At 46.2% G+C, this 1,117,349-nt stretch overlaps 5 protein-coding genes and 1 pseudogene across 11 annotated transcripts; 3 read left to right on the plus strand and 3 right to left on the minus strand.

Moving 5' to 3' along the window:
- Positions 1-115,494: 115,494 nt before the first annotated feature.
- Positions 115,495-280,301, plus strand: LOC142245932 (sterol 4-C-methyltransferase strm-1-like). The gene is made up of 7 exons (XM_075318940.1): positions 115,495-115,839; positions 153,788-153,932; positions 206,944-207,107; positions 207,206-207,419; positions 273,643-273,743; positions 277,146-277,283; positions 279,963-280,301. Exons 2-7 carry the CDS (start codon positions 153,822-153,824, stop codon positions 280,048-280,050), a joined length of 816 nt encoding a protein of 271 aa, XP_075175055.1. The 5' UTR covers positions 115,495-115,839; positions 153,788-153,821; the 3' UTR covers positions 280,051-280,301.
- Positions 280,302-334,815: 54,514 nt separating this feature from the next.
- On the plus strand, positions 334,816-637,083 carry UBE2F (ubiquitin conjugating enzyme E2 F (putative)). 2 transcript variants are annotated; one of them, XM_075317487.1, is made up of 10 exons: positions 334,816-335,010; positions 345,608-345,741; positions 385,580-385,609; positions 387,289-387,354; positions 479,576-479,643; positions 537,838-537,908; positions 544,641-544,698; positions 591,276-591,308; positions 599,955-600,017; positions 635,825-637,083. In XM_075317487.1, exons 2-10 carry the CDS (start codon positions 345,624-345,626, stop codon positions 635,873-635,875), a joined length of 558 nt encoding a protein of 185 aa, XP_075173602.1. In that variant the 5' UTR covers positions 334,816-335,010; positions 345,608-345,623; the 3' UTR covers positions 635,876-637,083. The 2 variants fall into 2 exon arrangements, with proteins under 2 accessions (XP_075173602.1, XP_075173603.1); XM_075317488.1 differs by having other exon boundaries at positions 334,816-334,998.
- Positions 478,998-943,671, minus strand: RAMP1 (receptor activity modifying protein 1). Of its 6 annotated transcripts, XM_075317494.1 has the most exons (7): positions 941,613-943,671; positions 818,068-818,206; positions 625,420-625,478; positions 620,335-620,441; positions 525,585-525,763; positions 518,100-518,239; positions 478,998-479,764 (listed from the first exon to the last, which is right to left on the minus strand). In XM_075317494.1, exons 1-4 carry the CDS (start codon positions 941,662-941,664, stop codon positions 620,389-620,391), a joined length of 303 nt encoding a protein of 100 aa, XP_075173609.1. In that variant the 5' UTR covers positions 941,665-943,671; the 3' UTR covers positions 478,998-479,764; positions 518,100-518,239; positions 525,585-525,763; positions 620,335-620,388. The 6 variants fall into 6 exon arrangements, with proteins under 6 accessions (XP_075173609.1, XP_075173610.1, XP_075173607.1 ...); XM_075317495.1 differs by lacking the exon at positions 525,585-525,763; XM_075317492.1 differs by lacking the exons at positions 525,585-525,763; positions 620,335-620,441; positions 625,420-625,478.
- On the plus strand, positions 850,314-852,451 carry LOC142245744 (uncharacterized; annotated as a pseudogene).
- A 38,384-nt stretch (positions 943,672-982,055) lies between the features above and the next one.
- On the minus strand, positions 982,056-990,291 carry LOC142245933 (uncharacterized). The gene is made up of 4 exons (XM_075318941.1): positions 989,155-990,291; positions 986,770-986,900; positions 986,537-986,675; positions 982,056-984,400 (listed from the first exon to the last, which is right to left on the minus strand). The coding sequence occupies exons 1-3, from the start codon at positions 990,274-990,276 to the stop codon at positions 986,549-986,551; spliced, it is 1,380 nt and encodes a 459-aa protein (XP_075175056.1). The 5' UTR covers positions 990,277-990,291; the 3' UTR covers positions 982,056-984,400; positions 986,537-986,548.
- Positions 990,292-1,005,689: 15,398 nt separating this feature from the next.
- LOC142246629 (uncharacterized) lies at positions 1,005,690-1,101,942 on the minus strand. Its single transcript, XM_075319697.1, has 9 exons — positions 1,101,858-1,101,942; positions 1,077,303-1,078,393; positions 1,064,277-1,064,326; positions 1,031,783-1,032,059; positions 1,025,008-1,025,033; positions 1,021,070-1,021,163; positions 1,020,949-1,020,997; positions 1,007,573-1,007,655; positions 1,005,690-1,005,767 (listed from the first exon to the last, which is right to left on the minus strand). The coding sequence occupies exons 2-9, from the start codon at positions 1,078,341-1,078,343 to the stop codon at positions 1,005,690-1,005,692; spliced, it is 1,698 nt and encodes a 565-aa protein (XP_075175812.1). The 5' UTR covers positions 1,078,344-1,078,393; positions 1,101,858-1,101,942.
- Between the last annotated feature and the right edge of the window lie 15,407 nt (positions 1,101,943-1,117,349).

Genomic DNA, 1,117,349 nt, shown 5'->3' on the forward strand with positions numbered 1-1,117,349 from the left:
TGCCAGGGCGTCACATAGGAAAAGGGGGTGCATGGAGGGGGATCTCTATGGGGCAGGGGCAGCAGCATAGGGAGCGCTTTGTATAGGAAAGGGGGTGCATGGAGGGGGATCTCTATGGGGCAGGGACAGCAGCATAGGGAGCGCTTTGTATAGGAAAGGGGGTGCATGGAGGGGGATCTCTATGGGGCAAAGGGCAGCAGCATAGGGAACGCTTTGTATCGGAAAGGGGGTGCATGAAGGGGGATCTCTATGGGGCAGGGGCAGCAGCAGCATAGGGAGCGCTCTATATAGGAAAGGGGGTGCATGGAGGGGGATCTCTATGGGGCAGGGGGCAGCAGCAAAGGGAGCGCTCTATATAGGAAAAGGGGGTGCATGAAGGGGGATCTCTATGAGGCAGGGGCAGCAGCATAGGGAGCGCTTTGTATAGGAAAGGGGGTGCATGGAGGGAGATCTCTATGGGGCAGGGGAAGCAGCATAGGGAGCGCTTTGTATAGGAAAGGGGGTGCATGGAGGGGGATCTCTATGGGGCAAGGGGCAGCAGCATAGGGAACGCTTTGTATCGGAAAGGGGGTGCATGAAGGGGGATCTCTATGGGGCAGGGGCAGCAGCAGCAGCATAGGGAGCGCTTTATATAGGAAAGGGGGTGCATGGAAGGAGATCTCTATAGGGCAGTGGGCAGCAGCAAAGGGAGCGCTCTATATAGGAAAAGGGGGTGCATGGAGGGGGATCTCTATGGGGCAGGGGCAGCACCATTGGGAGTGTGTCGCCCTGGGCAAGCCAGGGGACACAGGTCACAACACCACCACACCCCACACTCCAGGTAGGCACATCAATGCTAACCAGAAATCCTTGTTGCCTTCCTCCAGGAGTCTGATGATGCACACCAGGGGGTGGGCCAGGCGGTTGGCTCCGCCCACCGAGGAGCTCACAACTCTGGAGGCGGGAAAAACCAGGCAGTCAGGTCAGGGACGAGCTTGAGTAAGGAAGTCCAGTGAGGGACATGAAGGAGTAAACAACAGAGTCGAGCCCAGGCAGGACAAGAGTGAGGAGATAGCTCAGGGAGGAGCAGGAGTGAGGAGCTAAGAGAGAGAGAGTAAACAAGAAGTGAAAGTAAGAAAGTGGTAAAAGAAGGAAAGCCTGAAGGGTCCAGTTTGGTGAAGGGCCAGATCAGCAAGGTCAGCGACGGCGGTGACTGTCTGGAGGGGGACCGTTTGGAAGTTCCTGGAAGGACCCCGTTGGCTGTGTGCCCGGTGGTCTGGAGCAGTGTTCCGAAGGACAGTCAGCACCAGGGCAGGGGCCTCTCGGACCCCGGCAAGGCTAGGAGTCGCCAAATTTGCCGAATCCATCAGTGAAGGGGACGTAGATCCCCCAACAACCAAGTCCCGATTGAAGGCAACAGCCCAACCTGAAGCAGAGAGACACCGCCACGGCACCAGTTTCTCAGGGCCAGCGCCTGCGGGCAAAGTGTAGAGCTCCTCCGGCCCAGATTGCAGTCAGGGAGCGGGTAACCGGAGGGAATCCACCGCTACCACAAGTCAAACATAGGTGCAAGGAAGAGGGACATCACCGTCACCTACCGGGAGTGCAGGTGCAGCCGTCTGTGGGGCCGTCCTACCAGCCGTTTGGTTTACCGTACAAACTGTGTCTGTGTCTCAGGCTGAGTGAGTACCACAGTGCCGCAAGGCACAGCGCTGCCCCCGCGTCCCTGCGCCCATCAGGCCCCGCACCTACTTCCCCATCACCGGGCCCCGGGATCACCAACCCCTACCCACGGAGGGGCAACACAACACCTGGCTGCTCCGCATCACCATCCCCGGGAGCCTCGTATAGAGCAGCGGTGGTGAAATCACCACAACCGTGGGTGGCGTCACGAACTATAACAATCCCCACATCCAACCACAAAACCCCCTTTCACTCACGGGCGAGGAGTGTCGCTCGAGAAACCCCGGGATCCGGCCCACAGCTCGAGCCACCACTGAGCAGCTGCCGGACCCGAGCAGAAGGGGTGAGCGCGGTGTGCTGACACCCTCCTCCCCGCCCGCGACAGGAGCGCTCCATATAGGAAAAGGGGGTGCATGGAGCGGGATCTCTATGGGGCAGGGGCAGCAGCATAAGGAGCGCTCTATATAGGAAAAGGGGGTGCATGGAAGGGGATCTCTATGGGACAGGGGCGGCAGCATAGGGAGCGCTTTGTATAGGAATTTGGGTACATGGAGGGGGATCTCTATGGGACAGGGGCAACAGTATAGGGAGCGCACTATATAGGAAAATGTGGTGCATGGAGGGGGATCTCTATGGGGCAGGGACAGCAGCATAAGGAGCGCTCTGTATGGAAAAAGGGGGTGCATGGAGTGTGATCTGTGTGGGCCAGGGGGCAGAAGCATAGGGAGCGTTCTGTATGGCAAAATGGGGTAGGATCCGTGTGGGCCCACAGCAAGGGGTGTTAACTCTATGGGGCAGGGGGCAGCAACATAAGGAGCGTTCTGTATGATAAAGGGGGTGCATGGAGTTTGCTCTGTGTGGGCTCACAGCATGGTGTGTGATCTGTATGGGGCAGGGGGAAGCCTGCGGGGTGGAATCACTGTGAAAAAGGGGGCAATGTGTGGTGAGCTCAGTATGGAGAAAGGGCAACATGGCTCAGTATGTAAAAGTGTAATGTGTGGGAGACAGTTCTAATTGGGGGCAGCATGTGGTGCAGACAGTTTGGAGAGCATAGTTCATAAGTGAGGAGGGTTTAGTGGTTGTAACTCATGAGGGGTATATAAAGGGGGCAGTGTGGAAGCCATGTACCATAATATAGATAGTCTGGGAGTCATTTTTTTTGTGCAGGGATTAAAGTGAGGGACAGTTATTTATTTTGGGGGCTTATTTAGGGAATAGCATGGGTGATTATTTTTATAATGACATGTTATTTTTAAGGGCACTGTGTCGTGATGTGCTGCAGAAGAGCAGAGAAGATGGAGGTCTACAGAGACGAGCTGTGGAAGGGAAGTCATCATGGCACCAGGACCTGTGAGGTACCGAGGTCTGAGGCTGGATAAAGGCATGTTTTAAGCGATTGCTGATCTATATCCAGCAGATCGTCAGTGGTTTAATAGCTGCTCAGCCTGTGACCGCACTTTCATTTGCACAGTACGATCTTCAACATGATCGTCCTGAGCACATAGAATAGCATTGTTCTTGGCAGCGTGTGTTCCCAGGACAATGTGCGGCCAAGAAAGATATTTTAAGGTGTCTGTCACCCCCCAAATGCCAATTAAACGTACAAAGATTTTTTTAGGGAACATAGCCCATATAAAAACCATGCCCGGTAGATACAGGTTAACCTAATAATGAAAAATCTTCAATTTTTTTTTTTGCAGTGAGGGGGCATTGTGCACTTTTGGTGTGGCCTATGCTATCAACAAAAGTGAATCTTTTATCAAATGTTAAGTTGAGCTGTATACACCTGGTATGATTTCTGTATGAGCTGTATACACCTGGCATGATTTCTGTATGAGTTGTATACACCTGGTATGATTTCTGTATGAGCTGTATACACCTGGTATGATTTATGTATGAGCTGTATACACCTGGTGTGATTTCTGTATGAGCTGTAAACACCTGGTGTGATTTCTGTATGAGCTGTATACACCTGGTGTGATTTCTGTATGAGCTGTATACACCTGGTATGATTTATGTATGAGCTGTATACACCTGGTATGACTTCTGTATGAGCTGTATACACCTGGTATGACTTCTGTATGAGCTGTACACACCTGGTATGATTTCTTTATGAGCTGTATACACCTGGTGTGATTTCTGTATGAGCTGTATACACCTGGTATGATTTCTGTATGGGCTGTATACACCTGGTGTGATTTCTGTATGAGCTGTATACACCTGGTGTGATTTCTGTATGGACTGTACACATCTGGTGGGATTTCTTTATGCGCTGTATACACCTGGTGTGATTTCTGTATGGGCTGTATACACCTGGTGTGATTTCCGTTTGAGCTGTATACACTGGTATGATTTCTGTATGAGCTGTATACACTGGTATGATTTCTGTATGAGCTGTATACACCTGGTATGATTTTTGTATGGCCTAAAAAACACGTCCTTGAAAACCACGCATGTATAAAACGGGCCATTTTTTGGGTCCGTTTTCCGTTTTTTAGGTCCATTTTTATGGTATGTGTGGCCTGCGTGTGTATCCCGTATGCTAGCCGTATGTGCGTGTGGAATGTCCGTGTGTGCGTGAGTGAAATAACTGACGTGTGTGTTGTCCGTGTGAAATGTACATGTGTGATGCAAAATGTCCTTACTACATGTCGGAAGACAGAGTAGCGGGATGAGAATGAACTCGGGTGAACTTCACCCGACTTCATTGTCATGCCGCGGCTCTCTGTGTGCCGGGTACTGATTAGCGGTCACCTGTGAAGGATTCACCGGTGACCGCTAATCCCCCGAGTGACTGAAGTGTCCCCCCCTCTCTCATACTCACCGATCACCGGCGCTCCACGGCGTTCACACTGCCGCTCCTGTCACCTCCACACAGCAACTGAGGTGAGTAGCGCGATCAGCTGAGCTGTCACTGAGGTTACCCGCGGCCACCGCTGAATCCAGCGGTGGCCGCGAGTTACCTGCCTGACAGCAGCTGATCGCGATACTCACCTCATTTGCTGCGTGGAGCTGACAGGAGCGGCGGTGTCTTCTGCTGCTCCTGTCACCTGCATGCAGTAGAGCTGGATGCGACGCTGGAGGTCCGTGGATTACGCCGGACATGGAGGGCTTTGTCGGGGTTAATAAATTGGTGATGAGGGACTTTGTTAGTGTTTTTTACTTCTAATAAATTATTTTTTCGGGTGTGTGTGTGTTTTTTAACTGTCACTTACAGATTAATCATGGAAGGTATCTCGGGGAGACGCCTAACATGATTAATCTAGGACTTATTGGCAGCTATGGGCTGCCAATAACTCCTTATTACACCGATTTGCCAACGCACCAGGGCAAATCGGGAAGAGCCGGGTACAGTCCCAGAACTGTCGCATCTAATGTATGCGGCAATTCTGGGCGGCTGCTGACTGATATTGTTAGGCTGGGGGCTCCCCATAACGTGGAGCTCCCCATCCTGAGGATACCAGCCTTCAGCCGTATGGCTTTATCTGGCTGGTATTAAAATGGGGGGGGACCGCACGCCGGTTTTTTTAAATTATTTATTTATTTATTTCTATACTCCATAGTGACAGCCCACCGGCTGCTGTAATTGGGTGCAGGGACACAGCGGTCACTCAGCGTGGTGGGCGTGTGTGACTGCAACCAATCACAGGCGCCGGTGGGCGGGTAAAGCAGGGAATACGAGATTGATTAATGGGCGGCCGGCTTTTTCAAAATAGTAAAAGCCGCCAGAGTTTTTATAACAGCCGTGCAGCGCCACGCCGGAGATCGGGGAACGGTAAGTATGAGAGAGGGGGGGAACTGACCGACAGACAGCGAGAGGGACAGATAAGACAGAGAGACCGACCGACAGACATAGAGACCGACCGACGGACTGAGGGAGAGAACGAAACAGAAAAAGAAAAAAGACCGACATTACATGAAAAAAGCACAAAACGTACAGGGAGCAAACAGAGATGCGTCCGTGTCACTCGGACGTGCGCACAGACCCATTGACTTTCATTGGGTCCGTGCTGCGTGTTGCGTGCAGAAAATGGACATGCTTCCGTGCAAAACGCACACAGGTACGGATCACGGACACGGACAAACGGACATGCATCAAAAACGCACGTGGAGCTTTTATCATACAATAACATTGGTGCACGTTTGGCCGTGTCTCCGGTATACACGGAAACGGAACAAACACACACGTGTTTCACGGATGTGTGTTTCAGGCCTATGAGCTATATACACCTGGTATGATTTCTGTAAACAAAAAATACATGGCTAAATAATCAATACTCTGGGGGAAACACTCCAAGGGTTCCCACAGGGGGGGGGCAACTTCAAACCGAAACATGTTAAACAAGGAGGACAAGGAAGGAAAAAGGCACTGAGATTATGCAAAAAATAATTGTTTATTGAAAAATATTAATCATCATAAATATTTATTCTTGAGTAGAAAAGCAGTCACAAGGTTTTTTGCAAGAAAAATAATAAAAAACGAGGCCACAGGGGTGTGGATGGAGGACAAATTTGGATACTATGAGGAACACAATTGTAATAAAACCAAACCACCAACCCTGTAAAACCTGCCGCAAGAGAAAGTCAATAAACTAGTCGTGGATCAAAGAGGTGAAATTACCAACATAATATAATATAAAGGGCCCCCTAAGAAAGTATTATAGTATGGAGCTAAATGACTACAAGGTGGTCATAGGTAACAAGGGAAGGGGCCAAAGGTAAATGTGTTTGCAGTTCACCACTGATCACAGAGCGGACCCTAGGGCTATAGGATGTATAAATAGCCGTGTTTCACAGAGGTAAGGCAGCGAAAAAAACCAGTATCCTGACCAAACCACATAAAGTGTATATAATCAGCACTATTAAAATGTGTGCAGTCGTGGGTCACAGAGGTAAGGCTACAATATGACCAAACCACATGAAGTATATAAAAACAACAACAACACTTAGTGCAATGTATGTAGTCGTGGATCAAAAGGGCAAGGTCAGGAATCACTGGCTAAGCAGCCTACCAAAAAGTCACAAAATAACCCTCCGGTGTTAAAGGGGAAATAACCGTAAGTCACAGAGGTAAGGCTGTTACAGGAAAGGAAGGCTAAAGAGAGGTGGAAGGATGGTATGGCAAGCAGAAACACCGGTGTCGACCACAGCAGCAAAAAGGGGAGTAAACAATGAGTACAGCCCAGATGCATAAGCCTGTATAAGCAGGGAATGCCAAAGGGTAGACAAAAAAGTAAATAATGCTGCTATGGTGGGCAGCGGTGCAACCGCAAACCGTACCATCCAGAGAGGTAAAAGCAAGGACAAGCAAGGAAGTAGTAAGGCAGAAAGTGAGTGAGAAACCGTGTCAGAAAGAAGGATGTAGAAGGTGCCTAAGGCATCACTGACACGGAAGTTTAAAGGACCGGAGGGTTACCTGGTAAGTGGCAGGGCGGGGAGGTGGAGAGGAAACTTCAACGTCCGTTTCGCTTAGGCGCCGAGTCACCGTTTCTCAAGGGGAAGGAATCCATCGAGACAAGGTCGCTCCCCTAGATCCCGGTCCACCTCGCTCATTTCTGATTCTTCGGCTGAAGACTTGCCACCAGGTCCATCCGAGAGGACACGTTTTATGTCTCATGTTAGCAGTATAACAACTCGTAGTAAATTTAAAGAACCTCATGTACCCCAAAAATCGGTGCCTGAGGCTAACACGTTTAAACATAAATTACAGGTAATTAACCTATCTACACGTGTCTTCTCGGATTCAGAACTGGATGTGTTGTCTAAAGGTCTTAACTTTTGCCCTATGAATTCTTTCAATTTATTCACAGCCCTGAAGGATACGAATCTATTTGCTAGAAAAATTCTACTGCAGAGGTTATATTCCCGCAAGCAAGTAGTGAGCGACTTGGACCCGGTCGAGAGGAGCGCCCTGCAGGACCTCCAGGATCTCCTGGAGGAACAAAATCCCACTACTGGTAGGTCCCCTGACTTCCTGAAACCCAGGTCTACGAGGTTCCCCCCCTTGTCGCTCTGCCCGGCAATCGACATCTTCACTAGGCTCGTAGCCGATGATTTTAAACAGCTCTCAGTGAAGCGTAGTCATGACAATCTTACCCACCGCCAGAGACTGGCAATTAAACGGCTGCAGCTTTGTGATGATGTCGTTGTCAAGGCAGCAGACAAGGGGGGCAATATCGTGATCTGGCCTGTGGACAAATACGAAAGAGAGGCCCATAGGCAACTTCGTGATAAGTCCACCTATTTACGCCTTACCTGTAGACCACTGACCTCCTTCTCCCGTGAACTTAGGAAAATTCTACTAGGAGCTCATGAGTGGGGAATTATTGACGAGAAGATGTTCGAGGGCCTGCTCACTGGCTGTCCTCGTGTTCCCACTTTTTATTTACTTCCCAAAATCCACAAAGATGCCCTCAACCCCCCGGGGCGTCCCATAGTGTCCGGCATAGGAGGGTTGTGCGAACCCATTTGTAAATTTATTGATTTTTACCTTAAGCCTTTAGTAGAATGCCTCCCCTCCTATGTCAAGGACACTACGGACGTCCTGCGGCGTCTTGATGGCATCTTTGTGGATGATGACATGCTTTTGGTTTGTGCCGACGTGGAATCTCTTTACACCTGCATCGGACATGAAGACGTTCTGGAGGCGGTCCGCTTCTACCTCACAACCTCCGGCCTGGATGGCAATCTGGTGGAATTTTTACTCGAGCTGCTCAGTTTTGTCCTGACCCATAATTTTTTTGTTTTTAAAGATCTTTTTTATCTACAGCAGCGCGGCACTGCGATGGGCGCGGCCTGTGCGCCGGCCTACGCCAAACTCTTCCTGGGTCACTGGGAGAGGTTGGTGTTTGGCGACGGTTTTCCACAGGCCAGCGCCCATGTGCAGTGCTGGCTGCATTATATAGATGACATTTTTATTTTGGGGCAGGGCTCTTCTGAGCAGCTCGAGGCTTTCATGTGTGGCCTAAACCGGAATTCCTTAAACATCAAATTGACTTATAGATACAGTCGGTCCAATTTGGACTTTTTGGACATTGGAATTTCAGTGGATGGGCAGGGGGGCATTCAGACGGACGTTTTCCGTAAGGACACGTCCGTCAATGCCCTCCTCCTTGCATCCTCTGGCCACACCTCTTCCACCATACGTGCCATCCCGACCGGACAGTTCCTGAGGATGAAGCGGATTTGCTCCACTAATTCCAACTTTGAATCCCAGTCGTCCGATCTCCGATGCAGGTTTAAGGAGAGGGGGTATAGCAATAGGTGTATAAAGAAGGGCTATCTCCGTGCAAAAAATACCCCCAGGGATCAGCTACTTCATTACCAACCACGTCGGCCAACCACAGACCATCAAATTAGATTCATCGGTACTTTTAATTTTCAGTGGGACGCGATGAGGGATATCCTGGGCAGACATTGGCCGGTCCTTTTCACGGACCCGGTTTTGGCCGATCTTCTACCCAGGAGGCCCCTCATGACGGCCAGGCGGGCAAGGAACCTTGGAGATCTTCTTGTCAATAGCCATTACATCCCTCCCCGCTCTAATCCTTTCGGCTCAGGTGCCCCTCTCCGGGGCTGTTTTCCATGCGGTCACTGTGTAGCATGTCCTAACATTTTGAGAACTGCATCTTTTACTTGTTCTAAGGGGAAAAGAACGTTCTCCATTGACCAGCGCATTACCTGGGCTTCTACGCATGTGGTGTATTACGCTACCTGTCCATGCTCCCTGATTTATGTTGGTCTGACCTCGCGTGAATTGCGGGTTAGAGTCAGGGAGCACGTCAGGGATATCAATGCTGCTGGTTCCGTGGAGGACGTTTCTTTGCTTAAGACACTCCCCCGCCATTTTCGCAGACACCATGCATGTGATGCTAGGCTCCTAAAGGTTCGAGGTATTGACGTGGTCCACGGGGGTGTCCGGGGGGGCAATCTGCGTAAGACTCTCGCACAACAGGAGTCTAAGTGGATTGTCTCCCTGAACACCCTGGTCCCCCATGGCTTCAATGAGACGGTCAGCTATTCCCCCTTTTTATAGTTTCCCTCAAAACTCCCTTTTTTACCCTTATCCACCTCATTGCGTCCGAACTGTACTCCTGGCCTCTTGGGGCCTTCCTATCAATACTTTATGTGAGATTATCATGTATTGATATAATTCTTTATTTTTTGCCTATTATTGTGCCCCTGTCTATAATGATGCACCACCTACATGAACGCAATTGTTGTTGTTTTTATGCTGTTTTTAATCTTGTCTCATGTTAATTTTTCTCCCTTTTTTGTATATGATTCCCATATAGGCACTTCCACTTTTATTTATTTGTGACCATCACATTTCTCACGATTCTTCCATCACTACTCCCTCCCCATCGGTGGACTCTTTCAAAGCCTGCAAAGATTGGATCTACACTTGGTCGCTGTTGTTATTTTGTTATTGCATGATGTACCCTGTTTTGTTGTGCTTGCGCCTTCACGTCCTTGGTATTCATATACTGCTTATTACATTATTTATACCGCGCGGCTGCGCGCATCTGCCGGCAGGCTGATCACTGGAGGGCGTTTGCATAACGCTGCCCACTCTGGGCGCATGCGCGGGAGTTGTGGAGACGTCCGCTCTCTCGCGCATGCGCCCTGCGATGCAGTGGTCTTCTGTTTTGCTTCGTCCTCTGGCCTCCGCCCCCGGCGCATGCGCACTAGCAGCCCTGGTATTACCATGATTCAGTACACCTGCGCTGACTCCTTATATGTTGTCAGCGCTTCCAAACAGATTACCTTCTTGAAAAAGCGCCTAAGCGAAACGGACATTGAAGTTTCCTCTCCACCTCCCCGCCCTGCCACTTACCAGGTAACCCTCCGGTCCTTTAAACTTCCGTGTCAGTGATGCCTTAAGCACCTTCTACATCCTTCTTTCTGACACGGTTTCTCACTTTCTGCCTTACTACTTCCTTGCTTGTCCTTGCTTTTACCTCTCTGGATGGTCCGGTTTGCGGTTGCACCGCTGCCCACCATAGCAGCATTATTTACTTTTTTGTCTACCCTTTGGCATTCCCTGCTTATACAGGCTTATGCATCTGGGCTGTACTCATTGTTTACTCCCCTTTTTGCTGCTGTGGTCGACACCGGTGTTTCTGCTTGCCATACCATCCTTCCACCTCTCTTTAGCCTTCCTTTCCTGTAACAGCCTTACCTCTGTGACTTACGGTTATTTCCCCTTTAACACCGGAGGGTTATTTTGTGACTTTTTGGTAGGCTGCTTAGCCAGTGATTCCTGACCTTGCCCTCTTGATCCACGACTACATACATTGCACTAAGTGTTGTTGTTGTTTTTATATACTTCATGTGGTTTGGTCATATTGTAGCCTTACCTCTGTGACCCACGACTACACACATTTTAATAGTGTTGATTATATACACTTTTTATGTGGTTTGGTCAGGATACTGGTTTTTTTCGCAGCCTTACCTCTGTGACCCACGGCTATTTATACATCCTATAGCCCTAGGGTCCGCTCTGTGATCAGTGGTGAACTGCAAACATATTTGCCTTTGGCCCCTTCCCTTGTTACCTATGACCACCTTGTAGTCATTTAGCTGCATACTATAGTACTTTCTTAGGGGGCCCTTTATAATATATTATGTTGGTAATTTCACCTCTTTGATCCACGACTAGTTTATTGACTTTCTCTTGCGGCAGGTTTTACAGGGTTGGTGGTTTGGTTTTATTACAATTGTGTTCCTCATAGTATCCAAATTTGTCCTCCATCCACACCCCTGTGGCCTCGTTTTTTATTATTTTTCTTGCAAAAAACCTTGTGACTGTTTTTCTACTCAAGAATAAATATTTATGATGATTAATATTTTTCAATAAACAATTATTTTTTGCATAATCTCAGTGCCTTTTTCCTTCCTTGTCCTCCTTGTTTAACACCTGGTATGATTTCTGTATGAGCTGTATACACCTGGTGTGATTTCTGTATGAGCTGTATACACCTGGTGTGATTTCTGCATGGGCTGTATACACCTGGTGTGATTTCTGTATGAGCTGTATACACCTGGTATGATTTCTGTATGAGTTGTATACACCTGGTGTGATTTCTGCATGGGCTGTATACACCTGGTGTGATTTCTGTATGAGCTGTATACACCTGGTGTGATTTCTGTATGGGCTCTATACACCTGGTGTGATTTTTCTATGGGCGACGTTCCCTATTATGAACATTTGTGCAGGGTGATCGGCATTTTGTGGGTGACAGATTTCCTTTTAATCGTAAAAATGTCACTATACAAACAAATATTTTGCTCCTGCATCAGGTGATTGACAGCTTGTTGAGGTAGACCGATAATGTGCAGCAGTGTAAACGCACCTTAAAGTGAGACTTAGGCTATGTCCGCACGTTGCTTTTTACCTGCTTTTTACCTGCTTTTTTGCTGCTTTTTCAACTGCAGCGTTTAATGCCAAAATGGTTGTGTTCTGCTTTTCAAGCAAAGTCTATGGGAATTTGGGTTTCTTGTTCACACTATGTTGTTCAAAATGCTGCCTTTTTGTGGCAGAACTTTGGTCAAAAACTCAGCTTTGCACTGCAAAACCCAAATGGCAAAAACAATTGACATGTCAATTGTTTTTGCCATTTGGGTTTTGCACTGCAAAGCTGAGTTTTTGACCAAAGTTCTGCCACAAAAAGGCTGCAGTTTGAACTGCATAGTGCGGACAAGAAACCCAAATTCCCATAGACTTTGCTTGAAAAGCAGAACACAACCATTTTGGCATTAAACGCTGCAGTTGAAAAAGCAGCAAAAAAGCAGGTAAAAAGCAGGTAAAAAGCAACGTGCGGACATAGCCTTAATGTTTTAGAAATTATTTTATATGTTTTAGGGTAATTAATTTTGAGCAGATCTGAGGGGAATTCTGTCTCAAGTCCCCCACAATTGCTCCAAAGACCTATTAGAAAAGTGCAGGAGAGCAGACAGAGCAGCGTGGATTCAGTAGAAAGTCAGAGTCCTGTCTCCTGAGCCGTGCACTTCACCTATGGGGCTCTCAGGACCCATTACTGCACCAGTCTAAGAATTAATGGACCTTTTTGATGACGCTTCTTTTGAGAATCATAGAGTATGGTGCATGCTGGGTTACTTGAAAGAAGCATTATCATGGGGCAGAGGCTGCAGTCACTGCCGCAGCCTCTGCCCCTCCCTGAAATGAAGCTTCATCAAGGGGCAGGATAGGAAATTAATAATGCAAGTATATTAATAAAAAATACATTTTGCCACTAAATAGGGATTTAGAATTAAAAATTACTTTGCCTTCTGACCAAACCTTTAAGTTAGGGGGACTTTGCACACTGCGACATCGCTAGCGATCTCGTTAGGGATGTGAAATGCTAGATCGCAAGTGCGATCTTTCGAGATCGCGCATAGGTCATTTTACACATGTGCGACCTCTAAAGATCGCACTTGCGATCTAGCATTTCACATCGCTAACGAGATCGCTAGCAATGTTGCAGCGTGCAAAGTACCCCTTACTCTTTAAATGTTTACTAGTGCGGCTACTATCAACTAATCAGTACTGTGGTACCTGTATGGTCCATAGTTTGATGATAGTTGTTAAAAACAATTTCAATCATCTCCTTACCATTGTTAAGGTATACAAGTTTATATGATAGGGGATAACCTGACATTGAAAGTGATTGCTGCATAACGTTGCTGATGTGTCATGTATTGACAGTTGTTCTCAGGCTGTCATTCTGTGTTGACAATTGTTCTAGTGATGAAGTCATGTTCTGACAGTGGTTCTGGGGCTGTATTTCTGTACTGATGGTTGTTCTTGTGATGTAGTTATGTACTGATGATAGACTTGCTACTGTACTTGCGTACTGATGGTGGTTGTGGTGAATTATCAATGTAAATGTTGTAATCTTTAATTTATTAGACATGTTACTTGAAGATTATATGTTCATTTTGCTGAGCTGATAATACAGCCATCTTAGTTAGGCCACATTTCTCAGGTTTACAAGTGTTTAACTAATGCCTCCATACATATAGACAGCTGTCGGATCATTCGGCCAGCAGCTATCTTGCCAGACTCTCCCTTACGCTGTGGTCATATCGGCATATGGCATCCTATGCGAAAGTATCAGATGTGATCTGCTAATGTCACTCGGCTCATGATCTGCTGCAGTCTTGCGATCGGATCACAGCTCCGGAGGAGAGGGAGAGAATGATCTTTCCATATCCTACATTGTCAGCTGATGCGTATATCGCACTGCACTCGGGTGTCTGATGTTTCACTCGCACTTAAAGACTTGTATGGGTGCGAGTGATCCGAGACTCACAGACAATCACAGCATGCTGTGTTTTTTTTCCTCAGTCCGAGTATAGCTGAGGAAAATGTCGCAGATGTGAGCTGCAGCATTGTCTTACATCGGGCCGAGTGCAATACAAGATTTTCTCCCATTGCACTTGTGCGAGTCATACGCCAGTGTTTCATAGTTTCATAGTTTTTAAGGTTAAAGGGAGACTCTAAGTCCATCTAGTTCAACCCGTAGCCTAACATGTTGATCCAGAGGAAGGCAAAAAAAAACCCAATGTGTCAAATAAGCTCCAATGGGGAAAAAAATTCCTTCCTGACTCCACATACGGCAATCAGACTAGTTCCCTGGATCAACACCCTGTCATAAAATCTAATATACATAACTGGTAATATTATATTTTTCAAGAAAGGCATCCAGGCTCTGCTTAAATGTTAGTAGTGAATCACTCATTACAACATCATGCTGCAGAGAGTTCCATAGTCTCACTGCTCGTACAGTAAAGAATCCTTGTCTGTGATTATGATTAAACCTTTTTTCCTCAAGACATAGCGGATGCTCCCGTGTTCCAGTCGCAGGCCTAGGTGTAAAGAGATCTTTGGAAAGGTCTCTGTACTGTCCCCTCATATGTTTATACATTGTGATTAGATCCCCCCTAAGCCTTTGTTTTTCCAAACTAAATAACCCCAAGTTTAATAACCTGTCTTGGTGTTGTAGCCCACCCATTCCTCTAATAATCTTGGTCGCTCTTCTATCTACCTGTAAGATTATGCTATTTATAACCTTCTATACTTTTGCTATCAAGAAAAGCATCCATTCCTCTCTTAAATTCATTCAGTGAGTTGGCCATCACCACTTCCTCAGGAAGAGAGTTCCAGAGCCTCATGCTCTTACCGTGAAGAACCCTCTTCTATGCTGATGTAGGAATTTTCTTTCCTCCAATCGAAGAGAATGCCCCATTGTTCTTGTCATAGTCCTTGGTACAAACAGATCATGGGAGAGATCTCTATATGGCCCTCTGATATATTTGTACATGTTTATTAGGTCTCCCCTAAGTCTTCTCTTTTCTAGAGTAAATAGACCTAATTTTGATAACCTTTCCGTGTATTGTAATGCACCCACTCCATTTATTATTTTAGTAGCCCGCCTCTGAACCCTTTCAAGTTTAGTTATGTCTTTCTTGAGCACCGGCGCCCAAAATTGCACACAATACTCCAAGTGTGGTCTGACGAGTGATTTGTACAGAGGGAGAATGATGTTTTCATCTCGTGCCCCCAGACCTCTTCTACTGCATCCCATCACCCTATTTGCTTTGGTGGCTGCTGCCTGACACTGGGCACTCCAATTTAGCTTCTTATTGACTAAGATGCCTAAGTCTTTTTCCATGTCTTATTTCCCCAGCAGTTTCCCATTTAGTAAGTAATCGTAGCATCTGTTTCTCCTTCCCATGTGCATAACCTTACACTTATCTGTGTTAAACCTCATTTGCCATTTTTCAGCCCAATTCTCCAAATTACTCAAATCCATCTGTAGTTGCAAACTGTCCTCCTTTGTGTTAACTACCTTACATAGTTTTGTATCATCTGCAAATACTGATATTTTACTCTGTAAACCATCCACCAGATCATTAATAAATATATTAAATAGTAGAGGGCCCAATACAGACCCCTGTGACACCCCACTAGTAACCCTGGCCCAATCTGAGTTTGCACCATTAATAACCACTCTTTGTTTTCTACCACTAAGCCAGCTACCTACCCATCTACACACATTTTCCCCGAGCCCAAGCTTTCTCATTTTACTTAGCAGTCTTTTATGTGGGATAGTGTCAAATGCTTTACCGAAGTCGAGATAAATGACATCCAATGATTCTCCTCGGTCCATGTGAGAGCTTATATCCTCATAGAAGCTGATCAGGTTAGATTGACAGGAGCGATCCTTCATAAATCCATGTTGATATGGAGTTAAACAATTATTAACATTGAGACATTCCATAATAGTATCCCTTAAAAACCCTTCAAACATTTTACGCACAACAGATGTTAAGCTTACCGGCCTATAGTTTCCAGGTTCCCTTTTACACCCTTTTTTGAATATTGGTACCACATTTGCTAGCCGCCAATCCAGTGGAACAGACCCAGTTTCTATAGAGTCTTTAAATATAAGGAATAGAGGCCTGTCTATCACATTACTTAACTCCCTTAATACCCGAGGGTGAATGCCATCAGGGCCTGGTGATTTGTCAATTTTAATGTTACTAAGTCGGTTCTGCACTTCTTCCTGGGTTAGGCAGGTCATACTTAATGGAGCGTTTACATTATCACTCTGCATTTCCCGTGGCATATGCTTTTCCTGTGTGAACACAGTTGAGAAAAAAGTATTTAAAACATTTGCTTTTCCCACATCGCTTTCTATGATTTTACCCTCATTGTTCTTTAAAGGGCCAACACCATCAATTTTAATCTTTTTTCTGTTTATATAATTAAAGAATAGTTTGGGATTTGTTTTGCTTTCCTTAGCAATGAGTCTCTCAGTTTCTACTTTTGCTAAATGTATTTGTTTTTTACACATTTTATTTTTTTCTCTATATATTTTTAATGCTTCTTCGCTGCCTTCTTGTTTTAGCTTTTTAAATGCCTTTTTCTTATTATTCATTGCCCCTTTTACATCCTTATTTAGCCACATTGGTTTTCTCCTGTTCCTAGCCCTTTTATTTCCGTATGGTATGGCTAGCTCGCAGGGGGTGTTTAATACCGATATAAAAATTTCCCACTTATTTTCTGTGCTTCCATTTTTGAGCACATTGTCCCAATCAATTTGGCGAAGGTCTTCTCTAAGCTGATCAAACTTTGCTTTCCTGAAATTCTGCGTTTTTGTAACCCCCCTCCAAGGCACCTTACTGAAGGACAAGTGGAATTGTATTATATTGTGGTCACTATTCCCTAGGTGCCCATCCACTTGTACGTCTGTTATTCTATCTGGCCTGTTGCTTAAAATTAAGTCGAGAAGGGCTGCCCCTCTAGTTGGGCCCGGCACAAGTTGGGACAGATAATTATCCTTAGTTACTGACAGAAACCGGTTTCCTTTCTGAGATACGCAGGTTTCAGTTTCCCAGTCTATATCAGGGTAGTTGAAGTCCCCCATAATAATCACCTCATTGTGATTTGCTGCTTTGTCTATTTGTTTCAATAATACATTTTCAGTGGTTTCTGTTATATTTGGTGGCTTATAACAAACCCCTATGAGGATTTTATTAGTTTTCCCTTTTTGTATCTCTACCCATAGAGACTCCACCTCTTCATTTCCCTCTTGAATATCTTCTCTTAGTCTGGGCTTTAAACTGGACTTTATATATAGACAGACTCCACCCCATTTCCTTTTTTTACGATCCCTCCTAAACAATTCATATCCTTGCAGGTTAGCCGCCCAGTCATAACTGTCACCTAACCATGTCTCAGTTATTCCTACTATGTCGTATTTCTCCTCATACATTACCAGCTCCAGTTCCTACATCTTATTGGTCAGGCTTCTTGCATTGGTCTGCATGCAGGAAAGAAGTTTTGCTCCCCTTTTCTCAGCTTCCTTCTTAGTACCCTGTCTTGGGTCCTCTTTACGGCATCTAGTATCCTTGATTAGTTTGTCCTTCTGCTGCATGTTCTTGTTTGCTGTTTTTTCTCCCATCCCCTCTTCTTCTAGTTTAAAGCCCTCCTGATGAGTGTGGCAAGCCTTCTGGCGAACGTGTGTTTCCCAGGTTTTGTGAGGTGTATCCCGTCTCTTGCAAGAAGTCCATCGTAGAGATAATTCACTCCATGGTCCAAGAATCCAAATCCTTGCTGCCTGCACCATCGTCGTAGCCAGTTGTTCAAATCTAGTATCCTAGAACGTACCCTTTTACAGGATTGCTCACTTTCCTAAGCACTCCTGTGTTCTCTATAACAAAGCTGCTGCCAGACATCTCTGGAGGCGTATCATTTAGAGAATATAAGGATCCTCAGCCCTAAATATGACATATCGGATCCTTATCTCCCCAGACATCATCAGTCAGAGGCAGCCATACACATTAGACTATGGGCCGAATCTGTTGATATTGGCGGATTCTGACACCTTTAGGGGCACTTTGCACACTGCGACATCGCAGGCCGATGCTGCGATGCCGAGTGCGATAGTGCCCACCCCCGTCGCAGCAGCGATATGTGGTGATAGCTGGCGTAGCGAAAGTTATCGCTACGCCAGCTTCACACACACACTCACCTGCCGTGCGACGTCCCTGTGGCCGGCGACCCACCTCCTTGTTAAGGGGGCGGGTCGTGCGGCGTCACTGCGACGTCACACGGCAGGCGGCCAATCAGAGCGGAGGGGCGGAGATGAGCAGGATGTAAACATCCTGCCCACCTCCTTCCTTCCGCATATCCTACGGAAGCCGCAGTGAGGCCGGTAGGAGACGTTCCTCGCTCCTGCGACTTCACACACAGCGATGTGTGCAGCCGCAGGAGCGAGGAACAACATCGGACCGTCGCGTCAGCGTAATCATGGATTACGCCGACGCTGCACCGATGATACGATTACGACGCTTTTGCGCTCGTTAATCGTATCATCCAGCCTTTACACACTGCGATGTCGCATGCGATGCCGGAAGTGCGTCATTTTCAATTTGACCCCACCGACATCGCACCTGCGATGTCGCAGTGTGCAAAGTGCCCCTTAGTCTGTGTATGGGAGGACTTGCCTACTATTTAAAGGGTAAGGGCACACAATGTCTTCTAGACGTCGTCAATTGCTATGGGTTATTCAGGCAAAGACGCTTCAGGACACACTGGTGTCTTTTGTCCTAAAGCTACTTTTTTACTTCTTTTTTGGCATCTTTTGGGGACCGTTTTTTAATTAAATTGTATTAAATAAACCAGTAAGCATCTTATGCTATGTGCCCACATTGCGTTGTGTCCCTGCAGAAATTTTTGCGGCGATTTGAACAGCACATGTGCGCTTCAAATCGCTGCAGAAACACTGCATAATGAATGCAGTGAAAAAGCCGATTTCATGCGCTCTGGATGCAGCCCCCACCATAGACAGAGTGGGAGATGCATCCAAAGTGCACGGAATAAGTGACATGTTGCTTTTTAGAACGCAGCAATTTGGCAGCATGCAAATAGCTGCGTTCTAAAACACAACATGCGCATGGATTATGCACCATCTTCATAGATTATGCTGGGGATGCAGGATGCATGCAGTTACGCTGCAGTGCAAAACGCAGCATAACTGCACACAAATACGCAACGTGGGCACAGAGCCTTACAAGCGGAAGTCGCCTGAGGAATGGTCGGGTCACTAATTCAACCGCTTCACATTTTTGGAAACCTGAAGCAGAAGCAGTTAAAAGAATCTCAAAAGACCGAACACATGATCAGCACATCATGTCTACACTGCAGGGCATATAGCCAGGCTTTTTAGAGCTTATTTACCGCTTTTTCAGGCGCATATGGAGCAAATCCACCCGAAATAGATGTAGTGTGCACATACCCTTAAGGGTACTTTACACGCTGCGATCTCGCTAGCAAGATCCCAAGCGAGTGTACCTGCCCCCGTCGGTTGTGCGACATGGGCAAATCGCTGCCCGTGGCGCACAACCTCGTTAGTCCCCGTCACACAGACTTACCTGTCCTGCGACGTCGCTCTGGCCGGCGAACTGTCTCCTTTCTAAGGGGGCGGTTCGTGCGGCGTCACAGCGATGTCACACGGCAGGCGTCCAATAGGAGTGGAGGGGCGGAGATGAGCGGGACGTAACATCCCGCCCACCTCCTTCCTTACACATTGCCGGTGGAGGCAGGTAAGGAGATGTTTGTTACTCCTGCGGTGTCACACGCAGAGATGTGTGCTGCTACGGGAATGACAAACAACATCGTAGCTGTCACAGCAGCGATATTAAGGAAATGAGCGACGTGTCAACGAGCAACGATTTTTCACGTTTTTGTGCTCGTTGATCGTCGCTCATTGGAACTATGGGGGCCTCTATGTTGGAGAAACAAGACAGAGACTGAGAGAAAGGATGAGATCTCACCGCCACACAATTACAGACAAAAAAATCCATTTACCTGTGGCCAAACTTTTATGTGCTTCAGGACACAACATAAACCATATGAAAGTTGTCATATTAAAAGGCAACTTCAGATCACAGAGCCATCGCAAGGTCTGGGAATACAAATTCATCAAAATGTTTAAATTCATCAAAATGTTTAACTCTGTGGACACAGGACTCAGCCGGTCAGAAGGATTTATGGCCCATTACAAAATCTGAGGAGTCTATTCCAGAGACTCACCAGACCTCTGATCTTACATGAATATTGGGACAATAAAACTCTCGCACCACTAATCAAAGCTAATTAAGGATTCACTTTCTAAGCTCAGTGTTTGTTTATTTAAATGTCTTTTATTATGCCATCCCTCTGCTCTGTTTGTGCATATATTTGTGTTTCTTCAGATAATTTGTCATACCATGCCTGATGAAGGGACCTGAGATGTCTCGAAAGCTTGCTTTGTAACATCACTTTATTTTATTTTAGGTAGCCATTAAAAGGTATCACAAGATTATAATTTTGTTGCTCTCACTGAGAACATTCAATAATTCAAAGAGCTGGACACACTGTTTGATTCCGACCCGCAGGCAGGCCAGACGGCAGGAAGGAGCAGCTGCATCTGTCTAAGTGCTGGCGATGTCACCAGTAAACTGTAATGAGCTAAGGGGGCCGATAGGGGGCAATCCTACGCATTTTGGTAGCATACAAGCTGCCTTCGTCAGGGAAAAGACCTGCCTATCGGTTGTAAATATCCTATGAAGCTATTGTTTAATTCTGATTTGGGAGTTCATTTGATGTAGTACATGTTTTAAACCACTAGATGTCTCCATGTTAGTATTTTAAATGTTTTATAACTTATAATGCCCCATATATCACCTATTGATAAAAAAGAGAAAAAAATAGAAGAGAAAGAAGAAGAAATAGAAGAACATTTGTCGGAAGAGTATAATAAAGTTTTAGATATGCCAAGAGAAGATCTTACAAGGGTCAAAAAGAAGAGTATGAATTCGACTGATTTAAATAAACAAATAAGACAGTTGCCAATCACAACTACTTTTCATGACAATAATAGAGTTTTTAAAAACATTGTTCAAAAATATTGGCATTTTTTATTTCAGGATAAGTACTGGGACCTTTACTTCCGGCAAAACCACGATTTATTTTTAGAAGGGCAAAAACTTTGGGTAATTTAATCGCGCCCACAATTCAGCAGCCTGTAGCAGTATCGAAAAATGGTATAATCAATACTATATTTGGACCAGAGAAATTATCAAATGGTTTCAAATCATGTGGTATGAAACGCCCGCGCCGGGGCTTGCAGGGCTCGCACGGTCACCGGGCCGGTGGTATTCGGGGTCAGGCTGTGAGTGGCCCGACCCGGCTTCCGACAGTCAGTCCGCTGTTACAAGGGGGATGGAAGGAGGGTAACGGGGTTCCTGGAGAGCTTGCCATCGTTCTCCCCCAGGAAATGGGACGGGGACGGGGGATGCTTGCAGCGCAACCCGTGGTTTGCGGCCAGGTGTTCAGCCGCCGCTGCGCAGTCTCTCTCCGGGGCAGGTATTACGGGCAGCCGGATGGAATCACTCCCCACGGGTGGAGCGGGGGAGCCCCGGGAGGTTAATGAGACCCAGGGCAACAGTCCTCAGGGACACCGGGGACACAGGGCGGCGGCATTACTCACAGCAGTCACGGAGTGAGGTTCCAGTTGTTCTTTATTAAATGTCCGTTCCACATCGCACCCGGGTGCTGGTCCTCGCTGCCTGTAGCCCTTGGTCGGTCCCGGGAAGGTAGGAGGAAGGGTATCTGGTGAGGTGATCTGGGGGTCTCTCCCTTCCATGTGCGTTAGTGCCGTCCCCATGGCATAGAGCATCTTGGGAACTCGCCGCCTCTCTGTCTCTCTTGCCCGGTAGTGGGCACACACCAACCACCACTGAGTACAACTTTCTCCAGGGATCCCCAGTCCTCAGCTCCATTCCCTTCCTCTAGATGTTATCAGCCCTGGTCTCGTGGCATCTCCACAACAGGAGCTCTCCTGTGTAAGTCTGCACTCCCCTGCAGCCTCTGACGTTCTGACAAACTTTCTGTGTGTTCTGCACTAAACTCACTCCTATTCAGGCCCCCCTCCCCTTGGTTGTCATGGGACCTGCCTGTGTCCAGCCACCTGCTCATTAAGAAGACAGGATGAGTCATGGACTCAAAACTTCATGCTGCAAAAGCTATTAACTCCTTCCTGCCAGTGTGATGTGAGTGTGTGTGTGGACTCCACTCCTTCTACCCGGGAAAAATGGGGTAACATTTAATACCCTGTAACGACCCAGTTGCAGGGGCGTTACACTCCTCCAGACCAAAAGCGCAACACTCCGGGTTTGCGACAACAAACACTGCCGCAACAAAAAGAAAAAAAACTTTTCATAGATAAACAAATTAACACGTCCCTTCTACCGGGACCCACTAAAGGATAGGAAGAGGCAGGAGGAAAAAGTAGAAGGAAGAGAAGAAAATCATGGAAACAGAAACATTTGCATATAAAAAAAAACATTTAAACTTTCGGGAACAGGCCTCCTTACGACGCTCCAGGGCCCTCCAGGTACCCAGGTTTAGAAAAAAAGCTCAGTAGTCCAAATCTCGGTACGGGCTGCGGTGCCGGGCTCACCCCTCCGGCCACCACTCACCAAAGCCCGCACCCGGGCAGTCCATTTCAGTCCCCCATTTTCTCCTGGTCCTGGGGAGGCAGGGTTCCTGGCTCCTAGCAAATGTAAAACAAAGGGGCGGGCACGGATTTTTGCGCCCCGCTGCAGCCCCACCCACAAAGGGCGGGCAAGTCCAGTCCTTGTTGGTACGCATGGTGCCCATCCCATTCTCAATGGACGCCATTGTACAGTCCAAGTCCATTTGTCGCATACCTGCAGCCGCGGGCACCAAAATACATGTTAGACAATCCAATTTTGCAGATGGTTTACACAAGGCACGCGTCACCCGGCGTTACCGGGTCTTGCCCGGACCCTGCTCGCAGCGCCAAGTTACATAGTTACATAGTTACTAAGGTTGAAAAAAGACCTAGGTCCATCTAGTTCAACCTTCCTCCACCAGTTCTACATTTGGTCACTAAGTCATTTATAACCAACAATGTTGTGTGTACTGAGGAAATCATCCAGCCCTTTTTTGAAAGCTGTTATAGTATCTGCCATTACTACCTCTTGTGGTAGTGTATTCCACAGTCTGACTGCTCTAACTGTAAAGAACCCTTTCCTATTTAGCTGCCGGAATCGCTTTTCTTCCAATCGCAGTGAGTGCCCCCTGGTCTTTAGTATTGTCTTTGGAAGAAATAAGTCATGTGCCAGTCCTTTATATTGACCACACATATATTTATACATATAAATGAGATCTCCTCTGAGACATCTTTTTTCTAAGCTAAACATATCTAACTTTTTCAACCTGTCATCATATGGGAGGCCTTCCATTCCTTGTAATAGTCTAGTTGCCCGCCTTTGAACTGACTCTAACTTCTGAATGTCCTTTTTAAAATGTGGAGTCCAAAACTGGACCCCATATTCCAGATGTGGCCTTACAAGTGATTTATAGAGGGGTAATAATACGCTGGGATCACGGGATCTAATCTCTCTTTTTATACACCCTAGAATCTTGTTTGCTTTTGCAGCTGCTGCTTGACATTGAGTGCTGCTGCTCAGCTTATTTGTAATGAGAATACCCAAGTCCTTCTCCTGTTCTGTAGTCCCGAGTTTACTTCCATTTAATGTATACGCAGTTAAAGGATTACTCCGTCCTAGGTGCATTACTTTACATTTATCAACATTAAATCTCATTTGCCAAGTATCTGCCCATTCTGACATCTTATCTAGATCTTTTTGTAATATTATACTATCAAGGTCAGTTTTTAACATCCTACATAGTTTGGTGTCATCAGCAAAGACTGACACTTTACTATCAATGCCATCCACAAGGTCATTAATAAAGAGATTAAAAAGAATTGGTCCTAGCACAGATACCTGCGGCACCCCACTGCTGACTATGGCCCATTTAGAGAATGTTCCATTTATGACTACTCTTTGTTTCCTATCTTTTAGCCAATTCCTTACCCAGTTGCATATAGTTTCCCCCAGTCCTTGCTTCTGGAGCTTTAGTATAAGGCTATTATGTGGTACAGTATCAAATGCCTTTGCAAAGTCCAAATAAATCACATCAGCTGCATTACCAATATCCAGGTTTGCACTTACCCCCTCATAGAACCCCAACAGGTTGGTTAGACACGACTTATCTTTCATGAATCCATGCTGTCTGTCAGTTATTATATTATTTTCTGCAACATATTTTTGCATGTCATCCCTTAAAATGCCCTCAAAAACTTTGCATACTACTGATGTCAGGCTTACTGGACGGTAGTTGCCTGGATCTACCCTCTTACCTTTCTTAAATATCGGTACCACATCAGCAATCCTCCAATCCTGAGGCACCAACCCTGTTACAAGCGAGTCTAAAAAGATGAGATATAGCGGTATGTCAATTACGGAGCTCAATTCCCTCAATATTCGTGGATGAATGCCATCTGGCCCTGGGGATTTGTCAATGTTTAATTTACTCAGACGTAGGCGTACTTCTTCTTGTGTTAAATTAATTATATCGGGTGGTGAACTTTGATTTTTCACTTGTTGAATGATGCCTGATACAGTCAGTTCCTTGGTGAACACAGATGAGAAATGCCTATTTAATATCTCAGTCTTTTGTTTGTCCTCTATAACTAACTTTTTATTATATTTTAAGGGGCCAATACTATCCTTTGTTTTCCTTTTGGCATTAATGTATTTATAAAAGATTTTGGGATTTATTTTAATGTCATTGGCGATTTTTGTTTCAGTAGCTAGTTTTGCTTATTTGATTTCTTTTTTGCATTTCCTATTGATATCTTTATACTCCGGCAATGCTATTTCTGTATTCTCAGCTTTCAAGATTTTAAACGCCCTTTGTTTTTGTTTTATTATACTTTGTACAGTCTTATTTATCCATAGTGGTTTCTTTTTATTCCGGGACGTTTTATTACCAGAGGGTATAAGTTTTTTACAGGACTCTAGCAATATATCCTTAAACTTTCCCCATTTATGTTCAGTATCCCCAGTTACCATGACTTTGTCCCAATCTACACATTTAAGCTCTTCCCTTAATTTGTTGAAATCAGCTTTCCTAAAATTCCAGGTTTTAGCATTTCCCCTTTGAAATGTTCTATTGAATAATACGTTGAAGCTTACCATATTATGATCGCTGGTGCCCAAGTGCTCCCGGACCTGTAGATCTGAAATTGTATCCGGTCTATTTGACAGGACCAAATCTAGCAAATTATCTCCCCTCGTCGGTTCATATACCATCTGAGAGAGGAAATGGTCTTGAATGGTAGATAAGAATTTACAGCTTTTAGCACAACCAGAAGATTCTATGTCCCACTGAATGTCTGGATAGTTGAAATCCCCCATAATAAGAACCCGATTATTATTATTAGCTGCCTTTTCAATTTGTTCCAGCATTTCACCCTCTATTTGTTCAAGTATGTTAGGAGGCTTATAGCAAACTCCAATTAGCATTTTTCCATTATTATCCTCCCCATGTACATTTACCCATACTGACTCTACATTGTTGCTGTTCCCCCCAATGTCATCATTCAACACAGGTTTTAGGTTAGATTTGATAAATATACACACCCCACCACCTTTTTTGTCTTTCCTGTCCCTCCTAAATGTACTATAACCCTGTATGTTTGTCACCCAGTCATGGCTTTCATCCAGCCAGATTTCCGTAATGCCCACCACATCATAATCCATGGTTGACATAAGAGTCTCCAATTCATTCATTTTGTTTGCAAGACTTCTTGCATTTGCCAGTAGACATTTAATCCTATTAACACCTTTATTACTCCTAGCCTCCCTACGTTCCTTGCATGTCCCATCCCCCCCTAATCCTTCATTGACCCCTACCATCTCACTGTCTCTATCTGCTCTATCTATCCCCTTTTTTGCTCCACTACCCTCCCTCCCCCCAGATCCTAGTTTAAAAGCTCCTCCATCCTTCTGACCATTTTCTCCCCCAGCACAGCTGCACCTTCCCCATTGAGGTGCAGCCCGTCCCTACCGTAGAGCCTGTAGCCGACTGAGAAGTCAGCCCAGTTCTCCATGAACCCGAACCCTTCCTTCCTGCACCAATTTCTAAGCCACGTGTTTATCTCCCTAAGCTCCCGCTGTCTTTCTAGTGACGCTCATGGCACCGATAGTATTTCTGAAAACACCACCTTGGAGGTCCTGGACTTCAGCTTCTCTCCTAGTTCCCTGTAATCATTTTTAAGGACCTTCCACCTGCCTCTAACTTTGTCATTAGTACCAATGTGCACCATGACCGCTGGGTTTTCCCCAGCCCCACCCAGCAATCTGTCTATCCGATCCACAAGTTGAAACGCCCACGCCCTTGCAGGGCTCGCACGGTCACCGGGCCGGTGGTATTCGGGGTCAGGCTGTGAGTGGCCCGACCCGGCTTCCGTGACCCCCGGCGGGTTTCAATAAAAGGAAAGTCCGACAGTCAGTCCAGTGTTACAAGGGGGATGGAAGGAGGGTAACGGGGTTCCTGGAGAGCTTGCCATCACTCTCCCCCAGGAAGCGGTACGGGACGGGGGATGCTTGCAGCGCCACTCGTGGTTTGCGGCCAGGTATTCAGCCGCTGCTGCGCAGTCTCTCTCCGGGGCAGGTGTTACGGGCAGCCGGATGGAATCGCTTCCCACGGGTGGAGCGGGGGAGCCCCGGGGGGTTAATGAGACCCAGGGCAACAGTCCTCAGGGACACCGGGGACACAGGGCGGCGGCATTACTCACAGCAGTCACGGAGTGCGGTTCCAGTTGTTCTTTATTAAAAGTCCGTTCCACATCGCACCCGGGTGCTGGTCCTCGCTGCCTGTAGCTTTTGGTCGGTCCCGGGCAGGTAGGAGGAAGGGCATCCGGTGAGGTGATCTTGGGGTCTCTCCCTTCCGTGTGCGTTAGTGCCGTCCTCGTGGCATAGAGCATCTTGGGAACTTGCCGCCTCTCTGTCTCTCTCTTCCCCGGTAGCGGGCACACACCAACCACCACCGGGTACAACTTTCTCCAGGGATCCCCAGTCCTCAGCTCCATTCCCTTCCTATAGATGTTATCAGCCCTGGTCTCGTGGCATTTCCTCAACAGGAGCTCTCCTGTGTAAGTCTGCACTCCCCTGCAGCCTCTGACGTTCTGACAAACTTTCTGTGTGTTCTGCACTAAACTCACTCCTATTCAGGCCCCCCTCCCCTTGGTTGTCATGGGGACCTGCCTGTGTCCAGCCACCTGCTCATTAAGAAGACAGGATGAGTCATAGGCTCAAAACTACATGCTGCAAAAGCTATTAACTCCTTCCTGCCAGTGTGATGTGCGTGTGTGTGTGGACTTCACTCCTCCTGCCCGGGAAAAATGGGGTAACATTTAATACCCTGTAAGGACCCAGTTGCAGGGGCGTTACATATATGCTGCCTAATATTAAACGTTTCTGTATTATTAGAGTTGTTAAAGGTAGTAATGAAATGTCGTGATATTCCTGTTTTAATACAATTGTAACATGTACCATGTGACGCTCTGGACTAGCCAGGTAGTCACATATATAACAACACACACCCCCCACCCTAGACAGTTACAACAGTCAACCAAAAACCCTTGTTGCCTCCCTCCAGGGTCTGATGTCCACACCAGGTGGGGCGGAGCAGGCGGTTGGCCCCACCCACCGAGGAGTTCACAGGCCTGGAGGCGGGAAAAGCAGTGGATAGAGTTTGGAGGTGAAAGTGAGAGGACACGAACTGCAAGTGTCTGGGTTGGAGCCCAGGCACTGACAGCAAGGTTGGCAGATGGTGGTGGCCATCTGCAGGAGTTAGTGGAACTCTGCAGAGCTGTAGGACCGGGGTCGGGCGTTGGCCCGCTGGTACCGAACCGGGGAGCGGAGTGAAGCTAAGCACACAGGCAGGGACATCGGACCCCGACCAGGCTTGGAGCCGCCGACAAAAGTCAAATCCGAGGGGTGCCTCCTGCGCTTGCGCGCTAGTGCGTTCCACGGACGGCGCTGCGTGTCACCTACAGGATTTCCTGTGCACATGATTTAGCTTTAAATGGCGGCCGCCATACACTCGCCGGTACCTCCGGTAACCACGCAGCTTTCTTCCCCACGGAATCACCACTGCATTTGCGTACTCAGGTAATGGACAGGGGGTCTATCCCTCTTTTCTTTCTTGGAATGATCACTGTGATATGGTTATTTACTATGTTAATCCTACAGATCCTCACAGGGGGGCTGTAGATACGGGGCCTACAGGAACACTGACAGTGTAATTCCCATTGAACCACCACTGCATTTGGCATACTCAGGTAACTAATAAGGACTTATTAATATTCCTTTTAGAAAAGCTAATGACATTTGAATAATTCTATAAAACTTATAGATTCCCAAAGGGAGGCGATAGACACTGGGCCTTCATTCCCCAAGGAGTCTCTAACAGTATACTGTATACTATGGACTAAATTTATAGGACTACAAGCTATATTTATCTGGACACATATAGTGGTGAGTGATGAAAATCCCATCCTTTGTACATGTTTCATCTTTTCCATGTTTCTCAGTTTGTCTTTTATCCTTCATATGTGAAGGAACTTGGTCCCATAGTACAGCAGCGACATGAGCATGAGCCCCTTTGAGATGTTTAATGACGATAATTAAGGTAACACTACATTACTGTTTGTGCTCAATATGGTAACTGAATCTGTAGTGAGCCCCGGCCCCCTCCCCCGTCCCCTCCCCCCCTTTCCCAAACTCCCCCTCCTTCACTGGTTGGAGGTTGTAATCTAATTCTTACCGTTCTTCCTGTATCTCAAGCCATTTAGCGGACCATATACCACAGCTTGCTAATGAACATTGGGTCTTCAAGTGATATATCATATAGACAGTAGCAAAGGTAAATTTTACAACAAATTCTTTGTAACTTACATAGTCTTTACGTTTCCTTACGGTCCCCTTCATACACCTATACATGAAGTACATATAATATTCTCAAGATGAGTCTGTTTTCTACTTCAGGTTGATCACTAATGTACCATTGGTCAGCATATGTGAACCTAATTTCACCAATCTAACTTCATATACGTTTCTTGTGGTACGTATTTTTTCATTATAATGTCTTTGTACATATGTATTATGTATACTAGGGTCTCTTAATCGAGTAATCTCCAATTGAGGATTCACACAGGTGTACATCACGGTTTTTTGTTTATTGTACAAAGTGTTCAATGTAAAAAACAATGGCCATATTTTTGTTTTATGCGCTATGTGTAAAATTGATTGTACATGTTTATGAGATTTGATATTGTATTTTTCTTTTTCTCTTGTTTTTTCAGTACATTTATTTGATAAAGGCCAAAATTGTATGGCCGAAACGTCATAAATAATAGCACAGACCTTTGCATGAATAAAAATTGGCATTAATAAGCATCAATATTCTCGTTTTTTCAATTCTTTGAGTGCCCGAGCTGACTCTTTGCACTATTGACTTTTTTCTCGGTGGCACCTAACTTATATTTGTGAGCCAGATTCTATTCTATATATCGGACCCCGACCAGGCTTGGAGCCGCCGACAAAAGTCAAATCCGAGTGTGACAGGAACCCCAGGGGTTTCCCAACAACCAAGACCCGACAGAAGGCAACAGTCCACACCGAGAGGATATACAGCCACCGCCACAGGCTAGAGATCCAAGGGCCAGCGCCTGCGGGCAAAACGGGCTCCTACGGCACCTATACGCCGGGGAGCGGATTACCGGTGGGCAACCACAGGAGTCAGAACATTCTAACAGGTGCAGGGAAAGACAGCCACCATCAGCCATCCGGGGACCCGTCCATCTGGCTGTTTTGGTTTACCAGAGACTCTGTCATTGATTGTCTGAGTGAGTACACCAGTGCCATCCGGCACCGCGCTGCGCTGTCCCTGCAACCCTGCACCCCAGCCATCCAGCCTCCCCGTTACACCACCGGGCCCCGGGATCACCAACCCCCTACCCACGGAGGGGACAACATCCTCACTGCTCCTTACCATCTCTCCCGGGATCCCCGTCACCAGCAGCGGTGGTGCCATCATAACCACGTCCCGTGGGTGGCGTCACGAACCATCTCCCCAAACCAACCATCCCCTTTCACTCACGGGTGAGGAGCGCTGCTCAAGTTCCCAGGTCCAGCCCACCGCTCGAGCCACCGAGCAGCAGCAGCAAAAGCCCCGTACCCGAGCGTGGCGAGCGCGTCCCCTCCACCCGCGACATATACAGTGTAGTACTAAAGGGGTTATTTATTTCATCAGATGCCCCTGTAATAAAATGTATATTGGTCGAACAAAAAGACCTCTTAAAGTTCCCATCAAAGAACATATGGTCAATATTACCAAAGGATATGTAGGACATCCATTATCCTGACACTATTGTGAAAAACATAATAAATCAATAACAAATACCATTTTTTGTGGCATTGAAAAAGTCAATGTCATGACCCCGGCTGGTCTTAATACAGATTTTGACATTTTTGGGTTTTGAGTGACACAAACCACTTTATATCTGACTTTTTAATATTTTGATAGTAACCTTTTTTGACAAATACTGATGTTTTTAATTAAGGCTATGTGCGCACGTTGCGTAATTGCATGCAGTTACGCTGCGATCTGCACCGCAGCGTAACTGCATGAGTCCTGTGTCCCCCAGCACAATCTATGGAGATTGTGCAGGAGCCGTGCGCACGTGGCGTATTAGAGCGCAGCGCTTCGGCTGCTGCCAGAAGCGCGCGTTCTAAGAAATGACATGTGTGAGGTATCAACCGGCTGTATTACAAAAGGCCGGTATGTTTTGCAGAAGCGTGGGTGCTCTGCAATGTGAAACTGGCTGGGACCTGTGGTTCCACAGGATTGCATTCATGCAGAGCCATGGAAGGGTGTGTGATGCTGATTACACACTCCTTACCACCTGTGGGTGTGGCTCCAGGGGTTAAAGCAATCCTGTCTCTGAACCTGGGTGAGGAGTGTGTCTAGGGCAGTCTAGGGAGAGACTGCCTCTAGACTTCCAGTGTGTGTGCTGGAGATGGAGAGAGCAGAAGCAGGGTGTTTTGCACTCCTCCGGAGACCTTCTTCTGAAGGAAGGGGCTTTTAGGTCCATGTGTAAAGCCATGTGGCTGGAGCCAGGGGGAACCTGGAAAGGACACTAGCCACCTTAAGAGGAAGGTAACTGGGATTGGACCTGGGGTCTGGATACTGACAAGGGTCAGTGACACATGGGTGGCAGTCCAAAAGTGTGTGGACTTTATATTATGTGTTGGTCTTTGAGGAGAAAGCCAACGAACGGCATCTTTATGTTATGTGACCTGATATGGTTTATGGACCTGTTAATAAACCAGATGGTCTGTTAAAGAGACCAATTACTCTGGCGTGCTTTAATCCCGCTACCTGATGTGTGGCCCACATACACTTGGGGACCACATTGTCACACATGTCACTTCTTTCGTGCGCTCTGCATGAAGTCCCTGCTCTGTCTATGGGAGGGGCTGCAGTCAGAGCGCATGAAATCGGCTTTTGTTTCTGCAGCGATTTGAAGCGCACGTGTGCTGTTCAAATCGCTGCAGAAATTTCTGCAGTGACAGTACGCAACGTGCGCACATAGCCTTACATTAATAAATTCACAAAGGGAATTTTTAAAATATTTTTAAATATTTTTTCATTAATAAAAACTGATATATTTTATAAACCAAGTAGGATTTATAATTATCTTCTATTTCTTCTTCTTTCTCTTCTATTTTTTTCTCTTTTTTTATCAATAGGTGATATATAGGGCATTATAAGTGATGAAACATTTAAAATACTAACATGGAGACATCTAGTGGTTTAAAACATGTACTACATCAAATGAACTCCCAAATCAGAATTAAACAATAGCTTCATAGGAGATTTACAACCGATAGGCAGGTCTTTTCCCTGACGAAGGCAGCTTGTATGCTACCGAAACGCGTAGGATTGCCCCTTATCGGCCCCCTTAGCTCATTACAGTTTGCTGGTGCCCGCACTTAGACAGACGCAGCTGCTCATTCCTGCCGTACGGCCTGGGGTGGGTCGGAATCACATAGCGTGTCCAGCTCTTTGCTTTGTAACATCACTTTTTTTCATTTTAGTTAGCCATTAAAAGGTATCACAAGACTATTTTTGTTCCTCTCACTGAGAACATTCAATAATAATTCAGCTCTTTGAACTCACAGCTGAGAACAGCGTGCAGTCACAGTAAGCTGCACTTCTAGCAGCTCAAACCTGAACTACTCTGGGAGCCTGGTACATACTGTATAAACCAGAGGATAAGGAGTTAAATATACTCTATCATCAAACAGTGAGTTAATTTGCTAAAATATATAGTTGTGATAATATTGTAAACAACAAGGGACTATTTTATATATACACTGTGTATATATATATATATATATATATATATAATTAGACTATTATTATAAGCTGATAGCCTGTGAGCACTAATTATATATGCTAGTAATAGTGAAACTTGAAAAAATATAACATTCCCTCCATTTCAGCACATTAGGGGGTTTTCATCCATTTACAACAAGCACCAATCCATTAGTCATCGCTTAATTCTCATTTTAACTGAGACAGGTATTGGATGTCTGCTAATGTCTGTTAGTGCCATTGTCAATATGTCTCATTAATATCACCGTATTTATTTAGTTAGTGTTTTATTCCATTAATAGGACTCATATGCACCTAAAGCCATCAAAAGCTAAATATTAACACTTTAAATGTCGTTCAGTGTCTCGATCACATTATAACAGGTAAATAAAGTGTGTAATGTGTAAATGAATGTTTAGCGCAGTAGTGCATATTATATACTATATACTTGAACCTTTTGGAGATATTCACACGGTATCCCCTGCCTACTAGCAGCTTCATTCTTATACTACATTAAATTACACTAGAAAAACTTTGATAATCGTGCATTGATAGGTTTTTTGATATGAGCGCCAGTGATTATTCTATTTTGAGACTTATTAAATGTAATTAAGAAGACACAATTACCTAAAGAAAGCGCTTACTCATGTGATGTCACAGTATCACATGAATAAAGTTTCTTTGCAAGCTTTGGTTACTAGATTCTGCAATCTACAGGTAAACTTTTTGTCATTCCTGATATGTCAGATTTGAAATTCTAACATCGCCACTTCAGAGGCCCATGGTTCAGCTAGATTAGTAATCCTGCATTGCATTGATGAAGGGCAAACACCCGAAACATGGGTTTGCAAATGATCTTTCTGGTTTGTCTTCTTATCTATCATTAGACATGTGGTATGGAGAATTGAATGGCTTATAAGTTTCCTTATGCCATCTTGGAACTCTGCACAAGTTCAGGCTCCCCATTCAGAGGTCTGTCACCTAGTCTAATCAGACCTCCTGCTTTGCACTGATTAGGGCAAACAACTAAAAACACATATAGAAATGGAGTGACTGGGTTAGCTTCTTATCTTAACTCATGGCAGGGCTCTTTTAAAGGGTTGATATTGACTTTTAGGGGTACTTTGCACGTTGCGACATCGCTACTGTGATATCGTCGGGGTCAAATCGAAAGTGACACACATCCGGCGCCGGTAACGACATCACAACGTGTAAAGCCTAGATGCGCCGATAAACAATCGCAAACAAGTCAAAAATCGGTGATCTGTGTAGCGTCGGTCATTTCCATAATGTCGCACCAATAGGAGATACAATGTTGTTCCTCGTTCCTGCGGCAGCACACATTGCTGTGCGTGAAGCCGCAGGAGCGAGGAACATCTCCTTACCTGCCTCCACCGGCTATGCGGAAGGGAGAAGGTGGGCGGGATGTTTACGTCCCGCTCATATCCGCCCCTCCACTTCTATTGGTCGCCTGCCGTGTGACGTCACTGTGACGCCGCACGACCCGCCCCCTTAGAAAGGAGGCGGGTCTTCGGCCAGAGCGACGTTGCAGGGCAGGTAAGTGCGTGTGAAGCTGCCGTAGCGATAATGTTCGCTACGGCAGCTATCACAATATATCGCATGTGCGACTGCGGCAGGTACTATCGCGCTAAGCATCGCTATCATCGGCTAGCGATGTCGCAGCGTGCAAAGTACCCCTTAGATTTACTACATCCAATAGGAAGTACCAGAGTTCCTGTCCTCTCCTCTCTGAAGAAGCTATTTGCAAATTTGACTCTCGAAGTGATTCTGAGATTGTTTTTATTGTCTTGAAATATGGTGCAATAGAGTATTTGTAAATTTCAGTTGAAATGTTTAGCATTCATTTGCATAAAAAAATTATATTCTACAGATTTGTAATTTTCAAATTTCAATGTATTTGCCCTTCAAACAGCAATACCAAGTAAAACATAAATGACTACTTTTTTAACATCATGTTGATATCCTTTTTTTGTGCAAATATGCAACAATTACTTCTTTGATATGTGCCTGACACTCTCTAATTCAACCACATATGCCCACATCTGTAAAACCCTACAGCAGTGGCCAAGAGCTAAAATGACTAATAAGATGGCCGGTCCATATAAATGAGATCAAGGTAATATCGACAGGATAATTTAATGTGAATGTGTCAACAAGTTTTTACCACCTAATCTAAAAGGAGTATGATGTAGAGACAATACATGTGAGTTTCAAACGTTACTAATTGCATGACATAAGGTATTTAAAGTGCACTCTATTGACTTCAACCATATGTAAGAGGGTGCTAGGTCCATGTGCCTCAGCCCTGGAGACATTGGTTGCAGTTAAGTATGCAAGATGTGAATATATTAATGTTGGGTAGTAAGATTGCAAATGATGATAATGCATATAATATGTTTAAGTGTATATTACAAGTGTGGCCATCTAGGGGTATCCCTGGTATCCTACTAGGCAAGGAACTGGTAATGCTCTGTTGGTTCTGCCCACGTGAGGAGGAGCTCAGCAGATAAAACAGGCTGATTAATCTTAGTTCAGGAAAAGTATAAAAGGAAAGGTAAAGCAAGCTGCATCTGTGGGAGGTGTAGCGAGGAGTGGACCAGCATCTGTAATTCGGCCAGACCCTCCAGGTCACCTCAGGACTTAGAGCACTTGGGAAGGACTCTGATCAAGGATGGTTAATGTGTCACAGTCACCCTTTGGTTGTCCAAGGTCCAAACTCTGTAGAAGTTCCCAGGTTGTGACTGACCCCTAAGGTACCAGTCTTAGTAAGAGTTTAACATAGACTCAGGAGAACGGGTCAACACAGGAACAGCAGTAAAGGAACTTTGTCCAACGGTGGCCTTAACTGTTCTTCGGACTGAATGCCTGTGGGTGAGATGAGGTCAGAGCAATGCGAGACTCTTTGAAGTTATTGCATGCAACCGTGAAGTTAAAGAGAGAGAAAGTTTGACAGTAGCAACAGTGGTAACTTTGTAGGGTTGTGTGTCTCAAAACCTGTAGAAAAAATGTATTACTGCTGCTGCAGAATCCACGTGCACTAAGGCAGACGTAATAACCGGAACAGAAATAAAGTTGTGGACCAAGTGTGTGCTGTTGTGAATAAATGAAGGTCCAAAGAGCTGAGAAGTTTAACAAAGGTGGTTTTAATTCTCTATGTGTTTCAAAGTGTATCCTCACTTGTTCCTGAGGAAATCTACATATACAAATACGTATTTGTGGATTTCCTGATTAAGAAGTGAGGAGACGCAGTGGCCAAGGGACTGCACACACACAGGACATCAGTGTACCAGCACAGTGACGTCATTGCAGTGTCGGGACTCTGATGTTTTATGTGTGCAATGACAACGCTATGATCTGCCCACAATGGAGCAATCATTACCCTGGAACCAGGATTAGGTGAGTATAGGGTGTTTATCATTGTTTATTTTATTTTATTGCAGAACAGGAAACATATACACTAGGATGGGGACACTTATACCAGGATGGTGTCAGGGCCGGGAGGACTGGTGGGCCCAGGAGGTGGATCCACTGGACCTTGCACCCCACCAGAGGGCAGGGCACACGGAAGCCGGAGCACTGACGTGGCAGGGACAAGTATAAGCAGGTTACCAGAGTCACAGAGTTCTTTAGGACAATAATGTAAACAGGCACAGGTACCAGAGTTCAAGGACAAGAAGTCAGTAGGACACGGTACCAGGGGACCTGAACACCTAGCTCATAAGACTAGCTACAAGACACGTTGATCAGGCCCCGCCCACATGGAAAGGCCAGTCTTATATACCCAGCACAGCCTCATGTCATTTCCTGCTGCAGGTGTGCTGGGCCTATAAGACTAGGAGAGTGGGCGCGGCCTGGTCCTATACAGAACCATGTGGCTAGGACTCAGAGTCAGACTCATAAGACCAGGAGCAGGACACAGGAGAGCACGAGCGGGAGCGGCAGCCATGACCGGTGGACACGTGGAGTGGATCAGTGGGTAAGGAGTGGTGCTGGGACACGGGGAGCGTGACAGTACCCCCCCTCTAAGCCCCCCCCCTCCGAGCACAGAACCCCAGGGGCACCCCGGATCGAGTCACCGGACCAGGATCCAACACAAAGGCGGGGAAGGACCGCTGATCCCGTACCGCCTTCCTGGCCGCACGACGCCTAGCCGATCTACCAGCAGTGGCAACGGGGGCAACGGGAAGCGGGGGGAGACAGTCAGAAGCAGGACTGGAGTCCTGGACGACCGGATCGGGCGCCTCGGACCGGATACAGGACAATGGCTCTTCCTCGGTAGCCGGTGGCATCACAATCTCAGTTGTCAGGGATGGTGGAACGTTGCTGGAGTGCGTCGTCTCCTCTGGTTCCGGTGGCACCACAGGTACAAGTGACAGGAGTTGTGGTACGGCACTGGACTGCGTCGTCACCTCTTCCTCTTCCTGCGGCATAACAGGTTCAGGTGACAGGGGCCGAGGAACGGGCTGTAGGCAGTGGTAATGACACAAGGGCCCCCAGCGAGTAATAGCGCCAGAGCGCCAACTAATGGCAGGGTCATGGAGTTGAAGCCAGGGCAGACCCAGCAGGAGCTCAGGAGCCATTCTTGGGATGACATAGAAGGCAATGGTCTCAGTATGCAAAGTGCCAACCTGGAGTCTCACGGGTTCAGTGGTATACCGGACAGGTTCGTATAGTGGTTTACCATCCACGGAGGCGAACCAGAGGGGCTTGGCAAGCGGGATCACAGGTACCTGGTATCGGTTCACTGCAGACTGGTGTATGAAATTACCCGCTGCCCCAGAATCAATGTGGGCCTCTGCTGTGAACCTGATCTTCTCCGTCGTCACCTGGACAGTCTGCGTAACTGGAACGGAGGGGATTCCGGTGCCAAGGGTGGCGGTTCCCACCTCCCCTTGGACCTGGGGTCTACCAGGTTTCTCCGGGCAAGAACGTAGCATATGTGACCCGTCTCCGCAATAGAAGCACAGGCCCCGGGCGAGCCGTTCTGCACGGCGTTGCTTGGCCTGGGTCAGACGGTCCACCTGCATGGGTTCTGGCGATAAGTCACGGAAAGGCAGGGACGAGGGAACGGTAGGTCTCTGCGGGGGCAAGGCATGGCAAGGTGGTCGCTTCTCCCGGACTCTCTCTTTGGTACGCTCCTGAAAGCGAAGATCAATCCGGGTGGCCAGGGAAATCAAAGCGTCCAGTGTGTGAGGGACATCACGGCCGGCTAGTTCGTCTTTAATACGACCAGAGAGACCCTCCCAAAAGGCCGCTGTCAAGGCCTCATTGTTCCAGCCCAGCTCCGAAGCGAGCGTGCGGAACTGGATGGCGTATTGGCCGACTGTTTGGGTCCCTTGGCGTAGCCGGAGGAGCGTAGAGGTCACTGCGGTAGTTCGTCCGGGTTCGTCGAAGGTGCCTCTGAAGGCTCGCAGGAACTCCTGGATGTCGGTGATCATTGGATCCTCGTTTTCCCACAGGGGGTTAATCCAGGCCAGGGCTTCGCCTTCCAGGTGTGATATCAGGAACGCCACCTTGGCCTGGTCTGAGGCAAACAAGTGTGGGAGCAACTGGAAGTGCAGAGAGCACTGGTTCAGGAAACCGCGGCAGGACTTGGGATCCCCTGCATAGCGAGACGGAGCAGCGAGGCGAAGTTGCGAGGCCGTGGAAGAAACTGGTTCGGACCTGGAGACTGGTTGCTGTGTGGACGAGACGGCAGTCTGCAGCGTATACAACCGGTGGTCCACGGACGTCATGAATTTCAGCATCCGGTTCAGGGTTTCACGCTGTTGTGCCAGCTCCTGGCGCAGCTCAGCCAGCTCCGATGTTTGTGCTCCGGCGGGATCCATGGCCTGATCAATCTGTCAGGGCCGGGAGGACTGGTGGGCCCAGGAGGTGGATCCACTGGACCTTGCACCCCACCAGAGGGCAGGGCACACGGAAGCCGGAGCACTGACGTGGCAGGGACAAGTATAAGCAGGTTACCAGAGTCACAGAGTTCTTTAGGACAATAATGTAAACAGGCACAGGTACCAGAGTTCAAGGACAAGAAGTCAGTAGGACACGGTACCAGGGGACCTGAACACCTAGCTCATAAGACTAGCTACAAGACACGTTGATCAGGCCCCGCCCACATGGAAAGGCCAGTCTTATATACCCAGCACAGCCTCATGTCATTTCCTGCTGCAGGTGTGCTGGGCCTATAAGACTAGGAGAGTGGGCGCGGCCTGGTCCTATACAGAACCATGTGGCTAGGACTCAGAGTCAGACTCATAAGACCAGGAGCAGGACACAGGAGAGCACGAGCGGGAGCGGCAGCCATGACCGGTGGACACGTGGAGTGGATCAGTGGGTAAGGAGTGGTGCTGGGACACGGGGAGCGTGACAGATGGGCCTAGAATAGGGGAGATATACGACAGGAAGGGGCCCAGGATGGGGGACATGTATACCAGTAAGTGGCCCATGATGGAAGACATATATACCAGGAAGGGGGACATATAAACCAGAATGTACCTAGAATTGTTGACATATAGACCAGGAAGTGGCCCAGAATAGAAGACATACATACCAGTAAGGGGTCCATGATGGGGAACATATATACCAGGAAGGGGCTCAGAATGGGTGATATATATATACACCAGGAAGGGGCTCAGGATGGGGGACATATATACCAAGAAGGGGCCCAGGCTGGGGGACATATATGCCAGGAAAGAGCCCAGGATGGGGGACATATATACCAGGATGGGGGACATATATATATATAAGGATGGAATATAGATATACCAGGATGGAGAATGCATATGCAGGATGGGGCCAGGATGGGAGACCTATACAGTGCCTACAAGTAGTATTCAACCCCCTGCAGATTTAGCAGGTTTACACATTCGGAATTAACTTGGCATTGTGACATTTGGACTGTAGATCAGCCTGGAAGTGTGAAATCCACTGCAGCAAAAAAGAATGTTATTTCTTTTTTTTTTTTTTTTTTTTTTTTAAAATTGTGAAAAGTTTATTCAGAGGGTCATTTATTATTCAACCCCTCAAACCACCAGAATTCTGTTTGGTTCCCCTAAAGTATTAAGAAGTATTTCAGGCACAAAGAACAATGAGCTTCACATGTTTGGATTAATTAGCTCTTTTTCCAGCCTTTTCTGACTAATTAAGACCCTCCCCAAACTTGTGAACAGCACTCATACTTGGTCAACATGGGAAAGACAAAGAAGCATTCCAAGGCCATCAGAGACAAGATCGTGGAGGGTCACAAGGCTGGCAAGGGGTACAAATCCCTTTCCAAGGAGTTGGGCCTACCCGTCTCCACTGTTGGGAGCATCATCCGGAAGTGGAAGGCTTATCGAACTACTGTTAGCCTTCCACAGCCTGGACAGCCTTTGAAAGTTTCCACCCGTGCCGAGGCCAGGCTTTTCCGAAGAGTCAAGGCTAACCCAAGGACAACAAGGAAGGAGCTCCGGGAAGATCTCATGGCAGTGGGGACATTGGTTTCAGTCAATACCATAAGTAACGTACTCCACCGCAATGGTCTCCGTTCCAGACGAGCCCGTAAGGTACCTTTACTTTCAAAGCGTCATGTCAAGGCTCGTCTACAGTTTGCTCATGATCACTTGGAGGACTCTGAGACAGACTGGTTCAAGGTTCTCTGGTCTGATGAGACCAAGATCGAGATCTTTGGTGCCAACCACACACGTGACGTTTGGAGACTGGATGGCACTGCATACGACCCCAAGAATACCATCCCTACAGTCAAGCATGGTGGTGGCAGCATCATGCTGTGGGGCTGTTTCTCAGCCAAGGGGCCTGGCCATCTGGTCCACATCCATGGGAAGATGGATAGCACGGCCTACCTGGAGATTTTGGCCAAGAACCTCCGCTCCTCCATCAAGGATCTTAAGATGGGTCGTCATTTCATCTTCCAACAAGACAACGACCCAAAGCACACAGCCAAGAAAACCAAGGCCTGGTTCAAGAGGGAAAAAATCAAGGTGTTGCAGTGGCCTAGTCAGTCTCCTGACCTTAACCCAATTGAAAACTTGTGGAAGGAGCTCAAGATTAAAGTCCACATGAGACACCCAAAGAACCTAGATAACTTGGAGAAGATCTGCATGGAGGAGTGGGCCAAGATAACTCCAGAGACCTGTGCCGGCCTGATCAGGTCTTCTAAAAGATGATTATTAGCTGTAATTGCAAACAAGGGTTATTCCACAAAATATTAAACCTAGGGGTTGAATAATAATTGACCCACACTTTTATGTTGAAAATTTATTAAAATTTAACTGAGCAACATAACTTGTTGGTTTGTAAGATTTATGCATCTGTTAATAAATCCTGCTCTTGTTTGAAGTTTGCAGGCTCTAACTTATTTGCATCTTATCAAACCTGCTAAATCTGCAGGGGGTTGAATACTACTTGTAGGCACTGAATATCAGGACAGAGGACAAATATACAAGGATGGAAACATACATACCAGTATGGAGACAGATATAGCAAGATGGGAGACATATGTACCAGGATGAGGACAGAAGATACCAGGATGGGAGACATATAAACTAATATAACAGGATGGGGACATATATATCAGAGAGGGGCCCAGGATAAGGGCTTTTACTCCATTATGAGTTTGGAGTCATACATCTGACCAACATGCAGGGTGGTTGGGGCCAGATCAAAATCTTGCATCAGACTCTAGCTACGTCACTGGTGAGCGGGCCCTTATACTGTGGGGGCTAATACGGGGGTCATTATACAGCATGGGAGCTAATGTGAGGGGCTGGCATGAAATGTGGGGACTAATTTAGGGATCATTATACAGCTTGGGGCTACTTTAGGGTATTTCATACAGTGTGTGGGCTACTATGAAGGTCATAATACAATAAGGGGCCTACTGAGGGGACCATTAAACAGTGTGTCGGCTACTGATGTGACCATTTTACAGTGTGTGGACTATTGTTTTGGGGGAGTTATGGGCCCATCATACTGTGTATAGGGGAGGTGTAGGGGCTGTACCTGGGGGTACTCAGCAGACATTATTTAATTTTAAGTGGACGTTTAAGAACCATTATTATTATTATTATTATTATTATTATTATTATAGGGGCACTCAGGGTAATGTGACCGTCAAAGGTGCACATGTGGCATTATTACTTTCTAGGAGCAAAATGTGGACATTTTTCTAGGGCACTTGCACAGGGCATTAATATTTTCTATGGGGCAAGTTTACCATCTAGAGGGCACAAAGGACGAATTATCACCATTTAAGGGTCACAGTGGTGGCTGTTGTGGCCACCGAGGGGGGTCGACTGTCTGGGGGGTGGACCCACTGGACCGTGCACCGTGCTGCCCTGAGAAAGTGACCAGCAGTGAACCCCTATACAGAGACTGTGCGACGCTTCCAACAGAAGGCCTTAATGCACGGCAGCCAGGGACTGGAAGAGGTAGTTTCTAAGGATGGGTAAGGTCACAATGTCCAGTACAGGAGTGCCCAGATATGACGGCACAGAGGTGAAGGCTCCAAAAAGATGGTATTGTGGTGTAAGTTCAGACGTGGCAGCCCTCTGGTGATGGTTCAAAGTAGACGGCACTTGTGGCAATGGCTCCGACATAGCGGCACTCTGGTGGTGGTTCAGACGTGTCGGCACACGGATGGAGTGCAGGCTCTAGGACGAGACATTGGTTAGGAACACGGACAGGTACTAGAGCAAGGCAGGACTAGACACAGAGATGTACAGGGACCTGAGAATTAGCAACACACTATTAGTACTGTTGCTCAGGTGCCTCCTGTCTGGGGATGCAGGCTTAAATACCTTTAGGGTAATGAGTAACCTCAGGAACAGCTTCCAGGTAATGAGGTACTGGCCCTTTAAGAAAGTTTTATGTGCTTTATGGTTTCAAACTCCCCCTATCCCTGATCTCTGGATCCCCTTATGATTCACACACAGATGAAACGTGTAAGGCCAGAAAAACGCTACATGCAGCGTTCCATCCGCCCGACGCAGCATCAAAATAATGACGCAGCGTCGTTCAGCGGATGCAACGCAGATGTCGCGGGCGGGGAGGAGGATGGCAACGCTGCGCTCTCCCACTGCTCGGGTCCGGCCGCCGCTGCTCTGCGGCTGCTGCTGCTGCTCGGTGGCTCGAGCGATGGGCCGGATCCCGGGGACTCGAGCGGCGCTCCTCCGCCCGTGAGTGAAAAGGGGTGGTTGTTTTGGTGGTGGGGGATTTGGTGATTGTCCGTGATGCCACCCACGGTTGTGGTGATTTTAGTGACACCACCGCTGCTCTGAACGAGGATCCCGGGAGCGGTGACTCGAGCAGCTAAGTTGTTAGTCCTCCCCTCCGTGGGTAGGGGGTTGATGGTCCCAGGGCCCGGTGATGGGGCAGGACAGGATGGCAGGCGGGTTATGGGGCCTGGTGAGGTTCAGGGACACGGGGGCAGCGCTGTGCCGTACGGCACTGTGGTACTCACTCAGCCTGAGACGTTGACACAGTTCACGGTAAAACACACGGCTGGAAAGACGGTTCCCACGGACGGCTGCTGTTGCTTTTCCCCGGTAGTTAACGGTGACTGTCTCTTTCCCTGCACCTAGTACTTCTGTTGGTATCGATGGGTTCCCACCGGTAACCCGCTCCCCGGCTTGGATATGGGCCGGAGGAGCCCCTCTTTGCCCGCAGGCACTGGCCCTGAGAAACTGGTGCCTTGGCGGTGGCGGTGTCTCTCTCATATGGTTGGACTTTTGCCTTCAATCGGGACTTAGTTATTTGGAAACCCGGAGGTTCCCTTCACTGACGGATTTGGCAAATTACGGCGACTCCAAGCCTTGCCGGGATCCGAAAGGCCCCTGCCAATGGTGCTGGCCTCACTTTGTGTACCGCTCCGGTACCGCCGGGCCACCACCCGTCCACGGTTCTTTCGGCAACTCCGATCATCCACTCCTGCAGATGGTCACCGCCGTCTGCTAACCTTGCTGTCACTGTCCGGGGCACACACCCGGACGCTCTCAGTCTGTTTTGCCTGCTCTACTGCCACTTCACTTCACTCCTTCCACTTTCACTGCCCTAGCTGGACTGCTTACTTTTCCCGCCTCCAGGACTGTGTACTCCTCGGTGGGCGGGACCAACCGCCTGGCCCACCCCCTGGTGTGAACATCAGCCCCTGGAGGAAGGCAACAAGGATTTCTGGTTTAGCTTTGGTGTACCTAACCGGGGTGTAGGGTGTGGTGGTGTAGTTACCTGTGACCCCTGGCTTGCCCAGGGCGTCACACAGACACTTGCGTACAGTGCGTCGTCCATATAAGTCTATGGAGAATAGCGCAGTGCGTTAACGGACTGCGCTATTCTCCATAGTGACGGAATGCGCTGAACGCAAGTGTGAAAGTAGCCTTAAGAAGGAGGGATGTGAGTGGTGGCAGACAGCCTGGTAGTTTGGGGTATTGTGAGGCAGTTTGTATTTGCCCCCCCCCCTGCTACTTACCTCGCTAGTGAACCAGTCAGGACAATGAATGGTGATGGTAAGACAGTTCCAATTTTTCTAAATCACTTTGTACATGTATGCTGATTGCACCTTGCTGCCTTGTTAACCTCTTCATTACAGCAACGAGTGCGTCTGGTGGTATATGTGTCTATTTTTGTGATAGGTAATACATTGCACACGTCATTTCACCACTGTGCCTGTTTTCACAGGCATTTATATTTTTTCGTCAATTGGGTCTCTTGATTTTACCCGTTTAAGGAAAGGTTAAGTTTTAATCTATTTTCTGCCTTTGCTGAATTATTTACTTTGTCTTTGGTAGACCCCATTCACACTACTGAACTGTTTTTTGCTCACCACATCGCTCTTCCCAGTCTGCTAAATTCTTCACTCCATCCCTATCACTAACTACAACCAGGAAATCCTACCTCCTTTATCCCCTAGACCAGGGTATGGGATCCTTTTTACTACCGGGGGCCATTTGGAATTTTCTCCCAACCTTCGGGGGCCGCACAAAATTATCAGCTTGAAAACTACCCTGCTATATTTGGTCAAACAAATAATTAGCTCACCCCTATTGTAGTGGCTATAGCTGCTGCTCTTTGGTGCGGCTGTGATGTTCCATAATATTGATCATGTTGGTTCTCACAACTGCTTTTCCAGGTTTGTCTCAGTTTGGAGTTGTTGGGGCATACACATCATAGGAGAGGCTGGGCCATACACATCACAGGAAAAGCTGGATCATACACATTGCATCACAGTAGAGGCAGGGGCATACACATCACTGGAAAGTCTTGGGCATACATAACACAGTTGAGACTGGGGCATACACATCATAGGAGAGGCTGGGGCATACACATCACAGGAGAGGCTGCAGCATAAACATCACCAGGAGAGGCAGGGGCATACACATCACTGAAAAGGCTGGTGCATACAAATCACAGGAGAGGCTGGGACATACACATCACAGGAGAGGCTGGGGCATACACATCACAGGAGAGGCTGGGGCATAACCATCACAGGAGAGGCTGGGGCATAACCATCACAGGAGAGGCTGGGGCATAAGCATCACAGGAGAGGCTGGGGCATAACTATTACAGGAGAGGCTGGGGCATAGCCATCACAGGAGAGGCTGGGGCATAACCATCACAGGAGAGGCTGAGGCATAACCATCACAGGAGAGGCTGGGGCATATACATCACACCAGATGCTGGGGGCATATACATGACACCAGATGCTGGGGGCATATACATCACACCGGATGCTAGGACATACACATCACAGGAGAGGTTGGGGCATACACCTCACAGGAGAGGCTGGGGCATACACATCACAGGAAAGGCTGGGGCATACACCTCACAGGAGATGCTGGGGTATGTACATCACAGGAGAGGCTGAGGCATGCACAACACAGGAGAGGCTTGGGCATATACATCACACCAGATGCTGGGGGCATATACATCACACTGGAAGCCAGGGCATATACATCACAGGAGAGGCAGGGGTATACAAATCATAGGAGAGGGTGGGGCATACACATCACAGGAGAAGCTGGGGCATACACATTACAGGAGAGGCAGGGACATACACATCACTGGAAACATTGGGCATACACATCACAGGAGAGGCTGGGGCATACACATCACAGGACAGGCTGAGGCATAAACATCACAGGAGAGTCTGGGGCATATACATCACTGGAGAGGCTGTGGTATACAGATCACAGAAGAGGTTGTGGCATACACATCTCTGGACAGGCTGGGGCATACACATCATTGGAGATGCTGTGCCATACACATCACTGGAGAGGCCGGGGCATACACATCACAGGAGAGGCTGGGGGCATACACATCACAAGGAGGCTGGGGTATACATATTACAGGGGAGGCTGGGGCATGTACATCACAGGAGAGGCTGGGGCATGTACATCACAGGAGAGACTGAGGCCTGCATAACAAAGGAGAGGCTGGGGCATATACATCACACCAGACGCTGGTGCATATACAGTACCTTGCGAAAGTATTCGGCCCCCTTGAATTTTTCAACCTTTTCCCATATTTCAGGCTTCAAACATAAACATAAAAATTTTAATATTATGGTGAAGAATCAACAACAAGTGGGACACAATTGTGAGGTTGAATGAAATGTATTGCTTATTTTAAACTTTTGTAAAAAAGAATAAACTGAAAAGTGGGGCGTGCAATATTATTCGCCCCTTTACTTTCTGTGCAGCAAACTCACTCCAGAAGTTCATTGAGGATCTCTTAATGATCCAATGTTGTCCTAAATGACTGATGATAAATATAAGCCACCTGTGTGTAATTAAGTCTCCGTATAAATGCACCTGCTCTGTGATAGTCTCAGTGTTCTGTTTAAAGCACAGAGAGTATCATTAAGACCAAGGAACACAACAGGCTGGTCCGTGATACTGTTGTGGGAAAGTTTAAAGCCGGATTTGGTTACAAAAAGATTTCCACAACTTTAAACATCCCAAGAAGCACTGTGCAGGCGATTATATTGAAATGGAAGGAGTATCATTCCACTGCAAATCTACCAAGACCCGGCCGTTCATGCAAACTTTCATCTCAAACAAGGAGAAGACTGATCAGAGATGCAGCCAAGAAGGCCCATGAGCACTCTTTATGAACTGCAGAGATCTACAGCTGAGGTGGGAGAGTCTGTCCATAGGATAACAATCAGTCGTACACTGCACAAATCTGACCTTTATGGAAGAGTGGCAAGAAGAAAGCCATTTCTCAAAGATATCCATAAAAAGTGTCATTTAAAGTTTGCCACAAGCCACCTGGGAGACACACCAAACATGTGGAAGAAGGTGCTCTGGTCAGATGAAACAAAAATCAAAATTTTTGGGCACAATGCCAAACAATATGTTTGGCATAAAAGCAACACAGCTCATCACCCTGAACACACCATCCCCACTGTCAAACGTGGTGGCAGCATCATGGTTTGGGCCTGCTTTTCTTTAGCAGGGTCAGGGAAGATGGTTAAAATCGATAGGAAGCTGGATGGAGCCAAATGCAGGACCATTCTTGAAGAAAACCTGTTGGAGTCTGCAAAAGACCTGAGACTGGGACGGAGATTTGTCTTCCAACAAGACAATGATCCCAAACATAAAGCAAAATCTACAATGGTATGGCTCACACATAAATGTATCCAGGTGTTTGACTGGCCAAGTTACAGTCCAGACCTGAACCCAATCGAGACAGAGATTTGTCTTTCAACAAGACAATGATCCAAAACATAAAGCAAAATCTACAATGGAATGGTTCACAAATAAACATATCCAGGTGTTAGAATGGCCAAATCAAAGTCCAGACCTGAATCCAATCAAGAATCTGTGGAAAGAGCTGAAAATTGCTGTTCACAAACGCCCTCCATCCAACCTCACTCAGCTCGAGCTGTTTGCAAAGGAAAAATGGGCAAGAATTTCAGTCTCTCAATGTGCAAAACTGATAGAGACATACCCCAAGCGACTTGCAGCTGTAATCGCAGCAAAAGGTGGCGCTACAAAGTATTAACTTAAAAGGGCCAAATAATATTGCACACCCTAATTTTCAGTTTATTCTTTTTAACAAAAGTTTAAAATTAGCAATAAATGTCGTTCAGCTTCACAATTGTGTCCCACTTGTTGATTCTTCACCATAAAATTTAAATTTTTTTATCTTTATGTTGGAAGCCTGAAATGTGAGAAAAGGTTGAAAAATTCAAAGGGGCTGAATACTTTTGCAAGGCACTGTACATCACAGGAGGGGCATATACATCACAGGAGGGGCTGGAGCACTGACATCACTAGGGGGGCACGGACAGCACTGATGGAGGCACAGATAGAACTGGTGGCAGCACGGACAGCACTGGTGGCAGCACGGAGAGCACTAGGTGGTGACACAGACAACACTAGGTGGTGGCAGGAACAGCACTAAGTGGATGCACAGACAGCACTAAGTGGCAGCACGGACAGCACTAGGCGGCAACACTAGGGGGCACAGACAGGACTTGGGGAGCATAGACATCACCAAGAAGGCACAGACTGCACTGAGGGGGGCACAGACAACAGTGGCGAGTACGGAGCACTGGAGAGTACACAGTACTGGGGGTAGCACACAGTACTGCGGGAAACAGAGCACTGGGAAGCACGAATAGCATAAGGGGGACATGGACAGGACTAGGGGACATGGACAGCACTGACAGTGGCACGAACAGCACTGGTGGTGGCATGGACAGTATTAGGTGGTGCGGACAGCACTGGGGGAGCATAAAATCACCAGGGGTGCACAGACAGCACTAGGGGGCACAGACAGCAGTGGGGGTTACACAGCACTGAGAGGGTACACAGCACTTGAGGGCACACAGCACTGAGGGGCACACAGCACTGGGGGTACACATAGAACTAGGGGGTACAGCGCACTGGGTTGCGGACTCACAGTATGGGAGGTGAGGGGGGGGGAGTCACACACCACAGGTCCGGGAGGCATATACAGCAGGGAGGACGGTAGAACTGCTGTTCCTTTTCTTTGACAGCAGTGCAGCGCTGAACGCATCCGGCGGTGCTTACCTTGCCCACATGGTAAGCCCTGAGCACGCTAGCACAAGCGACCATAAGTTTGTACGCAGGGTGCGTGCTCATCCTCGCATCAAGCAGTGGGATTTAAGGGGCCGGTAGCCGATAAAACGCAGCTGCTGCCTGAGCACTGCGGTTCTGGGAATGTGCAGGGGCCGTAGAAAAAGTCATTGCGAGCCACAAACGGTCCACGGGCCAGAGGTTCCCTATCTCTGCCCTAGACTGTGGGTCGGGGTTTTCTCACTAACCCTTTCAGTCCTTCCACTGTACTCTCTATCTGACACTCCCTCCTAATGTGGCGCCCCTGAGGCCTCAGTCGCCACAGGGTACTGCATCTGATTTAGGGTGCTGTACTGATCCAGGTAAGAGGGGGTTAACCGCTGGTGTCTGGAGCTTTACACAACATCCTGTGTTCATATCAAGTTACACAATCAGGAAACCAGGTGCTTTCACACTGAAACTAGGGCAGAAGTGGTTACCAGGGCAGTGGGGAATTCCTGGTCAGGGTGAGTCACCAGAGGGTGGGGGCACTAGGAGTGAGGAGAAGGAGCAGACAGAAAAACAAAACAGATTAGTCTGGGACACAGAAGGAGACAGGTCGCTAAGGGGCGCGCCGGATGGCTCCCCTCAGAGGGGCTGACTGGAATGAGTGCTTGAGAGCTATTCCAGGGGAAAGGAAAGAGAGTGTACCGGGACACCATGGACTCGTAGAAGTGGGCAGACTGAAGGGAAACTGGGACCACCAGGTGAGCCTGTGAGACTGAGGAGGACACGGCAGCCGAGGGGAAGCTGAACCGCTCCCTTGGGGCCGGCGCAGTCAGGTTGCAGTTTAAAAAATAAAAGTTTTGCAATTCAGTCTGGAAAAAAAGTGTCTGCATGAGATTTTTGAAATCTCATAGCTTTTGCTGGTACTGCAAAAAGCAGCTTTTAATTTGCATAAAAAATGTAATTGTGTGAAAATAGCCTTAAAGGTACCCAACCACCAGGATTTTTGTACATAACCAAAAGCCAGTGAGTGATGGTGTGATATTGTGGGTTGTATATCATTTTGTGTAGGTTCGTATTTTAGGAGCCTTTCACCATTCATTCTGTGTATTCCTTGTCTTGTTGGCAGGTTGATTAGCTCAGCTCAGTTACCATTTGCTTGCCTTGTGTGTACATTGTTCTGTTTGCAGGATAATCACCCCCTGCTGAGCTTTTGTCCCTAAAGCTGGGTTTACGCACTGCAACATCGCAAAGGACATCGCTCTAACGTCACCGGTTTTGTGACGTAACAGCGACCTCCCTAAGTCTCTGCTAAGTTGCTGGTGAGCTGTCAAACAGGCAAACCTGGCCAACAACTCAACAGCGATCCGGACCTGCAGAGCGACCTAGCTGGTTGTTGGGGACGTTGATAAGCAGCCTTTTGAAAGGGAAGTTGCTAACAAAGTCTCTGCAAAGTCTTCACACACTGAAACTTCATGCTGCACAGCGGGAAACAAAGGACCTAGGAATGGTCCTGAACGATTTGTAACGATTACAACTTCACAGCAGGGGCCGGGTCGCTGATAAGTTTCACACACTGCAACATCGCAAATCGCAAACAACATCGCTATTGCGTCACAAAACCGGTGACGTTACAGCGATGTCGTTTGAGATGTTGCAGTGTGTAAACCCAGCTTAAGTCTGGGGGAGGGGGCCTGGAATCCACCCAACCTCTCTGTTTACCTGGAGGATTATTCAGTCTGGCTGAGAAGGAGAAGAGAGAAGGAACAAGATTAATCCTCTGGGGGAAAACCTGTGGCTACAGGCAGCACCCCAGAGAGCAGTTGAGAATCCCTGATCCTGGAAAAGGACTGCTGGAGGATTTTGACTAATCCCCAGGACATTTATCCTATTACTGGATGATTTTACCCTCCGTGTGGTGGATTATTTTATGGACCTTTTGGATTGCATGGAATAAAGGATCTTTGGATTGTTCACCCATCTCTCGTTCTGTTGATTTTGTGATATTGGAGAAGGACCCCGTGACACAGTGCTATGCTGGCACTATCAGGCTGATTCTTTACATACCTTTAGTGGTCAGCTCGGATATTTAGGTTTTGAAATCCAAGAAAGTAAAGTATATAAAATTGGCAGCTGACCTCACAGCCCGCACATGCTGCGATGGATGCAGCGGGACACAGAACAAGTAATCGGCCGACACTGGAGTCAGCTGATCTGATTACTTGTTCTGCAGGCTGTGTGGTCAGGAGTAGGGATGAGTGAGCAGTAAAATACACGGGTGCTCAATGGGCGAAGCCCATGTCTTACTTTTTTTTTTAAATTCATTAAAAAATAAAAAAAAAAAAAACCCAAACGCATAACCCTAACCCTAGGGTTAGGGGTAAAAAAAAAAAATTTGTGGGCTCCCGCTGCATTTTCTATTGCTAAGGGTAACCCAAACAGCTACTGGCTGCTAACCCCCACTGCTTGGTGTTACTGTGACGCCCTGGGCAAGCCAGGGGTCACAGGTCATGACACCACCACACACCCCACATTCCCTGCAGGCACACCAAGGTCAGAACACAAATCCTTGTTGCGTTCCTCCAGGGGCTGATGTCCACACCAGGGGGTGGAGCCAGGCTGTTGGTCTCCACCCACCGAGGAGTTCACAGTGCTGGAGGCGGGAAAACCAGGCAGTAAGCTAGGGAAGTGAAGGAGTAAAGAGTTGCAGTTGAGTTGAGTTTGAGTTGAGTTGGAGAGTAACGGTATACAAAGAGAGGCCAGCACTACCACAAGAGGTAGTAATGGCAGATACTATAACAGCTTTTAAAAAAGGGCTGGATGATTTCCTCAGTACACACAACATTGTTGGTTATAAATGACTTTGTGACCAAATGTAGAACTGGTGGAGGAAGGTTGAACTAGATGGAACTAGGTCTTTTTTCAACCTAAGTAACTATGTAACTATGTAACCATTGGCAGGGGCCTTTCGGATCCCGGCAAGGCTAGGAGTCGCCGTAATTTGCCAAATCCATCAGTGAAGGGGACCTCCGGGTCTCCCAGCAGCAAAGTCCCGATTGAAGGCAACAGTCCGACCGTGAAGGGGAGACACCGCCACCGCCAAGGCACCAGTTTCCCAGGGCCAGCGCCTGAGGGCAAGAGAGGGGCTCCTCCGGCTCATATACAAGCTGGGGAGCGGGTTACCGGTGGGAATCCATCGCTACCATCAACCGTTTCTAGGTGCAGGGAAGAGACAGTCACCGCTAACTTGCAGGGAACATCTACACCGCAGCCGTCCGAGGGACGCGTCCAACCAGCCGTTTGTTTACCGTGAACTGTGTCATCATCCTTGGGCTGAGTGAGTACCTTCGTGCCGTGCGGCACAGCGCTGCCCCTGCGTCCCTGCACCTCCACAGGCCCCATAACCCGCCTGTCCACCACCCTAACCCCCGTCATCGGGCCCTGGGACCACCAAACCCCTACCTACGGAGGGGCAAACCAACATCTAGCTGCTCCATACCACCACTCCCGGGATCCCCAGACAGAGCAGCGGTGGTGTCCACACAATCACCACAACCGTGGGTGGCGTCACGGACATTAATCAAATCCCTCCACCAACAAATCACCCCTTTCACTCACGGGAAAGGAGCGCCGCTCGAGTCCCCGGGATCCGGCCTATCACTTGAGCCACTGAGCAGCAGTAGCCGCAGAGCAGCGGCGGCCGGACCCGAGCAGTGGGAGAGCGCAACTTTGACACTCTCCTCCCCGCCCGCGACAACTTGGCGTCACGAACAGGATTTTACCGCTCTGCCGTCTGGTAGAGGTGCGCCTTGTTACCGCCGGAGGTGTCCAGCCAGAAAATTTCAGAAGCCGCCATCTTTGACGCGAAAAGTCCCCGCTCGAGCGTCTTCTCGAGTAGTGGAGGCGCGAAGGCCAAAACCCCGCCCCGATAGAGGAGGAGCCGGAAAAAGGCTAAGGGGGATGCGGATGGAAGAATGGCGGCGTCCTCGAATTGGAGCGCGGGAATACCCGCCACCGGAGCATCCAAGCTCTGGGAAAGACGAGGAGGAGTAGCTTTTGAGGACTGCGGCCCGGGTGAGCTCCCCGCTGGGACCGCTGAGTGGTTGGAGCGGGAGTTGGGTCGGTTCTGCTTGAAGGTGAGGGCGCAGAGCTTGCAGCAGTTGATGGATTGGAAAGCGGAGATGCGCAGAATGGTTGCCGTAGTGGGGGCCCGTGAGCAAGGGGCCACTGCAGCCGTGCCGCGTCACGATCAGTCCACCCAAACCCCAGAACCGGCCCTGATTGAGTGGGAGACGGACATCAGCACCGCGGCCGGGGGTCCGGAGAGGATGCCGTTGATGGAGGAAGAGGTCCCAAGTGTGATGCCTCCGCCGCCGTTCTTAACGGCTGTCAGGGGTACGGGGTTGAACTGTCAATGGAGGGAAAACCCCATGTACCGCTCGGTCCCTGAGTGGGACGACCCCCTGCGGTGGTAACGCCTCGAGGTCAGCGGAGGCCCGCTGCAGTTGTTCCCGTTGGGACCACCAGTGTGAAAAAGTTTAAAAGTTTTGCAAGTTTTGAAAAATGAAAATGTGTGATAACCGAAAAGTCACCTGATTGTCTACTGCTGTGATTTGGAAAACTGGCCGTTGCCGGCACCGTTGTCCCCGTGGGGACCGTTTGAAAAAGTTGTTTTGCATAGGAACTCCAATGGACAAGCCCGTGAACTTGCAGGGCAACCACAAACGTTAGTGGCTTTTAAATAATGTGTTTTTGTTGCAACTGCCACCGTACCGCCTCCGGAGAGGCAGGTTGGAGGGAGGGCCCGCAGTGGAGCAGGCTGGGGCCCAGCCACCACCGGAAGCGGTGGCTACCCTCTGGAGGGGAAGGACAGATCCCGCTCGGGTAACTTGGTTCAGGACTGGGGTCAAGGGGTGCTGCCTGTTTCTTAGGGGCAGCATCAGGGCCAGGTTACTTGGGTGGGAGAGAGCAGCAGCAGCAACCGTTAAAATGTTACCGTAACGTTTAAGAAAAGTGCCTCCCGTTGTGGGATGATGTTATTCTATTTGTATATGTTTTATCTTTTCAGAAAAAAAAAAAAAAAAGGGAAAATAAAACCGGTGTTGGATGGGCAGCCCGAGGACGGTCTGCGTTTTGCTAAGGGGGAATGTGACGCCCTGGGCAAGCCAGGGGTCACAGGTCATGACACCACCACACACCCCACATTCCCTGCAGGCACACCAAGGTCAGAACACAAATCCTTGTTGCCTTCCTCCAGGGGCTGATGTCCACACCAGGGGGTGGAGCCAGGCGGTTGGTCTCCACCCACCGAGGAGTTCACAGTGCTGGAGGCGGGAAAACCAGGCAGTAAGCTAGGGAAGTGAAGGAGTAAAGAGTTGCAGTTGAGCTGAGTTTGAGTTGAGTTGGAGAGTAGAAGGAAGTGGTAGAGGAGCAAGTGACAGGAGTGGAAGTGAAGGGAAGTGACAGCAACAGAGCCTGAAGTTGGTCCGGGTGTGTGCCCCGGACTGAGACAGCAAGGTTGGCAGACGGCGGTGACCGTCTGCAGGAGTGGCTGATCGGAGGTTGCCGAAAGGACCGTGGACGGGTGGTGGCCCGGTGGTACCGGAGCGGTATACAAAGAGAGGCCAGCACCATTGGCAGGGGCCTTTCGGATCCCGGCAAGGCTAGGAGTCGCCGTAATTTGCCAAATCCGTCAGTGAAGGGGACCTCCGGGTCTCCCAGCAGCAAAGTCCCGATTGAAGGCAACAGTCCGACCGTGAAGGGGAGACACCGCCACCGCCAAGGCACCAGTTTCCCAGGGCCAGCGCCTGCGGGCAAGAGAGGGGCTCCTCCGGCTCATATCCAAGCTGGGGAGCGGGTTACCGGTGGGAATCCATCGCTACCATCAACCGTTTCTAGGTGCAGGGAAGAGACAGTCACCGCTAACTTGCAGGGAACATCTACACCGCAGCCGTCCGAGGGACCTGTCCAACCAGCCGTTTGTTTACCGTGAACTGTGTCACCATCCTTGGGCTGAGTGAGTACCTCCGTGCCGTGCGGCACAGCGCTGCCCCTGCGTCCCTGCACCTCCACAGGCCCTATAACCCGCCTGTCCACCACCCTAACCCCCGTCATCGGGCCCCGGGACCACCAAACCCCTACCCACGGAGGGGCAAACCAACATCTAGCTGCTCCATAACACCACTACCAGGATCCCCAGACAGAGCAGCGGTGGTGTCCACACAATCACCACAACCGTGGGTGGCGTCACGGACATTAATCAAATCCCCCCCACCAACAAATCACCCCTTTCACTCACGGGCGAGGAGCGCCGCTCGAGTCCCCGGGATCCGGCCTATCGCTCGAGCCACCGAGCAGCAGTAGCCGCAGAGCAGCGGCGGCCGGACCCGAGCAGTGGGAGAGCGCAGCGTTGACACCATCCTCCCCGCTCGCAACATTACCTTCACTAGCAATGGAAAATCCAGGGAAGACCTTTTTCTTTTAAGTTTTTTGCCCAAAAACTAAAAAAATTACATGGGCTTCGCTATATTTTTGTATGCTAGCCAGGTACCGCAGGTAGGTACGGGCTGACCTCAACCCCCAGCTGCCTATTTCTACCCGGATGGGAACCAAAAATATAGGGAAGCACTTTTTTAATTAATGCCAGCTTTGTTAAGAAGCCCGAGATTCTTAATGTCAGGCCAAGTTTGACCTGGCCATTAAGAATCTCCAATAAAGGTCCAAAAAAAAGACATCACTAAAGGAAAAAATACTTTATTAGAAATAAATACACAGACACACTTAACTCACATACACTCAAATACACAGACAAATACACAGACACACGAACTCTATCTTTATTACTCCCTCTCACCCCTCCACAATCTTCTGTCTGAGAGAGAGAGAGAGAGAGAGAGAGAGAGATTTCTGTACTGACCATGCCAGACTGCTTTCTGGGCATGCTCAGTACAGAAAACAGGATCCTGTCTATCAGGATCCGGTGACGCCCGATACAGCATGATCCTGCGCCCATTGAACTACATTGCAGATACCGCCGCAATGCATCGGATCCAGTGAGATGTAGTATTTTGCCCAAGGACAAAAATGCTGCAAGTAGCGTTTTTGAAAAAAGGTAAAATACCGCAAAGCACCGGATCCAGTGTGTGCTGCACACAACCGCATGTGACTGCATACTGCTGTGATTCCATTGCAAATGCATTGAAATGACAATGCATTTGTAAAGGATCTGGCTTTGCGGCAAAAAATCCATTTGTGCCGCAGTTAAAAAATGCTGATGAGAAGGTAGCCTTATCTGGCTTATTTTGCTTTTTTTGTCTACTATTCTGTATCTTCCTAGAAGCTGTGAATCCCAAGTGCTCTAATTATCAGTCCCTTAGATAACTACCGTATATGCTTGTACTCACTCCACAGGCATCAACAGATAGCTTTAAACTCAGCCAGATACGATGAATTGTAGGAAGACCAGGAGAAACGCTGTCGTCTTCTTCTAGAATCTTGTATTAAGTACAAATAAAGGCAGGTGAAAAGGAATAATCTGTACAGGGTGTACACATGTGTCTTCAGCAATGGTTCGTCTAGACTAAACTGTACCTGCCCTGCTGTCAGGCCCTCTCTCTGCCTTGATTTTGCTGCTTCCTATGACATCACATCGACAGGGGCAGGACCTTGTTAACGGGCAACACAGCCGACGTCATGTTGCCGCCCTGCTGGGCGGGTACAGTGCTTGAAGTCCCCGCCCCCCTTCCCACACCCTCCCACATATCTCATAGTGCAATGATCCCAAAGACTTTGCCAGTAGGCCACCTGTGGCCCATGATGCTTCTTGCGGCGTGCAGGCCCGCAGACCCCTTGCTGGGGTCGCGTAGTCAGTGCTTTAGATATCACATTATTAGTTAAAGAAAAACCCTGTACTTACACCAAGAAAAATAAATAGCAGCAGTAAAAATTCAATATTCAAATGTGAACATGAGTGTAGGGATTAAGGACCGATAAGACTATTCGGGACCAAACGTAGAACCAAAAGAAAAAAAACTAACAAGAAAGTCAAGGAACAATAATATCTTTATTGAACATTTAAAATAATTTTAAAAGGTTGACAAACCAGTTGGCTGGAATAAATGGGGCGTCAACAAAATAAGCAAATGAACAAAGTGCCTGCTTATTGCACAAAATACAGGTGCGGTTTGCTTGTATAATATACATAATTTACATAATTGCTCAGTGCAAAACTTTAGCAAACTGTACCTGACAAGGCAGGAGCTGACATATGAGAATGTGGTAAATAACAATAACCTAAATAAAGTGTCTCGTGCCAGTGGGTAATGTTGTCAATTGTGATCAACATACAGGATAAAATTGCTACCATGATACGTAGTAATAAAAACATAAACCACAAGGAGATGGTAAGAGGCACGGGTAAACTGTGCACCAACATACAGTGTGTCCACCCATATCCAGTCCACTGCCATTAACTTGAGAACGGCGGCAGCTATAGGCATAGAAGCAGTGTCTAGGTATAGTAAAGTAGCCATGCGCTACGCAATGAAACCACCTATAGCGCCACCACGACACAGATTGAATCCATGCATATAGTGGTCACAAAGGACCCACTCCACTCCAAACATAAATTTAGCCCACTCATATAATGGACCTTGGAGTGGTCATGGAAAATGAGATCCAAACCTACCACTTATAGTTCAGTAAACCACCCTCATCCAACCGGGGGGTCCTACTGTAAAAAAAGGAAAGGTCTCACCACATCCAGGCGGGCTTCATTAGCATAGTAAACCTGCATCAAATATGCTCATTACTTCGGTTTACTCCAATAGAAAGCAACCTACGTCCGACGCGTTTCATTGAATCTTCAGGGAAGTTTATTAATCAGAGTTTTCCATATTCATACAGGCAATTAGTCCCAGTGGACATTCATTGCCGGACAAATAAATCCTTTGGATCTTGCTCCTAGATCACACTGACCGCCCATTACCGGACGCAGACATGCACGTCCTCCATATGAAATTTCTGTTTAAATGTGCCGCGCGGCACATTTAGGACCCCCAGGTTGGGGGGATCGACCTTTGAATGGCTTGAGTCAGATACTGTATGTTTTTGCATAGACCATACATGACGGTATTGACTCGTATGAAGCTGGGATCGTACTCCATATGTGTGTTGTTTTTTCTTTTAACATAAATCACGATTATCAGTGACCCTGTTCACTTTTTACTATGGTCACATGTTATGTTTTATATTAGTGTCTCCTAGGAGATTTTTGTACTTTCAACCTTGTTGCTATATTTATTAGAACTTTATGTCCGACTTTAACAATGGATGGCTAAAAGATGGACCCTAATGGATGACACATTTTGCCACATCCGGTAACGGATCCATCACCATTAAAGTCAATGGGGAGTGTACAGATCCGGTTTTGCATTTTCCGAGCTGATCCCAAAATGGATTGCATTACATGACATGGGAACATAGCCTAATACAGATACTGAGAATTACACCTAGTATACAGGATAGCAGAAGTGGTACTGTGTAGTTTATGTGTGTGTGTGTGTGTGTGTGTGTGTGTATATACTGTATATTGTGTGTGTGTGTGTATATATATATATATATATATATATATATATATATACAGTACAGACCAAAATGTTTGAAAACTCCTTCTCATTCAAAGACTTTTCTTTATTTTCATGACTCTAAAAATTGTAGATTCACATTGAAGACATCAAAACTATGAATTAACACATGTGGAATGAAATACTTAACAAAGTGTGAAACAACTGACAATATGTCTTATATTCTAGGTTCTTCAAAGTAGCCACCTTTTGCTTTGATTACTGCTTTGCACACTCTTGGCATTCTCTTGATGAGCTTCAAGAAGCAGTCACCGGAAATGGTCTTCCAACAGTCTTGAAGGAGTTCCCAGAGATGTTTAGCACTTGTTCGCCCTTTTGCCTTAACTCTGCGGTCCAACTCACCCCAAACCATCTCGATTGGGTTCAGGTCTGGTGACTGTGGAGGCTAGGTCATCTGGTTTAGCAACCCATCACTCTCCTTCTTAGTCAGATAGCCCTTACACAGCCTGGAGGTGTGTTTGGGGTTATTGTCCTGTTGAAAAATAAATGATGGTCCAACTAAACGCAAACCGGATGGAGTAGCATGCTGCTGCAAGATGCTGTGGTAGCCATGCTGGTTTAGTATGCCTTCAATTTTGAATAAATCCTCAACAGTGTCACCAGCAAAGCACCCCCACACCATCACACCACCTCCTCCATGCTTCACGGTGGGACCAGGCATGTAGAGTCCATCCGATCACCTTTTCTACAAAGACACGGTGGTTGGATCCAAAGATCTCAAATTTGGACTGGACTTCCACTGGTCTAATGTCCATTCCTTGTGTTCTTTAGCCCAAACAAGTCTCTTCTGCTTGTTGCCTGTCCTTAGCAGTGGTTTCCTAGCAGCTATTTTTACCATGAAGGCCTGTGCACAAAATCTCCTATTAATAGTTGTTCTAGAGATGAGAAGGTGTGTCCAAACTTTTGGTATCAAGTTTCACAATCCAATATGCTTCCCTCATGTACAGCTTTTCTGCCAACATTCACCTCTGATGGGAGCATTAACCTTTTCCATTCCAAAGAACTGCAATGTGTCCAACCGCAAACAACTATGATATTGTTCAATGAAGTGCCCACTCACTCCAGAATAATTGCTATTTTTGATGCTTAAGTTATAGATATGCTCAGCTATCCTCTTTTTAATCTTCCTCTTGGTACAGCCCATTATGTATTTGACTAAGCAGGTGCTGCATTAAATGCAATACACAACATGAGTACTGTGACAGTTCATAAAACAATTAATATTAAGTCAGCCATCAATCTTAATTGTCTTCATTGCATATTGCACACATTGCACTTCTTCCCAAAACACCTATGAAATCGTTTCATAGACAACCAGGTTGTATTGTTAAGAACAAGGAGAACAAAGCAGAGTGTATTGCAAAATTAACAATTTATTGAAACAGGACTGGCACAGGAGAGGATAAGCGGCAACATCAAAGACATGTGTGTGACAGAATTGTATGAACGATGTTACAACATACAATGTAGTATCAATGGGCCACCATAGGATAATAAATATTAAACGGACATGAGTAACTGTTGGAATGGCAACATAAATTATATATATGTGAGAGATACACACCTACAATTACAGCCAGATGCAATAAAAAACGGAGGAAAAAATGTCATAAGCACAGGTTACGTGCCCCCCATTTAATCATGTATCGGGAATGACCAAGGCCATTAACATGATACCCATGATAAGTTACCATATAGCATTTGCAAAGGATGAAACACATGTGCTCATGGAAGAATCATAAATAAGTGATGTAATAGTACAATTGCGTATAAGTAAGGCCAGAGTCATAGGTTATAAATGCAATGAAACAACACAGCGTCAGCATCACATATATTCCATGATAGTACAGGCAAAATGCTATTATAGGCATAAAATTTACATTTGCATAGCAAAAACAGGTGGCAATCACATTGAGCCTAAATCAGGCATATAATGAAAAAACAATGGGCGCAAACCCAGAATGGAAGCATACCCATAAGGCACACACAGCCAGTGAGTGGCAGCAGAGAGGTCCCCCTGGAGACCCCGACGTATACGTTTCACAATCCTATGAGTGTGATCATTTCATCAGGGGGACCTCAGTGATGCTGACGCTGTGTTGTTTCATTGCATTTATAACCTATGACTCTGGCCTTACTTATACGCAATTGTACTATTACATCACTTATTTATGATTCTTCCATGAGCACATGTGTTTCATCCTTTGCAAATGCTATATGGTAACTTATCATGGGTATCATGTTAATGGCCTTGGTCATTCCCGATGCATGATTAAATGGGGGGCACGTAACCTGTGCTTATGACATTTTTTCCTCCGTTTTTTATTGCATCTGGCTGTAATTGTAGGTGTGTATCTCTCACATATATATAATTTATGTTGCCATTCCAACAGTTACTCATGTCCGTTTAATATTTATTATCCTATGGTGGCCCATTGATACTACATTGTATGTTGTAACATCGTTCATACAATTCTGTCACACACATGTCTTTGATGTTGCCGCTTATCCTCTCCTGTGCCAGTCCTGTTTCAATAAATTGTTAATTTTGCAATACACTCTGCTTTGTTCTCCTTGTTCTTATATGTCTAGAGTGTGCCATGTAGGAAGGTGTATCATGCTGCCCCTTTCCTATCTATATTGTGTGGCCTTTTGCCTTCTAACAGGTTGTATTGTTGTCACTTTCAGATTTGACAGATCTTCCTCTTTTTGCCACATCTCACACCATCATTCAAAATGTTCCACATTCCGTCATCCTGAAATAACACAGGAATATATTTTTGAATGATTTTCTTTAGCACAGTGAATTGAAGACTGAAGGGGGTACTAAATGTGGACATAGATTTATTACCTCAATTATGTTTTTTTCCCACAAAACTTTTGGAAACCCTTTGGAACAGAGATTGTCTATCAATAAGTACTGTTTTCCTCAAACCATCCAGAATCAATCTATCAACATAACCCCTTTCCTTGAGTCTTTTCTGTATATTTCTACATTCCTGACCAAACGTCTGTTCACTGGAACCTATATGTCTGGCACGCCTAATTCCCCATAGAGGATGGAGGACACCGTGTGTGCGGGATGACAACTATTAGCCCTAAAGCGGGCTTTACATGCAACGACATCGCTAACGAGATGTCGTTGGGGTCACGGAATTCGCGAAGCACATCCGGCCTCGATAGCGACGTCGTTGCATGTGAAACGTACAAATGACTATTAAACGATACTCACGAAATTACTCACCTTATCGTTGATCGTTGACCGGTCGTTCTAATCCCGATTATCGCTGCTGTTGCAGGACGCAGGTTGTTCGTCGTTCCTGCGGCAGCACACATCGCTATGTGTGACACCGCAGGAACGAAGAACATCACCTTACCTGCGGCCGTCGGCAATGAGGAAGGAAGGAGGTGGGTGGGATGTTCGGCCCGCTCATCTCCGCCCCTCCTTTTCTATTGGGCAGCCGCTTAGTGACGTCGCTGTGACACCGAACGAACCGCCCCCTTAAAAAGGAGGCGGTTCGCCGGCCACAGCGACGTAGCTAGGCAGGTAAGTCCATGTGACGGGTGTAAGAGACATAGACATAGAATGACAGACAGACCGACAATATTAAATCAGCCTAGAAAAAGTGGGATTTTTTAGTTTGAATTCATGATTTAAATAAAATATTTGTATGGTCTTCTTAAAAAAAATTTAGAATGAAATTAAAGAAAAAAAATATGATTTATTATTAAAATAAAGTTAAAATATAATGTTTATATGTTATAAACTTGTGTTTTGTTATAAATGTTTAACTATGTAAACGTGAAAAAAATATTATTTTTGATCAAAATTTTTTAAGTCATCATTATGTTTACCAAATTTTAAGCAATATAGTGGAATGGTTCGGCATTATGGATGCTGCAACAAATTATTGTTTTTTTTATATGAAAAACTATGTTTCAACACTAGCATTTTTAAAATTTAAATTAACAAGGACTGACACATTACCAAGCATGAACCTCTTTATTTTTTATTTAAAAAAAAAAGAAAAAAAAAAAAACATCGTTTAGAAATTAAGTATAATAATTTTTATTTAAACAAATTAAAATATTGATTATATATGCAACACAAGATTTATTGCTATAAAGTATATTATAATTAATAATTCAGGAAAACTCTAAAAAAAAATGATGTATATGCCGTTATGTACATTTAGTTATCATGACATGTTATTTCAAAATCCTTGTCATATACATATATATTAAATTCAATATGAACGTAAACACGATTATATAAACCAGCACATTACATAAAATGTCTTGAAAATATTAATAATATTAGGATCTATGTTTTGTCTATGTTTCAAGTCTAAAATAAAAACTACAAATATATTTGAATAGTTTATAGACAAGTGAAGATAAGCAGCAGCATGTGTTACACAAAAATTTGGAATATTTTAGAAATAAAAAAAGTATTTTTATCATACATTAATAATTTGATTATTAAACTTCAAATATATATATATATACACAAAATTTCTTTTTTTTTATAATTGTTATCACAATTGTTCCAAAAAAATAAAAAAAAATAAAATTTAAAGGCAAAAAAAATCAAAGAAATAAACTAAAAAATATAAGGAAAAAAAAAAACTAATCAAAAAAATCATCATTACTGTTTCCAGATTCTTGCATCACACTAATATTAACCTCAGCAGAATGACTTCTTTGAGCCACACTGGTGGTTGTTTGTGTTTGACTCATATATTGTATACTGTATTGTAGATTTGGAATAGTGTATTGTGAAGGTATATGTTGCCCATGTATTTGTGGTTGGGTGGTTGTTTGGCCTAGGAAAATTGATTGTGGTAAATTAGAAAATGGAATGAAACTTGATGTAGATGGTAGAGTTGATGAGTTCATGTAAGATTGTGCTTGTGGATTATGTTGGGAAATTCAATTTTGTTGAAAATTACCAAGTGATTGTTGCGAAATTTGGCTTTCAAGGTTTGTTGTTTGACTCCCCCTACTGCCATAGGTGTTGGTAGATTTAAATTTAATTGATTTGGATTTACCACTGTTCTAAGGTTCGGGATGTTAATTTGTGGTGTATTTGAGGATGTTGTGGTTAAGTTTGGATTTTGTGTTGATTGTGAAGTTGCCACAGTATCCAATGATGTATGAAAGCTTGTTCTCCATTGTTCTATAGCTAAAAGGACATGATTAGGAAAAGGTGTAGTCTGACATGCAGCTATTAGTGTTATAAGTGCTGCTCTGACCCTCTCCTGATGTTCTAATGGGACCTTGGACAGACTTGGGGGTACCTTCACACTTTAGCGATGCAGCAGCGATCCGACCAGCGATCTGACCTGGTCAGGATCGCTGCTGCATCGCTACATGGTCGCTGGTGAGCTGTCAAACAGGCAGATCTCACCAGCGACCAGTGACCAGCCCCCAGCCAGCAGCAACGTGCAAGTGACGCTGCGCTTGCACGGAGCCGGCGTCTGGAAGCTGCGGACACTGGTAACTAAGGTAAACATCGGGTATGGTTACCCAATGTTTACCTTAGTTACCAGCTCACACCGCTTAACTTAGCGTGTGCAGGGAGCAGGAGCCGGCACTGGCAGCGTGAGAGCTGCGGAGGCTGGTAACGAAGGTAAATATCGGGTAACCACCTTGGTTACCCGATGTTTACCTTGGTTACAGCTTACCGCAGGCTGTCAGACGCCGGCTCCTGCTCCCTTCACATTCAGGATTGTTGCTATCTCGCTGTCACACACAGCGATGTGTGCTTATCAGCGGGAAAGCAACAATAAAAAAACGAACCAGGGCTGTGTGTAACGAGCAGCGATCTCACAGCAGGGGCCAGATCGCTGCTCAGTGTCACACACAGCGAGATCGCTAATGAGGTCACAAAAAACGTGACTCAGCAGCGATCTCAGTAGCGATCTCGCTGTGTGTGAAGTACCCCTTGGGTACAATGACCGACAAAACCTTTCTCCATCACTTTCTGGAATAAGGTTATTCATGATATTCATGATTCGTGTATCAATCAATTCTGGTAAAGACCTTATGTCTTCCCCCCGTCGTTGTCTATGACCCCTTATTGATGTGGAAGTGTAACGTGGCACAGTGGTTGTTATGGTTGATGGTGTGGCATTTGATTGTGTGGTTATAGTAGTTGTTGCAGGTGGTTGTATTGTGGTATCTCCACCTGTTTCACTGGAAATATGTTCACTTTGCTGACTTTCTTGAGGTGGTCCTTCATGTATGGTTGGTGGTGGTGGGTCCACCTCTGAGGCAGATGTTGCTGAGGCTGATTGTCACACAGATGTTTGATCTTCATAGTCATCTAAATTATCTTCTGTTCTGAAATGATAAAAGTAATATTTAAAAAAAAACAAAACTATTTATTTTTTAAAGTTTGTTTTACTAAATAGGTGACATTACATTTTTTACGACAAAAATCAAAAAATTAAACTTTTGTATGGAAAATAAAAAACATAGAAATTTACTGGGTAATCTCCATGATAGGACGTAAGAAATTTAAGTTATCAAAGTAGACATAGCGTCTTTTGCGGGTCGACATAGATGAGGATGGTAGGGGGTTAAATTCTCTCCTATATTCATCTCTGGCAGATCTCTAACGACGTCGTACTGTTTCAACTGTGGAATATATTAATTTTAAATTATCCTTGTCTATAATACTTTATATTAATGGTTATATTTTGTTAAAAACACAGGTCAATTTTTTTTTTTTTTATTTTATTAAAATAATCTTTTATTAACAATTATGTTAGTTGTTTTATTATTCAGTTAATTATATTTTTTAATTAAAAAAAAAAAATAATATGTTTTCGGAAAATTTTAAAATTTAAAATAAAATCTTTTTTAAAAAATAATATTAAAAAGTAAAATTTAAAACATACGTAATGTGTTTAAAAATAAAATAATTAAACGCAATAGCGTCATGCATATATCACACATGCTAACCGATGATTTCTCACATGAAAAATTATTCATGAGTCCAAATACACAAGCGATCTTGAGTATAAAAATTGACGCAAATGCTAATCCAATGTTGCATTATGGAAAACATGCATTAACAAATCAAATAATACAATTATCAAATTTCAATTACGATTAGATTAGTTATATATAAATTATTATTTTTAACAAACTTAAAAGTTATAATATAACAACAATTTGACTTCACATTTAAAAAAAAAAAAAAAAAATTTACCAAATCTAGCTCGCCTCCCTGGTGAACATCGTTCCCATCCATTGCCCGGATACAGATCTTGAGCCACATTCTCCCATGCCCTCTCCACTGTAGCCCGATCCCTGTATCCATCGATCCTTGTATCCCACAATTCTGGATGTTGACCGACTGCTATAATGATGCGCTCGGTATCGACTCTTGGAGCCATATTTCCAAAGATTTTAAGGGAAAAAACTTGATTAAATCATCAGTATGTGGCAGGCAAACTTCTCCAAGTGTGTTGAGCCAGCAAATTGGCCTAGACACCTGCACGAGAATTTATACCATACAGCTGATGCTATTAATGCTATTAATTCACCTTAATGTCCATATAAGTTGTTTTAACGGACACGGACCACACGGACACGCATCCGTGTTTCTAAACGTGTGGGCACATATCCATTGATTACTCACAGCAAGTTGGGCTGCAGTGTGTACATCGCCCTGGCCAAAAACTGATGCTCTAGCAGGATACAGCTAAACCCCCACTAAGTGAAGGCATCACAGGTGCAGGAGAAGCAGATCACACACACACCTTCATGGAATGGAGGGGAGGTGACTGCTAGATGATAAAACTGCACACAAGTGGCTTGCATAGAGCGCTGTTCACATGCAGATGACACAGTCACAAACCCGCAGCCTATTAGGTAACGCCCTTCTATTAGATCAGGCGGGCTGCCAAGCCGTACTCCACTGTATATCATGCACGGACAGACACTCTACAGTGCAAGGCCCAACAGAAAGGGGCCTGGCTGTATCCTGTACAAACAAAAAAATATGAGGTTTTTGTTGGTATTTATGGCCATAAAACGTAAGCCTACACCCTCGTCAAGGGACCTCATGTCTGTAGGTCCCTACACTAAATATAAAAAAAGCAACAATAAGAGGATAATGTCCTCCAAAAATCAAGTATTACTCACAGCAAGTTGGGCTGCAGTGTGTACATCGCCCTGGCCAAAAACTGATGCTCTAGCAGGATACAGCTAAACCCCCACTAAGTGAAGGCATCACAGGTGCAGGAGAAGCAGATCACACACACACCTTCATGGAATGGAGGGGAGGTGACTGCTAGATGATAAAACTGCACACAAGTGGCTTGCATAGAGCGCTGTTCACATGCAGATGACACAGTCACAAACCCGCAGCCTATTAGGTAACGCCCTTCTATTAGATCAGGCGGGCTGCCAAGCCGTACTCCACTGTATATCATGCACGGACAGACACTCTACAGTGCAAGGCCCAACAGAAAGGGGCCTGGCTGTATCCTGTACAAACAAAAAAATATGAGGTTTTTGTTGGTATTTATGGCCATAAAACGTAAGCCTACACCCTCGTCAAGGGACCTCATGTCTGTAGGTCCCTACACTAAATATAAAAAAAGCAACAATAAGAGGATAATGTCCTCCAAAAATCAAGTATTACTCACAGCAAGTTGGGCTGCAGTGTGTACATCGCCCTGGCCAAAAACTGATGCTCTAGCAGGATACAGCTAAACCCCCACTAAGTGAAGGCATCACAGGTGCAGGAGAAGCAGATCACACACACACCTTCATGGAATGGAGGGGAGGTGACTGCTAGATGATAAAACTGCACACAAGTGGCTTGCATAGAGCGCTGTTCACATGCAGATGACACAGTCACAAACCCGCAGCCTATTAGGTAACGCCCTTCTATTAGATCAGGCGGGCTGCCAAGCCGTACTCCACTGTATATCATGCACGGACAGACACTCTACAGTGCAAGGCCCAACAGAAAGGGGCCTGGCTGTATCCTGTACAAACAAAAAAATATGAGGTTTTTGTTGGTATTTATGGCCATAAAACGTAAGCCTACACCCTCGTCAAGGGACCTCATGTCTGTAGGTCCCTACACTAAATATAAAAAAAGCAACAATAAGAGGATAATGTCCTCCAAAAATCAAGTATTACTCACAGCAAGTTGGGCTGCAGTGTGTACATCGCCCTGGCCAAAAACTGATGCTCTAGCAGGATACAGCTAAACCCCCACTAAGTGAAGGCATCACAGGTGCAGGAGAAGCAGATCACACACACACCTTCATGGAATGGAGGGGAGGTGACTGCTAGATGATAAAACTGCACACAAGTGGCTTGCATAGAGCGCTGTTCACATGCAGATGACACAGTCACAAACCCGCAGCCTATTAGGTAACGCCCTTCTATTAGATCAGGCGGGCTGCCAAGCCGTACTCCACTGTATATCATGCACGGACAGACACTCTACAGTGCAAGGCCCAACAGAAAGGGGCCTGGCTGTATCCTGTACAAACAAAAAAATATGAGGTTTTTGTTGGTATTTATGGCCATAAAACGTAAGCCTACACCCTCGTCAAGGGACCTCATGTCTGTAGGTCCCTACACTAAATATAAAAAAAGCAACAATAAGAGGATAATGTCCTCCAAAAATCAAGTATTACTCACAGCAAGTTGGGCTGCAGTGTGTACATCGCCCTGGCCAAAAACTGATGCTCTAGCAGGATACAGCTAAACCCCCACTAAGTGAAGGCATCACAGGTGCAGGAGAAGCAGATCACACACACACCTTCATGGAATGGAGGGGAGGTGACTGCTAGATGATAAAACTGCACACAAGTGGCTTGCATAGAGCGCTGTTCACATGCAGATGACACAGTCACAAACCCGCAGCCTATTAGGTAACGCCCTTCTATTAGATCAGGCGGGCTGCCAAGCCGTACTCCACTGTATATCATGCACGGACAGACACTCTACAGTGCAAGGCCCAACAGAAAGGGGCCTGGCTGTATCCTGTACAAACAAAAAAATATGAGGTTTTTGTTGGTATTTATGGCCATAAAACGTAAGCCTACACCCTCGTCAAGGGACCTCATGTCTGTAGGTCCCTACACTAAATATAAAAAAAGCAACAATAAGAGGATAATGTCCTCCAAAAATCAAGTATTACTCACAGCAAGTTGGGCTGCAGTGTGTACATCGCCCTGGCCAAAAACTGATGCTCTAGCAGGATACAGCTAAACCCCCACTAAGTGAAGGCATCACAGGTGCAGGAGAAGCAGATCACACACACACCTTCATGGAATGGAGGGGAGGTGACTGCTAGATGATAAAACTGCACACAAGTGGCTTGCATAGAGCGCTGTTCACATGCAGATGACACAGTCACAAACCCGCAGCCTATTAGGTAACGCCCTTCTATTAGATCAGGCGGGCTGCCAAGCCGTACTCCACTGTATATCATGCACGGACAGACACTCTACAGTGCAAGGCCCAACAGAAAGGGGCCTGGCTGTATCCTGTACAAACAAAAAAATATGAGGTTTTTGTTGGTATTTATGGCCATAAAACGTAAGCCTACACCCTCGTCAAGGGACCTCATGTCTGTAGGTCCCTACACTAAATATAAAAAAAGCAACAATAAGAGGATAATGTCCTCCAAAAATCAAGTATTACTCACAGCAAGTTGGGCTGCAGTGTGTACATCGCCCTGGCCAAAAACTGATGCTCTAGCAGGATACAGCTAAACCCCCACTAAGTGAAGGCATCACAGGTGCAGGAGAAGCAGATCACACACACACCTTCATGGAATGGAGGGGAGGTGACTGCTAGATGATAAAACTGCACACAAGTGGCTTGCATAGAGCGCTGTTCACATGCAGATGACACAGTCACAAACCCGCAGCCTATTAGGTAACGCCCTTCTATTAGATCAGGCGGGCTGCCAAGCCGTACTCCACTGTATATCATGCACGGACAGACACTCTACAGTGCAAGGCCCAACAGAAAGGGGCCTGGCTGTATCCTGTACAAACAAAAAAATATGAGGTTTTTGTTGGTATTTATGGCCATAAAACGTAAGCCTACACCCTCGTCAAGGGACCTCATGTCTGTAGGTCCCTACACTAAATATAAAAAAAGCAACAATAAGAGGATAATGTCCTCCAAAAATCAAGTATTACTCACAGCAAGTTGGGCTGCAGTGTGTACATCGCCCTGGCCAAAAACTGATGCTCTAGCAGGATACAGCTAAACCCCCACTAAGTGAAGGCATCACAGGTGCAGGAGAAGCAGATCACACACACACCTTCATGGAATGGAGGGGAGGTGACTGCTAGATGATAAAACTGCACACAAGTGGCTTGCATAGAGCGCTGTTCACATGCAGATGACACAGTCACAAACCCGCAGCCTATTAGGTAACGCCCTTCTATTAGATCAGGCGGGCTGCCAAGCCGTACTCCACTGTATATCATGCACGGACAGACACTCTACAGTGCAAGGCCCAACAGAAAGGGGCCTGGCTGTATCCTGTACAAACAAAAAAATATGAGGTTTTTGTTGGTATTTATGGCCATAAAACGTAAGCCTACACCCTCGTCAAGGGACCTCATGTCTGTAGGTCCCTACACTAAATATAAAAAAAGCAACAATAAGAGGATAATGTCCTCCAAAAATCAAGTATTACTCACAGCAAGTTGGGCTGCAGTGTGTACATCGCCCTGGCCAAAAACTGATGCTCTAGCAGGATACAGCTAAACCCCCACTAAGTGAAGGCATCACAGGTGCAGGAGAAGCAGATCACACACACACCTTCATGGAATGGAGGGGAGGTGACTGCTAGATGATAAAACTGCACACAAGTGGCTTGCATAGAGCGCTGTTCACATGCAGATGACACAGTCACAAACCCGCAGCCTATTAGGTAACGCCCTTCTATTAGATCAGGCGGGCTGCCAAGCCGTACTCCACTGTATATCATGCACGGACAGACACTCTACAGTGCAAGGCCCAACAGAAAGGGGCCTGGCTGTATCCTGTACAAACAAAAAAATATAAGGTTTTTGTTGGTATTTATGGCCATAAAACGTAAGCCTACACCCTCGTCAAGGGACCTCATGTCTGTAGGTCCCTACACTAAATATAAAAAAGCATTGCTTTTTTTATATTTAGTGTAGGGACCTACAGACATGAGGTCCCTTGACGAGGGTGTAGGCTTACGTTTTATGGCCATAAATACCAACAAAAACCTCATATTTTTTTGTTTGTACAGGATACAGCCAGGCCCCTTTCTGTTGGGCCTTGCACTGTAGAGTGTCTGTCCGTGCATGATATACAGTGGAGTACGGCTTGGCAGCCCGCCTGATCTAATAGAAGGGCGTTACCTAATAGGCTGCGGGTTTGTGACTGTGTCATCTGCATGTGAACAGCGCTCTATGCAAGCCACTTGTGTGCAGTTTTATCATCTAGCAGTCACCTCCCCTCCATTCCATGAAGGTGTGTGTGTGATCTGCTTCTCCTGCACCTGTGATGCCTTCACTTAGTGGGGGTTTAGCTGTATCCTGCTAGAGCATCAGTTTTTGGCCAGGGCGATGTACACACTGCAGCCCAACTTGCTGTGAGTAATACTTGATTTTTGGAGGACATTATCCTCTTATTGTTGCTTTTTTTATATTTAGTGTAGGGACCTACAGACATGAGGTCCCTTGACGAGGGTGTAGGCTTACGTTTTATGGCCATAAATACCAACAAAAACCTCATATTTTTTTGTTTGTACAGGATACAGCCAGGCCCCTTTCTGTTGGGCCTTGCACTGTAGAGTGTCTGTCCGTGCATGATATACAGTGGAGTACGGCTTGGCAGCCCGCCTGATCTAATAGAAGGGCGTTACCTAATAGGCTGCGGGTTTGTGACTGTGTCATCTGCATGTGAACAGCGCTCTATGCAAGCCACTTGTGTGCAGTTTTATCATCTAGCAGTCACCTCCCCTCCATTCCATGAAGGTGTGTGTGTGATCTGCTTCTCCTGCACCTGTGATGCCTTCACTTAGTGGGGGTTTAGCTGTATCCTGCTAGAGCATCAGTTTTTGGCCAGGGCGATGTACACACTGCAGCCCAACTTGCTGTGAGTAATACTTGATTTTTGGAGGACATTATCCTCTTATTGTTGCTTTTTTTATATTTAGTGTAGGGACCTACAGACATGAGGTCCCTTGACGAGGGTGTAGGCTTACGTTTTATGGCCATAAATACCAACAAAAACCTCATATTTTTTTGTTTGTACAGGATACAGCCAGGCCCCTTTCTGTTGGGCCTTGCACTGTAGAGTGTCTGTCCGTGCATGATATACAGTGGAGTACGGCTTGGCAGCCCGCCTGATCTAATAGAAGGGCGTTACCTAATAGGCTGCGGGTTTGTGACTGTGTCATCTGCATGTGAACAGCGCTCTATGCAAGCCACTTGTGTGCAGTTTTATCATCTAGCAGTCACCTCCCCTCCATTCCATGAAGGTGTGTGTGTGATCTGCTTCTCCTGCACCTGTGATGCCTTCACTTAGTGGGGGTTTAGCTGTATCCTGCTAGAGCATCAGTTTTTGGCCAGGGCGATGTACACACTGCAGCCCAACTTGCTGTGAGTAATACTTGATTTTTGGAGGACATTATCCTCTTATTGTTGCTTTTTTTATATTTAGTGTAGGGACCTACAGACATGAGGTCCCTTGACGAGGGTGTAGGCTTACGTTTTATGGCCATAAATACCAACAAAAACCTCATATTTTTTTGTTTGTACAGGATACAGCCAGGCCCCTTTCTGTTGGGCCTTGCACTGTAGAGTGTCTGTCCGTGCATGATATACAGTGGAGTACGGCTTGGCAGCCCGCCTGATCTAATAGAAGGGCGTTACCTAATAGGCTGCGGGTTTGTGACTGTGTCATCTGCATGTGAACAGCGCTCTATGCAAGCCACTTGTGTGCAGTTTTATCATCTAGCAGTCACCTCCCCTCCATTCCATGAAGGTGTGTGTGTGATCTGCTTCTCCTGCACCTGTGATGCCTTCACTTAGTGGGGGTTTAGCTGTATCCTGCTAGAGCATCAGTTTTTGGCCAGGGCGATGTACACACTGCAGCCCAACTTGCTGTGAGTAATACTTGATTTTTGGAGGACATTATCCTCTTATTGTTGCTTTTTTTATATTTAGTGTAGGGACCTACAGACATGAGGTCCCTTGACGAGGGTGTAGGCTTACGTTTTATGGCCATAAATACCAACAAAAACCTCATATTTTTTTGTTTGTACAGGATACAGCCAGGCCCCTTTCTGTTGGGCCTTGCACTGTAGAGTGTCTGTCCGTGCATGATATACAGTGGAGTACGGCTTGGCAGCCCGCCTGATCTAATAGAAGGGCGTTACCTAATAGGCTGCGGGTTTGTGACTGTGTCATCTGCATGTGAACAGCGCTCTATGCAAGCCACTTGTGTGCAGTTTTATCATCTAGCAGTCACCTCCCCTCCATTCCATGAAGGTGTGTGTGTGATCTGCTTCTCCTGCACCTGTGATGCCTTCACTTAGTGGGGGTTTAGCTGTATCCTGCTAGAGCATCAGTTTTTGGCCAGGGCGATGTACACACTGCAGCCCAACTTGCTGTGAGTAATACTTGATTTTTGGAGGACATTATCCTCTTATTGTTGCTTTTTTTATATTTAGTGTAGGGACCTACAGACATGAGGTCCCTTGACGAGGGTGTAGGCTTACGTTTTATGGCCATAAATACCAACAAAAACCTCATATTTTTTTGTTTGTACAGGATACAGCCAGGCCCCTTTCTGTTGGGCCTTGCACTGTAGAGTGTCTGTCCGTGCATGATATACAGTGGAGTACGGCTTGGCAGCCCGCCTGATCTAATAGAAGGGCGTTACCTAATAGGCTGCGGGTTTGTGACTGTGTCATCTGCATGTGAACAGCGCTCTATGCAAGCCACTTGTGTGCAGTTTTATCATCTAGCAGTCACCTCCCCTCCATTCCATGAAGGTGTGTGTGTGATCTGCTTCTCCTGCACCTGTGATGCCTTCACTTAGTGGGGGTTTAGCTGTATCCTGCTAGAGCATCAGTTTTTGGCCAGGGCGATGTACACACTGCAGCCCAACTTGCTGTGAGTAATACTTGATTTTTGGAGGACATTATCCTCTTATTGTTGCTTTTTTTATATTTAGTGTAGGGACCTACAGACATGAGGTCCCTTGACGAGGGTGTAGGCTTACGTTTTATGGCCATAAATACCAACAAAAACCTCATATTTTTTTGTTTGTACAGGATACAGCCAGGCCCCTTTCTGTTGGGCCTTGCACTGTAGAGTGTCTGTCCGTGCATGATATACAGTGGAGTACGGCTTGGCAGCCCGCCTGATCTAATAGAAGGGCGTTACCTAATAGGCTGCGGGTTTGTGACTGTGTCATCTGCATGTGAACAGCGCTCTATGCAAGCCACTTGTGTGCAGTTTTATCATCTAGCAGTCACCTCCCCTCCATTCCATGAAGGTGTGTGTGTGATCTGCTTCTCCTGCACCTGTGATGCCTTCACTTAGTGGGGGTTTAGCTGTATCCTGCTAGAGCATCAGTTTTTGGCCAGGGCGATGTACACACTGCAGCCCAACTTGCTGTGAGTAATACTTGATTTTTGGAGGACATTATCCTCTTATTGTTGCTTTTTTTATATTTAGTGTAGGGACCTACAGACATGAGGTCCCTTGACGAGGGTGTAGGCTTACGTTTTATGGCCATAAATACCAACAAAAACCTCATATTTTTTTGTTTGTACAGGATACAGCCAGGCCCCTTTCTGTTGGGCCTTGCACTGTAGAGTGTCTGTCCGTGCATGATATACAGTGGAGTACGGCTTGGCAGCCCGCCTGATCTAATAGAAGGGCGTTACCTAATAGGCTGCGGGTTTGTGACTGTGTCATCTGCATGTGAACAGCGCTCTATGCAAGCCACTTGTGTGCAGTTTTATCATCTAGCAGTCACCTCCCCTCCATTCCATGAAGGTGTGTGTGTGATCTGCTTCTCCTGCACCTGTGATGCCTTCACTTAGTGGGGGTTTAGCTGTATCCTGCTAGAGCATCAGTTTTTGGCCAGGGCGATGTACACACTGCAGCCCAACTTGCTGTGAGTAATACTTGATTTTTGGAGGACATTATCCTCTTATTGTTGCTTTTTTTATATTTAGTGTAGGGACCTACAGACATGAGGTCCCTTGACGAGGGTGTAGGCTTACGTTTTATGGCCATAAATACCAACAAAAACCTCATATTTTTTTGTTTGTACAGGATACAGCCAGGCCCCTTTCTGTTGGGCCTTGCACTGTAGAGTGTCTGTCCGTGCATGATATACAGTGGAGTACGGCTTGGCAGCCCGCCTGATCTAATAGAAGGGCGTTACCTAATAGGCTGCGGGTTTGTGACTGTGTCATCTGCATGTGAACAGCGCTCTATGCAAGCCACTTGTGTGCAGTTTTATCATCTAGCAGTCACCTCCCCTCCATTCCATGAAGGTGTGTGTGTGATCTGCTTCTCCTGCACCTGTGATGCCTTCACTTAGTGGGGGTTTAGCTGTATCCTGCTAGAGCATCAGTTTTTGGCCAGGGCGATGTACACACTGCAGCCCAACTTGCTGTGAGTAATACTTGATTTTTGGAGGACATTATCCTCTTATTGTTGCTTTTTTTATATTTAGTGTAGGGACCTACAGACATGAGGTCCCTTGACGAGGGTGTAGGCTTACGTTTTATGGCCATAAATACCAACAAAAACCTCATATTTTTTTGTTTGTACAGGATACAGCCAGGCCCCTTTCTGTTGGGCCTTGCACTGTAGAGTGTCTGTCCGTGCATGATATACAGTGGAGTACGGCTTGGCAGCCCGCCTGATCTAATAGAAGGGCGTTACCTAATAGGCTGCGGGTTTGTGACTGTGTCATCTGCATGTGAACAGCGCTCTATGCAAGCCACTTGTGTGCAGTTTTATCATCTAGCAGTCACCTCCCCTCCATTCCATGAAGGTGTGTGTGTGATCTGCTTCTCCTGCACCTGTGATGCCTTCACTTAGTGGGGGTTTAGCTGTATCCTGCTAGAGCATCAGTTTTTGGCCAGGGCGATGTACACACTGCAGCCCAACTTGCTGTGAGTAATACTTGATTTTTGGAGGACATTATCCTCTTATTGTTGCTTTTTTTATATTTAGTGTAGGGACCTACAGACATGAGGTCCCTTGACGAGGGTGTAGGCTTACGTTTTATGGCCATAAATACCAACAAAAACCTCATATTTTTTTGTTTGTACAGGATACAGCCAGGCCCCTTTCTGTTGGGCCTTGCACTGTAGAGTGTCTGTCCGTGCATGATATACAGTGGAGTACGGCTTGGCAGCCCGCCTGATCTAATAGAAGGGCGTTACCTAATAGGCTGCGGGTTTGTGACTGTGTCATCTGCATGTGAACAGCGCTCTATGCAAGCCACTTGTGTGCAGTTTTATCATCTAGCAGTCACCTCCCCTCCATTCCATGAAGGTGTGTGTGTGATCTGCTTCTCCTGCACCTGTGATGCCTTCACTTAGTGGGGGTTTAGCTGTATCCTGCTAGAGCATCAGTTTTTGGCCAGGGCGATGTACACACTGCAGCCCAACTTGCTGTGAGTAATACTTGATTTTTGGAGGACATTATCCTCTTATTGTTGCTTTTTTTATATTTAGTGTAGGGACCTACAGACATGAGGTCCCTTGACGAGGGTGTAGGCTTACGTTTTATGGCCATAAATACCAACAAAAACCTCATATTTTTTTGTTTGTACAGGATACAGCCAGGCCCCTTTCTGTTGGGCCTTGCACTGTAGAGTGTCTGTCCGTGCATGATATACAGTGGAGTACGGCTTGGCAGCCCGCCTGATCTAATAGAAGGGCGTTACCTAATAGGCTGCGGGTTTGTGACTGTGTCATCTGCATGTGAACAGCGCTCTATGCAAGCCACTTGTGTGCAGTTTTATCATCTAGCAGTCACCTCCCCTCCATTCCATGAAGGTGTGTGTGTGATCTGCTTCTCCTGCACCTGTGATGCCTTCACTTAGTGGGGGTTTAGCTGTATCCTGCTAGAGCATCAGTTTTTGGCCAGGGCGATGTACACACTGCAGCCCAACTTGCTGTGAGTAATACTTGATTTTTGGAGGACATTATCCTCTTATTGTTGCTTTTTTTATATTTAGTGTAGGGACCTACAGACATGAGGTCCCTTGACGAGGGTGTAGGCTTACGTTTTATGGCCATAAATACCAACAAAAACCTCATATTTTTTTGTTTGTACAGGATACAGCCAGGCCCCTTTCTGTTGGGCCTTGCACTGTAGAGTGTCTGTCCGTGCATGATATACAGTGGAGTACGGCTTGGCAGCCCGCCTGATCTAATAGAAGGGCGTTACCTAATAGGCTGCGGGTTTGTGACTGTGTCATCTGCATGTGAACAGCGCTCTATGCAAGCCACTTGTGTGCAGTTTTATCATCTAGCAGTCACCTCCCCTCCATTCCATGAAGGTGTGTGTGTGATCTGCTTCTCCTGCACCTGTGATGCCTTCACTTAGTGGGGGTTTAGCTGTATCCTGCTAGAGCATCAGTTTTTGGCCAGGGCGATGTACACACTGCAGCCCAACTTGCTGTGAGTAATACTTGATTTTTGGAGGACATTATCCTCTTATTGTTGCTTTTTTTATATTTAGTGTAGGGACCTACAGACATGAGGTCCCTTGACGAGGGTGTAGGCTTACGTTTTATGGCCATAAATACCAACAAAAACCTCATATTTTTTTGTTTGTACAGGATACAGCCAGGCCCCTTTCTGTTGGGCCTTGCACTGTAGAGTGTCTGTCCGTGCATGATATACAGTGGAGTACGGCTTGGCAGCCCGCCTGATCTAATAGAAGGGCGTTACCTAATAGGCTGCGGGTTTGTGACTGTGTCATCTGCATGTGAACAGCGCTCTATGCAAGCCACTTGTGTGCAGTTTTATCATCTAGCAGTCACCTCCCCTCCATTCCATGAAGGTGTGTGTGTGATCTGCTTCTCCTGCACCTGTGATGCCTTCACTTAGTGGGGGTTTAGCTGTATCCTGCTAGAGCATCAGTTTTTGGCCAGGGCGATGTACACACTGCAGCCCAACTTGCTGTGAGTAATACTTGATTTTTGGAGGACATTATCCTCTTATTGTTGCTTTTTTTATATTTAGTGTAGGGACCTACAGACATGAGGTCCCTTGACGAGGGTGTAGGCTTACGTTTTATGGCCATAAATACCAACAAAAACCTCATATTTTTTTGTTTGTACAGGATACAGCCAGGCCCCTTTCTGTTGGGCCTTGCACTGTAGAGTGTCTGTCCGTGCATGATATACAGTGGAGTACGGCTTGGCAGCCCGCCTGATCTAATAGAAGGGCGTTACCTAATAGGCTGCGGGTTTGTGACTGTGTCATCTGCATGTGAACAGCGCTCTATGCAAGCCACTTGTGTGCAGTTTTATCATCTAGCAGTCACCTCCCCTCCATTCCATGAAGGTGTGTGTGTGATCTGCTTCTCCTGCACCTGTGATGCCTTCACTTAGTGGGGGTTTAGCTGTATCCTGCTAGAGCATCAGTTTTTGGCCAGGGCGATGTACACACTGCAGCCCAACTTGCTGTGAGTAATACTTGATTTTTGGAGGACATTATCCTCTTATTGTTGCTTTTTTTATATTTAGTGTAGGGACCTACAGACATGAGGTCCCTTGACGAGGGTGTAGGCTTACGTTTTATGGCCATAAATACCAACAAAAACCTCATATTTTTTTGTTTGTACAGGATACAGCCAGGCCCCTTTCTGTTGGGCCTTGCACTGTAGAGTGTCTGTCCGTGCATGATATACAGTGGAGTACGGCTTGGCAGCCCGCCTGATCTAATAGAAGGGCGTTACCTAATAGGCTGCGGGTTTGTGACTGTGTCATCTGCATGTGAACAGCGCTCTATGCAAGCCACTTGTGTGCAGTTTTATCATCTAGCAGTCACCTCCCCTCCATTCCATGAAGGTGTGTGTGTGATCTGCTTCTCCTGCACCTGTGATGCCTTCACTTAGTGGGGGTTTAGCTGTATCCTGCTAGAGCATCAGTTTTTGGCCAGGGCGATGTACACACTGCAGCCCAACTTGCTGTGAGTAATACTTGATTTTTGGAGGACATTATCCTCTTATTGTTGCTTTTTTCACATATCCATTGATTAACATTAGGTCCGTCTGTGCGTGATCCGTGCAGAAAACGGACATGCTTCCGTGCAAAACGGACACAGGTACGGATCACGGACACGGACAAACGGACATGCATCAAAAACGCACGTGGAGCTTTTATCATAACATTACATTGGTGCACGTTTGGCCGTGTCTCCGGTATGCACGGAAACGGACCAAACACGCACGTGTTTCACGGATGTGTGTTTCAGGCCTTAGGCAGACAGAGTTTTTCTATGGCTATTTCTTTTAAGCCAGTCACATCTCCTTTGTAAACATGCAAAAAATGTTGGTAAACTCCAGAGAGGCTGAATGTAGTTTTAGTTTTAGGGTATGTCCGCATGCTGCGTTCTTGATTTGACAGAAAAAATGCACCCTCTGGCAGACTTGACAACTGTAAACATTGCGTTTGACAAAAAAATGTGGTAAAAACGCATGCACATTGCATTTGATGCAATTTTGTCAGTGCGTTTTTTAAAGGAGAAATAAAAGATAGAAGAAATAGATAAAAATAATAGATAGAAGGAACATATAGAATATATAGAAAGAACATAAAGAATAGATAATAATAAAGAACATATAGAATAGATAGAAATAAATAACAGAATAGCTTGATAGAGGGATAGCTAGCTTGGCCAGCTGTTTTTTTTTAATTTTTTTTTTGTAAAAAATGACGTGGGGTCCCCCTTATTTTTCTTATCCAGCACAGGAACAGCAGCTGCAGGGTACAACCCTCAGCTGTCTGCTGTACTTTGTCTGGTCATGAAAAATAGAGGGGATTCCAAAACTTTTTTTTTATTTGATTTGTTTTTAAAGAAAAAAATGACATGGGGTCCCCCCATTTTTTTTTAAAACAAGCCAAGGTGCAGCAGACAACTCAGGGCTAATATTATTAGGGTGGGAAAGCCCATTGTTATTTGGCCCTTTCCAGCCTAACAATAGCAGCCCACAGCTGCCCCAGAAGTGGAGCACCCATAATATGCACCAATTCTGCTGCTGGACCCGGCTCTTCTTATTGCCCTGGTGCTGTGGCAATCATTGTAATAAAGAGTTAATGGCAGCCCACAGCAGCCACTAAGTCCTAAAGTCCTAAATTACTGGTGGCAGCCATCTATAAGACCCCACCCCCATCACTACTCTGTAAGTGAAAGTAAATAAACACATACACTACCAAAATCCTTTATTTGGAATAAAATACAAAAAACACCCCGTTTCACCACTTTATTAATCCCTAAACACCACTGCAGGTCCGAAGTAATCCACACAAGGTCCCACGGTGATTCAACTCTGCTACATATCTGTCCTGTCACCGCGAGCAACATAGAGCATGACTGCCCACTGACAGCAGACAGAGACAGAGCCGCGCGATGAGAATGAACTCAGGTGAACCTCTGATGTCAGTGCCACGACACAGGTAGTAGTGTAGGGCCCGCAGCTGTGATGTCAGAATTTTACCGAAGTTCATTTTCAGTGCCCAGCTCTGTCTCTGGCCTAACTTGCAGTCATAGGTGAAGGACTCTAGCTGTGACCGGAAATCACCTGAGTGACAGCACCGCTGATCACGCTGCTCACTTTAGTCACTCGGGTGATTTACTGTCACAGGTGGAGGGTTCCAGCTGTGGCCACGGGTAACCTGAGTGCATCACCGCTGATAGCGTGACTCACTTCAGTTGCTGCGTGGAGCTCACAGTGAGCAGTCTTGTTCTATGGTAAGTGTCAGATGTAGTAGTGCTGAAACCTCGAACCTAGAGGTGGGACCTCGTATGGATTACGTCAGACCTGGAGGTGTGTGTGGGGATTAATAAAGTGGTGAAAATGAGTTTTTTGGGGGGGAGAGATTATCTTTTATTTAAAAAAAAAAGGATTTTTTGGTGTTCGTGTTTATTTACTTTCACTTACAGATTAGGTATGAGGGGGAGTCTCATAGATGCATGACATCACTAAACTAGGACTTAGTGGCTGCTGTGGGCTGCCATTAACTTCTTATTACCCCAATTGCCACTGCACCAGGGCAATCGAGATGAGCCGGGTAAAGTCCTGGGACTGTCTGTCACATCTAATGGATGCAGCAATTTCGGGCAGCTGCTGGCTGATATGTTTACGCTGGGGGGCTACCAATAACGTGGGTCTCCCCAGTCTAAGAATACCAGTCCCCAGCTGTGAGGCTTTGTCTTGGCTGGGTATCAAAATTGGGCGGATCGCATGTGTGACACCCTGGCAAAACCAGGTAGTCACAAATAGGCCCCTGCATAACACCTTCCCTCACTAGGAAACACAGCCAACCAGTAAACCCTAGTCACCCCCTTAGGAAAAGATAGACACAACAGGGGGCGTGACCAGGTGGTTGGGACATGCCCACCCAGGGGTCCAAATCTTTTGGGGGCAGGAAAGTAAGTCAGATCAGTCTTGAAGTTCAAGGACAGAGGAGTGTGGAGTGGAAGTCAGGCCTGTGTGTCAGGCCTGAAGTTGACTGACAGGTACCAGGGTAGGAGCCCTGTGCCTTGGCTAGGAGGCAGACGGTGGTCTCTGTCAGCAGGAGACGGGAAGACGGCTCGGTGGAATCGAGGTGGACCGGGCCAGGGTTGTAGCCCGCCGGTACCGACACGGGGAACCGACCCGGAAACCGTAGCACAAAGGGGGGTACTCGGACCCTGAAGCCAGGAGCCAGAAACAAGTGGAACTGGTTAATTAACCGATTGAGGCCAGGACTAGAGGTCCTGTCCCATCAAAAGTCCCTCATAGAAGACAACAGCCCACCGATTAGGGATAAGAGGTCACCGCCAGGGCCCATAGATCCCATGGGCCAGCGTCTGCGGGCACGGCTCCTTAGGCCACATCCAGCCAGGAGCGGACTCCTACGTTTCAAACTGGGAAGTCTGTTCTACTTAAACAGTGCAGGAAAAGGATAGAGACCACTAGCCAAGTGGGGGATCCCGAACGCAACTGGCCGCGGCACTGGCCACCACCACCTTGGTTTACCAGAGACTTGTGTGTTTTACTAACAGTGAGTACACCAGCATCCTCTGCGGTCGTCATTCTCCCTGCACCAGAGCCATCGGGTCCCGGGGCCACCATCCCTAACCATGGAGGGGTTAACAACTTGCTGCACAACATCTCCCCCAGGTGCCCCGTGACAGCAGCAGTGGTGTCCCACCTCATCACACACCCCGGGGGTGGCGTCACGGACCTATTATGGCTTAGCCCGTACATCTACGTCCCCCATTTTATTCGGCGTGTCCACAAGACCCCCGGGTCCGGAGACCCTCGAGCCACCACCCTTGAAGGTTCGGATCCGAGCAGCGGCGGATGTTGGCATGGGGGCGGCATACATGCTGTTTTTTACATATTTTTTTTTCTGTACTGTAAGATATAGACCCGCCCACTGGTGGCTGTGATTGGTTGCAGTCTGACTGATGTCACTCAGCGTGGGGGCGTGTCTAAATGCAAGCAATCATAGGCACTGGTGGGTGGGGGAAGCAGTGAATATGAGATGAGCCTAATGAGCAAGTGAAGTGAATATGAGATGAGCCTAATGAACGGCTGGCACTTTCAGAAGCAGGAGACACACCGCGGGAGTAGTGTGACCTTCGCACCGCACTGGTGATCGGTGAGTATAAAGCGGAGAGAAACCGAGAGCGAATGAGAGAGAGAGAGAGAGAGAGAATGGAGAATAGTTGGTGACCTGTGTTTTTGTTGACAAAAATGCATCCAAAATGCAACCAAAGTGCAGCTAAACATTTTGGTTGTGTTTTGATACACCTCATTCATTTGGAAAATGGTGCAATAACCAAGACAAGCTATGGAAATAGTACAAGCTGCTGGTGAACAGCAGCAGAAGCAGTCCCAGCGCCATGCATATCACAAAAAAAGTGGCTTTCTCGAGGACAAGAATAAGAATACACTTGTCTTGGTCATTGCGCAGGTTATTGTTTGTTTTATTGTTTTTTTTCTAGTTCCTTTGGCTCTATCTTCAGTTAGAAGCATGTGTGCCTAGTGCTATTCTGTCTTACACACTACGCATTTGTCATCTATGGTTTGAACCTTATTATCGCCCGGTTTAGGTTTTATTTCAGCCTTCACTGCTAATTGGAGTGTATGGCGCGGTTTACCTGAACCAGCGTAGCGATTTCTTGGGTTTGGTGTGCTCTCATATTACATTTACTGTCACTTTTCTGCATTGTAGGTTTTTTCTATTTAATATTATGTATCATGCTGGAAATTTATTCATTTTTCCAGCTGTTATTCTGGTGATGTCATTGTTGCATTTTTATAGAGTGTTCAGATCATTAGCAGTCTATACATGTGTTTTGTAAAGGTTTTTAAATTGTCTAGTACAGTTTTTGTATTTTTTGACTGTTGCATATAACAAATTTTATTACACTACTTATATAGTGAGCCAAGGTTTTTGGCACTACCTTTTCCTGCCAGCCTCATGTTTATTGTGCTGAGGTGATCCCTGGGGTGAAATGGGTGCCCTCCATCATTTTATAGTGTGGGAAGTATATATGGACACAATATGGGGGGAGGGGGGGAGAGGAGGAAGGTATATGTGGCCACCGTATGCAGAAAGAGGATGAGAAAGGAGAATGTATATATGGCCCCACAGTATGGCAAGAGAGGATGGGAAGGGGAATGTATATATGGCAACACAGTATGGGGATAGGTGAGGATGGGGAAGGGAGATGTATATATTTTAGCACAATGTGAGGAGAGTGAGTGGGAAAGGGGATATATTTAGGCAAAGTATGGGAAGCAAGAAGGAATGTATACAGACAGCATGGGGAGAGAGGGTGAAGGGGGAATATATACAGACATAGTATGAGAAGCGGGGTGGGGAGTGCATACAAATATAGTAAGGGGAATAAATGGGGGAAAGAAATTTTGGGGACACAATATGGGGAATTTCAGGACTGTATGTGAGCGAGGGAGTAATTTTGAGAACACAGTATGGGGAGCAAGCGGGCAGAATAAGTGCAGACACAGTATGGGAAATGAGGGGGAATGAGGGGGAATGTAGTGAGGAGACAGTATGGGATGAAAAAAATGTGAGGGGCACAAAATAGAGACCGGGTAGTGGGGAGGTTTGGAGAGGGGGCAGCATGATGGTGGAGTTATTGTGAGGCCATAGTGAGAAGGGGTGTGTAATGAGGGGGCACAGTATAAAGACTGGCCAGTATAGTGGGGACAGAGTGTAGAGGACAGTGTTAAGAGGGGTCTCAGTATAGAAAGGAGAGGGCAGTGTGGAGGGCATGCACTATTAGAGGCACAGTGTGTGCGCCTTATATTTTGTGCAGAGAACAGAGTGAGGGATAATTATTTTCTCAGGCACACAGCAAAGAGCAGATATTTTTATATAGGAATACTACAATAAGTCTGCTATTTTTAAGGGGATCGTGTCGAGATGTGCTGCACAAAAGTGGAGACGATGGAAGTCTGCAGAGATGAGCTGTGAATGTGAAAAGTTATCATGGCGTCTGTATAAGATAAAGAAAAGAAAAAGAATGACTCGGATCAGAGACAATGTCATCTATAAGGTACCTTTATGTAAATGATTTATGATGTTGACTATTTCTCATCAGTACTGCGGTTCCTGTTTAGTCCGCAGTCTAATAACTGAAAACAACTCCCAGTATTTCCTTAACATTGTTAAGCATGTACTGAAGGTTGTAGGTTCATGCAATACAAATGTATATGGGACTGACCTGACACTACAATTGATGTACCATATACTGATGGTATTTCTGGTGATGTATTTCTGTATTGATAAGGGTTTTAATGCTCTGTATCTGTACTAATAGGGTTATATGGATGTATTTCTGTACTGCTGGTGGTTCTGGTGATGAATTTCTCTATTGCTGGTGGTTATGGTGAGGAATTTCTGTACTGCTGGTTGTTTTGATAATTAATTTCTGTACTGCCGGTGGTTTTGATAATGAATTTCTTTACTGCTGGTGGCACTGGTGGGGAATTTCTGGTGGTTCTGGTCGGGAATTTCTGTACTGCTGATGGTTTTGTTAAGGAATTTCTGTACTGCTGAGGGATCTGATGATGAATTTATTTTCTGCTGGTGGTTGTGCTGCTTTGTTTCTGTACTGCTGGGGTTCTAGTTATGTATTTCTGTACCTCTGATGGTTCTGCTGATTGTATATTTGTGCTGTTATTAGTTTTGATCTTGTACACAAGTAAGAATTCATAACTTGTAAGATTGTGTTTTCCGTTTCTAGATTAAAGAGGTTGTTTATTACTTTAACATTGATGACCTATCCTAAGGATATCTTTAGGATATCCTTAGGATAGGTCATCAATGTCTGATCGGACGGGGTCTGGCCTTCCAGCCAATCAGCTGTTCCAGTAACTGGCAGCATCAGCAGGTGGCCGGAGATGCTCAAATCCGGATCGGCTCCATTTTCTGATTGTGACCATGGCTGGGTACTATTCAGATCAATAAGTGTTACATCACTGCCGGAGTCTGCTCCAGCGACTTCTGCTCCAATCGCCAGGCGACGCCGTGTTCCTGCCATGGATGGTGCTGGTGATGGGAGAGGAGTCGATGCCAGCGGTGGGCGCAAGCTCCGATCATCCACTGGGCTGGGTTAGCTTGGGATCTGCAGTACCGCTGTCTGACTGTGGGTGGCATGTGTCTTCCAGCTGAAGTTGCCAGCGTTCAGCTACAGCCAATGGGAAGACACCACACCCTTCTTATTCCCCCTCCTGTCACATGACCACTGCCAGAGATAGTTCTGATTTTCCTGGCTCCTGTTACGTCCTATTTTGTTGGTGATTCCTGTGTGTTGACTTCTGCGTGTTTTCTGACTACCCTCCTGCCTACTGTTTCTGTACCTCGCTGCCCGATCCGGATTTGACCTCTGCTACGTTTGCTGACTACGTCATTGCCTGCCGATTCTGTCCCTGTTCCGCAATTCCTGGTTTGACCCTGCCTGATTACTACTCTCATCGGACTGCAGCCTTCCAGAGGTAGTGATCTCCAGTTCCCTGTGTAATTTCAAATCTCTGTAGAGGGGTTAAAGGATTTCAGGGTTCTGGGGGTCCTGCTTGGTGAGCGGCTTCCCTCTAGCCTCCCCATTACAGCCCATCTGAGTCTGTGGATCCAGGCAGGCGTTACATTATCTCTGGCCCATCTAACAAGGAGAGAAGAAAAAAAATGGATTCTCTCCATGCTGTGCTAAATCAGGTGCACACCCTTTCTGGCCTTGTACATGGACTTACACAGCAAGTGCAGGATATCAGGTCTGCTCAGGTTCAAGCACCTACCTCATCGTGTCCAGAGTCCTGTCGACTGCAAGGGTGCAGATCACGTTGTGGAGCCAAACATGGAGTGCCTGGATCAGAGAGGCAATCGTTTCCAAGGCAGCAGCACCACCTGACTGGGCCCCAGGATACCTGCTCAGGTGCCCAGGTACTTCCTGCAGACCCTATGAGGTTAATGATACCTGTCTCATTATCTCACCAGGGAAAATCTGTATGGCTGCAGGCCTTTGTTGATTGTGGATCTGCTGCTAATTTTATAGATACTATTGTAGCAAAAGAGCTGGGTTTGACTTTGCTAAGGTTGAATGCACCTATTAGAATATCTGCTATCGATAGTACACCTCTCACGCAGGGTGTGGTTACTTTTGTAACTCCAGAGATCTGCTTGTTGGTGCTCTGCATGTAGAGTCTGTGTCATTTTTTGTTCTTGAGAATCTGATGTCAGCAGTGGTATTGGGCATGCCATGGCTGTGCAACACAACCCAGTCATAGACTGGCACCAGGGTGAGATTGTGCGCTGGAGCCCTGAGTGTCAGGAGACGTGTAGGTCGTTATCTGTTAACCTGACTAGAGCTGAACCTATCTTCATACCTTATGCATTCAGGGATTTTGCTGATGTCTTTTCTGTATCTGAATCTGAAAAATTACCTCTGCACAGAGATTATGACTGCCCCATTGATTTGGTCGCCAATTCCCGACTCCCCAAGGGTAAAATGTATAATCTTTCTGGTCCGGAGCGTCAGGCCATGAAAGATTATATAGCAGACAGTCTGCAGAGAGGGTTTATCAGACCATCCAGGTCACCAGTCGGCGCTGGATTCTCTTTCGTTGATAAGAAAGATGGTGGCCTCAGACCTTGTATTGACTACCGTGAACTTAATGCTTTTACTGTAAAGAATCAGTACTCTCTGCCACTCATCCCCGATCTGTTTAACCAGCTCATAGGAGCCCGGTGGTTCACCTAGCTGGATCTCAGGGGAGCATATAACCTAATCCGCATCAGAGAAGGAGAGGAGTGGAAAACAGCGTTTAATACTCCAGAGGGACACTATGAGTACCTAGTAATGCCTTTTGGATTAAGTAATGCGCCGGCTGTTTTTCAGAACTTTGTTAATGAAATTTTCAGAGATATTTGTGGTCAATATGTGGTGGTCTATCTGGATGACATCCTGATTTATTCTCCTGATGCTACGTCACATGTCCAACATGTCCGCACTGTACTCCAGAGACTCAAGGAGAACTCCCTATTTGCTAAATATGACAAATGTGTTTTTTTTGAGGCAGAGGTTAATTTCCTGGGTTATATATTGTCTGCAGAAGGCTTCTGCATGGATCCCTCTAAGCTTCAACCGATTAAGGAGTGGGTACAACCCAAGTTTCTGAAAGCCTTGCAACGTTTCCTTGGGTTTGCTAATTATTACCGCAAATTTATTAGAGATTTTTCCAAAATTGACAAACCCCTCACAGATTTTACTAAAAAGGGGGCCGATGTGGTAAATTCGAAGCCAGAGGCGATCCATGCCTTCTCAAAATTAAAAGAATGTTTCTCCTCAGACCCAATTCTGGTTCAGCCTGACCTTATGCGTCCGTTTATTGTGGAAGTCGATGCATCCGAGGTTGGAGTGGGAGCGGTGCTATCACAAGGTACTCCGTCTCTAACTCAGCTTCGTCCTTGTGCATTCTTTTCCTGCAAGTTTTTTCCCACAGAGAGAAATTATGACATTGGTAATCGTCAGCTGTTGGCAATTAAATGGGCCTTCGAGGAATGGCGCCACTTCCTCGAAGGCGCCAAACATAAAGTCACAGTCATCACAGACCATAAGAACCTCACTTATCTGGAATCGGCTAAAGCTGGGTTCACACTAAGCGACAGCGACAACGACGTCGCTGTTACGTCACCATTTTCGGTGACGTAACAGCGACTTTGTAAGTCGCTGTTATGATCGCTGCTTAGCTGTCAAACACAGCAGAAGCAGCGATCATAACGTCGCTGTGCTACATGTGCAGAGAGCAGGGAGCCGCGCTTAGCGCTGGCTCCTTGCTCTCCTAGGTACAGTACACATTGGGTTAATTAACCCGATGTGTGCTGCAGCTACATGTCACAGTGCAGAGAGCAGGGAGCCGCGCTCACTGCTTAGCGCTGGCTCCTTGCTCTCTTTGCTACAGTATACATCGGGTTAATTAACCCGATGTGTGCTGCAGCTACATGTCACAGTGCAGAGAGCAGGGAGCCGCGCGCACTGCTTAGCGCTGGCTCCTTGCTCTCCTTGCTACAGTATACATCGGGTTAATTAACCCGATGTGTGCTGCAGCTACATGTCACAGTGCAGAGAGCAGGGAGCCGCGCACACTGCTTAGCGCTGGCTCCTTGCTCTCCTAGCTACAGTACACATAGGGTTAATTACCCGATGTGTACTGCAGCTACATGTGCACAGAGCAGGAGCCGGCACTGGCAGCAAGAGCGGAGGCTGGTAACGAAGGTAAATATCGGGTAACCAGGGAAAGGTCTTCCCTTGGTTACCCGATGTTTACGCTGGTTACAGCTTACCGCAGCTGCCAGTGCCGGCTCCTGCTCGCTTCATTTCGTCGCTCTCTCGCTGTCACACACAACGATGTGTGTGTCACAGCGGGAGAGTGACGACCAAAAAATGAAGCTGGACATTCAGCAATGACCGGCGACCTCACAGCAGGGGCCAGGTCGTTGCTGGATGTCACACACAGCGACAGCGACGGGACGTCGCTGCAACGTCACAGAGAATGGTGACGTAGCAGCGACGTCGTTGTCCTGTGTGTGACACCAGCTTAAGAGACTCAATCCTAGGCAAGCTAGGTGGGCATTGTTCTTCTCCAGATTTGATTTTGTGGTAACATTCTGGCCCGGTACCAAGAACACAAAAGCTGATGCACTTTCCCGTAGCTTCTGTCCCTCTCAGTCTGAAAAGTCTGAACCAGTGCATATTTTAGCTAAAGGCATTATTATGTCATCTGTTTCCTTACATTTGATAGAAGAGGTCCATAATCCCCAAGACCAAGCTCCTGAAACCACTCCTGTCCATAAACTGTTTGTCGCCCCCTCACTTCGCCTACGGGTACTCCAGGAATCCCACAATTCTGTGCTGGCAGGTCACCCTGGTATCGGCAACACCCTTCGATTAGTAACCAGGAATTTTTGGTGGCCAACCGTAGCGAAAGATTGTAAGGAATATGTACTGGCTTGTGAAACTTGTGCGCGAGCCAAGGCACCCCGTACCCGCCCTGCCGGATTTCTCTAGTCCCTACCTACTCCAGTAAGCCCTTGGACACATCTCTCCATAGACTTCATCACTGACCTTCCACCCTCAGAAGGGAAGACCTGTATCTGGGTAGTAGTGGATAGATTCAGCAAACAGTGTCATTGTTTTCCTCTGTCTGGATTACCCAATTCTGAAACTCTTAGCAAGTTGTTTATTAGGCATATTGTGCGGGTACACAGGGTTCCGGAAAATATTGTTTCTGACCGAGGAACACAGTTCGTCTCGAAATTCTGGAGGGCATTTTGTAAAAAGATCAATATAGAGCTATCTTTTTCATCTGCCTACCACCCAGAGACCAATGGTCAGACCGAACGTACCAATCAAACCCTTGAACAATATCTCCGGTGTTATGTGTCTGACCGTCAGTCTGACTGGGTGGAATATCTGCCGCTAGCTGAGTTCGCTATCAATAATCAATATCAGGAATCCATCAAGACTATCCCCTTTTTCTGCAATTTAGGGTTGCATCCACGTTTTGGTTCTTTTTCTTCCGCTGTGGTGGATACTCTAAGGCTGAATCAACTGTGGACAAATTGAAGGCTATCTGGTCTGAGGTGAAAGAGAACCTGAAGAAGGCAAAGGTTGGTCAAGCCTCCTGCTAATAAGAGACGTTCCAAGGGCCCTAGTCTTGGAGTTGGGGACAAGGTCTGGTTATCCACATGGAATATTAAACTCAAGGTCCCTTCTGCTAAGCTGGGTCCGAGATTTATTGGACCTTACGAAATAATCGAGGTAATTAATCCCACAGCTTTCCGCCTGCAACTACCCCCATCCTTTAAGATATTGAATGTGTTCCACAAGTCCCTCCTCAAGTTATATCGTGTCCTCATTCACCCAGTCAGTGACCCTCCTCCTCCTGTTTTGGTTGAAGGTAACTAACAGGAGTATGAGGTACAGAGATTACTTGATTCCCGTATTGTCAGAGGGGCGGTACAGTATTTGGTGCATTGGAGGGGTTACGGCCCTGAGGAGAGGTCATGGGTTCCTGCGAGCGATATTCATGCTAAGGGTCTGGTCCGGCGGTTTCACCTCCAATTTTCTGGGAAGCCGGGTTTTGAGGGTCCGGAGGCCCCTCGTGGAGGGGGGGTACTGTTATATCACCGCCGGAGTCTGCTCCAGCGACTTATGCTCCGATCACCAGGCGACGCCGTGTTCCTGCCGTGGATGGTGCTGGTGATTGGAGAGGAGTCTATGCCAGCGGTGGGCGCAGGCTCCGATCATCCACTGGGCTGGGTTAGCTTGGGATCTGCAGTACCGCTGTCTGACTGTGGGTGGCATGTGTCTTCCAGCTGAAGTTGCCAGCGTTCAGCTACAGCCAATGGGAAGACACCACACCCTTCTTATTCCCCCTCCTGTCACATGACCACTTCCAGAGATAGTTCTGATATTCCTGGCTCCTGTTACGTCCTATTCTGTTGATGATTCCTGTGTGTTGACTTCTGCGTGTTTTCTGACTACCATCCTGCCTACTGTTTCTGTACCTCGCTGCCCGATCCGGATTTGACCTCTGCTACGTTTGCGGACTACGTCATTGCCTGCCGATTCTGTCCCTGTTCCGCAATTTCTGGTTTGACCCTGCCTGACTACTACTCTCATCGGACTGCAGCCTTCCACAGGTAGTGATCACCAGGGCCCTATGTAATTCCAAATCTCTGTAGAGGAGTTAAAGGGTTTCAGGGTTCTGGGGGTCCTGCTTGGTGAGTGGCTTCCCTCTAGCCTCCCTATTACAGCCCATCTGAGTCTGTGGATCCAGGCAGGCGTTACAATAAGACAGATATGTAGTACCTGTCATACTTGAGCTCACATGATCGTCCACTCTTGCCTCCGGCATGGGAGAATCCTAAGTGTGCAGAGCATGCGTTGTGGGAATTGAGAAGTCTGCAGTCACCTAGAGTGACTGCAGACTTTCACTGTAAACCTCGACAACCCCTTTAATCATAAAATTAAGCCCTGTAGCCCAATCCTAACAGCATGTAATGTACTCACTATAAGGATTCACCTCTTCATTCTGGCTCTAGCAGTCATCACATGGCCGCTCCACTCACATGCAATTTTCATATTTAGCCATGTGACATTTCGCTTCTCTTTCTACTTCTCTGTTTTTTATTGAACATTGAGAGAATTAGGAAGAGCAGCTCGTCTGTACATGACTAAGCGTGCAAATCATGAGCGGTCGCATGACGACTAACCAAACCGTGGGGGGGTGGCGCCAAACAGAATTCTTGCCCCAGGTGCCATAAAGCCTAGATACACCCCTGCTGTGACCTGTTTCTCAGGAGGTGTCTGCCAACCTGTTCACAAGCAGCAGGCAACGGCCGCACACTATGTGAAAGGTGGGGGAGATTGTAATTTTGTATAAGGTCAGGACGAGGGTGTCTTCTATCAGAGTTCTGGGGCATCTGATCTATGTAGTTTCAACCCTCCATTCCCAATCCACACACTGTGTATGTATAAATTGGGAATGGAGGACTGAAACTCCATGGGTGAAACTCCCCAGCAGTTTTCCACCATATTCTGTGTAGCACTTTCTATATAAAAAAAACTTGTGAAAATTGGCAATAGTCTTGTTTACAGATTAAAATGGAACTGTTTAATACTATACCTTAGTATTTTTTGTTTTTAAACTGAAGGGTATATTTATTAGACTAGTGGATGTTTTTTAGGTTATAGTTTCGGCAACTATTTTTCAGACATTATCTGTTTCATGTGTATGATGATGGACCCGTCTCATGACCTGTCACATGACCCGTCACATTGTGTAGGGATAGGTGGGGGCACACAGATCCTGAACAGCCCGGGGCCCTGGTTAGCCTTAATCTGACCATGGCTGGAATACAAGACTGTGTTGGATACTAGTCTGGGTTGGGAACTTTAACAGAAAAGCATTGATCAGTAAGTTCTAAATTTTTAAACTGGGAAGTAGTGACTAGTGAGGGACTTGAGAACATTTAGCAAAATTTGATGTTCCTTTAATACATATGCCTACGTTTTTTCCTTGCACTGCCCTGGACTAAAGGCCCCGTCACACTAAGCAACATCGCTAGCAACATCGCTGCTAACTAACAACTTTTGTGACGTTGCTAGCGATGTTGCTGTGTGTGACATCCAGCAACAACCTGGCCCCTGCTGTGAGGTCGTTGGTTGTTGCTGAATATCCTGGGCCATTTTTTAGTTGTTGCTCTCCCGCTGTGAAGCACAGATCGCTGTGTGTGACAGCGAGACAGCAACAACTAAATGTGCAGGCAGCAGGAGCCGGCTTCTGCGGAGGCTGGTAACCAATGTAAACATCGGGTAACCAAGAAGCCCTGTCCTTGGTTACCCGATATTTACCTTTGCTACCAGCCTCCTCCACTCTCACTGTCAGTGCCGGCTCCTGCTCTGTGCACATGTAGCTGCAGCACACATCGGGTTAATTAACCCGATGTGTGCTGTAACTAGGAGAGCAGGGAGCCTGCGCTCAGTGTGCGCTGCTCCCTGCTCTCTGCACGTGTAGCTCCGTGCGGTGGTAACCAAGGTAAATATCGGGTTGGTTACCCGATATTTACCTTAGTTACCAAGCGCAGCATCTTCCACGCGGCGCTGGGGGCTTGTCACTGGTTGCTGGTGAGCTCACCAGCAACTTGTGTAGCGACGCTCCAGCGATCCCTGCCAGGTCAGGTTGCTGGTGGGATCGCTGGAGCGTCGCAGTGTGACATCTCACCAGCAACCTCCTAGCAACTTACCAGCGATCCCTATCGTTGTTGGGATCGCTGGTAAGTTGCTTAGTGTGACTGGACCTTTAGCTTCCTGAAATCGACATATATGCAGTGAGCTGAAGTGTTTTTTCTGTGTTTTTTTTTCTGCTTGGACGCACAAAAGGAGGACTGATATATATATATATATATATATATATATATATATATACATATACATATACATATATATACTGTATGTATATAAAGGTGATAGCGCAACTACTGTTTATACGTTATGTAGATGATACTGTGACTACTGTATATACAGTAGTGTGAAAAAGTATTTGTCCCCTTCCTGATTCTTTTGCATGTTTGTCACACTTAAATGTTTCAAATAACCAAACAAGTTTAAATACTAGATAAAGATAAATAAGTAACACAAAATGCAGGTCTTTGTTATCAAGGGAAAATGAAGGTAATTGCTATTAAGGCAAAAAGAAATCCAAACCTACAAGTGTAATCAGGAAGGGGGCACTTTTTTCACATCACTTTGCATTCTCTAGGTGATACTGTGAATGTTGTATATACATTATGTAGGTGATACTGCGGCTGCTGGCAGAAAAGAAAATCCAGCTCACCGTGACTTGTATTTACAAGGCAGAAATCTGTGACTGTGCTCGGATGAAATTTCCGGTCAGCATGTAGCCCACATAGCATAGACATCTGGCAGCACATTCAAACGGATATACAGTGAAGATCAAAATTAGAGACAATACACAATTTCCAAAAAGTTAAGGTCATTGTGTAGTCCTAAGTGATTATATCCTAACATGAGTAATCTAGCAGTATTTAAGCTTATTTCATAAATTGATTTTTTTCAAAAGCATATAATAAAAATTTAAATGAGAAAAATGAAAAAGAACACTGATTTAAATTAGAGAACACTTTCAGATACCTGCAAGATATTGGAATTAATCTGGCACCTGGTGCTAATTTCCTTTATTATCTGAAAAACCCTGTGTAACTGGCAGCCTAACTTTCCAGTTTGCACTTGTGAAGCCCCGCAAACGCTGTGTCGGTGCATTACCTTCAGGGACTCCACGTAGCTGGATCTGGTCACAGGTAGGAGATCTTCTTCTTGTCGTGACGCCACTCTCAGTATTGCGGTCAGTGGGGACCGCCACTGCAGGTTGAGGGACGCCTGGGGCTGATGGTGAGTGCAGTTAGTTGGAATAGCCTCCTGAGAGTGAGGCAAGCCCCAGGGCCCTGTGTAGGTACGTAGAACCACAAGGCGCAGAATAACTCCACACAGGCAGAATGTCTTTCAGGGTTTTTACTCACTTCAGGTGGCAGGGTGAGTAACCCGGGCGTAGCTGGGATGAACCAGGCGGGAACCAGGTGTCCTTCAGGCTGACTTGTGAGGGTGACTACTAACTCGCCTTCCTTAGCCCTTGGTGGTTTGGGGTGACCCCGACTTTGAGTCCCTATGGGGGTCACCCAGGGAAGTTGCTGAAGCCTCTCTCCCCTTCGTTTGCCGTGTGCTTGTTGCCTGGGCCAGATCACTCCAGCTTCTTGCCTCCTGTGAGCTATGGGCCCTAACTGTGGCTACGTGGCTGCGGCTTTTTGTGGTGTTGTGGCGTGGGCTTTGAGAGCCCCACACCGGCAGGTTTAGCAAAAGAAAGCTGGATCTATCTCCGCTTCGGGATCTGCCGCCCGTTTGGGCCTGGTTCTCCCTAGCAGTCTCCTTACTTCCCACTCTGTGCTCTCTCTTTAGCTGGAGATGGGTTTCGGGTAGCACTCCTAGGTGACCGTTCTCCCCCGTCGGTAGCCACTGCGCGGACGCTGTCAGACTACAGCAGCCCAGGGGAAGGGGTCAGCTCTCCTCGGAGCTCCCTGGACTCTGCTCTGAACCGGCTCACATCTGGGACCTTCACTGCTGCTCCTGTCAGAGCTTCACTTTCCTGCTCCTCACTCCTCCACACTCTGCTGCAGACTCTAGACTGTTTACTCCTCCTTCTCTTTTCCCTTTTTGTGCCTGCCTACGCCACCTAGCAACCAGACTCTCTTACCACACCCCTTGAGAGGAGATGGAGGCTTTTGGCCCCCTCCACTATTCCAGTAAAGGTGAAGGCTTTTCCCCCTCCTGGGATCCCCAGGGGTCCTCTCATGGGTACATGTGTGAGACCTGATCACTATGCGCCTGTGTTCCACACCCCGGTCAGCCTTCTGGATTACCTGTATTGTACTGTCCCCAGCATGGGTGCAGTACTCAGTGGTGCCTGACCAGGTCAGGGGCGCCACATTCCCCCTTAGTTATCACCAGCACGTCCTCGGGCTGCAAGACAACATTTTAAAATGCATAAAACATTAAAACATGTAAAACATTTTTAAAAGCACCAGGTACCATACATCACCACCCTCCACCCACAAGTCCGTTAACCCACCCAAAACCCTCTCACGTTGGCCGCGGCTTCAGCCACTTCTGGCAGGATGTAGAGGCGGCTTACATGGGCTGGTGGTTTCAGGGTATACCTGGCCTGGTGGATCCGCGCCTTCAGCCTCTTCTGGCAGGATGCAGAGGCGGCCTCCACAGTTGGTGCTGACCAGGTACCCTCTTTGTGGTGGAGAGCCAGGCCCCATAAACAGGCATGCTCTCTGGTCGCAGGTGAGCCAAGGCCCTATATACGGACGGGCTCCTCCTGGTTGCAGACGAGCCAAGCCCCTAAACAGGCTGACTCTGGTGGCGGTGGTGCCCTCTGGTGTAACTATTTACACTGCGAGAGTTTGTGGCTATAGCCAGTTCATAGCCTTAAGGTTTATTTCTCACACAAGTTTATGTGGGCACATTCTTGAACTTTAAAACGTTGCAAAACAAACTTTCCAAACTGGTCAAAACTTGCTGTACTTTACTTAAACTTAGGCAGATTCCTCTTCACCAGGGCTTGGGCCTGTAGGGCTGCGGCAGCTGTTGCTTTCTTGACCTTTTTCCTCATCTGTAGTTGTCTCTTCAGTAGGTTCTTTGTCTTTTCTTTCCTTATGGCTGTCTTTCCTTTCTTCTCTGGGACATGGCACTACATCTAGCGCATACCAGCCTCTTTCGCCTCGATGCATAGTAAACTGTACGGAGTCTCCTGTACGCAGGTTCCTTCCAGGATGTCCTCTGGGCAGATTAGCTCTGACGTCTCTCCGATTGACAAAAATACCTTCTTTTATACCAGGTGCTACGATGAACCCATATCCTGACTTCAGGCTGAAGTCCTCCACTACTCCTCTGCAAAGGGGTCCTCTGGCCTGGGCTTTGGCTCTTCTCAGGAACCTTTTTTCTTGTAGGTCTCTGGCCGTGATGTCATCTCTCTGCTCTGGGGATGGCGGTGCAGGGGAAAACTGGGTTCTGCGGCGCTGTGTCTTGCGGGCTGGATTCTGCGAAGTGCAGCTTACAAGCTCCCAGGTGGGGCGGTTGGGCTGGTCTTCCTCCGCAGGAGGTGTCAGGTCTTCCTCGTCCCAGCGGGAATATGGCAGCATCTCCGGCTCTGGGACTAGCACTGCTGCTGGCTCCGGGGGCAACTCCTCAACTTCTTGCCCTCCTCTCCCCCTTAGTTCTTCTTGGCACTCCTTTGGTGGCAGTGCTGGGGACGGGCTTTCTTCAACAGGCCCAGGCGGGGGACTCTTTGGCGTGGTTACTGCAGGGGTTGCTGGAATCCTCTTGGGGGTATGCGGAGGGAGCATGTACCGGTCCACCAACCATTGTGGAAACTTGGCCTCCATGTCAGCCTTTAGCTGCCAGTATGCGGGGTCCTCCCCCAGCGTGGGCTTTCCAGCAGGGACCTCTTTGGACTGGGGAGCGGTGTCTGCTCTGGCCTTGCAGGCCGGGGTAAATGGTGATGCAATCTCTTGGCGGGCCGCGCCTGGCATGGTGGCGGCCTGGTCTTGGCGGGCCGCGCCCTGTATGGCGGCGGCCTGGTCTTGGCGGGCCGCGCCCTGTTTGGCGGCGGCCTGGTCTTGGCGGGCCGCGCCCTGTTTGGCGGCGGCCTGGATCGGCGTCGCTGTCGCGATGGAATCGGTGCAGGCTGGGCTGGGCGTCGCTGCAGGGACCGGGTCTTGGTGGGCCGAGCAGGGCATCGCTGCGGCGGCCGAGGCTTGGCGGGCCGAGCAGGGCATCGCTGCGGCGGCCGGGGCTTGGCGGGCCGAGCAGGGCATCGCTGCGGCGGCCGGGGCTTGGCGGGCCGAGCAGGGCATCGCTGCGGCGGCCGGGTCTTGGCGGGCCTCACCTGGCGTGGCTGCGGCCTGGCTCAGCGTCGCCGCGCCGGGCGCCTCTTCAGGGACCGCGGGCGTGGCAGCAGGGGTCGGGGCATCCGGGCCGGCAGGGGTAATACTGGACTCACCCATCGGTGGCAGCATCGGGGTCTGAGTCGTCGCCGTCCGGTCTGGCACTCGTCGTGCGGTTCCCCTCTCATAGGCCTGAACCGCGGCAGCCATCTCCAGAAGTTCCATGCGTTCTTCTCGGATCTGCTCCACGACCCGGGTCTCCAGTCGGTCGCAGAACTGGGCCAGCTCCCGATACCACCAGGCAGCGGAGCCCGGTTCTGGGTTTCTGCGGTCAGACGCCATTTCTTCTGCGCCCTCTTCTGCACGACTCTCCAGCTGTGGACTCGCCGTTGCCTCTAATAGCAAGCTGTTCAGTTTCCGCTCTGCCTCTTTCAGCAGCTCCTTTCCCAGCAGCAGGCTTCTGGCTCCCTTTCTGTCCCGACGTCTCTGGACGCTTCCGCTCTCTTCACAAGCGAGGTCCGAACTCTGCAGGGGATCTCTGGGTAGCCACACCTCTTCGTGGGCGGTAACTTCTTCCAGCGCGGGCTGCTGTTGTTTTTCAGCGCGCTTTTCATGGTGGCAATATGGCGGCGCTTCCAATTTTTCAAGCGGACCGCCCAGGCACATGGTCACCTGTCTAAACAGGTCTAGTCCTTATCCTGTTCGTGACGCCAGATTTGAAGCCCCGCAAACGCTGTGTCGGTGCATTACCTTCAGGGACTCCACGTAGCTGGATCTGGTCACAGGTAGGAGATCTTCTTCTTGTCGTGACGCCACTCTCAGTATTGCGGTCAGTGGGGGACCGCCACTGCAGGTTGAGGGACGCCTGGGGCTGATGGTGAGTGCAGTTAGTTGGAATAGCCTCCTGAGAGTGAGGCAAGCCCCAGGGCCCTGTGTAGGTACGTAGAACCACAAGGCGCAGAATAACTCCACACAGGCAGAATGTCTTTCAGGGTTTTTACTCACTTCAGGTGGCAGGGTGAGTAACCCGGGCGTAGCTGGGATGAACCAGGCGGGAACCAGGTGTCCTTCAGGCTGACTTGTGAGGGTGACTACTAACTCGCCTTCCTTAGCCCTTGGTGGTTTGGGGTGACCCCGACTTTGAGTCCCTATGGGGGTCACCCAGGGAAGTTGCTGAAGCCTCTCTCCCCTTCGTTTGCCGTGTGCTTGTTGCCTGGGCCAGATCACTCCAGCTTCTTGCCTCCTGTGAGCTATGGGCCCTAACTGTGGCTACGTGGCTGCGGCTTTTTGTGGTGTTGTGGCGTGGGCTTTGAGAGCCCCACACCGGCAGGTTTAGCAAAAGAAAGCTGGATCTATCTCCGCTTCGGGATCTGCCGCCCGTTTGGGCCTGGTTCTCCCTAGCAGTCTCCTTACTTCCCACTCTGTGCTCTCTCTTTAGCTGGAGATGGGTTTCGGGTAGCACTCCTAGGTGACCGTTCTCCCCCGTCGGTAGCCACTGCGCGGACGCTGTCAGACTACAGCAGCCCAGGGGAAGGGGTCAGCTCTCCTCGGAGCTCCCTGGACTCTGCTCTGAACCGGCTCACATCTGGGACCTTCACTGCTGCTCCTGTCAGAGCTTCACTTTCCTGCTCCTCACTCCTCCACACTCTGCTGCAGACTCTAGACTGTTTACTCCTCCTTCTCTTTTCCCTTTTTGTGCCTGCCTACGCCACCTAGCAACCAGACTCTCTTACCACACCCCTTGAGAGGAGATGGAGGCTTTTGGCCCCCTCCACTATTCCAGTGAAGGTGAAGGCTTTTCCCCCTCCTGGGATCCCCAGGGGTCCTCTCATGGGTACATGTGTGAGACCTGATCACTATGCGCCTGTGTTCCACACCCCGGTCAGCCTTCTGGATTACCTGTATTGTACTGTCCCCAGCATGGGTGCAGTACTCAGTGGTGCCTGACCAGGTCAGGGGCGCCACACACTGACTTTGCAAAAATGGTGTGCCATTCCTAAGTGACTGAAACCCTCTGGCAGCAGGTTGTCCAGATGAAGACCAAAGAGGTGATCCTATCAGCCATAACAAGAGAAGTTGGTCGTTCATAGTCTGTGATTTCTAGAATATTGTATCTTTACAACATCAAACTCTTTCAAGTCCCCAAGAAGACTGGCTGCCCTCACAAGAGAGGACAGGAAAATGAGGAGAATCTCCATGGGCAATTGTTTCAACACTGCAGCTGGAGTTGCTCGGCAGTTCAGCACTGAACAGGGTAAGGATCTGTCTCATCATACAGTGTCGCCATGTTTAAGAGTAGTGATGAGCGAGTACTAAAAAGCTCGGGTGCTCGAAGCTCGGGCCGAGCCTCCCAAGATACTCGTGTACTCGGCCCGAGCAACGAGCCCAATGTTATCCTATGGGAGACCCGAGTATTTTTGTGAAATGACCTCCCGGCAGCATGGAGAAACCCTAAAAATGTCACAAAAGTCTCAGAAGAGTGCTCAAATGACATGGCAACAGCATGGGGAAGACCCCTTGAAGCATTTATCACTCAAAAGTCACAGCTGTGAACAATTTTGTCCGCGTTTTACGCCATTTTTACGGACTCACCAGAAAACCTTCCAAAATGACCCCAAAATGATTTTTCATGGCGGAAATGTTAAGGGCACATACCCAATAGTGAGATAGATCTGGTGTATGTTACTTTTTGAGATCAATACATGAAAGATTTTACGTGAAAACATTGTGTGGCACTCCGATGTCCCTGAGAAGAGACGTACATGAAGGCCTCTTGAGTCTAATGTGCCCATTTTGAGGAAGTGAGTCTTTGTAGTATTTTCCTTTGCCAGGGCAGTCCTAAATTGTGAGGTTCACCAATGCCCCTGCATACAGACGTGCATGAGGGCCTCAAAACATTAAGTGTCCATTGTCAGGAAGTGGGTGTATTATAGTATAGCCCTTAGGCAGGGCAGCCAAAAATTGGGAGGCTCCACATTGTCCCTGGGTAGAGACGTGCATGATGGCCTTTAAACCTGAAGTGCCCATTGTAAGGAAGTGGGTGTATTTCAGTATAGCCCTTAGGCAGGGCAGCCAAAAATTGGGAGGCTCCACATTGTCCCTGGGTAGAGACGTGCATGAGGGCCTCAAAACATTAAGTGTCCATTTTAAGGAAGTGGGTGTATTTCAGTATAGCCCTTAGGCAGGGCAGCCAAAAATTGGGAGGCTCCACATTGTCCCTGGATAGAGACGTGCATGATGGCCTTTAAACCTGAAGTGCCCATTGTAAGGAAGTGGGTCTATTTCAGTATAGCCCTTTGCCAGGGCAGCCAAAAATTGGGAGGCTCCACATTGTCCCTGGGTAGAGACGTGCATGAGGGCCTCAAAACATTAAGTGTCCATTTTAAGGAAGTGGGTGTATTTCAGTATAGCCCTTAGGCAGGGCAGCCAAAAATTGGGAGGCTCCACATTGTCCCTGGATAGAGACGTGCATGATGGCCTTTAAACCTGAAGTGCCCATTGTAAGGAAGTGGGTCTATTTCAGTATAGCCCTTTGCCAGGGCAGCCAAAAATTGGGAGGCTCCACATTGTCCCTGGGTAGAGACGTGCATGAGGGCCTCAAAACATTAAGTGTCCATTTTAAGGAAGTGGGTGTATTTCAGTATAGCCCTTAGGCAGGGCAGCCAAAAATTGGGAGGCTACACGTTGTCCCTGGGTAGAGACGTGCATGAGGGCCTCAAAACATTAAGTGTCCATTTTAAGGAAGTGGGTGTATTTCAGTATAGCCCTTAGGCAGGGCAGCCAAAAATTGGGAGGCTCCACATTGTCCCTGGGTAGAGACGTGCATGATGGCCTTTAAACCTGAAGTGCCCATTGTAAGGAAGTGGGTCTATTTCAGTATAGCCCTTTGCCAGGGCAGCCAAAAATTGGGAGGCTCCACATTGTCCCTGGGTAGAGACGTGCATGAGGGCCTCAAAACATTAAGTGTCCATTGTCAGGAAGTGGGTGTATTATAGTATAGCCCTTAGGCAGGGCAGCCAAAAATTGGGAGGCTCCACATTGTCCCTGGGTAGAGACGTGCATGAGGGCCTCAAAACATTAAGTGTCCATTTTAAGGAAGTGGGTGTATTTCAGTATAGCCCTTAGGCAGGGCAGCCAAAAATTGGGAGGCTACACGTTGTCCCTGGGTAGAGACGTGCATGAGGGCCTCAAAACATTGTTCCCATTGCAAAGGAGCGGGTCTCCTGTCGTTGTAATGTCCATTCTGCAAAGAATGGGCGAAAAAATTTACCACTGGGGGTATACCTGAAACAAAGACCTAACTATTGTAACGGTCATCATGATGGCGCATGAGGAGAAGGAGGAGCAGTCCAGCGATTATCCAAAGTCGAGAAGTGTACCCATGGGTGAGTGGAGGTACATGGCAAACTTTAAATTCCGCTCTCATTTGCTGGTGGTGTGGTGAAGTCTGGCCCAATCCAACCCTTGTTCATCTTTATCAGAGTCAGCCTGTCAGCATTTTCAGTTGACAGGCGGGTGCGTTTATCTGTAATGATTCCACCTGCGGCACTAAAAACACGCTCTGACAAAACGCTAGCAGCAGGGCAGGCCAGGACTTCCAAGGCGTAGAGAGCCAATTCATGCCACGTGTCCAGCTTGGATACCCAATAATTGTAAGGCACAGAGGAATGTCGGAGTACAGTTGTTCGATCTGCAAGGTACTCCTTCAGCATCTGGGCAAACTTAGGATTTCTTGTGGCACTACCCCGCACCTCAGGGGCTGTGGTACGTGAGGGGCTGAGAAAACTGTCCCACATCTTAAAGACTGTTCCCCTACCTCTGGCGGATTGGACTTGTGCCTCTCTCGGCTGTACGCCTCGGTTGTCCACTGATTCCTGACCTATGCCGCTAGCGTTTTGTGAGGGGAATGCTTTGCCTACTTCCGTGAGTATGGCCTTCCGAAACTGCTGCATTTTGGTTGACCTCTCATCCACGGGAATAAGAGACAAAAAGTTCTCCTTGTAGCGTGGGTCTAACAGTGTTACCAACCAGTAATGATTGTCGGCCAAGATGTTCTTAACGCGAGGGTCACGAGACAGGCAGCTTACCATAAAGTCAGCCATGTGCGCCAGACTCTTAACAGCCAGGACTTCAGTAGCCTGACCAACAAGATGACTGAACATGCTGTCCTCCTCCTCCTCCTCCTCCTCCTCCTCCTCATCTACCCTGTCCTCTGGCCAGCCACGCTGAATCGAGGATATGACTGGTGTGCATGTCATATCCTCAATTTGGCCGGAGAGTTGCTCCATGTCTTCATCCTCCTCCTCGTCATAGTCCTCCACTGCACGTTGTGATGAGACGAGGCTGGGCTGTGTGTTATCACCCACACCCACTACTGTTTCTTGCTGCAACTCATCGCGCTCCGCCTGCAATGCATCATGTTTGTTTTTCAAAAGGGACCGTTTTAGAAGGCAGAGTAGCGGTATGGTGACGCTAATAATGGCGTCATCACCACTCACCATCTTGGTGGAGTCCTCAAAGTTTTGGAGGATGGTACATAGGTCTGACATCCATCTCCACTCCTCAGGTGTTATGTGTGGAGTTTGACCCATTTCCCGACGGCTTAGGTGATGCAGGTACTCAACAACTGCCCTCTTCTGCTCACATATCCTGACCAACATGTGCAGAGTTGAATTCCAACGCGTGGGGACATCACACACCAGTCTGTGAGCCGGAAGATGCAAACGGCGCTGAAAGCCGGCAAGGCCGGCTGAAGCAGTAGGTGACTTTCGAAAATGTGCAGACAGGCGGCGAACTTTTACCAGCAGATCAGACAGCTCTGGGTATGACTTTATAAACCGCTGAACCACGAGGTTGAGCACATGGGCCACGCATGGAACATGTGTCAGCTGGCCTCGCCTCAAAGCCGCCACCAGGTTCCGGCCATTGTCACAAACGACCTTTCCTGGCTTTAGGTTCAGAGGTGTGAGCCAGTGATCTGCCTGCTGTTTCAGAGCTGTCCACAGCTCTTCTGCATTGTGGGGTTTGTCACCTATGCAGATTAGCTTCAGCACAGCCTGTTGCCGCTTCGCCGAGGCAGTGCTGCAGTGCTTCCAGCTTGTGACTGGTGTGGAGGGCACAGTGGATGAGGATGCGCAGGAGGAGGAGGAGGCTGAAGAGCATGACATTCCGGAGCTGTAGAGTGTGGGTGAAACACTGACTGAGGTAGGGCCTGCAAACCTTGGTGTGGGAAGGACGTGTTCCGTCCCTCGCTCAGACTGGGTCCCAGCTTCCACAATATTAACCCAGTGTGCCGTCAACGAGATGTAGCGGCCTTGCCCACAAGCACTTGTCCACGTGTCTGTGGTTAGGTGGACTTTGGGTGAAACAGCGTTGTTCATGGCACGTGTGATGTTTTGTGACACGTGGTTATGCAACGCGGGGACGGCACACCGGGAGAAATAGTGGCGGCTGGGGACCGAGTAACGTGGGACAGCTGCCGCCATCAGGTCACGGAATGCTTCTGTCTCCACCAGCCTAAAAGGCAACATTTCCAGCGCAAGCAGTCGCGAAATGTTAGCATTTAGAACTGTGGCATGTGGGGTGTTGGCAGTGTATTTGCGCCTGCGTTCAAAGGTTTGCTGAATGGATAACTGAACGCTGCGCTGGGACAAGGACGTGCTTGATGATGGTGTTCTTTCTGCGTAGGCAACTGCAGGTGCAGGAGTGGAGGAGGCTTGTTCGCAGGCAGCATGGACAGAGGATTGGCTCGCATGCACAACCAGCGAAGACGTAGCAGTGACATCAGCAAGCACTGCTCCTCGACTCTGTTGTACTTCCCACAAAGTCGGGTGCTTGGCTGACATGTGCCTGATCATGCTGGTGGTGGTCAGGCTGCTAGTTTTGGTACCCCTGCTGATGCTGGCACGGCAGGTGTTGCAAATGGCCTTTTTTGAATCATCTGGATCCAACTTAAAAAACTGCCAGACTCGTGAAGACCTAACATTTGTACAGGCACCTTGTGTCGTCGTGTTGTTACGGGGAACGGTTGCCTGACTTCTGCCTGGGACCACCACCCTGCTTCTTACTGCCTGTTGTGATGCTACGCCTCCCTCCCCCTGTGCACTGCTGTCCTCGCTCTGCATATCCTCCTGCCAGGTTGGGTCAGTTACTGGATCATCCACCACGTCGTCTTCCTCTTCCGCACCCTGCTCCTCCTCCTGACTTGCTGACAATTGTGTCTCATCATCGTCCACCACTTGTTGAGACACGTTGCCAACTTCGTGAGAACGTGGCTGCTCAAATATTTGGCTATCTGTACAGACGATCTCCTCATGACCCACTTCAATATGAGCTGGCGAGAGGCCAGAATGTGTGAATGGAAACGTGAACAGCTCTTCCGAGTGTCCAAGTGTGGGATCATTAATGTCCGAGGAGGACGTGTACTCAGCCTGGTGGTAGGAAGGAGGATCAGGTTCAGAAATGTGCGGTGCAGTATCACGGCTACTGACACTTGACCGTGTGGAAGACAGAGTGTTTGTGGTGGTGCCAATCTGACTGGAAGCATTATCCGCTATCCAACTAACAACCTGTTGACACTGGTCTTGGTTCAAGAGCGGTGTACTGCTGCGGTCCCCAAGAATTTGGGACAGGACGTGCGAGCGACTAGATGTGGCCCTTTGTTGTGGCGAAATTAGAGCTTGCCCACGACCTCGGCCTCTGCCTGCACCACCATCACGTCCACTTCCTTGTTCCTTGCCAATGCCCTTGCGCATTTTGCAATGCTGTGCACTGCTGACGTGTATATTCACTACTTGTGCGTTATATCAAAGTTTCTGGAAATTGCACACCAGTGCACCTGTACGCTGCCACCAACAGGCACACACGTGCGGTTTTAAAAACCAAGCACGGACGCAATAATAACCTAACACAGGTTTTAGGAGCAAAAATTAAGAACTCTGACACTATCAGCCACTGCTGACTGACGTGTATTATACACTACACTTGTGCGTTATATAATAGTTTGGTAAACGCACACCAGTGCACCTGTACGCTGCCACCAACAGGCACACACGTGCGGTTTTAAAAACCAAGCACGGACGCAATAATAACCTAACACAGGTTTTAGGAGCAAAAATTAAGAACTCTGACACTATCAGCCACTGCTGACTGACGTGTATTATACACTACACTTGTGCGTTATATAATAGTTTGGTAAACGCACACCAGTGCACCTGTACGCTGCCACCAACAGGCACACACGTGCGGTTTTAAAAACCAAGCACGGACGCAATAATAACCTAACACAGGTTTTAGGAGCAAAAATTAAGAACTCTGACACTATCAGCCACTGCTGACTGACGTGTATTATACACTACACTTGTGCGTTATATAATAGTTTGGTAAACGCACACCAGTGCACCTGTACGCTGCCACCAACAGGCACACACGTGCGGTTTTAAAAACCAAGCACGGACGCAATAATAACCTAACACAGGTTTTAGGAGCAAAAATTAAGAACTCTGACACTATCAGCCACTGCTGACTGACGTGTATTATACACTACACTTGTGCGTTATATAATAGTTTGGTAAACGCACACCAGTGCACCTGTACGCTGCCACCAACAGGCACACACGTGCGGTTTTAAAAACCAAGCACGGACGCAATAATAACCTAACACAGGTTTTAGGAGCAAAAATTAAGAACTCTGACACTATCAGCCACTGCTGACTGACGTGTATTATACACTACACTTGTGCGTTATATAATAGTTTGGTAAACGCACACCAGTGCACCTGTACGCTGCCACCAACAGGCACACACGTGCGGTTTTAAAAACCAAGCACGGACGCAATAATAACCTAACACAGGTTTTAGGAGCAAAAATTAAGAACTCTGACACTATCAGCCACTGCTGACTGACGTGTATTATACACTACACTTGTGCGTTATATAATAGTTTGGTAAACGCACACCAGTGCACCTGTACGCTGCCACCAACAGGCACACACGTGCGGTTTTAAAAACCAAGCACGGACGCAATAATAACCTAACACAGGTTTTAGGAGCAAAAATTAAGAACTCTGACACTATCAGCCACTGCTGACTGACGTGTATTATACACTACACTTGTGCGTTATATAATAGTTTGGTAAACGCACACCAGTGCACCTGTACGCTGCCACCAACAGGCACACACGTGCGGTTTTAAAAACCAAGCACGGACGCAATAATAACCTAACACAGGTTTTAGGAGCAAAAATTAAGAACTCTGACACTATCAGCCACTGCTGACTGACGTGTATTATACACTACACTTGTGCGTTATATAATAGTTTGGTAAACGCACACCAGTGCACCTGTACGCTGCCACCAACAGGCACACACGTGCGGTTTTAAAAACCAAGCACGGACGCAATAATAACCTAACACAGGTTTTAGGAGCAAAAATTAAGAACTCTGACACTATCAGCCACTGCTGACTGACGTGTATTATACACTACACTTGTGCGTTATATAATAGTTTGGTAAACGCACACCAGTGCACCTGTACGCTGCCACCAACAGGCACACACGTGCGGTTTTAAAAACCAAGCACGGACGCAATAATAACCTACTAACAGGTTTTTTTGGGGAGCGACAATTACAGTACAGACAAGTCAGACACTATCTGGACTGTTTTACACTGTGTACACCAGCCCCAGATATGAAGGCTGGTATACGGTCACCACTACCCTGCCTGCCTGCCTGCCTGTATACTGCTACAATAGTCCTGACAAGGACTCTTTTGGTCACTAGCCTGTATTCAGACCTGGCTATACCCTGCCTGTATATAGCAACAATAGTCCTGAGAAGGACTCTGCTACTGTACTCCGACCTGGCTATACCCTGCCTGCCTGTATACAACTAGAATAGTCCTGAGAAGGACTTTTGGTCACACTGTTTGCAGCCCTGCAACTGAAAAAGCTATAAAGGGCCGCAAAGCTTTCCCTGAATCAGCGACACTCTCCCTACACTCACTGTCAGAATAGCTGTGAGCAGAGCACAGCGCGCCGGCCGATATAAAGGCTCGGTGACGCTGTGCAGGCCGGCCAATCACTGCAATTCCACAACTAACAGGGCTGTGGCATTGCAGTGGTCTGCCAGCCAATCCCTGCATGAGGGCTGGCTCTCAAAAGAGCGCCAACATGCAGAAATGAAGACCACGAGTAAAGCACGAGTATCGCGAGATTACTCGGTCCCCGCCGAGCAGCCCGAGTACAGTGATACTCGTGCGAGTACCGAGTAGTGACAAGCATGCTCGCTCATCACTATTTAAGAGCAATTGGACTGAAAGCCGACTCTGCAGTGACCAAACCTCTCATAAGCAGAAAGAATCAAAAGGCTAGACTAACCTTTAGTGAGGAGCATGTTGTGTGGACAGAGGAGAAGTGGTTTACAGTTCATTTTAGTGATGAAAGCAAGTTTATTTGGGTTGTGTCTCTCATACAGCTACATGGTGAATACAAGTGTGTATCAGAAACTTCTGCAACAACACGTGGTTCATTACTTACATTCATCACTCAATCAGCCAGAAATTTTCATGCAGGACAATGCGCCCTATCACACAGCCAAACGGGTAAAGCAGTTCCTTGAAACAGAAAATATTGAAATAATAAAATGGCCAGATCAGAGTCCTGATTTAAAACCAAATAGAAAACCTCTGGAAAATTCTTGCTGACAAACGTTATGGCCACGAAACCCACAACAGTCAAAGAACTGTGGGAAAGACTGGAAGAAGAGTGGACCAAAGTCACATGTGAGCAGTGTGAGAGAATAGTGATGTCCTGTGGCCGCAGATGTGCTTAAGTAATTCAAAGCAAAGTCCTGTACACGCCCTACTGATGGTGACTGTTGTTACCTTCATAAAATGTACTTATAATCTTTTTCTGTGCTACAGTCATTATTGTTCTCTAATTATGATCATCACGGTTTGGGCAAAATAAAGATTTTATGTTGATAAACTTTGGATCTTGGATCTTTTGTAAAACATTATTCTAGTGACATGGTGTACCTGTCGCGGGCGGGGAGGAGGGTGTCAACGCTGCGCTCTCCCACTGCTCGGGTCCGGCCGCCGCTGCTCCGCGGCTACTGCTGCTGCTCGGTGGCTCGAGCGATGGGCCGGATCCCGGGGACTCGAGCGGCGCTCCTCGCCCGTGAGTGAAAGGGGTTGATTTGTTGGTGGGGGATTTGATTATTGTCCGTGACGCCACCCACGGTTGTGGCGATTGTGTAGACACCACCGCTGCTCTGTATGGGGATCCCGGGAGTGATGACAGGGAGCAGCAAAGTTGTTGGTTTTCCCCTCCGTGGGCAGGGGGTGGTCATCCCAGGGCCCAGTGATGAGTTGGGGGATGAAGGATGGCGGGGCCGGTGCAGGGCTTGGTGGGGTGCAGGGACGTGGGGGGGGGCAGTGCTGTGCCTCACGGCACTGTGGTACTCACTCAGCCTGAGACGGGGACACAGTTCTCGGTAAAACACACGGCTGGAAAGACGGTTCCCACGGACGGCTGCTGTTGCTTTTCCCCAGTAGTTGACGGTGACGGTCCCTTTTCCTGCACCTAAGTCTATGTTGGTAGCGATGGGTTCCCACCGGTAACCCGCTCCCCGGCTTGGATATGGGCCGGAGGAGCCCCTCTTTGCCCGCAGGCGCTGGCCCTGAGAAACTGGTGCCTTGGCGGTGGCGGTGTCTCTCTCTAACGGTTGGACTGTTGCCTTCAATCGGGACTTGGTTGTTGGGAGACCCAGAGGTCCCCTTCACTGATGGATTTGGCAAATTCACAGCGACTCCTAGCCTTGCCGGGATCCGAAAGGCCCCTGCCAATGGTGCTGGCTTCTCTTCGTATACCGCTCCGGTACCGCCGGGCCACCACCCGTCCACGGTCCTTTCGGCAACCTCCAAGCAGCCTCTCCTGCAGACGGTCACCGCCGTCTGCTGACCCTGCTGTCTCAGTCCGGGGAACACACCCGGACCAACTTCAGGCTTTCTCAACTGTCACTTTCTCTTCCACCTTTACTCCTTTCTCTTGCTCCTCTACCACTTCACTCTTAACTCTCACTCTTCCTAAACTCTTCTGCTGGTTTTCCCGCCTCCAGGGCTGTGAACTCCTCGGTGGGTGGAGCCAACCGCCTGGCCCACCCCCTGGTACCCTGGTATGGACATCAGCCCCTGGAGGAAGGCAACAAGGATTTTTGTGTAGCTTTGGTGTACCTATCCAGGGTGTAGCGTGTGGTGGTGTCATGACCTGTGACCCCTGGCTTGCCCAGGGCGTCACATTCCCCCTTAGCAAAATGCAGACCGTCCGCGGGCTGCCCGTCCAACACCGGTTTTATTTTTCTGGAAAAGATAAAAAAAAACAACACAGTACAAGTAGAAAAACATCATCCCACAACGGGAGGCACTTTGCTTAAACGTTACGGTAACATTTTAACGGTTGCTGCTGCCGCTCTCTCCCACCCAAGTAACCTGGCCCTGATGCTGCCTCTAAGAAACAGGCAGCACCCCTTGACCCCAGTCCTGAACCAAATTACCCGAGCGGGATCTGTCCTTCCCCTCCAGAGGGTAGCCACCGGTTCTGGTGGTGGCTGGGCCCCAGCCTGCTCCACTGCGGGCCCTCCCTCCAACCTGCCTCTCCGGAGGCGGTACGGTGGCGTTGCAACAAAAACATTATTTACAAGCCACTAACGTTTGTGGTTGCCCTGCAAGTTCACCGGCTTGTCCATAGGAGTTCCTATGCAAAACAACTTTTCAAGTGGTCCCCACGGGGACAACGGTGCCGGCAACGGCCGGTTGCAAATCAAGCAGATAATCAGGTTACTGTTCGATAATCACTCATTTTCATTTTTCATCTTTTGCAAACTTTACAAACTTTTTCAAACTGGTGGTCCCAACGGGGACTTTGACAACGGTGCTCCGCTGCCATCACTCAGAGTCCTCGACATCGCCTAAGGGAGGGGGTGCAGCGCTCACACAGACCTCCTGGCTGCCCCTCAATTTTGCATCTAGGGCGAACCACCCCCTCTCTCCACAGTGCCGGGTGTACTGGACCAAGTCGCCCGGCATCAGGTTCAGACCGGGGTGCTCCTCTGGCAGATGAGCATTAACATCCCGCCGGGCTATAAACACTTCGGCCTCCAGGCCCGGTTCATATATGAATCCATAGCCCCGGCGGACATCAAACCACCTCACCTGCCCTTCATACAACGGGCCCCGGACCCGGAAAGTTGCCTGACGGAGATTCTCTTTTTCCCGGATTGCACGGGCCACCAACTCCGCCTTCTTTCTTTCCCTCTCCTCGATCTCCAGGCCCAACGGTACCGGCTCCCTGTCCCAGTACGGCGCTGCTGCGAGCTCCGGCGCACGGGTCGGTCCCCGCGGGACATTTTGGACGCTGCCCACTGTTAGGGATCTGGGCGGCAGGTCCCGCGGCTTCTTGGCCTTGGACGCCGCCTTGCAGCGGCAACCCGGCGCAACCTCAGCCGAGGTGTGGGGGATGGGCACAGGGGCTTTCCTCTGTTGGGCTTTCGGCACGGAACGAGCTATCGGCTCCGGCTCGGGGGATTTCTCGGGGGACGCCTCCGGTTCGGGCTTCGGGACTTTCCACGGCAGCACCTCCGGTTGGCGACAGGCTCCGGCTACAGGTCGGCCCGCCGGGGCGGGCATGCTGGGTATCGCTACCGGTTGTGGTGGCAGCGGGCCTAGTGGCGGGGTCAAAGCTTCCGGGACGGGTGGTGAGGGAGGCAGCAGGGTGAGAGGGTTTAGACCGGGTCCCGCAGCCGCGATGACCGGCCCGTCAAGGGCATCGGGGCGTGGGTCACTCACCCTCCCTTCCGCAGCTTCCTCCTCACGTCTCCGCACGGTTGCTATCACGTCCACCATGTCGGTCTCCCACTCCTCCATGAGGAGCTGCATCTTGACCTGCAGCCTCTGGTGGAGCTGCGCGGTCCGGATCTCCACCCACGCCGCGGTCCCTGGCGCGGGGGCTACGGTGCTTCTGGACGGCATCCACATGTTGCTGGCGGTCTCTCCCAGGAACTAGATGGGCGCAGGGTCCTGGTGTCCCTGCTTTTATAGCCACGCTCACATGCGGCCAGCCGCCACTCCGTCTCCCTTAGCCTCTTTCCGGCTCCTCCTCTATCAGGGCGGGGTTTTGGCCTTCGCGCTTCCACTACTCGAGAAGACGCTCGAGCAGGGACTTTTCGCGCCAAAGATGGCGGCTTCTGAAATTTTCTGGCCGGACACCTCCGGCTGTAACAAGGCGCACCTCTACCAGACGGCAGAGCGGTAAGATCCTGTTCGTGACGCCAAGTTGTCGCGGGCGGGGAGGAGAGTGTCAACGCTGCGCTCTCCCACTGCTCGGGTCCGACCGCCGCTGCTCCGCGGCTACTGCTGCTGCTCGGTGGCTCGAGCGATGGGCCGGATCCCGGGGACTCGAGCGGCGCTCCTCGCCCGTGAGTGAAAGGGGTTGATTTGTTGGTGGGGGATTTGATTAATGTCCGTGACGCCACCCACGGTTGTGGTGATTGTGTGGACACCACCGCTGCTCTGTATGGGGATCCCGGGAGCGATGACAGGGAGCTGCAAAGTTGTTGGTTTTCCCCTCCGTGGGCAGGGGGTGGTCATCCCGGGGCCCAGTGATGAGTTGGGGGATGAGGGATGGCGGGGCCAGTGCAGGGCTTGGTGGGGTGCAGGGACGCGGGGGGGAAGGCAGCGCTGTGCCTCACGGCACTGTGGTACTCACTCAGCCTGAGACGGGGACACAGTTCTCGGTAAAACACACGGCTGGAAAGACGGTTCCCACGGATGGCTGCTGTTGCTTTTCCCCAGTAGTTGACGGTGACGGTCCCTTTTCCTGCACCTAAGTCTATGTTGGTAGCGATGGGTTCCCACCGGTAACCCGCTCCCCGGCTTGGATATGGGCCGGAGGAGCCCCTCTTTGCCTGCAGGCGCTGGCCCTGAGAAACTGGTGACTTGGCGGTGGCGGTGTCTCTCTCTAACGGTTGGACTGTTGCCTTCAATCGGGACTTGGTTGTTGGGAGACCCAGAGGTCCCCTTCACTGATGGATTTGGCAAATTCACGGTGACTCCTAGCCTTGCCGGGATCCGAAAGGCCCCTGCCAATGGTGCTGGCTTCTCTTCGTATACCGCTCCGGTACCGCCGGGCCACCACCCGTCCACGGTCCTTTCGGCAACCTCCAAGCAGCCTCTCCTGCAGACAGTCACCGCCGTCTGCTGACCTTGCTGTCTCAGTCCGGGGAACACACCCGGACCAACTTCAGGCTTTCTCAACTGTCACTTTCTCTTCCACCTTTACTCCTTTCTCTTGCTCCTCTACCACTTCACTCTTAACTCTCACTCTTCCTAAACTCTTCTGCTGGTTTTCCCGCCTCCAGGGCTGTGAACTCCTCGGTGGGCGGAGCCAACCGCCTGGCCCACCCCCTGGTGTGGACATCAGCCCCTGGAGGAAGGCAACAAGGATTTTTGTGTAGCTTTGGTGTACCTATCCGGGGTGTAGGGTGTGGTGGTGTCATGACCTGTGACCCCTGGCTTGCCCAGGGCGTCACATACCCCTTACAAAAAAAACCTTCAAATGTCCATCAATGTAGATTACATTATTTCTGAAAAAAAGCAAGTGATCATACATTGTTCTCTAACTTTGATCTCCAGTCTATATATGTGTGTGAGTATATAAATATTTGTAAAAACAAATTGCTAATATATATATATATATATATATATATACACATATATATATATATATATATATATATACATACATATATATATATATTTATATATATATATATATATATATATTAGATAGATAGATAGATATAATAAATGCCAGTCACTATCTTAAAGAGCCATATGTACTATCTATATATATAATTGCCTTATTCTGTCTGTCTGTCTGTCTGTCTGTCTGTCATGCTCCGAAATTGTGTCCTTACAGTGACACAAAGCTGATTGGCCGCTGGGCTCGCCATGGCCCCGCCCCCCCACACGGATTGGCCTCTCGCCCCGGCTCTCTGCAGGCCCCGCCCCCTCACGCAATCCACGCTCGCTCTGGCCCAACTGACACGGAGCCCCGATTCCCAGGTGAGTACACACACACATCAGATCACACTCACTCTCACACTCACTCTCACACACACCTCACACATCACAACATGCTGGGATATCGCTTGCTTCTACACCGGCTCCGTCAGGATCCCGGCAGCGCCACACATAACCTTGCGATGCTGGGATCTTCACGGAGGCCGTGAAAGCTGGTAACCATTATACACATCGGGTAACTAAGGTCCCTTAGTTACCCGATGTGTATCATAGTTACCAGTGTACACCGGCTCACACTCACTCTCACACACACCTCACACACACATCACATCGCATCCACACATCAAGGTCCTGCAGCTGCGGAAAATACAGACACATAACAGCACACACACACACACACATACACACACAAATCAGATCACTAAACCCTCACACATCACATCGCATCCACATACTCACAACATCCTGGGATATCGCTTGCTTCTCGGCCTCGATACTGTGCTGTTGTGATCTTCCAGGACCTGCGGGAGGATCACATGGCCAGAAGCATGTGATATCCCCGGATGTTGTGAGTATAAGCGCGTATGTGCGATATCGTCAGTGTCTGTGTGTGTGAGTGTATGCGATCGGGTGTGTGTGAGTGGATGCGATCGGGTGTGTGTGAGTGGATGCGATCGGGTGTGTGTGAGTGGATGCGATCGGGTGTGTGTGAGTGGATGCGATCGGGTGTGTGTGAGTGGATGCGATCGGGTGTGTGTGAGTGGATGCGATCGGGTGTGTGAGTGTCGGCAGAGGAGCACGGCGTGCTGGAGGAGGCTGGGAGCAGAGAGGCTGATCATGGGGAAGGCTGGGAGGAGAGAGGCTGATGCTGGGGGAGGCTGGGAGGGGGAGGCTGGGACGAGGGAGGCTGATGCTGGTGGAGGCTGATGCTGGGGGAGGCTGATGCTGGGGGAGGCTGGAAGGAGAGAGGCTAATGCTGGTGGAGGCTGATGCTTGGGGAGGCTGATGCTGGGGGAGACTGGGAGGGGAAGGCTGATGCTGAGGGAGGCTGGGAGGAAGGAGGCTGGGAGGAGAGAGGCTGATCCTGGGGAAGGCTGGGAACGGGAGGCTGATGCTGGGGAAGGCTGATGCTGAGGGAGGCTGGGAGGGGAAAGCTGATGCTGGGGAAGGCTGGGAGGACGGAGGCTGGGAGGAGAGAGGCTGATCCTGGGGAAGGCTGGGAGAGGGAGGCTGATGCTGGAGGAGGCTGGAAGGAGAGAGGCTAATGCTGGTGGAGGCTGATGCTTGGGGAGGCTGATGCTGGGGGAGACTGGGAGGGGAAGGCTGATGCTGAGGGAGGCTGGGAGGAAGGAGGCTGCGAGGAGAGAGGCTGATCCTGGGGAAGGCTGGGAACGGGAGGCTGATGCTGAGGGAGGCTGATGCTGAGGGAGGCTGGGAGGGGAAAGCTGATGCTGGGGAAGGCTGGGAGGAAGGAGGCTGGGAGGAGAGAGGCTGATCCTGGGGAAGGCTGGGAACGGGAGGCTGATGCTGGGGAAGGCTGATGCTGAGGGAGGCTGGGAGGGGAAAGCTGATGCTGGGGAAGGCTGGGAGGACGGAGGCTGGGAGGAGAGAGGCTGATCCTGGGGAAGGCTGGGAGAGGGAGGCTGATGCTGGAGGAGGCTGGAAGGAGAGAGGCTGATGCTGGCGGAGGCTGATGCTGGGGAGGCTGGGAGAGGGAGGCTGATGCTGAAGGAGGCTGGGAGGAGGGAGGCTGGGAGAGGTAGGCTGAGAGAAGAGAGGCTGATGCACACACACACACACACACGCGCGCGCGCACTGCACAACACACCACACACACACACACACACTGGGAACCACAAACAACTGCCCTAAACAGACACCCACACACACAGACAACGCTGCACACACACAACACCCAACACACAAACACCGCGGCACACAGAAATATACGCACATACCGCACAACACACACACACAAACCGCGCAACACACACACAACGCTACAGACACACAGCGCTCCACAAACAACGCAACACACGCAACACACATACAACACCGCTCTCACCCCCCGTCACACCCAGACAACACCCAGAACATGTACAGCGCCTACACAAACACTTGGTAACTACAGACAACAACATCTCTCTCTATATATATATATATAACAAAAATCATACATGAACTACACAATACGTAAATTCTAGAATACCCGATGCGTAGAATCGGGCCACCTTCTAGTATAAAATAATTGTCCCGATCCTACACACAACACGTCCTGAACATGCAGTTTCTGGTACCTGGGTGTGGCTGAGTTGTCAGTCTGGTTATGTCATACTTCTTCTCCGTGCTGCTTCTGGGAAGGGTTGGATCATCCAGGTGGTTCTACTTCCAGGGAGTTACTATGCTTTTTAACTAATCAGCTTCCTGCAGTTTGCTACCAGTCATACACTTTGTCTCTGCTGTGTGAATCATATGCCTGTGCTCATCCTGATCACTCTTTCTGATCTGGACTGACCTTTGTTTACCTTTGCCTTTTCCTGGTACCTGATAAGCCTTCTCCTGTATTTTTGATCCCTGGAATGTGACCTGTTTTCAGCCTCTGTTTATTTCTTGATCCTGTACGTGCTCTCCTGGAATACCTGACCTTGGATCACGTTTGACCACATCTCTGCCTTCTCCATTGGTACCGCGACCTCTCCTGGAACTGAAACCGGATTGCCTGACCACTCTGTCATCTCTATCCCAGTAAGCAGTGACATACTTCCATTCTGTGTCAAAACCCTGCTACAGGAGTGACTAGCGTCACAATAATATGCTTTTATAACCATAGTTTTATATATGTATACACTGGCTTAATAAAACTATACAATAGAATAGTATTAGTGATAGAATCGGGTCTTAACCACAAATATATATAGGATGGAAGATATATATCATATGTAAGTACTATAATTCCAGCCTGTTATTGCACATGAAAAATAAAAGTGACATATAGGACAATTGTTGCCCAAAAAGGAAATATCAGTGCACAGAAATACAAACAATATATGTCTAAGTGACAATGTGTGTCTAATAAGGAAGACAATAAATATCTATGTAAGATGTTAAATGTGCAAAGATGGCTGATAGTCACAATATATACCGTAATAGTAACAGGGAAAGAAGAGCGAGTGGAAAAAAATATAGCATTACCTCCTGCAGGGTGTGGAGCCAAGCCACGAGATGGACAAGAGCATCCCAGCACCAGTGAGGAAAGCTTCTTCAGGGAAAATTATTGATTGCTGTCAGTGAGAGAAACAAAAATATACATATTCTTAAAGTTGTGATACCTTTTAATGGCTAACTAAAATGAAATAAAATGGTTTTACAAGGCAAGCTTTCGAGACTCCTTAGGTCTCTTCATCAGGCATGGTATGACAAAATATCTGAAGAAACACAAATATATACACAAACAGAGCAGAGGGATGACATAATAAAAGGACATCTAAATAAATAAATACTGAGCTTAGAAAGTGAATCCTTAATTAGCTTTGATTACTGGTGTGAAAGCTTTATTGTCCCAATATCCATGTAGGATTAGAGGCCTTGTCCCCTCAGTCTCTGGAGCAGATCCCTCAGATTCTGTAGTGTGTCATAAATCCTCCTGACAGGCTGAGCCCTGTGTGCACAGAGTTAAACACTGTAATGAAGTTGTGTTCCCAGACCCTTCGATGGTTCTGTGATCTGAAGTTGCCTTTTAATATGACAACTTTCATGTGGTTTGTGTTCTGTCCTGAAGCACAGAAATGTTTGGCCACAGGTAAATAGTTTTTTTTGTCTGTAATTGTATGGTGGTTAGATCTCATTTTTGCTCCCAGTCTCTGTCCTATTTTTCCAACATAGAGACCCCCAATAGGACATATCGTGCACAGGATTAAGTACACCACTGTTATGATTCTTGGACCGAGGAGGATCAAAAAATGCGGAATCCCAAAAAGGTAACAGAGTGGCTGGAAACTTAACGGACTGCAGACCTGATCCTGACACACAACTAACAGTAGCCATGGGGCGTGCCTACGATGACCTGGACGCCTCGACAAAGCCAGAGAACTAAATAATCTCACAGATAGAAATATAATAAAGCTAATCTGCCTCTGAGTAGTCCCCAAAGATAGATAGATAGCCCCCCACATGTAAAGGCTACGGTGATATAGAAAAATACAATACAAAGCCAGAAAAGATAGTTTCAGCAAAGGTGAGGCCCAAACTATCTTTTTAGGAAAGGATAGGAAAGAGCAACTATCTGCAGCCATAAAAACCCTAATATATACCAGAACTACTGGTATGGAAAAAATCCTGAGGTCACACAACCTCTCCCCCACTGTACCAGTACTCAGATGTTACTGGGATCCAAAAACACTAATACAGATGTGGGACTGGATTAGTACCAAGCATGACAAACACAAACCTTGTAGAATCATGGAGCTAAGTATACAGACACTTCCAGCAGGGAATGATCACATTCCACCACAAGCTCCACACAGACAAAATAGGAATCATGCATTAGTATCAAAACAGAAAAAGCAACAAGAAAGTGGAAAACAAACAGCAGAGGTACAAAGATCACTTATCTGAGAGTAGTTCTGGAAGTGAGCAGAGCTGGTTACAGAATGTCCTTAACGCATAGGAGCAATTGACCACTGGCAAGTAACAAGAGAAAGCTGCTAAGTTAAACAGCCCAATCTGACCCTGATTGCCAGTCCTCTGCAGGTGTGTCGCTTTCATTCCACAGATCAACTGCCCCGCCAGCACTGACCACAAGAGGGAGCCCCAAACTAGAAAACGTATTCACAACACACCACATTGGAGAAGGAACATGTGAATGTCCCAGGAATCTTATGGTCTTTCTATGTGTTAGGGATCTAAATCCAGTCTTTGGTCTCTACATGAATGCAGGTTTTGCAGCTCTTTATATTGCAAGGATAAGATCCTCTTGGTGTGTCTGAGGGCATTGAGCTTCGGATCATGATGCTTCTTAAATTAGGAGGCTGCCTGTAGCAGAGCAATGCAGGATCTTTGAATATTGTTTTTAACCGGTTATCCTTGTGTAGCAAGTGGTGAAGTTTCTTGGCCGTTCTTCTCAGTACCTCAAGCTGTGGGTTGTAGGTCACTACCAGAGGTACTCAACTATTTTCCTCTTTTTGTTTGTATTGAACCAGTTCACTTCTAGGGGTCCTTGTGGCTTTAATGATCTGATCATCAATAGAGGTGGGGTGGTAGCCTTGGTTTAAAAATGTCTTTTTAAGGTGGGTTAAGTGTTCATCTCTGTCTGCTGGGCTGGAACAGATACGGTTATATCTGAGGGCCTGGCTGTAGACAATGGACTCTTTAATGTGTTTGGGGTGGAAGCTATCCCATCTGAGGTATGTGGGATGGTCAATAGGTTTCCGATACACTGATGTCTGGATTGATCCATTTTGAATTTTTATGGTTGTATCCAGGAAGTTGATTTCTGATTTTGAGGTGTCCAATGTTAAGTTTACAGTAGGATGAAATGCGTTGAATTTTTCATGGAATTTTAGAAGCTCTTGTTCAGACTCAAGATTATTAAGATATCATCAATGTAATGGAAATATGCCAATGGTTGAGGGAGCAGGATGTTAAAAAGTCATTTTCCAGTTTAGCCATTAAAAGATTGGCATACTGTGGTGCCATTTTGCTTCCCATAGCAGTTCCTGTGCATTGTAGATATACAGTAGCTCCTCGCCAAAAGAGAAAAAGTTGTGTGTGACGTTGAATCTGGTGAGTCTTAATAGACTCAGAAGGGATCCCATTAGCTTAAAGAAACATTTGGCAGGTGGTTAGTCCATCTTCCTGTGGGATGTTAGAATATAAGGATATCACATCCATGGCGGCTAAGATGGTACACTCGGGTAGGGGACCTATTTTAGATATCTTTTTTAAAAGGTCAGTGGTGTCCTATATATAGCTGGCTGTTTTCCTTACCAGTGGCTTAAGGACATTTTCTACCCACCCAGAGATTCTTTCAGTGTGTTTCCATCCCTGAGATGATTGGCCTCCCTGGGTTACCTGGCTTATGAATCTAGGAAAGCATATAGAAAATTCCCATCCTTGGCTTCTCAGGTATTCGGTCCAGAAGGTTTGTGGAATCTGTACCCAGACATCTGATGACTCTTGTCAACTCCCTCACATATATTTGGGGTTGGGTCATCATCCAGTCTGGTGCAGTACTGTATATCCGTCAGTCGTCTCTTAATACGGCCGTGCATAGTTGAGTCTCTGTCCCTTGTGTGCTGCAGTGAGTAGTGTCCGGGTAACCCGCCTAACCTAATAGTAAGGGCGTGATAATAGGTTGCTGGCTGGATACCATGCGCATACGAGTGTGAACTATGCGCGCCACTAGTGTGCAATTTACCTTGCACCTGTGAAGTGTCCATCATGTTGAGAGGTTTGTCTGCATCCTGTTGGTGCATTAGATGTGTTGGCCTGGGCTAACTGGACTGGTTGCCCTCTTTTTTGCTGTGAGTATATTACATTTTTGGAGGAGTTTTTATCTCCTCTTTCTGTTGCTATTTTTTGATAAATATTAGTGTAGGGATCCACAAGCATGAGGATCCATGATGAGGATTGTGGGCTTATGTACATTGGCCAATTTACTAACTAATACCTCATATATATTTGAAATATATTTTTTGCACCTTTTTTTAACACGGGGTGCAGCCGGGCCTCTTAATACGGCCGTGCATAGTGGAGTCTCTGTCCCTTGTGTGCTGCAGTGAGTAGTGTCCGGGTAACCCGCCTAACCTAATAGTAAGGGCGTGATAATAGGTTGCTGGCTGGATACCATGCGCATACGAGTGTGAACAGTGCCCTATGCGCGCCACTAGTGTGCAATTTACCTTGCACCTGTGAAGTGTCCATCATGTTGAGAGGTTTGTCTGCATCCTGTTGGTGCATTAGATGTGTTGGCCTGGGCTAACTGGACTGGTTGCCCTCTTTTTTGCTGAGAGTATATTACATTTTTGGAGGAGTTTTTATCTCCTCTTTCTGTTGCTATTTTTTGATAAATTTTAGTGTAGGGACCCACAAGCATGAGGATCCGTGATGAGGATTGTGGGCTTATGTACATTGGCCAATTTACTAACTAATATCTCATATATATTTGAAATATATTTTTTGCACCTTTTTTTAACACGGGGTGCAGCCGGGCCTCTTAATACGGCCGTGCATAGTGGAGTCTCTGTCCCTTGTGTGCTGCAGTGAGTAGTGTCTGGGTAACCCGCCTAACCTAATAGTAAGGGCGTGATAATAGGTTGCTGGCTGGATACCATGCGCATACGAGTGTGAACAGTGCCCTATGCGCGCCACTAGTGTGCAATTTACCTTGCACCTGTGAAGTGTCCATCATGTTGAGAGGTTTGTCTGCATCCTGTTGGTGCATTAGATGTGTTGGCCTGGGCTAACTGGACTGGTTGCCCTTTTTTTTGCCTCTGAGTAGTCCCCAAAGATAGATAGATAGCCCCCCACATGTAAAGGCTACGGTGATATAGAAAAATACAATACAAAGCCAGAAAAGATAGTTTCAGCAAAGGTGAGGCCCAAACTATCTTTTTAGGAAAGGATAGGAAAGAGCAACTATCTGCAGCCATAAAAACCCTAATATATACCAGAACTACTGGTATGGAAAAAATCCTGAGGTCACACAACCTCTCCCCCACTGTACCAGTACTCAGATGTTACTGGGATCCAAAAACACTATATAGCAGGATGGGGCATATGCCAGGATGGGTTATATAGAAGGATGGGGCCACATGCCTGGATGGGGTATATAGCAGGATGCGGCCATATGCCAGTATATAGCAGGATGCGGCCATATGCCAGGATGACGGTATATAGCAAGATGTGGGCTATACCAGGAAGAGGGACATATACTGAATATACAAGGCAGGAGGATCATTACCAGGATAGGGTACCTTAGTAGAGAATTTTGGGACATTACCCCCATACCAGTGTCAGCAGCAGATCCTCGCCCCATAACAGTGTGTCATGACCACATTTTTTGCTTAAAATTTTATTTTCCTCCTCTAAAACCAGGGTGCGTCTTATGGTCCAGTGCGTCTTATAGTCCGAAAAATACGGTAATAGTAACAGGGAAAGAAGAGCGAGTGGAAAAAAATATAGCATTACCTCCTGCAGGGTGTGGAGCCAAGCCACGAGATGGACAAGAGCATCGCAGCACCAGTGAGGAAAGCTTCTACAGGGAAAATTATTGATTGCTGTCAGTGAGAGAAACAAAAATATACATATTCTTAAAGTTGTGATACCTTTTAATGGCTAACTAAAATGAAATAAAATGGTGTTACAAGGCAAGCTTTCGAGACTCCTTAGGTCTCTTCATCAGGCATGGTATGACAAAATATCTGAAGAAACACAAATATATACACAAACAGAGCAGAGGGATGACATAATAAAAGGACATCTAAATAAATAAATACTGAGCTTAGAAAGTGAATCCTTAATTAGCTTTGATTACTGGTGTGAAAGCTTTATTGTCCCAATATCCATGTAGGATTAGAGGCCTTGTCCCCTCAGTCTCTGGAGCAGATCCCTCAGATTCTGTAGTGTGTCATAAATCCTCCTGACAGGCTGAGCCCTGTGTGCACAGAGTTAAACACTGTAATGAAGTTGTGTTCCCAGACCCTTCGATGGTTCTGTGATCTGAAGTTGCCTTTTAATATGACAACTTTCATGTGGTTTGTGTTCTGTCCTGAAGCACAGAAATGTTTGGCCACAGGTAAATAGTTTTTTTTGTCTGTAATTGTATGGTGGTTAGATCTCATTTTTGCTCCCAGTCTCTGTCCTATTTTTCCAACATAGAGACCCCCAATAGGACATATCGTGCACAGGATTAAGTACACCACTGTTATGATTCTTGGACCGAGGAGGATCAAAAAATGCGGAATCCCAAAAAGGTAACAGAGTGGCTGGAAACTTAACGGACTGCAGACCTGATCCTGACACACAACTAACAGTAGCCATGGGGCGTGCCTACGATGACCTGGACGCCTCGACAAAGCCAGAGAACTAAATAATCTCACAGATAGAAATATAAGAAAGCTAATCTGCCTCTGAGTAGTCCCCAAAGATAGATAGATAGCCCCCCACATGTAAAGGCTACGGTGATATAGAAAAATACAATACAAAGCCAGAAAAGATAGTTTCAGCAAAGGTGAGGCCCAAACTATCTTTTTAGGAAAGGATAGGAAAGAGCAACTATCTGCAGCCATAAAAACCCTAATATATACCAGAACTACTGGTATGGAAAAAATCCTGAGGTCACACAACCTCTCCCCCACTGTACCAGTACTCAGATGTTACTGGGATCCAAAAACACTAATACAGATGTGGGACTGGATTAGTACCAAGCATGACAAACACAAACCTTGTAGAATCATGGAGCTAAGTATAGAGACACTTCCAGCAGGGAATGATCACATTCCACCACAAGCTCCACACAGACAAAATAGGAATCATGCATTAGTATCAAAACAGAAAAAGCAACAAGAAAGTGGAAAACAAACAGCAGAGGTACAAAGATCACTTATCTGAGAGTAGTTCTGGAAGTGAGCAGAGCTGGTTACAGAATGTCCTTAACGCATAGGAGCAATTGACCACTGGCAAGTAACAAGAGAAAGCTGCTAAGTTAAACAGCCCAATCTGACCCTGATTGCCAGTCCTCTGCAGGTGTGTCGCTTTCATTCCACAGATCAACTGCCCCGCCAGCACTGACCACAAGAGGAAGCCCCAAACTAGAAAACGTATTCACAACACACCACATTGGAGAAGGAACATGTGAATGTCCCAGGAATCTTATGGTCTTTCTATGTGTTAGGGATCTAAATCCAGTCTTTGGTCTCTACATGAATGCAGGTTTTGCAGCTCTTTATATTGCAAGGATAAGATCCTCTTGGTGTGTCTGAGGGCATTGAGCTTCGGATCATGATGCTTCTTAAATTAGGAGGCTGCCTGTAGCAGAGCAATGCAGGATCTTTGAATATTGTTTTTAACCGGTTATCCTTGTGTAGCAAGTGGTGAAGTTTCTTGGCCGTTCTTCTCAGTACCTCAAGCTGTGGGTTGTAGGTCACTACCAGAGGTACTCAACTATTTTCCTCTTTTTGTTTGTATTGAACCAGTTCACTTCTAGGGGTCCTTGTGGCTTTAATGATCTGATCATCAATAGAGGTGGGGTGGTAGCCTTGGTTTAAAAATGTCTTTTTAAGGTGGGTTAAGTGTTCATCTCTGTCTGCTGGGCTGGAACAGATACGGTTATATCTGAGGGCCTGGCTGTAGACAATGGACTCTTTAATGTGTTTGGGGTGGAAGCTATCCCATCTGAGGTATGTGGGATGGTCAATAGGTTTCCGATACACTGATGTCTGGATTGATCCATTTTGAATTTTTATGGTTGTATCCAGGAAGTTGATTTCTGATTTTGAGGTGTCCAATGTTAAGTTTACGGTAGGATGAAATGCGTTGAATTTTTCATGGAATTTTAGAAGCTCTTGTTCAGACTCAAGATTATTAAGATATCATCAATGTAATGGAAATATGCCAATGGTTGAGGGAGCAGGATGTTAAAAAGTCATTTTCCAGTTTAGCCATTAAAAGATTGGCATACTGTGGTGCCATTTTGCTTCCCATAGCAGTTCCTGTGCATTGTAGATATACAGTAGCTCCTCGCCAAAAGAGAAAAAGTTGTGTGTGACGTTGAATCTGGTGAGTCTTAATAGACTCAGAAGGGATCCCATTAGCTTAAAGAAACATTTGGCAGGCGGTTAGTCCATCTTCCTGTGGGATGTTAGAATATAAGGATACCACATCCATGGCGGCTAAGATGGTACACTCGGGTAGGGGACCTATTTTAGATATCTTTTTTAAAAGGTCAGTGGTGTCCTATATATAGCTGGCTGTTTTCCTTACCAGTGGCTTAAGGACATTTTCTACCCACCCAGAGATTCTTTCAGTGTGTTTCCATCCCTGAGATGATTGGCCTCCCTGGGTTACCTGACTTATGAATCTAGGGAAGCATATAGAAAATTCCCATCCTTGGCTTCTCAGGTATTCGGTCCAGAAGGTTTGTGGAATCTGTACCCAGACATCTGATGACTCTTGTCAACTCCCTCACATATATTTGGGGTTGGGTCATCATCCAGTCTGGTGCAGTACTGTATATCCGTCAGTTGTCTGTTTGCTTCTTTAATGTAATCTGTTGTATTCAAGAGATCTATGGTACCCCTTTATCTACTGGCTTAATAGTGATTTCCTTTTTTTTTTCCTGTTTTTCTTCAGGCTGTGAATTGCCCTTCTCTCCTGCAGACGGATATTAGATGTTTCCTTTGCTTTTTTGTCCAATATCGTGGACTGTACTGAATATCTAAATGAGTCAATATACTGGTCCAAAATGGTGTTGCGGCCAGGAGGAGGTTTTCTTGTTCTCTATTTTGATTTGTGTGTGGCTGTTTGGAAGCCTCAAGTCTTCTTTAGCATCAAAGAACTCCTTCAGTCTCATTGTTCCATGTCTCTACAAAGCTATGTTTTGTCTAGAGGTTTTGTAGGATAAAATGTGAGACCTCTGGAAAGCACACTGAGTACTAGATTAGTGGATTTGTAGGATGACAAATTAATAACACAGCTGACTGTACCTGTGTTCCTCTGGCAGTTTTTCTCTATGTTGTTGTGTTTAGGAGGAATTTGGCTGGTGCTTGAGAAAAATCCTGATTTCAGCCGAAGTTTGTGGAGTTTATTTTTCTTCAAAACTTTTACAAAACCTCTAGACAAAACAGAGCTTTTTGCTTTAATACAAACAAAAAGAAGAAAATAGTCGAGTACCTCTGGTGGTGACCTACAACCCACAGCTTGAGGTACTGAAAAGAACGGCCAAGAAACGTCACCAAATTCTACACAAGGATTACTGGTTAAAAACAATATTCAAAGATATTCAAAGATCCTCCATTGCTGTGCTACAGGCAAGCTCCTAATTTAAGAAGCATCATGATCTGAAGCTCAATGCTCTCAGACACACCAAGAGGAACTTATCCTTGCAATATACAGAGCTGCAAAACCTGCACTCATGTAGAGACCAAAGACTGGATACAGATCCCTAACACACAGCAGGACAATAAGATTCCTGGGACATTCACATGTTCCTCCTCCAATGTGGTGTACTTAATCCTGTTCACTATATGTCCTATTGGGGGTCTCCATGTTGGGTTAACAGGACAGAGACTGAGAGCAAGAATGAGATCTCACCGCCACACAATTATAGACACACAAAAAAAAACATTTACCTGTGGCCAAATATTTCTGTGCTTCCGGAGTCAACATAAACCACATGAAAGTTGTCATATTAAAGGGAACTTCAGATCACAGAACCATCAAAGGGTCTGGGAACACAAATTCATTACAATGTTTAATTCTGTGCACACAAGACTCAGCCTGTCAAGAGGATTTATGACACACTACAGAATCTGAGGGATCTGCTCCAGAGAGGGCACAAGGCCTCTGATCCTACATGGATATTGGGACAATAAAGCTTTCACACCACTAATCAAAGCTAATTAAGGATTCACTTTCTAAGCTCAGTATTTATTTATTTAGATGTCCTTTCATTATGCCAGCCCTCTGCTCTGTTTGTGTATATATTTGTGTTTCTTCAGATATTTTGTCATACCATGCCTGATGAAGAGACCTAAGGAGTCTCGAAAGCTTGCCTTGTAACTAGAGTTAAGTGATGTTCAATGTTCGAGGTTCTCCAATTTCACATTCGAGTGATTTTTGGGGGTGCTTGAGATCGAACTCGAACGCAAGCTTTTTGCTAAAAGCTCGATAGCTCGAGTGACGTTCGATAACGGTTCGATCAGCAAAAAGCCTAGCTAGTTACTAGCTGGCTTTTCACTGTAATAGTGTGAGTCACTGTGATTCACACTATTATCAAATTTCAGCGTATAGTGTGTGGGGGGACGCGGATGTGGTGCTGAAAGAATGCCGATCGCCATTTTTTTTTTCCTAATTGCGCATGCAGTGGGGCGGGCCAGGATGTCAGCCAATCACAGACACACACACAGCTAAGGGGATTTTTGCCAGACAAGCAAGGGCATATGTAATAGGCTGTGAATGTCACATGTCCTTGCCTTATAAAGTACGGCCATTTTACCTGTCGCCGCCATTATCTGTCTTCTGCGTGTGGGTGACAGTCACCGCTCACGCTGCTGCCACCGATCCTGCTGTGTGCGCTATAGACATAGTGCAAGCTACACAGCGCTGTAGGGATTAGGGACTGCTTGTTATTTCAGCCCTTTTCAGGGCTGATTTCCAGGTGTTCATAGCCATAGCTGCTAGGCAGGTCCGTGCAAACGCTGTGTACAGCTTTAGATAACAGCGTCTGTGTACCTCAGCTCAGGGAATTCCTTGCTGCATTTCATGATTAGGAGGGATAGAAAGTTAGTGTTCCTTTCCTGCCCTGGTACCCACAGAACCCGGGCACTGTACCCACCTGCACAGTTTTGCCACGCTATTTTATTTGCCCAAAGAGCTGACACTTTTTCTGCCATCCTAAAAATGTCTGGAGCACTAAGTTAGTGTTCCTTTCCTGTCCACTGACTCACAGAACCCGGGCACTGTAGCCACCTGCACACTTTTGCCACGCTATTTTATTTGCCCAAAGAGCTGACACTTTTTCTGCCATCCTAAAAGTGTCTGGAATACTAAGTTAGTGTTCCTTTCCTGTCCACTGACTCACAGAACCCGGGCACTGTACCCACCTGCACACTTTTGCCACTCTATTTTATTTGCAAACTGTGCTGCCACTGTTAGGGGCATACAAAAATTGTCTGTGATAGTCAGTGTTGGCTCTTCAGCTGTCTATAAAGCTAGACCACCTCTGCATTGTACACACCTGTCCATTTTTGATACGCAATTCTAATTGCAAACTGTGCTGCCACTGTTAGGGGCATACTAAAATTATCTGTGATAGTCAGTGTTAGTTCTTCAGCTGTCTATAAAGCTAGACCACCTCTGCATTGTACACACCTGTTGATTTTTGATACGCAATTCTAATTGCAAACTGTGCTGTCACTGTTAGGGGCATACTAAAAATGTCTGGGATAGTCAGTGTTGGTTGTTCAGCTGTCAATAAAGCTAGACCACCTGTGCAATCTACACCACCTCTCAATTTTTGCATCCACATTTTAAGTGGCCAATCTTGTCGCTAACAAAATGAGTGGCAAAATGACAGATGCTGGTGGAAAGGGGAACAGGCGTGTTGGAAAAGGAAAAAGGTTTGTGTCCGTGGGGAAGGTGGCAAAGCTACATTAACATCTGCTGAAGGTAGGCCATCTTCAAGCAAAAGTAAGATGTCCACTACTTTCCGTGGACAATCCGATGTTCTCCCTTTTTTACGGACCCGAACAACTGTAACAAAGGTAGATGATGCACAAAAAAAGAACACGCTTGAATGGATCTCAAGTGCTCCAACAAGTGCGCTCTCCTCCATCTCAACTTCAACATCCAAAAAACAACAGTCCTCTGAGTTGTCATCCCAATCACACTTGCTTTCTCCCAGCTCTCAAGTCTCCACCTGCCCTGCACAGTATAATGTAACAGAGATGGCTTAGTCTGCAGAGCTGTTCAGTCACACTATAGCCTGTGAATCAGAGGTCTGCTCCCAAGCTACAGTGAGTACAGACCAGGAAATGATCTGCAGTGATGCCCAGAAGCTTTGTGACTCAGATTCTGGCCCTGATGACCAAGTTTCTAAGCATAATGTACACCCTCATTCCCAAACTGTAACACCTGTTGGTGGAGACAATGAGGAACATACTGATGACAATGAGACGCAGATACCTGATTGGGATAACAACTTAACTATTCAGGCAGGGCAGGACGAGGTTAGGTCTGAGGGCGAGGGGAGTGCAAACACAACGATTGATGATAAAGTTCTAGATCCCACTTACTGTCAACCCACCGTCAGGCACTCGAGGAGGTCACCAGAGGCGGTGGAGGAGGATGCAACTGATGACGAAGTTACCTTGCAACTTCCTGGACAGAGTCGGAGTACTGGAAGCACGTCTACAACTGCATCCTCAGCCACAACTCTGCCTCTGAGCACAAGTCGGGGTGGCTCTGCAGGTTGCATGGCCTCTAAGCCTTGCCTAGCCTGGTCCTTTATTTGACCTTGCAAAGGATCTCCCAAATCATGTGATCTGTAACATTTGTCGGCAATATTTAAGTAGAGGCCAAAAACTCACCAGTTTGACAACTTCTTCCATGAATCATCACATGAATAACAAGCATAAGTCCCAGTGGTAAGCTCACCGTGCTGCAATGCAGCCTAGTGGAGCGGGCCAAACACCGTCTGCCCCTTCAAGTTCCTCCGCGCGCTCTTCATCTTCTATGACTGTGGGGACAGCTGTCACAACTGGTTTTACACGCAGACCTTCCACCACTGTAACCGCAACAGGCAGTTTGCTTGGTAGGTCGTCAGTTGGTTTGGAAGGGGAAACAAGTGCTGGTTTACAGCTCTCTCAGACATTGAGAGCACCAACTTTGGATGAATGCAACATCATGTCTCCGCCTGCACTTTCCTCACAGACCTGCATTTTTCCAGGGACACCCCACTCACCACCGTCTCCACACAGCAGCCACATCTCTGTCCCTCAGATGTGGACAAATAAAAGGCCATTTCCTCCGAGCCATGACAAAGCTAAGAGGTTGACTTTATCCCTCTGTATGTCTGGTGGCTGGTCACCACCATGCTATGCACGCCTGATCTTGGTTTGCAATATATTCCTCCTGTTGGTAGCTGTTCACATTCAGTTGCCTCACCCTTTTCACAGGCATTGCTAATTAAGCACCATACTTGGATCTGGTCCGCCTTTATCAATGGTTGCTGTCTGGCACTGGGAGGGTCAGTTCTGAGATAGTCTTGGTATGTGTAGAGCTTGATCTACATGCTGGGATCTGGGCTGGCCTCTATCCCCAATTGCCTCTTTTGCAACATAGAAGCGGTTATATACAGGTTACAGGTATGTGCGCTCCATTATGGTTCTGCTTTTAACTTTATCTAGGAGGCCGCATGGCACAAGAAATACATAATATAGAGTAGGACCCCCCTATTGAGATTTGCCGTGACGTTGGCAGGGGTGGCTCAAAGAACTGATCAATTATTTGCTAAAAATCTCAATTATATTATAGTACAGTTGGAATAAATCTGTGAATTTGCACTTTTTATATGATGCATACCATTTTCAGATCGTGCTGGCTCCCCTCTCTAACTTAACTATTCAGTCAGGGCAGGACGAGGTTAGGTCTGAGGGCGAGGGGAGTGCAAACACAACGCTTGATGATAAAGTTCTAGATCCCACTTACTGTCAACCCACAGTCAGGCACTCGAGGAGGTCACCAGAGGCGGTGGAGGAGGATGCAACTGACGACGAAGTTACCTTGCGCCTTCCTGGACAGAGTCTGAGTACTGGAAGCACGTCTACAACTGAATCCTCAGCCACAACTCTGCCTCTGAGCACAAGTCGGGGTGGGTCTGCAGGTCACATGGCCTCTAAGCCTTGCCTAGCCTGGTCCTTTTTTGACCTTGCAAAGGATCTCCCAAATCATGTGATCTGTAAAATTTGTCGGCAATCTATAAGTAGAGGCCAAAAACTCACCAGTTTGACAACTTCTACCATGAATCGTCACATGAATAACAAGCATAAGTCCCAGTGGTAAGCTCACCGTGCTGCAATGCAGCCTAGTGGAGCGGGCCAAACACCGTCTGCCCCTTCAAGTTCCTCCGCACGCTCTTCATCTTCTATGACTGTGGGGACAGCTGTCACAACTGGTTTTACACGCAGACCTTCCACCACTTTAACCGCAACAGGCAGTTTGCTTGGTAGGTCGGCAGTTGGTTTGGAAGGGGAAGCAAGTGCTGGTGTACAGCTCTCTCAGACATCGAGAGCACTAACTTTGGATGAATGCAACATCATGTCTCCGCCTGCACTTTTCTCACAGACCTGCATTTTTCCAGGGACACCCCACTCACCACCGTCTCCACACAGCAGCCAGATCTCTGTCCCTCAGATGTGGACAATTAAAAGGCCATTTCCTCCGAGCCATGACAAAACTAAGAGGTTGACTTTATCCCTCTGTAAGCTCTTGGCTACCAAAATGCTGCCTTTCCGCCTGGTGGACACAGAGGATTTTTGAGACCTTATGTCCATCGCAGTGCCCCAGTACCAGATGCCCACTCGCCACTACTTCTCCAAGAAAGGTGTGCCTGTGCTACACCAGCATGTCGCACACAACATCACCGCTTCCTTGAGAAACTCTGTGTGTGACCGGGTGCATTTCACCACTGATACTTGGACCAGTAAGCATGGACAGGGGCGTTACCTGTCGCTGACTGGGCACTGGGTAACTATGGTGATAGATGGAGAAGGGTCTGCTGAACAAGTCTTGCCATCCCCAAGACTTGTGCGTCATTCCTCTGTATGTCGAAGTTCCTCCACTGCTTCTGCCTCCTCAACCTCGTCTGGGTCCTGCACCTCCACCCCAAGCCTGCCTGGTCAGGCCACCTGGTTGTAACTGCGCACAAGGAATCCCACACACCTCCTTACTATGCTGGCAGCAGAGCGCAACGGCATCAGGCGGTCTTTACCTTGAAATGTCTTGGAAATAAGAGTCACACAGCAGATGAGTTGTGGTCAGCTCTGCGGTTCGAGTTTCGTATATGGTTGTCTCCACTCAACCTGCAGCCAGGGAAGGCCGTGTGCGACAATGCTGCAAACCTGGGTGCGGCCCTTCGCCGGGGCAAGGTGACACACGTGCCTTGTATGGCTCACGTGTTGAACCTTGTTGTCCGGCAATTTTTAACCCACTATCCCGGCCTAGATGGCCTTCTGCACAGGGTACGGTCACTCTCTGCTCACTTCCGCCGTTCAACCGCCGCAGCTGACCAAATTGCAGCACTCCAGAAGTCTTTCGGCCTGCCGGTTCATCGCCTAAAAATGCGATGTATCGACACGCTGGAATTCGACTCTCCACATGTTACAGCAACTGTGGCAGCACCGCCGAGCCCTGGTGCAATACGTTATGACGTATAGCCTGGGCCAACGAGATGCAGAGGTGGGGCATATAACGCTGCTGGAGTGGTCTCAGATCAAGGACCTATGCAGCCTTCTGCACAGTTTCGACATGGCGACGAATATGTTAAGCGCTAACAATGCCATTATCAGCATCACAATTCCAGTCATTTACATGCTGGAGCACACGCTAAACACTATTCGGAGTCAGGGGGTGGGACAAGAGGAAGGGGAGGAAGTACAGGAGGATTCATATGCGCAAGGGATACCAACATCTACAAGGTCCAGACGTTCATCATCACCAAGGCGGCAGGCATGGGACGGTGGGGGAGAGGGATTAACAAGGACGCATGGTAGCAGCCAAAATGTTGAGGAAGGTGCAGGAGACCATGAAGAAATGGAGGACAAACTCTCGATGGACATGGAAGACTCAGCAGATGAGGGAGATCTTGGTCAAATTTCGGTTGAACGAGGTTGGGGAGAGATGTCAGAGGAAGAAAGCACGGTTAACACCTCTACGCCACAAACACAGCGAGGACTTGGTCCGCATGGATGTGCAAGACACATGAGCGCCTTCTTGCTGCACTACCTACAACATGACCCTCAGATTGTCAAAATTAGAAGTGATGATGACTACTGGGTTGCCACACTATTAGAGTCCCCGGTACAAGTCCACATTTGGTGAAATAATTCCATCCATAGAAAGGGACGCACGTATGCAGGAGTTTTAGCAGAAGCTGTTACTCAATCTTAGCTCGGCTTTTCCACCAAAGACCAGTGGTGCACGGAGTGAATCTCCCAGTTGTAACTTGCCAAGCATGGGACTGTCTCGTCATTATCAGTCAAACCGTACCAGCAACACCGTATCTGGTGCTGGTAGCAGCAATTTTATGGAATCATTTCATAATTTTTTTAGACCATCCAATGCAAGGCCACAAGAGACAAGAAGTCTGACACATAGTCAACAGCTGGAGAGGATGATACAGGAGTATCTCCAAATGAACATCGATGCCATGACTTTGCAACTGGAGCCTTGCTCCTTTTGGGCTTCAAATCTTGAAAAATGGCCTTAGCTTGCCACTTACACCTTGGAGATCTTGTCGTGTCCCGCAGCCAGCGTTGTCTCTGAACGTGTCTTCAGTGCTGCTGGGTGTGTGCTGACAGATAAGCGCACGCGTCTGTCCAGTGACAATGTGGACAGACTAACGTTCATCAAGATGAACAAGTCATGGATCCGCAAGGACTTTACTACCCCTGTGTCATCCTGGGGAGAGTAAAGGCTGGCGTTTTTTTGACAGTGCTTGATGCAAATCAACCTGTCTAAATTGCAACTGGGGCACAAGTGATGCCACTGAAGTGGTGTCTGTGGGGCCTAATTTTTGTGAAAAAGGGAGACTCCGCTTGGAGTCCCCTTGCTGTGTTTTTAAAAACGATCCAATATGAACAAATCATGGATCAGCAAAGACTTTGCTACCTACCCCGGTGTTATCCTGGGGACAGTTAAGGCTGGCGTATTTTTGAATGTGCTTGATGCAAATGTACCTTTGAAGTGTACAACTGGGGCACAAGTGCTGCCACTGAAGTGGTGTCTGTGGGGCCCAATTTTTGGAAAAAAAGGGAGACTCCGCTTGGACTCCCCTTGCTGTGTTTTTAAAAATGAGCCAAGATGAACAAGTCATGGTTCCGGTACCCCGGTGTCATCCTGGGGACAGTTAAGGCTGGCGTATTTTTGAATGTGCTTGATGCAAATGTACCTGTGAAGTGTACAACTGGGGCACAAGTGCTGCCACTGAAGTGGTGTCTGTGATGCCCAATTTTTGGAAAAAAGGGAGACTCCGCTTGGAGTCCCCTTGCTGTGTTTTACATGATTTTAGAAGGGCATGCCATTCCTATATCTGTGTCTCCTCCTCTTTTTCCTCGTCCAGCTGTTTTGTTTTCGCATGAGTATTTGTCCTTGTCACTTTCCTATGTGTTTGTGTTGTCTTGTGAGTTGCTTGTCACCTTTTGGACACCTTTGAAGGTGTTTTCTTTGTGTTTTTATGTGTTTGTGATTGCCTCCCATTGTTTTCTATGGGGTTCGAGAGGTTCGTCGAACGGCTCGCTGAACCGAACTCGAACGCGGGCTTCGTTCGACGAACCGAACCGAACTCGAGCCTCTAGGGGTTGGCTCATCTCTACTTGTAACACCATTTTATTTTATTTTACTTAGCCATTAAAAGGTATCACAACTACAAGTGTGGCGCCCTGGACAAGCCAGGGGCCACAGAGAACAACACCAACACACCCCACACTCCCAGCAGGCACACCGAAGTCAGACACAAAACCCTTGTTGCCTTCCTCCAGGGGCTGATGTTCACACCAGGGGGTGGGCCAGGCGGTTGGCCCCGCCCACCGAGGAGTTCACAGTCCTGGAGGCGGGAAAGACAGATCAGATTAGTTGGAGAGGTGAAAGTGGAAGGAAGCGAAGTAGCAGTCGAGCAATCTGAAGTTGGTCCGGGTGTGTGGCCCGGACAGATCAGCAAGGTTGGCAGACGGTGGTGACCGTCTGCAGGAGTGGCCGATTGGAGTCTACCGTAAGGACCGTGGACGGGCGGTGGCCCGGCGGTACCGGACCGGTACGCGAAGAGAAGCCAGCACCATCTGGCAGGGGCTTACGGACCCCGGCAAGGCTAGGAGTCGCCGTGAATTTGCCGAATTCGTTGGTGAAGGGAACCTCCTGGGTTTCCCAACGACTAAGTCCCGACAGAAGGCAACAGTCCAACCAAGAGAGGGAGACACCGTCACCGCCAAGGAAACTGTTTCTCAGGGCCAGAGCCTGCGAGCAAAAGGGGCTCCTTCGGCCCACATCCAAGCAGGGGAGCGGGTTACCGGTGGGAACCCATTGGAACCATCTACCGTACATAGGTGCAGGGAAAGGCAGTCATCACCAACCTGCCGGGAGAAACACCGCAGCCGCCTGTGGGAACCGTCCATCCAGCCGCTTGTTTTACCGAGAACTGTGTCCTCATCATTGGCTGAGTGAGTACCACCGTGCCGTGCGGCACAGCGCTGCCCCCGCGACCCTGCACCTCACCAGGCCCTGTAACCCGCCTGCCATCCATCCCTACCCCATCACCGGGCCCCAGGACCACCAACCCCCTACCCACGGAGGGGAGAACTAACAACAAAGCTGCTCCCTGTCACCGCTCCCGGGATCCCCGTCCGGAGCAGCGGTGGTGTCACTAATATCGCCACAGCCGTGGGTGGCGTCACGGACAATAATCAAAACCCCCACAATCAAAATCCCCTTTTCACTCACGGGCGAGGAACGCCGCTCGAGTCCCTGGGATCCGGCCCACCGCTCGAGCCACCACCGAGCAGCAGCCGCAGCAGCGGCCGGACCCGAGCAGTGGGAGAGCGCAGCGTCCCCTCCTCCGCCCGCGACAACTTGGCGTCATGAACAGGATCCTACCGTTCTACTGATTGGTGGAAGTGCGCCTTGTGTGACCGCCGGAGGTGTCCGGCCGGAAAATTTGAAAAGCTGCCATCTTGGGCGCGAAGAGTTCCCGCTCGAGCGTCTCCTCGAGTAGTGAAGGCGCAAAGGCCTAAATCCCGCCCCTATAGAGGAGCAGCCGGAAAGAGACTAAGGGGGACGAAATGGCGGCGGGTCGCATGTGAGTGTGGCTATAAAAGCAGGGACGTCAGGACTCTGCAGCGATACTGGGTCCCTGGAAAGCTGTGTGGCCAAGATGCATAGTCCAACTCCCAACGACGAAGCGCAAGTGCCCAGCTCGGCGACGTGGCTGAGAGACCGAACCGCCCCGCTGAGTAACCGTCTGCAGGCCCACATGCAGCTCCTCCTGGAGGAGTGGGAGACCGACATGGCGGACGTGGTGGCTACTATGCGGAAACGTGAGGTGGAGGAGGATTTGAAGGAATGGGTAAGAGACCCACACCCCTGTATTCCCGAGGGATCGGCCACTGCGCCTGAGGGGCCCGGCCTGCACCCGCTCACCCTGCCTTCTCCCCCGCTGCCCGTGTAAGTTACTGCCGCTCCGCCACTAGGCCCGCTACCCGTCCAACCGGTAGCGATACCCTGCCAATCCGCCCCGGCGGACCGACTGGCTGCAGACGCGCGGGGCCGGCCTGAAGCACCCCTGTGGGAACCGCCAAGATCGCGGCCCCTTAGTGAAGACGTATCAGAGGACCCGGCCAGGATGGCACCAGGCGCTGTGCCCGAGTCCAGAACCGTGGAGTGGATGAAGGCCAGAATAATTGAGTTCAACCAACGCCAGCAGAACCAGATATGCCTTATGATGGAGCAGTGGACCAATGAGGTGGAGATGCTGATTGCGACTGCCCCGATGTACGGGATGGGAACAGATGTGACGGAGCCGACTGGTGACCCACGTCCCTATGTCCTACCAGGACCGGCCACTGCGGCTGAGGGGCCCGGCCTAGTCTTGACCCACGCATCGCCCTCACCGTTACTTATGGGGCGCCTCAGCGTGAACCCGCCTGACCTGCTGCCCCGTGCTACTGCAGTAGGATCTGATGCGCTGGATACTGGGAGCCAGGAGGCTGCAGCAGCTGGCGGCAACCCGCCTGACGCAGAGACAAGTGATAGTGACTCCAGTGACTCCAGCTCCGGTTCTGAGCCCACCCCTGAAAGTGAGGAGGCAAGTGAGTGTCTCCGCTACGTGGGGAACCGGTAGTTTATTACACTGCGCGTAATGGTGGGAACGGATACCGGGCACCCCTGTCACAGCAGGCATGTCACTGCATGTTTGATATGCTGGTGGCGGAGGATGGGGCCGCCTCATCAGAAGAGTCGGAGTAAGGGCAGCGGAATGCCGTTGTCACCGTCCCCATTGGGACCACCAACATTGTGTGTTTAAAGTTTGAAAAGTTTGAAAATGAATGATAAGTGAATGATACCGTGAAAAAGTCACCTGATTTGCAATGTGATTTGGAACCGGTCGTTGCCGGCAACTGGTCCCCGTTGGGACCCCCTTCACCATTTTGCATAAGGAACTCCTTATGAACATGCCCGAGAACTAGCAGGGCAACCACAAACTTGTGGCCTGTAAATAAATATTTTGTGGCTTTCACCGTTACCGCCTCCGGAGAGGCAGATTGGAGGAAGGGCCCGCAGTGGAGCAGACTGGGGCCCAGCCACCACCGGAACCGGTAGCAATCCTCTGGGGGTTTCAGGGGTTCCCCATGGACGTGGGTCCCCTGAAAAGGACAGAACCCGCTCGGGCAACTTGTGCAGGACTGGGGTCAAGGGGTGCTGCCTGTTTGCTTAGGGGCAGCATCAGGGCCAGGTTGCTTGGGTGGGTGAGAGCGGAAGCCGTAACCGTTTAGTACCGTTAGTAACGTTAAAGTAAGAGTACCTCCCGATGTGGGAAGAAGTTATTATAATTGTATGTGTGTTACCGTTTTTCTATCTTTTTTCAGTTGGTGAAAATAAAACCGGTGATGGACGGGCAGCCTGCGGACGGTCTGCATTTAAATAAGGGGTAATGTGGCGCCCTGGACAAGCGAGGGGCCACAGAGAACAACACCAACACACCCCACACTCCCAGCAGGCACACCGAAGTCAGACACAAAACCCTTGTTGCCTTCCTCCAGGGGCTGATGTTCACACCAGGGGGTGGGCCAGGCGGTTGGCCCCGCCCACCGAGCAGTTCACAGTCCTGGAGGCGGGAAAGACAGATCAGATTAGTTGGTGAGGTGAAAGTGGAAGGAAGCGAAGTAGCAGTCGAGCAATCTGAAGTTGGTCCGGGTGTGTGGCCCGGACAGATCAGCAAGGTTGGCAGACGGTGGTGACCGTCTGCCGGAGTGGCCAATTGGAGTCTACCGTAAGGACCGTGGACGGGCGGTGGCCCGGCAGTACCGGACCGGTACGCGAAGAGAAGCCAGCACCATCTGGCAGGGGCTTACGGACCCCGGCAAGGCTAGGAGTCGCCGTGAATTTGCCGAATTCGTTAGTGAAGGGAACCTCCTGGGTTTCCCAACGACTAAGTCCCGACAGAAGGCAACAGTCCAACCAAGAGAGGGAGACACCGCCACCGCCAAGGCAACCGTTTCTCAGGGCCAGAGCCTGCGGGCAAAAGGGGCTCCTCCGGCCCACATCCAAGCCGGGGAGCGGGGGACCGGTGGGAACCCATTGGAACCATCTACCGTACATAGGTGCAGGGAAAGGCAGTCATCACCAACCTGCCGGGAGAAACAACACCGCAGCCGCCTGTGGGAACCGTCCATCCAGCTGCTTGTTTTACCGAGAACTGTGTCCTCATCATTGGCTGAGTGAGTACCACCGTGCCGTGCGGCACAGCGCTGCCCCCGCGACCCTGCACCTCACCAGGCCCTGTAACCCGCCTGCCATCCATCTCTACCCCATCACCGGGTCCCGGGACCACCAACCCCCTACCCACGGAGGGGAGAACTAACAACAAAGCTGCTCCCTGTCACCGCTCCCGGGATCCCCGTCCGGAGCAGCGGTGGTGTCACCAATATCACCACAGCCGTGGGTGGCGTCACGGACAATAATCAAAACCCCCACAATCAAAATCCCCTTTTCACTCACGGGCGAGGAACGCCGCTTGAGTCCCCGGGATCCGGCCCACCGCTCGAGCCACCACCGAGCAGCAGCCGCAGCAGCGGCCGGACCCGAGCAGTGGGAGAGCGCAGCGTCCCCTCCTCTGCCCGCGACACAAGAATATATGTTTTTGTTTCTCTCACTGAGAGCAATCAATCATTTTTCAACTGACTTACATGGTAGTAAAACCTTGTTTCTTTTAACTTCTATAGGGAAGCATACTTGTTGACTCAGGGAATTCACTGACTCCCAAGTGGAGTCTAAAGGCCCCGTCACACTAAGCAACATCGCTAGCAACATCGCTGCTAACGAACAACTTTTGTGACGTTGCTAGCGATGTTGCTGTGTGTGACATCCAGCAACAACCCGGCCCCTGCTGTGAGGTCGCTGGTTGTTGCTGAATGTCCTGGGCCATTTTTTAGTTGTTGCTGTCCCGCTGTGAAGCACAGATCGCTGTGTGTGACAGCGAGACAGCAACAACTAAATGTGCAGGCAACAGGAGCCGGCTTCTGCGGAGGCTGGTAACCACAGTAAACATCGGGTAACCAAGAAGCCCTGTCCTTGGTTACCCGATATTTACCTTTGTTACCAGCCTCCGCCGCTCTCACTGTCAGTGCCGGCTCCTGCTCTGTGCACATGTAGCTGCAGGACACATCGGGTTAATTAACCCGATGTGTGCTGTAACTAGGAGAGCAGGGAGCCAGCGCTCAGTGTGCGCTGCTCCCTGCTCCCTGCACGTGTAGCTCCGTGCGCTGGTAACCAAGGTAAATATCGGGTTGGTTACCCAATATTTACCTTAGTTACCAAGCGCAGCATCTTCCACGTGGCGCTGGGGGCTGGTCACTGGTTGCTGGTGAGCTCACCAGCAACTCGTGTAGCCACGCTCCAGCGATCCCTGCCAGGTCAGGTTGCTGGTGGGATCGCTGGAGCGTCGCAGTGTGACATCTCACCAGCAACCTCCTAGCAACTTACCAGCGATCCCTATCGTTGTTGGGATCGCTGGTAAGTTGCTTAGTGTGACTGGACCTTAACCCAGTAAATGGTTGTAACTGATTATATTGTCGGTATTTAAATGGAGCTGTCTTTATTCTAGTTAGGGTTCGCTCACGCTAGTGATGATCTCATCTGAGAGAATCGGATGCATTTTGCAAATGACACTTGGCTCAATCTGTGCTCCGAGTTTCATTCATTGTGATCGACTTCTTGCGCACATCGTACCTGAGTACAGCGATGCTCGCACAAGGTCATACGTAAAGTGCCTAAACCTCAGGTTTGCTTATCTCTAGTTATAACTAGAGATGATGAGCGGACCCATGGAAGTTTGGGTTCTGCTGGTCCAAATAGAAAAAAACAAAAAGACCAGCTCACCTGTACCCAGTGCACGGATAATCACCTCCAGGAATCCAAAATGTAGAGAAAAAAGTAGTAGGTCCAGCACATATAAAAAAAACTCGTCTTTTATTCTAAGATCATAAAAATGTTTGCTCTCATACGGAGATACACTTGTAAAAACAGGTCAGGATACTCCAGATTAACATGTTTTGAGGATAACCGCTTAGTCATAACCTGACTGAGTCATCACCTAAGGCCCGTTTCACACGTCAGTGAAAAACACAGATGTTCTTCACTGACGTGTAAAACACGCACATGTCCCTCCGTGTGTCGTGATTCACGGCACACGTGGGTTGTCTAAGTGCAATTCGGGCTCCGTTCTCCGTGGTCCATGATTGCACATAGAGATTAACTCACCTGTGTCCGCTCCCGCTCTCCTTGGTGCTGAACGCTCCCGCGGTGCAGCATCCGGCCGCCGCTGACCTCCGCAGCAGCTGCTTCCGGGTCGGCTGTGTCGTGCATTCATGAATATGCACGACAGTAATGAGCCGGCTCAGAAGCAGCAGGCATAACAGGCTGCAGAGAGCGCCGCTGGAGGCGGGTGAGTAAAAATTATTTTTATTTTATATGCACGTTTTTTTCTGACACGTGTTTCACGGATCACACCACTGCGTGGTCCGTGGGACAACAGTGATGCCAAAAAAAATGGACATGTCTCCGTGCGGCAATCACGGACACGCGGGTACGCCGCACGGAGACAAGGTCAGTGAAAAATCATTGATGTGTGAGCAGACCCATTGATTATAATGGGTCTGCGTATGTCAGTGATTCTGGTACGTAGAAAAAAAAGCACAAACGTACCAGAATCACTGACGTGTGAAAGGGGCCTAAATCAAATATATAAAGGGACTTGGTTGAGAGAAAAAAACCCCCGCAAACATGGGTAGAGAAAAATCCAACTCCTCCATGTTCAGATGGTTTCATAGCAGCATTAACCCTTACATGAGAAAAGAATTTTCTTTTTCTTTAACACAAAATATTAAACACACATTTTTTATTTATTTTTTTAAATAGTAAAAACACTAATACAATTATACAAGAGAATTTAATAATGCAGTATCAAGTCCGTTCTTTTGTTTAATCCTTTGGGATTTGATTTAGGTGATGATTCAGTCAGGGTATGACTAAGGTTATCCTCAAAATGCATTAATCTGGACTATCCTGACCTGTTTTTACAAGTGTATCTCTCTATGTGAGCCTACTTTTCTATGATGTTGGAATAAAAGACGAGGTTTTTTTTATAGGTTCTGCTGCTCCAGCTGAACTACTTTTTTAAAGTTCACTTTTGGACTCGGACTTGGCCGGAACTTCATATGAAGTCAATGATTGGCAGTTCGGGTCACATGCTGCGTTTAGGGGGTTAAACAGCCAGGGACAGAGTAGGCACCGACCCTGGCTGTGAGAGCCAGGGCTCGGCTGTCAGTGAAGCTGAGTCCTCGGTAATTGCTAAGACATTCTTCATAGGTCAGGAAGCACCCAAAAAAATAGGACATACCGATACATCCAAGGTTGTAAAGGGCTTAAAGGTTTTTATGCATTTAAAGATGTGCACAGATAGATGGATAGATAGAAACTAGATATATAGATAATAGTTTGTAGAGCTTTCTATTTAACCAAATAAATAATTTAATGTATAAAACAGTGCGGGGTCTACCTTATTTTTGATACCCAGCAAACAGCTGTCACCTGATATTTTTATCCCACAGCGATCCCAGAATTGGACCTTCACGAGATCCTGAGGTATTATCCAAAAAGACATCTGGCATCAAGCCCTCGTGTTAGTAATGGAGAGGTGTCTATCAGACACTGCCATTACTAGACCAGTAATCCAAAAAAAAATGAAAAAAAAAAAAAAAAAGACAGCCACACAGAAAAAAATGTTTATTGAAATAAATACTCCACAACACGTTCCTTCCACTTATTTACCACTTTATTAAGATAATATATTTAAAAAAAAACGGAAAAATAAACAAGCAGGTCAAGCGATTCCGTCATAGTCCACAAATGGAAATTTGCAAAAAGAACTAAACATAAAAACAGAGAAACAAACAAAACAATTTCCTCGTTCACCACTTGACCACTGAGGAAGGATTCTCCGGTCGTGATGGTTAGTATACCCACTTAACCTAATAAATAACACACCGACTGCATGTGACTTGGTTAAACAAATTGGCCACAGCAGCCTTTATTACCTATTATTAACATACTAACACAAGGGGGCGCCGTCCAACGGGCGACCCCAAACAAATAATAGGTAACACATAAATAATAACTGTACATGTAACCCCATGTAGGCCCGGTCCAGAAACCACTTCCTCCACCAATATCCCTGGCCGCAACACTCCGACCCAGAGATGAGGTATTAATCACCCCGTGGATTAATACCCCCCAAACCTTGCAGAACCCCGTGCCTGCAATTTACCGGAACCCGGAGACACCATACCAAGACAGTGCCTCTCAGTCCAGCCACCAATCCCTTACAACCGCCTCTGGACCAGACCTACCCCCGCCACAGGACAGGACACGTGACACCTTACGTGGCCTGGACCCGCCACACACCCAAGGCTTGCTCCACCATCACGCAAACCCAAGGCCCATAGATCAGAACCAATCTCAGTAAGGTGAACCCCATCACCCCTTCGAAACTGCCACTTTGGCGACTCCAGATCCGCACGTCACACTACAATACCGCCGTTTCTCCGCACGAAACGCGCAACCACCCTGTTCACATGAGCCCGGGCGCGATTCAGCTTCTCAACTGACCGTGCCCCCCTCCACACCAATGTGGCCACAATCCGACCATACCACTATCAAACCCGGATACCTGGTCCATAAACGCAATAGATCCATCTTGATGTCCCAGATCAAATCACGTGATGCCCGCACTCCCAAGTCATTTCCCCCCCCACGTGCAAAAACCAACACGTTCGGAGGTCTATCCACCCTGCAATAGTATTCAAACTCCGTCACGACCCTGCTCCATTCCATGCCCCGCACACCGAACCACTTGACCAACGCAAGCGATCTGTCCACCCAACTGCCGACCATTCAGGCGAGCATCGGCCCGACGGGCCCCCCAGAACACGAAGGAGAGCCCCAGAATCCATATCAGGCAGATTCCTACAACCACAGAAACTTTACCAAACAAACCCCACCAACACCAATTTTTTAGCATGAAACCCCGACAAAGCCACAACCAACTACTCCATAAAGCCCTCACTGGGACAACAACTGTGGGCGCACATAACCCCGAAAAACGATAAGACTCCCACCAACCGATTCGTCCCACCATGTCATCACCCAGGCCACAACGCGAAGCCTCCGCAGCCGCCCCGATCCTGAAGGAATGAGGCCCGTAATCTCCCGAGCATTCCCCCGCACAGCGCAAACAACTCCTCAGTACGGCCACAAACTGGTAACGAGACAAACCAAGACCCATCCACGTGCCATAACAGCAGGCCCGGAGGACCGCCCCCAAGCCGCAAAACTTCCTCACCAACTGCACCGGGCACAACGCATCCATCACAACCAACCTGCCTCGACCCATCAGGTCTGTTTTTTGGACCGCCTAAGCTGACACTCTACTCTCCGTCCCACCAATGCCACAACCTCGGACATCAGACCACCCCCCCTGAACCTGGAAGGGCTCACCAACGCCCCAAAAAGGCTAACACAAAAGCCGTTTCAAAAGCACCCTCTCATAAACTGAGACACAAATTTCCCGCAAACCGTCCACCAATTGCCGTAACAAAACCAAAGAAATGGGCCACCTAGTGTCCCGCTCCTTCGCCCCTTTTTCGAAAACCCTTCAAGGCCTGCCGCACCCAAAATTCCGCGGCACGCCCCACTCACCCCTGACCTTCAACCAAAAAGGCCACAGCCGCCACCCTAAGTATCATTGCTGATGCTGACTTCCCAGCCCTGAAATCCTTGCTCACTAGTGCCAGTAGCACCAACAAGTAATTTGCTCGCCCGTCACCAAACATAACTCCCAGCATCTCCTGCCACTCACCGAATTCCTAATGAAACCCGCAATCAATGCCTCACCAGGCTCCACAAGTCCTCTGGACACACTGCTCCGATCTCGTCTGCCCCCCGGCATGAACTCCCACAACCTGTGGACTGAAAATGAGATAAAGCGTCCGCCACCCCGTTATCAACCCCCACCACGTGTTTCGCAACCACATGAACGTTCCACAGTAAACACTTGAGCACCAAATGCCGCAGATAAGCCACTACCGGTCCGGACTCTGCTGACAAGCTGTTTATCGCATGCACCACCGCCTGATTATCGCAGTGATCGCACACTTTACATCCCGAAAATTGCGACCCCCCACAATTCCACCGTCACCACGATCGGAAATAACCACAGCAAGGCCAGATTCCTTACCAGACCAACCTGCCGCCATTCCTCAGGCCACCTCCCAACGTACCAATGTCCCTGAAAAAGTGGTGACGAAACCTGCCGACCCGGCCGCGTCCCTGTACAGTTCTAGCACACCATTGGGCACCACCTTCTTCAACCACAAGGCTCGGCCGTTAAAACATTGCAAGAAAAACATCCCAAACCAGAAAATCCTCCTTGATCTCCCGCGTGACCCGCACAAAATGCGCCGGGGACCGTACGCCTACCCTATCTGCCGCCAAAATTTTGGCGAACACCCGCCCCATTGGCATAATCCTGCACGCAAAGTTCAAACTTCCCGAGCAAAGACTGCACCACCTTCAGCCGCCCTTTCCGTGCTGCCAGCATTGCTGCTACCACTCACCACAAGGCCACCATCTTCCCCTCCGGCAGCCTGCATTCCATAGCCAAAGAGTCAATCTCAGTCCCCAAAGAAAACAGAAAATACCGCATAACCGTCGCCGGCCCCTCCGATTTATCCTGTGCTAAAGGGATCCCAAAGCTATCCGCCACTCTCTGTAAGGCGAACAACGAGCCAGCACAAACCATGGATCCCGCTGGACCGACACCAAGAAAATCATCTAGATAGAGAATAATGGAGGACAAACCAGACACGTCCCGCACCACCCACTCAGCAAAGGAACTAAACGCCTCAAAATACAAACCAGAAATTGAAACAGCCCATAGGAAAACAATGATCAACATAAACTCATCACCCCACCAGCAACCCAGAAGGTGCTGGTTCTCCGGATGCACCGGCAGCAAACGAAACGCCGATTCTACATCCACCTTTGCCATCAATGCACCGCATCCCGCCGCCCGCACCAAGTCCAGCGCTTTGTCAAACGAGACGTAGTACACTGCCGACAATTCTAGCGCGATGCCATCATTCACTGACGACCCCCCCTGGAAATGAAAGATGCTGGATGAGCCGAAATTTATCCGGCTCCTTCTTTGGCACCACCCCCAACCGGGACACCACCAGATTACTGCACGGCGGGCTCTCAAATGGACCCCCCCATCCTGCCCAACTCAACCTCTGTCCCCAACTTCCCACCCACAACCATAGGGTGGTCCCTTGCCAACCGTAAAGTACGACAAACCGGAGGCCATGCCTCAACCGCCGACGGAATCTGAAAACCGTATAAAAAACCAAACCGCAAAATTGACGCCGCTGCCCCGCCCGGATACCTATTTAAAAGATGGCGCCATCGCCCCTATTTTCACTGGCGTCCTCCCTTTTACCAAAAACCCGTCCCCCCTCAGCCGGAGCACTCATGCTCGAACCTGCATGCTGCCCCAAATTTGCACCGGCCGTCGCCAACTTGCCAGCACAATCCCTTTTTCTGGGTACCCGAGGGCCTGGCTCCCGTTCCCCCCGGCGCCGCCATGAAAGGGGGGGGGGTTGGCTCGGGGCCGCCATTCAACGCATCCATAAGGAAATGTCCTCACGGTCCCACCGCATGCCGGGCCGCAACGCCTTCCGCCGCCTAAACTGCTCATCATACCGCAGCCATGGCAAGCCCCTGTCCGTGCGATACGCCTCCCCCATTGCATCCCGATAATCAAACAGAGCCGAGCAGTGCTCTGGCTCCTTTTCCCCTATGACACTTGCCAAATTGCAAACGCCTGCAGCCAATTGGAAAAAAGGGGGCGAGGAATGAGCATATAACGGCGTTTTTCTTCCTCTTCCCCTTCCTTCTTGGGAGTCGTTCGGCTTCACCTTGTCCAGATTAAATTTTTTTTTTTTTTTTTTACAGGGGTAGCAGGGAAAATATCTTCACATACTCCCCCTTCCCAATCTTGTCCCTCACCTCCCTCTTGAGGTGAGCCCCTAACGGTCCCTCAAAGCACACGTAAACTTAGCCCTATCCGCCAAACGCACCACCTCATCCCCATTTTCCTTTTCTACCGCTGTTTAACCCACGGGCTCCACTACTCCACCAACCGCACCCGTCCCTACCGGCGCCGCCTCGCTGCTGACCGACGCTGCGCCATCCACCGTCGACCCGTCCAGGCCACTGCTGCCGCCGGCGCGCGCGTTAAACCCTGCAACAAACCCAGCAACTGACTAAGCAATGCTGACCCCCCTTGGCGCTGCCGTGCCCGCAGCCACCTCCCCAAAACTAGCACCCCGCGCCGCAAGCAATGCCGAATCCACGGCTAGCTCACCCGACCGTGGCGCAGAAATGGAAATTGGAACCGCGACGTCCTCCGCCATCTGCTCGTCAGATTCGTCCCCCCGACCTGAGGGCTCCCTCCTCTTCCTCGCTGTAGTCGTCCTCCACCATTCCAGCTCCAGGGGACGCAGCCAATGCATCCCCTCCACCACGGCCGCCCTCCTGGGCCACCGCGTGGGCACTGGCGGTGGGCATCCGTCTCTTCCTGTGCGGCGACAGCCCGCGAGACCGTCCTGTCCCCCGGGCCACCGCTGACCGAATTCTCTTCCTGGAGGAGCCTCTCCCTGAGCTCAGGGGGCTCCCCACCGTCGCCTCCAGCCCTCCAGGGGCCCCAACCGTGGCATCCCGCTGGGTCCTCCCCGGGAGGGGGAGACCGCTGCTGCCGGGCACAGTACTGCTGACCTGAGGGACCTGGCGGGAACCGCAGGGCTCCTGCCGTCCCCCCTGCTCCCCGCAGCCTCACGGGTATCCGGGTGCCGCCTGCACACACCGGTCCCCCCGCTGGCTGCCTGCGCCCAGCCCCCCCCGCCACCCACGGGGGGTACTGCTGGCCTCATTCAAACTGCAGGGCCCGCTCCCAGATAGAAGCTGCCGCAGGGCCGTGTCACACCGCCGGGTGCCCGTCACCAGGAGCAGGCCCCCAGGCTGGGCGCGCCCCCTCTCAAGCCTCCGATCTCCGCTGGGCACGCCCCCCGGTCCCGGGCTGCCGCTGGCCTGGTAAATTGAGCCCGAGGCCTGGGACCGGAAGTAGGCCCCAGGCCGGGCCCGCCTCCGTCCAGGCCGCCGCTGGCCTCAGATCGTCGCCGGGCTCGCTCCCGGCCGGGAGACGCCGCTGGGCTCCTCACTCCAGCCCGAGGCCCGACATCCAAAGAAGGCCCCAGGCTGGCCACACCCCCTTCGCGGCCGCCGCGGCCTCGCCAGAGATTCCTCCCTGCGGCCGGGGCAGACGCTGGAAGCAGCCGCTGCCCGCCCCGCCACGGAGGGTCCCGAGGGGGGCTCTCACTGGGCCTCCTTGCCCCCCCTGCGCCCGGGGAATACCTGATGGGGGGTGGGCCTGGAACGCCGCCCGCGGCCGAGGGGGGGACAAGGGGCAGGTGCCGACGGGGAAACCCAGGCAGCCCTGAAGTGGGACTGCACTGCCTGGGCCCCGTGCACCGCCATCGTTGATCGGATCAGTCCGTCCAGTGCCTGGAGGTCCGCCATGCCGGTGGTCAGGTCGGAATCCTTTACTGTCCGGAGTCACAAGGAAGGTAAGACCCCTCCCCTATAGTTTATATACTAGCCCCCTCCCCACCCTACAGTGACCCTATTCCACCAATCCCCTATAAGGGCCCATAATGCCCTTTAATTCACTTTATTAACCCCTCACTCCCTCCCTTCCCTCTGGTCATGTCGCCCCTCCCCCCTATGGGGTCCATGGCTTTCTTTATTCCTAAAAAAATAAAAGTCCCCAACAGGTCTGTTTTAGTCCAGAACAAATCCGACAAATAGGTCTATCAAGCATCATTCTGTTACTCCAAAGACTTTGCCAACAGCCACTTTCTGGTCCCACTCCATGCCTATAAAACAGTAATGTTACCGCTCATCAGAGTCACACAGTCACGCACAGCAATGCATGACACGTATGATCTGAAGAGCGGTAATGTTACTGATGTCACCTGTCACGGGGTCCTTCTCCCATATCACACAATCAACAGAGCGAGAGATGGCGGTACAATCCAAAGAGCATTTATTTCAAGCAAATCAAAACGGTTCATAACATAATCCACAAAACAGAGGGAAAAATTAGTCCAAAAATATGAATATAATCCAATAAGCGTTAAATGTCTAGGTCTCTCTCTGAGAAGTCTCAGCTTCTACCAGAGGATCAGCTTCTACCAGAGGGGCATATATGGTGCAGAGGTCAGCGGTACACTCTGGTGGAGGTGCTGGTAACTCTTCCTCAGGCGGGATGGAATGCTCAAAATGTACTGGACGAGATGGAGGTGCATGGGGCTCCCTCCGAGTCCTTGTGGGACAACCGCATTGCAGGTGCCCAGGTTGTCCGCACCCATAACATCTCCTCTCTGTGATCCCCCCAGGGCGTGGTCGGAACTGTTGGGGCCCAGAATTGTGAGCCATGGTTGTCATCGGCCTGTGGCTGGTTGGAGGGGCAGATATAACTGCAGAGGGCCAGGGAGCAGGAACAGGCTGTGGCTTATTGTACAGAAGCCCCCTCCATTGCGGTCGGATAGTAAGGGCCTCATCAGCCAGGGCTGCAGCTCCATCCAAGGTGCACGGCGTGCGCTCTCTGATCCATTCCCGTATTTCTGAGGGACACTTGTACAGAAATTGTTCTATAAGAAACACCTGTATAACGTCTTCCACAGTGAAGGCGTCTTCCACTTCCAGCCTTCTCTGACATGCCTGGGACATCTTATGAGCATAGATCCTAAACGATCCCCCCGTGGTGCATGGGAGGTCTCGGAACTGTGCCCTATGTGAGTCTGGGGTGATGGCATGGTAATCCAAGATAGTCCGCTTTACAATGTTGTAATCCCGCTTCTGCTGTGAGTCAATGGTGCGATAAGCCTCTGCCAGGCTTCCATTCAGGAGTCCCACTAACAAACGCATCCAGCCAGAGTGGGGAACCTCCATCATGATACACTGTTGCTCAAACGCCTTCAAGAACCCATCCACATCTCCGGAAGCCTCTTCAAATGGCTTGAAGTCCGCCCGGGTGATCCGCACAGGCTCCCGGATCGCTGGGTTTACACTCCAACTCACATTACTCCCTCTGTCGGATTCCATTGCTTCTTGTCTCCTTTGTGCTTGGCGAGCAGCCTGATCCTTATATTCCTGTGATACACCGGGGCCAAGAGCTGCCATCTCTTCTTCGAACCACACCACCCACTGGCTTTTTGGGGCAGGGATCCCCGTCCCCAGTGTTTGTCCGTCAGACATCTGGGAGGAGGTGGATTGGCTCTCACCCACAAGTAGATCAATTAAGGTTTCTTTACTCAGTCCCTGGTAGCTCAGGCCCAGATCATTGGCTCTCTCCTTTAGACTGGAAGCAGTCCAGTTTCTTTACTCACTCTGTTGGTGGATCTCCATTAGGCTGTGCTTTGTTGATCCCACTGCTGCCTCCAGTTGTCACAGGGTCCTTCTCCCATATCACACAATCAACAGAGCGAGAGATGGCGGTACAATCCAAAGCGCATTTATTCCAAGCAAATCAAAACGGTTCATAACATAATCCACAAAACAGAGGGAAAAATTAGTCCAAAAATATGAATATAATCCAATAAGCGATAAATGTCCAGGTCTCTCTCTGAGAAGTCTCAGCTTCTACCAGAGGATCAATCTTCCTGCTTCATTCTTGAACTTCTCCAACAGACTGGCAAATCTCTCAGGTAAGCAGAGTGTCCACAGTAGGTGGACTCTAGGCCCACCTCCCCCCACACCCAGGAACGGAAGTGCCTCAAGAGGCTATAACCTTGCACTATAGGGGGTGATTGCTTACAAACAATAGAAATGTACACAGAAGGAACACAGAATGGACAATGAACCATGCCCAAACATTAAGGGGTGCTTCACACACAGAGAGCTCGCTGCCGAGATCGCTGCTGAGTCACGCTTTTTGTGACGCAGCAGTGACCTCATTAGCGATCTCGCTGTGTGTGACACTGAGCAGCGATCTGGCCCCTGCTGCGAGATCGCTGCTCGTTACACACAGCCCTGGTTCGTTTTCTTCAAAGGCGCTCTCCCACTGTGACACACAGATCGCTGTGTGTGACAGCGAGAGAGCGACAAATGAAGCGAGCAGGGAGCAGGAGCCGGCGTCTGGCAGCTGCGGTAAGCTGTAACCAAGATAAACATCGGGTAACCAAGGTGGTTACCTGATATTTACCTTAGTTACCAGCCTCCGCCGCTCTCACGCTGCCTGTGCTGCCGGCTCCGGCTCTCTGCACATGTAGCTGCTGTACACATCAGGTTAATTAACCCGATGTATACTGTAGCTAGGAGAGCAAGGAGCCAGCGCTAAGCAGTGTGCGCGGCTCCCTGCTCTCTGCACATGTAGCTGCATTACACATCGAGTTAATTAACCCGATGTGTACTGTAGCTAGGAGAGCAAGGAGCCAGCGCTCAGTGTGCGCGGCTCCCTGCTCCCTGCACACACAGCTAAGCGGTGTGCGCTGGTAACTAATGTAAACATCGGGTAACCATACCCGATGTTTACCTTAGTTACCAGTGTCCGCAGCTTCCAGACGCCGGCTCCGTGCAAGCGCAGCGTCGCTTGCACGTCGCTGCTGGCTGGGGGCTGGTCACTGGTCGCTGGTGAGATCTGCCTGTTTGACAGCTCACCAGCGACCATGTGGCGATGCAGCAGCGATCCTGGCCAGGTCAGATCGCTGGTCGGATCGCTGCTGCATCGCTAAAGTGTGAAGGTACCCTAACCCACACAAAATTGTATACAATCCACAATATTCCACAATCACATCACCCTTAGTGATGGGAGGACTTGCAGATAACTGGGATCGGCGGGTCTAACTGGATTGAAAAAAAAAACAGCTCTGACCTAGAATTGATCCCAGATATCTGTCTGGACGGCTGTCCCCATATAAGGGTATGGGGGCCAGATTCCATTGCTTGAAAATGGTGGTAGAAGGGATAGGTGAATTTGAGCAAGCACACTACACTTACTGAGTCTGAGTCGTGGCTGTAACTGCTCCCATGGCCGCTCATTCTACATTCGGTGCAGCTCATTATTGCTCATCAATATTCACTGCTTCCCCCCCAATGGCAGTTCCCACATCTCTTATTGGTTGCTGTCAGACATGCCCCCAGCCTGAGTGACAGAGTGTCGGACTGCAACCAATCACAGACCCCATCTGCGGGTCCCTATTGTGGTGTAAAACTAAATTTAACAAAAATTGTCATAGTTTCCCTTCATATTATGATACCCAGAACAGATAAAGCCTGTGCTCTTATCTTGGCTGTGTATCAAAATAAGAGGAACTGCATGCTGCTTTTTTTACATTAAAATGTTTAAATACTGTAAATATATATTTTTTTTAAATGCCCTACGGTTACCTCCAATTTTGATACCCAGCGATGATAAAGCCGACAGCTGGGGCTGGTGTTCTCAGGCTGGGGAGACCCATGCTTTTTGTGCCCCCCCAGCCTAAAAATAGTAGCCTGCAGCCATCCAGGATCATTGCAACAATTAGATGTGACAGTCCCAGAACTTTACCTGGCTCTTCCCGAAAGAAATAAACACAAACACCAAAAAATCCTGTATTTGAAATAATATACAAAAAAAACCCACCCTCTTTCATCAATTAATTAACCCCCAAAACACCCAGGTCCAACATAATGCACATGAGGTCCCCTGACGTGTCCAGGTGTGCTACAGCTAAAGTGACAGGGGGTGGCCACAGAACATTACCGCCCGCTGTGAGCTTCAGGCAGAGACTGAGCCGGGTGATGAGCGGTGACATCACTCAGGTTATTTGCGGTTGCAGCTGGAGATTCCCACAGTCCTCCATCTGTGATCGCAGGTAACCTGACCTCAGGTGAACTCAGTAAACTCAGTGATCTCACGTCTGAGTTCACAGACCTGCATCTCCTGGAAGAAAATTACTTTTTTTTTTCCAAAAGATAAAGATTTGGTGATGAAATTTTTACACCATATTCTTACACCCAATCTACACCTCTTGACAAAAGAAAAAAAAATAATCGCACCACATACAGTAGTGACGTGTTTTTTTTTGCCAGGAGCTGGTGCAGCTATATGCTGTAAAAATGTCAGCACCAAATCTGCATCTCTTGGCAAAAAACGTGGTTTTCTGCCAGGAGATGCAGGTCTGTGAACTCAGTGAGTTTACTGAGGTCAGGTTACCTGCGGTTACAGGTGGGGTACCGTGGGAACCTCCAGCTGTGACTGCAAATAACCTGAGTAAGTATCTGCCTGAATCTCACAGCGTGTTGTCAGGTTCTATGGCCGCCCTTTGTAACTTCGAATGTAGCAGAGCTGAAATCGTTATGGGACCTCATGTGGATTACCTCGGATCTGGGTGTTTTGGGAGTTAATAAAGGGGTGAAAGAGTGTGGTTTTTGTATTTAATTTCAAATAAATTATTTTTTTGATTTGTTTTTATTTTTTTTTCTCTTACAGTTTCTTTTCACTTAGTTATGGGGGGTCTCATAGATGCCTCTTATTACTAATCTAGGGCTATGTGGCAGTTGTGGCACTTACAGACACGCCGGAGACTCAGAAGTATAAGGCCAGAATCACACTTGTTAGTGCCTCGCGTGTAACTCACGCGAGTCTCTCATGGTAGAACTCGGCTTGGCCGCAGACTCCCCTGACAGGAGCGGGTCGGTTGCATGTATCTCTATGCAGCTCAGACGCTCCTGTATGCATAGTGTGCGGCCATGGCGAGTTCTACCATGAGAGACTCGCGCGAGTTACACGCGAGGCACTAGCAAGTGTGATTCTGGCCTAACTCACTTGCTTGATTCTTATTGTCTTTATTTTTCCTTTATTTTTTTTTCTTTCCCAAGTTGCTGGATCTGGAGCATTACCTGGAGTTCCCTGAGAATTCCGGTCCAAGGCCTGGCACTTGGGTACTTTTGAAACCGCACGGATCTGGACTTTTACAGACCAGGTCCACCCATCACTAGTCACCGCTCTACAGAGTTGCCGGACCTCAAAGTAAATAAATAAAGTGGTGATTGAGTGGAGGGAAAGTGTCAGGGAGTATTTATGTTATGATCCAGGCCAGCTTTTCCCTGCTGTGGTTTCACTCAGCTCTCGCCTGGTTATGTCAGAGGTTAACTTCCTCTGCCTCTTTCTGGATCCCAGGACACTATATCTTGCAGCTGCACCTATGGTTCAGCGCCAGTGATATTTCTGCCTTGCAGCGTGTGTACTGGCTCTGGTGAGTGTTCCCGATCTGTCCTGCCTCCCTGCTACTGTGTCCTGACTTGTACCCTCCCCTGTTCATATGCTCGTCCTGGTCCCTGACTACCCGTGCCTGTCTGCTGTTTTCCCCTGTCCTAAAATGTTTGTTCTCATCATTTCTCTGTATTTGGACTTCCCGGCTGCTAAAACTGTATCATCGCTCCTGATTCCGGCATTCGTCTCTCGCTTTTGGTTTGTACGCTTTTCTTCAGCTCCTGACTCTTTGCTAGCTTCTGACCACGATTTGTCTCTCCCTGGGCTTCTGTCTTAGACCTGATGCTGCTGACTCGAATTACTGACTACTCGGCTGACCCCTAGTGGTTGCTTGCTAAACTGCACTCTGAAGCTACATTACCTGTGGCTTCAGTAACTTCAGTAGTGCAGCCTGACAATTTATTTCAATAAAGTACTTTTTGTGTCTGTCTGATTACTGGGTTAGTATTGAGTGTCTGATATTCATCTATCCATTAATAACTCCAGGGACTTGATGCCAGCTGTGTTTTTGAAAACTAAATAGCTGACATCAACCCCTTATATTACCCCAATTGCCAAAGCACCAGGGTATTGGGAATAGCCAAGGCGAAGCACCAGACTGGGAGCATCTTGTGATACTACACTTCTGGGGAGGATGCAGGCCTGTATTTTTAGGCTGGGAAGGACCAATAACCATGGACCTTCCCTGCCTGATAATATCAGCCTCCAGCTGTCTGCTTTACCTTTGCTGGTTTTCATTTAATTATTTATTTGGTTAATAGCTGTACTATCTATGTATCTCACATCATTAACACCTAAAAATCATTAATTTTTTGAATGCATTTAATTCTTGTACATATCACATGGATAGCACAAGGATGTCATCAATGTGCTGTACGTGTTTTTCACAGAGCCATAGACTTCTATTGCCACTTTTCATTCACGCTGATGGTAAAAAATGGACATGTCTCCTTGTGGATCACGGTCTGTTTGAAAACACGGACATATGAAGATCATAATAGGTTATAAAAATATTAACATTTGAAGGAGAGAGATTTAAAAATGTTTCTATTCAATTAACAGATTTTTACATCACCCAAAGCAAGCAGAGATCATCATGGCAATCCGCTTGTTCAAGAAAACGGCATTTTCATTTACATATCAAAAGTATATGATTCAAGTCTCTGATGAAATCACCAATATGGTTTTATCCTATGTGAAAATGAGAGTAAGTATAACCAGAGGGTATGCTATTGAATTAACTACTCTAGTCCTAGTTATATGTAAACCTTTCAGTTCATCTCACGTCTTATTTACTATAGAATTGTATTCCCCAAAAAGTAACAATTCTAGGGAACCTTTTCTTCAAAGTTTGCATGGTCCCATTCCCTTCCCACATAGAATTATCACTATATTCACTAGTTAATTCTACCATGTCTCTTGTAAGTAGGATATGCCTCTGTAAGTTTACGTTGTCACTGAGTTTTTTATGTTGCAACATTTCCCCCCTATTACCCTATTTCCCATAAAATAAGACCTACCCCGAAAATAAGTGTCGCGGGCGGGGAGGAGGTTGTCAGCACTGCGCTCACCCCTCTGCTCGGGTCCGGCGGCTGCTGCTCAGTGGTGGCTCGAGCGGTGGGCCGGATCCCGGGGGTTCTCGAGCGGCGCTCCTCGCCCGTGAGTGAAAGGGGGATTGGGTTTTGGGATATAGTCTATTGTCCGTGACGCCACCCACGGTGGTGGTGATTTGTTAGCACCACCGCTGCTCGGTGTGGGGATCCCGGGAGTGATGGTGTGAAGCAGCAAGTTGTTGTGTTGCCCCTCCGTGGGTAGGGGTTGGTGATCCCGGGGCCCAGTGATGAGGTGGGAGATGCAGGGCTTGGTGGACGCAGGGACGTGGGGGCAGCACTGTGCCTTGCGGCACTGTGGTACTCACTCAGCCTGAGACGTTGACACAGTTCTCAGTAAAACACATGGCTGGAAAGACGGTTCCCACGGACGGCTGCACTTGCTTTCCCCAGTAGGTGACGGTGATGTCCCTTTTCCTGCACCTAATGTTGTTGATGGTCTCGATGGGTTCCCACCAGTAACCCGCTCCCCGGCTTCAAGCTGGACCGGAGGAGCTCTACTCTTTGCCCGCAGGCGCTGGCCCTTAGAAACTGGTGCCCTGGCGGTGGCGGTGTCTCTACTGTAATGGTTGGGCTGTTGCCTTCAATCGGGACTTGGTTGTTGGGGGATCGACGTCCCCTTCACTGACGGATTTGGCAAATTATGGCAACTCCTAGCCTTGCCGGGGTCCGAGAGGCCCCTGCCCCGGTGCTGACTGTCCTTTGTACACTGCTCCAGACCGCCGGGCCACCACCCGTCCGCGGTCCTTCCAGGAACTTCCAAACGGTCACCCCTCCGGACAATCACCGCCGTTGCTGACCTTGCTGACTCTGTCCTGCACACAGCTAGACCAACTTCAGGCTTTCCTACTCTCACTTTTACTCCTTTTCTCCAGTTTTCTCCTTTGCTCCTCTACCACTTCACTTCCTTCTACTTCCACTTCCTTAGCTCATCTTAGCTGTTTACTCCTTCACTTCCCTAGCTTAACTCCACTCTAGCCCTCAGCTAGACTTCAACTGCCTGGTTCTTCCCGCCTCCAGAGCTGTGAACTCCTCGGTGGGTGGAGCCAACTGCCTTGCCCACCCCCTGGTGTGAACATCAGCCCCTGGAGGAAGGCAACAAGGATTTTTGGGTTAGCTGGTGTGCCTAGCTGGGGTGTAGGGTGTGGTGGTGTGATGACCTGTGACCCCTGGCTTGCCCAGGGCGTCACATAAGCCTTAGTAGGATTTTGAGGCATTTTTTACTATGCTTAAAATATAAGCCCTACTCCAAAAATAAACTATAGTTGTGGTTCCATAAGGAAGTGTCCAAGCAGCTAAAAGAGTTAAAAAATACAGCAGGACTCATCATCAAAGAAAGTAGACACCCCCAAAAGAAAGCAGACACCCCAAAAGAAAGCAGACACCCACAAAAGAAAGCAAACACCCCCAAAAGAAAGCAGACACCTCACTTAAAAAAAAATAAATAAATTGCACTCACCAGATCCCAAACAGTTACAGTTGGCAAGTGACAATGGTGGATGGGCTCTCACACAGAAATCTGTGTCGCTGTCATGTACCTTGCCTGCTTCCTAAGGGGGCGGGTCATGCGGCGTCACAGCGACGTCACACGGCAGGCGGCCAATAGAAGCAGAGGGGCGGAGATGAGCGAGACGTAAACATCCCGCCCACCTCCGTCCTTCCGCGTAGCCGGCGTGAGCCGCGGGACGCAGGTAAGGAGATATTCCTCGCTCCTGCGGCTTCTCACACAGCGATGTGTGCTGCCGCAGGAACGAGGAACAACATCGTACCTGTCGCTGCCGCGACATTATGGAAATGACCGACACTACACTGATGATACGATTACGACGCTTTTGTGCTCATTAATCGTATCAAAAACGATTTACACACTCCGATGTCGACAGCGACGCCGGATGTGCGTCACTTTCGATTTGACCCCACCGACATCGCAGCTGCGATGTCGTAGTGTGCAAAGTACCCCAAAGACGCTGTGTTTACAATGATGCATTGTGGGCACTCAGCCTTAGGCTCCATTCACATTGCGTTTTGTCTTACGTTCACAGGTCCCGTCAGAGCATCCGTCCGAACCGCCCCTCCCCCACCCCGCAAAGCGTGTTTCGGACGCATGCGCCGGCAGGGCCATTCACTGTAATGGAGCACACTACGTTAGCGTATGCTCTGTTTTGTGCCATTTTTGCACATATACGTTTTCTGCAAACAGACACCCGTCCAACGTAGTCCAAGAATCCACAAATGGCAACCAGAAATACCTAAAAAGAGAATGAAAACAAGAGACTGTCCCTCGATCACCAATTTATTTGAAAGGAAAGTTCCCAGGTCATACGTAGTACAGCACTTCCCATGATACTTCTTGATTATGTAGGTCAAAGGCTATGGAGCCTCAGAACAAGGCTCCATAGACTAAGCAGCAGCAATTCCTGGCCCACTCTGCGCTCCGCGAGACTCGGTGACTGTGACCATTCATCACTCTGATACTTAGCGACTGTGATGAGTGATGATGTCAAAAATGCCATTGCTCATCATGCTGATGAGCGGTAATGTTCCTGATGTCACCAGTCATCACAGCCCCTGGATCTTTCAGAGTGCAGCACGAGCCTGGAATTCCTGCTGCTCAGTTGTCTAAGGAGACTCCAGGTTTTTGCCATACTGCTTGATGTGCTGCCTCCATTCATTATTTTTTAACTCTGTAGGCATATTTCCACTCATTCCCTGAGACAAATCTATTTGAGATTATAGGCCGCTCTTAGATCAAGTTTGGTAATAATCTTGACAGAATGAATTCCTTCCAACAACTCAGGAATTCAGTGGAGTGAGTAGCGATTTTTAATGGTAATCTTATTTATTTCTCTGTAGTCAAACATGGCCGCAGGGTTGAGTCTTTCGTTTCTACAAAGAACAAGGATAAACCAGCTTGGCATGAAGAGGGTCGAATGAGACCCATCTGTAATGGTTCTGATCCGCAGTGCTCTGCTCTCCAGCAGAGCCGATGCTCTGTTTTGTAATGTGCTCTGTTGGGCGGGTTGTTTCCCGAGCCTCAGGTCCTGTGCTGGTTCTGGGAGGTGCCTGTTCACAGGTGCCTCATTCCGGGTGATTGCTCTGCTTCATTAGGGACCAACCTTATGCTGGAACGCCGCCAGTCAGTGCTCTGGCTCCCGTAAGTGCTTTGTTTTGATCTTGTCTTCCTACCCCGGACCTTTGTTATCCTTCTCCGCCCGTGCCCCTGACATTACCCCTCTGGCTTCTGACCTCCGGCTCATACCCAGACCTCAGCTCCACTTTTTTCCTGTGTTCCATACGTGACTCCTGGCTCCTGACCTCCTTCTTGTTGGACTTCCCCGCCACTAGTTGCATCTAGTGACACCTTGTGGTTGAACATCACACCATCTCTAAATTTTTATCCAGAGATTTTTAATTTTTGCTTCAGAAAGATTGTAAATTTGTCCAAATGGTATGGTTGGTCCAGAAAATTATTCAATAGGAAAGTCATAAGGCAATGAGGAGGTAGTTGATCAGCCCTTTTCTTACTGCAGCATCACTAAACTGCTGCTATTGAGGTGGTAGTTTAACAAAGCTCAGAAATCTCAGACATCTGGATTTGTATGAGAACCAATCGAGTTGTATGGCAATTTTCCTTACAGTACTTAGAGGGAAAGGTAATGTGGTCCTTGATACACAGTTATTAGAAGGGTTATAAATTGAAAACCAAGGAATTTCTAAACTAACTGAGATACTGACTGAGCCTGAGGAAGAGACCTGAGTAGTCTCAAAAGCTTGCTATTATTACTATCTTTTCAGTTAGCCATTAAAAGGTATCAACCACTGAGGACTCTCAGTTCTTTTAAACAATTTTTCTAAACTAACTGGAAACTTTGGAGAAGAAATAATATAAAAACTAAGTTTTATGATGATCAGGTTCAATACAGATTTCAAGTTCCATTGTCTCATGAGTAACAGGTCCAGAAGATGAAGGTGATCCATTCACAGTTTCCATATCAATTGGCATTGATTTAGTACTTCTTGCAATGTTGTTATAATGTGTGAATTGTAAAGGGTATTTTACACGCTGCGATATCGGTACCGATATCGCTAGCGAGTGTACCCGCCCCCATCGGTTGTGCGTCACGGGCAAACCGCAGCCCGTGGTGCACAACTTCGCTAACACCCATCACACGGACTTACCTTCCCTGCAACGTCGCTCTGGCCGGTGATCCGCCTCCTTTCTAAGGGGGCAGTTCGTGCGGCGTCACAGCAACGTCACACGGCAGCCATCCAATAGCAGAGGAGGAGCGGAGATTAGCGTCCGGAACATGCCGCTCACCTCCTTCCTTCCTCATTACCGGTGGACGCAGGTAAGGAGATGTTCTTCGTTCCTGCGGTGTCACACATAGCGATGTGTGCTGCCGCAGGAACGACGAACAACATCGTACCTGCAGCAGCAACTATATTTGGAAAAGGAGTGACATGTCAACGAGCGACGATTTTCATGTTTTTGCGCTCATTGATCGTCGCTCCTTGGTGTCACACGCTGCGATGTCGCTAACGGCGCCGGATGTGCGTCACTAACGACGTGACCCCGACGATATATCGTTAGTGATGATGCAGCGTGTAAAGCACCCTTTAGTTTGATGAAATGCCTTCTTGCTCCAGAGTCTAAAGCTGGGGTCACACTAAACGACAGCGACAACTACGTCGCTGTTACGTCACCATTTTCTGTGACGTAGCAGCGACCTTCTAAGTCGCTGTTATGATCGCTGCTTAGCTGTCAAACACAGCAGCCGAAGCAGCGATCATAACGACACGCGTCGCTGTGCTGCAACATGTGCAGAGAGCAGGGAGCCGCGCACACTGAGCGCTGGCTCCTTGCTCTCCTAGCTACAGTACACATCGGGTTAATTACACGATGTGTACTGCAGCTACATGTGCAGAGAGCAGGGAGCCACGCACACTGCTTAGCGCTGGCTCCTTGCTCTCCTAGCTACAGTACACATCGGGTTAATTACACGATGTGTACTGCAGCTACATGTTGTGAGATAGCGGGGCCATTGATATGTCACGGACGGTACGTATCTCCCAGAATGCGCACAGAAACATATTAGAGCCCTACATAGTGGTCAGTCCGGAAACCTCCAGGCCGGGTTATGCAGGTGGCTCATGTCCACAGTTCTCATTTAAAAGCTCTTTGTAAAGGCCTGGGTGGGGCAGAGCGTGTTGTGTAAGCTGCAGAGCAGGAAACTGAAGAGAGTTCAGGCCTGTGTGGAACTATAACACAGGTCTGTGGACCCCCGGGAATAGCAAAACGGAATATAGTAAGACCGTCTCCTATGGAAAGACCGTGACTGTATGGTGATGGGAGTAACACCGGTGGGGCCCTGGGGGGAACCTGTAGTGCCACCCATCCTGGGAACAGAAGGGAGTGTACACTTAGGCGACACCCTCACTAAACTGCAGCGTCGGGAGGTTCGGAAGTTGGTACAGCAGAACTCGGATGTGTTTTCCGAGATACCCGGCCGTACTTCGGTTATCCAACATGACATTGTCACCGAGCCTCGGGTAAAGGTGCGTATGAAACCGTACCGGGTGCCCGAGGCCCGGAGACAAGCCATTGCAGCAGAGGTGAAACAGATGCTTACCTTAGGGGTGATCGAGGAATCAAAGAGTGACTGGGCTAGTCCCATTGTGCTGATTCCAAAACCCGACGGGTCGCTACGTTTCTGCAATGACTTCCGGAGATTGAATGAGGTTTCCAAGTTCGACCTTTACCCTATGCCCCGGGTGGACGAACTTATTGAACGGTTGGGAAAGGCTCAATATTTCACGACGCTTGACCTTACCAAAGGCTATTGGCAGGTGCCGCTGACAGAGTCAGCCAAGGAAAAAACGGCCTTTATTACACCAGAGGGGCTCTATCACTATGTTGTCTTGCCTTTTGGTTTACATGGAGCCCCGGCTACTTTCCTAAAACTGATGGACATAGTGTTGGAACCCCATCAGAAGTACGCATCCGCCTATCTAGACGACATCATCATCTTCAGTTCCGATTGGCAGACCCACTTGTCCCAGGTCCAGGCCGTCGTTAACTCCCTGCGGGCGGCAGGGTTGACCGCAAACCCAAAGAAATGTGCAATCGATCAGGAGGAAGCCCGCTATTTGGGGTACGTGATTGGCCGCGGGGTGATCAAACCTCAAGTAAATAAAATAGAGGCCATCCAAAAGTGGCCCAGACCAGTGTCCACTAAACAGGTGAGAGCGTTCCTCGGCATTGTCGGGTATTACCGGCGGTTTATACCGGACTTTGCCAAGAGAACAGCAGCTTTGACCGATCTGCTGAAGGGGAAAAAGGCGGCTATGGTACGCTGGACCCCTCAGGCTGAGGAAGCGTTTCAGTCCATGAAGACTGCCTTGTGTGGTCAACCGGTCCTCATTAGCCCCGATTTCGATAACACCTTCCTGGTACAAACAGATGCCTCCGAGGTGGGTCTGGGTGCCGTACTCTCGCAAGAGGTGAACGGAACTGAGCATCCGGTTACCTATTTGAGCCGGAAACTTACCACGGCAGAAAAGAATTATAGCGTAGTGGAGAAGGAGTGCTTGGCTATTAAATGTGCCTTGGAGTCCCTGCGCTATTATTTGCTCGGGCGACAGTTTCGGTTGGTAACGGACCACGCGCCCCTCGTCTGGATGAGAAATGCGAAGGAACGGAATGCCCGGGTCACCCGCTGGTTCCTGTCCCTTCAGAATTTCAGTTTTACAGTAGAACATCGGGCCAGTTCATCCCAGGGCAATGCCGATGCCCTGTCTCGGGCGGCCTGTTTGGGTGCGTCCGTTCATCCCCTCGGGTTTGAACGGAGGGGGGGCTTTGTGAGATAGCGGGGCCATTGATATGTGACGGACGGTACGTATCTCCCAGAATGCGCACAGAAACATATTAGAGCCCTACATAGTGGTCAGTCCGGAAACCTCCAGGCCGGGTTATGCAGGTGGCTCATGTCCACAGTTCTCATTTAAAAGCTCTTTGTAAAGGCCTGGGTGGGGCAGAGCGTGTTGTGTAAGCTGCAGAGCAGGAAACTGAAGAGAGTTCAGGCCTGTGTGGAACTATAACACAGGTCTGTGGACCCCCGGGAATAGCAAAACGGAATATAGTAAGACCGTCTCCTACGGCAAGCCGTGCCTGTGTGACGGGGAACCGTATGGACTGTGAGTAACCCGGCTGTGTTCCGGATGACTTTTCCTGTACAGCAAGGACAATAAAACTGTTTGGATCAGACTGTTTTGGGTCACTGCCTCATTGTCGTCCTGGGGGACCCCCACCCCGCTACAATGTGCAGAGAGCAGGAGACGGCGCTGGCAGCGTGAGAGCGACGGAGGCTGGTAACGAAGGTAAATATCGGGACGTCGCTGCAACTTCACAGAAAATGGTGACGTAGCAGTGACGTCGTTGTCGTTGTCGCTGTGTGTGACACCACCTTAACATGGCAGAGCATTGTATTTTATAGCTCTCAATTATGACCTGTATGGGAATGATAAAATGAGACAATGGTGAATATATTTTCTCTATCTTGCATTACAGTTGACACAGTGAAAATAATAGAATCAGACTGTTCAGAAAGAGCTAGATTTCTTGCAATCTTAGCACTTGTGAGGACTATAGTAATTTTATTTGGACAGTTAATATCAAAATCTCCAGGGCCCCCACAATAGAGGCAAAGATTCTCTGTATGTCACCTCAACATCTCCACTGCCGAAAGAGGTTTTTGTATGACATCCACTTGCATAGGGTGAGGCATAATTTCCATTTTTTTGTTGGGAGTTCAATGCTGATTAACCAAAGGAGTAGGTAGGGTTGCTTCCAAATACTCAGTCTTTCCTTTCTTCATTCAGTGAGTCTCTGATCAATTTTTATGCACAGTTATTATTATTATTAATAATAATAATTATTTCTTTATTTATACAGCACCATGGATCCTAATGTGCTGCACATAAGAAGGGGTTACATACAAAATAAAGATATAAATTGCAGTAAACAAACTAACAATGATAGACTGGTACAGAGGGGAGAGGGCCCTGCCGTCGAGGCCTTATATTCTATAGGATGATGGGGAGGGAGACAGTAGGTTGGGAGGTTTGGGCAGCTGTGGTGGTGATGATGACAACAGGGGCATTGCAGGCTGTAGTTTTCTAGTTCTAGAGTTGGGTTTTCAAGTTCTATCTAAAGCTTCCGAATGTGGTAGAAAATAATCAGGTGGTTTGTTGCACAATATTCCAGAAGATGAGGGGATGCTTGGGAGACATTTTGGAGATGATTGGGTGAGGAACTGTAGCGGGGCGGTAGCTGTAGATGAGTGTTATGTGTGCCGCCCTGGCAAAACCAGGGTGTCACAGAGGTCTGCATCCATCTTTTTGGTGCAGATCTCACTCTCCCTTGGGGAGTTTCCCACACCAATACACACGAGCCAATCAGGCCCCACTCGCCCCCTCCTCAGGAAAACGGGAGGGGGAGAGAGGAGCTTGGAGAGAGCAGAGTTTAGTTTTTCAGTCAGTCTGCAGGAGGAGAGAAGTCTGGAAACAGCTTCGGTGGGAGCTAGGAGAAGTGGTAGTGAGGGCCTCAGGAATAGGCCAGCCGCTTGTGGGACCCGAAGTGGACCGGGAGAGGATAGTGCCCCCCCCGGTGCCGACTGTCGGGACCCAGTCCGGACCTGTGTACGGAGCAGACACAGACACAGACACCAGGCAGGAGAAAAACACCCGAATTACACACACGGGTGTGGGGCCCGTCCTCACAGCAGCCGTGGGCACCAGTTACCAGCAACTTGGTTAATTCTTGGACTCATGTCAGATATTGCCTTATACTGTGAGTACCCCTGCACCACCCGGTCCAAGCTGTGGACTGCACCCATTACTCCCCAATCCATCACACCGGGGTCCCGGGACATCAACACCCTACCCGTGGAGGGAAAATCACCACCTTGCTGCCAATTACCATCCCCGGGAGCGGCGGTGCTCCATTACCTCACCGCACACCACAGGTGGCGTCACGGAACATAGACTACCAAATCTCCCCTGTATATAATCACCCTTTTGTTGTGGTGCCTGGGATCACAGACCGGGTCACGCCACCGTACACCCACAAAAGTGACCCCTTGGCCCGGATCCGAGTACCCCCTATCCCTGGGCGACACAAATTGGCGTCACGAACAGGATTGAACCCATCCACTTGCCGGTGGAAGTGCGCCTTGTCCCATCCGTCAGCGGTGTCCCGCTGAGGAAAAGTCCCGAAGTCCGCCATTTTAGCCGCCATTTTAGGCGCCAAAAACAACAGCTTGGTGCCTTCTTCCCCGAGCGGTGGGCGCGAAAAAGAGGCTCCGCCCCTGAGAATGCGGGCGGAAGTGAAGCTTCGGAGGATCGGAAGCGAAAGAGAGACTTTAAAAGTTGCTAGAAGGACTGCTCCCGAGTACCAAGGGGGAGCAGCAGGAAGGGACTGCAGTTCATGTAACCAGGACTGTAAAGGCAGGGGCGCCAGGACTTTGCCTAATTCCATTCCTGGACAAGCCAGACCGCAGCCCCGATGACGTCATCCCTGGCCCCGGCAGTCCGCCCGGCCGCAACAGCAACAGAGATGATGTCGGCTCCGGCAGTCCGCCCGGCCGCAGCAGAGGTGACACCCGACTGGAGGTTTGCCCCAGATATGGCGCCAGCCGCTCCCATGTACCCCGTCCCGGCTGTGGAGCAGCCAGAGTGCACCTGCAGAGAGGAGATGCAGGCCACTGAGCGATGGGGCCCTCGGCAGTTAGCAAGTCCGGTTGTAGCCGGCACCGAGGGCATCCGAGTTGGCCTGGCTCCTGAGCAGGAGGCGGAGCACTGAACCCATGCCCCATACTGGGAGCGGCGGCAGCAGCAGCGGTATCGGAACATGGACAGCTACCCGCAAGTTGACAGTTAAAAGTTGAACGTTTTAAAAGTTTTAAAAGACCCGCTCCTGCAGTAAACCTCCTGCCTTTGTTGAACATCCCAGTCCCCCGGGAGACGCCATCCAGCACACGGGTGGAAGGAGGAGGACCCTGCCCGACTTGTTGAATGCCGCTGCGGTTGGAGTCTCAGTGGGCACAATCAGGGGTCGGAGCCCCCAGTGGAGGACGGCAGGGAGTTAAAGGAATGAGGGACAGTTCCCATTTACAGAGCCCGGTTAATCGTACCCGCACTGCAGGCAGTGGAAGACGGGGTCTTTATAGACAGTGTCACCATGAGTGAATGTGGCATTGGGGACCCGTGCTGCCCTGTGGTGGACTGTGGGAAAGTTACCGAGGAAGCTGCGTCGGCAGCAGAGTTAACACTTTACAGTTTGAGCAAACGTACCTCCTGATGTGGGAAGATGCATGTTTGTAATGTTTAACTTTTCTTTTTTCCGTTTAATAAATGCAGGTAGCTGAACAGCCCGTGGACAGTCTGTGTTTTACCAAGGGGGAGTGTGCCGCCCTGGCAAAATCAGGGTGTCACAGAGGTCTGCATCCATCTTTTTGGTGCAGATCTCACTCTCCCTTGGGGAGTTTCCCACACCAATACACACCAGCCAATCAGGCCCCACTCGCCCCCTACTCAGGAAAATGGGAAGGGGAGAGAGGAGCTTGGAGAGAGCAGAGTTTAGTTTTTCAGTCACCAAAAGAGTTAAGACCTAGCGTCACCTAGGGTAGGTGCTCTGGAGTAATAAAGGCAATACTGAGAAAGGAGAACTCCGGCACACTTATAACTTTCCCAAGGAAAAAAGGTTCACACTGGTTCATGTATTTCTTAATCTGTTTTTCTTTATTGAAGAAGGTGAAATGGTGCTTTACAAAGATAGAAAGTCCGCCAGGACGTTTCGGCCCTAGGCCTTCATCAGGTCGGACGATCTGACTGGAATATTTTTACATGTGAAGAAAATAACAAAAAGCAGATATCAACAAGTATATATACAATAGTGGTACAAACAAATTACAACAAACTTGTACATGTTTGAGGAGATACAACATAGAGAGCAAGTTCACACTCATGTCATACGATATTGTGGAATAATATAACAATATGATAGAACTATAGTAACGAAGTGCTGTCACTTTAACGAAGGGGAAATAGCCATTAATGATGGTGTGATATATGAAAAAGAGGATAAGTGGCTCACCCATATCAAGCAGAGATCCAAAATTAGAAGAAAATGTAAGTAGCCGTTTAGTATATGTATATATACGTATATATATACACACACCTCTATACAAGGTCCAGCATGTAATCAGGCCCTATGAAAAGAAGGAAGAATAAGTCAGAGAAGACCATATAGTAAAGAGATGAGGTAGAGTGAATGTAAGCGCATACCTGTGGAGAAACAGGGACATTGAAGTAGTACCAAGGAGGGACTATGTGGACTAGGTGGACTAATCTAGTTAGCCTAAATGAAAATAAGAACATCCATGTCAAACGGATAGTTGATCTTTGAAAAAAGAAGAATGTACAAGCAGGAAGAGAATGATAAATACCTAGATAGGTGGAGATCGACTTAAGCGGGCTTTACACGCTGCGACATCGCTAATGCGGAGTCGTTGGGGTCACGGATTTTGTGACGCACATCCGGCCGCATTAGCGATGCCGTTGCGTGTGACACCGATAAGTGATTTTGCATCGTTGCAAAACAGTGCAAAATCGCTAATCGGCGACACGGGGGTCCATTCCCAATTATCGTTACTTCAGCAGTAACGAGGTTGTTCGTCGTTCCTGCGGCAGCACACATCGCTGCGTGTGACGCCGCAGGAGCGAGGAAGCTCTCCCTACCTGCCTCCCGGCCGCTATGCGGAAGGAAGGAGGTGGGCGGGATGTTATGTCCCGCTCATCTCCGCCCCTCCGCTGCGATTGGGCGGCGGTTCAGTGACGTTTCAGTGACGTCGCTGTGACGCCGCACGGACCGCCCCCTTAGAAAGGAGGCGGTTCGCCGGTCACAGCGACGTCGCCGGACAGGTAAGTATGTGTGACGGCTCTGGGCGATGTTGTGCGGCACGGGCAGCGATATGCCCGTGTCGCGCAACAGATGGGGGCGGATACCCACACTAGCGATATCGGGACCGATATCGCAGTGTGTAAAGTAGCCTTTATTCTTATCGGACTGGATCCGTATAGTACCGAATTGGTTAATAAGTGAAATCAACACATTAAATAGCACTGCTGTTACTGGTACTAGAATATGTCTGTGAACAATAAGGGACCAATGTTATGTCATGTTTATTGACACCAGAGAAAAAAGATAATGTGAAAGGTATATTACCAATGGAGTAGTTTCTATTCCACACACACTCCTTTTAAATAGGGAGCATGTGTATGCTGATAGCGGTAATAAATCTAAAGGAGTACATAACATGTAAGTGCCATGGTTAACTGAATAAATCAATAGAATAGTGAAATAAGTGCATATTACCGGTAACTGCAGGGGGCTAGAACAGGTCCTGCTAAAAGTTAATGTGTCTGGCAAATTGAGGAAATTCCAGTAGAATTGGCTGACAACAGAAAGCAAGAGAGAAGGGGAAACCAAAGGATTAATAGCAGAATAAAATGTCATGTGGAGAGGTATACTAGAATAAAACATAATGATGGTGTATTACCCATAGGGGGGCTTCTAGTCCAAATAGACACTAGGTAAAGCGCAAGCTTATACTGGTAACAATAATATGTCTGTGAAAGAAATGGTAATATTATGCGTGTGCTAAATTAAGTTCAGTTGACCAATGGAGTCAGAGAGGATAGAGGCACAGTGTGTTACCAATTGGGGCAGGAGGCTGGATGAGGTCCTGTTGTAGGCTAATGTGTCCAAGAATTGGAGAGACTCCAGTGTGGGCTGGCTGGTAACAAAGAAAAAAAGTGGGAGAAAAGGGAAGTCACTGAAAGAACAAAAGAGATTAATCACAGATAGGAAGAGGATGCCAAGCTGCTGGGCGAGTCACTTACCCTCCATGTGCGGTAGTGGCTGTGCGCGCTGCGCGTCCTATGTGAGATAAAGCTGTAGACGCCGGTATAAATGGACCCGGAGACAAAGTGTCATATCCGGTGTGTGAAAACATGGAAGTGGTGTGAGCCGGCGTGAGACGCACGCCGCGCATGCGCACATCATTATAAGTTTCTCTGGGCAGTGAATCACATGAGAGATGTGTCATATCCGGTAGTTGGAACGCGGAAATGGGGACAGTCAGAGTGAGACGCACATTGCGCATGGGCAGTATAGCTCTGGTGCAGGGAAAACTTGTGGGTTCCAATGATTGGTGAATCTGGTGCCATTAGACTCGTTAGCAGGCTATACGTGCAGTGCATCACTGGTGGGTGATTCTAGATGGTGCCCAGGGACGAGATAACTAGTTCTGTAAGAAGAAACAGAGAATTAGGGAAATATATGCATGTATACTATAATATATTATGGCACAATAATGGATTATGTTTATTCACACAAAACCTGTGAGGGAAAAGATGTGACATAAAGCATGCATAAAAACTGTACATTTACATAATATCATGTATAATAAAATATAAGGATAACAGGCTGTTATACGCCTTTAGACGCCTTATGTAAGCAGAGAGATACCATGGGTACTACATGTGACATCAGATAGCCAGAAGAATATAGTAGAATGGAACCTATCTCATACTTCCGGTTGAGCCCATGGGGTTCCATGGTACCTAGTGTGTGAATCCACCTAGCTTCAACTTCAAGGAGGCGCTTGACCCTATCACCCCCTCTGCGATTGATACTGACCTGGTCAATAACCTGAAATCGTAGTTGAGACACGTTATGTCCGGCTGTGAGGAAGTGATGTGGGATAGGTAATAGTGTGCGTCCGCACCGAATATCAGATTTCTGTTTGTTGATGCGGTGTCGGACATGCTGGGTAGTCTCCCCAACATATCCGAGACCGCACGGACATTTAATGTAGTAAATGACATATGTACTGTCGCAGGTGAAAAATCCTTTGATCTGAAATACTTTCCCAGTCCTAGAATGTGTAAATGTGTTGCCCTTATTGACATTAGAGCACTGGGCACAATTTAAACAAGGAAATGTTCCAAATTGGGGATTATTGATGAACCGTTGTCTGGGGGTGATTGTAGAGGGACCTATATCTGCCCGAATAAGTTTATTTTTTAAGTTAGGTGATCTTTTATAGCAGACTAATGGTGGACTCTGGAACTCCTTGATTTGAGGATATGCGAGTCCCAAAAGGGGCCAATGTCGTAGGATGATGTTCTTGAGTAGGGACGAAAAAGGATGATATGTATTGATAAAAATGTATTCTTTCATGTGAATCCCGTAGTTTCTCAGATTTGGTTGTGATCCTTGTGGCTATCTCATGTGGGTAGCCTCTTTGTGTGAATTTATTGCTCATCTCCTGATGTCTGTGGATTTTGGTTTCACTATCACTGACAAGTCTGTTGACACGAGTGTGTTGGGAGATGGGCAGGGACTGTTTCGTATGTCTAGGATGATTACTTGGAAAATGTAATAAGCTATTTCTATCTGTAGGTTTGGTATAGATGTCGGTGGTGAGTACACCTACGTTATCTTTGATAACAAGACAGTCCAGGAAATTAATCTGTTCCAAGTTGTGGTGTAGAGAGAATGAGAGACCGGGTAGTAAGGTATTGATGTTGTTGTGAAAACTAAGGAGAGAGTCCAGGTCACCATTCCAGATCATAAACACATCGTCGATGTATCGACGCCACAAAAGAGCATGTTGAATAATCAGGGGGTGACAATGTATGAATTTGTCCTCAAAGTGTGTCATGAATATGTTAGCGTAGGGGGGCGCGACGTTAGACCCCATCGCGGTCCCCCTACGCTGAACATAAAATTGGTCCTGGAAAAGAAAAAAATTCTGCTCCAGAATGATTTCAAGCATATCGGTGCAAAATGATCTGTGGTCAGCAGGAAATGTAGTATATTGCTCTAGGAACCAGTTGACTGCCTGCAACCCTTCTTTATGATTTATACTTGTATATAAACTGTTGACATCCAGTGTGACTAAAAGGGACGATGGTGGGACATGATGTAAATCGGTTAGTATTTCCAAGAAATGTGAGGTGTCTTTAATGTATGATGGGGTCAGAGGAATGAAAGGTGAAAGAATTTTTTCTATGGTCTTTGCTACCAGAGAGAGAACGGAGTCGGTTGAGGCAACAATTGGTCTCCCAGGTGGACGGGTAAGGTGCTTATGGATTTTGGGAAGGGTATAGAAAACGGGAGTGACAGGATGCGGATTGTGAAGGAAATCCCTAAGTTTTTGATCAATGATACCAATATCGAAGTATCGTTTAGATACCGATTTAATAAGAGAAGAGATGCGGGAAGTAGGATCGGTGGAAATAGGTTCATAGGTCGTGGTGTCAGAGAGTTGACCAAGGATCTCAGTGATATAGTAGGAACGGTCGAGAACTACCGTAGCTCCGCCTTTATCGCCTGGTTTGATGATGATAGATGAGTTGTTTTTAACCCCTTCACCCCCGGCCACTAAAACACCCTAATGACCGGGCCATTTTTTGCAATTCTGACCAGTGTCACTTTGACAGGTTATAACTCTGGAACGCTTCAACGGATCCTGGCGATTCTGAGATTGTTTTTTCGTGACATATTGTACTTCATGTCAGTGGTAAATTTAGGCCGATATTTTTTGCGTTTATTTGTGAAAATTTAGGAAATTGTCCGAAAATTTGGAAAATTTTGCAATTTTCAAATTTTGAAAATTTATGGCCATAAATCTGAGAGCTATGTCACACAAAATAGTTACTAAATAACATTTCCCACTTGTCAACTTTACACCAGCGCAATTTTCGAAAGAAATTTTTTTTTCGTTAGGAAGTTAGAAGGGGTCAAAGTTCATCAGCAATTTCTAATTTTTCCAACAAAATTTACAAAATATTTTTTTTAGGGACCACATCACATTTGAAGTGCCTTTGAGAGGCCGAGGTGACAGAAAATACCCAAAAGTGACCCCATTCTAAAAACTGCACCCCTCATACTGCTCAAAACCACATCCAAGAAGTTTATTAACCCTTTAGGTGCATCACAGGAACCAAAGCAATGTGGAAGGAAAAAATGAAAATTTTACTTTTTAACACAAAAATGTTACTTTAGCCATAAAATTTTCATTTTTACAAGGGAGAAAAGAGAAAGTGCACCCTACAATTTATTATGCATTTTCTCCTGAGTACGCTGATACCCCATATGGGGTAAAAATCAATTGTTTGGGTGTACGGCAGAGGTCGAAAGGCAAGGAGCGCCATTTGAATTTTTGAACACAAAATTAGCTGCACTCATTAGCGGACGCCATGTCGGGTTTGAAGACCCCCTGAGGTGCCTAAACAATGGAGCTCCCCCACAAGTGACCCCATTTTGGAAACTAGAGCCCTCAAATATTTTTTCTAGATGTTTGATGAGCACTTTGAACACCTGGGGGCTTCACAGAAGTTTATAACGTTGAGCCGTGAAAAGAAAAAAAAATTTTTTTACCACAAAACTGTTGCTTCAACTAGGTAGCTTTTTTTTTCACAAGGGTATCGGGAAAAAATGCAACATGAAATGTATTGTCCATTTTCTCCTGAGTACGCAGATACCTCATATGTGGTGGAAATCAAATGTTTGGACACACGGCAGTGCTCGGAAGGCAAGGAGCGCCATTTGAATTTTTGAACGCAAAATTAGCTGCACTAATTAGCGGACGCCATGTCGGGTTTGAAGACCCCCTGAGGTGCCTAAACAATGGAGCTCCCCCACAAGTGACCCCATTTTGGAAACTAGAGCCCTCAAATATTTTTTCTAGATGTTTGATGAGCACTTTGAACACCTGGGGGCTTCACAGAAGTTTATAACGTTGAGCCGTGAAAAGAAAAAAAAATTTTTTTACCACAAAACTGTTGCTTCAACTAGGTAGCTTTTTTTTCACAAGGGTATCGGGAAAAAATGCAACATAAAATGTATTGTCCATTTTCTCCTGAGTACGCAGATACCTCATATGTGGTGGAAAGTAATTGTTGGGCGCATGGCGGGGCTCAGAAGAGAAGGGCACCATTTGACAGCAAAATTGATTGGAATCATTAGCGGACGCCATGTCACGTTTTTAGACCCCCCCCCATGGTGCCTAAACAGTGGAGCTCCCCCACAAATTACCCCATTTTGGAACTAGACCCCTCAAGGAATTTATCTAGATGTTTAGTGATCCCCTTGTACCCCCAGGGGCTCCACTGAAAGTTGATAACGTTGAACCGTGAAAATTATTTATTTTTTTTAAAAAAAAATTTTTAAATTTTTGCAGCAACAAGGTAGTTTTTTTTTTTCTCTTTTTACAACGGTATCAGGAAAAAATGCACCATAAAACGTATGGTGCAATTTTTCCCGAGTACGCAGATACCTCACATGTGGTGGAAATCAATTGTTTGGGCGCATGGCGGGGCTCAGAAGACAAGGAACGCCATTTGACTTTCAAACGCACAGACGCAGTGCACTGATCGGCCGCTGCAGGAGGCACGGTCGGATGAGATACAAAAAGCGCTGGGGATACGAAAAAAAAAAAAAAAGTCACGCCAAAAATTGAGCAGGGATGTTGATCCGCGCTCAGCACGCACGGACAGATGCGATACTTTTTTTTCCGTATCCCCGACGCTTTTTGTATTGCATCAGTCCGTGCGTCCCGCCGAGCGCTGATCAGGGATGCACATAACGATCGGCATCCCTGCTCAATTTTTGGCGTGACTTTTTTTTCCGTATCCCCGATGCTTTTTGTCACGCCAAAAATTGAGCAGGGATGCCGATCCGTTATGTGCATCCCTGATCAGCGCTCGGCGGGACGCACGGACAGATGCAATACAAAAAGCGTCGGGAATACGGGAAAAAAGTCCCTCCGAAAACTGACCACGGATGCAGATACGTTATCTGCATCCCTGATCAGCGCTCGGCAGGACGCACGGACGCATGAGGTGTAAGAATTGACAGGGGATAGAGGAAAAAAAGAAAAAAAAAAAAGTTATACTCACATTACCCAGAGGATTTGCAGGAGGAACAGCTTTGCAGCAGCCAGCAGGCAGGAAGTTGGACAGCTCAGCAGAAGACCCAGGAAGAAGGACCCAGCGATGGAGGCAGATGTGATCGGCCGGTGTAGACAGGTAAGAGGACGTCGGGGGGACAGCAGAGGGGGAGGGGGAGAGCAGAGGGGGAGAGGGACAGCAGAGGGGGACAGCAGAGGGGGAGGGGGAGAGCAGAGGAGGGGGATACCGGAGGAGCTGCAGAATAGAGATCACGGGGGAGGCCGGCAGACTGGGATGTCTGGGGGCAGACCGGGATGTCAGGGGGCAGATCGGGAATGCTGGGGGCAGATCGGGAATGCTGGGGGCAGATCGGGAATGCTGGGGGCAGATCGGGAATGCTGGGGGCAGATCGGGAATGCTGGGGGCAGATCGGGATGTCTGGGGGCAGACCGGGATGTCTGGGGGGGCAGATCGGGATGTCGGAGGACAGATCGGGATGTGGGGGGGCAGATCGGGATGGCGGGGGGGCAGATCGCAGGGGGGCACGGGCAGGGGCCATTACGGGAGCGCGCAGGAGCAAATCACAAGAGCGCGCAGGGGCTGCAAGAGAGCAGGGGAGGAGGGATACCGGAGGAGCTGCAGAATAGAGATGGCGGGGGGCAGATCGGGATGTCGGGGGGGCAGATCGGGATGTCAGGGGGGCAGATCGGGATGTCAGGGGGGCAAATCGGGATGTCGGGGGGGGGGCAGATCGCAGGGGGGCACGCGCAGGGGCTGCAAGGTGAGCACAATACTCACCGCCCCTGCTCCTGCGACGTGACGTGACAGCAGCGGCAGCAGCAGCAGTGGCGTGGTACCACTAGTACCAGCCAGTGCTGCACGCTGCAGACATGTTGGGGGAGGGTCCCCAGACCAGCACAGGCCTGGGGAGGGCGGCCACAGGCAGATCAGACCGCCCCACTGCACACTGATTGGAGCGATTGCGCGTCATTGCACGATCGCTCCAATCAGTGCTGCAGGGGGGGGGGCCACGGTGTCTGCTTGCTTCCAGCCAATGATCGGAGCTGCTGCAGCTCCGGTCCTAGCTGGATTTTACAAGATCACGCTATTTTTGGCATTTTTTTTTGCCGAAAACATCGTGATCAATGTGATTGGCGGTTCCGATTTGAACAGCCAATCACATCGATCGCCTATGGGGGGTGGCAATGCCACCCCCCCTGGGGTCAAGCAAAGGTCCCCTGCTGTAAGAAACAGCAGGGGACATCATTTGAAAGCCGTTGCTATGGCCACGGCAATCAAATGAAGTTTAGGCCGTAAAATTACGTCCCTGGTCGTTAAGTCACGTTAAAATAGGACGTAATTTTACGGCCCGCGGTCGTGAAGGGGTTAAGAGTATTGAGGGCCCTGGACTCCTCTACTGTGAGATTATTTTTAAGATGAAATTCACCTGTGTTAATCTTTCTATTGAGTGTGTTGACATCATTGGAGACAAGTGAGACAAACGTCTCAACGGGATGGTAGGATCTGGGAGGCATATACGAGCTAGCAGACTGTAAATTAAGTCCCTTTAAAGAAAAGGATAAATCATTAATACAGGACATCGTATTAGGAACATCAACATCACCTTTTTTATCAAAATGAGCCTTCAAGCGTATAGATCTAAACAGACGGTTGAGTTCTTGTTCAACCTGAAAGGTGTCATAAGGGGGGGTAGGACTGAATGTCAGACCTTTCTGCAAAACTAAGTGTTCGGCGGGGGACAAGGTGTAGGATGAAATGTTGTAAACCAGGTCGGAGTTACCTGAGACCTTGTCCACACCGGATCTTCCCGTCAATAACGAGTGGTGTCTGCGCCCCCTCCTCGTCTTCTTCCTGGTTGACGTCGTGGTCCTAAAAAATGGGATTGTTGTCGTGGAGGTCGAAAGTCGTTGTCTGAACTGCCTGATGACATGTATCCTGTGTATCTTGAAGGGTGCCTTTCGTGTAGTCTTCCTGATCCCTCAGAAATTTTTGCCGTTTTCTGTTTTCCAATGTTCTCCTGAACTCGTTAATAAACTCTTGAGTTTTATTTCTTAGTTGATCAAATTCCGTAGTGGAGAGAACTTGTTTGAGTTGGGTTTCAGTAGTTTTGAGATTAGTGGATATCTGTTCAATTTCTTTGTGAAGATGATGAATGGTCAGGGTAATAATGTCCATAGAGCATTTGTTGATTATGGCTTCAAATTTGTCACAATATTCATTATTATCTGAGAATAGAGTGGGTCTTAATGAAACACGTAGGCCTCGTGGTATCCGTTTCGTGCGATGATATTCTGCTAGTGTTCCTAGATGAAGGTCAAGGGCGGTGTGTCTTTGTAATTCTTTTTCATAATCCCTTCTGCGTATCTCGTCTGTGGGTACACTAAGAAAGGTGCTAGATGTTGTGACCTTGGAGACTATGCTGTTGGTCTCCTCATCATTATATGAGAAAACCGAAAAGCTTGATTGTGACATATAGAAATTTGGGTTTGTCGTAACAGGGAAGCAAGGGAGCTTAGGTCAAAAAATCAGTCCACAAAAAGAGTTAAGACCTAGCGTCACCTAGGGTAGGTGCTCTGGAGTAATAAAGGCAATACTGAGAAAGGAGAACTCCGGCACACTTATAACTTTCCCAAGGAAAAAAGGTTCACACTGGTTCATGTATTTCTTAATCTGTTTTTCTTTATTGAAGAAGGTGAAATGGTGCTTTACAAAGATAGAAAGTCCGCCAGGACGTTTCGGCCCTAGGCCTTCATCAGGTCGGACGATCTGACTGGAATATTTTTACATGTGAAGAAAATAACAAAAAGCAGATATCAACAAGTATATATACAATAGTGGTAAAAACAAATTACAACAAACTTGTACATGTTTGAGGAGATACAACATAGAAAGCAAGTTCACACTCATGTCATACGATATTGTGGAATAATATAACAATATGATAGAACTATAGTAACGAAGTGCTGTCACTTTAACGAAGGGGAAATAGCCATTAATGATGGTGAGATATATGAAAAAGAGGATAAGTGGCTCACCCATATCAAGCAGAGATCCAAAATTAGAAGAAAATGTAAGTAGCCGTTTAGTATATGTATATATACGTATATATATACACACACCTCTGGTTTGTCCTTGTTCTTTACTTGTTTTTAATTAGCGATGTACCACTAACTGAACAAAATACGCCTAAAATATACCTTTTATTAAATACTATTAAAAGAACGTGATTGTGTATGATAAAATACAAACGTTAGCAAATGCCATCGTATGGGAGGACGGGAGAATCCTTCATAGACACACTTCAGTTGTTCTCCCTTAATTTAGTCCCATACACAAAACTACTTTTTGGATATACCACCCGTGTGCACTGCACATCATCTCATTGCAGGGAAACTGATAGATCAGGATATGTCAACAACCCCTTATATCAGAGTTTAACCCTTACTCGGTATATCCGCAACCCATCAAAACAGTGACTCATAAATTAAACAGCAATAATACCTTGCTATCTCCCACCCACCGTCAGAGATGCCTAGATATAGTGAAAAATGGAACAATCTCACCACGGTATAGGTGTTGTTGTCTTGGAATCAAAACATTCTCCTACTCTGGTCACTGTTTGATCGTCAGATCAGTGGGACATTCCTGGTTCCCCCGATTTTTTCAGGTACTTCATAGGATCCAGTTATCTATCACCACTGATTACATAAAGCGCTCCACTCTCAACGCGTTTCCCTTCTCATCAGGAGAGCGGCGTATATGGATCCAAACAGTGTCCTCACATCAATGGACACATGCTATCAAAAAAGAAAATCAATTTTTCAACCACTCTGAACAGTGGGCCAGCGGTGTTCATGTCCCACTATAGCCTACTTACTGCGGTTCTGGCCTCCCACGTGTCACGACAAACACAGCCAAACCCGGTATGCTGAATAGTGGGTATTTAAAGCCGCCGCCGCGGCGTGTGACGTCACATCCGTCCATCGGTCACCTGACCGGAAGTTGCGTGCGTCACCCGGTGACGCGTGCGCGTCACCATACAGCATGGTGGAACGCATCCCATTGCGCCTGCGCGGTCGCAGTGAGAGCGTTCGTGCCTTACAAACCTCAAATTTATTAACCCCATATTTCTCAACTGGGTAAATGGTGCAAGGAATACGGGATGAACTCCCCAAAATACCATGCAGTATTAGGAAACCCGTTGCAGTGTGATAATTATCACATAGCAGACAGGTAGGTCCAGAAAAAGTACAGCAAACCAGCATTTACCTATGCGGCACGGAAAAGCTCAATTTCTGTAATAAAAACGGACACAAGAGAAAAAATCCCCCAAAAGGAGTCAATTGTACAAAAATGTGCTAAAACCCATAGGAGCAGGAACTGCTCAACCTACATTAGATATAGTGACAGTTTTTTCAATTTAATATTGGGGACAGAACCGGGTCATATTTATCTCCAAATGGATATGTCATAGGCACAGCCGGGCCCGTTACGGTATACAGAATATGGAAACGCAGGAACCCACCACCATACTAACTTCTAGTCTACGGCACTACATAGGGACTGATTCCTACCTATCATGTGGGGGTCGGCACCCTAAAGAAACGGTGAGTGGTGCCCCCACTCGGCCGACGACTGACCCTCCTACTCACTAGGCCTAGACACTACACAAAGGGTGCAAAGGACAGAGTTTCATTCAGACCCCTTGGTTTCGTGGTGCCCAGCCAATAGATCCATTTGGTTTCTTGCTTCAAAATGCTTTTATCCCAGTCCCCCCCCCTTATTGGTAATGGTATCAAATCAATTCCCTGGAAGGAGATGAACTTGGGGTCACCCTTGTGTTCATCATTTATGTGCCGTGCCAATGAGGTGTCATTTTTTAATCTGATGTCCCGGAGGTGTTCTCCTATTCTTCTTCTCAGTTCCCTCTTAGTTTTTCCTACATATTCCTTACTACACCTACAAGTAGCCTTGTAAATGACTCCTCTGGATTTACAATTGATAAAGGTCTTAATTTCGTATTGTTTGTTCGTGACATTCGAGAAAAAATGCTTCCCCGTTTTTATAAAGTTACAGGCTATGCAGTTCCCACATCTAAAGCAGCCCTTCACCTCATTTGAGAGCCAAGTTTTTTTATGACTGTTGTTTATATCGGAGGTAGAAAAATGGCTATGTACCAATCTTTCCTTTAACGAGCGTGCTTTTTTATAGGTAACCGCTGGATACTCTGTTATCAATGGAGCAATATCCTCATCCATTTTTAAGATGGACCAATGTTTTCTGAGTATATTATGTATCTCCTCTGCACCATTGTTGTAAGTTGTGATGAACCTAATGGTTTCCTCTTTTTCATCCCTTTTTGATGGAGTATTCAGGATTTTGGTTCTATCCTTGCACCTTACTTCTGAAAATGCCTGATTTATAACTTTACTGGGGTATCCTCTGTCTGTTAGACGTTCATTTAGGTCTTTTGCCTGTTTCAGAAATAGCCCCTCCTCTGAGCAGTTCCTCTTCAATCTTAGGAACTGCCCTTTCGGGATGCCCTTTTTAAGGTTTGTGGGATGCCCACTCTCCCACCTCAACAGAGAGTTTGTTGCGGTGGGTTTGCGGTATGTGCTCGTGACAATCTCCCCACCTTCGTTTTTCTCTATCAGCACATCCAGAAACGGCAGTTTTTTGTTATTCACCTCATAAGTAAACCTAAGACCCACGGTGTTATCATTCAGTGTCGATACCATCTCTGAAAGTTCAGTCTCTGTACCTCTCCACAACATGAAAACATCGTCGATAAATCGACACCACAAAAGGATTTTTTCTCTATCCATCACAGCATCCTCTCCGAACACCACAGTCTCCTCCCACCAACCCAGGGTTAAATTTGCATATGATGGGGCACTAGGACTCCCCATCGCAGTCCCCCTGAGCTGGTGGTAGAAGGATCCCCCAAACAGGAATGTGTTACACTTCAGGCCAAAATCCAGTAGTTCCAAAATGAACTGGTTGTGGCATTCAAACTGCCTACCCCTTTTTTTAAGAAAGTAGTCAATTGCCCTTAGACCTACACTATGTTCAATTGAGGAGTATAGGGATTCAACATCTATACTAACTAGCAAGGTGTCATCATCAATCGTCACGTCTTCCAGTTTTCTTAGGAGATCAGTGGTGTCCCTTAGGTATGAGTCCAGGGCCAACACAAAGGGTCTCAAAATTTTGTCAATGTACAGTCCTGTATTCTGAGTCAGACTGCCTATCCCCGACACAATAGGTCTCCCCTTCAGAGGTACAAGACCTTTGTGGATCTTGGGGAGGCAATAAAATGTGGGGATAATTGGATAGGATGGAAACATGAAGTCAAATTCGGTTTTATCAATCAGATTATAGGTTATGGCTCTAGATAGAATGTCTTTCAACCTTGCAAGGTATTCACCTGTGGGATTTTCCCTAACTATCTCATAACCATCTTTATCACCTAAAATCTTGAGGCACATTTCTTTATACTGGCTGACATCCATTAAAACAATGTTGCCCCCTTTATCTGATTGTTTAACCACGATCTCATTATTCCTTTCTAGACCTAACAGACAATCCATCTCAACCTTCGTCAAATTAAATCTCTTCCTATGTGTGATTTTCAATGATTCCAGATCCCTGGTCACCAAATTACAAAAAACGTCAATAGATGTTGTTTCATTCAAGATGGGTGGCATTTTAGTGCTCTTTAATTTAAGGTCCGTAAAGGGACCTTTTCCCTCAACATTTGGATTGGGGTCTTCTAGACTGAATAATAACCTCACATCATCTAATATCTCTAGGGGGATACCCTGTTCTTTACAGATTTTCTTGTTTTCATTACAAAAGAATTTTTTCCACCTCAACTTTCTCACAAAGAGATTCAAATCCTTTATGGCCTCAAAAAGATTGAAATCTGAGGTTGGCACGAAAGATAGCCCTTTACTCAGCACTGTCATCTCGGGGGCTGACAATACTTTTTTAGATAAGTTTATGATCTGAGCGGCTCCATCTGGGGGAAACCCCCTCCCCCCTGGTTCTTTTTGCTCCGTAAAAAATGTCCTTGCTCTAAAAAATGGCCGGGGTTGTACGCACCCCTATTTTGGTGCCTGCCTCTCCCTTTAAATTTATTTTTTCGATTTCTACCAACTCCCTCAGTATCTGAGAAGTCTGTGTCTGTTGAGGTACCTTCGGTCTCACTAGGTTTATTAAATCTCTGTGTCGGAAAGCTATAGGCCTTGTTTTCTCTGAAATCCTGAACGTCTCTTACATAAAATTTATGTTTTTTTTCCTTTAAATGGTATTGATGTTTTTCAATGACGTTTTGTAATGTAATTTCCTTTGTAGCAAAGTCTGAATCCCCAGTGAATTTTCTCGTAATCTCTGTTTGCTCTTTCAACAGGGCATCTAGATTACTCAAATTCTTTTTTTCTTCCTCCAACAGTAAGGTCATTAATTTAAGTGAGCACTCCGTCACCTCTCTTTGCCAACTGGTGATCAATTCGGAGTTTTTATACCTAAAATTGGGAGTCAATGATATTCTTAAATTTCTAGGGACAATTTTATCCTTCAGATAGCATTCCAAAGATTGGATCTCCCACCAGGAGGTTACTCTATTTTTATATATTTTAGTCAGTTCTCTGAAGGCCCCATTAATTGAGGGTGTGTATTTCTTTTGTACAAAGCTTCCCTCCGAGAAGACTTCCCTTGCCTCCGAAACCCAAACACTTGTGTCAATTCCGGTTGCCAAGAAGCCAGCCATACCCCAGAAAATCAAATTAATATAGCACACTGGACGTGGTATTAAGGAAATAGTGATTAATTAGCGATGTACCACTAACTGAACAAAATACGCCTAAAATATACCTTTTATTAAATACTATTAAAAGAACGTGATTGTGTATGATAAAATACAAACGTTAGCAAATGCCATCGTATGGGAGGACGGGAGAATCCTTCATAGACACACTTCAGTTGTTCTCCCTTAATTTAGTCCCATACACAAAACTACTTTTTGGATATACCACCCGTGTGCACTGCACATCATCTCATTGCAGGGAAACTGATAGATCAGGATATGTCAACAACCCCTTATATCAGAGTTTAACCCTTACTCGGTATATCCGCAACCCATCAAAACAGTGACTCATAAATTAAACAGCAATAATACCTTGCTATCTCCCACCCACCGTCAGAGATGCCTAGATATAGTGAAAAATGGAACAATCTCACCACGGTATAGGTGTTGTTGTCTTGGAATCAAAACATTCTCCTACTCTGGTCACTGTTTGATCGTCAGATCAGTGGGACATTCCTGGTTCCCCCGATTTTTTCAGGTACTTCATAGGATCCAGTTATCTATCACCACTGATTACATAAAGCGCTCCACTCTCAACGCGTTTCCCTTCTCATCAGGAGAGCGGCGTATATGGATCCAAACAGTGTCCTCACATCAATGGACACATGCTATCAAAAAAGAAAATCAATTTTTCAACCACTCTGAACAGTGGGCCAGCGGTGTTCATGTCCCACTATAGCCTACTTACTGCGGTTCTGGCCTCCCACGTGTCACGACAAACACAGCCAAACCCGGTATGCTGAATAGTGGGTATTTAAAGCCGCCGCCGCGGCGTGTGACGTCACATCCGTCCATCGGTCACCTGACCGGAAGTTGCGTGCGTCACCCGGTGACGCGTGCGCGTCACCATACAGCATGGTGGAACGCATCCCATTGCGCCTGCGCGGTCGCAGTGAGAGCGTTCGTGCCTTACAAACCTCAAATTTATTAACCCCATATTTCTCAACTGGGTAAATGGTGCAAGGAATACGGGATGAACTCCCCAAAATACCATGCAGTATTAGGAAACCCGTTGCAGTGTGATAATTATCACATAGCAGACAGGTAGGTCCAGAAAAAGTACAGCAAACCAGCATTTACCTATGCGGCACGGAAAAGCTCAATTTCTGTAATAAAAACGGACACAAGAGAAAAAATCCCCCAAAAGGAGTCAATTGTACAAAAATGTGCTAAAACCCATAGGAGCAGGAACTGCTCAACCTACATTAGATATAGTGACAGTTTTTTCAATTTAATATTGGGGACAGAACCGGGTCATATTTATCTCCAAATGGATATGTCATAGGCACAGCCGGGCCCGTTACGGTATACAGAATATGGAAACGCAGGAACCCACCACCATACTAACTTCTAGTCTACGGCACTACATAGGGACTGATTCCTACCTATCATGTGGGGGTCGGCACCCTAAAGAAACGGTGAGTGGTGCCCCCACTCGGCCGACGACTGACCCTCCTACTCACTAGGCCTAGACACTACACAAAGGGTGCAAAGGACAGAGTTTCATTCAGACCCCTTGGTTTCGTGGTGCCCAGCCAATAGATCCATTTGGTTTCTTGCTTCAAAATGCTTTTATCCCAGTCCCCCCCCCTTATTGGTAATGGTATCAAATCAATTCCCTGGAAGGAGATGAACTTGGGGTCACCCTTGTGTTCATCATTTATGTGCCGTGCCAATGAGGTGTCATTTTTTAATCTGATGTCCCGGAGGTGTTCTCCTATTCTTCTTCTCAGTTCCCTCTTAGTTTTTCCTACATATTCCTTACTACACCTACAAGTAGCCTTGTAAATGACTCCTCTGGATTTACAATTGATAAAGGTCTTAATTTCGTATTGTTTGTTCGTGACATTCGAGAAAAAATGCTTCCCCGTTTTTATAAAGTTACAGGCTATGCAGTTCCCACATCTAAAGCAGCCCTTCACCTCATTTGAGAGCCAAGTTTTTTTATGACTGTTGTTTATATCGGAGGTAGAAAAATGGCTATGTACCAATCTTTCCTTTAACGAGCGTGCTTTTTTATAGGTAACCGCTGGATACTCTGTTATCAATGGAGCAATATCCTCATCCATTTTTAAGATGGACCAATGTTTTCTGAGTATATTATGTATCTCCTCTGCACCATTGTTGTAAGTTGTGATGAACCTAATGGTTTCCTCTTTTTCATCCCTTTTTGATGGAGTATTCAGGATTTTGGTTCTATCCTTGCACCTTACTTCTGAAAATGCCTGATTTATAACTTTACTGGGGTATCCTCTGTCTGTTAGACGTTCATTTAGGTCTTTTGCCTGTTTCAGAAATAGCCCCTCCTCTGAGCAGTTCCTCTTCAATCTTAGGAACTGCCCTTTCGGGATGCCCTTTTTAAGGTTTGTGGGATGCCCACTCTCCCACCTCAACAGAGAGTTTGTTGCGGTGGGTTTGCGGTATGTGCTCGTGACAATCTCCCCACCTTCGTTTTTCTCTATCAGCACATCCAGAAACGGCAGTTTTTTGTTATTCACCTCATAAGTAAACCTAAGACCCACGGTGTTATCATTCAGTGTCGATACCATCTCTGAAAGTTCAGTCTCTGTACCTCTCCACAACATGAAAACGTCGTCGATAAATCGACACCACAAAAGGATTTTTTCTCTATCCATCACAGCATCCTCTCCGAACACCACAGTCTCCTCCCACCAACCCAGGGTTAAATTTGCATATGATGGGGCACTAGGACTCCCCATCGCAGTCCCCCTGAGCTGGTGGTAGAAGGATCCCCCAAACAGGAATGTGTTACACTTCAGGCCAAAATCCAGTAGTTCCAAAATGAACTGGTTGTGGCATTCAAACTGCCTACCCCTTTTTTTAAGAAAGTAGTCAATTGCCCTTAGACCTACACTATGTTCAATTGAGGAGTATAGGGATTCAACATCTATACTAACTAGCAAGGTGTCATCATCAATCGTCACGTCTTCCAGTTTTCTTAGGAGATCAGTGGTGTCCCTTAGGTATGAGTCCAGGGCCAACACAAAGGGTCTCAAAATTTTGTCAATGTACAGTCCTGTATTCTGAGTCAGACTGCCTATCCCCGACACAATAGGTCTCCCCTTCAGAGGTACAAGACCTTTGTGGATCTTGGGGAGGCAATAAAATGTGGGGATAATTGGATAGGATGGAAACATGAAGTCAAATTCGGTTTTATCAATCAGATTATAGGTTATGGCTCTAGATAGAATGTCTTTCAACCTTGCAAGGTATTCACCTGTGGGATTTTCCCTAACTATCTCATAACCATCTTTATCACCTAAAATCTTGAGGCACATTTCTTTATACTGGCTGACATCCATTAAAACAATGTTGCCCCCTTTATCTGATTGTTTAACCACGATCTCATTATTCCTTTCTAGACCTAACAGACAATCCATCTCAACCTTCGTCAAATTAAATCTCTTCCTATGTGTGATTTTCAATGATTCCAGATCCCTGGTCACCAAATTACAAAAAACGTCAATAGATGTTGTTTCATTCAAGATGGGTGGCATTTTAGTGCTCTTTAATTTAAGGTCCGTAAAGGGACCTTTTCCCTCAACATTTGGATTGGGGTCTTCTAGACTGAATAATAACCTCACATCATCTAATATCTCTAGGGGGATACCCTGTTCTTTACAGATTTTCTTGTTTTCATTACAAAAGAATTTTTTCCACCTCAACTTTCTCACAAAGAGATTCAAATCCTTTATGGCCTCAAAAAGATTGAAATCTGAGGTTGGCACAAAAGATAGCCCTTTACTCAGCACTGTCATCTCGGGGGCTGACAATACTTTTTTAGATAAGTTTATGATCTGAGCGGCTCCATCTGGGGGAAACCCCCTCCCCCCTGGTTCTTTTTGCTCCGTAAAAAATGTCCTTGCTCTAAAAAATGGCCGGGGTTGTACGCACCCCTATTTTGGTGCCTGCCTCTCCCTTTAAATTTATTTTTTCGATTTCTACCAACTCCCTCAGTATCTGAGAAGTCTGTGTCTGTTGAGGTACCTTCGGTCTCACTAGGTTTATTAAATCTCTGTGTCGGAAAGCTATAGGCCTTGTTTTCTCTGAAATCCTGAACGTCTCTTACATAAAATTTATGTTTTTTTTCCTTTAAATGGTATTGATGTTTTTCAATGACGTTTTGTAATGTAATTTCCTTTGTAGCAAAGTCTGAATCCCCAGTGAATTTTCTCGTAATCTCTGTTTGCTCTTTCAACAGGGCATCTAGATTACTCAAATTCTTTTTTTCTTCCTCCAACAGTAAGGTCATTAATTTAAGTGAGCACTCCGTCACCTCTCTTTGCCAACTGGTGATCAATTCGGAGTTTTTATACCTAAAATTGGGAGTCAATGATATTCTTAAATTTCTAGGGACAATTTTATCCTTCAGATAGCATTCCAAAGATTGGATCTCCCACCAGGAGGTTACTCTATTTTTATATATTTTAGTCAGTTCTCTGAAGGCCCCATTAATTGAGGGTGTGTATTTCTTTTGTACAAAGCTTCCCTCCGAGAAGACTTCCCTTGCCTCCGAAACCCAAACACTTGTGTCAATTCCGGTTGCCAAGAAGCCAGCCATACCCCAGAAAATCAAATTAATATAGCACACTGGACGTGGTATTAAGGAAATAGTGATTAATTAGCGATGTACCACTAACTGAACAAAATACGCCTAAAATATACCTTTTATTAAATACTATTAAAAGAACGTGATTGTGTATGATAAAATACAAACGTTAGCAAATGCCATCGTATGGGAGGATGGGAGAATCCTTCATAGACACACTTCAGTTGTTCTCCCTTAATTTAGTCCCATACACAAAACTACTTTTTGGATATACCACCCGTGTGCACTGCACATCATCTCATTGCAGGGAAACTGATAGATCAGGATATGTCAACAACCCCTTATATCAGAGTTTAACCCTTACTCGGTATATCCGCAACCCATCAAAACAGTGACTCATAAATTAAACAGCAATAATACCTTGCTATCTCCCACCCACCGTCAGAGATGCCTAGATATAGTGAAAAATGGAACAATCTCACCACGGTATAGGTGTTGTTGTCTTGGAATCAAAACATTCTCCTACTCTGGTCACTGTTTGATCGTCAGATCAGTGGGACATTCCTGGTTCCCCCGATTTTTTCAGGTACTTCATAGGATCCAGTTATCTATCACCACTGATTACATAAAGCGCTCCACTCTCAACGCGTTTCCCTTCTCATCAGGAGAGCGGCGTATATGGATCCAAACAGTGTCCTCACATCAATGGACACATGCTATCAAAAAAGAAAATAAATCAATTTTTCAACCACTCTGAACAATGGGCCAGCGGTGTTCATGTCCCACTATAGCCTACTTACTGCGGTTCTGGCCTCCCACGTGTCACGACAAACACAGCCAAACCCGGTATGCTGAATAGTGGGTATTTAAAGCCGCCGCCGCGGCGTGTGACGTCACATCCGTCCATCGGTCACCTGACCGGAAGTTGCGTGCGTCACCCGGTGACGCGTGCGCGTCACCATACAGCATGGTGGAACGCATCCCATTGCGCCTGCGCGGTCGCAGTGAGAGCGTTCGTGCCTTACAAACCTCAAATTTATTAACCCCATATTTCTCAACTGGGTAAATGGTGCAAGGAATACGGGATGAACTCCCCAAAATACCATGCAGTATTAGGAAACCCGTTGCAGTGTGATAATTATCACATAGCAGACAGGTAGGTCCAGAAAAAGTACAGCAAACCAGCATTTACCTATGCGGCACGGAAAAGCTCAATTTCTGTAATAAAAACGGACACAAGAGAAAAAATCCCCCAAAAGGAGTCAATTGTACTGTGGGGGATTTTTTCTCTTGTGTCCGTTTTTATTACAGAAATTGAGCTTTTCCGTGCCGCATAGGTAAATGCTGGTTTGCTGTACTTTTTCTGGACCTACCTGTCTGCTATGTGATAATTATCACACTGCAACGGGTTTCCTAATACTGCATGGTATTTTGGGGAGTTCATCCCGTATTCCTTGCACCATTTACCCAGTTGAGAAATATGGGGTTAATAAATTTGAGGTTTGTAAGGCACGAACGCTCTCACTGCGACCGCGCAGGCGCAATGGGATGCGTTCCACCATGCTGTATGGTGACGCGCACGCGTCACCGGGTGACGCACGCAACTTCCGGTCAGGTGACCGATGGACGGATGTGACGTCACACGCCGCGGCGGCGGCTTTAAATACCCACTATTCAGCATACCGGGTTTGGCTGTGTTTGTCGTGACACGTGGGAGGCCAGAACCGCAGTAAGTAGGCTATAGTGGGACATGAACACCGCTGGCCCATTGTTCAGAGTGGTTGAAAAATTGATTTATTTTCTTTTTTGATAGCATGTGTCCATTGATGTGAGGACACTGTTTGGATCCATATACGCCGCTCTCCTGATGAGAAGGGAAACGCGTTGAGAGTGGAGCGCTTTATGTAATCAGTGGTGATAGATAACTGGATCCTATGAAGTACCTGAAAAAATCGGGGGAACCAGGAATGTCCCACTGATCTGACGATCAAACAGTGACCAGAGTAGGAGAATGTTTTGATTCCAAGACAACAACACCTATACCGTGGTGAGATTGTTCCATTTTTCACTATATCTAGGCATCTCTGACGGTGGGTGGGAGATAGCAAGGTATTATTGCTGTTTAATTTATGAGTCACTGTTTTGATGGGTTGCGGATATACCGAGTAAGGGTTAAACTCTGATATAAGGGGTTGTTGACATATCCTGATCTATCAGTTTCCCTGCAATGAGATGATGTGCAGTGCACACGGGTGGTATATCCAAAAAGTAGTTTTGTGTATGGGACTAAATTAAGGGAGAACAACTGAAGTGTGTCTATGAAGGATTCTCCCGTCCTCCCATACGATGGCATTTGCTAACGTTTGTATTTTATCATACACAATCACGTTCTTTTAATAGTATTTAATAAAAGGTATATTTTAGGCGTATTTTGTTCAGTTAGTGGTACATCGCTAATTAATCACTATTTCCTTAATACCACGTCCAGTGTGCTATATTAATTTGATTTTCTGGGGTATGGCTGGCTTCTTGGCAACCGGAATTGACACAAGTGTTTGGGTTTCGGAGGCAAGGGAAGTCTTCTCGGAGGGAAGCTTTGTACAAAAGAAATACACACCCTCAATTAATGGGGCCTTCAGAGAACTGACTAAAATATATAAAAATAGAGTAACCTCCTGGTGGGAGATCCAATCTTTGGAATGCTATCTGAAGGATAAAATTGTCCCTAGAAATTTAAGAATATCATTGACTCCCAATTTTAGGTATAAAAACTCCGAATTGATCACCAGTTGGCAAAGAGAGGTGACGGAGTGCTCACTTAAATTAATGACCTTACTGTTGGAGGAAGAAAAAAAGAATTTGAGTAATCTAGATGCCCTGTTGAAAGAGCAAACAGAGATTACGAGAAAATTCACTGGGGATTCAGACTTTGCTACAAAGGAAATTACATTACAAAACGTCATTGAAAAACATCAATACCATTTAAAGGAAAAAAAACATAAATTTTATGTAAGAGACGTTCAGGATTTCAGAGAAAACAAGGCCTATAGCTTTCCGACACAGAGATTTAATAAACCTAGTGAGACCGAAGGTACCTCAACAGACACAGACTTCTCAGATACTGAGGGAGTTGGTAGAAATCGAAAAAATAAATTTAAAGGGAGAGGCAGGCACCAAAATAGGGGTGCGTACAACCCCGGCCATTTTTTAGAGCAAGGACATTTTTTACGGAGCAAAAAGAACCAGGGGGGAGGGGGTTTCCCCCAGATGGAGCCGCTCAGATCATAAACTTATCTAAAAAAGTATTGTCAGCCCCCGAGATGACAGTGCTGAGTAAAGGGCTATCTTTCGTGCCAACCTCAGATTTCAATCTTTTTGAGGCCATAAAGGATTTGAATCTCTTTGTGAGAAAGTTGAGGTGGAAAAAATTCTTTTGTAATGAAAACAAGAAAATCTGTAAAGAACAGGGTATCCCCCTAGAGATATTAGATGATGTGAGGTTATTATTCAGTCTAGAAGACCCCAATCCAAATGTTGAGGGAAAAGGTCCCTTTACGGACCTTAAATTAAAGAGCACTAAAATGCCACCCATCTTGAATGAAACAACATCTATTGACGTTTTTTGTAATTTGGTGACCAGGGATCTGGAATCATTGAAAATCACACATAGGAAGAGATTTAATTTGACGAAGGTTGAGATGGATTGTCTGTTAGGTCTAGAAAGGAATAATGAGATCGTGGTTAAACAATCAGATAAAGGGGGCAACATTGTTTTAATGGATGTCAGCCAGTATAAAGAAATGTGCCTCAAGATTTTAGGTGATAAAGATGGTTATGAGATAGTTAGGGAAAATCCCACAGGTGAATACCTTGCAAGGTTGAAAGACATTCTATCTAGAGCCATAACCTATAATCTGATTGATAAAACCGAATTTGACTTCATGTTTCCATCCTATCCAATTATCCCCACATTTTATTGCCTCCCCAAGATCCACAAAGGTCTTGTACCTCTGAAGGGGAGACCTATTGTGTCGGGGATAGGCAGTCTGACTCAGAATACAGGACTGTACATTGACAAAATTTTGAGACCCTTTGTGTTGGCCCTGGACTCATACCTAAGGGACACCACTGATCTCCTAAGAAAACTGGAAGACGTGACGATTGATGATGACACCTTGCTAGTTAGTATAGATGTTGAATCCCTATACTCCTCAATTGAACATAGTGTAGGTCTAAGGGCAATTGACTACTTTCTTAAAAAAAGGGGTAGGCAGTTTGAATGCCACAACCAGTTCATTTTGGAACTACTGGATTTTGGCCTGAAGTGTAACACATTCCTGTTTGGGGGATCCTTCTACCACCAGCTCAGGGGGACTGCGATGGGGAGTCCTAGTGCCCCATCATATGCAAATTTAACCCTGGGTTGGTGGGAGGAGACTGTGGTGTTCGGAGAGGATGCTGTGATGGATAGAGAAAAAATCCTTTTGTGGTGTCGATTTATCGACGACGTTTTCATGTTGTGGAGAGGTACAGAGACTGAACTTTCAGAGATGGTATCGACACTGAATGATAACACCGTGGGTCTTAGGTTTACTTATGAGGTGAATAACAAAAAACTGCCGTTTCTGGATGTGCTGATAGAGAAAAACGAAGGTGGGGAGATTGTCACGAGCACATACCGCAAACCCACCGCAACAAACTCTCTGTTGAGGTGGGAGAGTGGGCATCCCACAAACCTTAAAAAGGGCATCCCGAAAGGGCAGTTCCTAAGATTGAAGAGGAACTGCTCAGAGGAGGGGCTATTTCTGAAACAGGCAAAAGACCTAAATGAACGTCTAACAGACAGAGGATACCCCAGTAAAGTTATAAATCAGGCATTTTCAGAAGTAAGGTGCAAGGATAGAACCAAAATCCTGAATACTCCATCAAAAAGGGATGAAAAAGAGGAAACCATTAGGTTCATCACAACTTACAACAATGGTGCAGAGGAGATACATAATATACTCATAAAACATTGGTCCATCTTAAAAATGGATGAGGATATTGCTCCATTGATAACAGAGTATCCAGCGGTTACCTATAAAAAAGCACGCTCGTTAAAGGAAAGATTGGTACATAGCCATTTTTCTACCTCCGATATAAACAACAGTCATAAAAAAACTTGGCTCTCAAATGAGGTGAAGGGCTGCTTTAGATGTGGGAACTGCATAGCCTGTAACTTTATAAAAACGGGGAAGCATTTTTTCTCGAATGTCACGAACAAACAATACGAAATTAAGACCTTTATCAATTGTAAATCCAGAGGAGTCATTTACAAGGCTACTTGTAGGTGTAGTAAGGAATATGTAGGAAAAACTAAGAGGGAACTGAGAAGAAGAATAGGAGAACACCTCCGGGACATCAGATTAAAAAATGACACCTCATTGGCACGGCACATAAATGATGAACACAAGGGTGACCCCAAGTTCATCTCCTTCCAGGGAATTGATTTGATACCATTACCAATAAGGGGGGGGGACTGGGATAAAAGCATTTTGAAGCAAGAAACCAAATGGATCTATTGGATGGGCACCACGAAACCAAGGGGTCTGAATGAAACTCTGTCCTTTGCACCCTTTGTGTAGTGTCTAGGCCTAGTGAGTAGGAGGGTCAGTCGTCGGCCGAGTGGGGGCACCACTCACCGTTTCTTTAGGGTGCCGACCCCCACATGATAGGTAGGAATCAGTCCCTATGTAGTGCCGTAGACTAGAAGTTAGTATGGTGGTGGGTTCCTGCGTTTCCATATTCTGTATACCGTAACGGGCCCGGCTGTGCCTATGACATATCCATTTGGAGATAAATATGACCCGGTTCTGTCCCCAATATTAAATTGAAAAAACTGTCACTATATCTAATGTAGGTTGAGCAGTTCCTGCTCCTATGGGTTTTAGCACATTTTTGTACAATTGACTCCTTTTGGGGGATTTTTTCTCTTGTGTCCGTTTTTATTACAGAAATTGAGCTTTTCCGTGCCGCATAGGTAAATGCTGGTTTGCTGTACTTTTTCTGGACCTACCTGTCTGCTATGTGATAATTATCACACTGCAACGGGTTTCCTAATACTGCATGGTATTTTGGGGAGTTCATCCCGTATTCCTTGCACCATTTACCCAGTTGAGAAATATGGGGTTAATAAATTTGAGGTTTGTAAGGCACGAACGCTCTCACTGCGACCGCGCAGGCGCAATGGGATGCGTTCCACCATGCTGTATGGTGACGCGCACGCGTCACCGGGTGACGCACGCAACTTCCGGTCAGGTGACCGATGGACGGATGTGACGTCACACGCCGCGGCGGCTTTAAATACCCACTATTCAGCATACCGGGTTTGGCTGTGTTTGTCGTGACACGTGGGAGGCCAGAACCGCAGTAAGTAGGCTATAGTGGGACATGAACACCGCTGGCCCATTGTTCAGAGTGGTTGAAAAATTGATTTATTTTCTTTTTTGATAGCATGTGTCCATTGATGTGAGGACACTGTTTGGATCCATATACGCCGCTCTCCTGATGAGAAGGGAAACGCGTTGAGAGTGGAGCGCTTTATGTAATCAGTGGTGATAGATAACTGGATCCTATGAAGTACCTGAAAAAATCGGGGGAACCAGGAATGTCCCACTGATCTGACGATCAAACAGTGACCAGAGTAGGAGAATGTTTTGATTCCAAGACAACAACACCTATACCGTGGTGAGATTGTTCCATTTTTCACTATATCTAGGCATCTCTGACGGTGGGTGGGAGATAGCAAGGTATTATTGCTGTTTAATTTATGAGTCACTGTTTTGATGGGTTGCGGATATACCGAGTAAGGGTTAAACTCTGATATAAGGGGTTGTTGACATATCCTGATCTATCAGTTTCCCTGCAATGAGATGATGTGCAGTGCACACGGGTGGTATATCCAAAAAGTAGTTTTGTGTATGGGACTAAATTAAGGGAGAACAACTGAAGTGTGTCTATGAAGGATTCTCCCGTCCTCCCATACGATGGCATTTGCTAACGTTTGTATTTTATCATACACAATCACGTTCTTTTAATAGTATTTAATAAAAGGTATATTTTAGGCGTATTTTGTTCAGTTAGTGGTACATCGCTAATTAATCACTATTTCCTTAATACCACGTCCAGTGTGCTATATTAACTTGTTCTTTACTTCTGTGAATTTGTGTCCCAGAGTCTATACCCCTTACGGAGTTAGATATATTTAGTGTGGACTTCACTTACTTAGCTTTCCTTTGGACAACCATTTGCTGCCGCCATCTAGTGGAATTGACTATGCACTGCACTTTAATATGTCATTGTGGATTGTTGATTGTGTTTTTTTACTTTTTGTAACCACATGGACCAAGGTGTATCTTGTGTCTATTTCTCCTTTTTAATTGATTTTAACTATTGAATTTAATAAAGATATACTATTTATTATATTTATATGTGGAGTTTTTCCTTGTAGGCTTTAGTGTTATTATTTAACTCCCTTACTGATTTTTCTGATCGGTTTATTTAATTGGTGAATGGACACTAAAGCGGATCTGCGATCAACAATGTTCTTTGACCTTCTGATCCAAGATCGCCGCAAAACCATATCAGGCCAAGCCACACTTGCGTTGGCAAGGTCAGTGTCTTTTGTTGCATTCTGGCATGCTATATAAATGGTCCTGACTGGGTGTGTGGGCTTCTGCTACGGAGGCAACACACTTATGCAACCCAATGCTGATGGCTTCATCTAGCTAGGACCAGATGTTATTCGAGTCAATGATACAGTGAAAAAGAAAGGTGGTTAATCTGAACGAGTAACAGAACCTTAATATATAAAAGCTCATTTTAAAGGGACCAGGAATAAAAATTAATAAAAAAAATCTAAAGTAACAAATGCAATAAACTTTGAAATTTGATCTCACACGGACTATATGGAGAAGTGTATCTGTGCTAAATTGGTGGGCCACACAGGTGATCTATATTTTTCCTTCACTCTATGAGGGCACCACAAGAGAGAGGGATCTGCCCTTCAAGGACAGGAAACCTACAGGTTAAAAAAAGGCAGTACCTCTCCCCGCATCAGTTGGTTTCCTATCCTTGAATGGGAAACCTCAGGATAGCAGTGGCCCTGCAGGGCCATGAAGGAAGAAATATTCTTACCCAGCCCCAGTGGTCGGATCTGGCAGCGGCACGGGTCCTGCCTCGGCTGGCATGGGTCCCCTGGAAGTGCCACAGCGGGTCCTCAAGGGCTTTGACTGTGAGCGGGCATGTGCGGTAGCCCCTCTTTTAGGCAGCAGCATCAGGCAGTGCCATCATAGATGTGGCATCACATGTTCCGATTTGCGCATGTGCGGGAGCATCCAGGCAGCGCAATCTTGTATGTGGCGCTGCTCACCTCCGCTCTGCGCAGGCGCGCTGAGATGGTGCAGTGGCAGCCAGTGACATTATGGACCCGGAAGTGGGTCCAGGAGGCACTAGAGGGGGCTGTTGAGCTCCCTGTCCTTTTAAAAAAAGGCGGGGAGACCGCAGGTCGGCAGCTTTTGCTCTAGTCTAACCTCTCGTGCAGGATGGACCAGGAAAAACAGCAGCAGCAACGGCAGCCCTCATCCCCTTCTGCTGGCAAGAAGACCATCTCCCAGCAGAAATGCCACAAGTCTCTGCCACAGCCTCAGCATCATCGGGACAGCAGCGGCACTGGATCCAATGGAAGACTCTTTAATAAGAGTGGTACCCGGTCCAGTCAACAAAGCCAGGAGCGTGACAAACTCGACAGCAGAGGAGCTTCTAGGGGGTAATTGTCGGATGGCAGTGTTCTTCCCCCTGACCAGATACCGCCTCTTTACATCGTAATGGTGACTGATCTTCGGGAAAGTACATGTTGTAAAGAGGTTTTTTTGTGTCCCCCCTCCTTCCCTGTTTGTTGTTAGGTGGAGAAGCCGAGAAAATGTTCCTCAAACTAAGAATAGGGAATATGCCCTTTGCAAGCAGAGGCTGGCCCAGAGATTCACTTCGGATCTCAGATCTATGATTAGGTCAGAGGTCAGAAGCTTCCTTCAATCTCTGTCTTAGGGACAGCCTTTCTATAAAAAAGCGCAGGCGCTCTTACACTACCTCAGCAGAATCCAGTAGAATAGAAGGGGAATGTGGTTCTTCTGTTTCTGAGTCTCCCTCCACTTCTGATAGTGATGTCGGAGAGCACCAATGCTTTCCTGTGGAGAACACAAACAGGCTGATTAAAGCAGTTAGGGCCACGATGGACATGATGGAAGAGAAGCCACAATGTTCTGTTCAAGATTCGATGTTTAAAGGACTGGAACAGAAGAAACAGCAAGCTTTTCAGGTAGTCGACAAAGTGAAATCCCTAATTTCCAGAGAGTGGAAGAGGCCCGACAAGAGTCCATGACTGGAGCCTTTAAGCAGAAATACCCCTTTGAAGAGGCTGCATGCTCCGTCTAGGATGGAGCTCCTAAATTGGACGTGGCAGTGCCAAGGTATCCAAAAAATTCTCAATCCCATTCGAAGACATGGGGTCCTTGTAGTAGGCAAGTCGCCCGGTCATTGTTTCCACATCCCTCAAGAAGTCTGCTCCACGTTGGAAGGTCTGGGCTGGATTTTGAACTGGGATAAATTTAGATTGGATTCAGACAGTGCAGACTATCTTAGGACGTACACTGGACTCCATAGTGCAAGATTGTTGCCTTCCGTCCACCAAAGTGGAAAAAACATGCAGTCTAGTGCAGCGGGCAGTAGCATCCCCAAAGAGGTCTCTCAGAGACGCTATGTCTCGCCTGGGCTTCTTAACACCCACTATCCCAGCAGTCCTCTGGGCCCAGGGGCATACCAGAGCTCTCCAGTGGGACATTTTGGGGAATAAAGCGGTTCTGGGAGACTGGTTAGACAAAAGAATAACACTGCAACCAGATTCCATCAGGTCCCTACAGTGGTGGTTGAACAAGAAGAACCTGACAAGAGGTGTACACTGGTCTGTTCGGGTATCCAGAGTGGTTACCACCAATGCAAATATCACAGGTTGAGGGGCTCACCTTCAAGACCATCTAATTCAGGGGGGTTGATCCACACAAGAGGCAGTCTCTTCCTTGAATGTCAAGGAGCTCTTGGCCGTGGAATGTGCAATACTAAATATCTTGCCCTTATTGTTGGGTCATCATACGAAAGTATTGTTGGACAATTAGGTGACTGTAGCATATCTGAATCATCAGGGGGGTACGAAGTCCAGGTCACCCGTGACAATAGCAGACAGAATCCTCCAGTTGGCTGAGACACATTTAGTGTCACTATAAGTACATATAAGAGGAAAAGACAATTGCACGGCAGATTTCCTGAGCTACACCCAGCTACGACAGAGCGAGTGGGCCCTAAAGCAGTCCATTTTCAAGCAAATAGGAGAGAAGTGGGGTACTCCTCTTATAGACCTGTTTGCCACCAGATAGAACAGGAATGTCTGGCAATCTTGCTCCCTAAACCCCAGGGAGCAACTGTTCAGTGTAGATGCCCTGTTGACAAAGTGGGACTTCGACCTAGCCTGCACTTTTCCCCAGTTAGGATTAATTCCAACAGTCCTGAAGAAGATCAGGGATGACAGAGAGAGGGTGATTCTGATAGCTCCCTTCTGGCCAAAGAGGCCGTGGTTTCATTGACTAAATCAAATGTCAGTCACCAGTCCATGGGTACTTCCGGAACTACCGGACCTCCTCTCTCAGGACAGACAGATTACACCTGACAGCCTGGAATTTGAGAGGGCACTACTGAGTAGCAGCGTTTTTTCCCCCAAATTTAATTTCCACCTTATTGCAGAGTAGAAAGCCAGTGACCACGAAAATTTATTGTAGGACCTGGAAACAATGTATGATCTACAGGTGCCAGTCTCACAGAGGAGATACCAATAACTTAAATTCTGGAAATTCTGCAAAGAGGTTTAGACCAGGGCCTGTCGGTCCGTACGCTTAAGGTTCAGATTTCAGCATTGGCGGCCCTGTATTATTATCTGGCCTGGGACCGATGGGTTGCCAGATTTATTAGAACAAGTTCTCAGCTAAAACCTAAACGTATGGTAGCCCTCCCCCCTGGGATCTTAAAGTTGTCTTAGCAGCCCTGACAGGTTCCCTGTTCGAGCCTTTAGATTCAATTTCAGATAAATGCCAATCTCTAAAGACGGTCCACCTGACAGCCCTAACATCGGCACGCAGGGCTAGTGACATATAGGCCCTGTCAATTGACCCTCACTTCACTCAGTTTTTTGAAGACAGGATAGTATTAAGACCTGACCCAGCGTATCTCCCTAAAGTGGTGTCTAAATTTCATACATCTCAGGAGATTGTGCTTCCATCATTCTGTGATAAGCCAAATAATGATGAGGAGGAGAAGTGGCATTGTCTAGATGTTCTACGGTGTTTGATGCAATACCTATCAGTCACTAGTGCTTGGAGGAAGGATAAGTCTTTATTCGTCTCTTTTCAGGATAGTAAGAAGGCGGTTAGGATCACAAAATCCACTCTAGCGAGGAGGATTAGGGAAGCCATAGCCTTGGCTTATTCAGCTAGTGGTAAGGAAGTACTGGCAGGCCTGAAGGCTCACTCCTCAAGGGCGGCGGCATCTTCATGGGCAGAATGAGCTGACGTCTCCATTGAACAGATCTGCAAGGCGGCTACGTGGTCTTCGCCCTCGACCTTCTACAGACATTATAGGTTGGACCTATCCTTTTCTGACCTCACCTTTGGGAGAAGGGTTCTGCAGGCTGTAGTCCCTTTCTAGATTTTTTCTTTTTCACTGTAGTTCTTTCATGATGTCGTCATAAGGTGAAGGAAAAATACATAATTACTTTCTGGTAATGTGTTTTTTCTGAACCCATGACGGCACCCGTATATTGCCTTCCTGCACTGGGGTGTTTTCTTTTTCATCATTCAATTTTCACCCTTGTTTTTTTTTTCCGCAAAGATATGTTGTGGTCGTTGCCATATGTTGTATTAACCTTTTTATATTGGAGGTCCTTTCATTCTCTGTAACCAACTGATGCAGGGAGAGGTACAGCCATTTTTTATCCTGTTGGTTTCCTGTCCTTGAAGGGTGGTTCCCACTTTCTCATGGTGCCATCATGGGTTCCGAAAAAACACATTACTGGTAAGTAATTACGCATTTTCTAATAAAAAAAACACTATGCATCCAGTGTAAGTAATAAAGGATTAATTCATTTCTTACTTTAGTGTAGAAATTTTTTTATAAAATCATGTTATTCAGTAGACAAATTGCAGAGACAAGTGATTAATATGGGCAAGAAATGTTGGTGCATCAGTATCAAAGCTTTTTCAATAATGAAGAACTTGAGGGATTTCCCAGAGCTGAAAGAGAGTTCTGAGCACGAGATCAAAAAATCCTTACTTGTTCTGCAAGGGTGATGACTTGAGCGTGAGTGCCAAAAGACACCTGAGTTCACTGTCGGACAGAGAGTGTGGGAAAAAAATAAAACTAGCGATCAATACCTGTATTAATAAAAAAAGAGGAAAAAACATAACGCATAATTAAACATCATGAATTGTTGAAGGATAGTGGTAATTGAATTAAACAGAAAAGTAAAACTTTTGCTACGTGAGGTATTTCAAACTGCAATGAGAGTAAAGGCCGCTTTACACGCTGCAATATCTTGACCGATATCGCTAGCGTGCGCACCCGCCCCCATCGTTTGTGCGTCACGGGCAAATCGCTGCCCGTGGCGCACAAAATCACACGGACCCGTCACACGTGCTTACCTGCCTAGCGATGTCACTGTGACCGGCAAACCGCTTCCTTTCTAAGGGGGTCGGTTCGTTCGGCGTCATAGCGACGTCACTAAGCGGCCACCCAATAGAAGTGGAGGGGCGGAGATGAGCGGGACGTAACATCCCGCCCACCTCCTTCCTTCCTCATTGCCGGCGGCCGCAGGTAAGGTGAGGTTCCTCGTTCCTGCGGTGTCACACATAGCGATGTGTGCTGCCACAGGAGCGACGAACTACATCGTAGCTGCAGCAGCAACGATAATTGAGATTAGGGGGCCATGTCACCGATTAGCGATTTTTAACGTTTTTGCGACGATTCAAAATCGCTCATAGGTGTCACACGCAACGACATCACTAACGCGGCCGGATGTGCGTCACAAATTCCGTGACCCCAACGATATCGCTTTAGCGATGTCGTAGCGTGTAAAGCAGCCTTAAGGTTGCAAAAAAAGTGCCAAGTTTGTTATAGAAGGGGGATAAGAAAGGACACCACTTGGCAATGTGACACCTGCATAAAAAAACCTGGCCTATGCATAAGGCCTGTTTCACACGTAAGTGATTCTGGTAGGTATGTGCTTTTTTTAATACGTACCAGAATCACGGACATATGCAGGCCCATTATAATCAATGGGTCTGCTAACACATCAGTGATTTTTCACTGACCGTGTCTCCGTGCAGCATACACGCATGCCTGTGATTGCCGCACAGAGACAAGTCCATTTCACTCTGGCATCAGTGATGTCCCACAGACCACACTATGGTATGATCCGCGAAACGGGTGCCAGAAAAAAAAACGGACATTTAAAATAATAAACATTTTCAACTCACCTTTCCAGCAACGCTCTCTGCAGCACCCGCTCTTTGCAGCTTCCTGCCCGGCTCATGAATATTCATGAATACAGTCAGAGGCAACCTGAAAGTAGCTGCAGAGAGCGGTGGCCGGACGCTACAGCGCAGGAGAGCAAGAACGGGGCAGGTAAGCATACGTCCATGTGCAATCACGGATAATGTATCACGTATCACAGATTGCACATACATGGACAACCCACGTGTGCCGTGAATCACGGAACGTGGAGGGACATGTGCGTGTTTTACACGTCAGTGAAGAATGTCTGTGTTTTTCAGTCACGTGTGAAACAGGTCTTAGACTGTTACAAAGTCTACCACTCATCCATGGATTATTACATTTATTTCTGCTTAAAGGCTGCTTTACACGCAGCGACATCGCTAGCAATGTCGCTAGCGATCATACCCGCCCCCATCGTTTGTACGTCACGAGCAAATCGCTGCCCGTGGAGTACAATATCGCTATTAGGAGTCACACTCACCTACCTTCCTAACGATGTCGCTGTGGCCAGCGAACAATCTCTTCTTAAGGGGAAGGTTCATACGGCGTCACAGCGACCTCACACAGCGGGCGACCAATAGAAGCTGAGGGGCGGAGAGCAGCCGCATGAACGTCACGCCCACCTCGTTGCCGGAGGACGCAGGAAGGCTGTTGTTCGTCGTTCCCGGGGTGTCACACGTAACAATGTGTGCTGCCTCAGTTACGACGAACAACCTGCGTCCACAGCGAGCAACGACATTTTGAAACTGAACGACGTGTCAACGATCAATGATTAGGTGAGTATTTTGGATCGTTAGCGGTGGCTCATAGGTGTTATACGCAACGACGTCGCTAATGACGCCAGATGAGCTTCACGAATTCCGTGACCCTGATGACATGTCGTTAGATATGTCGTTGCATGTAAAGCAGCCTTAACTCTAATTTACTGTACAACCTGATGTACTCTATACCAGTGTTCTCTAAATCCAGTCCTCAAGGCCCACCAACAGAGCATGTTTTCAGAATTTCCTTAGCAATGTACAGGTGTTGGAATAATCTCCTGTGCAGGTTATTAAATTATCACCTGTTGACGTAATTCCTTCAATTAACAGTTTCCAGGATTCATTCTACGGCGCCAGTGAGAATTAAAGAAATACATTGTCATGTTATTTCCAAAGCTCTCCAAGTGATTTTAATAAGAATAATCTCTTTTATTGCCTTCAGAAATATAGGCATACTATGCATAAATGTAGGTGTTAATTACATGATAGCAAATAGTAGAATACATAAATGCATAGTAAATGCAGACACTTCCAGAATCCAACCAGCTTAGCCAACCCCCCAAGCAGTTCTTTGTCTAAAAAGTGGACTCACCCCCTATAAACTTAATTTTATTTTTTTTGCATGCCTGAAGATTTTAACTCCTTTCTTACTTTAACACGTTTATGATATACTAAGGAAATCAGAAATCTTGCACTGTTGTTGGGCCTTAAAACACTGGAGTCGGGTAACCCTGCTCTATAAGGCTGGTTTCACATCAGCGTTTTTCTGCCGCACTGCCGAATCCGGTATAAGTGCAGTACAGTACCATACAGTTCATAGACAGCGCGGCACGCTCCGGTCAAATGCTGTCACATGCTCCGGTCACATGACCGCATGTGACTGGAGCTTGCCAGTGAACTGTATTGAACTGTACTGCACTTATGCCGGATCCGGCAGTGCGGCAGAAAAACGCTGATGTGAAACCAGCGTAAAACTCACATGTGCCAACCTGATGTACTCTATAAAACTCACATATGCCAACAAATTATAATATTCACATACCAGGGAAACAGCAGATCAATTCCCATAAGGGGTCTGTTACGAAGGGGACGATTGAATATAAAATAATATGAAGCCAATCGTCGCCCGAAGTCCGCTGGGCAGATGACAAGACGCTACGGGACTGGAGGACGGATACAGCAACTAAAGGAAACCTGAATGTGAACGAAGGGGATGTTTAGGGGCACACCCCAACGTATAGCGTGTCCCCATTAGCTTCACAGGTACATAGGTATTGGTCACGTGTGAAGGGACACGTCAGACCGAGAGGTAACCCAGTTAGCATCACTGGGAAACTAGGGAGGAAGACACAGAACTGGTCACGTGCGTAGAAGGCACGACAGACAGGTAGGATAGCCCGGTTAGCGTCACGGGTAACAGGAAGACAGTAAGACAGAAGCTGGCCTTAACCGTGCTGCGTTACCAGTGTATTGTGGCATCCAGCTCCGACGCCCTAGCCCTGCCCGTCACTGTCCAATAAACACACACACTTACAAAGGTCTGCCACTGGCACTTGGCTTGCAGACTACCGGTCACGTGCGTAGGGGGCATGTCAGACCATGTGAGCCACCCAGCTAGCTTTACCGGATGCCCGAGGACTGATAGGAGAAAGACTGAACCTCACCGTGCCAAGATACAGGTGTACCGAGATACGAATATCTGGTACCGGCGCCTAGCCCTGATTAACTCTGTCCTAGCCACATACACGCACCTGCCACAAACACTGCAGGAAAGATGGCACTGGAACCCAAGCATACATGCAGCACAGTCTGCTCACTGAGCTGCAGCCATAGATAATGATGCTTGCGCGCCGATGGGCGTGGCTACGAGCCTTTTATTGTTTCCACCCTGCCTCAGGCCACATGACATGAGGTAATAACGCTAGTTGCGGCCATCCCGCGGCCTCGACGTCATCACTGACGTCATGTCGACCAATCAGCGGCCGCCACGTCACCGCTGACGTGATAGCGGTAATCCCGCACTTAGTTCCTGGAAAGGCTGCAGGAATGCGCTCATGCGTGGTAGTGCTAAATGAGCACTTAGGCTCAGGATGGTACAAGTCTCTAGCCACCTGATGCTTGTCAGCCCGACACCTCAAGCGACGGACAGGTGGCGCTGCGGAGTTGAACGATCCCCATGTGGGAGTTAATGACGGGACTGGACCGGTTCGGGGCTCTAAAGGACCCCGAACCATAACATTGCCCCCCCAGCCCCTCCCACTCCGGTGCTCAAAAGCTGCCACAGGTCAGGCGGAACTGCCGAAGCCGACACCCAGGACTGGTGCTCCAGGCCGAAGCCATTCCAGTCCCCCATATATCGCCTCCTCTTTCAAACCTGTTTTGATATGACCACTGCGCAAGCGGACTGCTCCCTACCGGGGAAGTCGGGACAGGTCGGATGGTCCCTGGAGAACTTGGTGCGATGGACTGGCATGGGAACTGAGATATGGGGGTGCAGAAGTGAGGATGATGTCTCTGTTGGCTGTTTGGAGACCCCCTCAGCAGGAGGAGGGATATTGGTGCGGAAGCTTGGGCACCTTCACTGGGTCAGCAGACAACACCCCTCTAATAGTCTTAGGCAGGTCTTTTGACATGTGGTACCCCAACTCAGGATCTTTCCTGTGCCCCAGTCAAACTGTGGGGAATGCTACTTCAGCCATGGGAGCCCCAGCAAGATCTCATCCATCCCATCGTTCATCACCAGAAAAGAGGTGCTCTCCCGGTACCCCGAAGGCATTGTGAAAACTAACGGGACAGCCTGGTAGATGACACCCTCGGGAAGGACGGACCCATCGGCTACCTGGATGGAAATAAGCTTGGGCAGTATGGTCATGGGAATCTCGTGCAGATGGGCAAACTCGGAAGAAACAAAATTCCCATCTGCACCGGAGTCTACACATGCTGTAACGGGAACAGTGATGTTATCGAATGCCAGAGTGCCTTTATAGGACAATTTAGGGGTCGAGGCAGGCACGTCCATGGTCTCCCTTTTGACAGACGCAAGATACAGCTGCCTCTCACCCTTTTTAGGGCACTGGTTGGCATAGTGACCTGTCTGTTTTCAGGCAAAGCAAACAGGTTTAGCCACTGACATTTTGGACCTAGTACTTGTCCGCCCTATCTCCATGGGCTCAGGCTCGCGTTCAGGGTACGTGGCTGAAGCCTCAGGTTTGGGGAAAGAGGGGGCCAACCGTACACAAGAACAACTCTGTGCACGCTCAAACTGGTGCTCAGAGTGGCGCATGTCGATTCTCGTGGCAAGTGATATCAAGGTCTCCAGGACAGATGGTATCTCCCTGGTAGCCAAAGCGTTTTTCACATGCCCCGACAACCCTTCCAAAATACTGGTAACAGGACCTTCTCTGGCCACTTCAACTCAGCGGCCAGGGTGTGGAACTCAATGGTATAAGTCGTTACCGGTAATGTACCCTGAACCAGGTCCAGGAGACGTAAGGCAGAGTCATGGACAACCTGGTGACCCAAGAACACAGACCTTAACGCCTCCAAGAAATCAGTGGCCCAGTCAGTCACTGGATCCTCTCGCTCCCAGAGTGGAGTGGCCCATTTCAGTGCTCAATCAGCAAGGAGCGATATCACAAATCCCACCTTGGCTCTTTCTGTTGGGTACTGTGAAGACAGAAGCGCCATGTGTATCAAACACTGATTTATGAAACCACAACATGCCTTGCTGTCCCCCATGAATTTATTGGGGACAGTCGTGGCATGGGCTTTACAGTAGATGAGGCCAGTGACGTAGTATGGCTTATAGCCTGGGATGTAGTATGTTTAATCAGAGCTGCGACATCCACAACTGGAGAAGACTGTTCAACAGTCCTGAGACATGTCTCCAGTTGTGGGATGTATCGCTGTAGTTGCTGAACGTCCGCCATGTACGGAGGACTGTAGGCGTGAGTGTAATGTTACAGAGCGGACGATTGGATATGAAATAATATGAAGTCCACCGGGCAGATGACAAGGCCGCTACTGGACTAGAGGATGGAAACAGCAACTAAAGGAAACCCAAATGTGAACGAAGGAGATGTTTAAGGACACACTCCAACATATAGCGTGTCCCTGTTAGCTTCACAGATACACAGGTATTTGTCACGTGTGAAGGGACACGTCAGACTAAGAGGTAACCCAGTTAGCATCACTGTGAAAGCGGGGAGGAAGACGCAGAACCTGCATCATGTGCGTAGAGGGCATGACAGATGGGTAGGATAGCCCGGTTAGCGTCACGGGTAACAGGAAGACAGGAGCTGGCCCTAACTGCGCCGCATTACCAATGTATTGTGGCGTCCGGCACCGACGCCTTAGCCTTGCCTGTCACTGTCCAATAAACACACACACATACAAAGGTCTGCCACTGACACTGCAGACTACTGGTCATGTGCCTAGGGGGCATGTCAGACCATGTGGGCCACCCAGCTAGCGTTACCAGATGCCCAAGGGCCGATTTGACAGAGACTGAACCTCACCATGCCAAAACACAGGTGTACCGAGATACGAATACCTAGTACCGGCGCCTTGCCCTGATTAACTCTGTTCTATCCATATACACGCACCTGCCACAAACACTGAAGGAAAGATGGCGCTGGAACCCAAGCATACATGCAGCACAGTCTGCTCACTGAGCTGCAGCCATAGACAATGATGCTCGCTTGCTGATGGGCATGGCTACTAGCCTTTTATAGTCTCCTCCATGATTCAGGCCACATGGCATGAGGTAATGGTGTCAGTTGCAGCCATCCCGCGGACGTCGCGTCACGCACATGGGCGATAGCGGTAATCCCGCACTTAGTGCCTGGAAAGGCTGCAGGAACCCACGCATGCGTGGTAGTGCTAAATGAGGATTGGTCAAGATTCTAGCCACCTGATGCCTGTCAGTCCGACACCTTGAGCGACGGACAGGTGGCGCTGCGGAGTTGACCGATCCCCATGTGAGAGTCAATGATGGGACTGGACCGGTTTAGGACTCCGAAGGACCCCAAACCATAACAGGGTCTCTGGAGTTTGTACTGTTTTGGCACCTCAAGGACTATGCAAATGCAACAGGGCGCTTGCGAACAATTCCATCATTCTGCACTCTAAAATATCACTCCTTCCTTTCAGAGCTCGCCACTGTGACCAAACAGTGGTTTTCTACCACATATGGGGAAGCGGTGTACTCGGGAGAAATTGCACAAATTTTGGGTTCAATTTCTCCTGCTACTCTTGAGAACATGAAAAACATTGGGGCTAAAGCAACATTTTTGTGGAAAAAATGTTTGTTTGTTTTTTTCTTTATAAGGTTCAAAGTTGTAAATTTGTGTGAAGCACCTGCGGGTTCAAAGTGCTCAGCAAACAGCTAGATCAATTCAGTGTGCAGTGTAGTTTCTAAAATGGGGTCACTTGTAAGGGGTTCCCACTATTTAGGCACATCAGGGGCTCTGCAAACACGACATGAGGTCTACAAACCAGTCCATCAAATTTTGCGTTTATACTATGCCTCTGATTTGATCTGGCAACCTCTGTGCTCTGTTTCAATTTCCTCTCCACAGACCCACAATCATGTTTGATCAATGACCAAGTTCTGATCATCTTTTTTTGTGTTCATTGCGTTTCTGCTAGCAGATGATTCCATGCTGTAATTCAGCCTGCCCTATCACCCAGTGAGTGTATCTATGTAAGCTTCTCCAGGCTTGCATTTCCTGCTTGAGTTATTTCTGAAGTGGACCTTGCTCGGAATTACAGCATTTTTGCCAAGTGCTTTTCTTGGTCAATTGCTTCTGGTTTACCTTATTTTTTTACTCCGAACCTTCTCCTGGATTCTTAAGGCGGTACATGATACTCTTGAGGGTTTCTTAGAAAGCAAGGCCCAAGTGGTCAATTAATCATCCAGTTAGGGTTGTTACAGTCTGCGCCAGGGTCTTTAGGGACTACACAGCTGGAACATTTACTCTGTACAAGATCTGGGTGGGTCAGGTGTAGTAGTTTTGAATGAAACCTTCTTTTACTTTATTTCCCTCTTGTGCATTACTGTTCGCATAACTGTTTCAAAATGCCACTCCATCCTGTTGGAGATCTGCAGTGTGTCCAAACAGTAGCTTTGTACCACATATCAGTGTACTCAGGAAAAATTGCACAACAACTTTTGGGGTCAATTTTCTCCTGCTACTCTTGTGAAATAAAAAATGGGGTTAAAATAACATTTTTATGGCAATTTTGTTTTGTTTTAATTTTCACAGCTAACGTTGTAAAATTCTGTGAAGCACCTGAGGATTCAAGGTGGTCACCACACATCTAAATAAATTCATTGAAGGGTCTAGTTTCCAAAATGCGGTCACTTGTGGGGGGTTTCTACTGTTTATGCACATCAGGGGCTTTCGAAATGCGACGTGGCATCCGCTATCTATGCCAGCTAATTTTGCACTTCAAAAGTCAAGTGGCATTCCTTCCCTTCCGAGCCCTGCCGTGCACCTAAACAGTAGTTTTTCACCACATATGGAGTATTGGCAGACTCAGGAGAAATGTATGGTTCATTTTCTCCTGTTACCCTTATGAAAATGAAACGTTTGGGGCAAAAGCAACATTTTTGTTGGAAAAAGTAAAATTTTCATTTTTTCCATCCACATGTGCTTTAATTTCTGTGAGGCACCTAAAGAGTTAATGGGCTTCTTTTAATGTTATTTTGAGCATTATGAGGAGTGCATTTTTAAAATGGTATAACTTGTAGGTGCTTTCTGTCATTTAGGCCTCTCAGCCATTTCAAATGTGATGTGATCCCTACAAATAAAAATTGGTTTTGTCAATTTTGTTGGAAAATGAGAAATTGCTGGTGATAATCTTTAAACGCAGAAAAAAGAGGATGTCCAGCTCTTCAGGCAAAGAATCACGTCTTTATTTCATCATGCAGACACAGAGAATGACATGACCAGCACTACGCGTTTCAGGTGAAAACACTCACCCTTAATCATGATCAAATGATCATGATCATAATCTTTAAACCCTTCTAACTTCCTAATAACAAAAAAAAGTTGTTTTCAAAAATTATACTGATGTAAAGTAGTCATGTTATTAACTATTTTGTGTGACATAACTCACTGGTTTAAGAGCTTAAAATGTAAAAGTTTTGAAAATTGCAAAATTTTTGCCAAAAGTCCGATATTTTCATAAATAAACATAAAAATTTAAACTTTTATTTACCACCAACATAAAGTACACAGTGTGACAAAAAAGCAGTCTCAGAATTACTGGGATCCATTGAAGCTGTTTAGAATTAATACCACAGAAAACAATACTTGTCAGAATTGTAAAATTAAGCCTTGTCAGAAAGGCTGCAGGCTGCTATTTTTAGGCTGATGGGTGCCCAATAAGCACAGGTCTCCCAAACCTAAGAATACCAGCCCCCAGTTGTCGGGCTTTGTCATGGCTGGGTATCAAAATTTGCTGGGACTTCACGCCGATTTTATTTAGCTGGTGACCGGCGTCCGGCCTGGAACCTTTTTTTTTTTTTTTAAATCCGATTAGGTCATTCGTTCCCATGTCTGCCCATCACTATTACAGATTCTTATGCATAGCCAAGCAATTCTATAGTATTGTGCTCCAATATATTTAAGTGACTGTATCTACCTTCAGCATCTGTAATAATAATAATAATAATAATAAATGTACATGGGAACAATTCTAACTTTATTAAATGTACTCTATTCTTTATAAAGGCAAATGGACGGACCCTTGAAAAGGCGGTGGATGTTGGCTGCGGGACTGGACGTTACACTTTACCTCTAGCTCCTCACTTCAAGAAGGTCCTAGGACTAGACATCAGTGACTCCCAAATAAGTGTGGCTAAACAAATGTCTATTGCAAAAAATGTGTCATACATGTGAGTACTGAACTGGATTTCCTAATTTTGCTGGTATAATGATTACAATGATTACATGGCATAAATGTCACTGGCAATCATTTACTTTCTGTTTATAGGGTTGCAGAAGCTGAGAATTTACCCTTGAAGGATGCTTCTGTGGACCTGGTACATGCTGGTGTAGCCACTCATTGGTTCACAATAGACAAGTTTCTCAAAGAGGCAGTTCGAGTACTGAAGATGGGAGGATGCTTTGCTACCCACGCTTTTGAGCTATCCAGTGAGATTGAATACAAAAATTTGTCAGATGACCTAAATGAAGTAATGTCGAAGGTAATTTACTGATTACATACAATGTAGGAAGTGTAGCGCCCCCTGGGACCTTTAACACCAGTGACAGCAACACCAACACACACCATAATCCTAGTTACCACGCCACACCAGGGGTAATAGGTTAGTCAGAGACAAGGGGATGGCAACCTAGACGAGAAGGACTAGACCACCTGGTGGGAGGGGACACTGAGTAATAGTGAAAGAGTAAAGATGTGCCTAAAGCTGGGTCGTGTAACAGTGACCCAGGTGCACAGGACAGTGGTCGCCAGGGCAGGTACACCCGAGTACCTCTGGGACAAGAGCACACAAGGGGCACAGGACCCTAGGTCAGGTGACAGTTTCAGACGGCCTGGCAAATACCTGCACAGTGAGGTGTTACGAGGGGGACCCGGGGAAGCGTGCCAAGATGGGAAATGGACTGCTTCCGCCGGTCAAGGTCCACTGTGCGGTGTAAGGGACCGCCGCTATGGTGGGTGAAGAGTGAGCGGGTTGCTGCTAGCGATCGTCTGGAATGTCACAGACGATCTATGTACACCGATCTGCCCTAACCCGTGAGGGTTGTATGGCACAGATCTCACGGCTCGGTGTACCTGTTGCACGGGGAAGCACAGAGGTGCCCACGCACGTGTGCCAGTGGAAGTCACGAGAATATGGCACGAGGGTAGCACAGAGGTGCCCACGCACGTGTGCTTTCAATAACCAGGTGAGTCCAATGGAGACTTGAGGAGCTCACCTGGGACAGGAACACGGCCTGTTGACGGGGGTACTGCCGGAGCAGCAAGGCAGGAACACGGCCTGCAAACGAGGTACTGCCGGAGCAGCAAGGGCCAAGCCCACAAGAGACAGTAATGCCTGAGCAGTGGCGTGGCAGCACGCTGCCAGACATCCAAACATAGAAGGACGGTCGCGCGCCGCCATGATGGCAGGGGGAGCTTTTAAGGAGGTGCAGCTCCACCCGAGGGCGGGCGCGAGGCGGAGATGACGGACTTGACCCAATCAGGGTCCACGACGTCCCAGCCTGGCCAGTCAGGATTCACCACGTCACCAGCCTTGTCATCAAGCAGTGTGACGTCAGTGAGCGAATCAGGACCCACCACGCATTGCACATGCTCACCCTCCTGCCTCTGGGAAATAGAGGCGGGATCCTCGGTCTCACAATGTGGAGAGATAACGGGAATCTCACTGCTTCCCTGAGCAGTAAACCTCTGCACATTGCGCAGCCTCGCAGACCTTCGGGGCCGCTGAGCAGGAGAGTCTGCAGCAGGCCAGGAATGGGAGACCGCTTCACTCCTTGTAACAGGAGAACCACTAGGTGTCCACTTCTGCTGCCTCTCTGAGAAGGTATCTCCTGCACACTGCGCAGTCTGGCAGACCTTCGGCGCTGCTGAGCAGGAATGCTCGTGGCAGGCAAGGAATGGGAGACTGCCTCAGTCCTTGCCTCAGGAGAGCCACGAGATGTAACATTACCCCCCCCCCCCGTCTAGGCCCCCCCCCCTGTCCGTGCTCGAAGGCCGCTATCAAACCCGGGGCGCGGATATGATCCTCCAACTCCCAGGATCTATGCTCCGGACCACGGCCGGCCCACTCCACGAGGTAGTACCTCTTGCCCTGTATGACTTTTGTCTCCACAAGTTTTGCCACCTCAGGGTCGTCGGACGGGGAGTCGGTTTGAGCCGGCAGGGACCCCGAGAATTTATTAAGTCGTACGGGTTTCAGGAGGGACACGTGAAAGGTGTTGGCTATAGCCCAGCGTGGAGGGAGCTGGAGTCGATATGCCACTGGGTTTACCTGCTGTAGTACTTTAAACGGACCCAGATACCTAGGGGCGAATTTGGCTGCCTGTACCCGTAGGTTAACATTCTTAGAGGACAGCCATACTAGGTCACCAGGGGCGAAGGATGGTGCAGGGCGGCGGCGAACATCAGCCGTTGTCACCATCCGGTCTTTAGCCCTTTTAAGAGCCTCTTGGGTGTCATCCCAGATCTCCCGGGCCTTGGTCGCCCAATCCTCCACTCTAGTATCGGGTGACGTAATGGGCATCGGAACCGGGATTCTGGGATGTTGTCCGTTATTGAGTAGGAACGGAGTCTGACCAGAGGATTCATGGACCGAATTGTTAATGGCAAATTCGGCCCAAGGAAGGAGATTAGCCCAGTTGTCATGGTGCGCGGATATAAAATGGCGGAGGTAAGTTACCAAGGTCTGATTAGTCCTCTCCACTAGTCCATTGGTCTCGGGATGGTATGCGGAGGAGATGTTCAGCTCTATCTGCAGGAGCTTACAGAGCTCTCTCCAGAAGCAAGACGCGAACTGGGGACCCCGGTCGCTCACCACCTTGTCAGGCATGCCATGCAACCTAAATACATGCCGAATGAACAAGGTGGCGAGAGCACGTGACGTCGGGAGTCGTGGGAGAGGCACCAAGTGGACCATTTTAGAGAAGTGGTCCGTGATGACCCATACGACCCTGTGCCCTGCTGACTTGGGCAGATCTCCCAGGAAGTCCATCCCTACCACTTCCCAGGGACGATCCGGCACTGGCAGTGGGTGAAGAAGACCTGCCGGTCTCTGCCGGGACGGCTTATTCCGAGCACACGACATACAGGCTCCCACATATTCCTGTATGTCCTGGGGTAGTCTCGGCCACCAATAATGCCTGGTCACCAGGTCTCTGGTCCTTTTGACCCCGAAGTGACCCCCGACCTTGGAGGCATGGGCCCACGATAGCACCTCGTTCCGTAGTTCAGGGGGAACGAGGGTTTTGCCAGGTGGCACCTGGTCCAAAGAAGTGGGAGTGACCATCCTCAAGCTGTCCGGGGGTAGTATAAGACGAGGCTCCTCCTCGTCCTCCTCCAACACAACCATACAACGTGACAAGGCATCGGCCCGTACGTTCTTCTCACCGGCCAGGTGGCGGATAATAAAGCGGAACCGGGAGAAGAATAAAGACCAACGGGCCTGCCTTGGGTTCAGGCGTTGTGCTGTCTGGAGGTATGTGAGGTTTTTGTGGTCAGAAAAAACCTCAAATGGATGCTTCGCACCCTCCAGGAGATGCCGCCATTCCTGGAATGCTAGTTTCATCGCCAGTAACTCCCTATCCCCTATGGAGTAGTTCCTCTCGGCCGGAGAAAAGGTCTTGGAGAAAAAGAAACACGGATGTTTCCTTCCTCGTTCGTTTTTCTGGTACAGGACTGCACCTGCACCGACCGAAGAGGCGTCTACCCCCAGTAGGAAGGGTTTGGAGATGTCTGGACGATGAAGGATGGGAGCTCTGGAGAAGTGAGTTTTGAGAGTGTGAAATGCCTCTACCGTTTCCCGTGTCCATGCTTTGGGATTAGCGCCCTTGCGGGTAAGGGCAATGATGGGTGCTGCCACCGTCGAGAAGTTGGGAATGAACTGGCGATAATAATTGATAAACCCCAAGAATCGCTGGATCGCCTTCAGCGAGCGGGGCTCAGGCCAGTTCATCACTGTCTCCAACTTCCCCGGATCCATTGCTAACCCCTGACTGGACACTATGTACCCCAGGAACGGCAAGGATTCCTGTTCAAAAACGCACTTTTCCAGCTTAGCATATAACGAATGGGTGCGGAGCCTCTTCAGTACTCGGATGACATCCCTCCGATGGGTGGTAAGATCGGGGGAGAAGATAAGAATGTCATCCAGGTATGCAACCACGTAAAGATACAAATCCCGGAAAATGTAATTCACAAAGTCTTGAAATATGGCGGGGGCATTGCAGAGTCCGAAGGGCATTACTAGATACTCGTAGTGACCGTCCCTGGTGTTAAAGGCGGTCTTCCACTCATCGCCCTTTCGGACTCGCACTAGATTATACGCCCCGCGTAGATCCAGCTTTGTGAAGACCTTTGCCCCGCGGAATCGATCAAATAGCTCAGTAATGAGGGGCAAAGGGTATTTGTTCTTGATTGTGATTGCATTTAATCCCCTGTAATCGATACAGGGGCACAGATCCCCTTCCTTCTTCTGCACAAAAAAGAACCCTGCACCAGCCGGTGAAATAGACTTGCGAATGAACCCCTTCGCCAGGCTGTCCTGAATATATTTGGACATAGCCTCCGTCTCTGGAGCAGAGAGTGGATACACTCTGCCCCTAGGGGGCTCGGAGCCTGGCTTCAGGTCTATTCGGCAATCATATGGCCGGTGGGGAGGAAGAGTATCTGCGGCCCTTTTGGAAAAGACATCCCTGTAGGCCTCATAAGGTGTTGGTAAACCCGGCCCCTCAGTATTCCCTGAGGACCCAACCGACCTAATGGTAGCGGGTGGTTCGGTAGTCACGAGGTGCTCTCTACAGGATCCTGCCCAGGATGAGATCTCCCCTGTTGCCCAGTTGAGTATAGGAGCATGCTGTCTCAACCAGGGAAGGCCCAGTAGGATCTCATCTGTCCCCCCTGGAAGCACCAGGAAGGACACCTGCTGATGGTGTCCCGGTGGTACATCCATCCTGAGAGGGATGGTGATCTGGGTGATAGGATCGAGTAGTATGGACCCGTCGACTACCCGGACCCTGAGTGGCTTGGGCAACAGAACCAGGGGAACTGAGTATCGGGTTGCCAGGGAGGTAGAGATGAAATTGCCTTCAGCGCCTGAGTCCAAGCAAGCCAGGGCAGAGAAGAGAGTAGTGCCGAACTGCAACTGGGCGCTGATAGTCAACCTAGAGGGAGAAGTAGCGTCTAGAGTCCCCCCTCTGATAGAAACTAGATGCTGTCTTTTCCCGACGGTTTGGGACATAGGGTAGCTATGTGTCCCCTCTGCCCACAGGAAAAGCAGATGACACAAGACCGAGAACCTGGGGCAGAGGAGACCACCTTGGACACCTCCATTGACTCCACGGAGTCGCCTACAGGACTGGCTGGGGGACCTGTCTGATGGAAGACGGGAGTCAGACGCTTTTTAGGCCGAGAAGACGTGGGTGCTGAAGAGACCTCGAGCCTTCGCTCCGCCTGGCGGATGTCTATGCGAGAGGCAACCTGAATCAAGGACTCTAAAGTGGCAGGCACCTCACGTGTGGCCAGTGCGTCTTTGACAAACCCTGCCAGGCCCTCCTAAAACACAGGGACAAGGACCTTATCCGGCCAGTCCAGCTCTGCGGCCAGTGTCCTAAAGTGTACAGCAAAGTCCCCGACTGAAGCAGACCCTTGCCGAAGTCGTAGGAGGCGCAGCGCGGAATCGTGGGTGACTTGAGGCCCGAGGAACACCATTCTCATGGCCCCAAGATAAGCTGCTAAGTTATTCACCACACGATCTCCGCGCTCCCACAACGGCGTGGACCACTTCAGCGCTCTCCCTGTGAGCAGGGACTGGACGAAGGCTACCTTCGCCTTCTCGGTAGCGTAAAGAGTCGCGGACAGCTCTAAGTAGGTGGTAACCTGGTTTATGAAACCACGGCACTCAGAGCTGTTGCCGCTAAAGCGCTCTGGAAGCGCAAGGCGAGGAGACCTTCCGCCCAATAGCACAGCCTGGGTAGCCGCCTGGGTGGCGACTGTCGTCAGAGTAGTCTTATCGGAGGAAGACTGCTCCACTGCTGCCAATCGTGACTCCAACTGCTGCACATAACGCAGCAACTGCTGCTGCTCTTCAGCCATAGCCAGACCTTTGGCGCGACCGTAATGTTACGAGGGGGACCCGGGGAAGCGTGCCAAGATGGGAAATGGACTGCTTCCGCCGGTCAAGGTCCACTGTGCGGTGTAAGGGACCGCCGCTATGGTGGGTGAAGAGTGAGCGGGTTGCTGCTAGCGATCATCTGGAATGTCACAGACGATCTATGTACACCGATCTGCCCTAACCCGTGAGGGTTGTATGGCACAGATCTCACGGCTTGGTGTACCTGTTGCACGGGGAAGCACAGAGGTGCCCACGCACGTGTGCCAGTGGAAGTCACGAGAATATGGCACGAGGGTAGCACAGAGGTGCCCACGCACGTGTGCTTTCAATAACCAGGTGAGTCCAATGGAGACTTGAGGAGCTCACCTGGGACAGGAACACGGCCTGTTGACGGGGGTACTGCCGGAGCAGCAAGGCAGGAACACGGCCTGCAAACGAGGTACTGCCGGAGCAGCAAGGGCCAAGCCCACAAGAGACAGTAATGCCTGAGCAGTGGCGTGGCAGCACGCTGCCAGACATCCAAACATAGAAGGACGGTCGTGCGCCGCCATGATGGCAGGGGGAGCTTTTAAGGAGGTGCAGCTCCAGCCGAGGGCGGGCGCGAGGCGGAGATGACGGACTTGACCCAATCAGGGTCCACGACGTCCCAGCCTGGCCAGTCAGGATTCACCACGTCACCAGCCTTGTCATCAAGCAGTGTGACGTCAGTGAGCGAATCAGGACCCACCACGCATTGCACATGCTCACCCTCCTGCCTCTGGGAAATAGAGGCGGGATCCTCGGTCTCACAATGTGGAGAGATAACGGGAATCTCACTGCTTCCCTGAGCAGTAAACCTCTGCACATTGCGCAGCCTCGCAGACCTTCGGGGCCGCTGAGCAGGAGAGTCTGTGGCAGGCCAGGAATGGGAGACCGCTTCACTCCTTGTAACAGGAGAACCACTAGGTGTCACCCTTCTGCTGCCTCTCTGAGAAGGTATCTCCTGCACACTGCGCAGTCTGGCAGACCTTCGGTGCTGCTGAGCAGGAATGCTCGTGGCAGGCAAGGAATGGGAGACTGCCTCAGTCCTTGCCTCAGGAGAGCCACGAGATGTAACAGTGAGGGGACCTTCACGGACCGCACTGACCTACAGATCCGGGGGAATCCGCAGTAAATCAAGGATCAGGGTTCAGGACACAGACCAGCCCTACAGGGTCCACACTGCCTGCTGTACGCATGAGGAGACTGCCACCACTAAAAAGGGACAGTCGGGCCCCAAACCGCTTCATAGTACGGGGACCCAACAACACTGAAAGTGTCAGGGACAGAGCAACCGAGTCATCAATTGGCACTGGAAATACAGGGACCTGAACCAGCCGTCCAAAAGGTCAAGAGTGAGCAGAGACTGTTAATTACAACCCACGTTGTGGTCTTCCTTATTACTCCATCATAAATCTCCCAAGCTCAGCCCTACCTGCGGAGGGCCTTCCACCACAGCTGCCATTACCACCAGCCCTGTGGGATAATCATCTCTGCAGCGGCGGTTCCACCATACTAACCGGAACCTGCAGGTGGCGTCACACAAATGACTTTAACCTCCCCTGTAAATACTCCCCTTTTAAAAAGCATCCAGGGCACGAAACCAGGCAACGCCCACCAAAGTGACATTCCCTAATTGCAAACTGCCCGGAACCGTGTACCCCATAACCCTGGGCGACACAGAAGCATTTATACTGTATTGGACAAAATAATATCATTTTTGTTGTTCTCATTAACTGCTGCTTGTCATATTTTAGTATTGTCCAATTATTTCTCTAATGAACTATCCATTGATCTCTGATGACATATGCTTTTACACAGGGGTGGAACGATCGTGGTTGCAGGGATCGCGAATGCAGCCTGGCCAGTGGTTGCAGGGGGCTCATTGGCCCTAGCCCCTGCTTCAGCTGGATGTGCATCAATTGAAATGCATCGCAATGCAGAGACATGTCGGGTCCCTACACTGTGATACATGCTGCCAGCCAACAGAAGCTGGCAGCTATCTTCGGTTTCCCCGTGACGTGAGGCGGCACATGTGTGATGCCCCTGACCTATTCAGGGTGTCACAGGGTACTGCACTCCTTTCTCTTCTGGTACAGGACTCAACCCCCTATGGTTCTGGGATCCTAACCTTTGGTATTGCTCCATCAGCATCCAAATCCTAGCCACACCTTACACCACACCCTGTCAGGCACACCAGTGGGCGGTCTAGCTGGAAAAGGGCCACACGCCTAGGGGTCAGGCAGACTGGTGGGAGGGACATAGTCAGTTGAGTAGTAGCCCTCAAGGAGTGAGGAGCTGAGGGAGTTTGAGCTCTCTGTGTGACCTTGGCTAGGTTGCAGATGGTGGTCTGGGACCGGAGGAGTCGGAGACCCGGTCGCAGGGTATTGGAGAAGGGTGCCCAGACTTAGTTTGGTAGAACGGCCGGCACCGGAAAATCTAATAACCGAACCGGGACCGAGCACGGCGAGAATACTGGACCCTAGATCATGGAGTGGCTTCACGCAACCTGATAATTCACCTGTGGAGGATAGTCTCTTTATGAACTTTCCCCAAGACCTCAGAGATCGAAGGCATCAACATAACGAGGGGGATAGGGCTTTCCAGCTTATGCGGCCTACTGAAATCCTAAGTGTCAGCCATTGAGAGCACAGCTCCCCTATTTAAATATAGGGAGTGGGACCCCGAAAGCTTCAGGCCAAGGAGTCACTCAGAACTTCTAAAATACAGTGCATGGAGGCAGGCTCCGGACCACTAAGCAATACCAACGGATCCCAGATGTGCTCCCTTCAAGCGTCAGCGGTATCCAGAGACTTGGTTTACTCCTGTGTCAGAGTGTGCTTTATGGTCGCATCAACACCAACACGGCTTGAGTGAGTACGCTGCTCTCCCCTGTGTCCAGCCAGCCCGTATAGACTGCACCACGCTATAATAATAATAATAAGTTTTATTTCTATAGCGCCAACATATTCCGTAGCGCTTTACAATTAAGAGGGGACATGTACAGACAATCGCTCCCTACACCTCCACCATCCAGAGTCCTGGGGCCTCCCCTACCCGTGGAGGGAATGTCATCTGGCTGCCCCACTCCATCTCCCCCAGGTGCTCCCATCGGCAGTACTCCCCTTACCGCAAAATACGGGTGGCATCACGAACATTAATCCCCCTGTAAATACCCCCATTACACTTGAATAGCTGCGAGTTCCCGGGTCCGGAGACCCTCGAGCCATGGCAACCCCAGATCCGAGCAGTTAGACTGCTGTAGAGGCGGCACACATGCCATAGCATAAACGCCGATAAAAGCTGATGGCCACTGTGGGCCAACTATAGAGGAGGACACCAAGCAGCTTGGAAGCTGGGACAGTGGTGGTGAGTACAGTATATACCAGAAAGGGGACAGTGTATTCCAGGAGGGGCCCAGGAGAGGAACATATACACCAGGACAGGGACAGTATATACCAGGATGGAGGATGGGGAACATATATACCAGGATGGGGGCATACCAGAGTGGGTGACATATATACCAGGATGTGGAACATACGGTATATACCAGAATTGGGGAACATATATACTAGGATGGGTGACATATTTACCAGGAAGCAGCCCAGGATGGGGTACAGTAAAACAGGATGGTGGACATTACTACATAATGGGGGGAGAGTAACTCGTATGTCTTTATAATATTTAGAACACTAAATGTATATATACATGCATCTGAAATGGTGTAGAAGGGAAAAGTCTGGCACTGCAGCCTGAATTGCCATACAGTGGAGCCGTACTCACGATTCCGGAGCATTCAGTTGTTTCTGGACTGCATGTGTTCCTGGGCTAATGATGCCAGACCGAGTGGTGCTCAGCAGCAGACGTAAACAAGATTCCGGTAATCCAAGCAAATAATGCGTCAGCTCACAAGGTGGGTGGCCAAACAACTTTATTCTGCTATCACAGACAAGCGCAGGAACAGTGGGGAGAGTGAGGAATGCAGGGACGGGGAACATATATACTAGGATGGGTGACATATTTACCAGGAAGGAGCCCAGGATGGGGTACAGTAAAACAGGATGGTGGACATTACTACATAATGGGGGGAGAGTAACTCGTATGTCTTTATAAAATTTAGAACACTAAATGTATATATACATGCATCTGACTAACATGCGATGATTGGGGGGGGCAAGGTCCAAATTTTGCACCGGGGCCCATCAAACGCTAGGTACACCACTGTCTTTGCACTAACATTAGTTTGCATATATTTGAATATATTGAGGCTCACCAGAAGAAATTATTCTGGGCCCATTCTCTATATACTGAATATTTAAAGCAGGACCACATTTAAATGCAATTTTTTCCTTATAGTAGCACAGGCTTAACCTTTTGTTTAGAAGAAATTTGTGGATTACCTTATCAGAAATAGACTTTAACCTACTGCTAGGGCTAAGCGGATCCGGCTACTCACTCTGAGATGTAGCAGAGCTGGATCTGTCGTCATGGGACCTCGTGTGCATTATGCCAGAGCTGGAGGGCTGTGTTGGGGGTTAATAAAGTGGTGAAGGAGGGTGTGTTTTGTACTTTATTTCAAAGTAGCTGTACTACCCGGCTTTGCCCGGGTTAATAACTGCTGCTAACAAAATAGAATGTATTGACAAAAATGTATTCTGCACACAAAAACCACAAAACAAATAGAAATGTAATTATTAAAAACTAAGCTAATAGCAGCATTTTCACAACATATATTTCAACACCACAGATATTGCACACAGATTTAACTAAATTGGCCAAGTAATGTGCTCCATCTGCCTCTTTCCAGGTCTGCCTCTTTCCAGGCCTGTCCCTGTCTGTCTCTATCTCTGTTTCTTTCCCCGTCTGTCTCCCAGTCTCTTTGTCTGTGTCTTTTCCTGTCTGTCTCTTTCCTTGTCTGTCTCTATTTCTCTGTCTCCTTCCCCGTCTGTCTCTATCAAGGTCTGTGTCTTTCCCCATCTATCTTTGTCTGTCTCTCTGGCTGTCTCCTCCTTCCCTGTCTGCCTGTCTCTGTCCCTATCTGCGTCTCTGACTGTCTCTGTCTTTTTCTCCGTCTGTCTCAATCTCTTTCCCTGTCTGTCTGTCTGTCTATCTCTGTCACTTTCCCTGTCTCTTTCCCTGTCTGTCTCTTTCCCTGTGTCTGTCTCTTTGTCTGTCTCTTACCCTGTCTCTCTCTTTCCCTCTCTTTCCCTGTCTGTTTCCCTGTGTCTGTCTCTGTCTCTCTGTCTGTGTCTGTCTCTTAACCTGTCTCTCTCTTTCCCTGTGAGGCTGTCTCTTTGTCTGTGTCTGTCTCTTTCCCTGGCTGCATTGTGACACGCCAACATTCCATATAAGGGCGTGGCTGTGCATTCTTCTGAAGTTCTGGCAGAACTGTGGCTCCCAGCTCCATTCGCTTTAACAGAGGCAGGTTTTTTGGCGAATAACTGTACAGAGCGGGGTTAAAATTTCCCCTCAAAACATAGCCTATGACGCTCTTGTGGTCCAGAAGTGTGAGTGTGCAAAATTTTGTGGCTGTAGCTGCGACGGTGCGGATGCCAATCCCGGACACACACACATACATACACACATTCAGCTTTATATATTAGACTAGCTGTACTACCCGGCTTCGCCCGGGTTAATAACTGCTGTTAACAAAATAGAATGTATTAACAAAAATGTATTCTGCACTAGAGTTGAGCGCGGTTCGTGGTTCATGGTTCTCCAGTTCACGGTTCGAGTGATTTTGGGGGCTGTTCTAGATCGAACTAGAACTCGAACTTTTTGCTAAAGCTCGATAGTTCTAGTTACGTTCGAGAACGGTTCTAGCAGCAAAAAGCCAAGTTAATTACTAGCTGGCTTTCCGCTGTAATACTAAAAGTCACTCTGTGACTCACACTATTGTGAAATTTCAGCGTATAGTCTGCGGGAACAGCGCGTTCAGATCACTGCGGCTGGGATAATGGCGATCGCCATTTTTTTTTTTCTGTTCTTCCTTCCCTCCCTAAGCGCGCGTGTAGTGGGGCGGGCCAGCATGTCAGCCAATCCCAGACACACACACAGCTAAGTGGACTTTTAGCCAGAGAAGCAACGGCATGTGTGATAGGATGTCCATGTCACATGTCCCTGCATTATAAATACGGGCATCTGCACGTCTGGATGCCATTATCTGCCATCTGCGTCTGGGTGTCAGTCACCGCAGGTGCAGCTCCTGTCTCCGATACTGCTGTGTACGCTCTACACACAGCGCTATACAGAATAGGGATAAAAGTTTCTTTCAGCCCTTCTAAGGGCTAATTACAGCAGGCTCAGAGCCAAAAGGTGACAGTCAGGTCCGTGGAAAGAGGTTTTAACAGCTACAGATAAGAGCGTCTGTGTAGCTAAGGTCAGGGAGTTCCTTGCTGCATTTCACCATTAGGAGGGATAGAAAGTGAGGCTTCCTTTCCTCTACACTGACCCACAACCCGGCCACTGTACCATCCTGCCCTTTGCACACTCAAGCTCATTGTTACAAAGCCATTATAATACCAAACACTGAGGAAACTTAGTGGCATCCTAAAAGTGGCGGTTGGACTTCATTAGTGTCACACTGGTGCAAAGATATTTGCAGCACCTCTGCATTGCACACTCAAGCTCATTATTACAAAGCCATTATAATCCCAAAAACTGAGGAAACTTAGTGGCATCCTAAAAGTGGCGGTTGGACTTCATTAGTGCCCCACTAGTGCAAAGATATTTGCAGCACCTCTGCATTGCACACTCAAACTCATTTTTACTAAGCTATTATACCTGCAAACTGTTCTGCCATTTTAAAGGGCCATAGTTTCATTGTCCGGGATAGTTATTGTTGTTTATTCTGCTGTCAATAAAAGGTAGACCACCGCTGCAATCTACACCACCTCTCAATTTTTACTACCACATTTTAAGTGGACATTCTTGTTGCTAGCAAAATGAGTGGCAAAATGACAGATGCTGGTGGAAAGGGGAACAGGCGTGTTGGAAAAGGAAAAAAAGTTTGTGTCCATGGGGAAGGTGGCAAAGCTCCATTAACATCTGCTGAAGATAGGCCATCTACCATCAAAAGTAAGATGTCTACTACTTTCCGTGGACAATCGGATGTGCTCCCTTTTTTACAAACACGAAGAACTGGAACAAAGGTAGATGTTGCCCAAAAAAAGAAAATGCTTGAATGGATCTCAAGTGGTCCAACAAGTGCCCTCTCCTCCACCTCAACTACCTCATCAAAAAAACACCAGTCCTCTCAGTTGTCATCCCAATCACACTTGCTTTCTCCCAGCTCTCAAGTCTCCATCCGCCCTGCACAGTGTGGTGGAACAGAGATGGTCTGCAGAGCTGTTCAGTCACACTATAGCCTGGGAATCAGAGGTCTGCTCCCAAGCTACAGTGAGTACAGACCAGGAAATGGTCTGCAGTGATGCCCAGAACCTTTGTGACTCAGATTCAGGCCGTGATGACCAAGTTTCTGAGCATAATGATTACCCTTATTCACAAACTGAAACACCTGTTGTAATAGACAATGAGGAACATACTGATGATGATGAGATGCAGATACCAGATTGGGATGACAACTTAAATATTCGTTGAGGGCAGGAAGAGGCTCGGTCTGAGGGGGAGGAGAGTGCAAACACAACGCTTGATGAGGAACTTCTAGATCCCACCTACTGTCAACCCACAGTCAGGCACTCGAGGAGGTCAACAGAGGCGGTGGAGGAGGATGCTACTGACGACGAAGTTACCTTGCGCCTTCCTGGACAGGGGAGGAGTACTGGTAGCACGTCTACAACTGCATCCTCAGCCACCACTCAGCCTCTGAGCACTAGTCGGGGTGGCTCAGCAGGTCGCATGCCCTCTAAGCCTTGCCTAGCCTGGTCCTTTTTTAACATAGCAAAAGATCTCCCAAATCATGTGATATGTAAAATTTGTCATGATTCTGTTAGTAGATGGCAAAACCTCAGCAGTTTGACAACTTCTTCCATGAATCGTCACATGAATAAATATCATATGTCCCAGTGGGAAGCTCACCGTGCTGCAATGCGGCCTAGCGGAGCGGACCATCCACCGCCTGCCCCTTCCAGTGCATCCGCGCGCTCTTCATCTTCTAGGACTGTGGGGACAGCTGTCACACCTGGTTTTCCACGCACACCTTCCACCACTGTAACCGCAACAGGCAGTTTGCTTGGTAGGTCGTCATTTGGTTTGGAAGGGGAAACAAGTGCGTGTGTACAGCTCTCTCAGACATCGATAGCACCAACGTTGGATGAAGGCAACATCATGTCTACTCCTGCACTTTCCTCACAAACCTGCATTTTTCCAGGGACACCCTACTCACCACCATCTACACACAGCAGCCAGATCTCTGTCACTCAGATGTGGACAAATAAAAGGTCATTTCCTGCGATTCATGACAAAGCTAAGAGGTTGACTTTATCAACCGTGTAAGCTCTTGGCTACTGAAATGCTGCCTTTCCGCCTGGTGGACACACAGGATTTTAGAGACCTTATGTCTGTCGCTGTGCCCCAGTACCAGATGCCCAGTCGCCACTACTTCTCTAAGAAATGTGTGCCTGCGCTACACCAGCATATCGCACACAACATCACCGCTTCCTTGAGAAACTTTGTGTGTCAACGGGTGCATTTCATCACCGATACTTGGACCAGTAAGCATGGACAGGCACATTACATGTCGCTGACTGGGCACTGGGTAACTATGGTGATAGATGGTGAAGGGTCTGCTGCACAAGTCTTGCCGTCCCCACGACTTGTGTGTCAATTCCCTGTCTGTCCAAGTTCCTCCACTGCTTCTGCCTCCTCCACCTCGTCTGGGTCCTCCACCTCCGCCCCAAGCCTGCCTGGTCAGGCCACCAGCGTTGTAACTGCGCAGAAGGAATCACACACCCCTCATTACTATGCTGGCAGCAGAGCGCAACGGCATCAGGCGGTCTTTGTCTTGAAATGTCTTGGAACTAAGAGTCACACAGCGGCTGAGTTGTGGGCAGCTCTGGAGACTGAGTTTGGTAAATGGTTGTCTCCACTCAACCTGCAGCCTGGTAAGGCCGTGTGCGACAATGCTGCAAACCTGGGTGCGGCCCTTCGCCTGGGCAAGGTGACACACGTGCCTTGCATGACTCACGTGTTGAACCTTGTTGTCCAGCAATTTTTAACACACTATCCCGGCCTAGATGGCCTTCTGAACAGGGCATGAAAATTGTCTGCTCACTTCCACCGTTGAACCGCCGCAGCTGAGCGACTTGCATCGCTCCAGAAGTCTTTCGGCCTGCCGGTTCATCGCCTGAAATGCGATGTGCCGACACGCTGGAATTCGACTCTCCACATGTTACAGCGACTGTGGCAGCACCACCGAGCCCTGGTGCAATACGTCATGACGTATAGCCTGGGCCAACGAGATGCAGAGGTGGGGCAGATCACCCTGATGGAGTGGTCTCAGACCAAGGACCTATGCACCCTTCTGCACAGTTTCGACATGGCGACGAATATGTTTAGCGCTGACAATGCCATTATCAGCATGACAATTCCAGTCATTTACATGCTGGAGCACACGCTAAACACTATTCGGACTCAGGGGGTGGGACAACAGAAAGGGGAGGAACTACAGGAGTATTCATATGCGCAAGAGACAACAACATCACCAAGGTCCAGACGTTCATCATCACCAAGGCGGCAGGTATGGGACCATGGGGGACAGGGATCAACAAGGGTGCATGGTAGCAGGCGAAATGTTGAGGAAGGTGCAGGAGAACATGAAGAAACGGAGGACGAACTGTCCATGGACATGGAAGACCCAGCGGATGAGGGAGACCTTGGTCAAATTTCAGTTGAAAGAGGTTGGGGGGAGATGTCAGAGGAAGAAAGAACGGTTAACATCTCTATGCCACAAACACAGCGTGGACTTGGTCCGCATGGCTGCGCCAGACACATGAGCGCCTTCTTGCTGCACTACCTCCAACATGACCCTCGTATTGTCAAAATTAGAAGTGATGATGAGTACTGGCTTGTCACACTATTAGCTCCCCGGTACAAGTGCAAATTTTGTGACATAATTCCAGCCATAGAAAGAGACGCACGTATGCAGGAGTATCAGCAGAAGCTGTTACTCGATCTTAACTCGGCTTTTCCACAAAACACCCGTGGTGCACGGAGTGAATCTCCCAGTTGTAACTCGACAAACATGGGATGGTCTCGTCATCTTCAACAGTCTAACCGTACCAGCAGCACCGTATCTGGTGCTGGTAACAGCAATTTTATTGAATCTTTTCATAATTTTTTTAGACCCTCCTTTGCAAGGCCACCAGAGACAACAAGTCTGACACATAGTCAACAGCTGGAGAGGATGATACAGGAGTATCTCCAAATGAACATCGATGCCATGACTTTGCAAATGGAGCCTTGCTCATTTTGGACTTCAAATCTTGAAAAATGGCCAGAGCTCTCCACTTACACCTTGGAGATCTTGTCGTGTCCAGCTGCCAGCGTTGTCTCTGAACGTGTCTTCAGTGCTGCTGGGTGTGTGCTGACAGATAAGCGCACGCGTCTGTCCAGTGACAATGTGGACAGACTAACGTTCATCAAAACGAACAAGTCATGGATCCACAGGAATTTACTACCCCTGTGTCATCCTGGGGAGAGTAAATGCTTGTGTATTTTGAATGTGCTTGATGCAAATCTACCTGTGAACTGTACAACTGGGGCACAAGTGCTGCCACTGAAGGGGTGGGTATCTGTGTGGCCCAATTTTTGGAAAAAAAAGGGTGACTCCGCTTGGAGTAACCCTTGCTTACAGTGTTTCTAAAAATGATCCAAGATGAACAGATCTGGGATCAGGAAAAACTTAGCTACCTACCCCGGTGTCATCTTGGGGACGGATAAGTATGGCGTATTTTTGAATGTGCTTGATGCAAACCTACCTGTCCAGTTTGCAACTGGGGCACAAGTGCTGCTACTGAAGTGGTGTCTGTGAGGCCCAATTTTTGGATAAAAGGGAGACTCTGCTTTGAGTCCCCTTGTGGTGTTATACATGATTTTAGAAGGGCATGCCATGCCTATATCTGTGTCTCGTCCTCTTTTTCCTCGTAACGCTGTTTTGTTTTCGCATGAGAATTTGTTCTTGTTACTTTCCCATGTGTTTGTGTTGTGTTGTGAGTTGTTTGTCACCTTTTGGACATCTTTGAGGGTGTTTTCTAGGTGTTTTTATGTGTTTGTGATTGCCTCCCATTGTTTCCTATGTGGTTCGAGCGGTTCGCCGAACCGAACTCGAACGAGACCTCCGTTCGGCGAACCGAACTCGAGCCGAACCACGACCGGTTCGCTCATCTCTATTCTGCACACAAAAACCACAAAACAAATAGAAAATGTAATTATTAAATTGTTGCTTATATTAACCAATCAGAGCTCAGATTAATTAACTGTAGCAAAATAGAAGCTAAGCTGTGATTGGTTGCTATTGGCAGCCTGATAAATCTCCAGGCAACAGCAAGCCCTCCCCCTTGACAGTATATATTAGCTCACACATACACATATAGACAGGTCATGTGACTGACAGCTGACGTATTTCCTATGTGGTACATTTGTTGTTCTTGTAGTTTGGCTGCTTATTAATCAGAGTTTTATTTTTGAAGGATAATACCAGACTTGTGTGTGTTTTAGGGCGATTATGTGGCGAGGTTGGTGTATGTGTGGTGAGATGTGTGCTGAGGGTGGTATATGTGTTCAAGCACGTGGTAGTGTGTGGCACATTTTGTGTGTCTGTTCATATCCCCGAGTGTGGTGAGTATCCCATGTCAGGGCCCCACCTTAGCAACTGTACGGTATATACTCTTTGGCGCCATCACCTCATTTTTTAAGTCCCCCTTGTTCACATCTGGCAGCTGTCAATTTGCCCCCAACACTTTTCGTTTCACTTGTTCCCCATTACGTAGATAGGGGCAAAATTGATTGGTAAATTGGAACGCGCGGGGTTAAAATTTCGCCTCACAACATAGCACCCAGCGCTGCCCGGGATAGTAACTCTCTCTCTGTTTCTCTCCGATTCTATGTCTGTCTCCCCCTCTGTGTATATCTCTCTCTTTCTCTGTCTGTCTCAATCTCTTTCCCTGTCTGTCTATCTGTCACTTTCCCTGTCTGTCACTTTACCTGTCTGTCACTTTCCCTGTCTTTCCCTGTCAGTCTGTTTCTTTGTCTGTGTCTGTCTCTTTGTGTCTGTCTCTTACCCTGTCTGTGTCTGTCTCTTACCCTGTCTGTGTCTGTCTCTTTCCCTGTCTGTGTCTGTCTCTTTCCCTGTCTGTGTCTGTCTCTTTCCCTGTCTGTGTCTGTCTCTTTCCCTGGCTGCATTGTGACACGCCAACATTCCATATAAGGGCGTGCCTGCGCATTCTTCTGAAATTCTGGCTGCACTGTGGCTCCCAGCTCCATTCGCTTTAATGGAGGCAGGTTTTTTTGGTGAATAACTAAAGAGCAGGGTTAAAATTTCCCTTCAAAACATAGGCTATGACGCTCTCGGGGTCCAGAAGTGTGAGTGTGCAAAATTTTGTGGCTGTAGCTGCGACGGTGCAGATGCCAATCCCGGACATACACATACACACACACACACACACACACACACACACACACACACACATACTGTAACACCTGCCTGGATAAACAGACTCAGGTAGGATGTAATGGACAGACTAAAGGGAAGCCCCTCACCAAGCAGGACCACAGAACCCTGAAACCCTTTAACCCCTATACAGGGATTTGGAATTACACAAGGCACTGGAGATCTCTACCCGTGGAAGGCTGCAGTCCGATGAGAGTAGTCGTCAGGCAGGGTCAAACCAGGAACAGCAGAGCAGGGACAGAATCGGCAGGCAAAGGTGTAAACAGAAAACGTAGCAGTGGTCAGATCCGGGTCGGGCAGCGAGGTACAAAACAGCAGGCAGAAGGGTAGTCAACAACAAGCAAGTCAGCGCACAGGAAACACAAAACAAATAGCACATGAGGCTTGACCAACCTTTGCCTTCTTCAGGTTCTCTTTCACCTCAGACCAGATAGCCTTCAATTTGTCCACAGTTGATTCAGCCTCAGGAGTATCCACCACAGCGGAAGAAAAAGAACCAAAACGGGGATGCAACCATAAATTGCAGAAAAAGGGTGTAGTCTTGATGGATTCCTGATACTGATTATTGATTGCGAACTCAGCTAGCGGCATATATTCCACCCAGTCAGACTGACGGTCAGACACATAACACCGGAGATATTGTTCAAGGGTTTGATTGGAACGTTCGGTCTGACCATTGGTCTCTGGGTGGTAGGCAGAAGAAAAAGATAGCTCTATATTGATCTTCTTACAAAATGTCCTCCAGAATTTCGAGACGAACTGTGTTCCTCGGTCAGAAACAATATTTTCCGGGACCCCGTGTAACCGCACAATATGCCTAATAAACAACTTGCTAAGAGTTTCAGAATTGGGTAATCCGGACAGAGGAACAAAATGACACTGTTTGCTGAATCTATCCACTACTACCTAGGTACAGGTCTTCCCTTCTGAGGGTGGAAGGTCAGTGATGAAGTCGATGGAGAGATGTGTCCAAGGGCTTACTGGGGTAGGTAGGGACAGGAGAAATCCGGCAGGGCGGGTACGAGGTGTCTTGGCTCGAGCAAAAGTTTCACAAGCCAGTATATATTCCTTACAATCTTTCGCTACGGTTGGCCACCAAAAATGCCTGGTTACTAATCGGAGGGTATTGCCGATACCAGGGTGACCTGCCAGCACAGACTTGTGGGATTCCTGAAGTACCCGTAGGCGAAGTGAGGGGGCGACAAACAGTTTATAGACAGGAGTGGTTTCTGGAGCTTGGGTATTATGGACCTATTCTATCAAATCTAAGGAAACAGATGACATAATAATGTCTTTATCTAAAATATGCTCTGGTTCAGAGTTTTCAGACTGAGAGGGACAGAAGCTACGGGAAGTGCATCAGCTGTGGTGTTCCTGGTACTAGGCCAGAATGTTACTACAAAATCAAATCTGGAGAAGAACAATGCCCACCTAGCTTGCCTAGGATTGAGTCTCTTAGCAGATTCCACATAAGTGAGGTGCTTATGGTCTGTGATGACTGTGACCTTATGTTTGGCGCCTTCGAGGAAGTGGCGCCATTTCTCGAAGGCCCATTTAATTGCCAACAGCTCACGATTACCAATGTCATAATTTCTCTCTGTGGGAGAAAATTTGCGGGAAAAGAAGGCACAAGGACGAAGCTGAGTGAGAGACGGAGTACCTTGTGATAGCACCGCTCCCACTCCACCCTCGGATGCATCGACTTCCACAATAAACGGACGCATAAGGTCAGGCTGAACCAGAATCGGGTCTGAGGAGAAACATTCTTTTAATTTTGAGAAGGCATGGATCGCCTCTGGCTTCCAGTTAATCACATCAGCCCCCTTTTTAGTCAAATCAGTGAGGGGTTTGGCAATTTTGGAAAAATCTCTAATAAACTTGAGGTAATAATTAGCAAACCCAAGGAAACGCTGCAAGGCTTTCAGAGACTTGGGTTGTACCCACTCCTTAATTGGTTGAAGCTTAGAGGGATCCATGCGGAAGCCTTCTGCGGACAATATATAACCCAGGAAATTAACCTCTGCCTCAAAAAAAAAACAAAACACATTTCTCATATTTAGCAAATAGGGAGTTCTCTCTGAGTCTCTGGAGTACAGTGCGGACATGTTGGACATGTGATGTAGCATCAGGAGAATAAATCAGGATATCATCCAGATAGACCCCCACATATTGACCACAAATATCTCTGAAAATGTCATTTACAAAGTTCTGAAACACCACCGGCGCATTACTCAATCCAAAAGGCATTACCAGATACTCATAGTGTCCCTCTGGAGTATTAAATGCCATTTTCCACTCATCCTAACTTTGATGCGGATTAGGTTATATGCTCCCCTGAGATCCAGCTTGGTGAACCACCGGGCTCCTATGAGCTGGTTAAACAGATCGGGGATGAGTGGCAGAGGGTACCGATTCTTTACAGTAATAGCATTCAGTTCACGGTAGTCAATACAAGGTCTGAGGCCACCATCTTTCTTATCAACGAAAAAGAATCCAGCGCCGACTGGTGACCTGGATGGTCTGATGAACCCTCTCTGCAGACTGTCTGCTATATAATATTTCATGGACTGACGCTCCGGACCGGAAAGATTATATATTTCACCCTTGGGGAGTCGGGAATTGGGGCAGTCATAATCTCTGTGCGGAGGAAATTTTTCAGATTCCGAGATTCCGATACAGAAAACACGTCAGCAAAATCCCTGAATGCATGAGGTAAAAAGATAGGTTCAGCTCTGGTCAGGTTAACAGATAACGACATACACGTCTCCTGACACTCAGGGCTCCATCGCACAATCTCACCCTAAGGCCAGTCTATGACGGGGTTATGTTTACGTAGCCATGGCATGCCCAAAACCACCGCTGACATCAGATTCTCAAGAACAAAAAATGACACGGATTCTACATGCAGAGCCCCAACAATCATGGAGATCTCTGGAGTTACAAAAGTAACCACACCCTGTGTGAAAGGAGTACTGTCAATAGCAGAGATTCTAATAGGCGCATTTAACAAAGCAAACTAACTTAGCAAAGTCAAACCCAGCTCTTTTGTTACAATAGTGTCTATAAAATTAGCTGCAGATCCACAATCAACAAAGGCCTGCAGCCGCACAGATTTTCCCTGGTGAAACAATGAGACAGGTATCATTAACCTCATAGGGTTTGCGGGAAGTGCCTGGGCACCTGAGCGGGTATCCTGGGGCCCGCTCAGGTGCGGTTGCTGCCTTGGAAACAATTGCCTCAGAGATCCAGGCCCTCCACGATCGGCTCCACAACGTGATCTGTTCCCTTGCAGTCGACGGGACTCTGGACATGCGGAGGTCGGTGCTGTAGGGGCTTGAACCTGAGCAGACCTAAGATCCTGCACTTGCTGTGTAAGTCCATGTACCAGGCCAGAAAGGGTGTGCACCTGATTCAGCACAGCATGGAGAGAATCCATATTTTTTTTTTGTTTAGTGGGCCAGAGATAATGTAATGCCTGCCTGGATAAACAGACTCAGGTAGGATGTAATGGACAGACTAAAGGGAAGCCCCTCACCAAGCAGGACCCCAGAAACCTGAAACCCCTTAACCCCTATACAGGGATTTGGAATTACACAAGGCACTGGATATCTCTACCCGTGGAAGGCTGCAGTCCGATGAGAGTAGTTGTCAGGCAGGATCAAACCAGGAACAGCAGAGCAGGGACAGAATCGGCAGGCAAAGGCGTAAACAGAAAACATAGCAGTGGTCAGATCCGGGTCGGGCAGCGAGGTACAAAACAGCAGGCAGAAGGGTAGTCAACAACAAGCAAGTCAGCGCACAGGAAACACAAAACAAACAGCACATGAGCCAGAATCAGAACTATCTCTTGCAGAGTCCAGCAGACAGGAGGGGGAATAAGAAGGGTGTGGTGTCTTCCCATTAGCTGTAGCTGAATGATGGTACTTCAGCTGGGTGACACCCGCCACCTACAGTCAGCCAGTGGTACTGCAGATCCCAAGATAACCCAGCCCAGTGGATGATCGGAGCCTGCGCCCACCGGATCGTCACAGGGTACTGCACAACCTATCCTTTCGTTCAGTATTCCACCTCCCTCTTGGTTCTGGGTCCCTAGCTAATAGTGTTGCCTCCAACAGCAAATCAAATCCTAGATACACACTGCACCACACCCACCAGGCACACCAGTGGACGGCTTGAGTGGAATAGAGTCGCCCACCTGGGGGGGGCAGGAAAGGGAGGTCAGGAGTGTAGTCAGAGAGTGTAAAAGCGTAGAAGAGAGAGGAGGTTGGGAGTGGTGGCTCGCGAGTAGAGCTGTCTAGGTTGCAGACGGTGGTCTGGGCCTAGAGGAGTCAGACCCCCAGTCGCAGGGGACAGTGGCAGGCCTGGACCTGTCGAGGAGGACAGCCGGCAGCCTAGCAGTGTCACCGGTCCAGGACCGAAGGCACGACGGGGTACATGGACCCTAGGTTGGGGAGTAGCTTCAGGCAACCCGATAATTTACCTGGGGAGAACGGAGCCTTCAAGATCCGTTCCCAACCGCTCCAGAATCGGGGCATTAGTGCAACGAGGGGATAGGACTTTCCAATCCAAAACGGTCCAGAAAATCCCAAGCATGAGCCCTGAGAGCAAGCTCCCACACTTAGCCACAGTGGGGAGCGGGGCCCAGCAAGTTTGACACTACCGGACCACAAGTGAAGTTAAACTTAGTGCCATGAGGCAGGTCATGGATCACCAGGCAACACTATAGGGGACGGGACCCAGACGAGCTCCCCTCAGTAGCAGCGGTGTCCAGAGGCTTGGTTTACCCGATTGTCAGTGTCTGCTTATGAACTGAGTGAGTACGAGAGTGACCCCTGCACCCCACGGCATCCCCCTTCACCGACTCCTGGGGCATCCCCCCTACCCATAGAGAGCTACAACACCTGACTGCCCCCTTCATCACCCCGGGTACTCCCCAACGGCAACGGCGGTATTCCCCCAAGTTACCATACACCACGGGTGGCATCACGAACTCTAAATTCCCCTGTAAATACCCCCTTCAATTGAGTTGCCGCACGACCACCGGGTCCGGAGACCCTCGAGCCACAAAGAACCCAGATCCGAGCAGCTCGGCTGCTTACACGGGGGCGGCACACCTCCCCTCCTTAAACGTTTTTAATCTCCAAATTCCGGTCCCCATTGACTTATCTGGGCACTGGATTCCGGAGCGGATCGGACTATTTGTAAAATCTGGCTGTGATCCGCCAGTCCCGGATTTTGGCTGATCCGCTCAGCCCTACCTACTGCCAACATTGCACTTCTACATGTTTGCATTTGTAATATATTCTTTCCCTTCTTTCAAAAGCAATATATTTTTTTTCAGCCACTGTGTTTTGGGTTGAACCTGTGATTGTCTAATCTCGCAAAACTACAGCACTGCTGTATATAGAAAAAAAAATCAAGCTGCATCAAAACATTGGGACATGAAAAAGTCCAGTAAAAAGTATACTAAAACGTCCAAATTTTTATTAACTCAATCATTTAAAATCACAATAGAGTGCATCACACATGCTGCTAGACATTGCAAGTGACTCTCCACTGAATATACTGTGAAGCCCCTCCAGTGTTGTGTCGGTGCATTACCTTCAGGGACTCCACATGGACGGAACAGTCTGGTCACAGGTAGGAAACCTTCTTTTAGGATTGTCGTGACGCCACTCTCAGAATTGCGGTCAGTGGAGACCGCCACTGCAGATTAAGGGAGGCCTGGGGCTGATGGTGGGTGCAGTCAGTTGTAATAGCCTCCTGAGAGTGAGGCAAGCCCCAGGGCCCTGTGTAGGTGTGTGGAACCACAAGGCACAGAATAACTCAACACAAGCAGAATGTCTTTCAGGGGTTTTACTCACTGTTGATGGCAGGGTGAGTAACCCGGGCGTAGCTGGGATAAACCAGGCTGGAACCAGGTGTCCTTCAGGCTGACTGATGAGGGTGGCTACCGACTCGCCTTCCTTAGCCCTTTACGTTTTGGGGTAACCCCGACTTTTAGTCCCTATGGGGGTCACCCAGGGAAGTTGCTGGTGCCTCTCTCCCCTTCGTTTTGGCCCGTTTGCTTGTAGCCTGGACCAGGACACTCCGGCAGCTTGCCTCCTGTGAACTATGGGCCCTAACTGCGGCTACGTGGCTGCGGACTCTGTAGTGTGGTCTTGGGGGTGTGAAGTGCCCCCTCAAGCAGGTTTGGCAAAGGAAAGGTGAATCTATCCCTGCACTGGGACCTGCTACCCGTTTGGGCCTGGTAACTCCCTGGCAGTCTCCTTACTTCCCACTCCGTTGCTCTCTCTTTAGCTGTGTGTGGATTTCGGGTAGCACTACTAGGTGACCGTTCTCCCCCGTCGGTAGTCACTGCGCGGACGCTGTTAGACTGCCACAGCTCCAGGGTCTGCTTCTGCTCTTCCTGAGCTGCGCACTAAACCGGCTCACTCGTGGGACCTGCACTGCTGCTCCTGTCTGAGCTCCACTTCCATGCTCCTCACTCCTCCACACTCTGCTTCAGACTGCTTACTCCTCCTTCTCTTTTCCCCTTGTGCCTGCCTACGTCACCTAGCAACCAGGCTCTCTACCACACCCCTTGAGTGGAGATGGAGGCTTCGCCCCCTCCACTCCTCAAGTGGAGGTGAAGGCTTTGCCCCCTCCTGGGATCCCCAGGGGTCCCCTCAAAGGTACATGTGTGAGACCTGATCACTATGCGCCTGTGTAGTCACACCTCGGTCAGCCTTCTGGATTACCTGTAGTGTACTGTCCCCAGCATGGGTGCAGTACTCAGTGGTGCCTGACCAGGTCAGGGGCGCCACAATACCCAGCTAACATGTACACAGAATATTATGGTCTAAGGTAAATAGGAATCATACTCAGTAAATTGTATATGTAACTGATGCCAAATGGGTAAAGCCTAGACAGTATCGTCAGGTCCCTGCCGCCCCAACTCGCATTTTGTCCTATCTGCATCTCCAGGGACTGCACCATACTGTCAGCCACAAGTAATTGTATTTACACAGTGTTTTACTTGGTTCTATTTTGGGTATTAATCATTGTTTGCCTATTTTTGTTTTTACCCACTTGTTATCAGTTAAGTATACAATATACCAAGTATAATTTCTATTTACCATGGACTATAATATTCTGTGTACATATTAGCTGGTACAGTTAGGTCCAGAAATATTTGGACAGTGACACAAGTTTTGTTATTTTAGCTGTTTACAAAAACATGTTCAGAAATACAATTATATATATAATATGGGCTGAAAGTGCACACTCCCAGCTGCAATATGAGAGTTTTCACATCCAAATCGGAGAAAGGGTTTAGAAATCATAGCTCTGTAATGCATAGCCTCCTCTTTCTCAAGGGACCAAAAGTAATTGGACAAGGGACTCTAAGGGCTGCAATTAACTCTGAAGGCGTCTCCCTCGTTAACCTGTAATCAATGAAGTAGTTAAAAGGTCTGGGGTTGATTACAGGTGTGTGGTTTTGCATTTGGAAGCTGTTGCTGTGACCAGACAACATGCGGTCTAAGGAACTCTCAATTGAGGTGAAGCAGAACATCCTGAGGCTGAAAAAAAAGAAAAAATCCATCAGAGAGATAGCAGACATGCTTGGAGTAGCAAAATCAACAGTCGGGTACATTCTGAGAAAAAAGGAATTGACTGGTGAGCTTGGGAACTCAAAAAGGCCTGGGCATCCACGGATGACAACAGTGGTGGATGATCGCCGCATACATTCTTTGGTGAAGAAGAACCCGTTCACAACATCAACTGAAGTCCAGAACACTCTCAGTGAAGTAGGTGTATCTGTCTCTAAGTCAACAGTAAAGAGAAGACTCCATGAAAGTAAATACAAAGGGTTCACATCTAGATGCAAACCATTCATCAATTCCAAAAATAGCCAGGCCAGAGCTAAATTTGCTGAAAAACACCTCATGAAGCCAGCTCAGTTCTGGAAAAGTATTCTATGGACAGATGAAACAAAGATCAACCTGTACCAGAATGATGGGAAGAAAAAAGTTTGGAGAAGAAAGGGAACGGCACATGATCCAAGGCACACCACATCCTCTGTAAAACATGGTGGAGGCAACGTGATGGCATGGGCATGCATGGCTTTCAATGGCACTGGGTCACTTGTGTTTATTGATGACATAACAGCAGACAAGAGTAGCCGGATGAATTCTGAAGTGTACCGGGATATACTTTCAGCCCAGATTCAGCCAAATGCCGCAAAGTTGATCGGACGGCGCTTCATAGTACAGATGGACAATGACCCCAAGCATACAGCCAAAGCTACCCAGGAGTTCATGAGTGCAAAAAAGTGGAACATTCTGCAATGGCCAAGTCAATCACCAGATCTTAACCCAATTGAGCATGCATTTCACTTGCTCAAATCCAGACTTAAGACGGAAAGACCCACAAACAAGCAAGACCTGAAGGCTGCGGCTGTAAAGGCCTGGCAAAGCATTAAGAAGGAGGAAACCCAGCGTTTGGTGATGTCCATGGGTTCCAGACTTAAGGCAGTGATTGCCTAAAAAGGATTTGCAACAAAATATTGAAAATAAAAATATTTCATTTGGGTTTGGTTTATTTGTCCAATTACTTTTGACCTCCTAAAATGTGGAGTGTTTGTAAAGAAATGTGTACAATTCCTACAATTTCTATCAGATATTTTTGTTCAAACCTTCAAATTAAACGTTACAATTTGCACTTGAATTCTGTTGTAGAGGTTTCATTTCAAATCCAATGTGATGGCATGCAGAGCCCAACTCGCGAAAATTGTGTCACTGTCCAAATATTTCTGGACCTAACTGTATATTCTGTGGAGTCACCTGCAATGTCTAGCAGCACTTGTGATGCATTCTATAGTGATTTTAATGGGAATCTGTCAGCAGGTTTTTGATACCTCATCTTACAGCAGCATAATGTAGGCAAAGAGGCACTGAATCCAACAATGCATCACTGAGATTACTGTGTGCAGCCATTCTGACACAAAGAAAGATTTTAGATTTTGCATGTAGCAGAGTTGAGAAAGCTGAATTCTTTGTTTTAACTCTTGCAGCATGTTTTTTTTGGACTACATTGCAGAAACCTGCTGGCAGAGTCCCTTTTAATTCATTGTTTCAATAAACATTTGAGAGTTTGAATATACTATTTTGTGGACTTTTTCATATGCCCCAATATTTTGATATAGCTTGATGTTTTTTTGAGTAATGCTCATCCATTATCGTGTAATTAATTGAAGGAATCTTTTTCATAGGAGTACCATTATGACAGGCACTGGGGTCTTCCGTAGACCCCTGGCTTTCATTGCAACTCATCAATGCCCTATGATCGTGTTGTTGGGGTGTTGATGGGTGGTCAGAACAGCACACTTTCCCTGAGCCGCAAGCTGTAAATACCGCTGTTGACAGCAGAATTGAATGGGTTAGTAGTCGTAGGCAGCACTATGCTACGCTTGCGGCTGTTAAAGAAAAATGATGATGAAATAACAAAGCCATCAAATGCTGGGAAAGATACAGGCTCAGCTCGTGAGCCAATATCAAAGAACAGGACCCAATATGACATAGCAGTTGGTGTTGAGAAGCGGTTAAATGTTTATTCTAAATTTTTCTTGTTATATAAATCATTTTTTTAAGAAACCACCACTGCTATCTAGCTTGTAAGCATTGCTCTGATACTGGCCAGGATCAAGCGGTAACTGATCCCAAGGTATTGTTACCCATGTATAAATCATTTGTAAGGCCACATCTAGAATATGGGATCCAGTTTTAGGCTACAGACTTTAAAAAGGACATTCAGAGGTTAGAGTCAGTTCAAAGGAGGGCAACTAGATTATTACAAAGAAAGATGAGAGTTTGAAAAAAGTTGGATTTATTTAGCTTGGAATAAAGACGTCTCAGAGAAGATCTCATTTACATGTACAGTACAGACTAAAAGTTTGGACACACCTTCTCAATCAAAGAGTTTTCTTTATCTTCATGACTCTGAAAATTGTAGTGTTGTAGCTGTTCTGTTTTGTCACAAGTCAGCTTATGGGATCACCAGTGAGGTCCTCTGAATTAGGCCTCTTCAGACCTAATAAAGATCGAGCGCTCGGAGAAAAAGATCTGCATCCATGTGGGCATGATCAATTTTCTGTTTATTTAACCAAAGTACACTTTATTTATACCATTTACAGATCAATGTGATATTGCAAATGAAGCTTCTAGCTGGACTTTACAAGTTGCTCATATGACCTTTAAGTTTTAGCAAAACAAAAATGTAGAGTCATGCATATGAGATAAGAAGATAAGAAGAACATTTAGAGACAATAATAATCCTTGATCTTGTCTCTTATTCCGAAGGCTCTATAATGACTATGAACTACCACCAGATATACTTACTAATGAAATAAAATATCTTTAATAAAGAAATAGAGAAACCATTTAACCCTTCTATATCAATTTCCCCCTTTTGTAAATGGTATAACCTTCACTACAGGGTCAGTAGGCGTCCAAACAGGAGCTGCTGGCTCATGGGCCTAGTACCCATGAGGGGTCTTCCTACCACTTCACCCATCCACCCTCAGTGTGGACACCTACTCCCCGTCAGTAGAGGCCATTTGGGGTCCGTAGTAAACTACAGAGGGTTCAATACTGAAACTCTTAGAACATACATTATTCAATAGTTTAGCTAACGCATATATCAATGCTTTTACAGCTATATAAAGCAATAGACAGAATAACAATATTTGCATACAGGATTGTATAATGCCAGAAACCCAACCTGCCAGGCCCTTAAACCAATTGGCTGGATTCATAAAAGAAAATGTATTTCCCCACCAGGAGTCTTCGCTGGAGTCATCCATATATATACATACACATGTATATACATATAATACGAGAATAGACAAAAACTGGTGACTATGTGTAATACTTATTATATGTTCTGAGGATTTCGATAGCGTAGGGCAATGATCAGCAGAGACGAGTTTTTGATACAAGATGTTTTATAATCTGTAACCACGGTAGATAACAACGGAACAAACACAGCAATACAAATACACACAATACCTTCCCGAAACGGAGCGGAGGGAATTCCCGGGGCCACGCACCGGACTCCCCCAGGGAGACCACCAGAGCGAACCCCTATACAGGGACTGTCCGGCAATCACCCCGGAAGGCCTAAATGCGCAGCAGCCGGGACACAAGGGGCAAGCGGTAAAAGTCCAGGAGTGTCCGTACGGGATGATTGTCCAGAGTGGTTACGAACCAGAGAGAACCGGGCAGAGTGCTGACCGAAGATGGCAGACGGAATCCGGGCACAGCTTGAGAAACCGGGTAAGGTCCAGAGTCGGTCGGTCGGTAGTCTTTAGGAGGATCCAAAAGCAATCAGGATTAGCAGCAGCAAAGCAGGAGCACACAGCAAGCAGTATACTCAGGCACTGGACTGGGCTGAGAGGCGGCCTTTTAAGCAGCTGGACAGGAAGTAGGGCAACAGAACCTTAAAACTCCATGTTAACTGAGGGCAAGCTCATTCAAAAGACAACTGGAAAACCTGGAAACCTGACACTATGTATATGTATGTAGATACACACATAGACACAAACACACGGAAAAAAAAATCATTGTCCTTTCCACAGATAGCAACATCATTATATTGAAGACTGAACCATAATCCATCGTAGGTAATGGGGCCTGAATGAGGGATCTTAGTCTTTAGTTTGGTAACTACACCCTCAATGTCCGGATTGTATTCCATCCACCACGACTGTCCCCTAGGCTGTGTGATATTTAGCTGGAACCAGGGATTAGTGACCTTTCCAGCTATAGTCAAGGTGGCAAATACATCTTTTCACCAGAATATCGATAAAGTCCAGGTTTCATTGTACATACAGTCTGATATCAACACCTCCTGTGGTTCCAGAGGTAAGGCTAAATAAGGCATAGTCTTTGAAGAAAATAAATCTGTGTGTGCAGATCCAACAGTCTTTTGGCTTTTCTCCTTCCATGTCCTCAGTAAGAAAAATATGGTGGCGAATGAGTTTATTATCCCAGTCCGTATTTAAAAGTTCGATCAGTGTCTTTGTTTGGCGCAGCAACCCTGCTACACCTAGCAGGATAATTAGCAAAACTGTCATTCTGCCGGTGGAGTGACCTTTTTACAGTGACTGGCGTGGATCCAGGTGGGCTTTCCCTCAAGTTTCACTGAGGTGGATGTGGTCAGCTGGACTTGGAATGGGCCATCAGAGCGTGGATCTAGGCCCTTCTCACGTGTCTGCGCACGACCACCCAATCACTTGGATTCAGTTGATGCACATCTGCACTTGCATTGGGATCTGGAATGGATGAAAAGACATGTTTATGCACCACATTAAGTCTTTCCTGTAAGGCCTGGACGTAGGCTGTCATAGTGCCGTGTTGCATCTGTAACACTTATGGAAAGTAGAGACCTGTTTTTGGGGCACTACCAAAAAGGACTTCAAAAGGAGACAAGCCTGTCTTTCTATTTGGAGTGTGTCTGACTGAAAAGAGTGCCAGGGATACGCACTCTACCCAATTCTTTCCTGTCTCTGCCATGGCCTTTTGAATTTTTAGTTTAAGTGTCCCGTTTAATCTCTCTACTTTTCCACTGCTCTGTGGATAAGAGGTATGGAATGCCTGCTCTATTCCCAGAGCCTGCATAATGTCCCTCATTATTTCTCCAGTGAAGTGTGTACCCCTGTCACTTTCTATGGCTTCTGGGATGCCATACCGACAGACTAGTTCCTTCATCAGTTTTTCTGCAGTTGTTTTAGCATTTGCACATTTTACTGGATAGGCCTCAACCCATCCTGAGAAGAGATCTACACATACCAGGACGTATTCATACACTCCTACCTTGGGTAGTTGTATGTAGTCTATTTGCAGTCTTTGACACGGTAGAGCGGTCTGGGTGTTGCTTTCTTAGGGACTTTTACTGTTTTACCTGGGTTGTGTTGTGCGCAGATAATGCAGGATTGTACGTATTTGGAGGCTACGTAACTGAAGCCAGGAGCGATCCAGAAGGCATTCACCTGGTTACACATGTGACTTTTTGAGGCGTGAGTGGGGCCATGTGTTGCTTGTGCCATCATAGGGAACAGGGACCTTGGTAAACACAACCTATCCTTACTTTCCCATACTCCATTCGAGTTCAGCCCAGCTCCCATTTTCCCCAGTGTTCCTTCTCTGTTTGGGCAGCCTGATGCTGGAGGGATTTCAGGACATCCAGACTTACTGTGGCAGGGACTTGCTGGCTCCCTGCCACTATCCTCTGATCCCTAGGCCTCTTTGCCGCTGCTTTTGCAGCTGCCTCCGCCCTTCTATTGCCCGCTACCTCCAGTGAGTCACCTTTTGTGTGTGCTTTCACCTTAATGATGCCAACCTGGACTGGTAACATTAGTGCCTCCATTAACCGTTTTACCAATTCTGCATTTTTAATAGGCTTACCAGCTGACGTAAGAAAAGCTCTATTTCTCCAGATAGGGCCAAAATCATGACAGATCCCAAATCCATAATTTGAGTCTGAATAAACATTAATTTTCCTACCTGATCCCGCTCTACACGTCTCAATGAGCGCTGTTAGCTCCGCCTCCTGCGCGGACATGTGCGGCGGGAGTGGTTCAGCTCGGATTACCTCATGTGAGGATACTACTGCATATCCAGTGTAGAATCTCCCATCCAGGTGGTATCTGGAGCCATCTACAAAAAAACTCAAAATCTGCATTAGTAATAGGTGTATCATAGACATGTGGAAAACCTGCTGTCTCCTGACTCATCAGCTCTATGCAGCCATGCTCGTGTGTCATGTCAAAGTATTCATCCTTACTTGCTACCATTGTCACCAATTCCCCCTTTTCTGAATCTACTGGCAAAAGGGTGGCTGGATTCAGAACATTGCACTCAGGAATCAGAAGGGCACATTCAAGTCTGAGCTGTCTGGCCATAGACAGGTGTTTCGGTTGGACTTGCACAAGTATAGCATGAATGTCATGCGGGGAGTAAATTGTTAAGGGAAATGTCAGTGATCTCACAAGCTTTCCCTAGCAGTACTGCAGCAGCCGCTACAGCACGGACACACGTGGGTGACCCTCTGACAACTGGGTCCAATCGCGCTGAGTAGTAAGCTATTGGTCTTTGTGTGTCACCATGTTGCTGTGTGAGGACGGCTGTCGCATGCCCTCCCTGTTCTGTGCAAAACAAGGAAAAGGGTTGATCGTAATTTGGAATACCCAGGGCCAGGGCAGATACAATGAGTAGTTTAAGGGAATGAAAGGAATCAATAGCTTCCTGAGTGAGGTCAAAGGGGTCAGATGACAGACAATCATAGAGGGGTTGCATCATTTGCGAGGCAGACCTTATCCAAGGCCTGCAGTATGACACTAAGCCCAAAAAGGTGCGCAGTTGCCGGTGGGACCTGGGTAGGGAGAGATTTTGGACTGCTTGTTTTCTCTCCTCAGTCAGGTGTCTCGTACCTTCAGAGATACAGTGACCCAAAAAGGTTACCTTTTGCTTACAGTACTGTAATTTTTCACGTGAAACTTTGCAACCATTCTCTGCCAGAAAACACAGCAAAGAAATTGTGGCTTCCTTGCAGGACGTCTGGTCTGGACAGCAGAGCAAAAGGTTATCCACGTACTGCAATAGCGTAACCTGTGGATGAGGCGGTTGCCACTGCTCCAGAATTCCTGCCATAGCTGTAGAATAAATGGTAGGTGAATTTATTCCTCCTTGCGGGAGGACTGTCCACATGTTCTGTTTCCCCTCATGTGTGAAGGCAAAAAGATACTGACAGTCAGGGGGTAGAGGCACAGAGAAAAATGCATTTGCCCAGTCAATTACTGTAAAACATTTGGAGGTCCCTGGGATTTGTGACAGTAAGGTATGTGGGTTTGGAACAATAGATGTTCCACTCTCAGTGACAGCATTGACAGCTCTCACATCATGCACCATTCTGTACGTGTCAGGGGAACCTTTGGGCCCTTTTTTTTCTTGATTGGATACAAGGGAGTGTTACAGGGGGAGGACCTTTGTACTAGAGCCCCTGCTTGCACATATTCTCTGGTCAGGGCCATTGATTTGGCTGGGCTTAAGGGATACTGTTTTATCAAGGGAATTTCAAACACCAATCCCTCCAGTCCCTTCATGGTCACCAGTTTCCTAGGCCAGAGGCAAAGGAGGAGGGAAGGAAGGAGGAGAGTCAGTCTGCTCCCTCTCCTAATTGGGGTTTTTGCACTGTCTGGCGTAATGTCCATTCTGTCCACAATTCCAGCACTGTACGGTCGCTCGGTCACCTGGTGCCCTCCCTTTCTGCTTCCACTGTCTTCCTTGTGCTCTAGCATACATAACTGGTCGCTTGCATTTTGTCAGTTCAACCCCCTTAGCTACTTGCAGAAGGTCTGTTGTGTCCATGTTTCTCCACTCAGGTCTGGCTGTCTGTACTGCTTTTCGTAAAAACTTATTCATACCGTTAACGAATATACTCATCAGTATTTTGTCATTAAGGGAGGTTCTGACTTTGTACCCCACGTCTGCCCACTTCAGCTGTAACCTCCAAAAGTACGTCTCTATACTCTCCCCTTCCTGCTGTATTACGTCAGTCAGGGAAAGAGGGAAAGGTTGGTCTTCAGGGTCAGATAACTGTTTTCTTTCCTCACCATCAGAGTAATGTCCAGCTTCCTCCCCAAAACTCAATTCCTTCACTACCTCTGTCTCAGTGTCAGCGTCCTCTGTCATCACATGTGATCTGGTTCGAACAGGATTTAGTGCAATCTGCTTAGGGCGAGTAACATTACACGTAGCACAAGTACTTTTTTTCTGACTACAATGTTTACAAGTCCATTCATCTGGTCTGGGTTTCTGATCATGTGAAGGGGGGGCGGTAGCAGTCACAGTTTTTGCACTTGGTGCATTAAAACATTTATAATACACTTTACATAACAATAATATAATAATACATCCCACTGTTATTTCTTTACATCCACAATGCTGCACCTCTTCCTTGAATCTGTGCCATTTCTCAACATCCAAACACCCACACTCTGGCATGTCTACCTTTCTGAGTATCGGTCTGACATTTTTCACTGCTTCTTTGCCTTCTCTTTCTTGCACTATCTGTTTGGCTGTTTTGGATCCGGCTGGAGCCCCACGCTGCACACTGAACAAGTTGCCCATGGCTTCAACTTATTCCCACACAGCCCACCTTTCTGCAAATGCCCTCTCAGTGTCCCTGAACCTTGTTAACAGGCCACACGTCTCCTGGCAAGTCAGAATGGGCTCTCAAGTGGTAGCAGGAAGGCTCAATCAGCATTCACTCTCACCTGCTACACTTGTAGGGCGTATTGGGAAGGGTTAAAAAACACCTCTCACCCAATAGACCAGATGACTAAAGCAGGAAGGACCAGGTGTGATAGTCCTCTCACCTGCTAGACCACCTCCATGTAAGTGGGAAGGCCACCATGCTCTCTAACCCACTTAGACCTGATGTGCAGCTGGGTACTTCATGCAGGTCCTTTACAAAGTATTCCAGCAACGAATGTAAACTAGAGTTAAACCAATACACCAATACAATCCTCAGAGCTGACTTTCTCACAGAGGGCAGAAAATCGCGCAGCTGTTCACTTGACCCATCCCAACAGAATGTCAGCGCACAGTTTGTTTAGCAAGAGTCTTATCTCGTCCAGATTCAGCTTTCCAAAACACAATCCTAATACCCACTGGTATAATACACAATCCTAGCAGAAAATTGAGACTACTTATATACCTTCACAGCACTAATATTCTACTTTGCTATAAAACCTTCATCCCCATTTTGAGGGGAAGAAACACACAATATCTCACTATAAGGACAGATCCCAGGACCACTTGTCTTACTCATTCATTGATTCCAGAAACATATGCAACAATACACCTTCCAAGGGTTAACCTCACATGCAAATAAAATTATCTAAACCGCTCTTGATACTGATGGGAAAAAAAAAATACATATGTCAGGTATCCACTCAAATACTCTATATGGCTATGCCCTGTGACATTTCACAACTGGAACATCTTTTCACAGTCCACAGTATGACCTATAACCATTAGACTTATACATACATATTATTTCACCAAGTTTCTTATCTCAATTTCTCATCACTTTGTAATTCAGAGGCTTCTCATCAATATACAACAACCTATTGCCTGCCTACTTTATCTAGGCATTAATATGAAACCACTTATGAACACAAATCCCTAGACCAGTGTATTGCCCATCAAAGATGCAAAGATGGCCAAAGCAAAACACAAAACACAGCAACACAGCAAATGCAATTATACAGAGACTGTCCCAAATTCCATGCTATGCAATCTATGCAATCAGTTAATAGACGGACAACAGATTATCTTATTACTCTATATTTCAACTCTCATTCAGACATGCATGAAAAAACAATACTCACTGGTGATGCCAGAGTTCTTGAACCGTGTGTACAGCCTTACCCAGAATATTCGGGAAATCAGAGAGAGTGAAATAAAGTGTAAGAATAAAGCTTCTCACCTTGCTGCAGCTGAAATTTCACTGTCTCAAGAGTCACCAAAACTTCTTCCGAATAGGCTGGTTGGCCACGGCTCCACGTTGGGCACCAAAAACTGTTGTAGCTGTTCTGTTTTGTCACAAGTCAGCTTATGGGATCACCAGTCAGGTCCTCTGAATTAGGCCTCTTCAGACCTAATAAAGATCGAGCGCTCGGAGAAAAAGATCTGCATCCATGTGGGCATGATCAATTTTCTGTTTATTTAACCAAAGTACACTTTATTTATACCATTTACAGATCAATGTGATATTGCAAATGAAGCTTCTAGCTGGACTTTACAAGTTGCTCATATGACCTTTAAGTTTTAGCAAAACAAAAATGTAGAGTCATGCATATGAGATAAGAAGATAAGAAGAACATTTAGAGACAATAATAATCCTTGATCTTGTCTCTTATTCCGAAGGCTCTATAATGACTATGAACTACCACCAGATATACTTACTAATGAAATAAAATATCTTTAATAAAGAAATAGAGAAACCATTTAACCCTTCTATATCAGTAGATTCACATTGAAGGCATCAAAACTATGAATTAACACATGTGGAATGAAATAATAAACAAAAAAGTGTGAAACAACTGAAAATATGTCTTATATTCTAGGTTCTTCAAAGTAGCCACCTTTTGCTTTGATTACAGCTTTGCACACTCTTGGCATTTTCTTGATGAGCTTCAAGAGGTAGTCACCGGAAATGGTTTTCACTTCACAGGTGTGCCCTGTCAGGTTTAATAAGTGGGATTGTTTGCCTTATAAATGAGGTTGGGACCATCAGTTGTGTTGTGCAGAATTCTGGTGGATACACAGCTGATAGTCCTACTGAATAGACTGTTATAATTTGTATTATGGCAAGAAAAAAGCAGCTAAGTAAAGAAAAACGAGTGGCCATCATTACTTTAAGAAATGAAGGTCAGTCAGTCCGAAAAATTGGGAAAACTTTGAAAGTGTCCCCAAGTGCAGTGACAAAAACCATCAAACACTTCAAAAAAACTGGCTCACATGAGGACCGCCCCAGGAAAGGAAGACCAAGAGTCACCTCTGCTGCGGAAGATAAGTTTATCCGAGTCTCCAGCCTCAGAAATCGCAGGTTAACAACAGCTCAATTTAGAGACCAGGTCAATGCCACATAGAGTTCTAGCAGCAGACACATCTCTAGAACAACTGTTAAGAGGAGACTTTGTGCAGCAGGCCTTCATGGTAAAATAGCTGCTAGGAAACCCCTGTTAAGGACAGGCAACAAGCAGAAGAGACTTGTTTGGGCTAAAGAACACAAGGAATGGAAATAAGACCATCTGTTTTTTGGTCTGATGAGTCCAAATTTGAGGTCTTTGGATCCAACCACCATGTCTTTGTGCGACGCAGAAAAGGTGAACGGATGGACTCTACATGCCTGGTTCCCACTGGGAAGCATGGAGGAGGAGGTGTGATGGTGTTGGGGTGCTTTGCTGGTGATACTGTAGGGGATTTATTCAAAATTGAAGGCATGCTGAACCAGCATGGCTACCACAGCATGTTGCAGCGGCATGCTATTCCATCCGGTTTGCGATTAGTTGGACCATCATTTATTTTTCAACAGGACAATAGCCCCAAACACACCTCGAGGCTGTGTAAGGGCTATTTGACTAAGAAGGAGAGTGATGGGGTGCTACGCCAAATGATCTGGCCTCCAGTCACCAGACCTGAACCCAATCGAGATGGTTTGGGGTGAGCTGGACCGTAGAGTGAAGGCAAAAGGGCCAACTAGTGCTAAGCATCTCTGGGAACTCCTTCAAGACTGTTGGAAGACCATTTCCGGTGACTACCTCTTGAAGCTCATCAAGAGAATGCCAAGAGTGTGCAAAGAAGTAATCAAAGCAAAAGGTGGCTACTTTGAAGAACCTAGATTATAAGACATATTTTCAGTTGTTTCACACTTTAAGTATTTCATTCCACATGTGTTAATTCATAGTTTTGATGCCTTCAATGTGAATCTACAATTTTCATAGTCCAGAAATTAATGAAAACTCTTTGAATGAAAAGGTATGTCCAAACTTTTGGTCTTTACTGTATAAATACATGTGTGGTCAATACAAAGGACTGGCACATAACTTATTCCTTCCAAAAACAATACTAAAGACTAGGGGGCACTTGTGGCGCCCCAGCGGCCTTAGGCACCATAGGGTACTGCGCCTCACCCGAGGTGCAGTATTCATCGTGAATATGGAGGAGGTCATCGCCATCAACAACCACAAGTACATTCAACCAACACAAAACACGGGGTTTCTGTCACTGAGACCGGGCTAGGGTAGGTGCTGGAGTGGCCATCATGAGGAATGTGACCTCATGCCCACTAGTTCAGGGACCCGGGGGGCAGGGCACCCACAGGAGAAGTGAGAAGCCACCTGACATACTACAGGCAGTTAGCACCAGACGGAGTCCGAGTCAGGTCAGACTCTGGAACAGACAAGCAAGCAAAGACACAGAAAGTTCGGGACTCGTGTTCTGGAGCCGGACGTTCGACCCAGGTTGTTAGGAAAAGAAGGGGGATCCCAGGATTCGCGGGGAGTACAGAAGGCACCCGTGACCCGTTCCACGGTTCAGGAACTGGGGTGGAGGGAAACCATCGAAAGGTCACGCACAGAAGCAACCACCAGCCACAATCTCCGAAGTATCCGGATCAGCTGAGGCCCATCACAGCATAGTCCGGTGCTCCAACGGCAGTGTGTGACCAGTGAGTAAAAACCTTGAACTGTTCCTCCTGTGTCGTCCCGTTACTGCCGGTACCCTCCCCATCGTGGCACCGCGCCATCAGCACCTGAAAGACTACTACTTCCACCATCCTCCCTGGGGCCATAGCTCTTCCTGCGGAGAGCAGAGCCATCCATGCTGTGTTGTCATCCACCCAAAGCAGGGAAACCCCGCAGCGGTGGCCAATACTGGCCGCACACCACAGGTGGCGTCACGAATAACTACCCCCATCATCCCCATCCCCAGCCTTTTATTGACACCCGGGGTCACGGAGCCGGGCAAGGCCACCGCGGCATCACAGGAGAAGCACCGCGGCCCGATGACGAGTAACCCCCGACCCCGTGGGCATGTCCTACTCACTGCAAGGGGAAGATCGGCGATTCCGGCAGCTAAATAGGAAAGGGTTCTTTACAATTAAAGTAGTCAGATTATGGAAACAGGGACAGGGATCCGTAACCAAGGAGGATGCAGGTACCATGCAGAAAGGCAAATTGCATAGCACCCTGTGACGGCCTGATAGGCCAGGGCGTCACATGAGCACCACCGGTATGCGTAACCAAATAGTAGCCAAGCACCCCAGTAGGTGCGCAGAACACCAGGGTACCAAATTTGTGGCCACGCTTGGGGTCATATATGTCCTGTGACTGATGATGGAGGGAGGAAGGAGGACCAGGTTGAGGACTGGATGGGCAAGCCTTCTGTATATCCACAGTAGACTGTGTGGTCGTGGAAGATTTGTTGCTGCTTGGCAAATGCAAAGAGGCCTTATCTGCCATCCAAGACGGAATCTGCTCTCGCTCTTCTGGCTTCCACACATGTTTACGTTCATGAAGACTCTGTCCTCGTCGGGTAAATTACCGGGCTGCATGAAGCTACTTACCGGCCTAGGGTCCGCGTACCCCGTCGTGCACTGGCCCATGCCTAGTGATAGCACAAGGCCGCCGAACTTCCCTCCGTGGCAGTACCGTGCCCCTTACCACTATCCCCCTGTGACCCAGGTTCCAGCTCCTTCCAGGCCAGACCAACTTCTGCTACCTGGGACGGGTACAGGAGCCCAACTCCGCAGTGTGACCTCTCACTGTCACTGCTCAACTCTCGACTCCCTGAACTGAACTGACACTTCTGTCCCTCCTTTACCAACTCTCCAAGTGGGTGGCACTATTCCCCTCAGGCTGCCCAATGGGGTGTCTGGTGGGTGTGGTGCAGAGTGTTCCCAGGATTTGTATGAGCCTGATCTTAGCAACACCAAGGGACAGGGATCTGTAACCAAGGAGGATGCAGGTACCATGCAGAAAGGCAAATTGCATAGCACCCTGTGACGGCCTGATAGGCCAGGGCGTCACATGAGCACCACCGGTATGCGTAACCAAATAGTAGCCAAGCACCCCAGTAGGTGCGCAGAACACCAGGGTACCAAACTTGTGTCTGCAGGTCAAACCACTGCCATGTCATCTGTGCTACGTCCGTCACAATCTGCTGTCCAGAAAGCAGGCTCTAATACATCCTGCCCACAAGGTGCGATTGCACAGACACAGCAAATATCAATCACATCCACTTCCTTGTCCCAGCAAAGGGTCCAGTTGTCCATGCCTGAGATCTTGGAAAGGAAGTGTAAATACCCAGCCACACACCCACAAGCACAAAACCTAAACTTACACATTGCCAAATTGCTAGCCATGGAGATGTTGCCGTTTAGGCTTGTGGGAACACAGTATTTTCATGTTCTCTTGCCTGTGCCTGCCCCACGATAGTGTTCCCAGCTGCCACTATTTTGCCCGTTGTGCCATCCCCGTGTTACACAAGCATGTGTTAAATGATCTCAAAAATGCTCTGACTAACGCCGTAACCAGGACACATGCCATGCATGGCTCATGTGCTGAACCTAGTTGTTCAGAAATATCTGAAAACATATCCTGACTTGCCGTACCTACATGAGAATGTGCGCCATATTACTGCCCATTTCCGCCATTTCTCTACCGCTTTGGCTGGTCTTACAGCACTGCAAAAGCGCTTGAATTTGCCAAGTCACTGACTCATGTGCATCCTGCCCACACGGTGGAACTCTACATATCATATATTGGTGAGAATTAGTGAGCAGCAGAGGACAGTAGCTGAATACTAGCTTCAACATGCCCATCAGGCTGAGAGTCAGCCACCACACATAACAATTGTCCAGTGGGTGTGGATTGCTGACATTTGTGAGGTTCTTGAGAACTTTGAGTACTGCACCAAGCTTGTGAGCGGTGATCAGGCTATTATCAGCTTAACCATCCTGCTACTGTGTCTGCTGAATCAATCACTGCATAATCTCAAAGAGGAAGCTTTGAGCGGCCAGCATGTGGCTATGGAGCCAGATTTCCCAATGGGTGGTGATACTACCCAGGGCAGCTAATATTCTGAGGCAACATCGGGTGATGATGAGGAGGGAGAGGTCTTGTTTTTCTGTGCTGAGGGGACTCCCAGTGCTACACAGGGGACACTCAACTCCAGCTTCATGTCTGTCCAGCATGGATGGTCTGGAGAGAAGGAGGTGGAGGAGACGAGTCAGCGTGAGGAGAGGATGGGTATTGTTCCTCCTGGTGGGGACACAGAACCTTTGTCTGTTTGCAGCTGGACTATTGTGCTGCCCCCGCGACAGCCGATGGGCTGCTCGGATCCGGATCCACAGTGGCTCGAGGGGTCTCCGGACCCGAGGCGGGGTTACGTGACCGCTCGAAATGAAAAGGGGGAATATATTTACAAGGGGTGAAAAATAAATAAAGTTCGTGACGCCACCCACGGGTCGTGGTAATGTGGGATACCACCGCTGCTGTATTTGGGGGAGCGCCCGGGAGCAATGGGATGGCAGCATGTGATGTTAACCCTCCATGGGTGTCAAGCTGCCACCAGGAGGAGCCAGAGCTCTGCAGCAGAAGACACTACACAGAGCAACAAGAACCAGGAAGTAAATACACAGCATTCTCATACACTGTCTCACAGCACAGCTGAGAAGCAGAACTGCAGGGCATACGAGGAATAGTCAGGCAGGCTGGGTCAAACACCGTACGGGCAGAAGCAGGACCGGAGGAACGAGCAGAAGCAGAGTCAAAGTCAGGCCAAGGTCAGTACCGGAGGAAGCAACCGAGTGATGAAATAGGAGGGGGGACAGAGGACAGGAGGGATGACCAGGGGACAGAACACAGACAAGGCCACGGGGGCACAGGAACAGACAGATCAGGATATCACTCACAGGACCAGCAATTACAGGCAAAGCAGTGCTAAGCTTATAGCCGGCGCTGGTTCACTGGAAATGTCAGCTTTTAAGACATCCAGGGACCGGAAGTGAGGCCCGAGAGAAGGCTCTGCCCCCTAGCTATGTGGACGGGGAGGAGAACCATGACAGTGGGCAGGGGGAAGGTGTCCCGGGGCTCGGTGGTGGAAGGATGGGGACCCGTCGGGAGGAAAGGGGCACAACGTACTCACACAGTCCAGGAATTCTGACACTGACAGTGGGTACACCAAAGTCCTGAATGCCCTGTAGATGTTGTTGGAGCACGCTGGGTCCGTGCCCTTTTGGCGTTGCTGGTTGGTCTGAAGCCTTGTCCCTTGGCACTGTGTTTACTCTTTGTGGATCCCTTTTGCCTGAAAGTACTCTGGTCCCGCTCACCCGTGTGGCTAACGGAGTGAGCTTGCTCTCAGGGTTCACGCTTGGGATTTTCTGGACGGCTTTGGGAAGTCCTATCCCCCTCGTTGCACTAGTACCCCGATTTTGGAGCGGGTGGAGAACGGCTCGTGAAGACTCCGTCCTCATTGGGTAAATTACTGGGCTGCGTGAAGCTACTTCCCATCCTAGGGTCCGCGTACCCCATCATGCCCTGGCCCCTGCCCGGTTGTAGCACAAGGCTGCCGAACTGCCCTTCGTGGCAGTACCGTGCCCCTTGCCACTACCCCCTGCAACCGGGGTTCGAGCTCCTTTCAGGCCAGGCCAACGTTTGGCACCTGGGAGGGGTACAGGAGCCCAGCTCCGCAGTGTGACCTTTCACTGTCACTGCTGAGCTCAAACTCTCTCTACACACTACTGACACTTCTGGCCCTCCTTCTACCATCCCTCCATCTGGGCGGCCCTATTCCCCTCAGGCTGCCCAATGGGTGTCTGGTGGGTGTGGTGCAGAGTGTTCCTCAGGATTTGTGTATACCTGTTCTTAGCAACACCAAAGGGACAGGACTCGCAACCAAGGAGGGGCCCATAAGGGCAGATTGCACAGTACCCTTGTGACAACCTGATGTGACGCCCTGGCCTATTAACATGGCACAGTTCATGTGTGTCTGTGGCAAGACCCTCGCGTGATACACATTTTATCTAACAACCTGTACTGGTTGGCCACATTTCTGGACCCACGATACAAGGAGAAACTTATCTCCTTTTGGAGTCCCCAAAAGGTTTCACAATGGAATCCTTCAAGAGGGGCGTTGTAGATCAGTTGCTGAAAACATCACCCTCAGACAATGCTGGTGGCAGAGTTCCCAAAACTTTTCAACACCAAGGATTATTGGGGAGAGACACGAACATCAGGTTGAACAGAGGTGGAGGGAAAATGTGTGCAAACTGGGCCATTTTCAATAAACCAGCAGATAAGCAAGGACTATCTGTGCCTGTAACAATACCAAGGAGGGAGAAGTTGCACAACATTGTCAAGGGGTACTTAAGTGACTATACCTGCATCCTTTCTGACCCTTCAGTTCCCTTTAATTATTGGGTGTCGAAGCTGAACACTTGGCCCAACATCATCTTATACGCCTTGGAGGTGCTGGCCTGCCTGGCTGGTAGTGTCATGTCAGAGCGTGTTTTCAGTTCTGCTGGGGCAATCATCACTGATAGGCACTCATCCCTCGTCACAAAAAATGCAGACAGATTAAAGGCCGCTTTACATGCTAAAGTGATGTCGTTGGGGTCACGGAATTTGTGATTCACATCCGGCCGCGTTAGCGATGTTGCTGAATGTGACACCTATCAGCGATTTTGAATCGTCGCAAAAACGTTAAAATCGCTAATCGGTGACATGGCCCCCTAATCTCGATTATCGTTGCTGCTGCAGCTACGATGTAGTTCGACGCTCCTGCGGCAGTGTACCGCCCTGAGAGGGGCCCGGTCGCTTCCTCCGCTTGCTCGGGCCGAGCCGCTCGAGGTGCGGGCTCGGGTTGTCGGTGGCACGAGCGCTTCCGGACCGGGGCCACGTTGCTCTGTTAGAGGGGAGAGGTAGCGGGGTGGTTGGGGTAGTTTGGGACGAGGCGCGCAGCCAGGGAGGGCCGCGTCGCTGTCCTACGGGTCGTGACGCCACCCACGGGTCGTGGTGACGGGATACACCACCCCTGCAGCTGGGGTGAAGGCGGGCTCGTCCGGGATCGGTGTTGCGGCCACAGCCTAGCTGTTAGCCCCTCCGTGGGTAGGGGCGGTGTGTCACAGGGCCCGGTTGGTGGGGACTGGAGCGCTGATGTTGTTGTCGGGGTGCAGGGTGCCGCGCCGCGGTGCAGTGTCATGCCCGGATGGCACCGGTGTACTTACGATTGATTCACACTCAGAGTCACTGGTAAACCAAAGTTCGGATGCGGTCAGTTCCCATGGCCAGCTGTTGATGTCCCCTGTGGGGTTGATGGTGGCCCCTTTTCCCGTGCACCTCTGGATGTTGTGTTTCGGCTCCCCTGCCTGAGCAGTGGTAGCCCGCTCCCCGGCGTTGAGCTGCCGGAGGAGCCCTCGGTTGCCCGCAGGTGCTGGCCCGTCAGGTGTTTGGCCCTTGGCGGTGGCGCTCACCCGGTCTCGGTGGGCTTTTGCCTTCTTTCGGGACTTTGGGTGTGGATGAACCCGTGAGGTCCAGCCAGCAATCAGTCAATTTGCCTATACTCAGTGGCTTCTAAGCTAGGACGGGGTCTGAGTACCCGATTTCTGGTGCTCCGGTACACGGTTGACTCCCCGGTTCGGGACCGGTGGGCTCCAACCCAGGCCCGGTCCGTACGGTTCCGCCGGTTACTGTACCGGTACTCCTGCAGATGGCCACCACCGTCTGCCGCCTGATGTTTCCAAAGGGGCCCAGGCTCCTACCCGGGTCCTTGACAGCTGCTCCACTACCACTCACTGTCAACTCAAAAACTACTCTGTTTGAACTTCCTACCCCAGGACAGTAGTCTCCTCGATGGGCGTGCCTTTCCACCTGACTCCGCCCACCTGGTGTGCTCTACTAGCCCTGAGGGAGGCATCAGGTCTTCCTTTCGGGTGACATGTGTGTGACCTCACAGGAAATGGGGGTGTGTTTGTATGTGGTTGATGTAATTACCTGTGACCCCTGGGGTCCAGGGCGTCACATACCCCCTTGGTTTAATGCGGACCGTCCACGGGCTGCCCGACCAACTCCAGTTTATTTTAATTTTTCAACTGTAAAAACGGGAAAAATGGGAAAACACTTACAATTATAATAACATTTATGCAAACTATGGTTACTGAAGGTCTTCCCATAACAGGAGGCATTTTACTTTAATGTTTCAAACTTTATTAAACGGAACGGGTCATGTCCTTCTGCCTTTCCCACCCAAACAACCTAGCCTTGATGCTGCCCCTAAGAAATGGGCAGCACCCCTTTTCCCCAGTCCGGAAACAGGAACACGGCAGATCACCCAGGCGGGAACGGGTACAGTGCAGCGCACCCGGCAGTTGTCAACGGGCTCCCCGGAGGATGGTCACCGGTCCCGGTGGTGACCGGACCCCAGCCTGCTCTGCTGCGGGTCCTACCTCCAATCTGCCTCTCTGGAGGCTAACGGAACGGGAAGGCATGTAAAAGGGGGCAGGTAAGGCAATATTTACAAGCCCAAAAGTTCTTGGGTGGCCGGCAAGTCCATGGCCTTGTCCATGAGCAGTCATTCACGCAACAGGGTGTAAAACGAGGTTTCAAAAACACAAGTCCCAACGGGGATGGGCGCTTCAGTAGCCAACAGGCTACCAGCAATCCTCTTCTTGGTAACTGAAACGGGACTTTACTGCCGGTGCAGCCTCCTCCTGCAGCTTTCCCACAGTCCACCGCCGGGCAGCACGAGGCCCCAATGCCACCCTCAGTCAGGGGTAACACCGTCCCACGAGACTCCATTTTCAGCCGCCGGCGGTGCGGGTACGACTGCTCCTCCAACCGGATTCTTCAACTTTGGGGGTTAACTGGGGCGGGAATCAGCAAAGTCCCAACGGGGACAACAACTTTACTTTTCCTCATCTTTAAACAGCAATCCCGCGGCACAGCTGCCGTTGCTGCCGCTCCCGGTGTGGAGCACCTTCTGCTTGCTCCGGTTCAGGCGGTGAGGGGGATGGGCCCAGCCAGAGTCCCTCCGTGCCGGCTACGACCGGTACCTTCGATAATGAGGGACCCCGCTGTGACGTGGCCTGCTCTGCCTCCTGGCAGCTGCATCCCCGCCATTCCTCAGCCTAGGCCCGGTGTCTGGGAGCGGTCGACGGGACTTGCGGTGCTGGCCTCTGGTCGAGGATCGCCTCCGCTGCGGCTGGGCGGACTGCTGGGGCCGTCATCATCTCCGTTGCAGCCGGGATGGAAGCCGGGACGGGTGCCAGGGCGGTGACAAAGGTAAGGCCCGGGGGTCGCAGGTCTGGGTCCTCTCCCACAGACGCTGCGGGCTCCGCTACCGGTGGCAGGGGTAACGGGTCGGTCGGGGCGCTGGCCGTAGGCAGGGGCAGTGAGGGAGGTGGCATGGTGGACAGCAGCAGGCCGGGCCCCTCAGCCGTATCGACCGATCCCTCAGGGACATAGGGGCGTGGGTCGCTTACCCGCTCCTCTGAGACCACCTCCACTTCGGATGCCCGCACGATTGCGACTAGGCCCGTCTTCTCCGACGTCCACTCTGCCATCATGGAGTGGACCTTGGCCTGGAGTTCCTGGCACATCTTGCTGCTGGATCCAGGAACTTGTTTCGGCAGAGTCCTGGCGTCCCTGCACGCTGCAGCGCTAGTTACATGCCGCCATTCTCGCCGCTTCCCCCCTCAGTTTTCTCTTCGCACTCCTCCTTTGGGGGCGGGGCTTCACTTTCGCGCCTTCACTGCTTGGGGAAGACGACTCGAGCGGGAAACTTTCGCGCCAAGATGGTGGGACTTCAACTTTTTCGGCTGGACGCCGCTGACGGGAATTTCTAAGGCACACTTTCCACAGGTAAGTGGACTGTCCGAATCCTGTTCGTGATGCTAGATGAGCCGATGTGTACCGCCCTGAGAGGGGCCCGGCCGCTTCCTCCGCTTGCTCGGGCCGAGCCGCTCGAGGTCCGGGCTCGGGTTGTCGGTGGCACGAGCGCCTCCGGACCGGGGACCACGTCGCTCTGTTAAAGGGGAGAGGTAGCGGGGTGGTGGTGTGGGACAAGGCGCGCAGCCGGGGAGGGCCGCGTCGACGTCCTACGGGTCGTGACGCCACCGACGGTTCATGGTGACGGGATGCACCACCGCTGCGGCTGGGGTGAAGGCGGGCTCGTCCAGGATCGGTGTTGCGGCCGCAGCCTAGATGTTAGCCCCTCCGTGGGTAGGGGCGGTGTGTCCCAGGGCCCTGGTTGGTGGGGACTGGAGTGCTGATGTTGTTGTCGGGGGGCAGGGTGCTGCGCCGCTGTGTAGTGTCATGTCCGGATGGCACTGGTGTACTCACGATTGATTCACACTCAGAGTCACTGGTAAACCAAAATTCGGATGTGGTCGGTTCCCACGGCCGGCTGCTGATATCCCCTGTGGGGTTGATGGTGGCCCCTTTTCCCGTGCACCTCTGGATGTTGTGTTTCGGCTCCCCTGCCTGAGCATTGGTAGCCTGCTCCCCGGCGTTGAGCTGCCGGAGGAGCCGGAGGTTGCCAGCAGGCGTTGGCCCGTCGGGTGTTTGGCCGTTGGCGGTGGCGCTCACCCGGTCTCAGTGGGCTTTTGCCTTCTTTCAGGACTTTGGGTGTGGATGAACCCGTGAGGTCCAGCCAGCAATCAGTCAATTTGCCTATACTCAGTGGCTTCTAAGCTAGGACGGGGTCTGAGTACCCGATTTCTGGTGCTCCGGTACACGATTGACTCCCCGGTTCGGGACCGGCGGGCTCCAACCCAGGCCCGGTCCGTACGATTCCGCCGGTTACTGTACCGGTACTCCTGCAGACGGCCACCACCGTCTGCCTGCCTGACTTTTCCAAAGGGGCCCAGACTTCTACCCGGGTCCCTGACAGCTGCTCCACTACCCCTCACTGTCAACTCCAAAACTACTCTGTTTGAACTTCCTGCCCCAGGACAGTAGTCTCCTCGGTGGGCATGCCTTTCCGCCTGACTCCGCCCACCTGGTGTGCTCTACTGGCCCTGAGGGAGGCATCAGGTCTCCCTTTCGGGTGACATGTGTGTGATCTCACAGGGGATGGGGGTGTGTGTGTATGTGGTTGATGTAATTACCTGTGACCCCTGGGGTCCAGAGCGTCACAGCAGCACACATCGCTATGTGTAACACTGCAGGAACGAGGAACCTCACCTTAACTGCGGCCACCCGCAATAAGGAAGGAAGGAGGTGGGCGGGATGTTACGTCCCGCTCATCTCCGCCCCTCCGCTTCTATTGGGCGGCCGCTTAGTGACATCGCTATGATGCCGAACGAACCGCCCCCTTAGAAAGGAGGCGGTTCGCGGGTCACAGCGATGTCGCTAGGCAGGTAAGTAGTGTGACGGGTCCGCGCGATTTTGTGCGCCACGGGCAGCGATTTGCACGTAACGCACAAACGTTGGGGGCGGGTGTGCACGCTAGCGATATCGGTCACGATATCGCAGCATGTAAAGCGGCCTATACTCTGATTAAATTCAACAAGGACTAGATTTCTCCACAGTTTCTAATCCCTCCAGATCAGAGCAAGCCAAAGTAAATTCCCACAAAATGACGATTTTAACTACTGCTGTCAGGCTGGGGCCACACGGGGCACTAGTGCGATCCCCTTGCATGACAGTCGACTCACGCTGGCAGTACAGCAGAGCCGAGTGTCATGCGAGTGTCCCTGCGACTGAGGTCCATTCGTGCGAGCAGACCTCAGCTGCAGGGGGGCGGACAGGCACTGAGGAGGGGCAGGCCGACACTGCAGAGGGGCGGGCTGGCACGGAGGAGGGGAGGGAGGGATTTATCTCTCTCTCTCCTCTGTAGCCGGCTATTGCCAATCTTGCACTGCACTCACGGTACGCCGGTGTACCGCGAGTGCAGTGCGATTTTTCTCTCACCCCATTGACTTGAATGGGTGCGAGAGAAACAGGACTCACATTACAATCGCAGCATGCTGCGATTGTTTTCTCGGTCCGATTAGGGCTGAGAAAATAATCGCTCATGTGCGCTAACACACAGGCTAATATTATGGTGCAAAAAAGTGTACAGGATTTTATTTAAAGACAGCAAGTGAACATCCATTAAAATCAAGTAAAAAATATATAAAAAGTATACAGGACCAAGCTCCAAAATTTATGCATCAATATCAGGGTTAACAGTACATTTCGAATAGCCTCTTATATCAGTATTTCAATACCTGAAGAGGGACATATATATTACAAGTAATTCCCTCTGGGATTATACCCATGGGAGATATAGCACTTTCAGGGTTAACAATACAGAACAATAACCTTTTTATCAATGCATCATTACATGACAACAGTGGTAGCAGCATATGGGTGGCAGCTTGGTGACAGGACCTCCAGTAGTGACGCACGTTTCGATTATGTTGTTTTCTTCATCAGGGCAGAGGTATGTCAGAATACCTCTGCCCTGATGAAGAAAACAACATAATCGAAATGTACGTCGCTTCTGGAGGTCCTGTCACCAAGCTGCCACCCATATGCTGCTACCACTGGTAGATATGTGATCACTATTCACATTAATTGTAGTGTGAATAGACTTTGGATGGGTTACACTTTCTATGGGCATAGTCCCAGGGGGAATACTTGTAATAAAACATGCCCCCTTGTTGTCATGTAATGATGCATTGATAAAAAGGTTATTGTTCTGTATTGTTAACCCTGAAAGTGCTATATCTCCCACTGGTATAATCCCAGAGGGAATTACTTGTAATATATATGTCCCTCTTCAGGTATTGAAATACTGATATGCTATTCGAAATGTACTGTTAACCCTGATATTGATGCATAAATTTTGGAGCTTGGTCCTGTATACTTTTTATATATTTTTTACTTGATTTTAATGGATGTTCACTTGCTGTCTTTAAATAAAATCCTGTACACTTTTTTGCACCATAAAAATTCATTTGTCCTCTTGTTTGTAATATAATGTGGAGTAGGTGCCTATTGTGGGGATCCATGAGATTCATTAACCACAAAAAATTGAGTTTGGGGGTACGGAGCTATTTGCTAATACATGCTAATATTAGTCTGAGTGGAATGCAATTTTTTATCGCACTCCACTCGCCACGTTTTTCTCGCCATTTGGCTTAGGCCTTAACCTCCTCCCCTTCCCATATAAAGCAGTTTCCTTCCTGCATAAACCATGACTCAGCCCACAGGGCTAATTTTTGTAAACACTATGCACATTGTGCAGTGGACAAACCAGGAGAGGATGTGTACCGCTCTGCGGGCTCGGCTGCGACCGCAGAGCCGCTCGGATCCGTGCTCGTACTGCGGGTGATGGCTCGAGCCTCTCACGGACCCGGGGGTCACGTCGATCTGTAAGGGAGTTGGCGCTACTCGCGGGGACTTGGGTGAGGAGTTCCATGGCCGGCGCCGCGGTGGTTTGGTTTGGATTGTAAGTTCGTGACGCCACCCACGGGTTGTGGTGAATAGATGGACACCACCGCTGCCGTTAACTAGGCCTCCCGGGGACGGTGTTGCGCAGCTTGGTGTTGACCCCTCCGTTGGTAGGGGAGCGATGGTCCCGGGGGCCCGAGGGAGGTGCTGAGGCGGGGGAGCGGGTTGGACGCTGGTGCGATGCAACGCGGTGCGCGGCCCAAAAGCACAGGTGTACTCACGCTGACAGAATAAACTCGAGTCTCTGGTAAACCAAACGGAGTGATGAACGGGGCCCACAGCCGGCTGCAGCTTCTCCCGGTATAGGTTGGTGGTTTCCGCCTTTCTCCTGCACCTCTGTGTGTAAATGTTTGACTCCTATGCCTAGACACCGGTAGTCCGCTCCCCGACTTGTATATGCTGTGGGAGCCCGTTTGCCCGCAGACGCTGGCCCTTTGGGTCTCTATGCCTTGGCGGTGGCTTTACCCTGTATGGTTGGGCTATTGTCTTCTAACGGGGCTTGTGTGGGATAGGTCCTTAAGTCCAGTCCGTAATCAGTTGATTTGACTTGGCCCTGTCGGTTCAGGGCTTTGTCTGGGTCTGAGTACCCCTCCTGGTGCTCCAGTTTCCAATCGGTTCGGTACCAGCGGGCCACCGCCCGATCCCGGTCCCTACGATTCCACCGGCTGTAATCCCAGCTCCTGCAGGCGGCCACCACCGTCTGCCTCCTTGCCAATAGTTACTGGGCTCCGACCCAGCCACCTAGTAGTCTCTTGGCAGGCCTGGACACAGGACTGCCCGTGAACTTGACTGCTCTCCACCTCCTCTAGACTACTCTGCACTTGTACTTGACTCTTTGTGTGTTTTCCCGCCTCCAGGCCTGTGAACTCCTCGGTGGGCGGAGCCAACCGCCTGGCTTCGCCCCCCCTGGTGTGGACATCAAACCTGGAGGGTGGGGACAAGGTTTTTAGTTTGACTGATGTTACCTAATCGGGAGGGGGGTGTGGTGTTGTGTGTGACTACCTGGGATGACCTGACTAGTCCAGGGCGTCACATTCCCCCTTGGTTTAATGCAGACCGTTCGCGGGCTGCCCGTCCATCACTGGTTTATTTTTACTTTCTGAAAAATAGAAAACGGGAACATAATACAATTATACTATCATTTGTACAAACTTTCAACATTTTTAGCTTTTTGGATCTCCCTTACGGGAGGCACATACTTAAACGTTACGAACGTCAAACACTTTTATTAACATGGGAACCGGGTCCTCAGTCACCCACCCAAACAACCTAGCCTTGATGCTGCCCCTAAGAAGTGGGCAGCACCCCGTTTCCCCAGTCCAGGAACAGGCCCAGGTATGTTTTAACGGGACGGGTGCTGGTTTCACAGTCCTTTCAGAGGCCCCGAGTCCAGGGGACCCCTGACTCGGAGGATGGCCACCGGTTGTAGTGGTGGCGGGCCTCGGCCATCTTTTTCCCGCAGGCCCATCCTCCAGTCTGCCTCTCCGGAGGCGATGAAACCAGACGGCCGATTAAGGGTGGTATTATTTACAAGCCCAATAGTTTTTGGGTGGCCTTCCACTTCTCAGCCTTGTCTTTTGTAAAAACGGGGGCAACAAAAGTCCGAACGGGGATGGGCAGTAAGGGTCCCAACGGGGACTGTGTCACATGGGCAGCCGGATTCCGCTGCCTTACTTTAGATCATCCTCTTCATACTCTTCCTCCACCGTGACTTCAGAGCTGTACGGTGGGGGAGGGGACTGGGAGCGCATCGGACTCTCATGGCGCGCTCTTCTCTGAATACTGAGGGCAAACCAGCCCCTCTGCCCACAATGGCGGGTGTAGCTAACCAGTTCTCCGGGAATCAGGTCACGGCCCGGGTGACCCATAGGCAGGTGTGGGTACACATTCCGACGGGATACGAATACCTCAGCCTCCAGTCCGGGCTCGTAGACAAATCCTCATCCACGGTCGGGGTCAAATCGCCGGACTTGGCCTTCGTACCTCGGGCCCCGCACCCGGTAAGTGGCACTCCGCAAGTTCTCCTTTTCTCTGATGGTATGGGCCAGCACCTCCGCCTTCTTCTTTTCCCGGGCTGCTATCTCCCGGCCCAGCTAGCTAGGCTGCTGCTCTCAGTACGGAGCGTCTGTCTGCTCCCTCTGCGTGTGGGTTGGGCCCAGCCGGTGCTCCCCAGTGCTGGCTACGACCAGCACTCTCAGTTTAGGGGAGCCCCGCTGTGTCGCGGCCTGCGGCGCTGCCATGCAGCAACAACCCTGCGCCGCCTCCGCCGAGGCCTGGGGTTTGGGAGCGGCCAGCTTCACTTGCTGGACGGGCCTTCAAGTGACATCCACCTCCTTCTTGGCCAGGCGGACTGCCGGGGCCAGGACCTTCCAGGGTGCGGCCACTTTCGGGGCTGGTAGGTCCTCTTTAGTAACGGGCACCTTCCATGGTAATGGGATCTTTGTGCGCCGGGCATGCGGCTGTCCGCGGGCTGCCTCCACAGGTGGGTCTTCACAGGCGGACGGGACAGATTCCACCGCCGGTGTTGAGGGCGGCGGACCAAGCATGAAAGCTGCACCGACCGGTACGGGTGGTGGAGGGGGCGACAGGGGAAGTGAGGGCAGACCGGGTCCCTCAGCCGCAGCGGCCGGTCCCTCAGGGACATAGGGGCGTGGGTCACTCACTCGCTCCTCCAACTTCGTCTCCATCTCACGTGCCCGTACGGCCGAGGCTATCTCCCCCATCTCGGCCGCCCATCGCTCCATGAGGTACCTCACCTGCGCTTGCAATCGGCAACTCATCAGGGTCGTCCATGCTTCCACCCACGCCGCCGATCCGGGCGCGGGCTCCGGGAACTCGGGTTCTCCTGACGGGGTGGACATGGTGCTGTTGAGGAGTCCAGGAACCAAACGAGTAGCAGAGTCCTGGCGTCCCTGCCTTTTATCTCCTCAGTCACATGAGGCCAGATCTTCACCCGCCTCCCCTTGGTATTTTCCGAGCACTTCACTTGCTTTTTGCTCCGCTCTCGGGGGGCGGGGATTCAGTTTCGCTCCCTTTTTGTTCAGGGAAGACGGCTCGGGCGGGAACTTTTCGCGCCCAAGATGGCGGATTCTCCAACTTTTCAGCGGGACGCCGCTGGTGACAATCTCAAGGCGCACTTCCACAGGTAAGTGGACAATTCCATCCTGTTCGCAGACGCCAGAAGAGTCGATGTGTACCGCCCCGCGGGCTCGGCTGCGACCGCCGAGCTGCTCAGATCCGTGCTCGTACTGCGGGTGGTGGCTCGAGCCTCTCACGGACCCGGGGGTCACGTCGCTCTGCAAGGGAGTTGGCGCTACATGCGGGGACTTGGGTGAGGAGTTCCACGGCCGGGGCCACGGTGGTTTGGTTTGGATTGTAAGTTCGTGACGCCACCCACGGGTTGTGGTGAATAGATGGACACCACCGCTGCCGTTAACTAGGCCTCCCAGGGACGGTGTTGCGCAGCTTGGTGTTGACCCCTCCGTGGGTAGGGGAGCGATGGTCCCGGGGGCCCGAGGGAGGTGCTGAGGCGGGGGAGCGGGTTGGACGCTGGTGCGGTGCAACACGGTGTGCGGCCCGAAGGCACAGGTGTACTCACTCTGACACAATAAACTCAAGTCTCTGGTAAACCAAACGGAGTGATGAACGGGGCCCGCAGCCGGCTGCAACTTCTCCCAGTATAGGTTGGTGGTTTTCGCCTTTCTCCTGCACCTCTGTGTGTAAATGTTTGACTCCTATGCCTAGACACCGGTAGTCCGCTCCCCGACTTGTATATGCCGTAGGAGCCCGTTTGCCCGAAGACGCTGCCCTTTGGGTCTCTATGCCTTGGCGGTGGCTTTACCCTGTATGCTTGGGCTGTTGTCTTCTAATGGGGCTTGTGTGGGATAGGTCCTTAAGTCCAGTCCGCAATCAGTTGATTTGACTCGGCCCTGTTGGTTCGGGGCTTTCTCTGGGTCTGAGTACCCCTCCTGGTGCTCCAGTTTCCAATCGGTTCCCCGGTTCGGTACCGGCGGGCCACCACCCGACCCCGGTCCCTACGGTTCCACCGGCTGTAATCCCAACTTCTGTAGGCGGCCACCACCGTCTGCCTCCTTGCCAATAGTGACTGGGCTCCGGCCCAGCCACCTGGTAGTCTCTTGGCAGGCCTGGACACAGGACTGCCCGGGACTGCTCTCCACCTCCTCTACACTACTCTGCACTTGTACTTCACTTTTTGTGTGTTTTCCCGCCTCCAGGCCTGTGAACTCCTCGGTTGGCGGAGCAAACCGCCTGGCTCCACCCCCCCTGGTGTGGACATCAAACCTGGAGAGTGGTGACAAGGTTTTTAGTTTGACTGATGTCACCTAATCGGGAAGGAGGGGTGGTGTTGTGTGTGACTACCTGGGACGACCTGACTAGTCCAGGGCGTCACATACTCCTACTCTAGTCTAACTACTGTTTGTCATTGGAGGCCCTTGTGATGGTGACTCCTTGTGTCAAAAGTGACTCAGGCCACAGGGCTGATTCTTGTAAACAATGCACATTGTGCACTGGACAAACCAAGACAGTAGTCTTATCAAACTAATATTTGTCATTTGAGAACCTTGTCATGGGTTGTCCCACATTGTGACTGAGATAGGGGATACATATTTCATAGCAATTTACAATTACTGTTGATGAACAACTGATGGTCCTCTAAAAACTTGAATTGAGGGCCACAACTACTACACTAGTCCTACGTAGATAATGTTTGTCATGGGAGGCTCTTGTCATGGTGTCTTCCTGCATCTATGACACAGCTCCCAGGAGTAATTTTTAGAAATCTGATACACATTCTGCACTGGACCAAGTACTAGAGTATCAACTCAACAAGTCTTCTCTTCTGGGGAATATTGCCAATAAATATCTCTGAGCCATTTGGAGGAGCTTCTCCAACCCATCCTGGAGGGGGGGCACCATATATCCTTTGTCCATTTTTTTGATATATTTGAGCTCATCAAATCCAATTGACTAGTGCAGCTTTATTTTTTCTGTTGGCAGAGTTCAGCCCAACATGAGGTTCGCAGGCTGCAGTCACTGCTTCCTTCTTGTACTCCATCTCGCTTGCACTTCTTCTCTGTAGTCCCTGCCCTTAAATGAGTTAAATCAGCATGTGAGGTCCCAATGATATGAACAAGCGAGGGCACTCTCAAAATTTATAGAGGAGGGCCCTTCCAAACGTATGTTACTGGTCCACCTCAGGAGGACCCTCACCAAAGCAAGGTTTCCTTACACCTTCAGGCAGGGCCGGCCCCAGGTTTTTTGTGAACCCCGGGCAAAAGAGTCTCAGTGGGCCCCATCCACACGCAGACATGCACATACAGATACATACACATACAGGCTTATGTATATACACATATTTAAAGAGAAATTCAGAAAAACACACATAAACAGACATAAATATATACACATTCATATAGACTGACATACATAGATACACATCATACATGCACACATAAACACATTAGAGGTATTATTAATATAAAGAAGCTGGCAGTAGCCTCACTCCCCCGCTTGTCTCCCGTACAGCTACTCCAGGGCATGTGGCTGTGCTGCACCGATTGGTGGCCGTCACTAACAGACATGGCCGCACACAGACACTGCTGTATATACATCACAGGGGAGGCTGGGGACATAAACATTACTGAGAGGCATACACATTACTGAGGAGATGGGCATACAGCAATGGGGGGACATACTGCTCCAGAAGAGGGAAGATACAGCTCTGGGGGGTATACAGCACTGGGGTGGAAGGGACATAGAGCTATGGGAGGTATACAGCACTGGGGTGGACAGGACATACAACTCTGAGGGGTATAGAAGTATGCAGCCCCCACATTCCTCCATATAACATAATGCATCCATATTGCTCCACATAATTTAATGCAGCGCCATAATACTCCATATAATGCACCCGCATATTCCTCCATAGTGTTATGCAGCCTGCATAGTCCTCCATGCAGAATTATGCACCAAACATTCATCCATTTAAAATAATGCACAAAATATTTATCCATATAATATAATGCACCAAATATTCATCCATATAATATAATGGATCCCAGATTGCTCCACATAATATAATGCAGCCCCCATGTAGCAGCACCATGCAGCAGCCCCCACGTAGCAGTCCCCATGTAGCAGCACCATGCAGCAGCCCCCATGTAACACCACCAAGCAGCAGCCCCCATGTAGCAGCACCATGCAGCAGCCCCCATGTAGCAGCCCCCATGTAGCAGCACCATGCAGCAGCCCCCATGTAGCAGCCCCCATGTAGCAGCACCATGTAACAGCCCCCATATTGCAGCCCCCATGTAGAAGCCCCCATGTAGCAGCCCACATGTAGCAGCCCACATGCAGCAGCCCCCATGTAGCAGCACCATGCAGCCCCCATGTAGAAGCACTATGCAGCCCCCCATGTAGAAGCACTATGCAGCCCCCCATGTAGAAGCACTATGCAGCCTATATGTAGAAGCACTATGCAGGCCCCCATGTAGAAGCACTATGCAGCCTATATGTAGAAGCACTATGCAGCCCTATGTAGCAGCACTATGCAGTACCATGCAGCAGCCCCCATGTAGCAGTGCCAAGCAGCAGCCCCCATGTAGCAGTGTCAAGCAGCAGCCCCCATGTAGCAGTGCCAAGCAGCAGCCCCCATGTAGCAGTGCCAAGCAGCAGCCCCCATGTAGCAGTGCCAAGCAGCAGCCCCCATGTAGCAGCACCTTGCAGCAGCCCCTATGTAGCAGTGCCAAGCAGCAGCCCCCATGTAGCAGTGCCAAGCAGCAGCCCCCATGTAGCAGCACTATGCAGCAGCCCCCATGTAGCAGTGCCAAGCAGCAGCCCCCATGTAGCAGTGCCAAGCAGCATCCCCCATGTAGCAGCACCATACAGCAGCCCCCATGTAGCAGTGCCAAGCAGCAGCCCCCATGTAGCAGCATCCATGTAGTAGCCCCCATGTAGCAGCACCATGCAGCAGCCCCCATGCAGCAGCCCCCATGCAGCAGCACCATGTAGTAGCTCCCATGTAGCAGCCTCAATGCAGCAGCTGCAGCCCCCATGCAGCAGTCCCAATGCAGCAGCCCCCATGTAGCAGCCCCATGTAGCAGCACCATGCAGCAGCCCCCATGTAGCAGCACCATGCAGCAGCCCCCATATAGCAGCCCCCATGTAGCAGCCCCTCATGCAGCTGCCCCTCATGCAGCAGCCCCCACAAGCACCCATGTAGCAAGTGTGGCGCCCCTGACCTGGTCAGGCACCACTGAGTACTGCACCCATGCTGGGGACAGTACAATACAGGTAATCCAGAAGGCTGACTGGGGTGTGGAACACAGGCGCATAGTGATCAGGTCTCACACATGTACCCATGAGAGGACCCCTGGGGATCCCAGGAGGGGGCAAGCCTTCACCTTCACTGGAATAGTGGAGGGGGTAGAGTCTCCATCTCCTCTCAAGGGGTGTGGTAAGAGAATCTGGTTGCTAGGTGGCGTAGGCAAGAACAGGAGAGGAGGAGCAGTGAGTCAGTTAGAGCAGAACTCCATAGGGCTCAGTGAGGAGCAGACCTGTGGGGCTGTTGCTGTCTAACAGCGCCCGCGCAGTGGCTACAGACGGGGGAGAACGGTCAACTAGGAGTGCTACCTGAAAGCCAGCTTCAGCTAGGGAGTGCACGGAGTGGGAAGTAAGGAGACTGCTAGAGAGCACCAGGCCCAACCGGGCGGCAGATCCCGAAGCGAGGATAGATTCACCTTTCCCTTCTAAACCTGCCGGTGTGGGGCTCTTAAAGCCCACACCACAACACTACAAAAGCCGCAGCCACGTAACCGCAGTTAGGGCCCATAGGTCATAGGAGGCAAGAGGCTGGAGTGGCCTGGTCCGGGGAACAAGCATACGGCGAACGAAGGGGAGAGAGGCTGCAGCATCTTCCCTGGGTGGCCCCCATAGGGACTCAAAGTCGGGGTCACCCCAAACCACCAAGGGCTAAGGAAGGCGAGTCAGTAGTCACCCTCATAAAGTCAGCCTGAAGGATACCTGGTTCCCATCTGGTTCATCTCAGCTACGCCCGGGTTACTCACCCTGCCACCTGAAGTGAGTAAAAACCCTGAAAGACATCCTGCCTGTGTGGTCATTCTGCGACTTGTGGTACTACAAACCTACACAGGGCCCTGGGGCTTGCCTCACTCTCAGGAGGCTACTACATCTAACTGCACACACCATCAGCCCCAGGCGACCCTCAACCTGAGGTGGCGGTCCCTACTGGCCGCAATACTGAGAGTGGCGTCACGATCAAAACAGAAGATTTCCTACCAGTGACGGAGATCCAGCAACGTGGAGTCCCTGAAGGTAACGCACCGATACCGACACAACACCTGTGGGGCTTCACATCTGGCGTCACGAACAGGATAAGGACTAGACCTGTTCAGACAGGTGACCATGTGCCTGGGCGGTCCGCTTGAAAAATTGGAAGCGCCGCCATATTGCCACCATGAAAAGCGCGCTGAAAAACAACAGCAGCCCGCGCTGGAAGAAGTTACCGCCCACGAAGAGGTGTGGCTACCCAGAGATCCCCTGCAGAGTTCTGACCTTGCCGGCTGTGAAAGCGGAAGCGTCCAGAGACGGCGGAGCAGAAGAGAAGCCAGTAGCGTGCTAGAGGAAATGGAGTCCAGACGTGGATACCCAGAGCCAGGCTCTGCTGCCTGGTGGTGCCGGGAACTTGCCATCTTCTGCGACCGGCTGGAGGCCGGGATTGTGCGACAGCTTAGGGAAGAACGCACGGAGCTCCTGGAGATGGCTGCGGCGGTGCGGACCTACGAGGAGGGAGCCGCGCGACGCATGTCAGACCGAGCGGCGACGGCGCAGACCCCGATGCTGCCACAGATGGGTGAGTCGAGTGATGCCCCGGCCAGCGCAAGTGCCCCGACCCCTGCTGCCACGCCCGCGGTCCCGGAAGAGGCGCCCGGCGCGGCGCCACCGAACCAGGCCGCAGCCACGCTAGGTGCGGCCCGCCAAGCCCAGGCCGCTGCAGCGATGCCTCGCCTGTCCCGCCGGGCTCCGACCACCACGGCAGTGCTCATCCGTGCTGCAGGTGTGACGCTGACCCAGGCTGCCACCCTGCTGAACCCGGTCCGCCAAGACCCCAACGCAGCAGCGACGCTCGTCCGCGCCGCAAGTGATATGCTGAACCAGGCCGCAGCCCCGCCGGGTGCGGCCCGCCAAGCTCCGATCACTGCAGCGACGCCCGACTCAGCCTGCACGGACCCCATCGAGGCTGCGACGCCAAGTGAGACCGCGGCTGCAGTGTCCAGTCCGGCCCGCCAGGAACCGGCCGCGACAGAAACGCCAATCCAGGCCGCCGCCATACAGGGCGCGGCCCGCCAAGACCAGGCCGCCGCCATGCCAGGCGCGGCCCGCCAAGACCAGGCCGCCGCCATGCCAGGCGCGGCCCGCCAAGAAGAGAAGACTACCTCATCATTTTCCCCGGCCTGCAAGGCCAGAGCAGACACCGCTCCCCAGTCCAGAGAGGTCCCTGCCAGGAAGACCCTGATAGGAGAGGACCCCGAATACTGGAAGCTGAAGGCTGATCTGGAGGCCCAGTTTCCACAAGAGATGGTGGATCGGTATTTGCTCCCTCCGTATACCCCCAAGGAGATTCCGGCAACCCCTGCAGCTGCGTCAGAGAGTCCACCGCCCAGACCAGCTGAAGAGAGCCCATCCCCAGCACTGCCACCAAAGGAGTGCAGCGAAGAACTAAGGGGGAGAGGAGGCCAGGAAGCTGAGGAGCTGACTCCGGAGCCAACCGCAGCAGACCCCTACCCAGAGCCGGAGATGCTGCCCTATTCCCGCTGGGAGGAGGAAGACTTGACACCGTCAGCAGATGAAGATCAACCTAAAGACCTCACCTGGAAGCCTGCAAGCATGAATCCAGCCCGCAAGACAAGGCGCAGCAGAGCAAAGTATCCTCCAACACCACAGTCTCCAGAGCAGAGGGAAGTCACGGTCAGAGACCTGGAGGAGAAAAGGTGCCTAAGAAGGTCCCAAGCCCAGGCTAGAGGACCCCTTTACAGAGGAATAGTAGAAGACTTCAACCTGAAAAGCGGATACGGCTTCATTGTAGTAAAAGGAATAAAAGAGGGCATATTTGTAAATCGAAGAGATGTTCAAGCCCACCTGCCCAGAGGACATTCAGGCAGAAATTTGAAGGTTGGGGACTTAGTACAGTTCACCTTACATCAAGGAGAAAGGGGCTACTATGCCTTAGACGTAGCACCATGTCCAAGACAAGAAAGACAAGAAAGACAAGAAAGACAAGAAAGACAAGAAAGAAAAGACAGAGATAAAGAAACAGATACAGAAAAAGAAACAGACGAAGACCAAGAAAGGAAAGATAAAGATCCTACAGATGCAACAACCACAGACAAAGATCCTACAGATGAGACAACCACGGACGACGACGGAGAGCAAGAAAGTCACAGGTGCCAGTGCCCAACGTGCCCACGCCCTAGTGAACAAGAGGAGTAAAGTAAAGGAAAGTAAGAAGTTACTGTTTGACCAGTTTTGACAAGTTTTGTTTGCAACGTTTAAGAAATGCGCCCACAAAAACTATTGTGAGAAATAAACTTTAAGGCTATGAACTTGCTATAGCCACAAACTCTCGCAGTGTAAATAGTTACACCAGTGGCACCACCACCAGGGCCAGCCTGTTTAGGGGCTTGGCTCGTCTGCAACCAGGGGGGCCCGTCCGTAGAAAAGGGCCTTGGCTCACCTGCGACCAGAGAGCACGCCTGTTTATGGGGCCTTGGCTCACCACCACAAAGAGGGTACCTGGTCAGCACCAACTGTGGAGGCCGCCTCTGAATCCTGCCAGAAGAGGCTGACGGCGCGGATCCACCAGGCCAGGTATACCCTGAAACCACCAGCCCATGAAAGCCGCCTCTACATCCTGCCAGAAGTGGCTGAAGTCGCGGCCAACGGGAGAGGAAGATTGGAGGAAAGGTCTGGGGAAGTAGATGGCCCAGATCTGGTTACCAAAAGGACCGGTGACCTGCCTCCTGAGAGGGTTTTGGGTGGGTTAACGGACTTGTGGGTGGAGGGAGGTGATGTCTGATACCTGGTGGTTTTAAAAATGTTTTACATGTTTTAATGTTTTATGCATTTTAAAATGTTGTCTTGCAGCCCGAGGACGTGCTGGTGATAACTAAGGGGGAATGTGGCGCCCCTGACCTGGTCAGGCACCACTGAGTACTGCACCCATGCTGGGGACAGTACAATACAGGTAATCCAGAAGGCTGACTGGGGTGTGGAACACAGGCGCATAGTGATCAGGTCTCACACATGTACCCATGAGAGGACCCCTGGGGATCCCAGGAGGGGGCAAGCCTTCACCTTCACTGGAATAGTGGAGGGGGTAGAGTCTCCATCTCCTCTCAAGGGGTGTGGTAAGAGAATCTGGTTGCTAGGTGGCGTAGGCAAGAACAGGAGAGGAGGAGCAGTGAGTCAGTTAGAGCAGAACTCCATAGGGCTCAGTGAGGAGCAGACCTGTGGGGCTGTTGCTGTCTAACAGCGCCCGCGCAGTGGCTACAGACGGGGGAGAACGGTCAACTAGGAGTGCTACCTGAAAGCCAGCTTCAGCTAGGGAGTGCACGGAGTGGGAAGTAAGGAGACTGCTAGAGAGCACCAGGCCCAACCGGGCGGCAGATCCCGAAGCGAGGATAGATTCACCTTTCCCTGCTAAACCTGCCGGTGTGGGGCTCTTAAAGCCCACACCACAACACTACAAAAGCCGCAGCCACGTAACCGCAGTTAGGGCCCATAGGTCATAGGAGGCAAGAGGCTGGAGTGGCCTGGTCCGGGGAACAAGCATACGGCGAACGAAGGGGAGAGAGGCTGCAGCATCTTCCCTGGGTGGCCCCCATAGGGACTCAAAGTCGGGGTCACCCCAAACCACCAAGGGCTAAGGAAGGCGAGTCAGTAGTCACCCTCATAAAGTCAGCCTGAAGGATACCTGGTTCCCATCTGGTTCATCTCAGCTACGCCCGGGTTACTCACCCTGCCACCTGAAGTGAGTAAAAACCCTGAAAGACATCCTGCCTGTGTGGTCATTCTGCGACTTGTGGTACTACAAACCTACACAGGGCCCTGGGGCTTGCCTCACTCTCAGGAGGCTACTACATCTAACTGCACACACCATCAGCCCCAGGCGACCCTCAACCTGCAGTGGCGGTCCCTACTGGCCGCAATACTGAGAGTGGCGTCACGATCAAAACAGAAGATTTCCTACCAGTGACGGAGATCCAGCAACGTGGAGTCCCTGAAGGTAACGCACCGATACCGACACAACACCTGTGGGGCTTCACACAAGCACCATGCAGCAGCCCTCTTGTAGCAGCCCCCATGTAGCAGCACTATGCAGCCCCCTGTTACGTCCGGGTGATGGAAGCACTGGACCGTACACTGATTTCCCCTGAGAAGGCAGCCAAGCTGGTCACCCCGCCAGAGGGTCCTGATGCACGGCAGCCGGAGCACTATAGGTAGCTGGACAGTCCGTAGAGAAGCAGGAAAGGTGGATGATGCTGAACCCACGGAGTTCTGGACGGTAGTCCGGGTGACGAGGCTCAGGGTCCAAGGCCGGGATATAGAATCAGGCGGGATCCGGAACCTGCTGAGCGATGGAACGGGTCACCGAACGGAGCCAGAGACTGGAGACTGGCGGAGCTGCAGAGGTGGAGGGACATCCGCCGAAGTCACCGTCAGGGTCCACGGATGGACTTGGTTCGGAGCGACTGGCGTGGCAGGATAGGCTCTACGAGACAGGACAGGGTTAATACAAGGCAAAGCACAGGGCAAAGCAATACGGGGACCTGAACACTAGCTTGCTAAACACGTAGAACAGGCCCCGCCCACCAGGAAAGAGAAACCTTATATACCCTGTACCTGTCTATGCAATATCCTGTTTCTGGGTGCTGGCCCTTTAAGAAAGGGTCAATGACCACGCGCGCGCCCTAATGCGCATGCGCGAGGCCCATGTGCCAGAAGCCAGTCCAGGAAGCGGTGAGGAGGAAACAGGAGCGCCCGGCTGGGAGTCCCATGTCGCAGAGGAGCGCCGGGAGCGGGGAGCTGGACGCATGGAGGCCGCAGGCGGGGAAGAGGAGACCGGAACCGGAGTGGTAAGCAGGGGACGCCGCCGGGGAGCGGGGAGCGGGCCACGGGAACCGGAGGACGGGATCAGGGGACCGGGAAGCGTGACACCCCCATGTAGCAGCACTATGCAGCCCCCCATGTAGCAGCACCATGCACCCCCATGTAGCAGCACCATGCAGCCCCCCATGTAGAAGCACTACACAGCCCCCCATGTAGAAGCACTATGCAGCCCCCATGTAGAAGCACTATGCAGCCCCCCATGAGAAGCACTATGCAGCCCCATGTAGCAGTAGCAGCACTATGCCACCTTATGTAGCAGCACTATGCCGCACCATGTAGCAGCACTATGCCGCACCATGTAGCAGCACTATGCAGCTCCATGTAGCGGCACTATGCAGCTCCATGTAGCAGCACTATGCAGTCCCATTTAGCAGCACTATGCCATCCCATGTAGCAGCATTATGTAGCCCCATAGTCGTCTGGCCACCGTGATCAATACATACTCACTTCCTCCTCGTTCCCCCGCTGCTCCGCTTTCCTCAGCGCGTCCACTGTTCTGCTGCTCTGACAGCTCAGGACACAGGCACACACAGTAATGATGTCATTGTGCTCCTTTGTATGAGGAGAATGAAAACAGAGAGTGCGCGCCGCTCCCTCTATCATCATTGCTTTCAATTATATCGGCCGATACAATTTAAAGTGCGATCCTCAGCGGGGGGTGGGGGCCTGCAGGAGGTGAGGGAGGCCGGTGCAGCGCTGGCATTGGGCCTCTCCTCTCTGACTCATGGGCTCCAAAGCAGCTGCGTGGCCTGCCGCCATTGCTGGTACGCCATTCCGTCGTCTGCGAGTGGGCCCTCTCGGTGGTCCAGGGTCCCGGCACCTGCCCAGGTGTGCCGGGTGTTGAAGCCGGCCGTGCCTTCAGGCCCTCTGCAAATATGAATTTAGGGCCTCAGGCTATGTGCGCAAATCTGCGTTCTGTCGTAACAAATATTCTGCAGCGTTTTGCCACTGCATGTGTGTTTCAAAACGCAGCCGAAACATTGCGTTTTGGAATGCAGAATGGATGCAGAATTCATGCGTTCTTGATGCTTTCTCTTCCATAGACAGAGTGGAAAGAGCATCCAAAACGCACAAAAGAAGTGACATGTTGCTTTTTAGAATGAAGTGTTGTGGTCAAAAATTTGACATGCGTTTACGCTGCGTTTTAAAACGTAACATGCGCATGGAATTTACTAAATTCTCATAGACTTTGCTGGGGACACAGAATGCATGCATTTACGCTGCAGTTTAAAACGCTGTGTAAACGCATGCAAAACGCACACGTGCGTACACAGAATCAGAATGACATGGAGGAGGAGGAGGGTAAAGCCCAACACTACAATGGACACATTGTAAACTGTTATGGAATATGTATTCCATTATCTGAGTCTCAATGAGGGAGGGACCCCCCAAATGTATAAGTAACAGCAGTCCCTCCAAAACATATGTTACGAGATCATTAGAGGCCCCTCAGGTCAAAGATCAACATACCAACGGGCAAATTCTAGCTGACTTGTTGCTGGGGAATAGCTAACTAGTAATTATTGACATAGGGACATACAAAATGTATGTCAAGGCGCTCCCAATTGTAAAAGTAAAAAACAAAAAAAAAAAAGTCATAACACTACATGTGAACAAACGCTAAAAGGGATATTTTTTTTCTCCAGTTTATTTAGCCTTATATACAACTGATTATGCAGGAAAAATGTTTCTTAACCTTTTTGGTCTGTAAAATGCAATTTAGGTTAGGTTTGGTAGGTGTTCTTGTGCATCTGTAAAGTGGTGGAATACTGTGACATCCTTACGCCCAGAAACCATGTGAGTCGGCAATGCATGCAGGCATATGCTCCAGGCTCTCCCCATTCAGTTTCATCACTTTCCCATCCATTTCAGCCTTTTCCTCAGGCTCCCAGACCTCTTTGTAGGGTCTAACAGAAAATTACTCACATTTCCCATTGACTTGCATTGTACTCGCTATTCGGAAGGAATATGCGAGTATTACAAAGTACTAGTTAAGAGTATAGCGATTACGAATATTACGGTACTCGCTCATCTCTACTTACAAGCTCAATAGAAAAGAGCTTGTTAGCAATGCACATCTTCTGTCGAGCAGGTGGTTAATATCAGAGGCAATAAGCTGTAAAGAAAATTGTTAATTATCTCAAGAATAGCTACAAAATTTAACAAGCAGGAAAACTGCAAAAGTACTTTTACTTAGAAGCACTATCCATTTACAAAGATGTGAATAACCAAAATCGGCTCCTAAAAATGGTTGTTGGCCAGTAGAAGCGGAGGGGCGGAGATGAGCGGGACGTAACATCCCGCCCACCTTCTTCCTTCCGCATTGCCGGTGGACGCAGGTAAGGAGATGTGTGGTGCCGCAGGAGCGACAAACAACATCGTACCTGCAGCTGGAGCGACATTATGAAAATGAACGACGTGACACAGATCAGCGATTTTTGACTGTTTTGCACTCGTTCATCGTTGCACCTAGGATTTTCACATTGCGATGTCGCTACCGGCGCCGGATGTGCGTCACAACAACCGTGACCCCGACGATATTTCGGTAGCGATTTCGCAATGTGTAAAGTACCCCTTATTATTTGGGGGTTCATCACTGGATCGAAGCTTTGGTCCACTAAATGATAATGGACAATTGTAACATTGTTGCAAATGTCAATTTCTTTTTTTTCTTATGTTTTCTGAAAATTTGGCAGGTATGGGATACGTTGATTCAGCAAGTTGATATACCAGCAGATAAAGCATTTTCTCGGTACCAAAATGTATTTGAGGCCATTCCGCTAAAAGACAAGGAACAGTAAGTATTTATTTAATTGTTACTATTCCATTCATTCACCAAGGTTTTATAACTCCTAATTTAATTTATTTTAACTTGCTTAATAAAGTGCAAGCGCCACTCTTGACCATGTATCTAACAAGTTAATACAATAATGGATGTACCAATAAGTCCATTTATAAACAGGTTACGTAGATGCAACAGCGCAGAGAAGGATGACTCAGTGGTAACAACAGATATTTTACACAAACCTATAGGTAGTGCCTTGAGTATTGAGATCAGGGAATGGCACAGGTGGTGGTAATAAAACAGATGATATTACAATAAGAAATTCAGCGATGCATACAGTCATAAAGAAAAAAGGTTAACATTAATAGGGGTGCCCAAACTTTTTCATATAACAATTTGGGTTTTTGCAACAGCTATTTCAGTTTCATATATCTAATAAATGATGGACTCCGTAATATTTCTGGATTGAACTGAGGTTTATTGTACTAACAGAAAATGTGCAATCCGCATTTAAACAAAATTTGACAGGTGCAAAAGTATGGGCACTCTTATCAATTTCTTGATTTGAACACTCCTAACTACTTTTTACTGACTTACTGAAGCATTAAATTGGTTTTGTAACCTCATTGAGCTTTGAACTTCATAGGCAGGTGTATCCAATCATGAGAAAAGGTATTTAAGGTGGCCACTTGCAAGTTGTTCTCCTATTTGAATCTCCGATGAAGAGTGGCATCATGGGCTCCTCAAAACAACTCTCAAATGATCTGAAAACAAAGATTATTCAACATAGTTGTTCAGGGGAAGGATACAAAAAGTTGTCTCAGGGATTTAAACTGTCAGTTTCCACTGTGAGGAACATAGTAAGGAAATGGAAGAACACAGGTACAGTTCTTGTTAAGCCCAGAAGTGGCAGGCCAAGAAAAATATCAGAAAGGCAGAGAAGAATGGTGAGAACAGTCAAGGACAATCCACAGACCACCTCCAAAGACCTGCAGCATTATCTTGCTGCAGATGGTGTCAATGTGCATCGGTCAACAATACAGCGCACGTTGCACAGGGAGAAGCTGTATGGGAGAGTGATGCAAAAGAAGCCGTTTCTGCAAGCACGCCACAAACAGAGTCGCCTGAGGTATGCAAAAGCACATTTGGACAAGCCAGTTACATTTTGGAAGAAGGTCCTGTGGACTGATGAAACAAAGATTGAGTTGTTTGGTCATACAAAAAGGCGTTATGCATGGAGGCAAAAAAACACGACATTCCAAGAAAGGCACTTGCTTCCCACAGTAATATTTGGTGGAGGTTCCATCATGCTTTGGGGCTGTGTGGCCAATGCCGGCACCGGGAATCTTGTTAAAGTTGAGGGTCGCATTGATTCAACTCAGTATCAGCAGATTCTTGACAATAATGTGCAAGAATCAGTGACGAAGTTGAAGTTACGCAGGGGATGGATATTTCAGCAAGACAATGATCCAAAACACCGCTCCAAATCTACTCAGGCATTCATGCAGAGGAACATTTTCAATATTCTGGAATGGCCATCCCACTCCCCAGACCTGAATATCATTGAAAATCTGTGGGATGATTTGAAGCGTGCGGTCCATGCTCGGCGACAATCAAACTTAACTGAACTGGAATTGTTTTGTAAACAGGAATGGTCAAATATACCTTCATCCAGGATCCAGGAACTCATTAAAAGCTACAGGAAGCGATTAGAGGCTGTAATTTTTGCAAAATGTGGATCTACAAAATATTAATGTTACTTTTATGTTGAGGTGCCCATACTTTTGCACCGGTCAAATTTTGTTTAAATGCGGATTGCACATTTTCTGTTAGTACAATAAACCTCATTTCAATCCAGAAATATTACTCAGTCCATCAGTTATTAGCTATATGAAACTGAAATAGCTGTTGCAAAAACCCAAATTGTTATAAAGAAAAATGGTTAACATTAATAGGGGTGCCCAAACTTTTTCATATGACTGTATATACAGGTTATAAACACAATATTGTTTTTACGCTATTACTTCTACCACTAAATAACAGGCACAGTCAACGTTATCTTAATCCTTTCTCTCTACCAGGAAAGCGTCAGCATCACTCTTCTTTCCGTTGATGTCATCAACTATCTAAGTAACATGGAAAAGCCCACAGGCCCCAGTGGGAGTCAGTGACACTACCCACTAGGTGGCAAGCACAATTTTTTTTACTCTTAACACTCTGTATACAGACTGCTTCTGTTCCCTGAAACGTAACCCTCAGTCCCCACCTAGTCTTGTTCATCTGTGCAGGAAGCAACAGGTCAGCTCACTCATGTCTTCTCCGGAATCTAGTATCACAAGAGTCTTCTCCTAGCAGTGATGGCTATAGGCCCACTTTGCTGTCCACATGACCTTCATGTTACAGGTTCTGGCACCGACAACCCCCCTTAAGCCTTTTATAATTAGTAACTGCACCACGACTGTCACCTGACCTTTCACCTTTTCCAATCTCTTCCTCTCCGGAACATACACTGAGCTTTCCAGTTCCCATTGACAAATCACTCTCCTTATACTTTTTGGCCAGCAGATGGCGGTGACTTGTAGAACTCTGTTGTGCACAAACTTCATTCTCTTAAGGCCCCGTTACATGCAACGACGTATCTAACGATATATCGCCGGGGTCACGATTCCGTGACGCATATCCGGCACCGTTAGTGACGTTGTTGCGTGTGATACCAACGAGCGGCCGTTAACGATGGAAAATGCTCACCAAATCGTCCATCGACACGTTATTCATTTTTAAAAAATCATTGATTGTTGTGGACGCAGGTTGTTTGTCGTTCCCGGGGCAACACATCGCTATGTGTGACACCTCGGGAACGATGAATTGCAGCTTACATGCGGCCGCCGGCAATGACGAAGGAAGGAGGTGGGCGGGATGTTACGGCCGCTCATCTCCGCCCCTCCGCTTCTATTGGGCGGCCGCTTAGTGACGCCGCTGTGACGCCGCACGAACCTCCCCCTTAAAAAGGAGGCGGTTCGCTGGCCACAGCGACGTCGCTAGGCAGGTAAGTTCATGTGACTCCTCCTAACGATATTGTGCGCCACGGGCAGCGATTTGCCCGTGACGCACAAACGACGGGGGCGGGTACGCTCGCTAGCGATATCGCTGCATGTAAAGCCCCTTTTAAACATTGTCAGCAATGGGTTATTAACAATTAGAGCAGAATTTGCCAGGATCAGCACTAAGTATAAACTCTGTTCTCCGCTTCCCACTTCATTCATTAAATGCTACATAACTGGACAAACTGGACACCGAATGCAAAAACACATTGTGTTCTTACTATTGTTCTTTTACCATGTTGATAAAAATATTTAAATTTGTGTACTTTCCGAAACAAAATGTACATAACAATCACCTATTCTTCTCTTCCAGTATCACAGATATACCGAGCAAAATTCAGCTGTCTGTTCCAGAAATGGTTGGATTCATTCAGTCAATTGTTATGTTTCAGCAATTGAAAGAAAAAGATGTGACCAGAGCAGAGCGACTTCTAACACATACTGAAAAAAGGTGCAAAATACAATGAATACAATGTATTCACCATACTAAAAGAGGGTAAAATAGTGGACTCTCACAAATGTTCCCGATGGCACAAGTTTCAGGGACTTGCGACTATAAGCTGCGGCCACCACCAGTGGGCTCTTATATACCCTATTCTAACATGCTGTATATAAGAGTCCAGGCCGCTGTGTAGATCATAAAAATCCCTTTGTAATACTCACCTGAGGGGCGGGGAGGTGCAGATTGGTCGGATGGGTGTCTCCGTTCTCCGGTGCAGGTGCCTCCTCTTTCGGCCATCTTTTTCCTCCTTTTTCTGAAGCCTGGGTACATGATGCATGCTACGTCATCTACACTAGCCGGCATTGAGGTCCCGTGCATGCGCACTACAATACTTTGATCTGCCCTGCTCAGATTAAAATACAGAGGTCAAGGAAGAAAACACTTATCCTGAATTTTGTCATGGATTAGACTTAGGGGTACTTTGCACGTTGCGACATCGCAAGACGGTGCTGCGATGTCGAGTGCGATAGTCCCCGCCCCCGTCGCAGCAGCGATATCTTGTGATTGCTGGCGTAGAGAACATTATCGCTACGCCAGCTTCACATGCACTCACCTGCCCTGCGACGTCCCTCTGGCCGGCGATCCGCCTCCTTCCTAAGGGGGCGGGTCGTGCGGCGTCACAGCGACGTCACACGGCAGGCGGCCAATAGCAGCGGAGGGGCGGAGATGTAAACATCCCGCCCACCTCCTTCCTTCCGCATTGCAGCCGGGACCCAGGTAGGAGATGTTCCTCGCTCCTGCGGCTTCACACACAGCGATGTGTGCGGCCGCAGGAACGAGAAACAACATCGTACCTGTCGCTGCACAGGCATTTTGGAAATGTCGGACCCTACACCAATGATACGATAACAACACTTTTGCACTCATTAATTGTATCAAAAAGGATTTGCACACTACGATATCGACTGCGACGCCGGATGTGCGTCACTTTCGATTTGACCCCACCGACATCGCACCTGCGATGTCGTAGTGTGCAAAGCCCGCCTTAGAGAGGTGTACAGATACAAAAAAAATATATATTTAAAGGGACTGACCTAAGGTCAGACATCAATGTGAGATCAATAGGGGATGGGATGGGGGTGTGGGATTCCAACACATTGCCTGTCCCCAACTGATCAGCTGATATCTGCCAAGGAAGAGGTCTATGTAATGTATGGGGTTAATGGGGTTAGTGGGGCACTACAGCTCTTAACATTGTTCAGTAGTAATGATGGGCAGACCCGAAATGTAAAAGTCCGGATACACGTTGTATCAAACGTACCCGAGTGCCGGACCCAGGATTTTGGGTATTGATCTGGATCCGGCAATTGGGAAATAAAAAAAAAAAAAGGAAAAATAAAGAAAATAAGAATTAAGCAAGCACTTCATACTTACTGAGGCTCCAGCGTGGCTGTAACTGCTCCCGAGGCCGCTTATTCACTTCCGAGGCCGCTCATTTACCTTCATTGAATATACGCTGCTTTCCCTGCCCACCGGCGTACGTGATTGGTTGTAGTCAGACGCACCCCCAGCCTGTGTGACAGCGTATGACTGCAACCAATCACACGCGCTGTCTGTGGGTCTATTGTATAGTAAAAATAAATAAAACATTTGTTTATTTATATATTTTTTAAAAAATAGTCGTATGTGTTTCCTCTTATTTTGATACACAGCCACGATAAGCGCATGACTGGGGCTGCAGCCTGTAGCCATATACTTTATTTGTGCTGGGTATCATAATATGGAGGGCCCTTATGCCATAAAAAGCTGTAGTGCTCAAATTTAGCTTGGGGGGAACCAGTTTTTCTGCAGGCAGAAAAAATACTACAAAGACACCACGTCTGAACATAGCATAAGGCCCTGTGCACACGCTGCGGTTTTTGCAGTGGTTTTGCTGCATGTTTTGCTGAAGAAAATGTTTATAACCTTGCTGCAGTCCTTCCCCAGTAAAACCTATGGTAAAAAAAAAAAATGCTGTGCACACACTGCGTTTATTTTCACCAACAAGTTTTACTGCATGTTTTCTGCAGCAAAAAGAATTGCATGTCATTTCTTTTCCGCAGGTACCTGCAGTTTTTGCCATGCGGTTTGCCACTTTTTTTTACCGCGGGTGCGGTAATCTTTTAGAGCCTGCAGAATTTTCTTTAGAAAATTCCATTTTCTAGTGCGCACAGAGCCTTAGGCTATGTGTCCACGCTGCGGAAAATGCGCGGATTTTGCCGCGGATTTCCCGAAAATCCGCAGCTCAGGCACTTCCCAGCCATTTCTATGGCATTTTGGAAATGCTGTGCCCATGCTGCGGATTTTTCTGCAGCGGATTTCGTGCGGATTTTGATCCGGAAAAATCTGCAACATGTCAATTATTGTTGCGGATTTTCATCCGGATTTTGGCTTTAAAATTGGGAAAAAAAAAAAACTGCACCAAAATCCGCATCAAATCCGCGGCAATTCTGCGGTAAATCCGCGGCAAATCCGCACCTTTGAAAAGGTGCGGATTTTGCGGGAAAGCCGCGGATTTTGATGCAGAAAAATCCGCAGCTACATTCTCCCGTGGACACATAGCCTTAAAGTGTAAAGTTGTGAAGCACATAAATCTAGTAAAGATTTTTGCATAACTCTGATATTTCTGAATTTACCTTTTTATTACAGGTTCCGAGAGATATTAGGAGAAGAGGCTGATTCTGCCCGAATGAACGTGCACATGAAACATTTCTGTGTCCTTGCCTGCAAGCATTAATGTGGAGACCTGTTAAATCCAAATATTTTGAATATATATATATATATATATATGTTAATCTTCTTAAACTGCTTACCAATGTAATGTCATAGTCGTGCATACATAAAGTATTTTTGCAACTCTTGAATACCAAAATCTTCTCGCCACATCATCTTACCATGGAACTTTTTTTTGTACATTAGGATTCTGGTAAATTTTTATGTTGATATGTTTAGAATTTATCAAAATTAAAAAAATACACATTCTGTACATTTCAAACTCAGTATTTTTACCCTCGCAACAGTGATAGGTAAGCAAAAAAAATTACCGTAATGCTTTTTTATTTTATTTTTTGAAATGTCAAAGAAACAGTCAAAAATTTGTTTTAAATTATTATAATAGTTAGATTAACCACTTAATAAACAAAACATATACATTAGGGAAAAAAAGTATTTAGCCAGCCACCAATTGTGCAATTCTCCCACTTATAAAGATGAGATTTACCTGTAATTGACATCATAGGGGACCACAACTATGCGAGACAAAATGAGAACACAAATCCAGAAAATCACCTTGTCTGATTTGATAAGATTTTTTTTTTTTTTTTTTTTTTTTTTAAATTCTGGTGGAAATAAGTATATAGTCATCTAAAAACATGCAAGATTTCTGGCTCTCACAGACCTGTAGCTTTTTCTTTAAGAGGCTCCTCTGTCCACCACTCATTACCTGTAGTAATGGCACCTGTTCCAACTTGTTATCAGTATAAAAGACACCTGTCCACAACCTCAAACAGTCACACTCCAAACTCCACTATGGTGAAGACCAAAGAGCTGTTAAAAGACAATAGAACCATAATTATAGCCCTGCACCAGGCTGGGAAGACTGAAATTGCAATAGGCAAGCAGTTTGGTGTGATGAAATCAACTGTGGGAGCAATAATAAGAAAATTGAAGACATACAAGACCACTGATAATCTCCCTCGATCTGGGGCTCTATGCAAGATCTCACCCCGAGGGGGCCAAAATGAGCACAAGAATGGTGAGCAAAAATCCCAGAACCACATGGGGGGGACCTAGTGAATGACCTGCATAGAGCTGGGACCACCATAACAAAGGCTATGATCAGTAACACACTATGCCACCAGGGACTCAGATCCTGTAGTGCTAGACGTGTTCCCCTGCTTAAACCAGTACATGTCCGGGCCCATATGAAGTTTGCAAGAGAGCATTTGGATTATGCAGAAGAGTATTGGGAGAATGTCATATGGTCTGATGAAACCAAAGTAGAACTGTTTGGTAGAAACACAACTTGTCGTATTTGGAGAAGACAGAATGCTGAGTTGCATCCAAAGAACACCATACCTACTATGAAGCATGGTGACAACATCATGCTTTGGGGCTGTTTTTCTCCAAAGGGACCAGGACAACTGATCCGTGTACATCAAAGAATGAATGGGGCCATGTATTGTGAGATTTTGAGTGCAAACCACCTTTCATCAGCAAGGGCATTGAAGATGAAACATGCCTGGGTTTTTCAGCATGATAATGATAACAAGCACACCACCAGGGCAACAAAGGAGTGGCTTCGTAAGAAGTATATGAAGGTCCTGGAGTGGCCTAGCCAGTCTCCAGATCTCAACCCCATAGAAAACCTTTGGTGGGAGTTGAAAGTCCGTGTTGCCCAGCAACAGGCCCAAAACACCACTGCTCTAGAGGAGATCTGTATGGAGGAATGGGCCAACATACCACCAACAGTGTGTGCCAACCTTGGGAAGACTTATAGAAAAACGTTTGACCTCTGTCATTGTCAACAAAGGATATATAACAAAATGTTGAGATGAACTTTTTTTATTGACCAAATACTTATTTTCCATCAATATTTTGAAAAAAAATCTTGCCAAATCAGACAAGGTGATTTTCTGGGTTTGTTGTCTTATTTTGTCTCTTATAGTTGTGGCCTACCTATGATGTCAATTACAGGCCGACCTCATCTTTTAAAGTGGGAAAACTTGCACAATTGGTGGCTGACAATACTTTTCTTCCCCACTGTATACAAAATAGATTCAAATTTCATCAGACAAATACGGATACAAAATAAGAAAATAATTAGAAAAAGAAAAAAACACGTAAATGAGTACTATGAAAGTCAATAAGTAAAGGATGAATCATGTTTGTAATTTATACCATTTGACAATTCAGAATTGTACTTCCAGTACTGTAAATCGCATATCAACATAAACTGCATATACTGCTCCTATACTATAGATTTTTCTACCTTTTATTTACAAAATGCTGGAAGATAAAATAGCTCCCAAAATTTGCCACTATCTTAAATGTGAATACATTTGTATGTTTACTAGTGATGAGCAAGTGTGCTCGATTCTTGATTGAGCATTGGGGTACTCTGATACATTTGCTACTAGATCAAGCATCACGGGTGGTCAAGCGTCATGCTCGAGTCCCAACCCCGCATGTTTTGCAGCTTTTAGAGAGCCAATACACAAGCGGCGATTGCCTGCTGTACACTGTAATAACGTAGCCATGATGCCTACTGGCATGATGTTTACTGTGATTGGCCGGCCGCATCGCATCATCGGGTCTTATATAGGAGCCGGTGAAACGATGTTCAGCACACTCCCTTTTAAAGTAGTTCAGGGAGAGCTTAGATAAGAGCAGGCATATAGGCTGAGTGGGGAATTGGTATTGCAGTAATTGTATACCTCTGTTTCACCATTAAAACAAATGTCCTTTTCAGGACTACATACTGTTCTTTCTTTAGTAAAACTGCTGTAACCTGCATTCATTGTTGGGATAGCTGGTGGAGAAGGGATGGTTTTAGATTAGAGGCATATAGGCAGGGTTTATTGCCTTACAGTCATTTTCTACTTAAACTGCTGCTGCAACCTAAAAACAAAAGTCCTTTTCAGGACTACATACTGTCCTTTCTTTAGTAAAACTGCTGTTACCAGCATTCAGTGAAGGGATAGCTGGTGGAGGATGGATAGTTTTGGATTACAGAAATATAGGCAGGGTTTATTAGTAATAATAATATTTATATAGTGCCAACATATTCCACAGCACTTTAGAATTCAAAGGAGACATGTACAGGCACTTAGAAACATTACAGAGTAACAGAATTCAATAGACACCAAGAGAAGTGAGGAAACAGGGGAGGCACAATCGGTAAATAATAAAAAGTGCATTTATTGTATGGTTCAGCCATCAATATAATAAATAGGGGATTAAAATAATGACGTATGAACGGTCACCAGCCAGTAAGTGTACAGGTACTGAGTGCTATTAAGTGCATGGAGGGTGTGTAAACTGATAATAAAAAGGATTAAATTTGGAATAAAAGTTTATAAGGGGAAAACAGAAATAGTAGGATAATTGAGGTGAGAAGATAAGCCAGTCTAAAGAAATGCATTTTTAGGGCATGGTTAAAACTCCAGGTATTGTGAATTGTGCTAGATAGTGTGATCAAGGAAATTGGCACAACTAGTGAGAAGTCTTGAAGATGAGACTGGGAGGTTGGGTTTATAGAGGATGTCAGTTTTGGGTCATTAGCAGAAGGGAGGGCAAGGGTAGGGCGAGAGGCAGAGATGAGGCATAAGATGTAGGGCGGTGCAGAACTGTGGAGGGCTGTGTAGGTGAGAATGATGCATTTAGGCTGCTTGCACATCAGCATTTTTTTGCCTGACGACATAAAAATGCAAAGCACATTTGACCGACTCCTGTGGATTGTATGTGCAACCAGAATTGTTATTTACCAGATCCTTCTACTTGTGATGGATGCAGTGGGACACAGAATTTATCAGCCAACACTGGAGTCAGCTGATTGGGAGTCTGCTGACTCCTGATCTCATAGCCCGCACACGCTGCGATGGATGCAGATTAACAGCAGTTACTGGCTGCTGCCGATCACATGTGACCATGTGTCGGCTGTGTGGTCAGGAGTTCAGATCAGCTGACTCCAGTGTCAGCCGATTACTTGTTCTGTGTCCCACTGCATTCATCGCAGCGTGTGCGGGCTGTGAGGTCAGCTGAGTTCGGCCGGCACTAGAGTCGGGTGATCTGAACTCAGCTGACCTCACAGCCCGCACGTGCTACGATGAATTCAGGTGACACAGAACACTGGAGTCAGCTTATTTGAATTCAGCTGAACTCAGCCAACAGAACAAGTAATCAGATCAGCTGACTCCAGTGTCGGCCGATTACTTGTTCTGTGTCCCACTGCATCCATCACAGCGTGTGCATGCTGTGAGGTCAGCTGAGTTCATATCAGCCGACTCCAGTGTCGGCTGAACTCAGCTCACCTCACAGCCCCCACATGCTGCGATTGATGCAGGGGGACACAGAACAAGTAATCAGCCGATACTGGAGTCAGCTGATCTGATTACGTGTTCTGCTGGCTGTGTGGTCAGGAAAATGCTCGATGGGCGAAGCCCATGTCTATTTTTTTTAATTCATTTAAAAAATAAATAAAAAAAAAAACAAAAACCCCAAACACATAACCCAAAAACAAAAAAAAAATTACGCGGGCTTCGCCCTATTTATATATGCCAGCCAGGTACAGCAGGCAGGTACGGGCTGCCCCCAACCCTCAGCTGCCTATTTGTACCTGGCTGGGAACCAAAAATATAGGGGAGCCCTTTTTTTATTTTATTTATTATTTAATTATTATTTATTATTTTTTATGAATTTCCAGCCAAGTACAACTAGGTAGCTGGGGATTGGAATCCGCAGTACAGGGTAGCTCAAGCTTTCTGCCCCCCCCGCTGCGAATTGCAGTACGCAGCCGCCCCATAAAAATGGCGCTTTCATAATAGCGCCATCTTCTGGCTCTATCCAACTCTTCCAGCTTCCCTGGTGCCGGGTGGCATGCTGGGTAATAAGGGGTTAATACCAGCTTTGTTGTACCAGCTGATATAAAGCCTGAGATTCTTAATGTCAGGCCAAGTTTGAGCCAGTCGATAAGAATCTCCAATAAAGGGTTAAAAAAAAGACACCACACAGAGAAAAAAATACTTTATTAGAAATAAATACACAGACACACTTAGAAAATCCATCTTTATTACTCCCTCTCCCCCCTCCACGATCCTGGTCTTCTTTCTTCTGTCTTCTTTCTTCAACTGATGCAGCGCCACTAGAAAACAGAGAGGAGAAACAATTTTCGGGGCATGCTCAGTACTGAAAACAGGATCCTGCCTACCAGAATGCGGTGACTTCCGGTAGAGCAGGATCCGGCTCATTGAAAGGCATTGCAGGTATCGCCGCAATATGAAGAATCCGATGAGATGCAGTATTTTGTCGGAGGTCAAAAACGCTACAACTTTTATTAATTCCTCTAAAAATAGGGAAGGATCACCTTGCCTATGCATAAAAATAGATTAAATGCAGGGAATAAACCACCTGCTGGAACTCTCCCAACTTCAAGGGGAAACCAGCAGACCCTGTGGGGTAGCAAATACACCTTAAATACAATTGGTGTTATAGCAACAAAAATTAATCAACCGGATGTGTAGTTTGTGTAACCCAGCTGCTTATTCACAATCCATTGATATTAGCAGCGTCATCCATCAGATTATTATCCAAAAATAGCAAGAAGTCCTAATTAGACCCCAGCTACCAGAGTGATCAGTGATTGTTTCACAACCGGTTGATGCTGGAAAACAATAACCAGGGATACAAACACCATAGGTTAACCTGATACTCTCTATCAGGGAACAATCTCACCCAAATCCTGGTATCTTGTTTCCCAGAGTGTCAGTGTGTCATCATATTCGGCGTAATCCAAAAAAGACCTTCATCAAAACGGTCTAGGACCCCTTATGAAAAGACCCACTTCTCCTCTCCCAGACTCTCCTCCTCCCGACGCGTTTCCTGTGTGTCATTCATCAGGGGATCTTAAAGGAGTAGACCTATACTGGGTTATCAGGCGGTCACGGCGTTAGTCCTGTATGCTGTGCGGTCACTCTGGGAAACAAGATACCAGGATTTGGGTGAGATTGTTCCCTGATAGAGAGTATCAGGTTAACCTATGGTGTTTGTATCTGTCACGCTCCCCGGGTCCTCCGCTCCGCTCCCCGGCTCACCTGCCACGCTCCCCGCTCTCCAGCCTCCATTGCCCGCGCTTCCCAGGCCTCCTGGTCCCCGCTCCCGGCGCCCGTCGGCTTCCCAGCCCCTGCCCGGCTCTGCTGCGTCCTCCTCTCAGCTTCCTGCCTTGGCTTCTGGCACCCGGGCCGCGCGCATGCGCATTAGGGCGCGCGCGCGGTCACTGACCCTTTCTTAAAGGGCCAGTGTCCACTAACAGGAAATGATGCACTAAGGTACAGGGTATAAAGGGGTTTAATGTCCAAGGGGGCGGGGCCTGTTCTTCGTGTTTCCCAAGCTAGGAGTCAGGTCTCCTTGTGTTTCTGTGAGATACTTACCTCTCTCTCTTCTAGAGCCGATCCTGCATTGCCATCCGGTCCTGCTGTATCTCGAACCCCGAACGCTGCCTATCTGCCATCCTGACAGTCCATACCATCTCTGTTCCCTGCGGTGACCCGTCATCTCGCTCCAACGGTTCCGGACCCCGCCTGACATCATCCCGGCTTCCGAACCTGAGCTCCGTCACCCGGACCACCATCAGTGACCCCGTGGTCCCAGGGACTTCTCCATTGTGCTCTAGTGCACGGACTGTCTTGCTACCTAAAGTGCTCCGGCTACCGGACTCCTTTCCCTCATCGGGGAGTTCGGCCCAGTGGATCCACCTCCCGGGTCTGCCCATCCATCTGGCCCTAACAGTAAGAACAGGCCATGGATCCCGCCGAAGCACTAGCGGCCTTGCATGAGGAACTCCAACGCCAGCGTGAAGTCCAGACCCGCATGTTGAACTTTATGATTTCCGTGGACGCCCGCTTGAACACGCTACAAGCCTCGGTCACATCTTCAGCGCCCCGGGTCTCCACTAGTCAATCCACGGCTCCCGCTCCCGTGGCAGCCTCCTCGGATGCTTCCAGACTTCGTTTGGCCTCACCACCCCGGTACGCCGGAGATCCTAAGACCTGCAGGGGGTTTATAAACCAATGCTCCCTCCATTTCACGCAGCTGCCGCATTTGTTTGCCTCCGACCAAGCCAAGGTCGCCTTCATAATGTCTCATCTAGAGGGCGAGGCACTGGCGTGGATGAACCCCTTGTGGGAGAAGGAGGACCCTATGACCAAGAACCTCCAGGAGTTCCTGCAGGCCTTTCGCGGCACCTTTGACGAGCCTGGACGCGCCTCCGCGTCTGCTTCTTCTCTTCTCCGGTTACGTCAGGGAACTCGGACGGTGGGTCAATACGCCATCCGTTTCCGCACCTTGGCTTCGGAACTCGGTTGGAATAACGAGGCCCTAACCGCCGCCTTCTGGGAAGGACTCTCGGGTCGAATCAAAGATGAGCTGGCTGGTCGTGACGTACCGTCCACCCTGGACGCCCTGATTACCCTAGCGACTCGAGTGGACATTCGCTTTCAGGAGCGGTCCAAAGAGGTGTCCCGTGAGAGACGTCCAGTACGGCATTCCTCTCCTCCACAGAAGCCCGCCGTACTCCAGTCAACGGCCTCTGGTGTCTCCGTCCATGAGCCCATGCAGATTGACCGTGTGCGACAGTCTGAACAACGTCGAGCAGAGCGGCTCGCCAAGGGCCTCTGCTTCTACTGCGGAGAAGGCACACACCTGCTACGCTCCTGTCCAGAGAGGCCGGGAAACTCCAAAGCCTAGGGTTGGTAGGAGAGGCCACCTTAGGTGCTGGGACTCTCTCAGACCCGGTTACATGGACTGTGCAAGTGACAACGGGAGAGACGCGGTTCACGGCTGAGGCGTACCTCGATTCTGGGGCAGCAGGCAATTTCATCCAGCAGGCCACGGTGGACAAGTACCAGGTGCCTGTTACTCCACTCGACAAACCCCTCGTGATTGCCTCTGTGGATGGGAGACCCCTCTCAGACACCATCTCCTGGATCACCAAGCCGCTTGAACTGCGTATCGGTGCTCTGCACACCGAGAACATCGCTCTCTACGTCCTCCCACACATGTCACATCAAATCCTGCTGGGCCTTCCTTGGTTGCGGACACACGAACCCTCAGTCAGCTGGGGCACTGGTGATATCACTCGATGGGGGTCTTCTTGTCATGAGAACTGTTTGAAGACCATACAACCCATCCGGCGACCTCCGGTTCCAGAGTCCCTACCGGGACTGCCCTCAGCCTATTGGTCCTTCGCGGACGTCTTTGATAAGAAGGAGTCAGAGGTACTTCCGCCACATTGTCCTTACGATTGTGCCATTGACCTGCTCCCGGGAACTACACCACCTCGAGGACGGATATATCCACTGTCTCCAGCCGAAACAAGGGCCATGTCTACGTACATCACAGAGAGCCTGGCTAGGGGATTCATTCAGAGATCCTCCTCTCCTGCTGGAGCAGGCTTCTTCTTCGTAAAGAAGAAAGAGGGCGACCTACGCCCATGCATAGACTACCGGGGATTGAACCAAATCACCGTAAAAAACAAGTACCCCCTGCCGCTCATCCCCGAATTGTTTGATCGGCTCAGAGGAGCTCGTGTGTTCACCAAGTTGGATCTTCGGGGTGCCTACAACCTGGTCCGTATCCGCTCGGGGGACGAATGGAAGACCGTGTTCAACACTCGCGATGGGCACTATGAATATTGCGTGATGCCCTTCGGCCTGTGTAACGAACCAGCAGTCTTCCAAGAATTAGTGAACGACGTGTTCCGGGACCTTCTCTACGTCTGTGTGGTGGTATATCTGGATGACATCCTTGTCTTCTCTCCGGACCTCCAGACCCACCGAGAGAACGTGCAACTGGTTCTACAAAGACTGCGAGAGAATCGTCTGTACGCCAAGTACGAGAAGTGTGTCTTCGAACAGTCTTCTCTCCCCTTCCTGGGTTACCTCATCACCGATACCAGACTGCAGATGGATCCAAAGAAGGTCTCTTCTATTCTCAACTGGCCTCCTCCTTCTGGACTGAAGGCAATCCAACGCTTTTTGGGATTCGCCAACTATTACCGCCAGTTCATTCCTCACTTCTCTGCTCTGACTGCTCCTCTCTCCGCCTTGACCAAGAAGGGGGCTAATCCAAAGGACTGGTCACCTGCGGCCGACGCCGCGTTTGGCTCTCTAAAGCGAGCCTTTGCCTCCTCTCCCGTACTCCACCGTCCAGAGTTAAACCGCCAGTTCACCTTGGAGGTGGATGCCTCCTCCTCGGGAGCCGGAGCAGTGCTCATGCAGAAGTCCTCCTCCGGGAAGATGGTGACTTGTGGTTTCTTCTCCAAGAGCTTCTCCGCGCCTGAACGCAATTACACCATCGGTGACCGAGAGCTATTGGCAGTCAAACTGGCTCTGGAGGAATGGCGCTATCTACTGGAAGGAGCAGTGTACCCCGTCATTATTTACACGGACCACAAAAACCTGGAATACCTGCGGTCTGCTCAGCGACTGAACCCACGGCAAGCCAGGTGGTCCTTGTTCTTTGCCAGGTTCGACTTCCAGCTCCATTTCCGACCTGCGGACAAGAATGTACGCGCTGATGCCTTGTCTAGGTCTTTCATGCCCATGGAGCAAGAGGAGGAGACATCCCAACCCATCATCTGTCCTAGTAAGATTATTCCGGTGGCTCCTGTCACCCTGGCCCAGATACCGCCCGGGAAGACCTATGTCTCTGAGACGGACAGGCAAAAAGTGTTACACTGGGGCCATGCCTCGAAAACAGCCGGTCATGCGGGTCAGAAGAGAACATGGAGTGCGATTGTACGTCATTACTGGTGGCCATCCCTTCGCACGGACGTCGCCTCTTTTGTCTCTGCCTGCTCCTCTTGTGCCAGGAACAAGACGCCCAAACACCTGCCATATGGCCGTCTTCTGCCTCTGCCTATACCCTCAGTTCCCTGGCAACACATTGCGATGGACTTTATTACGGACTTGCCATTGTCCTCCGGACACACAGTCATATGGGTCGTGGTGGATCGGTTCTCTAAAATGGCCCATTTCGTCCCTATGGCTGGACTGCCCTCTGCCCAGGAACTCGCGGACGCCTATATACATCACATCTTCCGCTTGCATGGCTTTCCATCACATATTGTGTCCGACAGAGGAACTCAGTTCACCTCCCGCTTCTGGAGGGCTCTCTGTAAACATCTGGGAGTAACTCTGGACTTTTCTTCTGCCTACCATCCTCAGTCGAACGGCCAAGTGGAACGGGTCAATCAGATATTGACCTCCTTCTTACGTCACTACGTCAACGCCCATCATGACGATTGGTCCACGCTTCTTCCTTGGGCTGAATTCTCCCATAATCACCACGTCAGTGAGTCCTCCTCCAGTTCTCCCTTCCATGTCGTCTACGGACTTCAGCCGTCTGTTCCATTGCCTGTATCCTCTTCCTCGGATATCCCTGCTGCTGATGCAGTACTCCGTGACTTTACAACCATTTGGGACTCAGTTAAGGCGTCCCTTGCACGTGCATCTCTGCGGATGAAGAGACACGCGGACAAGAGACGTCTGGATCCTCCATGTTTCTCTCCAGGAGATCTCGTCTGGCTTGCTTCTAAGTACGTCCGATTGAAGTTACCATCCTACAAGCTGGGACCTCGCTACATCGGACCGTTTAAAGTCCTCGGCAAGATCAATGAGGTCTCCTACAAACTGCAGCTCCCGGCCACGATGAGGATACCCAACTCCTTCCACGTCTCTCTGCTCAAGCCGGTTGTCCTTGGTCCCTTCTCCGCTGCTGCCAGTCCGGCTCCTCCTCCTATTGCTGAAGACGACATCTATGCGGTAAGGGATATCGTGGCCATGAAGACCGTACGAGGTCGACAGTTCTTTCTGGTGGACTGGGCAGGGTATGGTCCTGAGGATAGGTCCTGGGAGCCCAGGGAGAATGTGGGCACGCCTCTGATCCGTGACTTCCTGTCCCTGTTGCGGGGAGGGGGGCGTGGGGGGGGTACTGTCACGCTCCCCGGGTCCTCCGCTCCCCGGCTCACCTGCCACGCTCCCCGCTCTCCAGCCTCCATTGCCCGCGCTTCCCAGGCCTCCTGGTCCCCGCTCCCGGCGCCCGTCGGCTTCCCAGCCCCTGCCCGGCTCTGCTGCGTCCTCCTCTCAGCTTCCTGCCTTGGCTTCTGGCACCCGGGCCGCGCGCATGCGCATTAGGGCGCGCGCGCGGTCACTGACCCTTTCTTAAAGGGCCAGTGTCCACTAACAGGAAATGATGCACTAAGGTACAGGGTATAAAGGGGTTTAATGTCCAAGGGGGCGGGGCCTGTTCTTCGTGTTTCCCAAGCTAGGAGTCAGGTCTCCTTGTGTTTCTGTGAGATACTTACCTCTCTCTCTTCTAGAGCCGATCCTACATTGCCATCCGGTCCTGCTGTATCTCGAACCCCGAACGCTGCCTATCTGCCATCCTGACAGTCCATACCATCTCTGTTCCCTGCGGTGACCCGTCATCTCGCTCCAACGGTTCCGGACCCCGCCTGACATCATCCCGGCTTCCGAACCTGAGCTCCGTCACCCGGACCACCATCAGTGACCCCGTGGTCCCAGGGACTTCTCCATTGTGCTCTAGTGCACGGACTGTCTTGCTACCTAAAGTGCTCCGGCTACCGGACTCCTTTCCCTCATCGGGGAGTTCGGCCCAGTGGATCCACCTCCCGGGTCTGCCCATCCATCTGGCCCTAACAGTATCCCTGGTTATTGTTTTCCAGCATCAACCGGTTGTGAAACAATCACTGATCACACTGGTAGCTGGGGTCTAATTAGGACTTCTTGCTATTTTTGGATAATAATCTGATGGATGACGCTGCTAATATCAACGGAGTGTGAATAAGCAGCTGGGTTACACAAACTACACATCCGGTTGATTAATTTTTGTTGCTATAACACCAATTGTATTTAAGGTGTATTTGCTACCCCACAGGGTCTGCTGGTTTCCCCTTGAAGTTGGGAGAGTTCCAGCAGGTGGTTTATTCCCTGCATTTAATCTATTTTTATGCATAGGCAAGGTGATCCTTCCCTATTTTTAGAGGAATTAATAAAAGTTATATTTTAGGTATTATTGCAGTATTTAAGGATTGTCATATTGATATACCATACCAGTGGCTGTATTATACAAAAACGCTACAAGTAACATTTTTGAAAAAAGATAAAATACTGCATCTCACCGGATCCAGTGTGTGCCGCACGCAACCGCAACTGACCGCATCTTGCCGCAACTTTATTGCAAATGCATTGAAATGACAACGCATTTGTAAAGGATCCAGTCATATGCGTTTTGCGTTTTTTTGTCGACTGGCAAAAAACGTTGATGTGAAAGCAGCCTTATATTGTATTCTGTAGCGGCTACACAAGTAGTGCAGTAACTGGCACAGAGTAGAGGCATCGTTTAGGATGGATTGGTGAGGGAAGAGTTTAGAAAAGAGAGACTGATTAGTAGAGAGTTGCAATAGTCCAGACAAGAACGAATAAAAGTGACAGTACGGGGTTTATTGCCTTACAGTCCTATACTTATACTGCTGCCTTTTCCAGGCTATATATTTTATTTTGCCTATTTAATATCGGAAGGTTTGGAGACATATATTGTATCTACCTAATTTAAAATGTGCAAGGCGTGTGGTACGGGATGGGGAAATGGACCTGCTGATGCAAGCAGTTGCCAAGGGTGTGGGCTAGGTGAAACTGTGCCTACTGTGGGAGCACAACCAACATGCTCATTAGCGAGACTTCTATTCCTATCCCACTTTGTAGGGTTGCACAGGACATTTCTCTTGAAGCCAAAACAGTGTGAACAGGTGGTTGGATGGATGGCAGATAATGCTTCCAGTATGGTTACCAACACCACCCTGTCTTCTACATGGTTCAGACTCACTATTCAAAAGCCTTGGCCACATAATCTTCACTCTGATCCTCCCACCATAATGACTTCTAGGAGACAAGTTATCCCACACTTAGACAATCTGAGGAGCCTTTCCATTTCCATTTGTTGATTCTGGCCACTTGCCCTGCACTTTTAAAGAGGCACATGAAGAGATCCTGCGTGGTGATGCTCAAATATTTGAGCAGCCATGGTCAGAAGAAGACGATGGTGGGGAAAAGCAATTAGTATCTCAAGAGGTGGCTGATAATGACACAGTTGCCAACAAATGATGTTGTTAAGGCCAGAGTGCGGAAATGGTGGATGAAGTTGTGGATGATGAAGTAACTGACCCAACCTAGGAAGGTGCCATGCGGAGCGAGGACAGCAGTGCAGAGGGGGAAGGATCCACAACACCGCAACAGGCAGGAAGAGGCTGTTGGGTGGCCAAGGGCGAAGGCTGTATACTGTACCCCATAGCATCCACGTGCGGCAAGTTCCTAGGCTAAGGGGTACTTTGCACGCTGCGACATCGCAGGCCGATGCTGCGATGCCGAGCGCGATAGTCCCCGCCCCCGTCGCCGCTGCGATATCCTTGTGATAGCTGCCGTAGCGAACATTATCGCTACGGCAGCTTCACATACACGCACCTGCCCTGCGACCGTCGCTCTGGCCGGCAACCCGCCTCTTTGTTAAGGGGTCGGGTCGTGCGGCGTCACTGCGGCGTCACACAACAGGCGGCCAATCGGAGCGGAGGGGCGGAGATGAGTGGGATGTAAACATCCCACCCACCTCCTTCCTTCCGCATATCCTACGGAAGCCGCAGTGACACCGGTAGGAGATGTTCCTCGCGCCTGCGGCTTCACACACAGCGATGTGTGCTGCCGCAGGAGCGAGGAACAACATCGGACCGTCGCGTCAGCGTAATTATGGATTACGCCGACGCTGCACCGATGATACGATTACGATGCTTTTGCGCTCGTTAATCGTATCATCGAGCCTTTACACACTACGATGTCGCATGCGATGCCGGAAGTGCGTCATTTTCAATTTGACCCCACCGACATCGCACCTGCGATATCGTAGTGTGCAAAGCCCGCCTAAGAGTTAGATGTTCCCCAATCTGGTGCTTTTTTCAAAAAATGGTCGCTAGCAATCTATGTTGTACCAAAATCATCAGGGGCCTGACCACTATCTGATCACTTTATGATACATAAAGAAGAATCATAACTAGTGGTGAGCAAGCATGACTATACTCGGGTGCTCTGTACTCGTTAAGAGCAATTGAATGCTCGGACGGCCGCGATTCACGAACCTGACTAAAATGAAAGGCAAAGGGGGACGCGAGCATTTTTATGAAAAATCCAACTGCGCTTAACGACTACCGAGCACATAAGCATGATAGTGCTCGCTCATCACTAATCATAACTAATACATGCTCCCTCACTGAGCCAATGCCCAACATGTAAAATGTTGAAGTAGATTTTAAAATGAGATTATTGTAAAATTATTTGCCATAATTGTCAATGAAAACCTTGAGATCTGTTATAAAAAAATATTGAAGCAATAAACATCTAGTCATGTACCCAAATACCACTATAGCTGCATCTGTAATTCATAGGTAATATTAACTGCAGGTGACCACAATCCGGATGTTATAGTAGAAATATGAGTGCGAATGGGATTTATAATTTGCTCGCCCTTCTAATAATGTTCAATATAACACATAGACACTGCTATTGATTCTGTTACCAGCAGATGGCGATATTGTGTAACATGACACTTGTTTGACAGCTCGCCTCAACCAGCCGGTCACTGCGTCACAGTCACTTTAGCATCTAAGGGGTAAGGTTTCGCCTTGTGAAAGGTGACATGCTAGGTCTGGCATGCCAGTATGAGGAGATGCAAACGTCTGCAATGCTCCTCTGCAAAATTAAATATGCAAAGTGTCTCTTCACAGAGAAAGAAGAGTTGAACTCTGGAGCCACATATTGGAAGTAGCAATCTTAAACTTTGCACTGATGAGGGGCAATACTCCGAAACATCGTGGCGGGCAAATTGGCTTTTTTTTCCTAAGGGGTACTTTGCACACTACGACATCGCAAGCCGATGCTGCGATGCCGAGCGCAATAGTCCTCGCCCCCGTCGCAGCTGCAATATCTTGTGATAGCTGCCGTAGTGAACATTATCGCTACGGCAGCTTCACATGCACTCACCTGCCGTGCAACGTCACTCTGGCTGGCGAACCGCCTCCTTATTAAGGATCCCGCCCACCTCCTTCCTTCCGCATAGCCGACGGGAGCCGCGTTGACGCAGGTAGGAGATGTTCCTCGCTCCTGCGACTTCACACACAGCGATGTGTGCTGCCGCAGGAGCGAGGAACAACATCGGACCGTCGCGTCAGCGTAATTATGGAATTCGCCGACGCTACACCGATGATACGATTACTACTCTTTTGCGCTTGTAAATACACTACGATGTCGAGAGCAACGCAGGAAGTGCGTCACTTTCGACATGACCCCACTGACATCGCACCTGTCATGTCGTAGTGTGCAAAGTACCCCTAAGTCTTATGACAAGGCTTGGTAAAGGGTTGATATTGACTATTAGGATTACTACTTGCAAAAGGTGACACAACAGTTCAAGTCCTCTTCCTCTCTGAAGAAACATTTTGCATACTTAGTCACCTTTGCAGTTATATGTACGGGAGTGTGGCATTGTGGGAAAGATCCTTCCAATCTCATGGATTGGGACTGTTTTATAGAAGAATCCCAGATCCTAGTGAGCGGAGGAGGCAGATTACATGTACAAATCTATTTCTAGTTAACATATGAAGCCAGTACTGTTGATACTGTTAAAATTAAATAAACTTGATAGCCCCATCTAAGTGTAATTCATTTTTGGCAGAAAATAGAAAAAGTAGTTCAGCTCACCCTTCCTAAAGTCCAGATCAGGATTGGTGTTGGTGTGTGAGGTCAGACACCAATGATGGAAGAGAGGACCACGGTCATAATCTCTGTTTTTGCGCATCCCAAAGGTTTTGGGTGTGATTGAGGTCAGAGCTCTGTGCACCCGGTCATGCTCTTCCACACCAAACTCCCCCAACGATGTGTTTATGGACCTTGCTTTGTGCACTGAGGCACAGTCACGGGAAACAGAAAAAATCCTTCCCCAAACTGATCCCATAATGTTGGAAACTATTCAAAGAAAAGGACATAAATTCAAAAGAAGTAAAAGCAACTTACCAAAAACAGCCTTTAGCCAACAGGTCAAACAGCAAAAAGCACTCGCAGGAAGCAACCGTTCCCCTATGATAAAGGTGGGAGCAACATATGTACAGACTACCGATGAGGCAGCCACTCTCAACCATATCATGGAGGGGGTGGTTGCTGGTATTAAACATGCACATGTGGCGCCCTGGACAAGCCAGGTCGTCACAGAACAACACCAACACACCACACACCCCGGTTAGGCACTCCAAAGCCAAACACAAAATCCTTGTTGCCTTCCTCCAGGGGCTGATGTCCACACCAGGGGGGTGGGCCAGGCGGTTGGTCCCGCCCACCGAGGAGTTCACAGTCCTGGAGGCGGGAAAAGGAAGGGGATTGGAGTTTGAAGTGAAAGTGAGAGGAGTGAAGTGGTGGAGGAGCAGACAGAAAGCGGTCCGGGTGTGGCCCGGACGGTACAGCAAGGTTGGCAGACAGTGGTGACCGTCTGCAGGAGAGGCCGATTCGAGTGAGCCGTAAGGACCGTGGACGGGCGGTGGCCCGGAGGTACCGGACCGGTGAACAAAGAGAAGCCAGCACCATCCGGCAGGGCTTACGGACCCCGACAAGGCTAGGAGTCGCCGTTGAATTTGTCAAATCTGTTAGCGAAGGGAACCTCCGGGGTTTCCCAGCAGTCAAGTCCCGATAGATGGCGACAGCTCAAACCGTGAAGGGAAACACAGTCACCGCCAAGGCTAAAGTTCCCAGGGCCAGAGCCTGCGGGCAAAAGGGGCTCCTTCAGCACCCATCCAAGCTGGGGAGCTGGTTACCGGTGGGAACCCATTGGAACCGTACACACTACACAGGTGCAGGGAAAGGCAGTCACCATCAACCTACCGGGAGCAGAAACCACCGCAGCCGTCAGTGGGTCCCGTCCATCCAGCCGTGTGTTTTACCAAGGACTGTGTCTTCGTGATTGGCTGAGTGAGTACTACCGTGACGTACGGCACAGCACTGCCCCTGCGACCCTGCACCTCACCAGGCCCCGTAACCCGCCTGTCATCCATTCCATCCCCTCACCGGGCCCCGGGACAACCAACCCCCTACCCACGGAAGGGAGAACCAACATCCAAGCTGCTCCCTGTCATCAATCCCGGGATCCCCGTCTAGAGCAGCGGTGGTGTCACCAATCTCACCACAACCGTGGGTGGCGTCACGGACAATATCCCTAAACCCAAACCATCTCCCCTTTCACTCACGGGCGAGGAACGCCGCTCGAGTCCCCGGGATCCGGCCCATCGCTCCAGCCACCGAGCAGCAGCAGCAGCCGGACCCGAGCAGTGGGTGAGCGCAGCGTCCCCTCCTCCGCCCGTGACAAATTGGCGTCACGAACAGGATCTTACCACTCTGCCGTCTGGTGGAGGTGCGCCTTGTGACCGCCGGAGGTGTCCGGCCGAAAATTTGGAGAAGCCGCCATCTTGGGCGCGAAAAATTCCCGCTCGAGCGTCTCCTCAAGCAGTGGAGGCGCGAAGGCCTAAACCCCGCCCCTGTAGAGGAGGAGCCGAAAAGAGACTAAGGGGGACGGATGGCGTCTGACCGCATGTAGCTCGCGGCTATAAAAGCAGGGACGCCAGGACCCCGCGGCCATCTTGTTGTTCCTGGAAGAGGCCGCCGCCACGATGTATCAGCCGTCCCGCAGCACCGTAGCCCCCGCGCCCGGGACCGCGGCGTGGGTGGAGGTCCGGACCGCTCAGTTACAACTACGGCTGCAGATCCGGATGCAGCTCCTCTTGGAGGAGTGGGAGGCCGACATGGCGGAGGTGGTGGAAGCCGTACGGAGACGCGAGGAGGAGGGAGTTCTGGACCGGCGGGTAAGTGACCCATGCCCCTGTACCCCTAGCGGGTCGGTCATCGCGGCCGAGGGGCCCGGTCTACGCCCGCTCGCCCTGCTACCTCCCCCGCTACCCGTGTTGGCTGCCACTGCCCCGTCACTAGGCCTGCTACCATCACCACCGGTAGCGGTACCCTGCCAATCCACCCCGGCGGACCGGTCTGCAGCAGAAGCCCGTGACCATACGAAACTGCTGCCGTGGAAGAAGCCGAAGCCCGAGCCCGTCGGCGAAGTTGTACCGGAGGTGCCGGTGGCCATGCCTGACCCCGTATCGGCTCCGGCAGCCCGTCTCATGCAGGAGGAGACGGGGGCTCAGCGGGAGACGACCCCTATGCCCATCCCCCAAGCCTCGGCTGAAGCCGCGCCGGGTTGTCACTGCCGAGCAGCACCCCAGGCCATGACACCGCGGGACCTTCCCCCCAGTATGCCAGTCCTGGGCAGTGTGAAGGAGGTTTCGCGGGGCCCGACCCGTGCGCCGGGGCCTGTAGCAGCCCCCTACTGGGACAGAGGACAGACCCCGCTGGGCCAGGAGATCGCAGAGAGAGAGCGAAAGAAGGCGGAGCTGGTGGCCCGCACGATCCGAGAGAAGGAGAACCTTCGCCAGGCCACCTTCCGTGTCCAGGGCCCGTTCTATGAGGGGCAGGTGAGGAGGTTTGACATCCGTCGGGGCTATGTATTTATCTACGAACCGGGCCTGGAGGCCGAGATCTTTATCGCCTGACGAGACGTCCACGCCCATCTTCCGGAGGACCATCGGGGCCGCAACCTAATGCCGGGGGACCTGGTCCGATACACCAGGCACTGCGGGGAGCGGGGTTGGTTCGCCCTGGATGCAAGGCTGAGAGGCAGTCAGGAGGCCCAAGCCTTGACCCAACCCCCTCCTCAGGCCGACACCGTAGATGAGCAGTGAAGTCGGCGGTCCTCCGCCTAAACGTTGTCCCCGTTGGGACCACCAGCAATGTTGTTTACAGTTTCCAATGATAAGTAAGAATGATTAACGAAGAAGTTCACCTGATTTGCAACTTGATTGAACCGGCCGTTGTCGGCAACTGGTCCCCGTTGGGACCCCTTGAAACCGATGCGTAGAAACTGTTACGGACAAGCCCGAGAACTAGCAGGGCAACCATGAACTTGTGGTATGTAAAAAAAAAATGTTGGCTTGAGACCGTGACTGCCTCCGGAGAGGCAGATTTGGGAGGATGGGCCTGGAGGAAAGGGATGGCCCAGGCCCGCCACTACCGGAACCGGTGGCGATCCTCCGGGGGGTTCAGGGGTCCCCATGGACGTGTGTCCCCTGAAAGGGACAGAACCCGCTCGGGCAACTTGGTGCTGGACTGGGGTCAAGGGGTGCTGCCTATTTGCTTAGTGGCAGCATCAGGGCCAGGTTGCTTGGGTGGGAGAGAGCGGAAGCTGTACCGTTTTATTAAAATGTTGGTAACGTTTAAGAAATGTACCTCCCCTTATGGGAAGATTGAAGATGCATGTTTTACCGTTTTATCTTTTTGCAGTTAACCAAAAATAAAACCGGTGATGGACGGGCAGCCCGCGGACGGTCTGCATTTTACTAAGGGGGAATGTGGCGCCCTGGACAAGCCAGGTCGTCACAGAACAACACCAACACACCCCACACCCCGGTTAGGCACACCAAAGCCAAACACAAAATCCTTGTTGCCTTTCTGCAGGGGCTGATGTCCACACCAGGGGGGTGGGCCAGGCGGTTGGTCCCGCCCACCGAGGAGTTCACAGTCCTGGAGGCGGGAAAAGGAAGGGGATTGGAGTTTGAAGTGAAAGTGAGAGGAGTGAAGTGGTGGAGGAGCAGACAGAAAGCGGTCCGGGTGTGTGGCCCGGACGGTACAGCAAGGTTGGCAGACAGTGGTGACCGTCTGCAGGAGAGGCCGATTCGAGTGAGCCGTAAGGACCGTGGACGGGCGGTGGCCCGGCGGTACCGGACCGGTGAACAAAGAGAAGCCAGCACCATCCGGCAGGGCTTACGGACCCCGATAAGGCTAGGAGTCGCCGTTGAATTTGTCAAATCTGTTAGCGAAGGGAACCTCCGGGGTTTCCCAGCAGTCAAGTCCCGATAGATGGCGACAGCTCAAACCGTGAAGGGAAACACAGTCACCGCCAAGGCTAAAGTTCCCAGGGCCAGAGCCTGCGGGCAAAAGGGGCTCCTTCAGCACCCATCCAAGCTGGGGAGCTGGTTACCGGTGGGAACCCATTGGAACCGTACACACTACACAGGTGCAGGGAAAGGCAGTCACCATCAACCTACCGGGAGCAGAAACCACCGCAGCCGTCAGTGGGTCCCGTCCATCCAGCCGTGTGTTTTACCAAGGACTGTGTCTTCGTGATTGGCTGAGTGAGTACTACCGTGACGTACGGCACAGCACTGCCCCTGCACCTCACCAGGCCCCGTAACCCGCCTGTCATCCATTCCATCCCCTCACCGGGCCCCGGGACAACCAACCCCCTACCCACGGAAGGGAGAACCAACATCCAAGCTGCTCCCTGTTATCACTCCCTAGATCCCCGTCTAGAGCAGCGGTGGTGTCACCAATCTCACCACAACCGTGGGTGGCGTCACGGACAATATCCCTAAACCCAAACCATCCCCCCTTTCACTCACGGGCGAGGAACGCCGCTCGAGTCCCCGGGATCCGGCCCATCGCTCCAGCCACCGAGCAGCAGCAGCCGGACCCGAGCAGTGGGTGAGCGCAGCGTCCCCTCCTCCGCCCGTGACAAATTGGCGTCACGAACAGGATCTTACCACTCTGCCGTCTGGTGGAGGTGCGCCTTGTGACCGCCGGAGGTGTCCGGCCGAAAATTTGGAGAAGCCGCCATCTTGGGCGCGAAAAATTCCCGCTCGAGCGTCTCCTCAAGCAGTGGAGGCGCGAAGGCCTAAACCCCGCCCCTGTAGAGGAGGAGCCGAAAAGAGACTAAGGGGGACGGATGGCGTCTGACCGCATGTAGCTCGCGGCTATAAAAGCAGGGACGCCAGGACCCCGCGGCCATCTTGTTGTTCCTGGAAGAGGCCGCCGCCACGATGTATCAGCCGTCCCGCAGCACCGTAGCCCCCGCGCCCGGGACCGCGGCGTGGGTGGAGGTCCGGACCGCTCAGTTACAACTACGGCTGCAGATCCGGATGCAGCTCCTCTTGGAGGAGTGGGAGGCCGACATGGCGGAGGTGGTGGAAGCCGTACGGAGACGCGAGGAGGAGGGAGTTCTGGACCGGCGGGTAAGTGACCCATGCCCCTGTACCCCTAGCGGGTCGGTCATCGCGGCCGAGGGGCCCGGTCTACGCCCGCTCGCCCTGCTACCTCCCCCGCTACCCGTGTTGGCTGCCACTGCCCCGTCACTAGGCCTGCTACCATCACCACCGGTAGCGGTACCCTGCCAATCCACCCCGGCGGACCGGTCTGCAGCAGAAGCCCGTGACCATACGAAACTGCTGCCGTGGAAGAAGCCGAAGCCCGAGCCCGTCGGCGAAGTTGTACCGGAGGTGCCGGTGGCCATGCCTGACCCCGTATCGGCTCCGGCAGCCCGTCTCATGCAGGAGGAGACGGGGGCTCAGCGGGAGACGACCCCTATGCCCATCCCCCAAGCCTCGGCTGAAGCCGCGCCGGGTTGTCACTGCCGAGCAGCACCCCAGGCCATGACACCGCGGGACCTTCCCCCCAGAATGCCAGTCCTGGGCAGTGTGAAGGAGGTTTCGCGGGGCCCGACCCGTGCGCCGGGGCCTGTAGCAGCCCCCTACTGGGACAGAGGACAGACCCCGCTGGGCCAGGAGATCGCAGAGAGAGAGCGAAAGAAGGCGGAGCTGGTGGCCCGCACGATCCGAGAGAAGGAGAACCTTCGCCAGGCCACCTTCCGTGTCCAGGGCCCGTTCTATGAGGGGCAGGTGAGGAGGTTTGACATCCGTCGGGGCTATGGATTTATCTACGAACCGGGCCTGGAGGCCGAGATCTTTATCGCCTGACGAGACGTCCACGCCCATCTTCCGGAGGACCATCGGGGCCGCAACCTAATGCCGGGGGACCTGGTCCGATACACCAGGCACTGCGGGGAGCGGGGTTGGTTCGCCCTGGATGCAAGGCTGAGAGGCAGTCAGGAGGCCCAAGCCTTGACCCAACCCCCTCCTCAGGCCGACACCGTAGATGAGCAGTGAAGTCGGCGGTCCTCCGCCTAAACGTTGTCCCCGTTGGGACCACCAGCAATGTTGTTTACAGTTTCCAATGATAAGTAAGAATGATTAACGAAGAAGTTCACCTGATTTGCAACTTGATTGAACCGGCCGTTGTCGGCAACTGGTCCCCGTTGGGACCCCTTGAAACCGATGCGTAGAAACTGTTACGGACAAGCCCGAGAACTAGCAGGGCAACCATGAACTTGTGGTATGTAAAAAAAAAATGTTGGCTTGAGACCGTGACTGCCTCCGGAGAGGCAGATTTGGGAGGATGGGCCTGGAGGAAAGGGATGGCCCAGGCCCGCCACTACCGGAACCGGTGGCGATCCTCCGGGGGGTTCAGGGGTCCCCATGGACGTGTGTCCCCTGAAAGGGACAGAACCCGCTCGGGCAACTTGGTGCTGGACTGGGGTCAAGGGGTGCTGCCTATTTGCTTAGTGGCAGCATCAGGGCCAGGTTGCTTGGGTGGGAGAGAGCGGAAGCTGTACCGTTTTATTAAAATGTTGGTAACGTTTAAGAAATGTACCTCCCCTTATGGGAAGATTGAAGATGCATGTTTTACCGTTTTATCTTTTTGCAGTTAACCAAAAATAAAACCGGTGATGGACGGGCAGCCCGCGGACGGTCTGCATTTTACTAAGGGGGAATGTGGCGCCCTGGACAAGCCAGGTCGTCACAGAACAACACCAACACACCCCACACCCCGGTTAGGCACACCAAAGCCAAACACAAAATCCTTGTTGCCTTTCTCCAGGGGCTGATGTCCACACCAGGGGGGTGGGCCAGGCGGTTGGTCCCGCCCACCGAAGAGTTCACAGTCCTGGAGGCGGGAAAAGGAAGGGGATTGGAGTTTGAAGTGAAAGTGAGAGGAGTGAAGTGGTGGAGGAGCAGACAGAAAGCGGTCCGGGTGTGTGGCCCGGACGGTACAGCAAGGTTGGCAGACAGTGGTGACCGTCTGCAGGAGAGGCCGATTCGAGTGAGCCGTAAGGACCGTGGATGGGCGGTGGCCCGGCGGTACCGGACCAGTGAACAAAGAGAAGCCAGCACCATCCGGCAGGGCTTACGGACCCCGACAAGGCTAGGAGTCGCCGTTGAAATTGTCAAATCCGTTAGCGAAGGGAACCTCCTGGGTTTCCCAGCAGTCAAGTCCCGATTGAAGGCGACAGCTCAAACCGTGCAGGGAAACACAGTCACCGCCAAAGCTAAAGTTCCCAGGGCCAGAGCCTGCGGTCAAAAGGGGCTCCTTCAGCACCCATCCAAGCTGGGGAGCGGGTTACCGGTGGGAACCCATTGGAACCGTACACACTACACAGGTGCAGGGGAAGGCAGTCACCATCAACCTACCAGGAGCAGAAACCACCGCAGCCATCAGTAGGCCCCGTCCATCCAGCCGTGTGTTTTACCAAGGACTGTGTCTTCGTGATTGGCTGAGTGAGTACTACCGTGCCGTACGGCACAGCGCTGCCCCCGCGACCCTGCACCTCACCAGGCCCCGTAACCCGCCTGTCACCCATTCCATCCCCTCACCGGGCCCCGGGACAACCAACCCCCTACCCACGGAGGGGAGAACCAACATCCAAGCTGCTCCCTGTCATCGCTCCCGGGATCCCCATCTAGAGCAACGGTGGTGTCACCAATCTCACCACAACCGTGGGTGGCGTCACGGACAATATCCCTAAACCCAAACCATCCCCCCTTTCACTCACAGACGAGGAACGCCGCTCTAGTCCCCGGGATCCGGCCCATCGCTCGAGCCACCGAGCAGCAGCAGCAGCCGGACCCGAGCAGTGGGTGAGCGCAGCGTCCCCTCCTCCGCCCGCGACACACACAGGTGGGGTTTGCATAGGGCGCCAGTCACACACGTATGTACGATGCACAGTGTCTGGCTTGCAGCCTATTGATGACGCCCATACTATTAGATCAGGCGGGCTGCCCAGCACTATATAAGTGCCTTGATACACAGGACAGAGACCCCAAAAGGCCCGGCTGCATCCTGCAGAAACTTGTGCCATAAAAATTATATAAAATTATATTAATAAAGTGAGTTATTGGTCCATATTATGCCCAAAATACGTAAGCTCGCATCAAGAGTCCCCATGTTTGCAAGTCCCTACACTACATTCAAATTATACAAATTATACACAGAAAAGGACATAAATTCAAAAGAAGTAAAAAAAAAAACAACAGAAACTCACCAAAAACAGTCATTAGCCAAATGTTGGAAACTACCATTATCCAAAATGTAAAGTATGTTAGAGCATTAAGGGAACATGACAGCTATCGCTGGCTACAACAAACCACCTGGGCTTGAGGAAGCAAGATCCCTTTAAGGTTTCCCTTCACTGGAATTAAAGGGCCTGGGCCGACCCTTGAAAAGAGAAACTGAAAAACAAGCCCACATCATTATCCATCCTTCACCAAACTTTACAGTTGGCAGAACGTGGTCAGGCTGTAACGTCCTCCTGGCATTTTCCAAACCTCGACTTATCCATCAGATGCCAGATAGGTGCTATTTATCACTCCACAGAACACATAGTCACTGATCCAGAGTCCTATAACCATCGAAACCTGATATTACAGCTGATATTAAGAGATTCAGGAGGAAAAACAAGAGAAGGAAGGAAGCTACAAAATGACAGGGGTAAACTGCACAACCGCACCAAGCAGAGAGCACAACTTTCACCATAAAGTCTGGGACACCACACCTCACAGACCAGCATAGAATAAACTATAGCTGGCATGGGTGGAAGGTTTCAACCAACATAAATAATAGGAGGGGAGCAGATATGATAGCCCCCCCAACATGTGACCAAAGACGCAAGCAGACCAGCAAAGATTAACTCTTGCTAGCCTGCATATAGTAATATAGTAACATAGTTTCTAAGGCTGAAGGAAGAACTTATCTCCATCTAGTTCAGCCTATTTTTAGTGCAGCTGTTCTGCAGTGTTAAACCAGGGGAAGGCAAAAACCCACAGAGTAGGAGCCAATTGTCTGCATAGGGAAAAAATTCCTTCCCAACTCCTAAGCTGGGTCAACTATCTACCTGTAATATTATGCTATTCATAACCTTGTATACGGTTGCTATCAAGAAAAGCATCTGTCGCGGGCGGAGGAGGGGACGCCGCGCTCTCCCTCTGCTCGGGTCCGGCTGCCGCGGCTGCTGCGGCCTGCTGCTGCTCGGTGGCTCGAGCGATGGGCCGGATCCCGGGGACTCGAGCGGCGCTCCTCGCCCGTGAGTGAAAGGGGATTGGGTTTTGGGATAGTTTATTGTCCGTGACGCCACCCACGGCTGTGGTGATTGAGTGGACACCACCGCTGCTCTGTTTGGGGAGCCCGGGAGTGCTGGTACGGAGCAGCCAGTTGTTGATTTGCCCCTCCGTGGGTAGGGGTCTTGGTGCTCCCGGGGCCCAGTGATGGGGTTGGTATGGTGGACAGGCGGGTATGGGGCCTGTGGAGGTGCAGGGGCGCAGGGGCAGCACTGTGCCGCACGGCACGGAGGTACTCACTCAGCCAGTAAACACGACACAGTTCTCGGTAAACAAACGGCTGGTTGGACGGGTCCCTCGGACGGTTACGGTGCTGCGGTTCCCTGCAGTTAGCGGTGACGGTCTCTTCCCTGCACCTATGTAAAGTCTCTTGGTAGCGATGGGTCCCCACCGGTTACCAACTCCTCGGCTTCAATCTGGGCCGAAGGAGCCCTACTTTGCCCGCAGGCGCTGGCCCTGGGAAACTGGTGCCCTTGCGGTGGCGGTGTCTCCCCTTCACGGTCGGGCTGTTGCCTTCAATCGGGACTTGGTTGTTAGGAGACAGAGGTCCTCTTCACTGACGGATTTGGCAAATTATGGCGACTCCTAGCCTTGCCGGGATCCGAAAGGCCCCTGCCTTGGTGCTGACTGTTCTTCGTATACTGCTCCGGTACCGCCGGGTCACCACCCGTCCGTGGTCCTTCCAGCAACCTCCAAACAGTCCCCCTGCAGACTATCACCGCCGTCTGCTGACCTTGCTGTCTCAGTCCGGGGCACACACCCGGACCAACTTCAGGCTTTACAACTGTCACTTTTCTGTCACTCTAACTCTCCACTTCACCTCCTTCTACTTCCTCCTCCTAAACTCATCTGCCTGGTTCTCCCGCCTCCAGGGCTGTGAACTCCTCGGTGGGCGGAGACAACCGCCTGGCCCACCCCCTGGTGTGGACATCAGCCCCTGGAGGAAGGCAACAAGGATTTTAGGTTAGCTTGGTGTACCTGCAGGGAATGTGCGGTGCATGTGATGTTGTGACCTGTGACCCCTGGCTTGCCCAGGGCGTCACACATCCATTCCTCTCTTAAATTCATTCAGTGAGTTGGCCATCACCACTTCCTCAGGAAGAGAGTTGCAGAGCCTCACTGCTCTTACCGTGAAGAACCCTCTTCTATGCTGGTGCAGACATTTTCTTTACTCCAATCGAAGAGAATGCCACCTTTTTCTTGTCACAGTCTTTGGAACAAACAGATCATGGGAGAGATCTCTATATGGCCCTCTGATATACTTTTACATATTTTTAGGTCTCCCCCAAGTCTTCTCTTTTCTAGAGTAAATAGACCTAATTTTGATAACCTTTCCGTGTATTGTAATGCACCCACTCCATTTATTATTTTAGTAGCCCGCCTCTGAACCCTTTCAAGTTCAGCAATGTCTTTCTTGAGCACCGGCGCCCAAAATTGCACACAATACTCCAAGTGTGGTCTGACGAGTGATTTGTACAGAGGGACAATTATGTTTTGATCTCGTGCCCCAAGACCTCTTCTTATGCATCCCATCACCCTATTTGCTTTGTTGGCAGCTGCCTGACACTGGGCACTCCAATTTAGCTTCCTATTGACTAAAGGCTGCTTTACACCTTACAATTTCGCATACGCTATTGTATGCGATGTGACCCGCCCCCATCGTATGTGCGGCACGTTCAATTTCTTGACTGTGTCGCACAAACAATTAATTGCCGTCACACGTACTTACCTCCCATACGACCTCGATGTGGGCGGCGAACATCCACTTCCTGGAGTGGGAGGGACATCCGGCGTCACCGCGACGTCACGCGGCAGTCGGCCAATAGAAGTGGAGGGGCGGAGATGAGCGGGACGTAAACATCCCGCCCACCTTCTTCCTTCTGCATTGCCGGCGGGACGCAGGTAAGCTGTGTTCATCGTTCCCGGGGTGTCACACACTGCGATGTGTGCTACCTCGGGAACATTGAACAACCCGACGTTCAATTTTTAGTAATTGAACGACGTGCATGCAATCAACGTTTTAACGTTCAATCGCAATCGCACGGAAGTTTCACACGCTACAATGTAACTAACGATGCCGGATGTGCGTCACTTATGACGTGACCCCGCCGACACATTGTTAGATAAATTGTAGCGTGTAAAGCCCGCTTTAGATGCCTAAATCTTTTTCCATGTCTGATTTCCCCAGCAGTTTCCCATTTAGTAAGTAATCATAGCATCTGTTTCTCCTTCCCATGTGCATAACCTTACACTTATCTGTGTTAAACCTCAGCTGCCATTTTTCAGCCCAATTCTCCAATTTACTCAAATCCATCTGTAGTTGCAAACTGTCCTCCTTTGTGTTAACTACCTTACATAGTTTTGTATCATCTGCAAATACTGATATTTTACTCTGTAAGCCATCCACCAGATCATTAATAAATATATTAAATAGTAGGGGGCTCAATACAGACCCCTGTGGCACCCCATTAGTAACCCTGGCCCAATCTGAGTGTGCACCATTAATAACCACTCTTTGTTTTCTATCACTAAGCCAGCTACCTACCCATCTACACACATTTTCCCCGAGCCCAAGCGTTCTCACTTTACTTATCAATCTTTTATGTGGGACAGTGTCAAATGCTTTACCGAAGTCGAGATAAATGACATCCAATGATTATCCTCAGTCGATGTGAGAGCTTATATCCTCGTAGAAGCTGATCAGGTTAGTTTGACAGGAGCGATCCTTCATAAAGCCATGCTGATATGGAGTTACACATTTATTAACATTGAGATATTCGATAATATCCCTTAAAAACCCTTCAAACATTTTACCCACAACAGATGTTAAGCTTACCGGCCTATAGTTTCCAGGTTCCCTTTTAGACCCCTTGTTGAATATTGGTTCCACATTTGCTTGCCGCCAATTCAGAGGAACAGACCCGGTTTCTATAGAATCTTTAAATATAAACACTCGACGCCTGAGTCTGCATGTGTTGAACCCAGACACCAAAGAAACCATCAGGCAGAGTGTCAGAATCTGCAATCTGAACAGCGCCAAATGCCACCATGACAGTTGGCAAAGTTTGTGCAAAACTCTATGTGACACACTTCCACCACAATGCTTGACTGTAGGCAGGACACACTTTTCTTTGTACTTCTCACCTGGCTACCGCGACACACACTTAATACCATGAAAACCAAATAAGTTTATCTTGGTCTCATCAGACTACAGGACATTGTTCCACTAATCTATGTCCTTAGTCTATATGTCTTCAGCTAGCTGTTTGCAGGATTTTTTGTGCATCATCTTTAGAAGAGGTTTCTTTCTAGTATGACAGCTATGCAGACCAATTTGATGCCATGTTCCACATATGGTCTGAGCACAGACTGGTTGACCCCCGACCCCTTTATCCTTTGTAGCAATGTTGGCAGCACTCAAACATCTATCTTGAAAAGACAACCTCTGGATATGACTCTGAGCACGTGCACTCAACTTCTTTGGTCGCCTGTTCTGAGTGGAACCTGTTTTGTTATGCCACCGTGCTGCAGCTCATTTTCAGGGTTCTTATTCCGTAGGCCATCTTTATGTAGAACAGCAATTCTTTTTTCAGATCCACAGATAATTTTTTGCTATGAGAACCATGATGAACTTCCAGTGATCAGTATGAGAGAGTGTGTGAGCGATAACACCAAATTTACCCCACCTGCTCTCCATTCACACCTGAGATCTTGTAACACTAATAAGTCACATGACACCAGGGAGGGAAAAGGGCTAATTGGGTACAATGGCTGTGTAGAGTTATTTAGATGGTGCACCTAATTTACACTGTTATACAAGCTGTACACTGACTACTTTCCATTGTATCAAAGTATCATCTGTTCAGTGTTGTCATATGAAAAGATATAATAAAACAATTACAAAAAATGTGAAGGGTGTACTCTCTTTTGTGATATCCAACATCAGTGGAAATGCCTCATGACAAGAAAATGAGGCTCAGTAGTGTGTGTGGCCTCCACGTGCCTGTATGACCTCTCTACAATGCGTGTGCATGCTCCTAATGAGGTGGCGGGTGTTTTCCTGAGGGATTTTCTCCCAGATCTGGACTAAAGCATCAATAAACTTCTGGACAGTCTGTGGTGCAACGTGGCATTGGTGGATGGAATGAGATATGATGTCCCAGATGTACTTGATTGGATTCAGGTCTGAGGAATGAGCAGACCAGTCCATAGCATCAATGCCTTCATCATGCAGGAACGGCTGACACACTTGAGCCACATGAGGCCTAGCATTGTCATGCATCAGAAGGAACCCAAAGTCCACTGCACATGCATATGGGTTCACAATGGGTCTGAGGATCTCATTCCGGTACCTAATGGCAGTTAGGGTACCTCTGGCTAACACATGGAGGGCTATGCCCTCCAAAGAAGTTCCTCCCCACACCATTACTAAAGATACCGTCACACTAAGCAACATCGCTAGCAACATCGCTGCTGATGCACAACTTGCTAGCGATGTTGCTTAGTGTGACATCCAGCAACAACTTGGCCCCTGCTGTGAGGTCGCTGGTTGTTGCTGAATGTCCTGGGCCATTTTTTAGTTGTTGCTCTCCCGCTGTGAAGCACACATCGCTGTGTGTGATAGCGACAGAGCAACAACTAAATGTGCAGGCAGCAGGAGCCGGCTTCTGCGGACGCTGGTAACCACGGTAAACAGCGGGTAACCAAGGAGCCCTTACCTTGGTTACCCGATATTTACCTTCGTTACCAGCCTCCGCCGCTCTCAGCTGTCAGTGCCGGCTCCTGCTCTGTGCACATGTAGCTGCAGTACACATCGGGTAATTAACCCCATGTGTACTGTAGCTAGGAGAGCAGGGAGCCAGTGCTAAGCGGTGTGCACGGCTCCCTGCTCTCTGCACATGTAGCTGCAGTACACATTGGGTAATTAAGCCCATGTGTACTGTAGCTAGGAGAGCAGGGAGCCAGCGCTAAGCGGTGTGCGCTGGTAACCAAGGTAAATATCGGGTTGGTTACCCGATATTTACCTTAGTTACCAAGCGCAGCATGCTTCCACGATGCTCCAGCAATCCCTGCCAGGTCAGGTTGCTGGTGGGATCGCTGGAGCGTCGCTAAGTGTGACATCTCACCAGCGACCTCCTAGCAACTTACCAGCGATCCCTATCAGGTTGTATCGTTGTTGGGATCGCTGGTAAGTTGTTTAGTGTGACTGGGCCTTAACCCACTGCCAAACTGGTCATGCTGGAGGATGTTGCAGCAAAAGGTCTCTAGACTCTGTGATGTCTGTCACATGTGCACAGTGTGATCCTGCTCTCATCCGTGAAGAGCACAGGGAGCCAATCTCAAATCTGCCATTCTTGGTGTTCTCTGGCAAATGCCAATTGCCCTGCATGATGTTGGGCTCTAAGCATAACTCCCACTTGTGGATGTTGGGGCCTCTTACCACCCACATGGAGTCTGTTTCTGACAGTTTGAGCAAACACATGGATATTAGTGGCAAGCTGGAGGTCATTTTGCTGGATTCTGGTACTGCTCCTCCTTGAACAAAGGAGGATGTAGCGGTCTTGCTGCTGCGTTGTTGTCCTCCTATGGCTTCCTCCATGTCTCCTGGTATCTGCTCCATGCTCTGGACACAGCTAACATTCTTGCCACAGCTCACATTGTGCCATCCTGGATGAGCTGCACAACCTGAGCCACTTCTGTGGGTTGTAGACACCGCCTCATGCTACCTCTAGGGGCGAGAGCAATGAAAATGCAAAAGTGACCGAAACAACAGCCAAAAATGATGAGAACAAAGAAATGGTCTGTGGTCACCAACTGCAAAGCCGCTCCTTTACAGTTTTTCAGGGGGTGTCTTGCGAATTGTGCATCAGTTCTATCTGTTTGTTCCATTTGCACAACAACAGGAACATTTAATTCACAATCAGTGAGACTTCATAACTGGATTCAATACACACTACAGTTCAAAAGTTTAGGGTCACTTAGATATTTCCTTATTTTTGAAAGAAAAGCATAGTTTTTTTCAATGAAGTTAACATTAAATTAAACAGAAATACACTCTATACATTGTTAATGTGGTAAATGACTATTCTAGCTGCAAACGTGTGGTTTTGAATGCAATATCTACATAGGTGTATAGAGGCCCATTTCCAACAACCACCACTCCAATGTTATAATGGTAGATTGTGTATGCTGTGTTAGAAGGCTAATGGATGTTTAGAAATCCCATGAAAACCCTTGTGCAAGTATGTTAGCACAGCTGAAAATAGTTTTGCTGATTAGACAAGCTATAAAACTGATCTTCCTTTTAGTTAAGGGTGCTTTACACACTGCGACATCACTAGCGATGTCGAGCGCGATAGCACCTGCCCCCGTCGTTCATGCGACATTTCGTGCTCGCTGCCGTAGCGAACATTATCGCTACGGCAGCGTCACACGCACATACCTTGTCAACGACGTCGATGTGACCGCCGAACAATCCCTCCCTCAAGGGGAGGTGCGTTCACCATCATAGCGACGTCACTGCGGCGTCACTAAGCGGCTGGCCAATAGAAGCGGAGGGGCGGAGATGAGCGGGACGTAACATCCCGCCCACCTCCTTCCTTCTTCATTGCAGGTGGACGCAGGTAAGGAGATGTTCGTCGTTCCTGCGGTGTCACACATAGCGATGTGTAATGCCGCAGGAACGACGAACAACATCGTACCTGTGGCAGCAGCGATATTAAGGAAAGGAGCGACGTGTCAACGATCACTGTTTTTGTACGATTTTGCGATCGTTGATCGTCGCTCCTTGGTGTCACACGCTGCGATGTCGCAATCGGGGCCGGATGTGCGTCACTAACGACGTGACCCTGACGATATATCGGTAGCGATGTCGCAGCATGTAAAGCAGCCTTTAGTTGAGAATCAGGAGCATTCAATTTGTTGGTTCCATTAAACTCTCAAAATGGCCAGAAAAAGAGAACTTTCATGTGAAACTCAACAGTCTATTCTTGTTCTTAGCAATGATGGATATCCCATGCAAGAAATTGCAAAGAAACTGAAGATTTCCTACAACGGTGTGTACTACTCCCTTCAGAGGAGAGCACAAACAGGCTCTAACCAGAGTAGAAAGAAGTGGGAGGCTCCGCTGCACAACTGAGCAACAAGACAAGTACATTAGAGTCTCTAGTTTGAGAAATCGATGCCTCACAGGTCCTCAACTAGCAGCTTCATTAACTAGTACCCGCAAAACGCCAGTGTCAACATTTACAGTGCAGATGCGACTCCGGGATGCCGGCCTTCAGGGCAGAGTGGCAAACAAAAAGCCATATCTGTTACTGGCTAATAAAAGGAAAAGATTAAAATGGGCAAAAAAACACAGACATTGGACAAAGTAAGGCTATGTGCACACACTGGGGTTTTTTGACGCTGCGTTTGTGCGTTTTTTAGCGCTAAAAACGCACAGAAATGCAGCGTCTTTAAAAAACGCACAAAAAAACGCATGCGTTTTTACTGTTTTGGTGCGTTTTTTTCTGCGTTTTTTTATCAGTGAACATTGCCATTAAAGATTGTGGGAAAAAAAAAAAAAAGGTCTGATGTCATTTCCTTCTTCCATATGTTCTTCATTCTCCACTAGTGCATGCAGGGGAGCAGACAGCTGCAGAACTACAAGGCTCAGCATGCACCATCCAGGACTGTATGCTGGAGGGAGAGTCAGGGGGAGCAGACCTACAAGGCTCAGCATACTCCATCCACTAGTGCATGCAGGCGAGCAGACAGCAGCTGCAGAACTACAAGGCTCAGCATACTCCATACAATAGTGTATGCAGGAGAGCGGAGAGCAGCTGCCGAACGACAAGGCTCAGCATCCTCCTTCAAGGACTGTATGCAGGATTTCTTTGCGCCCGCCCCCCCCTCCCTCCCTCCCAAACAAAAAAAAATGACGTGGGCTTCGCCATATTTTTGTATGCTAGCCGAGTACAGCAGGCAGGTATGGGCTGCCCCCAACCCCCAGCTGCCTATTTGTACCCGGCTGGGAACCAAAAATATAGGGAAGCCCTTTTTTTTTTTTTTTTTTTTTTTTTTTTTTAATTATTTCATGAATTTCATGAAATAATTAAAAAAAAAATGACGTGGGCTTCGCCTAATTTTTGTGTCCAGCCAGGTACAACTAGGCAGCTGGGGATTGGAATCCGGATTGCAGGGTGCCCAAGCTTTCTGGGCACCCCAGCTGCGAATTGCAGTCCGTAGCCACCCCAGAAAATGGCGCTTTCATAGAAGCGCCATCTTCTGGCGCTGTATCCAACTCTTCCAGCTGCCCTGATGCCGGGTAGCTCGCTGGTTAATAATGGGGTTAGGGCTAGCTGTGTATTATCAGCTGACCCTAAGCCCGAAATTCATGGTGTCACGCCAATATTAGACATGGCCACCATGAATTTATAGTACAGATAAATAAAAACAACACACAGAAAAATATTTTTATTAGAAATAAAACACAACACAATTAGTGACTTCATCTTTATTGAAATAAAGAACCCCCCTCCGCAGTAATCCTGGGTCAAGGGTCCTGCGCCGTCCAATCTGGATCCAATATCATCTGATCGGTTTGCTGGAAGGCAAAGCGATCAGATGATGTGTCAGGTTCAAGGCCTGAATCACATGAGACAGCAGCTGATTGTATAAACGGCTTTTATACAATCAGCTGATGCATCAGTGCAAAAAAAAAAAAAAAACTACTTCTGTGCAGCGACGGACTGGCTACCGGAGGAATCTCCAGTAATGCCAGGCCTGGATTCAGGTACCTGCACTGCACTCCGGAGTTCTCACCTGAGCTCCAGACTGCAGCCTGGACTTTACAGCGAGCGCCGAGTGACTGATTACCCGGCACTTGCGATTCAGTTCATGACAGCTGCAGACATCCCGGGCTGATCTCTGGTGCTCTCACCTGAACTCCGGAGATCACCCCGGCCTGTCTGCAGCTGTCATGAACTGACTGTAAATGCAGGGGAATCAGTCACTCGGCGGTAAAATCCGGCATCACCGTGAGACTTACGATCAGCTGATGCGTCAGGTGACCGCATCAGGTGATCACCGCCAGGTCCTCACGGCCAGGTCATGCAGCTATCGGTCGTACCTGGGAGCCGGCACACAGCCGGAGCGGGGGTGGCAGGACCGGGAGAGGAGCTGGGAGCGGACATGGCATCGGGAGTCTGCAGACAGGTGAGTATGACATTTTTCTACTGTTCACTTTTGATTTAGCAGCCGCTTCCTCCTCCTGCACGGGAACCGGACATGGCACCGGGCGGGAAATGAAAGCAGCGGTGGCGGTATCGGGAGGATTCACGCTTCTGTGTTTACTGACAGAAGGAATCCTCTTCCTGTACATGTCACTTTATTACACACCCCTTGCGTTTACAGCTGCGTTTTTAGTAATAAAAATGCACTAAAACGCAGCTATATTTGCAATTTGCTGTTTTCATTGCGTTTTTGAACATCTCATTGAACTCAATGGGTGGAAAACGCAGTGAAAAACGCAAAAATAATTGACATGCTGCGTTTTTGTGGGCACCACAAAAACGCAGCTAAAAAAACCGCTGTGTGCAGACAGCAAAAATGAAAACTGATAGACTTTGCTGAGGAAGACTTTGCTGGGGAACACTTTGCTCAGTTTTCTGAGCAAAAACGCACCCGAAAAACGCGCAAAAACGCAGCAAAAAATGCACTGTGCGAACTTACCCTTAGATTAGAAAAAAGTGTTATGGACAAACAAATCGAAGTTTGAGGTGTTTGGCTCACACAGAACATTTGTGAGACGCAGAACAACGGAAAAGATGCTGGAAGAGTGCCTGACGCCATCTGTCAAGCATGGTGGAGGTAATGTGATGGTCTGGGATTGCTTTGGTGCTGGTAAAGTGGGAGATTTGTACAAGGTAAAAGGGATTTTGAATAAGGAAGGCTATCACTCCATTTTGCAACGCCATGCCATACCCTGTGGACAGCGCTTGATTGGAGCCAATTTCATCCTACAACAGGACAATGACCAAAGCACACCTCCAAATTATGCATGAACTATTTAGGGAAGAAGCAGGAGGCTGGTATTCTATCTGTAATGGAGTGGCCAGATCTCAACCCTATTGAGTTGTTGTGGGAGCAGCTTGACCATATGGTGTGCACAAAGTGCCCATCAAGCCAATCCAACTTGTGGGAGGGGGGAAGCATGGGGGGAAATATCTCCAGATTACCACAGCAAATTAACAGCTAGAATGCCAAAGGTCAGCAACGCTGGAATTGCTGCAAAGGAGCATTCTGTGCCGAAAGCAAAGTGTGAAGAGAAAATTATTATATCAAGTAAAAATCATTATTTCTAACCTCGTCACTGTCTGGACGATATTTTCTATTCATTATGCAACTCATCTATATATATAATTGCCTTATTCTGTCTGTCTGTCTGTCATGCTCCAAAATTGTGTCACGGTAACATTGTGTCACCGTGACATGTCCTTACGGTGACACAAAGCTGATTGGCCGCTGGGTTCGCCATGGCCCCGCCCCCCCCACACGGATTGGCCTCTCGCCCCGGCTGCGCCCCCACATGGATTGGCCAGCCGCTCGCCCAGGCTCTGCCCCCCCCCACAGATTGGCCTCTCGCCCCGGCACCCTGCAGGCATTGGCAACTCGCCCACGCCACGCCCCGCCCCCCTCACGCAATAGACGTTAGCTCTCGCCCCCCTCCCCCGCATTGCCCGAACTGACACGGTCACGGAGCCACGAATCCCAGGTGAGTACTGTACTCCCCCCCCCCCCTTTCCCCCCTCACCAACGGGAGCCCACATCAGCGTACGCCGCCGCCGTATGCTGGTGTTGGCTCCCGTGCGAGCGGGGGACGTGTTGCGCTGGTAACCATGCTTGCATAGTTACCAGTAAATCAAGGTCCTGCAGCGGCGGGACTTCCACACGCACAAACATAACAGCACACACACACGCATACACACACACATCAGATCGCACTCACTCTCACAAACACCTCACACACACCTCACACACACATCGCATCCACACACTCACAGCATCCGGCGATATCGCTTGCTTCTCGGCCTCGATACTGTGCTGTGAGCTTCCAGGACCTGCCGGAGGATCACATGGCCAGAAGCATGTGGTATCTCCGGATGTTGTGACTGTGAGCGCGTATGTGCGATATCGTCAGTGTCTGTGTGTGTGAGTGTATGCGATCGGTTGTGTGTGAGTGTATGCGATCGGTCGGGTGTGTGTGAGTGTATGCGATCGGTCGGGTGTGTGTGAGTGTATGCGATCGGGTGTGTGTGAGTGGATGCGATCGGGTGTGTGTGAGTGGATGCGATCGGGTGTGTGTGAGTGGATGCGATCGGGTGTGTGAGTGTCGGCAGAGGAGCACGGCGTGCTGGAGGAGGCTGGGAGCAGAGAGGCTGATCATGGGGAAGGCTGGGAGAGGGAGGCTGATGCTGGGGGAGACTGTGAGGGGAAGGCTGATGCTGGGGGAGGCTGGGAGGAAGGAGGCTGGGAGGAGAGAGGCTGATCCTGGGGAAGGCTGGGAAGGGGAGGCTGATGCTGAGGGAGGCTGGAAGGAGAGAGGCTGATGCTGGGGGAGGCTGGAAGGAGAGAGGCTGAGGCTGGGAGGAGAGAGGCTGATGCTGGGGAAGGCTGATGCTGAGGGAGGCTGGGAGGGGAAAGCTGATGCTGGGGAAGGCTGGGAGGACGGAGGCTGGGAGGAGAGAGGCTGATCCTGGGGAAGGCTGGGAGAGGGAGGCTGATGCTGGAGGAGGCTGGAAGGAGAGAGGCTGATGCTGGCGGAGGCTGATGCTGGGGGAGGCTGGAAGGAGAGAGTCTGATGCTGGTGGAGGCTGATGCTTGGGGAGGCTGGGAGAGGGAGGCTGATGCTGAGGGAGGCTGGGAGGAGGGAGGCTGGGAGAGGTAGGCTGAGAGAAGAGAGGCTGATGCTGGGGGAGGCTGATGCTTGGGGAGGCTGGGAGAGGGAGGCTGATGCTGGGGAAGGCTGGGAGGAGAGAGGCTGATGCTGGGGACAGAGAGGAGAGGCTGATGCTGGGAGGAGAGAGGCTGATGCTAGGATGAGAGAGGCTGATGCTGGGAGGAGAGAGGCTGATGCTGGGAGGAGAGAGGCTGATGCTGGGGGCAGAGAAGCTGATGCTGGGGGCAGAGAGGCTGATGCTGGTGCAGCATGGGGGATGGAGCACGATGGGGGGGTGCGCAGCATCGGGGATGGAGCATGATGGGGGGGTGCGCAGCATCGGGGATGGAGCACGATGGGGAGTTCACAGCATGGGGGATGGAGCACGTTTGGGAGTGCGCAGCATGGCGGGTGGAGCACGTTTGGGAGTGCGCAGCATGGGAGATGGAGCACGATGGGGGGTGCGCAGCATAGGGGATGGAGCACGATGGGGAGTGCGCTCCATGGGGGATGGAGCACGATGGGGAGTGCGGAGTATGGCGGATGGAGCACGTTTGGGAGTGCGCAGCATGGCGGATGGAGCACGTTTGGGAGTGCGCAGCATGGCGGATGGAGCACGTTTGGGAGTGCGCAGCATGGGAGATGGAGCACGATGGGGGGTGCGCAGCATAGGGGATGGAGCACGATGGGGAGTGCGCTGCATGGGGGATGGAGCACGATGGGGAGTGCGCTGCATGGGGGATGGAGCACGTTTGGGAGTGCGCACCTCCCCCCAAAACACACACACACACACACACACGCGCGCGCACTGCACAACACACAACACACCACACACCACACACACACACACACACACTGGGAACCACAAACAACTGCCCTACACAGACACCCACACACACAGACAACGCTGCGCACACACAGCACCCAACACTCAAACACCGCGGCACACACAAATATACGCACATACCGCACAACACACACATTGCACAAAACATACCTCTCCCCAAAACACACCACACACACACAAACCGCGCAACACACACACACAACGCTACAGACACACAGCGCTCCACAAACAACGCAACACACGCAACACACATACAACACCGCTCTCACCCCCCGTCACACCCAGACAACACCCAGAACATGTACAGCCCCTACACAAACACTTGGTAACTACACACAACAACATCTATATATATATATATATATAACAAAAATCATACATGAACTACACAATACGTAAATTCTAGAATACCCGATGCGTAGAATCGGGCCACCTTCTAGTGTGATAAATAAAAGTATGATTTTTCATGGAAAAGACAAAATTGTCTGGGTGACCCCAAACTTTTGAACTGGAGTGTATCCATACATACAGCACACTGTGCAGGGCTGGCTATATACATATATACAGCACACTGTGCAGGGCTGGCTATATACATACATACAGCACACTGTGCAGGGCTGGCTATATACATACATACAGCACACTGTGCAGGGCTGGCAATATACAGTTGGGTCCAGAAATATTTGGACAGTGACACAATTTTCGCGAGTTGGGCTCTGCATGCCACCACATTGCATTTAAAATGAAACCTCTACAACAGAATTCAAGTGCAGATTGTAACGTTTAATTTGAAGGTTTGAACAAAAATATTTGATAGAAATTGTAGGAATTGTACACATTTCTTTACAAACACTCCACATTTTAGGAGGTCAAAAGTAATTGGACAAATAAACCAAACCCAAACAAAATATTTTTATTTTCAATATTTTGTTGCGAATCCTTTGGAGGCAATCACTGCCTTAAGTCTGGAACCCATGGACATCACCAAACGCTGGGTTTCCTCCTTCTTAATGTTTTGCCAGGCGTTTACAGCCGCAGCCTTCAGGTCTTGCTTGTTTGTGGGTCTTTCCGTCTTAAGTCTGGATTTGAGCAAGTGAAATGCATGCTCAATTGGGTTAAGATCTGGTGATTGACTTGGCCATTGCAGAATGTTCCACTTTTTTGCACTCATGAACTCCTGGGTAGCTTTGGCTGTATGCTTGGGGTCATTGTCCATCTGTACTATGAAGCGCCGTCCGATCAACTTTGCGGCATTTGGTTGAATCTGGGCTGAAAGTATATCCCGGTACACTTCAGAATTCATCCGGCTACTCTTGTCTGCTGTTATGTCATCAATAAACACAAGTGACCCAGTGCCATTGAAAGCCATGCATGCCCATGCCATCACGTTGCCTCCACCGTGTTTTACAGAGGATGTGATGTGCCGTTCCCTTTCTTCTCCAAACTTTTTTCTTCCCATCATTCTGGTACAGGTTGATCTTTGTCTCATCTGTCCATAGAATACTTTTCCAGAACTGAGCTGGCTTCATGAGGTGTTTTTCAGCAAATGTAACTCTGGCCTGTCTATTTTTGGAATTGATGAATGGTTTGCATCTAGATGTGAACCCTTTGTATTTACTTTCATGGAGTCTTCTCTTTACTGTTGACTTAGAGACAGATACACCTACTTCACTGAGAGTGTTCTGGACTTCAGTTGATGTTGTGAACGGGTTCTTCTTCACCAAAGAAAGTATGCGGCGATCATCCACCACTGTTGTCATCCGTGGACGCCCAGGCCTTTTTGAGTTCCCAAGCTCACCAGTCAATTCCTTTTTTCTCAGAATGTACCCGACTGTTGATTTTGCTACTCCAAGCATGTCTGCTATCTCTCTGATGGATTTTTTCTTTTTTTTCAGCCTCAGGATGTTCTGCTTCACCTCAATTGAGAGTTCCTTAGACCGCATGTTGTCTGGTCACAGCAACAGCTTCCAAATGCAAAACCACACACCTGTAATCAACCCCAGACCTTTTAACTACTTCATTGATTACAGGTTAACGAGGGAGACGCCTTCAGAGTTAATTGTAGCCCTTAGAGTCCCTTGTACAATTACTTTTGGTCCCTTGAAAAAGAGGAGGCTATGCATTACAGAGCTATGATTCCTAAACCCTTTCTCCGATTTGGATGTGAAAACTCTCATATTGCAGCTGGGAGTGTGCACTTTCAGCCCATATTAGATATATAATTGTATTTCTGAACATGTTTTTGTAAACAGCTAAAATAACAAAACTTGTGTCACTGTCCAAATATTTCTGGACCTAACTGTACATACAGCACACTGTGCAGGGCTGGCTATATACATACATACATACATACATACAGCACACTGTGCAGGGCTGGCTATATACATACATACATACATACATACAGCACACTGTGCAGGGCTGGCTATATACATACACACAGCACACTGTGCAGGGCTGGCTATATACATACATACAGCACACTGTGCAGGGCTGGCTATATACATACATACAGCACACTGTGCAGGGCTGGCTATATACATACATACATACAACACACTGTGCAGGGCTGGCTATATACATACATACAGCACACTGTGCAGGGCTGGCTATATACATACAGCACACAGTGCAGGGCTGGCTATATACATACATACATACATACATACAGCACACTGTGCAAGGCTGGCTATATATATACATACAGCACACTGTGCAGGGCTGGCTATATACATACATACAGCACACTGTGCAAGGCTGGCTATATACATACATAGAGCACACTGTGCAGGGCTGGCTATATACATACATACAGCACACTGTGCAGGGCTGGCTATATACATACATACAGCACACTGTGCAGGGCTGGCTATATACATACATACAGCACACTGTGCAGGTCTGGCTATATACATACATACATACATACAGCACACTGTGCAGGTCTGGCTATATACATACATACATACATACAGCACACTGTGCAGGGCTGGCTATATACATACATACAACACACTGTGCAGGGCTGGCTATATACATACATACAGCACACTGTGCAGGTCTGGCTATATACATACATACAGCACACTGTGCAGGTCTGGCTATATACATACATACAGCACACTGTGCAGGGCTGGCTATATACATACATACAGCACACTGTGCAGGGCTGGCTATATACATACATACAGCACACTGTGCAGGGCTGGCTATATACATACATACAGCACACTGTGCAGGGCTGGCTATATACATACATACAGCACACTGTGCAGGGCTGGCTATATACATACATACAGCACACTGTGCAGGGCTGGCTATATACATACATACAGCACACTGTGCAGGGCTGGCTATATACATACATACAGCACACTGTGCAGGGCTGGCAATATACATACATACAGCACACTGTGCAGGGCTGGCTATATACATACATACAGCACACTGTGCAGGGCTGGCTATATACATACATACAGCACACTGTGCAGGGCTGGCTATATACATACATACAGCACACTGTGCAGGGCTGGCTATATACATACATACAGCACACTGTGCAGGGCTGGCTATATACATACATACAGCACACTGTGCAGGGCTGGCTATATACATACATACAGCACACTGTGCAGGGCTGGCTATATACATACATACAGCACACTGTGCAGGGCTGGCTATATACATACATACAGCACACTGTGCAGGGCTGGCTATATACATACATACAGCACACTGTGCAGGGCTGGCTATATACATACACACAGCACACTGTGCAGGGCTGGCTATATACATACATACAGCACACTGTGCAGGGCTGGCTATATACATACATACAGCACACTGTGCAGGGCTGGCTATATACATACAGCACACTGTGCAGGGCTGGCTATATACATACATACAGCACACTGTGCAGGGCTGGCTATATACATACATACAGCACACTGTGCAGGGCTGGCTATATACATACAGCACACTGTGCAGGGCTGGCTATATACATACATACAGCACACTGTGCAGGGCTGGCTATATACATACATACAGTACACTGTGCAGGGCTGGCTATATACATACATATAGCACACTGTGCAGGGCTGGCTATATACATACATACAGCACACTGTGCAGGGCTGGCTATATACATACATACAGCACATTGTGCAGGGCTGGCTATATACATACACACAGCACACTGTGCAGGGCTGGCTATATACATACAGCACACTGTGCAGGGCTGGCTATATACATACACACAGCACACTGTGCAGGGCTGGCTATATACATACATACAGCACACTGTGCAGGGCTGGCTATATACATACATACAGCACATTGTGCAGGGCTGGCTATATACATACACACAGCACACTGTGCAGGGCTGGCTATATACATACATACAGCACACTGTGCAGGTCTGGCTATATACATACATACAGCAAACTGTGCAGGGCTGGCTATATACATACATACATACAGCACACTGTGCAGGGCTGGCTATATACATACATACAGCACATTGTGCAGGGCTGGCTATATACATACAGCACACTGTGCAGGGCTGGCTATATACATACATACAGCACACTGTGCAGGGCTGGCTATATACATACATACAGCACACTGTGCAGGGCTGGCTATATACATACATACAGCACACTGTGCAGGGCTGGCTATATACATACATACAGCACACTGTGCAGGGCTGGCTATATACATACACACAGCACACTGTGCAGGGCTGGCTATATACATACACACAGCACACTGTGCAGGGCTGGCTATATACATATACATACATACAGCACACTGTGCAGGGCTGGCTATATACATACAGCACACTGTGCAGGGCTGGCTATATACATACATACAGCACACTGTGCAGGGCTGGCTATATACATACAGCACACTGTGCAGGGCTGGCTATATACATACATACAGCACACTGTGCAGGGCTGGCTATATACATACATACAGCACACTGTGCAGGGCTGGCTATATACATACATACAGCACACTGTGCAGGGCTGGCTATATACATACATACAGCACACTGTGCAGGGCTGGCTATATACATACAGCACACTGTGCAGGGCTGGCTATATATATACATACATACATACATACATACAGCACACTGTGCAGGGCTGGCTATATACATACAGCACACTGTGCAGGGCTGGTTATATACATACATACAGCACACTGTGCAGGGCTGGCTATATACATACAGCACACTGTGCAGGGCTGGCTATATACATACATACAGCACACTGTGCAGGGCTGGCTATATACATACATACAGCACACTGTGCAGGGCTGGCTATATACATACATACAGCACACTGTGCAGGGCTGGCTATATACATACACACAGCACACTGTGCAGGGCTGGCTATATACATACATACAGCACACTGTGCAGGTCTGGCTATATACATACATACAGCACATTGTGCAGGGCTGGCTATATACATACAGCACACTGTGCAGGGCTGGCTATATACATACATACAGCACACTGTGCAGGGCTGGCTATATACATACATACAGCACACTGTGCAGGGCTGGCTATATACATACAGCACACTGTGCAGGGCTGGCTATATACATACATACATACATACAGCACACTGTGCAGGGCTGGCTATATACATACATACAGCACACTGTGCAGGGCTGGCTATATACATACATACAGCACACTGTGCAGGGCTGGCTATATACATACAGCACACTGTGCAGGGCTGGCTATATACATACATACAGCACACTGTGCAGGGCTGGCTATATACATACATACATACATACAGCACACTGTGCAGAGCTGGCTATATAGTATTCGGGGTCCGCACCTATCAGGGACTTCCTAGCAGGGACTTCCTTAGACTGGGGAGCGGTGTCCGCTCTGGCCTTACAGGCCGGGGTAAACAATGGTACGTCTGTCTTTTCTTGGCGGGCCGCGCCCTGCATGGCGGCGGCCTGGTCTTGGCGGGCCGCGCCTGGCATGGCGGCGGCCTGGTCTTGGCGGGCCGCGCCTGGCATGGCGGCGGCCTGGTCTTGGCGGGCCGCGCCTGACATGGCGGCGGCCTGGTCTTGGCGGGCCGGGCCTAGCATGGCGGCGGCCTGGGTCAGCGTCACACCTGCGGCGTGGATAAGGGTCGCGGCGGCAGCCGGATCTTTGCGGGCCGGACTGGGCGTTGCTGCAGGGACCGGGTCTCGGTGGGCCGAGCAGGGCATCGCTGCGGCGGCCTGGGCTTGGCGGGCTGCACCTGGCGTGGCTGCGGCCTGCTTCAGCGTCGCCGCGCCGGACGCCTCTTCAGGGACCGCGGGCATGGCAGCAGGGGTCGGGGCACTCGCGCTGGCAGGGGCAACACTGGACTCACCCATCGTTGGCAGCATCGGGGTCTGAGTCGTCACCGCCCGGTCTGGCACTCGGCGCGCGGCTCTCCCCTCATAGGCCTGAACCGCCGCGGTCATTTCCAGAAACTCCGCACGTCCCTCTCTGATCTGCCTTCCGACCCTGGCCTCCAGTTGATCGCAGAACTCGGCAAGCTCCCGACACCACCAGGCAGCGGAGCCTGGCTCTGGGTCTCTGTGTTCAGACGCCATTTTCTCTAGCAGCAGACTTCTGGCTCCCTTTCTGTCCCGACGTCTCTGAACGCTTCCGCTCTCTTCACTTGCGAGGTCAGAACTCTGCAGGGGATCTCTGGGTAGCCACACCTCTTCGTGGGCGGTAACTTCTCCCAGCGCGGGCTGCTGTTGTTTTTCAGCGCGCTTTTCATGGTGGCAATATGGCGGCGCTTCCAATTTTTCAAGCGGACCGCCCAGGCACATGGTCACCTGTCTGAACAGGTCTAGTCCTTATCCTGTTCGTGACGCCAGATGTGAAGCCCCACAGGTGTTGTGTCGGTGCATTACCTTCAGGGACTCCACTCGGCTGGATCTTGTCACAGGTAGGAAATCTTCTATTTGTCGTGACGCCACTCTCAGAATTGCGGTCAGTGGGGACCGCCACTGCAGATTAAGGGACGCCTGGGGCTGATGGTGGGTGCAGTCAGTTGGAATAGCCTCCTGAGAGTGAGGCAAGCCCCAGGGCCCTGTGTAGGTGTGTAGAACCACAAGGCGCAGAATAACTCCACACAAGCAGGATGTCTTTCAGGGGTTTTACTCACAGAAGGTGGCAGAGTGAGTAACCCGGGCGTAGCTGGGATGAACCAGGCTTGAACCAGGTGTCCTTCGGGCTGACTGATGAGGGTGACTACCGACTCGCCTTCCTTAGCCCTTTGCGTTTTGGGGTAACCCCGACTTTTAGTCCCTATGGGGGTCACCCAGGGAAGTTGCTGAAGCCTCTCTCCCCTTCGTTTTGTCCGTTTGCTTGTAGCCTGGACCAGGACACTCCGGCTGCTTGCCTCCTGTGAACTATGGGCCCTAACTGTGGCGACGTGGCTGCGGACTTTGTAGTGTGATCTTGGGGGTGTGAAGTGCCCCCTCAAGCAGGTTTGGCAAGGAAAGGTGGATCTATCCCTGCACTGGGACCTACTACCCGTTTGGGCCTGGTAACTCCCTAGCAGTCTCCTTACTTCCCACTCCGTTGCTCTCTCTTTAGCTGAAGATGGATTTCGGGTAGCACTACTAGGTGACCGTTCTCCCCCGTCGGTAGCCACTGCGCGGACGCTGTCAGACTGCAACAGCCCCAGGGGTCTGCTCCTGACATCTGCTCTCCCTGGACTGCACACTGAGCCGGCTCACTGCTCCTCCTCTCCTGTTCTTGCCTACGCCACCTAGCAACCAGGCTCTCCACCACACCCCTTGAGTGGAGATGGAGGCGTTTTACCCCCTCCACTATTCCAGTGGAGGTGAAGGCTTTGCCCCCTCCTGGGATCCCCAGGGGTCCTCTCAAAGGTACATGTGTGAGACCTGATCACTATGCGCCTGTGTAGTCACACCTCGGTCAGCCTTCTGGATTACCTGTGTTGTACTGTCCCCAGCATGGGTGCAGTACTCAGTGGTGCCTGACCAGGTCAGGGGCGCCACATATACATACATACAGCACACTGTGCAGGGCTGGCTATATACATACATACAGCACACTGTGCAGGTCTGGCTATATACATACATACATACATACAGCACACTGTGCAGGGCTGGCTATATACATACATACATACATACAACACACTGTGCAGGGCTGGCTATATACATACATACAGCACACTGTGCAGGGCTGGCTATATACATACATACAGCACACTGTGCAGGTCTGGCTATATACATACATACATACATACAGCACACTGTGCAGGGCTGGCTATATACATACATACATACAACACACTGTGCAGGGCTGGCTATATACATACATACAGCACACTGTGCAGGGCTGGCTATATACATACATACAGCACACTGTGCAGGGCTGGCTATATACATACATACAGCACACTGTGCAGGGCTGGCTATATACATACATACAGCACACTGTGCAGGGCTGGCTATATACATACATACATACAACACACTGTGCAGGGCTGGCTATATACATACACACAGCACACTGTGCAGGGCTGGCTATATACATACATACAGCACACTGTGCAGGGCTGGCTATATACATACATACAGCACACTGTGCAGGTCTGGCTATATACATACATACAGCACACTGTGCAGGGCTGGCTATATAGATACATACATACAACACACTGTGCAGGGCTGGCTATATACATACATACAGCACACTGTGCAGGGCTGGCTATATACATACAGCACACAGTGCAGGGCTGGCTATATACATACATACAGCACACTGTGCAGGGCTGGCTATATACATATACATACATACAGCACACTGTGCAGGGCTGGCTATATACATACAGCACACTGTGCAGGGCTGGCTATATACATACATACAGCACACTGTGCAGGGCTGGCTATATACATACATACAGCACACTGTGCAGGGCTGGCTATATACATACAGCACACTGTGCAGGGATGGCTATATACATACATACATACATACATACATACAGCACAATGTGCAGGGCTGGCTATATGCATACATACAGCACACTGTGCAGGGCTGGCTATATACATACATACATACAGCACACTGTGCAGGGCTGGCTATATACATACAGCACACTGTGCAGGGCTGGCTATATACATACATACAGCACACTGTGCAGGGCTGGCTATATACATACATACATACATACATACATACAGCACAATGTGCAGGGCTGGCTATATGCATACATACAGCACACTGTGCAGGGCTGGCTATATACATACATACATACAGCACACTGTGCAGGGCTGGCTATATACATACATACAGCACACTGTGCAGGGCTGGCTATATACATACATACAGCACACTGTGCAGGACTGGCTATATACATACATACAGCACACTGTGCAGGTCTGGCTATATACATACATACAGCACACTGTGCAGGGCTGGCTATATACATACAGCACACTGTGCAGGGCTGGCTATATACATACAGCACACTGTGCAGGGCTGGCTATATACATACAGCACACTGTGCAGGGCTGGCTATATACATACAGCACACTGTGCAGGGCTGGCTATATACATACAGCACACTGTGCAGGGCTGGCTATATACATACATACAGCACACTGTGCAAGGCTGGCTATATACATACATACAGCACACTGTGCAGGGCTGGCTATATACATACATACAGCACACTGTGCAGGGCTGGCTATATACATACATACAGCACACTGTGCAGGTCTGGCTATATACATACATACAGCACACTGTGCAGGGCTGGCTATATACATACATACAGCACACTGTGCAAGGCTGGCTATATACATACATACAGCACACTGTGCAGGGCTGGCTATATACATACATACAGCACACTGTGCAGGGCTGGCTATATACATACATACAGCACACTGTGCAGGTCTGGCTATATACATACATATAGCACACTGTGCAAGGCTGGCTATATACATACATACAGCACACTGTGCAGGGCTGGCTATATACATACATACAGCACACTGTGCAGGGCTGGCTATATACATACATATAGCACACTGTGCAAGGCTGGCTATATACATACATACAGCACACTGTGCAGGGCTGGCTATATACATACATACAGCACACTGTGCAGGTCTGGCTATATACATACATACAGCACACTGTGCAGGGCTGGCTATATACATACAGCACACTGTGCAGGGCTGGCTATATACATACAGCACACTGTGCAGGGCTGGCTATATACATACATACAGCACACTGTGCAGGGCTGGCTATATACATACATACAGCACACTGTGCAGGGCTGGCTATATATATACATACATACATACAGCACACTGTGCAGGGCTGGCTATATACATACATACAGCACACTGTGCAGGGCTGGCTATATACATACATACAGCACACTGTGCAGGGCTGGCTATATACATACATACAGCACACTGTGCAGGGCTGGCTATATACATACATACAGCACACTGTGCAGGGCTGGCTATATACATACATACAGCACACTGTGCAGGGCTGGCTATATACATACATACAGCACACTGTGCAGGGCTGGCTATATACATACATACAGCACACTGTGCAGGGCTGGCTATATACATACATACAGCACACTGTGCAGGGCTGGCTATATACATACAGCACACTGTGCAGGGCTGGCTATATACATACATACAGCACACTGTGCAGGGCTGGCTATATGCATACATACAGCACACTGTGCAGGGCTGGCTATATACATACATACATACAACACACTGTGCAGGGCTGGCTATATACATACATACATACAGCACACTGTGCAGGGCTGGCTATATACATACATACATACATACATACATACAGCACACTGTGCAGGGCTGGCTATATATATACATACTGCACACTGTGCAGGGCTGGCTATATACATACATACAGCACACTGTGCAGGGCTGGCTATATACATACATACAGCACACTGTGCAGGGCTGGCTATATACATACATACAGCACACTGTGCAGGGCTGGCTATATACATACATACAGCACACTGTGCAGGGCTGGTTATATACATACATACATACAGCACACTGTGCAGGTCTGGCTATATACATACATACAGCACACTATGCAGGGCTGGCTATATACATACATACATACATACAGCACACTGTGTAGGGCTGGCTATATACATACATACATACATACAGCACACTGTGCAGGGCTGGCTATATACATACATACAGCACACTGTGCAGGGCTGGCTATATACATACATACAGCACACTGTGCAGGTCTGGCTATATACATACATACATACATACAGCACACTGTGCAGGGCTGGCTATATACATACATACATACATACAGCACACTGTGCAGGGCTGGCTATATACATACATACATACATACAGCACACTGTGCAGGGCTGGCTATATACATACATACAGCACACTGTGCAGGGCTGGCTATATACATACATACAGCACACTGTGCAGGGCTGGCTATATACATACATACAGCACACTGTGCAGGGCTGGCTATATACATACATACAGCACACTGTGCAGGGCTGGCTATATACATACATACAGCACACTGTGCAGGGCTGGCTATATACATACATACAGCACACTGTGCAGGGCTGGCTATATACATACATACAGCACACTGTGCAGGGCTGGCTATATACATACATACAGCACACTGTGCAGGGCTGGCTATATACATACATACAGCACACTGTGCAGGGCTGGCTATACATACATAGATAGATACAGCACACTGTGCAGGGCTGGCTATATACATACATACAGCACACTGCAGGGCTGGCTATATACATACATACAGCAAACTGTGCAGGGCTGGCTATATACATACATACAGCACACTGTGCAGGGCTGGCTATATACATACATACAGCACACTGTGCAGGGCTGGCTATATACATACATACAGCACACTGTGCAGGGCTGGCTATATACATACATACAGCACACTGTGCAGGGCTGGCTATACATACATAGATAGATAGATACAGCACACTGTGCAGGGCTGGCTATATACATACATACAGCACACTGTGCAGGGCTGGCTATATACATACATACAGCACACTGTGCAGGGCTGGCTATATACATACATACAGCACACTGTGCAGGGCTGGCTATATACATACATACAGCACACTGTGCAGGGCTGGCTATATACATACATACAGCACACTGTGCAGGGCTGGCTATATACATACATACAGCACACTGTGCAGGGCTGGCTATATACATACATACAGCACACTGTGCAGGGCTGGCTATATACATACATACAGCACACTGTGCAGGGCTGGCTATATACATACACACAGCACACTGTGCAGGGCTGGCTATATACATACATACATACATACATACATACATACATACAGCACACTGTGCAGGGCTGGCTATATACATACATACAGCACACTGTGCAGGGCTGGCTATATACATACATACAGCACACTGTGCAGGGCTGGCTATATACATACATACAGCACACTGTGCAGGGCTGGCTATATACATACATACAGCACACTGTGCAGGGCTGGCTATATACATACATACAGCACACTGTGCAGGGCTGGCTATATACATACATACAGCACACTGTGCAGGGCTGGCTATATACATACATACAGCACACTGTGCAGGGCTGGCTATATACATACATACAGCACACTGTGCAGGGCTGGCTATATACATACATACAGCACACTGTGCAGGGCTGGCTATATACATACATACAGCACACTGTGCAGGGCTGGCTATATACATACACACAGCACACTGTGCAGGGCTGGCTATATACATACATACAGCACACTGTGCAGGGCTGGCTATATACATACACACAGCACACTGTGCAGGGCTGGCTATATACATACATACAGCACACTGTGCAGGGCTGGCTATATACATACATACAGCACACTGTGCAGGGCTGGCTATATACATACATACAGCACACTGTGCAGGGCTGGCTATATACATACATACAGCACACTGTGCAGGGCTGGCTATATACATACATACAGCACACTGTGCAGGGCTGGCTATATACATACATACAGCACACTGTGCAGGGCTGGCTATATACATACACACAGCACACTGTGCAGGGCTGGCTATATACATACACACAGCACACTGTGCAGGGCTGGCTATATACATACATACAGCACACTGTGCAGGGCTGGCTATATACATACATACAGCACACTGTGCAGGGCTGGCTATATACATACATACAGCACACTGTGCAGGGCTGGCTATATACATACACACAGCACACTGTGCAGGGCTGGCTATATACATACACACAGCACACTGTGCAGGGCTGGCTATATACATACATACAGCACACTGTGCAGGGCTGGCTATATACATACATACAGCACACTGTGCAGGGCTGGCTATATACATACATACAGCACACTGTGCAGGACTGGCTATATACATACATACAGCACACTGTGCAGGGCTGGCTATATACATACATACAGCACACTGTGCAGGGCTGGCTATATACATACAGCACACTGTGCAGGGCTGGCTATATACATACATACAGCACACTGTGCAGGGCTGGCTATATACATACATACAGCACACTGTGCAGGGCTGGCTATATACATACACACAGCACACTGTGCAGGGCTGGCTATATACATACATACAGCACACTGTGCAGGGCTGGCTATATACATACATACAGCACACTGTGCAGGGCTGGCTATATACATACACACAGCACACTGTGCAGGGCTGGCTATATACATACATACATACATACATACAGCACACTGTGCAGGGCTGGCTATATACATACATACAGCACACTGTGCAGGGCTGGCTATATACATACATACAGCACACTGTGCAGGGCTGGCTATATACATACATACAGCACACTGTGCAGGGCTGGCTATATACATACATACAGCACACTGTGCAGGGCTGGCTATATACATACATACAGCACACTGTGCAGGGCTGGCTATATACATACACACAGCACACTGTGCAGGGCTGGCTATATACATACACACAGCACACTGTGCAGGGCTGGCTATATACATACATACAGCACACTGTGCAGGGCTGGCTATATACATACATACAGCACACTGTGCAGGGCTGGCTATATACATACATACAGCACACTGTGCAGGACTGGCTATATACATACATACAGCACACTGTGCAGGGCTGGCTATATACATACATACAGCACACTGTGCAGGGCTGGCTATATACATACAGCACACTGTGCAGGGCTGGCTATATACATACATACAGCACACTGTGCAGGGCTGGCTATATACATACATACAGCACACTGTGCAGGGCTGGCTATATACATACACACAGCACACTGTGCAGGGCTGGCTATATACATACATACAGCACACTGTGCAGGGCTGGCTATATACATACATACAGCACACTGTGCAGGGCTGGCTATATACATACACACAGCACACTGTGCAGGGCTGGCTATATACATACATACATACATACATACATACATACAGCACACTGTGCAGGGCTGGCTATATACATACATACAGCACACTGTGCAGGGCTGGCTATATACATACATACAGCACACTGTGCAGGGCTGGCTATATACATACATACAGCACACTGTGCAGGGCTGGCTATATACATACATACAGCACACTGTGCAGGGCTGGCTATATACATACACACAGCACACTGTGCAGGGCTGGCTATATACATACACACAGCACACTGTGCAGGGCTGGCTATATACATACACACAGCACACTGTGCAGGGCTGGCTATATACATACATACAGCACACTGTGCAGGGCTGGCTATATACATACATACAGCACACTGTGCAGGGCTGGCTATATACATACATACAGCACACTGTGCAGGGCTGGCTATATACATACACACAGCACACTGTGCAGGGCTGGCTATATACATACACACAGCACACTGTGCAGGGCTGGCTATATACATACATACAGCACACTGTGCAGGGCTGGCTATATACATACATACAGCACACTGTGCAGGGCTGGCTATATACATACATACAGCACACTGTGCAGGGACTGGCTATATACATACATACAGCACACTGTGCAGGGCTGGCTATATACATACATACAGCACACTGTGCAGGCTGGCTATATACATACAGCACACTGTGCAGGGCTGCTATATACATACATACAGCACACTGTGCATGGCTGGCTATATACATACATACATACAACACACTGTGCAGGGCTGGCTATATACATACATACAGCACACTGTGCAGGGCTGGCTATATACATACATACAGCACACTGTGCAGGGCTGGCTATATACATACATACAGCACACTGTGCAGGGCTGGCTATATACATACATACATACAGCACACTGTGCAGGGCTGGCTATATACATACATACAGCACACTGTGCAGGACTGGCTATATACATACATACAGCACACTGTGCAGGGCTGGCTATATACATACATACAGCACACTGTGCAGGGCTGGCTATATACATACATACAGCACACTGTGCAGGGCTGGCTATATATATACATACTGCACACTGTGCAGGGCTGGCTATATACATACATACAGCACACTGTGCAGGGCTGGCTATATACATACATACAGCACACTGTGCAGGGCTGGCTATATACATACATACAGCACACTGTGCAGGGATGGCTATATACATACATACAGCACACTGTGCAGGTCTGGCTATATACATACATACAGCACACTGTGCAGGGCTGGCTATATACATACATACAGCACACTGTGCAGGGCTGGCTATATACATACATACAGCACACTGTGCAGGGCTGGCTATATACATACATACAGCACACTGTGCAGGGCTGGCTATATACATACATACAGCACACTGTGCAGGGATGGCTATATACATACATACAGCACACTGTGCAGGGCTGGCTATATACATACATACAGCACACTGTGCAGGGCTGGCTATATACATACATACAGCACACTGTGCAGGGCTGGCTATATACATACATACAGCACACTGTGCAGGGCTGGCTATATACATACATACAGCACACTGTGCAGGGCTGGCTATACATACATAGATAGATAGATACAGCACACTGTGCAGGGCTGGCTATATACATACATACAGCACACTGTGCAGGGCTGGCTATATACATACATACAGCACACTGTGCAGGGCTGGCTATATACATACATACAGCACACTGTGCAGGGCTGGCTATATACATACATACAGCACACTGTGCAGGGCTGGCTATATACATACATACAGCACACTGTGCAGGGCTGGCTATATACATACATAGATAGATAGATACAGCACACTGTGCAGGGCTGGCTATATACATACATACAGCACACTGTGCAGGGCAGACACATCTATCACTCGCTCGTACACTTTCTTTATGATAAATGGAGAGCACGTGACTCCCCTGCGGCCCTTGCCGGCTTTCGGAGTCCTCCCACACATGTGACTGGTCACATGGCCGTGACGTCACCAAAGGTCCTTTTGCTTCTTAGGATTTAGCTTTTACCGAAAGAAGATGGCGTCGTTGGTGCAGAAGTGAGGCGCGGGCCGGCTTCACACAGACTCAGTGCAGCCGCTGGTGAAGCGGAACGTGACGGAGCCGGCAGCTGATCCCCGGAGCAGAGGCTGAGGGCAGGTGACAGTGCCGGTACATACTGAGTGCTCAGCCTCCTGTGGATGTGAAGCTGTCATGTCTGCTATATTAGGGCTGGTGCCCCCTGTACTGCCCCGTGCTTGGTGCAGTGATACATGGTGGTCGCTCCTCTGTGTTGGCAGCCACAGGGGGCGCTGTGCTGTCTGCTGTAAGCTGTCAGTGATGAGGCGGCAGTGGCCGGGACAGATTGTCCCGTGTGCCGGGGCCAGTGTACCTCACAGTCACCATGTCTCAGCTGGGTTGTATGCCAACCTGTACATACAGACTCTGGTCACATGGTGTCTCATTATCGCCACCAGGATCATAGGTTGTCGCAAGTAATTAGGATTTTTGGCCACAGGTCTGGCCAACTGTAGGGGCGGCTGTGGGCTGCGTCCCCCCCTTGACTAGGGGCGGCTGTGGGCTGCGTCCCCCCCCTTGACTAGGGGCGGCTGTGGGCTGCGTCCCCCCCCTTGACTAGGGGCGGCTGTGGGCTGCGTCCCCCCCCTTGACTAGGGGCGGCTGTGGGCTGCGTCCCCCCCCTTGACTAGGGGCGGCTGTGGGCTGCGTCCCCCCCCTTGACTAGGGGCGGCTGTGGGCTGCGTCCCCCCCCTTGACTAGGGGCGGCTGTGGGCTGCGTCCCCCCCTTGACTAGGGGCGGCTGTGGGCTGCGTCCCCCCCCTTGACTAGGGGCGGCTGTGGGCTGCGTCCCCCCTTGACTAGGGGCGGCTGTGGGCTGCGTCCCCCCCCTTGACTAGGGGCGGCTGTGGGCTGCGTCCCCCCCCTTGACTAGGGGCGGCTGTGGGCTGCGTCCCCCCCTTGACTAGGGGCGGCTGTGGGCTGCGTCCCCCCCCTTGACTAGGGGCGGCTGTGGGCTGCGTCCCCCCCTTGACTAGGGGCGGCTGTGGGCTGCGTCCCCCCCCTTGACTAGGGGCGGCTGTGGGCTGCGTCCCCCCCTTGACTAGGGGCGGCTGTGGGCTGCGTCCCCCCCCTTGACTAGGGGCGGCTGTGGGCTGCGTCCCCCCCCTTGACTAGGGGCGGCTGTGGGCTGCGTCCCCCCCCTTGACTAGGGGCGGCTGTGGGCTGCGTCCCCCCTTGACTAGGGGCGGCTGTGGGCTGCGTCCCCCCCCTTGACTAGGGGCGGCTGTGGGCTGCGTCCCCCCCCTTGACTAGGGGCGGCTGTGGGCTGCGTCCCCCCCTTGACTAGGGGCGGCTGTGGGCTGCGTCCCCCCCCTTGACTAGGGGCGGCTGTGGGCTGCGTCCCCCCCCTTGACTAGGGGCGGCTGTGGGCTGCGTCCCCCCCTTGACTAGGGGCGGCTGTGGGCTGCGTCCCCCCCTTGACTAGGGGAGGCTGTGGGCTGCGTCCCCCCCTTGACTAGGGGAGGCTGTGGGCTGCGTCCCCCCCTTGACTAGGGGCGGCTGTGGGCTGCGTCCCCCCCCCCCCTTGACTAGGGGCGGCTGTGGGCTGCGTCCCCCCCCCCCCTTGACTAGGGGCGGCTGTGGGCTGCGTCCCCCCCCCCCTTGACTAGGGGCGGCTGTGGGCTGCGTCCCCCCCTTTGACTAGGGGCGGCTGTGGGCTGCGTCCCCCCCCCCCCCCCCCGCCTTGACTAGGGGCGGCCGTGGGCTGCGGGCGCCTTTTCCAGAAAATGCTTGGTCAACCAAAAGCTATTCCTAAAAAAAGAAAACAAAATACACCTGCGCTATTGGCTCCCCTGAACATGTGAGTGATCTCATTTTGGACGGTGGAATAGGCCGCTTGTCTGCCTTGGGATTTTAGCACAATGGATCCTTAGTTCCCGACCACCCAACACATGTTCCATCGGAAGGAGAGTTGCGGGGACAGATACGTGGCCAGTAGCAGGCTTCCAGGAAGAAAGTCGTGGGCATAAACTTTATACAAGTTTCTCAAGACCTTACACGAGGCCTGGCTTCTTATTACAAACTACCCTGTAATGTGGTTGTTTCTGACGGTGATACTGCTGGGAAGATTCCCTGTGAGGGAACTGTGAGTAGAGCTGAGTGATGCTTTCACCTCCCCCCCCCCCCCCCCCAACAGAGTTCGGTGTTCGTATGCAGATCACTTGCGTGAGCGTCGCTGTGCTCGGGTGCACTCTGTGCTCGGGTGCACTCTGTGCTCGGGTGCACTCTGTGCTCGGCTCAGTGTGAGCCGCTTGCACTGTTTGAACTGCTCGTATTGGGGTAACGGCAGTGTGATCGGCGTTGGGAGGTGTTGATGGCGTTCAGGTGAAGTCTACATCCCGAACAGAACTTTACCTAAATTCCATCTGAACCTGCCAAACCAAACTTCCATGGGTTCGCTCATGTCTAGCTGTGGGCCTAGTATACATCCATCCTCTACCTCTGATCACAGAGTATCACGAGAATTATTGCTATTTTTCGCACTGACATTTTTGTGCTGATCGGGAATGGTTGTTGTACAATACAGCCCCATGCAACGTGTCTTCAATTATTTAAAGGGCTATTCTCATGTTATTAAAATGTTTTAGACAGCATAAAATAACTAAGATTGCAATTCTTTCTTCCTATTGCCATTCTCTTGTGAGCATTTTGGAAACCAGCTGTAGACTGGCATAGCTGTAGCTGGTTTCTAAGATGATGGGCTATTAGAGCATGGCCAACAATGCAGAATGGTTACATTCCAGGAGGGTAATGTCCTCCTAAGGTCCCAGCCACTTCTTTCCTTCCCTTGATGTCTACACTACAGATTGAGGTTCACCATGCCCCCCCCCAGGTCCTTACAGGCTGATGTTACAAATCTTGCAAAATCACCCGCTAGCATCATCGGCTGCATTCAGAGCTGTTCTAATCAGGGCTCTCACTGTCTGGAGCAGTGTGCTTGTACAAATGCACTATATGTGTGGAAATATAGTGATAGCAGTGTAGACTGCAGGACAAACCACTGACAGCTGAATGTGAATGCAGAACGTCTGCTAAGCTTTATAGTTCTACGAATACTACAGCTCTGCTCGTCACCAGAACTGGCAATCAAGGAGAGCCTGACTAGCCAGAAATCAGGTGGTAATGAGACTGCAGAACTACGAAATGCTCAGGAGACAACTTCACAATGTTCCTTTTTTTTTTAAACATATTTTATTTGATGTCAGCAAGCACATATCATCAACAAGAGAACATGTTGTTACATTCCATAAAATGTCTCCGGATCGTGCAATGCTTCTGTTACATCATTTTCTTTTTCATTGTCACAACAATTTCATCTCCATAGAATTATGTTAACAATAATTTACTCTAACTTAACAACCTAACCTATTTGTTCCCTTCAGTTGGTCCTTTGGATGCTCCCTATCTTTAGTGTCCCTGCAGTGTCTTCCACACAATACCAAGCCGTGTGTTCAAGTGCTTTAATTAACTGGGTGATTTCCGTCTGTGTGAAGCTTTGCTCAATAAATGTTCTCCACTTTTTGAAGAATCTTTTAGTGGACTTCTCCTTATGTTTCTCCGAATCCAGTTTGTCGTACATCATTATTGTTTTTAGGGTATCAACTATTTCTGTATTTCTCGGTGTCTGTCTTATCAGCCAATTCCTAAGTAGGCATTTCTTGACTACCAGCAATACTACGTGTATTACACCTGGAATGTGAGCACTTGCTCTGTCAGTTTCCGTAGGGGCTTCTATACAGTGAAACAAACAGGCCTGAGGGGTGACGGGTATAACTACTTTCCAAATCCTCAATATGTACGCCACCGCTTCCTCCCATACCCCCCTCACCTGTGGGCATTCCCATATGCAGTGAAACAGTTTTGCTTTATGGAGTCCACATTTAGGGCAATGGTCCAAGAAATGCACTGGTGAGCTGCTATGTGGTATATTAAAGGCGTATGTTGCGTTGTGTACTAGCTTAAATTGCATCTCCCTCCATTGTTCGTTTATCATTACTTTCTTAACAGATTCCAACCCCCTTAGAATTTCATCATAGATGTCCGGATCGCCCAGAGCCGTCTCCCAGGTTTTAAATATTTGCTCTTTCCAGGGGCCCTGTACTTGATCTCTCAATCGTTGGTATATGATCGAAAGGGATTCATGTCCCGCTCCCTGACCAATCAATACATCAAAACTCCCCTTCTTCTCAGCCTTCCCGACCTCTTTTACCACTGATGTGTAATGTGTTGTTATTTGTAAATATTGTAGGTAATGGAGATTTTCCATGTTAAATTTTCCCGATACCTCCGCCCAGCTCAGGACTCTCCCCTCCTCTGTTTTCAGTAAATCACCCAACCTCCGTACCCCCCTCTGCTTCCATCCTTGAAATAATTTTCGAGACCCTTGAGTAAAATTTGGATCCTCCCACAACGGGGTAAATTTTGAAAGACAATAAGGGAGTCTATACAGTTTTCTCAGTGCTCCCCAGGCCCCCACCGTGTCCTTTATGAAACAGCTCTGTTTCACGTACGTTGGTATTTTATCTAGCTTCATATGTAATACCGCTACAGTTAAAAGGGCTTGTTAGCGCCCTCTCCAGCTGAACGTTAGAAAAGAAGCTTGTCCCATTGATCCAGTCTTTTATATGTCTGGCAAGCGCCGCTAAGTTGTACAATCTAATCATGGGCATTTGTACCCCTCCGTCTTTTTCCTGTAGACACAGCTTTGAGTAGGCTACTCTTGGTCTCTTTCCCTGCCATAAAAATTTTACAAACGCTTTTTGCAACTTGTTGATATCGGTGTGTTTCAGCAGTAAGGGAATAGTTTGTAGAGGATAGAGCAAGCGGGAGAAACTGATCATCTTTATCAGATGTGCTCTGCCAAACAGGGACAGGGAAAGATCTTTCCACCTGTCTAGCTCTTTAGTTATTTTTTCAATTAGGTGTGGATAGTTAAGTCTATATAATGACATTGAGTCTCTGCCTATTATAATTCCTAAATAAGTGATGTAGTGGGGGGCTATGGCTACTTCTATTCCCTCACATTGCTTGTTTCCCAGGGGTGTCAAATATAGAATCTGACTTTTACTGATATTTATCCTGTAGCCTGAAAAGGAGCCAAAGTCCGCCAGTTTGTCTATTACCTTCTTCAGATGGTTGTCTGGGTCTGACATAAATAAAAGCATATCGTCTGCAAAGCAGGTTAGTTTTATCTCACTATTCCCCACCTTGATTCCTGAGAAATCTTCTGATTTTATTAAGTATTGGGCTAGTGGTTCAAGGGCCAAGTGAAACCGAAGAGGGGACAGGGGGCGCCCCTGCCTAGTCCCCTTCTGTAGCTGAAAAGATTTTGACAGAAAGCCCATTGTGGAAATTCTAGCTTCAGGCGTAGCGTAAAGTGCCTCCATATAGTTCCAAAAAGTACCCATTATGCCAAATTTATCTAATACTAGCCTTAACCAATGCCAATTTACATTGTCAAAGGCCTTTTCCGCGTCTAAGGCCAATAACGCAGGGTTCCCCTTTATCAGGCCCGGTCTTTTTGTTCCATCTAGTACCGCCAACACTGTGCGAATGTTGAATACTGCTGACCTATTTTTAATGAATCCCACTTGATGTGGTCCTACTATCGATGGGAGGACCAATGCTAGCCGGTCTGCCAGGATTTTAGAGATTATTTTAATGTCTTGATTTATCAGCGATATGCGCCTGTATGATGAAGGGTCCGAGGGGTCTTTTCCTTGTTTGTGTATTACCTTTATATACGCCATATGGCCAGACTGTAGTAGAATTTTATTTTGGAGAGTGTAATTGAAAACTTTTACTAAAGTGGGCATAACATCTTCCTGTAGTATTTTATAAAATTCCCCCGTCATTCCATCGGGGCCTGGGGCCTTGTTATTTTTAAGGTTTTTCACAACTATTCTCACTTCCTCCTCGTTTATTGGGGCATTTAACATTTCCCTGTCCGATTCCGTAATTGTGGGTAATGACAGATTGTTTAGGAACATGCCTCCTTCTGTGTCATTTGCTGGCCCTTGTTCATATAGTTTTTTTGTAGAATTCTCCAAATATGTCATTGACTTTCTTTGGGTCATTGTGACTAGCCCCAGATGGGTCCCTCAAATGAGTTATGGATGTTAACCCCTTAACGACCCATGACGTACTGAATACGTCATGGATCGTGTGCCGGTAAGCCCCGCCCCCTGCCGCCGGTCGGCGGCGGCGAGACGCGCACATATCAGCTGTTATCAACAGCTGATATGTGTGCCTGCTAGCCGCGGGTGGAATCGCTTCCACCTGCGGCCTTTAACCCCTTACATTTCACTGCCAAAGTCTTGGCAGCGATATGTATATGGGCGCCGCCATGACAGTGACTTACCCCGCCCCCGCCGGAAGTCACGTGACATGATCACGTGACTTTCGGCGGTTGCCATGGTAGCACAGGGTCATGTGATGACGCCTGTGGCTAACATGAGTCACTTCCTCTCAATGCCGGAATACAGCCGGCATTGAAAGTGAAGCAGCAAATCTGCAGTTCTCAGCTCTGTAGCTGAGATCTGCAGATAGTGCAGAGCGATCGGATTGCTGATCGCAATAGCCCCCTAGGGGGACTAGTAAAATAAAAAAAAAAGTAAAAAAAAAAGTTTTAAAAAATTAAAAAAAAATAAAAAAACCTAAAAGTTCAAATCACCCCCCTTTCACCCCATTGAAAATTAAAGGGTTAAAAAAATAAAAAATACACACATATTTGGTATCGCCACGTTCAGAAATGCCTGATCTATCAAAATATAAAATCAATGAATCTGATCAGTAAACGGCGTAGCGGCAAAAAAATTCCAAACGCCAAAATTACGTTTTTTGGTCGCCGCAAAATGCAATAACAGGCGATCAAAACGTAGCATCTGTGCAAAAATGGTACCGTTAAGAACGTCAGGTCGAGACGCAAAAAATAAGCCATCACTGAGCCTCAGATCCTGAAAAATGAGAACGCTACGGGTTTTGGAAAATGGCGCAAAACGTGCGCCACGTTTTTCGGACAAGCTTGTGAATTTTTTTTAACCCCTTAGATACAAGTAAACCTACACATGTTTGGTGTCTATAAACTCGCACCGACCTGAGGCATCACATCCACACATCAGTTATACCATATAGTGAACACGGTGAATAAAATATCCCAAAAACTATTGTACAATCCCACTTTTTTTGCAATTTTTCCACACTTGGAATTTTTTTGCTGTTCTCCAGTACACTATATGGTAAACCTTATGGTTTCATTTAAAAGTACAACGCGTCCCGCAAAAAACAAGCCCTCATATGGCAAGATTGATGGAAAAATAAAAAAGTTACGCCTCTCGGAAGAAGGGGAGCAAAAAACAAAAACGCAAAAACGGAAAGTGCCCGGGGGCTGAAGGGGTTAAAGGAGTTATTCCCTTTGCCATTCGTGCCAGAAGCGAGCCTGCCTTGTTCCCGAATCTAAAATAATGTGATGCAATTCTCTGGCCCCTCATCCTCTCTGCCCTGTCCACCCACAAGTCAAATTCTGCTTTCTCTTTCATCCACTTGTTCCTAACAATGTTCCTTTAAGGCTCGGTTCATATCTCCATTGGCACATTGTTTGTCTGTTCCTCTATGGGGGTCCATTACATGATTTTTTTTTTTTTTTTATAATGGAAGAAAAATTTCTGCCTGCCAAACTTCACTTTTTTTTTTTTGTTCTAAAATCTGATTTAGAACGATACCCAGAATAATAATCATCATAATAGTCATCAATATGGGTTCCATTTACATCATTACGTAATGCCACACACACAAATTGGGTTTGTTCCTATAAACAGAAAGCAGAAAAGCATATGACTGACCACTGCTTCATTCACAGGGTCAAATTAGTCTTGGCCAATAACAAAATTCAAATGCAATCTCCCCACTTTCTGAGTGCCAACTTGTGAATGCTCCCAGCACACAGTGGTTTTCCTGTATGTTTTGTTTTTTTTTAGTTTCCCTTTTGAAATGTACAGATCAATAAAACTAGGGCATGCTGTGATGAGTGGGCACTACCATGCTCGGGTGCTCAGTACTCGTAACTAGTGATGACGCTCGGAACTTGTAACTAGTGATGAGCGAGCACTACCATGCGCAGGTGCTCGGTACCCGTACCTAGTCATGAGCAAGCACTACCATGCTCGGGTGCTCAGTACTCGTACCTAGTGATGAGCGGGCACTACCATGCTCGGGTGCTCAGTACTGGTAACTAGTGATGAGCGGGCACTACCATGCTCCTATGCCCAGATCTCATAACAAGCAGTTGGATGTTCAGATGGACACGACTCGAGCACCCAAGTATAATGGAAGTCAATGGGGGGACTCAAGCATTTTTCCAGGAAATCTGGAAAAATGCTCAAGTCCCCCATTGACGTCCATTATACTTGGGTGCTCGAGTCGTGTCCATCTGAACATCCAACTGCTTGTTATGAGATCTGGGCATAGGAGCATGGTAGTGCCCGCTCATCACTAGTTACCAGTACTGAGCACCCGAGCATGGTAGTGCCCGCTCATCACTAGTTATTACGTATGTCCTACAGGATTGGTGGATTTTAGATAGTTTCCTGTGATGCACTCATTGCCGTGTTTTCTTGGCAACAGGTCTTTTGTTTGTGTATTACATTTGCAAACTTGTTTTATTCTTTTTTTTTTTTTTTTTGGACAACTTATCCATAATTCACATGCAGCCAAAAGTTTTACAGGCTGATTAGAAAGCAGTAATTAATCATTGATTGTTACTGATCCACGTCTGCAGCCCATAATTCTGCAGTGACCACAGCAGCTGCAGTCACTGAGGACAGCAAAATGATAAATAGTCACAAGTCCATACAAAAGAGGAGAAAAATCTCAAACATTGTAAATTAATGTCTTATTTTTGTGGCGTGTCGGGGATTGTCTGGACGGCTGACAGCCATGTCTCATATCCGGTAGTTGTTTCAAGGTCTTTAGCACTTCTGATGTTCTCGGTGTATATCGGTGACCTCAAGTTGCGGCCTCTGTTAGCAGCCTGGCAGAACATTCATTACAGAGCAGCGGCGTGACCATGCTGCTGGTCCAAGCTGCCTCTCCTAGACTCTATCAGCACAGGATGACTGTTCAAACCAAGCACAGGCGGTTGGGCATCATGGCGCAGCTAAATGTTCACCAGCACCTTCACTTGTGCTTGTTTTCCCTCCATCTTCACTCTCTCTTCTTCAGTGATTCACAGCTCTGGCTTCATAGCCCCAGAAAAGGATGGAAAACAAGCAGGTGGGAAGGTGCACGTTAGCCCCGTCATGATGCACCGAGTGCGTGTGCTTGGTTTGAACAGTCATCATTTGCTGGCAGGAAGCCGAAAAGAAGTGACAAACCTGTTAATACCTTAAAGGGAATCTGTCAGGCGATTTCATACTGACATTTCAGAGAAGACAGAGTATTTAGCTGGGAATTGTAAGAAGAGTCACGGCAGCGTCTCATGAGGTTTCTCCCTATTTGTGCATTATTACTCTTTAGGCTGGGGCTATACTGTGACGTGTTACACAACAGCAATTCTCAGATACGTTGTGCAACCCAAAAAAACATTTGTGCTGCTTGTTGTTACCTTACTATTTTAGAGCTGTGATTTTACAAGTTGCAAGTCACTCGCAGCCAGAGACAGAAAATCCAATTTAAAGAGATAGGAGGATTCTGTGTTGCAGGCATGGGAGATGACAGATCACAATATAATGTGAAAATCATCAGATGTGATTTCACAATTCCATCGGACTCGCTGCCTTGTGCGCACGTTGCGTTTTTTGGTGCAGTTTTGGTACAGTTTGTTACCCAAACCTGCATGTCTATCTTTATACAAGCACAGTCAATGAGAATCCTGAAATGCTGTGCGCACGTTGCTTCTTTTTGGTTTTTTTTATTTCAGTTTTGGGTGCAGAAAAAAGCAGCATGACAGTTGTTGGTGCGTTCGATTTTTTTTTTTTTTTTTTTTTTTCTCTTTATTTTTATTTTTTTTCACCCTTTAAGCCAATGATTTCACAAAACAAAAATACATGACACAAACAATGCCCCGAAAACTCATTCAATTTTTGGTGCGTTTTTCTGCCATACGGTGCAGTTTTTTCTGCAGAACATCTCTGCAGCAAAAAAACCCAACGTGCGCACATGTTCACACAGGGCGTTTTATTAGGTTTTTTTTTTTTTCTGCAGCAAAACCTTATCTTTTGCCAGGAAATAACTTGAGCTTTTGCCGCGGTTTTGCACTTCCTTATTGATTTGTATAAGTGAAAAGCTGCGGCAAAATGGCGGTGAAAAGAATTTGCATGCTCATTCTTTCAAAAACGGAGCAAAAACCAAGGTGAAAACAGTCAGAGGAAAAAACGCAGGTGTTTGTGTGTACACATGTGCATGAGATTTCTGGAATCTGATAGGTTTTGCTGGGATTGTGAAGTCAGAGTTTAATTAGCATGGAGTTGCAAAAAAACAGGGCAAAAACCAGGCTAAAAAAAATGCAGCAATAACATCCTGTGTGAACATAGCCTGAGATTTGCAGCTTTCACTGTGTAGGTTAAAAATCACGATACTTTTCCACCATTAGTTGTACAGGATTATTAGGCTGAAGGTATATTTAAGAATTGTAAGCAGATTATGTGAAAGATTTTTTTTTCGAAGATGAAAGTAACGTGATTCTCTTACGTTGTAGGTGAAAATAAAGCGGGATGTTGACGCTGGCAAGCAAGCTAAAGCGGGACGATGGCATGAAAGGGAGCAGGGCATCCAGCACAGCCTCTGACTCCACGCGCAGGGTATCCGTCCGAGACAGATTACTGGTTAAAGGTAATGCCTTCTTTTTAATTAAAATAAATAAATAAATAAAAATATATTGCTATTTAAAAAAAAAAAAAATGTAAAAAAAATCCTTCCTCAGTTGTAAGGCTAGTTTCACACTTGCGTTGTTTTCCTTCAGTTGCAATCCGCCGTTTTGGAAAACAGCAGAATCCATAACGGATTCCGCTGCTTCCCATAGACTTGTATGGACGACGGATTGCGACTGATGGACCTGCGTTGCTTCCGCTGGCCGACGCTGCGTTGCTTTCGCCGGGTGGAAGCATGAACGGGTCAGAGCTTGAACCCAAGTTTTTAAAAATAGTTCAAATTGCAAAGTGCTGGTAAAAATAAGAATGATTTTAATTCTGTAGCGTACAAATGGTTGCCTAAGCTACCGACCACTCCGTGGTTTCAGAATGGTCGGTTACCTAGGTAACGAGTGCACTTGTAGGCTCTGTACTTTAGATCCTATTTATGTCCCTCTCGAGCAGATCCAGCGCGTCTGTAAACGTTATACTGAACAAAAATATAAATGCATCACTTGAGTTTTTGATCCCATTTTTCATAAGATTACCTCAAAGATCTAAGACTTTTTCTATGTCCACAAAAGGCCTTTGTCTTTCAAATATTGTTCACAATTTTGTCTAAGTGCTCATTCACATGACCGTTCCATCTGTCCTGGTCAGTTTCTATTTTTTTGCAGACCTACTGACAGGACCATCTTTTCAGTGTCTTTTGTGTAGGATCGGATGGCACATAGAAGCCCTTCCGTGTGCATCCGATTTTACAAAAAACACATTGGATGCCGAATGTCCGCTCCGTTATTATGGAACATGGCCTATTCTGTTCCGTAATAACGGACCGTGACTCAATACAAGTCAATGGGCCCGCAAAATCCCCGGAAGCCACACAATAGAACATCCGTGGGACTTCTGTCGGGTGCCCCTGCACTCTGTGTCCAGCCCCGCGACTGCTCGCGCTGCAGTGCGTCAGCATCTGCCCACAGGGTCAGCATATGCCCGCACTGCAGTGCGAGCAGCCACGGGAAAGATGAGCGTTGCCATCAGGAGGGTAGGTGAGATCATTACATGCTGTGACAATATCCTGCACTCCTGACGTCAGCACTTGTCACTGACTTCTATGCCCACCGCTTTCTCACATCACCTCTCGCGGGTGGCCCGAGACTGTCATTAGCGGTGACGTCACGGGCCACTCGCAAGAAGTGATCTGAGAACGTAGCGGGCATAGAAGTCAGTGACCAGCGCTGACGTCAGGAGTGCAGCGGCTTACATCACCGCAGGTAATGTAATGTAACTAGCTATCCTCCTGAAGTCAGTGCTGGTCATGCCCTGCAGTGACCTGGGCTGACCTCATGTTAGCTCAGGTCACTGCATTGCTCTCCCAGCCAATCGGGAACATTCTGTTCTTCGTTGACTGGAACAGTGAGTATGGATCGTCGTGGGACCCCCTTATTGGATTACACCAGACCCGGATTTGATTGTTCTTTCCAATCCATTGGTGAAAGACGGAATGTGTTGGGGAGTGTTTTTTCAAATAATTTTTTGTTTATTTTTTATTACTGACTGGGTTTGTGATATCAGGTATCTGATAGACGCCTGACATCACTAACCCCAGGGCTTGATGTCAGGTGATATTACACAGCTGGTATCAACCCCATATATTACCTCGTTTGTCACCGCACCAGGGCAACGGGATGAGTTGGGGCGAAGCGCCAGGATTGGCACATCTATGCACCACTTCTGGGGCGGCTGCGGCCTGCTATTTTTAGGCTGAGGAGTGTCCAATAACTGTGGACCTCCCTAGTCTGAGAATACCAGACCACAGCTGTCCGCTTTACCTTGGCTGGTGATGCAATTTGGGGGGGACCCCATGTTTTTTGTTTTCAATTATTTATTTAATTTAAAATAACAGCATGAGATGCCCTCTGTTTTGGATTACCAGCCAAGATGAAGCTGCCAGCTGTGGTTTGCAGCTGTCTGCTTTTACCCTAGCTGGTTACAAAAGATAGGGGGGACCCCACGTCGTTTTTTTTAATTATTTTTTGGCTAAATACAAGGCTAAGCACCCTTTAGTGCCACATGAAAGGCACTAAAGGGTGCAAGATTACAAAATGCTGGGTAGTGGGACATTATATATGTCTTTCTCATCTATTTATCCCTCTAGGTATGCCTCTCTCTATTTATCCCTCTATCGCTTTCTCTCTATCTATCCATCGATCTATCTCTATATCTATCAATGTATTCATCTTTCTAGCTGCTTCTATTTTTTGCGGTCCGCAAAAAAACGGAAGACACACAGATGACACACGGACAGTATACGGAACGGATGTCACACGGATGCATCTGTGAATAAACCTGACTGTTTTTTGCTGACCGCAAAAATGGAATGGTCATGTGAATGTAGCCTAAGGCCTGTTTCACACACCAGTGAAAAACACATTTTTCTCTTACGTGTTAAAAATGTATGTCACTCCATGTGCTGTGATTCATGGCACGCGTATGTTCTCCATGTGTTATCCATGATCAGTGATAGCACATGTAGATCAGGCAATTATACTCACCTGTCCTCGCTCCTGCTGTCCATGGTGTAGATCTGTTCCACGATGCTGTCTCCGGCCGCCTCTGTTTGACCTCTGCAGCTACTTGCGGGTCGGCTGTGCAGTACATAACTGCATATGCATGAGAATTATTTTCCGTCCAGGAAGCAGGAGAGAGCAGCGGCTGAAGACAGCATCGCTGGAGACGGGTGAGTTTAAAAAGCTTTTTATTTTCAATGTATGTATTTCATGGGTCACACCACTGTGTGGTCAGTGGGACATCAGTGATGCGAGAAAGAAAACGGACATGTCTCCGTGCGGAAATCACGGATACGCGTGTACGCTGCACGGAGACACGGTCAGTGAAAAATCACTGATGTGTGTGCAGACCCATTGTTTTTAATGGGTTTGCGTATGTCTGTAATTCTGGTACGTATAAAAACTGTCACATTCGTACCAGAATCACTGACGTGTGAAAGAGGCCTAAGGCTGGAGTCACATTTGCCATTGATCCTTGTGTAACTTATGCGAGGCTCGCAGTGCATCACCCGACACGACAGTTGCTTTCTGAACAGGAGCGGGTCAGCTTCATGTATTTCTATGCAGCTCAGACGTTCCTGTCCAGAGAATAGCAGGCCGTGGTGAGTGATGCAATGTGAAACTCACGTGAGTCAATCCCAAGTATGACTCCAGCCTAAATCTGTATTAGGCTAGTTTCACACATCTGGCTTTTCGCTGGTTTGGCGGATGCGGTGCACGCCAGTACGGTATGATACAGTACAGTGGCAGCGCCACATCCTCCGGATCACATGCTCCGGTCACATGACAGCATGTGACCGGCACTTGTTGCGCGCTGCCATTGTACTCTATCATACTGTACTTGTGTGCGCCACATCCGCCAAACCGGCGAAAAGCCAGATGTGTGAAACTGTCCTTACTGAGCACTTCTCCTTTGCCAAGATAATTTATCCTCCTCATAGGTGCGGCACATCAGTGTGCTGATTAGACAGCATGATTATTGCACATGTGTGCCTTAGGCTGGCCACAATAAAAGGACACTTCAAAAGTGTGCTGTTTATCACACAGCACAATGTCACAAGTTTTATTGGAGCGTGACTGCAGGAATGTCCACCAGAGCTGTTACCCATGAATTGAATGTTCATTGCTCTACCATTAGCACACCTGTACAATCATCATGCTGTGTATTCCACATCTTGATGTGTCACACCTGTGAGGTGGATGAATCTCAGCAAAGGAGAAATGCTCACTAAGGCTATGTGTCCACGCTGCGGAAAAGGTGCGGATTTGCCGGGAAAGTCGCGGATTTTCATGCAGAAAAATCCGCAGCAACATTCTACCGTGGACACATAGCCTAAGGCCCCTTTAAAAAGTCAGTGATTCTGGTACGTTTGTGCTTTGTTTTTCTACGTACCAGAATCACTGACATACGCAGACCCATTATAATGAATGGGTCTTCTCACACGTCAGTGATTTTTCACTGCACGTGTCTCCGTGCAGCGTACCCGCGTGTCTGTGATTGTCGCACGGAGACATGTCCATTTTTTTCTGGCATCACTGATGTCCCATGAACCACGCAGTGGTGTGATCCGTGAACCACGTGCCAGAAAAAAACGTGCATATAAAATAAAAATCATTTTTACTCAGCCGGCTCCAGTGGCGCTGTGTGCTGCCTGCTGCTTCTGAGCCGGCTCATTACTGTCGCGCATATTCATGATGCACGACACAGCCGACCCGGAAGCAGCTGCTGCGGGCGTCAGCGCCGGCCGGATGCTGCACCGCGGGAGCGTTCAGCACCATGGAGAGCGGGTGCGGGCACAGGTGAGTTAATCTCTATGTGCAATCACGGGCCACGGAGAACGGAGCCCGGATTGCACTTCGACATCCCATGTGTGCTGTGAATCACGGAACACGGAGGGACATGTGCGTGTTTTACACGTCAGTGAAGAACGTCTGTGTTTTTCACTGACGTGTGAAACGGGCCTTAACAGATTAAGGCAAATTCAGTGTTCAGCTCTTAAAAATAGGCGTAAAACCAAAAGTGTTGCATTTCTGTTTTTGTTCAGTGTATTTCCACTATTTATTTACAGACTAGTCAGAATCATTGTAAGAAGCATTTTGAAACCTGTCAGCCAGTACAGCGTGTTCCCCTCTGTGACTTTTGTCTTTGACATTTTTGATATCCCTCCTTGTGTATGCTAGCAGCCGGAGAAGGCTTTTTTCGGACCAGTGGTGCAGCCATACTGCTGCTCCGCACTGAAGATACAACATGAGAGAACAGTCTTTAAATCTGATGGGTTATTGGCAACTACTCCACCTTTTTTCTTTTTCCACCAATTTTAATAAATTGTAGTAAACCACTGTTTTTCTCCATACCCCTACATACAATAAGGCTTTTCTCCAACTGCATTAGGTACTTTTACCATATGCATATCGGGAGGATATATCCAACATTTGAGGGTTCTCATTCCCCCTTCAGAGGCCTTAGATATAACTTTTTTGCCTTTGTTGGTCCGGCATAAAAAATGACTGTGTGGCTAAGGCTTTAGGCCCTGTGCGCACGCTGCGGATTTACCGTGGATTTGCCTCAGAATTGCTGCAGAAAATGTGTCTAACATTGCTGCAGTCATTCCCCAGCAAATCCTATGGGTTTGAAAAAAAGAAATGGTGTGCGCACACTGCGTTATTATTTATACTCGCGGAGTTTCCGCTGAAGAATTAATGAGCATGTCACTTCTTTTCCGCAGGTACCTGCGGTTTTTGCCATAGATAATGGTAAAAAACCACGGGGACCAATTTGCTGAAAATCCGCGGCAAAAACGCGGATGCGGGATTCTTTTCGAGGGTACAGTTTTTTCTTAAGAAAAAGGCACCGTCTAGTGCACACATAGCCTCAAGAGGTTTTCAGAAGATGGTCAAATATTCCTATCCCTCCAAAAGTGGCCTCAACAGACCCCTGTCTACATGGAGAAGAGGGTGACCGGCTTCATTTTTTTTTCTATGGCATACAGTGTTTCGCTTCTTCAGCAGTCCTATAAATAATGAATGGAGCAGTTTTACACCGGCTCGACCTCCGCTCCATGTAGCTATGGCTCAGCATATCCCCCTCTTCTTAGGATCACTACAGCTTCTGGCACTTAAGCCCCCAGCAATCAGAAAGGTATCCTACAGTATATCTTACAGGTAATTTCCTTTTTAATGTAATTTTTTTTTTTTTATTTATTTAAACCTTAAATAAGACACTTGCACTTTTATAGTTTATGGTCAATGTTGTATGAATCTCCTCGACAAATTATAGAGCGATCCTCTGTCATTCACCCCCTCTGTGATTCCCAACTGGCAGGCAACCGTCCTTGTATCTGTAAACTATTACTGAGGAGAAGTATTTGATGAGAAATGATTAGATGGGCACTAGAAGAGCTACTGTCACAGTTGTCACGTTTGACACAGTCCTGTAGTTTACGGCTGTAGAAGGTCGCAGTGTTTGGCTACACAAGCTGATCTCTGACGTTTCCTTATTCTCTGCTTCGGGTTTATCCCTTTCTCTTTAGGACCCTGCGGGTTTCCTCATTTTTCCAGTTGTTAGTCTTTAGCACTTACTCTTGTGTCTTTAAATACCCTCATTCCCCCTTACTCTGTGATGATGATAGGTCTAATACCCTTAACAAGTCGGCTTGTATTCATCCGGGGAAACTTTGTTGTTGCAGTTACTGTCCCTTAGTCATCTGTAAAAAAAATTATTTGTTTTATTTTCCCAGGTGTGTATATTCCTGTGTCTTCTTTAGCACTTATTGGGGTTGACTAAGCGCTCATCCCATCCATTTTCTACCTATGGCCTATTTTGGCTCGGCACATAGGTGGGGAACCAATCTAGGTTGGTGAGGGAAGCCAGGGGCTAGCAGTAGGTTTGGTTAGGAGTCATAATCTTCCCCATTCCCTAGACACAGGGTTTCCTGTCCCGTGTGACCGCTATCCACCAATATCTAACATATGGGGTCTTTCTTATTTAAAAAGTAAGTGGTAAGTGCTGCCTCAAGCAGTTCTGCATTTGATGTGTGAGGCCATATGGCACCACAAACAAAATATAATATTTAGTGTAGGACTGCCCCATGGGATTTGCCGTGACGTTGGCGGGGTGGCTCAAAATATTGCAATGTTTTGCCAAAAATCTCTAATTTATCAACAAATACAGTATAGAAATCGTGCTGGCTCCTTCTCTTTGTGTCTTTATTTACCTTCTTTTTGAAGTAACTACCGTATTTTTCGGATTTTAAGACGCACCGGATCATAAGATACACCCTGGTTTTAGAGGAGGAAAATAGGAAAATAAAATTTTAAGTAAAAAATGTGATCATGACACACTGATATGGGGCGAAGATCTGCTACCTACACTGTTATGGGGGTAATGTCCCCAAATTCTCTGCTAAGGTACCCCATCCTGGTAATGATCCTCCTGCCTTGTATATGAACCCCATCTTGGTATGCCCTTATCCTGCTATATACCTGCATCCTGCTACAGTGCCTACAAGTAGTATTCAATCCCCTGCACATTTAGCAGGTTTGATAAGATGCAAATAAGTTAGAGCCTGCAAACTTCAAACAAGAGCAGGATTTAGTAACAGATGCATAAATCTTACAAACCAACAAGTTATGTTGCTCAGTTAACTTTTAATAAATTTTCAACATAAAAGTGTGGGTCAATTATTATTCAACCCCTAGGTTTAATATTTTGTGGAATAACCCCTGTTTGCAATTACAGCTAATAATCGTCTTTTATAAGACCTGATCAGGCCGGCACAGGTCTCTGGAGTTATCTTGGCCCACTCCTCCATGCAGATCTTCTCCAAGTTATCTAGGTTCTTTGGGTGTCTCATTTGGACTTAAATCTTGAGCTCCTTCCACAAGATTTCAATTGGGTTAAGGTCAGGAGACTGACTAGGCCACTGCAACACCTTGATTTTTTCCCTCTTGAACCAGGCCTTGGTTTTCTTGGCTGTGTGCTTTGGGTCGTTGTCTTGTTGGAAGATGAAATGACGACCCATCTTAAGATCCTTGATGGAGGAGCGGAGGTTCTTGGCCAAAATCTCCAGGTAGGCCGTGCTATCCATCTTCCCATGGATGCGGACCAGATGGCCAGGCCCCTTGGCTGAGAAACAGCTCCACAGCATGATGCTGCCACCACCATGCTTGACTGTAGGGATGGTATTCTTGGGGTCGTATGCAGTGCCATCCAGTCTCCAAACGTCACGTGTGTGGTTGGCACCAAAGATCTCGATCTTGGTCTCATCAGACCAGAGAACCTTGAACCAGTCTGTCTCAGAGTCCTCCAATTGATCATGAGAAAACTGTAGACGAGCCTTGACATGACGCTTTGAAAGTAAAGGTACCTTACGGGCTTGTCTGGAACGGAGACCATTGCGGTGGAGTACGTTACTTATGGTATTGACTGAAACCAATGTCCCCACTGCCATGAGATCTTCCCGGAGCTCCTTCCTTGTTGTCCTTGGGTTAGCCTTGACTCTTCGGACAAGCCTGGCCTCGGCACGGGTGGAAACTTTCAAAGGCTGTCCAGGCCGCGGAAGGCTAACAGTAGTTCCATAAGCCTTCCACTTCCGGATGATGCTCCCAACAATGGAGACAGGTAGGCCCAACTCCTTGGAAAGGGTTTTGTACCCCTTGCCAGCCTTGTGACCCTCCACGATCTTGTCTCTGATGGCCTTGGAATGCTCCTTTGTCTTTCCCATGTTGATCAAGTATGAGGCTGGAAAAAGAGATGATTAATCCAAACATGTGAAGCTCATTGTTCTTTGTGCCTGAAATACTTCTTAAGGCTCTGTGCGCACTAGACTGTTTTACCCGCGGATTTACCCGCGGATTTGCCGCGGAAATTTCTTGAGAAATGTCTGCAATCTTTGTGCAGACATTTCCCAGCAAATTCTATGAGAAAAAAAATTAGCTGTGCGCACTGTGCGGATTTTTCTCAAGAAATTTCCTTGAGAAGAATTTCTCGAGAAAATTTCTTGAGAAAATGAGCATGTCCATTATTTTCCGACGCTACCTTGACTCCATTCACTGTAATGTAATCGCGAAATTCCGGGGGTATACCGCATGTAGCAAATGATGTGCGGTATACCCCCGGTATAGCCGCGATTTACCTGCGGTAATGGTCATCGCTGCCTGCGGTTTTGCAGGAAGCGATGTCATTATGCCAGGAAGAGGAAGCGGAGCAGAGTAAACACACACGTCACATTCCCTGGACGCCGCACAGAAGCGCTTCCGTGTGACCTCCAGGTGCCCGTGCCGTTTGTGTCCCGCTCCAGCCTCGCGGCTGCCTCTACTGCAGGGTGTCAGTGTCTGCCCGCAGTGTCAGCAGCCTGTCACGCGGCAGCGCAGGCAGACACTGACACCCTGCAGTGCTGGGAGCCGCGGGGATGACGTTCGCTGCTGTCAGGAGGTGAGATCATTACCTGCTGTGACGATCTCCTGCCTCCTGACGTCACCGCGGTCACTGCTGTCTATGCCCGTCTCGCGAGCGGCCCGAGACTGTCACTAGCGGTGACGTCACGGGCTCTCGCGATACTTCTGACAACGCGGCGGGCATAGAAGTCAGTGACAGCGCTGACGTCAGCAGTACAGGAGATGATCACAGCAGGTAATGATCTCATCTATCCTCCTGGCAGCAGCGCTCGGCATCCCATGCAGTGACCTGGGCTATTGATGTTAGCTCAGGTCACTGCATTGCTCTCCCAGCCAATGTGGAACATTCTGTTCTTCATTGACTGGGACAGCGACTATGGTATGGATCGCCGTGCCCCTCCCCCCCCCCCCCCCTTATTGGATTACGCCGGACGTGTAATTGATCGTTCTTTTCAATAAATTGGTTAAAGAGGGAATGTATTGGGGAGTGTTTTTTCAAATAAAACTTTTTTTGTTGTCTATTTTTTATTTCTTACTGACTGGGTTGGTGATGTCGGGTATCTGATAGACGCCTGACCTCACCAACCCCAGGGCTTGATGCCAGGTGACATTACACATCTGGCATCAACCCCATATATTACCTCGTTTGCCAACGCACCAGGGCAACGGGATGAGTTGGGGCGAAGCGCTAGGATTGGCTCGTCTAATGGATGCGCCACTTCTGGGGCGGCTGCGGCCTGCTATTTTTAGGCTGGGGAGTGTCCAATAACAGTGGACCTTCCTAGTCTGAGAATACCAGACCACAGCTGTCCGCTTTACCTTGGCTGGTGATCCAATTTGGGGGGGACCCCACGTTTTTTGTTTTAAAATATTTAATGTAAAATAACAGCGTGGGGTGCCCTCTATTTTGGATTACCAGCCAAGGTGAAGCTGCCAGCTGTGGTTTGCAGGCTGCAGCCGTCTGCTTTACCCTAGCTGGCTACAAAAGATGGGGGGACCTCACGCCAGTTTTTTTTTTTTTTAATTATTTATTTATTTTATGGCTAAATACAAGGCTAAGCACCCTTTAGTGCCACATGAAAGTCACTAAAGGGTGCCAGCTTAGAATATGCAGGGGGGTGGGACATTATATAGGTCTTTCCCATCTATCTATCTATCTATCTATCTATCTATCTATCTATTCATCTATCCATCTTTCACTATATCCATTATCTGTCTATCGATTATCTATATTATTTATTGCAAAACCGCAGAGACCAACCTGCGGTAAATCCGCGGCAAATCCACATGCGTTTTTCCCACGGATTTTTCCGCAGGTGCGGAAATCTTCAACTCCCAGAAGTTTCTCAAGAAATTTTCTTGAGAAAATTCACATTTCTAGTGCGCACAGAGCCTAATACTTTAGGGGAACCAAACAGAATTCTGGTGGTTTGAGGGGTTGAATAATAAATGACCCTCTGAATAAACTTTTCACAATTTAAAAAAAAAATAATAAAAAAAGAAATAACATTCTTTTTTGCTGCAGTGCATTTCACACTTCCAGGCTGACCTACAGTCCAAATGTCACAATGCCTAGTTAATTCCGAATGTGTAAACCTGCTAAATCTGCAGGGGGTTGAATACTACTTGTAGGCACTGTATATACCGGCATCCTGCTATATACCCCCATCCTGTTATATGCCCCCTTCCATTCTGCTATATGCCCCCATCCATCCTGCTATATGCCCCCATCCATCCTGCTATATGCCCCCATCCATCCTGCTATATGCCCCCATCCATCCTGCTATATGCCCCCATCCATCCTGCTATATGCCCCCATCCATCCTGCTATATGCCCCCATCCATCCTGCTATGTGCCCCCATCCATCCTGCTATATGGCCCCATCCTGCTATATGGCATGTATCCTGTATCACACAAAAAATAAACGTTTATACTCGCCTTTCCTTGCTCCATGCAGCATCGCTCCTCCCCCTATCTGTGGCGGCAGCAGCACTGCTGACCTGTGTGGAGCCGTCACTGTTCCCTGCAGCATCGCTCGTCCTGCTGTCTGCTGGTCAGCTGACCTGCGTGACTAGCGGCGCGCACAGCGATGACGTCATCGCTGTGCTCACTGCTCGCTACACAGATCAGCTGGCCGGCAGACAGGAGGAGATTGCGGTGCTGCAGGGGAACAGTGACGGGTGAGTGTACTGATTCACTGCCCCCGGTGCTGACCTGTGTGGAGCCGTTCCCCTGCAGCATCGCGATATCCTCCTGTCTGCCGGCTGATGTGTGTGTGGAGAGCGCGCACAGGGATGACGTCATCTCTGTGCTCACCACTCGCTACACAGATCAGCCGTCAGAAAGGAGGAGATCGTGGTGCTGCAGGGATCAGTGGCCGGTGAGTATACCGTATTTATTCACTGCCCCCCGCGCATGATCACTCCAGGCTGTAGTTGCCAGGGGTGATCACGGCCGGCTGTTTAATATGCGTGCACCCCTGTCCATCATCCCGCCCACCTGTCAGCGCTGGCTTCAGCGCTGAGAGATGATGGGCGGGATGATGGGCGTGCATATGTAATGAGCGGGCCCCTGTGGTCACGGCAGGCGCTGCCGCAGCCTGCCGCAGCCTGATTGTGCCGCCGATGGCCCGCTCCACTGCTGCACCCTCATTCCCGGACGCAGCCCTATATTTAGACCATAAGACGCACCCCCCACTTTCCCTCAACATTTGGGGGGAAAAAGTGCGTCTTATGGTCCGAAAAATACGGTACTCATTTCTTTATCCAAAAGTAGTTAATAGACAGTTGTCTGTGTATTGTGCCCTTTCTCCTGTGCTGGCGCTGCAGGGTATAACGTCACATTATGGTGGTCCTGGTGGCAGGTCACTTGTGATCTGTCTCTTGTAGACGTTCATTGCTGTAGCGGGTCATGATTTTTTTTTTTCCTCGTCTTCGCTTATAATTGTGTGCTCTTAGCTTGTGTTACATTTCTTCTAGGAGCCCGTTTTCTCTGAAACCTCTAAATGGGTTGTTAGTCTTCACACTACACGTTTTCAGCTTTTGCTTGTGTGCACAAAGTTGAATTATTAAAGTTAAAAGGTGGCCATCTAGAGTTTCCTCCTGTGAGCGGGCTGACCTTGTTCAGGAGTATCCACTTTACATCTCTGCAATAAATAATATACACAACTCTGCCGAGCGCCGAGTCTTACAATGCGCCCGCTCAGCCCCCCGCGTTCACCTCCTTTAATATTGCATGCTTAAATTGTTCCATGCCCCGTCCACATTTTTTCCGTATTTACCTTGAATTTATAGTGTATATTAAAAAGCATAAGTGAGTCCAGGAGATGCGATACATCGGAGCCCCCGTGCATTGCTCTAGGGTTTAATATTCTGCTGGAACAGAAACAAATCTGCCTTGACTGGTGAAAACTCATAAAATGTTAAAGTCAGAAAATGTATTTCTCCTGATATGTGCACTTATTAAATGCTTACCTAAAGGGGATACTCCTAAGTCCTGAAGAAAAACATAACCCTAGGATTGGCGTCACTTTATGATCCATGCCGTCAGTTTGGGATCCCACTGAGCGTAAGAAAAGGAGGCCAGAAAGATAATCTGTACGGCCGGGACCCCTTCACTGAGCTGAGGTGTTCCCAGTCCTTCCTAATTATCACATCTGATATCCGCTCCATTTAGGGGTACTTCTCACATAGCGAGATCGCTGCTGATTCACAGTTTTTGTGACGTAGCAGTGACCTCATCAGCGATCTCGCTGTGTGTGACACTAAGCAGCGACCTGGCCCCTGCTGTGAAATCGCTGATCGTTACACACTGTTCTGGTTCATTTTTTGCTTGTTGCTCTCCCGCTGTGAAGCACACATCGCTGTGTTTGACAGCGAGAGAGCAATGATCTGAATATGCAGGGAGCAGGGAGGCAGCGTCTGGAAGCTGCGGACGCTGGTAACCAAGGTACACATCGGGTAACTAAGCAAAGCATTTTGCTTGGTTACCCGATATTTACCTTGGTTACTAGCGTACGCTGCTCTCAGGCTGCCAGTGCCGGCTCCCTGTACACGTACCCAGAGTACACATCGGGTAACTAAGCGAAGCGCTTTGCTTAGTAACCCGATGTGTACCCTGGCTACAAGTGCTGGGAGCCAGCACTAAGCGGTGTGCGCTGGTAACCAGGGTAAATATCTTGTAACCAAGCAAAGCATTTTGCTTAGTTACCCGATATTTACCTTGGTTACCAAATGCAGCATCGTTTCCACGAGTCGCTGCTGGCTGGGGGCTGGTTGCTGGTGAGATCTGCCTGATTGACAGCTCACCAGCGACCATGTAGCAACGCACCAGCGATCCTGTCCAGGTCACATCGTGGTCGAAATCGCTGGTACATCGTTTAGTGAGACGGTACCCTTAGTGAAAACTTGTTGCTACTTCTGATTTCCTTCTTTGAGCTACTGCCACTTTAAATCCTTCTTGCCACCATCTTCTTTTTTTTTTTTTATTATTATTATAAATATGTAGCTTCTAAGAGCCATAACCTTTATTTGATTTATTTTTCTGTTCTGGAGTTTTCTTTTTATTTTTTATTTTTTTTTTTTTTTTAATTTTAATTATTTATTTTATTTCTTTGCCAAATTTGGTGTAGTTTCAATTCTCAAATAATGTCTTTATTTTTTTGTCAATATAGCCGTATGAGGGATTTTTGTGGGACGAGTTCTATGCTTGAATTAAACCATTAATTTTACCATATAGTGTACTGGAAAATTAAAAAAAAATCCAAGTGCAGAGAAATTGCAAAAATAAGTTTCACAATTTAATTTTTTTATTTATTTATTTATTTATTTACCACTTTCAATATATAGTAAAACTGTCCTGGCATTATGATTCTACGGGTCAGTACAAGTTCATAGATACCAAACATGTATACTCTTTGGTTTATTTAATTGATAAAAATATAAAATCGGACATTTGTCGCCAAAAAATATTGCGCTTTTGTTTCCATTTTCCAAAAATCGTAACATTCTCAGTCTTCAGGATCTGGGACTCGGTGACCGCTTATTTTTGTGTCCTGATCTCTCATTTTTAATTATACTATATTTGAATAGATGCAATGTTTTGATCGACTCTTATTGCATTTTATTGCCCTAAAAAGGTAAATCTGGTATTTTTTTTTTATTTTTTGTTAAACCGTTTACTGATCGGATTAATTTATTTTATATTTTGATATATCGGATATATCTGAACGTTGCAATACCAAATGTGTGTTTTGGGTCTTTTTTGTTCTTTTTTTTTTTTTTTTCTTTTTTTTTAATTTAATTTTCAATGGGGCAAAAGGGGAGTTATTTGAATTTTTATGTTTGTTTTCAGTATTCTTGTTTTGTTTTATTATATTTTTAAAGATCTTTTTATTTTTGTATTATTTTTACTAGTCCCCTTAGGGGACTTGAAGCTGAAATACTCCCATCACTTGTGCTGTACAGAGCAGGGCATCAGCACCGCTCTATGCAGCACAAATACTGCCTTCCTATGAATTTTGGCATTCATTGGAACTATGTTATGATAGTGAAGCCCCATGACCATGTCACGGGTCCACCTATAAAAGTGGGGAATGACGCGGTCCCTGCTAGTGCACATTGTATCCTGCTGTCCTAGATTAACAGCGGGATTTAGGGTCTGTGCTCACTGGGAAATGTATGGGGTTTATTAAAGAAAATTCCGCACCCTTTTGCAGAATTCAGCACCTGCAGCAAAAAATGCACCCAAATTTGCATGTGTTTTTGCCTCTTTTTGGTGTGGATTTTCCGCGGTTTTTTTTTTTTTTTTAACGGGTTGTTCCTTGCGGTTTTTAGCCATTCTCTATGGCAAAAACGCAGGTACTTGCAGAAAAGAAGTGACGTGCTACTTCTTTTTGCTGCAGAAATTCTGCAGCAAAACCTGTAGGGGAAAAAAAACGCAGTGTGTGCATAGCATTTTGGATTTTCCATAGATTTTGCTAGTGAAGGACTGCAGAAGGGTTATGAATAAAAACCGCACCTCTGCTGCAAAACCGCGGCAGAAAACACAGTTTGCGCACAGGGCCCTAACTAGTTAACCGCAGCAGCAGACGAATCTCCGATCTGCCCGCTGCTATTAGAGGCACATGTCGGCTGATCAGATTAGCTGACTTGTGCAGGGAAAGGTACGAGCCCGCAACACAAGCCTTGGTCGGCCCAAGGTTCCAAAGGGGTTAAAATACCATATCATGTTTTTGTTTTTGTTTTTTTGTTTTTTTTTTTTAGTTGAGACAACATGAGAATTTTACCTTTTTTATTGACTTTCTTTAGATGTTAAATATTGCACATTTTTGCTCTTTTTGTTACAAAATACGTGAAATAAAGGCAATTTGAGATGTTTCCTTTTTTCATTTATTTTTCAACAAATGATCACTTTTTATATTGCTCTGCGGGATATTGTCACTGGATCACTCCCCGCTCCATACACCCAGCATATTCTGTGCATATATTGTGGGATACATGAGAGAACAGGTGATAACGGACCTCGTGTATAAAAGCGCTGACATGCCATAAAAAAGCAGATTCCTACATTTTCCATGCTGCATTGCAAAAAGCAGACATGTAATATTTTATTCTTCGGCCTTTATTCTTCATCTCTATTAGATCTTGTATACAGTCAGGACGCTGCGTACTGAAATGTCAGTGGCGAGGCGTGCCAAGGGCTTGGGGTTGTTTGGAGAGAATGTTCCTTTTTGGAATCTGAAGGCTCCTTAGTAATCAGCAACAAATAATGCAAAGGATCACAATGTAACCAGAGCTGTCATTTTTATACACTAGTCCTTGAGCTGTCTCTTCCCCTCCTGCTCGTTTTAGGCACTGCATTACATTATAGTGTCGCCCCCTTGCTGGTTTCCAATTTATCACACTAAATTGCTTCCATCTGAGCTGTGAAGGATGACCCCCAGCTTTTCCATATTTTAGAATTGTATATCTTCCTAGTTATACCTCCCAGCCTGTGATGATTGCTGCTGCTTATGCTCTATAAATCAAAATATGTGCAATAATACTCATTTGAAGGGATATTGTATACCCTTGCTAAATTTGGCCCAGTGGTGTGCTGAATAAGAGAGTATGTACTCCCCTAGACTGCTGTGTATGACCAGGACAAGATTCATAAGAGTCCGGCGCTGTACATCTGTTCTTGTCTTCCGAGCTTTTGACCGTTGCTGACAATCACTGGCTTCAGCGCTGATGTGGTTGCCACCAGTGCCTTACTGCCGCGGCCACATAGAGTAAAAACACTACAGGGACCCAGGCAGCGCTGTAAGGCTGTGTCCACGGGACTATGTACCCGCAGGATTTTGTCGTGGAAAACCTGCGGATTTATCTGGATTTTGTAGATAAATCCGCAGGTTTTAGCACGTACAGACACTCCCCATGTTATCCTATGGGACTTGGGGAGTGTCTGTGTCCACGTTGCTGAATGTGCGGCTGCGGAATATGCTGCGGATGTCCCGCAGGCACACATAACTACATGTCAATTATTCCTGCGGAATTACCTGCGGAAATCCCGGCACTCCACTATGGAGATAGAGGGTGGGACTTCCGCAGGTAAGCCTCACGAATGTCTACAGGTTTACCGCAGCTATTTCGCTGGAATCCCGCATCTATGTATAGCTGCGGATTCCGGGGAGCTGCTGCGGGAAACCTGCGGACGTACCTGCGGATATATCCATGGCTGCATAGTTCTGTGGGCACATAGCCTAAGAGGAGACAAAGAAATTGGGAAGTATAGCATTTTTTTTTCTTCAGCTTTCTGGCCATTTAAATCAAATAAAAGCAAATACATAGGGGTGAACAAAGACTGGTCTTCTTTAGGTAAACATCTTGTCCTGGCTTAAAGGAAACCTGGCACTATATCCATACTGTCCGAATTGTGGGAGCATGAATCCGTACCTGGCTGTGCGATGGCAACCAGGTTTGAAAAGCCTGGCACCGAGAGACCTGAATGAACCGGTACAATCCCCGGACCACTTCTTCCTGCCCTGGTCGTGTGCGTGCGTGCGTGCGTGTGTGCGTGTGTGCGTGTGCGTGCGCATTGGTAGAAACCTGGTAATCTTTTGGAACAGAGCTGGACTAGTCTGGTCTTTCCCTATAATCTCCATTCAGCTTTTCACCTGTTCTCTGTGAAGTAATGCATGTAACAGGCTGCAGTTCCTCAGCCATGTTCTGATTCCATGTTGCTCTTATTCTGTACAGGTTGTGGTGGTGGCGGCAGTTGTCGTGGTTGTTGTGGCGGTTGTTTGTTTTTTTTTAAGGCCTATTCTCAAGTTTGCAAGCCATGTCCTAACCATGGGATAGGAGATAATATCCAGATCACTGCTGGTCTGACCACTGATGCTAACAACAGTCACTAATGAGCCCCGGCTGAATGGAGTGGCGCTCGATCATGTGAACTGCGACTCCGTTCATTCTAATGCAAGTGCCGAAGATCAGCCAAGTGCAGCATTCAACTGAGAAACTATAAGGCTCTGTGCGCACTAGAAAAGTGATTTTTCTCAAGAAAATTTCTTGAAAAACTTCTGGAAGTTGAAGATTTCCGCACCTGCGGAAAAATCCGCGGGAAAAACGCATGCGGATTTACCGCGGATTTACCGCAGGTTGGTCCCTGCGGTTTTGCAATAAATATAGATAATCGATAGCCAGATTATGGATAGAGTGAACGATGGATAGATGAATAGATAGATAGGCCTGTTTCACACGTCAGTGATTCTGGTACGTTTGTGCTTTTTTTTAAACGTACCAGAATCACTGACATACGCAGACCCATTATAATGAATGGGTCTGCTCACACATCAGTGATTTTTCACTGCACGTGTCTCCGTGCAGCGTACCCGCGTGTGCGTGATTGCTGCACAGAGACATGTCCATTTTTTTTTGGCATCACTGATGTCCCACGGACCACGCAGTGGTGTGGTCTGTGAAACACGTGCCAGAAAAAAACGTGCTTTTAAAATAAAAAACATTTTTACTCACCCGGCTTCAGCCGCGCTCTCTGCAGTCCGTGCAGTTTGCTGCTTCTGAGCCGGCTCATTACTGTCGAGCATATTCATGATGCACGACACAGCCGACCCGGAAGCAGCTGCTGCTGGGGTCACCGCCGGCCGGATGCTGCACCGCTGGAGCGATCAGCACCATGGAGAGCGGGATCGCACACAGGTGAGTTGATTTCTAAGTGCAATCACGGGCCACGGAGAACGGAGCCCGGATTGCACTTAGACAACCCACGTGTGCCGTGAATCACGGCACACGGAGGGACATGTGCGTGTTTTACACGCCAGTGAAAAACGTCAGTGTATTTCACTGACGTGTGAAACGGGCCATAGATGGATGAGAAAGACCTATATAATGTCCCACCTCCCTGCATTTTCTAAGCTGGCACCCTTTAGTGACTTTCATGTGGCACTAAAGGGTGCTTAGCCTTGTATTTAGCCATAAATAAATAATTAAAAAAAAAAACGACGTGAGATCCCCCCATCTTTTGTAGCCAGCTAGGGTAAAGCAGACGGCTGCAGCCTGCAAACCACAGCTGGCAGCTTCACCTTAGCTGGTAATGCAAAATAGAGGGCACCCCACACTGTTATTTTACATTAAATAAATAATTTAAAACAAAAAACATGGGGTCCCCCCCAAATTGGATCACCAGCCAAGGTAAAGCGGACAGCTGGGGTCTGATATTCTTAGACTAGGGAGGTCCACTGTTATTGGACACTCCCCAGCCTAAAAATAGCAGGCCGCAGCCGCCCCAGAAGTGGCGCATCCATTAGACGTGCCAATCCTGGCGCTTCGCCCCAGCTCATCCCGCGCCCTGGTGCGTTGGCAAACGAGGTAATATATGGGGTTGATGCCAGATGTGTAATGTCACCTGGCATCAAGCCCTGGGGTTGGTGAGGTCAGGCGTCTATCAGATACCCGACATCACCAACCCAGTCAGTAAGAAATAAAAAATAGACAACAAAAAAAGTTTTATTTGAAAAAACACTCCCCAAAACATTCCCTCTTTAACCAATTTATTGAAAAGAGCACAATCAATTCCACATGCGGCGTAATCCAATAAGGGGGGGGGGGGGCACGGTGATCCATACTATAGTCGCTGTCCCAGTCAATGAAGAACAGAATGTTCCCCATTGGCTGGGAGAGCAATGCAGTGACCTGAGCTAACATCAATAGGTCAGCCCAGGTCACTGCAGGGGATGACGAGTGCTGCCATCAGGAGCATAGGTGAGATCATTACCTTCTGTGATCATCTCCTGTACTGCTGACGTCAGCGTTTTCACTGCCTTCTATGCCCGCCGCGTTGTAAGAAGTATCGCGAGAGCCCGTGACGTCACCTCTAGTGACAGTCTCGGGCCGCTCGCGAGACGGGCATAGACAGCAGTGACAGCGCTGACGTCAGGAGGCAGGAGATCGTCACAGCAGGTAATGCCGCGGGGCCGGAGCAGGACACAGACTGCACGGACACCTGGAGGTCGCACGGAAGTGCTTCTGTGCGACGTCCAGGGAGTGTGACGTCTGTGTTTACTCTGCTCCGCTTCCTCTTCTGTCATAATGACATCACTTCCTGCAAAACCGCAGGCTGCGATGAGCATTACCGCAGGTAAATCGCGGCTATACCGATGGTATACCGCACATCATTTGCTACCTGCGGTATACCCCCGGAATTTCGCGATTACATTACAGTGAATGGAGTGAAATTCCGGGGGTATACCGCAGGTACCTGCGGAAAATAATGGACATGCTCATTTTCTCAAGAAAGTTTCTCGAGAAAATTTTCTCAAGGAAATTTCTTGAGAAAAATCCGCACAGTGCGCACAGCTATTTTTTTTTCTCATAAGATTTGCTGGGAAATGTCTGCACAAAGATTGCAGACATTTCTCAAGAAATTTCCGCAGCAAATCCGCGGGCAAAACGGCCTAGTGCGCACAGAGCCTTAGACAGAACAGCACAAATGGGGTCTTATCCAAGGGACTGATGTTGGTGTATGCAGAGTGTGTGCTCACCTTGCTGAGTTGTGTAGCACACACCTAGATCAGAGCCTGCCGTATGACCCTCCAGCCCTAAGGCTATGTGCGCACTAGAAATGTGAAGTTTCTCAAGAAAATTTCTTGAGAAACTTCTGCCAGTGAAAGATTTCCGGACCTGCGGAAAAAATCCGCACCAAATCCGCATGCGGTTTTGCAGCGGATTTACCGCGGATTTACCGCAGGTTTGTCCCTGCAATAAATAATAAAGATAATCGATAGACAGATAATGGATAGAGGGAAAGATGGATAGATGAATAGATAGATAGATAGAGGGATAGATAGATAGATGAATAGATGAATAGATAGATAGAGGGATAGATAGATGAATAGATGAATAGATAGATAGATAGATAGATAGAGGGATAGATAGATAGATAGATGAATAGATAGATAGAGGGATAGATAGATAGAGGGATAGATAGATAGAGGGATAGATAGATAGATAGATGAATAGATAGATAGAGGGATAGATAGATAGAGGGATAGATAGATAGAGGGATAGATAGAGGGATAGATAGAGGGATAGATAGAGGGATAGATAGAGGGATAGATAGAGGGATAGATAGAGGGATAGATAGAGGGATAGATAGAGGGATAGATAGAGGGATAGATAGAGGGATAGATAGAGGGATAGATAGAGGGATAGATAGAGGGATAGATAGAGGGATAGATAGAGGGATAGATAGAGGGATAGATAGAGGGATAGATAGAGGGATAGATAGAGGGATAGATAGAGGGATAGATAGAGGGATAGATAGAGGGATAGATAGAGGGATAGATAGAGGGATAGATAGAGGGATAGATAGAGGGATAGATAGAGGGATAGATAGAGGGATAGATAGAGGGATAGATAGAGGGATAGATAGAGGGATGGATGGAGGGATAGATGGAGGGATGGATGGATGGATGGATGGATGGATGGATGGATGGATGGATGGATGGATGGAGGGATGGAGGGATGGAGGGATGGAGGGATGGAGGGATGGAGGGATGGAGGGATGGAGGGATGGAGGGATGGAGGGATGGAGGGATGGAGGGATGGAGGGATGGAGGGATGGAGGGATGGAGGGATGGAGGGATGGAGGGATGGAGGGATGGAGGGATGGAGGGATGGAGGGATGGAGGGATGGAGGGATGGAGGGATGGAGGGATGGAGGGATGGAGGGATGGAGGGATGGAGGGATGGAGGGATGGAGGGATGGAGGGATGGAGGGATGGAGGGATGGAGGGATGGAGGGATGGAGGGATGGAGGGATGGAGGGATGGAGGGATGGAGGGATGGAGGGATAGAGGGATAGAGGGATAGAGGGATGAGAAAAACCTATATAATGTTCCACCTCCCTGCATTTTCTAAGCTGGCACCCTTTAGTGACTTTCATGTGGCACTAAAGGGTGCTTAGCCTTGTATTTAGCCATAAAATAAATAAATAATTAAAAAAAAACGACGTGAGGTCCCCCCATTTTTTGTAGCCAGCTAGGGTAAAGCAGACGGCTGCAGCCTGCAGACCACCGCTGGCAGCTTCACCTTGGCTGATAATCCAAAAGAGTGGGCACCCCACGCTGTTATTTTAAATTATATAAATAATTTAAAACAAAAAACGTGCGGTCCCCCCCATATTGGATCACCAGCCAAGGTAAAGCGGACAGCTGGGGTCTGATATTCTCAGACTAGGGAGGTCCACTGTTATTGTACACTCCCCAGCCTAAAAATAGCAGGCCGCAGCCGCCCCAGAAGTGGCGCATCCATTAGACGTGCCAATCCTGGCGCTTTGCCCCAGCTCATCCCGCGCCCTGGTGCGTTGGCAAACGGGGTAATATATGGGGTTGATGCCAGATGTGTAATGTCACCTGGCATCAAGCCCTGGGGTTGGTGAGGTCAGGCGTCTATCAGATACCCGACATCACCAACCCAGTCAGTAATAATAAAACTTTTTTTGTTGTCTATTTTTTTATTTGAAAAAACACTCCCCACATAGCCTCTTTAACCAATTTATTGAAAAGAACAATCAATCCACGTCCGGCGTAATCCAATAAGGGGGGGGGGCACGGTGATCCATACCATAGTCGCTGTCCCAGTCAATGAAGAACAGAATGTTCCCCATTGGCTGGGAGAGCTGTGCAGTGACCTGAGCTAACATCAATAGGTCAGCTCAGGTCACTGCAGGGGATGACGAGCGCTGCCATCAGGAGCATAGATGAGATCATTACCTTCTGTGATCATCTCCTGTACTGCTGATGTCAGCGCTGTCACTGACTTCTATGCCCGCCGCGTTGTCAGAAGTATCGCGAGAGCCCGTGACGTCACCGCTAGTGACAGTCTCGGGCCGCTCGCGAGACGGGCATAGACAGCAGTGACAGCGCTGACGTCAGGAGGCAGGAGATCGTCACAGCAGGTAATGATCTCACCTCCTGACAGCAGCAATCGTCATCCCCGCGGCTGCCAGCACTGCAGGATGTCAGTGTCTGCCTGCGCTGCCGCGTGACAAGCTGCTGACACTGCGGGCAGACACTGACACCCTGCAGTGCAGGCAGCCGCGAGGCCGGAGCAGGACACAGACTGCACGGGACAGACCTGGAGGTCGCACGGAAGCGCTTCTGTGCGGCGTCCAGGGAGTGTGACGTCTGTGTTCTCTGCTTCGCTTCCTCTTCCTGGCATAATGACATCGCTTCCTGCAAAACCGCAGGCAGCGATGAGCATTCCCGCAGGTAAATCGCGGCTATTCCGGTGGTATACCGCACATCATTGCTACCTGCGGAATACCCCCGGAATACCCCCGGTACCTGCGGAAATTAATGGACATGCACATTTTCTCAAGAAAGTTTCTCGAGAAAATTTTCTCAAGAAATTTTCTTGAGAAAAATCCGCACAGTGCGCACAGCTATTTTTTTTTCTCATTGAATTTCATGGGAAATGTCTGCACAAAGATTGCAGACATTTCTCAAGAAATTTCCGGGGCAAATCCGCGGGTAAATCCGCAGGTAAAAAGCTCTAGTGCGCACATAGCCTAAGGCTTGACCCGTTGTAGGAGATCCAGGACAACAGCGTGGTGATGACGGTGCTGCTGTGTAGTAACAGAGACCAATGCACTTTGTCCAGTTGAAGGGCGGTTTATTTCTCAACATGTTTCAAAGTGGTCACGTCTTCTGCAGAACCACCAACCAGGAACAGCATTCACCAATCTCCGGTTTTACCATTAAAAATGAAAGCCCACGATCGACCTCTGCTCTATTCACACAGGGATTTTCAGAGCCCCAGTTCTCTGGATTGGGGGTGGCCCCAGAGATTTGGAAGTTATCCCATACTTTGCATAGAGGATAACTTCAAACCTGAGCATACCCCTTTACCTGCTGCATGATTGTGTCACTGCAGTGACTCCATAATTACATCCAAGACATGGGCTGCTCAACATGGTTACACTCTGCCCGTATGAATGGGGCCTTAACGTGGACGTCTTAGGGTATGTACACACATCAGGTTTTTGCTGTGCGGCACAATCCGGCTCTTTTCTGAAAAACCGGATGCGGCAACAGCTGTCACTGCATTTGTTTTTTTTTCCTGATAGACTTTCATTAGTGCCGGATTGTGCTGCATGGCCGTGCCTTCTCTCCGGTTCTTGCTGGATTCGGAGTAATTGTCTGATCCGGCGGCCGGAAAAAACGCAGACCTAGACGTTTTTTGTATCATGAGAAAAATGGCATCCCGCCGGATGCGGCGCAATGTATAATGGCTGTCTATGGACGCCGGATCCAGCACGATGCGGCGTAATGTATAATGGCTGTCTATGGACGCCGGATCCAGCTCGATGCGGCGTAATGTATAATGGCTGTCTATGGACGCCGGATCCAGCGCGATGCGGCGTAATGTATAATGGCTGTCTATGGACGCCGGATCCAGCACGATGCGGCGTAATGTATAATGGCTGTCTATGGACGCCGGATCCAGCTCGATGCGGCGTAATGTATAATGGCTGTCTATGGACGCCGGATCCAGCGCGATGCGGCGTAATGTATAATGGCTGTCTATGGACGCCGGATCCAGCGCGATGCGGCGTAATGTATAATGGCTGTCTATGGACGCCGGATCCAGCACGATGCGGCGTAATGTATAATGGCTGTCTATGGACACCGGATCCAGCACGATGCGGCGTAATGTATAATGGCTGTCTATGGACGCCGGATCCAGCACGATGCGGCGTAATGTATAATGGCTGTCTATGGACGCCGGATCCAGCTCGATGCGGCGTAATGTATAATGGCTGTCTATGGACGCCGGATCCAGCACGATGCGGCGTAATGTATAATGGCTGTCTATGGACGCCGGATCCAGCTCGATGCGGCGTAATGTATAATGGCTGTCTATGGACGCCGGATCCAGCGCGATGCGGCGTAATGTATAATGGCTGTCTATGGACGCCGGATCCAGCACGATGCGGCGTAATGTATAATGGCTGTCTATGGACGCCGGATCCAGCTCGATGCGGCGTAATGTATAATGGCTGTCTATGGACGCCGGATCCAGCGCGATGCGGCGTAATGTATAATGGCTGTCTATGGACGCCGGATCCAGCGCGATGCGGCGTAATGTATAATGGCTGTCTATGGACGCCGGATCCAGCACGATGCGGCGTAATGTATAATGGCTGTCTATGGACACCGGATCCAGCACGATGCGGCGTAATGTATAATGGCTGTCTATGGACGCCGGATCCAGCGCGATGCGGCGTAATGTATAATGGCTGTCTATGGACGCCGGATCCAGCGCGATGCGGCGTAATGTATAATGGCTGTCTATGGACGCCGGATCCAGCGCGATGCGGCGCAATGTATAATGGCTGTCTATGGACGCCGGATCCAGCACGATGCGGCGCAATGTATAATGGCTGTCTATGGACGCCGGATCCAGCACGATGCGGCGTAATGTATAATGGCTGTCTATGGACGCCGGATCCAGCACGATGCGGCGTAATGTATAATGGCTGTCTATGGACGCCGGATCCAGCACGATGCGGCGCAATGTATAATGGCTGTCTATGGACGCCGGATCCAGCACGATGCGGCGCAATGTATAATGGCTGTCTATGGACACCGGATCCAGCACGATGCGGCGTAATGTATAATGGCTGTCTATGGACGCCGGATCCAGCACGATGCGGCGTAATGTATAATGGCTGTCTATGGACGCCGGATCCAGCACGATGCGGCGCAATGTATAATGGCTGTCTATGGACGCCGGATCCAGCACGATGCGGCGCAATGTATAATGGCTGTCTATGGACACCGGATCCAGCACGATGCGGCGTAATGTATAATGGCTGTCTATGGACGCCGGATCCAGCACGATGCGGCGTAATGTATAATGGCTGTCTATGGACGCCGGATCCAGCACGATGCGGCGCAATGTATAATGGCTGTCTATGGACGCCGGATCCAGCACGATGCGGCGCAATGTATAATGGCTGTCTATGGACGCCGGATCCAGCACGATGCGGCGTAATGTATAATGGCTGTCTATGGACACCGGATCCAGCACGATGCGGCGTAATGTATAATGGCTGTCTATGGACGCCGGATCCGTCAAAAACCGGATTACATAAACAGATCCATTTTTTTAAAGTGAGCATGCTCAAACTGGCACAACACAGCTATATAAAGCTATGTAGCTCCTCCATTGTAGAAAAAAAAAAAAGCTGAAAAATAGAAATATTAATCTTGTTCCAAAACCTTTGTATTTGGTGTCATTTTAGGGTAATTTGACATGATTGGGTTATTTCTCAAAGGAAAGCACTTATGGTAATTTGGGGGTCTTTGTTTAAAAAAACATGGTGTATACAAATGGGGAAAATCTATTTTTTTTTTTTTTAATTAAGGTTTTATTAAACCTTACATATGTGTTATATGTAATAAAAGGGAGGATTGAGGGATTTAACCCCTTCATGACCAGACAATTTTTTTTCGCTTTCCGTTTTTTTTTTCTCGCCATTCTTCTGAGAGGTAACTTTTTTTATTTTTCAGTCAATATGGTCATGTGAGGGCTCATCTTTTTTGCAGAACGAGCTGTACGTTTAAATGAAACCATAAGTTTTAACATATAGTGTACTGGAAAACGGTAAAAAAAAATCCAAATGCAGAAAAATTGCAAAAAAAGTGCGATAGCACTATTGTTTTTGAGATATTTTATTCACTGCGTTCACTATATGGTAAAACTGATGAGTGGGTGTGATGCCTCAGGTCAGTGCGAGTTCGTAGACACCAAACATGTATAGGTTTAGGGTTAAAAATAAAATCACCAAAAAAACGGATCCGGCAAAAAACTGACAGAAAACCTGATAAGCTGGATGAAAAAAACGGATGCTCCTGATCCGTTTTTTTTTTTGCCGGATCCAGTATGATGGATCCGGAAAAAACACGGTCCGGCGCATCCGTTTTTTTCACAAATTTTACGGGACACAAATGCCGGATTCTGCCTGACGGAAAAAAACTGATGTGTGAACTTAGCCTGTTTGCCAAATGTATATTGTTTGTGCATGTAAAGGTTTCTGTCATTCTGAGATCTGAAACACTTTTTAACCTTAGAGGATTTGTGAATTCTGTACTTTCCCATGAAACGGTGTGTGGTTTCAGTCCAGTACACGAGGGAGTCTGGATCTATTACTGCACACATGTATGTGACGCGTGTTATACAGAGAATGCGGGAAACCGTGACCTCACTGATTCACACAGTAAACGGCCACCTCTTTTCTTGTCTACCATGTATTTTCTGCCTGTTTTTGTTTGTGTTTTTTTCCCTTTTGGTCTTTTGCTTCCCCATATGTATATCTGAACACCTCATATCTAGCAATGTTGAGGACAGATCTTGAAACCATGAAAAATAGTTTCATAAACAAAATAAATAAGCATTGTTTGCTGAGTCCATATAAATTCTTAAAGGGGTTGTTCATTTTCAAAAATACTTTGATGTGTTTTGTAATATGATTATAAAGGACTCGCTGGTTCATGTAAATCTTCAAAGGTGCCACAGTCTTCATTTTTCCGTCTAGTTTGTGTCGTCTGTTCCAGATTTGCTGCCGATCTGCTCACCTAGGACGTGTTGTGTTTTTTTGTTTTTTTTTTGTATTGTCAGCAGATGACCAGTCATGAGGGTGCATTGGTCTGGTTAACTGACCTTTTTTTTGATGACTAAAGCTCTGTGCCCACGTGTGCATATTTTCATGCAGTTACGCTGCGTCCTGCGTCCCCAGCACAGTCTATGAAGATTGTGCCTAATCCATGCCCACGTGCCGTTTTAGAGCTCAGCGATTTGCATGCTGCCAAATCGCTGCGTTCTAAAAAGCAACATGTCACTTCTTCCGTGCGCTTTGCATGCGGTCTCCATTCTGTCTATAGGGAGAGGCAGCATCCAGAGCGCACGAATTATGCAGTCACCAAAGTTTCAGTACGGAGCTTTTCAGCTGCGCTCTCAGAAGCCGACATGCAGTGACGTTACGCTGCCGTGCAGAGCGCACACACGTGGGCACATAGCCTAAGCCAGTCTTCTCTGTCAATGCTTGGGCCATAAGGACAGTAGGCTTCACTTTCTGCAGACTGCCTATCACTTGTGTGACTGCCCTTTTCATTTAAAGAGGTTGTCCACTACTTTTACATTGATGGCATATCCTAAGAGGTACTTTGCACGTTGCGACATCGCTAGCCGATTGTATCGATGCCGAGCGCAAAAGTCCCCGCCCCCGTCGCAGATGCGAAATCTTGTGATAGCTGCTGTAGTGAACATTATCGCTACGGCAGCTTCACACGCACTTACCTGCCCTGCGACGTCGCTCTGGCCGGCGACCCGCCTCCTTCCTAAGGGGGCGGGTCATGCGGCGTCACAGCAACGTCACACGGCAGGCGGCCAATAGAAGCGGAGGGGCGGAGATGAGCGGGACGTAAATATCCCGCCCACCTCTTTCCTTCCTCATTGCAGGTGGGACGCAGGTAAGGAGATGTTCCTCGCTCCTGCGGCTTCATACACAGCGATGTGTGCTGCCACAGGAACAAGGAACAACATTGTACCTGTCGTTGCAGCTAAATTATGGAAATGACCGACACTACACAGATCACCAATTTTCGACGCTTTTCCGATCGTTTATCGGTGCTTCTAGGCTTTACACGTTGTAACGTCGTTACCGGTGCCGGATGTGCGTCACGTTCGATTTGACCCCGACGAGATCGCAGTAGCGATGTCGCAACGTGCAAAGTACCCCTTAGGATAGGTCATCAATGTGTGATCTGCCGGGGTCTGACACCACGTACCCCTACCGATCAGATGTTCTCGGTCCCAGAGGCAGCAGCAGACAGCCGGAAATACTCAGGTTCAGAGCTTCTCAGTCTTCTGATATTGCTCGAATGGGAGGCGGATGTGCGGTATCAGGCTGCAGCCGCTATCAGAAGACGGAGCAGCTCCAGAACTGAGCATTTCCTGCTCCGCCGCCAGGACCAACAACAGCTGATCAGCGGTGGTCCTTGGTGTCGAACCTGGCGGATCATACATTGATGACCTATCCGAAATATAGACCACAAACACCAAGAGGGAGGCTAGGCACCACCGAAATAATTAACTAGAGCCATGTGCCATGGACCAAACAATGGGACCAAAACAGCAAAAAAAAGTACATATAAGGCACCAGGCTTTGGAATAAAAGATAATGACTAGGGCGGACCTTGATTTGTGCAAAGAAATGTACAATATTTATTTAAACATGGTGGCCATAGACACATACATATTTAAAATCCAACATGAACAAAATACACTCTCAACTTCATGGATCATATCAAGAATAACACATAGGATATCATTAGGAAATAATCACACATACAATGTATTTCATGAATCCTTGCTGGGAACGCAATATAAATCTGTGTTGCTATCCCCTGTGTGCTATATATGGTACTTGCAGAGCTCTGTAATGATGGCTGGTCAAAAGCCACAATAGGCTTTCAATAGCAAAAAAAAAATCGTTCTTATAGGAATGCTGCAGGAAAGCTAAGTGTAGCCTAAAGGGTGCTTTACACGCTGCGACATCGCTAGATCGCACATGTGACCGGCGCTATAAAATCGACCTATGTGCGATCTTGGCAGATCGCATCTGCGATCTGGCATGTCACATCGCTAACAAGATCGCTAGCGATGTCGCAGCGTGTAAAGCACCCCTAAGATAAAAATAAGCTCCAGGGGTGGAAGCCTCAAAATAGTTACCAGAGCAGCATGCAGGACCAGGTGTAAAAGTGTAGCAACCCGACGCGTTGCGCCAGTCAAGCTGGCTTCATCAGGAGAATACCACCTAATGTACTGTGGGGGTCTATAAATACATTCCCAACAAAATATAGAGGGGGGATAATTATGTAAAATGAGAACAGGTGTCTTACCAGAGAGGTGATGGCAGGCTCTGTTACCATATGAGTCTCCAATCCACGTGTAACCGCCGCCATTGCACAAACAGACCCGAAGTGTCCTGAAAACTACTAGCTCCCCCTGTGGCACGCACTCTGTGTGTCAGAGCGGAAGCCATGCAGCGGTCACGTGACCAATACAGACCGCTGCCGCGCTGTGTGTCCTACAGTGATGATGGTTGCTGGTAACTTGCGTGTGGTGGAACGCACGCCTTGTGTTATTCTTCATCTGATCCATGGAGTTGAGTGTATTTTGTTCATGTTGGATTTTAAATATGTATGTGTCTATTGCCACCATGTTTAAATAAATATTGTACATTTCTTTGCACAAATCAAGGTCCGCCCTAGTCATTATCTTTTATTCCAAAGCATGGTGCCTTTATGTACTTTTTTTGCTGTTTCTATCCAAAATATAGGCCATCAGTGTAAAGTAGTGGACAACCCCTTTAAAAACAGCAGTCAGTTGCACACAGGGGGCTTTCCTAAGGCTGCTTTCACACTACATTTTTTTAACAGGCGTCATGAACGTTTTTTTGCTGTAAACGGATCCTGCTTTTACAGCAAAAAAAACGCATGCAAACGCATGTTATTTTGCAGGAGCCTGTCACTTTAAGTTTATGGGCGGGCATTGGAGTCATGTGATCGGGAGTTAGTGGAACTGAACGTGAAAGACTGGGAGCCGGCCTCTGACAGCTGCGGAGGCTCGTAACCAAGGTAAACATCGGGTAACTTGCTTGAATAGCCAATATTTACCTTGGTTACGAGCATCCGCAGCTGCTAGGAGCCGGGCTCCCTGCACACGTAACAAACGTAAACATCGGGTAACTAAGAGAAGCGCTTTGCTTGGTTACCCGATATTTACCTTGGTTACGAGTGTCCACAGTTCTCAGGCGGGGGAGGGGGAGGGGACTGATCACGCGAGGCTGGTTTCTGGGCATGCTCAGTAGAGCAAGCAGGATCCTGTCTATCAGCATGCCAGCGTTCACATGCGTTTGCATGCAGTATAGTCAGGATCCAGAAATTTGCAATATTTGGACGCAGCTCAAAAACGCTACAAGTAGCGTTTTTGAAAAATGTTAAAAAACTGCAAGTCGCTGGATCCTCACTATAACGCACGCAAACGCAGGTGAAGGCATGTTGACACGAGTCCATTGCAAATGCATTGAAATGAAAACGCATTTGCACTGGATCCGTTTTTGCGTTAAAAAAAACGTAGTGTGAAAGCAGCCTAAGGCTACTTTCACACATCCGGTTTGAGCACTGCGGCTCAATCCGGCTGTGAAGCCTATGCAACGGATGCGGTGAAAACACCGCATCCTTTGCATAAGTTTTTTACATGCGGCCGGTCCGGTTTTTGCCGCTTGCGGCATGCTACTGAGCATGCGCAGTGGCAAAAACCGCATGCGGCGGCCGGATGCGGTTTTTGCCGCATTGTGCCGCATCCGGCATCCATAGGGATGCATTGGGAAAAGCGCCGCATCGGCCGGATGCGGCGCAATGCGGTTTTTTTTGCCGGAGCAAAAAACGTTGCAGGGAACGTTCCATCCGGCCGCCGCATCGGCTAAATCTGCCGCATGCGGCAAAAACCGGACCGAACGCAAGCCCATGCGGCACAATGCGGCACTAATTAAAGTCTATGCAGGAAAAACGCAACCGGCAGAAAAAAAAACCGGTTGCGGTTTTCCTGCAAAGTGCCGGATTGTGCCGCATTGCAAAAGCCGGAGGTGTGAAAGTAGCCTAAGTCAGTCAGTGGCAGCGCAGTTACCGATCGGTGCGTCATTGTAGCTGCTGCGGTTGGTAACTGCTGTGTGCATTATAGCACAGCGCTGCTTTACTTGAAAGTACAAGAAATCGCAATAAGGCTACGTTCCTGCGATGACCTTTTGGGGAGTTTTTGATGATGCACAATTTCTGCACCTATATTTTTTAATTTTAGTTACTTGTGTTTTTTCATTGTTTTTTTTCAGTGAGGTTTTTTCTAACATGCATTTTCTCGCATTTTTGACACTGGTTTTTGTCTCTTGTGGGTATGTCACGCTTTACATAAAGCTGTTTTGTCTTTGTGACCTCTTGGTATTTGACAAAACCTAATTGATATGATACTCGTGCAGATTAAATACAAAAAACGGCAGTGCCAGCTTACCAGCGTCCAGGTCCCCTGATAGTGGTAATAACTGCACACAGATAGGTGGGAGCAAAAATATCCTAGGGTCCAGGAATCTTTAAAATATAGCTTTTATTTCTCCATAAAATTCCACATCAGAAAAATTGGCAGCGACATTAAGGCTATGTGCGCACGTTGCGTTCTAGCCCTGCAGAAATTTCTGCAGCGATCTGAAGAGCACACGTGCGCTTCAAATCGCTGCAGAAAATGTCCGTAGAGAAAAAAAAAAGCCGATTCCATGCGCTCCGCCTGCAGCTCCTGCCATAGACAGAGCAGGGGCTGCAGGAAAAGCGCACAGAAGAAGTGACATGTGACTTCTTAGAACGCAGCGCTTCGGGCAGCAGCCGAAGCGCTGCGCTCTAAAACGCCACGTGCGCATGGCCCCTGCACAATCTCCATAGACTGTGCAGGGGACGCAGGACGCATGCAGTTACGCTGCGCTACAAAGCGCAGCGTAACTGCATGTATTTACGCCACGTGCGCACATAGCCTAACAGTAAAGATATAGGAGTACGCGTTTTGGTTAACCTTACACCTTCATCATGGTATGCATAGTTCTGTATCTTTACTGTTAATGTCGCTGCCAATTTTTCTGATGTGGAATTTTATGGAGAAATAAAAGCTATATTTTAAATATACCTGGACCCTAGGATATTTTTGCTGAATGGTCCTCTTGTTACAAATTTCTATGTGCAGATTGCATGCATTTTTGATGAATTTCTGCAGAAACACACTAAATATGCATATGTGTTTTTTACCTGTCGATTCTAATTTAATGTAAAGCCCACTTTACACGCTGCAATGTCATTACCGATATCGCTAGCGAGCGTACCCGCCTCCGTCGGTTGTGCGACACCGGCAAATCACTGCCCGTGGCGCACAACAACGCTAACACCTGTCACACATACTTACCTTCCCTGCGACGTCGCTCTGTCCGTCTATCATTAGCGATGTCGCAGTGTGTAAAGCACCCTTAAGTCTATGGGGAAAATCTGCAATTAAAAATCCAAATACCTACAAGAGAAATCTCCATGTTGCGGATTTGAAGCATGCACCGCTGAGTAATAAAGAAGCGCAGTTGGCAGGAGATTTCTATAAGGCCCTGTGCGCACTTACCGGTTTTTCCCGCGGATTTCCTGCGGTTTCGCTGCATGTTTCGCTGCATGTTATGTTCATAACATCTCTGCAGTGATTCACCAGCAAAACCTATGGGAAAACAAAATTCTGTGCGCACTATGCGGAATTTGACAGCTGCATGTTTTGCTGCGGGATTCCCGCAGCAAAAACAATTGCATGTCACTTCTTTTCCGCACGTCCCTGCGGGATTTCACTACATTGACTGCAATGTTATCGTGAAATCCCACAGGGAAGTGATGTCATTACAGGAAGAGGAGGCGGAGCAGACACACACACACACACACACACACACACACACACACACACACACACACACACACACACACACACACACACACACACACATCACAGACATCGAACACATCACAGACATCGAACACTCACATCACTCACACACAGACATATAGACTACACATACAAATCAAACGGAAATATAGAAAAAAAAACACACGGGCTCCGCTGTATTTTTACCTTCCAGCCGAGGTAAGCACACAGCGGCGGCCTGGTATTTTCAGGCTGGGGAGGACGGGGGGCAGGGTTAATGTCCCCCCTCCTCCTGCAGCCAAGAATATCAGCCACAGCTGCCCCGGGACTGTCGCATGCCTTATGCGACAGTCCCGGAGTGTCCCCAGCTCTTCCTGTTGCCGTGATGCGGTGGCTATCCAGGTAATAACGAGTTAATGGCAGCGGATCACCGCCATTAACTCCAGGCTTGATCATGGCAGTGTCTATGAGACAGCTGACATGATCAACCCGTAAGTAAAGTGAGTAAACACACACACCGAGAAATCCTTTATTTTAAATAAAACACAAAAAAGCCTCCTCTTTAACCCCTTTATTAACCCCCGAAACACACAGCTCCGGCATAATCCACGTCCTGCGATGCTTGCATCCAGAAGCGAGTGACACAGACAGGCTGAATGCAGCCTCGCAACGAGACAGACAGCAGAGGTAACCACAGGGCATTTCCTACGGCCGGTAATGTGAACTCACATTACCGCTCGGGAGAAATGCATAGTGTGCTCACAGGGACTCTCTATCTATCTATCTATCTATCTATCTATCTATCTATCCCTCTATCTATCTATCTATCTATCTATCTATCCCTCTGTCTGTCTGTCTCTTCTTCTATCTATTCCTGTCTATTTATCTATCTACTCTCTATCTCAGAAGGAAATGGCCTTTTTTTTTTTTCTTCAATGTGTTTTATTGCATGGAATGCATTTAACCCTAGAATGCGCAAGCATAACAATCTACCATAGAAAACAAATGACCTAGCAGGCCTGCGAGGCCCCGGGTATGCGTTCTAGGGTTAAAGCACATGTATCAACCCGCACGCGGCAAACCGCATGCAGTTTTCGGGTGCGGTTTGTCGTGTTTTTTTACCGCGGGTGTGGTAATCTTTCAGACCCTGCGGAATTTTCTTAAAAAAATTCCGTTTTTCAGTGTGCACAGGGCCTAAATCCCATCAACTTTGCTGAACTTTAAGGCGCTGTGATTTTGGTGCAGCACTAGATGCTGAAATCCCACAACCCGAACATTCAAAGCTGACTTTCCCTAGAAGGTCATTTGGGACACTTATTGGGACTTATTGGGACCAGGTGACATGGTGGCTCAGTGGTTAGCACTGCAGTCTTGCAGCGCTGGGGTCCTGGGTTCAAATCCCACCAAGGACAACATCTGCAAGGAGTTTGTATGTTCTCCCCGTGTTTGCGTGCATTTCTCTTGAGTTCTCCGGGTTCCTCCCACACTACAAAGACATACAGAAAAAGAATTTAGGCTGTGAGCCCCAATGGGGACAGTGTTGCTGATGTATGTAAAGCGCTGCTGAACATGTTAGCGCTATATAAAAATAAAAGACAAATATTCACCATGTGTTTGTGCAGTATGATTACAGATTCACTTATGATGCTGTGCTTTATGGCCATTGTATCAGTACTGATTGGGGACCGCTGTAAGGTTGAACGGTTTGTGGAAACATGATGGGTCATAATAGGCCTCCATGGGCAGATGTGGTGTAATCCACTCCGTATAGCAGGTCACACAGGTTTTCTTTTCTTCACCTGTTAACACTTGTACACTTGCAACATGAACCCCTGTGTTGTGTCCACAGAGTAGTTGATGGCTGGTGTAGCGAGCTGGCAGAGGAGAGTCATTTAGCGTAATGGGAATCCGAGATGGCAGACGCTAGATGACATCGAAATGATGGCCAAGGTCAGAACCACAAGGATGGAATCAGAGGCAGAATAGTCGGACACGCGGAGGGTTAAGATAGTCCAGGCTAAACAATGCTGATCAAATACGCCAGGTCAGGTAGCAGGGTCTGGCTATGTACCCACGGGACTCTGTATCCGCGGATTTTTCTGCAGCTAAATCCGCAGCATTCTTTGCATAGGTGCGGATTTTGTGTGGATTTCTTGCGGATTTGTCGCAGATTTCGTTGCGGATTTTGCATTTTTTGACATTCAATTGAATGGGCAAAATCTGCAGGTAAATCCGCAGGAATAATTGACATGCTGCTGATTTTTCCACAGGGAAATCTGCAGTATTTCCGCTGCGGAAAAAACCGCAGCATGGACGCAGCAGTTCCCAAATGCCATAGAAATGGCTGGGGAGTAGCTGTGCTGCAGATTTCTGAAAAATCCGCGGAATTTCCGTGAAAAATCCGCGGCAAATTCCGCGCATTTTCCGAAGCGTGGGCACATAGCCTAATACTGAAGAAACAAGCCAGGGTCAGTCATTACTTAGAACTAGAAGCTGTCAGCATTATGCTGGGAGTTTTAATAGGGTGTGGTATTGCTGCATTAGCCTCAGCAGGGAGCTGACTATTAGTGATGAGCAGGTACTACCATGCTTGGGTACTCGTAACGAGCAGTGCTGGACCGTGATTGTGACGCCCAGAACTATTGGCCACGACATCTTCTCTATCACCAGCGTCTTTTGTAGAGTAAATATGGAGACGCCTGATGATAGAAGGAAAGTGACTGAAGCAGGACTAGGTAGAACATGGCCACTACTGCTTTATCTGCTGAAAGTCTAGGCTTCATGGTCAGTGCACTTGTGCTTGGTTGCATAACAATGAAGTGTTACAGTAAAGTGCATTGCTCGTTGCTGCTTTGACACTGTAATGCTTTTTATGCTCCAGCATTGAGTGCATGCATCTATTAATGTATTGCGGCCCTTTATTCTCCAGCTTGTATACAGCTCTGCTGTGCAGTTCTCGGGTTGCGAGGTCAGGGTAGTGGAGATTGGAATCCTCTTCGCGTGCTGCCCTTCCAGCTCTCCACTTATTAGACAAATGTTGTAGACACTTTTCATTTGTAGCTGAGAATTGTATGATGTATCAGTGTTTGACTTTTAGATATGATTTGCAGCCTTTATCTCTTGTTGATCCTTTACATGCAAACCAGTCCGGACTCACGTGGTGCGATGTCTTAAAGCCCCGTCACACGCAGCGATATCTCTAGCGAGCGTACCTGCCCCCGTCGTTTGTGCGTCACGATCAAATCGCTGCCCGTGGCGCACAATATCGTTCAGAGCCGTCACACATACCTACCTGCCTAGCGACATCGCTGTGGCCGGCGAACCGCCTCCTTACTAAGCCGGCAGTTCATGTGGCGTCACTAAGCGGCCGCCCAATAGAAGCGGAGGGGCGGAGATGAGCGGCCGTAACACCCCGCCCACCTCCTTCCTTCAGCATTGTTGGCGGCCGCAGGTAAGCTGTAGTTCGTCATTCCCGCGGTGTCACACGTAGTGATGTGTGCTGCCGCAGGAACGACTAACAACCTGCGACCTCAGCAATCGATTTTTTGAAAATGAACGACGTGTCAACGATGGACGATAAGGTGAGTATTTTCCATCGTTAACGGTCGTTCATTGGTGGCACATGCAACGACGTCACTAACGATGCCGGATGTGCGTCGCGGAATCCGTGACCCCAGTGATGTATCATACGTCGTTGTGTGTGATGGGGCCTTAATAGAGAGGCCGACAAGATCTCTCATATAATTAAAACTGCAGCATAAATGTGTCCTCCTTTTATAGTAGTGGCCCTCAGGCCCACTTATCAGGTACTATGAATTCAGGGGGCGGTCTTCATCACCACCTCATAGTGGCTAACGGGCTAGCCTTCTTTGGCTGGGTTTACACAACCTCATTTGTGTCTAGCTTTTAGGATAGCTGGCCTCACATTGGACTCTAGATACTTTTGGTAGTTCGTGATTGACTCAATGACTGCAGGGTGCCCAGGTCCTATAAAAGTCCAAACCCTCACCATGCTTCTAGGAGGGGTTTCTGCAGATATCCACTCTACTTGTGTTTTCAGAATACATTGTTCCATTGTCTTGTGGTTTATTCAGATACAGCTTTATTTGTTCTGTCATTGTCTTGCTAAATTCTACTAAAAAGGGGGCTGAAAGCCCGTACTTACGAAGCGCTCACTGATATCCTAATCAGGCACGAATACTAATATTCTTTATAGCAAGATACTATTTATTTTAATAGCACATGAATATATATATAGTCAATGGTACATAGGCATAAGAACTATAGTCATAGAAACTTATACAATAACAGAAATATGCATCAACATTACCGTTATGTTGTAGCAATCCTTTCACATCGGAGGGAACTCGAGTTAATGATAAGGAATCAACATGGCATCTTGGCATGGCATCACAGGAACAGTGCGTACGTACACTTCAATGTCCTGGAAGGTATTTCCCTAACATTAAGCGAGTTCGGTGTATTTTTTATAGGAAAACATTGTAGGTTGGGTTTAAAATGGTCACCAGCATGTGATAGCTGAGTCATGTTCATGTAACTTGACCACAAACTGCTGGGGGCACCGTTTGCTTCCTGCACATTTCCTGCACATCCTGCTAGTGGTCAACTGGTCAACTGTGGTCAGCCAAAGTGTTAGCGAAATATTGCAATGAGCCGTAAATTTCATATGCAAGCTTCCTTAAACCTGTCTTTAAGCTAACCACAAGTTTCCGGCAAGTGGAACTGTAAATGTTACTTCCTTTATCTTCAAAACTGCTTCAGAAACCTGTGTGACATGTATTCCTTGGTATTAGTGAAATATTATCCAAAGGACATCTTCTTTGATACTGAATTATTGATAGGTCAAATAATATCTGGGATCACTCCTATCTTTTATGATTATGATTTGATTCCTATCTAATCACACATTCTTTCAGTCATATGACATTGGTATCACAGTCATGTACTTTAAATGGAACCTTTCAGGTCCAATATGCACCCAGAACCACGAGCAGTTTGGGTGCATAATGCTAATCTCTGCCTAACCGTCCCTGTATACACGAACATATATAAAGAGATCTTTAGAAAAAGGATTTCTAAAGATCCTTTGATATGCTAATAAGCACATGGACTAGTCGCAGGGGCGTTACTTCCTGCGCTCATTCCACCTTCTTAGCATGTTAGTATGACCACAGAAGAGCGCTAACGTGCTATTAAATGCCCATTGCCCAGCGTTATCAGCGGTAACACGCGTACCTGTGTCTGTTGTCACCGCATCAGACACTGGGCTATGTGCATGATTAGAAGTCCAGGTACTTCCGGCAGTAGACCTCTCTGAAGCCGGGACACAAACACCCAGCTTCATAGTGCGTATGACCAGAAGTGCCGTCACTTCTGATCATCTGATGTGGTGACAACGGACACAGGTACACGTGTCACCGCTGATGACGCTGGGCAATGGGCATTGAATAGCATGTTAGCACACCCACAGTGGCGTGCTAACATGCTAAGAGGGCGGAATAAGCACAGAAACGAACGCCCTTGTGACTAGTCCCTGGCCTCATTAGCATATCATATAGTATTTGTAGAAATACTTTTTCTAAAGATCTCTTTATCTATGCTAGTGTATACAGGGACAATTAGGCTGGGATTAGCAAAAATGTACCCAGATCTGCTCGTGGTTCTGGGCATATTTTGCACCTGACAAGTTCACTTTAACATGCTGATGCCTTTGGATCCTGAGCTGTAGCTTTTGAGGTTTTTTTGTATGTCTCTTCCCCCCGCCGCCCCCAGTTTTTCAAAACTTTGTACTGTCTGATTATTGTGATGTAATTTTGCAGGGAATTTCCACTTTTGGAAGAATGTCAACTGACTTGGAAGCTTTCCACTTCTAAATGTTTCTCACTGTAAAATGATGGACTCCAAATTGATTGACAATGACCTTATATTAACCCTTCTCAGATTAATGGGCAGCAACAATTGCTTTGCTAAGATCATTACTAATGTCTTTCTTCTTGGCATTGTGTTACCACACGCTTGAGTGCTCCAGACCAGCACACTGCCAAAACGTCTGGCTTTTTATCACGGGGGTCACACTTGCTGATGAACAATTAATGGAGCATTTGTTTAGCAGCACTTGGCTGCTACTCGCCCTCTTAATTTCTAGGCTAATAGTAAAAATGTACTTGTGTTTCTTTTTTCAGTGTGTATGTATAAAATAATGATGGTGCCTATGCAGCTTGTGCCACTGATTTACCTGCAGAATTTAATGGGACTGTCAGCAGGTTTCTGCAATGTAACCTGAAGACAGCATGCTGCAATAGTTAAAACGGAGTCTTCAGCCCTGTGTGTGTTCTGGCTTCTTCTTTTTTTTTTTTTTTTTTTTTTGTTTACCTGCAATGTTAGCTTAAGCTTGTTATCTTTATCATTAGTGGATCTCAGCAGTCAAACTCAAAGCCCTTCTGTGAGTAGCAGCTTCTGCCTGAGAATATACTCTGAAAGCCTGGTGTAGGCAGGGGCAGCTCTCACAGCTCTGCTACATGCTGTTACTGTATTATAAGTTTTTTTTTTTCCCTGGAAAATGTGTGCGGCAAATCCCCACCTAATTCTGAATAAAAAGTTTACACACCTACTGTTTTTTTTTTTGGAAATCATAAATGAAAGATGATAAAGTTTAAAAACCAAACAGTACATTTGCCAATGAAATATGTATATAGTTATTATTATTATTATATATTTTTTTAAATTTTAGGGTTCGATCTATTACACGGCCTCACCTCCTCCTCTTTTATTCTTTTACAGAGGTAGCAGAACTTGAAGCAAACCTGCCTTGTAAGTAAGATTGTCCATATAATCCTTATTCTTTGTCTTCCTTCTTGTACTCCCTTATGTCTGTATAAAGTGAATGTTATTTGCTTGCACAACAATTGGTACCATAATGGTCACTTTTTGTTATATATTGTTCTAGCCCAAAATCGTCTTTTTTTTTCAATCTGTATCACAGTGGTGGATGATTATGGCAGAAAGTTTGATTTATTTTATATAGTTTTATATGCATGTTACTGAAATACCCATTTAAAGAGGTTGGCCACTGACATTGATGGCCCATACTTAGGAGATGATCATCAATGTCTGATCGGATGGGGTCCGACACCCAGCACCCCCTCCAATCAGCTGTTCTCGGTGGGGGTGGCCAGAAATGCTCAGTTCCAGAGCTGCCCAGACTTCTGATAGTGGCTGCGCATCCGTCTCCTATTGACTTCAATGGGAGGCGGATGTGCAGTACCCTGCCGCAACCGCTATCAGAAGATGGGGCAGCTCCGGACCTGAGCATTTTCAGACGCCTATACCAAGAACAGCTGACCGGAGGGGGTGCGGTGTGTCGGACCCTAGCCAATCAGACATTGATGGCTTATAAGGATAGGCCATCCATGTTAAAGTATTGGCCGACCTCTAAGTACTTTTTATTTTTATTCTTTGAAGATACGTGTTTATCTTTATACATGCTACTATACGTCCGTACAATCTACATGGCAGACACCGCATGGCCTGTATCCCACATTTTCAGTAGCTTGTTCTTAATATATTCCCAGTGGCTGTTAATATGCTTTTCTCTATAACACTACAGTATTTAAGAGTTACACATATATGGCTGAAATGAGGCAGCAAGTGTCTGCCATGGATTAGGCAACATGTATCTGCTGCCCGAGTCTCTTAAAAGCACGACGCCGGGTTTTGTTTTGGTTTTTTTTTTTCTCGCCCAGCTCTGGAGTGACTTTGAATTTAAGCCTCCTGTCTTATAATTGCCTTCCAGCGTCTTCACCTTTTACCAACCTCACTCCGGTCCCCCGGCGCCATATTGTGCCTGTAATTTCTGAATGGCTGGAAGTCAGATATTACACCAGAAGCGCTAAATGCAAGTCTATGAGAGCCAGAACGAGGCTCTCATAGACTTGTTATTGAGTTGTGACCTCCGGTGCGCTGCATGAAACACTTTGGCTGCCAGCAGCTCACACATCGCCGGAGAAGTATCGGAGATGCACCGATAGCGGGTGAAGCTGCGTGAAAATGAGTATAAGACAGGGAGGCAAGAAACTTAGATTTAAAGCCACAAATGAAAAAAAAATGCTGGTGTGGTGCTTTAAAAACTATGCAACATGTAAATAAATTTCTATCTCTCTAAGCTCTCCACTACCCTATATCGGCACAGCTTGTAGCTGTATGGCGGTTATATTCATGCTCTTCTCTACTATACTTGTTATTTAATCACAGTTAGGCGTGGATCCCCAGCGGAAACAATCCCCATAGATGCTAATGGCACAGACCTCACATCTGTATATGTTTCTGTTATTTTTATACATTTATTATTAGTATATTTTTAAAGAGCGTGACATCACTGTGGATAATGTAATCACGCCGCTCACTACTGCATCTGAGCAAGGAATGGTCACTGTGCGTATAATGGGATTCTTTACAGGCACAGTAATAGGATTATTTCTTTTTCCCATTAGGCACCTGCAAAGTGAATTTCTCCGACCCCAACAAGCTGCATTACTTCCAGCTGACTGTGAGCCCAGGTAATCTGCCAGTGGTTGCGTAGTCTCCGCTATAGCACGGGTGATGCTGAGGTTAAATGCCTCAGCACTGGATGAATTACAGCCGCCAGGCTTATGGGAGAAGAAAGCATCGTCCTGGGGGAGTTTACACTTGTCTTATTTCCAGTATTATCCTATAAGTGTATAATACCAATAATAAAGTATTACGTAAAAGGTTTTAATATGCTGAAAATTGGCAAAAAAATTCTACTTTTGCTCAGATTCCACTCATCATTATTGATCTGAATATACATGAGCCTGTGCTATCTATAGGTGGTTGGGCGGTGGCCATCATAGACTTGGAGTGGGGAGAGAGGCACATGCAACTGCATTTCTTTATCAGGGTTTGACGTTTGCTCACATAGCAGCCTGTAGCATGGTCTTACCAAACATTACAAGAGATTGGAGACATGTCTTAAGGCCCCATATGCGTTAGGCTGCTGAACTCATCAGTATTGACTGGTTTAGCAGACTTTCTGTGTATGGAGGTGCAGGCCAACTGATCGTCGGGCGAGACGTCGGTAGTTCTTTTCCAATTATGCCTGCCAATTGCATTGTTCTCTCATATAAAATGCCAGCCAACGTGTGTGCCGGCAGCTTTCTCATAGTGAACACGGGCACTTGGCTTAACAAGCCCTTCTGTGTTAGGGAGTCGGGTGAGATGGCTGTTGGAAAAAAAATCAGCCGTAGCCTCGTTCAGCCGTAGCCTCGTTCAGCCGTAGCCTCGTTCAGCCGTAGCCTCGTTCAGCCGTAGCCTCGTTCAGCCGTAGCCTCGTTCAGCCGTAGCCTCGTTCAGCCGTAGCCTCGTTCAGCCGGCTGTCATGTAATGTTTAGATACTGTTTTTATTGTCATATGTTAGGTATGTACTTGGTTATCAAGGTTGAAAAAAAGGCTTAAAGGGGTATTCCCATCTCAAAGATCCTATCCGAATATGTAGTAGGTGTAATAATAAGCATATTAGTAAATATCTCCAATTACAAATGTAGTATAAGATCTTTTGTAAAGCTGTCACTTACCTTATGTGCATGGCATTACAGTAGCTTATTTATCCAATCTTTAGGACACGTATATAGGGACAGTTAGGTGCTAGTGGTTGTAACCATGGATACCTAAGCTTCTGCAATGCCCTGCAGATAAAGTGACATAGCGTATCAAAAAAACTATACTTCATTTCTAATTGGAGGTATTTACTAATATTCTTATTATTACACCTACTACATATTGAGATGGACATTTTTTAAGTCAATCAAGTTTATCCTTTCTTCACCAGGTCTACATTTGCTATCACTAGATCATTTATAACCTACAATGTAATGTATTAGAAATGCCCAGCCCTTTTTTTTTTTTTTTAAATGTTGATCTAGTACTTGCCATCACCACCTCTTGCAGGCGTCCATCCTACTGTCTGACTACTCTAAATGTAAAGAACCCGTTCCTATTTAGATGCCTTTCCTCATGAATAATGACTGTCCTGTGTTCCTTTGTAAAATCCTTTTTAAGGAATAGATAATGTGCCAGCTCCTTATTTTGACCAGATGTATTTATTCATATACATAGAATGATAGAGTTGGAAAGGACCTCAAGGGCCATCTGGTCCAACCCCCTGCGACTGCAGGTTTTCCTAAATCATCCCAGCTATATGTTTATCCAGCTTCCTCTTGAAGATTTCCATTGATGGAGAGCTCACCACCTCCCGTGGTCGCCTATTCCACTCCCTGACTGCCCTCATTGTCAGAGAGTGTTACCTACTGTCTAATCTGAATCTCCTTCCTTTAAGTTTCATCCCATTGCTTCTTGTATTTCCTTGTGCTAATGAGAATAGGGTAGTTTCCTCTGCACTGTGACCACTTTTCATATATTTGTAGACCGCTATTAAGTCTCCTCTCAGCCTTCTCTTTTTCAAAATAAACATCCCTTGTTCTTTTAGCCGTTCTTCATTGGACATGGTTTGCAGACCTTCTACCATTTTGGTTGCTCTTCTCTGGACGTGCTCCAATATATCGATGTCTTTCTTGAATTGTGGCGCCCTGAACTGTACCCAGTATTCCAGGTGGGGTCTGACCAGGGCAGAGTATAGGGGAATAATTACCTCTCTTGATCTAGATGCAATGCTTGTCTTGATAGATCCCAGAATTTTGTTGGCTTTTTTAGCTGCAGCTCATGTTGAATCTGGGATCTACTATTATGCCCAAGTCCTTTTCCCCGGTGCTATCACCTAGTTCTATTCCTCCCATACTATATATGCTTTTTACATTTCTTTTACCCAGATGTAGGACTTTGCATTTGCTCCTGTTAAACACCATTCTGTTCTCCTCGGCTCATTGATCGAATGTGTGGAGATCCTTTTGAATACGCTTTTTCCTCTCTAGTGTTGGCTACTCCTCCTATCTTAGTATCAACTGGCAGTAGATCTGGGAGTTGAGCTTCACTCCATCCTCAACCCGAAAAGGTCCCACAAGTTCATCTTTGATGATACCAGCCCATACCAGTACCCACCTCCACCTTGCTGTCGTCTGAGTCAGAGTGGAGCTCTCTGCCCTTTACTGATCCAGCCTCTACCCCATTCATCTGGCCCATCAAGAGTCACTCTCATTTCATCAGTCAATAAAACCTTTGAAAAATCAGTCTTAAGATATTTCTTGATCAAACAAATAGAAAAATTCCGTGCAAAGTTTTTCACGACACAAGGAGCCCTCCATTGAAGCAGGGAGCAGCGAAACATACGTCGGGGTGAGAGGACGGCGGCACGAATCACTCTTTGACCCAGGTAATGAGATCTTTGCCTTGATTTAGTGTAACATTTTGCCGATAGCGGTGTTCTAGTACGGCGTTCAGGAACATGCACAACACGGCATTTAATAGTGCGGAGTTTTATCTCCCTTTTATAGACCCAACATTCCTATCATTAGGCTTTTGGGTCATTTGTGCAATATTATGTGTGAGTGATACTGAGGTGGTTTATTTTTATATTGCACTATAACCCCATTATTTGACTACATTTATCAGCCATTGTTATTTTTATCTAAATGATTAGCAATGGGTTTATGTGTATGCTATTAATATGCACGGAATCACGTTCTATTTATTGCTAATATGATTTGATTTAAATACATTGACTATAGCGGAAATAGAGAGATATATTTATATATACATATTTTTGTACCACCAATTAACTGTTTCAGGTATCATCACTATGTAATTTTGATCTGCTGCATTATCCTCTTTTTTTCATCTGTTGCAGCTTTTTAAATTCTTGTAATATTTTAACATTTTCATTAATAAACATTACTATTTTAATTGGATTTTTTGCTCCTTGTCGTGAAAAATTTTGCACCAACTTTTTCTATTTGTTTGATTGATCTGTTGAAAAGGCGGGTCCTTGATGTATTATGACCAATTTTTGCTATTTGATTAAGATATTTCTTGGCCCAGTCTTGATGTTTTATCTTATGTTTCTTGTTCAGAGGTGGTGGTTTTTCAGCCTTCCTTACCTTGCCCATGTCCCTGAGTATGGCACACCTTGTGCTTTTTGATACTCCAGTAACGTTGCAGCTCTGAAATATGGCCAAACTGGTGGTAAATGATATCTTGGCAGCTTCATGCTTGATTCTCCTCAATTCAAGGGCAGTTATTTTGCACCTTTTTTGCCCAACACGCTTCTTGCAACCCTTTTGGCTATTTGCCATGAAACGCTTGATTACCGTATTTTTCGGACTATAAGGCGCACATAAAAGCCTATGATTTTCTCAGAAATCGAAAGTGCGCCTTATAGTCCGGTGCGCCTTGTATATGAATACAAGCGAGCATTATGCCTCCTGTTAAGAGACATGCTTACTCACCTAAACTTGTCGCTCCGGTGCTGGTTGATCAGATGGGCGGTTCTGTTCTCCAGGACCGGCGCCCCTTCTTTCGGCCATCTTGCTCCTTTGTCTTCTGAAGCCTGTGTGCATGACACATCCACGTCATACACACACACACCGGCACTGAGGTCCTGCGCAGGCGCACTTTGATCTGCCCTGCTCAGGGCAGATCAAAGTACGGTATTGTAGTGCGCCTGCGCAGGACCTCAGTGCCAGTGAGTGTGTATGACGTGGATGCTTCATGCACACAGGCTTCAGAAGACAGAGGAGCAAGATGGCCGAAAGAGGAGGCGCCGGTCCCAGAGAACAGCACCGCCCATCTGGCCAACCAGCACCGGAGCGACCAGTTTAGGTGAGTAAAGTGTTTTTTATGTTCTACAGTGCGGCCTGCGCTCTTATATACAGCATGTTAGAATGCTGTACATAAGAGCAGCGTCGGACTGGCTACCGGAGGAATCTCCAGTAATGCCAGGCCTGTATTCAGGTACCTGCATTGCACTTCGGAGCTTTCACCTGAGCTCCAGAGTGCAGCTTAGACTGTACCGTGAGCGCCGAGTGATGGATTCCCCGGCGATTGCGGTTCACTCCATGACAGCTGCAGACATCCCGGGCTGATCTCCGGTGCTGTCACCTGAACTCCGGATTGCACCCCGGCCTTTTCACAGCTGTCATGAACTTAATGCGCTGCGGCTTATAATCCGGTGCGCCTTATATATGAACCTAGGCGCCTTAGCAGGCGCTCATTGCTAATGCGCCTTATAATCCGGTGCGCCTTATAGTCCGAAAAATACGGTATTCGGAGATCACATTTCAAATGTTTGGCAATTTCAAGACTGCTGCATCCCTCTGCAAGACATCTCACAATTTTGGACTTTTCAGAGCCCGTCAAGTCTCTCTTCTGACCCATTTTGCCACAGGAAAGGCAAGTTGCCTAATAATTAAGCACACCTTATATAGGGTGTTGATGTCATTACACCGCACCCTCCTCATTACAGAGATGCACATCACCTGATTTACTTAATTGGTAGTTGGCTCCCAGCCTATACAGCTTGGAGTAGGACAATATGTATAAAAAGTATCATGTGATCAAAATACTCATTTGCCTAATAATTCTGCACACCGTGTTACCTGGGCAGGAAATGTGCTCGTTTTGTTTCCATTTTAGGTTTTGTGTGTTAAATGGCCACAGTGTGAGCATATGGTTACATGTTGAAGGTATACCAACATATGGTCTGGTGAGTAAAAAGCTGTGGAGAAGAAGCGCAATAGGGTTTTACCCCAATAACACACGGGGTAGAGACAGGGAGCAGTAATACTCACCAAGTGAAGTTGTGAAAGTCACAACTACTATGCAGGCATGGAAAGTTTTGATCAAGGCAGCAGCAACCCAGACTGCAGATAACAGAGAACAATAGAGGAAAATAGTTTTTTTTTTAAGCCGCGCCAATGATCACTTCTCAGGTATTCAGATTAATGGATCTTTATTTTGCACAGGTCTACGCGTTTCTGGAGTCTCAGCTCCCTTCCTCAGGACCATCAGGCCATCAAATTTGATGTGTTCTTATGCCTGATGGTCCTGAGGAAGGGAGCTGAGACTCCAGAAACGCGTAGACCTGTGCAAAATAAAGATCCATTAATCTGAATACCTGAGAAGTGATCATTGGCGCGGCTTTAAAAAAACCCTATTTTCCTCTATTGTTCTCTGTTAACATATGGTCTGGGTCATTTCTTTGGTTTTATTTGCTGTGTATCTAGCAATTCTCTGACTGCTGAGCTCTGCATAACCCCGCCCACACCACTGATTGGCAGCTTTCTGCTCATACACTATATATATATATATAGAAAGCTACCAATCATTGGTGGGGGTGGAGTTATACAGATCTCATGAATTTGGAGGACTACATGGCAGCAGGTTAACTAGTCCTTTAGTGATAATCTGCTGATAAAAACTTTTTTTTATCAAAACTACACTAAAGCTGGGTTTACACACTGCAACATCTCAAACGACATCGCTGTAACATCACCGGTTTTGTGACGCAATAGCGATGTTTGCGATGTTGCAGTGTGTGAAACCTATCAGCGACCCGGCCCCTGCTGTGAAGTTGTAATCGTTACAAATCGTTCAGGACCATTCCTAGGTCCTTTGTTTTCCGCTGTGCAGCATGAAGTTTCAGTGTGTGAAGACTTTGCAGAGACTTTGTTAGCAACTTCCCTTTCAAAAGGCTGCTTATCAACGTCCCCAACAACCAGCTAGGTCGCTCTGCAGGTCCGGATCGCTGTTGCGTTGTTGGCCAGGTTTGCCGGGTTGAACGCTCACCAGAAACTTAGCAGAGACTTAGGGAGGTCGCTGTTACGTCACAAAACCGGTGACGTTACAGCGATGTCCTTTGCGATGTTGCAGTGTGTAAACCCAGCTTAAAGGCTCCGTCACACTAAGCAACATCGCTGCTAACGAACAACTTTTGTGACGTAGCAGCGATGTTGCTAGCGATGTTGCTGTGTGTGACATCCAGCAACAACCTGGCCCCTGCTGTGAGGTCGTTGGTTGTTGCTGAATGTCCTGGGCCATTTTTTAGTTGTTGCTGTCCTGCTGTGAAGCACAGATCGCTGTGTGTGACAGCGAGACAGCAACAACTAAATGTGCAGGCAGCAGGAGCCGGCTTCTGCGGAGGCTGGTAACCACAGTAAACATCGGGTAACCAAGAAGCCCTGTCCTTGGTTACCCGATATTTACCTTTGTTACCAGCCTCCGTGCTCTCACTGTCAGTGCCGGCTCCTGCTCTGTGCACATGTAGCTGCAGGACACATCGGGTTAATTAACCCGATGTGTGCTGTAGCTAGGAGAGCAGGGAGCCAGCGCTAAGCATTGTGCGCTGCTCCCTGCTCTCTGCACGTGTAGCTCCGTGCGCTGGTAACCAAGGTAAATATCGGGTTGGTTACCCGATATTTACCTTAGTTACCAAGCGCAGCATCTTCCACGCGGCGCTGGGGGCTGGTCACTGGTTGCTGGTGAGCTCACCAGCAACTCGTGTAGCCACGCTCCAGCGATCCCTGCCAGGTCAGGTTGCTGGTGGGATCGCTGGTGCGTCGCAGTGTGACCTCTCACCAGCAACCTCCTAGCAACTTACCAGCGATCCCTATCGTTGTTGGGATCGCTGGTAAGTTGCTTAGTGTGACTGGACCTTTAGCCGCTCAGTAAGTGACACATCACTGGAATCCGGGTAAATTTCTGGCCATTATTGGTTTTCCCTTCTGAAGGCTCTAGCCACTAGAAGCTGCAGCAGTTTCTTCTTTGTGCACTGCTTCTTCCTCCGTCCGTCTTGTCCTCGTCCATAGACTTCTATAGGCAGAGTGCAAGATTAGTGCAGGAGACACTATATTATCTTATTAGACAAAAATTCCTCTTTTTGTTTTGTTCACTTGTACTCTTGTTTTCGGAAAAACCCCAATATTGCTTATCTGCTTGTGATTACAGCACAGGCAGGGATTACATGCCGTCACGCCGCGGTCTCTGTCACCAGGCTCTGGACTGAGCTGTATAAATCGTGTATCCGCAGCAGAAATGTGATCTGCGGCCGGTGCAGTGGAGCGTGTCATGGCTATCTATCCAGCTGCTGCTTCATTACCTTTTCTGTCCTCTTACTTGTCCTCTGGACTTTTTCTGCACAACCTTTTAAATATAGAGAAAATATCCTAACACATCTACTATATGCATGGAAGCGTTATTTGTATCCTGTCCTTACTGCATAGTGCAGGTCCCTGCAGTAATAAGACACTGGGGCAGAACTTTGTATTTCTATCATTCTTTGATCTTTTTTTCAGTGATAAATTGGTTTACATTTTATTTTCTGTAATTTTGGCACATAAATGTATTTTCCTCGATCTCTGCCCATTTGCATCAAAACACATTAAAGGGAATCCGTCACCAGATTTTAGCTACCATAACATAGGGAAGGAGACCCTGATTACAACGATGTATCACTTAGAGTACTGGATGCAGCAGTGGTGATGCAATCAGAATTTTTAGATGTAGCAGAGCTCAGAAACCTAATGCTGCCCACAGCAGAGCTGTCTGTGTACATTGTCTATTGACAGTGAGGTGCTAATCAGTGCCAAGGCGTGGTTGGTCTAGCAGGAGTGTGAGCTGTAGTCCGGTCAGCGATAATCTCCCGGTGATTAAAACATTTGTGTTCAAGTGGACCTGGAAGTGTGGTGACTTCTGATCATGCGTACGGACCCTAAACCCGGCATCTGAAGTGGTGACAACGGACAGGTACGTGTGTCACCGCTGATGATGCTGGGCAGTGGGCATTGAATAGCATGTTAGCACACCCCTGTGGAAGTGCTAACATGCTAAGAGGGCGAACTAGTCGGGGAAAGTATCGCCCTTGTGACTAGTCCCCTTCCTCATTAGCATATCGGATCTTTAGAAATACTTTTTCTATAGATTTCTTTATCTATGCTACTAGATACAGGGACAGTAAGGCAGGGATTAGCAATATGCACCCAGGACTGCTCGTGTTTCTAGGTGTATAATACACCTGACAGGTTCCTTTTTAAAGGAACCTAGAATATGCGTTCTGACCTATCAGCAGACGCATGTGTGCCCTAATTACACCTCCCTACCCATCCCTGTGCTGTAAAATTGTATAATATGAAAGTAATAAAAAACGTTGTATTACCTTCATATTTCGTATGTACATAGCAGGGAATGTGGACACGGGCGGCGCCTTGCCCTATGGACATCTCCATACTTTCCGTGGTATCATGCCCCTGTGGGCGTGATGCCATGGAGCGACGGCCCCGTCGCTCATTCCATGCTGCACGCATTGCAGCAGGCTTCTTTTCCGGGTGTTCAATCGTCGGCGTCAGAGGCGCACTGTGCATGCGCAGTGCACGTCTGAAACTGACAAGGAAAACCCGGAAGAGAAGCCTGCTGCAATGCGCGCAGGATAGAATGAGCGGCGGGGACGTAGCTCCATAGTATCACGCCCACAGTGGCGTGATACCACAGAAATATGCAGACCTTCATAGGGCAAGGCGCCGCCCCTGGGACCACATTCTCTGCTATTTACAAAAGAAATATGAAGGTAATAAAACGTTTATTACTTTCATATTATACAATTTTACAGCACAGGGATGGGTAGGGAGGTGTAATTAGGGCACACATGCGTCTGCTGATAGGTCAGAACGCATATTCTAGGTAGTAGAGAGGACACCGCCTAATAAGTGACACATCCCTGAAATCTATGTCTCAGCCCCTATGTCTTGCGGTCTTTAGAGTAGATTGCAAAAAACTGCTGACCGATTCCATTTAAACCGTCTAAGTGTTGACCAAGTATTTACTGATATTATCTGCATTACAAATTTGCCAGACGAAAGCACAAACTTCCAGTGAGCTTTTAATAAATGTTTCAAAAAGTTACTCCTTAATTACACCCATTTTCCAAGATTAGAGCTGAAAGTTTGGAGTGAGGCACAAACTGTTCTTATACTCACAGACCTAAAAACTCAAGTTGCAGTGTCCCTTTATATTGCTGTTCTAGGACCTCTCAAGTGTGTTGGACCCAAGAGAACAGATAATGGGAATCGACTAGTAGTTATCACCATCAACACCAGCATGTTAAAGAGAATCTGTCAGCAGGTTTTTGCTATGTAATCTGAATACAGTATGCTGTAGGGGTTAAAAAACAAACTATGTCTCTCTTATCAGGGTGTGCTGTTGTTTACTTAAACTAAAGGCTTTATCACTTGGTGATTATCATTGCTAGGTGTAGCTGGCAGGTGCACAGCAGTCCACCACACCCCCTGCTGTGATTGACCCCTCACTGTCTATGTACGATCTCTATAGAGAGCCTGGTGTTGGTGCAGACAGCTCTCTGGGCTTCGTTACATCGGTGTTTCCCAACTCCAGTCCTCAAGGCCCACCAACAGTGCAGGTTTTTGGGATTTCCTTAGTATTGCACAGGTGATAAGTTAATTACCTGCCCAGGTGATGATTCCAACAGCAGTGCAATGCTAAGGAAATCTTGAAAACATGCACTGTTGGTGGGCCTTGAGGACTGGAGTTGGGGAACCCTGCATTACATGGCTAAAGCTAAAAAGTCAGATTGTGTCAGAACAGCTGCAGCCAGTAATCTAAGTGATACATTGCTGTAATCAGGATCTCTACGTTATTCTGCACTCAGATGAGGTAGCAAAGACCTGCTGACAGATTCCCTTTAACACCAGTGACAGGCGATGGGGCACTGATCACTTTCTTGTTTCTTCTATCGCAGCATTGGACATGCTCAGATCCCTGGAATCTCAGGACATGAAAGCATGTGTTGCTTAGTACAACCATTGGTGAACCTAATTGGTGGAAATATTCCTTATTAAAGAAAATTTGTTACTAGGTTTTGATATCTCATTTGAGAGTAGTATAACGTAGACACTGATTCCTGCAATGTCGCTTACTGGGCTGCTTGCTGGAGTTTTGATAAAATCACTGTTTTATCTGCTGCAGATTTGCCTGTTCTGAGCTCTGCATAACCCCACCCACATCACTGATTGGCAGCGTTCTGCTTATGCAGTTTACACAGCTGCCAATCAGTGGTGAGGGCGGGGTTATACAGAGCAGGTTTACTAGTCCTTTAGTGATCTTCTGCAGATAATATAATGATTTTATCAAAACTACACTAAGCAGCTCAGTAAGTGACACATCACTGGAATCAGGATCTCATCCCCTACATCATGCTGCACTCATATTATTTAGCAAATACGTGGTGACCGATTCCCTTTAATTGTGAATTAGGATTTTTTCCAGTCTTCGGATGGATCTGCCTCGTTGGATTTTCTTATATAAATTGCTTGATTGCTCAGCGCTGCTGCTGTTCATGTCCTGTTTTGCAGTCAAGTCTTATATTTTCCGACCTGACACTTGAGATTGCTGAGCTATGAGAAGAAGTGATGAGATTCAATATTAATAATTCAGATCTGATGTTTAGTTGTATAAATTGCGTTTGTATTTATTTTTCCCCTTGTAGTGATGGTAAGTGTCCTGCAGGAGGCAGTATACACACGCTGATACTTCATTTTTCTTTATTTTATGCATGGAAGATTTGCTTTTCCAGCGATCTGATGCTGAAGAATTCAGATTTACCCAATAATTTACATATGAAATAATTTGTTGAATGAAGTGGTTTTGTAAAGGATTTTTTTTTCTTTGCGTTTGTTACATTTTTATTGCTGGGTCGTCATTTTTTTTATTTAAACATTGTGCGGTGGCGAGCACTGAGCACAGGCATATGGGAGAATCGGGAGCTAATAGTACTAATACTAATAGGCACAGGCAGCGCGTATATCCTAGCAGCATGGATATCGCGTGTCCTCTGCCGTGGGCTGCGTCAGTCACAGCCCAGAGCCACATTTCCATTATCGCCTTGTGCCCCGCTCCCACAAGAGGCCACGAGGTCCCCGGGAATCGCTGCGAATCACGGATCGTTTGCCTGTGGTTTTCCCTAGTAAAGCGCTGCTTATGTCTTATTTATTTATTTTCGTAGCTCATCTCTATTGAAATGAATAGAGTGGAGATACAAGACCAGGCAGGGGGGGCAGGGGGGGGGGGAAGGGGAGTCTTGTACTTTGCTGGACCCTTTTATTAACAGATTAGTGGTTTAACTTTGCCAATATTTGCAGGTTACCGATCATTCTGTGTTATCCCTATGAGAAAAAGCGGCTTGTAACTGTTTCCTGGCTAATATCCCTCATGTCACTCAGTTGAAGATTTACTTGAATTTTTAGATTTTGATTAATATTGTCAGAGAATGTTTGTCTAAATCACACATGTCCAACGCCGGCTCATTTTATTTATCGTGCAATACTAGGGGCCCATTATTCTGTATGGCGGTCTATGTGGGGCCCATTATTCTGTATGGCGGTCTATGTGGGGCCCATTATTCTGTATGGAGGGCTATGTGGGACCCATTATTCTGTATGGAGGGCTATGTGGGGCCCATTATTCTGTATGGCGGTCTATGTGGGGCCCATTATTCTGTATGGCGGTCTATGTGGGGCCCATTATTCTGTATGGAGGGCTATGTGGGACCCATTATTCTGTATGGAGGGCTATGTGGGGCCCATTATTCTGTATGGCGGTCTATGTGGGGCCCATTATTCTGTATGGCGGTCTATGTGGGGCCCATTATTCTGTATGGAGGGCTATGTGGGACCCATTATTCTGTATGGAGGGCTATGTGGGGCCCATTATTCTGTATGGAGGGCTATGTGGTGCCCATTATTCTGTATGGAGGGCTATGTGGGGCCCATTATTCTGTATGGAGGGCTATGTGGGGCCCATTATTCTGTATGGAGGGCTATGTGGGGCCCATTATTCTGTATGGAGGGCTATGTGGGGCCCATTATTCTGTATGGAGGGCTATGTGGTACCCATTATTCTGTATGGAGGGCTATGTGGGGCCCATTATTCTGTATGGCGGTCTATGTGGGGCCCATTATTCTGTATGGCGGTCTATGTGGGGCCCATTATTCTGTATGGAGGGCTATGTGGGACCCATTATTCTGTATGGAGGGCTATGTGGGGCCCATTATTCTGTATGGAGGGCTATGTGGTGCCCATTATTCTGTATGGAGGGCTATGTGGGGCCCATTATTCTGTATGGAGGGCTATGTGGGGCCCATTATTCTGTATGGAGGGCTATGTGGGGCCCATTATTCTGTATGGAGGGCTATGTGGGGCCCATTATTCTGTATGGCGGTCTATGTGGGGCCCATTATTCTGTATGGCGGTCTATGTGGGGCCCATTATTCTGTATGGCGGTCTATGTGGGGCCCATTATTCTGTATGGAGGGCTATGTGGTGCCCATTATTCTGTATGGAGGGCTATGTGGGGCCCATTATTCTGTATGGAGGGCTATGTGGGGCCATTATTCTGTATGGAGGGCTATGTGGGGCCATTATTCTGTATGGAGGGCTAAGTGGGGCCCATTATTCTGTATGGAGGGCTATGTGGGGCCCATTATTCTGTATGGAGGGCTATGTGGTACCCATTATTCTGTATGGAGGGCTATGTGGGGCCCATTATTCTGTATGGCGGGCTATGTGAGGCCCATTATTCTGTATGGAGGGCTATGTGGGGCCCATTATTCTGTATGGAGGGCTATGTGGGGCCCATTATTCTGTATGGGGGGCTATGTGGGGCCCATTATTCTGTATGGAGGGCTATGTGGGGCCCATTATTCTGTATGGAGGGCTATGTGGGGCCCATTATTCTGTATGGAGGGCTATGTGGGGCCCATTATTCTGTATGGAGGGCTATGTGGGGCCCATTATTCTGTATGGAGGGCTATGTGGGGCCCATTATTCTGTATGGAGGGCTATGTGGGGCCCATTATTCTGTATGGCGGTCTATGTGGGGCCCATTATTCTGTATGGCGGTCTATGTGGGGCCCATTATTCTGTATGGAGGGCTATGTGGGACCCATTATTCTGTATGGAGGGCTATGTGGGGCCCATTATTCTGTATGGAGGGCTATGTGGTGCCCATTATTCTGTATGGAGGGCTATGTGGTGCCCATTATTCTGTATGGAGGGCTATGTGGGGCCCATTATTCTGTATGGAGGGCTATGTGGGGCCCATTATTCTGTATGGAGGGCTATGTGGGGCCCATTATTCTGTATGGCGGTCTATGTGGGGCCCATTATTCTGTATGGCGGTCTATGTGGGGCCCATTATTCTGTATGGCGGTCTATGTGGGGCCCATTATTCTGTATGGAGGGCTATGTGGTGCCCATTATTCTGTATGGAGGGCTATGTGGGGCCCATTATTCTGTATGGAGGGCTATGTGGGGCCCATTATTCTGTATGGAGGGCTATGTGGGGCCATTATTCTGTATGGAGGGCTATGTGGGGCCATTATTCTGTATGGAGGGCTAAGTGGGGCCCATTATTCTGTGTGGAGGGCTATGTGGGGCCCATGACGAGGTTACCCCACGACTTTGTCCAAATTTTTACCTTTGTTCCGCTGTGTATTTCAGTGTGGCATCCCTGCTCTAAATGAACACTGGCTTTACCACATTGAGCGTGTAAGAAATGAATCCTCCTGTTTGTCTGCTGGCGGTTATCTTGTAGGTTTTATGGAATATTTTATAGTCATTGGAATTAATCCATCTGGATCTCTATACAGAATCCTTTTGTTTTTATGTGGTTTTGCAGAAAAGCTGGATGAAAGGGTATTTATTTATATTTAATACTTTTATTTTAATTTTTGTTGTTAAGGCGATGTTGATACATATTTATGTATTTTATTATACACAACCGAGCACATTTAAGAACAGTTATTTTTTGTCTGAAATAACATCTAAATGTAGTTTTTAAACTGGCTCCAAACAGACATATTTTGTAAAATTACAAGACAAGTATAAAGCGATGCTCATTCCCGGTGTATTGCACGTCTGTATTAAGCTATGTTCATATGTTGCGTTTTCGCTGCTTTTTTCTTCAGGCAATTACTGTTCTCTATGTAGTAATGAAGCTGCCTACAAAAAGCAGGTTGTGCTGTGTTTTTGCAGCTTTTTTTGGTGTATTCTTGTTATGTATCATTTGTCTACAGTACATGTATTAAAGGGAACCTGTCAGGTGTAATATGCAAACAGAACCACAAACAGTTCTTGGTGCGTATTGCAAATCCCTGCTTAACCATCCCTGTATACACTAGCATAGATAAAGGCATCATTATAAAAAGTATTTCTAAAGATTATTGTATGCTAATGAGGCCAGAGACTAGTCGCAAGGGCGTTGGTTCCCTTGGCTAGTTGGCCCCATTAGCCTGTTAGTACACCCCTGTGGCGTGCTAAGATGTTAATTAATGTGCAGCGTCAGAGGCATGGGCACACTTATCTCTCCGTCGCCATTGATAAAGCCGGGTGTACGCATCCTGGTTTCAAACACATGTAGGGCGCATGGCCGAAAGTCCGGGGTCATGCGCACTGAGCTGAAGTCCAGAAGTCGGACACAATGGCGGCGGAGAGGTGAGTGAGATCATCCTCTGACGCTGCGTATTCATTAGCATGATAGCATGCCCACAGGGGCACGCTAAACATGCTAATGGGGCTGAGTAGCCAGGGGAACTAACGCCCAGGGGACTAGTCCCTGGCCTCTTTAGCATATTATATGTGATCTTTAGAAATACGTTTTCTAAAGATCCCTTTATCTATGCTAGTGTATACAGGGACGGTTAGGCAGGGATTAGCAATATACACCCAGAACTGCTCTTGCTTCTGGGTGCGTATTTCACCTGACAGGTTCCCTTTAAAGGTAATAGTAATATGTCACCAGGTTTTGAGCAGCATGATGTAGGAGCAGATTCCCCATTTCCAATGATGTCTCTTACTGGGGCACTTTGCTGTAGTTTTGATAACATTACAGTTTTTCTGCTGCAGATCTAGCAGTTCTCTGATCGCTGAGCTCTGTATAACCCTGCCCACACCACTGATTGGCAGCTTTCTACCTAAGTCAGAATACACAAAAAGCTGCCAATCAGTGGTAGGGGCAGGGTTTCACTACATGGCAGCAAACTTACTACTCCTTTAGCTCTAATCTCCTAAATATAATACCATGAGTTTATCAAAACTACAGCAAACATCCCAGTAAGTAACCCATTGTCGGAATCGGGGTTTCTCTCTCTACAGTATGCTGCTCTCAGATTAGGTGTCACAAACCCTGGTGACAGATTCCCTTTAATGATTGGATGGCTAGTTACTTTCAAGCTGTGTTGTGTATCTGAATTTGTAGGATCCCTTTAAAAACAATTAGGAGAAATGAGCCGATGTGGATTGACCACGCTGCGTATCCTGCCACAAGTCCTGTAACTTCACACCAGATGGATCTTTTTTCAGAGTAATCACCAGATGCCGGATGCAGATACAAGTGTTAGGGCTTAAGGCACAGGCTGTGTCAGATATGTTTGTCCCGTTTTCTAATTTTATCCACCGTATCGTGTAGCAGATTAAGTTTTGTACGTTGAGGACACTTCTTACCAGACTTCCATTACTAGGCTCCAGTGCAGGAGAAATACATTTCTACACTGTGTTCTTTGTGTTCTGATCTTCTCGTGTTTCTCCAGAGTTTTATGAAGATGCCTGCACCAGATTATCATTTATAAGACGCCTTTCAGAGGCACCCGGCAGATCGCTGCCACTTTCTCTTATTTTAGGAGATGCGAGATGTGTTGTGATGCGAATCTCATGCCATAGAAAGTCTCCAGCGAACACTCAATAGGTTCATCCAAGTTAAAGGGCATCTGTCACCAGGTTTTTGCACCCTCATCTAAGAGCAGCATAATGTAGAGAGAGAGACCCTGATTCCAGCAATGTGTCACTTACTGAGCTGTTTGATGTTATTTTGACAAAATCAATGTTTTCTCTGCGGCACATCTAGCCGTTATACAGAGCTCTTGAATATGCTGGACTATCTGCAGCACACCAAGTAGTCCTGTAATGATGATCTACTGCTGATTAAACAGTGATTTTATAAAAACTACACTAAGCAGCTCAGTAAGTGACACATTGCTGGAATCCAGGTCTCTGCCCCTACATCATGCTGCTCTCAGATTAGGTGGCAAACATCTGTTGACAGATTCCCTTTAAATAAATTATTGTAGATTCTTTGTCACAGACTTAATGTATCTCACATAGGTGTGGTGTCATGCAACCATAAAGAATAATTAAATGCAATATTACATGTTTTCTCATGCTGTACGTGGCCACATTAAAACAGCGTTAAGTCCTTTTCATTACAAATATTTATCATTTAGGCTAAGGACGCACTGGCATTTAGCATCGGATGCGATATGCTAATGATCCTCGCCTTCCGCTCTGCTGTGAGTGTAAGCCGTGTGTCATTATACTGTGATGTGATCCTGCGATCGGATCACAGCCGTGGAGGAGGAGGAGGAGGAACTAATCTCCCCATCGCCTCCATTATTAGTTGATGCGTATATCATACTGCACTCTGGTGTAATGTGAGTGCAGTGCGATGTTTCTCTTGCACCCATAGACTTGTATGGGTGTGAGTGAAAACAGATTGGATTACACCCGCAGCAAGCTGCGACGTCACTGTTTTCTCGGTCCAATTAGGGCTGAGAAAAAAAAATCGCTCATGGGAGCGACCCAAGAATAGTAACATTGGTCTAAGTGGAATGCGTTTTTTATATAATATATATATATATAATATAATTAGAATCTGTCTATCTCTATATCTATATCATTCTACTCAGTCCATCTTACTCGCCGTGTGTCCTAGCACTTGCGCTTTTTCTTCATCCTCACTGCCCACCAGTATCATTCATCCTGCGCTTCCTAACGAGAATGCCAGGAAAACTATGAAGGCAGATGTAAGGCCGGGGGTCACACAAGCATATATCTTCTCTGCGGGAGAATCTGGACAATTATGCTAATGACACTCCAATCAAACTCTGATCGGAGATTGATCTGAGTGTCGGCTTAGTGTTTTCCGATTCCCTCGCATGAGAGAATTGTATCACAGGGGAGGAGAACATGGAACAAAATTTCTCCGTGTTCTCCATTCTACAAGTCAGCGGAAATCGGACTACACTCAGATGTCGTCCGAGTGCAGTCCAATGATTTTCATGCACCCGTAGACTTTAATAGGTTTGCACCATCTGATTTGTGCTGCAATTAATTTCTGTTTTCTCATGCTGAATTGTTATGTGGGGTAAAAAAGCGCCGATTAGCACAGCTGCTTAGGATAATATCATATAGCACATGTCCGTGTTATACAGTGGTATGAGCGAACCCTTAAAGAAAGGGGCCAGAAAGGGGGGATGTTACTCATGTCATTCAGGATTTGTGAGAAGCTGAGTATTTGCTACAATTATCAGTTGCTGGGCTGTTATGATGTCACCATTGTGATGTCACTCGTGTTATTGATGAGTGTATTATCCTGATTCATTATTTGTGATCCTTTAAAAAAATAAATTAAATGCTTTTCTTTATTTGCCTTGTAGTATTCTCTGATGATTTAGCCCCAAATTTATTAAAATGGCACATTTGGTTGATAAATTTTTAACAAGGCAAAAAACAGTTTTCATACATATCCTTAATTTTTTTTTTTTTTTTTTTGCACAAAAAAGTAGCACGTTTGGCAAGATGGTTAACAATTGTCACGAAAACACCTGGCGTACATCTGCGACAATTTACTAAGTTATCAAAAATGATGAATCGGGCAAAATTCTCCGGAAAAAAACCCTAAACTTTGCCCAAAATCATGACCATAAATAAAGTGAATAATCCGATCAAATGGACTTTAAAAAAAAGACTGAGATTAAAAGAAGTAGGCACAAAGGAAAAACACCAAAAACCTGTCCATAAAAAGCAGCCTCAAACTCTCTATATTGTAATCAAAGTGTCATGAAAGCATTATAATCAAAAAATGGACTCGCACTTCAATACTATCCCCATAAGTAGGGAAAAAAGTGAACTATTAGACACAAATTCAAAACTAAAAACTATTTTTTATTAAAGATTAAAAATATTCATAGCATATATTAATCATAAAAAGGGCAATTACCACCAATGTGGAAGTAAGAGACAGAGACCAGTATACAACAAATGATATAAATATTAAATATCTCATACAATGTAGCAATACTAGCTAATAACACCACCTGTGATACAAGATTTTTTTTCTGCAAGGATATTTTTAGTATTTAAAGTGCCTTTATATTAAACACCTGCCATTGTTTGGCATTAAGCCTTTATACTTTCTGGCTACAGTATATGTTTAAATACAAATGCACTGACTAACAAGCAGATGACTGTTTCTAAACTATTACGGATCAGTGTGAATACACCGTTCCAAGTGCTACACGCAACAAAGATCATATACACTTACATGAAAAAAGACTACTCTTGCCCCCAACGCACGTTTCGTCACCTTAATCAGGAAGCGTGAATTTGTCTAATAGTTCACTTTTATCCCTAGTTATGGGGATAGTATTCAAATTCAATAGTGAATCAGGCCCCATGTGTCCCACAACTAGCTAGACTTGGAGTGATCATCTGATCATTGTCTTTCAGTTTTGGAAAGATCCAGTAAACCAGCTTCATATTGTCAGCATATGTAGGAAAGCCTGAGCATGTTGGCAGCAGTAATGTGAATGATGATCTCGTTTTGTATATGTTCGTGTTTCAGGGCAGGGAACATTTTAGGGAATGTTCTACTGAAATATTTTAATGAGAATCATATTAGTTTCCTGTGTTTTCTCTTACAGTCGAAGCCTAAGAATAGCTTATGTGGAGCAATAAAATGACAGCCCTGTACGACTCACCAGACTTCCTAAAACAATCTTTAATGGATTAAATGTGTGCCGTAGTAAGAGGCTCCGTATTCCCATTATTGTTACAGCATTCTGTAACAATAACTAAACTTTGTGGTGCGACATGTGCAGAGTGTGGTTTTCTTGGCATGAGGATGTTAAACTGATGGAGAAAATTCTATTGGAGTCATGAAGAAATATTTAACCGAAGAGAATTACTCCTAATTTGTGTCATTTACAATTAGCGTTCATTATGTATAATGCACAGTCCAGAGTTGTGAGATGTCTGACCTTCTTTTTTTTTTTTTTTTTCTTTTTCTTTTACAGTCATCTTGCATTCATAGCTCCATTTTTCTAATACAAATCTTCAAATCCTAGCCATAGAGTTAGGCTATGTGAGCACGTTGCATTCTGCGTGACAAATATTCTGCAGCGTTTGGTCACCGCATGTGCGTTTCAAAACGCAGCCGAAAAGCTGCGCTTTGGAAGTATTTTGAATTGCGGAATGGATGCAGAATGGATGCTTCATCTCCCCTAGACAGAGTGGGAAAATCATCCAAAACGCACAAAAGAAGTCACATGTTGCTTTTTAGAACGCAGCGATTTTGTCAAAAATTTGGCATCCAAAACGCTGCGTTTTAAAACGCAACATGCACATGGAATTTGCAAAATTCTCAGAACGCATGCGTTTATGCTGCAGTTTAAAATGCTGCGTAAACACATGAAAAAACGCAACATGCGCACATAGCCTTAAATGGAACCTGTCACCACTTTTTCGGCCTATAAGCTGCGGCCCCAACCACCGGGCTCTTATATACAGCATTCTAACATGCTGTATATAAGAGCCCAGGCCGGGGATATAACATAAAAACCACTTTATAATATTTACCTAACGGTCGCGCTGTGGGCCTTATGGGCGTCTCCATTGGCCGGTGCTGGCGCATCCTCTTTTTTGGCCATTTTGGTTCTCCTTCTCTAGCCGCGGTGCATGACGGGTCTGACCTCATCCACACTCTCCAGCATTCAGGTCCTGAGCAGAGCAGATCAATGCATTGTAGTGCGCCTCCGCAGGCTCGGCGAGTGTGCATGACGTAGCCGCATCATGCACCCTGGCTTCAGAAAGAGGACGAAGATGGCCGAAAGAGGAGGCGCCGCCACCGGACAACAGAGACGCCCAAAAGGCCCACAGCGCGACCGTTAGGTAAGTATTATAAAGTGTTTTATATGTTATACCCCCGGCCTGGGCTCTTATATACAGCATGTTAGAATACTGTATATAAGAGCTCTGTGGTGGTGGCAGCAGCTTATAGGCCAAAAAAGTGGTGACAGGTTCCATTTAAAGGGAATCTGTCAGCAGGTTTTTGCTATGTAAGCTGAAGCCAGCATGCTGCAAGGGTTAACACAGAATTCAGGCTGTCGTAAGGTGCAATCTGTTGTTTACTTTCTAGGTTTGTTTAAGCAACAGGACCCTTATCATTGTCACGCACCTCACTGTCAATGTACAATTTCTATAGAGCGTTTGGTGTTGGTGGGGTTAATTTTCTCAGCTCTGCTACATGGCTAAGGGCGGCTTTGCACGTTGCGACATCGCACGTGCGATGTCGGTGGGGTCAAATCGAAAGTGACGCACATCCGGCGTCACTTTCGACATCGTACTGTGTAAATGCTAGATGATACGATGAACGAGCGCAAAAACGTCATTATCGTATCATAGGTTTATTCTCCCACATTTCCATAATGCCGGTGCCGCAACAGGTACGATGTTGTTCCTCGTTCCTGCGGCAGCACACATCGCTGTGTATGAAGCCGCAGGAGCGAGGAACATCTCCTACCTGCCGCCGGCGGCTATACGGAGGGAAGGAGGTGGGCGGGATGTTTACATCCCGCTCATGTCTGCCCCTCCGCTTCTATTGGCCGCCTGCCGTGTGATGTCGCTGTGACGCCGCATGACCCGCCCCCTTAGGAAGGAGGCGGGACACCGGCCGGAGCGACGTCGCAGGGCAGGTGAGTGCATGTGAAGCTGCCGTAGCGATAATGTTCGCTACGGCAGCTATCACAAGATATTGCATGTGCGATGGGGGCGGGGACTATCGCGCTCGGCATCGCTATCATCGGCTTGCGATGTCACAGCGTGCAAAGTGCCCCTAAGGATAGACCATCAATGTAAGAGTGGTAGCCAACCTCTTTAATGATTGGCCCTATTCCACTGTTTCAGAGCGAGGTATTTTGTCTGTTTTATTCTCTGTTTTATGTACTGAATATTAATTTGTTTTTCCTTATCGTTCTTTTTGTACCCGAGAACCAACCATGGATTAGAATGAAATGCGTCATTTTGGGGCTGCGGGAATCTTTTTATCCACAACCCAAGTGAAATGTGATGTCCTCCATGTGTCATTGTCCGCATCCACCGTGCAGCAGATGTAATGTGTGGTGACCTCTAAGCGACGTCGCCCTTCCCTCCCATCATCATCCTCTCCCGAGCTCTCCAGCGCTGGTCACCGGTAATGTGACCGGGTATTGTAATCTGGAGGCTGCTTACAAGTGTTTGTTTGAAAAGCCATTTCTAAGAAGCCGTCTCCTGCACAGAAATGTGGTTGGGTTTATTGCAGGTTATAAATAGAGATGGCCAGTGTCATGTCTGCAGGGTTGTGTTACCGGCGGGGTGGGGGGAGCTGGCACATCCAGTGTGTGAATTGGGAGTAGTCTCCTGTATGCGGGGCCATTCTGCTTCCCAGAGCGTTCCTCCAGAGCAGATCATGCCAGTGTGCGGACTCGTCTGTATCTGGAAATCTTTCATCCATGAATGTCCTGGGAATGAGAACTAAAAATGATTTTTTATAGAAGCCTCTGTTATACATAAATGCCGTCTTGGTATGAAGCTGAACTTTTCCATTTTTTGTTATTTGGGACACCTCTGGAATTTGTCACGTACATCCCTCTCCCTACAGAAATATTTATAGTGTTGGCATAAAACGTCATTTTATTGAGTACATGTAATGTCTGCTGCTTATGTGAATATTTAGGATGTAGCTCTCTGCGAGACTTTTATTAGATCTCAGTGTAAGATCTTTCATATATACCTATCGTGGAGGTCTGGATAAGCCTTTCCGAACCAACGTCCCACCAGGGACCTGTACAGAACGTGTACCACAATTAAGCCCTGTGCCCACGTGGCGTTTTTTTTTTTTTTTTTTTTTTTTTTTTCCCATGCATTTTTCCTTGCTTATTTTAATCAATAAAAGCAAAGAAAAGCATCCCAGCAAAATCCATGAGAATCGTCACGTGCTGTGCACACTTTGCTACTTTTTTCCCTGCAGATTTTGTTGCTGAAAAAATAAGCAGCATGTCAATTGTTTCTGCGATTTTTTTTGTGTGTTGTTACTTTTCTGTTTCTATAATCTCCTGCAATACATAATCACTACAGGGGATATCGCAGTACTGTGCATACTGCATAGTGTGTGAGGCGCTCTGTAGCTCAGTAACCCAGGGTTGTCAAGGTGACGTCTAAGGGTTACTATAGCAGCAATCTGGTTCCTGTGATCGTATTACATGGACCCGATCGCCAGGGAGAGGAAAGAGATTCCTCTTCCTGCCTCCTGAATGCTGCAGTCGCACTGATCGCAGAATTCAAAGGGTTAATCCGGGCACCGCTCCGGGCAGCGAGAGCCGGGTCCCGGCTGTAACATTAACAGAGACCCGGCGTCGATCACTGGGCTACAGTGCCTGAACCCCCGCAATCACAAGGACTAAAAAAAAAAAAAAAAAAAAGAGCAGGCAAAAAACAGAAAAAAACGTGCAAATTCTGCGAAAATATGCAATTTTTGTGTGCAGAAAAGCACATAACAAAAGCAATGTGGGCACGTAGTCTTATATATGCGTGTATATACAGTGTTTTTCCAAAAATAAGCCCTAGTCGCGGATCAATAATGAAGTGTCTGTGCAGCTAAAAAGGTTAGATACTGCAGGACACTTCATTATAGACAGCGGCACCCGGCAATTACACTCACCCGACACTGAGCAGCAGGACCTGTAGCTATCGCACAGCCGCACTCATCAGATCTCTCTTTCTCTCACACACACACACACACACACACACACACACACACACACACACACACACACACACACACACACACACACACACACACTCACACACACCAGATCTCTCTCACACACACACACGCACACACCAGATCTCAGACACACACACACACACACACACCAGATCTCACACACACACACACACACACACACACCAGATCTCTCTCACACACACACACCAGATCACACACACTCACACACACACCAGATCTCTCACACACGCACACACACACCAGATCTCTCACACACACACAATCAGATCACATACACAAACATCCAAACACACACAAACATCGGATCGCATACACACTCACCTCATCCAGCAACACCGATCTTTCTCGCCGGCAGACTCCTGAGAGGCAGTGCGGTACAGCGCAACGAACAGGACCTTAGGCGGGACACGTGACTTGTTCTCATCATTCCCTGCAGCCGTAAGCGCTGGATGTGATGATGTGTGCGCGCGCGCGATAGGGTGTGTGTGTGATCTGCTGTGTGTGTGTGTGTGATCTGCTGTATGTGTCTGCAATCGTTTGTGTGTTTTTCTGCGATCGTCTGTGTGTCTGCGTTCGGCTGTGCGTGTCTGCGATCTTCTGTGTGTGTCTGCGATCTTCTGTGTGTGTCTGCGATCTTCTGTGTGTGTCTGCGATCTTCTGTGTGTCTGCGATCTTCTGTGTGTCTGCGATCTTCTGTGTGTGTGTGTGTGATCTGCTGTGTGTCTGCGTGTGTGTGTGTGTGTGTGTGTCAGTATGTCAGCTAGCAGCAGGGTAGGACGACGTGCAGCACCCACTGGAGATCACAGGGAGGACCTGGGAACCACGCAGACGTCCCGGCCTGGTGAGTATGAGTCTCCTGGGAAGTGGGGGATCTGCTTTTTTAGGGGGTAAACTTACCCCCAACCGTGTTTCTCCAAGAATAAGACCTCCTCCAAAAATAAGCCCTAGTGCTTTTTTGGGGGGCAAAAAAAATATAAGACAGTGTCTGTCTTATTTTTGGAAAAACCCGGTATTACACACACTCATGCACAATTGCTACAGGACCAGAGGAATAGTGTTTGAGCACATTTTTTAGGATGATTGTGGCTAATTATCTTCAATACTCAGGTCAGGTATTCTTTATCAATATCAGTGTTCAGATAATTCCTCTCTGGTTTCCGGAAAAGCTGTTTGTGATGTGTGAACCTGTGGATATTCCAGTACGTACTACAAAAAAAAATCTGGTTTGGCCGCCAAACTGAAAGAACACAAATGCCAAAAAATCCTTTTATTTGAAATAATATACACACCCTTTTTCACCCTTTATTAGCCCCCAAAACACCCTTGCAGATCTGACGTAATCCATACAAAGTCCCATGACGATCCTGGCTCTGCTACATCCAGAGCCTGCAGAGAGGGAGAACATGTCCACTGTCTTCAGGCTGAGGGGCTCTCTGCTGTGAGCAGGGGACATCACTCATGTCACCTGAGGTCACACCCCGGCTCCCCCGCTGCCCTCAGTAAGAGTGCTGCCGGACTGTGACCCACTGAGAGCAGCGGGAGAGCCCGGCTGTGATTCCTGGAGCCTGCGGAGAGCGGACATGTTTTCCTTCTAGGCAGGCTCCGGTTGTAGCAGAGCCAGGATCGTCGTGGGACTTAGTTTGGATTGCGTTGGATCTACAAGGGTGTTTTGGGGGTTAATAAAGGGGTGAAGGAGGCTGTGTGCATTTTATCTCAAATAAAGGATTTTTTCAGTGTTTGGTTTGTGCTTTATTTCTTTTCACTTACAGGATTAGTAATGGATGGGTCTGATAGATGCCTCCCATTATTAATCTAGGGCTTGATGGCAGCTCAAATTTTTTTTTTGACAAATCACAGCGGTCATTGACCCCTTATATTACCCCCCATTGCGCTGGTGCAGTGGCAATCGGGATGAGTTGTGTAATCACCTAATGTGATGTGCCAGTTCTGGGTACCTGTGGGCTGCTATTTTTATCCTGGGGGGGGGGGGATATCCATGACCCCTCCCATTCTGATAATACCAGCCCCCTTTTTAAGTGATTTCCCTGGCCAATCATAACCATGCCAATACTAGACACAGCTGTGATGGGACCAGAGGTGCCCACAAAGGAAATGCTTGGCTGCTCTGCAACCTTTCAACAAACTTTATTCGGATGACAAACCTGAACAGAAACCAGACATACTGGTAAAAGTCTGTGTTCTGGTCCGGGACCCGTACACCTGGTGTCCGGTACAGACGCCGAACTTTACAGCTCATCCTTTAGTCAGGTATTCTTTATCAGTATCAAAGTGTTTTTTAGATAATGCCCCCCCTCGTTTCCTTTTTTTGTTGGGGATGCTGTGCCTAAAGGCCCCTTTACACACTGAAACTTTCTAGCGATCACACCAGCGATCTTGACCTGGCCGGGATCGCTGGAAAGTCTCTAACAGTCTCTGGTGAGCTGTCAAACAGGCAGATCTGGCCAACGACGCAGCAGCGATACGGACCTGCAGAACGACCTCGCTGGAAAGGGAACACTAGCACGCCTATGGGCTGGGTCGCTAACAATGTCGTTGTAACTGTGTCAAACACACTGATACATACTGCGCAGCGGGAAACAAAGGACCAAAGAATGGACTTGTAGCGATCAGTGACCTCACAGCGGGGGCCAGGTCACACACTGCAATGTCGCTGGGGAGGTCGCTATTACGTCACAAAACCGGTGACGTTACAGCGATGTCGTTTGTGATGTTGCAGTGTGTAAAGGGGCCTTTAGTCTCAGGTCTCTTGAGTTAGCATTCATCTTTTTGGTTGTATTCTTGTTTCTACTCCATTGCATAAGGAGCAAATAAATCTGATCAGGGCCAGTGTGGCCAACTTGCCAAGTGTGGACTGTATTTCTCGGAGTGCCCGACGAGCCCTTCTGACCCAGAAGTAACGCTCAGACCCTGTGCGGCCGATACCGTCAGTTTAGCAATGGGGACTGTGTGGTAGAGTGCATGAAAGGTCCGGTCTGTGTGTGTTTTGTGCCCAATAAGGACTGTGCAATACTGTGAATTTCTTGGCTGAGATTGTGAAAAAGCCTCTTTTCTACTGCCGTGTTGTGAGAAAACTAGCCTTTAAATGTCTAGATGAGAAGGATAAAGCTTTTTGCACGGATTTTATTTTCTGGTATACTGCGTATACAGTTGTCTTGTCAGACAGTGCTTTTGTTGAAAAATATATCAGATATTCAATTACATCAGTTCACTGAGCAAGTCAATGTAACCTAATTACGGTATATAAAAAAAGACAAATAACAAGGCTCCTCGCCTGTCTGTGCCGATCAGTTCCTTTAGTACCTGTCACACTCAGGCATTTTAGTCCTTTTCTACGGACTTTGCCTTTTAACGTCGCCCGTGTTTTTTTGTTTGCCCATACATTTTGGGATCTCCCCATCAACTTTATAAGGATGCTGAATATTGAGTGTGATAAGGTCCCAAGATTCCTTTAAGGCCTCTCTCACATGTCCGTGAAAAACCACGCACGGTTTTTCACTGACGTATCAGAGGTGCGTTTTGCCCTCCGTGACTCGTGTTTATGGGCTACGTGTGTTCTCCGTGTGTTATCCGTGATAACACACGGAGAACGGGAACTTTCTGCTCACCTGTCCATGGCGTCGCTGTCCGTGGTGCTGATCTTCGGTCTCCGGTTTTGCCGACTCCCTGCTGCTGCTGCTTCTGGCCACAGTGAAGTGAATATTCAATGAGCATAATGAGCGGCGGTCGGAAGCAAGTGACAGCAGCGGCAGACACTGCAGGGCTGGAGAAGGTGAGTAAAGGTTTGGGGTTTTTTTTTCACACACACGTGTCTTATCTCCGGTGCGTGTCACATGGATCACATCCGTGTGGTCCGTTTGCGTTACGTGTGACACCAGTGATGCCGGAGAGAAAACTGACATGTCTGCATGAGAAACACAGACACCCATAAGTACAGAACGGACACACGTTCCATGCAAAAATACTTACGTGTGTCCAAAACCATAGGAATACCTAGGTCTACGTGTGTCCAAAACCATAGGAATACCTAGGTCTACATGTGTACGTGTGTCCGGTACGTGAGAAAACTGCCAAACATGTACTGGAGGCACGTGCGTGTGAAAGACGCCTAAAGAGAATCTGTCAGCAGGTTTTTGCTACCTCATCTGTGAGCAACAAGATGTAGGCAAAGAGCTCCTGAATCCGATGATGTATCACTTAGATTACTGGGTGCAGCCATTCTGACACAATTAGAATTTTTAGATTTAGTCATGTAGCTGAGCCCAGAGAGCTGTCCCCGTCCACACCAGGATCTCTATAGAGATTGTACATTGACAGTGAGGTGCCAATCAGTGGAGACTGGCATGCACATGACAATGTAGTCTAAGCAATAAAGGCCCAGTCACACTAAACAACTTATCAGCGATCCCAACAACGATCCAACCTGATAGGGATTACTGGTAAGATGTCACACTCCAGCGATCCCACCAGCAACCTGACCTGGCAGGGATCGCTGGAGCGTCGCTACACGGGTTGCTGGTGAGCTGTCACACAGGCAGATCTCACCAGCAACCAGTGACCAGCCCCCAGCCCGCAGCGACGTGGAATCGATGCTGCGCCTGGTAACTAAGGTAAATATCGGGTAACCAACCCGATATTTACCTTGGTTACCAGCGCACACCGCTTAGCGCTGGCTCCCTAGCCACAGTACACATCGGGTTAATTACCCGATGTGTACTCTGCTACGTGTGCAGGCAGCAGGAGCCGGCTTCTGCGGACGCTGGTAACCACGGTAAACATCGGGTAACCAAGAAGCCCTTACCTTGGTTACCCGATAGTTACCTTCGTTACCAGCGTCCCCGCTCCCACGCTCCCCGCTCCCTGCACACATAGCCACAGTACACATCGGGTTAATTACACGATGTGTAGTCTGGCGATGTGTGCAGAGAGCAGGGAGCCGGCACTGGTAGCGTGAGAGCGGGGACGCTGGTAACGAAGGTAACTATTGGGTAACCAAGGGAAGGGCTTCTTGGTTACCCGATGTTTACCGTGGTTACCAGCGTCTGCAGAAGCTGGCTCCTGCTGCCTGCACATTTAGTTGTTGCTATCTCGCTGTCACACACAGCGATCTGTGCTTCACAGCGGGAGAGCAACAACTAAAAAATGGCCCAGGACATTCAGCAACAACCAACGACCTCACAGCAGGGGCCAGGTTGTTGCTGGATGTCACACACAGCAACATCGCTAGCAACGTCACAAAAGTTGTTCGTTAGCAGCGATGTTGCTAGCGATGTTGCTTAGTGTGACGGGGCCTTTAAAGAAGGAGTAAAGGCCCCATCACACTAAGCAACATCGCTAGCAACTTCGCTGCTAACGAACAACTTTTGTGACGTTGCTAGCGATGTTGCTGTGTGTGACATCCAGCAACAACCTGGCCCCTGCTGTGAGGTCGTTGGTTGTTGCTGAATGTCCTGGGCCATTTTTTAGTTGTTGCTGTCCCGCTGTGAAGCACAGATCGCTGTGTGTGACAGCGACAGAGCAACAACTAAATGTGCAGGCAGCAGGAGCCGGCTTCTGCGGAGGCTGGCAACCACAGTAAACATCGGGTAACCAAGAAGCCCTGTCCTTGGTTACCCGATATTTACCTTTGTTACCAGCCTCCGCCGCTCTCACTGTCAGTGCCGGCTCCTGCTCTGTGCACATGTAGCTGCAGCACACATCGGGTAATTAACCCGATGTGTGCTGTAACTAGGAGAGCAGGGAGCCAGCGCTAAGCATTGTGCGCTGCTCCCTGCTCTGTGCACATGTAGCTGCAGGACACATCGGGTAATTAACCCGATGTGTGCTGTAACTAGGAGAGCAAGGAGCCAGCGCTAAGCGGTGTGCGCTGCTCCCTGCTCTGTGCAGCTGCACCCTGTACTCTATACCCTATATATCTACACTGTGCAGCTGCACCCGGTGTGCGCTGCTCCCTGCTCTGTGCACATTTAGCTGCAGCACACATCGGGTAATTAACCCGATGTGTGCTGTAACTAGGATAGCAGGGAGCCAGCGCTCAGTGTGCGCTGCTCCCTGCTCTCTGCACGTGTAGCTCCGTGCGCTGGTAACCAAGGTAAATATCGGGTTGGTTACCCGATATTTACCTTAGTTACCAAGCGCAGCATCTTCCACGCGGCGCTGGGGGCTGGTCACTGGTTGCTGGTGAGCTCACCAGCAACTCGTGTAGCGACGCTCCAGCGATCCCTGCCAGGTCAGGTTGCTGGTGGGATCGCTGGAGCGTCGCAGTGTGACATCTCACCAGCAACCTCCTAGCAACTTACCAGCGATCCCTATCGTTGTTGGGATTTCTGGTAAGTTGTTTAGTGTGACTGGACCTTTACACGTCTGTGAGAGCCAGAAATCTTGCATGTTTTTAGATGACTAAATACTTATTTTTCCACCATAATTTGCAAAAAAAAAAAAATCTTGGCAAATTAGAGAAGGTGATTTTCTGTATTTGTTTACTCCTTTTGTCTCATAGTTGTGGTGTCTACCTATGATGTTAATGACAAGGACTCTCTCATCTTTTTAAGTTTGAGAGCTTGCACAATTGTGGCTAAGTACTTCTCCCCCCCCACACATCACACACACACACACACACACACACACACACACACACACACACACACACATATATAATATACACACACGCGAGAGAGAGAGATATGGACATGATATCATTGATACTTGAAGGCTATGTCACACTATACTTATTGCAGTGCTTCTTCAAGGAGCTTCAAAACCTAAGCGAGTCTTCCAGTATGGCAGTATGGAGGACCTGGCGTGCATTACATACATAGGCTTCCCCTCGAGCTGGCGCCATGTAATGCCTAATTTCTGCTGACATGGCCACTGCACTGGGCACATAAAGCCATAGCATAGTCTAATAGGCTGAACGCTCCTGTAAAAGTGTTTAACAAATGGATTTGTGCTACTAATAGGAAATAAACTATGGTTGTCGGATTAAAGTCATATCTGAAATATGATGGCGTGGTAAATGGAAAGGCTTGTCATCTGTTACATTGTCAGCTGCTATAACTCAGCGATGGTATTGATAGGCTGTCAGGCGATCAATAACTCATCAAGCATTGTCCTGGGAGGAACATTATTGTACTGGGCCAACCTTAGGACGGTCACGTTATCATATTTGTGGGTAGTTTGTAGCTGCGGAGTGTCACATAGGACTCTTCTGTTTCTGGCTTTTCTACTAGACATTCATCCTTACAAGAATAATTGGGATGAATATCACCGTTCTTAATTTGGGATTAATGGATTTTCTGCAAGTAGAGATAAAGCAAAATTTCAACCAACTAGACTTTTAAGAATTATCTACTTCTTATCTTTTTAAGACATGAAATAAACCGGTTATGCCTTCCCATCTTACCTACCATAAGGTCAAATTGAGTTGTTGTAAACCCACTTTGTTAGTACATGTAATGGGAAAAATGATTTACAATAGCCAAGACTTTTGTTACCGTATTTTTCGTACATAAGATACACTTTTTCACCCCCAATGTTGGGGGAAAGTGGGGGGTGCGTCTTATGGTCTGAATGTAGGGCTGCGGGGAATGAGGATGGAGCTGGTCATCGGCGGCATGAGCAGGCTGTAGCAGCGCCTGCCGTGACCACGTGGGCCCGCTCATTACATATGCACGCCCATCCCCCGCCCATCATCTCTCAGCGCTGAAGCCGGCGCTGACAGGTGGGCGGGATGATGTTAGAGGGATAAACAGCCGGCCGTGATCACCCCTGGCAACTACAGCCTGGAGTGATCATGTGGGGCTGTATTCACTGCTCCCCGTGCATCATTATCAGCGCAGGGGGCAGTGAATAAGTACGGTACACTCACCGTTCCCCTGCAGCTTTGCGATGTCCTCCTGTCTGCCGGTCAGCTGATCTGTGTAGAGAGTGGTGAGCACAGCGATGACGTCATCGCTGTGCGCACCGCTAGTCACGCAGGTCAGCTGACTGGCGGACTGGAGGACGAGCTGTGCTGCAGGGAAGTGACCGGTGACGACTCCACACTCCAGCAGCGCTGCTGCCGCCACAGACAGGGGGAGGAGCAACGCTGCATGGAGCAAGGAAAGGTAAGAATAAACGTTTATTTTTTTGTGTGATACAGGATAAAGGCCATATAGCAGGATGGGTGGGGGGTATATAGCAGGATGGGTGGGGGTATATAGCAGGATAAAGGCATATATCAGGATGGCAGTACATATCAGGAAGGGGGCATATAGCAGGATGGGGGGTATATAGCAGGGTGCCATTATATAGCAGGATAAGGGCATATACCAGGATGGGGTAAATATACAAGGCAGGTGGATCATTACCAGGATGGGGTATCTTAGCAGAGAATTTGGGGACATTACCCCCATAAGTGTCAGCAGCAGACCCTCGCCCCATATCAGTGTGTCATGACCACATTTTTTGCTTAAAATTTTATTTTCCTATTTTCCTCCTCTAAAACCAGGGTGCGTCTTATAGTCCGAAAAATAGGGTAATTTTGATATGTACTCCTCTGTTTTTGTTCTCACTTTTATGAAGGCGGTGCAGAGTGGAGAAGAGGAGTATTGAAATGTTTCTTAAATTTCTTTTATTTTTCCTTCCTTTGTCTTTCAAGATGTATATGCTTGTTCTTAAAATCCCGTTCTATTTCAGCCCTAAACCTCTAATATGATCATGTCAAGAAGATGATACCTTTTCAAACAAATGTGGGAGCTGTAAACTGCTTACTTCCATGTGTCTGTCTTCTGTAAGCCCCGATGACCTGCGGTGATCACCGGTCATCATACATGCGACCATTGAATGGATGGACTAGGTGTGCCGGAGCAGAATCCGGGTCCGGTCTGAGAAAGTGGAGGGATTGCAAGCCCCGCACCACCCCAAAGTGTTGGATAAAACTCTTGTTTAGATTGAGATTACACAGCAATCAGGTGGATTTGTGGCATATGTTGCGACTGGCTAAACTTTTCTGTCCAAGTCCATCAGAACAAGACCTACTCTTAAGCGGGCTTTACACACAACACATCGCTAATGAGATGCCGTTGGGGTCACGGAATTCGTGACGCACATCCGGCCTCGTTAGCGACGTTGTTGCGTGTGAAACACACGAACGACCGTTGATCAAAATTACTCACCTAATCCTTGTTCGGTCGTTCTAATCCCGATTTATCGTTGCTGTTGCAGGACGCAGGTTGTTTGCCGTTCCTGCGGCAGCAAACATCGCTATATGTGACACCACAGGAACGAGGAACCTCACCTTACCTGCGGCCGCCCGCAATGAGGAAGGAAGGAGGTGGGCGGGATGTTCCGGCCGCTCATCTCCGCCCCGCCTCTTCTATTGGGCGGCTGCTTAGTGACATCGCTGTGACGCCGAATGAACCGCCCCCTTAGAAAGGAGGTGGTTCGCCGGCCACAGCGACGTTGCTAGGCTGGTAAGTACGTGTGACAGGGACGAACGATGTTGTGCACCATGGACAGCGATTTTCCCGTGACGCACAACCGACGGCTATGTCGCAGTGTGTAAAGCCCGCTTTAGTTCCTATTATACTGGTCAGCGTCGGAATGGTTGCTCAGTGGTTAGCACTGCAGTCTTGCAGTGCTGGGGTTCTGGTTTCAAATCCCAGCAAGGACACCATCTGCAAGGAGTTTGTATGTTCTCCCTGTGTTTGTGTGGGTTTCCTCCGGGTTGTCCAGTTTCCTTCCATACCCCCTACTGATTGGGACTCTATATTGTGAGCCCCAATGGGGACAGTGTTGTCAATCTACGTAAAGTGCTGTGGAATTAACAGCGCTATATAAATCAGTTAATATTATCTTTTTTTTTCTTGTATACCAACTCTTTGCACTAATAAAAGGCATTTACAAGCTGGAGATCATTTTCACCAGTTTTCCCCCTTCAAAGCTTCTTTAATTTTCAGTTTTGTCTGAGCTAGTGAGCAGAGTCTAGCTGCTGTGATGTCTCCCATACACAGTACAAGGAGACATGAGAAATTCCTTGGCATGAGAGCGCATCAGAAGCATTTAGGAGGAATTTACACAGCAGTACTGACCCGTGTGGATGTGACTCCAGCCCCGGAGTACATTATCTGCCTGTGTCTGCTTGTCTCACTGTGCTGAGTGGCCATCACTCCTCCTCCTCCATGGAGCCTCCATAGACTGCCATCACAAAGAGTTGTCAGGTTGTATTAAAGTGTTCAAAATGGATTGGTTCTTTTTTTTTTTTCCCCCAGATTGAAAGGTGAGTTGAGGAAGGGGAGAAGTGGCTCATAGGAGGAGAAAGAAGCAAATTTGTTTGATAGGCGATATACTAACATTTTATATTCATCCAACTGTTGAAACAACCGTGACAATTTAACTTATTAAGTATTTTTTTTTTTCATATACAAATAGATATGTAAAGGGGGTCAAAAATTATTTCAAAAAAGTATTTTAACCCCAAATTTATAAAACATGACCTTTATTATAACAAAGCTAAAATTGACTCACAGACATAAATACATTCAATGTCTCACTGGGTTCAATTAGGGGATAAATATATAGCAATGCACAATATTTGCTTTTCCTTTTGACAATCCAACAAACACAGCAAAAGTTTATCCTCCTCCAAAAATTATGAAGTAAATATCTCAGAAGGATAAGCAGGAAAAAATGCAGATATTAAATCCATCAAGGGGTTTGTGTATAACTCATACTGATACTCATAGTATCAATCCTCCAAACCCCTACTATATTCACTGCCAATTTTTGGTAGAAGAGCTGGCCATGGAAACAAAAAAATTATTTCGTCTCCATGTCCAGTTCCAAACCCCTACCCAGGTATTGACCAATAGTTATGACCCCTAATAGCCAGATATCACCCCCAATACCATGGAGTGCAAGAAAGGGGTCACTCCCTACAGAACAGTGACTTAGTATCAGCAAAAAACATCATCTGAACTGTTACTTTAGAAAAATTTCCATAGCAAAACAATCCAACACATATATCATAAATGATATAAATGATATATCATGGATTTAATATCTGCATTTTTTCCTTCTTATCCTTCTGAGATATTTACTTCATAATTTTGGAGGAGGATAAACTTTTGCTGTGTTTGTTGGATTGTCAAAAGGAAAAGCAAATATTGTGCATTGCTATATATTTATCCCCTAATTCAGGGGTGGGGAACCTTTTTTCTGTCGGGGGCCATTTGGAAATTTCTACCAACCTTCGGGGGCCGCACAAAATTATCAATGTTTAAATGACCCTGCTATATTGGGTGAAGCAATTAATTAACTGGGGGCATGGGGCTGGGGGCACAGGCACCGCACGCGGGGCTGGGGGCACAGGCACCGCACGCGGGGCTGGGGGCACAGGCACCGCACGCGGGGCTGGGGGCACAGGCACCGCACGCGGGGCTGGGGGCACAGGCACCGCACGCGGGGCTGGGGGCACAGGCACCGCACGCGGGGCTGGGGGCACAGGCACCGCACGCGGGGCTGGGGGAGGGGTGCACACAGGATATTGGGGGGCACACTGCGCTGAGAGTTTCATGCAACTCTGGGGCAGAAAGTTTACAGAACTGGTGTGGGGAGGCACAAAGCATTGGGCAGGGCCATTAGCAGCAGAGGGTCGGCGCTGGACTCACAGCAGCATTGCATTCACATCACCGGAGTGCAGGAGCCGGACACACTGCATCAGAAGGAGAAGGCAGGCACTGATCTCCGGAGGGCAGGGGGCGTGCACACAAGGCTGGAAGCTGTGAGGCTGCTGTGGACCCGCCCACAAAGTAAGCACTGGCCGACGGGAGAACACATTGCAGCACAAACAGCAATGTGTGGATTTAAAGGGCCGGCGGCAGCAAGACCGCGGTGACAGCACGAGCACTGCCTCCCCCTGGAATCTGCCCGGGGGCCACATAAAAGGTCATGGCGGGCCGCATGTTCCCCACCCCTGCCCTAATTGATTGAACCCAGTGAGACATTGAATGTATTTATGTCTGTGAGTCAATTTTAGCTTTGTTATAATAAAGGTCATGTTTTATAAATTTGGGGTTAAAATACTTTTTTGAAATTATTTTATTAAGTACCGTAAATTAACATTTTAATGTCCTGACTGTGTCAATGAGACCTAAAGCCAATATCTAGTATGTTGGGTTCTCAGACTCACACTGAATAAAGACATTTAAAGTATGTACATTATGGATTTCTGCACCCAGAAGACGATAAAGCACAGCAGGAATGTAAATTCTAATAGGATAAATGTCAGTACAATCTAGATCTTTTTTCCAGGTCTTCGGAGCGGGTGAGCGCCTGTATCCGTACGCTTGGAGTGTAAAACCTATCATTTGTAATGCGGAGCTATTTCAGTTTGGGATGAAGAGCTCAATCAGTGACTAGCTCAGATTAAAGTGCTGTCATTTCTCTGCTTGCGGATTGCACAAATAACATGTCCTCAGCTGGTAATTGTCTCTGAAAACTGGAGGCTTTTTTATTACGTGATCTGGTCTTTCTTTATGGCTGATAGTTTGCATTTTATACTTTAAAGGAAATTTGTCAGCAGCCTTTACCCCACCACCCACCCAATTGTCTCTGATCTAGTGGGTTTAGACTAGATGCCCTTCTTTCCCATTTACTTTCTTTGTAGCACATGAGAGAAACTACAGCTCCATGGGTAACAATATAAGATAGCACTGAGCTTTGTTTCTGTGAATCCAGCTCTGCAATAGGCTACAACAGTTGTTTGAGGCTGCAGTTCAGTCTGCCTATCTTTCCTTATCAGTCACTGTGCCGAATATTCCTTAGGCTGCTTTCACACATCCGGTTTTAGCAGAGCCGGCCAATCCGGCTCTAAAACCTATGTAACAGATGCGGCGACAAAACCGCATACGTTGCATACGTTTTTTACATGCGGCCCGTCCAGTTTTTGCCGGTTGCGGCACGCTACTGAGCATGCACAGTGCAAAAAACTGCATGCGGCGGCGGATGCGGCTTTTGCCGCATCGCGCCGCATCCGGCAGCCATAGGCAAGCATTGGAAAAAGCGCCGCATCGGCCGGATGCAACACAATGCGGTTTTTTTTGCCGGACAAAAAACGTGCCAGGCAACGTTCCATCCGGCCGCCGCATGGGCTAAATATGCCGCATCCGGCAAAAACCGGACCGAACGCAAGTCCATGCGACACAATCCAGCACTAATGAAAGTCTATGCGGAAAAAATGCAACCGACGGCAAAAAAAACCCAAACGGTTGCATTTTTTATGCAAAGAGCCGGATTGTGCCGCACAGCAAAAACCGGATGTGTGAAAGCAGCCTCACTATCCCTCCCTCCTCTCCTCTGTGTGGCATATAAGAGGTGTATCCTGATACCTCACTCTGTTTTCAGTTTGTCTTTGAGAAAGTTTTGAGTGTTTTTTCAGAGGCAATTGTGAATTACTGAAACGGGTGTGGCAGAAGTGGCTCATGAGTGGAGAAAGAAGTAGAATTCTCTCATCAGTTGCATTATAAAGTTTCTTATATAACTGTACTATTGATATTCGCAAAGTTTTGATTGCCAGTGTATATTTGTTAGGCCCCTTTCACACTTTTTTTTTTTTTGTCCTCCATTCAGTGAACCCATAGTGGTTTGTGTTTGAAACTCTTGTAAAACGGGATTCGGATGTATGCACAGATGATGCAGCTGACTATAATGGTGCAGGCTGCGTCGCTGTGTGCTCTGTCATGCACCATTTTCAGGCATATACACCTATAGCAGGGGTGGGGAACCTCCGGCCCGCCATGACCTTTTATGTGGCCCCCGGGCAGATTCCCGGGGGAGGCAGTGCTCGTGCTGTCACCGCGGTTTGCTGCCGCCGGCCCTTTAAATCCACACATTGCTGTTTGTGCTGCAATGTGTTCTCCCGTCGGCCAGTGCCAATTGTGGGCGGGTCCACAGCAGCCTCACAGTTTCTAGCCTTGTGTGCACGCCCCCTGCCCTCCGGAGATCAGTGCCTGCCTTCTCCTTCTGATGCAGTGTGTCCGGCTCCTGCACTCCAGTGATGTGAATGCAATGCTGCTGTGAGTCCAGCGCCGACCCTCTGCTGCTAATGGCCCTGCCCAATGCTTTGTGCCTCCCCACACCAGTTCTGTAAACTTTCTGCCCCAGAGTTGCATGAAACTCTCAGCGCAGTGTGCCCCCCAATATCCTGTGTGCACCCCTCCCCCAGCCCCGCGTGCGGTGCCTGTGCCCCCAGCCCCGCGTGCGGTGCCTGTGCCCCCAGCCCCGCGTGCGGTGCCTGTGCCCCCAGCCCCGCGTGCGGTGCCTGTGCCCCCAGCCCCATGCCCCCAGTTAATTAATTGCTTCACCCAATATAGCAGGGTCATTTAAACATTGATAATTTTGTGCGGCCCCCGAAGGTTGGTAGAAATTTCCAAATGGCCCCCGACAGAAAAAAGGTTCCCCACCCCTGAATTAGGGGATAAATATATAGCAATGCACAATATTTTCTTTTCCTTTTGACAATCCAACAAACACAGCAAAAGTTTCTCCTCCTCCAAAATTATGAAGTAAATATCTCAGAAGGATAAGAAGGAAAAAATGCAGATATTAAATCCATGATATATCATTTATATCATTTATGATATATGTGTTGGATTGTTTTGCTATGGAAATTTTTCTAAAGTAACAGTTCAGATGATGTTTTTTGCTGATACTAAGTCACTGTTCTGTAGGGAGTGACCCCTTTCTTGCACTCCATGGTATTGGGGGTGATATCTGGCTATTAGGGGTCATAACTATTGGTCAATACCTGGGTAGGGGTTTGGAACTGGACATGGAGACGAAATAATTTTTTTGTTTCCATGGCCAGCTCTTCTACCAAAAATTGGCAGTGAATATAGTAGGGGTTTGGAGGATTGATACTATGAGTATCAGTATGAGTTATACACAAACCCCTTGATGGATTTAATATCTGCATTTTTTCCTGCTTATCCTTCTGAGATATTTACTTCATAATTTTTGGAGGAGGATAAACTTTTGCTGTGTTTGTTGGATTGTCAAAAGGAAAAGCAAATATTGTGCATTGCTATATATTTATCCCCTAATTGAACCCAGTGAGACATTGAATGTATTTATGTCTGTGAGTCAATTTTAGCTTTGTTATAATAAAGGTCATGTTTTATAAATTTGGGGTTAAAATACTTTTTTGAAATAATTTTTGACCCCCTTTACATATCTATTTGTATATGAAAAAAAAAAATACTTAATAAGTTAAATTGTCACGGTTGTTTCAACAGTTGGATGAATATAAAATGTTAGTATATCGCCTATCAAACAAATTTGCTTCTTTCTCCTCCTATGAGCCACTTCTCCCCTTCCTCAACTCACCTTTCAATCTGGGGGAAAAAAAAAAAAAGAACCAATCCATTTTGAACACTTTAATACAACCTGACAACTCTTTGTGATGGCAGTCTATGGAGGCTCCATGGAGGAGGAGGAGTGATGGCCACTCAGCACAGTGAGACAAGCAGACACAGGCAGATAATGTACTCCGGGGCTGGAGTCACATCCACACGGGTCAGTACTGCTGTGTAAATTCCTCCTAAATGCTTCTGATGCGCTCTCATGCCAAGGAATTTCTCATGTCTCCTTGTACTGTGTATGGGAGACATCACAGCAGCTAGACTCTGCTCACTAGCTCAGACAAAACTGAAAATTAAAGAAGCTTTGAAGGGGGAAAACTGGTGAAAATGATCTCCAGCTTGTAAATGCCTTTTATTAGTGCAAAGAGTTGGTATACAAGAAAAAAAAAAGATAATATTAACTGATTTATATAGCGCTGTTAATTCCACAGCACTTTACGTAGATTGACAACACTGTCCCCATTGGGGCTCACAATATAGAGTCCCAATCAGTAGGGGGTATGGAAGGAAACTGGACAACCCGGAGGAAACCCACACAAACACAGGGAGAACATACAAACTCCTTGCAGATGGTGTCCTTGCTGGGATTTGAAACCAGAACCCCAGCACTGCAAGACCATTCCGACGCTGACCAGTATAATAGGAACTAAAGCGGGCTTTACACACTGCGACATAGCCGTCGGTTGTGCGTCACGGGAAAATCGCTGTCCATGGTGCACAACATCGTTCATCCCTGTCACACGTACTTACCAGCCTAGCAACGTCGCTGTGGCCGGCGAACCGCCTCCTTTCTAAGGGGGCGGTTCATTCGGTGTCACAGCGATGTCACTAAGCAGCCGCCCAATAGAAGAGGCGGGGCGGAGATGAGCGGCCGGAACATCCCGCCCACCTCCTTCCTTCCTCATTGCGGGCGGCCGCAGGTAAGGTGAGGTTCCTCGTTCCTGTGGTGTCACACATAGCGATGTTTGCTGCCGCAGGAACGGCAAACAACCTGCGTCCTGCAACAGCAACGATAAATCGGGATTAGAACGACCGAACAACGATTAGGTGAGTAATTTTGATCAACGGTTGTTCGTGTGTTTCACACGCAACAACGTCGCTAACGAGGCCGGATGTGCGTCACGAATTCCGTGACCCCAACGGCATCTCATTAGCGATGTGTTGTGTGTAAAGCCCGCTTAAGAGTAGGTCTTGTTCTGATGGACTTGGACAGAAAAGTTTAGCCAGTCGCAACATGTGCCACAAATCCACCTGATTGCTGTGTAATCTCAATCTAAACAAGAGTTTTATCCAACACTTTGGGGTGGTGCGGGGCTTGCAATCCCTCCACTTTATCTCAGACCGGACCCGGATTCTGCTCCGGCACACCTAGTCCATCCATTCAATGGTCGCATGTATGATGACCGGTGATAACCGCAGGTCATCGGGGCTTACAGAAGACAGACACATGGAAGTAAGCAGTTTACAGCTCCCACATTTGTTTGAAAAGGTATCATCTTCTTGACATGATCATATTAGAGGTTTAGGGCTGAAATAGAACGGGATTTTAAGAACAAGCATATACATCTTGAAAGACAAAAGGAAGGAAAAATAAAAGAAATTTAAGAAACATTTCAATACCCCTCTTCTTCACTCTGCACCGCCTTCATAAAAGTGAGAACAAACAAACAGATGAGTACATATCAAAATTACCCTATTTTTCAGACTATAAGACGCACCCTGGTTTTAGAGGAGGAAAATAGGAAAATAAAATTTTAAGCAAAATATGTGGTCATGACACACTGATATGGGGTGAGGATCTGCTGCTGACACTTATGGGGGGTAATGTCCCCAAATTCTCTGCTAAGATACCCCATCCTGGTAATGATCCATCTGCCTTGTATATTTACTCCATCCTGGTATATGCCCTTATCATGCTATATAATGGCACCCTGCTATATACCCCCCATCCTGCTATATGCCCCCTTCCTGATATGTACTGCCATCCTGATATATGCCTTTATCCTGCTATATACCCCCACCCATCCTGCTATATACCCCCCATCCATCCTGCTATATGGCCTTTATCCTGTATCACACAAAAAAAATTAAACGTTTATTCTTACCTTTCCTTGCTCCATGCAGCGTTGCTCCTCCCCCTGTCTGTGGCGGCAGCAGCGCCGCTGGAGTGTGGAGTCGTCACCGGTCACTTCCCTGCTGCAGCACAGCTCGTCCTCCAGTCCGCCAGTCAGCTGACCTGCGTGACTAGCGGTGCGCACAGCGATGACGTCATCGCTGTGCTCACCGCTCTCTACACAGATCAGCTGACCGGCAGACAGGAGGACATCGCAAAGCTGCAGGGGAACGGTGAGTGTACCGTACTTATTGACTGCCCCCTGCGCTGATAATGATGCACGGGGAGCAGTGAATACAGCCCCACATGATCACTCCAGGCTGTAGTTGCCAGGGGTGATCACGGCCGGCTGTTTATCCCTCTAACATCATCCCGCCCACCTGTCAGCGCCGGCTTCAGCGCTGAGAGATGATGGGCGGGGGATGGGCGTGGATATGTAATGAGCGGGCCCACGTGGTCACGGCAGGCACTGCTACAGCCTGCTCATGCCGCCGATGACCCGCTCCATCCTCATTCCCCGCAGCCCTACATTCAGACCATAAGATGCACCCCCCACTTTCCCCCAACATTGGGGGTGAAAAAGTGTATCTTATGTACGAAAAATACGGTAACAAAAGTCTTGGCTATTGTAAATCATTTTTCCCATTACATGTACTAACAAAGTGGGTTTACAACAACTCAATTTGACCTTATGGTAGGTAAGATGGGAAGGCATAACCGGTTTATTTCATGTCTTAAAAAGATAAGAAGTAGATAATTCTTAAAAGTCTAGTTGGTTGAAATTTTGCTTTATCTCTACTTGCAGAAAATCCATTAATCCCAAATTAAGAACGGTGATATTCATCCCAATTATTCTTGTAAGGATGAATGACTAGTAGAAAAGCCAGAAACAGAAGAGTCCTATGTGACACTCCGCAGCTACAAACTACAAATATGATAACGTGACCGTCCTAAGGTTGGCCCAGTACAATAATGTTCCTCCCAGGACAATGCTTGATGAGTTATTGATCGCCTGACAGCCTATCAATACCATCGCTGAGTTATAGCAGCTGACAATGTAACAGATGACAAGCCTTTCCATTTACCACGCCATCATATTTCAGATATGACTTTAATCCGACAACCATAGTTTATTTCCTATTAGTAGCACAAATCCATTTGTTAAACACTTTTACAGGAGCGTTCAGCCTATTAGACTATGCTATGACTTTATGTGCCCAGTGCAGTGGCCATGCCAGCAGAAATGAGGCATTACATGGCGCCAGCTCGAGGGGAAGCCTATGTATGTAATGCACGCCAGGTCCTCCATACTGCCATACTGGAAGACTCGCTTAGGTTTTGAAGCTCCTTGAAGAAGCATTGCAATAAGTATAGTGTGACATAGCCTTCAAGTATCAATGATATCATGTCCATATCTCTCTCTCGCGTGTGTGTATATTATGTGTGTGTGTGTGTGTGTGTGTGTGTGTGTGTGTGTGTGATGTGTGGGGGGGGAGAAGTACTTAGCCACAATTGTGCAAGCTCTCAAACTTAAAAAGATGAGAGAGTCCTTGTCATTAACATCATAGGTAGGCCACAACTATGAGACAAGAGGAGTAAACAAATACAGAAAATCACCTTCTCTAATTTGCCAAGATTTTTTTTTTGCAAATTATGGTGGAAAAATAAGTATTTAGTCATCTAAAAACATGCAAGATTTCTGGCTCTCACAGACGTGTAAAGGTCCAGTCACACTAAACAACTTACCAGCAATCCCAACAACGATAGGGATCGCTGGTAAGTTGCTAGGAGGTTGCTGGTGAGATGTCACACTGCGACGCTCCAGCGATCCCACCAGCAACCTGACCTGGCAGGGATCGCTGGAGCGTCACTACACGAGTTGCTGGTGAGCTCACCAGCAACCAGTGACCAGCCCCCAGCGCCGCGTGGAAGATGCTGCGCTTGGTAACTAAGGTAAATATCGGTTAACCAGGGACAGGGCTTCTTGGTTACCCGATGTTTACTGTGGTTACCAGCCTCCGCAGAAGCCGGCTCCTGCTGCCTGCACATTTAGTTGTTGCTCTGTCGCTGTCACACACAGCGGTCTGTACTTCACAGCGGGACAGCAACAACTAAAAAATGGCCCAGGACATTCAGCAACAACCAACGACCTCACAGCAGGGGCCAGGTTGTTGCTGGATGTCACACACCGCAACATCGCTAGCTACGTCACAAAAGTTGTTCGTTAGCAGCGAAGTTGCTAGCGATGTTGCTTAGTGTGACGAGGCCTTTACTCCTTCTTTAAAGGCCCCGTCACACTAAGCAACATCGCTAGCAACATCGCTGCTAACGAACAACTTTTGTGACGTAGCAGCGATGTTGCTAGTGATGTCGCTGTGTGTGACATCCAGCAACAACCTGGCCCCTGCTGTGAGGTCGTTGGTTGTTGCTGAATGTCCTGGGCCATTTTTTAGTTGTTGCTGTCCCGCTGTGAAGCACAGATCGCTGTGTGTGACAGCGAGAGAGCAACAACTAAATGTGCAGGCAGCAGGAGCCGGCTTCTGCAGACGCTGGTAACCACGGTAAACATCGGGTAACCAAGAAGCCCTTCCCTTGGTTACCCGATAGTTACCTTCGTTACCAGCGTCCCCGCTCTCAGCTGCCAGTGCCGGCTCCCTGCTCTCTGCACACATAGCCAGACTACACATCGGTTAATTACCCGATGTGTAGTCTGGCTATGTGTGCAGGGAGCGGGGAGCCGGCACTGGCAGCGTGAGAGCGGGGACGCTTGTAACGAAGGTAACTATCGGGTAACCAAGGTAAGGGCTTCTTGGTTACCCGATGTTTACCGTGGTTACCAGCGTCCACAGAAGCCGGCTCCTGCTGCCTGCACACGTAGCAGAGTACACATCGGGTAATTAACCCGATGTGTACTGTGGCTAGGGAGCCAGCGCTAAGCGGTGTGCGCTGGTAACCAAGGTAAATATCGGGTTGGTTACCCGATATTTACCTTAGTTACCAGGCGCAGCATCGCTTCCACGTCGCTGCTGGCTGGGGGCTCGTCACTGGTTGCTGGTGAGATCTGCCTGTGTGACAGCTCACCAGCAACCCGTGTAGCGACGCTCCAGCGATCCCTGCCAGGTCAGGTTGTTAGCGGGATCGCTGGAGTGTGACATCTTACCAGTGATCCCTATCAGGTTGGATCGTTGTTCGGATCGCTGATAAGTTGTTTAGTGTGACTGGGCCTTTATTGCTTAGACTACATTGTCATGTGCATGGCAGCCTCCACTGATTGGCACCTCACTGTCAATGTACAATCTCTATAGAGATCCTGGTGTGGGCGGGGACAGCTCTCTGGGCTCAGCTACATGACTAAATCTAAAAATTCTAATTGTGTCAGAACGGCTGCACCCAGTAATCTAAGTGATACATCATCGGATTCAGGAGCTCTTTGCCTACATCTTGTTGCTCACAGATGAGGTAGCAAAAACCTGCTGACAGATTCTCTTTAGGCGTCTTTCACACGCACGTGCCTCCAGTACATGTTTGGCAGTTTTCTCACGTACCGGAGACACGTACACACGTAGACCTAGGTATTCCTATGGTTTTGGACACACGTAAGTATTTTTGCATGGAACGTGTGTCCGTTCCGTACTTATGTGTGTCTGTGTTTCTCATGCCGACATGTTAGTTTTCTCTCCGGCATCACTGGTGTCACACGTAACGCAAACGGACCACACGGATGTGTTCCATGTGACACGCACCGGAGATAAGACACGTGTGTGTGAAAAAAAAAGCCCAAACCTTTACTCACCTTCTCCAGCTCTGCAGTGTCTGCCGCTGCTGTCACTTGCTTCCGACCGCCGCTCATTATGCTCATTGAATATTCACTTCACTGCGGCCAGAAGCTGCAGCAGCGGGGAGTCGGCAAAACCGGAGACCGAAGATCAGCACCACGGACAGCGACGCCAGGGACAGGTGAGCAGAAAGTTCCCGTTCTCCGTGTTTTATCACGGATAACACACGGAGAACACACGTAGCCCATAAACACGAGTCACGGAGGGCAAAACGCACCTCTGATACGTCCGTGAAAAAACGTGCGTGGTTTTTCACGAACATGTGAGAGAGGCCTTAAAGGAATCTTGGGACCTTATCACACTCAATATTCAGCATCCTTATAAAGTTGATGGGGAGATCCCAAAATGTATGGGCAAACAAAAAAACACAGGCGACGTTAAAAGGCAAAGTCCGTAGAAAAGGACTAAAATGCCTGAATGTGACAGGTACTAAAGCAGGGGTGGGGAACCTCCGGCCCGCGGGCCGCATCCGGCCCGCGGGCCGCATCCGGCCCGCCATGACCTTTTATGTGGCCCCCGGGCAGATTCCCGGGGGAGGCAGTGCTCGTGCTGTCACCGCGGTTTGCTGCCGCCGGCCCTTTAAATCCACACATTGCTGTTTGTGCTGCAATGTGTTCTCCCGTCGGCCAGTGCCAATTGTGGGCGGGTCCACAGCAGCCTCACAGTTTCTAGCCTTGTGTGCACGCCCCCTGCCCTCCGGAGATCAGTGCCTGCCTTCTCCTTCTGATGCAGTGTGTCCGGCTCCTGCACTCCAGTGATGTGAGTGCAATGCTGCTGTGAGTCCAGCGCCGACCCTCTGCTGCTATGTGCCCTGCCCAATGCTTTGTGCCTCCCCACACCAGTTCTGTAAACCTTCTCCCCCAGAGTTGCATGAAACTCTCAGCGCAGTGTGGCCCCCAATGTCCTGTGTGCACCCCTCCCCCAGTCCTGTGTGTAGCCCCCCAATGTCCTGTGTGCAGCCCATCACCCAGTAGTCCTGTTTGCACCCCCCAATCCTGTGTGCACCCCTCCCCCAGTCCTGTGTGCAGCCCCCCAATGTCCTGTGTGCACCCCCACACAATCCTATGTGCAGCCCATCACCCAGTCCTGTGTGCACCCCCCAGTCCTGTGTGCACCCCCCAGTCCTGTGTGCACCCCCCAGTCCTGTGTGCACCCCCCCAGTCCTGTGTGCACCCCCCCAGTCCTGTGTGCACCCCCCCAGTCCTGTGTGCACCCCCCCAGTCCTGTGTGCACCCCCCCAGTCCTGTGTGCACCCCCCCAGTCCTGTGTGCACCCCCCCAGTCCTGTGTGCACCCCCCCAGTCCTGTGTGCACCCCCCCAGTCCTGTGTGCACCCCCCCAGTCCTGTGTGCACCCCCAGTCCTGTGTGCACCCCCAGTCCTGTGTGCACCCCCAGTCCTGTGTGCACCCCCCAGTCCTGTGTGCACCCCCCAGTCCTGTGTGCACCCCCCCAGTCCTGTGTGCACCCCCCCAGTCCTGTGTGCGTTCCCCCAGTCCTGTGTGCGTTCCCCCAGTCCTGTGTGCGTTCCCCCAGTCCTGTGTGCACCCCCCCAGTCGTGTGTGCACCCCCCCAGTCGTGTGTGCAGCCCCCCAGTCGTGTGTGCAGCCCCCCAGTCGTGTGTGCAGCCCCCCAGTCGTGTGTGCAGCCCCCCAGTCGTGTGTGCAGCCCCCCAGTCGTGTGTGCAGCCCCCCAGTCGTGTGTGCAGCCCCCCAGTCGTGTGTGCAGCCCCCCAGTCGTGTGTGCAGCCCCCCAGTCGTGTGTGCAGCCCCCCAGTCGTGTGTGCAGCCCCCCAGTCGTGTGTGCAGCCCCCCAGTCGTGTGTGCAGCCCCCCAGTCGTGTGTGCAGCCCCCCAGTCGTGTGTGCAGCCCCCCAGTCGTGTGTGCAGCCCCCCAGTCGTGTGTGCAGCCCCCCAGTCGTGTGTGCAGCCCCCCAGTCGTGTGTGCAGCCCCCCAGTCGTGTGTGCAGCCCCCCAGTCGTGTGTGCAGCCCCCCAGTCGTGTGTGCAGCCCCCCAGTCGTGTGTGCAGCCCCCCAGTCGTGTGTGCAGCCCCCCAGTCGTGTGTGCAGCCCCCCAGTCGTGTGTGCAGCCCCCCAGTCGTGTGTGCAGCCCCCCAGTCGTGTGTGCAGCCCCCCAGTGATGTCTGTGCAGCCCTCCCGTGATGTCTGTGCAGCCCTCCCGTGATGTCTGTGCAGCCCTCCCGTGATGTCTGTGCAGCCCCCCGTGATGTCTGTGCAGCCCCCCCCGTGATGTCTGTGCAGCCCCCCCCCCCGTGATGTCTGTGCAGCCCCCCCCCCGTGATGTCTGTGCAGCCCCCCCAGTGATGTCTGTGCAGCCTCCCCCAGTGATGTCTGTGCAGCCCCCCCAGTGATGTCTGTGCAGCCTCCCCCAGTGATGTCTGTGCAGCCCCCCCCAGTGATGTCTGTGCAGCCCCCCCCAGTGATGTCTGTGCAGCCCCCCCAGTGATGTCTGTGCAGCCCCCCCCAGTGATGTCTGTGCAGCCCCCCCCAGTGATGTCTGTGCAGCCCCCCCCAGTGATGTCTGTGCAGCCCCCCCAGTGATGTCTGTGCAGCCCCCCCCAGTGATGTCTGTGCAGCCCCCCCCAGTGATGTCTGTGCAGCCTCCCCCAGTGATGTCTGTGCAGCCTCCCCCAGTGATGTCTGTGCAGCCTCCCCCAGTGATGTCTGTGCAGCCCCCCCAGTGATGTCTGTGCAGCCCCCCCAGTGATGTCTGTGCAGCCCCCCCAGTGATGTCTGTGCAGCCCCCCCAGTGATGTCTGTGCAGCCCCCCCCCAGTGATGTCTGTGCAGCCCCCCCCAGTGATGTCTGTGCAGCCCCCCCCCAGTGATGTCTGTGCAGCCCCCCCAGTGATGTCTGTGCAGCCCCCCACAGTGATGTCTGTGCAGCCCCCCCAGTGATGTCTGTGCAGCCCCCCCAGTGATGTCTGTGCAGCCCCCCCCAGTGATGTCTGTGCATCCCCCCCAGTGATGTCTGTGCAGCCCCCCCCCAGTGATGTCTGTGCAGCCCCCCCCCAGTGATGTCTGTGCAGCCCCCCCCCAGTGATGTCTGTGCAGCCCCCCCCCAGTGATGTCTGTGCAGCCCCCCCCAGTGATGTCTGTGCAGCCCCCCCCCAGTGATGTCTGTGCAGCCCCCCCAGTGATGTCTGTGCAGCCCCCCACAGTGATGTCTGTGCAGCCCCCCACAGTGATGTCTGTGCAGCCCCCCCCAGTGATGTCTGTGCAGCCCCCCCCAGTGATGTCTGTGCAGCCCCCCCCAGTGATGTCTGTGCAGCCCCCCCCAGTGATGTCTGTGCAGCTCCCCCCAGTGATGTCTGTGCAGCTCCCCCCAGTGATGTCTGTGCAGCCCCCCCCAGTGATGTCTGTGCAGCCCCCCCCCCCCCCAGTGATGTCTGTGCAGCCCCCCCCCAGTGATGTCTGTGCAGCCCCCCCCCAGTGATGTCTGTGCAGCCCCCCCCCAGTGATGTCTGTGCAGCCCCCCCCAGTGATGTCTGTGCAGCCCCCCCCAGTGATGTCTGTGCAGCCCCCCCCAGTGATGTCTGTGCAGCCCCCCCCAGTGATGTCTGTGCAGCCCCCCCCAGTGATGTCTGTGCAGCCCCCCCCAGTGATGTCTGTGCAGCCCCCCCCAGTGATGTCTGTGCAGCCCCCCCCCAGTGATGTCTGTGCAGCCCCCCCCCAGTGATGTCTGTGCAGCCCCCCCCCAGTGATGTCTGTGCAGCCCCCCCCCAGTGATGTCTGTGCAGCCCCCCCCCAGTGATGTCTGTGCAGCCCCCCCCCAGTGATGTCTGTGCAGCCCCCCCCCAGTGATGTCTGTGCAGCCCCCCCCCAGTGATGTCTGTGCAGCCCCCCCCCAGTGATGTCTGTGCAGCCCCCCCCCAGTGATGTCTGTGCAGCCCCCCCCCAGTGATGTCTGTGCCTCCCCCCAGTGGTGTCTGTGCCTCCCCCCCAGTGGTGTCTGTGCCCCCAGCCCCGCGTGTGGTGTCTGTGCCCCCAGCCCCGCGTGTGGTGTCTGTGCCCCCAGCCCCGCGTGTGGTGTCTGTGCCCCCAGCCCCGCGTGTGGTGTCTGTGCCCCCAGCCCCATGCCCCCAGTTAATTAATTGCTTCACCCAATATAGCAGGGTCATTTAAACATTGATAATTTTGTGCGGCCCCCGAAGGTTGGTAGAAATTTCCAAATGGCCCCCGACAGAAAAAAGGTTCCCCACCCCTGACCTATAGGATGCGGACACCCAGACGCAGTCTACTACTCCTGAGTGTCCGCCTCCTGTAGACGTATAGACCCAATAATGGTGCACAACAGAACACACGGTGACTCAGCCTGCACTACTATAGTGAATTTCCCCCACCGGCGCATACATCCAAATCCTGTTTCCCCGGAGTTTGGATGTAAGCCTCAACTGGACCACTGAATGTGGGGAAGAACGCAGTGTGAAAAGCCCCTTACAGCTTTTTGCCCCCCCCCACCCCCCTTTCCTGCTGGCCTGACCCTGATACGACCGTCTTTATATAAAAAATGGGTTGTGTTCATGTATTTACACCTTTTATGTATTGCACTTGAACAGGTTTTTCTAGAAATAGGCACAATTAGTGAGGTTTAGATGTAGTTTATAGTTAAAATTGCCCAAAATATAATTTTAAGAAGAAAATATTGTTCTTTTTAACCTGGAAGACCACATCTTTAGGGTTGTAATGATTTTGTGTATTTGGGATCATTCATCAGTAGTTACAACTTTAAACATACTTTAGTTTTCCATGCGTTATCCAGGACCTTGCCTATTTTTTCGTAAGGGGCTAAGAACTTACCTGCACGTAGCTGCTGCCTGTTCTGGCCGGAGGCGACCTCTGTCGGCTCAGTTGGTGATTCTCTTGCTTCCTTTGCCTTCACGTCAACAGAGCAGATCGATGGGGCATCATCGTCCACGTCCTGCTGATTCTCAGCCGGCTCCCCGCAGCTGGGCATTGGGGAGCTGCCTGTCAATCCCAGTCAATAGAGCAGAAGAGAAAAGGCTGCTCTGTTGGTGTAACGTTACCGGACGTGAGAGCATTGCCGGCAGGAGCGGTGCCGGCAGAGATTGTTACTGGGTTTAGAGACTATCTAATGGTAATTTCTCACCGCCATGCACAAAAATCAGCAAAGTCCCAGATAACCCCTATAAATTAGTTTCCCTGTTTTAATCCCTGAGATGGTAGAGAGCTTTTCAAAGGAATACTTTAGGCGGGTTTCACATCTCCGGTATTTTGCCGGAAGCCGGATCCGGCACACGTGCAGTACAGTTACATGAATTTACAATGGAAGCGCGACACCATGTGGACACATGCGGTTGTGTATGAAATCCAAGAGAAAAACCCCACAATTAATATGTGGCATCAGATTATAGGCTGGAGATAGTGTCCTATCCCCTGGGAAATGATGGTTTATTCTGCGTTTTTAATCATTGAATTTCTGCAGCCTTCACAATTTGTCTCTTTAATTTTGTCTTCATGGAGTCTATACCATACAGTTTATGGCATCATGACACATTCGCTACCCCTGTATACAACCTTGCACGTTTCCAAGGCTTTTTTTTCCTTCCTTGTTACTTAGATCTGTCAGCAATTCTTCTCCGATCCCTATTTGAGCTGTCCATACCTATACACAAACCTTGACAAAAGCAATTACGTACGGGTCCGCCCATCGTCTTCTGGTCTGAATGGGTGTGAATTGCTTCTCGTTGTCTAGTAATAAGCCTGTGTGACCCACGAGGGTAACTACCCATGGTGGATACTTGGAGTAAGAACAAAGGGTGTCCACTGAGATTCATTAGCCTCCAGTTTACCTTGTAATAAGCATTTTATTTTCCATTTTAGTATATTTTTTTGTAGTTCCTGTTACCCGATGACCACCAAACTCATTTTTGCTTAAACTGCGAGCTGTTCCTTTTTTTCTTGTATACTACTGCGCTGACATTGGCCACAAAGCCTGTGTTATTAGACGCCGTTTATTCCACTCATTTTATTGAGAACTCGTGCACACTCGGGCAAGTTGATATTTTTATGGGGGGGATCGGGACTTAGAGCATAGAACTTTCTACACATGTGGGGGAGCCAGTTATAGGGTATATGAGAAGTTTTTGTTTGGCTGCATGATCAATGTAGTCATCTCTTCATTATAGGTTACCAGTATCATGTGGACCTAATGTGTCTGCAGATCCTGAACCCCTTGACCCAAAGTGGACAAGATCCGAGGTCACCGCTTCCCATGACTTTTGTCAAATCACCAAAAAATCATTTTATCAGTCTAGTTATCTGGTTTATCAAAATAAGACCGCTAGCTTCCAGGTTATTTCATGAACAATTAGACTATGTGCGCAGATGGCAGATTTGGTACAGAAATTTTCTGCATCAAATCTGCACCTTCTGGCAGAAAAAGGCACCAAAAAAATGCATGCTTTTTTGTGCCATATACTTTTTATTTTTTTTTAATGAGGTAAATGAGTGGAAGGGCTGAAAAAGTCAGGAAAAAATGAACCAACAATTGACATGCTGCAGATTGTTTTCTGCACCAAATCTGCAAGGAAAAAAAAAATAAGCAATACGCACACAACACTTCAGAATTCTCAATGACTTTGCAGGCAAAAAGATGTGTCAAAATCTGAACCAAATCTGCATAGCAAAACACACTGTGTGCACACACGGCCTAAAGGTACCGTCACACATAACGAGATCGCTAGCGAGATCGCAGCTGAGGCACGGTTTCCGTGACGCAGTAGCGATCCCGTTAGCGATCTTGTTATGTGTGACACCTACCAGCGATCAGACCCCTGCTGTGAGATCGCTAGTCGTTGCCGAATGGTCCAGGCCATTTTCTTCAAGGGTGATGTCCTGCTGGGCAGGACACATCGCTGTGTGTGACACTGTGTGACAGGGTCACAGTGACTGCTGAGATCGTTATACAGGTCGCTCATCGTTACTGAGTCGTTGGTAAGATCTGACTGTGTGACATCTCACCTGCGACCTCCCAGCGACTTACCTGCGATCCCTATCAGGTCGCATCGTTTTCGGGAGCGCTGGTAAGTCGCTGTGTGTGACTGGGCCTTTAGGTTACGTTCCCACAATCAGTATTTGATGAGTTTTTGACCAAATTTCTGCACCATCTCCTCACATAGTTTACTTGCATTGTGTTTTTGTTGTATTTTTGCAGTTTGGAATTCCATCCTTAAAAGTGAACCTGTCAAGTGCAATATGTACCCAGAACCACGAGCAGTTCTGGGTTTATATTGCTAATCTCTGCCTAACCGTCCCTGTATCTAGTAGCATAGGTAAAGGGATCTTTAGAAAAAAGCATTTCTAAATCTCTTTTATCGTATGCTAATGAGGGCAGGGACTAGTCACAGGGCATTAATTCCTGCGCTTATACCGCTCTCTTAGATGTTAGCACACCCACAGGAACCGCTAATCAGAATGCCCGGCACTTCTGGTCATGCGCAGTATGAAGCCGGATGTACTAGTACGTAGGTGTACTTCTGATCAGTGATGACAGCGGCCACAGGTACACGTGACACCACTGATGACGCTGCATTGAAGAACATGTTAGCACACCCCTTTGGCAGAATGAGCGCAGGCACTAACACCTTTGAGACTAGTCCCTGGCCTCATTTGCTTATCATAAAGGATCTTTAGAATACTTTATCTATGCTACTAGATACAGGGACAGTTAGGCAGGGATTAGCGATATGCACCCAGAACTGCTCGTGATTCTCTATGCATATTGGACCTGACAGGTTCCCTTTAAATAAAGCTGCTTTTGAAACTTCCTGGTATTAACATCATTAGGTGCAGATTACATGCTTTTTTGATGTTTCTGCCATGTAAACTCGCCAAAAATGCATGTTGGTGTTTTACTTGTGGAATTCCCGCATCTAGTGCAAGTCTATGGGGAAATTCCACACCGAAGACTTGGCGTACCCGCAAGAGAAATTGACATGCTGTGGATTGGAAAACGCACCGCAGGTCAGTTTACACAGTGTGAAAAAGCACAATTGACAGTAGATCTCTGTAAAATGCTGCGTTTCTGACGCAGCAATAAAAAATAAATATGCAGCATCAAAAACGCAAGTAAGACTCAATGTGCTCGTACGCTTAGGCCTGTATTATTGTATCCCTCTGTACATACAGTACAAATTGTTTTTTTTTATACTTGCATAAATTTTCATGACTGCAGCTTTGTATCCAGTCTTGGCGCTGGCCAGATGTTCTCAAGAACTATTGTAGTGATGTAATTTCTGCAAATGATTGGTACAAGGTTCAAAGTTTTGCTCTTAAAAACTCAGTAATGAGCTCCCATCCCATGAGCAGATCCTCAATGCAATGCACCTAGGATTTCACTGTGTTGAGCGCCTTTGCTGGCTGCCGGCAGTGTTTTCTCTGGCTGGTCTCTCTGAGATCAGTGATTGTTTTGTCTTGTTGGTCTACTATGCATTGCTCCCACCTAGCCAGAATCCTACTCCACACTGATGGGGGGCAATACCCCGAAACTGCTGTCTGTGGATGGATACCTGGCCTTGGTATTTCCCTTGTCATATCTTTAAAGTTGTCAAAGAGTTGGATATTGAATAAAAGGGCCACTTAATATGGTGGTTATGGTGGTCTCCTAAAAAGAGCCTCCTTGGCTGGGTCCTTCCCGGAGGGATATCTGGCTAGTTTCTGTGATGAGACTCCTAATAGAGGCTCCACGGACTTTTTTTGATTTGTATCCAGCCTTGGCGCTGGCCAGATGTTCTCAAGAACTATTGTAGTGATGTAATTTTTGCAAATGATTGGTACAAAGTTCAAATATTGCTCTTAGAAACTCAGTAATGAGCTCCCATCCCATGAGCAGATCCTCTGGAATACTCGGGCCGTCTCTCTGGTTAGATGTATTCCAAGCCCCCTCTATGTTTTCCGTAATTAGCAGAATAGGATACAGCTTTTCTTTCCCTTGGTCTCTTGAACGTTTTGGCTGTACAACAGAAATTACCAGCTCCTCCAATACACAGTGGATGGATTTATAGGGTGTATGGGAACATGTTTTTTTTTTTTCCTTTTCTTTTTCATGGAATGACTCTTTCAGGGATAACACAAAACACATTTTTCCGCAAGTCCAAACCTGGATCAATTCATAGGACGATGACGCCAGGACGAGTGTGTTCTGCGAAGGGTTTCCAGAGGTCTCGGTTTCTGACTTTCTGGTTGTTGGGTTCCTTTTCAACACCTGTTTTAGTTTTCGGAATGTCTTTTCTGAGTATATAGCTATATATGTTGTACCGTATATATTATAGGTTCTGGCAGCTGCACTTTGATAGCTTACAAAATTCCAATTTCTTCTCTCCCAATCATTGTTAGAAAATTGGCCTTGTACTCGTTTGTTCCTCCAATATTTCAGTGTGTTCTTTGTGTTCCAATGAACATCATTGCATTGTTACTAATTTATAGAGTGTTATGTATTGAAGGTTACCATTATGGCATCTGTTACGAGAATCTCACCTGAAACGCCTTGAGGTATTGTAGAAGTGAAGAAAAGTAGACATCCTGCATTGTATCGAGGCCAAAATTGCAATGCTTAATCCAGAAATAAAGGCACAGTGAGCACTTGTGTTAGTCTGCCAGGTCTCCACAACCTCTGGCGCAACAGATGTTTCCGAACTTCACACTCAGCCACTGGTTGTGTTCTGCACGACGGCTCCCGTTATATTCAGCCACTGGTTGTGTTCTGCACGACGGCTCCCGTTATATTCAGCCACTGGTTGTGTTCTGCACGACGGCTCCCGTTATATTCAGCCACTGGTTGTGTTCTGCACGACGGCTCCCGTTATATTCAGCCACTGGTTGTGTTCTGCACGACGGCTCCTGTTATATTCAGCCACTGGTTGTGTTCTGCACGACGGCTCCTGGTATATTCAGCCTCTGGTTGTGTTCTGCACGACGGCTCCTGTTATATTCAGCCACTGGTTGTGTTCTACACGACGGCTCCCGTTATATTCAGCCACTGGTTGTGTTCTGCACGACAGCTCCCGTTATATTCAGCCACTGGTTGTGTTCTGCACGATGTCTCCTGTTATATTCAGTCACTGGTTGTGTTCTGCACGATGGCTCCTGTTATATTCAGTCACTGGTTGTGTTCTGCACGACGGCTCCTGTTATATTCAGCCACTGGTTGTGTTCTGCACGATGGCTCCTGTTATATTCAGCCACTGGTTGTGTTCTGCACGATGGCTCCTGTTATATTCAGCCACTGGTTGTGTTCTGCACGACAGCTCCTGTTATATTCAGCCACTGGTTGTGTTCTGCACGATGGCTCCTGTTATATTCAGCCACTGGTTGTGTTCTGCAAGATGGCTCCTGTTATATTCAGCCACTGGTTGTGTTCTGCAAGATGGCTCCTGTTATATTCAGCCACTGGTTGTGTTCTGCAAGATGGCTCCTGTTATATTCAGTCACTGGTTGTGTTCTGCACGACGGCTCCTGGTATATTTAGCCACTGGTTGTGTTCTGCACGACGGCTCTCGTTATATTCAGCCACTGGTTGTGTTCTGCACGACGGCTCCTGGTATATTCAGCCACCGGTTAAGCTTCCGAAGACTTAATGGGACAGCTCCGGAATATGGATTTCCCTTATCCTGAATTAAAATCTTAACTAATGTGACAACTGTGCTGACAAATTACATTTTCGGATATGAGATATGACGATAAAGCATAATTCCTAACATCTGATAGTTTTATTAGTAATCTGTTCATTATGAAGTACCAAAGCCATATTTTACTGAATTTCTCTTGAAAAAAATTAGCTAAAAAAAATCACTGGGAACCAGAGATGAGCGGACCCGAGGATTTTTTTTAGTATTGAACACAGGCTTAAAGGGAACCTGTTAGCAGATTTAGTGACTATAAGCTGCGGCCACCACCAGTGGGCTGTTATATACAGCAAGTTAGAATGCTGTATATAAGAGCCCAGGCCACTGTGCAGAACGTAAAAAATCCCTTTATTATATTCCCCTAACGGTCGCTGCTGTGGAGTTGGGCCATATGGGCGTCTTCATTCTCCGGTGCTGGCGGGTCCTAAACCAAACTTTTTCAAAAGCCCAGCTGCATCCGCCGAACTGAACTTCCACAGGTCCACGCATCTCTCTTGGGAACCCCTTTAAAAATGACTACAATGTCAAGAAACTAGAAGTAAAGTGGCCATACTTCTCAATGTGCACACTGTGTTAGATTCCCCTGTATTTCCCGCACAAATGGTCATCCGTGTGACCATGTGCGATTTGCATATTTCTGGTCACATGCCAAATAGACTCTCATCCGTAATTGAGAGAAGTAAATGAGGATCTATTTAACATGTGTACACTTTAAATTATCAAAAATTACGTACTTTCAGTCATATGACTGCCCACTAAGAACGCAGAAGAATCCACTGTCATGATTCAACAATCTGGAGTTGCATCATGCCCAGGGGCCCAGAAAACGCTTAATATAGGTATTGACTAGAAATTGGAAAATCTCTTTAAGAAATATGTTCCAGGAGTGCTCCAATTTGGGCGCCTATTGACCCACACCCAAACATCATGATTGCTGGGAGCGGATGGATTGCCATGGCATCTGGGAACCTTCCGAAGGCCACAATGGCTGCCAAGTTGGCTTCATAGGAGAACGAGCGATGAGATTGGTTTCAGGTTCACGTCCAATTGGGAAACCTAGAAATTCAGATCAGCGTTCTTTTGCCACGGTAAAAATAAATTAAAATACAAAAAATAAACTTTATTGAGTAGCGCTGTGTCCTTTTAAAGTCTGTGCTATCAAAATATAAAATTTAGCGCACAAAATATAAATACACTCACCATGAGGATATTATTCCAGCCCACTAATCAGTTTGGATGCAGCGAGCCGTCGGCTGGGTAATATAGAACTCCAAGAAAAAAAGTTTATGGCTGAAATCCTTTTTGATAAATTCATTTCTTCTTTATCCATTTTAAAATAACATATCAGGGAGCAGGATAGCATGTCCACGCGTTTCCTGCTCCAATATGTTATCTTAAAATGGATAAATAAAGAAGAAAGTAATCTCAGCTGTAAAGTCTTTTTTTTTTTCTTGCAGTTATATAAAATGATTAAAACTGTATACTAAATGGCGTAAAGCAAAATAACATTCTCAACCCTATGACTGGTTTTTTTTTTTGCATGTGCAGTACGTCCTCCCCAAAAGAAGGAAATTAAAAAAAAAATCATATTAGTATCTAGGGATGATCGAATACCTCAAATATTCGGCTTCGCGAATATTCAACGAATAGGTCGCTTCTATGCTAAGTCTATGGGAAGCCTGAATAGGTCCGAATAGTTGTTACTCGGGCTTCCCATAGACTTACATTGCGCATGGAATATTCGCGAATAGTTGAATAGCGGCGATCTATTCCGCAAATATTCGCGAAGCCGAATATTTGAGGTATTCGATCATCCCGGTTAGTATCCCAAAATCTTAAAGTCAGCTTGCTATGCAAAAAAAAAACAAGTTATCGCACCACGCCATCGATGGAAAAATAAAAAAGTTCTGGCAACAAAGTTTATTTTTCACTGGAATTTAAAAAAGCAACAAACATCTTTACACATGTTGGCATCATTGTAATTACAAGTACATCTCCATAAATTAGAATATCTTCAAAAAGTTATTTTATTTCAGTAATTCAATACAAAAAGGGAAATGCATATATTACATAGTCATTACACACAGCGGGATCTATTTCAAGTGTTTATTTTTGTTAATGCTGATGATTTTGGCTTACAGCCAATGAAAACCCAAAAGTCAATATCTCAGAAAATTAGAATATTATATAAAACCAACTGAAAAAAAATGATTTTACACTCAGAAATGTTGGCGCCTACTGAAAAGTCTGTACAGTAAATGCCCTCAGTACTTGGTCAAGGCTCTTTTTGCATGAATTACTGCATCAATGCGGAATGAAGTGCTCTAAAATTTCCTGGTAGACGGCTTCGCTGACTTTGGTCTTGATAAAAACACAGTGGACCTACACCAGCAGATGACATGGCTCCCCAAACCATCACTGATTGTGGAAACTTCACACTAGACCTCAAGCAGCTTGGGCTGTGGCCTCTCCACTCTTCCTCCAGACTCTGGGACCATGATTTCCAAATGAAATACAAAATTTACTTTCATCTGAAAACAACACCCTGGACCTCTGAGCAACAGTCCAGTTCTTTTTCTCCTTGGCCCAGGTAAGTCGCTTCTGGCATTGTCTATTGGTCATGAGTGGCTTGACACAAGAAACGCGACACTTGTAGCCCATGTCCTGGATACGTCTGTGTGTGGTGGCTCTTGAAGCATTGACTCCAGCAGCAGTCCACTCCTTGTGAATCTCCCCCAAATTTTTGAATGGCCTTTTCTTAATCCTATCAAGGCTGCGGTTATCCCCGTTGCTTGTGCACCTTTTTCTTCTACACTTTTTCCGTTCACTCAACGTTCCATTAATATGCTTGGATACAGCACTTTGTGAACAGCCAGCTTCTTTAGTAATGACCTTTTGTGGCTTACCCTCCTTGTAAAGTGTGTCAATGACTGCCTTCTGATCATCTGTCAAGTCAGCAGTGTTCCCCATGATTGGTTCAGTAGGCTGCACAGAGTAAGGGACCATTTTAAACACTTAGGAAGCCTTTGCAGGTATTTTGTGGTAATTATTCTAATTTTTTGAGATAATGACTTTTGGGTTTTCATATAATCCTCAACATTAACAAAAATAAAAACTCAAAATAGATCCCTCTGTGTGTAATGACTCTATATAATATATGCATTTCCAATTTTGTATTGAATTACTGAAATAAATTAACTGTTTGAGGATATTCTAATTTATTGAGGTGCACTTGTATACGGACATAAGGAACCATCTTACCAGTTGATAGTTGATTTTTACCGCATAATAAACACAACTAAAAAAAAAAAAGTGTAAATTGAGAGGGAGGGGTTTAATTTTTTACAACTTTACACCAAATTAATGTTTTTCCTTTTTTTATTTTTTTTTTTTATTATTATTTATAACATAATGCAACTACAGCTTGTCTCACAAAAGAACAAACCTCTAAATGGCTTTGTCAATCAGAAAAATAAAGTTAAGGCTCTTAAAAGTGTAAAAAAAAAAAAGTGCATATCATGCAGATATGAATGGGTTAGTCGATATAGATCAATTGGAGAGCAAAACAACATACTGTAAAACCTGCCAGTGTGACCCTGGTCCTATCTACTTGCTGGGCGTTTTATTTTTAGCTGGTAATATACAGTTGTCATGTGTCCAGGGCACTGCTGGGACTGTATGCCTTGTGTAGTGCAGACAGCTGATAGTTGGGGGTGATCTGATATCGATGACCTGTCCTGAGGACGGGTAATCCTAGTGGTATAGTTGCACGGTTTCCTCTAGACAGACTGACTCTATTATTCACAGTTTGTGAGACACAGTAACCTGATCCAGCGGACCCCGCCGTGTCTTAAACTCCCACTATACCATATCAATTTTGTTTTGAAACTGTGCCCCATCGTGTTTCCCTGAACTAGCTACAAATCATCAGGGGAATAAAAGCAGAAAATAAATCTGAATTACCCTGCGCACAGAAAACATGCTCAAAACATATTAGGTATTAAAGGGATTGTCCACTACTTGGACAACCCCTTCTCCATCTCCATGTTCCCCCACCACCACAGAGTAACACCTTTTCTGAACGCTAGTGCCAGAGCCGATCCAGCAATCTTGACCCTGGCTCTCCCGAGGTTTACATGATGTTGTCACGCGATCCCTTCAGCCATTCAGCTGAAGAGAACAAGACAACCGGAATAAGTGAGAGCTGCAGCTGCCTTATCACTTCCTCTGGATGTCTGATTCCATCCGTATTAAAGGAGAGTGAAGTCATGTAGTCCTCCATATTCATGAGCTCTAGAAAACTCCACCCCCACCACTGATTGGCAGCTTTCTGATTATGCACAGCGTGCACAGAAAGCTATCAATCAGGGGTGTGAGTGGGACTATACAGCGCTGTGAATTTAGAGAACTACTACATCTGAAGCAAATAAGTGTTTTTTTATCCAAGTAGAGTAAGCAGCCCAGTAAGAGATGCATTGCTGGAATCGGGGCCTTTGCTCCTACTTAAATCATGTTGCTCTCAGATGATTTATTAAAACGTTGACAGATTCCCTTAATGACACATGGTAATTTCACATTACTAGTGATGAGGGAGCACTACCATGCTCAGGGGGTCAGTACTGGTAACTAGTGATGAGGGAGCACTACCATGCTCAGGGGGTCAGTACTCGTAACTAGTGATGAGCGGGCACTACCATGCTCGGGTGCTCGGTACTCGTAACTAGTGATGAGCGAACACTACCATGCACGGGTGCTTGGTACTTGTAACTAGTGATGAGCGGGCACTACCATGCTCGGTACTCAGAACACGCAGTTGAAGGCTCGCATGGAGCACCCGAGCATGGTAATGTCATGCTCCCTCATCACTACACATAAGACAATTTCCTCCCTAATGAGCTCTTTCCTGCCCAGGCTTGAGTACGTTAGATGGCTACCGGTCTACAACACTGCTCTGATCCCCATACTCCTGCACAGTTGGCCGAGCATGCTTCTTCAGAATAGAGGGGCACAAACCATGGTCAGACTTCTCTGCCAGTGCCTTGTATATTGTGAGAGCAAAGGATCAGGCATGTTGAAAGCCAGTATGCGCTTTGTCACCCTACATTTAATATGTGGCCGCCTTTCGTTACATAATGACTGGTTTTTTGGGTGGTGCAGGGGAACATAACACATTTTTTTGAGAAAATTTGTGTTATCAAAATAAGACAATGAGCAATGTGAAGTGCATAGTGTAATATCGCTGTATACAGGCAGCACAGTATATGGGGCCCACACTGCCGCACATCATACAGGGTTTCCCCATTGACTGTTAGTCCTCTAACCTCCCGGCAGGCGGCCGCTTCCTAAACGAAAAAGATTCCGGTATAATGTAGTCCTCTTCTGTGTATATTTATCTTGGAAAAGGGGCGGCTTACTTATTATTAAGCGGTGTGGCGGCCTGTCATTGACAAGTCCTTCACGTCTGACAGCTATGTAATGCCTTTTTCCATGGCTGCATATCATCCGTAATGTGTCTACAGCATATGCCCCCAGCTGTCAGGAGCTGCTGCCCCCGCTCCTCTGGGTGAGACCACCTCTCACTTTGTTTTCTTGCCTGTTGTAGTACAGGAGACAGAATAAATATATCATTGTTTGGATAGAACAGTTAAAGGGGTTGTATGAGATCTGTATGTTATTCCCTATTTATAGGATATAACTTATTGATCACTTACTGATGCTGGGAACCGCAAACAACCCAAACAAGGGTCTGCAGGAGCCCCTCTGAATGAAACTGAGGTCGAGGATGCAAGAGAGAGCCTAGCATTAAATGTGGCAGTCCTATACACAATGAATGGAGCCGAGGTGTACACTCCATACAGACACCCCGTAGTGGTCAGTGGGGGCCACATTCGTCTGACTGCTAACTCTCCCCATATACCAGTGCGTGTTTTCAGGATTTCCTTATTGCACAGGTGATAATTTAATCACCTGCCCAGGGGATGATTCCAAAACATGTGCAATGCTAATGAAATCCTGAAAACATGCTCTGTTGGTGGCCATGAGGACTGGAGTTGGGGGACTCTGCCATATGCTATGGATACTTGCTAAAAATTTAAATTTTAGGAAATCTGCCAGTAGGTTTTTGCTATGTAAAATGACGACAGCAAGCTGCAAGGGTTAAAAGAGAATTCAGGGATGCCTGAGTGTTTATTTGCTACTAGAAGGTGGCCCGATTCTACGCATCGGGTATTCTAGAATTTACGTATTGTGTAGTTAATGTATGATTTGTGTTATCTATATATATATACCTATATATATATACCTATATATATATATATATATATATATATATATATATATATGTGTATATGTGTGTGTGTGTGTGTGTGTGTGTGTGTGTGTGTATATATATATATATATATATATATATATATATATATATATATATATATATATATATATATATATATATATATACACATATATGTTGTTGTGTGCAGTTGCCAGTGTTTGTGTAGGGCGCTGTAAATGTTCTGGGTGTTGTCTGGGTGGGGGGGGGGTGAGAGTGGTGTTTGTGTGTTGCGTTGTATTTGGAGCGCTGTGTGTCTGCAGCATTGTGTGTGTGTTGCGCGGTTTGTGTGGGTGTGGCTGTGGGGTGCGTGTGTGTTTTGGGGGGAGGCCGAGCCGAGCGGCCAATCCGTGTGGGGGAGCGGGGCCAAGCCGAGCGGCCAATCCGTGGGGGGAGGGCGGGGCCAGGCCGAGCCCAGCGGCCAATCCGACGGTTGGCACTGTAAGGCCCTGTGCGCACTTACCGGATTTTGCCGCGGATTTGCTCCATGTTTCGCTGCAGAAAATGTTCATAACATCTCTGCAGTGAATCACCAGCAAAACCTATGGGGGAAAAAAAATCCTGTGCGCACTATGCGGATTTTGACAGCTGCATGTTTTGCTGTGGGATTCCCGCAGCAAAAACAATTGCATGTCACTTCTTTTCCGCACGTCGCTGCGGGATTTCACTCCATTGACTCCAATGTAATCGTGAAATCCCGCAGGGAATAACGCAGGCAGCAAATTCTGTGCGGTTCACTGCGTTTTCCTGCGTTATTCCCTGCTGCATTTCGCGGTTTACCTGCGGTAATGTACATCGCTGCCTGCGGTTTTGCAGGGAAGTGATGTCATTACAGGAAGAGGAAGCGGAGGAGAGAGTAAACACAGATCACAGACACACACAGACATCACAGACATAGAACACAGACACATAGAACACACATAGAAAGCAAACGGAAATATAGAAAACAAAGCACGTGGGCACCGCTGTATATTTACCTTCCAGCCGAGGAAAGCACACAGCGGCGGCCCGGTATTCTCAGGCTGGGAAGGGAGAGGGGCAGGGTTAATATCCCCCGCCTCCCTCCCACCTCCCGCAGCCGAGAATATCATCTGCAGCTGCCCCGGCACTGTTGCATGCATTATGCGGCAGTACCGGAGTGTCCCCGACTCTTCTTGCTGCCGTGTAGCAGTGGCAGTCAGGGTAATACATGGAGTTAATGGTGGCGGATCGCCGCCACTAAGTCCAGGCTTGATCATGGCAGCGTCTGAGACAGCTGACATGATCAACCCGTAAGGAAAGTGAAAAAAGACACAGAAAAATCCTTTATTTTAAATAAAACACAAACAAGCCTCGTTCACCCCTTTTATTAACCCCCCGAAACAAAGCTCCGACGTAATCCACAGCTCTGGCGTCCTGCGATGCTTGCATGACACAGACACCGCCGAATGCAGCCTCGCAGCGAGACAGCAGAGGTAACCACAGGGCATTTCCCACGGCCGGTAATGTGAACTCACTGCCGACCGTGAGAAATGCAGCGTGTGCTCACAGGGACTCTATCTATTCTATCTATCCCTCTATCTATCTATCCCTCTATCTATCCTTCTATCTATCCCTCTGTCTGTCTATCTATTCTTCTATCTATTCTTCTGTCTATTTCTCTATCTCAGAATGAATTGACTTTTTTTTTTCTTTTCCTTCAATGTGCTTTATTGCATTGAATGCAATAAAGCACATACCAACCCGCACGCGGCAATACCGCAAACAATACCGCGGTAAAACCGCAGCAAACCGGGTTTTCTACTGCGGGTGCGGTAATCTTTGAATACCTGCGGAATTTTCTTGAGAAAATTCCATTTTCCAGTGCGCACAGGGCCTAAGGCTATGTGCCCACGCTGCGGAAAATGCACGGATTTTGCCGCGGATTTCTCGCGGAAAAGCCGCGGATTTTCCAGAAATCTGCAGCACAGCTACTCCCCAGCCATTTCTATGGCATTTGGGAAATGCTGTGCCCACGCTGCGGATTTTTCCGCAGCGGAAATCGTGCGGATTTACGTGCGGAAAAATCTACAGCATGTCAATTATTGTTGCGGATTTCTCCGCAGGGTCCCATATACTTACCTGCCTCACTGGAGTCACTTTCTCCGTCCGGTGTACAGGAGCGCGGTGAATCCAGGTACAGGAAGGAAGAGGTGGGCGGAGCCTGCACGAGCTCCGGTCATGTGACAGCCGGAGCTAGTTCAGGCCTGCCCACCTTCTTCTGCAGACGCTGAGAGAGTGACCCGGCTGCCGGAAAGCGAGGTGCTGCATGATGGAGGTAAGTATGAGCACCCCGATCACTGCAGCACTTGTTCTGCATTGAGGATGCAGTGCCGAAGCCATGGTACTGTATCCTCAATGCAGAATGCCCGCACCATATCCGCATGACATTCCGCAGCATGGAAACAGACAAAAGTTGTGCTGTTTCCTGGGAGTACCTGCGGAATGTCTTGCGGATATATCCGCAGGACACTGTCCCCGTGGGCACATAGACTTAGGACACAATTTTGGAGCAAGACAGAATAAGGCAATTATATATATATATATATATATATATATATATATATATATGACTAGAAGGTGGCCTGATTCTAACGCATCGGGTATTCTAGAATTTACGTATTGTGTAGTTAATGTATGATTTTTGTTTTTTATATATATATATATATATATATATATATATATATATATATGTATATATATGTATATATGTTGTCTGTAGTTGTAAATGTTCTGGGTGTTGTCTGGGTGTGGGGGTGTGTGAGAGCGGTGTTGTTTGTGTGTTGCGTTGTTTGTAGAGCGCTGTGTGTCTGCAGCGTTGTGTGTGGGTGTGGGTGTGTGTTTTGGGGGGAGGTATGTTTTTTTATGCAGTGTGTGTGTTGGAGGAGTAGTCCTGGGGGGAGAGGAGTATAATAGGGGGAGTAGTCCTGCGGGTAGAGGAGGATAATAGGAGGAGTAGTCCTGGAGTGAAAGGAGGGTAATAGGAGTAGTAGTCCTGGAGGTGAGGAGTATAATAGGAGGAGTAGTCCTGGAGAGAGAGGAATATAATAGGATGAGTAGTCCTTGGGGAGAGGAGGATAATAGGAGAAGTAGTCCTGGGGAAGGGGAGTATAATAGGAGGAGTAGTCCTGGAGGAGAGGTGTCTGATAGGTGGAGTAGTCCTGGGGGGAGGTGTATAGGTGCCCAATGTGTGTGGGGGGCGTCACCGAGTGGGGCAGATGTGGCCGAGCGTGTGGGGGCGTGGCCGAGCGTGTGGGGGGCGTGGCCGAGGGGGGCAGAGTGTGGAGGCGTGGCTGAGGGGCAGTGTGGGGAGCGTGGCCGAAGGGGGCAGAGTGTGTGGGGGGCGTGGCCGAAGGGGGCAGAGTGTGTGTGGGGGGGCGTGGCCGAGAAGGCAGAGTGGGGGGGCGTGGCAGAGCAGGCAACTATGCAAAGCGGTTTCCATAGTTACCTGATGTGTATCATTGTTATCAGCGTACGTGTGCCGGGAGTCGGGGTATGCTAGTAAGCATGGTACACATCAGGTAAGTATTCAAAGAGACAGTGCTGGGTCACTTGTTGGTCTCCTGCTGTGCAGCACGCATCAGCGTGTGACAGCGGGAGACCAACGATCTGAATGGGCAGGGAGCCGACATACGCTGGTAACCATGCTACACAATATTACCCGAAGTTTACCATGGTTACCAGCGTACCCCGCACGCACGCACGGGAGCCCACACCAGCGTACGCCGGCAACCCCAGCAATGCGAGGGTATGTGTCGGCTGGGTTGCTGGCGTACGCTGGTGTGGTCTCCTGGGGGTACAGCACTCACCTGGGAGTCGGGGCTCCGTGTCGGTTCGGGGAATGCGTACGGGAGGCGGGGCCAGAGCAAGCGTGCAATGCGTGAGGGAGGCGGGGCGTAGCAGAGTTGCCAATGCGTGCAGGGGGCCGGGGCGAGAGGCCAATCCGTGTGGGGGCGGAGCCTGGGCGAGCGGCCAATCCGTGCGGGGGGCGGAGCCGAGGCGAGCGGCCAATGAGACGCTTGTCACGGCAACGTCAGAATTTTGGAGCAAGACAGACAGACAGACAGAATAAGGCAATTATATATATATATATAGATGTTTGCTTAAGCAGCAGGACTTCATTGCTCAGACTACAATATCATGAGCACAGCAGTCTGGCACATCCCCCCCCCTCTGATTGGCACCTCACTGTCTATGTACAATCTCTATAGAGATCCTGGTGTGGGAGGGACAGCTCTCTGGGCTCAGCTACATGGCTAAATCTAAACCTTCTCATTGTGTCAGAACGGCTGCAGCCAGTAATCTAAGTGATACATCACTGAATTCAGCTTTTTTTTCCCTACATTATGCTGCTCCCAGATGAGGTAGCAAAAATCTGTTGACAGATTTCCTTTAAAGTGTGTTGTGTCACAATTCCTTTTAAGTTATCCATTGCTCAATTACATACAGAACAAAACATTGTTAGTTTATGCAAATGAGGCTGAAGTAGGGCGGCATGGTGGCTCAGTGGTTAGCACTGCAGTCTTGCAGCGCTGGGGTCCTGGGTTCAAATCCCACCAAGGACACCATCTGCAAGGAGTTTGTATGTTCTCCCCGTGTTGGCGTGGGTTTCCTCCGGGGTCTCCAGTTTCCTCCCACACTACAAAGACATACAGAAAAGGACTATATGAAAAAAATAAATCTTTAAAATACTTTGGGTGTGATCAGAGCACTTCTAAACCCCTACCTCCCAAACTCCATCTCCACCTTGTGCCACCTACTTCTGCTTCATTGACCTCCCAGTGGTTGCTTCAGTGCAAGGGAGAAAAAAAGTGTGTGTTGCACAGCTATGCCTTAGGCTGGCCACAATAAAAGGCAGTTTTACATTATTGGTGGTGTCTAGGGGGGGGTCAGCAAACCAGTCAGTATCTGGTGTAACCACCATTTGCTAGTCTGCCTTCGGCCCTGTACAGTGAAAATCGGGAATTGTAAAAAGAACACCTCTCCTATGTGCCAAACACCATTGAATAGGAGCATTTGCCCACTCAAGTCGGTTACAATGAGGAACTGCAGTCAGGCGGAGATTAGGATGATGAGCATGGTGATGAGCTTTAGGGTGTACGGTTCCACTTGCGATATGCTAATGACTCCCTGCTGTGAGCGTCAGCCGAGGCTCATGCGAGTGTGATGTGACCTTGCGATCAGATCACAGCTGCGGAGAAGAGGGAGGGAGCACTTTCTCCCTTTTCTCCTCTGTCTGTCTCTGCGTATATCACACTGCACTCTGATGACATGCGAGTGCAGTGCGATGTTTCACACGCTCCCATAGACTTGTATGGGGGTGCGTGAGCTGAGACTCGCTGCCAAACGCAGCATGCTGCGATTAATGCCGCATGCCGCTATGGCATGAGAAATCAATCAGAGGTGGACACTGCCCGCATGGTTTTACTCTAGAGTGAGAACAATCCGATGTTTTATCGGATTGTACTGATCATTGTGTAAAACGCAAGTGGAACTGAGGCTTTATTGAGACAGTTTGACCGAAATTCTTTGGTTATGCACTGATTGTTGTGTTCTGGTGGCTGGTTTCAGACAATCTTGGAGGTGGAGATGTTGAGGTTCTGGCCTGCTGTGGCTACCCATGTTCTGTGGTTGTGAGGCCGGTTGGATGTACTGCCAAATTTTCTGAAACTCCTCTGGAGAAGGCTTATGGTAGAGAAATGAATATTCAATCCTCGGGCAACAGCTCTGGTGGCCATTCCTGCAGCCAGCATGCCAATTGCACGCTCCCTCAAAACTTGCAACATCTCTGGCATTGTGCTGTGTGATAAAACTGTACAGTTTAGTGTGGCCTTTTATTGTGGCCAGCCTAAGGCACACCTGTGCAATCATCATGCTGTGTAATCAGCATACGAGACTTAATAGCTGGCCTTTAACCCCTTTGATGCTGCCAATTTTTGTTTTTGCATTTTTTTTTTCTTAACTTCTTCCCAGAATTATAACTTATTTTACTTTTGTTTCTACTTTAGAAATATAAGGGGTTTTTTTTGTTTTTTTTGCAGGGCAAGATGTACTTTTGAATGACAGCATTAATTTTACTACATAGTGCACTGTTGAACTGGGAAAATTTAAAAATGTGGAGAAAAAAAACAAGATTCTAAATTATTTTTTTTTTGTTACAATGTTCATTGTTGGGTAAAAATGACCTCACAATATATTTCTCAGTACGATTGACGTTAACCAGTTTTCTTTCTTGTTTTACTGGTGGAAAAAATATTCTGAAGTTCGCAAAAAATATATTTTTGTGGTTGTTACCATTTGGCAATACCTGTAAAGCTTTTTAATTGTTCAGTTGATGTAGCCATGTGTTGTTTTTGTTGTTTTTTTTTTACAGGGTGAGACCACGTTTGTATTGATTACGTTTTTTGGCTAGATATGTTTTGATCTCTTGTTACATCATTTTTTGTGATATTGCAGAGACCAATTTCAGCATTCTTGAATTTTTTGTGTTTACTGATTGTGTTAATTATTTTTATGTTTTGATGGATCAGACTGTTCATAATACACTGATACCACACGTATTTTTATTTTCAATTAGGCAAAAGGTAGTGATTTGAACTTGTGTTAATTTTTTTCAGATTTTTTTAACTTTTTTTTTTCTTTTCACTGTTTTTAATCTCTTTAGGACTCTATAACCTACGATTGTAGGATCGCTTGTGCCCCTGCATTGCTGTATATAGTAAAATTCAGTCTCCTTTTGAAGCTCGGCCACAGGCAGGTTTCAGAGAAGCGCAGCTATAACAAGCACAGAGGTTTTCAGCAGACCCTCTGTCGTCATAACTTATCGGCGACCTACAATTACATCATGGATGTGCCTATGGGTGCTTAAAATGGTGTTCCTCCATGCTGCCCCGTGTAAAATCCTGCTGTGAGCTTTACAGCAGGATTTAACAGGTTAACAATTGTGGGAGAAGCAGATTGTTAGAGACAGGTCCTAGCTGTAATACACAGCCATTACCTGCTGGGTATGGGGTGGGCCCCCACTTAATTTGCCCTCCGCGAGCCGGCTCTTTGTTCGCCCTCCGCGAGCCGGCTCTTTGTTCGCCCTCCGCGAGCCGGCTCTTTGTTCGCCCTCCGCGAGCCGGCTCTTTGTTCGCCCTCCGCGAGCCGGCTCTTTGTTCGCCCTCCGCGAGCCGGCTCTTTGTTCGCCCTCCGCGAGCCGGCTCTTTGTTCGCCCTCCGCGAGCCGGCTCTTTGTTCGCCCTCCGCGAGCCGGCTCTTTGTTCGCCCTCCGCGAGCCGGCTCTTTGTTCGCCCTCCGCGAGCCGGCTCTTTGTTCGCCCTCCGCGAGCCGGCTCTTTGTTCGCCCTCCGCGAGCCGGCTCTTTGTTCGCCCTCCGCGAGCCGGCTCTTTGTTCGCCCTCCGCGAGCCGGCTCTTTGTTCGCCCTCCGCGAGCCGGCTCTCCCTCCCGGCCCGCCCTCCGCCGGCCCGCCTTCAGTCTGCCCTCTGCCGGCCCGCTTTCAGTCTGCCCTCTGCCGGCCCGCTCTCAGTCTGCCCTCTGCCGGCCCGCTCTCAGTCTGCCCTCCGCCTGCCCGCCCCATACACCCGCTTTGACTTGCGCCATTTATGTACGGTGGATATGGTGAAGGGATTAAAATATAAACTGCCTGACATTGTAGCAATCTTACAGAAAGAGTGTCGGTGTCCCTGACCATCCCATCTATCTATACTTGTTCTCCAGGGCAGATTACATAATCGGAGCTGCTGTCTGGTTACTAAGGGGCAATAAGATCACTTATTGTAAGACTTCTATTAAACACAGCCCATTATGTAAGCCTCTCGGCAGCCATGCACTGTGTCCGGTCTACGAGTTACTTTTATGTTAAATATCCACATGTTCTTTTATCTATTCGTTTATCTATACATACACGAAATCTCCGAACACACACGGTGTATAGCGACAATACATAAATATTTATTGCAGATAGCCGGGGAGGCATGCAAAATTTTACCAAATATTTAAGAATGTAACAGTGAAAGAATAACAGAAGTCGTCTCGGTGCCTTGTGTTTGTCTTGGCCTGTCACAGAGAAGCAGCCCGCGGTGTAATAAATCAGCTGTATTATCCGCCATCATCTTGTCCGGGCTTTATTTCCTTCATACGGATGAAGAATATTAATGATTTATCTCATTGGACCGGCTTCTAAATAACAGATCTCATTAGAGATTATTAATAATAAAAATAAATAAATGACTAATTGGGGGAAGGAGACCAAAGGCAAAAGGATGCAGCGAGCATTACTTACATTTCTTTTTTATTTTAAAATTTAATTTTCTAATTACTTATTAGTTTAATAAAGTTTCAGAAATTTCCAGATCTGGATGAATCATTGTTTACAGTACGATCCTCGCTGCGTGTCCCCAAAAGGAAAAACAAATTAGGAACATACTAAGTAAATCACTGCATCTTACATATACAACCAAATAGCTTGCATGCTTAAAGAGCAACTCCAGTTGTAGATCATGCAAACAACAATCTTACCAGTAAACAGCCCCAGCCTTAAAAATAGATTTAACTAAATATTTCTTTTCTGAATTTTACTCTAGATTAGGAAGATCTGCAGCTGTATTTTGTTTGTTGTGTAATCCTTTCCTCATTAAGAGCAAATAACTTTTTTACCAATAAACTCTTAAGGCCACCAATGGTAAGTCCAGACGACATTCCTCTCATCTGCCAGCGCCTTGAAGATGTTGTAGATGTCTTCAGTACAATTCTGCAAGTTATTAAATCTTCTGATGAGATGACTCTGCTGACTCTGTCCCAGTCAATATAGCAGTCTATTGTGTATAAGTCTGTGGCAAGCATGGAAACGAAAATATGTGAAATTAAAAAAAGTAAAACAAACAAAAAATAAGATAGGAAAGACAAGTGCAGTCACACACCATCGGTTTGCCTGGTCGTGCGCTGCAAACAAATGGAACAAGACAAACTTCTAGATGACACTGAATGGTGATGCTCACTCTCGACGGGTCAAGTCCAGAGGTAAGCCCATGCGAAGAAGAAATGAGAGCGAGCGGCACTCACCATAGCGTAAAATCCAACTTTATTTATTAGCAAAGGTGCATAAACCATGCGGGTCCGAGGCTGGATGGAAATACCCAGGAGAACGACCCATTGAAGGACCTGTAGAAGCGCTTTTCGGTTTGTGCAAAAGACAGTCGTCGTCCTGGGTGCCTCCATCCGGACTCTGACCCGCATGGATTATGCACCTTTTCTAATAAAGTTGGATTTTACGCTACGGTGAGTGCCGCTTTCATGTCTTCTTTGCTTGGACTTACTGCAAAAAATAAGGCATATGTGGGTCTTAGAGGGATGTGCTCACCGAGGGGCGGACATATCATTGGTGCAACCTGTGACTTTTCATTATGACGGCTTAATGTTATCAAATTCTGTAAAGTATCTGTGGGTTCAAAATGCTCACTATATCCCTAGATAAAATCCTTGAGGGGTCTAGTTTCCAAAATGGGATCACTTGTGGGGGATTTCTGCTTTTTAGGTACCGTAGGGGTCCTGCTAATGGAACATGGTACCTGCAATCTATTTCAGCCAAATTTGCTTTCCAAAATTCAAATATTGCTCCTTCTGTTCCGAGTCCTACGATTTGTTCAAACAGAGGTTTCTGACTACATGTGGAGTATCAGCGCACTCATGGACCCTCATGGTTTATGCACCTTTTCTAATTAAGTTGGATTTTACGCTACGGTGAGTGCCGCTCTCATCTCTTCTTTGCTTGGATTTACCGCAAAAAATAAGCCATATGTGGGTCTTAGAGGGATGTGCTCACCAAGGGGCGCAGATATATCATTGGTGCAACCTCTGTAGCCGCTTGGGGGTCCAAGAGTTCAATGGGACCATTTGTACTTCCAAAGTAGGTGAAATTGTAAATTTTGAGGTTATTGAATTGAAATGGGCCCATATACTGTTATTGCCCCTTTTTGTTTTTTGTTTTGTGCTCACCCCCTGAGCCCCACGCTATACGTAAGGGCTGAGTGACAGTAACTAAATAATTTATTGCTCTGGTAGAACAATATCTTTGTGCGTTATCCAACCATTCATCCAAATGGCTAGGATATAAGGCAGTGCGCAGGAAAAAGCAAGGGATAAACTGAAGAATAGATGTGTTCACATCCACAACGTTATAGACTAATATATTGGGGAAAGATTTGAAGTGTAGATGTGCGCCATATACTATATATACACCAGACTAATCGCTAAAATTAAGAACAATAAAAAAAGTCATAGAATAAAACAATCTTTATTGCATGAAGTAAAATGGTATAATGGACAAAAAGGGACAAAGGCGCAACACAACACAAATTAGACTGTACAACATGTAGAGGAGATATCCTGCTCAAAGCAAAGAGTTGCTAATGGAATACAGAATGTTTTGCAATATCGACGTACAGTGATATATCCACTATATAATGTGACAAATGACCTTTCAAGATGCAACTAATAACACCATTGGCAAAGTAAGTCCAACTATTTGTATAGGTGTAACCCCTATGAGATCGACTTGAGGTGTAGGGAAGTAGATCTGTCTGCTTAAGGAATCATCAGGACCAAGGTGAACTCAGCAGTTTATTTCCATAACACGTTTCAACCCTGGGCTAGGATCTTTTTAGAGTGAAAAGACATTTGCATAACAAGTGTTCAAGGGCACGGAGTTTATAAAGGCTGGAAGTGTAAGTGATAAGGAAGAAAACGTTCTAAAAAAAAAAAAAAATGGAAAAGAGGGAGGGATTAATGGAGGGTGAGGGGAAGGGATAGAAGGATAGAATTAAGAAAACTGTTGAGATTGCAAAGGAGATAGAAAAATTACGAGGGGGGGAAAAAGAAAAACGAGGGCGATGGGAAAGAAAAGACAATCAGCAGATAAATGAGCTAAAAATAAGAAAACAGGAAAACAAAAGGACGATGGGAAAGAAACAATAAAATCAGTGGATTAATGAAGTATAAATAGGAAAAAAAGAGCGGTAGATTAAGGTAGTGTTAGGCGTGGGCAGAACCATGCAGTGTCGAAAAGAGAGAGAGGGAAGGGGGTAAATAAAGTGATCCATGAAAAGGAAGAATGGACAACCGAAAAGTGTGAATGAGAGGTGAAAAGCTATACCACCGAAGCAGGGAGAACCAAAGATGGCAGCAGTGAGTTTTGTAGAGAAGGGATAGCATGGCGTGCAAGTAGTCAGTGCACGAGACCAGGGATAAAATAAACAATGAGAGACAATTACGTTATAGCCGATGACTGCAAGTGAATATTTTTGATTATCTAATGTAGTGAAGAAATGAATATTGAAAATGATCTAGAAAATGAAACATATAAAAAAAAATTAGAAAAAAATGATGATTGTGAAATCTGTGAGAGGAAGTGAAATGGTGTCAAAAGACCACGATGAACTGAAAAAAAAAAGTTTTTATTGCGAGAAGAGGTTTTATGCGTGAGAGCACAAAAAAAGTGGTGGAGAATAGATGTGTTTAAGACCTGGAGTAGTAACACATTGAGGTGTGTAGAAAAAAAAAAGGTTATAGAATGTGAAAGCGTGGTCGTGAATATCTATGAAATATTTAAATATTATTATATTCTTCACTATATTACCTGGTCAAAATATTCACGTGGAGTCATCAGCTATAGTCTGTCACCCGACTTCTCCCATTGTTTGTCATCAATTTCCTTGTCTCCAACACTGACTACTTGCACTCCATGCTATCCTTCTTTACAAAAATTAACACTGGTTCCCTCTGCGCTTATCCCTGCCTCTGTGGCATTTCTCCTCTCATCAACGCTTTTCGGTCGTCCATTTCTCCTCTTCCTCACAATGACTCAATCAATTTATTTACCCCTTTCCCTCTCTTCGTATCCAACAATGCGTGGCTTCGATCCCTGCCTAACATTTCTCCAATCTACTCCACTTTTTTCGCATTTTCACCTCATTTCTCTGCTGATTCTATTGTTTTTTTTCCTATCACCCTTTTGTTTTCCTTTTATTCCTGCATGGAAAATGTTTGGTTGGCTAGCTCATTACCGAAGGTTTTCTAGGGCCCAACCCAAGGGATCTTGCTGATCTCTTGCCTGCTTCAATCTGAGAAGGGGCTCTCGCAATGAAGCAACGATCATAAATAGGGCCTTCTCATGATATATTCCCCTTTTAAAAGAGAAAAAAAATACATTCCAGCAACTCCCTCTTGTCCTTTATTACAATTGGTCATCAATATTAGATGGGTGGAAGCCTCATACCCACGATCAGCTGGTACCTGATGCATTGGACACCATGTAAATGGTACATGATCCATTCAGCCCATACACAACAGCTCCATACACTGCATAGTGGTTGTTCTCTGTAACTGCAGCTTTGATCCTATTGGAATGAATGGAATCTGAGCTGCAGTACCAGAGGGTCTACTTAAGCATGGTCTTCTGGCTTTCTACATTATGTACATCTGGCAGCCATCGCACAGATCTGATTGACCGGCTGGTAGGTGTCCGACTCACAGATCTTAAATTGATGACCTATCCTAAGATAATTCTTTTAAATATTCCTATAAACTACGGAAATCATCATGATTGTCCATATCGCTGCTGTGGAAGAGAATGAATATATACAGCAGGTGAAATTAGAATTGAACACTCCACCTTTTCTAAATAATTATATTTCTAAAGATGCTATTGACATGAATTTCTCACCAGATGTCAGTAACAATCCATTAAGTCCATTAAGGCAAAGAAATCAAACCATAGATATCTATAAATTTTCTGATGTGAAATAATGAGAAAGACGTGAGGAAAAGAGTATTCAACATGAGGTGCAAAAAGCCATGGAAAGTCGTCATAATAAAAGTTGAAATCTATCAACAATTAAAAAACAATCCTGCCACTTATTGAAAAATATTAGCTTGTTGAATGGATGGCCTATAAAAAGGTGTCTTATTACCAAAGTGCCACACAAGAAACATCTCATGATGGGTTAAACCAATGAGCTGTCTTAAGACCTTTGTACCCAATTTGTTGAAAAACATACTGAAGGCGTTGTTTACAGAAGAATTGCTAAACTATTGAAGGTTTCATTGAGAATTGGTGGGGCAAAAATCCAGAAGTGGCCAGAACATAATTTCACCATAAACCGGCCATGACTAGGTGCTCCCCGTAAGATTTCAGACAGAGGAGTGACCATAATTATCAGAAGAGTTGACCAAGAGCCAAGAACCAGCTGTGGAGAGCTGCAGAGAACATGGAATCAGCAGGTACAATAGTTTTAAATAAAACAATAAGTAATACACTCAACTTCCATGGCTTGTTTGCACGCTCACCACACAAAACTCTGTTGCTGAACAAAAAGCATGTTCAAATGTGTTTCCAGCTTGCTCAACAACACTTAGACAAGGCTGTTGAATACTGGGAGAAAATAGTTTGGTCACATTAGACCAAAATTTACCTCTTTGGGTGCAAATACAGTGGAACCTTGTTTAACGAGAACAATCCGTTCTGGGAGTGTGCTTGTTAACCAAGTTACTCGTTCAGCAAAGCAAGATTTCCCATAGGAAATCATTGCAATGCAGACGATTCCTTCCACAACTTGTTAAATGTCCCATCCTGGTCCCCTATTCTGTCATTCCACACATGCACAAACACGTACAAACGCGTACAAATGCGTACAAACACACACACAAAAACACACAAGCACGCATGCACACGCACATATTATATGCTCACCTTACCTTCCGTTCCATCGCTGGTCTCCTGGGACTTGCTGTTTTCTGGTACGGGCTGTGTATCGGGTTACCATAACGACGAGGGAGCAACTTCCACTCCCAGTGCGCTGACGTCAAAGGCAGAGCCACTTGCCTCTGATTGGCCAGCGCGCTGCCTTTGAGTAGCGGTGACAGGAAGTTCCTGCTCCATCGCTATGGATGCCGATGCACAGCCTCGAGTGGAGCGGAGTGGGGAACTACAGGACCCAGGAGGCCGGCGATGAAACGGAAGGTACACATATTATATGCTCACCTTACCTTCCATTCCACCGCTGGCCTCATGGTACTTTTAGTTCGCCGCGAGGACGTCGCAATGTACCCAGGAACTACAAGAACCATCTGGTTCGGCGGTGGAACGGAAGGTAAGGTGAGCATAATATATATGTGTGTGTGCGTACGTGTGTGTGCGTACGTGTGTGTTTGTGTGTGTGGACTGCAAGAGCGGGTCAGAGCGTGGTGGATATACGGAACCGGAAGTGAGTGCGGTGAGTATTTGCTCGTACAGCAAAGCTTTCTCGTAAACCGGTTTACAAATTTACAGAAAGCTTTGCTTGTTAAGTGAAATTCTCGTTAAGTGGGTTACTCGTTAAGCGAGGTACCACTGTACAATAATACACACAATGTTTGGAGGCCAAAAGGCACTACATATCACTCCAAAAACGCCATACCAAAAGTGATGTTTGGAGTGAAACATCATGGTGTGGGGCTGTTTTTCAACATCCGGCATCGGCAAACTCCATAATTGAAGGAAGGATGAATGGACAAATGTACAGAGACATGCTTGAAAATGATGTGTTCAACACTTTTTTCACCTGCTGTATCTCGGAGTCCAATGCAAAGCCATTGAATGTATTTTCGGCTTGTATACAGATATTGCTCGACCTTGCACCCTCTTAGCTGGTTGGGTGCTTTTAATGTTTTTACAGTAACAATGAAGCAAGTGGTTACCTTTTGTATCTGTATATATAAAATGAAACTTATTGAAATTTTGCTCCATTCCTCAGAAGTGTTTGGCCCCTTTGATGTTTGTCATGCATAAGACATTGATAAAATCACATAAATGGACGTTGTAAAGGATTTTTCTCTCATCAGAGCGTGTAGAACGCTGATTTATTTATAAACCAGCCTTTCACATAAAGCTGTAAAGTATGAAACGTTCTCCAATCTGCAATCTTTCTATGTAATTTAATGTGGAATGTGATTTGTTGTAACCGGTTTAGGGGAAGATCGGACCTCTGGATATTGTAGGGTGCTGACATTGGTTTTGGTACCTGCATGTTGTAGTAATGTTATGTCATGTAGCATCCAGCCTGGATCAGAGTAAAAACAAGCAGGATGATCGAGAACCAAATGTATTACTGATAAAATTCCTATAAAAGTAGTTCTGTTAGAAGTCTATGATGAGTGCAGCAGTCACTTATGTTCTCATATCGTTTGTTACTGGCATGTAAATGAAGAAAGGCACAGATTTAACCCCTTAACGAGAACCTGTCAGCAGGATTTAGCACTAGAAAGTAAATACATGGCCACAATGGTGATGTGATGCTGATTTAAATGGATACCTGCAGTTTAGAAATCTGAACTTTGATCACTGAATAATAAACTTCCTCTAAAATTTTCATGATGACGTCACCTATGTATTGGGGCGGGACTTGGGGGGGGGGGGGGGGGGTAGGGTCGTCGTCTTCTACACCTGCCTTATGTTTCTTCTACAGGTCACTGATTATTCAGTGACCTGTCTTCTAATTAAAATTCATTGCAGCTGCCGCCATGATTGAAGTGGGCAGCGCATGCGCAATGTGATTCTACGGGCGGTCTGTAGGTCTGCAACTAAAATGGCGCCGGATATGGTGCATGCGCCGATCGAGATTTCAGCTTCATGACCTCTTCATGCTGAAATCTCTATCTGCACATGCGCCGCATCTGGCGCCATTTTATTGAAGACAGTCTGTAGAATCACACTGTGCACGGTCCAATAAAATGACACCGGTGGCAACGCATGCGCAGATCAGGATTTTGGCTTAATAAAGAAGTCATTGAGCATAAATCTCGGTCTGCACACGTGCTGCATCGGCACCATTTTATTGAAAACCTGTAGATCACCCGCAGAATCGTACTGCGCACTTGCTGCCCACTGCAATCATAGCAGTGGTGCAGAATTTCAAAAATGTGGCAGGTCACTGAATCGGAGGACCTGTAGAAGAAACAGAGGAGGGAGTCGGAGGTGCGGAGAAGAAGGCCTTACCCCCCTCCCCAGTCACACCCCAGTGCACAAGCGATGAAAGGATTATATCATCATCAAAACTTTATAGGAAGATTATCCCGCAACCAAAGATCGGATTTCTTCACTGCAGATATCCACTTAATCAGCATCACTGCGTCATTATGGCCATGGCTTTACTGTATAGTGCTAAATCCTTCTGACAGGTTCTCTTTAAAGGGAGTCTGTCACCCCTCAAAATGCAAATTCAGCTACTAAATATTCATGTTTGCTGTTAAATTCACTTTTAATCTATATTCAAATGAGGGTACATCATTGCGCCCTTGGAGTGGCCAATGGCTCTGTGCACCGATGTGCCCTCCAAACTGAATATCTAGTCCTGTCCCTGAACTTGATTGACAGCGATGACTTTTTCTCTGCCAGCGCTCCCGAAAACCAAATCCCTGTTTCTCTGTGTGCGTACTGACACAGGAGGAGACTATCAGTGCTCAGTGTCGAGGCAAGCACGGTCTGATCTCTGGCACCTATCAATTTGTGGCCACAGCTCGCTATACCCCGAAGTGTAACAAGCAGTTTCATAGAGGAGCCGGAGATCAGAGCACACTCGCACCCACACCAAGTGTGTGCCTACCCCGACCCGGTGAGCAAGCCGCTGTTCTCTGGTGTCAGTTCCCACATGCCGGAACAAGGATTTCAGTTTAGGGAGCGCAGGCTGTGAGAGCCACCGCTGTGGATCAATATCGAGGGCAGTGCTGGGTATGCAGATCTGAGGGTGTAACCGTGCACCAAACCATTTGCCACAACAAGGGGGCACTGAAGTGTCCTTATTTTCATATGGATTAAAAGTTGATAGAACATTAATTGTGCAGAAATCAAAATCTAACTGCTTCCCATGAAGGACTGACAGCAATCAGTGCTAACAATGACTGCTGCTTTTAGAGGCAGATGCAAACTATACAGTGTGTCCACCGCCATTAACTTGAGAACGGCGGCAGCTATAGGCATAAAGTGGTGTCTAGGTATAGTAAAGTAGCCATGTGCTACGCAATGAAACCACCTATAGCGCCACCTGGTGGAAAACAACGGAGTTAGCATTTTTATCTCAAAAATGGAATGAGATTGCATTACAAAGTTGTAGGGCATCATCAATTCAATACGAATCGACACCTTGCATACAGAAATGCTATGATTAGAACATGTAAAACTCACAAGTCTGCGGACGTGAAGCGATACCTCATGGAGACCTTCCTACAAGTCATTGGGTATGGTGGCTGTGTGGAGTGGCCTCCACGCTCACCTGACCTGACCCCATTGGACTTCTTTCTGTGAGGTCACATCACACAGCAGGTGTATGCGACCCTTCCACCAACTTTGCAGGACCTATGACGACGTATCACAGATGCTTGTGCAAACGTGTCACCTACCATATTGCACAACGTGCAGCAAGATACAGTATGCTGTCCAGAGCCCAGATGTGCATTGCAGCTGAGAGTGGCCACTTTGAGCATCAAAGTTAAATGAGCGTCATATGCGTGCCCAGCATTCAATGTTTTGGGGGGTCATGGGTTTCATATCATAGCATTTCTGTATGCAAGGTGTTTATTCGGATTGAATTGATGATGCCCTAATATATTTTAATTCACTTTTTTTCTCTCTCTAGTTCCGTTTTCGAGGTAAAAATGCTAACACCGTTGTTTTCCACCAGGTGGTGCTATAGGTGGTTTCATTGTGTAGCGCATGGCTACTTTACTATACCTAGACACCAGTTCTATGCCTATAGCTCCCGCCGTTCTCAAGTTAATGGTGGTGGACAGGATATGGGTGGACACACTGTATAAACAGCCGGCATCTGACCTGTGTAAAGCGGGCCCATCTTCTGGGCCTGAGCCACACACCCGGTCTTGCTCCATGACATATACTGTATATATTTGTTAGGAGGTTAATTTTGTTTTATTATATTTAATTGTTAAGCTGGTTTCCTTCTCAGTCTGTGTATGGACCCCAATTTGAGACTGTTGAATTTGGGTCAGCGGACCCGCAGCCGCTCCACACCCAGCAGACCATACTTGGACCACAAATGTCAGATGTGTGAAGCCAGCCTTAGACTCCTTGAACGTTGGTTCTGTCCCAGACTCGCTGAGCTCTCCCTTACCAATTGTAAATCTGCTCAATCACAGCCATACTGTGCCCTTGATCACTCTACAAATCCGTATAAAAAGCCACAGAAAAAAATGACAATCCATAATGAAAACCAATTGTACTTCATTAATCAAAGTAGTGTGATGAACCTACAGAGCGACAAGTACAGGTATAATGGATACCAGTCTCGGGTAGGTTTAACCCTATAATAGCAGTAGTCAGAACCAATACATGCAAAAGAAGATAGTATAAGTAAACATACTTAGAGGTTGTCCACTACTTTGACATTGATGGCCTATCTCTAGGATAGGTCAGCAATGTTTGATCTTTCCAGGGTCTGACACTCAGCCCCCCACCAATCATCTGTTCTCGGTGCCGACGGTGGCAGTAGATGGCCAGAAATGCTCAGTTCTGGAGCTGCCCCGTCTTCTGATAGTGGCCATGGGTGAGTACTGCACATCTGCCTCCTATTCAAATCAATATGAGGCGGATGTGCAGTACCTGCCCGTGTCCACTATCAGAAGACGGGGCAGCTCTGGCACTGAGCAAACAGCTAATCGGCGGTTGGTGTCGGGTGTTGGACCTCAGCCGATCAGACATTGATGACCTATCCTAAGGATAGGCCATCAGTGTTAAAGTCATGAACAACCTCTTTAATATCCAGTAGGATTCCTGTCTAATGTGCCCACCCTGACACGCGTTTCGACAATGACGTCGTCAAACAATACTTTTTGAGTGCTAGGGTGCTTTCACACTGGGTTCCTCTCCCCGTTCAGTGGTCCTGTCGGAGCTTCCACTCAAACTCCCTGCAAAATAGGATTCAGATGTATGCACCGACGGAACCACTGACTATAATGGCGCGGATGGAGTCATCGTGTGGTTTGTCGTGCACCATTTTTTGCTTCCATATTTCTCTGCACTTATCAGTGTATGAACAGCCTGTCACTGAGGCCACCTTACAGCATCAAGAAATGAGATAAGCACTAGAATTGGGGATCCCTTTTCTGCCCTAGACCACCAGACCTGCTGACAATCACCCTTCACTCTTCTAGAACACAATGACAAAAACCCCTTCATTATGGAAGGCTATCGCGGATGGTGACATTGAACACTTACTGGCCTTTGCCACCAGGGACAGCCATGATAACGAGGTTTATTTAGACCTGTATAAAGCAGTATATATGGTGGCTGTATTTCTTATTACATGTATATGCAGTTACATTCATTAACTACAGTGGCTTCAGAGCGAGATTGTTTCCCAGAACTGCTGCAGAACCTCTTTATAGAAGTGATTTCTGCTTGCGGTTGTTTATCCCTATGTACCACAAATCATTTTTGAAAAAAAGTTTTATTTTTCTGCAACAAAGGCATGATCTTGATCAGTGCCATTTAATGTATGTGTCATCCGTGCATTATCCTTTTGTTATGTCAGATGTCATGATGACTGAAATGGTTCATCCTCTGTATGAGCGGGTACATATGTAATCACCGAGGAGGAGATTTCTGTCCTGTAAAACGGAGACAATGGATCTTTCCCATCACTGGCTGTTATTCACTGCTAGACAGCTATTATGCTCCTCTATTTCCAGCCCTTTGGAGAATAAAGGCCGCACAATGGCTTGTGGAGGGATTGCATTCTGCTGGCTGTTCCTGATGATCACAGAGACACGGCGGCTCTCGGTGTAGGCGTGATGCACCCTGTGCCGCAGAACATTGGACTTATCTACTCTACCTGCAATTGCTCGTTCGCTCACAGCGCAGGTCTGTATTCATCAAAACAGGTGAATGTGAACCTGGTGACAGATTCCCTTTAATTGGTGCAGAAATTTCTGCATCTCTTGGCATGGAAACGCTGTGTAAAATAGGCTCATTTTTGCAGCTTTAGTTTTTTTGTGCCGATTCATTAGTACGGGTGAAATTTGCTGCAAAAACACAACTCAAAATTGTCGGTACTACTCGTTTAATGAAAGAAGAACCCGCAATGGTCACAGAAATAACTTGAATCTGACAAAAGTAATAATAAATAAAAAATCTATGTAAATGAACAAATTAAAGTCAGACATTGCTTTTCAACCATGCGTCCACAGAATTTTAAAAAAATTTTAAACTCATGAGATAGGCCTGGACAGAAATGATGGTATCCCTGAAAATGTGACAAAGGGGACATGTTACATCAAGGTGTGGCCACTAATTAGCATCACAGGTGACTACAATCTAGTAATCAGTCAGTGGGCCTGTATATAGGGCTACAGATACTCGCTGTGCTGTTTGGTGATATGGTGTGTAACATACTCAACATGGACCAGAGGAAGCGAAGGAAAGAGTTGTCTCAGGAGATTAGAATTTTTTTTTTTATAGACAAACATGTTATAAAACCATCTTCAAGCAGCTTGATGTTCCTGTGACTACAGTTGCACATATTATTCAGACGTTTAAGATCCATGGGACAGTAGCCAACCTCCCTGCATGTGGCCGCAGGAGGAAAATTGATGACAATTCAAAAAGACGGATAATCCGAATGGTAAAAAAGAGCCCTGGAAAACTTCTAAAGAGATTAAAGGTGAACTTCAAGTTCAAGGAACATCAGTGTCAGATCGCACCATTCGTCCTTGTTTGAGCCAAAGTGGACTTCATGGGGGATGACCAAGAAGGACACAATTGTCAGAAAAAAAACAAAACATAGAAAAAGCCAGACTAGAATTTGCTAAACTACATGTTGACAAGCCACAAAGCTTCTGAGAGAATGTCCTATGGACAGATGAGACAAAAATTGAACTTTTTTTAGAAAGGCACATCAGCTCTATGTTCACAGACGGAAAAATGAAGCATATCAAGAAAAGAACACTGTCCCTACTGTGAAACATGGAGGAGGCTCAGTAATGTTCTGAGGTTCCTTTGCTGCATCTGGCACAGGGTGTCTTGAATCTGTGCAGGGTACAATAAAATCTCAAGACTATCAAGGGATTCTAGAGAGAAATGGTGCTTCCCAGTGTCAGAAAGCTTGGTCTCCGTCGCAGGTCATGGGCCTTGCAACAGAATAATGACCCAAACCACACAGCTAAAAACACCCAAGAATGGCTAAGAGGAAAACATTGGACTATTCTGAAGTGTCCCTCTATGAGCCCTGACCTAAGTCCTATTGAGCATCTTTGGAAAGAGCTGAAACATGCCGTCTAGAAAAGGCAACCTTCACACACGAGACAACTAGAGCAGTTTTCTTTTGAGGAGCGGTCAAAATACCTGTCGAGAGATGCAGAAGTCTCATAGACAGTTACAGGCATTGTTCTATTGCAGTGATTGCCTCAAAAGGTTGTGCAACAAAATATTAAGTTGAGGAGGAGGAGGAGGAGGGCGCCATCAATTCTGGCCAGGCCTATTTTATAAGTTTTATTTTTTATATATTTTTAAATTCTCTGGAAGCAGAAAAGCAATGTCTGACTTTCATTTGTTCATTTTCATAGATTTTTTTTATCTATTATTACTTTTGTCAGATTAAGGTTATTTCTATGACCATTGTGTTTCATTAAACGAGGGTACCAAAAATGATGACCACGTGTGTATCTGCAAAGTGTGCATAGATGTTGCATTTTTTTTTTTCTGTGCAATTTTGTCACAAAATCTGTAGGGTTTCCCAAAGTGAATGAGAATCCTGCAGTCTCCAGCACACGTTGCTTATTGTTATTCCTTGCTGATTTCTGCAGCACGTCAATTATTTCAGCATTTTTGCTGCAGATTACTAATGAGTGGTGGGAATCTGCACCAAAAACGCATGTATTTTTTATGCTGCAGCTTTTCAAGGCATGCAGAAATTTCTGCACCAAAAACTCAACGTGTGCACATAACCTTATACAAGTCAAACTACAGAGCACTACTACTGTACATAGTACATAAAGTGGTCTAAGACCATTCCCCCTATAATTGAAAATCAACCTGGGCATTGCACAACGTACACATAATGGAACTTATTGTTATATTTTTGTTGTGACCTGGAGGTCACGTTAAAGGGAGCCTCTTTTAAGTGATTTTAAAGGGAATCTGTCACCAGGTTTTGCTCCCCCATTTGAGAGCAGCATAACGTAGAGACAGAGACCCTGATTTCAGTGATGTGTCACTTACTGAGCTAGGAAAAACGAAAAAGTCCAGTTAACACCCAAAATATAAAACATTGTCTTCTTTATTAATACATGTTAAAAACCTGGACGTCCAGGTTTTTAACCTTTTTAACGTGTTAATAAAGAAGAAGTTTTATATTTTGGGTGTCGTGCTGAACTTTTTCGTTTTCATAGTGTCATGGCCAAGATTTTCTTCCGTGCACCATCTACCCGGACTTCCATTTAACTGGTGAGCTGGAATTGAGAGTTTACACTCCATTGTTTTTTGTCACTTACTGAGCTGTTTGCTGTCATTTTAATAAAATCAATGTTTTTTCTGCTGCAGATCTAAAACTTATACAGAGCTCATGAATATGCTGGGCTACCTGCAGCACACCAAGTAGTCCTCTGATGATAATCTACTGCTGATTAATCAGTGATTTTATCAAAACTACACTAAGCAGCCCAGTAAGTGACACATCACTGAAATCAGGGTCTCTGTCTCTACAGTATGCTGCTCTCAGATTAGGTGGCAAAAATCTGGTGACAGATTCCCTTTAATTGGATGCTGGAGAAAGCTTACATTATTGCTTCTTCGTTTTTTTTTCTTTTTGTTTTTTCGCCAAAGCCAGAAGTGGATGTATTACAAGTGTCATTAATAATTGTCTTTTTTTTTTTTCTTTTTTCTTTAATGAAGTTTTGACTTTAGTTGAGAAATTGCACAGTGTGACCCTACTCTATACCTTTTCAAGTGGAAATTTCTCGGATTTCCGTATGCACACTTTTCCCGCCTGTAATCAAGCTAAGAATCAGATTTTTCTTGCTACGTTGATTGAGTTTGCAGCCGGTGAATATCCATATTTCCTGCCACTTATTTCTTCTGGTACATTGCCTGACAGGCACAGTCTGAGATCTCCGCTTCTTTACGGCAGCATGGACAGCAATAACTAAGCGACGCCATCAATATGATGGAAGATAACAATTACTTGTACTTTCACTGTTCTCTGTATTGTAGTGATTCTGTCAGTCAAAAGTTTTGTGTTTCTTATGTACATTTATTACTCTGTACTGTGCAAGTTAGAAATTCTGTTATTTACAATGTGTTTTAAAGCTGGAAATATAAACAGATTGCGGAGTTAAGAAATATTTTCTGTTTGAGAAAGTAAAATAAAGCGCCTCTCTGGTTGCTGCTTGTTGTGGTGGTAATTTGGTAGTCGTTATTGATTGATGTATGTTGTTGCTGGTGTGTTTTGTTTTTTGTTTGTTTTTTTTATTTGCTATTGTTTTGTTGATGACATCACTGTCTATTATATTACTTAAGCGGGCTTTACACGCTACAATTTATCTAACGATGTGTCGGCGGGGTCACGTCGTAAGTGACGCACATCCGGCATCGTTAGTGATATTGTAGCATGTGAAACCTACGTGTGATTGCGATTGAACTAATAATCCTTGATCGCATACACGTCGTTCAAAACCTAAAAATTGATTGTCGGGTTGTTCAATGTTCCTGAGTTAGCACACATCGTAGTGTGTGACACCCCGGGAACGATGAACAGATCTTACCTGCGTCCCGCGGCTCCCACCGGCAATGCGGAAGGAAGAAGGTGGGCAGGATGTTTATGTCCCGCTCATCTCCGCCCCTCCGCTTCTATTGGCCGGCTGCCGCGTGACGTCACGGTGACACCGAACGTCCCTCCCACTCCAGGAAGTGGATGTTCGCCGCCCACATCGAGGTCATATGGTACGTAAGTATGTGTGACGGGAAATAATAGTTTGTGCGACACGGTCAACAAATTGAACGTGCCGCACATACGATGGGGGCGGGTCACATCGCATACGATATCGTATGTGATATCGTAAGGTGTAAAGCAGGCTTGAGGCTTTTACCTTTGTGCATAATATCATAGACCTCCAAGTTGCAAATGTATTTGCTCCCAAAGTTAAATCTGTACAGGTACATAAACCGCTCACGCTAACAAGCTGGAAGATATTTGTAGATGTAAGACTACCCCCCTTTAACCTCTTTAAGACTAATGATGTGCTATGTGCATCATGAGTTGTTTCCCTGCCTTTGATGTAGGCTCACAGGCCAAGCTCGAATCATTCAGCCTTCATCTGCCTCTAACAGCCACAGGTGGATCGGTGCTCCACCCTCACCTGCTAACCTGTAAAATGCCGCTGTCAATCTCTGATAGCGGCATTTAACGTGTGCTGGTAGTGGGGAGCACTATCCTTAGCCCTCATCGGCGCGATCACAGGATACAGATGAGCTGTCATGACAGTGAGGGGTCCGCTGAGGACCCCTGTGTCTGTCATTAAAATATTCCTGTGAAAACCAGCCCATGGCTGACGTTCATAGGAGTCCTTGGTTTCTTCTCTTTAAAGCAATGCTGTGGCAGTGCTGTATATAGAACAAGTTATCACACCATTGCAGGTTCAAGTACCCTAAGAAGACTATTAAATACAGTCAAAAGTAGAAAATATTTTTAAAAAATATTTAAAATAAATGTAAGCGTGATAACATGAATTCCATGAGTTGGCATCACCGCCAGCTTATGAAAATCTCACATATGCTCATGGCTCATTTTAGGCACTTCAGAACCTGGATTGACGCTTCCCGGCTTCATTAGGCACATTGTGCATGACAGGAAGTTTAGAAGAGGTGAACGTGAGCCTTCCGGTCATGCGCAGTGCGCCTATTAAGACTGGAAGCGTACACCGAGCTTCACAGGCGCACTGACTCTTCCGAAATGAGCCGCACTCAAGGCACTAGATTTCCAGGAGCTGGCAGTGACACTGGCTTGTGGAAATCATGTTATAACATTGAAAAAGGGCTGAATATTCTGGGGAAACAACACCCCTGCGACCAGTCAAAGCCCTAAGTATCATCGGGAAAACAAGTTTCATAACTTTTTGGTTTTTTTTTAAAACCTTGATTTTAGTGAATAGCATTAGACAAAGCTGGTTAAGCAGTGAATTTGGGTATACAGCTATGAATGCTGCTGTGTTGGAAGATATAGGGCATCTGACAGGTTCCCTTTAAAAGAGCTACAGGAATTTCTTGCAAATTTTAATTGTGTACTGCACATGGCAGCAATCTCCCGTATTCTTCATATATCTGGCCTGTGGTGTAGAGTGATAAGTCGGAAGCCTTTTCTTACAAAGAAAAATATCCAAGTCTGGCTTTGTTTTGCCAAAACCGACACAAAGTCTGCCAAAAGCATGAAAGAAAAACCTTTTCTGGTTGGAGACCAAGGTTGAATTTTTTTGGCCATAATTCAGAAATGTATGTTTGCCTCAAAACTAACACTGAACATACACAAAAATAACACCATACCCACAGTGAACCATGGTGGAGGCAACATTAGGCTTTGGGGGTTGTGGGGCTGTTTACTGGCAGCTGGAACTGGGGCTTTAGATAATGTCCATAGGGAATTGGGATTAGTTCCAAGTATCGTCAGTTTTGCATCACAATCTTCAGGCCTCCGCTAAAACACTGAAATCAAACAAAATTGACAAAATAACAGTTTTGGAAAGACCCAGCCTGAGCCCAGACCGGAATGCAATAGAAAAATCTGTGTGTGACCTGAAGAGACCCTCGCAATCTGACAGATGTGAAGCTACTGCAAGGAGAGAGTTAAGATTGCACAGTTCTTAGATGTGCCATGCTGATAGACTGAATTATATTTGTTTGTCCATATATTTATATTTAGTCCATATTTGTATGAAGAAAAATATTTATTTAATATATTGTATTTTTATTTTGTAAACAATTTAACACTGTGACTTTATAGACGTATCCCGAGGTATCAGTCTTGTAAGATCTGCTCCTTCTGAATCATCGCGGCTCTGTTCCTTACTATGGTACAATGTGTCCTGTCGGACTGGGGGATCTATGTGCCCATAACTTTCTGTGGGACATCAGATGCTAAGACAAGCTCAGTATCCTGCTATTTTCCTCCTCGGCTTTTTTTGTCTTCCACTCGGCTGCATGGTTCTTCCCACCGTTGTGTCCTAGAGACGCTCAGTTGGCTGTGAATGATGTGTCCCTACACAAGGCCAGCGAGCATGTTAATGAGCTGATGGCTTTATTGAGAACACGCTGTTGCACGTTTCCATACCATTGTTGGTATATTAACTTCTCCTCCTGCGGTACACAAAGAGCCGGCTTAGCCGACAACAGCGGGCTCTCGTTCCGTCCGGCGTTGTCTTGCCTTCTCCCTGCTCTTTGCTTATTTCTATCTCCTATGTCTTAACCTCTTTGCAGAGCCTCATTAATATTTAGAGACGCTGCTCTGGGGTAACGTGGCAGGTTAGCGTGGTTTCTGTCACACAAGCCGCTCCGAAGGCCGAAATAAACAAATACATATGTCTTTATGCTACAACTCGGGCATTGCGATGCTGGGCTGCTTCGCAGATGGCTTTGTTGCTTTACTCCTGGTTAGTCTTCTGATATTTAATGCAGATGTATTCCTGGTAAAGATCAGTCACCCTCCATTGTATAAAACTACGAAACACAATTATATGTGTGCGCAGATATATACATGGATGCGCTGTGGTCACCGGGGCCACAGGTTCATATCCTGCCAGATCCACCATCTGCTTATTTTCCTCCTGTTTTCATGGATTTCCTCTAAGTATTCCAGTTTTTTTCTGAGTTTTTATGTGTGAATAATCATTTATCCGTACATTAACCCAATTAGTTTACGTTGTAACGATCTTTCTTATATGCCCACCGTCTGTACGTCTTCGGTGATTTTATTCATACTACAGCAGAGCAGATGTACAGATGTTCTGATCCTTTCATGCTACTCGTGAGGGGCCATTTCTTAAAATTTTGGCCACTTACAATCAAGTTAAAAGGGTTTTCATCCCATATAGTGATTATGTAGTGCTAGGATATGCAATGCTTTATAATTAGTGGGGGTGCAACTGCAGGAATCCCAAGAAAGAAGTGTCATGATCCAGGTCGGCTTTTCCCTGCTGCTGGTTACACCCAGCTCTGGCCTGGTCATGTCAGGGGTTAACTTCCCTTGCCTCGTTCTTGATCCCAGGACGCTATATATTGACTGTCTATCTATGGCTAAGTGCTAGTGATATTTCTGCCTTGCAGCTTGTATACTGGTTCTAGTGAGTGTTCCCGATCTGCTCTGCCTCCCTGCTACTGTGCCCTGACCTGTACCCTCCCCCGTTCGTCTGCCTGTCCTGGTCCCTGACTTCCCTCTCCTGTCTGTTGTTTGTTTTTCCCTCTGCATACCTGATCTCCCGGCTTCTGACTCAGTTCTGTTTTCTGACTTGATATTGATCCTCCCTTTTACAGTGACTCAACTTTCCTGGCTAGACCTTGACTGTTTTGACTACTTTATTGTCGCCTAATGGTTCGCCTGTTAACTGCCTGCTGAAGTTACTCTGCTGTACTTCAGCTGTCTTTCCGTTAGTGTTTCTTTGTCTCCTCTTCACTACTCTGCTGCCACCTAGTGAGGAATACGCTGTACTACGTCTCACTAGCCTTTGTAGATCGTGATTAGAAGAAGCCACAGTGTAGGTTAAAGGGACTGTCAGCAGGTTTCTGCAATGTAACCTGAAGATAGCATGCTGCAGTAGTTAAAATATACACTTCAGCTTTTGTGTGTTATCTCATAGTCTGCTTTAGTTTACCTGCAAAGTTAGCTTAAGCCTGTTATCTTTATCATTAGTGGATCTCAGCAGCAGTAAGCTCTGGTCCAACTCCGCCCCCTCTGTGATTTTAGCAGCTTCTGAAATGTGCACTGAAAGCCTGTTGTCAGCATGGACAGTTCTCACAGCTCTGCAACATACAAAATATAGAATCATTTGGTGTCAGAACGGCTGCCCACAGAAATATAAGTGATACGTTGTTGAACTCAGGGTTGTCTCATGATCATGCTGTGCTTTGATGAGGCAGCAAAAACCTGCTGACAGATTCCTTTTAAGAGTTGTCCGGTCTCATGTTATTTGATGGGTCAACAATATCTGATCGGTGGAAGTTTGACACCCAACGCCCCCATTGATCAGCCGCTATTAATAAGTTATCAATATCAAGTAATCGGAAAACCACATTAACGCCTTTGCAATGTTACTTGGGACATTTCTTTGTTTGTCCCCAAATTGCGGCAGTATCTGCTTCATCATTCTGTACAATGGAGCTGCTACAATCCCATACATAGCAGGTTGAGGGTGACTAAGGCACAATTAAAGGGGGTCAAAAAATGTCTTGGGTCACATGCCATACTACCGGCTTCACTGATTGGTGATAACTACAGATAGAGCATCGTTGCTGGATCAGTGGCAGAATTATTCTGTGAGATAAATGAAATAATCAGCTGCTCATGCACCAGCCTAGTTCCCCAATCAGCACGGACAGGCTCCAGCCTGGGCTGGGAAACCAATAGCAAAAAAAGAAAATCTGGCGATATGGAGGAAACTTGTGTCATTGATGTAAAAAAAGTATTTAATAAATCCAAATTGTCAAAACAGTCAGACAAAGCCATCAAAAAGTGGTTAAAAAGGTACCCCTGGAATCTGATGCATTTCAGCTCATGCATTAAAGGGAACCTGTCAGGGGCAATATGCACCCAGAGCCACAAGCAGTTCTGGGTGTATATTACTAATCCCTGCCGGACTGTCCCTGTATACACCGGCATAGATAAAGGGATCTTTAGAAAAAGTATTTCTAAAGATCCTTTATGATATGAAAATGAGCTCGGGGACTAGTCACAAGGGCGTTAGTTCCCCCGACTAGTTCGTCCTCTTAACATTTTAGTACGCCCACAGGGGTGTACTAACATGCTATTCAATGCCAGCATCATCAGGGCTGATGAGTGTTACATGTCTGTTGTCACCGCAGCTGACTCCAGATTTACGCTCAGTGCACATGATGAGAAGTCCGGACACTTCTGGGCACGCGCACAAGACCTTTCTGAAGCGTATACCTGGCTTCATAGTGTGCATGACCAGACGTGCTGGGACTTCTGATAATGTGCACTGACCCTAAACCCGGCATCATCGTCGGTGACAATGCACAGGTACACGCGTCTATGCAATGACACCAGGCATTCAATAGCATGTTAGGACACCCACAGGGGCGTGCTAACATGCTAAGAGGGTGGACCTAGTCGGGGTCAAATAACGCCCCTGTGACTAGTCCCCTCACTCATTAGCATATCATATGGGATCTTTAGAAATACTTTTTCTAAAGATCTCTTTATCTATGCTATTATCTACATGGACAGTCAGGCAGGGATTAGCAATATGCACCAGAACGTCTCGTGGTTCTGGGTGCATATTGCACCTGACAAGATCCCTTTAATCATGGTTGATTAAGATATAATCTGAAACGCGTCTGTTTCCAGGGGTGCCTTTTTTACCACTTTGTGATGTCTTTGACAATTTGGATGTATTAGAAGCTTTGTTACGTCAATGACACGAGCTTCCTCCATATCGCCGGATTTTCTTTGTTTTTTTTGTTATTCACTTATTCGTTGGTTCTCGAACCTTCACCATCTTATGAGCAGCCTGTTTAGTGATGGAAATACTGGCAAAATGGGCAGCAACATCCAACAAAGTCTAGGCATGGCACAAATCCCCTTAGGATATGTGAAGATGTGGAATATTTGCAGCAGATTTTGTTCCAAAATTCCATCTTTTGGCAGGAAAAATGCATCGTACAATATTTCCATTTTTGAAACTTTTTATTACTTGCGTTTTCTTTTATGCAGTTGAATGGTTGAAAAATCCTGAAATAATTGATATGAACAAAAAATGTAACGTGCATGAGATTTTTTTTCTGCAAAAACAAAAAACAAAACCTTACGAATACTCGACATGTGCAGAAGCCCTTGCTCGGACGCTGTGGGTATTGCTGTGTTATTACACGCCGCTCCTTCAGCGTTATCCAGCTTATGTATGGCTCATCAGCCATGAAACACTGCTTATTTCCTACTCTCGGCGGAGTTTGGTTACAGAATGATGCACGTGCTAAGCCGAGCGATGAAGAAATATAAATATATATCTGAATTTAATATTTTGCCGCTTGGATACACTAATTAATTGAAGCGGCAAAGATTGATGTGTCTTGGGAGCTGGACGCCGCTCAATGGTTAATTAGTTGTGAGTGGAACAGAAAGCTGGATGAGTTGTACATGATGAGATCCGCTCCTTGTGCACACACATTAGAGAAATGCTCATATGGGAACGTTATATGGGTGATTGCCCGCTTTTTAGTGAATTTGCAGTAAGCAGCGGAGCGCCGCACGTCCATTAAACTGTTTGTTCTGTCTTACAGATGAAAGCTATTACCAAGGTGGGAAATTCCAGTTTGAAATTGAGGTTCCAGACGCCTACAACATGGTGGTGAGTCCACATCCAGCCTTCATGTACCAGAATAGAGAGCGATGCTCCCGGGGTCCCACGCCAAATCATTTCTGTTCCCACAGTATTTCTAGGAGGCCTCCACCGCGCAACCTTGTGTGCCCTGGAAAGGTTATAGAAACAAATCACAAATAGAAAAGTCCATGTAACTCCGCATGTCAATAATACCTTGGAAATTAGATCATAAGAGCTATTCATAGAGCTGCATAGTTCTCCAGAGTAAGAGGCTTCACCACAGAAAACCTTGTGCAGATCTATTTCATTTAGGTACTTTATCTTATTAAATATTAATATTAATAATATTATACAATAGTAAACATCAATGATATCTTACTTGTTTAACTCCCTTAACGATCCATAACGTACTATGTCCGTCATCCGCCATCTGTCTGCTTTTCATGCGGGCTCGTGCGCCGAGCCCGCAGCTTACCCTGTACGTCAGCTGATTTAGACTACTTACACACATCAGTTTTTTTCCATCAGGCACAATCTGGAAAATAACGGATAAAACTGATTCGGCGCCGGATTCGTTTTATCCCCATTGATTTGTATTAGCGCCGGATTGTGCCTGATGGCCTTGCGTTGCATCCGACTTTTGCTGGATCCGTCGCAATCGGCTAATGCGGCGGCCGGATGGAACATCTCTTATAACGTTTTTTGTCTCTGAGAAAAAAAACCGCATCGGCGCGATACAGCGTGATTTACAATTGAAGCCTATAAATGCCGGATCCGGCGCAATGCGGCAAAAAACTGATCCATTTTTGTAAATTGAGCATGCTCCAATGTATTGAAAAAAAACGGTTCCAGCAAAAAATGGACTAAACGGATGCAAAAACGGATGCGCTGGATCCATTTTTTTGACGGATTAGGTATACCGGATCCGTAAAAAAAAGGATCAGGCACATCAGTTTTTTACATATTCTGCGCCGGATCCGTTGCGTCAGGCACACGCCGGATTGTGCCTTATGCCAAAAACTGATGTGTGAAAGTAGCCTTAATCATCCATCATGTGCCTCTTACAGCTGTGGATGGAGTTGCGCTCCATACGCAGCTGTTAACATGTTAAATTACTGTTGTCAATCTCTGACAGCGGCATTTAACGGGTGTATGCTAGAGAAGGAAAATTGGGAAAAATAATTTTTAATGTTAAAATGGGGGTCCGTCTTATAAATCTAATGTGTTTAATATTAACACACCGGCAGGGGTGTACGCTGTTCTGACCCCTCATCGGCGCAATCGCGTAAAACCGATGAGTTGTCATCACAGCCAGCCGTCAGTTAATGAGCCCTGAGTCTGTCTTCGCAGTACTCCTATGAAAACCAGCCCGTGGCCAGCGTTCATTGGAGACTGTGGCATTGCTGCATATAGTGATCAGATTATTGCAGGTTCAAGTCCCCTAAAGGGACTATTAAATGCAGTAGAAGGTTATAAAAAAAAAAAAAAAATGGAAAAAAATCTTAAAATATAAAAGTTGAAATCCCCCCCACCCCCTTCGTTTTAGCGCATTAAAAATGTAGAAATAAAAAAATACACATTTGGTATCGCTACATTCATAAATGACCAATATATCAATATATAAAATAAATTAATCTGATTGGTATACAGCGTAAAGAGAAAAATAAAATCAAAACTCCAAAATTAGTTTTTCAGCGGCCGCAACAACAGAAAAACATGTCATAACAGGCGATCAAAACATCATACATACCTTTATTGATATTATTTTGGGGGTATCAGCTCAGGGTGCAAAAAACAAGCCCTCACACAACCCAGATCCCAAAACTTTAACATATTACGGCTTTCAGGAATCCGTGATACCAGCAATTTTATATTTATATTTTTCTTTTTGTTTTTTCACCACTTAAATAAATAAAATAAAAACTATACATCTATATATATAATTTCCTTATTCTGTCTGTCTGTCTGTCTTGCTCCAAAATTGTGTCACCGTGACAGTGTCACCGTGACAGTGTCATTTCAGTGACAACTGTCGGATTGGCTGCTGGGCTCGGGCTCGCCCTGCCCCCCCCCCCCCACGGATTGGCCGCTTGCCTCGGCCTGGCCCCGCCCCCCGCATGGATGAGCCGCTTGCCCCGGCCCTCCGCACGCATCGCCCGCTCCAGCGTACACCGGCTCCCGGTACACATGTGCAGGGAGCCGGCATACGCTGACGCCTCGCCCGCTCAGCCCCGCTTCAGCGTACACCGGCTCCTGGTACACATGTGCAGGGAGCCGGCATACGCTGACGCCTCGCCCGCTCGCCCCCGCCACACGTTGGCACACTTGCGATGCTGGGATCGTGACGGAGCCGGTGTACGCTGGTAACCATGATACACATCGCGTAACTATAGGAAGCGCTTCCCTTAGTTACCCGATGTGTATCATGGTTACCAGTGTACACCGGCTCCCAGTACACATGTGCAGGGAGCCGGCATACGCTGACGCCTCTCCCGCTCAGCCCCGCCCCCGGCGGCCCCAGCATGGGGGATGGAGCACGATGGGGGGTGTGCACCATAGAGGATGGAGCACGATGGGGGTGCGCAGCATGGGAGATGGAGCACGATGAGGGGTGCGCAGCATGGGGGATGGAGCACGATGGGGGGTGTGCAGCATAGAGGATGGAGCACGATGGTGCGTGCGCAGCATGGGGGATGGAGCACGATGTGGATGCGCAGCATGGGGGAAGGAGCACGATGGGGGGTGCGCAGCATAGAGGATGGAGCACGATGGTGCGTGCGCAGCATGGGGGAAGGAGCACGATGTGGATGCGCAGCATGGGGGAAGGAGCACGATGGGGGGTGCGCAGCATGGGGGATGGAGCACGATGGGAGTGCACACCTCCCCCCAAAACACACACACACCGCCTCACGCGCACGGCACAACACACCACACACACACACTGGGAACCACAAACACCGCCCTACACAGACACCCACACAGACAACGCCGCACACACACAAAACCCAACACACAAACCGAGGCATACATAAATATACGCACATACCACGCAACACACACTGCACAAAACATACCTCCCCCCCAAAACACACACACACACTCCACACCCACACAAACCGTGCAACACACACAGCACCACACACACAGAACGCTGCAGACACACAACGCTCCACATACAACGCAACACACACAGCGCAACACACATACAACACTGCTCTCACACCCCCACACCCAGACAACACCCAGGACATTTACAGCGCCCTCCACAAACACTTGGCAACTACACACAACATATATATATATATATATATATATATATATATCATACATTAAATACACAATACGTACATTCTAGAATACCCGATGCGTTAGAATCGGGCCACCTTCTAGTGTTTTAATATCTGTGTAATTGTACTGACTGGAAAATCAAGATGCCAAGTCAATTTTATGGTGAAATGAACTCTGGAACTAAAAATAGCCCAAAACATTTTCTGAATTTCACTTTTTTCCTGCTATTTTTCCACGCTCTGAATTGATGACATCATTCAAAAGTACAACTCATCCCACAAAAAACAAGCCCTCGCACGGCTATATCGATGAAAAAAATAAAAAAGTTATGGCTCTTAAAATAAGGGGAGTTAAAAACAAAATCGCAAAAAATAAAAATCGCCTGGTTCTTACGGAATTAAACCAAGAAATTCACTAAAAATTACCAAAATAAATCCCAGAAGTTGTGACTCCCTGAAAAAGGCATTCCCTATAAATCTTAACGAGTAGACTAAATACAAACAACACAAAAAAAATCTCATAAGGCTCCAAGTACTGTATGTAAATTCAGTACGATATCACAATTTAGATGATACAGTTACAGAGTACTGTATATACTCGAGTATAAGCCGACCCGAATACAAGACGAGGCACCTCCGGTAATTTTACCGCAAAAAAAATAGGAAAACTGACTTGTGTCTTATTCTAGGATTATAAGACACAACCCAAATTTAGAGAAGGAATATTGTAAAAAATAATTTTTAATGTTAAAATGGGGGTCCGTCTTATAATCCTAATGTGTCTTACATTAACTCACCAGGGCGGAGCAGTGGTGGCAGTAAAATGGCTCAGGAGGCTGGGTCGGCAAAGCTGCGAGCTCGGAGCACGGGGGTGTCCATGGTTTAGGAGGATCACAGGACGGAACGTCGGCAATATTTCGGGCTTAGGAGTGTCGGGGCTCAGGAGGGTCGGTGATACTTGGGGGCTCATGGGGTGCCGCGACGGGCCACATTGACCCTGTTGGCAGGCTCCATTGGGCCCACCAGCAGTTGACGCAATAGACTTGAAGAAAATGGCTGTGGGAGCAACATGTGCGCAGACTGAGATCTGGGCTCAATGGTGCCCGCTGCAACACCACTGAGCCGCCTGTATCACTTACCCTTTTGAGCGGCAACACCACCACAACACCTCCAACCCACTGTATTGCTGATACTTCGCCCCATGACCCCGCTTCGCTGCGCCAACCTGATAAGCTTTATCTGGATTATATAATGCAACCACATTTTACACCCAGTTTTGGGGGGAAAAAGTGTTTTATAACCCTCACTGAAGTATGAGCCGAGGGGGGCTTTTTCAGCATAAAAAATGACCTGAAAAAGTCGGCATATATACGGTAATTACTTTTTCAGTGAGTGGTGTAAACCAAGGACAAGTCTCTACCAGTGGGCAGCAGTCCTCTATTGTATGGATCATGCCTCTGCTGTAGGGCAAACCTTACTGAGACGAAGATCATTTTGATTTAGATATATTTTTTATTTAGTTTGTGTCTTTAATAAATTATTTCTTTAAGAATTGGAAAACAATGATGTATAGCCAAATCTAAAATGTGAGTGAAAAAATCATTTTTGTGCATTTCATAATAGTAGGTCATTATGTAAGGAAACAAGCTGTTGGTGCTTTGTACTTAAAGCATAACCATTGTTTTAGTTTTTATTTCATAAATCAATCTTACACATGAAAAATAAGCAACTTGTAATGTATCTTATTAGAGAAATCTGCTTCTTTCTCTGCCAGAATTGATCAGTCATTATCAAAATTCTCAATTTTGAGGTTAATTCTGTATTCAGGGAAGACTTTCCCATTACTGAGATAGGAGTGGGCAGTTGGTGCTGATGAAATTCTTTCAAGATATGAGGGGGCGGAGCTATACATCGGGCTCCTCCTCTCATAGAATCTCATAGGCACCAACTGCCTTCTCTTATCTCAGCAATAGGCCAGTGTCTAGTGCAGGATTGGCACATGTCAGATGTGTGTATGTGTGTAATGTGTGGTGTCCTGTGTGACTTTAACATCGTGTTTGTTGCCCATGAGTGGCACGTCTTAGATTTCAGTGGCATGTATTTTGGAGGAGGAGTTTTCCAAAAGGTGGGCTTACAGACTGTAATGCAGAAGAAAACAGCTCCAAAATGCGGATTGATATGGCTTTCAATTAACTGTTCATGACTGTGTGGTTGTATAATTAGAATCATCGCTTTCCTGCAAAGTAGCCATTAAAGGGGTTGTCTAAAATGAGAAGAAAATTAAGCGGTCTTCAGTCACGTGAATTTATTGCTTAATTGTGACATTGTATGGTCAACACATTGTAAGGCCGGTGTCACACTTGCGATTGCCTCGCGTATATCTCGCGCGAGTTTCGCGGTGCATCACCTGTCACGGACTCTCACGCTGCTCACAGGAGCGGGGTCGGCTGCATAGAGATGCATGCAAATGACCCGCTCCTGTGAGCAGAGTGTGAGTCTGTGACGGGTGATGCACCGCGAAACTCACAAGATACACGCGAGGCAATCGCAAGTGTGACACAGGCCTAACGATTCCTCCGTATCCCCGTGCAAGTGGGCAATCACATGGCCGCGTGTATGCGATTGGCATTCTTGCGATTACATGCTGACTAGACTTCTTCCACTACAACATTGAGAAGCAGAGAAGAGTCTAGTTGGCATGTGACCTCAAATCTGCAAATGACATACAACAGGTTACGTGACTGCCCACCTGCACAGAGAATCGTGAAAGTGAGCAGAATTTTGTAGTCTACAGTCACATAGAGCGATTGAAGACTTTCCTTCTCGACCAGAACAACCCCTTTAACAATCTATTGGTAAAACTGCACAGCTTCACTTTTAAAAACCGTGATTGCTGGATTTAAGCCGCTCTTCTTACATGACTGATCCTGGCCTCCATATTCTTTCTATACTTTGTTGAGATGTGGCCACTTACAAATCTATCCGATTTTATGTTGAAGCGCAGTGTCTAGCTATAGGGGTCAGGTTATATCCGTTTACCTCTAGGGTGGACCTCATAAATTTAATAAAGTTCTCATCTGGCCCTCAGCCCAACCCAACTCCATTCTCGATGCCTTGGCCCCAGGCACCAGAGTCCAACATGGTGTAGGAGCAATTACTGATATAGAGCGGAGTTGATCTGATGGTTTCACGACCCATAAAAAGCCGGCAGAGACCCTTACAGCTTCCAGCATCGCCGAACACCTGGAACGGGAGCTTGTGATAATTAATTTTGAAGTTTACCTTGAGCTGAAGCATAATGAATCTGGTTTGCCTACGATGCCATCTGGTACCAGTCAGGCTCATTTGCCCCATCGATATGGATACTTTCTAACAACGAGTAGATGAGATTGTGTTTTCTCCATCTGAGCCAGATCTTCCCGGTCACTCCCGAGCTTGATTTTGTGCTCGTCGTATTTTTAGCCCCATTATGTTGCATTTCATTGCAATAAACGTAGCATATGTCATGCCGGCTTGTATTTTGCAAAGACAATCCCGTCTGCCAGCTCGGAGAAGGCCGCCATGCACGCTCATTATGTTATGTCGAAATCAATCTGTGTACATACCAAAATTATGTATTTAAATGTCTCGAGGACTTAACGTCACAGTCTAAGTAGGTTAAAGAGTAAAAAAAAACACTGCAAGTCTGTATGAAATTAGACATAATTACATTTACTTATTCAGGGGATTAAAGTCTGTTGTGATTTTTAATTATCTTTATGTAGAGTTATTGTTATAACTGCTGTGCAATAGTTATAATATACATTGCGGGAGTGAATATACATGTTTCCTAACTTACTGGTAAGATTGGTATGTTATTGTTTGCTTGTCTGTTACTGTAACATCACTTTGCTTGTTCTAACCTAAAGTTCTGTTGTGACTAATGTCACCTTGGATGTAACGCCTTCCGCCTACTAGAAGGATTAAAAGGAAGATAAAGCATCCTCTATACTTTGCAGAACCCAGTGCCAGACATTCTTGTATATGTATAAAGCCTGGGTAAATTAATCCGACTTACTAACATTTCAAAAACAAACAAAGAAAAGATTAAGATGATTTGGGCAAATAAGTTCAATAAAGTTAGGAAGTAAAGTAAGCCAATGTTTTAGCTGCCATACACTAACATTGTATCGAGAGCTGGAATGTTATAGGGAATCTACCCGATCTGAGAGCAGCATAATGTAGGCAAAGAGATTCTGAATCAAATGATGTATCACTTAGGTTACTGGGTGCAGCAGTTCTGACTAGTGATGGGCAGACCCGGACTGTAAGGCCTAAGCCACAGAAAATCGAGTGCGAGTGGAGTGCGATAAAACATCGCATTCCACTCGGACCAATATTAGCCTGTGTGTCAGCGCACATGAGCGATTATTCTCTCAGCCCTAATCGGACCGAGAAAACAATCAGAGCATGCTGCCACTGTAATGCGAGACTCTTTACTCTCGCACCCATTCAAGTGAATGGGGCGAAAGAAAAATCCCACTGCACTCGCGGTACTCCGGTGTACCGTGCATACAGAGCGAGAATCGCAGTAGCCAGCTACGGAGGACAGAGGGAGAAAAATCCCTCCCTCCCTTCCTCCGTGCCAGCCCGCACCTCCTCAGTGCCAGCCTGTCCCTCCTGAGACCCGGGCCGTCCCCCACAGCTGAGGTCCGCTCGCACGGTCGGACCGCAGTCGCAGGGATACTAGCATGACACTCGACTCCTGTTGTGCTGCCAGCACGAGCCGAGTGTCATGCTAGCATCGCAGCCTTAGGCTGGGGCCACACGGGGCACTACTGAGGCCACACGATGCTTAGTGTGAGTGCTCGCATGACACACTGCTCAGGTGCTGAGGGGGCTGCCAGCGCTGCAGAGGGGAGTGAGTGATTTATCTCCTCTGTTGCCAGCTGATGCGAGAATCGCACTGCTCTCACGTTATACCGGTGTAATGCGAGAGCAATGCGATGTTTCTCTCGTCCCATAGACTTGAATGGGTTCGAGTGGAACAAAATCGCATTCCACCCGCAGCATGCTGCGACTGTTTTCTCGGTCCGGTTAGGGCTGAGAAAAGAATCACTCATGGGAGCAGCCCCATAGAGTAATATTGGTCCAAATGAAATGCGATTTTTTTTTTTTTTTTTTTTTTTATTTTTATTTTTTTTTTTTATTATCTATCGCATTGTACTCGCTCCATTTTTCTCGCCGTGTGTCCTAGGCCTAAAAGTCCGGATCCGCACAGTTTCAAATTTACCCGAATGCCAGGCTCTGGATTTCGGGTGTTGATCTGTCAACTTTGGGAACAAAAAAGAAAAGGAAAAATAAAAAAAATAAGAATAAAGGAAGCACTTCATACTTACCGAGTCTTCGGCGCGGCTGTACTGTGCTCCCGCGGCCCCCCATTCACTTCCAGGGCTGCTCATTGCCTTCATTGTATATGCACTGCTTTCCCTGCCCACTGGCCGTCCTAGCGTCTGTGATTGGTTGCAGTTAGACGCACCCCCAGCCTGTGTGGCAGGGTCAGCCTGCAGACAATCATAGGCGCGGTCTGCGGGTCCCTAAGGTACAGTAAAAATAAATATTTGTCGTAGGATTACCCCGTATTATGATACCCAGCACAGATATAGCTTATAGCTCCAGACACCAGCTGTGCACTTATCTTGACTGTGTATCAAAATAGGAGGAACCACATGCAACTTTTTTAAAATTATTTAAATAATTAAAAAAAACACAAAACAGCATGCGGTCCCCCCCCAATTTTGATACCCAGTCATGATAAAGCCCGACAGCTGGGGGCTGGTATTCTCAGGCTGGGGAGACCCATGGTTCCTTAAAGTCCGGTCTAAATCCACACGTTTGCAGTCCCTCTGTGTCACTCTTTGTGACTGCGGACTTGTGAACCCTAACATCATATGCACTGCGAGGATTAGCCGATGTAAGAGCCACGATTGGCGGTCAAATGGACCCAAGTGTGGGATATGTATACACTCGGACAGAATCTGGCTAGAAAGGCATGGCCTTACGCAATGCAAGTGTATTGAGTGAGACTGCAGCCCTCTAATTGGATTCTGTCCAGGAGCCTGCATATCACATACTAGCGGCTATGTGACAGGCGTTTCCGGCTTTGACACCAGAGACTCCTTACAGCGCACAGTACATACGATGTGAGGATTCATAAGTCTGTAGATACATAGTGACACATGGAGCGACTGCAGACTTGTGGATTTAGACTGGACAACCCCTTTAATCTGTCTTCCGCTTTATCCAGGAAAGTCCAATCTTTCTAAATATAAAATTAATTCACCCGATCCACAAATAAATGCAATAAGAAGTGATTAACACATCGTATCTGCACAAGTATAGTATCAACTCATCAGGTCAACACAGAAAAAAAACAATCCCTCAAACAACTCCCTCGACGAATGTCACTGATTTTGGAAAATGGCTACTCAAGGTACTATATTATTTTAATTTTTTTTTTTTTTTTACCAATTTAAAAAAAACAAAAGTCACCACCAATGTAAGTAAAACTGATAAAATGGAAAGATGGAATGTGCCATTCAGAAACTACAACTAGTCCCACAAAAATTCAAGATCTCATGGCTTTTTCAGAAGAAAAAAAAGTTATGACTTCAGGAAGAAGGTGAAGGAAAAATCAAAGTGCAAAAAAAATGAAAAAGGGGTGAGCCCTTAAAGGGAACCTGTCACCAGATTTGGCCACTATAACCTGTGGCCACAACCACTGAGCTCTTATATACAGCATTCCAGAATACTGTGTATAAGAGCCCAGGCTGCTGTGTAGAGCATAAAAATCACTTTTATCATACTCACCCAGGGGGACGGTTCGGTCTGATGGGTGTTGCTGCTCTCTAGTCCAGCGCCTCCTCTCTGCTGCGATTGCCGTCCTTCTACCCAGCCCAGCATGGATGACGTGTCCTACGTCATCCACACCGGCCGGCATTGCGGTCCAACGCAGGCGCTCTTTTATTTATCCAGTTCAGAGCAGATCAAAGTACTGTAATGCGCAAGCACGTGGGAAGGTGAAGGACCGTCCATGCATGCGCACTAAAATACTTCTATCTGCCCTGAGTAGGGCAGATCAAAGTGAGCCAGCGCAGGACCGCAATGCCGACCTTGTGTGGATGATGTAGGACACGTCATCCATGCTGGGCTGGGTAGGAGGAGGACTGCAATTGCAGCAGAGAGGAGGTACTGGACCGGAGAGCAGTGACACCCATTGGACTGGGACCGTCCCCCTGGGTGAGTATAATAGGTGTATTTTACATTCTAACGAGCGGCCTGGGCTCTTATACACAGTATTCTAGAATGCTGTATATAAGGGCTCACTTGTGGTGGCTGAGCTTATAGTCGCCAAATCTGGTGACAGGTTCCCTGTAAGGGTTTAACTCAGTTTTCTGATGCAAAACTGCTTGAAATGTGGAAAAAGCTTTTCATCACTTGTAGTAGCACAACAGTGTTGTGATACTGTCACACGGTGTTTGGCTCTAAACTCACCGAGTGTCATTTAGGCATCTGACACTGTTGACCCTGCAGAATGACACTCCACACTATGCCTTCTCTAATGCTTCTGTGTTTCATAGACAGGCTCAGGCATTGATCAACTTTGTGCTCATTAGGGTTTAATTAGTGATTAGACTTGCAGGAGTTAATCTCTGCTAGCCTGCTACTTACCTCTTGGATCACGTCTTGTGGGAGACCTATCACAGTTACCCCCCGCCTTTTTAAAATGGTGTAGCCTGTCTTCCCATGCCGACTAGATTTTGCTAAACCGGTCCCTGTGCTGCTGTGTTCTAGTTGCTGGTGAATTATTACATTCTGCTTGGTGTGCTGTGGAAATCCTCTCATAGTTTGGTAATTTCCTCTCTGCTGGTTATTTCCTCCTTATCACGTATTGTCTTATCTCTGTGTGTGCTAGCTGTGTGATAGTTTTTGATTTCCCCATTTGTGTATTTCTGTGGGTTCCTCCACTCCTGTCCTGGACTTCCCCTGGGTTGGGGAAGTGGGGGTATAAGATTAGGGCTTGCCAGGAGCGCAGGGTAAGAAAGGCGGCTCAGACATCTTCACCACTAGAGGTATCTCTGGGATTGGAGACAGCTAGGGCCCCCTGAGGGCCAGTCCCTTTTTATCCCATCACACTCCATGACAGATACATACCGTATTTTTCGGATTATAAGACGCACTTTTCCTCCCAAAACTGTGGGAGGAAAATTAGGGGTGCGTCTTAAAGTCCGAATGTAGCTTACCCGGAGAGTTGTGCAGAGGGGTCAAAGAAGGCAGGGAGATGCAATACACTGTGCTGTCGGCATTGCTGGTCTGTGCGATGCTGTTCTGTGCATCGGGCAGCGCCACTCTGTTCTGTTTGGAGCCACTCCGTTCTGCTCTGTGCATGGCTGCTCCATCCTGCTCGGCTGCTCAGTGCATGGCTGCTCTGTTCTGCTTCGCGCTCGGTTGCTCCATCACCAGCTAACCAACCAACAGAGCAGAGCGGCGTCGCCGGCCCCGCGCAGAGCAGAGCGGCGGCACCGGCCCCGCACAGAGCAGCACCCGCAGTGAGTATCTGGGCCCCCCTCTATACTACTTGCAGTACTCTAGTACCGCCCCTTCCTCCTGTGACCCCTGCTCTTCTGCAGGCCCCCCTCCCTGGTAAGACACCACCAGATTATAAACAGACCTCATATTTTTTTTTTTTTACCTTTTTTTTCCCCTCCAAATTTGGGGTGCGTCTTATAATCCGGTGCGTCCTCATAAAATGAAAAATACGGTGAAAAATAACAACATATATATATATATATATGTGTTGCGTCACAGAAAATGGTGACGTAACAGCGACGTCGCTGTCGCTATGTGTGAACCCAGCTTAATGATAAAATCACTGCAGAGTGAACTGTTGACATTCTACAGAAATGTCACCCGAAAGCCAAATATCCCAAACTTTTTGTGAGTAGTGTGTATATGTATGTATGTGTGTGTGTATATGTATGTGTATGTATGTGCGTGTGTGTGTGTGTGTATATATATATATATATATATATATATATATATATATATATATATATATATATATATATATATATATATATATATATATATATATATATATATATATATATATATATATATATATATATATATATATATATATATATATATACATATATATATATACATATATATATATATATATATATATGTGTGTGTCTGTCTGTCTGTCTGTCTGTCTGTCTGTCTGTCTGTCTGTCTGTCATATATATTCTGTGTGTACACCCTCTTTGAAAGGTCAGATTTTAGCCAATATCTCACTGAACATGAGCAATTTCCAGAATTTTGGCAAGGCTGGGTTTCATAGAAAACCGTATCAATCCAGAACATGAAAGTAAGGTTAATAAAACAGGTATACGAAAAAATATATTTTTTGTAATCATCGCAGGTGACTTTGAACTTTTCTGAATCATCTTTTTGTCCTGATTTTAAAACTGAATATATTTTTTCTGTAGCATGTATAGTTTCTATGGAGCAGCATCATTATTATAAGGTATAGGAAATATACTGATGACCGTAATCTACATATCAGAAAAAAAAATGCTTCCCCTTACAAAAGTTTTTATTGAACCAAAATAATTTCACATGCAAAATAGTAATCAAAATATGAGTAGAAATTAAAAGTGCTGACATTAGACTGTCACTGATACGATTTTTCAGGGTTGTCCCTATATAACATCTAGCAGTAATCTGCCATCATTGAGTCCAAAACCCCTGGTAGCCGTGTTCCATTACTTTAATGTCCTGGTGAAACCGCTCGCTTTGTTAATCGCTTACATCACCAAGATTTTGAGTAAAGAAATCTAAATGTGAATGCAAAAAGTGCATTTTCAGAGACATGCGACATCCAAGACACTGGTATGCATTTAGCAGTTCCTCAACACATTCAGCATATTCTGCAGATTTATTTTTTCCTAAGATGTTTTCATAGATCCACTTAAAGCTTTTCCAAGATCTCAATTACTTATCATGTAGAGTTCCTTCAAACACATCATCTCTCATAAGCTCTCGGATCTGAGGATCAACAAATACCCCTTTCTTCAGGTTTGCTGGTGAAATGCTGGAGAATTTCTGTGAAATGTGCTGGAACCCTTGTGAATTTGTCTTTGGCTTTCACAAAGTTTATAATCAATCCCAACTTTATATGTAGTGGAGGAAGAAAGATTTTTGTTGGAGCAACTAAAGGATTATGCTGAACATTGTCTCTACCTGGAGCATAGATGTTTCTCTATCCCCAATCACAATGAACATAATGCTCTACTGTATTTCTACTGTCCCATGAACACAAAAAGCAACAATATTTTGTGAAAACTCCTTGCATTCCCATCAGCAGACCAATCACTTTCAACTCTCCACAGATATTCCATTGATGATGCATATATTGTATAGCATCCAAAACAATCACAGATTTTCATAACTTTTCTTTAGATGACATGAGTGAGAAATAGGGATTGATTGTTTTATATTTCCATTGTGAAGCAACACTGCTGTCAAACGTCCCTGGGATGAATTAATAAACAATCACCAATCTGCTACAAAATACTCTTGATTCAGTTCTTCAAAAAGGCCATGCGCATTGTTACAGTACACCATTGGTCCATCAACTGTGAAAAATTGTTAGTGTTACTTCTGTTTCAGTAATAACACACTTTGACATCATTATGAAGAAGATTCTTCTGTTTTAACCTACATGCAAGTTCAGCTTTATCTTTTGACAAGGAAAGGTCTCTGAGATCATTTAATTCATGTGGAGTAAAGCGTTGTGGCTGCTTCATCAGGTACATACTTATCTTGACTTGAGGTCTCCATGTCTTCTCCAGTAGCTTCAGCTCCATAGTCTTCATATTCTACTTCATTTTCATCCAATCCAGACAACGGTGGGACAGGAACTGGCAAGGTACCATCATGTGGAACTGATTCAAGTTCAGGGTAATTAATCTTATGTTTGTTCTTTTGTAGAAAAGCCCTTCAGTTTGACAAAACAAAGGTAGCAGTCTTTACTATGATTCTTGGGTTGTCTCCAAATCATGGGAACAGCAAATGGCAAAGCCACTTTCCTCATATTCAACCAGTCACAAAGACCATTTGAACAACTTGAGCATATTACATGAGGGGCCCAGCATACATTGAAAATGCAGAAATAATGTAATAACAAAAATACTTCTATCTTAGAAAATGTATGTGATAGAGAAAAACTAAGCATATTTTTGGAATCATCATATCAAACTCCATAAAACAGACATATATTACCTTTGATGATTTTTTTGTGTTGACCAACTTATGTTGCAAAAATTTTTGATTTTTTACACAAATTAGTTGTTGCAAAAATGAATACACCCTACAGCAAAAACAACTACATCTAGTATTTTCTATGACTGCCATGATTTTTAAGGACAGCACCAAGTCAAAGCATGGAATGAACAAGTTGGCAACATATTACAACATCCATCTTTTTATTCTTCAACAACGACTTCTTTAAAGTTTTAATGCTGGATGGAGAGGGATGATCAACTTAGCGCGTCATAATTCCCCATAAACGTTTCTGTTGGGTACAGAGCAGGAGACATACTTGGACACTGAATCGATTTGACCCTGTTCTTTCTTTCCTCAAAAATGCAACATGTATGTGTTTTGAACTATTATGTGGCAGAATTGCACATCTACCAAAGGCACGGAGTGATGGTAGCATCTTCTTTCATTATAGAGCAGTATATTTGCAGAGTCATGATACCATGAATGAAATGCCACTCCCCAACACTAGTAACTCATGCAGCCCCACATAAGGATACTGTCTCCACCATGCTTCACTGTAGGCAGTGTGCTTTAGAGTAGGATATTACTGTTGGTTTTGGCACGTTAATTTCATAAATGGTATCATGAAGCAGCAGTCTGCTCTGATTCTTGCTGCACTTTTTTTTATTTGCTACGTTTCACCCTTATTAATGCATTTTTAGTGCAGATTTGAAGTATAATTATTTTCAATGTTTTTTTGTACATAAATTCTGAAATCCTGGGTTTAATTATGCAATTACGTTTTTACTTGCATTTTTTTTAAGCTCCCATAGATGCCTATTGTGAAGAAAAATGTATTGTTCTACAGTGTCTATATATGTGCAGTGGACCTGAGTTGTCATGAAACCACATCCATTTTGCTTGAACTGTTCAACACAGCAGATTTTCTGCACAAAAAAGCTCAGCAGAAATTGCACAGCATTTAGACAAGACAAGAACGTGACCTAAATAATAGGCTTCTATGCAGAAGTATTTGTAGGGAATAAGGTTTACATGTGAAGGGGTTTTTCCTCTTCTTTTTTTTTTTTTTTTTTTTTTTTTTTTTTTTTAAATTTGCTTAATGGTGGTTTTAAACATAAATATACAAACATTGCTTATCGCCTTAGTTCCTGGCCTCCCTAGTGGTCCATATGGGCACCCGGACCGAAGCCATTTAGTAGATGAAGTGTGAGGTGTGACCAAAGAGGCCATTGATCAGGCTGCTGTTAAAGGGAACCTTTCAGGGGCAATATGCACCCAGAACCACGAGCAGTTTTGGGTGTATATTGCTAATCCCTGCCTAACCGTCCCTGGATCTAGTAGCATAGATAGAGAGCTTTAGAAAAAGTATTTCTTAAGAACGTGTTTTATCTGCTAATGAGCGTGGGGACTAGTCCCAAGGGCATTTCTCCCCTTAGCTAGTTGGCCCACATAACATGCTAGCACACCCCTGTGGGCGTACTAACATACTAATGAATACACAGCGACACCGCACATACCTCACTGTTCACGGTGGCCGGCGGAGGATGGATGCACACTGCCCATGAACCGGAGTCCCCGGGACGTCCGATCATGGGCCCTAAACTGATGCCGGGTGTAAGCTTCAGTGAGGTACAGTGCGCATCACCAGAAGTGCTGAGGACTCCGGATCATGCGCAGAGCGCATCCACCTCCGGCCGCCATGAACAGTGAGGTATATGCGGCGGCGCTGCGTATTCATTAGTATGTTAGTACGGCCACAAGGGCGTGCTAGCATGCTATGTGGGCCGACTAGCTAAGGGAACAAACGCCCTTGGGACTAGTCCCCACACTCATTAGCATAAGATAAAAGATCATCTCTTTATCTATGCTAGTGTATACAGGGACAGTTAGGCAGAGATTAGCAATATGCACCCAGAACTGCTCGTGGTTCTGGGTGCATATCACACCTGACAGGTTCACTTTAATGTATAGGGCGTCATCACTTCTGGTACTGCGAGGCCGTCGAAGTGGCAGGGGATTCAAGGAATAAATAATGCTTATTTCTATATTTTATAACATTCCTTGTTGTGTTAAGGCCGCTTTACACGCTGCGATATCGGTACCGATATCGCTAGCGTGGGTTTCCGCCCCCATCTGTTGTGCGACACGGGCAAATCGCTGCCCGTGCCGCACAACATCACCCAGACCCGTCACACGTACTTACCTGCCCGGCGACGTTGCTGTGACCGGTGATCCGCCTCCTTTCTAAGGGGGCGGTTCGTTCAGCGTCACAGCGACGTCACTGCAGCGTCACTGAACCGCCGCCCAATAGAAGTGGAGGGGCGGAGATGAGCGGGACATAACATCCCGCCCACCTCCTTCCTTCCGCATAGTGGCCGGGGAGGCAGGTAAGGAAAGGTTCCTAGTTACTGCGGTGTCACATGGAGCGATGTGTGCTGCCGCAGGAATGAGGAACAACTTCGTTACTGCTGCAGTAACGATAATTGAGAATGGCCCCCCATGTCACCGATGAGCGATTTTGCACGTTTTTGCGACGATGCAAAATCGCTCATAGGTGTCACACGCAACGACATCACTAATGCGGCCGGATGTGCGTCACAAATTCCGTGACCCCAACGATTTCGCATTAGCGATATCGTAGCGTGTAAAGCCCCTTAAGTTTAAAAAAAAAAATAAAAAATTCTGTTTCTTCATAAGTCTGATACACCATAAATAAATCCAAGTTTGAGCATACAACTTGTCTTCATTTAAGATGGATAGTACTGCTTGGAGTGCCAATGGTCAGACGTCAATTATCAGGAAATTGCCCCCCATCCTAGGGTTAGGGATACATTTTGTTTGTAGGATTTCCTCTTTAATTGGACAAACAATTTTAATATTCCTAATTGATTTAATCCCACTGTTCCTCAAGACGTACCAATTGACCACTGGGTATGGCCTTTAGGAAGACGTCAATCTGAAATTGAAATGTGTGTCCATTATTAGGTTCTTGTTTGAGTAGAGTTTCTTTGTAATAATTTAACCTTTTTACCTCGATAGTTTTTTATTTTTTTTTGTGACTATTTATTCAGCGATGGTGCACTGCTCAGTATTTGGTGCAGAAAAGGAGCTGCCGCTAACACTATCGATTAGAATTCGGCAGACCCAAACTTTTAAGTTCAATGTTCGTCCTGAACACTGACGTTACAAAAAAAAAACAAAAGTGTTTTGGTGCTTTACGTATGCAAACCGCTACAGCCTCCAGCTGTCTGCTTAATCTGCACTGGGTATCAAAATATGGGGGGGCCCTATATCATTTTTTCCAATTATTTATTTTTACACTCCACTTCAGGGACCCAGACAGTGTGAGGGCAACTAAACAGACGCTGGCACAGAGGGTAGATGGGGAAAGCAGGACAACAACCAATCGCAGATGCTATCACAGAGGGTGAGCAGTGCATATTCATGAACTTTAATGATCGGACCCAGAAGCAGTGCAACAGCGACGGGAAACTCACCAAGTGTAATTTTCCTGCTTTACTCACCGTAATACTCTGACAACATTATTCCCGGAAACCAAATGTGAGTCAGAAATGCATCCAGGCATCTTTCTCATGCTGTTCCCATTCAGTTTCAGCACTTTCCATCCATTGCAGCATTTTTATAGCCCTCACAAACCGGCCTCCAAAGTCCACTTGGAAATTATTTGATTTTCCCATTGACTTACATTAGGTTTGCTATTCGTGACAAATACACAAATAGAAAGTATTCAGCAAACAGAATTTGAACCAGAATGTTTTACCATTCACCCATCACTAGTTATATCATATATGGTCTGGTATTCCTTCCACACTTTTGGCAGCAGCAGACTAGTTGGCAGCTATTGATGAATAATCCGTTTATACGGTTATTTTTGTGTAATGTTAAAAATTGCTTTAGATGTAGATTCCACTTATCTTCAATACTTTTCATCTATATATGAATGTGGCTTGTTGATTTTTGCTAAAAAAAAGATGTATTTTTTATAAGCTCTTTGGCACTTTGCTCCTGTTCTATAAAAAGATGTCATTTCTGAGTTAGACATGCAATAAAACTCTGCCTTCCGTTAGAGGTTTTTTCATTTTTTTTTGCAATACGTACAATACGAACCGACTAATCTAGGATAATACTAACCGCAATCTATGCATCAAACCTCAGTGCATAAATGCAATAAAATGTGCGCTACGAATGTCCACTGCTGTGTCCTATAGATAATCTATACCATGTAGTGTCATCTTTTGGTCACAGCAGTGGAGAGTCCCAGTGTATATTCTCACAAACTCCTGTTTTAATTATCTTTCTAGGACAGGTATATGTCGGTCTTACAAGATGACGGCAGTGTTCATGTAGTACAGCTACTACCTCCTTTCCAAAACAAGTATGATTTACTATTGAGAGGTTTTTTTCTCTCTTCTATTCCTGTAGAACCCCTTAAAATGTGGACAGTGGAATTTGTAAAGCCTACAATGCTGGCCAAAAGTATTGGCACCCCTGCAATTCTGTCAGATAATACTCAGTTTCTTCCTGAAAATGATTGCAATCACAAATTCTTTGGTATCATTATCTTCATTTATTTTGCTTGCAATGAAAAAAACACAAAAGAGAATGAAACAAATATCAAATCATTGATCAGTTCACACAAAACTCCAAAAATGGGCCAGACAAAAGTATTAGCACCCTTAACCTAATACTTGGTTGCACAACCTTTAGCCAAAATAACTGCGAACAACCGCTTCTGGTAACCATCAGTGAGTTTCTTACAATGCTCTGCTGGAATTTTAGAGCATTCTTCTTTGGCAAACTGCTCCAGGTCCCTGAGATTTGAAGGGTGCCTTCTCCAGACTGCCATTTTGAGATCTCTCCTCAGGTGTTCTATGGGATTTAGGTCTGGACTCATTGCTGGCCACTTTAGTAGTCTCCATTGCTTTCTCTCAAACCATTTTCTAGTGCCTTTTGAAGTGTGTTTTGGGTCATTGTCCTGGTGGAAGACCCATGACCTCTGAGGGAGACCCAGCTTTCTCACACTGGGCCCTACATTATGCTGCAAAATTTGTTGGTAGTCTTCAGACTTCATAATGCCATGCACACACAGCAGTCCAGTGCAAGAGGCAGCAAAGCAACCCCAAAACATCAGGGAACCTCCGCCATGTTTGACTGTAGGGACCGTGTTCTTTTCTTTGAATGCCTCTCTTTTTTTTTTTTTTCCTGGAAACTCTATGTTAATGGCTTTTCCCAAAAAGCTCTACTTCCTTCTCATCTGACCAGAGAACATTCTTCCAAAACGTTTTAGACTTTCTCAGGTAAGCGTTGGCAAACTCCAGCCTGGCTTTATGTCTCGGGGTAAGAAGTGGGGTCTTCCTGGGTATCCTACCATACAGTCCCTTTACATTCAGACGCCGACGGATAATATGGGTTGACACTGTTGTACCCTCGGACTGCAGGGCAGCTTGAACTTGTTTGGATGTTAGTCGAGGTTCTTTATCCACCATCCGCACAATCTTGTGTTGAAATCTCTCGTCAATTTTTCTTTTCCTTCCCCATCTAGGGAGGTTAGCCACAGTGCCATGGGCTTTAAACTTCTTGATAACACTGCGCAGCGTAGACACAGGAACTTTAAGGTCTTTGGAGATGGACTTGTAGCCTTGAGATTGCTCATGCATCCTCACAATTTGGATTCTCAAGTCCTCAGACAGTTCTTTGGTCTTCTTTCTTTTCTCCATGCTCAATGTGGTACACACAAGGACACAGGACAGAAGTTGAGTCAACTTTAATCAATCCATGTCAACTGGCTGCAAGTGTGATTTAGTTATTGCCAACATCTGTTAGGTGCCACAGGTAAGTTACAGGTGCTGTTAATTACACAAATTAGAGAAGCATCACATGATTTTTCAAACAGTGGCGATACTTTTGTCAACCCCCTTTTTTATGTTTGGTGTGGAATTATATTCAATTTGGCTTTATGACAATTTTTTTTCTTCTTCATTGAAGACAAATTAAATGAAGATAATACCAAAGAATTTGTGATTGCAGTAATTTTCAAGAAGAAACTGAGTATTATCTGACAGAATTGCAGGGGTGCCAATACTTTTGGCCAGCACTGTATATAGGCTATAACAAATGTATCTCGAGCATTCTTGGTGCATCCCTTAAAGAGGACCAACCACCAGGATTTTTCTAGATCTAAAGGCAATGCCATACTGGCACTAAGGTGCTGAATCCAGGCTTACCTGTTGTACAAAGATCTGATGTTTGGTTGATAAAATATCTTTCTTCAAAGTTGCAGAAATGCACTGCACTTTGGCAGGTGCAACGAGGATGGCCCTTTGTGGGTCGGGTCCCTGGCATTTATTACTTCTCCGGTGTCCTCCTGGCTTGCTCGCTTTTCTTTATTGAATATTGTGCTTTCATTGCTGTTGGTGGTTTGTGCGCATTGCCACAGTAATTCTTCCTTCATGAAGATTGCTAAAATACCCTGGGAACAGGGAAAACAGAGACAAACACGGCACCAATCTGAGTGTAGTGAGTTTTTTTTAATGATGAAAAAGTTGAAATAGTGGAACGCTCACCTGGTTCAGAGGATAGAAAGCCTGGAATAATCCAAGAGGAGGTGATCCACTTTGCAATAGGATTATGGTGCAGTATGCAGCAATCGCACTGGATACTACAGAGGAGCCCTCCAGCAGGTCCACTTAGTGAGTAAGTTCCAAAAGCAATTACCAGTCTTGCGGCGTTCCTGCTACTAATGATGGAACATATTGGAAGATTTTCGGTGATGTGACTAGACCAATGTATGAAAAAGTGAAAAAAAAAAAAAATTATTTGTAAATTAAAATATGACTCTAAAATGCGTTTTGGCTTAGATGTTTTATCCTTCAGCCTTCTTCAGGTATAATTGAGAGAAAAAAAAGATATATTCATGCCGATGCCTCTCATAGTCTTCACTGTAGTGTCTTCAATAAAAAGGCGCCGGATCACGGTACAAGCATGCGTGGACTCCAACGCCATTTTAGCGAAGACAAACTTACTCTGGCAACGCGCACTCTCTACCACCAACATAACAATATTCAAATAAAGAAAAGAGGGTGAGCCAGGTGGACACCAGAGGAGGAATAAATGCTAAGGACCTGACCCACAAAGGCCCACCCCCACTGCACCTGTCCAGTGCATTTCTGCAACATTTGATTAAAGATATTTAATCAACAAAGCATCGTATCTTTCTACAACCAGTATGCCTGGATTTAGCATCCTAGTGCCTGTATGGCACTGCCTTTAGTTCATATAGCAAAATCCTGGTGGGTGGTTCTCTTTAACACTGGCCAGGACTCTGAAGACCTAAGGGTAGTCCTCCTCAACTTCTGTAGTCCGCTTTAGGTCTTAATGCATGTGAGACCAAGAACACTTTCTGCCCAAATCTTTGTCTGGGGGTGTTTATTCTAATCAAATTTTTAAATCATAGATTCCACTATTTTATTTTAAAATCAGGAAATATGTTTTTAAACTATAAAGCTTAATTTTCTTGGCTTTGTTTGGATAGTGACATTTAAAGCACCTCTCCCAAGTTGTGATGTCTTCTAAATTGATGTTTCTCAACTCTAGTCATCATTTGCTGCCAACAGGTCCTGTTTTCCTTTGTATTGCTCATGCTTTCTTTCCTTATACCTCCATAAAGTTGAACATTCATTTGTTATCAATGTGGAAAGGGAGAAAAAGCTGCTGGCAGATTCCTCTGGCAGTGGTTGTCTTCCATGGACACAAAATGATTGGGAATTTGAGTCAAGTTGCCCGAACCTTCATTCCCCTGATATCATCTGTAGGGCGACAGTTGGGAGGTCCTCTTGACATCAGACTGCCAGCTGATATGGGTGGTTTCGTATGATTTTATTGTATAAGAGGGCCTTAATTTGTTTACTTTGCATCTTTGTTATTCCTATGTATTTCACACCTAAACGGTAATAGAAAATGGGTGGGACTCAGCACCAAGATGGATGAATAAAAATCTTCATGCTTTATTTGAAAAGTTTAAAAATAAAGAAAAAGGTCACAAATCATCCAAAATCGCCATGCAACTTGCCGTGCGGCTTGACGCGTTTCGGACACAAAAGGGGGAATTTAAAAACAGTCCTTAATCATAAGCCATGTAGGATGGGAGGCAAGAGATACATATAGCACCTTAAGAAGCAATGAAATACAAGAGCAAGATGGAAAACAGGAAGGGAGTCCACCGAAAACATGCAAATTAGTAAGAGGGTTGGTATATCATTGGATTCTCTTAACCCCATATGCGTATGTATATCTACTGGGGAATTCAATGAAAAACAATTCAAATAAAGCATGAAGATTTTTATTCATCCATCTTGGTGCTGAGTCCCACCCATTTTCTATTACCGTTTACTCTGAAGCTGGACCTGCCTGTCCGCAGGACTACGTGCATCAACCGCAGACTGGAGGACCTTACATGGGTGAGCTGAATACCTTTTTTTCCTCTATTTCACACCTAAACAAGCAGATAAGCAGTCGTTCAATTGGTTCGAAAAGCTTTTACGTTCTGCTGTACGGTGAACTTTCAAGAGTCCATGAAAATTTGTGAACACCCTCTGAATTTTTGGTGGTATTACTGCGATTTCTGGACTTTTTGAGACATCCTCAACTCTGTTCATATTCGTGTTAGCACCTTACCCTACCAAATATGAGGAGGTATCTGCTATACCAATGGATACCTTAACTAAATGGCTTGTGAGCACATTCTCCTTCCACTCCACCATTAGAAAATTGGCAAATAAAGAGAAGACCTCACCCCCTTGGAAACCTTCCGCACTTGGATAAAATCTTGGTTATTGAATGAGAAGTGCGTTTCAGAATACAAGCCGGTCCCTTATTTTTAATATTGGGTCATCAGTACTGAGAACACAATGGCGATCAAAACTTGTTGGTGAAGCTGCTCCTTGTCTCCGCTACTTTGTGAATATTATGAGCCGCCATTAATTGCAATACCAGCTCAAAATTCATTGTACATGTTTCTGAAGGGAAGATGAAGAACCATAAACTGAACTTTGTTTCCAGGAAATTATGCATTTCACTTTGAGTTGACTGTTTACCATAGTAAAGCAATAATTTACTCCCAAGGGCTTAGTTTTATCTCCCCTCCATGATGAGAAGCAGACAATGCCACTCCTGATGCTACATCATTAGTAAATTAGGTTGGCAAGTCAAGAAATTAGATTCATTAAGCTGCACGTTTTGCTGACATCTTGTCAACAGAGGACACGGAAGTCTTATCACATCTTTTTTTCCATGCTTTTTTTGTGCGTTATTTTAGTCCTGACGTTAGCGTGTTTTCCTACTGTGTACACCTGCGATCGCCGCCGACTCACCGGCTAATCTTACAGCTGGGACCCGGCTCTGGTTGCCCAGAGCGGTGCCTGCACCGCTCCCGGCAGTTTAACCCCCTAAATGCTGCGATCAGTGCAATTGCAGCATTCAGGAGGCAGGGAGAGGAATCGCTTACCTCTCCCTGGTGATCGGGTCCCTGTAATGTGATCAGAGGGACCCAATAACTGCCATGGTAACCCCCAGGTTACTGAGGTACGGATCACCTCACAGGCCAAGGCACCTACGTCACCAGAGTTCCATGCAGCAAGGTCCCGTGGAATAGACCGTGAGATGAGAAAATGTCTGCTGACACTTGCTATCTGACCTAGGTGCATGGAACCCCGCTAACGTCACAAGGTGAACCAAGTTCATGCTGGCGGATCTGCATGAAACCCCGGTGATCTTCCAGCATGAATTCGATTCACCTTGTGACTTTACCAGAGTTCCCTGCAGCAAGGTCCCACGGTAAAGACCGTGATATAAGGAAATGGCTGCAGGGAACCCCAGTGACGTCAAATAAGCACATAAAAATTCACACAAAAGAGCGACGTGTGCAGCGTTTTTTTTCCTGCGTTTTTTACTGACTCCATTAAAGTCAGTTGGTGAAAAAAGCAGGAAAAAGGCAGAAACAATTGAAATGCTTCTTCTATTTTCAGCAACAAAAACTGCAAAGAAGAAAGAAGCAGCCTATGCACAGTAAGCCAGGACTCTCATAGACTTTGCTGGGATTATTATTCCTTGCTTTTAGGGCTCGTGCACACGTTGCGTAATTTAATGCATTTACGCTGCGTTTAGCACTGCAGCGTAAATGCATGCGTCCTGAGTCTCCTGCACAATCTATGTAGATTGTGCATAATCCGTGCGCACAATGCTTTTTTGAACGCAGCGATTTGAATGCTAACATTTTTACCCAAATCCGTGCGTTCAAAAATGCAGCATGTCAATTATTCTGTGCGTTTTGGATGCAGCTTCCACTCTGTCTATGGTGGGGGCAGCATCCCGAGCACATGAAATCTGCATGTAATCTGCTGAAGCACTGCATCCATTACGCAATGTTTCTGCAGCGATTTGAAGCACACATGTGCTGTCAAATTGCTGCAGAAATTTCAGCATGTATGTGCGAATAAGGCCTTATTGATTAAAAGAAACTAGGAAAAAAGCTATGTGGGCACAAGAGCTGAGTAGGAATAACTGTTGCCTTGTCTTCACTGAGTGGTCAGATTACAGCGGCTGCCTATATAATAAGGCTGAGTTCACATCTCCTGTAATCATCCGTTAGAACGGATCCTGCAGAGATCCATTGTCAAAATGATTTCTGCAGCCTTTTTTTTTTTTAATTATATAAATATAAACCTTGAAGTCTATAGAGGATGGATCCGTTAGCGGATTGCTATGTAAGTTCCATTTGTAACGGATCCTGTAAGAAAAAAATGAATCCTTTAAAAATGCAAGTAAAATGGATGACTAATTGGCAATACGTTAATGGATCCATCCTCCATAGACTCCCATCTTTACGGCTCGGGCAGACATCGGTTATTGAACAGCGGGCAAAAAAAAGTTGTGTTTGCACATCTTTTTTTCCCAACGGATTTCTGTAGGATCCATTCTAGCTGATGACTACAGGACATGTGAGCTCAGCCGAAGATAACAGAGAGAACATAAACGGCTAAAATCTAAAAAAAAATGTATTGAAAGCATCATTACATAAATATAACAAACCTGATAGACAACACTTGAAAAGACAGGCAAGTGTGAACAGGTACCTATCAAATATTTTGACAACACCAGTTAATATTTTATATCTTTTTCAATGATATGTATTTCATTATACCTAGGATTAATTTGTCAGTAAACCTGGTATCCATATGCTGTAATGACATATACTATTAGCTGGAGTTTGCAGTGTTTTTGATAGGTACCTGTTCACACTTGATGTTTTTGATCCTTTAATATACTTCAGTGTACCTTCTCTCATACGTACTTAGTGTTTTCCTTGGTCACCAGAGTACCTATGTCTCTTTGTTCCTGTGTTGTCTACTATGTCATGTTTTTTACATTTATGTACTGATATATTCAATAAAAAAATGCATTTAATTTCAGATATTACTACACGCTGCTCATATATGTTTAACTAGATAGAGGCTAATATTGGGCTTTATTAGCCCAACAATGTGTGCTAGAAATACGTACCTGGTGAATTTTTTTTGTTTCTGCTGCCTATAGAAATCTATGAAGAAGTGGGATGGTGATAAAAGGAGACATGGCCAAGAAACAAGATCTTCTAATAAGAGGAGCCTGGAAAGGAGAAAGCTGCTATATAATGCAGAACTCAAGTCCTATAATGCTATTCGCTGACAGGACTATGAGAAATGTGCTATACTATTCCAGAGATATGGAACTTTTTATTTAGTGTTCATGTTATGGTCTTTACCAGGGATGTGTGTCTCACTGGGTAATTTTTTCAGAGCATATTAAACTTACACATGTTGCCGCGAATCCTGTGAGCCACACCAACTACTTGAAAATTAGAGAAAGTTGCACTAAATAAAAAGACTCATATCTGTAAAGTTATATGGCAGATTTAAAAAAAAACCACCTGGGAGAGCAGCTGGAATACAACAAGAAAAAAACTACCAATTATGACCCAGTGAGAGGTTCTCTTTAAAGGGAATCTGTGGCATCCCTGAGGCTTCCGTCGCCACAGGAACATTGCACCCCATCCAGCGGTGTGATGTACCATCCTGGGTAAGGAAAGGAGTGAACGCCGGTCCACAGGCAAATCTACACTACACCCATTGTTAGGTACACACTGGGACCAGGGACAGTTGCAGCAACCCTCCCATGCTGCATGCTGGGAGGGGCCGTAAGACCCATCCCTGCTCCTATAGGGTAGATCTTAGCAACTGGGTAGGTGGGAGGAGCCACCAGAGATCTGTAGAGAAAGGAAGGTCTAGAGAGAGGTGAGTTTACCTCAGAGAAGAGCGAGCGAGTGGAGAGAGTCTGCGTGAGGCAGAGGAGGGAGCTGAGATAGAGCTCCAGTCAGGAAGGAGCAAAGGAAAGAAAGAGACGCTTCCTGGTTAAGATCCTGGGACTCAGAGGGTCCAGGTGACACCAACCAGAGGAAGAGAAAGGATTTCAGGGCCACAGATGGCTTTTGAGCTGGTGGCCTGTTCCACAAGAACATCGGTGGAGGGATCAAGCTGTAACAGGGGACGGTCCCTAGAAACCGAAGGAGTGAAAAATCATCTCCAACAGTAAAAACCGAGGCTCAGGGAAGGTTGCAAACTCCCCGGGCCACAGCCCACAGCAGAACCTCTAGAAAGGGGGCAAATAACCGTCAGGCGAGCCCCTGGCCAGGAGGCTGTAGTGGAGGCCGAGCCAGGTTCATCCTACAAGGACAAGGCTTAAGGAGACAACGGAGGACAGAGACACTTTAGGGAAGTGCACCGGCTTTCATTCCCAGATCTACCCAGGATCGGCGGAGGTCCCTGACAGTGGGTCTCAGCAGTCCAGAGGCACCAGTGTGCGCCTACCAGGAACTGTGAGTAAACACCTTGAAATTGCACCCTCTGGAGTTGTCTGTTATTTCGCTGCATCGACACTTACAAGCACCAACAGTGTCCCCGGGGCACCACTCCACCTGTGGGGAGCGGTACCACCATTGCTGCCATTCCATCACCCCGGAGGCCTCACACAGCAGCGGCGGCTTAATAGCCGCAAACCACAGGTGGCGTCACGACAAATATAAACTTTATTCACCACAATTCCCCAGCCATATTTATTGACACCCACCAGGGCCACGGAGCCAGGCCCCGCCACCACTGACGACCCCCGGACGAGTCCGGTCCGGCACCGGGTGTCCCATAGCCCTGGGGTGGGCGAGTAAAATCTGTCAGCAGGTTATTGCTACCTCATCTCAGAGCAGCCTGATGTAGGCAAAGAGGCCCCGAGTTCAATGATGTATCACTTAGATTAGTGACTGCAGCCTTTCTAACACAGTGAAAGATTTTAGATTTTGTATGTAGCAAAGCGAGGCGAGCTGCCCCTGCCCACACCAGGCTTTCAGTGCACATGTCCATAGACAGAAGCTACTAATCAGAGAGGAGGGTGGAGTCTAACTATAATTCACACACTGCTGAGACCCACTAATGATGAAGATAACAGGCTTAAGCTAAAGGTACCGTCACACTAAGCGATGCTCCAGCGATCCCACCAGCAACCTGACTTGGCAGGGATCGCTGGAGCGTCGCAACACGGGTTGCTGGTGAGTTGTCACACAGGCAGATCTCACCAGCAACCAGTGACCAGCGCCCAGCCAGCAGCGACGCGTGGAAGCGATGCTGGGCTTGGTAACCTAAGGTAAATATCGGGTAACCAACCCGATATTTACCTTGGTTACCAGCGCACACCGCTTAGCGCTGGCTCCCTGCACTCCTAGACAGAATACACATCGGGTAAATTACCCGATGTCTAGTCTGGCTATGTGTGCAGAGAGCAGGAGCCGGCACTGACAGTGAGAGCGGCGGACGCTGGTAACGAAGGTAAATATCGGGTAACCAAGGAAAGGGCTTCTTGGTTACCTGATATGTACATTGGTTACCAGCGTCCGCAGAAGCCGGCTCCTGCTGCCTGCACATTTAGTTGTTGCTCTGTCGCTGTCACACACAGCAATCTGTGCTTCACAGCGGTAGAGCAACAACTAAAAAAATGGCCCAGGACATTCAGCAACAACCAACGACCTCACAGCAGGGGCCAGGTTGTTGCTGGATGTCACACACAGCGACATCACTAGCAACATCGCTGCTACGTCACAAAAGTCGTTCCTCAGCAGCGATGTCGCTAGCGATGTTGCTTAGTGTGACGGGGCCTTTACATTGCAGGTAAACAAAAAAAGACTCTGAGATAAGACACAGGGCTGAAGTCTCTGTTTTAACACTTACAGCAACTTTATGTCCATGTGTTGCCTTTTTCAATCCTCCATATCATTTGGGAATTGTTTAAATTATTCTTTTCTCGCTAATTAAATCTACATCACAGTTTAAATGCTGCTGGCTATATTATAGGAAACATTGTGTAATCTCTTTTGCTTTTCTTTTATGTTGTCTTTTGCAAAACTTTTTTTTTTATCTTTTACTATTCAAGTAGATACATGTTATTCAGGTTATGTCCAGATAAATCCTTTGGAGCCAAAGATTAAAACATCCTTATCAGGACAATAGTTTCATATGCGGAAAGTAGATCAATTCAGAGATTAGCTTTTGTCTGTTAGTGCCTGTGGGGTGGCTTTTTCTCTTTTTTGATCTAAGTTTTGATGCCTTCTTTTATCACATTTTCCCTCTATTATTCCTCTTGAACATCTATAAAATAAGTGAGAAATGTGCATTTGCTGAAATACATATCCATATATTTGTAAAATATATATGTGTGCGTGTATATATACTACAGTTCTAAAGTTTAGGGTCACTTAGATATTTTCTTATTTTTGAAAGAAAACCACTTTTTTTTTTCAATGAAGCTAACATTAAATTAAACAGAAATACACTCTATACATTGTTAATGTGGTAAATGACTATTCTAGCTTCAAACGTCTGGCTTTTAATGCAATATCTACATAGGTGTATAGAGGCCTATTTCCAACAACCACTACTCCAGTGTTCTAATGGTACATTGTGTTTGCTAACTGTGGTAGAAGGCTAATGGATGTTTAAAAATACCTAGAAAATCCCTTGTGCAAGTATGGTAGCATAGCTGAAAACAGTTTTGCTGATTTAGAGAAGCTACAAAAACTAACCTTCCTTTGAGCTTATTGAGAATCTGAAGCATTACATTTGTTGGTTCCATTAAACTCTCAAAATGGCCAGAAAAAAAAAGAACTTTCATGTGAAACTCGACAGTCTATTCTTGTTCTTAGAAATTAAGGATATTCCATGCGAGAAATTGCCAAGAAACTGAAGATTTCCTACAACGGTGTGTACTACTCCCTTCAGAGGAGAGCACAAACAGGCTCTAACCAGAGTAGAAAGAGAAGTGGGAGGCTCCGCTGCACAACTGAGCAACAAGACAAGTACATTAGAGTCTCTAGTTTGAGAAATTGACCCCTCACAGGTCCTCAACTGGCAGCTTCATTAAATAGTACCCGCAAAACGCCAGTGTCAACGTCTACAGTGAAGAGGCGACTCCGGGATGCTGGCCTTCAGGGCAGAGTGGCAAAGAAAAAGCCATATCTGAGACTGGCTAATAAAAGGAAAAGATTAATATGTGCAAAAAAACACAGACATTGGACAGAGGAAGATTGGAAAAAAGTGTTATGGACAGACAAATCTAAGTTTGAGGTGTTTGGATCACACAAAAGAACATTTGTGAGATGCAGAACAACTGAAAAGATGCTGGAAGAGTGCCTGATGCCATCTGTCAAGCATGGTGGAGGTAATGTGATGGTCTGGGGTTCTTTGGTGCTGGTAAAGTGGGAGATTTGTACAAGATAAAAGGGATTTTGAATAAGGAAGGCTATCGCTCCATTTTGCAACACCATGCCATACCCTGTGGACAGCGCTGGATTGGAGCCAGTTTCTTCCTACAACAGGACAATGACCCAAAGCACACCTCCAAATTATGCATGAACTATTTAGGGAAGAAGCCGGCAGCTGGTATTATATCTGTAATGGAGTGGTCAGCCCAGTCACCAGATCTCAACCCTATTGAGCTGCTGTGGGAGCAGCTTGCCGTATGGTGCGCAAAAAGTGCCCATCAAGCCAATCCAACTTGTGGGAGGGGGGAAGCATGGGGTGAAATATCTCCAGATTACCCCTGCAAATTAACAGCTAGAATGCCAAAGGTTTGCAAAGCTGGAATTGCTGCAAAGGAGCATTCTGTGACGAAAGCAAAGTGTGAAGGAGAACATTATTATTTCAAGCAAAAATCATTATTTCTAACCTCGTCACTGTCTGGACTATATTTTCTATTCATTATGCAACTCATTTGATAAATAAAAGTATGATTTTTCATGGAAAAGACAAAATTGTTTGGGTGACCCCAAACCTTTGAACTGTAGTATACAGTGCTGGCCAAAAGTATTGGCACCCCTGCAATTCTGTCAGAGAATACTCAGTTTCTTCCTGAAAATGATTGCAATCACAAATTCTTTGGTATTCTCTTCTTTTAATTTGTTTGCAATGAAAAAACACAAAAGAATGAAACAAAAATCAAATCATTGATCATTTCACAAAACTCCAAAAATGGGCCAGACAAAAGTATTGGCACCCTTAGCCTAATACTTGGTTGCACAACCTTTAGACAAAACTGCGAACAACCGCTTCCGGTAACCATCAGTGAGTTTCTTACAATGCTCTGCTGGAATTTTAGAGCATTTTTCTTTGGCAAACTGCTCCAGGTCCCTGAGATTTGAAGGGTGCCTTCTCCAAACTGCCATTTTGAGATCTCTCCACAGGTGTTCTATGGGATTCAGGTCTGGGCTCATTGCTGGACACTTTAGTAGTCTCCAGTGCTTTCTCTCATACCATTTTCTAGTGCTTTTTGAAGTGTGTTTTGGGTCATTGTCCTGCTAGAAGACGCATGACCTCTGAGGAAGACCCAGCTTTCTCACACTGGGCCCTACATTATGCTGCAAAATTTGTTGGTAGTCTTCAGACTTCATAATGCCATGCACACGGTCAAGCAGTTCAGTGCCAGAGGCAGCAAAGCAACCCCAAAACATCAGGGAACCTCCGCCATGTTTGACTGTAGGGACCGTGTTCTTTTCTTTGAATGCCTTTTTTTTTTTTTTTTTTTTCCTGTAATCTCTGTTGATGGCTTTTCCCAAAAAGCTCTACTTTTGTCTCATCTGACCAGAGGACATTCTTCCAAAACGTTTTAGGCTTTCTCAGGTGAGTTTTGTCAAACTCCAGCCTGGCTTTTTTATGTCTCGGGGTAAGAAGTGGGGTCTTCCCGGGTATCCTACCATACAGTCCGTTTTCATTCAGACGCCGACGGATAGCACAGGTTGACACTGTTGTACCCTCGGACTGCAGGGCAGCTTGAACTTGTTTGGATATTCGTCAAGGTTCTTTATCCACCATCCGCACAATCTTGCGTTGAAATCTCTGGTCAGTTTTTCTTTTCCTTCCACATCTAGGGAGGTTAGCCACAGTGCCATGGGCTTTAAACTTCTTGATGACACTGCGCACCGTACACACAGGACCTTTCAGGTCTTTGGAGATGGACTTGTAGCCTTGAGATTGCTCATGCTTCCTCACAATTTGGATTCTCAAGTCCTCAGACAGTTCTTTTATTTTCTTTCTTTTTTTCCATGCTCAATGTGGTACACACAAGGACACAGGACAGAGGTTGAGTCAACTTTAATCCATGTCAACTGGCTGCAAGTGTGATTTAGTTATTGCCAACACCTGTAGGTGCCACAGGTAAGTTACAGGTGCTGTTAATTACACAAATTAGAGAAGCATCACATGATTTTTCAAACTGTGCCAATACTTTTGTCCACCCCCTTTTTTATGTTTGGTGTGGAATTATATCCAATTTGGCTTTATGACAATTGGGTTTTTTTTTCCTTTTTTTCCTTGAACACAAATTAAATGAAGACAATTATACCAAAGAATTTGTGATTGCAATCATTTTCAAGAAGAAACTGAGTATTCTCACAGAATTGCAGGGGTGCCAATACTTTTGGCCAGCACTGTTTGTGTGTTTGTGTGTGTGTGTGTGTGTGTGTGTGTGTGTGTGTGTGTGTATGTATTTTTTTTTATTTAGTTATTATACCACAATTTATTCCATAGCACTTTTACGGAACTTTGAAAAAGTATTTCTACCTTTTGAAATTAGGTGATTAATCCGGCACTCCGCTTTGGCTAACACAGTCCTGCCTTATGTGTTTCGGACTACATCCTTACTCAAAGGCATAAGAAACATGCAATGAACACAGTACATATGATAATCTTTATTTTTATATAGTGCCGCAGCACTTTACATACATCAGGAACACTGTCTCCATTGGGGATCAGAATCTAAATTCCGTATTATTATGTCTTTGGAATGTGGGAGGAAACCGGAGAACCCGGAGGAAACCCACGCAAACACGGGGAGAACATAAAGATGTTGTCCTTGGTGGGATTTGAACCCAGAACCTCAGCACTGCAAGACTGCAGTGCTAACCACTGAGCCACTGTGCTGCCCTTATATAAGACAATAGTTAAAAAAACAAACCACAGGTGCGCACAAGTAATCATTAGTTATTTGATTATGTTACACATGAGATGTACTAATTTACAATGGAAGAACCTACCTAAGACCAAAGGAAGGCAAACTGGAAATACCGGCATACAAGAAAACATATACACACCCCACATTGCAATCTGAATGAAAACCACAAAATACATTATATATATATATATATATATATATATATATATATATATATATATATATATATATATATAACACACAGTCATATGAAAAAGTTTGGGCACCCTATTAATGTTTACCTTTTTTCTTTATAGCAATTTGTTTGGGTTTTTGCAACAGCTATGTCAGTTTCATATATCTAATAAATGATTGACTCAGTAATATTTCTGGATTGAATTGAGGTTTATTGTACTAACAGAAAATGTGCAATCCGGATTTAAACAAAATTTGACCGGTGCAAAAGTATGGGCACCTCAACATAAAAGTGACATTAATATTTTGGAGAACCTCCTTTTGCAAAAATAACAGCCTCTAGTCGCTTCCTGTAGCTTTTAATGAGTTCCTGGATCCTGGATGAAGGTATATTTGACCATTCCTGTTTACAAAACAAATCCAGTTCACTTAAGTTTGATGGTCGCCGAGCATGGACAGCCGCTTCAAATCATCTCGCAGATTTTCAATGATATTCAGGTCTGGGGACTGGGATGGCCATTCCAGAACATTGTAATTGTTCCTCTGCATGAATGCCTGAGTAGATTTGGAGCGGTGTTTTGGATCATTGTCTTGCTGAAAGATCCATCCCCTGCGTAACTTCAACTTCGTCACTGATTCTTGCACATTATTGTCAAGAATCTACTAATACTGAGTTGAATCCATGCGACCCTCAACTTTAACAAGATTCCCGGTGCCGGCATTGGCCACACAGCCCCAAAGCATGATGGAACCTCCACCAAATTTTACTGTGGGTAGCAAGTGCTTTTCTTGGAAAGCCGTGGTTTTTTTGCCTCGATGCATAACGCCTTTTTGTATGACCAAACAACTCAATCTTTGTTTCATCAGTCCACAGGACCTTCTTCCAAAATGTAACTGGCTTGGCCAAATGTGCTTTTGCATATCTCAGGCGACTGTTTGTGGCGTGCTTGCAGAAACTGCTCCTTTCGCATCACTCTCCCATACAGCTTCTCCTTGTGCAACGTGCGCTGTATTGTTGACCAATGCACATTGACACCATCTGCAGCAAGATGATGCTGCAGGTCTTTGGAGGTGGTCTGTGGATTGTCCTTGACTGTTCTCACCATTCTTCTTCTCTGCCTTTCTGATATTTTTCTTGGCCTGCCACTTCTGGGCTTAACAAGAACTGTACCTGTGTTCTTCCATTTCCTTACTATGTTCCTCACAGTGGAAACTGACAGTTTAAATCTCTGAGACAACTTTTTGTATCCTTCCCCTGAACAACTATGTTGAATAATCTTTGTTTTCAGATCATTTGAGAGTTGTTTTGAGGAGCCCATGATGCCACTCTTCATAGGCGATTCAAATAGGAGAACAACTTACAAGTGGCCACCTTAAATACCTTTTCTCATGATTGGTTACACCTGCCTATGAAGTTCAAAGCTCAATGGGGTTACAAAACCAATTTAGTGCTTTAGTAAATCAGTAAAAAGTAGTTAGGAGTGTTCAAATCAAGAAATTGATAAGGGTGCCCATACTTTTGCACCGGTCAAATTTTGTTTAAATGCGGATTGCACATTTTCTGTTAGTACAATAAACCTCATTTCAATCCAGAAATATTACTCAGTCCATCAGTTATTAGATATATGAAACTGAAATAGCTGTTGCAAAAACCCAAAGTGTTATAAAGAAAAAAGGTTAACATTAATAGGGGTGCCCAAACTTTTTCATATGATTTTTTATATATATATATATATATATATATATATATATATATATATATATATATATATATATATATATATATACATATATATATATTATATATTTATTTATATATATATATATATATATATATATATATTATATATTTATTTATATATATATATATATTTATTTATATATATATATATTTATATATATATATATATATATATATATTTATATATATATATATTTATATATATATATATATATTTATATATATATATATATATATATATTTATATATATATATATATATATTTATATATATATATTTATATATATATATATATATATATATATATATATATATTTATATATATATATATATATATTTATATATATATATATATATATTTATTTATATATATATATATTTATATATATATATATATATATATATATACACACACACACAATGTGTGTGTGTGTGTACCAATACCTTAAACTGCAAGATCCTTAGCAATCGTAGCAATCTGTTGTACTTTTATTGAAAGACGTGTTTCTTTTAGATAATTACCGTTCAGTTTCATTGCGGGTTTTGGAGAGCAACATTATTATAAATTTGTATGTGACATGTATAGTATGTTGCGTTTTGAGAACACCATGATATGGAAGTATCATGAAGTTTATTGTATTGGTACATATACTGTATATGTGTGTTGCGGTTTTCATTCACATTTCAATGTGGGGTGTGTATATGTCTTTTGTATGCTGATATTTCCTGTTTGCCTTTGTGAGGTCCTAGGGAGGTTCTTCCATTGTAAATTAGTACATCTCATGTGTAAACTAATCAATTACTTATTAAAGGGAAGGTATCGTCAAAAAAAAAAAATGTTCAATAACTGAAAAAATGTAAGGTAATGTTTTAATGTTTTGTTTTAAATATTTTGTTTTTAATTTTTAATTTTAATTGAGCAAAATATAAAAAAAATTAAAAAGTTTGATATTTTCCACTGTTAAACACTAGGGGGAGCAGCTACTGAAATCCTACAGAAATCTCATTGTATAAAAAGCTCACATTACAGCCTGCAGTAAAGTGGGCGGAGTCTGCTCTCCTGTGTGTGATGGCACGCCTCCCCCTCCCAATCTGAGTGTTTACAACAGATAACAGAGAATGACATGTAGGGACACAATGCACAGCCATTTTGTTGATGACCACAAATGTCTAAAGTGTCACCAAGGATAGCAGGAGTATCACACAGGAGAGGATTAGATACACAGCTCAGCAGACAGTATCACACAAAAGAGGATTAGATACACAGCCGTGCAGACAGTATCACACAGGATAGGATTAGATACACAGCTCAACAGACAGTAAAATACAACATAGGATTAGATACACAGCTCAGCAGACAGTATCACACAGGATAGGATTAGATACACTGCTCAGCAGACAGTATCACACAACATAGGATTAGATACACGGCTCAGCAGACAGTATCACACGACAGGATTAGATACACAGCCGTGCAGATAGTATCACACAGGATAGGATTAGATACACAGCTATGCAGACAGTATCACACAGGATAGGATTAGATACACAACCCTGCAGACAGTATCTCCGGTACACACACAGGTACTCACATGCAGTGGCGCGCGCACACACACACACACACACATCACCCCTGATGGGGACCTTGTGCGCCACACACACACACACGCACATCACCCCTGATGGGGACCTTGTGCCACACACACACACAGCAGCAGAGGGCAGAGCTGGGGGAGCTGCGGCAGCGGGCAGAGCTGGGGGAGCTGCAGCAGCGGGCAGAACGGGGGCTTGGGAGAACGGAGGGAGGGGGGTATGTCATTGGAGACGGTAACGGCGGGGGGAGGGGCGGCGGCAGTAGCTGGGCAGAGCAGGGGCTGGGGAGAATGGAGGGATGGGATGTCATCGGAGACGGTAACGAGGAGAGGGGAGGGGAGGCGGCACCTACTTACACATCCCGGCGGTTGACAGGGGTAAAGTGGAGCAAACAGCATAGCTGTGAGCTCCACAATAATGGTGCTGATCTCCTCCCTCTGCTGTGATCTGGACAGCCCAGGGGGCGCGTCCAGGTCACAGCAGACGCCCACTGTAACGTTACTGAAGGGGTCGGATTCCGACTACTGTTCTCTATGCACAGGGGCTGCCATAAAGGAGTGAGTTACTGTAGTTAAACACTGCAAATCCAGCATGGCAGCCCCCAGTGCCTCCAGTAAAATAAGACTTAAAAACTGCGATTTTCATTTTGTATTAGAAATACTTGATTTCATAATCACTATTTTTAATCCAAAAATAAAAAACCGCGACACCTTTCCTTTAAGTGATTGTTTGCACGTGGGGGTTTTTTTGTTTTGTTTTGGGTTTTTTTAAGCTCATTTGTTATATTTAATGTGTTCACTGCAGTCATGCAAATATGTTGCTCTTCTGTCATAAAACTGATGAATCTGGGGCCTATATGTTCTGGGAAAATTAATACCAAACACATGTAGATGGCTGAGAAATTGAGCTGAAGGTTGATGCAAAAAATGCTTTAAACTAAATTTTTCAGCAGGATTTCACCCCCAAACTATATGCACATTTAGCTCTTTCAAATTCAAACACAAGTCCAGCAATACCTTTACATGGCCGGTCCCTTCCTCCGTCACTAAAAAATCAGCTTTTGAATTGATATGCAAACGAGGCTGAGGAGTTATGGTAGATCCAAAGCCTCTGTCACTGCAGCTCTATTCCTCGCCCAGTGCGCCGCCTCCTGCTAGACTCCATGGAATAAATGACAAGCGAGATGGGTGCAACTGAAGAGATTGCCTTCCTGGCACTGCTTAGGTTGTGTCCACATTTCATTTGTGCGTGCATCACTTAGATCTCCAATGCCTATGCTGAAGGGTATCTAAATGGTATTATTCACATGGTATTGAACATGCAGGGGCAGAATACGTATATATTCCCATCAAGGTATTGCATGACCCAGGTAAAGAAGAAGAGCCTCTCTGCTGGCGCAGGTGCATCCAATATTAGGCAGATTTGTTTCCCTGACAATATCTCTTTAAATTCTGCATCCCTCGCCGCCCGGCTCTATTTTTGGATTTTGATTAATGCAGAATTTTACAGTTCCGTAATATTTTGCCATTGAGTACCTCTGTAAAACACTTCACCATAATTGATGTTGATCAGCTCAAGTGCTAAACAGACGTCTGGATACGACGTCAAATCACTCAACCCCAATTTGCATTTCAGAATGAAATACAGAAATAATGTTCCAGGAGCAGATTAATCTTGGATGTCAAGAACTTCTGTGTAACAGCCTCCTGAAGTTGTTATTCTGCAGCTTGATTCATGACAACCTATTGAGGCCTTACCAGCGGTGGTCCACTCTCTGACTCTTTGCGGGTCTGGTAAATAACTTCTTTTCCTTTGTCCTCTTCTGACATTTAATTTCATTAGTGCATGGATACTCCACAGAGATGGCAATCCAATGTTTCCATCTCCCTCCACGGCCCTGTCGTAGAAAGAAACAAGTGCTGATGAGACCAGTGCTAATCAAGCAGATATCAAAAAGCTCTCGTCTGTGTGATGGGAAGGACGGCCGTGCAAATGTGGCGCTGTGATTGATTTTACCACAATACCTATTTACACATTGTCAGGTTTCTTTTACAAATCAGTAAGGCCTTGTGTTATCGTGGTAGGGTTTTGGGGTTTTTTTTTGCATTTTTTTTTATGCGTTCTTCCTTACTTATTTTAATCAATAAAAGCAAGGAAAAAGCATCTGAGAAAAGTCTTAAGAATCCTGACTTGCTGTGCACACGCTGCTTCTGTTTTCCTTGCAGATTTTGTTGCTGAAAAAAAAAAAAGCGTGTCTATTGTTTCTGCGTTTGTTTCCTGCGTTTCTATAATTCCTTGCAATGCTTTATCACTACAGGGGATTATAGTGCAGCACTTCGCCTCACACACCGAGCATACAGCATGGTGTGTGAGGCTCTCCGTAGCTCAGTAACCCGGGGTCATCATGATGACGGCTCGGGATTACCATGGCAGCTATCGGGTCCCTGTGATCGCATTACAGGGACCCGATTGCCAGGGAGAGGTAAGCGATTCCTCTCCCTGCCTCCTGAATGTTGCGATCGCATGCAGGGAGTTAAACTGCTGGGAAAGGAGGGAGAGCGCTCCGGGCAGTGGGAGCCGTGATCAGCAGCGATCACGGAGGTACAGCACCTGAGCGCCCGTGATCGCCATGACTAAAACAAAGCACAAAAAGAAGCAGAAAAAAATGTGCAAATGCCATAAGTGTTTCAGCTTTTTCCTGCCAAAACATGTTTTGTTTTTTTTTGTGCAGAAAGGAAGCACACAAAAAAAGCAACGTGAGCACACAGCCTAATTGTCCTTTACTGTATGTATAATGACACCTCTCCTTTTTGTGTTCTTTTACCTGACTTTCACCTTTTATTGCAAATTGCAATAATTTATTGGTTAAAGAACATTTGCACCTTTTATGAAACTCATTAGCAAGTATCAGTCCTCATGGGGCAATCTCACAGGTACATAGCGGGGTGTTACTGTATGAAATTACATCTAAACCTGACAGTGTGAAGAATAAATATCATGCTGTGCTCTATTGCTGGCAGAACTTCGATTGGTCGCTCTGACATAATACAGAGCCAAAGTTTTAGGCTATGTGCGCACTGGAAAATGGAATTTTCTCAAGAAAATTCCGCAGGCACTGAAAGATTACCGCACCCACGGTAAAAAAAACACGGCAAACCGCACCCGAAAACCGCATGCGGTTTGCTGCGGTTTTACCGCGGTATTGTTCGCGGTTTTGCCGCGTGCGGGTTGGTACATGTGCTTTATTGCATTCAATGCAATAAAGCACATTGAAAAAAAAACAAACATTTCCTTCTGAGATAGTAGATAGATAGATAAAGAGACAGAAGAATAGATAGAGGGATAGATAGATAGAGGACAGATCGCTGCATTTCTCACGGTCGGTAGTGAGCTCACATTACCGGCCGTGGGAAATGACCGGTAATTACCTCTGCTGTCTCGCTGCGAGGCTGCATTTATTCAGCGCTGTGTGTCAGTCGCGGCTGGATGTAAGCAGCGCAGGACCTGTGGATTATGCCGGAGCTGTGGATTACGTCGGACCTTTGTTTCGGGAGGGGTTAATAAAAGAGTGAACGAGGCTTATTTGTGTTTTATTTAAAATAAAGGATTTTTCGGAGTCTGTGTTTTTTCCACTTTACTTATGGGTTGATCATGTCAGCTGTCTCATAGACGCTGCCATGATCAAGCCTGGACTTAGTGGCGGCGATCCGCCGCCACTAACTCCTTGTATTACCCTGACTGCCACTGCATCACGGCAGCAGGAAGAGCCAGGGACACTCCGGTACTGCCGCATAATGCATGCAACAGTCCCGGGGCAGCTGCGGCTGATATTCTCAGCTGTGGGAGGGAGGTGGGGGACATTAACCCTGCCCCTCTCCCTCCCCAGCCTGAGAATACCGGACCGCCGCTGTGTGCTTACCTCGGCTGGACGGTAAATATACAGCGGAGCCCACGTGTTTTTGTTTTCTATATTTCCGTTTGATTTCTATGTGTGTTCTATATGTCTGTGTCTGTGATGTCTGTCTGTGAGTGTGATCTGTGTGTGTTTTACTCTCTGCTCCGCTTCCTCTTCCTGTAATAATGACATCACTTCCCTGCAAACCGCAGGCAAGCGATGTACATTACCTCAGGTAAACCACGAAATACCGCAGGGAATAACGCAGGAAAACGCAGTGAACCGCACAGAATTTGCTGCCTGCGTTATTCCCTGCGGGATTTCACGATTACATGGCAGTCAATGGAGTGAAATCCCGCAGCGACGTGCGGAAAAGAATTGACATGCAATTGTTTTTGCTGTGGGAATCCCACAGCAAAACATGCAGCTGTCAAATTCCGCCTAGTGCGCACCGGATTTTTTTCCCATAGGTTTTGCTGGTGATTCACTGCAGAGATGTTATGAACATTTTCTGCAGTGAAACATGCAGCAAAATCCGGTAAGTGCGCACAGGGCCTAGGCAGGAAAATGCTGCAAACCAATAATACTTTAAAAAGCAGAAGAGTTAATTTGCAATTTGTTAATTGATAAAACAAAAAAGTGAATTAACAAAAAAGAAATCTAAATCCAATTAATATTTGGTGTCACCACCCATTGCCTTCAATACTTTATTAATTCTTCTAGTTACACTTGCACATAGTTTTTAAAGGAATTCAGCAGGGAGGTTGTTCCAAACATTTTGGAGAAATAACCACAGATCTTCTGTGTATGAGGCTTGATCAGATTCTTCTGTCTCTTCTTGTTATCCCAGACAGACTCGATGTTGAAATTGGGGCTCTCTACCTAGAAAAATTGATGCTTTGATTTTGTTTTGGAGGCAAAGGATGATCACACCTAAAATTGATTGGATTAAGATTTACATTAATTGCTAAAAATAAACTACACTTAACGAAAATGTAAATAGAACACTTGTTTTTGCTCTCTTATTTCATGAGATGAACTCTAAAGGGCACTTTACACGCAGCAACATCGCTATCGATATCGCTGGTGAAAGCACCCGCTCCCGTCGGTTGTGCGTCACGAGCAAATCGCTGCCCGTGGCGCACAACATCGCTTACACCTGTCACATGTACTTACCTGCCTAGCGACGTCGCTGTGGCAGACGAACCACCTCCTTTCTAAGGGGGAGGTTTGTGCGGCATCACTGCGGCGTCACACAGCGGCCGCCCAATGAAGCGGAGGGGCGGAGATGAGCGGGACGAACATCCCGCCCACCTCCTTCCTTCCGCATTGCGGGCGGCCGCAGGTACGGTGAAGTTACTCGTTCCTGCGGTGTCACACATAGCGATGTTTGCTGCCGCAGGAACAACGAACAACCTGCGTCCTGCAACAGCAGCGATAATCTGGAAAGGAACGACGCGTCAATGATCAACGATTAGGTAAGTAATTTTGATTAACAGTCGTTCTTGCGTTTCACACGCAACAACGTCGCTAACGAGGCCGGATGTGCGTCACGAATTCCGTGACCCCAACGACATCTTGTTTGCGATGTCGTTGCGTGTAAAGCGGCCTTAAGATCGAAGACTTTTTCTATGTGCACAATAGGTTTTTTTCTCTCAAATATTGGTCATAAATTTATCTAAATCTGTTAGTGAGATCTTCTCCTTTGCTGAGATAATCCATCCACCTCACAGGTGTGGCATATCAAGATGCAGATTAGACAGCATGATTATTGCACAGGTATGCCTTAGGCTGGCCACAATAAAAGGCCGCTCTAACGTGCAGTTTTACGGTATTGGGGGATTCTGAAAACCAGTCAGTATCTGTTGTGACCATCATTTGCCTGTTGCAGTGAAACACCCCTCCTTCGCATAGAGTTGATCAGGTTGGCGATTGTGGCCTGTGACTGTAGGTCCGCTCCTCTTCAATAACTGTGAGAAGTTGCTGGATATTGGCAGGAACTTGAACATGCTGTCGTATATGCAGATCCAAAACATCCCAAACATGCTCAATAGGTGATGTCTGGTGAGTATGCTGCTATGGAAGAACTGGGATTTCAGCTTTTTGGAATTGTGTACAGATCCTTGCATGCATTATCATGCTGCAACATGAGGTGATGGTCGTGGATGGATGAATGGCACAACAATGGACCTCAGGATCTAGTCATGGTATCTCTGTGCATCCCGTTTGTTGTCCATAACATACGCCTGCACATACCATAACCCCACTGCTAGCAAAGGCCACTCAATTCACAACGTTGACATCAGCAAACCATTTAGCCAATGTCATTCACACAGTCTATTTGGTCTGTACAGTAAAAACCAGGAGTCATCTGTGAGGAGACCATGTCCCCAACTTGCCAGACACCAGTGAATCTGAGCATTTCCCCACTAAAGTCAGTTACAACGATGAAATGCAGTCAGCTAGAGACCCTGATGAGGACAACGAGCAGCAAATGAGCTTCTCTGAGATGGTTTCTGACAGTTTGTGCCGAAATTCTTTGGTTATGCAATCCGATTGTTGAAGCAGCTGTCTTGGTGGCTCGTGTCAGACGATCTTTGAGGTGAAGATGCTCTACGTGGAGGTCTTGGGCTGGTGTAGTTACACGTGGTTTGCGGTTGTGAGGCCGGTTGGATGTACTGTCAAATTTTCTGAAGCGCCTTTGGAGACTGCTTTGGTAGAGGAATAAACATTCAATTCACGAGCAACAGCTCTGATGGACCTTCCTGCAGTCAGCATGCCAATTGCACGCTCCCTCAAAACTGGCAACATCTGTTACATTGTGCTGTGATAAAACTGCACATTTTAGAGTGGCCTTTTATTGTGGCCAGCCTAAGGCTATGTGCCCATGCTGCAGAAAATGCGTGGATTTTGCCGCGGATTTCTCACGGAAAAGCCCCGGATTTTCCAGAAATCTGCAGCACAGCAACTCCCTAGCCATTTCTATAGCATTTGGGAAATGCTGTGCCCACGCTGCGGATTTTTCCGCAGCGGAAATCGTGCGGATTTTCGTGCGGAAAAATCTGCAGCATGTCAATTATTGTTGCGGATTTCTCCGCAGGGTCCCATATACTCACCTGCCTCACCAGAGTCACTTTCTCCGTCCGGTGCACAAGAGCGCGGTGAATCCAGGTACAGGAAGGAAGAGGTGGGCGGAGCCTGCACGAGCTCCGGTCATGTGACAGCCGGAGCTAGTTCAGGCCCGCCCACCTTCTCTTGCAGACGCTGAGAGAGTGACCCGGCTGCCGGAAAGCGAGGTGCTGCATGATAGAGGTAAGTATGAACTCCCCTGATCACTGCAGCACTTGTTCTGCATTGAGTATGCAGTGCCGAAGCCATGGTATTGTATCCTCAATGCAGAATGCCCGCACCATATCCGCAGGACATTCCGCAGCATGGAAACAGACAAAAGTTGTGGAGCTGTTTCCTGGGAGCACCTGCGGAATGTCTTGCGGATATATCCGCAGGACAATGTCCCCGTGGGCACATAGCCTAAGACACACTTGTGCAATCATCATGCTGTGTAATCAGCTTCTTGATATGCCACACCTGTGAGAATGATGGAGATATCACTAACACAGATTTAGACAAATTTATGAACAATATTTGAGAGAAAAAAGCCTTTTTTGGACATAGAAAACGTCTTAGATCTTTGATTCAGCTCATTAAAAATGAGAGCATGAACAGTGGTGTTTTTATATTTTTGCTACTCCTATTTTTAAAGTTATTCTTCCTTTGTAACATTATATCACACATGCCTAAACATTTTCACTGTACTAAATGGCTTCATAATCTGGTGGTATGGTCTCAGCCTTCCACTTCCAATTGCTTTGCCAAATCCACAACATCTTCCAAACTGTAGACTTGACTGAAGAGAACTTTTACTAGTCTTAAGGCCACTTTACGAATAGTGACATTGCTAGCGATGTCGCTGGTGAAAGCACCCGCCCCTGTCAATTGTACTGCCCATGGCGGACAATATCGCGAACACCCGTCACACATACTTACCTTCCTAGCGACGTCGCTGTGGCCGGTGAACCGCCTCCTTTCTAAGGGGGAGGTTCGTGCGGCGTCACAGCGACGTCACTAAGCGACCACACAATACAAGCAGAGGGGCGGAGATGAGCGTGCGTAACATCCCGCCCACCTCCTTCCTTCCGCATTTCCGGCGGCCGTAGGTACGGTGTTCCTCGTTCCTGCGGTGTCACACATAGCAATGTGTGCTGCCGCAGGAATGACGAACAACCTGCATCCAAAAGCAGCAACGATATTTGAGATTAGAATGACATGTCAACGGTCAACGATATGGTGAGTATTTTTGATCGTTAACGGTCGCTCCTGCGTTTCACACGAAACAACGTCGCTAATGAGGCCGGATGTGCGTCATGAATTCCGCGACCCCAATGACATCTCGTTAGCGATGTCGTTGCGTGTAAAGTGACCTTTAGGCTGCAAGCCCACGATCAGTGTTTGCAGTGTTTTGCATACAGCGTATTTTCGCTGCGTCCAAAACGCTGTGATGTACAGTACAAGCACAGTGGATTGGATTTATAGAAATCCCCTGCCCACTGTGTGTACGGCCCGCAGCATAAACTGACCTGCGGTGCGGCTTTCCGAACTGCAGCATGTCAATTCTTTGCTGTGGAGTCGCAAGCATACTCCGCAGGGAGAACAGAAGAGAGACCGCAACTGCCCAAGCCCGGACCATGGGCACGAGCAGCTGCGTTCTCCTGCAGAGGAGACTAGTGGCCCTCAAGTCATGACCCACCGCGTCCAAGACGCAGCAGGTCCTGATCGTGGGCATGTACCCTTAGAGATGGACACAGCCTATTTTGGCATCTTTTGCAGCTTTCATAAGACCTGAAGGATAAATCTGCTTTTAATGAACCTCTACAGAAGTAGAGTTTGTAGTAACATGATTATAGTATATGGAACGTCTCTTGTATCTGTATTGCTTCCCTCTCCAACTTTATAGAGATCCAGTTATGACCACTCCATTAACCTCTTTTCTCAATTTTTTTTAAAACATTGACCATAAATTTGTGAAATGAATGAAAGGTGCGGAAGTGACTATGTAACGAGACCTGATCACGTCATGGCTTCCTAGCTTTATACGTGGTTTCTTTATGAAGCGTTGCTTTTAAAGTTGTCGTCAAATTAATTTTCATTTTAATGAAGTCAAATTTGACTCATTTTCTCGAAAACTCTGCAAGGGCAAAACCCCCGGCTGCGCTTCTGTGGGTAATTTCACATTGTGTGCTGCCCTCTGCCAGTATAATAGAAGCGGCTGCAGCAATTCCCTCGTTACCTGTGAAGATAAGGCCGGCCACTGCTCTGCACAGGAAATAAATGAGCCGTCTGTTCTTTTTTGTGGTTCTGTGATATGCGCAGCGAAGGTCTTTTTCATTTCCTACTGACGTGCACGGTTCAGAGACGCTGTCATTGCATTTCCTGCCTCGCTATCGGGACCAAGGGCATCTCATTTAGCTGTGTGATGAGAGAGCATTAGGACATATGTTAATGACTTAACCTCCCAACTCCATTAGCTTTCATTGTATAACTGACAGCAACTTATTCCAAGTTCTTGGTTTCCATATTCTCGCTTTGTGACTTTTGTAAAAAAAAAAAAAAAAGTTCCAAAATTGCAATAATTCAGGTTATCTCTATATACACAATTAATCTAAGAAAAAGACTGATGGAAAATCCTACCTTTTATAATGTGAACAAGTACAAACTGAAGATGAAACGTAACAAAAAGGAGACGGTTGCACTCTGTAGTGCTAAGATATGTGTAACAATGTATATGGGAATATAGACGTGCATTACTGCTATGAAAAACTTAACAATTGAGATACTTGGCACACAAAAATGCCCAGTTTTATGTGAGCCCAACAGCCAACGGCAAGGCGACCTCTATGTTGGGTTCTTGCCTACTCTAATGCCTCTGGGTTAATAGAAACCCCTCCATTTAAGGGTCATTCGCAGTCCTGCTCTTCAGCTTTAGGCAATTTAAATTCTTCATTTGCAGGTTCCTGTCCACCCATAAATTGTATTTTTTTTTAACCCAAAGATGCATTAGTTTAATAAGGACCCAACAAAATGAGGTCACCTTGCCGCTGGCTGTTGGGCTCACATAAAACTGGCCATTTTTGTGTGCTAAGTTTCTCAATTTTTGTATGTTTTTCATAGCAATAATGCAAATCTAAAGTCTCATTTTCATTGTTACACATATCTTCGCACTACAGAGTGCAGCTGTCTCCTTTTTGTTACTATATACACACTTTTTTTTAAATTGTCATAATTCTTAGAATCTTTATGCAGATAGTCTTGAGAAACAAAGCCGGTGCGGTCCTGGCATATGTCTGCGTTGGTATGATTGGGTCACTAATTTATCTACGGATTAGCAGGTTTTGCCATGAAAAATTTGCAGATTTTGGTGCACGACATATTGGGGCCTATTCATCAAAGTTTGTATTCTAGAGCAGTGGCATAATAGTTTTGAAAACTCGGGGGAGGGGGGGGGAATTGCGCCATGGAGAGTTGCTCAAAAATGTTTTATCTTTTGGCTTTTTATGCCGGTTTCAATCAGCTCTGCCGAAATGGTAGGAGTTGGGGCCTGGCCATGCCCCCTGTCATATTAATTGAATGTGCTGGTGTTCTGTAAGCCAGAAACACTACTCCGGTCCCCAAGGTATACTCCACTCAGAAAAGTCATAATGAATTTGACTCCTACTCAAACAAGACCGTCTGTGAGCGTGCGCTGTGCCGGTCTTGATGAATTGGCACTATTCTCTTGCCTTACACCATTTTTCAGGAACGGGGATAAAACCAGTAGTTAATTGGGAGGAAGTTGGGTCCAGCAAATTTTTGACATATTTTTAATTAATAAAGATAGAAAGTGGTTCAAATTCTAGAATATATCAATACATTCTCAAAACAGGCCTCCAATTTTAGTTTTTGAGTTCAAAATGCGCCAGATTTATTTAAGACAATCTGTTACTTGCCATGTGATTGTTTTATCTGGCCTTAAAGGGAATCTGTCACCAGGTTTTTGCTCCCCCATCTGAGAGCAGCATAACGTAGAGGCAGAGACCCTGATTCCAGCGATGTGTCCCTTACTGAGTTTGCTGCCATTTTGATACAATCAATGTTTTCTCTGCTGCAGATCTAGCAGGTATACAGAGCTCATGAATATGCTGGACTACCTGCAGCACGCCAAGTAGTCCTGTAATGATAATCTACTGCTGATTAAACAAGTGATTTTATAAAAACTAAGCGGCCAGGAAGTGACACCGCTGGAATCAGGATCTCTGCCTCTACGTTACACTGCTTTCAGATTAGGTGGCAAAAACCTGGTGACAGATTCTCTTTAATGCTATTGGTCATTAATCTGGTATTTTATTTTTTTTTTTTGTTCCTGTGGCTCTGTTTCTGTGATGTGACCTCATCCTCCTAGAACTAGTCTTGTTAGCCAAGTGGACAGTCATTACAAGGAAGAGGAGGCTGTATCTTAAAGGGAATCATCTCACAGCAGCATAATGTAAGGGCAGAAAGCCTGATTCCAGCAATGTATCACTTACTGAGTTGCTTGCTGTCATTTTGATAAAACCACTGTTTTCTCTGCTGCAGATCTCCTAGTTCTCTGAATGTTGAGCTCTGTATAACCCCGCCCCCACACCACTGATTAGCAGCTTTGTATACACTTTATATAGGCCGAAATCTACCAATCAGTGGTGGAGGCGGGGTTATACAGAGATGTTGAACATGGAGGACTACATGGCAGCAAGTCCTAGTCCTCTACTGATGATCTCCTGCTGAATAACATAATCCTTTTAACAAAACTACAGCAAGCAGCCCAGTAAGTAACACACCGCTGGAATCAGGATCTCTGCCACTACATTATGCTGCTCTCATTTAATGTTAAAAACCTGGTGACAGATTCACTTTAAAAATTGAGGCCCAGGAGCAAAAAAAAAATACTATAGTAGACTCTGCAGCATTTAGAGCAGATAATTCCATAGTTATGGCCTGTGTCGCATAAGCACATCATATATAATGTCTTTTAAAAATGAGAAATTATCTGCTTGGTCTGGGTTTTTCCCCTCTGTGTTATCAATGCCTTTGATTTTATAGCTGTTAATATGAATGATTTTGCTGTCTGCATTCATTTGCGGTTTTATCCTTTCCTCGGCACTGGTAGGTTGCAGGGATGAACGGTTAGTGGACGCCATGAAAATTGCGCTTTTCCTTCTGCAATCAGGAATCCTAATCTCTGCAAAAATCCCCACAAGCTGCTCATCAGCCCGACAGATGGATCAAAAGCATTTTGTCACTATCCGTTGTGGGCACGTTTCTGCTTTCATTATCTCTAATCAGGCTTATTGTTATGGTGGCTCAGTGGTTAGCACTGATCTCTTGCAGTTTTCAGATCCTGCACTTCAAATCTGACCATAAGGGGCGTCTGTGGGGTGTTTGTACGTTTTACCCATTTTTGTGTTGGTTTCTATTGAGGTTTTCAGTTTTCCTTACATACACTGAAAGGTTTTAACTCATAGATGAATATTATTATTATTATTATTATTATTATTATTTATTATTATAGCGCCATTTATTCCAATCCATTTATTCCAATATCTACATATTTCATAGAAATCAAAAGATGGGTATTAGATTGTGGCTCATTTTGCAGGGTCTGAAATAATGTGACTAAATCTTAATATAACGTCTGGATTATGGTTGAGCTACAGTATGTAAGAAACCGGAAATCCATAAAAATAAATAACTGTGGCTATATAACTACGCAAAGCAATATAATAAGACCTGTAGAAAGGACATATGTCATTCCTGTACATGTCGCTGAGGTTGCCCACTCACAAAACATCACAACTGCAGCCTGCCCGGAGGAAGAACTAATGGGGCTCTCTTCTTCAGGATTGTCACTTTTTGAAAAGGTAATTCTTTAAAGGGGTATTCCGGGAAGATAAAAAAAATAAACAATTATACTGTCTGCACTCCTCCACTATAAAACCGAGATGCCTAGTACACTTCTGTTCTCTTTAGCAACTTGTAATTCAGTTATACGGTAGCTGCTCCTCACCCCTCCTTTATTCCTGTATGTGATATCATCTCACACATCATTCTGCAGCTCCGTGCTGTATCAGTCAGTCTCCTATACTAGCAGCTTCCGCAGTTCAAGAACATGGGATGTAATGTCCTAGAAGCTCTGTACTGTATCAGTCTCCTGATGCTTCCACAGTCTGAGAAGAGGAGAAGTGATGTCCCAGAAGCTTTGTGTTGTATCAGTCTCCTGATGCTTCCACAGTCTGAGAAGAGGAGATGTGATGTCCCAGAAGCTTTGTGTTGTATCAGTCTCCTGATGCTTCCACAGTCTGAGAAGAGGAGATGTGATGTCCCAGAAGCTTTGTGTTGTATCAGTCTCCTGATGCTTCCACGGTCTCAGAAGAGGAGATGTGATGTCCCAGAAGCTTCAACCTGTGTCAGTCTCCTGATGCTTCCACAGTCTGAGAAGAGGAGAAGTGATGTCCCAGAAGCTTTGTGTTGTATCAGTCTCCTGATGCTTCCACAGTCTGAGAAGAGGAGATGTGATGTCCCAGAAGCTTTGTGTTGTATCAGGCTCCTGATGCTTCCACAGTCTGAGAAGAGGAGATGTGATGTCCCAGAAGCTTTGTGTTGTATCAGTCTCCTGATGCTTCCACGGTCTCAGAAGAGGAGATGTGATGTCCCAGAAGCTTCAACCTGTGTCAGTCTCCTGATGCGTCCGCAGTCTGAGAAGAGGCGGTGTGATGTCCCAGAAGCTTCAACCTGTGTCAGTCTCCTGATGCGTCCGCAGTCTGACAAGAGGCGGTGTGATGTCCCAGAAGCTTCAACCTGTGTCAGTCTCCTGATGCGTCCGCAGTCTGAGAAGAGATGTGATGTCCCAGAAGCTTTATGCTGTATCAGTCTTCTGATGCTTCCACAGTCTGAGAAGAGGAGATGGGATGTCCCAGAAGCTTCATGCTGTATCAGAATTCTGATGCTTCCACAGTTTGAGAAGAGTAGGTGTCATGTCCCAGAAGCGCATGCTGTATCAGTCTCGTGATATCTGTTGAGTACAGGAGGTGTTGCCATACCCCCCTCTCTTCTCAGACTACGGACGTTTAAGGAGACTGATACAGCACGGAGATTCTGGGACATCACAGCACCTGCTCTTTAACTGCGGAAGCAGCTATTATAGGAGGCTGACTGATCTAGCACAGAGGTGCACAATGCTGTGTGACATCTCATATGGGAAGGGTGGGGAGCAGCTACTGTATCACTGAATTACAAGTGTTCTAAAGATAGTAGAAGTGTATGTGGCATTTCAGTTTTATAGTGTGAGTGCAGGAAAAGTACAATTTTATTTTATTTTTTTTTATTATCCCCCTGGAGTACCCCCTTTAAGGCACTATTGGTCACTAGATACTGACATGAAAAAACAAACAACACATCCATATACTATCCATATACTATCCATTTTTTTTATAGACTGATAGAAGTTTAAGGAACCTCAGTTTCCGAGAAAGACTGATGAAACTGTGACCAAGCACTGATGGTAAAAATTGCCACATTGACCAAACTGATAAAATCGATCAAATGCGCTCATGAATCTCAGATTGTTGGTTTTGGGTTTTTTTTTTTTATATGTACGAGAAAAATCATTAATGTCTGCATAAGCCCTTACTTTAGCAATTAAATCCAAACCTCATTGGCTTTCAAAGAAATAAAAGTTCTGACACAGTTCATTCTTCCTACGTTGCGAGAAACAAGTGTCTTGAAACGGGACAGCCAAGCATACATGGAGGATGGCGTCCTTATGTTGTGACGTGGTCAGTTTCTCCATTATTCATTGGTCACATTTTTTGTAAATATATCATATGTAAGTGTGCTCACCCGAAACGCAATGGTCTCCTATTTCTGGCAGTAACACCTATATGGTTCATTTTTTAACCTGAAGGATTGGATTTTTGTGGAACTCTCCCGGTGCTGGATTGTATCCCTTGGAGTCATCCGCCTATTAATCATCCTGCAGTCAGAGGTTTGTATCTCTGTTCTAGTACAGGACATATGCCAGCCGACTGTCCATAGTGCGGTGCGAAGAGTTTTATAAATAGATACTATATAAAACATATACTGTATATATCATACATGACATGTGTATATATCTTCTTTTTTGTTATAACAATGGCTATGAATCCAATTAATCTTGACTTTGGTTACATCAGATGCTGAAGTCTTTCACCATTGTTATATTCACTATTGATGCTGTTACTTGGATATCAGATAGATATATGAGGGCACTCCGGGCAATGACAAAGTACAACAGATAAGATGCACAAAGCTTATTAAACAGCACTTGTTTCTATAGACTGGAGTGTCTAAAGGCCCCGTCACACTAAGCAACATCGCTAGCAACATCTCTGCTAACGAACAACTTTTGTGACGTTGCTAGCGATGTCGCTGTGTGTGACATCCAGCAACAACCTGGCCCCTGCTGTGAGGTCGTTGGTTGTTGCTGAATGTCCTGGGCCATTTTTTAGTTGTTGCTGTCCCGCTGTGAAGCACAGATCACTGTGTGTGACAGCAACAACTAAATGTGCAGGCAGCAGGAGCCGGCTTCTGCGGAGGCTGGTAACCAATGTAAACATCGGGTAACCAAGAAGCCCTGTCCTTGGTTACCCGATATTTACCTTTGTTACCAGCCTCCGCCGCTCTCACTGTCAGTGCCGGCTCCTGCTCTGTGCACATGTAGCTGCAGCACACATCGGGTTAATTAACCCGATGTGTGCTGTAACTAGGAGAGCAAGGAGCCAGCGCTAAGCATTGTGCGCTGCTCCCTGCTCTGTGCACATTTAGCTGCAGCACACATAGGGTTAATTAACCCGATGTGTGCTGTAACTAGGAGAGCAAGGAGCCAGCGCTAAGCATTGTGCGCTGCTCCCTGCTCTGTGCACATTTAGCTGCAGCACACATAGGGTTAATTAACCCGATGTGTGCTGTAACTAGGAGAGCAAGGAGCCAGCGCTAAGCATTGTGCGCTGCTCCCTGCTCTGTGCACATTTAGCTGCAGCACACATCGGGTAATTAACCCGATGTGTGCTGTAGCTAGGAGAGCAAGGAGCCAGCGCTAAGCATTGTGCGCTGCTCCCCTGCTCTGTGCACATTTAGCTGCAGCACACATCGGGTAATTAACCCGATGTGTGCTGTAACTAGGAGAGCAAGGAGCCAGCGCTCAGTGTGCGCTGCTCCCTGCTCTCTGCACGTGTAGCTCCGTGCGGTGGTAACCAAGGTAAATATCGGGTTGGTTACCCGATATTTACCTTAGTTACCAAGCGCAGCATCTTCCACGCGGCGCTGGGGGCTTGTCACTGGTTGCTGGTGAGCTCACCAGCAACTTGTGTAGCGACGCTCCAGCGATCCCTGCCAGGTCAGGTTGCTGGTGGGATCGCTGGAGCGTCGCAGTGTGACATCTCACCAGCAACCTCCTAGCAACTTACCAGCGATCCCTATCGTTGTTGGGATCGCTGGTAAGTTGCTTAGTGTGACTGGACCTTAAGATGTTTAATAAATCTCATACTACTCTTTTGAGCTATAAATGTGCTTTATTTAGCAAGTTCAGTCATTTTCCATAAGGAGTACTAATTGACTTGTATATCTTTAAAGAAGCACTCCCATCAAAGATTTTATCCTCTTAATATATTGCAGTCATCATATTATATAGCACTGTGCACTTAAAAATTTTTCTTTTTTTTTTTTTTTACTTTCTACCCAGTTAATTCTTCTCTTTTCTCTCAAATATGTATAAACAGGAAGTCCCTTTTCTCTGCATGAGTCGTCCCCCTCTTGAATTCCTGACCCAATTGCTCCACTTCTCCCTCTGCCATTGACTTTTGCAGTGATGATTCGTGAAATGAAAAGGGATTTACTGATTGAACACAGTACTTAGAAGGATTCAGCTAGTCTGTTTATAATGATGCAATGTCATAGATCTAATTGAAAAGAGAATAATTAACTGGATAGAATGGTAAAATAAGTAATTGTAAGTACACAGTGCTATATAATATGATGACTGCAATATATTAAAGGGAACCTGTCAGGTCCCTTATGCGTTTTAACCTACAAGCAGGGTGATGTGTGGCCTAGTAACCTCTTCCTATCCATCCCTGTGTTGTAATATTGTAGAATATGAATGTATAAAAACACCGTATTATTTACATGTTCCTTATGTAAATGATCAGAGGGTCTAGTCCCCTGGGCACATGCTCAGAAGACTCCTGCGGTTCCAGTCATGCACAGAGCACGTCTGCAGCCGAGAAGCAAGCACCCAGATAACAAACAAGTCTGCAGGAATGGCAAGTGCACACGCGCAGGATCTCAAGGAGCTGACGTCGCTCATGTAAATCCATGGTATCACACCCACAGGGGCGTGACACCATGGAAAGCATGCAAACGCGCACGGGGCGATGCGACGCCCAGGGGTTAGACCCTATAGATCATTTACATAGGGAACATAAGTAATAAAGTATTTTTATACATTAATATTACGCAATATTACAACACAGGGATGGGTAGGAAGGGGTTTCTAGGCCACACTTCACCCTGCTTGTAGGTTAGAACACATATGGGTCCTGACAGGTTCCCTTTAATATATTGCAGTCATCATATTATATAGCACTGTGTACTTACAATTACTTATTTTACCATTCTATCCAGTTAATTATTCTTTTTTCAATTAGATCTATGACATTGCATCATTATAAACAAACTAGCTGAATCCTTCTAAGTACTGTGTTCAATCAGTAAATCCCTTTTCATTTCATGAATCATCACTGCAAAAGTCAATGGCAGAGGGAGAAGTGGAGCAATTGGGTTCCTGACAGGTTCCCTTTAAGGATAACATTTGTAAGGAATACTTCCTTAACGACAATGTAACCAAAAGTATGTAATAAACTATGCAAATAAACAAGGGATCGAGGGCTGGATTGATGGAAGCACTATGGCAGCCGCATCATTTGCCCTACTTCAATCCCGGGTAACCCTTCATCTTAGGCTAGTTTCACACTTGCTTTGGGCGAAATCCACTGGGTCCGTTGCTGTGTCGTTTTGACGCATCCATTTTTTTTTGTGGTGTCAACGGATGCAACGGATCCGTTATTTCACAGGAATCCGTTAGCTGATTCCTGTGAAATAATGGACCTGTTGCATCCACTTGGCGTCCGTTAGGCGTCCGTCTAACGGAATGCGTCGGCGCTGGGTTTTTTGGTTTTTTTTTTGTTTTTTTTTCATTTTTTGCATACTCAGTAGAAATTAGCGGATTCCGTTGTAAAGTACTTTGCAACGGAATCCGCTGCCATAGGGAGCCATTATAAATTTTAACGGAAGCAACTGAATCCGCTTCTCGGCGTCATTTTGACGCAAGCAATTAACGTTACATGCTGCGTTCCTTCCGCTCGGCGGAAGCAACGCAGCGTCGGCCAACGGAAGCAACGCAGGTACTTTTGGCACAATCCGTCATCCATACAAGTCTATGGGAAACAGCGGAATCCGTTAACGGATTCTGTTGTTTTCCAAAAGTGCGGATTGTGACGGAAGGAAAACAACGCAAGTGTGAAAGCACCCTTATGGTTGAAGCCATTGAATATTTTTGAGGTTATCTGGCTTAGAAAATAAATTTGAGTCCTTCTGTAGATGTGTGCACTAAGCAATGGCTGCAGTCATAAAGGAGAAATGAGCGTTTTATGGGCTAAAATTGCTAATGGAGAATTTTTAATGGGAGCTGGTCATGTAGATTCATCCAGCTCGAACCACAGTCAACAAGAAGCAGACCATGTTGTCACTCAACTATGGGCTGCGCTGGTCTACTGAGCTTTCTCCCTATTTACTCTGAATGGATTTCCAAACTGTCTTTATGAAATTCTGCATCATTTGGAATAATACGTACCTGTCTGCAATCGAGCAGCCAATGTGTGATTCAGGCTGCCCGTGGTTAGTCAGTATAAGCCTAATGACTTATTCATTTTTGTGGAAAACAGACATTCACCAAAATTTGCTTCTGCTTTGCCAGAAAAATTGCACAAGTTACTTACAAAACTTCTGCCTTGTGATTTTTTTTTTTTTTTTTTTTTATTTTTTATATTTTATTAGTTTAATTCTATGACATAAAAAGTCATAGACGAAGTCATAAAAATTGGTGCAATTGTATGCCCCGATTTTTCAAGATTAGCGTTTCATATGAAGGGGGACACCGGAGTAAGAGGCTTCCAAATCATTGAGGTGTGCATCTATTAATGAATTTGGCACATTTAACTAATGCCGTGCTCCAGCATAAGAGGTGTACTACTAAAGTTTGTTACTGATGTAATTTACAGAACATTTTTGCCTTAAATTCTGGTGATTTTGGCAGCCGCACTCGTTTACATACTCTACTGGGTAAGTTTTGCCTAGCTTTCAAAAAGTTGTTGCAGCTGGAGGGAAAATTTCAAAAGCTGCACATTTTTGTATCGTTTAAAACCGTTTTAAGCCAAAATTGTGCCCATATTGCCCATCACAACAGCCTGTACCTAGTTACATCTGTGTGACTTGTATTGATGGCTTCTCAAGGACATTTCCATACTATGGTTGCTGCAAAACAATGTATTCGTCTTAGTAACCTTACTTTTCTACATACCATGTATCTAATGTAACATTTAGGTACCTTGTAGCCCTGGTCCTTCATTATTTTTGCATTATTCACAAAACACATTCCATATTTCCAAATTCAAACATACAAGTGAGAATTTTTTCTTTCCAAATGAGAATAAGATTTTTGTTTTGTAATTGATTTTATTCACTTTTTTTTCTGCCTCATATTAATAAAACTTAAAGGGAACCTGTCATGTGCGAAACTATGGATTAATCTGCAGGTTAAAGGGAACCTGTCACCAGGTTTTTCCTTTATGAGCTGTGGCCACCACCAGCGAGCCCTTATATACAGTATGCCAGAACACTGTATAGAAGAGCCCAGGTCGCTCTGTATAACACAAAAAACATCTTTATAATACTCACATAGGGGGCAGTCTGGTCCGATGGGTGTCGGTGCTCGGATTCTGGTGCCTCCTCCATCTTGTGGAATCACCATCCTCTTGCCCAGCCCCGTGTGCATGACGTATCCTGCATCATTCACACAGAGGCCTCCATTGCACTCCTGCACACTTTGATATGCCCAGTTGAGGGCAGAGCAAAGTAGTGTAATCCACAGATGTGAGAAAAGGTCAAAGACTACCTGTTCATGCACACTGCAGTACTTTGCTGTGCCTTCAGCAGGGTAGATCAAAGTGTGCATGCTCAGGAGCTCTCTGAATGATTCAGGACCCATCATGCACAGGGGGCTGGGCAGGAGGACGGCGATCGCACAAGATGGAGGAGGCACCGAACCGAGAGTAGCAATGCCCATCAGACCCTACCACCCACTAGGTTAGAATTATAAAGGTGTTTTTTAAATTCTACAGATCGGCCTGGGCTCTTATATAAAGTATTCTGGAATGCTGTATATAAGAGCTAACTGCTGGTGGCCGCAGCTCATAAGGGAAAAACCTGGTGACTGGATTCTTTTTAATAGCGTTATGAAGGTGTCCGATTGCTATACTCAAAGTTCGGCACCTAGGAGAAAATGAACTTTTTTTTTTCTCCTGGGAGACCCCAGCTTTCAGTCATACAGGAGTGCTAGTCTCGCTAAGGTCACCACTCACAACACTAAGAGCGGAGGCTGTGAGCACACCTCGGCACTGACTGACAGCCTGCTCTGCAGTTCATCAGGCGTAGTGCTGGGGTGTGCCAACAGCCTCCTTGTTCGGTGAGTGGAGTAGTGATGGTAGCTAAACTGGCACACGTGCATGACTGAAAGCCGGCGGCTTTTGAGAGATATAACTCCACCTTCATAAATCCTATAAATTTTCTTCAAGGTCGCAAAATGAATATTTGCATAAAGTGTGCTTGTTGATGTCCTTTTGTGACAATTACATAAAGATTCCTTATAAGTTATCTTTTTGTGCCGACGTCCTTTGTTTTTGTCCTAACTTGTCTGGATAAAATATTTGAAATGTTTCAGGGTTCTAGAAATAGACGTGTGTAAAACGTAAGCCGTAAAAAGAAAGTGTGATGATCAAGCCCTTTTGTACATGCATAGGCCTATAGGGACATGTTCACATTCTCATTACATCTGTCTGTGTTGTAGCTCTCATAAATTAAAGTCTTGTGTGAAGTCTCTTAGGGACTGTTGCAGCTTTATTGGCAGGAAATGTGAATTTTACGCACCTCCGCTCACCTTCAGCGGAGTAATATTCCAACGTTTGCCTGGTGTAACACCATTCAAAAACTAAAAACTGCAATGAGCAAGTTTAAAAAATGATCTGAAGCCATTTATTTTCCAGTGTGATTATTGGCATGTCGCCGCCGCTCCATAAAGAGAACTTGCAGAGTGTGATGGATGGCTTGTCTCACCTTCCTCCTAACATTGTGACATTTATTTATTTCTCCTTTGTACGCAGCCTCCTAAAGTGAAGTGCTTAACACGGATTTGGCATCCGAACATCACCGAGACGGGGGAAATCTGTTTAAGGTGAGAGCTGCTTTTTTATGAAGGTTGTGCTGTATTTGTTTTACTTTACATTTTTTTTTCCCTTTGTGCTGACTCAAGTTTTAATGCTCAGAATATCATATTGTACAAGCCAAGGTTATAACCTATTGATTGCTTACTATTCCCTTTCTGTAATGACACTAGTCGTTAGGAAAACCACTGACAAAGATCTCTACAAATAGAACAATTGCGCTGAAACCGATATTGTAGTCCTTAGCAGTTATGAAATACTCTAACGAGCAGGGACTAACGATGCAAGGCCTCTGTGGTACTGAACTCTGCTGATATTTTGTCACAATTGCAAAATTCCTTATTATATCCTCCGTATTTTGAGGAAAAGTCGGTGATCTGAGATTAAGAAACTTCCGACTAATATATAAAATAAATGAGCACAATTAGGCAGTTTGTATTTTCGATTATTGAACAACTACAGTTCTGTCGGTCAATCCAAGAGGTTAAAGGGAACCTGTCATCAGAAATTTTGCTCTAAACCTAAAAGTTTCCCCCTCTGCAGCTCCTGGGCTGCATTCTAGCAAGGTTCCTATAGTTATTCTGCCCCCTTTTAGACCAAATTAAATACTTTTATTAAGTTGTACCTTTTGGTATGCAAATCTTCTAAATTATCCATGGGGGCTGTCTGGTGTCCATTACTGTCCCTCATGCCGATTTACGCCGTCCCCCAACGCTCCATTTTATACCTCAGGATGCCACCCAGTGCGCCCGAGGTCCCGCGCATGCGCCGTGCGACTGTACCGGGACTGTGCACAGTGACCGCTGGTGACGTGTTGCGCAGGCATGAGATTATGGGCGGCGCTGTAATTGTCATCAGCAAGTGCCCGTGCTTTCCCCCTCTGCCTCCAGCGTTCTGCACAAGCACTGGTCAGATGACCCGACGTTCCCTCTTTCTCATCTTGCCCTGGAGCAGGAAATAGATGGGAGGAGCGAAGCAGGACACCACCGGTTACGAGAGGTGACATCGGGTCATCTGGCCAGCGCTTGCGCAGAACGCTGGAGGCAGAGGGGAAAGGGCGGGCACAAGATTATGGGTGGGCACCTGCTGATGACAATCACAGCATCACAGTGCCGCCCATAATCTCGTGCCTGCGCAACACGTCACCAGCGGTCACACTGTGCACACAGTGCACAGTCCCGGTACAGTCGCGCGGCGCATGCGGGGGACCTTGGGCACACTGGACGGCGTCCTGAGATATGAAATGGAGCATTGGGGGACGGCGTAAATCGTCAGGAGGGACAGTAACGGACACCAGACAGCCCGCCCCCATGGATTTAGAAGATTTGCATACCAAAAGGTACAACTTTATAAAGTATTTAATTTGGTCTAAAAGGGGGCACAAAAACTATAGGAACCTTGCTAGAATGCAGCCCAGGAGCTGCAGAGGGGGAAACTTTTAGGTTTAGAGCAAAATTTCTGCTGACAGGTTCCCTTTAATAAACATGAAACCTGACTATTTAAGAAAGTAAAAGTGAGCTTATGTCCTTCTTAGGAGAATATCTGTCTTCAGAATTATCAGGCAAATAAATGAAAAATGTAAATTTTCCATCTCAATTGTTTATTTTAATTTGTTAAAGTTAGAGAAAATTAATAACCAAACAGAAAATACACAAAAATACATTTCACAAAAATATCACTGACCAATATGGTCACCTCTCTTTTCAGCAACAGTCATAAGTTGTCCATCCATGGAGTCTGCTAGTTTCCTAATCTGTTGACGATCAAGTTTTTGGGCTGCACCAAACACCGTCTCCCATACACTGTTCAGAGAGGTGACTGGTTTCCTTCACCATAAATCTAATATTTAAGAAGGGCCCACAAGTTCTCAGAAGGGTTTAGATCAGGTGAGGAAGGGGCCATGTCATTATTCTTTCATCTTTAAAGAGAACCAATCACCAGGATTTTCGTATATAACCTAAAGCCAGTGCTATACTGGCACTATCAGGCTGATTCTATACATACCTTTAGTGGTCAGCTTGGATGTTTAGGTTTTGAAACCCAAGAAAGTAAAGTTTATAAAATCGGCAGCTTCTTGAGTGACAGCAGCTGAGGATCAGATAATATCTTGAGAGCTATTCATAGTTACCCCCTCCCCCTGTTGGAATTAACATAAGTATTATACAATGATTGTGGGAAAATCCCAGTAGGTAGAAGGACCTGTGGGCGTGACTGACTTCCTTAGTGGGTGTGACTGCTTATTTGGTGGGCATGGTGATGTTTCCTTCCGTCTACTATACTCATGCAAGTGGGGGCTTAACTCCCCCCATCTGGGGTCTCACCCCCAGACCTCCACTTATATTATAATCAACTTTATGCCGACGTGGACTTAGAAGAATAATGTATCTTCTTGGTATGAGCAATGTCAGTGGAGGCCTCGCCCCTTTCTGGTCACATGGGCGTGACGTCAGCAGAAGTCCCTCTGGCCACTGGGATTTAGACGTTACCATTATACAATCGATGTAACTTTTCTCTTCCAGGACCTGTGGTGAGGTCATACCCATGTGACCAGAAAGGGTGGAGCCTCAGCTAACAGAGCTGATATCAGGGAGCAACATTTTCCTATTGGCTGAGGCCCTGCCCCTTCTGGTCACATGGGTATGACCTCACCACAGGTCCTGGAAGAGAAAAGTTACATCAACTGTATAATACTTATGCTAATTCTAAGAGGGGGAGGGGATAACTCTGAATACCCCCCCTGATATTATCTGCTCCTCAGCTGCTGTCACTCAAGCAGTTGCCAATTTTATAAACTTTACTTTTTTCTTGGATTTCAAAACCTAAACATCTGAGCTGACCACTACAGGTATGTATAGAATCTGTGTGATGGTGCCAGTATAGCACTGGCTTTAGTTATATACTAAACTCCTGGTGATTGGTTCCCTAAAAGATCTCTACTGGCTGCCGAGCAGTGCAGACGTCCATGCTACGTCGGAGCATTGTACTGCATAAAGATCGTAATTTTTTTTGAAAGTTGTAGACCTTTTAGAAACTGTTTTCTAAAAACTGGCAATGGGTTTGGGAGATGATTTTGAGTCTCTAAGGCTACTTTCACACATCCGTTTTTTGCTCTGCGGCACAATACGGCGCTCTGCAGAAAAACCGCAACCGTTTTTTTTGCCACCGGTTGCGTTTTTTTGCATAGACTTACATTAGTGCCGTATTGTGCCGCATGGGCTTGCGTTCTGTCCGGTTTTTGCCGCATGCTGCAGATTTAGCTGATGCCGCGGCTGGATGGAACGTTGCCTGCAACGTTTTTTGCTCCGGCAAAAAAACTGCATTGCGCCGCATCCGGCCGCTGCGGCGCATTTTTCAATGCATGCCTATGGACGCCGGATGCGGCGCGATGCGGAAAAAACGCATCCGGCCGCATGCGGTTTCTTCCACTGCGCATGCTCAGTAGCGTGCCGCAACCGGAAAAAAACGGACCGGCTGCATGTAAAAACTTATGCAAAGGATGCGGTGTTTTCACCGCATCCGTTGCATATGTTTCACAGCCGGATTGAGCCGCATGGCTCAAACCGGATGTGTGAAAGTAGCCTAATTCAAACAGAAAAAGACTAACTAGTTCATCTCTAATAATACCAGCCCATAGCAGTGCCCACCTCCGCCTTACTGACATCTGAAGCGAAGTGAAGGTTTGTGCTAATTCTCTAGATAGCAGAGCAAATAAAAAGGAGAACAACGCAATTTATACAATGGCAGATTACTTCAAGTCCTAGTATGATGGGAAAACGTCTGTCAAATGTGTGAATAAAAAAATAAAAATGGGAGTCCCTTGTATACACATGGAAATATGCACCGTTCACCAGGCAGTAAGTCCATCATCATATATAACTTAGGTCAGTTACAAGATTGTAAACTGTGGTGGTCCATCCATTTGCTCAGTGGTGGTTGGTTTCAGCTTTCTTTACCACGGCCATGTCTCTGAGCACTGAACACCTTGTACTTATGGAAAGATCAAAGTGCGCCTCCGCAGGACCACAATACCGTCTTGTGTGAATGATGCAGGATGCGTCATCCACTCTGGGCTGGGTAGAAATAGGACGTCGATCGCTGCAGAGAGGAGGCGCCGGACAGAAGAACAGCAACACCCATTGGACCGGACCGCCCCCCCCTCTAGGGGAATATTATAAAAGTGATTTTTACATTCTACATAGCAGTCTGGGCTCTTATATACAGTATTCTAGAATGCATTATGTCCCTTGGCTAGTCAGCCCACTCAGCATTTCCCTTTGGGCATGCTAACATGCTAATGAGGCATGGTCACGGTCACCTCTCTGACCATTGTGAAAGTCCGGGATCATGTGCACTGAGCAGAAATCCAGGAGTCGGATGCAGCAGAGAGGTGGGCGCGACCCTCCTCTGACACTGAGCGTTCAGTAGCATGTTAGCACGCCCATAGGGGCATACTGACATGCTAAGGTGCTGAGTAGCTAAGGGAACTAACGCCCTTGTGACTAGTCACTGACCTCATTAGCATATCATATGGGATCTTTACAAATACTTTTTCTAAAGATCTCTTTATCTATGCTACTAGATGCAGGGAAGGTTGGGCAGGGATTAGCAACATGCACCCAGAACTGCTCATGGTCCTGGGTGCATATTGCACTTGACAGGTTACCAAATCAGCAAACAAGCTAATTGATGGGTGGTCAGCGATGTTCAACACCTCGGAATGTAAAAATCAATTTCAATTAAAAAATGTATATAAAAACACTGCCCTGCATTCTGCATATATCAGTATGGGACAGAAGAGACCTAAATCACTGCTGCTTAAAAAAACCTTTTATTGATAAGAATATGGGTAGCAAATAGGAAATTGTAGTCTGGCTGCGTGTCTATAGGGGATATTTGCCAGTTGATGAAGTCCTGTGATTACAGCAGCCTCAACACTGATATAGGCCAGCAATCCTCTTCTCTTTTATGCAAAGTGCACAAATGCCAGGTATGGAGGTACTGGGATACAAGAGTAATGGGAGCTTGTAGAACCAGTCACCAGGACCGGGCTCGTTTTTATATATGTGTAATGTGATGAACAATAGAAACTTCCTTTTAGTGACCTGGGAATTGGAGATCTGCAGCAAAATCCGCTGATCTCTGCAGGAAAAGGCTTTACATAGGTGCTGAATGTGAGGATCCTAGGGCTCAGTGAAGCACATTTTTCAGTAGGGGTACGGTTTATTACAAAATCTTCCATTATCTATTTTTTTTAATAAGGTAAATTTCCCAGTTGGTTTTCTCTGCTTAGTTTTCTGCTGCAGATCCTATAAATCCATGTAATATTGCTGTTTGTGCCAGAAGTAATGACAAATTAAGTTTTCTAGACAAATATCATACACCATATCAATGGATTTTACCATGAATACTCAGTTGCAGAAATGTAACTAAAGATCTTGTGTCCAGGGCGGATTCTGCTGTACACCCAAGTGTATAAATACTAGCCTGTTACTTTTATTTTTTTTGATAATCTTATTTGTGATTTGGTGTTGTTGTGTTAATGCTTCTTTAATAGTGACACGTAGGTCATATAATTACACTTTTCAATTTAGTTGTGTTTATTATAGGAGGGAAACGATTTTTGTGACTTTGAGGCAAATGTCAATTTATTCGTTTACTAGCGTTAATTAGACACCCTTTTAGCATTGTCTGTGGGGCACGTTGGCATACATGCTCATAGATGAGCTCATGTGTATTGGGGTGGGAGGGAGGTGGGGAACATCTATATGCTCCCTGTTTTTCACTTATTTTAGAGTTTTTAAAATGACCAGAATGGCAGACTGTGCTCTTTTTATTTAGTTCTACTGTTATCGCCATTACCAATAAGAATATTATACAGAGCATCTCAGAGCCACGTCGCCAGAGGATCCTGGGAGCCACGTTGCCAGAGGATCCTGAGAGCCACGTTGCCAGAGGATCCTCGCAGCCACGTCGCCAGAGGATCCTGGGAGCCACGTCGCCAGAGGATCCTGGGAGCCACGTCGCCAGAGGATCCTGGGAGCCACGTCGCCAGAGGATCCTGGGAGCCACGTCGCCAGAGGATCCTGGGAGCCACGTCGCCAGAGGATCCTGGGAGCCACGTCGCCAGAGGATCCTGGGAGCCACGTCGCCAGAGGCTCCTCGCAGCCACGTCGCCAGAGGCTCCTCGCAGCCACGTCGCCAGAGGCTCCTCGCAGCCACGTCGCCAGAGGCTCCTCGCAGCCACGTCGCCAGAGGCTCCTCGCAGCCACGTCGCCAGAGGCTCCTCGCAGCCACGTCTCCTTATAAAGACCAGAAGCATTAGTACTAACCAAAAAGCCATATCCCTGAGACCATGAAAAAAAAAATCCCACTGAATACTCTGAGTAACACCAGGAATAAAATAAGACCAAGAGATACGGTAGTCACTTTTGACTTGGTGAGAGGCCTCTTTAAGGAGGTATTTACATTTATTTCATATTCACAGGGTTTGCTATGAATATATAGTATAGTTAGCGCAGGTCCCTGCATTTTTCTCATGAACAGGGCCCGGTCACCCACCACTACTGTTGGTGGAGAGGTGGTCAGAATACTCATTAATTTCTATGGAATCTCCTGTTGACTTGCCCCATTCTCAAGATAGGCGTTGGACCCATATCTACTATACATTTTTACCATACCTTTCACATATAACATAGGAAATTAGACCTCCTCATTAATATGTCGATTTCTTTTCACTTTTTCAGTTTACTGAGAGAGCACTCGATAGATGGCACGGGCTGGGCCCCAACACGAACCTTAAAGGTAAGGACAAACCCATTTTTCAACTATTAGTTGATATGCCATCTAGTTTCTTATTCTCTTGGAAGTCAATGTTGATCATATGAGGGGAACCTCCTTTCTGACTCCACGTATGACACATTGCAATAAATCTCTGAATTAGGACTCTTCAGTTGTTGTTGTTGTTGTTGTTGTTAGAAAAAAGGCACTAGATTCCTTTTTTCTATTTTAGTGACCCCTTCACAACTACTTCCACTGACAAAGAAGTCACTAGCCTCACTGATCCACTACAATGCGGGTTGTATGCTGCCAATGGGTGCTTTTCTGCCTTTTTATGCACCCCATAATTTAGCTTGCCTTGGCAGCAGCTGACTGACACTGGTTGCTGTGGTTACATTGACTGTCGTAAAAAAAAAAATACTGAAGTGTGATTGAGTACCAGACTTACAGAAAATCACAAAATTGAGTACACCCTTCACATTTTTGTAAATATTTCATTATCTTTTCATGGCACAAAGATACAACCCTGTGATACAATGTAAAGTATTCAGTGTACAGCGTATATAACAGGGTAAATTTGGTCTCCTCTAAATAACTCAACACACAGCCATTAATGTCTAAACCACTGACGGCAAATGTGAGTACACCCCTAATGGAAAATGGCCAAATTATGCCCAAAGTGTCAATATTTTATGTGGCCACTATTATTTTCAAGCACTGCCCTAATGGGTTATTCCCATCTCCAAGATCCTATCCCAATATGTAGTAGGTGTAATGATATTAGCAAATATTTCCAATTCGAAATATACTATAGTTCTCCTGATACAGTCATGTCTCTTACCTCATGTGCAGGGCATTGCAGCTTTGGTATCCATGGTTACGCCCACTCATATAAAGAGTTAGTTACTCGTGGTCATAACCATGGATACCTAAGCTGCAATGCCCTGCATAAGAAGTGAGAGCCATGGCTATATCCGAAGTATATTACATTTTGAATTTGAGGTACAGTGGAACCTTGGATTACGAGCATAATTCGTTCTGTGCGTGTGCTCGTAATCCAAGTTACTCGTGTAGCAAGGCAACTTTTCCCATAGGAAACAATTGAAACTCAGACAATTTTCCTATTGTGCCATCACACACACACACACACACACACACACACACACACACACACACACACACACACACACACACACACACACACACACACACACACACACATACATACATACATACATACATACATACATACATACATACATACATACATACATACATACATTATTCTCACCTATCCTCCTTTCCCTCGGCAGCCTCTTCTCTGGTTCTTGCAGTCGGCAGGCATGTGGACCCGGTAATGATTGCGCCGGATGCAGGGGCTGCCGCTGTCAGTGCTTCAGCAGCAGACGTCATACACATGAGCCGCTTGCCTATGATTGGCCAGAGCGCGGACATCATACACATGAGCAGCTTGCCTCTGTTTGGGAGGTGTGCAGAAAGAGCTCAGCGCCGGCCAAGATGAAGCAAAGACGGCAGCAGCCCCTGCACAGCCTGCAATTGTTACCGGATCCACGTGCTTGCGAACCACAAGAAGCAGCCGGAGCGGGTTGGAGCACGTTGAAAGTACGGAACCAGAAGCGTTACTCGCAAACAGAGTTACAAATTTGCAGCAAGCTTTTCTCGTATAGCGAAATGCTCGCACACCGGTTTACTCGTAATCCGAGGTTCCACTGTATTTCCAAATATTACGCCCACTACATATTGGGATGGTACGGTATCTTGGCAGGCATAGAGTTCACTAAAGCTACATATGAGCCATTGGAATCCTCTTCACTCCTCCATGGTGACATCACGGAGCTGGTGGATGTTAGAGACATTGCACTCCTCCACCTTCATATCCACTACCTCAGTGGCTATGATATCCATTTTCATATGGTGTTATATAGGGTTTTTTAGGTTTCTACAGTATATTCTAAAACTGCCTATAGGTATCATTATGCCTATACAGTGGATGAAATAAGTATTGAACACGTCACCTATTTTCTAAGTAAATATATTTCTAAAGGTGCTATTGACATGAATTTCTCACCAGATGTCGGTAACAACCAATCCACACTGGCAAAGAACTCACAATGTATGTCCAGAAATTTAGTGATGTGTAATAATTAGAAATGACAGAGGGAAAAAGAATTGAACATACTTACTGAATTTTATTTAATACTTTGTACAAAAGCCTTTGTTGATGATTACAGCTTCAAGACACCTCCTGTATGGAGAAACTAGCTGCCTGCATTGCTCAGGTGTGATTTTGGTCCATCCTTTCAAACAAACACTTAAAATCCTGAAGGTCCCGTGGGCTTCTTCTTCAAACTCTGAGCTTTAGTTCCTTCCATAAATTTTGTATTGGATTCTGGTCAGGTGGTTGTTGGGCCATTCTAGCCATTTTATTTTATTTTTCTGAGACCAATTGAGCGTTTCCTCGTCTGTGTCTTGCTGAAATGTCCGTCTCTTTTGGTCTTCATCACTCTGGCAGATGACAGCAGATTTTTATGAAGAATGTATTGGTACATTTGTCGATTTATCCTTCCTTCAATTACATGCAGTTTGCCATTGGCGTATGCTGAAAAATAGCCCCACACCATGATGATCTCGCCTACAAACTTCCTGTTGGTATGATGTTTTTGAGGTGATATGCAGTGCCTTTTGGCCTCCAAACATCGAGTGTATTATAGCATCCAAAGAATTCAATTTTGGTCTCGTCTGACCAGACTATATTCTCCCAGTATTTCATAGCCTTGTCTAAATGTTGTTGAGCAAAGTTTGCTTTTTGTTCAACTATGGAATCTTGCACAGTGTGCCTGCACACAAATCATCGAGGTTGAGTGCATAGCTTTGTTTTTTTATGAAACAATTGTACCTGCTGACTCCAGGTCTTTCTGTAGCTCTCCGCAGTTGGTTCTTTGCTTTTGGACATCTCTTCTAATAATTCTTTTCACTTTTGTGTCTGAAATCTTGTGGAGGCTACCTGGTCGTTGATGGTTTATGGTGAAATTATGTTCTTTCTACTTCCAGATTATGGCCCCAACAGTTCTCACTTGAACCTTCAGTGGTTTAAAAATTCTTCTGTAACCAATGCCATCAGTATGTTTTGCAACAATAAGGTTGCAAAGGTCTTGAGATAGCTCACTGGTTTTACCTATTATGAGATGTTTCTTGTGTGGCACCTTGGTTATGGTACACTTTTTTTTTTTATAGGTTATCAGTTGAACCAGCTGATATTTTTCAACAAGTGGCAGGATGGCTTTCTAATTACTGATAAATTTTAGCTGGTATCATGGCTTTTTTCACCTCTTTTTTTCATGTGTTCAATTCTTTTTGCCTTTGTCATTTCGCATTATTACACATCACTAAATTTATGGACATCTATGGTTTGATTTCTTTGCCTGTGTGGAGTGGATGGGTTGTTGCCTATATCTGGTAAGAAATTCATGTTAATAATTAGGAATATATTTACTTAGAAAATTGGTGACTATAATCTGTAAAATCATTATTAGGTAACACAATATAGATATTTTTTCTTTCTGCTCACACCATAGTAATACACAGACTATGCACCTGACTTTCTGTCCGTTCTCCCCGGAGCGGTTTCCAGAGCCTTGTGTTAGTGATCTTAGAACGTGTCTGACAATTGTTATATAATGTGACTTTTTATTCCTCGTATGCCGCACGGTCGGCATGACAACCATCACACATCAGCCACATTGCCTTTGAGGATGACCTGAGACCGTGCATGCACCATACCGGCTGGATCTTATCATATTTTCCATTATCCGGTACATCGCTCAGTGCCGTTCACACAGGCATACTGCTCCACGTATGTGACATCGGCACATTGTGTTGTAGATGTCGGCGATTTCTTCCCACGTAATAATACAATACTTTTCTCTCTTTCATATTCTAATAACATGAGTATCCGCTCATGGTCACATTCAGAGTGATTTTCCATTTGTTCAAAGCTGAAAACTTGAATAAATGATTGTCGTCACTTGGACGGCAGCCAGAGTCCACGACAATACCTTTTGTTGTTGTTTATCTTTTGAAAATGTCTTAGTTGATCCTTATGGAATACACATCCACACCCTGCCCTGCACTAAAGCCCCCGTGCCCAGCGACACTGAGCCTAGAATTATTTTCTATTTAATCTGTCTCAGTGGTGAATCAAACTACAGAGACTATTTAAAAAAATTCATAATTCAGAATGGATTTCAGATAACTTTGCCAGAATCCATCCCTTAGGTTCCCTTAATAGTATATCTATTATCTGAGGCTCGCCTCTTTTTTTTATCTACTCTTTTTAACTTGCTTTAATGCAAGTTTCCCGTGAGCAAAGTACATTTTAACAATAGATCTTGGAATACTAATAAGTTCCACAACTGTATGGGTTTTAAGAAATGTTCCTGTGCTGAGATAACCTTATAAATGTGCCCCTGCTGTGTACTGTGTAATGACTGTGTCCGGTCATGCAGAGCTGCTCCAGTTCATGTTCAACCACAGCTCCAGGCCAAAGGAGAAGAGCATAAGTTACTTATAATATGTGAATATACGGATAACATAGCAGGGGCTCAAAGCTGCTTCTTTATGTGAAGTAACACATTTTGTTTCCAGTCCACAGAACACTTAAATCAGGTTGTTGACTTATGAGTAGAGCTGATCGAACGCCCAAAAATCCGGGACAGTCAGATCACTGCCAGATTTTAAAGAAGAGTCTGATCCGCTCCAGAATCCAGTGCCCATATAAGTCAACGGGAACGGAACACAGAGATTAAAAACGTCTGTGGAGGGGATAGGAGCGAGCGTAGCATACTCATCGAGGCGCTGCCATGGCGGCACACTCCTTCCGGGTTTTTAATATAAATAAATAATTAAAAAAACCGACGTGCGGTTCCGTTTAATTTTCATACTCAGCCAAGATAACGCCAGCTGGGGGCTGGTATTCCAGCCCGCAGCCGCCTGGTATTGCTGCATATATTAGATGTGACAATTACGGTGCGATACCGGCTCTTCCCGGTGGCCTAGTGCGGTGCCAAATCGGTGTAATAGCAGGGGTTAATAGCGGCGCACAGCTGCTACTAAACCCTAGGTTTGTGATGGCACAGGCGTCTATCAGATACCTGCATCACACAAACCTATAAGTGAATGTAAATAAACAAGACAGAGAAAAATCCTTTATTTGAAAAAAAGTACAAAACGCACCCTCCTTCACCACTTTATTCAGCCCAAACACCCTGCAGGTCCGGCGTAATCCACACGATGTCCTACGTCGACACATCCAGCACTGCTACATCTCAGAGCGAGCAACCATAGAGAAGACTGCCAGCTCTGAGTGCAGCCTATTACTGAGCCGCGATAAGCGATGACCGCAGCAGAGACTGTCACAGGCTGGGGGGCGTGTCAGCCAGTAACCAATCACAGATGAGAGGACGGCCGGTGGGCAGGGAAAACACAGAAAGCTGTGTGATTGCGTACACAGTACAGAAAGTGAAAGCGCGACCCGGAAGCAGTGTGCCACCATGACACAGAGTCTCGGTAAGTATGAAACTGACGCTTATTTGTTGTTTTGTTTATTTTTACTTAATTTGCCGAATCCGGATCGTGCGCACGGGTCCAGCACCTAGATATCAATGAAACCGCGTGGATCCAGACTTTTACAGTCCGGATCCACTCAGCCCTACTTATGAGCTCTCCAGCCTCCGGAGCTCCTCCTGGTCTTTTTTATGGTGAGCTCCAAGGGCTGAAGATGCAGCAGAAACACTTGCTCCTGTGATAAAACAAACTGGGAAATGTGTTGCCTCACAGAAAGAAGCCGATGCGAGCCCTTGCTGTGTTATCATTATTCTCTCGTTTGCTTCTTCCTCTGAATGGCAGCTGTGGTATGCACGAACCATGCTCCCGTATTATCAGCCATAGCAGGGGCACATTTGTAAGTGCTCCACACAGGAACATTTTGTTTGAACACATCCAATTGTGGAGCTATTACTCAAAGCTCTATTAGCTACTGTACCTGTACTTTACTCCTGAGGAATTAATTTTAGTGTTCATATTTTAGTAATGATTTCCTGTATTCCCCTTTAAAGTGTGTGTGTGTGTGTGTGTGTGTGTGTGTATTAGATACCAGATAACGAAACAAAATGTGTTTTTTTTTCTCTTATCTTTCAATTTTCTGATTCTTCTACTTTCTGAATCTTATTACTTCCTCGCCTGAGCTTCTGTTGTAGCATTCCAACATATGCTTCACAGCAGCCATTTACACCAAAGACCCCAACAGACGTGATCATTGACTTCTGTAGTACATTTTTCTGGCTTTCTCTGTGATCTGTGTAGGCGGGAATGGCCTGTGACCATCTCTATTGTGAGCGGAGGATCCTGTGTTATGTATACATAGATTTTGTCTCATTATCGTTACAGGCAGGATTATAATAAAAGACGAGTACAAAAAGTGATCTGTACTGACAGGAAGGGTCAGCCCAGACTTGGTCAGAGTAAAAAGGCCAAGATTTTAGAATTTATTTTTTAAATATTGAATGTTTTATACCGCCATGTGTACTTGGCCTTACAGGGAATTTTCTGTCCATTTACACAAATTACACAAATTAGATCCTGAGTCTTTATCTATTGGGTATTGCCAGGTTTGCGAGGAGCTTGTTTTTTTTTTTTTCATTTGTAGAAACTCGACCTGTTAATGGAGAATTGGCGAACATCCCCACAGTGACCACATTATCCTTATGAACAATGAATGGCCCAGTAACATCACCCTTCTTCAGACTCTCCAGGCTAGGGCTCATTCACATGACCATTCCGTCTGTCCTGGTCAGTTCCTGTTTTTTGCGGACCCACGGACAGGACCATCTTTTCAATGTCTTTTGTTTTGTGTAGGATCAGATGGCACACTGTAGCACTCCCATGTGCATCCGATCCTACAAAAAAACACATTAGATACCGTATGTCGGTTCTGTTATTCTGGAACATGTCCTATTCTGTTCCGTAATAACGGACCGTGACTCAATACAAGTCAATGGGTCCACAAAATCCCCAGAAGCACTTTCGTGTGACCTCCGTCGGGTGCCCCTGCAGTCTGTGTCCCACTCCAGCCCCGCGACTGCCCGCACTGCAGTGTGTCCGCATATGCCCGCACTGCAGTGTGTCCGCATATGCCCGCACTGCAGTGTGTCCGCAAATGCCCGCAATGCAGTGCGAGCAGCCGCGGGGATAATGAGCGTGGCCGTCAGGAAGTTAGTAAAGTTCATTACCTGCAATGATGAACTCCTGCATTCCTGACGTCAGCGCTCGTCACTGACAGCCGCGTTCTTACATCACCTCTCATGGGCCATCCAAGACTGTGACTAGCGGTGACATCACGGGCCGCTCGCGAGAGGTGATCTGAGAGCGTGGGGGTCATAGAAGTCAGTGACCAGTGCTGATGTCAGGTGTGCTGCGGCTTCCATCACCACAGGTAATGTACCTTGCTAACCTCCTGAAATCAGTGCTGGTCATGGCCTGCAGTGACCTGGGCTGACCTTATGATGATAGCTCAGGTCACTGCATTACTGACTGGTTACTAATGTCAGGCTAACCCCAGGGCTTGATGCCAGGTGACATTATGCATCTGGTATCAACCCCATATATTATCCCGTTTGACACCGCACCAGTGTATCGAGATGAGCTGTGGAAAAGCACCAGGAATGGCGCATCTAATAGATGTGCTACTTCTGGGGCGGCTGCGGCCTGCTATTCTTAGGCTGGGGAGGGTCCAAGAACCGTGGACCTCCCTAGCCTGAGAATACCAGGCCACAGCTGTCCGCTTTACCTTGGCTGGTGATCCATCTCTTGGCTGGTGATCTATTTATCTATCTAGTTGCTTCTGTGTTTTGCGGTCCGCAAAAAAAATGGAAGGTACACGAATGACACACGGCCCATATAAGAAACAGAACGGATGTCACACAGATGCATCCATGAAAAAACGGACCGTGTTTTGCGGACCGCAAAATTGTAATGGTCATGTGAATGTAGCCTTATACTGCAATCTGAGAGACCCAGAAGAGAAATTTACCCTTTAAGTCCATGGAGCGTTTGTACAATGCTCCATAGCCATACATTGTAAGAGACTTCCCGCTCACGCATCAAGTAATGACATAAATGAAAAGAGGAGCAGAACTGCTCTGGATCCTGAAGACCAAACATGCTTGGTATCTGTATAATTGTGCAGACCTGGAGAACCATCTTGTCAGGTCAATTTTGCTGTATAGTGAACATGGTAAATACAAATTTTAAATTGTGGCATTGCACTTTTTTTTGCCATTTCAAGGCACTTTGATTTTTTTTTTCATTTGATGTGATAAAATTAAAGGTGTCATTCAAAAGTACAACTTGTCCCGCAAAAAGCAAGCCACCATATAGTTATGTAGAGAAATAAAAAAGTTATGGCTCTTGGAAGAAGGTGAGGAAACAAAAAAAGAAATTTAAGGCTGGTCATATAGTGGTTAAACTGCATGACTTCAGCCCAACATAGTGGTTGCTAGTTGTTCTTTCTGCCACCAATCATCCATGAATCCATACATTTGGACCTTCAGCCCAGCCAAATGAGTATGATTTTCCAATAGGGCGTGTTAGGGTATGTTCACACATCAGGTTTTTGCTGTGCGGCACAATCCGGCGCTTTTCTGAAAAACCGGATGCGGCAACAGCTGTCGCCGCATCTGTTTTTGACCACATAGACTTGCATTAGCACCGGATTGTGCCGCATGGCCTTCCATTGCGTACGTTTTTTGCCGTATGCGGCATATTTAGCCGGTGCGGCGGCCGGATAAAACCTTGCATGCTGTGTTTTTTTGCTGCGGCTAAAAAAAACGCATCGTGCCTGATCCAGCGCAATGCAGTGCCATTTACAATGCAAGCCTATGGACGCTGATGGATGCGGCGTCCTGCAGCAAAACAGCGCATCCGGCCGCCAGATGCGGTTTTTTGAACTGCTCATGCTCAGTATCAAACCGTATCCAGCAAAAAACGGACGGGCCGCATGGAAAAATGTATGCAACTCATCCGTTTGTTTCGCCGCATCCGTTGCATAGGTTTTTGAGCCGGATTCAGCCAGACAGATAAAAACTGATGTGTGAACTTAGCCTTAGATAAGTACACCCCCCGCAACACACTGGACAATGTCATTACTTTCTCAATAGATAACTCACTTTTCCATCTCAGAAAACTGTCGTCTTGATTTCTGGTAGATTATGATTGATGGGAGGAAATTAATTTGATGGGGCTCCGCAATCTTTTATGTGATCTGATGATGCAGCATTGTGTACTATTACTGTAAGTAATGTTATGTTCTGATAACACTTACTGTACATATGTAGCTCATGAATCTAATCAAATAATAGCGGTACAGATTGAATACCTTAATTTACCTCAACAGATGTTGAATGTGCAAAATGCCGATGTTGTCTTTCCGGCGTAGGGATCGCCTCGGGTTATGCTGTGCTGCTCAAAACGACAGATGAGGGACGCACAGACGGAATTACACAGATCGAAAAATAACTTTAGTTACAGAGGCGCTGGACAGATAAACAGAGACCCTGCTTTTGTGTGTGTGTGTGTGTGTGGGGGGGGGGTCCCAAAGACTCATCATTATCAAATCCTTCAACATTAAACTGGATGTTCTCAGATGTCTTAGCCATGTGGATTACCTTATTGTGTAATAATGTCTGTGCATGTGCTGTTAATGATTTTCAGGAATGCTAAAAATGTTTTTTTTTGTTTTTTTTTGATAACACACCACTCCACTGGGGTTTTTTTTTTAAGCACTGGTGCTTTAAATCTAACCCCCTGCCCCTGATCCTGTACCCTGTACCTCCCCGGCTCCGGATCCTGTACCTCCCCGGCTCCGGATCCTGTACCTCCCCGGCTCCGGATCCTGTACCTCCCCGGCTCCGGATCCTGTACCTCCCCGGCTCCGGATCCTGTACCTCCCCGGCTCCGGATCCTGTACCTCCCCGGCTCCGGATCCTGTACCTCCCCGGCTCCGGATCCTGTACCTCCCCGGCCTCGGATCCTGTACCTCCCCGGCCTCGGATCCTGTACCTCCCCGGCCTCGGATCCTGTACCTCCCCGGCCTCGGATCCTGTACCTCCCCGGCCTCGGATCCTGTACCTCCCCGGCCTCGGATCCTGTACCTCCCCGGCCTCGGATCCTGTACCTCCCCGGCCTCGGATCCTGTACCTCCCCGGCCTCGGATCCTGTACCTCCCCGGCCTCGGATCCTGTACCTCCCCGGCCTCGGATCCTGTACCTCCCCGGCCTCGGATCCTGTACCTCCCCGGCCTCGGATCCTGTACCTCCCCGGCCTCGGATCCTGTACCTCCCCGGCCTCGGATCCTGTACCTCCCCGGCCTCGGATCCTGTACCTCCCCGGCCCCGGATCCTGTACCTCCCCGGCCCCGGATCCTGTACCTCCCCGGCCCCGGATCCTGTACCTCCCCGGCCCCGGATCCTGTACCTCCCCGGCCCCGGATCCTGTACCTCCCCGGCCCCGGATCCTGTACCTCCCCGGCCCCGGATCCTGTACCTCCCCGGCCCCGGATCCTGTACCTCCCCGGCCCCGGATCCTGTACCTCCCCGGCCCCGGATCCTGTACCTCCCCGGCCCCGGATCCTGTACCTCCCCGGCCCCGGATCCTGTACCGCCCCGGCCCCGGATCCTGTACCGCCCCGGCCCCGGATCCTGTACCGCCCCGGCCCCGGATCCTGTACCGCCCCGGCCCCGGATCCTGTACCGCCCCGGCCCCGGATCCTGTACCGCCCCGGCCCCGGATCCTGTACCGCCCCGGCCCCGGATCCTGTACCGCCCCGGCCCCGGATCCTGTACCGCCCCGGCCCCGGATCCTGTACCGCCCCGGCCCCGGATCCTGTACCGCCCCGGCCCCGGATCCTGTACCGCCCCGGCCCCGGATCTGGCTGAGAAATAAATTGCAGCATGTTGCAAATGGAGTTGTAAATCAGACGAAACTCAATTCAATTCTACTGGTGCAAGAAAAAAATCAGGTGCCACATAGACCACAATAGTGACATCCCTTTTTTACGGATACATTACCGTTCTGTAGCATAGGACACTATAAATGATTTATAGCTGCTGATGAAAAAAAACGGTTACATATAAACAGTGCGCGGGTGACGAGTGAGAAAAAAAATCATCTTGCTTTCGCTGGATGAGAATGGGACCGTTTTGTTTTTTTTTCTTATACACTGATGTTAGCGTACCTTAATAGGGACATTCCTACTGAAAATTATAAAACACAAGTCACCCAGACATTCCGTGATTTGTAACCTGACTCAGGTTCTAATATTGTAAATTTATTTTTTTACTTTGATACACTTTTCAGCGTCACTATCACCATTGAATGGAGGATAGGAAATGCTGCAATTCTACAGCATCGGAAGTGCACATTATGATTGTCTCCAACTGCCCGGACAGGACCGTATAATAAATCTTGCAGTTACCGAACAATATTTTTTTTAAGGCCAGAGTCATGGTTGCATGTGACTCGCATGTCGATTGCTTCGCACTGCCCCGTTGTGCCGACGGGTCTCCTGAGCAGGTCAGTATCATGTATTTCTATGCAGCCGACCCGCTCCTGTCAGGAGAGCCGGCAGCCAGTCCGGGTAGTCTCAGCGGAGTGCTCCATGTGTCAAACTAAATCCACACAAAAATGGAGAGAAACCCCACTCATCTCTGCATATGGCCAGTTTCACACAAATACAGACCAAGAACATGAACTGCGTATCTCATAACCTGAACTTGAAAACCTGATATATCTTATAAGGCTACGTGCACACGTTGAGCATTTGGTGGCTTTTTGTACCTGAGTATTTGTAGCCAAAACTAGAAGCGGGTAATAAATGCAGATGTGGTGACAGTGTGTCTATTATACTTATCCTCTGATTGTTCCACTCATGGTTTTGGCTACAAATACTGATGTACAAAGATCACCAAATACTCATCATGTGCAAGTGGCCTTGGCGTTAGGACTGGGAGACCATGGCCGGACGGTGAATCATGGACCCTGACGCCTGAATTTATGAATGCAGCCTAGTTATGAGATTCTGAATCCTCAGTGAGAATGGATTTTTCTAACTTTTATATGTTTTATCTACATGGATCCTTACCTAAAATGTTTCTTTATCCTTTTGGCATTATTTGTTGGGTCGTTATGAGAAGTGTATCTTGTTTCCATTTCCAAGTGAACATTTTCCTAACACTCAAGATCTGAAACCTAAGAAATCTGTGGGCTGTGTTCCTCTCCAACATCAAGGTAAACTAGAAATTCTTCATTGCCCCTCAGTCTGAGGCCTTATCCTCACAGTGACACATGGCAGCTGCACAGAGAAACTCTACCCCGCAAACTAGGATAGTTTGGAAAGTATTTGCCGGCTTCTGAGGCCCCAGTGCAAGGGTGTGAAGAACACAAGTCTGGCTTCCCATTACATTCGCTTATTTTTTTTTGGGAGGCTAGCAAAATCTTCGTTAACCTCTGGAGCTCAGGAGGGTGTTACATTGAGTATGACATCCACTTGTGCAGATCCTCCTAAGAATTTACTCTTGTATCATTCGTGAAATTTATCATTTTGTCTTGTGTTCTATTAATGTGAATCTACAGATTAAATTCCTCTAACATGTTGTAACGACTGGTTGGAGAACACCCAAAGTAATCCATCTTTATTAAAAATTGGGGTCATTCTTTGTTCACATTCTGTCTCGGGCTGTTGCGACCCATCCCGGTGCTTTTTCTTGCGTTTTCTAATTACCTTTCCTTTCTCACTCTCATTGCCCTGTCTGCAGTTTGACTATTTATACCAGATCCTTCATGTGCTATGTTGGGTCACATCCGGACTATGTAAGATCAAACGGACACAATTTCTGTCCTTGGCTTGCACGTAGTTTTTTTTTTTTATAGTCCCTAGTTGTTGGCTCATGGCTCATCTGTCACTTGTAACTGAGCAAACTGATAACACTTTAAATAGCTGGCTACCCGAGCGCATTTTGTAATTTAAGGTCCAGTAAATATTGCATCAGTGCCTCCAACCATGGAATTTAAAGGACCCGTCTGACTGTTATCACACTTTGCAGCCAAACTTTGAGACCTCAACATATTCTTTATTGCGCACGGCAAAGAGAAAATCTGGAAGATGCTGCAAGAGGGAGATTAGTGTCACAAATAAAGACATTTCTGTCCGATAAGGTCAGCTTTCAAAGCTTTATCTGCGTTTCTATTATGTCCTAGGTGATTTGTCTGATAATCGGGTGACAGCACAATAGAAGGTCCAGAAAGCCAATTACCTATTGTCTGTTCTCATCTCGTTGCCATAGAGCATTGTGTCAAAGCGAGATTATCCAATTTTATATTTTGATACTTTAGAAACACAGAGCCGTTAAGGAAGCCTTAAGGCCCCAATCACACACAGCGATGTCGTTAGCGATATCGCTGAGATGTCACAGGTTTTGTGACACAACAGCGATCTCGCTACATTTGACACATAGCAGCGACCGGCCCTCCGCTGCGATATCGACGATCGTACCTGAACGTTTTGGTTCATTTTTTGATTGTTGGTGTCCCGCTGGGCAGCATACATCGCTGTGTTTGACGCCATAAGGCTATGTGCGCACGTTGCGTACTAGCCCTGCAGAAATTTCTGCAGCGATCTGAAGAGCACACGTGCGCTTCAAATCGCTGCAGAAAATGTCCGTAGAAAAAAAAAAAGCCGATTCCATGCGCTCTGCCTGCAGCTCCTGCCATAGACAGAGCAATGGCTGCCGGCAAAGCGCACGGAAGAAGTGACATGTCACTTCTTGAATGCAGCGCTTCGGGCAGCAGCCGAAGCGCTGCGCTCAAAGACGCCACGTGCGCACGGCCCCTGCACAATCTCCATAGATTATGCAGGGGACGCAGGACGCATGCAGTTACGCTGCGCTACAAAGCGCAGCGTAACTGCATGAATTACGCACACGTGCGCACATAGCCTTACAACGACGAGCGACCTCGTTGGGGACTCAGAACTACGCCTCTATTGAGGTCTGAGTCGTCAGAATAGCTGCTGTGTGACAGGGTCCCAACGACCACCAAGGGACGGTATACGGATCGCCGTATCGTTGCTGCTTCGTTATGTAGATCTGCCTTTTTTCCAGCTCACTAGCGACTCTGTTGCAATGTACCAACGATCCTGACCAGGTCGTATCGTTGTCGGCATCACTGGAACGTCGCTGTGGGTAACGGGACCCTTACTTTTTTGAACAATTTTTTATTTTTGTGAAATTACTTATGGGTGAGCGTGCTCACCACAGCTCATTGCTCGAGCCTCGAGCATCTGATTTTGAAAATCCAAGAAGAAGAAATTTCAGTAATCCTCTTAAAATTCAAGTTATTATAAATTCATAAAAACATCATTAGAGGTCAGGGAAAGTAGTCTATGTTGACGCGTTTCAACCTGTTGGTCTTAATGTTATGATTAAGACCAACAGGTCGAAATGCGTCAACATGGACTGCTTTCACTTTCCTTTAATGATGTTTTTATGAATTTCTAATAAATTGACTTTTAAGAGGCTTACCGGAATTTCTTCGCCTTGGATTTATACTGTTACCCAGCTGTGGCCGATGGGTTTTCCGGTTTCCCCAACAGAATTTTCAAAGCGGTAATGAAGCAACGAGGTGGTGAGTTTTTTTTCTGGAATGAGTTTGAAAATGCTGGATTTTCCCATGGACTTCAATTATACTCAGTATTCGAGTCGCATTGGAGAAACACAAGGATTCATTGAGTAACTAGCAGTGAAAAGCACGCTCACCCATCACTAGTTGGAATAAATCAGCGTCTATCGATATAGTTTTTCATGACAGTCACAATTGTACTTTGGTGGCAAATAATGAGTTATAGGTGTTTCTACTGCACAGATAGTAATTACCTATCCTTAGGATGAGTTATCAACATCAGATCAGTGGGGAAACAAACGCTCTGCATTCCCACCCAGTAAGGCTGGGGTTGCACGTCTGTATGTTCTCTCATGCAAGAGAATCCGGCCGATTATGCTAATGGTCCTCTGATCAGAGTAGGAGCTGAGTGTAATTCACTATGCTCCAGTTCTCTTGCATGCGAGAATCAGAGTACAGGTGCAGAGAAGACGGAGAAATTAATTTGTCCATCTTCTCCCTTGTCTGTGTCTGCGTATATTGGACATTACTCGGATGACATCCAAGAACAGGCTGATAAATTCCATGCACCTATAGACTTGTATGGGTGCGTGTCATCTGATTATCGGTTGCATTCGCAGAATGTTGTGATTTTTCTCATGCCAAATCAGCATGATAAATTGCTTATCTACACTGCCCCATAGTATAATACTGAGCTGAGTGTTAACCGATAAAACATTGGATTGCCCTTGGCCATGTTAAACGCTCATGTGAGTGAGCATTAAGGCGGAGTGTGTTCTGCTCAGCAGTTGTAATGAGATCTCTGCTGTGGCCAATGGAGCAGGACCACACCTTACTTAAACTCACAGCATAGTGCTGGGAGTTGCCAGTTATTTGGTTTACTGCTGGTGTCCTAGTGGTTTTCTTGTTCTTCTGATCTTGATCCTGACCCAGCATGCGATCCTGACTTTGTTCAGAATTCCTCCTGGCTGATTTTCTGTTGACCTCCTGGTATCTGACTTTGGTGGTAACTTTGACTATGGTTTTCTTTTCTGATTCTGCCCCAGGTCTTCCTTTATTTACCCAGATAGTTTAAGGGGAACCTCTGCATTCTGATAACGCTACTAATATACAGATTTAGGGTTACTCTACAGGTTACTAGCCTTATGGAGGTGACTGCCCAGCCATACTACTGAAAATGTGGTAACCAGGAGAAAATTACCGTATTTTTCGCTTTATAAGACGCACCCACAAAATTGGTGAAGGAATAGAGAATTTTTTAATAAATGGGCTCCGTCTTATAATGCCAGTGTCCGTCTAACAAATAATATAGGGTATATGTCCCTCATAGCCCCCTCATCCTAAAATTAGCCACCTTAATCTGGATATGGCCACCTTATATTGAACACGTCCCCCAGTAAGGCCCACAGGCCCACTGTGGCAGGCCCACAGGCCCACTGTGGCAGGCACACAGGCCCACTGTTTGCAGGCACACAGGCCCACTGTTTGCAGGCACACAGGCCCACTGTTTGCAGGCACACAGGCCCACTGTTTGCAGGCACACAGGCCCACTGTTTGCAGGCACACAGGCCCACTGTTTGCAGGCACACAGGCCCACTGTTTGCAGGCACACAGGCCCACTGTTTGCAGGCACACAGGCCCACTGTTTGCAGGCACACAGGCCCACTGTTTGCAGGCACACAGGCCCACTGTTTGCAGGCACACAGGCCCACTGTTTGCAGGCACACAGGCCCACTGTTTGCAGGCACACAGGCCCACTGTTTGCAGGCCCACAGGCCCACTGTTTGCAGGCCCACAGGCCCACTGTTTGCAGGCCCACAGGCCCACTGTTTGCAGGCCCACAGGCCCACTGTTTGCAGGCCCACAGGCCCACTGTTTGCAGGCCCACAGGCCCACTGTTTGCAGGCCCACAGGCCCACTGTTTGCAGGCCCACAGGCCCACTGTTTGCAGGCCCACTGTTTGCAGGCCCACAGGCCCACTGTTTGCAGGCCCACAGGCCCACTGTTTGCAGGCCCACAGGCCCACTGTTTGCAGGCCCACAGGCCCACTGTTTGCAGGCCCACAGGCCCACTGTTTGCAGGCCCACAGGCCCACTGTATGCAGGCCCACAGGCCCACTGTTTGCAGGCCCACAGGCCCACTGTTTGCAGGCCCACAGGCCCACTGTTTGCAGGCCCACAGGCCCACTGTTTGCAGGCCCACAGGCCCACTGTTTGCAGGCCCACAGGCCCACTGTTTGCAGGCCCACAGGCCCACTGTTTGCAGGCACACAGGCCCACTGTTTGCAGGCACACAGGCCCACTGTTTGCAGGCACACAGGCCCACTGTTTGCAGGCACACAGGCCCACTGTTTGCAGGCACACAGGCCCACTGTTTGCAGGCACACAGGCCCACTGTTTGCAGGCACACAGGCCCACTGTTTGCAGGCACACAGGCCCACTGTTTGCAGGCACACAGGCCCACTGTTTGCAGGCACACAGGCCCACTGTTTGCAGGCCCACAGGCCCACTGTTTGCAGGCCCACAGGCCCACTGTTTGCAGGCCCACAGGCCCACTGTTTGCAGGAGGCACACAGGCCCACTGTTTGCAGGAGGCACACAGGCCCACTGTTTGCAGGAGGCACACAGGCCCACTGTTTGCAGGAGGCACACAGGCCCACTGTTTGCAGGAGGCACACAGGCCCACTGTTTGCAGGCACACAGGCCCACTGTTTGCAGGCACACAGGCCCACTGTTTGCAGGAGGCACACAGGCCCACTGTTTGCAGGAGGCACACAGGCCCACTGTTTGCAGGAGGCACACAGGCCCACTGTTTGCAGGAGGCACACAGGCCCACTGTTTGCAGGAGGCACACAGGCCCACTGTTTGCAGGCACACAGGCCCACTGTTTGCAGGCACACAGGCCCACTGTTTGCAGGAGGCACACAGGCCCACTGTTTGCAGGAGGCACACAGGCCCACTGTTTGCAGGAGGCACACAGGCCCACTGTTTGCAGGAGGCACACAGGCCCACTGTTTGCAGGAGGCACACAGGCCCACTGTTTGCAGGAGGCACACAGGCCCACTGTTTGCAGGCGGCACACAGGCCCACTGTTTGCAGGCGGCACACAGGCCCACTGTTTGCAGGAGGCACACAGGCCCACTGTTTGCAGGAGGCACACAGGCCCACTGTTTGCAGGAGGCACACAGGCCCACTGTTTGCAGGAGGCACACAGGCCCACTGTTTGCAGGAGGCACACAGGCCCACTGTTTGCAGGCACACAGGCCCACTGTTTGCAGGCACACAGGCCCACTGTTAGATATCGCCCCCATGTTGCTGCTTTTAGTAAAATAAACTCCTTACCTTCTGCAGCAGTGTCCTGTCTGGTGTCACCCTCCTCGGGGTTGAGCTCCTCCAGTGTCTCCTGCACTTCCTACTTCCTGGTTCTAGTGCCAGTCATGTGATCGGGACAGCAGAGAGAGATATCTCTGCGTGCAAGATCACAGCAGCAGGAGGGAGACCGGGCAGACACGCTGGAGGAGGTGAGTAAAGAGTTTATTATTTTACTATGGGCAGCAGCATGGGGGCCATAGCTAACACAGGGGGGGGGGCATGTGCGATCAAAGGTAAGCACAGGCAGATATAATATGCGCAGCTCCCCCAGCCCATCGCCGCGGTGCAGTTTCAGCACCATGGTGGTGGACAGCGGCTGTGTATATTATATGAGCGGGTGCAGGAGATCAAAGGCTGCCGCCCGCAGCTTCACAAGCCTCTACCAGCCCCCTCAGCACCGCTCCAGAGCGGCCTCCACCTCCCCTGGACCCTGCAGTATATAATCTGTATATTCAGTTTATAAGACGCACCCCCTACTTTCCCCCAAAATTTGGGGGAACAAAAGTGCGTCTTATAAAGCGGAAAATACGGTGACTTTTTCTCCCTGGAGCTATCGTATTTGAGTCATGCAGACTTGCCCATAACAATTACAATCGCCACTCGCAACATTACAAGCAGCGACTGTAAGCACGCCCCGGCACTGACTGTCCGCTATACAACACTGCACTGTCAGTCAGAGTCGGGGCATGCTTACATCCGCTGCTTTCAATGTTGTGAAAGGTGACTGAGCTCCTAAAAGCCAGCAGCTCCTGAAAGAAATGGAGTAAATTTTCTCCCAAGTGCAGCACTTTCAGTATTGGTGCTAGACACTGCCGTAACGCTAGTATTCACCCTAAATCTGCATGTTAATCATGTTATTGGACCTGAAGGGTTCTTAACTACTCATGCCTCAGGCTTGGTCCTTTGGCTAGTAGCTATACTTTGGACGCAACCAAGTAGACCCCACAGTAAGTCCAAAAAGGCCAGGGTTCCTCTGGGGTCTGCTGGATGGAGTGGCTTGAGCCAAGTCTGTCCAAGGTATCCTTTCTTGGCTGACATCTTCTGACAAACTTTACAGTGATCATGGTAGGTGGCATCTTGGTGGGAATCTTGTATGCTTGGTGTCATGATGTATTGTTCGTGTTAAGTGGGTGTAGAGCTGTAAAACGTTGTTTTTTTTTTGTTCCTTTTTGAAGGATGTGAAGAGCTAGAGCAAAGATTTGCGTAGCCTGAAACAGATGAATGTGAATCCCACTCCTATTTATGATTAATCAAGGGCAGAGAACAAGCTATTCACACGCAAGCATTAAATGAGCAAACTGCAAGCGAACAAAAGCCACACAGAACCAACTCCTGCCGGTAACAATGAGGACGGCTTGCTTCACACATTTATTGCAGCCTTAATGGGATTCTCAGGGAATCGGTTAAGAGGGAACTAAAATAAGAAATTGAGCAATATCGTTATTTTTCTGTTCAGAAATGCCTATAATCTACAATGACCTCACTGCCCCACCACCGTGCGGAGCTGCCGCCCCACCACCGTGCGGAGCTGCCGCCCCACCACCGTGCGGAGCTGCCGCCCCACCACCGTGCGGAGCTGCCGCCCCACCACCGTGCGGAGCTGCCGCCCCACCACCGTGCGGAGCTGCCGCCCCACCACCGTGCGGAGCTGCCGCCCCACCACCGTGCGGAGCTGCCGCCCCACCACCGTGCGGAGCTGCCGCCCCACCACCGTGCGGAGCTGCCGCCCCACCACCGTGCGGAGCTGCCGCCCCACCACCGTGCGGAGCTGCCGCCCCACCACCGTGCGGAGCTGCCGCCCCACCACCGTGCGGAGCTGCCGCCCCACCACCGTGCGGAGCTGCCGCCCCACCACCGTGCGGAGCTGCCGCCCCACCACCGTGCGGAGCTGCCGCCCCACCACCGTGCGGAGCTGCCGCCCCACCACCGTGCGGAGCTGCCGCCCCACCACCGTGCGGAGCTGCCGCCCAACCTACACCCCACCTACTGTCTCCTCCCCAAAATCCTTTAGGATGTAAGCCCGCAAGGGCAGGGCCCTCTTCCCTCTGTGATAGTCTGTCTATTGTAACGTGTATATGTATTCTGTATGTAACCCCCTCATGTACAGCACCATGGAATCAATGGTGCTCTATAAATAAACAATAATAATAATTTTCCATTAACAGAACTGTATGAGGGCTTGGGGTTTTTTGAGGAGCTGTAGTTTTGAATGACACCACTTACTTTAACATGTATGTCCCGAAACCAGGGTGGGGGTGGAAGTGAGGGGAGATGGTGAAGGGGAAAAAACAAAATTCCACCATTACTTTTTGGGTTTCTGTTTAAAAATGACCTTGGGACACGATTCTCCAGGTCACTATGACCGCAGCAATACAAATGTTTTCTAATATATATTGCGTGTTTTTTAAACTTTTGTGCCACCGTTTTCTGAGACCCGTAGTTTTCTTACTTTTCGTTGATGGCGCTATGTGAGGGCTTTTTTAGGTGTGCTACATTAAAAGTTTTAATTGCATTTTTTGTGGTAGGTGAGAAGACCAATTTTGGTAATTCGATTCTTGGTTCTTTTTCTTTGCAATGTTTACTTTATGGTTTAAATGATTTTAGACTTTGTTAGATGCATGTGGCCGTACCAAATTTTTAGTTTCCTTTTTAATTGGGGAAAAGTAAGTTAAGGTATATATTTTTTTACTCTTTTGCCCTTAGAAACACCTATCAAGATATTGTAGAATTGCACACAAAAAAAATCACACTCCACGGTATGTGATTTTTTTTTTTGCACTGATGAAGGAGAATTTAATCTCAGAAACACGTTGACAATTAAAAATTCACCAATTCTACCATCTCTTGATCAGTGTTTCTTCTACGGCAGCGCGGTATATCCCCGTTCTTCCTTGGCTCCTGATCACCTTTACCTGGGTGGCAGCAACAGCCATTTTACCTGCTTCAATAGTGGTGGTGACTGTTCACAACTACTCAAGGGGAGCCTCACCATTTGAACAATTTCTCCTGTATTTCTGGATAGGAACCTATTTGCGATCCTCTGTCTTTCCAGTTTCTCCTCAGTATATTATGAAGGTCACCGTCTCCTGTGAAGTCCAGGAGTACCAAGATTTTATATATAGGGGTCTTGACAAGGGACCTCCAGCTGCTATGGAAACCCATCGAGACTGTACAATTGCATTACAGGGAGATGATGGGCATCAAAATGGGTGCCCTATCGGTATTTAGCCATTTACATACCACTCTCAGAGATGAACAGCAGCATTTAAGTGGTTAAACAGCAACAATCGGAGGTAGGCATCGTATAATTTCTATGAAATTGTTAAAATTACCTTCCTCCTTTGAAGATGGAGATAGGCCTAGGAAACAGTGAGTAAAATCAGGCAAGAGGAATGAGATAAAAAAAAAAAATCACATTCCACTCAGACCAATGTTACTCTATGGGCCCATTCCCATCTGCAATTTTTCTCTCAGCCTTAATCGGACTGAGAAAACTCAGCATGCCTCGAGTGACAGTTCACTCGCACCCATACTAGTCTGAGTGCAAATGAAACATCAGACTACACTCGGATGACACCGGAGTGCAGTGCGAAAATCACATCAGCTGACAATGAGGAGAAGAAAGATCACTCTCTCCCTCTCCTCCGCAGCTGTGATCTGACCCGCAGCTGGGAGCTGAGGGATTTTAGCATATCACATCCAATTGTCTGGCCCCAGCCTTTAAAGGACTCTATCAGCACAGGATGACTGTTAGTACCAAGTACAAGCCCTCGGTACATCATAGTGGGACTAATCATTTAAATACACCTTCCTATCTGCTTGTTTTCCCTCACTCTCCACGTTCCCCTCTCCTGTGATTGACAACTGTGGCTTTATGGAGCCAGGGAGGGGTGGAGATAGATGGAAAACAAGCAGGTGGGAAGGTGCACTGAAATGTTTGGCCCGCCATGATGCACGGAGTGCCTGAACAGCCATCCTACGCTGATAGTCCCTTTAAGTGAACTCTAAAAGCACTGTTCTTCCTGTTATTGGGGTTTCCTTATGTCAGTTGTATCGGACCAGTTGTTTTCTGCATAATCTGGAAACAACTAATGACAAAGTTATGCCTTTTGATTTGGCTGTGGGCGCCAGACAGGGGCACAGAAGCAGCTGCATGAAATGGGATTTTTTTGTGTCCGGCTCTACGACCTGTCCTTGGCAACAACTGATGCATTAGATGGCTGGGAACAATTCTTTAGAGATTCATGGGATCATTTCTGGTGTTAATATTTCTCTGGAAGTTCTGTACCTTGACAAAGGGGAAAGAAAACAAAAAAACAAATGGGCAGGTATATGGAAACGCTCCTTCATCTGGTAGTTGCATGTAGGTTGGTTGCACATAGAGCGATGTGGACTGTACAGTCGTCATAGCGAGAACTCATACCTGCTTAAGGGGGATGTATCACCTGTATTATGTTTAATAATTTAAAATTGGGTAGAGAAACTTGTTATTTCTTTTTCCTGTTCCGCTTTGATTGGATTTCTGTACATGCTTACAGGCAGCGCTGTGGGGTCGGTAAGCCAGACCTCCGACTCCTCAATTGCACTAATTCCAACTCCGACTCCACAACTCCCTCATACATAGCTCATGTTTGTGATAAATTTAGTAAAATGGTAACATCAGGCTTTTTTTTTTTTTTTTTCCAAAACTTTTTATTAATTTTCCAATTTTTTATAAACATAACAAGATATTCAAGGTTACGCAAGGAAAAACATTTGTCTGACAATATGTGACATAATAGGGTGCAATGCCCCAACTTGATATTTTAAACTGATTATCTGATTGATATGGTCTCTATTAAACCAAGGCAAAAGTACTAAGAAATAACAGACGCGATACAAGTCAATTAGAGTCATTAAGCCCCTAAGCCAACCCCGAATGCTTCCAAATTTTCTGGCACGTCTTGTGGCTACCTTAGCGTCTCGTCTCCCTTTCCTCCGGAACCCACACCTCCGTGATTTTCAATTTACCCAGTTTGTCCTGGATATCATTCAGAAGGTACCATTCCGATTGTATAAAAGGTGTCATCAGATTATTTATTTCTCCCTGAGTAAATTGACTTTCAATGAAATTTCTCCATTTCCCAAAGAACTTGGGTGTCAACCTGTACATCAGGCTTTTAATCATTATTATGATGCAGTAGTCAAGCTGTTTAGCTAGAACATTAAACATATTTATTGGAATACAAGTTTAGAACACCAAAAACTGTAATAAATTGTAAATATACTGCATAGTGTATTGTAAGTGGGGAAAAAACAGTTTTGAACATAAATGTACACAATAACATTTGTGCAGTCTATGACTTTGTTCTGAGGAATAGTATGGCCTCCATCAGATCCTCCTTCATAGATGACCTCAAATCTGACCTAATTATATTAAGGCTAGAGAACAACCTCTCTACACTAACTTGGGTTGGAAGCAAAGCCGTAACCACATGGGCAACCTCTCTAACAATTTCCAGGTATAAAGGAATTGCCTCATGCACAGTCAGCTTTGATGAACAGCTGAATTTTTCTACTTCTTTGAGAGCAAATGGAAAATTTTGTTGAAATTTGGTCACTGTTTGCTATGGGAGTGGATTTTTTTTCCCTGCGGCAACGCTTTGCCTGCTTCATGTCATCCAAATACTTTTCAAAATGAAACTCCTCATCAAAGGAAGCTGAAGATATGGTAGCAGTAGCACTGTCAGGATCCAAGTCCTCTTGTGCCTGGCAGTCCTGTAGCCCACTCATCCTAACTGCTACCTCTGTCAGAGCGACTTTTCCTCTTGATCATCCAGCAATCTACAATGACTTGGGTCCACATACACAGTTGCCAGAAGAGTTTTATTTTCTAATAGCAGTGTCTCTTTCTATTTAATTGAAGCAGCATTGCCATCTGCAATTAAACCTCCTCTTTGGGACAGGCAAAACAACAAGTTGTTTCACTCCTTTATGAAAATGCCGGGAGTTAAATCCTCAGCTTTTCATTTTTTTAGTCACTGTAAATGGGTGATAAAGCATTTCCTTCAATTCAGCCACCTGTGTCCATTGACCTTCATTTAGTGTTTCCTGAGGGTTGGCCATGTCTGAAAGAAAGGGTTTCAGCTCAAGCAATCACTCAATCATTAAGTGCTGCTCCACGGAGTGCCTTGATCAATAATTGCCCATTTTCCAGCAGTCTCTTCAAGATGAAATCAGTTTTAGGGGTTTTGGGAGCAATAACCAATTTCCTCACTTTGCCAGAGTTCCAGCATGTCCCTCTTGCAGACTCTCTCGTTGCCAGCTGCAGCGTGTGCACAACACAGCGCATGTAATAAATAGGAGGGAGCGGTGAGGCAGCTTCAACATAATCTCATTCTAAAGCAGTGTTTCTCAACTCCAGTCCTCAAGACCCACCAACAGATCATGTTTTCAGGTTTTCCTCAATCAGGTTTTCAGGATTTCCTTAATGTTGCACAGGTGAATGAATTATTCCCTGTCTAACATTGAGGAAAACCTGAAAACATGATCTGTTGGTGGGTCCTGAGGACTGGAGTTGAGAAACACTGTTCTAAAGGATCAATTTGTTTATTGAATCCTCCTTTCTTGTTCACTCTAGTTCTGAGGTGATTTGCAGGTATTCTTTATCTGTCTGTTTTTACCCTTATCTGTAGAGGAGGAGCTTCACTACTTATATTGTGTAGCTGAAGTGCAGCACAGATTCGTCTCAACTAAAAACCTAGATTCCTTGATCAGGAATAGAACAGACATTTATATGACATTTCAAAACTTTCCCAAATTCTTATGAAAAAATATCACATACTGCATTGTACCTCTATACCCAATTTATTAGATATTTTAGGTGTCTGTCCATGTTATACCCACTCCACCAAAATGGACACAGACTCGGACGCCATGACTCAGACTCCACAGCCCTGCTTATGAGGCCCTGAAATCTGCGGCAGATCTGTGGTTGCAGTGAAATTGTGGACAATCAGTGCCAGGTTTGTGGCTGTGTACAAATGGAACAATATGTCCATGATTTCACTGCAACCACAGATCTGCCAAAGATTTATCTCTGTGTGTGACGGGGCCTTTAACATCTGTTATCTGCACTCTGACATATTATTTACCATTGACCTTATGAACCGTTCAGCTACACATAACGCAATACCCCCAGTTTTTAGGCTGTGTGCGCACAGTGCTTTTTATGCAGATTTTGGCACAAATCTGCATGTCTATCTTCATGCCAGCAAAGACAACGAGAGTTCTGGAGTGCTGTGCTCACGTTGCTTATTATTTACTTGCAGATTTGGTGCAGAAAATAAACTGCAGCATGTCAATTGTTGGTGCATTTTTTTTTCTGCTTTTTTTTTTTTTTTTTCCCCCCTCTTCAAGCCATTGACTTAAATGGAACCTGTCACCATTTTTTTGCCCCATAAGCTGCAGCCACCGCCAGTGGGCTCTTATATACAGCACTCTAACATGCTGTAAATAAGAGTCCAGGCCGCTGTGTACAACATAAAAAAACACTTTATAATACTCACCTAAACCAGTTTCTGCGGTGGATGTGGCTCAAATGGGCATTTTTGTCCTTCGGTGCCGGTGACTCCTCTTTCGGCCATCTTCATCCTCAAGCTTCTGAAGCGGCGGTGCATGACACGTCCAACGTCATACACACTCGCTGGCATTGAGGGCCTACGCAGGCACACTTTGATCTGCCTTAAGCAAGGCAGATCAAAGTATTGTAGTGCGCCTGCGTAGGACCGGCGAGTGTGTATGATGTAGATGCGTCATGCACCCAGGCTTCAGATGGAGGATGAAGATGGCCAAAAAAGCCGGTTTAGGTGAGTATTATAAAGTGTTTATGTTCTACACAGTGGTCTGGGCTCTTATATACAGCATGTTAAAATACTGTATATAAGAGCCCACTGGTGGTGGCCGCAGCTTATAGGCCGAAAAAGTGGTGACAGGTTCCCTTTAATTAAGAAAAATGCATGGCAGAAAAAAGCAACAAAAATACATGCATGTTTTTGTGCTTTTTTTTTTTTCTCCCAGAAGTTGCAGATTTGATGCAGAAAATGTCTGCACCATATCCGCAACGTGCGTACATAGCTTTAAGCGGGCTTTACACGCTACGATATCGTTAACGTATTATCGTCAGGGTCATGGTGTTTGTGACGCACATCCGGCGATGTTAACGACATCGCAGCGTGTGACACATACGAGCGAGCTTAGTCAATCGCAAAAGTGGCCTAAATCTTTCGCCACGGAGAGGTCGTCCTGAATCAAAAAATCGTTAATTGCTTAATAGCGATGTTGTTCCTCGTTCCTGCGACAGCACACATCGCTGTGTGTGACACCGCAGGAGCGACAAACATCTCCTTACCTGCCTCCACTGGCAATGCGGAAGGAAGGAGGTGGGTGGGATGTCACATCCCGCTCATCTCCGCCCCCCCGCTTCTATTGGCCGGCCGCTTAGTGACGCCGCAGTGACATCGCTATGATTCCGAACGCACCGCCCCCTTGAGGGAGGTATTGTTCGGCGGTCATAGTGACGTCACTGCACAGGTATGTGCGTGTGACGCTGCCGTAGCGATAATGTTCGCTACGGCAGCAATCACACAATATTGCACGTACGACGGGGGCGGGTGCTATCGCGCTCGACATCGCTAGCCGATGCTAGCGATGTTGCAGCGTGTAAAGCCCGCTTTAGAGTGCTATCTAAAAATTCCTATGTGAGACATTTCTGGTGGTCCCCATTCTTCCATGTGGTGATGATCCCAGAATTTACCCTCCTTCCGCATGTATCCAACATTTATCACATAAGTCATCGATATGCCACAAAGGTTTGACATTAGATTCTTTTTTTTTTTATAGTGACCCTTGTGAAGGATTCAGTGTGGCACCTATACTTCTGTATGTAACCGGTTTAATAAAGGAGTAGTTGTCGCTGTACTTGTGTGCGTATAACAAAGAAGGGGCTGTAAGCCGTATTTATATTGGCATTCTGGATCCGTAGTTCCCCCACGGGCTCAGCTCTATTCAGATAGTTTTTATATAGTCACTTTTCATGTTTCTCCTGCCCAAACACTTGACTCAGAGCTTGCTAAACAGAATTGTATTGCTGCTTTTTCCCATTGGGGTAGTGAAGTGGCTCCTGCAGGGTTTTCTGCGGTCAAAGCAGAAAGTCAAGCACTGAAGTCATTTCAGATTAAAATACTTTTCTTTTCCTGGAGTGGCACCGGGGGAACGGACGCTTTGTTTTTAAGTAAAGGTTTCAAGCTGATAGCACAGTACCATTTCAGTAATCCAGAAAGTCAGATTGTCTGCTCCCCCTCCGCCCGGCACCGCGGGAATGTAGTCTATTCAGTCCGCCATTCATTTATACTTTTGCATCTGGAAGACCATTCTTATTCGTTTTTTTTTCTTTTTTAACATATATACAATTAAAAAAAAACAATATATTTTTTTTAAATGTGTTCTGGAAACATTGGAAATTAATAGTCAAGGGGAGTAATAAAAAAATCAGATTTTTGCCATGTCACTGACAATGGAGAAGTATTGTAGTTTACGATCAAGTCAATGAAAATGTGAATATAAAGATGATGTCATAAAGCATGTTTTATCTCATTTTTGGGGCCTTTCTGCATTACTGGCAGGATGACAACATATTTCTAAGGACTCTTATTATGTGCAGTCTTAGAAGCCATCTTATTACCAGATTGTTAGTTGGATACCGAACAATTTATTTATTTATTTTTTTTTTCTTTCTTTTTAAATTAGTGTTTTTTATTTCTCTGCAATAAAAGTATAAATCCCACAATAACGTACATGGTTACCGAAATGTTTTCCTGTATTAGTCTCCACAACTGTATTGATATTATTAGTTTATGACCAGGTTTCTAATGTTAGTCATATCATAACCCGTCCAGCAGAAATCAGGCCTGTTACAAAACTAATCCCTCAGATTGGATATTATTTATTGCCAACTTCTAAACGCTGTGCGTATACTTTATCAGGTTATGTTAAAGGGAACCAACAAGCAGGATTTTCATGTATAAAGTAAAGCCAGTGCTATTCTGGCGCTAGGATGCTGAAGGTAAGTATAGCTTGTGTTCTGAGATTGGATGTTTTATTTCAGAAATATGGGCAAGTAAAGTTCCAGCAATGAACTTCTATTTGATTGACAGGTGCAACAGGAAGGGAATATGTGGGTTGGGTCTTGCTATCTACTCCCATCACTGTCTGACGGCGACAGGGGGAGGAAGGCCAGGCAGAGCCAGGAATAGATAGCAATACCTAACCCACATATTCCAGCCCCTGTTGCACCTGTCAATCAAATAGCAATGTATTACTGTAACTTTATTTGCACATCCAATCTCTGAACAAAAGGTATCCTTACAGTCAGCATCATTGTGTCAGTATAGCACTGTCTTTACTTTATATATGAAAATCCTGCTGGTTGGTTCCCTTTAAGGATTTTTCATCTGCATTTTTCAGAATGCCGCTTCCTGCTTATTGGAGGATTATGGTACACCTGATTTACAGTTTAGGCCAACAATATAATCGTGTTGCAGGCCTATAACCATGTGCACCCTGATACTGGTGTATGTGACAGCCTAGCCTCCGCAGCTTTAGAGTGCAAGCAGGGAATACAGAAAGGGGTTAGGAGCGAAGTTCATTCCAGTGATCCCGTCCAGTCTCAAAGCAGTGCTGACAAACTCATTATGAAAGAGCTTGTAAGCGCCTCACATGTTTGTCAGCGGCTGCCACCTAGGAACTGAGATGTGAATAGTAAAACTAAGAAAAGAGAGAGAACAGGATTTTATTTTAGTTTAAAAACTGGTTTGTAAAAGTAGTACATGAAGAATGAGTTTGTACAATCTCTGCACATACTGTAAGTATATGATCTGTATTTACCCTCTCTATATTATTTACCCTCTATGCGTGTGTGTGTGTGTGTGTATATATATACTATATATTTGTGTGTGTATACATATTTCTAATATTTTTTTTCTTAACCCCTTAGTGACAGCTAATTTTCACCTTAATGACCAGACCAAATTTTTCAATTCTTACCAGTGTCACTTCATTAGGTTATAACTCTGGAACACTTCAACGGATCCCAGTGATTCTGAGATTGTTTTTTTTCGTTACATATTGGACTTCATGTTAGTACCAAATTTAGGACAATAGTTTTTGTGTTCATTTGTGAAAAAAATTTAATTTTGGCAAAAAGTTTGAAAGTTTAGCCATTTTCAACTTTTGAATTTTTATACCGTTAAACCAGAGATTTCTGTGACACAAAATAGTTAAATAACATTTCCCACTTGTCTACTTTACATAAGCACAATTTTGGAAACAATTTTTTTTTTCGTTAGGAAGTTAGAAGAGTTCAAAGTTTATCAGCGATTTCTCATTTTTACATCAAAATTTACAAAACCATTTTTTTAGGGACCACATCATATTTGAAGTGACTTTGATAGGCCTAGGTGACAGAAAAGAACCAAAAGTGACCCCATTCTAAAAACTGTACCCACCAAAGTACTCAAAACCACATTCAAGAAGTTTATTAACCCTTCAGGTGCTTCACATGAACAAAAGCAATGTGGAATGAAAAAAAGCAAAAAATAAATTTGTACCTAAAAATGTTGCTCTAACCCAAATTTATTTACTTTTAGAAGAAATAACACAACAAAATGGACCCCAAAACTTGTTACCCACTTTCTTATGCACGCGCCGATACCCCACATGTGGTCAGAAACCTCTGTTTGGACAAATGGGAGGGCTCGGAACAGAAGGAGCAATATTTGAATTTTGGAAAGCAATTTTGGCTGAAATAGTTTGCGAGCACCATGTTGCATTTACAGGTATGCTAAGGTACCTAAACAGAAGAAACCCCTAACAAGTGACGCCATTTTAGAAACTAGACCCCTCAAGGCTTCTATCTAGGGGTATAGTGAGCATTTTGGACCCACAGGTATTTCACAGATTTTGATAACGTTACGTTGTCATATTGAAAATTTTAATAATTTTCTCAAAAATGTTGATTTAGCATCAATTTTCTCACTTTTTCAAGAGGTAATTCCAAATATTGACCTCAACGTTTGTTACCCACTTCCTTATGAGCGTGGTGATACCTCACATGTGGTCTGAAACCTTTGTTTGGACAAATAGGAGGGCTTGGAACGGAAGGAGCAATATTTGAATTTTGGAAAGGAAATTTGGCTGAAAAAGATTGCAGGCACCATGTCGCATTGGAGGTCCCCTAAGGTACCTAAACAGCAGAAACCCCCCACAAGTGACTCAATTTTGGAAACTAGGCCCCTCAAGGAATTTATCTAGATGTTTGGTGAGTACCCTGAACCCTCAGGTGCTTCACAGAAGTTTATAATATTGAGCTGTGAAAATAAAAAAATACATTTTTACCACAAAATTGTTACTTCAACCAGGTAGCTTTTTTTTTTTTACAAGTGTAAAAGGAAAAAAAATCATCATAAAAATGATTGTGCAATTTCTCCTGAGTATGCTGATACCTTATGTGTGATGGAAATCAACTGTTTGGGTGCACAGCAGGGCTCGGAAGGGAAGGAGCGCCATTTGACTGCACAATTGGCTGGAATCATTAGTGGACACTGTCGCATTTGAAAAGCCTCTAAGGTGCCTAAACAGTGGGGGTCCCCCACAAGTGACCCCATTCTGAAAACAAGACACCTAAAGGCTTTTATCTAGGTGTATAGTGAGCATTTTGAATCCACGAGTACTTCACAGAATTTGATAAGCTTAGATCGCCATATTGAACATTTTCATTTTTTTCACAAAAATGTTGCTTTAGCATCAAATGTCTTACTTTTTCAAGAGGCAACAACAAAACGTGGACCCCACAGGTTGTTATCCAATGTCTTCTGAGTGCAGGGATACCCCACATGTGGCCAAAAACCTCTGTTTGGATAAATGGGAGGGCTTGGAATGGAAGGAGCACCATTTGAATTTTGGTTGAAATAATTTGCTGGCACCATGTCACATTTGTAATGCCACTTTGGTACCTGTACAGCAGAAACCGCCCACAAGTGACCTGATTTTGGAAACTGGACCCCTCAAGGATTTTATTCAGGAGTATAGTAAGCATTTTGAATCCACAAGTACTTCACAAAAATGTTGCTGTAGTTACAAATTTCTCACTTTTAGGCTATGTGGCCATTATCCAGAGACACGTCGTCTAGTACACAGTGTCAGCCTTCCTGCAGAGATGTGAGTGTTGTCCACGGGAGAACTCAGCTGCCCATGCCCACGATTTGGGTTCAGGCTGCTGTGGACTTTAGCTCTATTCTACCTGCAGAGAGCACTCTTGTCTCCGCAGCATAAATTGACATGCTGAGGCTCGGGAAGCTGCACCACAAGTCGGTTTATACTGCGGAGAAAAGAAGCAGAGTGGGCATGGGATTTCTAAAAATCCTTCTACTGTTCTTCTATTGCACAACGCAGCGTTATGGATGCAGGGAAAACACTCTGCATCCAAAATGCTGCAAACCCTGATTGTGGGCACACAGCCTAAAATGCTACAGTGGATGAATGGATAATGTCAAACATATATATAACGTCCCACCCCCCTGCATATTCTAAGCTGGCGCCCTTTAGTGCCTTTCATGTGGCACTAAAGGGTGCCTATCCTTGTATTTAGCCCCCCAAAAAAATAAAATAAACGACGTGGGGTACCCCCTATTTTTGATAGACAGCTGTAGCCTGCAAACCACAGCTGACAGCTTCACCTTGGCTGGTGATCAATTTGGAGGGCTCCCCAGGCTGTTTTTTTTTTTTTTTTTTTTTTTTTTAAAAAAAAAAAAAAACGTGGGGTCCCCCCCAAATTAGATCACCAGCCAAGGTGAAGCTGACAGCTAGGGTCTGGTATTCTCAGGGTGGGAAGAGCCATGGTTATTGGACTCTTCCCAGCCTAACAATAGCAGGCCGCAGCCGCCCCAGAAGTGGCGCATCTATTAGATGCGCCAATCCTGGCGTTTCTCCCCAACTCATCCCGTTGCCCTGGTGTGGTGGCAAACTGGGTAATAAATGGGGTTGATACCAGATGTGTAATGTCACCTGACATCAAGCCCAGCAGTTAGTTATGTCATGGCATCTATCAGATACCCGACATAACTAATTAACAGTAAAAAAAAAAAAAGACGACAAAAAAAATTTATTTGAAAAAACACTCCCCAAAACATTCCCTCTTTCACCAATTTATTGAAAAGAGAAAAAAATCGGGTCCCCTGTAGTTCATTTTGGAAGTCCGACGACGACTCGGGATCTTCTAGAATATGAGGGGCACGTTCAGGGAACGTATCCCCCATTTTCTAGTCGTCCAGACCCTCCATGTGAGGAGTGTGGGTGCAAAAAATCTGCACCTACCCTCCCCGGGTCACAGCAGCAGTGGCTGTGCAGCCAGCACAGCTCACACTGAACACAGGAAGCTGGCTGTCAGCTGCTCTGCACACATGTGACCAGCGCTACAGAAGCAGAGGAGGGATCACGGGGTTCGCCGAGACTAAGGTACAGGGGAACACCCGGAGACACCGGGGAGGTATGTGGGGTGATCTGGCAGGGCCTGGGGAGGAGTTTTCTGTTGCATGTGTCATTGCACATGCGACAGAAATCGGAGGGAGAGGGTGAATGCGGCCAGCGCGCCGGTGTGCGCGTCACCATCTTGCATTATGGAGGGGGTAGGAGGGTCGGGGGGGGCACTTTGGCGACACCGGGGGACCGGAGGGAACCAGGGAGGAGATTTATCTCCCAGCTGACATGTTTGATCATGCCAGGTTGGAGATTATTTTTTTACCGGCGCTGTCATTTACTGTAACGTGATCAATTGGTATACAGTGTGAACCGGTGATCACGTGAGCGGGGACCAGAAAAACCGGCCTGAATCATGATCTCCAGGGTCTCAGCTACCCCCGATAGCTGAAACCCCAGAGATTTTCCGTCGCTGGGGGGCGCTACAAGCTTTTTTTTGGCATGACGTCTCAAAGCGTCGGTACAGAACAAGTACCCTGTTTTTCCGACGTCTTGAGACATTAGGCCGTCGCTATGGGGTTAAACTAAATAGTGATAAATAATATTTTATTTATTTTTTTATTGGTTTCTATTTTATAAGTTTGGACTCTGATTTCTCTCTCAGGGAGGAAGGTTAGTGCAAAATCATTTATCATAAAAAAAAACCCTTAAAAACAATTTTTATTCAGATAATTTAAAATCCCGATAGGTATGTGACATCTGGTGAATATCAATCTAAAGGTGCACAGAAAAAGGGAGAATATTGCTGACCCTATACCGGCCACTTCCTCCTGTGCCCTACCTACCAGCGGAGGTTGGCACCCTAAAATTGTGTAATGGCGCCCCCATTCACCGTAGGCTTCCCCTACCTATCCCTGTATGCCCCTGCTAATATCAGCTGGATGTGATATCAGCTGGATGTGATATCAGCTGGATGTGATATCAGCTGGATGTGATATCAGATGGATGTGATATCAGATGGATGTGATAGCATGCTATCACATCACATGGGCTTTTTGATTTATGATACATGGTTTCTATTCTATAAATGGTAGATTTTTTCTTTTTATAATTCTAATTTCCGTACATGATTATCTTGAACTGGGATTCTTTAGTACATATACTTTAGACATGTGGCAGACTCCTATGGTGTTGTGACCGTGTCTGGATCACTAACAAGAAAAGCTTCCTTTGAGAATATCTGTGTACTTTTAGCCCATTTAACAAACATATCACACCTTAATGATTTGTTACACCCACTAAGTACATTTTCAGATTATCTCATATTCTCCTGTTTACCCTTTACTTATTCAGCCAAGTCTGAATTCACAATACAAAGGCAGCCAGGACCGTTTTGCATTGCCTGTGGCTCTCTTACCTGAAGTGTCCCCGATCTTCTCATTTGTTTGCAGGGCGATTGCCCTTATTTTGCTTCCTTTTGCAGCCCCTAAAGCGGGCTTTACATGCTACGATATCATTGCCAATATCGCTAGCGAGTGTACCCGCCCCCATTGTTTGTGCGACACGGGCATATCGCTTCCCGTTGCGCACTAAATCGCGCACCCCTGTCACACGGACTTTCCTGCCCTGCAAAGTCGCTCTGTCCGGCGATCCGCCTCCTTTCTAAGGGGGCGAATCGTGCGGCGTCACAGCAACGTCACACGGCAGACGTCCAATAGAAGTGAAGGGGCGGAGATGAGTGGGACGTAAACATCCCGCCCACCTCCTTCCTTCCGCATTGCTGGTGGAGGCAAGTAAGGAGATGTTCCTCGTTCCTGTGGTGTCACACGCAGCGATGTGTGCTGCCGCAGGAACGAGGAACAACATCACTAATGAGCGTTAAACAATTTTTGGTTTTAGGACGACCTCCCGCGGCAAACTATTTTGGCTGCTTTTGCGATCGTTTTAGTTCGCACAAAAGTGTCACACGCTGCCGTATCATTAATGACGCCGGTTGTGCGTCACTAACTGCGTGACCCCGAGGATAAATCATTAACGATATCGTAGTGTGTAAAGCCCCCTTAAGTCCTTACTACGACCATTTTACAACATAGAATTTCGGGTCCCCATTGACTTATGTGGGGTCAAGTCTAGGTCCCGAATCTAACTTTTAACTAAAGTTCAACCGAACCTGGTGGACCCGAACTTCCATGTGTCCCCTCATCTCTAGAGTCCTTAGTCATGGAAGTACTAAGTTCATATGTTTCCAGCAGCAAGCGTGTCTTTTTGAGTTAAATCAAAATATCCTAGTTTAGCTAAATAACTTAAGTTTGTTGCTTCTAGTTAAGAACTATATATAACAAAAACAGTTTTTCTCTTGTGACTATTAATGTGACTAATTTTCCTTCTTGGTTTAGGTTGTATGGAACTGTTGATTTAGTCGTTGGGCAGCTTTACCTGACAGGTTTGACCATGATACACACTTGCTGCTGGAAACGTGGACTTTTCTATTTTTTTATTTTATTTTTAGAGATATTTATTCGATAAAGATAGACTTTCAATCAACTTTTGCAGTGCTGGATTACAATACTGCATTACATTATCACCGCAGCTAGTCTTCTCTAACTTGCCCAGAGCCAATTGCAGAAAAGAAAACTGGAAAATTCAGGATACAAGTCATGTAATTGGCAGATATAGTGTTATTCCACATGTACACACACAGCTTATTCTTAAAAAAAAAAAAAAAAAAAAAATCGTGAATGTACTGTAACCCTTTAAGAAAAAATAAAACATGTATTTGCCCTTTTTGAAAATATTAAAGGCATAAGTTATTTTCCGTGTAGTGTAGCTAAATGTGGTCTGACATTAATTCCAATTTACATCAGAAATTGGCATAAAAAAATCTATACATGCCCATAGCTGGCACATTTCAGATTTTGCCAACCTGACAACTGAAGATTTGCCTAAGGGCCTAGTGATAGACTGACCCGGACTGTAAAAGTCTGGATCCGTTCAGTTTCAAAAGTATCCAGTTGCCGGTCACGGGCCCGGAGTTCTCAGGGAGCTCCAGCTAATGATCCAGGTCCAGCTACTTGGGAAATTAAAAAAAAAATAAATACAGGAAAAATAAAGCAAGAGAGTCATACTTATCGAGTCTCTGGCGCGGCTGTAACTGCTTTCGGGTATCTCTTCCGGGACCGCTCATTATTGCTCATCCATATTCACTACTTCCCCCGCCCACTGGCAGTCCTGGCATCTGTGATTGGTTGCAGTCAGATGCGCCCCCAGCAAACAATTGGACGTGTGGATAAGATCTGATTTCTTATAGACATTAGTGCCTCTTACTTAATTTGGCACGTCCTACTCCACCACAAATGGGTTATCTACTGGAGAATACAGCACCAGGCTTGCGTCTTGAATTGCAATCAATATTATTTTTGAGTATTTGAAGCCTCCACCCTTCTCCTATTCTATTAGACACATTTCTTGTATGTAGGGTCTTTTAATAGGTTGGCATTATTTTGCCCTATTGAACAGCTTTGACGGTTACATCTTTTTATTTTGTCAACTTTAAAAAGCTGCCTGTAAATGTGTTTTTGCATTGTTGGCTTTGTCAGGTTAAAGGTCCTGGCGGCGGCAGAGATGACCTTTTTAGTTGCTCAATAAGCAACTCTCAATTATTTTCAGATTGTCAGAAATCGAGGCAAGAAAGTCCTTGAAACAAGACTGCAATTATCGGGAGTGCGGTGACTACCTAACATTCCTTTATTGCTGTACGCACAGACAAAAGGCTTTGTTTCCCGAGGATACAATTTTACCCCTTTTTTTCCTGTGTTTTTTTATGTCTATGAAGACTATAGAGCAGAAAAATAATGTATTCATTTTTTTCATATCTGCTTGAAGTCTTTGAAAGAATTGACATGCTCTGACACAGAAGAACAATGAGTAAGGATGCTAGTTATGGCATAAGTTGCCCAGAATGGGAGGATAATTAGTGTTTTTGTAGTTTAATCTACCTTTTATTTCCGCACTTGGCACCCTGTACACCATCAATGACTCGGTAGTCAAAGAGCAGCTCCGAAAGAAAAAAAAATCAAAAGCAGTCCTTGAGCGTCCTTTTGTGTCAGGTTATTGCAATTTGTAATTCCATCGTTCCTAAGGACTAGTCCATCATTATTCATTCTGTTTTGCAGAAATTAATTCCCAGCTTGTCGTCTGTACAGTGAGAGAAGGGTCCAGTAATCATATTATCAGGGTAATGAATGTAGTTCTCATGTAACACAAAAATGTACCATCTCCTTATACTGACGACACTCTCCACAAGGAGAAACTTAGAAATCGGTGCTGATGAGGGGCAAACCCCCCCCAACACATTTTTTCAAATGGAGTTTCTGGTTTAACTTTTTATCCTATGTTATGTGGCAAGGCAATTTAAAGGGTCACTATGCACAATTAGGATTGTTACCCTCACCCCCCCCATTAGGTGGCCAGTCCCTTTTCTCTCTGAAGAGGCCATTTGCCCCATTAAACTTTTCTATCCCGTTTCCTTAAAGGAAACCTGTCTTGTCAAAAAAGTTATTGACCTACAGATATGAGCTTAATCCGCAGGTTAGTAGTGTTCTGAAACCTTCCTGCTTCAGCACTGAAAGCCCGATTACCGTAAGGAATTAACTTTATCCCTGCCGGTAGACACGGGCTTTTGGTCCTAGACACTCGGCCAGAGCAGTTTGTCAGTGTCGGGGAGCAATTACAGCCGCCACTCACAGTATACTGAGCAGTGACTAAAACTTCTTGGTCATGCCTCTATGATTGAAAGCCCAAGTCTTCCCGGAGGAATAAAGTTAATTTCCTTACGGTTAGCGGGCTTTCAGTGCTAAGGCAGGCCAGTTTTAGAACGTTATTAACCTGCAGATTAAGCTCATACCTGTAGTTCAATAACTCTTTTAACAAGACAGGTCTTTTTTAAGGAAACTGGATAGAGAACCTTGAAGAGGAGTCCCCTATAACTTAGTTTAATGCTGGAAATAGCCCCTTCAGAGCCGAAAAGGACAGGCACCAATTGAGGATGGGAGTAACAACCCTAATGGTGAATATTGACCCTTTAAATTGCTTTGCCACATGACATAGGATAAGAAGTCAAACCAGAAACGGGCAGCATAGTTGCTCAGTGCTTGCAGCGCTAGGGTCCTGGGTTCAAATCAAATCCCACCAAGGACAACATCTGCAAGGAGTTTGTATGTTCTCCCCGTGTTTGCGTGGATTTCCTCCTGGTACTTCGATTTCCTCCCTCACTCCAAAGACATACTGATAGGGAATCTAGATTGTGACCCCAATGGGGACAGAGTTGCTTATGTATGTAAAGCGCTGTGTAATCAATAACGCTATATACCGTAAGTGAATAAATTATTATTAATATTAACATTGTCTCTCCAGTAAAGGAGACAAACTCTAGCACAGCGCCACCTATTGGAAGTAGCGATCCTAAAAGTCACAAGTGGATTTTCAACAATCCTTTGCAATATGACTCAGGATATATAAGCCAGATCAGAATCCCAATTTGCAGACACGGTGTTTCGGGGTGCTTGCCCCTCGTCAGTGCAAAGTATGGGGGTGTCTGATCTGGCTCATGAGAAAGCTATTAATATTAACTTCATTTGAGAACACATGTTGCAGCTGGTTTGCCCCTCATCAGTGCCGATGTCCAAGGGGTTCATTGTAGCTAAAGGCCAAATCTGTAGGTTTATGGTATTTTTTTTTTTACATGACCGGTTCCTTTTATTTCACAAAAGCCATGAATCTGCGTCTTATGTAAAGTTCCAGTCTATACCGCTGCTGGTTGGTGCACAGATGACAACCGTAGGCAGCACTTTAATGACTGAGAAATAATGGCTACCATTGGGAAATATGTTGTTTCAGACATCATGCTAATGGAAAATGGCTGTTCTGTTCCTATAAGATACAAGTTTGATATACTATGCTATATAGCACAAGAGCTCCCTTCTGCTGCAAAGACAGGGGTTTTTTTAGAATGAAATGTTCACACCGGTTAGCTGGAAGCTTTCATGATGCCATGCTACGTAGCCCGAGATTTCCATCCTGCTCTGCTGCAGACATAAGAAGGCACCATCTCCCATTGGAATAAATAGAATAAATGTGATTTCTGAAACCATCGCACTCCCTTCCCATAGGACCGAGTTCCTTTAGAACCTGCTGAATAGATACCGCATAGTCAGGCATTATCCGCTATCGAGCAAGAACTTTTAGTCTAAAATTGGCCTTCACGTATAGGCATTGCTATTATGGTAATTTCTCAGCAATGCTTGCCTTTGGAGTTTTTTGCTTTTATTGTTGCAGATTTCACTCATTTCTTGATGGCAATCTTAATCCGTTTCCTTTTCGACAAGCAAAAAAAAAATATTTTCCTGTGAAATGCCAAGCCAGGAATATTCCTGAGAAGCCAAGAGTAATTCCTTATCTAAAATAAATTCTATGCAACGTAAACTCTTTAGTGGTATATTACATGGAGAAAAGTCTGCGCTTTTCAGGAGATATATTGTACAGCTTGTTCAGTTGATCGTTTACTAAATAATTAAGACCCCATTCATACTTTTACAGTGCAAATTTTTTTTTATTCCAGTAGTCATTGAGGGAACACCCGCTGTTATTTACTGTAGATGTCATGTGTAAGGATGAGCGGACCTGGGAAAGTTCGGGTTCAGCTGGACTTTAGTTAAACGTTTAATTCTGGACCCGAACTTTACCTCAGACCCCTAAGTTAATGGGGACCCGAACGTCTGTACTGTGAATCGTCTGTAAAATTATCCTAGTAAGGGCAAGTGGGCTGCAAAAGAAAGCAAAATGAGGGTAAAAGCAGGACAATTGGATAGGTTATAAATTTTAAAAAAAGTACATGGGGTATTATCAGGCTGGGAAGGCCGATGGTTATTTGGCCCTTCCCGGCCTAAAACTTGCAGCCCACAGCCGCCCCAGAAGCGCCACTTGATGTGCCATTTCTTTGTACTCTTCCCGATTTGGCCTACTATGGTGACAATCTGGGTAATACTTTTAGGGTTGATGTCACCTGTGAATTGACAGCTGGCATCAAGCCCAGGAATTAGTAATGTGGGTGTCTGATAGAAGCCTCTCCATTACTAACCCGGTAAGTATACAGTTAAAAAAACATGAACACAGAGGTAAAAAAATAGTTTATTTGAATAAAGGACCTCCACACACTACATCGTTCACAAATGTATTCACTAAAAAGAAATCCCCGCCTTTATGACGTAATACAATTGGGGAATAAAGACTTCCCCACATGCCCTCAGTCACTAACTTATTAATTAAAAAAGAAATTCTCAAAATTCTAATAGTGTAATGTCCCATGAGGCCCATTGATTCCTTGGTGGCTATAGAACAACTCTTTTTAATATACAGTGGAACCTTGGATAACGAGCATAATTCGTTCCGGGAGTGCGCTCTTAAACCAAATTACTCTTTTATTTCAAAGCAAATTTTCCCATAGTAAATAATTGAAACTCAGACAATTCGTTCCACAACCCAAAGATATTTACTGTATTTATACAAGCTTATTACAGTAATACAAAATAATGTACTCTATTCATATAATATTATTATAGTACACTAATACAAAATATTGTACAGTACAATAAAAAACATAAAATAAATTAAAATTCTTAATAGAATTGTTGGTGTGCGGGAGGTACACTATAGAGACAAAAAATGTCTAAATATGACACCTTTATTGTAGCACAGTACACAAAAAACACACCCCAAATCTATTCTCCCCAAAATAAGGGTATAACTAAGCCAAATGTGGGGTAGGAATACTGCACAGGCAATTAGATTACAGTATAAGCAATGTGCTGTGCTGGTTAGCAGTAAGAAAGTGCAGTACTGTATCCACAAATGAAAACTGATAGAAATGCTATATAGTATATACTGTACTGTGCAATGGTATACTGTATATACAGTACATATGTACAGAAAGTTACCTCCAGAGCGGGATGAAGCGTGGTAAAAGAAAGGAACTGGAAGCTTACACGGTGAGGATTTGCTCTTATTGCAAATCATTGCTCTTAAATCAAATTAAAAATTCTTACAAAGCTTTGCTTGTCTTGCAAAACGCTCTCAAACCAAGTTACTCCTAATCTAAGGTTCCACTATACTTTTATATCTTATTTAACCCATTACAATTTTCTTAGCCCCTTAACGGCCCATGACGTACTGGGTATGTCATGGATCATTTGCCGTTAAGCCCTGCCCCCTGCCGCGGGCAGGCGGCGGCGATCCGCGCACATATCAGCTGTTTTCAACAGCTGACATGTGTGCCTGCTAGCCGCGGGTGGAATCTCTTCCACCCGCGGCCATTAACCCCTTACATCTCGCTGCCAAAATCTGGCAGCGATATGTATATGCGCGCCGCCATGACAGTCACTTACCCCATCCCCACCAGAAGTCACGTGACATGATCACACGTGACTTTCGGTGGTTGCCATGGTAGCACAGGGTCATGTGATGACGCCTGTAGCTAACATGACTCACTTCCTCTCAATGCCGGAATACAGCCAGCATTGAAAGTAAAGCACCAAATCTGCAGTTCTCAGCTCTGTAGCTGAGATCTGCAGATAGTGCAGAGCGAACGGATTGCTGATCACTATAGCCCCCTAGGGGGACTAGTAAAATAAAAAAAAGTAAAAAAAATAAATAAAAAAACCCTAAGTTCAAATCACCCCCCTTTCACCCCATTGAAAATTAAAGGGTTAAAAAAACAAAAAATATACACATATTTGGTATCGCCGCGTTCAGAAATGCCTGATCTAACAAAATATAAAATCAATTAATCTGATCAGTAAATGGCGTAGTGGCAAAAAAATTCCAAACGCCAAATTTACGTTTTTTGGTCGCCGCAAATTTTGCGCACAATGCAATAACAGGCGATCAAAACGTAGCATCTGCGCAAAAATGGTACCGTTAAAAACGTCAGGACGAGACGCAAAAAATAAGATGTCACTGAGCCTCAGATCCCAAAAAATGAGAACGCTACGGGTTTTGGAAAATGGCGCAAAATGTGCGCCACTTTTTTTGGACAAGCTTGTGATTTTTTTTTTAACCCCTTAGACACAGGTAAACCTATTCATGTTTGGTGTCTAGAAACTCGCACTGACCTGAGGCATCACATAGATACATCAGTTTTACCATATAGTGAACACAGTGAATAAAATATCCCAAAAACTATTGTACGATCACACTTTTTTTTGCAATTTTTCCGCATTTGGAATTTTTTTGCTGTTTTCCAGTACACTATATGGTAAAACCTATGGTTTCATTTAAAAGTACAATTCGTCCAGCAAAAAACAAGCCCTTACATGGCAAGATTGACGGAAAAATAAAAAAGTTACGGGTCTCGGAAGCAGGGGAGCAAAAAACAAAAACGCAAAAACGGAAAGTGCCCGGGGGCGGAAAGGGTTAATTCTATACATGCTCTCATTGAATCGGTGGCTCAGTGGTTAGCACTGCAGCCTTGCAGCGCTGGGGTCCTGGGTTCTAGTCCCATTAAGGACAACATCTGCAAGGAGTTTGTATGTTCTCCCCGTGTTTGCGTGGGTTTCCTCCGGGTACTCCGGTTTCCTCCCACACTACAGACATACAGATAGGGACTCTAGATTGTGAGCCCCAATGGGGACAGAGTTGCCAATTTATGTAAAGTGCTGTGGAATTAATAGCGCTATATACCGTAAATGAATAAAATATTATTATTATTATTATTGAATGGAGAGTTATCTTTTCCATATTCAGAGCATTTTTAATCACTTAGAGCAGTCAGAGATCTTAAAAATATAAAAATATTGTTTTTTAATATCCATTTAAAATTGGTGTTTCATATGCCTGTGTGAGGCTGAGTCCACATGTCCTGTAATCAGAACGGATCCCGCAGAGATCTGTTGGGAAAACATTTCTGCAAACACAACTTTTTTTGTCTGTTGTTAACTAACTTGTGTCTGCCGGATCCATTTTTATAACCTTGGAGTCTATGGAGGACGGATCCATTAACTGATTGCTATTTAGACATCCATTTTCCTTGCATTTGTAAAGGATCTGGGGGTTTTTTCTTACAGGATCCGTTTCAAATGGAAGATAAATAGCAATTTGTAAACGGATCCGTTTTCAAAAGACTTGTTAAAAAGACAGAACAAGCAGAAATCACTTTGCTACGAGCAGCAATATCTCAATATCTTTCCATAGTACTGTAACTGTTAACACTAGAAGTCCCAGGAATTTCGAGCTCCATAGAGTTCCAATGGTAGAAAAGTTAAATGACCCCTCTCTGGGACTTTTAGTGTTAAATTGCATTAAAGGGCTTTCCATTACTGACCAACCCCATTTAAATGCCTCCAATAAATAAATAAATAATAATAATGACCTCCAGGACCAGCTCCGCTCCACGTTGTGATCTTATGACATTGTCACGTGAGTGTTGCAGCCTCACATTTGGAGGCGGTTGACCCGAACCTTAAAACCCCACTGACTTTGAGTTAGGGCAAGAATAGCATAATAACTGGTGCCCCAAAATGTTGTCCCTTTATTTCTGCTTCAAAAATGGCACAGGTCACTTAAATCCTCACATATTAGAAAGTTGCAGGACGTTTCGGTATATATTGACTATGTGTTAGCCAAAATTGTGAAACACTTCTAAGTCCTAATACTTACAATACTGGGTGTAGGGGAATCGATTTTTCTGAGTGTTGACATTCGTGGAGCTTCAAGAAGACTTCAGGCAAGTTATAGGTGCCCTCTATTGTTACCCTGTGTATATTACAATTTTAATGCTAATGTGAACCTGGCCATATTGTTATATTTGTTAATACTGTTTAGCCTTATCTAGAAGTCTAATTTATGAATTCCATTTTCTCTCTAGTCCCGTTCTGCCAGTGGCTTTTGGTTTTTTTTAGACTATTTTCTGCAGATTGCACAGTTGTGTATCTGGTATTTTATAGCATACGGTTGGGTATATAACCAGGTCTATGCTCAGCACCGCGTTAGAGGATGTAATTAAGTCCTGTACACTGGTAGATCAGAGATCACGAGGACTGATCTGGCTGACGTGAGTGATGGATGGAGGCATACATAAAAAAGCCGTTGCTGGCTGCTGCTAAAACACCATCATCATGCTTAATTTTATCAATACGTCTCATTCCCCTTGTGACCTTTTCTTCTCATTTAATTATTTCTCAAAGAACTAATTTCCGTGAAATAGTTAAAGTCAATCATTTTGTGCAGACGTTAGGAGTCGTATTAGAGATCTGTAGAAGGCATTTGATGACACTATAGTAGTTATCAGTATAATCAGAGCATGTCAACATATTAGGAGTAGAGTAAAATCCACAAATTTGCATGTTCTCCCTGTGTTTGCGTGGGTTTCCTCGGAGTTCTCCGGTTTTCTCACACACTTTAAAGTCATACTGATTGGGAATGTAGATTGGGAGCCCCATCTTCCATGTACTTCCTAAGACGCACAAGGAAGTTTTTCCTCCAGGTATTTTGCCTTGTAAAGGGGAAATTTGTAAAGTGTTCCCGCATTTATTATAAAAGACAACTGCAATGCAGATCTGAACAGTCTTAAAGACGTTGTCTCATGACTCCTTCTTTTAGCATCCCTCACAATTTTGTTTGTGGCACGGTGGGAGGAGTTTTTTATGTATTCTGAAAATAATCCGTTTGTCTGACATAGTTTGGTATGGCCGCTATATTGATGATATCCTCATCATTTTGACTTGGCGGCAATACCGAATTTTATCAGATATTTTAACACTGATTTAAATCTCTATTTTATGGAAAAGAAAAAATGTCTTTTGGATGTTCATTGCAGGGTAATTTGTCTTTAAACAGTATACACACAATAGTGTATCGTAAGGCAATTATTGGAAATACAACATTACAAGCTAATAGCTCTCATCCAGCATGTACAAGGGCAATTCCATATAATGAATTTATACGTGCAAGAAGGCTCTGTTCAGACACATAATACAGTATATGAGGAAATTGTGGTTCTTCATTAGCTTCACAGGAGGACAAAGCTGGCAGTTACGGGGGCATTCAGCAGTTTACAGGCAGCGATGGTAACCCGTTGACTCACCACAATTGCATCGCAGGGAACGAATAGGAGTCGGTGTGCACATGCATCTGCAATTGCGTAATTTAAGTGCTGCTGTCAGAGATTTCCAGCGTGATTTACACAATTAAATTAAAGGTGTTAAGCTACAAGTCTGCAGTAAGCCAGTAACTCTGTGATTGCAGACTTGTAAATCCTCACATCGCGCACTGAGTGAGTTGTGAGGGTTCACAAGTCTGCAGTCAAGTAAAGTGACTGCAAACTTGTAGTCTAAAGGGGGCTTTACACGCTGCAACATCACTAGCGATGTCACTAGCGTTTGCACCCACCCCCAGCGACGTCACACGGCAGGCATCCAACTGAAGCGGAGGGGTCACGCCCACCCCGTTGCCGGAGGACACAAGTACGGTGTTTTGTCGTTCCTGGGGTGTCACACGTAGCGATGTGTGATGCCTCAGGAACGACGAACAACCTGCGTCCAGAACAAGGAAAGATATTTGGGAAATGGACGACATGTCAACAATCAACGATGTGGTATTTAGCGGTCGCTCGTATGTGTTACACGCAACGACGTCGCTAACTAGGCCTGATGAGCGTTACCAATTTCGTGACCCCAACGACATATCTCGTTAGCGATGTCGTTGCGTGTAAAGGCCCCCTTTAGGCTGGGCAACCCCTTTAAAGACATTGAAGCATTTTCTAGTCACTGTAGTTGCAGACAGTTGTCAGCTGTGTAACGCAGCCGGCATCTGTTGGATATGAAGCAGACTCCGCTCCTGAGCCAGCTTCATACTTTTTGTTAGTAATCTAATATGTACATTTTCAGCATAGGTCGTTAAGCAGTTATAATTAGCATTGACCGAAGGAGGGAAACGAAAAACAGAGGGAAAGAGAGTTGCTCAGACCTTTGCTGCGGCTTACTGCTATGTGTTTTACCAGTTATCGAATCACATCTACACTGCTCAGTTTCTGCTGCATGAAGTCGTCTATGCTAATTCTTCAAAACATGTGCTACAGAGGCAGGATAGAAAAAATCTCTTATTTCTCTTTAAACTGCATATGAGAGATGACATAGCAGCTAGTTTCAACCCACAAGCTCAGAAAGAACTAAAAATTACAGGTGGCGCCCGCACAGGGGAAAATATATGAAAGTGCAGAATCAAAGTCTTGCAATGTTCAAAAATAGTATTACATGTCATGTGCACACACATCAACAAATTCTGAAAAATCACCTGAACTGACAGGTACACTTTTAAGAGAAATGAATGATGAATCAGAGACTTGCGTCCAAGTGCAATTCTAAGAACATATAGAACCATCATGATCAGCAGCTCTTCAGCTTCATGTACTGGCATTTCTTCCATAGTTGTCAATGCTACTGAAATAATAGCAGAATGGGTTGGTGGCTTATTTAAGATGTTGTGCTTCACTTTTTAAAGAGCGCTATTCAAAGCCTACATTGTTTATTCCCCTGCCGGATGACAAGCCGCTGAATACAGCAGCTATCTCATTCTGTCCCTGCTGCCAGGATCCATATCTGTGATCGCGGTCTGCCATTCTCAGACGCCCCATGTGATCAACACCCATTTTCCTTCTACTTTGTGACAGTAAAATCCGATAATCTGTTATTCCCTGCAGTCTCCACACAAGCTTTAATTTGTCATTGAAACACTGCTCTTTCCATTGCTCGATACTCTGCAGTACATGATGTTCCCCGACACCACCCCACGCACATTTCTGTGTCCTGGGGCTCTGCTCCTGATAAGGAAACCATGTTACCTGCAAATAAACGACTTGACCATCTATTGCTGACATCTTTCTGGTGTTTGATTGCTTTCTTCTTTTTTTTTTTTTTTTTGCAGGATGTTGTATGGGGATTGAACTCCTTGTTTACAGTAAGTACACCTATAATATGATAAATGTCTCACTCTTCTGATTTATACATTAGTTATAGAAAGCAGAGCCGGCACATGTACTTGTGTTTCTACTGATAAGGTAGATGTTCGGGAAGAATGGAAACTGATGCTATGTTATAATGACAATAATAGTCAACTTAAATAAAAAACAAGTCTGATGAAATATTTTATAGAGCTATAGTGGTAAAGGCCACGTTTCACTAAGCGACATCGCTAGCGACATCACTGCTGAGTCACTGTTTTTGTGACGCAACAGCGATCTTGCTAGCGATGTCGCTGTGTGTGACATCTAGCAACGACCTGGCCCCTGCTGTGAGGTCACCGGTCGTTGCTGAATGTCCTGGACCATTTTTTGGTCATTGCTCTCCCGCTGTGAAGCACACATCACTGTGTTTGACAGTGAGAGAGCAACGATCTGAATGTGCAGGGAGCCGGCTTCTGCGGACGCTGGTAACCAAGGTACACATCGGGTAACCAAGCAAAGCGCTTTGCTTGGTTACCCAATATTTACCTTGGTTACCAGCGTCCGCATCTTGTAGAAGCCGGCTCCCTCCTCCCTGCACACGTAGTCAAGGTACACATCGGGTAACTTATAAGCAAGCACAGCATTGTTACACTGGTGGCTGATCTCTGATCGCTGTAGAGATCTGCCTGATTGACAGCTCACCAGCGACCATGTAGCGACGCTCCAGCGATCCCTGCCAGGTCAGATCGCTGGTGGAATCGCTGGAGCGTCGCTAAGTGTTGACAGTACCTTAAGTACTGTAAAAGTTAAGTAGCTTGAAAAGGCTGGTAACATCCCCTCCATCATTAGATAGATGCCTAAGGAATATGGAATGGTGCTTCTGCTATAAAGTATAGTTCTCATGTTTATTTGTTTTGAAATTACTACTGCACTGCAAACTGTGGACTGATCTAAAGACCCACAAACAAGTGCATCTCAATAAATTAGAATATCATCAAAAAGTTCATTTATTTCAGCAATTCAATACAAAAAGGGGAGTGCATATATAATATAGAGTCATTACACACAGAGGGATCTATTTCAAGTGTTTATTTCTGTTAATGTTGAGGATTATGGCTTACAGCCAATGAAAACCCAAAAGTCATTATCTCAGAAAATTAGAATATTATATAAAACCAACTGAGAAAATAATTTTACACTCAAATGTTGGCGCCTACTGAAAAGTCTGTACAGTAAATGCCTCAATACTTGGTCGGGGTTCCTTCTGCATCAATGCGGCGTGGCATGGAGCGATCAGCCTGTGGCACTGCTGAGGTGTTATAGAAGCCCAGGTTGCTGTGATAGCAGCCTTCAGCTCATCTGCATTGTTGGGTCTGGTGTCTCTCATCTCCCTCTTGACAAAACGCCATAGATTCTCTTTAGGTTTAGGAGTTTGCTGGACAATCAAGCACAGTGATACTGTGGTTAGTAAACCAGGTATTGGTGCTTTTGGCAGTGTGGACAGGTGCCAAGTCCTGCTGGAAAATTAAATTTCCATCTCCAAAAAGCTTGTCGGCAGAGGGAAGCATGAAGTGCTGTAAAACTTGCTGATAGACGGCTGTGCTGACTTTGGTCTTGATAAAACGCAGTGGACCTACACCAGCAGATGACATGGCTCCCCAAACCATCACTGATTGTAGAAAAGTCACACTAGACCTCGGCAGCTTGAATTGTGGCCTCTCCACTCTTCCTCCAGACTCTGGGACCGCGATTTCCAAATGAAATGCAAAATTTACTTTCATCTGAAAACAACACCTTGGACCACTGGGTAACAGTCCAGTTCTTTTTCTCCTTGGCCCAGGTAAGATGTGTCTGGCATTGTCTATTGATCATGAGTGGCTTGACACAAGGAATGTGACAGTTGTAGCCCATGTCCTGGATACGTCTGTGTGTGGTGGTTCTTGAAGCACTGACTCCAGCAGCAGTCCACTCCTTGAGAATCTCCCCCAAATTTTTGATGACATTTTGAAGACATGACTAAGACCGTGTAATACGGTCGAAACGCGTCGCTAGTCATTCTTCCCCTGCCCAGGGGCTGTCTGTACCTACCTCTATATGTGTGCACATGGAATAAACCATATGGAAATTTATATTGAAGAGTGCCTTCTTTCCTGCGCTGGACTTTATCTCACAAATTTTTGAATGGCCTTTTCTTAACAATCCTATCAAGGCTGCGGTTATCCCAGTTGCTTGTGCACCTTTTTCTACCACACTTTTTCCTTCCACTCAACTTTACATTAATATGCTTGGATATAGCACTCTCTGAACAGCCAGCTTCTTTAGTAATGACCTTTTGTGGCTTACCCTCCTTGTGGAGTGTGTCAATGACTGCCTTCTGGACATCTGTCAAATCAGCAGTCTTCCCCATGATTGTGTAGCCTACTGAACCAGACTAAGGAATCCTTTTAAAAGCTTATGAAGCCTTTGCAGGTGTTTTGTGGTAATTTATTCAGATTTTCTGAGATAATGACTTTTGGGTTTTCATTGGCTGTAAGTCATAATCATCAACAAAATAGATCACTGTTTGTAATGACTCTATATGATGTGTTTTTCTTTTTGTATTGAATTACTTAAATACATTTTTGATGATATTCTAATTTATTGAGATGCACTTGTAGATGATGATGGGAGAAAATAAGGATCCGTCATATCCCATTTTTGACTTTTGATCCCATTGTTCTTGGCAAGATAAAGTGTCTGGCGCAGGTCAAGAACAGGAGTGGCTCAGCAGAGCTCCTGTGTTGTAGGACCAGCACAAGCACAGACGTTTCGATTAAAAACCTTCTGAAAACAGACCAAAACGTCTGTGCTTGTGCTGGTCCTACAAGTTGTTCTCAATAAAAGACCACTATTCACATTTATCTTGAGTGCCAGGTTTTTACATCTACTAGAATAGGTGATGTGTCTGATTGCTGGGACGGGAAGTCCTGTTAGTTCCCAATGACTGCAAATAACTCTTACTCCAGATGAGTGAAGGCCACTCCAATCAATTTTGAGTCTTGGCCTCTCAGTCGTTTTTCACCTATCCTATGGATAGGTTGTGAGTCTAGCAACACCCTTTTAACTGAAGCAGAGCATTAGACTTAAATATCCACTTTGAGGACTTGTGCAGACAACCATATTTTCGGTCCGAGTGCTATCTGCAAACAAATCGGATGGCACTCAGACCAACCTTAATCAATAAGGCAGTGTACATACACAAGAATCTGATGGCACTCAGTCTATATGTCTGTGGAAAAAATCGGGCCACACTGAGATGATATCACAGACTTAATAGAATAGAAAACATGGAATAACATTTTTTTTTATTTTTTTTCATTTTCCACCAGCCACTCTGAGCATTGTGATATGATCTTGCTTCGATTTATACGGCCATCTAACTGCACCCTTAGAGTTACTAATTTAGCCATATACCATTGGTGTTTAATATGTTTTTCTGGCAAATATTTCTCACTAGCATAAGAATTAAACATATTTTCTAAAGAATATATGAGGGTTCATTTACTACTCCTATTTTGTAGATGGCATAAACTAGCCAGTCTCACAATTCATCAATTATCCTAGCTGCTCATGTTGCATGATTTGGAGCATCTTTAGACACTCTTCTCTAAGATTATAGCAAAAACAGAGAGCGGTTCCGCACTACGGTCTAGTGTTTCTCTGCAGCAATCATGCATATTGGTTTCTGTGATCACTCCTAGTAGTAAACAGATGGTGCTCACGTTAACAAACAGTCCCTATCCATAAAACTTAGAAAAAAGAAGAAAACAGGAGTGGCACTCACCTTATTAAAAAAAAAAAAAACACTTTATTTCATATTCTTAAAAAATGGGTCAGCGGTCGGATGCAAGCTTCACAAGGATGGCAGCCGTTCGCGCCCGGTGGTGCTTCCACAGGTCCTGGCTTTAGAAGCCAGGACACATGGAAGTGCCACCAGGAGCGAAAAGGCCGCCGTCCTTGTGAAGCTTGCACGTACAGCAAGAAATATTTACATTATTCTGCATTTGTTTATTCTTTTTGCTTTTTTAGTAATTTTTCAGGTGGAGCCTGTCTGTAAAAGATGTCATGTGCACATTGCCTTAGACACGCCTTTTATATTTATAGGCTTTTAGTCAATGTATATAATATTCCTCATAACCATCTATGACGATGTAGGTCTACGGATGCCCCAGAAGGGGGACGATCCGTAGCCAGCACCTACTCCATAGCATAAATAAAATACAGGAGAAAGGGAGTAATATATGGTGCAAAATCTGACAAATATTTATTGAGCAATGCAAATTACAAAAAACACACAAGAAGAAATAGGCTATGATTAAAAATGACATTAAAAACCGCATGGAAAGGGAGAGTAACCCCTGAGTGTGGGGACAATGATAGTATCAAAATTTGCAAGCACCCATATGCCAGAGATGGAATATTAGTATAGCACAATGTAGTTATTAAGTGCAAAACCAATGTTTAAACAATTGCCCCAGACTGGAGAGGATAGCATGTAAACTGAACACATAATAATCATAAAACGTTCAAAAAGTGCACACAGTGGCAAATGAGCATATGAATCATACTATCCATAAGGGTATATATCAAGATGCATATGGTAAAGTGCTAAGTGCAACAGAGATTTGTCCCCAAATTAGGGGATCCCCCCATGATGATGCCCCCAGACCATCCTATGTATGTTTCGCCAAAAGTAAATACCCATGTGGTTAGGGCGTCGTCAGGGACAAGAGGCGATTTCCAAAGGCGTCCAAATCAGAGGTTTTGAAGTGCCCGCTTGTTCCTTACTTCCGGGTGTACCCCCCTCACACGTGACGAGCGATGCAGCCAGGCCCGCCCCATCAGTGACGCGAGTGCCGTCAGGCGAGGGAGCGCACGAATGGGAACAGGGACGCGTCGCCCATATCCCATGCATGCGCACCCACCGGTAGTGACAGCGGTCGCGTCAGCAAGGAGGAAGGCCCAGTCCCACCGCGCGTACAGGGGGAGACACACACAGAGGATGGGTAACCAAATAGGATGTAACACTTGACAACATCACATGACAGAATAAGGCGGAGCTTGATCTAGCTCCCGAAAAAGATAAAAATTTCACATAATATAGTAGTCAAATAAGGGGAATCCAAAGTCCAATGTGCAAATTAATATGAGAAGTCCTCATGGAGCAGTAGAATGTCCTATAATCCATAATAGTGGAGATACACAACAAAGGAAATTCCACGGAATGGATGATCCCCAGCTCCACCATTTTCAATGTAGCAATGTAGTTGATAATTCATTGAAAATAGAACTTGGCACTCAAAATTCTGTGTAGATACAATTTATTAAGTGGAAGCAATCCAAAATATAAATGTAGACATTGCGCTATTTTGTGCTGCCGCAGATGCTGTTACTGTACAGCGTCACCACTTCCTGTATCTTACACAACTGCAATACTCGTTACTGATGAAGGTCATGTGTTGACTGAAACTTCTACATTTATAGATTGGATTACTTGCACTTAAATTGCATGTACACAGAATTTTAAGTGCCAAGTTCTATTTTCAATTATGGTATAGAATCTCACTTTGGCACCGAACACAGGAGTGCCATGTTTATACTCTACGTAGAGAATTCAGACTGGATTTGAGGTGCACGTTTTGCCTTACTGGAGACATCCTGAAGCTTATAGTTCAATGCAGCATGATCTTGATAACAGCACTTTTTATAGCCAGTGCATAGCAGATTTACAGCAATTTCTGGAAAAACTGTGCCGTTTTGCCTTTATATGACAGTGACATTGCAAAAAAATGTATATGGCTATGTTCCCACGATGAGCTTTTAGTGAGTTTTTGATGCTTCATACCTCGCGTTTTCTCTGCGTTAAAAACGCAGTATCTTACAGTTCTAGAAACACATAAAAAAATCTGTAATGTAATCTGAATCTAATTATAACAATAAAGTTTTGTCGTAGCCAAGTACCAGGAGGTATCAAAAAGAAAGCATGAGATACCAAAAAGAGACCAAAACCACAGCGCCACAAATGTGATAAAAGCATATGTAAAAAAACCACACACAACGCAATGATAAAATCAATTAACCTTATTTATATAATACAAGTACAGAAATGGTGTAGAAATTCTGGAACATCAACACTCACCAAACGCACATCATGGAAACGTAGCCTAATAATGCTTCATACACAGTTAGGAAAATAAATATTTGATACACTGCTGTTTTTGTAAGTTTTTCCACCTACAAAAAATGGAGAGGTCTATAATTTTTATTTTTATTTATTTTTTTATTTTTAACTGGGACAGACAGAATAAAAAAAAAATCCAGAAAATCACATTGTATGATTTTTAAATAATTAATTAATTTGTATTTTGTTATATGAAATAAGTATTTGATACAATAAAAAAACAGAACTTTTATTTATAATATTTAGTACAGAAACCTTTGTTTGCAATTAGAGGTCAGATGTTTCCTGTAGTTCTTGACCAAGTTTGCACACACTGCAGCAGGGATTTTGGCCCACTCCTCCATACAGATGTTCTCCTGATCTTTCAGGTTTTGGGGCTGTCGCTGGGCAACATTGAGTTTCAGCTCCCTACGAACATTTTCTATTGGGATCCGGTCTGGAGACTGGCTAGGCCACTCCAGGACCTTGAAATGCTTCTTACGGAGCCGCTCCTTAGTTACTTTGGCTATGTTTCAGGTCATTGTCATGCTGGAAGACCCAGCCACGATCCATCTTCAATGCTCTTACTGAGGGAAGGGGGTTTTGGACAAAAGCTTGCGATACATGACCCCATCCATCCTCCCTTCAATATGGTGCAGTCGTCCTTTCCCCTTTGCAGAAAAGCACCCACAAAGTATGATGATTCCACCACCATGCTTCACGGTTGGGATGGTGTTCTTGAGGTTGTACTCATCCTTAGTCTTCCTTCAAACATGGCGAGTGGAATTGATACCAAAAAGTTCTATTTTGGTCTCATCTGACCACATGATCTTCTCCCCTGCCTCCTCTGGGTCATCCAGATGGTCATTGGCAAACTTCAAACGGGTCTGAACAGGTTCTGGCATGAGCTGTAGGACCTTGCGTGCCCTGCAGAACTTTAGTCCATGATGGCTTACTGTGTTACTAACTAACCTTTCAGACTGTGGTCCCAGCTCTCTTCAGGTCATTGACCAGGTCCTCCTGTGTAGTTCTGGGCTGATTCCTGACATTTCTCAGAATCATCCTTACCCCACAAGGAGAGTTCTTGCATGGAGCCTCAGATAAAGAAAAATTGACAGTCATCTTGTGTTTTTTCAATTTTCTAATAATTGCACCAACAGTTGCCTTCTCACCAAGCTGCTTGCCTATTGTCCTGTAGCCCATCCCAGCTTTGTGCAAGCCTATAATTTTGTCCCTGGTGCCCTTAGGCAGCTCTTTGGTATTGGCTATGGTGGAGAGGTTAGAGTGTGATTGATTGTGTGGACAGGTGTCTATTATACAGGTATCAAGTTCAAGCGGGTGAAATTAATACAGGTAATGAGTGCAGAGTGGAAGGGCTTCTTAAAGAAAAAATAACAGGTCTATAAGAATTTCTGCCGGTTGGTAGGTGATCAAATACTTATTTCATGCAATAAAATGGCAATTAATTTAAAAATCATACATTGTGATTTTCTGGATTTTTTCTTTATTCTGTCACAGTTGAAGTGAACCTACGATAAAAATGACAGACCTCTCCAATCTTTGTAGGTGGGAAAACTTTAAAAGTCGGCAGTGTATCAAATACTTATTTTCCCCACTGTATGGACAATAAAGGGTTTATTGAACTAATTACATTTTTTAGAGACGAAATACAAGCATATACATAAGATAGACCAGTAAATGGTCCTTCACTAAGAAATCCTCGAAATAATTCCCAACTGAGAGAAATGCAAATCAGCCAACTGAAAGAAAATTGGATTTTTATTTTTAATAGAGGTAGTAGTAGAATACCAATAAAACAGTTTTTCATTAAGGGAATTATTGCAGAGTTTTCCAACAGCTAAGAAAAAAAAATAATTTCAAGTGGGCAACACATTCTGCAACAATTGACCAATCTCCGGAATTTTTTGTATGTTTATTCCGGCTGCATGTGGTGACAGCAGCCAAACAATGGCCGCTGCTGTGACCTAACTGCTAACCGAAAGGGGTCGGAAGACCTTTTAAATGCAGTCATTGCAGAAAAAGGAACATACATGGCTCGCTCTAGGCTAAATGGTATCTAACCATTCCTACATATGCTGCATAGTCCGGCCCTGCACCTGCCGTCCTACCACTACCTGGTCTTGGTGTGACCATGCTCCTGTTTGACTACAGCTCTTATGTCTTCATTTCATGGAGTTGGGCTGTCTGTTTATGAGAGGTACAGTGATATTGTTCCTAGCAGCAACATGTTATGATTTCATGTCAGAAACAAGTGGTAATGTGCAGCTCTGCGTAACGCTCTGCAGGCACATTTACAGCTGGGAACGATTTGTAATGTAAAATCTTAACCTTATTTGACAATAGTACAGGAGACTTTGCCAAACCAGAATGTGTGTCATATGCAATCCTATTTTGTGTAACCTCTCTATCCCTTTGTGAAATATTTTCTTTTTACTTGTAGGATCTATTAAATTTTGATGATCCTTTGAACATTGAGGCAGCAGAACACCATTTGAGAGATAAGGTAAGGGTCCTGTTCCTGAAGTGTCACCCTCATTCTGTCCTCCTTATTTTATTAATCCTCTGAAAAGTAAGGCATCAAATGACTGGAGAATTGACATATATTTAAAGGGGTTGTCCACTACTTTTAAATTAATGGTCTGTCCTTAGGAATGTTAGATCGATAAAGGTCACATCGGCCAGGGTCCGGCACCCAGCACCCCCACCGATTAGCTGTTTTCAGTGCCAGTGGCAGCAGCCTGTGGACGGAAATACTCAGTTCCGGAGCTGCTATGTCGTCTTATAGTAGTAGCGGCCGGGTACTGCACATCCGCCTCCTGTTGATCTAAATAGGAGGCGGATGTGTTGTACCCGGCCGCGGCCACTATCTGAAGACTGAGCAGCTCCGGCACTGAGCATTTACAGCCACAGGCTGCTGCCACCGGCACCAAGAGTAGCTGATCAGCAGGGGTGCTGGGTGTCAAGATAGGTCATCAATAACCTGGATTTGGGGATCCTCTGCCATTCTTCCTTGCAGATCCTCTCCAGTTCCGTCAGGTTGGATGGTGAATGTTGGTGAACAGCCATTTTCAGGTCTCTCCAGAGATGCTCAATTGGGTTTAGGTCAGGGCTCTGGCTGGGCCAGTCAAGAATGGTCACAGAATTGTTGTGAAGTCACTCCTTTGTTATTTTAGCTGTGTGCTTAGGGTTATTGTTTTGTTGGAAGGTGACCCTTCAGCCATGTCTGAGGTTCAGAGCGCTCTGGAAGAGGTTTTCTTCCAGGCTATCTCTGTACTTGGCCGCATTCATCTTTCCTTCAATTGCAACCAGTCGTCCTGTCCCTGCAGCTGAAACACACCCCAATAGTATGATGCTGCCACCACCATGTTTCACTGTTGGGATTGTATTGGGCAGGAGATGCGCAGCGCCTGGTTTTCTCCACACATACCTCTTAGAATTATCACCAAAAATTTCTATCTTTGTCTCATCAGACCAGACAATCTTATTTCTCATAGTCTGGGAGTCCTTCATGTGTTTTTTTGCAGGCTTTCATATGTCTTGCACTGAGGAGAGGTTTCCGTAGGGCCACTCTGCCATAAATGCCCAACTGGTGGAGGCTGCAGTGATAGTTGACTTTGTGGAACTTTCTCCCATCTCCCTACTGCATCTCTGGAGCTCAGCCACAGTGATCTTGGGGTTCTTCTTTACCTCTCTCTCCAAGGCTCTTCTCCCACGATTGCTCAGTTTGGCTGGACGGCCAGGTCTAGTAAGAGTTCTGGTGGTCCCAAACTTCTTCTATTAAAAGAGTATGGAGGCCACTGTACTCTTATGAACCTTGAGTACTGCAGAAATTCTTGTGACCTTGGGCAGATCTGTGCCTTGCCACGATTCTGTCTCTGAGCTCCTTCGGCAGTTCCTTTGACCTCATGATTCTCATTTGGTTTGACATGCGCTGTGCGGTCTTATATAGACAGGTGTGTGCCCTTCCAAATCAAGTCCTATCAGTTTAATTAAACACAACTAGACTACATTAAAGGAATAGAAGCATCTCAAGGAGGATCACAAGAAAATGGACAGCATGTGACTTAAATGTCTGAGCAAAGGGTCTGAATACATATGACCTTGTGATATTTCAGTTTTACTTGTTTAATAAATTTGCAAACATTTCTACATTTTTGGGGTTTTTTTCTGTCATGATGGGGTGCAGAGTGTACATTAATGAGAAAAAAAATGAACTTTTTTGAATTTACCAAATGGCTGCAATGAAACAAAGTGAAAAATGTTAAAGGGGTCTGAATACTATCCGTACCCACTGTAATTGTGTCATCTGCCACTACAATTACAAGCTTGGGCATTTCTAATGATAACTGTAGAATTTTAATTCCCTGACTGCGCACCCAAAACAAAAAATGGGGTAACATGTCTCCTTATTTTCATAAAATTCATGTTTTTGTTTGTTTTTTAATAAATGAACACAGATATTTCAGTCTCCCTCTTAGCCAATAGCATTCAATCCCATTACATAAACAGCTTGAGGGTTGTGTAAATAGACATGATCTAATATATACCCACATATATACTCTCATATATATATATATATATATATATATATATATATATGTATGTATATAGTTTGTTAAATACCGTAAGTATTTAACACATCACCAATTTTATAAGTAAATATTTTTCTAAAGGCGCTATTGACATTAATTTCTCACCAGATAACAATCCAACCAATCCACACAGCCAAAGAAATCAAACCATAGATGTCCATAAATTAAGTTATGTAATAATGAGAAATGACACAGGGAAAAGTACTAAACACTCTTATTGAAATATATTTAAAGGGAATCTGTCACCACTTTGACCTTTTTAAACTGTTACTATGTGTATACAGGTTAGAGAATGCTGGAAAAAATCCATACCTTTATGTCTCATATCAGATGCCTTGTTGTGGAAAAATCATCTTTTATCAGTTTATGTAAATGAGCTCTTCCAGGCTATGGGGCGGCTGCTGCCTGCAGGATACCTGCTCCTCCAGAAATTATTGTAAAAAAAAAAAGGGGACGTTACCCAGGGGTGGGATTCAGCCGGTTCTGTCCTGTTCTGGAGCACCGGTTGTTAAAATAGCAGCTGGTTCCCAGAACCGGCAAGAAACCGCTCCGGCGACCCGGTTCCCTGTATTCATTTGTGTTAGTGTCTCTCTAAGACACTAGCACAAATGAATCCCCGTACCTCCGCGTCGCACTTCCGGGTACAGTGGAGCCTGTCTGCGTCCTGACCCGGCGTGCAGCGACGCGCTGACGCTGCAGAGGTCAGGCAGTGTGAGGAGGTAGCTCCTCCTCCTGCCGTCTGTCAGCGTCAGCGTGCAGAGAGCCGGGAGGAGGACGGAAGACACAGGAGAAGCTGACGGTGCCTGGAGGTAAGCGCTCAGTGGGTCGAATCTGCAGGGAGCAGGGAGAGGAGCCGCATTAAGATGGCAGCTATATGTGGCTATATGGGGAGAGGTCACATAAGATGGGAGCGCTATATGGGGAGAAGGGGCCACATTAAGATGGGATCTATATGTTGGCTATATGGGGAGAGGCCACATAAGATGGGAGCTATATGGGAAAAGGAGCCATATGGGACAGGATCTGCAGGGGAAAAGGAGCACATGGGATGAGATCTGCAGGGGAAAGAGGCCATAATGGGATGGGATCTGCAGGGGAAAGAGGCCATAATGGGATGGGATCTGCAGGGGAAAGAGGCCATAATGGGATGGGATCTGCAAGGGAAAGAGACCATAATGGGATGGGATCTGCAGGGGAAAGAGGCCATAATGGGATGGGATCTGTATGGGGGAAGGTCGTCCATTCCAATTTTAGCAGGGCTCCTTTTAGTAATAATTTTTAAAAACTGTAGAAAAATCATTTAATACAATACGACTGACGGTGACTGGAACAACTGGTGCTGGACAGGAGAGTGGCAGTATAGGAGGGGGAAGGAGATTTTACTTTAAATTACTTGTATTTTTTGGTTGAGGAAAGTGCGTGAAAATGGGTGTGGCTAACAAAATGGGTGTGGTTTTCAAATGGGCGGGGTTTACAGAGAACCTGTTAAAAATTTGAATCCCACCCCTGATGTTACCAGTGCGAGACAAGTAACTGACATACAACAGGAGAAATGAAATTTGTCTTCTTGCAAGCACATTTTTTGCAGCTCCCTGAGCTCTGCTTCAATTCAACAACGTTGCAACACTGCCTGCCTGCAAGCTGAAGGCTGAAGCTCAGAGGAACCTGCAGACGTGTCAGTGAGTGCATGATTCCACTTGCGAGAGACTCACGCGTATCTCACATTGCATTACCCGGGGCAGCCTGCCTTTCCCGACGGGAGCATCTCAGCTGCATAGAAATACATGCAGCTGACCCGTTCCTGTCCTGAGAGAGGCAGCCCGTCGCGGGTGATGCGATGCGAGATACGCGCGAGTCTCTCGTAAGTGGAAAAGAGCCCTTATAATCACACACTGCTCTGCAGTGAGAGCAGAGAGTGGCCATCACACTGGTAACACTGCCCCTTTTATTTAAAATAAGGTCTGAAGGCGGAGTTATTTTTCAGGCAGCATCCGCTCCATAACCTGCAAAAGCTCATTTACATAGTGATAAAAGATGATTTATCCACAACAAGGCATCTGATATGAGACATAAAGGTATGGATTTTTTTCAGCATTCTTTAGCCTATATGCCCATATTAACAGTTTAAAAAGATCAAAGAAGTGACAGATTCCTTTTAATACTTCGTATAAAACCCTTTGTTGGTGATGACCACTTTAAGACACCTCCTTTATGGAGACACAAGTCATCATCCTGATAGATGGCAGTAGATTTTTTTTTTTTTTTTTTTATCAAGGAGGTCTCTGTATTTTTGTACATGTATCCTTCTCTCAGTCATATGAAGTCTGCCAGTGCCATATGCTGAAAATCAACCCCACACTATGATGTTACCACCTCCAAACTTGACTGTTGGTATGGTGTTTTTGGGGTTATGTAGTACCTTTTGGTCTCCAAACATGGTGTGTATTCTGACATCTAAAGAGTTACATTTTGGTCTCATACGAACAGACTATATTTTCCAAGTATTTCAGACTTTTCTATATATGTTGAGCAAATTTTAATTACACTTGAACATACTTTTAGTTTAGCTGTGGAGTCTTATGTGGTGAGAATGCATTCAGGCCGTGGTGTTGTGAATACATTTTCCAGTTTTGGGCTCCCTCTTGTGGTCAGTGCTGGCGGTGCAGTTGACTTGTGGAATGAGAGCCACACACCTGTGGAGGATTGGCAATCAGGCCTTTCAGATTGGGACTGTATAACTGAGTAGTTTTTTCCTGTTCCTTGCCGGTGCTCAATTGATGTCCTGTGTGTTAAGGACGTTCTGAAACCAGCCCTGCTCTCTACCAGAACTCCTCTCAAGATAAGTTGTTTTTTGTACCTCTGCTTATTGTTTCCACTTTCTTGTTGTTTTTTTCTGTTTTGATACTATTGCTTGATTCCTATTTTGCCTGTGTGCAGTTCCTGGTGGAATTGGATCATTCCCTGCTGGGTGTGTGTATATTTAGCTCCATGATTCTGCAATGTATTGTGTTTTGTTATGCTTGGTATTAAATTCAGTCCCTCATCTATATTAGTTTTTTTGGATCCCAGTAATATCAGAGTACTGATATAGTGGGGGAGAGGCAGTGTGGTCTCCAGGGTTTTTCTATGTCAGGCGTGCTGAGATTTTGTAGGGTTTTTACAGCTGCAGACAGTGCTCTTTCCTATCCTTTCCTATAAAGATAGTTTGGGCCTCATCTTTGCTGAATCTGTTTTCTAGCTTTGTATTGTGTTTTCCTATATCACCGTAGTCTTTACATGTGGGGGGGGCGATCTATATCTTTGGGAATTTCTCTGAGGCAGATTAGTTTTTCTTACATTTCTATCTATAAGAATATTTAGTTCTCCGGCTGTGTCGAGACGTCTAGGTCATCGTAGGGTCGTCCCACGGCTACTTCTAGTTGTGTGTCAGGATTAGGTCTGCAGTCCGTTAAGGTTCCAGCCACTCTGGTTACTTTTTGGGTTTCCGCATTTCTTGATCCTCCTCGGTCCCTGAATCATAACACCGTGGCATTTGAGTGCATCACTTATTGTTTTCTTTGGAACAATTGTACCTCCTGATTCCAGGTCTTTTTGTAGCTCTCCACAGGTGGTCATTGGCTCTTGGACAACTCTTCTGATGCTATTTCTGACAGAGGAGTGAAATGTATTATGTGGAGCACCTTGTCGTGGCCAGTTTATGGTGAAAATAATTTTCTCCCCACTTTAGTGCTCGCTAGAACCTTCAATAGTTTAGAACATCTTCTGTAACCAATGCATCAGTGTATTTTGCAACAATAAGGTTGCGAAGGTCTTGAGACAACTCCCTGGTTTTACCGATTATGACATGTTTCTTGTGTGGCATCTTGGTAATGAGACACCTTTTTATTGGCCATTAGTAGAGATGAGCGAATCTGTTGACGTTTCAGTTCAGCTGAATTTTAGATAAAGTTCAGTTCTGGACCCTGGCTTGACCTTAATTACTACACATAACATAATTAATGAGCATCTGTAGTTTCATTTCTTTGACTGTGTGGATTGGATGAGTTCCTACCGACATCCGGTAAGAAATTCATGTTGATAGCACTTTTAGAAATATATTTACTTACAAAAATGGTGACAACTGGTATTTATTTCACCCGCTGTATATACACTGGAGATCAAAATTAGAGAACACACTATTTCCTAAATGTTAAGGTCATTGTGTAGGCCTATGTGATTATATCCTAACATGAGTAAACTAACAGTATTTTAAGTTTATTTCTTGAATTTTATTTATTATTAAAGCACATAATAAAAATTTAAATGGGATAAATGAAAAAGAACACTGATCAAAATTAGAGAATACTTTCAGATACCTGCAAGTTCCGGTGTTAATCCGGCATCTCCTCCAACTCCTGCTGCAGAAAACATTCCCCAAACCATGACACTTTCTCCACCACCTTTCACTGACTTCTTAACATTTTGGTTTCAGTCTTTCCCCAGTTTGATGACACACATAATGTTACCCATCAGACCCAAATAAATTAAACTTGCTTTCATCAATGAACTGTGGACCACTTCTCCTCTTTCCACGCAACATGCTCCTCACCAAACGTGAGTCTAGCCTTTTGATTCTTTCTGCTAATGAGAGGTTAGCTCACTGTAGAGTGGGCTTTCAGTCCAAATGTTCTTAAACTTCGTGATACTGTATGATGATACAGATTCTTACCTGTTCAGTACTAAACTGATAAGCAATTCCAGCTGCAGTATGGAAACTATTACCCATGGAGTTTCTCCGCACTATCCTGTCCTCTCATGCATTTGTCTTTCAAGGGCGCCCAGCCTTCTTGGGAGACTTGAAAGAGTTTGTGATGTTGTAAAGATGCAATATTCTCGAAATCACAGACTTGGAACAACAAACTTCTCTTGCTATGGCTGATGGGGTCACCCCTTTGGCCATCATCTGGACAGCCTGCTGCTGGAAGGTGTCAGTCACTTTGGAATGACACACCATCTTTGCAGTCAGTGCAAACTGGAAAGTTAGGCTTTCCAGTTAAATCGGGTTTGTCAAATAATTAAGGAAATTAGCACCAGGTGCCAGATTAACACCAATAACTTGCAGATACCTGAAAGTGTTCACATTTGAAGAAGAGAAAAATGAGCTTCTCCACTCCAGCATGCATAAAAAAACTTCGGCTTTATTTTATGAAAAGGTGTGTATTAAAAATAGAAGCGGCGAAGCCGTGTTAAGGTTCCCCAGGACGACGGCCGTTTCGTACAGTCAAGTGCTTCTACGGGTCCATATGAAGTGGACTGAGCCCTTCCCCGAAAAAGGAACACCCGGTCCTCGTCACTGCATAATTAAAAGCAAACATGGATTTCTAATTACGAAGACTCACAATGATCAATTACATAGGAGGGTCAATGGAGGCATGCAAGAAAGAGGAAGAAAAAAAAAACCCAAAACAAAAAGAAACACACAAAAAATCTTTTGATAAGAAAAAAAAATATAAAAAATCAGAGGAAAACAGATTTCTGTCATTCAGGCCAAGGCTTCCCTGTGTTTTTATATTTAATAATTAATCTTGCTTCTGTTTGGAAAAGTAATTTGTGTAAATCTCCTACTTTTGGGGGTAGATTAACCCTTACTAAACCAGCAAAACTCAAGCAAAGAGGATTTCCATTGTTTCTCTCGTATGTGCTCAATGAGCTGTGGGGAGCCCTTGCCAGAACTGAGAGAATTGAAATATTCTTTCAATCGTTTATACATCGGTCTGATCGCCTTCCCAATGCAAAATCGTCCACATGGGCAAAAAACAACATACACTACAAACTTGGTTTTACAAGAAATTATTTTTTTCACCATGTGGACAAACGCTCCGACTTTGTAGGATTACAAACCAAATGTTGCTGACAGAAGTAGCAATTGCCGCATTTGAAATTTAAAGAGTTCTCTAATTTTGATCCATGTTCTTTTACATTTATCTCATTTACATTTTTATTATGTGCTTTACAATAAATTCAATTTAGGAAATAAGCTGAAAATACTGTTTACGCATGTTAGGATATAATCACATAGGGCTACACCATGACCTTAACATTTAGGAAATTGTGTGGTCTCTAATTTTTATCTCCAGTGTGTGTGTGTGTGTGTGTGTATAATATATATATATATATATATATGTGTGTGTGTGTGTGTGTGTGTGTATATATATATATATATATATATATATATATATATATATAATATATAATATTGTGAGACTGTGACCGGGGTTATCTATGACGGCCGGTATGTCTCGCCCCGGTTGTGCTCACTCCATGATAATCCACTATAGGGTTAATGCTGTTTTCCCTACAGGCTGAAGGGAGGGATAAATAGATTCAGGAACAAGGGCAGGTGTGCCGGGTGTGAGGGGGTGATCACATCTCCCTGAGTTCTCTGCCGGAAAGGCACATATGTAATATTGTGGACTTTTTCTTTGGAATAAACCGTGTGCTGTGAACCTTGGTGCCTGGATCCCGTGTCTTCTGCAGCGCAGCCGACGACGCTACCTCACATATGGTGGAGAATCGGCGGGCATGACAGCCGGTGAGGTGTAGCATCCATTCCTGGTGACCCAGTAGCACATGTCCTGGATTCGAGCGGCTATACTACAGCCCAAACCCGGCGACGCCATGGAGGACATACTAAAGCATTTGGCTCAGGCTAATGCACAGCAGCAACAGACCAATGCACACCTGCTCCAATCCTTGCAAATGCAGGAAAAAAAATTCCAAGAACAGATGGATCAGGCCAATGCACGTCAGCAGCAATCCTTGCAAGTGCACCAAGAACAGATGGAGCAGGCCAATGCACGTCAGCAGCAAGCCTTGCAATTGCAGGAAAAAAGGCACCAAGAACAGATGGTTCTCCTGGCCAAGTCGATCCGTGCCGGACCGGCAGCAACAACCCCGGGATCGGGTGATGACGGCAGCGTCCGGAAAGCGGTGAGACAAGCGTTGCAAAAGATGACCCCGGGTGATGATGTGGAAGCGTTCCTGGCGGTGTTTGAACGGGTGGCCGAGCGGGAAAAGCTGCCGACCCCGCAGTGGGCTGAGGTATTGTCACCTTATCTGACGGGGGAACCCCAAAAAGCATACCTGGACCTCTGTACCGAGGACGCCATTGACTATGTGACCCTGAAAGCCGAAATACTGGCTCGGTTGGGGTGAATACCTATGTACGGGCTCAGCGGGTAAATCAGTGGTTCTTTGAGGAAGCCAAACCCGTACGCTCCCAGGCCTATGACTTGTTACATCTTGTAAAAAAGTGGTTGCAGCCTGACACTCTGAGCCCGGCGCAAATGGTGGAAAGGGTAGTAGTGGATCGTTTTGTGCGCACTTTACCCGTCACCGTTCAACGGTGGGTCGGACAGGGTGACCCGAGTACCCTGGACCAATTAGTGTCCCTGGTAGAGCGGCATGTGGCTACGCAGGACTTGATACGGGACACTGAGACTTTGCGTACCGCCCGGCGGTTCGGCCCCTCCAAGCCTAGGGCCAAGGACCCACCGCTGACACCGGTGCGGGAGTCCGCTACTGTCCCGTCTGAAGCTGCACCCTCCGTCCCTGAGGTCCGGAAAACTATGTACCCTAAACGACAACTCGTCAAGGGGGTGTCCTTCCCTATTAGATGTTGGCGGTGCCAGCGGGTGGGACATATGGAAGCCCAGTGTCCACTCACCACGGAGCCCATGGATTGTGGGGTTACCCGGCGGGGTTCAATGTATGCTCAGGTGGTGTGTACCGCTGACCTGGTCTACCCAGAGACTGAGCCCCACTTGTGCCAAATTCAGGTGAATGGATGTCCGGTTACAGGCTTGTTGGATTCCGGAAGCTTAGTGACCCTTGTGCGATCAACCCTAAGGGCTAAAGTAAAGGCCACCGGACGTACCGTGGGGGTGGTTTGCATACATGGGGACCGCCGAGACTATCCCACGGGGATAGTCACCATCACAGCACCTTGCGGTCAGGTGCAACATGAGGTGGGACTTATTAATACTCTTCCCTATGATGTGATCCTAGGAAGGGATCTGCCCTATTTTTGGACTTTATGGAAGGGACCTCCTAAGTCCCCTCAGATATTGGTCAGTCCGGGACCTGAGCCCTACAATCCTGAATCCGGGACGCCTGCCGTAGGGGTCCCCATGATAGGGACAGGATGTGAACCTGATAGGTCGCCCCTAGAGGTATTGGCAGGAGAGGCTGAGACGGTCGAGCCCATCCCGGAGTTGGAGGCGTCCCCGGATACGTTTGGGACAGCCCAACTCCAGGACCCTACATTAATACATGCCCGGAGTCGGGTGACAGTAGTTGACGGGGTGGCACAGCTGCCTGGTGCCCAGGTAAGATACCCCCATTTCGCTCTTAAGCAGGATTTACTCTACCGGGTAGATGAAATACGGGGCGTAGGGGTAGAGCAGTTGGTGGTGCCCCAGCCGTATCGCCGGCGGGTCCTCGACTTGGCTCATAAACACCTGATGAGTGGTCACCTAGGGGTCAAGAAAACGCAGGAGCGAATATTGCAAAGGTTCTATTGGCCCGGGGTCTTTGGGGAGGTAAAACGGTTCTGCGAAACCTGCCCGGAGTGTCAGCTTACCGCACCCCTGACCCACTTTCGCAGTCCGTTGGTACCGTTACCCATTATAGAAGTCCCTTTTGAACGGATAGGGATGGATCTGGTGGGGCCCCTCGTAAAGTCTGCTCGAGGGCACCAGCATATCCTAGTGATCGTTGACTATGCCACCCGGTATCCAGAGGCGATACCTCTCAGACATACTGCAGCCAAGCTTATAGCTCGGGAGTTGTTTGCTGTGTTCTGCCGGGTGGGGTTGCCCAAGGAGATCCTTACGGATCAGGGGACCCCATTCATGTCTAAAGTGACCAAAGAGCTATGCCGGCTACTCCAGATCAAGCAGTTGCGTACGTCTGTGTATCATCCTCAGACGGATGGTTTAGTGGAACGATTCAATAAAACCCTGAAAACCATGCTCAAAAGGGTGATTTCCAAAGACGGGAAAGACTGGGATATGATGCTTCCCTATTTGATGTTTGCCATACGAGAGGTGCCACAGGCATCCACGGGGTTTTCGCCTTTTGAATTGTTATACGGGCGACATCCCCGGGGATTGTTGGACCTGGCAAAAGAAACCTGGGAGCAGGAGCCCACCCCCCATAAAAGTGTGATTGAACACATTTTGGGTATGCAGAACCGCATAAGCGCGGTCATGCCAATTGTGAAGGAGCATTTACAGGAGGCTCAGGCCGCGCAAAGCGTCCGCTACAATAGACAAGCCACCGTGCGGACCTTTAATCCCGGGGATCGGGTGTTGGTATTGATTCCCACGGCGGAGAGTAAATTCCTGGCTCAGTGGCAAGGCCCCTACGAGATAAAGGAAAGAGTCGGGGTGGTTAACTACAAAGTATTGCAGCCCGGTAGGCGGAAACCTGAACAAATATACCATGTCAACCTATTAAAACCTTGGCAGGAACGGGAAAACCTGATGGCTGTTTTTTCCCCACCTCCCTCCTCTTCGGGTCGTTCACATCCGGCTCCAGCGACCTCCGGAGAGGACGAACCGGAAGTAAGGATTGGAGAAGCCCTCACCAAGACTCAGAGGCGAGAGGCCAGACGGTTGGTTCAGCAGAACCCCGATGTCTTTTCCGAGCTGCCCGGTAGGACCAGTCTGATACGACATGATATTGTCACCGAGCCCCACCTGAAGGTACGCCTGAAGTCATACCGAGTACCGGAGGCTCGACGACAAGCCATATCGGAGGAAGTAAAGACAATGTTACGCCTGGGGGTCATCGAAAAATCCCGGAGTGAATGGGCTAGTCCGATTGTCCTAATACCAAAACCCGATGGCTCCTTAAGGTTCTGCAATGACTTTAGGAGATTGAACGAAATATCCAAGTTCGATCTCTACCCCATGCCCCGGGTGGATGAGCTGATTGATAGGCTGGGACAGGCGCGATATTTTACCACGCTCGACCTGACCAAGGGGTACTGGCAGGTGCCACTAACGGAGTCCGCCAAGGAGAAAACCGCTTTTGTTACGCCGGAGGGTCTCTTCCACTATGTTGTCTTGCCTTTTGGGTTACATGGCGCTCCGGCCACGTTCCAGAGGTTGATGGACTTAGTGCTGGAACCCCACCAGGCGTATGCATCAGCGTACCTTGATGACATCATTGTTTACAGCTCCGAATGGCAGACTCACTTGGAACAGGTACAAGCGGTGGTGGACGCGCTTCGAACAGCCGGATTGACAGCCAATCCCAAGAAATGTGCATTGGGACTCACGGAAGCCCGCTACTTGGGCTACGTGATAGGCCAAGGAGTGATTAAGCCCCAACTTAACAAGGTCGAGGCGATCCAGAAGTGGCCTAGACCCCTGACCACGAAGCAGGTTAGGGCCTTCCTGGGTATCGTGGGGTACTACAGGAGGTTTGTAAAAGATTTTGCGGGACTATCAGCCCCCTTGACGGACCTTCTCAAAGGCAAGAAGTCCGTCATGGTGCGCTGGACTCCGCAGGCCGAGGACTCCTTCCGGGCCCTGAAGGAGGTCCTGTGCGGACAGCCCGTTCTGGTCAACCCTGATTTCCGGAAGGAGTTCATAGTACAGACTGACGCCTCGGAGGTCGGCCTGGGGGCAGTGCTGTCTCAGGTGGTTCAGGGGGAGGAACACCCCGTCACCTTCTTAAGTAGGAAGCTCACCCCTCCCGAGCGGAATTATAGCGTAGTGGAGAAGGAGTGCCTGGCGATCAAGTGGGCCTTGGAGTCCCTACGCTATTACCTGCTGGGACGTCAGTTTCGCTTGGTGACGGATCACTCTCCACTGGTCTGGATGAGGTCCGCCAAGGAACGGAATGCCCGGGTTACCCGGTGGTTCCTTTCTCTGCAGAACTTCCGGTTTACGGTTGAACACCGGGCCGGTAGGTTGCAGGGCAACGCCGATGCCTTGTCCCGCGGCCCGTGTTTGATGGCAGGAGTTCAACCCCGCACGCTTGAACTGAGGGGGGGGGTATGTGAGACTGTGACCGGGGTTATCTATGACGGCCGGTATGTCTCGCCCCGGTTGTGCTCACTCCATGATAATCCACTATAGGGTTAATGCTGTTTTCCCTACAGGCTGAAGGGAGGGATAAATAGATTCAGGAACAAGGGCAGGTGTGCCGGGTGTGAGGGGGTGATCACATCTCCCTGAGTTCTCTGCCGGAAAGGCACATATGTAATATTGTGGACTTTTTCTTTGGAATAAACCGTGTGCTGTGAACCTTGGTGCCTGGATCCCGTGTCTTCTGCAGCGCAGCCGACGACGCTACCTCACAATATATAGTATACATGCATGCATACGCACACTGTGTGTATGTATTAGGAAAAGTATTGTGGACATCACGTGCCATAAAACACATAAGGTGTATTAGAACATTTTCAAAAATACACAAATGCATACATAGAAAAGTATATACATGGGCAACAATAATGTGGTTATTCGTTAGGGTGTATCTAGTAACCTGAGCTGCAAAAAGACATTGTCCTCCGTAAATAGAGACCACAGTATGTTTCCATTCCACATAGATCAAAATAATATACCATACTTAACATTTTGTCAGTCAAAAAGCATATACCACTAAAATAGCCACAATCCCCTTGAGAAAGCAGTACTTTGCACATGCGACACGCGTGTCCGGCTTTTCCGTGGTGACCCCCCTTTCTCCAATACTTACAGCAATATCATAATTTCTGTACTGTGACTATTGATATTAATAAGCATTTAGTTTCTGCTTGATAGACTTTTGTTTCCCCCAATCATACAGGAGTATCAGGGGGTTTCTTAATGTGTGTTTTTTTTAGTGGTATGTACTTTTTTTACTGACAATGTTAATTATATTATTTAGAGATATCTAGATTGTAAACCTACTGTGGTCTCTGTATTTCCTGACAAAGATGTCTTTTTGTATCTCATGTTACTTGCTACACCTTAGTGAATAACCACATTGTTATTTGTTATGTATATACTCTTTTCAATGGTTTGCATTTCTGCATTTTTAAAAATGTTCTAATAAACGTTGTTTGTAGCACGTGTTGTCCACAATATACGAACCTCCCTGACAGCATGCCAAGGCGTGTAGATATCATAGCACTCATACTTGATACTGAATAAATTGAGATGTTTTGAAAGGGTTTTTTCACTTTTTTTTTTCCAATATGTTTTTCGATACGGTTTGTTTTCAGAAGTCCATCACCTTTCCTTCTTGGTAGGGCAGTTTCAATGTTGAGGAGTTTGTTTGTGTGTGTGTGTGTGTGTGTGTATCTTCCAAAATAGAGCAATGTTTCAGTTCCTCTGACTTGTCCTTCTTGGTGTTGCAAATTCAATGTTGAGGTATGTGTGTGTATATAAAAATTTGTCCAAAAATATAGCAATATTTCAGTTCCTCCCGGAGCCTTTCTGAAGCTTGAAAAAGGTTTCAGGAGGAACTGAAACGTTACTATTTGGATATGTACGTGCATCTATTTTTATTTTTTTTTTCACTCAATGATGCTGTGCTGCTGCTTTTGGATTATATCCATAGTGGACCAGATTAATGTCTGAATTGGATTTGCACCTTGTTCTGAGACCATTTGCTTGATGTTGTGTCAGAACTACTTTTTGGAAGAAGCAACAGAGATGCCAGCACATAGGAGGAGGCTACCATGACTTTAATCCAGCAGCACAGCAAGTGACTAGTCATACCGACATGGCCACTGACCCAGGCCGAGTCCTGCAAATCTCTTTGCTCAGCTGTAATATACATAAACTCCTAACCATCCTATGTTTGAAACTCATGACGTGAGAGCAGGAGCCACATCGGGAAGCCAGATATTTGCTCAGAACCCACATCACAGGTCTCCATCTTCAAACGAGGCAGAACCTAATCACTTGGAATAGTTAGGGCCATATACAATATTTGATGCAATTTTTAAGCTAAAGCTAGAAGTAGGTCCAGTAAGAAGTGCCAGAGCTTCCTGGTATTCCCATATTATTTGAATCCACTCCTGGTTTTGGCTTAAAAATTGCTACAAAATTTTTTTGTGTAAATCCAACTTTAAAAGTAGAATAACATCCAGAAAGAAAATTGAAGCTTTCATCACCAATCTGTATGGTCATTGACCAGTGACGTGACAAGCTAGATAACTGTATTGCATTTTATTGTATTGTGTGTGCAGACAATTTCCACCATATACCAACAGTATGTATACAGTGGAGAAAATAAGTATTTGATACACTGCTGATTTTGCAAGTTTTCCCACATACAAAGAATAATAATATATAATAATAATAATGGAGAGATCTAATTTTTATTGCAGGTACACTTCAACTGTGACAGAGTAAAAAAAAAATCCCGAAAATCGCATTGAATGATTTTTAAATAATTAATTTGCATTTTATTGCATGAAATAAGTATTTGATCATCTACCAACCAGCAAGAAGTATGGCTCTCACAGACCTGTTATTTCTTCTTTAAGAAGCCCTCCTACTCTGCACTCATTACCTGTATTATCTGCACTTGTTTGAAGTTTTTACCTGTATAAAAGATACTTGCCCACACACACACTCTATTACACTCTAATCTCTCCACCATGGCCAAGACTAAAGAGCTGTCTAAGGACAGCAGGGACAAAATTGTAGACCTACACAAAGCTGGGTTTGGCGGCAGGACAATAGGCAACAGGTTGGTGAAAAGCCAACTGTTGGCGCAATTATTCTAAAATGGAAGAAACACCAGATGACTGTCAACCTTACTTAGTATGGGGCTCTACTCCATGCATGATCTCACCTCGTGGGGTAAGGGTAATTCTGAGTCAGGAATCGGCCCCGAACTACACGGGAGGACCTAGTCAATGACCTGAAGAAAGCTGAGACCACAATCTCAAAGATTACCATTAGTAACACACTATGCAGTCATGGATTAAATTCCTGCAGGGCACGCTCACGCCAGCTCATGAGCAGGCCCGTTTGAAGTTTCTCAATGACCATCTGGATGATCCAGAGGCAACATTAGAGAATGTCATGTTGTCAGATGATACGAAAATAGAACTTTTTGGTATCAAGTCCATATGTCGTGTTTGGAGGAAGAAGGGTGAGTACAATCCCAAAAACACCATCCCAACCGTGAAGCATGGGGGTGGAATTATCAAACTTTCAGGTTGCTTCTCAGCAAAGGGGACAGGACGACTGCACCGTATTAAATGGAGGATGGATGGGGACTTTTTGGCCAACTACCTCCTTCTCTCAGTAAGGCCACGTTCACGCATTCAGTATTTGGTCAGATGTGGTGCCACTGTTAAGTTCACATGTCCAGTAATCATCCATTAGAATGGATCCAGCAGAAATCCGCTGGTAAAAAAAATTGTGCAAACACAACTTTGTTGTCAGTTTTGAAAAAAAATGAATTTTGCAGGATCCGTTTTTTGGGATTTTTTAATGGAAAAGTAGCAATCAGTTAACAGATCCATTTTCCATGGACTCCCATCTAAAAAAAAAACTAATTCTGCAAAAATCTATTTTTTCAAAACTGACAAAGTAGTCTTTGCACAACTTTTTTGCTTATGGATCCATTCTAATGGATTATTCCCAGACTTGTGAACTTAGCGTAAAAGCATTTGAGATGGATCTTGGCTGGGTCTTGCAGCATAACAAAAACCCAAAACACAATTAGGGCAACTAAGGAGTGGCTCTGTAAGAAGCATTTCCAGATCCTGGAGTGGCTTCGCCAGTCTCCAGACGTGATCCTAAGGGCACGGTCCTACTTGTGTATAGCTTCCAATGCGAGAGCATCGGAAGTGATATGCTAATGACCTTGCGAGCGTCAACCGAGGGTCATGCGACTGCGATGCGATCTTGTGATCGGGTCACAGCTACAGAGAAGAGGGGAGGGAGCACTGTCTCCCCATCTCCTCCTCTGCCTGTCTCTGCGTACATCGCACTGCATTCAGATTACTTGCGAGTGCTGTGTGATGTTTCACACGCTCCCATAAACTTGTATGGGGGGGGGTGAGCTGAGACTCGATTTATTCCACATGCCGCTATGGCATGAGAAAACAATCACAGATGGACAATGACTTATATTGGATTGCTCTGACTCTGCACTAAAGTCAGAGCAATCCAATGTTTTAACGGATTGCACTCATCCGTGCAAAACGCAAGAGGAACCGAGACCTAATAGAAACTCTTTGGAGGGAGCTGAAACCCAATGTTGTCCAGTGGCAGCCCCAAAACCTGAAAGATCTAGAGAAGATCTGTATGGAGGAGAGGGCCAAAATCCCCTCTGCAGTGTGTGCAAACCTGGTCAAGAACTACAGGAAACAACTGACCCCTGTAATTGCAGACACAGGTTTCTGTACCTATTATTAAGTTCTCTTTTTCTATTGTATCAAATACGTATTTAATGCAATACAATGCAAATTAATTATTTAAAAATCATACAATGTGATTTTTCTGGATTTTTTTTTTTAATTCGGTCTGTCACAGTTGAAGTGTACCTATGATAAAAATTACAGACCTCTCCATTCTTTATAGGTGGGAAAATTTGCAAAATCAGCCATGTATCAAATATTTATCCCACTGTAGAAAGGGATCTGTGAATTCAGTGGAGTGGTGTCATTAAACAAATGCCATCTTTCCTATTCAGTTTATCGAATGCATGTGTGTATATTCACCTCTCTGGCCTTAATATGACCTTATATTGAAAGGCGCATGAAAAAGTCACGTCCTAAAGCAGCGAATGCCATTCCCGTCACCGTGCGGTGTGACTGTGTTTCTCCTTGCATGTTTATCTTAGAATATTGGTTCACACTCTGCGAATTAAAGTCAGACTCTCCGATGAATTCTCCGTTCTTTCAGTCTCACTGTTTCATTGTAAGAAGGATTGCGATCAGCGGAAAAAAAAAAGTGATAAAATATGCAACAATTCTGGTATTAATGATATTTGTGGTTTTATGCAGCAGATTTTGTTTTTTTTTTCCCTGTGTTTTATATTGCAGCTCTATGTTTTGTGCTTTTCTGATATATAAGGAGCAGAAGGCGGCCATAAGTCTGTTGACAGAAAAACCCCTTTAAATCTTTATTTAAGCTCTATTTTTAGGAAGTTGTATTAATTGTCTCTTCTCAAAAATATTCTCTCTCCATACATCTGTAGGTCTAGAAGCATGCATTAAATAGTCAAATTATTGTAACACCTGCATGACCAACTCAGCACAGCCAGAGAGAAAAAAACAGCAGGCTGTCCTGAGATTCAGCTGTTTGGGGTTGACATTCCCCACCGAGCTGAAGATATGGTTGGACTCCATATAGACCTTTTTAAAATTGTTGCTCTGTGGGGCAACTTTGCCTATCTTGACTGTGTGGGTGAACCGGTAATACAGACTGCATAGGGGAAATTTGTAAAACTTGTTGCTCTATGAGGGAAGTCTGCAATCTTGACTGTGTGGGTGAACGTGGAATACAGCCTCTGTAAGGGCCCTTTTTTCAATTCCAATTCTTGGTCTATGGAGAGACTCTGAAATCGATTTCTGTGGGGTCAATGTTAAAAATTTTAGGTTCTGCATTTACTTGCTATGGTGGCAGAAGCCCTTTAAGTCATTTACCTATTGCATGCCCTTACCCCAAATTTATGTTCCTTTTGCAGCCCCTAGCCCTTACTACAACCATTTTAAAGCCTCGAACTTGGGCTCCCCATTGCCTTGTATGAGGTTCGCTGTTTGGGGTCAAGTTCACTTGCCGAACCAGTTTGGGTTTTTTTGTTTTTTGTTTTTTTTTGTCTGTTCTGGTTCAAAAAACCCGAATAGCCACGGGTTCGCTCATCACTTGTAGAGATAAGTGAACCTTAGGCTCGGAAAATTATGTGAAATCAGCCAGATGAATATTGCGTTGTGCTCGCTTGTGAGTGATGCTCTGCATTGTGCACACTGCGGCTACTGTTTCTTCAGCTCAAATTAGGCTGACATTTAGCGTACTAAAATGTGTAGTCCATAGAAAATTAAAAAAACGACGCGCACCGAGCTTCGGAAATGTTTAGCTTTTGGCCCATAGCAAAACATTTCCGGAGGTGTGTGGGCGATGTTAGTTTATTTATTTTATTATTTGTTTTTTAATTCTCCGTGAACTGCATATCTTAGTACGCCACATGTAAGCCTAATTTGAGCCGAAGAAACAGTACCCGCAGCGTGCACAATGCAGGGCATCACTCAGACGCGAGCACAGCACGATACTCGTCTGGTTGATTTTCACATCATTTTCCGAGCCCAAGGTTCCCTCAACTCTAATCACTAGCCATGACTAGAACATCCTTATGAACTTGTCGAGCTTTTTATACTATATTTAGTACTAAAGCAAACGTTTGTACTTTGTTTAGCACAACTATATCTCTGTAGGTATTTAGATTTTTTATTAATGTATATTTTATCTATTTAAGAAAGCTCGTTATTAAATAAAGTTTACATTTTAGCAAATCGAATGACCTCCCAGTGACGGCACACCGTATTATAGTGCTGAAAGTATACCGGGGTCAGATACTCTCAGATGAGCTCACTGACGCAGAATGACAAAATTAATGGTTGCAGGTTGATTTTATGGCATGTAACCATTCTATTGTTTTTATTAGCTCTGTTCTGACTATTACGCCAAATCCCATAAGCCCGAAGCTCGTGTTACCTTCTGTATGCAAGATGTCTCCTGATTTATGGCATTTGGTAATAAAAAGTAGATTAACAGGTCACTGACTTGCTCTTTTAGTGTCATTAAAAAGTCCTTGTGATGTATTATCTCCTGTGCACATATGATGTAAATTATGATCATAGACCTATAACATTTACTGATATAACGGGAAGAATGACCGGTCTTTGGCCATGATTTTTTTCCCATTAGATTAACTACTTTGCCGTGTGCTGCACTTTGGACATAATGTCCACATTTTACTGGGATAATAACGGCTTTAGCAGTTGTTCGTTGATATTCCTGAATGACAAATTGAAAAAGTGAAATCTGGTTTTGACATCTACGGGAGAGTTATATTCTGCAGATACACTGCACTTCTTATTGTCACTTTTGTCAAAACTGCAGCTACAAGAAATCAACTAAAGCACCACTGAAGAGGTTTTTATATTTTTTTCAACCACTGGCGTTGTGTTTTTAATCTAAGCGCCCTGCCCCATCTTATACTCACCTGCCGGCGTCTTCACCTTCTATCACCACCACTCCTGCCGGTTGCTCGAGTATTTCATGCAGCGTGCCGGAGGAGGTCACTCGTCATACTATTGAGCTGACATATCACTGTAAAAGAAAGAAACCTAAATAAATTCTAAAATGCTAATATACTGTAAAATGAATTACATATGCCAAAAGTTAAATCTTTACTGGCCTAACCTTCCTACCATGGTACACTGATCTCAGTTTCGGAGCTGTGATTCATTAGGAGAGCAGACTGTCAGTCATTATATGTCTCACACTGGTGACGCCCCTTTCACGTAAAATAAGCTCTGGAGGCAGATTCTCTGTGAGATCTGTGTCCGGCCCATAGATCTTAAAGGGAATCTGTCACCAGGGTTTTGCTGCCCCATCTGAGAGCAGCATAATGTACTGGCAGAGACCCTGATTCCAACAATGTGTCACTTACTGAGCTCTTTCCTGTCATTTTGATAAAATTAATGTTTTCTCTGCTGCAGATCTAGCAGTTATACAGCAGGTCAAGTAGTCTTCTAATGATAATCTACTGATGATTAAACAGTAATTTTATCAAAACTACACTAAGTAGCCCAGTAAGTGACACATCACTGGAATCCGGATCTCTGTCTGTACATTATGCTTCTCTCAGATTAGGTCGCAAAAACAAGGTGACAGATTCCCTTTGAAAGCTCTTTCACATGTAAGAAAAACGTAGATTCCTCTGGAACAAGACATCGGATCACCGATATCAAGATAAAATCTTTCTATGACCAAAATGCCCAAATAGAAGGGTTAGAATGGTTAATCCTACTTAGGTTGCCTTTAAAGGTGTATTCCAGTTTTGACTGCCTCTATCCATCTGCAGGGTGTCCATGTGATAAACTGAGAAGTTCTTGCAATCGGTAGGTTGCTTATATCCTGCTCGCATGAGTTGGGTCAGTGTAAGGCTATGTGCCAACAGGGAAAGTGTCCTGCGGTTATATCCGCAGGAGCTCCCAGAAAACCGCAGCACAAATTTGTCTGTTTCCATGCTGCGGTTTTATTGCGGAATGTCCTGCGGATATGCTACGGGCATTCTGCATTGAGGATACAGTACCATGGCTTCGGCACTGCATCCTCAATGCAGAACAAGTGCTGAGCAGCACTTCTCTCCGGCTGTGTCTGTCAGCGTCTGCACTGTGTAGGAGAAGGTGGGCGGGCCTGAACTAGCTCTGGCTGTCACATGACCGGAGCTCGTGCAGGCCCCACCCACCTCCTGCTTCCTGCTCCTAACTCCACTGCCGTCCTCTGCAGCGAGGGGAAGTGACCGGGTGTCTTCTATCAAGGCAGGTAAGTATGGGACCAAGACAGATTTCCGCAGGTAAATGTGCAGGAATAATTGACATGCAGTTATGTGCGGCTGCAACACATCTGCAACATATTCCGCAGCCGCACATTCCGCAGCGTGGACACGAGACACTCCCCATGTCCCATAGGATAACATGGGGAGTGTCTGTACATGCTGAAACCTGCGGATTTATCTGGAAAATCCAGATAAATCCGCAGGTTTTCCGCGGGAAAATCCGCAGGAGCAAGCTCCCGTGGGCACATATGGCCTTAGACTCTTTAGTTTCTATATTTTTTGCATCCTGTCGCTGTACGTTATCCTGCGCTGCATGCTAATGCATAAGACCGTATACAGACTTCCGCTTTTCACAAACCTGTTCTATTTGTGGTTTTCACAGATAAAATGTGTAACCATTCACACATCTATGGGGGTTGTTTGTGGACCATGTGACTGCAGGTGGAGATTAAAGATGAGTGGACCTGTGGAAGTTCGGTTCGGCGGGTGCAGCCGGACTTTAAAGTTCTGGTTGGGACTCAGATTTGACCTGAACCTCAATGGAAGTCAGTAATTGGGCAGTTCGGGTCTCCGCCACATGCAGCCAGCCATTAACGGATCACTTCTGGGGGGTTAGGTGAGCGGGATTTTTCCATTTTTATTTTTTTTGTTTGGTGCACATTATATCTTATTATACTGATTTTACCCCCTCCCCCCCTCCCGTGTGAGCCAATCAAACACTGCAAGAGGCTCGCGCTGGACTGAGCACCGAGCGTACCCGAGAACAGAGATATTTGAGTGAGTGGTTTGCATACGTAAAGTACCAGAACTCTGTTTCTTTTTCTTTTAAAGTCTGTGTTTGGTATGAACCCTGAACCTCGCGTTCACTCATCTGTAGTGGAGATATATTTCTTTATCCGCGTCATGGATCAAAATCATTCATGCAAGTCTCTGGGTCTGAAAAATCCCAGAACGCACACAAATGGCATCAGTGTGCTATTAGCGTGCTGTCTGTGATTAACATTGTAATGGATAAGAAAAGCTTTGCAAGTTATATTTTCAAATGTGAAAATCACTGATGAAACTGATTGTAAAAACTGACACTGACCAAACACTGATGACTTTTGGACCTTTTTTTGCGTATGTGAAAGAATCCTCTCTGAATGAGGTCATTGATATGCCTCCTAGCACTCCTTCAAAATACTTATTTCTGCAGAAGTGTTATACTTTCTAATTTTACCTTTTTTTTAGAAGGCTGAACTCAATAAATTCCAAATCTACAAATTTTCATAACTTCAGTTTCAATCAAGTGAAAGAAAATAAAAAGGATGGTTTATTACATTAATCAAGTGCATTTGTTCAAGGTGATAAAACACGCTTTTACTTTCCTCTGCTACTAAGTGAATTTTCCGGATCCTAGGACTCTATAATCGAGCGGCACATGGCCCAGCGCTCGCCTGCAGACGGGGAATGGGAGTAGAAAGACAAAAATTACACCGGTTTAGAGTCTGCATCTTTGAAGCTTTTTACCGATTAATGTAATTTAGAGGAATTTTTGTCTGACGGTTTCCTGAAATAGGCATTAATGTAATTTTGTTCTAAGAAATCACGGTGTGGCCAGATGGAGCAGCCAAAATCCACAGCTCAAGTAGCCGCTTGGATTTTTCAATTAATTGTTACACAATCACTTGGTTTTGAAGAACGAGAGGTTTTATCTGTACAGCCGATTGTAATGGCCACATTGCTTTGCACGAAAAAACTGTTTTGCAAAATCAATCAATTGTTAATATATATATATGATCACAGGTAACCTGTGATGAGCTAGCATTGCCATCATGGTCGGGTACTCCGAACTCGTAATGAGCAGTTGGATGCTCTGATGGGTGTGACTCAAATACCTGAGTATATTGGAAGCCAATTGGGGACTTGAGCATTTTTCCTAGAAATCTTCCATAAAAATGCTCAATTTCTCCATTGATGATTTCCATTATTTTCAAGTCATACCCGTCCAAGCATCCAACTGCTCGTTACAAGACCCAAGCATGTAAGTGATCGCTCATTACTAATAACCTGGTCAAAAGTGGACAGCTTTTGCTCTTATTTTATCCCCATTGCTCCCTTAACACTAGAACTACTGAGGTAGTCATTTTGACTACTTTGCACTATGTATTTCTATATAGGTGTCACGAGTCCAGTAGTTAAGTATTAGTGTTTTTGTTTTATTTGATTGATGGATTTGGTACTGAGTAAATGGGAGGATGAGATAGTCAGTGGTGATGAGCGAGCACTACCACGCTCAGGTGCTCGGTACTTGTAACAAGCAGTTGGACGCTCAGATGGGCGTGACTCAAGTACCCGAGTATAATGGATGTCAATGGGGATCTCAAGCATTTTTCCGGATAATTTCATGGGAATAAAATGCTAAAGTTCCGCATTGATGCTTGGATATTTGAGTTGCGTCCAACTGCTTGTTACGAGTACCAAGCACCTGAGCTTGGTAGTGCTTGCTCATCACTAATTGTCAGCTCTTATTTCAATGGCCCTGAATTATAATTGATAGTGAAACCATGCTCCTATGCTCAATATGAGGTGACAACCAGTCGCTTTGCACTATATCGTTCACTGGAGAATTTTAAGGATGACTTTTCACCAAAGTTTTCATGTTGAATTGGACACATACTGTAATAGGCGCTGCAGAGCATAATAAACCTTTAAATTTTTTTTTCTTTTTTCTTTCAATTTTACCTCCGTTATGGAGATTAATTTAAACTTCTGCAACCTCACCATTGTAGCAGATTTTGGCTGTTTCTCACCCAGTTTTAAGCCTCCTATACCAGAGGTTCCCAACTCCAGTCCTCAAGGCACACCAACAGTGCTTGTTTTCAGGATTTCCTTAGTATTGCACAGGTGATAATTGAATCACCTGCAAAGGTGCTGAATCCAACACCCATGCAATGCTAAAGAAATCCTGAAAACATGCACTGTTGGTGTGCCTTGAGGACTGGAGTTGGGAACCTCTGTCCTATACAATACAGTAGTTTAATTCATTGACTGTATTTCAACCTATACATAAAATTGATGATCATTATCACCGGTTTGGTATAATTGGCTACTCATACACCTGGGTATAAACCTACAAAATCTCTTGTGCTTCAAAAGTGTACCTAGAGTTAATGCTACTTTGACGGCAAAGGGTGGTTGGTACTGTACAGTTATGGAGGGAATAGAGTAACATAGACCCACTCTTCCCAGAACCAGGCTTACTCTGAGAGGGGTATGACTAAGTGCCTACCAGTCTTCACCGGAGGCTCTGATGGCGAGGATGGACTTGTCTGATGATAGGCACCACTCCAGGGCAGTTCTTGGTTGCCCATCAAAGTTGGCGCAAGATGAAATGGGGGAAGTGATGCACTGCCACTAGGGAGGGAAGAACCTGACGTCCCTAGACAGGTTCTTTCACCCCATGCGGCGATCACGTTCCTATCCCTGTCTTTAGCTAAACACTGCAAAAACTGAAAAACTGCAACTTGCGACCATCCCGCTGTTACAGCATGTTAGTAATTGAAATTTTGTAACCGCTCGGCAGCCGCAGGTTAAAGACTTTCTCTAATATGTTTTAGGGATTGCTTACTACAAGTTCCTCACTTTTTAGATACGTACAGGATTTTCCTGTGACTGTGCAGTGTTTTTTTTATATTTGAAAACCTTGTACAGATGAGGTCTAATTAATGCCAAATTAACAGATTTCTTCTTCAGTTATATTACCTTGAGAGTTTAATACTGCATCGTAATGAGATTCACCCATGAACTTCTTCTGCCATGACCTGAGAAAAGAGTGTTCCATCAACAAATGCAAGTGACATAAACAGACTTTCATAAGGTGCTCACTGTCACAGTAGAGGCTAATTAATGTCCATTTTCATAATTATGGTCACTGACCTCCTTCACGACTGGGAGATTTTCATTAACGGTTGGGGTTTAAAATGCGACACAAAGAATCGCGGTTCTACTGCAGTAGCAAAGTGAATAAACACATGTTTTTAGTATCTTCAATAATTTTCACCTTATACAAAAGATGTGTAGTTGAAAAAAGTCCAGTTGGTGCCACTATTTAGATTTTTTTTTAATGAAATATACTTCACATTCGGGTTTCAGGTCACAGATGAGACACTTGGCATGCCCCTGATATGGTAATCGAATTTCCGCCAGAAATCCCTTGTGGTTATCCATAGATAGTGTCTTTTGGGATCCATACTGATCTGTATTTTGTTTGGGTTTTCTTTCTGCTTTTTCTTTTTTATGTTTCCCCTTGGGGGGAACAGTACATTGAACTCTATGAACAGGTATTGTTCTTAGAGTTTTTAACAGACTAATTTGCTTGTATGAAAATATTAAGATATATATGTTCTGATATGTATCCTCTCAGATAATATTGTTAATTTAATGTTATGATCCTATGGTTTTCTATCTAAAATAAAGTATTTTTGTATTATGCACATCCTTCAATAAAACGAGTTTTAAAAAAAAATACTTCACGTGAAATAGTCATACCGTGTAATATAAAATATACATTCCTATACAGGGGAACCTCGGATTACGAGTAACCCGGTGTGCGAGAATTTCACTATACAAGCAAAGCTTGCTGCATATTTGTAACTCTGTTTGTGAGAAATACTTTGCTGTACGAGCAAATACCGCACACACTTCCGGTTCCGTACTTTCACCGCGCTCTGACCCGCTTTGGCTGCCACTTGTGGACTGCAGGCACGTGGATCCGGTAACAATCACAGCCCATGCAGGGGCTGCTGCCGTCTTTGCTTCATCTTGGCTGGCGCTGAGCGGTCTCTGCACACCTCCCACAGGCAGCTCCCTGGCCAATCAGAGGCAGGCAGTTCATGCCTATGACGTCAGCGCGCTGGCCAATCAGAAGCAAGCGGCTCATGTGTGACGTTAACTGCGCTGAAGTACTGACAGCAGCAGCCCCTGCATTAGCGCGATTGTTACCGTATCCACATGCCTGCGGACTGCAAGAACCAGGGAAGAGGCCGACGAGCGAACAAAGGATAGGTGAGAATACTGTGTGTGTGTGTGTGTATGTGTGTGTGTGTGTTGGCACAATAGGGGACCAGGATGGGACATTACTACAAGTTGTGGAACAAATTGTCTGAGTTCCAATGATTTCCTATGGGACAATGTGCTTTGCTCTACGAGTAACTTGATTTAAGAGCACACTCCCAGAACGAATTAATCTCGTAAACAAAGTTTCTACTGTATATTGAAACATAATAAAACACAATATAAAAAACAATATAAAATAACACAATAAAATATATTGTTGGCATGCATGTTAAGATCCGCATATGTCAAGATGCTGACATTTTCCTTTATCAATAAAGGAGCAGAATCAAAACGGCAACATACAATAAAAAGTATATATAATATACTATAGAAGAGATTACAAGGTTTTTCAGAATAGAAGGCCTCGTGTTCCTCCCAAGAAATTGTTCAAGGTCAAAGACACCAATTCATAAAGACTAGCGATTTTCTTGCCAGTCTCAATGAGAAGCATGATGGAGTTAGACACTTCCAATTCATGAAGAGGTGCCTCTGTGAGACTCGCCACAAATCTTAACTCCGGTCGCTGCAGTTGGCGCCAAAATATTGTGACTTTTCAACAGCAATTTGCTCCAGAATTCTGACAAAACTGCTTTGATGAAATGGAAACAAGAGTTCTTACATTGAACAAAAAACAAAAAAACAACTTGGATGCTTGTTTCTTGTTTCTCAACATGCAAGCGTTCTAGGTTTAACAATTTTCAACTAGTAATCAACCACATTGAGTACACTGGGCTGTAGCGATAATCTTTTTTGCACTATTAAAAATTACATTCCCTAGTGTTTGGTAATATGTACAGTGACCAGTTTTATTATCTCACATAAATAATTAAACCGAGCTCAACAAAGGGTTATATTAAAAGATATCTCTAAGTCTCCATTTACATATCTCATCACTTTCTCTTACCAGCCTTTTATCACTGTGCATAGCCATAATCTGTGATATAGATCAGATTATAAGGTGTTAAGGCTGCTTTACATGGTATGACCGATTGTGCGATTTGACAATCGATCGTACCCGCCCCCGTCCTTTTTGCGTCACGGGCAAATCGCTGCCCGTGTCGCACAAAGTTAGTAACCCCCGTCACACATACTTACTTACCTCTCGTGCGACCATGCTGTGGGCGACGAACGTCCACTTCCTGGAGTGGGAGGGACGTTCGGCGTCACAGCGACATCACACGGCCGCCGGCCAATAGAAGCGGAGGGGTGGAGATGAGCAGGATGTAAACATCCCGCCCACCTCCTTCCTTCCACATAGAGCCGGCGGCGGCCGCGGGAGGCAGGTGAGCTGCTCATCGTTCCCGTGGTGTCACACAGAGCGGCGTGTGCTACCACGGAAACGATGATCAACTAAATTAAACGATATTATGGAACCTAGCGAGCAGTACACGATTTGTGAGCGATACTGCGTCGCTAGGAGGTGTCACACAGGCCGGCATCACCAGCGATGCCGGATGTGCGTCACAAAAACCGTGACCCCGACGATCTATCGCACGATAGATTGTCTGGTGTAAAGCAGCCTTTACGTTTGGGACAGAATGTTATCCTGCCTGCCATACCTGCAGTCTGGAGCATGTTAATGCACCGAACAATCAAAGCCTTTATCTTTCATTGGGATCCTCCGTTTTTAAAGAAGGTACTTGGCTATGTATTTATCATCTGACCCTTCATTTGCTTGTAACTGGTACCGGCAAATAAAATCCGATTGACAATGCTGTCGGCCATCACTGTCATAGCACAAGTGAGTCACACTATAGATGCCCTTGGAATACTCCTCAAATAATTTCGTTTTGGTTTCGATACTTAACCTGAAGTACGGAAAACTTTTCATGCTTCAATAGGACTTGACAAATGTATATAAACCTACAACTTCCCTTATAGGGAAGGTCTAATATTGAAACAACCAAACCAAAAAAGTACCAGTGACCAAAACACCAATAAGCAAGGTGGTAGGGAGGGCCACTGGTAAAGAAAAGACCAAAGCAAGTACTTAGTAAAATACAAAAATAATTTTTGACATTGTTAGGGTTTTTTTAACCTTCACCACAACTTCAACAGAAAACATGGAAATAAAGTTATGTTGTAGATGAGTTTGTTCCACTTTTCACAGTCAAAAGTTCAAGGCGTTACCATAAACAATTTTTGAAAAGCTCTTTGTTACTAAATTGGTAAAGTTATTTAGCATGAAAATCAACAAGTTTGAAGTTGTTTTGCTCTTTCTATCGGCTTGTGTTCTCCTGCCGTCAGAACATTTGTCTTTCATTGCTTATAGCTCATTGCCAAGGAGACAGGCTGACCGAAAGTGGCTGAAAATATGTAGAAGCTACTTTCAAGGCTGTTATCTGATGCCAATCTCCAGCCCGGTAATTTCAATAGAGTAGTTTAACAGTACTGCTCACCGCCCCATCCTTTTCAGTTCCTGACCGAGAGCTTTTATCAGTCCTGCAAAATCAAAAGCCCCTGGTCCTTACACATTGACTGCTTCAGCAATTCTTTGCCTATTTCATCCAAAAAATGTTAAGCCATGCACTTCTACAAAGGCACAGTTATCTTTATATGTAATTGTAACGATAATGCAATTTTTAAAATAAGTGCTCTGACAATCACAGATCACAATCTTAGAAGGACAATGCTGTTGAACTAAAATTGCAACTCAAGGAGACTGGAGGGGCATTTACACTGCAAGAGAATTATGAATGAGTGTTGTTAAAAGCGCTTGTTTCACAATTATTTTGTCTTGTAAACAGGTTGCCTATTGAGCTAAATGTAGAACAAAAGATCGTCATTCTCGGCAGTGCGTCGTTCTGTGTAAACAGGTCTCAGTTTGCTGAGAACAATGGTAGTATAGATCTCTGTGCGCAACCTTTACTTCTATCAGTCTAAACAGGCATTCACACTACAACCGGTCAGTAAAAGTTTATCAATCTGCAGTCATGTAAGCTGGGTTTACACACTGCAACATCTCAAACGACATCGCTGTAACGTCACCGGTTTTGTGACGCAATAGCGATGTTGTTTGCGATGTTGCAGTGTGTGAATCCTATCAGCGACCCGGCCCCTGCTGTGAAGTTGTAATCGTTACAAATCGTTCAGGACCATTCCTAGGTCCTTTGTTTCCCGCTGTGCAGCATGAAGTTTGTGTGTGAAGCCTTTTCAGCGACTTTGTTAGCAACTTCCCTTTCAAAAGGCTGCTTATCAACGTCCCCAACAACCAGCTAAGTCGCTCTGCAGGTCCGGATCGCTGTTGAGTTGTTGGCCAGGTTTGCCTGTTTGAACGCTCACCAGAGACTTAGCAGAGACTTAGGGAGGTCGCTATTGCGTCACCAAACCGGTGACGTTACAGCGATGTCCTTTGCGATGTTGCAGCGTGTAAACCCAGCTTAAGTGCCGCCAGTGGGTCTGTGTAAACAGACTCTATATTTACTATTCTTCTTGTAAAAGGTTATCCTTCAAGGCAGAGGGTTGTTCTTTTTTAGTGCTTTTAGGTGGACTTTATTAACCTGCAGCTTGTCCTCACTCTTTCAGAAGGCATCCGATATTGTAGTTTTTGATAGTAATGCTGGGTGCTGGTTTTCCAAACTCTTCTACTGCCAACCTTTCTGTAGTACATTTTTTTGTCTGGGAAGTCAAAAAAACGTGCCATATTCGCTGTGATCAGGGTTCTGTCATGTCCCCCTGTAAAGGTGAGTGACCAGTACTGGTCCATTGTGAACCCAGGTGCTTCATATCCAACTTTGATATATACATGTCAGGGTTATCACATGAGGCGCTTTACATGAGTTCAGCCACTTGTCGTCTTTTTAAACACTGATCAGAAACTCAAGGAATAGTATTTGTTTCCTCACTCCTTCTCTACTGTCCTTCAGGTCAGTACAGCCAGACAAATTAAACAAAGTTGACAGCTTCTCATTTTTATGCTTTGTAGAAATGTAAGGGCAGAGCATATTGGGCTGTATTTGTAGCATCTGCACCAATTCTGCTATACCAAAATACAAGCATAACCCATCACTTCCCATCCATATCTATTTTTTTTTACTTGGTGTAAAAGTTGCTATTCTCCTAAATCTGTCCTTTTTTGTTCCTTTGCCTGTCCAGATATAGCCCCCTCTTCCCTATGAATAAATCTGATATTTGTAACCAGGTGGGTGTGTGCCCTCAAGACTCCCATAGAGAAGAGTTGACTTGAGCGCCACATCTACTTAGATAATAAGAATAGATTTATATATTGGGAAGGGTCTAAATATCAGGAATGGAGAAACGTAGGAGCAAAAGAAAAACAGATTTAGAACAACATCGATATATTTACAGCAGATAAAAAAAATTACATTATGGCAAGTGACATGTCTAAGTAAAAATGTTTGACACTAAATTCAGTATTATTAATGAGCGCTGCTCAAGGAAGAGATCTGTTAAAAATGTGATATTCAGAAGTCATATGGTTTTGTTAAAAAAAGACTCCAACTTTATACTGAACCTATTCCACCTCCTTATGACTATGCTTGTTTCTCAAATATATCCTGCCCGATAAGTTTAAAAGTTCTTTTTGCTTTGTCACCAAACTTTTCCCTGTTATACCCCAAGTTGAGAGCCGGTACAGAAATCCATTTACTTATGAACATTCCTTACGTAGAAGTCAACCGGTTAATGTTTGACACACGTAAAAATAAAAACAATGGAAAATGATTGTTCCCCTTTTTTTTCCTTTTAGGCTTTTAAGCTCCTGGCGAGAGCATTTTAAAGCAGCTAGTCTTTAGCAGCCATGGATTGACGCTGAATGCAGTCATCCGTCGAGGGCACACATCGGCTCATGCTACTGGCCTTTCATTCCTGATGAAAAGAAGTAGTAAATAATGTGTCAGTAGACCTTCCAAGTGGGACTTTTACCGCTTTGTTCCCTTTATTCACTGGGAACATGAAAGCTTTTAAAGAGCATTTTCTGAAAGAATGCTTCAGAGCTTGGGTAGAAAATTGATACTTCACTGCCAAACGTATTGCCTATTTAGTGTCTGACCAGTTTCATCTTGTGATCAGGCAATGACAACTTCATTATACTGCAATATAATGGTTTCAACAACACATGCTACTTGTGTATCTGATGGTGCGCAGTTTACAAGTGCTGTATCCTGAATTTTAGCGGATTGAAAACTTGCTACTAAGGTACTTTTGAAAATATGTTGACTGCTGACTAATGGTGTAGTTTTTTGTCAGAACTTCTAGAATGTCAAAATTATTATTTTTTTATACTTTTTAAAGGGAATGTGGCAGCAGGTTTTTGCCATGCAATATGAGAGCAGCTGGATGTAGAGGCTGAAACCCCGATTACAGCAATGTCTTTATTGGGCTGTGTGTTGCTATTTCAATAAAATCAGTGGTTTATCAGCAGGAGGTTGACTACAGGATTAAGGCCCAGTCACACTAAACAACTTACCAGCAATCCCAACAACGATCAAACCTGATAGGGATCGCTGGTAAGTTGCTAGGAGGTTACTGGTGAGATGTCACACTGCGACGCTCCAGCGATCCCACCAGCAACCTGACCTGGCAGGGATCGCTGGAGCGTGGCTACATGAGTTGCTGGTGAGCTCACCAGCAACCACTGTCCCAGCCCCCAGCCAGCAGCGCCGCGTGGAAGCGATGCTGCGCTTGGTAACTAAGGTAAATATCGGGTAACCAACCCGATATTTACCTTGGTTACCAGTGTACGCAGCTACACGTGCAAAGAGCAGGGAGCAGCGCACACCGCTTAGCGCTGGCTCCCGGGTCTCCTAGTTACAGCACACATCGGGTTAATTACCCGATGTGTGCTGCAGCTACATGTGCACAGAGCAGGGAGCAGCGCACAATGCTTAGCGCTGGCTCCTTGCTCTCCTAGTTACAGCACACATCGGGTTAATTACCCGATGTGTGCTGCAGCTACATGTGCACAGAGCAGGGAGCAGCGCACAATGCTTAGCGCTGGCTCCTTGCTCTCCTAGTTACAGCACACATCGGGTTAATTACCCGATGTGTGCTGCAGCTACATGTGCACAGAGCAGGAGCCGGCACTGACAGTGAGAGCGGAGGAGGCTGGTAACAAAGGTAAATATCGGGTAACCAAGGACAGGGCTTCTTGGTTACCCGATGTTTACATTGGTTACCAGCCTCCGCAGAAGCCGGCTCCTGCTGCCTGCACATTTAGTTGTTGCTGTCTCGCTGTCACACACAGCGATCTGTGCTTCACAGCGGGACAGCAACAACTAAAAAATGGCCCAGGACATTCAGCAACAACCAACGACCTCACAGCAGGGGCCAGGTTGTTGCTGGATGTCACACACAGCGACATCACTAGCAACATTGCTGCTACGTCACAAAAGTTGTTCGTTAGCAGCGATGTTGCTAGCGATGTTGCTTAGTGTGACGGGGCCTTTAGGTGTCTTGTTCGTCCTAGTCTACCTCTCTGAGTAAGCCATCATCACTACCACCACCGATTAGCATTCTATCGATTAGCATTCTATGTCAATGTGCAATGTACACAGAAAGCTGTCAATCATTGGTGTGGGTGGGGTTATACAGTGCTCATGATTCTGAGCACTGCTAGATCTACAGCAGAAATAAGTTACATTGTCTCAAAAGGACAACATGCAGACAAGCAAGTGAGATCTTTGGAATCAGAGTCTCATCCTCTAGATCGGCCCTGAACAACATACGGCCCACGAAGGATGCTGTACGGCTTGGGGAGCACTGGGAGACTCCTACCTCCCTATAATCAGCTGTATTTGTGTCTTTCAGATACAGCTAAACAAATTGGAGCCAAGAATGGGGTAGAGCAGAGTAGTGATTGTCAGCCCCCGCCCAGATGTGTAGCAGCGTGAGGAGGGCATCACACCACGCTGTGACCTCATGACACTGTTGCTGTCAGCACATAGGAGGCAAGGATGTGTCAGAAAAAGTTAGCACTCTAGGAGGAGCTAAATATTAAATATTCTATTGTAGGAGAAGGAGGAGTGTTGCTGTTACTATGAGATCACATTATGGCACAATGGGGGAGAGGATTGTGATGTAGACACAGTATGCTGAGGGTCAGGGTGTGTTGGAGGGTGTAACATTACGGAGAGGAGCTGTGTGTGTGGGGGATTACAGAGGATCTGTGTGTGTGGAATATGATGAAGAGGATCTGTGTGTGTGGGGAAATACGGAAAGGAGCTGTGTGGGGGATATATGGAGAAGAGCTGTTTGGGGCATATATGGAGAGGATCTGTGTATGTAGGTAGGGATATGGAGAGGAGCTGTGTGTGGTAGGAAAAGAGAAGCTGTGGGGGGGGTAATATATGGAGTGGAGCTATGTCTAGGTTGAAATTATGGAGAGGAGCTGTGTGGGGGGGAAATTAACATAATCTGTCACTAGCTTTCACGATACAAAATTCAGACGTTATTGAATAGATTTTTCAGACTAGTGGCTGATATACGTACTTTAATGCCATAACGACCTGTGCTGGTACTTGTCAACACTGGTCATGTATGGAGTGGAACCCGCGCCATACCGAATAGATGCCAGATGTTACGAAACTAGTGTCCATTGTTTCTGTTTAACCACTTAAAGGAAATTAGTCAGCATGACTTCAACCTCCCCAAACTATTTATATGCTCATGTACATTTGCATGGCCGGTCTGATCCTTTGAATTGATGTGCAATCAGCTCTTGCAGTCTGCCTTATTGAGGAGCTGCCACTGCTGACGACATGCTAATTGACAGCTGGCTCTCTACAGTGAGGTAGCGGGGAGCCGGTTATCGATCAGTATGACACTGTCAGAGATGTCCCATCAACCAAGCAAAGCGGAAAAGCTGCTGCTGCTCTGTGGACATGACGTCACTCGAAACAGCAGAATAGCCAGCAGGAGCAGTCTGTGACCGCTCTGAGCTGGAAAAGATAAACTGATTTAAATCAGTCACTACCTGTTGAATAATTTTAATAGTGAACTGCTTATTTTAATCACTAAGTTAAGTTATATCTCCTGGTTCCTCTACATCAGAGATGAGCGGTTCAGTCGAAGCGCGGTTCGCCAGGAGCAAACGAGCTTAGCTCCACAGGTTCGAGCTTGACCCAAACCCCGGATCAAGTCACTGATTGGCAATTTGAGTCTCCGCCCACATATAGCCAGCCATAAACAGATCACTTCCAGGGGAGGGTGGGCAAGCTTTTTAAAATGTTTTTGTTTTTTTCTGCACACTACATGTGATCACGCTGTTGTCTCACACAGGGCTGAGCACTAAGAATACCTGAGCACAGCTTTGTTCGTGCAAGTTTTGTTCGCTCGTAAAGCCTCCGAACGCCAAACTTTGATTTTTAAATTTGGTGTTCAGTTTGAAAACCAAACCTCAGGTTCACTCAACTCTACTCTTCATTCCTGGGAGCCTAACATCCTGATGCTAGCCAAAGCTTAGGTGGCATTATGTGGTTGGATGTACACCATCTTGGCCCAAACCAGCATCAGGATATAATGTACAAGTACAGTAGTGTTTAAAGTCGAAGAGGAGAATGGCAGCAGAAAAGTATCCGGAAATGAGGAGAGGTGAGAATTTATCAGAACGTTATCTGGAGTGTAAGTTTTGGATCTGGGGTGTAATATTAGGTATAGTATGTAGTTTGAATATTAGTTTCTGAGAACGAATTATGGGAACATTCAGAAGAAAAATATGATATTCTGGCAAACCTCAATGATGAAGTGTGTCTAGGAAAAAAAAATGTCGAATGTTGTCAACTAGACCTCCTTAGTGTTAGGCAGAGTCTGCTCTACTATATTCCTGTCCTGTATGGTTCTATCATTAGGTTTATGCTGTTCAGACTATGGGCTCCATGGAATTACCACACCTCTTATAACAAGCTAGAAGTCACTGTATATAATTTTTTTTTATTTTTTTTTTATGGAGTGCTAATAATTATAGTCACAGACATTTCTGCCATAAGAGACTCCCTGTTGTGATCACCATTTTGCTCCTTTTGTTCTAGAAGAACCCAAAATCTAGTCCTCTGTATGTCATATTATACATGTTTTTTTTTTTCTTTCCTTACAGGAAGAATATCGTAGTAAAGTGGAAGATTACATCAAGCGTTATGCCAGATGATGCCAACTTTGAATTTTTGATTGCCTTGTTGAGAGAAGTGGCCTCCTTCTGTAGGGTCTCCAGAGCCATATGGGGGGAGGAATCTGGAAACCGTTTGACGGGTTTTGTGCCCTCTCCCTGCCAGACTGATACAAAAGTTTACCTCCAGCCCCTACAATTTAATGCCATCTCAGCATCCAGCCAGCAGGAGCCTCAAAACTACTTCTCCCACTTCTATAACTTTTGATGTGTGAATTATTATTTTTTTTTTGTTTGGAGTGGGGCAATTATTTTATTATATTTTTTTCTATATTTCAGAATATCTCTAACAATATATGCAATGATGTATGGAATCTTACCAGAGGTGTGTTGATTTATATTAGGCAGTTGCTCAACAGAAAATGTGATTGATGGTCCTAAGTTAACCATGTGTTTTTCAAGACTTGAAGTGAACTTTAGGCGATTTACTGATTTTGTAGACCTTGCATGGGTCTATAACTATTGTGTGTAACGATGACTGCATCAGTAGACTTTACATGGGTCTATAACTATTGTGTGTAACTGACTGCATCGGTAGACTTTACATGGGTCTATAACTATTATGTGACACGATGACTGCATCGGTAGACTTTACATGGGTCTATAACTATTATGTGACACGATGACTGCATCTGTAGACCTTACATGGGACTATAACTATTGTGTTATACGTTATGTCTGATGCATTTTCGAGTCGCAATGGTTAACTTTATGACTATATTTCATCCTAAGTTATAAATTGTTAATCTTATTGATATGCAGTACTACAAAAAAAATGTGTAAACTCGGTGAATACACTTCTAGTTCTTGTCTAGCAATTATAAGGTTTACATCAGTTAATGGAGTTAAAGACCACATATGATGAGGCTGGCGCTAAACACCAAATCCATGTCGCAGGCCTCACTAGTAGGTAGGCTTCTGTGGCATCATCCTAAAATATGTTGTTTTTAAGCAATGTTTTTATCTGTGTGCTAGCGGAAATACGGAATGCAGGTTCTCTGGCAATGGAAGAGTTACTAGTGCACAGGGATTCATAGAACATTGGTGATGAATACTTTTTACTGTGATAATGCAACTTTAAATTATTATCTTGTCTAAAAGAGCTTAAAAAAAACTCTGTATCCACACCCTGAAAATGTATACAGGGTTATATAAATACACGGATATGCACTTTCTTTGCTCTAACATGGCTGTGTTGTAGTGTTTTTGCTTTCTTTCCTTCTTTCTTTTTTTTTTTTTTTAAATAGGAGAATTACACATTTGTGTAACCTTGCCATCATTGTTCCTCAATATAAATGCCATTGTAAAGTTTTATAAGGTATTATTTTTAGGGATCAATTTTAGGGACTCTGTATTGTTGTTACCACCAAAGAAACTTTTATGTAAAATTTGCCAAAGTTTTGATCAACAAATAGCAGCACAATTACTTTTTTATGGCGAAAACGTCTTGCAGCGCCTGCCTATGTAGCTATAATAGCTCGTTTTGCAGTGTAGGAACAGCATTAGCACACAAGCACAAGGTATTATACTTCTCAAGGGATGCAATTTTCGGCAATAAAGTTTACACAATTTAATTTGTAAAAAAAAAACACTTAAAATATTTGAGGCAGGATTAAAATGTGGAATAAGATCACAGAGCAAATAGAAATAGTGTCACGAGGGGTAATGTAGTAACTGGGAATAGGGGCTCCTAAACTGGCCCTCAGGCTAGGGGTCCCTAACTGTCCTTTATTCCAGAGGCACTTTTGAAGGTGAAGAGGTCTGGACCGCCAACATAGCCCTGACACCTGATCAGTCCTAGATCTAATACCCCCTCACCCCCAAACCAGGAGAGGGCCCGGACTGGAGTGGTAAATCCCACACAGAAAGACACTGAGGAAAACCCAAATTCAAACTCACAACAATCGCTCACAGAGATATAGACAAAACGTGCTCAGGAGGAAATAAATAATCAAACAACAAGAGTATTTTCACAACACACCAGATTACATACAGCAGTACACAAGAAGCTGGATAACTATGCACATAGACCGGAATCGCAAAAGCTATGATAAGCATGGAGGAGAAGATTCCACCATCTTTTAAAGGGCGGAGACGGCTGAGATAGGTTTCCAGAAACCCATGATCCTAGCAGCAATCCACAGGTCAGCAGAACATTACTCCAGCACCAGGTGGCGTGCCAGACAATAGAGTGTGAACAGATTCAGAAGGCGCCATGACACCTGGTGAGTGAGAGCTAAACACTGAGTGACAAATAGAGGACTATAGACAATCCTAAAGAGAATCTGTCACCAGGTTAATTTTTTTTACGTCATCTGATAGCATGAGTCCTAATGTATCTAATGTAGGGGCAGAGACCCTGATTTCAGTGATGGACTGGGCTGCTTGCTGCAGTTTTCATAAAATCAGTGTTTTCTCTGTTGCAGATCTTCCAGTTCTCTGAACGCTGAGCTCTGTATAATCCCACCCACACCACTGATTGCCAGCTGTGTACACTACGTAGAAAGAAAGCCAATCAGTGGGGTGGGCGGGTAATAAAGAGCACATGGATATGCTTGACAACCTGGCAGCATGTTTACTAGCCATCTAGTGATAATCTCCTGCTGATAAAACAGTGATTGTGTGTCCAGTTTATTAGCATGGGATAACTGCACAATCCCTGCTGATCGTGCATTCCTCTCAGCAATTATTCAGCATTGGAATGTCAACCTCACTGACACTGTAGAAGTCAGCGTCTCTGAAAGGTGCCAAAAAACACTACTTTTATTATTCTAGATTTTATGATGAACCAACAAGAAAGAGACCGCAAGATATGACTAATAACAATCAATAAAAAACATTCAGAGAGCTTTTATTAACATTAATATGACATATAAGAAAAAAAAGACAGGTAAGTCAACAAGAATAGCATGGGAAATAATGTAATACAAAAGAATCGCCTCAGGGAGAATAAAGAGGCGAAACGCAAAATATTGAAAACAGAAATAAGGAGCAGGGTAAATGCTAACAAAGTCATGGTGAACCAAAAGTCAAAAACCTTAAAGAAAAACCCCTAAAACATCAATTTTAATATTTCCATTTAAAAACAGAATCCCCACATGTAACAAAACACAAAAAGAGACAATCGATCGCCACAGGTTTTCACTTGGCCACTGAAAAAGGGATTCTTCTAACTCCACAAAATAAATGGCAATGGGAGAAGAAAGAGATAGTCTCAGTGGCCTAAGTAAGGCAGTCAATTGTCCAATTAATAATCAATTAGCATTAATACCCATCATACATATCCGATAAAGGTATATATATGTATCCTTCATTAGCAGTGCAACAAGGGTGTGGTCAAATGGTTACCTAGTCTGGCCCTACCTAGCCGCAGAGGTTGGCACCCTATATCCAGACGCTAATGGTGCCCCCACTCAACAAAGACTCACCCTTCTTTCCCTCCGCTGTTCTCAAGTGCAGCTGGACTGGGAGAAGGGGGAGTGCGGGGAAGTTGCAGGAGATTCTGTTTTTAAATGGAAATATTAAAATTGATGTTTTAGGGGTTTTTCTTTAAGGTTTTCGATTTCTATCACCCCTCTGTTTACAAATTCATGGTCTTTTGATTGAACCAAAAGTCAACCTGAGGATTGAATCTGTAAATGCTATGCTAATGAAGTATGGAGAACTGACCTACCAAACAACTGAGGTATGCTTCACAACAGCTTCATCTGGGGTATTTAGCAATGACTTGTATTCTAGATATTAATCCTCACTACACAAAATTAAATTATTTCTTTAACCACTTCACTAACTTGAATTTTTTCTTTTTTGCACTTCATTTTTTCATCCAAGAGCCATAATTATTTTTATTTTTATGTCTTCATACACATGTATATTTTTTCTATTTTAAGTAGTAAAAAAAATCTTAAATTTAAGAAAAAATAAATACACTACCGTTCAAACGTTTGGGGTCACTTAGATATTTCCTTTTTTTTTCATATAGCTAACATTAAATTAAACAGAAATACACTATACATTGTTAATGTGGTAAATGACTATTCTAGCTACAAACGTCTTGTTTTTAATGCAATATCTACATAGCTGTATAGAGGCCCATTTCCAATAACCACCACTCCAGTGTTCTAATGGTACATTGTGTTTGCTAACTGTGTTAAAAGGCTAATGGATGTTTCGAAATCCCTTGAAAACCCTTGTGCAAGTATGTTAGCACAGCTGAAAACAGTTTTGCTGATAAGAGAAGCTATAAAACTGACCTTCCTTTGAGCTAGTTGAGAATATGGAGCTTTACATTTGTTGGTTCCATTAAACCCTCAAAATGGCCAGAAAAAGAGAACTTTCATGTGAAACTCGACAGTCTATTCTTGTTCTTAGAAATAAAGGATATTCCATGTGAAAAATTGCCAAGAAACTGAAGATTTCCTACAACGGTGTGTACTACTCCCTTCAGAGGAGAGCATAAACAGGCTCTAACCAGAGTAGAAAGAGAAAGTGGGAGGCCGCGCTGCACAACTGAGCAACAAGACAAGTACATTAGAGTCTCTAGTTTGAGAAATCGACGCCTCACAGGTCCTCAACTAGCAGCTTCATTAATTAGTACCCACAAAATGCCAGTGTCAATGTCTACAGTGAAGAGATGACTCCGGGATGCTGGCCTTCAGGGCAGAGTGGCAAAGAAAAAGCCATATCTGAGACTGGCTAATAAAAGGAAAAGATTAATATGGGCAAAAGAACACAAACATTGGACAGCGGAAGATTGGAAAAAAGTGTTATGGACAGACAAATCGAAGGTTGAGGTGTTTGGATCATACAGAAGAAAATTTGTGAGATGCAGAACAACTGAAAAGATGCTGGAAGAGTGCCTGATGCCATCTGTCAAGCATGGTGGAGGTAATGTGATGGTCTGGGGTTGCTTTGGTGGGAGATTTGTACAAGGTAAAAGGGATTTTGAATAAGGAAGGCTATCACTCCATTTTGCAACGCCATGCCATACCCTGTGGACAGCGCTTGAATGGAGCCAATTTCATCCTACAATAGGACAATAACCCAAAGCACACCTCCAAATTATGCATGAACTATTTAGGGAAGAAGCAGGCAGCTGGTATTCTATCTGTAATGGAGTGGCCAGCCCAGTCACCAGATCTCAACCCTATTGAGCTGTTGTGAGAGCAGCTTGACCGTATGGTACGCAAAAAGTGCCCATCAAGCCAAGTTGCAAGGCATTAGAGTATGGTCACACTTAGTATATTTACCACAGATTTGGTTGCTGATAGGTCTGCATGTGTCTTGCTGATATAATATAACCCTATTGAAATTTAATGGAATCCGTTTTCAGTCATAGAAATTTTCATAGCAAAATTTGAATTTCCCCCCCTTATATAGTGCTCACTATAGCAACGTCAATTTCTAAGCAAAGTATTGTAGGTGTCACGCCCAGGTTACCGGACGAGGAGGAAGGGAGTCCACTGGACGAATGTACCACTCACTAACCTGGAGGACTGGACCTAAGTGGCCATAAGTCTTCACTACTACTACTACCGTAGGTGAAAGCAGGTACACACGCTGGTAAGTGGCCGCCAGGAGACAGCCCGGAGGATCCCGATACCTCGGCAGCTGGCGCCACAGGACGGAGACCAGGAGCCGGAGTGGTGGAGATAGAAGCTGGAGCAGTCCAGGGAGACTGGTACTGTAGGTGACTTCGTAGGCGGCGGAGGCTTGCAGGGTCTGGTGGAGGCTTGCAGGGTCTCGGGCTGGTCACAGGTGGGTACACGGGTACTACTAGAAAGAATAGAGATAGTCACTGACAAATAACGGAATGCACGAATGCGCATGGGGACTTGACAACTAGCATGGGTGGAATAGCTATGGGGACATGTTGAACAGCCACCTCCCCACGGGGGGAGGATTACTTAAATGGCCAGTAGCTACAAAGGTCACAGGAGGGACATCTGGGTTGTGTGCTGCTGGCTCTTAACAATAAGGGAGAGTGCGTGGCCACAGGCCTTGGGAACCAGACGAGTGGCCAGGAGGAACAGAGGAAAAGATGGTCAGTGCAGACCTTCGACGCAGGAGGTAGCGGGGGTGCTAACGGGAGTGCAGTGGAGACACGGGAGCTGCGGGACTGGAAAGTAGGCATGGTGACCGGACTGGTGAGCGGGCATGACGCCGGCGCTGCTGAAATGGGAGAGTTGATGGCCTGACAGTAGGTTGAAAGAAACCTCTTAAGATATCTGTCACCTTTCACATCATAAAACCTACAATATGAAGCATTTTGGTACTGGTACAATTTTCTCACAGGTAAGTGAAAAAAGGCAGAAGTACCCAGAAATGTAATCCATAAATATGGGCTCTCCGGTAAATAAAATAACTAGAAGAAAGGTGGCTAAAATTTAATCTGTATATTGCAATGTTTTTTTTCATTGTTGTTTTTTTTTCTTTTGTTTTGTTTTTTTACCTGTCCTCTCACAATTGAAATGCAAACTTATCCAACAGAATTTTGAAGTTTCAAAGCCACCCTACATTAATAATACATACCACTTTACACTTCCATCCTATTCCATGTGTTTCTTGCATTTATTTCTGTGTTTCTTACTCTGTTATACACTTGTGCTTTCTATACAACTGTATACAATATGACTTTTAATATGAAATGTTCTAATCTGGCAAATTGCTTGCATTACGTATGCCATGTAAATGTTTGTTTTTATTGTGCATGCATGGTACCTACATGGGCTTTTTCATGGGCAAACTTCGCATGTTTTTCATGGTGTAAACGCAGCACTTTATTACCTTGCAGAAAAATGTGCTGAAGAAAATGAGCGAGATAAACTATAATTTTCTCATTGAAATAAACAGTGAATGTAAGTAGAGATGATCGGACCCGAGTTTCGGTGTTCGTACCAAACAGTCTTTAAAAAAAATTAAATAAAGTTTGGTTGCTTTATGTATGCAAAACACTTGCGCGAGCATTGCTGTGCTCGGGTACACTTGGTGCTCAGCCTGGTGCGAGCCTCCTGCAGTGTTTGAACGGCTCACACTAGGGTAACTGCGGGATCGGATGTAGTGTGCACCAAACTAAAAAAAAAAAAATGGAAAACCCCACCCCCGGACGTGATCTGTTTATGGCTGGCTGCATGTGGGTGGAGACCCGGACTGCTGAAATAGTGACTTCCATTGGGGTTCAGGTCAAGTCCGGGTCCCAAACCAAACTTTTCTAAAGTCTGGCTGAATCCGCAGAATCAAAGTTAAATGGGTCCACTCATCTCTAATTGTAAGGATATTTGAATTGTTTTTTGCATGGATTTTGGGACATAATCCAAACCAAAAGACATCTAGATTAACTATAAGGCCGGGGCAATACGGGGACTAATGCGATCCTCGCATGACACTCTGCTCACGCTGGCAGCACAGCGGGAGCCGAGTATCACTGCGACTGAGGTCCGATCATGCGATCGGACCTCAGCTGCGGGGGACGGGCTGGCACTGAGGAGGGGCGGGCTAGTGCTGAGGAGGGGAGGGCCGGCATGGAGAAGGAGAGGGAGGGATTTATCTCCTTTTCTCCTTCGTAGCCGGCTATTGCTATTCTCGCCCTGCACTCGCAGTACACCGGTGTTCTGCGAGTGCAGTGCGATCTTTCTCTCGTCCCATAGACTTGAATGGGTGCGAGAGAAAGAGTCTCGCATTACAGTCGCAGCATGCTGCGATTGTTTTCTCAGTCTGATTGGGGCCGAGAAAATAATTGCTCATGGATACTGACACAGGTTAATATTGGTCCGAGTGGAATGCGATGTTTTATTGCATTCCACTCAGTCCGATTTTCATGCCGTGTGTCTTAGGCCTAAGCCAATAGTTATTTCATAGATCTTTGAGTGCATTTATCTTGGCCAAGAATAGTTGTGTAATGAACAGATAACATTTGCACAGTGTAAGGACTTCACGCATTGTACTGTGTTTTTTCACTGAATAACAAACTGACCTAATATTTTCTTATGAGGCTTTATCATATTAGGATTTTGTTTATTTTTAAGTTTTTCAGACAAGACTCATGTGAATGAGTCAGTAACAAAGTTGCTTTCTAGACTTGTTCAATTTTTACTGCTCAATGATAGAAGCTGAAGGAACAACCATCAGTGTTAGTTTTTTTTTTTTTTTCTTTCATACGGCAAAAACGGATGAATGATACTGAAAAATCAAGGACGTGTTTGAATGTGCTGCCAAACCAGGTTCATCTGCAGTAACCAATACCTGCATGATTTAGATGGTCTATTGAGCAGGTATTTGCCAATACAGGTCAGGTTAGTTAGGCACCATGCATTAAGCTGCATCATCTAGTTTCACCTTATGGTGGTATATTTTTCAATTTTTGCTGCAAAAAAAACGCAATGGTTTTGCCATGTTTTAGGGAAAGAAATACAATGTGTCAACACAATGTAAATACAGCATTAATGTATAAATGAAGTAATCCAGCTGAGTGTTCACGGTGATTTATTCAGTGCAGTACAGACAATGCACAGACGTTAACGCGTTTCTGGCTTGACGCCCTTAATCATAACCATTTGGTTATGATTAAGGGCGTCAAGCCAGAAACGCGTTAACGTCTCTGTGCATTGTCTGTACTGCACTGAATAAATCACCGTGAACATTCAGCTGGATTACTTCATTTATTGCTGTGCGGCCAGGGCAGGGCCGATATCCGAGAATGAAGCACGGTGAAGTCAGGCATGGGTGAGCTGGATCTCTAAACAGCAATTAATGTGTCCATGGATATTTAAACTTTTTACTTGTCCCTAAAAATCTACAAATTCAGCTTTGGAGATATTGAGAGCTATTTTAGAAGTTCTCTAATACTAGCTATTAAAAACTGCTAGTATTGGAAGCTTTGCGTATCATATATTGCTAAGTTGGATCTCTTCAAATGTAATATTTTTAGTGGCATTACAATTCTCTTTATATTATGCAATCTTTTGTAACTTTTCCAGTAACACAGATGACACACATTCCCAAAAGCATAACTGAACAAGAGAAAGGGTGTTACATAAAAACGACTTTTGCGCTCCCTGTGCTGAGACAGTGGTGTGGACTGGCCTTCACATTTGTACTTTAATAACAATGTCTCAGTGCACTTACTCACAATTCTATTCACCTACAGTCATTCTTTTGATCAACTATATGTTGGTCATGGGAAGAAAAGATGATCTCAACCTCTTCATAGTAGTATGTTTGAGCCTGGTCTTCTCATTTTTTTTTATTCTTCCCGTCTACTTGTTTTCCATCTATCTCTGCCCTTCTCCCGCTAAAGAATAGGGAAAATGGAGATAGAGGGAAAACAAGTATGTGGGAAGGTGCAGTTAGAGGACCAAACACCATGATTTTCATATATAAACTAATGCCACTGCTATACTGTCGCTATCATATTGATTCTATACATACCTTTAGTTGTGAGAATGGAGTTATATTTTCTGAAATATAGGCAAGTAAAGTTTGTGAAACGCACTGTTATTTGATGAGAGGTGCAACGGAATATCTAATAGGTGGGTTAGGTTTTCCTAGTTATTCCCGCCCCTGTCAGCCTGTCTGTCCTTCCTCCCCCTGTTTTTGTTACTACAGGGGGAAGAAGGACAGGCAGGCAGACGGGTGGGAATAACTACCGAACACCACCCACTAATTAGATATTCCATTGCTTTCACTAAATAACAGTGCATTTCACAAACTTTACTTGCCTATATCTCAGAAACTATACATCCGATCTCACAACTAAAGGTATGTTTAAAATCAGCTTGATAGTGCCACTATAGCACTGGCTTTAGTTTATACATGAAAATCCTAGTGGTTGTTCCTCTTTAAATGTTTGGCGCCACCAATGGTTCATCAAGCGCCTGTTTTTGGTTTTTCTGTCCTGACAGTCACTTTACGTTTCAGACTATATTGTGTCACTATAAAAGTCTGCAGGGAATTAAAGTGTTTGTTAGGTGTCCTAATAAAGGGATACCGTTCATATTAAGCTGTACACATCTCAGTTCTACATTTAGTAGAGTTTTATTTTTGAGAGCTGATGGGAAATTGATTTACTGCCACGTGATCTTTTTCCGTTCAGCTTTCTTGCTTCGCTGGCTGCAGTTCTGGATTTGTTTGCTAGTTCTTTGTGCTGGTACCAGGTAACTAAAGTGTAATGCCAATAGTCAGTGTACCAGTCCAAATGAAATAACTCACACTTGGACTTGTTTTCCAGGAAGCAATTTTCCAAAGTTAAAAACAGTCAGTGACAGCGTGCAGACATTCAGTAATAGTTCCTTATACTCAATTCAATCCTTAACCTGTGTCATGCAAGGGACCTTTAAAGCAGCTTTGATGAAAACAAATACTAATGTACTCTTAATTGTCATCACATTGTTCCCAGTGTACATAAATAACAAATATGACGTGAACCCAGCCCAATGTGTATTATTATGTATTCTTCCCTTGCTGTTTTAAAAGCCACACTTCTGCCTTGCTGGGCTTGTATTTATTATTTGTTATTACAGCGCCATTTATTCCATGGCGCTTTACATGTGAAAAGAGGTATACATAGTATGGACAAGTACAATAATCATAAATAAAACAAGGCACAGACTGGTACGGGAGGAGAGAGGTCCCTGCCCGTGAGGGCTCAGTCTACAAGGGGTGGGTGAGGATACAGTAGGTGAGGGTAGAGATGGTCGTACGGCGCTATAGCGGACTGAGGGTTACGGCAGTTTATAGGCTTGTCTGAAGAGGTGGGTCTTTAGGTTCTTTTATTTATGCTGATGTAGTGCCTCAGGAGGTGGAGGGAAGCAGTCTGAACCCTTGAGCAGACATGGGTTGCATTTCTGACTACCTCAGACTTGCTTGCCTACATACACAATACAGAGAATTTGTGGACATACTAGTTCCCACCCACTTAGCCATGTAGTCAGCTTTTGCAAACACTTGTGTAGGAAAAGTTCAATCTAAAGAGGTTACTGAATTTGAACCTGGTATTGTATTAGCAGTCACCGCTGCAACAAGTCAGTTTATTGAAATCTCTTTCCTCTTAAATATTCAGCTTTCCACTTTTGGCATTGAGGAACAATACCAATGAAGCTGCTGAGTATGATCACCAAGTGCTAAGGCTCATAGTGCGTAAAAGTTACCAACATTCGCTTACCTCAACTGCAAAGTTCCAAACATACAAAAGCATTAAGATCAGCACTAAAACTATGCTTCAAGAGTTTCATGCCGTGGGTTTCCATTGCTGAGCAGCTGTATGCAAGCTTTACATCAACAAGTACAATGCAGAGCATCTGATAAAGTAGTGTAAAGTATGATCTCACTAGAGCAGTGGAGACTTATTCTGTGGAGATACAAATCACGCTTCTTTGGCAGTCTGATGGACGTGTCTAGGTTTGGAAATTCCTAAGAGAACATTGTGCAATTTACTATATTGCACCAACTGTCAAAGATGGTGGAGGATGGATAATGCTGTTGAATTGCTTTGAAGGGTTTCGCCATGGCTTCAGCCTGCCAAGGTATTTTGGACAAATCTGGATTTCCAACTTTGTAGTATCAGCATGACTGCACAAAAAAGGTACACAATGGCTCAGTTGATCAAACTTGGTGTGAAATTACTTAAAAACCAGAATCTTGTAAAAAAGCATTTGCAGAATAGAAACTGCTATAGCTGCAAAAGGGTCCAACATTATATTAATGCCTATGGCTTTAGGATGGAATTTCATAAAATCTTCTGTAGGAGTAATATGTAGGTGTCAAAATACGTAAGATAATTTCAGATTACAAAAAAATTGAAAAAAGATTACAAAAAAACTCAACTTTTTCCCCTCCGCCATCTGTAGGCTGAAATTAATACATGTATTTTTCTTTTCTACAATCACAGAAAGATCACAGCACTTTGAAGCTAAAAAAGGAAAATAAGAGTATCATGTAAACACCGCTTTATAGATTTTGAGCTGTAAAATATACAGTGGTCTGTAAAAGTTGTAACCTTTCGGAATGTTCTATGTTTCTGAATAAATTATTTTCTGCATAAATTTGACTTCAAACTAAATCTAATTTTCATACAGGTTCTAAAATTAGGTAGAGAACCAAATAAAAGAAAGGAGTAAATTTATATAATTTTTTTTTTTAATGAGGAAAATAATTCAATATCACATGTACCTTTTAGGATTATGAGATTATTTTGAAGGTGCTTTCAATCATTGGGATGATAGATTTAAATGAGGGAGACCTGTTTCATTTAAAGGAAGGCTGCTTTATCAAAGTCTAAGCTTAATAACTCGCTTTTTGGAACTGTACAATGACACAAACATGATTTTTGAGGTGCTCAGAAGAATTGTTCATGCTCATCAAGCTAATAAAGGTTAAAAAAAATAATGAGTTTGAACTCCACCATTCCATAGACAGATTATGTACAAATGGAGGAAATTCAAAATGTTATAACCCTCCTTAGGAGTGGCAGATCAGAGATCATTCCAAGAGATGGGGTAACATTTTTTTGCAAGATCACAAAGGAACCCAAGGTAAGCCCTAAGCAACTAAAGGGCTCTCTCACAATATCTTATATTTAAGTTCGCCATCTTGAGGACTCTTTAACAACAATGGTGTGCATGGCAGGATTGCAAGAAGAAAACCACTACTTTGCAAAAATAACATGCTGGGGGACTGTGCATTGGCTCCATCATACCCCAATCAGCGTGAGGCACTCACTCATGTATCAAGAAAGAGAAGAAAGTCATTGATCACCCCATAATAGATGTCATCACATCCGATGTCAGGTAGCACGGAAAACCACTGCTGTCTCAACATGTTGCACAGAGAAAAGAAAGAATGATCCAACTTCTGGTAGCTAGATTACAGTAAAATCCAGTATTTTAATATAAACTGTAAAATCCGACAACTTCAATTTTCACATGGGAAATATGTCAGACCGAAAAGCGGAGTATTGACCACCAGATGCATTTAGGTCTGTCCTGCTCTTAAAGTTGGTGAGTATATGGTATACATTGATATACTCACCAAGTTTGAGAAGGACTGCGCCAACGCATCTGGTCATACTCCCCTTTTGGGTCTGACATATTTCCCATGTGAAAATTTAAGTTTCTTTTAAAGTTTCTATTAAAGACTGGATTTTACCGTAATCAATCTACCGGAGGCTGGATCATTCTTTCTTTTCACAGGCTCATGTATACCACACAGTGAACGTAGTGGAACAAATATATAAAAGCAGTTCTTGACCTACTGCTATTGTTGATTCTGCCTCCCAAAACAAAACCAGTATACAGCTAGGCTCATATTTATTCTGTGTTCAAGGATGAGCATTAACTTTAGGGTTTGTCTAAAATCGACCCCCCCCTTTCCCACCCCCAAATAAAACCCCCATACAACTCAGACAAAATCTCCAAATGGACCAGTCACTATGGTAAGGTCAATGGAGTCACTTTGGACTTCTGGCTTCTGTGTTCCTGTGATGTCCATACTTTTAGTGTACTAAAGTGTTGTCGACCAGTTGTCTATCTCTGCAGAGATGGGACATCACCATAACAGAAGTCAGAGTTTAATGTTACTCAATATGTCTCATTTTAATTAATGGTCCTATTACAAAATCTATTATATAAGGGATTTTATACAAAAAAATCCACAAAGAACCAGCGCTAGATGGGTTTTTTTATATATAATTTTATTAAAGAAAATATTGCTATCCTTGTTCCAAGGCAGGGTATTTACTAGTACACAATACACTAAAAAATTTTCTTAGAACCACATATACCAGAAAAAACACAATATAAATAAGTCAGAATTGAAAATACAAATAAAAATAAAGATAGAAATAAAAATATTAATAATAATAAAAATATGAAAGATAAATCAAAAACCACACAAAGGGTTTTGGTATAAACCCGTTTCCTCAGAGGTGATCCGATATTCACAATAATTAATTTCTAACTCAGCTATCGTAATGCCCCGGCCGGTGGCATATACTTGATTTAGTAAAATATTGTGACTGATAGCATATAGGTGTACCACACCACCTCTGACTAATTTGCAAGCCTATTTTGCACACATCAAGCTTTGCACAAAATGTTGTAGAAATCAGAAACCCTCAATCCCCAATGTGATGTCAGTGGGATTTGCCAGCAGATTTTGATCTGTAGTAATATAGACCTGATTCCTCCGTTAGATAAACTGAAGTTGTTGTCAATGCAGGATTAACTTGTTAAATTTTCCAAGCACCTACTTGGAAGCATGTGGTCGTGAACAATACAGGTTGTGGAGGAGATGTCAGGTTACCACAAACCCCTTAGTTAGAGTCTCTAGACCACTTTACGGTGCCACAACTAAGCGGTCCCGTATTGTCCCAGTTCCCCAGCAGCTAGGTACAGTCGCTGGAAGCACCGATTATTTGCTGCAAATATAATGTGTGATCAGCAGTTTTACTCAACCTCTCCAGCGGGCAGTCCGATCTGTGTCCAGTGTGAGCTGAATGTGTCCACACACCGAGGGAGTTTACTTGGCAAGCTGTCACTACACAGGTAAAGCAGACAGTGCAAGATTCCAATCCAGTCTTCATTGATGATGTCCTTTTCATTTGGTCAGGTGACAGTCAGTCACTTCATGAGTTCTTGGCAGGTCTAAACGTAAATGAGTATCACCTTAAGTTCACCCATACAGTGAGTGCCACAATGATTAATTTTCTTGATCTAAATATTTTTATTGAAAATGGTCAGATTTTAACTAAAACCTACCATAAACCTACTGATACAAATAGTTATATATCATTGAGGAGTTGCCATCTTCCAAGTTGGCTCTTAAATGTTCCAAAAAGCCAATATATCAGAGCATACAGAAACTGCAGTAAACAAGAAGATTTTGAGATGGAAGCGGGTGCACTAACAAAGAAATTTGTCCAGAAAGGATATAGGGGGGAGTTTCTGAAGGATGCGTATGCACAGACGAAATTGATAGAAAGAAAAAATTTACTTCAAAGTAAACAAGTCGCACCCATCTCCCCTAAATCCAATGATTTTAATATCCCCATAATTCTCCAATACACTGCACAAGTAAGAATCTTTAAAAACATTGTTAAAAAGTATTGGAACCTCTTGAAAGAGGACAAAATAATAGGGGAATTTCTGCCCACTAATCCAAAATTTATATATAGAAAGGCCAACAACATTGGCAATTTAGTGGCACCCACTATACGTAATTTTACAGTACCCAAAAAAATAGGAATGTTAGACTTGAAAGGCTATTTTCCATGCAAAAGGTGTATAGTGTGTAAAAACACAAAGAATATCACACGAAAATCCTTTGTACAGGGACAGTCAGAAATTAGGATTAAAGAATTCATCACATGTCAATCAAAGGGAGTTGTATATTGCATTCAATGTCCTTGTCAGAAAAAATACATTGGGAGAACTATTAGACCCCTATGGAAAAGGGTGGGTGAACACATTCGAAATGTTAAAAATAAATGTACTAAACACCCCCTATCCAGACATTATGCGTTAAAACATGGAGGGTCTTTTAAGGGATCCGAAGTATGGGGTGTGCAAAAAATAACAAAGGACTGGAGGGGTGGCGATTTTATTAAAAAAATGTCACGAGCAGAGAGCCAATGGATTTTTGAATTGAATACTTTAAAACCATATGGACTCAATAATGACATTGAACTGTTTGCTTTTAATTAATTTATAGTTTTATATATAAAAATAGGCTGAAGAATCAAAGATACTGGTATTGATACAAAGGAAAGAGAAAAGAAAAGAGAAGAGAAGAGGGAAAGGAAAGAAAAAGAAAAAAAAAAAAAAAAAAAAAAAAAACATTTTTTTTTTTTTTAAGTAATTTAATATGCGCATAAATAGCGCCCTAGGCAATAGCCCAGTCATCCTTGAGGAAGGGGGCCGGTGCACGCCCCCGAAACGCGCGTCGGATTAAGACTCTGCTTTGCCTACTCCACCTGTGTGGTGATACTCTGTCAAACAACCTCTCCCTTGTGCAGCACTAGTCAGCCTCTAAAGGACACGGTCCGGACTGTCTGCTGAAAAGGTTGAGAAGTTACCGCTGTTATTCTTGCTTGCAACCATCCTCCAGTGGTGCCCTCTACGGCTACTCATTGTTCACATTGGAAGTGGACTGGATTGGAATCTTGCACTGTCTGCTTTACCTGTGTAGTGACAGCTTGCCAAGTAAACTCCCTCGGTGTGTGGACACATTCAGCTCACACTGGACACAGATCGGACTGCCCGCTGGAGAGGTTGAGTAAAACTGCTGATCACACATTATATTTGCAGCAAATAATCGGTGCTTCCAGCGACTGTACCTAGCTGCTGGGGAACTGGGACAATACGGGACCGCTTAGTTGTGGCACCGTAAAGTGGTCTAGAGACTCTAACTAAGGGGTTTGTGGTAACCTGACATCTCCTCCACAACCTGTATTGTTCACGACCACATGCTTCCAAGTAGGTGCTTGGAAAATTTAACAAGTTAATCCTGCATTGACAACAACTTCAGTTTATCTAACGGAGGAATCAGGTCTATATTACTACAGATCAAAATCTGCTGGCAAATCCCACTGACATCACATTGGGGATTGAGGGTTTCTGATTTCTACAACATTTTGTGCAAAGCTTGATGTGTGCAAAATAGGCTTGCAAATTAGTCAGAGGTGGTGTGGTACACCTATATGCTATCAGTCACAATATTTTACTAAATCAAGTATATGCCACCGGCCGGGGCATTACGATAGCTGAGTTAGAAATTAATTATTGTGAATATCGGATCACCTCTGAGGAAACGGGTTTATACCAAAACCCTTTGTGTGGTTTTTGATTTATCTTTCATATTTTTATTATTATTAATATTTTTATTTCTATCTTTATTTTTATTTGTATTTTCAATTCTGACTTATTTATATTGTGTTTTTTCTGGTATATGTGGTTCTAAGAAAATTTTTTAGTGTATTGTGTACTAGTAAATACCCTGCCTTGGAACAAGGATAGCAATATTTTCTTTAATAAAATTATATATAAAAAAACCCATCTAGCGCTGGTTCTTTGTGGATTTTTTTGTATAAAATCCCTTATATAATTTATTAAAACCTGGCTAAGTAAAGGGGTGTCTTTGCCAATAGAACCAAGCTGCAAGAATATAGCAGGTTTTTTTTTTTTTTTTTTTTTTTTTTTTTTTTTTTTCAGGGTTAAGCGCTGCCATTTGCCTGCAGGCACTTTAGAAACTATTACAAAATCTAATTTGCGGAAATTTAGACAGCAACTTCAAAAAGTATTTATACTTTGTGAACTTTCCACATTTTTTCCATGTTACACCCACAATTTTAAATGTATTTGGAATTTTACAAGATATACCTATACAAAGTGGCAAGTATTTGTGAAATGTACAGGAAATAAGATTTGAATACTAGAAGTCTAAAAATTTGTAATGTGCATTTGTATTCATCTTCCGAGTCAAAGCTTTGTAGGACCACCTTTCACTGCAAATACTACTTCAAGTGTTTTTGGGTATGTCTCTACAAGCTTTGCACATTTAGAGGCTGAAATGTTTGCCCATTGTTCTTTGCAAAAATAGCTGCAGCTCATATTGGATGGAGAGTATATGTCATCAGCAATTTTCAAGCCTTACCACAGATTCTTCACGCAGTTGTCGCCTGCTTCTGGCCGACACTAGCCCACATCAGATCTCACACACGCATTAGATTGCGTGCACACACTCCAATACCGATTGCTTCCAGTCGGCCGAGAATCCTGTGATGCAGTGCAGTGGAACGCATAGAGGACCTATGGTGAAACGCACTGATGTGTTCTCCCAATGCATCTTCCATGCATTCCACCACAGGTCCTCACTGCGTCCCAGGATTCTCGGCCGGCCAGAAGCAATCGGTATCACCGCATGTGATGTCAATGTGTGTCCGCGATTTGGTGTGTGTCCACGATTTGGTGTGTGTGTGTGCACGCGATTTGGTGTGTGTGTATGTGTGTGTGCGCGCGCGCGCGCGATTTGGTGTGTTTGTGATCGTGTGTGTGTGAGATCTGATGTGTGTGTGTGTGCGCGTGATTTGATGTGTGTGGGTGAGTGTTCCACCACAGGTCTTCCTGTTCGGCGTCCAGTGAGTATGATTGCGGGGTCTTCTTTATTCTCTCTTTTGGGGGGTGTCTGCTTTCTATAATGAAGTTTCCTGCAGTATTCTTTAACTTTTTAGCTGCACAAATACTTCATTATTGAACCACAGCTTATTTTTGGGGTAAGGTTTATATTTAAGCCTTACGACGACAAATGCTGAAAATTCCTGCTAGTGCTTATTTTCGGGGTAGGTCTTATTTATGGGGAAACACTGTAGTTAGGAGTGAGTCACACTTTTCATATCTGGTTGTCTGTCGCTTTAAGAAAGGCTACATCTGTACTTTCCAAAATGTAAATTTTGCTCCGTTCCAATGATACTGTAATTTTGTACAAATTTAATGAGCCCATTCACCAGCTTAAACCTTTAAAATGTGATAAAAGACTTGCAGCATTGAAGTCAGAGTGAGGCAAGCTAAGCATAAAATCAATTTATATTTGGAAGCTTAAATGTTCAAGCGTGTCTCGCTGCTAGAACTACATTAGAAGTGGCCTAGATCCAGCCCCGAGCATTGACCATTCCCAAGAGCACAATGCTCTTGTGGAAATAAACACAGTGAAGAGGACTTTTCGCAACATGTGGTAATGGAGCTAAATGAAAGGTTTTCAACAAGGAATAAGCTGCTTGTTTACACACAAGCTTTATTCATCCCCATCTCTGACGTTTGACCTCAGAGAGCAGTTGTCCACTTTTCTGCGTATTGTTTATTAGCATACATAGTAAAGCTCGTCCATGTTTTATCTGCTATTATTGTTACTATAGATAATCCCCTGTGACCTCCTGTAAACTTTCATCATCCGTGTGGAAAAACAATGTAGTGTAAGGTTCCAATATTTGTTCCATTACACACAAGGTCATGTATTTAAAGTAAGGAAATGTTGTGGTCTGCACCACCGCAAATTACGTTTTCCCACCACGAGGCATGGCCAGCAGTATTTACTACAAGGTCTAAAATCTACATAAAACATATCTGATCAAGGTGAGAAAAGATGCAACTCCAAACCAATCATATAAAATTTATTTTTTATTAAACATACTGATAGACAATTTTTTACAATTTAAAATAAGCAGGTGTTCCACAACGATTTCACCAGCCCGATCACACAAATAACACTAATTACAGATTTAACTTGGCCTTGAAAAATCAGATTTTTAGGTCTCTATATTTTAGTAATTGCACATAATTAGAACCCAGGGATACATTCCCTCCTTCCACATGCCTCCTTAGGAAACGAGAGTGAAACACGCGTCGAGGTGCCCGGTGTTTGCCCCCGGGATCACTAACTACAATCTAATAATATGGTTAGTATTATTTATTTAATCATAATCTGCATTCTGGCGTTACATTATTACCTTACTATAATATACTAACATTTATATGGCTGCTAATAACTGTTCTAATATACAATTGGAACCCTGGTGAGGACTGTCCACCATTATGTTAGCTTTAACTTGTTGCATGTTGGCATTATTGAATTAAGTGCTCTGCCAGGGTCATATACTTATATGGAGGGAATGTATACCTGGGTTCTAATTATGTGCAATTATTAAAATATAAAGACCTAAAAATCTGATTTTTTTTGATGGCCAAGTTAAATCTGTAATTAGTGTTATTTGTGTGATCTGGCTAGTGAAACCATTGTGGAACACCTGCTTATTTAAATTGTAAAAAAAAATGTCTATCAGTATGTTTAATAAAAAATAATTTTATATGATTGGTTTGGAGTTGCATCTGTTCTGATCTTGATCAGATGTTTTATGTATATTGATTGGTGCTATATTCCTATTAATTGTTGCCAAGTTGGTGAACATATCTAGCTTAAGATCTAAAATTTTATGCAGAAACAAATCACAATATCTGTATGAGAGTAAGTACCAGTGCGCTCTCCTCTGGTGCAGGCAGCTGCTTCGCCAGGAATAACTCGAAGCTAGTGGGCAGAGAGGGGGGTTCTGTGACTGCTGACTTATTAAGGAGCGCTGCTCTGGGCTCCTGAAGCAATGACACGGCACTGCTGACGAAGATTCATCACACAGGGACAATGCATGGAATATTTTCCACTTCCCTTTAAATGCTTCCTTATTTGAGCATCTGTTAATACACGAGAGTGTTCTGGTTGGTAATATATGCGTTCATTGGCAAAGGTAAATCTAGGTGATGTTAAAGAGTGACCTTGTTAAATGATAGCAAGCAAACATGATACGAGCAGAAGCTGTACAGCTAGGCAGTGGATTATAATATCCTAGAAGCATGGTGGTCAACAAGTGCAGGTTTAGAGAGTCCACAAGCAAAATTGTAGAGCCTTATTGTAATTTATAGGAATGTTGTATAAAGGAGTTGTGTAGGGAGTCCATTTTTTTCCCCAAAATGCTCCATTTGATTAAAAAAAATAATCAGGTGATGGCATGCACGAGAACCCTGTTGCCTCTTTGCCCAAACTTCCCTCCCTCTCAAGTCTTGCTACCTTTTCTGCAGCACTCGAACAGTTACCGACATTCTAGATGAGCGGACGGTGTTTTGGTGATACAAACTGCGTTGAATCTTCCTTGTGGGCCGGAGTAATACAATTGCAGTCCATCTGGCAGAATTGTGGATTTGGGAAGTTGCCTTTGCACCTTTAACCCTTTTGTGACGCGGCCAATAGCTGTTTTTGCATTTTATTGTTTTCCACCCATTCTTTCCAGAGCCGTACCAATTTTTTTTTTTGGTCCACACACATATGACGGCTTGTGTTTGCAGCACAAATTGTACTTTTGAATGACACCGTTCATTTTACAACATATTTTACCGAAAAACGGAAAAAAAATTCCAAATGAGTAGAAATTGTGAAAAAAAATGCAAATCTGACATTTTGGGGGGGAATTGTTAAAGGATTGTGATAGCAGGATCTATAATTACCTCTTAATTCCATTTTGAATGTGTTTGTGTGTATGTATATTCTCCCTGCGTAATGGACCCCATTGTTTATTTTAGAAAAGAGGCACATCTCTTTGTTTAATTTGAAACTAAGTTTAGGAACATGAAAGTTAAGTGTATGGCACACTCAGACTCTTTATAGCTGGGTGCAAAGGATACTAACATTTAGCCAATAAATGTTAAAGGAGGCACTATGTAAGAGATAAGCTGAGCCAATTAGGATGCTACAATGTATGTCTTAAGGCCCCTTTACACACTGAAACTTTCTAGCGATCCCACCAGCGATCCCAACCTGGCCGGGATCGCTACAAAGTCTCTGGTGAGCTGTCAAACAGGCAAACCTGGCCAACGACGCAACAGCGATCCGGACCTGCGGAACGACCTAGCTAGTCATTGGGGATGTTGTAAAGCAGCTTTTTGAAAGGGAAGTCGCTAACGAAGTTGCTGTAAAGTCCCCTTTACACACTGAGACTTTCTAGCGATCATGCTGCACAGCGGGAAACAAAGGACCAAAGAATGGTCCTGAACGATTTGTAGCGATCACAACTTCACAGCAGGGGCCAGGTCGCTGATGTGTTTCACACCCTGCAATGTCGCTGGGGAGGTCGCTATAACGTCACAAAACCGGTGACGTTACAGCGATGTCGTTTGCGATGTTGCAGTGTGTAAAGCCACCCTTAGAAATGCCTACAGTATATAACTGAGTGACGATGTAATAAAAGTGGTGGGACTCAAACCTGCGATTATCTGATCACTTGTGCAACACACCAGCACTGCTGCATATAGTGAAAATCTCAGTCCCTTTAGAAACCTAGTCCATAGGCAGGGCTTCAAAGAAAGACTGCAATGACAAGCACGGAGGTCTTCAGCTGACACCCTACTGTCACCCCATCAGCGACCCGCGAACATGTCACAGGCATACCAACAGTCGCATAGAATGGTGCACCCTCCTGTCAGCGTGTTAAATGCCAATGTCAGAGTTTAACAGCGGGATTTAACAGGAAAAAAAGCTTGCAAGACAGAGCCAAGCTCTGGCTGCCACAGCTAGGGACAGTGCCTGCACTGCCCCTGTCTATTTAACCCGCTAAATGCCACTGTCAATAGCGATTGTGGCATTTAGGAGGCTGGGTGAGGAAGTGCACTCCCTCTCCTGCCTAATCAGGACCACTGATCATTGCCATAGCAACCCAAGGTCAAATGACAACCTCTGGGTCTGCCCGCTACATCGACCTGTTAGAGCATGCCAGGAGCATGTTGTAAGAGGCTTTGGTCAGTGTCACACTGACAGGTGTTATTTATTGCAAACCTTGTGTATTGCAATATATTATACCAGTGATGTACAGGCAGAGTACAATTAATGGCCAATATAGGGACTAAGTAAAACAAAATTGAAAAAATATTTTTTAAAACTCACGAAGTAAAAAAAAAAAACTTATACCTATATATCTATGTAAAAATAAACAAGATACACATATTTGGGTCATTCTGGACGCAATGAACCCGATCTATAAAACTGTCACATCATTTAACCCCTTCAGTGAACACCATAAAAATAATAAATTAAAAATATGTAAAAACAAACTGTGCTTTTTCATCATACTGCTGAAAAAAGTGGAATAAGACATGATCAAAAAGTAAATAAAAATTGTGAAAGCTGAAAACCTCTTGCCTCACAAAAAAACAAGCCCCCATTTAGCTCAGTTAGAGGGAAAAAAAAGCTATAGCTCTTAGAATATAGCAATATAAAAATATTTTTTTTTCTTTAAAATTGTTTGTGTAACATGCCAAAACATAAAGAAAATTATATAAGTGTAATATCAATGTAATTGCCCTGTAATAGTATTTTATCATTTAAGAATAAAGTTGTCTTATCTTACCACAGAGTGAACATTGTAACAAAAAAAAAACCAAACTATTCTTGAATTGCTGTTTCATGTTCATTCTCCCTCCCAAAAATCAGAATAGAAAGCAATCAAAAAATGTTGTGCCCAAAAATGTCAACTCATCCCACAAAAAACAAGCCCACACATGACTGTCAGAAAAAATATAGAAATATTATAGCTCTCAAAATACGACTAAGAAAAAACAATCCAAACATAAACTATATAAATGTGGTATCGCGCTAATCTCACCGACCCAAAGAATAAAGCCGTCTAATCACTTATAGCGCACTTTGAATGTCATAAAAAGAAAAATAAAACCAATTCTTAACCTGCTGTTGATTTGTTCATTTTTCCTCCCAAAGATCGCAGTCTGGCTCGGCTCATATTTATCCTGCACTGTAAACTGAATGTATACACCAGGGTTACCATGTAAATCTGTGGAATAGATTCAACCAAGGCCCCTGATGGAACATTCAATTTAATGAGGCAGACGCTATAAGTGGAAATTCCTAGCGAACAAAAGGAAAATTGCCACTATCGGAGCGTAGTAGTTATATAGGTCAGTGAAATCAGCAGGCATATACATATAAGGTGTGTGTATGTGTGTATATATGTTAGATATATATACACACACACACCACACATACACTGGAGATCAACATTAGAGAATGATTGATCAACATTATTTGAAGGTTTTTTGTAGGGGGTACACAATGCCACTAGAACAGTGTTTTTACAAAAGATCCAAAGTTTATCAACATTAAGCCTTTATTTTGCCCAAAACTTGATGATCATAATTAGAGAACAGCAATGACTGTAGCACAGAGAAGGATTATAACTACATTTTCTGAAGGTAAGAACGGTCACCAAAAATTAGGATGTGTACAGGCCTTTGCCTTGAACAACGTCAGCACATCTGCGGCCACAGGACATTACAGTGGAACCTTGGATTATGAGCATAATTGGTTCCAGGAGTGTGCTCTTAAACTAAGTTACTCTTGTATCAAAGTGAATTTTCCCTTAGGAAATAATTGAAATGCAGTCAATTCGTTCCACAACCCAAAAATATTTACAGTATTTATACAAACTTATTGCAGTAATGCAAAGTAATGTACTGTATTTATATAAAACTAGCTGTACTACCCGGCTTCGCCCGGGTTAATAACTGCTGTTAACAAAATAGAATGTATTAACAAAAATGTATTCTGCACACAAAAACCACAAAACAAATAGATAGAAATGTAATTATTAAAAGGCAAAAACTAAGCTAATAGAAGAATTTCACAACATATATTTCAACACCACAGATATTCCACAGAGATTTAACTAAATTGGCCAAGTAATGTGCTCCGTCTGCCTCTTTCCAGGTCTGTCTCTTTCCAGGTCTGTCTCTGTCTCTTTCACAGTTTGTATCTGTCTGTCTCTCTGTCTCTATCTGTCTCCCCACCGACATCTTATTACCTCACATATAAGCTTCTTATACTATGAATGTCTTTTGTTCTTATAGCAACCAATCACAGCTCCTACTAAGAACCTGTAGTTCCAGGCTCCATTTACTTTAATGGAGGCATGTTTTTTGGAGAGTAACTGTAAAGTGCGGGGTTAAATTTTCCTGTCAAAACATTAGTCTACGACGTTCCCTGGGTCACATGAGGTGTCTGTGCAAAATTTTGTGATTGTAAACGTGACGGTGCGGATACACTTTTTGTTTCACTTTTTCCCCAATGTGTAGATAGGGGCAAAATGGATTGGTAAATTGGAACGCGCGGGGTTAAAATTTCGCCTCACAACATAGTCTATGACGCTCTCGGGGTCCAGCACCCGGCGCTGCCCAGGATAGTAACTGTCTCTCTGTTTCTCTCCCATTCTCTGTCTGTCTCCCCCTCTGTATATCTCTCTGTCTTTCTCTATCTCTTTGTCTGTCGGTCTCTTTCCCTGACTGTCTCTGTCTCTTTTTCCGTCTGTCTCAATCTTCCCTGTCTGTCTGTCTCTGTCACTTTCCCTGTCTGTCTCTTTCCCTCTGTCACTTTCCCTGTGTCTGTCTCTTTGTCTGTCTCTTTACCTGTCTGTCTCTTTCCCTCTCTTTCCCTGTCTCTTTCCCTGTCAGTCTGTCTCTTTGTGTCTGTCTCTTACCCTGTCTGTCTGTTTCTTAGCCTGTCTGTGTCTGTCTCTTTCAGTGGCTGCATTGTGACACGCCAACATTCCATTTAAGGGCGTGGCTGCGCATTCTTCTGAAGTTCTGGCTGCACTGTAGCTCCCAGCTCCATTCGCTTTAATGGAGGCAGGTTATTTGGTGAATAACTGTAAAGCGTGGGGTTAAAATTTCCCCTCAAAACATAGCCTATGACGCTCTCGGGGTCCAGACGTGTGAGTGTGCAAAATTTTGTGGCTGTAGCTGCGACGGTGCAGATGCCAATCCCGGACACACACACACACACACACACACACACACACACACACACACACACACATTCAGCTTTATATATTAGACTAGCTGTACTACCCGGCTTTACCTGGGTTAATAACTGCTGTTAACAAAATAGAATGTATTAACAAAAATGTATTTTGCACACAAAAACCACAAAACAAATAGATAGAAATGTAATTATTGAATTGTTGCCTATATTAACCAATCAGAGCTCAGATTAATTAACTGTAGCAAAATAGAAGCTAAGCTGTGATTGGTTGCCATTGGCAACCTGATAAATCTCCAGGCAATAGAAAGCCCTCCCCCTGACAGTATATATTAGCTCACACATACACATATAGACAGGTCATGTGACTGACAGCTGCCATATTTCCTATATGGTACATTTGTTGTTCTTGTAGTTTGGCTGCTTATTAATCAGATTTTTATTTTTGAAGGATAATACCAGACTTGTGTGTGTTTTAGGACGATTATGTGGCGAGGTTGGTGTATGTGTGGTGAAATGTGTGCTGAGGGTGGTATATGTGTTCAAGTACGTGGTAGTGTGTGGCGCATTTTGTGTGTGTGTTCATATCCCCGAGTGTGGTGAGTATCCCATGTCGGGGCCCCACCTTAGCAACTGTACGGTATATACTCTTTGGCGCCATCGCTCTCATTCTCTAAGTCCCCCTTGTTCACATCTGGCAGCTGTCAATTTGCCCCCAACACTTTTCGTTTCACTTTTTCCCCATTATGTAGATAGGGGCAAAATTGATTGGTAAATTGGAATGCGCGGGGTTAAAATTTCGCATCACAAAATAGCACCTGGCGCTGCCCGGGATAGTAACCGTCTGTTTCTCTCCCATTCTCTGTCTGTCTCCCCCTCTGTATATATCTCTCTGTCTCTCTATCTCTTCCTCCGTCTGTCTCAATCTCTTTCTCCGTCTGTCTCAATCTCTTTCCCTGTCTGTCTATCTCTGTCACTTTCCCTGTCTGTCACTTTCCCTGTCTCTTTCCCTGTCTGTCTCTTTCCCTCTCTTTCCCTGTCAGTCTGTTTCTTTGTCTGTCTCTTTTGTGTCTGTCTCTTACCCTGTCTGTGTCTGCCTCTTTCCCTGGCTGCATTGTGACACGCCAACATTCCATATAAGGGCGTGGCTGCGCATTCTGAAGTTCTGGTCTCACTGTGGCTCCCAGCTCCATTCGCTTTAATGGAGGCAGGTTTTCTGGTGAATAACTGTAAAGAGCGGGGTTAAAATTTCCCCTCAAAACATAGCCTATGACGCTCTCGGGGTCCAGAAGTGAGTGTGCAAAATTTTGTGGCTGTAGCTGCGACGGTGCAGATGCCAATCCCGGACATACACACATACACACACATATACACACACACAAACACACATTCAGCTTTATATATTAGATGATTAGCCAATACAAAATACTGTACAGTACAGTAAAAAACATAAAACAAATTAAACTTTACATTAGCTTCCAACAGAATTGTTGGTGTGCGGGAGGTACAGTATAAGCAATGTGCTGCACTGGTTAGCCGAAAGAGAGTACAATACTATATCCACAAATGCAAACTGTTAGAAATGCTATATCGTATATGATGTACTGTGCAATGGTATACTGTATACAGTAAACAGGACATATGGACAGAAAGTTACCTCCAGAGCGGGTCAGTGCATGGTGAAAGGATGGAACCAGAGCGTGCACGGTGAGTATTTGCTCTTATTGCAAAGCATTACTCTTAAACCAAGTTACAAATTTTTAAAAAGCTTTGCTTGTCTTGCAAAACACTCTCAAACCAAGTTACTCTTAAACCAAGGTTCCACTGTACTAGTCTCACACTGCTCGTGTAATTTTGGTCCATTGTTACTCCAGTCTTTTTCACAGTTCTTTGACTGTTGTGGGTTTCTTCACCATACCTTTTGTCACTAAGGATTTACCAGAGGTTTTCTATTGGGTTTACATGAGGACTCTGGGCTGGCCATTTCATTGTTTCAATGTTTTCTGTTTCAAGGAACTGCTTCACCCATTTTGCTGTGTGACAGGGGGCATTGTCCTGCTTGAAAATTGCTAGCTGATTTAGTTATGAATGCAAGTAAGGAACCATGTGTTCTTGAAGAAGGTTCTGATGCACACTTGCAGTCACTGCCATGTAGCTGTATGAGAGGTCCAGCTCCTGCTGCAGAAAGCATTCCCCAAACCATGACACTTCCTCCACCACCTTTCACTGACTTCTTAACATACTTTGGGTTCAGGCTTCCCTAGTTTGTCGACTAACATAATTTTTCTCATCAGACCCAAATAAAGTAAACTTGATTTCATTACTAAAATGAACTGTGGACCACTTCTCCTCTGTCCACTCAACATGCTCCGCACCAATGGTGAGTCTAGCCTTTTCAGTCTTTCTGCTAATGAGAGGTTTGGTCACTGCACAGTGAGCTTTCAGCCCAAATGCTCTTAAACATTGTGACGCTGTATAATGAGACATATCCTTACCCTATTCAGTGCTGAACTTGCAAGCATTTCCAGCTGCAGTGTTGAAATGAGATTTTCCACACTATCCTGTCCTCTCTTGCATTTGTCTTTCGAGGGTGACCAGCCTTCTTTTGGGACTTGAAAGAGTTTGTGATGTTGTAAAGATACAATATTCTCGAAATCACTCACTTGAAACAGCCAACTTCTCTGGCTATGGCTGATAGGGTCACTCCTTTTGTTCTTCATCTAGACAGCTTGCTGCCGGAGGGTTTCAGTCACTGTGGAACGGCTCATCATTTTTGCCAAGTCAGTGCAAACTGGAAAGTTATTCTGACAGCTACATAGGGTTTATCAGATAATTAAGGAAATTAGCACCAGGTGCCAGATTAACACCAATAATTTGCAGGTATCTCAAAGTGTTCTCTAATTTTGTTCAGTGTTCTTTTTCATTTATCTCATTTACATTTTTATGTGCTTTTGAAAAATTTCAATTTATGAAATAAGCTTAAAATACTGTTAGTTTACTCATGTTAGGCTATATTCACATCGGACTACACAATGACCTTAACATTTAGGAAATTGTATGTTGTTCTCTAATTTTGATCTCCAGTGTGTATCATGATCCAGGCCAGCTTTTCCCTGCTGCTGGTTACACCCAGCTCTGGCCTGGTCATGTCAGGGGTTAACTTCCCTTGCCTCGTTCTGGATCCCAGGATGCTATATATTGCCTCTCTGTCTATGGCTAAGTGCCAGTGATATTTCTGCCTTGCAGCTTGTATACTGGTTCTGGGGAGTGTTCCCGATCTGTCCTGCCTCCCTGCTACTATGTCCTGACTTGTACCCTCCCCCATTTGTCTGCCTGTCCCGGTCCCTGACTTCCCTCTCCTGTCTGTTTGTGTTTCTCTCTGCATACCTGATCTCCCGGCTTCCGACTCGGTTCTGTTTTCTGACTTGATATTGATCCTCCCTTTGCAGTGACTCAACTTTTCTGGCTAGACCCTGACAATTTGACTACTCTTTTGTCCCCTAGTGGCTTGCCTGTTAACTATCTGCTGAAGTTACTCTGCTGTACTTTAGCTGCCTTTCCGTTAGTGTTTTTGTCTCTCCTTCACTACTCTGCTGCCACCTAGTGGGGATTACACTGTACTACGTCTTACTAGCCTTTGTACAGCGTGACATTGTGTTGTGTGTATATATATATGTATTTGTGCATGTATATATAATATATGCAGGTATGTATATGTGTGTATGTATATTTGTGTATTTATATATATATATATATATTAGATCCACTAGACAGCTGGTTTGATGTACTGCAGAAAGATCCTCCACAGGGGTTCCGACAGTGGTATAGTTCAATGAAGAAATTCAAGGTAGACAGCTCTCCCACAAAATGTTGGTAGAATAATCTAAAAACTGACACAACACAAGGCAGAGGGAGTCACCTTGGACTCAGTTTGTCCTATGATCTGGTGGTGTCTGACTTTTCATTGGTGCATAAAAGCATAGTCAATCACAGTTTTGTGCACTTCTGAAAAGACCGACACCGTCGGGGGTGTCATCTGAATCTCAATCACTTGGGGATTTAGGGCTCAATCACACGAGCATATAATACTACCGAGTGCTATCCGATGTTTTATTGGATACTACTTGGACCAGTGTTCTACTCTGGGGCAGTGCAGATCTGTGATTTTTTTTCCTCATTCTGCTTCTATACGAGAAAAAGATTGCAGCATGCTGCGAGTGGCTCCGATATTCTGATCGCACACACCCATAAAAGTCAATGGGGGTGTGTGAAACATCGGAGTCCACTTGGATGTCATGCAGTCTGGTTACCGCAGACATATACAATGGAGAAGAAGAAAAGCCCGGACGCCTGCCCTGAAAGGGCTCAAGGGAGGGCAACATGACTGAGGAGGGATGCTAGGCCTGAGGGTTAGCAAGGGGTTAAGGTACAGGGTATTTTGTGCGGGAAAAGTGGGAGGTGGAGTTATAGGGCTGTGGGGCCATGTAATTGGTCAGGGGGTTGCTAGTGTAGGGGAGTATATACAGGGCTAGATTAGGAGGTGGGAGGTCATTCACTACCTGGAAGACGTCTTGAATTGTCCCGCCCACCCGCCCTATTTTGGATTCCTGGCGATCGTCATGGAGAGACGAGGAGGATCGACCTTGTCGCAGCAGTCGGCGGAAAGGAGGGGGGTATTTGAAGTCGGTGGATTGCACAAAGAGCGGGGGGGAACCCAGTGCAGGAGCGGGTAACCCCTGGTGTGCAATGGTATGGTTGGTGGGTCCCTGCTGTGCTCGGTCACAGCGGGACATGTTAACGTGGGACCCTGCTGTGCTGGGTCACAGCAGGGCATGTTAATGTGCTGGGTGTCCTCGAGCCGGTGTGGTGCGGCTGAGGGCACATGGTGGAGCAACACTCGGCTGGGTGTCCTCGAGTCGGTGTGGTGCGGCTGAGGGCACATGGTGGAGCTGGTGTTGCAATCATGGACAAAGGGACTCTTCACTTACCCCCCCTCCTTTGCTGGTGGTTATGCTTATGGAGTTATTTACTATATTTATGAATAAAATGTTATTGATTATTTTGGTGTTAATAAACGAGGCTGCTGTGGCCTTTACATCCAATGTCACGCAATCTGTGTCTTATTTTAGTGGAAAAGTGGTGAAAGGTGGATAACTGGTTTGGGTCAGAACGGCAAGTTAGGGCCGTCAGTCAGACGTTCCTAAGTCATGTAGAAATTAAGTTCAGTCTTCTCCACAACTGTGCTTGGTCTGAAGATGGGCTTGGGTCTGTTGGTGGGTCTATGCGGTTCGTCTGTTTCGCTGAGATTGCAGTTGTGCCTCTGCTGGGAAATTTCAGCAGCTCGCTGTTTGGTGTGATGCATTTATACTCCATTAGCGGCAAGATTGGGTTTCTATACCAATTATTTGCAAATATTTCGAAGACGGTCCTAGAAGGCTGAAACCCAGTCAAAGACCTTCCAAAGCATTTGATTTGGTGCAGATTTGTCCAGTTATTTTGCTGTGTATAAAGAATAGATAACTAAAATTCCTTTTTATTATATAAACTCTAGTAATTACACGTCTTTGCACTGGTCTAATTAGTTTCATTGTTTGTTTTTGTGTGTGATTAAAAACTTTGGTTGCTACTGACATATAGCAAATATATCTGAGTTGTTAAGCAAATAAATTTTATGTCTCTTTACTGGTGTTCCGAGGAGAAGTAAACTAAGATTTGATTGTTTTTTAATAAGTATATGGAAAATGGTCTTAAAGAGCTGAAACCCGGTTTAACCCCTCTCCCCCCGCAGTGCCTAATTTACCTATGTCTAGTCATATGCCCTTAAATTTATGTGTTCTGTTTTTTTGTTTGTTTTTTCTTCGATAAGTCCTAGAGAGCTGAAACCTGGTGTAAAACAAATTGGTCCAGTTTGTGCAGAAAAAACAGACAACAGAAATTTTGAAAATCCACTAATATTGCCATTCTTTGATGTTCACCTACATATTCTTCCTTCTATCTGACTATACAGGGAACATTTGTTACCGGTGATTTTACTACACTCAAGTCTGCAGGCTGCACATATGATATATTCAGATATTTTCCCTCTCTCCTCTGTCCTAGAATCAGTTACCTGGTGAACAACCAATTATATTAGGACACAGTATATAAAATACCATCTACAATCCTGTGCAAATATATTAACCGCAACATAATTTATTGGGTGAGTTGCATGTGCTGCCTTTGGACTTGAAGAAAGTAAAATTACGGGTAGCAAATTTCCCTATCCCCTTTGTCCTCGGGCAACACACATTGGATTTGGCTAGCTCCAAAAGTCACTGTGGGTAATCAAGAACTGCAATTAGCGTCCTCTTTGCCGATGACTGAAGCTGTGGAAGATTCAATGTTAAGCCTATGTTTTGCGAACGAGCAGGATGACCAGAATGTGGCATTGTAGATGACAAGATGTGGACCTTGAGCATCTTCTGCCAATGATGTGGAAGTAGATCTGGTAGGATGAGACTTAAGTGAGGAAAACTTCAGTAGTCCTTCCAGGTTATAAACTTCTATGATAGATGGCTTATTTTAGCCATCTTGGTAGAATTTTTAGAAGCGTTTCAGCCCTTCCTAGGGTCTGTGAGCAACAACAAAGGTTTTGATTGAAGATCTTTGTTGTAAAGGTAGATATTTAGTGCGTAGATTCAAGTTCTGGAAAAAAAACAAAAACCTATTACTCAGATGGATTTAGGAGAAAAACAGATGAGTTTGTTGACCTAAGTGAATGGAAACTTAAGGCCCCGTCACACTAAGCAACATCGCTAGCAACGAACAACTTTTGTGACGTTGCTAGCGATGTTGCTGTGTGTGACATCCAGCAACAACCTGGCCCCTGCTGTGAGGTCGTTGGTTGTTGCTGAATGTCCTGGGCCATTTTTTAGTTGTTGCTGTCCCGCTGTGAAGCACAGATCGCTGTGTGTGACAGCGAGACAGCAACAACTAATGTGCAGTGAGCAGGAGCCGGCTTCTGCGGAGGCTGGTAACCAATGTAAACATCGGGTAACCAAGAAGCCCTGTCCTTGGTTACCCGATATTTACCTTTGATACCAGCCTCCTCCGCTCTCACTGCCTGTGCTGCCGGCTCCTGCTCTGTGCACAGATAGCTGCAGCACACATCAGGCAATTAACCCGATGTGTGCTGTAACTAGGAGAGCAAGGAGCCAGCGCTCAGTGTGCGCTGCTCCCTCTCTGTGCACATTTAGCTGCAGCACACATCGGGTTAATTAACCTGATGTGTGCTGTAACTAGGAGACTGGGGGCTGGTCACTGGTTGCTGGTGAGCTCACCAGCAACTCGTGTAGCGATGCTCCAGCGATCCCTGCCAGGTCAGGTTGCTGGTGGGATCGCTGGAGCGTCGCAGTGTGACATCTCACCAGCAACCTCCTAGCAACTTACCAGCGATCCCTATCGTTGTTGGGATCGCTGGTAAGTTGCTTAGTGTGACTGGACCTTTAAGGACAAAGCGTCGAGGAGTCCATAGAAGAACATTTGGAATTAGAAAGAGAAAGTACTTGTACCTCTTCTAATCCTCAGGAAACTGTGATGGCCACAAAGTGCCAGACCATAAAGGACAAACAGTTGAATGTCAACACAAGTTAAGAAGTTCAGAAAAAGTATATTCAATGATTTCTGACTGTAAAAGTTCCCTTCTGTAATAAGTTGTTAGAGATAATGAGTACTACAAGGGTCTTAGCTCTGAGATCCTTATGGAAGCCATATTGCAGATGTTCAAGCACAATAGGTAGATCTGTAAAGAATAATCCTGCACTTTGAGAAAAACAAAACACCGTTTCTTCCAGACATCTGATAAGCTTTTGCTAGAAGACTTTGAGGACTATCAAGGTGTTGACATTTTTTTTTTGAGGGCGACTTTTTTTTTTTTTTTACCAGTTACTATTAAGGCCCCTTTACACACTGCAACATCGCTAGCGATATCGCTGTAACGTCACCGGTTTTGTGACGTAATCGCTACCTCCCCAGCGACATTGCAGTGTGTGACACGCATCAGCAACCTGGCCCCCGCTGTGAGGTCGCTGATCGCTACAAGTCGTTCAAGACCATTCTTTGGTCCTTTGTTTCCCGCTGCGCAGCATGTATCGATGTGTTTGACACTGTTACAATGACATAGTTAGCGACTCATCCCATAGGCGTGCTAATGTTCCCTTTCCAGTGAGGTCATTCTGCAGGTCCGTATCGCTGCTGCGTCGTTGGCTAGATCTGCCTGTTTGACAGCTCACCAGCGACTGTTACAGACTTTCCAGAGATCCCGGCCAGGTCGAGATCACTGGTGGGATCGCTAGAAAGTCTCAGTGTGTAGTAAAGGGGTCTTTGGACTCCAAACAGAGAAGAGCAACTTATCTAGATGGGGATGAAAAGATCAGATCGTCAGGACTAGAAGATCCTTGTGATAAAGAAGATGCTGGTATTTTCCGCTCCATAGAGGTAAAAATGTCCTTGAGGGATTGTACACGGTTACTTTAACCTTAGAGGGGCTCTGCAGCATGATATTTGCAATAGGCCTACTTTAGAAGATCCAAACCTGTGAGTGAAAGAACTTTATGGAGAGATTCCTCTGCTGGGTTCAGACTCCACATGTAATGCACTGTACACTTAACACACAACAGGATGACTCCCATACATCCTATGGGAATTTACTGTACTGCATGAGTTCTTCATATGTAGTCTATATGCAATGTGCAACATGATGACTCCCGAACATCATATGGACATTCACAGATTCTCCTTAATATGTAATGGGAAAACCAGATAGTTAATCTAAATATGTAATGTGCAGTAGTGTGATGTCCATACGCACTATGAGCAGTAATAAAGGCAGAAGCATGTAATTAACAGCAATATACAGTCTATAAGCATGGAGGACGGGAAAAACTCATCAAATACCAATGTCCTTATTTTTATACATACTATACCAAAAAAGAAGCCGAACTGAGAGGTCACAAAATATTATATCTTTATTAATACATGATTAAAAAATGCACACATAATAAAACACACAGCTATTGACTGGAAAAAGGGGCGTCAAAAACCTGCATAGCATGTATAGATTATAAATATAAGACAATATAATATATAATGAGGCCAAGGGGTTAGTGTAAAGGGATTCAAAAAAGATGAATGAATGTATGAAAAATAAATACAACACACAGCTAAAGTGTCAAGTGCTGAGGAGTTGTGGTCAGAGGTCATGCCACACAAATAGAATCGAATCAGCTGATAGTAACCAGCAGGGTAACCATCATAATAGAATTCCACAAAACACTAAGCCGAAAGCCTCAAAAAGCAGGTTAGAATTCAGAGGGGAGACGGCTCAAGACAGTATCAACCAGTAGGAGAAAACATGTAATTTGAATTGAAAAAGTGTCAGAATCGGCACAATGTAAGGCGATGTCCGCACGTTGCTTTTTACCTGCTTTTTTGCTGCTTTTTCAACTGCAGCGTTTAATGCCAAAATGGTTGTGTTCTGCTTTTCAAGCAAAGTCTATGGGAATTTGGGTTTCTTGTCCGCACTATGCAGTTCAAACTGCAGCCTTTTTGTTGCAGAACTTTGGTCAAAAACTCAGCTTTGCAGGGCAAAACCCAAATGGCAAAAACAATTGACCTGTCAATTGTTTTTGCCATTTGGGTTTTGCCCTGCAAAGCTGAGTTTTTGACCAAAGTTCTGCAACAAAAAGGCTGCAGTTTGAACTGCATAGTGCGGACAAGAAACCCAAATTCCCATAGACTTTGCTTGAAAAGCAGAACACAACCATTTTGGCATTAAACGCTGCAGTTGAAAAAGCAGCAAAAAAGCAGGTAAAAAGCAGGTAAAAAGCAACGTGCGGACATAGCCTTACACTAAATAGTGCTATAATCACCTAAGGTAACAGACACAGCCTCCTCCAGGTAACGCGACGCCTACCCCGACGCGCGCACGTTTCGTTGCGTCTTCTTCAGGGGGTGGAGTCATTAGGGATTGCCAGGAGTTAAATGTATACTAGCAACCAATCAGCACAAAGTCTGTGCGCATGCGTTGCTAGTCGTGCACGTAAGAGGTCACGTGGGGAAAGTGTGTCAGAAAGCGTCATAGCCAGATCGCTGAATCACTGCACAGAAGCAGGGAGGTGGGCGTGGAAATGCGGCATGGAATAACAGATTGAACCAGATGAATAGATTTCATACATTGCAGCAAAATCATCTATGTAAAATTTAAACATGTAAAGAGATCGGACACAAATGTTGGTATAAATATCACATGATTTCCCTTGGGTTAATACTATTATAAGTGCAGCGTGTCATAGAAGGGGCGGATAACACCGACCTTGTCATAGAAGGGGCGGGTAGCCCGAACGTGTCATGGAGGGGGCGGATAAGAAGAAGCAGGTAGCCAAATCATATAATAGAACGAGCGGATCATATGAAAGTGTCATAAAGGAGGCGGGTAAACCGACGTGATAGTGTCATGGAAGGGGCGGGTAAACCAACATGACAAGATGAGCAAGTAACTGAACTAGTAACCTATATGTGTCGTATAGAGGCGAATAGTGCAAACGTATAAGAGAATGGGGCTGTGCATAGCTGCAAATAGAGAGAAAATAGTATGTGCAATCAAAGGGATCATATACAGTTAGGTCCAGAAATATTTGGACAGTGACACAATTCTCGCGAGTTGGGCTCTGCATGCCACCACATTGGATTTGAAATGAAACCTCTACAACAGAATTCAAGTGCAGATTGTAACGTTTAATTTGAAGGTTTGAACAAAAATATCTGATAGAAATTGTAGGAATTGTACACATTTCTTTACAAACACTCCACATTTTAGGAGGTCAAAAGTAATTGGACAAATAAACCAAACCCAAACAACATATTTTTATTTTCAATATTTTGTTGCGAATCCTTTGGAGGCAATCACTGCCTTAAGTCTGGAACCCATGGACATCACCAAACGCTGGGTTTCCTCCTTCTTAATGCTTTGCCAGGCCTTTACAGCCGCAGCCTTCAGGTCTTGCTTGTTTGTGGGTCTTTCAATGGATCAATGGATCCTATTCAGCCCGATACTGACAGGGTGAGGTGCTGAGGTCCATTCTGCATTGACAGGAGGACCATCCGACTACCATTTACAGTTCTCTGAGGGATCTTTTGGCAGGACACTGAAAACTTAAAGGTGACCTGGATTACGTGCATTGTCATGAGATGGTAACATCCCCTGATGAACCCCGAACAAAGTGGGGGAAACGCGTCGGGAATCTTCTGTGAGGTTGTTCTCCAGCAACATAAGTTTACCCTACTGGGATTTAATTCTTACAGGTCCACTTTAATGCAGTTGGTCATCTGCACTGGGTAACTGATTTTTGACAGCTACCTGTGTACTCCCTCTCACCCATTAGAGTGCATCTGAGGGGAGCATTTTTTACAACTACTCTGTATGGGGATTTCCCCTATGACCAACTAATATATTTAATACTAATTAGTATATTGACTATGCACCTAGTGTGATTGAATAATCCTGACTTCAGCACTAACCACACTTTCTGGGCTTTAGGTCAATTATTGACACACAGGCAGTTCTAGGGCCTACTAGGGATAGCCGACGAGGAGCGGGGGCGCCCGAAACATTATGGTGTTTACCTCCGCGGCCAGGAAGGTGAAGGACTAGGGATCTATGACCAGGCCATTATTTAACATCTTAGTTGATATTACGATTTCTATCAAAAAGAACCTCACTGGGCTATCCTTAATCTCCCTAGTCTGATATCTCCTTAGAGTATATCTAGCTCTGCACGACTGGATGTGTGTTCACTGACCGATATAGCTACATACAATGAGATATAGCTTGAACTTATAATTTTAATGTTTATAAATAAAAATTGTTTTTAGAGTAATCAGTTTTCGATCCAAAAGACTCGGGTACAAAGGATTATTGCAGGAACTTAACACAGATAGGACTACGCGTTTCGGCGGTGTTGTCCGCCTTCCTCACGGTCCAAAGCGGTTTATTAGTTAGAAATAAAGTAGTACATTTCCACAGGTTTACTATTCCTAGTCATTATCCCAAGTATAAAATATATATTCATCCTCAACAATGAGGTAATTGGATTTTAAATATTTTTTCACTGGATAACTCTCACCTTAATTTAATTGTAATTATGACAGTCTATTACACGTCTGATGGTAATTAATATATATTTTTTTAATTAAAATACCACAGGCTATTAAACTGGTTGAAAAAAGAACTGAATAAATTGGGTCAGGTAGCTGTATTATGGCTAGATGGCTTATTGTTATACATCTTTTATTATTCCCATTTGAGTCACATATTGAGGGCATATCAATATATGGGAATACAGTAGTCTGTGCATAGTATTTCCATTACTTGCAACTATAAAGTCATTCTCTGAGATACAGTGGATACAGAAAGTATTCACACCCCTTTTAAATTTCTCACTCTGTTTCATTGTAGCCATTTGGTAAATTCAAAAATGTTCATTTTTTTCCTCAATGTACACTCTGCACCCCATCTTGACAGAAAAAAACAGAAATATAAAAATTTTTGCAAATTTATTAAATAAAAAGAATTGAAATCACATGGTTATAAGTATTCAGACCCTTTGCTCAGTATCGCATAGAAGCACCCTTTTGGGCTAGTACAGCCATGAGTTTTCTTTGGGAATGTTTCTCACCCCTTGATTTTGGGATCCTCTTCCATTCCGTGCAGATCCTCTCCAGTTCCGTCAGGTTGGATGGTGATCGTTGGTGGACAGCCATTTTCAGGTTTCTCCAGAGAAGCTCAATTGGGTTTAGGTCAGGGCTCTGTTTGGGTCAGTCAAGAATGGTCACAGAGTTGTTCTGAAGCCACTCCTTTGTTATTTTAGCTGTGTGCTTAGGGTCATTGTCTTGTTGGAAGTTGAACCTTTGGTCAAGTCTGAGGTCCAGAGCACTCTGGAATAGGTTTTCTTCCAGGATATCTCTTTACTTGGCCACGTTCATCTTTCCTTCAATTGCAACCAGTTGTCCTGTCCCTGCAGCTGAAAAACACCCCCGTAGCATGATGCTGCCACCACCATGCTTCACTGTTGGGATTGTATTGGGCAGGTGATGAGCAGTGTCTGGTTTTCTCCACACATACTGCTTAAAATTATCACTATAAAGTTCTATCTTTGCCTCATCAGACCAGAAAATCTTGTTTCTCATAGTCTGGGAGTCCTTCATGTGTCTTTTTGCAAACTCTATAAGGGCTTTCATATGCCTTGCACTGAGGAGAGGCTTCCGTCAGGCTACTCTGCCATAAAGACCCGACTGGTGGAGGGCTGAAGTGATAGTTGACTTTGTAGAACTTTCTCCCATCTTCCAACTGCATCTCTGGAGCTCAGCCACAGTGATCTTGGGGTTCTTCTTTACCTCTCTCACCAAGGCTCTTCTCCCAAGATTGCTCAGTTTGGATGGATGGACATGTCTAGGAAGAGTTCTGGTGGTCCCAAACTTCTTACATTTAAGGATTATGGAGGCCTCTGTACTCTTAAGAACCTTGAGTACGACAGAAATTCTTTTGTAACTTTGGCCAGATCTGTGCCTTTGAGACAATTCTCACGTCTCTGAGCTCCTTGGGTAGTTCCTTTGACCTCATGAGTCTCATTTGGTGTGACATGTGCTGTGTGGTCTTATAGAGACAGGTGTGTGCCTTTCCAAATCAAGTCCTATCAGTTTAATTAAACACACATGGACTCCTATGAAGGGGTAGGACCATCTCAAGGAGAATCACAAGGAAATGGACAGCATGTGACTTAAATGAGTATCTGAGCAAAGGATCTGAATACTTATGACCACGTGATATTTCAGATTTTCTTGTTTAATACATTTTCAAAAATGTCTGCATTTCTGTTTTTTTACTGTCAAGATGGGGTGCAGATACAGAGTGTACATTAATAAGAAAAAAAATGAACTTTTTTGAATGTACCAAATTGCTGCAATGAAAGAGTGAAAAATGTAAAGGGGTCTGAATACTTTCCGAACCCACTGTATTTCTACTTTTCAATTTGAATTTTTGTAGCTATTACTGATATGAATAGCATTTTACAGTAAGCATCTACAAAAAAAAAATACACAAGGGTTGTAAATTTCTTAACCCTTTAGTGAGCAGACTTGAAAGGGTGTTAATAACTGGACAATTTCTTCAATTTTACGCTTCTTTTTGCAGCAGGCAAATTTTTTTTCATTGACATTGCAGTCTGAGAATTTTCTTTCTGCCCTTATGTGTAGACAATTGTATTAATTTTTCTATGTACAGTCATATGAAAAAGTTTGGGCACGCCTATTAATGTTAACCTTTTTTCTTTATAATAATTTGGGTTTTGCAACAGCTATTTCAGTTTCATTTATCTAATAACTGATGGACTGAGTAATATTTCTGGATTGAAATGAGGTTTATTGTACTAACAGAAAATGTGCAATCCGCATTTAAACAAAATTTGACTGGTGCAAAAGTATGGGCACCCTTATCAATTTCTTGATTTGAACACTCCTAACTACTTTTTACTGACTTACTGAAGCACTAAATTGGTTTTGTAACCTCATTGAGCTTTGAGCTTCATAGGCAGGTGTATCCAATCATGAGAAAAGGTATTTAAGGTGGACACTTGTAAGTTGTTCTCCTATTTGAATCTCCTATGAAGAGTGGCATCATGGGCTCCTCAAAACAACTCTCAAATGATCTGAAAACAAAGATTATTCAACATAGTTGTTCAGGGGAAGGATACAAAAAGTTGTCTCAGAGATTTAAACTGTCATTTTCCACTGTGAGGAACATAGTAAGGAAATGGAAGAACACAGGTACAGTTCTTGTTAAGCCCAGAAGTGGCAGGCCAAGAAAAATATCAGAAAGGCAGAGAAGACGAATGGTGAGAACAGTCAAGGACAATCCACAGACCACCTCCAAAGACCTGCAGCATCAACTTGCTGGAGATGGTGTCAATGTGCATCGGTCAACAATACAGCGCACTTTGCACAAGGAGAAGCTGTATGGGAGAGTGATTCGAAAGAAGCAGTTTCTGAAAGCACGCCACAAACAGAGTCGCCTGAGGTATGCAAAAGCACATTTGGACAAGCCAGTTACATTTTGGAAGAAGGTCCTGTGGACTGATGAAACAAAGATTGAGTTGTTTGGTCATACAAAAAGGCGTTATGCATGGAGGCAAAAATACACGGCATTCCAAGAAAAGCACTTGCTACCCAAAGTAAAATTTGGTGGAGGTTCCATCATGCTTTGGGGCTGTGTGGCCAATGCCGGCACCGGGAATCTTGTTAAAGTTGAGGGTCGCATGGATTCAACTCAGTATCAGCAGATTCTTGACAATAATGTGCAAGAATCAGTGACGAAGTTGAAGTTACGCAGGGGATGGATATTTCACTAAGACAATGATCCAAAACACTGCTCCAAATCTACTCAGGCATTCATGCAGAGGAACAATTACAATGTTCTGGAATGGCCATCCCAGTCCCCAGACCTGAATATCACTGAACATCTGTGGGATGATTTGAAGCGTGCTGTCCATGCTCGACGATTATCCAACTTAACTGAACTGGAATTGTTTTGTAAACAGGAATGGTCAAAAATACCTTCATCCAGGATCCAGGAACTCATTAAGACCTGCAACACACATCCGTTTAATTTGTACGTGTGCGGTACGTATTTGCACGTACCGGAGACACGTACACACGGAGACCCATGTTATTCAATGGTAGATGGCACACACGCGTAAAATCACATGGAACGTGTGACCGTGTGGTAAGTACGTGTGTGCGCTTTTCTACACGGACGACATGTCCGTTTTTGGCCGGCAGCACGCAGGCACGGACCCGCTTTAGTCTATGGGTCCGTGCCTGCACGTACCGCACACGCAGTATGTCCGTGTTCAGCACGTATCGTCCGTGTCCGTTTTTCATCACAAAATCTGAAACACTTGTTTCCAATCTATCAGGTCAATTGATGGCCATTAATTCTGGCGCCAAACATACATTTCCTGTCTCATTTGCACGCCAGACAGAAGCTGGGCACCTGTCCTCTCACTACAGGGGAACTTTGAGCACAGAGAACAACACAGGTACTGAGCATGGCGCCCAGAATCGATACAGAGAGGCTGATTGGAGAAGTAGAGAGGCATCCACAGCTGTGGGACACACGTGTTGATGGCTATCATGACAGGTTAATGGTGGAACGAGCATGGATGTCTGTGGCAGAGCTAGTCTACCCTAGGAATGGATGGTCTCAATGTACCCCTGGAAGGAAAAATAGATATGGTGAGTACAGATATTTGCATTGCTTCTGTCTTTACCTACATCTGCTCATTCTGTAGGCAGATTAGATCCATATTTGTATAGTTTGTTTGGCATGTATTAATGGGCCTGACTCATTTTGAGCTACACTGGAGACTCACAAACAGGATAGTGTAGTTTTTTGGCCTTTTGAACTATTCATTGCAGTTTTCTAGTAATGTCAGCATGTGTATATGTGGCCTGCAAAGCATGTTATGCATGTACAAAAGGCATTTCAGGGTGGTCAAGCAACAATTAAACATGTTTGTTTTTTTTGTTTTTTTTTTTTAATTTTGTGCTGTTTCTATTGTAAATGTGCTGTGAAATGTCTATAAATTTTGAGTTGTATTTTCATGTTTGGTTTATTATGCATGTCCCTTGGTGTCACCATGTCTGGAATGGTAACAGTAATGAGTAATGTGTAATGGAAGATCTTTGAGGAACATATGGCACTTCATGGGTTTAGAGACATTTTGTTTCTCATGGCTTACTGAAGGTTTTTTTTTTTTGTAAAATGTTTGCAAATTTAAAAGGAGATAATAGATTATACAGTGGCTTAATCTTTTTACTGGTGAACTTGTTTTGTTTATCATGCTTATTGTGTTATTATGTCACTATATGAGTGTTATGGGTTGTTGTTTTCATACACATGGATGTGTGTTTTAATTTTTTACAATTGCTGCAATACAAGACTAATTTTTATTTTTTTTAATCTTCAATTGTTAGAATTTGTGACCTTTATGTTACAATTTATTTTTTTTTTCACCAGTGGATCTTGTAAAACGGCGATGGCGCTCAGCCCGTGACCAGTTCAGAAGAGAATATAACCCTGTGGCCACCACAGCTGCCGCAGCAAAAAAGAAAAAATATGTCCATTATGAAAAACTGAGCTTCCTCATGCCCATTATGGAAGTACCAAAGTAAGTTTAAACCATTACATCACATGGCGGGTTTTTTGTAACATGCACACATTAATTTTTTTTTTTTTCTTTCATCAAAGTACAGAGGATAACCTGGAAGATAGTGAGGAAGCCAGTCAGCAGTATTAACAGCGACCTCTGCTTCCGAGATGGAGCCTACCTCATATCAACCACCAACAATCCCCAACACCAGCCAGCCAGACGCAGAAGATATGTCCTCTGATTTGGGTTTGGGAACAAGTCAATCCACTAATGTAATTGCAGGGCAGTCTACAGGGCAACGAAGTGGCCCTTCACCAGTTCTTGCGGAGAGTAGTCCACAGCAACATGCAGGCACACAGGCAAGAATATCAACTAATACCATGCGCACAGTAGCCCAATCTATTCGTGGTCGCCGACATAGGCGTTATGAAGATTTACGTTCCAGATATCATATCATATCATTGATACCAGAATCATACACATGATGAATTCACTGATACCAGAGAGTGATGGAGAGAGATTTTGCCGCTCCCTTTCTCCCTCTCTTGCATTGGTTGCACCTGATAGGCAGGACAGATTGAGGGCGTCGTTAATAACACTAATATCTGCTACCCAACGTGAGCCTGAACCCATATATTGTTTTGAAGTGATAGAACAATAGAGGTGGTCCACACACAAACACAACCCAACAAACTGTGGAAACCCAAACAGAAGAACATTTCTCTAATTTTCAACTAAATCCTGTAGTGCAACAAACACATATACAGTGTCCATCTTCTTCTATGGTAACTGATGTACAAATTAGGCCAACAGTTGTCCCACACCAAACAGGTACATTAATGACACAAAGGCCATCTCAACAGCTATCATTTGTCCCACAAGTACCCCAACAGACACCAATGCAAACCTCTTTTAACTATCCTAGTATTGTTAGTAATGTTCATAGACTACCTCAAATGTTTCAACAACCAACATCCTACCATGTTCCTAATAATCTACAACAGTACTTTCAACAACAGACTTACCCAACTAACTTCACATACACACATACTCAGCTTCTTCCAACACATCAATATGTACCACCTACACTTGGTCTTCCATCTGCTCAAACAACTGCATCATTATTTGTTCCAAGTACAACAACTGTTGCTAGTGGAAACACTGATCAGTCACTCACTACAACATCTAGTGTTGGGCAGCAAATCTATTCTGTAGGTGTCAATGCAATGGAGACTACACAGGAAAGCATCAGTAGCCTAGAGGATTTAGTTGAATCATAATGTGATATTGTATGTATTATTTTACATTTTGGTATGTTTTCTAGGGTATTGCTGGTCGGAAAACATATCAAAATGTAACACATTACTTACTCTATATGCATGGGGTCATATTTGTGTTTTCCTTTCCAAAAATTCAATAGAAATTACTCTATAACTTCAAAAACATTACCTGCCTGTTAGAATGTTGCCTTGCTCTGGACATGTTATTTGGACCATCCATTAGAAAAAACTGAGTTTAGGGAAAAAATACACGCACATAAACTACTACATTAACATTCAGACACCTTTATTATTAAAAATCCAGGCACTATGCAGTATCTGCATATGGTCTGGTCCCATACTGGTATTCCAATAGTGTTAAACAAATTTTGTTTGCGTGACATTATTACATAATAAAGTATGGTGTTTTGTATGGGCTTATGTCCCTGACAAAATTCTTTAAAATAATAAAAAAAAATACAGGGTGTATTGCAAAAGATAACATACATACATAGGTAAAATAATAAATCTGGACTAATTTTTTAAATAACAATTTGCCATATTTTTAATAGTCATGTACATTCAGTAGTTTGTTTTTTTTTTTGAATAACAAAAAATCCTGATTTTATAGCAATAAAGTTATATCACAATAGCTTATGGGGACCACAAACATAACCAACCAACAAAAAAAACACAAATTATACCTATGTATAGTCATTTTCTCTTTTGTATTACATATGTGTTTGTGATTATGTAACCAAGTCATAAAAAACTATAACAATGTGAAATTTATACATGACTATGGCGATTTAAGCTAAAATAATCTTTAAACTGATTCCTCACTTGTAGACCAGAAGTGGACACATTGGTTCTAACACTACCATTCTCAACAAATGGTGCATTTAAAGCTGGCAACTCCTCAATGTCTTCATCATTGCTTTCATGTAATCTACAGTAATTATGTAACACTACTGTAGCTTTAATGACAGCCTTGACGGTGGTTGGTTGGAGTTGGATGGTGGTTTGATAAATGCGCTATCTTGAGGCCAAAATGCCAAAGGCACGTTCAGCATAGCAACATGCTCTGGCCAATTTGCTATTAAATAGGGCTTTTGATCTGTCCAGCCCCCTTCTGGGATATGGACTCATCAAATGCCTAGACAATACAAACCCCTGATCTGCAACCATGACAAAAGGAACAATAGGGCCATTAGTACCAGGCAATGGTCTTGGTGCAGGCAAACTTAAACTATCAGACATTAATCGTCTAGCTAAACGTGAGCTTCTGAAAATGCATGCATCTGAGGCACTGCCATAGGCCCCAATATCAGCAAATAAAAAGCAGTAGTTTGTATCTACCATAGCCAAAATAACTACAGAAAAAAAACTTATGATAATTAAAATATCTTGATGCAGAGTTCGGTGGTTTCTTCACTCTAATGTGCTTTCCGTCAATGGCACCAATACAATTAGGGAAAGCTGTTTTCTCCAAAAATTCATCTGAAATGTGCATCCATTCCTGTGTTGAAGGTAGATGCATGACATGATGCCTAAGGGTCTCCCATAGCACAGTGCAGGTATGCAGGATAATCTTGCCAATTGTAGCCCTTCCCAATAAGAATTCGAAATGCAAACTGCTGATGGATTGCCCAGTTGCTAGGTAACTGAAATAGAAAAAAACATGACATTACTTTGACTATTCATGTAAGTTGTATTTCACACCAAATATTTGTATCATCCAATGACTGGCGAGATAGTGTGTATGCCTTTTTTTATTGCTTTTGTTGGAAAAACATCTGTGTTGATATTTACTTTCCATATTGGAAAAATAGTTATTTTTCTGTTTAATAAACAAGCTTATTTGATTTATGACTCTTGTTTCTTTAATTTTGGTAGAGATAGAATGGTAGATGTGAACTCTCAGATCTTATTTTGAGATTGCAATGAGGTTATGTGATCAATATAAGTTTTCAACAAATACCTAAATTTAAAATTACATAATTTCAACACAATGATGCCTTTGAGATTTAACATGTATTTCAAAATAACAGATAAAGCATGAGTATACATGACAACACCTACCGTAAAGTCACCAACAGGCGTTCCTCAGGGGAGATGCTGAGGCGCATACAGGTGTCCTGATGCTTTAAACGATGGTTTACAAGGCCAAGGATGTTGTCAAATGAATTCATTGTGAGATGGCAGTAGGCTTGGAATTTTGGTGGAAATTTCCGCATTTCACCATAGAGAATATTAAAATGCCCATGTGTTTTCCTGAGCTTCACAAGGGGGTGAATCCACATCCTTCTCTCCAGTGGTGGCTCTTCTTCAATCATATGTCGCCTAACCCCAAATCTCCTAGATATCAACCAGAGCAAATACATGGTTGCTTCATTGGAGAGAGACATTTTGGAGTGTGTCTAATGTGAGAATGAGCTCAGACGCCATGTTTTGTAAGGTTTTTTTAAGCAAACTAACCAAATTGGGTAATTAATTGACCAATTTAACACACCAGGAGCACATTATGATGGGCTAACAAGGTTATTTGTGTGAAAATACAGATCTGACAAAACGGACAGCACACGGACTGCACACGTACGTATTTTATGTCAATACGGACATAGCACACGCACACACGGCTCACATACGCCATCACACGGATGCCATACGTACCGGAGAAACTCCCCTAAAAAACGGAACACGGACCCGAAAAACGGACCGTAAGACACGTACGTTTTTTTGCGGAAGTGTGTTTTAGGCCTAAAAGCTACAGGAAGCGACTAGAGGCTGCTTTTTTGCAAAAGGAGGATCTACAAAATATTAATGTCACTTTTATGTTGAGGTGCCCATACTTTTGCACTGGTCAAATTTTGTTTAAATGCGGATTGCAAATTTTCTGTTAGTACAATAAACCTCATTTCAATCCAGAAATATTACTCAGTCCATCAGTTATTAGATATATGAAACTGAAATAGCTGTTGCAAAAACCCAAATTGTTATAAAGAAAAAAGGTTAACATTAATAGGGGTGCCCAAACTTTTTCATATGACTGTCTATATAAATTACTGTTTAAAATATACTGTATATGTTTTATGCAACACAAATATATCTGGAATAAATTTTACAGTTTAGATTTTTTTGTAGTGGAGTCTATTTTTTATTCTTCTTTTTATACATAATGTCACATGGAGTTTTATACAAAACTCGCCAACGGTCATGGTGGCATCAGACGCTTTTCACATTGCAGATTCTGACACTCCGCTGAATGGTTTCTCTGGTGTTTCTGATGTGTGCTCAGTCATAGAGAGGCTAGCAACAATAACCTCTGCTAGCCTGCTTTTTAGTTTTCGGAGATCACATGTTGCAAGGAAGCCTATTAAATCTGCTCCTCTCATACTTAGGTTAGAGGAGATCTTCCCCCCACGCTGACTATAGTTTCTGCTGTGTTGGTCTGTGTGCTGTGGTGTCCCAGATTTGCTGGAGAAAGAGTTGCTTTATGCTTGGTGTTGTTGTGACGTTATCAATCGCCTTGTTGTTTCCTCCCTGCGCTTGTTTTACTCCTAATCTCTTGTTGTCTTATACCTCTATGTGTGCGTACTGTGTGATAGAGTTTTGGTTTCCCGTTTGTCTATTTCTGTGGGTTAAATTCCACTCCTGCCCCGGGCCCCCCCTCTTCCTGGGTGAGGGGGTGTAAGTTCAGGGCTGGTGAGGAGCAGGGCCAGGAAGGAAACTCAGACATCCCCAGCATTAGGGGTATCTATGATAATATGGGGCATCTATAAAAAGCACCAGTTCCAGGGAAAATGGAACCTTGCTCTACTGGCAGAAATTATTTGGGTCTGCGGGAACCCAGCAGCTTTGCAATACTGGTTGAGACACTGTAATCATGCGATTGCCAGGCCCTACAAAAGTATAGGCAAAGCTGATATTTGTGTTTGTTGTGTGCTCTGTGGCTGGCAAAGGAAAAGACAGAAGCGGTAATAAATTACTTCTGACTTCTGGTATTATCTAACAACTGGGCACTGGAGCTGATTTTGGTAAATCGATATAAGATCATGGGGGTCCAACACCCAATAACCCATTGGTCAGCTATTATCACCTCCGTGAGCTAAATTACTAGCGCAATATAAGTGAGTGAAATAAATATAATTGTTGTGCAGAGTGGAACACCACAGCGGGGTATACTGTTTAGCAGCCCCTGCCAGGTACTGCGGATCAGACTTTTTCTTTTCTTCAACAGGACCTGGCTGCAGCCACTAAATAGTATGATTGAGCTGTGATGCTTCACTCTGAGCACTATTTATCACCAACTGGGGGGGGTGTAACTGGTGTCAACCCCCACCTATTGTATATTGATGACTTTTTTCCCGGGATATGTCATCCATATAAAAGTAGTAGACAATCCCTTTAATATTTAGCATGATATATCTTTACCTGATCTTGAGTTACATCATGTTTTATAATACACGAATTCATTATATATGGAACATCATTCACAACTCTACTCAATATTGACCTAACATCTCCCTGACTTGTCATTTCATTTTTTGGAGCTGTAGCTCTCCTACATGCTGTACAGGGGGCTGATGTGTATAATGTTAAGGGTGTGCTGTTGATGTTGTTTGTGGACCTTTATTCATATAATAAGTAGAGGTAGAAAGCGACATTGGATTTAGTGTAAAATAACATCCCGTCATAGTTAATGTATTGTGGCTGTTGATAGAACAGTGTGTCTCAATGCACCAATGATGCAAAACCGTTGTAAAGAATAAACATGCCGTTCAGATGACGCACGCCATTATACATTTTATTACCTATATTAACAATGCAGGGTTAGCTTCCTGCTTCAGAAAACATGGTCTGATCTGCCAGCAGAAACGTATGGAGCAGGAGCTGAACAGATTGTTTATCTTTTGTGATCATTGAAATCTCTGCTCATTCTGGGCTTTGGAATCAATGAGGTGGCCTGATAAGTGAATCACTGCTTTCTCAGTATGGACACTTGTGGATTAAAGGCTGTCAATCATTGGTTAGAGCTCCTCAGGATGTCTGAGTCCAGAAGGAACAGGGGTTTGAAAAAAACGAAATACTGATTCTTCTATTATAAACCTGTACATCAATCTGTTTATCTGTTGTCCGAATATAATGTGGCGCCCTGGCCTAGCCAGGTCGTCACAGGTAACACACAACACCCCCCCACCACCCTAGGCAGTTACATTAGCCAAACACAAAATCCTTGTTGCCTCCCTCCAGGGTCTGATGTCCACACCAGGTGGGGCGGAGCCAGGCGGTTGACCCCACCCACCGAAGAGTTCACAGGCCTGGAGGCGGGAAAAGCAGAAGAACAGTTTAGGAGGTTGAAGTGAGAGGAGTAGAGTGGAGTGTGTCTGGGTTTGTGGCCCAGGCACTGACAGCAAGGTTGGCAGACAGTGGTGGCCGTCTGCAGGAGTGGTGGATCAACGCGTAACCGTAGGACCGGGGTCGGGCGCTGGCCCGCCGGTACCGAACCGGGGAGCGAAGTGAAGCTAGCACACACAGGCAGGGCCATCGGACCCTGACTAGGCTTGGAGTCGCCATCAACAGTCAAATCCGAGTGTGACAGGAACCCCAGGGGTTTCCTAACAACCAAAGTCCCGAGTGAAGGCAACCGTCCGCACCGTGAGTGTATACAGCTACCGCCAAAAGCTAGAGACCCAAGGTCCAGCGCCTGCGGGCAAACGGGCTCCTCCGGTATCCATACACCGGGGAGCGGACTACCGTTGGGAACCCATCGTAGTCAAGACAGTATACAAAGGTGCAGGGAAAGACAGCCATCATCACCTGTCTGGGGAGACACTGCAGCCGGCTGCGGAACCCGTCCATCCAGCCGTTTGGTTTACCGGAGACTTTGTGCATCTCTTGCTGAGTGAGTACATCCGTGCCATCCGGCGCCGCGCTGTCCCTGCAACCCTGCACCTCACTTACCCTGCCTCCCCGTCACACCACCAGGCCCCGGGACCACCGACCCCTACCCACGGAGGGGGAAAACAACATCCCAGCTGCTCCCTACCATCACTCCCGGGATCCCCGTCACCAGCAGCGGTGGTGCCCACCTTCACCACAACCCGTGGGTGGCGTCACGGACTAAATCCCCAAACCAACCACCGCCTTTTCACTCACGGGCGAGGAGCGCCGCTCGAGTCCCCGGATCCGGCCCACCGCTCGAGCCACCGAGCAGCAGTAGCAGCGCCGGACCCGAGCGTTGGCGAGCGCAGCGCCCCGCTGCCCGCGACAATTTGGCATCACGAACAGGATTGAACCCATCTACTTACCAGTAGAAGTGCGCCTTGTGGTCTCCGCCGGCGGCGTTCGGACGAAAATTTTAAAGCGCCGCCATCTTTGGCGCGAAAATCTCCTGCTCGAGCGTCTTCCCTGAGCAGGGAAGGCGCAAAAGCAGAGCCCCGCCCCCAACAAGCGGAAGGGCGGAATAGAACCAAGGGGGGGGGCGGGTGAGAGCCTGCCTGATGTAGCCGAGGGCATAAGAAGCGGGGACGCCAGGACCCTGAAAGATATCCCGTTCCTGGAGGCCGAGCAAGCAGGATGTCCGTTCCATACCACATGCCCACGCCCAGAACAGCGGCGTGGGTGGAGGCTCGGGTGGCACAGCTAAGCCGCAGGCTGCAGACCCGGCTCCAGCTCCTGGTGCAAGAATGGGAGGCTGGAATGGTGGAAGTGGTGATGACCGTGCAGGCCCGTGAGGCAAAAGCAGAATCGGAGGAGCGGGTGAGTGACCCACGCCCCTGTGTCCCGGAGGGACCGGTCGCTGCGGCCGAGGGGCCCGGTCTGCCATCACTCAGCCTGCTGCGTTCCCCGCTACCCGTATTGGTCGGGACCACCCCGCCGGTCGGCCCGCTGCCCCCGAACTCGGCAACCGATGACATCGCTCCCGCCTGCGAAGATCCACCTGCAAGCGCTGCCTACGAATGACCGTTTGCCCGGCCAGCACCGACACCGCTCCCCTGGAGGGTGCCTGCTCCCCAAAGGGAGTCATCCGTCCTGGAAGCGGCCTCACCCGAAGAGGCCCCGGCAGTCCGCCCGGCCAGTACAGAGGTAGAAGATAGCCTGCCCCAAACCCAGAAAGTGACGCTGACCTTTCCCAAGCTCCAGGCCTCGGCTGAGGCTGCGGAGGGTTGCCGCTGCAAGGCAGTGAAGCAGGCCGCGACGCAGCGATGCCCCCCTACCGAGAAGGTGCCGGTCGTGGCCCGCATTGGGGGGTACCTGCTGGGCCCAACCCCCGCGCTAGAGGAGCCGCCATGTTGGTAGCAGCGGCCAAACCTGATGGGACGAGAGGCAGAGGCCTGGGAGAAAGAGAAGGCTGCTATCCTGGCCTGCACTGTAGAAGCAAAGGACGCTCTCCGGAGAGCCTCTCCCGAAGCTCGGGGCCCGATCTTTGAAGGTCAAGTCCGGCAGTTCTACCCCCGGCGTGGATGGGGATTTATTCATGAGCCCCGCCTGGGGGTCGAGGCTTTCTTCTCCCGTCGAGACGTGCATAGCCAGCTGCCCCTGGGCCATCCGGAGCGTGACCTCTGTGCGGGTGAGTTGGTCACCTACATCTGCCACCTGGGAGAGAGAGGCTGGTTCGCCCTGGATGTCCAAAGAAGGGTGAGCCATGACAACCTCAAGCAGCCCCGGTCACCTCCTCCACCGTACAGTCCCAAGGCGGATCCGGAGGAAGTAAGAGGCGGCAGTGACCTCAAGTAGTGGCAGTGGTCCGCCCGTACATACAGTTGTCCCCGTTGGGACCCTCAGCAGTTTGAATGAAAATGAATACAAATCACACCGAAGTTTAACCTGATTGTCTACTTGATTGCCGTCCGAAAAGAAGAACTATCCCCGTTGGGACTGGAGTTGTCCCTGTTCAATTAACACCCCCCAAACCCACATGAGAAACTCCTCATGAACATGGCCGAGAACTTGCAGGCCACCCACGAACTGGTGGGTTTGTAAATAGTTTTGTGGGATGGATACCGTTGCAGCCTCCGGAGAGGCTGATTTGGAGGATGGGCCTGGAGGAAAGGGATGACCCAGGCCCGCCACTACCGTAACCGGTGGCAATCCTCCGGGGATCAGGGGTCCCCCTTGGACGTGGGGTCCCCTGAAGTGACAGTCGGGTGCGAGTTACTGTATCCGTTCCCGCTTGGGCAGCCTGAACCTGGACTGGGGTCAAGGGGTGCTGCCCACTTCTTAGGGGCAGCATCAGGGCTAGGTTGCTTGGGTGGGAGAGTGGAAGACATCCGTCCGTCCGTCCATCCGTCTGTATTAAAAATGTTTATATGTGTAACGTTCAAGTGACCTGAAAAGAATGCCAATGTTTGTGTTTACATGTTATTTATATTTTACAGTTGAAAAATAAAACCGGTGATTGACGGGCAGCCCGCGGACGGTCTGCATTTCACCAAGGGGGTATGTGGCGCCCTGGCCTAGCCAGGTCGTCACAAGTAACACACAACACACCCCCACCACCCTAGGCAGTTACATTAGCCAAACACAAAATCCTTGTTGCCTCCCTCCAGGGTCTGATGTCCACATCAGGTGGGGCGGAGCTAGGCGGTTGACCACACCCACCGAGGAGTTCACAGGCCTGGAGGCGGGAAAAGCAGAAGAACAGTTTAGGAGGTTGAAGTGAGAGGAGTAGAGTGGAGTGTGTCTGGGTTTGTGGCCCAGGCACTGACAGCAAGGTTGGCAGACAGTGGTGGCCGTCTGCAGGAGTGGTGGATCAACGCGTAACCGTAGGACCGGGGTCGGGCGCTGGCCCGCCGGTACCGAACCGGGGAGCGAAGTGAAGCTAGCACACACAGGCAGGGCCATCGGACCCTGACTAGGCTTGGAGTCGCCGTCAACAGTCAAATCCGAGTGTGACAGGAACTCCAGGGGTTTCTTAACAACCAAAGTCCCGATTGAAGGCAACCGTACGCACCGTGAGGGTATACAGCTAACGCCAAAAGCTAGAGACCCAAGGGCCAGCGCCTGCGGGCAAACGGGCTCCTCCGGTATCCATACACCGGGGAGCAGACTACCATTGGGAACCCATCGTAGTCAAGACAGTACACAAAGGTGCAGGGAAAGACAGCCGCCATCACCTGTCCGGGGAGAGACACTGCAGCCGGCTGCGGGACCCGTCCATCCAGCCATCCGGCACCGCGCCGCGCTGTCCCTGTCACCCTGAACCTCACCTACCCTGCCTCCCCGTCACACCACTGGGCCCCGGGACCACCGACCCCTACCCACGGAGGGGGAAAACAACATCCCAGCTGCTCCCTACCATCGCTCCCGGGATCCCCGTCACCAGCAGCGGTGGTGCCCACCTTCACCACAACCCGTGGCCCACCGCTCGAGCCAACAAGCAGCAGCAGCGCCGGACCCGAGCATTGGCGAGCGCAGTGCCCCGCCGCCCGCGACAATAACACACCAAGCGGACAGGTCCCGTTTAATGTATCAATGTTCACCATAAGGCCACGTGCACACGTTAAGGATTTGGGGAATTTTTTACCTCAATATTTAAATACTTTGCCTTGGAGTGACCCTCGACTCTGCTCTATCCTTCAAGCCACACATCCAAGCCCTCTTCAACTCATGCCAATTACAACTCAAAAACATCTCCCGGATCCGTGCTTTCCTTAACCAAGAATCAGCAAAAACATTAGTGCATGCCCTCATCATCTCCCGCCTCGACTACTGCAACCTCCTGCTCTCTGGCCTCCCTTCCAACACTCTTGCACCCCTCCAATCTATCCTAAACTCTGCGGCCCGCTTAATCCACCTCTCCCCTCGCTCCTCCCCAGCCTCGCCACTCTGCCAATCCCTTCACTGGCTTCCCATCACCCAACGACTCCAGTTCAAAACACTAACCATGTCTTACAAAGCCATGCACAACCTGTCTCCTCCCTACATCTGTGAGCTAGTCTCCCGGTACCTACCTGCACGCAACCTCAGATCCTCACAAGATCTCCTTCTCTGCTTCTCTCTTTTCTCCTCTTCCCACAATCGCGTACAAGATTTCTCCCGTGCATCCCCCATACTCTGGAACGCTCTACCTCAGCACATCAGACTCTCCCCTACCGTGGAAAGCTTCAAGAGGAACCTCAAGACCCACCTCTTCCAACAAGCCTACAACCTACAATAGCCCTCAGTCCAGTAGACCACTGCGCAACCAGCTCTGTCCTCACCTATTGTACCATCACCCATTCCCTGTAAACTGTGAGCCCTCGCGGGCAGGGTCCTCTCTCCTCCTATACCAGTCTGTCTTGTACTGTTAATGATTGTTGTACGTATGCCCTCTTTCACTTGTAAAGCGCCATGGAATAAATGGCGCTATAATAATAAATAATAATAATAAATAAAATACTTATTGAAAATTAAATAAGTTCTGTAAAAAGCAATTCAAGGCAGCAAAGATGGAGACAGAGAGACATTGTCAGAGAAAGTTAAAATAATCCAAAATTATTCTTCAACTACATAGGATAAATTCTCCATTAAAGCGCACCAATCACCAGGATTTTCCTATATAACCTAAAGCCAGTGCTATCACCCTGAGTCTATACATACCTGTTGTGGTTAGCTCGGATGTATAGGTTTTGAAACACAAGCAAGTAAAGTTTGTAAAATGAGCAGTTTTTTGAATGACAGCAGCTGCTGATCAGCTGATAGCTGGAGTGGGGTTTGATAGTGATTCCCACCCCTGCCTGTCCGTCCTCCCACTATCTGTTATTTATGCTAATTCTATTACAGAATCGTTTTACTGAGTGGCTAGAAGGACCTGTGCTAATGCGATACCGATGTGACTAGAAGGGATGGGGCCTCAGCCAACAGAAAAATGTTGCATCCTGGTGTCACGTATGTTGACTGAGGCCCCGCCCCTTCTGGTCACACGCGTATGACATCAGCAAAGGTCCTTCTAGTCAGTAAAATAATTCTATAATAGAATAAGCATAAATAACAGATAGGGGGAGGATGGACAGGCAGGGGGTGGGAATCACTATCAAACCCCATCCCAGCTATCAACTGATCGGCAGCTGCTGCTATTCAAAAAGCTGCTTATTTTACAAAGTTTACTTGCTTGTGTTTCAAAATCAAAACATCCTAGCTGACAACTAAAAGTATGTATAGACTCAGCATGATAGCACTAGTTTTAGGCTATACTAGCTGTACTACCCGGCTTCGCCCGGGTTAATAACTGCTGTTAACAAAATAGAAGGTGCACACAAAAACCACAAAACAAATAGATAGAAATGTAATTATTAAAAGGCTCTTTCCAGGTCTGTCTCTTTCCAGGTCTGCCTCTTTCCGAGTCTGTCTCTTTCCGAGTCTGTCTCTTTCCTCGTCTGTCTCTTTCCCCATCTGCCTGTGTCTGTCTGTCTCTTTCTTTGTATGTCTCTATCTCTCTGTTTCTTTCCCCATCTGTCTCTTTACAGGTCTGTTTCTTTCCCAGGTCTGTCTCTTTCCCCGTCTGTTTCCCCGTCTCTTTGTCTGTGTTTTTTCCTGTCTGTCTCTTTCCCTGTCTGCCTGTTTCTGTCTGTCTCTTTCCTTGTCTATCTCTATTTCTCTGTCTCTTTCCCCGTCTGTCTCTATCAAGGTCTGTGTCTTTCCCCATCTATCTTTGTCTGTCTCTCTGGCTGTCTCCTCCTTCCCTGTTTGCCTGTCTGTCCCTGTCCGCATGTCTCTCTGTCTCTTTCCAGGTCTGTCTCTTTCCAGGTCTGTCTCTTTCCAGGTCTGTCTCTTTCCAGGTCTGTCTCTTTCCAGGTCTGTCTATGTCTGTCTCTTTCCCTGTCTGTCTCTGTCTGTCTCTCTCTCTGTCTTTCTCTGTCTCTCTCTATCCGTCTTCCCACCGACATCCTATTACCTCACATATAAGCTTCTTATACTATGAATGTCTTTTGTTCCTATAGCAACCAATCACAGCTCCTACTAATAACCTGTAGTTCCAGGCTCCATTTACTTTAATGGAGGCATGTTTTTGGAGAGTAACTGTAAAGTGTGGGGTTAAATTTTCCTGTCAAAACATAGTCTACGACGTTCCCTGGGTCACATAAGGTGTCTGTGCAAAATTTCGTGATTGTAAATGCGACGGTGTTGATATACTTTTCGTTTAACTTTTTCCCCATTATATAGATAGGGGCAAAATTGAATGGTAAATTGGAACGCGCGGGGTTAAAATTTCACCTCACAACATAGCCTATGACGCTCTCGGGGTCCAGATGTGTGAGTGTGCAAAATTTTGTGGCTGTAGCTGCGACGGCGCTGCCCAGGATAGTAACTGTCTCTTTGTTTCTCTCCCATTCTCTGTCTGTCTCCCCCTCTGTATATATCTCTCTGTCTCTATCTCTATCTCTTTGTCTGTCTCTTTCTCCGTCTGTCTCAATCTCTTTCCCTGTCTGTCTAGCTATCTCTTTCCCTGTCTGTCTATCTCTGTCACTTTCCCTGTCTGTCTCTTTCCCTTTCTGTCTCTTTCCCTCTCTTTCCCTGTCTGTCTCTTTCCCTCTTTCTCTTTCCCTGTGTGTGTCTTTGTCTCTTTACCTGTCTTGTCTGTCTCTTACCCTGTCTGTCTCTTTCCCTCTCTTTCCCTGTCAGTCTGTCTTTGTCTGTGTCTGTCTCTTTGTGTCTGTCTCTTACCCTGTCTATGTCTGTTTCTTACCCTGTCTGTGTCTGCCTCTTTCCCTGTCTGTGTCTGTCTCTTTCCCTGGCTGCATTGTGACACGCCAACATTCCATTCAAGGGCGGGGCTGTGCATTCTTCTGAAGTTCTGGCTGCACTGTGGCTCCCAGCTCCATTCGCTTTAATGGAGGCAGGTTTTTTGGTGAATAACTGTAAAGCGCAGGGTTAAAATTTCCCCTCAAAACATAGCCTATGACGCTCTCGGGGTCCAAAAGTGTGAGTATGCAAAATTTTGTGGCTGTAGCTGCAACGGTGCAGATGCCAATCCCGGACACACACACACACACACACACACACACACACTCAGCTTTATATATTAGATAGAAAAATCCTGGTGATTGGTGCGCTTTAAATGTCATTTGCTTAACCTAGCAGGAAATGGGACTACACCTCAAAATCACTAAAGTAGACAAATCCCCACGTCTAGATGGCATATACCCCCCACTTCCGCCTGGGTACTGCAGTAATGAAGTACAGTATGTTGAAACAAACCATTAATTTTAATCTTCACAAATTCCATAATAACAGGAACTGTATCACTGAATTGGCGCATAGAAAATGTGGTGCCAATATTCAAAAGGGGGAAAAATCTGAGCCTCGAAATTATAGGCAAGTAAGTTTAACCTCTACTGTGGGTAAAATCCTTGAGGGTTTCCTATGAAATACCATATTAGAATATCACAAGAAGAATAACCTCATGACCCAGTATCAACATGGATTTATGAGGGATTGGTCCTGTAAAACCAATCTGATCAGCTTCTATGAGGAAGTTCCAGACTGGACCAAAGAAATGCAGTGGATCTTGTTTATATGAGGTTTTCTAAGGCGTTCCATACAGTGCCACACAAAGGTTTGTACATAAAATGAGAATAATGGAAATAGTGGCAAATATGTGTAATTGCGTTAAGAACTGGTTTTGTGATGGGAAACAAATGGTGGTTATTAATAGAACACACTTGGACTGGGTCACAGTTAACAATGGGATACCACAGGGTTCAGTATTAGGCCCTCTTCTTTTTAACATATTTATTAATGACCTTGTAGGAGCCATAGGGAGTAGAATTTCAATATTTGCAGATGATACTAAACTTTGCAAGGTAATCTGTTGTGAATGTTAGTTATGTTTTGGCTGCTGGGAGGCTCCGTCTGGTGGCCAGGAATGGTTTGGACTTGGACCAGGTGTGTTGTGCAGTGGGTGTTTCCTTTGCTAACTCTCTGCTTATTTAAATCCTGGTCTGATTGCAGGCTGTTGCTGGATGTCAGTTGTTCTTTGTATCTCCAGCCTGCTTAATCCTGCTCTACACCACATCTTCCCCAGATAAGTGCTTGCTCTTTATTTATTGTCTGGTTCTTTTGTTTATCTGGGTTTGTCATTTGCTGTGGTTGGTTTTAGTTTATTTGCTTGCAGGGATTTTCCCTCTCAGTGGATTGTTGGGGAACTCCCTGCAGTTCTGTGTGGAGTATAGCTCCTTTGGGTCCATGTGTTTGTGGCTTGTTGACTTTGTTATGATTCTTGTTTTCTGTTCATTGGTATGACAAGGGCACCTGGTATAGGACGGAGTTCAGATCGTGTGATCTGAGGGCCTTTTTGTACTATCAGGAAGTTGGTATTTTGCATGGTTTTTCTCTGGCCACCATCAGTCCCTTTCCTGTCCTTTCCTATTTTAGTCAGCGGGGGCCTCACCTTTTGCTAATCCTGTCATCTATATGTGTATTGTGTTTTTCCTATATCACCGCAGTCTTTTAATATGGGGGGCTTGCTAGTCTTGTCTATTTTCTGAGGCAGAGAGTTATTAATCTTTCCTACCTTTAGGATAGTTGGTTCTCCGGCTGGGTTCGCGGTGCACAGGATGTTAGTTCACCCCTCGGCTACTTCTAGTTGTGATGGTTAGTAAGGGGATGGCGGCCAGATTAGTTGCCAATGCTCTTGTCACCTTTTGCCAATGATTTGTGGTGGTCTTCCATGGTTCCGGATCATAACAGTAATCAATACAAAGCATAACTTAATATATCAGAAGGATTTTTGGAAGCTGGAGGCTTGTGCTGAGAAACGACAATTGAAGTTTAATGTGAATAAATGTAAGGTCATGTACTTGGGCAGAGGAAATAAAATTAATAATAATGTACTTAATTGTAAAACATTGTGTAAATGTGACACTGAACAATACTTGGGTGGATGGCAAACTCAACTTTACTGACCAGTGTCAGACAGCGGCTGCCAAGGCTGATAAAATAATGTGATTAATTTAAAAGAGGCACAGATGCTCATGTGAAGAACATAGTTTTATCCCTATACAAGTCACTAGTATGACCACACTTAGAATGCTGTGTACAATTTTGGTGTCCAGTCTATAAGAAAGACATAGCTGAACTAGAGCAAGTGCAGAGAAGAGCAACCAAGGTTATTAAAGGAATGGGTGTACCACAATAGCAAGACAGGTTATTAAACTTGGGGTTATTCATTTTGGATAAACAAAGGCTAAAGCAGGCTTTACACGCTACGATATCGTTAATGAATTATCGTCGGGGTCACGGTGTTTGTGACGCACATCCGGCGTCAGTAACGATATCGCAGCGTGTGACACTTATGAACGACCTTAAACGATCGCAAAAGCGGTCAAAATCGTTTGCCGCGGAGAGGTCGTCCTGAAACAAAAAATCGTTTTCTGCTTATTAGTGATGTTGTTCCTCGTTCCTGCGGCAGCACACATCGCTATGTGTGACACCACAGGAGCGGCAAACATCTCCTTACCTGCCTCCACCGGCAATGCGGAAGGAAGGAGGTGGGCGGGATGTTACGTCCTGCTCATCTCCGCCCCTCCGCTTCTATTGGATGCCTGCCGTGTGACGTCGCTGTGACGCCGCACGAACCGCCCCCTTAGAAAGGAGGCGGTTCGCCGGCCAGAGCGACGTCACAGGGCAGGTAAGTAGTGTGACGGGGTTAAGCGAGGTTGTGCGGCACGGGCAGCGATTTGCCCGTGTCGCACAACCGGCGGGGGCGGGTACGATCGCTTGTGATCTTGCTAGTGAGATCGCAGAGTGTAAAGCCCGCTTTCGAGTCGATCTTCTTAATGTACCAATACATGAGGGGACAGTACAGAGACCTTTCTAAGGATTGTTCTACACCTAGCCCTGCGACAAGGACAAGGGGCAGCCACTATGGTTAGTGGAAAGGAGGTTTAATTATAAAGACATATTCTTTACTGTAAGAGCAGTGAGACTATGGAACTCTCTGCCACATAATGTTGTATTGGTTGATTTATCAATACAACTTTAGAAAGGCATAGATGTGTTTTTTTTAAAAAAGATAATATTACTGCTTATGTGCACTAGATTGTGTGAGTGGGCGTTGATCCAGTGAACTAGTCTCATTGCAATATATGGAGTCAGGAAGGATTTTTTTCCCTAGTATGGAGCTTACTGTCTGCCCCATGCTGTTTTTGACTTCCTCGGGATCAACATGTTAGGCTATGTGCACACGCTGCGTTTTTTTTGACGCTGCGTTTTTGGCTGCTAAAAACGCACAAAAACGCACCCGTGGCAAAAAAACGCATGTGTTTGTTGTCGCGATTTTTGCGTTTTTGGCTGCATTTTTGATCTCTCCGTTTTGCTACGTTTTTCCAATGCATTGCATGGGGGGAAAACGCAGAAAAACGCAGGAAAGAATTGACATGTCCATTTTTTTTTTAAGCTCAAAAACGCAGTTTAAAAAAAAAGTTGTGTGCGGACAGCAAAAATGAAAACTCATAGACTTTGCTGGGGAAGCAAAGTCATGCAGTTTTGAGGCCAAAAACGCACCCGAAAAACGTGGAAAAAACGCCGTGAAAAACGCACTGTGTGAACTTATCCTTATTCTGCTTGCTGCTTGCTTTTGTCTTCAGTCACATCATTAAAAAACAGGACCATTGGAAGTCCTGCATACCCGGCCATCACACTGCCTCCACCATGTGTTACAGTGGATGCCCCGTGTTCTGCGTCACAAGCTGTTCCAAGCCTTTTCTTCTTCCCATCATTCTGGTACAGTTTAATCTTAGTTCATCTGTAAAAAGAATGCTTTTCCGTAACTTGACAGCCTATTTAGATATTTTAGCCAAGTCTAAGGCTACTTTCACACATCCGTTTTTTCCTGTGCGGCACAATACGGCGCTCTACAGAAAAACCGCAACCGTTTTTTTTGCTGCCGGTTGCGGGGTTTTTTGCATAGACTTACATTAGTGCCATATTGTGCCGCATGGGCTTGCGTCCGTTTTTTGCCGCATGCGGCAGATTTAGCCGATGCCGCAGCCGGATGGAACGTTGCCTGCAACGTTTTTTGCTCCGGGAAAAAAAAAAAAACATGACGCCGCATCCGGCCGATGCGGCGCATTTTTCAATGCATGCCTATGGACGCCGGATGCGGCGCGATGAGGAAAAAACGCATCCAGCCGCCGCATGCGCTTTCTTCCACTGCGCATGCTCAATAGCGTGCCGCAATCGGAAAAAAAACGGATGGAAAGTAAAAACTTATGCAAAGGATGCAGTGTTTTCGCTGCATCCGTTGCATAGGTTTCACAGCCGGATTGAGCCGCACTGCTCAAACCGGATGTGTGAAAGTAGCCTATCCTGGCCTATTTTTAAGGCTGACTTATGGTGTGCACCCTTTGGTGATCCCTCTGTATTTGCTCTCATGAAGTTGTGTCTTTATGGTAGACTTTAGGCCCTGTCACACACAGAGATAAATCTTTGGCAGATCTGTGGTTGCAGTGAAATCATGGACATATTGTTCCATTTGTACACAGCCACAAACCTGGCACTGATTGTCCACAATTTCACTCCAACCACAGATCTGCCACAGATTTATCTCTGTGTGTGACAGGGCCTTTAGATACTGAAACCCCTACTTCCTGGAGATTGTTCTCACTTGGGTGGATGTTGTGAAGAGGTTTTTTTCTTCACAATGGAAAGGATTTTGTGATCATCCACCACTGTTGTCTTCCATGGACGTCCAGGCCTTTTTCATAAACGTACATTATATATGACGAGGTTACAATTGAGATCTTACAAGTGTGAGTGAATGAACATAAGTAAATTGCCTCGTCATGAGACCATGTGCATCACAAAATGTTTTTATTGTGTATATGCAGGAGTCATATATACCGTAATCATGTGCATGTTTGTACTATGTTTCTGCATGCATAGTTAGCCAATGTGTAAGTAATGCCTTAGCATGTGCTTATTTGATATATGTGTGCCTAACATGAATATGTATCTAAGCATGCATGTGTATATGCACTGTCAGACTGGGGTCACATGAGTGTATTAAAAAACTGTCCCATTCTCATTCAGAAAAGTTGTATGAGGGTTTTTTTTCAGTTGTCATCCATGTGCTGTCCGTGTACAATCCGTTTAACAGAAGCAATAATTAATCATTTACAGTACCATTTAGAATTTTCCATCTTACAGAATTCTAATGTATCTGTAAAAATCCGCTTCCATACTGCTGGTCTGTACGGCATCCAATATATTTTTTGCACTGTACCTATTTCGGAGTCAAATCACAGCACGCCGAACACAGCTGAGAAAAAATAAAACTTTGATCAGCTCCCCTTCACCGAATAACATTGTCAGGGTGCAATTCCATTTTTTATCGGATTGCACTCATATGATTTATGCGCTCGTGTGAGCCTATGGATCGTAGGCTGCATTTTTCTCTTTCACCCTTGCTGTTAAGAGTATATCTAATGATGTAGTGTTAGAATAGTAACTAATGGTGTGTCTACATCTGTGCTTATAAAACAGTCTCAAGATCAATTCCAGATAAAAGAAGCAAAATTACCATAAAATCATTGAATAATAATGAACCTGATATACTTACTTTACCAATTCCCCTCTATTTCCTTGCTCCTTGGTCTCCTTGATGACCCTTGTTTTCAATGTGTCATCGTGATATTTTAGTACGTGGTAAAGATTTAGGTTTATGATTAGGCCTAAGCCACACGGCGAGCACATCGATGCGAGTGGGGTGCGATAAAACATCGCACTCCACTCGGACCAATTCTAGCCTGTGTGTCAGCGCACATGGGCGATTATTTTCTCAGCCCTAATCGGACCGAGAAAACAATCGCAGCATGCTGCGACTGTAATGCGAGACTCATTTCTCTCGCACCCATTTAAGTGAATGGGGCGAGAGAAAAATCGCACTGCACTCGCGGTACACCGGTGTACCACGAGTGCAGTGCGAGATTGTCAATAGCCGGCTATGCAGGAGAGAGGGAGATAAATCCCTCCCTCCCCTCCTCAGTGCTGGCCCGCCCCTCCTGAGAGCCGGCCCGCCCCCTGCAGCTGAGGTCTGCTCGCACAGTCGGACCGCAGTCGCAGGGACACTAGCATGATACTCGGCTCTGCTGTACTGCCAGCGCGAGCCGAGTGTCATGTGAGCATCGCACTAGTGCCCCGTGTGGCCCTGGCCTTATGTTAAGACTTTTGCAACAGGTGGAGAGCCACCCGCCAGAGACCAGGGCATGTATATATCGGGTACATCTATGTTGTCTGAAGGTGTATCTACATTGTAAACTTTTAATGAATAAAGTAGAAACATCCAAAGCTTTCTTATGTGGCATTTCGCTTGTTGTAAGTGATCCTTGCCCCAGCTCCTGCCCTCTTCTCTACACAACAGGAATACATTGTTTATATTTTATTAAGGGAAAATACACACTAATAAAATAGGCAAAGTAAGGAAAGAAAATACAGATAAACAGTATCTTAACCATTATGTACATAATAAAAGTCAGATGGCATATGTTATCTTTCATTATGGACGGAACGTCAATATTTGTACGTAAGAAACACCCAAATGAAAGAATGACAACGCATTTTATATAGGACTGCTCATTGGATTTCTATTATATCCTTGCATGGGGCACTCTGGCAAGAAGAATTAAATGACTTTGCTTTTCTCTTGTTTCTCGTCACAGTGTTTAAACAAAGCCTTTAGATAAAAAGCAGAGTGATATAATACCAGCACACTGTCATGGCTAGAAGGAACCATACCAAGATTTATAGCTACAGAAGTAAGGTACGTTCAGATGAGTATCTCTCGGCTGTTAAAGGGAACCTGTCACCAGATTTGTCCCTTATAACTTGCGACCACCACCACTGGGCTCTTATATACAGTATTCTAGAATACCGTATATAAGAGCCCAGGCCGCTCTGTGTAACTTTAAAAAAAAAAAAACACCTTTATTAAACTCCCCTAGGGGGATGGTCCAGTCTAATGGGTGTCGCTGCTCCGGTCCGGCGCCTTCTCTCTGCGGCGATCACCGTTCTCCTGCTTCCCAGCCTAGTGTGGATGATGTGCCCTATGTCATCCACACGGGCCGGCCTTGCGGTCCTGTGCAGATAGTTTAATCTGCCCTGCTGAGCGCAGAGCAAAGTATTGTAGAGCGCATGTGCGGGCGGTCTTTAATCTTTCCTCACTTCTGCACATTACAGTATTTTTATCTGCCTACAGCATACAGCAATCCTGGCCTGTGTGGATGACGTAGGATACGTAAGCCACACTGGGCTGGGTAGAGGAAGGATGGCAATTGCCACAGAGAGGAGGCGCCGGACCGGAGAACAGCAACACCCATCCGACTGAACCACCCCCTAGATGAGTATTAGAAAGGTGTTTTTTACGTTATACAGAGCGGCCTGGGCTCTTATATACAGTATTCTAGAATGCAGTACATAAGAGCTCACTGGTGTTGGCCGCAGTTTATAGGGGCCAAATCTGCTGACATGTTCCCTTTAACAAGCACCAATCTACTATGTACAAGTTGATTAATCCTGATTTAGGCATCTTCCAGACGTCTGTGTTTCCAGTATGCTGGGTATCTGTTTTTTTTCACAGATACCACACATACCCATTATAACCTATGGTGCTATTCACATGTTTGCGTTTTTACACAGACTATGTGTCTTGTGCAAACCATATGGAGATATGTCTTTTTTTCCGGCAGTACAGATAAGGGGCCCGGGAAAAACACATACAGCACACTGATGGCATCTATGTGCTGTAAGTCTTTAACTTTGCAAAGTATAGTAGAAGCTTTGTAATTTATTTCATGATCCATTCATGAAAAACACTGTTAACACTGATGGTAAAAACAGATACAAGCACTGTACACTGATCCAAAACAATGATGACACCGGTGCAATTTTTTTTTAACGTCCAATATGTGAATGGAGCCTTAAGGGGGCTTTACACGCAACGACATCGCTAACTAGATGTCGTTGGGGGTCACAGAATTTGTGACGCACATCCAGCCTCGTTTACAACGTCGTTGCAACTGACACCTACGAGCGACCGCAAACGATGCAAAATACTCCCCAAATCGGTGATTGTTGACACGTTGTCCATTTCCCAAATATCGTTGCTGCTTTTGGACGCAGGTTGTTCGTCGTTCCTGAGGCAGAACACATCGCTATGTGTGACACCCCAGGAACGACGAACAGCACCGTACCTGCGTCCTCCGGCAACGAGGTGGGCGTGACTTTCATGCGGTTGCTCTCCGCCCCCCCTCTTCTATTGGACGCCTGCCGTGTGACGTCGCTGTGACGCTGCACGAACTGCCCCCTTAGAAAAGAGGCTCTTCGCCGGCCACAGCGACGTCGCTAGGAACGTAAGTGTGTGTAACGGGTACTAGCGATTTTGTACGCCACGGGCTGCGATTTGCCCGTGACGCACAAACGACGGGGGCGGGTGCTTTCACAAGCGACATCGCTAGCGATGTCGCTGCATGTAAAGCAGCCTTTAGATTGCATTCACACTAACTAATTTTGCAACATTTATAGTTTTTGTGCTTGTGGCTAGAGGCAATTTTCCATGTGAATCTCTGCATGGAGAAAAATGCAACATATGCTAGTCTTGTCCGATTTATGGACCGGGCTACTGTGTGTAAATAAGAAATCTCTGTACACGTCTGCTTTATGGACAAGTACACGTAGCTGCACATGGAGCCGGTCACATCCACAATTTACTGACGTGACTGATCTGAACAGATTAGGGCTCTTCTGAACTTTAACCTTAGTTGTAATCCTTGAAATTACTTGCTAGAGATTCTTTTGTTTGTCAGCTGAGATGTCGCCATTCTGTAAGAAGTAAAAAGAGTAGACAAAGGCAAAAATTCGGTACACAAATAATAGCTGACGGGTCTACAACAGACATCTGTAAGATATATTATATGTGAGCATTAGAGAGTGCCAGCTAAGGGCCACAAACTGCTTTTATTTTTTGCTATAAACCCTTCCTGCAAATGGACATACCAGTACGTTATGGTGATCGTGCGGGCACAGCAGTGGTGGCACATACGTGGTTGCATCTACAAGTCATCACTGTTCACAATCTGTGCATGCACCTTGAAAACTCTGAGCAATAACTTGTAGATACGACTGATTATGTGGCGCTGACGCCTCTATTTTATAGCAAACCTCATTTTTTTCCGATGACCACAAAAATTGGGTCTTCACCAAAATAGTGCTATCAACTCAAATCATTTAGTAGGTCCTTTACCTGTTAGGCACAATACTTTGTGGCAACCACCAACTCCACAACAGGGGGCACGACCCACAGTCCTCTCAGCACTGATACTAGCAGGTTAAGCCCTCATACCTCTGGGCCAACCCACCCCACAGACACAGCACAAAGCAATAGTCGCTGCCACATAGCACCAAGTGACCTGTTCTAAGAAAAAAAGTAAAAAAACTCTTTCCATGTGATCTTAAATAGCTCATGTGACAAACAAAAGACAACATGTGAGAACAAAACAAGGAAGACCCTTTTTCAAGCCTGCATGGTTTACGTCTCCTATATCGATGAGTTGACATATGTGGCGTCGGGAAGGAATTTTTTCCCCTAATGTGGCTTTTACTGTCTGCCCCATGTTTTTTTGCCTTCTGCTGGATCAACATGTTAGGTTAGGTCATGGGTTGAACTCGATGGACTTAAGTCTACCTTCAACATTAAATACTACGAAAGACATAAGAACACCACATTGATTGGTTTGAATTCAATTGCCTTATCCTTTTTGTTAAAATCTATGACAAACTAAAGTGATGATGCCTTAATACAATATTACAGTGCTTTAAATTAATAATAAAGTCCTTTAAATGAGAATGTAAAAGCTGAAATGGCTTAATAATATCAAATTAATACTGGACAATAATTATTATATCACATAAATCAATTGCTGCATAAAACACCAACCTCTGTATGTTGGCTCACATATGTTCCTAGCCTGGGTATGTAGATATGTATTGCATATATGTAGAATCAATGATTAATAAGTTTAATTTGTTAGACTCAGCTCTCTCCTCACAGCATGTCTTCTGGCTTTTCTCTCTAATATGTTGGTTTAGTTTGATATGAACGACTACATTTTCTGCCAGTATCGGTGATAAAGCCCATTGTGCTGCTAAAAATCTCAATATATATATATTTTTTTATATATTAATGAGTAGGCGTAGATTCATCAATGTATAAAAGTGCTGACGGTATAGAATTTATTTTGGTCTCTTTCATATCTTCTTTTCGCCTTTCTTAGCTCGCCCACTTCACTTGTAGCTTTAGGGAATAGTCTGCATTGCATGGTCTATTCTCTTTATTACACAGATACCCTGCAGGGAGGATCGTCATCCTACCCAAATCTCCAGCTTTTCATTTCATGGATCATATTTTTGACAGCAGAATGTTTGCACTTGGTCCTGATGCCAAGACGCCATCATGTGTGTCTTAAGAGGCCCTCGGGGGACGCAGAGACAAGTAGCAAGCTTCCCTTAGTCTACTGACTTAATTTCCTATTTTAATAATAATTTTCAGCTCTGCCATTTCTTCTCTTTTGTCAGACATGCTTGGATTGGGTTTAATTAAGCAAATCTGATTCATAATTACCAAGGCAGCTGAAGAAAACCTGGTAAAGGCAAATGCTCAGACCAGAATATTGTGGTCTCTGGAGATGGATCTTTCCATTCCATGATTCCAGAACCTACAGCGTTTACTTCTACATGTGGCACAATGTATTGCTGTACTGAACAGTGCACGTATGGGCTAATGGACAGAGAACCCAGTTGCTTAGCGATTAAAGAGCAATATGGCATCCGATGTTATTGTATTGTGCCTTAAAGGGAAAATATTCTATTTATAAGTAGCTTTTATTCCCACGTGAAGATTACCATACATTCTGACTTCATTGTGTGCGGAATAAATCTGATCTGTCATCCATTTACATGTAAAAATATGTGTACTGGCAAGTTGCCATTTTGTTCCTGCTTTGACTTGTGCCTCGTAGAGCATTACAAGCGCCAATATCCATAAGTAATCATGTCCATCAACAATACGGTATGCATCATTTAGTAGTTGTAGTAAGTGCTCTCTTTTTATGTACTGTTAACCAATGCGATTCACTAAATGCAATACTTTGATTACGATCACATTACTGTAAGGCTTTGTTCACACGGCTGTATTTTTAGTTCAAGTGCTGTCCATGGAAAAAACGACATCACACAGACAGCAAATGGAAAAATGTTATTGAATAGAGCTATTCAGATGATTTATTTTCTTTTTTTACATGGACCGAATGTTTGCACGAAAAAAATTGCAACATACACTATTCTCTTCTGTATTTCAGATGAGTCTCACGTAATCTAGATTATACAGTAGGTGTCCAAAAACAGATTCCAAATGGATCAACCATATCTGATTATTACCGATACATTGCCATTACTGGTGCCATCCTTAGAATGTCGTCTAGCTACAAACCTTACCTGATCCAGAGCGACTAGGGATGGAAGCACTTTGTTAAGTCTGGCCGCCATTAATTTGGAGCAAATTTTTAAATCACAATTTAGAAGTGAAATAAGTCTGAAATTACCTGGGGTGTCCATGGGTTTGCCCGGTTTGGGTAGAGTGGTGATGACTGCTTCCAAATTGTCGGGTGCAAACTAACTTTTAGCCTGCCACACATTAAAGGCCCATAAGAGGAAAGGAGACAGTGTAGATGCCTACTTTTTATAATATTCATAGGGCAACCCATCTGGACCCGGGACAGAGTTACATTTGAACACTTTGATAGTATCTAAGATTTCCCGAGTCGTGATCGGAAGATTCAATTATTCCAACTGAGATTCTGATATGCAGGGCAGATTTAAATTGTCTAGGAATTCTAGAATAATATTTTGAATTGGTTGCGGGGTTTGAGGGTTGTCCTTCAAGTTGTAGAGGGCGTGATGATATTTAGCAAATGATTCAGCTATTTCAATTGGGTTTCTTATTATCAAGTTATTACGTCCTTTTAAGTATTCTATTTTGGATCTAAACTCTTGCTTTTTTTTTTTTTCTAGGAGGGCACTTGCTCTGTCCCCCATGGCATAACAAACAGATTGAGTTATTTTGAGGTTATGCTCATATCTACTTAGTAAATGCGACTGTCACTGGATCCAGCGGTGGCCGCGGGTAACCTCAGTGACAGCTCAGCTGATCGCACTACTCACCTCAGTTGCTGCGTGGAGGTGAGAGGAGCAGCGGTGAGTAGCGCGATCAGCTGAGCTGTCACTGAGGTTACCCGCGGCCACCGCTGCATCCACCGCTGGATCCAGTGACAGCGGGTAACCTCAGTGACAGCTCAGCTGATCGCGTGGCTGTCTTCATTAGCTGTGTGGAGGTGACAGGAGCGGCTGTGTCTGCTGCAGCTCCGGTCACCTCCATGCAGCAGCGCTGGAAGCGACGCTGGACCATCCTGGAGTACGCCGGACAAGGAGGGCTTTTTGGGGCTGATTAAAGTTGTGAACCAGGGTATATGTTTGTGTTTTTTATTTATAATAAAGGATTTTTTCGGGCGTGTGTGTGTTTATTTACTGTAATTTACAGATTAATCATGGAAGGTGTCTCATAGACGCCTGACATGATTAATCTAGGACTTATTGGCAGCTATGGGCTGCCAATAACTCCTTATTACCCCGATTTGCCAACGCACCAGGGCAAATCGGGAAGAGCCGGGTACAGTCCCAGAACTGTCGCATATAATGTATGCGGCAATTCTGGGCGGCTGCTGGCTGATATTGTTAGGCTGGGGGGCTCCCCATAACGTGGAGCTCCCCATCCTGAGAATACCAGCCTTCAGCCGTATGGCTTTATCTGGCTAGTTTTAAAATTGGGGGGGACCGCACGCCGTTTGTTTTAATTATTTATTTCACTGCACAGTATAGACACGCCCACCGGCTGCTGTGATTGGGTGCAGTGTGACACCTGTCACTCAGCGTGGGGGCGTGTCTCACTGTAACCAATCATAGGCGCCGGTGGGCGGGGAAAGCAGGGAATACGAGATTGTTTAATGGGCGGCCGGCTTTTTCAAAACAGTAAAAGCCGCCAGAGCAGTGTGAATGCCGTAAAGCGCCGGGGATCGGTGAGTATGAGAGAGGGCTGCTCAATTCACTTACTCAGGAGTTTAGCGGTCACCGGTGAGTCCTTCACTGGTGACCGCTAATCAGGACGCGGCACAGACAGAGCCGCAGCATGACCATGAAGTCGGGTGAAGTTAACCCGAGTTCATTCTGACAGTGCGGCTCTGTCTTTGTCTGCTGTCATCTGCCATTCAGCTCTGCTACATGGCTGTCTGTGTCTGCTGTCAGTGGCCATGTAGCAGAGCTGAATGGCAGATGACATAGTAAAAACACATCCCTACACATTACACACGCTTGGCAAGTCAATAAATAAAAAAAAAAAAAAGGGTGCCCAATGCATACGTCTTGGAACACATGATCTAAAGGATCGCACACAAAATTGATCAATTTAACATAGACTACTAACGCATGTGTGACAGCAAATGAACGACCTACGTGCAATCTCATTCAATCGCATATGCGACCTGGGCGTGTCACATCGCATACGAGATCGCACACCTAATTGAAAGGTGTAAAGCAGGCTTATGTTAAGATCTCATTTGACACTTTAGGGGAAGGATGCGATTTATTCAAGGGTTCTAGTTGTTGGATATGGACACCCATTTTCCCCACTGAAAAAATACAAGTAATTTATAGTATAATCTTTTTCGCTTCTTCCCTTCCTATACCTTCACTCTCCTGTCCAGCACCAGTTGCTCCAGTCACTGTCAGTCATATTGTATTAAACGGTTTTTCTACAATTTTTAAAAATTATTACTAAAGAAGCCCTGCTAAAAGTGGAACGGACGACCTTCCCCATACAGATCTCATCCCATGTGGTCTCTTTCCCCCTGCAGATCCCATCCCATAATGGCCCCTTTCCCCTGCAGATCCCATCCCATAATGGCACCTTTCCCCTGCAGATCCCATCCCATAATGACCCCTTTCCCCTGCAGATCCCATCCCATTATGGCCTCTTTCCCCCTACAGATCCCATCCCATTATGGCCTCTTTCCCCTGTAGATCCCATCATGGCTTCTTTTCCCAGCAGATCTTATCCCATGTGCTCCCATCTATGTGGCCTCCTCTCCCCATATAGCTCCCAACTATGCAGCCTCCTCTCCCCATATAGCTGCCATCTATGCAGCCTCCTCTCCCCATATAGCTGCCATCTTATGCGGCCCCTCTCCCCATATAGCTGCCATCTTATGCGGCCCCTCTCCCCATATAGCTGCCATCTTATGCGGCCCCTCTCCCCATATAGCTGCCATCTTATGAGGCCCCTTTCCCCATATAGCTGCCAGCTTATGAGGCCCCTCTCCCCATATAGCTGCCATCTTATGCGGCCCCTCTCCCCATATAGCTGCCATCTTATGCGGCCCCTTTCCCCATATAGCTGCCATCTTATGCGGCCCCTCTCCCCATATAGTTCCCATCTTATGCGACCCCTCTCCCTGCATCTTCGGCTCACTGAGCGCTTACCTGCTCCAAGCACCAGAAGCCTCTCCTCTGTCTTCCGTCCTCCGCGGCTCATCTCTGCACACTGACGCCGGGAGAGGGCAGTAGGTGGAGCTACCTCCTCACACTGCCGTGACCTCTCTGCAGCGTCAGCGCATCGCTGCACGCCAGGTCAGGGAGCAGGCAGGCTCCACTGTACCCGGACGTGCGGTGCGTACGGAGGTACGGAGATTCATTTGTGCTAGTGTCTTTAAAGACACTAGCACAAGTGAGTACAGGGAACTGGATCGCCGGAGCTGTTTCTTGCCGGTTCGGGGAAACAGCTGCTATTTTAACAACCGGTTCGCCCGAACCGGACAGAACCGGCTGAATCCCACCCCTGAGTATACCCTCATGGTCTGCGTCTTTCTGTTTTGTTTCTTTTTTTTGCATGGAGGCAACCTTTAATCAAAAGCCCTCTAATAACTGATTTATGAGCGGCCCATAAGGTTTCATCTGACACCTCTTCATTGTCATTATGTTTAAAATACTCAGATAACTGTGATGCAAACTCATTATTCAGCCTTTGGTCATTTAGAAGGCAAGTGTTTAACCTCCACTTAGGTATACTGCGTGCACAATAATAATCCTGGATTGACAATGAGATCGGAGCGGGGTCTGACCAGGTTATAACCCAATTGACGCATCCATACATTTCCAATGGATTTGCTATTAATCAAGTAAAAATCAATTCTACTGTACGATCGATGTCTGGAAGAGAAAAAGGTATAGTTCCTTTCAGAAGCATGAAGATACCTCCAAATATCATGAAGATGAAATTCTGCGATCAGGTGACTCAGTTCTTTCCAGGACGGCGGTCATCTTGATGAGCAGTCCACACAAAATTTCTGGGCAAAGGTTAGTTAAGAGGAGTTTGGAGAATAAACTGTTGCCAAAGAATATATAGATCTGTTGATGGAACAAATTAGCATAACATATCTACCATCTACATCATATACCACATTAATCATCTTGAAAGCCACAGAATTTTTTATCAGATTAGTCACCCCTCCTTTTTTCTTTGAGTCATTTGCAAAGAAGGTGTGTTGAAAACAGAGGTGGAATATCCTCTGGTTGTCAGTAGAGAGAAGATGAGTTTACTGTATACATGCTATGTCATATTTGGAATTGCACACTTTCTCCCACATTGTGGACCTTTTTGCAGGTGAATTAAGCCCTTTCACATTCAGAGAAATAATTTTGAGACTCAATGGCGAGGGCGAGGTGTTGAGTTTCAGGTAAGCCACAGGGTTAGGAAAGACGCACACACAGATAAACAGAGAGGGGGAGGAAAGAAAAAAGAACAACAAAAAACATGTAGTCTGTAGTTGCCATATTCAATTGGCAGGAACAGTCAATGAACAACTGCATACAGGAAGGGGCAGTGGAGCAAAAGTGACATCATGTGTCACATTAGAGAGAATATGAATCTGGTGGCAGGCTTTTGCTCTTAACTTAAGAGGTTGACCATTCGGGATTGATTTTCTTTTGGGTGCCCACATGATCTTTCATCCTTTCCAGGTTTGGAGGAGGGGAAATTTCCCCGCTTTCCAGAAGATTGCTTAGTTGAGAAGGGGATTGGCAGATATGGATCATTCCTGATTTGAATACCAGCATTTTCACCAAAAACCTCATTTATAGATAATTATATTATTCCTGAGAATTTTTGAGAATTGAGCAAACTCTCCCTTTGCCAATGTTACAGCGGACAGATCCTGGAATACTTTCAAACCTTGGAAAGGGTCAGGGAGAACTGAGTTGTTTCTGAGGATCAGGAGAATAGCCTCATTAGACTCATAGAATTGAATCCTTGCCAGAGTGTCCCTGGGGAGCGCTGGGACAATGCCCTTGGGTTTTGAAATTCTGTGGATTCTGTCCAATCTCCCTTGGGTCCCAATCTGGTAGAAGCAGTTGTAGGAATTTGTTAAAGAATTCTGCCACATCTTTATCAGCAACTGAAGTGGGGATGTGTGGCGCCCCTGACCTGGTCAGGCACCACAGAGTATTGCACCCATGCGGGAGCAATGCTTCCAGGTAATCTCCAAAGGCCAGGATGAGGTGCACACACAAACATATAGTGATCAGGCCTCCCACATTACCAGAGGGGACCCTTGGGTAGCCAGAAGGAGTTAACTTTCAATTCCCAGCTGGGGGTGTGTTCAGGGGCTGGTTGCTAGGAAGCAGGGCAGAGAGAGAGAGGAAGAGGGGAGTCTGGAGGAAGAAGTTGAAGTGTGAGGAAGCAGGGCAGAGGAGCTCTAGAGTGTGAGACTGGTCCTGAGGAGTGCAGTAGCTGAAAGCGGGGGAGAAAGGAGTACCGTGGGTCGGCCTGAAAATCATCCAGAGAGAAGGGTGGCTGAGTACGGAGATCCCGGTATCCGAGCACACAAGGGGAACTAGGTCCCCAGTACAGGCAGCAGATCATCCAGAGCTAGTTAACCTACAGGTGGGGGGGGTACTTCATGCCCTCACCACGACTACACAGAGCTTGAGCCAAGCAGCAATCACCAGGCCCATAAGGGGACAGGGCCAGAAGCCATCCCACCAAGGCCACGCTGCCGGCAGACGAGCCAGAGAGAGGGGAGCAGGGTGGTAACAGCTTCCCTGGAGGGGTCCTACCACGCTTCAAGCAAAGGATCCTCCTAAAACAGAAAGAGTGCAAGGAAGGCGAGTGGACAGCTACCCTCAGAACGGCCTCCTGGAATTCCTGGTTCAACCTGGTTATCACAGTGTCGCCCGGGCATCTCACCGTGACCTCCAAACAGTGAGTAAACACGTTGAAAGACTTCTTGGACTGTGTTTGAGTCATTCTGCGACCTGTGGTCCCACACACATACACCGGGGCCTGGGGCTTGCCTCACTCTCAGGGGGCTAATATACTGACTGCACCCACCATCAGCCCCAGGCATCCCTTAATCTGCAGTGGCGGTCCCCGCTGACCGCAATACTGAGAGTGGCGTCACGACAATCCTAAAAGAAGGTTCCCTACCTGTGACCAGACTGTTCCATCCACGTGGAGTCCCTGAAGGTACTGCACCGACACATACTAGCGGGGCTTCACAGATGCCCCTTATTTTTAAGATTGATGTGTCTGGATCTGTCTTCTAGATCACTAAGCTTATTATTTATTATACCTACCTCCTCCTCCAGGGCTTTATTTGCATCGATTAGATCATTGTGCGACTTTGAGTCCAAGATGACTGAGTTTGCAATGTGTTCAGTGAGATCTCCCAAGGCCTGTATATCTCCCTTCAGCTCTTTCACCATTCCCTTGAAATCCTCTTGCAGAGAGGCTCTCAGAGAACCCAATATATTTTGCATAGTTTTTTTGGTGAGAGGGATGTCTGCGCTTTCTCACTTATCTGCGCCCACTGAGTCCCCGTGTGAGGAGCAGGAGGCTGCTGAGGGAGACAATGGCACTATTTTGCCTGGGCAAAGCAGGGCCTTTATCGTGGGGGAAAACATTAATCACCTTGGCTGGTAAGCCAGTGTTCCAGGGTCTGCCCTTACTCATTCCATGCCAGGAGTACTCACGGTGTGATGGGATTCTTTCTGCCTACTTTATAGCAGCATTGAGCTGGAGTAGGGTGCCGCATCTCGGAGCTCAGCTCTCAAGCAGCCGTCGCCATCAGCGTGCAGGCCACGTCCCCTACATTGCCATTATTAACTACCGTAAATGTTTTTGGGTTTGTAAATTTCATTCACTGCTTATCTATAAAAACAGATGACAATGCTGGCGAAAAATCATCTATTTTTTTGAGTGAAAATTAGGCTATTTTTTATATGCTCCTCTGGACTTACCCTAAGGTTAGATACAGGTAAAATATATCTTTGTACCGTGTTAGCCAGTAGAGATAAAAAATTGTTTAAAAGAACTGAAGTCCTCAGTGGTTGATACCTTTTAATGGCTAACTGAAAAGATGGTAATAATAGCAAGCTTTCGAGACTGCTCAGGTCTCTGCATACCTGATGAAGAGACCTGAGTAGTCTCGAAAGCTTCCTAAGGTTAGATTCATATGAGCATAATTTCATTCTGAATGCTTTTCCATGGAAAAACGACGGGCAGAAAAAAGACAGTACTAGGACCAAGATTATTCATTTGGATGGTCAGATGAGTGTTTGGGTTTTTTTTTCACTGACTAATTCTGCATGTAAAAAAATAAAATTGCCGCATTAATTAGTTTCTCCCATATGTTGGGTCAGACTCATCCATTCATGTCTGAGTGTGCTGAAAAAAAATCCAGATCCCAAACAGATCATCCATTTAGCATCCATTTTTTTTAATAGATACATTGCAATACATTAACATAGGAAACTGTAATTGGTCTTGTAAAATAAACTGCTGCTGTAAAATGGATTACACACGGATGACTGATGAAAATCTACCCTCTGTTCTGGATGAAAGTGATGTTCTTTTTATACTCCTGAAAACTAATTGTTTTTTATGAAATAACCCAAATGTGATCCCAACTACAGCAGATATTGTAAGTCCTTCCATATAAAGGTAAGAGAGAGCAGCTTGAAGCCGGTGAGTCTATATTGACCACTTCTTCAAGGTTCACACAGTACAGCAGTAATATGCAGTGAAAATGGTGCCACAATCTGGTGCGTAAGGTCAGCTGCAGGCAGCCATACTTTTGGCCCAAGAGCAATCCGAGAAAACATCGGATCATGCTCAGACCAATGTTGTTCTATGGGGCCGAGCAACTGGCAGATTTTTTTCCTTGGACAGTGCTTGTACAAGTTAAAAAACATTGCATGCCCAAGTTTGATTTGAATTTTGGATCACACTCCGCAATGCAAGTCTATCGATGCATGGAAGTGATCGTATTGCACTCGGATGACATCTAAGTGCAGTCCGATGTCCAAGCATTGATACAATGTAAAAATGTTGCTATCTCCCCCTCACAGTGTGTTCTGGTTCTCTCATCCAAGAGAATCAGATCACACTGGATCCTAGTCAGAGTTTGATCAGACTGTCATTTGCATAATCGTCCCCATCCTCTCGGATGAGAGAATGTTCGGATATCTACCCCTGACCTAACAGTGAAGCTCCTCCTGGGACAGCCAGGGAGTAGTATGGTACATGTAGTAATGTAATCAGCCAAACAGCATCTATACTTTAGGACTACAATGCCCTCTGAATGGAAGTACTGACCAGTAATGGGATTTGTTGAGTGGCCCTCTACAGCAAACAACCAAAGGCATGTTTCTTATGAGATTGGCATAGTCTGTGGCATTTTATGTTACATGTGATGACAAGTTACTATGAGCCAGGAATAAATAAGGGTTCAATTACATGAGGAGATAATCATTTAAACTATGCAATCGCAGAGTCACAACTATCAAACGATGTCAGACAAGTGTTTATATGGGATGAGAATCACGGATAAAATAGTTTGAGCGATCATTCCACGCATACTTCTTGTTGGTCTAATCATTGAACGAGTGAACAACCTCTATACTTACACATTCTTCAAAAGATGAAGGAGACTCTTTTCGCTCACCTAAACGATTTTATGAATGATAAATGAGCATTTCCAGACACATCGTTTCAACACTGAATCCATTCACATTACTCAATTGTTTTGAACAATTTGTTGTTACCGTTAAAGTCTGAAGGATTAACGGTCAGTGTAAATGGGCGCTAAGGCAATATACAGTAGTAATCTTCAATTTTGTAGAATGCTGGAAAAAACTGGTAAAATATTCAAGGCTATTTTCACACCTTGATTTTTTTGCAGTTTTTTTCTGAAGTCAAAAACAACTCTACTTCCTTGGCAGGTTTTGCTGCTTTTTTGGTCATTTTTTTTCTTCTTTTGCAGTAATGTTTGGTGCAGTTTATATTTGTCATTTGTCTACAGTTCATGTTTAATAAACTAAGGCCATGTGCTCACGTTGAGTATTTGGTGAGTTTTTTTCCCTCAGTACTTGTAAGTACAAGGTCACCACGTCTGCATTTTTTACCCACTCCTGGTTTTGGATTACAAATACTGTGGTAAAAACTCACCAAATACTGAACGTGTACACATGGTCTTTGTTTTATTCACCAAAAACAAACATAGAAGCAGCAAATAAAGCATGGTTGCAATTTTTGCAGCATTTTTGTACTTCGTCATAGTTTTCTAATATTAAAAAAGGCTGAAAGAATTGAGATCCTGCCGTTTTAAAAAAAAAAAATGCAGCAGTTTTCCAATAGTGTGTATCAGATTTCTGGAATCTCATAGCTTTTGCGGGTGCTGTAAAATGCAGCAAATAATTTTCATTGAAAAAAAAAAAAAACCTTGCAAATAGGCAACATGTGGACATAGCCTTAAGGCTGCTTTACACCAGACAATCTATCGTGCGATAGATCGTCGGGGTCACGGTTTTTGTGACGCACATCCGGCATCGCTGGCGATGCCGGCCTGTGTGACACCTCCTAGCGACGCAGTATCGCTCACAAATCGCGAGTCGTGTACTGCTCGCTAGGTTCCATAATATCGTTTAATTTAGTTGTTCATCGTTTCCGGGGTAGCACACACCCCGGGAACGATGAACAGCAGCTCACCTGCGTCACGCGGCCGCCGGCTATATGTGAAGGAAGGAGGTGGGCGGGATGTTTACGTCCCGCTCATCTCCGCCCCTCCGCTTCCATTGGCCTGCGGCCGCGTGACGTCGCTGTGACGCCGAACGTCCCTCCCACTCCAGGAAGTGGACGTTCGCCGCCGACAGCGTGGTCGCATGAGAGGTAAGTACGTGTGACGGGGGTTACCGACTTTGTGCGCCACGGGCAGCGATTTGCCCGTGACGCAAAAAGGACGGGGGCGGGTACGATCGATTGTGAAATTGCACAATCGGTCGTACCGTGTAAAGCAGCCTTTAGGGTTAATTTTTCTGATTAATGTAATTTCTATCGTTGTACACAATAAGAAGGGAAGAAACTAAAAAATTACATGGAATTAAGTACGATGTAGGAAAACTGACAAGAAAATGAAATACTGTACAACTGTGAGCATAGAATTTTACATTCTTGGGCAGACATAGCCCAAAATCCGCTGAAACCAACACAAATTTATAAAACGGTTTTCTGGCCTTACAAACAAAACATTCATTACAGATGTCCCATGATATTTTGACATTCTTGTCAATGCTTTTTATCACTGAAGTCACTTTTAGCTCAGTTTTTTTTGGCATCTTACAAACCTCAAGCTTCGTTATACAGCACAGCCCACAATAGTCAAAGCAGCTACACAACTTATCCTCCATACAAATGGTACATTGCTCAAATTAGGGACATTTTGCCAAAAATATTCATACTTTTCAGATACGGCTTTTACCACCACAATTCACAGACAAGATCACGTCACTGAGGTTTGTTCGACTTATGACCGCTCAGGCCAGGAAGAAGAACAGTTGTCAGATAGAATTGAAACACATTAATGAGTAAAGTTGAGGTTGACCAACTTAACAATGAGATAAGATACAACATTACTGTGCATGCCCAGTTCATAGTGGAATATATGCTTCCAAACTGTGTACAGAGATCAGATTATAAATGAGTGGAACATAATAGATCCAGATATTTATCCAATTGAAACACTGAATCAGATAAGAAAAAGGAATAAATGATGTAAAATGACAGTTGAGACGACTGTTTCCAGACAACTCTTAATTTTTTATAAAAGTTAAAGAGGTCACTTGCTCAAAAAAAGTAAAAAATGTGACCACAAAACAATATTTTTTCAATTTTAAAAAATGTCTTTATTATTACATATTAAAGATAAAAACACAGGGTGGGGAAGAAAAAGTGCTGATATATGGGATCAGGGTGCAAAATTGTACTATTGAATTCCAGATGACACTTATCCAAATCAAAATGGTTTCATTAGATAGGACCACCTACAACCCTTTTGCAATTCTAATACCAATTAATTAATATTTATTTTGCGTGGCCCTGACCTTTGATATTGGATATCAGGAGTATCATATACTATGAAACACAATTTTTTCAATATGTAACTTCCATTAGTCATTACGAAAAGTACATGTATAATTTTTCTGTTAATGTATGTTAAAAAAAGTTAACGACCTCATAAAAATATCTGACTTCCCCTGATTGTGCCACTTTTTTCAATTTTGTTCTGTAATGTTCCATTGCAGATATATTCACGTTTGTTGTTTTTGGAGTGCAGTATGTGAAATTTCTGCTTGCTGTTCAACCAGTCGTTTGTTCCAAGTCTTCGCTAGGGGTGTGCTCTGTCACCTCGCCTTCCCAGATGCTGCGAATCACAGCTCAGCAGCTGATCTAACAGTCTCAGATGCTGCCAAAATGTGATTGGCAGCAGCATCTGTCAGGTAGTTGTGAAAACGCACACACGCAAATAAGTCTGAAGGAAACTGTCAATTGAACTATAAGCAGAGATTTCACAGGCTATGCTCAAAAAGCCACAAATGCAAATATTTCTGCATTGGAGCAATGCAAGTCTAAATGCAAAAAGCAGCATAATCGGAGGATCTCAGGAATTTTTGGAAGGAATTTAACTCAATTTTTTTTCCATCAAATGTAAGATCCTCTGTAAGAAAAATAATAATAATAATTTTATTCATTTATATAGCGCTATTAATTTCACAGCGCTTTACATACATTGGCAACACTGTCCCCATTAGGGCTCACAATCTAGAGTCCCTATCTGTATGTCTTTTGAGTGTGGGAGGAAACCGGAGTACCCGGAGGAAACCCACGCAAACACGGGGAGAACATACAAACTCCTTGCAGATGGTGTCCTTGGTGGGATTTTAACCCAGGACCTCAGCGCTGCAAGACTGCAGTGCTAACCACTGATCCACCGTGCCGCTCAGGTGCATCTTACTAGTGGCATGCGCCTAACTAGAAATCTTACTCCTGTCAAGGGCTACACTAAGATTTCTGGCATTAGGTATGCCACATCTGGTCCTTTAATAGATGGGCAGGTGTTGCCATGCCCTCGTACCACCTATGTTCCTCTCACTTCGTCGGAGCTGGCAAGGACTTGTGTGAAAGTGCCTAAAGTCCCTAAATTTTTGCAAAAAATGTTTGCGACTTCACAAAGAGTTCCTCTGTTTGAGTGAATATTTTTTGCTCCAGGTGACTTGATAAAATAATAATTTTAGGATTTGATTTGGTTTAGTTTGAGGTACATGAAATGTGTAATTATTTACAACGATGGAGATATTGCCAGTGACAATGGATTGCTCATTTTTCCGAAAATATATCTCTCATTGTAACGTCTTATATTACTATTTCTCAATATTATCTGACATTTCTGCTTATCTGATTAGATGTAGCTGATTGCGCGGATTTGTCCAACCTCCTTCCCATCAAATGTACATTTTCATGCCTTCATAGCATTATTCAGTGGTGCCAGCTTGGACTGGAGGGACTTACACCCACACTCTTGATATAATTACATATTTGATTATTTGGTTGGCATCATCTGTGAAGATGTTATCCTATAAATAGACATTTATTGTCTCTCTGCTGGAGAAATTAATCTGCCTTCAGAGCGAATGCTTTAATGAATTAAGTTCTCTTCTATCTATAACTGAGAAGTAATCTCAGTCCTGTAATTATGATTTACAATGAAGATAAAGCAAATATGATCTGAAAGCTGCATGAGACACTTGCCAGTGTATTATATACATGTATGAATATTTAGGCAGTACTTTTAAAGATACTAGGAAAAGCAGTCAACACATCTAGGCTATATTATGTAGTTATATAATATAAATCACTTCCAAGTTCTGCAATAACCAAAGAAAAACTAGCTGCCACCACCAATTGTTTATTATAGGCTGACTGAACACCCACTGCTGGTAATGTTTGGGCTCACAAGGCTTCAGGGGTGTGGATTATAGAGCAAGAGGAACAAAACTATTCAGTTTCATATATGTAATCCAAGGCAGCGCTTATAAAAATACAGAAGAGTTTTTTCAAGGGGGACAAGACAAAACTGTGTGTGTGTGTATATGTGTATATATATATATATATATATATATATATATATATATATATATATATATATGTATATATACAGTGCCTACAAGTAGTATTCAACCCCCTGCAGATTTAGCAGGTTTACACATTCGGAATTAACTTGGCATTGTGACATTTGGACTGTAGATCAGCCTGGAAGTGTGAAATGCACTGCAGCAAAAAAGAATGTTATTTCTTTTTTTTTTTTTTTTTTTTTAAAATTGTGAAAAGTTTATTCAGAGGGTCATTTATTATTCAACCCCTCAAACCACAAGAATTCTGGTTGGTTCCCCTAAAGTATTAAGAAGAATTTCAGGCACAAAGAACAATGAGCTTCACATGTTTGGATTAATTATCTCTTTTTCCAGCCTTTTTTGACTAATTAAGACCCTCCCCAAACTTGTGAACAGCACTCATACTCGGTCAACATGGGAAAGACAAAGGAGCATTCCAAGGCCATCAGAGACAAGATCGTGGAGGGTCACAAGGCTGGCAAAGGGTACAAAACCCTTTCCAAGGAGTTGGGCCTACCTGTCTCCACTGTTGGGAGCATCATCCGGAAGTGGAAGGCTTATGGAACTACTGTTAGCCTTCCACGGCCTGGACAGCCTTTGAAAGTTTCCACCCGTGCCGAGGCCAGGCTTGTCCGAAGAGTCAAGGCTAACCCAAGGACAACAAGGAAGGAGCTCCGGGAAGATCTCATGGCAGTGGGGACATTGGTTTCAGTCAATACCATAAGTAACGTACTCCACCGCAATGGTCTCCGTTCCAGACGAGCCCGTAAGGTACCTTTACTTTCAAAGCGTCATGTCAAGGCTCGTCTACAGTTTGCTCATGATCACTTGGAGGACTCTGAGACAGACTGGTTCAAGGTTCTCTGGTCTGATGAGACCAAGATTGAGATCTTTGGTGCCAACCACACACGTGACGTTTGGAGACTGGATGGCACTGCATACGACCCCAAGAATACCATCCTTACAGTCAAGCATGGTGGTGGCAGCATCATGCTGTGGGGCTGTTTCTCAGCCAAGGGGCCTGGCCATCTGGTCCGCATCCATGGGAAGATGGATAGCACGGCCTACCTGGAGATTTTGGCCAAGAACCTCCACTCCTCCATCAAGGATCTTAAGATGGATCATCATTTCATCTTCCAACAAGACAACAACCCAAAGCACACAGCCAAGAAAACTAAGGCCTGGTTCAAGAGGGAAAAAATCAAGGTGTTGCAGTGGCCTAGTCAGTCTCCTGACCTTAACCCAATTGAAAACTTGTGAAAGGAGCTCAAGATTAAAGTCCACATGAGACACCCAAAGAACCTAGATAACTTGGAGAAGATCTGCATGGAGGAGTGGGCCAAGATAACTCCAGAGACCTGTGTCGGCCTGATCAGGTCTTATAAAAGACAATTATTAGCTGTAATTGCAAACAAGGATTATTCCACAAAATATTAAACCTAGGGGTTGAATAATAATTGACCCACACTTTTATGTTGAAAATTTATTAAAATTTAACTGAGCAACATAACTTGTTGGTTTGTAAGATTTATGCATCTGTTAATAAATCCTGCTCTTATTTGAAGTTTGCAGGCTCTAACTTATTTGCATTTTATCAAACCTGCTAAATCTGCAGGGGGTTGAATACTACTTGTAGGCACTATATATATATATATATATATATATATAATTTTTCTTTTTTTTTATATATATATATATATATATATATACGCACACATATATATATATATATTTTGTGTGTGTATATATATATATATATATATATATATATATATATATATATATATAAAATATACTACGTTATGTATATATATATATACAGTTAGGTCCAGAAATATTTGGACAGTGACACAATTTTCGCGAGTTGGGCTCTGCATGCCACCACATTGGATTTGAAATGAAACCTCTACAACAGAATTCAAGTGCAGATTGTAACGTTTAATTTGAAGGTTTGAACAAAAATATCTGATAGAAATTGTAGGAATTGTACACATTTCTTTACAAACACTCCACATTTTAGGAGGTCAAAAGTAATTGGACAAATAAACCAAACCCAAACAAAATATTTTTATTTTCAATATTTTGTTGCGAATCCTTTGGATGCAATCACTGCCTTAAGTCTGGAACCCATGGACATCACCAAACGCTGGGTTTCCTCCTTCTTAATGCTTTGCCAGGCTTTTACAGCCGCAGCCTTCAGGTCTTGCTTGTTTGTGGGTCTTTCCGTCTTACGTCTGGATTTGAGCAAGTGAAATGCATGCTCAATTGGGTTAAGATTTGGTGATTGACTTGGCCATTGCAGAATGTTCCACTTTTTAGCACTCATGAACTCCTGGGTAGCTTTGGCTGTATGCTTGGGGTCATTGTCCATCTGTACTATGAAGCGCCGTCCAATCAACTTTGCGGCATTTGGCTGAATCTGGGCTGAAAGTATATCCCGGTACACTTCAGAATTCATCCGGCTACTCTTGTCTGCTGTTATGTCATCAATAAACACAAGTGACCCAGTGCCATTGAAAGCCATGCATGCCCATGCCATCACGTTGCCTCCACCATGTTTTACAGAGGATGTGGTGTGCCTTGGATCATGTGTCGTTCCCTTTCTTCTCCAAACTTTTTTCTTCCCATCATTCTGGTACAGGTTGATCTTTGTCTCATCTGTCCATAGAATACTTTTCCAGAACTGAGCTGGCTTCATGAGGTGTTTTTCAGCAAATTTAACTCTGGCCTGTCTATTTTTGGAATTGATGAATGGTTTGCATCTAGATGTGAACCCTTTGTATTTACTTTCATGGAGTCTTCTCTTTACTGTTGACTTAGAGACAGATACACCTACTTCACTGAGAGTGTTCTGGACTTCAGTTGATGTTGTGAACGGGTTCTTCTTCACCAAAGAAAGTATGCGGCGATCATCCACCACTGTTGTCATCCGTGGACGCCCAGGCCTTTTTGAGTTCCCAAGCTCACCAGTCAATTCCTTTTTTCTCAGAATGTACCCGACTGTTGATTTTGCTACTCCAAGCATGTCTGCTATCTCTCTGATGGATTTTTTCTTTTTTTTCAGCCTCAGGATGTTCTGCTTCACCTCAATTGAGAGTTCCTTAGACCGCATGTTGTCTGGTCACAGCAACAGCTTCCAAATGCAAAACCACACACCTGTAATCAACCCCAGACCTTTTAACTACTTCATTGATTACAGGTTAACGAGGGGGACGCCTTCAGAGTTAATTGCAGCCCTTAGAGTCCCTTGTCCAATTACTTTTGGTCCCTTTAAAAAGAGGAGGCTATGCATTACAGAGCTATGATTCCTAAACCCTTTGTCCGATTTGGATGTGAAAACTCTCATATTGCAGCTGGGAGTGTGCACTTTCAGCCCATATTATATATATAATTGTATTTCTGAACATGTTTTTGTAAACAGCTAAAATAACAAAACTTGTGTCACTGTCCAAATATTTCTGGACCTAACTGTATATGTATTACATTACAAAATAAAAGGGCCAAGCAAAAGAAAGCTACAAGACCAGTTATCATAGGAATGATGCAGATCTTAAAATGGAGAGCATTCGTTTTAGAAAATTGCACAGTCTTTACATCACGCTGTATCTACCAGCATCGAACATGGGTTCTAGGCAAGGGCTTCCTTTTATAAAGTACCAGCTACTCCCACCTACCTTCCCTGGTGACCTCAGATTGGGGTCAGTAAATAAGATGCAGGCTCAGGTACCACAAATTAGGAGATCCCCGATCTTAAGGATATCTGACCCCCCTGGAGGTCCCAGGCGGAAGATATTAATATCATATTTCCTACCACAGTTTTAGCATTCTATAAATATGATACATAGCATGTATAACTTTATCCATCTGGCTGAAGCTAATTCTGGTCTAATGGGCAGGTTGCACACTAATGCAAGTTGTGTTCAACACTGCGTCACAATGCTGAAAATATGTCTCCCATATCTATAGAACTTTACCTGTCACTAAAATCTCAATAGTCATATATTTAATGTGATCCTGCAAAGTCTGGGACATTGGCTATTTGGCTGTAGCATTGCTTTGAAGTCAGGAAGAACCAACTTATAAAGAGACAAAAAAGTGTGACCACACAAGGTTTTTGTTTCAGATTTGTACCTTGCTTGATGTGAGGGAACAAATAGAGGGAATAGATAGTCAGTTTTTCTTCCCATGGCCCTGATTCACAATTCACTGAAGCCATGCTCCTATATTCAAACAGAGGGTGATTGAAAAGTTTTTTGCAACCTTTTGATCTGTCTAATTTGGAGAACTTCCCTTCAGGATCCAATTTAAAGAAGTGACAAACTCTTTCTATTTTACAACCTTTTTTTTTTTCAAAATTTCTCCAGAAAAAAAGCTGAAAAAATAGGACAGTAAAGTAGTTTACCTATAGTAACAAATAGGAAGAGTTTTCTTATTCATTTTGAAGTGCTTTTTTTTTTAGTTGAAAGGAGGGGGGTTGGAGGATTCCGGAGAGGATGAGCTTCAAAGGACTCCTCAAAAAAATCTCACTTTGGGGCTCAATCAGATGTTTGATTTTTGCATACGAGTGCAGTCTGTGCTTTTAAAGGTTAGTGCTCATGCATGTCATAATCTATGGGGCTATTAACATATCCGTAACTGTTCATGGTCCATGAAAAACTATCCTTCAAGCCACACATCCAAGCCCTCTTCACCTCATGCAGACTACAACTTAAAAATATCTCCCGGATCCGTGTGTTCCTTAACCAAGAATTAGCAAAAACATAAGTGCATGCCCTCCTCATCTCCCGCCTCGATTACTGCAACCTCCTGCTCTCTGGCCTCCCTTCCAACACTCTTGCACCCCTCCAATCTAACCTAAACTCTGAGGCCCGCTTAATCCACCTCTCCCCTCGCTATTCCTCAGTCTCGCCACTCTGCCAATCCGTTCACTGGCTTCCCATTGCCCAATGACTCCATTTCGAAACATTAACCATGACATACAAAGCCATCCACAACCTGTCTCCTCCTTAAGTCTGTGACCTAGTCTCCCGGTACCTACCTGCACGCAACCTCAGATCCTTACAAGATCTCCTTCTCTACTTCTCTCTTATCTCCTCTTCCCACAATCGCATGCAAGATTTCTCCCGTGCCTTCCCCATACTCTGGAATGCTCTACCTCAGTAAATCAGACTCTCCCCTACCGGGGAAAGCTTCAAGAGGAACCTGAAGACCCATCTCTTCCAACAAGCCTACAACCTACAATAACCCTCAAGCCAGTACACCATTGTGCAACCAGCTCTGTCCTCACCTATTGTACCATCACCTATTCCCTGTAGACTGTGAGCCCTCGCGGGCAGGGTCCTCTCTCCTCCTATACCAGTCTGTTTTGTATTGTTATTGATTGTTGTACATTTACCCTCTTTCACTTGTAAAGCGCCATGGATTAAATGGCGCTATAATAATAAATAATAATAATAATAATCGAGACAAGCCAGATTTTAATCTGCAGCTTGACTCAAAATTGGCAATGAATGTCTTTGGGACCGTGGCTGAATCAGTTCACTTTTCATCGGCAGTCAGGGGGAGAAACTTTTTTTTCTCCACAAAGAAGAAAAACTAATTACACTCGGACCACACTATGATCAAAGTATAATCAAACAAATCTGACCATATTTCTCATACGTGGAAAAATCAGACGTCTGAATGAGGCAGCTACAGACGAAAATATGGAAAATCATTCAAGTTTCATCCAGCAATTCAGCTGATTATTTTCTAATTGTTATCTGATTTTCACTGTCATTTCTGTGTCCAATTTTATGTCTGTGTGATATCCATGTGTGAGCCCTTGTTATACAACTACATACAAAATGTACATGATCTACACTTTAATAGGGTTTATAATAGAAACGTATCTGTAAAAATCAGATGGCACTTGAATATTCTGTGGGATCCATTTTTTTTAATTCTCCCATTGACTTGAATGGGTGTGTCTCATCATCCTACTGTTGAAAGCAGTGATGAAAGACTGAGCATTCCACTGTCTGCTCCCTCCTCAATCATTCTCCCACTGTATCTGCACTCTGATGTCTTAGTGCAGGAGCATCATTACGTCCCTACTGCACGCCTGCTGTGCGAAGATGTGCAGACCTGCAGAACACACACTACTGCATAGGCCGGAGCAGCAGGGGAAAAAGGATAGGTGAGTATTTTTTTTTTTTAAACAATACACTGGTGGAGGACTATGGTGTGAACTATACTATTTGGAGGACTATAACGGTGCATTATAATATACGGAGGACCAGGGGCTGGCTGGCACATTTTAGCCTGGGGGGCAATCATAAGGCAGTGGCCCTCAAGTTGCGGCGGCCCACCTTTGGTCTGTTTATCTCTGGCCACTGCATTAAAGCAGCTCAGTAACAGACTTTATGAACAGGCTGGTACATATATATGGGAACAGAACCACGCTTACTGCTTACAGAGATACTGCAACAGAACCAAGATGACTACAGAGATATGGGAACTGCAAGGAGCTTATTACAGCGATATGGGAACAGAACCGAGCTTACTACAGAGATATGGGAACAAAACCGGGCTTACTACAGAGATATCAGAACAGAACCGAGCTTACTACAGAGATATGAGAGCAGAACCGAGCTTACTACAGAGATATGGGAGCAGAACCGAGCTTACTACAGAGATATGGGAGCAGAACCGAGCTTACTACAGAGATATGGGTGCAGAACCGAGCTTACTACAGAGATATGGGAGCAGAACTGAGATTACTACAGAGATATGGGTGCAGAACCGAGCCTACTGCAGAGATATGGGAGCAGAACTGAGCTTACTACAGAGATATGGGTCCAGAACCGAGCTTACTGCAGAGATATGGGAACAAAATCGGACTTACTACAGAGATACAGGAGCAGAACTGAGATTACTACAGAGATACAGGAGCAGAACTGAGATTACTACAGAGATACAGGAGCAGAACTGAGCTTACTATAGAGATATGGGAGCAGAACTGACCTTACTACAGAGATATAAGAGCAGAACCGAGCTTACTACAGAGATATGGGAGCAGAACCGAGCTTACTACAGAGATATAGGAGCAGAACTGAGCTTACTACAGAGATATCGGAGCAGAACTTACTATAGAGATATGGGAGCAGAACCGAGCTTACTGCAGAGATATCAGAACAGAACCGACCTTACTACAGAGATATGGGAGCAGAACCAAGCTTTCTACAGAGATATGGAAGCAGAACTGAGCTTACTACAGAGATATGGGTGCAGAACCGAGCTTACTGCAGAGAAATGGGAGCAGAACTGAGCTTACTACAGAGATATGGGTCCAGAACCAAGCTTACTACAGAGATATGGGAACAAAATCGAGCTTACTACAGAGATACAGGAGCAGAACTGAGATTACTACAGAGATACAGGAGCAGAACTGAGCTTACTATAGAGATATGGGAGCAGAACCGACCTTACTACAGAGATATGGGAGCAGAACTGAGCTTACTACAGAGATTTGAGAACAGAACCGAGCTTACTACAGAGATATAAGAGCAGAACCGAGCTTACTACAGAGATATGGGAGCAGAACCGAGCTTACTACAGAGATATGGGAGCAGAACTGAGCTTACTACAGAGATATGGGTCCAGAACCGAGCTTACTACAGAGATATGGGAGCAGAACTGAGCTTACTACAGAGATATGGGTGCAGAACCGAGCTTACTGCAGAGATATGGGAGCAGAACTGAGCTTACTACAGAGATATGGGAACAAAACCGGGCTTACTACAGAGATATGGGAACAAAACCGAGCTTACTATACTACAGAGATAAGGAAGCAGAACCGTGCTTACAGCAGAAATAATGGAGCAGAACCGAGCTTACTACAGAGATAAGGGAATCAATACCAAGCTTACAACAGAGATATGAGAGCAGAACTGAGCTTACTGCAGAGATATGGGAGCAGAACCGAGCTTACTACAGAGATATGGGAGCAGAACCGATCTTACTGTACCCATACAGGAACAAAATTTTACTTACTTAGTCTACTACATAGAAACAGCAACAGGGCACCAAGCAAGAACAACAAGTTTACTGCATAGACATAATACCATAACTAAGCTTACTGCTTAAATATGATACCATAACTGAGCTTACTGTATTGACATAGGAGCAAAACTACATAGATTCAGTACCATAACCCTGATGGTGGGCACCGACAGCGCGTTCTCCCGCCTAGGAGACTAGCGTCTCCAGCAGAGAAAGCACGCTGCGTCCAGACCGTGAGGACGCCTGATGGTAAGCACGGACAGCGCGTTCTCCCGCCTAGGAGACTAGCGTCTCCAGCAGAGAAAGCACGCTGCGTCTCCAGACCGTGAGGACGACTGATGGTGGGCACGGACAGCGTGTTCTCCCACCCAGGAGCCTAGCGTCTCCAGCAGAGAAAGCACGCTGCGTCCAGATCGTGAGGACGCCTGATGGTGGGCACTCACCAGTATAGATTTAGTGTTGTGTCCTACAGATACAAATGTGTTACACATACAGAATACACTATAAGGCTACGCACCCACAGTCTAGATATGGTGTGTCCTGGACGCAGCATGTACTCTCCTGCAGGGCCACGACTGCTCTCCGCAGGTACCACAGCGGCCTGTGCCAACAGTCAGGGTTCGGGCCGCTGTGGTCTCGCTCTTCTGTTCTCTCTGTGGAGACACTTGTGGCTACACAGCAATAAATTAACATACCAGGGCTCGGGAAGCTGCACCACAGGTCAGATTTCGCTGTGGGCTGGACACGCACAGTGGGCACAGGATTTGTACAAATCCCATCCACTGTGCTTGTACTGTACAATGCAGCGAAAACACTCTCAATCCAAAACGCTGTGAACCCTGATGGTGGGCACGCAGCCTTACATACAGGCATCTTACACACATACACAACCCCAGAAACACGGACTGTTAACATACAGTACAGAGATGTGTACACATATATAGACATATACACAGACACGGTATACACCTACACACACCCTACACACACACACACCTGCGTACAGCCGTATACACATACACACACCTCTGCATACAGCTGTATACACATACACACACCCCTGAGTACAGCCGTATACACATACATACACACCCCTGCATACAGCCGTATACACACACACACATACACCCCTGCGTACAGCCGTATACACTCACATACACCCCTGCGTACAGCCGTATACACACACACACCCCTGCGTACAGCCGTATACACATACACACAAACCAAACCCCTGCGTAAAGCCATATACACATACACACAAACCCCTGCGTACAGCCGTATACACACACCCCTGAGTACAGCCATATACACACACACACACCTGCATACAGCCGTATACACACACCCCTGACTACAGCCATATACACATACACATAACACCCCTGTGTACCGCCGTATACACATAGACACACACACACCTGGGTACAGCCGTATACACACACCCCTGCGTACAGCAGTGTACACATACACACACACCCCTACGTACAGCCGTATACACGCACCCGAGTACAGCCATATACACATACACACCACTGCGTACAGCCGTATACACACACCACTGAATATAGCCATATACATATACACACTCCTGCGTACAGCTGTATACACACCACTGCGTACCGCCGTATACACATACACACACACACCTGCGTACAGCCGTATACACACACACCCTTACGTACAGCAGTGTACACATACACACACCCCTGCATACAGCCATATACACATAGACACACGCACACACACCCCTGCGTTCAGCCGTATACACATACACACACCCCTGCATACAGCCATATACACATACACACACACACACACCCCTGCGTACAGCCGTATACACATACACACAGCCCTGCATACAGCCATATACACATACACACACACCTCTGCGTACAGCCGTATACACACACCACTGAGTACAGCCATATACACATAAACACCCCTGCGTCCTGCCGTATACACATAGACACACACACCTGTGTACAGCCGTATACACACACACACACATCCGCGTACAGCCGTATACACACAGGCACACACACCTGCGTACAGCCGTATATACACACACACACACACATCCATCCGCATACAGCCGTATACACATACACACACCTGCATACAGCTGTATACACACACATATACACAGACACATACACAGATATAGTCACATAGAAGTGTATACATATTTGAAAACATTCACATACAAAAATTCATACACAGACAGAATCCTATACACTCAGACACATACTGGGGGGGGGTTACTTTTGATGATTGGGGGACACTTCTCTCTTCTTCTCTCCCGTGCAGCCACAAACTTCTTTGATGGTAAAATCAAATCCCGCGGGCTAAAGGACCTGTGGTGACATCACGATCGTGTGATCATAAGGGGTGGGGCCTCAGCAATACAGCTGAAAACAGAAAGAAACTCCAGGTGTCCTGGAGTTCTTTATAATAGAAGCGGGGGTCTAAGACCTCCAGATGGGGTGTGCAGGGGGAAAGGAGGGAGGGTGGGGGGCACAGCCTGCATGATTATAGTGGACGGGAGGAAACATGACCACGCCCACTAACAAAGCCGGTAACGCCCACTACCCAGGGAGGTAGTGAAACTGGGATGTAGCTGCAAACCTTGTGTGATGCTCCTCAGCTGGATGCAGCGCGTGTTGTATGACGTCATTATAGCACACGTGGTCGCGCACTGTGCACTGCGAGCGGCTGGGTCTCCTGAACTATACGGCCGGTCATGTGCCTGTAGAAGTGTCAGTGTGCCCGGCTACAGTACAGGAGACACGGACGCGCGCAATTCACTGTGCGCGGCCATGTGTGTTATAATGACATTATGCAGCAGGTGGCCGGCCCTCTACAATACCTGGGAGAGCAGCCCGGGGGGCAATTGCCCCCCCGCCCCCCGGCCCAGCCCGCCCCTGCGGAGGACTATGGGATGTGCATTATAATATATGGAATACTATGGGGGCCCATTATACTATATGGAGGACAATGGGGATGCATTATACTATATGGAGGACAATGGGGATGCATTATACTATATGGAGGACAATGGGGATGCATTATGCTATATGGAAGGCAATGTGATGCCCATTATTCTAATACTTTATGGAGGACTATGGGGTTCTTTATAATATATTAATTACTATGGAGTTCTTTATACTATGTGGAGGATTATGTGGGGCCCATTATACTATAGAGGACTATGGATGGTACATTATACTATGTGGAAGGCAATGTCGGGCCCATTATACTATATGTAAGACTATGTGGGGTGCATAATACTTTATGGAGGATTATGTGGGCGAATTATACTACGGTATATATCAGCTATATGATTGCAATGACAATATTTGGAGGGCTATGTGGAAGTCATTATACTATTTGAACGGCTATGTGTGGGTGATTATAATATTTGGAGGGTTATGATTCAGACTTTATACTGTATGGAGGGCTATTTGAGGGCTGTGTTGGGAGCCATTATACAGTGTGAAGAAGTGTAGGAGCCAGTATACTGTATGTACATGCATTATACTGCATGAAGGGCTGTGTGGGGGTTACAGTTGGGGATCATACTGTGTTTGGGTCACCATACTTTGCCAGATTATTTGAGGGTGGGTTCAGTAGGGTCATAATAATGTGCCTGTGGAGGGTACTAAGGAGGAATTCATTGTTAGGCATCATACAGGGTATGCGGGGAACATTTGTTGACATCATGCTATATGCGTGCAATAAAAGGGGAATCTAGAGGCTTCAGTTGGAGGAAAATTACTTTGTACTGTGCCTTGCGAAAGTATTCGGCCCCCTTGAACTTTTCAACCTTTTCCCACATTTCAGGCTTCAAACATAAAGATAAAAATGATAATGTTCTGGTAAAAAATCAACACCAAGTGCGACACAATTGTGAAGTTGAACGAAATGTATTGCTTCTTTTAAACTTTTGTAAAAAATAATAAACTGAAAATTGGGGCGTGCAATATTATTTGACCCCCTTTACTTTCAGTGCAGCAAACTCGCTCCAGAAGTTCATTGAGGATCTCTGAATGATCCAATGTTGTCCTAAATGACTGATGATGATAAATATAAGCCACTTGTGTGTAATCTAGTCTCTGTATAAATGCACCTGCTCTGTGATAGTCTCAGTGTTCTGTTTAAAGCACAGAGAGCATCATGAAGACCAAGGAACACAACAGGCAGGTCCGTGATACTGTTGTGGAGAAGTTTAAAGCCATATTTGGTTACCAAAAGATTTCCACAACCTTAAACATCCTAAGAAGCACTGTGCAAGCAATCACATTGAAATGGAAGGAGTATCGTAGCACTGCAAATCTACCAAGACCCGGCCGTTCCTCAAAACTTTCATCTCAAACAAGGAGAAGACTGATCAGAGATGCAGCCAAGAGGCCCATGATAACTCTGGATGAACTGCAGAGATCTACAGCTGAGGTGGGAGAGTCTCTCCATAGGACAACAATCAGTCATACACTGCACAAATCTGCCTGAAGAGTGGCAAGAAGAAAGCCTTTAGGTTTCCATAAAAAGTGTCATTTAAAGTTTGCCACAAGCCACCTGGGAGACACCAAACATGTGGAAGAAGGTGCTCTGATTCAGATGAAACCAAAATCGAACTTTTATGGCACAATGCCAAACGATATGTTTGGCGTAAAAGCAACAGAGCTCATCACCCTAAACACATCATCCCCACTGTCAAACATGGTGGTGGCAGCATCATGGTTTGGGCCTGCTTTTCTTTAGCAGGGACAGGGAAGATGGTTAAAATTGATGGGAAGATGGATGGAGCCAAATACAGGACCATTCTTGAAGAAAACCTGTTGGAGACCGCAAAAGACCTGAGACTGGGACGGAGATTTGTCTTTCAACAAGACAATGATCCCAAACATAAAGCAAAATCTACAATGGAATGGTTCACAAATAAACGTATCCAGGTGTTAGAATGGCCAAGTCAAAGTCCAGACCTGAATCCAATCGAGAATCTGTGGAAAGAGCTGAAATCTGCTGTTCACAAACGCTCTCCATCCAACCTCACTCAGCTCAAGATGTTTGCAAAGGAAGAATGGGCAAGAATTTCAGTCTTTTGATGTGCAAAACTGATAGAGACATACCCCAAGCGACTTGCAGCTGTAATCGCAGCAAAAGGTGGCGCTACAAAGTATTAACTTAAAGGGGCCGAATAATATTGCACGCCCCACTTTTCAGTTTATTCTTTTTACAAAAGTTTAAAATATGCAATAAATTTCGTTCACCTTCACAATTGTGTCCCACTTGTTGTTGATTCTTCACCAGAACATTAAAATTTTTATCTTTATGTTTGAAGCCTGAAATGTGGGAAAAGGTTGAAAAATTCAAGGGGGCCGAATACTTTCACAAGGCACTGTAAGAGCTGCAAAATTGTGAGATATGTTCTTACGTGACCAGATATTATTTTTCGGGGAGGAGGCAATTAAAATTTTTGCTGTGTGGCCTCATGATTTCTATGTTCACCCCTGCACTAATGCAATTATTTATTAAAGGAAACCTGTCACCAGATTTGGCGACTATAAGCTGTGGCCACTACGCTTATATACAGCTTTCTAACATACTGTATATAAGAGCCAAGGCTGCTGTGTAGAATGTAAAAATTACTTTATAATGCTTATCTACTGGGTGGTGTGGTACAGACTGGTCGGATGGGTGTCTCCGTTCTCCGGGTCCAGCGCCTCCTCTTTCGGCCATCTTTGTCCTCCTTCTTCTGAAGCCTGGGTGCATGACGTATCCTATGTCATGCACACGAGTCGGCATTGAGTTCCCGAGCAGGCACACTACAATACTTTCATCTGCCTGCGCAGGACCTCAATGCTGGCTAATGTGCATGACGTAGGATGCGTCATGCACCCAGGCTTCAGAAGGAGGAGCACAAAGATAGACCCGGAGAACGGCGACACCCATCCAAATGGTCTGCATCGCACCGACCGTTAGGTGAGTATTATAAAGTGATTTTTACATTCTACACAGTGGCCTGGGCTCTTTTTACATTATTCTAGAATGCTGTATATAAGGGCTCACTGGTGGTGGCCACAGCTTATTCTTGTCAAATCTGGTGATAGGTTCCCTTTAAACACCCCCTCAGAATCAAAAATATGATTCTATCCGTAAAGAGTTTTGTTGAAGCATATTTTTCTAGTATCCACAAATCCTTTACCAAAAATATTTTTAAATTGGCCTATTCTCAGCTAAACCCAGGACCTTTATCCTCAAGGTATTCTCTACCAAACGCTATTAATCCACTCAAATTTCCATATTCCAGGCACCCATCATGAAGTGACTCTTGACTAAGGGTATGTGCACACGTTGCTTTTTTTTCCGCGCGGAAAAAAACGCACCCTCTGGCAGAGGGGAGAATAGTAAACAATGCTTTTTGAGAAACAACGCATCAATAACGCATGCGTTTTTCATGCGTTTTTCATGCGTTTTTCATGCGTTTTTTTAGGTGCGTTTTTTAAGACTTGTCAGTGTTAATAAAGTTGGTTGAACACAGACCTTTGGAAAAAAAAAACCTGTGATGTCATTTCCTTCCCCACATTCTGTTTGGATAAATGGGAGGGCTTGGAATGGAAGGAGCACCATTTGAATTTTGGAAAAGTTGAAATAAACTTTGCGCACCATGTCACATTAGCAGAGCCCCTTGGGTACCTATATGTCAGAAAACCCCCATAAGTGACCCCATTTTGGAATCTGCACCCGTCAAGGATTTTATTCAGGAGTATATTAAGCATTTTGAATCCACAGCTACTTCACCCAAAATGTTGCTGTAGCAACAATATTCTCACTTTTAGGCCCGTTTCACACGTCAGTGAAAAACACTGACGTTTTTCACTGGCGTGTAAAACACGCACATGTCCCTCCGTGTGCCGTGAATCACGGCACACATGGGTTTTCTAAGTGCAATACGGGCTCCGTTCTCCGTGGCCCGTGATTGCACTTAGAGATTAACTCACCTGTGCCCGCTCCCGCTCTCCATGGTGCTGATCGCTCCCACGGTGCAGCATCCGGCCGGCGGTGACCCCCGCAGCAGCTGCTTCCAGGTCGGCTGTGTCGCACATCATGAATATGCGCGACAATAATGAGCCGGCTCAGAAGCAGCAGGGAGAACGGGCTGCAGAGGACATCGCTGGACGCCGGGTGAGTTAAAATGATTTTTATTTTAAAAGCACGTTTTTTTCTGGCACGTGTTTCACGGACCACACCACTGCGTGGTCCGTGGAACATCAGTGATGCCAGAAAAAAAAGGACATGTCTCCGTGCGGCAATCACGCACACGCGGGTACGCTGCACGGAGACACGTGCAGTGAAAAATCACTGACGTGTGAGCAGACCCATTCATTATAATGGGTCTGCGTATGTCAGTGATTCTGGTACGTTTAAAAAAAAGCACAAACGTACCAGAATCACTGACGTGTGAAAGAGGCCTAAGGCTATGTGGCCATGATCCAGCGACACGGCGTCTAGTACACAGTGTCAGCCTCCTGCAGAGATGTGAGTGTTGTCCACGGGAGAACGCAGCTGCCCATGCCCACGATTTGGGTTCAGGCTGCTGTGGAGCTCTATGCTACCTGCAGAGAACACTCATCTACGCAGCATAAATTGACATGCTGAGGCTCGGGAAGCTGCGCCACCGGTCGGTTTATGCTGCGGAGAAGAGAAGCACAGTGGGCATGAGATTTCTAAAAATCCTTCCACTGTGCTTCTACTGCACAACGCAGCGTCATGGACGCAGGGAAAACAATCTGCGCCCAAAACGCTGCAAACCCCGATTGTGGGCACACAGCCTAAAAAGCGTCAATGGAGGTCAAATATATATACAACGTCCCACCCCCCCCTGCATATTCCAAGCTGGCACCTTTAGTACCTTTCATGTGGCACTAAAGGGTGCCTAGCCTAGTTTTTATCACAAAAACAAAAAAAAAAAATGGCGTGGGGTCCCCCCCTATTTTTGATAGCCAGTCAGGGTAAAGCAGACAGCTGTAGCCTGCAAACCACAGCTGGCAGCTTCATCTTGTCTGGTGATCTATTTGGAGGGCTCCCCAGGTTTTTTTTTTTTATTTATAAATAAAAATAATAAAAAAAAAACAACATGGGGTCCCCCCAAATTAGATCACCAGCCAAGGTGAAGCTGACAGCTGAGGTCTGGTATTCTCAGGGTGGGAAGAGCCATGGTTATTGGACTCTTCCCAGCCTAAAAATAGCAGGCCACAGCCGCCCCAGAAGTGGCGCATCCATTAGATGCGCCAATCCTGGCGCTTCGCCCCAACTCATCCCGCGCCCTGGTGCGTTGGCTAACGGGGTAATAAATGGGGTTGATACCAGATGTGTAATGTCACCTGGCATCAAGCCCAGAAATTAGTGATGTCACGGCGTCTATCAGACACCCGACATAACTAATTGACAGTAAACAAAAGCAAAAAAAGACAACAAAAATTTTTTTATTAGAAAAAACACTCCCCAAAACATTCCCTTGTTCTCCAATTAAATAAAAAAAAATGGGTCCGCAGAAATCCATTTGGATGTCCCACGTCGCCTCTGGACCTTCTAGAATATGGGGGCACGTTCAGGGAACGTATCCCCCATTTTCTAGGAGGGCAGACCCTCCATTTGAGGAGAGTGGGTGCAAAAATCTGCACCCACTCTCCCCGGGTCACAGCTGCAGAGTGCCGAGCAGCCAGCACAGCTCACACTGAACACTGTGCTGGCTGTCAGCTGATCTGCACATGTGACCGGCCAGCGTGCACTGTGAAGGAGGGGGCCGCGGGGGATCAGCGCTGCGACCGGACAGGTATGTATGACACCGGGGGGAATTGGGGTGAACGGGCAGGGCCTGGGGATCAGTTTTCTGTCGCATGTGTTATTGCACATGCGACAGAAATCATAGGAGCAGGGCGGCCGGTGCGCTACTGTGCGCGCGGCCATGTTGGATTTTCGGGAGGGGGGGTCGGGGCGGGCACTTTGGCGACACCGGGGGCTTTGCCAGGAAGTGAGGTCAACAGGAAACCTCTTGACCTCACTTCCAGGTAAATGCCTGCGTTCTGGCGTGCCGACAAAGGCCGCGGACCGCAACAAAAAAGCAGCGAACTGCGGCGTAGCTGCGTTCTGACCCACATCATTGATTTCAATGGGGGGAGAACGCAGCCACAACGCACAAAAGAAGTGACATGCTTTTCTTTCCGCACCGATTTTTGGCATCCAAAACGCTGCGGAAAGAAACGCAGCGTGTGCACTGATTTTTCAGCTTTCCCATACACTTTGCTGGGAAAGCTGAACGCATGCAATTTGCCACTGAAACGTTGCGGTTCAAAACGCAGCGTTTCCGCGGTAAAAAACGCAACGTGTGCACACAGCCTAAGACCCAGGCGGGGTCAAAACGTCGGAATGACTTCAGTCGCCTCAAAAAATTTGAAAAACCTTTTGCATCACAATCTATGAGTGCAGTGAGTTTTTTTATTATCTTGGATTTGACCCATTTTTCACTTGCACCACCACCCACTTGTCTGAGTGCAGACCAATTTTTTTTTATCTGTTCTCAAGTTAATGACGGTGGACAGGATATGGGTAGACACTGTATAATTTGTCAATGCTGTTCCATCAATCCATTGGACAGTTCTGTCAAAACTGTAATCCTTGGACACAGTAGAAACAACAACAAGTTCCAAACTAACTGCTCAGTCCATGGATGTGTCCAGAGGAAAGCGGGAATTTTAATCAAGCAGCTTTAGTTTACCAATGTAGGGGATGAAAGTGTATATATAAGAGAATCCTACAATATGTGTGAGGATGTGGCTGTGATGCGGGGAATCACTAGACCTTGGAACAATTGATAGCTTGTTTTATTCCTGGAGTAAAATCTATTTTGGAAAACACACATCACCGCACTCATCTTCTGTAGGTCACATATGAATCAGTTCACCAGAATAAAATATGAGTACAGAAATTCAGTGAGTAATATCGTACTAGCCTTTATCACTGATTCTTTTGCTTAAATATCCTACAAAATATACAGGATCTTTTATTTAACCCAAGTTTGAGATTCCTACTAAAATGTTCTCTGGCCATGTATCTAAAATGCACTAATCATGCCCCTGTTACCCCACTATAATAAATTTAAGAGGTTCTGATAGTATTGTGTGGCGCCCCTGAGGCTTCCGTCGCCACAGGTCATTGCACCCCATCTGCGGTGTGATGCCCCATTCTGGGAGAGGAAGAGAGTGAACTCCGGTCTCCTGGTAAATTCACACTACACCCATTGTTAGGGACACACAGGACCAGGGAAAGTGGCAGGCAACCCTCCCATGCTGCATGCTGAGAGGGGCTGTAAGACCCATCCCTGCTCCCATAGGTTACAGCCTAGCAACTGGGGAGGTGGGAGGAGCCACAGAAAGCAGACACAGATGGGAAAGGTCAAGTTTAGTCAGTTCGCTCAGGGAGTGGGAGAGTGAGGAGTGAGCATGTAGGACGAGAAGAGAAGAAAGGGTCGCAGGGCCGCGGGTAGTCCTGTAAGGTACCACGAGCAGTCCTTGTTGGGTACCGCTGCCGAGGGCCCAGAGGCGCTACGGGTAGCTGCAGGCTGCGGTGGCCCGTTCCACAGTGACATCGGTGGAGTGATTAGCTGCGACAGGGGACGGTCCCTAGAAACTGGAGGAGTGAAAAGACAGTCTCCAGACAGTAAAAACCGAGGCCCAGGGACGTTGTAAGCTCCCAGGGCCAGAACCCATAGCAGACCTTCAGAAAAGGGGTAATCAGCCGACAGGTGACCCCCCAGCCTGGAGGCTGTAATGGAGGCCAAGCCAAGTCCATCTACCTAAGGCAAGGCTAGTGAAGACAGCGGAAAAAGAGACACTAAAGAGAGGGAACCGGATTTCACGCTCTGAATCACCCAGAAGACGGAGGTCCCTGACAGTGGTCTCAGCAGTCTGAGGGTCCCTGCAACTGTGACGGAAACTGTGAGTAAAAGAACTGGAACTGCACCTTTGGACTCGTCTCTGTTATTCCATCTGCATAGACACTTACAAGCACCAACTGTGCCCCGGGCATTGCTCCACCTGTGGGGAGCAGTACCACCATAGCTGCCATCACATCATCCCGGTGGCCTCACACAGCAGCGGCGGCTTATTAGCCGCATACCACAGGTGGCGTCACGAACACAAACTTTAACTTAAGCCACATATTCAACTGACACCCACCAGGGCCACGGAGCCGAGCCCAGCCACCACTGACTACCACCGGACTAGTCCGGCCCGGCACCGGGTGTCCCATAGCCCTGGGGTGGGCGAGTCAACTTTTGGCGTCACGAACAGGATTTCGTGCCCGGTCTAACCGGGTACTGTGCGCCTGAAGAACCGTGTGACAGACTGCGTACTTTACTTAGAAACCGCCGCCATTAGCGCTGCTGAGAGCGGGAAGAAGGGGGGCGTGTAAGAAGAAAGGGCGCGAAGAGAAGCCCCGCCCCCTTGTCCAAGAAAAGCGCGCGAAGCGGTGCCCGCCATAGCAGGCGGAGGAAGAAAAGATGGCGCGTGAAGAAGCTAAAAGGATGGACGCCGAGCAACGAGCGGCCAGAGGAGGAGTGGCCGAGCCGGGACACGCACCTCAGAACCGGGTTGTGTCCTGCGTCCTGGAGAGCGGAGAAGATCCAGCCGCCGCTGCAGAGCCGGGTAAAGAGAGTGACACCCCCAGCCGGCGGAGCCCGGATTGCCCGGTGGGGTTCCTGCCCGGTCCTCCTGCAGGCGCGCGTGCCACGACCGCAGCTCCGATACCAGCACCCTGCAGCAAGACAGCGACCACCAGAACACCGGAGATGCAACTGAGGGGTGAGTCATTTAATGCCCCTGCCGGCGCGAGAGCCCCAACCCCCGCTGCCATGCCCGCGGTCCCTGGAGAGACGCCCGACACGGCGACGCCGATCCGGGCCGCAGCTACGCCAGGTGCGGCCCGCCAAGATCTCACCGCAGCAGCGACTCCAACCCAGGCCGCCGCCATGCCAGGCTCGGCCCGCCAAGACAAGGAGGCAGCCCCAGAAGAGCCAGAGTGGCGCCGTATGGCTGGTAACCCCCTGCAAGCCAGCAGCCTCGCGCCAGCCAGTAACCCTATGCAAGCCAGCAGCACTACCTCAGAGCAGGCACAGGCCGCAGCATCTTGCAGCAGGCCTGCTACAGCCACGCAGGAGACGCAGACTGTGCTGACCGCTGTCTACCTGCTGCCAGGTGGGGAGCCGGAGAAGAATCCCTACAAGTAAAGATGAAGAGATGCTGAACTGTAGATAGCCCCTGTCTGCCCCTCATTCTTTTCGAAGACGACACCCTTTCCTGCTGTGTTTTGCCCCTTATTCTTTTTGAAGACGTCACCCCCCATGTTATGTGCTACCGGGCCACTGAACTGGAATGTGGGCCCCGGTGGAAGTGTATGTGGCATGTCATACCAGGCCACTGGACTTAGTGGCTGGTATGTTGTTTATGTGTCCTATGTAACCAGGCCATTGGACTTAATGGCTGGTTGATTACGTCCTTTTGTTTGATTGAAAGAAACGAACTGCCGGGCTACTGGACTTGTAGTAGCCAAAAATGTAATTAGTTGCACCCGTTGTGCCCCCTACCAGAATTATGGGGGATTTGCCTGAACCGTGCAATGGACTGGAAGTGCACACTTAGAGTTTTCTTTATAAGAAGTTCGCAACGTTCATGATATGTGCCTCCCATAAAGGGAAGAAATGTTTTACAGTTTATGTTATTGCATACCAAAAATGTTTTGCAGTTTTCCACATGTTTTTGTTGTTTTTCAGCCCGAGGACGTGCTGGGATTTGCTGTGGGGGAGTGTGGCGCCCCTGAGGCTTCCGTCGCCACAGGTCATTGCACCCCATCTGCGGTGTGATGCCCCATTCTGGGAGAGGAAGAGAGTGAACTCCGGTCTCCTGGTAAATTCACACTACACCCATTGTTAGGGACACACAGGACCAGGGAAAGTGGCAGGCAACCCTCCCATGCTGCATGCTGAGAGGGGCTGTAAGACCCATCCCTGCTCCCATAGGTTACAGCCTAGCAACTGGGGAGGTGGGAGGAGCCACAGAAAGCAGACACAGATGGGAAAGGTCAAGTTTAGTCAGTTCGCTCAGGGAGTGGGAGAGTGAGGAGTGAGCATGTAGGACGAGAAGAGAAGAAAGGGTCGCAGGGCCGCGGGTAGTCCTGTAAGGTACCACGAGCAGTCCTTGTTGGGTACCGCTGCCGAGGGCCCAGAGGCGCTACGGGTAGCTGCAGGCTGCGGTGGCCCGTTCCACAGTGACATCGGTGGAGTGATTAGCTGCGACAGGGGACGGTCCCTAGAAACTGGAGGAGTGAAAAGACAGTCTCCAGACAGTAAAAACCGAGGCCCAGGGACGTTGTAAGCTCCCAGGGCCAGAACCCATAGCAGACCTTCAGAAAAGGGGTAATCAGCCGACAGGTGACCCCCCAGCCTGGAGGCTGTAATGGAGGCCAAGCCAAGTCCATCTACCTAAGGCAAGGCTAGTGAAGACAGCGGAAAAAGAGACACTAAAGAGAGGGAACCGGATTTCACGCTCTGAATCACCCAGAAGACGGAGGTCCCTGACAGTGGTCTCAGCAGTCTGAGGGTCCCTGCAACTGTGACGGAAACTGTGAGTAAAAGAACTGGAACTGCACCTTTGGACTCGTCTCTGTTATTCCATCTGCATAGACACTTACAAGCACCAACTGTGCCCCGGGCATTGCTCCACCTGTGGGGAGCAGTACCACCATAGCTGCCATCACATCATCCCGGTGGCCTCACACAGCAGCGGCGGCTTATTAGCCGCATACCACAGGTGGCGTCACGAACACAAACTTTAACTTAAGCCACATATTCAACTGACACCCACCAGGGCCACGGAGCCGAGCCCAGCCACCACTGACTACCACCGGACTAGTCCGGCCCGGCACCGGGTGTCCCATAGCCCTGGGGTGGGCGAGTCAATTGCTTTTGTGTCTTTCACTGAATAGCTGTATATTTCATGATAGACTAGTGCTGAAGTGCTGTTCCACTGTTATTCCTCTTACAAATGTATGAGTAAATAATCTATTATCAGTTGGGGTTATGTGCCCACGTACTCTGACGCTGTCCAATCTATGCTGATTGTATCAGACCCACACATTGATTGCCATGTGAAATTATGAAATTGGGTGTGGATCCTAGGCCATTTTCCAAGTTACATTAAGAGTAGTGTATTGTACAGTACCACCAAGATTATACAACATGGTAATAATAGCTTCTTTAGATTGCTAACACCTGATGATTGGCCTGTGTAAACAATCCTGGGCATTTGTAGCACATGAGCTGATCCCTGGTCTTTCTTGGTCATGTCCTAAACAAGGTTCACCCAGTGTGCCATCAAGGAAATGTTGCATCCCTGGCCACTTGGCCATGTATGAGTGGTTAAGTGGAATTTCCCAATACTTATGTTGGTCAGGGCATGGGTGATCTTATGGGACATGTGCTTGTATAAGACAGGGATGGCACACCAGGAGAAATAGTGGCGGCTGGGGGCCAACTACCAAGGGAAGGCTGCTGCCATGAAGTTGTAAAGGCTTCAGTGTCCACAAGCCTAAATAGCATCATTCCCAGGGCCATCTGTCTGTTTGGGCATTATTTCCAGGGCAAGCAGTCAGTTTGGGCCAAATTTAAAGGAGGTATTGCAATACAACCTGGAAGACACATAGAGGAGGGCCTCAGAATATATATTTTATTACAATTTTAAAAAGAGTAGGACTCCTACAGTGGTAAAGCCTATGCACTAAGGCAAGACCTAGCAAAATTTTAAAGGAGGTATTGCTGTACACCCTGGAAGACACGTAAAGGAGGACCTCATTTTTGGACATTTTTAAAAAGAGTAGGACTCCTACAGTGTTAAAGCGTATGCACTAAGTATGCATTTTTCCGTATGCATAACAAGGCCTGGGATAGATACAGCTGCACACTGTGCTGATACATAGAACTGACATTGGTTTCTGATGGTGCTTGGGAATTTTCAATAACAGGTGAAAGGTGGGAGGCATCTGTGCATGTAGCTTGGACAGGGGATTGTCAAGCACATAGCACAGGGGAAGAGGCAGTGGGCGGTGCCACCTGCAGACATTGATTCTGTGCTTCATGACGTGTTCAAACATGCTTGTGGTGGTCAGGCTGGTAGTGTTCAGGCCCCTGAAGATCTTGGTATGCCACAGGTTGCAAATTATTTTTTTTTGTCAGCTGCACTTTCTTTAAAAAAGTGCCAGACTAGGGAACACCTAACCCTTAGCCTGGGAAAATGCTGCATGTGTGTGATATGAGGAACAGTATAATGCCTACTCCCTCTGTCCACTCCACTGCCTCTTCCTGGCTGTTACTGTGCTGCAGATCCCTCCCCCCTGCACTGCTGTCCTTGCTCCACAATCCACCTTCCCAGGTTGGGTCAGTGACTTCATCGTCCACCACCTTGTCTTCCACTTCTGCACTCTGGTCCTCTTAGTGAATTGTTGACTTAACAACATGACTTGTTGGCAACTGTGTCTAACCATCATCACCTCTTGAGACAGTAATTGTCGTCTTGTGACTGTGGCTGCTCAAATATGTGGGCATCACTGCACACGATCTCCTCATGTCCCTCTTGAAACGTGCAAGGAAAGAGGCCAGAATCAATACTTGTAAATATAAAGAGCTCCTTGGAGTGTCCCACTGTGGGATTGTCTTTAGGGGAAGGTGGGAGGTGCCATGGTGGGAGAAAGGAGGATCAGGATGAGAGTTATGTGGTCCAGACACTTGGCTAGTTAGACTGGACTATGTGAAAGACAGGGTGGTGCAGGGAGACAAATTGGAAGCATTATTTGCCATCCAATCCACCAATTGGTTGCACTTTTCTGGCTTCAAAAGTAGTACCCCCCTACAAAGTGGAGCTGGAAGCTAGGTTTCATGGATAAGTGTGTTTGTTGTGCACCAGCAGCAGGCACAGTTTGCCCTGGCCCTTGGCCTCTTCCTCCACCGCTATCAGCGGGATGTTCACTTCCCATTCCTTACCGCACGCCTTGTGCAGTTTGAATTAGGTATTCAGCTAACACTGGTATTAATAGGGAGTAAAATAGAATAGATGTAGGCCTCAAAAGTACTTTTGGTTTTACGTTGCCGCAGCAAGAATGATAAGGTAATAGCCCCTACCTAGATGCCTCTAATACTAAACTAGCCACTCTCCAGTAACTCTCCCTACACTAAATGCAGCTTAGAGTGGTATTATTAGAGAATAGAATAGATTTTTTATGTTGTAGCAGCTAGGACTGTAAAGCAATAAACACTACCTAGCTGCCTCTAATGCTAAACTACGAAACTAGCCTGTCTTCAGCAACTCTCTCTGCACTAAATGCTGCTGAGAGTTGTATTATTAGAGAATAGAATACATTTTTTACATTGCAGCAAGTACTGTAAAGGTATAATCCCTGATTAGATGCCTCTAATACACTATCCCTTCTCCAGCAGCTAGCCCCACACTACATGCAGCTAAGAATATTATTAAAGAATAGAATAGATTAGACTTAGGCCTGAAAAGGACTTATGGTTTTACGATGCCTCTAATACACTAACCTTTCTCCAGCAGCTAGCCCTACACTAAATGCAGCTGACAGTGGTATTATTAGAGAATATAATACAATTTTTACATTACAACAGCAAGGACTGTAAGGCAATAGTCATTGTAATACAATATTCATTCTCCAGCAGCGCTCCCTACACTAAATTCATCTAAGAGCGGTATTTCTAAAGAATATAATAGGACTGGACTTAGCCCAGAAAAGGACTTTTTGGTTTTACGTTCCAGCAGCTAGGTCTGTAAGGCTGGAATTCCTGCCTAAATGCCTCAAATACACTATCCTTTCTCCTGCAGTTAGCCCTACACTAAATGCAGCTAACAGTGTAATTATTAGAGAATAGAATACATTTTTTGTTACAGTAGCAAGGAGTGTAAGGCAATAACCTCTCTAACACACTATCCCTTCTCCAGCAGCTCTCCTCACACTGCTTTCGGGGAAGAGTGAGCTGATCGGCACGTCACCGGGTTTTATATAGACCTGATAACTCTCTGTGGAGAGCCAATCACAATAATGCCAGTAGCCAACATGACTATTGCATTACTGTGATTGGCAGGAAATCCCTGCATGTTTGGTGGCTGAAAAATAGCAGCAAACCTTGCGGGGCGGGGACTCGAGAATGGCACTCGAGCACCAGGGATACTTGATCCGAGCATGCTCGGACACCGTGATGCTTGAACGTGTACTAAAAGTGTGAGATGACCTGGATGGTTTTCTGCTTGTTTGAAAAGAAAAAATCATTGTGCTTATCCCAATACAACACAATACAAAACATTTTTAAAAATGCTATTTATTTTTTGCAATGTATTGATTAATTTTTATCAAATAGGAATAACGTTTGGAACACCATTCTAAGTCCAAACTGGGTGCAAAAACCTAAAAAAACATCACTATGGGGAGATAAGGTATGCACACCAGTGACTATGTAAGGGGAATACATGAAATAGCAGAAACTGCTGTGTGAATACTGACTTGAAAAATCCAATAGCTATATGCAAGAGTGAAAATGTGAAAAATGGAATCTGCATTACTGCCATGAACATATGAATCAAGAGAAATTTAGCTACTGAATTGATCAATGCAATAGAGCCCCAACACTACGCCAAAGTATTTCTCTACGTTGGGGTCCCTAGCTTGTGTGTGTCCTCTCATGCAGTTAAAAAACTTACCGTGTATGGGAAGCTGAGACCCAGGCTATTTATGCGTATGATATGGATGGCAATAGGTGTGGTTGGGGAGGGTTCACAAGTTTTTAACTGCATGAGAGGACACACACAAGCTAGGGACCCCAACGTAGAGAAATACTTTGGCGTAGTGTTGGGGCTCTATTGCATTGATCAATTCAGTAGCTAAATTTCTCTTGATTCATATGTTCATGGCAGTAATGCAGATTCCATTTTTCACATTTTCACTCTTGCATATAGCTATTGGATTTTTCAAGTCAGTATTCACACAGCAGTTTCTGCTATTTCATGTATTCCCCTTACATAGTCACTGGTGTGCATACCTTATCTCCCCATATTGATTAATTTTTATGTTATTTCCCTGTAACACATATGCAAATTAACCCATATTATTTTTAGGATTTTTTAGCTGTTATTCACAGTTGACAAGTTCAGGCAAGTGAGGGATGTTTTGAAATGATTTCCACACATACGAAGTAAAAATAGAGTAAGGGGAGGAGGGGAATTTCACACACAATAATCTCTAGTGAACCAAGATTTACACTGTTTGGCCTTAATTTAAAGTTTTGGCTGGTCTTTGTTTGAACCTGTAGTACTAAACTTTTACTCAAATCAAATCCTATTTTTTTTGTAATTGTAACTTAAGATCAGGGGTCTCAAACTCGGCTGGGTATATTTGCCGTACGTAGAAAAAAATTTAATTTGAGGACTCTCATTCTTTGCGGGACAAGGTGACCTTTTTAATGATGCCATATTTTTTTTCTACATATCTTTTGAGCACTTTTCTTTAACATTTCTTGCTTTTTTATTTTTTTGTAACTTGCATTCATCATATGGGTTATGTTAAAGTTTTATATATATACACTGAAATAAACAAAGTGCACGTTCGTTACGATAACAAATGTGCACTTTTTTGTGTATTTTAGCGTACATATAAAACAGCATTTTTAGTGGTAAAAAAAGTCTTTTGATTTTTTTTTTTACGTTATTAAGTTTCTTTTTTTACATTTTATCCCCTTCTTGTTAGTAATATCATTTTACAATTAGCACCATATAGTAATTTTGGCCAACATCTTGTAGTAATGTGCCCCATCCTGATCCCCCTCTTGAAGTAATGCACCCCACCCTGGTCACCATCTTGTAGTAATGTCTTATCCTGGTCCCCATCTTGTCGTAAAGTGCCCCATCCTGGTCTCCTTTTTGTGGTAATGTCATTTCCTGGTCCCCTTTTTGTTACGCCCCATGCTGGACCCCTTTTTTGTTGAAATGCCACATCCTGATCCCCATCTTGTAATAAAGTGCCACATACTGGTCCTCATAATAATGTCCAATACTGGTCCTCTTCTTGAAGTAATGTGCCCCTTCCTGGTTTCCTTCTTGTAGTAATGCTCCATCCTGGTCCTCATCTTGTAGTAATATCCCTTCCTGTAGTAATGTCCCTTATTGTTCTATTCTTCACATACGCATTAAAAAAATAATCTTCTAACCTGTCCTCTATTCCCTCAGAATCCTCTTTTCTGCTTCATGCGGCCGACAGGAACTGTGTACTCCTTGATGATTTCAGCCCAATTCAAGTTGCCGCCATCAGCGCTTTGCTTTAGTTAAATGTTGATTATGACGCACATTCAAGTGACATGTATTGCCAGCGCCGCACAGAGACAAGTTCTCTGCACAGCTATATCTCTGTCACCTGATGGCCTCTGATTGGCCGGCTACTGGCATTGTAGTAACTGTGCAGGGACTCATCTCTGTCCAGCACTGGCAATATATTTTACTTGAATGTGCTTCTAAGGATGCAGATTCAACTCAAGTAAAGCGCTGAACTTGCCGGCCCCCTGGACTGGGCTGCAATAGCCAAGAGGTCTGTGGCGCCTGCGGGCCACATGAAGTCGCCTCAAGGGCCACATGCGGCCTGATGCCACATGTTAAAAGGTACCGTCACACTAAGCGACGCTCCAGCGATCCCACCAGCAACCTGACCTGGCAGGGATCGCTTGTGCGTTGCAACATGGGTTGCTGGTGAGCTGTCAAACAGGCAGATCTCACCTTTAACCAGTGACCAGCCCCCAGCCAGCAGCGACGCGTGGAAACGATGCTGCGCTTGGTAACTAAGGTAAATATCGGGTAACCAACCCGATATTTACCTTGGTTACCAGCGCACACCGCTTAGCAATGGCTCCATGCACTCCTAGCCAGAGTACACATCGGGTTAATTACCCGATGTGTAGTCTGGCTATGTGTGCAGGGAGCCGGCACTGTCAGCGTGAGAGCGGCGGACACTGGTAACGACGGTGAATATCGGGTAACCAAGGAAAGGGCTTCTTGGTTACCCGATATTTACATTGGTTACCAGCGTCCGCAGAAGTCGGCTCCCTGCTCACTGCACATTCAGTTGTTGCTCTCTCGCTGTGACACACAGCGATCTGTGCTTCACAGTGGGACAGCAACAACTAAAAAATGGTCCAGGACATTCAGCAACAACCAGCGACCTCACAGCAGGGGCCAGGTTGTTGCTGGATGTCACACACAGCAACATCGCTAGCAACATCGCTGTTGCGTCACAAAAGTCGTGCCTCAGCAGCGATGTTGCTAGCGATGTTGCTTAGTGTGACCTTAAGATGTGAGGTATTGCAGTACATTGGTATTATTGACTGCCATCCCTTGGACAAAATAGCAGCGTCTCAGTTTACCCATGTTCATATCTCAGGGGACCTTGTTAGATTCAAAAACTTCAGCAAAGTTTTTTTCGTATATCTTTGTGAAGAGGCACATTTTATAGCAGTTCATTGGATTCTATGGCAGAAGCTGCATACAGATATGGTGACACTGCTCTTTGACAATAAAGACCTTTTTTTAATATTTTACTAGGGCACTGTTATAAAAGTTGCTAGAAACTGTTCAAAGGATGTGACTAATAAATAATAACTAACTATAGTTGTTCCTTGTTTCTCCTCTTGTCTTTTAATACATTTTACAGTTAATATTTTACACAAAAAGTATAAACTAGTGATCAAAGGTGAAAATATGTAGTAAATATCAGGATGGATGTAAACTTCTCGATATCTCAATTTCCTTGGATCGTTCAACTATGACTTCCAAGCTGCATGCTTCATCCCCCTCCAAAACAAAACAGAAAATAGATAAACATAACTTAATATTTGGTACAGAAACCTTTGTTTCAGTTACAGAGGTTAGATGTTTCCTGTAGTTCTTGACCAGGTTTGCACACAGTGCAGCAGGGATTTTGGCCCACTTCTCCATATGATCCGCTCCAGAGCTGTCAGGTTTCGGGGCTGTCACTGGCCAACATTGAACTCCCGCCAAAAACTTTCTATTGGGTGTCAGGTCTGGAGACTGGCTAGGCCACTTCAGGAACTTGAAACGCTTGTTACGAAGCCACTCCTTAGTTGCCCTGGCTGTGTTTCGGGTCATTTTTATGCTGGAAGACCCAGCCATGACCCATCTTCAATGCTCATACTGAAGGAAGGAGGTTGTTGTCCAAAATCTTGTGATAAATGACCACATCTATCCTCCCTTCAACATGGTGCAGTCTTCCTGTCACTTTTGCAGAAAGCAGCCCCAAAGTATCACATTTCCACCCCCATGCTTCACTGTTGGGACGGGGTTCTCGGGGTTGTATTCATTCTTCTTCTTCCTCCAAACATGGGGAGTGGAGTTGATAAATTCTATTTTGTTCTCCTCTTCATCTGACTACATGACTTTCTCCCATGCCACCTGTGGATCATCCAGATGATCATTGTGAACTTCAAATTGGCCTGGACATGTTCTGGTGTGAGCAGGGGGACCTTGTGTGCCCTGCAGGATTTTAATCCATGGTGGCATACTGTTATTAATGGTAATCTTTGAGACTGTGGTCCTAGCTGCGCTTCAGACCAGAAATGACATCACACCTACCAGCAGCCCATACATTCTAACATCTACCATTTGAACTGCGTATGGCAGCCTCTTCAGCGCATGATCAGTATAAACTGGTGACATTTTAAAAAAATAAATACATTTTAAAAAATCAAGGACTGTGCTTTTGACTGCTGGACATTATGGATGGCAGAAAAAAGCACCTGGGTTTTACAGACTAGCTTTAAATTTATAGACAATAGGCAACCCTGCTTCCTGTGCATATGTCCTATTTTTTTGTAACTTCTTTTAGCCGCTTCAGGCTTCGAAGGCCATGAAGGAGCTAAAGAAGTTTCCTGACCATTCTTCTAATGACCGCCGCTTGGAAAACATCTAAGAAACACCTGATGTCCATGGGTGTTATTTTTTTTTTACCTTTTTTTTTTATTCTGCTTTGTGTATCTCTTTTTTACTGCTTTCACTTGACTCACTAGCCAAATTCGTAGCATTTTTGAGGCGCACATGCCTAAAAATTAACATAAGACTTTTTTTGAGCACTGAAAAAAAATGAGTGGTAAAAACAGTACCACGTCCATCAGAGGTTTTGTTTGTTTTTCATTGAAATCAATAAAAATGTTAATTTAAAGAGTATTTAAGGGATTTAAAAGACATGGATTTGGGCCCAAATCCCCCCCCCACTAAAAAAAAATAAATATTTAAATATAACCTATGTTGATCATGATTAGAGTTGAGCGAGTAGCTAACTATTCATACTCGCTATACTCATAAACGAGTACTGTCTAATACTCGCGTATTCAATAGCATGTGCAATGTAAGATGATAGGGAAAAACTCGCAATGTAATGTGTAACTCGAATTTCGCACTATTCACTACTCACATGAATAGTATGGCATTCAGGTTACTCATTACTTTGCGAGTTTTTCCCTATTGACTTACATTGTACACGCTATTCAGAATGAATACACGAGTATTAGATAGTACTCGTTATGAGTTAAGCAAGTATGAATAGTTAGGTACTCGCTCAACTCTAATCATGATAACCTCCCTGGCAAACCTCGATTTGTTGATGGTAGGACTGGGAGATTGGTTCAACTACAATGTGGTTCATGGCATAGCTAGCACTATTATTCTGTACGTGCACAGATATGGCTGTTCTCAGTATGTTGGAACTGATAAATTGTCTAATACAACCAAAATATTCCCCAAAGTATATTCAATTTTATTAAAGTAGATAAAACAGTTTATGATACCACACCATTTAGTGTATAATGAAAAAACACACACCATCAATTTGTCTCCAAAATAGACCAGTATACAGGTCACCCCTGGTCTTGAATATCAAGGACAGGGTTTACATACATAATATTTTGACAAATTGATACAATTTAGACAGTAGATACATTAAGGTACACAGAACGAACATTGATGAATCACGCCAGGTCAAACTTAACTTTCAGGGTTCCTGAATATTTCTTCAGGCACATTGGTGCTAAGACGTAACATCACATACAGGAGTTAATAATCCAAGAAAGTGTCCAGAATTGGGTCACAAGGCATTTGATATTCAGTCCCTCAAAGAAGGTGCACCGCCGACCATTAATAATGGATTATAGTAGTCTCCACCTCGACGCGTTTCCCCACACATTACATGTGGTTCATCAGGAGGCTAAGAAAGTAAGTATAGTCTATCAGAATTTAGACACACAAACAAAGATCACCACAAAATTACACCAAACATATGGAACGAGAGCAAAATAAAACACTCACTTGTTAGAAAGAAGATATGAGGCATGCAGATCCATGGCGCTGTTACTCAGATCGGTAGTATCACAGTACAATCCTGTGTTGATAATCATGTACCACCGCCCGTGGAGGCGTCATGGAGCTGCATGTCCGGGAGGGTTTTAAATAACCCACCTAAGCATGATCAGCTGTGGGAAACCCAACCACTCCCACAATCTACAAGACCGAGATCACGAGTGCGCATGCACGTAAAGCGCTATCAAGTGCGCACGCGTGAAAAACAGTGGGGACACAAAAGATACCAGTAAGCGTCGCTCGCGCATGCGCGGGACCCCAGTCAAAGGCGCCTCCCCCATTGTGATCCAAATCAGTCACATGATAATCAATCTCCACTGCTATCAACTGCGCAAGTGCAGGAAACAGCGGGGACACCACAGATACTGATAACTCTCATTTGCGCATGCGTGAGACCACGGGCAATATTTGTGAACAAAATCAGTCACATGATCGCCCAGGAGGCGTGTTAATCCAAAGCATCACGCAGCCGCAGTGGATCAAATAAAGAACTTAAGGGTCTCACAGTTAAAGCGCCAAGACCAATCACAATGGATCAATTATAGAACTTATGGGTCACACAGTTGCACAATAACATAGAACAATTTAGTCTATTTCAAAGAATTAAAGCGCCAAGACCCAATTTAGCGAGGAAGGTGTACTATCTGGGATCCCGGGCACGTAAGACGAGTAAGACTTAGATTAAAGCATACAGCCTTTTCAGAACACAATGTTTTAGATATTTTCAAAGTGCTATAGACAGCAAGTATCAGGAATAACCGTACCCACCACAGGTAGTAGAAATACAGAGATAATAGAAAATGATAACTGATAAGTTAACCCCTTAATCAATTCATTGTCCCAGAATTTTTCATAAACAAATGAGTGAATTTAGAAAATCAACGCATATTTCCCAACAATGTGGGCAACCCCACAAGGGGAGTCTGTCCCATAAGTATGCCATAAGTATGTCATAATGGATTTCACAAACAGTAGGGGCCTACTAACAGTTACGTAGGGAGGAAACAAATCCCGTGCTCGTCTTACGTGCACGGGATCCCAGATAGTACACCTTCCTCCCTAAGTTGGGTCTTGGCGCTTTAATTCTTTGAAATAGACTAAATTGTTCTATGTTATTGTGCAACTGTGTGACCCATAAGTTCTATAATTAATCCATTGTGATTGGTCTTGGCGCTTTAACTGTGAGACCCTTAAGTTCTTTATTTGATTCACTGCGGCTGCGTGATGCTTTGGATTAACACGCCTCCTGGGCTATCATGTGACTGATTTTGTTCACAAATATTGCCCGTGGCCTCACACATGCGCAAATGAGAGTTATCAGTATCTGTGGTGTCCCCGCTGTTTCCTGCGCTTGCGCAGTTGATAGCGGTGGAGACTCTGTGCACTTTTGATTATCATGTGACTGATTTGGATCACAATGGGGGAGGCGCCTTTGACTGGGGTCCCGCGCATGCGCGAGCGACGCTTACTGGTATCTTTTGTGTCCCCACTGTTTTTCACGCGTGCGCACTTGATAGCGCTTTGCGCGCATGCACACTCGTGATCTCAGTCTTGTACATTGTGGGAGTGGTTGGGTTTCCCACAGCTGATCATGCTTATGTGGGTTATTTAAAACCCTCCCGGACATGCAGCTCCATGACGCCTTCACGGACGTTGGTACATGATTATCAACACAGGATTGTACTGCGATACTACCGATCTGAGTAACGACACCATGGATCTGCATGCCTCATATCTTCTTTCTAACAAGTGAGTGTTTTATTCTGCTCTCGTTCCATATGTTTGGTGTAATTTTGTGGTGATCTTTGTTTGTGTGTCTAAATTCTGATAGACTATACTTACTTTCTTAGCCTCCTGATGAACCACATGTAATGTGTGGCGAAACGCGTCGAGGTGGAGACTACTATAATCTATTATTAATGGTCGGCGGTGCACCTTCTTTGAGGGACTGAATATCAAACGCCTTGTGACCCAATTCTGGACACTTTCTTTGATTATTAACTCCTGTATGTGATGTTACGTCTTAGCACCAATGTGCCTGAAGAAATATTCAGGAACCCTGAAAGTTAAGTTTGACCTGACGTGATTCATCAATGTCCGTTCTGTGTACCTTAATGTATCTACTGTCTAAATTGTATCAATTTGTCAAAATATTATGTATGTAAACCCTGTTCTTGATATTCAAGACCAGGGGTGACCCGTATACTGGTCTATTCTGGAGACAAATTGATGGTGTGTGTTTTTTCATTATACACTAAATGGAGTGGTATCATAAACTGTTTTATCTACTTTAATAAAATTGAATATACTTTGGGGAATATTTGGGTTGTATTATACATATATTATTCCCTAGGCCAAGAGCCATTTTTGAGACTAATAATTGATTTCCCTAAGTATGGCGGGATTTCTAACAGGGCCTGTTAATATATCTGTTTGGGCTGAGGAAGCAACTCAGGTGTTCTCCACCAACGATCTTTCAGTAGGGAGTAGTGGACCCACATTAAAAGATTCCTTTAAGGAATTATTAATTAATTATAAAAATAACATTCGATCCTGGTGGGAAATCAAGGGCTTGGAAAATTATCTCAATCGCCAAATAGTACCAAGAGGTCTGAGAATTAATATTCTTCAATCTCCAAGAACCTCTTCTGAACATTTTTTAGGTCTTTGGCGGAGAGAATCTATAGCATCTTCCTTGAGGTTGATGAATTTATTATTAGAAGAGGAAAAAAAGCTTTTCTCAGAGTCTACTGTGGTTTTGAACGCGGTTATAGATAATATCCTGCGGTTCAAAAGTGATCCTGACTTTGTTAGACGAGAAAACATACTACAGACGACGTCTATTGAGTGCTTTCAAAACAATCTAAAAGAAAGAAAGCACTCTCAGTTTATAAGAGATCTGGCGGAATTCAAGGAGGACAAGGCCTATCAGCCTCCCAATAGACAACAGGTTGTGGTGTCCTCTTCAGATATCGACACCTCCGACCATAGTCACTGCTAATACCTCTACTGAGTCATCTAATCGTGGGTTACATACATGGCCTGCCCCAAAAAAACAGAGAAAGAGGAGGGGTGGCCATTTTGGATATCATGGGCCCTCTCACTCTTCCTCTGGTCCCTCTGGATCTTTTTTGGAGCAGAGACAAACAGGGGGGTATTATCCACGTACAAGGGCACATCAGGCCAGGGGCGGGTATTAAATTTATCTGATTACCCGCTCACGAGCTATGACTATGCGGTCTTGTCAAAGGGGTTAAATTTTATACCCACAAATAGGTTTGATTGTTTTGGTTGGATCAGAGACCAGGAATTGTTTGGTAGAAAATTAAAATGGAAGTTGTTCTTTGAACGTAATAGTCAAGGACAATGTAAAGCCCTTGGGATTCCTGAAGAGGATTACGAATGTTATCAGACTCTTTCTGAACTATTGAGGGATGGTACGAGAAAGAGAGGAGATGGACCATTTACTACCCTTAAGAGACCGAGTAGAAAATCGCCCCCAGTCCAAAATTGTACGAGTGTAGATATTTTTTTTAAAACTGGTACAGGATGACCTTGCCAAGATCCCACAATTTCATCTAAGCCCTGGAGGTTATAATAATAATCTAACTAAGGAAGAATTGGGGGCACTTGATCGGTTGTCAAAAAATGACAATCTTGTGATAAAGCAATCGGACAAGGGGGGGAATCTTGTTGTGATGAGTCATTCTAAATATTTGGGGATGTGTCAGACCCTCCTTGGCGATAGGGATACCTACGAACGGTTGCTTTCTGATCCTACTAAGACCTATGTTGACATCTTACTCACCATCCTGGCCAATGCTAAACAGAATAATTTAATATCATCCAATGAATTTGAATTTCTTATGCCACCTTGTCCTATCATTCCTGTATTTTACGCCCTGCCTAAAGTGCATAAGGGCCTGGACCCTTTGAAGGGCAGGCCCATTGTGGCAGGAATTAATTCATTGTCCCAGAATATCGGCATCTACATTGATAGGGTGCTTAGGCCTTTTGTCACATCTTTACCGTCCTATGTACGGGATACCCCACATCTTCTTCAGATTCTTGAGGACATCAATGTAGGCTCAGAAACTATCTTGGCCTCCATTGATCTTGAGGCCCTGTATAATTCCATCCCCCATGATTTAGGAATCCAGGTGGTGAAGTATTTCCTGAAAACGAGATCGATTGACTGTCATAGGCATAATGCTCTTATTGAGGAGCTATTGTCCTTTACTCTCAACCATAATTATTTTTTGTTTAACACCAAGTACTTCCACCAGCTCAGGGGTACAGCTATGGGGAGCCCATGTGCCCCCAGTTATGCTAATTTATTCCTGGGCTGGTGGGAGGAAACAGTGGTTTTTGGGGGGGAGTATGGGGAATTCCATCAATGTATCGGACTCTGGGTCTGATACATTGATGACATCCTCATCCTCTGGTCTGGATCTACTTTTGATTTTGAGCGTTTTGTGGGGGTCCTGAATAAGAATACAGTAGGATTGAGATTCACCTATACATGTGATCCAAGCTGTATTACCTTCCTGGATTTAACTATATCAAAAGACGAGACTGGAAGAATTCATACTGTGACATACCGAAAACCGACGGCCACGAATTCCCTTCTAAAGTGGGAGAGCCATCATCCTCTCCCTCTAAAGAGGGGGATACCCAAAGGGCAGTTTCTGTGGATTCGCAGAAACTGCTCTAGGGAAGTGGATTTTAAAACACAAGCATCGGACCTATTTGGTAGGTTTCTTGATCGAGGATACCCCAAACGGGTTTTACAGCAATCCTATGCATTTGCTAAAAATACTAGAAGGCATTCCCTGATGACATCAAGGACAAGGACTGCCGACCCTAACGTTATAAGTATTATTGGTACCTATGACCAACAGTCTGAATGTGTCTTTTCAATAATCAGAAAACATTGGAATGTGTTGAAGGCAGACCCAGATTTGGTTAAGTTTGTCTCAGGGGCACCATCTATCACGTATAGATGGGGTCGTTCCATAGGAGATAGACTTGTGCACAGTTTGTACCAGGGACCTCGTCCAGTAGGGACTTGGCTCGATAGACAGTTGGTCGGCATGTTCCGATGTGGTAATTGTAGCTTCTGTGACTCGATGGAACAATGTAAGACAGTTAGAAGTGCAGCAACAGGGAAACTATTCTTTTTGCGGGACTTTTGTAATTGTAAGACCATAGGGGTTGTGTACAGGGCAACCTGTACATGCCCCCTGGATTATGTTGGTAAAACCCTGCGAGAACTTCGGATACATGTGGGTGAACACCTGACAGATGTTCGAAATGAGCGTGACACCCCCATTTCCCGACACATGAATAGTGTACATCATGGGGATACCAAACTTATTCGGTTTTCAGCATTAGAATTAGTTAGCCGTAGCCCAAGGTGAGGTGACTTTGATAGAGTACTTTTGCAGAAGGAATCCGCTTGGATTTACAGAATGAGATCTTTAACTCCAGGAGGGCTTAATGAACAACTTTCCTTAATTGTTTCCACCCTACGTAACTGTTAGTAGGCCCCTTCTGTTTGTGGAATCCATTATGACATACTTATGGGACAGACTCCCCTTGTGGGGTTGCCCACATTGTTGGGAAATATGCGTTGATTTTCTAAATTCACTCATTTGTTTATGAAAAATTCTGGGACAATGAATTGATTAAGGGGTTATCAATTATTATTTTCTATTATCTCTGTATTTCTACTACCTGTGGTGGGTACGGTTATTCCTGATACTTGCTGTCTATAGCGCTTTGAAAATATCTATAAATAAACATTGTGTTCTGAAAAGGCTGTATGCTTTAATCTAAGTCTTACTCGTCTTACGTGCACGGGATCCCAGATAGTACACCTTCCTCCCTAAATTGGGTCTTGGCGCTTTAATTCTTTGAAATAGACTAAATTGTTCTATGTAATTGTGCAACTGTGAGACCCATAAGTTCTATAATTGATCCATTGTGATTGGTCTTGGCGCTTTAACTGTGAGACCCTTAAGTTCTTTATTTGATCCACTGCGGCTGCGTGATGCTTTGGATTAACACGCCTTCTGGGCTATCATGTGACTGATTTTGTTCACAAATATTGCCCGTGGCCTCACGCATGCGCAAATGAGAGTTATCAGTATCTGTGGTGTCCCCACTGTTTCCTGCGCTTGCGCAGTTGACTGCGGTGGAGACTCTGTGCGCTTTTGATTATCATGTGACTGATTTGGATCACAATGGGGGAGGCGCCTTTGACTGGGGTCCCGCGCATGCGCGAGCGACGCTTACTGGTATCTTTTGTGTCCCCACTGTTTTTCACGCGTGCGCACTTGATAGCGCTTTACGCGCATGCACACTCGTGATCTGTCTTGTAGGTTGTGAGAGTGGTTGGGTTTCCCACAGCTGATCATGCTTATGTGGGTTATTTAAAACCCTCCCGGACATGCAGCTCCATGACGCCTCCACAGACGGTGGTACATGATTATCAACACAGGATTGTACTGCGATACTACCGATCTGAGTAACAGCGCCATGGATCTGCATGCCTCATATCTTCTTTCTAACAAGTGAGTGTTTTATTCTGCTCTCGTTCCATATGTTTGGTGTAATTTTGTGGTGATCTTTGTTTGTGTGTCTAAATTCTGATAGACTATACTTACTTTCTTAGCCTCCTGATGAACCACATGTAATGTGTGGCGAAACGCGTCGAGGTGGAGACTACTATAATCCATTATTAATGGTCAGCGGTTCACCTTCTTTGAGGGACTGAATATCAAACGACTTGTGACCTAATTCTGGACACTTTCTTGGATTATTAACTCCTGTAAGTGATGTTACGTCTTAGCACCAATGTGCCTGAAGAAATATTCAGGAAACCTGAAAGTTAAGTTTGACCTGGCGTGATTCATCAATGTCCGTTCTGTGTACCTTAATGTATCTACTGTCTAAATTGTATCAATTTGTCAAAATTTTATGTATGTAAACCCTGTTCTTGATATTCAAGACCAGGGGTGACCTGTATACTGGTCTATTTTGGAGACAAATTGATGGTGTGTGTTTTTTCATTATACACTAAATGGTGTGGTATCATAAACTGTTTTATCTACTTTAATAAAATTGAATATACTTTGGGGAATATTTTGGTTGTATTATACATATATTATTCCCTAGGCCAAGAGCCATTTTTGAGACTAATAACTGATAAATTATCCTTTATTGTTATGGTACTATGGAGGGACGGTGTATGGTAGGATTTAGGCAATATATTGATGGCCATGGCAAATTAAAGTTAAATTTGTCTACATATGTCTATAAGTGAGAAAAGTTTGTTTTTATATCTGTAATCAAAATAAATATAAACACACATCCAAATTGATAGCCACTATATAAATAAAACGGACCAATATGTAGAAAAAAAACTAAGCAAGAAATTTATTGTATAAAGTAAAACACATTTTTTTCTAGATCAAACTGTGAAAAACACTGTAAATTACATTTATACAATGTTTTTAAAAATACTTTCAGAATAACCGTTTCAGTAAATAAAAATTACTGTAAAAGGTAAGATTTCCGAGTTTGTTAAATGAGAAAATGAATATAAATGTTACTATAATACATATTTATTTTAGAAACGTATCCTTTAAAAGGAAACTGGTGAAGACCATAGTTTTCTTTCTAGGTTTTCACCTGCAATCATGACATCTGATATTACTGCTTTCACTTGTAATGGATTATGAGAAATGAAATATTGTGTGTGATTACCTGGATTATTGATTAGCATCAATACTGGACGGCACTATGTGACAGTACAAATCGTCTTACCTCTGTGTTACTCATGTCTCTTCTCCATATTGCTTTGTGTAGATGTGAGGTTCTCAATCTGTGGCTCATGTATTCCAATGAGCAGGTTGGGTCCCAGTCCCAGTGAACCATCAATTTTCCTACAAGTATATACTGTATTTTTTTTTATCTATTTTCTATTGCTTTTTATTTGTAGTCCATATGAAGTTCTAATTCTTTTATTCCAATTTTTGTGCATGTGATGTGATGGCTCTTTAGATTATTTTTTTCCTGTTTTGGTCTGTTGGATAAACAATTTTATCAATTGGGGCTTTTACACAAATGATGACACCAAAAATGTTTATATTTTATAGATTTTATTAATATTCAGTGAAAATAAAGTGATTCGATTTTTATGTATTTTAATTATTTTTTTATAGTTATTTAACATTTTTAATTAATCCCTTAGGAGACTTAAACATGTGATCGCTAGTAAAATACTGAGATATTGTGTTGTATAATTACAAATCTCCTATGAAGCCCAACCACAAACATGGCAGACACATAGGCCCTGACTACTATGACAATGTCAAAGATACCCTATTTCCAAACTCAGATGCCACAGTGGCATTTCAAAGGGGTTCTGCTGTTAAGATTGGAGGCAGCTCTGATCACAGCAGTTAAATTTGTGTGCTGGCTAATGGTATGTAAGGATCTAGGTCTAATTGTAGAAGCTACACTTGGGTACTGGCTTTAATATACAGCTGGCACTTATGTTGTATGGAGCCGACTCCAGTTCTGAGCCTACTCCCAGACATTCATCGAGCACTGGGCCATGTGGACTTCCCCAGATGCCATGTGCCCAGCGTTTTCCAAGGTTTGTTTTGTGATGGTACCAGCCCTGCCAATTAGTACATAACATGCCTTTAGAAGCTACTGCGCTGCAGGTGTGTTATATCCAGACTATTGACCTCTGCTATTGAATGGAAATTTTTTTGCAGCACTTATGTGAATATTTATATGGAACGTCTATAATTTGGATTTCACTCTGAATGCTCTGCAGAGATATAGAATTAAAGATTGCTCTTCGCAGTGGTGATTAATAACTGAGAATTTTGTATGTGAATTCATGGAATATAGATAATAAAAACTATGAAGAAAAATATAAATTGATGTGGCATGTTTTCTTTTCATCTGATTTTTAGCAGCTTACAGTAATAGCTGCTATTATGTCTATTGCAGATGTAGGCTATATATTTTTTTAGTACACCACAATAATAATTGTGTGAATTGGAGCCCCACTGTATGTCATTATTGCTCTGGGGTACGTGATATTATTTTTTTTGAGCAGAAAGAACTTGGCTTAGAAACCTTAAGACACATTTCTGTAGATGGTGTAAAGCTAGTGACTAGAGATGAGTGTTGTTCGAATCGAGCTGTTCGCCAATCTCAAATTCGACCTGTTTTAGGCGATGTTCGAGTTGTTCGACAAACGCGAACACTTAGCTTCAAGTTCGACAGTTCGAGGTTATGTTCGATAACGGTTCGATCACCAAAAGCGTAACTGGCTTTTCACAGTAATACTGTCATTCAATGTTAATCCAGTGGAACCTTGGTTAATGAGAACAATCCGTTCTGGGACTGTGCTTGTTAACCAAGTTACTTGTTTAGCAAAGCAAGATTTCCCATAGGAAATCATTGCAATGCAGAGAATTCCTTTCACAACTTGTTAAATCTCCCATCCTGGTCCCCTATTGTGCCATTCCACACACGCACAGACACACACAAACACACAAACATACACATACACACACATATTATGCTCACCTTACCTTCCGTTCTGTCGTCGGCCTCCTGGGACTTGCAGTTTGCCGGTACAAGATGTGTGTCGGGTAACCATAGCGACTGATGCCCTAACTTCCGCTGCCAGAGCGCTGACGTCAAAGGCAGGAGCCGCTTGCCTCTGATTGGCCAGCGTGCTGCTTTTGAGTAGTGCCTGACAAAGGGAGGAAGTTCCGGCATCGGTCGCTATGGTTACCCGATACACATCCTGTAGCGGCGAACTACGTGTATCGGGTAACCATAGCGACGAGGGAGGAACTTCCTCTGTCAGACGCTACTCAAAGGCAGTGCGCTGGCCAATTAGAGGCAAGCGGCTCCTGCCTTTGACGTCAGCGCTCTGTCAGCCTAAGTTCCGGCATCGGTTGCAATGATTATCCGATACACATCCTGTAGCGGCGAACTACGTGTATCGGGTAACCATAGCGACAAGGGAGGAACTTTCTCTGTCAGACGCTATTCAAAGGCAGCGCACTGGCCAATCAGAGGCAAGCGGCACCTGCCTTTGACGTCAGCACTCTGTCAGCGGAAGCGGCATTAGTCGCGATGGTTACCCGATACACATCTTGTACTGGCGAACTGCACGTCCCAGGAGGCCGGTGATGGAACGGAAGGTAAGGTGAGCAAATGTGTGTGTGCATTCGTGTTTGTGTATGTTTGTATGTGTTTGCCTGCCATTGTTTTCAATGGTGTTCGAAAGTGTTCGACGAACACACTCGCAGTTCGACGAACCGAACCGAACTCGAACACTAGGATGGTGGCTCATCTCTACTAGTGACACTCTTTACTGCCCCTCTCTGTAGTGGGTCATCCAGCTTCGATAGATTTTGATAAATTTGATCTAATTATACTACTCTTTTTGTGATTCTAGAGTTACCTTCTGTAGACAGTGGGTCCAATAGTCATTATAATACATGACATAAAACAAGTATGGGCCAAAATTATGTGTTCATGTGCTTTTTCAATATGACTAACGTCGTCCAAGTATACCAGAAACGCGGAAGGATTGCCATGGGTACTTTTAACATGTTGTTATAAACTTTTTTATTTTTAAAATCAATCGTAGTGGTGTAGACATTTTTTCTACTTCTTTTTGTCTTCGATGCTCCACCACAGCATCAACAGCACCCTCCTGCTTTGATATGGACATGGTCAGTGGATATGCAGCATGCTAGCTTTCTTTCTACTTTATCCATTCTCCATTTGTAGTCTTAATTGACAACCAGTGAGATTACGTATTACATTATTTATTTTTCTTACAGATGGCATAAAATAATGGAAAACCCGGTTGCAATGTGAGCTAGGTAGGTTAAGGAATGGTGGGAATGATTTCTTTTGCTAAGTCAAGTTTTGTTGAACTGTCATCAGTATCGCTGACATTAGAAGGCTCTTCAAAAAGCTATATGCCTTTAATTTAAAGGAACTTCTCAGCAAAAGAAACCCCACTATGGTATTTATCTGTGGTAATCTGTGGACAAATACCCATTTAAATATGTGCAGCAGTCTTATTGGAAGTGCAGCTGAAGGGACAAAATGAAATCATATTCTCCCTGTAGCTGCTCGCCGCCAGTTATCAGGGCAGGATAAGGGCAGTGATCAGTCAGTGCTCACAATACAGGGACCATGCTGTAATCACTCTCCTTGCTGTTCGACTGACATCCTGCTCTGCAGCATGTGTGTTGAACAGGATGTCAGTCAATGTGATTACAATGTGGGGACTAAAGGTGTTACCCATCTAGATCATCAAAGATGTCACACGGGCATCAATTTTCGCACTATTGTGGAGTAGCACCGGCACTGTGGCACAGGAAATAAGATCCATGGCACTGTGTGTTCACCTTCCTGGACTCTCCAGTCTCAATGATAAGTGGAGGGCAGTGCAGGCAGCTGCCTAAAAAGTTAGGCCACTTAGTTGCAGTGGGCGGCAGCGACTAGGGTTGCAGTGGATATCTCGGCCAATGGAGGTGAAGTGGGGGGCACAGGTTCCCCTGATTGTGGACCATAAGAAGCAGTTATGGTATCTCACCACCTTTATAAAAGAGAATACACACACAGTGGGGCTAAGCTACTGGGTATGTATGACCACCAGAACGGGCAAATTAGGTGGATGTCCTGGAAGGAGGTCAAAAGAACAGCATAGGGTGCCATAAGTATTTTTGAAAATGGTTATGTATTTCATGATTTAAGAGAGAAATTTAATATTGAATTTTTGGAAAACCCCTTTAGCAGTTGGTCAAGTGTATATACTGTAGATTAACTATAAATTCTAAATGTATGTAGTCCTGCGCGTTAAAAAGAATAATACTTGTATTACCCTGAGGTATTTTGATATTGTGTATGCAATCAGAAAAAGGTAACAAATGCCAATAAACTATATAAATACATTTATTACAAGAAAACAAAAAAAATAAAATAGACATTTTTGAATTTTTAATTATACAAAATAGATTATTCTCTGCTTCATTTAAAGCTATTACAAATTCTGAAATAAAATAGTACACAATTCTGAGGATAATGGCCCTTAAAATATTATGAGCTCAGCCATATTTTACTTTAACACAAACCATTTTGTATTGTACAAAGAAATATTGTCAACCCCCTGAACTACAGTCGGTTTTCAGAATATTCCAAACACATATCTTATGATACAGACAAATGGTTAATATCAGATATTACTCAATGATGACCCTATTCTCATCATCATTAGGTTCTTTCGTATGCCACATTATAAGTGTATTATTTGAGCTTTGGAGAGTGATCTTCAGTGATTCCTCTTCAAATGCATCAGTCATTTAATGGGTTATTTCCATATCGGTCATTCATGGATGAGACCAGAGTCCTGTTTTTTTTTTGCGGAATTCTAGGAGCCATAAGTGGATAGGGCTCTGGATACAGCCAAGTGGGCTGCACTACTACCGCATTAAGCATTCCTGCTCCGCTCTTTCCAGAATCCCACCCATAGTTGACCAGACATAGACACAGTTACTACCATCTTCGCCATGAGTAACCCTTTAAATGCTGATCAACAATGGAAAAGTGAGCAAACCAGTCCCCACTGAAAATAATAAGCTCAAATAAACCCTAACTGCTATGGATTAGCAATGTATCCAACTCCTAGTCATATTAATGGCGAGACCATTTCTATAAAGAAGATCTGCCCTGTAGGTAGCCTATGTTTGAATTAATGAGGATTCCAGAGACCAACTTCTATTTGACATATTAGTCTTAAAGGGGTTGTCCACTTTAGCACATATGTTGGAGACATGATTTTGTGGCATTTATTACTTCAGATATTAATGGTTAGACTTATTAATTTATTAAAGGTTCTTCATCTGTGCCTGTGCAACTTTCTCTCCTTATCTTGTCTTCTCTTCTTCTCGTGTCTAAGGATGGAGGAGCATGTGACCAGTCCTGTCCATCAGCCTTCTCCAATTGAAAAACACTGCACATGGGAGAATTGTTCCTCAATTGGCGGAGTAGATGGACTGGTCTTGTCACACGCTCCCCCGATAGCAGCCGGTTTGTGGACAGGAGAGCTGTGTGGGATAGAGGAAAGTTGCACTAACATGTAGCAGAGAAAAACCTGCAATATTGGTAGGTGCCAAAAAAAACATGTCCCCAAGACATTTCTGAAAATAACGATTAAGTAGTCTACCCTTTTAGGTTTCCTTCACACAGTTTTTTGTGTTTTTTTAATTTTTTTGGCTTCTAAAAATACTATAAATATTATGCATTCCAATTTTTCAAAAATGTGTACCTTTCTTTTTAATCAGTCATGCTTTGCTTCATATGTTGCTCTTGTGTTACTGAGGTTATGAGAGAACACCGAAAACTAAATACCATATCTAGTGTATCCTGCATTTTAGAAAATTGCCAAAGGACCCCTCCACCCCCGAAAACAAAAACACTTAGAAAGTGTGTGAAATGACACAAAACAGGACTGTTTTGTAGGGTGTTCACTATTTTCCTATTAACACACCTGTCATTTAGCTTCTCGATTTTCTTCCTTAAATACGCATATTTCTTAAAAAAAAACAAAAACAAAAAAAAACAACAAAACTCGCTGTGTTTAAAACCTCCTTGAGCTTCCTTTATGCACTTTTTGCAAGCAATTTTGAGCCAAAAAAATGAAAGTAAAAAGGCCAGCCATTTTACAAGCCTGTTGGCTTTTTTTTTACAGCAGGATTTGTTTAAATTAATATTTTTTCAGTAATAATTTGGTGCCATAATTGCAGATTAAAAAGCAATAAAATTGAAAAGAAAGTTTTTTGAACATTCTAAGTCATGTGATTCATAGATCGTGTGATTCTAAGATTATCACATAACTTGTAATATCAAAACTGCAAAATAAAATGGACCAAAAATGCAATACACATTTAAGGGAAATGTCATCAGAATATATCCTATTTTTAATTCAGGTATTTGTGTTATATGTATTTTATTTTCCATATTGGAATCTGTATTAAAAATGAAAATAGAAATTTTCACACTGGCCATTCAGGCTTTTTTAGACTCTAACTTCCTATTGTTTCAGGAAACAACACATGTACATAGCCACAATGGTCTGACCACAACCCTCATTAGTATTGAAGCATCTAATGAGCATGTACAAAGGTTATTGTGAAGGGAAATGGATCAGGGTCATATGGGACATCCCCTATAGTGATTGGATGGATCCTGTGTTATCAGCAGTATACAGAGGTGTTACCTAATCCTGCCTCCGATAATAAGGATTCTGCCGAAAACTCTACCTCAAAGAACAAGACGTGTGAATCTAAAAAAAAGCTAGTGACCTGTATGTAAAAGTACTAATTTTTTTATATCTTTATTAAAGATTGTTACATGTAAAAAATGAATTGCCCCCCCCCCCTTTTTTTATACATTTAACACAAAAACATAATTACAACAACAGGTCTTTCTCTAATACTAGCTTTCTTTTTTCAAATGAAAAAAAAAAAAAAACAACAATGACGATTCATGGAGAAAAATACAATAGTCTGCCTGAAAAGTTACCCAGAGCATTCTGAGATTATGTAGAAAAAAAGTCACAAACTCAAAAAAGCAAATAAATAGAAAAAATATATCTCTAAAAGAGCTGCAACACATGAATTGCATTCACTAATTCTGTATTTTTGCCTCAAACGGAGGGTCATCTTTTTAAAAGCTACCTGTGAAGGCATCCTTCAAAGTATTTATTTATTTATTTATTTATTTTTTAAAGTGGACAACTCCTTTAAGCCCTGTTTGCGACTGGTGGTACCTTGTAAAGCCACTACTGTTTACAGACGGATCTCATCTGCCTGTTTGCACTGTCTTTTTTTTTTCTATGCTAAGTTCTAGCTAGATGGCCCCCCGAGGAAGCCCTACGCGAAACGCAGCATCGGGGCCCCCTGAAAAGCTTTACCGCAATTCCTATACTATGGGTGAGCACTTATAACCCCATGTAACCTTGCAACTTGGTGGCTGTAGTGCAGCTTTGATGCACAGCCTATTTAACTAATCCCACTGTATGTGTGGAGTCTTGGGTGCCTGCAATTCACTACACACTGGCAGCACTTTTCCATGCAGCAACTGGGATCCCTGCCTCTACCACCGTATTACAAACACATATTTTAATGTCACATGTACTGTTGTGTCATTGACGCCAGCTTATGGTATACGGTGGGATGAGGATTCCCAGGCTTACTGGTGTTACTGCAGTGTGTTTAATAACTTGGCTGACCCAGATATCAGCACTATTACGCAAATATCAACTGTATTTGATGTGGGATGTACCTTTTCGCACTATATGCCAGTTGGAACTCTTTTATACTCACCAACTACTCTTATTGTGGTAATTTTGCTGTTCCTTGCACCTCATCCCCCCTTTTTTATTGTGTGTTATTTTTATGAATTTTGTATTGAATAAGTTTATACCTTTTTCGTTTAATATTTCTTTATTATTTCAAAAGTTTTCATATAACAGAAGATAAGAAATGCATAAGGGTCTTTCATGTTACCCAATGTTACAGCATATGAAGATTATAAAATAACCTATGTCTTGAAGTCTCGTAAAACGTATGGTACTATGAAATGTATCGAAAATCATGTGGAAGGTAAAATCTGTAAAACATCCTATAGAACATCTTAATTTTAACATGTAATAATCTTCTATCTTTATATTTATTCCGTGTAAAGTGTTAAAGTCAACTCCTTCTGTATAGTCTGGTTCAATAGGTATGAAAACATGACCCTATGTATATCAATTAGGTGAGAAAGAGATATAGAGAGAGGGAGAGAAAGATAGGTAGAGAAAAAGGGAAGGAGGGGAAGACATGGGGAAATGGGGGGGGGGGGGGGGGAGAAGGTCTGTATTGTGATGCCGCGCCACTCCTGTGTCCGGGAGCCCATCCCGGCTTCTTGAATATTCATTGTGATAGAGCGCCTGTGAGTAACCAGGTTTGGAATTGCTGTGTTTCTCTATACTGAAGCCACGGGTACCAAACCGAGAAACACAAGGAGTCTTTCCCTTCGTCAAACGCTCTCAACTCCTCCAGACGCCGCAGGCTATCCATAGCCTCTACCCAGTCTGCTCTCCTCAATGTACAGGGGGATCTCCAATGCCTCGGTATGATTTGCCTCATTGAAATCATAAAGTACGAGAGCAAGCCTTTCTTCGCCTTGGAGACTGCCCCTGTATACATTGATAAGAGGGCCACTTCCGGTGAGGGTGTCACTTCCGTGTGATGTAAATGGTTATAGAGAGCAAAGACATCTTTCCAAAGACCCTGTATCCCTGGGCAGGTCCACCAGATATGTAGCATTGTGCCCACTGAGGTCTTGCACCTCCAACAGGCGTCAGATACCTCTGGGAACATTTTATGTAGTCTGGCGGGTGTCCTATACCACCGTGAGAGGATTTTATAATTGAGTTCCTGCATTCTACAAGAAATGGTGGATTTATGTGTTAGGTTAAATGACTTACACCATTGTGCCTTGGGAAAAGTCTGGCACAATTCTGTTTGCCAATGTCTAACGTAGTCAGGCAAGTCGTCTCCTCCACCCCCCTCGGGCACTGCTATGTTGTAGATTATTGAGACTATGTGAGGGGGTGTTTCTCTAAGGAAGCATAGTTTTTCAAATGGAGTCAGATCCTTATGTATCTCAGATCCCGGAGCCAGAGAATCTATGAAACTACGTAGTTGTAGATATTGGAACCAGTAACCTGGTTCCCGTGGCCGGTCTCCAAGCAGGGATATCAGTGGTTTGCATCCCTGTTGGGTAATTACGTCTTTAACTCGTGGAATCCTTCCCATTGGCGTTGAAATCAGTCTGGGATGAGGTTCGTGAAACCAGCATTGAAACGCGGGGTTGCCCACCAGAGGCGTCATAGGACCCGGTTCTCCTGTCAATCTATATCGTCTATTGGCTGTCCTCCACGCTGTAGCCAGGGACAAGAGGATCGGGGAAACTCCCAGGGTCCCAAGGTTAGTTCTAGATGACAACCAGAAGATTCCGTGTGCCATATTCGGGCATAGTTCACATTCAATCTCCACCCACAATTTTCTGTCTTTACTGTGCAGGAGATCCAATATGCAACCACCCACCGCTGCTGCGTGATAAGCTTTAAGATCCGGGAGCCCCGCCCCTCCGTCCCAGCGAGATTTAGTCAGCATTGAGTATTTCAGTCGGGGTTTGGTGCCACGCCATATAAAATTGCTGATCATCTTCTTTAACTTGAGGAAGACATTTTCTCCTAGGTTCAGTGGGATAGTTTGAAACAGGTATAGTATTTTAGGTAGGACATCCATTTTAATTGTATTGACCCTGCCGAACCAGGAAATGGGGAGGTTATGCCATGCTATGAGGTCTTTGTGGATATTTTTTAAAAGGTCTGGGAAATTGTAATTATATAGATCTTGGTGGTTGGGAGAAACCCTGATCCCCAGATATTTAATGTAATTGCTGGCCCACTTAAAGGGGAAGGCGGGTTTGAGAGTATTCTCTTCTACGGATGGTAGCGATACATTTAAGATCTCTGTTTTTTGTAGGTTTACTTTAAAATTGGAGAGTCTGCCAAAGATCTCAAACTCCTGCAGTATGTTGGGCAAACTAGTCTTCGGCTGTGTCACATATATCAAGAGATCGTCCGCAAATAGTGCTAATTTATGAGATGTTTGTCCTATCTGTATCCCTTTTATCGAAGGGTTTTCCCTGAGTGCATTTGCTAAGGATTCCATTACCAGGATGTATAGGTATGGCGATAGGGGGCATCCCTGTCTGGTACCGTTTCTAATATTAAATGGAGCTGACAGGCGTCCGTTCACGCCCACTTGTGCCGTTGGTTCGTGATATAATGCTTTTATCCATTGTAGTAAGCGCGAACGGACGCCGATTGCCTGCATCGTGGCTTCTAAAAAAAACCAATGGACTCTGTCAAATGCCTTTTCGGCATCTACTGTCAAGAGGCACATTGGGATTTGACGCTGACGTGCCTGGGCCACTAGGGACAGGGTTCTAATAGTGTTGTCCCGTGCCTCCCTCCCTGGGACAAATCCCACCTGGTCTTTGTGGATTAGTTTTGGTATGAGGGGGCCTAGTCTCAGGGCTATCATTTTAGAGTACAATTTAATATCCACATTTATTAGTGAGATAGGTCTGTAATTAGAGCAGGTCAGTGGGTCCCTGCCAGGCTTGGGGATTACAGTTATTCGGGCTTGGAGTGTCTGTTTAGGGAACTGGCATGTGTTGGTTATGGAATTGAAGGCTTTCAGCATTATAGGGCTGCAGGCCCCTCCACATATTTTGTAAAACCGGGGGGTGAACCCATCAGGACCAGGGCTTTTACCCACTTTAAGGGTTTTAATGGCATCGCTTAGCTCTGTGTCTGAGAAATCCTCGTCTATGTCTTCAGCTACCGCATCTTCAAGGGGGTCTGGGGCATATTTGTTTAAGTATTCCCAAATGTCGCGATGTCTCGCATCAGGTGATGGGGTATGTGGGGATGGGATGTTATAAAGTTTTGTATAGTAGTTTCTGAATTCTTCTAATATGTCAGGGGTGGAATGTATCTGGGTACCTGTCTGTGAGTTTAACGCTAATATTGGGGTTTGTGCCTGTCTGGGGTGAAGGGTCCTGGCTAACAATCGTCCACTTTTATCTCCAAACTCAAAGATATTCCTACGAAATTTATCTCTGATACACAGTGATTTTCGGTCAAGGATAGATAATATTTGGTGGCGGATAGTAGAAATTTCCGTTTTAATGGTGTCACTGGATTTGGTTTTGTTTATCGTTTCTTTATGGCCTAGTTGTGCTAACAGTTCTTTTAGTTCCCTTGCACTTTCTTTTTTAATTCTTGATCCATGGGATATGCAGACCCCCCTGATCATACATTTCAACGCTTCCCATTTGACCGGGGCAGGTGTGGGATCTGCCATATGATCTATTTTGAAGTTTGCAATGGTTTTATGAATATCCTCCAGGCATTGCTCATTCTTGAGCAGGTTGTCGTTCAGTCTCCATGTGTGTCCCACCCCCCCCATATCTCTCACCCCAATTTCCCCATATACTGGTGCGTGGTCCGACCAGAGAAAAACATCCATTGAACAACCCGGGGATTTGTCTAGCAGGTCGTGGGATATGAAAATGTGGTCTAGTCTGGTGTAGCTATTATGAACTGTGGAATGAAAACTGTAGTCTCTGACTCCGGGATGTAAGACCCTCCAAAGATCGACTAGTTTAAGGGATGTTAGTTCTCGTTTTAATCTGCGTAGTGCCGAGGAGGGGATTGCAGACCTACCAGAGGACGAATCCATGGCTGGATCCAGCACAAGGTTGAAGTCTCCTCCCAAGATGATACAGGTGCCACCCGCAAACTCTGCCAGCTTCTCCAGAGTCTCCACTCCAAAGGATACCTGGTCCTGATTTGGGAAATAGATGTTAGCGATTGTATAAGTATTATTCAGGAAAGATATTTTAAGAAATAGCCAGCGTCCCTCCGGGCTAGTGAGCGTGTCGAGAACTGTTGGCTGGAATGGCTTGTGAAAAGCAATGGAAACCCCACATGCCTTCTTGTTGGGGTGTGGGCCATGGAACCATGTCGGGTAATTCTTGGTTTTACAGTTGGGAGTGTTGGAGGCTATGAAGTGTGTCTCTTGAAATAGGGCTATTTTAACTCCCTTCCTGTGCAGGCGATATAGGATCTGACTTCTCTTTTCGGGTTTATTTAAGCCTTTAGTATTGTAAGTGCAAAAGGTGAGGTGCGACATCACAGAAAAGGGTAGGCAGGGTATAGGGAAAACCAAGGGGAGAAGAGAAAGAGCAGAGATAAGATAGTGGTGAAAGGTAAAATTAGATAAGCTAAGTAGGACTAGGGTGCCTACTGATCTTAGGTATCTACTGGTAGACTATTGTCTAATGTGGCACTCTGCCACGTCCCTAATAGAGGTGCGGGAAAGCCTACGGTCTTTCAGGAACTCCCTTCTGCGGCGAACGCCCACAAGTAATATGAATAACAATCAACGTATACAGTCTAGTAGTGATTAATCACTTTTCCATTCCCCTCCCCCACACCCCCAATTACTTGGTGTGTTTTGGGTATGGATCGCACATCGGGAGGAGAACACGAGGCTATCAACTCAATATAAAATGCCATTAAACCAGAGCTCAGTATCAGATCCAGATGTAAAGAATGAAAGGGGGAGCAACAGATTGAGTGAGACAATAAAAAAAAAATAAAAAAAAATAAAATAAATAAATAAATATGAAGTGGTGTAGGGCAAAGGACCAGGGGGAAGGACGTGGGGAGAAGTGGGAGGACGGAGTGTAGGAGGCGTATGGAGTGGTGTATGTAGAGAGCATGTCTAAGAGGGGGGGAGAGGAAGGAGGTAGAAATTAGTGTAGGGCATGTGTCCTTTGTAAGTATGTGTGCTGGGGAGGGAAAATGGGTTGAGTAGAGTTAGTTTGTAGGAAGTAGTGCGCTCATAGAAGGTGTGTGAAGAGGAAGACGCAAGGTGGGAATGATACGAAGGAAGAGGTATAAGGGGAGGGGAGAGGGGGCGAGTGGAGGGGAGTAGGGAGAGAGAGAAGGAAAGAGAAGAAAAGAAGAAAAAAAAAAAAAAAAAGGGGGGGGACTAGGAAAGTAAGCGTGAGGAGAGAAGATACTGATACATGACGCTCTATGAACAGGTAAGCAGTCCAATACGATCAATTTATATCTCGCCTCCTGGTTTTCCAAGAAGTTTTTGTCCTTTTCTTTGGATGGTCAGCGATATTCAGCGGTGTATATCACGGGGGGATCCTCCACCCCTTCTCTTCTGGACTTGTCGCCAGTGCTCTCTTGGTGGTAAGGGTGCAGGGCCCCCCGGGGTTGGCCAATCTGGCAGGCTGATCATAGGCAGTTCAAAAGTCCCTAGGAAGTTGGGGAGGTCTCCCAAGGACCGGAAGACCGCCGACTTCCCATTTTTCTTTGCTGTGAGTTGGAACGGATATCCCCAGCGATATGGAACATCCTTATCTTTGAGGGATTGGAGTAGTGGTCTTAAGGCCTTGCGTAGTTGCAGTGTCCTCCGTGCTAGGTCTGGTAGGACAATCAGAGGTGTCCCTTTATATGTACCCGCTCCTTTCTCTCTGCATCTTTGTAGTATGGCCTCCTTTTCTTTATAGAAGTGGACCCGACATATCACATCTCTTGGTCTGGCCGGATCAGGAGATTTGGGGCCTAGGGATCTGTGGATGCGGTCCAGTTCTATGCGTTGTTCTGGGTCGCGTTGGAGGAGACGGGTAAAGAATTTTTGTGCCCATTCATCCAGCTGTGGTGGTGCCACTGCTTCTGTGAGACCTCTAATTCTTAAGTTATTACGGCGATGTCTGTTTTCAATATCGTCTAAGTGGGTCAGAATGTCCTGTATCTGGGCCGTGTGCTCTGATAGGACTTGTTGATGTGATTCTATATGGGAAAATACCTGTTCCTGCACCTCTTCTGTAGCTGCTACACGCTGGCCAATTTGTTTGATTTCTGATTGTATAGAGGCCATGTCTTGCTTATGGGATTCCCTCAATTTCCCCAGCAAAGAGTCCATTTCCTGCCTGGTTGGAATTGATCTGATATGTGCTTTCCAATCCCAATCTTCTTCTTGCTCCTGTGTCTGGTCTGATTTATTCTTCTCTCCCTTGTTTCTGCGGGTGGAGGTGTTGGAGGTGGGGAGTCTTTGTTCTTTAGGTGATGTGTGCTGTTGTTGTGGTATTACAGGCTCCTCTCCGGGTGTCACAGATCTGCTTCCCATGGCTGCTGGGGTCTGCTGTATCACAGAGCTGGGGCCCTGCTCTGCCTGCAGTTTATCTGGCAGTCGCTTTTGTGGCTGGGACAGGGGGTTTTCAACACTCCGTTCTGTAGTGTCCTGCTGTGCCTTATCTATGTTTATGGCTGAGCTGGCTGCTGTTATGTGAGGAGACAGTGAGGTCGCTCCACTGCATGTTTGCTGAGCGTTATCTCCTGCCTCGGTGTCTGCCGGCGCCATGTTGGAGAGAGCAGAGGTATCAGGCTGGGAGGCTGAGGTCCCGAAAAAGCGGGTGATATCTGTACCTTCCCCCTCTGGAGTCTGTACACTCGTCCCCCGTCCTCTCCTGCGTGCCATTACTGATCCTGGACCCGGTGAGTGCCTTTGAAGTGTGAGAATTCACCGCTGGTATGTGGGAGCTCCTTCTTACAGCGTCTCAGTGTGCCATCGGCTAGCTCCGCCCCCCAGTTTATACCTTTTTAAACATAATTTTGGATCATGACTCCGCTTTTTCTGAGTTTCTAAGTTCTAGCCAGACAGACATTGCAGGGCCAGTCTGAAGACTTGTGTAGGTTGCTGAACTACTGCCACCGATTTCCTTCTCCTTCCCAAGCTTGGTTGTAAGGGTAATCTCCAGCAACGGGGTCTAAATGTTTAGCAGTCTGCATTCTTGTCAAACAATTCCTTCACTGCGTTTGCTTCTCCATACAACCAACCCCGTCATCAGAAGGGTAATAAGTACAGGGATAAAGATGAAAGAGCACAAGATGGGCAGTGGGGGGTCAGCTGGCAGCCGCCCAGTAAGGGCACAGTTTTTAAAATACTTCTTATGAATTTCTGTGAAGAAGTTATCTACTACGTAGTTTGGCCAATAGCATTTCTGATGATAGGCCAGCAGGCTGGTACAATTCGTAACATCTGCGTAGATCCTGTAGGAGAAAAAGAAACAACATGTCATAGCTACAACAACAATCATGAGACTTGTCACTAGTCAGTACCGTGGCATTGTATCCCCCATATATATGGAGAAACTACTACTACCTATATCGGAGGTCCCCAACCTTTCTGGCTTTGGGAGCCACATTCAGCTCTGGGAGAAGGTTGGGAGAGGAATTTCACTCAGAGATGGTCACAAGCCCCATCCAGCTCTTACCCAACTCTGAATAGTGAAGCCCAAAGCTCCCATTACTGGTATAATGACAACAAAAGCTTTTCCACAGAAAACACACGGAGGCAGTGTACAAAGATCCAGGATTTCCTACCTGACCCCCATTTAGATCTGCTCGTCTATGTGGGGCTACTAACAAAAGTCACCATCTGGAGACCTGTTCTTCATAGCGGTTTGCTAGATCTGGTGCTAATGAAAAGGCCCCCCCTTTAAAGCATTTAGCGTGGGGGGACTCATGGGTTCGCGTCGCCTGACACGTTAATTCTTGTTTTTTAATGGTTTTGTATTCATTAATTTGTAGATTAATTGTGGTTGGTATGGTCTGTTCTGCACTCTTTCTTCCCCCCCACTTTTGTTATGTTTTATGCTACTTACCTTCTAGGTGCTTCTGTAGCCATTCAGCTGACTGGGCAGATTTGAGCAACAGATACAGGATTGGCTGTTGGCTTTTGGCGGGAAATGCGAATTATATATAGACTGTCACCTGGTGTCAGGTGTCAGTTCTGACAGGAAGCGGATTCAAGCAGCTCCTCACAGGACCAGGATGGAGGATTTGTTGCACCTTATTGCTACCAGAGCAGAGGAGAGTGGGGGAGAGGACTGGCTGAGGAGTATTTTGGAAACCGGAACAGAAGAAGAGTTTGCTGGCGTGGAAAAGGAGGTCGGTGTCATGTCAGCACTGACCGTGGAGAAAGAAGAGGCAGGTTTAACACAGGATAGTGGCTTGACAGACCGAAGGGAGCTGTGCAGGACCTGGATGCAAAGGAGGCACTTCTCGCCACAGAGAGGTCAAGCGAAAAAGAAGAGCGCACATCGGAGGTCAGCTTCACCTGTGGGACCTTCAGGGCACACCAGCGCTGCAGAGGTCTGGAGTTCTGTCAGGAGAAGCCAGGAGACGAGCGCCGTGCCGGAGGGTACAGTGGGTGAGAGCACTACTGAGAGCATTAATGTTATGTTGGGTGAACAGATGCTTGATGCTGATAAAGCTACAGGCATGCTGTGCTTGTTTAATAAGTTTGTGGATTTCTTGAATAAGTCAGCTAGCAGGGTTGGTAAGCCTGCTGAGTTAATAAATGCTAATACTATTGGTTTATCTGTACTGGACAGGGTTAATGTAACACCTGCCAATTAAAGAGTTAATGTGTTTACTTCAGAAAGTATGTCTGATCTTGCTTCTGTTTGGGTTGCTCCTCCCAGAGAGGGGAGGGAGGGTAATGTCATGGGTACCAGTAATGCAGCATCTCAGTGATGCTGGCATACCTGGGATTTGTTTAATGGAATCCTTAACTTGTGATGTGTCACTCCTAGGCTTTCATTTGCCACTAGTGGTTAAAGGAAAAAATTTGTTGAGGTGATTATGTTGATTTGTTTTCATTGTTACCTTCTGTGAAGGAAGTTAAGTCTGATAAAAAAAGATGAAAGAGATGAGGATAAGAAGTGGTAATACCTTTTAGGCTGCTTTCACACATCCGGTTTTTGTTATGCGGCACAATCCGGCACTTTGCAGGAAAAACGCAAGCGTTTTTTTTTTTTTGCTGCCGGTTGCGTTTTTCCTGCATAGACTTTAATTAGTTGCGCATTGTGCCGCATGGCCTTGCGTTCGGTCCAGTTTTTGCCGCATACGGCAGATTTAGCCGATGCGGCGGCCGGATGGAACGTTGCCTGGCACGTTTTTTTGTGCGGCAAAAAAAAACGCATCGCGCCGCATCCAGCCGATGCGGCGCTTTCCCCAATGCATCCCTATGGATGCCGGATGGGGTGCGATGCGGCAAACACCGCATCCGGCCGCCACATGCGGTTTTTGCCACTGCGCATGCTCAGTAGCATGCCGCAAGCGGCAAAAACCGGACGGGCCACATGTAAAAAACTTATGCAAAGGATGCGGTGTTTTCACCACATCCGTTGCATAGGTTTCACAGCCGGATTGAGCCGCACGGCTCAAACCGGATGTGTGAAAGCAGCCTAAGTCTTTTCATACCTGGATACAGGATTTCTGTATATTTGCAGCAGTCTTGGGTGAAAGATCGGATACATGTTCTGGGCTTTTTCAACACCTGGATATTGTCCTTGAGGCATATAGAAATTTTGGTGGTTCAGCCTGGAGTGTGCATGATGAGATGTTCCGTCAGAAAATGGCAGTGCACCCAGGTATGAAGTGGAGACAGAAAAACGTGGGCTTATGGATCGGTTTGATGTTTCCTCAGCATTCTGTTGCCCTTAGACAAGCTGCAGGTAATAGCTCATTTCGCAAAGGAGTGTGTCTGCGTTTAACGAAGGACGAGGTAAGTAATAACTGTCGCTACAGGCACGAGTGCTCATTTTGTGGATTCCCCCCATGGCTAAGTATTTTAAAAAAAAGCAAACCAATCCTTACAGCAGCTCTCTAGTAGCAAAGACATCCTTTCTATAAGCGTGGATACCGCTGAAGCTGGGAAACATGCTACACTGGTTAGAAATGTATCCCTGCCTGACTGAAGGCGGTACTCGTAACTGAGGGTTTTGTTAATGGATTTATTTTTTGTGCCTCAATTTTTGGGTCCAGGATGTGCTTGGGTTGATAATTTAAAGTCTGTTAATTTAAATAAAGATATTGTGTGAAGAAAAATTGTACAGGAGGTTTCTGAGAGTAGGGTGGAAGGTCCATTTGATTCTCCCCCGTTTCCTGCTTTCAGGTTGTCCCCACTTGGTTTAGTTCCAAAAAAAAAAAAAGGTGAATAGTTTTTTCTTGATTCATCATCTATCCTACCCTGCTGGTTCATCTTTGAATGATACTGTATATAAAGCTGCTGCATTAGTATGTTATGCGCATTTGACCAAGCTGTTGATTTAGTGCGGCAGTGTGGTCAATATGCATTGATGGCTAAAGCAGATGTAAAATCTGCATTTCGGCCGATACCTGTCACGCCTTCAGGCTTCAATTCGCTTGGCTATCAATTTGATGGTAAATTTTATTTTGACAAAGCGTTGCTAATGGGATTTACGTTGTCTTGCTTTTACTTTGAATCATTTTCTTCTTTTCTGGATTGGGTGGTTCAACAGGAGTGTCATAAGGGCAGGGTTTTGCATTACTTGGATTATTTTCAATTTGTTGGCAACCCTGGCTTGACCGATTGTTTGAATTTGTTAAACATTTTCATTTCACTTATGCAACATTTTGGTGTTCCTTTGGCTTCAGAAAAAACTGTCACCCCTTGTATTTTTCTTGAATATTTGGGTATCGTAGTTGACTAGGTTAATATGGAATTTAGGTTACCTGAAGAGAAGTTGAGGAAAATGGTGTTGAGCATTGAGATTTTATTACAGTCAATAAAAACTTGTTTGAGAGATCTTCAGTCTATTTTAGGATTGCTAGTTTTTGCATCCAGAGTCATGCCTATAGGTGGAATTTTTTCAAGAAGACTTTATATGGTGACTAGAGGATTAAAACACCCTTGGTCGCATATCCGTTTAACACGTTCGCTGAAGGAGGATTTGGGGATTACGTTGGATTTTCTGTCACAATTTAATGGTCGTTCCTTTTTTCAGGATGATTTTGTGGAGGCGGATACACTTGGTCTTTATTCTGATACATCAGGTGCAACAGGCTTTGGAGTTTTCTGGAATTTATATTGGTGTGCAGGGCAGTGGAAGGATATTACTTTACTGGAGCTATTTCCAGTGGTCGTGGCTTTAGTGTTATGGGGCCAGTTTTTTTTAAGAATAAACGCATAATTATTAATTCTGATAATATGGGTGTTGTATTTGCGTTTAATTGTCTGTCCTCGAAATCTGAAATGGTTGTTAAGCTTCTGCGTCATTTGGTGTTAGTGTCGTTGCGTTTTAACATATGGATTAAGGCTAGGCATGTAAAAGTGATCCATAATGATATTGCTGATTCTCTATCACATCGCCAGATGAAGAGATTTCGGTTTTTGGTTCCGACGGCCGACGAAGAAGGCTTGGAATGCCCGGAGCATCTATGGGCCCTGGTATGGGACTAGCTTCATTATTTTTGAAGAAGTCACTGGTAGAGAAGACTTGGAGGAGCTATTCAGCAGCATGGCGGAGCTGGTGCATTTTTTGTGACAGAAAAGATATCAATCTGGATGAATACGATAGTAGTGTGGTTTAGGATCTTGTGATTAGTTTATGTCAGCAAGGGCTTTCAGCTAGTCATGTATGGGGGTTGTTAGCAGGAATTTCCTTTTTTCAAAAATGGTTCAACATGAAGCCAGTGAATTCCTTTTTTCAGGTAAAGCATGTATTGAAAGGTTACGGTAGGGTTAGCAGTGTACCTGATTCACGTCGTCCTATTTCCTTTTCCCTTTTGAATAAGCTGGTTGATTCTTACCTGGATATATGTTCTTCTTATTATGAATGTCAGTTATTCCAGGTGGCCTTGATAATCAGTTTCTTCGGTGCATTTAGGCTTGGTGAAGTAGTTTCGGCAAGTAAAAGCAAGCTTTCCAATTTGGGTATTGAAAATGTTAAATTTGTTGATGTTTGTGTTGGCTTTCATGTGAATCGGTCAAAAACCAATCAATTGGGTAGGGGTTATGTTCGTTTGAATGCTTTCAAGGATGAGCATTATTGTCCAGTGGTTCAAACTGGGTTGTTCATGTGTGTTAGGCCTAAAGTTTTCGGTCCATTGTTGGTGCATATGGATGTTCTTCTCTTACTGTTTATCAATTTAATGCAGTGTTGAAGAAATGTTTATTTTATTTACATCGGAATCACTTGAGATTTAGAGCGCACTCTTTCAGGATCAGTGCCGCCACTGAGGCAGCTAGGTTGGGTTTGGATGAGCGTGTTATCAAAGGCATTGGCATGTGGCGTTCTAAGAGTTATAATGTTTATGTGAGACCTAATTTATGTATTTGATTATTTTTAGGTGTCAAGAGGAAGGTTGTTTGGATAATGGGACACTCATTTGTTTTTTTGGGCCATGAGAAGAGCTTCCAGTCGAATCTATACTGAGAATTTATCCTTGGATGCTCGGGCATGTCATTTATTATGGTGGGGTGTTCGAGGTATAAAATGGAATCAACTGGGTGAGGTAGTACGGCAACTGAGTCAATTTTGGGGAAAAAATAGATATAGTGATTCATTTAGGTGGAAATGATCTTGGGCGAAGGCAAACATTAGCATTATTGGCATATATGAAGAGCAGTTTTTGATGTTAAGGAGCCTTTTTCCCCATTGTCTTCTGTTTTTCTGAGATCATCCCTCATTTAGTTTGGGCTAGCAAGCAAGTTTCTTTCTTGGATAGGATTCGTAAATGGATTAATAGGAGCTGGCAAAGTTTTTGTTTTCTATGAATGGTGTTTCTTACAGACATGTAGACTTAGATTGTTTTGAGGGAGGGTTGTATAGGCAGGATTTTGTTCATTTGCCGGATAAGGGCATTGATATTTTACTGTTTGATTAATGAATGTCATTGAAAAGGCTGCAGTGGTTTGGGGGGCCATGTATGCCTGAGGCATCCATGGCTTGTGGGTAGTCGCCCAGCTAAGCCTGGGTGGACAGTGTTTTTTCTGAGATATTGTAAGATTAATTATTTATACAAGAGGTTATTTTTTGGTCTAATTTATTTAATGGTTAAAATTATTATTTAATGGTTAAATTATTATATAACCCATTAATAAACACTGTGGCCTTTATTCACCAAGATATGTTTTCTGTGTTTTTATTGTTAAGTTATATTTAGCTGTATACGGGGTGTCTATGGCGTTTCCGATCCCATGCAACAAGCTGGGAGTCACACATTATGGGTCCCTAAGCCACATGCGGCTCTCAATCTACAGGTTGGGGATCTCTGACCTAGATCAATAGGAAAAACAGAGTTTACACAAAAGATGTTCTAGAATAGTTATATAAATGTGTAAAGTTCTTTTCTGAATGTTTGGTCAAGTGGTTGTTGGAATATAATTGGAATCAGAAGAGAAAGAGCAGCTCTTTGGGGCTGACTGGATCATGTATTGTGGTTGTACAAACAGTATATCCCAAACATGAGCCCACCCCTCACATTTTTGTAAATATTTTACTCTGTGATGTCATCATGGAGGATGGTTGTCATCATGGGGCTCCATGCCCAAGAGAGTTAAGGCAGTGCTTGAAAATAATGGTGGCCAGATAAAATATTGACACTTTTGGCACAAATTGGCCATTTTCACTTAGGGTTGTACTCACTTTTGTTGCCAGCGGTTTAGACATTAATGGCTATGTGTTGAGTTATTTAGAGGGCACTAAATGTACACTATTATACAAGCTGCACACTGACACTGTACATTGTATGAAAGTGTCATATCTTCAGTGTTGTCCCCCATGCAAGGATAAAATATTTCCAAAAATGTGAGGGGTATAATCACTTTTGTGATATAATGTTTACCCCATCCCAATTATCATTTTCCTTCCCTCAGTTGAACCTGATGGACATGTGTCTTTTTTAACTGTATTATTTCATGGGGAATGCAATTTGTAAAAACAAACCTGTCAGTAGAGTAGTTGGGACTTCTTTCAAAAACCTCATATTCCAAGACATCATATTCTGGGTGTTTTGAGCCAAATATTATTTAATGTGCTTTTTTATTTTTTTTATACCTTTATTTTTATTTACATTCAATGGAATAATTATGTTAATAAGAATTTTTTACTTAATTTTCCCTTGAAAATGGCTGTTTGCGTAAATACATATTTTAACACTTAGAAACCTATTGCAAAAGGTAGTAAATCAATGTAGACCCAGAATGCCACCTCAAATTAAATAGTATAAAAACAGTTTTTATTGAAATTCATTAAAAATTCAAAATTCCACCTGTGAAAATTATATAACACATAAACATAATCCCAAGACCATGGGACAGCTCCAATATATCCACCCAAAGGAACAAAACAATTATTCCATAGATAATCGCATTAATAATCCTGCCAAAGGTATAATGTCTAAATGACCCTTACGGTACAAAGATATATTTTACTTGTATCTAAATGACCCTTACTCTCTTTCCTCTACCTGCCAATGGAGATGCAACATAAAGTCACAGTACACCCTAAATGTAAAGAGGTGCCCCCATTCCTCGGCGGCTTTCCCTCCTAGGATATCCCTAGTCTCCCTCGTGATCAAATGAGGTCTAGAGGTTATACCATTAATAGTCAGGAAAGATAGGGAAAATAAACTTATCTGAGAGATGGTTGAGTTAGAAATAATCCCTTAGCAATCCTTTTTTCATAACGTAAAGGCGTCCGGGCTTTCCATGGTCCTCAACCCAATAATATAAATTCACACAGTCTCAACGCGTTTCTCCCCATACAATTAGTTAGGGTTCATCAGGAGACAATGAAAAATGACTGGCCCAATCGCCTGTGGAACAAACAAATATCAAAAACCCCAAATCCAAACCATAATGTAGAGAATCTTGAGATATAGAGCAGACATACCTAATAGCTGTTAGGGGGGCTACTCATTCAGCAGCACACACCTCTCCATGTGGATGTATATAATGGACGTCTTGCCCTGTGGCTAACTCTCCTTAAATACTCCCATACAGGGGTTGTCTTAACTAGGTAATTGCCTCCAGGAACGCCCCGTTACCTGGGAAACCCCGGATGTATAATATGCATGCACTCACCGTTCAGATAAGACCGTCACCCATGCCGGAAGTAAACAATCCCACATGACCCATCCGGGTCATGTGATCCCACACGCTGCGTCACCGGGTCATCACAGATTCTTTATGACAAGCATGAAAGACCCGGAAGTGACGTGCGGTCCGGAACGTCCCATATCCCAGCTAAAGTTGCCCACGTGGGCGTCGCCCATGAGATCACCTGACAGCATGAGCCATCCCCATCACCTCCTACATACATCCCCGCCTCCCTTAACCTCACACAGGGTTGCAAAATTAAACAATTTCAAAATCTATATTTTATCAACACCTATGTCATGGGTAAATGACAGACCAATATCGTTCCTATTCAAATACTTCACAAAATCTTGGAAGGAACTGACTGTCCCGGTCCAAAGGACCAGGACGTCATCAATATAACGGCCCCAGTAGATAATGTGTTTAACCCACTCCGAGTGTGGTTCCTGGAACAACATTGTATCCTCCCACCAGCCCAGGTACAGATTTGCGTACGATGGGGCACATGAGCACCCCATCGCAGTACCTCTGAGCTGGTGGTAATACCGGCATGGGTTCCGGTCTTATCTGAACGGTGAGTGCATGCGTATTATACATCCGGGGTGTCCCAGGTAACGGGGCGTTCCTGGAGGCAATTACCTAGTTAAGACAACCCCTGTATGGGAGTATTTAAGGAGAGTTAGCCACAGGGCAAGACGTCCATTATATACATCCACATGGAGAGGTGTGTGCTGCTGAATGAGTAGCCCCCCTAACAGCTATTAGGTATGTCTGCTCTATATCTCAAGATTCTCTACATTATGGTTTGGATTTGGGGTTTTTGATATTTGTTTGTTCCACAGGCGATTGGGCCAGTCATTTTTCATTGTCTCCTGATGAACCCTAACTAATTGTATGGGGAGAAACGCGTTGAGACTGTGTGAATTTATATTATTGGGTTGAGGACCATGGAAAGCCCGGACGCCTTTACGTTATGAAAAAAGGATTGCTAAGGGATTATTTCTGACTCAACCATCTCTCAGATAATTTTATTTTCCCTATCTTTCCTGACTATTAAGGGTATAACCTCTAGACCTCATTTGATCACGAGGGAGACTAGGGATATCCTAGGAGGGAAAGCCGCCGAGGAATGGGGGTACCTCTTTACATTTAGGGTGTACTGTGACTTTATGTTGCATCTCCATTGGCAGGTAGATGAAAGAAAGAGTAAGGGTCATTTAGACATTATACCTTTGGCAGGATTATTAATGCGATTATCTATGGAATAATTGTTTTGTTCCTTTGGGTGGATATATTGGAGCTGTCCCATGGTCCTGGGATTATGTTTATGTGTTATATAATTTTCACAGGTGGAATTTTGAATTTTTAATGAATTTCAATAAAAACTGTTTTTATACTATTTAATTTGAGGTGGCATTCTGGGTAAATACATATTTCCAGTGCCTTCCGTCCCTAATAACTTATATGGCACATTTATTTTATCTCAGAAGCTCTGTATCTACAGCAACTCATAATAAAATGCTTACCGCCTATCAGCAACTTAAGCGTTATCAGCTTTACTAATTAAGAATTTTAATTACTTTGCAAACAATAGAAAGCTTACACTGTCTTATCAGCAATCAGTGGAGACAGCACTGAGAAAAATGGTAGAATTCAAACATGCTGTGTAATGGACCTTGTTTAGTGGACTAGGGCACAGTTATACTGAGACAGTTGGCAAAACGCAGTCAGACAGGTAACGTTCTGGCATTTACCAAACCACTCATCCATTAGATACCAGATAGAGGTGATTTATCACTACAAAGAACACGTTTCCACTGTTGGTGGGGTGGTTTACATCACTCCACCTGATCTTTGTTTTTCTACTTGTTGATGTAAAGTTGGCATGTAGCTGATCGATCATGGAAACCCAAACCATGAAGTGTAACAGTATAGGTAGAGATCAGTGGACAGGGGCTTCTAGACCCAAGCTATCCCTAATCGCAGAGTTACCTCTAATGGTGAGGATATCTGGGCCGCCTTCCTTGCCCTCCTCATGACCATCCCTGATCTTTTACTTAAGGCCCAGTCACACTAAACAACTTACCAGCATTCCCAACAACGATACAACCTGATATGGATCGCTGGTAAGTTGCTAGGAGGTCGCTGGTGAGATGTCACACTAAGTGACGCTCCAGCGATCCCACCAGCAACCTGACTTGGCAGGGATCGCTGGAGCGTCGCTACACGGGTTGCTGGTGAGCTGTCACACAGGCAGATCTCACCAGCAACCAGTGACCAGCCCCCAGCCAGCAGCGACGCGTGGAAGCGATGCTGCGCTTGGTAACTAAGTTAAATATCGGGTAACCAACCCGATATTTACCTTGGTTACCAGCGCACACCACTTAGCGCTGGCTCCCTGCACACCTAGCCACAGTACACATCGGGTTAATTACCCGATGTGTACTCTGCTACGTGTGCAGGCAGCAGGGAGCCGGCTTCTGCGGACGCTGGTAACCACGGTAAACATCGGGTAACCAAGAAGCCCTTACCTTGGTTACCCGATAATTACCTTCGTTACCAGCGTCCGCCGCTCTCACACTGCCAGTGCCGGCTCCCTGTTCCCTGCACTCCTAGCCACAGTACACATCGGGTTAATTACCCGATGTGTACTCCGGCTACGTGTGCAGAGAGCAGGGAGCCGGCACTGGCAGTGTGAGAGCGGCGGACGCTGGTAACGAAGGTAAATATCGGGTAACCAAGGTAAGGGCTTGTTGGTTACCCGATGTTTACCGTGGTTACCAGCGTCCGCAGAAGCCGGCTCCTGCTGCCTGCACATTTAGTTGTTGCTCTCTCGCTGTCACACACAGCGATGTGTGCTTCACAGCGGGAGAGCAACAACTAAAAAATAGTCCAGGACATTCAGCAACAACCAACGACCTCACAGCAGGGGCCAGGTTGTTGCTGGATGTCACACACAGCGACATCACTAGCAACATCGCTGCTACGTCACAAAAGTCGTTCCTTAGCAGCGATGTTGCTAGCGATGTTGCTTAGTGTGACGTGGCCTTTACTCCCAAACCCTGGGGAAGGCAAGGGCAGGAGAGATAAAGGCAATCGAAATAGACAAACAGGAGAAAACAAATCTCTATCTCACAGCGCACACATACACATGCTCACACACACCCACACACAGAGGTATAAAACAAAAACAGCTTAGGAGGAAAATAAGAGCAGGAGGAAATAACAAGTTAATAGGAGAACTCCACAACAACTCAACTACACACACAAAGTAATGCAATTACCAGCAGGACTGGGATACAACAGCAAAAGGACCAGTTTAGCAAAAGCTATGATCGGCCTGGGAAAACAGACTCCACTATCTTAAAAAGGTGGGGAGGGACTGTGATAGGTCTCCCACACCATGTGATCCAAGAGGTAACCAGCAGACTAGCAGAAATTAACTCTTGCAAGCCCGATCACTAATGAGAACACATCTGGTTGACACCCGAGCATGTATGTGTAACTCAGATTCTGCAGTCTCAACAGCGTCAGTGACACCATGACACTCGGCGAGTTTAGAGCCAAACACCGTGTGACATGAAGATCCTGACACACAGTTTTTGTGCTGTTTTTAATGGCAGAGAAGTTTTGGTCTCTGCAGTTATGGAATCAACAGAGCAGTGATGACCTTTATATCCTCTGCTTCTCATACCATTCTCAGGTAATTGTTAAATATTTAGGAGGGAAGAATGTTCATGAATGGACTTGTTACATCGGTGACTCCTATCACAGGACCACGCTGGTATCAGTGAGAGCTTTACCACCAGCCATTGTGTCACGTTAGGAACACCAAATGGCATGGTGAAGGGAGAGATGTTATACATCGGGGACAAGGGAGTGAATGAGAAACCTAAATTCAATTATTAGGACATTTCCCAATACTTTTGTCCATATAGTACCGGAATACTTTGTGGCCCCTTCTAATAAACTTCATACTGCACAGTTCTCCTCACCTAGAGTTTGTACACAATGGACAGTGTAAATGGGACAACCACATAGCAGTGCAGGGCTTACGACTGATAAATATTTAGAATGACAAGGGTTAATGTAAGATTATTTTAACTGCCAGTGGTAATGTGCCATGTAAAGCAGCACATACAGTATTTCCAAAGCAATCTGGATTTTTATAGCAATGATGTTAACACTTCTCAAGGGAGAGGTCACCGTTACAATGTGGGAATTGAGCAAGGTCATATGATACGGTCTGTCAGCTCGGGGCAAAAGACTCTGACTCATTTACCCTAGGGGTTCACAGACTTCCTCTAAATCATTCTCAAGGAAATTGTATTTTGTGAGTGAGCTATGGATGGATGGATGCTGCACATTGTACCAAACACAGCAATGGAGAACCCAGAGCCTGCCCATATAATAAGAGGAATCTGAGCAGAATAAATGTCACTCAATTATGTTGTTTCATAAATCAACAAAATAAAAAATGTCATATATTGTTATAATATATTACTAAATAATAATTGCATATAAGCTGTACATTAATACATCTCCAATTTGCAGTTGTCTTCTTGGAGAGGCACATTGTTTACCTAGCTTCTAATTTCACCATTGTTTACCGAGCATTACCCTGACACTACCGGACAGGTGCAGATAAAACTCATTACAAGTGCGGATTCTTCCCACACTGTATGATTGACTCACGCAGCTGTTGTTATAGATAATACATAATGCAGGATTCTTTGGTGACTGGGTCATCACATGTTTGATGTATAAGAAACCATGCTGAAGGGTAACCGAAGGAAATTTGTACAGAAAGATGGATTATTGTTTGGGTTCTTCAAAGCTCAATAGACTTGCAGCAACTCTCATACATTAAGAATGTTTCTACAATAGAACAGCATTTTTAGATATATGTATGTGAATCATGCCCGGGTTGCACCATGTTGTCATCTCTTTTATGTATAGCTTCATTATTTTGTAAGACTAGCATGTAGATATGTGAAGCCGCAAGCTCTGGGTTCAGTGGGCATTTCTCGTACTGCTACAACCAGTCATATCTTCTTTCTAATTTGTCTCTTACACTGAAAAGTTTGTTTTAAAGGGAATTTGTCAGCAGGTTTTTGTTACTTCATCTGAAACCAGCATAATATAGGAAATGAGATCCTGATTCCAACAATGTATCACTTCGTACACTGGGTGCAGCATTTGTGACACATAATTTTAAGCTGTAGCACAGTTCAGAAAGCAGACCCTACTCACACCGTAATCCATTGTGCACATTGTATATTGAAAGTGAGCTGCTAATTAGTGCTGGGGGCATGGTTGCACCAAGGCTCATGCAGGACCTAGGCAGTTATAATCTGCTAATGATAAAACACTTATTGTATTGAAACAACCACACACAGCCTAATAAATGACACTAATGTGACATTTGTGTCCAAACCCCTACCACTAATCACATTTTTTCTAATCAAAGCTGCCTTTAGATTAGCAAAAACCTGTTGACAGATTTCCATTGAGGTTCATTGTTTCACAAAATGTTTTAGAGGTCTCTTCATTAATATATGACCTGCTGTATTTGATCATTAGGGTCCCTTCACACGTAGCGACGTTCCAGAGATCCCACCAGCGATCCAACCTGGCAGGGATCGATGGAGCGTCGTTACATGGTCGCTGGTGAGCTGTCAATCAGGCAGATCTCCACAGCGATCAGAGACCAGCCACCAGTGACCCGTGTAACGACGATGTGCTTGGTAGCCAGGGTGCACATCAGGTAACTAAGCAAAGCGCTTTGCATAGTTACCCGATGTGTACCATGGTTACCAGTGTACCGCCAGTTCCCTGCACATATTGTTGGTCTCCCGCAGTCAAACACGCTGATGCGTGCTGCACAGCAGGAGACCAACAAGCAAAAAATGGTCCTGATCGTTTTGTAACGATCAGCAACCTCGCAGCAGGGGCCCACTTGCTGCTGCTTGTCACACACAGTGATATCGCTAGCAAGGTCGCTGATCCGTCACCAAAACCTGTGATGTTTCTGTGATCTCGCTGTGTGTGACGGGGGCTTTAGTCTGCTATGACCACAGATACTTTTAGGCTGGATTCACACATCCATGTTTCGCGGTCCGAAGTATGGATGGTGATGCATGGACTGACTGTAGGCTTCCTGACCCAGCTTGCAAAGCCTCATAAATAATGTTTTCGAATTCAGGTCAAAAGACTTCTTGCCGACCGGTCCCAGCCGTACAGTAGCAAGGAGTAGATAAGTAAAAAGCAGGGGAGCAATACATGACAACTAGATCAGACTGGACATATGGTTTTCTTAATAGAAAAAATGTTGAACAAAACTGGCACAAAAGTCATCCAAACAATTCTAAACTAAAATCCATTAATTGAATCTTGGCTAAAATATTCAAGCGATCAAAGGCACAGTAGGTACAGAGCATGCGGAATAAAAACTGCAACGCGTTTCTAACCGGTATGGTTCTTAGTCATTGCCCAAACATTGGAAAATACTAAAGAAATAGTTTTCTGAGTAACTTAAAATAATCTATTTTAAACTATGGTTAACAGTTAAGAACATTGCAAAATTACTTATGCATCCAATATATACTTTATAAAACATTAGTACAAAGCACTAGTAATTACATGTGCTGATGAACAGACCGGTACTAGTCTATGATTCCTATAGGAATGTGACTGTTGCATTCATACACTGACGATTTTGCAAGTTTTCCTACCTATAAAGAATGGAGATGTCTGTAATTTTATACTTCAACTGTGACAGAGAGAATAAAAAAAAATCCAGAAAATCACATTTTATGATTTTTAAATAATTAATTTCCATTTTATTGCATGATACAATATGAAAAACAGAACTTAATATTTGGTACAGAAACCTTTGTTTGCAGTTACAGAGGTCAGACGTTTCCCGTAGTTCTTGACCAGCTTTGCACACTGCAGCAGGGATTCTGGCCCACTCCTCCATACAGATCTTCTCCAGAACTTTCAGGTTTTGGGGCTGTCACCAGCAACATTGAGTTTCAGCTCCTTCCAAAGATTTTCTATTGGGTTCAGGTCTGGAGACTGGCTAGGCCAGTCCTTGAAATGCTTCTTCCAGAGGCACACCTTAGCTGCCAAGCCTGAGTGTTTTGGGTCACTGTCATACTGGAAGAGCCAGCCACAACCCATCTTCAGTGTTCTTACTGAGGGAAGGAGGTTGTTGGGCAAAATCTTGCAACACATGACCCCATTCATCATCCCTTCAATATGGTGCAGTTGTCCTGTCCCCTTTGCAGAAAGGCACCCCAAAGTGTGACGTTTCCACCACCATACATCATGGTTTTCATGGTTTGGACAGTGTTCTAGGGGCTGTACTCATCCTTCTTCCCCCAAGCAGAGCGAATGGAGTTGATACCAAAAAGTTCTATTTTGGTCGCATCTGACAACATGACCTTCTCCCATGCCTTCTCTAGATCATCCAGATGGTCATTCGAGAACTTCAAACAGGCCTGGACATGTGCTGGCATGAGCAGAAGGACCTTGTGTGTCCTTCAGGATTTTAATTTATGATACTGTAGTGTGTTACTAATGATAATCTTTGAGTCTGTGGTCCCAGCTCTCTCTAGGTGATTGACCAGGTCCTCCAGTGTAGTTATGGGCTGATTCCTGACCTTCCCCAAAATCATCCTTACCAGATGAGGAAAGATCTTGCATTGAGCTCCAGACCGAGTAAGATTAACGGGCATCTTTTGTTTCTTCCATTTTCTAATAATTGCACCAACAGTCATTGCTTTCTCACCAAGCTGCTTGCCTCTAGTTCGGTAGCCCATCCCAGCCTTGTACAGGTCTACAATTTTGTCCCTGGTGTCCTTAGACAGCTCTTTTGTCTTGGCTATGGTGGAGAGGTTGGAGAGTGATTAATTGAGTGTGTGGACAGGTGTCTTTTATACAGGTAAGGCTACTTTCATACATCAGTTTTTTTTCCATCAGTCACAATTCGTTTTGTGACTGATGCGACGGATGAGTCGTAGATTGTGGTACAACTGATGTGACGGATCCCTGTAAAAAAACGGATCCATCGTACCAGCTTTGGAGCCTTGCAATGTGAACGTGTACATACTGGGCAAAAGAAAATGACGGAATCCAGCACTGGATTCCGTCGTGCGATGGATTACGGTGAAATCCTGCACCATAGACAACCATTATACCTTTTGACAGATTGCGACGGAATCCTGCACAGTGCGACGTTTCGTTGCTCGGAAAAACGTTACATTGCGCATTGCTTCTGCCCGTTGGTCAGTCATTCCACGACTGATCAGTCGCACGACGGCTGCAACGCAAGACCATCAGTCGCAATCCGTTGTTAATACAAGTCTATGGAAAAAAACGGAATCCTGCAAATTATTTTGCAGGATTCAGTTTTTTTTTCAAAGCAACGGATTGTGACTGAGGGAAAATGACGGAAATGTGAAAGTAGCCTAACAAGGTCAAAAAGATACAATTAATACAGGTAATGAGTGCAGAGAGTAGAAGAACTTCTTAAAAGGAAAAAAAATAACAGGTCTGTGAGAGACAGAATTCTGGTTGTTGGGTAATCAAATACATATTTCATGCAATAAAATGCAGACTAATTATTTAAAAATCATACAATGTGATATTCTGGAATTTTTTATTTGGTCTGTCACAGTTGAAGTGAACCTACGATAAAAATTGCAGACCTCTTCATTCTTTATAGGTGGGAAAACTTGCAAAATAGGCTGAGGATCAAATACTAATTTTCCCCACTGTAAACTGCTATTGCTAAATAGTTACTACAATTTTGTGCATGGAAATTATATTAACATTTTTTGATTAAAAGTTAGATTAGTTACTTTTCGCAGATCATATCAATTTTTGACAAAGTTGCATGCAAGGAATTGGCTAAAAGATGGGAAACAAAGAGTAGTCATAAATGGAACATTCTCTAAATGGGCTATAGTCAGCAGTGGGGTGCCACAAGGATCTGTGCTAGGACCGATTCTTTTTAATCTCTTTATTAATGACCTTGTGGATGGAATTGATAGTAAAGTGTCAGTCTTTGCTGATGACACCAAACTATGTAGGATATTAAAAACTGACCTTGATAGTACAATATTACAAAAAGAACTGGATAAGATGTCAGAATGGACAGATACTTGGCAAATGAGATTTAATGTTGATAAATGTAAAGTAATGCACCTAGGACGGAGTAATCCTATAACTGCGTATACATTAAATGAAAGTAAACTCGGAACTACAGAACAGGAGAAGGACTAGGGTATTCCCATTACAAATAAGCTGAGCAGCAGCACTCAATGTCAAGCAGCAGCTGCTAAAGCAAACAAGATTTTAGGGTATATAAAAAGAGAGATTAGATCCCGTGATCCCAACGTATTGTTACCCCTCTATAGATCACTTGTAAGGCCACATCTAGAATATGGGATCCAGTTTTGGGCTCCACATTTTAAAAAGGACATTCAGAAGTTATAGTCAGTTCAAAGGCGGGCAACTAGACTACTACAAGGAATGGAGGCCTCTCATATGATGACAGGTTGAAAAAGTTAGATTTGTTTAGCTTAGAAAAAAGACGTCTCAGAGGAGATCTCATTTATATGTATAAATACATGTGTGGTCAATATAAAGGACTGGCACATGACTTATTTCTTCCAAAGACAATACTAAGGACCAGGGGGCATACACTGCGAGTGGAAGAAAAGCGATTCCGACAGCTAAATAGGAAAGGGTTCTTTACAGTTAGAGCAGTCAGACTGTGGACTGCCCTACCACAAGAGGTAGTAATGGCAGATACTATAACAGCTTTTAAAAAAGGGCTGGATGATTTCCTCAGTACACACAACATTGTCGGTTATAAATGACTTAGTGACCAAATGTAGAACTGGTGGAGGAAGGTTGAACTGGATGGACCGAGGGCTTTTTTCAACCTAAGTAACTATGTAAATTTTCCAGATATAATTCCATAACAGTTGGATGCAGCATTTGTGTCTAAAGTCTAAAATCCAGCACATCATAGGTTCCGTTCCAATGTAATATTCCTGGGGTCGTGAAAAATCTGAAACTGCTACAGGCCAGTTCATAGGTGCCGATTACGTCAGCCTTGAAAGTTTTCCCAGCTGTGCTAGGGATGTATGCAAAACCTATAATTTCCATAATGCACATAAGGTTTGTGCAAACAGTGTCCTCTGTGAATTCCCTAATTAGAAAAAGCCCAAAGGAACAACATGTCTGCAGTATGGATCTCGGCACACAGAGCTGAGGCGCTGAGACTCGCTGCCTTTATCTCTGGAACTGTGGTAATGTTGTTATTGTGGTAGCAATGACCAATTTAATTTTAATGTCACTGGAAATGCAGAGTCCAGAGCCGGCTTCTCTGTTAATGCAGCAAATAGTTTACATTTGAATTCATTTCCTATACATTAAAGACCTATGTACTTTCTCCAGCAAAAGCTGTCGTGCATAACGCAGACTAAATTTAGCGTGAGAGTTCACTGAACTGAATTATAGTGCGCAGCCTCTATTGGAAGAAAAAAACTCTTTATTGTTGATTTTCTCGTTTTTATGCTCTTATATTTTAAGACTTGAATGTGCTTATCTCCAAGGAGATGAGGGAGCAGTCTCCTAGGGTTCAGTTACTATGGAAACTTAATATTTTATTGTTAATATCAAGTTTAGAAAGTGCTGGGGTCAATATGTTGTTCGGTGCTGAATACAGTACTGTACAGGACTCTGATGAACTTTCAATCTAGTTAAGAAACTAATAAACCAGTAAAGCTTTTAGTATTTTTAAAATGCCCCCTACCTCACACTCCTCCCTCTCACTTAAATGCCCCCTACCTCACGTTCCTCCCTCTCACTTAAATGCCCCCTACCTCACGCTCCTCCCTCTCACTTAAATGCCCCCTACCTCACGCTCCTCCCTCTCACTTAAATGCCCCCTACCTCACGCTCCTCCCTCTCACTTAAATGCCCCCTACCTCACGCTCCTCCCTCTCACTTAAATGCCCCCTACCTCACGCTCCTCCCTCTCACTTAAATGCCCCCTACCTCACGCTCCTCCCTCTCACTTAAATGCCCCCTACCTCACGCTCCTCCCTCTCACTTAAATGTCCCCTACCTCATGCTCCTCCCTCTCACTTAAATGCCCCCTACCTCACATGCTCCTCCCTCTCACTTAAATGCCCCCTACCTCACGCTCCTCCCTCTCACTTAAATGCCCCCTACCTCACATGCTCCTCCCTCTCACTTAAATGCCCCCTACCTCACATGCTCCTCGCTCTCACTTAAATGCCCCCTACCTCACGCTCCTCCCTTTTACTTAAATGCCCCCTACCTCACGCTCCTCCCTCTCACTTAAATGCCCCCTACCTCACGCTCCTCCCTCTCACTTAAATGCCCCCTACCTCATGCTCCTCCCTCTCACTTAAATGCCCCCTACCTCACGCTCCTCCCTCTCACTTAAATGCCCCCTACCTCACGCTCCTCCCTCTCACTTAAATGCCCCCTACCTCATGCTCCTCCCTCTCACTTAAATGCCCCCTACCTCACATGCTCCTCCCTCTCACTTAAATGCCCCCTACATCACGCTCCTCCCTCTCACTTAAATGCCCCCTACCTCACACTCCTCCCTCTCACTTAAATGCCCCCTACCTCATGCTCCTCCCTCTCACTTAAATGCCCCCTACCTCACATGCTACTCCCTCTCACTTAAATGCCCCCTACCTCACGCTCCTCCCTCTCACTTAAATGCCCCCTACCTCACATGCTCCTCCCTTTCACTTAAATGCCCCCTACCTCACATGCTCCTCGCTCTCACTTAAATGCCCCCTACCTCACGCTCCTCCCTTTTACTTAAATGCCCCCTACCTCACATGCTCCTCCCTCTCACTTAAATGCCCCCTACCTCACGCTCCTCCCTCTCACTTAAATGCCCCCTACCTCACATGCTCCTCCCTCTCACTTAAATGCCCCCTTCCTCACGCTCCTCCCTCTCACTTAAATGCCCCCTACCTCACGCTCCTCCCTCTCACTTAAATGCCCCCTACCTCACGCTCCTCCCTCTCACTTAAATGCCCCCTACCTCACACTCCTCCCTCTCACTTTATTGTCTGTATAGGTGTATCGCCCCAGGGGTGCCGATCCTGTTCTGGGACAACACAGGGATTATTCAATATGGCGAACAGGTAATGTTAGTTTTTATATGTCATGACGCCACTCATGGCTTGCGGTCAGGGATGTGGATGACCGCCGCTGCAGGTTTTATGAGCGCCTGGGACTGATGGGGTCTGCAGCCAGATGATGTAGCCTCCTGTGAGTGAGGCAGACCCCAGGGGCTCGGGTGAGCAGGGTAACGGGTCCCGGAATAACACAAGCTGAGTCCAAAAGTCTTTTAACTGGTTTTTACTCACTTCAGATGTTACAGTGAGCTGACCCGGGCGTTGCTGTGATGAACCAGGTAGGACCAGGGACTCCTTCGGGCCAGTCTGAGGGTAACCTGTTAGCTTGCCTTCCTAGCACTCTGTGTTCGGCTAATCCCCTGACGTGGAGTACCATGGAGTACCATGGGGGTCTATCCAGGGAGTCGCTGGTGCCTTTTCTCCCCTGTGTTTGGCCCGTTTGCCAGCAGCATGGACCAAGTGAGATGGCGCCAGGCTCTGTCCCCTTATGGGTCCCTGCGTTGCTGCTGAGGCTCGGACTCTGTGAGGTTGGTGAGGTACTTGTCGTTCCCCTCACCGGCAGGTTTAGCAGGTAGTTAAACTGGAGTCTGCTCTAGGGACCTGTACCCCGTACGTGCCTAGTCACCAGGAACACCATACTCTTTCTACCAGGTGACCATTCTCCCCCGCTAATGGTTACTACCCTATGCTGGGTCTGACTAGTGGCCGCGCGCATATCTACCTCGTGAAAGCCGCTCACCACCACCAGACTGGCTTTCCCCCTTCTTTCCTGACAACCTCTGCACTCTAGCCCCAGCCCCTCTGCTTCACCCCTTGACAAGATTTGAAGGCCAGTCCCCTCCGGAGACTGCTCAAGGGTCCCATCTACTGGCGTGGGAGAACTGGTTGCTATTTGTCTGTGCGTACACACCTCATTGTTGTCCTTAGGATTACCTGGAAGTACTGTCCCAGCATGGGTGCAGTACTCAGTGGCACCTGACTTGGTCAGCGGTGCCACATAGGGATCCCGTTTTACATACTGGGCAGCAGATAACACAGTAAGTAAGCGCACACAATATCTGAGGAAGAAGACTGACCTGACTGCATCAAAACAAAAAGGTTATGAAAATTGTGGTACCATCATCTCATAAGCACTCAGACACACTTAGGTACATTTCTGGATTTTTTTTATAAGCTCAGGAAACTTTAAAAGAAACCAGACTGCCAATGTACATTAAGCTGGGTTCACACATAGCGACAGCGACAACGACGTCGCTGTTACGTCACCATTTTCTGTGACGTAACAGTGACCTTGTAAGTCGCTGTTATGATCGCTGCTTAGCTGTCAAACACAGCGACGCAGCAGCGATCATAACGTTGCTACATGTGCAGAGAGCAGGGAGCCGCGCACACTGCTTAGCGCTGGCTCCTTGCACTCCTAGCTACAGTACACATCGGGTTAATTAACCCGATGTGTACTGCAGCTACATGTGCAGAGAGCAGGAGCCGGCACTGGCAGTGTGAGAGCGGCGGAGGCTGGTAACGAAGGTAAATATCGGGTAACCACCTTGGTTACCCGATGTTTACCCTGGTTACAGCTTACCGCAGCTGCCAGATGCCGGCTCCTGCTCCCTGCTCGCTTCATTTTGTCGCTCTCTCGCTGTCACACACAGCGATGTGTGCTTATCAGCGGGAGAATATAACAATAAAAAAACGAACCAGGGCTGTGTGTAACGAGCAGCGATCTCACAGCAGGGGCCAGATCGCTGCTCAGTGTCACACACAGCGAGATCGCTAATGAGGTCACTGCTGCGTCACAAAAAACGTGACTCAGCAGCGATCTCAGCAGCGATCTCGCTGTGTGTGTGTGAAGCACCCCTTAGACTCTTAGTAAAAAGTACGTGATCTCTTGACCTTATCCACATTCTTGGATATTAGCAGTAAAATAGGTCAATAGGTGGAACTTATTTTTGGAGCATAAATAACCGATTTCCGTCAAGATAAGCACAAATACATTACCATTCAAAATTAAGGAGATAATTGCTAAATTTTTCCAGAAATATTTGTAACCATATTTATGTATATTAAAAAATGTAAATATATAAAAATGTTGCACTTCAAGATGATCTTTCACTGTATTTTTTTTTATTTAAGAGTTTTCCTATCTCCAAGATACTATCCCAATATGTAGTAGATATAATAGTAATAATAATTAAGAATAGCAAATATCTCCAATTAGAAATGTAGTATAGTTCTTCTGATATAGTCATGTCTCTTACCTCATGTGCAGGGTATTACAGTAGCTTAGGTATCCATGCTTATGACCACAAGCAATTAACCAACTGTCAATATATTAGTGGTCATAGCCATGGTTAACTAAGTAATGTCCTGCCCACTAGGGAAATTACATAGATCAGGAGAACTATACTACATTTCTAATTAGAGGTTTCTGCTAATATTATTATAACACATACTACATATTGGGATAGGATCTTTGAGATGGGAATAATCCTTTACATGGATTACCTCCTCCAATTGGTTGCATTCCATTGATTCTGGAACAGTTTTTCTTTTCTTATGTGCCCCTCCATTCCAGAGTTTTGCCTCTCTCTGAGCATTTGCTTTTCTCCTTTATGATGCAGTCAAATAAAAACATGGTTTTGTCAAAGAGTGGGATAAGCACTCCTAAATAAAATAAAATAAATCTTTATTTTTATATAGCTCTAACATATTCCGTAGCGCTTTACATACATCAGGAACACTGTCTCCATTGGGGCTCACAATCCTAATTCCCTTTCCTATATGTCTTTGGAGTGTGGAAGGAAACCGGAGAACCCAGAGGAAACCCACGCAAACACGGGGAGAACATACAAACTCCTTGCAGATGTTGTCCTTGGTGGGATTTGAACCCCGGATCCCAGTGCTGCAAGACTGCAGCGCTAACCACTGAGCCACCACTCCTCCACAGGGAAGGTGACAGCAGCAGCCTGCCTCTGCATGTTCTCCTGAAACATAATTTATCCAATGTGAACATGCAGAAAACAGCGCTGTTGCCCTTCTTCCTGCTATTGGCGCCCTGGAATACAGGAGACAGCAGCAGATCTCCTGTACCTCAGTCGGGTTTGTTGCTCCAGCTCTTCTCACGCTGAGCCAGGCTATAGCTGTGGAATGCTGTTGACATTTGCATTTTCCCCTGTGACCTGTTTGTCTACAAAAAAGCTGTAAGACATGAGCACAATATTAGGGTCTTATCAGATGGTACCGAGAGGGTGATCACCTACGAGAGCTCACCTTGTTAAGTTGTGCAAGTCACAACTAAAGGTCCAGTCACACATAACGAGATCGTTAATGAGATCGTTACTACGTCACAGTTTCCGGATCATTGTTAAATCGTTGGTGAGATCATTGGTGAGATGTCACACAGTTATTTTCCCAAGGACTTTAGTAACGATGCAGCGACCTGTATAACGATCTCGTTGGTCGTTGGGACCCTGTCACACAGCAGCTATGTAACGATTCCGACCTCTAATAAGGGCGTAGTGTTTTACGCTGTAAGCCACGTAGGCATGCATGTACGTCGCCTTTTCCATACCCCTCCTCTCCGATTGGTGGCCAATACTGCGTTCTGATTAGGCGGCCGGCCTAGAAGGCAACTTTGTATCGCTTCATCCTTTGTCCCTTTTTGAGCCTTGCTTTGAGGATTGAACCTGCGACTCTACCCGAATTCATTCGTACTTTGTTCCCGGTTGCTTGCTTGCTTTTCGGATCGAAGCTGCATATGCACCCAGATTCATCCCTACTTCGTTCCCGAGTGTTTGCTTACAGTTCTCAGCACCGACCAATCGGTGCAGAGGGGGCGCGGAAAAGGTGACGCAACTACACGCCTTTGTGTCACACTTTAAGTTCTCATCTAGGTCATTAACAAGATCATTGGTAGGTGTCAAACATACAGATCCATCCTGCCCAGCAGGACTCCAACGAGCCAAAAATGGCCCAGGACATTCAGCAACGACCAACAATATCACAGCAGGGGGTGGATCGTTGGTACATGTCAAACATAACGAGATCGCTGGTGAAGTCGTTGTTTTGTCACAGAAAGTGTGACGTAGCAACGATGTCATTAGCGATCTCGTTATGTGTGAAGTGGCCTTAACTGTAGATGCTTGTATGTCACAGCTGCTGCGGCCCCACTGAGAATAGACGATAACCAATAGCTAGATAGGAATGGGCATATACCACTGAACTTCTCTTTGTGCGTTTGGTTTTTCTTCTCTTTGTGCGTTTGTTTTTTCTTTAACACTGGTTAATCAAAACTTACGTGCCCTAGACAAGCAAACAAAGGATAACCTTTAGCTAGATAGGGATGAATGCCGCGCTACCATGAGGAGGAGATAAGGGTACTTTACACGCTGCGATATCCGTACCAATATCGCTAGCGAGCGTACCTGCCCCCGTTGGTTGTGTATATAGCATAGAATCTGGCTCACAATAATTTAGGTGCCACCGAGAAAAAAGTCAATGTTACAAGAAGTAGCTCGGGCACTCAAAGAATTGAAAAAACGAAAGTATTGATGCTTGTCAATGCCAATTTTTATTTTTATTTTTCATGCAAAGGTTTGTGCTATGACGTTTCGGCCATACAATTCTGGCCTTTATCAAATAAATGTGCTGGAACAAAGGAAAAAAGAAAAATACAATATCAAATCTCATATACATATACAGTTGATTTTACACATACAGTCAATTATACACGTAGTGCATGTAACAAAAATTTGGCCAATGTTTTTGGCGTTTTTAGAACTATACGTATAACAAACAGAAAACCTAATGTACAATAGTATAAATTATCAATTCATGATCGTACAATTGAGAGACCCTAATATGACATACATGTAAAAAAGGATTATATAGAAAATACGTACCACAGGGAACGTATATGTGGTTAAACTGGTAGAACTAAGTTCACATATGTTGATCAGTGGTACCCTAGTGATCAACCTGAAGTGAAAAACAAACCCATCTTAGGAATATTATAGATATTTCATGTATACATATATGAAAGGGACCATAAGGAAAATACATGAAATCAGTAACAAAATTTACCTTTGCTATTCTCTATGTGAAATGTCTCTTAGAGACCCAGATGTTCACTAACAAGCTGTGGTGTATGGTCCGCTATAACACTTGATATACACAAAGAGTGATAAGAATTAAATTGGAACCACCATCTGGTGAAAAAAAGTAATGATTCTGAAAAGACTGGGGGGGGGGGGGGGGGGGGAGGGAAAAAAGGGAAAAAAGGTCAGGCAGGGCTTAGTCCAGATTCAGTCACCATGTTGGGCGCAGTAAGAAATGTAGTATTACCTTAGTCAACGTCATTTAACCTCTCAAGGGGCTCATACTCGTGTTGTTGCTGTGCTATGGGACCAAGTTCCTTCAAATATGAAGAGTAAAACATAAAGAGTAAAAGGCTGACAGAGAAACATGGAAGGAATGAAACATATATGAACAGGATAGGATTTTCATCACTCACCACTGTGTGTGTTGAAATTTAATCCTTGGTGTACTTTTAAGGATCCTTTAGGAAATATCTCCTTGTGTGTCTATAAGTTTTTGTACGATATATTAAAAAATGATGATTAACCTCTCTACACCAGGAGTGTCAATAAATCCCTGTTCATTACCTGGATAGGTCAGATGCAGTGGTGATTCAGTGGAAATCCACTGTCAGTAATCCTGTAGGTCCTGTATCTACAGCCCCCCAGTGAGGATCTGTAGGAATTATATTAAAAAATGATTAACCTCTCTATGCCAGGGGTATTAATTAATCCCTATTCATTACCTGGATAGGTCAGATGCAGTGGTGGTTCAGTGGAAATACACTGTCAGTAATCCTGTAGGTCCTGTATCTATAGCCCCCTTGTGAGGATCTGTAGGAATTGTATAATCAATAAACATGTCATAGTGAATTCTGCAAAAGTGAGGAGGGAAAAACCCCTATCCGTTACCTGAATACGTAATTGCAGTGGTGATTCCGTGGGGATGAAAGCTGCGTGATGACCGGAGGTACCGGCGGGTGTGTGGCGGCCGCCATTTAAAGCTAAAACATGTACACAGGAAATCCTGTGAGTGACACGCTGCGCCGTCCGTGGAACGCATCAGCGCGCAGGCGCAGGGGGCATCCCGGTCAGGAACGCCCCCCGCGCATGCGCACAAGCGGACCACATGCGGCTTAATGCCGGACGTGGAACAGGAGCGCGCGCCAGGTTGGACGCGCGCCCATGCCCCACACACGGCATGTGAGAGTGAATGGGGCGTGATACCCTTGTATGACTGACGCTAGCGCGGGCACGGGTCTAGTTCCCCGCGGCCGCGCACGCATGCGTACATACTCAGGATGAGTGTATACAGTACGAAGATACAGTAAGGTGAAGACGGAGTGATCCATAGGTAAACGTGATGTGGTGATGACGTGACATCCGTGTTGGTATATTAAGGTGCCTAGGGAATAAAAGAAAAAGTGATTAGTCTTATGGAGTAATAATATAAGATAATAAAACACTGTCTAAAAGCCCCTAGAAGCCTGCCTATAAAATCCAATAGTAAGTATCCCCTATAACCCCAATAAATTCAATTAAATTCTCAGGTCCCTCATTACATATAGAGTTCTACTTAGACTAATAAGACACCTCATATTCACGATTGAGGCCATTGGGCTCGAGTGTCTGTAGAGTATAAATCCAAAAGGATTCCCTCTCTTTCAGTTTTAAGATCCTATTGCCTCCCCTCCTACTAACCGGGATATGCTCAATCACCTGATAGCGCAATTGCGATACCGAGTGGCCTGCCTTCATAAAATGCGCCGGGATTGGTAGAAGTTCATATTTACATCGAATAGTAGACTTGTGTTTACTAATTCGGTCTCGGATATGTTGGGTGGTCTCCCCAACATACCCGAGACCGCACGGACACTTAATGAGATAGATCACGTATGACGAATCGCATGTAAAAAAGTCCTGGAGATGGAAAATTCTACCCGTGCGAGGATGGGAGAAAGAGCTACCTTTCGTCATATTCGAACATTGCATACAATGTAAACATGGGAAATTGCCCTTTCGTGCAGTATGAAGAAATGTCTGACGGGGCTCCTTCTTTTGAGAACCCACATCTGCCCTAATCAATGAATCCCGTAGATTTCTTGGTCGTTTGTCACAGAACAAAGGTGGATTCTGGAAGGCTTGCACTTCGGGATAAGATTTACCCAACAAGGACCAATGGCCAAGAATGGCCTTTTTGATCTGCGACTGAAAGGGGTGGTATGTAGAAACCCCCCGTCCCCCAAAAGAAAAACGAGGAGGGGGAAGAGGAAATCCCGGGACCTCACACAAGATCACGACCCGGTCACAGGTAGGACCAACATCGTCTTTAATATTTCCTCATACCACTTATCACCAACAGGACGAGAGTCCTACAGAAAGGACTCTCCTTTTGTCCAACCCCTTCATTCAACGAGTTTTCAGTAGATCAGGAGTTGCGCCGTTTCTTCAGGTCTGTCAGACTGAAAGCTCACTTTCGCTCCTTAGATAGCAATCACACTACTGCTTTGTCAACTGATCCCCATATGTTTAGATTGAATGATCTTAGGTTGTCCATACCCAGTACATTTTCTCCTCCAAGAGTTTATCATCCTGTGGAGACCTTTATTGGTCTAGTTACTGCAGATACCAAGAAGGTTATTGGTGACATAAGGGACGGTCATATGCACATACGCCATAATTTAACACCTGAGGAGACACAAGCTTTACAGGAGCTGAAGGACAATAAGAAACTGATAATTAAGCCAGCAGATAAGGGTGGGGCGATCGTAGTTATGGATAAGTCCTATTATGTGAATGAGATTTATGGACAGCTAAATGATATAACCACCTATACTCCCATTCCACATGACCCTACACCAAGGATTAGGGAGACTATTAGGCACCTGGTGGATGAATACATAGGATTGGGTACCATTGATGGGAAGTTGGCGGACTTCTTAATCAAGGACCATCCCATTACACCGGTTTTTTATACCCTACCGAAGGTGCATAAAAATCTAACTCAACCACCAGGGCGTCCAATAGTAGCGTCGACAGAGTCCATTCTTTCTCCACTGGCCATAACTCTTGAAAAGATTCTGAATCCAATAGTACCCCTCACCCAGTCTTACGTTAAGGACACCTCAGACTTCCTTCGGCTCCTTGGGACATTACAGAACAGTTCTCCTGACGACATTTTAGTGACTCTGGACGTAAACAGTCTCTATACGAGCATTGGTCATCAACAGGGCATAGAGGCTGTCACCACATTTCTGGATAAACAAACCACACTTTCACGTCATCAAAGAAAATTCTGTCTGGATCTTCTTGAGATTGTACTGCATAACAACTTTTTCCTCTTTGAGGACCAATTTTATATGCAGAGGAAGGGGACCGCAATGGGCTCTAATATGGCGCCGCCGTATGCGAATCTATTTATGGCACACTTTGAGGACAATTTTGTCTATAACCATCATCTATATGCTTCTCATGTCACCACTTGGTGCAGATATATAGATGATATATTTTTGATCTGGCATGGCGATTTGAGCTCATTGCTTTCCTTTCACATGGATCTGAATAGCTGCTTAGAGGGTCTACAATTCACGCTGCACCATGATCTACAGAACATTAGCTTTTTAGACACTATGATAGTGAAGTGCCCGGATGGTAGACTAATCACTGATTTGTATACGAAACCAACTGACAAAAATAGTCTTTTACATTTCACGAGTGCGCATCCTAAGCACGTGAAAAAGGCTTTGCCAATGTCACAGATCAAGAGGGTACAACGCATAGTGTCTGATCCGGCTACGCAAACAGAACGCTGTGCAGAAATCAGTCAAAAATTTATGAACAGGGGTTACCCACGAAGTATTGCAGTGCCTTGCCCTACCGACAGGGGGAAACCCGTGATTAAGGGACCTAGGGTAGCATACGTTTCTACATACCACCCCTTTCAGTCGCAGATCAAAAAGGCCATTCTTGGCCATTGGTCCTTGTTGGGTAAATCTTATCCCGAAGTGCAAGCCTTCCAGAATCCACCTTTGTTCTGTGACAAACGACCAAGAAATCTACGGGATTCATTGATTAGGGCAGATGTGGGTTCTCAAAAGAAGGAGCCCCGTCAGACATTTCTTCATACTGCACGAAAGGGCAATTTCCCATGTTTACATTGTATGCAATGTTCGAATATGACGAAAGGTAGCTCTTTCTCCCATCCTCGCACGGGTAGAATTTTCCATCTCCAGGACTTTTTTACATGCGATTCGTCATACGTGATCTATCTCATTAAGTGTCCGTGCGGTCTCGGGTATGTTGGGGAGACCACCCAACATATCCGAGACCGAATTAGTAAACACAAGTCTACTATTCGATGTAAATATGAACTTCTACCAATCCCGGCGCATTTTATGAAGGCAGGCCACTCGGTATCGCAATTGCGCTATCAGGTGATTGAGCATATCCCGGTTAGTAGGAGGGGAGGCAATAGGATCTTAAAACTGAAAGAGAGGGAATCCTTTTGGATTTATACTCTACAGACACTCGAGCCCAATGGCCTCAATCGTGAATATGAGGTGTCTTATTAGTCTAAGTAGAACTCTATATGTAATGAGGGACCTGAGAATTTAATTGAATTTATTGGGGTTATAGGGGATACTTACTATTGGATTTTATAGGCAGGCTTCTAGGGGCTTTTAGACAGTGTTTTATTATCTTATATTATTACTCCATAAGACTAATCACTTTTTCTTTTATTCCCTAGGCACCTTAATATACCAACACGGATGTCACGTCATCACCACATCACGTTTACCTATGGATCACTCCGTCTTCACCTTACTGTATCTTCGTACTGTATACACTCATCCTGAGTATGTACGCATGCGTGCGCGGCCGCGGGGAACTAGACCCGTGCCCGCGCTAGCGTCAGTCATACAAGGGTATCACGCCCCATTCACTCTCACATGCCGTGTGTGGGGCATGGGCGCGCGTCCAACCTGGCGCGCGCTCCTGTTCCACGTCCGGCATTACGCCGCATGTGGTCCGCTTGTGCGCATGCGCGAGGGGCGTTCCTGACCGGGATGCCCCCTGCGCCTGCGCGCTGATGCGTTCCACGGACGGCGCAGCGTGTCACTCACAGGATTTCCTGTGTACATGTTTTAGCTTTAAATGGCGGCCGCCACACACCCGCCGGTACCTCCGGTCATCACGCAGCTTTCATCCCCACGGAATCACCACTGCAATTACGTATTCAGGTAACGGATAGGGGTTTTTCCCTCCTCACTTTTGCAGAATTCACTATGACATGTTTATTGATTATACAATTCCTACAGATCCTCACAAGGGGGCTATAGATACAGGACCTACAGGATTACTGACAGTGTATTTCCACTGAACCACCACTGCATCTGACCTATCCAGGTAATGAATAGGGATTAATTAATACCCCTGGCATAGAGAGGTTAATCATTTTTTAATATAATTCCTACAGATCCTCACTGGGGGGCTGTAGATACAGGACCTACAGGATTACTGACAGTGGATTTCCACTGAATCACCACTGCATCTGACCTATCCAGGTAATGAACAGGGATTTATTGACACTCCTGGTGTAGAGAGGTTAATCATCATTTTTTAATATATCGTACAAAAACTTATAGACACACAAGGAGATATTTCCTAAAGGATCCTTAAAAGTACACCAAGGATTAAATTTCAACACACACAGTGGTGAGTGATGAAAATCCTATCCTGTTCATATATGTTTCATTCCTTCCATGTTTCTCTGTCAGCCTTTTACTCTTTATGTTTTACTCTTCATATTTGAAGGAACTTGGTCCCATAGCACAGCAACAACACGAGTATGAGCCCCTTGAGAGGTTAAATGACGTTGACTAAGGTAATACTACATTTCTTACTGCGCCCAACATGGTGACTGAATCTGGACTAAGCCCTGCCTGACCTTTTTTCCCTTTTTTCCCTTTCCCCCCCCCACCCCCCACCCCCCCCAGTCTTTTCAGAATCATTACTTTTTTTCACCAGATGGTGGTTCCAATTTAATTCTTATCACTCTTTGTGTATCTCAAGTAGAGTTGAGCGCGGTTCGTGGTTCGTGGTTCTCCAGTTCGCGGCTCGAGTGATTTTGGGGCATGTTCTAGATCGAACTAGAACTCGAGCTTTTTGCAAAAGCTCGGTAGTTCTAGAAACGTTCGAGAACGGTTCTAGCAGCCAAAAAACAGCTAAATCATAGCTTGGTTTCTGCTGTAATAGTGTAAGTCACTCTGTGAATCAAACTATTATCACATTTCAGTGTATAGTGTGCGTGAACAGCGCCTTCAGATCACTGCTGTTTCTATAATGGCGATCGCCATTTTTTTTTTTTTTTTTTCTTGTCTTCCTTCCCTAAGTGCGCGCGTCTTGTGGGGCGGGCCAGCATGTCAGCCAATCCCAGACACACACACAGCTAAGTGGACTTTGAGCCAGAGAAGCAACGGCATGTGTGATAGGATCTGCATGTCACATGTCCCTGCATTATAAAACCGGACATTTTCTTCACGGACGCCATTATCTGCCTTCTGCGTCTTTGGTGTCAGACATCACTGTCGCAGCTCCGTCTTCCTGAGTCCTATAGCCGATACAGCTGTATGCGCTGCATACACAGCGTTAGACAGCTTAGGGAGAGCACTTTATAGCAGTCCTTTTAAGGGCTCCAACCGGCAGGGTCAGAGAGCCATAGGTGACAGGTCCTGCAAACAGCAACAGCGTCTGTGTAGCCCAGGTCAGGGATTTCCTACCTGCATTTCACCATTAGGAGGGAATAGAAAGGCAGGCTTCCATTCCTCTACCCAGAGCACCACAATCCTGCCACTGTACCCTCTTGTCCTCTGCACACTCCAACTGATAACTAAGCCATTATACTAGCAAACACTCAGTGTACCTAGTGGCATCCTATACGTGGCTATTGGACTTTGCTATAGTCCCACTAGTGCAAAGACATTTGCAGAGCGCGTCTGCCTGCATTGCACACTACAACTCATTCTAACCAAGCCATTATACTAGCAAACACTCAGTGTACCTAGTGGCATCCTATACGTGGCTATTGGACTTTGCTATAGTCCCACTAGTGCAAAGACATTTGCAGAGCACGTCTGCCTGCATTGCACACTACAACTCATTCTAACCAAGCCATTATACTAGCAAACACTCAGTGTACCTAGTGGCATCCTATACGTGGCTATTGGACTTTGCTATAGTCCCACTAGTGCAAAGACATTTGCAGAGCGCGTCTGCCTGCATTGCACACTCCAACTCATTAAAACCAAGCCATTATACTAGCAAACACTCAGTGTACCTAGTGGCATCCTATACGTGGCTATTGGACTTTGCTATAGTCCCACTAGTGCAAAGACATTTGCAGAGCGCGTCTGCCTGCGTTGCACACTACAACTCATTCTAACCAAGCCATTATACTAGCAAACACTCAGTGTACCTAGTGGCATCCTATACGTGGCTATTGGACTTTGCTATAGTCCCACTAGTGCAAAGACATTTGCAGAGCGCGTCTGCCTGCGTTGCACACTACAACTCATTCTAACCAAGCCATTATACTAGCAAACACTCAGTGTACCTAGTGGCATCCTATACGTGGCTATTGGACTTTGCTATAGTCCCACTAGTGCAAAGACATTTGCAGAGCGCGTCTGCCTGCGTTGCACACTACAACTCATTCTAACCAAGCCATTATACTAGCAAACACTCAGTGTACCTAGTGGCATCCTATACGTGGCTATTGGACTTTGCTATAGTCCCACTAGTGCAAAGACATTTGCAGAGCGCGTCTGCCTGCGTTGCACACTACAACTCATTCTAACCAAGCCATTATACTAGCAAACACTCAGTGTACCTAGTGGCATCCTATACGTGGCTATTGGACTTTGCTATAGTCCCACTAGTGCAAAGACATTTGCAGAGCGCGTCTGCCTGCGTTGCACACTACAACTCATTCTAACCAAGCCATTATACTAGCAAACACTCAGTGTACCTAGTGGCATCCTATACGTGGCTATTGGACTTTGCTATAGTCCCACTAGTGCAAAGACATTTGCAGAGCGCGTCTGCCTGCGTTGCACACTACAACTCATTCTAACCAAGCCATTATACTAGCAAACACTCAGTGTACCTAGTGGCATCCTATACGTGGCTATTGGACTTTGCTATAGTCCCACTAGTGCAAAGACATTTGCAGAGCGCGTCTGCCTGCGTTGCACACTACAACTCATTCTAACCAAGCCATTATACTAGCAAACACTCAGTGTACCTAGTGGCATCCTATACGTGGCTATTGGACTTTGCTATAGTCCCACTAGTGCAAAGACATTTGCAGCACGTCTGCCTGCGTTGCACACTACAACTCATTCTAACCAAGCCATTATACTAGCAAACACTCAGTGTACCTAGTGGCATCCTATACGTGGCTATTGGACTTTGCTATAGTCCCACTAGTGCAAAGACATTTGCAGAGCGCGTCTGCCTGCGTTGCACACTACAACTCATTCTAACCAAGCCATTATACTAGCAAACACTCAGTGTACCTAGTGGCATCCTATACGTGGCTATTGGACTTTGCTATAGTCCCACTAGTGCAAAGACATTTGCAGAGCGCGTCTGCCTGCGTTGCACACTACAACTCATTCTAACCAAGCCATTATACTAGCAAACACTCAGTGTACCTAGTGGCATCCTATACGTGGCTATTGGACTTTGCTATAGTCCCACTAGTGCAAAGACATTTGCAGAGCGCGTCTGCCTGCGTTGCACACTACAACTCATTCTAACCAAGCCATTATACTAGCAAACACTCAGTGTACCTAGTGGCATCCTATACGTGGCTATTGGACTTTGCTATAGTCCCACTAGTGCAAAGACATTTGCAGAGCGCGTCTGCCTGCGTTGCACACTACAACTCATTCTAACCAAGCCATTATACTAGCAAACACTCAGTGTACCTAGTGGCATCCTATACGTGGCTATTGGACTTTGCTATAGTCCCACTAGTGCAAAGACATTTGCAGAGCGCGTCTGCCTGCGTTGCACACTACAACTCATTCTAACCAAGCCATTATACTAGCAAACACTCAGTGTACCTAGTGGCATCCTATACGTGGCTATTGGACTTTGCTATAGTCCCACTAGTGCAAAGACATTTGCAGCACGTCTGCCTGCGTTGCACACTACAACTAATTATAACTAAGTTGCATTGTCAGGGATATTTATTCTTTATTATTCTGCTGTTAATAAAGCTAGACCACCACTGCAATCTTCACCACCTCTCAATTTTTACTACCACATTTTCAGTCCACAATCTTGTCGCAATCAACATGAGTGGCAAAATGACAGATGCTGGTGGAAAGGGGAAGAGGCGTGGTGGAAAAGGCAAAAAAGGTTTTGTCCGTGGGGAAGGTGGCAAAGCTCCATTATCATCTGCTGAAGATAGACCATCTACCAGCAAAAGTAAGATGTCTACTACTTACCGTGGACAATCCGATGTGCTCCCTTTGTTACGGACACGAACAACAGGAACAAAGGTAGATGATGGGCAAAAAAGGAAAATGCTTGAATGGATCTCAAGTGGTCCAACAAGTGCCCTCTCTGCCACTTCAAGTACCGCATCCAAAAAACACCAGTCCTCTGAGTTGTCATCCCAATCAAACTTGCTTTCTCCCAGCTCTGAAGTCTCCATCAGCCCTGCACAGTATGGTGGAACTGAGATGGCTGAGTCTGCAGAGCTGTTCAGTCACACTATAGCCTGGGAATCAGAGGTCTGCTCCCAAGCTACAGTGAGTACAGAACAGGAAATGGTCTGCAGTGATGCCCAGAACCTTTGTGACTCAGATTCAGGCCGTGAGGACCAAGTTTCTGAGCATAATGTTGACCCTTTGTCACAAACTGTAACACCTGTGGTTATAGACAATGAGGAACATACTGATGAAGATGAGACGCAGATACCCGATTGGGATGACAACTTAAATATTCCGTCAGGGCAAGAAGAGGCTCGGTCTGAGGGGGAGGGGAGTGCAAACACAACAATTGATGATGACGTTCTAGATCCCACCTACTGTCAACCCCCAGTCAGGCACTCGAGGAGGTCAACAGAGGCGGTGGAGGAGGATGCAACCGACGACGAAGTTACCTTGCGCCTTCCTGGACAGAGTCGGAGCACTGGTAGCACGTCTACAACTGCATCCTCAGCCACCACTCTGCCTATGAGCATTATTCGGGGTGGATCAACAGGTCGCATGGCCTCTAAGCCTTGCCTAGCCTGGTCCTTTTTTCACATCGAAAAAGATCGCCCAACTCATGTGATATGTAACATTTGTCATGATTCTGTTAGTAGAGGTCAAAACCTCAGCAGTTTGACAACTTCTTCCATGAATCGTCACATGACTAAATATCATAAGTCCCGGTGGGAAGCTCACCGTGCTGCAATGCGGCCTAGTGGAGCGAACCATCCACCGCCCGCCCCTTCCACTGCATCCGCGCGCTCTTCATCTTCTAGGACTGTGGGGACAGCTGCCACACCTGTTTTTCCACGCAAAACTTCCACCACTGTAACCGCAACAGGCAGTTTGCTTGTAAGGTCGTCAGTTGGTTTGGAAGGGGAAACAAGTGAGTGTGTACAGCTCTCTCAGACATCGATAGCACCAACGTTGGATGAAGGCAACATCATGTCTCCGCCTGCACTTTCCTCACAAACCTGCATTTTTCAAGGGACACCCTACTCAACACCGTCTACACACAGCAGCCAGATCTCTGTCCCTCAGATGTGGTCAAATAAAAGGCCACTTCCTCCGACCCATGACAAAGCTAAGAGGTTGACTCTATCCCTCTGTAAGCTGTTGGCTACCGAAATGCTGCCTTTCCGCCTAGTGGACACACAGGATTTTAGAGACCTTATGTCTGTCGCTGTGCCCCAGTACCAGATGCCTAGTCGCCACTACTTCTCTAAGAAAGGTGTGCCCGCGCTACACCAGCATGTCGCACACAACATCACCGCTTCCTTGAGAAACTCTGTGTGTGAACGGGTGCATTTCACCACCGATACTTGGACCAGTAAGCATGGACAGGGACGTTACATGTCGCTGACTGGGCACTGGGTAACTATGGTGATAGATGGTGAAGGGTCTGCTGCACAAGTCTTGCCGTCCCCACGACTTGTGTGTCAATCCTCTGTCTGTCCAAGTTCCGCCACTGCTTCTGCATCCTCCACCTCATCTGGGTCCTCCACCTCCGCCCCAAGCCTGCCTGGTCAGGCCACCAGCGTTCTCACTGCGCAGAAGGAATCACGCACCCCTCATTACTATGCTGGCAGCAGAGCGCAACGGCATCAGGCGGTCTTTAGCTTGACATGTCTTGGTAATAAGAGTCACACAGCTGAGGAGTTGTGGTCAGCTTTGCGGTCCGAGTTTAATAAATGGTTGTCTCCACTCAAACTGCAGCCTGGTAAGGCCGTGTGCGACAATGCTGCAAACCTGGGTGCGGCACTTCGCCTGGGCAAGGTGACACACGTACCTTGTATGGCTCACGTGTTGAACCTTGTCGTGCAGCAATTTTTAACACACTATCCCGGCCTAGATGGCCTTCTGAACAGGGCACGAAAACTGTCAGCTCACTTCCGCCGTTCAAGCGCCGCAGCAGAGCGACTTGCATCGCTCCAGAAGTCTTTCGGCCTGCCGGTTCATCGCCTGAAATGCGATGTGGCGACACGCTGGAATTCAACTCTCCACATGTTACAGCGACTGTGGCAGCACCGCAGAGCCCTGGTGCAATACGTCATGACGTATAGCCTGGGCCAACGAGATGCAGAGGTGGGGCAGATCACCCTGATGGAGTGGTCTCAGATCAAGGACCTATGCACCCTTCTGCACAGTTTCGACATGGCGACGAATATGTTTAGCTCTGACAATGCCATTATCAGCATGACGATTCCAGTCATTTACATGCTGGAGCACACGCTAAACACTATTCGGAGTCAGGGGGTGGGACAACATGAAGGGGAGGAACTACAGGAGGATTCATATGCGCAAGGGACAACAACATCACGAAGGTCCAGACGTTCATCATCACCAACGCAGCAGGCATGGGACCATGGGGGACAGGGATCGACAAGGGCGCATAGTAGCAGGCGAAATGTTGAGCAAGGTGCAGGAGAACATGAAGAAATGGAGGACGAACTGTCCATGGACATGGAAGACTCAGCGGATGAGGGAGACCTTGGTCAAATTTCAGTTGAAAGAGGTTGGGGTCAGATGTCAGAGGAAGAAAGAACGGGTAGCACCTCTATGCCACAAACACAGCATGGACTTGGTCCGCATGGCTGCGCAAGACACATGAGTGCCTTTTTGTTGCACTACCTCCAACATGACAGTCGTATTGTCAAAATTAGAAGTGATGATGACTACTGGATTGCCACACTATTAGATCCCCGGTACAAGTCCAAATTTTGTGACATAATTCCAGCCATAGAAAGGGACGCACGTATGCAGGAGTATCAGCAGAAGCTGTTACTAGATCTTAGCTCGGCTTTTCCACCAAACAACCGTGCAGGTGCAGGGAGTGAATCTCCCAGTTGTAACTTGACAAACATGGGACGGTCTCGTCATCTTCAACAGTCTACCCGTACCAGTAGGACCTTTTCTGGTGCCGGTAACAGCAATTTTATGGAATCTTTTCATAATTTTTTTAGACCCTCTTTTGCAAGGCCACCAGAGACAACAAGTCTGACACATAGTCAACGGCTGGAGAGGATGATACAGGAGTATCTCCAAATGAACATCGATGCCATGACTGTGCAACTGGAGCCTTGCTCCTTTTGGGCTTCAAACCTACAAAAATGGCCAGAGCTCGCAACTTACGCCTTGGAGATTTTGTCGTGTCCAGCTGCCAGCGTTGTCTCTGAACGTGTATTCAGTGCTGCTGGGTGTGTGCTGACAGATAAGCGCACGCGTCTGTCCAGTGACAATGTGGACAGACTGACGTTCATCAAAATGAACAAGTCATGGATCCAGAAGGAATTTACTACCCCTGTGTCATCCTGGGGAGAGTAAATGCTTGTGGATTTGGAATGTGCTTGATGCAAATCAAAACATCCTGTTTGCAACTAGGGCCCAAGTGCTGCCACTGATGGGGTGGGTGTCTGTGTGGCCCAATTTTTGGAAAAAAGGGAGACTCCGCTTGGAGTAACCCTTGCTTACATTGTTTTTAAAAGAAGCCAAGATGAACAGAGCTGGGATCAGGAAAGACTTTGCTACCTACCCCGGTGTCATCCTGGGGACGGCTAAGAATAGCGTATTTTTGAATGTGCTTGATGCAAATCAAAACATCCTGTTTGCAACTAGGGCCCAAGTGCTGCCACTGATGGGGTGGGTGTCTGTGTGGCCCAATTTTTGGAAAAAAGGGAGACTCCGCTTGGAGTAACCCTTGCTTGCTGTGTTTTTAAAAGAAGCCAAGATGAACAGAGCTGGGATCAGGAAAGACTTTGCTACCTACCCCGGTGTCATCCTGTGGACGGCTAAGAATAGCGTATTTTTGAATGTGCTTGATGCAAATCAAAACATCCTGTTTGCAACTAGGGCCCAAGTGCTGCCACTGATGGGGTGGGTGTCTGTGTGGCCCAATTTTTGGAAAAAAGGGAGACTCCGCTTGGAGTAACCCTTGCTTGCTGTGTTTTTAAAAGAAGCCAAGATGAACAGAGCTGGGATCAGGAAAGACTTTGCTACCTACCCCGGTGTCATCCTGGGGACGGATAAGAATGGCGTATTTTTGAATGTGCTTGATGCAAATCTAGCTGTGAAGTGTACAACTGGGGCACAACTGCTGCCACTGAATGGGTGGGTGTGTGTGGGGCCCAATTTTTGGAAAAAAGGGGAGACTCCGCTTGGAGTAACCCTTGCTTACATTGTTTTTAAAAGAAGCCAAGATGAACAAGTCATGGGTCAGCAAAGACTTTGCTACCTACCCCAGTGTCATCCTGGGGACGGCTAAGAATAGCGTATTTTTGAATGTGCTTGATGCAAATCAAAACATCCTGTTGGCAACTAGGGCCCAAGTGCTGCCACTGATGGGGTGGGTGTCTGTGTGGCCCAATTTTTGGAAAAAAGGGAGACTCCGCTTGGAGTAACCCTTGCTTGCTGTGTTTTTAAAAGAAGCCAAGATGAACAGAGCTGGGATCAGGAAAGACTTTGCTACCTACCCCGGTGTCATCCTGTGGACGGCTAAGAATAGCGTATTTTTGAATGTGCTTGATGCAAATCAAAACATCCTGTTTGCAACTAGGGCCCAAGTGCTGCCACTGATGGGGTGGGTGTCTGTGTGGCCCAATTTTTGGAAAAAAGGGAGACTCCGCTTGGAGTAACCCTTGCTTACATTGTTTTTAAAAGAAGCCAAGATGAACAAGTCATGGGTCAGCAAAGACTTTGCTACCTACCCCGGTGTCATCCTGGGGACGGCTAAGAATAGCGTATTTTTGAATGTGCTTGATGCAAATCAAAACATCCTGTTTGCAACTAGGGCCCAAGTGCTGCCACTGATGGGGTGGGTGTCTGTGTGGCCCAATTTTTGGAAAAAAGGGAGACTCCGCTTGGAGTAACCCTTGCTTGCTGTGTTTTTAAAAGAAGCCAAGATGAACAGAGCTGGGATCAGGAAAGACTTTGCTACCTACCCCGGTGTCATCCTGGGGACGGCTAAGAATAGCGTATTTTTGAATGTGCTTGATGCAAATCAAAACATCCTGTTTGCAACTAGGGCCCAAGTGCTGCCACTGATGGGGTGGGTGTCTGTGTGGCCCAATTTTTGGAAAAAAGGGAGACTCCGCTTGGAGTAACCCTTGCTTACATTGTTTTTAAAAGAAGCCAAGATGAACAAGTCATGGGTCAGCAAAGACTTTGCTACCTACCCCGGTGTCATCCTGGGGACGGCTAAGAATAGCGTATTTTTGAATGTGCTTGATGCAAATCAAAACATCCTGTTTGCAACTAGGGCCCAAGTGCTGCCACTGATGTGGTGGGTGTCTGTGTGGCCCAATTTTTGGAAAAAAGGGAGACTCCGCTTGGAGTAACCCTTGCTTGCTGTGTTTTTAAAAGAAGCCAAGATGAACAGAGCTGGGATCAGGAAAGACTTTGCTACCTACCCCGGTGTCATCCTGTGGACGGCTAAGAATAGCGTATTTTTGAATGTGCTTGATGCAAATCAAAACATCCTGTTTGCAACTAGGGCCCAAGTGCTGCCACTGATGGGGTGGGTGTCTGTGTGGCCCAATTTTTGGAAAAAAGGGAGACTCCGCTTGGAGTAACCCTTGCTTACATTGTTTTTAAAAGAAGCCAAGATGAACAAGTCATGGGTCAGCAAAGACTTTGCTACCTACCCCGGTGTCATCCTGGGGACGGCTAAGAATAGCGTATTTTTGAATGTGCTTGATGCAAATCAAAACATCCTGTTTGCAACTAGGGCCCAAGTGCTGCCACTGATGGGGTGGGTGTCTGTGTGGCCCAATTTTTGGAAAAAAGGGAGACTCCGCTTGGAGTAACCCTTGCTTGCTGTGTTTTTAAAAGAAGCCAAGATGAACAGAGCTGGGATCAGGAAAGACTTTGCTACCTACCCCGGTGTCATCCTGGGGACGGCTAAGAATAGCGTATTTTTGAATGTGCTTGATGCAAATCAAAACATCCTGTTTGCAACTAGGGCCCAAGTGCTGCCACTGATGGGGTGGGTGTCTGTGTGGCCCAATTTTTGGAAAAAAGGGAGACTCCGCTTGGAGTAACCCTTGCTTACATTGTTTTTAAAAGAAGCCAAGATGAACAAGTCATGGGTCAGCAAAGACTTTGCTACCTACCCCGGTGTCATCCTGGGGACGGCTAAGAATAGCGTATTTTTGAATGTGCTTGATGCAAATCAAAACATCCTGTTTGCAACTAGGGCCCAAGTGCTGCCACTGATGTGGTGGGTGTCTGTGTGGCCCAATTTTTGGAAAAAAGGGAGACTCCGCTTGGAGTAACCCTTGCTTGCTGTGTTTTTAAAAGAAGCCAAGATGAACAAGTCATGGGTCAGCAAAGACTTTGCTACCTACCCCGGTGTCATCCTGGGGACGGCTAAGAATAGCGTATTTTTGAATGTGCTTGATGCAAATCAAAACATCCTGTTTGCAACTAGGGCCCAAGTGCTGCCACTGATGGGGTGGGTGTCTGTGTGGCCCAATTTTTGGAAAAAAGGGAGACTCCGCTTGGAGTAACCCTTGCTTGCTGTGTTTTTAAAAGAAGCCAAGATGAACAGAGCTGGGATCAGGAAAGACTTTGCTACCTACCCCGGTGTCATCCTGGGGACGGCTAAGAATAGCGTATTTTTGAATGTGCTTGATGCAAATCTAGCTGTGAAGTGTACAACTGGGGCCCAAGTGCTGCCACTGAAGGGGTGGGTGTGTGTGGGGCCCAATTTTTGGAAAAAAGGGAGACTCCGCTTGGAGTAACCCTTGCTTGCTGTGTTTTTAAAAGAAGCCAAGATGAACAGAGCTGGGATCAGGAAAGACTTTGCTACCTACCCCGGTGTCATCCTGGGGACGGCTAAGAATAGCGTATTTTTGAATGTGCTTGATGCAAATCAAAACATCCTGTTTGCAACTAGGGCCCAAGTGCTGCCACTGATGGGGTGGGTGTCTGTGTGGCCCAATTTTTGGAAAAAAGGGAGACTCCGCTTGGAGTAACCCTTGCTTGCTGTGTTTTTAAAAGAAGCCAAGATGAACAGAGCTGGGATCAGGAAAGACTTTGCTACCTACCCCGGTGTCATCCTGGGGACGGTTAAGAATAGCGTATTTTTGAATGTGCTTGATGCAAATCTAGCTGTGAAGTGTACAACTGGGGCCCAAGTGCTGCCACTGAAGGGGTGGGTGTGTGTGGGGCCCAATTTTTGGAAAAAAGGGAGACTCCGCTTGGAGTAACCCTTGCTTGCTGTGTTTTTAAAAGAAGCCAAGATGAACAGAGCTGGGATCAGGAAAGACTTTGCTACCTACCCCGGTGTCATCCTGGGGACGGATAAGAATGGCGTATTTTTGAATGTGCTTGATGCAAATCTAGCTGTGAAGTGTACAACTGGGGCACAACTGCTGCCACTGAAGGGGTGGGTGTGTGGGGCCCAATTTTTGGAAAAAAGGGAGACTCCGCTTGGAGTCACCTTGCGGTGTTTTACATGACTTTAGAAGGGCGTGCCATGCCTATATCTGTGTGTCCTCCTCTTTTTCCTTGTCCAGCTGTTTTGTTTTCGCATGAGTACATGTCCTTGTCACTTTCCCATGTGTTTGTGTTGTGTTGTGAGTTGTTTGTCACCTTTTGGACACCTTTCAGGGTGTTTTCTAGGTGTTTTACTGTGTTTGTGATTGCCTGCCATTGTTTCCTATGGGCTCGAGTTCGGTTCGTCGAACGTTCGACGAGCCGAACTCGAGCCAGACCCCCCGTTCGGCGAACCGCCTCGAGCCGAACCGGGACCGGTTCGCTCATCTCTAATCTCAAGTGTTATAGCGGACCATACACCACAGCTTGTTAGTGAACATCTGGGTCTCTAAGAGACATTTCACATAGAGAATAGCAAAGGTAAATTTTGTTACTGATTTCATGTATTTTCCTTATGGTCCCTTTCATATATGTATACATGAAATATCTATAATATTCCTAAGATGGGTTTGTTTTTCACTTCAGGTTGATCACTAGGGTACCACTGATCAACATATGTGAACTTAGTTCTACCAGTTTAACCACATATACGTTCCCTGTGGTACGTATTTTCTATATAATCCTTTTTTACATGTATGTCATATTAGGGTCTCTCAATTGTACGATCATGAATTGATAATTTATACTATTGTACATTAGGTTTTCTGTTTGTTATACGTATAGTTCTAAAAACGCCAAAAACATTGGCCAAATTTTTGTTACATGCACTACGTGTATAATTGACTGTATGTGTAAAATCAACTGTATATGTATATGAGATTTGATATTGTATTTTTCTTTTTTCCTTTGTTCCAGCACATTTATTTGATAAAGGCCAGAATTGTATGGCCGAAACGTCATAGCACAAACCTTTGCATGAAAAATAAAAATAAAAATTGGCATTGACAAGCATCAATACTTTCGTTTTTTCAATTCTTTGAGTGCCCGTTGGTTGTGTGTCACGGGCAAATCGCTGCCAGTGGCGCAAAACATCGCTTACACCCGTGACACGTACTTACCTTCCCTGCAACGTTGCTCTGGCCTGCAATACGCCTCCTTTCTAAGGGGGCGGTTTGTGCGGCGTCACAGCGACGTCACACGGCAGCCTTCTAATAGCAGAGGACGGGCGGAGATGAGCGGCTGGAACATGCCGCCCACCTGCTTCCTTCCTCATTGCCGGTGGACGGAGGTAAGGAGATGGTCGTCGCTCCTGCAGTGTCACACACAGCGATGTGTGATGCCACAAGAACGACGAACAACATTGCTACTGACCAGACAACGATTTTTCATAAATAAACGACCTCTCACAGACAAACTATTTTTGCCTCTTTTGCGATCGTTTAAGGTCGCTCCAGCCTGTCACATGTTGCGATGTCGCTAACAACGCCGGATGTGCGTTACAAACACCGTGACCCCGATGATATATCGTTAGCGATGTCGCAGCGTGTAAATGGCCCTATAGTCAATAGGTCATCAAAGAGATTTATTTCAACGCTTTTTGGAGAGAACTCCTCTCGTTCTTAAGGAAAAATTGTGATTTTTCCTGAAGAAGGTGAGAGGTTCTCTCCGAAACGTTGACATAAATCACTTTGATGACCTATTGACTGTCTCCTCCTCATGGTAGTGTGACATTCATCCCTATCTAGATAACGATTATCCTATGTTTGCTTGTCTAGGACACATAAGTTTTGATTGACCAATGTCAGAGAAGAAAAAGCAAACGCACAAAGAGAAGTTCAGTGGTATACACCCAGTTGGTTGAAGGAAGCATTTGCACTTTCTTTACTGGGGGGATAACTTTGGAGTCGATGACCACAGAAAAAAATACAATCTTTTGCAGAATCAGTAGAACAACAACAATTGGAGGAGGTACTCTTTACACTTTTAGTATATCTTAATCTTTATATCTTTTGAGGATTCATTTTTTTAACTAAATGTGGAAAAAACAATTGAGTTAAAATTCAGACTAAATCTAGTCCTTATAGCTTTTGAAAATTCATTTTTCGATTACAGAACTCCTGGATAGAGTTGAAAAATATAGTTCTAATCACCATTAGATGGAATTTAGTAGTTTACTGCAGACTATATGTATGTTAGGATGTATGTTTCACATCTCAGATAAAGAATCAAACCAGTAATATATAAAATGAGCTAAATTACACAATGTAATTGTTTAATTAAAACTGAATCACAGTGTACAAGCAGTGGTTAGAAAATTAAGTATACCATTACTGCTTCCATAGGAATTAAGAGGGTAAGTAGCAGCCAGATGCCAGACTTCTATAAAAGCAGAAGTTTTGCTGGTCTGAAGCATTCAGGCAACTGTCAACACAATGTCAAGAAGGGAAAATATTAGCAATTATCTTAGAGAAGCAATTTTTGCTGACCATCAATCTAGGAAATATTATAAAGTAATTTCCAAACAATTTGGAGTTCATTATTTTACAATGAGAAAAAATATTCTTAAGTAAAAAACATTCAAAACTGATGGCAAATCTTCCCAGGAGTGGATGTCCCAACCTACTCAACACAATGTCAGACTGTTAAGCTCTCAAAGGAATGAAAAAGAAAAAGACCAAGAGCTACAACTCAGACTCTAAAGGCCTCAGCATGTTGTTAGGTCAAGACAACAAAGTTAGACTGAACAAGTATGGCTTCTTTGGAATGGTTGCCAGCAGAAAGTGTCTTCTTTGGAAAAAGATGATGGCAGTTCAACTAAAGTTTCCAAAGCTGCATCTAAACAAACCACAATTGTATAATATGTAAAATTGTATAATATGAAAGTAATAAAAAACGTTTTATTACCTTCATATTTCGTATGTAAATAGCAGGGAATGTGATCACAGGGGCTGCGCCTTGCCCTATGGACGTCTGCATATTTCCGTGGAATCCCGCCCCTGTGGGCGTGATACTATGGAGCTACGTCCCCGCCGCTCATTCTATCCTGCGAGCATTGCAGCAGGCTTCTCTTCCGGGTTCTCCTTGTCAGTTTCAGACGCCCACTGCGAATGCACAGTGCGCGTCTGAAGCGGGTGATTGAACACCCAGAAAAGAAGCCTGCTGCAATGCGCACAGGACAGAATGAGCGACGGGGACGTAGCTCCATGGTATCACGCCCACAGGGGCGGGATTCCACGGAAATATGCAGACGTCCATAGGGCAAGGCGCCGCCCCTTTGACCACATTCCCTGCTATTTACATACGAAATATGAAGGTAATAAAACGTTTTTTATTACTTTCATATTATACAATTTTACAGCACAGGGATGGGTAGGGAGGTGTAATGCATCTGCTGATAGGTCAGAACGCATATTCTAGGTGACAGGTTCCCTTTAATATCAGCTATGTTTTTGAACAATTCAAAGCTGACATCATCCCCAACTACTATTAACCCAATTGTCAACTCACCAGGGCAATCGGGAAGAGCTGAGGCGAAGCACCAGAATTTGAGCATCTCATGTGATGCACCACTTCTGGGGCAGCTGCAGGCTGGTATTTATAGCATGGGAAGAGACCAATAACTATGGACCTTCCCAGCCTGATAATATCAGCCTGAACTGTCAGCTTTATCTTTGCTGATTGTCAAGAATGGAGGGGACCCCACATTGTTTTTTTTTTATTAATTTATTAGTTTAAACAAGCTGTAGAATAAACTCAACATGAAAAGTACTAAAGGGGGGAAGTTTCTAATATGTAAGGGGGTTGGAAAATTACATAGCTGCAAGATATCTATTATATATCTAATATCTTCCTATAATCTACAAAGAGGAAAATAAGTATTTGATACACTGCCGATTTAGCAAATGAGAAAAGGGCTACTCTGAACTGGTTATTGCTGAGGATTTTTTAAAGCTATTAAATTGGACATCGATCAAATATTATATACTAAAAAACTTTTTTACTTTTTTTTTATTTTTACATAGTCCCATACAGAGAAGTAAAAAACAAACAAAAAAACCCAAAAGAACTCACTCTTCTGTTGCTTTCCAGTCGCACCACAGATTCATTCCCAAGCTCTCCATGTTTAGTTGGAATTGTTGGAGGCAAAATTCATTCAGAAGGTTTCTGTAAACCTCCTTGTCACATTGTGCAAAAGCCATCAGTGGAGGGGCTAGAAGATATAAAAAAAACAATAATACTAGGTTACATTCATCTTATATCAAGAATCTACTTGTCATCTAAAGGAAAAGTACAGCAATGACACACACTTATACACACGCTTATACAATAATTGTGTCATCGTGTGCCTCAAACCACAGCTAATATATTACCATACGAATAGTATAGACTGACAGATGACTGACGATGAATGTACAAGAAGCCCAGGTATCAGATCCATACTTGTGCTTCAATACCCTACATTTAACACTTCATGTAATATTAATGAATGGACGAGAGTTGCCATATTTTTTTCATCAAGTTACATATATCTACTTTTTCTTAAAAAATAAAAATAAAAAAAATGCATCAAAATGGAATGGTACTACTGTATTTGCTTACACTTTTAACGTTACATCAAATTAAATTGATATAAAATAGAGAACTTTTTATCTTCTATCAAACTAAGTCGGCGGGAAATAACTGCTGGCCAATTGATCGGCCAAACCGTCATTCGGCTGACAGGGATCTATTGTGTATGGGGTTCCTCACCCAGCACATACAATATATTTAAGCTCTTGCTAGAATAGACAACTGGGTGTTAACTACTGGAGGTGTGTCCCTTCACATGGACAATGTGAAATCAATCCAGACAGTATCAGACTTTATAAGGACACACCTCTATGAAAAAGGTAAGAGTGACACCCATTTTTTGCCTAAATTTAAGAAAGAATGCATAACAGAGGAACAAGACAAATTAGCTAAAAAATATTTGGACTTTTGAAGAAACAGTTATGAAGTATTTACTAAAACAGTCATTCCACGAAGGGTGAAAATTCCTCATTAAATATGACGAAAACCCAAAATGAGCACCTGTTATGTATGTGCAAAGCATGGCATGAAGGAAGGAAGTGATAATTTTTGATAGGTGTCCTCCTAAAACACAGCAACATGTCTGTTTTTGATCTGAGTCATAAATCAGAATCACCCACACAACTCTAAGGGTCCATGAAAATCACGGACAGCACACAGATGCCACATGGATACTGTCAGGGTGTAACCTCTTTGTGACATGTCATACTCCTACATCATATGTCTAGCTCTTGTCTTTGATGCAGGCTCTGGAGCTGAGCCTGCATCCTTCCCAGCTAATGATGGTTGTGTTACACAACCAGCATCTGCCTCTAACTCTGGCTGCTGCTGTTAACTCTTTAAATGCTGCTGAGAATCAGTGTTCTATGCTCCCATTGGCCCTCTTGTGATGCGATCGAAGCGTGCCGAATCAATCAAATTGTTGTAGCTATCCAAAAATAGTACCAATAAAAATGTCAGTTTGCCAGACACAGGTCCATTGGTTAAAAAATATCAAAACATTACAGGTGTTGGAAAATGGTGACTCAAGCTCATTTTTTTTTATGAATTTCATAAAAAATTTTCACAACTTAAAAATTAAACAAAAGAGTATACACGTTTCTTATCTTTGTAATTGTACTGGCCTGGAGAATCATGTTACCAAGGCATCTTCAACATACAATGAATAACCAGAGATGAGTTGACCTGAACGTTAAAGTTCAGTATTCGTCCCAAACAGACTTTACAAAAAAAAAATCAGAATTCGGAGTTACGGTGCCTTATGTAGGCTGACCACTCGTGCAAGCATCGCTGTGCTCGGGTACACTCAGTGCTCAGCCCAGTGCAAGCCACTTAAGGTGTTTAAACGGCTCTCACTAGGGGTAAAATCAGTGTTATCAGATGTAGTGTGTACAAAAAAAATACACTCGGCCCTCACTGCCCCGGAAGTGATCTGTTTATGGCTGGCTGTATGTGGGCGGAGAGCCTAACTGTCCAATCAGTGATTTCCAATAAGATTCAGGTCAAGTTCGGGCCCAGAACAAAACTTTATCTAAAGTCCGGTTGAACCCGCCGAACCCGAACTTCCACGGGTCCACTCATCTCTATGAATAACGTAAAAACAAACCCAAAAACAATTAAGGAATTGCATTTTTTTTTCCACAATTTCATCACACTTGAAATTTTTTACCACTTTTTAAGTACATTGAATGATAAAATGATCCTATTCAAAACTATGTATCCTGCCAAAAAAAATGTCTGTTGCCTAAAAAAATAAAGCTCTGGCTCTTGGAAGAAGAGGAGGAAAACGTGAAAAAGCAAAAATGGAAAAATTGGCCAATTAGGAAGGGTGTGCTTGACATTGAAATAGGCAGGAGAAGCTTTGCAAAAAACTAGATGTCTGAATGAGGCAGAAGACAATTTTAGTATAAAGTAATTAATTTCTTTGGTATTAGGGTGAATATAGACGTCTGTATATCACAGTCCGTACACACAGACTGGTCGTGGGTGTCTTGACCCGAGCTCAGTAACCTCATATATGTTTATAAGGCTTTTGATAAGGACACCCGCAGCCAGGCTGTATATGGACTGTGTATCACGGACGTCATGTGTCTTCTCTCTACACTGTGTGCAGAATTATTAGGCAAGTTGTATTTTAGACGATTTTTTTTTTTATTGATCAACAACTATGTTCTTAATCAACCCAAAAGACTCATAAATATCAAAGCTTAACATTTTTGGAAGTTGGAGTGGGGTTTCTTTAGATTTGGCTATATTAGGAGGATATCTGTTTGTGCAGGTAACTATTACTGTGCAGAATTATTAGGAAACTTAATAAAAAACTAATCTATTTCCATCTCACTTGTTTATTTTCACCAGGTAAACCAATATAACTGCACAAAATTTAGAAATAAGCATTTCTGACATGCAAAAACAAACCCCCAAAAAATTAGTGACCAATATAGCCACCTTTCTTTATGATGACACTCAACAGCCTACCATCCATAAATTCTGTCAGTTGCTTGATATGTTTATATGTTTCAACATCGTGTGCAGCAGCAGCAGCCACCACAGCCTCCAGACACTGGTCCGAGAGGTGTACTGTTTTCCCTCCCTTTAGATCTCACATTTTATGAGGGACAACAGGTTCTCTATGGAGTTCAGATCAAGTGAACAAGGGGGCCATGTCATTATTTTTTCACCTTTTTGACCTTTACTGGCCAGCCACGCTGTGGAGTAGTTGGACGCATGTGATGAGCATTGTCCGGCATGAAAATCATGTCTTTCTTGAACGATACCGACTTCTTCCTGTACCACTGCTTGAAGAAGTTGTCTTCCAGAAACTGGCAGTAGGTCTGGGAGTTGAGCTTCACTCCATCCTCAACCCGAAAAGGTCCCACAAGTTCATCTTTGATGATACCAGCCCATACGAGTACCCCACCTCCTCCTTGCTGGCGTCTGAGTTGAAGTGGAGCTCTCTGACCTTTACTGATCCAGCCTCTGGCCCATCCATCTGGCCTATCAATAGTCACTCTCATTTCATCAGTCCATAAAACCTTTCAAAAATCAGTCTTAAGGCCCCGTCACACTAAGCAACATCGCTAGCAACATCGCTGCTGATGGACAACTTTTGTGACGTAACAGCGATGTTGCTAGTGATGTTGCTGTGTGTGACATCCAGCAACAACCTGGCCCCTGCTGTGAGGTCGCTGGTTGTTGCTGAATGGCGTGGACCATTTTTTAGTTGTTGCTCTCCCGCTGTGCAGCACAGATCGCTGTGTGTGACAGCGACAGAGCAACAACTAAATGTGCAGGCAGCAGAAGCCGGCTTCTGCGGACGCTGGTAACCACGGTAAACATCGGGTAACCAAGAAGCCCTGTCCTTGGTTACCCGATATTTACCTTCGTTACCAGCCTCCGCCGCTCTCACACTGTCAGTGCCGGCTCCTGCTCTGTGCACATGTAGCTGCAGTACACATCGGGTAATTAACCCGATGTGTGCTGTAGCTAGGAGAGCAGGGAGCCAGCGCTCAGTGTGCGCTGCTCCCTGCTCTCTACACGTGTAGCTGCAGTACACATCGGGTAATTAACCCGATGTGTGCTGTAGCTAGGAGAGCAGGGAGCCAGCGCTAAGCAGTGTGCGCTGCTCCCTGCTCTCTGCACGTGTAGCAGAGTACACATCGGGTAATTAACCCGATGTGTACTGTAGCTAAGAGCAGGGAGCCAGAGCTAAGCGGCGTGCCCTGGTAACCAAGGTAAATATCGGGTTGGTTACCCGATATTTACCTTAGTTACCAAGCGCAGCATGCTTCCACGCGTAGCTGCTGGCTGGGGGCTGGTCACTGGTTGCTGGTGAGCTCACCAGCAACCCGTGTAGCGACGCTCCAGCGATCCCTGCCAGGTCAGGTTGCTGGTGGGATCGCTGGAGCGTCTGACTGTGTGACTTCTCACCAGCAACCTCCTAGCAACTTACCAACGAAACCTATCAGGTTGTATCGTTGTTGGGATCGCTGGTAAGTTGTTTAGTGTGACGGTACCTTTAAGCTATTTCTTGGCCCAGTCTTGACATTTTATCTTATGTTTCTTGTTCAAAGGTGGCCGTTTTTCAGCCTTCCTTAGCTTGGCCATGTCCCTGAGTATGGCACACCTTGTGCTTTTTGATACTCCAGTAACGTTGCAGCTCTGAAATATGGCCAAACTAGTGGCATCTTGGCAGCTTCACGCTTGATTTTCCTCAAGTCATGGGCAGTTATTTTGCGCCTTTTTTGGCCAACATGAATCTTGCGACCCTGTTGGCTATTTGCCATGAAACGCTTGATTGTTCGGTGATCACGCTTCAAAATTTGACAATTTCAAGACTGCTGCATCCCTTTCCAAGACATCTCACAATTTTGGACTTTTCAGAGCCCGTCAAATCTCTCTTCTGACCAATTTTGCCAAAGTGAAGGAAGTTGCCTAGTAATTAAGCACACCTTATATAGGGTGTTGATGTTATTACACCACACCCCTCCTCATTACAGAGATGCACATCACCTGATTTACTTAATTGGTAGTTGTGTATCAAGCCTATACAGCTTGGAGTAGGACAACAAGTATAAAAATTATCATGTGATCAAAATACTCATTTGCCTAATAATTCTGAACACAGTGTATTGCAGATTAAAGCTTCCATTCTTGATTTTATGCACCCATTAGTAATCGGTGAGGTTGAAAATGCCAAATCCACCATTAACATCTTTTTTTCATGTGATTTTTATGTTGTGTTTTTCCAGGTATAATTTAATAACTTAAAAAAAAGAACTAAAAAATAAGTTAGTGTAAACTTCATCCCAAAAGTTGCGGGCTGGGAATATACAAAATCTAGAAAGTGAGTATAAATTATAACTTTTATTATATACAATAAAATTCAGTACTATTTCTAATAAAGTTTCTATTTTATGGGTACTTCCTATTTTCATTTTCAAGTTTAGGTATATTGGATATGCTACTAATATGACCAATGGACCTTTAAACTATAACATTAAATAAACAGTAAAAACAATTTACAATTCTCTAAAACTTAACCTGAGGCACAATGTGGATTAAACAAAGGCCAAGTGATCAGACATGGAGGCTGTCTGCCCCATCCAGTGACCATAAAAACATTAAAGGTACCGTCACACTAAACAACTTACCAGCGATCCCAACAACGATACAACCTGATAGGGATCGCTGGTAAGTTGCTAGGAGGTTGCTGGTGAGAGGTCACACAGTCAGACGCTCCAGCGATCCCACCAGCAACCTGACGTGGCAGGGATCGCTCGAGCGTCGCTACATGGGTTGCTGGTGAGCTGTCACCAGCAACCAGTGACCAGCTCCCAGCCAGCAGCGACGCGTGGAAGCATGCTGCGCTTGGTAACTAAGGTAAATATCGGGTAACCAACCCGATATTTACCTTGGTTACCAGCGCACGCCGCTTAGCACTGGCTCCCTGCTCTTAGCTACAGTACACATGGGGTTAATTACCCGATGTGTACTGCAGCTACACGTTCAGAGAGCAGGGAGCAGCGCATGTGTCGCCCTGGGCAAGCCAGGGGACACAGGTCACACACTACCACACCCTACATCCCAGGTAGGCACATCTAAGCTGAACCAAAAATCCTTGTTGCCTTCCTCCAGAGGCTGATGATTCACACCAGGGGGTGGGCCAGGCGGTTGGCTCCGCCCACCAAGGAGATCACAGCTCTGGAGGCGGGAGAAACCAGGCAGTTGAGCCCAGGCAGGGCAAGAGTGAAGTCTAGCTAAGGGCTAGAAAAGAGTAAACAACTAAGTGAAAGTGAAGGAAAGAGAAGGAGTAAAGGAGGAAAGCAAGAGTGTGACAGCACAGAAAGAGAGAGAAAAGCCTGAAGTGGTCCAGCTGAGTGCAGGACAGGTCAGCAAGGTCAGCAACGGCGGTGACTGTCTGGAGGGGGACCGTTTGGAAGTTCCTGGAAGGACCCCGTAGGCTGTGTGCCCGGTGGTCTGGAGCAGTGTTCTGAAGGACAGTCAGCACCAGGGCAGGGGCCTCTCGGACCCCGGCAAGGCATGGAGTCGCCGTAAATTGCTGAATCCGTCAGTGAAGCGAACGTAGATCCCCCAACAACCAAGACCCGAGTGAAGGCAACAGCCCAACCTGTACAACAGAGACACCGCCACCGCCAGGGCACCAGTTTCTGAGGGCCAGCGCCTGCGGGCAAAGAGTAGAGCTCCTCCGGCCCAGCTTGAAGCCGGGGAGCGGGTTACCGGTGGGGACCGATCGCAACCAACAAGTACACAAGGTGCAAGGAAGAGGGACATCACCGTCACCTACTGGGAGAGCAATTGCAGCCGTCCGTGGGACCGTCTTACCAGCCGTTTGGTTTACCGTACAAACTGTGTCAACGTCTCAGGCTGAGTGAGTACCACAGTGCCGCAAGGCACAGCGCTGCCCCCGCGTCCCTGCGCCCACCAGGCCCTGCACCTCCCAAACCGTCACCGGGCCCCGGGATCACCGACCCCTACCCACGGAGGGGCAACACAACACCTGGCTGCTCCGCATCACCATCCCCGGGACCCCCGTATTGAGCAGCGGTGGTGAAATCACCACAACCGTGGGTGGCGTCACGGACTATAAACAATCCCCACACCCAACCAATCCCTTTCACTCACGGGCGAGGAGTGCCGCTCGAGAAACCCCCGGGATCCGGCCTACAGCTCGAGCCACCACTGAGCAGCGGCCGCCGGACCCGAGCAGAAGGGGTGAGCGCGGTGTGCTGACACCCTCCTCCCCGCCCGCGACAACTTGGCGTCACGAACAGGATCTTACCGCTCTGCCGTCAGGTAGAGGTGCGCCTTGTTACCGCCGGAGGTATCCAGCAGGAAAATTTCAGAAGCCGCCATCTTTGGCGCGAAAAGTTCCCGCTCGAGCGTCTTCTCGAGCAGTAGAGGCGCGAAGGCCAAAACCCCGCCCCGAGAGAGGAGGGGCCGAAAAGAGCTAAGGGGGACGCGATGGCGGCTGGCCGCATGTGAGCGCGGCTGTGGAAGCAGGGACGCCAGGACCATGCGGCCATTTATTGGTTCCTGGAAGAGGCCGCTGCTAAAGATGCTGAGTCCGACCAACAACACCGTGGTCCCCGCGCCCGGCATGGCGGCGTGGGTGGAAGTCCGGACCGCCCAGCTAAGCAGCCGTCTGCAGGTCCGCATGCAGCTCCTCCTGGAGGAGTGGGAGGCCGACATGGTGGAAGTGGTGGCTGCTATGTGGAGATGCGAGGTGGAGGAAGATTTGGAGGAACGGGTAAGAGACCCACGTCCCTGTATTCCCGAGGGATCGGCCGCTGCGGCTGAGGGGCCCGGCCTACACCCGTTCACCCTGCTGCCTCTCCCGCTACCCGCGTTAGCTGCTGCTGCCCCGCCACTAGGCCCGCTACCACCACCACCGGTAGCGGTACCCTGCCAATCCGCCCCGGCGGACCGACCTGCAGCAGAAGCTCATGACCACCCTGAACCGCTTCTATGGAAGAAGCCAAAGGCTGAGCCCGTCAGCAAAGATGCACCGGAGGCACGGCGGGGATGCAGCTGCCAGGAGGCAGAGGAGGCCATGTCACAGCGGGGTCCCTCATTATTGAAGGTGCCGGTCGTAGCCGACACGGAGGGACTCTGGCTGGGTCCGTCCCCCGCACACGCTGAACCGGAGCAAACAGAAAGTACTCCCGGCTGGGAGCGGCGGCAACAGCAGCTGCGCAGGGAGATCGATGCCCGAGAGGGGTGTAGAGCGGATGTGCATGCCCGCATGTATATGGAAGAAGATCGCCTGCAGCGAGCTACCATTGGGGTCCAGAGCGGTGCACCATGTGAAGGTGGCACTAGAGCCCCACGAGTGAGAATGGACTGCTGAGCCGCAAAAGGGCAGCGGATGCCCGCAGCACCGTCCCCGTTGGGACCACTTGTTTGAAAGTTTGAAAGTTCTGCCAATGATGGAAATGATTAACCGAAGTTTCACCTGATTTTCTGTTTGATTGAACCGGCCGGAGCCGGCACCGTTGTCCCCGTGGGGACCGTTAAAAGTTTTGCATGGGAACTATCCATGGACAAGCCCGTGAACTTGCAGGGCACCCACAAACGTTAGTGGCTTGTAAATATGTTGTTTGTCGTTACCGTTTTCCGCATGCCGCCTCCGGAGAGGCAGGTTGGAGGGAGGGCCCTCAGCAGAGAAGGCTGGGGCCCAGCCACCAAGGGAACCGGTGGCTACCCTCTGGAGGGAAGGACAGATCCCGCTCGGGTACCGTGTGCTGGACTGTGGATCAAGGGGTGCTGCCTGGGCTTTAGGGGCAGCATCAGGGCCAGGTTGCTTGGGTGGGAGAGAGCGGAAACCGTAACCGTAAACCGTTATGCAACGTTAAAGTAAATGTGCCTCCCGTTTTGGGAAGAGTTATTGAAAATGTATGTGTTATTTACCTTGTTATCCCTTTTTACAGAAAAAAAAATCCGGTGTAGGACGGCAGCCCGCGGACGGTCTGCATTTTGCTAAGGGGGAATGTGTCGCCCTGGGCAAGCCAGGGGACACAGGTCACACACCACCACACCCTACATCCCAGGTAGGCACATCTAAGCTGAACCAAAAATCCTTGTTGCCTTCCTCCAGAGGCTGATGATTCACACCAGGGGGTGGGCCAGGCGGTTGGCTCCGCCCACCAAGGAGATCACAGCTCTGGAGGCGGGAGAAACCAGGCAGTTGAGCCCAGGCAGGGCAAGAGTGAAGTCTAGCTAAGGGCTAGAAAAGAGTAAACAACTAAGTGAAAGTGAAGGAAAGAGAAGGAGTAAAGGAGGAAAGCAAGAGTGTGACAGCACAGAAAGAGAGAGAAAAGCCTGAAGTGGTCCAGCTGAGTGCAGGACAGGTCAGCAAGGTCAGCAACGGCGGTGACTGTCTGGAGGGGGACCGTTTGGAAGTTCCTGGAAGGACCCCGTAGGCTGTGTGCCCGGTGGTCTGGAGCAGTGTTCCGAAGGACAGTCAGCACCAGGGCAGGGGCCTCTCGGACCCCGGCAAGGCTTGGAGTCGCCGTAAATTGCCGAATCCGTCAGTGAAGGGGACGTAGATCCCCCAACAACCAAGACCCGAGTGAAGGCAACAGCCCAACCTGTACAACAGAGACACCGCCACCGCCAGGGCACCAGTTTCTGAGGGCCAGCGCCTGCGGGCAAAGAGTAGAGCTCCTCCGGCCCAGCTTGAAGCCGGGGAGTGGGTTACCGGTGGGGACCCATCGCAACCAACAAGTACACAAGGTGCAAGGAAGAGGGACATCACCGTCACCTACTGGGAGAGCAATTGCAGCCGTCCGTGGGACCGTCTTACCAGCCGTTTGGTTTACCGTACAAACTGTGTCAACGTCTCAGGCTGAGTGAGTACCACAGTGCCGCAAGGCACAGCGCTGCCCCCGCGTCCCTGCGCCCACCAGGCCCTGCACCTCCCAAACCGTCACCGGGCCCCGGGATCACCGACCCCTACCCACGGAGGGGCAACACAACACCTGGCTGCTCCGCATCACCATCCCCGGGACCCCCGTATTGAGCAGCGGTGGTGAAATCACCACAACCGTGGGTGGCGTCACGGACTATAAACAATCCCCACACCCAACCAATCCCTTTCACTCACGGGCGAGGAGTGCCGCTCGAGAAACCCCCGGGATCCGGCCTACAGCTCGAGCCACCACTGAGCAGCGGCCGCCGGACCCGAGCAGAAGGGGTGAGCGCGGTGTGCTGACACCCTCCTCCCCGCCCGCGACACGCACACCGCTTAGCACTGGCTCCCTGCTCTCCTAGTTACAGCACACATCGGGTTAATTACCCGATGTGTACTGCAGCCACATGTGCAGAGAGCAGGGCACACTGCTTAGCGCTGGCTCCCTGCTCTCCTAGCTACAGTACACATCGGGGTAATTACCCGATGTGTACTCTGCTACACGTACAGAGAGCAGGGAGCAGTCCACACTGCTTAGCGCTGGCTCCCTGCTCTTCTAGCTACACTACACATCGGGTTAATTACCCGATGTGTACTCTGCTACACATGCAGGGAGCAGTGCACACTGCTTAGCGCTGGCTCCCTGCTCTCCTAGCTACACTACACATCGGGTTAATTACCCGATGTGTACTCTGCTACACGTGCAGAGAGCAGGGAGCAGTGCACACTGCTTAGCGCTGGCTCCCAGCTCTCCTAACTACAGTACACATCGGGTTAATTACCCGATGTGTACTCTGCTACATGTGCACAGAGCAGGAGCCGGCACTGTGAGAGCGGCGGAGGCTGGTAACGAAGGTAAATATCGGGTAACCAAGGACAGGGCTTCTTGGTTACCCGATGTTTACCGTGGTTACCAGTGTCCGCCGAAGCCGGCTCCTGCTGCCTGCACATTTAGTTGTTGCTGTCTCGCTGTCACACACAGCGATCTGTGCTTCACAGAACAACTAAAAAATGGTCCAGGACATTCAGCAACAACCAGCGACCTCACAGCAGGGGCCAGGTTGTTGCTGGATGTCACACACAGCAACATCGCTAGCAACATCACTAGCAACATCGCTGCTACGTCACAAAAGTTGTCCATCAGCAGCGATGTTGCTAGCGATGTTGCTTAGTGTGACGGGGCCTTAAGGGTGGTAAAGCATTGTCTTAGTGACAAGCCTCATGCCTCCTTACACTGTTTATAGCGCTCACAATAATTCAATATGTATTTCCAAAGTGACATTGTTTCATTTTGTTTTTCTCGCAAAAATCTTTTATCAGTGGCTAATTATCTGATGTTCTTTTCTATAAGAATTTCCTTGCATAGGAGTTATAAAACTTTTAACTGTCACAATAAAAATATATTCCCAAATTTTTACTATTTTATTGAGGATATTTGTTATTTCTCATATAAATATAGTTAGCATATAATATACTGTATGTTCCTTAATTAAATAATAAACTCTTAATGATGTAGTAATTTTGACACTAAGGGTATGTGCGCACGTGTGCGTATTACATGCAGTTATGCTGCGTTCTGCACCGCAGCGTAACTGCATGCGTCGTGCGTCCCCTGCACTGTCTATGGAGATTGTGTAGGGGCCGTGCGCACGTGGCATATTAGAACGCAGCGATTCGGCTGCTGCCCGAATCGCTGCGTTCTAAGAAGTGACATGTCACTTCTTTCGTGCGGTTTGCATGCTGTCTATAGGGAGAGGCAGCATGCAGAGCGCACGAATCTGCCGGCAACATGTGCTTCAGAACGCAGCTTTTCAGCTGTGCTCTGAAGTGCACCTTTTAGGTGCGGTGCAGAGCGCACATGTGCGCACATAGCCTTAGGCCTTGTGCCCATGGTGCAGTTTTTTTTTATTTTTCTAGCGTTTTCCTTTTTTTAAATCAATAAAAGCAAGGAATAATCATTCCAGCAAAGTCTATGAGAATCGTCACTTGCTGTGCACATGATCCTTCTTTTTTCCTTGCAGTTTTTGTTGCTGAAAAAAAGAAGCAGCTTGTCAATTGTTTCTGCGTTTTTTCCTGCTTTTTTCACCAATTGACGTCAGTGGAGTCAGTGAAAAATGCAGGAAGAAACGCATGTGTAATACACACATTGCTTTTTTTGCGTTTTTATTGTGCTTTTTTGACGTCACTGGGGTTCGCTGCAGCCATTTCCTCATCTTGCGGTCTGCAAGGAACTTCGGTGACATCACAAAGTGAATAGAGTTCATGCCAGCGGATCACCAGAGTTTCCTGCAGACCCGCCGGCATGAACTCGGTTCACCTTGTGATGTCACCGGGGTTCCCAGCAGCAAGGTCCTGCAAGATGAGGAAATGGCTGCAGAGAACCCCAGTGACGTAGGTGCCCTGGTCTGTGAGGCAATCCTTACCTCAGTAATGGTCTTCATGGTGATGACCCACGGTTACCATGACAGCGATCAGGTCCTGTGATCACATTACAGGGACCTGATCACCAGGGAGAGGTAAGCGATTCCTCTCTCTGACTCTTGAATGCTGCGAGTGCTTTGAACTCCACGCCTGAACCCCCGCGGTCGCCATGATTAAAAAATGCAGAAAAAAAGCATGTGAAAAAACGTACAAAAATAAAAAATGCGTGTTTTTTCAGCTGGTTTTTTTTTCTGCTAAAACATGCATTATGTGTAGATTTTCTGCACATAAAAATGCAACATGGGCACATAGCCTAAAGGTAATCTGTCAAAGTTTACCAACTCCCCAAAAATGTATATGAATGTGCAATTCTTTAAAAGATCAGCCAGTCAATCCCTATATATGGCCAAAGTGATGCTTCAGTAGCGAGAAATTGCATTTTGAAGTTCAGTCTGTAAGTATATTGGGTCGTGATGATGCATTTGCAGTTCCCCCGCCTCGGCTGTACCTCAGAACTAGCAGCACCCTTTTTTGGCTGACTGATAGGTCAGTGGCCATGTACCAGAACAACATACACCAAAGGTCAGTCTTGGTTAAAATGAATATTAAGGGTGAAAAAGCTGTAAAGTGGTTCTTAAAAGTGATAGAATGACCACCACCCACTATTCGTACGTATACGTATGTACCAAAACAAACAGTCTGTCATGATAGGGTGCTGCTAGTTTGGGAATTGTAACGTTTGGACTGGCAAGCATCCGAAACATGGTGCGACAGATGCGCATGGACAGATTGTCTGGCGCACGGTGAAATACATGAGTTTCTATAGCAATAGTATAGGAGAGGAGGACTCTGATGGTAGGTAGTGGAGGATGGGACACCTCCTGACGTTAACCTGTGTCTGGTCCCTAAGCTCCCCTAACATCCCTATATGAGACCTTCCCCTTGTCACCGTTATGTGCCTAGTCCCTTACTGTCCCCCAACTCACCCTGTATAGTGACAAGGACGGTGAGTACACTAGACATCACCACTATACTAACGACACACAGGGGAAGGAGGACAGACAGAGGGACATAGACAAAAGAATATACCAAGAAACTTCACCGCTGCAGCCAGACACCAAGGCTGCAGACAACAAGGCTCAAAAAAGTAGCACTGCAAAACCTCCTGCAGCGGATCACCTGTAGGTCCTAGAGAACTTCCTCCCCTTAAGGTGGTCAGAAACCGAATGAATTCTATTACCAACATCAGGTAATGGGTCATGTGACTATTTAAAGGAGATGGGAGTGGTCAACACCAGCTGCACCTGAGAACTAACCAGGAGCTGGTGGCAAGAAAAATGACGTTAACCCTCACTAGACCAAAAGAAAGCAAATCACATTTAAAATCTAGTCTCACAAGTAAATGTGAGACTCCAGTCCCAAACCAGTCACAAGTCTCCTAATGATAGGAGACACTTGTAACAGGAATACAGTGGAGGCTAAGGAGCTATAAATCCATTTTTATGCCCTGATAAACATTAAAATGTGATTTTTTTTTTTACTACTGCAGTAGCATTATGTTGCCCTAATGGGATCCACTGAGTTATATTTTAAAGGGCTACAGAATTATATTAATCATTTAAAAGGGCTTAAAAGTTTTTGACAAGTTCTCTTTAAACAGCAAAAATGTTTCACCCAGGGCTGTCGGCATTTATTTTCCAAGGAAAGAGATTGTGTAGCACCCTTATTTCCAACAAAGGATTTGTTCTACATAAAATGTATCCATAGTTAATAGCATCTCTTCACCACAAAGACATTACATAAATATATAAAATTAAAAAATGATAGAATGTATTCGTATATTATTTGCATCTACATATCCTATATACCAGGTTTCTTCACTTTGTGTCTTTTACAGAAATTATAAAAAAAAGGTTTAATTAGTGTAGTTATTATTAACCCCTAACAATTTGCCCAAAATATAAACTGACCTTATAAATAATTATCATAAACTGTAAGGAATCTAATTGTAAGGAAGGTTGGGTGTCAAAGAGTTCATATTGCAAAAGCTCAAATTCCACCTCTACATGCAGCTATTAATTAGGCTATGTGAGATGCTGTATATACATAACCAGCATCTCAGCCCTACTGCTGGCAGACGTTCATGTAATCTTTACTGATGATTATTCAATTGTACAGTCATGGCCAAAAGTTTTGAGAATGACACCAAAATTATATTTTCACATGATCTGTTGCCCTCTGGTTTTTAATTGTGTTTGTCTGATGTTTACTTCACATACAGAAATATAATTGCTATTATATTATGAGTACCAAAAGGTTATATTGACAGTTAGAATGAGTTAATGCAGCAAGTCAATATTTGCAGTGTTGACCCTTCTTCAGGACCTCTGCAATTCTCCCTGGCATGCTCTCAATCAACTTCTGGACCAAATCCTGACTGATAGCTGTCCATTCTTGCATAAGCAATGCTTGCATTTTGCCAGAATTTGTTGGTTTTCGTTTGTCCACCCGTCTCTTGATGATTGCCCACAAGTTCTCAATGGGATTAAGATCTGGGGAGTTTCCAGGCCATGGACCCAAAATCTCTGTTTTGTTCCATGAGCCATTTAGTGATCACCTTTGCTTTATGGCAAGGTGCTCCATCATGCTGGTAAAGGCATTGTTGGGCGCCAAACTGCTCTTGGACAGTTGGGAGAAGTTGCTCTTGGAGGACATTCTGGTACCATTCTTTATTCATGGCTGTGTTTTTAGGCAAGACTGTGAGTGAGCCGATTCCCTTGGCTGAGAAGCAACCCCTCACATGAATCGTTTCAGGATGCTTAACAGTTGGCATGAGACAAGACTGGTGGTAGCGCTCACCTCTTCTTCTCCTAATAAGCTGTTTTCCAGATGTCCCAAACAATCGAAAAGGGGATTCATCTGAGAAAATGACTTTACCCCAGTCCTCAGCAGTCCACTCCCTGTACCTTTTGCAGAATATCAGTCGGTCCCTGATGTTTTTTCTGGAGAGAAGTGGCTTCTTTGCTGCCCTCCTTGAAACCAGGCCTTGCTCAAAGAGTCTCTGCCTCACAGTGCGTGCAGAAGCACTCACACCAGCCTGCTGCCATTGCTGAGCTAGTTCAGCACTGATGGTAGTCCGATCCCGCAGCTGAAACAGTTTTAAGATATGGTCCTGGAGTTTGCTGGTCCTTCTTGGGCGCCCTGGAGCCTTTTTGGCAACAATGGAAGCTCTCTCCTTGAAGTTCTTGATGATGCGATAGATTGTTGACTGAGGTGCAATCTTTGTAGCTGCGATACTCTTCCCTGTTAGGCCATTTTTGTGCAAAGCAATGATGGCAGTACGTGTTTCTTAGAGATAACCATGGTTAACTGAAGAGAAACAATGATACCAAGCACCAGCCTCCTTTTAAAGTGTCCAGTGGTGTCATTCTTACTTAATCATGACTGATTGATTGCCAGCCCTGTCCTCATCAACACCCACACCTGTGTTAATGGAACAATCACTAAAACAATGCTAGCTGCTCCTTTTAAGGCAGTAATGCAATGATGTTGAAATGTATTTTGGGGGTTAAAGTTCATTTTCTTAGCCAATATTGACTTTGCAAGTAATTGCTGTTAAGCTGATCACTCTTTATGACATTCTGGAGTATATGCAAATTGCCATTAGAAAAACTTAGGCAGTAGACTTTGTAAAAATTAATATTTGTAGCATTCTCAAAATTTTTGGCCATGACTGTAGATCCACATCGTATTCAATTTGACTACCACTATCTCATCTGTTTATAACAAGAACATATACCAGCGCGCACTGAATTTGCACTTCATCTGGGGTTTATATTGAGCCGCATGTAACAATCAGGTATATATACAGTGGTATTCAAATGTTTGGGCACACCTGGTCAAAACACATTCCCTTTGTATTTTTGGCAAAAATATATGCCGTGCCGGTATAAATTATCATCTTTTACATTTTAAAACTAACAAAAAGGACCATTGCAAAAGTTTGGGCACCTTGCATGGTTAGTACCAAGTAGCACCCCTTTTGGCAATTATCACACCTTATAATAAATGCTTTTTGTAGCCAAACAAGAGTCCTTCAATCCTTGTTTAAGGGATTTTCATCCATTCTTCTTCGGTAAAGTCTTCCAATTCTGTGAGATTCCTGGCTCCTCTTGCATGCACTGCTTTGTTGAGGTCTAGCCAGGAATTTTCAATGATGTTCAGATCAGGGGACTATGGGTGGCATTGAAAAACCTATAGCTTGCACTTTGAGATGTTCTTATCCTGAAATTCTGTGTCCTTTTTTTCTCCACATATACCTTTGCTCATTGTGGCCAAAGAGTTGTATTTTAATCTCATCAGTCCTCAGGACTTGTTTCCAAAATGGATCAGGCTTGTTTAAATGCATACTTTTGCAAACTTCTGACACTGAATTTTATGGTGGGGATGCAGGAGAGGTTTTCTTCCATGAATGCCATATTTGTGCTGAACAATAGAACAATATACCACAACTCCAGAGTGTGCTATATCTTAATGAAGGTCTTTTGCAGTCAAGCAGGGGTTCTGATTTACCTCTCAAACAATCCTACAAGCAGCTCTCAGAAAATTTTCTGTCAAAAAGTTGAAATTGAAAAGAGGATAGCTTCTACAAATGCATAATGATCCTAAACACATGTCAAATCCACAATGGAGTACATCAAAAGGCGCAAGCTGAAGATTTGACAATGGTCCTCAAAGTCCCCTGATCTGGACATCATTGAAAATCTGTAGCTAGACCTCAAAAGAGCAGCGCATGGAAGACGAGCCAGGATTCTCACAGAACTGGAAGACTATTCCAAGGAAGAATGGATGAAAATCCCTCAAACAAGAATTAAAAGACTCTTGTTTGGCTACAAAAAGCGTTTACAAGCTGCGATACTTACCTAAAGGGGTGCTACTAGGTAATAACCATGCAGGATGCCCAAACTTTTGCATCGGACCATTGTCCTTTTTTTTACTTTTTTGTTCATTTAAAAATGTAAAAGTCGAAAATATGTTTTTTTTGCATAAAATACAAAGGAAGTGTGTCATCTTTAACTGTATGCCTTTTAGAGACCATAATAACAGTAATTTTGACCAGGGGTGCCCAAACTTTTACATGCCACTGTATGTTAATGAAAAGCAAGATTTGCGAATCACATTGTAGTACAAGTTATTAAAGGCAGCCAGTTTAAGTTCATAATAGCACATCTATTGAGAGCACTGATACTCCGAATCTTTCTCTCAATTGACCCCTGTCTTTTATTTTGTATTTCATAAATGTATAATACACAGCAACTTTGTAATTTATCTTATCAAAGAAATCTGCTTCTTTCTCCTCTTGGACTAATCTTTCATTTTCAAAATTCTCAATTCCCGGGTAGAAGCTGTATTCAGTTGATATAAATTTTTATATTGCTGAGATAGGAGATGAGCGTTGTTACTGATGAGATTCTATTGTAAAAGGGAGAGACAGAATAAGGGAAGAGCTAGAGACAGAGGGAGACGATAGAGGCAGAGGGAGACCCTAGAGGCAAAGGGAAGAGATAGAGACAGGAGGAGGAGCTAGGGACATAGGGAGAAGATAGAGGCCGAGAGAGAACCTAGAGGCAAAGAAAAGAGCTAGAGGTAGAGGGTGGAGCTAGAGACAAAGGGAGGAGCTAGAGACAGAGGGAGAAGATAGAGGCAGAGAGAGAACCTAGAGGCAAAGGAAAGAGCTAGAGGTAGAGGGTGGAGCTAAAGACAAAGGGAGGAGCTAGAGACAGAGGGAGAACCTAGAGGCACAGAGTGGAGCTAGAGACAGGAAGAAGAGCTAGAGACATAGGGAGAAGATAGAGGCCGAGAGAGAACCTAGAGGCAAAGAAAAGAGCTAGAGGTAGAGGGTGGAGCTAGAGACAAAGGGAAGAGCTAGAGCCAGATGGAGAAGATAGAGGCAGAGGGAGAACCTAGAGGCAAAGGGAAGAGCTAGAGACATAGGGATGAGCTAGAGGCAAAGGGAGGAGTTAGAGGCAAAAAGATGAACTAGAGACAGAGGGAGGTGCTAGAGGCAAGGGGAGGAGCTAGAGGCAGAGGGATGAGATTGATGCAAAGGATGGAGCTAGAGGCAGAGCCTCTCCTTCCCCCTCTCTCCTCTTTTCTGAATAGAATCTTATAAAAACCAACTGCCACCTCTTATCTCGGTAACATAAAAATCTGTACTCACTAAAGACAGGTTTTGCCTGGGAATTGAGAATTTTGAGAATGAAAGAAGAGTCCAGGAGGAGAAAGAAGCAAAAATCCCTGATAGGATACATTTCAAAGTTGCTTATTTTCATGTGTACTATCTATTGATTTATTAAATAAAAATTAAAATGACAGTCACGCATTAAACTAATAGGAGCAGTCATCCCAACTCACATTTTGCTGGCGAAAACCCTAGTTCAAGTCATATTTTAATTTATATCCAAATTCCTTTCACTCTTCCCTTCCTATTAGGTTATAAAATGCTAATGCAAACTTAATTTTTTTATGTATAAATTTGAAGTCCCCTTTGTGCATATGATAATGTCAGTGCGTTTTATTATAAAATGAGGTTGTGACTTATGTGATTCCAGGAATGCATTACTATTACAGAGCCTAAGGTCACATTAGTCACGGACCAGTCATGTGCTGAAATTGTAGGTTCGGCTTTTGATTTTGCGCTAGTCAGGTTAATTGAATTTTCATAGATGTGCTAGACAAAACAGTGTAATAGCAAAGGTGTTACAATTTACATATAAACTCCTTACACTAAGAAATCTATAGAATTTCCATAACTACTTTATTGGTCAATTGATTTTTGTATAATAGAAAATGGTAACGTGTCTGATTACTGGTCAATAAATGTCCCACAGAGCAATGAATATCCTTCTCCTTTTCAAGAAAAAAATGAAATTCTATTCACAGTGAAAGAAGAAAATAATGGTCCTTCCTAACAATCTGTTTAGTCACTAAACCTGTGGCAATATCCTGGCCTGCCAACATTGTTAATAGGTTTTGCAAATATTATCCTTTAAATAGGGGCTCGAAAAGTGAATGTATTTTATGTCTGCATCATCCAGTCATATTCATAGGTCTAGATTTATATACACTGTCTACATTTCAGATATGATGGACGTTCCATTTACTTTATGTCCTTATTCAATCCACAATCCCAGTTTAGAAGTCTATAGAATCTGATAACATTTGCAACAACTTATTTTTACCAATTCTATGTGCAAATAATGATGGGAAGCCGCAATACAAATTGGATGCAAATATTATAATAATAATCTTTATTTCTATAGCGCCAACATATTCCGCAGCGCTTTACAATTCAGGAGGCTCATATACCTATACATATCATATACATAAACATATACAAACAAGTAACAATTAAAGAAGATACAATATTTAAAAGGAAAAATGGCAACCCTGCTCGTGAGAGCTTACAATCTACAATGAGATGGGGGAAGGGGCAAGGTACAAGTGCTTATTTACAATGACAATCCAACCATGTCATGGGGGATAGATAATGGCTTCCTGGACCAGTTGGCCAGAGCCTTGAGATGCATTTGGGTGCCATGGAGTTTGACGTGGGGTTATGTTCTGAGAAGTTGTAGAGGGATTAGGTGAAATTAGTTTGGCTAGGGAGTGTGATAGGCCGCCCTAAAAAGATGCGTTTTTAGGGAGCGTCTGAAGCTGAGTATATATATATAAATATGGGTGACCATTTGTATTATGGGTGATATCAGAAAATAAGAACAAATTAGGGAAAAAATTATTTTAGGTTTTTTTTCTCACTAAATACAGTAAATCTAGGTGATACATTTACAGTAAAGATAATTTATTAGCGGGTGTAAACCTAATCTGATGGCAGCAAGAAATAGTAAAGGGTGCTTTACACGCTGCGACATCGCTAACGATATATCATCGGGGTCACGGTGTTTGTGACGCACATCCGGCGTCATTAGCAACACCGCAGCGTGTGACAGCTAGGAGCGACGATCAACGATCGCAAAAACGGTAAAAATTGTTGAACGTTGACACGTCGCTCCTAATCATAATGTCGTTGCTGTTTAATTCCGCAGATTGTTCGTCGTTCCTGCGGCAGCACACATCGCTGTGTGTGACACCGCAGGAACGACGAACATCATCCTACCTGTGTCCACCGGAAAGGAGGAAGGAAGGAGGTGGGCGGCATGTTCTGGCCGCTCATCTACTCCCCTCCTCTTCTATTGAGTGGCCGTTTTGTGACGCTGCTGTGACGTCGCTGTGACGCCGAACGCACTTCCCCCTTAAAGGAGGGATTGTTCAGCGGCCACAGCGATGTTGCTGAACAGGTATGTGGGTGTGACGCTGTCGTAGCAATATTGTTCGCTACGGCAGCAATCACCACATGTCGCACGAATGACGGGGGCGGGTGCTATCGGTCGCGACATTGCTAGCAATTGCTAGTGATGTCGCAGTGTGTAAAGCCCCCTTTACAAATACTGTGATTAAAGTTTCTGACTATGATTTTCAGAAAATCATAGTTTATTGAGTTCAGCACTGGAGTTCTCTCAATGATTCCCAAATACTTTCTATTAGGTGCCATTCACACATCTAGTTTACGCTTATGTGTGTTCTCGAGGTTAATTTAGTGAGGACACACAGACACATTATCCTGTGGGAGATCACATGTCCTCCTCTTTGTAAACTTTTTTCTAAAAATTATTTTTTATAATGGGGTCCTACTGGGCGGCCCAGTGGCTCAGTAGTTAGCACTGCAGTCTTGCAGCGCTGGGGTCCTGGGTTCAATTCCCACCAAGGACAACATCTGCAAGAAGTTTGTATGTTCTCCCCGTGTTTGCGTGGGTTTCTTCTGGGTACTCCAGTTTCCTCCCACACTCCAAAAACATACAGATAGGGAATCTAGATTGTGAGCCAATAGGGACAGTATTGCCAATGTATGTAAAGCGCTGTGGAATTAATAGCACTATATAAATGAATAAAATTATTATTATATTATTACTGCTACAGTTTCAATATAGAATGCATGCATTCTTAAACACTGCAGGCTGCACAGTCCCTTTCAGTGTAAAATCCATCAGATGAACTCAAATACAGCTTAATCTATAAGTTATAGACTATAACCCTTCCCACTGCTGTGCAGAACACATATTAGCAACCAAAGAAATAACCAACAGATATTTCAGATGTAGAAGGAGAACAGAACTAGGGAGAGTGGAAATAGGGACTATGCAGGCTGCTCAGTCCTGTTCAGTGTGAAATCTTACAGACAAACCTTTTTAACAGTCTGCAATATTCAATGATTTCTACAAAAGATAAATGTATGAAGAAAAAAAGTAATAAAACCCAAATCCAAAAATAAATATTTTTTTTTTAGGAAAAAAAATGCATGGGGCCAAAAGGCTTTAAAACAGATCTGCTAAAAATGAGCTTAAATGGGGTTGTCCAGGCTTTGGGTGTGGCGTTAAAGTGTGCAGTCACTCTAGGTGGATAAGGAGAAAAATTGCAGCAATCCCACAAAAAATAAAAGAAAAAATCTTTATTTCAAAATCTTGGGTAAAATGCCTTGGGACAGATATTAAAAACCGAGCAGATGCGTTTCGGATCACACATTATCCTTACTCATATCTCAAATGCTGTGCGATCCCAAATGCGTCATCTGCTCTGTTTTTTTTTTTTTATAACTGAATATTTTATTAAGATTTTCAAAACAGATACAAAAAAAAATACATGGATGCATGGATATGTCTCACAAACTTGTTAATGACTGTAAACCAGAAATCAGTATCCATATTATCCACTAATACACTGAAAACAGGGAATATGACAAGACGAACAATACAATACTAGACAGGGAAACATAAGGGAGGGGGGATGGATTGGGGAGGGTGAGCATATCAGGCTTCCATCAAGGCCGTACTTCACTGTTATTCTTTGTTGGCCCAATAAGTATCCCAAAGTGACCAAACACTCTCAAAAAGATCTACTGTGTTATTTGACAGGGCAGATAAATACTCCATCCTTCTCACATCTTGGATCCGAGATTGGAGATCGGTAAGTGAGGGTGGATGAGCTAACTTCCAGTTGCGGGCAATCAGACATCTAGCTGCTGTGGTCATGTGTAATAGTAACCGCTTCACTCTTTTCCCCAGCTGAGCAAGTGGTATATTTAATAAATAGAATTTAGGGTCCAGGGGAATCCGAAGATTAGTTACTTTATAAATAAGAGATTGCACCAACCTCCAGAAACACTGGATATTGGGGCATACCCAGAATATGTGTGGTATGTCTCCTCCTGTGGCTCCACACCTCCAACAGTTGTCAGGTATAGCTGGGTTTAGTTTATGTAGTAGTGATGGGGTGTGATACCAATACATGAGTAATTTATACTGATTTTCCTTATAGACATAGCATGAAGATGTCTTAGAGGCCGTATCCCAGATCCGCCTCCACATACACAAGGGAATGGACTCACCAAGGAAATCTTCCCATTTCCTCATATATGTATGATTTGGCTTGTCTTCCGGGCACGGAGCCATTAAAATACGATATATATCGGAGATGAGGCCTTTAGTAGAGGCCCCAGCTCTGCACAATCTCTCAAAAAGTGTAGGGATAGAGACTTCTAATGAGGCAAAAAGGGAGTGCATCAGGTGTCTAACTTGTAAATACCGATATTGGGAATTGCCTGGGAGATTAAATTTAGCAGCTATGGTGGCGTATGGGAGAAGGACTCTGGAGTGTGCGTCTACTATGTCAGCAAAGCAAAAGAGTTTCCTGTCAAACCACGTTTTAGTCGCTGTACCCTGCATACCGTCCGGCATTCTGGGATTAAAAAGAAAAGAAGTCAATGGAGAGTGTTCAGATTTAAGTGGAAACTTCTTGACACAACAGTCCCATATCCTCTTCGTAAAGGCTATAGGGCCCAGGGTATGTGGGTCAGGCTTATTAGATGAGGTGCCCCAAAGGTAGGAGTTAGGGTGTATTGGGGCTAGCCATAACTTCTCTATTTCCATCCATCTAGAGAAGGCACTGCGATTAGACCATGCAGGGATGTGACGTAAGTGTGCTGCCCAGTAGTACTTAGTAATATCAGGGACCCCCAGGCCTCCTCTCAGTTTACTGTCAAATAATGTTGTTTTCTTGATTCTATGTCTCTTATGGGCCCAAATAAATTGAAGTATACTAGACTGAATGTTGCGCAATTCTTTGTATGGTACACACACCGGAAGGGTCTCAAATAGGTAAAGGAGCTTTGGCAGAACAGACATTTTGACTGCAGAGATTCTTCCAAACAGAGACAATGGGAGCTTGTTCCAATTGAGCAGGAGCCTTTTTATCTCAGTAAATAAACTAGGATAGTTCTGCTGATACAAGAGCTTATACTTAGATGTTAATTGTATCCCAAGGTATGTCAAGGATATATTTCTCCATTTATAATTGTAGTTTCCCTGTAAGGAGGAGACCCGCATCTGTGGAATATTAAGAGGCAGAGCTTCTGTTTTGTTCTGATTGACCTTATACCCTGACAACCTTCCAAATTGTAGTAACAAGGAATGCAAATTCGGGAGGGTGATATGTGGTTGGGACAAGATCAATAGGACATCATCTGCATATAGAGATAGCTTAAACTCCTTATCTCGTACCATTACTCCATGTATATTAGGGTCATTGCGAATAGCAGCAGCCAATGGTTCAATACACATGACAAAGAGAAGGGGGGACAAAGGGCATCCCTGACGAGTGCCATTGTGTATTTGAAAGGGTTGGGATGTGGCATAAGGAAGCTTGACCGAAGCTGAGGGGCATGAATATAGACTTTTCAGGGCAGTAATAAATGGACCTGAAATTCCAAATTGATGCAATGTTTCGAACATGAATGGCCACCCCAGACGGTCAAACGCCTTCTCCGCATCCAAACTAAGAAGGAGTGCTTCACTCTCTGTCTTATTAACAACCTCTACTAAGTCAATGATCTTCCTAGTATTGTCCCCTCCCTGTCTACAAGGGACAAAACCCACCTGGTCTTTATGTATTAGGTGAGGAAGTAGAACTGAAAGGCGTAGAGCTAGTAGTTTAGTGAAGATTTTCAAATCAGCATTAAGGAGTGCTATGGGCCTATAGTTGGCACATTCCAGAGCATCCTTCCCAGGTTTGGGTATAAGCGTAATATATGAATGTAACATACTTGTGGGTATAGGGGAGCCCGTGAGGAAGCTATTAAATAATTTAACTAAATAGGGGGTAAGTCGATCCGCAAATGCCTTGTAGTAGAAGTATGTCAGGCCGTCTGGACCCGGTGATTTTCCATTAGGAAGTAGTTTAAGCACCTCCCCTACCTCTTCACACGTGATTTCTTTATTTAGTGTGTTTACGGCAGTCTTAGTAAGGGTAGGCAGCTTACACTGCTCAAGAAAGGAGTGGATTAGCTCCCTCTGTTTTCCTGGGTCTGTAGGAAGGGTGCTGGGCAAAGAATACAATCTTGACAAATAATCCTGAAAAATCTTTGCAACTTTAGTGGGGTCATATAACGTATTCCCTCCCGAATCTCTCAAGGCATAAACGGATGAGTTCCCCCTCTCCTCCCTAAGTTGGCGGGCTAAAAGAGAGTGCGATTTATTTCCTTTGTCATAGTATTTATGCCTGCTATAGAGTAGTAATTTTTCTGTTATATTGACCTCTAGGTCCTTCAGTTGGGCACGAGTCTTTACTATACCTCTAAGGGTACGTATTGATGGGTTAAGGGTCATCCTATTTTCTAAGTCTCTGAGACTTTTAAGGAGCTGATCTCTCTGATATAGTCTATCTTTTTTGATGCGGGAGCTTAAAGCTATGCATTGCCCTCTAAAGACGGCCTTATGGGCTTCCCAGATAGTAGAAAAATTGGGCACTGACCCCTCATTGTTCTCAAAGTATTCCATCAATCCTGCTTCCAGTTTGTCTCTGTAGGAAGTTCTCTTGAGGAGGGACTCATTGAGCCTCCAGTGGCAGACTCTTGTACGTTGGGTTGTCTGATCTAGGGTGAGAGTCATTGGCGCGTGGTCTGACCACGTTATTGCACCAATATCCACTTTGCTCGTCCATCTAAGGGCCTGAATGTTGCCAAAGAAGAAATCGATCCTGGTGTGTGTACCATGAGGGGGAGAGTAGAAGGTAAAGGTTTTTTCTGAGGGATGTTTAACTCGCCACAAATCAAATAAGGCAAACCTGCGGATCAGTCTTCGAAAGGCAGCTGTCAATTTACGTTGAGACGGGCTCGACAATTGATTGTTAATGGTCAACCTGTCTAAAGAGTCAGAGAAAATAGTGTTAAAATCTCCACCCACTATCCACACTGAGGGGGGAAGGCGTGTTAATTTGAGGAATACCCGGTTAAAAAAAAGGATCTGGGAGGTGTTAGGGGCATAAATGTTACACAAAAGGATTGGAACTTCCTTATATGTCCCTTGTAGGATAAGGTATCTACCCTGTGGGTCTGCCAGGGAAGTAGTAACTTGAATGGGACAGGTCCTTGATATCAAGATCGCCACACCGGCTTTTTTCCTTTCCTGAGAGGCTAAAAAAATCGTAGGGTAAAGGTGTTTGGCGAAATTGCAGTTCCCGTTGAGATTCAAGTGCGTTTCCTGCAAGAAAACCACATCAGCTCGCTGGGTCCGCATCTCACCTAGTGCCATTCGCCTCTTAATGTTTGAGTTTAAACCCTTAACATTTAGTGTTAAAATTTTAACCATATTTTAAGTTAGAGTAGTATAAAGCAAAATTAGCATTACATACAAAGGCTAACCGGGTATTGCCCATCTCAAACTTGCCTGACGGCCCATGATGGATGTCTCTCAATGGGGTACTAAAGATTCCCTCACCACAATCAGGGTAAACACATAAGGAATGGTAAAAGACAATGACAAAACACATAACATATAAAGCATAACATTTACATGTCATAAATGTTACCGGTGAGGAGTGAAGCCGCAGGCAAAAGCCTTCACCTCCGCCTCCGTCCTCCCCGGTCAGGGTCAAAGAAGAAAAAATTGGCATAATTTAAAACTTTACCAATATCTAAACCCTAACCTCCTATACCCACTCTTCCGTAGGAGGAACCAGGGTAATTCTAACCCTTAAAGGGAGTTTGTGGCTATGGACACACTGCTATCACAGTCAGTGTCTAAAGCTAGATTCTAAACATCTAAGAGAGGGGAGCACTCGGATCTCACCACCCTAGTAGCAAACCAATGCAAATGATATGAGGAATCGTAACCAGATATATCAATATCAGAAAAGAAAAAAGAAAGTGAACAACTAGTTATGAAAGAAAAGACCAACCAAAGTCCTTATAATAAATCGGGGAAGGCATGAAGCCACCCCCCCAAGGGGGGGACTACAGCCTGGAACCAGAGACTCAAACTCAGGGCTCCTGTTCCTAGAAGAAAGAAAAAATAAAATTGTCGTCTCAGGTCGGAGCCGGTCGTGCCTTAGGCCGTGATGAGGGAGAACCCCCCTTAGAGTCCACTTGTTGCCAGATCGGACGGGGTGGATTGGATGGCATCTCCAATTCCCAGTCCACCAGGGAAGGCGAAGGGATTCCCAGATCAGTGCAGAAGGCTGGGAGGTCCTGAGTAGAGCGTAGCACAGCCGTACGACCATCTTTTGAGGCTATGAGGGCAAACGGGAACCCCCAGCGGTATCGGATGCCCTTATCTTTTAGGGATGCAAGTAGTGGCTGCAGATGTCTCCTTTTCTGTAAGGTGATCCAAGATAGATCAGGGAATAATTGGATCCGAGTCCCTTTATATTCAATTCCCTCCGAAGTGCGGGCTTTGGCCATAATAGACTCTTTTAGTTGGAAGTCATGGACACAACAAATAATGTCACGAGAGTAATTTTGAGGCCCCCTGGGGCGTAATGCTCTATGTGCTCTGTCCAATTTTATCCTTTGAGTTGTAGGGCGCTCCAGTACAGTGTTGAATATGGTTTCAAGTATGGCGTGGACGTCTTCACTACCTGTAGCCTCAGGGACGCCTCTCACTCGGATATTATTACGGCGCCCCCTATTGTCTAGGTCCTCCAGATGTTTGTTAGTTTCACTCAGAGCCCGAGCATAAGAGGTCACGTTCTTTTGTAATTTGATGATGTACTGTCTAGTGGTATCGTGATCCTTTTCCACTGAGTCCACTCTATCTGCTAGAAGCCCAACATCTTGGCGGATTGAGTTAATCTCTGACTTACAGGTTTCTTTTACTTCCGAGATCAGGGATCTGAAGTCTTCCTTGGTAGGAAGGAGATCCAGATACTTTTTTAATTTTCTGTGGTCAAAATGGTGTTCCATATCTCCCGGCTCAGATTCTGATGGGGAGTCGCGTGACCCTCCTCCGTCTTCCTGTTGAGACATCAAAGCAGACAGCGAAGGCGTAGAGTCTAGGTCCATATTCACAGAACCCGACTGCGTAGTTTTATTTTTCGCTTGATTGCTTTTATGGGTTGATTGTTGTCGTGACTTTGGTGGCATGGGGTCACTCACTGCACGGTCTCTTTTAGTAAGAAACTTGTCTAGAGGGGTCACAAACGACTGCCCCCCTTTCAGTCTATATGACCAGCTTGGACCTCTTCTCCTCCTCACCCCAGCCAGATCGTCACCTGGTCTGCACAATATATTATGTCACCTTTCAATATTGTTTATAGATGTAAGACCGTTAAAGTTATAGTTGTTCACTTATGTCCTCTATCTGGGCGGTAAGACAAACCCCCCTCTACTCAGACATTATACAGGGGTGCACATCTCTTTCATGGCTCCGTCCTGTGAAAATCTCTTTTGCAGCAAGTTATTATTCCAATGTCCACAAGATGGCAGCAGAGTACAGTGCAGAAAGTGAGGGATTTTTCTATATAGAGAAAAGGCAGGCTCTGAAAAGACAGTTATACAGCACTACCCCGAATTTTCTTCCTTCTCCCTTCTTAACTTATATCATGGAAGAGGAAACCGTAGCACCCCTCTCCTTGTACTGCCACAGGATCAGACTTGAGTCAGGGGTTAACTCTTCAGATGTTATAAGGGCACCGGATGTTATCAGATCTCAGGGCTTACTTTCTTCTCTGGAGGTCTTAGCTTTCCCTCTTCTCCCCCCCTCCAGGTAAACCAGCCTCAGCCCCCTCCACACCCGTATGCAGCCCCTGTGTTTCTTATCAGAGCAATGCGACTCGTGCTGCGGGGGTGAGGGTTAATTTACAGCCCTAGTGAATAATGGTGCTCTCGTGCATGGCACTGGCTTTAGAGCCAGGGGGTGTATGTGTCCTGGGACCAGCCAGTTACCCGGCTGGTTGTCGCCCCTATGCACGGGGGATTTCCACTCACCAGCCTCCTCTCTCTTGCCGGTCACCTGTCACTTCACTGCCTGCTTCCAGCCGGCTCTCTCTCAGGCCCGACAGTCACCAGGCGGCTCCCCCTCACTGTGTCTGGCTCGTGCTCCACTCTGCTTCAGTGTCTCTCCCTCCTCCAGGCCGGGTAAGTGTCTGCTTCTCCTCTGCTTTGGGACTTCTGGGTATCCCTTCCTCCCTTGTGTTCTTCCCGGATTTTCAAGCCTCTGCTCCCTCTTCACCCGTCGGCTCTCCTTCCTCTGGGCGGTTTTCACCGCACTCCTGGTCTCAGCGTCTGCAGCGTGGTCCCAGGCCTCCCTGGAGAATGATGTCTGCTGGGATTCAGGTAGGGTCCTGTCCCACAATACTTGTCTCCTGGGGTCCGCTGGCTCTCAGGGACGGTATATGGAGGCTTCAGATGGATCTAAGTCGGGCAGGGGCTCAGATGTCTCTGGATGTCTCAGAGCTCTGTCAGATACATCCTCCTGCATCGGCGGCCATTTTGGACTCCATCTGCTCTGTTTTTAATGTCTGTCCTATGGCATTTTACCCAAGATTTTGAAATAAAGATTTTATTCTTTTACTTTTTTTTGTGGGATTGCTTGACTTTTTCTACTTCTATCTATTTGGACTATGCCTCACCGGTGACCAGCTGTTTTCTATCTCCCTGCAGCTCTAGTCTCCTGTCAGGATATGGATTTCCAGCTGAAGTGGCTGATAAGTATTTTTTCCACTTGGGGGTACTTCTCACATAGCAAGATCGCTAGCAAGATCGCTGCTGAGTCACAGGTTTTTTTACGTACCAATGACCTCATGAGCGGTATCGCTGTGTGTGACACTAAGCAGCGATCTGACCCCTGCTGTGAAATCGCTGATCGTTACACACTGTTCTGGTTCATTTTTTGGTCATTGGGCTCCCGCAGGGCAGCACGCATCGGTGTTTGATACCTTACCCAACAACCTTGTTCGTGACTCACATAAGCATACATCTTGGTTGTTTTCCGCACCCTCTCTGTTCCGATTGGTGATCGCTACTGCATTCGGATTGGCTGCTTCCATCCTCTGTTCTGGCTTGTAGATCGCAGTACATTTAAGATGGCTGAATTCACTTGTCTTTGACCGTAGCAGCAGATCGTAATACAGTCCATTCTGCATCAGGACTGTAGGATGGACAAGGATAGAGAAGGATGGAAGTGCTATTATGTTGCCTTCTCTAAAGGCAAGGCCGCCCAGTCACAATGCAGTTAGGACCACCAATCGGAGCAGGGGGTGCAGAAAAGGCAATGTAGATGCACGCCTATGTTACTAATCAAGATTTGAATCGGGCTATGTGACAGGGTCCCAGCGACCGCCGTATCGTTGCTGCGTCTTTGGAAAGATCTGACTGTTTGACAGCTCAATAGCGACCCTGTAGCGACGTACCAGCGATCCTGACCAGGTTGTATCGTGGTCGGAATCGCTGGTACGTCGTTTAGTGTGACAGTACCCTTAGTCACTGTGTGTGACTGCAGACTTGTGAATCCTCACAGTGTGTAGTGTGTGTGCTGTCAGAATTCTCTGATGTTAGCACCAGGAGCAGGTAAGCAATGGGCATACATGCAGTCATGTGCCAACTAGACATGTGCGGACTTGCTCAATACTAGTGAATTGAACAAGGCTAGAGACATCTAGTAGGAAAGTGGTGGAAAGTATGGAAATCGCATACTTGGTGCCTCATGACCACCTGCTCTCGTGGCCAGAAACGGAGACTCCTGATAGGACATATATAGAGTGACTGCCGACTTGAGCCATTAGTCTGGAAAACTTATTTAAATTCCTCTTCTTTTATAAGAATGTCTGAAATCAAGTTTTAAGTCTCATTTATAGTTACAATTATAAAAAGAATCCTTGTAACATTAAGGGTACTTTGCACGTTGCGACATCGCTAGCATTGACTAGCGATGCCGAGCGCGATAGTACCCGTGTAGGAGAGTGTATAGCGATATGTGTTGGTATTGACTATGAGCAAAAGGCACACCTTAACGATGGCATCTGACCACTAGATGTCAGCAACACTCACTGTTGTTTTAAAATTTATTAAGTGTTTACAAAATGATACTTGAATAATTTTGTGAGTAATGTGATGTAAATAATAGCAGAACTATGTAGTGAAAATGCAATTTTGCGGCTTGATTTATAAAATACATTTATTGCACCATTGCTCTGTCAGTTAAGTTGAGAATGAATAAAGTTTTGCTGTGAATAGAAGTCGGTGGGTTGCCACGGAGACAAACCTGAGACGAGCATGTGTTTGCTTCTGTGACTGGTGACGTCTGGGACATTAATCCTCAATTTCCGTTCGGTGAAGAGTGTGAAAAAGAAAGAAGACCAACAAAGGAAGGTCGTTTGAAAAGAGTCGGCCGATTTGTGAAGTGTGACACGGCGCCCGTGGAAGAATAAATCACTCTATATCCAAAACAAGGATGAGGTACCTCATGTTATTCGTTCTACTCTAAATTCTCCTTGACCGGTCCCACGAGTTTAGCTAGGGTTAGTTAGGTATTTAGACCAACCTAAATATCTGGTCTCTATGGGATGGTGTCAGTGAAGCACAAACTATATTCATCTTCCCAATGACTGTTGATACTGTGGTGCGAAGTTCAGAAAGGCCACAGTCCGTGGTGAAGTTCCCCAAGGCACCCTCCTGTTCGGATTGGATTTTCCCACAGAGCGTGTTAATCAAAAGAGATTGTTAATATTTCTATTTCATGTAAATGAGAATTGAATATGGTCACTTCTTTTATATGTTATTTTTGTTAGTAAACTCGGGTTCAATTCTGCTTAGCTATACAGCTGAGTTTGGTCATATTGGGATCCCAGGGAGTTTATTGATTGGAGATAGTGTTAAGATTGTGAACCAGCAGAAAAGCCACATATTACGGCTTCCCCTTTGGAATTAACCCTGTGTAGATCCAGTCATATTTAAGGGAGGGGGGTGGTATTATTGGCCCCAGGGAAGACATCTCCTTTTTAGGGACCAAGAGTATGTGACTGTTCTCCTGGTAGTAAAATTTGAAACATAATCCTCTTGTACAATTTGTTTGATTTGCACTGTTTATTTTCCTAGTTTGTATTTTTCCTTCCCCATACAAAACAGGGGCACGTTTTGAGATAATAAATCTTGTTATTGTTTACCATCGTTTTCGGAAAAACTCATCTGTCCTGTCAGTGGCATCACTGTATCATAACCCACTGGTGAAGGTTCGACCATTGTCCCAGGCCACCAGAGCGTCCAGAGCCAAAGCTAGGGCATGTGCGGACTTTCTGCAGCCCGCTAAAGACCGTCCAGAAACGTCTGCGGTTCTTGCAAGGAGACTGGTGATTAGTGCCTTGGGAGTTCGAAGTACCCAGAGCCGGGCCGAAAGGGAGGCTGATCGCAAGAAACTCCAGGAAGCCAGAGTGCGAAAGAATCTAGAAGCAAAACAGCGGGAAGATGCCTGGGAAGGAAGGTGAAGATAAATTATCTCAGGACATGGAGGATAAAATGGATCAGTGCCGACCTCGACATTGAAGACCCGATAAAGCCTTGTACGTTCCAAAGGCTAGGCGACCTCCAGCAGATGACGGAAACGTCAGCAGTGAAAACTCCACTGATTCTATAGAGTTTTCACCCAATCAAACTCCAAACCAGTCTAGATACAGGAACCACAAGGGGAGTTGGGAATCTTTAGGCTGGGAGTATAGAGCCCATCAGGATCGGACATCCTCTAAATCATCCGTTCTAAAGAAGCAGTCTGAGCGCAGAGACCAAGGAGCTGATCTTGTCACAACGGAACAGGCTGAAAATGATTCCTTATGTGAAACTTTTAATAACCTCAGCATCAATGAGAGATCGACGACGTCGGAATCGGGTGAAAGACACTTGTCATCTTCACGCAATGATTCCACTGACGCCGTTCACCATGGTTCTTCATCCGCTGATCACCATGGTTCCTCCTCTGCTGTTCACCATGGTTCTTCTTCCAAAAAGACTGAATATTTTCCTTCCTGGGCCACTGCTGCCAAGCATCACCAAGAAAAAAAGTGCAGCTATAGAAGAAGCTCATGTGACACCTGGGCAGAACAGGATAGCTACAGAAAGAAAGATCAAGCCAAGGGAAAGAGTCAGTTTTCGAAGTCAGAAAGCTACGTAGCTACGCTTTGAAAAGAAAACAGGGCATGTTCCAGCTCTGCTTAGAGAAATTATCCAGCAGCATAGAGAACTTAAAAGAAGCCGTAACCATTGTATGAAATCAGTCCAATTTAGGTTTACCATCTAATACCATAGATAACAGCTGGGGATGCAAAGTAGAGAATATAGACAGCACGACTGTACACCAAAGTGGCGGCTTATTCTCCGCCGCAGATAGTGCAGAAGTAATCTCTGTAAGTGACACTATGAAAGACCCATCTGGTCTGCTCACAGTCTTAGAAAGCAGTGCCGATAACACGGGTAATGCACTCTTGTATGAAAGGCAAGAAAATATTACAGAGAGGAAATTAGATCCCTCTCCTGTTATAGCAGAGCATGTCTTACAGGAGGAGAACAGAGCCATTGTCCTTGCCATTGAGCCCTGCCGCGGAGCCGACTATAAAGCATGCCCGTGTGAAGGCGCCAGAGCTGGATTAGATAGCATGCATGAGCGTGTATCGCCAGTGAATGTCAATACAGCTCAAGGTGTTAGTGAGACTGATAGGGAACTTGAGGGCGAGACGGTTGACGTGGGCCATTATTTAGGTTCTGCAGGACTGGAGGGGAGGTGTAGCTCTGCAAACGTTATAGATCAGGGTAGTGAAGAGGTACGGACTATGAGGGGTCAAGATACAGAGATGCCACATGGACTTGTGACAGTAGACGTAATGGTGATGGCAGAGAATGCATCTGCGTTAGTAAATGCAGCTCCTAATGACACTGGAGCAGAGGGCATGGAGGTCATTGATCCTGCATTTACAAGCCATGAGGTTGTGGAGGAGTTGCCCAGCTTGGATGGAGTGGACTCTGTTTCCGGAGGAGTGAATGCAGAGCCTCCTGAGGCTCCTTCAAAGCAAGCAGAGCCTTGTCCGAAGGTGGATCCTCTTGAACCCATTTTGTGCCCTAATACAGGCATGGTCTGTTCAGATGACCTAAACCAACCTAATTTATTGACTGACACGGACTTTGTCCTGGGAGGGTATCCAGACCCGGTGTCATACTCTTGTGTGGCCTCTTTGGAAACCACTGATAAAGTGACTCCATGTGTAGCCAACGCTACCGAGGAAGAGAGCTGGGATTCTCTCTTTTATGATGATGGCGAGTGTGTCGATCTTCATCATATGAAAGAGCTATCATTGAGTGATGGAGATCACGACAGCCCCAAGAAGTCCAGATATAACTACTATGACTATTAGCCTAGATAGCCGGATATAGATGATCTACAACTGTCACATGTGATTGAGATCTATGGCTTTCCTGCAGAATTTAAGACCGAAGATTTACTCCGCGCATTTGCCAGTTACCAGAAGAAAGGCTCCGACATCAAGTGGGTGGACGATACTCACGCTCTTGGAGTGTTTGCGAGTCCCTTCGCAGCTCGCGATGCGTTGTCCAACAAGAACCCTTCTGGCTCATTTTGGGCTGGACAAAACTTACAAGTGGCTACATAGATTTGTTTATACTCCTGGTTTAGAATAGATGGTTCACCAAGTGTGTATTCAGTGTCGTACCTGTGAAGTCAACAAAACGTGTGGGGAGAGGGCTCCAGTACAAACCCTTGTAATGTCCGCCCCGTTAGAAGTTCTGATGATCGACTATTTGTCTGTAAGTCCCTCAAAGAATGGACATGCGTCCTGTCTAGTAATGACAGACCATTTCACAAAATATGCTGTGGTGTTACCCACTAAGGACCAAACTGCAGAGACAGCGGTTCAAGCCATCTGCAAACACTTCATTCAAGTGTATGGTTGCCCGAAAAGAGTACACTCTAATCAAGGAGCCTGTTTCCAAGGTAAACTTATAACGGAGTTACTCCAGTTGTATGGTGTGCGGCAGTCCCGGACTACTCCTTACCATCCACAAGGCAATGGAGCTTGCAAAAGGTTCAATAGAACTCTGTTGCAGATGTTGAGAACCCTTGAGCAAGACCAAAAGAGTTGTTGGCCTGAACTGATACCAGAGTTAATGTGGGCGTACAACAATCATGTGCACAGTGCAACTGGGTTCTCTCCATACATGATGATGTTTGGGAGACCTGGAAGGGAAGTCGTGGAACTGAACTTTTCAGCGCCAGAAGGATTCGAGCATCGAACCCCGCACAAGTGGATGCGGGACCATAAGTGTAAACTGGAGACGGTGCATAAGCTGGCAAAAGACCGATTACAAAGTCATCCCCACCACGACTGGGGGGGGTGTCCGGAGAAACAGTTCGGCAAGGGGATCAAGTTCTGGTACGAGTTACTCGACCAGATGGAAAATTGGCTGACCGGTGGGAAAATATTCCATATACCGTGATTAAAGTCTCCTCGGAAGGCAGTGTGTATATGATTACCCCTGAGGGGAGTGATGGTCCTTTTCGCACGGTGCATAGAAATTGGTTGAAGTGCTGTGTGTCAGTCGCCCCAGAACCACAGGATGAGATGCCGAGGTCACCCAACCCAGGGGTATTGACAAAACAACCAGACAACATCTGGTGTGATTGTTTTGATGAGCCTGAGATAGAAATGAGAACTCAACCAAGAATCCCTGAAAATCCAGAAATCCCTCTGGAGGTGGTGGTGACATCTGACACACCCGCTTGTTCCTCAGAGGTTGATCTGTGGAGATCAAAGAGGGAGACTGCTGGTATTCCCGCTAAGAGATATAATCCTGATCAATATGTGTTGACTATAATTTGTGCAAATAAAGATGGTCGGGACAACCAATTATAAGTGGGGTGGAGTGTAGGAGAGTGTATAGCGATATGTGTTGGTATTGACTATGAGCAAAAGGCACACCTTAACGATGGCATCTGACCACTATATGTCAGCAACACTCACTGTTGTTTTAAAATTTATTAAGTGTTTACAAAATAATACTTGAATAATTTTGTGAGTAATGTGATGTAAATAATAGCAGAACTATGTAATGAAAATGCAATTTTGCGGCTTGATTATAAAATACGTTTATTGCACCATTGCTCTGTCAGTTAAGTTGAGAATGAATAAAGTTTTGCTGTGAATAGAAGTCGGTGGGTTGCCACGGAGACGAAGCTGAGATGAGCAGTGTTTTGTGTTTGCTCCTGTGACTGGTGACGTCTGGGACATTAATCCTCAATTTCCGTTCGGTGAAGAGTGTGAAAAAGAAAGAAGACCAACAACAGAAGGTCATTTGAAAAGAGTCGGCCGATTTGTGAAGTGTGACACGGCGCCCGTGGAAGAATAAATCACTCTATATCCAAAACAAGGATGAGGTACCTCATGTTATTCGTTCTACTCTAAATTCTCCTTGACCGGTCCCACGAGTTTAGCTAGGGTTAGTTAGGTATTTAGACCAACCTAAATATCTGGTCTCTATGGGATGGTGTCAGTGAGGCACAAACTATATTCATCTTCCCAATGACTGTTGATACTGTGGTGCGAAGTTCAGAAAGGCCACAGTCCGTGGTGAAGTTCCCCAAGGCACCCTCCTGTTCGGATTGGATTTTCCCACAGAGCGTGTTAATCAAAAGAAAATGTTAATATTTCTATTTCATGTAAATGAGAATTGAATATGGTCACTTCTTTTATATGTTATTTTGGTTAGTAAACTCGGGTTGAATTCTGCTTAGCTATACAGCTGAGTTTGGTCATATTGGGATCCCAGGGAGTTTATTGATTGGAGATAGTGTTAAGATTGTGAACCAGCAGAAAAGCCACATATTACGGCTTCCCCTTTGGAATTAACCCTGTGTAGATCCAGTCATATTTAAGGGAGGGGGGTGGTATTATTGGCCCCAGGGAAGACATCTCCTTTTTAGGGACCAAGAGTATGTGACTGTTCTCCTGGTAGTAAAATTTGAAACATAATCCTCTTGTACAATTTGTTTGATTTGCACTGTTTATTTTCCTAGTTTGTATTTTTCCTTCCCCATACAAAACAGGGGCACGTTTTGAGATAATAAATCTTGTTATTGTTTACCATCGTTTTCGGAAAAACTCATCTGTCCTGTCAGTGATGCCAGTGGCATCACTGTATCACAGCGACACCTCTTACACCCACCCCTGTTGCACATGCGATATCTTGTGATAGCTGCCGTAGCGAACATTATCGCTACGGCAGCTTCACACGCACTTACCTGCCCTGCGACGTCGCTCTGGCCGGCGACTCACCTCCTTCCTAAGGGGGCGGGTCGTGCGGCATAATAGCGACGTCACACGGCAGGCGGCCAATAGAAGCGGAGGGGTGGAGATGAGCGGGACGTAAACATCCCGCCCACCTCCTTCCTTCCGCATAGCCGGTGGAGGCAGGTAAGGAGATGTTCCTCGCTCCTGTGGCTTCACACACAGTGATGTGTGCTGCCGCAGGAATGAGGAACAACATTGTATCTCCTATTGGTGCGACATTATGAAAATGACCGACGCTACACAGATCACCGATTTTCGACGCTTTTGCGATCGTTTATCGGCGCATCTAGGCTTTACACGTTGCAACGTCATTACCGGTGCCGGATGTGCGTCACTTTCGATTTGACCCCGACGATATCGCAGTAGCGATGTCGCAGCGTGCAAAGTACCCCTAAGTGTCCTATTTTACAGTTTAATTAAGGATATCATTATGTGTTTGAAATATGCAATAATGAGAGACAACTCGAAGGGCGTGAAAACTTGTCTTCTGAAACACACTATCTTCTAATTTGATAATTATAAGTGTGGAATTATCAGTTTTGCCTGCGGATCTTTCCAGGAAGGATTGGTGTGACATGCTGATGTTCATGTTGATGATAGATAATGTATGTGTTGCACATTTATACATTACTTTCTCACACATTAGACTTGGTCTGTGATAACAGAATAGACAAGGATTGTAAAACTCTTCCTATAGCATCTTGAGCTTAACCAGGAAGAGCACTGGTTTGCTTCTTCATGTTGAGTATACTTGTGCTCTGAGGTTTAGTGACCTTTTGTTTTATAAAGAAAGTACGTTGGGTCAGGTTACTATTGCGTCAGTGAGTAGTATATAAAGTCAGTATATGCCTCATATACTATAGCAGAGAATATAAGAGTCACATAATGAAAAAATAATAGCAACAATATCCAAAGCAGGCAAATTGGGCAGATAAATGGATATAATAGGGAATTAATGAGATTCATGGGAGACGGTATTGACAGATAGGAACAGTTAAACGTGAGATGAGAGTATCTCAATAATGAAAGAATCCATGTCGTCATTGTACACAGATCTCTAAATCATACCTGACACAAATATCGCTTTTTTTGTCGGAAACGATGATCTAACATTATAAGGCGTAGCGTATCCAGATACAGTCACCAACAACATTTCACAGTGTCTGTCCTGAGGGAAATAAGTAACATCAACTATTGACCATGATACGAATATAACTCATGTTCAGAAGTTGTGAAGATAATGGATCTTGATATTCAAAAGTTCAGTAATGACATTCAAATTGGATCTGTTTTTTTGCAGATGAGAAAATGAACGTGGTTATGTGAATAATGCCTAATAAAGATAAGAGTAAACCCCTTAAGCAGGACCAATGACCAATGACAATTACGTCACATACCTCTCTTTGTAGCCCTCAAACAAGCAGTTGTCCACATTTTTTTTCTTAATGGTTTGTCCACTACTTGGAGAACCCCTTCTTATTCACCTTGTTCGCCCCACGTCAAAATAAATAAGCTTATACCCACCTCCGATGCTGCTGCAGTTCCAGTGGTGTCTGAAGTCGCGTTCCTGAGCCCCACGTCACATTGCTATGACATGCGGGCCCCAAGACCAATCAACACCCAGCATCTGTCTCCCCACCTTTGGACATTAAATCAGGATGAGCGCTACATTGACTTCCTTCTCAAATGTCCAAAGGAGGGGAGAAAGAAGCCGGGTGCTGATTGGTCGCAGGGCCTGCATGTCATAATGTCAAATGGTCCCAGGAACGCGACATCAGACATTGCTGGAACTGCAGCCGCACCGGAGGTCAGGATAGTCTTATTTATTATTACAGGGCCGAACAAGGGGAGTGAAAAGGGATAAATATACAGTGTATGTATGTGTGTATATATATATATATATATATATATATATATATATGCACACACACATATATTTATATACAGTTGAAACCAGAAGTATGTCTCACCCCACTATCTCTGACATAAAATCAGAATAAGTCTTTCCCGTTTTAGGTCAGTTAGGATTAAAAAAAAATATTTATATTTGCCAAATTGTAGAATAATGAGAGAGAATGTTTTAAGGCATTTTTCTTACTTTCTGTAAAGTCAAAAGTTTGCATACATTTCATTAGTATTTGGTACCATTGCTCTTAAACTGTATGACTTGGATCAAATGTTTTGGATATCCTTCCACAAGCTTCTCAATAGTTGGTAGGAATTTGTGCTCATTCCTCCTGATAGATCTGGTGTAACTGAGCCATGTTTGTAGATCGCCTTGCTCACATCTTCCTTTTCAGCTTTGCCCATAAATTTTCAGTAGGATTGAGATCAGGGCTTTGTGATGATCACTCCAACACATTGACTTTGTTATCCTTAAGCCACTTTGTAAAGAGTTTGGCAGTATGCTTTGGGTCATTGTCCATTTGGAAGTCCCATTTCCACCCAAGCTTTAAATTCCTGGCTGATGTCTTGAGATGTTGCTTCAGTATTGCCACATAATCTTTTTTCCTCATGATGCCATCCATTTTGTGAAGTGCACCAGAACCTCCTGCAGCAAAACAACCCCACAACATGATGCTGCCACCCCTGTGTTTTACGGTTGGGATGGTGTTCTTAGGCTTCAAAGCTTCTCCCTTTTTCCACCAAATGTAACGATTGTCATAATGGCCAAACAGTTCAATTTTATTTTCGTCAGACCACAGGACATGTCTCCAAAAATTAAGGTCTTTGTTCCTGTGTCCATTTGCAAATATTCATCTGGCTTTTTATATTTTTTTGAAGTAATGACTTCTTCCTGCCTTTCAGCCCATGTTGATACAGTACGCGTTTCACTGAGGCTTATGACACAATTGTACCAGCTCCCACCAGCATCTTCACAAGGTCTTTTGCTTTTCCTCTTGGTTTGATATGCACATGTCTGACCAAAGCACGTTCATCTCTGGTACACAGTACTCATTTCCTTCCTGAGCGGTATGATGGCTGGACTTTCCAATCTTGTTTGTACTTGCATATAATTGTTTGTACAGATGAACGAGTCACCTTCAGATATCTGGGAATTGCACCCAAGGATGAATCAGACTTGTGCAAGTCCACAATTCTCTTCCTGAGATCTTGGCTGATTTCTTTTGACTTTCCCATGATGATATACAAAGAAGCAATATGTTTCAGGTGTAAATTATAATCCATCCACAGGTATGTCTCTAATTAACCGATAAACCTATCAAAAGCTTCCAAAGCCGTGACATCATCATCTGGGATGTCCCATATTGTCCCAGATTGTTTAAAGGCATAGTACTTTTAGTGTATGTAAACTTTTGACTTTGCAGAAAGTAATAAAAATGACAGGATTATTATCAGTGCGAATTACTGGTGGCCACCATCTTAATCATAGCCCCAGTTCCGGCAAACAAGAAAATAGAACTAGAGTCCTATTCCATTAGTTCTAGCTGGAGTATTCAGGCGTGGCTGTCTGCTTTCTACAATAATGTTTTTTAAGATAAATGCCTCTGGCTCCCGGGACACTCAGTAAACAGCATCGGGGAGGTGCCCCATGGCAAAGGAGCTGGAATGGGTGGTAGCAAGCCTCAACGAGGACCGCTAGTTTGATCCCAAATCCAACTAACAGCTTTTTAACTGCAGCAGCTGAAGTACACACTAGTAGAGAAAAAATTTTGTTCTGTGGGGAACTGTGAAAATAGGCTCTGTGACAGCACTCTTCAACTTTGGCTCTGTGGGTGAACTCTGAAAAAAGGCTCTCAGGGGGCACTATTAACATTGGTCCTATGTGGGGGGGACTCTTAATTTTTTGTATTTTTTATTAATTTACTTTCTACTTAACCATGATTGATATGGTGACAGAACCCCTTTAAGTAATTTCCCTCTCTACATTTGTTTCCAGGGCAATTGTGACGCCCTGGGCAAGCCAGGGGTCACAGGTCACAACACCACACACACCCCACATTCCCTGCAGGTACACCAGCTAACCTACAAATCCTTGTTGCCTTCCTCCAGGGGCTGGTGTTTACACCAGGGGGTGGAGCCAGGCGGTTAGTGTCCGCCCACCGAGGAGGACACAGCTCTGGAGGCAGGAAGTACCAGGCAGATTAGCCCAGGCAGGGCTGGAGTGAAGTCTAGAAAAGGGAGAGGAAGGAGTAGGAGGTGAACAGAGTGTAGCTCAGGAGGGAGCTAGAGTGAAGTGAAACATCAGTGGAAGTGACAGAAAGCCTGAAGTTGGTCTGTGGCTGTGTGCCCAGACGGAGTCAGCAAGGTCAGCAGACGGTGGTGAAGGTCTGCAGTGGGACTGTCTGGAGGTTGCTGGAAGGACCACGGAGGCTGTGTGCCCGGGGGTCTGGAGCAGTATACAAAGGGCAGTCAGCACCAGGGCAGGGGCCTTTCGGATCCCGGCAAGGCTTGGAGTCGCCGTAAATTGTCAAATCCGTTAGTGAAGGGGACGTAGATCCCCCAACAACCAAGTCCCGATTGAAGGCAAAGGTCCAACCACAACGGGGAAACACCGCCACCGCCAAGGCACCAGTTTCCCAGGGCCGGCGCCTGCGGGCAAAGTGTGGAGCTCCTCCGGCCCAGATTGTAGTCGGGGAGCGGGTAACCGGTGGGAATCCATCGCTACCAAACAGACATTTCAAAGGTGCAGGGAAGAGACCGTCACCGCTAACTGCAGGGAACCGCAGCACCGTGAACCGTCCGAGGGACCCGTCCAACCAGCCGTTTGTTTACCGAGAACTGTGTCGTGTTTACTGGCTGAGTGAGTACCTCAGTGCCGCAAGGCACAGCGCTGCCCCTGCACCCCACTGGGCCCCGGGATCACCAACCCCTACCCACGGAGGGACAACACAACAACTGGCTGCTCCGCCTCACCATCCCTGGGATCCCCATATAGAGCAGCGGTTGTGTACACTCAATCACCACAACCGTGGGTGGCGTCACGGACAATAAACAATCTCCCCAACCAAAATCCCCTTTTCACTCACGGGCGAGGAGTGCCGCTTGAGAAACCCCCGGGATCCGGCCCACCGCTCGAGCCACCACTGAGCAGCAGCAGCCGGACCCGAGCAGTGGGGGTGAGCGTAGTGTGCTGACACCCTCCTCCCCGCCCGCGACACAATTGTCCTACTCTTAACCCCATTTTGGTTTCTTTTGCAGCTCCCTAGCTTTTACTATGACCATTTTATAGCACAGAAGTTCAGGTCTCAGTTGACATCTATGTGGTCCGAGGTCAAATTCAAGGACCAAGGTAAAATTTTAACTAAAGTCCGACCGAACTCTGGGAACCCAACATCCACGGGTGCGCTTATCCCTAACAGTAATAGAAATTTTCATGTAAACAAATGACCATGTGCGTCACAGCCAGCAGCATCAGCCCGAGCATGCTTGCAATGTACAGTATTTCTAGTTATTTTAAGATGGAATGGCCATAAAATATAAGATGTCTGGGGAAGTCTCGAAAGTTGCTCTTTGCTCCATCTGTCAGAGGTGACCGGATACATACTGTAAAACTAAGGTTAACTTTGACCAGCAGAGCTCAGTTTCCAGTAGATGAAACTAGGAATAACATACTATACATAAGTATTACTGCGTGCTATATGTTTATATTGTGTCATGGTATATGAATGGCTGTGGGAAAAAAAATCAGTAATGCTGTGTATATAGCACCAGACAAGTTTACATTCCAATAATAAAATTATTTGGGCACTCTGCCTACCTCTTAGAAGGCTCGCTGAATTCTGCTAGGGAAAAGCCTTATTCTACCCGATCGTCCTACAACAGTAGTATTTAGAGTCTCGACTGGTCAACAGATTGCGTCTAATTTCAAGTTCTCCAGTAGACGAGGCACAGTACGTGCAAGTGCCCAATTATAAGGCCCAATAATATGCTCATAAATTAGCGCTGATGAACAAAATAACATCTATTGGCATTTGATAAACTTTAATTTCCATACGCCGATTGTGAGGCTATGTTCATGTGTAGCCCCACAAGTATTGTGTCGGTGCATTACCTTCAGGGACTCCACGTGGATGGAACAGTCTGGTCACAGGTAGGAAACCTTCTTTTAGGATTGTCGTGACGCCACTCTCAGAATTGCGGTCAATGGGGACCGCCACTGCAGATTAAGGGATGCCTGGGGCTGATGGTGGGTGCAGTCAGTTGTAATAGCCTCCTGAGAGTGAGGCAAGCCCCAGGGCCCTGTGTAAGTGTGTGGAACCACAAGGCGCAGAATAACTCAACACAAGCAGAATGTCTTTCAGGGGTTTTACTCACTTTAGGTGGCAGGGTGAGTAACCCGGGCGTAGCTGGGATGAACCAGGCTGGAACCAGGCGTCCTTTAGGCTGACTTGTGAGGGTGGCTACTGACTCGCCTTCCTTAGCCCTTCTGTTGTTTGTGGTAACCCCGACTTGCAGTCCCTATGGGGGTCACCCAGGGAAGTTACTGCTCCCCTCGTTTCGGCCCGTTTGCTTGTAGCCTGGACCAGGTCACTCCGGCTGCTTGCCTCCTGTGAACTATGGGCCCTCACTTTGCTACGTGGCTGCGGACTCTGTGGTGTTGTCTTGGGGGTGTAAAGTGCCCCCTCAAGCAGGTTTGGCAAAGGACAGGTGGATCTATCCTTGCACTGGGACCTGTTACCCCTGCGGGCCTGGTACCTCCCTAGCAGTCCTCTTACTCTCCACTCCGTTGCTCTCTCTTTAGCTTTGTGTGGATTTCAGACGGCACCACTAGGTGACCGTTCTCCCCCGTCAGTAGTCACTGCGCGGACGCTGTTAGACTGCAACAGCTCCAGGGTCCGCTTCTGCTCCCCTCTGAGCTGCACACTAAACTGACTCACTGTTCCCTCCTCTCCTGTTCTTGCCTACGTCACCTAGCAACCAGGCTCTCTACCACACCCCTTGAGTGGAGATGGAGGCTTCGCCCCCTCCTGGGATCCCCAGGGGTCCTCCCAAAGGTACATGTGTGAGACCTGATCACTATGCGCCTGTGTAGTCACACCTCGGTCAGCCTTCTGGATTACCTGTTTTGTACTGTCCCCAGCATGGGTGCAGTACTCAGTGGTGCCTGACCAGGTCAGGGGCGCCACATTCCCCCTTAGTTATCACCAGCACGTCCTCGGGCTGCAAGACAACATTTTAAAATGCATAAAACAGTAAAACATGGTAAAACATTTTAAAACCACCAGGTACCATACATCACCACCCTCCACCCACAAGTCCGTTAACCCACCCAAAACCCTCTCAGGAGGCAGGTCACCGGTTTCTTTTGGTAACCAGGTCTGGGCCATCCGTTTCCCCAGACCTTTCCTCCAATCTGCCTCTCCTGTTGGCCGCGCCTTCAGCCACTTCTGGCAGGATGTAGAGGCGGCTTTCATGGTCTGGTGGTTTCAGGGTATACCTGGCCTGCTGGAGCCGCGCCTTCAGCCTCTTCTGGCAGGATGTAGAGGCGGCCTCCACAGTTGGTGCTGACCAGGTACCCTCTTTGTGGTGGAGAGCCAGGCCCCATAAACAGGCGTGCTCCCTGGTTGCAGGTGAGCCAGGCCCCATAAACAGGCGTGCTCCCTGGTTGCAGGCGAGCCAGACCCCTAAACAGGCTGGCTCTGGTGGTGGTACCTCTGGGGTAACTATGTACACTGCGAGAGTTTGTGGCTATAGCCAGTTCATAGCCTTAAGGTTCAATTTTCAAAGTGCAAAAAGGGGTTTCTCACATTAGTTCATGTGGGCACATGCTTAAACTGGTAAACGTTGCAAAACTTGTAACTTGCTGTACTTTACTTTACACAGATTCCTCCTCACCAGGGCTTGGGCCTGTAGGGCTGTGGCACCTGTTGCTTTCTCCATCTTTGTCATCATCTGTAGTGGTCTCATCAATGGGTTCTTTGTCTTTTCTTTCCTCTTCTTCTGTGTCTGTTTCTTTTTCTGTATCTTTATCTTGTAGTATTGAGATAGCAGGGTTTCTGTAGGGATTTCTGGGACATGGTGTAACATCTAGTGCGTACCATCCGCGTTCTCCTTGGTGCTTTGTAAATTCTACTGAGTCTCCTATCTGTAAGTTTCTTCCTGGATGTCCTCTGGGCAAATGGGCTCTAACGTCCCTTCTGTTCACAAAGATGCCCTCCTTTACACCAGGTGCTACTATAAAGCCATATCCACTCTTTAAGCTGAAGTCTTCCACAACTCCACGACAAAGTGGGCCTCTGACCTGGGATTTGGCTCTTCTCAAGGACCGTTTTTCCTCTAAGTCTCTGGCCGTGACCTCATCCTTCTTCTCGGGAGACTGCTGTGCAGGTGGATCCCTTGTCCTGCTGCGGCGCCGTGTCCTGCGGGCTGGGTCCTGCCTGGCTGCTATCTCACCGCTTGCAGGCTCCCAGGTGATGTATCTGGACAGATCTTCCTCAGCGGAGGATGTCGGGCCCTCTTCATCCCAGCGGGAGTACGGCAGCATCTCTGGCTCTTGGACGGGTGCTGCATCCACTGCTGATGGCTCTGGGGTCAGCTTCTCAGCTTCCTGGCTTCCCCTCCCCCTTAGTTCTTCTGAGCACTCCTCTTGTGGCAGCGCTAGGGATGGATGTTCATCAGCAGGCCAGGGCGGTGGACTCTTTGGCGTGGATGTTGCAGGAGTCTTCTTGTGGGTATGTGGAGGGAGCAGATACTGGTCCACCATCTCCTTTGGGAAGTGGGCCTCTAGATCAGCCTTCAGCTTCCAGTATTCGGGGTCCTCCCCCAGCATGGACTTCCTAGCAGGGACTTCCTTGGACTGGGGAGCGGTGTCTGCTCTGGCCTTGCAGGCCGGGGTAAATAGCTGTATCGTCTTGTCTTGGCGGGCCGCGCCCTGCATGGCGGCGGCCTGGATCAGCGTCGCAGTTGCAGCCGGTTCTTGGCGGGCCGGGCAGCGCATCGCCGCAGCGGCCTGGATCAGCGTTGCTGTTGCGGCCGGTTCTTGGCGGGCTGAGCTGGGCGTCGCCGCAGCGACTTGAGTCAGCGTCGCTGTTGCGGCCGGTTCTTGGCGGGCCGGGCTGGGCGTCGCTGCAGCGATCTGGGCTTAGCGGGCCGCACCTGGCGTGGCTGCGGCCTGATTCAGCACCTCACTTGCAGCGCGGACGAGCGTCGCTGCTGCGGTGGGGTCTTGGCGGGCCGGGCCTAGTATGGCGGCGGCCTGGGTCAGCGTCACACCTGCGGCGTGGAGGAGGGTCGCGGTGGCAGCCGGATCTTTGCGGGTCGGGCAGGGCATCGCTGCGGCGGCCTGGGCTTGGCGGGCCGCACCTGGCGTGGCTGCGGCCTGGTTCAGCGTCGCCGCACCGGGCATCTCTCCAGGGGCCACGGGCGTGGAAGCAGGGGTCGGGGCACTCGCGCTGGCAGTGGCAACACAGGACTCACCCATCGGTAGCATCATCGGGGTCTGAGTCGTCGCCGCTCGGTCTGGCACTCGTCGTGCGGTTCCCCTCTCATAGGCCTGAACCGCTGCAGCCATCTCCAGAAGCTCCGTGCGTCCCTCTCTGATCTGCCATACGACCCTGGCCTCCAGTCGGTCGCAAAACTGGGCAAGTTCCTGATACCACCAGGCAGCGGAGCCTGGCTCTGGGTCTCTGCGTTCAGACGCCATCTCCTCTGCGTCTCCTAGTAGCAGGCTTCTGGCTCCCTTTCTGTCCCGACGTCTCTGAACGCTTCCGCTCTCATCACTTGCGAGACCAGAACTCTGCAGGGGATCTCTGGGTAGCCACACCTCTTCGTGGGCGGTAACTTCTCCCAGCGCGGGCTGCTGTTGTTTTTCAGCGCGCTTTTCATGGTGGCAATATGGCGGCGCTTCCAATTTTTCAAGCGGACCGCCCAGGCACATGGTCACCTGTCTGAACAGGTCTAGTCCTTATCCTGTTCGTGACGCCAGATGTGTAGCCCCACAAGTATTGTGTCGGTGCATTACCTTCAGGGACTCCACGTGGATGGAACAGTCTGGTCACAGGTAGGAAACCTTCTTTTAGGATTGTCGTGACGCCACTCTCAGAATTGCGGTCAATGGGGACCGCCACTGCAGATTAAGGGATGCCTGGGGCTGATGGTGGGTGCAGTCAGTTGTAATAGCCTCCTGAGAGTGAGGCAAGCCCCAGGGCCCTGTGTAAGTGTGTGGAACCACAAGGCGCAGAATAACTCAACACAAGCAGAATGTCTTTCAGGGGTTTTACTCACTTTAGGTGGCAGGGTGAGTAACCCGGGCGCAGCTGGGATGAACCAGGCTGGAACCAGGCGTCCTTCAGGCTGACTTGTGAGGGTGGCTACTGACTCGCCTTCCTTAGCCCTTCTGTTGTTTGTGGTAACCCCGACTTGCAGTCCCTATGGGGGTCACCCAGGGAAGTTACTGCTCCCCTCGTTTCGGCCCGTTTGCTTGTAGCCTGGACCAGGTCACTCCGGCTGCTTGCCTCCTGTGAACTATGGGCCCTCACTTTGCTACGTGGCTGCGGACTCTGTGGTGTTGTCTTGGGGGTGTAAAGTGCCCCCTCAAGCAGGTTTGGCAAAGGACAGGTGGATCTATCCTTGCACTGGGACCTGTTACCCCTGCGGGCCTGGTACCTCCCTAGCAGTCCTCTTACTCTCCACTCCGTTGCTCTCTCTTTAGCTTTGTGTGGATTTCAGACGGCACCACTAGGTGACCGTTCTCCCCCGTCAGTAGTCACTGCGCGGACGCTGTTAGACTGCAACAGCTCCAGGGTCTGCTCCTGCTTCCCCTGAGCTGCACACTAAACTGACTCACTGTTCCCTCCTCTCCTGTTCTTGCCTACGTCACCTAGCAACCAGGCTCTCTACCACACCCCTTGAGTGGAGATGGAGGCTTCGCCCCCTCCTGGGATCCCCAGGGGTCCTCCCAAAGGTACATGTGTGAGACCTGATCACTATGCGCCTGTGTAGTCACACCTCGGTCAGCCTTCTGGATTACCTGTTTTGTACTGTCCCCAGCATGGGTGCAGTACTCAGTGGTGCCTGACCAGGTCAGGGGCGCCACATTCACACCTCTGTGTCTTCCATTCAAGTGTTCTCTGTGAATAAAACGGTCATCACTGAGACCAATGTTATGTAGGTGACCATTTCTTTTTTTCCATGGACTGAATGTGTGCATGACAAAAATCGCAGCATGTGCTCGTTCCTTCCGTATTTTGGATGAGACCCTCCTTCATGTGTGTAAAAAAAAAAAAATTCAGAATCCATACAGGTCCTCTGATTTTTTACAGATACATTGCAATTATTAAAATAGGAAACTTTATTTGTTCTTCTAAAATTGTGAAAACTGCGAAAGCATAAAAATGAATGCAATGGATGATAATAGAGATGGAAAATTGTCCTTTTTTTCTGGATAAAAATATATTTTTTATACACTTGTGTTATCCTGAATGAAAAATGTATTGGAATGATTAAAGATTATTTGTCCTGTTACTGTTCACTTTGTTGTAGGCCGTTTACATAAGTGGATGTGCTGCCGAGAAACCATTTTATGAATACAAAAAATAAGATCAACACAGGTAATGTTTAAGAACAATTAATCGTATGAACTTTAATTTACCCAATTAATGGCCAATTAATGGTTTGTGCACATGGAATATAAAGTGTGCACATACCATATTTTTGAAGCAGAAGACACTTCAGGGAAACATGAGTGGTGTTTTCTGCTAAGCGGCTTTCCTCTTATCCAATCAGCCATCATCCGGTACGGGGAAGTACCAATCGAGCGGCGAAAGGTAAGGGAAGGGTACCCCTGCGTCTAGGAAAGGGGGAGATGGTGACCCCTGACTAAACCAACTGCTGGTCCCTGGGGTCCCTCACCAACCTAGATAAGTTTCTCACCTATACGCCGAGCTGGATACCTAACCCTAGGTATCAGTAAGGCTGAACCATAAATATGGAATGGGTGGGATGAGTTCTTCATCAACCCCACTAAACGCTAAAGGAAGACACAAGGAAGACACACGGGGGAAAAGTGTGTAAACTCCTTATCCACAGATGACTCAGGCAGGAGTTCAGCAAAGCTTCAGCACTGATACTACAGATGGGTACAAGCCACCTGCTTGCAACCAGAGCTTGAATGAATTGAATAATATCACCACCACAAGTCCAGGGAAGATGGGCATATTTAAGCACATGGAGATTACTAATCAGCAGCTGGACAGACGTTTAGCTCCCCTGGATCCTAAAGGGGAATAGATGAAAATTCAGCAGGAAAGCCAATGAATATTAAGAGCAGGAACAACAGAAAGTCAGGGAGCTAAACGCAGTAGCCTTCTACTGCCAGAAACCACATGACTGTCTTTCCCACGTGACATCATCTGCATCGGCTTTCCTGATGGTGTTTGTTTCTTTATTACATATATAACAAGAAAAAGCTGTCAGCAGAATGGATCAGTCACTTATTTTAGCCGTTTCACAGAAAGACGGAATGTCATTTTGTCATTGTTGTGCAGATGTTAATTATTTTTGGTAAATCCTTAGTGTCTTTTCTGGCGGATTCCATCAGGAATCCACCCGAGAAGAGATGCCGTGTGCACATACACTAAATAGGCCTTTAGCTTAGTGCAACATTGACATTTGACATCAACAGAGTTTATAATTTGATATCATTTAGGTGCGGAAGCAGGTTCTGAACTTCAGAGGAAGGACTGAAAAAAGTCAAATCTTTGGAAACTATGGAACTGGAACTGGAACTGGAAACTATGTGTAATGAGGCTACTCTTCATCAGGCTTAATGCACATGGTAATAACATGGAAAACGCTTCCATTCATCTCAATGGTGTCATTTAGGCATACCAGAAAATATTTAAGCCTCATTCAGGTGAATGGGACAGTTTCAAAAATTTCTTAAAACAAAATCAACCATGTGCCAATATACCTTATGGCTCTGTAAATCATCAAAGGCTCTCATACACTTCTATGGGGCCCATTTTGCTTCTATAGGTCTCCAATTCATCATGAGATTTTTAGATGGACTGCCAGATTTTTGCATTATTACCCCTTGGAAGTATTATGGAGGAGAATATCCTCCCAATGCTGAAAATATTAAGGTATACGATGACATGAACAGGGCAATGTCAGTTACTGAAGTTAAAGGTTCTGATTCCTCAAAGTGTTTGCACCAAAATATTGGTGTAAACAATTTAAAAAGTTACAAAATATATGCGCAATGCCAATTTGACCAGCTCCACTAAATTTGACCACACCACTTTTGACCACTAAAGTGGCCAGAGCTTGGTAAGAGTTGGGCATCACAAGACACTCCCAAATTCATTAAAAGTGTACATTATGTCAGAAATGTTACTCCAGTCTCTGATTGAAGTAATATTTGTGGTAAGGAGCATGGAGGCGCATGCCTGAGATAAGATGTGCGCCCCTTAATGAATTTGGTACATCTAATTCCTGCATGCCCCTCATAAAAACTGGGGTATGAAATGTCTTCGTGAATCGGCGTCACAGTGTTTATCCAGGACCTATACATTGATGGGCTATGTATAGGATAGGTCATCAATACCAAATAAGTGGGGATTCAATGCCCCTCTCCCGTTCATATGTTTGGTACCCCCTGCTGTGGCTGGGTGTATACAATGTACAGTAGGCTCCAAGCAGCTGATTGGTGAGGGCACTGAATCTTCACCAACCTTGTAATAATGACTTCTTTAATATATATGTCTTAGGCCCCTTTCACACATCAGTTTTTTGCCATCAGTCGCAATCTGTCGATGAAAAATTGTTTTTTTCTCATTGACTTGTATTAGCGACTGATTTCCTGACGTTGCATCCGTCATTACGATGGATCCGTCGAAAAATCTCTATGCATGCCGATGGAAGCGACGTCCACAGGAACGTTTTTTTGTCTCCTTTGAAAAAAACGGATGGCAGTGGATCCATCACCATCAGTTGTCTTTTAGAATGGAAGCGGGCGCAGGATCCGTCCTATTCTGTTTTGGTTTTTTAAACCGACCATGCTGAGATGGGGTAAAAACGGAGTCTGGCTGAACAACTCCTCTCTCTCTCTCTTTCTCTCTCTCTCATTCATATATAGTTTTTTTAATAGCAAATAACATTTCACATGAGAAGAAAAATGCAACAGATCCGTTTTTTTTACAGGATCCGTCACATCAGTTTTACCACCGGATCCGTTGCATCAGTCACAAGATGGATTGTGACTGATGCCAAAAAACTGAAGTGTGAAAGAGGCTTTAGAAACACCTTTAATGGGGATAGCCAAGACCCTTTGATTTTGCTGATCAATGATTTTTTTGGGTGTAGTGAGAATTGGACACCATAAAGAAAGACCATTATACTCTTGTAGAAGCCTCTCTTGCTCCGACATGTGCACCTCAGAGTTTACGTTGCAGCATCAGACAGTTGCTGAGGCAAACACCTGGCCTAAAGCTTCTTGTACAGCAGTGTTGCTCAACTCCAGTCCTCAAGACCCAATAACAGATCATGTTTTTAGGTTTTCCTCAATATTAGACATGGTATAATTCCATTACCTGTGCAACATTAAGGAAATCCTGAAAACCTGATTGAGAAAAACCTGAAAACATGATCTGTTGGTGGGTCTTGAGGACTGCAGTTGAGAAACACTGTTCTACAGAGTCCCAGAGGAATCATTTCTGGGAAGATGCATTTTAGGACTGATAGGGGTGTATATGGCTTCTCTGGTTGGATCTATATCCTTGAAAGAAGTGCAAAAGATTAGACGCATGCTCCAATCATTGATTATGAGATTTTTTTTTTGACCATTACTTGACCACATAAACCATTTACACACATGAGAGTTTCATGGTCCATATTCCGGAATGCCCAAGAGTCTTCTGAGCGGAACTCAACACACTCATGGCATATAGGAGATCTGCAAACCAGACTGGAAATCACCATCCCTACAAGAAATCTTGAAAGCATGAAGCCAGCCTTAAATAGAAATTCTGTGTGCTTGATATTATTCATACAAACCTGATTGTTCCATTATTCCTTTATGGTGGTTGTCAATACCACTACTACAATATATGTTGTCCAGTCTAAAACAAGTCTGCAGTAACTCTGTGATTGCAGACTTGAGAATCCTTACAGCGTGTAGTGTTCTTACTGCAAGTATATTGTGCAAAGCTGGAATCAGTCCAGTTGGCTTCTAACCCGGACTATGCATACCACATTATTCTTTCCCAGCACTGACACCAGAGAATCTTCACAGCGCAAGTAGATGTAGGGAGACTTATAGACCATGCAATGCTCCTCTGGGAATTTAAATATGCAAATTGACTTTTCAAAGAGAAAAATGACAGTCTAATGCCAACTACTACATGTAGCAAGGGTATACCCACCCTTTAATATCATTATCACCTTTCCAAATAATTTGTCCTACTATACACTGATGAGGGGAAAAAAGCCCAAAACACATCTGTTAAGAGTCATATTTACGTTTAGGATTGCTACTTCCAATGGACAGCACTAGAGTTCCAGTTCTCTTCCTCTCTATAGAGCCTATTTGGACATGGAAATCCATGCGTACAAACCCGGCAATAATATATGACATAAGGTGCCTTTTTGTTTCAGAAACCTGCTTTTCAATACATTTACTTTACATGCAAGATAAATTAATATGATTTTGCTTTACTGTCTGTGAAATGTCTCTGCGACTGTTATAAATGTCTGAGTTCCCATTCTAGATCTGGAATGATAGAATGTTTTGCATGAAAGAACATGCCACAGAGACTTGTAGGTAGTAAAATACTGACATTCTGGAGGAAGGAGACTGAAGCGTCAATAAACATAATAGATGTAGAATGCGGTCCGTGAAATTGATCTGTCAACACTTTGGTTATCTTTTTCATAATGCACTGAGGAGTGCCATAAAGTCTGCATATTTAGTCTAACAGGAATCTATGCTAAAAAGCATTACAAATATATGTTTTATCTTTGTTGGTAGTATCAGCGCAAGTAACACGAGCATTGCCTAGTTGTCAATTGTCTTTGGCCAAATAGTGATGGGCGAATAGTAACTATTCATGTTTGGATTATTCGTAACGTATCCCAAAATACTATTCCGGTATTCATCACGAATAATAAGCCTAATGCAGGTCAAAGGGGAAATGGAGCATTTTTCTTGTTGTGATCAATACTGAAATAGTACTCGGTATTCAGTGAGCATTATCCAAACACGAATAGTTACTATTCACCCATAACTAAAGCCGATGGAGGACAAGTCTTGAAATTAACAAAAAAAAAAGTTTGCGGAATAGGTGTAGTTAGGTCTTATTAAATTCGGCACTCAGGTTGAAAATAAATTGAATTTTTTTATTTTCCAAGATATCCAAGTTTTTCAAGCAATATTTGTGTTATCAAAAAAACAACGTTTCGGTCACACGACCTTCATCAGGTATAATAACACTACAAAAAAGTAGAAAAATAAAATACAAAATAAGCATGTGAACAAATCAAATGGCATGAAATAACATTAACATGCAATGTACATAAAATGTACATAAACTGAAAGACGTGTCCTCAATTCATACAAAAAGGATCCTTTTGTCAATCAAAAAATACATCATATATAACTGGAACAACAAGGAATACTGGATATCAGAAAAATTGCTTTGTCCCTGGACTATAAAGCATAAATCTATATTCACAGAACAATTAGATCTGTTTCCTATAGAGAAAGGGAACAATAAAAATAACAATAATAAAATGAAGGATAAACAAATAGATCACATCAAGACTGGAACTGACAAAATACATTCCAAAAAAACCTAGACTAGAAATGCAGTATAACCCATTAAACTCACCAAAGCTTGTAAGATAGAATGATTAAATTGTGGTAAATATGAAGTTAAGAAGCTGCCTCTCCGGGTCCGTAATGCATGTGACCTGCCTGTCTGCTGTCTGGGTTTAAATAGCCCGCTTAATAGAACGATGGGCGTATAATCAAGGTGTAGCGTTACGTCACGTCCGATATAATGAAAAGGAAGTGACGAATCTGGATGGCAATATATCCACAGACTTGGTTGGCAGGCCGGCGCCTGCGCAGAACTCATCCGCGTCCGCTCAGATGGAAATGGAATAATGCTATGTGTACGATAGCGTAACGTCATTTCCGGTAACAAACCGGAAGTGGCGTCCGTGGATGGCAATATGTAAGAGGGTTTGGTTGGCAAACTCCTGCACGTATTTCGGTTTGGATCGCTTGTATATGTATACAAAATAGCGATCCATTAGAAGTACAGCACAAGACCCATTTAGACTAAAGGTTTATTTCATTATGCAAAGGGACAGGATAAAGGAAAGGGATGATGGGAATAGGGAGGAAGGGAATTGGGAAAAGGTGTTCTTTAGTGCACACTATAAATTATGATAATAATCAATAGTAAACTTTATATATATGGAAAGAGGAAAACAAAGAAAAGTTGGAGAGATAAAAAAGGGGAAAAAAAGGGGGGAGAAAAAAAAGACAAAAATAAGAAAAATAAACTCAGAAATAAAATAAAAAATAAACAGTAAAAACTAAAATAAAATAAACAGAACCTACGATTAAATAAGAAAATTAAAATAAAAATAAAAATAAAAAATGTGTGAAAAAATAAATAAAATAAATAAAAAATAAAACAGAAAATAAAAAATTAAAAAATAAAAAAATTAATTAAAAAATAAGTAAAAAACTTTTTTTAAAAAAGAATAAATGAAAGAAAAAACCTGTAATTAATGAAGAATAAAAGATAAAATATAAACAATTAAATAGAAAATTAATAATAAAAGAAAAGAAGAAAAGAAGAAAAGAAGAAGAAGACCAGAAAAATAATAAGAATAAGAAATAAAGATTGAGATTTAAAATTAAGATAATTAAAAATTAATAAGGAACAAATTAATTAATAGTGAGGGATATTAGGGAAAGGAGGGAAGGGGAAGAGGATATAAGGAATACCTATATGGTTCGACCATCTCCGGTGCTCGATCAATTTTTCTGCTAGAAGGGAAAAAGAGGATAAAAAACACTAATGAATAACAAGAATCAAAATAGAAGCAATTCACATAAAGCTAGAAGTGTCGAAGTCTCGATTGAGACCCCTAGGCTCCAGAGTTTGAAGCAAAAAAATCCAGTAGGCTTCTCTCTGCTTCAGGGTTTTAACCCTATCACCCCCCCTCCTATGTGGTAAAATCTGTTCTAAAATTTGAAAACGCAATTGGCTGACTCTATGCCCTTGTTGATGGAAATGAAATGGAAGAGGTAATGTCAATTTCTCACAACGGTTGGTAGACTTATGTTGAGAAATGCGGTCTTTAACCTGCTGTGTTGTTTCTCCTACATATAAAAGCCCGCAAGGACATTTGATGACATAAACTGCAAATGAGGTTTCACAGGTGAAAAAACCTTTTATAGGATAACCTCGACCAGTATAAGGATGTAGGACCTTATCTCCCTTTTGTACATTACTGCATTGTGGGCAACTTAAACATGGAAAAGTCCCTCGTCTTGGAGTGAGTAAGTGAGTCTGCACTGGGCCGGTCGACTTAGAACCCAAGTCAGCCCTAACCAATTTATTACCTAAATTAGAGGGACGCCTAAAGCATGGAAGAAAAGGTGATTTAAATTCCTCTACCTCTGGATAACCTTTATGTAAAATGTTCCAGTGGCTTCTAATGAATTTGTGAATCTTGTAAGAAAACGGATGAAATGTATGTACAAATGCCAGTCGATTTCTTTTAGTTTTATCAGATGATAGTGCCGGAATAGTAGCATCACTGTTCAAAAACCCCCTTAGGATAGCCTCTTGCTAAAAACTTAGATTCCATTTCCTGCAATCTATTATTTTTAGTCTCGGGTTGGCTAACAATCCTATGTACTCTTAAGAATTGTGACTTGGGAATAGAATTCCTTGTCGCTTTCGGATGACAGCTGTCATATAGAAGTAAATTATTCCTATCTGTAGGCTTTACAAATAGATCAGTTTGTAAGTGACCTCTGCCGTCCTTAATAATAGTTGTGTCTAGATAATTTATCTGTTGTGAATGATATTGTATGACAAATTGAAGTTCGGACCATATACTATTAATGTATTGATGAAACTCCATGAGAGAGTCCAATGAGCCCCCCCATACGCAAAAAACGTCGTCAATATATCTTTTCCAACAAACACAATGTTCTTGAAACCCTTGATATGCATATACAAATTTTTCTTCAAAAAATGACATATAAGCGTTAGCGTAGGGGGGAGCTACATTGGACCCCATCGCGATACCTTGTTTTTGAATATAGTAAGTGTCCTGGAATAAAAAGAAGTTTTCAGTCAAAACAATATCCAGAAAATCCAAACAACACTCCCGTACATCATCCGGAAAATTATTCTTTAACAACAAGTCATGTACTGCTGTCTTGCCTTTACTATGAGTAATAGAGGTATATAGGCTCGTCACGTCCCAAGTAACTAATAAGGCTTCAGAAGGAATATTGCCCAAATTTTTAAGTACTTGCAAGAAATGGTTAGTATCTAGGAGAAAGGACAATGTCTCTTTAATTAGTGGAGTCAATATTCTCTCAAGAAGAATTGCCAGCGGTGACAGAATAGAATCCGTGCCTGCCACTATCGGTCTTCCGGGGGGATTAACTAGCGTTTTATGAATTTTAGGCAACACATAAAAGACTGGAACAATAGGATTTTGTTTTTGTAAAAAATCAAAAGTTTTTTTGTGAATAATACCCTTCTTTAGATAGTGGTCGGTAGCGGTTCTAATTCTGTCACGTATTCTGGCTGTTGGATTGTGAGATAAGACCCCATATACCTCATTAACACTTAGTTGTCTATCAATCTCCTGTAAATAAGTATGTCGGTCCATAACCACTAATGCCCCACCTTTATCTGCCTGTTTGATAATAAGATTCTTATCTTCTATTAGTGATATTAAAGCAGTCTGATCTTTGACAGAAAAATTGGAGGGACAGTATAGTGATTTATTTGATAACTCTCTAAAAAATGATGCTACATCCTTCTCCAGTAAACCTATAAAGGTTTCTACTGGAGGACTATTTTTAGGAGGCATAAAAGTGCTCTTGGTTTTAAGTCCTAGATCCTTTATATTGATAGGAGTCATCATTGTAGAGGGTTCTAATGGTCGTAAGCCGGTACTGGGGGTTGATGCAAAGTGTGCCTTAATACGTAAGTTACGATAAAACCTTAATAAGTCCATTTGTAACTGGAAACAATTGAAATTATATGATGGACAAAAGGAAAGACCCTTTTGAAGAAGATTAATTTGATCACAAGATAAATTTTTTGAAGAAATATTGACTACAATTGATTCCGACGTACCTGAGATCTGGTTACCATTGTGGACCTGATTGAGTCGACGACATTGTCCCCCCCGCCTTGGTTGCCTTTTGGACCTCTTCGGTTTCTCTGCCCTAAAAAATGAGGAGGTCTTGGTCGTCGAATGTGAGGGAATTCTGTGTCTGAAGCTGAGTTGTCGCTTGAGGAATACTGATAACGTCTTGGAAACATCCGAAAAGAAGTGTTGCGCCATCTGTATACCCGATTGTTCTTATAATCTTCGGTATCCCGTAAGAATTTATCACGTTTTATCCTCTGATTCTCAATTTTATGTGCTTGTAAATCACGTGTAATCTGATCCTTGATCTTAGCAAAATCTTCTGTAGAAGACGTCGAAGTCAACTGTTGTTCTATCGAATTAATCTCTTCTCTCTTAGAGATAATTGCCTGACTCAAATGATCCAGAGTCAAAGTCATTAAATCGAAGGAGCACTTGTTGAGAATTTGTTCGAAGCGGTTACAGTAATCTTGATTGTCACTGAAGATGATGTATTTTTTGACTGACAAAAGGATCCTTTTTGTATGAATTGAGGACACGTCTTTCAGTTTATGTACATTTTATGTACATTGCATGTTAATGTTATTTCATGCCATTTGATTTGTTCACATGCTTATTTTGTATTTTATTTTTCTACTTTTTTGTAGTGTTATTATACCTGATGAAGGTCGTGTGACCGAAACGTTGTTTTTTTGATAACACAAATATTGCTTGAAAAACTTGGATATCTTGGAAAATAAAAAAATTCAATTTATTTTCAACCTGAGTGCCGAATTTAATATATTATTGATACGGGGTTGGACCCTATTCTGGCACCTTTATAAAGCAGGAGTGCCGCACTTCTATAACTAATTGATACTCCTTTACTGCGAGCACCCAGCAAGAAGGCATGACAAGTGAGGCCTTTTCGTACACTGTTAATGAAACAGCTGACATAGTTGGACGTGTCACGCTGCAGAGTGATTTTCTTCATACATCTACACAGGAACTTCGAACTCGGGATTACCAGAGAGAATCTCGCAAACTTCAGAGTCTGGAACTACATTGTGCTACAATTGCTGAATATTTACGGGTACAAAGAATCCCTAGGGGATTAAGGGTTGGTGTTCGGCCGACGATCTTCAGTGACAATCAAGATTACTGTAACCGCTTCGAACAAATTCTCAACAAGTGCTCCTTCGATTTAATGACTTTGACTCTGGATCATTTGAGTCAGGCAATTATCTCTAAGAGAGAAGAGATTAATTCGATAGAACAACAGTTGACTTCGACGTCTTCTACAGAAGATTTTGCTAAGATCAAGGATCAGATTACACGTGATTTACAAGCACATAAAATTGAGAATCAGAGGATAAAACGTGATAAATTCTTACGGGATACCGAAGATTATAAGAACAATCGGGTATACAGATGGCGCGACACTTCTTTTCGGATGTTTCCAAGACGTTATCAGTATTCCTCAAGCGACAACTCAGCTTCAGACACAGAATTCCCTCACATTCGACGACCAAGACCTCCTCATTTTTTAGGGCAGAGAAACCGAAGAGGTCAAAAAGGCAACCAAGGCGGGGGGGACAATGTCGTCGACTCAATCAGGTCCACAATGGTAACCAGATCTCAGGTACGTCGGAATCAATTGTAGTCAATATTTCTTCAAAAAATTTATCTTGTGATCAAATTAATCTTCTTCAAAAGGGTCTTTCCTTTTGTCCATCATATAATTTCAATTGTTTCCAGTTACAAATGGACTTATTAAGGTTTTATCGTAACTTACGTATTAAGGCACACTTTGCATCAACCCCCAGTACCGGCTTACGACCATTAGAACCCTCTACAATGATGACTCCTATCAATATAAAGGATCTAGGACTTAAAACCAAGAGCACTTTTATGCCTCCTAAAAATAGTCCTCCAGTAGAAACCTTTATAGGTTTACTGGAGAAGGATGTAGCATCATTTTTTAGAGAGTTATCAAATAAATCACTATACTGTCCCTCCAATTTTTCTGTCAAAGATCAGACTGCTTTAATATCACTAATAGAAGATAAGAATCTTATTATCAAACAGGCAGATAAAGGTGGGGCATTAGTGGTTATGGACCGACATACTTATTTACAGGAGATTGATAGACAACTAAGTGTTAATGAGGTATATGGGGTCTTATCTCACAATCCAACAGCCAGAATACGTGACAGAATTAGAACCGCTACCGACCACTATCTAAAGAAGGGTATTATTGACAAAAAAACTTTTGATTTTTTACAAAAACAAAATCCTATTGTTCCAGTCTTTTATGTGTTGCCTAAAATTCATAAAACGCTAGTTAATCCCCCCGGAAGACCGATAGTGGCAGGCACGGATTCTATTCTGTCACCGCTGGCAATTCTTCTTGAGAGAATATTGACTCCACTAATTAAAGAGACATTGTCCTTTCTCCTAGATACTAACCATTTCTTGCAAGTACTTAAAAATTTGGGCAATATTCCTTCTGAAGCCTTATTAGTTACTTGGGACGTGACGAGCCTATATACCTCTATTACTCATAGTAAAGGCAAGACAGCAGTACATGACTTGTTGTTAAAGAATAATTTTCCGGATGATGTACGGGAGTGTTGTTTGGATTTTCTGGATATTGTTTTGACTGAAAACTTCTTTTTATTCCAGGACACTTACTATATTCAAAAACAAGGTACCGCGATGGGGTCCAATGTAGCTCCCCCCTACGCTAACGCTTATATGTCATTTTTTGAAGAAAAATTTGTATATGCATATCAAGGGTTTCAAGAACATTGTGTTTGTTGGAAAAGATATATTGACGACGTTTTTTGCGTATGGGGGGGCTCATTGGACTCTCTCATGGAGTTTCATCAATACATTAATAGTATATGGTCCGAACTTCAATTTGTCATACAATATCATTCACAACAGATAAATTATCTAGACACAACTATTATTAAGGACGGCAGAGGTCACTTACAAACTGATCTATTTGTAAAGCCTACAGATAGGAATAATTTACTTCTATATGACAGCTGTCATCCGAAAGCGACAAGGAATTCTATTCCCAAGTCACAATTCTTAAGAGTACATAGGATTGTTAGCCAACCCGAGACTAAAAATAATAGATTGCAGGAAATGGAATCTAAGTTTTTAGCAAGAGGCTATCCTAAGGGGGTTTTGAACAGTGATGCTACTATTCCGGCACTATCATCTGATAAAACTAAAAGAAATCGACTGGCATTTGTACATACATTTCATCCGTTTTCTTACAAGATTCACAAATTCATTAGAAGCCACTGGAACATTTTACATAAAGGTTATCCAGAGGCAGAGGAATTTAAATCACCTTTTCTTCCATGCTTTAGGCGTCCCTCTAATTTAGGTAATAAATTGGTTAGGGCTGACTTGGGTTCTAAGTCGACCGGCCCAGTGCAGACTCACTTACTCACTCCAAGACGAGGGACTTTTCCATGTTTAAGTTGCCCACAATGCAGTAATGTACAAAAGGGAGATAAGGTCCTACATCCTTATACTGGTCGAGGTTATCCTATAAAAGGTTTTTTCACCTGTGAAACCTCATTTGCAGTTTATGTCATCAAATGTCCTTGCGGGCTTTTATATGTAGGAGAAACAACACGGCAGGTTAAAGACCGCATTTCTCAACATAAGTCTACCATCCGTTGTGAGAAATTGACATTACCTCTTCCATTTCATTTCCATCAACAAGGGCATAGAGTCAGCCAATTGCGTTTTCAAATTTTAGAACAGATTTTACCACATAGGAGGGGGGGTGATAGGGTTAAAACCCTGAAGCAGAGAGAAGCCTACTGGATTTTTTGCTTCAAACTCTGGAGCCTAGGGGTCTCAATCGAGACTTCGACACTTCTAGCTTAATGTGAATTGCTTCTATTTTGATTCTTGTTATTCATTAGTGTTTTTTATCCTCTTTTTCCCTTCTAGCAGAAAAATTGATCGAGCACCGGAGATGGTCGAACCATATAGGTATTCCTTATATCCTCTTCCCCTTCCCTCCTTTCCCTAATATCCTTCACTATTAATTAATTTGTTCCTTATTAATTTTTAATTATCTTAATTTTAAATCTCAATCTTTATTTCTTATTCTTATTATTTTTCTGGTCTTCTTCTTCTTTTCTTCTTTTCTTTTATTATTAATTTTCTATTTAATTGTTTATATTTTATCTTTTATTCTTCATTAATTACAGGTTTTTTCTTTCATTTATTCTTTTTTAAAAAAAGTTTTTTACTTATTTTTTAATTATTTTTTTTATTTTTTAATTTTTTATTTTCTGTTTTATTTTTTATTTATTTTATTTATTTTTTCACACATTTTTTATTTTTATTTTTATTTTAATTTTCTTATTTAATCGTAGGTTCTGTTTATTTTAGTTTTTACTGTTTATTTTTTATTTTATTTCTGAGTTTATTTTTCTTATTTTTGTCTTTTTTTTCTCCCCCCTTTTTTTCCCCTTTTTTATCTCTCCAACTTTTCTTTGTTTTCCTCTTTCCATATATATAAAGTTTACTATTGATTATTATCATAATTTATAGTGTGCACTAAAGAACACCTTTTCCCAATTCCCTTCCTCCCTATTCCCATCATCCCTTTCCTTTATCCTGTCCCTTTGCATAATGAAATAAACCTTTAGTCTAAATGGGTCTTGTGCTGTACTTCTAATGGATCGCTATTTTGTATACATATACAAGCGATCCAAACCGAAATACGTGCAGGAGTTTGCCAACCAAACCCTCTTACATATTGCCATCCACGGACGCCACTTCCGGTTTGTTACCGGAAATGACGTTACGCTATCGTACACATAGCATTATTCCATTTCCATCTGAGCGGACGCGGATGAGTTCTGCGCAGGCGCCGGCCTGCCAACCAAGTCTGTGGATATATTGCCATCCAGATTCGTCACTTCCTTTTCATTATATCGGAAGTGACGTAACGCTACACCTTGATTATACGCCCATCGTTCTATTAAGCGGGCTATTTAAACCCAGACAGCAGACAGGCAGGTCACATGCATTACGGACCCGGAGAGGCAGCTTCTTAACTTCATATTTACCACAATTTAATCATTCTATCTTACAAGCTTTGGTGAGTTTAATGGGTTATACTGCATTTCTAGTCTAGGTTTTTTTGGAATGTATTTTGTCAGTTCCAGTCTTGATGTGATCTATTTGTTTATCCTTCATTTTATTATTGTTATTTTTATTGTTCCCTTTCTCTATAGGAAACAGATCTAATTGTTCTGTGAATATAGATTTATGCTTTATAGTCCAGGGACAAAGCAATTTTTCTGATATCCAGTATTCCTTGTTGTTCCAGTTATATATGATGTATTTTTTGATTGACAAAAGGATCCTTTTTGCATGAATTGAGGACACGTCTTTCAGTTTATGTACATTTTATGTACATTGCATGTTAATGTTATTTCATGCCATTTGATTTGTTCACATGCTTATTTTGTATTTTATTTTTCTACTTTTTTGTAGTGTTATTATACCTGATGAAGGTCGTGTGACCGAAACGTTGTTTTTTTGATAACACAAATATTGCTTGAAAAACTTGGATATCTTGGAAAATAAAAAAATTCAATTTATTTTCAACCTGAGTGCCGAATTTAATATATTATTGATACGGGGTTGGACCCTATTCTGGCACCTTTATAAAGCAGGAGTGCCGCACTTCTATAACTAAGTAGTTAGGTCTTAAACATCCCCAGAAATGTTGGCAACTATGGTCAGATCGCTCAATCAGGTAGCCAGAAGAAATGTAGATGGCACCTATCGATGTCTACAAAACTCTACTATCATGTAACAATGAGATCACACAGCATTATAAGGAACATTTAATTTGTGGAGATTAACTTCACCACAAATTGAATTTATAGGTAAAATCTACACAATTTGGCAATTTTGAAATTTTGCTAGAACTGCTCATCTCTAGTCCTGAAAACAAATTGATGGTGATAAAAAGCGCAGCTAGGGTGTTACCCGAGTAGAGTAGTGGACATGAAGGGATCAGGAAGGCTCACCTGTAGTAGTTGTGAAAGTCACAACCACTGTATAAATGTGTGCCAACGGCTGCTGCAGCTACCTGGTGGAAGATATGTGCAGATCAAAGAAAGGGTTAAACGCTATGCTGCCGTTGAAGAAAATCCAAGATCAAATGGATAGGAATCGTGTTCTTTATTCGTCTACACGTTTCAGAGATTATTCTCCTTTTTCAGGACCAAAAATTACATACATGTAATTTTTTGTCCTGAAGAAGGAGAATAATCTCTGAAACGCGTAGACGAATAAAGATCATGATTCTTATCCATTTGATCTTGGATTTTCTTCAACGGCAAAGTGTCACTTAACCTTTTCCTTGATCTGCATCTATCATCGCTAGTCCTGGTCATATATGGCATCAGGTATGATGGTGAGCAATGGTCACTGCTATACTGGTCACACAATCTGTGAGACCCATTGGGTCACATCACCCACTCATTACAGATTCTTATCCTTATTTATTTTAAGTATGGCACATGGACATAAATTTGCTTTTATTTTATGAGCTTTTAATTTTCCTATTTTAGCTCCAAGAGGGTGGAAACACCTTCATGCTGGGAAACTGAAGAATGTAAATAATGTTTTTGTGTTTTCAGTGTTGGAACAAGTTGGTGTTTGGATAGGTTACCCCCCCATCATTGTTTTGCACTTTACATTTCTCGATGCTGTTATATTCTAGTCCTCAGATATGACACCGTCTGCTGACCCTGACCCATGACTGTCTATCACTGTTTTCTATGGCTGAGCAGCTCACTGGCTCAGTGCACTTGTTTATGTTTGATGTCTTGAAGTTTTGAAGGACTCAGCAGATCGAGAGAGTGTACTGAAGAGACGGAACAGGGTGACGCCGCCATTCCCCAGGGAAGAGAAGGATGGAACAGCAAGGATGTAAGAGACATAACGGAGTTGACCATACCTCCCAACAGTACCGGATTCAGCTGGACTGTCCTGATTTGAGGGCTCTCTCCTACAGTCCCACTGATCACAGCTCCTCCCCTCAGTGCAGTGAATAAATTAACTTAAGAAGAGCAGTGCATAAATTAAATTGTCATCTGCTCTGATTCTTATCTGGTCATGATCTTGTGAGCGCTACCATTGAGCCACTGCCTGTATTGAGAGGCATAGGAGGATTTGGTAATCTTGACTTGTATTGCAGGAAGAGAAGCCAGAAGCAAATTATTTAGCTGCATAGAGATATACATTGCATCTCTATATACCTGAAGGAAGAAGTCAGATTATTTTGTTCCCATAAAACTACTATAAAGAAATGAGAAAAAATGTCAAAAATATAATTTTACTTTTCACCACCCCTTTGGAATCAAACCAGCAACTTTCAAACACATAACAGCTGCCATAGCTGTTGAGCCACCAGCTTTGATGATGTCAAAGAAAGGATTTTACAGAGATAAACCCGCAATGCAGCCTCTGTTACACAAGACTTAGAGCTCCATCTTACAGTGTAAAGCATCTCAATTGTATTCTAGAAGGAGAGGAAAAAATGTTGTTTCTTCTAATAAAATTACTAAAAATAATTAACAAAAAAATAGAATAATGTAATTTTTATTGCTTTTTTTTAAAAAAAAATAAAAATAATAAACATCACAAATCAGCAAATAACATGGACATATTTGATGTCCCTATAATTGTAACGATCCGAACAGGGCAGGGATCAGATTATTTATGTTGATTGGTAATTGGTGAAAAGAAATGACGCAATTGATTATTTTTCTCTATTAAAATGCATAAAAAAATGTAATAATGTATCACTGAGGCCGTGTTCACACGTACTGTAAATGCTGCATTTTTTCTGTAGATGTCCGCCGTATGCAATGAAATAACAATCTTATCTAATTATTGCGTGTTTGCTGTATTTTTTATGCATTTTCTCCAACATTTGATACATGTTTGATACAGATGTGAAGCTGGATTTTTAATGCATTTTAATATTACAGAAAAGCTTTCATTCTGCGTTTAAAAATGAAACGACATTTTTTTCTCTTGCACTTTTTTCAGGCTCCACAAAGAATCCTGTAGAGAAAAAACTCGACAAAAACTTCAAAGTGCAGTGGCGTCTTTAGATGCACCGAGGGCGAAGATTTCATGACGTCTCATCCACTCTACTTAGACATTTAGTCTGTGTTCACATGTAGTGTAAATGTCAGATTTTTGTGCTGCTTTTTTCGCACATAAATTCTGCTGTGTTTAATGGTCCAAGCAAAGTGGAAGTGATTTCGTGAAAAGACGCCGCTGAAATTTTCGGTTTTGGTGCTTTTTTTTTTTCTCTAGAGGCTTCTATATGGAGCTTAAAAAAACACATGGAAAAAGTTACTACAGTTACTTTTATAAGAGCAGAATCCAAGCTTTTGTGTATTTTAAAAACTCAGATTCACATCTGCACCAAAAACGCATGAAATAATAAGGAAAAGGCAGAAGAAATGCAGCAAAGATGCAATAATCAGAGAAGATTGTTATTGTATAATTTGGTGTGGACAGCGGCAGAAAACAAAAAACCCAGAGGATTTATGCGATATGTGAACACGTCCTTATAGACACAAAAAAGTAACATCATATGGTAACGCTTATACAGGGTGTCCACCCATATCCTGTCCACTGACATTAACTTGAGAACGGCGGCAGCTATAGGAATAGAAGTGGTGTCTAGGTATAGTAAAGTAGCCATGCGCTACGCTATGAAACCAACTATAGCGCCACCTGGTGGAAAACAACGGAATTAGCATTTTTATCTCAAACGGAACGAGATAGAGAAAAAAAGTGAATTAAAAAATTGTAGGGCATCATCAATTCAATACTAATCGACACCTTGCGTACAGAAATGCTATGATATAAAAACCATACCCCCCCCCCCCCAAACATTGAATGCTGGTCACGCATATAACGCTCATTTAACTTTGATGCTCAAAGTGGCCACCGTCAGCTGCAATGCACATCTGGACTCTGGACAGCATACTGTATCTTGCTGCACGTTGTGCAATATGGTAGGTGACACGTTTGCACAAGCATCTGTGATACGTCGTCGTAGGTCCTGCAATGTTGGTGGAGGGGTCGCATACACCTGCTGTTTGATGTGACCTCACAGAAAGAAGTCCAATGGGGTCAGGTCAGGTGAGCGTAGAGGCCACTCCCCACAGCCACCATACCCAATGACTTGTAGGAAGGTCTCCATGAGGTATCGCTTCACGTCTGCAGCCTTGTGAGTTTTACACTTTCATATCATAGCATTTCTGTATGCAAGGTGTCGATTCGTATTGAATTGATGATGCCCTACAACTTTGTAATTCACTTTTTTTCCTCTATCTCGTTCCGTTTTCGAGATAAAAATGTTAACTCCGTTTTCCACCAGGTGGCACTATAGGTGGTTTAATTGCGTAGCGCATGGCTACTTTACTATACCTAGATACCACTTCTATGCCTATAGATGTCGCCGTTCTCATGGTAATGGCGGTGGACAGGATATGGGTGGACACACTGTATAAATATGAGAAAGTTTTGGCTGCTATGAATGAATGAACAGTCTGGGGCGTATGCTGAACATCTCTCACTGCCAAATGAGTGTGGTTTGGGGGATGGTTAGGTGCGTGGCCAAAATTTGCCACGTCGCATGCTTTGTCCCTCTTTCTGTTCTTCAAAAGTTGGGAGGTATGGCGTTGACTGCTACTACCATGGAAAATGTTACCCTGGCAACAGGGAGTACTGTACTGAGCGTCAGCAACAGAGCTGGGGATCTGAGAGAAAAGTTAGATCCACAGGAGAGGAGACCAGAAAGGGTGGCTAGTAACCTATGGGACTGTGAGGAGGCAGGGAACAAGTGAGCCTGTGTTGTAAAGTGTGTCCTCCAAAAAGACTGTGTGGTAGGCCTCACTGGGGACAATATGAGTGGTGACTGCAGTAAAGAACGCGACAGGCCGTGGTGCAGTCGGCACATTGCACATCATTGGGAAAGAGCCAGGTTTTATTGTAAAAGTATTCAAAAATATGATTTGTTCTATTGCAAAATTTTAAGTCCTGCGCCTCCATATTGACAAAATGCTCCTGTTATTTTGTAAAGAAGTTCAAGTGTTGTGTCAGTGTCTTGTCGGGGAGTCGGTTATCCTTCATCCAAAAGTGGTGCTAGCGGTGTGCCTGCGCTCTCCTCCAGCGATGCACAACTAGCACAGGGCACAGAGTACACTGCCAGTCACGTGCATCACAAGCTTATGGTCTACACGGAGCCTGAGAATTAAAGGGGTTCAGTTCTGCTTTTGCGCTGCATTCCCTTCCCAATTTTTTATCAGTGTAGGTTACTGACAGAAAAATGTCCGTGTGCAAATTTATCAAAATGGACAATATCATCTGTTTTGGAGGTGGGAATGGGCCCCCCAACCTCTTAGAGCCAAGTGCAGCTGTACAGGTTGCACCAATGATATGTCCACCCATGATGTAGGTTATTTCCGACAACTGCGGCAGCTCGGCTCAATTCCGAAAATGGCCGAGTGCAGTTTAATGTGCACCTGGTGTCCTGTGTGCAGTTAAAATCTTTGAAGAGTATGTAGCCCTGTGGACCCATCATTTTCCAGATCTGTAGAGGAGTTGGAGCACCAGCAATCATTAAAGAGAACCTGACAGCTGATACATGCTGCCCAAACCATGCGCCGCATGTGGTATCAGACACTGGCGGTATGAACTTAGCTAGGTATGTTTGACACTGAAACGTTGCGGCATTGCAGAGAAAAACACACTGTAAGGCTACTTTCACACATCAGTTTTCTGTATTCAGGCACAGTCCTTTTTTTTCCTGATCCAACGGATCCTGAAAAAAAAGTGAAAACCGTATCCACCGGATCCGTTTTTTTAACGGATCCGTTATGCCGGATCCGTTAAAAAACGGATCCGGTGGATACGGTTTGCATCCGTTTTTGCATCCTTTTCGTCCGGTTTTTGGCTGGATCCGTTTTGTTAATTACATTGGTGCATGCGCAGTTAACAAAAACGGATCCGGCGGCCGCATCCGTTTTTTACCGCATTACGCCGGATCCGGCGTCCATAGGCTTCTATTGTAAAACACGCCGTATCGCGCCGGATCCGGCGCGATGCGTTTTTTTTTGCCGGACAAAAAAACGTTGCAAGCTACGTTGCCTCCGGCCGCCGCATTTATTTATTTTGCCGCATCCGGAAAAAAACGGATGCACCGCAAAGCCATCCGGTACAATCCGGTAACAATGCAAGTCTATGGGGAAAAAACGGATGCGGTACTGGATCCGTTTTACCCGTTTTTTTCCGGATTGAACCTGATGGCAAAAAACTGATGTGTGAAAGTAGCCTAATAGCTGCTGAGGATCAAGCCACACTGTAGACTGTCCGACAGGCGGGTCCTCAGCGGCTTCTCCCCGCCTGCTGCCTGGGATTGACAGGTCTCTGCCTACATGCACATATATTATAGTATGTTTTGCAGTGTTTCAGAGGCAAACATACCTGACTGTGATCATACAGTAAGTGCCTGATACATACTGGATTGGACAGCAAGTATCAGATGTAAGGGTCTCTTTAAAGGGAATATGTCATCAGATTTTTGCCACCTAATCTAAGAGCAGCATAGTGTAGACAGAGATCCTGATTCCAGCAATGTGTCACTTACTGGGCTGCTTAGTGTAGATTTGATAAAATCACTGATTAATCAGAAAGTAGATTATCATTAGAGGACTACTTGGCGTGCTGCAGGTAGTCCAGCAAATTCATGAGCTCTGTATAAAGGGGCATTTACACGCTGCGACATCGCTAACGATATATCGTCGGGGTCATGGTATTTGTGACACACATCCGGCATCGTTAGTGACATCGCAGCGTGTGACAGGCTGGAGCGACCTTAAACGACCGCAAAAGAGGCAAAAATCGTTTGTCTCTGTGAGGTCGTTTAATTACCAAAAATCGTTGCCTGGTCAGTAGCGATGTTGTTCCTCGTTCCTGCAGCACCACACATCGCTATGTGTGACACTGCAGGAGCGAGGAACATCTCCTTACCTCCGTCCACCGGCAATGAGGAAGGAAGGAGGTGGGCGGCATGTTCCAGCCGCTCATCTCCGCTCCTCCTCTGCTATTGGATGGCTGCCGTGTGACGTCGCTGTGATGCCGCACGAACCGCCCCTTAGAAAGAAGGCGGATCGCCGGACACAGCGAAGTTGCATGGCAGGTAAGTCCGTGTGACGGGTGTTAGCGATGTTGTGCGCCACGGGCAGCGATTTGCCCATGACGCACAACCGACGGGGACGGGTACGCACGCTAGCGATATCGGTAACGATATCGCAGCGTGTAAAGTACCCTTTACTGCTAGATCTGTAGCAGAGAAAACGTTGATTTTATCAAAATGACACCAAACAGCTCAGTAAGTGACATCGCTGGAATCAGGAGACAGAGGAATCTCTGTCTCTACATCAGGGGTGGGGAACCTTTTTTCTGCGGGGGGCCATTTTGAAATTTTTACCAACCTTCGGGGGCCGCACAAAATTATCAACTTGAAAATTTCCCTAATATATTTGGTCAAACAATTAACTCACTGTGGCGGTTGGAGCTTCTACTCTTTGGTGCAGCTGTAATATTAGACGATATTGATCTTTTTGCTTTTCACAACTGCTTTTCCAGGTTTGAGTTGGCTGGGACTGCTGTATATACATCACAGGGGAGGGTTGGGAGGAATATAGATCACTGGGGAGGCTGGGGGCATAGACATCATTGGGGGGGTACATACATCACTGGGGGATACATACATCATTGATGGGGAGCACAAACATAGATGGGGGGCATAAACATTGCTGGGGAGGGCTGGGAGGAATATACATCACTAGGGAAGCAGCAGAGCATAGACGTCACTGAGGGTACATACATCACTGGGCGGTACAGACTTCACTGGGGGTATATACACATCACTGGGTTACACAGACATAGATGGGGGGCACAAACATTGCTGGGGTTATATAAATAGCCGGGGGCAAACAGCCCTGGGGGATGCCGGAGGGACACAGAGAGCCCTGTGGGAACAGAAAATGATGGGAGAGGCTGGAGGCACAGACAAATCAGGGGGACGCTGGGGACACGGCACAGATAAGAATGGGAGAGGCTGAAGGCACAGACAGAACTGGGAGAGGCTCGGGGCACAGAGATCACTGGGGAGACTGAGGGGGGGGGCACAGATCACTGGGGAGACTAGGGGGGCACAGATCACTGGGGAGATGGGGGCACAGATCACTAGGGGTGCATAGATCACTAGGGAGACTGGGGGGGCACAGAACACTGGGGGGGGCACAGATCACTGGGGAGACTTGGGGGCACAGGTCACTGGGGAGACTGGGGGGAGGCACAGAACACATTGGGGGGCACAGATCACTGGGGAGACTGGGGGGGCACAGAAACTGGGGGGGCACAGATCACTGGGGAGACTGGGGGGCACAGATCACTGGGGAGACTGGGGGAGGTACAGAACACTGGGGGGGCACAGATCACTGGGGAGACTGGGGGGGCACAGAAAACTGGGGGGGCACAGATCACTGGGGAGACTGGGGGGCACAGATCACCGGGGAGACTGGAGGGAGGCACAGAACACTGGGGGGGCACAGATCACTTGGGAGACTGGGGGGGCACAGAACACTGGGGAGAAAGAGGGGCACAGAGCACTGGAGGTACAGAGCGCTGGGGGCACAGGCAGTCTCGGATGAGCTTGAAGGTAGTTAGAGAACTGGGGGAGGCTGGGATCACAGAGCGCTGGAGGTGGTTGCGGGCACGGAGGGCTCTGCCGCCGGGCACAGAGAGGAGCAGCCGCCTTCGCTGCTGGGCACAGGGAGCCGCCGGGCACGGAGCCACCGCCGCAACCGCTGGGCACAGGGAGCCGCCAGGCACAGAGAGGAGCAGCTGCCGCCGGGTACAGGTAGCCGTCGCCGGGCACAGGGAGCCGCTGCCGCAACCGCCGGGAACAGGGAGCCGCCGCCGCAACCGCCGGGCTCAGGGAGCCACCGGGCACAGAGAGGAGCAGCCGCCGGGCACAGGTAGCCACCGGGCATGGAGCCGCCGGGCACAGGGAGCCACCGTCGGTCACAGGGAGCCGCCGCCGCAACCGCCGGGAACAGGGAGCCGCCGCCGTAACCGCCGGGCTCAGGGAGCCACCGGGCACAGAGAGGAGCAGCCGCCGGGCACAGGTAGCCGCCGGGCATGGAGCCGCTGGGCACAGGGAGCCACCGTCGGTCACAGGGAGCCGCCGCCGCAACCGCCGGGCACAGGGAGCTACCGCCGGGCACAGGGAGCTGCAACCGGGCACAGGGAGCCGCCGCCGCAACCGCCGGGCACAGGGAGCTGCCGCCGCAAACGCCAGGCACAGGGAGCTGCAACCGGGCACAGGGAGCCGCCGCCGTAACCGCCGGGCACAGGGAGCCGCCGCCGCCGGGCACAGGGAGCCGCCGCCGCAACCGCCGGGCACAGGGAGCTGCAACCGGGCACAGGGAGCCGTCGCCGCCGGGCACAGGGAGCCGCCGCCGCAACCGCCGGGCACAGGGAGCCGCCGCTGGGCACAGGGAGCCCCCACCGCTGGGCACAGAGCGCTGCCGGCACAGTAAGACCTGGGGGATGATTGGCAGTCAATCCTCTCCTTGATTTTAGCACCCCTCACGCCGACCCCACCTACAAAGTACATTCTCACGTAGGCAGTGCCAGCGTGGGGACGTAGTCTTTCAGGTATAGGAAATGCAGCGTTCAGCATTGAACGCGCTGTGTGGGGTTTTAAAGGGCCAGCAGCCAGTAAGATGCGGCTGCCGCCCCAGCACTACAGTTCCTGGGAATCAGCCCGGGGGCCGCAGAAAAAGTCGTCGCGGGCCGCATACGGCCCGCGGGCCGGAGGTTCCCCACCCCTGCTCTACATTATGCTGCTCTCAGACGGGGGAGCAAAAATCGGGTGACAGATCCTCTTTAAGAGAAGCTATAACATTGTGATGCATCTTTATGACTAGGTCCAATGTCAGAAATGGCACTTATATTTTTGACAAGTACAGAAAGTGTATCAAAGGGTTATGAAAATGCTAAGAATGGAGCTCACTTATACAGGGTATGCTAAGCAGCACGTTTTCTCATAGCCACTAATCAGACTGTTTAGTTCATTTTCTTTTTTTAAATCAAATATTGTTATTTGAAAAACCACAAACCTCCATTTTTCCAACACGGACAAACAAAAAGTTACATAAATGTGCTTCCCAGAGTAGTAGGATAAAACTAAATATAGGAGGTTGTATACAAAACCTTTTTAAATGTCTTCCCTATGTCCTCCCTCTACTCACCCCACGTCATGGAAGAAAAGAAAAAAAGGGGTAATAATAGTAATCCACACTTATAAGATCAGTATGTCACAAACATGAAGGAACATAAAAGTAATACACTCACAAATTTATTTATGCAACTTTAGGACGTATTTCCCCCTTCCAGGACTGTGAACTCCTCAGTGGGTGGGGCCAACCGCCTGGCTCCACCCCACCTGGTGTGGACATCAGCCCCTGGAGGGAGGCAACAAGGATTTTGTGTCTGGCTGATGTGCCTGTCTCGGGGTGGGGGTGTATGTTGCAGTACCTGTGACGACCTGGCTAGTCCAGGGCGCCACATATATATATATATATATATATATATATATATATATTTTCAGTTCTGTAATGCTTGATGCATGTGGTCAGAAGCTAAAGAGCCTGGAAGAGAATATAACTATTGCTATAGGAGGCTGCAGGTTTATTCCATTTGGCTATAATATTGCGCCATCTCTATAATACAAAGCAGCCTCTTCCAGTGAACACTAATTCGTGAGCATGTATCACTTTCTGGGCTTTTGATAATAGCACTATTTTATCAGCAGGAGATTATCACTAGAGGACAAGTAAATCTGTCGCGGGCGGAGGAGGGGACGCCGCGCTCTCCCACTGCTCGGGTCCCGGCCACCGCTGCTGCTGCGGCCTCTGCTGCTCGGTGGCTCAAGCGATGGATCCCGGGGCACTCGAGCGGCGCTCCTCGCCCGTGAGTGAAAAGGGGCTTGGTTTGGGAATTGTTTATTGTCCGTGACGCCACCCACAGTTGTGGTGATTGTGTGGACACCACCGCTGCTCGGTATGGGGATCCCGGGAGTGGTGGTATGGAGCAACTGGATGTTGGCCCTCCCCTCCGTGGGTAGGGGGTTAGTGTTCCCGGGGTCCGGTGATGGGGAGATAGGATGGTTGCCAGGCGGGTTATGAGGCCTGTTGGGGTGCAGGGGCGCAGGGGCAGCGCTGTGCCGCACGGCACGGAGGTACTCACTCAGCCCAAGGATGATGACACAGTTCACGGTAAACAAGCGGCTGGTTGGACGGGTCCCTCGGACGGCTGCGGTGCAGATGTTCCCTGCAAGTTAGCGGTGACTGTTTCTTCCCTGCACCTGAATACGGTTGTTGGTAGCGATGGGTTCCCACCGGTAACCCGCTCCCCGGCTTGGATATGGGCCGGAGGAGCCCCTCTCTTTTGCCCGCAGGCGCTGGCCCTGGGAAACTGGTGCCTTGGCGGTGGCGGTGTTTCCCCACTATGGTTGGACGGTTGCCTTCAATCGGGACTTAGTTGTTTGTAGACCCAGGAGGTCCCCTTCACTGACAGATTTGGCAAATTCACGGCGACTCCTAGCCTTGCCGGGATCCGAAAGGCCCCTGCCAATGGTGCTGGCTTCTCTTCGTATACCGCTCCGGTACCGCCGGGCCACCACCCGTCCATGGTCCTTTCGGCAACCTCCGATCAGCCTCTCCTGCAAACGGTCACCGCCGTCTGCCAACCTTGCTGTCTCAGTCCGGGGCACACACCCGGACTAACTTCAGGCTTTTCTACTGTCACTTTCTCTGTCACTACTCTCACTGTCCTCCTTCTCCTTCCTCTCACTTTGAACTCTCAAACTCAACTGCTTGGTTTTCCCGCCTCCAGGACTGTGAACTCCTCGGTTGGCAGAGCCAACCACCTGGCCCACCCCCTGGTGTGGACATCAGCCCCTGGAGGAGGGCAACAAGGATTTGTGTTTTGACCTTGGTGTTCCTGCAGGGAATGTGGGGTGTGTGGTGGTGTTGTGACCTGTGACCCCTGGCTTGCCCAGGGCGTCACAAATCAAGTGCCAGGTAGGTCTTCATTTTGATGAGCTCTGTATAATTGCACCTTCACCACCGATTGTGCATAGGCAGAAAGCTTGGTTTATCATAGGCATCGTCCCAGAGAGGCATGTGCAGCTGAAATTTTGTTGTGGCGATTGAGCCGTAACTGTCTCCTGATAAACCCTATATATAAGTAGGGAGAAACGCGTCGAGACTGAGACTTTGATTTGTATTACTGATTTGGATAAGGACTATGGAGAGCGTGGGAATTTTTGAATTTTGGAGAGAATACAGTTAGGTCCAGAAATATTTGGACAGTGACACAATTTTCGCGAGTTGGGCTCTGCATGCCACCACATTGGATTTGAAATGAAACCTCTACAACAGAATTCAAGTGCAGATTGTAACGTTTAATTTGAAAGTTTGAACAAAAATATCTGATAGAAATTGTAGGAATTGTACACATTTCTTTACAAACACTCCACATTTTAGGAGGTCAAAAGTAATTGGACAAATAAACCAAACCCAAACAAAATATTTTTATTTTCAATATTTTGTTGCGAATCCTTTGGAGGCAATCACTGCCTTAAGTCTGGAACCCATGGACATCACCAAACGCTGGGTTTCCTCCTTCTTAATGCTTTGCCAGGCCTTTACAGCCACAGCCTTCAGGTCTTGCTTGTTTGTGGGTCTTTCCGTCTTAAGTCTGGATTTGAGCAAGTGAAATGCATGCTCAATTGGGTTAAGATCTGGTGATTGACTTGGCCATTGCAGAATGTTCCACTTTTTTGCACTCATGAACTCCTGGGTAGCTTTGGCTGTATGCTTGGGGTCATTGTCCATCTGTACTATGAAGCGCCGTCCGATCAACTTTGCGGCATTTGGCTGAATCTGGGCTGAAAGTATATCCCGGTACACTTCAGAATTCATCCGGCTACTCTTGTCTGCTGTTATGTCATCAATAAACACAAGTGACCCAGTGCCATTGAAAGCCATGCATGCCCATGCCATCACGTTGCCTCCACCATGTTTTACAGAGGATGTGGTGTGCCTTGGATCATGTGCCGTTCCCTTTCTTCTCCAAACTTTTTTCTTCCCATCATTCTGGTACAGGTTGATCTTTGTCTCATCTGTCCATAGAATACTTTTCCAGAACTGAGCTGGCTTCATGAGGTGTTTTTCAGCAAATTTAACTCTGGCCTGTCTATTTTTGGAATTGATGAATGGTTTGCATCTAGATGTGAACCCTTTGTATTTACTTTCATGGAGTCTTCTCTTTACTGTTGACTTAGAGACAGATACACCTACTTCACTGAGAGTGTTCTGGACTTCAGTTGATGTTGTGAACGGGTTCTTCTTCACCAAAGAAAGTATGCGGCGATCATCCACCACTGTTGTCATCCGTGGACGCCCAGGCCTTTTTGAGTTCCCAAGCTCACCAGTCAATTCCTTTTTTCTCAGAATGTACCCGACTGTTGATTTTGCTACTCCAAGCATGTCTGCTATCTCTCTGATGGATTTTTTCTTTTTTTTCAGCCTCAGGATGTTCTGCTTCACCTCAATTGAGAGTTCCTTAGACCGCATGTTGTCTGGTCACAGCAACAGCTTCCAAATGCAAAACCACACACCTGTAATCAACCCCAGACCTTTTAACTACTTCATTGATTACAGGTTAACGAGGGAGACGCCTTCAGAGTTAATTGCAGCCCTTAGAGTCCCTTGTCCAATTACTTTTGGTCCCTTTAAAAAGAGGAGGCTATGCATTACAGAGCTATGATTCCTAAACCCTTTCTCCGATTTGGATGTGAAAACTCTCATATTGCAGCTGGGAGTGTGCACTTTCAGCCCATATTATATATATAATTGTATTTCTGAACATGTTTTTGTAAACAGCTAAAATAACAAAACTTGTGTCACTGTCCAAATATATCTGGACCTAACTGTAAGTAGAATGGAGGTGTTCTCTTGAAAACGTCTGAGATAAGTACTATTTTTTTCTGGTATCATATTTATCATCCTATGTATCTTGATCAATAAGGAGGGAGATATAGGGATAGATACCGAGGGACAGCCGCCGAGGAATTGGGGTACCAATTTACATTTAGGGTGCGTGTAACATAAGTTATATATCCATTGCTAGGTAGCGGAGAGAACTAGCGAGGGCCCTCTTAGAATCTATTATTAATGAATATTGGTTTATTATCCCAATGAAATATCTTTATTCAAGTACCTATATTTGACTAACGCTCTTTGTGGTCCTGGTCCTAGCGGGTTATGTGTTCACGGTGTGGGATTGTTTATGACTTTGTTTTTAAAAGAATATGAAATAAAGATGTGCTTTTATATATAGGAATTTAGGTAGTCCCTATAAAAACTGATTTAACTACCTTACAGTATATGATTTTTTTTCTGGTTGTTATACATAGACAGAAAGCTGCCAAGCAGATATGTGAGTGGGGTTATACAGACCTCAGCAATAAAAGAATTGGTAGATCTGCAGCAAATAAAATTGTGATTTTATCAAAACTGCAGCAAGAAGACCAGTAAGTGACACATAGCTGGAAGGAATCAGGGTCTCTGTCCCTACATCATGCTGCTGTAGGATGGGGCATTGACAGTTTACTCTAAGGGGAACCTATCACCAGGTTTTTCTCTTATAACTTCCGGCCACCACCAGTGGGCTCTCATATACAACATTCCAGAATACTGTATATAAGAGCACAGGCCGTTCTGTAGAATGTAAAAAACACCTTTATTATAGTCACCTAGGGAGTGGTTCTGTCTGATGGGTGTCACTGGTCGCAGGTCGCAGGTCTGGCACCTCCTCCATTTTGTGCGATTACGGTTCTCCTCCTTCCCAGCCCAGTGTGGATGACGCAACCTACGTCATCCACACAAGCCGGCATTGAGCTCCTGCATGTGCACTTTCATCTGCCCGGCAGAGTGCAGATTAAAGTATTGTAGTGTGCATGCGCAGGCGGACCTTTCCTTGCTTCTGCGCATTACAGTACTTTGCTCTGACCTCAGCAGGGCAGATGAAGGCGCGAATAATCAGGAGCTGAATGCCGGAATCTGTGGATGTGTCATCCACACTGAAGGAGGACGGCGATTGCAGCAGAGAGGAGGCGTCGGACCCGCAACCAGCAACTCCCATCGCACCAGACCGCCCCCTAGGTGAGTATTTTAAAGGAGTATTTTACGTTATACAGAGCTGCCTGGGCTCTTATATACAGTATTCAGGAATGCTGTATATAAGGGCTAACTGGTGGTGGTCACAGGTTATGGTAAAATCCTGGTGACAGATTCCCTTTAAGCAGGGTAGTAACTGTTTATAATGCTGGAAATGAAAAAAAATTGTTTCAATAATAAAATGGTTTTCTAAACTTATCTTTGTCTGTTTTGTTTGTATGGTTTAGATATTTTTGCAAAGGGGTCTCCAATTGGTTGCTATTCACAACCGCTTCAATTTTCTTTTGCAACCCACGGCATAATCATATTTTCTGTGTTGTGTTGATTATATGGTATGTGTAGGACTGTGTCAACCTCAGAATGATAAGGAACCAAGCAAAATGACAGATAGTACAAACAATGCCAGCACTTAAACAAACGGATGAGATATAAAACGATGAAATATTAAATCTTCCGTTACCTTTTTCACTGAGAAGAAACCCGGAGCCGCCTCAGGCACATGAACAAAAAGCTCGAGTGACTGTGACGAGAATTGACTTATCTTATTACTCCTCAGTTCATCTAATGCTTCAAGGCCAGGGTACTTACAGGAAGACAAATTAATTCTGAGCATCCTATGACAAGGAACATCAAAAGTGCATTTGTCTAAAAAGTAATGGGCGTTATTAACTGGCAAGATACCCTGTAAAATGTATCCGTCTTCTATTGCTGCACTCTTATCTGCAGGGAGAGTCACGATGGGATTTTCAGGCATGTGCTGTATATAATTCATCACGAATAGAGAAGAACATTTAACATTTCTGCATTCTAATTTAATTATAAAGTTCTTCACAATAACCAAGGACATGAAAACTAAACAACTGATTTCATAAAGGAAACGTGTCAAAAAATAACTTTTTTAAGTCGTTTTTGAGTTCCATGCATCTTTGGCAAATTGTTGCCAATGTTATTACTTTCATATCACAATCATTTTTTATTTTTTTCAAATAGAGTAATTTTGACATTTTCACACTGGATACAGGGACTATTTCAGACTCATATTTCATGTAGTTTTAGGAACAGTTTTCAGCAGATTCTTTATCATCAGAGACAGGGTTACAATTACTGATTAGGGATGAGTGAACCCGGATTGTAAAAGTCCAGATCCGCGCACTTTCAAAGTTGCCCGGGTGCCGGGCCCAGACCCTGGATTCCAGCTGTTTGTACGGCACTCGAAAATTAAAAAAAAAATGGAAAAATAAAGAAAATAAGAATGAAGCGAGCACTTTATACTTACCGAGGTTCCGTCATGGCTGTAAACTGGTCCTGCAGCTGGTCATTCACTTCCTGTGCCGCTCATCATTGCTCATCGCATATGCACTGCTTTCCCCACCCACCAACCGGGCATCTGTGATTGGTTGCAGTCAGACATGTCCCCAGCCTGTGTGACAACATCTGCCTGTAACCAGTCATTGCTCATCGCGGCTCATTCATTCCCTGTCTGCACTCACAGTGGGCAGTCATGTTCTATCACTGTGGCTGAGATGTAGCAGAGCTGGAATCGCTGTGGAACCTCATGTGGATTACGTCAGACCTGCAGGGGTGTTTAGGGTGTTAATGAAGTAATGAAAGAGGGTGGTTTTTTGCATTTTATTCCAAATAAAAGATTTTTTTGGTGTCTGTTTGTTTAATTTACAGATTATTGATGGGGGGGTCTCATTGACGCCTACCATCACTATTCTAGGGCTTAGTAGCAGCTGTGGGCTGTTATTAATCCCTTAGTATTCCGATTGCCACCGCACCAGAGCAACGGGAAGAGACGGATAAAGCACCAGGCTTGTCACATCTAAAGGATGCAACAATCCTGGAGGCTGCAGGTTGCTATTTTTAGGCTGGGGGGCAGCCAATAACCATGGACATTCCCAGTCTGAGAATACCAGCCCCCAGCTGTTGGGCTTTATCTAGGCTGGGTATCAAAAGTGGGGGGGACCGCACGCTGTTTTTTTGCATTTTTTTTTTTTATAAAAGCCGCATGCGGTTCCTGTTATTTTAATGCACAACCAAGATAAACACGGGGCTGCATCTATGCTGGGTATCATAATATGGGGGGGACCCACACCAATTTTTATACTTATTTATTTTTACTGTACGGGTAGACTCACACTAACGTATGACTTGCACGAGTGCAGTGAGAAAATCTTGCATTGCACTCAGCCTCGTGTAAGACAATGCTGCAGCTGACATTTGTGAGGTTTTCCTCAGCCCTAATTGGGCTGAGGAAAAAATCGTAGCATGTTGCAATTGTCTGCAGGTCTCCTAGCACTTGCATCCATAGACTTTATAGGTGCGAGAGAAACATCGGACTGCACTCGGATGACATTCAAGTGCAGTGCGATATACGCACAGGCTGACAATGGAGGAGATGGGGGGATTAATCCCTCCCTCTCATCCGCAGCTGTCAGTAACATGACACTGGGACCATGCTTTTAGCAGAGCCTGAGCCAAGGGTAGTGATAAGAGAGCTCATCAGAGCTGCTGGGTTTTGCCGAGTGCAGCATTGAGCCGGCGGCTTTGATGAAAGTTATCACTACCCAGCGCTGTGAATAGCTGTACATTACTGCTATTCACAGTCACCGAAGCTGCATTCAGGAATCGTGGACTATGACGGAACTTCGTGGAAATATTTTTGATAAATTAGTGAATGAGGGATAGTGTGGGTGAGTCTTTATTCATATAAACTATTTTTCCTGTGTGTGTTTTTTTTATTACTGAGTTAGTAGTGAGGGTGTTTGATAGACACCTCTCCATTACTAACCCCTGGACTTGATGCCAGCCGACATTACACAGCTGATATCAACCGCACAAAATATAATTCTGATTGTCACTGCACCAGGGCAATTGTGAACAGCCAGGCAAAGAGCCAGAATTGGCACATTTAATGTAACGCACCAATTCTGGAGTATGGGACATTAGTACAGGATTGGGGACATAACTACATAATGAAGGGGGCTGCTCATATGTTTTTACAGGATTTAGAATACAACAAGAGCCAATACATCTGACAAACATGGGAGGGGGTGGGGTTAAGGTCCAAACCTTGCACCGGGGCCCATTGGACTCAAGTTATGCCACTGTCATACACAATAGACTTTGGTTGGCAAAACCCAATGACTTTGGTGAGGCCTGGAGACCATCTGTTTATGGTAGCCTCCCAACTCTCCCCCAATAAATAATCTTGGGGAAAACCAGGATAAGTTTTGTTACGTTTCTACACTTCTGTTTTCATGTCAAGGGAGGTAAGCTGTAATCAGAACGTATCTCCCAAATTAAAAAGCATGCATATGTAGATGGCTGTTAGGAAGAGTTGGTGGCCAAATCACTGCTTGGCGTAAATCCATTTAAAGTGTATGGTCTTCTTAAGGCTTGGCAAAATTGGGTGTGAAACAGGTCAAATGGTCACAGGTCATTCTGTGCTGTATCATTATGCAGGTGAATGAAATCGCATGAAAGACCCTTGGGCACTGTCATGTCCCACAACTTGGGAATCATACAGTATTGTATTGTATTGTCCTCATATTGTTGAGATTATGTTGCTATGCAATACGATTTGCCCTTTTTAAAAGGTTGTACTCCCTCTAGCTGCTCTGATGCCATGTGGCAGAAAAAAAATGTGTGATTTTAAAGTGCTTTTTTAATACGTTTTCCGTGTTCTTTATGCGTTTTCCAGGCATTATGGGGTGAAAAAAAACATTGCAAAAACACTGAAGGAATTTACATCCTGCAGATTTATTTCTGCACCAAATCTGCAATGGAAAAAAGCAACAGGTGCATAAAACTTAAGTCTCATTGACTTTGCTGGCATAAGGACTTGCTTGCAATTTTGTGACAAAACTGCATTAAAACACACAAAAAAAAATGTAATAAAAAGGCCCTGTGTGCACACATCCTTAGAATCTTCCAGCCTTCTCACAGTACAGTAGGCCTTTTTTTACCCACTGTACATAATACAAGAATTCAGATGGAAAATAAATCATTTCATCTGGAATCTTCATTCATGCCTCTGTAGTTGAGTCAAGTTATCTGATAACGTCTCTAAGGCCGGCGTCACACGCACCGATTTATCGTGCGATCACACCCGCCCCCATCATTTGTGTGTCACGGGCAATTTGTTGCCCGTGGCGCACAAAGTCGTTTAACCCCGTCACACGTTCTTACCTCCCGAACAACCTCGCTGTGGGCGGCGAACATCCTCTTCCTGAATGGGGAGGGACGTTCGGCGTCACAGCGACGTCACACAGCGGCCGCCCAATGGTAGCGGAGGGGCGGACATGAGCGGGACGTAACATCCCGCCCACCTCCTTCCTTCCACATTGCCGGCGGGACGCAGGTAAGCTGTATTCGTCGTTCCCGAGGTGTCACATGGAGCGATGTGTGCTGCCTCAGGAACGACGAACAACCGGAGCACAGCAGGAGGAACAACTTTATGAAAATGAATGACGTGTCAACGAGCAACGATGAGGTGAGTATTTTTGCTCGTTCACATTCGTTCGGATGTGTCACACGGTACGATATCTCTAACGATGCCGGATGTGCGTCACGGAATCCGTGACCCCGACAACATATCGCCCGATATAGCGTACCGTGTGACGCCGCCTTTAGTGTAAATAGTGGTATAAAAGAGAGCCTCAGAAACGGCATCTCAAGCGCCCTTCAATTACAGCTTACTTTTGGAGTAAGAATAGTAAAAAAGACATCTGCCACATACATCTGTAAAGTCAGACTACAGCTTTCATAGTGATACAGCATCAGGCAATTGAGAATCTGCTTGCAGCATAGAGAAATCATCAATCTGTATAAAGCAATCAAAGCCCAGTCTCCCTCAGTGCAAACAGTGTCAGAATCCAGCAGCCCACATCACCACACAGCACCATTCCACCTGTGACGGCATCATGTCTGAGGAGAAGACTGCAGAGTCCTTGCAAGACCCACAATCTAATGAACAAGGTTTAGATCTTAATCCAGAGTCCAGGCAAAGGGCTAAATATGCTCTATCAAGCCCACATGGAAGGTTAAAGAAAAACTTGATATTGTAAATCATGAACTTATAGCACCCAGGGATATGAGGTACTTGGTTCTGGGTAGTGTCTCTCTTGGGAATGTCACAGTGGTGGCTGTTACCCGGTTCCGTGCCCTGGGCCCTTTTTGTAATGGGAATATTTACAGGGGAGAATAAGATAATGTTAACCTGTGACGCCACTTGCGGTGTAGCGGCTAAGTGTAGGGAGCCTCCGCTGCAGAATGTCTCTACTGGCGCTGGTTGTATTGGCAGCTAGCCAAGTAGGGTTTTGCCCCAGAGGGTATATGGTGCAGTGGGTGTTGGAAGAAGGTAATCCACACAGGTATTCAGTGCAACTGGTTTACTCACTTTCTGCAGATGTTAACTGGTTGCCCGAGGCCAGCTGGTTTCGCCTCCCGGTCCCCTTCGTTCCAGTGCCAGTTTGGTTCTCTGGTACCTTCTTCCCCTGCACCTATCTCTGGTAAGTGGGTCCCCGTGGAATAGAACACTAGATGTCCCCGTTCTGTGGTTTGTCCACTTTTGTCCGCCTGACGGTAGCGTGAACAATGTGGGGATGGTGTCTCTGGTCCTGGCCCTGATTCTCCCTTCATGGTCCCCTTTGCTGTGCAGGTGTTAACAGGTCGGCTTGAAGCTCTATCCTGTCCTAGGGTCCTATACCCAGTTGGTGCGTAACTCCGGGAGTACTCCACCGGCAACCACTTCTTCTGGGTACCAGGTCACCGTCAACCCAAGCCAGGACGTCACTTCGCTTCCACCTTCACTCTTCGCCTGTCAGACACTCAACTCACTATTTGCTACAGTCTGCCCCTCCCACCTGGTTAACTAGTGGACTGGATTGGCTCCACCTCTAGGCGGTCATCCATTGGTCCCACCCTAGCTGAGTACCATTGTATGGGGGAATGTTGGGGAAAACTGGGATTACCTGGGTTTTTGGTGTTACCGGCACTGAGGTTCTGGGTCCCTAAGGGGGTAGGCCCTGCATCTTGGTGGGGATGCAAAACCTTGTAGCACCCTGATGGCTTCAGGGGCACTACAAACTCTCTTGTTATGTATCAGACTGAGAGCAAAAAGTGCTCATCACTACCATCTCTCAGCCTGCTTCTCCTCAGCTACCATTAGAGCTACCATTCTAAGAAAACTTTGTGCAATTTGTGACTTATCTACAGAGACAAAAAAACATTATTTTTTGGGAAAAGCTTAATACACAGGATTGTTCAGATGAACTGCAAAGATTCCAGAAACTTAATTTTGAGAGAAACCGTACAGTACATGATATTAGGTCTATGACAGAGGCAAGGATCGCCCAAATACAAGAGACATCATCTCGAATTTCTGGATCCACCAAGCAGTCAACATGTTCATCTAAATCGCTCTCTTCAAAATGTTTAACTCTCAGTGAGCAGCTCATAGGAGCATGTGCGGAAGCCAAGGCTACTATAATACAAGCCACTTTTACTCAAGAAGGCAGAAATGGATGCTTTGGAAGCGATTGTAGCAGCTGAAACAACATGCAAGAGGGTAGAAATGGAAGCAGAAGCAGCACATCAAAAGGCAGAAATGGAGGCACTAGAGAAGGAATGTGCACACGCAGTGGCGTAACTAGAGTTTGATGGGCCCTGATGCGAAATTTGGACCGGGGCCCCCCTCTACGTACCCCGACACTTAGGGTACGGGATAATGACGCTGACACTTGGCTTTTACCCACAGCACCCAGGTTTCCCATGATCTGAAATCGCTCTATCAGCACCCAGCTTTGCTATGTTCTGATATCAATCTTGTCCTCGGCACCCAGCTTCCCCATGCTCTGCTACACATCTTACCCTCAGCACCCAGCTTTCCCATATCAGAGCATGGGAAAGCTGGGTGCTGAGAGATGTATAGCAGAGCATGGGAAAGCTGGGTGCTGAGAGTTGTATAGCAGAGCATGGGAAAGCTGGGTGCTGAGAGATGTATAGCAGAGCATGGGAAAGCTGGGTGCTGAGAGATGTATAGCAGAACATGGGAAAGCTGGGTGCTGAGAGATGTACAACAGAGCATGGGAAAGCTGGGTGCTGAGAGATGTATAGCAGAGCATGGGAAAGCTGGGTGCTGAGAGATGTACAGCAGAGCATGGGAAAGCTGGGTGCTGAGAGATGTATAGCAGAGCATGGGAAAGCTGGGTGCTGAGAGAAGATGTACAGCAGAGCATGGGAAAGCTGGGTGCTGAGAGATGTATAGCAGAGCATGGGAAAGCTGTGTGCTGAGAGATGTATAGCAGAGCATGGGAAAGCTGGGTGCTGAGAGATGTATAGCAGAGCATGGGAAAGCTGGGTGCTGAGAGATGTATAGCAGAGCATGGGAAAGCTGGGTGCTGAGGGAAAGAGCCTTTTCCCCTTCACCACAAAACATTTCCATCCCATACTTGTATCTTTGTCCCCCTTGTATATAGTTCTCCAAATACTATAATGGCCCCCACATAGCCTTCCATATAGTATAAAGGGTCCTACATAACCCGTCATATATTAGAATGCACTCCCATAGTCCTCCATGTATTACAATGCATTTCCCATAGTTCTCCATGCATTATAATTCACCCCATAGTTCTCCATATTTTATACTACACCACAGTCCTCCATGTTTTATAACCCCCATAGTCCATGTATAAGGTAGGCTCCATAGTCCTCCATGTATTATAATGCAGCCCCATAAATCATCATATTGTATTAGGCCCTCCATCTATCATGCAACCAGCCCCCCCAGGTATCATGCAGCCAGCCCCCCCAGGTGTCATGCAGCCAGCCCCCCCAGGGCCTCCATGTGTCATGCAGCCAGCCCCCCCAGGGCCTCCATGTGTCATGCAGCCAGCCCCCCCAGGGCCTCAATGTGTCATGCAGCCAGACCCCCCCTGGGCCTCAATGTGTCATGTAGCCAGCACCCCAGGGCCTCTGTGTCATGCAGCCAGCCCCACCAGGGCCTCCATGTGTCATGCAGCCAGCCCCCCCAGGGGTCATGCAGCCAGCCCCCCCAGGGCCTCTATGTGTCATGCAGCCAGCCCCCCCAGGGCCTCTATGTGTCATGCAGCCAGGGCCTCCATGTGTCATGAAGCCAGCTCCACCAGGGCCTCCATGTGTCATGCAGCCAGGGCCTCCATGTGTCATGCAGCCAGGGCCTCCATGTGTCATGCAGCCAGGGCCTCCATGTGTCATGAAGCCAGCCCCACCAGGGTTTCCATGTGTCATGCAGCCAGCAAAATAAAAAAACAAGTACCTCTCTTCTCCTTCCGACCCCTAGGACCGCGGTAGTTACGCCCCTGCCCCCATATGTCACACCCCTGCTCCCCATACAGCCTGCACCCCCATATCACACACACTACACCCTCATATGTTTCACACCCAGCTCCCCATACAGCCTGCACCCCCATATCACACACACTACACCCTCATATGTCTCACACCCTGCTGCCTGTACTTCAACTTACCCCTGTCAAACACTCTGCACCCCTTCACAACCTTCTGTCACAGTCTGCAGCCCTCATATGCCCCTCACCCCTCATGTCCAAAATCGTTCAGGAATCAGTATCTTCTGCTTTCTCCCCGGCATCCTGTGTCGCCTCCCACAGTCACATGGGCGTGACATCATCGTAGGTCCTGGAAGGATGGATTCCGTGTGCTGTGCAGGAGCACATCTGCTCTGCCGCAGGTCAGAGAGCCCCTCTCACAGGCCGGCCACTACACAGCGGCACTACACATAGGGGCCCGGCAGCCGGCTCTGCAGAGCGGCTGCCGGGCCCCTATAACCTTGCGGGCCCGGTCGCAGTGGCGACCTCTGCGACCGCGGTCGTTACGCCCCTGTGCACACGCCACAGCCATGGAAAGGTTAAAAAGTCCATAAACAAGCTATCAATGGGAATCAAAGAAACAGTATCAGTTTAAGCGATTAAGATGCAGAAGAACCTCTTAAGCGCACAAGAGACTATGTACTAAGCCAAAAGAGCACACCCTTGACTCCTACAATCGTTTCTGACAGCACACACATTTTTCCTAAATCAACAGAATGCCAATCCTTCTTTAACACTCTGCATTCAAGGTCAGTACAATATGTTACCAATCCCTCATCCTGAAATTCCTTCATGCACCAGAACATACTAGGCCCTTGCAGCTCAACAAACTACATACATTGACGCCAACATGCAAACCAATATGCCGGCAAGTCACCACACTGCTCACAAGCACATTGTTCCCGCTTCTCTTTTGGCAGAGACTATGCACACCAAACCAGTTACTGGACTAAATGCCTAAGTCGCACCATAATTTACCATGTTTCTAGGTCAAGACGCTACAGACCATATGAATACCAGTTCTCAGCTAGCAATTTTTCTTCCAAATTCAGATAAAACTGACATGTCTAACTTTGCAAGGTACATGGTCCACCATGAACTTACCAAGACTGGTCTCACATGGTTTGCAAATCAACCTGAGAACTACAGAGTTTGGTACCTTTAGAACTGTAATTAGTGACCTCAGCATCACTACTGCGAAACAGCTAGACTTACTGATCACATGGTTAGGACCAGAATCCACAGAGCGGATCAAGATCAGATCTATCCAAATCAGTTATCCAGTTGCTGGCCTTATGGTTGCATGGGAGAGAATAGAAGAAAGTTAGTCCTGAACCCGTAGAAAATGCACTGTTCAAGTAACTACAGGAGTTTCCAAAAATATCCAGTAAGGAAAATTCAAAATTCCAATAGCTTAGTGACCTGCTGTTAGAGCTCCAGCTCCAGCCAAGGCAGACATGCACCTACCTGGCCTTAGATACCTGGACGCTGCTGGGGGGTAAACCCAATAGTTTCTTAAGCTGGCGTATGATGTTCAGGAAAAGTGGGCAACACTTGGGTCAAGATACAAAAGACAACATCAAGTCTTCTTTCCTCCGTTCTTCTACGTCTTTTTCTGTGAGTTTATCAAAAATATTGCAGAGTATAAGACTGACACAAGCTTTTCCTATGGAGAGCCCAGCGGCCCTGGTTCATCTCCTAAATATTTGAGAGCGAAAGAGAATGGCACGTTTGAACAACAACAAAAACAGAATTAAATCCTCCAATAGCTAAGGAATTACTCACAGAAAGATGGCAGTAGATGTAAACTGCCCAGGCCAAAAAAAACAACTAATGCAATACCAGGATGCAGCAAGACCTCCAATAAAATGGAAGCATCACAGGTGCAAGAGGAGAAAATCACTCTACCATTTCCAATGATGGAGGGGAGCAATTACTTGATGGTAAAATAGCACATTTGTGGCTTGCATAGAGCATCGTTCACACATGCAGGTTTACAGTATCTGGTAAACAGCCTATTAGTTACGCCCATCCTATTAGATGCCATCTGGCCGCGCCAGTACTAAAAATGTGCACCATACAGGGACAGTGACTACAGTATGCAAAGCAAGGCCTAACAAAAGGAGGCCTGGCTGCATCCTGTATAAAATGTTCTGTTCAAAAGAATATATAAATATATAGGGTATTGGTTGGTATTATGGCCTCTTTTTGTTAGGCCTTGCATACTATAGTCACTGTCCCTGTATGGTGCACATTTGTAGTACTGGTCATTTGTTGTGCAGGACATTACTCATCTGCCATACATCAAGAAGTGCTTCATGAGAGAAGACATCACATGAAGAAGGACGTTACTACTGAACACAGCTTACGGTGGGAGCGTATCTTTGCATATATCCAGCTGTTTTACGACATGGAACAGTCTTCATTGAACTATTGGGTTGGTGGAAGTGTTTGCATATTGTGGCTTCCACAATCCGAAAATGGGTTTCCAATTGAACTTGGACTTATTCTACTGTTGTAGACTACAGGCCACCAACCATATATTTGGACTTTATAGTTTATTGTTGCATTTTTTGGGGTTTTCTTCTTTTATCTTCCAGGTACCAAGTACAGCGGTGGACATCATCAAAGGACTTTGTGTCCAATTTGATTATCTTGAATTCTAAAGATTTCGAATGGGGAGTGTTATGGCACACGACTTGGGAGTCATGCAGTTTAGTATTGTCATAGTGTTTCTATGCAATAATGTTTGCCTTTTTTAAAAGGTTGTCCTCCCTCTCTCCCTGTAGCTGCTCTGATGTCATTAACCCGTCCAGTTTTCCCCGGTTAGTGTATGTTAGCCCTATTGCTAACATCGTATCTACGCAGCTCTAGTTCAGAATTGTTTTTTTCACCAACTGTACTGAATTCCGCTGGAAAATAAACCACTTCCTCTGGAATTTTTATACATGTCTCTGCAGTCGAATCAAGCTATCAGATGAAGTCTCTACATGTAAATCATGGTATAAGAGACAAGCACAGAAACTGTGTCAAGCGCCCTACACTAACCACTTAATTATGGAGTCAGAATAGGCCCAGCAACAAGCAACACATGAAAAATTCAACTGGTAGAAATGGTTTTTTTCTCTTGCGACTGGCTTGTCCTGGTAGTGTAGGTCACAATGCAACCATATTCAGCTGCATTACACTGTGATGTACAGTAGCAGCAGAAGAGAGCAATCTTAAGCTGCCTAACCTATGTCATGGCAAAGGTCACCGTGTATCCTCAACCTTAAGGGGTACTTTGCACACTACGACATCGCGATGTCGGTGGGGTCAAATCGAAAGTGACGCATATCCCACGTTGTTGTCGACATCGGAGTATGTGAATCCTTTTTACTACGATTAACGAGCGCAAAAGTGTCGAAATTGTATGATCTGTGTAGTGTCAGGCATTTCCATAATTACGCTGCAGCGACAGGTACGATGTTGTTCCTTGTTCCTGCGGCACCACACATCGCTGTGTATGAAGCCGCAAGAGCGAGGAACATCTCCTTACCTGCGTCCTGGCTGCAATGAGGAAGGAAGGAGGTCGGCCGGATGTTTACGTCCCGCTCATCTCCGCCCCTATTGGCCGCCTGCCGTGTGACGTCGCTGTGACGCCGCAAGACCCGCCCCCTTAGGAAGGAGGCGGTTCGCCGGTCAGAGCGACGTCGCAGGGCAGGTAAGTGCATGTGAAGCTGCCGTAGCGATAATGTTTGCTACGTCAGCTATAACAAGATATCACATGTGCAACGGGGGCGGGGACTATCGCGCTCGGCATCGCTACAATCGGCTTGCGATGTTGTAGTGTGCAAAGTACCCCTAAGACTCATTCACACATCACATCTTGTATACAAAACAAACAGGAACGTGGCAAAACATGGCTCAATCTACGCTGCTGAGAATAAGATAGTGGTCCAAACCCTAGTATAAGAGAAAGGGTGCTTTAATGACGTGTTTTAAAGTGATTCCCGACTTCTTCCTCAGAATAGGCACCAAGGTACACCAAGCTTTATTTTCTAAAGCCCCATTTATACATTAGAGTTTCATCCACATGTTCCATCCATTTTCCTATTTTACTTTTTGAGGCCCACAAATATACCAGAAGGAGCCCAGGAAGAGGACATGTATATCAAGAGGAGTACATTTATACCAGGAAGGGGACAAAAACCAGTATGGGGACATATACCAAAATGTGCCCAGTAGGGGGATATATATATATATCAGGAGGGGCCCAGGATGGGTCATATATACCAGGATGGGGACAAATAAACCAGGATGGGGACATATATATTAGGAGTGGCACAGGAAGGTGCCTATTCTGAGGAGGAAGTGGGTAATCACTTCAACACATGTCATCACTAAAGCGCTCTTTCTCTTATACTACAGCTTGGACCACTATCTTATTCACAGCAGCGCAGATTGAGCCACGTTTTGCCAGTTTCCTTTTTATTTCCTTCAGCCTTAGTGCTCGTGGAACTTGTGGCAGTTGATAAAGTTTTTTGCACTGGTTGTGGGTCACACAACCACACAAGGTCCATGGTAAAGGCATGTGAAAAGGCCTATAGAATAGAATAGAATGAATAAATATTCTATCTGCAAAAAAAAAAAAAGAAAAAAGAAGGAAAATGGATGAAACATGTGGATGAAACTCTAACGTGTAAATGGGACCTTAGAAAATAAAGTTTGCACTTTCAGGTGGAGTTTTCTCAAAGAGATTTTATCCGGTAATTACTGGTAGTTGAATATTTCCCTTACTTCCACCTTCCTTAGCTGGTAAATATCCAAGTATATAAGTATATACATATTTCAGGTTTATGACATGATGAATAATAATGTTAATTATAGGAGGTTTTATTGTTAATTTAACAATGACCTATTTCTCCAGGCACCTGGGATAGGATGAAGCTTTCAAAGCAATGTAAGTCCTTATTCTACAGTTTCAAAATGAAGCCGAAGAATTTAATATTTTCCAAGTGCCATGCACAGAAAATGCCATATTTTAACAGAAAATTTAAAAATGTGTTTTGTAAGGAACGCTCACTCTGGCAGCGGCTCGAGGTAGGCACAGGCACGAAAATACTTGGTGCAAAACTGGCAGATTTATTAAAGTCCATAAATCTCCATCCAAAAAAAGGAAAAACAAACAGCCTTTCTCTGGCATACAAAGGAAAAACAAAACTACTACATATCCAACTACTTCTCAACTCCTGACAAGGAGTTCAACTCAAAAACGTTTCACCACCACTCACTCACAGACACAATGAACAGAGGTGTTTTCACCTTAAAGGGAACCCGTCATCAGAAATTTAGCTATAAAGCTAAAAGTTTCCCCCTGTGCAGCTCCTGGGCTGCATTCTAGGGAGCTTCCTATAGTTTTTTTGGCACCTTTTATACCAAAATAAACACTTTGTAAACTTGTACCTTTTCTTATGCAAATTTCGTAAATCTTCCATGGGGGCGGGCTGCCTGGGGTCCGTTGCTGTCCTCCAGCAGATTTACGCCGCCCCCGAACGCTGAATTTCAAAGCTCAGGACGCCGCCCCTGGGTGCCTGTGGTCCCGCGCATGCGCTGTTCCACTGTAGCGGTGCCGTGCACTGTGTGCACGTGTGACCGCTGGTGACGCTTTGCGCGGGCACGAGGTTATGGGCGGCACTGTGAGTGTCATCAGCAAGTGCCGCCCATAACCTCGTGACCGCACTTTCCCCTATTACTCCAGCATTATGCGCAAGCGCTCGCTGGCCAGATGACTGGACGTCACCTCTTTCCCATCCTGCTCAGCAGCAGGTGACGTCCGGTCATCTGGCCAGCGAGCGCTTGCGCATAACGCTGGAGTAATAGGGGAAAGTGCGGTCACGAGGTTATGGGCGGCACTTGTTGATGACACTCACAGCGCCGCCCATAACCTCGTGCCCGCTCAAAGCGTCACCAGCGGTCACACGTGCACACAGTGCACGGCACCGCTACAGTGGAACAGCGCATGCGCGGGACCACGGGCACCCAGGGGCGGCGTCCTGAGCTTTGAAATTCATCGTTCGGGGGCGGCGTAAATCTGCTGGAGGACAGCAACGGACCCCAGGCAGCCCGCCCCCATGGAAGATTTACAAAATTTGCATAAGAAAAGGTACAAGTTTACAAAGTGTTTATTTTGGTATAAAAGGGGCCACAAGAAGTATAGGAAGCTTCCTAGAATGCAGCCCAGGAGCTGCACAGGGGGAAACTTTTAGCTTTATAGCTAAATTTCTGATGACAGGTTCACTTTAAGGCTATGTGCGCACTAGAAAGTGCCTTTTTCTTAAGAAAAAAAACGAACCCTCTGAAAGAATCCTGCACCCACGGTAAAAAACGCGGTAAAACCACACCCGCGTTTTCGCCGCAATTTGCCGCAGTTTTGCCGTGATTTTCCAAGGATTTACTGCGGATTTACAGCGGATTTTCCGCAAGTTGGTCCCAGCGGTTTTTACCATTATCTATGGCAAAAACCACAAGAACCTGCGGAAAACAAGTGACATGCTCATTAATTCCGTAGTGGAATATCTGCGGGTAAATCCGCGGGTATAAAAAAACGCAATGTGCGCACAGCATTTTTTAAAACCCATAGGATTTGCTGGGAAATGACTGCAGCAATGTTAGACACATTTTCTGCAGCAATGCCGCAGCAAAATCCGCGGTAAATCCGCAGCGTGCGCACAGGGCCTAATGACGCAAGGGAGATCCCTTTTATTGCTTGTTGAAATACGGAAACTGAAGGTAAGGGGACCACCAGACTCACCCAGCTCTGGTAGCCGTTCCTAAAACCCAGACTCAGAATTTGGGCCCATTAAAACACCTGTCAGCACTATACATGCTGGAGCCTGCTTCTCCGGATCCTACCCCCCAGAATTTGGGCCCATTAAAAACACCTCCCAGCACTATATGTGTTGGAGACTGCTTCACCGGACCATACACCACGGAGGTTTGCTACCTCAGTGACACATACCTCCCTTCCAGGACCTTTCCTGCTGCCCTCTTACAGAATATTTCAAGTAAAAGAGGAACAAAGACATCAAAGCAAGATCATATGATTTATACATGATTGTGAAACAAACTTCTATAGGTTGTACACCCACAGCAGAAAATTAGGCAGTATACAACTCACCCAGATGGGCAAGCAGGGTAAGGTAAAAAAAAAATAAAAAAGTAACGCAAAGCTGGACTTGCTTAGTGAATCCGGTTCACTTGCTCTTGGCCAAGTTTCTTTACTAGGCCTGGATTTTTATGGTTTGGTGGGTAGTTTGGCAGTGGGGCAGGCCATTCTCTTTCGCTCTCTCCAGTACAGATTTGACCCATGTTAGTAGGGAGCTTAAGTCAAGCCACCGATGTCAATATTGATATACAAACCAGAAAGTCAGTGCCAGAGGGACCCATTGAATACTATTAGTGTGTTCACAGTTTTTTTGCTGAGTTTTCAGAGCAGAAACTCTCATACACTCCAATTAAAACTCATCCTTTCTGAACTCCTTGTAGTTTTTGCAGAGTTGCTGTAAAAACTTAGCAAAAAATACCCTCAGCATAAACACTTCTTGGTATCTATAAGACACTGTGCAGATACTGGTAAGTTTCTCATGGTCGAAGACGCTTTAGAAAAACGCCAGTGGTGTTTCTCCTGAAGCGTCTTTGTTGGATGTTTTTTCTGTCTACTTAGCAACATCTCCACTGCTAGCTTCTTTGTATTGCGTTGCCATGACGTTGGCCATTGTAAAGCATGTTAGCAGGCCTAAAGGGCGTAATCTATATATATAATTGCCTTATTCTGTCTGTCTGTCTGTCTTGCTCCAAAATTGTGTCACCGTGACATTGTGTCACCGTGACAGTGTCCTTGCAGTGACAACCGTCGTATTGGCCTCTCGGCTCGGCCTGGCCCCGCCCCCCGCATGGATTAACCGTTTGGCCAGGCCCGCCCCAGCACGCGATGCCCGCTAGGCCACGCCCCCGCACGCGATGCCTGCTAGGCCACGCCCCCTCACACTAGGCCCACTAGGCCACGCCCCCTCACACTAGGCCCACTAGGCCACGCCCCTGACACTAGGCCCGCTAGGCCACGCCCCCTCACACTAGGCCCGCTAGGCCATGCCCCCTCACACTAGCCCCGCTAGGCCACGCCCCCTCACACTATGCCCCGCTAGGCCACGTCCCCTCACACTATGCCCTGCTAGGCCACACCCCCTCACACTATGCCCCACTAGGCCACGCCCCTCACACTATGCCCCACTAGGCCACGCCCCTCACACTATGCCCTGCTAGGCCATGCCCCCTCACACTATGCCCCACTAGGCCACGCCGCCTCACACTATGCCCGCTCGGCCACGCCCCCCTCACACTATGCCCGTTCGGCCACGCCCCCCTCACACTATGCCCGCTCGGCCTTGCCCCCTCACACTATGCCCGCTCGGCCATGCCCCCCACACACGTTGGACACCTGTACACTTCCCCCCCCAGGACAACTCCTCCCATTATACTCCTCTTTCCCCAGGACTACTCCTCCCATTATACTCCTATTATAATCCTCCTATTATACTCCTATCTGAGGGGTTCACAGCATGGAGGATGGAGCACGATGGGGGGTGCAGCGTGGGGGATGAAACACGATGGGGGGTGCGCAGCATGTTGGATGGAGCACGATGGGGGGTGCAGCATGGGGGATGGAGCACGATGGGGAGTGCAGCATGGGGGATGGAGCACGATGGGGGGTGCAGCATGGGGGATGGAGCACGATGGGAGTGCAGCATGGGGGATGGAGCACGATGGGGGGTGCAGCATGGGGGGTGGACCACGATGGGGGTGCCCAGAATGGGGGGGATGAAACACGATGGGGGGTGCGCAGCATGGGGGATGGAGCATGATGGGGGGTGCAGCATGGGGGATGGAGCACGATGGGGGGTGCCCAGAATGGGGGAATAGAGCACGATGGGGGGTGCGCAGCATGGGGGATGGAGCACGATGGGGAGTGCAGCATGGGGGATGGAGCACGATGGGGGGTGGACCACGATGGGGGGTGCCCAGAATGGGGGGATGAAACACGATGGGGGGGTACAGCATGGGGGATGGAGCACAATGGGGGTGCGCAGCATGGGGGATGGAGCACGATGGGGGGTGCACACCTCCCCCCAAAACACACACCGCCACACACACACCGCAGAACACACCACACACACACTTGGAACCACAAACACCGCCCTACACAGACACCCACACATACACAGGCAACGCCGCACACACACAACACACAAACACCACGGCACACACAAATATATGCACATGCCGCGCAACACACACATTGAACAAAACATACATCCCCCCAAAACACACACACGCACCCCACACACACATACCCACACACACATGCCTACACACACACACACACACCCACACAAACCGTGCAACACACACAGCACCACACACACACAACGCTACAGACACACAGAGCTCCACAAACAATGCAACACACAACACAACACACAAACAACACCACTCTCACCCCCCCCCACACCCAGACAACACCCAGAACATTTACAGCGCCCTACACAAACACTTGGCAACTACACACAGCAACATCTATATATATATATATATGTGTAACAAAAATCATACATTAACTACACAATACGTAAATTCTAGAATATCCGATGAAAATACTTTTTCTAAAGATCTGTTTATGTGTGCTAGTAAATGCTGGGACAGTTAGGCAGGAATTATAGATACAGTCATATGAAAAAGTTTGGGCATGCCTATTAAAGTTAACCTTTTTTCTTTATAACAATTTGGGTTTTGGGAACAGCTATTCCAGTTTCATATATCTAATAACTGATGGACTGAGTAATATTTCTGGATTGAAATGAGGTTTATTGTACTAACAGAAAATGTGCAATCCGCATTTAAACAAAATTTGACCGTGCAAAAGTATGGGCACCTCAACATAAAAGTGACATTAATATTTTGTAGATCCTCCTTTTACAAAAATCACAGCCTCTAGTTGCTTCCTGTAGCTTTTAATGAGTTCCTGGATCCTGGATGAAGGTATATTTGAACATTCCTGTTTACAAAACAATTCCAGTTCAGTTAAGTTTGATGGTCGCCGAGCATGGACAGCACGCTTCAAATCATCCCACAGATTTTCAATGATATTCAGGTCTGGGGACTGGGATGGCCATTCCAGAACATTGTAATTGTTTCTCTGCATGAATGCCTGAGTAGATTTGGAGCGGTGTTTTGGATCATTGTCTTGCTTAAATATCCATCCTCTGTGTAACTTCAATTCGTCACTGATTTTTGCACATTATTGTCAAGAATCTGCTGATACTGAGTTGAATCCATGCGACCCTCAACTTTAACAAGATTCCCGATGCCGGCATTGGCCACACAGCCTCAAAGCATAATGGAACCTCCACCAAATTTTACTTTACTGTGGGTAGCAAGTGCTTTCCTTGGAATGCCATGTTTTTTGCCTCCATGCATAACGCCTTTTTGTATGACCAAACAACTCAATCTTTGTTTCATCAGTCCACAGGACCTTCTTCCAAAATGTAACTGGCTTGTAAAATGTGCTTTGCATACCTCAGGCGACTCTGTTTGTGGCATGCTTGCAGAAACGGCTTCTTTCGCATCACTCTCCCATACAGCTTCTCCTTGTGCAACGTGCGCTGTATTGTTGACCGATGCACAGTGACACCATCTGCAGCAAGATGATGCTGCAGGTCTTTGGAGGTGGTCTGTGGATTGTCCTTGACTGTTCTCACCATTCTTCTTCTCTGCCTTTCTGATATTTTTCTTGGCCTGCCACTTCTGGGCTTAACAAGAACTGTACCTGTGTTCTTCTATTTCCTTACTATGTTCCTCACAGTGGAAACTGACAGTTTAAATCTCTGAGACAACTTTTTGTATCCTTCCCCTGAACAACTATGTTGAATAATCTTTGTTTTCAGATCATTTGAGAGTTGTTTTGAGGAGCCCATGATGCCACTCTTCATAGGAGATTCAAATAGGAGAACAACTTGCAAGTGGCCACCTTAAATACTTTTTTCTCATGATTGGATACACCTGCCTATGAAGTTCAAAGCTCAATGAGGTTACAAAACCAATTTAGTGCTTTAGTAAGTCAGTAAAAAGTAGTTAGGAGTGTTCAAATCAAGAAATTGATAAGGGTGCCCATACTTTTGCACCGGTCAAATTTTGTTTAAATGCGGATTGCACATTTTCTGTTAGTACAATAAACCTCATTTCAATCCAGAAATATTACTGAGTCCATCAGTTATTAGATATATGAAACTGAAATAGCTGTTGCAAAAACCCACATTGTTAAAAAGAAAAAAGGTTAACATTAATAGGGGTGCCCAAACTTTTTCATGTGACTGTATATACACCCAGAACTGCTTGTGGTTCTGGGTGCCCAGGGGACCTGACAGGTTCTCTTCTTTAATCAGCACACGTCAAAAGGAGAATGCATCTTATACATGGTTGTAATGGTAATTGTAAAATCATGGTGTTACGTGTAGTAAGATATTTTAGGCCATGTGCACACGTTGAGTATTTGGTTAGTTTATTACCTCAGTATTTTTAGGCCACAACTATGAGTGGGTAAAAAAATACAGCAGTGGTGCCCGTGTTTCTGATACTTTCCACTGATTTTTCCACTCCTGGGGTTGGCTACAAATACTGAGGTAACAAACTTACCAAATACTCAATCCTTACAGTTTGGATAGAGGGTCTGGCAGTTGTTACTGCTGTAGTACTATTTATTCAGTTACCCAAGTATTGAAGTTTGGCTGCGCACTGGATAGCTTTACTTTAACACACCAACCACTTTCACCAACCAAAGTATAGGAATCAGAGACTATGGACAAAAGCACAATAGGGTCTTACTAGATAAAAACCAAGATAATAATTAGTAAGGTGAACTCACCTATAGGGATTGGGACCGTCACAAGTCCTATATTCACGTAGTAGCTAGGTGAAGTAGCTGCAACCCCGAAGCAGTCAAAGTAGATATTTGAAGGAAACCGGGTGTTACGCCACGCTTATCACCAATTCAAGTCCGAAATAAATTATTACATGTCTTTATTGAATTAACTCGGTACAGGTCAACGCGTTTTGGAGGTCACAGCCCCCTTTCTCAGGACATATAGCAGTGACAAGGATAATACCATTATCCTCCTAATATCTATTCCTACATACCAACCAAAGTAGGGAAGAAGTGAAAATGTCATTGCCATGAGCACACCTTGCATGTACAGATCCAGACAATGAAAGACGTCAAACTGCAAAAAAAAGCACAATCATATTTCATCCCCAATAGTCATTATATGACCCATCCATATAATTTCTGATATATAAAATGACATAAATTCTTCTACACATACAATTAGACAGTCCTGAGACAATGAATGCCCTCTGTCCACACAGCCTCCAGCTTTACAACGTTTACTATCTTGTTCAAGGCTGATTCATGGTTCAAAAAACACAAAAAAACTGAGCTGAGACAATGTTCAGTAAACATGCAACATTAAGCATGTGAATTGCAGCCTTAAGACTAGAAAAAAAACAAAGAGAAAATTGCATGAAAAATACCCTGACTATAAATAAATAAATTGCAAGTGCTTAATAACAGGGTACTTAGTGTATACATTTTTGCAAAAAGGTAAAAAGCTGTCTCACCTCGCCAAGGTGTACCCATCTGAGACAGTCCCTAACCTACTGAAGTTAAAAACATTATCAATACCTGACTTGTGTCATGTCAAACTCCAATATGAATGGTGGCAAGTGGTCAGCTGTGTCCCAGATTAAATACACAGCAAAGTGAGACGCAATTAGCTGTTCAATGTTTTTAACTTCAGTAGGTTAGGGACTGTCTCAGATGGGTACACCTTGGCGAGGTGAGACAGCTTTTTACCTTTTTGCAAAAATGTATACACTAAGTACCCTGTTATTAAGCACTTGCAATTTATTTATAGTCAGGGTATTTTTCATGCAATTTTCTCTTTGGTTTGATTCATGGTTCAGTATACTCAAGAAAGATCAACAATCCCGAGATCAGCAAAGCCAGACACGCAGTGAAGTGTCGCAATAACACCTTTATTCCATGAGACATCTCTCTACACCACAAATCTCAAAGCTCCAATCTGATCTTTCCCCTTTGTATGAGAAAAGAAAAGAAGAATCATGTAAGGCCTCATTCACTCTTTCAAGTGTACTTTGTTTTTTTTGTCTCGTATATGAAAAGCAGGACCAATTTTAATTAGTGTTTGGTCAGTGTTTCATCAGTTTCTATTGGGCATAAAAAAAATGGTGGTATCCTAGGTTCCCCTAACCGTCAATGAAAACCTGACAGCACGAGGATGCAACATGGATGCCATCAGTGTGCTGTACTAGTTTTTATGGATCCATAGAGACGCATTGGCGAGTTTGATAACAAATGGATATATGCCCCATAGACTATAATAATTGGTGCTCGGTCTATGAAAAATATAAGTCGAACATGCACATCAAAAATGAACGTCTGAAAGAGGCCTCAAGAGTTATGTGTAACCAACTATGAGGCTACAAATGATATTTGAAGGGAACGTACAAGCACTTATAACCTACTAAATTGGCTTACAATGCAGGAGACAATGTAAACAGAGTCTTCTTGCTTAATGTCTCAGAAAATAAGATTTCCCAGTATGAATCAGTTCTCATAAGACTATGACTAAGGCCATTGTGCACGTCAGAAGCACCTAAGTCTGTAACCGATTATGATTACGCTTTTTATACCCTTCTAATGGATTTCTAATAAAGAAGAAGTAAAGTTTTGGTATTTTTTTTTTATTGTATTACGTGATTGTGCCATAAATTAATTTTCCTCCAATTATTCCCATAAAAATAAAAGCACACAAGCTTAACAAAATCCCATACTTATTATCAAATTTTACCATTTTAGAACCCGATGATGCTTACTTAAAAAGCGATATACACCAAGTCATAAAATAGGAGCTCTAGTTCCATTTAGAAAGAGCGGTGCCTAAATCCTTGTTATTTGCCGCATATAATTATGAGAAATATTCTACAGAAACCATCCCATACCAGAAAATACATGTATACTGCAAGCACCATGGACATTTTATTAATCTATGGTCTGTTTAATGCTGAACAATACCATGATCAACAGTGATTGTGGTGGTCGTGTCCTTGTGTGGGGCTGCATGAGTGCTACTGGTGTCGGGGGCTACATTATGGTGTCATGAATTCACAGATGTACTGATCTATATTGTAAGAGAAGATACTGTCATCACTCCGTGCCCTTGGTACATGTGCACTTTTCCAACATGACAATGATGTGAACTCAACTGAAAGACTTATGGGGAATTCTGAAGAGAAGTATTGATCATGCATCTAGACTCTAAAGAGGTCTTTCTTGAAGAATGAAAAAAAGAAAGATAGATGTTGTAATATGTCGCCAACGTGCTCATTCTATGCCTAGAAGACTTGGTGCTGCCCTTAAAAATCATGAAAGTCATCCAAAATACTAAATGTAGTAGTTTTGGATGTGGGGTGCATTAATTATTGTAATGTGAGTGAAAATAAAGATTTTGCAATAAAAGATATATTATTAAGCTTACTTTCATTTTATGGGTTAAAAAAAATATAGTTTGACGCTCAATCTTGTCAAAATGTTGCTAATTATCATTGAATTCAATGAGATAGTGATTAAACTCTTACTTTTTATAGGGGGTGCACTCAACTATGCTTATCTTTGTATAAAAATGTATAGATGTCTACATTATTTTAATCTCTATATATATCCAGTATATGTATACACATTATATATATATATATATATATATATATATATATATCCAGTATGTGTATACACATTATATATATATATATATATTACGGTATATATATATATATATATATATATATATGCGCACACACTAATGTGTGTGTGTGTGTGTGTATGTATATATATACATACACAGTAGAGACCAAACGTTTGGATACACTTTCTCATTCAATGAGTTTTCTTTATTTTCAGGACTCTGAAAATTGTAGATTCACATTGAAGGCATCAAAACTATGAATTAAAACATGTGGAATGAAATACTTAAAAAAGTGTGAAACAACTGAAAATATGTCTTATATTCTAGGTTCTTCAAAGTAGCCACCTTGTGCTTTCATTACTACTTTGCACACTCTTGGCATTCTCTTGATGAGCTTCAAGAGGTAGTCACCGTAAATGGTTTTCCAACAGTCTTGAAGGAGTTCCAAGAGATGCTTGGCACTTGTTGGCCCTTTTGCCTTCACTCTACGGTCCAGCTCACCCCAAACCATCTCGATTGGGTTCAGGTCTGGTGACTATGGAGACCAGGTCATCTGGCGTAGCACCCCATCACTCTCCTTTTTAGTCAAATAGCCCTTACACATCCTGGAGGTGTGTATGGGGTCATTGTCCTGTTGAAAAATAAATGATGGTACAACTAAACGCAAACCGGATGGAATAGCACGCCGCTGCAAGATGCTGTGGTAGGCATGCTGGTTATGTATGCCTTCAATTTTGAATAAATCCCCAACAGTGTCACCAGCAAAGCACCCCCACACCATCACACCTCCTCCTCCATGCTTCACGGTGAGAACCAGCCATGCAAAGTCCATCCGTTCACCTTTTCTACAAAGACACTTTGGTTGGATCCAAAGATCTCAAATTTGGACTCATCAGACCAAAGCACAGATTTCCACTGGTCTAATGTCCATTCCTTGTGTTCTTTAGTCCAAACAAGTCTCTTCTGCTTGTTGCCTGTCCTTAGTAGTGGTTTCCTAGCAGCTATTTTACCATGAAGGCCTGTGCACAAAGTCTCCTCTTAACAGTTGTTCTAGAGATGAGAAGGTGTGTCCAAACTTTCGGTCTGTACTGTAATATATATATTTAGAGCTATAGATAGACAGATATAAACATATATACTGTAACTATAAATATATATATTGTGTCCTAAAGCAAAAAATAGTATATGTCTCTAGTGGGTTACAGAAAGGATAGAACTTATTTTCTAAGATTCTGATGCACTTTGTCTCTTAGATGCAACCTACAAGGGCAATGACTTGCAAGGTTTGCAGAGTAGTTTCACAGGAGAGGAGGGCCGGGAATGTTGTGAGATATTAAAGTCTGGGTATCGATATCCCATCCGGTGCCTTCTGCTTTCTGCCTGACTGCACAGATTTATCCAGGTCTATCTACAGCAACAAATTCTGTGCATCAAAGTTTGAAAAGTGCTTCCTGTGACATATCTGTGACATTCACGTTTTTTCTTCGCTTTCACACGAGGCGGCTTTGTTATTGGTACTGCAATGATAGACGCGAGGTTTCCTGTAATGATCTGCTCTGGTCAATAAACTATTTTTTGTGAAGTTAAGTCTCCTGCAAGCGCTCCATCATTATATGAATACCAGCTCCACTGTTCAATAAAGCCTCCTATTCACATCATTCTTTATTCTCCCATGATATGAATTAGATACTAATTATCTGTATAAAAGATTTCCGCTCAGAGCGCACTGTCCATATTATAACCGTGTTTGAATGAAAAGAGTTTCATCTTCTTTCTTGAACCTATCATATGGTAAAACGGGAACAAAAGGAAATGTACAGACATCACTGCAGGTCTTGGATAAGGTGCTTAAAACCTGTCTAATATTGTTGGCTCTAGGAATATACACATTTTTATTAGATTGCAGTCGCATATTATTGGGATGTAGTATTGCAGCTCAGCCAAATTCACGTGAATTTGGTTAAATTGCAAAACTGGAAGAAAACCGCCTTGTTTTACTAATCCTACACAAATCCTATAGCATAGTACACAAGTGAATGTATTAAGTTGCATTTTTATGAGCTTTCCAAGTTTGGTTTTATTTTATTGTAAGAGCATATTCACATACTGTAGTGTGCATTTGCCATAGGCAAGTCTGTTTTTTGTCCTGTAAGTCATTCGCTGCTCAAAATTCAAAGCGAAATCCCAGATGATCTCATGTGGAGTTTATAACTGACATCTCTCCGGATTTCGGTCGGTTCAGCCCACTTTCATCTAATTTGCAAATTTGCATTGCAGCCATAAAAGGAACCTGTCACTCGATTCATGAATCAGAGCCTTGCTTCATGTTTTCAGCTAGATATGTTAACGCTGTGGTATAAACATACCTTCAAAGTTGGCCCGCGACCATAGGGAGAGATCTGACTAATCTGCAGTTCTCAGCTGGCTTCTCCATGCCCAAGGGCAGGAGCAGGGGCGTAACGATCGCGGTCGCAGAGGTCGCCACTGCGACCGGGCCCGCAGGGTTATAGGGGCCCGGCAGCCGCTCTGCAGAGCCGGCTGCCGGGCCCCTATGTGTAGTGCCGCTGTGTAGTGGCCGACTACGCGACCGTCAGGGGGCCGGCCTGTGAGAGGGGCTCTCTGACCTGCGGCAGAGCAGCAGTGCTCCTGCACAGCACACGGAATCCATCCTTCCAGGACCTGCGATGACGTCACGCCCATGTGACTGTGTGGGAGGAGACACAGGATGCCGGGGAGAAAGCAGGAGAAGATACTGATTCCTGAACGATTTTGGACATGACTCGTAATGAAAAAAGAGAGGACATGAGGGGTGTGCAGGGTGAGTGGCAGATGAGGGCTGCAGACTTTGACAGAAGGTTGTGAAGGGGTGCAGAGTGTTTGAGAGGGGTAAGTTGGGGTACAGGCAGGGTGAGATATGTGGGGCAGGGTGTGAGACATATGAGGGTGTAGTGTCTGTGATATGGGGGGGTGCAGGCTGTATGGGGAGCAGGGCGTGTGACATATGGGGGCAGGGGCGTAACTACCGCGGTCGTAGGGGTCGGAAGGAGAAGAGAGGTACTTGTTTTTTTTATTTTGCTGGCTGCATGACACATGGAGGCCCTGAGGGGGCTGGCTGCATGACACATGGAGGCCCTGGGGGAGGGCTGGCTGCATGACACATGGAAGCCCTGGGGGGGGCTGGCTGCATGACACATGGAGGCCCTGGGGGGGGCTGGCTGCATGACACATGGAGGCCCTGGGGGGGGGCTGGCTGCATGACACATGGAGGCCCTGGGGGGGGGGCTGGCTGCATGACACATGGAGGCCCTGGGGGGGGGGGCTGGCTGCATGACACATGGAGGCCCTGGGGGGGGGGGCTGGCTGCATGACACATGGAGGCCCTGGGGGAGGGCTGGCTGCATGACACATGGAAGCCCTGGGGGGGGCTGGCTGCATGACACATGGAGGCCCTGGGGGGGGCTGGCTGCATGACACATGGAGGCCCTGGGGGGGGGCTGGCTGCATGACACATGGAGGCCCTGGGGGGGGCTGGCTGCATGACACATGGAGGCCCTGGGGGGGGGGCTGGCTGCATGACACATGGAGGCCCTGGGGGGGGGGCTGGCTGCATGACACATGGAGGCCCTGGGGGGGGGCTGGCTGCATGACACATGGAGGCCCTGGAGGGGCTGGCTGCATGACACATGGAGGCCCTGGAGGGGCTGGCTGCATGACACATGGAGGCCCTGGATGGGCTGGCTGCATGACACATGGAGACCCTGGATGGGCTGGCTGCATGACACATGGAGGCCCTGGGGGGGCTGGCAGCATGACACATGGAGGCCCTGGGGGGGCTGGCTGCATGACACATGGAGGCCCAGGGGGGCTGGCTGCATGACACATGGAGGCCCGGGGGGGCTGACTGCATGACACATGGAAGCCCGGTGGGGGCTGACTGCATGACACATGGAGGCCCAGGGGGGGGCTGACTGCATGACACATGGAGGCCCAGGGGGGGGCTGGCTGCATGACACATGGAGGCACAGGGGGGGGGCTGGCTGCATGACACATGGAGGCACAGGGGGGGGGGCTGGCTGCATGACACATGGAGGCCCTGGGGGGGTGGCTGCATAACACCGGGGGTTGGGGTCTGGCTGTATGACACATGGAGGCCCTGGGGGGGGGCTGGCTGTATGACACATGGAGGTCCTGGGGGGGGGCTGGCTGCATGACACATGGAGGTCCTGGGGGGGGATGGCTGCATGACACATGGAGGTCCTGGGGGGGGATGGCTGCATGACACATGGAGGTCCTGGGGGGGGCTGGCTGCATGACACATGGAGGTCCTGGGGGGGGCTGGCTGCATGACACATGGAGGTCCTGGGGGGGGGCTGGCTGCATGACACATGGAGGTCCTGGAGGGGGCTGGCTGCATGACACATGGAGGCCCTGGGGGGGCTGGCTGCATGACACATGGAGGCCCTGGTGGGGCTGGCTGCATGACACATGGAGGCCCTGGTGGGGCTGGCTGCATGACACATGGAGGCCCAGGGGGGGGGGCTGGCTGCATGACACATGGAGGCCCAGGGGGGGGGGCTGGCTGCATGACACATGGAGGCCCTGGTGGGGCTGGCTGCATGACACATGGAGGTCCTGGGGGGGCTGGCTGCATGACATCTGGGGGTGCTGGCTGCATGACACATGGAGGCCCTGGTGGGGCTGGCTGCATGACACCTGGGAGTGCTGGCTGCATGACACATGGAGGCCCAGGGGGGGGGGGGCTGGCTGCATGACACATGGAGGCCCTGGGGGGGCTGGCTGCATGACACATGGAGGCCCTGGGGGGGCTGGCTGCATGACACCTGGGGGGGATGGCTGCATGACACATGGAGGCCCTGGGGGGGCTGGCTGCATGACACCTGGAGGGGCTGGCTGCATGACACATGGAGGCCCAGGGGGGGCTGGCTGCATGACACCTGGGGGGGATGGCTGCATGACACATGGAGGCCCTAGGGGGGGCTGGCTGCATGACGCCTGGGAGGGCTGGCTGCATGACACATTGAGGCCCTGGGGGGGGGGGCTGGCTGCATGATACATGGAGGTCTATGGGACTGCATAATAAACATGAAGGACACCTTATACATGGACTTGGGGTGCATTATACATGGAGGTCTATGGAACTGCATTATACAAAATGAAGGACACCTTATACATGGAATATAGGGGTGCATTATACATGGAGGAGTATGGGGCTGAATAATACAATATGATGATTTATGGGGCCGCATTATAATACATGGAGGACTATGGAGCCTACCTTATACATGGACTATGGGGGTTATAAAACATGGAGGACTGTGGTGCAGTATAAAATATGGAGAACTATGGGGTGAATTATAATACATCGAGAACTATGGGAAATGCATTGTAATACATTGAGGATTATGGGGGTGCATTCTAATATATGAAGGGTTATGTTGGACCCTTTATACTATATTGAAGGCTATGTGGGGGCCATTATAGTATTTGGAGAACTATATACAAGGGGGACAAGATACAAGCATGGGATGGTAATGTTTTGTGGTGAGGGGGAAAAGGCTCTTTCCCTCAGCACCCAGCTTTCCCATGCTCTGCTATACATCTCTCAGCACCCAGCTTTCTCATGCTCTGTTATGGGAAAGCTAGGTGCTGAGGGTAAGATGTGTAGCAGAGCATGGGGAAGCTGGGTGCTGAGGACAAGATGGATATGAACATAGGATAGCTGGGTGCTGATAGAAAGAGGGATTTCAGATCATGGGAAATCTGGGTGCTGAGGGTAAAAGCCAAGTGTCAGCGTCATTATCCTGTGCACCGAGTGTCAGTGTCATTATCCCGTACCCTAAGTGTCGGGGTACGTAGAGGGGGGGCCCTGGTCCAAATTTCGCATCAGGGCCCATCAAACTCTAGTTACGCCACTGGGCAGGAGCGGACATATCACTGGTGCAACCTGTTCAGCCACCCAAAGAGTCCAAGAGGTGAGAGGGCCACTACAACCTCCAAAGCAGGTGACATTATGAATGATTATGAGCTATTGGACTGCAAAGGCACAATATATTGTTCTTGCCCAGGAGCCCTCTACTATCTGGGTCTGCTCCTGCCCCATGTGATTTACAGGTCTCTCCTGATGTGTAGACATTTGGAGAGACCTGTTAGTTGAACTAGTAAGGACTTTCCCTACAGTTCCTAGACATTTTTTTCAAAGTATGGCTGCAATCACACAGCCAGTGTCTGACTCTTTCAGCCCATGGTTCAGGCAGCACAATTCTAATGACCAGTTTAGTGGGTGATCGGTACTCGTAACGAGCAGTTGGACGCTTGGATGGGTTAGACTCGAGTACCAAGTATATTGGAAGTCAATTGGAAACTCAAACATTTTTCAGGAAGATCTGGAAAAATGCTTGAGCCCCCCATTGACTTCCAATATATTCGATACACAAGTTGAACCTGTCCAAGTGTCTAATGGCCCGTTACAAGTACTGAGCATGGTAATGCTCACTCATCACTAGTTACATGTAGTGAACACCCAGGCATGGAAGTGCTCGCTCATCACTAGCCACATGTACTGAACACCCGAGCATAGTAGTGCTCACTTACCACTAGTTACAAGCTCCAAGCACCCGAGCATGGTAGTGCCCGCTCATCACTAGTTACAAGTACTGAGCACCCGAGCATATTAGTACTCGCTCATCACTAGTTACAAGTACTGAGCACCCGAGCATGGTAGTGCCCGCTCATCACTAGTTACAAGTACCAAGCACCTGTTCTTTTTAGTGATCACTCATCACTAGTTAGGAGTATGGCGCACTGGAGCATGGTAGTGCTCACTCATAACTAGTTAGGAGTACTGAGCACCCGAGCATGGTAGTGGTCACCCATCACTAGACTAGTTCCCTTTGAAATATGAATCTTCTAGACAGGAACATGATGTACGCTTATTTCTCCATTTATATTGATTTTACTGCACAGGAGAAACATGAAATACATAAATTGCAGATGAAATTTAGAGCAAAAAAACCCTAAATCACTGGTGAGGATTTCCACCGAAAGTAATAATTGCCATGCATTAGTATAACAGGAATTCAGGTCAATAATAGCCAAAGTTTCATAATTATATTATATATAGACTTTCAGAGATAGTCGTGCATTTACAGAAATGCAATCATATTGAATTCTTTGAAACTGTTAAGATGGCAAAATAACAGTAGATCGTTAGTTTATGTGAAGCGACAAAAGTGACATTCTATATGGCTCCACTTACTGTCACTTTTGCAAAAACATTTCAATGACTGAAATAAAAATGACAAAACTTTGCCTATTTCTTCATCCTCAGATTTACTAAAACATCATAATCTTTACGCTTTCTGAGAAAATCCTGTTCAAGTTCCAACAGGATCAACATTGGGGTTTATATTCCGTGAGGCTTTTACTCCAATTATCACAATGGTTTGTATTCTTTTAAAATGATTAAATAACCACAGAATATATTTTATCAGGAAAATTTACCAAGCACCCCTGTTAACACGCCTAACTAAGGTATATGATTGTCACAGAGTGAGTACCTGCCTGGCACCACCTTCTGTTAGGCAGAATAGGGACCCAGTGCAAACAACTCCGTCTTTGTAGGAAGCAGGATATAAATTAATTTCAATTTATCCATGTTTTACTCGCACAAATAGTGTGGCATTCTGGTAACCCGTTACATTGCGAGTTTTTCCCCATTGACTTGCATTGTACTCGCTATTCGTTATGAATACGCGAGTATTGGACAGTACTCGTTATGAGTATAGTGAGTACGAATAGTTAGGTACTCGCTCAACTCTAGTGCTGATCCTACACATTGCAATTTTCACTTCTGCAACCAGCATCCTCTACCTGACATCTTTGCCACATCTGATATCTAATAGGCCATTTGATGTCATGATATTTTGAGCCTAGCGAACAGAAGAGGCACCCAGGATGGGGGGCTGAGGATGCTGGTTGCAGAAGTGAAGACTGCCCTAGTTTGGCTACCATAGATGACTAGAATAGATGCCAGACTAGGGCAGGGTGAATCTTTCTGCTCAAATCTAGTTCCAGCGCTGTTCTGTCTCCCTCCCCCGACAGGGACATCTGATCCCTCACCTGACCGGATGTCGCTGCCCCGGCCCCGGTCCATGCCGCTGCCTCCCAGAGCCAGTGTGCACATCGCAGGCTTACTGAGTCTGCCTGAAGGGGGCGCGTGCGGCCATGCCCCTTTTCTTAAGGGGCCAGCGTACCCTGACCCGGAAGTGCCTCTCAGGTCAACAGTTGCTTTAGGCAACTTTCCCCTAAGGGCGGTACCTGGGCAACGACTTACTTACGTTGCTAATTCTCAGGTCCTCGGTGCTGCTGATATTGTGTTTCTTCCTGCTGCTGCCTTGTACCTCTGTTACAGTGTATTCCTTATCTGCTGCTGCTATGAGCACATAAGCCAGCTGTCTGCAACGATACAAGTTGCTGCACAGGTATACACGCCGGCCGCTGCTGCCACATCCATCTATCCATTCTGGACGGATCCACTACTCTGCCTGCTGCTGCGGCCACTTATTCCAGAGACTGTACTGTGGCACCAGCTGTCGGGGTACTCCAGATTCCCTGGGGCTGCCCTCTTCCAGCTGCTTACCAGCGTGTGTACCTGCTGCCACCTTCGTCAGTTCACTCGCCCAGGCAAGTGAACGGTACCGTCGGTCCAGTGGACCCCATAATAAAAGTGCTCGCCCTGCGAGCATAACATAGTGTCATGTAATATTAAATTTATCACTGGGGATTTTGGCGCTTCCATATCTACAGATTATCACAAACTCCTCATTGTCTAAAAAAGGGGTTTTCTGGGTGTGAACTTTAAAGTAACTCCTTTTTTTATATTTAAAAACTGCTACCCTCATTTGCAGATCTTTGGAAGTCTGGATTTTGAGACCCACTGAAATAAATCCTCTCAAGCACGTTGCTCAGCAGGTATATAATTTTGCTATTCATCAGCACATGTACGGAGGTGTACAGACCGTCAGGGCCTGATTCATTAAGAATGGTGTTGTACACGCCAGTCATAATGAAGAAGCGTAGCAGAGTAAGGCTAGGGCCCCACTTTGCGTTCATCTACTTGCAGTTCTAAACGCACGTTTTGAGCTTAATTGATTTGACCAAAGTTGCCTTTTTCAGAAATTTGCGCTGAAAACACATGCGTATTTACCGCATTTTAGATGCGTTTTCAGCGCTTTTTACCTGCTTTTCCACCTGCGTTTTGATAGATGCGTTTTTAACATCATGACACTGCTAAATAAAGTTTAAATAGTCAAACTCAATGAAAAAGTTGGAAAAAAAGAAACAAATCTATATTTTTGTGAAAAATAATGAAAATAGATTAATCTAATGAAATTATTGCGGTAATATGATATTTAATGTAAAAATAGCAATAATTTATTAAAATTCTTAATTTTAATTGTCGGACTATGTGTGTGTGTGTGTAAAGGGACATATGAAATCATTATTTTGAAGTCCAAAACGCATGTTTTCTGCACTGGAAAAGCAGGTAAAACGCAGGAATTTGCTGGAATCTTGGCTTTTGCCATTTCTCATAGACTTCAATGGTAGCAAAACGCACCCAAAATGGCAAAAACAATTGACATGTCGCTTCTTTGAACGCATGGTTTTTACCACAAAATATGCAAATTAAACGCAGTGTTTTAAAACGCAAAGTGGGGTCTAGAAATCCCCATTTTCCATAGACTTTGCTGGAAAATCAAAACGCATGCCTTTTGGCATGAAAAGGTGCTTCCCAAAACGGACCAAAGAAAAAGCACCAAAAACGCAGGTGGAAACGCAAAGTGGGGCCCTAGCCTAAGGGGAGCCTGATTCTGTAAGGGGTACACACCACTTAACTAGAGTTGAGCGGAATTCTAATAATCCGGGTCTGGCAGATCCGTCGCGGGTTTGAAAAGAAGTCCGGATCCGATCCGGACCTATGTATATGAATGGGGAGCGGATCCGCGGACGAGAGAGAGAGCGAGAGAGAGAGCGAGAGAGAGACGGGTCGGATCTGGATTGGACGCTGAAACCGAGCGGATCCGGATTTTTACAGTTCGGATCCGCTCAACACTACACTTAACGAATCAGGTGCATCTTTACCAGCGATAGAGATTGGAGTAAGATGTCAGTTGTAAGATATGCCATGTCTGGTAATGAATTAGACAGGAAGGCATTCTCACGCCCCTATCCTGCCACAGCTCCACTGATTTTGGCTGGCACTGGCATGAAGACACCAAAAGTTGCTACATTTTTAGGCAACTTCTCATTGCACAGACATTTTGTGATTTTTTTCCAAGTGTTTTACGCCAGAATACTAGGATAAACAGCTTGCTGTATCGGGCCCTTAGAGGTTCTACTAAGCCTGTACACTTCTCTGTGTGCAAATGCCTGGTGCTTAATTATATTTGCAACAGATGGGAGTCTCAGAAGCTGATTCTTCACTGATCTGCAGATGTGTAAGGAAGTAAATCATTAATAAAGGATAGGTACACTTTAAAGAGGGGTACAGTATCAAACCACAAGTTTGCAGTCACTCTATGTCACTGCAGACATTTAAATCCTCACATCGTGCACACTATGCACTGTGAGGACTCTCCGGAGCAGGAGGTCATGTGCCCATTCCTGCGTGAGATTTCCGTACTTTTGGCCACATTCTGACTAGACTGTATCCAGCATCGCTCACTACACTTGCATTGAGTGAGGACGGACACAGTCTAGTCATCACATGACTGCATGTATGCAAATTATACACTTGCAGTCACGTGTCCGCCACTCCCAGCATCGGAGAATCCTCACAGTACGCAGTGTGCACAATGTGAGGATTTACAAATATGCAGGCAAACAGTGTGGCTTAAGTCCAGACAACCCTTTTAAGCTGATGTACAAGTATATAAGGATAGGGCCAAAAATAAATTCACAGACTAAATAATAGATGACAGAGAACGTTTTTTCCTTTAGAACACATGGCAGCATGAACATGTCTCCCAGCAAATGGCTCAAATGACCAATTCACAAGGGTTGTTTCTTGGGTTGCTCTATAGACTGCCACAAACATGCCTTGTTCTACCTTATTTCAGGAATGTCGGGACTACTGATAATACAGCATGGGGAAAAGATCTCTTAAACCTGATGAGACTGATGCATTTACTTTACAAATTTGAATATCAGGAGGGAAAAAGTTGCAAAAAAATACTATACAGCTACTGTGAGATGGATTTTGAAAGCAAGTTCACCAGCCTCAACAGGTCTAAGACCATTTTAATAACTGTGAGGTTGCACCCAGTTCACACACCGGAACATGGGGGTTTTTACTCACTTTTGCTGCAATGCGAGGTAGCATAGGAGAACACACAGTTCAAATAAAGTCCAGCAGTTTATTAAACAAGACATAAACCACACTCCAAGTACATAACAATCAAAAATCTGTTTCTTCAAAAAGGGACACAAGGCTTACTGGCCGTCACACTCATGGTTTTACAGTCCGTTAATTCAGTGGTTCGGCAACACAGGTTTGGATCCACTTTCCTCAGTTATATCCAGAGAGACCTCAATACCTCCGTGCACTGGAGCAGCCTCTGCACACAGGCTGCTTCCACACTCTGCCTCCTGGCAGTTTCTCTGAGTCTGGTCCTTGCCAGACTCTCAACACGGGGTGACTTCCCTCAGCTGTGTTCCCTCCAGAGGCTCCTGCCTCTTGGAGATTAGCAACCTCTCTCGTCTCAGAGGCTGCTTCTCCTACAGTGCTGCTCCACACACTGCCACACAGACTGCACACCATCTGCCATGTGTCAAACAACACACCCTCTGCCATGTGCCAAACAACAGACTCCATTAAAAAAATCATGTGACCTGTCACACATCAAACACACCCATGGGCGGGGTATGTAGGCGGCCAGAACCATCCATCTCCTTAGCCACCTGTAAAAATGCCCTGACAAACAATACCTTAGCAGAAACATGTGGCACTACAAGTACCAGCATGGAACTCCACGTTTAAACCAGTTATGTGGTACATACCGGCCATTAGCAATGTATCCTGCCGCCATCTCACATAACGTATACAGTTTTCATTATGAAAAAAAAAATATTTTAAAATCTTCTGAATACTTTAATGGCCAATTAATGATTAATATCCAATAATTTCATGCAAATCAATATTAGAAGCAAAAATGTAAAATGTCCACACAAGTGTTATAGTTTAAGATACTGCATTGCTCAATTAGCATCCCCATTTTTGCTGGCGATCCCCAGCATCAAGCCCATGCCCATCACTCAATAATAACTTATCCAATAGTGTATCAATGTGCTTTACTGGATAACTCACCAATACTACTAGGCATGTGACAAATGGTCATTCAATTTTGATGTAGCTCTATGAGCTGTATCTTATATGCAATTTTATGAAAAGAAAGGGATACTTTAAAGAGGTTTTACCACTAATAATGTGCCCCCCTTTCTTTTATTCTAACTCTTCCTAACTAACCCTTTCCTAGTATACTTCTGATATCTACGCTGCTCCTAAGCTTATCTCGAAGAGGCTCGTAAATACCTTTATTATTGTTGTAGCTTTAATCCTTCTGGCTGCAGACCGGAATCGCACCGACTGGGCAGGGCTGCCTCTCTGAGAGTGACAGCGGCATGCCCAGATCATATTTCACTCTCCTCTCAGTCCCCACCCGTGACGTGCCCTGATCAGTTGGTCCGATTCCAATGTGCAGCCAGACGGAAAGCAACAACTATAAATGTATTTACGAGCCTCTTAGAGATAAGCTTGCATGAACAGAGTAGATAGCAGAAGTATATTAGGAAACTGTTAGTTAGGAAAAGTTAGGATAAAAGAAAGGGTGTCAAATTAGTAATGGAAAACCTCTTTAACTTAGTTTATAGTTCAACACAGCATGAAATAGAATTACAAAATACGTACATTCTGCATTTTGTTTATACAGCACTTTGTTAGATCCAAAATCTGATTACAACGTGACCTACAATAGACCACACATGTCATATATATTCCACACTAACTTCCTTATGTCAGTATTGTGGCTATTTCTGAGCATAGTACTTATTGTTACATAATAAAAACAGATTTGATTAGATGAACGAGTGTTGTAAATGAGCAAACATCATGTTTCGCAAGTAATGTAGGAACAAACCCTTTTGAGTCACATACAGAGAGCCAGTTACATTATTCTAAAGATTGGAAAGTCATTTTCTGCCTTATTTGGGATGGACAGGGAAGCCAGCAACCCCCCAAAAAGCAAATAAATGGCCATTTCTTCATTTTTTTGCATTTCATGCATGGTCCTTCTCCCAGTCTTGTGAAATCCCAAATGCTCCAGTACTTTTGTAAACAACCCTAATTATTATGTGAAGAAATCAACAACAGAGAATAACAATGATTTCAATTAATTTGTGGTATTTACGTACTCCAATCTTTCAGCTCTCTGTCAAAAGTCTAGACTTATGCAAAGACTTAAAAGCTTAAAAAGAACATACAATAACAGTAATCATGGAGTTTGTCCAATGTTTTGTGGCTTTATGTAATAAGAAGTCAAAACTTCACCTTTACATAATGGAAAATTATGCAACTTTATGTTTCGGTATTCCGCCAAGTTTCTCATTGTTTTCAGTGAATGAGAACCTTTGTGTTTACATAAAGAGGCCAGAAACTGGTATAGACCTGGTTCTGATCACAGTTCAGAACATGAGACAATTGTATCCAGTCTCGACAGTCCTGCAGTGAACTAAGTAGTTCGGGTTCCAGCTGGAAGTATATAAGGCCAGACTTACTAATCTTGTGTAATTTGTAGACCGTGTAAATTTAAACTAGACAGTCAGAAGTTCTCCAAATTCATCACTTGTTAGGCTACCGGTTGAACTCGATAGACTTAAGTCTACCTTCAACCTTACAAAACTGTGAAATGATCACAGTAGCTTTGGCTGGATGATGGAGTTGGGCAAAGATTTTCAGTAGTGATGTGTCGGTCAGGAACGATCCAACACAAAGATCCGGCTCCCTGCTGTGACGGACAGGAGCCGGATCCCCAGTGAGAGCCACTAAATTCACTAAACGACTCTCACTGGGAGTAAAAGTCTGGTGTTCAGTACACAAAACCCCGCCCACCTGAACAAAACCCTGCCCACGCAACAATTTAATTAGTCGGTTGTAAGTGGGCAGGGTTTAGCCGCGGGTAGGCGAGGTTTCGGTCTGCATTAATATAATCTTAAATATGTGTTCACCTGGGATGAATAATAGGGAGCCATGAACGATCTGAAAGAGCCAGCTCTTTTTGGTGATCGGAGCCATGGGAACTGGATCACCAAAAAGAGCGGGACTGCCCATTACTAATTCGCAGGATCTTGGTCCAGCAGCCACCATGGTCATCTGTGGTTGCCAGAGCAGAGACCTGCCATTCTCCTCCTACCTACCGGCATTCTCAATGCCTCTTTTGATTAGTAGGCTTGGTAAGATATCATCATTGCAGCATAATGTTGTACCATTAATCATCAAAAATCTAATTATGCTTTGGTCATATTATAATCAAAAAAATTCCTATAGGAACTGTCACCTAGAAGAAAAAAAATGACCTTAAAGACCAATCCCAATTTTTTTTATTACTGTACATGTAAAATTTAGGAGCCTGCAATGCAAACAAAAAACACAAAAAATTGAGGCAGCGGATATTGTTAGGATGAACACTTAACCAGGGTTCACTCGTGTTGCCTACCGCCTGATTCTAATTGGTGGGGATCGAGTGCATGCTTGAAAAATGAGATGAGACACACAGTCGGTTATTCATCTTTCCTCGATCGAGGTCGGCCCAAAAACTGAGAGATTTATTCAAGAACATGCCTTTTTATAACCTAGGAAAAGGGGCATGGTCAGCCCTACAGTGAGCATACTTGAATGTGTCTATTTTTCAGTGGGTTGAACAATGTGTTAGTCCATGAACTGATTGGTGGGCGTCATCGTAGGCGGGTCTATGACATGATTGGATAGATCCATGGTGATGCTAATGGGAGGGTCTATGTCGTCATCTGGTGGATCCATGCAGATGGGATGGTCTATGATGTCATTGGTGGCTATCTTGGTTATATCTGAAAACCTGGCTCATGTAAGGCAAATTGATTTCATTAAACACACTTCTCACAGTCCTGTATGTCCAGATTAATTAAATATTTGATCTAATGGCTCTCCTCAACAATATGATATGTAAAATCAACAATCACCCTAAGACACTTATAAGAATAAAAAGTATAAACAACTAAATTAGCTAATTAAAATCCTAGCAATATATGAGAGGGTAAAGGTACCGTCACACTAAGCGACGCTCCAGCGATCCCACCAGCAACCTGACCTGACAGGGATCTCTGGAGCGTCACTACACGGGTTGCTGGTGAGCTGTCAAACAGGCAGATCTCACCAGTGACCAGCCCCCAGCCAGCAGCGACGCGTGGAAGCGATGCTGCGCTTGGTAACTAAGGTAAATATCAGGTAATCAACTCGATATTTACCTTGGTTACCAGCGCACACCGCTTAGCGCTGGCTCCCTGCACTCCTAGCCAGAGTACACATCGGGTTAATTACCCGATCTGTAGTCTGGCTATGTGTGCAGGGAGCAGGGAGCCGGCACTGGCAGCGTGAGAGCGGCGGACGCTGGTAACGAAGGTAAATATCGGGTAACCAAGGAAAGGGCTTCTTGGTTACCCGATATATACATTGGTTACCAGCGTCCGCAGAAGGCAGCTCCTGCTGCCTGCACATTTAGTTGTTGCTCTGTCGCTGTCACACACAGCGATGGGTGCTTCACAGCGGGAGAGCAAGAACTAAAAAATGGTCCAGGACATTCAGCAACAACCAGCCACCTCACAGCAGGGGCCAGGTTGTTGCTGGATGTCACACACAGCGACATCACTAGCAACATCGCTGCTACATCACAAAAGTCGTTCCTCAGCAGCGATGTTGCTAGCGATGTTGTTTAGTGTGACGTGGCCTTTAGGTATATGTATAGCATTAGCCACATAGGTAGTAAATACTTCTATACAACATAATCTCCCAGCTAAAGACGCTGGATAATAATAGCCTACTTATATCCTGATTTGCCTAAGAACAATAGTGCCACAATTCTTAATAGGTGAGGCAAACCTTACATAGCTAAGAAATTCTCAGATGCTTGTATACAATCACAGCATGCCTCCTAACTCCAAAGCGTGTTTCATACACGTGACTTTCTCAGGGGAATCCTACATTTTATATTTATTTTTAATGATTTTTTTGTGTGAATAAAGATATATTTAAAAAAAATAAAACATTTTGGTGGAATTGGTAATTTTTTTTTTCTGGGTGACAGTTCCTATAGGACGTTTTTTGATTATAATAATGTTATACCATGACTACTAATCAGACGAAACACAGAGGATGACAGCAGGTAGGAAGAGGATGGCAGGTCTCTGATCTGGCTACCATGGATTACAGATGTGGCCATTGGCCAAAGGGCCTGTAAAGGCCCCGTCACACACAACGAGTTCGCTAACGAGATCGTTGCTGCGGCACCGTTTCCATGACGCAGCAGCGATCTCGTTATGTGTGACACTTACCAGCGATCAGGCCAATGCTGTGAGATCGCTAGTCGTTGATGGATGGTTGGGACCATTTTCTTCAAGGCGATGTCCTACTGGGCAGGACGCATCGCTGTGTTTGACGTCTACCAACGACCTCCTAACACAGTCCCACCACCTGCCTCAAGTGTCTGTTTCTTACTCTTGTTTTAAAGTTTATGCCGGTGCTGTGTTAGCCACGGGAGATCCTTGCACAAATTGATGTCCGAGTGTTCTTTAGTAAAATGGGGCCAATGGATGTGCATGCACAGATTAACCTCCAATCAGTCTTTTGTAAACTGGCACCATGGTGGCGCATGCGCAGAATGAAGTCTCAGCATATCATTGAGCAGAGATCTAAATCTGCACATGTGCTACCACCAGCACCATTTTACTGAAGACTAGTGATGAACGAACATTGCCATGCTCAGGTGCTTGATACTCGTAAGGAGCAGTGGATGCTCGGAAGGTGTTCAACTCATGTACAGCGTAAAATAGAAGTCAATATTTTCTGGAAGATCTTTCAGAAAAATGCTTGCATTCTCCATTAATTTCCATTATACTCGGTACATGAGTCGAGCCTGATCGAGAATCCAAATGATCCTTTCGAGTACCGAGCACCTGAGCATGGTAGTGCCCGCTCATCACTAGGTACAAGTACCGAGCATCCGAGCATGGTAGTGTTCGCTCATTACTAGTTACGAGTACCGAGCACCTGAGCATGGTAGTGCCCGCTCATCACTAGTTACGAATACCAAGCACCCAAGCATAGTTGTGCTCGCTCATCACTAGTTACGAATACCGAGCACCCGTGCATGGTAGTGTTCGCTCATCACTAGATACGAGTGTCGAGCACCCGAGCATGGTAGTGCTCGCTCATCACTAGTTGTGAATACCAAGCACCTGTGCATGGTAGTGTTCGCTCATCACTAGTTATGAGTACCAAGCACCCGAGCATGGTAGTGCCCGCTCATCACTAGTTAAGAGTACTGAGCACTCAAGCATGGTAGTGCTCGCTCATCACTAGTTAAGAATACTGAGCACCCAAGCATGGTAGTGCTCGCTCATCACTAGTTACGATTACCGAGCACCTGAGCATGGTACTGCCCGATCATCACTAGTTACGAGTACCGAGCACCCGAGCATGGTACTGCCCGCTCATCACTACGGAAGACCACTGGGTGATCAATCTGCACAAGCACTGCTAGCGCCAAGAATGGTGCCCGCACAAACTTTAAAACAGGGATGAGATACAGGCACTAGAGGCAGCAGAGGAGCTCGGCAAAGCCGTAGACCCTACCCACAGTCCACCATTTATTGTGTGACTCTTGCAGACCATAGGAATACATTGCACAAGAGCAGCACGTTCATAAAATTCTAAAGCCATTTTCATGTAATGAAAGTCTTCCATATGGAAAACACATCATGAAAGAAGTCACATGAAGCTGTGGTTTATTAAAGTCTGTAAAGTCTATTAAAGTGATGATGAGATGAAGCTAATGCTCTAACTCCATTTCTAAAGGTGAAAGACCTGTGATTACTTGGAGTTGCCATGGTCAGTTTAATGTTTACAAACATTTTGCTCTTTTTATACAGGGTCTTGTTATTAAGGGGTATCTCTGGTCAGGAAAGGGTCTGCTAACCCATTTACCTGCCGCTGAATAATATTTATTGCCGAGGCAACTTAAACGGGTGTCCAGGACAGCGCTGTAAATCCACTGAACCTGAATACCGATCAAGTTACCAGCGTGGACTTACATTTTCCGATACTGGATTCTTAGCAACCTCCTATTTATTCCTATTCTTTAGTACAACCATAACACACAGCATATAAATAACATGTCACAATTAGCAAATACAGATGTCACCTTATACGAATAATATAATGCCATATATTAGAAATATGTCAAAAGTTTTCCAATAGTTAAGAACTCAAAATTAGTTGCTAACACTTTTCCACAATTCAGTTATTGTATCATTACAGCTCAGGTTCTGCAGACATCAGACTTCTTTCTATACTTCCTTATGCCTTTCCTGATTTAACTTTTAAGGACATTTTTTCAGTCGATTTTTTACCTCTTTTTCTTCAATGTGACGTACATTTTTATTTTCCTGTTGACACAGCCACGTGATGGCTTGTTGGTTTTTTTTTCGCGAGCCTAGTTGAATTTTTGAATGATAGCTCCCATTTTATCATTGTGTGAACTCCAGGCAGTATACCAGTTTTACAGTTTACGAACAGGGTAGACTGTAAGCAACACTGATTTTTATATGCTGCCATCTGGGGAAAATAAATGAATATTATATACGCATAGCAACATTTATATAAGGTCTTATACTAGACTCCTTTTTCCTGTTTCGCACAGAAGACTTCATGAGTCTCATTATCATCACAGACAGTATTACGATGAAAGGTGACACCTCTATATACAGTGGATTACACAGTATCCACTGTTTACTAAGTGATGGTCACAGCTCACTTCTTCCCCCTCACTGTACAATGACATTTGCTCTGATGAGAGTTACGCTACCAAACTATGTACAATTTATTACAATATTGACTTAAGAAGTAACCACTTTTGACAATGAACAGTTTCAAAGTTGGACCTGGAAACATTGCTGTTGTCCGTCACAGCAAAAAAAAAGGATCCTTTTGATAATTTTCAAGAAACTAAAAAGTCAACAGATTCACTACAGGATTCTTCTTACAACTGATACCAATAGTGTCTTGACAGACCCTATAGGCTTACAAGAAGTCCATCATGGTTTCTGTTGTGCCGTACATGTTGCTTTATTCTTCCCATCAAATTTGATTGAGGTGACAACTGACCTACCCAGGAGTGAAGAGAGGCTTGCTTCAATGTGATTTTAAGTAACCAGGCAATGTACATTTGCATGGACAATGGATCTATAAAAACTGGTATCAGATGTAGTAGCTCTGGCTGCAAACAATAAAATGATCCTACTGCAAACGTTTCGTGAAGACCCTGAGGCTATGTGCCCACGGTGCGGAAAATGCACGGATTTTGCCGCGGATTTCTCGCGGAAAAGCCGCGGATTTTCCAGAAATCTGCAGCACAGCTACTCCCCAGCTATTTCTATGGCACTTGGGAAATGCTGTGCCCACGCTGCGGATTTTTCCGCAGCGGAAATCGTGCGGATTTTCGTGCGGTAAAATCTGCAGCATGTCAATTATTGTTGCGGATTTTCGTGCGGATTTTGCCTATTCAATTGAATTAAAAAAAATCGCAAAATCCGCAACAAAATCCGCGTCAAATCCGCATCAAATCCGCACCTACGAAAAGGTGCGGATTCCGGGGGAAAGCTGCGGATTTTGATGCAGAAAAATCCGCAGATACAGAGTCCCGTGGGCACATAGCCTTATACACAACATTTTGATCATTCAGCCCACAGCTAACTCTCCAGACTACATTATACACAGAAAAGTTTACTATGAGAGGGTCAATTCTCAACTCTTTTGGCATCTTAACTCAGAGAAGAAAAAATGTAAACCTCCAAAATAGGAATACCAGATCCTTCTCTCCCCCAACATCATCTTTCGAGAAGGCCGGAAGGCTTCCATACCCATTAGACTGTCGGCTGAATCTGCCGATACCAATATTGGTGGGTTTGGCTGGCATCAGTCTAATGTGTATGGGGCCTTTAGGCTGACCATATGCATTAAAAAGTGGTAGACTTTTTTGAAGGATAGCTCGCTCTCCCAAGTTTTTTAAAAATACACTAGTCTTGACACTCTACTTTATCTTCAGAGATATCTCCTATAATGGGAGAGTCCGGAGGCCTCAATACTCATTAGATGGTTAGTAAGCCCCACCAAAATCAGATGAGCTTTACTATGGTCAGACTTCATAAATAGGGACCTTCTTCCCTACAGTGTAAAGCTGGGTTCACACTAAACGACAGCGACAACGACGTCGCTGTTACGTCACCATTTTCGGTGACGTAACAGCGACCTTGTAAGTCGCTGTTATGATCGCTGCTTAGCTGTCAAACACAGCAGAAGCAGCGATCATAACGTCGCTGTGCTACATGTGCAGAGAGCAGGGAGCCGCGCTTAGCGCTGGCTCCTTGCTCTCCTGCAGCACACATCGGGTTAATTAACCCGATGTGTGCTGCAGCTACATGTCACAGTTCAGAGAGCAGGGAGCCGCGCGCACTGCTTAGCGCTGGCTCCTTGCTCTCCTTGCTACAGTATACATCGGGTTAATTACCCGATGCATACTGCAGCCACATGTCACAGTGCAGGAGCCGGCACTGGCAGCAAGAGCGGCGGAGGCTGGTAACCAGCGTAAACATCGGGTAACCAGGGAAAGGTCTTCCCTTGGTTACCCGATGTTTACGCTGGTTACAGCTTACCGCAGCTGCCAGTGCCGGCTCCTGCTCGCTTCATTTCGTCGCTCTCTCGCTGTCACACACAGCGATGTGTGTGTCACAGCGGGAGAGTGACGACCAAAAAATGAAGCTGGACATTCAGCAACGACCGGCGACCTCACAGCAGGGGCCAGGTCGTTGCTGAATGTCACACACAGCGACAGCGATGGGACGTCGCTGCAACGTCACAGAAAATGGTGACGTAGCAGCGACGTCGTTGTCGTTGTCGCTGTGTGTGACACCAGCTTAAGACCCCAGTTTCAGTTACTTAGGTCATAGGTTTACAAGATGTATTTAAGGTGTACCCATGGACACACCATTAAAAAAAAAATCTATTCCTGGTAAAGTGACCTTTCTTATTTGAAAACTACTAATCATTGAGATCCTCATTGAAAAAAATGGATACAAGAAGGTGAAATCATAAAAGTTTCAGAAAATATGTAATTTATTATGGTACCTGTCTGATTCCCATGCCAATCTCAATGCTCAATAACAGATAGTTCAATCTCTGACATTTCCTCAGCTATATAGCTATAGCAGTAGAAAGATAGCGTCATTTATGGTACCGGTTAATTTCAGGAATTATGCGGAATTATTTCCATCAGTTATTTTGTACACCAATAAATAAAACAATATTTCCAAATGTAGCAGCGAGTAAGAACATTCATCAAAAAAAAATTCAGATTGTACCATAAACATCACGTACTGGTGGACTAACATCCAAATAACCATCACGATACATCAAAATATTAATACTTTTTGTCAGTTTTCAGTTTGTCAAATTTCTAAAAATTGAGACATTTTTGAAATCTGTCCACATTTCGTGACAGCTTGAACAATTTTTTTTTCAACATGCATGAAGGGTTTTTTTTAATCTACTGAATGAAAGACATTTGTAAACATATTAAAAATGTATCAAAATCGTCATCGGGTTCCAGAATTTACAATTAGCGCAGATGTTGTGCAGCGGCACTCGTCGTATGTTGCTACCACAACATTAGCCATTTTTATTTTTGCAATCTGATGACTGGAATAGACCCATTATTTAGGGCAAAATAATGGACGTTGTAAAAAGAAAAATAAATGGAGCGTATTTAAAGAAATATTAAACAACATCTGCTACCTGACCATAGTAGGCACCAGACAAGAAGGGCAATCTGACTCCCAAGAGTTCTTTGATATAGTATCACACTAATTTACAAAGAAATGTGTTCTAATTGTATTAATTAAAATAATATCCTTAATATGTTCTCTAAAAAGAACAGGTATAACAGGTATATTCATAAGCAGCCAACCAGGTAGGTTCTACAGGAAGGCAGATACCAAGGGATTGTCAGATGTGTCCCTCACACAACTTCTTGGAACATGATGATATAAACACCTTAGGGTGGTGACATAAAGATATTAGAATTAGAAGTCAGTAATCACACCTATAGAGGCACAGGTACAATTGTGTGAAAGGTTACATGCTGAGGACTCTTACCTAGGAGGATCCAGAGGAGATGTCTGGAAGTAAGGAGAAATCCCAGGTTCATTTCTGGACAGTGTGTCCACAGCTTAGGGGGATATAAAAAAAACACATTAAGTGAACCATCTGAACAAGTCTTAGGTCCTCACTCAGTTTAGGAATCAGGCAGCATCCAGGTACAAGAGAACTTACAACTACCCCAAAGGTGCTGAGGGAGGATCTTGAATGGACCAATCACCTCCGGGTGTTTTTGGTCCTTGGTTTAAAAAACCCAAAACAAACAAATGTGCTGAATCTTGGAAGATGCACAAGGAAGCCCGGATCCTGTAAGTGCTTAATCCTCCTTCACTGGAGAAGGCTCCTTGCGATCAGCTCAAGTAGAAGCAATTGCAGGAGATGGATCTAAGGAAAGCAATGTGCCTGCATCTCATTCATCTTGTGCTTGCTGCTTGGGATTCTTTTATGGTTGCCTACAACATTTTCATGGGCTGAAGTTCAGGGTCTGCCCTTGGTGAGTTGGAAAATCCTCCTCCTCCTTCTCCTCTGCAGGTTGTGATCTCCCCTTTATTAATGAGGTGGATGTGAGACCCCTCTCAGCGGAAGGCTGGTGTGTAGGTGGGCAGCATTCTCCTTCTGTGTAGGTTGCAGGGGGTTTCCTTTCGCTTTCTGTAGGTGTGTGGCTGGAGGCTCCAATGCCTTGTATGCCTGGCCCCTGCCTCCCCCACTATACAGATCAGGAGGACCCTGCCTCCTCCTATAGTAAGTGGAGGCTCTCTGGCTTCTCTACTTGTGTTCTGTTGCCTCTAAGTTTAGATCCAGATCTGACATAAGTAGGATCTGTAGGAAGAGCCTGCAGCCGAGATCTGGAGCTACACTGCCAGGAATCCTTCTGTCATTGCTGCTGGTGTAGTGCTGATGGCAGGAGGCAGGGGCTGGGATGGAGGGCTGCTGCTGCTGTCAGACAATTCTGCAACTTTTCTGAGTTCTTCTGTATTGCAGTCTCTGTTTTCTGAGGTTTTCTGGATTGCAAATTTTTTATTTTTTAAGTTCTTCTGTATTGCAATATCTTATTGCAATCTCTGTTTCTGAGTTTTTTCTGGATTGAAGCCTTTGTTTTCTGAGTTCTTCTGTATTGCAGTCTCTGTTTTCTGAGTTCTTCTATATTACAGTCTGTTTCTGAGTTCTGTATTAATCTCTGTGAGTTCTAATGTATTGCAGTCTCTTTTCTCAGTTTTTCTATATTCAAGACTTGATTTTCTGAGTTCTTCTGTATTTCAATCTCTGTTTTCTAAATTATTCTATATTGCAGTCTCTTTTCTGAGTTCTTCTGTATTGCAGTCTCTTTTCTGAGTTCTTCCGTATTGCAGTCTCTTTTCTGAGTTCGTCTGTATTGCAGTCTCTTTTCTGAGTTCTTCTATATTGCGGTCTCTTTCCTGAGTTCTTCTATACTGCAGTCTCTTTTCTGGGTTCTTCTATATTGCAGTCTCTTTTCTGGGGTCTTCTATATTACAGTCTCTTTTCTGGGTTCTTCTATATTGCAGTCTCTTTTCTGGGTTCTTCTATATTGCAGTCTCTTTTCTGGGTTCTTCTATATTGCAGTCTCTTTTCTGGGTTCTTCTATATTGCAGTCTCTTTTCTGGGTTCTTCTATATTGCAGTCTCTTTTCTGGGGTCTTCTATATTACAGTCTCTTTTCTGGGGTCTTCTAGATTGCAGTCTATTCTGAGTTCTCTATTGCAGTCTCTTCTGAGCTCTTCTGTATTGCAGTCTCTGTTTTCTGGGTTCTATATTGCAGTCTCTTTTCTGGGTTCTTCTATATTGCAGTCTCTTTTCTGAGCTCTTCTGTATAGCAGTCTCCGATGCTTCCTCCCACATTGACAGTGCAGGGCAGTAGATTACTATACAGAAACTGCAGTACCTGTCATTTCCAGTTGTCCTTGCAATCTGATCATGCCACATTCATTACATTCTCTCTGCACTTCCATTTATTACAGCAGCTACCTATTACCTACCTTGCTGAGACAAGCATTTTCTGCCTATAGCACAGGGATAGTGAGCATTTTCAGTATCGGGCATAAATATTATTTCTTTTTAGAGCACCATTAATTCCCTGGTGCGGTATAACTCAATAAGTGCACACATGCAATCATAGTTTTACGTTATATTCACACTAAATACAGAAACACGTGCGACTGAAAGTCCTTCCCTTTTATCTGAATGTGATTCTTCTTGCAGGAAGCTCTGCGATTTCCACAATCTTCATCCCTATGAATGGAACTGTAGCAAAACTTTCTTCAGCAAGTATTATAGATCCAAGATCTTCCTATAATTTTTCTTATTCATGGATTTAAAAAAATGATGCACAATAAAAAAAAATTAAAAAATGATGTGATGTTCCCTTGTCGGTGCCCGTACAGTGGACACAGGTTGAAGCTTAAGGTGTTATCCAATGCTGCTCAGTCCTGCTTTGGAGGTGTGCGGTGGTGAATTTATGACCCCTCACATCTGCGGAGATGCATGCACAATTAGCAGGGATCATGCACGTGTCCTGTAGATTATAATGGCCAGATATTCTATACTGTAAGGATTCTTACCATTTTGACGCAGTATTTTGATCCTTAAGGAGTTTTCCAAAAAAAGTAAATTTATACCATAGGCACATGATAAGGAATACATGGCTAATCAATAGCGGTCTAAAACAGAGGTCCCGCTGCTCTAGTCATTGTCTATAGTACTCAGCTATTTCTTGTATTTCTTGCAGCCCCAAAGACACCAACTGCTAGAGATGAGCGGACCTGTGTATGTTCGTATTCTGCGGGACTTTAGTTAAAAGTTTGTTTTTGTACCCAGACTTGACCTGAACTTGTTCCCAAAACCCGAATCCCATATAAGTCAATGGGGACCCAAATTAATGAGTATAATGGAAGCCAACGATTGGGCAGTTTTGCTCTAAACCAACATATAGCCAGCTATAAACTAAGCAATTCTGGGGGAGGGAGGGTTTTGGGGGTTTTTTTTGTTTGTTTTTTTTACACATACTACATCCGAAAATGTTTTTACCCTCAGTGAGAGGTACTCAGATTGCAAGCAGCTCTCACTGGGCAGAGCACCGAGCGTACCCTAGTATAGCGATGCTGGATTGAGTGTATGTATATGATCAGCACCCAAACACTGATTTTTTTTTTATTTTTTTTTAAATGTCCGTGTTCTGGTTCGAGCCCCAGACACAGTTCGGATTCGCTAATCCCTACCAACTGTCTCAAAACCACACAACTCAATGCATCCAAAAGTTATGTCTGATAAATGTTCTGATAATATTTGGTTTTGCACCTGTCATAAATAACTTACTTAGATGTAGATTATTGGTATCAGCATTGATTTGCCAAATTATCTGTTGTGTAGCTGCCATGCCATTTAATGCCGCAGTCCTCAGAATCTTTCATTTCTATTTTTTGCTGCCTCTCCGCTTGAGATATTTTCACCTTCTTCCATCTATGTAAATCTACCGTAGTCTCGTTACCCAAGGACGCATGATCCTGATGATGACTCTAATATAAATAAGTTGAGGATCATGCTCCCGTGACCAACAGGTCCAGATTTACACACAAAGATGGTGGGTTATATCAGCAATAAAGAAGCAAAGCAAAAAGGATTCAGGAACAACATATTAATGGCACGTGACGGCTCCTCTTTAAATATTGATGCGTCTATCAAATTTTATGGAGCCACAATTGCTTAGAATTTTGAGACCCTCTTTAGAAATATTGCAAGTTTGGTCAGCGTAAATGATTGTGTCTATCATGAATCTTGTTCCCACAATGTATCTGCTATTTTATCCTTCTTCTCTGCACAATTCCTAAACCTTAACATGGACAAAACTGAATTAAGTATCTTTCCTCCTTCTCTCTGAATCCCTCCAACAAGTTTATCCATCAAAGTCATTGGCTGCTCACTCTCCCCAGTCTCACAAGCTCATTACCTTGGAGTAACCCTCGACTCTGCTCTATCCTTCAAGCCACACACCCAAGTCATCTTCACTTCCTGCCGACTACAACTCAAAAATATTTCCCGGATTCGTGCATTCCTTAACCAAGAATCGGCAAAAACATTAGTGCATGCCCTCATCATCTCCCGCCTCGACTACTGCAACCTCCTGCTCTGTGGCCTCCCAACACTCTTGCACCCCTCCAATCTATTCTAAACTCTGCGGCCCGATTAATCCACCTCTCCCCTCGCTATTCCCCAGCCTCTCCTCTCTGCAAATCCCTTCACTAGCTTCCAATTGCCCAAAGACTCCAGTTCAAAACACTAACCATTACAGAAAAAGCCATCCACAACCTGTCCCCTCCACACATCTATGACCTAGTCTCCTGGTACTTATCTGCATGCAACCTCAGATCTTCACAAGACCTCCTTCTCTATTCCCCTCATATCTCCTCTTTCCACAATCCCATACAAGATTTCTTTTGCGCCTCCCCATGTTCTGGAATTCTCTACCCCAGCATATTAGACTCTCACCAACCGTGGAAAGCTTCAAAAAGGAACCTGAAGACCCATCTCTTCCAACAAACCTACAGTAATCCTCAGACCAGTACACCACTGCGCAATCAGCTCTGTCCTCACCTACTGTACCCTCACTCATGCCCTGTAGACTGTGAGCCCTCAAGGTCCTCTCTCCTCCTGTACCAGGTTGATAGGCTATGTCACCAGCCCCCTACATAGCGGAGCTGAGGCTTACAAAATGGGAGTAGTCCACAATTTTTTAATAGTTGATGTAATAAAAAAAAGAACAATTACAGCTAAGACAAAGACAATCTATTTAGGTAACTCGCACCTGTATTACAGGAAGGAAAATGGTCTACAAGAGGTCCACTTTTTGTCAATAACTTGCACTGGTTGTCTTCACATCCCTCTCATCTCTTTCCCTATGAAGTAATGAATGTTATTTCAGGGCATGGTACAGGTCTTCTGCATTGTCCACTCCAATACCAATGGGGCGCTCATGAAGAAGAACGCGACCATGAAACAAGCCGGTGTGGTGCAGTGACAATGTGCAGCTCACTCCTCCTGGAGAATAAACAGACGACTTATTCATACAATGGACAGTCTTCTAATCTATTAGTGGTCGCTTTATCTTCAATGTATGTTTTAAGTTGTCAAATAAAGGTCTTTACAGTTGATATATACATTTATTTTTCTTAACTTAAAAGATATTTTTAGCGCTAACCTCTTACTGAACTGTTGAGATAAAAGAAATGTTAAAATATTTGGTCTTTTCTGTCACTAATGCGCACTTGACCCCATCCCATCCCACCTCCTCCCCAACCTCACCACTATCCTTATTCCCGCCTTATCCCATCTCTTCAACCTATCTCTAACAACTGGTACCTTCCCTTCTGCCTTTAAGCATGCAACAGTCACACCTATCCTAAAGAAACCTTCCCTCGACCCAACCTCTACTACCAGCTATCGACCCATATCGCTACTCCCACTTGCCTCAAAACTCCTGGAACAGCATGTCCATGCTGAACTTTCCTCCCACCTCTCCTCTAACTCTCTCTTTGACAACCTACAGTCCGGCTTCCGTCCACATCATTCCACTGAAACTGCCCTGACTAAAATCACAAATGACTTACTTACCGCCAAAGCTAACAACCACTTCTCTGTACTCCTACTTCTAGACCTATCCTCAGCCTTTGACACTGTTGACCACTCCCTGCTACTACAGATCCTCTCTTCCCTTGGTGTCAGAGACCTCGCTCTCTCTTGGATCTCTTCATACCTCTCCAACCGCACTTTTAGTGTCTCCCATTCCCACACAACCTCTTCATCCCGTTCTCTCTCTGTTGGTGTCCCTCAAGGCTCTGTCCTGGGACCCTTACTTTTTTCTATCTATACATTTGGCCTGGGACAACTCATAAAGTCCCATGGCTTCCAGTACCACCTATATGCTGATGACACTCAGATCTACCTCTCTGGTCCAGATGTCACATCTCTGCTGTCCAGAATCCCAGAGTGCCTATCTGCTATATCTTCCTTCTTTTCCTCTCGCTTCCTAAAGCTCAATATGGCCAAAACTGAACTGATCATCTTTCCTCCATCTCCCCTGCACTCTCCACCTGATCTATCCATTACAATTAATAACATCACGCTCTCCCCAGCACCCAAAGTTCGGTGCCTCGGAGTGACCTTTGACTCTGCCCTGTCCTTCATACCGCACATCCAATCCCTCACCACCTCCTGCCGTTTTCAACTCAAAAATATCTCCAGAATCCGCCCTTTTCTCAATCCCCAATCTACAAAAATTCTAGTGCACGCCCTCATAATCTCCCGCATCGACTACTGCAACATCCTCCTCTGTGGTCTCCCTGCTAACACACTCGTCCCTCTCCAGTCCATCCTTAACTCTGCTGCCCGACTGATCCACCTCTCTCCTCAATACCACCCCGCTTCTCCTCTCTGCAAGTCCCTCCACTGGCTCCCAATCTTCCACCGTATCCAATTCAAATTACTAACACTGACCTACAAAGCTATCCATAATCTGTCTCCTCCATATATCTCTGAACTAATCTCTCGCTACACTCCAAAACGTAACCTCCGGTCCTCCCAAGATCTCCTTCTATCCTCCTCTCTCATTCGCTCCTCATGCAACCGACTCCAAGACTTCTCCCGAGCATCCCCAGTCTCCTGGAACTCACTGCCTCAACACGTCAGACTATCTACTACACTCGCAAGCTTCAAACGGAACCTAAAGACTCATCTGTTCAGAAATGCCTATAACCTTCAATGACCTCACTGCTTCACCACCGTGCGGAGCTGCCGCCCCACCACCGTGCGGAGCTGCCGCCCCACCACCGTGCGGAGCTGCCGCCCCACCACCGTGCGGAGCTGCCGCCCCACCACCGTGCGGAGCTGCCGCCCCACCACCGTGCGGAGCTGCCGCCCCACCACCGTGCGGAGCTGCCGCCCCACCACCGTGCGGAGCTGCCGCCCCACCACCGTGCGGAGCTGCCGCCCCACCACCGTGCGGAGCTGCCGCCCCACCACCGTGCGGAGCTGCCGCCCCACCACCGTGCGGAGCTGCCGCCCCACCTACACCCCACCTACTGTCTCCTCCCCAAAATCCTTTAGGATGTAAGCCCGCAAGGGCAGGGCCCTCTTCCCCCTGTGCTAGTCTGTCTATTGTAACGTGTACATGTATTCTGTATGTAACCCCCTCATGTACAGCACCATGGAATCAATGGTGCTCTATAAATAAACAATAATAATAATAATAATAATAATGTTCTTGATAGATCGTAAGAATACATACTTAGAAGAGCCTATTATCCTACACACAGCCGTACGAATGACCCAGGCGCTATGGAGGGGCCATTCATGTGGGGTGTTGATCGTATGAATGTTCCTTCCTATTCATAGTCCAATGTGAACACGCTTTGATCGCATGGCTTTTCTTGGCCGGAAAACATCCATCTGTATAAAAGGGATTTGCTGTCTACAATGTAAAGGGTTTTCAGATGAGTGAAAATTCATAGGAAGCACGATAGTTACAAGTGATTTAAAGAGGTAAAGATCCTATCCCAATATGTACTAGGTATCATAAAAATAATAATAATAATAATAATAATAATAATAATATTAGCAAATAACTATATTACATTTCTAATTGGAGGTATTTTGACTCACTATGTCACTTCCCTCATGTTCAGGGCATTACAGGACCTTAGGTATCCATGTTTATGACCACGCATATAGTCACAGGTAGTTAGTTGCTCATTGTCATAACCATGGATACCTAAGTTAATGCAATGCCCTGCACATGAGGTAAGACATGGCTATATCAGGAGAACTATACTACATTTCTAATTGGAGGTATTTGCTAATATTATTATTACACCTACTACATATTGGGAGAGGATCTTAGAGATGGAAATATCCCTTTAAGTCAATGAATACTAGTTAACTTCATATATCAAATTGGCATTCATTCTGGCACTGTCTGGCCATTATGTGACTTGTGTCCTGCATATTTCACCAGTTTTCTCTGAGCTAGAGCATGGAGACTTGCACCTATCATGTCCTCCATACACAGTACAGAGAGAGACCCGTCCTTTTTCTGTAGAATATGAGACAGAACTAGCAACAGCGTTAAAGATCATTCACAGCAGAAGTGAGCTGGGTGGATGTGAAGCTAGCATAAGACTAAGCTAAAATAGTTACATTACTTTTGTTACCCCATCTGAGAGCACCAGGATTATAAAGGGCAGAAGCCCTGGTTCCATTTATGTATCACTTACTGGGCTGTTTGATAAAATCCTTGTTTTATCTGCTACAGATCTAGCGGTTCTCTGATTGCTCAGCTCTGTATAACCTCACCATTGACTAGCAGCTTTCTGCCTATGGACAGTGTATATAGAAATCTGCCAATCAGTGGTGGAGGTGGGGTTATACAGAGCTCATAAATATGGAGGACTACATGGTACCAGGTTTACTAGTCCTCATGATAATCTCCTTCTGATAAAGCAATGATTTTAATCAAAACTATAGCAAGCAGCCCTGTAAGTGACATCACTGGGTCTTTGTTTCTATTGCTGCTCTCAAGTGACAAAAACCTGCTGACAGATTCCCTGGAAAGCGGCAGCACAATCTGTCTGTGTCATCTTCCATCACTTGCCGAGGCGTGCGCTCCTCAATCGTCTTCCCCTTCCATACAGTATAATAGGAGGTGGAACAGGACACGGCACTATTCTGGCACTCAGGCTTGCATTGACTTAGATGGATTTGAGCTGTTCTTTTTAGGGTGGATGGTGAGGTCAGAAGGCAGTGAGGAGGGAAAGAAGTGGCTGATAAGAGGATAGAAAAAAAGAATTTTCATTAAAAGATAATACACTATTTCTTATATTTGACTGTACTATTGATTTATGCAAAGTTTGAAGAAACAACAGTGACCATTTAACATAAGCCAAATATATGACATAATAGGCAAAATCCTTTGCCAAAAAGTAACAGCAGGAGCTTGAAAAACTAGATAGTAGCAATGTCTGGATATTTCATGTAAAATAACCACAAAATAAGTAATACCATCAGTGACATCTACAGGCTAAAAGTCAGTACTGCATGATATTACTGTGAGAAAGTAAATTTAAAGAGTAAAGGCTACTTTACACGCTGCGACATCGCTAACGATATATCGTCAGGGTCACGTTGTTAGTGACGCACATCCGGCGCCGGTAGCATCATCACAGCGTGTGACAGCTAGGAGCGACTATTAACGATCGCAAAAAACGTGAAAAATCGTTGATCGTTGACACATCGCTCCTTTTCATAATATCGTTGGTGGTGCATGCTGCTGGTTGTTCGTCGTTCCTGCGGCACCACACATCGCTATGTGTGACACTGCAGGAATGACGAACATCTCCTTACCTGCATCCACCGGCAATGAGGAAGGAAGGAGGTGGGCGGCATTTTCCGGCCCCTCATCTCCGCCTCTCTGCTTCTATTGGCCGGCCGCTTAGTGACGCCGCAGTGACATCGCTATGACGCCGAACGCACCTCCCCCTTGAAGGAGGGATTGTTCGGCGGTCCCAGCGACATCGCTGAACAGGTATGTGCATGTGACGCTGCCGTAGTGATAATGTTCGCTACGACAGCGATCACCAAATGTCGCACGGACGACGGGGGTGGGTGCTATCGCGCTCGACATTGCTAGCGATGTCACAGTGTGTAAAGCACCCTTAAGGCTTCAAAACAGCCGGAAAGCAATTTCTTCATTTTCTCTAAGTTTTTTTTTCCCTGAAAATGGTTTGCGGATCAACCTCCAGGGAACACTGATGCCTCTGTTTAGGTGAAATCCGCATTGTTAGCCGCTGTGGTTTGTATATTGATTGTTTATTGTTGCTCGGCTTACAGACACAAACAATTAATTTTAAACAATTTGAAAACTGCTGTGGTTTGCACGTCCGCTCAGATTCCACAAACACAATGGCCGCCCTGTTTGTCAGTGCCTTTGTTGTTCTGCAATGATTTAATGGATATGTCCTACCTAACGAAATCTACATAAAGCGTTCAACATAAAAAATTGCAACTTTGTATATAGATTGCGTTAGATCATAACAATCCTGAGTTACTGAATGTTACTTCTTAAAGCTGCACTGACAATTTTCCTGGTTGTTATAGAAAACAAGATGGAAAAATTTTATCCAGCTTCCAATGAATATAAAACTTGAAAAATGTATTCACCATGCTTATTGCTGTCTGTGTATGTCCATACGTCATGATTCACTTATGGCTCTGCTCCATGCAGAGGCATTGTGTCCTAGGTGTTTTTTGTATTCTCCGGGTTCATGCTCGATGGGAGGGGCCTATTCGCCTCATTCCTGGTGATCGCGCTGCCCAATCTTGGAGCTGTTTCACCCGGAACGCCGCAAGTAATAGTTCCTGCTCTGCAGTGTACGCTTCTGGTAGTCATGAGTTGTTCTGATCTTGTCCCGTAACCTTGCGTCCCATTCGCAACCTCTGTCCCTCCCGTAGTGTCTGTACTCCCTGTCCCTCAACCTGTTTTGTGACCCCAGCTCCACTCTCTCCTCTGTATCTTTAGGTTCTCTCAGCTTCCGACCCCAGCTTGTTCTCTGACCACGGCTCTGCTCCCCTTCTGTACCTGATGCTACTTCCTGGCTTATCGAGCACCGGCTTGCACATTACCTCGGCTTCTCTTGCTCCTCAGGGCTAGTGTGACCTCCCGGCTTCTGACACTCTGCTTGATCGACGATTCTGCAGATCATCCCCGCCTTGGTACTAGTGTCCATAGCAGACTAGCGTCTCACTACACCTAGGAACTCTATACCATTCCAGTGTACCTGCGCCCCCTGGTGTTGAGCGTTACAGATTGTAGTATTATTATCAGGTGCTATACAGGGTAGGCCATTTATATAGATACACCTAAATAAAATGGGAATGGTTGGTGATATGAACTTCCTGTTTGTGGCTCATTAGTATATGGAAAGGGGGGAAACTTATCAAGATGGATGGTGACCATGGTGGCCATTTTGAAGTCGGCCATTTTAGATCCAAATTTTATTTTTTACAGTGGGAAGAGAGTCATGTAACACATTAAACATCGGGAGACCTTGGTGGCCATTCAACTTGCCCACGCTGACCAATCCAGTTTCCATGACACTGTCCATGTAGGAATGCTCGGATCACAGGTCCAAGCATTTCTACATGAACAGTGTCATGGAAAGTGGATTGGTCATCGTGGGCCAGTTGAATGGTCACCAACATGTTCCGATCTGACCCCCTTAGACATTTTTTGTCTTTGGGGGTCATCTGAAGGCAACTGTCTATGCTGTGAAGATACAAGATGTGCAGCATCTGAAACAACGGCTACTGGAAGCCTGTGCTAGCATTTCTTCTGTAGTGTTGCTATCAGTGTGTCAAGAGTGGGAGAAGAGGGTTGCATTGACAATCCAACACAATGGGCAGCACTTTGAACACATTTTATAAGTAGTCATAAAATTGAAAATAACTAATGAATGAAGTTATGTTAAAACCAAGCATACAATTGTTTTTCTTGTGAAATTCTCAATAAGTGTGATGTGTTACATGACCCTCTTCCCATTGGAAAAAATAAAGTTGAATCCAAAATAGCAAACTTCAAAATGGCCGCCATGGTCACCACCCATCTTGAAAAGTTTCCCCCTCCCATATACTAATGAGCCACAAACAGGAAGTTGATATCACCAACCATTCCCATTTTATTTAGTTGTATGCATATAAATGGCCCACCCTGTATAGTTCATTAAACACCTATTTAAAGGAAGTAACGTTTTCCATTCTGTCAGTTTAATTCATTTGCACCTTGGGTTCAAAACGCATCTGGAAGGTTTTAATGGAATTTTTCCTTCCTTATGATCCTCCAACATATATGCATTATTTGTTCCTGTGCACATGTAATTAAAAAATATTTTTAATACATTTTTCAAGTTTTTATTCATTGGAAGCTGAATTTAATTTTTCTGTTTGTTTGCCACAAGCCTTCATGACCGAGCAGTAGTGCGATCTCGTGCCTCCATACCACCTTGACCTTGCGGATCATGTTTTCCTCTTTTTCAGTATAGAAAACAAACTACATACAGTAGATATAAAAAGTCTACATGCCCCTGTTAAAATGACAGGTTTTTGTGATGAAAAAAAAATAAATTACCAAAAGCAGCATAATTTTAGAACTTTTTCCACCTTTAATATCACCTACGGGGGGCTGCTGATAAGTCTTTGGCTTTACCCAGAAAGAATCGAGATAGTATGATGAAACTTTATATTTATTCCATATACTCTCCACTGATGTCAACACACTTCTTACATCGGTATTCCAAGTTCTGTAAGCCTAGCAAAAAGAAGGATTTCGTGGTTGTGCCTCAAACCAGGCATCCGTAATGGTGTGAAATTTGGTACCCTTGAGTTGTTTCTTCAGGTTTGGAAACAAATGATAGTCGGAGGGAGCTAGATCTGGCTAGACCTGGTGAATAAGGTGGGTGGTCAACCAGCTGGAAGCCCAGCTCTGCCAGTTTTGCCGTGGTCACTTGTGCAGTGTGAGCAGAGGTGCTGTCTTGCAGGAACAAGATTCCTTTGCACAGCTTGCCGCACCTTTTGGCCTTCAGAGCTGCCTTCAATTGGTCCAAAAGTTCAATGTAATACCTTGCATTGATGGTGAAACCCTTTTGAAGGTAGTCCACTTGCAGCACACCCTCCTTATCCAAGAACACAGATGCCATCATCTTAGTGGCTGATTTTTGCACCCTGAACTTCTTTGGAAGAGGAGAACCACTGTGACTCCACTCTTGACTGCTCCTTCTTTTCAGGGTCATACAACTAATTCCAGGTCTCATCCCTAGTGACGAGTCAATCAAGGAAGTTTGTATCAGTCCGGTAACGCTGACAAATGTACCAGGAAGTTTTCACTTGCATGCTTCTCTGATCTGTTGTCAAACATTTGGGGACCCACTGTGCTGATAGCTTCCTCATGTCCAAATGTTCATGGATAATGACACAAAGATTCATGGGAAATCCCCATGACGTCTGCTATTGCTTTAGCTGAAATTCATCGATTCTCCAATATGAGGTTGTGCACAGCATCGACGATCTCTGGAACAGCAACCACTCTCTGTCGTCCAGGACGTTCCTTATCATTGGTGCTGAAGTGGCCCGTTTTAAAGTTGGCAACCCAGTTTTTAACTGTGGAATATGAAGGGCATTGATCCCCCAATGTCTGCGACATATCACCAAGAATATCCTTTGCGGACTTTCCTTGCAGAAACAAGATTTTAATCACTCCTCTGCTCTCAGTTGCTGTGAATATCACATTAGACTTCGCCATTTTGTTTTCCCTCATGCATAGAACACTGTTGTCATAAGCAACAAACACAAAATTTTGAAAACATATATTAGACACATAAAGCTTTCATGTAATGTAACATTCATTACCATAAAAAACTAAAAAAAAAAAATCACAAGGCCAAAGACTTATCAGCGGCCCCTCATATAATCTCTACAATTCAACTAAAAAACACAAAATCTTTTTGGGGAAAATAGAAAAATTCACAAAAATAAATGTGGTTGTATAAATATGCACATCCTCAAACTAATATTTAGGACAGCATTCAGTCTTTTTGGGTAGGAGGCATGGCACATCTAGCATTGTCAATCTTTGCTCACTTTTCCTTGCATTAGCTCCAACTCTGTCAGATTGAGAGGTCATTCACACAATATCAATTGGATTCAGATCTTCTTTTGGCATCGCCATTCTTTCCTTGATTTAGAGGTATGTTTAGGGCCGTTTTCGTTATGAAATGTGAAATTCATCTTTATCCTTTAGCAAAGCGCTGAAGGTTTTGTTGAAAAAATTGATTGAAATTTGGAACTGCTCATAATTGCCTCCACCTTAACTAAAGCCCCAGGTTCTAGCTGCTGAAAAACAGGCCCAAAGCATAATGCTGCCTCCACCATGCTTCACTAAGGGTATGCTATTCTTTCAGCTTTGCGCCAAATATGCATTTTGGAATTATCAACAAAAAGGTCAACCTTGGTCTTATCACACCATGATTTGGTAAAATATAGCTGGGCTTGAACATTTTTCTTTGTAAGAAATGTCTTCTTTCTTGCCACTCTACTCTAAAGGCAAGACATATGAAGCATATGGGACATGGTTATCATATACAGTAAACAACCAGTACATGCCAGAAAATCCTAAAGCTTCTTTAATGCTGCTATAGGTCTCTTGGCAGCATCATGAACACATTTTCTTCTTGTCTTTTCATCTGTTTTTGAGGAATTTTCTTCACAATGTTCAATGGTAGATCTACTGCTTTGGAAAAATTAATGTCTCCAGAGTGACAACTTTTAACAATGAGATCCCTTTTCTCGGCTGTAAGCTATTTACAGCTCATGAATTTTGCTGTAAAATACAACTAATAAACGGTCATGATATTCCTACTAGAACAACTACACAACAAAAAATGTTAGGGATATTTGGCTTTCGGGTGAAATTTATGGAAAACAAAACGTTTATGCTACAGTGATATTTTATCAAAGTAGGGCATTTAAGTAGAAGCATGCAATGGTGATTTCCTCATCTCAAACAATTTACTGAAACAAAAGCCAACACCAGTGGTGGGTATACCCACTCCCGAAAAAAATGTCAAATGTCTCAATAACTTGTCATGAGGCCTTGAGCATCAATTACAGGTTGACAATGACATCTCCTGCTGCTCACAAGTGGAGTTATTGTCTCCTGAGGCATGGCTCCCACTCTTCTTGGGTCATTGGGGTTCTCGTGTACAGTTTCGAGCCTCTAAAAGGTGACTCAGCTGATCCCATAGGGTTTCTATGGGATTCAAGTCTAGACAAAGTGCAGGCCGCTCCATTTGCAATACTCCAATCTTCAGCAGCCGTTCCCTAATGATGCTAAAAGCTACAAGTTCTTATCTACAATTCAAGACCTTTACCTCTCTCAGTTGGTAGATAAAGCGACCAGGAGAGATAATTTGCAGAATCTGGTCCTATCAAATAACCAGATACAGATACAATTTTACATTTACAGGTCTGGGAGCACTTGGGGAGATAAGGTATGCACACCAGTGACTATGTAAGGGGAATACATGAAATAGCAGAAACTGCTGTGTGAATACTGACTTGAAAAATTCCTTATTTGGGAGCACTTGAGCAGCAGTGACCATAATATGGAAAGTTTAAATGTAATAATCAATAGATCATATCAAAGGGGAAATGCTAAAACCTGGAACTTTAGCAAAGCGGATTTCAACAAATTAAGTGAAGCGCTTAATCATGTAATCTCGGACCATGGATACCGAACATAAATGGGACATGTTTAAGGATATACTACTAAAATCTTGTGGAAATAGTATACCCTCTGGTAGTAAAATGCCCAGGAATAAAAAGAAACCACTATGGATAAATACTAGTACAAAGTATAATAAGACCAAAATAAAGAGCATTTAAAATCTTGAAGGCGAAGAATACAGAAATGGCATGTCAGGAGTATAAAGATCTCAATAGGAAATGCCAAAGAAATCAAGCTAGCAAAGTTAGCTACTGAAACACAAATCACCAATGACATTAAAATAAATCCCCAATTTTTTTATATATACATCAGTGCCAAAAAGCAAAAAATGGATAGTATTGGTCCCTTAAAAAATAAGACAATTATACGACAAAGAAAAGCCTGAGATATTAAACAGGCACTTTTCATCTGTGTTGACTAATGAACTGACTGTTCCAGTGATTAGTCAACAAGGCAAAATTCACAGTTCACCAACTGATATAACTAATTTAACACAAGAAGTATGCCTGCATCTGAGCATATTAAACATTGACAAATCCCCTGGACCAGATGGCATTCATCAATGGATATTGAGGGATTTCAGTTCAGTAATTAACAAACCACTGTATCTCCTCTACTTAGACTCTCTTCTAACAGGGTTGGTGTCACAGGATTGAAGGATGGCTGACATGGTACTGATATTTAAGAAAGGTAAGAGGGTGGATCCAAGCAACTACCATCCAGTAAGTAGGACCTTGGTGGTATGCAAAGTTTTTTAGGGCATAATAAGCGATGACCTGCAGAGATATATTCAAAGAATAATAGCATGCCTGACAACCAGCATGGATTCATGAAAAAAAAAGTCGTGTCTAACCAAGATGTTGGATTTCTATGAGGAGGTAAGTGCAAATCTGGATGTTGGTAATGTGGCGAATATGATATTCATGGACTTTGCAAAGTTCTGAATGGGCAAACACTTGCCAAATGAGATTTAACATTGAAAAATTTAGAATAATGCACCTAGGACATAGTAATCAAATTGCTGGATATACATTAAATGGAAGTATAATCGGGACTACAGAACAGAAGGAACTAGTTATTCTGGTTACAAATAAGCTGAGCAGCAGCACTCAATGTCAAGCAGCAGCTGCTAAAGCAAACAAGATTTTAGGGTGTATAAAAAGAGATTAGATACTGTGATCCCAACATAATGTTACCCCTCTCTTAATCACTTGTAAGGCCACATCTAGAATATGGGATCTAGTTTTGGGCTCCACATTTTAAAAATATTCAGAAGTTAATCAGTTCAAAGGCAGACAATTAGATTATTACAAGGGATAGAAGGCTGGATGACAGTCATATGATGATAGGCTGGAACAGTTGGGTATGTGTAACTTGGAAAAAAGACATCACAGAGATCTCATTTATATGTATAAATACATGTGTGGTCAATACAAAGGACTGGCACATGACTTATTCCCTCCAAAGACAATACTAAGGACCAGCGGGCACTAATCAAGGGTGGAAGAAAGGAGATTCTGGCAGCTAAACAGGAAAATGTTTTTCATAGAGCAGTCAGACTGTGGAATGCCCTTCCACAAGAGGTAGTAATGGCAGATACTAGAACAGCTCTTAGGCCAGAATCACACTTGCTAGTGCCTCGCGTGTAACTCGCGTGAGTCTCTCATGGTAGAACCCGGCATGGCCGCACACTCTCCTGACAGGAGCGGGTCGGTTGCATGTATCTCTATGCAGCTCAGACGCTCCTGTATGCATAGTGTGCGGCCATGCCGGGTTCTACCATGAGAGACTCACGCGAGTTACACGCGATGCACTAGCAAGTGTGATTCTGGCCTTTAAAGAAGGCCTGGATAATTTCCTCAGTGCACAACATTGTGGGTTATAGCTAATTTAATAACAAAAAAATGTATAATTGGTAGAAAGGTGGAATTTGATGGACCTAGGTTTTTTTAACCTATGTAACTATGTATTTATTTTATAGTGTCATTTATTCCATGGCGCTGTACATGTGAAAACGGGTATACATAGTGGAGACAACGTACAATAGTCTTGAACAATACAGGGCACAGACAAGTACAGGAGAGAGGACCCTGCCCGCAAGATTTCACAGTCTACAGGATGTTCATAGTTCAGATTTTTTTGGCTCTAAGATCCGAATTGAAAAAACGATTTGTGTTTAAAGTCACTTATCTTGCAGTATTTGGTACTGGGGTTTTTTTTGCATCTAATTCTTCAAACTCGTGAATGCGATTCAGTAATTTTGTACAAAGTTGAAATGAACCTTTATATTGTTTAACTATTTTTACAACTTTTGAGTACAGTCACAGGTGACACACAGTCCTATGGTGCCCGGCTATGGAAGGTCACAGAGTTTGTCTGCACAAACTGCTCACTGACCTATCATTCCTGCTTGGTTTTCATCCCTTTCCCTCTAGGACCCTGTGGTGTTCGTCAGCCTGTCAGCTGCTGTTCATGAGTACTGTCCCTTGTCTTTTATATACCTTCACTTCCTATCACTCGGTGCTGGTGATATTTGATACATCTTTATCAAGTCTTCAGTACAAGCAGTCGGCCTCCATACATCTGGAGAATCTTGGTGGTGGTTGCAGCTTCTTTCCCTGAGACAACTAGAGATAAGTTGTTTGTTGTTTTCCCTTTGTTATCCCAGTGTGTCCTTTAGTGCCTAGTGGGGAAGATGAGGCGCTCATCCCATCCGCTCCCTACCTAGGGCCAGATCAGGGTCAGTGCATAGGTACGGACCTTATCTAGGATGGTGAGGGAACCCAGGGACGAGCGGTAGATTTGATCAGGGTCACCATCTCCCCCTTCCCTAGACACAGGGTTTCCCTTCCCTTTCGCCATTTACTTGGTACTTCCCCGTACCTAGCATGACAAGTTGCACATATTACAAAAATTTCTGGTGTATATAAAAATCACTCCATTGAAACTGGATTATATTTGTCTAAAAATCAGGTGTAAATATCTGTACAGCCCAAGCCCTGCTCTCAATGATGAACTAGACTAGAAAAAGTGACTTTAAAAAAAGGGTGAAATTAAATGATAATGGCACAAAATAAAAAAACAAGCAAAAAATATACTAGTGTGTGACTTTTTTCTTTAAGGGAATCTGTCAGTAGGATTAACCATCCTAATCCATCTATACAGACATGTAGGACATAAGGTGTTAAATAAAAAGACACCTTGATATCTGTGATCCGATGTGCTATTCCTGAGAAAGCTAATTTGCATCAAAGAAAACCGTGGCTAAGATGTATGGGTAGAACACAGATCTACCTGAGCATCTGCCTCTGGAGATTATTGAAAAAGGGGGTATTACCAGTGTGAGACATGTAATGACTGACACTTTGCCATCTGTCACACACTGCTCTGCAGTGACATTAAAACTAACAGTACAGCAGAGCTAACAGTACTGTAGAAGTGAACCTTGTCTCATTACAAACATTTACAGCAACACATCCTCTCATACTGCCATCAGCTCTGCTGTACTACCCCTTCACCCTACATGGTCTTCCTGTGAGACAGCGTTGAAGCACTTAGAATTCCTGCAGCGCAAATGTGTCAGTACAACTTTGACTCATTACAGTGATGGCTCTGCTGTACTGTTTTAGTTCTGATCGCACTGTGGAACTGTGTGTAAACATGAGCGCAGACTGTCAGTCATTACATGTCTCACACTGGTAAATAAGTTTTGGCGGCAGATTCTCAGGGAAATTCGTGTCCAGCCCATAGATCTTAACAGCTCATTTACAGATTAAGAAAACCATGGATTGCTATGCAATAAGACATCAGATCACAGAAATAAAAGTATCATTTTATTTAACTTTCTATGACCTATATGCCCATATAGATAGCAAATGAAAAATGCCCTTTAAAGTCTTGTGTATGGGCTTTTTTTTTTAATTAACTGAAGTCAAATATGGAGAATTTTTCATGAGAAATGCCTTAATAATTGACATTTTGCTTGTTTACACATAAAAAAATCCTTATAGGTGTGTTTTCCTATTGAAATGAATAGGAAACTTAGTAGCTTCACAAACCATACCAAAATGCTCAGTGTGAACATACCCCATTACAAAAAAAATCAGCAAACAATAAGAGTAAGGCTATGTGCCCACGGGAGCTCGTACCTGTGGATATATCCGCAGGTTTACCGCAGCTGCCCGCCGGCATCTGCAGCTATTTTTAGCTGCGGTAGTACAGCGATATAGCTGCGGTAAACCTGCAGACTTTCATGCGATTTACCTGCGGATGTCCCGGCCTCTATCTCCATAGTGGAGGGCCGGGATTTCTGCAGGAATAATTGACATGCAGTTATGTGCAGCTGTGGGACATCCGCAGCATGTTCCGCAGTCGCACATTCCGCAGCGTGGACACAGACACTCCCCATGTCCCATAGGATAACATGGGGAGTGTCTGTTCTTTCTGAAACCTGCGGATTTATCTGGAAAATCCAGATAAATCCGCAGGTTTTCCGCGGCAAAATCCGCAGAAGCAAGCTCCCGTGGGCACATAGTCTAAAAGAAGCAGTAGACCGAGCCACTGCTGAAACATGAGAGACTTAAAGTCGCTGACCCTAAGAGTTTTGTGGCCTTGGGGTCAGAGCTCTCAACAGAAAAATCGGGTGGAGCTTGGGTGTTTAAAATATTAATATATCCCTTGTGGACACCTACCAGATGTAGGACCGGACATGGGTTTAGGGTGACTGGTACTCGTGTCTTAGACCGGTTTCAGGTGTTGTGTGAATCCCTCTCCGGGTCCCCCTAGGCTAGCCCCGATCTCTCCCTCCCTGGGGCCTGTTACAGGATGGAACCCCTCCCACCTTCTACTTGACTCTTAGTGTGTTTATGACGTATCCCATCTGTAAGCATACTTGTGAAATGGTACATTTACTCATGTAATTGCATGTCCGTTTTTTCTTTTCTGTTGTAAAATATGTTTAAAAAACCTTTTTCAAAATAAAAAGTTGAACAAAAAAAATAAAATATTAATATATACAAATGTCAACATCTTAATTTAGTACAAAATAAGATCCATGGGGAAAACTGCCTATAAACAAACTCATTCCAAGTCAGCATAAAATCAATTTTAGAGGTTATTGGATTATTATAGACACATAATTCACTAAATACTGGATGTGAATTTCAGGCACACACCAGACATATGTATACACTCGAGTCCACAGGATAGTTCTTACTGGTGAAATATAACATTCGATTCTCAGCATACAAAATGATTAGCAAATATAAGGCACAATATAATAAACAGTGACCTGACAGTGTTCGTGCTTTGCAGAGATGAATCGCACACAATATAATCTGGACAATCCATCAAGCATTTAGTCCAGAGAACCAGATATCACATTTCTTTATAATAAAAATAATCATTTTCCAATTACAAGATGTTTACCGGAGAGCTCAGCTTCAGCATGTGTAAAGCCTGAAATGACCGAATATCCCATCTGAAATCCAAAATTTAATCCTAAATACGTTTTGACAACTTTTAATGATAAAAATTCTTATAGGGCCACGGTGTCTGCAGATTCCAGACCTTGGGAGAAAAATCTGATTTTCTTTCCTGCATCAGAAAGAGAAATATTAAAAGGGAACCAACCAGCAGGATTGTCACATATAAAGTAAAGCCAGTGCTATACTGGCGCTAGGATGCTGAAGGTAAGCATAGCTTGTGTGCTGAAATTGGATGTTTTATTCAAAAAATGTGTAAAAGTTCCAGCAATGCACTGCTATGTGATTGACAGGTGCAACAGGAAGGGAATATGTGGGTCAGGTCTTGCTATCTATTGCCATCACTGTCTGCCTGCCTGGCCTTCCTCCCCCTCTTGCAATCATAGGTTAATTCCTATGCAGGCAGCCAGACATGGGTGGGAATAGACAGCAAGACCCAACACACCTTCTTGGTGTAGCTGTCAATCAAATAGCAGTGCATTGCTGGAACAAATAAAACCTCTAATCTCTGAACAAAGCTATGCTTACAGTCAGCATCCTAGCGCCAATATAGCTCTGGCTTTACTTTATATATGAAAATCCTGCTGGTTGGGTTCCTTTAAAAGAAAAAAAAAATATATAAAAACAGTATTTGCAGCTTTAATCATTTTCTGAAATATTCTGATTGCTAATGTGAGCTGCTAACCATGATCTCCTGCTTCATGAAAATGTTAATTCTTTACTTGGTAGCTTTATTCCTTAGGTCAACTTTACAAGCAAAAGACCTTGCCGGATTATTCTGAATGAAAACTTATACATCAGTATTTATCTTGTTCATTCATTTACCTGTGAGAGCCAAAGAGTTAAGGCAGCAACAACTCACAATCAGATTCATACAGATCAACTGTATAACATCCAATTTTTACAGATACATTGCATGAAAACTATTCCGTCTTGTACATTTAAATAATGGATCTAATAAAATAAAATGGATAAAAAAATATTGGCCATTTTTTTTTCTGGATGAAACTTAGACGATTTTTATATGCACGTGTGACCAGAGTCTTGAGTAGTTGTTGTCTACTTGTTCTTCACTTGTTCATCTTCACTTGTTGTAAGGATCCCACAGTATTAAAGGGGTTTTCCATTTATGATACTTTACATAATAAAAATATTGGTGGAGCATTGCTTACATTCCTTCCAACATGGGGGTGATGTACCTATTCTCCTTAACTCCTTCCTAACAGCCGCTGTGCTTGAATGTCACACAAAACCTATGAAGTCTATATGCTGTAGTTCAATAGTGAAGTCTGAACAAAGCTTAGGGGGTTAATGGATCATACATGTTTTTATATATATATACTAGCTGTAGTACTCAGGCGTTGCCCGGGATAGTAACTGTCTCTCTCCCAGTGTCTGTCTGTCTTTTTCCGTCTGTCTGTGTCTATCTCTATCTCTGTGTCTGTCTCGTTCCCCGGTCTGTGTCTCTCAGTCTCTTTCCCTGTGTGTCTTTCTGTCTGGCTTTTTTTTCCTATCTGTCTCTGTTTGTCTGTGTCTTTCCCTGTGTGTCTCTTTCTCTGTCTGTGTCTGTCTGTCTCTCCAACGATATCATATTACCTCACACATAAGCTTCTTATACTATGAATGTCCTTTGTTCCTATAGCAACCAATCATAGCTCTTATTAATAGCCTGTAGCTCGCAGCTCCATTCAGTTTAATGGAGGCAGGTTTTTTGGAGTGTAAGTGTAAAGCACGGGGTTAAATTTTCTTGTCACAACATAGTCTATGACGTTCCCTGAGTCACATGAGGAGTCTGTGCAAAATTTTGTGATTGTAAATGCGACTGTGCGGATTCCTTTAGCGGACACAGACACACACACACACACACACACACACACACACACACCCCTTTATATATTAGATTACAAGAGATCAATTGATCGAAGGGTACATTTCACTAGTTTGGCATCACTACAATCATACTGATCTGAAGAATCATATTACAAGGTCATTTTTATCACACACAATGCGGAAACCCACCTCCTCCCTTCCCTCACCTAACAAGAATGTAGAATTCGGGGACGGGGGAGGGAAATAGTCCCACCAATTTTTAGCTTCATTTTTAAGTACACTGTATGGTTGTACCATTGAAGAAAAAAAAACAAAAAACCCTCATACAGCTATAGTGAACAAAAAAAAAATGTTATTACTCTTGAAAGAAATAGAGGAAAAGGCAAAAGTTAAAATAAAATAAAATAAAAAATAATATACTGCAGGACACTTCATTATAGACAGCGGACACCCCCAAAAGAAAGAAGATAGAAGACCCCCACGATCATACTCCCCAGACGCTGGAGCAGGTGAGCGCATCAAGGTCCTGCGGCGGAACACACACACACACACACATTACAGATCGCATCCACACACTCACCACATCCAGCGATATCACTTGCTTCTCGGCGGCGTAAGGACCTGCGACACTGTGCAGTAAGCTTCCAGGACCTGCCGGAGGATCACATGTCCGGAAGCATGTGGTATCTCCGGATGCTGTGTGTGCACGCGATTGTACCGGTATGTGCGATTTCGTGAGTGTATGCGGTCTGGTGTGTGACTGTGTTCTGATGTGTGTGTGTCAGCCAGATGCAGGGGAGCACAGATGCTGGAAGATCACAGAGAGGAATGATGTGAAATCTAATGCGTGTCTGTATGAGTATGAGTGTGTGTGTGATGTGATTATGCGAGTATCGGCAAAATGCAGGGGAGGACAGCGTGCAGCACACCTGCTGGGAGATCACAGGGAAATCGTGGAGCCATAGACGCCCAGGGCTGGTAAGTATAAAGATCCTGGGAAAGAAGGGAGGGGGGGTCTCCTTTTTGTGGGGGGTACACTTACCCTCAACCATGTCTCCTTGAGAATAAGGCACCCCCTGAAAATAAGACCTTGTGCTTTTTTTCAGGGCAAAAAAACCCATATATATAAGAAAGTCTTATTTTTGGGGAGACAGGGTAGTCGCTACTGCAGGAAGGGGTTAAATAGAACAAGGAGCTCTCTATGGGAGAAAAGTATGCAAATTAACTCTCTTGCAGAATGAAATCCTATATTGTAAGGGTAGGTAGATTCTCCTAGGTGGTAATCGTGACTTTCATTTGTTCTGTGTGAGCTCAGTGTCTTGCATTCTACCATATAATGTGAGCATACCGCCATCTTGTGGACATGTTAGTAATAATTTTTAAAAGAAACATACTTTTAATAAACGGAAATTAAACAAGTCCTATAGGTGGCATCCACACTAGACGAGATCAAAGGATTTGCCTGAAATAGGATGCAAACATGGGAATTAGTTTAGTTCTCAGTTAACCAAGTATTGAAATGACTGAGGATTTCTTTGGATAGATATCTAATCTATCTATACATTTTATATATATATATATATATATATATATATATATATATATATATACACACACACACACACATATACACACCGTGTGTATGTGTGTGTGTGTATGTGTGTGTGTGTGTGTGTGTGTGTGTATATATGTGTGTGTGTGTGTGTGTGTGTGTAAAGTCTGCCATGTGTGAACATACCGTTTTGCTGTCGGTGAATTAAAACTGGTCCCATAAGTGATGGTTTATGAGGATTTGGGGTATTTCAAAAACGATCCCCCAATTTTCATCGCTTCTTCAGAATTTCAGATTGAGTTTGCTGTACAATTATCATTTTTTTTTCATTTGGTGTATTCATCTTTGTGTTCCCTAAAAATTGGCGATGGGCAGCTTCGTGAAATTCAAGCAGATCTGTTTATATACATCTTGTAATGAATCCCATACAGCCCTAATACATGGATCTAGGGACCCTGGACCCACCCTGAGAGACTCGAAAATCACGCAGTTTTTTCGGTTGGCTCCAGGACATCACCCAAAAAGAAAAAAAAACACGGGCTGTAGAGGGAGTGGTCGAACCCCCGGACCAAGCCCCACAAGAGGAGTATCTAAACTTAAAGAAATCTAAAGTCACATAAGCCAAAATGATGGTATTTATAATCTCTCTGATCATGTACTCACTGATGATGAGAAAGCACTACTGAGTCGTGGTCTGTCCTTTTTCCCTAATTTTGCCCTATATATATAGATCTAAATGATTTTTTTTTTTTAGGAAACTTACAGTACAACGTTATTAATTGAAGAAACCATTAAAAAATTGAAACCTTTACCTGCCCCCCTAACCCTGTTACTGATAGTTATGTACATGTGGAAGAAAAAAACAAAAAACGCTCAAATAACTTTATCACTTACATCATAGAGGTTCTTATATAGAAACCTTTCAACATCTGGTTCTTAAAGTCGTCCACTCTTTAACCCACCCCAGATATAAAGATAACGTAAAGCTATTCTGTCCCTCCGTAATAATAACAATATTGTAATAAAGAATGCTGATAAGGGGGGGGGTGTAGTCCTGATGAACAGGATTTGGTATATGGGGGGAGGGGGGGTCAGGATTTTGGGGGATACTGGGTACTACACACAGTTGGACCACAATCCCGCTATAAAAATTTGTCTCGAATACAAACAATTGGTTAAAGGAGCCTTCACAAACGGTATCCTAAACAAAAAAGAATGGACATTTTTAGATATTATAATATACTAGCTGTACTACCCGGCTTCGCCCGGGTTAATAACTGCTGTTAACAAAATAGAATGTATTAACAAAAATGTATTCTGCACACAAAAACCACAAAACAAATAGATAGAAATGTAATTATTAAATTGTTGCCTATATTAACCAATCAGAGCTCAGATTAATTAACTGTAGCAAAATAAAAGCTAAGCTGTGATTGGTTGCTATTGGCAGCCTTGTAAATCTCCAGGCAACCGAAAGCCCTCCCCCTGACAGTATATATTAGCGCTCACATACACATATAGACAGGTCATGTGACTGACAGCTGCCGTATTTCCTATATGGTACATTTGTTGTTCTTGTAGTTTGGCTGCTTATTAATCAGATTTTTATTTTAGAAGGATAATACCAGACTTGTGTGTGTTTTAGGGCGATTATGTGGAGAGGTTGGTGTATGTGTGGTGAGATGTGTGCTGAGGGTGGTATATGTGTTCAAGCACGTGGTAGTGTGTGGCGCATTTTGTGTGTGTGTTCATATCCCCGAGTGTGGTGAGTATCCCATGTCGGGGCCCCACCTTAGCAACTGTACGGTATATACTCTTTGGCGCCATCGCCTCATTTTTTAAGTCCCCCTTGTTCACATCTGGCAGCTGTCAATTTGCTCCCAACACTTTTCGTTTCACTTTTTCCCCATTATGTAGCTAGGGGCAAAATTGATTGGTAAATTGGAACGCGCGGGGTTAAAATTTTGCCTCACAACATAGCACCCGGCGCTGCCCGGGATAGTAACTGTCTCTCTGTTTCTCTCCCATTCTCTGTCTCCCCCTCTGTATATATCCGTCTGGCTCTTTCTCCGTCTGTCTCACTATCTCTTTCCCTGTCTGCCACTTTTCCTCTCTTTCCCTGTCAGTCTGTTTTTTTGTCTGTCTCTTTGTGTCTGGTTAAAATTTCCCCTCAAAACATAGCCTATGACGCTCTCAGGGTCCAGAAGTGTGAATGTGCAGAATTTTGTGGCTGTAGCTGCGACGGTGCAGATGCCAATCGCGGACACACACACATATATATATATACACACACACACACACACACACAGACACACACACAGACACACACACACATATACATATATATACACACACACACACATTCAGCTCAGCTTTATATATTAGATAAAATCCCTTATTTTTACTTTCTTCCCAAATTACACAAACACCCCTCCAACCCCCCAGGTCACCCTATAATTTCGGACACACAGTCCATTGCATGCAACTTGTCCCACTATGTTGACCTATTCCTCCAAAAGTATGTTTTGACCCTTCCCTCTTATCTTAGGGACTCTTCCCAATTAATTAGAGCTCAGAGCAATTCCCTCTATGACAAACTGTTCCTTCCCCACCCTTGATGTTGCTGCCCTGTACAGCAACATTCCCCATGAATTAGGCCTTACTGCTATTCGCAAATATTTGGAAGATGACAGTTCCTTATCCAGTCTCCAGTGTGAATTCTTATTGTTGGCCATCAATTTCATTCTCACCCATAATGTTTTTACATTTGAAGGCACTGTGTACCACCAGAGAAGGGGCTGCATGATGGGGACTCGTTTCGCACCCAGTTACGCTAACCTGCGTTCGAGTCCTTGTTCATCGCGCAGTCTACCTTCTCTGAGAAGATAGCATTTTACCGAAGGCACACAGACTATCTCTTCCTCTGGAAAGGCACCGAGGAGCAGGCCCTCAAATTAGTCAGTGACCTCAATGCTAAGTCCTGGGGCCTCAAATTCACAGCCACTTTTTCCACCAATGCCCTCCAGTATGTGGATCTTTTGTTACGTTTTGATGAAGTGGGGAGAGTGTTCACTTCCACGTTTTTCAAACCAGTTATTTGGGCTTTGACAGTGGACGACCAATACTGGAGGGTGCGTAAGAACTGCACTAGAGATTTGGATTTCATTTAGGAATCTACCATTTTGAAAAGACGCTTTTTACAAAAAGGGAACCCTCGGAAACTCCTACAAGATGCATTCAGGAGAACCAACTGCCTATCCCAAGAATTTTGCATTGACAAGATAAATAAGGGGACAAATATAAACACAAAGGAGACATCCAACTTCAATAAATGGAGTCTGGTGACTACGTTTTGCCACCCTAAAAACGTTATTCAGGGGCTATTAAATAAATTCTGGTTAATGCTAAGAGGTGATCCTATACTCTCGAAAAACCTACCAGACAAACCCAATTCATAGTTTCATAGTTTTTAAGGTTGAAGGGAGACTCTAAGTCCATCTAGTTCAACCCGTAGTCTAACATGTTGATCCAGAGGAAGGCAAAAAAAACCCAATGTGTCAAATAAGCTCCAATGGGGAAAAAAATTCCTTCCTGACTCCACATACGGCAATCAGACTAGTTCCCTGGATCAACACCCTGTCATAAAATCCAATATACATAACTGGTAATATTATATTTTTCAATTAATGCGATCAGGCTCTGCTTAAATTTTACTTGTGAATCCCTCAATACAACATCATACGGCAGAGAGCTCCATAGTCTCACTGCTCGTACAGTAAAGAATCCTCATCTGTGATTATGATTAAACATTCTTTCCTCAAGACGTGGCGGATGCCCCCGTGTTCCAGTCGCAGGCCTAGGTGTAAAGAGATCTTTGGAAAGGTCTCTGTACTGTCCCCTCATATATTTATACATTGTGATTAGATCCCCCTAAGCCTTTGTTTTTCCTAACTAACTAACCCCAAGTTTAATAACCTGTCTTGGTATTGCAGCCCACCCATTCCTCTAATAATCTTGGTCGCTCTTCTATCTACCTGTAAGATTATGCTATTTATAACCTTCTATACTTTTGCTAACAAGAAATGCATCCATTCCTCTCTTAAATTCATTCAGTGAGTTGGCCATCACCACTTCCTCAGGAAGAGAGTTCCAGAGCCTCACTGCTCTTACCGTGAAGAACCCTCTTCTATGCTGATGTAGGAATTTTCTTTCCTCCAATCGAAAAGAATGCCCCCTTGTTCTTGTCATAGTCCTTGGTACAAACAGATCATGGGAGAGATCTCTATATGGCCCTCTGATATATTTGTACATATTTATTAGGTCTCCCCTAAGTCTTCTCTTTTCTAGAGTAAATAGACCTAATTTTGATAACCTTTCCGTGTATTGTAATGCACCCATTCCATTTATTATTTTAGTAGCCCGCCTCTGAACCCTTTCAAGTTCAGTAATGTCTTTCTTCAGCACCGGCGCCCAAAATTGCACACAATACTCCAAGTGTGGTCTGACTAGTGATTTGTACAGAGGGAGAATGATGTTTTCATCTCGTGCCCCCAGACCTCTTCTAATGCATCCCATCACCCTATTTGCTTTGGTGGCTGCTGCCTGACACTGGGCACTCCAATTTAGATTCTTATTCACTAAGATGCCTAAGTCTTTTTCCATGTCTGATTTCCCCAGCAGTTTCCCATTTAGTAAGTAATCGTAGCATCTGTTTCTCCTTCCCATGTGCATAACCTTACACTTATCTGTGTTAAACCTCATTTTCCATTTTTCAGCCCAATTCTCCAATTTACTCAAGTCCATCTGTAGTTGCAAACTGTCCTCCTTTGTGTTAACTACCTTACATAGTTTTGTATCATCTGCAAATACTGATATTTTACTCTGTAAACCATCCACCAGATCATTAATAAATATATTAAATAGTAGGGGGCCCGATACAGACCCCTGTGGCACCCCACTAGTAACCCTGGCCCAATCTGAGTATGCACCATTAATAACCACTCTTTGTTTTCTACCACTAAGCCAGCTACCTACCCATCTACACACATTTTCCCCGAGCCCAAGCTTTCTCATTTTACTTAGCAGTCTTTTATGTGGGACAGTGTCAAATGCTTTACCGAAGTCGAGATAAATGACATCCAATGATTCTCCTCGGTCCATGTGAGAGCTTACATCCTCATAGAAGCTGATCAGGTTAGTTTGACAGGAGCGATCCTTCATAAATCCATGTTGATATGGAGTTAAACAGTTATTAACATTGAGACATTCCATAATAGTATCCCTTAAAAACCCTTCAAACATTTTACCCACAACAGATGTTAAGCTTACCGGCCTATAGTTTCCAGGTTCCCTTTTGCACCCTTTTTTGAATATTGGTACCACATTTGCTAGCCGCCAATCCAGTGGAACAGACCCAGTTTCTATAGAGTCTTTAAATAAAAGGAATAGAGACCTGTCTATCACATTACTTAACTCCCTTAATACCCGAGGGTGAATGCCATCAGGGCCTAGTGATTTGTCAATTTTAATGTTACTAAGTCGGTTCTGCACTTCTTCCTGGGTTAGGCAGGTCATACTTAATGGGGCATTTACATGATCACTCTGCATTTCCCCTGGCATATGCTTTTCCTGTGTGAACACAGTTGAGAAAAAAGTATTTAAAACATTTGCTTTTCCCACATCGCTTTCTATGATTTTACCCTCATTATTCTTTAAAGGGCCAACACCATCAATTTTAATCTTTTTTCTGTTTATATAATTAAAGAATAGTTTGGGATTTGTTTTGCTTTCCTTAGCAATGAGTCTCTCAGTTTCTACTTTTGCTAAATATATTTGTTTTTTACACATTTTATTTTTTTCTCTATATATTTTTAATGCTTCCTCGCTGCCTTCTTGTTTTAGCTTTTTAAATGCCTTTTTCTTATTATTCATTGCCCCTTTTACATCCTTATTTAGCCACATTGGTTTTCTCCTGTTCCTAGCCCTTTTATTTCTGTATGGTATGGCTAGCTCGCAGTGGGTGTTTAATACCGATTTAAAAATTTCCCACTTATTTTCTGTGCTCCCATTTTTGAGGACAATGTCCCAATCAATTTGGCGAAGGTCTTCTCTAAGCTGATCAAACTTTGCTTTCCTGAAATTCAGCGTTTTTGTAACCCCCCTCCAAGGCACCTTACTGAAGGACAAGTGGAATTGTATTATATTGTGGTCACTATTCCCTAGGTGCCCATCCACTCGTACGTCTGTTATTCTATCTGGCCTGTTGCTTAAAATTAAGTCCAGAAGGGCTGCCCCTCTAGTTGGGCCCGGCACAAGTTGGGACAGATAATTATCCTTAGTTACTGACAGAAGCCGGTTTCCTTTCTGAGATACGCAGGTTTCAGTTTCCCAGTCTATATCGGGGTAGTTGAAGTCCCCCATAATAATCACCTCATTGTGATGTGCTGCTTTGTCTATTTGTTTCAATAATACATTTTCAGTGGTTTCTGTTATATTTGGTGGCTTATAACAAACCCCTATGAGGATTTTATTAGTTTTCCCTCCTTGTATCTCCACCTATAGAGACTCCACCTCTTCATTTCCCTCTTGAATATCTTCTCTTAGTCTGGGCTTTAAACTGGACTTTATATATAGACAGACTCCACCCCCTTTCCTTTTTTTACGATCCCTCCTAAACAATTCATATCCTTGCAGGTTAGCCGCCCAGTCATAACTATCATCTAACCATGTCTCAGTTATTCCTACTATGTCGTATTTCTCCTCATACATTACCAGCTCCAGTTCCTCCATCTTATTGGTCAGGCTTCTTGCATTGGTCAGCATGCAGGAAAGAAGTTTTGCTCCCCTTTTCTCAGCTTCCTTCTTAGTACCCTGTCTTGGGTCCTCTTTACGGCATCTAGTATCCTTGATTAGTTTCTGCTGCATGTTCTTGTCTGCTGTTTTTTCTCCCATCCCCTCTTCTTCTAGTTTAAAGCCCTCCTGATGAGTGTGGCAAGCCTTCTGGCGAACGTGTGTTTCCCAGGTTTTGTGAGGTGTATCCCATCTCTTGCGAGAAGTCCATCGTAGAGGTAATTCACTCCATGGTCTAAGAATCCAAATCCTTGCTGCCTGCACCACCGTCGTAGCCAGTTGTTCAAATCTAGTATCCTATTCCATCTTCTGACACCATGGCCATCGACTGGGAGGATTGATGAGAAAACAACCTGTACGTTCCGTTCCTTTATTTTCTTCCCCAGAATTTCAAAGTCTTCACAAATAGTTGGTAGATCATTTCTTGCCGTGTCGTTTGTTCCTACATGTATCAATAGGAACGGGTATTCGTCCTTGGATCCGAGGATAGTTGGTATCCTGTTGGCCACATCCTTGATTTTTGCTCCCGGGAGGCAGCATACTTCTCGTGCGGTTATGTCCGGCCTGCAGATAGTTGCCTCCGTGCCTCTTAGTAGTGAGTCGCCCATAACTACCACTCTTCTTTTCTTTCTGGACGCACTGCTTGTTGCTCCTGGGTGCTTTTGAGTGTCTTTTGTTTCTGCTTTTGTTGACAAAGTAACTTCTTTTGATGATACTGTGTCTTCTCCTGTAGAGACGGTATCATCCTGAGCTGTGCCATTTTCGTTCTCCAGCATGAGGGCTTCATATTGGTTGCTAAGCTGTGTGGGTGGTGCCGACCACTTGATCCGCTGGCTTCTTTTGGTCACATGTGTCCACTTTTCAGCCTCTGTATGTGTTCTGAAGCTTTTCTCACTTTCCATATCCTGAATTGTTGCTTCTGCCTCGTCCAAGAAGTCCTCATGTTCTTTAATTAGCTTCAAAGTTGCTATTCTTTCTTCCAGTCCCCGCACCTTTTCCTCTAAGAGGGCAACAAGTTTGCACTTTTGACAGGTGAAGTTGAATTTTTTGTGCGACAGATCCGTAAACATGTAGCATGTGTTGCAGGTGACCATGTGGATTTTCTTCTCTTCCATAATGCTGATGTAGCGTATGACAGGCGAAAGTCTGACGGCGCGCGGTTTTGCGATGTCCTCAAACAGCGAGACCCGGCAAGTCCCAGCAATCGATCAGCTTACGGCGACTCTTCTCTTCTTAAACAGCTACAGTTATCACCACTATGAGATTGTGTTAAAACTATGCCACACTTATCTTCAGTCGCCTCCCTTTACTTCAGTACCTCGCACTCTCAGCACCTCGCTAGCTCTGGCTGGTTTATATAGTTCTACAAGGACTACTAGAAGCTGCTAGAAGCTTCTAGAAACAGGTGTGGCTAATACTACTGACTAAATCACTAGACACACTTTTTTTTTTTTTTTTTTTTGCTTTTTCACAGTACCCCAGACAAACACAGACAACAAATCCCTAATGAAATTAAACAGTTACAGTTATCACCACTATGAGATTGTGTTAAAACTATGCCACACTTATCTTCAGTCGCCTCCCTTTACTTCAGTACCTCGCACTCTCAGCACTCTCATTTTTAGAAAAAATAAATGTTTACGTAACATGCTAGCTTCTAGCAATATATCAATAAGAACTGTCCCTAATAAAGACAAAGTCATTCCTAGTAATTGTAATCGGGATAAAGAAAATCTGGGCTGCTACCCCTGCGGCGTAACGAAATGCCTCTGCTGTGACGTCATCATTAAAGGTGAAAAATCCTTTACCTCCCATACAACTGGTGCGACTTATTCCACCAATCATAGGTTGAACTGCCATTCCATGTATGTAGTTTATCTCTTAGAGTGCACATGCGGCCTCCAATATGTGGGCCGCACAGTGCAAACCATGCACGCTCGACTCAATAAACAGAGGCATAATATTCAGACAGGCTACCAGTTACATAGCCTGTCCAAACATTATAACACTTTTCATGGTAGAAACCCTAAGCTACTGAAATTTACCATTATAGACAGGGTAGCTGATACTGATCGTTTTAATAGCCTAATAAAAAAAAGAGCTATTGGATTTTTAAATTGGGGACGTTGGCAACTGAGAGGCATAATCTTACTATTGATAATGTCGCAAAACATTAATTTGACATTCCCCCTTGTTGGGATCAAACTAATCTTGTTTTTCCTTTCGTCACGACAGCACCCACAAGAGAGGGATCCGCCCCCTTCAGGACAGGAAACCTACAGATAAAAAGGGGCGGTCCCCCTCCCTCATCAGTTGGTTATTTGTCCTGCAGGGATCGGAACCTACAGTACCTGGGTCCAGTTGAGTCCGTGCGGTCTCCGAGGGAACGGCGGAGCTCAGGATCCGGAAGCACGGTCGGTGGAGCTCCCCTCGTGGACTCCGTCCTCCGGTGCACCTCGTCCTCTTTCTCTTGGTCCGGCTTTGCCTCCTGGGAAATGACGCCTGCAACAGCGGCGCGGCGGGGGGGGCCCTGCCGCGTCGGCGCGCGCTCTCTGCTGCAGTGACCCGGAAGTGCACAGGAGCCCTTCCGGGGGAGTGGCCGGGCAGGTTCCTGGTGAAGCCCGCGGACCCCTCCATCATGAGCCGGACGCTGTATGGTGAGTTGCTGCCTGGCCTTGGTGCCTCCTGGGTAGGTCGGGCCGGTGCCTCTCCATGTGTCGCGTGCCTGCGACTTCCGGCTGCATGGCGAGCCTGCCGCATCCGCGCTCTGTCTCCACGGCGGTGGCCCGACAGTGCTTCTGCTCCTGCGGCTCGGATGAGGATCTCTGCCAGCCCTTCCCCCTGCCCTCCTGTCCGGGGTCGGTGCCTCTCTGGGTGGCGGTTCCTCTGCCTTCAGCGTCCCACATGCTGTACTAATCCTGGCCTGTGCTCGGTGGCCTCTGTGAGCTCCTGGCCTCTGTGAACTTCTGTCCCCTGTGGACTCCTGGCCCCTGTGGACTCCTGACCCCTGTGGACTCCTGACCCCTGTGGACTCCTGACCCCTGTGGACTCCTGGTCCTCTGTGGTCTCCTCGCCCTCTATGGTCTCCTGGCCCTCTGTGGACTCCTGGCCCTCTGTGGACTCCTGGCCCTCTGTGGACTCCTGGCCCTCTGTGGACTCCTGGGCTCTGTGGCCTCCTGGCCTCTGTGTCCTCCTGGCCCCTGTGGCTCTGTGACCTCCTGACCCCTGTGGCCTCTGTGTCCTCCTGGCCTCTGTGTCCTCCTGGCCTCTGTGGCCTCCTGGCCTCTGTGGTCTCCTGGCCTCTGTGGCCTCATGGCCTCTGGTCCTCTTTACTTCTGTGGCCTCCGGACCTCTTGGCCTCTGTGGCCTCTGGGCCTCTTGGCTTCTGTGGCCTCTGGGCCTCTTGGCTTCTGTGGCCTCTTGGCTTCTGTGGCCTCTGGGCCTCTTGGCTTCTGTGGCCTCTGGGCCTCTTGGCTTCTGTGGCCTTTGGGCCTCTTGGCTTCTGTGGCCTCTGGACCTCTTGGCTTCTGTGGTCTCCTGGCTTCTGTGGCCTCCGGGCCTCCTGGCTTCTGTGGCCTCCGGGCCTCCTGGCTTCTGTGGCCTTTGGGCCTCCAGGTTCTGTGGCCTCTGGGCCTCCTGGCTTCTGTGGCCTCTGTGCCTGTTGGCCTCTGTGCCTCCGGGCTTCTGTGCCTCGGTCCTCTGTGCCCCCTGAACTCGTGCTTCCTGGCCTCGTGCCTCTGTGCCTCCGGGCCTTGGGCCTCTGTGCCTCCTGGCCTTGGGCTTCTGTGCCTCCTGGCCTTGGGCCTCTGTGCCTCCTGGCCTCAGGCCTTGGTGCCTCCTGGCCTCGGTGCCTCATGACCTCGGGCCTCTATGTCTCCTGGCCTCGGGCTTCTGTGCCTCCTGGCCTCGGGCTTCTGTGCCTCCTGGCCTCGGGCTTCTGCGCCTCCTGGCCTCGAGCTTCTATGCCTCCTGGCCTTGGTGCCTCCTGGCCTCGGTGCCTCCTGGCCTCTGTGTCTCCTGCCTCTGTGCCTTGTGCTTCCTGGCCGCGTGCCTCTGTTGCCTCCTGGCCTCCTGCCTCTGTGCTTCCTGATCTTGTGCTTCCTGGCCTCCGGGCCTCTGTGCTTCCTGTCCTCTGTGCTTCCTTGCCTCTGTGGCTTCCTGGCCTCTGTGCCTCCTGGCCTCGTGCTTCTGCGCCTCCTGACCTCAGGCCGCTGTACCTCCTGCCCTCTGTGTCTCCTGGCCTCCTGCCCTCTGGGCCTCTGTGCCTCTTGGCCTCTGTGTCTCCTGACTCTGTGCCTCTTGGCCTCTGGACCTCTTGGCCTCGGGGCTTGTGTGCCTCTGGGCTTGTGTGCCTCTGGCTTGTGTGCCTCTGGGCTTCTGTGCTTATGTGCCTCTGGACCTGTGTGCCTCTGGGCCTCTGTGTCTCCTGACTCTGTGCCTCTGGACCTCTTGGCCTCGGGGCTTGTGTGCCTCTGGGCTTGTGTGCCTCTGTGTCTCCTGCCTCTGGGCCTCTTGGCCTCTGTGCCTCTTTTCCTCTGGGCCTCTTGGCCTCGGGGCCTCTTTTCCTCTGGGCTTCTGTTCCTCTGGGCTTCTGTTCCTCTGGGCCTCTGTGCCTCTTGGCCTCGGTGGCCTTTTGGCCGCAGGGGCCTGTGTTCTGGTCTTCCGACTCCGCCTCTGACGCCTTGCACCTCCCTGGCCTTGCGCAGGGCTTGGCGCCTCGGGCTTCATGCTTCGCTTCTGAGTTTCGGCCTGCTTCCTGTCCTCGCTGGGCGGGTCCCTCTCTCGGGGCAGCGGGAGGACCTGGCTCTGGTGTTCCTTACTGCTCCCTTCGGGCCCTGCCGTCCCTGGTCCTCCCTCCTGAATGTCGTGCCTGTCCCGGGCCCCTGGGTTCTTCCGTCCCGGCCAGCCCTCTTGTCACGGTGTCCCTTCCTTCCTCCCCGCATCACGGGGCTCCCCTTGCCGGTGTTTTTTGTCGGGGCGTTGCTGCCTTCCCGTCCTTGCTACGCTGTAGGCCGCCAGTCCGCGCCTACCCTTGTGGTCGGCTGTGGATGCTCTTCCTGGGTCTCCTCGTCTGCTGTGTTCCCGTTGTCCTCTGTTCTACCGCGTCCGGTGCGTTGCTGTCCCTGACCCCCGCCTCTTGTCGCCCTTGCTTCTGCCGGGCGTATTCGCGCCCGTCCGGTCCTGTCCGTTGGTCCTCCCTTCCTTGGGGTGTTCCAGATCGGTTCTTCTTGTGGCGGGCCCGGCTTCTTGCCCCGGGTGGCGTCCCTGTTCCCCGCGGTCGAGTGCTCTTTCTCCTTTCCTTCGGTTCGCGGCCTTGCTTGGGGGGGCACTGTTCCCCCCTGGGTCGCTCGGTCGGCCCCTTGGCGGCTGGATGGGTCTTTGTTTTTGTCTTTCAGGGTTCCGGCTGTGGTCCTCCGGTGACGTGACGTCCCTTGCCCCGATGGCTGTGGGCTACTGTTTCCCTCGCATCTGTGCTGCAGCGTGTTCCTCTGTCCTCCACGGTGACTGATCGTTCTCCGGGGCGGTGGCCTCCTCCTTGGTGGCTGTGGCGGCTGTCTCATCGACGGTATTTGTAAGGCTGCGACCTGGTCTTCTCCCTCCATTTTTCCGGGCTCTGCCGGCTGGCCCTTTTGTTCTTCCACTGTCCTTCCATTTGGCAGCTTGGCCCGTCACGTGGTTATCCCGCCCTCAGTGTGTATTCTCTCTAAGTCTCTCGTGGGTGCTGTCGTGACGAAAGGAAAAGACTATATTACGTACCGGTAATGGGATTTTCCTGAGTCCACGACAGCACCCTTTACACCCCTGCCCTTCCTTTGTTTGCTTTTTCACGCTTCGGTGTCCTGGGATTTGTCTGTTTTGTTTACTAATTCTTTGGCGGTTCCTCTCCCGGTCTCTGCAACCAACTGATGAGGGAGGGGGACCGCCCCTTTTTATCTGTAGGTTTCCTGTCCTGAAGGGGGCGGATCCCTGTCTCGTGGGTGCTGTCGTGGACTCAGGAAAATCCCATTACCGGTACGTAATATAGTCTTTTTTCCATTGGTTTCCTTGGTACCATCGGGATATATTGCTAATAAGGTGCTGGTTGCATACAAGGAAAAAAAAAAATTAGATTTTTTTTTAAATATTTATTTTATAATTAGACGACAACATGCTCATCTGTGTGCGTTGGTATGCGCACGCATCAACACGTCCTCGCCCCCCCCCTTTTTTGTTTGTTTTTGGCTTTTTTAATTCTGCTCATTTTAACTGTTTTCCATGAAATGTTGATCAGTGGTTCAATGGTTAATTTTGGTTCTAATTATGATCAGACACACCACCCAATTGTCATGTTTTCTCAGCTATGTCACTTCCACGTCTTCACCCTCTAATCACCTGATGAAGACAGCAATCAGCTGTTGAAACGCGTAGTGGCCATTAGAGGGTTTTTAAACTAAATAAAAAGGTTTGTAATTTAAAATCCTCCCCGTCTTCCTGTTCCCTAGCGCTCCTATCTGACCGCTACTGTTATTTTCACATACATTATTCCCTTGAGGGATTAACGGCAGGAGCAGCTCTGGGAGCGGCGAGTTTCTACAACAATTACCAGGACCCACGGTTGCTGTGACACCAAGTTGCTCTGACTGCATAGGACCTGAGGTGACGCACTTCCGGGTGCTCGTGGTCACGTGACCAACCCGGAAGGACTGTTCCCTAGGATTTCAGACAGCTCCAGGCATCAGTGGGACCTCGTGGATCCTTTACTGCAACAACCGGGGTTGTGCATGGGTGCACAAACAGTTGAGGTGAGCAGCCTCCGGGCAATACCATAATCCCCCTCCCCACCGGGTGCTACTCAGCGCATCTCCCTCTCTCCTTTGTTACTATATGCCTGTTTAGACAGGCTGACCCCACTTCTATGAGCACAGATTGACTGCTAATCCGATTGTTCTGTGCACAAAGAAAATCATGTTAATCACCAGAACATCACCCATTTAAATAGAACGATGTGCTGTCGAGAATCATGATTTTTAAAGGTGGTTTAAAAATAATTTTATCCAATACATGGGCGATTGCTGGCCTGTTTAGCCAAGCCGATGATTGGGGATCGGGCATAACTGGAAATGTTCTTTCACAATTTTTGGCATAAGGCTGCATTCAGAAAATCAAGGCAAAATGGTGGTTTTTGGAGTTGTTACAAATATTGAACCATGTGCACGAAAAATAAATGGGCCTTGGGTCTTTTAGAAATATATATATATATTTTTTTTTTTACATAAAATCTGGTATATTACTTTAGATGTATGCCTAATTCTTATATGAAGCTTTACTCATGATAATATTATACAGTAGCGCCTATCAACCCCCTAAAAAAAATGTGTACAGTGTTGTAGACCTTTATTTTACTGGATGTCACTGGATAGAATAACAGAGTAAAAAAAAAATAAAAAAAATACACAAATCCAAATGTACATTACTGAACCATTGGATTAATGAGGGGAAAATGATGTGTGTAACTTATGTGATGGTAAATGGAAACAGTGGAGACCAAAAAAATGCCTAAACAGTTCATGCGATCTCACGGCTACAGATGGCCGAACCCACAGATGTTTGAACAAACGAACTTGACCCCAGATGCCGAACCCCATATAAGATAAGCCTAAAAGGTACCTCAACTTAAGTGTTATAAAATGGTGGTAGTAAGGGTTAGGGGGTTGCAAAGTGAAGCAAAATGGGAATTAAAGCAGAAATTACACTTCCAGGCGGCTGTCACAATGCTTCCAGGTCCGCTCATTCAAGCTTTTTCCATGCTTCCCCTGCCCACCCTATGCGACAGCATCTGCGATTGGTTGCAGTCAGAGTGTAAAAATAAATAATGTAAAATAACAAAAAAAAGTGGCATAGGGTTCACCGTATTTTAATGCCCAGCACAGATAAAGCAGACAGCTGGAGGCTGCAGCCCCCAACTGTGTGCGTTATCTTGGCTGTGTAACAAAGTCCGTGGAACCCCATGAGTTTTTATAAAAAGAAAAAAAAAAAAATCCCCCCCTCATTACTAATCGTATGAGAAAAAAAAACAGATTAAAAAACCCCACATACTTTAAATGTATTAACCCCGAAAACACCCCTGCAGGTCTGATGTAATGCACAGACACTGTCGCATGACAACCCCAGCTCTGCTACATCTGAGGTCGCAGTGCACAGTCACATTAGAAAAAGCAGCCAATCACTGCAGCCTGCAAGACACACTGATGGAGCAGCAGCTATGTGAGCGGTGACTTCAGTAAGTTCACTTAGGTCACAGCTGGCAGTTCCCACGGAACCCCAGCTGTGACTTCTGGTGAACTCATTGCTGAATTACCAGCTTCGGCTAGGTGTGCACACGGAGTCTTTGATTGCAGAAATTTCTGCACCAAATCTGCCTTTTCTGGGGACAAAAAAACGGGTCAAAACTGCATCGTGTTTTTCAGCTAGGAGACATAAATTTCTGCAACCAAATCTGTACCAAATCTGCATCTCCTAGCAGAAACACATCAAAACCACATTGCATTTTTGTGCCATTTTTTTCCTGCCAAGAGATGCAGATTTTCTATAACCAAATACTCAATGTGTGACATAGCCTAAGCCGGTAATCCAGCATGGAGTTCACCTTAGGTGAGTTCACAGGTACAGGGGGGGTTCACAGGGGTACCATGGAAACAGCTGTGAACTCAGGAGAACTCACTGACGTCGTCACCACTCTCACAGCTGTGGCTTAGTCAGTATGTCCCGCATGCAGCAGTGATCAGTCACGTTTTCTAAAGTGATCGCGCACTGAGACCTCAGGATGTAGCAAGGCCGGGACAGATGTGGGACGTTGTGGTATGGATTATGTTGGAGATGGTTTTTTTTTTGGTTTTTTTTAACTAAAGGACTTCTCTTTGTGTTTATTTCTTTCTACTTACACAATTAAATAATGGGGGAGGGGATGTAGCATGTAACCATTACTAATACAGAGCTTTGTGGCAGCTCTGATTTTTTGACAAATCACAGCTGTCATTCACCCCTTATATTACACTAATTGACACCGCTCCAGGGGAAATCGGGATGAGCCGAGTAAAGTGCCACTACTCAATATGTAAAAGCCCACGGTAAAATGCTTTAATTAAATGCTTTTGGGGGTTTAACCAGAAATTGGGGAGGATGTACATTCTCAAAAAACAGCAGATGTGTATAAATCTGATTTCAGAAGGACAAGTACTTTGTTGTACATTAGGCGATTTTGCAACCAACTGTATACTTCGAAATGTAAATTACACTTGACATCTGTATTCGTTTAAATTTAGCCCTTGCAATTAACAAAAAAAAAAACAAGCAAAAGAAACCAGATTTTTCTGCACTTTATTACAACACAATTAGAAACTTAATGGCAAACATGTAGCATCTCAGGCTACAGAACATATAAAGCAACATAAAAGTATAATACAAAAAATACATATTTGCCTTCTAAGGGAAAATAAAAGGAACGAAAAGATCAAAGTGAAGTGCCATCTTTTAATAAGGATCTGTTCAGACTGGAGTCACGGCTTCTATTTGGTCAGGAATCTGGGTATTTTGCTTCCCTATGCTACATAACAAAACAAAGTAAGGTGAACTCTGATGGATCACCTTCTAAGTGAATGAAATCCCTTAAAAATGGAAACCATGGTAGTAGCAGTGTGAACATAGGATTAAAGTGGTATTCCAGTAAAGGGCCAGTCACACACAACGACTTACCAGCGATCCCGAAAACGATGCGACCTGATAGGGATCGCAGGTAAGTCGCAGGTGAGATGTCACACAGTCAGATCTTACCAGCGATGCAGGAACAATACAGGTCGCAGTAGCGACCTGTATAACGATCTCAGCAGTCACTGTGACCCTGTCACACAGGTGTTAAACACAGCGATGTGTCCTGCCCAGCAGGACATCGCCTTTGAAGAAAATGACCTGGACCATTCGGCAACGACTAGCGATCTCACAGCAGGGGCCTGATCGCTGGTAGGTGTCACACATAACGAGATCGCTAACGGGATCGCTACTGCGTCACCAAAATGGTGACTCATCTGCGATCTCGTTATGTGTGACAGTACCTTAAGAGGTTAGGTTTCCTGATGACTTTATGGCTACATAGATACTCTGATAAGAATGAGATATCCTGGAGATCGTTGATAAACTCTCGGATCTCTGGGGGTCTGACTGCTGAGACCCTCGCTGCTCGGCTATCTTCAGCAGCCTCATGGAAAATTAATGAGTGAAAACCTAATATATTATTTGTATAGCTATGGTTTTACTTAAATTGAGACAGAAATAGGTATATTATGTTATATTTAAATACCCAGGGCTGCCTGGCTCAACACATGAAAGTGATGCATCATTACCATATCTGCATTGACTATTCATATTGTAACAAGCAAGGGCACTGAACTAGTAAACTGTTAGCTTTAGACAATGCCTTTTTGTTAGAAGGGTCCTCTGATACAGAATATCCTGCTCCCAGGACCTCCAGTGCGAGGCAGCACCAGCACGGGCACAGGGGAAAAGAAGCAGGACTCTACTTCTACTGAATCAATGGGTTCTCCATGCCCATGGATGTGTTGGGTCCTCCAGGGACATACTTTGTAGCTGTCCTCTGCTCTGGAAAATACATAACTTGCTCCCCTGGTAATTGGGATTTGGCAAGCATTTGTGAAATCTAGGCAGGCAAACATAGGATGCTTTCTGCACATTCTCTATATAACTTTTAGCATACATCAGGCCGATGGATACGTTCAGCCTATGCACCAGGAGCTTTCCACAGATCTTAATAGTATTTGAACAGCAAAATATTAACATTTTAATCATTTGCTAAAAACATTTCCAGAATGATTTCTTAGCCCTCAATATAGATGAGGTTGGAGTGGTGTTCTAAATCTAAGTCTCCTGCGCCTATTCTTATATATTACCCTACAATTTCTTTATCCAGTGTTGCTCCGGTCAGTCTTTGGCACTTTGTGACCTGCTGGCAGTGTTTCATGGAGAACGCTGGAGGCCACAATTCAATGCAAGTCTATGAGACACTTGTTCTGGCCCTCCTAGACTTTCATTGAGCGCTTGTGACATAAAGGACTTCCGGCCAGCCATAAGTTATGGGCACTAGATGGTGACGTGGGATCGAAGCAGCGACAGTAATGGATGAAGACGCTGGAGGGTGAGTACAAGACTGGGGGCAGGGGACTTAGATTTAAGTACAACTCCAGTGCTGAAAAAAAGAAAAAAAAAAAAAAGCTGGTATGGTGCAAAAATGACAGCGAGTCGTTCCCCGACAACAGAACTTGGGAACTGAATCTTGATCAGCAATTATCACTGTTCATAGTGAAGGAGAATGCTCACACTCTGGAATAACGATACATTTTCAACTTCTGTCCAGAGCATCAATTGACAAAAAAAAAAAAAAAACCCCAAAAAAACCCAAAACTATTCAACTCAAATATGTCTTTCTAGGCTAACATTTTATTTTAACACAAAAGGAAACATATGCAAATTTAAGTAAAACTAGCAGAACACAAAAACCTACTTATTCTGGCCTTTAACACTGAATTGAATTGTAAAACTAGGTTGAAGGTATAACAATGTTGTAGAAAAAAAAAAAAAAAAAAAACTGTTCAAAGCTTTTCTCTGACACTGCAGTCATCTCCAGTTGTCTTTCAGCTTTTTTTCCTTGTACTGCAGAAGTATTATGTGGAAGACTATAAAGAGACCTGATGGAGAAAAACAAACATGTTCAACACTGCAGCAGAGAAAAAAAAAACAACAAAAAAAGACAAAAAACAAAAACAAAAACCTTACACTTGCCTCCAGTGCCAGTCCAGCGGGGTCCGCACTCGCTCTCCCAGGACTCTTCTGAAGTTGTTACGTCATGTGAGCCCTGCGCCCAATCACTGTTGGCTTCCCTTTCCTCACCTTCTGAGGTAAGAATCATCAACAGGAAGTGAGCGGCAGCCGCAGCTCTCACTTCCTGTTGATTACTCATATGTGTGATTACTCATGGGAGAGGGAAGCCACAGTGATTGGGTGCAGGGATCATGTGACGTAACAGCTTCACATGGGCCCCGGGAGAGTGAGTGCAGACACAGGTAAAATGGTGCTGGCACTGAAAGGGTGTATAAGCTTATTTATTTTAATGGCGGCAAGCATGGGGAATGAGAAAGGGGTGTCCTAGTAGTTGAAAACAACTTTAATGAAGCTATGAACTGGTTCTCAACTTCATTATAAACCATTGTCTCACAACCAAAGCTGAAAAGAAAGGTATAAAAAAAAACAAAACAAAACACAAACATTTCAAGTACAGTGGAACCTTGGTTTACGAGAACAATCCGTTCTGGGAGTGTGCTTGTTAACCAAGTTACTCGTCTCGCCAGCCTCCTGGTTCTTGTAGTTCACCGATACAGGATGTGAATCGGGTAACCATCGCGACCGATGCCGGAGCTTCCACTGCCAGCGTGCTGACGTCAAAGGCAGGAGCCGCTTGCCTGATTGGTCAGCGCGCTGCCTTTGAGAAGTGGCTGACAGCGGAAGTTCCTCCATCGTCGCAATGGTTACCCGATACAGATCCTGTACCGGTGAACTACAAGAACCATGAGGCTGGCGATGGAACAGAAGGTAAGGTGAGCATATGTGTGCGCGTTTGTTTGGACTGCAAGAGCGGGTCAGAGCGCGGTGGAAGTACGGAACCGGAAGTGTGTGCGGTGAGTATTTGTTCGTACAGCAAATCTTGCTTGTAAACGGAGTTACAAATTTACAGCAAGCTTTGCTCGTATAGCAAAATGCTCACACACCAATTTACTCATAAACCGAGGTTCCACTGTATTGCCAAACCTTTAAAAACTTAACGTTGTATATACTATTAAGCACTGTTGAGTGGAATACAAACACATTTTATATTGATCCTTAGGCTATGTGCCCACATTGCAGAAATTTCTGCACCATTTCCAGATCTCATGGCAGGAAAAACGCATCGGCATAAAACGCAGAAAGAATTTGCATGCTGCAAATCATTTTCTGCACCAGATCTGCAAGGAGAAACTCCTGAACACGTGCACTACATTTCAGGATTCTCACTGACTTTGCTGGAATCAGGATTTCCTTGCAGTTTTGTGACAAATCTGCAAGCAAAAATGCATTGTGTGCACATAGCCATACACTGATCTTATTTTTGGATATTTATATATACACACACTATAAAAAAAAAATCCCAAAAATATAAAAGATAGCTGTATCCCAAAGGGAGCACTATAGATGAAAGGCTCGCATAAGTGGATAATGGAAATATCAGGCACAGAAGGAACTAAGAAGACATCGAAGATACGACACTTGTGTGGAGTATGACAGGTATTCACCTAAATAGGTAAAAGTGGAGTTCCGCGATTTCTGGGTGCTGCACATTCATATCTTTTGTATCTCATATTTTGAAAGGGTCCTGTCATTGATGTATTAATAATTTTGAATGCAAGAATGACTGCTCTATATTCCTTTTTTGAAATTGTAAATTCAATTTGCGGTCACCTAACCTGACTGACAGCTATTCAGCGTACTAATGTTTGTCTGAACGTGAGCCCTTCTGATATGGCTTTCTAAAAAACACCAGCTTCATCAGATCTGAGAAAACTATTTAATCATGCATGCTATTTGTATTGTGAAAATTTTGTGACATATCCACTTTAAAACCATGTCATTTTTCAGTCCAGGATAAACCTTATGTTATCCCTCCTGTTCATCTTACATGTAGAAATTCAAGTTACCTGAAAGAATATAAATATCCAATAATATTAAAAATGAACATGCACCAATGGAAGAAAAAAAAAAAAAAAAAAAAAAACCAGACAGACAATACCTACTATGCAACATTTTCATGCTACAGGAATATTTACTGATAATTCAGCAGATACTGCAAATATAATTTCTGGGATGGTCAAGCCACTGAATGTTCCTCCTCTGTTGCGCCTTATTTTGTCTAAGGTCTTAACAATCTGCTCTCTAAAAGTAAAAACAAGAGAAAGAGGGGGAAAAAAGAAAAAAAAAACATGAAAAACTGAAAGCCAACAATATCAACCAAGTATTGATTACTCACCTTGTAGCATCTTTATGCAGAGCTGAAAGTCTGTTTATAACTTTTTTGAACTGGGATAAGTTGAGCTGGTTAGCAATGATGACGATCGGTAGCTCAGATGAGGAGTCAATTTTTGGGTAAACACCCCAGTTCTATAGATAAGAATATATAAAATAGCTCAATAACGGACATAAAATGAAAACTATACACCAAATAAAGTGATGTGAGTAAAAGCAGCTACAGATATTCTGAAAATTTACCCCAGATGCTAGATTAAGTCATACGAGGAGAAACGTGAATGCGGAATAACACTATATCTGACCATATATTCTGCCTCTAGTTTTTGCCCCTTTCAAAGCTCCCGTTGTCAGTTTTCCCTGAGCTCGGCTCCTGGGTGGGGGAGGATAACTGCTGTGTCTCCCATGCACGGCACACAGAAACGTTTATCTTACTCTTGATATCCCTCTCCCTCATTCAGAAACCGAATGAGAAACATTACTCAGCAGTGTTGCTGTGAATCCGGGGTGAGGTGGCAGGACACTGACTAGAAGCAGCAGCAGAGCAACGCATCTAGCAGCTCACTCCTCCCCTTTCAATACACGCTGGGGGTCAACTTATTTTCAAAATTATTTTTTTTAATAAAGTCCAGTAAATGAAAACTTGTTAATATAAAAGACCAATTCCAATTAGGTTTCTTTTTAGAAATTGTCATTTTCACCTCCTCCTTCCCCTTTATGCATCCAGCTTCACATAGACCCCTCTCCTGTGTGCCTCTAACTAGCCCGCCCTCAAGTTATCATCAAGCTAATCCAAATTTAGAATACCCATTATGCCTCTGTGCACTCAAAGTCTCTGACCTCATCAGATTGCAGACGTTGCGCAGTTTGAGGCCTGGAAAATACCAGTGTGGGAGACTGGCTGGTTCCGTTGAGCCTACAAAAGTCGACAGCCACGTTGTGCTCCTGTACAGTAGCCTGCCTGAACGATTTACTCTCCTGCCACCTAAATCAGCTGCCTGTGTGGGTTCACATCATAGTCAGCTGGAGCTGGTTCTTGCAGCGCTCTCAAGCCACTAGATGGGGAAGGAAGGATTTAACTATGGTAGTAAACAGTTAAAAGGGTGGTCTACTATTAGGAAATCCCCCCTTGTAAAATAATACAACTTTCACCAGGGGTGGCAAAGCTGCCTCTCCCGGGCACTGTGATATGCAGTGAGCTGGAGGGAAGAAAAAAAAAAAAAAAAAAAAAAGCGCAATCTGGGGTTTTATCCGTGACAGAGGATTAAAAAAATGTTGGAAATGCTCACCTTGGCAGGTTGTGTAAGTCACAACCAACTGGAAATGACCAAAACGACGGCTGCAGCACCCCCCATGTAACATCGAACACCAGAAGAAGAATGGGTATGATTGCCATGCTGCCGCAGTCCGAGAAAAATCCAGGAGCAGGTCAATAGTGATTTGTATCTACAATTTTCTCAGAACCATCTCCTTCCTTAGGACAATCACATATCATCTTAAAATATCATATATTGAGGTATACCATTGGTTGTCTGAATAGGTTGCTTCACACTTCCAGTTTCCGGACAAATTATATATCTGATGCTCTATCACTTCCTTCGAATGTAAGAGATATGTCCAAAAGGCTGGGAGAGTAAAGCAGCCGCTGATTGGCTGCAGGGATTGCGTGACAATGTCATACAATCCCCGGGAGATGCACAGGCAACATGGCTGAAATGGCGCGGTCGGTCAGTATAAGTTATCTTACAAGGGGGAAACACAATCAATAGTGAAGAGAATAGGGTTCAAAACTGCGCACTGCGATAGTGATTAGATTAAATTAGGGATGAGATCAATAAAATGATGATTTAATTGTTGACACGTTTCAGAGCCATCTAGGCTCCTTCCTCAGGATAAATCAAAATCAAGGGTTTATGATTATTCTCCTGAGGAAGGAACCTAGATGGCTCTGAAACACGTCAAATTAAATGATCATCATTTTAAATCTCATCTCTAGATCTCTTCACTAGGGTGTTATTTTAAGATAATAAAACACATATGCTGACCTACAGTCATTGCATCTCCCGGGGATCATGTGACATTATGTCACACAATCCCTGTGCCCAATCAGCGGAGTTTAACCCTTTTCTCTTCACTATTGATTATATGTCGGGTGGGTCTCTGCAGCAGCTGTTTATGCTACGATAGTGGTTGTGACTTTCACAACCAGACTAGAAGAGTCTTTCTTAGACCCCGCTTTTATTTGTTATAATTGGATAAGACCCGCTTTATTTCTTTCCAGGTTCTATCTAAGGGGGAAAATACAGGGATTCAGGGGTTGTCCTAGTAGTGGCCACTCAGTTTGAATATGCAACAGATGTTTTCATACTAAAGTGATCCAGAGTCTTACCTTTTCTCCACCTGGAAGAGAATCTCTTTCCAGTGATGGGACACTTGAGCTTATGCCAGCCTGTTTTTCAGAATATATCAACAGTTCAGAGTTGAAATTGGGATTTACTGATTGCTTATTGTCTTCAGGTATTGTGACGCTGGGCGGAACAGATGTTGGCAATCTTAAAGGAGCTGCAGATTTGTTTTTAGGTGGTCCAGATAGATTATTCTGCTCATCAACAGAGGACAAACAGTCAATGACTGGAGTTTCTACATCACGAGCGCCTGCTGTGATTTCTGGCACTGACATTGTCAGTGAATTTTCTTGAGACGCAGTTTGTGAACGATGAAGTTTTTTACTGCTGGATATAGTAAACGATACCCGTTCACTGACAGATTTCACTGTAGCAGGTTTATCTTCCATAAATTTTACACCCGTTTCTGTTTTTAATAGCTCAGCTTTGTCTGTAGGTAATTGAACCTGGTTGGGCACAATAGACTGTGAAATTGCAGCATTACTCTGTCCATCTGTGCCATGAGGGGGCTTCCCTGGCTTTCCATTTACACGACTGACATGACCTTTACCAAACTGATTATTTACATTAGGTTTCGTGTTAATACCAAAGTTAGGAGAATGTGTCACTGTCGGAAAAAAACCAGGATAGTTAGGCAATGTATATAAAGGGTAAGAAAAAGGAACATGCAAAAAATTCGGCATGCTGTTAAAGGATATCATGTTTGAATGAGGTGTCTGAAACATCCACTGGTGATTGGGAGACATACAGTTATAAACGCCAAATGAATTGGGAGGTGGGGCAGGTGGAAGTCCTAGGTTTGTATTCATGGGAGGACAACCATTATTTGGCATATTTACACTTGCATTTGTCAAACTGTCGACAACCGATGCAGCATGGGTCTGATCAGCGGTGTGATCACGCTGGGTCGAGTCGCTCTTCGCTGGCTGTGATCCCGAGCCTTCTTTGGGCTCAAACATCTCAAATCTACATTTTCCATCTTGAGGGATATCTTTAGGTACAGATTTTATTTTTTGAAAAGCAAGTGAAAGATTGTAATTGGGTGTCTTGATGGCACGAACTTTTATTTTTTTTCCATAGAACATCTTTCCATCCATGTCTATCATGGCAGCTTCAGCTTCTTCTGACTTAACAAAAGTCAGTACTGCATAACTTGAGAATGAAACAAAAAAAAAAGAAAAAAGAAAAAACACCAAATATTTTAAGTATTTTTTAGGCACTATATTTTTTAGGCACTATATAGTGTAATTTTGGATAAGCTTGTTTCAATAGTTTTTCCCCTTTTTTAAATTTTAATAACTATTTAATGATCAGAGCACTTCAGACCTAAAAACCCCACACACATTCATACATACATACATACACATACATACATACATACACACATACACACACACATACACACACACATACACACACATGGGTGTAGTAGAATATTATATAAATATACGAATATATCTAGATCTCTCTCAAAAAAGAGTATTTTGTTTACTTACCGTAAATTCTTTTTCTTATAGTTCCGTATTGGGAGACCCAGACATTGGGTGTATAGCTTCTGCCTCCAGAGGACACACAAAGTACTACACTCAAAAGTGTAGCTCCTCCCTCTGAGCTTATACACCCCCTGGAGAACCAGATCTAGCCAGTTTAGTGCAAAAGCTGAAGGAGAATAGCCACCCACAAGTAAAAACAGAGCAAGCACCGGAACAACCGGAGCCTCTGTCTACGACAACAGCCGGTGATAACACGCGGAACAAGAAACTGCCAACAGGCAACAGGGAGGGTGCTGGGTCTCCCAATACGGAACTATAAGAAAAAGAATTTAAGGTAAGTAAACAAAATTCTTTTTTTCTTTATCGTTCCTATGGGAGATCCAGACATTCGGACGTCTCAAAGCAGTCCATGGGTGGGAATAAACAGAAAAACTGAGAAGTAGGCAGAGCCTAACTTCACAAGTGGGCGACAGCCGCCTGAAGGATGCGTCTGCCCAAGCTCGCATCTGCCGAAGCATGAGCATGCACTTGGTAGTGCTTTGAAAAGGTATGCAGGCTAGTCCAAGTAGCAGCCTGACAGACTTGCTGAGCCGTAGCCTGGTGCCTGAAAGCCCAAGAGGCACTGACAGCTCTGGTCGAGTGTGCCTCGATCCCCGGCGGGGGAGGCACCTGAGAACACAGGTAGGCATCCGAAATGGTCGACCTAATCCAACGGGCTAAGGTCGGCTTAGAAACAGAGAGGCCCTTACGCCAACCTGTGGTTAGCACAAAAAGAGAGGTGCACCGCCTAAGAGCAGCGGTGCGAGACACATAGATCCGGAGCGCCCGCACCAGATCCAGAGTATGCAACGCTTTTTCAAAGCGATGAACAGGAGCCGGACAAAAGGAAGGTAGGGTACTGTCCTGGTTAAGATGGAAAGGAGAAACCACCTTAGGGAGAAAGTCCGGAGTCGGACGGAGAACCACCTTGTCTTGATGAAAAACCAAAAAAAGGTGACTCCGAAGAGAGCGCAGCTAAATCAGAGACTCTCCTGAGGGAAGTTATGGCCACCAGAAAGACCACTTTCTGTGAAAGACGAAACAAAGAAACCTCCCTAAGAGGTTCAAAGGGGGGTTTCTGCAAAGCCGTGAGAACCAAATTGAGGTCCCAGGGATCCAAGGGCCGCCGGTAAGGCGGAATGATGTGAGACGCACCTTGCATGAAGGTGCGGACCTGAGCCAGCAGGGCGATACGCCGCTGGAACAGCACTGACAGAGCCGAGACTTGTCCCTTGAGAGAGTTGAGGGACAGTCCCAGCTGCACACCGGACTGTAGAAAAGACAGAAGGGTCGGCAAGGAAAAAGGCCAAGGAGAATGGCCGGAAGAGCGACACCAGGACAGGAAAATTTTCCAAGTCCTGTGATAGATCTTGGCAGAGGAAGACTTACGGGCCCGAGTCATAGTGGAGATGACTTCAGGGGGGATACCAGAAGTCGTCAAGATCCAGGACTCAAGAGCCACACCGTCAATCTGAGAGCCGCAGAATTCTGGCGGAAAAACGGACCTTGTGAGAGAAGGTCTGGACGGTCCGGAAGATGCCACGGCACCTCTACGGACAGATGGAGAAGGTCTGGGTACCAAGCTCGCCTGGGCCAGTCCGGAGCAATGAGAATGACTCGACGGCCCTCCATTCTGATCTTGCGCAGAACTCTGGGCAAGAGAGCTAGAGGGGGAAACACGTAGGACAGACGAAACTGGGACCAGTCTTGAACCAGAGCGTCCGCGGCGAAGGCCTGAGGATCGTGGGAGCGAGCCACGTAAACCGGAACCTTGTTGTGACGGAATGCCATTAGGTCCACTTCCGGAAGATTGACTGAAACACTGCCGGATGCAGGGACCACTCGCCACTGTCCACGGTTTGACGGCTGAGATAATCTGCTTCCTGGTTTTCCACGCCTGGGATGTGGACTGCGGATATGGTGGACTTTGAGTCCTCCGTCCATTGAAGGATGCGTTGTACCTCCAACATTGCCAGGCGGCTGCGTGTCCCGCCTTGGTGATTGATGTAGGCAACCGCTGTCGCGTTGTCTGACTGGACTCGGATGTGCTTGCCCGCCAACAGGTGGTGAAAGGCTAGGAGAGCTAGAAGCACAGCTCTGGTTTCCAGCACATTGATCGAAAGGGCTGACTCGGATGGAGTCCAAGTGCCCTGCGCTCGGTGGTGGAGACATACCGCTCCCCAGCCGGATAGACTGGCATCCGTGGTGAGGATCACCCAGGACGGGGCCAGAAAGGAGCGCCCCTGGGACAGAGAGAGGGGTCGAAGCCACCACTGAAGAGAGCTCCTGGTCTGTGGCGACAGAGCCACTAACCTGTGCAAGGAGGATGGCCGCTTGTCCCAACAGCGGAGAATGTCCAGCTGCAGTGAACGCAGATGGAACTGGGCAAAGGGAACAGCCTCCATTGACGCCACCATCTGACCCAGCATCTGCATCAGGTGCCTGATGGAATAATGGCGGGGCCTCAGCAGAGAGCGCACCGCCAGTTGGAGGGACTGCTGTTTGACTAAGGGCAACTTCACAAGTGCCGGCAGAGTCTCGAACTGCATCCCTAGGTACGTGAGACTCTGGGTCGGAGTCAGAGTGGATTTGGGAAGATTAACCTAATTCAGGTGGATTGTCAAAGTGGCAAGAGTGAGCGAGACACTCCGCTGACAGTCTGCGCTGGATGAAGCCTTGACTAGAAGGTCGTCCAGGTAAGGAATCACTGCCAACCCCTGTAGGTGCAGAACCGCAACCACTGCTGCCATGACCTTGGTGAATACTCGAGGGGCCATGGCTAACCCGAAGGGGAGAGCCACGAATTGGAAATGTTCCTCTCCGATTGCAAAATGTAGCCAACGCTGGTGTGAAACTGCAATTGGCACATGCAGATAGGCATCTCTGATGTCGATGGATGCCAGGAAATCCCCTTGGGTCATTGAGGCAATGACTGACCGCAGAGACTCCATGCGAAAATGCCGCACCTGAACATGCTTGTTGAGAAGCTTGAGATCCAGGATGGGCCGGAAGGAACCGTCCTTTTTGGGGACTAGGAAGAGATTTGAGTAGAAACCTCTGAACCGTTCCCGGGCGGGAACCGGTGCAATTACTCCGTTGGCCTGCAGGGATGCCACGGCCTGAGAGAAGGCGGCGGCCTTGGAGCAGGGGGGGAGTTGACAGAAAAAATCTGTTTGGCGGGCTGGAAGAGAATTCTATCCTGTAGCCGTGGGACATGATATCCCGCACCCACTGATCGGAGACGTGTTGAAACCACACGTCGCCAAAGTGGGAGAGCCTGCCACCGACTAAGGAGGTTGCTGGCGCGGACAGATAGTCAAGAGGAGGCTGCCTTAGTGGCAGCAGCTCCTGCGGTCTTCTATGGACGCGCTTTTGTGCGCCAGCTGGATTTTTGGTTCTTGGCAGTGTTAGTGGACGAGGCCGAGGGCTTAGAGGACGACCAGTTGGAGGAACGAAAGGAACGAAACCTCGACTGATTCCTACCCTGGACAGGTTTCCTGGTTTTGGTTTGTGGCATGGAAGTACTCTTCCCGCCAGTAGCCTCCTTAATTTCATCCAGCTGTTCACCGAACAGCCTGGACCCAGCAAAAGGGAGTCCAGCAAGGAACTTCTTTGAGGAAGCATCTGCCTTCCACTCTCGAAGCCACAGGATCCTGCGGATAGCGAGGGAATTAGCCGAAGCCACCGCAGTGCGGTGAGAAGCCTCCAGCATGGCAGACATGGCATAGGATGAAAAAGCTGAAGCTTGGGAAGTTAAGGCAACCATTTCGGGCATAGATTCCCTGGCGAGGGAATGCATCTCCTCCAGAGAAGCAGAGATGGCTTTGAGAGCCCACACTGCTGCAAAAGTCAGGGAGAACGAGGCCCCTGCCGCCTCATATACAGATTTGGCCAGAAGGTCAATCTGGCGGTCAGTGGAATCCTTAAGAGAGGTGCCATCAGCCACCGACAACGGTCCGGGCTGAGAGTCTAGACACCGGGGGGTCTACCTTTGGTGAATGAACCCACTCCTTGACCACCTCAGGTGTAAAGGGAAAACGGTCATCAGAACCACGCTTTGGGAAGCGTTTGTCAGGACAGGCCCTGGGCTTGGTCACAGCGGTCTGAAAACTGGAGTGGTTAAAGAACACACTCTGCACTCTCTTAGGCGAGGTAAACTGGTGCTTTTCTGCCAGAGAGGGTTGCTCCTCTGATACTGGCGGATTGATATCCAGTACAGAATTAATGGACGCAATCAAATCACTAACATCTGAGTCGGTTTCGGACAGATCAATGGGGCACATGGAGTTAGCCTCCGAGCCCCCTGTAAAGGCATCCTCCTCATCCCGCGAGTCAGTTTCTGAAACAGAGCCGCGGGACGAGGAAGGAGATGGAGCCCTGCGTCTCCTCTTAGGAGGATGGGGTCTGGGACCAGATGATGAATCCTCTGTGAGCTCCGCTAAGAGAGCCCTAGCAGCAGAGGCACCCTGTGAAGGGGGCTGATGCATGTTCAGCAAAGTCCTGGACAGCTGTCCCATGGAGTCGGCAAAAGACTGGGAGATAGACCTAGATAAGGATTCTACCCAAGCCGGGGGTTCAGCCACAGGAGCCGGAGCAGCCGGAGAGACCCCCTGGGGGTACGATTCCAGGCTGAGGCATTGTCAGGTTAGAGCAGGCATCACAATGTGGATAGGTGCTCGGTTCAGGCAGTAGGAGCTTACATGCAGTGCATACTGAATACAGCCTTGCTCCTCGTGTGAGACATGCTGCTGGAGTGGGGGCTCTTGCCAGAATGACCCCCAGAGAGTATATACAGAAGGTCCACAACCGGAGGTTGTGGCTTACCAGACCGCTGGAGCGGTTTGTGTGCCCTCCAGATCCCGAAGCCCGGACCCCCAAGCACCTCAGCAGGGATGCTGCAGACCAGTGGTGATCGCAGGGAAAAACGCTGAGAAAATGGCCGCCGGAGCGAAGAGAGGGGGCGGGACTCACTCTGAGAGCGGGATCTGGAGGGCCAAAGAGACTTACAGGGGAGGAGACATGTACTCAGTGAGGAGTGTCTCTCCCCTTTGTAGAACGGCTGCTAGGCGGAGCCGCGCTGTCCCTCTGCATGAATGACATGTGAGGGCAGTGAAACCGAAAGTAGGCCTCCGGCGAAGCCGGGGCCTAAATTTGAGCGGTGCGGCCGGCGCGCAGGCACCATCGGCGCGGTTCTCAGGCGACAGCCAGAGAACCCGCCGGAAATGTCATAAAAATCACTCAACACACTCTCCCACAACAATAAAGTACAAGGGACCCCCATATATAAACGTCTCAGGTACTTAGCTTGCTGAGAACGCAGGGTTCCAAGTCCCTGGGGATGAGTGCTCCGGTCCAGCAGGATCCTGAAGGGCTGCGGGTGGAGACCGGTCTCCTGCCAAGCATGGAGAACCGTGCTGGCTCCCACTTCAAGCCAGAGCCCCGGAGGGATGGTGAAGGAGCACGGCATGTAAGGCTCCAGCCTTGGAATCAACCTTAACAGCACCGCCGACACAGTGGGGTGAGAAGGGACATGCCGGTGGTCCAGGCTTGGACCCGCTTTTCTTCAAACTCTTTCCAAAAATGAAAAGTCAGATGAGAATGCATGTGTGGATGTATGCCTCCTGAACACAAAGCGATAAGCTGGCTAGATCTGGTTCTCCAGGGGGTGTATAAGCTCAGAGGGAGGAGCTACACTTTTGAGTGTAGTACTTTGTGTGTCCTCCGGAGGCAGAAGCTATGCACCCAATGTCTGGGTCTCCCATAGGAACGATAAAGAAATAAGAAAAGACTGACAGCGCATCAAATAGTGTGAACAGGTGCATATCTGTTCATGATGAATAATACGACTAAGGCTAGGTTCACATTTCCGTTAAAAATTGTGTCACAATCCGCGGTTATGGTAAACACCACAATCCGTTTAGCGGATTCCGTTGTGTCCCATAGACTTGTATTAGTGGCTGATTACCTTGCGTTGCATCCTCTGCGCCGCAGTCAGTCGTTTTTGGACTGACCGCTGGGCGGAAACAACGCAGAGTGTAACGTTTTTCGGGCCGCCAAAATTAACACCCCGCACAGGAATCCGTCGCAATCAGTCAAGCTTGTAAGGTTTGTCTATGGTGCTGGATTGCGTCGTAATCAGTCTTACGACGGAATCCAGCGCTTGATTCCGCCATGTTCTACTGAGCATGCCCAGCATGTTTGGCACACCCACTGGGCTATCGCAAACACAAACGGATCATGACTGATCTGTCAAAAAACGGACGCACAGCGGATGTAACGGATGCGATGGATCAATTTTTTCACAGCATTCCTGTGAAAAACATCCGTTGCGTCATTTGACATAAAAAAAAACGACTGATCCGTTACTGACGGACCTGACTGATTTAAAACAACGGAAATGTGAACCTAGCCTAAGTTCACACTTCCATTAAATTGTATCAGTCACAATCCGCTGCTCTGGTAAAAAACGGAATCCGTTTAGCGGATTCCGTTGTTCCCATACACTTGTATGAGCGGCGGATTGCACCCTCTGATGATGCTGCGTTGCACCCTCTGCCCGACTGATCAGTCGTGGAACGACTGACCGAGGGGCGGAAGGAACGCAGCCTGTAACGTTTTTTGAGCAGCGCAATCCGTAGGATTTCTCTGTGCATGCTCTCTGGCTCCCTGCACCCGTAACCAGGATACACATCGGGTTACCAAGCAATGCGCTTTGGTTAGTTACCCAATATTTACACTGGTTACGTGTGCAGGGAGTCAGCGCTAAGCGGTGTACGCTGGTAACCAGTGTAAATATCGGGTAACTAAGAAAAGTGCTTTGCTTTTAGTTACCTGATATTTACCCTGGATACGTGTGCAGGGAGGCCGACACTTCCCCGCTCGGCTCCGCCCCCTCCCGCACTCGGCATGTACACACACACGCTCACTCACCTGTCCCCAGCCCTGCAGTCTCCGCGGCACTGACGTCCTCAGCACTACGGCCCCGCTCGGCTCCACCCACCTCGAACTCCGCCCCCTCGTGCTCCGCCCCTGCACACAACGGAGTCCGACAATGAATTCTGTTCTTTGTCATCCGTTGTACAACGCATCAGTCACATGCATTAAGCAACACATGTGACTGATGCAAAACAACGGAAATGTGAACCTAGCCTAAGAAAAAAAAACAAAAACAGCACGCTAGTGTAATAACATGCTAATAGAGCGAACTAGCTGGGGGATACAACGCCCTTGGGGCTAGTCCCCGCGCTCATTAGCATAAGAAAAAAAAAATCTATGCTAGTGTATACAGGGACAGTTAGGCAGGGATTAGCAATATGTACCCAGAACTGCTCGTGGCTCTGGGTGCATATTGCACCTGACAGGTTCCCTTTATAAACCTACATGAGATCAGCAAGTAACCCTGGAAGTTAAAAATACATGACGCCAATGGGCAAGGTGGGGGATGGAGTGCAAAGCCTGTCAAAAGGACATCACTCTTTTCTATACCTAGCAAAAAAGAAAAGACTAGCAGCACATTCAATAGTGATAACAGGTGCGTATCTGTTCATGATGAATAATATGACTAAGAGAAAAAAAACAGTTGCACACTATAATATACAACACACACACACACACACACACACACACACACACACACACACACACACAGCGGGTGAAATATGTATGGAACACATCAACAATTTTCTATACATACAGTGGGGAAAATAAGCATTTAATACACTGTAGATCTTTTAAAGCCCTGAAAGTCCAGTGGCTTCTATGAACTCACCATTTTCTTCCATAAATTTTCTATTGGATTCGGGTCAAATGATTGGCTGGGCCATTCTAGCAGCTTTATTTTCTTTTTATAAAGCCAATAAGAGTGTTTTAGTTGTATATTGGGATAATTGTATTCCTGAAATATTCATGAACATCCTTGTAGATGATGACATTCTTGATAAAAATCTGCTGTCTTGGTACATTTGTCCAATCATCCTTCCTTTAATCATACGAAGTTTGCCAGTGCCTTATGCTGAAAAACAGCCTGACACCAGGATGCTCAATTTTGGTCTCGTTTGACCAGACACTATTCTCCCAGTATTTCCCAGGCTTGTATACATGTTGTTGAGCAGCCGAAGCGCTGCGTCCTAATACACAACATGGGCATGGATTAGGCACAATCTTTTGTGCTAGGGACGCAGGACGCATGCAGTTACGCTGCGGTGCAGAACGCAGCGTAACTGCATGAAAATACGCTACATGGGCACATAGCCTTATACAGATCCGCCTGGGCACTTATATACAGTATTCTTGCTGGAGGTGGCCGCAGTTGATATGGAACAAATCTGTTGACAGGTACCCTTTAATTGACAAGTTTGCCTTGTAATAATTTTGGCTCAGTGGTCCCATGTCTTAAATTTATGGAATATCCACAGAATGTCAAAATGTATAGTATATCCAAGTCCCATCAACTGACCTGTAACTGTCTTGACAACAGCTGCCCATCACACACTGCTGTCAGGGTAGAGATGGTCAGAATTCTTATACAAATGAATTGAAATTGCCAACATGTCTCCACTGAGCATGCAACAGGTTGTGTTCTAGATAGGTGAAGGTGCCTTTGGTAGCTCCTACATCAACTTTTCCATTGATGGAATATATTTGTTGTAATTTGTCCGAAAAGGACATTTAAACCTCTTATGAGCACAGGAGGTGGACAAATTTAATGTTTCCGGAGTAGAGCTTAAAAAAGGGAAAAAAAAAAAAAAAAAAAAAAAAATCTATCCAGGAGCAGCACAACCCCTTTTGGTACACTACCCCCCCCCCCCTTTTTTTTTTAACTTTTGCTGAGGACAGTTGCAGACATTTTGCATAATCTGTGAAACTGCAAAATATGCGTGAATTTTGACTTTTTGGGGCTTTAACAAAAGAAGGGAATTTTGTTTACTTACCGTAAATTCCTTTTCTTCTAGCTCCAATTGGGAGACCCAGACAATTGGGTGTATAGCTTCTGCCTCCGGAGGCCACACAAAGTATTACACTTAAAAGTGTAAACCCCTCCCCTCTGCCTACACACCCCCCCGTGCATCACGGACTCCTCAGTTTTGGTGCAAAAGCAGGAAGGAGGAAACTTATAAATTGGTCTAAGGTAAATTCAATCCGAAGGATGTTCGGAGAACCGAAAACCATGAACCCAGAACAGTTCAACATGAACAACATGTGTACACAAAAGAACAACAGCCCGAAGGGAACAGGGGCGGGTGCTGGGTCTCCCAATTGGAGCTAGAAGAAAAGGAATTTACGGTAAGTAAACAAAATTCCCTTCTTCTTTGTCGCTCCATTGGGAGACCCAGACAATTGGGACGTCCAAAAGCAGTCCCTGGGTGGGTAAAAGAATACCCCGGTAATAGAGCCGTAACACGGCCCCTTCCTACAGGTGGGCAACCGCCGCCTGAAGGACTCGCCTACCTAGGCTGGCATCTGCCGAAGCGTAGGTATGCACCTGATAGTGTTTCGTGAAAGTGTGCAGACTCTACCAGGTAGCCGCCTGACACACCTGCTGAGCCGTAGCCTGGTGCCGCAATGCCCAGGACGCACCCACGGCTCTGGTAGAATGGGCTTTCAGCCCTAAAGGAACCGGAAGCCCAGAAGCACGGTAGGCCTCAAGAATTGGTTCCTTGATCCACCGAGCCAAGGTTGACTTGGAAGCCTGCGACCCTTTACGCTGGCCAGCGACAAGGACAAAGAGCGCATCCGAGCGGCGCAGGGGCGCCGTACGAGAAATGTAGAGTCTGAGTGCTCTCACAAGATCTAACAAGTGCAAATCCTTTTCACATTGGTGAACTGGATGAGGGCAAAAAGAAGGTAAGGAGATATCCTGATTGAGATGAAAAGGGGATACCACCTTAGGGAGAAAATCCGGAACCGGACGCAGAACCACCTTGTCCTGGTGAAACACCAGGAAGGGGGCTTTGCATGACAGTGCAGCTAGCTCAGACACTCTCCGAAGTGATGTGACTGCCACTAGGAAGACCACCTTCTGCGAGAGGCGTGAAAGAGAAATATCTCTCATTGGCTCGAAAGGTGGTTTCTGAAGAGCCGTTAGCACCCTGTTCAGATCCCAGGGTTCTAGCGGACGCTTGTAAGGAGGGACTATGTGGCAAACCCCCTGCAGGAACGTGCGTACCTGCGGGAGCCTGGCTAGACGCTTTTGAAAAAACACAGAGAGCGCCGAGACTTGTCCCTTAAGAGAGCCGAGAGACAAACCCTTTTCCATTCCGGATTGAAGGAAGGACAGAAAAGTGGGCAAGGCAAATGGCCAGGGAGTAAAACCCTGATCAGAGCACCAGGATAAGAAGATCCTCCACGTCCTGTGGTAGATCTTGGCTGACGTTGGTTTCCTGGCCTGTCTCATAGTGGCAATGACCTCTTGAGATAACCCTGAAGACGCTAGGATCCAGGACTCAATGGCCACACAGTCAGGTTGAGGGCCGCAGAATTCAGATGGAAAAATGGCCCTTGAGACAGCAAGTCTGGTCGGTCTGGTAGTGCCCACGGTTGACCCACCGTGAGATGCCACAGATCCGGGTACCACGACCTCCTCGGCCAGTCTGGGGCGATGAGGATGGCGCGGCGGCAGTCGGACCTGATCTTGCGTAACACTCTGGGCAGCAGTGCCAGAGGAGGAAAAACATAAGGCAGTCGAAACTGCGACCAATCCTGAACTAATGCGTCTGCCGCCAGCGCTCTGTGATCTTGAGACCGTGCCATGAATGCCGAGACCTTGTTGTTGTGCCGGGACGCCATTAGGTCGACGTCCGGCTTCCCCCAGCGGCAACAGATCTCTTGAAACACGTCCGGGTGAAGAGACCATTCCCCTGCGTCCATGCCCTGGCGACTGAGAAAGTCTGCTTCCCAGTTTTCTACGCCCGGGATGTGAACTGCGGAGATGGTGGATGCTGTGGCTTCCACCCACAGCAGAATCCGCCGAACTTCCTGGAAGGCTTGCCGACTGCGTGTGCCACCTTGGTGGTTGATGTATGCCACCGCCGTGGCGTTGTCCGACTGAATTCGGATCTGCCTGCCTTCCAGCCACGGCTGGAACGCCTTTAGGGCTAGATACACTGCCCTTATCTCCAGAACATTGATCTGAAGGGAGGACTCTGGCTGAGTCCAGGTACCCTGAGCCCTGTGGTGGAGGAAGACCGCTCCCCACCCTGACAGACTTGCGTCCGTCGTGACCACAGCCCAGGATGGGGGCAGGAATGATTTCCCCTTCGACAAAGAAGTGGGAAGAAGCCACCACTGAAGGGAGGCCTTGGCTGCCCGAGAAAGGGAGACGTTCCTGTCGAGGGACGTCGACTTCCTGTCCCATTTGCGGAGAATGTCCCATTGAAGTGGACGCAGATGAAACTGCGCAAATGGAACTGCCTCCATTGCTGTCACCATCTTCCCTAGGAAGTGCATGAGGCGCCTCAAGGGGTGCGACTGTGCTCGAAGGAGAGATTGCACCCCTGTCCGTAGTGAACGCTGTTTGTCCAGCGGAAGTTTCACTATCGCTGGGTGAGTATGAAACTCCATCCCGAGATATGTCAGCGATTGGGTCGGTGTCAGTTTTGACTTTGGGAAATTGATGATCCACCCGAACCTCTGGAGAGTCTCCAGAGCAATGTTCAGGCTGTGTTGGCATGCCACCCGAGAGGGGGCCTTGACAAGAAGATCGTCTAAGTAAGGGATCACTGAGTGTCCCTGAGAGTGTAGGATTGCTACTACTGTTGCCATGACCTTGGTGAAGACCCGTGGGGCTGTTGCCAGGCCGAAAGGCAGTGCCACGAACTGAAGGTGTTCGTCCCCGATGGCGAAACGCAGGAAGCGCTGATGCTCTGGTGCAAATCGGCACGTGGAGATAAGCATCCCTGATGTCGATTGATGCTAGGAAGTCTCCTTGGGACATCGAGGCAATGACGGAGCGGAGAGATTCCATCCGGAACCGCCTGGTCTTCACGTGTCTGTTGAGCAGTTTGAGGTCCAGAACGGGACGGAAAGATCCGTCCTTTTTTGGCACCACAAACAAGTTGGAGTAAAAACCGTGACCCCATTGCTGAAGGGGGACAGGGATAACCACTCCTTCTGCCTTCAGAGTGCTCACCGCCTGAAGAAGAGCATCGGCTCGCTCGGGGGGCGGAGATGTTCTGAAGAAACGAGTCGGAGGACGAGAACTGAACGCTATCCTGTAACCGTGAGACAGAATGTCTCTCACCCATCGGTCTTGGACATGTGGCAACCAGGCGTCGCAAAAGCGGGAGAGCCTGCCACCGACCGAGGATGCGGTTTGGGGAGGCCGAAAGTCATGAGGAGGCCGCTTTGGGAGCGGTTCCTCCGGCGGTCTTTTTAGGACGTGACTTAGACCGCCATGAATCAGAGTTCCTCTGACCCTTCTGTGGCCTGTTGGACGAGGAGAATTGAGACCTGGCTGAGGGCCGAAAGGACCGAAACCTCGATTGTACCTTCCGTTGTTGAGGTCTGTTAGGTTTGGACTGGGGTAAGGACGAGTCCTTTCCCTTGGATTGTTTAATGATTTCATCCAATTGCTCGCCAAACAGTCGGTCGCCAGAAAATGGCAAACCGGTTAAAAACTTTTTGGAAGCAGAGTCTGCCTTCCATTCACGTAGCCACATGGCCCTGCGGACTGCCACTGAATTGGCGGATGCTACCGCCGTACGGCTCGCAGAGTCCAGGACAGCATTCATGGCGTATGACGCAAACGCCGACGCCTGAGAGGTTAAGGACACAACCTGCGGAGTAGCGGCACGTGTGACTGCATTAATCTCAGACTGACAAGCTGAGATAGCTTGGAGTGCCCATACGGCTGCAAATGCCGGAGCAAAGGACGCGCAGATAGCCTCATAGATGGATTTCATCAGGAGCTCTATCTGCCTGTCAGTGGCATCCTTGAGTGATGCAACATCTGCCACTGCAACTATGGATCTGGCCGCCAGCCTAGAGACTGGAGGATCCACCTTGGGACACTGAGCCCAACCCTTGACTACGTCAGGGGGGAAGGGATAACGTGTGTCATTAAGGCGCTTAGTAAAGCGCTTATCCGGAAAAGCTCGGTGTTTCTGGACTGTATCTCTGAAGTCGGAGTGATCAAGAAACGCACTCCGTGTACGTTTGGGAAACCTAAAATGGAATTTCTCCTGCTGAGAAGCTGACTCCTCACTCGGATGGGCTGGAGGAGAAAGATCTAACACCTGATTGATGGACGCTATAAGGTCGTTTACTATGGCGTCCCCTTCAGGCGTATCAAGGTTGAGAGCGGCGTCAGGATCAGAGCCCTGATCTGCCACCTCCGCTTCATCCTCCAGAGAGTCCTCATGCTGAGACCCTGAACAGTGTGATGAAGTCGAGGGAAGCTCCCAGCGAGCCCGCTTAGTCGGTCTGGGACTGCGGTCCGTGTCGGAGTCCTCACCGTGGGACCTATGAGTCGACCCAGGAGCACTCTGCTGTGCCGACCGAGGGGGGGCTGGGAGCAATGATTCAACAGTGCCCGGGGCCTGTGTTACCGGTCTGGACTGCAAAGCTTCTAGTATCTTAGCAGACCATCTATCCATAGACTCAGAAAGTTTGTCAGCGAATACTGCAAACTCTGTCCCTGTCACCTGGACAGTGGGAGCCGGTGGTTCCACCTGGGCCGAGGGTCCCACCAGTGGCTGAGACTCCGGCTGAGTGAGTGTCACAGGGGCCGAGCATTGCACACAATGAGGGTAGGTGGAACCTGCAGGTAGCATAGCCGCACATGAGGTACAGGTTGCAAAGTAAGCCTGTGCCTTGGCACCCTTGCTTTTTGCAGACGACATGCTGTTGTCTCCTCTTAGCGTAATCCGAGAGGGTATATAGCCAAAAGCAAATAGTGCGGCCGTACAGAGTAAATGTATACAATATAAGCATATAACTATACACTTCGGCACCCAGGGGGGCCAGCACCTAGTAACAGGTGCTGCTTACCGACCGCCCTCAGCGGTTGTGTGACCACCAGATTCCCTGCCTGGGCCTCCCAGAGCTGTGGAGCTCGGTGTTGTCTCCCCTCTGAAGTTCTCCAGCGTCAGACGTGCTGATAGGAATGGCTGCCAGCGTTCTGAGAGGAGGGAGCCGTGGGTGTGCCTCAGAAAGTGCGGGAATCTGGTGCCCCACGGTGCTCAGTGAGGGCGGAGGAGGATACTAAGTATGCTCCAGCCCTCAGCGCTGACGTCCAGTGCAGCGTCCCGCCCTTACCCCTGACTGGCAGGCCCGGGGGCGGGAGTATGCGGTACTAGGCCGCAAAAGCCGGGGACTAAAGTTATAAGCGCGGCCGGCAAACAAGCGCGGTCAGCGCGGTAGTCCCGGCGCACAAACACACCCAGCAGCTGCTGCAGCGTCCATTACACAGGCGCTCTATGCGCCGTCCCCAAGGGGACACAGAGTACCTCAGAGGAGCAGGGCCTGTCCCTGACGATACCCGGTCTCCTGTCCAGCAGATTCCCCCAGGGGCTGCGGAGGGAGCACGGTCCCAGTGCCTGGTGACCGGTTAGGATCCCACTTCACCCAGAGCCCCTAAGGGATGGGGAAGGAAAACAGCATGTGGCTCCAGCCTTTGTACCCGCAATGGGTACCTCAACCTTAACAGCACCGCCGACCAGAGTGGGGTGAGAAGGGAGCATGCTGGGGGCCCTGTTATGGGCCCTCTTTTCTTCCATCCGATATAGTCAGCAGCTGCTGCTGACTAAATTGTGGAGCTTGCGTGCATGTGTGCCTCCTTCAACACAAAGCATAAAAACTGAGGAGCCCGTGATGCACGGGGGGGGTGTATAGGCAGAGGGGAGGGGTTTACACTTTTAAGTGTAATACTTTGTGTGGCCTCCGGAGGCAGAAGCTATACACCCAATTGTCTGGGTCTCCCAATGGAGCGACAAAGAAAAAAAAAAAAGTGTAAACTGCTTGATATATATTTGGGCCACTATATCAATACTTTACCTGCATGTCAAAGATGATTCTACAAGGAAAACATTCAAAACATGGTATTTTTGGAAGACGTCCATCACTTGAACCTGCGAAGCAATATGTCCAATAGAAATAGTTAGCATTGTAAACATACAGTATATAGTTGCATCAGCAAAGACTGCCCAATAGCCTTTTTAGAAGCCACAAAAGTAGCTGCTACTTAGAAGCCTCAGCCATAGAAACACAGGCCTATATAGATTTCTCAATGCAAGTCATGCATGGTTTCCACACTGTTCCAGATCAAGTTGAAGATGAAAATCTGAATGAGTCCTAGTTCAGGCATGATTCTTTTTTTTAAACTTCGTCTCGCCCCCAGCAATGTAATTAATTACACCACAGGTTCTCCACCATCATTTCTCTGCTGAGCTCCGTCCATTAAGGTCACATCATCGTGCCATCCACACAGGTTCTTCACCCCCATTTCTACAATATTAAGCTATGACAGTGCACCAGCAGGGCAGGTGACCTGGTTCCTCACAACACCATGCTGCAAGGCTGAATCTTTGATTAACCCCTTCACACCCAGGCAATTTTCCGTTTATTTTTTCACTCCCCTCCTTCCGAGAGCCGCCACTTTTTTATTTTTCTGTCAATCTTGCCATATGAGGGCTTATGTTTTGGAGAGACGAGTTCTACTTTTAAATGAAACCAAAAGTTTTACCATATAGTGTACTGGAAAACAGCAAAAAAATAAGTGATTGTTTTCAGGATATTTTAATCACAGCATTCACTCTATGGTAAAACTGATGTGTCAGTGTGATGCCTGAGGTCGGAACGAGTTTGTAGATACCATACATGTATAGTTTTAATTTTATCTAAAAGGGGTTAAAAAAATTCAGGTTATCCAAAAATAAAAACAAAAAAAAAAACCAAAAAACACACACTTTTTGCGCCATTTTCCATGATCCGTAGCGGTCTCATTTTTTGGGATCTATGGCTCATAGAAGTACCGTTTTGATAGTCTTATCGCAATTTGCGCAAAATTCATAGAGACAAAAAAAAAACTAAAAAATGTAATTTTATCGTTTGAATTGTTTTGCTGCTACGCCGTTTACGGATTTAATATTTTGATAGATCAGGCATTTTTGAACACAGAAATACTAAATGTATATATTTTTTTAACCCTTTAGTTTTCAATGGGGAGAATGGGGGGGGGAGTGAGTTGAACTTTTAGGTTTTTTTACTTTTATTTTACTAGGTTCTTTAGGGAACTATAACGATCAGCAGTCTGATCACACATTCTTTCTTGTAGATCAGAGCAACATTGCTCTGATCTGCAGAAAAGCAGCTTTCCCCTCTCACACCCAGCGCTCCGCTGGCTATAAGAGGAATTGACTCATGATAGCTACAGGAGTCATCACATGATCGTGTGCTACCATCGGATCCACGTGATCACATCACCGGACTTCTGATGGAGCTGGGTAAGTGAATGCTTACTGTGGCCCGCTGTTACATCGTGCTGTAACATTTTCACAGCGCGCTGTAAAGGGGTTAACAGGCACAAGTTGGTAGTGAATCCATTCGTGCTTGATAGATGCGCATGTCAGCTGTTCAAATCAGCTGACACGTGCAGCAATTGCTGCTGACTGCAGCGATTAACCTGACACGATCCATGACGTACCCAGGAAGTCATGTGTCGTGAAGAGGTTAAAAGATATTTCAGCAACCAAGGAGCCATGAAAACACCACTGAGGCTTAGGGCTTGCTGCAAGTTTTGGTTGCCTTGCAGTTGAAGTACATCCATTGCAAGTGAACATAACTAAAAAGAAACAGTAAATCAAACAAGGCAGTGAATCACATTAGAAAATAGCAGATGCACTGGATAATACTACCAATGGTTGAATAATCATACCTCTTTAACAAAGGGCGCTATATTACCCACATGAACATAGTAATGGATCGGCTTTTTTGATAAATCCTCTGCGGAATGGATTTCTAAAATACAAATAAAACAAAGCATTATAAACAGGATAATAAATTAAAGATGACCCCCCTTTGAGTATACTGCTATTTTAGATTAAGCAGGATCAGCCTTTGTTTTCGGACTATTGAGTTCTCATAGCTATACATTACTTTTTAGGTAAGAGAAATAAAGAACGAAAAACACAGCAATTGTTCAAGTTATTTTTTGGAAGTGTGTTTTCAATTTTTTTTAATTAAGTCAGACAATTTTTACTTTACAATTAAAGGTTGCTTTCACACATTCACACATCCGGTTTTTGCTAAGCGGCACAATACGGCGCTTTGTAGAAAAAACGCAACCTTTTTTTGCCGCCGGTTGCATTTTTTTCGCATAGACTTGCATTAGCGCCGTATTGTGCTGCATGGCCTTGCGTTGCGTCCGTTTTTTGCCGGATGCGGCATATTTAGCACATGCGGCTAGGCACACCTCTGGTAAAAGTTAAAGGGAACCTGTCATCAGAAATTTAGCTTGAAACCTAAACGTTTACCCCTCTGCATCTCCTGGGCTGCATTCTAGCAAGGTTCCTGTTGTTTATGTGCCCCCTTTCTGACCAAAATAAAGACTTTATAAAGTGGTACCTTTTTGTATTCAAATCTTGATAATGGTACACAGGGGCGGCTCTCGGGTGGCCGTTAGTCTGCCTCCCGTCGCTTTAGGCCGTCCCCCATCGCTCCATTCCATACTTCAGGACGCCGCCCACTGCGCCCGAGGTGCCGTGCATGCGAGCACCGCTGGTTACGTGTGTCGCAGGCACGAGACTATGGGCGGCGCTGTGATTGCATTGCAAGTGCCCGCCCATCATCTTGTGCCCGCCCTTTCCCCTCTGCCTCCAGCGTTCTGCGCAGAACGTTCCAACGTCGGGTCATCTGGCCAGCTCTTGCGCAGAACGCTGGAGGCAGAGGGGAGAGCGTGGCCACGAGATGATCAGCGGGCACTTGCGATGCAATCACAGTGCCGCCCATAGTCTCGTGCCTGCGACACACGTGACCAGCGGTGCTCGCGTGCACGGCACCTCGGGTGCAGTGGGCGGCATCCTGAAGTATGGAATGGAGCGATGGGGGGCGGCCTAAAGCGACAGGAGGCAGACTAATGGCCACCCGAGAGCCCGCCCCCGTGTATCATTATCAAGATTTGAATACAAAAAAGGTACCACTTTATAAAGTCTTTATTTTGGTCAGAAAGGGGGCACAAACAACAGGAACCTTGCTAGAATGCAGCCCAGGAGCTGCAGAGGGGGAAACGTTTAGGTTTCAAGCTAAATTTCTGATGACAGGTTCCCTTTAACCCCTTCCCGACCCTCGACGCACCATATGCGTCATGAAAGTTTGTGCCTTCCCAACTGAAATGTAACCAGCGCAGCAGGTACGTAACGACTTGTAGCTGAGCCCAGGGGTGGAGGCTCCCCCCCCCACCCCCGTGGCTACAACATTGTCATTTTCACTTTCAATCAGAACGATTATAATATTTCACCAATAAATCTTGGTGAAATACTACAATGCTGCCATGGCTGATGATGCAATATAATCAGCCATTGGCTGGAGTAGGGAAACCTCTGTGTAATCCCCCCCCCCCGACCTGATTGGAGCTAGCGTCCATGTGACACAATTCCTCCAATCAGATATGGAGGGGCGGTGTGACCGGTGGGTGCCCTCCCCCTTCAGGCCTCATCCTGACAGTGGATGGCGATGCTGAATATGAGGGTCCCCTCCTGCCACCTGTCCCTACTGTGCAGTCTTCCGCCCTCCCCCCACCCTTCTGTGCCGTCTTCCGCTCCCCCCCCTTTCTGTGCAGTCTTCCGCTCCCCCCACCCTTCTGTGCCGTCTTCCGCTCCCCCCCCTTTCTGTGCAGTCTTCCGCTCCCCCCACCCTTCTGTGCAGTCTTCCGCTCCCCCCCTTCTGTGCAGTCTTCCGCTCCCCCCCTTCTGTGCAGTCTTCCGCTCCCCCCCCCCCTTCTGTGCAGTCTTCCGCTCCCCCCCCTTCTGTGCAGTCTTCCGCTCCCCCCCCTTCTGTGCAGTCTTCCGCTCCCCCCCCTTCTGTGCAGTCTTCCGCTCCCCCCCCCCTTCTGTGCAGTCTTCCGCTCCCCCCCCCCCCTTCTGTGCAGTCTTCCGCTCCCCCCCTTCTGTGCCGTCTTCCGCTCCCCCCCTTCTGTGCCGTCTTCCGCTCCCCCCCTTCTGTGCAGTCTTCCGCTCCCCCCCTGTCGTTCGATCCCACCCCGACCTCCGCTCCCCCCTGCCGTCCGATTCTGCCCCCCAAACCCACACCGACCTCCGCTGCCTTCCCCGACCTCCGCTCCCCTAGTGATTACTCACCGCCGGTGCCCTGCTTCTGACACCCGGCTGCTGTGAGTGACTGACTGCTGCTGCTGCCAAACAATAGAGTAAACCTGGCTCAACTATATAGTTGGGTGCTCTGGAGAAAATAAGTCCAGCAAAACACAAAAAAGCTCCGGCACACCACAAAGAAATGAGAAAAAGACCTTGGATGGTGCTAAACGTTGTTTTATTGAAACGCAAAATAGTCTGTCCCCAACGTTTCAGTCCTGAAAGGACCTTTTTCAAGGACTATCTCAGACTAGATATCAGAACAAATGGTCAAGTCACACCAAGTAGAACTGTATAATGTAATGTAGTCTTAGATAGGAAAAGACTATACATTTAGTCTAGATGTCAAAACAAATGGTCACGTCGTACCAGAAGGAGCTGTGTAATGACATCTTTAGGCAGGAAAAGACTATACATATAGTCTGCATGTGTATGGCAGAATGTCCAAGGTGTGATCAACACTGTGTGGCCATATAGTATATCATGTCCATCAGGGTAATATGGTCTGTAGACGTGAGGCAAAATACAGAATTATACCAGTGCTGCTTGGTGTCACAGTATAGAGCATTCACCAAAGGAACACATGTCTGATGTAGTAAATGGAAATGGAACCCTCTGACCCGGTATCACATCATGATTCAAGGCAGGTTAATGCAATCTATAATATTCCCTAGGGGGTTTCTTCTAGTGAAGTGGTCATAGAGCCAGTGTAGGGCAATGAACGATACCTGCGTCAGTGAATGGGGAAGAGTATCCTGGCTGGCGTGTGCCTCCTGCTGCTGCCAGTGATCAATTCCCCGACCTGGCGATCACTGGGCAGCAGGAGGGGGTGATCACTGGGCCCCCTGCGATTGCGCTCCCCTCCCCCCTGCGATTGCTCCCCCCTGCGCTCCGGTGATAACGCCCCTCTGATTATGCCTCACTGCGATTATGTCCCCCTGCGCCCTGGTGATAACGCCCCTGTGATTATGCGTCCCTGCGATTGTGCTCCCCTGCCATTGCGTCCCCCTGCGCCCCTGAGATTACACCTCCCTGCGATTGCGTCCACCTGTGCCCCGATGATTGCGCTACGGTGATTGTGTGGTGCCCCTGACCCAGTCAGGCACCACTGGGTACTGCACCCATGCTCGGACAGTACTTCCAGGTAATCCTAAAGCTGGGTTCACACATAGCGACAATCGCTGTTACGTCACCATTTTCTGTGACGTAACAGCGACCTTGTAAGTCGCTGTTATGATCGCTGCTTAGCTGTCAAACACAGCGACGCAGCAGCGATCATAACGTCGCTACATGTGCAGAGAGCAGGGAGCCGCGCACACTGCTTAGCGCTGGCTCCTTGCTCTCCTAGCTACAGTACACATCGGGTTAATTAACCCGATGTGTACTGCAGCTACATATCACAGTGCAGAGAGCAGGGAGCCGCGCACACTGCTTAGCGCTGGCTCCTTGCTCTCCTATCTACAGTACACATCGGGTTAATTAACCCGATGTGTACTGCAGCTACATATCACAGTGCAGAGAGCAGGGAGCCGCGCACACTGCTTAGCGCTGGCTCCTTGCTCTCCTAGCTACAGTACACATAGGGTTAATTACCCGATGCATACTGCAGCTACATGTGCACAGAGCAGGAGCCGGCACCAGCAGCGAGAGCGGCGGAGGCTGGTAACGAAGGTAAATATCGGGTAACCAGGGAAAGGTCTTCCCTTGGTTACCCGATGTTTACAGTGGTTACAGCTTTCCGCAGCTGCCAGACGCCGGCTCCTGCTCTCTGCTCACTTCATTTCGTCACTCTCTCGCTGTCACACACAGCGATGTGTGCTTCACAGCGGGAGAGCGACGACGAAAAAATGAAGCAGGACATTCAGCAACGAGCAACGACCTCACAGCAGGGGCCAGCTCGTTGCTGGATGTCACACACAGCGACAGCACGTCGCTGCAACGTCACAGAAAATGGTGACGTAGCAGCGATGTCGTTGTCGTCGTCGCTGTGTGTGACACCACCTTAAGGGCCAGAACAAGGTGTATACGCACAGAGACATAGCTACCAGTTCTCCCACACCAGTAGATGGAACCCTTGGGCAGTCTCCGGTGGGGGGGCTGGCCTTCAAATCTTGTCAAAGGGTGAAGCGGAGGGGCTGGGAGCTAAAGTGCAGAGCTTGTCAGGATATGGAAGAGGAGAGCCAGTCTGGTGGTGGTGAGCGGCGGTCGCGAGGTAAATACGCGCACGGCCACTAGTCAGACCCTGCACGGGGTAGTAACGGTTAGCGGAGGAGAACGGTCACTTGGTCAGAGAGTACGGTGCTCCTGGTGACTAAGCAAGTACGGGGTACAGGTCCCTAGAGCAGACTCCAGTTTAACTATCTGGTAAACCTGCCGGTGAGGGGAACTACAAGTACCTCACGAACCTCACAGAGTCCGAGCCTCAGCAGCAACGCAAGGACCCATAAGGGGACAGAGCCTGAAGCAATCTCACATGGTCCACGCTGCCGGCAAACAGGCCAAACACAGGGGAGAAAAGGCAGTAGCGACTCCCTGGATAGACCCCCAAGGTACTTCACATTAGGGGGTTATCCGAACACAGAGTACTAGGAAGGCGAGATAACAGGTTACCCTCAGACTGGTCCGAAGGAACCCTGGTCTTATCTGGTTAATCACAGCAATGCCCGGGTCAGCTCACAACAACAAGAGTGAGTAAAAACCAGTTGAAAGACTTTTGGACTCAGCCTGTGTTATTCAAGGACCCGCTATCCTACTCACCCGAGCCCCTGGCGCCTGCCTCACTCACAGGAGGCTACATCATCTGGCTGCAGACCCCATCAGCCCCAGACGCTCGTAAAACCTGCAGCGGCGGTCATTCACATCCCAGACCGCAAGCCGTGAGTGGCGTCACGACATATAAAATAAAAACTGACATTACCTGTTTGCCATATCGAACAAGCCCTGTGGCGTCCCTGAACAGGATCACCACACCCGGGGCGCCACAATTGCGCCTTGGTGATTGCGCCCCTGGTGATTGCGCCCCTGCGATTGTGCTCCCCTGCAGTTGTGTCCCCCTGCACACCAGTGATTGTGCGCCCCTGCGATTGCGCCCCCCTGCACCCCGGTGATTGCGCCCTTGCGATTGTGCGCCTCTGTGATTGCGTCCCCCTGCGCCCCGGTGATTACGCCCCTGCACCTTGGTGGTTACACCCCGGTGATTACGCCCCCTGCTGCTGCTGGCTCCTGCATCTCCTCAGCCCTCTCCTGCAGTAAAAAGTTTCCCCAAACACTAGCACATACACACGCACACTATAATAAAGTTTAGGGGGGGGTTTTTTGCACACACAAATGCCCTGCTCGTCCCTTCGCAGCCGATAGTGAGGGAGAGGGCCCCACTTATAACTATTCCTCCCACTGTTTCTCCTTCAGCAACACAGACTCAAAACGACAAAGACTTCGCAGGACAAGGGATCGTCCGGAGCCGGAGGCCGAGGAAGAAGAGCCGGAGGCAATGGAGGAAGACCCACAGTCAAGTGTAACCCCCAACCTACTACTAGTTACGCCCAACCTAGCAGTAGTGCCCCTGTCTGGACCCCCGTTCCTGAAAATTTTGCTCCACAGATTCCTGATTTCATTCCCCAATCAGGAATCCAGTTTGAGACTGCCAACCTCAGGGAAATAGACTTTTTCAAAGAAGTCAATTGTCAGACTTATGGTGGAGGAAACTAACCTGTATGCCTATGAATTTTTGGCCTAAAACCCCAATTCATAATATTCTACTTGGGAGTCCCATTGACTCAGTAGAAATTATGAAATATTGGGGACAGGTCCTTCACCTGGGGATTGTAAAGAAATCAGAAATTCGCCAATACTGAAGAACTGAGATTTTATATCAAACTCCAATATTTGGCATGGTCATGACCCACAAACGGTTTCAGGCCGTTCATAAGTTTCTCCATTTTAGGGACAATGCAGACAGCCTGATAGACTGTTCAAAATTCGGAGGGTCAGTGAGCGCCATTTGACTTTTGGAGCTAATTTTCCATTCAAAAAGTCAATTGGCGCTCCTTGCCTTCCGAGCCCTGCTGTGCGCCCATACATTTGATTTCCACCACATATAAGGCATCTGCATGTAGGGAGGACGTGGTGCGGGAGAGCGCCTGCCGGGATCCGACAAAAATCTTGACTACCCATCCCTGCTAACGGGCATAACTGACCTGGAAGGCTGCAATATCCCCTTGGGCATCTAGAGAGAGGGATCCCTGCACCATGATGATTCGTGCCGGCAAGAAAGACAAAGACGCAAAAGGAGGGTGTCCCTGCAGCAGCCAAGATGGCCCCGACAATAACCACGCCATCTTATAGTGGAGCAGTGGAAGTCGCGAGCAGGCTGGAGCGATATGCAAGGGTGGCTCCTGCTATATTTTTGCCCTCCGGTGCAACGTCTGATGTAGACGCCGACCACACCATGGAGCCGGGAGATCGTGCATCCAGTGAGGGGGCAGTGAGTAACCTGGGCCCTGCGTACTCAGCAGCACAGCAACTGCAGATGCTGGGGCCTGTGATGGAGGGTGGAGGAGGGGGCGATGTGGAGCAGCCAGTCTGTCCCCGCTGAGCCCACACAGAAATCTTGGCAGCAATTACGGTAATACTTGCAATACCACGCTGACCACCCTAAGTAATCAAATGGGAACTGTCACTCGGGATATAGCCTGTATTAAACATGAGCTGCAGGCGGTGACTGCCAGAGTGGGGGAGCTGGAAGAACGTGTGGGTGCAGCGGAGGATAAATCGCCACCAATGATACAGGAGCTGGGAAAAGTCACGCAAAATATCACAACACTGCTGAACAAGGTGGACGACTCAGAGAACCGCTCCCGTAGAAGTAATCTGTGCCTGGTGGGGTTCCCGAGAGGATGGAAGGGAATGACCCACTGGGTTTTTTTGAAAAATGGCTAATGGACACCTTTGGCAAAGACGTATTATCCCCATTCTTTACTATTGAGAGCGCATAGGGTCTCTACACACATCCCCCCCGCCGGGAGCACCGCCTCGTTCTATCTTGCTTAAACTCCTGCATTTTAAAGATAGGGATGCTATTTTGCGCAGATCCAGAGATGTTAAGGAATTGGCCATTAATGAGAGGAAAATCTCTATTTTCCCTGATTTCTCCATGGAGGTACGACGTAAAAGGGCGCAATTTATTGAGATTAAAAAAACACCTGCACAGCTTACAGGTGCCATATTCCATGATGTATCCTGCTAGACTGCGGATTGTTGTGAACGGAGAAACTCATTTTTTTGATACGGCGGGGGCGGCGCTGTCTTGGCTGGATATTAATGAGAGATCCATGAGGAGGAAGAATACTTGAAGATCCCCCTTTTTGCCGCCAGGTGTTTTTTGTCTAAGACGCTATGCTGGTATAATTACTACTGTTCATTCCATTTTGGATCCAGGGCGGGAGATGACCGGTTCATTGTGGACACTCGTTACAGTAACAAGCTGTGGACCTTTCTCCCTGCATGGACTCTGGGCGAATTATTTAGCCCTAATTTTCTCTATTTGAGAGAAATGTGCAAGTTATACTTGTTTTTGAGGGCAGGGGTGCTGTACACTGGTGTGTAGGGCTCTATATCCATGTTTTTTTCGTTTACTGTTGTATTCTGCAATTGGTCTGTGGGGTGCGGCGTGCCTCAGTCGTGTCACTCAATCTAATGGTAATTGGTGGAGATTGTCTCTCTTCCCCAGGATAGACTATTTTTCCGGTTTATTATTTTTTAATCTGCTCTTATGGCGACATCACTTAATATTGTAGCGTGGAATGTTAGGGGGCTCAGGGATGCGAATAAGAGATGCACTATATTTACTCATTTGCAGAAACTTCTCCTGGCTATTCTATGTTTATCTGAGACCCACATGGTAAGAGATAATGTTCATTGGCTGAGGAAGCGATGGATCACACATGAATATCATTCCACATACTCAACCCATGCACGGGGTGTCAGTGTGTTGGTGCACAAATCCATCCCGTTCTCATGTACCAAATCAGTGATGGACCCTGGGGGCAGATTTGTTTACTTTGCACGCTGTATGGTATACAATTTATTTTGGTTGCGGTATACATTCCTCCACCGTACTCCGTCGAACCAGTAAAAAGAATCTTGTCTGTTTTAGACTCCGTTCCCCCTGCGCCGACTCTAATAGGGGATTTTAATACATATTTACATCCCTATCTAGATAAGCTACATTCGGGGAACATATCAGAAGACGCAGCCTCAACTTCATTTGCTAGATTGCTGATAGAGCTGGGTATGGTGGACCTTTGGCGTGTCCAAAACCCCACAACCAAACAGTTTTCCAGCTACTCTAGCTCCCATCACACTGTCACGGATAGACCTGGCTATTGGGAACACACTTATGACCTCATATGTACAAACGGTGGCCTATCTACCTAGAAGCGTATCACTCACCACTACATGTTACACTTTCATGGGGAACCCCCTCACCCTCTCTAGACCTATCTGGAAGCTTAATCCCTTCTGGATCCAGCTTACAGGGGAATCTTTGCATGATACTACTCTAGAATATTTTCAACTTAATGAGTACGCCACACCATCACATTATCTGGGACTCTATGAAAGCCATAGTGAGGGGCATCTATATCAGAGAAATATGCTTACGCAAAAACCAAAATAAACGCTACACCCAAAGTCTAATCCAGGAAGTGTCGGTTGTGGAGGCTGCGGTGGTGCTCAACCAGACAGGAAAATAAAAAAAAACTCTAGAGAAGGCACAAACGTCACTCAAGGAAAGTCTCCTGTCGGCGGCAAATAAACGTTACTTCCTCAAACAGAAATATTTCATAGAGGGGGAAGGAGGGCACCTACTAGCCATGGTCATTAGGGCGCAGGAAGGATCTTCATATATAAATAGGCTGAAGACTGAGTCGGGTGATCTTGTAACGGACAGTGAAGATATAGTGAGTGAGATAAAGAGGTACTATATGCGTTTATACACCTCAGACTGTGACCTTACATATAAGGCATCTGTGTACTCAGGAGAAATTGCACAATAAATGTTATGGTGCATTATTTCCGGATACCCTTGTGAAAAAAAAAAAAACTACTTGGTTGAAGTAACAATTTTGTGGTAAAAAAAAATATAAATTATTTTCAAGGCTCAACATTATAAACTTCTGTGAAGCTTCCAGGGGTTCAAAGTGCTCACCAAACATCTAGATAAATTCCATGAGGAGTCTAGTTTCCAAAATTGGGTCACTTGTGGGGTTGCTCCATTGTTTTGGCACCTCAGGGGCTCTCCAAACGCAACATGGCATCCGCTAACGATTCCAGACAATTTTGCATTTGAAAAGTCAATTGGCACTTCTTGCCTTCAGAGCCCTGCCGTGCGCCCATACATTTGATTTCCACCACATATGCGGGATCAGCGTACTCAGAAGAAACTGCACCATAAATTTTATGGTGCATTTTTTCCTGATACCTTTGCGAAAATGCAAATTTTTATGGTTAAAGTAACACTTGTGTAAAAAAGTAACATTTTCATTTTTTCCTTCCACATTGCTTTGATTCCTGTGAAGCACCAAAAGGGTTAATAAACTTCTTGAATATGGTACTGAGTACAGTGAAGGGTGCAGTTTTTAGAATGGGGTCACTTTTGGGCATTTTCTGTCTAATGGGGCTCTCAAAGTCACTCCAAATATCGCGTAGTCCCTAAAAAATGTTTTATTGTAAATTTTGTTGGAAAAATGAGAAATGGCTGATGAACTTTGACCCCTTCTAACTTCCTAACGAAAAAAAAATTGGTTTCGAAAATTGCGCTGGTGTAAAGCAGACATGTGGGAATTGTTGTTAAGTAACTATTTTGTGTGACATAACTCAGATTTATAGGCATAAAATTTCAAATTTTGAAAAAAGCAAAATTTTAAAAATTTGCGCCAAATTTACGAAATTTTCAAAAATAAACGCAAAAAATATCGGGCTAAATTTACCACTTTCATGAAGTACAATATGTCACGAAAAAACAATCTCAGAATCGCCAGGATCCGTTGAAGTGTTCCAGAGTTATAACATCGTAAAGGGACACTGTTCAGAATTGCGCAAAAAGGTCGGGTCAGTAAGGTCAAAATAGGCTGGGCGCTGAAGGGGTTAAGAGACCATTGCAACGTTGTCAGTTTGTCTGATTTTTCTCTTTATATTTGTTAGTAAAATGTAAATGGTTCTTTTATTCTATAAACTACTGACAACGTCTCCGAATTTCCAAGCAATACATTTTGTATTTATTTTCTGAAAATTAGAAATGGTCAAAACAACAAAACAATGCACAAAGCTTTCACACCTCCAATAATGCAAAGAAAACAAGTTCATAATCATTTAGAAACAATAATACCGTATTTTTCGGACTATAAGACGCACCTTTTTCCCCCCAAATGTTGGGGGAAAGTGGAGGGTGCGTCTTCTGGTCTGAATATAGGGCTGCAGTCGGGAATGAGGGTGCTGAGGTGGAGCGGGTCATCTGCGGCACGAGCAGGCAGCAGCAGCGCCTGCCGTGACCATGTGGGCCCGCTCATTACATATGCACGCCCATCCTCCCGCAGCGTTGACAGGTGGACGGGAGGTGCGCGCATACTAAGCAGCCGGTCGTGATCACCACTGGCAACTACAGCCTGGAGTGATCATGTGCGGCTGTATTCACTGCTCCCTGCGCATCATCATCAGCGCGGGGAGTAGTGAATAAGTACGGCATACTCACCGGTCACTTCCCTGCAGCACCGCGATCTCCTCCAGTCTGCCGGTCAGCTGATCTGTGTAGAAAACGGTGAGCACAGCGATTATGTCATCGCTGTGTGTGCCGCTAGTCAAGCAGGTCAGCTGACCGGCAGACTGGAGGAGATTGCAGTGCTGCAGGGAAGTGACCGGTGACTGCTCCACACAGATCAGCGGCGCTGCTGCCGCCACAGACTGGGAGGAGCGATACTGCTGGAGTGAGGAAAGGTGAGTATAAACGTTTATTTTTGTGTGTTATCAGGATGGATGGGGCCATATAGCAGGATGGAAGGGGGTATATAGCAGGATGGGGATATATAGCAGGATGAGGGCATATACCAGGATGGCAGTATATAGCAGGATAAGGGCATATTCCAGGATGGCGGTATATAGCAGGATCAGGTCATATACCAGGATGGGGTACATATATACAAGGATGGGGATCATATACAAGGCAGGAGGATCATTACCAGGATGGGTTACCTTAGTAGAGAATTGGGGTCATTTACCCCCATAACCGTGTCAGCAGCAGATCCTTGCCCCATAACAGTGTGTTATTTTATTTTCCTCCTCTAAAACCAGGGTGCGTCTTATGGTTCAGTGCGTCTTAATAGTCCGAAAAACAGGGTAATAATGTTTTCTTAGGGAGAGTTCAGAAATCAATATTTTGTGGAATAACCATGATTTTTGGGCTCCTTTCACATTGCATTTTGCCTTACGTTCACTGGTTCCGTCGGGGCATCCGTCCGAACCGCCCCTCCCCCACTCTGCAAAGCGTGTTTCGGACGCATGCGCCGGCAGAGCCATTCACTGTAATTGAGCACACTACGTTAGCGTGTGCTCTGTTTTGTGCTATTTTTGCACATACGTTTTCTGCAGATGGACACCCGAATGTAGTTGGCTGCTTTCCACCAGTCTTTCACACTGATTTTGGGTGACCTTATGCCACTCCTGGTGCAAAAATGTAACCAGTTTCTTCTTTGTTTGATGGCTTGTGACTATCCATCTTCCTCTTGATTCCAGAGGTTTTCAATGGAGTTCAGGTCTGGAAATTGGGCTGCCCATGTCAGGGTTTTGATGTGGTGCTCCTTCATCCACATATTGATTGTCCTAGCTGTGTGGCATGGCGCATTGTCCTGCTGGAACAAACTAGTCCTCAGAGTTGGAGAAAATTGCCTGAACAGAAGGAAGCTACTGTTTTTCCAGGATAACCTTGTATGTGGTTTGATTCATACGTGCTTCGCAAAGTTTAATGTGCCCAATTTCTAGAGTAAGGTAATCTTCTCTGATAAGTCTAATTTTCAGCTTTACCCAACACCTGGTCATCTAATGGTTAGACTGAGACCTGCAGAGGCGTACAAGCCACAGTGTCTTGCATCCACTGCAAAATTTGGTGGAGGATTCGTGATCACCTGGGGATGCTTCAGCAAGGCTTGAATTGGGCAGATTAAACTTCCTCCCGATGTAAGCAATTTGTCTGAATGCGGGAAGTGTGAAGCAGCTGCTGATTGGCTGCCGGAATAGTGGGACGTCAAACCAGTACACATCCCGGGAGAGACAGTGCTGACACCGCTGGAACAGCGCCGGCACTGGAGGGGAGTATAAGTTATTATTTTAAAAAAGGGAAACATATGGACTGAGAAGGGGGTTGTCAGAGTAGTGGACAACTCCTTTGCATGAAAAGTGCCTTTTGTTTCAATTCTGTGTGGGAACTTATCGGCTGCAGTGCTGTTCTTGGAGGATTTACATTTGCGTTTCAAAAATCTAACAGTTAAGGCCACCCATGCACAAAAGCTGATTGTCAGCAAAACCCTGTGATTTTGGCGTGACCACAAGACCATGTGTTTAGGGACTGAACACTAATATAGGGGTCTGGAGAGATGGCCATCTGCCGAATATACGTTAGACGAGAAAATGCTCGAGGAAAGAAAATATGGTACTCAAGAAGGGTTCTGACCCATGCACATGAAGAATTTCTTAAATACTTTGCAATCCAATACCTGTATTCCATAAATTTTTTATGTACCAAATATAGGTTTAGCTGATGGTTATATCACGTGCATAAGCAGCTTTAGCCCAATTCACAGATTCACTAGCTGACATAAAAAAGATACAAAGGATGCATACGCCATGTAAATGTTTTTTTTTAAATTATGAAATGCAAATTCATAATCAAACCCACCATTTGGTTTCTGTTCATATTTATTCACACAAGACAAGTCTTCAAAATCCTAGAAGTAAAATATATAAAGATTAAAAAGAGGGGGTGGGGGAATCATAACTGGGCAAGAACAGGTACTTACATTTTTCACACATTTGGTTCCATTTAAGTCCTCAGCTGGAACATCAGATACATTCTGCTTTCTGCTGTGTTGACAAGTGTCCTTCAGCAAGTTACTACCCAAAAAATATAATCAACATTAAGAAGACGAATACTATAACACAGTAAGGCTTTGTGCGCACTGGAAAATGGAATTTTCTCAAGAAAATTCCGCAAGCACTGAAAGATTACTGCACCTGCGGTAAAAAACTGCGACAAACCGCACCCGAAAACCGCATGCGGTTTGCCGCGGTTTTTCCGCGTGCGGGTTGGTACAAGTGCTTTAATGCATTCAATGCAATAAAGCACATTGAAAAAAAAAAAGTCATTTCCTTCTTAGATAGATAGATAAATAGATAGAAATAGCTAGATAGTTAAATAGAGGGATAGATAGACAGAGAGACAGAGTCCCTGTGAGCACACGCTGCATTTCTCACGGTCGGTAGTGAGTTCACATTACCGGCCATGGGAAATGCCCTGTGGTTACCTCTGCTGTCTCGCTGCGAGGCTGCATTCAGCAGTGTCAGTCGTGGCTGGATGCAAGCATCGCAGGACGTGGATTACGCCAGTCCTGTGTGGATTACGCCGGAGCTGTGTGTCTCGGGGGGTTAATAAACGGGTGAACCAGGAGCTTTTTTGTGTTTTATTTAAAATAAAGGATTTTTCGGTGTGTTTTTTCACTTTACTTCCGGGTTGATCATGTCAGCTGTCACATAGACGCTGCCATGATCAAGCCTGGAGTTAATGGCGGTGATCTGCCACCATTAACTCCTTGTATTACCCTGACTGCCACTGCTACACGGCAGCAGGAAGAGCCGGGGACACTCTGGGATTGCCGCATAATGCATGCGACAGTCCCGGGGCAGCTGCGGCTGACATTCTCGGCTGCGGGAGGTGGGAGGGAGGCGGGGGACATTAACCCTGCCCCTCGCCCTCCCCAGCCTGAGAATACCGGGCCACCGTTGTGTGCTTATCTCGGCTGGAAGGTAAAAATACGGCGGAGCCCACGTGGTTTTTTTTTTTTCTATATTTCCATTTGATTTGTATGTGTATTCTATATGTCTGTGTGTGAGTGTGATGTGTGTGTATTCTATGTCGGTCTGTGATGTGTGTTTACTGTCTGCTCCGCTTCCTCTTCCTGTAATGACATCACTTCCCTGCAAACCGCAGGCAGCGATTTACATTACCGCAGGTAAACTGCGAAATACCGCAGGGAATAACGCAGGAAAACGCAATGAACCGCACACAATTTGCTGCCTGCGTTATTCCCTGCGGGATTTCACGATTACATTGCAGTCAATGGAGTGAAATCCATTGACTGCTATGTGCGGAGAAGAAGTGACATGCAATTGTTTTGGCTGCGGTAATCCCGCAGCAAAACATGCAGCTATCAAATTCCGCATAGTGCGCACAGCATTTTTTTTTCCCATAGGTTTTGCTGGTGATTCACTGCAGAGATGTTATGAACATTTTCTGCAGCGAAACATGCAGCAAAACCGCAGGAAATCCGCGGGAAAAACCAGTAAGTGCGCACAGGGCCTAACGCCTGTACTTTAAGGAAACTGTCAGCTCATTATGCCGCACTAACCACAGACAGCATGAATTGAAGAACAGCTCCTGCATTGCAAACATCGGTGTCTTCTCTGAAATTAAATGCTGCATGAGAAACACAGCTGAAAGCGGAGATGCAGCGAGTATCCAAGAGGTCTGTCCCAGACGGCTTCTCAGAGTGCTCTGCTAGACTGACGGGTCACTCCTTACACAGTGTGAGAGGGTAAGGAGACGCTAACTGGACCGTGCCCCTGCGACTAGTCACCTCATACTCGGCTGCACTTTAAAAACAACTATTTCAAATTAAAAAAAGATTAGGTTTAGAAAGCAGAAGACTTTCAAGTTCATTCTGCCTGCAGTTTGAGCAGCAGGAATCATGTGGTAGGCTTCCTTTAGCTATTTTATATTTTGGGGATGTTCTTGTTTACTGTATGAAAACATCACATTACAGAAATACATTATATCCTAACCTACATGACCTTGCATGGCTGAGGAAAAGCCAAATTGCCTGCCTCATTTGACTGAGGGAACATCATAGACTATGTTCAGAGGGGAAAATTTAACCCCGCACTTTACAGTTATTTGTAAAAAAAAAAAAAAAAAAAAAAAAAACCTGCTCACATTAAAGTCAAAGGAGTAGTTTGTAGATACCAAACACGAATAGCTGTACTTTCATCTAAAGGTATTAAAAAAAAAAAAAAAAAAAGCACACTTTTTGCCCCATTTTCCGCAACACTTTTCATTCTCATTTTTAAGTACCATTTTTGCGCAGATGCTACGACCTATTACATTTTGCGCAAAATTTGCGGAGACCAAAAAGCGTAATTTTAGCGTTTGGAACTTTTTTACTGCTACAGTGTTTACTGATCAGGTTAGGCTGCTTTCACACTACGTTTTTTTAACATGCGTCAGGAACGTTTTTTTGCTGCAAAAGCGGATCCTGCTTTTACAGCAAAAAACGCATGCTAACGCATCTGTTATTTTGCAGGATCCTGTCACTGGATGTTTAGGGGTGGGCATTGGAGTCATGTGATCGGGAGTGAGGGGAACTAAACGTGCCAGACTGGGAGCCGGCTTCTGACAGCTGCAGACGCTCGTAACCAAGGTAAACATCTGGCTTGGATACCCGATATTTATCTTGGTTACGAGTGTCTGCAGCTGCTAGGAGCAGGGCTGCCTGCACACGTAACCAACGTAAACATCGGGTAACTAAGTGAAGTGGTTACCCGATATTTACCTTGGTTACGAGTGTCCGCAGCTCTCAGGTGGGAGAGAGAGGGAGGAGAGGAAGGGGGAAAGACAGAGATAGAGAGGGTGAGGGAGGGAGGAGGAGAGAGACAGATCACGCGATACTGGTTCTGGGCATGCTCAGTACTTTCTGGGCATGCTCAGTACAAAAGCAGGATCCTGTTACAACGCAACTCAACGCATTCTGCTAGGCAGGATCCAGCGCTCATTGAAATGCATTGCAGCTCGCGGCGCAATGTGAAGGATCCTGTGAGATACGTTATTTTGACAAAGGTAAAAAACGCTACAAGTAGCGTTTTTGAAACATGTTAAAATAACGCAAAAGTACGGATCCTGTGTCTAACGTACGCAAACGAACGCAGGTGGACGCGAGTCCATTGCAAATGCATTGAAGTGAAAACGCATTTGCACTGGATCCGTTTTTCCGCTAAAAAAACGTTATGGACGGATGTTAAATAAACGTAGTGTGAAACCAGCCTTAACTGATTTTATATTTTGATAGATCGGGCATTTCTGAACTCTGCAATACCAAATGTGTGTATTTTTTTTTAAACTCTTTAATCTTGAATGGGGGGGGGGGGGGTAATTTGAAGTTTTAGGTTTTTTTTTTTTTTTTTTAAAAAAAACAACAAAATCTTATTTCACTAGTCCCTTTGAGGATCAGCAGTCTGATCGCTCATTAATTTCTGTTGATCACAGCTGTGATCACCAGAAATACCTCATCACTGACAGCAGTCGGCCGGGTGAAACAGGAAGTGACTCATGATCGCTATATAGCTACAGGAGTCATCACATTACCCTGTGCTACCATGGCAACCATCATCTCACAGTGGTCATGTCACAAAGCCACCAGTGGAGCCAGCTAAGAAGATTTACTGCGGCGGGGATTTAAATTGCAATGTCACATTGACATCACGAGTTAAGGGGTTAACAGGCACGTGTGGATATTAGATCCACTCGTGGCTGCGAGGCACACGTCAGCTGTTCAAATCAGCTGACATTGAGCGGACCACTGTCAGCTGCCCACAGCAGCCACCAGGGAGTACGAGTGTTAAGACATAATTTTACTGTCTGCAGTAATTAGGGTAATGTCTGCAGTCATTAAGGGGTTAATATACTTACTCAGTACAAGCTTCAAATGTAGTGACCTGCAATCAGAAATAGTTCAGATTAGTGCCATTCTTAATCCAAGTTTGGTGTGTGTCATTGACTATCATAAAAACTGTTGTGCTCGGGTACTTAATGCGGATTTTAAATTCTCACATTCATTAATTTTGTACATTTTACATATTTTAGCATTGTCACTGTCACCCCCCAATGAACAATAGGGCAAACATCCATGCAATATTGCCTCTACCCAGCTTTTTTTTGCATTGGGGGTTAAAGAGGATGGACGCTCGCAGATATTGATAACATATCCAAATGAGAATGTTCAAGATGAAAATACACTATAAAACAAGGAAAGAAGTACAACACTAGTGCATGCCCTCATCATCTCCCGCCTGGATTATTGCAACCTCCTGCTCTGTTGTCTCCCTTACAGCTCTCTTGCACCACTCCAGTCTATCCTAAACTCTGCGGCCCAATTAATTCACCTCTTCCTTTGCTATTCCTTGGCCTCGCCCCTTTATCAATCCCTTCACTGGCTTCCCATTGCCCAAAGACTCCAGTTCAAAACACTAACCATGACATACAAAGCCATCCACAACCTGTCTCCTCCATAAATCTGTGACCTTGTCTTCCAATACCTACCTGTCCTGCATGCAACCTCAGATCCTCACAAGATCTCCTTCTCTACTCCCCTTCTTATCTCGTCTTCCCAGATTTGCATAAGATTTCTCCCGTGCCGCCATACTTTGGAACGCTCTACCCCAGCATATCAGACTCACGTACCGTGGAAAGCTTCAAAAGGAACCTGAAGACTCACCTCTTCCGACAAGCCTACAACCTACAGTACCCCTCAGACCAGTACACCATTGTGCAACCAGCTCTGTACTCACCTAATGTACCCGCCCATGTAGACTATGAGCCATCGCGGGCAGGGTCCTCTCTCCTCCTGTACTAGTCTGTTTTTGTAATGCTCATGATTGTTGTACTGTTTTTTTATGTATACCCTTTTCACTTTTAAAGCAACATGGAATAAGTGGCGTACTAATAAATAATAATCATAATACATTTCTATGAGCTGCTGCGTTGCCAGCCATCATAGTAAACCAAAGTAAATAATGGGCCCCTTGGGTGGGAACCAGGCAAAAGAACAAAGTGTTCAGAAGGGGGGGGAGGAAGAGCGACAGAGGGGGGGGGAGGGGGGGAGGGGAGGAGGAAGAGCGACAGAGGGGGGGGGAGGGGGGGAGGGGAGGAGGAAGAGCGACAGAGGGGGGGGGAGGGGGGGAGGGGAGGAGGAAGAGCGACAGAGGGGGGGGGAGGGGGGGAGGGGAGGAGGAAGAGCGACAGAGGGGGGGGGAGGGGGGGAGGGGAGGAGGAAGAGCGACAGAGGGGGGGGGAGGGGGGGAGGGGAGGAGGAAGAGCGACAGAGGGGGGGGAGGGGGGGAGGAAGAGCGACAGAGGGGGGGGAGGGGGGGGGGAAGAGCGACAGAGGGGGGGAGAGCGACAGAGGGGGGGAGAGCGACAGAGGGGGGGAGAGCGACAGAGGGGGGGGAGAGCGACAGAGGGGGGGAGAGCGACAGAGGGGGGGAGAGCGACAGAGGGGGGGAGAGCGACAGAGGGGGGGAGAGCGACAGAGGGGGGGGAGAGCGACAGAGGGGGGGGAGAGCGACAGAGGGGGGGGAGAGGAAGAGCGACAGAGGGGGGGAGAGGGAGGGAGGAAGAGCGACAGAGGGGGGGGAGGGGGGGAGGAAGAGCGACAGGGGGGGGGGAGGGGGGGAGGAAGAGCGACAGAGGGGGGGGAGGGGGGGAGGAAGAGCGACAGAGGGGGGGAGAGCGACAGAGGGGGGGGAGAGGAAGAGCGACAGAGGGGGGGGGGAGGGGGGGAGGAAGAGCGACAGAGGGGGGGGAGGGGGGGAGGAAGAGCGACAGAGGGGGGGGAGGGGGGGAGGAAGAGCGACAGAGGGGGGGGAGGGGGGAGGAAGAGCGACAGAGGGGGGGGAGGGGGGGGAGGAAGAGCGACAGAGGGGGGGGAGGGGGGAGGAAGAGCGACAGAGGGGGGGGAGGGGGGGGAGGAAGAGCGACAGAGGGGGGGGGAGAGCGACAGAGGGGGGGAGAGCGACAGAGGGGGGGAGAGCGACAGAGGGGGGGGGGAGCGACAGAGGGGGGGGGGAGGAGCGACAGAGGGGGGGGGGGGGAGGAGCGACAGAGGGGGGGGGGGAAGAGCGACAGAGGGGGGGGGGGGAAGAGCGACAGAGGGGGGGGGGGGAAGAGCGACAGAGGGGGGGGGGGGAAGAGCGACAGAGGGGGGGGGGGGAAGAGCGACAGAGGGGGGGGGGAAGAGCGACAGAGGGGGGGGGGGGAAGAGCGACAGAGGGGGGGGGGAGAGCGACAGAGGGGGGGGGGGAAGAGCGACAGAGGGGGGGGGGAAGAGCGACAGAGGGGGGGGGGAAGAGCGACAGAGGGGGGGGGAAGAGCGACAGAGGGGGGGGGAAGAGCGACAGAGGGGGGGGGAAGAGCGACAGAGGGGGGGGGGAAGAGCGACAGAGGGGGGGGGGAAGAGCGACAGAGGGGGGGGGGAAGAGCGACAGAGGGGGGGGGGAAGAGCGACAGAGGGGGGGGGGAAGAGCGACAGAGGGGGGGGGGAAGAGCGACAGAGGGGGGGGGTGAGAGTGACAGAGGGGGGGGGGGAGAAGAGCGACAGAGGGGGGGGGAAGAGCGACAGAGGGGGGGGGAAGAGCGACAGAGGGGGGGGGGGGGAAGAGCGACAGAGGGGGGGGGAAGAGCGACAGAGGGGGGGGGGGAAGAGCGACAGAGGGGGGGGGGAAGAGCGACAGAGGGGGGGGGGAAGAGCGACAGAGGGGGGGGGGAAGAGCGACAGAGGGGGGGGGGGAAGAGCGACAGAGGGGGGGGGGGGAAGAGCGACAGAGGGGGGGGGGGAAGAGCGACAGAGGGGGGGGGGAAGAGCGACAGAGGGGGGGGGGGGAAGAGCGACAGAGGGGGGGGGAAGAGCGACAGAGGGGGGGGGGGAAGAGCGACAGAGGGGGGGGGAAGAGCGACAGAGGGGGGGGGGGAAGAGCGACAGAGGGGGGGGGGAAGAGCGACAGAGGGGGGGGGGGGAAGAGCGACAGAGGGGGGGGGGGAAGAGCGACAGAGGGGGGGGGGGGGAAGAGCGACAGAGGGGGGGGGAAGAGCGACAGAGGGGGGGGGGGGAAGAGCGACAGAGGGGGGGGGGGGGAAGAGCGACAGAGGGGGGGGGGGGGAAGAGCGACAGAGGGGGGGGGGGGAAAGAGCGACAGAGGAGGGGGGGGGGGGAAGAGCGACAGAGGGGGGGGAAGAGCGACAGAGGGGGGGGGGGAGAGCGACAGAGGGGGGGGGAAGAGCGACAGAGGAGGGGGGGGGAAGAGCGACAGAGGGGGGGGGGAAGAGCGACAGAGGGGGGGGGGGAAGAGCGACAGAGGGGGGGAAGAGCGACAGAGGGGGGGGGGGAAGAGCGACAGAGGGGGGGGGGAAGAGCGACAGAGGGGGGGGGGAAGAGCGACAGAGGGGGGGGGAAGAGCGACAGAGGGGGGGGGGAAGAGCGACAGAGGGGGGGGGGAAGAGCGACAGAGGGGGGGGGAAGAGCGACAGAGGGGGGGGGGAAGAGCGACAGAGGGGGGGGGGAAGAGCGACAGAGGGGGGGTGAGAGCGACAGAGGGGGGGGGAAAGCGACAGAGGGAGGGGGGAAGAGCGACAGAGGGAGGGGGGAAGAGCGACAGAGGGGGGGGGGGGAAGAGCGACAGAGGGGGGGGGGAAGAGCCACAGAGGGGGGGGGGACCGACAGAGGGGGGGGGAGAGCGACAGAGGGGGGGGGGAGCGACAGAGGGGGGGAGCGACAGAGGGGGGGAGCGACAGAGGGGGGGGGGGGAAGAGCGACAGAGGGGGGGGGGGGGAAGAGCGACAGAAGGGGGGGGGGGGAAGAGCGACAGAAGGGGGGGGAAAAGAGCGACAGAAGGGGGGGGGAAGAGTGACAGAGGGGGGAGGGAAGAGCGACAGAGGGGGGGGGGGGGGGGGGGAAGAGCGACAGAACTGGTTCACCATCTGAACCAGACAGTTGACTAATGCGGGCTTTACACATTACGATCTATTGTGCGATTGCACGAGCGATCGTACCCGCCCCCGTCGTTTGTGCGTCACGGGCAAATCGCTGCCCGTGTCGCACAAAGTTGTTAAACCCCCGTCACACGTACTTACCTGCTGAGCGACCTTGCTGTGGGCGGCGAACATCCTCTTCCTGAAGGGGGAAGGACGTTCGGTGTCACAGCAACGTCACACAGCTGCCGGCCAATAGAAGCGGAGGGGCGGAGATGAGCGGGACGTAAACATCCCGCCCACCTCCTTCCTTCCGCATAGCCGGCGGGTGCCGCGGGATGCAGGTAAGCTGTGTTAATTGTCCCCGGGGTGTCACACACAGCAATGTGTGCTGCCCCGGGAACAATGAACAACTGGCGCCATGTTAAATAAACAATTTTTTAAAACTCAGCGACGAGTACACAACTCATGATTTGTGAGCGATACTGCGTCGCTCGGAGGTGTCACACGAGACGACATCGTGAACGATGCCGGATGTGCGTCACGAAACCCGTGACCCCCGACAATGCATCGCACGATAGCTCGTCTCGTGTAAAGCCCGCATAAGTCTCTCAGGTTAGATGTATGGTCAGAACCAAACTTCAATTTGTACACTGACTGGGACGCAGGGGAGCGACGTAGAGAACGCATACAGGGACAGGCGGAGAGTGAAGCCGCTTGATCATCCTACACGATCTGCTATGTTGGTGTAGTATGTCAGATTCACCCTGGCAAGAAGTCGGAATACCCAGGGTGCCAGAAAAAAAAAAAAAAAAAAGTGATAGGACGACACTAGATGACAGTAACCAATGACTGGGACACTAGTTAGCTCAACCAACAATTGAGATCTATAGCTCATTCAGGGGAAGAGGGGTGCATTCTCATCATAAGCTTTTCCTCAGGGATTATGGTGAAGGGTAATTAAAAGCAGCGCAGGATGCGACAGCTTGACTCAACGGAAATTTGCAGTTGGGTGAGGCACAGGCAAAGTGTGTGTTATCAGGAGGAGCTGGGCAGGCTAGTGTGCATGGCCTCTACATCATGTGGCGTAACAAATACTAGGTGACATTTCATTTAAGGCGTATACCAGTCGGTAGTTTTTGGGTGGGTAATACAGACAATGGGATAAATGACAATTCTATCATAAGCGTGAGCAGAGCATTTATGCAGTGCCACGGCCACCATGCATGAAATGTTAACACTTTGAAAAAGGTGAGAAATGTCTCTATTACTCAATTTAACCCTGCGTGGTTTTTAAACCAAGCTAAAAAGGATTATACTGAACCAGTCCTTTCATCAACAAAAGTAAAAAACTAGTCCAATTGCCCTAAAACTTCAAAGTTAATATTGCTAAAAACTGTACAGATTCTCTAGCTATGTGATCTAGTGGGCGATTCCTGTTTATCAACATACTGCCAGCACAATAGGTGCTGGAAGTTACTTTCTTTCCATTTCCCTGCACCAGTTATTGTCCAGTAGCTTGCCTGATCCGAACTTAAATGCCACCTCTCGAATATGCCTGCATGCATATTGTCCCTGCCCTTGCTCTCCTGCCATCCCTTACTTCCTGCAGTCAGAACACAGCTTTAATTTTTTTTTTTTTTTTCTAAAGAGCACTGTAGGAAAGAAAACTGTTCTGATTGGCTACAAAGAGTTTTTTTTATTAGGTCATTACTTAGAAAATGGATAATATAATATAAAGCAGTGTCTTAGGCTATGTGCCCACGCTGCGGAAAATGCGCGGATTTTGCCGCGGATGTCTCGCGGAAAAGCCGCGGATTTTCCGAAAATCTGCAGCAGCGGCACTTCCCAGCCACTTCTATGGCATTTTGGAAATGCTGTGCCCATGCTGCGGATTTTTCCGCGGCGGATTTGCCGCGGATTTTGATCCGGAAAAATCTGCAACATGTCAATTATTGTTGCGGATTTTGATCCGGATTTTGGCTTCAGAATTGGGGAAAAAAAATCCGCACCAAAATCCGCGGCAATTCCGCACCTTTGAAAAGGTGCGGATTTGCCGGGAAAGTCGCGGATTTTCATGCAGAAAAATCCGCAGCAACATTCTACCGTGAACACATAGCCTTAGGCTACTTTCACACCTCCGGTTTTTGCTCTGCGGCACAATCCGGCACTTTGCAGTAAAATCGCAACCGGTTTTTTTTTGCTGCCGGTTGCGATCTTCCTGCATAGACTGTAATTAGTGCCGCATTGTGCCGCATGGCCTTGCGTTCCATCCGGTTTTTGCCGCATGCGGCAGATTTAGCCGATGCGGCGGCCGGATGGAACGTTGCCTGGCACGTTTTTTCGTGCGGCAAAAAAACCCGCATCGCGCCGCATTTGGCCGATGCGGCGCATTTTTCAATGCATGCCTATGGCGGCCGGATGCGGCAATAACCGCATCCGGCCGCCGCATGCGGTTTTTGCCACTGCGCATGCTCAGTAGCATGCCGCAAGCGGCAAAAACCGGACTGGCCGCATGTAAAAAACTTATGCAAAGGATGCGGTGTTTTCACCGCATCCGTTGCATAGCTTGCACAGCCGGATTGAGCCGCAGAGCTCAAGCCGGATGTGTGAAAGTAGCCTTAAAGTGTCAAGATGAAAAGTAGGTTATTTAAATAAACAACTGGTAACAGCGCCCACAAACAAATGGTCAAAGAAAATAAAGATGCCTACTGGCACTTACTTGCATAGGGAGTGGAACCAGTGTATCAAGAGGGGTACCAGACTGAATTTTAGCCCTCATTTCCTGATACTTCTCTTCCACTTCAGCAAGAGCTGAGGAGAGATTGAAGTTGGTCACAGATGTTGACTGTGCAGTAGTTTCTTTGCTTAAGTTAAAGAATGTCTGCTTCTCTATCGCCTGCTGCTGACTTTTCCAGCACATTTGCCAACACAACCAGCGGTGGACATCAACAAGCTGTAGTTCGGCCTTCACTGCTCTCTGCTCTGCTTTCATTGTTCTTTGAAAAAACAAAAATTATTCAAATTATATGTATTGCACAGATCATGAAAAATAAATCGTGATTTACATGAATTAAATTGAAACTTCCTTTTCTTAAAGGGAACCTGTCACCAGAATTTTCGCTATTACACAAAGAATCCCCTTCTGCAGCTCCTGGGCTGCATTCTAGAAAGGTTCACCTTGCTACTGGCCCCCCTTCAAACCTACATAACTTTATAAGGGTATGTGCACACGTTGCTTTTTTTTCCGCGCGGAAAAAAACGCACCCTCTGGCAGAGGGGAGAATTGTAAACAATGCTTTTTGAGAAACAACGCATCGAAAACGCATGCGTTTTTCATGCGTTTTTTAGGTGCGTTTTTTAAGACTTGTCAGTGATAATAAAGTTGGTTGAACACAGACCTTTGGAAAAAAAAACCTGTGATGTCATTTCCTTCTCCACATTCTGTTTGGATAAATGGGAGGGCTTGGAATGGAAGGAGCACCATTTGAATTTTGGAAAAGTTGAAATAAACTTCGCGCACCAAGCCCCTTAGGTACCTATACGTCAGAAAACCCCCACAAGTGACCCCATTTTGGAATCTGCACCCATCAAGGATTTTATTCAGGAGTATATTAAGCATTTTGAATCCACAGCTACTTCACCCAAAATGTTGCTGTAGCAACAATATTCTCACTTTTAGGCCCGCTTCACATGTCAGTGAAAAACACTGACGTTTTTCACTGGCGTGTAAAACACGCACATGTCCCTCCGTGTGCCGTGAATCACGGCACACGTGGGTTGTCTAAGTGCAATCCGGGCTCCGTTCTCCGTGGCCCGTGATTGCACTTAGAGATTAACTCACCTGCACCCGCTCCCGCTCTCCATGGTGCTGATCGCTCCCGCGGTGCAGCATCCGGCCGGCGCTGACCCCCGCAGCAGCTGCTTCCGGGTCGGCTGTGTCGTGCATCATGAATATGCGCGACAATAATGAGCCGGCACAGAAGGAACAGGGAGGACGGGCTGCAGAGGACATCGCTGGAGCCGGGTGAGTTAAAATGTTTTTTATTTTAAAAGCACGTTTTTTTCTGGCACGTGTTTCACGGATCACACCACTGCGTGGTCCGTGGGACATCAGTGATGCCAGAAAAAAATGGACATGTCTCCGTGCGGCAATCACGCACACGCGGGTACGCCGCATGGAGACACGTGCAGTGAAAAATCACTGACGTGTGAGCAGACCCATTCATTATAATGGGTCTGCGTATGTCAGTGATCCTGGTACGTTTAAAAAAAAGCACAAACGTCCCAGAATCACTGACGTGTGAAAGGGGCCTAAGGCTATGTGGCCATGATCCAGCGACAAGGCGTCTAGTACACAGTGCCAGCCTTCCTGCAGCTGCCCATGCCCACGATTTGGGTTCAGGCTGCTGTGGAGCTCTATGCTACCTGCAGAGAACACTCTCGTCTCCGCAGCATAAATTGACATGCTGAGGCTCGGGAAGCCACGCTACCGGTCAGTTTATGCTGCGGAGAAAAGAAGCACAGTGGGCATGGGATCTCCAAAAATCCTTCCACTGTGCTTCTACTGCACAACGCAGCGTTATGGACGCAGGGAAAACACTCAGCGCCCATAACGCTGCAAACCCTGATTGTGGACACACAGCCTAAAAAGCGTCAATGGATGAAGGGATGTCAAATATATAGAACGTCCTACCCCCGCCTGCATATTCTAAGCTGGCACCTTTAGTACCTTTCATGTGGCACTAAAGGGTGCCTAGCTTAGTATTTATCCAATAAAAAAAAAAAAAAAAATGAAAAAAATGGCGTGGGGTCCCCCCTATTTTTGATAGCCAGTCAGGGTAAAGCAGACAGCTGTAGCCTGCAAACCACAGCTGGCAGCTTCATCTTGGCTGGTGATCAATTTGGAGGGCTCCCCATGTTTTTTTTTTTATTTTTAAATAAAGAATAAAAAAAAAAATAACGTGGGGTCCCCCCAAATTAGATCACCAGCCAAGGTGAAGCTGACAGCTGGGGTCTGGTATTCTCAGGGTGGGAAGAGCCATGGTTATTGGACTCTTCCCAGCCTAAAAATAGCAGGCCGCAGCCGCCCCAGAAGTGGCGCATCCATTAGATGCGCCAATCCTGGCGCTTCGCCCCAACTCATCCCGCGCCCTGGTGCGTTGGCTAACGGGGTAATAAATGGGGTTGATACCAGATGTGTAATGTCACCTGGCATCAAGCCCAGCAATTAGTGATGTCACAGCGTCTATCAGACACCCGACATAACTAATTGACAGTAAACAAAAGCAAAAAAAGACAACAAAAAATGTTTTATTAGAAAAAACACTCCCCAAATCATTCCCTTGTTCTCCAATTTAATAAAAAAAAATGGGTCCGCAGAAATCCATATGGATGTCCCACGTCGCCTCTGGACCTTCTAGAATATGGGGGCACGTTCAGGAAACGTATCCCCCATTTTCTAGGAGGGCAGACCCTCCATTTGAGGAGAGTGGGTGCAAAAATCTGCACCCACTCTCCCCGGGTCACAGCTGCAGAGTGCCGAGCAGCCAGCACAGCTCACACTGAACACTGTGCTGGCTGTCAGCTGCTCTGCTCATGTGACCGGCCAGCGTGCACTGAAGGAGGAGGGGGCCGCGGGGGATCAGCGCTGCGACCGGACAGGTATGTATGACACCGGGGGGAATAGGGGGTGAACGGGCAGGGCCTGGGGAACAGTTTTCTGTCGCATGTGTTATTGCACATGCGACAGAAATCATAGGAGCAGGGCGGCCGGTGCGCTACTGTGCGCGCGGCCATGTTGGATTTTCGGGAGGGGGGTCGGGGGTCGGGGCGGGCACTTTGGCGACACCGGGGGCTTTGCCAGGAAGTGAGGTCAACAGGAAGCCTCTTGACCTCACTTCCAGGTAAATGCCTGCGTTCTGGCGTGCCGACAAAGGCCGCGGACCGCAACAAAAAAGCAGGTCCATGCGTTGTGGCTGCGTTCTGACCCCACATCATTGATTTCAATGGGGGAGAGAACGCAGCCACAACGCACAAAAGAAGTGACATGCTGCTTTTCTTTCCGCACCGATTTTTGGCATCCAAAACGCTGCGGAAAGAAACGCAGCATGTGCACTGATTTTTCAGCTTTCCCATACACTTTGCTGGGAAAGCTGAACGCATGCAATTTGCCACTGAAACGCTGCGGTTCAAAACGCAGCGTTTCCGCGGTAAAAACCGCATCGTGTGCACACAGCCTAAAAGATTACCTTTTCCTATAGTAATTAGGTTTGTTGGCCCCAGGGGCGGGCTGTATTTCGTCCGTTATCCCCCTCCTGCCGCTGTTCGCCATCCCCCAGTGTTCATTTACATAGATGAGGCCGCCGCCTTCATCTTCCGCAGTGCTTTGGAAGTCTCGTGCATGCGCAGTGGCACTATCGCGGGACTGAGCACTGTTTAAAAAAAAAAAGGTAAAAAACGGGGATAATAAAAATAAGCAATGGCCAGCGCAAGCACATAACGGTAGAGGCAGAGGTAAAAGTGCGGACACGAGATTATGGACGGGTACTTGGATGACGCTGGTGATGACATTCACAGCGCCGCCCATAATCTCGCGCCTGCGCAACAACATCACCGGCGCTTGCGTTTTGAAAGAAGGGAATTTTGTTTACTTACCGTAAATTCCTTTTCTTCTAGCTCCAATTGGGAGACCCAGACAATTGGGTGTATAGGCTATGCCTCCGGAGGCCGCACAAAGTATTACACTAAAAGTGTAAAGCCCCTCCCCTTCTGCCTATACACCCCCCGTGCTCCCACGGGCTCCTCAGTTTTGGTGCAAAAGCAAGAAGGAGGAAAAGAATTATAAACTGGTTTAAAGTAGATTCAATCCGAAGGAATATCGGAGAACTGAAACCATTCAACATGAACAACATGTGTACACAAAAAAAAACAGGGGCGGGTGCTGGGTCCCCCAATTGGAGCTAGAAGAAAAGGAATTTACGGTAAGTAAACAAAATTCCCTTCTTCTTTGTCGCTCCATTGGGAGACCCAGACAATTGGGACGTCCAAAAGCAGTCCCTGGGTGGGTAAAATAATACCTCGTGATAGAGCCGTAAAACGGCCCCTTCCTACAGGTGGGCAACCGCCGCCTGAAGGACTCGTCTACCTAGGCTGGCATCCGCCGAAGCATAGGTATGCACCTGATAGTGTTTCGTGAAAGTGTGCAGGCTCGACCAGGTAGCTGCCTGACACACCTGCTGAGCCGTAGCCTGGTGCCTCAAAGCCCAGGACGCGCCCACGGCTCTGGTAGAATGGGCCTTCAGCCCTGAGGGAACCGGAAGCCCAGCAGAACGGTAAGCTTCGAGAATTGGTTCCTTGATCCACCGAGCCAGGGTTGATTTGGAAGCCTGTGACCCTTTACGCTGGCCAGCGACAAGGACAAAGAGTGCATCCGAGCGGCGCAGGGGCGCCGTCCGAGAAATGTAGAGCCTGAGTGCTCTCACCAGATCTAACAAGTGCAAATCCTTTTCACATTGGTGAACCGGATGAGGACAAAAAGAAGGTAAGGAGATATCCTGATTGAGATGAAAGGGGGATACCACTTTAGGGAGAAATTCCGAAACCGGACGCAGAACCACCTTGTCCTGGTGAAACACCAGGAAAGGGGCTTTGCATGACAGCGCTGCTAGCTCAGACACTCTCCGAAGTGAAGTGACTGCTACTAGAAAAACCCCTTTCTGCGAAAGGCGTGAGAGAGAAATATCTCTCATTGGCTCGAATGGTGGTTTCTGAAGAACCATCAGCACCCTGTTCAGATCCCAGGGTTCTAATGGCCGCTTGTAAAGAGGAACGATGTGACAAACCCCCTGCAGGAACGTGCGTACCTGTGGAAGTCTGGCTAGGCGCTTCTGGAAAAACACAGAGAGCGCTGAGACTTGTCCCTTAAGGGAGCCGAGCGACAAACCCTTTTCCAGTCCAGATTGAAGGAAGGACAGAAAAGTGGGTAAGGCAAAAGGCCAGGGAGAAAAACCCTGAGCAGAGCACCACGACAGGAAAATTTTCCACGTCCTGTGGTAGATCTTGGCGGACGTTGGTTTCCTAGCCTGTCTCATAGTGGCAATGACGTCTTGAGATAACCCTGAAGACGCTAGGATCCAGGACTCAATGGCCACACAGTCAGGTTGAGGGCCGCAGAATTCAGATGGAAAAACGGCCCTTGAGATAACAAGTCTGGTCGGTCTGGTAGTGCCCACGGTTGGCCGACCGTGAGATGCCACAGATCCGGGTACCACGACCGCCTCGGCCAGTCTGGAGCGACGAGGATGACGCGGCGGCAGTCGGCCCTGATCTTGCGTAACACTCTGGGCAACAGTGCCAACGGAGGAAACACATAAGGGAGCTGAAACTGCGACCAATCCTGAACTAAGGCGTCTGCCGCCAGAGCTCTGGGATCTTGAGACCGTGCCATGAACGTCGGGACCTTGTTGTTGTGCCGGGATGCCATGAGGTCGACGTCCAGCACCCCCCAGCGGCAACAGATCTCCTGAAACACGTCCGGGTGAAGGGACCATTCCCCTGCGTCCATGCCCTGGCGACTGAGATAATCTGCTTCCCAGTTTTCCACGCCTGGGATGTGAACTGCAGAGATGGTGGAGGCCGTGGCTTCCACCCACATCAAAATCCGCCGGACTTCCTGGAAGGCTTGCCGACTGCGTGTGCCGCCTTGGTGGTTGATGTATGCCACCGCTGTGGAATTGTCCGACTGAATTCGGATCTGCTTGCCTTCCAGCCACTGCTGGAACGCTTTCAGGGCAAGATACACTGCCCGTATTTCCAGAACATTGATCTGAAGCGAGGACTCTTGCTGGGTCCACGTACCCAGAGTCCTGTGGTGGAGAAAAACCGCTCCCCACCCTGACAGACTCGCGTCCGTCGTGACCACCTCCCAGGATGGGGGTAGGAAGGATTTCCCCTTCGATAATGAAGTGGGAAGAAGCCACCACCGAAGGGAAGCTTTGGTCGCCTGAGAGAGGGAGACGTTCCTGTCGAGGGACGTCGGCTTCCTGTCCCATTTGCGTAGGATGTCCCATTGAAGAGGACGCAGGTGAAACTGCGCGAAAGGGACTGCCTCCATTGCTGCCACCATCTTCCCCAGGAAGTGCATGAGGCGCCTCAAGGGGTGTGACTGGCCTTGAAGGAGAGATTGTACCCCTTTCTGTAGTGACCGCTGCTTGATCAGCGGAAGCTTCACTATCGCTGAGAGGGTATGAAACTCCATGCCAAGGTATGTCAGCGATTGGGCCGGTGTCAGATTTGACTTTGGAAAATTGATGATCCACCCGAAACTCTGGAGAGTCTCCAGGGTAGCGTCGAGGCTGTGTTGGCATGCCTCTTGAGAGGGTGCCTTGATCAACAGATCGTCCAAGTACGGGATCACCGAGTGACCCTGAGAGTGGAGGACCGCTACTACAGTAGCCATAACCTTGGTGAAAACCCGTGGGGCTGTTGCCAGGCCGAACGGCAGTGCCACGAACTGCAGGTGTTCGTTTTCTATGGCGAAGCGCAGAAAGCGCTGGTGCTCTGGAGCAATCGGTACGTGGAGATAAGCATCTTTGATATCGATCGATGCAAGGAAATCTCCTTGGGACATTGAGGCGATGACGGAGCGGAGGGATTCCATCCGGAACCACCTGGTCTTTACGTGTTTGTTGAGAAGTTTCAGGTCCAGGACAGGACGGAAAGACCCGTCCTTCTTTGGGACCACAAACAAGTTGGAGTAAAAACCGTGGCCCTGTTGCTGAAGAGGAACAGGGACCACCACTCCTTCTGCCTTCAGAGTGCCCAGCGCCTGCAGAAGAGCCTCGGCTCGCTCGGGAGGCGGGGATGACCTGAAGAATCGAGTCGGGGGACGAGAGGTGAACTCTATCTTGTAACCGTGAGACATAATGTCTCTCACCCAACGGTCTTTTACCCGTGGCAGCCAGGTGTCGCAAAAGCGGGAGAGCCTGCCACCGACCGAGGATGCGGAGTGAGGAGGCCGAAAGTCATGAGGAAGCCGCTTTGGTCGCGGCACCTCCGGTGGTCTTTTTAGGACGTGACTTAGACCGCCATGCATCAGAGTTCCTTTGATCTTTCTGAGGCCTTTTGGACGAGGAGAATTGGGACCTGCCCGCGCCCCGAAAGGACCGAAACCTCGACTGCCCCCTCCTCTGTTGGGGTATGTTCGGTTTGGGCTGGGGTAAGGATGTATCCTTTCCCTTGGATTGTTTGATGATTTCATCCAAACGCTCGCCAAACAATCGGTCGCCAGAAATTGGCAAACTGGTTAAGCGCTTTTTGGAAGCAGAATCTGCCTTCCATTCCCGTAGCCACAAGGCCCTGCGTAGTACCACCGAATTGGCGGCTGCAACCGCCGTACGGCTCGCAGAGTCCAGGACAGCATTAATAGCGTAAGACGCAAATGCCGACGTCTGAGTGGTTATGGACGCCACCTGTGGCGCGGACGTGCGTGTGGCTGCGTCGATTTGCGCTTGACCTGCTGAGATAGCTTGTAGCGCCCATACGGCTGCGAATGCTGGGGCAAAAGAAGCGCCGATAGCTTCATAGATGGATTTCAACCAGAGCTCCATCTGCCTGTCAGTGGCATCTTTGAGTGAAGCCCCATCTTCCACTGCAAGTATGGATCTAGCTGCCAGTCTGGAGATTGGAGGATCCACTTTGGGACACTGAGCCCAACTTTTGACCACGTCAGGGGGAAAGGGATAACGTGTATCCTTAAGGCGCTTAGAAAAACGCTTATCTGGACAAGCATGGTGATTCTGGACTGCCTCTCTGAAATCAGAGTGGTCCAGAAACATACTCTGTGTACGCTTGGGAAACCTGAAACGGAATTTCTCCTGCTGAGAAGCCGACTCCTCCGCCGGAGGAGCTGAGGGAGAAATATCTAGCATTAGATTGATGGACGCAATAAGATCGTTCACTATGGCGTCCCCGTCAGGAGTATCAAGATTGAGAGCGGCCTCAGGATCAGAATCCTGATCAACTGTCTCCGCTTCATCAACCAGAGATTCCCCCCTCTGAGACCCTGCACAATATGATGATGTCGAGGGAAATTCTAAGCGAGCTCGCTTAGTCGGTCTGGGGCTGGGGTCTGTGTCAGAACCCTCGGCCTGGGACCCATGAGATACCCCGGGAGGACATTGTTGGTCCAACTGAGGTGGGCCAGGGAACAAAGATTCAACAGAGTCCCTGTGCTGAGATACCGGTCTGGACTGCAAGGCTTCTAGTATCTTAGCCATAGTCTCAGAGAGTTTTGCAAACTCCGTCCCCGTCACCTGGACAGTGTCAGCAGGTGGCTCCCCCTGGGCCCCTCTTAGCAGAGGCTCTGGCTGAGTAAGTGCCACAGGGGCCGAACAGTGCACACAATGAGGGTCAGTGGAACCTGCCGGTAGCGGGGTCGTACATGCGGCGCAGGCAGCATAAAAAGCCTGTGTTTTGGCACCCCTGCCTTTCGTGGGCGCCATGCTATTATCTTCCCTGAGCAACACAATAGGGTATATAGCCAGAAATCAACTGTGCCCCATACAGTGTAAAATATATATACCATAAACATATAATGTTACACTACTGCACAATGGGGCTAGCACCACAGGTGCTGCTTACCACCCGCTTAAAGCGGTTGTGAGGCCACCAGAGTCCCTGCCTGGGTCTCCCAGACTTTGTCCCCCTCTGCAGCGTCCGAGGAGCTGACAGGAATGGCTGCCGGCGTCCTGAGGAGAGGAGGGAGCCGTGGGCGTGACCCAGAAAGTGCGGGAACTGGTGCCCGCACTGTGCACAGTGAGGGGGGAGGAGTATGCAAAGCATGCTCCAGCCCTCAGTGCTGCTAGTTCTGTGCAGCGTTCCGCCCTTCCCCTGCCTGTCAGGGCTGGGGGTGGGAAGAAAAGAAACTAGGCCGCAAAAAGCCGGGGACTCTAGTAATAAACGCGGCCGCCGTAAAAGCGCGGCCGGCGTGGAAGTCCCCGGCGCACTACAAGTCCCAGCCGCGCCGCGGTTTTCCATGGCAGCGGCGGTCAGTGCGGCAGTCCCTATACATAAACACACTCGGCAACGCTGAGTGTGTAATGGCACATATTAACCCGGTCAGCGCCGCGGTCCCCGGTGCACTAGCACACCCAGCAAAGCTGGAGTGTTGCTGTGCGCTGTCCCCACAGGGATACAGAGTACCTCCAAGTAGCAGGGCCATGTCCCTGAACGATACCCGGCTCCTATCCAGCAGGCTCCACAGGAGTTGTGGATGAAGCACGGTCTCAGTGCCTGGAGACCGATAGGATCCCACTTCGCCCAGAGCCCTAAGGGGGATGGGGAAGGAAAACAGCATGTGGGCTCCAGCCTCCGTACCCGCAATGGATACCTCAACCTTAACCACACCGCCGACAAGAGTGGGGTGAGAAGGGAGCATGCTGGGGGCCCTATATGGGCCCACTTTTCTTCCATCCGATATAGTCAGCAGCTGCTGCTGACCAATCTGTGGAGCTGTGCGTGCATGTCTGCCTCCTTCGCACAAAGCAAAAAACTGAGGAGCCCGTGGGAGCACGGGGGGTGTATAGGCAGAAGGGGAGGGGCTTTACACTTTTAGTGTAATACTTTGTGCGGCCTCCGGAGGCATAGCCTATACACCCAATTGTCTGGGTCTCCCAATGGAGCGACAAAGAAACAGCACTCAGTCCCGCGATAGTCTCGCACATGCGCAATGGCACTTTCGGAGCACTGCGGAAAATGAGGGAGGCGGCCTCATCTATGTAAATGAACCTAGGGGACGGTGAACAGCGGCAGGAGGGGGATAATGGACGAAATACAGCCTGCACCAGGGGCCAACAAACCTCATTACCATAGCAAAAGGTAATATTTTATAAAGTTGTTATGTAGGTCTGAAGGGGGGCCAGTAGCAAGGTGAACCTTTCTAGAAAGCAGCCCAGGAGCTGCAGAAGGGGATTCTTTTAGTTTAATAGCAACATTTCTGGTGACAGGTGCCCTTTAAACATTTGACATCCATGAGATCCAAGAAGTCTTCACTGCAGGAGCACCAAGTATGCCCAGTAATTATTGAAACAAAAAGAAAACATGCGGCACCAAGCGCCTACTAGACAACAAATCTACCCAAGAGCCGATTACAGAGAAGAGGCAGGACGATACCGAGCCGAGTGTTGTCACACATTCTTATTCCACCCACAGCCAGAACCTGAGATTTATAAAGCTCGTCGGTGTTGGGCAGAGCAGTAGTAGGAGTGGACCGGGCTTATTCTGATGTGGGAGGGGCTAAACTAAGCGATCACCGAGGTAGACCCCAGAGGTAGACCCCAAGAGTCACTCCCAAGCGGTGTCTGGGACTGTAGCAGCTGACCCCCAGAAAAGGGAACGCTGGGACAGACACAGGTGCAGGCAGGTACAGGGTCTACTGCTAGCGGGTGCAGCTGGGATCAGACAGGTACGGTGGGCATAAGAAGGGCAGACAGGTATGGGAAGGCGTGCACAGGAATAGATAACGGGACAGGAGCATATGGCCTGACAACTAGCTAGCAGACAGGAAGACTGACTAAATAATGGCATTGTGCAAGCACCTCCCCTAGTCTGATAATATCTTTTAAGTAACTAGCGCCTCTGAGCCATTGGCTGAGGCACTTACAGTAAATGGCGCCCTGGTGCTTTAAGAGGACAGACACGCGTGTCATAAGCGCATTCCTAGGGGACCTTGTGGCATGCACAGGCCCCGGGAGGAGGCAGAGGGGTACATGAATGGTCGTAGGAGTGAGGGGGAAGACACATTACACCTTTAGTTGGTGAGCTAGTCTGTGTCCCTGCTGGGGAGAAGCAGGGTAGTGCAGGGACGCCTCTTTAACCAGATATTGACCCAGCCCTGTACATTTGGCTGTAGGCTTTAATCATCATTGTAAATTTATGGCACGTGAATAGAGATGAGTGGACTGGCAGATAACCAGGACCGGCGGGTCCCCGTTAATTTTTTTTTTTTAAAAAAATCCGGTTCTGGTCTGTGCTTTGTTTGTGCAGCAAAACCTTAATCTTGTGGCAGGAGGTCCCCTGGTGGTATTCTGCATTTTTGGCCAGGCTTTTGGTGCAAATTTTATGGCTTTTTTTGCAGGCTTTTTGCACTTCCTCCAGAAGTGATGTGCGGTCCAAGTCCAGACCTGCCGGGTTTCAAAAGTACCCGAGTGCCGGGCTCGGGCTGGGATTGATCTGGATCTGGTAATAAAATAAGTAAAAATAAAGAATAAAATAAAACAAGCGCACTATACTTACCAGTCTCCAGCATGGCTGTACCTCCACACACTCTCCTACCTCCACTAATTAGCCTCATGCATATTCAACTACTTTCCCCACCCACCGGCATCTGATTAGTTGCCCCCACCCTGAGTGACAGCGTGTCTGGTGCTACCAATTGCAGACGTTATGCACATCTAATCAGGTTATAAAAAATAAAAAAAATTGTCATAGGGTCCCCACATATGATACCCAGCACAGATAAAGCATATGGCCACAAGCTGTAGCCCTTAGCCGTGCGCTTATCTCATTTGTGTCTCAAAATAAAAGGAACATTAGATTATTTTGTCTTTTTATTATTTAAATTAATGTGCAGTGTCCCCCCCCAATTTTGATACAGAAACATGATAAAGCCTGCAAGCTGGTAATCTCAGACTGCGGAGACCCATGCATACTGGCACCCCCTCAGCCTAAAAATAGCAGCCTGCAGCCGCCCAAGATTGTCCTAGCACTTTACCCGGCTCTTCTCGATTGTCCTGGTGCAGTGGCAATTGGGGTAATAAAGCGGTTAATTGCAGCTCACAGCTGCCATTAAGCCCTAGATTAGTGATGTGAGGCATGTATGAGACCCCCCATTACTAATCTGTAAGTGAAAGTAAACAAACACAAAAAAAATCCTTTATTTGAAATATACAAAAAACATCCACTGTGAAGGGCAGTCTCTGCCCGCTATGAGGTTCAGGCACAGACTGAGTGAGCTGCGCGAACAGCGGTGACGTTACTGAGGTGATTTGCGGTCACAGGTGGAGGACCGTGGGAACCTCCAGGTGTGACCACAAATCACCTGAGTGATGTAATCCCAGATCGCTCACTCAGTCTCTGCCAGAAGCTCACACATTGTGACCCAAAATCCTTTGGGAATCTTCAGATTTCATGATGCTTTGCACACAAGAACTCCGTGCCAGAGGCAGCAAAACAACCCCAAACATCTTTAAACCTCCACCATATTTGACTGTAGGTACAGTGTACTTTTCTTCAAAGTCTTTAATTCAGTTTTGGTAAACCGTAAAATGCATAACCAAAAAAGCTCTACCTCACGTACATTTTGGCAAAATCCACTCTAGCTTTTTTATGTCTCCATGTCAGTAGTTTGGTCCTCCTAGGTCTCCTGCCATGACATTTCACTCAAATATCAACGGGTGCACATTGAGCCTTCAGGAGAGCTTGAATTTCTATAGAACTTTATTGGGGCTGCTCATCCACCATCTGCACTAACCTGCGTTGCAGCCCTTCATCAATTTTTCTCTGCTGTCCAAATCCAGGAAGATTACATACAGTGCCCTAGATTGTAAATGCTTTGATTAGGTTGTGCACCATGGACACAGGAAGATCAAGATCTTGGGAGATGGATTTGTAACCTTGAGATTGTTGATATTTTTTCTTTTTAACGATTTTGGTTCTCTTCTCCTCTTTCTGTTCCCCATGCTTAGTCTGGCGCACACACAGACACACAATGCAAAGATTGAGTCTCCTCTTATGAAGTTCTCATAACTTGATTATCACTCATTACATGCATGGCCATCCTGCTACACAGAGTCCAAATCTTGAAAACTAAGACGAATGAGAACAGCTGGTTTATTTTTTGACGTTTAAGGGCTCAGATGTCAGCAATTTTTCTTGTAGGCAAAAGAAAAGGTTTGAAGGGAATCTGTATGCAAGTTTTTGCTATGTAAGCTCTGCCAGCATGACGCAGGGGTTTACACGAAGTTCAGGGATGCTTGTCCTGTCACAGTCCGATCTATAGTTTATTTACTATGTTTACTCAAAAGAAGGGAATTTTGTTTACTTACCGTAAATTCCTTTTCTTCTACCTCCAATTGGGAGACCCAGACAATTGGGTGTATAGCTACTGCCTCCGGAGGCCACACAAAGTATTACACTTAAAAGTGTAAAGCCCCTCCCCTTCTGCCTATACACCCCCCCGTGCATCACGGGCTCCTCAGTTTTGGTGCAAAAGCAGGAAGGAGGAAACTTATAAATTGGTCTAAAGTAAATTCAATCCGAAGGAAGTTCGGAAAACTGAAAACCATTCAACATGAACAACATGTGTACACAAAGAACAACAGCCCGAAGGGAACAGGGGCGGGTGCTGGGTCTCCCAATTGGAGCTAGAAGAAAGATAGATTTTTGTGTACTCGCCGTAAAATCTCTTTCTCTGAGTCTTCATTGGGGGACACAGGACCATGGGTTATGCTGCTGTCACTAGGAGGCTGACACTAAGTAAACAGAAAAAGTTAGCTCCTCCCCAGCAGTATAACCCCTGAGCCAGAGGCGGACTCAATCAGTTTAGTGCACAAGCAGTAGGAGGAGAACCAAACAATCTTGAATAAGACAAGGAAAAAACTATAATCAAATAGACGTGCGACCAATGGCCTGGGAATATGGCCACTGAGGCAACAGACCGGCAAAATGTAACCCAAAAAACACAAAGCAGGGTGGGTGCTGTGTCCCCCAATGAAGACTCAGAGAAAGATTTTACGGTGAGTACACAAAAATCTATCTTTCTCCATCGTTTCATTGGGGGACACAGGACCATGGGATGTCCAAAAGCAGTCCCTGGGTGGGAAGAGAACCATCACCGGAGATCGGTAGGAAACCGCTTCATCCTGTCGGGCTTGACCCAGACCTACAATTACCTACCTTGATACAGGTGTGCTACTGCCGCCCGCAAAGATAACGGCAAAACTGGCCACTGCCAAAGCTTGGGTGTGACCTGATAGGAACTAGTAAAGGTCTGCCTACTAGACCGGGTGGAGGCCCGGCAGACCTCGGTCCGTCAACGTCTGTAGTCCAATCATCCAAGAGACTCTCCTTGGACGGTAGAAAAAACGGCGGAGGTCCGTCTTCCATGCGATAGGCGTCACCTATGACGGAAGGATCCCTATGGAAATCTTAGCCCTGGGCGCCGGCATGCGCCTCCTGGGACCGGATGAAAAGATGAACTGTCCAGAAAAGATGAACTGACTGTCGGAGTAGACCGAAAAATGCGGTCCTGAGGGCACAACCTACTGAGGGCTCGTACCCGTTCAGGAACGAAACTAGGCTCTTTTCAGGCTGAGAGAAGGTACTAGAACCGAACCCGAAACCCCAAACTCCTTACTGGAAGGAAGGCGGGCTGCCTTAGACCGAAGGGAGGGTAGTGGCCGGAGCACCCCCCTTGCCCTACTGGAGGGCCTGGAAAAAAAGGGGGGAAACAAAGGCAACAAGAGAGAGCTGTTCGCCCTGATGCCCCTTGAAACAAGGAGACGGCCACGAGGAGCCCACCTATCCGAACAGGTGGGAGTAAGAACCCCTCGGAAAAGCTCAAACCGAGAGCCGTGAGGTGAACTCATCGCTAGATTAAGGTCCCACGTTACTAGTGGACGGCGATGCCGCCGAGCCAGATGTACGCTTCTCTGCGTGAAACACCTTGGTCGTGGGACGAGAAGTGATAAGCCTCTGAACTGAAATGACCGCGTCGACACCATGCCCCTAGAGGGACGCGCTAGAAAGCCGCATCCAGATCTGACTGTCAGCATGGCAGTAGTGCAGGAAAGGAGTGAGAGAGAGAGGAAAGAAGATGTGCTCTTTACACCCCGGAGGAACTCCACACGTGTGGTAATACCTTTTCGAGGGAACCGGCTCCCCGGTCTCCAACATTGTCTGCATCCTTCTTGCCAACCGGCCTGTGCGAGCAAGAACCCGGGATCCGCTCTTAAGGTCGGGAAACTTAGGGCTTCTAAGTCCTGGTGGCAGAGAGGGCTCAACACGGAAGAACTGGACGGTCTGGAAAGCGCCACAGGGCCTCTGCGAGTGGATTGAGTGACTTCTGTGAACTATGCTCGCCTGGGCCCCTCCATAGCCACCCTCTGCCTTGGTCCCTCTTGAGAAGCTCGAGATCATGGGAAGCCGTAGGCGGATGCCCAAGAAAATGAATAAATGAACCGGCCTCACAGCCGGGCGAGGGCGTCGTCACCTAGCGCAGAAAAGGGGGCACCCTAGACGCGCCGTTGACTAGAAAGCTGGATCGGGGGGCCAATAGGACCACGACTGGAGGTCTTCCTTCGTCGTAGATCTGGCTGGAGACTTCCCTGTCGAGGAGCCAATCTGCCTAGGCGAGGCCCCTCCTGCTGAGAAAAAACGGCCGTCCAAACGTCCACGGTAGGGATGAGAACTGCCGAGATTAGAGAGCGCGAGATCCGGCCCAGAGCAAGATCTTCATGACCTCTTCCTTTTTCATGACACTTCCTGCGCCTCCCTGGTGGATGATGCACGCCACCGCTGTGGCATGGACTGACTGGAACCTGATCGTAACAACCTCGCCCCAGTGAAGAAAAACGTGACCGGTCTAACCGGATGGATCTGAAATCCTGGAATGCTGAAGGGGAGACCACACATAAGGGGTGTTCCTCGGGATCGTGCCGTGGAAAGGTGGACAAGCCCACCCTAGCATAGGAGACTGGTAATGGCTGATGCTATTCTCCAGAGGAGACGGAGAGGGGATCTTCCCAGGGACCGGACACGAAAGCTGGTCCACTAGGAAGGGAAGGCGGATCCCCGGGGCATACAGAAGCTACTTATCTCCGTTCCTCAGTGGGGACCTCTGGAAGGGCAAGGATGAACACCGGTAAGTGTACCGCCGCTATCACCTCCCCCAGCCGCTGCGGACCTGCCTACCGAACCCGACTTGGTGCGGGGAAGGAAAACTACTCCTGCGTGAAGAGTAACTTCCGTTTGGCGGTCTCGAAAAACATGCCTCAGGGGATGATCTACCGGGCCGGGGTCTGAAAGGACTCCAACCGGTGGAGCAGCTGCCCTAGTAGCGAGAAATGACGATGAGAGATAGAGGCGCCCTGACGGTTGCGGCTCGAACGGACCGGAGCCGAGCGGTGAAGGCGACGATCCTGAGCGTCTGGGCCGATGCTGGGAAGAGATGTGCTCTTCCCTCACGTAGCCTAGGGAGAGATGTACACTTCCCTCACGCAGTCTAGGGGATCTACTGGACTAACCTATGTCAGAAGGGACGTTCACCTGAAGGCGGAAGGAAGGTCAGCGACTCTTTAGATGTCGCCTCCGCGATCCAGCTCCTGAGGCAGAGGCCTCGACGGGTGGACACCCTGCTGCTATAGGCTCAGGCCGTGAAGCTGGTAAAGTGCCAGGGCTATGATGAGAAGGTACTTACCGAAGATGTCAACCAGTTCTTATCGGCAGAGATGGAATGTAGTCCTCTGCGTAGGGAGTCCGTGGAGTCCCTGAGAGACGTCACCTTAAGCCAAGAGGCAACCTGGCGGGTCGATCGCAGGGGGGCATGCCCCTTCTCTCCGGAGCCCCTTGGAGAATGAATAACGACAATAACAAGACTTACCGCTGGTAACGTCTAGTCTGGATGATGTCTGTGAAGGAGCAGTAGCTCTGCGAACTATTGGATGTCCACTGAAAACATCATGGGTCCTCTAGAAAAGTCTTAAAGGAGACCTGTGTGCTCAGAGAGGAGAAGAGAACTATCCGTTGGCCTTATGGTCCGACTCACCGTTTCTTCCAGGTTAATCGTCATGCGCCGAACCTCGGCGCTTGCTCGTAATCCAGCAGAGGTGGTACGTCTGGGTCATCACCAGAGAGGTCGGAAGGCTTCTGGACGAGCGGGAGCTTTGGACCTGGGAATGAAGGAAAAACCAGGGGGAGGCGCCGAAGGCGAGACCTGGCGGGTACGCTTCGAGCAGCGGGTGAGGTCCCTGGTACGGGACTCACCTCCCCCGGTGCGTGCACGTAGAGAAGGACTGTCCGTACCTTTAAGGCTTGACTCACCATCCTTACCCGGCTATTAGTCATGCGCCAAACATCCAGGTACTCCTGCTCGAAGTCCAGTCGAGGTGGAAACGCCTGGGCCATCCCCGAGAGGTCGAAAGGCTACCAGAGGAGAGGCAGTCTGGACCTGGGGAGTAAGGTGAACCCTGGGGGCGCAGAAGAAGAGACCTGGCGGGTCCGCCTTGGGCAGAGGAAAAGGTCCCTAGTACGGGACTCAACTCCCCGGGGGGAATGCGCCAGTCTTGCGGATGGTTACGGCAGAGCGACGGCCCGGGGACGCAGCGCATGCGCACCCACCCGAGGGACGTCAGCACGGGGATGCGGGGTCTGAGAGAGGGCGCCAACCCGTCTGCCGGTGCAGGATACCGGTGCGTGCAGTGCCAGGGCCCGCGGAAGCTGGAAGCACTAATGTGACAGCGTTCGGGGTAATTCACAACTGAGAGAACAGCCCTAAACCAACTGTGCCTCTTATGTAAACCAAGAACCCGAATACGTGCTCGTAAGAGTTAATATACATTATATATATATATATATATATATATATATATATATATATGTCTACATTTACATATTGAAATAAACTGAGCCCATGACAAAAGAAACAGAAACAACCACTATCGTTCAAAGAACGTGGCTAATGTTGGCTACTTTTCCCCCAAATGAGGGTTGCTGTAGCCTCAGCAATCCGCAGACTAGGGAAACTGCTATAATCAGCCTCTTTTTTTTTTTTTTTTTAAATGGATGCTGAGGAGGCTGAAGGGGGGGGGGGGGGGGGGGGGGCCGAGGAGAGCGGGAAAAAACCTCCACCGCCCCTCCCTGTGATGCCTGGGGCTGGGAGGAGGGTGGAGACCGAGCGGCCGGCGGCCAATCACGCTGGGCCTAGGACGCCGGGGACAGGGCCGAAGCCGGGGCCTAAATTTTGGAGGCTGCCGGAGGATGGAAGGTACCGGCCGGCTGTCCTGCCAGTGAACGGTGGCTGTGGCGCAGCTGCGAAGACCGGATGTCGGCAGTGCGTGCGCTCCGTCGCCCGATGCGGCCCGGGGCGTCAGGTGATTAGGCCCAGGCCGGAGCCTAAATAGAAGCAGCCGGCGCAGGGTAATGCAGAGACCGGCGGTTCTACCTGTGGGGGCGGCGGCGCGGCCGCGACGTCCGTGCACCGGCCGTCTGCCTGTGTGGATTCCAGCGCTGGATGAGGACGTGGCCGGGGAGCCCGGTGAGTAGGCCCGGACCGGGGCCTCTATTTTGTAACCCCCTGGGGGAATGTAGGAGGGGGTGTCCTACCTGGTCGGCGGCGTAGTCTCTGCCAGTGTGCAGGGGAGCTCTGCACCTGTGTCCCTGTGCTCCGCACACCGGAGGACTGGCTGCGGACCGCAGAAGAATGAGGCAGGCAGGCAGGCAGGGAGGTGGACACCGGTGGGGGCAGAGAGCCCCCTGTAGTGAAGCAGCGCTGCGGGCCCCATCATCCAGACGCGCTGCGAGGTCCAGTCCCTGCTGTATGTCCCTTGCACCCTTTGGGGTGATACCGCAGGGTGAATAGGAGGTGCCCAGGAAGGATTAGCCCCGCGTGCCAACCCGGGAGTGGTACCGTGGAATTGGACGGGGGAGAGGGCCCGACGACTCAAGCTTCTGCGACCCAGGGGAGTGGTACCCACACGGGCTGCGAGAGCTGAGGTAGGGAAACGATACCTGCAGAAAGAGAGAATTCCAACAGATGAGAGCGACGAGCGTCGCCGAGAGAAAAATGAAAAAAATATACGCAAAAAATCAAGTGGCTGAAGAGGGCCCAGTCGGCCCACATCAGCCTCCTACGACACTAAGCAAAAAAACTGATTGAGTCCGCCTCTGGCTCAGGGGTTATACTGCTGGGGAGGAGCTAACTTTTTCTGTTTACTTAGTGTCAGCCTCCTAGTGACAGCAGCATAACCCATGGTCCTGTGTCCCCCAATGAAACGATGGAGAAGAAGGGAATTTTGTTACTTACCGTAAATTCCTTTTCTTCTAGCTCTTATTGGGAGACCCAGACGATTGGGGGTATAGCTACTGCCCTCTGGAGGCCACACAAAGCACTACACTAAAAGTGCAAGGCCCCTCCCCCTCTGGCTATACCCCCCCCGTGGTATCACGGGTTCTCCAGTTTTAGTGCCAAAGCAAGAAGGTTGAAGCCAATAACCGGTTTAAACAAATTAACTCCGAATAACATCGGAGAACTGAAAAACCGTTCAACATGAACAACATGTGTACCCGCAAACAACAAAAAAACATCCCGAAGGACAACAGGGCGGGTGCTGGGTCTCCCAATAAGAGCTAGAAGAAAAGGAATTTACGGTAAGTAACAAAATTCCCTTCTTCTTCAGCGCTCTATTGGGAGACCCAGACGATTGGGACGTCCAAAAGCTGTCCCTGGGTGGGTAAATAAATACCTCATGTTAGAGCTGCAAAACAGCCCTCCCCTACGGGGGTGTCACTGCCGCCTGCAGGACTCTTCTACCTAAGCTGGCATCCGCCGAAGCATAGGTATGCACCTGATAATGCTTGGTGAAAGTGTGCAGACTGGACCAGGTAGCTGCCCGGCACACCTGTTGAGCCGAAGCCTGGTGACGTAATGCCCAGGACGCACCCACGGCTCTGGTTGAGTGGGCTTTTAGCCCTGAAGGAACCGGAAGCCCCGCAGAACGGTAGGCCTCTAGAATTGGTTCTTTGATCCATCGAGCCAGGGTGGCTTTAGAAGCCTGCAACCCCTTGCGCGGACCAGCGACAAGGACGAAAAGTGCATCGGCACGGCGTATGGGCGCCGTGCGGGAAATGTAGATTCTGAGTGCTCTCACCAGATCTAGCAAACGTAAGTCCTTTTCATACCGGTGAACCGGATGAGGGCAAAAAGAAGGCAAGGAAATATCCTGATTAAGATGAAAAGAGGATACGACCTTAGGAAGAAACTCCGGAATGGGGCGCAGCACAACCTTGTCCTGGTGGAACACCAGGAAGGGAGCCTTGGATGACAGAGCTGCCAGCTCAGACACTCGCCGAAGCGATGTGATCGCAACAAGAAGCGCCACTTTCTGCGACAGCCGAGAAAAGGAAACTTCCTTCAGAGGCTCGAAGGGCGGCTTCTGGAGAGCAACTAGTACCCTGTTCAGATCCCATGGATCTAACGGTCGCTTGTACGGGGGCACAATATGACAGACCCCCTGCAGGAACGTGCGCACCTTAGGAAGACGTGCTAGACGCTTCTGAAAAAACACGGATAGTGCCGAAACTTGCCCTTTAAGGGAGCTGAGCGACAAGCCCTTTTCTAACCCCGATTGCAGGAAGGAAAGAAACTTGGGTAATGCAAATGGCCAGGGAGACACTCCCTGGGCCGAGCACCAGGATAAGAAAATCTTCCACGTTCTGTGGTAGATCTTAGCAGAATTCGACTTTCTAGCTTGTCTCATTGTGGCAACCACTCCTTGAGATAATCCTGCAGATGCTAGGATCCAGGACTCAATGGCCACACAGTCAGGTTCAGGGCCGCAGAATTCTGATGGAAAAACGGCCCTTGGGACAGTAAGTCTGGTCGGTCTGGCAGTGACCACGGTCGACCGATCGTGAGATGCCACAGATCCGGATACCACGACCTCCTCGGCCAGTTTGGAGCGACGAGTATGATGCGGCTGCACTCGGATCTGATCTTGCGTAGCACTCTGGGCAAGAGCGCCAGAGGCGGAAACACGTAAGGGAGCTGAAACTGCGACCAATCTTGAACCAAGGCGTCTGCCGCCAGAGCTCTTTGATCGCGCGACCTCGCCATGAATGCCGGGACCTTGTTGTTGTGCCGGGATGCCATTAGGTCGACGTCCGGCACTCCCCAGCGGCGACAGATTTCCTGAAACACGTCCGGGTGAAGGGACCATTCCCCTGCGTCCATGCCCTGGCGACTGAGGAAGTCTGCTTCCCAGTTTTCTACGCCTGGGATGTGAACCGCGGATATGGTGGATGCTCTGTCCTCCACCCACATTAGAATGCGCCGGACTTCTTGGAAGGCTTGCCGACTGCGCGTCCCTCCTTGGTGGTTGATGTATGCCACCGCTGTGGAGTTGTCCGATTGGATTCGGATCTGCTTTCCTTCCAGCCACTGCTGGAAGGCTAGTAGGGCAAGATACACTGCTCTGATTTCCAGAACATTGATCTGAAGGGTGGACTCCTGCGGAGTCCACGTCCCCTGAGCCCTGTGGTGGAGAAACACTGCTCCCCACCCCGACAGACTCGCATCTGTCGTAACTACTGCCCAGGATGGGGGCAGGAAGGATCTTCCCTGAGATAATGAGGTGGGAAGGAGCCACCATTGTAGAGAGTCCTTGGCCGTCTGGGAAAGCGAGACTTTCCTGTCCAGGGACGTTGACTTCCCGTCCCATTGGCGGAGAATGTCCCATTGAAGTGGGCGCAGATGAAACTGCGCAAAGGGAACTGCTTCCATGGCTGCCACCATCTTCCCTAGGAAATGCATGAGACGCCGCAAGGGATGCAACTGGCCCTGCAGGAGAGATTGCACCCCTGTCTGTAGTGACCGCTGCTTGTTCAGCGGCAGCTTCACTATCGCTGCTAGAGTATGAAACTCCATGCCAAGATACGTTAGTGACTGAGTCGGTGATAGGATCGACTTTGGAAAGTTGATGATCCATCCGAAAGACTGTAGAGTCTCCAGCGTAGCATTCAGGCTGTGCTGACATGCCTCCTGAGAGGGAGCTTTGACCAATAAGTCGTCTAGGTAAGGGATCACCGAGTGTCCCTGAGAGTGCAAGACTGCTACCACCGCCGCCATGACCTTGGTGAAGACCCGTGGGGCTGTCGCCAGACCAAATGGAAGAGCTACGAACTGAAAATGGTCGTCTCCTATCACAAAACGTAGAAAACGTTGATGTTCTGTAGCAATTGGCACGTGGAGATAAGCATCTTTGATGTCTATTGAGGCAAGGAAGTCTCCTCTGGACATTGAGGCAATGACAGAGCGGAGGGTTTCCATCCGGAACCTCCTGGCGTGCACATGTTTGTTGAGCCGTTTTAGGTCCAGAACAGGACGGAACGAGCCGTCCTTTTTTGGAACCACAAAGAGATTGGAGTAAAACCCTTGCCCTTGTTCCTGAGGAGGGACTGGGATCACCACTCCTTCCGCTTTTAGGGAATCCACCGCCTGCAGCAGAGCATCTGCTCGGTCTGGATGTGGGGAGGTTCTGAAGAACCGAGCTGGAGGACGAGAATTGAACTCGATTCTGTACCCGCGAGACAAAATGTCCGTCACCCACCGGTCTTTGACCTGTGACATCCAAATGCCGGAAAAGCGGGAGAGCCTGCCCCCGACCGGCGATGCGGAGGGGGGGGGCTGGAAGTCATGAGGTAGCCGCTTTGGAAGCGGTACCTCCATTTGCTTTCTTGGGGCGTGTGTGAGTCCGCCACGAATCTGAGATTCTTTGCGTCCTCTGAGTCCCTTTGGACGAGGTAAATGGTGTCTTGCCCGAACCTCGAAAGGACTGAAACCTCTGCTGCCACTTTTTCTGCTGAGGTTTGGATGTTCTGGGTTGTGGTAAAGAGGAGTCTTTACCCTTGGACTGCTTAATGATGTCAGCCAATGGCTCGCCAAACAGTCTATCTCTAGACAAAGGCAAACTGGTTAAACATTTTTTGGAACCAGCATCTGCTTTCCAGTCCTTTAACCACAAGGCTCTGCGCAAAACTACCGAATTGGCGGACGCCATTGAGGTGCGACTGGTAGATTCTAGGACCGCATTGATAGCGTAAGACGCAAACGCCGACATCTGCGTGGTAAGGTGCGCCACTTGCGGCACTGCTGGATGCATGATAGCATCCACTTTTGCTAAGCCAGCTGAAATAGCCTGGAGTGCCCATACGGCTGCGAATGCCGGAGCAAACGACGCGCCGATAGCTTCATAGACAGATTTTAACCAAAGGTCCATCTGTCTGTCATTGGCATCTTTAAGTGAAGCGCCATCCTCCACTGCAACTATGGATCTAGCTGCAAGTTTGGAAATCGGGGGGTCTACCTTTGGACACTGTGTCCAGCGCTTGACCACCTCAGGGGGGAAAGGGAAACGCGTATCTTTAGATCGTTTAGAGAAACGCCTTTCTGGGTGAGCGTCGTGCTTCTGGATTGATTCTCTGAAGTCAGAGTGATCTAACAAAGCACTCAATTTACGCTTGGGATAAAGGAAACGAAACTTCTCCTGCTCCGCAGCCGCCTCTTCTGCTGAAGGGGCTGGGGGAGAAATATCCAACAGCCTATTGATGGCTGAGATAAGGTCGTTTACCATGGCATCCCCATCCGGGGTATCCAGGTTGAGAGGGGTTCCAGGAGTGGATTCCTGATCACTCTCATCAGACACATCACAGGGAGACTGATTGCGCTGAGACCCTGAGCAGTGTGATGACGTCGAGGGTTTTTCCCAGCGAGCTCGCTTAGGGTGGCTGGGGCCATCATCTGAGTCATAATCCTCGGCCTGTGAAGCCGGGGACCCCCCTGTGGGCTGGATACATTCCAAGTAAGGGGGACCTGAGGACAGAGGCCTCGCCGTGCCCAGAGACTGAGCCCCATGCATAGATTGCAAGGTTTCAAGGATTTTTGCCATAGACCCAGACATATTATCTGCAAAAACTGCAAAGTCTGTCCCTGTCACCGGGGCAGAACTTACAAGCGTCTCAGCCTGGGTCGCTACCTCTCCTGACTCCGGCTGGCGAAGCAGCACCGGGTCGGAGCATTGCACACAATGGGGGTCATCGGAGCCTGCTGGTAGATTAGCCCCACATGCAGCACACGCAGTATACACAGCCCTTTTTGCCTTGGCCGCCTTGCGTTTTGAGGATGACATGTTGCTGCTTCCACAGAGCGATCTGGGATATGCAGCCAGAAGCGACCTCACAGTGCAAGAAATACAATATCTATATATCTGTACACAGTACACCGATACACCGTGAGGCACTAGAGGGACCAGCACAGAAAAATCGCTTACCGCCCGCTTAAAAAAGCGGGTGTGTGGTCGCCAGATAGCCCCTAGTCCAGGTCTCCCAGAGCCTTGCGTCCTTCCTCCAGCCAGGCATGCATGTAATGGCTGCCGGCGTCTCGAGAGAGGAAGGGGGGCGGGCCCTGGGCGTTCCTGGCCAAGAGCGGGAAGCCTGCTTCCCTCTGTGCCAAGTGAGAGGGCTGGAGCATGTAAATCAGGCTCCAGCCCTCGTCGCTGCTAGCGAACAGCGTCTCTCCCCTACCCTGAATGACAGGGTGGGGGCGGGAACGAATCGGAGCTGCCGGCGTCCTAGGCCCAAAAAGCCGGGGACTAAATTTATAACCGCCGCCGCCGTAAAAGCGCGGACGGCGGATCCCCGGCGCACCACAAGTCACAGCAGCGCCGCCCGGTCCAGAGGGGGTCGGCGCTGCGTTCCCATACACAAAAAAGTCCCCCAGTAATCTGTAGGGACACCAACTCCACGTTGCGGTCCCCGGCGCACTACAACACCCAGCCAGCCCGGAGTGTGTCTGTGCCTGCCGGGGACACAGAGTACCTGTATGATGCAGGGCCTGTCCCTGATCGTACTCCTGCTCCGTCTCCATCAGGTTCTAATGGGTCTGTGGATGGAGCCCGGCGTCAGAGCTGAGAGGCCGGCAGGATCCCACTTCCACAGAGCCCTACAAGGGGATGTGGAAGGAAAACAGCATGTCAGGCTCCAGCCCTGTACCAGCAATAGGTACCTCAACCTTACAACACCATCCAGGGGTGAGAAGGGAGCATGCTGGGAACACTATATGTGTCCTCTTTTCTTCCATCCGAAACAGTCAGCAGCTACTGCTGACTAAAATCTGTGGAGCTATGCATGGAATGTCTGACCTCCTTCGCACACAAAGCTAAAACTGGAGAACCCGTGATACCACGGGGGGGGTATAGCCAGAGGGGGAGGGGCCTTGCACTTTTAGTGTAGTGCTTTGTGTGGCCTCCAGAGGGCAGTAGCTGTACCCCCAATCGTCTGGGTCTCCCAATAGAGCGCTGAAGAAAAGGAATTTACGGTAAGTAAACAAAATTCCCTTCTTTGTCGCTCCATTGGGAGACCCAGACAATTGGGACGTCCAAAAGCAGTCCCTGGGTGGGTAAAATAATACCTCGTAATAGAGCCGTAAAACGGCCCCTTCCTACAGGTGGGCAACCGCCGCCTGAAGGACTCGCCTACCTAGGCTGGCATCTGCCGAAGCATAGGTATGCACCTGATAGTGTTTCGTGAAAATGTGCAGGCTCGATCAGGTAGCCGCCTGACACACCTGCTGAGCCGTAGCCTGGTGCCGCAAAGCCCAGGACGCACCCACGGCTCTGGTAGAATGGGCCTTCAGCCCTGAGGGAACCGGAAGCCCAGAAGAACGGTAAGCTTCGAGAATTGGTTCCTTGATCCACCGAGCCAGGGTTGATTTGGAAGCCTGTGACCCTTTACGCTGGCCAGCGACAAGGACAAAGAGTGCATCCGAGCGGCGCAGGGGTGCCGTACGGGAAATGTAGAGTCTGAGTGCTCTCACCAGATCTAACAAGTGCAAATCCTTTTCACATTGGTGAACTGGATGAGGACAAAAAGAGGGTAAGGAGATATCCTGATTGAGATGAAAGGGGGATACCACCTTAGGGAGAAATTCCGGAACCGGACGCAGAACCACCTTATCCTGGTGAAACACCAGGAAAGGGGCTTTGCATGACAGTGCTGCTAGCTCAGACACTCTCCGAAGTGATGTGACTGCTACTAGGAAGACCACTTTCTGCGAAAGGCGTGAGAGAGAAATATCCTTCATTGGCTCGAAAGGTGGTTTCTGAAGAGCCATCAGCACCCTGTTCAGATCCCAGGGTACTAACGGACGCTTGTAAGGAGGGACTATGTGACAAACCCCATGCAGGAACGTGCGTACCTGTGGAAGTCTGGCTAGGCGCTTCTGAAAAAACACAGAGAGCGCTGAGACTTGTCCCTTAATGGAGCCGAGCGACAAACCCTTTTCCAATCCGGATTGAAGGAAGGAAAGAAAAGTGGGCAAGGCAAATGGCCAGGGAGAAAAACCCTGATCAGAGCACCAGGATAAGAATATTCTCCACGTCCTGTGGTAGATCTTGGCGGACGTTGGTTTCCTAGCCTGTCTCATAGTGGCAATGACCTCTTGAGATAACCCTGAAGACGCTAGGATCCAGGACTCAATGGCCACACAGTCAGGTTGAGGGCCGCAGAATTCAGATGGAAAAACGGCCCTTGAGACAGCAAGTCTGGTCGGTCTGGTAGTGCCCACTGTTGGCCCACCGTGAGATGCCACAGATCCGGGTACCACGACCTCCTCGGCCAGTCTGGAGCGACGAGGATGGCGCGGCGGCAGTCGGACCTGATCTTGCGTAACACTCTGGGCAACAGTGCCAGAGGAGGGAACACATAAGGGAGTTGAAACTGCGACCAATCCTGAACTAAGGCGTCTGCCGCCAGAGATCTGTGATCTTGAGACCGTGCCATGAATGCCGGGACCTTGTTGTTGTGCCGGGACGCCATTAGGTCGACGTCCGGCATCGCCCAGCGGCAACAGATCTCTTGAAACACGTCCGGGTGAAGGGACCATTCCCCTGCGTCCATGCCCTGGCGACTGAGAAAGTCTGCTTCCCAGTTTTCTACGCCCGGGATGTGAACTGCGGATATGGTGGAGGCTGTGGCTTCCACCCACAGCAGAATCCGCCGGACTTCCTGGAAGGCTTGCCGACTGCGTGTTCCGCCTTGGTGGTTGATGTATGCCACCGCGGTGGAGTTGTCCGACTGAATTCGGATCTGCTTGCCTTCCAGCCACGGCTGGAACGCCTTTAGGGCAAGATACACTGCCCTTATCTCCAGAACATTGATCTGAAGGGAGGACTCTGGCTGAGTCCAGGTACCCTGAGCCCTGTGGTGGAGAAAGACCGCTCCCCACCCTGAAAGACTCGCGTCCGTCGTGACCACCGCCCAGGATAGGGGTAGGAAGGATTTCCCCTTCAACAATGAAGTGGGAAGCAGCCACCACCGAAGGGAGGCTTTGGCTGCCTGAGAAAGGGAGACGTTCCTGTCGAGGGACGCCGACTTCCTGTCCCATTTGCGGAGAATGTCCCATTGAAGTGGACGCAGATGAAACTGCGCAAAAGGAACTGCCTCCATTGCTGCTACCATCTTCCCTAGGAAGTGCATGAGGCGCCTCAATGGGTGTGACTGACCTTGAAGGAGAGATTGCACCCCTGTCTGTAGTGAACGCTGTTTGTCCAGCGGAAGCTTCACTATCGCTGAGAGAGTATGAAACTCCATGCCAAGATATGTCAGTGATTGGGCCGGTGTCAGATTTGACTTTGGGAAATTGATGATCCACCCGATTCTCTGGAGAGTCTCCAGAGCAATGTTCAGGCTGTGTTGGCATGCCACTTGAGAGGGTGCCTTGACAAGCAGATCGTCTAAGTAAGGGATCACCGAGTGTCCCTGAGAGTGTAGGACTGCTACTACTGTTGCCATGACCTTGGTGAAAACCCGTGGGGCTGTCGCCAGGCCGAAAGGCAGTGCCACGAACTGCAGGTGTTCGTCCCCTATGGCGAAACGCAGGAAGCGCTGATGCTCTGGTGCAATCGGTACGTGGAGATAAGCATCTTTGATGTCGATTGATGCTAGGAAATCTCCTTGGGACATTGAGGCGATCACGGAGCGGAGCGATTCCATCCGGAACCGCCTGGTTTTTACGTGTTTGTTGAGCAGTTTGAGGTCCAGAACGGGACGGAAAGATCCGTCCTTTTTTGGCACCACAAACAAGTTGGAGTAAAAACCGTGACCCTGTTGCTGAAGAGGAACAGGGATCACCACTCCTTCTGCCTTCAGAGTGCACACCGCCTGAAGAAGAGCATCGGCTCGCTCGGGGGGCGGAGATGTTCTGAAGAATCGAGTCGGAGGACGAGAGCTGAACTCTATCCTGTAACCGTGAGACAGAATGTCTCTCACCCAACGGTCTTGTACCTGTGGCAGCCAGGCGTCGCAAAAGCGGGAGAGCCTGCCACCGACCGAGGATGCGGTGTGAAGAGGCCGAAAGTCATGAGGAGGCCGCTTTGGGAGCGGTTCCTCCGGCGGTCTTTTTAGGACGTGACTTAGACCGCCATGAATCGGAGTCCCTCTGACCCTTCTGTGGCCTGTTGGACGAGGAGAATTGAGACCTGCCCGCGGGCCGAAAGGACCGAAACCTCGATTGTACCTTCCGTTGTTGAGGTCTGTTTGGTTTGGACTGGGGTAAGGATGAGTCCTTTCCCTTGGATTGTTTAATGATTTCATCCAATCGCTCACCAAACAGGCGGTCACCAGAAAATGGCAAACCGGTTAAGAACTTTTTGGAAGCAGAGTCTGCCTTCCATTCACGTAGCCACATGGCCCTGCGGACTGCCACCGAATTGGCGGACGCTACCGCCGTACGGCTCGCAGAGTCCAGGACAGCATTAATGGCGTAGGACGCAAACGCCGACGCCTGAGAGGTTAAGGACACCACCTGTGGAGCAGAGGCACGTGTGACTGCATTAATCTGCGAGTGACAAGCTGAGATAGCTTGGAGTGCCCATACGGCTGCGAATGCCGGAGCAAAGGACGCGCCGATAGCTTCATAGATGGATTTCAACCAGAGCTACATCTGTCTGTCAGTGGCATCTTTGAGTGAAGCCCGATCCTCCACGGCAACTATGGATCTAGCCGCCAGTCTGGAGACTGGAGGATCCACCTTGGGACACTGAGCCCAACCCTTGACAACATCAGGGGGAAAGGGATAACATGTGTCCTTAAGGCGCTTAGAAAAGCGCTTATCTGGACAAGCTCGGTGTTTCTGGACTGCCTCTCTGAAGTCAGAGTGATCCAGAAACGTACTCATTGTACGCTTGGGAAATCTAAAACGGAATTTCTCCTGCTGAGAAGCTGACTCCTCAATTGGAGGAGCTGGGGGAGAAAGATCCAACACCTGATTGATGGACGCTATAAGGTCATTGACTATGGCGTCTCCTTCAGGTGTATCTAGGTTGAGAGCGGCCTCAGGATCAGAATCCTGATCTGCCACCTCCGCTTCATCCTCTAGAGAGTCCTCCTGCTGAGACCCTGAGCAGTGTGATGAAGTCGAGGGAATTTCCCAGCGAGCCCGCTTAGGCGGTCTGGGACTGCGGTCCGTGTCAGAGACCTCACCCTGGGACCTATGAGTCGACCCAGGAGCACTCTGCTGTGCCGACCAAGGGGGGGCTGGGAGCAATGATTCAACAGTGCCCGGGGCCTGTGTTACCGGTCTGGACTGCAAAGCTTCTAGTATCTTAGCAGACCATCTATCCATAGACTCAGAAAGTTTGTCAGCGAATACTGCAAACTCTGTCCCTGTCACCTGGACAGTGGGAGCCGGTGGTTCCACCTGGGCCGAGGGTCCCACCAGTGGCTGAGACTCCGGCTGAGTGAGTGTCACAGGGGCCGAGCATTGCACACAATGAGGGTCGGTGGAACCTGTCGGTAGTATAGCCGCACATGAGGTACAGGTTGCAAAGTAAGCCTGTGCTTTGGCACCCTTGCTTTTTGCGGACGACATGCTGTTGTCTCCTCTGAGTACAATCCGGGAGGGTATATAGCCAAAAATCAACAGTGCGACCGTACAGAGTAAATGTATAGCATATAAGCATATATATATATATATATACACACACACACTTCGGCACTCAGGGGGCCAGCACCTAGAAACAGGTGCTGCTTACCGACCGCCCAAAGCGGTTGTGTGACCACCAGATTCCCTGCCTGGGCCTCCCAGAGCCGTGTTGTCTCTCCTCTCCAGCTTCAGAAGTGCTGACAGGAATGGCTGCCGGCGTTCTGTGAGGAGGAGGGGGCCGTGGGCGTGCCCTAGAAAGTGCGGGAATCTGGTGCCCCACGGTGCTCAGTGAGGGGGGAGGAGGATACAAAGTATGCTCCAGCCCTCAGCGCTGACGTCCTGTGCAGCGTCCCGCCCTTCCCCTGACTGGCAGGCCCGGGGGCGGGAATATGCGGTACTAGGCCGCAAAAGCCGGGGACTAAAGTTATAAGCGCGGCCGGCAAATAAGCGCGGTCAGCGCGGTAGTCCCGGCGCACTAACACACCCAGCAGTGCTGCAGCGTGTATGACAAAAGCGCTCCATGCGCGGTCCCCAAGGGGACACAGAGTACCTCACAGTAGCAGGGCCTTGTCCCTGACGATACCCGGCTCCTGTCCAGCAGATTCCCCAGGGGCTGCGGAGGGAGCACGGTCCCAGTGCCTGGAGACCGATTAGGTACCCACTTCACCCAGAGCCCTTAAGGGATGGGGAAGGAAAACAGCATGTGGCTCCTGCCTATGTACCCGCAATGGGTACCTCAACCTTAACAGCACCGCCGACCAGAGTGGGGTGAGAAGGGAGCATGCTGGGGGCCCTGTTATGGGCCCTCTTTTCTTCCATCCGATATTGTCAGCAGCTGCTGCTGACTAAATTGTGGAGCTATGCGTGCATGTGTGCCTCCTTCGCACAAAGCATAAAAACTGAGAAGCCCGTGATGCACAGGGGGGTGTATAGGCAGAAGGGGAGGGGCTTTACACTTTTAAGTGTAATACTTTGTGTGGCCTCCGGAGGCAGAAGCTATACACCCAATTGTCTGGGTCTCCCAATGGAGCGACAAAGAAAGTCAATGAAAACTGTACAGCACATGAATGGTATGTGAGTGCTGTCCAATTTTATTGGCAAGGTTGATCAGCGAGTCGGATCTAAATCAGATATCTCTTCCTGTTTTTGTGTGGACCATGGTGTCCACAAAAATACAGTGGAACCTTGCTTAACGAGAACAATCCGTTCTGGGACTGTGCTTGTTAACCAAAGTTACTCGTTCAGCAGAGCAAGATTTCCCATAGGAAATCATTTAAATGCAGAGAATTCATTCCACAACTTGTTAAATGTCCCATCCCACACACGTACAAACACGTACAAAAACACACACACACATTATGCTCACCTTACCTTCCGTTCCATCGCCTGGGACTTGCTGTTCGCTAGTGCGGGCTGTGTATCTAGTAACCATGACGACGAGGGAGGAACTTCCGCACCCAGAGCGCTGACGTCAAAGGCAGGAGTTGCATGCCTCAGCAGAGCAAGATTTCCCATAGGAAATCATTGCAATGCAGACAATTCATTACACAACTAGTTAAATGTCCCATCCTGGTCCCCTATTCTGTCATTCCGCACAAACACACAGCAGATATTATATGCTCACCTTACCTTCCGTTCCATCGCCGGTCTCCTGGGACTTGCTGTTCTCCGGTGTGGGCCGTGTATCGGGTTACCATAACGACGAGGGAGGAACTTCCTGCCAGAGCACTGACGTCAAAGGCAGAGCCGCTTGCCTCTGATTGGCCAGCGCGCTGCCTTTGAGTAGCGGTGACAGGAACCAGGAAGTTCCTGCTTCGTCGCTATGGATGCAGATGTACAGCCTGGAGTGGAGCGGAGTAGCGAACTACATGACCCAGAAGGCCGGCGATGAAACGGAAGGTACACATATTATATGCTCACCTTACCTTCCGTTCCATTGCAGGCCTCCTGGGTCTTGTAGATCACCGCGAGCACGTCGCGATGTACCCAAGAACTACAAGAACCATGAGGCCGGCGGCGGAACGGAAGGTAAGGTAAGCATAATACTGTATGTGTGTGCGTTTGTGTGGACTGCAAGTGCGGGTCAGAGCGCGGTGGATGGACGGAACCAGAAGTGTGTGAGGTGAGGATTTTGCTCACACAGCAAAGCTTTCTCGTAAACCGGGTTACAAATTTACAGAAAGCTTTGCTTGTTAAGCGAAATTCTCGTTAAGTGGGTTACTCGTTAAGCGAGGTACCACTGTAAATAGGAATGTGAACAGCCACAGACTAATAGGTATAAGTTCTGTGAAATACAGAGAAAGAACTCGTTTAGACATCAGTTTCTCATACAAGAGTTCTTAAGAGTCACATTTTAGAAACTGTTGACCCCCAAGCTCTCTGCATATGGTTTAGCGGTACAAGATTCCCATGTATGTAAAGGGACGACCTTTACTGTCTGGACTTAGGTTTTTATGATACATACTTGGATTCTTTCAAATCCTTGGCAGTTCCCACTCCTCTAGGTGCTGGAATCTGGAAAGCAAAACACAGCTTAAGTTTTTAACTAAGCATAAGGAGTTTTTTTTAAGTATTTACCATTCCATAGCATATCATTTTTGTCTTCAGGAGTTTCTAAGCTTGCAATTACAAATATTAATCTAGAGTATGAACATAAAAACAGATTTTTGTGTACTCACCGTAAAATAGTTTTCTCAGCCATCATTGGGGGACACAGGACCATGGGTGTTATGCTGCCTATCCATAGGAGGACACTAATTAGATGCAAAAGCATAGCTCCTCCTCTGCAGTATACACCCCCTGACCGGGCCAGGCAAGCTCAGTTTTAGTACACAAGCAGTAGGAGAAAAAAAAAAAAAAACCAGAAAAAACTTCTCAGAGGAACATAAGAAAAAAAAGAGTCATAACCAAATAAGGTACTGAGAGAATCAAGGCCCAACAGGGCAACAGGGTGGGTGCTGTGTCCCCCAATGATGGCTAAGAGAAAATGATTTAACGGTGAATACACAAAAATCCGTTTTTCTCTGACGCCTCATTGGGGGACACAGGACCATGGGACGTCCTAAAGCAGTCCATGGGTGGGAAACATAAAAGACGACAACACAACCCAAGGACTAGGAACCAGTCCCAGACACACCTGGAGCGCCTACTGAGAGAGGTGCTCTACTGCGGTTTGTAGAATTTTCCTACCCAGATTTGCCTCAGTTGAAACCTGGGTATGGACTCTGTAATGCTTTGAAAACGTATATAGGCTAGACCAGGTCGCAGCCTTACACACCTGTTCCACTGAAGCCTGATGCTGAATGGCCCACGAAGCGCCAACTGCTTGCGTGGAATGAGCCCGCAGCCCACTGGGAATGGGCTTGAGTTGCAAGCGGTAGACTTCCTGGATCACAGAGCGAATCCAGCGAGCCAGAATCGCCTTTGAAGCTGCCTGTCCCCTTCTTAGGCCCCTCAGGAATGACGAACAAAGAGTTAGTTTTCCTAAAGGGGGCTGTCCTGGATATGTAATATCTGAGAGCTCTGACGAGGTCTAACGAATGCAGAGACCTTTCCACCCTATGAACTGGGTGTGGACAAAAGGAAGGCAGAAAAATGTCCTCGTTCAAATGAAACTGGGTAAGAACCTTTGTAAGGAAATCCGAAAGGGGGCGCAGAACCACCTTGTCCTGGTGAAAAATCAGAAAAGGCTCGCGGCAGGAGAGTGCTGCTAGCTCCGAAACCCGTCTGATGGACGTAATTGCCACCAGGAATGTTACCTTCCAGGACAGAAGAGCAAGGGAGGATTCCTTGAGGGGTTCAAAGGGAGACCTCTGGAGACTGTCCAGAACGAGGTTGAGATCCCATGGTTCCAGCGGCCGTTTGTACGGGGGAACAAGATGGGAAATGCCCTGGAGGAAGGTCTTGACTTGCGGTTTTTGAGCCAGGCGGCATTGGTAGAAGATTGAGAGCGCTGAGACATGGGGATGGCCAGAGACTAGGCTAGACGTTAGTTTCCCTGCACCACGAAAGGAAGATTTTCCACGTACGGTGGTAAATGCGGGATGAAGCAGGCTTTCGGGCGCTGATCATGGTGGAAATAACCGCGGGGGAAAATCCCGCTCTTGTTAATACCCAGGTCTCAATGGCCATGCCGTCAGCTTCAGGGCTCTGGAGTTCTGATGGGAAATGGGCCCTTGGGTCAGCACGTCTGGGATGTCTGGAAGGCACCACAGTGCGTCTGTGAGCATTTGTACTAATTCGGTGTACCAGGCGCGCCTGGGCCAGTCCGGTGCTATCAGTATCACCGGGACTCCCTCTGCCTTGATCTTCCTGATTACCCGCGGCAGCAGGGGTAGAGGTGGAAATATGTAAGGCAGGCAGAAGTGGTGCCAGGAGCAGACTAGAGCATCCGCGCCGATCGACTGCGGGTCGCGTGACCTGGCTATGAACGCGGGTACCTTTGCATTCAACCTTGAGGCCATTAGGTCCACGTCTGGTGTGCCCCAGCGAGTGCAGATGTGTAGAAACACATCTGGGTGGAGAGACCATTCTCCGGCGGCCAGGCCTTGGCGACTTGGTGAAAGTCTGCTGCCCAGTTCTCTACCCCCGGTATGTGTACCGCTGATATCACGGATCCCGTCGATTCGGCCCAGCTGAGGATCTTGTGGGCCTCGAGATAAGCCGCTTTGCTGCGGGTGCCCTCCTGCCGATGGATATAGGCTACAGCTGTCATATTGTCCGATTGGACTCGAATCTGACGACCCGCCAGCAGAGGGGAGAACGCTCTGAGCACGAGGAAGATCGCGCGGAGTTCCAGGATGTTTATGGGTAGGAAAGACTCCTGGGGCGTCCAAAGTCCTTGAGCAGTGTGGTGCCGGTACACTGCTCCCCAGCCTAGGAGGCTGGCGTCCGTGGTCAGGACCAGCCAGTTCACTGGGAGAAAAGATCTCCCCTTCGAAAGGGATGAGGACCGAAGCCACCAGCGGAGTGCGTACCTGACTGAAGGCGTCAGGTGAAGATGTCTGTCCAGGGAGAAGGGGCTCTTGTCCCAGGCCGCTAGAAGGGCTAGCTGCAGTGGGCGGAGGTGCAGTTGAGCAAAGGGTACTGCTTCCATAGCCGCCACCATCCTGCGGAGTACCTTAATGCTGAATCGAATGGAGCGAGACGGAGGAGGACGTAGAAGGCAGCGTACCGCTCGTTGAAGAGCGATCGCCTTGTCCTGAGGGAGAAGGATCAAGCCCCAACGGATGTCCAGGGACATGCCCAGGAAGGTAATGGATCGTGATGGGATCGGGGATGATTTGTCCAGATTCACTAGCCACCCTAAGCGGGATAGCGTGTCCACAGTGATCTGTACGCTAGTTGAGCAGTCGCGGAAGGAGGGGGCCTTGATGAGGAGGTCGTCCAAGTAAGGGAGAATGACTACTCCCCTGGCGTGAAGGACGCTCATGGCGGCCGCCATGACTTTGGTGAAGACCCTTGGTGCGGTGGCAAGGCCGAAGGGTAGAGCTACGAATTGAAAGTGGGAGTCCTGAATTGCGAAGCGGAGGAACTTTTCGTGATCTGGGGCGATGGGTATGTGCAGGTACGCGTCCTTGATGTCTATGGAGGCGAGGAATTCCCCTTCGACCATGGATGCAATAATGGACCTTAGGGACTCCATTCTGAATCTCCGTACGTGCACATGTTTGTTTAGGTGTTTGAGGTCCAGGATGGGTCGAACTGACCCATCCTTTTTGGGGACCACAAAGAGGTTGGAATAAAAACCACCGAACTTCTCGTCGTCTGGGACAGGTATTATCACTCCTGCTGTTTGGAGCGAGTGGATTGCTGAGAAAAAAGCATTGCGTCGTTTTCGAGTCTTTGGGGGGTTTGAGAGAAAGAACCGACTCGGGGGTCGGGTCCGAAATTCTATGTGGTAACCGGAAGACACAAGGTCTCGCACCCATTTGTCGTCTGAGGCGGCAGCCCAGATGTGTTGAAAGAGCCGCAGTCGACTTCCTACAATGAGTGTGTCTTCCGGGGCGCCGAAGGAGTCATGAGGGGGGAAAACGTCGTGGCCAAGTCTCCCTAGTCCTGGACTGTTTCGGTCTAGGCTGCCATGACGAAGTGGGTTTCAGGGAGAGCTGAGAAGGTCGGTCCCTGCGTAGTCTGCGGCTGGTGGCGGGGACAGCACGGGATGTCGACCAACCAAATGAGTTCCGAAAGGAGCAGAACGAGGACTGTGGACGTTTGGTGAAGAACGTCCTGTACTTCAGCCTGGGGAGGTACGCTTTCCTCCCGTGGCGTCAGACATGAGCTTGTCCAGACGTTCGCCAAACAATCGGTCTGGAAAAAAGGGAAGGCCCGTGAGAAAATTCTTGGAGGCAGACTCTGCTCGCCATTGTCGGAGCCAGAGAGCTCTATGGATGGCTATGGTATTTGAGGCGGCAAACGCTGCGCAGGTAGCAGCGCCCATGGAGGCCTGCATGAGGTACTCCGCCGCAGCGGCAATTTGAGCTGTTACCTCTGTGAAGGTATGAGTGAACTGGGATTCCTCAAGCGAAGTGTTAAGGGATTCTGCCCAGACCGAGATCGCCTTTGCCACCCACACAGAGGCAAAGGAGGGCGAGAGGGAGGAAGCCGCAGCCTCAAAAGCAGAGCGGGCGAGGTGCTCCACCTGTCTGTCTGTTGGGTCCTTGATGGAGGAACCATCAGGTAAAGACAGGAGCGTCTTTGTGGTAAGGCGAGAGCCCGGGAAGGGGGGGGGGGGGGGGGTCGACCGAGGGCGGATCGGCCCATCCCTTAGGGGCAGGTGAGGCAAAAGGGTACCAGGACTCCATGAGTTTTCAGTTACCGAAGCGCCTGTCAGGCTTCTCCCTTTGCTTTGTGAGGATATCCTGAAACTCTGGGTGATCAGCGAAAACCTTTTGGGGTTTCCTTGCCCTCTTAAAGGAGACCGCATGGTCAGTGGTAGTGGATGGGGGATCCTCCACATGCAGAGTTTGGTTGATTGCTGCTATAAGGGAGTCTATTGCAGTTTGATCATCTGGGGAGGATGAAACCAAGGAATCCTCTTGGTACAAACAGCATTCTCCCTCCTCCAGCTCTTCAGAAGCCGTGGAGCGTGTGGGAAAACCTGCCCTGTGTGCTCCCGAGGGAGAGCACGCTGGAGACACCCGGCCGTGTGCTCTTTTCCTGATCCCTGCAACGGGTGAAGCATGTGCCCGGATTACCTCAGAAGGATCCTCCATAGAGGTATCCTCAGGCAGCGTTCCGTCCAGGGACCCCGAAGGGTGTGGAGGACGACATTGCATAGCCAGCACCAGGTTCTGTGACAGTTTTTCCATGGATTGGGACAAAAACTGTGCCCATTCCGGTGGGCTGGGAGCCCTAGGCTCTGGGCTGACGGTTGCGGCGGTGGTGGGAGGGTGGTCTTTGGGGGCTATAGGGGCACATGACTCACAGAGAGAAGAGGTGTGTTTACGTGGTAGCTCAGCGTGGCAGGCAGTGCAAGCTGAATAATAGACTATGTGGGCCTTCGCACTCTTAGTGCCCTTAGAATTCTGCATGTTCCTAATAGGAGTATGCCAGGAGGGGGAGCAAAGCTCAGAAGGGCTACAAGTGAAGCAAGCACCTCACCAGAATCAACCGATGGCCCTGTCCTCAGGAAGGAGTAAGCTCTATGGAGATCTTCCCACACATTCCTTAAAAGAGCACGAAGAAGTCAGTGTGGCCCCCCCCCTGCTGTGGGTAGTAAAAAACGGCGGGAAGGGAGCTTCTGACAGTTTTCCTCCCTCTCCCTCCAGTCAGCACACAGCTTGTCACTGGTGGTTATCAGCCGGCTTTTCTGCTAGAGCAAATAAAACAGAGCAAATAAACAGCGTGAGTTCCTGAGCTCTGTGCCCTCCCCCTGCCACCGGGAAATTATCTGTGCAGGACTTTCTGCAAACAGCGAGGGACTTTCCCCTCCTCCAGCCAGCAAGCTAGAGAAAAGTTAACACTGTGTTCAGGATCCCTGGGGCTCTCCTCCTTGCAATCAGCAAGGGACTTTCTCATAATAAATACTGTAAATTCAGCAGTCCTGGGAGCCTTCCCTGCACAGTCTTTTCTACCTTTGTCTGGGAAACCAGTCAGGGGGGATCTAACCTTAAACACTGCTTCAGTCCAGGCAGTGAAAATAGAGTCAGCTTGCTGTGTCCGGTCACACCGGTGCCATATTCAACTCAGAGCCTGCAAAGAGGGGCTGAGGAATTGGGCTATAGGGGCACAGGTCTCTACCCTGGGCTTTGGAAAAATCGGTGTCTGTGGAACCCGTCGTCCAGCCCAGGATCCAGCGTCACAGGAAGGGGTACGTGGAGGCGACACTCCACGTTCCCGCCCGTTGATGGTAGTGGGAGATCGGTCCCAAAAGGAAACCGTCACCCTCAAAAAATAAACCTTGAAAGGAAGTGCCTCCTACAGACACTAAGCTAAAACTGAGGCTGCCTGGCCCGGCCAGGGGGTGTATACTGCAGAGAAGGAGCTATTCTTTTGCATCTACTTAGTGTCCTCCTATGGATAGGCAGCATAACACCCATGGTCCTGTGTCCCCCAATGAGGCATCAGAGAAATTGCATTTTTTTTTTTCACATTTCATTAACTTTTATTAGAGGAACATGGCTATGCTGTACAGAAAATATATTAAAGGGGTTATCCACTGCTCAGACAACCCCTTCACAAGTCACAGTTTGCCCCAAGTAAAATAAGAACACCTAAACTCACCACTGGTGCCAGTCCAGTGGTGTCAGCACTAGCACTCCAGGGGATCGCATGACATTTTTTATGTCATGCGAATCCTGTGGCCACTTTATGGTCCCTTACTTTGGAAGTAATGGACTTCCAGAGGAACAGAGAGCTGAGGTTCTCTCATTTCCTCTGGATGTCTGACCAGGAGGAGAGTGAAGCAGCTGCTGATTGGCTGCAGGGATCGCATGACAATGTCACGAAAGCCCCAGGAGAGCCAGTGCTGACACCGCTGGAACAGTGCCGGAGGTTAGTATAAGTATTATTTTACTTGGGGGAAACAGTGACTGAGAAAAGGTTGTAATAATGGGTAACACCGTTAATCCTGTGTACACAAAAATGAGCAGAGCACTAAAAACAAGTGTGAGGATCAATTTTGCATAAGGTCCATAATCCACGTGGGGCTGAAGTGAAACCTATGCTGGCGCAATTAAACGATAGGGTAATGTTCCCATATAATGATACAGTTACAGCAATTAACAGATGGCAACTCTCTCAGTGCAGAAAAAATTTTTTAAAAATTAAAAATTAACCTTTAATATTTCCACTAAAATGGTCAAAGACCAAAGACAAACAACACTAATAGATAGGTTTTAACCCCTCCTGCCTCTTAGGGGATATATATAAACCAAAGTGAGTTTCAACCTCAATACTAGATTAGACCCATCTCACCAAATCATGGGTACCTTTAAAGTCCACTAGTAATGATAATAAATTAGATTCATCTCACCAAATTATTACAGGTGCCGCTCATCACAGAAAATGGGGTCCAAGTTATTCCATAATGGAGCCCTTAGGAAATTGGATTTGTCTCACCAAATTTATAAAGGTGCCACTCTTCATGAGGATATTGGGGTCCAATTCATTCCAAATGGAACCCTTACGAATGTTTTCTCCCGACGCGTTTCATTCAAAATTCACTCTTCAGGGGAGTCAGAAATCCATCTCAGGTCTCATGCAAATATGTACCTGTGAGCTGCACAATATGCCAGAATATACAGAATGACAAAAAAATAATAATAACGGCAAACCTGCAAGCCCTGTTTAAATTCATAAAAAGCACTCACCAGTCAGCCTAGACCCATCAAGGAGTCATAGATGCGGCGGACCCACTCTTAGTCCCAAGATACATGGACCAGATACCTAAATGACACGCCGAAAAATGCACAATAACAACAAAAATCAGCAATTCAGCGGTCCTCAAAGATCCCACATACAGTTTTCCAACCCTGAAGGGCTGCTACAAATGTAGCGGTTGTATAGCCTGCAATTCAATTCTTGTTGGCAAAAGGTTTACAAGTCAGGTGACGAAGAAGGAATATGATATTCGATCCTTCATCAACTGTAAGACACAGGGGGTAATTTATAAGGCGACCTGTGTCTGTGGAATGGAATATGTGGGTAAGACCCGCAGGGAGTTCAGACGGCGGATAGGTGAACACCTCAGGGATATCAGATTGAACAACGATACACCACTGGCAAGACATATAAATCGTATGCATAATGGGGACCTCACTGTTATTGTATTTCAGGGTATTGATCACGTTAAGCCACTACCTAGAGGAGGGAATTGGGACAGGAGGTTGTTGCAACAAGAGTCCAGATGGATTTATTGGTTAAAGACTCTACACCCTAATGGACTAAATGAGGAAATTTCCTTTGCACCCTTTATCTAGTGGTGGTGCAGGGTCAGTGGTAGAGAGGAGGGACACACGTCGGCCGAGTGGGGGCGCCCACACACCGTTCTATCTTAGGGCGCCAACCCCCACATGATAGGTAGGGTCAGAATTTACAGCTAGTTTATTTAGGGCAAGGGCAGTCCCTTTCATTCCACTTTTCTTCCATTCCTTCTTTACCCTCCTTTTCATCTTTTTCATCTTTCTAGATCATAGTCAGTTTTTGGGATAGTCCCCCATATATTGTCATCATATATGGGATCTCTTTAATGATAAAAATCTATAAAAATGTTTCTCTTGGAGATGTCTTTTGCCTTATTGGGATTCTTTGAGTTTTAATATTGATTTTTGGATAATAATGACACTGCCATACATATGGGTGACAGACTTCTGATGTTTGTTTAAGAGGTGTGTCTTAATAATTTGGTGACATGGCTATAATTTGTAATACAATATGCAGTCACCTTATAATTGCTTGTGGCAATCGTTGGTTGAACCGTCTTTTACAGCGGTGTGAACATTCCATGCTACAAACAATCTAACAATAATAATACTGTATGCTATTGTAGCTACTTTTTATGAAATCTCCTCCTGTTTAGTGTGATGGTCACATCCGTTTATTGGAAGAATGACCACACTATGTTGTTCGCCCTAATGAATTAAATGAAAGTGCTGTCTCTGTTTTGAGACTGATGTAATCCTATACTCAGCCTGTGTGACGTGGTATCCACGTGACCAGGCAGTGAGGGGACGGCACTTGGTTGCCTTGGTTATTGTAAACAACATGACGCGGCATCCGGCCGTTGTCATGTGACTAAATGGGCGGAAACAGCGTCACATGGCCGGATGAGGGGGAACATTTAAAACTTGGCATTATGCGGCGGCTCCTTGAGAGAGCGAGAGTTACGGCCGCTCCTGCCACGTGGTAAGTTCCCCGTCTACCTATATCTGTATGTGGGATCTTTGAGGATCGCTGAATTGCTGATTTTTGTTGTTATTGTGCATTTTTCGGCGTGTCATTTAGGTATCTGGTCCATGTATCTTGGGACTAAGAGTGGGTCCGCCGCATCTATGACTCCTTGATGGGTCTAGGCTGACTGGTGAGTGCTTTTTATGAATTTAAACAGGGCTTGCAGGTTTGCCGTTATTATTATTTTTTTGTCATTCTGTATATTCTGGCATATTGTGCAGCTCACAGGTACATATTTGCATGAGACCTGAGATGGATTTCTGACTCCCCTGAAGAGTGAATTTTGAATGAAACGCGTCGGGAGAAAACATTCGTAAGGGTTCCATTTGGAATGAATTGGACCCCAATATCCTCATGAAGAGTGGCACCTTTATAAATTTGGTGAGACAAATCCAATTTCCTAAGGGCTCCATTATGGAATAACTTGGACCCCATTTTCTGTGATGAGCGGCACCTGTAATAATTTGGTGAGATGAATCTAATTTATTATCATTACTAGTGGACTTTAAAGGTACCCATGATTTGGTGAGATGGGTCTAATCTAGTATTGAGGTTGAAACTCACTTTGGTTTATATATATCCCCTAAGAGGCAGGAGGGGTTAAAACCTATCTATTAGTGTTGTTTGTCTTTGGTCTTTGACCATTTTAGTGGAAATATTAAAGGTTAATTTTTAAAAAAAAATTTCTGCACTGAGAGAGTTGCCATCTGTTAATTGCTGTAACTGTTGAATATTGAAATTTACCCATTGGCTATTTACATCCCATATAATGATAACTGAAATCTAAACAGCTTCTAGAGAAAATCAGGGTACAGTTTGTAAAAAGTACAAATGCGTCTCTCCATGTGGTTTTGTATTGAAGATTCACAACTGAAAGTTTGGCGATGGCCACACAAAAAACAAACTAGCAGGAAAAGCAGGAACATCATAATACAAAATACTTTCAACTCTGAATTTTAGCAACTACATCGTTTAATCTGATTTTTTTGCACTCTAGATTTTACCTCCAAGAAAACTTTTTTTTTTTTTTTTTTTTTTTTTTACACTCCATAGAGTGGTTTCTTGCAGTATCAATTGTGGATTTGAATCGCACCATTCACTTTACCATAGCTCGTACTGAAAAGAGAAAAAAAAAAAATCCAAAATTAAGTGAAATCATGCTCTTCCACTCCTTTATGGAAATGCTGGGAGTTAAGTCCTCAGTTTGTAATTTTTTAGTCACTGTAAATGGGTGAAGAATAGAGGGTGGGCGAACCCGAACTGTAAAGTTCTGGACCCGTACCAAACACAGTGGCACAAGGTCCTGAACACTAGTTTTCCTAGAAAACCCATGCTACAGTTCGGGTCCAGGAGCTGTAAAGAGAAAGAAAGAGAAAAAAAAACAAAAAAAAAAACAAACACTATTAAAAAAAATGTATGATTTTACTTACCAGTCCTGCGACGCGTCCTGCAGACCCGCTATCTCCCGGCCGCTTCTGCTTCCGGGTCCGTTCATTAACTTCCGGAGGTATTCACTGCACTGCTCCTCACATGGCAGTCTTCGGCTTTTTTCAGCCGTGTTCGCGGTAACATCATGGTTCACGCGAGTCCATGGCTTAGTCATTGACTTGATTGAACTTTGACTGTCACCTTGACGTTACCGCGAATATGACCGAAAAATGCCGAAGACTGCCAAGTGACGAACAGTGCAGTGAATACCTCCGGAAGTTAATGAACTGACTCGGAAGCAGAAGCGGCCGTGAGATAGCGAGTCTGCAGGACGCATCGCAGGACTGGTAAGTATGACAATGATGACAATGTTTATTATTAACTATATTTTTTATATTACAGCCCCCTCTGTCCCGTACCATAACTGTAAAGTCCAAGCACGGGGTTCAGACGCAAGTTCGCGTTATCGCTGGCCCCAAACTTGAACTTTACAAAAAGCTCAGGTGAGTTTCCCGATCTGGAACGTCGAGGGGTTCGCCCATCACTAGTGAAGAAACATTTCCTTCAATTCAGCCACTTGTGTCCATTGACCTTCATTAAGTGTTACCTGAGGGTTGGCCATGTCTACAAGGAAGAGTTTCAGCTCAAGCAATCGCTCAATCATTAAATAAAGTGCTGCCCCACCGAATGCCTTGATCAATAATTGCCCATTTTGCAGCAGTCTCTTCAAGATGGAATCAATTTTAGGGGTTCTGGCGGCAATAACCAATTTCCCCACTTTGCCATCAGAGCTCCAGCATGTCCCTCTTGCAGGCTCTGGCTTTAAACGCAAAAAAAACCCAGTCCCATTCTCATTCAGAAAAGTTGGACGAGTAAAATCAGTATGCTATTCCGTACGTCATGCGAGTGCTATGTTACTGTGCATTGTTTTTCTAACCTAGCATCCATATGCCATTTGTTGTTTTTTTTCTCAGCAACTATTATTCCAAAGTTATTTACAAGACCATTTAGTGTTCTGCTACAGAATGGTAATGTATCTGTAAAAAAGCGGACAGCTCATGGACATGTGTAGTGCCCAGTTTTTTTTCTTGCACCCATTGAAGAGTCATGTTCGATGCACGAGTGCAATCATAGCATGCTGCGATTTTTTTTCTTCAGTCCGATTTGAGCTGAGTAAGCACTCACAGATCTGCTCTGTCTCATTGACTAACACTTGTGAGTGCAATGCGATTTTTTCTCCCATTGCGCTCGTCCGTTTTATACACCAGAGTGAGACAACCCTGAATAAGAAGAGTCTGCACTTTAAGCCTATATTGATTATATAACTGTATCTTGAATATGTTTTGGTAAAAAGCTAAAGTGCCAAAACTTGTGTCTGTCCAAATATTTCTGGACCCAACTTAATACAGTGGAACCTCGGTTTACGAGTAACTTGGTGTGTGAGCGTTTCGCTATACGAGCAAAGCTTGCTGTAAATGTGTAACTCCGTTGACGAGCAAGATTTGCTGTACGAGCAAATACTCACCGCACACACTTCCGGCTCCATACTTTCACTGCGCTCTGACCCGCTCTTGCAGTCCACACACACACACACACACACACACACACACACACACACACACACACACACCTCCACTTACTTTCCGTTCCATCGTCTACCTCCTGGTTCTTGTAGTCCGCTGGTACAGGAGATGTATAGGGTAGCCATCGCAACGATGGAGGAACTTCCGCTGTCAGCCACTTCTCAAAGGCAGCGCGCTGACCAATCAGAGGCAAGCAGCTCATGCCTTTGACGTCAGCGCTCAGGCAGCGGAAGCTCGGGCAGCGGTTTTAATGGTTACCCAATACACTTCCTGTACCTGCGGACTACAAGAACCAGGAGGCCAGCGATGGAACGGAAGGTAAGGTGTGCATATTATGTGCATGTGTGGGTGTGTTTGTGCATGTGTGTGTGTGTTGTGCATGTGTGGAATGGCACAATAGAGGACCAGAATGGGACATTGAACAAGTTGTGGAACGAACTGTCTGAGCTTGCATTATTTCCTATGGGAAATTTTGTTTTGCTAGACGAGTAACTTGGTTCACAAGCACATCTCCGGATTGTTCTCGTAAACCAAGGTTCCACTGTATATAGTACCAGTACGGATATTGGCTTTAAAACCTTCATAAACTACTTTAAAATGGCACGTGTAAATGCAACTTAAGACACAAAACAAGAAATGTTTTGTTATATCAAAAACATTAGTAATTCAATCCCTTCAAGCATTAAAATTCATTTCTATGGGTGTTTTGGAAATTACATAGCTCAGCCGCTCTTTGCCATTTGTTTAGCCCTACCTCCAGTGATTGGCATTAGGATGCTAGCCATAAAGGCTGTTTGAGGTGAGGGGATTGGAAATCTTCAATGCCGATGAGAAGCTGTATTTTAACGTGACAATAAAATCAGCATAGAGCTGTTCATAAGAAGGCAGAAAAGGCTTATAAATTCTGCAACCAGAACAAGCTCACTGATGGAATCAATGATTTCTGCTAAAACCAGTGATACCTAAAGGCTATAGGAGCCAAACAGATCAAAAGTGCTAAGCAGAACGTTAAACCCGAAGTTGTCCTTATACATTTTCCTCTGTGTACATGCATCAAAGCACAATTCCTCAGCTGTAGTTCCGCTTACCTGTGAATACAATCCATATTGTATGGTCTCTGTATTTATTCCAATGTCTTGGGTGCTTTTTCTGGTTTGGGTTTCTTTGTCATCATAAGCCCGTGACACCCATGACAGATCAGTATTGCATGAAATGCTTCTCTGTTTGGATACAGCGGACTTCGCCATTCGTTCATAGGTTGGGTGTTTCACATACTTGATGGATGTGTCCAACAATTGAGAATGAACATTAGCATTGGGGACAATCAGTGAATCGTGACCCTGTCTGTCCAATGACAAACTGGAGAGGTCTTCAAGAGCCTCCTCAAAAGTACACTGCTCTATATCTGTACTCCCATCAAGGGAAAATGGTGAACTGGACCTACTGTAAAAGCTGCCACTTTTAACAGAGAAGAAGGTTTCATCCTCAAATAGGTCAACAGAAGAAGAATCGTGGTCTCCTGGATCATCAGTAACATCTGGGAAGCATTTAGGCCATGGCGGGATATTCTTCCCTTCAGCCTGTACCAATTCCATATTCGTATCATCAAAACCTAAACCGCTATCTTTGCTTTTGATACGTCTATTCATAGTTTCAGAATCTTCACAAATCTTTAAAGCTGGAAATGTGTGCTCCAGAAAATTCTCATCTGCCTTAACTCTCAAGTCACATGCAGATGACCTCCCGGATGTAGCTTGGCAATTACAAGCACACTGCCTCGATGGGAAGGTCTCCTTTGCTAAACTTTGAAGGCTGGAAGCTTCAAAGACCAGGAACGTGTCTTTCTCTTGTTTATGTGAAAAATTCAATGGAATTAGAGAGTCCTTATCAAATATTTTATGCCCAAATCCTACTAAGGTGTCACAATTTTCCAAATGCAATGATTTTGCATGACAAGCGACATTGTTCTTCTTTGGAAGAACGTCACTTTTTCTGATGTCAGCAGCCACGTCAAACCACAAGGGGTCACGCTGAACCCTCATGTCTGTATGTGCAGAGCCCTGCATCATCCTGTAATCCTTTGCAGGAACTGTCCAATAATTCTCTTCAAAACGTCTTGAGTTCTCCATAAAGGAGGAATAGCATTTACTTGAGCTGTCAAGTATGTCAGTACTTTCACCTGAAATAAAAGAGAAAGTTATAAATAGGCAAACTATCATTCAGAAATTCAAAAACAGCAGTTGCACTCAAGTAATAGGAAGGGGAAAAAACCCCAAACAAGAATGTAAATGGTGAACATTGGAATATGAATACACATTACTGCTAAGAAAACATGATTTATTCATTTTTTTTAAAAAAATATGAGTTGGCATGTACATGTTCTGGGTGTTGTCTGGGTGTGGCGGGGAGTGAGAGCAGTGTTTGTGTGTTGCGTTATTTGTGGAGCGCTGTGTGTCTGTAGCGTTGTGTGTGTGTGTTGCGCGGTTTGTGTGGGTGTGGGGTGCGTGTGTGTTTTGGGGGGAGGTATGTTTTGTGCAATGTGTGTGTTGTGCGGCATGTGCGTATATTTGTGCCGCGGTGTTTGTGTGTTGGGTGTTGTGTGTGTGCGGCGTTGTCTGTGTGTGTGTCTGTGTAGGGCAATGTTTGTGGTTCCCAGTGTGTGTGTGCTGTGTTATGCAATGCGTGTGTGGCAGTGTGGGGGAGGTGTGCACCCCCCATCGTGCACCATCCCCCATGCTGCGCACCCCCCATCGTGCTCCATCCCCCGTGCTACATCCCCCGTGCTGCGCGCCCCCCATCGTGCTCCATCCCCCGTGCTGCGCGCCCCCCATCGTGCTCCATCCCCCGTGCTGCGCGCTCCCCATCGTGCTCCATCCCCCGTGCTGCGCGCTCCCCATCGTGCTCCAACCCCCGTGCTGCGCGCTCCCCATCGTGCTCCATCCCCCGTGCTGCGCGCTCCCCATCGTGCTCCATCCCCCGTGCTGCGCGCTCCCCATCGTGCTCCATCCCCCGTGCTGCGCGCTCCCCATCGTGCTCCATCCCCCGTGCTGCGCGCTCCCATCGTGCTCCATCCCCCGTGCTGCGCGCTCCCCATCGTGCTCCATCCCCCGTGCTGCGCGCTCCCATCGTGCTCCATCCCCCGTGCTGCGCGCTCCCCATCGTGCTCCATCCCCCGTGCTGCGCGCTCCCCATCGTGCTCCCCATCGTGCTCCATCCCCATCGTGCTCCATCCCCCGTGCTGCGCGCTCCCCATCGTGCTCCATCCCCCGTGCTGCGCGCTCCCCATCGTGCTCCATCCCCCGTGCTGTGCGCTCCCCATCGTGCTCCATCCCCCGTGCTGCGCGCTCCCCATCGTGCTCCATCCCCCGTGCTGCGCGCTCCCCATCGTGCTCCATCCCCCGTGCTGCGCGCTCCCCATCGTGCTCCATCCCCCGTGCTGCGCGCTCCCCATCGTGCTCCATCCCCCGTGCTGCGCGCTCCCCATCGTGCTCCATCCCCCGTGCTGCGCGCTCCCCATCGTGCTCCATCCCCCATGCTGCGCGCTCCCCATCGTGCTCCATCCCCCATGCTGCGCGCTTCCCCATCGTGCTCCATCCCCCATGCTGCGCACTCCCCATCGTGCTCCATCCCCCATGCTGCGCACTCCCCATCGTGCTCCATCCCCCATGCTGTGCACTCCCCATCGTGCTCCATCCCCCATGCTGCGCACTCCCCATCGTGCTCCATCCCCCATGCTGCGCACTCCCCATGGTGCTCCACAGTCACACATCAGACAGTATACACGCACACATCTGATCGCATACACACACACACACACACACACACACCCCACTTCTCCCTGTGCCCACCGGTGTGCGGTCCCAGCAGCTGTGCTGCACGTCGTGCTCCTCTGCCGACACTCACAGATCCGATCGCATACACACACACACACACACACACACACACACACAGAAGATATCGCACATATGCGCTAACACAATCACAACATCCGGAGATACCACATGCTTCCGGCCATGTGATCCTCCGGCAAGTCCTGGAAGGTCACTGCACAGTATCGCCGCCGAGAAGCAAGCGATATCACGGGATGTTGTGGGTATGTGGATGCGATCTGATGTGTGTGTGAGGTGTGTGTGTGAGTGTGATCTGATTGTGTGTGTGTGTGTGTGTGTCTGTTCTCACCTGGGAGTCGGGTCTCTATCGGTTCGGGGAATGCGTGCGGGGGGCGGGGCCAGAGCGAGCGTGCAATGCGTGAGGGGGGCGGGGCGTGGGCGAGTTGCCAATCCGTGCAGGGGGCCGGGGCGAGAGGCCAATCCGTGTGGGGGGCGGAGCCTGGGCGAGCGGCCAATCCGTGCGGGGGGCGGAGCAGAGGCGAGGCGAGCGGCCAATCCGCTGTTTGTCACCGTAAGGACACAATTTTGGAGCAAGACAGACAAACAGGCAGAATAAGGCAATTATATATATAGATGCCTCTTGTTCAAACTGACTTTTTATATGGGCTAGAAGAATAGAACCTGCAAAAAGAAGATTAAAACGCCTGAAATAACTGGGAGGAGTGCGCAGACAAAAGGACATGACTCCATAATACAAACTAGAAAAATTGCCGCCACTTCCTAATCTCATCGTCTTAACTGGTGCATACTGAACATGACATACAATATCCAAAATAGCAGCTGCACTCAAGTAAAGGGAAGGAGAAAACAAGAATGTAGATGGTGAACGTTGGACTATGAATATGCATTACTGCCAAGAAAACACAAAATGTTTTTGAAAAATATGAGTTACTTAGCAAATAAAGGCCAGTTTGGACAAGAGAGGCAAAGCAATTAGAGTAGGACCCAGATGAGAGTTACACCTTGACGTGGTATCTCGGCACAAGTATATTTGGCCACCTTTATTTGCCAAGCACCTCATTTGAAAAAAAAATGTAATTTTCTTAGCAGTAATGCATATTCATATATTCCAATGTTCACTATCTACATTCTTGTTTTGTCTCCTTCATTTTACTTGCGTACAACTGCTACTTTGGATAATGTATGTCATGTTCAGTAAGCACCAGTTCAGAATATGAAATTAGGAAGTGTGCTATGGAAGTCACTCTGCTGTACCGATCACATGACCGGCACCGAGAATCAGGAAGTGCAGGAGCTCAGCAGCACGGAGAGAGAACAGTGCTGGAGAAGGTAAGGAAAGCGTTTATTTTACTATAAGCAGCATGGGGGCCATATCAAACACAGGGTGATGTGTGCCAGCCACAGGGGGCCATGGGCAGCAATAGGGGCCGTGTGCCAGCCACAGGGGGCCATGGTCAGCAATAGGGGCAGTGTGCCAGCCACAGGGGGCCATGGTCAGCAATAGGGGCCATGTGCCAGCCACAGGGGGACGTGTGCCAGCCATAGGGGGCTATATTCAATATAAGCGGGCTATATCCAGATTAAGGGGGCTAATGTTAGGATGGGGGGGCTATGAGAGACATATACCCTGTATGATTTGACGGCCACTGGCATGATAAGATGGACCCATTTATTAAAAAAAAAAAAAAAAAATTCTCTTTTCCTTCACCAAATTTGGGGGTGCGTCTTATAATCAGGTGCGTCTTATAAAGCGAAAAATACGGTAAATGTTTTTCAGCCCTTGCACTTCGAGTATAGGTTTTCCCAGTCTAGGAGTCACACTCCTTAATAATGGGAAAAAAATAGGGTTTTTGTTCTGAGGCCCTCCTCTACGCGTCTTCCAGAGTGTATTGGAGTACTTCCTCCTAATTTTTGACAGCTCTTGCAAATAGTGCATAGGCTTTACTAGTGTAGGTGTCCCACACTTTAAAATTGTGCTGAAATATATTCTGAGGCCTTCCTCTATGTGTCTTCCACTGTGTATTGCAGTCTCTCCTTTAAATATTTGCCAGGCCTTGCACTTAGTGCATTGGATTTATTAATGTGAGAATCCCACTCTTTAAAATTGTCTAAACATTTATTATGAGGCCTTCTACGTGTGTCCAAGGGTGTATTGCTATCCTTTGAATAAATACGGTGAGAGATGGCCCAGCTATTAAGGCTATGTTGCTTACAAGTAGAACTTTTGCAGCGTTTCTTCATTAGTTTTATGCAAATTAAAAACTGATTTTTACAGTACCAGCTAGGAGGTTTCATAAATGTAATGTACACAATTGGGTCCCCCTCCCCCTCACGAATGGAAAACTGCTGCATTTTTGAAAGAACAGAAAAGTTCCACAAATGCATTTCAGACCAATATTAATGCGCAGCAACTCAAATTTATAATCAAAACCAGGAGAACCGTCAGTCAGCTTCAACGATTATAAAACCCTCTTATTAAATGTATATATATATGTATATATATATATATATATATATATATATATATATATATATATATATATATATATATATATATACACATACATACACACTATATATATATATATATATATAATCTCCCCCTTGCTGCTGTGACAGAAACAAAGAAAATCACTTTTTTTTTAATTTATCTATCAGCCACTAGAGGGCAGTATGGTTAAGAATATCACATTGTGCAGCAAAGCATATTATATATATATATATATATATATATATATATATATATATATATATATATATATATATATATATATATATATATATATATATACACATATACATATATATTTACATACATACATACATACATATACACACACATACACACATATATATATAAAGTAACCAGTGCATTGAGTAAAGGTCTTTAAAGTGCACCAATCATCAGGGTTTTCCTATGAAAACCTAAAGCCAGTGCTATACTGGTGCTATCATGCTGATTCTATACATACTTTTAGTTGTGAGATCGGATGTATAGGTTTTGAAACACAAGCAAGTACAGCTTGCAAAATGAACAGTTTTTTGATTGGCAGCAGCTGCTAATCAGCTAATAGCAGGGGTGTGTATTCATAGTGATTGCCACCCCCCTTCCTGTCTGTCCTCCACCTACTATTATTTATGCCAATTCCATTATAGAATGTTGTGGCTATAAATCATGGTGTACAGAAGGACCTGTCGGACGTCATATCCATGTGACCAGAGGTGGCGGTGCCTCAGCCAACAGCATAATATTGCTTTCTGGTATCAGCTATGTTGGCTGAGGCCCTGCCCCTTCTGGTCACATGGGTATGGACATTAGCAAGGTCCTTCTAGCCACCATGATTTATAGCCACAACCATTAGTAAAACGCCTCTATAATGGAATTATAAATAGCAGAAAGTAGCAGAAATGGGTTTTTAACACCGCGCCAATGACCAGAAAGGATTGAAGATAGGATTAATGTTTCTTTATTTTCATGCACAGGTCAAAGCGTTTCAGGAGTCTCAGCTCCCTTCATCAGGACAAACAGGCAAAAAAAAAAAAAAAATCAAACAAGGGATTTGATTTTTTTTGCCTGTTTGTCCTGATGAAGGGAGCTGAGACTCCTGAAACGAGTTGACCTGTGCATGAAAATAAAGAAACATTAATCCTATCTTCAATCCTTTCTGGTCATTGGCGCCGTGTTGAAAACCCATTTCTACTACTTTCTGCTATCTGCCAATTCTGGGACTGCAACCTTTGACCTGGTGTGTACATGTTTATATAGGAGTTGTGACTGGCACAACTTCTATAGGTGAGTTTGATTTTATTATTTAACCCCTTCCCTATTGGGCTAAGAACCTATTGTGCTTTCTTTTTCCAGTTTTCCCCATAATGGAATTATAAATAAAAGATAAAGGGAGGAACAACAAGCAGGGGGGCAAGAATCGCTATTAAACCACACCTCAATTATTAGCTGCTGCAGCTGCTATCAAAAAAAAAAAAAAAAAAGTTCATTTTACAAGCTTTACTTCTGTTTCAAAGCCTTTACATCCTAGCTGACCACGAAAAGTATGTATAGAATCAGCCCGATAGTGCCAGTATAGCACTGGCTTTAGGTTATATACAAAAATCCTGGTGATTGGTGCACTTTCATAGGTTACTCTTGCCCGGATAGTACAAGACATAAATAAGAATTCATTAGCCTAGTACATAATATAGTCCAAAATAATTTAAAGTCATTGGAATAAAATCAGTATTTACCCATAATGAAAATAGGATCGCCTCAGCTGTTTCCCTGACACGCATTTCACGTAGCTCGTTTTCTCAGAGGGCGTGGTTAGAATCCCTGAACCTATATTTAAATATAGTGCCATGGTGGGTCACATGTGCTTATTTCCCCAATCGCCGGCGGTCCATGTGCTCCGATCAGGTACCTCCCCCAGCATACCGAGCTACAAGCCTATACGTATGGGGACGCAGTACAAGCTCTGCCCTCCCATGACGCCACAAGTTAGCACATGCGCAGAAGAGATTGCACTGTGTACCCTGCATCTGCCAGTCATGCCAATCAAGACATGAGCAGAGGTGGCAGGATCCATTTATCTATGCCACTATAGGCCGGACTGGTAGGCAGAGATTAGCAATATTCACCCAGAACTGCTCGTGGTTGTGGGTGCATATTAGACCTGACAGGTTCCCTTTAAAGGGACTGTATCGTGTTTTTTTATTTTTGTATTAAAAATAGTGATTCTGAAATCAAGTATTTTTAATACAAAATGAAAATCGTAGCCTAATTACTTTTTCTGTTATTCTAATTTTACTGTATACACTGGGGGCCCATGTTGGATTTGCTGTATGTAACGACAGTTACACACTCCTTTATGGCAGCCCCTGTGCATAGAGAATAGTGGTCGCTATCCGACCCTATGTGTAACGTTACAGTGGGAATATGCTGTGACCTGGACGCGCCCCCTGGGCTGTCCAGATCACAGCAGAGGGAGGATCTCAGCCCCATTTTTGTGGAGATTCAAGCCATGCTTTTTTTCTCCACTTTACACCTGTCAACCACCGGGATGTGAGTCCTGGCCGCCTCCCCTCCCCCGCCCCCTGCCGTTACCATCTGTAATGAAAGCCCCCCCCCTCCGCTGTGTGTGTGTGTGTGTGTGTGTGTGTGTGTGTGTGTGTGTGTGTGTGTGTGTGTGTGTGTGTGTGTGTGTGTGTGTGTGTGTGTGTGTGTGTGTGTGTGTGTGGGCATTTTTTTGCCCCCCAAAAAAATGACATGGGCTTCGCCATATTTTTGTATGCTAGCCAGGTACAGCAGGCAGGTACGAGCTGCCCCCCAACCCCCTGCTGCTTGTACCCGGTTGTGAACCAAAAAAAAAGGGCTTCGCTATATTTTAATTATCTCATGACTTTCATGAAATAATTAAAATAAAAAAAAGACGTGGGCTTCGCCCAATTTTTGAGTCCAGCCAGGTACAACTAAGCAGCTGGGGATTGGAATATGCAGTGCAGAGTGCCCAAGCTTTCTGGGCACCCACGCTGCGTATTGCAGTCCGCAGCCACCCCAGAAAATGGCGCTTTCATAGAAGAGCCATCTTCTGGCGTTGTATCCAACTCTTCCAGCCGCCCTGGTGATGAGTGGCTCACTGGGTAATAATGGGGTTAGGGCTAGCTTTAGATTATCAGCTGGCCCTAAGCCCGAAATTCATGGTGTCACGCCAATATTAGACATGGCCACCATGAATTTCTAGTAAAGATAAAATAAAAAAAAAAAAAAAACAACACAGAAATATATTTTTATTAGAAATAAAACAAAAAAATTAGTGACTTCATCTTTATTGAAAAAAAAACTCCCCTCCGCAGTAATCCTGGGCCAGGGGTCCCGCGCCGTCCAATATCATCTGATCAGTTTGCTGGAAGGCATACCGATCAGATGTTGTGTCATGTACACGGGCCTGAATTACATGACACAGCAGCTGATTGTATAAACGGCTTTTATACAATCAGCTGATGCATCAGTGAAAAAAAAAAACCCCTACACACTTACGTGCTGGCTCCTGTCCGATCGCTGCAGGAGCTGCCGGTGATCAGCTGATCTACTCCGGACATGAGACTGACACCACCGATCAAGATTAGACGCAGGATTGTCCTGCTCCGCGCTCCTCCCATCTATTTCCTGCCTCAGGGCAAGATGGGAAAGAGGTAACGTGGGGTCAGCAGGCCCGCGCTTGCGCATAACAAAGGAGGCAGAGGGGGAAAGTGCGGTCACGCGATTATGGGTGGTTAATTGGTAATGAAAATCACAGCGCCGCCCATAATCTAAAGCCTGCGCACACGTCACCAGCGGTGAGACTGGGCACAGTGCTCATCCACGAGAGATAGGCACTGGGCATGCGCGGGGACCTCTGGAGCACTGGGCGGCGTCCACAGCTATAGAAATGAGCGATGGGGGACAGCCTAAAGCGGCAGGAGGCAGAATAACGGACACCAGGCAGCCCGACCCCGTGTACCATTTACAGTATCTGCATACAAAAAAGGTACCACTTTATAAAGTATTTATTTTGGTCTAAAAGGGGGCACAATAATAACACGAACCTTGCTAGAATGCAGCCCAGGAGCTGCAGAGGGGGGGACATACTAAAAAGAATGATGAAAAGGGATAAATAAAAAGAATGAAGATAATAACTTTTTAGGTGTATATTATGTAGATGTATAAAAGGTTTTTTGGGCAAGTTAGACATGAAATGAACATGAAATATCTGTAGATAATAGAATTAATGCATATAACCAGGTGTATATTATGTTACCTGAGCATTATAGGTGTGGAATGATCATGAAATATCTGTAGATAATAGGAAAATGAATGCATGTGGCATATAACCAGGTGTATATTACGTTACCTGAGCATTATAGGTGTGGAATGATCAGGGTGGATAAAAACCAATGTTTTTTAAAAAAAAAAAAAAAAAAAATTGGATTTTTTTGATTTAAATCAATTTTTTTCAATAAACTGCTTTTTGAGGAAAATATTTTACCATCCAAAGGTTCTTCCATCATGAGATACAGCTGAGTTGTTTAACTCAGTAGAATAAAGGCTGTATATGTGTAACATTCACAATGCCATGCTCTTGCAGAGGTTTCTGTAGGATTAGTGGGCAGTTTCTCTCCTATACTATCACAGACGCTCGCTTTACTTACGCAGTTCTCAAAACTGAATTTGACGCCGCAGAGGTCCCAGCCTCTTCTTCACGGCAAAAATATTACAACATGAACAGAGTTGAGAAAAAGACCTTAATCCTATTGTTCTACAAACCTATGAATACAGAATCAACCCCTTCAGTGCCAAGTCAAAGAAGTTAGACAATATATTTCTGATTGTTTGGAGTGGAATAGATCTGCACAACACAAGAAGAATGTGAATCTAAAGGTGGCTTTACACACTGCAACATCGCAAACGACATCGCTGTAACGTCACCGATTTTGTGACGTTACAGCGACCTCCCCAGCGACATTGCAGTGTGTGAAACACATCAGCGACCTGGCCCCTGCTGTGAAGTTGTGATCGCTACAAATCGTTCAGGACCATTCTTTGGTCCTTTATTTCCCGCTGTGCAGCAAAGTCTGTGTGTAAAGGGGACTTTACAGCGACTCCGCGGCTCTGTCTGTGTAGAGTCCTGATTAGCGGTCACCTGTGAAGGATTCACTGGTGACCGCTAATCCCCCAAGTGACTGAAGTGTCCCCCCCTCTCTCATACTCACCGATCCCCGGCGCTGCACGGCGTTCACACTGCTCCAGCGGCTTTTCCTTTTTTGAAAAAGCCGGCCGCCCATTAAACAATCTCGTATTCCCTGCTTTCCCCGCCCACCGGCGCCTATGATTGGTTACAGTGAGACATGCCCCCACGCTGAGTGACAGGTGTCACACTGCACCCAATCACAGCAGCCGGTGGGCGTGTATACTGTGCATTGAAATAAATAATTAAATAATTTAAAAAAACGGCGTGCGGTCCCCCCAATTTTAAAACCAGCCAGATAAAGCCATACGGCTGCAGGCTGGTATTCTCAGGATGGGGAGCCCCACGTTATGGGGAGCCCCCCAGCCTAACAATATCAGTCAGCAGCCGCCCAGAATTGCCGCATACATTATATGCAGCAGTTCTGGGACTGTACCCGGCTCTTCCCGATTTGCCCTGGTGCTTTGGCAAATCGGGGTAATAAGGAGTTAATGGCAGCCCATAGCTGCCAATGAGTCCTAGATTAATCATGTCAGGCGTCTATGAGACACCCTCCATGATTAATTTGTAAATTACAGTTAAAAAACACACACCCGAAAAATCCTTTATTAGAAATAAAAAACACTAACAAATTCCCTCATTACCAATTTATTACCCACAACAAAGCCCTCCATGTCCGGCGTAATCCACGGTCCTCCAGCGTCGCATCCAGCTCTGCTGCATGCAGGTGACAAGAGCAGCAGAAGACACAGCCGCTCCTGTCACCTCCACGCAGCTAATGAAGGCAATAGCGCGATCAGCTGCGCTACTCACCTCATTTGCTGCGTGGAGCTGACAGGAGCGGCGGTAAGTAGCACGATCAGCTGGACTGTCACTGAGGTTACCCGCGGCCACCGCTGCATCCACCGCTGGATCCAGGTAACCTCAGTTACAGCTCAGCCGATCACACGGCTGTCTCCATTAGCTGCGTGGAGGTGACAGGAGCGGCTGTGTCTTCTGCTGCTCCTGTCACCTGCATGCAGCAGAGCTGGATGCGACGCTGGAGGACCGTGGATTACACCGACATGGAGGGCTTTGTTGTGGGTAATAAATTGGTAATGAGGGAATTTGTTAGTGTTTTTTATTTCTAATAAAGGATTTTTCGGGTGTGTGTTTTTTAACTGTAATTTACAGATTAATCATGGAGGGTGTCTCAGACGCCTGACATGATTAATCTAGGACTTATTGGCAGCTATGGGCTGCCAATAACTCCTTATTACCCCGATTTGCCAACGCACCAGGGCAAATCGGGAAGAGCCAGGTACAGTCCCAGAACAGTCGCATATAATGTATGCGGCAATTCTGGGCGTCTGCTGGCTGATATTGTTAGGCTGGGGGGCTCCCCATAATGTGGGGCTCCCCATCCTGAGAATACCAGCCTGCAGCCGTATGGCTTTATCTGGCTGGTATTAAAATAGGGGGGACCGCACGCCGGATTTTTTAATTATTTATTTATTTATTTTACTGCACAGTATAGACACGCCCACCGGCTGCTGTGATTGGGTGCAGTGACACAGCTGTCACTCAGCGTATGGGCGTGTCTCACTGCAACCAATCACATTTGCCGGTTGGTGGGGAAAGCAGGGAATACGAGATTGTTTAATGAGCGGCCGGCTTTTTCAAAAAAGGAATAGCCGCCGGAGCAGTGTGAACGCCGTGCAGCGCCGGTGATCGGGGATCGGTGAGTATGAGAGAGGGGGGGAAATCACCAGCAAATGAGGTGAGTAACGCGATCAGCTGAGCTGTCACTGAGGTTACCCGGTGGCCGCCACTGGATCCAGCGGTGGCCGCGATTAACCTCAGTGACAGCTCAGCTGATCGCGCTACTCACCTCATTGTGGAGCTGACCGGAGCGGCGGTGAGTAGCGCGATCAGCTGAACTGTCACTGAGGTTACCCGCGGCCACCGCTGGATCCAGGTAACCTCAGTGACAGCTCAGCCGATCACACGGCTGTCTTCATTAGCTGCGTGGAGGTGACAGGAGCGGCTGTGTCTTCTGCTGCTCCTGTCACCTGCATGCAGCAGAGCTGGATGCGACGCTGGAGGACCGTGGATTACGCCGGACATGGAGGGCTTTGTTGTGGGTAATAAATTGGTAATGAGGGAATTTGTTAGTGTTTTTTATTTCTAATAAAGGATTTTTCGGGTGTGTGTTTTTTAACTGTAATTTACAAATTAATCATGGAGGGTGTCTCAGACGCCTGACATGATTAATCTAGGACTCATTGGCAGCTATGGGCTGCCATTAACTCCTTATTACCCCGATTTGCCAAAGCACCAGGGCAAATCGGGAAGAGCCGGGTACAGTCCCAGAACTGCTGCATCTAATGTATGCGGCAATTCTGGGCGTCTGCTGGCTGATATGGTTAGGCTGGGGGGCTCCCCATAACGTGGGGCTCCCCATCCTGAGAATACCAGCCTGCAGCCGTATGGCTTTATCTGGCTGGTATTAAAATAGGGGGGGGGGACCGCACGCCTGATTTTTTAATTATTTATTTATTTACACAGCACACAGACAGAGCCGCGCGGCATTAAATGAAGTCGGGTGAAGTTCACCTGCTTTTTTGACACGTCCCCAACGACCAGCTAGTCGCTCTGCAGGTCCGGATCGCTGTTAGGTCGTTGGCCAGGTCTGCCTGTTTGACAGCTCACCAGAGACTTTGTAGCGATCCCGGCTAGGTTGAGATCGCAGGTTGGATCGCTAGAAAGTCTCAGTGTCTTGAGAAAATTCCGCATGCTCTCAAAGATTACCGCACCCGCGGTAAAAAACCGCATGCGGTTTTACCGCGGTATTGCTGCGGTTTTGCCGCGTGCGGGTTGGGATGTGCTTTATTGCATTCAATGCAATAAAGCACATTGGAAAAAAAAAAAAAAGTCATTTAATTCTGAGATAGTAGATAGACAGAAGAATAGATAGAGGGATAGATAGATAGATGACAGATCGCTGCATTTCCCACGGTCGGCAGTGAGTTCACATTACCGGCCGTGGGAAATGACCGGTAATTACCTCTGCTGTCTGCTGCATTCATTCAGCGCTGTGTCTGTGACAGTCGCGGCTGGATGTAAGCAGTGCAGGACCTGTGGATTACGCCGGAGCGGTGGATTACGCCGGAGCTTTGGTGCGGGAGGGGTTAATAAAATGGTGAACGAGGCTTGTTTGTTTTATTAAAAATAAAGGATTTTTCGGTGTCTGTTTTTTTCACTTTACTTACGGGTTGATCATGTCAGCTGTCTCAGACGCTGCCATGATCAAGCCTGGAGTTAATGGCGGTGGTCCCCCACCATCATTAACCCCTTGTATTACCTTGCTGCCACTGCTACACGGCGGCAAGAAGAGCCGGGGACACGCCGGTGCTGCCGCATAATGCATGCGACAGTGCCGGGGCAGCTCGGCTGCCGGAGGGGGAGTGAGGCGGGGGACATTAACCCTGCCCCTCTCCCTCCCCAGCCTGAGAATACCGGGCCGCCGCTGTGTGCTTACCTCGAGCTGGAAGGTAAATATGCAGCGGAGCCCACGTTCTTTGTTTTCTATATTTCCGTTTTCTTTCTATGTGTGTTCTATGTGTCTGTGATGTCTATCTGTGTCTGTGATGTGTGTGTGTGTTTACTCTATGCTTTGCTTCCTCTTCCTGTAATGACATCACTTCCCTGCAAACCGCAGACAAGCGATGTACATTACCGGAGGTAAACCGCGAAATACCGCAGGGAATAACGCAGGAAAACGCAGTGAACCGCACAGAATTTGCTGCCTGCGTTATTCCCTGCGGGATTTCATGATTAACATTGGAGTCAATGGAGTGAAATCCCGCAGCGATGTGCGGAAAAGAAGTGACATGCACTTGTTTTTGCTGCGGGATTCCCGCAGCAAAACATGCAGCTGTCAAATTCCGCCCAGTGCGCACAGGATTTTTTTTCTCCATAGGATTTGCTGGTGATTCACTGCAGAGATGTTCTGAACATTTTCTGCAGCGAAACATGCAGCAAATCCGCGGAAAATCCGCGGCAAAATCCGGTAAGTGCGCACATAGCCTTAGGCTACTTTCACACATCCGGTTTGAGCCGTGCGGCTCAATCCGGCTGTGAAACCTATGCAACGGATGCGGTGAAAACACCGCATCCTTTGCATAAGTTTTTACATGCGGCCGGTCCGTTTTTTTTCCGGTTGCGGCAAGCTACTGAGCATGCGCAGTGGAAAAAACCGCATGCGGCGGCCGGATGCGTTTTTTTCCCGCATCGCGCCGCATCCGGCATCCATAGGCATGCATTGAAAATGCGCCGCAGCGGCCGGATGCGGCGCAATGCGTTTTTTTTGCCGGAGCAAAAAACGTTGCAGGGAACGTTCTATCCGGCCGCCGCATTTATTTATTTTGCCGCATCCGGAAAAAAAACGGATGCACCGCAAAGCCATCAGGTACAATCCGGTTACAATGCAAGTCTATGGGGATAAACCGGATGCGATACCGGATCCGGTTTACCCGTTTTTTTCCGGATTGTACCTGATGGGAAAAAACTGATGTGTGAAAGTAGCCTTAGTGTGAGGAGGAGGAAGGGCAAGCAGACAAGAAAATGAAAGAGAAACTTTGAGCACAATACTGCAGCATAGCCACAGACAGACAAGTCTGGATCTGTTTGTGTGTACGATCTGAGGTTTATTACATTCTTTCCTTATAATGGCAGCAGGCCGTAAAAGAGACCCAGTTTGGGAATATTTTAATGAAGCTCCTTCGCCTATCGGTAAGGCTACTTTCACACATCAGTTTTTTTCCATCAGGTACAATCCAGAAAAAAAACGGGTTAAACGGATCCGGTACTGCATCCGTTTTATCCCCATAGATTTGCATTGTTACCGGATTGTACCTGATGGCTTTGCATTGCATCCGTTTTTTTCCGGATGCGGCAAAATTTATCAACGCGGCGGCCGGAGGCAACGTGTCATGCAACGTTTTTTTGTCCGGCAAAAAAAACGCATCGCGCCGGATCCGGCATGTTTTACAATGAAAGCCTATGGACGCCGGATCCGGTGCAATGCGGTAAAAAATGGATGCGGCTACCGGATCCGTTTTTGTAAACTGCGCATGCACCAAATTAAAAAAGCTGATCCTTCAAAAAAAAAAAAAGACAAACCGGATGCAAACCGTATCCACCGGATCCAGTTTTGTACGCATCCGGCATAACGGATACGTTAAAAAACGGATCCGATGGATACGGTTTTACATTTTTTGGCCGGATCCTTTGGATCAGGAAAAAAAAAGGATTGTGCCTGAATGCAGAAAACTGATGTGTGAAAGTAGCCCAAGGCAGGCATGCGTGCAAAATGCAAACGATGCAACAAAGAGATGCAAGGCCTGGGGGCACGAAAGAGGCAACATCATGAGAAGTGCGGTGATGAAGATGACCAAAGAAACTTCGGAACAGGCAGGATCTTCAGGTTGGTAAACATTTTTATTGAATCCTATTTCTAAAGACTAAACTGTCATGTGTGAGAAAAATTATATTTCTTATTATTACTGCATGTTACTGTCATTTGGTACAGTTATGAAGAAAAACAAATATTCCTTTTGGGGCAGGGGCAGTGATGTGTTGTGTACAATAAGTAGAAATTGTATAATAAACAATAAAATAACAGCATTGACATTTTTTGTTTAGGGGAATTCATGGATTCTGGAAACTATCCACCTCCAAGATCACCATCATCCTGTTCTACAGTTTCAGAGTTATCCATCCAGGATAGTGCTTCATTAGCAGCAGCAGCATCATCAGACACCCACAGCCACATATCACCATCACCCAAAAGGAAGAAAAAACCTTTACCTCTTGGAACCACCATAGATAGGTTTGTGATAAGAACTAGCAGATTAGAAAAAGAGTTGAATGATGACAAAATTGCCCAGTTTATTTATGCAACGAACTCTTCTTTCCGTCTGACAGAGAACCCACATTTCATTAATATGGTTCAGTCACTGAGACCAGGATACAGTCCACCCAGCAGAGCTGATGTTGCAGGGAAACTGCTGGATCAAGTGTATGACAGAGAAATGGAGCAATGTGCAACAGCTCTGGAGGGTAAAATTGTTAACCTAAGTATTGATGGGTGGAGTAATGTCCACAATGATCCTATTGTATGTGCTTGTATAACAACAGAAGAAGGTAAAGTCTTCCTTGCACAAACAACTGATACGTCAGGAAATGCACACACAGCAGAATACTTACAAGAAGTGGCAGTAAAAGCTATAACGACATGTGAACAAAAATTCAAATGTCTAGTACGCAGTTTGGTCACTGACAATGCTGCAAACGTATCCAAGATGAGAAGAGATTTAGAAGAGCAGGGAGGGAATACAAAGCTGCTAATAACATATGGTTGCAGTGCTCATTTGCTGCACCTCTTAGCCAAAGACTTAAGTGTTCCAGAAATAAAGGCTAATGTTGTTGAAATTGCTAAATACTTCCGTAATCATTTTGCTGCCGCAGCTCTGAAAAGGATGGGTGGAACCAAGCTAACGCTCCCACAAGATGTTAGGCCTTGTGCGCACTATGCGTTTTTGCCGCGTTTTTAACCGCGTTTTTGTGCTGAAAACGCAGTGACATTGCTTCCCCAGCAATGTCAATGGGTTTTCATAAGTGCTGTCCGCACACAGCGTTTTTTTTTAGCTGCGTTTTTGTGGTGACCACAAAAACGCAGCATGTCAATTATTTCTGCGTTTTTCACCCATTGAGTTCAATGAATGTTCAACAACGCAATGAAAAACGCATATAGCCGCGTTTCTATGACTAAAAACGCAGCTATAAAACGCAAGGGGTGGGTACTACAGTGACGTGTACAGGAAGAGGATTCCTTCTGTTGGTAAACACAGAAGCATGAATCCTCCCGGTACCGTCACCGCTGCGTCCACAACCCGCCCGGTGCCATGTCAGCTCCGTTCGGAGCCATGTCTGGGCGGGAGGTGGAGGCAGCGGCGAAAACCAAAGTGAACAGTAGAAAAATAAAAAAATGTCATATATACTCACCTTTCTGCAGGGTCCCGGTGCCATGCCCGCTCCTGTCCCGGTCCCGCCGCTCTGGCTGTGTGCAGTCTCCCCGGGGCAGGACCTTGCTTGCAGGACCTGGCGGTGGATCACCTGATGCAGTCACCTGACGCATCAGCTGATTGTAGTCTCGCCGGCTTTTTCGCGCCCGGCCGGCTATCAGCTGATCCTGCCGTCAGGGGACTTCATCAGCTGATTACCGGCAGCTCCTGCAGCGATCGGACAGGATCAGACTCCTGTCCAATCAATCGCTCCAGGAGCTGCCGGTAGTCAGCACAGCACATAAGTGAGTATTTTTTTTTTTTTTCACCGATGCATCTGCTCATTGTATAAAAGCCGATTATACAATCAGTTGATGTGTGATGTGATTCAGGCACTTGATCCTGACACATCATCTGATCGCTTTGCCTTCCAGCAAACCGATCAGATGATATTGGATCCGGATTGGACGGCGCGGGACGCTGACCCAGGATTACTGCGGAGGGGGGTTCTTTATTTCAATAAAGATGGAGTCACTAATTGTGTTGTGTTTTATTTCTAATAAAAATATTTTTCTGTGTGTTGTTTTTTTTTTTATCATTACTAGAAATTCATGGTGGCCATGTCTAATATTGGCGTGACACCATGAATTTCGGGCTTAGGGCCAGCTGATAATATACAGCTAGCCCTAACTCCATTATTACCTAGCTAGCCACCCGGCATCAGGGCAGCTGGAAGAGTTGGATACAGCGCCAGAAGATGGCGCTTCTATGAAAGCGCCATTTTCTGGGGTGGCTGCGGACTGCAATTCGCAGTGGGGGTGCCCAGAAATCTTGGGCACCCTGCACTGTGGATTCCAATCCCCAGCTGCCTAGTTGTACCCGGCTGCACTCAAAAATTAGGCGAAGCCTACGTCATTTTTTTTTTTTTAATTATTTCATGAAATAATTAAAAAAAAAAAAAAGGGCTTCTCTATATTTTTGGTTCCCAGCTGGGTACAAATAGGCAGCTGGGGGTTGGGGGCAGCCCGTACCTGCCTGCTGTACCCGGCTAGCATACAAAAATATGGCGAAGCCCATGTCATTTTTTTTTCTTTTTGGGCAAAAAACTGCATACAGTCCTGGATGGAGGATGCTGAGCCTTGTAGTTCTGCAGCTGCTGTCTGCTCTCCTGCATACACTAGTTCTGCAGCTGTCTGCTCTCCTGCATACAATGAACATTTTGAAGAAGGAAATGACATCAGACCTTTTTTTTTTTTTTTCCATCAACAATCTTTAATGGCATTGTGCACTGATTAAAAACGCAGTGAGCAAAAACGCAGCAAAAAACGCACCAAATCGCGTCAAAAACGCATGCGTTTTTGCCGCGTTTTTTAGCCGCGGGTGCGTTTTTTGAGACAAAAACGCACATAAAAACGAAGCGTGAAAAAAACGCCTAGTGCGCACATACCCTTAGATGGAACTCTGTGGTGGACTGTTTTGAGCAGTATATCAAAAACTGGCAACTGGCCTATTCTGATGACACTTTGTGAAGAAAATCGAGATAAAATAGATGGCACTGTCACGGCCAAAATCCTCAACATTGGGCTTAAGAGAAATGTTGAAAATATGCTGAGCTTCCTGAAACCCATCTCTCAAGCTTTAAACAAAATACAGAAAAATAGCTGTTTTATTGCGGATGCTGTTGAAATTTGGAAGGAACTGAGTGAACACTTAAAAACAGAGCTACACATGGACAAAATTAAATTACAAGCAGTAAACAAACGAATGGGACAAGCACTGACTCCAGCTCATTTTTTGGCAAATATTGTCAATATCCAATATCAGGGTCAAAACCTAAGTGCTGAGGAAGAGGAGTTAGCTATGACATGGGTATCCAGCAATCATCCTTCTTTAATGCCAACTATAATAAACTTCAGAGCTAAGGGGGAACCATTCAAGAAATATATGTTTGCTGAAGATATTTTAAGGAAGGTCACACCAGTAAACTGGTGGAAGTCACTTAAGCGCTTGGATTTAGAGACTGTTCAAGTAATGATTTCACTTTTAACAGCAGCAGCTTCTTCTGCAGGCGTTGAAAGAATATTCTCTTCCTTTGGACTCATTCATTTGAAATTGAGAAATCGGTTGGGACCCAATAAAGCAGGAAAGCTTGTTTTTCTTTTCCAGATTATGAATAGGAACAAAGAAGATGATGATGAAGATGACGACAAGTGAGCTACAGAGGACAGCAGGGACAGTAGTATTTAAAGGGAACCTGTCATCAGAAATGTCGCCCAAAAGCTAAAAGATTCCCCCTCTGCAGCTCCTGGGCTGCATTCTAGAAAGGTCCCTGTTATTATTGTGCCCCATGTGAGACCAAAATAAAGCCTTTATAAAGTTCTACCTTTTTGTATGCAGCTTCTGTAAATTCGTCCCGGGGGCGGGCTCTCTGCCGTCCGTTATTCTGCCTCCTGGTCCTGTATGCCGCCCCCATCGCTCCTTTCCATATCTGATGCACCGCCCACTGCTCCAGCCATCCCCGTGCATGCCCAGTGCCAGTCTCACAGGACTGAGCACTGTGACTGCTGGTGATGTGTGCGCAGGCAAGTGATTATGGGCGGGACTGTGACTGTTATCAGCAAGTACCCGGCCATAATCTCTTGAGCGCGCAAACCTCTCCAGCGTCACACTGAGCTCAGGATTTATGCTAGACTGTATGGGCTGCTTTCAGGGATGACGTCCCTTTGTCATGTGATAGTATTTCGAACACGCCCCTATCACATGACAAAGGGACGTCATCCCTGGAAGCAGCCCATACAGTCTAGCATAAATCCTGAGCACAGTGTGACGCTGGAGAGGTTTGCGCGCTCAAGAGATTATGGCCGGGTACTTGCTGATAACAGTCACAGCCCCGTCCATAATCACTTGCCTGCGCACACGTCACCAGCAGTCACAGTGCTCAGTCCTGTGAGACTGGCACTGGGCATGCACGGGGATGGCTGGAGCAGTGGGCGGTGCATCAGATATGGAAAGGAGCGATGGGGGCGGCATACAGGACCAGGAGGCAGAATAACGGACGGCAGAGAGCCCGCCCCCGGGACGGATTTACAGAAGCTGCATACAAAAAGGTAGAACTTAATAAAGGCTTTATTTTGGTCTCACATGGGGCACAATAATAACAGGGACCTTCCTAGAATGCAGCCCAGGAGCTGCAGAGGGGGAATCTTTTAGCTTTTGGGCGAAATTTCTGATGACAGGTTCCCTTTAAGTTTTTCATGTGTCGGCTGGGCTGACAGTCTAAGTTTCTTAAAATATATATATATATATTTTGTTTAGCCAAATTAGTTAACAAACATGGATGTTTGTTTAAGCAAATAACTTATGCTGTAATGTTATTGTTTCAGTTGAATAAATCTATTTAAATTGTTATTAAGGTCAGGATTATTTTTCTCCTTCCTAAGTACAACAGAACAGTGGTGTCCAAATATGAATGATTAACCCATTAAACTGGGGAGAAAAAAGTAATATAAAAAGTGATTCTAAAAATCTTCATCTACTTGCATGTTAAAGTAGCAAGAACTAGTTTAGGTAGAAACTTTGATTTAAATCACTGATTTAAATCAAGCCTTACTGACTAGTGATTTAAATCGTGATTTAAATCAGTTGATTTAAATCAAATCCACCCTGGGAATGATCATGAAATATATGTAGATAATAATAGAATGAAGGCATATGCCATATAACCAGGTGTATATTATGTTACCTGAGCATTATAGGTGTGGAATGATCATGAAAGATCTGTAGATAATATAAAAAGGAACGCATATGGCATATAACCATATATATTAGACCTGGTTATATGGCATATGCGTTCATTTTCCTGTAATCTACTGATATTTCATGATCATTCCACACCTATTATGCTCAGGTAACATAATATACACCTGGTTATATGCCATATGCCTTCATTTTCCTATTATCTACAGATCTTTCATGATCATTCCACACCTATAATGCTCAGGTAACATAATATACACCTGGTTATATGCCATATGCGTTCATTCTATTATTATTTAGATATATTTCATGATCAATCCACACCTATAATGCTCAGGTAACAATATACACCTGGTTATATGCCATATGGCTTCATTCTATTATTATCTACATATATTGCATGATCATTCCACACCTATAATGCTCAGGTAAGATAATATACACCTGGTTATATGCCTTCATTTTCCTATTATCTACAGATATTTCATGATCATTCCACACCTATTATGCTCAGGTAACATAATATACACCTGGTTATATGCCATATGCCTTCATTCTATTATTATCTACATATATTTCATGATCATTCCTCACCTATAATGCTCAGGTAACATAATATACACCTGGTTATATGCCTTCATTTTCCTATTATCTACATATATTTAATGATCATTCCACACCTATAATGCTCAGGTAACAATATACACCTGGTTATATGCCATATGGCTTCATTCTATTATTATTATCTACATACTAGAAGGTGGCCCGATTCTACGCATCGGGTATTCTAGAAATTACGTATTGTGTAGTTAATGTATGATTTTTGTCATATATATATATATATATATAGATGATGTTGTGTGTAGTTGGCAAGTGTTTGTGTAGGGCGCTGTAAATGTTCTGGGTGTTGTCTGGGGGGGGGAGCGGTGTTGTATGTGTGTTGCGTTGTTTGTGGAGTGCTGTGTGTCTGGTGCTGTGTGTTGCGCGGTTTGTGTGGGTGTGGAGTGCGTGTGTGTGTTTTGGGGGAGGTATGTTTTTTGCAGTGTGTGTTGTGCGGTATGTGCGTATATTTGTGTGTGCCGCGGTGTCTGTGTGGGTGTGGGTGTCTGTGTAGGGCGGTGTTTGTGGTTCCCAGTGTGCGTGTGGTGTGTTGTGCAGTGCGTGTGTGGCGGTGTGTGTGTGTGTGTTTTGGGGGGGGAGGTACGCACCCCCCCCATCATGCTCCATCCCCCATGCTGCGCACCCCCCCATCGTGCTCCATCCCCCATGCTGCGCACCCCCCATCATGCTCCATCCCCCATGCTGCGCACCCCCCCCATCGTGCTCCATCCCCCATGCTGCGCACCCCCCCATCGTGCTCCATCCCCCATGCTGCGCACCCCCCCATCGTGCTCCATCCCCCATGCTGCGAACCCCTCAGAGAGGAGTATAATAGGAGAAGTATAATGGGAGTAGTCCTGGGGGGTGGTGTACAGGTGCCCAACGTGTGCGGGGGGCGTGGCCCAGCGGGCATCGCGTGCGGGGCGTGGCGTGCGGGGGCGTGGCCCAGCGGGCATCGCGTGCGGGGGCGTGGCCCAGCGGGCATCGCGTGCGGGGGCGTGGCCCAGCGGGCATCGCGTGCGGGGGCGTGGCCCAGCGGGCATCGCGTGCGGGGGCGTGGCCCAGCGGGCATCGCGTGCGGGGGGCGTGGCCCAGCGGGCATCGCGTGCGGGGGGCGTGGCCCAGCGGGCATCGCGTGCGGGGGGCGTGGCCCAGCGGGCATCGCGTGCGGGGGGCGGGCCTGGCCAAACGGTTAATCCATGCGGGGGCGGGGCCAGTGGGCATTGCGTGCGGGCCTGGCCAAACTGTTAATCCATGTGGGGGCGTGGCCAGCGGGCATCGCGTGCGGGGGCGTGGCCTAGCGGGCATCACATGCGGGGGGCAGGCCTGGCCAAACGGTTAATCCATGCGGGGGGCGGGGCCAGGCTGAGCCCAGCGGCCAGTCCGATGGTTGTCATTGTAAGGACACAATTTTGGAGCAAGACAGACAGACAGAATGAATAAGGCAAATTTATATATATATATATATATATATATATATATATATATATATATATATATATATATATATATATATATATATATATATATATATTCATGATCATTCCACACCTATAATGCTCAGGTAACATAATATACACCTGGTTATATGCCTTCATTCTATTATCTACAGATATTTCATGCTCATTCCACACCTATAATATACACCTGGTTATATGGGATATGCGTTCATTCTATTATCTACATATATTTCATGATCATTCCACACCTATAATGCTCAGGGAACATAATATACACCTCGTTATAAGCGTTCATTCTATTATCTACAGATATTTCATGTTCATTCCATGTCTAACTTGCCCAAGAAAGCTTTTATACATCTACATAATATACACCTATTAAGTTATTATCTTCATTCTTTTTATTTATTCCTTTTTTTCATTCTTTTTAGAATGTCCCGCAGAGGGGGAATCTTATGTTTAGTGCAACATTTCTGCTGACAGGTTCCCTTTAATTTCTGGAGGGATGCTTTAACCCCTTCACGGCTGATGACGTGCATATGTACGCCATTGGCAGTGTCCCTACCTTTGATGCAGGCTCAGGAGCTGAGCATGTATCTGTCCCTGCACATGTCGGTTGATGTGATGAGCCATCATGTGCCTCTATTACAGCTCCGCTCACGGCTGTCATTCTGATTTACCACACACCAGCAGGGAGCACGTGACTGATCCTGCCCATCAGCACCACCTTGACGTGATCACAGGGCACCGCTGGGTTGCCATGACAGCCGGTGGACTGCTGACGACCCGTGTCTGTCATTAGGACCCTCCTCCGATGGCCGGATGTGGAGCCACCATTATAGATTGTGATTTCAGAGCTCTATGGACAGAATCGTATTTATACATATGAAAAATTCCAGATATCCTTATCGGATTGGAGTGATAGAAACCACGGGGGCGTTTCTGGTGGGTCCCCAGCACGACCCCTTATCATCATGGCGGACGAGAAGGCTCTGCTCTGGAGGGGCCGGGTCTGCAGGGGAAGATTCAGGGGACGTGACCGGTTACCATTAAAAAAACAAAACTACTTTTCTTGTTGTTTCATCCCCTACAAAACTTAGGTGTAAGTTTGGAGGAGGGGCGGACTCCGTGTATATCACCCCGTGCAGTCACCAACCGTCCATACACAAAGCCTCAGTCACTTCCTATACAGTCCAGCAAAAAGCGGCTCACCAAGACGGCCATGAAGCTATGAACTGCGCCAGCGGACGACGGAACTCACCGGCTGCACGGTCAGTCACCTCCTCTCCTCAGGAGCCGCGGCGGGAACTAGCAGTAATGGCGGCGCACGCCACGAAGCAAGCAATTCCGCTATTGGCCCGCCCAAGAGAAGCTGCACAGACTCTCCACCAATCAGCGCTGCGGCAGGTTCTAATCGCTACAGACAATTGGCTGGATAACAAGGTCACAGTAATGACGTCAGGGGTCACGTGGCGCTTTCCGGCCCTTCTAAAATAGCGATCACAGAGGAAGAATGGGGCGCAGTGATTTGCATAAAAGAGCGGGGTGATTGGGCTGAGGGGCGGATTAATACGTATGTTAGTTTCATTTTGAGATTTTCTTTTCCAAGAAATTACAAAAATAATTGTTAAAATAGGAAAATACTGGGCGAGTGACACCCGAGCAGCAGGCACAGCAACGTGGGAGTGGCTTATGTTAAAGGCCCTTAACTTAAAGGGTTTGTCCACTGCAAGGCACGACCTTTTTGTATTTTTTTTTATTATATGCAAGGGGAGGACAGTTGGTAACAGAGGCTAGTGATCCTAATGGCAATTCAGTTCCTCCACGTCAACAGTAAACCTGCTGTACATAATTTAACACTACGTCGTTTCAGAGGAAAACATACTTTAATGGTGGCTTCTCCCGTCCCGCCGATAGTGATGTCGCGGGTGGAGGGGACGCACTCGCCACGCTCAGGTCCGGGGCTTCTGCTGCTGCTCGGTGACTCGAGCAGCGCTCCTCGTCCACGAGTGAAAAGGGGTGGTTTGTTTTGGGAGATAGTTTGTGATGCCACCCACGGGTCGTGGTGATGATGGGCACCGCCGCTGCTGGTGACGGGGATCCCAGGAGCGATGGTAGGGAGCAGCTAGGATGTTGTCCTCTCCGTGGATAGGGGTTGGTGATCCCGGGGCCCGGTGGTGTAACGGGGAGGCTGGGGTGCAGGGGCAGCGCGGCGCCGGATGGCACTGGTATACTCACTCAGGTAGTCAATGACAGAGTCTCTGGTAAACCAAACAGCTGGATGGACGGGTCCCGCAGCGGCTGCAGTGTTTTTGTGTTCTCCGCAGACGGCTGATGGTGGCTGTCTTTCCCTGCACCTGTTAGGATGTTCTGACTCCTGTGGTTGCCCACTGGTAGTCCACTCCCTGGCGTATAGGTACCGAAGGAGCCCGTTTTGCCCGCAGGCGCTGGCCCTTGAATCTCTAGCCTATGGCGGTGGCTGTATATCCTCACGGTGTGGACTGTTGCCTTCTGTCGGGTCTTGGTTGTTGGGAAACCCCTGGGGTTCCGGTCACACTCGGATTTGACCGTTGTCGGCGGCTCCAAGCCTAGTCGGGGTCCGATGGCCCTGCCTTTGTGCTTAGCTTCACTCCACTCCCCGGTTCGGTACCGGTGGGCCACCGCCCGACCCCGGTCCTACGGTTCCGCAGAGATCCACTAACTCCTGCAGGCGGCCACCACCGTCTGCCAACCTTGCTGTCAGTGCCTGGGCTCCGACCCAGACACTTGCAGTTTCTACTACTCACACTTTCACCTCCAAAACTCAATCTACTGCTTTTTCCCGCCTCCAGGCCTGTGAACTCCTCGGTGGGTGGGGCCAACCGCCTGGCTCCGCCCCACCTGGTGTGGATATCAGACCCTGGAGGGAGGCAAGAAGGGTTTTTGTTTGACTGGTGTGACTGTCCAGGGGAGGGGGTGTGTGTGGTGTAATGTCTGTGCTACCTGGCTAGTCCAGGGCGTCACATTCCCCCTTGGTAAAATGCAGACCGTCCGCGGGCTGACCATCCATCACCGGTTTTATTTTTCTGTAAAAGATAAATTAACATATAAAACATTTAACACAAGCATATTTGTAGTTCTTCCCTTACGGGAGGCATGGCACTTTAACGTTGCAAACATTAATAAACATTTTTAACAATGACGGACGGGTTCATGTTCATCCGCTTCCCCACCCAAGTAACCTAAACCTTGATGCTGCCCCTAAGAAATGGGCAGCACCCCTCTTCCCCAGTCCGGAAGCAGGAACTCTGTTCCAGGTCACCCAAGCAGGAACGGGTACGGTGTCTCACACCCGGCTGTCACTTCAGGGGACCCCACGTCCAGGGGGACCCCTGACCCCCGGAGGATGGCCACCGGTCCCGGTGGTGGCCAGGCCCCAGCCTATTCCGCTGCGGGCCCTTCCTCCAATCTGCCTCTCCGGAGGCAGCACGGAAAACGGCCCACAAACTATTTACAAAACCCCAAGTTCGTGGTTGGCCTGCAAGTTCTCGGCCATGTTCATGAGTAGTTCCTCATGTGGGCGGTGAAAACACATAGAGTCCCTACGGGGGTAACTTGTTGGCAACGGCCGGTATAATCAACTTGTTGTTAATCAGGTGACAAACTTGGATGATTGGTGTTTATTAATTTAACAGAAACACGGTGCTGGGGGTCCCAACGGGGACAACTGGGTTGCAACGGAAGACCGCTGCCACTATTGCTCATTTCCATACTCCTCGCCCTGCTCCAGGCGAAGAACTACAGTCTCTAGCCCCTCCAGCATGCGGCAGGCGTGCCGGGGAAGGGCCGCCCGGCCTCCATTGTTGCCACTCCGAGGGATGTAGGTAGCCTCCATATTATGCAAGCCGAAGACCCCTTCTTCCTCTGAGACAGGCTCTGTGTCAGCCCCTGAGCCGCTGTCATCCGACTCCAGGGGACTGAGGGCGGGACCCGGCAGGACAGATACGGTTTCCAACTGAGCCCAGACCCGTGGCTCCCCAGTGGCAGGCGATTCGTCATCAGTCGGTGCACGGAGGACCGCCATCGGTTCTTCTGAGCCAACTGCTCCAGCATTCGGTTGGCCACCGTCCTCTCGGGCCTCCGGGCCCTGGCGGGGCGTCAGCGCGGACTCCGCCATCCCCATCGGGAGCGGCGGGCTGAGCGGGGCAGCAGGGGCGGTCAGCACGGGTGCTGGAGCGGGCCCTGCAGGGGCCGGAGGTAGACCGGGTCCTTCAGCCGCAGCGGCCGGTCCCTCGGGGACATAAGGGCGTGGGTCACTCACCAGCTCCTCTAGCATGGCCTCTATTTCATGCGCCCCCACAACCGCAGCCAACTCCTCCAGTTCAGCGGTTCAGCGATTCAGCAGGTCACGCACCTGGGCCCGGTTGCGACAGCACTGCACCATCACTTGGGCATTCAGCCACGCCGCCGTCCCGGGCGCAGGCTCTGTGGACTCGGGGCTTTCAGATGGGGTGGACATCCTGACGCTTGTGCTTCCAGGAATGGGAAGGTTTCAGGGTCCTGGCGTCCCCGCTTCTTATGCCCTCGGCTACATCATGCAGGCTTTCACCTGCGCCCCCCTTGGTTCTTTCTAGCACTTCCTCTTTGGGGGCGGGGCTTCACTTTCGCACCTTCCCTGCTCGGGGAAGACGCTCGAGTGGGAAATCTTCGCGCCAAAGATGGCGGAACTTCAAATTTTTCGGTCGGATGCCACCGGCGGGGACGGCAAGTTGCACTTCTACCGGTAGGTAGATTGGTTCTATCCTGTTCGTGACGCCAAGTTGTCGCGGGCGGAGGGGACGCGCTCGCCATGCTCGGGTCCGGGGCTTCTGCTGCTGCTCGGTGGCTTGAGCGGTGGGCCGGACCCGGGGACTCGAGCAGCGCTCCTCGTCCACGAGTGAAAAGGGGTGGTTTGTTTTGGGAGATAGTTCGTGACGCCACCCACGGGTCGTGGTGATGATGGGCACCACCGCTGCTGGTGACGGGGATCCCGGGAGCGATGGTAGGGAGCAGCTAGGATATTGTCCCCTCCATGGGTAGGGGTTGGTGATCCCGGGGCCCGGTGGTGTAACAGGGAGGCTTGATGGCTGGGGTGCAGGGTTGCAGGGGCGGCGCGGCGCCGGATGGCACTGGTGTACTCACTCAGGTAGTCAATGACAGAGTCTCTGGTAAACCAAACGGCTGGATGGACGGGTCCCGCAGCCGACTGCAGTGTTTTTGTGCTCTCCCCGGACGGCTGATGGTGGTTGTCTTTCCCTGCACCTGTTAGAATGTTCTGACTTCTGTGGTTGCCCACCGGTAGTCCGCTCCCCGGCGTATAGGTACCCAAGGAGCCCGTTTTGCCCGCAAGCACTGGCCCTTGGATCTCTAGCCTATGGCGGTGGCTGTATATCCTCACGGTGTGGACTGTTGCCTTCTGTCGGGTCTTGGTTGTTGGGAAACCCCTGGGGTTCCGGTCACACTCGGATTTGACCGTTGTCGGCAGCTCCAAGCCTAGTCGGGGTCCGATGGCTCTGCCTTTGTGCTTAGCTTCACTCCACTCCCCGGTTCGGTACCGGCGGGCTACCGCCCGACCCCAGTCCTACGGTTCCGCAGAGATCCACCAACTCCTGCAGACGGCCACCACCATCTGCCAACCTTGCTGTCAGTGCCTGGGCTCCGACCCAGACACTTGCAGTTTCTACTACTCACACTTTCACCTCCAAAACTCAATCTACTGGTTTTTCCCGCCTCCAGGCCTGTGAACTCCTCGGTGGGTGGGGCCAACCGCCCCACCTGGTGTGGACATCAGACCCTGGAGGGAGGCAAGAATGGTTTTTGTTTGACTGGTGTGACGGTCCAGGGGAGGGGGTGTGTGTGGTGTAATGTCTGTGACTACCTGGCTAGTCCAGGGCGTCACAGTGACTGACAAATCTTTGCGAGGAAAACCTGCGGATTTATCTGGATTTTCTAGATAAATCCGCAGGTTCTAGCAAGTACACATACCTTAATAACTTAACTTTCAAAGAAAGGAAAGAGGAACAAACTAGTGATGTGTCGGTCGTGAACGATCCGACACAAAAATCCGGCTCCCTGCAGTGACCGACAGGAGCTGGATCACCAAAGTGAGCCACTAAAATCGCTAAACTACTCTTTTCGATGCTGAAACCCCGCCCACCCGCATCTAAACCCCGCCCACTCCACAATCTAATTAGTCCCTTGTAAGTGGGCGTGGTTTCAGCGGCTTCACTACAATCTTAAAAATGTGTTCAAATGGGGTGAACACAATTAATAAGGAGCCGAGAACGATCCGAATGAGCCGCCTCTTTTTGGTGAGCGGAGCCATGGGAACCGGATCACAAAAAAAAGCCAGACTGACCATCACTAGGAAAAACTGCGCGGCACGCCGCGGCGATTTAAGGCCATGCCCCTAACCACACCCATTTCCCAACTAGTCACGCCCATAACCACTCCCCATCCACACCCATTCAGCACTGCCGATCACATTGTTTGATAAACACTAATTATAAACATAAAAGTATAAAATATTCTTAATGCAAACTTGGTAGTATTTATTTTAAATTAGAATATTTTATAACTACAAAATTATATTCTAAAACAGATCTGACACCTTAATCTACACTATGTAAAAGCTGCACATCACATATAAGGTCTACTCTATTAGATCAATTATCTTTAATAATATTGTACTTTTTGTTAACCCCTTTACGACCCCAGTTTGTCCTTGGTAATGTCAGGGTAATTACCACCGGCTGCTGTGGTGAATCGGTGGTGACCCCCCAAACATCTTCTGATTTGAACAATAGAAATGTGGGGCTAACAGGCGCAGGTGGATCCGCGATCCACCCGCGCCTGCTTTTCACTTAGATCATGCTGTCAAAATGTGACAACGTGATTTAAATGGCCACTCCATTCCCCGCTGCCATCGGAGCCCTGTGACACAATCACTGGTAGATGATGGTTGCCATGGTAGCTCGGAGTCATGTGATGACTCCTGTTGCTACCATGACGTATTTCCTGTGAGACCTGACAGAGCGCTGGCACTGACAGGAAAGAAGCATTTCTGCTGATCAGAGCTGTGCAGCCTAGATCAACAGGAAAGAACAAGTGATTAGACTTCTGATCCTTGTAGTTCCCTAGGGGGACTAGTAAAATAAATTAAAAAAAAGTTTTTAAAAATATGAAAGAATTAAAAAACCTAAAAGTTCAAATCACACCCATTCGCCCCACTGAAAATAACTGTTTAAAAAATATACACATATTTGGTATCGCCGATCAAATGCCCGATCACAATATAAAATCAAATAATCTGATCAGTACGCAGTGCGGCGAGAAAAAAATTCCAAACTCCAAAATTACGGTTTTTGGTTTCCGCAAAAATTATTTAAAATGCCATAACAGGCAATCAAAACTTAGCATCTGCGCAAATTTTGTATCCCTAAAAACGCCAGCTTAAGATGCAAAAAAATAAGCCATCATTGAGCACCAGATCCTGAAAAATGAGGACGCTATGGGTCTCGGAAAATAGCGCAAAAAGCCCAATTTTTTGAGGGACCAGCTTCTGATTTTTTTTAACCCCTTAGATAAAAGTAAAAGTATACATGTTTGTTATCTATGAACTCGTACTGATCTGAGGCGTCCCACTGACCCGTCAGCCTCACCATATATTTAACACGGTGAGGCTGACGCACTTGGATTTTTTTCCCCGTTTTCCAGTAGATTATATGGTAAAACTAATGGTTTCTTGCAAAAGAACAACTCGTCCCGCAAAAAACAAGCCCCCATATGGCAAAATTGACGGAAAAATAGAAAATTTACGGCTCTTGGAAGAAGGAGAGGAAAAAATGAAAAATCTCCCGGGGTGAAGGGGTTAATAGAAGCAATTAGAGAAGACTTATTGTTCTGGTGTAATCATGGGAAGCGTTACCATCACCGCTCCACAGTGAGATCAAATGAAGCTGCAGAATCACCACCAGGAGTCATCTGTGATCTCTCTGAGTCAGCACAGATCAGCGCTGCGCAGAACAAGCAGATAGATAACAACTACTGGTCTGTGAATTCTTAGCCCCTTAAGAAAAAAAATCCAAAAGTCCTGGACGGATAACCCCAATTAACCAACATCACATTATTATTTGTGAGATAATACCTGTCACTTTAAGGCTATGTTCACATTGTGTTTTCGCCAAACATCAATTGCTCCGTCGGGGCCTTCTGTGTGAAGCCCTAAAAAAAAATAGGATTTTAGCACGACCTGTGAAGTGGCTATTGACTTTAATAAGGCAGACCCAGGACAGCTGAACTGATTGGGCAGCCAGGAAAGAGCAGAGCTGAACTGGTTGGACACCCAGGACTCAGCAGAGCTGAACTGGTTGGACAGCCAGTATGGAGCAGAACGGAATTGGCGGAGCAGCCAGGATCTAGCAGAGCGGAACTGGTTGGGCAGCCTGGACGCAGCAGAGCTGGTTGGGCAGCCAGGATGCAGCAGGGCCGAAGCGGTTGAGTAGCCAGGATGCAGCAGAGTTGAAGCGGTTGAGTAGCCAGGACGCAACAGAGCCGAAGCGTTTGGGCAGCCAGGACGCAGCAGAGCCGAAGAGGTTGGGCAGCCAGGACGCAGCAGAGTCGAAGCGGTTGGGCAGCCAGGACGCAGCAGAGCCGAAGTGGTTGGGCAGCCAGGACGCAGCAGAATTGAAGCGGTTGGGCAGCCAGGACGCAGCAGAGTTGAAGCGGTTGGGCAGCTAGGATGCAACAGAGCCGAAGCAGTTGGGCAGTCAGGATGCAGCAGAGCCGAAGCGGTTGGGCAGCCAGGACGCAGCAGAGCCGAAGCGGTTGGGCAGTCAGAATCCAGCACAGAAGAACCAGTTGGGCAGCCCGTCCAACAGAGATTAAAGGGAACCTGTCACCCATCCGACCAGTCTGCACCGCACCACTCCTTAGGTGAGTATTATAAAGTGATTTTTACTTTCTACACAGCGCCCTGGGTTCTTATACACAGCATGTTAGAATGCTGTATATAAGAGCCCACTAGTGGTGGCTGTAGCTTATAGGCCCCAAATCTGGTGACAGGTTCCTTTTAAAGTGAACCTGTCAGGTGCAATATGCACTCAGACCCAGGAGCAGTCCTGGGTTCATATTGCTAATCCCTGCCTAACTATAAAGAGATCATCAGAAAAAGTATTGCTAAAGATCGTATATAGTGATGAGCGAGTACGCTTGTCACTACTCGGTACTCGCACGAGTATCACTGTACTCGGGCTACTCGGCGGGTACCGAGTTATTTCGCGATACTCGTGGTCTTCATCCCTGCATGTTGGCGCTCTTTTGAGAGCCAGCTCTCATGCAGGGATTGGCTGGCAGACCACTGCAATGCCACAGCCCTGTTAGTTGTGGAATTGCAGTGATTGGCCGGCCTGCACAGCGTGACCGAGCCTTTATACCGGCGGGCGCGCTGTGCTCTGCACACAGCCATCTCATATTCCCTGCTTTCCTCGCCCACAGGCGCCTATGATTGGTTGCAGTGAGACACGCCCCCACGCTGAGTGACAGGTGTCTCACTGCAACCAATCACAGCAGCCGGTGGGCGTGTGTATACTGTGCAGTGAATTAAATAATTAAAGAAACCGGCGTGCGGTCCCCCCAATTTTAATACCAGCCAGATAAAGCCATACGGCTGAAGGCTGGTATTCTCAGGATGGGGAGCCCCACGTTATGGGGAGCCCCCCAGCCTAACAATATCAGTCAGCAGCCGCCCAGAATTGCCGCATACATTAGATGCGACAGTTCTGGGACTGTACCCGGCTCTTCCCGATTTGCCCTGGTGCATTGGCAAATTGGGGTAATAAGGAGTTAATGGCAGCCCATAGCTGCCAATAAGTCCTAGATTAATCATGTCAGGCGTCTCCCCGAGATTCCTTCCATGATTAATTTGTGAATTACAGTAAATAAACACACACACACGAAAAAATCCTTTATTAGGAATAAAAAACACTAACAAATTCCCTCGTAACCAATTTAATAAGCCCCAAAAAGCCCTCCATGTCCGGCGTAATCCACGGACCTCCAGCGTCGCTTCCAGCTCTGCTGCATGGAGGTGACAGGAGCTGCAGAAGACACCACCGCTCCGGTCAGCTGCACGCAGCAACTGAGGTGAGTATCGCGATCAGCTGAGCTGTCACTGAGGTTACCCGCGGCCACCACTGCATCCACCGCTGGATCCAGGTAACCTCAGTGACAGCTCAGCTGATCGCGTGGCTGTCTTCATTAGCTGCGTGGAGGTGACAGGAGCGGCGGTGTCTGCTGCAGCTCCTGTCACCTCCATGCAGCAGAGCTGGATGCGACGCTGGAGGTCCGTGGATTACGCCGGACATGGAGGGCTTTTTTGGGGCTTATTAAAGTGGTTACGAGGGAATTGGTTTGTGTTTTTTATTTCTAATAAAGGATTTTTTCGGGTGTGTGTGTTTATTTACTGTCACTTACAGATTAATCATGGAAGGTATCTCGGGGAGACGCCTGACATGATTAATCTAGGACTTATTGGCAGCTATGGGCTGTCAATAGCTCCTTATTACCCCGATTTGCCAACGCACCAGGGCAAATCGGGAAGAGCCGGGTACAGTCCCAGAACTGTCGCATCTAATGTATGTGGCAATTCTGGGCGGCTGCTGACTGATATTGTTAGGCTGGGGGGCTCCCCATAACGTGGAGCTCCCCATCCTGAGAATACCAGCCTTCAGCCGTATGGCTTTATCTGGCTGGTATTAAAATTGGGGGGACCGCACGCCATTTTTTTTAATTATTTAATTATTTATTTCACTGCACAGTATAGACACGCCCACCGGCTGCTGTGATTGGGTGCAGTGAGACACCTGTAACTCAGCGTGGGGGCGTGTCTCACTGCAACCAATCATAGGCGCCGAAAAGCAGGAAAGCAGGGAATACGAGATTGTTTAACGAGCGGCCGGCTTTTTCAAAAGAGGAAAAGCCGCCGGAGTTTAGTGAACAGCTGTGCAGCGCCGCGGCAGTGATCGGGGAACGGTAAGTATGAGAGAGGGGGGAGACTGACAGACAGACTGTGAGAGGGGGACAGACAAGAGAGAGAGAGAACGACAGACAGACAGAGAGACCAACCGACGGACTGAGGGAGATAGAATAAAAAAAAAAAAATGACCGACATCGCTAGTAAAAAGCACAAAACGTGCGTTTTGGACATCGGAGTGCCCCACAATGTTTTCACGTAAAATCTTTCATGTGATCTCAAAAAGTAACATACACCAGCTCTATTTCACTATTGGGTATGTTCCCTTAACATTTCCGCCATGAAAATTCATTTTGGTGTCATTTTGGAAGGTTTTCTGGTGAGTCCGTAAAAATGGCGTAAAACTCGGACAAAATTGTTCACAGCTGTGACTTTTGAGTGATAAATGCTTCAAGGGGTCTTCCCCATGCTGTTGCCATGTCATTTGAGCACTCTTCTAAGACTTTTGTGACATTTTTAGGGTTTCTACATGCTGCCGGGGGTCATTTCATAAAAATACTCGGGTCTCCCATAGGATAACATTGGGCTCGGTGCTCGGGCCGAATACACGAGTATCTTGGGATGCTCGGCCCGAGCCTCGAGCACCCGAGCTTTTTGGTACTCGCTCATCACTAATCGTATATCTTATGCTAATGAGTGCGGGACTAGTCCCAAGGGCGTTACTTCGCTTGGCTAGTCGGCTTACATAGCATGTTATTACGCCCTTGTGTGAGTACTAACATGCTATGTGAGACGACTAGCCAAGCGAAGTAACGCCCTTGGGACTAGTCCCCGCACTCAGCCTAAGATATAGGATCTTTAAAAATACTTTTTCTAAAGATTTCTTTATCTATGCTAGTGTATACAGGGACGGTTAGGCAGAGATTAGCACTATACACCCAGAACTGCCCGTGGCTCTGGTTGCACATTACACCTGACAGGTTCCCTTTAACTGGTAGGGCAGCCAGGATAAACCAGAGCTGAACCTGTTGGACAGCTAGGACCCAGCAGCTCTGCAGGGAGGAGACTATGTGATCGGTAAGCTAATAGAAGCATTGGCAGATGCTAACTCTGCATATTACTGGCCAGTGCAGACTGCAGGAGAGGAAAGGAATGTTGGTTGCACTGTCTTCTTCGCAGTTTCCTGATTTCCCGTGTGTCTCCAGCAATGAAAGCAAACACACGGGGGAGTCAGAGAAAACAGCTGGAGAGGAGCGCACAGGCTCTGGGGCAGGGGATGTCGGCTCTGGTGCCGGGGGTGATTCATACCTTACCAGCAGCAGTCACAGGAGTTTCATGTAGCGCGCTCGGCTCTGTAATGGATAGAAGGGAGAAACAGCGAGGCAGGGCTACAGTGGGTGGGCGGAGCCACGGGATATCTAGCTCTCGCTCGGGACTGTGGAGCAAAGGCTCAAAAGCAGGAGAGTCCCGCTGTATCCGGGACGGTTGGGAGGTATGAAGTACAGACACTCCCCACGTTATGCTATGGGATTTGGGGAGTGCTGTAGCAATGGTGCGGTATGTGCGGCTGAAGATCTCCCACAACTGCATGTCAATTATTCATGCGGAAATATCTGCGGAATTCCCGCTCCTCCAGTATGGAGATACAGGGCAGGAAATCCGCAGGAATTCTGCACGAAATCGGCACTGTTTCCGCAGGTTTTAGCTGTGGATTCCGGGGAGCAGCTGCGGTAAACCTGATGCACAGTCCGCGGGTACGTTGTCCCATGGGCACATAGCCTTAATGGGAACCTGGCAAAAAAATTTTGAGTTATCAACTAAAACCAGTACCTACCTCAGCGCCTGTGCTGCAGTCTATAAAACAGTGCAGTCCTTCCTCTAAACGCTGATTACTGTCCTCTGCTGATGATTGATGTGAATGACGCCTCCTTCACTAGCCACGGTGCCTGGTAAAACCTCATACCTACACAGACATTGTCGGCTTGTGCAGACGCACTTCACTCTGCCCTACTGTGGGCAAAGCCGAATACATAGGTACACATGCGCAAAACAGCAAAGTCTCTGCGCTGATGCAAGATCCGTGTCTCCTATGTAATGCATGCAGCAGTCTGTGTCTCCTATGTGATGTATACAGCAGAGTTTGTGTCTCCTATGTGATGTAAGCAGCAAAATCAGTGTCTCCTATGTGATGTATGCAGCAGAGTTTGTGTTTGCTATGTGATGTACACAGCAGAGTGTGTTTGCTATGTGATGTGTGCAGTAGAATCTATGTCTCCTATGTGATGTATGCAGCAGAATCGTTGTCTACTCTTTGTTGAATGCAGTAGTCTGTCTCCTATGTCATACATATAGTGGTCTGTGTCTCCTATGTGATGTATGCGGAAGAATCTGTGTCTTCTATGTGATGCATGCAGCAGTATGTCTCCTATGTTAAACATGTAGCGGTCTGTGTCTCCTATGTGACATATACAGCAGAATTTGTGTCTCCTATGTAACCTGGGAAAGTATATGATAGTAGCAGCATCATTATACACATAATGTCGCACCAGAGAGAAGCAGCTTTAGCCATCACATTAAAGGGGGAGTTAATTGTTTGACCAAATACAGAAGGCAAATTTTTAAGTTGATACTTTTGTGTGGCCCGCAAATAACAGTATAAATATCCACATTGCCCTTAGTAGAAAAAAAAAAAGTTCCTCGCTCCTGATTTAGACGTATGTGAATTGTACTAAACTGTTGTGACAATGTGAAAAATTTGGTCTTTAAGAAGTGTCCTATACAGTTCTTCAGCCTACCATTATGTGGCTTGTTCACTGTTCGGGCTAGAATGGAGTGAGTGATGCCGTATGCACATGAATGATTCCTCTTTCATGTGTGCAAAATTTCATCTGTGCATTAGATGTGGTTTTCCTTGTATGAAAATACTGCTCATCTCCTTCAGCCTCTACTTAGTAGCCCGTTCACTACAAACTCATTCTTCCCTTGAGAAAGGCGGCAGACACTGAAACATGCGTCGTGAGAGCGGGCTTTCCACAACACAGTCAGGTAATTTATTATGTATCACTAGTTGTGTCTTATTTGCACCGCTGGGTTTCGGTTTACACCGCATCATGGTGTAACACTATGTGATTCCTATGTATTATGAATTTCAATAAGGTTAGCTAATTATGCAGTGACCCCTTGGTTGTTTTACCTTATACCTAGGGTTTTTCGAAGCTGTGGTGTATTGTAGTGATCTAGTTCCCTGGCAGTTTAATGCATTAATTATTAGGTTCATGGGCAGGTACTGTAATATTGTATATCTTGTTATACACTGTGTTATTACTTTGATTACAAGTTTTTTTCATTATAACCTTTTACAATTCACTGTGTGTTTCTTACATACTTTATTATATATGCCTTTTGTCCCATGGAATTATGTCCAATTGCTGGTTTGTATTACTGTATAGTACCATTGCTTTGCACATTCTCACATTCTAATTATGGCCTCATGAAGTATTAGTTATATAGTGTGTCCACCCATATCCTGTCCACCGCCATTAACTTGAGAACGGCGGCAGCTATAGGCAAAGAAGTGGTGTCTAGGTATAGTAAAGTAGCCATGCACTACGCAAAGAAACCACATATAGCTCCACCTGGTGGAAAACAACGGAGTTAGCATTTTTATCTCGAAAACGGAACGAGATAGAGAAAAAAAGTGAATTACAAAGTTGTAGGGAATCATCAATTCAATACGAATTGACACCTTGCATACAGAAATGCTATGATTAGAACGTGTAAAACTCACAAGGCTGTAGACGTGAAGCGATACCTCATGGAGACCTTTCTACAAGTCATTGGGTATGGTGGCTGCAGGGAGTGGCCTCCACGCTCACCTGACCTCATTGAACTTCTTTCTGTGAGGTCACATCAAAGAGCAGGTGTATGTGACCCCTCCACCAACATTGCAGGACCTACGACGACATATCACAGATGCTTGTGCACACGTGTCACCTACCATATTGCACAACGTGCAGCAAGATACAGTATGCTGTCCAGAGTCCAGATGTGCATTGCAGCTGACGGGGGCCACTTTGAGCATCAAAGTTAAATGAGCGCCATATGCGTGACCAGCATTCAATGTTTTGGGGGGTTAATTGGGTTTCATATCATAGCATTTCTGTATGCAAGGTGTCGATTCGTATTGAATTAATGATGCCCTACAACTTTGTAATTCACGTTTTTTCTCTATCTCGTTCCATTTTCAAGATAAAAATGCTAACTCCGTTGTTTTCCACCAGGTGGCGCTATAGGTGGTTTCATTGCGTAGCGCATGGGTACTTTACTATACCTAGACACCACTTCTATGCCTATTTCTGCCGCCGATCTCAAGTTAATGACGGTGGACAGGATATGGGTGGACACCCTGTATATAAAATACATGTGATTTTTTGATCAGCGGCTTGCTCCCACTAATTGTACAAATCTTTTCATATTTATACAACTGACTGGTTGTGTATCTCCCTTTTATGTTTGTTACCACACTGTTGGGTTCCTTTCACCTCAATGATTGTGTATTTTATAGAATTAAATAAAAATTGATTTTATTATTGGATTTGGTACGCTATTTTTGTTTGATATTATGTTCAGCGTAGGTCCTTCTACGGTCCATATAATTGGGAACAACCAATATACAACTCTATTGTGAATGGGGTTCTTATGTTGTTTTGAAGCCTGTTTCTCAGGTAGAACTAAGTAGTTACAGGATATGGCTTCAGCAACACCTTTTTCAGTCTTAGGCCTTGTTCACATACTACTTTTCACCGCAGAAATTTCTTGAGAAAATGGTTGAACCTTTCTGCAGACATTCCCCAGCAAAACTTATGGAAAAAAAAATATCTGTGCGCACAGTTTTTTTTCTCAAGAACATTCTTTCTGCAGAATTTCTTGAGAAAAAGAATGTGCATGTCACTTCTTTTCTGCAGGTACCTGCGTTTATTGCCATAGATAATGGTAAAAAAACGCAGGGACCAATCTGCGTGAAAAACGCACCAAAACCGCACCAAAAACACATGCGGTTTTCGGTGCGTTTTTGACCACAAGTGCGCTAATCTTTCAGACTCAAGAAATTTGAGAAAAATCCTTTTTCTAGTGTGAACAGAGCCTTAAAGAGAAGAGCCTTCATTGTCTGAACAGCTCGCTTTGTAATATGATTTTATGTTTGTAAGGGCATGTGCAGACGACCGTATGAGTGTCTGAGTGCTATTCGACAAAAAAAATAAATCAGATCATACTCTGACTAATGTTATTCAACACTTTTTTGGGGGAGTGTAGGAATATACTGATTTTATTAAAACAGCAACACTCATCCTAGTAAGTGACATCACTGGAATCATGCTGCACACAGATTACATAACAAAAACCCTCTGACAGATTTCCTTTAATCGCAAATGGTGTCTGAGGTCTTTTTGCAGGCAATCTCTGCCCTCTATACATTCCACATTTGTAAGGTCCTAGTGATTAAGGCAAATTTCATCACCAGGAGATTATCACTACAAGACTAGATGCCTTGTGCCTCCTGGTCAACTGCTCTGTGTAACCCGATCCCACCACGGATTAGAAGCTTTCTGTCAATGTACAGTGTACTCAGAAAGCTGTCAATCAGTGCTGTGGGTGGGGATATACAGAGCTCAGTATTGACTATGCAGGAGACTGGATGTCATGTCTGGTTAGAT

The sequence above is a fragment of the Anomaloglossus baeobatrachus genome, chromosome 7, assembly GCF_048569485.1.
Source record: "Anomaloglossus baeobatrachus isolate aAnoBae1 chromosome 7, aAnoBae1.hap1, whole genome shotgun sequence".
Classification (NCBI taxonomy): Eukaryota; Metazoa; Chordata; class Amphibia; order Anura; family Aromobatidae; genus Anomaloglossus; species Anomaloglossus baeobatrachus.

Coding starts and splice junctions, on each gene's coding strand:
- LOC142245933 (XM_075318941.1), bottom strand. CDS start 990,276: ATGATAGACATGGATGGAAAGATGTTCTATGGAAAAAAAATAAAAGTT. Junction 986,901..989,154: donor CTCTTCCAGGTGGAGAAAAG/GTAAGACTCTGG, acceptor TCTTATCTATAG/AACTGGGGTGTTTACCCAAA. Junction 986,676..986,769: donor CTGCATAAAGATGCTACAAG/GTGAGTAATCAA, acceptor TTTTACTTTTAG/AGAGCAGATTGTTAAGACCT.
- UBE2F (XM_075317487.1), top strand. CDS start 345,624: ATGTTGACGCTGGCAAGCAAGCTAAAGCGGGACGATGGCATGAAAGGG. Junction 345,742..385,579: donor AGACAGATTACTGGTTAAAG/GTAATGCCTTCT, acceptor ATTCTTTTACAG/AGGTAGCAGAACTTGAAGCA. Junction 544,699..591,275: donor CCCCAACACGAACCTTAAAG/GTAAGGACAAAC, acceptor TTTTTTTTGCAG/GATGTTGTATGGGGATTGAA.
- RAMP1 (XM_075317490.1), bottom strand. CDS start 941,664: ATGAACCTGGGATTTCTCCTTACTTCCAGACATCTCCTCTGGATCCTC. Junction 818,207..941,612: donor TCTCCTCTGGATCCTCCTAG/GTAAGAGTCCTC, acceptor TATATCTTCTAG/CCCCTCCACTGATGGCTTTT. Junction 771,717..818,067: donor GACTGGAAAGCAACAGAAGA/GTGAGTTCTTTT, acceptor TTTCTCCTACAG/GATCTACGCAGATGTTACGA.
- LOC142246629 (XM_075319697.1), bottom strand. CDS start 1,078,343: ATGGAGAACTCAAGACGTTTTGAAGAGAATTATTGGACAGTTCCTGCA. Junction 1,021,164..1,025,007: donor ACATTTGAAGCTTGTACTGA/GTAAGTATATTA, acceptor TTTTTTGGGTAG/TAACTTGCTGAAGGACACTT. Junction 1,005,768..1,007,572: donor TAGCGCCCTTTGTTAAAGAG/GTATGATTATTC, acceptor ATTGCTTCGCAG/GTTCAAGTGATGGACGTCTT.
- LOC142245932 (XM_075318940.1), top strand. CDS start 153,822: ATGGCAATCCGCTTGTTCAAGAAAACGGCATTTTCATTTACATATCAA. Junction 273,744..277,145: donor CCGCTAAAAGACAAGGAACA/GTAAGTATTTAT, acceptor CTTCTCTTCCAG/TATCACAGATATACCGAGCA. Junction 277,284..279,962: donor CTAACACATACTGAAAAAAG/GTGCAAAATACA, acceptor TTTTTATTACAG/GTTCCGAGAGATATTAGGAG.